The sequence below is a fragment of the Bombus vancouverensis genome, chromosome 4 (genome assembly GCF_051014615.1).
Source record: "Bombus vancouverensis nearcticus chromosome 4, iyBomVanc1_principal, whole genome shotgun sequence".
Classification (NCBI taxonomy): Eukaryota; Metazoa; Arthropoda; class Insecta; order Hymenoptera; family Apidae; genus Bombus; species Bombus vancouverensis.
The window spans coordinates 8062922-9178097 of record NC_134914.1 but is presented as its reverse complement, the minus strand read 5'-3'; the positions used below and the strand labels follow the sequence as shown (position 1 = coordinate 9178097).

The window sequence follows — 1115176 nt, the reverse complement described above, 5'->3', positions numbered from 1 at the left end:
ATTGAAATGGAAAACTGATGTATCGGGTATGTTCTTATCTTGTAGAAGATTTATGACGATGATTTTGATAATACTAGCGATATTCGTAATCTTACTGAAGAGAATTCTTCTTTTTGGCGATAATGGCGGATTTCTAAGGAAAAATCAAAAATTATGTATCGAAACTTGCAGTTAGCAGTCGAAATTCAGGACAGGTTATCGACATCTCAAACACCGTCATACCTCCAAAAAGCGGACTTCTGGTCAACGTCTCACCTCGAGGCAGCTCGCGAATCAGCTCGTTCCCTTTTCAGCCTCCTGGACGGAGATGGTCGCGGGTTCGTGCCGCGTGCAGGCTTCGAAGTGGCCGGTTATTTATGGCTGGATGTATTAGAGGTGGATATAAACGTCGGTTATTGCAAACACTTAACAGTCCGTATATCAATCAGATGCCAGCTTCGGCTACAGCCCCTCGAGAGTGAAGAGGGTTAGGTCGCGACTCTTCTCGTCTTTTCTTCTTCTCTTCTCCTGATAGTATAGGTACATACATACAACGTCACGTAGGAGTGACGACGCTTTTGCCACACTCTCGACAATGTAAACGTATGGACGGTTGCATTAACGGTGACGTGCCAGAGAGGGCTGCATCGATGCAAAAGTGATAAATAATCTAGACCCGCGGCGAATAAACCGCGTTGTCCGGACACCGATACGCACTCTCTCCCCGTTGATTTATGGATCGTGTTTCTACGGGAGGAATGAAGCGGAGGTGCCTTTTTCGGACGACGAACAGCGAGACCCGTGCTCGTCTTGATGGCCCATGAACCGCGAAACGAGCGTCTAAAGGAGATTGAATTTCAATAAAGTAGCCATTGTTTGGTAAATTGTTGGTTTCTAGTGTTGTAGCAGTGAAAACCTCTTCTTTCTGTCAATATCGATCCGAGACAAGCACTTATAGAATTTTATCAAGTACTAAATTCCTATTACGTGATGTGAAACGATTCTTATCAACCCTCTAAGCTATACGGCAATTTTAATATCCACGATATATCGTATATAAAAATTGAAGTCGATAGATTAATCAAAAGACTCAGGAAGATGATCAAGTTGTTCGAACCGATCTAGCTAGACCTGAGAAGAAGAAAAAAGAAAACGATGGTTTCCCGGCTGGACCAGACCCCCCGTGCCCTTCTCGTCGGTGATGCTCGTAAATAACACGGTCGACGGAACGAGCAACGGGGCGAAAGGGGAAAGGAATATGCCTGGAAGCACGGCGAGGGAGGGAGTAGGCCAGAGTCACATCACTACCGGCCGTTTGATAAGGCCGATAAGACACATAAAGAATGCTTGTCCCTCGTGTCCCTCTCTTCGAAAGGCCGCGCCTTTCCCCCATCACTGCTGCCAGCTAGTGTCGGTATCTTAATGTTCCTCTCTCTCTCCCCTTTCCCTCCCCCTCTCCGTTTTCTCGTCCATTCTCTTTCTCGTCTCTCTGTTTCTTCGTGTCTCATCGGCACACACAGAGGAACACCACGTTCTCTCTTCTCTCTCCCTCCGTGAAACACGTGCGTGTTCATACAGGTTATTTCAAAAAGTTGGACTCAAACTTGAGGGAGCATTTAGTGGCATCAACTGGTAGCATTTAGTTCGTACAAATCAGCAAAAGAGTTTTAATAAACGTGGGTACAAATATCACTAGATTCGGAGTTATAAGATTATAATTTTCACCTGTGAGCTACCTGTATCCTTATCGAGTAATTCGTTAGATCAAACATAGTAATGAGGAATTTAGGAAACATAAATTTAGAATCTGAGGAGGGGACAGGATATTTCCTATACCAACTAAGCAATTGCTTAATGCATAATTATTTTAATGAGATCTTTAAATGAAGAAATTACGATAATCGTTGAAAAAGTATACCAAAGGATTTGAAAATCATTTCAAGAAAAAATTACTACGAGATTTTGAAAACAACTACGTGCAATTAATGTTTTGTCGTATGGGACGATCTAATAATGCTTCACTTGTGGAAACGTCCTATAACTCCGAAGCTAATGATATTTGTATCCGTATTTGTTAAGACTCTTTTATTTATTTTGATCAGCGTTGTTCCTCCAAAGACCCCAACTTTTTAAAACACTCTGTATACGTCGTTTATATACGTGATCATGGCTGTGTGTTTTTCGTGTATACGCGCGTTTCTCTGTGGCATCACGGGCCAGCCGATGCTATAAATTATGCGACTGCATCGCGAGCACAGCTGCGACGACGGCTTGTCCTGATCATCTCTCCTTTCGGCGGCCCCTTGGAGATCTTCGCTAACAGTCGGCCAGCCGGTGATACCACGGAAATTCTTCGTTGTCGACCGACTCGATATGATCGATCGAGAGGGAAGCGGGAGTCACGTCTCTCCCTCTCAACGTGGTTTTGTACCATTGATACGGGGACGATTGGAACTCGATCTTGGAACGCTTCTGACCAGAGTGGTGGCCGTGATTCCTCGTGGTCGTTTTAGACCGTGTTGTTTCGCGCCGTTGCTTTTATTACATCGGGGAACGCGTCCCGTGTGACAAGTGCTCGTTGATTTGTAACAGGATAATTGAATGTTTTACACTTCTCATTTTCTTCTCTTTCTTGTTCCCTTTCTTTCAACAATGAATGAAGTTTCGCGATGTTAATCCTTTGTATATTGAGAATAGTTTAAAGTACTATATACTTCATAAAAATGTTGCCATGAAACAAATATGATTGGGACCTGATATTAATTATTATACAGTTGCTAGATTTTTATATACAAATGTTGCTCTAAAAAATGTTTACTCTTAGCGTACAAATTATTTGAGCAGTCTCGAAGTATCTAGAATAAAATTGTACCAATAAAAGATGTGAATGGTATAATGCAAATCATAAAGAATTAAATGATAAGCTATAACTCTGTTTTATTTTAACTTTCCTTTTATTTCTTTGTAAAAAGGATATAGCTTAAACATTGTTCACGTTCTTACTTTTTATTTGTCGATAAACAACTTTGTTTTCAGATTCCTTTCTTTTTTACTTAATTATTAAAGTTGCGAGATGGTGACAATCACAATGGTGACATCCATCATCAATGGCGCCTCATGCAAGCTTGCTCACTAATCGAGTCTCGATTGTAAAATTGAGTCATCCAGCTATCGGATTTAAATCGCCACTGACAATTTCATCCACGTGGACCTTGTGTACCGCATCCTCGTGGAACCATCGCGCGCGTACGGTGTTTAATGGTTTTCAGGGGAGTCAAAACAGCCAGAAGAAAGACGGTCGTTAAAAAGGATTTCCCTACGATATATCTTCATTTACGCGCAGTAAATAACTCACGCGTCGCGATGTCGTGTGCGTGGTGCCGGTGTGCCTCTGAACGATGAGAAAATTGTGTCAGTGTGATAGGCATTGGGTTACTTTTTTGCCTTTCGAAAAATCTCCGAACGAGGGAAGCCATGCTCCTCGTGTACGTACACCGCGTTTCTTCGCTCCGCGAAGTTTACGATCCAGTAAATTAAGCGTGGAGAAAGCACGATGGACCGGCGTGGATTCGGATCCTTGAAAAGTGGTAAAAAATCCGAGGTTATCGCGGCGACATCGTGTTCGTTTTCTCATTTTATTCTGGACACACTTATGACCAATTTTGTAAAGGAAATTTCTTTTTGGGAAATAGAGTCAATATTCTTATTCTGATCCTTAATCAACGTTATTCTCGTACAACGATTCCTGAACAACCATTTTCTCTCTTTATCGTTCCAGATACACTCCATTCTTGACAAATTTTATAAACGAAATTTCTTTAAAAATTAGTTTCCCTCTAATTCCTGTGATTCCGTGACGAATACAGACAACTGAAGTACCACTACACCAAGGCGACAAAGTAAATGGAAACTGCAAAGTGAGCTTTTGAAGATCAACAAAGACGATGCCTTGTCGCAATTTACCTCGAGATCTTAGAAAAACAGGTGGGAAACGGAGAATTTTTCCGTGAATCGGGACTGCATCGTCATCCACTTGGCACCTTTCTTTTTCACGGCAGAAATTAGTAGGCCGAATCGTGGTCGAGTCAGGCGCCGTCTAAATATTTTCTTAGGCCATGACGCCTTGTTCGACAAGCCCTACTCGAATCACGGTAATGGAGACAATGACCGAGTAAACATCAAATTATCCTTTGCCTTTCGACTTGCCAGCTTCTACAAGCCGCAAAATGTACCAATCTAACGATTCGTTCTTTCAGGTAAAAAACGGTTTTCCCTTTTCTCTTTGCAGCGTGAAAGGCTAGTCGATCGATGACATTTTCGTTGAAAACGTGTTATTACCACGGCAACTAGAATTTAATTAAATTTACTTCAAATTCTGCCACGATATCACGCATAAACTGACAATATATACGTATACGTGATATTTTACAATTAATATTCTACGATCTGTTACGGTTTTAATTCCATTTCACGTGCATAAGCACGAAATGAGTTCTCCCGTTGAAAAATGGCCGATCCGCAGCCGAGGTGCGTCCAGGGGCTGAGAAACAACTTCGTAATAACAAAAACAATATTTAATGAGATCGGTCGTTACGCTTTTTCATACGATGCAAATATCATTTTTCATTAGAATTTCTACGTTCGTCCGGACGTTTCAACGTAACGATTAATATTCAACAAATGTTAAGATTCGCGAAACAGAGCAGAAAGGAGAGATAATCGAACAAAATTCCATATATATTTTGAGATTCGTGATATTAGAAAGGAATTTGCAAGCGCAGTCATGTTCAATCGCGATAATTATTATTTAAACTCTTACATCGAAGAGCTATAATGGGTCAATAAAGCTAATGAAATTTTTAAATGTCTCCTATAACACGCGTAATATAGTCGTTAAAATGATGTATTGTACGTGGAATATAGAAGATTTTTGCAAATATTTAAATATTTCCGCGAGCCACTATATATTAAATCATGGAAATGGCCACTATATATTAAAGAATGAAATTATTACAATGTCGCTAAGACGCAACAATAATTCGAGCCCTTTCATTTGCAGAATTTACGATGGATCCATGAAGATAGCAATATTAACTCGGTATTCACGAGGGATTAGAAGCGAGCAGTGGTTATCTCGGAAGCGAATCACTGTTAAGGCTTATCTCCGTCGTCTCCCGGTTTACGGGCCATTGACTGAAAGACTCTCGAACATCTGGACCATACAGATAGTCGTGCTTTGACTGAATTCTGACTCTACTCCGTTTCCCGGAAGCATCTATCTTGCGACGTGGCGCTTAAAACCGGAGAGAAAGAGAGAAAATGGTAGCTAGAATGAATCGAGCGTCATCGTGTTACGAAATTCTACTATTTAAATCATGGTAGCCTCTATATACTATTGTTATATAATTTTACTATTTTTATTATTTTTCGATGCCTCGTATAGAAGATATAGTGGCACACAAAAATATTTGGATGAACTATAGAAAATTTGTAGAAATATCATACGGAATTTTTGTAAATAATTGTATTATATATGAATTATTATTAACATTGACAGTATTTCCAAATCAGTTACATTATTGATGACTGATACCAAATGCATTCAGCCGACGGAACTACTTCATCCAGCGCAATTGAAATTGCTCTTGATCAAATGTTACCGTCGCAATGCGGCTGAGCTGCAATTTACGAGAGGTCCAGGCGCCTGACTGCTCTTCAACGACCGATTAAAGTCGTTAACTTGGGAAAGAATGATAGGCGAGACGAGTGTCGGATATTTTAGCCGCTTCGACGCCGGAAATGATTCGGTGATTTTTGGCGAATATGGCGCAACAACTGACACGGTTACCATCTGTCGTCCTTCGACCCGTCAGCCCTCCTCTTCACAACAATTAACTCTTCCATGACAAATACCGAAGTCAAAACACTATGACGCACACGATTATCTCAAGAATGTATCATCAAATATTCATAAAGAAAGGGATATTAAAGAAGGGGTTCTACCATGTGAATTCTCACTCCTCAATAAAAATTTCTAAAAAGTTTTTCAAAATTCTAAAGATCACAACCTATACACTGTATTCACTCACTAACGGTACCTGAGCGTGATCGTTCGCTCGATTCTTGTCAGTCATTATCCATCCAAAACTCCCACTTTTACGATAAAAATCTAGAGAAAATTATCAAAAACTCCAAAGACTCGATATCTCTCAGTAAAAGCCAAAAACAAAAGAAACAAATCGTCTAACGACCATTCAAAATAACTACACGCGTATCTACCGTGAGAACGAAGCCTGTGTGAACGAGCGAGCGGACAGGTGTAAAAAAGGATTCGGCAAACAGTCCGGTTAAGAAGAGAGCGAAAATTCTCTGGAAAGTAAGTCCGATATCGCCTGGTCCGCGGGGTAGCTCGAGGGAACAGGTAAAACGGGGCATCAAACTCGCTTGGTTCTCTTCTCTGGCCCTCTACAGGGGGTCCAGTCACGCTGACATGTTTATCACGCTCGTTCCCGAGACTCGTGCCATGCGTTACACGCGAAGGACTCTCCGTGTTATGCTCGCGAGCATAAGCTTCGTAAGGTTTCACGTTACTGGCGACACAATGCCGCGCTACGTGTCCTCAAGCATTTTTCATTCCCCTTCAACCTGAAGGACTTGTGGATTCGTATCTTCCAAAAGGAACTGTATGCATTTCCTCGAAGTAAATGTAAGATCAATTGATCCACCTCGTAAAGATCGTTCACATACTTACGAATATTTTCTCGATTCTTTTCGAATAGCAATTCTTGTTAGGACAGTAAAAAATCGTTCTAGATGTAACGATGGGAGCTTTGTGATCATCGCCACGAATAAATCGCGTGGACCGAGAATTGTATAACGCTCGCTTGTGTCTGAGATGGGGAGGTTTTACGAGGAGTTGTTTCGCTTCTATAATGTGTGAAAGGTGTTTCTTTTTAGCAATGGGCGTGAGGAAGGTGTTCCGTGAGACAGTGGAATTTTAGTGACTAATTAGGTTTCGTGTATGTATTAATTTAATCGATAACGATGGGAGAAAGTCTTAACCCTGGAACATTGTAATTAAAGAGTCTAGGATATACATATCATTACACACGTTTTCCGCTTATTTTTCGCCTAACTTTAATTATTTTTCTACTTTATCAGCATTCATTATTTTTTATCCATCGAATATTGGGGATATCGAAATTATCAAGTAAGCAAAGTAGAACATAAATAGAGTATTTATACTTTGATATATAGAATACCATACTGAGATCTTGCAACTTCTCATACTTATATTTGTTTCAGCTTCTTTTAGAAATATTTAATATTCCCAAAGTATTTAACATGAACGGGGAACGGCCCAAAAAGAGTAGATTTTATAGAGGCGAAGTATCCACGAAACAGTTTCAACTTAACGTCAACAGGCTTTCAATGCGTATATTCCAAGCGTCGACATAAAGTTTCATTTCCGAATGCTACGAGCAGAGCAAAATCCAACGCGACGGATTTTGTCGCATAAATTACCCGCTGCTACGTTATACGTTCATTTGCGTCATTTTATGGGATCGTATATCTGATTCTGACTGTATCACGCGCGAACGAAGCCAGCGATCCCGACGAATAAACGTTGTTTCGTAGTTTCACCGAGGAACACCTTCTCTCCTCAGTTGTTTGTTGCACAACGTAGCGTAACGTTTCTCGATTACGATAATCTATGGTCGTAACGCGTCGCGCGGTTCGTTTCCCCCCTTTATCGTCGTCGTTCATCTACGATCCTCCGAGAATCTGTTGCCTTCCCGTTTTTCTTATTTCTATGAAAGCACACGCGACCCAGCTTTTTCACTCGTGTCGCAGCTCCGGCTAGTTCCACGGAACTATCGCGATGAGGAACGACTGTACGTCAGTCGAACCGTTATAAAATCCTCGAGTCGCCCTCTGCTTCTATCAACCTCAGGTTTTCTGTTTTCTATTTTCTATTAGAATAAGACGTATGCGACTGGGTGATTTGATAATAGCCAGTAAAGTGATTACACATATGGTAGCATCTCGATTATTGGAATATCGATTAACGAAACGATCAGTTATCGAAGCGTTGATTAATGAGAAATTTGAAGAAGATCCCTGATAAGATAGATTGCAATTGAGATAAGGATAGAAATTGAAAAAAATAACTTTCTCGACACAATTAGTAAAGTTTGTTTCGTTATACCTGAATTGTCCAAACGGAGATAGTATTCTTAGTATCGAATGTCGAGAAATAGTAAATCCGTGGCATGTGTCATTCCACCCGGTGCCACGTTGATCTCTCCATCAAAATTCCATCCTAAAATGTCTTTTTACGACACGATAGTTTTACGATCCGTAGCGACCGACACCGTTCGTTTGCCCCTAAATGGATCTCCCCTCTTAGATCGAGTCACAATGCGATGATTCCTTGTTGTCTGTCACCGCCAAGTACGCGTGGAAGTTTAAAACGATCAAACGGCAAAATTAACAGCCATAAGGAAGAAAAGGAAAGAAAAAGATACAAAACATGCAGATAAGTAAGAAGGATCGCGTTAGGTCACGTTACTATACACTGCCTTGCTCTTTATCACCACAAGTGCGTACATACGAAGAAGCTGACACGACGATTGACGATCAATGACACGGCGATCAAACGCCGACAGTAAGGACTCTTTGGTTGATGACGAAAGAAAAATAAAAAAACTCCTGAAGAAATAAAGAGAAGCCATGGTTACTTCAGCACTTTCTATTCGGATCGATATTCCGCGAACGTTCGTCGCGTAACAGTCGAAGACAGCACTCGAGAGAGGTTAAACAGCCAGGCTAATACACGATATATCTCGACCAATATCGACGTGGATACCTCGTTCCCTGTGTATCTAACTTCACCGCCGGCCGATAAGGCCCCTTATTAAGTATCCTATAAAGTGCAGCCGCACGTTTTCCCGTCGCCGGTGCGAAACTTTCGCCGTCCTTTAAGGACCGTCGGGAATCGGCTTGGCCGATGCTCGAGCGATCGGTGATCGACGGTGGAAGGCCTATAAACGCGCCACGGAATGTTGGTCATCATGCCGCGCAAGAGAATCGGAATCGGTGGCAGTTCAACAAATCAGCGATTTTATTCGGCATAACTGCCGCCAGCCGGGCCGACAGCTCTTCATATAGGTTATCTCTTTGCATTACGTGGCCGCTCCAAATGCAGTCTTCAAACGTTGCTGCGGTTTCCAGCCGGGAATGCGGTCCCAATCGTCCAGTGATACTCAAACCTGGCCCTTCCATTGCTTTCCGATCCTTTTAGATGGATAGGGAATATGTTCTTCAAATTGTCACAGTGATTATGATTACGATGGAAACGATAGTAGCGGATATAGCACTCAAATTTAGGCAACGAGTATGAGATTTTGGTAAGCGAATAAAACACGAGCTTTGGTTGTTCCTTGTTGAAAAGTCTTATCGAATTTGACGTTACGATTGGTTTCTGTTTCTAAGGGATGAAGATCGAAATTCGGATTGTTACCATCTTATAATTGTAGTTCTAATCTTGCAACAAGGATCGTATTGTATTCGATGTTTCTGTTAGTCGTTAGTGGAGTGTGAATATTTATGAATTTATGGGAAGTTAAAAGATACAAAAATATATAGAATAGACACATAATGTGCAAGAATATACAAAATATACAAAGTACAGTCTCTGTTACAATAATTAGAAGAAGAGACGAGTCTCCATTGAGATTTTATTTCTCTGAACGAATCTATGAAAAATATGAATTTCCATAAACGTCTACAGTGATCGAGTCGTCGATATCGAATTAGATACAAATATCATGGCAAAAACGAAAGTTTGAGAAGCGCTGCATGAGTGTGCCGTATTTCGTGGCGGCACACTGACGTGCTGCTAGCGCAGCGGGTACAGCGCGATGCCGCTTGTAACCGGCGAGCTCCAATCCTGGCTATGCGACATACCACCGGCAATATATAACGCGGCACGTATCGTGCGCACACGACTATTTTCAACAAATCGACCTGGATGCCGGCTACGAGAGCCCCGTCGTTCCGAGGACGATGTCCTTGTATGCCGCCACGCCATCGCCTCCTGTAACGAGGCCCTCTGATAAGGGTTGATGTTCCGGCATCATCGTTACAACGCGTTTTACTACGCGAACACCGGAATAATTTGTTTACTGCTACCGAAACGAACGTACTCGAACCCATTTATGATTCCAACTGACGACTGTTTTTAGGGCAAGCTTGAAAGCTCTGGTAAACTAAATTAGATGTAGAGAAGCTAAACTGTCGAATTCCAACGAGATTGATTATTCAGTTTCAAACCATTTGTCCTGACAATTGTTTATATATAAAATAAACGAACTATCAACTTAATTGTTTTATATTATAAAAATCCCCAGTAGAAAAAAACGGATTTAGCCGGATGGCCTTTTGACAATGAGTCACTCGAGTATAGCGGATGTCATCCGAGCATAGCATTGAGAAACGAATTCTATAACTGTCATTAGAGATTTAGTACGTTTAAAAGTGTCATAGAAATGTATTTTATAAAAGAGAATATGGTTTTCGGGTAGCCGGCATGAGAGGCATAAAGTAGTTTTGGCACCATTTACCACGATTCGTTAGAACGACAGGTCTTAAGTAACTCGTTTTGGATCTTTTTACGACGTTGTAAATCCGTACAAACAACTACGGACGCGCGTAACATCACAGCACGATATATCGATAAGTTTATTATGCATGCAGAAAAGCTTTGATAAGCAGGCCTATAAAAACGCTAACATTAATGGTACTTAACATCATCCGTTTTCAACATTCTATTACAAGTAGATATTATATCTAAAGGCTTGAGAGCGACCTACATACACAGACTATCTTAACACGACGAAAAATGAGGGCCATTGATATCGCAGTGAACGAGATAATTACGCTAGTCTGGAAATGGATCGATCAACGACGAAATTGTCCCTCGATCCGTGAAAAAGGACGGGGTCAAAGGAGTCGAGTTGAAATCAGATCCAGATTATTTAAGACTTTTCCCAGCCGCTTCCGGCTGGCTGGCATGCTCTTCCGGAAGATTTACGCGGCACATTGTTTCGTAATCGTGAGCAGCCCGGTTCTCGTCAGGTCAGTGAACACTCACACGAACGCTATCTCTTCGGATGCTCCGACGAGGAAAAGAGCCTGACGTCGGACAACGGAATCAGGGAGCCGGTACACCCTGGCTGGCTGGATAGCTAGCGGTTCGTTCAGATCTAGATCGCAGATTTAACTGCAAATATTAATTAGGCTAGGCTGCGCTCGTGAATCCTAACGGATTGCGTCACTCTTCCTCCGTTCTAATCCTACGGTGTGGTCTTCACGAAATTTTCAACTGAAATCTAAAGCCTCGTTCAGACTAACCAAGTTCTTTGAATTTAAGTCCGTAGATAACACAATATAACGTTATTTAGTTTTGCTACTTTTCTTATATTGGTCGGATGTAAATGATTTCATTGGTTACTACGAATATGTAGAAACTTAGTGCCAAGTGAAACGATTTCAAGTTTATCTTCGTACAAGTCAAGTTACTTGAACTGTAACCCAAATCCTTATTCTTCTTTCTCTGCTTAAAACATTACTCTACTCTATTTCACACCTACGAGATCTCCCATCGACGTTCCTATTACCGACTTTCATTCATGCGTTCTCCAATCGCTGAAGACCAGAATTTTCCCTTCCCACTCAATTGCATCGATGTTTCATTCACTTTATCCCCTCCACGCATCCCTCTGCTCCTATTGAAATCTTGATAAACCATGTTGCGATAAACACCCAGGTCATGTAAGTATGACAGCGCGCGCATAAAACTTGAATCTTCAAAGCTCTGATATTCAATCTTCACAGCTGAATTTTTCGAACGAAATTTACACCCGTTTTATAAAAGTTTATGTTAAAAATGACCAAATCTTCTTTACGTACATGAGTGTAAATAACGATTTAACCGATTAAATTAGAACTTGAAGAGTTCCAACGCTTTTACAACTTGAATCGGAATTTCAGCTTCGAGCTCTGTGCTCGAAATGCTATTTTAACAACTAATTATCCCGAACGATGAATTCTCGAGGAAGACGCGAATAGTAAACTCGATAAAACGGCGGTCGGATATCATGCGTTTAATTATCAATCAGAGATGCCAGGGATCGCGTGGTTGATTCCTTACAGGAGAGCTTCCCTTAGGCCGGAACTTGGTACGCGGTATTTATGCGTAATATAGCCGGTCGAATGCATCGTAACACGTATACCTATGTACGCGTTAAAGTATATTTGTTACAGTCGAGCTGAGATACGATGCCTCCTTGTTATTATGCATTGTGCACTAACGTGTGGCGTGATGTGAGCCCGTGTTTGTGTACACAGGTGCGCGCGCAAGCGTAATCAACATCAGATAACAGATCTCGATCCGTCGATGACAGGAACACGGTATCCCCAGTGGTAATCGCCGCGGACCTGCTTCCCGTTCTCCTTCGAGGAATGAAATTACCGTCTTCCACCTTTGTTCCTCCGTGTTGCCACGATCGAATCCCAGTTGCATGAATCGTGGACATATGTTGTTAACCTTTTAATACAGCTACGTTTGAATAAATCGTTCCCTTCAAATGCAAAAAGATGACAAGGTTAAATACAACGTTGTTATCGATACATTTCGATAGATCATTCATTTTGTTCTGTGTATAATATCTAGGAAACGTTATAGCAAATTTTTCCCCTTATCTTTCTTTCAAAATGATAATACATAGAGTATTATCCTATCTCGTGCGCGAGTTTTATCTAGCTACGTGTCAAGAACGTTGGAAGCCTTAATCATGCTATTAACACCTAACACGAGAGAGGAAAAATCGTGGAAAAATGGATGAATTAAACAGAGGAAGATCGCCAGCTCGACTTTCGCGTAAAACAACAAAAGACGGGAACGAGTGCGATGAAATAACACGATTTGCCTGCTTATGCAAGGTAATTGCTTTCTGGACTGAGTTATATCGTGTATCTGTTCATGCTAACTTACCCATGGCAGAGCGTGGTTAATTCGTCTTCTCCTTTTTTCTTCTTTTGCTGGAAACAAGCGATTAACTTTCGTTTTGCAAATGGTGCCACCATTGGAGATAAATGGCGGAACATGTCGGAAACGATTACGAGGATCGTGGAGACGTTGAACGACGACGATCAAGGGTCTCGTTGAACGAATCGAATCGAGACACATTGTCGTTCTCTTTTCTCTTCCTAAAATAATTTCCGGCGCTTTTACAGCTCCGCGAAAATGAAAATCACCGTTTCTAACGTTCGAGTTTTTCCAGCAAACGCGGCAAACCTATGTTCATCGATACGATCGAAAGCGTGGTTAATGCAACGTGGAATACGAGCGGAAAAATTCCATGGAACTGCATTTGCAAACCTTTGTCGGCAGGGCTTAGTTACTTGGATTCCGTCCGTCTTTCGCATTCGATGCGGTAATTTTCGGTATCGTTAAATTTCACGCGTGAGCTATGAACCGTTGCATCTAATTAAATGACGCAAGGAAAAGAAGTCATTGCGTGGAGTTATTCAGTGAATTGAAACTCGCCAAAGTTGTCGGTAAAACCAACGTCATTTAATGTTATCATACGGAAAACATTGATTTTGAGTCGTTATATTCAGTCTGACCATTTTAATGAACACATAAAGAGCTAAGTATTATCCGTCTAACTTAAATACAAATTAAAAATTATTTGTCCCAATGTTACACAAGTAAGAATATCGCAGATTATACATAGATATACTAACTAAAAACAAACAAGGTTAAAGACTGTAATGACTCAACTCATTTTGTATAATAATACAACTTTGTCCCTGATCGCCAACAGTTAATTGCCATTTACCAATCGATAGATTAAACTATCGTATCTCTTATCTTTTACAGACAAATTTTAATTCAATTCTACATGTCTGTAGAAACTTGGCAAACAAAAACGAAACACAAATTCGATAAATAATCTGCCCTAACCAACGTTCTACAGGGAATATTTGAATATTTCCTTAACTCCTTGAAAAACACATTTATTGGAATCTATTACAATGAAATTAAATGAAACTTCCACCTGTGTTCGATCTAGTTCCATTTTCTAATTAAAAGATAAAGGAAAGGAGGAAAAGAAATTAATCCTAGACGCATATACACAGGTTGGATATTTCCGACAGTGGCCTGACCGCGAAAGATACGATGTCGTTCGCAGTGTAACCCCCGTGACGGTGAACGGTGTTGAACAACACATTTCAGGAAGAACAAAGTCCTCGTTAGGGTTTCTGCGCGTCCAGGAACATGCAAGATAGCCATAAGGGACACAGTTTCGCGGCTGTGGTTTAATGAGAAAGCACGGACTAGTTCTTGTAACGGCGACTCAACTACCCGCGCGTATTTATTACTCATCGCGGACATGAGCGATGGCTCGCGCATAAAATTAGCGATACCTCCTAATTGTTATTGCTTATGTGCTGGACGTCGCTGCGATAACAGCTAATGTACGTTTATTTGTCGGCGAAACGAGCGAGTTTCATGCGCGCTTGCCTTCTCTTGTTTTCCCCTGTTCACAATTAGCCATCGCCAACGTCGTGCTCCCTTTTCTACGTTTTCGGCCTCTGGCTTACTGCTAGAGATATTTCTTGCTGCTGAAAATATTCCTCACTGTTGTCGTTTTTGGGCTCGATTTATCTATTCGAAGTAAAAGTCTATCCAATCTTAATATTTACACATTGAAAATCACCTTTTACTGCCACGTCTTTATATCTTATATCTTTATACTACGTCTCGCAATGACATCAAACTGCTTCAAAATATGTCCAACTAGTTCAACAAACTATAGACATCTTCATCTCTTCGATCTACACAGAAGAAGAAGAATTGCTTCTCGAAGTATAAGAATTCTTCCACTTAAAAAACTCCAAACAAACTGCAATTTACTTTACAAACTTAACGATCGCGTTAAACTGTAACAACGGCCAAACTTCTTCAAATTGCTTCAGGAAACAATCAATCAGTCCATCGATCCAAACAAATTACACCTATGCGAAGAAAGAGATACACCTTCAGAAATATATACGAATTTTTCTACGTAAAAAAACTCGATTTCCACAACAATACTTCCCCGAACAAAACATCCCACAGTCGATAAACGTACATAGTCGAACATGAAGGATCGCGAGTCCGCACGGGTGAAGAGGAGCAATCCACGATTCGACACATGCGTATAACGTTTTCCCACGCGCAACCATGTGCATATCGCTGTGAATTATTATACGCATACAGATCACCCGATACGTAGCGCGGGTAGGCAGAAAGCAGAACGTACACTCGAACACGTACGCTCGCTCCCAGAAACATGAACGAGACCGAGAGAGGGTACACACATATACAAACGCATATGATTTTCTATCGAGGGGGGAAACCATCGTCGGGAGGCGCGTCGGTGTATCACAGACCGCAGATACTACTATGCCCGCTTCCTTCCACATTAAATCCCTGAGCGAATCGCGAATCTCGCCGGTGAATTGCCCTGGGACACGCACCAGTCCTCCGGCTGACCGTGGTAAACGCAAGGACGCGCCTTCTTCACGGGGTGAGAACTCCGCGACTCGACGACTCCGCTTTTAACCCTTGCCTTTCGATGGCTTTGCCCTCTTGTGGGAATTCCCTCGCGTCGAGACGATTTTACTCCGGTTTCTACCAGTAGAATTGAATGGGGAGTCAGTTTTGTGATAGCAGTAATAAATGGAATAATTTGTCGATGATAATGACGATGAAGTTGTATTTTTATGTGCAATATAGGAATTCTGAAACGAAAAGAAGCATTAGAGCTAGTATTAATTTGATAATTTAACTTGACTTTCTAGTTCTTTATTTAAGACGAAGATTTTATTGGAAAGTTCTTCAAAATTTACTTCCACTAAAAAATCTTGAAACGTCTATAAGGTATAAAGCTTTACTATAGTTTATGGATTTTAAACTGCATATTCTAATGAAATTGTTATATCATATACCTATTAGTAGATACTTTCTATATAGTATAATAAATAATAATAAATAATAAGAAGACCTATATAACTGAAAGAAGTAGAATCATTTCTTTCAATCCATAATCGTTGTTCACAAATACGAAGCACCGTAAGAATCAACAAAAAACTCTGTGTCCCCATTTCTCCGTAAGAAAAAGGAAGGAAGAAACTCGTTGCGAGCGAGCAATGACAAAAATCACCTCTCGCCTTCTCTTTCTCTCTTTTCCTCCGTCTCCTCTCGGAACAAGTGATCGCGCGTGCACACGTGGGAATGCCAGGACATAACGTAAGAATTTTATTCGTGGCGATCAATATAAATACGCGAGATTATGAGCGGTGCGAGGAAGAATTCAAATCCTAGGACTGCGAATCGTGCGTTCTCGATGCATTTTGCTCCTAATTCCACCGATCTCCAGTCTCCGCTCCAATGATTCCATTAGCGGTTCCTGCGTTCTGCTCTCCAGTCGACGAGACCGACGATCCGCGATCCGTGCCGATAATAAACGGCTTCAGCGAGCTTGCGTGGAACTCGCCACGGCGAAACGGGTGCATAACGCGTTAACGATACGCGTTGCAAACATCGACGATCGGTCGGTGGCCATTTGGTTCCTGGCCTGTTGAAAGGGAAATTGGTAACGGGGATTCTTGAGTCGTTACGGTAGTTTGATAGCAAAATTAACCGTTTCTAGGGAAGCCTTGTTAGTCTATATTTAGAATGTTTATTAACTCTTTTGTTTGTCAGAAAATATGACTCTTTAATGATTATAAAAAGATTAATTAATGTAATAAGAATTGTCTCGATCGACATAATGCTTGCATAAGAAGAAATTTATAATCCACAGCTTGGAACTGTCGATTCACCAAATTTATTATTACGTGGTATTTTGTCGTACAAGACAACTGATCTGAGATTTTTGACAAGTTTTACACGTTGGTAGTAATCCTGATACAGTCTGTCATTCATTTTACGTATCTGCTTTATGCACATACGCAATATTCAATGAATGGACGCGATATAGATTCAAATATCATAGAGTTTCTTGAAGTATAAAAATAAATTATGCTACTGACTACAACTAATTAAGATAAGGAATGTAATATTACATACAGTATATGACGATGTATATGAATGTAAGACGAAGAAGAGATATTGTTCTCGGTTGCACGCACGATCATCTATCCGAGACGAACCTTTATCGCATGTTATACACCTGCAAAACAATTCCCTCCTGGTGTCAAATACAGTAAAATGACTCGAGCGTAAAGCTCGGGATTTTTTTCTCCCTGGGACCGATTCAAGCGTCGTTTTGTACATCTCCTTCGCCGTCACCTCCGCTTCCGATTCGCGCCTAGATAATACAACGCCGCGGACAGAAGTGCACGCCCGGTTGTTTTATGCAAGCGTAAGCACGTCTTGTTTCGTTCGAACGAGGAAAGCTCGAGAAAAGCGAAACGACTGAAATAGATAAGAAGGACAGAAAAGGGATCAAGATGTATGGGACGAAAAAAAAAAGAAGAAAATTATAATGTTACACTAGGAACGAGGTCGTGACGCGATAATCGCATTTCGACAAGAAAATCCATCTTCCGTATGTGGAAACGTTACGTCTGTTTAGTCCATGAAGCAACATCGCGCATTGTAGATAGTTTAATTACACGCTCCAGCAAAAGGTTGATGCACGTTTGGAAGTAATCTCTCGAAAACTATGCCCCAGCAACACGCTACCAACTTTAGGCACATAAATTTCACGGCGACGCGCGGCTTCCAACTATTTCAGCCCCGATATCCGTTTTGAGAGCCACCGATCCTCGTCAGCATTCGCAACGCTCTCGTTGATCCCATGCCGACTATCTTTCCTTTTATCTTATTTCTCTATTTCCTATTCCTTGCCATTTCTTCGACGTATCTTTCTGTATATGGTATGTGATACGATCCTACGCTCGCGAATGTGCAGGGCATCGGTTCGACCATTCAGGAACATTAGCTGCTATGATGTTTCATAACAAAGAATTACAAACATCGTTGTTTCCTGCGTGAAATCAATCGCAACGATAAATTCTGAACCAATGAAGAAAAAATAAGACAGCTTATGGAAATTGCTGAGTAATATAAAATAAAAAGTGTGATTTGGATTGTGACATAGGATGGGTTCATACATAAGTCGTGCATTTATATACTTTCCTGTTATTGACTGTTGACAAGGAAGTAAATTGACTACAATTACAAACGATGTGTTTACGCGTCACGGTCACGCGTTTTGAATTTCAATTGTTTTGTATCGCGTTGAGCTAAACGGACAACAGTATAAAGAAAAGGGGAGAAAACGAGAGGAGAAAAAGTCCAAGACTTGTTCATGATCATTATGTAGACTTGTTTTCCGCGCAATTACTATTCCTTTTCTGGCATTTAGACGGTACAGCGGCAAGGACATGGACTGGCCTAATCACATCTTAATTAATACATCGTATGCGCGCATCGTCTAAACCGGAGAACGAATCATTCCTTTGGCTGACCATTTTTTCCACTAGTAGACCTGGCCTCAGTGCAATTGATCTGATAAACGTACATGCGTAAACACGACTCTTACGCGTTACTTTCTCTACCGAGTTGAACATTTACAGAGGTCACAGCCGTGTGATCAATGCAAGATCCGAAAGATATGCCCCATTGTCGTATGCGTGAGCTCACCTCGTACAGTACGAGACCCAGACACCGTCACGACTGTCTTTTCGACGGAAAATAGCAGCTTCCATCATCGTCACTGAATTAATTCCTTTAATCGAGCTGATTCGGTATTACTTACAATATCCTTACCATGTTCTATTTTCAGGAAGACAAAGAAATACTCTAAAATCTTTAATATTTGTTGTTACCTTCGTTTTCATCCTATCCTATCCGTATTCATAAATTTAAATTCATTGTCTAACACGAGCCACTGATCAAACTGATCAACTCTACTTTTCATTAATTTCTTAATTTCATTACGTAAATAGACGATTAATGATCAATTCTGAAGAAACAAATTTTTACTTTCATAGGTTCATTCATCGTAAAAAAATGTGACAGCTGATGGTAAATTCTTAAGTAAATTTCAAGTAAAACCTATCGTATTCCAACATCGTCATTTTACTATGATTTTGAATTTATCGGATTGATCGATGCGTGTTCTGAATAGTTCATATAATCCTACACGAGTTAAGCAGTAGATCCAGCGTATCGTGTTCTCATCGTGAAATAGCGTTTCGTTTTCACAAAAGTAGGGGCCGAAATCAGATTCAAGAAGTGGCTGTCGATCGCCAAGGTGCGCAACGGTCTGCTCCTAAATCGATCGCCAATGATCACAGGGACATCGGCGGCCGGTTACGAAGTGTTCGCATCTGCTTCCCGATGTAGAATCCCGTGACTTTAGGAAATTGCATGGCTACGTAATACGCGTGTACGTAGCATGTACGAGGCAGGCGTGGCGCGTCACGGCGCGGCAGGTGCTTCGCGATGCGCTACGCTAAGCAACATCGTGCTCGGAGCTCGGTCAACGAGCCATCGACGAAGTCTCCTTAATAGGAGGCTCTGGCTTGATGGCCACTTTGTATGGGCAATTTCACTTTAATGGGTATGCTTCATTTGATCGAAGCGTCCCATGCGTCAAAAATATATGTAAAATACGGCAGCTTACGATATCCCGCACTCTTCGATTCCTGTTACTCCTTGTCTCTTCCTTTCGCTACTTTTTCTTCCACTTTTACCCTTTTTAATTTTTATCCGAGGAGGGAGAATTATGTTTTTAACGGATATCTGTGTCGTGTAATGTGTACCGAGCTTATCGATATACGCCTGAGGCGATACGCTCGCCTTTTCCTCCCTTGTTTATTAAACATAGATCGATGACAAGATCGCGTGACCCCAAGAGAAAAAGCGCTACTGTTAGTATGTTGTGCGAAATACACGTTCGACGAAACTTATCCTTCTCGAAGTATTCCAATGGCGAAAATGTATTACTCGGTTGTAAGGGAATATAAACTATGCCACATATTTAGGGAGGTTCATGGGAATCGAGCTGGGGGCGTGTGTTGTTTCAGAAAAAATGCATTATCATATTTTTTAATTATTTTAAGAATCTTCCATCTCGTTGCGGTACTTTCATGTTCACTTAGCTAATGATAATCAGTATGGCGAAAGGGACATCATATATAACAATACATTTGGTTTTTACCTTTTTCGCTGTTGTATTCGTTTGTATCTATTCACGATCTTACATGTGCAACATTATTATAACAAAACGTTGCCGCAAAAGCAGGACAAACGGACAAGCTGTAGAAGGTGACGCGGCGCCTGTTCTCTCCGAGAGGGATGGGCCGTATGTAAAGATCGCATGCTGCTTGAACATTTAGCATTAATTGCATATCGGTTTTGGCAGGTGGTTGCCAGTCATATAGGATAAACATCTCCGCTCAGTGACCGGAACCTGTGCCATAGATGAATAATTATGAACTTCAACGTACGAAAACCGTATCGAACGCTAAGTCTATCAAGCGTTTCGAAATCAAAATTCGACGCTCCGTAAATATCGGCTATCGACCAATGTGCTTTATATATACTTTCTACCCGTTCTTCGAAAGAAAGATCAAAATCAACGATAATTCAGTTAAGACATCATCAGGAAAAAAAGTATAGGAAAGAATATATTATGGTGTAAGAAGAAATATCAACTTTCATCCATATGTTTTACAAAAAATAAATCGAATTTCCAAAAATGCATTACCACGAGCTTATGAATTATCTATGAGAGATTACAAATTATTAATATTGAACATTTTCATAATTTTGATATTAATAATAAACACTACCATTTCAAAGTAGAAGAAAATTAATCGCCACGAGCAATCATCTCGAGTAACGACGTCGAACATAAAGTAGCCTCTTTACGAATTCCTCGGATAATGGCAGATTAATCGCCGCGGGAATAAATTGCCCAAGCTTCAAAGAACAAAAGAAATCACAATTACATTACGCCGAGTGTAGGAATTCGTCTAACGTTTTCTCGCTGGAAATAATGGTTCTCGTTTAATTCAAAAGCAGTTGAAACAGGAAACAGAAACGTTCGCTCGCGACAGCGAGATGAACGATTTTTTAATGCAACAGACTCGCGTAACGATATGCCCGTGTGCGCTTCAATTATTAGGATTCGAGGAAACGCAGGTTCGACATGGTTTACCGGATCGGTGCCACGGGAACTTAACGAGATCCCAGATTTTTTAATTAATACAGTTGGCACATCGGTAGCTGGGAACGAGGAACTCGGGACTCGCGGCGTTCCGTCCTGAGAACGACGAAATAATGCCGCGATTATGTATGCGCCGGTATCTTCGCGGTGAATCGATGATCATCATCAAGTTCAGACGATCGCCGGTTGATGAGCGTACGCGGCTTCTAAATCGCGAACCTTTTGCGCGTTATGGATTCATCAGGGTCAGATTAGCCAGCCCCCCAAGCGGGCACGATGGGATCCGCCGCGAACCAAGGCGATGATTTACGCGCGCGCCTTCGAGGAATTTTTCCTCTCATCGCCATTGTGAATCGTCGTTGTTGTTATTACGTTGCGGAATGAATGACATGCGCAGGGAAACGATTCAGATGGGGTAAATACGCTTTATCGGTTAATTACAAGGAAGTTATATATATTATCTTCTCCTCTTACTATAAACTTTGAAGGTATGATGAAAATTAGCTGCTTAGAACAATCGAATGTTTTTTTCATGTCTGTTTGATTGTTATACCAAGCTGGTGGTTCGGGGTAAAGAGGATCTATTGTATTCTTTAATATTATTTATGTAACTACATGTTCTACCAATGGTACAAATTTTAAAGTGACTTTGTTTAACTCTTAAAGATGTAAGATCTCCTCGTTTGTACCGCTTATCCTTTGAACCCTCATTTGTTAAACTAACCAGCTAATGTTACACTTGTCAAGTTGACACGTCTCCGTTCACACTATACTTAAGTCACTAAAATTATTCGATTGCCTGCAGGCGCTACGAAGGTGCTAAAACGTGGTAAAAACGTGTTAAAAGGTCGTGACGCGTTGCATTGTAAATGAAGTCATCATCGAAGAGAGAAAGATGCTTACCAAACGATAAGATCTAAGGAAATCCGCTAGTGACTTGAAAACACTTCGTATTCATATGAGACAAACTATCAACGAATGACCTCCATTCACTCGTTAACGCATAAATTCTTCAGTTTATTCGTCGAAAACGAATAAATTCCTTCATAATAAAACGTAGTTAAACACATAATGAGAATAGGTGTGATACATCTACTGCGAGATTATACGTATTAGCATAAAATATTGTAGTTTGCTATTTTAGCACGAAACATTGTAACTGAATCGTGCATAAAAGGGTTAAACTCACCCCGAATTATAATGAACTCTCTATTCGAAATTATTTCGCAAACAGTCTCGTTCCGAATCAAATTACAGGTGGTCGTCGACATTCTCAGAGTGCGAATACGATCCGCGAATTTATTACTTAATAATGTCAAACTGTCGGCTTAATTATTTCATGGCGAGCGGCCTATCTCTTGGCCGCTCTCTTGCTCCTTCCGTTTACATTTTAACGGTTCTCCACTTCCTCCCGGTCTCGATCGACCGGTCGTCCCCGCGCGCTCTTCTCCTGCGTGAAGATCGGCGTGGATCTAGCGCGCATGCGCAGTCGCCAGCGCGCCGGAATATACCACGGCGCAGATCGCGCAACCGCGCCGCTGCCTGCCGACCAACCAGCCGCGCTTCACGTGTGATCTCAAGCAGAAAAAAAATGGTCTACCGGTCCCGATAAGATCGTCTGGTTAAAGCCAAACAAACTATTCCATTAATTCGTAAAAGAAGAAATTTTTCGCCGGCCGGTTCGCCGGGAGAAGCGACTCCAGAAAAGGGGAAAAGAGGAGTGGAGAGGAGAGAGGAACGCAAGCCCATCGACCACTTTCGCACTAGCGTCGCACTGCTTTCGAACCGTATAAGAGCGTCCCTTTTCTTTAACGCTGTAACCGACGAATCTCTTTTATCTAGACAAGCTTAGTCAGCGGCTCTGATATAATTATATTCGGCAACGGGAGGAGCGATGGGGAAATAGTTTGTGCACCGGATACGTCGGAAAGAGCAGCGCTCGCCACGCCAGGAAAGCGTAAAGATGTATTATGCGGCTTGCTTCCGTCGTTGTATAAAGGAAGAGCTGTGTTGTGCAAAAAAGGGAAGAGTTTAAAAGAGAGAGAAGAGGAGAGGATGATTGTCAACAGTCGTGAAGCTTCTTGACATACCCTTTCTGGCCCTGTGAGACGTTTTCGGTAATGATATCGTGTTGTGATCGCTGCATATATTTACTAGGCGGCAACAACGTGATACTGCTTTAATGCTCGAACGATAATGACCGGCTTACGTGTAATATTTGGAACAACGGCGAGAAGTGGCCGTGCTAAGTACCGAAACTGGTAGACGCGTTCGCGATGCTTCAGTGATTCGATGTCTTACCCCTTCCTAAATCGACCTATTTATTCACTTACAATAACTGAATAAAGGACGAACGTTCGTAATCTTTAGGAATTTTGTCGCGCTAACGTTTCAGCATTACATTTATGCAAAAATATTAAAATTAAATTCCACATTAAATTAAACATAACTGAACACAGTTATTAAGCCTCCAAATTAAAATATCTTTCAACGACCACTTTATAAGGGATCTTGTCTCGCAATTCTTTGGATTCCTTGGAAAGGATCCTTCCTTGGATCTCTTCGAAAATCGAGCGTTTCCAAGCTGCTTAAAGGCGTCGGAAGCGGTCGCCTTTGACGATTATCGAGTTCCGTTGGAGCAATGGCGAGAAGTAGGAAACGGCACTCGTTCTGAATCCGGTAATCCGGTCATTTACAAGTTCAGCCGTGAAAATGTGTCCTTCTTAAATATTATTACCGCTAGCCGGCCGTGAGGACAGCCTTTTTCACTCAGCCACCATTGTACCACGGATAAGCTTCGGTGGAGAAGTGGTTAAAGAGTAGAAGCACGCGTTATCCTTTCTACGCCCTTTCGCGGAAAGTCTTGTCAAATAACAAAGCTACCAGGTGACGAGGATCGAACATGGATTGTTCAGCCTTTAGTTTGTACACGCTAGTATAAGGTTTATTGGGTTGTTAGAGAAACCTTGAGCCTCGTTCCATTGCCACAAGGAGAAACCTTTTGGACATGAGCTACGAGATTTTCCATCGATACTCGCCAATTAGGTAGTAACGTACAAATTGGAAGCAAATGTCCGAGTAAGTGAAAGAGGTTTGGGCATAGTGAAAGTTGGAGAAACGTAAAGAGATTTACAATACTGGAGAAATCAACTTAAATTTTAGGGATGTGAAATTATAGATCATCAAATTTAAACATTGAAGAATTAAAATTTGAATTTATAAGAATCCAAATTTCAAATAAGCGAACTTAAGGTTTCACAATAACTCGATCTTCGGATATTCAAATCTCAATTTTTAAACGTTCTAGTTATAAATATCGAAATTTAAATAGTAAAAAATTCTACTTCTCCAACAAACATTTTGCAGTTGAATTTCAAGTGTTGTCAAAAGGAAAAGAGAAGCGTCAAGTGAAAATGCGTTGCAGCGCTTGATAAACCAGAAAAGAAATCATGTTTCTCGAAGAACGAGTCTCGACGACTCGACAATCTATTTCGTAGGTCCAGTTTCTCCTAGCAAGGCGAGTCATGTTCCTGGCGTTTCGTCTACCTGACAAGAAGTACTTGCTCGGTATTATCCAGCTACGTTCCACAAAGACAGAGGCTTATTGGGGTGGACGGCTCATCAGATAGCATTTAAACCGTAGCACTCGTCGTAGTACGGGGATCTAGCGGCGGGCCTGACAATGTTAAAGCGAGGTCTGTGTGCGTGGCCATAGGTAAAATGCCACGCGACCACGGGGCCAAACAGTCCCTGTCGACCTAAAAGCCCATAGTTCGCACTGGCCCGTAGATGTCCGTCGGATAAGACGACAACGTGAATTATATTCAGCCGGTGCGGCCGGGTACCTATCCGGATGAGTTTCGGTCCCCGAGATAAAGTTAATAGCTTTATTAACTGTGGGAAAAGCCGGCAACGTTACGGGAGTCGTGCGTTTTTCTTTTTCCCCCTCTATAACAGATTCCTCGCGACATTGCGAGTTCACGCATAAATGTAATTTATATCAGTGCTACCTTGACGATGATACGTTTAAACGTATCCGTGGTTAATCAATTTCTACCATAATTTATCTATTAACCTTTATTTCATTTATAATGGTGCTATATAGACGACGGCGAAATATTTGGATGTCCTGGGAAGAAGATAGAGAACGTTTAATTCGAATGTATTATACAAGTCGTTCTGTTCAGTTTTTACTACAATTGCTCTATTAACCTGTAACTAATTACATAATTTGCACGGGTTAACGATGACATGGTGTTTGGATGTGTTGGGAAAGAAACACTTAGAAACGCTTGGGAAGGGAATACTTACATCGTATGTTTTATGCATATTCCGCTCAATTTTTGCTACTTTGTTTCACGATTTGTTTTACAATCAAAACATCTAATATTCAACTCCAAATCCGGAAATCCTTAATTATTCCTCCAACTCGCGTAGTTAATAATTTACCAGCTCAAGCCTCATTCAAACCGACTGAAGACATTCCCACAGAAAGGCCAACATCGAGTGGAGGTTTGGAGTGTCCTCGTGGTACTCGGCGCGACAATCACGATCGAGACTTTTCCACAAGATCTTCCGTTCCGATTGGCCTCGTCCCACCTCGAAAATTCTCCGTCCGCTAACGAACCGGCCAATCCTTTCACAAGCCCGATATTCTCACCCCGATTGAATGGAACGAAAGTGCATACCGTATATACCAGCGTATGCTCGCTTCCCGATGAATCGATACGGCATGAAATCGAAGGGTGATCGGGATGATAGGCACCGGATCGATCTTATCAGTTTCGCGCGTAATTACGCGTGTTGGGCATACAGAGGGCCCGCGAGTGCCATTGTACAACCCAACCGATGCACACGATGCTAAAGGGAGAGGAAGAGAGCGCGTAGTACAGCGTTGGCCTTAACGAAGATATCGGTGGCTCACGTGGATTGAATATGACGGGGCGGTGAGAATGGGCTTATACAGACTATCCCCAATAATCAAACAGCAGAAACAAATAAACATACAAGCGTCAATATTAAATTACTTTGACTTTATAAGAATCCACTACGCTAGAAACTAGGGAATACTCAGTTTATGCAAAAGGAGCCTATAATTCTTCTTTATTATCAAGACCTAGATTCAAACGACGAATATTCTGCTCTTATCGAATCTTTTTAGATTCGAGAAGCTCTTGCCTTACATTTTAACGCCCCCTGTCTGAAATTCAAAATTTCAAGATTTTTATTCCGCTAAATTAAACAGAACAGTTGCAAAATGAAAGAGGGCGACAAAATATGTAATACAGCGTTAGCTTTAAGGAAGATATCGGTTGATCACATGGTTTGAACGTGAAGGGGCGGTAAGAAGGGGGCGAGTGTACGGTGCTGCTTACAAGCTGGAAAATCAAGGCGAATATCACAAGCCGTCGGGCAAGTCTGATTGAATTTCCTGTGGCAATAATTCTCCGCTTTTACACGGGCACCGGGCATGCATCGCAACTCTCCTTGTCGGTGTGCCTGTAGGCTGTTGTTGTTCGTGGTAAAAAGGCGGATGCTGTTAGCAGCGCAATTAATATCGCGCGAAATCGTATATCAGCGGACGAGGTTTACGGTTAGGCTCGCGCAGGTAAAAGCTCTCCCTGTATAAAGCCCGGCAAACGTGTGTAAGCGAGCCGCAATCGTCCACCATTCAGTAGGGCTTATTTATAACTATTTAAACGGAGTGGAACGCGCAAAGGAAAATGTTCGTTTCGCGAAAGACAAATTGGGAATGGCCGTGCCGCTAATGCGGTAATTAGTATTCGAGCGGACTCGAAGATCAGAATCGGTTCCTTTCTTTTTTTTTTATTTTTTTTTTGATTTGTTTGTTTGTTTGAAGTCTCGTGGATTATTTTTTTTCCTTTTTTTCCTTTCACTAACCTGCTCCCTGTTTATAACGCCGCGGTTTGTTGCCATCGTACTTTCGAATGAGATCACATTTTACGTCTGAGAAATGAAATACGTACTGTCACAGTACGAAATATTTAAAATGTATGAATTCTAGTATTCTACCATTCTGCAAACTGTAAAGTGGAGCAAGATGACGAATGGGTCAACTGCATTAATGTTGCTTTGATTTCAAGAAATTCAACACTGTGTGTACGTATGTTGACACTACAACTTCGTAAATTAAAAAGTAGAGAAAACCGATGAGATGTCATAACTTGTAGTTTTTGAAATTTATATTAGAATTTATAAATATTTATATCATCTCCCTGCGATAAGCAAACTTGCAAAAATGAATCGTTTCTTCTCTGACAGATCAATTATTAACAAGGTACCTGAATCATGAAGTTAGAAAATTAATAAAAAATAGTTAATCAGTTGCGTGTCTAAGAGACTCATATTCGGAAAACAACGTTGCTTTATTTTCGAAACGTATTAAATATAATCGCCTATTATTATACAATTATTCAACAACTTAATCACTTACGATTGCAAACTGCTAGAAACTAATCAGTGCCGTTAACAGAAATCCAAGAAATCTCATAAAAACCTCGAACCGCAAATAAAGTACCGAAGTTACGACCATAGAAACAGCTCGTAAATTCTTTCTCACGTTCACGTCCAATTTCACCCAAAAATCCAAGCCATATAACCAGACTTTACAACGAATACTTTGGATGAACGTCCAAAGATCCGTCTCTATCGAAAGAAGTGAAACGAGCCTTCTTCGATTCGATCGGGTGGGGTGCAATAAACGAATAAAGCGGTAAAACTCTCGACATATTGTTCGAGCAGATGCAGCAATGATTTGGTTCTTTTCGGACCTGGTGACAATGCTCGCCTAACAAAGTGACTCAGACACGACCGCGTAAAACAAGGAAGCGGAATTTATAAGTTATTGCAGGCTTAACACATCCGTCGGTGCGACGCGGCTCACGAAACGGAACAACCAACGGTTGTTAGATGCTACCTAAATTAATTTACGAGCCCGGACCGACTTTTCTTCGGTCGTTATGGCATTCTTGTTGAAATAATGGCTCCTCGAAACCGACGATATCCTTGGTACGAGACGAGCGCGATGATACTCTAAAGAAAAGCGTATTAACGCGTTTGCGTAACTAATATCATTACGCACGCCGTTCTGGAACGTGACCGTCTTGCGGCTAGGTGTCGCGTAATTACACGTATGTACTTATATGTACGTAGGGGTTTTGATGTGATAACGAGTAAGAGGAATCTAATGTTGTGGTTAGGTTTCTCGTATAATGGGCATTTTCTTAAGGAGAAGTAGGATATGGCATATATGGATTGAAGAGTGAGTACTTATAGGGTAAGCGCTAAAATTTTCTACATCTGTACTTGATGACATTTAAATGTTCGTAAGGTTTAAAAACTCGAAAATTAAAGATTAGAGAAGAATTAAAATATTTGAAAATTCAGAAATTCGAGAATTTGGAAATTATATTCAATAGGAGTAAACGTATTACTGTTACCCTTACAATAATACCATTACGAACCAGAGAACGATCCATCCCTTAATTTTGTCAAACAGAACCTCCGAGAAATCGCGAATAAACAAATAAACGAACAAACCAGGACCAAGGGCTAACCCATATCAGCCCCGTAACCGATTAATTCGATTCCCCCTTTTCATCCCTACTTGTCCTTGCCGTTCACTTTCCTTGGTTTACCCAGCGACCAGTGGTGTGTACCGAAGATTACAAATTTCAATCTCACCGGTGCGTGACGTGGTGTTACATTCATGACCGCCCTCTCGAGGCAATCCTTCTACCACCCTTTGTCTCCATTTCTCTATATTTCTCCCTCTTTACCCTTCTCTCCACCCTAACATCGTTTATTTTAGGGACGAAGTTAGCGCTGTGCACACAAACGTTTTGCGGTCGTGTTTGCTCGTAGCCTCCGGTTGGAAACGTAAGCCAGTTTGATGCTCGGTTGCTTCGATCCCGCTGGATACCGGTATGCTAGGTACAGGGGTAACTGAATAATACGGCATGATTATACGGCCGACCCCGTGGACGAGGGAGGCCCAAATAATTCTCTCTGGCCGAGCGGGGTAGCGATAATCTTCACTAAAGGTGCTCGTTACGTTTGATTTTTGTGTACTCGGCCTTCTGCTTCCACGCAGGCGTTGAAACGCTTCTAGGGTGGATTAAACGCGTCTTTTTTTAGATACACTAGGGTTTGGATAACGTTAAATAGACGACGGAGTAACGATGATTTGTCGCTAATTTACCAGGACGACAGATTTTTCATATTACTGATAATGGAATAATAATTAAAATTACTCGAGGATCTAAGAACCGGAAAGGTTACGTTAGGAGAAGCTTTTTGAACTAAATAATAATAATAATATTAACTAATGATAATTATATTACTAATCGTTTTTCTCTAACGTTAGAAGTATTTCAAGTTTGAATAAAACATGCAAAGATTCTCGTTAGTATACATGATCTCTCGGTTCGATTTAACGTTGAACGTTTTCTTAAAACGTTTGTTGAGATTATTTGATGTAAAAACAGAGAAACTCGTGGATAAATTGTAAGGTAGAAAATATATTTTAATACAGAAGTGTAATTATAAGTATCCTCAACAACGTTAAAAGTATTAATTGTTTGTCAAAACGAAAGTAAGAAGATTCAGCGAAGATCACAATAGAGTTAATTGGAAACTCATAACGAAGTCCAAAGTCTTATACCTTGATGCTTTGAAAATATCCACGATTACGTCTCGAGACAGTTAGACTCGAAATGAACATAAAATTATATCGTTCGTTATATTAGTTCCACTATAATATATTATAATGTAATTCTCAAGTCTTCTGAAAATTTCTTCTGAATTTATTTGTTAAGTGAACAAAGACAGGTAAATTATTTTAGTACGAAAAATAAAATGTGTTAGTCGGGAATACGTTGTTGTGACGGCGCAAAGAGTCGTTGATGATTTAACAAGATTGATCCACGCTGGGCGGATACCGACGATGACGCGTCTTGTCGCAGAAATGTTCCGCCTTTCTGTGCCTTTAACACGACTTGTCACCGCTTATCAACCAGGTAAATCAGCAATAAAAATATCTCGGCAAGAAAGCAATAAAAAATATAATTAGCGCGTCTAACGTTATTCACGGTTACCGTGCGCCTAGATGCTTGATATTTTGTACTCATTTACGGCAAACTGAGTAAAATATCACGTGCAATGTAAATAAAACACGCTTTTTTATTAACTCGCTCACTTTTTACTCGATTAATGCTCTTTATAAAACCTCACTAATCTCAACTGGTCTAACAGGTCAAATCATCGACATAATAATATTTTCTTGCGTACTATCAGATCATATGGAAAATGAAGTAAACCTGCAGAATTATTAGGAAATTATTACCATCATTAAACCGTAATCACTACAAGATAATCTCTCAACTACCCTTGTAACTGAGGATTTTAACATTAAGTGAACAAACTTTTTTTCCTTCTGGCAAGTTATATTCTTGTACTATTGCCCTCGAGCTGCCAATGCACGCGATATACTACACTGTTTATCACGCCACTAATAACGCTTAAAACTTGTTCATAACAAAATTTGCCAAACAAAACAAATTATTTAGTTCGACTCAAATCCTTCTGGCTCAAATAATAATTCCATACATTCTATTGTTCCCATAATTCCCATCCTATAATTCTAAAACAACTAAAATAAATTACACAATTTTAATATAGAAAATATATGTTTATATTACATTGAATGAAACTGAATAACCAACGACAAAAAGAATAAGAAAAAGGAGGAAGGAAAGGTAAGATCAAAGAGGGTCGTAAGTCTGATACGATCGAAAGCAACGGGAATTGCGATACTTTCTCCTTCGTCGCTTGTAACACGTGTCCCTCGTCTCCGTTCCTCGGTCCGGCGAGTGAAACGAGCGCGCGACTTGACAAATCCGCCCGGCTTCCCGTATTTATAAACACTCTCACGCTACATGAATTTAAGCCACCGCGAAAGAACACAGGCTGACGAAGCGCGGTAGTCTCTCTGTTTCGCGTCGGGGCGCGAGAGAGCTCTTTTCTACCAGCCGCGACGCGACGCGTCGTCTCCCTTTCTCTCCCCCCATAAATCACCCAGATTTCTCTTCGGCTCGTCTTGGTTACGAGATCGTCCAACTTGGATCCTTCGCTGCCACGATCCAGGAAGTCTCAGACGCCGTGAAACTTTTTATCCGTGAGAACACCGTATATTCGCGGACTAATCCACGGTTAATTAATTCTTTCTCTATTCCCCACTATTTTCGCCTTTTCCTTTTTCATTCGTTCCTCCTTAATCATACGAATAAGTTGGGTGATTTTTAACTTGAAAATTGGAAGAAATAGTATACGCGATAAAAGCATCGAGAAACAGCACTTACGCGATAAAGAAATTATACACTGATAATGTATTAACGATTCTATTGAAACAAGAGTGTAATTTATAATTTATATGTCGCACCAAATACCAAAGTTCTAACAAAAATAGACGTCCTAAGACTTTTGAGCTGCTTTGAGTCTATATTTCCGATACAGCGATATAATATTCAATCACGAAAACCTACAAGATCCGTCATGAGATTAATCCTCGCGTCCTCTGTACCACACCTAGATATACCAAACCACGACGAAATACATCGATCCAAGGCTCATCGTTTCCAAACATCCCAACAGACTGAAAGCAAAACCCTCTCGATAAACCACCCGCAGAATAATCGCACGTTCTCCGAGAATCGACGAACGTGCAGAGCTCCGACCAGAGACAGAGAAGCGTCATCTCGGAATAGACGCGACGAAACGGCAGAGGAACGGAGTAACGAGTTCGAGCAAAGGAGAAACTTGCGCCATCCTCCCCTTTCTATCAGGAGGTGCGGGGCAGATGCGTTTGAGCTGCTCGATTCCGTACCTACGATCCTCTCTCTATCTCTCTCTTCTTCCTCTTCTCTTCGTCTAGCAATCTTTCCTCTTCGTCCCTCTGTCTCGCTACATCTCAGCCGTTTTTACGACGCTTTGAGTCGCGGGCGTCGCAGCGGAATGCGCTAATGAGGACTTGGCTACCGTCACACTTCCCCCTTTCGTTCGTCGGCGCACCCCAACCGCACCGCAGCGACGACGGTGGCAGAGACTGCAACGCCACAGACCTAACGTTTTCCTTTTTTCGAACACCGGCTCTCTCGATCACGCTCCCGCGGCGATTCCGCTCTCGCCGCCTATTGATATGTGGCTAGTTAAATTTGCCCGTGACACCGGCTATTCCTGGACCAAAGACCCGCGGGTACCGCGATTTAGCTTACGACGTGGTGCACGCTCGTGAAGGTAAGTTCGAGCTGGCTTTTGGTACGCTTGGTTTGATATTTCTGATGCTTTTTCAAATGATCAGTAAGAATTTTTTAGATTCAAGGAAATTGTTTGATGAGATGTAGGTGTAGATGATCTTGGGGACATAAACCGGGAGATAAAGCTCAGGTTTATTGATTTCATGGTTTATTCGATAATCTGTCTGGCACAGAAGTGTTTTGTGATTTGAATATTGTAATTTCGCTGCACCAAAGATCGTTTCTTCGTTTGTTCACTTGGAGAGGGTTACATCGATATCTGAAAACTGTAAATTCGTGATCGATGTTACGATTCATCTTGAAATCTGCTTTCTATAGATACGGGAACCTTTCGTTCAACTTAAGTATTATAACTGTGCTATCTCCAAGACTTCTCCTTCTTTGTCTTTTTTACAATAATTATCCTTTAAAAGCAAATATAGCTATCTAAATATCTCGTACTCGCGAGTCATGAGTAACGAGCATTTTTTCTTTTGCGTTATTTTCCTTTCTCGCGTAATAAATAATGCTGGCGAGGCGATAGGAGAGGTTTCATCGTTCCGTGAAAACATTTTCACCCTTTTCTTCGACGATGAGCGTAGCACCCCAACACTCGCGGTTAAGGAACTTCCTTTCGAACCGTGCACCGTCACGAGGAAGGGAGCTCGAAAGCGAGCCGCGGCTGCGACTGCGTCGAATGCAACACTTAACGCACCTTTCGTCGAGCAGCCGTGTCACGGCGTGAAATCATCTACACGGCCCTCCAGGATACGCTGAATAACGAGCGCAATCTTTACTCTTTTCCTTTTACTTTTCGACTATCCGCTCGAACGCTCGTGCACACGCGCTACATCGTCTGGCGGTGTCGTGAGGGAAGGATTCACGAGTCGAGAAAAGGAAAGAGACGAGCAGATGCAAGGGAGTCCTCCGTCAATGGTACTACATTTTAAAGTGCACCAAGGGGACGAGAGTAAGAAATGTCGCGCATCGTGCATCAACCTTCGTTCAAATGCTTCTTCGTGAATATTATCCATGGATGAAGAAGACCTGGAAGGGAAGTATATCAAATTTATTTTGTAATTTTAATATTTCGGATTAATTTTTCTAGGACAAACATTTCCATAGCCCCAAAATGTTCAATTCAGAAAAGGTTAATTTGAAATTTAAAAACTATTAACTATTACGAATAAACTATTTAGTATCGATAAAATGTTCCAGTGTAGGAAAAACTGATAAAACATGGTTTAAGAAACACGGACAAGAATTTTCACTCAGAAATTGCAACGAACATTCTACAACATCGAACCACAAAATATCAACACCTGTATCAGCAACAACAACATTATAAATAGTATTTCACAGAGAGACGAAGATCACGTCGCAATTTCATGGCAGTCGCAGAGACACGCCGACAGAAAAGTTATTGCCGCGAATAAATATTCATGAGCAATCGTGCGCCCGCGCGCGTGAATATTTTTTTTTACAACGCTTTCAATATCTCGCCGAGAAAATGCGATTTCTTAGACGCGTTCAGCCGCGGGAGTATATTCTAATTTATGTAAGAAGCGCGCAACGGGATTGGCCGTTACTATACGTGCAGACGCTTTCCATGCCCGTGTCGCGGAGATTACGGTCCAGCCGAGAAGTGCAAATGGCCCCGTGTAATATATAATGACACAAAAGCGGCATCTCCGTTGACCGGCGTCAACGTTTACAACGCCGGAAAAATTTATAATTACTATTTCACTCGGGGCCCCGTTTATATTTCAAAAGATTACAACTCGGTGTCGCGGTTATTTATCGCCGATAAAACCGGTAATCGTCGCTGAATTCAATAACATTGCAACACCGCTGGACAGGCGCGCGCGCGTGCAATCAACTTGGACAAAGTGCATATTGCGCTCTTTTCTAAGTAGATTCAGCCTGAGCGATGTAACAAAGGTATAAAGGAAAATAATAATCATCTTTCGACGAGTTTTGATGCTTCATGGATAATCGAAAAAAATGTTACCGCTCATAAGACGAAGGTAAACACTTTATGGAGATGAAAATTTTATGGAAGACATGTTTGTGTTACCAGTATTAAGATTGATACGCTTAATACTGAAAGTATTATACAGCGGCTATAAAGCGTACTTGTTCGGTAAACAAGTAAAAGAATAAAATCATATAAAAACAAATAAAAACAGAGATTTCTGAGTAACGAAATAAACAAAGTATCTAGATGATATCTCTTGAAAGCAAAAATCTAAAAGTCCAGAAGCGTTCCGTTTTATGGGCAGAACGTACATTGTCTTAAACAAAAAGTACCGTTTACATCGAAACTAGCTGGGATTCTCGTACAATTCTTCATAAACGTAGTGGCGAATAACTTCCGCCATGTTGATTTTCCCGTCAGCAGGATTGACTCCGACAAGAACCCTCGAGGGGCTAATTAAACCCGTCGAGTCCACTTACGGTAACAGACTTATTGTTAATTAATTCGTTCCAAATGTGGAGTTGTGGCGCCTATGGTGCTTCCTTCAAGCTACAAAGAAAACAATTAATTCCACTCTATCCGCGTGCTGCCTGTTGAACCACTGCAACCGCGGGTGCTCCCTCGGCGAAAAGCGGGCAAAACGCGATTCACACGAGCAGCTTTTCGCAGGAATACTATCGGAAGAGGAAAGGATCCCATACAAAAACGATCGTACGCCGCTTTCATTGTCGTGGCAAAAACTTCCGTAAGAACTTACGGTGTTCCAACCTACACTATGGGTCATACATGCCCGTACAAAAACCTTAGGATAGTTGGCCTGAAAACTGGAACAAATTTTTAATAGAATTATAAATGCATACATACAATTTCAAGAAGGCAGTATCTGCTTATAAACAACATCAGGTCTCTAAATTTATTTAGGCCTATATTCAAAAAATAAGCAGTCAGAATAAAAGATTAATGATAAAAATTAAAAAGAGAAGATGAATTAAAACATCTCCGCTCTAAAAATCTTAGGACAATTATTCCTAGATTGCAAATGTTTATGCACTTATAACACATTTATATGTGAAAAATGCACAAGGATGAGCACAAATGTAAACGTTTATACATTATAAAATGTAAAATATACATTTTGTGACGTTGTGCAAGTTCCACTTCATTCTTTAATTCTTGCAGTTTGATTTATCCGTATTCTTATTTAACTTTATGATCAAAATACATTTCTTAGAAAGGAACAAATTTCACAATATACTTTTGAACAGTAGTGTACGCCGTTCTTCCGCAAACAACCGCATAAAAAAAGCGCGCCCAAAGTGGAACCCCGTCGATTGGCGCCAATGAGCGCGGTGCACGGCAACGACGCAGGCGCAGTCGCGTGCGCAGTGGTGGGGCTCAGTGGTTTCTAACCGTACAAGGGAGATGCGCTTAGGCAAGGCGCGCTTTTTGTCGAGTCGTACACCGTGTACGCGCGGATGCTTATTGCGACGATCCAACAAAATGCCTTCCGCCCTGGTTGAATAGGGGCGTCGTAAACCATAATAACACCAGCATTGTTCACACCATCAAAACGTTGCCCCGACCTCATCGTGTCCTTATTAACGAGCTACATAATCGTTAATTCGATCGTGAGCCTGTCTCAGAAAATTCGCGAGATTATCGCGTAGTCACGGTGTATCGTAACGAAGGTTACAAGCTTCAAGATGCAGACAGACATGATTCCTCCATGTATAAGTAGTTTGTTCTGACATATCGTGAATGTAATACAAATTGCAACGAGTTAAAGATTGTGGACCAGCAAAGATTCATGACTCCCGTCCCTCGTGGCGAAACATGATTTGTCGTCACAGAAAATATGTGACCAGAAATTTGTAATGTTTCACGTCTTTTTATTTAACCCTTAGGCGATGAAAACTGGCGAAGCTGCATCCTGATTTATGAAAATATTTCACATTTATTTCAAGTTATACTTACGTATAATTATCTTCCCGAATTATATGAACGATTATATTTTTGAAATAAATTTAGTTATCAGAAAGATGAAAAACTTTTTCATCCGGCTCTTTCTTTTATCGTTGTAAAATATAATGTGCGACACTTCTGACAACAATAATTTAATCTTCGTTAGATGAGGATTAAAAGTTTTTGTTCGTCACCATGTAGAGAAGTCATCGTTGCAACGTGAATTATCAAGTTTGTAGTCGTAAACTCATCTATGTTATGTTACATTTACCAGTACAGTCCTGTACTTGACAATCCAATCGTAGTTAAATTCGACTGGCGATTACATTAAATTACTGTGTTTCACCGAGCGATGCTGTCTATAATCGTATGAATTATTTATGTAATATCAGACCAGCCCGTCTGAGGTGTTTACTTATCTGTGCACACTGACACCGTCTTAATTGCCGAAGCAGCTCGAATCGATCGAATTAATTATTCCGCCAAGTTCAGCCAGCACGAGACGCGCGGCGATATGCTTTCTTACAACGCGTGCTGCCACGCCATAGAACCCAGCCGGTCACGATGGTCAAGGATACCCAAGACCCTGAGTCGAGCTATATCCTCTCGTCGCGACTGGCCAGACGCGCCACTTTGTCATGGCGTATTACACCTAAGCTGCGGCGCCTATGGTGGTGCTTCCTCCCAAAGGCGCCTATTACTCGGCTTAATGCACCGAGTTCACTCATTTTTATGCGCGCGATACGTCCCCTTGTAGCCAGCGACCAAGCATTACACGGCTTACCGCATCCAACGACACGAGTGCATGCGAAATTTACGAGACAGCACGTCCGACTTTGCTCACCTTTGTACTGCGCGCCACGCCACGGTACCACTTTTCTTACGACTCTTCGTTTCTTCCAGTTCTGGGACCAGACTGTTACATGTACGAGATGCTCGTTTGCACCTGATGCATTTCGTTTGGAATATTTCATGTATTATGGAGTATTAGTCTAAGTTAAATAAAACTTTGATAAAGGAAAATACTAAGAACAAGTGCAAATTATCAGTACTAAGATGTATACCTTTTTACTTGATAGGTTTGATTAGAAATGTTTCATATGGAGAATCTGTATAGTGAGAGATAGACAAGAATAATTAGAATGTTCTTGGTAGATGGAAGATTCGACAAGGAACACAAGATATCACGCTAATCTCATCCCTTAAATACATCTCCATTTCATCCCCAACAATCCCTCGATCAATATCAAACTTTCTCTCTTTCGCGTTCATTTTAATTCCGACAATGAAATCTGCCCTGGGCAGAACTACTGGAAATATGCACACGAATGTATTCTACTCTTATTACCATGTCTACGTACAAGAATTATTTCCCAGAGACGCGTAGGCATGAATCTCTCCAGTTACTGATCGGATCTTGGCGTGGCTCGTCCAGGCATAATCGAACTCTTCTTCTGCCTATTCCTTCTGCTCCTTCTTCTTCTTCTTTTTCGTCGTTTCGGGGTCGCGACCGCAGCGGACACTAGTTGCATGTCGCTTAGCTGTAAACGTGCGGTTACCCGGCTTCGATTAACGTCGATCGTCTCGGTGGCTGGGCAAACTGCTGTTTATCTCGCGGGGGATCGATGTGGCGAAATGCGATGGGATTGCATGGCGAAAGGGGCGAACATCGCGGAAGGCGCTAGTTTCTATTTGGCCCTTCACGTTGTCCTGCTAACTTTATATTTCGATATTTCTGGTTACACGTACGGTTTAAAAGGAATAAGAATTAAGAGTGTTTTTGTAAGATTGTGTAATTTGTATACAAGGTGTCGAGATAATATTGAAGGTAATTGATCGTTAGTAGAAATCGATTAAAATAATTGAAGCATTTAACTGGATGTAAGTATGATGTAGAACATCGTATTTCAATTTCGATCGAAGAACACCGTTTTTGTAATAATTACTCGAAAGGATATGTAATTAATAAACTCTTTGAAACGAAATGGAACGGCACGGTTTAAATTAATTATTTCGATATTTCGAACAGAAATAAAGATCTTAATTGCTAGCTTCAGTGCCATCGGTCATTATTTACCGTTGAAAAATTTACCACTTCGCGCTTTATTCGTTTCAACGAATCGATTTATTCCGCCGACACATTTGCACAGTTCGATTAATTTTTCATAACGATTTTAATTTATGTAACAAGTAATGTATTTATCGTAGCGAGCATGAAAAATTATTCATCCGTATCAATTACCAAAACGTTTGAGATCCGGAAGCTCTTTCGACGTGAAATGAATTCGCGCGCCGATTTCGATTCAATTAACCATTGATAACGGTTAATGAATTTCCTTTTGTTCAGTTTAGCATCCTATTGATTATATTATAATACGTATTACGATACAATGCGTACCCATGGCGGCGTATCTGCAAATTAATTAATAGCATAACATAAGATAATTTATGCGTGACACGATGGATCGATCGACGGACGATGATAAAACGCCGTGCGCAAGGATCGTCGGAGGCAAGGTCAGGTAGTTCGTCATTAATTTACAGCTCGCAGAGGGTTGATAAAATCGTCCGTTGGTGAAAATGAGCATCCTTGACTTTAACTGTCCTTTCAAACTGACCGTTTAACACGTGTCTGTAACACACACCCCTCCCTGATTAATTATTCCTCGTCATCCCCGACCGATTATTTGTTAATTAATTCTACGTCGTTCCCGGATTTTGTGTAATATTTATTCGTTAAACCTCTCCGTTATATAACTGCTGAATCTCAGAACTCTTTAGCAAAATTCTTTCTTAACAGATTTACGAGATCTTTTTTCATGGTTGTTCCTGTTAATTGCCCTGCTAGTTTTTTTAATCTAATAATTTCCTTTTTTTAAGGAACCTACCCTTAAAATCTCTCTTTCTTAATTTTTAAGTTAACTTCTTCCTGGACAGAACAGACACAGAGGGATACTAACGCCTCCTCAATAAACTAATTCTCTGATCAAATTCGTACGTCGAGAACGTTAAAAGACAAAGAAATCTCTACGATTCTAACTCGAAATCCGACTATGTGCATAAAAGTCGTGGCCATAATTTCGGTCGGGCAAAGAGGAAACCGAAAAACCGGCTCGCTGATCGATCTAGATCTGTCCACCGGAAATGCATACGTTTCTATGATATATACACATCCGGCGCCACGCCTCCTCGCCTCACCTGCTGCATGATGCCTTGCGCGATGATAATAATAATAATAATAATGCTCATCCGCATCGTCGCGAACGAGCATTCATAACAGACATCTCTCGAGGCACGTGAGCGATAACGTGTGCTCACCCGTTGTATATAAGTAGTTATATGCTCCTGGCTATCGTGTATAACGAGTATGCACCTCCTCAAAGACGAAAGCGTCGCGATTGCGTTCAGTCTCGAGCGGATCAACGTTCCTTCAACGATTAACTTAGGGAATCTCCTTCCTTTTTATGCAAAATTCTTCGCAGTTACAGTGCGCTCTTGGGAACAAGATTTTTCTCTTTTCTTCTCTCTCTTCCTTCCTTTCTTCTCTACAGTAGTGTGAGAATTTTTGGTTACAACGAAAATCATGATATTATATTCAGTACAGAATGAAAGTTGAGATTTTAGAATTGGTATATTTTGGCGAATTTGCAATCCCCTTTTAACTCTGCGTAACCAAAATGTTACTTGATTTTCCGGCAATGAGTATTTTGTATAAATACTGAAGTAAGAATCCTTTAGAATAAGAATCTTCTGAAGTTTATTTTGGATCATATTGATGTTCATACTTCGTGAAAATGAAAGTACGACTCGCAAGGGGCACGGAAATATAACGAGACGCTATTTATACACGATGCCGCAGCATCTAATCGCACTGGCAAAATATCAATTTTGTCACACGTAATCGTCATACTCGATTTGCCGTGTAACCGATTGCCTACCTATGTGCGCGTCTAAAATGAAGAACTGCGGTCGTTCTGTTAATATTCCGCCACAAATATCGCCCACATCCTTTAGCATTCAACATTGTTCTGAACAAAATGGAATCCAATATCAAAATCGTTCTCTCAATAGCAAGATCATTAAGAAAGCCATTTTCAATTTAAGGATCAAATCTCTCTCTCTCTCATTTCACATACTAGATGATAATTGCCTCTTAAATGAGATTACTTCATTTCCACCAGACGAACTCAATGTTAGGTCGCCAATTAATAAGCCAATCCGATTTATTGGCCGTCAGTAAACTAATTAGCCACGTCAAAAGGACTAGCTTCTTTTTGAAAACTTAATATCCTCGCAAAATGCCAAGTTCGCCGATAAATTCAGCAGCCGGCATCTTGGACAACCGGAATACATGATTGCGTGATAGAAGAATGATCGATGAAACGAACAGGAATTGGCAAAAGTCGAAAATTTGTTTTATCGTGGAATTTGAGTGATCATCGTAGAATCAAATTGTATGTTATATTATATATTATATACCCGATATTATGACACCTACAAATATTTTGTATAAATCAAATGCTTCTCACTGCTTGTATTTTTTAGTTATTTTGTTATAAATCTGTTACTTCATCCGTGCCATATGTATTATAATGTAAAAAAAATGTAAATAAAGTATAATTTGTTAGAATTCTTTAATGATAACACAACTTTTGTCCTTAACAAGATCGCTTAAATCCAAGTAGGTATGTAACTCGATTAATCCGGACGAGGTTTAACAAGCAACAAACAAGGTACAGTAAAAACGAACGACCAAAGGAGCGCAAAAAAAAATGAGGAAACATCAACTAATTTGATCAAAGAGGAAGCATCGCGTAAGCGGAAATAACGATAGTCGCTCTGTCACCACCCCTTGGCGGATCCCGGAATCCCACGGCGTTTTCCGGCCGAACAGCAAAGCTAACAAACGTATCCTGACTCTCTTCGTATTATCGTCGTTATTTTCTGTATTTTATTTTTCTTTTCCTTTTTTTTCACATTTTTTCGTTCCCCTCTCGATTCGAACAGACCAGACTGCGAATTTGTGGGAATGTTCACGATACGCTCGCACATCCTCGTCGACGAATCGCGAGAGGGAAGCCTGGTTGGTCCCACGGGCGATTCTCTACGCGGTGGTTACACGCGAGAGTACGTCCTCGCGACGAGCATTAAGTAAGCATTATGATAAGTGGCGTGTTCGCGAGCCAATTCGCGACCTCCATTGTCTCACGCGCGCGAATTTCAATGGACCCGTCACGCGAACCCCTAGTTATGTATTCTACCACTGTCTGTCAGATTCTAGTGATTTTTCTAGGGGAATATCGTTCCGTCACTTTGCATCAGTTTGAAGAAGATTCGAATCAGCTTGAAAAAGATTCTATTTCACAACACATTGAAGTATGTGTACAATGTATTTTTTTAAATATGGAAAACATTTTTGGTAGATATTTTCCCATTAAAGAGATTATCGTGGTCGAATTGAAAATAATTCTGAAACTGAACGGACGAGCGGTATGAAATCGTCAATGCGATTTTTTACGATTATTGAATCTGAATGTTGACTGTCGAATGCATCGCTGGATATAATTTCGAGATTAACTGCTTTTATCTATTCATCCGATATTTAAATTTTTACTAAAGACCCTTCGGAACACATTTCATCGAATTTCGTTCACCAAAACGAACATGCTACATTTTTAATACAATTCGTTACATATCATGCGTGATATTTTAAATGTTGGCTAAACCCATTGTTTTCCATCATCTTTCCAATTGCGTGATCACGTTTTATTCAATTATTTGCGTTTTATCGTTTTCACTTCGATCGTAACAAATAAGCGATGAGAAAATTCGTTTGAGATTTTGTTCTTTTTTTTTTTCTTTTTTCATATGATGCAACGTTGCACAGAGTCGAAACATTGTAAGATAAATTCGACGAGCGAGTGAAAGACAAGCAGCGAATCGCAACGAATTTCCGAGACTGTGATTGTTCGTGTTTCAATCGGGCACACGGCCGATCTCCTGAACTACATTTCGCGCTTTGCAAACAATAAAACGCAACAACGGGGGCGCGCTCATAAAGCTAATCGAAAATAATTTCTCCCACACCGACAATGCCGATTCTGTGATTAATCGCAGAATCCGCTTCAAGTCGTCCGGTCTTTCGCACGTTAGTCGCGTTTCGAATTTCATGTCGTATAAAAATAGTCGATTTGTAATCTCCATTGAGCGCCACTCGATGTTAGAAACACTACTTTAACATTTACTTTTTAAATAATAATTGTAACCCCGTCCTCATAAAATATTTCATAAAAAATCCTTCTGAGACATAAACTAAATTTTTAACCAAAAAAACTATAAACTAATATTTTAAACAATCACAGTTATCTAAAGAAGGTATATTCTCTCAATGAAAATAAAAGATAGAATAGATCAAAACTCTTTCTGCTTAAAATTTCGTAGATTGCATAATATTTCCGCAAGAAGATCTTACAAAAAATAAACAAATTTCTTAACCAAAACTGCAGCCGGAATGTATCCTCTCAATAAGAAACGTAGAATAAAAGGTATCAAATTTTTGTTTCGCGCAGAAATTTGCAGACACGGTCCCGTTAACCACGAATGGATCGGTTCCGCGAAAGAATTCCTTTTTTCCACGGAGATGATGCTCGCACAACGATAATCGGGCGTAGCAATCGTGCGACATTCGCGATGAAGAAACTTAGTGAATGAAAGGAAACCGGTGGTGGTTCACACGCGTCCGGGCACGCACGTCGCTCTGCCTCCTCGACCATTTACCTTAAAGCGAGGCGATTTCCTTTTGCACGTTATGATCCCACACAATGCTGCACCTACGACGACTATCTAGTAGATTATCCTTCTGTACATACCATTACCTCGACACGCGAGCCCCATGAACAAGAAAGCAACGAGAGAACAGGCAACGATCAGGAAAAATTGCGGCTGATGACGCCGATATACATGAACGAAACAAACAGATTGCTCCTATTACTGAACAACGTAGCATTATCTTCCCATTTTCTTATTCTTTTTCTGCTTCTTTTCTTTTAATATGATTTGATAAAAGTGGACCATTGTTCCCCTTTTGTGTAACTTTAATCGCTCGATCTTTGATTCTAACGATTCTGATGGCTCCTCGACTTTCGAGGAAGTCGTTAGACACATCTGCGCCCAAATAACATCTCGTTAAGCAAACTTCGTTTTCGCTTGACTTACACTTCAGCATATGAAGATTCATGCTTCAAATATCGAAGTGCGTACATTCAGTAAGTTCATTTGGAATATACACCAGGCTATATCTATTCTTTTATAGATACTGATCATTAATAATGGAAATATATCTTCTGATATTTCCATGACGAAAACATAGCGCACTAAAGTTCAAGATGAATTTTATCAAGCGAAACAAATACATTAATCTTTTAGTTAGTTCATAACTTGTGTCAAGTGCAATGTGGCGTATAATAAATAAAGAATTAAAAAGAGAATGAATCAATCCTTCGCTCGATAGATGTCACAAGAGATAAACAATATCTTACTTTGACTTTCGGCTAGCTAAACCAGTAAATACGACCTTTATCGAGCGATTCAAACTGGGAACCAGTCCCGGTATAATCTTTGAAAGAAGAAGAGAAACACAGTGGTCAGCTCTTTCGCCGACACGGTGCCGTACTTCCTGTCCAATCACGACTTTATCTCTCCCTGACGAATGCGTACCAGGCGCTAGTCACCTGAGATCCCACAGATACTAGAAGAGTAGGCATCGAAAGAAAAAAAGGCCGTACCTGTTTCCACAGTCGTGTTAACAGCCGAAACTCATAAAGACGTTTAAAAGTGGCCTAAAGGAGAGAGACGGGACACGACCATCTCCTTTACCACCGAAACACACCTTCGTCGATTCTTCGACGTCGCCAGACGCCGACCATTCAAAAACTGGCGACGATGAATAGACCGTTCATAGAAATTCGTTTGATTACGTGTGCAGGGTGATTTCTTATAACTCGACCGGTTTTACGAAGTTTGATATTATATTTTCTTTGTTTTGTTCGGTTATACGCGACGAATAATTCTGTCGAAACTTCATCATATTGTATTATACAACATCGTGCTTTCATGAGTAAGTAAAAGGTTGCTGGCATAAATTCGTTCAACGTATCAATTAAAGCCAAACTTTCATCTAATCGAGTTGTTCAACGTATGATTAAAAAATGAAGTTTGTTTTGTTCAAATTTACAAGATTGTATCTAATCGATGATCGATTCCACGTTTCGTAAATTTTGTTAAAAACATACGAATGGAAAATTTTTTACAGAAAATCATCAATGTTAGCAAATAAATCGTGAGGTTAACGAAACGTTAATCTTTAAATGGTTAAAATAAAACACCCTGTACGTTATAATTTCCTAAAGGAAGAGACGTAAAGGTAAAAGCATTCCTCTCATTTGCAACAATATTTTCAAGCTTAAACGTTTCATTATACCATTAAACTCGTCCCTGTGCGAGACACAACTCGACAGATGACTATTAAAAGCGAACGAAGGACCGTTACCCGTCATAAGTATGCATTACCCACCAAATTTCATTCACGATATTAACAACACTTTCGCAACGTGGCTGATCGAACCGGAATCGCAATTAAAAATTGATTTACAACAGCCGCCGTGTCGGTTCGTCATTAACAACGCTCATGCGCACGCGCGTGAGAAGAAAAACGGCAGCCGGTGGCAGCGTGCAAATTTCGCGATAATTGGCGAACGTGTCGCTCGCACGCCGCTAATATCACGATGGAATCGCAACGAGCGAATCGATCAGGCCTCGATGGATCGCCCAGAGCGCAATTTGTCATAGACAAGAATCTCATCGAGGATGCGTGATCGAGACGCGCCTCTACGAAATCGGCTGTCATGTTTATGATCTAATTACCTATGATTTCGATCTTCGAATTCACGATCGATCCGCTTAATCGGTTACACATTATCTTTGGTTATTTCTTACAGGCTGAGATCGGTTAGGAACGTGTTCGTGCAAAATTGATATTGTGTAAGGAAAATCCATTAGGCTTGTTTGTCTTAAAGGAAATTTGTCAATGTCACGTGTCTGTTTCCTTTATTTGAATACACACTATCTTTGAGGTTTATTTGTAGAGTACAGTTGCTTATTCAGATTCATATTTTTAGAAAGATAAAGAAACGCAATCTAAATAGAGATCTGTTTCGCGTATTACATAATATAAAATACCAACTTATAATTCGTCATAGAAATTTTATAGATTTATATATAATGACACTTTTAGCGATCTGAATGATTTTTTGTAAAGCATACGAATGAAAATTTATTTTCTCTGAATTACATATTTTTCCATATGCTTTTCACATTAATTCCTTTACTTCTAATTCTATACTTCAGTCGTTGGCAAATTAAAAATGAATGGCGTGAAAAGCACTATAATTTTATAAAACGAAATTATGATATAATTGACAATGAATAGATATAATATATAGATGAAAGAATGGATATCTTAAAAAAGTCTAGTACAAAAGTTGTTAATTTTCATATGTCCAATTATCAATTTTACACTTTCCTTTGTCCACTATATAAAGTGCGTAGTCATTTCAGAAAACGAACAGAACTCATTCAGAAATTTAAACTTACGTAAACACGAAGTCTTATGGACTACAAATCAGATCATTGTATTGATCAAAATGAATCGTCACATAATATAATCTCAGACAAGGTTATAGATCCTAACCAAAATAATTATTACGATTTGTAATTAATGGAACACTGATACGTAATGGACGGTCAGCTTTCTCAGCAAAAATGACTTCATCTAACTAGGTGTTCGTCTTCACGAAAATTCTGTACTAACCAGGTTTTATCGGCACGATCAAAGGGATCCCGATACGACGTTGACACAAGGCTGAACTTGGTGTAGTTCCTCTCCTGTGACAGCTTCACTATCTTGTTCTTTTCGAAGAACGCTCAATCCCATTATCTTTCGCCCTGGTTGACCTGCTACCCGGGCGTAAAGTGGGTAATCCTGTCCAAGAAGCGATCTTCAATCTTCTACACTCTACGCGATGAATACCAGGTTCTTGGGAGGTTTCGAAGGTTCGATTCGTTATTTTGTCACAACGGTTGGTGTTACGTGATGACTTTCTCCTAGATATGAATTTTAGTTCTTCAGATAACTATAAAATGTCAAAAAATACAAACTTTATTTAATTCATCCTATGTACTCGCAAATGTGTTCAACGACATTAATCTACAATAACAAAAAACAAGAAATCCTAGCACCAGGTGGTTAATATAATTTCAATTTTGTATAACAACGATGTCAAAAATAATTTCGTAAATCGCTCCAGGGGTGAAACCTGACCGGATAAATACTTTGACTCGAATCTAATTGAACGTTACGGCACGCATTCATAAAAGGAAGAAAAGATAACAACGAAGCGGTAGTTGCGCCATCGAAAAAGCGGAGTTGTTACCGAATTATTTTGTGGAGAAATTGACAGTCGGTGCCAAAGCATGGTGGTTAGAGACCTTCGCTGACAATGTGGATCTGTAATTAGAACCGTGCCGTCTTCTGCCATTCCTCTCCGTTTCACGATTTTTTTCTTCTTCTTTCTTTAATCTGTTTTTGTTCACGTGAAATCTCACACAGCTATGTATTATCGTCTTAAACCAACAGACCCTGTGACGAGTAGCAGAACCTGGTTCAAAAGCAGCTACGTGGATCAAGGTAGGCAAAAGGGGGAAAGCAGGTCCCGAAAACGAAAGACGGCACGAGAGAAACTTAAATAGTAGGTCTGTCTTTAATAACCTTGGTCCCGAGACGCAAACTGAATGTCATTGCAGTAGATTCGATCACGTGAGTCGGCACTGACAGCTTAATTCTAGTGTTGTGTCAATGGCGCAGCTTGGCCTCTCAAATTCGTGAAAGAACCGGGGGAATCCTCCGATATCAAAACGGCACACGGCGCCACTATATGCAACTTTATAATTAATTCGAATCAGGATCAGTACTATGAAGAATTGCGGGTATACGTCAAAAAGGAAGTTTGTTCGAATTTGTATATTTTCCTTCGTTTCATTAATTGGAACATTTTGCGACTTGGAAAATTTTCGATATTGAAAAGCATATTCGTGTTTGAAAGCTAAAAATTCAAATTTTGCAAATATTTATATACAGTAGCTCGATAGGAAATTCTTATGAATATACTTAAAAATTTCATTAGTACCTCAAATGTAACTTAAATCTGAACATATTCTCAAATTGAACTCAGGATGCCATCTGAAGTATAGTGTGACAACTTGTAACTTAATAGTGGATTGTAGTTCTACACGTGATATGAAAATCTCTTTAATTTACAATACCTTATCATAATATAAGATTAAATATTACTAGTATATAAACAAAATCATGTTGACACGATTATGTGTACGTGTTAGTAAAAAACTGTTAAATACAAATACAGGATTTCACGTAAGTTAAACTCTTGTTTCTCGTTAGGTTATGTCACACTTATATATATATATATTAAAATATTTTAATGATGAAAATATGTATATATTCAGAAAACAACAGAATATCACTTTAGCGGTCTCGCATATAATATAACAAACGGTCCTTTGAAACGGGATTGTGTATTAAACGTTCATAAACTTTCGAGAATTCATAAGATTTATTTCGCTCGGTATGAAAGCACAGCTAATACAACAATAAAAGAAAATGCATCAAATACGCCACCAGGTGTGAAAAATCTCTAATTTTATATATGTTTTCGAAAATGTATAATAAATATTATGTAATAATAAAAAATATGGTCTACCATGTTTTTTAGATTCACCTGTGCCACAAACACAAATAACAGATCTAAATAATTCAGTACCAGAGAAAGATCTATTAAGTGAAATACCAGGTAATATATTTTTTACTTTTAAGTTAATTAGAAGTTGTATAATATTTTGTATTTTTTACAGATCCACCTCTTCCACAAATACCATTGCCTGCAGAAATCACAGAGGTTATTAAACTACATGCAAATGGGGAACCTACCTTTGAAAGCTTAGGATTAGGTGGATATGGCCCTGTGGGAATTATTCAAACATTTTATGAATTAGTTCATGTTAATTGTAATCTACCATGGTGGGCAACAATTGTACTAATTTCAGTATTTATCAAAGTTGCAACATTTCCACTTTCGATATCTGTACACAAAAATACTAGCAATATGAACAGAATTCTGCCACAAATGGTAAAATTACAGGAAAATATGACTGACGCAAGAAGATGTGGAAATTCACAAGATGGTGTGTACTAACATATTTATCCAGCATATTATAAAGTATGTACTAGTATATATTTATCTAAACAAATAAATTTTATTTTTGTCTTTTAGCTACTATATATGCTTTTGAATTACAACAGCTGATGAAGAGAAATAATGTTAAGATATTTCCTGTTTCGAATCTTTTGAAGGTATGCAATTGAATGGGTATATTATGTACTTAAGTACATCTGTGATAATTTAAATATTAAAATTTATTCCTATATACTAAATAGATTGGAACACATCTACCAATATTTTTTGCTCTACGAGAAATGACTAGTAAACCTGTAGAAAGTTTAAAGGAAGGTGGATTGTGGTGGTTTGCGGATTTAAATAGTACTGATCCATATTATCTGTTGCCACTGGGTACCAGTTTAACATTATATGCTGTTACTTCATATACATTGAGGAATTCAAAAAATTTGTCTCCAGTAATACGAAATATGTTCAAAGCAATACCAGTTATTTCATTTATATTTGCAGTGAAGTTTCCGGGAGTAAGATACATAGCTCTTATTTATCTTTACTTTGTATTGTAAATATTACAAAAAATTTGTTTCAGGCCATTTTGTGTCATTGGGCTGTTTCAAATATTCTAACCGTAATAGAAAATCAATTACTGTGTTTAGAGAAAGTAAAAGCATATTTTAATATCCCTCCTATGATAACCACAAATATAGAAATAAAGAAAGACAAAGGCTTCAAGGAATCATTCTCTGATGGTACTTTCAAATAAATATTCGCAGTATAATACAGTTTTAGATTTATTACATGAACAATTTTTTTTCAGCTTGGACTAACATGAAACTATCTAATAAGCTAGCAGCTTATGCACGTGCAGATGTAAAACAATTTAATAATGCAGCTAAAGGTCCACTCCCAATGACATATAAATACAACCCAGTAAAAAATTTATCAAAAGCAACATCAGCAACATCAATGACAACAATGAAAAAATGAGATTTTATGTATATGAAATTTCTTTATATATTTAATTAGTTATGAAGATCTAATTGTAATAATTTGAAATTTATGTCAATAAACTAGAAAATAATGATAAGATATCTCTAATAAATTATATACAATTATAAATGATATATGTTGAATTTCATACCTTTTAGATAATATTAACATTTTATACCAATACATTGATTAATCACTTCAAGTAGATGATTATTTTCAAGAGCTGCTGCTATTCTTTCTTTATCAGCTAATTGCTTATTTACTGCTGCCTCTGACATATGAGTACCTGGTGTAATTTCAACACTAACTTTAAATCTTGAAGGTAGAACTCGCAGTAATTGTACTCTAATTGATAAACCAATTAATGTTGCCATACTGCAATGTGGTATCGTTGGAGTAAATTTTACGTGAACTGTGCTTGCTTTATTATCAATCTGAAAGAAAACATATTACTTTCTTTGATAATATGGTTAATAACGTATACTATAATCTTTTTATATCATGTTTGTGTGTTACTTCGATGAGACTTTGTTCTACCACATTCAATTCTTCCAATGTCAAAGGATGTTCAGGATCATTGATGTTTCTAATCAAATCTGTAAATCATATGTTAGAAAAAATAATTGTATACGACATAAAAATTCAGAAAACATTATGATATTAATAAATACATACCGAAAATTTCACGTGCATCAAATTCATCTACAATATCTTCATCTTCATCTTCCGCAGTAATTTCTCTTTCATCTATTTTTTTGTATAATTTGGGATTAATATTTTCAAAGGAATCCTCCATTTTCTTCGTTAAAGAAATGAAAATTTTACACCGTTATGTAAACGTCGTAAAATTATTTTTCCGTTTTATTCAGAAGTATGTATGTGTATATATATATATATATATATATATATATATATATATATATATATATATATATATATATATATATATTAATCGAAGCTTTTTAATCCGAGCACAGAAAGTAACGTAAAATTTATATCGGAGATTAATACAATATTTAAGGATCCCTTTAATTCAAATGAATGATAAAATTCTAAGGATCGTATACAACCCAATGTTGTGATAGGTTTTTTTTACGCGTAGTACTACCGTTGGTGAAAAGAGAAAAAAAGCATAACACCGTACAATTCGTAGCGACCACGTTCTTCAAAGATCTGCCTGTGCATGCGCATTTTAGTTGATTAGGGGTTACGACTTACAATATTACATATACCAAATGCACATACTCACAAATGTATATCTTTATTTCGGTAATTTAATATATCATAAATACTGAAAATATTTTGTGATATTTGTAAAAAACCTTTGTACTATATTAAGGAAGATTTGACTCCATCTATTTCTAACGAATAAAAAAAAGGTGAGGTTATGTACAGCATAAGGTTATGTGCATGTTTTATATATCTATATCTTTTTTATGTTTTGAATTACAAATAATTTTAATTACAGTTTCAAGATGGCTACATCTCTTGCGAGACAATTAAAACAACTAAGAACCCCTCAAACAACAATACTGCGTCGAGATAAAAAACATACAAGCTTGTTATTTGATCCCAGAGAAGCTGCTAATTTAGACAGAGAGACAGTTTTAAGCATAGGTAACACACTTTATTTTATGTTTCTACCTCTACATATTTTTTATTGAAGCAATAATTGATGTTTATTTCTTCCCCAGGTCAAAATGGATTGCAAGAGTTGACTAAGCTATCAGACGTATTTTTAGAATTTGAACATACTCTTTTTGCACAAAGTTCACTGAATCTTGAACGTGCTGTGCAAGATGTTAAAGTTAACAGGAAGTTAGATAGACAGATTGAAAAGTTTCTTATCCTTCTATCTCCTTACTTCTTGCTCAATAATGCTCATAAAACTCTTGAATGGTTAATATGTAGGTTTCACATAGAAGAATTTAATAGAGATCAATTTTTGCTTTTAATATTACCTTATCACGAAACTCGGATGTTTGCAAGAGCATTACAACTATTAAATCTATCTGATGATGCTGATAACTGGCACTGGTTAGAACCCCTTCAAAAGCCAGGTGTTCCCTTAGCTACAATAACATTAGTCAATCGTCTTAGTTCTGATAATGCTTTGCTAAAACTAATTTGCAATCACGTAATTACCGCTACTAACACATATTCAGAGCGAGCGTCTTCTTTAAGTACTCTGTATGCATTTTACACAACTTCAATATTAGGAATTATCGATCAATCATCTGGAATTTCCGAAGTACAAATGGGTCATATGTTACCAGCTATTTTAAAAGGTTTAGAAAGTTCCATCTCCGATTTTGTAGCCAGTAGTTACATGATCTTAGCAAAACTGGCGTTCAAAGAGAAATTGAATGATATAACTATGGAAAAATTACTTCTGAAGATATTCAAGAAAACGCATCTAAAAGAGGAAGCATTGCACCTGTTATTCTTCTTGTACAATATACCAATTCATCAACTTACTATAGTTCCAAAAAGTCTTGCTACTCGACTATCAGAATTGTCCTGGTTCATCGAGCTCGCAATCAAGCTTCAATCCTCTAATGTGAATATATTAAAATTCATTGTATCATTACTACAAACAAGTTGTCGCATGATTTTGGACAGTCCATCAGAAACAGTTCGAATACAGAATATGGTGAATGAAATATTGTCACGAATAAAGCTCGATGATATTGGAGTGGACACCATTTTGTGGAATGTATTACAGAAGGAGTTTCTTTCAACTGACATGAAAAACGAAGCTAGAGAATTTCTAATAAGATTGTATCACACTCTTGAAAGAACGTATCCTGAAAGATTCGATGATTACTTGAAAGGATTGATGAAACGCAGCGAAACAGACAAAGATTCCAAACTGGCATTGGAATTCGTCACATCTTGGCATTTTGGAGCCAAGGACACGCAAGAAGCTGTTGGTATACTTGACAAATTGATTCATATCAATCCTGTACAGAGAATTGTAGCGTTGGAAATGTTGGCAGATTCTGATGTGAATATTCCTGAAAGTTTCCAGGAGATGATGACAACCACGATACAATCCAGATTTAGTGACACAGAAGTAGACGTAATCAAAGCTTTGCTCTCTATTTCTACGAAACGCCTAACAAGTCTTCTATCTGCAGATATATTGATTGATGAGTTGAAAATATTACTATCGACTTGTCACACCAGCCGTAGGAAAATACTAGCAAAACCAGCATTGAAAATCCTATTAGAACTCTGTAAAGTCGGAGATGATACTAGCGTATTCATTACATCATTACCTTATTTATTCCCAAATGACGACGCAGACGTGGATATCGCGATGGAAGTATTAGAATCAAACTTTGCTAGGAACAATATTTATATGCAACACGTGCAGAAGGATCTAGGAAAATTACCAAACGCAGAGGCTGTTTCATCGGCATCTTTTCATAATATATTAAACTGGGAATTGCTGCCGCCAACAGATAGCATATTAAGCGCAATGAAGCAACAGATCGCTCATGGTGATGCAGCTTCCATGTTTTTCAACCTAATTTTACTCGGATCCGTATGTAGAGTCCCTGTTGGATCTCTGGAACCGCAAATAGCTCGAGAGGTAATCGAAATGGCTACGGAGATGATTAAAAAATACCCGCAAGTAAAGTTATTACAAAATTGCAATAATATTACAGGAGATAATATACAAATGGCCATAGAATTAACTTCTCAAGGTGTTCTCCCATTGCAAGTTGGTACCTACGTTCTGGAAATGGTTCACAGACGTCTCGATTTGAAGTCAAATCCGGCGATTGATTTTGAGAACAATCAACATCGTAGTAATTTGATTTTGAGACTTCTTGAGATGTTCTTCGAGGGAATAGATAATGTATATTGGTGCAAGCATTATTCTCGTTGTCTACAAATATTTTTTCAAAGACATTTCTCCACGATTCAGGATCTTATCCGCTTTCTCTCTCAACTGTACATAAAGCCTGTGAAGGTGCAAACGTCCTTTCATTGCTTGAAGATAACTCAAGTCCTGCTGAATCAATGCAAATCTACTGAATGGGCGTTTGAGGATAAAGTCTTTGTTACAAATTTGTTACTTTCGTTAGCCAGAGAGAACAATGAATGTCGAATAGCGTCATTAAAAGTACTCGAGAAGCTCATAAGCAAGTGCTCAAGTGCTCAAGTGCTTAATCGTTGCACAATGGTGAATCCTTTTCCATCCTTACTGCAAGAACTTGTCATCAGAAGCCCAGAAATATCTTTAGATCCTGATCAATTATCTTTATCTCTTTACATTCTATTATCACCTGATCCAGATGTATGTAAACAATTGAAAACGGATCTTCGAAAGAGGCTACAACAAGCGCAACAAATGTTATTTGAGATAGTCATGGATCAGCAAACTCCTTTACATATTAAATCACAGCTGCTTGATATTCTAGTTTACGTGAATGGGCCCACAATACTTCAACGATTAGTTCCTCTTGGATTACACCTTTTAGAAATGCTTCAGGCTGATCCTAAAAATAAATCTGCAGGAAATTTGTTGAAAAACATACTTCAGAGATTCAACAGCGCAACAGTAAAGGCACTCACTGTTGAACAAGTTTGGAAGTTATTCGAAGCTAGCATAGAGGAGCACAAGATCAAAGTAATAACAGAATCCGGAAATCAACATCCACCAAGTGTGATTCTTCTAAAACAAATAGGAAGTACCTTCTTCCAAAAAGCTGAAGAAGCGTCCCATGTTCTTCAGAAGAAAATTCTAGCTAAATTAGTAGATGTAGCCACTGATTGTGAAATAGGAAACATTATTTCTTCAACCAATAGAGCAATGAGAAAAATTCGAGTGAATGCACAGCTCGTAGTTGACGAGCTACAGATCATGAAGGATCTCAAGAATGCTGAATTAAACGACAGTAAAATGAAAAATAGAAGACGGATCAGTCTCATTCGTGCTCCTGACCCAACCATAATCAACAGAAGAGAATGGAAACGTGGCGTGACTCTCTTAGAGTTCGTTCAACAAGCTGACAATATCGAACATGAGGAATTACTCTACCCGATCCTGTTTAATTTGCTGAAGACATGCCTCAGTTTCGAGGAACAAAGTCCTATAGAATATACGAACCAATTATTACTATCCACTATTCATCGATTGACAGTGAAGAAATTGCCTATTCGTGATGCTCATTTACAAATAGACTTAATCACGCAATGTATTAGAACTTCAAGGAATCCCCAAACTCATCATCATGCTCTATTAGTTCTAGTAGAGTTATTAAAAATCGTCGATGTGAGGTGTGCTCTATATACTATAATGCCTATTTTCACTTTCATGGGAAGTTCTGTGGTCCGTCAGGACGATGCTTATTCTATTCAAATAATATCCAAGACCATCGAGACCGTGGTTCCTATAATAAACGCGGCTGAGAATGAAACTCACGCTTGTGAGGTTCTAAGAACATTTATCGTTTCGTTACCCGATATTCCAGAACATAGACGAACTCCATTATTTGTAAAGTTATTACAATTATTGGATAATCATTTTCATTTGTATTACTTGTTGAGTTTCGAAAGCCACGTTATGTCGAGTACTATGCGTATTACGAATCAAAAGACACCTGGACAGAGATTAGAATTTGCTCTACAGGTATCTCAAGAATTTCCACCCACGAGACTTATTCAGGTTTGCGTGAAATTGACTCAGTTTCTGAAGGAATTGCCTGTAGACGTAGAAGACGAAGAAGGCAGGAGAGCTGCGATTTCGTTTAAATATAAACACATCTTTGATGTTAGTACTAGTAGTCCTAAACACTTAAGACATTATAAATATACTCTGGTCCAGTTTTTAAGTAATCTGTTATCGTCACCTGATCTTATTAATAAAGTCGCCGAGTTCGATTCTACCGAAGTGAATAATGTGAGACCATATTATGATCAACTGATTGTTGAATTAATCATACTAATCCAATGTACCTCGAAGAATGCTGATAAACATCAAGGAAAGCCAATTGCGAAATATTGGAAGGTTCTTTTGCATCATTTATATGACGTGTTAGATTTGGTGAATAATTTATTGCCAAATGGAATATTCTTGGTCAGTATCAAGCGTCTGATAGAACATAATTTACTGACAGTGAAGAGAAAAGCCTTGGAGCTTCTTAACACGCGTCTTCAACAAAGAAAGTTTAATGAAGAGGATCATGAAGATTTGTTACAGTTGATTGAAGCTTTATCGAAGACGGTATCAGTGGAAGTAAAGTCTGAAACGCAGGAACAGGAGATTGTACAGCAAACTGTCTTGATTACTATAAAATTGTTGGCGAAATTGTTGGCTAGCGATAATCCCATACTGTTCAAACCGGTAAGTCGATATATTATTTAACAGAAATAGAAAATTATTGGTTGACCAGTTGGTCATTAATAGATTGCGGATGTTTATGCAATTTCATATTTTTGTAAACATAACTGAAAAAATAAATCTTAAATGGAGAGTTGTTGTATTTGGCAACTACAATATTATAATTAAGACCGTATTTTGAATATCTTATATATTTTTGCGAAAAAAATCCATTACTGATAGACAATTAAATAAATTAATAGATACGAATTTTTATTATTATTATTACTATTTTTGTTATAGATTCTGGAGGCGACCACTGAGCTGTTAGGTTCAAGGGAAGGACCAGTACTAGCCAGCGCTGCTCTTTGTGTCGCGGAATTATGCAGTTCTATGCGTATTCACGCGATACATTCATTGAACAAATTTGTACCGGCCATCCTGCATTTGTTAGAAGATCACTGCCATCAAGGTGTGCCGGATGTAATAGTCGTCAGTATCGTAAGCGCGTTGCAAAAGATCGTCGAATCTGTAGGGAACTTCTTATCTTTGTATTTGGATCAGTTACTGTTTGAACTGGCGAGATTAAACTCTCTGTACACTGATACGGAACATCAAAAGGTATGATTTACTACTTTATTAAATACTTCTGTTGCCGCGAAAAATGTATTTTATAAACAATCGTATACTAACTGTTCACTATCTTTTAGCCACATTTCGTAGGTTTCTCAAAGTGTTTTCACCTTTTCTATTCATTCCCTATTGTTTACTATATTTTTGGAGATTTTTTACATATAGTTTTTAACTATCTGATATGATTTTATCAATATTTGAGACTACATTATACAATTAAACGATAATCAATATTTTTGAAGATTTTCCTTGTTTATCATTTTCATAGATTGGCATCGTAATATCACGATTAAATGCAACAACCCAGAAACTCTCCACGTGCATACCTTCGCGAGTGCTGTTACCAGCAGTCAACAGGACATATATGACGTTACTTGCAAAGAAATTGTACCAACGTATCCCAGCGCTGATGAATGTCCTAGTAGAATCATTCAATAGTGCTCAGCCTAACGATATAAACGCAGTTATACCGGATTTAGGCACATTCTTCTTGAAGGTTTTACAGTTTCGCGAAGATATTTCAAACTCGCCAGATGACATGGAAGTAGACGAATTGGAATTAACGTTGAAGGATGTGGTGGTCGTAGAGGAAAGCGCCAGTAAAGCATTGGTTGCTTTAGTACTGAAACTAAGCGAGACTACCTTTAGACCACTTTATTATAAACTTTACGACTGGGCTGCTAGAAATCCACAGTACAAGGAACGAAATATCACTTTCTACAGGTTGATTGAATTATTTTATCTGAGTTTTATTTTATTTTGTAATTTTTTGCATTTTTGTGTGTTAAAGTTTACTTATGGTTACCTAATCATGGATAAAAATATATAAATTTTTATCATCTGTTGCAGACTTTCAGCCAACATAGCAGAGTGTCTAAAATCACTTTTCGTTCTGTTTGCTGGTCACTTCATCAAGCATGCAGCAATATTATTAAGTAGTAATAATCCAGCGATCATAGAGGAACCGCAGGAGATGACTCTGCCTGAAGAGTCTAGCAAAATCGAGTTAGTAGAAGCCATTTTATTGACTCTATATCGAGTCTTCAGTTACGACGCTCATAATTTCGTGAGTCAAGAGAGATTCGAAATACTGGCTCAACCAATTGTGGATCAGTTGGAGAATACTTTGGGCTCCACAGAGGGCTATGAGAAAAGAGCGAGTGAATTAGTGGTGCCTTGTATTGCTGCCTTCGCTAGTGCCATTCCTGATGACTCTTTGCACAAGCAATTAGTGTACCAGACATTGCTGAAAACAAGACATACGAAACCATATGTTAGAACCGCTGCACTGAATGCGTTGGTGAGTGAAAGCTTATATTTTGTCAAGTTAAATGTATTAATTATTATTAGGTGATTAATATTAATTCATAATTGGTTATAAATAATATTGTAATGATATCGTTACTGAACGATTATACATCAGATTACGCATCAGAAGTACAATTCGATTAAGTTCATAAAATGCTAGTAATTTAATATTTTATTTCACATGAATATAGGTTGAAATTGTAAGGAAGCTTGGCGAAGATTTCATGCCACTCTTGCCAGAAACTATACCCTTCTTGGCAGAAATGTTGGAAGACGAAGACGAAACTACGGAGAAGTGTGCTCAAAATGCAGTACGCACCTTGGAGGAGATTTTAGGCGAGCCCTTACAAAAATATTTCTAATTTAATTCTAGTTTAATTTTTTAAATAAATTTCCAATTAGATTTCATAAAAATCATGTATATATAAATATTATCCTTCTGAAAATAGAATTTAATGAAGTATTCGGAAAGGCAAATGTATTATGAAAACATCTGTTTATTCTTAACTTAAGTCACAATTTGGACGAAATATAGAATATATTATTTCCTTACATTATAATACATTATCGTAAGTTTACGTGTACGTATGTGTGTCTGTATGCGTGAACATGTAGGTAGAAGACCATGGCAGCACTAATTAGGCGCCTGGATTCCTAAATATTGACAGCGGTTCTTATTACGAGTGGCGACGAGCGCATTATAGTCTTTTCTTCGAGAGCGTCTCTGAATTTCGCGCGTGTAAAAAAGACATTTTCCAGTCATGTGTCCCAACCAAAGAACATATAACTATCAAAATCGAATGAACACGAGTTTCGAGGATCCATCTGCAGACTCGACGATTATTCTTCTTTCTAAAAGTGGAGAAGAAAGAAAAAAAGATAATGTTCGATACTCCTCGACGATCCTCTTTTTAGAGATCCATTTTCGTTTGGAGATCATCCTCGTAGAAAAATGCAACGTAGGCCTTCTCGCTGACGCTTTTTGGGCTGGCACCGTAAATTTTATCGTTGATTCTAACACGAATCACACCTGTGGCACCTCGGCTGCATTACGTAGAGACATTTCCTCGCCCTGCTCTATTGATGAAACTTTCCTGCAAACGAAATTTAAGCTTCACTTTCTGCATTGCAAGAATATTTGTTGTGAACTGCAATCATTGGATATTGGACTGTTCAAGGACACCAAAGACGAATCAAAATAAGCCAGAATGTTCATACGTGAATTTTATTATATTTACTTAATTATTGATTTAAGAATATTTTTAAAAATTGGTCAGCAAAAAATAAAATGTTCAAAATAATCATGAATATACTACAATACACTAACCAGGATTTTGCCTTGTTAACTGACCATCGCTATCCCTACCAGTTCTTGGAACTGAATTCGTAGACTGAATTTCTAACGTCACATATTGAAAATATACTAATGTGTCAGATATATATATCTCAATGAAGAGATTTACTCAGGAGAGTGAAATTACTCGAGATTCCTTGAAAATTGACCAGAATGATAGCAAGCAACGATCATTTAACATGCCATTGCGATATTTTCAAATCATGAATTCGCCATGTATAATCAAACAGGTTGCGTTGTATGTAGAAACAATTAAAATCAAAGGGAAAGGAACTTTGGAGCGAACAAATAGCACGGCTGCACGACCTTTACTCACCTCTTTCTATACTGAAAGATAATGTAGACGATGATGGCGTTGCCAACGAATAGCAGAGCAATTAGAACAGTTGGCAAGACAATATCTGCAAAGGTTAAAAAAACATAGATTAGTAGGTACATCGTGCGGATTTTCGTCTTCCGCTTCTACAATTCGTCATTCCGCGACTCACTCTTCCCTCCCACTTGAGAAGCGTGTGGCACAGTGAACTTCGTACTTATGCGGATTGTCTAATCGGTCGAAGTTTGTTATTCGAGTGTCAACGTTTTTGCGTTCTGATTGTTATTTAATCGATCGAGTTATAATGGTAATTGACGAAAAAACTGCGTTTTTTGTAAGAGTCATCTTCATTTACATGTTGATGTAAATATGAAAATACAAATATGAAAATCTCTAGAAAATCAGTTTCTTTTTTATTGACAATTCTGAAGATAAATCTTTCTGAATAACTGTTTTTTTTTCATTTGTAACAACAGAAAAGGATGACTTTTAATTGTGACAAGCATGATGCTAGTTAACTTATTTCTTTTTAAAGGATCAATAACGAAAGTACTATATTCAGAATTTAATGTATTCCAAAAAGCCAATATATTCCAATGGAGATGCAAAAACAATGAAGAAATATGCGGATAATACAAATTACCTCTTACTTATGGATTGCTTATGATTAATAGAATATATAAAAAAGATATGAAAAGAATGTGTTGGAAAGTAAGATCGGAATAAATATACGTAATCACTTTGAATGACACTGAACATTTAATTCGGTTCTATTGATTTCGATTACCGATAGTATTTAAATGGACAATAATACAATAACATTGTTTTGTTCTCTATTTTGCAATCATAACATTGTAGGTCGGCACTTAATGTGAAATCGATAATCGTTAATCAACAAACGAAGTTTACTACGACTTACAAAACAGAGAGAGAGAGAGAGAGAGAGAGACAGACAGACAGACAGAAAGAGAGAAACCAGTTCTTTTTTATAATCTGCTGTGAAAGCCTGATAATCTTTAGAATTTATCATAGTCACAATTTCTTCAAGACTCTTGTATAATTAAATATAAACAATTTTCTACATTTTAATTTCAATTCAAATTTCATTTTTTAATCCAATTGTCAAATACAAAATTTACAAGTTCCAATCAAATACAATTCACCCTTTCAAAATCTTCATATATTTTCAATTTCGATAAGACGCACTGTGATCTGGAAACAGTTTGTTTCGTGGCCGATATCGGACGATTTTAACAGAATGAAATTTACCAGAGGAAACGAGAGACGCAAACGCGGCGAATGTGAACGGTGATAACGAACTGCGAAATTTTCACAATCGTACTAATAGGCTTGTCCGTTGTCACGATGCTCTGAACGTTAATTTCAACAAAGAGGAACAAGATCAATGGGCTGTAATATTCCCGTCAATTATTCCGTAATTCTGAGAATCGAGCAAACTACGTTGCTTGATGATGAACATCAAAAGAATCCAGGCGATTGCTCGGAAAAATAATTATAAGAGTTCTTTATACAAAATGGAGTTATACGTTATAATTGGTTCAAAGATATTTGTAAATATAAAACGATCGTGTCATCTACGATAAAAGAAGGAAAATAAAATACGAAGAGAATAACAACAGTTTTAAACATTTGCGTGTTTCATCGAGATTACGCATATCGTTATATACGCATATAAATAACAATTTTGGACACAGTTCACGGATTATATAGCAATTACGCTGTTAAGAATGATTTTCGAACGTTTCAATACCGGTGGTGAAGAATTGCCGGTTGCACGTGATATGTTATCGGAAAAACGACGGGATCACCGATCTCTGTTTCACTATTCTTCGTTTCTGTCTTTATTCTTACATCATATTCAATCACAGTGTCACAATTCGTTCGTAACGATAACAGTAAGAAAAATTATCGTTCGTTATAAAACACCGAATAAATACACGGTTGATATTTCCTCTTCAAACAGCTTACGCTGTTAATTGTTGCCCTGTAACGATCACTCTTCTCGGCAAAATTTCGAAACACGAAAGAAAATTTCAACGAATTCGAGTAACTTTACGAATCACCGAAACAATCTGACGAGATGATAGAATTTAATTAACGAGTATGTTTAACGTATTGAAAAGAAAATGTTAGAGCTTCTTTTACTGACCTACGACGTAGTCTGTTTGCTTCATCATGGCTGATTGCGCCGAATCCATAATGTTGCCGTTGATACCTGCGACTGCGTCCTCGCCCCGACCAATCCTAACTCCAGTGCCAAGGATATTATCCCCCGAAAGACTGGATAACCGATTATGGTCGTGCTCTGTCTTCAGGATCACCGCCGACGTGGCTGTAAAAACACGAAATAAAAGAAATGATTTCGTTGAACGAGAAATGGTCTAATCGATGGTCGACTACCTGAAGTGAACCTAAGTTTGATGACCTTACATGGTATGGCTTCTCGTAACTTTTTACTATTATTTTACATATTCACATGTGCAACGTACATAGACCATATGTGAGAATTTTGGAGATGGTTTATAAACAAATTGAAAATTGATGGGAAAGAACACGAAGAGTCGCGTTTTTCATTTTTTGGAAAAGAGAATTTATGGAGAAATCGTGAATATACATTAAAATATTTGTTATCGCTTTATCAAGTTAGAGATACCGGTATTAAGAAGTTGCTAAAATTCTACATATTTTCTTATCTATGTATTCAACGGGCTAAGATCTTTCTGAATGTAACATCATTTTTGTTTTCAATATGTTATCAAATAACCTTCGCAGTACGTAACATTTGACCAGCGAAAATAAATGTGCAAATATCTTATACAAACGGCGTAGATATAAATCTTTTAAGGGTACGCGACACACAGTTTAAGCAAACATAAAGATAAAAATGATACGGAATTATCGCAGAGATGTTGACACGGGCACAGAAAAGTGATTAATAAACAAGTGATTAATAATGAAACTTGAAACACGAGGATGTCACGAGGGTCTCAGAACTTCGTTGACAGTTTAGAGTTTCCTATTTGTCAAACTCCGTACAACAAAATATTTCAGAAACTTTCTCAATCATCGACTCTTCTATTCGAGGAAGGGAATCAAGTAAAAACTAAAAGATCAACTTTTTTGCTGTACACGATATACAACTCACTGAGAATTATTAGAACAAACTTTCTGATCGAAACCAATCAAACTTTTATATATTGGTAGCAGAGCAACAAATCACTTAATTACAGCTCTATCTATCGTTCGTCTTCGTTCTATTTCGTACTGCATACATTTGCAAATTTGCATACATTTTTTATTCCTTTCTAATCCTATTACGTTCCTTGAATCATTTTTTCTTCAATTGTTTTGTATTTTTCTATTTTTTAACGAACCATCACAGTTATAACGTACGTATGATATCTCGTTTCGATTTTATATATAAAGATTTTTCGTAAAAAAAAATGTATAAATCGTCGGTCTCTTTTCGTTGTTTTTGCAGAAAAAGGAAAAGAGAAACGCAACGTATATTCATTTCCAACAAAAAAGAATGCTCTGAAAAATTTCCAATGTTTCTACGTGTATATCGCAGTACAGTAATAACACGCTTCGTCCGAGATGGTGCAATTATGTACGAATAAATTCTTTTTCTCCTGAAGGGTGTACGTTTTATGATGGCGATTCGTTGGAAGGTTCGCCGCGAAAGACAAACGGCCAGCTTTCGAAAACGGCTTCTGTTTTTAGAGGCGGAGAGAACCGCGCCCTCGAGTACGCTCCCCCGATAATATCGAAGCCACGTTAGAATGGCCAAGCCTTGTAAAACACGTTTACGATCCAGTCGATCACCGTTTCTTTCCTCTAGAAACACACGCTCATGGATGCTTTCGACCACGAAGAATTAGCATCCGCGGCCTGGGATTTATATCTCGTTGGTGAAACGCAAATTGCACGTTTTACCATATGTTACAGGAAAGAAACACGATCAACGTGAACTAGAAATCTCTGCTACCAGGTTAAAGCTAATATCTTCGCAACCAACATTCTATAAAAACTTCACGTAATTCGATATTTTTCCACAAAACAGGAAGTTTCAAAGTAACAAACATAGTATGTGGTACATATTTCACCTTCGAATTAATCGAAAATAATCGATCACCTTGGAGTAGTAGAGAATCCTAATTTAGAATAGTTGATCGCCGAACTTCAAACACCTAATATAGCATAGTTGATCAGCAAACTCTGAATAGCAAGAAGTCCTTGAAATTGTTAAAGGTCACGCAAGAAACACTTTCAGTGTATGTACACAGTGAAACGCGAACAATCGAGAATTATCCGATGGTATTCTGGAGAAATAGCTGACCAGATTGGCAAAACAGCCACAGTTTCACGCAATACTTTCCCCGTCTTTCGCTCGCTTCGTTGTTCCAGAGAGTAAATTCAATGTTCACTATAAATAACGTTTATACGTTTGCACGAAACATTCGTCCTTATCGAACCGTAACGAAAACGCGAATTTACGAGCACGAGCAGAAGCACGATAAGCAATTATTATATTGTTTTATCCAAATGAAGTGAACAATATTTCGAGAGGTACTGATGCCGATTACAGACTGAACGACCAATGAATGATTCAGCCACGTTCAACGGTGACCTTACTCTTTTTCGAAAGTTCCGTATTCGCTATGAAACTGTCGATAATTTCGAACTTTACTGTTGAGATAATATCTGCAACAGATGGCATGGAAAAATACGAGAGGTATATGTACATAACATTAAAATTTGGTATTCCTCGTTTCAATTTCTTTAGATTTATCACTTATATTGTTTCGTACAATGATATGAACTGATCTTCTTCTCGATATTAGATTCAGGTATCGATTAAATCCAGAATTTATAGAATGAATATCATTTTTTAACGATATTCTCAACGCGAGAATTGATTGTAATTTCAACAAATAAATAAAAAAAAAATTTTTTTTAACGATAGCTTTAACGAAATCTGGAGTTACAATAGTAGTATAGTATAGTATAACCGCTGCTAAAATGGAATATTTTCCAAGCAAAGGAGCGAAGCGAGAAGAATTGCGAATAAAAATGTCTATTCACGTGATTTAACATCGGTTGATAGAATCGTGTGATTTAATTTTTACAAATTTAGTGTCATGAAATTGTAAGATACAGAATCTGTGCGAACACATGTGCGCAATGAGGAATAATGTTTGAATTATTGACGAAAGCATGTCGTAGATATGCAAATCAAATAGAAATTTGCAAGGATAGTCTGAGGTGACATTTGCAAAAATGTGTATCTAAAATACTTCTATATTTTACTTTCAAATGAATAACTCAATTAACAAAATTTCTGAACTATTAAGTAATCTTTAGAATGTTTTGTCTGCTTTTTCTCTTTAAATACACGAGGCTGCGCGAGTCGCATTTCTATTCTAAGTGACTATGGAAATAAATTTTCATATTTCACGTGATTCTCGGAAAGTAAAAACAATATATTGTTGTAGTTCAAAGGAATTCGGTTTATTGAACTGTTATGTGATCGCGAACTCGTTTGAGTTCCGCGACGTCTTATGATTTAATGATTCAACGAAATAAGAGAACGTAAAGCCGTGGATTGCAAAGTCCACTTGGAGGCATAGTCACGATCAACAAAAAGCGAGGAAGTAACAGCAGGAGAATGATTAAATCCGTACTATATCCGCATTTAAATAATTAGTTTCTATTAGAACTATGAACTCATACATGGAATAGAATATAAGAACCTTACACATCGAAATAAATGACTAAACAAATAATTATCTTTTTTTGTTGTGAGTAAAGTATTCTTACAACTCAGTATGTTGTCAACAATTTCAATGCCACGAACATTGCCTTTTTATTTAATCTTGGAATTAAACCTGTGTTTTTTCCTACTTGTCAAGATTTTGAAAATATTACTCGTCGTAATATTGAAATATTACAAACATCAAAGTATTAATAATTACATATTTGGCTTTCATAAAATTCCCTCAATTTATCAGCTACTTTTGAATCTAGTAGATTTTTTAGTTTTCAATTATGTCATATCAAAATCTTTCTTTTTATTCATACACTGTTGCGATCTAGAAAATATTTTCATTAAAGATATTTAATGTTCTTCTCGTTGAAATCGAAAGGGATATGGAAATTAGGTAATGGAGAGCTTCAACATGATATCACATTTAATTCGAACGGTATCGCAACAATTCTTAATTAAAAGATATGAATGCGTCCTTATCCGGGGTAATTTGTCGATGATCGAACTTCTCCGCTCGAACATCGATTGACCCAATTACATTGATTTTATGCTACCGCTATTATCGATCGTGTTATGGTCATCGTATTTATCCGCAGCTAATTAAGACATTATACGTACCAATATTAAAACAGTCGCGTGTTTAAAATTTATATCATTTAAAATAATCTGTATATATCATCAAATGAAATGATTTATTATTGTAAAGGTGAAACGAACTCGTTTCTATCTTACAGTCAACTATCGATTGTTGTCTTTCAAATGATATACTCTTTGATATTGTACTTAACTTTATCAATTTCGAAAATTTCTATATCACATTTTATCGAAAGCCGATCAGAATCATTTCTCAACAAGCAATTGGGTACATTCGTGTCAATACAAGATCATCGACGAGTTATTGACAAGATCGTGGCATCAGATCACCAAATTCTGTCATCTTGTTTTGCCTTGTCCCCTCTGTCGATTATTGATACTGCATGAAAAAAGAAATGGACGCGATTGCATGAGAATCGAACGATCCGTTTATCGCAGTTCAATACGCGAAGACTCTGATGAAACGATGATCTGACATGGGTTATCGGCGCTTCGTTTCACAGTAATCGTTTTATTTTTTCGATCCACGACGGAACCACGCGTCGTTCACGTTCCCGTTTCTCAAACGAGGAAGTGCGAGAGCAATCGCGGAAAATCGTTTGTTACGTCGCGTAACACTCTACCTAGCCCAGGCCACACACCGCGTGCAAGATGGCAACCAGATGTCTTCGGATACTCACTGCGTACCCTCAATAGTCTCAAGTATCTTCCATAAATCTCAGGAATTTCCTAGTAGAGGTCCTTCAAACCAAACAAACGTTTGTTTCCGAAGCATTTCTAAAGACTATTGTCTACTACAGCTTGACAAGGGAAAGTTAGTTTTTCTCACGTATGATGCAACTTTCCTCCCACTAACCACTTTCTCTCGAGGGCGGTTAAGACCCTTCGTTTAACCAATTAACAACGAAGCCTATTTCCCTCACTCTCTTAACTAAAATCGTCACCAACAAATCCGATGGTCCCGTGCGCTAGACACACCCATCCTTAGCTTTCCTCCGCCACAGCATCGTCTCCGAACAGCACTGATTTTACATCCTTCGAACGGTCAACATCCTTCGACCGGGTATACACACCCGCAGATCAGTCACTCTTTCATCTCGTACATACGCACCAGCGTAATTGCCTTCGTTATAAGTTGTTGGAATAAACGGTGAAATATAACTTACTATACTGTGTCATATTCATTCAACCACCTCTGTTATCTTAACCGAAACAGGGGAACGACTAATTCGTGGCGTCGATTAACCGAATCGTAGCGAGAATTTACGCCTCTCGCTGACGCGTTTTCCTCGCGATCGCGTCTTTTCGCGAACGGTCGTAACGAATGTTTGTCGCGAGACTTTCAGTGCATCATATTGTAAATTTATAAAATTATTAAGTAATAAGATGTATGCATTAGTTTGTTATATTATCTCCGCAAGTCGATTAAGTAACTTATTTATCAAATCTCAGTTCATTCTGATACTTTTATAAGAAAATGCCGATATCCAGGGTAACTGGAAGCGGAAAGGGGGTGATTCTACGCGAAAAAAGAAGTCGAAAATATAGGATAAAAATTTTTTTTTTAATTTTTCCATCGAGACAACAATCTACAGTGAGATCCGTTATAACGTACCGCACGCGTACCGAGCGAAAATTCAAAGTCGATTTTCTCGAAAACAAAGCCTCAAACGAAAAATTTTTTCCGTTACCAACCACCCAGTATACATACGTCTGTATTGTCATATCCTTTAAATCAGTAAATGATTAGTCACAAGAGGATTTTCAAATAGCGAAATAATTAATATTCCAATATTAATATTATTTACAGTAAATATTCCGATAATCTGAACTGTCGTAAATCCTTCAGCATTTATTTTTTTTTTTTTTCTCTTCCAATCGAATTCTATATTTATGTAATTACAAACAGATAATTGTAGTAATTATTAACAATATTATATAAGTATTTATATTGCTTTGATGTTTCGTGCGATATCAGATTTTATTTTTGAGCGGCTGAGATGAAAGGCAACCGTGAATAATATCCATGTTACGAAGATTGATAGCGTAATGGCGTATGAAAGGTATATAAAATAAGAACGGTGAAACGAAGTTTTGATTTCGTATTATTGAATGATGACAAGTAAGATTAGGTGCAAATATTTTTATAAAACAATATCCTGTTCTCACGTTAAAGTGAAATATATAACAGTACACAACAATTGCTTAGAAAATTTAACTGATTACTTTGAATTAAAAATGTAAGAAAAACTGAACGTCCTTCCTGATATTCTACGAAATTATTACCGCTTCTCCTTTTATTTCATTACATTAAATTTGGCTAAATTTTACTAGATAAATTAATAAATATGATCAAGGGAATGAATAGGAAGTGCAATTAATCCTTTGTGTTTGACATAAACGAGATAAACTAATTGAATCTCTCACAAGTGGACCATATGATGTACTACTGACTTTCTGTTTCAAAATACATAGTTCGTCAAATCGACTAATTTTCAATAATTCCTCAAACAGTGAACAACACTACTGGTAGGGAGGATATCAACCGAGTCGTTGGAATTCCTTTTTATAGCCGCAATATTTAAAAAAACAGAATTTAATAAATACAAATATAAAAAAAAAAAATTGCAAATGAAATGTTGCATTAACGTTAGTCTTTAACGAATGAATCAAAATTTCCATCCAATAAACAGGGTCCACAAAAATGGAATTCCTTACAGTACTTTGAATCAGAAGATAAATCAGTGTGCTTAATAAAATTTCACAATACGTCTTGCAAACTATACCTGTTCAATCAGCGGATACATTCCATGAAAAGGCAAATTGATTCTTGTCACTGACTACCGATTGAAACTTTCAATAGGACCGATTAAAGCGATTCGGAGATAGTTGGAAACACGAGTTTCAGTAAATTTTCATCCATTGACTAGGTTCTTCGAGGTACTGGAACGGACTGAAACGGGTGCGTTTCAAGTACTCCAATGAAGGGTCTCTTCAGTGGTCGTACAATGAGCCACAATTGTCGCTAACCCTCTAACTTAGTTAATCCTTGAGAGCGACCGACCGGACGAGATGCACTTATGGACCCGAATGTTTCCTCGAGTGAGACGCAAAATCGTTTCAGAGAACAGCACGATCGTGACCAGCTCCTCTTATGGACAAATCTTCAAGGATCAATTAACAGGAAGCCTACACGTCATACTGGATAAAGAAATAAACTTGAGAGATTATGTTATAATGGAAGTAATCACAAAAGACTCTGATATAAATATAGAATTAATTCAACAAAATTCACTATCTACTTATGTAATTATTATATTGTATTATTATATTATTATAGTTTGTATAGATTGTATTAAAAATTCGACTACTATTCACGGTAGAAATATGTAAGATTGAAATATGAAAATTCGAATGTCACAAGGGTTAATAGGGAAAAACGAGCCCACGAGAGTTATTGACAAAGTAAGTTATGGCAAGATACTTTCTTTCGAAAGTAAGAATCGAATCTTTTTGTTCTTGTGAAACATTCTTGCCAAACTTTGTAACGGGCAGAATGTGTTTATAACGTTGGAAAGGAAACGCTTGTGGTTTCGCGCTTATATATTTATCAACTTACAAAGGAAGTTTCTGAAACTTGGCTCCTCGTTTTATAGTTATCTCGTACGAAACTGTATCTTGCGTAACAAATCTTGCGTAAAAATTGAACAACATGAAAATGAAATGGAATATGAAATTAATATCGACGAGTGTTGAACAAAATGGAGAAGAACGATAACAATTGATATCAGAGCTTTCGTAGAGATTCCAGCAATAGTTAAAAAGTTTAGATGGCTTTAAAGTTTAATCGCTTGTACCTAAAGTTGGCAACCTAGAATCGCATACTTCCTAGTTGACGCGAAAAATTAATAGCTCTCGTGCTGGTCACACGAATGTTGTTCTTCGCCATTTTGACGTCTTACAGCTCAACTTTCGGCGATTCTAGCCGCACACGTGCGTGGATTGTTCAATTAAACGACTTCGCTTTCACGATGGAGAAAACAGTTTGATCAAATTGCTCGAATATATCATCCATAACAAATGGAAGATGCAATCAAGTGTTATGTTTGTAAAATATTCCGTGTTTACTATTATAAGGAATTCGTTACATTTTTCCAAATCACGAAAATTTATCACGCGGAATAAATGTATAACTCGATTAATTACAAAATGTGACCAAAGTGAAGTTTTCGCGACTGACGTGAAATACGAGACGAAATCCAAATTCTTAGTACCTTGATCTATATCACCGTGATTTTCAATCCGTTATTATTCGAGTTGCATCTCTTGGAAGAAAAAGCTTACGTCATCCTCAATTCTATCTATAATTCTCTAGAATTATATCCCGTACCTCTCCCGGGAATGAAGATTCAAATTGCAATCCATTGACGTACCTCAGCCTCTTGCCAGCTGAAAATTTTCTCCACTTTTTTTCTACAACCCTCAACGGTGAGAATCGAGCCGAATCGATCGTCACTCGTGACGTAAAACGAAGAAGAATCGTTCTGATCGCAATAAGGGGAGGGGGAGGGGGGACGTCAATTGAACTATACGAGAATAGACGAATTTATGATCGGAAGTTTGATACTGCGTCATATTATTCGCCTAATTTTAGACCTGAGTACAAAGGCCATGAAAAGCTGTCTGCAGAATATGTGTACAAATTCAGACGGTGCGGAAGAGCGGAGAATTTAGAACGAGTCTCGATACGTTGCATCAGTCACGTATACTACGTGCCGTAGGAGAAGGTTGGAGAATACTGAAAGAAAAAGGCAGCAATTGATCATGTGCGCGTAAGAGACTGATGGAAATCGTCGATAAAAGGCGTGCCGAGAAACAATGTCGGAGGAAAAGCTTCCTTTCTGGTCGATAAGACGAGCACAAGGTGAACTCGTGAACTTAGCTTCGTTCTTCTTTTTTCGCTCGTCAATAACTGAATGCAATTTGAGATAAAGTTGCGTAGACTCTATTGTAGAGAATAGAAGTCGAAATAGAGTGACGATCTTAACGAATAATTGGCCATTCGCTATACATCGTGAAATTATATAACATAAAGACGGACAATTTTTCTGTTGAGTCAAGTAAAATTATTGGAGACGGTCAAACGAAATTTCTATAGATTATGTGCAATGTCAGCTGAAAATTATTCAGGACAGAATGGTTAGATCTTCCTAACAGCGGCTGACGTAAAATCGAGCCTCGTTCAATTATCATACAGAAATATGTTTCACTTAAAATATTGTTTTTTTTTTCTCTTAAATATCTCTGTTAGCTTTCTTTTTTTATGTTTGAGTATACGTAGGATAATGACGTAATCAACATCATTTCAGATACGATCATGTTTTGTCCGAATACAAATACGTTCACGTAATTCTGTGTGATAATGTTCATCGCAGATCTTGTATACGGTATAAATAATTTGATTAATATGACCGCTACATGGACTTTGTTAACGTGCGAGCATGTCAACTTCGAAAGCGGCGTTCAGCGGCTTAATGAAGCGAAACAAACTGATGCAACATTTCTCATTTTCGTTACTTGCAAGCGATGATCGCTGAAAGAAATGACTGTTCTCCGTCAGATTATTTGATTTTACCAACTATTTCTCCGTCTATCTCGCTTGATTTTTTGATATCAATGTCAACAAGTTAAAACCAGTTATTCGATTCAAGGTGTTCCAATAATTTGTCTTTTCCGTGTTACTTAAAAAGAAGATTATTCTAGATGAGTGTAAGAATGATTTGTATATGTCTCTGATTATATCTACAATAATCTACTATCAATCAATGGAAAAACAAACCGTTATGTAACTAACAGATAAAGAATGAGATTCTCAGTTGATTTTTCGAACAATACGGTTGGTAGACCAATTTTTAAATTAAATTGTTAATGAATAACGTTGTGCACTGTACTGACAAATCACAAAATAAAATTAGATATTTCGTCATCGTTCGTTTGAAGATATAAATCTATATGATGATGATATAAATTGATATAATTGATGATATACATCTATTAACCGGGCCATTCTTTAATCAGAAAATCCTATAATTACGAAATTTAAGGTTAATAGAAACAAATCAGTATCAGATAGATCGATTTCTTCTAAATATATATACGACGTAATTTAGTTTATACAGAAATGTAATAATACGCTGAAAAGTTTCTATGAATAAAGGAATCATTATTATTATATTCAAAAAATTAAAAATCCTAGTAATCAGATAACTGGTTTTTCCCGGTTAACACATTAAAAGCTAGCAATGTTGTTACTTTCGACGAATGGTCGCAGTTATAAATGAGATTTAACGCACAGTATCTCCAGGACACTCACTTATTAAATTCCTGAAGGTGTCTGCGAATATTCGTATCATGGTGAAGCAATCGGCAAGAAGCTCGTTCGTCGATCCCCTCTTATACCCGAATTCGTGTATGGCCGCGCGCTGTCAGCTGCTAGACACCACCATAACGCGTTCCTGTACGACACTTTGGTTAAACGGATAGCTCCTGCTCACTCTTCGAACTGTACTACTATAGTATCAGTGAGCTCGTGTTTAAACCACTCTGGCTTGGAGTCTTTCCCCAAAGCCTCTCCTCTCTCTTGTCTCTGTCTTTTATTTCACGATCTCTCTCTTTCTCTATATTTTTCCCCTATTTTTCCTTCTTGTCGCTATATATTTATTTCTATTTTATATATATCACAGTTTCCTATCGCTCTTAAAAAATGATGGGCCGTGTCAAACGACTGTCTATTAAATTATTTTTATTTTTATCACACTCGGAACACGATCACAATCGGTAGTAAATTACCGTTTATTATTCAATTATTTTACTGTTCACTCTATGTAAAATCACGAATTTACGAATGTGTCAAGGAGTCTGAACGGAAGACTTCCGGTGTTCCCAATCGATCAAGTCATTTTAAGTCGACTGGGTAAACAGGAAATTCATAGGTAAGCAACGAACCTAGTCGATATCGAAGATCGATTCCTTCGGAACAGTTAGTCGCTCAGGAGGCCAAGTTTCATTCCGCCCGCGCCACGCACGGCGACACTCGAGACTTCTCAAATAAGATAAATAATTCGAGATGTAACTTCTCCGTTGAATGAATTACATACTTCGAGGAGGCGGTGTATTTACTTTAGTTTGTTCTTTTCCTTATATACGAATGAGTAACAACACCGGTTATAACACTTCTCTTTATAACACGACTTCTCGATTATTTTTAATGGAAGCTAATGAAAGTTAAGATACCAATATCGGAGATTAGCTGTTATTTGCGATTAGTTTTCCAGAAGTTGGAAAACAACGTGAGTCGTAGAGAAAAGACACAATCGTTTCTCGCCATAGTCCCGATAAGCGGCTTGTAGAAGACGCACGGAGCAGTAGGGACAAACTGAGCAAGATCGCCGCTATTCCATCGGTTTTATCATCAGCGAGAAACGCGTGGCGTGACGGGACGGTGCGGTGCGATGCCTTCATTCGTTCACAACTACGATGCTCTTTGACCCCGGGTCGAGCTGCGAGTAGAAAAAGAAGCGGATATATATTGGAAAAAAAATGAACGAAGAAAATTGTACTTGTTATGCCTTATCACTTGTCTTCGTGAACCAATGCATTTTTCTTTGTATTCAGTACCCCACCATCTGACGCTACACCTCCCACCATTTTGGAACCATTTTAGAGCGTACGAAATGCGCGACCTCCTACAAGGTCCAGGAATTCTGATGGCTTTTCAATCCTATGGTTTGATCGGGGAATTATATTTATATAATAATATTAATGATAGAACAAACAGTTTCTAACGTATTTAAACGTACTGTACATAAATAATTATGATTAAAGGTATATGATGAAAATAAAACAGATGTATATAATCACATTTCAGATTTAGTTAGAGTTTCAAACAAGTTAATATTAGTTACGCTAATGGAATCTATATGTTTTTAATAACTGCAAAAAAGAAAAAATAAAACTGATAATGTTAAAGGCATTTGATTATGTTTTCATAAAGCCTTAGGAATATCAATTAAGATCCAATCAAAAATATGTTTAAAGAAGCTCATCCAAGCACATTGTTTAAATTAATCAATTATAAAATAACATAACATAATTGACTGAAAAATTATAAATATGTAACTCGTACAGGGCATCAGGAACGATATACACGATCCTGAGTTAACGACGCCACATGGCCTATCCTTATCCCCTCTTTCCTGGAATACACATTCGTCAATCTTTGTATACACGAGAACTGTTTTTGGATACATCTACCGTATACATACTCTTTTCTCGTCAAGAAAACTCCAATTTTCTTTGGAATTCTTTTACACTCTGTTCCCTAAAAATCTAATAATTTCTATCAAAATCAATTTCTTAAAACAATTTTCCTTTTAAATTCTTCCTATAAAATTATCTATTACCTACAATGATGTCAAGAAACGTTTCTATTTTAATCATGAAATTAATTCGTAATATTAGTGCAATTACTTTTTTGTGTGACGATAAATTTTGTGCGATTTTTGCGGAACGTATGTTTGCCGTGTTTAAAAAGCGACCTTGTTCCGCGATAAATACGTTGTGTCAATTGGCTCGCCTGCTCGGGAAATTCGAAGGAAGAGAAAGATCGTGGTTACAGAGAAAAAGAGAGAGACAGTTATTAAAAGTCGAGTAAAAAGGAGAGATGAGCCGTGCACAACGGTGCAAGTTTTCCTTCGATTCCGTTGCACGAATCTCTCCTCTCTGTTATGTATAATACACGGTGTATTTACGTTGTCTTTTTACGTTTACTGTGCAGCGTGTTTCTTTTTCCTCGTAACCTTGTAACGTATATATAGCATACAATGTGCACGAGCAGAAGGCATTCTGTGTCGTCATAAGAAAATTTGCAATACCTGCTTTTAATGTGTGTACTTGTGTGTCGTTTTTATGGTAGATCGTCCGATTAAAGTTGTCCTATTTTATTGATCTTTCCCTTTAAATTTCTCTTGGTCACGGATTCTTCCGTAAAGTACAGATTTAGATCAAATCCTGTCTGTTGTTATTCTGGATCAGATTTCCGATGTTTAATTTGCACCGAACAAAGTAAATATATCCAATGTTTTTCCAGATACTGAAAGCATGGAACGTAATTATGGCGTCCTCAAAAGTAAACGCGTTCTTTAACAGGCGCACCTTTCTCCTATTTAAACTATTTTCGTACCACGCATCAAATTCAAGGACTGATTTTCGATTGAACTCTGTTCAGCCTTAATTTACTCTCGGTAGACTCTCTGGCTCTGCTTGACGATCATCTTCAAAAATACGCCCTCAAAAATACCTTCCCTCGAAATATATTACTAGATTCGAGCAAATTATTGTTCGTGGTTTCGATTGGAATCTGATTTATCTTTAGTTAGTTCTGTTTCTATAATTTAAGAATCCCTTGAAAACTCCTTTTAATCATTGAATTCCTCTTTATATTTATTTTTCTAGTAAATATAACTTGCATTTAGTTTCGATACAATATTTTTACGAATATTTTTTATCGATTCTTAAACGGGCTGATTGAAAGTACAGGCAATTTCCTGAAACGATACCAAGCTTGGTAGAACGTTTCAGTATCAATCAAAATATTACTTGACTTTCCCCACAACTGGTTTCTTTTCTTTTCTCTTTTCGGTAACGAAACGAGAGCGTCAAAAGAGCGATAGAGATCGAAGCGGATTAAATTCGTGCCATAAACGATATTCTTCTCGGTCGAGGCAGGCTGTCCAACTCCATCAGAGTAAAGCCAGCCTAAACTAGCTGAGTAGACCGTACAAGCCGCGATTCGGTTTCTCAAACGGTTCTTTTTCTTTCCTCCGCTTGACCTGGGCTTGAATACTCTTTCACCGATAAATTAGACAGCAAAGATCACGTCGCTCCTCTTTTCCTATATAGTGTATCAAGCCCTCCAAGTGAATTCTCTTTTCCTGGCGCGTTCGATCCGAGATGCAATATATTCGATATATCGAATAGAAGAAACCGAAGCCAGGCTTCGAACGAAGCTATATAACCAATCGGAGTGACACACACACCGTGGGCCTTTGAACCGGCTTGTTTTATTCCATCGACTTTCCTTCGAATTGCGAGAAACTCTCCGTCGTCCAGAAACGCGACGGGCAGGATTCCGTGCTGATCTCCCTTGGAATCGGACGTCCAGAGCGTCTGTTTCTTTTTTCCTCACGATATCGCGCGTGCGTCGTTGAGCGTAATCGCGAGGCGTGCGTACGTAAACGTGAAAGACGGTGACACGAGCTCTCCATTGATAAAAAGCAAGAGGCGATAAGACGGCAAGAGTCGCGTGGTTCTACTATCAGAAACTCCGACGACGACTGGACACGAACCTTCCCTACTTCAGAGAAACCTCATCGTGGTGAGGGTAGAGAGATAGAGATAGAAACACTAGTGAGCCTGGTGGGGGAATAAACAGGGGCAACCGTTATCCCCACCACGATATTCCTTTTCTACCACCACCCACGCGAATTCTGTTCAGGATGAAACAAGCTGTCCTCTTTCAATTCGATCACCTTTCCTATCACGACCATTGCATGACGTTCCTTCGATATTACTTCTTTTTTATGATTGAGCTGCATAACCTGGCGTTTCTTTTCTGTTCAATAATTCCTTTATTTGTACATATACATTTCTTAGTATTTCTATATTGGGGATTTCTATTGGATTTTCAGAAAATTTTGTTTTGGATTATTAAGTTATTTTTTTGTAAGTCTTTCCTAGAATTTATGTAAATATTGCTGTTAAATCATTTCTGACAAAATGCATATATCGGAAAATATAAATGAGATTCTATTTATAATTTATTGCGCGCTCGTTAAGTCAGCTGGTTAAACTTTGAAACGCGAACTGTAGAAAATAATTTGTATGTATTATACTAGCGTGGTATCAAGCGTTAGTTGACGCCTCATCCATATTAATTACGTTAATGTCTGTTCAAAATTCTAGATCGCCTGAAAGCATAATATCATATTTCCATTCGTTATTAATTTTGTAATGCTCTTTACTACTATTAATAGTTATAAATAAAAAATATTTATAATTACATATCGATTACAAAACAACTGAGATATTTTTCATTACATAATCTTTCTCTTTATTTTCTAAATCATCAAATGTATTTTATTTTGGATCCAAACAAACCATTGATTACAATTAAGGATCTAAAGTTGCATAAACTGAATTAATAGATCTTCCAATTCGCCTTTTCGAAGTTCAATTTAGTCTCAGCTGCTGAGTGAACATGTGCAACCCAATGTTTTATTTTGTCGATTCTAAAATTATCTCCGCGTGGAAGGAGACAGAAGTAGTGGGGAGGCGATAGGGGTGATCACTCCTTCCACTTTCATCGCTGTCTTCCCCTACTCTTCGTTCTTCCCCACCAGCACGACGAGTACGAACTGCCACCTTTTCACGTTTCACGTTCGTGTAACCACACTACTAACCAAAACTGCATATACCTTAAATTATGCATTCGTTTGGAATGTATGCAGATGTGATACACGTGAACGTGTGTCCGTATAGCTGTATCGCAGGAAATTTCGAAAGTTCTTTCTCTTGCCGGAACGATATAGGCAGCGAAAAATTGACACGCTGACTGTTTGCGCGGGAATATAGCGATAATTTGAATTGATTTTTAGAACCTAATTAAAATACTCGATTATTTCGTAAATGAAATACTAATATCAATATATCTTTCCGTTCTACCTCTGAGTTAGAATATATATTTCTGGAATTCACTGCCAAAATGGAAAGAGAACGTACTCATCAGCATATGACCTGGAGAAGCAAATCTATAGACAATACACTCATTGTCTTTCGACTAGAAGGTTTTTTCTTTCAAATTCTACCAAAAATAGTAGGCATTTTAATTTCTATCCCAGCAACTCGCCTCGAGCGAGTTTCAAATACAAACGTACGCGATACTAAACTACTTAGCTATTATCCTTCCATTTCTTTTCTCCGATCTATAGAATCATCATTAATGGCCTTCCATGAATGCTTTCACTGTTCTAACAAAAAAAAGGAGATCGATTCTACTGCTAACAATCTTCTCCTTGGAAATTCAATCACCGTTACGGTATACAAGCCACTTGGCCTCGTTCTATTGCTTTTAAATTCCAAGTTTCTCGTATAAGAAAGGTAATAATCTCGCGGGCATTTTCTTACGGTTGGTAAAAGCCTGCGCGCGAAAATTTTTCGATATTCTCACGAGAGGAAACTCCTTCCGGGCCCGACGAAGTTATTATCGACGTGAATGGAGGGCCGCACAAAAGAACATTGGACAGACACATTCTTCCCGATCTCCTTTGTTCGAGAGCCGTGAAAAGCTACCGAAAAGGTTCAGGCAATCTTTTTTTACACGCAGAACTTTTCTTTTAGCTCGCAGCTGTTCAACAGCGAACTTGTTCTCATTCAGCGGCGACCAGCCGAATTAACGGTAGTGTATCGTCACTGAGATCGGTCGATTTTCGGGAGGAAGCCGTGTCGGGTCGATAACGCGTGCGCCAATCACGCGATTACGAAAAGTTTCAGATAGAAGGTAAATATCAATGTTTATACAACCGTTAGTGTTGATGATAAAAGGCTAGATCAGATTGAAGTCCTTTTTCGTTTTATAAAAAGTTATGTCAGGAATAAAATATTTAAATCCGAGAAATCTAGGGATTTAGACAATTTGGATAATTAGTAAAAATGAAAATCTAGAATTTTAGATCTTAAATTCTGAGAATTTAGGAATTAGTATAAAATCAAATTTTATTTTTAACTAAGTTTAGATAAATTGATATAAATACATCACTGTGATTTTCAACTCGTTATTTTATCTATAAAACGAAGAATGGATGAACATACATAATTATTTAATAGAGAATTCCATATTTCTACAAGTATGTGTAATACGATTCTCAAATTTATGGCGACGTCAGCAGAAGTGTAAATTTGAAGAGGTTTACTCGAGAATAAGGAGGTGTCCCGTCAGCGAGAGAACATGAGGGTAATAATTAATAATCCGCTGAACGCATCACGTTTTAAAGACCCGGTTGGCAGCGTGAAGAAAGACCTGGGGTGCCGTTAATTAATTCACATTTCCGCTCGGCTACGAAAGTTCGAGCGGAAGATGGATCTGATCCCGCGTATACATATAGCATCTTTTATTCACTCGAACGCGAAATTTTGGTTTGCTGTCAATCGCGAGAAACGAACATAGGAAAATAAAAACGATAGCAAAGAAATACGGATAGGTCTTTGGACGTTGATTTATTGTGTCGGAGTGTGCTTTATCATTGGGTTTATGTTTTTCGTTCGTAACTCGCGGTTTCCGGGAAACGATAAATAATTTCCACAAAATACGCCATTAAACAAAGTTAAAAAAACACGATAAAAGGTATCTATTCTATAAAAGTTTACTAAAAAATTACCTGTTAGTGTTGAAATGACGTAAAAATGGTTGAATGCGTGTTACTCTCTTCTTCGTTGTCGTTTCGCAAATATCAGTGTTTCCAGATCGATATCACTGGTCAATCGAGCAACGATGAATTGAGTGAAAATATAATTCGACCGAAAAACACGATCGAGTTTGTTCGCACAGGAAATTGGTTTTCAAGCGATTTTTTCGAGGAGACACGTGGCGTCGAGACGACTGGCGTCGTTACGTGCGCGACGCTACCGATGTATGGTGCCTTCACGAATACTTCTCCGCCCTAAGATTCTTTCCCTCCGTCTTTTTCTTTCTTCCCGCCCCGTCTCCCGCGCACCGTCAACCCCTCTTCCTATGTCCCCGCCGTTCACCACGATATCCCCCACCACAAGCTTCACCTTTCGAAAGCAATGGGCAGCCATGGGTTCCCGGGAGGCCCGTGAGGGACGTAGCTAGCGATTCGAGCGCCATGACCGCCATAAATTGTTCATATTTTTTTTTACGAAGGCATTAACATCGGCTTACTGTTTGGTCAATAGTGAATATTGGTAAATGGAAGGTGATTCGATATTTTCTCAGAGTTATGTTGGAATTGGTTTACAGTTTACATAGCTTAAACTGTTATGAAAAGTACACACAAAATTGTTGTCGATCTTATCCTACATGTTTTTCTTTTAACTAATAATTTAGTGAAATTAGTTGTAACATATATATATAATTATGAGAAATTTGTAAATAATTCTCTAGTGGCTTTTTAGATCGACGTCCTGATTAAATTCTGATATTAATTAAGATGTGTTACTAGGGGATGATTCAACTTCCATGAACCACATATAATATTAAACTCTTAAATTATGCAATATATAGAAATTATTTGCATATAGTTAGCTAGATGTATCGCATTAATTTCCTAAGTTAACGGTATGCTACATGCAAGCAAAGATACGTTGATAAAAAGGGAATCGCGGTTACCTATGCAACTCGGCATGTTGATGACACTCTCATTCCACTTGCCGTTCTTGCACTCCAGTATCCTTGTTCTTTCTTTGCTGTCAGGGAATACGGTGCCGAATTTGCACAAAAAGGTTTTCGTAGTCAAAGTACCATTCAATACGTAACTTCCGTTGGGTGCTGAGACATCTGGACAGGCTAGCACTAAAACATTTATTATCACCAATCTATAGAGTTGCTGTCTCTAGTCATCGTGTCAAATGATAATTAATTGATATGTTAACATCTTGACGACTATGTTTTATGATTTTAATCATGTACTGTTATTGTATTTATATTATTTATGTAGCTGAAAGCAAACATGGAGATTATACTCTATACAAGATTGCTATAGTAATTGACAACGGATGAGCGTAAAATTATACGATGCAAGTAAATATTTACAGACAGTAAATAATACATTTTAATGAAGGACTCTGTATTTAGAATCTCGATAATATGTATGATAATATAAATCATATTAAAATATAGTACTTAATGAAGAACAAAGATTAGTCAAGCAAAACGCGAAGGTAGCCAGACGTGTGTTAACAAGTAGACTCGTCAACATTATTTCTGGATGAGAGATTCCTTGCGTAATTGTGAACGTTTATGCGTATCGCGTTCCATCCTTCTCAGAGAGGTTTGATTTCAAGCAAAAAGAAAATAGATAAAAGAAGCACATTACCGTTGTGCTCATAAGGTTAGACCGACCTTGATATTGCAAGAAGAATCCTCGTGCCGTGTATAGCTTCTTCGTGGCGACAAGGTCGAGGGTAACTACATTCGAATTTGAGATGACCTTGACGCCAGCCGCGGTACCGCAATTCTCGAACAACGTTTTTCCTTTTTCCCGCACCCTTAGAATGTCTACGCAACTTCCATCCGATTCAGGTTCTGAAACAGTTAGAACATTTTATTGCTCATATTTTTCACCATCCTTTATCCAAATACAAGCTTATATTTTTAATTATCTTCTTTCGTTATTCATATTATAAAAAATATTGCAATAACATTGTGCAGTACAATACATAATAATTTAACGGAAATAATTTTTTCACAGTTCTTCTTTCAGTTTCAATTCCTAATCTAAATTTGAAATTTAGCTTCTTCATACGAATCCCAAATAAAACAGAAAAGAAGATTAAAAGATTAAATTTCACAGATATAAAGCTTATATCTCAAGCACGTATTTTGATCTTCTTAAATGCCGATTAAATACTAATGCGTTCTCGAAGCTCGTTTATTTCCCTTGGCAAAATATATCGTCACAGCTCGTGATTTCGTAATCAATTCCATACAAGATCCATATGAGTTAATCGGAGGGTCAGAAGAGTAGCGAGGGAAGCTCATTGGGATCGATACTCACCCCGGATATTCAGGTCGTGAAGCGTCAGGACTATCCTGTGCCCAGGAGCCGACCTGAAGGTCCAGCCGCACGTATTTTCACCGAGGTAGTAGAGCGGATAACCCGGTGAATTTATGAAACCACCCTCGCCAGGGACCACCTTCAGCTCCTCGTTGCAATATTTCTTCACGGCAGCCTCTGAAACAACCGCCAAAAATCGTATAAATTCAAGCTGATATATCTAAAGAATAAAAGAAAAACTGAACAACATACTGTCGATGTATGTACAACCATATATATTCCTTTTTTACGATTTAGCTGTTTCACCGAGGGTGGAAAGAAAATTAAGTTTCTTCCCTAATATATGAACGAGGAAGGAAAGCTTTAACACGAGGAAACCCTACTTTCTCCCATTCGATTCGACTCAATTGAATTGCCAGCCACCAACCATCGAGCTTCTGGGAGCATTGTTAGTTATAGAGACACGAAATGACGACACTTTTACCGGCAGAAGGACGCGGATCAACATCTGCATTCGTTTCGGTCCATTTGTCGATTTTGAGTGTGACTCTGGCCACCATTGTGCGACGTTCGGTCTGACCGAGGGTGTCCTTGCCCCACTTTTCAACGGAGGGGCGAACCGACCGGAGAATATCTACACCTGGAGGGGGTTGATACCGGTTGTAGGGCGTCGAAGGGGTGGCCTGGCCCTTCCCACCTTTCCCACCGTGAAGAAGTTGTCTCGTTGTCTCGTAATTTCGTTCTTTTCGAGCTTTTATTCTTTCGAAAGGGTAAAATTGCTGTTTTATCGAACTAGAAGTTTCACGTCTTCGCGTTGAAGATGTGAATTACGTGACATGTATTTTTGACATGGGGTTTAGTTTTTATAATCAGCGTTTCTGTCGTGAATTGTGATTTTATAAGCAGTAATTTTTTTACTGTTGTACTGTAGTAGTGTTAGTGTAGTAATAGAGACGAAGCGCGTATATTATTCTTGGTGTGTTAGGAGTAATTTATGACGCAGAAACACGACCGTGTAACTTTATCTTTCGATCATGAAACCATAGATTCTTTTGTAACACAGTCAATGTGCAGCTTATTTATCTTCCAATTTTTTCTCTTGCAAGTGATCGTCCACATCTGCATCAGCTGCTATAATAGGTCATTAGAAATTCGTTGACGGTTGAAAATAGTTTATTTATAATAGTTTGTTTATAACTTCTTTATCATATTAAGAGTAATAGTGGAGAATTTGTCGCAGTGTAGGATAAAATGGTTCACAGTAATTTTGACGATATATGCAACAGTACATAAGTAATGCAAAGAATATTTAATTTACCCCATAACTAAAGGCTACGTTTCCAGGTGTATTTGATTCTGATATAAAAATTCTAGTTTTTCATTTTTAATAATTGTTGATGCTTTTACCGTATATAATACTATTGTAGCTAATCGTGGAAGGATCGTTATAAAGTTGAAGTAGAAAGCTGGTACGATTGAAAAGGTGCTCAACGACTGTAATTCGCGAGGGATACAAGGACCTTCGTTCTGTACTCAATGATCCTTTTTCGCGTATATTACGAACTCAGGGTACGCGCAGTTGCATAGAAACGTGGGATTAGCGTGTCCTTCAGGAATTTCTACCTTTTGTCGCGCGCCACATACCATTCATTATGAGACGTTGTCATGTTCCAAGCGGATTGTTGGCTATTATGAAACTTTTGGGCGAAAGTTTTAATCTTTTGAAATCGAAGGTTGGAATTGCATTGAATGCATCACGTGTTCTGTATAAGTCTCGGAATGTTTTAGAAAATTATAGGAAACGGTACGCGACGTTGAAAAGAAATAAAAGGGAAATTTATTTTAGCACAAATGCACGAATTTTATTTATTGACAAGTTTTATGTGACCTTGAAGAAAAGGAAAATTTGTTTACATACGTAATTTTTGGTGGGAAATTACATCATACAAAAATGAGAAAATTGAGAAACTTTTACTCGGATAAGCAGAATATTTTCTTATTATAAATGACTTAGAAATTAATTTTCACGAAGTTCGTGGATAACAAATGGTTTTGAAAGATACAAAAAAATGAACGTATCGTACGTGACATAGCATTCATTCTTTAGCTTCCATCTAAAGATGGTATATTTTTCTGGATTATCAAGATTGAAGATTATCGATTGAACGTGACTGACAATCGATTGTCTATGTTCTATGAGCAGGAAGGTAATATACACGTGAGAAACAGAAACCGGAATGCAGGTGCTTCCTGCTTCTCGTGCGATAAGTTCTATAGAGCTATTCAGAGCGTGGAGATATTACATATTACTTTGAAAGGATTATTGCTTTGTTCATGCCTATGTATGTGTTAATTTAATTTTTGGAAGTACTTACCAGGAATGCATGCGTACTTTAACTGCAAAGTGGCAGGATTCCAGTAAACAGCACCTGGTTGTTCGGTGGTGAGGTTGTAACGACAATGTTTTTGTCCGGAACATCTAAAGTATGAAAACAAAAATCTTTCGTTAAAAAATATATTTCGTCTAAACATACGTTCATGTCTAAACTCTTCGGATTACGAATTCAAGATCTGAAATTTCAAATTAAAATTTTTTTTCAAATTCTCAAATTTGTATTCCTTATTTCAACTTTAGAAATATTCAAATCCCAAATTCTATATTAAAATTTCTCTTTTCTTCTTGTAGTATTTTCTTGCTGTAATAATATCCGGAGAAATGCACCGAATTTATCAAATGTTGTCGCGGATCAACGGATCAGGAAGTTCAATTTCGCAATTTCAAACACGCATGCCAATAAATATCCGTACTGCAAACGGCGCAGCGCAGATTGTATCGATTTCTCGGTGCAGTGTCGTCTATTAAATAAGCGACGTCGGTCATTAGGGGGTGTGTACCGGGTGTCAAAAGCGCGAGCAGCCTGCGTTTGACCGGACAAAGGAGAAATCGCGATTGTTTTCAGATCGAGATGATTGTTGCGCAGGGGATCGAAAGCGGCCTGGCTGCATAAAACAATGGCCATATAGGGTCGATTCTCACCCCTTTTACCCTTGGAGGTGATTTACCCTCTCTTTTTGTCGATTTTATCGCTTCGCTCCCCTTTGCCGGAAATAAAAGGGAAATAACGTTTCATGCGCCACCCACGCGAGGAATCCCTTTGAATTTTTCAGCGTTGCTAACCTTTTCGGCTCGCGACTCTTTCATCGTCACGTTTTCGATATCAAAATGAGTTTGAAGCGCGTTCACTCGAAATGAGTGATATTTCATTCTAAAGTAAAACGTTTTATAGTGCGATGCTTGACAGATTTTTCATGAAAATAGCAGAGAAATTTGTGACTGTGTATTCAAGCGTTTTTTAAGTGTCCGATGAATGGTCCCATACTGGGAGTTTCTCTAATTGTAAAAGAACGTTCTTTAAATTATTTGAAATGTATACATATTCCTTCAAAATGGCACTTCTGCAATGAAATAAGCAGTGACAAAATCAGTTGGCGAACGAGAAGACGCCGGAAACTCGAACCTAAAGAGGAAGAGAGGGTAGTATGCTCCCTCTAGTTCGTGGCTGCAACCCCTTATTTACAAAGTTCATCGAGCTGTGCTCCTGACGCGCGATGTACTCTCCTGGAAACGATTTCTCCTTCGTCGGGCATCGAACGTCGCTCAAAAGGCAATTAAAACTTCACGTACGCTTTGCTGGCGCACATCAAACGGCAATTTTGCGTGCCGAGATTTCGTTCCACCCTTGAAAACACGCTTCCCTCGTGGCACATACGATTACAAAGAAGAAAATTTCAAGGAGAGAGAGAGAGAGAGAGGGGGGGGAGCAGAGGAAGAAAAAAAACTGTTTCTTGCAAAAGTAGAGTGGAGACCTGTCTAAGTCTGCTGTTACTTCTGGCGGGTCTTTGCATACGAAAATACCTACTTCTCTCAATCATATGAATTGAATTTATACTTCTACCTGGAGAAAAATTGTTTCTATAGCTACTCTGTATTTACGTGGCAGGAATGACTTGCTAGTTCTGTGGTTTATAGTCCAGTAACCTAACCCAAACCGAATATTCTTTGCTCCTTCCTTTCTTTGCGGATGCCTAGTGGGTGACTCGTATTACCGGAGACGGTTATATTGTATGGAAATGCGATGAAAAGCGAAAGCAGTGGCTTGTAGTGAACCCACAAAACTTCAGAATACACGATCTCGAGCTACATCGATCAATGCTGATACCGAGAAATCAGGAATTTATTTCTCCTCCATCTTCACTCGTTTACTTTATTTCCTCATAATTAAACTACGTTGTGTAAATAAATTAATATCCTTACGGATATAGCTAAAGAAATAGTCATAATTCAAAATGTTCAAAGATGCAATACGAATTCTTTCGGATCTTTTTGAATACTTTCGTCCATTAGAAAACCGTGTAAATACGTAAATAAGGGTATCACAAAAACATATACAGAGTAAAAGTTAATTTACACATAACAAACTACATGACATACCTCCTGTTCAATGACTGCCTAATATCTACCACCCTGAATTGTTCATCCTCAATATCATCGATATAATTTCCCTTCAGCTCTTTCTTCTTGAACGACATACTGCTACCTCGAGTCCTGTACACTTTCTTCTCCATCAACTTCTGCACATCGTATCCGCAAGCGTGCGTAAGATTCGACAGATACTCCGCTTCCAGGACGAAGATGAACGCCTTGAGAGACCTGCAGGTCAGTCGAACAGCACCATGCGAGCAATAATCTTCCTGGACCACTTCCATGTAACCACCCGCTAACCTGACGCCTGTCAGAGTCTTGGCGAATGGCGTGTGTGTGCTCGCGAGTAAACTTTTCGTCAACGAGCATCTCGTCACCGTCATCAACAGCAACAGAAGACTCGTCAGGGTCGTTGCTCCTGGCGCCATGGTCGTTGATCATCACAGAGGTCGAAGTAGTCCTCCTTCACTCTCGAGATGATCTTAAAATTAGCCTCCTCGAGACGGCGAAGGAATCAAGTGCGTCGATAACGTGGACCAATTTCCTTCTGTTTCTTGTTTCTGCCTCTGATATGACCAGCCAGCGGCTCTTTTGCTCCTCGAAACCGCGCTCGGACACTCGAGGACCACTTTATGGCTCGGGTCAACGACACTCTTTTCTGTTTTCTTTCCGTCGAGCCTGTGAGAAACATAGAACAAAGTGTGAAGGGTGTGGGAAGAAGCTTTAGGGCGGAATGTAGGCTGAATTCTGGTGAAACGAGGCTCTAGAGAATGTTACATAGAAGTGGTGCAGAGATAAATAGTAGCAAGTAGTTTTTTTACCCTGAGAAATTCTTATTCCGCTTTGCAAATTCTGTGAACCTCTTTTGACACTGTACAGGGTATCCCAGAATTAAATGACATCTTTTCTCGTAGTCGTTTGCGACAGAATGTAAATTAGTTACAAAATTACAAATAGAAAAACCTAGGACGATAGTTTATCAGTCGTAATTCACTCTCAAAAGCAAATTTTATCCGTCATAAACAAGTTAATGTCTATATATGTTTGAGTAATGGTATATATTCTGCTCATTGTTTCTCTTTTTTTCAACAAAATGAGAGATAATGATCTTTCTTTGACTTTAATAAATCCGTTCCCGGCTACGTTAAATTAATTAACCTACTCGCATCTACCATCTGTACAAACATGTCCAATTCTGTATCACATAAAAAAAAGTTCTTTCTAATCTTCTAAATCTTATCCACAAGCTATACATTAATCTCCATAAGCTACACACTCTCTATCTACAATCCTCACTACTCTTATCGTAAAAGTAAGATTGATTTACAAGTAGAACTTACTAGTAACGTCTAGAGCTGTTATTCTGTCTCCTGTTCATCGAAGCCGATAAATTTTCAAAGGATTCTCGTGGGAATGCGGCCAGTAAGTCGGATAAGTCTGGGAAGACTGAAGAGGTACGATTATTTCTCGATGAAGATCGTAGCTCTCTTTTATTTTCGGCCCCCGTGCTCGCCTCCTGGTATCTCCAGGTTTGTTGCTACAACGAAGACGCACACCCTGGTGCACGATTAATCGGCCATGGCCAAGTACTAGGTTTCTACACAACGCTGTATGCTCATCGTCCAAGGACACGGATTAGGATAGTATCGGGAAAACGCGTTCGATTTTCAGTCATAAATTCTTGTACGTTTTGTTTGATATCGATCGATCGCTAAATATTTAGTATACGTATATTTCGTCTATTTTTCTAGGATTATCTTTTCCTTCTTTTCTTTAAATTTTAGAATTCTCTTGGAGAATTTTCTTCTGATTAATGTAAAATAGAAAATTTCCCCCTTGCGGTAAGATAGAAAATTCTAGTTTAGAGCAAATGTTTTTTTTTAATTCTAACATGGAAATTAGTCATTTAGGGATAAAATAGAAAATTCTGCTCAATTAAGAGATTTTCGAGAAGTTTGACTATTCTTCAAATGGCACTCTGTGTATTTGAAAAGCTGTTTGTGTGATTCAGCGAAATATTTTGAATAGCGAAGATCTGGATAATTGAAGATTGTTATATTTATGCTGTTGGTCAGTTTCGAAGTGAATGACGTTGTTTCTGTTTTATTTCGGGAACGTGCTGATGATGTTAGAATGGTTCTGGAAGACCGAACCGAATGCTCGACTATTTTTGAATTAGTACTACTCGATATCACTCTAAGCTCTTAAATCTTCTTCGAAGTAGTTCGTAAACATTCAGGAGTTCCTGTGGTAAATTCTTAGATTTTATACTCCGATGTGCATTATCAGTCTGTCAGATATTGACGGCAACGAAAGAAATCTTACTTACGATATTTATTCAAATCCTTTGGGAGTTGCTTTACAAAAATACACCGACAGATATTTTATTCGTTAAATATTTTCTTTGTTCCGTATATTTCTTGTAAGAAAATATATTAGTAATTTGCTTTCATATATTCTATAAATTCCTCTCAAAAATACGATATCCAATTCTCCAATTTCTTTTTTCTTTCTTTCTTTTTTTTTTTTTTAGTTCTTTTTGAACGAATTATTTTTGCCAATTGATTTTTATAGAATCACAACCAACTTGTTAATTATTTAAAAAATTTCCTACATACAATTTTTCAATGAACAATCGTCCAAAGGCGCAGATCGATCAATCAAAGACTGGCATCGATCTCGTTTTTCTAATTTCGATTTATCAGCCGCTGTCGACCAACATTCGCTGTTCTTTTTTCGCTATCACCAGCAGTCTTTCCATCTTAAACAAATACATTCTGCATTCACCTATTGCCAACGATTTCCCTTTCAATATCAATGAACCACATGGCGAATTATAGTTCCTGATAATGTTAAATCATCCTTCCTTTTATCCTAATCATCTCGCCGATATTGGAGTTCCTTCGAGTGGCATAAATTTTCACTACGCAATACTATCTAGCTTTGCAACAGGCAGAAGAAGTTTCCAAAGCTCTGTCGGCACGTTTCGTCGCGATAAATCAGTGCGAAAAGCTGCTGGAGCCATTCATCAAAATCCCAGTACGCTCTTTCGCTATCTCTGCCTCGCAGTCCACATGATAGTCTGCCTTCGCGCCACACCAAAGAAATTCAAAAAATCACCTTACGTATCCTCGAAACTCGCGAGAGATAAAGCAACAGCATCTGATTCATGAACACTCTTCTCACAGTTCGTTTTTTCCACTCAAAGATCACAGATGATAAACGACTCGTCTTACCGAATGTAAAAACTGGGTCTGAAAAAGGGGTGAAAAGTTCGAACGAACGCTACGACACTTAGAACTCTTCAACTTCCGCTTATTTTGTATTTTCCACATTTTATATGTTTATTTTAAATATTTTATTTTATATATTACATTTTACACATGTATTTTCCATTACACATATTCTTTATTTTCATACTTTAGTTATCCTCTGCAATGAGAAAAATCCAGTAAAAGACCGAGTTTAATTTTACACATAAATCGCAGGGTCGGTTGAGGTGAAAAAAGGAAGAAATAAAAAGTTGAAATAAGTTGATGGTGTTTGTCGTAATGAACGAGATGTTTTCGTGTTTCTATGGATAATCGAAGTCCGCCGTACTTTCGATTTGTCGTCGATCGAGGGAAAAAACTTGGATGGCCGCGTGTAAACGAATAAAACGAACGCGGTGTTTGGCGTCTTGCCCGACACTGAAGAAACACACGCACCGAAGAGGCCCGCTCCTGCCGACCATTCGTCGTCGTGTGCTACGAAGCAGCGTGTACTGTCAGTCCGTTCTCTAACATTGACAGCCTAAACTGCGAATCCTATGAGCCATTGGCGTCCATGCTACCCCCGGAAGCCGGCGTCCCCCGCCAGCTTGCCACTCGAAGCTGTTAGTAAGTGCCGTCGGGTTGAAAATGATTAAAAGTTTAAAGATGAAGAACTTAACGAGAATTCAAAAAGTTTCAAGCGATGTAACGTTGGCGGACGGTTGAATTATTTTATACAAATTTATCATCAGGCTGTTTAAATAAATATATCTCATATATATTGTATTATATATATTATATTATATACTAAGAGCAAATGTTTGGAACTGTTACTCTACTTCTTGGATAAGACGTCTTGTCTAGTATTTTTCATTTTTAAGATATGCCCAAGTATTTGAAATCTTCCGTGTTTTCTTTAATCTTTTAAATACGATTCTAAGTTATCTTATAAAAGTAGTATCAAATAACGATTGCGTGTTTTAGACCGAAGAAAAACGAAGATGACTAAAAGATAGAAAGGAACTATTTTAAGCAAGATGGGCAGATTACGTGTTGCATGGAAGAGTTCATATGAGAATTTTGCAATCTTAGGAAAGTTTCCGATTGAAAATTTTATTGAGGTAAAGTATATTAGTTTGTGACAGTAAATATAATAATAACCACAACGTCTACAAATACTCAGCAAAGGAGTAAATTAAAGTATTCGAAATTAATAATGCAAGCTGCGAATCACACGAACAACCCGCCCTCTACTTCTACCCTTAGCAGTCTAACCTTCGATTGTACAGCGATCTCCAACTTTCAAAACTTAATGTAACCTATTGTAGCAAGGATTGTTGCTTAAATATACTCCTTATATAAATCATCCCCCAACGAAAGTAAATATGGAGGCGAACAGAAACTTTGTGCTTCCTCATCGATGAGTTTGCTTTTTCTTAATTGCCTGATTAGGGAAACGTGAATTAATTTGAAAGTTCTGCGAGTGGTTGGAAAGCACCGAGTGGTTGGAGATCCCTGATCTAGGGGGCCACCCTATAACAGCACGTGCACGTTTTTCGGCCGCGTGAAGGGCACGCCAGTGTACCGGGGTGGCTTTCCCTTCTTCAGATCCTCCCCTTTAATCTCTAGCTTGCTTTCCTCCATGGAATATCGGTTTGTGATTTCGACAGCTGCTCCTTTCGATTCGCGTCGCGACAATTCCTCTCGTTTCGATTCCTTGAAACGGATGGGGCAAACGTCCTCGGATGTCAAAGAATTTCTTTGTTTTCCTCTGTAAGGGCTTTCTTGGCATGTGTCGGATTGCTTCTTCTTTTCGCGGGCGAAATTGTTGGATTGGGATTACACTGGGGAATGTAAATTGAATTTTCAAAGAAGAATTTTACAGAACAGAGATTGTTGAGAATGTTTTACATGTTGAAGAACGTATGGTGTTAGATATAGAGAAATATATAGGAACGTAACTTAATTTCCGTTTCCTAATTTAATTAAAGATTTTTGTTATTTATCCTATGTTTCTTTCGAATTTTTCTGTCGTAGAAAAATATAAAATTTATTTAGAAAGATCTAGAAAATTTTCATAGTAGCCTTCATGTTTTCTTCAACTTCTTTGACAATGTATATCGTATGTAATCTGAAAATTACGCTGATCCGCAAATGTCCTGCTTGTTCTACTATACCACATGTTCAGACTAATCACTGGTCGTCACCCAATACTTGGAGCAGAATGCATTCAGTGTTAGAATAGCAACAATGCATCCAGCTTATCCCGAAATCACAATTTCCACATTTTCCTCGGCCCCATTCCCACATTTAATCCCTCGTTTCTATTCTTAAACAATTGCATAGATCGATCTGTGATCCAGCTGTTCCCATTGTCCTTCAACACCATTTTTCTATCCAATCCACAGGCGACATTTGTCGTAAACTGGTCCATATGTATCGACGACCGTATATAATTGATCGATGTTAATAAAGATTCACTTGCGATCTCGATTTTATCTTACTAATTCTTACCAGTCTTTCCCTAAATTTAAGTTAAAATTACCCTTGTTTCGATAAAAGTGCAATGTTCATTTTACCAAAGCGTTAGTATTGTTCTAGGAATTACAGAAACAAGAAATCTGAGTTTGGTAGTTCCAGAATTAACGAGTCAAGGAAAGTTCTTTTTATTTCAATGACACGAGAATATCGACAATTGATAGCTATATTAAGCGAAGAGCCGAATTCCCCGAAAGAATAAACAGAGAACGCTAGGGTGAAGAGTAAAAATATTTCCCAGTAAAACGAACTGCCCGATACGGCGTGAAGAAAGCGTAACAAGCTTGTGAAAAGCTTGTCAAATCTAAAAGTATGTATAGAAATTACAAAATATTTGGTGTAAGCGTATATATCGTATAATCATGACAGTCAAACTGTTTTAGACTCAAAATGTTTCATGTAACGCATACAATATAAGCGCCAAAGATTATTCATTCTATATGTTCAGATTACTTCCGTAGGACAAGAAATGTCTGCATGTGATTCTAGTTTAACGACAAAGCATGGTACACTCTATTTTATAATACAGTATTAAACTGAAACCTGAATAAATCCATGTCTCAAATTCTCGTACATTAAATTCAAATTATACAATCTTCACCCTTTCTCGCCTCTCTAATGTCCATATCGTCTGAGGAACATCCGTTATCTGAACATCGTCCAGACGTACCTCTGGACGACTGTCTTACCTCACAGGTAACATGTAGGGTGTCCTTGCTCTCATTGTCGAAGAAGCGAGCAAAAGTGTCGAGCATCTCTTCTGCATGCGATTGGTCTATTGTCCGTGGCACGTGCGTTCTCGTAACGTGCATCTGCGCCGTGCCAGGAAGCTTCTTTTCCACGGATGTACACCGGTTGTCATCGATCCCCCCTGTTGTTCGTAAATCAAGCTGGAGGAGGTTCTAGACGTCTATGAAAACCAGGAAGCGAGTATATCGAGCATCTGCCGCCACGTGAAGACGGCCAACGTTAGATTTGACAGGAATGTGTTAAACTGGAAGCGATAGCCTCGTAACGTGTGATTTATTTGTTGAAGGTTTTACTGATGGTGAATGCCAAAGTCTGCTTGTTTTATTAGGCTAAATGATTTCGTAGACGCTGACTATGTGGTTGGATGTTGAGTGGTAAATAGGGTTAAGGATTGAGATATGAAGGATTCAGTGGGTTGAAGATTTGGCGAGATTTCTTTCTTTTTTGTAGTATTTTAGATATTCTGGGTTGAGAATATTTATCTTTGCTGGTAATATTTAAATCTTGAATTGAATATTGAAATTTTCGATGGAAAATCCTTTAAACGACCATCTCGGAACGTGTGATTTACTTGTTAAAAGTCCAAGGTAAAGCAAAATATATTTGTTTACGTAGTTAATTTAAATGATTGTGTCAAGAGACATCATATGCTCGGGTACTGCTATCAGAATATGATTCTTTTTAACTTTTAATCATTTTATACCTTTATACCTTGTATATATCGTCTTATGTTATATATATCTTTTTATATTATTACTGTGTTCGCCTCGATTTCCACGTATGGTTCGCAGCAATCATCGCGTAACATTAACGTGGCGAATTAGACACACGGTCTCTTGGGCAATTTCCTAGTGAAACGAAAAAAATCGCATCCGGTCTGCCGTGCAGTCACGTGCAACCCTGCGGTCTTTTCCACCCCGATCCACCCCTTGAATGGGGCATAGAGCCCTTAGGGCACGCACTGTTAAAATATAGCGACATGTGCGACTAGTCACGGCTCGTTTGATACGCAAATTCTCGAGAAGTTCAGTAAAATTGGATCTTTAACTCACCTATTTTATTCCTTCGGTTTTTAACGCGATGCACTATATGGTATTGTTATAGTAATCGAAGCGAAACCTATATCGTTTCCGTAACGATAGGGGATCGAACCATAAAAAAAGAAACAGTTGCTAATTGCTTACAGGATTAATAGGTTTCAATAAAATGTTAAACGAGACTTTCAGGTAGCAAGTTGCTGAATTGGATTTTTCATAAATTTTTAAAAGTAACGTCTTCCTGTTCATAGTTTTCTTTATTTTTCAACGTATAGAGTAGATGAACGAAAATTTAAGATATTTAAATATATTTCTAACTTAAAATAGAACTACTACTAACATAAAATTAATATTCCATCTGAAAACACTAAATCCTTTCACCGATTGATAAAAGAAGATAAGAATTATCATAGATAATGAACCGCGCAGTGAACTTGTTGACGTAAACAGATACAAGAAAGATTTGCATGCCTGATCAAGTTATTCAAATTTCCTCTGATTTAATTTCATTCGTTGAAAATTCGCGTATTTCAAACCGATTTCATTTTTGCTACCTCATCAAGGACTCTTGCAACAGTATAATCCTACGACCTCACAATATGCTATGAACATTCATTACGAAACGCAGAACCATGAATATAGTAAAGTGTGTCACAATCTTCAGGCAATTTGTACTGTCGGGCAAAATGCACTAAAATACCCGCAGAAAGGATAGTACCAAGCAGAACGAAAGAAATTACGTTTTGTATGTCTTAAGGATGCCTCGAACCTGAAAGCGGCTTTCAACATTGATCCACCGCTTTGAGTGCAATATTCTTTGAGATAAAAATATTCTTTATGGTCTATAGTATAGGTGCTTGACCGATTTAATGGAATTTTACGAGGATTGGCAATCTCCTTTGAGAAAAAAATCGTTTACTTTGAGCCACGTTCGTGATAAACTCTTTTCCATTGGAATGTTGACTAACGAAACCACTACAAACCTTCCAGAAATATCAATACATATTTTATCTGAAAATAAAAGAAAGGAAGGGGACCTAGAAATCTGATTATTTCCACATCGTTACACAACGAGTGTATCGGATTCGATAAAATCGTCGCGTATTGTTTCCTTCCATCTTGTATACTTCTTACGTATCATTATACAGGGTGGTTGGTAACTGGTGGTACAAGCGGAAAGGGGGTGATTCTACGCGAAAAAAGAAGTCGAAAATATGGAATAAAAATTTTTCGTTCGAGGCTCTGTTTTCGAGAAAATCGACTTTGAATTTTCGCTCGGTACGCGTGCACTTTATCACGTCTCGTTATAGCGGATCTGACTGTAGATTTTTAAAAAAATTAAAAAAAATTTTTATTCCATATTTTCGACTTCTTTTTTCGCGTAGAATCACCCCCTTTCCGCTTGTAGTACCAGTTACCAACCACCCTGTATATATATGTTGCTGGTGGAACAATTTCATCCCTGCGATACGTACGAGTTCCAGTTATGTCAACTATTTGTTTCCTGATGACTTTAGATAAACGGTGTTCCTCTGTAACCATCAGTTTTAATAAATATACTTTCTTCGAGCAATATATCTCAGTGATAATGTAATATCCGCTCGAATAATTCCCTTACGTGTTATTTGCAATAAACAACGAGCAGCCATCCAATGGCATCGGTATCGACAACCGCCATCCTACGTCGTCATCGATCCTAACTTTATCCACTAACGTAACATACCAGTTCTAGGTAAACAACGTATTTTCACGGAATATCTTATGCCACAACGCGATCGAGTGATTTAGCAGAGCTTTACGACAAAGCTTAGACAGCAACCCCCTTGGAGATTCCTAACGAGATTATGCATTATGTCTACCCTAGGTACCGTGTTGCGTAAGCCAACCCCGCAATCGACCAGCTTGGTACATCCACTGATACGTATCACGACAATGTATGTCGAAAAAAAAAATCTCGGTGGGCGTCGTGATATTTTGACATTCCGCCAACTCTTGTTTATCTTATGCCTACCGTTTCGCAAAGACGAACTCTTATTCTTGGCTCGGCGCGGATAAGTTCTAAATTATAGCATTCTTTTTCAAAGAATCGAAGTGGGTTTACGTTATATTTGAAATATTCTTTTCATATAGATAGATTTGAATTAAATCGAGGGAACTTTGAAATATCGTTCAGTAAAATTTCATTGAAATTGAAATAGCTTTAGAATAATCTTTAATTTGACTTTGAATCGAAATCGAAACGACTTTGAAATATTTTATATTTATATCCGAATTGAGATAAAAATATATGCGACAGATCTTTCTATTTGAATTTCAATCGAAATCGAATCGAATTTTGAGGTAGCTTTGAGATCCAATTTAAGCAAAGATTGAAACAAAATGGAAAAATGTTTGCTTCCAACAGAATTTCTCTCATTCTTCTCCTTTTTCTTTCCTTTTTTATCGCTACATTTCTTTTTACCAAAAGAAAATGTCTGTGAAAAATGCATTTATATCGTGTTTTCTACTTGTTTCCTTCGTATTTTTTTAGTCGTGTGATATCTGAACTCGACATGTTCTCTGTTCCTTCTAGTTGTCGTTTGGCTCGAACATTATCGTGAGAATTCAATTATTTCTAAATCCAACGAGACGCTTCGTTTATTTGTAGCACGCCGCCGCTATTTCGTAGAATTAAGCAAGGCAATTGTTCAACTTGAAGCTCGTTTTAGATTGTATCGTTCTTCTTTATTTAGATAGCAGCGAAAGCTAAACAGACAGTTCATGTGCAACACAATTTGTCGCTCTATTCCGTTCCCTTGGGAATTTCATTTTATACCATTGCAAACAATAATAAACAAATTTATAAGAAATAAATAAATAAATATTACAAGCTAAAATTGTATTAACATTATCCTATTTGATGAACAATTGTGAGATTATAAAAGAGGAATTTAACCTATAACCCTTAACCCTTTGTCAACTCACTGATTTTATTAAATGGCAACTTATCGGGTCCTGGGGTAAATTTTGTGCAGATCTAGTTAAAATTCGAGTTACAGTTAACTCAAGTTAGCCATAGCAATGCTAGTCGGATTTGGCTTGGTGTTGTACTTATATAAAGTGATATTTTCTTTTTTTTTATATAAAGGAGATAAATTCATTTCACTTACTACAACAGAAGGCTTGCAACCAGCAGTTAACAACTATCAATAAGAACTCACGCGGCCTCGAAGTTACGTAATTATCATCGTTTAACTCGAAATTACATCACCGATTGTTTTATAAGCTGTGGTCATCCTAGTGGTCCTCCAAACAGGAGGCAATTAGCTGGTAATCAGTTTGAAATCGATAATTCGAGCTTAATTGGCGAGAATGATGTGTAATTACGTAATTACGAGCAAACGCAGCGAGCTTCGAAAACAGATTTCTGAATTAACTGCGGCCGTTAACTCTCCCGTTTCGTCTGTTTTACCGGTCACACTTTTACTGTGCCGTGATAAGCAAGGAATCTGTGGTAAATTTCGATCGCTGGCGCACATTAATACATCTGTTTAATTTTTAACTTAATTAATTTTTGTAATTCTCAAATATTAGATATTACGTTCTGTAATAAGTTGGTTTACGTGAGATCTATCTAACCAACGATATATACATATATCATTTTATTCTATTATCCTCTGCAAATGAAGAGCACAGGTGAAAACTATTCTTATTTAGCGTATAAAGCATTTATTACATTATTAGACTACAGTAGCATATGTAATCTGTTTATAATATTCGATTAAGATTTCAACGAATATGTTGTACGACTAATTCGTAATTTATTATTCAGCAATCTCTTTTAACAAACAATTATATCAAAATATTCAAGTATAAGAGGAAATGGGGAATTAAAAGAGTAAAATAAATAATAGTAGGAAGCGAAATGAAAGATTCGATAAATATTCATACCTCTCGTGGTGAACGTTTTATTCAATTACAATAATAATCGTCATCGTCGCGGTGATGATGTTAATAATAATAATAATAATAATAATAATAATAATAATAATAATATTCACGGTCGTAATCATAACGTAATGACTATAATAATAATAACGGCACGCAAAAAAGGACAAATCGACAGGCTGAATGGTGATCGTAATCACGTTACGCGACATCCAACGACGATAATAATGACAACGGTAACAATAATGAACAACAACAATTCGAACAAACAATTAAAGCGTCTGCGATTTTTAACAATAATCAAACAATATGGTCGCGCGCGTTACACTCGGAGAAACGATGAATTTCCTTTTGTCCCTTTACATTTATTCTACGCGTGTCCGTGAATGTATCGTGTAGTTGTGTATTCGTATACGCAGGGCGTAAAAGAATCGTTTGATGATGTTCCTTCAACGTACTATTTAAACCAAATAAAAAAGCGCAGATTTAAAGAATTTTGCTAATAGATCTAGAAATTCCAACTAACTGCAAAATTCGAGAATTTGCTGCGTGTTGTTCAGCGACACACAAAACTCCAGTATCGTCTCATTAAAGAACGAAACCATTCTTATCAATCTTTCGATCAATTTATTAACTTTTTATCGACTAATTGTATGTAATGCCATGCAACTAGTGTTTGTTCAAACGTAGCAATTTATTACTTGATACGAGCTTATAATAAATAAGAAATTCCATCGATTCCAAAGCGAAACGCATCTACTGTCAAAGTTACAAATTTTCCATACTATATTCTAAAAATAGGAAAAAGAAAACAGACCTAGAAATCTAATTATTTTCCACGATATGGTTGCACAACGAGCCGAATACGATAAGATCGTGGCACATATTTCTTTTACACCCTGTATACGCGCAACGTATCATTGTATACATGTTACTGGTGTAACAATTTCATACGTGCGATCTCTTCTATCTCCGTTCCACGACGATGAGCGTATTAATCGACGGGTCGTTAATTAACGCGACGAGCCTCGTCGTTTTCATCCTTTGGAACGATTCTTCGTGTTGTTGTTATGTGTTAGACAGTCGTGTAAATTTGTTTGGTCTCTGTAAGTGTAGAACGTACGTGTGTATGTGTCTCTAAAGGTGTACGAAATCGGCTGCAAAAAGGATGATCTATGAAATGCGGTATGAACGAGCGGTTTGCTTATGTACAGAGTGTTCCTTGAAACGTTACGAGTACAGTTACATCTGCTTTACAATTCGATTAGCCCTTTTATCCGCCGACGACTATAGTCGACTCGCTTTTGCATAATGTTTCGATTTTATTCTTCACTCGTCAAGCGAATCGTCCCCTGTGGACCCTCTTCTTTTTTCAATCTTCTCGCTCGTTTATCTTGACGTTCGATTACGACGATGTGTACGAAGCTTAAGCTAAAGATTTCACGCGAATTACGTTTGTCGATCGACTCTCGAGACTGAGGCGACGTGGTATCGTGGATGCTAGCTTTTTCTCTTAAAGTATTTCGTTGCAAGACAGACTTTTGTAACGTTTTGATAAAGTTTATGCCATTAAGAATTTCTTAACACCCAGAATCGATCGTATTTAAGATCGTTAATCGCGGATGCGAAATTTTTGTCTCGAAGAATTTTCCTGTAATATCCGACACAGAAAACATCCCAAATACTCGACAATTAAGAATTTTCTATACACTGCCTCGATCAAATTTTGAATACCAGAAATCGTTCGATAGTAAGAATCTTCGATAGTAAGAAAATTCTTATTTCTTCAACTTCGATTCAAACACGTTTTCTAACGGAATTAAAGCTGAATCCAATTCCTGAATTTTTATATCTAATCCAATTTCTCAATCGATTTTTCCTCCTTTCAATCACCATCGTTCGCAAGAAATGGAAGTAGTATTTCCTGGAGCGAAGTCACGTGCTTCCTCTTCGAAACGTTCGAAATCCCCGGTTCGCCTTTCATCGTACGTACGATCGATCTCGATCACCGACCAGAGGATCGATTTCAATGCTAGCTCGCACCCACGGTTCCACGGTCGATCGAGAAAAAGCAAGTTTGCGGATGGTGAACGTGCGAAAGCTGGACAGGTTTTAACGTGGTACGAGTCCGTGTTTGTCTCTCAGGTTTGATTCTCTTTTCTCTTTTGTCGTTGAAAAAATAAATCGCTCTCTGCTAGATTACGCTCTTTCTTTTCTGACTTCGCAGCATGCTTTTTGTGTCCTGTGAGAGCTAACGCTATTATTTAAGATAATCTCAGGTTTAGTGGACGCAACCTGTTCGTCCTCGTCTAATTATTCTTTTCTATCGCGACTGATTGCTCGATCGTTTTGTCGCTTCCCCTTCGAACTTTAACCCTTTGCACTTCGAATATTTTGTTAATTCGATCGACACACAACTTGGGCGCATTTTTACAGTGAAGTTTATCGAAATAAAAGGTAAATTTATTTGTACAGTAGCTTTCTGCTCATTTTCGTTTTGTGTCGATGAAAGGTATATAAGAAACGTGGCCATTGAAGTACAAAGGGTTAATTAATTGACATCGATCCTAGACTAATCGTCTCGTCGTGTGTTTGTCGATCGTAGGACATCGCTTGAATTTTTGGAATTCATTTTCTTTCGCCTGAGGCAATTTTAAATGTATACGTGGCTTTATAAATCTTAAGTAGAATATAATTGTTTTGCGAAATTAGAAGAAAAAAATGGAAAGAATTATTTCGTTAAGGCACCTAATTCTGGTTACTCGCTGAAGCAATTTCTTCAAACAAATAATTACCGTCTTTCCGATCGCTTAACTTCAATACAATAATCTTCAACCTTTTAAACTCTCTTCTATTCCTCAAATTCGAAGAAATCAATATCGTAATGCTGTTTCTAATTACCAATATTAACTAACGAGAATTAACAAATTATTGAATTTTTTTATCAAAGAAAGAAACGATGAAAGCGGCGAGAGAAACGTAAATAACGCGGAGACTTTAACGCCAGACTAAACGCGAACGCTCGAGCTCGTGGTAAAGAAAATCGGTTTCCGATTTTCTCAGAGAAAACAGTTTTCATTGGAGAAAGGTGGCCAATCGTCTCGCGATTAATCTGATTTTCATATAGAAATCGTGTTCATTAAAATTTATTTCAACGCACGAAACTTCCATCCCTCGAAATGAATTTTTAATCGAACCAAACGTATCATCGACAATCGATATATTATATCAGCGATTATCATTGATCGAAGGGGAATCACGATGGCTCATTGATACGACAGATTGCCTCTCTCTCTCTCTCTCTCTCTCTCTTTTTCTCTCTGTCTCTCTGTTTGCAGTAGCTGATATTTTTCGAGAAATTGAAAAGCGATCGACCGAGAGCGACAGTATTTTTCTTGAAACGTTCGAAACCTTCGTCTGCTGTGGAATAAAGGGAACTTGTGTGTGGAAAAATAGCTAGCGACGAATCTGTTTTCTCTTCTTGTCTCGATGGGATCGGAGGATCAGCGACCGTGAAGCATACATCGTGCAAGATAATGAAGCTGTTAATGTAATTACGTGGTTAATTGCAACAGTTTGGCAGTCTTTAAACGATAGATATTTCCTTTCATTCCTATTGTATCATAGTTTTGATATATTTTTGTTGCAATTGGATGATGGAGAAACTTACTGATAACTTTTTCAGTTGAATGTATTTAAATGAAACGAAAAGAGAAAAGACTCTTGTAAATTTTCTTACGTCTAGATTTACAGGTTCCTCTCCGAACATTTAATTAAGAAACCTGGATAATTCATTTCCAAATCGAATACCATTTATTTTATTCTCGCGTGAAGCAAAAAATACGTTTAAACTCTGACAAATCTTTTCCTTCATATATTCCAAATATCGAGTAAACGTTTCTTTCATTTTTTAAGATTACTTGCACGAGTTTAAAAAATAGGAATACCGATTCCAGCGTACATTTATAAACAACGCTCTCCGTTTCGAACCGAGCCCGATAGAACCAGTTTTTCCCACTTTTCTGCTTTACATAACTCTTCAACCAGAAAGATTATCAGCGTCGCTCCGCTCTGTGTCCGATCGTTAAGCAAAATCGAAAGATCGAAAAGCCAATGCTGTGTGTGCCAATTGCTTCGCACCGTACTGTATCCACTGACGCTGATCAATGGGAAGTTCCAACGAACATTTTCCTCGATCGTGATCGGTTCGCGTCGCTTTCACGAACCCATTCGTTTTTTTTCTTGTTTCTTTCATCAAAGCGGTAAGGCATTGTCGGATATGTCAGCTGAGATCTTCGAATCGCTCCGGTGATTGCGTTATACATCGAAGGCTTTTACAAAAATATCATCTCCTCCTTTCTTTCGTTTCTTTTCATTTCTTGTCCCACTTTCCATAGTGATTTTTCCTCCCATGCTTTGTTTTTTCATCGTTCGTTCCTCTTCCTCTTTTATTCCTTGTTCTTTATTCGGGACGTCGAATTTATTTTGGATGCTTCGTTAGAAAAATTCGCTTCGAAAACAGGAAGAAACACTAACACACGAGGTATTTTTTAGTTTTGTCTGTTTGCTTAGCCGAATAGCAACTAGCCGCGTTTTATCTATCGTTTCCATCTTTGTCCTTTCATTTCCCATCTTATTCTCTTTTTCGTTTCTATTTCTCGTGTTTCTTAATCCCGTGGCTTGTTCGCGACAAGCGGTGCAATTGCATCCTTGCGTTACAAAGCAACAACGAAGAAAACAACTCGAGTGCACACCAGCTACGAAAAACCATCCTCTTTGTTTTTTCTTTGCGGTTTCTTTTCTTCTCTCGATCGTCCACTCGTAATAGTTTCCGTCTTGTTTTGCATTTTGCACTTGTAATTGTATGCACAACTTTCCCGCTTTCCGCGCTCCTCCTTTTCTCTTCCTTTTCTTTCTTCCTCTCCGTATAGCTTTTTCTTCTCTTTGGCACATTTACCGGAATACGTCGTACACGCGTCCAGGTACATTACTGTTTTGAAACGTGCTTTCTTGGTTAGCGCACTGACGATCAAAAAATTCCATTCGTTCTCTCCCTTTTTAATGTTTAAAAATTAATGCAAATGCAAAAGTGTTTATACCGTAATAGTATAGCTTGATCGTTTCAGATAAAAGTAATATTATCTAAATACTTTATTGAGAATTTTTATCGAAAAGTAGCCTTCTAGATTGAGTAATGCAAAGAATTAAATTAGATAAAAGGGCTTACGTATTATTTGAATGAAATATTTCAAGAATTATCATTTAAACGATATATTACCTTATTTGACTAGATGTTATTATAAAACAGTAATTCTATGACATAAACTCCGACAATACGTTTATATTCGTGACACGACATTATCGAAAAGCTCCATTGGAATTTGATTAAACGCGAATCTTTGAACCGTCAGTGGCTTTCGTCGAATCGTTTCTCGCTTTCTCTCATTGGCCTGCGTCCCGATTCGGCTGTTTCGTTACATATACGCGATAATTTACTACTTAAGCTTGCGCGGTATTTTTTTCACGTTTTATTTTTTTTTTTTGCATCTTTTTATCTTTTTTTATCATTTTTGTTAAAGCGAGCAAGATCGCGGACGATCATCGGCATTCGACTTGTGGACTCGTCGACATTCAACGTATACACACTACTACTCGTAAAATTACGTTTAACTTGGTAACAGGTAGAGATATTAAACAAGACGTATCGATAACCATTTACTTTTACAACAACAGTCGCTACGTTTATACTCACGAATTGATAATTAGTAACTACTACTCGTTTAAATGTAATTATTGCGGTAACAATTACGTTATAAATAGTTAGCGAAAAACGGTTTGTCGACACTAACGAAGCAGTTCCACAAAGCAAATATTCTTTCAACTCACGAAAGAAAATCGAACTTTCTACTTAATTTGAAATTTAATTCCTTGTGCTTTGTAAAACGATCCGGAAGAACTGAAACACGTACGAATTCTACTTTCTCCTTACTTAATAAAATGAATTAAACAAAACTCTCTAAATTGTACGAACGAGTTATTTACCTAAAAAAGATTTTGCCCAAGAAAGATTCAAAGATCTTTCAACGAAATTAATAGGAACCGCTGTTCTAACTCGCGTACATACAACAAGTTGCTTCTCTCTTTTTCCAAATTACACAGCGACGAAAATCAACGTGATCGTGCACAACGATCGAAAAGTTCGAGACATCAATTACAATAAGGCGATACAAATGTATCATTTAGAAAATTCTTCTCGTCATCGTGTCTATGATTCATCGTAAAAAATGCCTAAACCACGTGATCCACGTGAACAAGGTGAGGTGAAAAAGCATGAAATCTCTGTATGAAAAATACAGCCTCGAGTTTTCCAAGCGTGGCGCGCGTACGAATTGAAGGAATCGTCGCTCACGCGAACGTGATTCTAAAATAATTTCCACGTGATCCACTATGCAAACAAACGTTTATGATCTCGTGATAGCGTGTTGTTCGTTTCACGCTTTCTCCAAATTTTCCAGAAAGTGCAGAATTTGTCTTCCTTTCTCCTCTTCTTCATTCGTCTTCGATCACGAAAATTTTCAGATTTTTTAAGAAATTTGTTTTTTTTTTTCTATGCACGATCGTCCGCGATCTCTCGAAAAATTCGAACGATCAGGCCCATTGCTAAGTACGCGGTATCTATATTTATTTAAACTTGTTGAAAATATTTCGCATATTCTTATAGAATCTTCTCAGTTTTCCCTTCTGCGCGCTCCTCGGTGCCGCCTCAGCGCGCACCAGCAACCGGAAGTCCGTGCGCGCTTGAGGTGTAATCGGGTAGGTACAAGTTTGCAATTCCACTACGATAGTCAATAATAATATTATCATATAATATATATGTATATATAACATATCTTGTTAAGCCTCAACAATTCCCATAATAAGTCTATGTTAATCTCAGGCTCCACTCGGTTAGGACTTTCGTCGATTTTGTTCCTCGTCACCTTTTCCTCGCCGCCTGTTGGGTTCTCTTAAGTACGAATTACTTGCTTATACGATTATCTAGATTTTATGCAAAAATAGAGTTTTGTGGATCCGTAGTCGAAGGTTTTTAACAGGCTGTGATTCGATAGATTTGGAAATATATGACAATCATTTTCATAATTATTCAAAATATGAAATAAAAAATTTGAACTTTGAAATTAGACATTTGAAACTTGAAACAATTGCGTGGTAGCTGGAAAAAGTATCTTTCTCAGACGTTTAAAAGACAGTTAAACGGATTGTCATCACGGTACCACTAAATAAGCCTTTGAGGAACTGCATCAACGAAAATCCTGATCGATGACATCGGCCAGGATCCTGGAAAACGCATTTTACTGAATCATCACATGTCTCGCATAATCTCACTGCCTCGTACTCTTGATACGTTCGATCCATGCACGTGAACAGCTTTCGTGATCGTGTCCGTTAAGCACAAGTTCGTCACTCAGGATCGCTCGATTTTGCTACTCACATATTCGTGAATCTCTTGTGTTGGCAGAGTCTCTGATTGAATCTCGTTACGATTAAGAGTATCATAATTAGTATACACGAAACAATCCCTAATAGTTTGGCACAGTCAACCTTCCTTCTCTCATTTAACATCATCCTCACACTCAAAGTGTCTCTCTTAAATAGTCTCTTCAAACCATAACTCTTTTGTACTCCTGTGTTTTGTCACCGGATCGTCCGTACGTTTACTCCTCGTCGCAAACTTTGACAATATTTGTTCTTATCAAACGGCTTCTTGAATCGAAAAAGTTGGAAAGCCGAAGGATTAGAAGCTTCCGATAGCCTGGCTCGTCAGCAACGAGGGCAGCCACGATAGTGTCGACGATCGTGTAATTATCATCCCATTGACTCGCTAATCGAGTTTCACTCTCCGACTAACCCCTCCTCTATCTGTGGCGCTTCTTTATCTTTCCTTCCTTTTACTCTTTGTATTTTCTTCTTGAAAAATTCCCACCACCAGGGCCAGGTTCAGTTAGCACCTGACTGAGAGCTCGACCGTCGAATCGAGAGCGTTCGATGAAAATGAAGAGGCAAGCTCGTCTTCTTTTCTCTCTTCGTCGATTTGTCTTCGTTACGTTTGTCGATCGACGAGCTTCATGATCGATTTCCTCGTTCCATCGGTCTCTTCAGCTTCAACAGACGGTTCAGCGTCTACGACGCTCCAAGTATGTCGCGGGCCGAGCTCTGGTCACGTTGGGCTACGGTGGTTCCGGCTCGGAGGTGGGAGATTCCTGCTACGCCTCCAGGAATATCAGAGCCGTCGGTTTCGGCTCCAGATTGCTCTTCTTTGCCTCGACTACCAGGAACTCGATCTCGTTGCGGTCTCGTCTCGCGAACGACTCTGCGATCAGCCTTGCTACCTCCTGATGATGGAGACCTGTTCAAACAAAACACAGACGAATGTTAGACTCCTGTCATTTCGTGCTTGTAGCTGGATTAACGAGAAAAGAAAGATTTGGAAGATGAAATTACCTTCGACCTTGTGACCGTCGACTTCTAGGATTAGCTGACCGACCTCGAGACCACCGGCCTCGTACGCTGCTCCATTATCCTGTGAAAGTGTAAACTAATTAGTGTTCCGAGTATCGGTAATTTTTTTACTTAACAACAGAACTACAAGTCTGTAATGTATATTTAAGTGTTCTATAGCTATATGTATAGACGATTGTAATTAAACTGATCATTTCAGGATGTGTTTTCGATATCTTTTCATCGATCAAACGTTATTCTTGAAATAAAATCAGTCATCGATATTTCATTAATCACAGAATACTAAATTTTACTTTCAAATTTTTTTAAGATGTACAAATATACGCAATACTTGAAAATTTCCTAAATTCTGATATTTTCTAGTATCTTCGTATTCCAATCAATTAAATATTATTTTCTAAATAATGTTAATACAATTATTGTGAATACAAATTTCCTTACATGTATATTGATGATTCTGGGCAGCGGATGTTTGGTATTGGCACCGCCCTCGATGGCAATACCTAAAATCGACTTGGTTTTCTTAACAGTGATCCTCAGGTTACCCTGATGATCAGGAACCACAAGTGCGCCATCTTCTTCTCTTCTCTCCGACATTTCGCTTCTAGTCAACCTTTGGGCACTGTGATGCCTTCGTGGTGGACCACCGGCACCTCCAGCCCCGGCAGTAGCTGCACCAGAACCACCCTCTTCGAGGAGCTGAGCTTCTTGCATGTCGAAGCTCCGTGAGAGCTTGTGCGCGAGTTCCTGAAACGGGCACAGCTACGTTTCATCGGTGGAAGTTGAGCCAGCCGGCTTCCGGTTGACCTTGTGACAGCCACCGTTTGTTCACTTAGTAGAAAAATTGATTTATATTCCTTTTTGGATGTATTTTCAAGATGTTGTCGCTTCTTTTTAGTTTCTTGGCTTCTTTCGATGCTATTTGAATATTTTGTTTCGAAAGTACCAGTTTTAATTTTTCATCGTTTGAAAATTCTGATTTGAACTTTCTACGTTGAAAGTTCTCATTATTTTACAATAGAACCAAAATTATATGCTTCTAGTTTTAGTTGTCTCGCTTTCTCTCGAAAGGAAGTTTGAAATATTCACCGATTGAAAACAGAGTAAACATTTCTCAAGTTGAAAATACAAGATTTAACGCGAAAAGAGTTTCGGTCACTGTCACGCAGTCCGTAAAAGCCACCTCGAAAACGCATGATGACAGCACACAAGAGCTAAGGAGGCTGATGCTGACAAGTTCGTGTGCACGCTGTAGTCGAAGGGAATCCTGGTAGTCTGTAAAGTTGGTTACGCGAAAAGGTACGTGAAAGGTACGATACGAAAGAATTTCTAACACTTCGCGTTTCATAACATTCTGTGAAACCTGTGCAAAGTGCTAAGACGAATATGAATAAAATTAATATAAATTATTGTCTGGAAAATAACTATTTCTTCATGGACAAGATTTTTTGCATCTCTGGTATCAGACGTTTAGCTTTTACGAAAAAATAAATATCAATAATTACGTTAATCATGATGACATTTAAAATATAAAATGCATAGTATATCACGTTTGACTGCTTGTACGAGTTTCTCTCAAGTTACACTGTGAAAAGATCAAGAAGTTTAAGATACAAGAGATATCTTGCATATCAATATTTATAATTTTTAATTTCGAGAAATTTCATTTCAAATAGTATCTTCGTCGTAGTGCTTTAAGGAGCGGCATTATTTTTTAAAAAATAACCAAACATCGTCGATCAATGGGTTTCACCAAGTTCGCCTTTGTAGTTACTCCACAGCCAACTTGCATTGTCTACCGGGCTTCGCTTCTCCACAACGATGCACATCTCTTCTTGTTACCTATATGCAATCACAGTCATCGTACGCAACATCGTGTAGAAAAAACGTGAATATGAATAAAAAAAATATACATATATAAATATATACAGCAATAAATATAAATATATCGTGTAATATATTTATATTTACGTACATATAAATAAATATATATATATATATATATACATATCGATATAGGTATCATAAGAGTATATTAAAAAATTAAGTTTCATGCTTGCTGATAGGCTGGTAGCAATTGGGTGTTGGTGGTGCTCGGACAGAGTGGTGGTGGTGGTAGTGGTGGTGTTTTGTCGTGCAATTATTTTACGATCGAATTATATTTCATTTCTTTTATTCTCATCGAAATTGCGATTGCACGATCAACTGTCTTAACGCACGGCATTTAACGAAATTGGCTCTTCAATTTCAATTTTTTAACGTGCAGAAAAAGACGAGAGATCATGAGACGATGATAGAAATGATCGTGGCACGTGAATCCTTGATCAAACCTTTTAAACGAGTATCTTTCCTAGACTAGTCACGTATCTTTCCTCGTCAAACTGGTCGAGTTTCACGAATTTCGAAATTCTCACGAAACTCCTTGCTCTTCGTTCAATTTCCAAAGCAAACTCGGTATTTTTTCTGTTACGTCGCTTGAGGAATTCCTAACTAGTGTTTAACTTCAGTTGTTGAGTCAACTCGCGAGTCCCCCGAGCGAATTCTGACGCGTTCGTTAACATTAGAACTACCAGAGACGACAAAATTACTGATTCGTAATTTTCCATGAGAATTTTATAGACTTACAGACTTATGGATTTTTGTCAGATTTTATAGATCTTTAACATTTGACCGGCCTTCGAAATTTTCTCTACTTTCTACACTTTCTAGAATCGTCAAATTTTTGTCATTTTTACAGATCCTATAAATTTATATAGATTTGAGTAATTTTTTGTAAAATATATGACTCAAGATTTTTATATTTTTATTGGAAAATATTTCTCTCCTCAAATTATATATTTCTACATGTCGCTGTCATTTTGATTCTTTTGATAAAAATTCTGTAGAATATTTTAGTTGTTGTTTAGTTCTAGTGTCAAACGTTTTGATTTATACAGAATTCTCGGTTTCGTTTTGCGAAAAATGAAATTCCACAACGTAGATTCCGGATCGTGTCGAAATTCGCTCGACTTCTATCGCGTGCGTCAAATTTCCACCGACACAGATGTAGCCGGATCCGTAGGTCACGGTCGACGGGCATGGAAATCGAGCGAATTCGCGAACCAAGTTTCGCGGCCGGCCTCCTCCTTGCATAGAGAAACGCGAATCGCGAGCGGTGAAAGTGTTTCGCAAGCGAACGCGGTTTGTGTGACGAGAACACGCGAACGCACGCGCGTTTATTCGCCCCGTGAATTTCTCTTCCTACGCGTACCTATGTGTCAACTCGTAATTGCGAAATAATTAAAAAAATAACGAAAATGGAAACGATTCTTCAATAATTCTTTATATTTTACGGCGAAGCAAGAATGGAAAAAATAACAGTTTAGGAGAAAAGCTTAGGTCTAAAGATTTTCTTTGAAATCAACTGAAAATTAAGCAGTCCAAAATTAGGTCACATAACTGAAATCCAACTCAAAATGTTGTCGTCGTTTATAAATCATCAATATATTGAAAAAAGGACAATCTTTTAAGTTTGCTAAAAATAAATGATAGATACGTGGAGCTTTATAATAACAATATTATAACAATTGAAATTTTGAAAATTGTAGCGAATGATTAAAATAAATTGGAAAATTTCTCTGTTACAAGACGATTAAAGCTTCATTATATTTCTCTTCTGTAGTTTTCAATTAAAATTCTCATTAAAAAACAATATACGAAATGAAAGATTTAAACCATTACATAAAATGTACGTAACTTGTAAATTACATGACGCTGTAGAGGTTGAAAATCAATCTGATACAACGACAATAATCCAAATGACGCGTGAACGATGGTCGTCGAACTGAAACTCGTCAGGGAGCCATTTCCTCGCGGATTTTCCGGTTCCCTTCGAGTCTCCTTGTTCGGTGAAAACTTTTGTCTACGCTTTCTCTACTGATTTATCGTCATCGATGGCGTCCCATTACTGATCGAGACTTTCTTCCTACAAAGATCCTATCTTACGAACTCTACAGCATCGTTCTATCGATTGTCTACGTACGTTCAGGATCCGATTGCACGTTTCTAATCTCTAACGGCGGTCTCTATAGTATAATAATTGAATAACATGAAACGAACTATACTAGCATCTACGTTTCGATTTTACACTCCGTTTACCGATTTTAAAGTCGCGAATATACAATGATGTGGAAAAGTTCCTAGTCAGAAAGGTTCTTCATTTTATGTTCCAAAAACGATATCTAAAGGAATTTTAACTAATTTAGTAAAGAATTTAAATAATTTAGACCGCTCATTTTTATGCATTTATGGAATATTTAAAGGCTCAAAAATGCATAAAATACAGGTAAGATGCAAGAATATAAAAATACCTAAAGTAGGGTAGATTGTTATAATAATTAGTAAGTGTATCAAATTTTTTCTTAGATTTGATTTCTTTATCTGTGTTTATATATATATATATAAAAATGTGTATTTGCATAAATATGTGCAGTCTACTAATACTATACGACAATGTAATAGTATGTATTCGTTTTATTGCTTTCTTTTGCTTGCTATTCTTTCATAGTCAGTATCAGTTAAAATTCTTTTAGACACCGCTTCTGGAATATAAAATGAAAAATTTATCCAACCAAAAACATTTGCATACGCTACTGTACCTGACTATACAACCTATACAGCTACACTGTATTTCGATGTGAGTAAAGTGATCGTGCATGCCAAGACATCTAAATATAATGTAAAAATACACTTTGACATATGTTCAGACGGTGTATATATAATTATATATTTATGCTCGTGTTCGAACGTTCTTATAATTATATATACATTGCATAGATATTATAGTAGTCGTGCGTTGAATATATAGTTAAGGATAAATCGAAAGTAGCATGTGCAAGACATCTAAGAAAAAACACGTACACACCTAACGCTATTTCGACTAAATTCGCTAACTCTAAGAGCAGAAAAAGAAAAATTGATCTTGGTAAAAAGAAACAGGGATAGAGAAAGAAGTAAGAGACAGACAGATAGAGAAATATATATGTAATGTAACATATAGTAAAAGAAAGACAGAGATCTAATTGGGAGAATTTCATGCCAAAAGGGATGATCGTTTCCGATGGCTTGATATTAGACAATTAAATTAAAATAACTTTTAATTTTGAATGATTATCGATCATGATTTTATTTTATTTAACCATCACGTAAACCGTTTAAAAATAAATATTTTCTTCTTCATTTTTTCCATTAAAAATTAAAGAATTCTATACTTTGAAATTATAAAAATTACCGATTTTGTAAAAACCAGAAATTTTCATTCTCTTTAATATATGCGTAACGGAATAACCGCACGTTTAAAGTTTGCATATTTTCTTCAGTTTATAACACAAGCTTCGTGTAAAATAGTGGAAAAGTTTTGTTTCACTATGGTGAACTTGTACTCAAGAAAGTAGGAAAGTTCTGAGACCATAATGCTATCGGACATTATCCTACTATCTGTTAAAAAATTAAATTTTTGTTAAACAGGTTTACCGACTAGTTCGTAATATATTGTCTAACTATTGTCGCTACGTTTTACAATCGTATCTATTAGTTACTTTACTAAATATCTCATGAATATTACGTTAGAATTTGTCACTAGTTTGTCTATTGATCTAATGTAGGATTCGATGAAACGATACTACTGATGAATACATTTTTTTGTTCATTTTCTGGAACAGTCCCGATCCCAAAATTTGGCTAAATTTTACACCCGATATAAAATTATTTTTCGGTCTATTTATAAGTAATCACAATTGTCTTCAGTTCAAGAGAAACAAAAGAACGATAGGAATTCCTTGATTAATTAGACCTTCTTGGATGAATCGATTAGTTAATAAGATAAAATAAAATTCAAAAAATAAATAGAAGAAAAGTATCCATCGCATTCTTCCTGCTTCTATATAGATATCAGAAAATTGTGATTGGCGATCGATTATTTACCTCTTCGATTTACAAGCAGTTCGAGGATACGAAGCCTCGAGTCGCAACCGATGCGAAGATCTCGAAAAGTACCTTGAAGAGTTCGTCCATCCCGACTCGCGTAAAAAATCGAAGAGCGTTAAAAGGCTGGAAATTTCAGCCTAGCGATGTACAAGACTCGCGGATGGAAATTTGCAAATTTGCATTACTCCAGACGATTTTAACACTAGGGAGCTTTTAAGATACTCGAGATCAGATTAAGACAGTCAGGCCGTTCAAGTTTCAAGAAAACTCGTCGAGAATTCCACGGTCGTACGTCGCGACTCGAAACGTTTGACGCGACTCGAAACGCTTCGCGAATGACATGGGAGAACAAAGAAAGAAAAAAAAAAATTGAAATTTTTAAGTACAGTAAAACAAGAGAGGCTTTAAAAGTGAAATAAAAAAGAAAGAAAGGAAAGAGGAAAATCAAGAGAAAAATCGATAGACAGAGAGAGGAACGAAAGAGAAAAAAAGAAGTATCTGTGCGTGGTAGACTTTTGTGTGTTGGTGGTTCGTTTAAATTTAAACTTACGAGGGGCCTGGCGCCCCAGTACCAGGATTTGACACGTTGCGTCAGCCCACCGAGCAAGTGGGACCTCCAACCACCGAAACCTCCACCACCTCCACCCTCTGAGCTCCTTTCCTCCCTTCCTTCGTCCTCATCCTCCTCCATATCGCGATCCCTTTCCGTTCCGCCTCCGCGTCTCCCATTACCGATCATCTCGGCGTCGCTACCATCGCAACCACCGTCGCTCTCCTGCGTCGCGACGCCGGGAGAAAAACATCGAAAGCCACGTGTTAGCCCCGTCAGCCGATACAACGTTACATTATAGTGTAACAGTTTCGTCAACGTAAGTTTATTTTTTCCATTGTCAAGCCTTCCTTCCTTTCGTTTCACTGTGTTTATTTTGTGTTTTGGAATTACAGAGAGTTTTTTGGGGGGGGGGGGGGGAGGGAGAAGGACGGTAGCTGTTGGTTGTTTTATTATAGAGTTATGTAGATAGGGATTAGCAGTATTATTGGTGTAATATATAGGGTGGATAATGTTAATGGTGAGTTTGAGTTAACGTTGTGGTTAAGATCTTCAGATACGAGCTGTAGGGATTTAGGGAATTATCCTTGTGACTACTACTTTATTTTAGTACATGGCTTAGCTACGTATTTTATTACATAGCTTACGAAATAACGATCTAGAATTACGTAGGTGGTACTATTATTTTACATGTAAGTTAGAATCATCCGCAGCGTAGAAGAATTTTCCCATAAATCTTCACGAGGCGGATCATTTTTCTAGTATCAAACTACGCTCTATTTAACGAGTCAGCAGAGGTAAATAAAGCTATCAGATGAAAATCTATAAAATGCTATAGTATAGCTGCAAGTGAGCAATATCCATTTTTAATTTCTCGTAAATTGAACACTTTCAAATATATACAAAAAATACACTAAAGATCTTCTATAAAACTCATCGATTTCGTACGAACACATTCTTTCAGTGATCCGTGCACAATCTACAGCCATTAGGACCATCAAGAGGGATTCCGTTCTCAATTTTCGCAAGCAGTCAGTGACTGTTCAATCGTCTCGTTAAGTTCCATCCCGGGCAATGGTAACGTGCACGCAACTATTCCGCGATTCCGTTATCCGCTATTAATCCACGGCACGAAGGCGATCGATTTATATCGTAATCGCTCGCGCTGGTGTACGATTTCACGGCGAGGCGAGAAAAATGGCCCCATGGTCCCTGGACGAGCGTGACGCGCGCGGTAATCATCATTATCGCGTCAGGATCGCGTAATCCGAACCGAGCCTTTCCCATCGTATACAACCGAGATAGAATGCGTACAACGAGAACGAAGGAAAATTCTCGTTCCGTGTAGGCCTCCGATAAACCTGAGATTACAGGGAAATCGGCGCGATCACAGTCATAAGTGATTTCAAGGTTTCTCAGTCGGGACCGTAGATAACTTTTGATTGCACGGATCGCGCTTCCTCTTTCTTCTTCTTCTTTTTTTTATCCCTCTTTTTTACTATCTTACATAGTAAAAATGGTTTGTATGATGTTTAGCGATGGATAGAAGCTATGAGGATCGTTTAAAGGAAACTTTCAATCTGAAGGTTTTTATTCGAAAATTCAGTAGAATGTTCCAGCTATAATCAGACAGGTACGATGATCATAGCTTCTCGAGGAATCGAAAAAGTTGCGATTTTATCTATGTTATTTTCTGACGTTCTTCAGTTCATTTCCGATTCGTGAGCTTTCCTCGTTTCTCGCTGAAAATAGTTCCTCTAGAATTTTCTGTATTATGGGATACTTGGCCTTTCATTAAGATCAATAACGATTGATTTCTTGGTTTACGATACTCAATTAATTATATTCTCTATGTTAAAAAATATATACATCTAATATATAATATAGGAATTTTTATCTATTTCGTTGTAATTTAATATCTAATTTTATATATCAGTTCCCTATGTATTTGTAACATATTCTCAGCCAGCTGTTCGTACAACGTTTCACTTGATCCAGTCCACCTCTAAAGAACTCTATCCGATACTAAATATAATTCCAAAGCATCATCTGTCTTTCATTCTCTAAGACCACAGATCCACAGAATCGTCATTTGATTCATATTATCTCATCACACGCAATCCATCAGGACACAATATGTATTATTCTATAATAGGATCGGCTGGCTGTGCCAATATATAACCACAAGCGTGCAAACAACGAAAGGAGCATCGCGTCGCGGTAGAATTCCGATTGTTACTGAAACACTTCTCCCAGAGTAGCGTTCGATTGTTTGCAGCAATTAGAACAGGTGTCCGCAATTAGCGGCATGGAGAAGTCTTTGGAGCGCGAAAGGGTCGCGAAACCGGCGTCGTATTTCGCGGAATATCTCCTTAGCGACCGTGGAAGCGTGCAATTACCAACCGCCAATTAATCGTAATTAAGGGACGAAGATCGCCCTGGTGACCGTTTCCACGTATCATTATGTGGAACGTCGCGACCGATCGACTATTTAACTGAATATAACGGGATACTCTAAGAGTAATTCGTCGTCGTGAGGTAATCGTGTTAAGTAATTCGTAGCATATTATCGTTGTGTAGATTGATGGAACAACCTTAATTACTATGGCTAACAGACGGAGTGACGGTAATAGAGAATGGAGAAACAAATAGATGTGTGGTGGAATGTTGGAAGATCACTTAGTAGTAGTTATTATATATAATATTATATGTATTATATAAATAATATTTAGCATTATTCTTCTGTATAATTAAATAATCGAAAATTGATTCTAGATATTCGTTATGGCCGTTAAGTTAAGAGAGTTTCGTTAAGTTGATATTAAGCGTGATTTTAGTACATTAATTGTATGTATAGGGGAGATGAAAAATAAGAGTTGATTGTGGGAATAGAAATTTCGTACGAATAAAATATTTATACCAACCGATTGATGATGAATTTCAAATTATATTAAAGATGCGAATTGTTTTATATTTTGGCAAATAATATAGTTATCTTACTATGGATTGTATATTGATTTATTTAACTATTTTTGATATATTTATTTACATTGTTATTTATGTATAGATATAATTTTTTATTCGCATTAACGAATAAAATCCCTAAATGAGAATAATGGATCAATTATTACGTTAAAAAATTATAGAATTTCATAGATATTATATCTACCTTCTTCCACTTCATAAACCATCACTTATCGATTACTATTAAAAATCAATGATACCTTCAACCAGTTTAATTAAATACAAAAGATCAAAAGAGAACATTCTATACTTCGTAATATCTACTATTCCAAGTCACATGATATTACAGAGTAAAATTCAAACGTTCGTTGGCGAGTGATCGAGCACCGAAATTCAACTAGATACATGTCGTTAATTGACCCAGATCGTTATGGGCGTCACCGATTGCAGAGGAGCCGCTTTTCGGCCCGCTTCGTCTTCCTGGTATATAACGGAACGACTCGCCGAAAACTTTCTCCGACGCTGACCTATTATCGGCCTGCCATTATCATCGTTGTTTCGCGCAGTCGGTTAAGGTTAGTGGGTAACCGCGGTTTGTTGAATTACGAGCCGAGTGTCACGTTGAACGAGACTCAGGTTTTTCAGACTGGAACGATATCTTCGTGGAAATCTTCTTATTGCGGATAATATCGCCTTGCTAAGACTGAGTTACACGCAGATCTCTTTTAATTTCTTGTGAGATTTTGAACCACTTAAACAGTGTTTATGTTGGTATCATTAAAAACGGTATAAATGTTGCGATGTTTGGTATAGATATGAGGAATTCTTTTTTTTTTCTATAAGTAATACTGCAGGTTATGCACCATGTATAATATCTGTGTAGCTACCATAATATCAGAACTTATGATTGGTGCATAATTTACGAGTATTTTATGAACCAACCGAATGATAATTTTTGACAGAAATTTTATTTGATTATTTAATTATTTACCATAGATAAGAAACAATGTGTGTGTTTGCGTGAGCGTGCGCGTGTGCATGTTGCAATGTTATTTGGTATGGATGTCGACCTCATCTAGAACGAGGTATCAATTCCACGATTTCACCAGATCACAGTGGATTTTGCACGTAGGTGTCATTTGAAAACTGCTCTCGAAAGTCTTTGCGTAATGCCTCGACTCGGTGAATTTAAAGTCGGAGATAATTCCGTAAGAATCCGATATCGAAAAGTGCAAATAAAATTCTTGTGAGGAGTTTCTTGATCGAGAAAGTCAAATAATTTTATCGTAAGAATATTTTCCTCAAGAAACGCGTGTCTCATTTCGTTGCAGAGACAATTATGTAAATGACGGTAGTTGCGCAACTATCACGCAATTCCGTGTACATGTCACGCAGATATCCAAAATATACAATTACTTACACGACTGTTATGCATTACAGAAGTTTAATTAATGTATTAAATTTTTACTGCTGGGGTTATTTATAGCTTACTTTGAAGTAAGTGAATTAACTTATACATGTTTAAGCGTCAAAGCGCTAAAAAATGCAGTAATATCATTAACAAAGTACAGAGTATGAGTTATTGTTTTATCAAGGTACGAGAAATATATTAGAATGGATAAATTGGAAGCTTAAAAAGGAGTTGTTGCATTGAAGATCATTTTATTAATTTAACCAATATGGTGGTGTTATATTTATTTCATTGATTCATTTCTGCAACTTTGTATTAGTTCTTTATGTTAACATTGGCATTCGATAGAAAAGTTCAATTCACCACAAGTAACTAATCGTTTAAACTCGTATTTCCACCGTTCCACCCCACCGAATCTATTAAACTTCTCCACTCGATTAAACTCGAAACGCACCGGGCAAAGTATAATTAATCCACAAAGAGTATGCCGGTTTCGCAATTAAATCGATTCGTCTTGCACCTTGCTTGACCAGAGATTAAAGTAGTCTCTCATCGGATGATGTGTAACACCTGCGGGGTTCGACTCAAAATCAATAAAATTGACAAAAATTTTACTACCGTGCATAATTACATTCTTCGTTTATATATATTGCAGAATATTTGTCGATAACTACAGTTTTTATAAAAATAGAATGCTACAAAATTTCATTCCAAGTTTAGCGTTATACGCATACGAAAAACGCATAGAGAAATTAAAAAGAAAACTTCGAGTAAACGGAAATGTAACCTATTTTTTGTGATAAAGAAACGGAATACAATCTGTAGAACATACGTAAATTCTGCTCGGCTAATAATGCGCATAAGTATCTCGAGTAAAATCCCTTGCTTCGAAGCTTCTATCGTTCGTTTTTCACGTGGCCGCTGACCCACGTGAGTAGTGGCTCGTTATTAATCGCGGTTCTGCATATACAGTGAGTCATCAGAGAGGCCAGAGCCGCGTACAAAAGTAACCACGATAAGAGGATGATCCGTGGATCGAACCGGTTCGGAGATAAGGAAGATAACCAAGAGGAGACTCGTCACACGAGAAATTGATCAAGAAACGAGCCCGTTCCAATTTTCATCGCGGCCACGGAAACGGGCTCGGACTCTGCCGTTGCTTTTTCTCGTCTCTTCTTTTGAGCCACGATCACTGACAATTGCCATCCGACCGAGGTAATAAATTCCTCGCCACTTAAGTCATAAATGCGACACCGAGGATCATCCTTTTCTCAAACCTCTGGAAAAACTCTATGGAGTTCGATTTATTTCTTCGATTCTATTACAATGACGATTCGTTTGGATCTGTTCGAAGGGAATTTAAGATGGATTATGTATGTTGTTGTACAAGCTACGTAGTATTAGGTTGTCCGAAAAGTGTCTTTCTTTTACAGACACGTCTTTTACAACGATGAACCTTTATACAAACATGAAATTTAATCTGTCGAACGTTGTGATCTTTACGTGATTACGTGATACGTGATTCGATAAAATAATATAAAACGAAAAATATTGTGTATCCATTATTTCCTTATAAAACGAAAGAAACTTTTTGGACGACCTAATGCATAACAATATACATAGATGCGTCTTTCCAAATTTATATTTTTATGAAAATTGAACAAACGATTAAAGAAATGAGAAGGAAATGGAATCTGAATAAACATTTATTTATTATTCAACAAACATTTAGCGATTTATTTATTATCGAATAAACATTTATGGAGCAACAAATCTTTTTCAAACTTTTCCTTCCTTTCTCCAACTAAATCTCAAGGTAAGTTTCCACCTGAATGAGCAGCTCTAAGTGAGAAGCTAGTGAGAGAGAAAGACAGCAAGAGTAGCAATTAACGGAATATCCGATTAAGATCCAGCCGTGAAGTTTCCCAGGAAGGTCGGTTCTTCTTTCGTCGAAAAGAAGTACCGTTCGGTTGGCCCGTCAATTCTGAGTAATCCTAATTGACCGGTCGGGATGATTTGCACAGAGGAAAGTCACTTGGAAGATTTGCTAGTTGGCAGAATAAGGTGTAAATAAAAAATGGTGGTTTCTCTAACAGAAGATGACCGATTCTATGTTCTACGTAATTCTCTTGTTTGACATATTCGACTGCTCATTAACATTCGAGACGACGACTCTTCCGTGAGAATGTAGACTTGCCTGAGTACAGTAAGTGACGTTTCATTGGAGAACTGTGTCGAATTGTCTCTATAGGTTCTAGGTACACGACAGAATTTATAAATAGAAAGTTCAGAGAAACAAAAGGCAGAGGAAGAAAGTGTCACGTCCGGTGACTCTTTACATAAACCAGAAACCATCCCTCGATCAAGACGACCATAAGCTGTACAAATGTAATTAGTCGGACTTCAATAATCCTAAGGAACCCAATCCTCAATTGTTATAAAAGATCTTCAAGTCGAGAAATTCTTTATGGTTATTGTTCAATCAGGTAAAAAAAAAATCAGGTGAAAAGGAAGGTCGGGTTTTTCTCATGTTCAACGGCCATTTCCACCCGCAAACGACCGGTGGTGGAGCGACCAATCCCAGCAATAATTTTCCCCTGTGACAGCATCGTCATCGAACTTCACTGGTTTATCAGCCTTAGATCAGTCAACATTTCTTGACTGGTTTTTCATCCGTTGACCGGTCAATGTCTTGACTGGTTGTTCGTTCATTGATCAGTCATCAGTTGTAACTTAGTATTTACACGTCTCTGAGAATACGTCTATACCCATAACGCGTAGCTATTTATATCTACAAAGTTGTTGGAATAAAGTATATATTATAACCTGCTACTTCGGTGTTATAATCAGTCAACCACCTCTATTATCCTAATCGAAATAGGGGATCGACCAATCCGTGGCATCGATTACCTAATCGTAACGAGAATTTACTCTCTCTCTCTCTCTCCGCGAATGGTCGAACAGAAAGAGCTTATATATTTTATGATAAAAATTCGGAGAAAGGAATATTGGAATGCCTGAGACTCGAAGTTTCATAGAATAATACGTGAAGTGGTTTTTCTAGGATAAGAACGCATGTAGTAGAACTCTGATATTGCAATATTGTAAAGAACTTTTCCTCCTGCAAAAAGCGGTATTATTATAATTATCTACGAACTCATTTTTGGGATTGTTGTCGTTTTGCTTGGCCGAATTCATAGAAAGGTTTATCGCGGAAGGATGGAGAAACGGCTTAGGATTTCTTTCCATAGTGTTTGTTTGCTAATTGAGGAGAGGATTCGCGGTAGAGACCGTTTCGCTTGGCCCTGTCCTAATTAGCGAATTTTTATTGCGAGAAGAGCCGCTCTAATGGCTCTCTACGGATTTTGAGTAGCAATTAAGGAGCCTTCTACAGAAGACTAATTTGGTGAATCGTTAGAATAGACAGGACAATTTGAAACTCGTGTTTATTCGCGGTATCCTGTACTCTAATTAACGATTCTAATTTTCGATCCTTCGAAACCGTTTTGCCAGAGATCCGAGCAAGTGTATTTCATGATATAACATGATTAGTTGTCTGATTCCTTACTATCGCGATCATCGAAACTCTTCTTCAGATAAAAGACTGACTCTATCTTTCTTTGGTATTTTTTACTGATTATCGCACTATAGATATTTATGAATTTATTGAAAATTAAAAGATATAGGAATGCACATAATATACAGATATAGAAAATCCGAAATGCACTAATTGTTATATGTAATACATATAATGCATTTAGTGGAAGAAGCAAATCTTCGATGGGCTTCCTTTCCTCTAGCATTGCTCGTAAAAATTTGGATTTGCATAAACATCAGTAGGTTACTAATTATTTATCATAGGAACATATAATAACATTTACGTCAATCATAACAATTGTATTGAACGATGTTTACAGATACAATGTATATAATACATGCTAATTAAGAAATCTCAGAATTCTCAGAAACATTCAGAAACTGTAAGGAACCGAAAACTAAACACGTAACATAAAACCGCGAAAATTATAATTTTCTTGCCACCACGCAGCCGTTTTGAAACGAAATGCACGATGAACGTGCGGTGTGGCAGTCATCCACCTCATCATCCCCTTTGTTTGCCGCCGCTCCTGTGTTATCATCATCCTCGTGCTTCCTCCGACGAGATCGACGCTTCCACACATCGTCGTACACGTAACCCGTATTCGAAGCCTGGCCAGACAACCTGGCAACGTTGTAAAACCCATTCTTCCACCTTCCCCTCTCTCACCTGTTACCTGTCCAACGTCCCCACCGTACGAACACCTATGATTGTCTCTGTTTCGCCTGCACGAAAAATCTGTTCCTCTTCGTTCGTCGTTGCCCGCGGACAATCAGGTAAACGTAAACCCAGGCCTGGTGTACCGTCACTTCACGCTCGGTTCTTGAATCAGTCGAGGCAACGCCGTCGAGACGCGTGCTGCTTCCACCTTTCTTCGATCGATCGATCGCCTATCGCGAGTAAGTACGACGTAGTTTCGATTCGTGACGATTTCGAGCGAGTTTGGAAGTTTAAAGACGACGGGATCTCTGGGATTTGGTTCGTGACATAGGAAGTACGGCTTTGCTGAGCTTGAGAAATCGGCTGAGAGATTCTGAGGTGAGTTTCTTCAGAGTTTTGGAAGTTTTGATTAGTAGAATGTAATAGATAATAGTCCCTCGGTTTAAGTTTCTAGTCAGTTCCTAATTAGTTGGTTATTCAAGTGATTGTTAGTTATCGACAGTTAGAACATTATGTCTGATACAAGATATTTACAAGATATTTATGTGTGATCACAGATCTTAAAGACGTCTAAAGGAAACTAAACTTGGGTCAGTCTAGGAGTCTAAGCTTGTTACAAAATATAGTCTGTTTCTGTCGAGTGGTAAAAATAATTTGTACCATGTGCGTGACATGGTCTTATAAAGCAAGAGGGACATTTTAATTTCTGCCCAACAATTGTTGTAATGGTTTGAATTGGTTTAAAAATCTTTAGGAATAAAAGTAAATCTGAATCTGTAGAAGTTGAAAAGTTGAATAGTTCCCTAATATACAAATATTTATTAACATTCGAACATTTTAACATAAGAATGTTCAACCTCTTATCTTCACACCTGTCATACAATTTTCTCAACCTCTCCTTCTTCGACGAAACTTTCCCGGAAATAAAAAATATCTTAATCGGAAATATCGCGTGAGAAATATATCTAACCAATAAAACGAAGCTTTACTCCAAACGCAAGTGATGTGTGTACAAAAGTGAAGAAAATCTGTTTAAGCCTCGTAATCGACGAGATAACGTGTAGGTACGATCATTATCATCGGTCCGGTTCTTGTGAATCGACGACCAATCGATTACATAACGCGTACACGCGTCGATGATCATCGAGAATTTCGAACGATGGTTAATTAGCGTGGCTAATACATCTTTCACAGCGATCATGGTAAATCGATTCTTTTCATACGAGGAACGCTATCCGGTTGTGTGTTCGCTTTTGCGCAGCAAGAATCGCTCGGCTACTTTCAACGCGATTTTTCCTCCTGCTCTGACGGTTTTAATTGGTGAACACCGGAGTGGAAAAAGATTTCTTCGATTTCTCGAACGAGGATGTGGAAACTGGGCAAACTGTCCGTTTCTAAACCAGAAAAATGATGGTCGATGAATGGATCTTTACGTACTTATGGGACATTCGAATATATAAAAGCGTATATAGTATACGATACATATGATAATATACGATATATATACTATATACTATAATTATACATATAATATATAACGTACATTGTACGTTAACGTATACAAATTATCCACAGAGAAGCACAATTATAATATCAAGATTACAGGATAAAAGTATAATAAGTACGCTTCCGGTAATTTTTTCATTTTGACTAAAAATAGGAAAACAAGAAATGCAACGTGCTGTTAGGTTCGAAGATATACATACTTTAATGCTGTTTTCATCTTATCTGCAAATCATTCTCTATCTAAACTATCGTTAAATAAATAATCAGATAAAAGCTGTCGAAGATCAAGTAGAATGATTATCCACTGCAAAAATGCATCGATTATCTTATCTGAAACTCTTTCTCTATCTAAACGGGCGCCAGCAACGTTCTCGTTGGTTTTTTCAAGCCTATCGATGACTTCTTTCTACTGCCAAAAAAAAAAAAACACGCGATCTGGGTTTGCGGCGCTTCGATTAAGAAACCACGGTCTGCCTGATGAAATCTCGACGCAGCCATGGAGAAATCATTAAGCCGCTCGCAATCGTTCCAGGTGCGTGCATTATGCGCGTGCAGGTGCACGTGCAACGACTAGTTTGTCTATTACTTTTATTTCCATTTCTCTTATTTAAACGTTAGTCTGTTATCGTAACTTCGAATGCAAATGTTTGATTATCAGTCGAAGCTGCTGACCAAATCAAAATGGGTTAAATTCAAATGGAGCGTTGTAGCTCTATCAATATATAATAATAATATATCTATACATATCGTTATGCGGTCATTTTGAACGAGGTATACCAATTACATTAATTAGTGATGAATTATTAGTTGGAAATAACACTTTATCATTTTATGGAATCGCCAAACTATAATACTAAATTACTTCGTGAAAATTAGACAATAATATATTGTACCACTATACACATACATTTATTATTTAAATATCATTTTAGAAGAACCTTCTTAATCCAGCTCGTAGTCCAATTTAAAAATCTGAGAAGAAAGAGTTTGTCGAGTAAGAAAATATTAGTTTGTCCAAAAAGTTAAGAAGCAACAGTTAAGAATTTGAAGAAAATCTATTTTCTTATGTACTTTTTATTTCTTTATTATTTCTCAAATAATGGCATCCACGTTACATTTCAATCTCTTTCATTTTATTAATATCCAAGCAAGGTTTTAAAACATTACACGTGTAAGAACATACATTACTATCATACTTGCGATAAATTTTATCGACGCTGCAACTAGTGGATTACACGATATATTGGAAAGCTGAGAGAAAAATCCGAAATAATCGTTGCAACAATGCAAGAATAGCGTGCATGGGTCAGATATCTGGATAGATGGTCTGAGATTTGTACGAAATGGATTGATAATTTCAATTTAATTGCGCTCACCATCGAAAAATACGGATCTGCCAGTATAACACCGATCCGGTCTCTCGATCTTTTTCTACGGTTTCGTTCGGTGTCGCTCAAGGTAACGCGAGCGCGAAAAAACGGCGGGAGAAACGCGGGACAACAAAAACCGGCGGCTCTCGAGTGCGGATCGTTGCGAAATCGACGAGGTCGCGATTGCACTTGCTCGCTAGAACAATAACGAAACACGCAGAAGTTGGAGAACGGGGACCGCGATAACGTACATCGTATCTGTCGCCGTCTTTAACGCGATTAAAACGAGTTTCCGGTCGCGCTCTGCAATTTCTACATATTTCTCCGTGGGTTGATGTTGGAAAATGGACGAGCAGAGAAGAAAAAGATATTCCAAGTAACGTTGGAATTCTCGGTATTCGTTACTTTCAACACGTTTTCACACTCTTCTTTAGTGTACACAACGATTTCTATTACTTTGTACAATTGCGCGTTTAAAAGGTTGTCGCAAGAATGGAGTTTCTAATACTTGACGTATCTTAATTAAGTGACGGGCTTTTAGGTTTATTGTTCTTGCAATTGCTACAGGTATGCTAATATTCTTTTGACGAGAGTAATGTTCATAAGTATATAAATATTATTGATAACTTTGATGCTTTAGATAATTTAAGTACTTTATTATTTGTTATTTTTAGTAAGACCTGGACATGTACCTATTTATTTTTATAAAGTTTCCAATATTTAACGTGTTTTAACTTGAAAATTACAAAGTCAGAAAGAGATTCATCAAAATGACAAGACGCAGATTTATTGCTTTTGCTAATACTAGTAAAAATATGTATATGTATTGTTTAGCAAGATTAATTGACTTCTATTAAGATAGCCTTTGCTAGAAGAACGAAAATAATTTAAATTGTTGGTAGATCCAGTATTAACTCGATTGCCTGTTTCTTTCTGCGGTTCTTCATTTCTAGGATTGATTCATTCGAGGCTGAATATGTAATTGGCTATGCTGTCTCGTCGTGCGTTAATGATTAAGAAATGACATCGAAGTTCGTTAGATCGTAGACCCACGAGTTCGAAAGCGACAAGAAAGTCCGCAAATGTGTTCGAGAAACTTTTACTTTCAGCGTCGATGTTTTATTATTGTGCAACCGTCGCAATGTGCATGATAGAGGATACAAAAAGTGGTGTGTATAGAAAGTGTTTGTAATGATTTATAACCGGTGATTGTACCAGTTAAAACAATCATTCCGCGTGTCAAATATCGATGATGGAACTCATTCTTGTCTTTCCTGATATTTCAAACAATTTTTTCTTCTCACCATAACCGTATATTGCACATTCTCGAATAAATTAAAAAACATATAAGTTCCCAACACAATTTTTTTATCTTAACAGTAAAAAATTTTTTAAGTAGGTTACCAATGAAATTTCGTTAAAAAATTCTGCAAAACTGGAATATTCTCAAATTGCGATATTCGATGATCGAAAAGTTGCAGGAGACCTCGGTAACGTCTCTGGCCGGTTCAGCAAGGTTGCCCCGTCGACAACATCTAACTGTTTATTCTATACGGTATCCGAGCAGTCAGTGTGGGAATTCATATTTTTAACCGGTTTGATCGTTTCCTATCGTCCCTCGAAATGTTCCTTTCACCGTTTAACGAAACTGCCACCGTGAAACTCGAGCCGAATCCAGGGTCGAATTGCTTGCACCGTAAGCACCATTCGACGTTTCGTCCCTTGGTTTTGAAGTCGAAGGAGAACAAATTAACCGTGAATATTTATTAACTCGTTGCATTGCCATTCAGTCGTACTTGAAGTACCGAATAAATCGATGGTATAATTAAGTTTAAGAAATGTAAAAACAAAATTAAAGAGAAAGACTTCTTCCAGTTTTATGGTCCATTTTGTTGCGTGCCAAATTCGGGGTCGTTGAATTGCGTGCACTGCTATGCATATAGTGTTCCGTTCTTTGGTTCCCAAGTCGTAGTAGTTTTATTACCATTAATTTACAGAGTAGTATGAACGAGAGTTGAGGCAAACGGCCAAAAGTAGTATCATAAATTGTACATCTTTAATGCTACTATATTATAATTATTAGAATTTATAGAGCAAAAGATGCAGGGAAAACGTAGTATTAACATCTAGTCCGGTAATTGCAAGAACTGTTGCCAATAAAAGAATAATTATTCTCTAAATTCTTCATCCTGAATTCTTCGCTACTTTATCACGCATAAACAGTTTTAAATATCGAATGAATCGAGCTCATTCAAAGATATAAAAACGAAATTAAAATTCTCCTCATTTCATCAGGTGTCTTGTAGAATTCGTTTTTCAGTTTTACGAGGCGGCACTTTAAACTTCTTTTACCGTTTACAAAACGTACAAATGATTTCGCAAGATTCACTGATATCTCACAAAATCACTAAGCTATATAAATACGGACGTTTAAAGCCGAATAATGCTGCAACGTTATATAGCGGTCTCGACGTTACGACATTTGTCGTTTCACCCCTCGAGGATCCACTTTTACGATCGTGCGCCGATTCCGCGGGAATATTACATTAAAATTGTCATTTCCGCGACAGGATCTAGAAATCCCGAGCTTCCCGTGGCCCAAAGCCACGATAATATCGACGTATAATTCGCGTTCCTTCGCTCCGACCGCTGATCCTTGAGAGATCCGGGATAAACAAGATCGTAAAACTCGCGTGGATCGGTTCGTTCCACGAACACGAATGCGACCCGCTCCTTCTTCCAAGCTTTGATCTCGGGGAATAGTTAATTGCGTGTGACCCTCTCTTTGAGGTTCGTCGCTTCACCAAATTAAATTTCATCCACGGAAGTGTACGAATATAGGAGAAATATAAAAGATCGAACTTTCTCGCGAAATTGTTTAATTTCTTGCGATGATTATATGATTGGTTGTTCACTAATTTGCTATTATTCTTTGTGAGGAGAAAATTGGATTAAGACGTATTCTGTGAAAATTCTGTGACTTCCTTTGATATTCCTTTCGATCTGTCTGTTCTTAACACGATACTTTCAAGAAAAATATATTTGACTGTGAAATTGAGATTCTTCGATAGATAGAAAAATTCTAATCAACATAATAAAAGTTAGAGACATAAGGTTGAAGAACGTATGTGGATCATTATGAAAAAATTGACGAAGTTAGTTAATAACGAATGAATGGCATAGGATGCTTCGTTTTCTGTGTCTGATTACGATTCAGATCATGCCGGTGGAGTGTCCAGCCGGCGTGGCCCAGTGACATTCTTCTTTTCTTTGTCACGTAGCTTGCATGACCCATTGCCCTCGACTGGCAATGACCACGATGTTCTCGTTTGCTTTTTATCGCGTTGGACTGTGATGCCACCGCGGCAGAAAATGTCACGAGTCATTTTCACGCGGTTCTCAGGAAATCACCGTACAAATTTGACGTCGAAACGAATCAGGTTATTTAGCAGCACGACATTTTCATTAGCATCACGAAGTCTTTGAAAATTCTGTTCGGTAAATATCAACACTTTAATGACTGGCAACATCAATTAGCTTGGTACTTTCACTAAAGAAATTCCATCATTAATGGATGATCTTTTTTGGAGCACGGTGTTAATACACTAGCGTACATTTCCCTCGTTTGAGATAAAAATCACATGACACAGATGTTAAATGTTCCAAGACTTTCTCCTCGCGAAAATCTGACTAAGTATCCAAATTAGACACGTGATGTTAATAAACTATTTATAGATTTCTCTAAATGCATTCACATCCTTTACATTCTAATCAAAATAAAAAAAAATAACCGAAAGGAGTAAATAAACTTTCACGATATACCAAATGCTATGACGATTAAGGAATTGAAATGGAAAATGATTAATTGTGATGAGCAAAGAATGAAAAGGGAGCACGTGTCTATTAATCGTACTTATCACTGTGGTTTTGATAATTCCCTAATGATTTTTGGATTTACTTAATCCATTAAGGACCAACGTTGCGTTAACGCAACGTTTAATTTGCAATCTTCTATCGATCAATTTACATTATCGAATTCTGCTTTTTAAATTCGTATCTAAGAAATGAAATTCGAAAAATTCGCTCGACATTCTTTTTGTCGTTATCCTAGATCCTTCAATTAAATTAATAAAAATTCAAATATTTGAAAGATTATAACAAATTTACCTATTACCTGATCCTTAATGGCTTAACTTTTCATAAGTGTCCTAATACTCGGATAACTAACGAACAAGGACCTAAATCGTTCACCACGCAAACTGTACAATTGCAACTTAATCAGCAAAAACTGTCTGCATTTGTTTCAGAGAATCTAAAAAAGTCACAGGGACTAAGAAAAAGAGATCATGGAATCCTGGTTGAGCGACGTGCAGCGCGTACGAATTCCACGGCCGAAATTCGGTAGCGGGAACTCGGTGAGACGGTCGAATTCCACGGTACAGCACGTGCGACCGGAAGTACTCTCGCGGCAGACCCAGGACGTGGCTAAGGCCACAGAAGAGTTACGACAGGCTCTCCAAGACAAGCTTTGACTGGCCGATCATCGATAAGGGACCAGCAAAAATTGATCGAGCAAAACACATTCGAGTTCGAGAGTCATCGTTGTATAAGATTCTGTACCAGGCCGTCGCTTTGTCGCCTGTCCACTTTCTTCCGCCATAACCAGAGGACGAATCGTTGTTTCGTGTTATTTCGTGACATGTTCCGTTCCAGACTCGCGACAAAGCCATTCTTGCGAAAAGGACAATAGAACTCGACGCTCGAGGATAAATGTTGTCGGACTTCCGGATTTCGCCGAGTGATGATGATGAACTGTGCTCGAGAAAAGTCGCGAATGGGGGAAACGGAGCGTTTGGTACGTCTGTGAAGGTGGATGCTGAATATTGTCGAAACGTGAATGTGGATGACAGTGTAATAGAACGGTGGTTGGTCGGATTTTTCAATGAGAATTTAATAGAAATATTCGTAAGCTTGGAAATAATTTTCAGAGCGAACGCTCATGCAAATTTGTGTTTTTACAAGCAGATAGAAGGACCGATATAAAGAATTCAAACTTGAATAGGAGCATTGAATGAAACTACTCATTTATATTGTTAGGAGACGGTAATGTTCGAATAACTAGCGTTCTATTGCGTGTGGTCTATCGTCTGAAACGTGTGTGAATACGAGTCAGTATTAGGAATCATATTTGTTCTCTGTGAAACTACATTCGGCGAGGCTATGTACAGTTTGCCAGTAGTCGCTTTCTGTTACGATTTCCATATCAAAACCATGCTTCCTTCGAACCTTTTGTAATTTATGCACGCGACGTTTGTTTCTTCTTTCAATGTTAAAAAGAGACTGAAAGATAAAAACCTGTTGAAACCGTAAAGTACGTGTCGATTATTTCATTCTCTTGCGCCATTTCCCCCTTAAAAAGACTAGAATTTAATTAAACTAAGGAATCGAATAAAAACTAAATTAAAAAGTACATTAATTAAACTATAATTGTCAATACATACTGCTGGTAAATAAACGATAAAGATGAAAAAAATATGAAAAAAGAAAATAGCTACATCGGCGATAAAGTATTAAAAGAAGTATTTAAATGACACATTTACGACTTTGTTGCGTCGTAAAGGTAAAAAAGAGATTCTTTTCTCGATCTCGGGCTCCTCTTCAAGGATATCAAGCAGCTCGTTTGCGCTCGGTCGACGATCTCTCGTCCCAAGGCCAGCAAAAGTCCATCAACGTTAACCGCCGCGAAATAGAGACATTTCGCGGCTGGTTCGGGCCATGCTATCTGTACACCATGATCGATCGGGCCTGGATAATTAATTCAGACTTGGAACACCTCCTTCGACTGGCTACGGGATCTCGTCGAGCGGATATACGGGCCATGGTGAACATCGATCGACCTGGCGTGATCAACGTCCATAAATCGAACTTGTTTCCAAATGGACTCGTGAGAAGATACCCTCGATCGCGTTGGATCACCTGTCCAGCATGGTAACCAGACTCCATGAACGTATGATTTTGTATTGACCACGCGAAAAATGAGATAAGATCGAGAGAGTAATAAGACGATGTTAATGGATTTCGGTTTACTTCAGATTTTTTCTTTTAAGCAAATTGCAGTTGGTAAACGGTTAGTATATATGTAATTAAGGTATTGTGAAGAGACGATTGTAAAAGTAAATTGGTCAGGCTATTCTACTGATTAGAGTAGTATAGTAAGCAATCACAGTTAGGGTATTAAAGTAGCGAGGAATTGTTCAGTATACGATACGTATACGATAAAAGGTATTTTTAAGGAAATAACTATAAAAAAGAAGTAAGTTAAGATATCGGTTATGGGTTAAGGTATTAAAGTAGTAAGCGCTCATGGTTAAAATATTAAAATACTAAGCCATTGGGTATACGAGTAAAACATAAAGTAATAAACTAGTTAGTACATATATAATCTCGATATCGTATTGAAAGGACTATAAAAGTAATATAATAAGCAATCGTGAGATCAAGCTGTTATAAGGTAATATAATATAATCATGGCATTGTGGTGAAATGATTAAAAGTAAGAAAAAGATAAGGAAAGGCTTAGAATATCGAGTCATGTTGGTAGGTTTAAGAAGATTAGCATCTTTATGCTTTCGTGTGAAAATAAAAATTGTGTCGTTAAGAGCATTCCAAGATGAATGGATAGATTGGTAGGCGTCGATCCTCTGCTTAGTCGAAAGCAAATAGTAAGTTCGATTTAATTTACCTAGTACCTGAGGCAGTTTACGAGCCTGCTAGACCGGTCGATACGTGAGACGACTCTTCCACTCCATGGATTTATCGTTTCGTCTCGCGAAATGTCAAATTGGCAGAGAGCAAAAAGCCAGAATAGCAAGATGACGTTGCCGAAAAACATCATATAACTTTCGAAAGGATCGTAATGTAAATTGTTATTATGTTACACGATGAGGCAAATCATCGAGTCATTGTGCATTTCATTTTTAATTTTCAACGTTCGTTTAACAATCTATGATTAATAGGTTGATTGTTTATGATAAATCGATGATACATTTTATGTTAAGGTTGGTGTAAATTATCTATTGCTGCTTATTTGTAAAGAAACAATTTTCTTTATTATAGACGCTTTTAAGCGATGTGAGCGGTGTAGACGGTATATAGGACGAGAGTGGAACTAAACGCTTCTAATCGAGGTACGCGGGTTGTGTTTCGATGCAGCCACGACCTGATGACTAATTAGGGTGGCTCGTTACACGTAGCAGTTCCTTAATTGGTCGATTCTTGCACGACGACAATCGAGTTAACGGTTTCTTGTTCATATAAATGCCATAGTTCATTGACTTCTGTTAATCGACGCCATACGATCGGTAATGAAATTTAGTTCGACGAAGGAATTCGCAGCGTCAATTGAAAATATTAAATTTCAGTTGTAGCTTCACGTCTAGACGCGATCGATACAATTATTGTAATGGCTGAGTTTATAATTTACGCGATTAATTTGATTAATTTGAAGATAGATATCCGAGTAACAAATTATTATTTTCATTTATTATTTCATGTAAAATATAAATATAAAGAGTTAAAAGATTAAAAAGTAAAGTTTCTTATTTTAAGAAATATCTACTATTTTATGTAGGGAAAACCGAGTGAAAAATTTAAAAAGTATGAAACATATCTAATCAGAACATTGCTCTGGAATTTCCTGAGATATATTTGTGTATGTATATTATCGAGTTACATCTGTTTCGGACTTCTCTATTGTTTTTATTAAAACCGTCGATCATTAGCTTTGAATACTCGCGCGAGAAATTTCACCGCTGTCTCAATTATCCATTTGTTCTGCTCTCATGCGCATCGCATGTGCATCCTGTACCCTCCTTTTCTTGACATTATCACAGGCAAAATACTGTCAGCCATTAGCGCAAGACAATTCCGCCATAATACCACAAGGCAATTCATAACCCTGCAAGTCTACTCTCGCTATTTGCACGAATTCTGTATGGTTACTGAATAGTACTAACATTGTTAATACGTCTGATATACACGTACATATTCTACCAACGAAATTACTAAACGTAGAAACATATTAATTCCGAGGGAAATATTTCTTATCTTAGAGAACAAAAGATCAGAATGAGCGCGATGAAATTTCATTCATACCCGACACTCATAATACATATTCAGACGTTTCTTGGTATTTTCTGATATAATAATTTCCAGAGGAAAACTCACGTTAATTGGAATGTTCCTCAATCAGTCTCTACAATTTATTAATGTATCTGTGTTAAACCATCAGTATCTGTTATGTTTCCCAAGTATCCGTTTTGTGCTCGTATATTATTTAATGTATTAATTATTACTTAATGTATCGTACCCGGAAGAGTTTCTACAATTCACTTTACACCATCATTTGATGTTTATTACATCCTCTATATTCCTTCCAATTATTAAAACTAATTAATTACTGTCTTCTACTCGCGTTGCATAACTGAACAACTTCCAAACGATCTTCGTATCGTGTACAGCTCGTCTACCATCATTTTGTACGTTAATCGGATAAACGAACATTAGATATCAAGATTTAGCCAGGGAAGCATCGTATCGTGTAAATACTTCTCGCTCACGAATGTTATGTACGAGTATATTAAAAGATTCTTTATACGCTATACCGTTTCCAGGTAATTGCTGTTCTCTCGCGAGAAAACAGCCTCGACAAAGTTTAATCCCAACAGGAAATGAGTACGAGCGTGAACGAGTAATTCGCGAAGAAACAAGGGTGTAACCGTCACAGAGATGGTCCCGCGGGATTAAGGTAAACTATCGACTCACCAAATTATCCGGATGAAGATGATGATGGCCGTAATCCCTAGGGTTGCCTCGTGATCCACCAGGCGAGCTGTGCCTTCGTCCACGTCCGTTCTCCAGCTCGTCCTCGTAGTCCTGCAAAAGAAACCGACAAACATCCCTTTTATCGCGTTCATCGACAGCGATCGGGAACATTCTCTGGAATGGACAAACGCTTCGTCTAAGAGGGCCGAGCACCGACGATATTGCTTTTTCTCGAACAATTTTCTGTACCTGGTTGTCGCACTCGTCGTCGTTGGAGAGGGCGAGATCGGAGGTCGTCACTTGGTGCTGCTGCGTCCTTCTACAGCCCACTCTGTAATGGCCAAAATTGCGATTTGAGACCACCCACCCTGTCGAGACTTCCACTGTCCCTCAATCAATTTTCCCTTTCTAGATCTACGGATCGTGCAATTGCATTCTGTTTCCTCCATTACTTGAAGCATCTACTTTATTTTATTTTATATAAATATTATCTTCCGTTTAACCTCGTTTCTTACATGAAATTCTCTTTTCTCATTTTCTGATTTTGATCTTTTTACTTTTTCTTGAAAGTTTCTCTTTTAGTCTATAGTGATCACCCATCGGCCACGTGCCAATTGAATATATGAAACGATTCGTCGGTTATTTTATCAAAGTAAATCGATTTATCGAATGTGAGAGTAAGTAGTAAAGACAAGTACAATCTGAATTTAAGTTTACACGATCTTGTACTTATTCTTCGGTTAAAATTCGTGATTATCGTTCTAGCAAGACAAAGTCTACGTTCGTGACGACTGATAATTCTGCGATTGATAATCGTACAGACGACTCGAAACTTCTGGATATCGTGCCACGAGACCGTTTCGATCGGAACGAAAATAGAACTTTCTATTCTCACCCGGTGAAGTTAGACAGAAGAATGGAGCACATATGAGCGACGACAGCAATGCGGTTTATTTATATGTGTGCTATCGATTATTTAATGAGTATCGCACAGTAGTCGACCACCAACGAACCCTCCCGTGGATATCGCATGCCAAATCTATTTCCGTTTGCTGGCTCGTCCTTCGTCGAACTTTCAACAGCTCCAGGTGCTACCGATCGATCGATATCACGCTAATGGTTAATCAGGATGGTATTAAACATCAAAGACCAATTTTTAGAATTTTTTGTGAATTATACAATCGTCTACAAATATTTAGATACCACTTAATCATCACGCGAATGCAATGACAGCGATAAAATAGCGAACAATTGAAGATGAATGAAAATTGTTTCTGCAGACATCGGAGCTAAGCTGGTTTCGAGTGTGCTCAATGATAGAATCTTAGAACTTTTTAAATGTTTGTTTCCAGCTACGTTCTAAATATTTATATAGATTGTATGAAGTCATTTAATTATTAAACGTAGAACTTGACTGATGCAGTCAAGTACATTTCTTGCTTCAGATTAAATTTAGCAGATCACTTGGCTCCAGCCATGGCAGGAAGTAAAGAGTTAATATAATAAAGGCGCAAATTTGATCGAATTACACCAAGCGTCTGTATACTTCTAAAGAATTAATTTTTCAAACTATTCTGGTAATATTTGAGATAGATAGATACGTATTCGATTAAAAAACTTCCATAAATATCATCTGTAGAAAATTGATTTAGAGTTCACTTTAAAATGTACCACTTGAAATTGATATTATTTATTTCATGACACTGGTCACGTAAAAAGATTTCTGATGCAAAATTCTTTCACTAAATCTTTCGCTGCTTATTTGTTTTTGACGTTGAGAAAGTGGAACGAAGAAAGACAGAACTCTGCCCCTGGCATGGACACAGACACTTTTTCCCCACGAACGTTTCGTTCGCGTAGCTATTACGGTACTGCTAACTCTCTCGAAGCTCATTTGTTTCATTCTGTTACCCGGGATACGACCTAGTGTTAGACCTTTGGCCGACCATAGAACGAAATTTTCAAGGGCCATATCAATACGTACATGTGTACGCTACTGCCGCATCAGCTCCATTATCGGACTGCGGTACAAGGATTTTGAGAATCGCTTCGGTAATGCGCCGCGGTATACCGTAATTTATGTTATTTTCTCTGTTAATCCTAAACCACCAACCGATTAATAATATCATCAATTTTACGACCGAAAAATTCTTTATTCCTAGCGGATAACGTGCTTGATTATGGATTGCTAACCAAATGATGTATTAATTTACTCAGATTACGCTTCATCAATTATCGATTATTAATTAAATAACATATTAATTAATTTAGAGAAATGATCGGTAATATTTAACGTTAGAAGGATGATTTTTCCTTGAACGACTTACACGTTTTTAAAATCTCTTGATGTATAAACGAAAGTTGGAAACAAAATGTAAACGAATCGAAAATAGGTCATCACAAATCCTTCTTTATAAATACCATTATATTTTTAATTGTCAAGATGATGAACAAATATCATAATGTCTTCCACGTACAAAGGGTTAATTAAAGTCATATCAAATAAATAAGGAATATTAAACTATCATATGCCAAATTAAATTCGACTAAAGTCAGCACGAGGATCGATACAAACGCGCTTCTTAAACAAAGATCAACATTTACCGAAACAGATTATGAACAAATTGGATATAAGATCGAAATAATTCACGCGTTTTCAATCACTGTCAATGTAAATACAGGTTCGTAATGAAATATAAACGAAATGAACGCTGTAAGGACAAAGGATCGACCAAACAGTAAGATTGAAATCTCGTTAAAACATTCTGGTAGAAGCGAGAACATTCATCGCCTGATGCCACGAGCAATAATCGGATACCACTGAAAACCAATATCACTCCGGTGAGATATGCAAATCCTATTTTTCTCTCTGTTTTCGATTCACACGGTCATGGAACGCTTTATATGTACATTTCCCTCGTGCCATACCGGCGAGAGATATCGATTCAACGGAATTTACTTACGCCCAATTCCGTAGAAAGACACGTATATGTACACACGGAACGTCCCTAGTCTATCCATCACTTTGTGCTACGATTCACGTACAGGGTGTGCACCGAATTAATCGACCTGACCATTCCCTCGAACACGTTAGAGAAACTGGCACGGGACCAGAGAAATTTTCCACAAGATGGAACCTTTATAGGTGGTATATTTCCTCCCTGAAGTATTTCTTTTTTAAACTTGTTACGGTCTTTAAATTTGTATACCTATCAATCTCTATACTTTATGTATCAATTTATATACTTTTATGTCAATTTATTTTTGCATAATCTGGCTCCATTTTTACATAACGTATTATGTTATATTATCTTCGTTCTGACAAATGACAAGACTTTTTTAACCCTGTTGCGATCTTTGATTTATTTCCAATTCAATTTTCTTCTTCAACTGTTAAAAAATTTTTAAATTTGTAAAGAGAATATGTAAAGGTTATTATTGATATGAATGCTCCCTCGTTTTAATTTTATGATAAAATCTTCTTGGGACTACTATGAGTCTATTTTTTGTTGAAACATTGGGATTGACTCATAAAATTAAGGAAATTGAATAGACGTAGCAGGATCCTTTTTCTACCTTCATGCTCGACAAATATAAATATTTAAAAGTTACCTTGAATTAATATTGCCAGGTAAATGAAAGAAAATTTTCATTTACATGCTATTTTCAGTCTCACTTTCTATTAAAATTCAACTTCAATCCCACCATTCCTCTATTAAAATATTTCAGTCTACCTTCAAAAAGTCGATCGATCACCTTCGCAAATGTTTTCATCGAAATCAAATCGAGCCAACATTCTATCTCCAAGAGCAGGACGTAAAAAGCTAGTATCTTTTTTTAGAAAAAGCAACACCCCGTCCCATCGATCTCCACTTACGACGTGCTCCCTTGACCGTACATAAAATCCCGTCGAGGGCTCAGGCGAATTAATCGAACGATTCACAGAGCTGACCACCGATACACCCTGTACATATCCACACGTGTTCAACCAGCGCCCACGCAAAGATACAGAAACAACACACACGTACAGTGGCTACAAAAAGTATTTGCACATACCCTTATTTACCAATCATTATTTACCAATTAAGCACTTTCTTTCATCTAGCATTTCATTTTTAAAGTATCAACTTTTTCAGTTCCATGAAAGTACTACTGTCCATAATTTAATATACTTATACGAAATTTAATATACTTGGATTAGCATGTAAATTAGTAATTAATTAATAGATCATTGGACGTTTGTGTAATTTCATATGAAGATTACACAGGTAAAGCTATAACCATTAAGCTGCCAATGTAAGTACGCCTATACTTTATTGTTTATCGCGCCATTAATAACAAGTTAAGCAGTTTGTTTCCAAATATAGATCGCTTAAAAATTGTTCAGAACGAAATGTGGTGAATTACAAGGCAAATTACTTAGCTTGATTCAATTATCCTCCTGACTTAAGTAATCCTACCTTAAGGTCTATCTGGCTAAAAACTTTTGCACACCACTGTATTGGCCGCTATTTACCCTCCCCCTTCTTCGATCCTCGTGTCTGCTTATCCTTGTACATACCTGCTACCAGTCAGGTGGCGTCGAAGGGGGTGGCTGAATGCGGGATACGTACTAAAGCCAGATCGAGCCTGGTAGGAAATGAAATATCGATGTATCTCGTACATCCGACATAGAAACGCCATTACAGCTATCCCTGTTTACTGGGAATCGCACCCTCCCTCTCATATCTTTTTCATTTCTTTTATTTTATCTTCTTTCTTCTTTTTTTTCTTGGTTTGGAAGTTGGATTTCAAACCGTGAGAGAACGATCGATTATCGATCGCAGGTTCTTCTTTTTGGGTAGAAGTTGAGCTTGAAATTGGGTTAGGGTGTTTGGTTAGCGATTAAGGCTGTGACTTATAGGGAAGACAAAGGGTTGGAGATCTGCTAATCCTAACGAAAGGGCTAATAGTGAGAGTAAAATGCGTTTGATTTCAGGGCTATGTCAGAGAACTCTTTGCGATAGAAATTTGCGGGAAATTATTTTTGAAATGTATCAGGTTTTCTATTATTCTTGGAACTACGTGGGGTTGATACTGTTTTTCTCTCGAAGAATTAATTATGTTCGAGGGCCAGTGTAATTTCAGACTTAGCGATACTTAGGTCACGAACAGTTTGAAAAATTGGTTTGTATTATTACTCGAACTGGATTATTACTACAGTCCCACATTCGAGAAATCGGTTCGCAATATGCACGCAACGAAACGATTCGAACCAATCACCGCGGTATTCGATACTGAGTTACTTCAAGTTTAACTGCAAACTTGCCGATTACTCTGGACGAGAAATCTAAACTTAAATTTTCTTCAACTTCGATCCACTATAGATTTTATGCAATTTATTTTCGATGCAACTTTTTCTCGTCGCTAATTTATTTTCATTTTAGGTAAGTAAATATTCTTCCGCATTATTATGAAGCAATTATCAATTTACAATGTTTTTAACAAATTTCCTTCGAATTTTCCAAGATAAAAAGAACAAATTGAGAAGAATAAGAGATATTTAGATCTAGAGTGGAGGATCTTCTAGAAAATCAAGAAAGATTCAAGGGTATCGTTGAAAAATGTCAAAAGATTCTCGTTTTATTGGAATCTTCTTGACCTGGTCCTGGGCATGTCGGCCCCGAGACCGCTGTCCTCGCTGGGCGATCTATATTCCTGGTTATCCCGCGGCAGAAGAGGTCCTGTTACTCCTAGAGGATCTCCCTCGACGTCCACCAGTCGTCCTGGACGGCAACAACCACTGGGTACACCCCTCTGCGAGAAATCATCAGATCCAGTCATGCCGTTCGCCAATCCATCGCCATTTTCAACCCGGTTTCGATGGCCAACGAGCACTTTTCACTTTCTTTTCCCCTCGATTCAATTCGTTTCGTCGATTTTCAACATTTTTTTCTTTCAAAAGTAACTTGTCCATCTCTTAATCGAATATTTTTTCGATAATTGATCTTACTCGATTACCTTTGCATTTGGAAATTCAACGAATTATGGAGAATTTTCTAATGAATTTTGATGGTTTCAGAACAATTTAATAGAAAATAAATGTAAATGTACCTACTGTGACTTACGGAGGCAATTGAACACTTGTCACACGAAACTTGTACGTACGTGTATGTGTTACATAAAATATTCTATTACACTAGTGAAATTCGAAATCAGTCTGAAAATGTATATAGAAGTTACAAGATATTTAATCCCGTATCCAGATACGGAAATTGAGAAACTTATAAATAACTAGTCAACTGGAGTTGACTAGTTTGACTTCAAGCAGACTCATATATTCGTAACAAGTTTCTGTAAGTGTTCGAATACTTCAGCGAGTTACCGTAAAGAATGAAGCGTAGTTGAACTCAGAGAAAGAAATAATAAATATCTGAGAGAGAAGCAAATGAAAAATATGAGGAAGCAGTAGCTTAGTCCATTGGGAAATCAATGAATTTCGTTTCCTACGTAAATCAACGAATCGATTGTTCTATTCGTGCCAATACCTTCTCTGAGAGTCACCAATTAATTAGTCACAAAAGCGTCGATCCATCTGCCAATTTAGCAACGATCTATTATCGATCTGTACCGCGTGTCGTGGCTGAAGTTTGTCGCTGTACAGTTGACACTTGATTTACGATGACTTCCGGTGGCTCTCTTCCGTTCAAAGATCACGAAATCTGCCCCGTGAACCGTGAAACTGCATGCCAGCCGTTCGTCATTAATCAAACATCATCCTGTTTTGTCGATTATCGATTTGTCGATTAGCCACGATGAAAACACTCTTTTCGAATCAATTAACCCGCAATGAATAACTTTTTGCCAATTAATGCAACTAGTTCCTGGGTATTAATACCTTGCTCTACGTTACAATATTCATAAAAATTTTATTAAGTACTAGATGATAATATATGAAATGTCTGTTTTCTTTTCTGCTAAAATAAGTATGTTTTTTCTTTTCATCAATGTTTATTTATTATTAATTCTTTCGCTATGGTACTCTAGAGACTGAATATACTCTTCGTACTGATGAACAATATTTCCCTTGACACATTCTAGGGAATTCTGAGGAATTTAAAATATTCAAACGGACATTTCATCTGTTACAACTAAATGGAAAAACTTCTCGACTGTAAATGCTGTTTTTGTTTCAATCTACTTCGAACTTCGCTTGAACATTCTCTTTGATTAATGAGGCATCAACGTGGAATTATCCCAGCCTCATTAGGCATTCCACTGTTTTCTGCCGATCGTCACTCGCGTCTAAAGGGCTTCCCATTAGAGCAATTAAAGCTTTCCCTAGCATCGTAACCGTTTCGAGATTCTCTGATAAAATTGACAAAAGTTTCATGTAAGCGGTTTTCACTAATACTCCATAGAACTTAGATAAGCGAAACACAAAGGTTTAGGGATCGATGTAAAAGAAAGAAAAAAAGAGCCGTGTGGAAAGCTAAAACGCTAAGGACACGAAAGTCAGAGAACAAAGCGAGAACGGAAGCTTAGAACGAAGAGGATGCTTTCGTCGAAACAGAAATCGTTTCGTTCACAAACGATTCGGCGGAGGAGATTAAACGTGTCGCTCGTTTTCAACTCGTTGGCTACGAAACCGGCCATCAGCGAGCTAGCCCGAGCTTTGAACAAAGCTGGCAGGATCTTTCTATTTTTTCTCTTTCTGTTTTCCTTTTATAATTGGGCGATCTCGTATGCAGGAATTGTTACGAAATGGAAAAGCACCGTAGCGACGAGAGCTCAGTAAAGCTTTCAGGAAACCTTCCAGCTCCTGAATTGTGACGCACGAGATGCGACTAGGCTGATCTCCAACGAACTACTCTTAGCATCTCGTGATCCAGTGCGTGATCAGTCGCGATTCATCTAACTCAAAAAGAACTTCGATGGTCCTTGAGAAAAATTTTACTTGGCAGGAAAGGAATAATTTCTTTTAAACCAAATATGCCTGAATTTTCTCAAAGTAATATCATTTTTCCTGTACTTGAAGTCCATATTGTATATATTACTTAAATTTGTATTTTTCATCAATTTGCTAATATTGTTAAAAGTAAGAGTATCTATGATGGAAAATACTAACTATTCGTATACGTCCATGAAATATAAAAACACTGGGGGAAATGGTTTTGAATGACCAAAATTTCGACGTCAATTCATATCTTTATGCTCAGTAATAAATACAACGTTTTGCCTCTCTTTTAATTATTACGTATTTCCTACCAATACCTGTCTGATCGAGCACTCGATCAAGCAAGATAGAACTGAACAGAAAATCCAGCAAAGCTCAGGCGAACTCGTTCGCATTTCTGTACTGTCTCCCCTGATGTGGTTAGCGTGAAAAGAAATAAAAAAAAAAAGAAAAAAAAAGAAAGAAAACAAAACGAAGTCAGGTGAAATAGATTCATTCGCATCCAGCAGCTGCATTCCACTCTGCAATACCTACTCTGCAAGCGTATCTAAGACCTATCGCATCTAGATTCGCATTCAGAACGAAGAATACTCGAAGCCACCGTTCCGATCGAACGAATCTTTTCCTCAGTCCAAGATTTTTCTCCTCGTTATTTCAAACGGTGAAACCGAATACTCTCTCGGCTCTCGTTGAGAAATCGTTTACACTGTCGAGACCTTAATTGCAACGACATTCAATCCACGGGCTTCGAATATTCACGCAATGGCACGGCTGAAGCACTACGCAAACAATCTCGACTGCACAGTCTCCTAAAGAGAACGCGGGACGTTGACGAGCGCAGACCGGAAACGAGGCGACACTGCCTGCCAGGAGAAGCGCACTAACACTAAGCGGAATTCATAAAAACACAGATAGACAGAAGAAAGTAGGAACAAGACAAAAGAGAATGATGCAGTATTCGAGTGGAAATAGAAGAAGAGCGGAAGAAGTATGAAAAAGATTGAAACGAAAGAGACGCTCCTCTACGAGAAACGGAAAAAGAAAGTGTACAAGATCGGCCAGCTAAATCGGATCACCTAAATATGTGCCTTGTTTAATTTTTTTATGAGAAAACTTCTCACGACAAAGTTACACCGTTAATCATACGTATTCAGGCAATTGTTTAATACAAATGGAACATTTTCTGCTACTTTCATATTTTAGTTATGTTTTTCATTTTATAAATCTCTTTCACTCATATTATGTGTTCTTTATAATAAAAATTTTGAAATAAGGAAAAATTTAAGTAGGTCGAAATATTTAAGCCGATATTTCAAGAGACCCTTTTTATACGCTCTACTGTACGCCATTTCAAGAGACGCGTGTAACGGCGGAGAGAATTTTTTCTTCGTGTCATTATGTTTCTTCATAATATGATAAATAAGGCAGATATTTAGCTGGACCATTCTGTATAGAGTTTTGTATAGATGAAGAAGAAGCAGAAGGGGTTGCAGGAAAATTTTCGAGTCATGCTTCACCGGTCACCGAGATAGCTGAGAGCAATTAAGCTAAAAACAGAAAGTTCATCTCTCCCATCGACGTTCCATCGAAGTGGTCGCGAGACGTGTCTGGTAACTCGATGATTCCCTTTGGACGTTCTCCAGTTGGTTCTTCGTCTGCCATTTTGTTCTCTAGTCTTCTTTTCTTCGAGACAGTTCCCCTCCGTTATCTTCTCGCACCTCTCCAATCGACAATGAGTTTTTCCTATCTCTTCTCTTTCATCTTTCTTCGTCCCTTTTTACTTTCTTATTTTCGTTTGTTTCCTTCGTTCGTTAATATTCTTTCACTTACTTTTGTCTGAATCGAGATCGACTCTTCTAACACGTTCACTGTGCTCGACATGGATTTATGCCGATACATAGTCTTTAAATTATGCGAGAGGTTCAACAATTAAATGGATACAATTTTTATTCTCTACAAATTTTTAAATTTTAATATTGAAATTTTATATAATTGGTGTTTAATTTCCTAAAAATTGAATGATTTGTTTTGATGGAGGAAAAAAGCTCGGTGTTTATGTGACTCAATGTATAGTAGTATATGTTTAAATAGAAAATTTGTATGCCGCAAATTCAATTTAATTTAATGCAATTATTGCTGAAAAAATAAATTTGGTAGCCTTCCAGATAAAAATTTGACAGTGAACGTGTTAAAATGTTTTCTCTCGTGTTTTTACGTGCTCTCTCGGGATATTTAGACTCTTTTACGATTATATTAAAATTCAACACATTCAACGAAGCGTTCGAGCATATACTTCCATCGCGAGAGAACCGGCTCGAGATCCTTTTCGAACAAACATATTTTATATTCGAAAAGGAGAATATCGTAGGGTTAGGTCGCTTGCGAGACTTGGCGACAGAGATAGGTAAAAAGAGAGACGAAAGGAGAGAACAGTCACCAGTTAAAATCTAACAGTTACAGTGGACAACGCAGAACAGAGAGTGAAAAAGACAGAGACAGATAGTTTCTATACATTTCCCGGAATAGAGATAGAAAAAAGACAAGTAGAAAGAGAAAGATAGAGAGAGAATAATCGTGTAAGGTAACAGTCGTTGTGTTTTGTGTGTTTGTCCCTTCATTCGTGTTATTGTATACGGTGAAACGAAAATTATTTTGTTCACTTACCGGAAGATCGTGTAGCGATGGCGTCACTATTAAATCCGAGTGGGCACGGTCACCTTTTCTCTGAAAATAATGAACAATGGTTTAATCGTAATTTCTCAATTTCATACGAGTTTCAAATAATTAACCATGGGAAGTGAACATGTCATTTTGATGGTGCGTGTGAACAATTTAAAAATGCTGGCGACTAATTAAACGATGATGTATTCGTCAATGTAGATGTGTTCACTTTTAATAAAACTGGTGCTGTTTTTAATGCATTATGTCTTTCTTACAACAAGCTAGAAAAAATATACTTTTATTATCGGTGATTGGTAAAATTTGTTTTAAACAGCTGAAAAAACAATTGTTCGATCATGAAAGAGTTCATTTCGATCTGACCAGATCGATACTATCGTAACTCAAAGCATACCCTTGCCATGGCTACCCGAGGCCTGTAAACCAAATCGTCGAAAGCAGCTCTGTCTTTACTGTCGACGAGTTCCCTCAGCTCGGTTAGAAGAGTTAGTTTCTCATGGGTGTTCAGCAGATCACCTAAACTGACAACCAGCTCCTCGATCGTCATTCGACGCGTCCTATAATCAGCCAGCAGCTGAGAAAGTGCAGCCCTCTCGCTTCTCGCAAGGACCACCCTCGCCTTTTCTTCCACCATCGCTGCTGTCGCGGCAGAAACCGTGTGCATACCGCCTCTGTGCCTCCAATCACTCGCAATGCTAAAGAAAATATTAACGATATCGTTCAATCTCCATTTTTCGCCCCAAAATAGCATTTACTACGAAGTTTCGATCGATTTACTTTCAAAGGACAATAGGCGGGGATATTTAAATTGTAAATTTCCATGTCAATTTAAATATTTATGGAGATAACTGTAAAATAAGGAAATGGATGCTATATTGGTGCTATATATATATAAACGAAGTTTACACTCTATAGTTTGCTTTAAGTAGAATAGGTATTTCTTACGTAGGACTCGGTGGTCGATGATTTCCTGGACTTTCTAAGAGCAGAGGGTCGTGTTCGGGATACCTAGAGGTTGGCATAACGATGGGTTGACTCGTGGTGCAAGAATGTGGCACTTTTCCGACATCGCGAATCAACAGAGTCATTCTTTTGTTCGTCTTCAGAATTTCCACTGCCTCGTCGTGTGTTGCTTCCTCGAAGTTTTGTCCATTTACTTCGATAATTTGGTCACCTACCTGGAAAGCAAGAAAATACAACGTTATATCCCATTCCTTATTCCTATTTTTATATCATTGCGGCATGTACTTCAGAAAATAGAAATATAATAAATTAATAAATTAACACACCTTTCATACTATTAAAGTAAGAGAAATTTAACAAATTACAAGCTGTTACTACTAAGAAATTCTCTTCCGTAACCGTAACAAATTTTTTAATCAAATCAGTAGAATTTTGTAAATACATTTTGGAGACTAAAATGGTTAATTTTATGGAATTTTGCAAAAGAGAAGCCTATAAGTTACAATTTGTGACTTGTCCTGAATTTTAATTATAACGTTCCATCATAGAATCGTAGTCCAGATCTATTATTTAATAATTAATTAACAGTTTTCTTATATTTTTTTCCTATATAGACACACGATGGATAATTGATTTTCCTGTCGAAATTCATCGAATCACGATAGCCCGCGAACGAAAATCGGAAACGCCCTTAAGTGCTTGCCTTTTCGAACGCCATCAAATCTTCGCGATCGTTAGCGTTCGCTCGATGAAGCATCATTTCGATCCACTTTCGTCATCGAAGTGCTTGCCGGTGTCGCGCCATTCTAACTCAACGAACTAATTAATTCTTCCTGACATTGAATTACGTAACGAACTAATTGATACCGCTCGTTATTCGTGCACGTCCTGTTACGTCTATCGTATTTAATCGTAACCGCTTTTCTACGGACTGATTGTCTCAATATCGATAGCAAACGAATTACGTATTCATCTATAGGAATTATCGATATAAAAAATTACCGTGTGCTTTCTTCTGCTAATTAATTAAACACAACTATTCTGAAGACTTGCGAGTTTCAAGTTATTTCATCGAACCTTCTCTTGATTTTTCACTTGTCGCGCCAATTATAATTATCGTAAGAATGTTAAAGGATCCTTGCTAAACCTATAATTCAGCAAATACTAAGTATTAAATTTTTAACTTATTTTATCCTGTTTCCATTGTATTAATTATTATAAAAATCTTTCTTTCTACTTTAGAAACGTATAACTTATAAGTAACTTTGCCCTGTCTCATTTCCAAACACCTTAACAATCTTTTAAACTACCTACTCTAAAAAATTCCAACTCTGTTACTTCATTCGCAGTATCAGCACGGGAGGGAATAGAAAAAGGAAAAATTTTTCAATTTTATCACCGAGAAAATGGTCCGCTGACACATCGAAAAACCAAGTCTAATAAAAATACATCGAATCCATGGCATCGAAGGAAGAAATAAAATCTGAGATACTCTTACCAAGAGTCCAGCTCGGTCAGCTACGCTGTCCTTGTCGACCCCGGTCACATAAATCCCAAGGCCGTACTCAAGGCCACCCCTGATCATCAAACCAAGGGACTGACCGGGTTCAATGCAGAGCTCGACCTTCCTCGTCCTTGGACCGTACCTCGAGTCTCGAGGTGGATAAAGTGGAGGTGGTGATGTTGGACGACCTTGACGGTCGATCCAGCTGCAGGACTGCTGGCGACCGGAAGAAGACCACACTGGATGCCCACCTCTACATCGGGGATCCAACGCTGGTCCCCGCACTGTCATACTCAAGGTCCTGCATGATTTCAGCATCTGCAATTAAAATTGCGAGTTTGTTAAATTTTGATAGAACACTATATAAATTTTCCGATTTTTCTGTTATTTTAATTGTATACTTTAATCATATTTCTATTATATTAATTTCATTTTAATTTCCGTATATTTGAGCAAATTTCATTGTAAATTTTAGTGCACAAAACATGTAGCTAAATGTAAAAATTATCGTGAACGAAGATGGCTGTTAGATTATCTGGGTGTGACAGGTTCCGCGGAAGAGTATTCACAAAGAGTGTGGGAACGTTTTGAAAATCGGTGGAAAATGGGTTAACGTGTGGTGCAGATGGGCTGAAAGTGGTGCTGGAAGAAATGGCGAGCTTGCAAATGACAAGAAGATCGAACTTGAGATTTTCGGAAATTAATATTTTCATGGAATTTGAAAGTTGAAGAAATCGAAACAGGAGAAAGCCCCAAAATTGAAAACGAAGAGACGAAAAATTATAAAATATGTATGTAGAGTATAAGGGACAAGAAACATAAAAGATAAAATATGCAGTCCTTGCAGTGTAAAAGAGGTACAGAAAGGTGAAAAGGAATAATCGTAACAGTAGAAAAAGTCGAAAATGCCCACGAAGGAAATTCTTCGGGGATAAAAAAAGAAGAAAAATTCCACAGATAAGAGATGTGAGCTTTTAAATAACTAAGAGCAGAAATATAAAAATCCCAAAACGGAAAAGAGAGCGGCGGATCTAACAAGGAATACAAAAATTAAATAAAGGCGTATCAGAAAAAGTAAGGTAAAAAAGTAAAGTTAAAATAAGTAAGTAAGTTCAATGAATTTATTTAACCACATCCATATATGAATTTGTTCCCTCTAACTGAGAAACCTTATTTAAACTGCTGTACGAAAGCGTCGTTTACGAGCCTGCTATACACTAGCTTCGAATTAAATGGAAAATTGAGGCAGGTTATTAATTCCTCCATAAAACGTAATGCCATCAAGGATAATTAACCTCTATTATTGGCCACTCTATTGAGTTCTTATTGACCCCCGGCTACCGAGCTGCATTTATCTTGCAGCTGACAAAGACTCTCTCGCGTTGTGTAAGTATAAACGTATACCTGAAGCAAGTGACATAGTAAAATCGGTCACTGATTCAAATTTGCAATTTTCCATGACCGTAACAACTAATTAGACACGTACTGAGGACCATAAGAATTTCGAAGCCTCGTTCAGGTATCAACTGAGAACTATTTTTTCCTTTGTAATATAGTAATATAGATATAGTAAGAGAATCAATTTTGAAATAGTTTTACAGACCACTGTATATCGTTCAAATGTATATATTAACATACGCGGCACGCTTAACATGCAAAATGAAGTTCCATACCTAACAGACGTATTGTTTAAACGAGGTTATTGCACTTGATCGAATAAATAGAAACATCGGAGAACTTAGACCATCCTTTGGTCATTATTCAAGCTTCGTGACGGCACTGTTATGCAAAAGAGCCTACGGACACGCACAAGCAGGAGAAGATTCCTCGCTGACGATCTTAGAATAGATCGCTTATACGTGTTGTGCCTCAACGAACTGAAAGAAATCATTGTTCGTCAAGGGTTTCTTCCGAGGCTACCTTGGCAAGTGAAACAGCCAACAATCGGCGTGTGTACCGCGTCAAAGAGGAACAAACGATTTCTATCCCGTTCTCCAGCGAGGATAAAAGCTACGACACTATCGTTGGCATACGATCCTTTGTAGAATTTCCGAAAGATCGCGTAGGCTACGCATACGTGTAACAAAGAGATCGAGTGTTCTCGATCGCGTTTTTGTCAGCCGTTTGAAGCTTCCAAAAAAGAACTGATTTTGCTATATTTAATCTTCCTGTGATCTTCAAATTTTTATATTTTCATCTCTCTGCGTTTTTCTTTTTCTTTTTCTTTTTTTTTTGCTTGTTTTCAATCAGAATTTATTTTCCTGTGAAAAATTTTGCAGAAAATTTTTTAGGTTTGAAAAAAGAGAAGGAAGGTATGTAAAATCTGTTATTAATATGCGCGATTGCTCGTTTTATTTTTATACTAAAAATTTTCTTCAACATTAACAACGAAATCGAAACAGACATTAAAACTAAGATCCCAGTAAGGTTAATATTCTTCTTATTTTAATGTTTGAAGACAATCTTTATGGACAACAATTCTTTCATATTTTTCTCAAACTACAATAATTGATTCAGAATAGAAAAATAACATTGGGTCGGAAATGATCTAAAGGATATATTCTGGTTAAAATCTCTCATACTATGGTGAATAGAAAGAAAAATAGTAAAAGGGAAAGTAACATTACTATGTTACGTAGCGAAGAGATAGAAAAGAGTAAAAAATTTTGAAAAGAGGAGAATTTGTAGAGAGAACGAATTTATGAGGGATCAAACAAGAGTTTCGAAACGGATGATAGAATTAAAGTCGAAGATGAACATGTAAAAGGAATAAGGTTGGAGCAAATTCAGATCTTCACCGGAGTCTACAACCTTGGCGCGAATTAAATCAAACTGAAGAGAGAGAATTCCTCACAGAAAGATATACGCTTCGCGTATTAACAAGATCCGGTCGATCTTCAACGAGAATTTTTGCCCAATACGAAATGGTGCTTGAGTTGTTTGATTAACAGTAAAAATAGAAACCTATAATTGTACCTAAATATACGATTCTAGTCGAAATGGTATGATGAAAAAGGATAAGTATATTATAATATTATGTTGAGAAAACATGTTGGTCAACGTGGTTTCTGTGCGGTTCATATAATCCACGTTAAATTTATTTTTGGATGGAGAGAATAGCTTTTGATTTCCATTTGAAGCTTGCCGATTATTCCTTAAAAAAGTAGAGTCACTTTAAATTAATTGTTAGTGGCATCTTTAAAAATATTTCTGTGAGTTTCGTAATGCACCACTCCGAATTATATGGAAAAATCTGTGCGATTCCACCATCGATTGGATAGTACTTCTTGTAAGTACGTATGGAGCCCAAAACATGCTTGCCTACAATTCAGTTTACGACCTCGCTATATGTTTCTTTGCTCTGGGTTTAGGCTATAGATTATAGGTCTATTCTCATGTCAGAAAAGGATAGAAGGAACAATTCGACAAGCATTTGTCGAGGGAAACACGCGTCCGAAGAAAATTGGCACGTGTAAGGTCATGAAGAAGTAGACGGTGCGTTCGACGGTGACGCCACTTGGTAGCTAGGATATCGATCTCCTGGCACTCCGTGACGTCACATCCTGCCTATCCTTGACCCAGCCCGAATCACGTCCTTAGGATTCCATGCTTCTGGCCCACGAAGATGCAATTTTGTCGTATCTATGCAAGGCATGTACTTGCGTCAATGTTCTTCCGCCTCCTTCATCACAGAGAACGCCATTCCTTCCGCCACCCATCGAGAACGCGTGGAACTTTTCCGATGAGGCCGCATAAATTACTCTGTCCAAGTTGTTGGAATTACAACGCGATTCATCACGCCACGAAAATTAAGCTAATGGCATGCTTTTCGCAAAGCAAAATATTTGGTTGAGAACGTGAAACGTTTGTCGTTGAAGAAGAGTAACAATATCGATGAACTTTAGACAAAAGCTTCCATTTAAGCTTCCTGGACTGTTCCGCAATAATTTACCTAACAAACAATAGTATTTGTGTAAAATATACATAGATTTCAATTTTATGAAAATTTACAAATAAAGAGAATTTTTGGAAGTCTTCAAGTTTTATAAATGCCTATAAGTGAAATCTGGCGACAGAATAGATCGAGCAATCCAACAATTCATCCGAAAACTGTAAATCGATGACTAGTTCGCTGTCACAATTGAAGTGAGAGATTTTCACTAGAAAGCTACAGATGAAATGTGGTTTGACTACAAAGAAGACAGAGGCTACAAAAGAGAGAAATTTTTTTAACTTCCAAAACAATGGTATTATTCTAGCTATTTCCTCGTAAAATCGTGCAACGGTCCATGACTCTGTTGCGATAAACGCAGAACGGAAATCGTGTTTCGCGTGTGCATGAACGATTAAAAAGCCTCACAGATTCTTATCCTTAATAAACCTGGTGGAACTTTCGTACGTGATATTGGCTGAAAGTACACAACTACTGTTTGCGTTTTTTACAAAACGCACGATAGACATATTTATAGAATTGTTATATGGGAAACGAGGAACTGCTGATTCATCCGTTGCAATAATCGATGCATAACAAAATGGATATTAAATAGACCATATCTGTAACTAATCGTATCTGGACTATAATCACAACATAACGATTATTGCATATCGTATTTATTATACAGTACTTATTGTAATATTCCATGGATGAAATAAATTTCTGTTGAAATTCCATTTGTTTAATTAATTTTATAGAAATGCGAATTTGCATAAATATTCGAAGTCTAACATAAATAATATAGCAATGTGTAATCAGAACGCCGAGCATGCAACGATTCAGTAGAATATACGCGTCCTGGTCAGCCCTCCTTCGTAAAAACATTACAGAATATACACATATTTTGCATAATGGTTTTTACTTAGCTTACTTTTTTCTCTGTCTGGGTGGATTTTTCTAAACGAAATTTCACTTACTTCCCGAACAGCTAAAAAGCTGAAATTTTAATTCTTGCATCAGCACCACTTTAGAAAAAAGTCGCTGTTTTAGATTTTCAACATGTCATATAATATAACATATAATAAAATATATATAAAATATAATATAACATATATTTTTGCATATGTAATAACAAAAAATGATTAGTGAACAATCCAAGCGACTTTTAGAATTTGTCATGTACATGTATGTGTGATACACAGAGGAAAATAACTTTTTTAATGAAGCATTATTAACTAATTGAACGTTATTATATTATTAGACCTCATATTAGTTTAGTTTCAAAGTTATCAGAATTTTAACATTTTCAAAGACTGATGTCTTTGATACATCGCAAAGTTAATGCAACGAGTCCACCAGGTTTTTATTTTTAATAATATGAATTCAACAATTGAGCGGTACCTTATTGTATGATTATCGCGTGTGTTCAACATATACAGGTTTTCCTATGCACTATTATTACACTGAATTTCTTAATGATACCTGATAAAGAATATTATTTTTCTTCTTTTTACATTTTTAAACAAACACCATCTTTTTCCATTTTTTTATTTAAAATTTCCTTCAGGCTACCAACGATCCACAGTCTTTAGCAGCGCAATAAATCAAACGTACAACTAGCCAGCTATGCAACACTAATTATTTCACTTTCATTGGCGTTAAACACGCCAAGATTCGTCGGAAAATGAGACCACATAGCTACGCGTAAATTACGAGGCCATTCAGAAGCTTCCGCGAAGGTTTACAGCCCGCGTATTGCCAAGCAAATTTCATGGTCGTCGTCCGTCTTCTGGGACGAGGGCCGATTAAATAAATAATTCATGAGGTCGAAGAGCAAGCGGGAAATCGTCCAACCAAGTCGGCTGAAACTCTTTATCGCGTCCTGGCCAGGGCTATTTCCTTTCGACGACGTCATATACGTCATATAATCCTTTTCGGCCAAGTATCACGTGCACATCCCTGTTCATAAATATTAGGAAACTTATGAAGACTTAAGTAAATCCGAAGGATCAGCAGGAAATTATTAAAGCTTCTAAATAAGTTATTTCATTCGAAGTATATTGAACATTATAATAACAATCACACCAGTTCGATATAACAAAATTAATTCTCTTCTTGTCCACGTATGTGTCTTTCCATCACCATTTCGATTATTTTTATATTCATATTATTACTTGTTATTTAACTCCATACGTGTTGTAGATAATTTTACGGTACAAATTTAGATTTTGAATAGACTTTGTAATGGCTGACTAGGACGTGTATATTCTACTGAATCGATACACGTTCGACTCTCTAATTATATTGCTATGTTATGATATATAGCTGTTTATCTAATTTACTTTCAAATCTTTCATTAATATTTAGATTAGAATTCTATAAAGAGCAAAACATAATTACTAGAATTTGATGTATTACTATGATTCTATCAAGTACGTTCAACAATCTTCGATCGTAATCTTGTGTAAATATAAAATTCTCATCGATCAATCGCTTTCTTGGTACTTTAGGTTAATTGCTTCGTATGAAACTGGTAGATGTATTAATAGTAATGAACGAAATTAATATTAAAATTTACGTATATTTCATCCTCGTGAGGACGCTACTCGAGTTCCGTCGACAAATCGGGAAGTTGTTCTGATAGTCGTGGGACCGACTATCGGTCTGGTCACTTTCGTGATTCCCGGCGATACTTCTCGATCAATTTCGCTCGAGATAAGCGACCTCGGTCGACGTAGGGGATGGACTACAGACGAGTAAACAAGTTTGGGCACGTCTATTGGGTGGACACCATCGACGATTGATTTCTGCTTCCCTTGTTTAGGCATTGGATAGATTTTCGGTATAACACCTACATTGCTGATTGTCTAATCAATCTAATCAATGAAAGTCTTTTCATTATACAGAGTGTTTTGTTTATCTTGGTCAACATCTCAATTACTCTTGTTACTGCAAGGAATTGTATTAGGACAAAGTTGATTCAATAGTAGAGAGGATCGATATCACCGCGTTATTCGAATACTTTTCGGCTAAACGTTCTTTCGTACATGAAGTTTAATAGCCACGCTGGAGTCGAATTTTTCACATTTCGACGATCTTCACCCGAACGCTCGTAAGTTAAGTCGTTACGAAGGAATTGAGTTACCGCGCCATTCGAGCCGGAAAGTGTTACTTTATCGCGGCTTCGAGGCACGTGGATCAAGGGAATTCTTCGAAAGTATTGCAGTACTATCACGTACATTCACGCGCGAACAGAAAACGCAACACACCATGTAACGAAGCTCTGTCCGTGAATTTTGAACCGTTATTCACACATTTTGTCAATATACGCTATAAAAATTTACACAGAACTCACGATGCTCGTATGGTAACTTTATTTTACTCGGAAGGATCGATAAGTATGTATTCTCGATATTGTGAAAGCTCATTCTTGTCGGCGTTGCTCCAAGCGCTCTCGCGATTTAACTTCCGCTTTCTGGGTTAAGAGTTCCTTAAACAGCTAGCTGTATTACTCTTCGCCGATGACAAGATATTTTTTACGACTTGCAATCAGCGTAAAAATATGGAAGAACGGCGATGTACGTGTGGAATAATGGGTTGGTGGAAGCTCGCGGCGGAAATGACGCCGATCCTCCGCAACAAAATCGGCTCGTAACGCACATTTCCATGACAATCGGCATTTAGCTAGGCACAGATAAAAGATTCGATCACTTTCGCGAATTCTCAAGCGATCTTTCTGGGTCAAGTATTTCCTGCAATAGGTATAAAGGAAGACGAATTTATGGTTGTGTATTCACAGTTTCTCCTGGCGATGAAAATTCATGTTTGCTCAACCTTTTTCCGACAATTTCAGATAAAAGTAGTTCTCGGTTATTTATGCTTGCCTTATAGATAATCTAAATGTCACGCATTAAAACTCAAACTACTTAGGCTGGTTTTTACTTCCATCGCTACTTTTACTGTCGTAGAAAACCCACGATTATCAAGTGCGATAGTGTTCACAGAAATGTAAGTTAGAGATAAGAGTACAGGAAAACGAAAAAAAGCAATAAGGATTGGGAAATAAAATTACGCTAAAGGAATTCTAGAAACTAACGTATATAATAATTCTAATATTTTTAGAATAGCCATTTATCTATCCTTTAATCTCAAAACTTCTCAGCATATCCTGTTATTTTGGAGTACTACGCAATTTTAAATTGTTATTTGTCACTTGTGATACACTTTGCAATATCTGTTGGACAAAGAACAAACATGTGATTTAATAAGTAAATTAGTATTAACACTTCTGCATGCTCTGTGTATTTACGTGTATGTTTCAGAAAAAAGATAATAATATGAAAGCGCTTAAATATTAAAAAATTCCCCAAAATAAATCCTTCTTCGCGTTAGAGGAAATATCAAGCACTGAGAAAGAGACATCAAGAAAAAATAAAAATAACAATATACTTATCAAACGGTGAAAAAAGTGGGCTATAAAAAAAATTCCGTTAAAGTATAAACCCAATCGTCTGGAGCAGGATCTGAAAATAATTATCGATCCGGCGTGGATACGGCGAAGTCAAAAAGGAGTCGGCTTTTTCCGGAAATAGAAAAGGACAGGTTTGATACACAGTGGCGATGATAACAAGAACCCGAAGAGATATGGAGCGGGGAGCAATTTCACATCGATCTATCGCTATTCGTGTGCGAGTATCCCCATAAACGTACACTCGATGAAACGAGTACGCCTTTTCTTACCAGAATTCCGGCAACGACGGGATTCTGAGGCAGCTTCCGCGGTAGCCTCGTGAATTATGTAGGGAGAAAATAAATGACGGGGATTCTTGCCGGAGGGCGCCAGGGCGCCTGGCGCCGAGACGACGACCGAGAAGTCGAGACAGAGACGTTAGGAAAAAAAAATCGGACGGCGCGCGGGCTGAGGGGTAATGGTGATTTCAGGCGTTCGTGAGTGGAAAGCGTGAATTCGTTGTCATTTTTTCTTTTCGACCATTTTTCTTCGGCTTTTGTGGCTCAATTCTCGAATGATTGAGACACTCATTGCGAAAAGCTAAAGAAGTTGTAAATCGTAATATGTCGATAAGATTGTTTCCGTGAACTGAACAACTCTATTCAGAAGATACAAACATCGTAAATTTACATTGGAATTTATGATTATTTGTGCTTATTGTAATAAATCAATTTATAGAAATAAATCACTCGTTTTTTGAAAAATTGAACACTACTGTACCGTTATTCTGTTAGCCCTAAAAATTACTGTATAGCCGTTAAGATTTAATATAATTGATATATCTGTGTAGGAAGCGTACTTCAAATTACTCTTATTAAAATAATCCTCAGCTTTCATTCATAGCAGATTTCACTAAGTGATGGCAAAATCAAATAGACTTTATCCCTTAAAAGCCTGGATTGCGTGGTGGCACAGCTACTGTCTGACCTTTGACAGACTTTTCTACTGGCGTCGTAGTCTTGTAAGCGAGAAAAGGCCGCGAGACAATAAAGCGAGATTAAGTGTGACATTTCAAGCTAATACTATCCAAATTGATAACATGTTTTTACTTTATATTGGCATATTTTTTTTTTATAACCAAATGTCAGAATCTTTGAACGCAGTATCAAATATTATAATTCTGATACTCTTCCGGTATTCTTACTCCCATTATATTTATTTTAAACTACTGGAAAGTATGCACACGTGCTTTTATAGAAATAAAAATATAATTACAATAGATACCCGTTTATTTCTATTCCATCATTTTGATTATAATTATTTATGCGTAATTTATTTGAGTATTGTAGTTATAGTCATCTATGTACAATTTATGTAGTGTTTATGTAAAAATGAAATGTTTAATATTTCCTCTGAGAAACTTCCCAATCAACATCAGCTATTTATAACCGCGCTATCACGTCACGAGCTCTGTCCGTCGACGAAATTTGAAGCAACCGTGTCTGAACAGCATTAGAGCGGCTTCGTTTAATGGCACGGTAATTCCCCAAAAAGTCTATTACATCCGTAGTACAGTTCAGAAGTTCCATCTCGCGGTTCGAAATTCCACGTCGCCCTAATGAACTCTGTGGAAAAACGCGCCATAAATCTGGCAAACTTTTCGCGCGCTGTCCACGCTTCTTGCTCTTGCCGCGCCTATCGACCATTACGAAATAACAAGCCACGGCCACCGTTACGGTTTACGACGAGCCACTGCAATTTAATCCGTAGCTCGTCCGAGCGTTTATATTCGATCGATGTCAGACAAGAAGCAGACCGGAGCCGGATGTCGGTCTCCGGGAGACAGCCTTTCGAAATAGCAAACAATTCCGGAACACCGTTCATATCACGACGAGTTTTATCGAGAAATCCTTTTCAGGAAGATCTCCTTAAAATACTAGTTTGATCGATTTATTTTACGACAACACTCATTAGGTCTTTTCTTCCTTTTCTTTTTTTTTTTGGAATTTTTTATGGATTTCTACCGAAGATGAAAAGAAGAATAAAAATAGATTCTAAATAGAGATTTTACTTACTAAATATTACAAGTGTTGCACTTTGGACATTTCGTATTTCCAACACCTAAATATCCTTTTCACTTTTTAAATATTGAGTAATCATTTGTTAACGTACGTATACAGGGTGGTTGGTAACTGGTGGTACAAAATATAGAATAAAATTTTCTTTCTTTAATTTTTTTTCTTTTTTTTTTTTAATTTTTCCATCGAGACAACGATCTACAGTGAGATCCGTTATAACGTACCGCACGCGTACCGAGCGAAAATTCAAAGTCGATTTTCTCGAAAACAAAGCCTCAAACGAAAAATTTTCATTCTATATTTTCGACTTCTTTTTTCGCGTTGAATCACCCCCCTTTCCGCTTGTACCATCAGTTACCAACCACCCTGTATAATGCACAATTATTTTGATATTCGCTTAAAGTGCTTGACATGTACCAGAATAAGATTGAGTTCCTTAATAAATATAAACATTCGTAGTAACAATCGCAAACGAACGTGAGGAAAAACCACAAACGTATTCCAATCCTAGATAGAACGTTTGTATGCAAGCCGACACTGGAATTTGAGCAATAGGACGGTACAAAGTCCGGGGCGGAAATTGGAGCTCGATAGGTGGACCTTGAATCAACGAAACTTCGTTTTGATTACGAGAACGAATATGCGACACTGTTATCCAGTACAAGCAGTGCGAACACACCGGAAACTTAATCCGTGGATTGTCGAACTGGGTCAACCATTTGACCTATCGTAATCATTTAGGAATCGCGGCTCTTCCAATTTCCTGAAGTCATCTGGGTCAAGGCTGCGCCATCTTTTCACTAATTAGACAGTAATTTGTAAAAATACGTAATGAATAACTTTCTTCAAATCTTATCAAATATGTAATATATAGAAGAAGATAGAATAAATAGACTGTCGAAAACTCTACGGATTTTTTGAACAACCCGAGAAAAATTGACCGAAGAAAGAGAGAGATTCTGCTTGTTTGTGATTTTGGAGATGTTAACTTGCAAAGAGCACCCTCAGGCAGTGCAGTTTACTTCTACGGATACTTTTCTGCAACTGGGATCTTGTTTATTCTACTAGATTTCTTTTTTTACGCGTTTCAATAGAACGAGGAGCGTAAGTTTCAAGGCCGCGAACTAGTAGAATCACCGATCCGTATCTCTCTCGAGATTGGTTTTCACAAACTTTTCAGAAATACAATAACTTCTTAACAGAGGGAGGAAAGAAGGACACCGATATCTTCTCTGGGAGCCAGAATGAATTTGCGCACAGGCGATGGAATAAGTATCTGTGAGAAGCAGGGAAGTAACAGGCGATAGTTCTCTTGTTTCGAGCCGCGTTCAATTGACGACTTAAACGGGTAGCTTTTCGGCAACTGAACATTTACGTCTTTGTCTTATTTTCTGTTGAGTTGTTATGTAACAAATAGTGTTTACTACGGTATTAACAATAACTCTTTGTACAAGTTGAACCAGTTTTTAACTGCTACGTAACAAACGTAGAAAAATTATTCGTACGCATGTACACGTTCGTATTATTCACATACATATCCACTACTCTTATCAAATATAATTTTATCTAAAAAATCTAAACTATCTTTTGCCCATCACCGTATGCTACGTAAATATATTTCCTTCCTAACAACATTCCACCCTACAACAGCAAAATAATTAACCATCCACTGCTCTGAACCATTAAATCACCACAATCTTCTTTAGACCAAACAATATTCTATACTCGTTACAGCTATATCAAAGAAATATCGACGAACCGAGGCTACCAAGTAATCCGAACACATAATTCTCCCCTTCTAGCTAAGTCACTCTCGAGGGTGAAGATACATGTAACCCTGAAACAGGGTCGAATATATTATTTTTACTGTTCCCAAACAGCGAGATAGCCCGTGTCTAAAGTAGCCACACAGCATCGATAGAGGATAGGAGAACTTGGGCCATGTATTCGAAATTCCGAGGCGGTTTTCACCGAGGTATGCGCATCTTCACCGAACCAGTCTGATACCCTGATGGGCCATTGTCGACGGGCTTTTGTCTAGAAACTCTGGAGCTACTACGAGAGTATGATGAGCTACCGGATCCAGAGATACCCATCAGAAGCGTTTACACCAGAGATTACTCGTGGCGTGGCTCCGAGCAACGCTTCTTTTCCATCCGGCCAGTCGATAGTACTCACCCTCCCTTTCGCCCTTTTCTCTCATTTTTTCATGCTCGACGCCGCGGAATTTCAGACCTCGACGATGGACAAAGAAAGAGAGAGAGAAAGAGAGACCTGGCGGTCCATCGAACAAAGTCATTGATCGAACCCGTCTCTCCTTTTGGATACATTTTTTTCAGAGGATCGTCAGGGAGCTTCGATTATCAAGCAAGCGCTCGAACCTTGCACAGGCGCTTCTATTGAGTCGTTCAATAAAATTGTCTCCTTTTACTCTCTGTTTTTTTTTCTCTCTGCTTTTTATATATCAATGAGTAATTTATTTTCAAGGTATTCAAGGTTTTAGACATTTCTCTTACACAGGATTTACATTGTTATCTTCAAGGTGTGGTGGCAGTGTCATTTCTTTTTATGTTTCTTATGATTTGGGTACATTCTGCATCGAGAAAGTTTTCGTTTCGTACAAAAGACCACGAATTTTGATTCTGCTTAGTCGAGATGGATATCATGTAGAAAAATTTAGGAGGAACCTATTCGCTCATGTTAATAAACAAAATGAAAAATGCAGCAGTAACGAATTTTCAGATAAATTGGTTAATAGAAGTTGCAGGCGAAGCATTCTACTTCTTTCATCTTAAAAGAAAACCTACAGAGTATTGCCAACCTCGATCTAATAATTTCATAGATGAAACAGCGATCGAGCTCCAAGAAATGTTTACCACCGTTTCGGACGCTCGCTGTGTCGGCGTTTCTTATAAGAAGAGTTCCTCGAAAATTACAATGTAAAATGTTTAAGCGATATTTCGAGCTAACGTTGGAGGCGGGCTAACCTCGTTTATAAAACACGGTAATATAGTTGAAAGTTTCACTATAATCCTTCGTGATCTCGGACGAGCTTCCAAGTTAAATTAAATAACGCGCTGGGTATCTTGCGCAATTTTTGCTCCTTCGATAAAGTCCGAACTGACAAGCGTTTATTTTGGGATTGGGTAGAATTGAACGTCGAAGTTGGAAGTTGGAAGTTGGAGTTCGATTTAAAGCAACGATTCGCAAAGTTGGAAGTACTGTACGTATTCTTGATACGAAATTTGAAATTATGCAAGTCAGGCTGGAAAGAGATGGTATAGAAGCGCGGAGCTTATAGATGATAAGTGACGAAGAACACTTGGAATAATTGAGAACAAAGATCAAAGATATCTGTCGTACTACACCGCCGGAAGCACTCTTTGGCATCAATCGAAACCGATTCAGACAAAACGAACTTTTGAAGAAGAAAGCGTTTCCTACTTTTGTCTGTTACTTTCTGGATATTTCTACTATCTCGTTATGCTTATGCATTTTAAAGCGTATAATCTTCAAATTTTGATCTATTTCAAGGCTGCAATATCTTTTTCTAGCCTTCCTTCTTTCATCAATTGTGATTGAAATTTATTGGAAGATGAAAATGAGACGAAGGATATTTATATTCTAGAAAAGCGCTCGAACCGTTCCGTTCGTCAGATAACACTTATCGAAGGAAATCGTCTGCCCCAGCCCACATAATTTAGCTGAGAGCCAGGCTGGTATTTGCGATCGATGGGATGGCTCTTAAGGTCACTCATAAATACAAAACACTCACAATCGATTGCGCACCAATGGTTAGAATGATTTAACACTGATTTTTGCTCGTGATCAGGCACGTAGCCAACGAATCGTGTTTAGGGAAATGTTCCAAAATTCGAAGACTTCGGTACGGTATCGGTTTGTATGTGGTAGTCACTCTACACAGAGTCCGTAACGATTGTCAAATCAACGCCTACAATCTAAAGAAATAGAATTTCCATCGCACACATATCGACATAAGCAAATTTTTATCAAAGCGTATCATCGATCATTGATCCAACCCTTGTCGCTTTTATAAAGATCGACGCCTAAATATAAAAATCGAAATCTCTGTGCGACAAAAATTTCCTTGTGTTTGTCATAGAATATAAAACATGAGATGACACAATGATAAAATACAACATCTACTGTGATACGATCGGCGCATGCAATAGAATGAGCTGGTAACACGCGCCAACGCGTGTATATGTGTGTGATTTATCGTTACGTAAACCAGGTGATATTATGTTTCTGGTTTGGAAAATGAAAGTAGAAACTCACTTTGAGGGCCTCCTCGTGGGTCACCGCCCGGAAGGGTGTGCCGTTTACCTCCAAGATGGTGTCTCCTGGCCTGAGTCCAGCACGTTCGGCCACCGAACCCTCCTCCACCCTCGAAATGTAGACACCCACCCCTGAGAACAATTCACAGACTTTCCATCAGACCGGAAGCTGTCTGGCGACTGGTCCACGACCAGTGCACGCTATAACCTTCCACCCAGGGCGCGTTCTTTCCAACTTTTTTCCGTACGATCGTACTGAAAATGCACTCGCGATTGAGAGAAATTTGATAGACACGTGGCGGTATTTAAAAACGGGAGCACTTAAATAAATTATTCTTCGATATCGCTCGAAAAGTGAATGGAAAGAAGAGTGGCGCGGAAATTATTGATCTATCCAATCTCTTTTTCCTCCTTTTTCCATTTTTATTCGTCTTTTTTTATATAGGATAGAAATGTTGGACATAATAGTTATTATGACAGATAGGATATTTTGAATGAATTGTACTTAGGTCCGACCTAACGTTTGTAATAATAGCGAACCATTTGCATGAGTTTAAATTGAACATTTAACACAATTACTAATTAATCGCGCTAATCCTTGCACATAATCAACCACATGGAACGAATCTCTAGGAAATTCGCAACAAAATAAATTATCTCCAACTAGGTCGCAATCTATTAAACAGTTTAACGTCGAACGTGGAAACTTTTCCCGTAATACGGTTGAGGAATTCAATTGAAAAGTGGTACAAGTGTTTTCTATTCTGATGTGCTTTAACGCGCAATGTTTAACTTTATCATGCTAAAGATTTCCTCGCTTGTACTTTCTTTCTCTTATGCTTCTCGATCGACTCTTTCAACCCAGTATAAACCAAGAAAAATTCGCCCGAACTGTCAATTACACTACAAATTTCATATCACTATTAAATGACAAAACAAAAGCCATCACATACATAATGCAATTATTAATACTTATTTCCTATCAAAAAAGAAATTGAAAATTCTTATTTTTCACATCCGATACCAGAAATACGAGAAACTCTAACGATAAAGAAACAATTATTTCTAAATCGTTAATTCCAAATGCTTCGCTATTTTATTACACTGTTAAAAGATTAGTGCATTATTTCTATAAAATCGTTTTAAAATCGTACGAGGAAGGTTTCGAATTCTTCAATCTTCAAATTGCGAATAAAGGCACAAAAATTCCCGTAAATAGCCAGCGAAACGCCGCAGAAACGACACGATGAAAATCGAAAGAAAAGAAAGATTTTTCATATCCGATACCAGAAATACGAGAAACTCTAACGATAAAGGAACAATTATTTCTAAATCGTTAATTCCAAATGCTTCGCTATTTTATTACACTGTTGGAAGGTTAATGCATTATTTCTATAAAATCGTTTTAAAATCGTACGAGGAAGGTTTCGAATTCTTCGATCTTCAAATTGCGAATAAAGGCACAAAAATTCCCGTAAATAGCAAGCGAAACGCCGCAGAAACGACACGATGAAAATCGAAAAAGAAGAAAAAAGGAAAAAAAGAAGGAAAGAAGTAACGATAGTATAGTGCCCGAAACATTTGAATCTCGAGCACAGAGACGTAGCCATAATCTCCTCGAGCCAAGACTGTATCATGAGCCGCTTTTGAGGCTCCATAAATCGCGGCCAGGGAAATTGATCCATTAGAATGCAAGAGGGTGGGCCGTTCGTGTAACATGACGAGGTAAAACTCCCATTTTTGATCGCAGCCACCGCCAACGTGTTACATCTCCTGCGAGTCTCCGATGAAAACGCGCCGTGGGCAGAAAATCGGGTTAGCTTCTTGTGTTGATAAGTGAAATAACATAAATAACGTAAAGGGAAGTTTGGTTGCTGTTCTCCTTAGTTAAAATGTTTTATCTAGCACTTTTATATTCTAAACTTCAGATATTTCAATACATTCTGAAAGATGAAAATTAGGTCTCGACTTATCTTCGCTAAATGTCTTTATTTGAACGAAAAAAGGCGAAGACAACATAAGAGAAGAATGATAAAACTTTGGTTTTCTTCAATTTCGAAATAACGGGTACCGTATTTTATCTAAGGAGGACAAAGTAAAATCGAAGATAGAAATAAGGAATGTCACAGAGAAACTTAACAATGGGAATGAAAGGAAAATAGGTGAGAAGAAAACGAGTGGGAGCACGAGAAGGAGCAGTAGAGTGCGGATGCAGAACAGTGAAACTGCTTGTAAAACAGAGATTACGATTTTGTGCCGGTGCGTGTTCTCTTGTGTCTCGCGAGCAACGTAATAGAAGGGCCATGCAAAACGATTTTTCTGCGGAAATACGTTGCGATAAGGATTGCCTCTGATCTAGAACTCTAACCACAAGGAAATAAGGAAATGAGAAAAGAGATTACGTATTCCTTCTTCTCGACTTTTCTCTCTTTTTCATTATTTACCTACTTGCTGGGAAATATTCCATTTCCTGGTTGTGTGCTTTTGTAGTGATGTATGGAAATCCCAGAATATTATGGTTAAATTGATCGTCTTTGTTATTTCCGCAGAAAGAAGGGAATATTACGACGCACTATATTTATGGTTGGGCTGGCGAATACATTGAATATATTTGTGGTATGATACTTTTCGAGCTCGTGCAACGAGAATTCAATGGCGTATTATTTAGATGTATGTTTTCATACGATAAAATGTCTTTTAAAAATAACTTTTTCCCTGATAGAGTATTGACAATTGTTGTATACTTTTCTTGCTGGCAAATTTATGGCGAACAAAATCTTTGAACGTGCAATTCGTTCGAACGGTTCCTTGCTCGCACAAATTGTTCGATGAGCCTTTTCTTCTTGCAGCGTTTTCAGTTCTTTTAAACGAAGCACGTACTAGTCACAATAAGGAAACGAAAACGTTTGTTTCTTCGAACTTCGTTTGATCGCTGTATTGAAGTGAATATATTTTTTAAAAAATATTGAAAGAGTATTAAATAAAGAACATGTTGATGATAAAATTGTAATGATCAGAAATGATAGGAATAATTAATTCAAAATAGAGTTTCCCTTTATTCCAAGGAAGAACACGTACATAGAAGAATAGTATAGATTCTCGTTCGTGCCTGAACTAATTAGGCAAAAGTTCCAAGTAACGGTACCGTGGTTGATGAGATTCTACGCCACGTATGTTTCGATGCATTATACATTACACAAATTAGCTGCAACTTAATAGCGATCAAACTGAGCCAGGCGTTTACGCTATCTTTTGTATCATTTTAATTGAATGCCGCGCAAGACCGTGTTAATTAGCTCATTAACCGGTATCTAAAATTACGAAGCGCGTCATAAATCTGACTCCACTCTCTGTTATATGAAGCAACGCGCACAAAACTTTCCTCGGTCATTTACTGAAATAAAAACAAATAAAAAGGGAAATTAAATAGATTTACACCTTAACGTACGTATCGCGCCAACATATGTTCTATGTTAAATAATTACTGAATTGCAAACGTTTATATATTATGTATCTATTCAACAATATATAAAATATTTAAAGTATACGACTCGTTGTAATTTCTATTAGATGAAACAACGTAAATGACGTATATTAGATATTAAATATATTAAGTTAATATTAAATATAAATATTAAATATATAACATACGTAGATATAACAATAACCAAAGCTTTTTTAATATATTCTTAAGCTTTCGTATCAATATCTTAAATAATTGTTTAAATCGCTCTTCACAAAAGGCCCATCGTTCAAACGTTAATCACGAAACTTTCGGAACACGAGTATAATCCTCAATTCCTGGAATTATAAAAACCAATGTAAATTCGATCTAGAATCTAGGTATCTAGCGCATCATATTGCCAAGAGAAAGAATAAAATATTAAAAATATAGCTCGGCAAAGGACACGGGATTATACTTGCAAAGCACGAAGCATCATGAATACTTAATTCCCCAGATATTTGTCCTGGACAGAGAATAAAACCCGGTCGCATTATTCAGCAAGACTAGATACAATCGATGGCCAGTTATTCGCGCAAACAAGGACGAAATTATTGTATTCTATACATACAAAAAAGAAATAAAGAAAAAGGAACGAAATCTGGCGTTCGGACCAGATGGACGTCGAATAAACTTGGTCTGTTTGAAGCCATGGGAATCTTGTTCCGCTGGTGATTAATCTCTTTCCATGCCAGTAAGCTGAGGAAGCAAAGATTAATCCGGTTGATAAAAGAGATAAGAAGGAACAATGAGCTCGTTACGCGAGGCTCGTGTTGTCCCTGCCGAACTTGTGTCGTCGTCGCCACGGCTTAATAAAACTTCGCCGCGTGTCTCAAGCCCATTTAAGAACTTGATTTTCGCCCTCTTTCTATTTTCCTTCAAAGACGTCGATGATGCTATATGGACGCGTAATATGCCGGTGCTCTGCCTGTATAAATACCGACATATTAATTTTCCTTCTTTTTGTACCTTTGTTTTAGCTTTGTAATTTTCTAGCTTTGTTTCAACAGTATCATTCCGATTTCATTCTTCCTCCGAGTCTCTTTCTTTTCTTTTCTTTTCTTTAATTTGTTTTCTTTTTTGTACGAGATGAGTAGAGACGTTCAGAATACTTCGAAATAATCAATATAAATTCGTAATTGCCAATTATGAACTATTATTTCGTTGTATCAAAAATTGTCACTTCTGACACTTGTAATTAGATGTATCATTCGTCATTTTAATTTCTCAATTTACCTTGAATCCGCGTATTTATCGGTTCGATATTTCTATAGTTTCTTTCTTCGCTTTTCAATTAGTTTGCTTCGTTTATAACTCAACACGTTACCTTAAATGGGCTTCGTATAATGCTAAAAAATTTCGTATTCGTGCCTGTCCGCAAGAATGTAATGGAAATTACTTGGATAAATATATAAGAGAGATGCGCGTGTGTGTAGGTATACATGTGCGTCTGTGTGTGCACGTTTTCTTCTATGAATTCATAAACTATGCGCATATGCATCATACACTGTCATGCAACGAAACGCCGGCGTGCTAAGCCTAGAGGTATTCTCGGTTATTATAATTGCGAAGTCCCAACGATAAATCGTCGGAAGAACGGAGCAGACCAGAGAAAGGATTCTGTCTTTATGAACATTCCACGCAAACTTTCGCGTATTTTATTATAAAGAAATGGTCCAGTTAAACGAACAATTTCATTTTTCCTTATTTTAAACGAACTTTTTGACCAAATGTACAATAAAAAATGTATATATAATTTGTTTTTAGAAAATAATAAGCAAGTAATTTATGAACTGCTACAACGAATATTTAGTATTTCATGTTTAATTCTTCTTCGTTATTTCTGTATTTTTCCTTGATGCTCTTTGAAGAGACTGTATCTAAAATCCCTTACGCGAAGAAAGAAGGAAACGACGAGAAAATTTCGCGGTAACGTACCGTAGTTCCAGTGACAAAAACGAGGTCATAAGAAGATAAACTCTGTTATAACATTCGACTTTTTGCACCGCCACCTTTTTCCCCTTGCTTCCGACTAAACAAAACGTACCACTCGCCCTAGTTGCATAACTCATCGCACGCAACTTAAGCTAATAAACATCGGCCGGAAACTTGCTATGTCCTCCACGTTACCGCTCGGCGTTTCTTAACTCCCACACTTGCCTCCGATTGTTCACTTTCTTGTAAATCCAAACGTTAACATGTTCGTTATCATAATTAAGAAACTTCATAGAAAATAATAAACAAGCTAAAATAGATAGAATTAAGAAATTTTCAAAAGATATACCATTTTGAGTGATATAATTACTCAAAAATTATATCTTGAGTAACTGCTATGTATACATATGTACTACATATTACAAAATAATGTTCACATATGTTACACACGTGATACCGATATACGCGTCATCGATAGCTGACGTGTTAACAGAAAAACAAATTCGATGTGTAAAAAACTAAACCATGTGACGAATGCCCGACTGTGCCAACAGTGAAAAGAAGAATAAAAGAAGTAAGTACATATATAGCGCATGTTTAAAGGCTGAAACTACTCGTCTTCCTTACTTCGATCTTTTATCATCTCTCGAGATCGAGTCTCCTCGACTTAGCTTAGTCGAAAGGAATTTAGACGACGTTTCCAGGCTAATCTGTCCTTATCACGCGTGCTCGCTCGGCAAAAGAACTCTCGATAATACCAAAACGAGCGAGCTCGTGCGCCAACCACGGAGAAATCGCCGATCGAAACGCGTCGAAAACGAGGACGACAATCGAACCTGCATTCTGATCTTCTCCGGTGGGAATTGGTCGCGAGGTCAACTCAGCCACCTGTTCCTACTTTTAACGACTCTTCGACTCGATCAAGCCAGTGACTCGATTTATTGTCACGAGCACTTTACATAAATATTCGATAATTTAATTCGGAGGTCCGAGGATCATAGCGGTGTAACTCAATGCACTGCTAGCTTTCACAAAATTACGTTCTACATTTATTACTATGAAATATCCAATATAGCGTTTCAAGTTATAAAAACATGTCGTAGCAGAGAAGATAGAGCTATAACTTGATGAATTACGAATTGATTCGAATTCTCGAAACCTTGACTTTCACGTTTATAATCTTCGATTCGCCATTTGATGCTCGCTCTCTATTTTATGTAAATTATTCGGAAACTCGAGAAATTAGGACTGGTTTTATATATTCCTAGGTTCCTCATTTTATTATCATCGTCCAAAAATTCAATTCCTCTAATTACATAGGAAAAACGACGAATATATCTATTTTAAGGGAACTGAATCAACCTCGTTAAACCAACTTCCTACAAATTTCTCAAACGGGGAAAAAATTGTTGGAAGCGAAATTACCTTCTCCAGCCTTTACCCGCATACCGTGCAACCACGTTCCTAATCACTGGAAAATTTCCGTCTCTATATACAAGCACCGTAATGTGGGTCGTTACTTTTGTACAATCTAAAATCGACAGTGAACGAGTCTCTATAGAAAGAGTATCTTTCGTCGAACAAAAATTCTCCTCTGTCTTTCTGTTTTATCATTAGCTTCCTTTCTCTTGTGCCACTGGTCGCCCTCTAGTCCCAAGCCCGGCCGATCTGCGCATTACACTTTCATGCGACATCGATCGTTATTCAATGTGTGTATGCATGTATCTATGTGTACATGGACGTGAATACGCGAGTATGAATACTCGAAAACCACGGGGAGATTGGAACGGCCACGAAATTCGCAACGATACAGGAAACTACGCTTGTAATGACCTTCGTAACCTGTCGAGTGTCTTTGAAACGACCTGTGCAGCACGATGATGGATCGATTCTATCGACTGAATCATTCAGACGTTTATGATCACTCGTTCATATATGTATATATGATTGCATAGAGCAAATTAAAAATTTAATCTACCGATTTGCCGTTTGAGTTGATAAGGAAATTAAATTTTTTTAATTTGAAACACTTCAACGTGACGATAGAGGCTCGAAATTTAGTTACGTAACGTTCGATAACGAATTATTCTAGCTGCTCAAAAAATTACGACCCCATTTTTACAACAAAGACTTATAAAAAATATGAAAGTTCTATAATGAAAAATACGACGCATTAAAATAAAATTGTAAATTAATTTGAAGAAATATTTCTGTTAATGACAGAAATTCGACATTTAATGACATAACGCTCGAAAACGAAATAATTTCATTCTGTGGAGCCGCGCGATTTCTATCGCGAATAACACGTTAAAAGACAACAAAGTACTATAATGAGAAAATTGTTTCTGGTTAGGACAGGAATTTGGAATTTATGTATGAAATGTTTTCCTTTCGCGAAAAATTCATGGCGCCTCTTTTACGACAAAGGATATGAAACTTCGATTAAATCGATAAACGCGGACAGCTGACATTATTAACCTCTTGTCACCTATCAGCCTCTTGCCTTTTCGAAACGAGGTAACAAGCACGATAAAGAAGCGAGGTGAAGAAAATGTCATGTATCCCTTGCACGAGAAACTTTTCTACCAAAGTTCAAAAAATACAGATTCTACGTAAACAAAGTCCATGAAAGAAACAGTATCATCCCGAATATTATAACGAAGGTGATAACGTTTTAAAAAAGAGAATTTTCAAAATGAAACAGGAACTTTTGTACGAATATCCTCGAACGTTCTATTTTCCAATGGTATTTCCACAACGTCTCTACCATTTTGAAATATACAGACCGCGGAGAAAGGTGCAAGGAATAGGATGATATACTTTATCACGAGATTACACGTCGTTTTATATCATGGTAGCCAGTAAATCGCATCTATTCTTTTATTTAAAAGAATGCCTACAAGCAACGCGTCATATTTCATGCACACAATACATGAGCGAAAAAGTAATAAGAAAACGATATTTCTATTCGCGTTTAACCTTTCGCTCTTGGCCAATCAAGCCATTAAAAACAATAATTCAAGACTTAAGTACCCGTTCGTTTGATTGATAAGGCAAAAGGTTGAAGACGCCTAAAAACGAAGATCAGAGGAAGCTTAACAAATCGTTCGATCCGGATAAACGATAAACCGTTGGAAGTACGAGGCTCGATTAAGCGAACCTGTCTCGAATAGCGACCGCAAATCGCAACGAATCACGGTCGTCCAATGGAGCTCTCGTGTGTTACTAATCGAGCGGGACTACCACAAGGATATAAATCATATCGATTAACGATCGTCGGCCGATGAGGATATAAATCGTTCGCGTGCAGTCTGTAAAAAATTACGGATCACTGGATAAAGGCACAAGTTCGTGCCTTTAATCACGCTTAACGTAATTTATATCGGTGTTTCAGAATTTTTTCCCACTGCCTACGTATCGTCTTTTTCTCGCGTTAACGACGTCCCTGGAAACGATAAAGCCTCTCTACAATATTCACCGGCACCGGCCATCTGCGTTATCTGCTGTACAAGTTTAATATAGCAAAAGTTACGTTTTTCCTGGTATTAAATTGAAGATTACAAGAGAATAATGTGATAAGTATATCTTTTTTAATTTTCTTACTTTAAGCATATATCATAGATCAATTTTTATAACATCAATTTTATCATTTCTCAAGTCCTGCTTCTGATTACTGAAACGCGTTATTGTACAGGTGGAAAAATTTGAAAAATTTGATAAGAATCAGTTTTGCTACTGGCCCTTTAATCAGCAATATACCGAACTCTTTCTCTGTAAAAAATGAAACTTATCTACCTTGCGATCGTCAATTAGAATCGTTACATCGTGCAAGAAATTTGGTCGATTTCGTTGAAATTATTTTATGAATTTATTAATATCGAATATCGCAATGGAAATTAAAGATTGGAAAATGAAGGTCATTGGCCGTTTGAAATTTCGAGCCATTCGTCTCAATCTCCCAGTGATCTTGTTGCTTTTTGCTTTGTATAATGCTAATGTTCCTCTTTCTCTCTCTCTTTCTCTCCTCCTTTCAATCTCTTTCACACAGTATCTCGTTCGTTTTGGTTCTTTTTTCCTTACATTCTCTCTGCCTTTTGGTTCGTATGGTTGATGAGTTACCTGACTGCGCTTCTGGTACAGCGAAACAGAAAACAAGAAAGACACACCGCCAGTTGGCTTATTTCGATTTCGACCGGAGCGAAACGACGCCAAGGTTTCGCAATTGTTTCTTCGAAAAATTACCACTAATCGATCATTCGACGCGTCCTACTTTTTTATCGCTCGTCCATGCTCTAGCGAGCCTACTCGCGGACAGCGCTGAAAAAACTTTCGATCTGTCTGCCTCTGGTATTTTAATTTAATGCATTCTTCGATTCCACTGAACAGGTAATAGTCCTATAAATAATTCCATGAATACTGATTCACGCTTCGGCGAGAAATTTCCAACTCGATATTATTACAAAAATATTTCAAATAAATCACGCGAAGAGAATTCTTATGGATAAACAAATCAAGCGAAATTCGACGATTTTAACTATAAATTTCCTAATCGGACATTTGAATTTAAATGTCTTTCGTATTCAGTAGTTTTCTGATTAATACAACTATAGATTTTATATCTAAAAATGTAAATCCACCGAAGTAAATCTACTTCCAAATTTATTAATTTCTTAATCAAAATAATTTTCGAAATTAATTTCCTTCGCATAGAATTCTACGCGTGAACAAACAAATTGTGAGAAATTTTAGAATTTCAGCCATAAATTTCGCGATTGAAATGTTGGATCACAATTAAATGGTCTTCTTTTGCGAGAACATTTCTCGACTTTCTAATTAACTGAACAAAATTTTCGAAGAAGCTGACGATACACCCAGATGTCGTTTCTAGCCCCCGTGGGATCCACGACGATTCACAGGCTCACACGACACGTTTTTGCGTTTCGAACCAAAAGAAGAAATGTAAAAAGAATAGAAAAAAAAAAGAAGAAAAGGTTTCACGCCCGAGATCTCGACGAGGACCAAGCATGAAGCGATCGTTTACGGTGCATGTGCGATACGCCGTGATCAAGCGTGAAGTTTACGAGACTCGAAACCGTGAAACCGGACCCCGACGACGTAAAGCGTAGAGCGCGATGTCGGGGATGCTCCTGGCATCCGCGGAACGTGGATCCCGGACGGGGACATTTCTATTTATCTTTGGCGTACGCGAGGAACTTCTCTGGAGAACCATACCAACCTCTTCCATTCTCCGTTATCTCTATCGAACTTCGAATTCCAGTTCGTTCGCTGATCCTGTTTTATCGTTTATTATCTTTCGTAATGACTGTTCTTTCTCTCTTTTCTGTTCTACGCCCAAGAGAATTTGATTTTCTTAGATTACAGGTAGAATATATTTAATCAAGATCAAAGGAATTGATTGACAGTATACTGAATTTTTAGGGGAAAGATTCTCTCATATTGAGATTTTAGAGAAATATCTCTTTTTCCTTTGAAAGAAACGATCGAGATCGGAAAGAGTTCAGATCCCATGTAAATCTCAATGATTGTGAATGGAAACATTAGAAATATCTATTTCTGAATTATCTTTTCTCAACAACATTGAAATCTTCTTGTTTTTTAAGTCCCGAGGAATAACGAGTATACGCAAAGAAATATTTTTTCCCTTGACAGAAATAACTCGGGTCGAAAAAGGTTCGTATTACCTATTCAGAAAGTCTCTGTTGCTTTTTCATTTGCTATAAAAACCAACATGTTACGCTTATTTTGTGCTCCCCTACTGACCCTCCGATATCGAGCCGACGAAATAAACCACCCTCTTCATCCGTGCAACAAATTCCTCGGGAAATTTACCAGACGGTTGTTTACCAGGCTCGATAAACAAGCGTCCGATATAAAAGACGATAAGTAAACCAGCCGAATTCCATCCCTGTTATCCCGTCTCCCACCCCCTTTGCTCTAAATTACTAAACATTCCGTGGTGTAATTAATATTTAACGAGTATCGGTAGCGTGTAGCTTACCTCCTCTCGACAACTATTTAAAACGCGCGTACGCTCGCATATTATTCAATGCGTCGGCTTAAATAAAATCGAGGAGGCCAAGGTGAGACTTGGATTTCCTCTCGTTCTTTTACAATCCTCGCGTGCTCCTCAACAGAAACGAACGATACGATTCCCTGAACTGATTACACCGCCGGATACACTACGTGCAATTATACATCCGGTTAATCCGTTTCACTGGCGAACGCGGAAGAAAAATACGCGATGACCGCCGGCAATTAGAGCCGCGTCATTAAACGCTCGCAGTATCGTTGGTCAATTAGCTGGTATCGCTAATTACCCCGTCGAACGGTCGTCCCGTTGTAAATACTTTGAAACGGGGAAGGCGCATTCGCGCCTTAAGATCCCCTAAGGTCGCCTGCTATCGTATACTAATTATGCTTTCTGCTAATCAGTGAAAGAATTCTCAGGTTATTTGATCGTCACCCTTGAAATACAATTTTTATTTAATTGGTTGTAATATCTTCTATATTTTATAGTTATTATACAGGTGGTAATCACTGTAGCGTTAGTATAAATATTGTAGTAATAATTGCTGGTATATTCATTTAATTCGAAAGAACAGCCATTGCTAATTTTATATATTTTAACAATGAAAATTAACGAAGTAATGAAGTTATATGTCGTGAAGAAAATTCTATTAATTCTTTGCCATATAATTAAACGTATTTCAAATCGAACTCGACTCTCAAATAGATATAATTAATAATTATCTGATTTTGCTTCCTAAATCAATATTTTTATGTTTTCCAGAGAACTCCAGCATAGGCCAATCAACGTCGACGAAAATAAGAGAACCATGTCGGTTTCAATTATTTTTTCTTTTCCTTTTCAACATCGTACTGTCCATCGGTCGACGAAAACGAATGGTGACTTTCTTTCCGCGCAATAAAAAAAAGAAAATAACGATAACACGAAGAGGGGAGAAAATCGAGGCGAAACGCGATCCGAATGTAATACATTCTTTCGTTTCCCCCAGAGACCGTAGCTGGAATGGAAATGACGCTTAATGATCGAAAACATGTTTTCTCTCCCTCGCCATTCCCTGTTTTCCGATTCTCGTTCCCGTGACGATCGTCTTTCAATTGAATTGAAATCGAACATTATCGCCAACAGCCACTTCATTTAATAATTCTCAAACGACAGTTTTGTCCACATTTACTTGTCTACATTTACATTTTAATACTTTCCATTGTGGAAGTTAACAGAATAGAAAATTAATTTTTAAATTCCTTTTCATCCTGGTAACACATTTCACGACTGTCACATAATACAAAAATATGCCTTTTTTATGCTATCGCTTGACCGTTGAACCACAATAAGTTAATATTGAATATTTTTTCAGTTATAGGAATTTTTGTGAAAAATTAATTTTGAATTAAAATACAGGAGATTTACATAATAAACATATGACCGTGCATATAATAAATAAATTTAAATAATAAAAATAATGAATATGTATTAAAAGTACGTAAATTATACTTAAAATATACGTATATAATACGCATATTTATTATATAAATACATACGTATTGTTGTTATATAAATTTAATAAATATATATCTGACCGGAAATGTGTCCATTACGTATATAAAAAAACTTTATTAATAAAAGTAATAGGACAAGTTACTGTTCCCGAAGAACATTCATTTTATACGTTTGTTCAGATAGGAATATAGTTTGAAGTCTGAACTTCAAATTGTGCAATGAAAACTGAGTTTAAGGACATCGTAAAAGAAGTGAGTTGCTTTATTACTTTCATCGCTGCTATGGACGAAATTGTTTCATTCGCTTAACGGAAGATTCGTCACGAGAACGACAACGGTGAAAATGAAAGACACGTGACAGCTGTGCTGAAGCACAGGAAGCACAGAGTGTCGATGATACGTCGATTACCAACGAAGCAGGGCTAAGTCTGCTTAGAAATACGATAGAGAAAATCGACAATGACCGTCGTGGTGCGAAGACATAAATTGCGATTTTGTATCGACCAATCGTTTCTAAATAATCTTATCGTGAAACTTTATACAGTTTATAGCAAACCTACTAATGTATTAACATACACACTTACTACATATACGTTACAATATATACATAGAACTTATGTATTGGCTATTTCTGTTGTCGCATAAAATGTCAATTCCAATGATATTCCTCTAACAATTGCCTAACATTTCTCAGTTATTTCTAAAACTTTTATCTAGAGATGTATCCATTTACATATTATGATCAAAATATAAGCAAAAAAAAAAAAAAATGTCAAAGAAACATATTAAACAGTACAAAGAAGCAAATCAAACAGTGCAGAGAAACAAAAAATATTTCGCTATTTCGTTATGAATTTAAATTTCATTATGAAATTCAATGTTACTTTTAACATTTTATAAATAAAATATTGCTAAGGAAGCATCAAAAGAAATATCTATCGCACAACTTTCTTGTGAATTTCATTTAAAACAAAATTCGATTTCGCTATGAATCGCAATTCAAAATCATCGAGCACCACGACGCGCGTATAGCAAGACACGAGCGGCAATGAAAGTCACAGTTGTCGGAAGATACCTCGATCTTGAGGCGCGAAGTACGGCGATGGAGGTAGCCTGAAGGTACTTCGGATCTCACCTGCGTCCTTGCCACCCTTCACGCAGATCCCAAAGCCATGGTGAGAGTCCGGTGGATCTCTCGTCATGGTGATTGTCCTTACGGTGAGCTCCTGTAAACTCAATGGCTGAGAGCTCGGTGATGTCGGAGGATTCGCGGGATTCGGCTGCGATTGTTGCGACTGCTGCGATTGCTGTTGCTGCTGGGACGTTGACGATGGCGTGCTTCGAACAGCGGCGACACTCGCCGGCGAAGACGCCGGCGTTCTCCTATCGCCCTGTCGACGCTCGGACACACCATTTCCAAAAAGTCTGCGATGAAATTTCAATATTACTTTTTTATAATTAATTGGGACCTTTAAAGGTTATCTTGAGTGAAATTTCATCTGAATTTTTTAAATTTAATTTAGTAATATATCGTTAATTCTGGTTTAATGACACCGTTCTGTGATAATACAATCGTAATTTTATTGGTAACCACTAACTTTAACAATATAATTTTCTATCTGGTGAGTGGACTAGATAAAAAGAAGACTCGATCTATAGCGTTCATTGCATCATTTTAAATTAAACGTGATCTAGGACTGAAGGTCTGCAGACTACCTGATTAATTCAGAAACTTTGTTGTCTTTCCTAATCGCATAATAGAATATTCTATCGATACCCTATCCTCTAATCTAGTGAATAAAAATAGCCACATTGCAACTTCCTAGTAATAATCCCATTTGTTCAAATCAACATAAATCATTGTAAGAGCTATTTATAACCCAATCTTTCCGTCGTTAAATAACCATTTTGTTGTTTAAAAACAATATAAAATACATTAATCCCAACTTTTTATGTTCTGAACCCTGGATAACAGAACGAAATTCCTATAATGCTTTACTACACTCACATTTGCAAAAACTGATAGCAACGTAATCGAGATGAATATATCTCTATCAAATTGTCATTCTGTTAGCTTAATTTCGAACTTTCTGCATAAGAGACTTGGTTAACAGGTTAATAGACAAATCAGTTATAAGAAGTCTAAAAATGAGCATTGGAGAACCTACCTAAGCACCTGTTCCGGCGAAATAGCACCAGAGCCTCCAGTGGCGTGTCCCCTGTGCCTATACGGTGTGGTGTGCGAGGAATGGTGATGAGGAGCACTCGGTGGTCTCTCGACGATCGTGTAACTCGTACCCGGGGGGCTATAATATCCCCTGTGTTGACCACCATGATGCCTGCTGGTGGACTCTAAATCCTCAGCTTCGTAGCAACCACCGGTGCCGCTTCTCAGGAAGTGAGTACCGCTGCGCAGGAAGTGCGACCCGCTACCACCACCCCACTGCAGCTCCTGTAATTCCGACCCGTAATCCTCCGTACTGCTGGCCATGCCTTTGCGATCCGTTTTGTCAGACCTGGACACAAAACAAGGCAAACGATGGTCGAGTTTGAAACATAAAGAGAAAAGTTTTCGAGTACTCGAGCTCTCTCACTTTTCAACCCGAAATGGACACATCGAAAAATAGAAATTGTTAAAACTGACAAATGTTACGATGATAGTAACTACAAAAGGCATTAGCATATACACTTATCCTCCAATGAAGATCTTCTCTCATCGGGTTTTGCATTTCATCTTCGTACTTGTTATAAATTATTACTAAATGATACGAAGTTTAATGTATTTGGATCTAATTAGTTAATGCTACGTAACGCTAACGTAAATGCTATTAGGTTGTCCGGAAAGTGTCTTTCTTTCACAGACACGTCTTTTACAACGATGAATCTTTATACAAACATAAAACCTAATCTATCAAACGTTGTGATCTTTATCTTGATAGAACAAAATGGATCATACGTAATTCGATAAAATAATATAAAACGGAAAATGTTGTGCATCCGTTATTTCCTTATAAAACGAAAGAAACTTTTCGGACGACCTAATATAATAAATACAATGACGTATCTGTATCTTTCGTAGCTATGTGGACAACTATGTATTTTCTGTTTTAAGATCTAACATACGAGCAGAATATATTGACCGATAGGTAGTGCTGATTTAAATTTTCTAACATGTACTCGTATTCTATTCGATTATACATTTTAACCTTTAGGTTGTGGCATTTGACTATAACTCGAAAGTCACTGTATACGAAACACATTCATTGCTAAATTTAACGTTAGTCCACGTATCGCTAAAATCTAGTTTCCTCCATTATGCGAATTGATAAGATAAAGATATGCTATAACATAAAGAAATAAAAGTTTTCTTTTAAATTTGGATTCTTTAAAGAATGAGTGGATCAATTAATTACAAAACGCAAAGATCGAGCAAAGACCCAAACGAACCACTCGATTCGTTAAAATCCCTTGGTGTCAAAGCAGTAACTTTTAAGATTATGAAAATACAATTAGCAAGTGTCTCGTTAGGGGAAGATTGCTAATAACCAAAGCGACTCGATGGAAGATAAAGAGGGCCGCGACCTGAATTTCCCAGATAGCACTGCATCGATCTAGAATGTCGTAAATTAATCGAGAATCGTGCCTCTCAGGAGATCGTGAAGAAGTTCTCGTTCTAATATTCACCCCGTGTGCCATTCAAATATCAAACTAAATCGATCTCGCCCTTTGATCTAAAACCTTCTGAGATAAAGTATCGTAGCGTATAACTAAATTGACAGCTTTTGGAACATTTGCAAAAAGGAGAATAAGTGAAAATAAATTCTGAGAATGATTATTTGTATGAAATTTATTAAAGTAATTTATCACGGTAAGGAATTGTATAGAATTTTGGAATTTCTATACAAAAGAAATATCATTCAGTATTCAATTTCCAAATTACCTTCTCTCCAAACCTTATACGTACTATAGTGGTCTCACAAATCCCAATTCACAATTTCAAAATTCCAATTTTACAAAGTGCTTCGTACCAAACATGACGCTCCAGAAAACCAAACGATCTATTCTTCTTTGGATCTCCTGCATTCAGAAAACGTCAACCCTTGCAGAAAGTCATTTTCCTCTTTACCCTCTTTATGTCGTTTCCATTCGTCAAACTTCTGTCGGAAAATTCGATAACGTCTATAATTCGAAAAATTCTAATTCTTCCCTTCGCCTGAGATTCGAGTTACCGAGGTTCGACCGTATAGGAGAAGAATCGTTTTTAGAAAATTAATTTGAGAAAATCATCGATGTCTGCTTCGACGTAGAACGAGTTACTATCGAGCGACCATGAGACGACCTTACACCGATTGCTATTAATGCGTGACTAATGAAACAACGGAATTCATGGCGGGAGAAATACCCTTATCGCTGTCGGTTAAACCGATAAAATCTGCACGTAATGCGAGGGCAACGGGGGGTCGAATTTTCCATAGCGTGGCGATGTCATAATCCCGACAGGAAACCAGCCATTATCGCAGGAAGAAATTTGAAAGTTCCCCCTTGTTCGTGGTGTTACGCCTCATGCAAAGCCGCCCACTCGTCGCTAGCGATTTGCACGCCCCTGTTGAAATTTCTCCCTCGTGACCGATCGTCCTTCTTGGCGGCGTTTCCACAATCGGAGAACAACTTCCGCGACACCGTTTCAACTTTCGTGAAATATTGCCGTTTTCTCTTATTGTTCGTATTGTTCGTATTTTGTATTTCGCAGCTAAATATGTTACAGCGGCGAAGAATGTTACTAACGTAAATCTACCCTAGTCAAAAATTGTTGAGTCTTTCTCGTAAATTTGTAAAGTTCTTTGTAAATTCGTAAAGGACACGGTTCTTCGTTCAATCTATTTGGGGCAATATTTTCCAGGAAAATCTGATTTCTCCCAATATTCTCTTTCTTTTGTTTCTTTCCATGAAAAAGAGAAACAAAAATGAGATCGTTACGTTCTTTTTATTGTGCATGGAATATCAAATGCCATTAACAAGCAACGTTGCATGAAATCCGTATTTTCATTTAATATAAAATCCAATATTTTGTAATTTTCTATTAAAAGATTTTGTTATTCAAGTGCCTCAGCATTGCAGCAGTATCATATATTTTAAAATCATATTAACCGATATCATGGAACATGTAAAACAATGCTTCGTACGTTCGTACAAAATACGTAGTTCATGATAGGGTAGAAAAGGAATATAATATAAAAATTTCCCCGCCGAGAGTCACGTTTTCGTTTTATCTAACATTTCATCTTTTACAACGTATTGCCTTATTTCTATTACGTTTCACGTTTTATGGCGGAATACGTAATGACGGATATCGAATTTCGAAACAACGTTTCGGGGCAAGTATCGAACCATATTGGTTGAATCGTAGTATCGATGCTTTCGAGTACAGCAGAACGGTGTCCCTAATATGGAATAATATTTTATAATGATCTATTAAACGTTCCTATTTGAATATTTTATGCGGAGTTATGTCGTTTTATGCTTTATAAGATATCGTCGTATTTCCATTAGGTTTCATATTTTATGACGGCATACATTACGGAGAATATCAAAACTCTTGACGTATGACGCTCGACCGAATATTGAATTAATGTTTTTCTGCATCGAATAACTCTTCGCGGTTATTTCGTGAAAACATAAAATTGATATTAAATAATTCCGAGAGGACAATCGAGATATTCGCAAACGATATAACGAAACCATGGTGAACACCTCGTTTAATTCTCGAATAATTTTATAATCCTTTAACGTTGTTTAATTATATACTCATCGCTGTTTAGGATATACGATAATACAAGATTAGAACATAAGAAAGTTAAGCTAAATATAACTTTCGGAATAGCCTGAAGTATTAGTAACTTTGTTGCATTTAGGTATATTAATTTTATTTTAAACAGCCAAGCTAACCCAAATCCATGTTATTCGAAATTGAACTATATACTCTATACTTAGAGCTCTTCTTTTATTCCTGGAACGCTAACAGGATAAATTTATGGTAAACGTCAGAAAAGGACGACTTAATGGCGCGAACTACTTTAAGTATGAGGTTACAGTGACTTTAATCTGTGCTGCAGTATCAATTTCTCCCTTTTCTACGCTTTCTTTCCTTCCACTCTTCCTTCGTTCTCATGTTTCTAAATCTTCCTCTTCTGCTTCTCTTCTTTCTCATCATTTTCTCCACACTCCTCTATTCTTCTCTTTCCTAGGTTTCATCCTTCCTTCATATATATGAATAAGTGTTTTTCTATATTGTAAAAAAATAATAAAAGATAACTTGACCTAAATAATGTCCTCTTTATCTCTATAGCGGAATTAAAAATAAAATCGTACGAAAGAGCGATTGTGTCCATGACCTGTCTATAATAACTGGTCTTTATTACGAAACGAACGAAATCTCCAACTTCACCTGGTGCTTGCCAATGAAGATAAGTGGAAAAAGAATACGAGGTAATTCCGCCTTCGGCTGCTTAAAGGGTCAAATCAAATAAGAAGTTCACAATGTTAAGAACTTGCATGCCTCGTGCAGCCATGTACATCTATATATAACTAACGAATCGCCAATATTTGCTATACATCGATGTCCACTGGATTGAAGTTGAAATATCAAAGAATTATTTACTCGATCGATTCCTAGCAAATCGATGTTCAAAGTAGGTTCTTCAAAATTGTAAGGAAACTCATAGACAAATTGAAACTTTGTAAATGAAAATCGAGAAAAAATTAAACACGATATTTAATAGCGAGATACTAATAGAATCGAAAGTGTAATTAAATTACACTTGTACTAAATCATAATCGAACGACGTTACAATTTTATCTCACGACTCGGACTCGAAATCATTTTTCCGCGACAAAACTGTTCCAATTTTTCATGTATTCCTTCGACGTAGTGCTCTTTACTGTTCACCTGCACGTATTTCTCGTTCTATTTTTCTCATGTACGAGTACCTTGTTCTTCACGTCGTCTTATAACACATCGCATTTTCTATCCACCATTTCAAACGTTTCTTAGAATCAAAGGAAGACTAATACGGCAAACTTTACGATATCTTCCCTAGTTTGTAATGGTTAGAAAATGATCAGTTAATTTTGAAGGATATACAATTTTTCGAAATATTTGCAAGACTATTGTTCTTTCACCATTTGTTTCCTTTGTTATGTACAAAAATGCTCGTAATACACAGATACACGCAGGATCAAGTCTCATGAACTATATCATCATGAATTGTAACATAATTCATAATAATTCGATTATATGCTTTAAACAATATATAATCTGAACGAAAGAATTCCTTTTCATTTTTATCTTTAATAATTATCCATATGCATATTGATATAGTATAAATGTTTAATTCCAATTATAAGAAAATATAATTTAGAAGAAATTATACTTAATATAAGAGTACAACCTTTTAATATCTAGATCAGTATGAAAGGCGAGAGTCGCAAAGGAAAGATAAAAGTATCGAGGAAACTTGCCAAGGTTTCTGGCATAAATGACAGATTAGATAGAGGGATCAACGAAATTGAACAGAAATTCGAAGCGTTCCACGTAGAATATTAATCTAGGGAGGAAAGAGGTGGTGGAGAGCTTCGACACCCCGTGACAAGTCGATTTTCTAGAACAACCGCGGCATTACCAGCGCGCGGCTAACGTTCTAATAGCGTTAGGAAGCCTCCTGTTACCGGCGGAAGAAATTTCGGAGTCATCCGGTTCGCGGTAAATGCATACCTATGCAAAGCCGGTGCTTCGTCGTGGATCGATCGTTGGCCAACGAGCGAGAGAATCGACTGGCCGCGGTGTTTAATTCATACCACCGACCGGCAACGATCGATTCGCATTAAGGTTGGTTTATATTAACCGCTCGGACACGGAACGATTCCGTTACCGTTCCATTAAGTCGAAGACATTTAGCGTTTATGCTATGAAGACTTCCTTACACAATTATTCAGCTAAAATTGTTAGTGAAATTTTTTGCAATTCACAAGTTACAGATTATTAGATGTGTAATTAGTAAAGAATTAGTAAATTCTGAAGTCTAACAGCTAATGACTAACTAGAGACATTATTGCTATATATAATAATCAATGGATATACAGGGTGGTTGGTAACTGGTGGTACAAGGGGAAAGATTCTACGCGAAAAAAGAAGTCGAAAATATAGAATGAAAATTTTTTTCTCTTTTTTTAAATTTTTTAAAAAAATCTACAGTGAGATTCGTTATAACGAGACGTGATAAAGTGCACGCGTACCGAGCGAAAATTCAAAGTCGGTTTTCTCGAAAACAAAGCCTCAAACGAAAAATTTTTATTCTATATCTTCGACTCCTTTTATCGCGTAGAATCACCCCCTTTCCGCTTGTGCCATCAGTTACCAACCACCCTGTATATTATTACGAATACATATATGAACACAATATGTGAATATATATTAGGTTGTCCAAAATGTTTCTTTCGTTTTATATGGAAACAATAGACGCACAATGTTTTTTGCTTTATATTAGTTTATTGAATTATGCGCGAACATAGTAATAGAAATAGAACGAGATGGATCATACCTAATTCAATAAAATGATATAAAACAGAAATTGTTGTTCATCTATTATCACCTTATGAAAGGAAAGAAACTTTTCGGACAACCTAATATTATCATGAATAATAATTCGTTTATCAAGAAAATAATATATTAGCAAAATACGGTAATATACTAACATTTACGAAAATAAAAAGTCCGAAATTTATCATTTTGTCGCGTTTAGTAGATACTTCCATCGTTAAATGTACGTTTTCTCGTTGTTACAGGAGGACCACGATGTTCTCCGGAAGAAATCATCCTCAAGAGACAACGATTCTCCGCTACCGCCCCTTTTACCACTCGCTCGCGCGAATTACACGAATTCTCACCAGCTCGAAAATGGGACGGTGGAAACTTGGCTGTTTAAATCTACTGTGTGGCGCTTGATAAATCGGAGCTATAGTTATTTGATTAGCTCTGTTATTAAAGTCGGTCTCGAGGGAGGATGAAAGAAATATTATGGAGCATATGTTTTTTCAGTTTGAAAAATCGTTCCTTTCGGAGAATTTGCTTTTGCTCGCCGGAAATAACTTCTCTGATGTAAATTTGTGAATAAAACTGGAAAGAAATAGCCTGTCATCTTGACACTTATAGTTACAATAGCATTTTATTGCCTCAATATTTCACATTCGATTTTAAACGGCTTCCAAATAGATTTTTCTTTCAAGAATGTACACGATAATATGATAGTATAGACTATAAACACGTTCAAGTTTGAAGCGAATGAACTGAATACGAGCGAAGCTCTACAAAAGATCATTCTACGTGCGACCATTTCTACATGCGAAAATAAATGAAACACGTAGAGTTACACTTTTTCGTTCAATGTTTCATTTTTAAAAGCAACGAATTTAAACGTGAATAACGAAGCATCTATTAAACTGAAGCAATAATTTTTCATAAAATATATAACTAATGATCGAACTGAAATCGAACACATCTGTAGCCAAAAGTTACATCGTTCCAATCCCAAACAATATTTGCCTATTTTCATATCTCATAAGAACTCACAACACTCGACTCGATTTTATGCGATCCATCATCGTAACTCGACGTTATCTCTCCTCTGCAAGAGGAACGGAAATATCGACGTTCTCCCCTTTCCCAGAGCAAATTTTAACCTCTGACCTGTACACCCGACTCCACGAATAATCCCGCAGGGTAGGTCGATTTCAATGAAAACCGGCAATTACCGAATACCGGCCAACCGACCGCAACATTGTTCAGCCGGCGGTGTTACAATTCCAACAGCTCACACAACCTACACCTGTGTCCTACCTAACAGGCCACAGCCACCCGATCGCTCCACCCCCTTCACATACCGGCCACCATAATACCCAGGAAACCGAGCAATTTCCCAAATAAGCTCGTCGACGCTCGGTTATTCATGCCGAGACAGCAATCAAACCAGTTTCTACCCTCGTCAGCGAGTCAAGCTTGACCCAACCTTGACACTGAGCTGAAGGGGTAGCTTGTTTGCCGGCGGGGGTTGGCCGCGGTGCAAGTTACCTCTGGTCGTTCCTAGGGGTTGTAAGCGGAGGGATAGAGAGGGCTGAGAGTACGGAAGGTATCTGTGAAACGGTGGAAGAAGGCTGAGGAGGGGAGAAACGAAGGAGGGAGCGACAAAACGATGAAACAGCCAGGTGGAGGAAATGGTAGCGCGGGAAGGGTTAGAGAAGAAGAGAGAAGACACTGTGAAAACGCGACAGAGAAGAAGACTACGTAGGATACAGTATGTTGAAAGGAGAAAGAGTAGACGATACAGGAAAAACGAAGAAGAGTAGATTAAGAGCGAAAGAGAGAAAGATAAAGTCATAGTGGGCGATGGAGTGGGTGACAGTAGCGGGGGCTGAGGAAAACGAAAGGAGGGATACCATGTACCCCGTGGTGCGAGGGTGGGGCGATCAATACTGCAGGAACACCCCCTGAAGCCGGCTTCATTCAGCAGCTCTCTTTCCACCGATTCTCGTGACTTCGAGCCGCTCTAACGTCGCTACTATAGCCGACTATACTGCTGCTCTAAGAGCGCAAGGGGCAAACGGCACGATTGTTTCGAGATAATCGCTCCTTTTCCATTTAATCGCGTTAAAAGGATGAAAGAAATTCGCGGGAAAACGACACGCTTTGATTTTTATCGATTTCCGTACCACTTGAGAATTTTTGCCATTCATCATTCTCCTGTTTAGACTTTTTAAGCTAAGCTTTGATGAAGATTAATAGCAAATATTGTGTACGAAGAATATTTTTAAGTTTTTTCTTCGTTCTTTCCTGGTTTGTTTTTCCTCCTTTTTTCTTTTTTTTTTTGTTAAGCTGATTATAGGTTACGCTACCAGTGAATGAATGGATCTTGTATCGATCGGTCGAAGCACTTGTTTTCGTATGATGTTTAGAGTGGCACTAGGCCTGGCTCATTTTTCAAAGCCGTCTTCAATCAATCACGTCAGGAACAAATTGAATCATCCAATGAAGGAAACGATTTGTCACTTGGATACACATAGAACGAGAACAGGAAAGGGAGACTGATTGCCAAGAATTAAACTCATATTTTATTTACGAATCGACAAACGAAGCAAGTGGCTCGTAACAAAAGCGACCGTTGTCGAATTTTTTGGCTTTTTAAGTAATGCATTGTAGTAGTAGTAATGTATTGTAGTAATCAGGACTCAGACATAGCACGATGAAATGGATACTACGAAATGTAATTTATATCTTGACTTATCATCGAACAAAAAATATTTTTGATTAAGTACAGTGGTTCGTAACAGTATATGAACGTTTATCATAAAAAGCTTCTATGCAACTGATAATAATCTTTGATATCGATCTCCATGTGAAGCAATTGAAAGCTAAAAGAATTACGATATATAGTAATGGTATAAAGGAAACTCAATTTCGTATGGAGTAATCCGTGCTCCTTTGAACGCTTAATAGAATGATTAAAATGAGAAAATGGAGCAGAAAACGATCGAATACCACGAGTGAAATTCTCTGATGAATATTTTTCTATCAGGCGCGCTAATGAGAGCGTGTCGTTTTCAACGATCCACGGAAGAAAGTGAAATCTTTTGAGGCGAGCACGATGCAAATTATCTTAGAGGATTACGCGGCACGCCACGAATCGCGTCTAGTATTATGAAACCCAGTCGGCGAGAAGGATCGGCTCGCGTCGACGACGATAGGGACGAAGCATCGTTGAATTTTCGCGCATCAATTAACGATTACCCTGCCGGCATGGTGATTCTATCGAACGTTTTAAATATAATTCTTCGTTCACAGCCGCGCGACACAACCAGGGCCTTTACGGTCATCCTTTCGCAACAAATACGTCATCATCGATCATGGGCCTCTTTATTAACGAGCCTCGTTGATGAATGAATTCCTTGCAATATTTCTTTCGTCGTTGCTCGATAAATAATTTTAACCATCTGTGTTTTATTGGCGCTATTAAAGCGATATTGTTAATGTACAAGTTACTTCTTCTACAGTTTCCGACGATAAAATATGGAAAACACAAGAAGCCTGGTGTATACGTAAACTTACAAATATTCGTAACTTTGTTTCTTTCGAAGAAATTTCCTGACTTGTTTGCATTGAAAGTTCTGAAATTGTCGGTCGAATGTATCGCGATGCCGTAAAATGTATATTATGTGGAGTTCTCGCGAAGGGTGGCTGACTAGGACGCGTGTATTCTACTGCATCGCTACGCGTTGGTCTTTTCTTCATTTCTGTTGACGTATTGCTGCAATTGCTACGTTATTATACTATTATTAGACACTTATACGTTTACAGAAAATTTAAAGCTGCAAAACCTCCTTTGGCAGAATCATACTGATATGTTACTTTCAATTCTTCTTATATATCTATCTTACACGTACAATCCCATTGTTTTCCATAAAAGTCAGAAATACTGAGAATACCGAACAGGTAAAATTCCTTTGCGATTTTTAAACGATATTGCAGCAACCATTCCTAGCTTCGTTTTTATAACCCTCCAGAAATAAGAACATCGTAAAAACTTTATATCAACCTATCTAGACCTGACTCGTCTACGATCATTTTGCAGCTGCGTCCATTAGACCCAGGACCACTCTGAACTCATTGCCAGAAGTAATCAGACGTAGCGTGATCCAGCAAATTCTCCAAAATCGATTTATAATTAAACACAGTCTTCCCTGTTCGAAACGGGCTGCGGCATGACGAAATAATAAAAAGCAGGACGCATCCAATTGGTTAAATTAGGATAACACTAGGTGCGATAAAAGTCAGGCCGTTTTAAGAAAAACGTATCCTTCTTTCCAGGGGAAACAAACAATCGTCGAGAACATGTAGCATTCCTTAAAAGGAAAAGGTAGAAAAAGTACAAGGTGTTTGATAAAGCTAGGCGTTTGATAAATATTTATAAGATGTTATTCTAGACATTAAAATAACGAAGGAAGTTTCTGTGACAACAAAATGTCGTTTGAGGCCTATTTTTCGTGTTACGAACCAGCTCACTTTCTTTGTAACTTGCTCATTCTTCATACATCTCATGCCGAGACAGATTACGGAGATTACAGATACGAGAACGAAATTACGGAAAAAACGCGATAAGTCACAGTTTCTTGTCTTTTACAAAGAAAGTCATTCGAAAATTTTCAAATTGTCTTCTCTTCTAATCAATTTTCACTTACTCTTTGCTCTCCTGATACTCGTTTTTCATTTAATCTAGAGATCAACATACGCTTCTGCTAACTATCTAATATTAAGTTTTTTTTTTAATTATTGATTATTCTGTTAGTTTTATGCCTGCTCGTTTTATTTTTCATTAAAAAATTTACCATCCATTTTAACTTTCATATATTCACATAAACTTCTTCATTGTTTTAACAACAAATCTAGCATCACGATTCACAAGCATCAGCAATTTTTCTAACGTCCTATACACAACAACGAAGCCACAAAGAAAGAAGCGTATGAGCGAGCGAGAAGAAAAAAGAAAAAGGGTCAGGCGAAAGGGCACGCAGTAAAGCGCGCAAAGAGGGTCGTAAAGCGTTGGTTAGCATCCGGTCGATGGTCAAGCATCCCTCTAGTGCGATGTACGCGAGTTTTCCTTGGCTACTGGCAATAGGACACGCGGCCCTTCGAGAACGAAGAACAACACAGTCGCTGCGGCGACTGCAGTGGTGATATTTCACCGGGCGAGTCCGCGGAAAGGGGCATGCCTGACCTCTTGGTGTACTCAGGTGCGCCAACGTATACGACATGCACGGTCTGTGCACCGTAGGTGGAAACGACACGGCTCAGGTGTCCCGTGAGCACCCGCGCGCCCACGCCGGAGACGAATAAAGCTGCCGTTTGTAAATATTGAACGAGACCTAACTACACCGAAGCCGATGTTGGGCTCTACCTGCTTCGCAGGATTAAAATGGATGCTGCGGCTGCTACGGAGATGCGCTTCTGCAAAGAAACACTTTGTATGCTGATTATGGGCAGAGTATGAACGTATAAGGGATGTGCTGGCGATGGTGACAGGAATGGAAGACAAATTAGGGATACATAGTGGGATTAATAAATCGCGGGTGTCTATGCAAATTCAGACTTTTGTGAAGGCAGTTGAGCAAGAAATACAATTGTAAGCGAGGATCCAGGTGTTGAATTTAGTTCAAAGTTTAGTTGTTAAGAAATTGCATGAAAGGAAAACAACGTTATATGTGCAGTGAGTGTTAAGAAGCGGTATAAGAAAATTGGTAGAAGTTTTATATTTGATGTCATGAATTAGCTATTGGGATATTCGCGGAATTTCTGTATAGGTGGCACTTAAAGAAAATTTATATAAATGTTCCGACACGTAAACGTTAGCTTGTAGAATTCAGGGCAATAAAGTCAAAGAAAGATTAAGAAATGTCACGGGTAATATCTCAAGAGAGAGGGTAAAAAATAAATCAATTCGCCATTACGAAAATTTGTACACCAAAGAAATTTCTCCTTCAAAGACCACCTAATTGCCAAGTGTTAATCACACAAGAGAGGATAAACAAGTGAATAAATCGTTTCTCTAAACTCTCCCCAAACTCAAAGCTGATTTCAAATGTCAAGCGCAGCGATTACCCGAAGCAAGGTTTCGTTTGATGGCGAACAACACACGGTGGATAATAAATTCGTCGATTGATCAAGCACGGTCCGTCGAATTCCCAAATTAAACACCTCCGTCGAGCTGAAAAGAATTGCTGGTGGCGTGTTTCCGGTGCATCTCGCGAGCACGTGCACCGAGGCCGCACCGAGGGCCCTCAGTTCCGTTTTATCGATGCAAGCTGCCCCCGCCACCACATCGAGACGCACTTCCCGTTTCACGTGCCGTTTCACTCGGAACCGATGCATCTAGGCCGACTTCGCCTCCGGCCAGTGCACGCTCGTCCTACCACGCTTCCGGTGCCACTGTCTGAAGACGCTGACTCGATCAGGCGCGCTCTTCTATCGCGGATTATGTTAAAACTTCCCCTTACAGCATTTTCCATGCACATAACGTTTGAGAACGACTGTTAGATCGAGAAAAGATCATGATTTTCATCATCATCCATGACCTAATTTTGTGTCTTTTTTAAACAGTTTAAATCCTTAAAGATCCTTGTATGAGAATAATGCTACGTGGTAAAATAAATATAGTAACTTTAAGCGATACTAGTCTGTACAGCGATCCATAACATTTGTACGATTAAACAGACACTTTCACATACCGTGCGACGTTTAAAAACGATGGGAAACGTTTTCGCAGATCGAAACGTGCACAGCTTTGTCCAACATAAATCCCACGTACCCAGCGGTGCACTTTCAACTCGAACGTGCTGTAACTTCGTACGCGTCCCGCGTTACAATGCGTCGTTTTCCTTCTCTCGATGGAATTTCAAATTTCATGGATAAGGGGAGCCACGTGACCAAGAAATTTCCAAGGGAAATATTTCCCTTAGAGCGGGATGTGGAATCTTTGGGGAAATCGGCGAAGAATCGTATAAAGGATTTAATTTTTAGAATACTAAGAGCCGAGTGATTGAGCAATATCGTTCTTCATTGAATTTCGAATATAATAATAATAAATTTTTATTATAATTTTGAAATTAATAATATTACCGCCAACCATCAATAAACACAAAGGAGACATACATCGACAGCTTATTAGAAGTTTATGTTAAAAGTTGAAAGAACAAGTTGAACATTTCTTGGGAAGTATGACGTGTTCGATTGATTTAGGTCTCTGTAACATCATGTTATCGCAATGTTCGATGCTAATTAACGTGACAAGCCAACGGAACTGAACGGGTGAAACCTCGGTATTGGTAATGTGATTGAAAGCTCCATTTTCACGGCTCACCTGCCGTGTCTCTGTCAAAGCATGCGATCGCACGCCCTCCTCCGCGCCGCGATTCCTACGGACAGTGTGCACATTGCTCGACTCGTGCAGCCATTCCACACGGCTCACTATAAATACACCGAGGGACGTTCTATCGAACCTGATCGCTGCCACGACTCCACGAACACGGAATGAACCTTCTTATTTTCCACGATATCTTATCGTTTACTCGAAATTCATTTCTTATAAGTGATAACTGATATGAATTCTTATAAATAACGAATAGTAAAAAGAATAACTATGATTTATCTTTGATAAGAAATCGACGAGAACGATGAAACGAAACTTATATTATTATCGTTTCTTGGTTATTAGCAACAATTGTAGAAATTGTATTAATTATTGCGACTGAAGAAGATGATAATATCTGCAGACTTAATTTAAATAGCTCGTTATGACGTTTTCGCTATATATTTTCCCTGTGAATCTACAAAGACATTTTTATGCATACTAAGCACCTTCATTTCAAACCACTTAATACGTACAACGTTTATCATTTCAATCTTTCAATCCTTCTCTCATGACAGTTTTACACGTTCCAGTAAAATAAGTAAAATATTATAAAAAGTAAATCTACATATGAGAAGCAATTAAAACAGCGCGTGACGTAACAGTGAACCGAGTACGAGAATAAAATTCAATGCAGATTCTTTTCAATTCTATTGTTTCTCATATGTTCCTTTCCCTAGAAGGTAACAAAGATATGAAAAAGATTGATCGGAGATTACGAGGGAAATTAATTCCGCGGGGGACAAGGAATCAGCGGCGCGTTCGAAATTCTCGAGACGATAATGACGGAAACGCGGATCACACTACCGCTAATGGTGAATTATTACGATTTAACGCAGCAATTAATTAATAAAAGTAGACGTTTCCCGTGAACGTTTTAAAAAGGAAACCGACTTGGCGATAACATCGAAGAAATATTGCGCAACGCGGCACCGCGATTACGTTACCAGCCTCGTTACACAAATCGCGCTGTCGTTAGAACCGACGAGCACAATTCGCCAATTTAACACTTAACCAAGATTAATCTTTCGCCACTGGCTAACTACCTCGGCGGAACGGCTAACAACCTTCAACCATCTTAATTACCACAAGGCTCTAAACCGTCGATTATAGCAAGCCACTAGAAAATGATAAATCAGCAGATACGTCCATGATATTTTGTGGCTGGTCCAATTTTTCAAATCGAAATCGTTAACCGGTATAACGAAGCGGAAAATCATAATGGACGTCGAAGTCGCATCGATTAGCTTATCGTGACGTTTCCAGACGAGCGCTCGTGGAGCGACAATTGAATCTATGAAAAAAATTAAGCGTGTTGGCGACGAAATGAGTAAGATGCGGGCTATGATAGAAAATGTTAGATCGTTCACATTTTTCACGGATTGAATCCTGTGAGTGTGTCAATATGCTCCTGAAACTTTATTTTATGTAGGATTATCTTTCCCTGTGTGTGATTGCTTGTTATAACAAGAGGAAAAGAGAGAATTTTTCTCGGCTGATTAATCTGTAAGCCGTTTAACTGCTAATTATAAATGTTCCCAGTTATTGACTGATTTTATTTCCAACGTAAAACGATCAGAATAAGAGACAAAATTACATAATCAGCTGATATATGGAAAAACGTTTCGACGTTCGTGAGTTTCCCGTGCGATGTTTCGCGTTAAGAGGCAGTTCCGCGTTACGGTGATGGTCGTTTGGAATTAATATCTCCGTGGTAATTCGCAAAAAATTCTAAAATAAACCGAGAGAAACTCCACGGAAGGGAAACGGAGAACGTTCAGGGTGGTTAAAGCGGGAGGATATTCGAGTTGAAAATTCAACGCGGTACTTTCCCTGGGCTTTTTCCTTATTTTTCTACTTTATTCTTTTCGTTCCATTTCCTTCGTTCTCCTCCCTTCTTTTTACTACCCTGCTATTTTTTTTCTATTTTCTTCTTTTCATATTTTGTGCAGCTTGTCTGGATTCGTGCGCAGTCACATTAAGAAGCCACGTTTACGTGACTACAACAGGGTTGCCACTGCATTGCGTGGCGATACTCGTGTCGCACTCGCGAATGTTGCATATGCGGAAAGCTGCACACGCCACGTGCGCCGAATGCGCAACGGGGAAAAATGAGCCCTCGAGCTCGCGAGAATAAACGCGTCGACGCGTGCAATGCGGAGAACGCGCCGCCGCGCCGGACTAGCCTCAGCAGTCTCGAGTACCGCCAGAAGTGTTTCCTCTAATCGTGGAATTTTAATGTACCAGAGTGGAAATTTATGGTAACAGACGTCGTTCACGATGGCCGAGTGGTTTTGAAGGAAACGATTATCCTGCTTCTCGAAATAGCTTTACTCGTCGTTCGTATTCGTTCTGTTTGTGTAGACAACGTGAGAGTGAATGAGAAATAGAGAGAGAGAGAGAGAGAGAGAGAGAGAATAATGACGAGTAAAGTATACACGAAATAGGTACATATACTCCTATTCATAAGCATCGGCCACTTATTGATTTTAAACGTAAACTTTAGTAAAATAGGTCTGTAGTAAAATTTTGTAAACTTACTATTAGTATAATCTAGTTTCCCTTGCTGCAATATTTATTTCTGGCTATTCTAAGTATATTAGATACCCCGTGACTTATCTAGTTAATTATAAAACTATAATATAATTGCCTCATATCGTTCGCTAATAAATTATAAATAAGTGTCCAAATCTTATAATATCGCATTGGTGAACTGTGTTATAAAGAAGCAAACCTGTTTTGACTTTTCATTGACCACGACTACGTAAAAATCGTACCATCGAGAACACGCATCGCGATAATAAAAAGATAATGTGTGACGATGCAAGTATTCAGTCGCATTGTCCGGGGTCAGCCGATCTTTTAACGAAATAGAAAGATCGAATCCATTTTCTCGTGATGGTTAGCGTGATGGCTTCGCGTGTGGTCAGGAGGTTAGCATGTGCGCGGATCAATGGGACAGTTCCGAACTGTCCTGGTAGCATTTACCCACTGGCATTTCATCGTGAAAACTGAACTTCTTTCTATCACCAGCTAAAGCATAAAGCGACTGAAAGCTAAAAGAAAAGAAAAGGGAGGAAAAGAAGAAACAAAGCGAATGATGGGACAAAAATGTTAGAGAGGAACTAGAACGCGTGATCTCTAGGGATCGAGAGAGCATACGATGGGCCAGTTGACGCAAGATTGAACAACGATAGTTATCTAAAAGGAAATTATCCGACATTATCTTAAATTACTGTAAACGACATTTCGAAAAGTGCCCTGACAACCCTTCACCTCTATTTTTCCCCTTTTTTTCTCTTGTTGCACGCAGGTTCACACACGAGTCCTTTTCCAAGTAAACAATTCGAGACCGTGGGGGCAGCCTGTTGCATGAACCTTGATGCCAGATAGGGTTAATTTTGCGCTCCAGCTTTGCCCTCTTTTCGATTATCTCTCCCTATTCTCGCTGTGTGATTTTCCTCTCTCTCTCTCTCTCTTTCTCTCTCTCCGCTTTTTTTTATCCTACTTTCTCTCGGCCAGTTTCGCTCCAAACTGTGCTTTTTAAGCATTCGCGTGTATTTTGTTTTTCATCCTGAGTGTGCTTTTTTTTATCCGACGCTCTAGATTTCACGGAGAAGTTTAGACGAATCTCCATGGATGCTTTAAAAAACGTGATGTCGGTATAGAAACATGCAAATGGCCAAGTTCGGTATCGAATCTGGGTTAGGGTTACAATAGGACGTTGCCGAGTTTCATCGAAATTAACGCGCGTCTGTTAACGCGCCGTTTCTCTTCATCCAATTCCCCTAATGCGTATTAGAATCATTCTGACACGACAATGAGATGTACCTATTGTTACCATAGGATTTCTATTTGAAATAATAAAACATTGCGGAGAGTTATTCGATCGTTGTTTTTAAAAATTCGTTGCATCTATTGATCAAGCTGGCGTCTTATCTCTGTATATTGCATGGTCTCGTGAATTTTTGATACATTGGTAATAATTTAACCATCAGCGATGTCATTGATCTGTAAACACCAAAGAAACGATTGGGCTAAATTATTTAATTTTAGAGCCTCTGTTTTAACGTGTAAATTATAGAACATATATAAAGATTAAAATTATCCATAAGCTAACAAATTCTTTCATATTATGCAAACAAATTGCGACACTGATATATAAAGTTGATGTTTTTTATCATTCTAGGCTTTCAAAAAACCTAGAAAGACTTCTAAACGCTTACCAGCGTCATCTGGATATATTATACAATTATTCGTTAAGCGAAACGTTTCAAATATTTTTTTTAATAAAAATGAAAATCCTTCTCAGGAAAGAAATTCATGGATAAAATTTCGCGTGCTAACGAAGGGTTAAATATCCTACAACAACGTTAATTTATGTTCAAGCTACATTCAGATATAATTCAACGATATCATTTGAAGGCTAATAGCGCTTTATTAGTGAGGATAATGTGATGTAAATCGAATGGATATATTATACAAATATTAAATTATTGTATTTTAGCAAGTATGACGCGATGTAATGAATATTGATGTTTCGAGATTACAAAACAAATATTGTATTTTCGATCTCTGATATGTAATATGTAATTCCTGCTTAATAAGGTTTATCTGAAAATGGAAGAAACAAAAAGGAAGACTTGAAAATTTTAATAAACAATTAAACAACCAAAATTTGCAGAAGGAAGTATTTAAGTTATAAAAGATCTGTAAATTAAAAGAATATAAAAAAAACTATTAAAAGGCAGAAAACAAAAAAAGAGGACTTAAAAATTCTAATAAATGATGAAGAATAAAAATCTGAGAGGTCTTCGGACTGCGCATAGGGAAATTAACAGAAGAGAAGAATAATGAAAATATCATTGAAACTTTTGTTCCATTCGTTTATAATTATTATATATTTGAAAAACTGGTGCATTATATTATTAAAAAATTTAAGTCGAGCTTGTTTATAGCTTCGTATACATCATTTAGTCGGCCAGTTTGGTTGTATAGTCGAACATTTATGAAATTAAAAACGCGATTAGACCGCGGTAGATGTTATCCTTCCACGCGACAGAAGAAAAAAAGACCAGAGGCAAGGAAAGGGAATCCCTGCATAAGCCGCAACACGACTTACCAAGGTAATTACCATTAGAACCTCGAGTGTATCGACTTTGTGACCGATTACGCGTAACTCACGAGCTCGAGAACACCATGCAGCGATAAACTCGTAACGTAACGAGCAGGGGTTGGCTTGGAGCGTAAAAAACCAACCTCCTTTAATCACAAGCTGGTTTTGCCTCTAATAAAAGTACGCGAGCCGAAAGGAGCAATGTAAAAATATGCATCGCACCTTACTACTTTGAACCTGGCTTTCCTTCAGTTGGCGATTTCTCAGGGTAGTCCGAGATTGACATATTTAGCTCAAATATCAATCTTTATCGATAATCAATAATTAATTGTATTATTATATCTTTTTTTGACGATTTTTAATTTGAAGAAATTGGGAAAAAGGAGAATTTGAGAAAATAATATTTCCTTTATCGTGTGATTTATTTTTTATATTAAACATTTTATGTGTTAATATTTATTCAATTCAGTATGGTGCTTAAAGATTACTGTCTTTGACTAATTACAAATCGGTAAAGTCATCTCTTTTCCGATTATACTACCATTTACATCTCGCTCTATACAAAATTTCTATACAGAAATGTTCAGAAATGTTCACAGAACATGTCCATAGATCAATAGCTAAAGACAGAGTTGAAATTAAACTTTGTTACGAATGAAATCTACTCTTATTGAATCATAACACATAATTCGTACGAGTATGGCAAGGTATTATAGTGTGGTAAACCGAGATTTATGTTAAGAGATCGCGAATAAATATTCAGATTGTTTCCCAGATCCACGATGGACACACCGGTTGCTCGCAAAAGTGTCTGGTACAGCGGACGAAAGCGAATCTGCTGGAAAAAGGCATTGAAACGAGGCTTGTACCTTTTCTATGCAAACACGTTTCATTATACGAGAACTGATCGGTCTATCGACACCGAATGCAAGGAAAAAATAATACTAATAGCTACAAGAGGGAACAAAAGAGACGCAGTTTGTAAAGAGGGTCACGTTCAGGGAAACAGAGGGAATGAACATAGCGTGAAAACTATACGAGAGGAACAATACTTTCGTCGTAGCTGGTCCGCTAACTCGATGTATCAGTTTGCTATTCACACGTGAAACGTGTGAGATAAAATTGTATCAATGGTTTTTCATGTTGCGACTGAAAGTGTAACGAACAGTAACGAATGACCGAGCGTGTGGGTCTTTGCGAGCGTGTCCAATATTTCGCGGGTGAACGCACCCTTATTGGATGACTCGAAAGAGGAAATTGTGGCTTGCGTTGGATGTTTATCATGCATGCGATATATATCACCTGAACGATTATGTACGTATTAATATGCGTGATTTAGGAACGGAAATTAAGTAAAAATTGGCAATGATATTTTCGACACGTTGTCCACTAGTGTCATGCGTATATAAACGTTATAGTAAATACTTTAAAACGAATTTAGATTTAATTTTCAGATACGAAATAAATTAATATTCCTAAGCTACGTGCTAGATTTACAAAAAATTGTATCGAATATATTGTACAAGAATAAAAGAAACAAAACATGAAATATATCAGACATTTTACCATTGCCCATTAAAGCAACGAATGCGTTGAAAAGGATAACTCTTATCTCGATATCTTGTCCGTTTAAGACGTAATCTCCATCGTGAAATAATTCTTTCCATTGCCGCTAAAAACAGATCGAGCTCAATCAAATACCGTGTTTTTCGCTTGAAAGCTAGCCCTCGGAATAAATCGCCCCTAATCATTTCACGAACACTATTATCTCATGCATCTTTGAATAATTTCACGGGCTAATCATTGCGTTAAATCCCTATGATCATTCCTTGGATCGAATCATCGTCAGAAGTTGATCTCGCAAATGGATTAATGTTGCAACCGACTGACTCACCTCGGTCCGTACAACGATTGAAGTGTATATCACTGGACAGTAAAATGCGGACGAGCATTGCTATTAGTTATTAACGTGTTCGCCCCCACTTCCCTTTTTTCCACGGAAGGCGTGCTCACGCACCACGTCACAGGCATCGATCCTCGGCCACGAGGTCGAGGGCTGGAAAGTGTTACGAGAGGAGAAAGGAGAGAGAGGCGGCCCAGTCTTCCGCCAGCCAGAGGAAACGAGCTGATTCAACGCCAGAGGCTCGGGCTACTCGCGTCGCTTATTAGCCACCAAAGGCTCCTGGTTCTTAGAAAAATTCTACCCTTCGTGCATGTCCAACGTGGGGATGGTGAAAGGTTACGAGGCCACGGAAATGGAGAACCGAACGTGGAAACTGTTCCCGCCTACTCTAGTAAATACAGCGATTTTTATTAATAGCGTTCGGACACTACTGTGTTCCACGGATTATTGCTTCATGCACTATGGTTTAGGACTATGAATTTAATTCATCGTACAATCGAGGCCAGGGAGATTCTATAGTTCAAAATAAGATGATAAAAATCTAAGAATAAGAAAATTACGTTGGACACTTTATATTCGAGGAAATCGAATTTACAAACTTTCCAAATATACAGAAATTTGTCTAATGGCAGTTTGACACGAGTATAATCAATAGATAAGTTGGAAACATAGAGTGAATATTCTTCGTTCAGGGCCTCGTTTTGGGGAAAATCGAATTTAGGAATTTTTCAAACGAATTCTTGATTAACCACGTTCAAATTCTATCCTCGAAATACGTACGGAAAATGATTTCGGCGCCAAAGTGTGGTTAGATTAATCGATATGACCGCTTGAAGCTTCGTTTAACAGCCTTGCTGTATCATTTCCAGCAACCATACTGGTGCAGGATGATTAGAAAGAGAAAAAAAGGAGAAAGACAAAAAGAGAGAGAATTCTACTAATGTCAGAGACGAAGGTGGGATCTCTGTATCGGGAACAATCGAGTGAACGTTGAGGAAGATTAGGAACTGGACGGGGAACGGAAACATTGGAACGTTGGAAAATGCAAGAGGATGTAGTCCCTATTGTCGAAGGAGAGTTTGAAAGGGGCTCGCGGAAGTGAAAATTAAAATGAATGTCACAGAGAACTAGGGTCTTGTTCTTGTTCGGTGGAGTGGGGAAAAAGTACCAGGTTTTAGAGGGCTGGTTCCTTTTGTGGCGATGAAATTTTTTTCAAGGATGAGTACTTGAGAAATAATATATTTTTTTTTTTACTCTATTATGAAAAATGTCAAAGGTGTAGAACATTCAGAGAGTAAGACATTCATAGAAAATGGAGCAAATGTTATATGTTACGAAAACGTCATAATGACAACATCTATAGTTATCATTAAATGATTATTGCGCTGATATAATATTGCTTTGCACATAAAATAAATAATTGTACTTTCCCTTTCTATTACTTTTTAAAGAACTACATTTCTTATTGTGTTAATGAAAATGATGGATTTCAGTTTCTTTTTACAATTAGCAAAAACATGTGGAAGTTTTTGACAAATTTAAACGAAGACACTTTTATTGAAATGGAAACAAGATTTTTATCATCCTCTAATTATAAATATTCATGTACACTGCATTTATATACACGCGAGGAGCTGGTTATTCTAGTATTAAATATACATAAATGGCAAGCAAAAGTTCATCTTCTTATAAGTTAGCAACTGAGAAGCCCGTAATAAATTTACACGAACGTTCTTTGAAGACTTTACAAGCGTCTGGCGAGAGATTTAACCGATTACGGGTTCTAATCAAACAGGCGACGTCGCCGGTTTCCAATTAAGAAAAGAAAACAGACTCGATTTGCCTCGATTGCAAATCTTTCGTTGGAAAGCGAAGAACCGAGTCTACGAAGCTAGCAATTAGTCCACTTCACAGCGAATCGAATCACGTTGAAAGTCTCGGTCATCGCCTGATGCCACCGTCTTTTAACTATTTCGAGTCGTCGAGGAAAAAACTAATGGCATCGAGTAAAGTAATCGGCCCGACAAATAATTATCCTTTTTTTCTCCCTAATTTTCCAAAGGACATCGTCCAAATTTTTCTCGATAATTTAAACCAGAAACTGTTTTCTTGAGATGTATCCTCCCTTGTTGAAATTTGGTCCTGGTACTGTTTCCTATAATTTTCAAACTGAAGAATAATCAGATGGCGACAGGGAGGGAGCACAGCAAGGAAGCAAAAGCCAAAAAAGGATAAACGTTAGATATAAGTAAAGGTATTATAAGAGATGTAATCCGAAGTCGTCTAAAGCCGAAAGGCACGGACTAAGAATAAATAAATAAAATAAATAATAATAATCAGATGATAGCCTGAATAATATTCGCTGTGGGAGAAAGGAGAAATAGAATTTATCTTAACTAGCGAACTAGAAACCCGTGTACCGTGACACCGATCGACCATCCTTCACACGCTGAACGCCACGTCATCCAAAAAATCAGTGACACCCAGTTTCGATACTTGGTGACCCAAAAATGACACCTTAAATTCGTGTGAAATTGAAATTGCTCGATCTTTATTTCAATAACAATCCGTGTACTCGATATCGTTTTGCGAAGAACGAATTGGAAACACGAGAAATGTGTGAATTGTCCAATTTTATATCGAAACTTACACGATATAAAACATCGTAACTAAGTACTACGAAGAAAAAAATGGTGTCGGTGATAAAATATTTAAAAGAAAACTGCAGTAAAGTGACTATATAAAGAATTTACATGAATCGGTGCGTAACTTTTAAATCGCGTAATTCTAAGTGGTTTGTGCAGAAATGTCGGCATGGATCGAACAAGAATTATTAGACCTTAACGGGGACCAGACGTAACACTTTGATTGTCACTTGTTTCAGCCCTTGCAATACTTTTTTAACAGACAAAAATTCAGTAAGCTAGAGGCTTACCGAAAACTTGTTACTTTCTGTTATTTCTAATTCCTATACAAGTTTTATACTTCAATCGTCGATGGCTCTGGTATTAATCCTTGAAACTCGAAACTATCCTTTGCGAGTATCGCAGTAATGTTATGAATTCATTTACGAAATAAAACAAAAACACAGAGTAATGTGGACAAATAATTCGTTGGAGGAATATCTTCGCTGGCATTGGATCATCCGACAAATTAATGGGGAACACGATCGAACACGTTGAGAAAACGTGTTCGAATTAGTATGGGGGCACAAGTTCGTTAACTACACGTGTGTAGGATTCGAGAAGAAAAGAACAGAGCACGCTGGAAGCACCCTCGTCCTCGGCGAAAGAAAAACAGAACGATTCAGCGTCGGTAGGCTGCTTGCCTACGGTGACACCAATTAAGCCCTGAAATATCGTGAACACGCGGTTACACGAGCATGCAAACACCTCTAACCTAATTTACTTCGGGAGAAAGATTTCGTAAGCGATAACGTTTCAAATCGAGGAGCCTCTTGATTTGAATATACACATCACCGGTCGCGTATAGTTGGCGTATATGTTCGTGTCAAATTTTTAACACCGACAACTTTATAAAATTCCACTTCATTATTCGATCTTTAATTGTACAATTAATTTATCCATCTATATCAATCTATAGTAATCAATATCTATCGATGGAAATTACGTTTTTCACGACTATCAATGAAAAATTCTGCAAGTTAATCTAATTGTGCGATACTGTTGAAGAAAGTTGCTCAACCTTCTTCGAAATTATCGATATAAAACGAGCCGTTAAAAGCTAACATCACGATTAATTAGTCCTGAAAAAAAACAAACCAACTTCCACGAATTAAGTGAACGCAAAGCTCAAAGGAGCTTCAAGAGTCTGAAAAGGTGCCCCGAAGAAGAACGAATCCTTGATCCAAGCAACTTGTTCGAATTAACTCGCGCCGTTTGAGAAAGGATGGAGAAAGAAAAAAAGATAGCAGCAACCTTGTACGAGTTAACATTGGAACTTTCTTCGAATAAGCGTAGAGAATCGGAAGATCCCTTTAACCCTGCGCAATCGAAGTTTTCTTTGTTTACGAGACTAAAAATTATAATTAATCGCAATTTCTCATTTTCAAGTTACATGACGTTGTGAAAAGATTAACGCAATTTTGAAGCGCAAAAAGTTCCAATCGCAGCTTCAAAATTAATACGCACTCTGGCCATTCGTTTCGCCCTTTTTTCTCAACGTGATCGATTGCACGAAACGGAGATAAATCGGCGAAACGTCGAACGCTAAGTGCTTTCGACAAGCACGTTCGATTAATCGATTCTTCTACGCGTACTTTTTAAAATGCAAAGCTTTCCCTCGCATTGTGCAACGTCGCTACAACGTTTCAGGGTTTTCGGCAAGAATTTTTATCAAATTGAATAGCCTTGATTCGCCGGGAAGAGAAAAGTTTCAAACGAAACGATCCTCGAACGTGATCGTAATGGAAGAATGAGAAAATCGACTTTGTTCGTCGAGGAGTTATGACAACGTATTACGATCGATTTGAAAAAGACTGAATTGGTAACGAAGAATGAACTCCAATATAACTCGATTCTACGAACAGGAAAAGCATGAAAATACTACTGCTTCGCGTCGAGAATATGTAGATTAGCTGTGTTGGCATATTTTCTATGTTTCACTAGATACGTTTGAACATGCTTTTTTTTTTAAGAGATTAATAATTTTTATTGCATAAAATGTATCACCATATTGATTTATTTTTTAATTTCATGTTTCCTTAATCTTAAGAAATCCCATAACAATAGAAAAATAGAATTACGTCGAAAATGATGCACAGAACACAGAAGAGTTGAATGAAACATGATACGCTGTACATAGTTTAACTTTCATTTATCGTACTAAAAAGTTAGTCAACCATAAATTCCTCAGCGTCAGCATCGTCGCAAGCCATTTTATCATTCCCACGGTATATCATTCGGACTTCTGTCATTCAGAAAGACCAAATGAAAATCTAGATATCGTCCATGAATCACTATCACAATCTATCACCATAATCTATCGTCAGTATTATATTAGGTTTTATAATAAATTCGTTCGTAATTTCTTTAAAAAAGCATCAAAAAACATTGCTTCTGCGTAAGATCTGTTTAATGAACGATGGATGTAACGTTTTACTGTTCTTTCCTAATGAATTAAACAATTCAAAATGTTTGTTCTTTCATCGAAAAATTCCAATGTACGAATATTCCGAGAATATATACGTATTTAATTCCAAAATCAAATAGAAAGACGATTTGGATATAGAACGGATCGACAACATAGTCGAGTCATAAAATCGTTCTGTAAAAGGCGAAAAATGTAACTTCTCATATTCTTCGCCTGCGGCCTTCGTACGACGGTATCATCAAAGAACCACAAAAGCGTAGTAGACTAATCTTCCACGTAAATAATTTTACCTTTCTCATTATCTTCGAAATTGTTATTAGTACATCGCCGGCGTGAAGAATTTATGAACACGACGTTGTATATATAGATATATCGAGCTTGAGAGGTTACGCGATGTCGTAAAACGTCTGCAAAGATAACTGGTGGTGCGGTGGCTGTCATGAATACGTAATCGCGACGCGATCAACGTCCAAAGTAATTTCGAGTAATTTTTATCGGTCGGCCGCGAAAGGATCAAGGCGAACGACGAAGAGGAAGGGGAAAGAGGAAGAAGAAAATCGCGGGACGAGCATCGACGGTATTGGGAATTCTCATCGAGGGTCCAAAACGAACTCCGAAAATCCTGTTTTCCGGCTGAGAGCCTGATTTGCAATGGAAATCAGCCGTGAATCGTCCTATTTACATGTACCCCCGTCCACGAATGAATAATTCGAAATTGATCCCCGTTTGATAAATGAAGAAACTGCTTGGGAACACCCGCTGTGTACTTAAACTACGAGTTTATTGCTTTAAACAGCGTTAGGATATTAAAGAATCATCGGAATTACGGGTATCAGTTAGATTCCTAAATCGCTGGTTTCTTAGAAGATTGACATATCTCGAATCTACAAAGAAATTGATTCTAGAAATGAACTATTTATTAACGTTAAAATTATTGGCTTTTAATATATGTATGTAATAATATAGCTAAATGCGTTATATATACGATTAAGATAAAATTAGTTTGCCGAAAAGTTGATGAAAAAGTCACTGACGATTGTTAATAGTACGATGATAAGATCGTTGTAGAGGTTGTTGTAACTTGATGGCTCAAGTTGGCAGAAAATTAATTCACCGTGACAGTCGATGTTTCGCCAGAGTTGCTGCTGCTCGACGAACTTATCAATCGAGTTTCCAGCAATTAGAAGTTGCTTCGTTATGTAAGCTTTCTTCGCGGCCCTGCTTTCTCGTGCTAAATTTCCTGTTTGCCATTGTCGTCCTCGCCGTTAATACAGTTTGTAAAAAATTCCGCTTTGTGTGAAAATACCGAATTACTTGTTGTCTCTTAGAATCAGATTCTAATTAAGAAAGAATAACTAGAAGATTCGAAACGAGTTAATAAATTATTTCTAATTCGATTCCAAATTGGTTGAACTTTCCTAGTCCTTTACATTCAGCTTTATCGTCGAATCTTATGCAGTGAATTACTAGTCAAAAATAGATGAGCAACACAGTGACAGATGTTGAAAATCATTTCTCATATAAAAAGCATCTCTCTCCGCTTGGATAAAGCAAAATATAAAAGATCGACCTTTGGACGAGATTCTAAGAAAGAACGAGTGAAAGATCAGAATACTTAAAAAAAAAAAATTCTCGTTACGTAAGGAACGTCTATTTCGAAGCTCGAAGAAAGGAAAGGGTAACTGTCTGGAATTTTCCATAAACCGCTACTTCTCTCGCCTAAGCTTTTTCGTTATTCTTTCAACATTCCATCCTACGATCCACTTCAACGGATTACCAGGAAGAAAAAGAAGAAACAGTTTTCCACTGAATCTATGTACAAAAACCTACCCCAACCCTATTGCTAGCCATCGAACAGAAAGTTCGATTAACTCGCCCATTTCCCATCAGACGCAGACGTTCGAGTAATATCTCGCAGCTGGAACTACCATCGAATCGACAGCATAGCCGATATGTCCCAGGGACAGGCGGATAATCGCGAGCAAATATACAACGGCCAAACGAAAAACCTTCATTGACAGATCTGTCAAACGAGGAGAAACTCGACAACTGGCCTTAATTAACACAGCGGCGTGTGTTCGAGGTCTTCTTCAAAATCCTCGCTTTGGAAAATTCAGTCTAGGTTCATTTTGCAATGAACGGTAGCCTGTTTGGTGATTCTGTATGAATTGTACTCTTGCAGATAGCGGTAGGAGCTGGTACATCGTAGAAAATGTTGTATGATACGTATCTTTCTGTATTAGTACTCCACAGCCGTGGAATTCCATTCGGAATCATCAAGTCACTTAGCGTTCGTAATTAGTGTAATAAGGCGGAATATTTTATGCGATATTCTATTTCTACCAATGTGTCCCAGAGATTCTAAGGTTTGAAAAAAAGTCAACTTTCTATTGCATTATCTACTCTTTACCTCATCTTCTCAAAATTTTGTTATCTTTCAGAAAACTTTTTCCATATGTATATATATATATTTAAATTTTGATTATAAAAAGTGTACTTAAATATAACAAATATATATATATGTAATGTCAGCTCTTGTAAAATATCCACATCTATGCAAGACTACAAAGAAATCCGTGTTATACTATTTTATAACTATGTCCTTCTCTCTAAGCAGTGTGCACCGCCATATGGAAAGAGAACATCGAAACGTGCGTTGCACCTGAAGGGTCAAAATTGAAATTCGACGAGTCGTCCTGCACAAGTGTAACGCGAGGTCGTTCGAACGCGATAGATCGATCGCGCTATACCACATCGAGAGGAATGCGATACGGGATGCGAGTCCGTGGGTAGGAGACCAGAGAAACGGGGGCGTGCAAAGCGGTTGCTAGTGGAGGTGGAGGCGTTGATGGCTAATAATAAAAGCAAAGGAATGTTTGCTGTACGCGTTGGAAACGCGTCAGCAGGACAGGGGAAGAGAAGAACGATAGGAGACAGTGATAAAACCGGGACAGTGATACGGATGGAAAATTGATGGAAACAAAGGCTGACGGAGACAGTTTCCAAGATATATTCTTGTTCATAAGTTACAGAATATAAGAGAACTTTAAGTGAAATAATAATGATAACCCTGTTGTTTTCTTCGGATCTATAGAAACGAGAATGGAAACCGATAGAAACACTTCTGACGATTTAAATGAAATTATTTTATGTTTATATATCTCATATATATATTAAAACGATATTTGTTTTATTACAGCCAAATACGAAACAGAACTTACTTACAGAAAGGTTATCGAAAACCTTTCCAGCAATCTAATAGAAATAAAGATTTCCAGATACAGGACATGTCGTTTTAAAATTTCTCTTGCATATTACAAATTACACGAAGCAAACCATATAACCGCCAGACATGCCATCAACCACGGTCAAAAGCGAAACATCCCCGAAGATAAAACCAAAAACGGGGCCAAAACCGGACCTGAAGCGTGTCCGTAGAAAAGAACAAAATATAAAGGACACAGAGGCGAGTGACGAGAAGAGAGATATAAAAGTGTAAGCGGGAAACAAGTGGAAGTTATGGAGATAGTACGTGACGAACACGTAAAATGTGGAAAATCCGGTGAAAACGAGAAATGGCTGAGAACGAGAGAATATCTGCCACTTGACTTTAGAGTTTCTCGTGGCCAGACGGAAGCAGCCTAAACGAAGATAAACTGCGGCCTCAAAGAAACACGCAGGATAAGGATAGCAAAATGCGAAGATTTCGCTGGAGATAGCAATGTTACGTGTCGCAAGAACCATCAGAGTGGTTTTTTAAGGGTTGAAACTGGTCTCGTGCCGATTTTACGGAATCAGGCGTGCAGCCAAGTGGAATCTGTGCTCGATGGAACGCACGTGATCGTTACAAGTGGAATCTTTCTTTTTTCCCTAGCAAAGGAATCGCGCCGATAAACGCGGCTTCCTTCCACCCCATTTTTTCCCTTCTAGAATTACACGGGTTGGTTGCAACCGTAATTTTTGCCGAACATTTGTAGATTTATATGTGAAACGTGAACAAAAACACCGTGACTGCATTATATATTAAATATTTTCAAAGGAGCAGTCAGCTTATCGATCTCACCCTGCAGCGTGATGCAAGTTTTTGCATAGCGTGTGCTTTCAGGCAAACGTTGCTTGCAAAATGGAATTTTTAAGCTTGCGGTTGAACTTCGACGATAATGATTAGGGCTCGTCGATTGATCAAGGTGCTTAAAACTAGTATTCTTAAAGAAGAAACGTCTTTATAAGGGATACAGGTGTACAAAAATACAGTTCGAACGTTCTAATGAATGAAAAGTTTGAAACTTGGTGCGAAGAATGGAACAGCTGATGGAAAAATTACTTGAAAATTTTCAAAGAGTAAAGAAACATTTCTACAGACTCGTACAAAACTATGTAATCTAGTAATTATGGAATCTAGCAAACTGAATATTCAATGCCGACTAACAGAAAAATCTTCAGAACCTACCAACTTACTCCGGAACGCGCATCCTTCAAGTCCAACATAATGGGAAATTACATGTACGTAATTATACAGGATCCTTCGAGAATCTCTAATTCAGGTAAACTCAACCCGTATCAAGAAAGAAATTTTCAAAACTTAACTTACTTCAAAATACTCATCCTCCGGATCAAAGATAACAGGATTATACGTATACTTATACGAGACCAATTTATGCATGTAACACTTAGAGGACTCAGACTCGAGAACCAGTATATTGTTACAGACCAAAGAACCTTAAACGGAACGTATCTCAGAGTGCTTGCAGTTTCGACAAGAATCTTTACGATCCACCGACGGAAATCGAACTTCAACCACTATCCTGACATAAACCTTCATAGAAGGGACGAAGACGTTCGAATGGGAATTTCGCGGGGACCTCTGCCATCTCGCGCCACGGCGGGGCGCGCTTCGCGAGAAGCAGCTTCCTGTCCTTGAATTTGTGGGTTCCAAGGGAACGTGCTCACGGGGTCGATTCTCGAGACTCACGTTTCTTCTCATCTCGCGTTGAATCCAGGGCCGTGCTCACGTGCGGCTGTCCGATGGTCGCACGGTCGTTGCACCGTCGGACCTCGTTGCGGCAGCAGCCTCGGGAACAACGACGTGAACCGTGACAACGACGACGAGCAGGATGGATACGAAGATGAGGTCGAGGGCGGCGACGATGACGATCGACCGCGACGATGTCGATACGGGACGAACGACGCGCGTAACGACACGGAATGGCGAGCACTCGGTGCAATCGCGAAGCACACGCGAGCGACGAGCATCGCCCCAGCTCGGCACCAAGCTCACGACTGCCTCTCGAGGGCTTAGCTGGGGGTTGCTTCGACTCCGGTTCACCGGTTCAATCGGTGGCTGGGGGTGGCCTCGGAGGGGCCAGGGGTACAATGTTAACCCGACACACCACTGCCGTCTAGAGGCTACCAAGGGAACGTAATGATTCGCCAGGGCGCAAGCTCCGCCGTTCGCCACCAGCGCAGCCGACAGGGTGTCACGAACATTTCAAGCGACATGGATGTGTAAAGTGGATTCGTACCGGGAGCATTTCACATATTACAAGAGCACTTTCTGTTGCAAAATTTTCTCCTTGGCTTCGTGTAAATACGTATATGTTGGATGTTATACGACGGTAGTTTGGTTCTCTTCAAGGGGACGTCTAGGGAGAGTACGGGTGCACGTGCACTTTAGGAATTTTATACACGTGATGTAATGGCTGTTGGAAAGTTTCTGGCTGTAGTATAGTCTTAGAATATTCCCGGAAGAAGACGTCTATTACGTTAACGTAATATGTATTCGTTAAAGTAAATAAAATTATGGTACATACTATGTTGTTAAACTTCTTATAAAGAGAATTTTGTTAATATATGAATTAAATCGAAATAGAAGTATGACCTTTGGCTAGGAACTTTTTAGAGCTACCATAGCATATATGTAGATATAATTGACTAACTATAATAATGTACATGTTTAATTTTAACATAGACTCGAAATAATAAAAACGAAAGGAGTCAATTAATTAGCCTTATTTAAACAGTGTCATACGGATATCACGATAGGACAGAAAGAATTCTTTTACATTTTTTCCACATAAATAGGAAACAAAATGTCTATTCGTGATTTAAAACGCCTGAAAGAAAAACAAAGGAGGAAACGAAGCAGAAATGCATCTTTGTATCTACCAGCAGAAATATATCTTTGTTCCTATGAACAGAAATATATCTTTGTTTAATGGATTCCCAACCGGAATGCCCATTTGTACGCAGTCACTGTTAATTCAGCGACGCAGTAGCAGCTGTCGATCACAGCTAGACACGCGATGCCAGCATTAACTCTCTAAATTAAAGCTATGACGCGATACGGAAAACAAGAAAGCACACAAGTAAACAATACTTTCGTGATCGAAATACCATTCTTGATACTCAACAAAAAATGCACTTTCTTGCATATCAAATGCATAAAGTCACGCGTGACTCGTAATAATACTGTAACTTCCATAAATTCAAAGTTATTGAAACAGAGTCGTAACTACAACTTTGAAAGACAAAATAATATTACGATATGGTACATTAATTCCAAAAAAATTTTTTTAATTATACCTATCGATGATTCGATTATTTCCAAAATATATAATTATTTATAAACTAGCGTTTCTATTATTTCCAACAATCGTCAGCTGAAGAAAAAGAATCTCCGATAAAGAGAGCTCTCAACGTCACAAAATCTCTAAGTACAAACCCTTCAACCATAAATTTCTGATTTACATAGGCTACATGCGAACCCCCATCCCTTTCCCCATGACGTTCCAAGTGGTTCGCTCATAATCGTATTAACCACAACACGGCATACGTGGCAAGAAACTGATACTAAGGATCAATTAAGAACTTTATCGGCATGCACGTTCGAATTCCTCTGGTTCGGCATTTCTGACGTAAACCGGTGACCTTGAACCAGTTCGGCAGACTCGAAGCGCGATATTAGGTACGCGTGTCTAACAGCTCGAGGAAGCTCACCCTTATCGCATCGATCGTACCGGGGAGGACAGAAACGAGGGATATAGATCGCCCTTCCTGTTTCGTTAAATGATCGTATGCCGTTTGTCGAAACCATTAGCATCGATTCCACCCCCTGCCGTTTGTTTCCTTTGTTAAATGCGACCGGGGAACACCTACCTGCACGTTTTACCGCAGTATCGGGGTACTTGCACCCTCGCGGTAGGTGATCAACAGGTTCGCGTGCCGGATGTGTTGGCATACCGGAAGTCATCAACGAGGCCACACGACGTGGTTTTCCACGGTCTCGTACGGTAACGATCTGACCATCCTCTCTACATGTTCGAAATAAACGGTCGTAAAAGTTAGTTCTCGACTGGATAAACGCAATCTGGATAAGCATCGATGACACGAGGAACAGATATGGATTTACTAGGAACTTCTATAGGATAATAAAAGAAGAAATTTGAATGAAATGGTTCGTTGAAGATAGGGATCAAAGATAAATAATATAAAATAGAATTAGGATAAAGAGTGTTATACCTAGGGTTAAAGGGATGAGTAAAACTGTAGATCCATCTATTCTCGTTTCTGTAGGATAATAAAATAAGAAATTAGAATGGTTAAAAATAAATAATAAGGAAGAGAATTGGATAAAGAATACTACACCTAGGATGAAAAAGCTTAGTAAAATTGTAGGTCCATCTATTCTCGCCTTTATCGACTCGTATTACATATAACTTCCGCGAATTTCAGTAAATAATTGACGCGTACACGAACAGATACAGCTAGTTAAAGACGTTTCTTGGAAAATTAAGGTCGATAAGAAGTAAGTACAAAATTGCCTAAGCTAAACGATACATCAAGGATCCAGACACGTCGGCGTAGTATTTCACGAATCCAACGTGCTTGGATCTTGCGATTGTTTTTTTTTTCTATGCTTCTCACTTGCCCTAATACGAAATGCATGCAGGTCTTTGTAAAAATATATCAACGTACGTTCACACACGTTCTAATGTGTTTTTTAGCTTCGATATCGGAACGAGTATTTGATATTCACTCGCATCAAACGTATGCATATACTCGATTTCGGTTTTTCTTTCTTTTCATTTCGCGATTAAATTCAAAGCCGAAATGAGAAATTCCAATATCACAGAATCGAATCTCTCTGTTCCTCGCATCGCTGTCATAGATGCGGGACAAGAAAAATGAATCACGGAATGGACGAATGGCTGTTTGAACAATTTTGGACCTCGTTCTTTTTTTCTACTTTTTTTTTCTCTCAATTGCAACGCGGAAAAAAGTAATTGACAATTGTTTCATTGGGTCCACTTGATTCTCGCGGCCGATCGACTACGCTCGAAGCCACACTACGACACTAAAGTTATGTACAAAATCACAATGTTTCTCTCGCGAATACTCATTATTTGCCCGTCACAATCTTCATCGCCGTAATCTCTTACAATCCGCAAGGATTTCTTGTATAAATTACACATGACTACACACAACTGCTACATTCGCGCACCTCGCAAGCTACCTACTACATCGTTTGTCTTTGTTCGTTTCGCGTGTGCGTCGATAAGAGACCTAAATGACTTACACTAAATATAATCTAAAACTACATTAGTCCGCGATCCGCACAAATGACGCTAATGTTATATTCGAGTACCGTGTAGGCGGGTAATGTCGTGTTAACACAATTATGCGATGAGCGAGTGACGATGAAAGAAACAAAAATTGATACTAAAGACACTGAACGTCGTATGATGTCCAAATGTAATATGTCACTGTCAACGCGTCGTTCACGATTATCACTATAAAAAAATTTCGCGACATATCAAACATTGGTACTGTCATGGGTAAAATGTGAAAGAAGAGATGATGTGAACGCACCATCGCAAACCTAATGAGATTCTTTCGGATTCTCAACTAGAACGTTCTTCAAAATGCTCCTTATGAAAGGGCGCACGAAGAATAAATAAATTTTTCCTAAATATTTCGGTTGACATGATTATCGCTCTCAATATTCCATCCGACGCAACATAGCAAAATATTAATTACGAAGTAGCCTATTCTCTCGACATTCAACACTACCGCTTGTGACTCGTCTTGCTCTTAGGACTTTCTGTGACGCTATCGTTAGGCTCTCTTCTAGGTCGTAGAATGAAGTTCAGATTGTGCGCGGTATTTACGGCGTAATAAACGTTCGCTGAGTTTGGCAGAACCATCTCACGATCAGGAAGAACCTGGGCTAGCGTATACTGGTCGGAGCTGCCCTCTATTCCTAACTTAAGCATCGCGTTTCGTATCACTTGCGGGGTCCTTTCGTTGTTCGAGAGCATGATAGACTTGTACAGCACCACGCCCTCAGTCTCAACGTTATCGGTCTCCATGGTGACTTTAATTATGTAAAAATCTGGTGAGCTCTTGTGCGAATGACTGGGACTGGACAGGCCAATGACATTGGTGCTGTTTCCATTGGCGGTGATGGGAGTCGGCGGTGCTAGTCGGTTGTGCTGATTCGTCGCTCCGCTTCCTCCGCCGGAGCTTAGGGACACGTCCAATGATGGCAAAGACGAGCTGGAGGAAGAACTAGACATCTGGGACGGCGAGGTGCGTCGATCGAGAGAGTTGTGCGGCGAGCTCGGCAGAGAATCTAGGTCGCAATAAAACTGGGAGCTACTCGAACTCGACGTAGAGGCTATCGAGTCGTTTTTGCGATGACCCTGATGACTCTGCAAGATAAGTCTGGGCTCAGGCTTCTCGCGAGGAACAGGTGATCGGGAACGGGTTCGTATTAACGAGATCAGGGAGAGCATGCTGACCTGCTTCTTCTTGCCACGATTATTCAGAGTGTTTCCAGGGGGCGGCGGCTCGATCTGACAGCTCAGTTTGTATGCTTCCCGATCATCAAGCACCACCACGGAATGAAACCAACGATCGAACAATGGATCCGTGCTGAAATTGTACGCGTTCGCTGCACCTTGGAGCAATCTTATCCTAGCGAGGACCTCGAACTCCTTCCGTCTTTTATCAAAGTTGATTAATCCTTCCGCTATCGTATCTGGTATCGCGGTGTCTATCATAGTGAGATCCGTTAGGAAAGTTCCTAGGTACGGTATCGTGCCATAGCTGATATTCTAAACAGAGAAAGTTCGTTAGTCGTTGTATCCAACATTGCAATCAATGAATCAAGGAATACATAAGTATTTGGTACACTTTCAAATTATTGTAAATATATAAAATAGTATAAATGAAGCTCCTTAATCTAATCGTGGCATCTGATTTTATCTCAGACGATCATATAAGTACAATCAGTGGATATAGATAAGAACAATACTCGATATTAATTAATAACAGTACAACAAAACAGTAAGAGACGCCTGAATTAAGTGACTTTACGCGTTGTTCAATGTTGGGATAATAGAGGAATTGAATCGAATTTTGATCAAACTGCACCAAGTGTCCAAAATACTTACGCACATGTGTAAATTAGAAATTATACTTACTCCCGCGTGAGTATTCTGCTTCTGAAATAACTTTTGCAAGTGCCTATCGCTCCTGCCGGCAGTGTCAGCAAACTTTGCGGTACCTTCCTTGATTAAAAGCTCTCGCTGCGTCCACGCGTTATTCTCTTCTGAGAAGATTCTCTCCAGTTCCCTGAACAGCTCGTGCTTCTCTCTGGGCATAGACTGCCAACATTTCTCCAACCTATACACAGGATTACTCTGTAAACCGGACACGATAGCCTTCAGGCTACTAAAATTCTTCAACACGCGTAGTTCTTGAGCAATGTCAATCCACGTCTCGAGGATTCTCGCTCGTTCCTGAGGCTTCGTCGTCGGGTCCATCAGTATCGTGGATATGACTCGAAGCGACACAGCGTTGAATTGATTCACGGTCGCCAACACCGTGGCCGCGTCGTGACTTCTCGAACGATCTCTTCTGGACCAGACAGCACCTAGGCACTGATGGGCTACGAGCTTTTTGAACACTTCGGCGTCCATTCGGGTTAACTGTTCGGCGAAATGCCGGTGTGGAACTTCGGGAAAACTGTAATTCGTCCAGTGATCCACGATCGGATCCGGGGAACCACGTGGTAGTCGACCATTATCGTACACCATACAAGAATCTAGAAGAAAATAATGATTTAGGACGATAATATTTTTCTGCGTAGATAGAAAATATGTATTCTTTGAATCGGTGAATCAAATGGATGAGTTGTACGTAGTAAGTTCCTGTATTTATCTAAAATAACACTAAATACGTCATATGCGGTGTGATAAACTTCCGGTTGACGTGTAGCGTTACAGAATCGACGAACAAAATGAGATGTGTGATAATATGTATCGATTGACGTGTGTTAGTATAATATGTAAAGACTGGAATTTCTTACTGTATTAAATTATCACGACTAAATTGTCATTCCAGACCGAAGAATTAAGCAATGAATATTTATAAAACAATAATTTACTTGCAATATAACTAACTCTAGAAATAAATATTTATATGTTTAATTTCCGGTGTTCTACAGAATCCACTACGTATAGTATACGATTAATCAATTAATCACGCAGGATATAGCGTTATAAAAGTTTCCTTACCCATCTGATCTTCACGCTGAAACCTGTGCAAGCGATGCCTTGCCTTGAGCTCGAGTTCCGAGCCAGGAAGTCGTCGATGCGTGAAGTCCAGGAGTCTACTGAGCAATGGATGATTCGGCGGCGACTTCCAGTCACCAGGATAGGCATCCAGCCAAACGTGAAGAGCCTGAACTAGGGTCTTTCGATGCTGTTCACCTGTCAGGGCACCGGATCCTTCGTCGAGGGCGTCGTACCTCGCCAACAATAGCTCCAGCACTTCTCGCGGCGTAGTGAATGCACGATATGTCGCCAAGAAGACATTGATGTATGTCGACTCGAGTTCCCCGTCGTCGTTCGCCAGACTCTCTACCAGCCGCTGCACCGTTCCGGCTTTCAGGAAACGCACTCTCACCGTCTCCCATTCTAAATGCGAAATCTCGTCGTCTGAATCCTGTGGAAAGGGTATTTCAAAATCGTTAAGTCGGAACGCCTAAAAATTGCAGAGGTTGAACATTTTTCAAATTTGCAGATCTGTCAGATTTTGAATATTTATATACTGGCAAGATTTTTAATGAAAAAATTTAAACGTACGGAAATTGAGAGTTTCGGAAAATTCAGAGACTGAGAAGGTAGTCAAAGGTATGGAAATTGTATAATTAAAGAATTTCATAATCAGAAATGCAGAGGTTTGGAAATTTGGAAACTAAGAAATTCAGGTATTCGAAGGTTTGGAAGAGATTCGATATAAATTACTCACCGATGCAGAGAGACTCCTGGTAGGCCTGTGATATCGAACCTTCTTCAGGTACACCGTGTATATGACGCCATCGCCCCTTTCCTCGCCCCATAAACGCCACGTGGGCTGCAAAGTAGAAGCAAATGGCGAAAGTTACGACAAGAAAAAGGCAGACATCCGTCGAGGGTATAGGTAGGCGGTGACGACGACGTATACAATGAGCTACACAGGCAAAAGCACGCCACCAGGGGATGATTTACGCCATTAATTTCACTAGCTACCCCCTGTCATGCACAACCATCTTTCTAACGGGGACAAGCTAATCAATGAACGTCGTGCACTCGGCAGATTTATTGAAATAATTGACTTCCAGCTTCGAATTGACCTCGTTCGTCCATTTTACAACTTGGATCGTGATTAACCGGATGAAACGCTTTATCCTCGCGATCTACCGTCTCTCCTCTCTCTTTCTTCCTCTCTTACAACCTCATTGTTTCAAGTCACAAGAATTCTAACTGTTTCTCATTTTTACAAGAATTTACGAAACCGATTTAGCTACGACGTGAATTACATTATGTCGACAATAGACTTGAGGACATCCTCAGATCGATTCCGTTCCAACAAAAGATTATCAACTTTTGTAAAGAAGCTAAAGTATCGAATAAAATCTAATAAGCCACCGAATATAAAAATAGTCGCTAATGGTTATAGTAATCGATGCGACTTGAAATAAAATAAATAATAGTAATAATAGTATAACTTGAACCACGATATTTAGTCGTCTGGAACAAAAGCATAGTTAAGCGAAATATCAGAGAAACGATACTCTTGTATCTCTAGAAATAAATATTGTGCTTAAGCACACATTTGTTTCATCGCACGATTTCTTTCTAATACCAAAAATATACTTAAGAGAAATAGCTGAGAAAAGAAACTCTGGTATTTCTACTATTAAATAACCAGCCCAGGCGCAAATTTATTTCATCACACGATCCTTCATCTATTTTCAGCCCGGTATTCCAAAACGCAAGCCGTGGATGGCAATTACAGAAGATTATAAACGAGCGGCTCCGCTGAGTCTGGTTTTTAACAATCGTGCAAGCTGGAAAACCAGGCGGAACCCTCGTTTCCTCTCCCCCGACGCGTGGAGACCCGACGAACAAAAGGAGACCAACAGAAACACGACTACAGGCAGCAGCCTCATGCAAACACGAATCGAGAAATAAACACGCCATGTTCAGTCTGCGCGAGTCACTTCCGGACACCATCGTAATTCGTAATATCATCGCGGTACGATAAACACGGAACGATAGGAAGCTAGGGTGAGATCTTTATCCAAGTGTTTTCTTTGTGATTCAGTACCGTAAACTGCAGGGGAATAACAGCCGATTTTAAATTCTTAATTGGTATTTAAGCTTTAATTATGGCGCGTGTCTGCCCGCGAGTTAAGTAATTTTCATAAGTCAAGACAATTTATTTACGACGAAGGAGAACTTTAATATTTCATGAACTTGTTACAGAGTTTGCTTTTTCGTACGAGTTGTTTGTGATTGCTCGTTGCTACTGAAGATCATATTTAGATCAGAAGTGTTTATACATTTCGAGAAATTTAAATACAGCAAAACGATGGAAGAATATAGAAAATTTGCAAAGTAACGCGAAGGAATTGCATGAACACTCACGATCCTGTAAGAGTACTCAAAATGTAACAATCATAGCAATATTTTCGTGCTGCGTCGTAAAATTTATATTTGTATGAAGCGATTTGGAATATCGTACTAGGAATACGATTGCTATTGACGCACTTCTGTCCCCATATTTTTATCTGTAATCGTGATTTTTGAAGAAGTCACACGAGTCTTCGAGAGTCAGAATTTCCAGAACTCTATACTCGATAGCACCACTTGATCATCGAGAACGCTAGGACTTCGAAGCATTCGAGCTTTACGACCCTCCATGCCCTAAGTTTTCCATCGCATTGCTCGAATTCAGAGATTTTACGAACTTGGAAATGTCCCAAGTCCTATGGGACCGCGAGAATTTCGAACGTTCGAAGAACTAACCACGAAAGACATGTCTAAGCTAGTATCTTCGTCGATGAATAATTAATTTATTACTGATAAACCGACGCATAATATTATACCAATTTTTTAATTCCCTTATCCTTCTTCTATATCTTAGGTTTGTTTTCATTTTAATCATAACGACTCGATAAACAAACGTATATTTTAGAAATATATCTTATGGAATTTATCGATATTATTCGTTTTATAAAAAAGACCAATAACTCACTTGCCAACATAACAAAATTTAAAACACGAGTACTTTCCAAACTCTGGTACCGAAGTACATTTTCCATATCAATTTACACGTCGTATCGATAAGAAAGGCAAGAAGTACTTATACAACGATCAGACGATGTTTCTTCAAATATTAAAATATTCTAATCTCGGGAAATGTAAAATTCTCCCAAAATAGACGTGGTATTTAACTGTATGCTATTTATCGATAACTGATATTATATATCTGATACTGATGACTATGCTAACCATGACATTTATTACAATATACGTAATTTTCTCTTCGAATCACGTAGACACCTAGACAGGGAGTACAACAGACTCGACAGACTCAACAACAGACTAATTTCTTAGCAAAGGAACTAAGATCTTGGAATTCACAGCCAATTACATCCTCGGAAACTGCTGCAAGGGAATAAGTTAAGGGGCCTTCAAAGGAACAGGGACCACTAAAAATAGGATTCTCGTTTGAACACGCTGCACACACGTTTGCTGTTTTATTTGCAACGCTAAAAACGTCACCAAAGTTATCCGGTCCCTCCGTCGGATAACTTACCTGCAAACCAACAAGAAAATCGTAATATCCCCTCGCGAGGAATATACGGAGAACCCGTATAAGATCTCGTTTCCCTTTCTCTCTATATCTTCTGCGTGTCTTCTATGTCTCTTTTCCCTCTTGAAATCGCGTATAGAATCGCCACAGAAAGAAACAAACCGTGTCATTGCCATTTATGCCTCTAATATGCAACATTTACTAACTGCACCGATAGGGACCGCCGACATATGCATACAATGTACAGCCATTGGATCGATGGAACTACAAAAGGAAAGCGTTTCTACGTGAAGAATGGAAGTAGTGCTGCACTACTCCTATCTATTGATTGCTAATCGTACGCGGAAGCTTTTATTGTTGACGATTCGATGGACGATCAAAAGAGCAGAGGATTTCAAGAAGAAGATTTAAGTATAGCCTAGTCAATAGTTCAGTAGTTCTTTTCTTTTTTATTTCTTACTTTTCTATTTCTATATTCTTCCATTTCAAAGAAAATAAATTAATTTTCTCTCAATTGAACGATCTAAACCACAGATTATAGCATTTAGATCTATGAATTAGAGAGTCGATTGTTCTGTTAGTGACGGTCAAAAAATTTCGATAAAAATGTTTTCCAAGGCACGAGAATCCAGTTAGATAATAAAAGGTAAACGACAAGGTATAGGTAAGGATGACGACAAAAAAGATGACCTGAAACTGGCTACGGTCCCGAAGAAAACTGGCTACGTTTCTCGATTATGACGAGTTCTGGAACAGCGGAGTCTAGATGCAAGTAAAACTCTGTTGAAAAAATGTGGCTTACGTTCCGGAACGAACCGGCAATTAGAGGCCTACAGGGAGAACCCGAGCGTGACTTAAGGTCCTTATACAGCCCCCCTCCCTCTCTTCGTCCTTGGAGACGCCTCCTTGGAACACGTCAACTGTCCATTGTTCGTCAGAAAATTCTGCCGAATAGAAATCTGTCTGCGTCTACTCCAAAGATTTCTACAATTTCGGTGTAACCGCAGCTAAACAACCGTAGGAGATTGCGCCTGATTTTTGCTTTCTTGTGGTTTGAAGTTATCGAACCTTGGCTTCCCTGATGAAAAGATGCGAACTTTTCTTTCTCGTGTATCATCTCGAAAACAGATATTGTACAGAGAACAGTGAGAGATATCGAAGAAAGAAAAAAGTTGCACGTCTTTTTATATCTACAACGTAGTTACTCGCACAAGCAACCTCTGTGAGATGAACGTGTCAATCGAACGAACCCTATTAAGCCTGGAACATCCTCCTCGTTAACGTTCCAAATAATTCGACCGCCTTCTTCGTTCGTTCAACTCCTCCCCTTTGATTTCGCAGAAGCTTCCATCACAAAAGACGTTGTTGGAGCCGTGTACGTGGCAAAGTGAACCATCAGTGCTAAGACGGTACCAAAAGCGACGTGTGTACAAACCACCACAACCTCCTCTATTATTCCAGCGTCGGCCTATAAAAAGCTTAACATCGGATTACCACGAGAAGAGGAATGGTTTGTGGTGCGATCGATACATGGAAATCCACCCCGACTATCGCGATGCTAACCTCCGCCTCCACCTTTCCAACCCGCGCAAACATCGATGTTAAAGTCACGATTCGAGAAACCCGTTGGAATATTCCAACCGTGAATCAGACAGGGTCGCCGTGCACAGCAGTGACGGTTTTGCCATCGATCTGTCAAATTAGATTCTGTGAAATGGCACGTCACTCTATTTGAAGCAAGGATTTCTCGTGCAAATTGCTTCATAGTTATTAACTGATTGCGAATGCTTGTGCAAATTTGAACATACGCGAAGATCTAGATGTCAGATATGAATTTGTTCAGACTTCTACGTACAATAAAATTTCGATTATTAGAATACCGATTAATGGAACGATCTTTAATTATGGATTTTTAGAACAAAATTTATGAAGACGTGAAAGGAAGGTCAAAAAGATTGGTGTATTTTCAATCTATATTATTTCTAGCCAGTACATTGTACAAATTTACGAAGATACAGGAAATAACGAAGAAATTATCTATTACAGACCTTTCTCTTTTTTTTTTATTTGGAAGTAGTTTACAATCAATTTTCATTGAGAATTATGAGTAAATTATTCTAGCGTGATACTACAACGTGAATAATAATAAATGATTATCGTATGTTTAATTCTAGCTGAATCTAATGCTTAAATCTAGAGAGTAATGTCTTTTTACCTGCGGATCTGATCCGTCGTGTCAAATAATTGAGCAACTAGTGGATTTTAATGGTTGTTAATTCTTATGTTATATCTATTACTGAATTTGGATATTTCTTCTTTAACTGTAGGTATCTTAAGATCGTGATGTATTGTTCCGTTGGTAACCTACTAAGGTGCATCTATTAAGGATCTTAGAGTTTTTGATTTATTACAGACCTGTATCGTATTACATGCCTTCATTATATTTTTATTCGATAAATCATAAACGTTTACGAAGATATGAAACAGAAACTAGAAACACTTTGTCTATCACAAACCTGTGTTATTCCTAGGCAATAATCATCAAAATGAGGATATAATTCTTATCTCGTTATCTTATAATCGCCATGAGTGAATGTAAAATTTAACGCTCGAAAAACCATAAGAAATAACGAAGAAAGGGAGAGCAGAGAATATCTGTACATAAAGGGGCAGGATTCGATTTAGTTTGGAGGCAGGCAGGCAATAAACGTAATCTGCGATCTGAAAGAATTACGAAGGAACGTTCTAACGCTATAAATAAGATCTATAATTATTGGGTACGAGTATTAGAAACCTGCGAGGCAATAAAAGGAACGGATCGAGAGAGAGAGAGAGAGAGAGAGAGAGAGAGAGAGAGAGAGACAGCCGTGGCCGCCAAGGAGCAGATAACAGTCATTCTGCTAAACGGTTTCGCAACGCTTCGAGCAACAATTTTCCAAAGCCTGTTAGATAAATTCACGCGATGATCTAATCCTCCGGAGTTTCTGCGTGCACGTTACACCCTGCACTATCGTCACGAATCATCCCGTGGGCTGAGCATTCCGTGCATTTTTACTTTCGCCCGCGGTTACTTTATTTTTGACTTCGTATACAGTACTCCGCAAAAGTCTTCCGACAAAAACATACGATAGTGATTCCATAATGATGAAAACAATCATACGTTTTAGGAAATATTTCCTTGTGGTATTGCGGTAGAACACAATTTAACGCTACTTAAAGTCCAGATCTGGTTCAGGAATATTTTTTAACACTCGGTATAAAAAACTGTTGTGTCTGTATCGCATGTGTGATAATAAATCATCTTGACAATTCGCTTGCTATAATTTTTTACTCGCTGTAATATTCAGAAGGTGGGACTAATCTCTACCTAGATTCCACTTCTCTAATTGCGCTTATAGCAGGAGTATAAATTTGCATAAAAACTCGCAGTGTAATTATTAATCAGTAATTTATTCCGCAAAAGATCTAAGATACTTTTATTTCGATAAATTCTAAGTCTGCAAGTCGCGAATAGTTTTATATTAATCCTAACACTTTTACGTCGTATCGTACTTGCACCACACGATTAAAATAACCTGACTGACCCAATTTTATTTTCGATCCGATGTAAACATTCGATTTCCTCCATTGGTTTCTCTACCAAGCGTAGCTACTGACTAATCAGAAATCCTCTATAATTCACGGATTTCCGTTTGGTAACAATAACCCAGCGAGGTGTCTTCCACGTTTTCAACAAGCTATTTTAAAATGAATGATTCACCGTCGAGGAGACTTTTGACTAAGAGACAATACGAGTGATCGAAGAGAAAGAAGAAGGGGTTGCGTCGAGTGAGAAAAATGTCGCGTGGATACCAAGACGTGCCGGAAGTTCAAAGAACGAGCGTTGATAAAGCGGAGCTTTGTTGATGCCCGCCACAAAAGCCACTCACGTACGCTCAGTGTGTGTACTCTGAAACACCTCAATAAAGAACACAATGCACTCAAACGTGTTAACAGTGCCGAAACTTCTCCAAAGGGAGATCAGGGTCGACGATTCCAGTCTCTCAGCCTATTCTTTCTTCATTAAATTCGAAGGACACATACACAGACATGTTAACTGTTGATAACTCGCTGGATTTCTTTGATCGAGAGTTAGGAGAGTTAGCTACTCGATGGTAAGGAATTATGATTGTATCTATATGAATTGTAATTTGTTAAGATTAAATGAGAGAATTGACTAGTCAAATCGACTACTTTTAAAGCCGATCGTATGCTCCCTTTTGTATTGGAAGTATTAGAACACTTACGACAAATTATACAAAGTTCGTACTATATAAAACTTTACTATAAAAAAAGAAAAATGTTCTTTGTACAAAGTGCAATAACAGCGTCGTTCGCAGAATTTTGTTATAGTTTCACGTGGCCCGCGATCAGAGAATTTACCAAAGACAGTTTAGATTCTTCAAGACGATAGACACAAAAATAGATAAACATTGCGAAATTGCAGATTATGGTTATTTCATTATAAAAGATCATTTTACGATAAGTTCTTGTGTCAGACACGACAAAGATCATGAATAAGCTACGTAATGAGCCACAACTGCGAACAGATCGAAAGTGTAACGCGTGTCTGGCGAACACATTGCTCAGAAGGTTTCATAAACAAAGAAAATTTTTTTGCTTCTCAAGGGAATTCGATTAAGTACAAACTGCTGCCGGTTTCCGGTCAGGCAACGCATAATTACACGGCTCCGTAGGTCGGTACGTAAGGTACGATCCCAGATAAGCAATTAAACGAGCAGCGAGGATGACTCATGTACCGGTAAATAAGGTGTCAAAGTACCTTTAATCACTTCGCGTTCCCGTTCTCTTTGTACATACATATACTTACTTACGTAACCCAATTTCTACGACAGACGAAGATCACTACGTTTAAAGAAAACAGACAGCAAAACTACAGTTAAAGTAGTACAACGAATGACTTTACGTTAGCATTTCTCGCTAAAGTTCCCTATTTAAATCCAGTGACTATGCAATAATTCCGATTACTCCTAAATATTCGATATGTGTACATTATATATTTGCTGTAACATTAGTTTACTCTAGCATATATATATATACATATACACACACATTGATATTAAAGTCTTGTATCGTCTGTTTGATCATGACATAATTCTATCGTCGACTACTCAAATCGTCGGCTCTATCTATGAGTCAACCGCAGATAAAAAAAATGTCAACCCAACGTATCGACATTTTCCTATTCCATAACCGTAAAAGCATACAGAAAACTAATCGAAGCTTATCCAGTGTAAGACGAAATGAAAACTTTTAAATCATGCAAACGAAACATTTGTTGTTCCTCGCATACATAATTCAACGCACGGCGCGTGCGAACTAAAAAATAACGAAGAATTGACGTAAAATAGGAAAGTACCGTTCATTAAACCGGTTAAAAGTCGATCGATTGACGTAAAAAAAAACTAGGTGATATTAGGAAGGGAAAATTTTACCATATCTACGAAACGTGCCGCATCACGTGCCAAATGAAATGGCCATTTTAATAATTTCTACAGCTGGTTGCACGAACGAAAACCAATTTCCCTGATGGACAACTCATTATTTGCTTTTAATTATCGTCCAATTATCCTCCCCTGAATGATATGTACGTGGATGAAAAGAGATCCTCGTCGGTTTATTCATCGTTGATTAGGTCAATGTAACCATACGTTATCGTCTTTATTTGCATGCCGTACATCCTGGTCATTAACGACAACGATACAGTTCCGATGACACTCTGACCCTGATTATCCGATTTAACCACTTCCACGTATGCACATTTATCAACAAGCATGCGAGTATTTAAATAAAACTCCCGCGAATAGAGAAACTAAATCATTAATACATGGGGAAACACCGCGTACTACGAAAAAAATGTCCCTCTGTATATATCTCAGGAAAAAAATTATGATTAATTACGACATTTTTCTGGTGTTAGTTGCACTTGTACGACCTCGTTTGTTTCTTCGACTCCCATACAGGGAAAATATTTTACTTGGAATCGTTTCAGTCTAGAATATATACAGTGCGTGGTAAATGTACTGAACGACGTAAAAACAATATTCGATTGATATGTGAGAGAAAAAAGTTTGATAACAAGAGCGTTATAAAGTAATGGAAAAGTTATTGTCATTGGATAAAGGCAAACAATGGAAAAATTATTCTTTTCCTTGAAGAATTTACAGCGAATGTAAACGAAGTAATTTAGTGTTTCATATACCTGGCTGAATACGCAGCACAATGGTTCTCGTCTTCAGGTTAATTCTAACATTGTAAGTTTGCCTTTTGTGAACCACACTTTCTCCGTCTTGCCCTTTTTTCTTGAATAACCTTTTTCTACACACAATAGCTGTAACTGTGTAAGTTTCTCGCTTTGAAAAGTGAATTCTTGCAACGTTACCTGTTCCTTTCAAATGTTTCCAAATAAAGAATTGATCGAACTGTAACATTTTTGTGAGTTTCAAAGCCTCACTAGGCTTTGGCATCATCATTTGTATTGTATATTAATGATATATTAGTACGAATAAAAAAAGTAGTCTCATTGGGCGATCCCATGATTAAGTCACATTAAAATATATCGATAAACTTATCCGAGGAAAATCGATATAAAAAGATGGGAATTTCCTTGTGTGGTATACCAATCTAGTTGAAACATTTATGATGCAACACCTGATTCATTAAATTCATTTGACGTATTCATTTGACGTATTCATTTGACAATTCATTATGGTGAAACAGCAACGATACACGATGCTTTTTTCTCGTTCTCATGCACGAGGAGGTCAGTACTATATATACAACAAACGTTTAGGCATGCACAATAAACGTAGGTGACACACTTACGAATCACAGAAATACCAAACAAATTCTACGTGCGAAAGCAATTTCTTCCGATAGCTTATCATTATATCGTAATCGTGTTGCAATGACATTTCAGATTATGCGGTATTTATACAAGACTGCTAAAAGCATCAAATATACTTCCAAAAATAGAATTCTTTATCGTGAATAGGTATTCTTTTTTTAAATTTACTATACTCGCGAATATTCTATATTACATATTATATTCTATATTATATTATATATTAAACACACGTATAATGCAGTACATTCTGGCTTAATAGCCATAACTGCGATAACACGAATAACTGAAATCGAATGATCAATCGGAATACTAAAATTTTCCGAATTTATCGAAGAAACGAAATCGGAACTCGAGGAATCCGTTCGAGCAAACTTTCGCATGATTTATCGGACACGAGCGAAAATTATCTAAGTCATTTAACAATGGAACGACGGAATCGCATTACTAAGGTAAACGAACAGGCTGTAAAGTTTCGACATTTTCGAACGAAATAGAATCAGATTTTCAGCCGTAAGTTCGACACGTAAACATTCGATATTTCTGGTGATTGAATGACGCGGAGTTTCATCGAATTATTCGAAGCGCATCAAACGTATAATTTTACCTAGAAACGATTTTAACGCTACTAAAATACGTCAGAACGACAGATTTCAGAATTTGTTGCTTTTGCAATTAATAATAAATGCACGTAAGTAATTTTAATAAAATCAACATCGATCTTCACCGAAATCGAAGCACGAATATAAATAATTAATTTTATCAATCTCTTGTCTCTTATTTTAACTTGTCACAACGACAAGCACCATTTTTTTTTTTTTTTTTTTTTTGTTATTTCTAAAAGTAAAAACGTGCAAATGCTTTCGAAAAAATGAATCTTGATTTCTATTCTAAAACTCATAATCTTAACATTGGCTCTCTAACTTCTTGCAAGCAACTCTTCTACAATAATCAAGCGCGAGCTGAAAACACGTTCGAGCACACCACGCGAAATTCCTCGCTGAAACTAGATCTCTACAATGCTCGTATAACACTTATAACCAGAGGATTTTCTTGTGTATACGCGGGAAGTCACGTAGCATGGTCGAACTACGGTTGAAAATTAACGCTACTCGATTACCTTTAAACATCTGAAATGTTTACACGTGAAATAGAATGAAACAAGAGAATCATCATAACCAGACAGCAACGCAAAGAAACATAACGAACAACAACGAACAACGAACAACTAAAGAGAAGAAAAACAAAACAAAAATACTACTATAGAAGGGAAAAATGATAATAAAAGAGAATATGAAGAAAGAAAAGAAGCTTGAACGAGGAAACAAACGAATGATGAATTTGTTGCCAGTCTGTGTTTACCTGCTGCACGTACCACTGCGTGGAATTCTGGTTCTTCCTGTGGCTGCTGGGCTTGCAGGGCGCGCAGAGCAGCAAGGGCGCCAGTTTGTTCACCCCCTTGACGCTGGCCGTCGCCGGGGGCGACGTTGGGCTTAGCCCGTCATCCCCCAACACGGGCCACAGCATCCACGTGTGAATGTCCGCGGAACTTCCCCTTCTTCCGTCACTTCGATTCTGCCTGTGCAATTCGTCTCGTGATTCATCTGACTACTCTCACGTCTACCGAGCTTCTCTCGATTCTTCGGATCGAATTATACGAGAACCTCGAAGATTTGTCTTTTTTCTTATCTGTCTCGCTCTCACGATTTGCGTTTTTAAAAAAATTGCCACGGATGAGACGCAAGTAGCACTTTTCTTTGTTGTTTCAAGCGTTTTTCGAATTCTGAATGTTCAAAAAATATTATATATTTTACATATTCCATATATTATACGTGACTGGAGCACATTCCTTGATTATTTAAGATCGTGTCATTTATTCCAATTCAACAGCAAATTTTCGAACTTGAAGAAATCGATCTTTAAAGTACAGCTTGTCTCGAATTTGCTCGCTTTTGTTTCTTCTGTTGTTTCTCTACTGAATCTTCTTTGAAACGACAAAATTTCATTCGAAGAACGATAAATTGAAGAAACAAGCACAAGGAGATATATATACCGTGTATCCTGAGAATTCGCGTTCGAACATAATTCACAACAAGTCTTTCCTGGTTCGTTGTCGTTTGAAAACTGATCGATAGTCAATCGCGATACGGGCTCGAACTACGGTCGCGAGTCACGACGCAACAACTGCCGATGAGCAACTGCTTCGATTCCCACCAACGACGTGAATGACGCCACAACAAGAACGTGCGTCGCTTGACGCTCTATTATCGAAATCGAATTGAAATGTTAAAAGTGCAACTTGCGATCATCGATAGAAGAATAAAGAAGGCCTCTTTTATCTACTTCCACAGTTCGTGAATTTTCCATGTGAAATTGCGTCTAGTTCGATCGAGCTGCTCCGTTCTCGAGATTCTCGTTATCGAGCAATAAAGCAATGTATCAAAAGTAATACAAGAAAATTCAAATAGTTCTTTGATTCTTAGTCGACGATGCAAAGGATGATTGGCTATTGTATAATAGAAATACATAAGATAATGAACAAAGATATTGACACAGACAAGATTTTTTCCTAAAATCCTGTGTAACTCTGTAAACATTTCCTTGTTCAATATTCTTGCGGAATAACTTTCCAGGCCAAAGTTTAAATATATCGTAATTCATTATCATTAAACAATTGTAAAGTTTCAACTGGGTATTGTATAATGCACGTAATAATCGACGTAGAACGTTTTGTAAATATTCTTTTTGGCAATAAATAATCTAGAAACGATATGAGAATCGCTATAAAAATATTTACTGCAACAGAAGACTTTGATTCCTTACAAAGATATTTATTTAAGATATTTTTAAAAATATTTCTTTAGAATGGGAGATTATAAATGTTTTGAGAAACCAAATCGATGTCATAATATTTCTCGACTTCTACTTCATACGTATCTTACCAACAAATTTTATGGGCAATCGTATTACCGAAACGCAAATCGAAATAGAAAATAATCTAACACAAAACTATAACCCAGACTCAAACCTCCAAATTACAAACTCGACGTTTTCATCTATTATTTATGAATACACTTCAACGATAAATCCAATGAGCTTCAATTTACGAATTTTCTAATCTTTAAACTTATATTTTAAACTTCTATTATTTTTTTATCTCATCGAGGAACTATTACTATTAGAAAATATAGAGAGATCTATCGAAAATTGTTGAAACATAAGAATGAAATTTAGGTAAAAAAGTTATTAACACTGACCTTACCAGCCCCGTTCAAATGGACGCTTTCAAAATTTAATTTAGAATTCTACATTCATTGTTATTTCATTCGTTCATCTAACTTTATGTAAATTTTTATATTAACAAAAATTGAAAAACCAATTAATCAGAGAATATAAAAATGATATATAATAAAGTTAGATGAACAAAAGAAATAACGAGGAATGTACAATCTTAAATTAAATTTTGAAACCGATCATTTGGCCTGGCCTGGTAACATTAATGTTAATACAAATATTACGTATATTTTGAAAAATTTGTTCGAAATGTAGTCTATTTTAAAACAGAAATTCCATTTTCGCTTATTTTAATCAGCCAAACGTATCCAGCATGCGGATCGTGTTTATTAAAAATCTTTCTTGAACTACGTCAACAATCATTTTGCCTACGCACATCGATTGGCTTTCGAAGGAAATGATCAAACAGAAGCTTTCATGAACATGATCGATCCTATGATAGTTGGCTACTGGATGTTTAAAGGTCGAAGGAGTAAACGATGGAAAACATTTTCGTTAAAGAGGATGTTGCTGCCGCGTGGGCGAAATTACGCTTCCTGTTGCTGAAAATCGCACGTATTTTCTAAACACTCGCCAACTTCGTGACTTTTTACATTTTAAATACCGTATTAACCGACGAACGAGGAAAAAAATTCGTTGCACATCCTCTGATTGTTTACACAACTGTTTTTATGCCGTTGCATTAATACGAATTGCTATTTGCAGCGTTATTATTACTCAACCTTCTATAGTATCTTGCAAAATTTTATTTTATCCACTTAACATTATATCTTATTAGTATTATGTCCTTCTGATATCATCCAATCTATTTATAACGATTATTTGCCCCCTTGAACTTGAATTAGTATTGATATTGGGGATGAAAAAGTTGCAATCAATATATTGCGATCGATTTTGTCAGAATTAGAAAGCATTTTGTTTACAGAAGATTAATGTAACATAAAAGTGAATATATGTAACACAGGAATAAATCAGGTATTGGAACACAGAGGAGATTTTAAAATATCTCGATAAAGTTGGTGTTCAGGGCCGACAGAAAACGTATTTTTCTCGTGCGTAAAAACAGCCTGAGAACGATATTTTTTCCCATTTTATCAAACTAATCTACGATGTATGACCGCCAAAGTCCATTCTATGTGTCTAGAACTTCCCACGTGCCGATTCGTTACGCAGCAGTAACACAATATCGTAACGCGAACGATAAAACAATACATACAAGCACAATAAAAATTGCGGACATTAACAAAGGAAAAGAAGTCTCCTAGAAATCATGCAAAAGACACGAGGGATTTTCTTTTTATGACTCACAGAAAGAAGGACGATTTTTAGCAAAAAAAGAAAAGAAAAAGCAGGGTCGGTAATAAAGAACGAGAAGATTCACTTGGAAAAAAGAATCGAAAGAAAAACGAGGACATCGTCGTTATCTACAATTGTCGAACATGAGAGAGACACATAGATCGGGGAACAATAAAAAGAATAGAACCTAGAAAGGTGATTCAATAGGACGTCTCTAAAACGTGGAAACGATTGAGCGAAATCCTCGTGGCTCGATAAAAGTGTCGATGCCCGTCAACCGTCGCGGCGACGCCTCGTTTCGATAAAACAAACGCCCCGTCGCCGCTTGCCACGAAAAACGTATGGTTGTCTGTCACAAACTTAAACCCCCTTGCTCCTCGTTATTTTTCGCGCACCGTGCTTGCACACTGAATTAACCACTTGTCCTCGACCAGCCGCGATTCGAAAAAAAAAGTACTCTGTGCGGATGGAAAAAGCTTCGTATCCGTCCGAACTTTGAACCAGGCTTCGAATCGAAACGTGACTAAAGAAACTTGTATAACGATATCTGTGTGATTCATAAGTTGAAAAACATGGACTCCGCGGAAACAGCAGTTTTACAAGCATTCTGCACTCAATTGGGAGGAATTAACAAAGAGCTACGAGGATTCTGCCTGATGAGTGTCGCGTGTCTGTTACATTAACTTGTCGTTTTTGTAAGTCGACGTGACTATGGAATTTTTTTTATTATAATTCAATAATTTAATATGTATCTATTTTTTCATAGAAAAAATATAATACTTTATATATGGTACTTATAAATGTTTCTAACATTTTCCTACTGTAATTCGATAATTTCATTAGATATGTGCTCATTAACTTTCACGTAAATAACATTTTTGTTTCTATGATAAAATACATATCCCTAGATCCGTAAGCTACAATTTTATTTCTGAAGGAGTGGAAAATATGAGAACACATCGTTATGTTTGGCTTTGCGATTATCGATTCTATATTAAGGCGAAGCTGAATCTTTGTTCTACGCAAATTCTTAATTAACTTCCATTGTTATAAGTACAGTAAATATTGACATTAATATTTACTATTTATACCTACACATTCGAACTTTTATAATTAGAAAAACATTTCAGATGCCTAAAAAATATATACTTCGGATTATTTGTAATGTCAACGTGATAAATTGATCGTCTATCCTCAAGATAGAAAGAAACTGATCGGAAAGATTTATCGATTCTTGACAGATTTATGGAAATTGAAAATTTGATATAAATTATTATCGCAGATCGTTCTGTCGATTAGAAATTGTACATATACGCCTGTACGCGTTATATACGTTATTTTATCTGGAATATCGAGCAATGGCTGCTCAAAGATCAGGCACTCAGATTGCATTATGCAATGTGGCTATAGTCCATAAAGGGAGCTGGTGGACCGCTCCGTAGCAGGAAGTGTGTTTTAAGTTGCAGTGCGTTTCGTGCGAGCATGAATCATTTGGCGGCTCAAATGACTCGGCTGTTACGTTATTTTCTTATTTAACGCGTAGGACAATGAATGCCTTACGAATCGTTCGAAAACTTTAAGCCGAATACTGTGTTCTTAAACGTACATACCATTTCATTGAAATAATTTATAAAATAACTTTATTCTGCTCTGATAATAAAAATATATTTGCAATACTTATTTTTAACTTCCTAAAAAATTATCAGATACTTTACATGCCACAATTTATTATTACAAATTAAAATAAACAACGAAAATGTAAATCCGTCTGTGAGTCAGAATATTCTAATTTTTAAAGCAAGTTCTTTTGTGATATTTCTTTTTACGTAAGGCCATTTACAAAAAAGATTCGCCTAATGAAACGATTCCTTTGATAGATAACTACGAAGAATCGATTGCGCGTCTAGAATCAGCAAATTAAATCCGCAGATTGCATTGGTTCTAACGGAGACTCCCTACGAAGACTCGTAGCCAATCTCGCTCGATAAATACGTAATATAAGGTCATGGATGTTAATACGTCATGTTACTCACCGCAAGATGTAAGCATTAACAGAACTGTTTGTACACAAGTTCGTCAGTCAGGCGTTTAACGAATGTAGAAGGTTAGAGAGTTCTCTATGCTCGTGAATAAAATAGAATTATTCCGGAAAATAATTTATTCCGCAATTAAGAATTTTGGAAGAAGGTTTATTGTTACAAATAACAAACCGCTTGAGAGAATTGTTATTCTTGAACATTAGAACACATTATTATAGATTACTGCACTATTATATCACAAGAACTTGGAAATAAAAAAAAATCTTCTAGATAAATACGAATTTTATATATTGTTTCATCTACTTGGTTCATTATTAAGAAAAATACGCTTGTAACATTTTTTATCGAAAATTAAACAACTGTAAATCATTATCTTTTAACACCATTCAAATATCCTGAGTTGTTCAACATTTTCTCATCCGCATAAATTTACTAGCAGCTCTAACCAGTAACCGACATTTTTTGGTAAAATATTTCAAGTTCGTAGGTTTCACGTAAAGGATCACACCAACACTAACACCAACGTCGTGTCACCGGACACTAAACACTTGGCCTGCAGCTAACAACACGTCCATGTCACTGGACGTGAAACTGTTAGAAAAAAAGACAGTATTTCCTAATTCCTCCGAATAATAACGATATATGTAAATATATTTGACATACTATTTTTAACTAATAATATCAACTTCCTAATATATTTGCTACAAATACGAAATAAATTCGTTAGGAGTATTCCATCTAAAATATGTTCTACCATAGATACTCTTTCAACCATAGTGCACTTTAGCCATAATCACATTCTGAATTTGGCCACGTAGCATGAGAGCAATTCCATCGGCTAATTTCGAACGACCACAACCCCCTACGAAACTGCCAGGTAAAATCGTGTTACGTCCAGTCATCTGGTAGGAGCTGAATTCCATCCCTCGGCCGGGATAGTCACTAGCGGTGCAAACATCATAGATCGGACAACAATAACCCTAAGGAATTTCTCGATTTGACTTCTATGTTGCAGCAATTGAGGGCCCTGAAGTTAAAGTAAAAAACGATATTTAGTTTATGACCGTGTGAATTAGGATTATTGCGATCGGACTTATGATGTTTGCATCGCTAGTGGCTGTTCCGACCGAGGGATGGAATTCAATTCTTATCAGATAACGGGACGTAACATCCTCCCCCCGTTGAGAGGGTACGGACCAAGATATTGTGAATATAGAGTTAATTAGATCTTCCATTAAACTCCCTCTCGATTGGTTCTACTGGAACGGGTTGGTTTGGGAACGAGATGTTTGACACCTCGATCCAAGATGCTGGTTGCTGTCTTAACCGTGGCCGTCCGGATGATGTCGTTGTCACGTAATTTTTAGGGTTGTTTGGTGAAAATAAAATATAGTTGAGTCGTAACACAACGATTAACTTTGTTTTAATCAACCTTTATTGTGAATTCACCAATCACAATATAACACGCACTGAATTAGCATAAATCACAATTCACTTCAACCACGTTATGTAAGACTTAGTTACAACAATACATTAAGTACGCGACTTATAAGGGTAGAGACCGATATAGATATGTTGACTATTCTAAGGATACAGAATAAGTGAAGTTTTACTGACGATACTGTGTCTGAGGAAAGCTAGGGGTGGGTGTGTCTAAGGACACGGGACTATCGGATTTGTTGATGACAATTTTGGTTAAGGAAGCGAGGGCAGTAGACACCGTCTCCGATTGGATAATAAGACGGTTGGTGGACCAGGAAGGGTTTTAGCCGCCCTCGCGAGAAAGTTGCCAACGGAACATACCAGATGTGGAGAAAACCAACTTTCTAAGCTAACACGTGGTAGACAATAAACGTAAAGGGAAATCTAAGACAGGAAATACTCGCTTGGTCCGAAGGACCTTAACTATGAAAATGCCAAGGCCCCTGGTGGGCACTTAAGACTATTGAGGGTGCGCGCCAAGGATATGCAGATATCTGGGTGCCATCCTGTTCGTGGTGTGTGGCCTGGTCTCTGATGTGAATTGACGTTACATTGTCGACGTCTAGATAAAGCTTGATGACTCGGCCTAAAGGCCACTGCATTGAGGGCACGTTATCCTCCCTGACGATGATAACTGTGCCTTAGGATTACTGCAGTCCGACCTATGATGTTTGCAAACCTAGTGGCCGTCCCGACCGAGGGACAGAATTCAGCCCGTATCAGATAACGGAACGTAACAAATCGTTTTCAGGGAACTGAAGAAACTCGAGCACCCGAGAACAATTTTCTAGCGTTCGTAATCTCGAGCAAGAGGGAAATTGAGCTTGCTCGAGCCACGAGTAGGAAACTATCAATTATCATTCTGCGAATCACGTCGAATATCGTAAAGTCAGACGTCTTTTCGACGAATGCCGCCGACAAAGAAGCGAACGTATATGGCAATGATATATAACCGCGAATTATTCTTATGGTCGATTGAGAGAAGGCCCTGAGTCATTTCAAGAATAAAGGCCATGGAAGTATACGAAAATAAATATTTACAGATTATATACAGGCAATTTAAAAATCCGACGAATGCCGGCAAATGATCCTATACTATACAAAGACCGCGTTTTTATTCAGTTTTAGAATTAAATATGTATTTTTGCTATCCTCTTAAATATTCTGGAAATGCAGATTGTCATAATTAGCATTAATGGTCGTCATTGAACTTTTCGAAACTTTATATATTTAATACCTATTTTTTAATCCTTAAAATACCTAGTATTTGAATATCAAGTGAAATAATAATCGGAAAACCGAGAAAAATTAAATCTTATAAGGAGGACAATTTCCTTTAGTATTTTACTCGCTATCTTAAGGAGCATCATTAAGATATAAAGGACCGCTGTTACTTCAACCATAAACGCACTTTACGTAAGAGAAGAATTTTAATCTTCAAAAAATTCGAAAGTTTCTCAATCCATTATCCACGAGACAGAAATAAATTAAAGACATCTGCCCTTCCACTGACTGTAGCATTCATAAATGAAGTAAACTTTGCTATAATTAAATATGACCGCGACGAGAGATAAGACTCGCCAGTGATAAAAAGGAAAGGAAGGGAAGAGGTCGAATCTGACGCGGATGTCACTGTTACATTAGCATACTCGATCCGGTTTCGAAAACGCGAGTCAACCTTGACTCTTCGCTGTTCCCTTCTCGCCAATCAAACAGATAAAAAAGAAAGCAAAATGAAGAGGATAAGAAAAAAAAGAGAGAGATTCGCTCAAGCAACTGTTCTTTCGTGATTATCCAAGGCGAAATTTCGAACGGAGCCCGTGTGATAACAGCCGTGTTTTTAATGCCGACTCGTAAACGTTCGTTTCGGAATTCGTACCAAACGTTCGACCAAATTACTTCGTTTCTACGTTACTTGACACGCTACAATGATGCACGTGCTATGAACCGCGTGTTCACAACGATACGCGCGATTCATTCAACCGTGTCCTCGAAACCCTAGTTGTTTGCCATCCATTTGCTGTATTCTGGTTGATATCTCGTGTGCACTTTAGAGCTAACGTAGAATTTTTGGCTATTCAATCGGAATAGACTTTGTTAAAATAAACCGGGAGGGACAGGGTGGATTTAACCCAATCTACAAAGCCAATAGAGCGAAAGTATTTTCATCGAGGTATTCTTTTTTCTTTTGTTTCTGGAATGAAGAGATACGGTAAATATTAATCTTTTGTAACTAAAACTGTCATCTTTTTTCCTTGATCTGAGATTTAGCAAATAGCAATTATAATAATGAAATTAATTTAGCGCGAAGAATAGGGCGTTGGTGTTTCAATGCAGAATTTAATCGCCGCAAGGGATATTTTGCATTCAGTAACGAACACGTTCTTTGATTACTGAATAATTATGAACTGAATTATTATGTACGAATAAAATATAAGAATTCACGATAAAACTAATCATTATTATGATCAATTTTTTGGACCTTTAACGTTGAAGGAAATACTGGCGGGAGATTAAAAAAATTTGAGACATTTTAAGAACGTAATCCGAAATCGGAAAAACAGCTGGCAAAAAATTCCAACCGAGTAATCGTCTATTTTTACACGTTGCGATATACTGTTCAATTTTTCACGAGGCGATCACGCCAATAATTACAATTAAGACAACGGAGAATAAGCGGATTATAGGAACGTGGCACATAACAGATAGCTTAGTCATACGCCGTTAATACATAGGTACGCGATCGTTTACGTCCAACACTAGGCGTGTACAACATGTGTAACTTGTGACAAGGCGTTCGATTTTCCGAAGTGTTGCTAGAACCCATAAACCTCCTCGCTATGTTGATATACTCTTAAAAGGCGAGTCTGCTTGCTCTGATAAGATTTGACCAAGCTGTGTGCGTAGAAGTGCGTATTTTGACGAAATATCGTAAATACGAGAAATGTGGACTAATTGATAGAAAGAACTAATAGAAAAATGCCAATCGACTGATATACTTTGCAACCCCTTTTGAAGGGGTTCCTTTATAACTTATAACGCGTTCATTGTGTAGCTATCTCTTATAGCTTTTGCTCAGAAATATTTTTATATCTTCATATTGTCACATAGTAATATTATTACATATTTCGTATAACAGTATTCATTTTAACATACCGTTCGTTATCTTGTTTCACTCCTTAAATCTTTTCATCGAAACGAAAAAATTTGAAAATGTAATAAAACATTATGAAATATTCGCTCATATAACGATGTTTCTTATTCGTTTATTTCATCGTCCGATTTGAAAGTTCGAACGATCAATTGAGAAAATTATTAAAGTTTTTAAGCTTGACGATTTTATCTGACATGCTTATTGTTGAGTTTGACAACATGACGATAATACCATACGCTCTGATAGGTACCAAATAGAGGCGATAAAGACACAATTACAAGGCGTCGTGTCAATAGGCGTGAGAACAAATTGAATCTTTTAAACGAACGAATTGGCATCGCTCTTTGCATTCGCAGCAAACATTTCCATGATGAAGCTTAGACGTACGTTCAATGAAATAATATAGTCGAATGAGTGATTATTCCTTTCGTTGAATCTTTTATTAAAAATATTCAAGTATCATGTAACAAGAAGTTTTCTATCTTGTCATACCTAGCGTGTACGTTTTATTATATGTTGTTCTATAGTTGGTTTGAAATACAGTACACGTACGAATCTATACGTACTGACATTAATGTACTTAGAGTCTAGAAAAATATCGATCAATCAGTGGAAACAATGTCCCGTTAGTACATCGTAGAATTTCTAATGAAACGAAAAACAGAGCGGCTCGATATCTTTACGAGATCTCATGGCCACAAACAGTACTCACGACCGCAACCTTGCAAACCTATTATTCTCATCGCTCGATCGTTGTTTACCCTTAAAAACAGGAATGTACGATAGCTTGTAAACGGAGCAGCTCGATCTCCACGAACGCAGTTTCAAACTTTCGATTTTCAGATATTACTTAATTACATATGCCGTTTTCTTCTCTTTTAATTGTAAATAAAATTCATATAATCTCTATACAATTTATTCCGTACTTTTGTTGCAATGAAGATGTAGCATTTAACGAATGTATACAATGTACTCATTTATACGACGTTTTAACAAAAGTATCGATCAGAATGAAAACGTTTATTATTTCTAATAAGTGTATTCATTTACTGGACAATGCTGTACGCTTGTTCTAGTAGACGCCGAATCTTGTTGCAAACGAATGAATATTTTACGTTTCAACCTTCTTTTTCTTTTAACCGAGGAAACGGCTTTTGATGTTTTAAGAGAGTCATTAGTATACAATTGACATGAGAAATTGCGTATTCTTTCATATTTTTCTCACGCTTAAGAATTTTTTTTAACGATAGAGAAGTATGATTTGATCGAATGAAATAATCGGAAGGACGTTGCAGGGTTAAATTGCGTTACTCGTGAATATATTGTCTTATGAAACGCATGTACATTGCCTAGTAAATGACACTACACATTTGCTGAATTAACACACATTTGCAAGACAAAATTTACATCAGGTCATAATATTTGACTTTCACTGTATGTATTAATTACATCTCAATATTTAAATTGTAAATTTCATTTTAAACTTTGGAAGAATAAAACGCCTAAAATAACTTTACGAACGTGTGTTAATTCTCTGTAGCACGCTAGTGCCTCTAAATCCACCTCAAAGTTCCAACGATACAACCATCACTCACCACAGTCTCTTCCACGAGAAGAAAATCGTGCGTTCGAACAAAGAAGCGAAGAACTGGACCCGAAATCCCCAAGAAACACGACTCAAACTCCGGTAAACTTCGTATACCTCAACACCTGCCCTCGTACCTTTCTCTCCCGTTGGCCTAACTTCTGTTTCAGGTATACGCACGCACACGCGCATGCAGAGGCAACGTAGACGCCTATCGTAGCCGAAAATTGTTGGACGCTGGAACGCCGTGAACGAAGCACAGGTGGTCGTTGATGGAACACGACCAAGGGAGAGAAAGGAGAAACAGTCACGCGACCGTTTCACACCGGCAACAGCAAAGTACGTGACCGAACCGCGCGGCTCGCCGTCCCGACAACGACTGACTCTGAACGACGCGAACACGTAATTCGGCCGAACCGGCTCAATGCAATCGGACTGACCACGCTCTTACGTCGGCCACTCGTCTCCATTATCACCGTGGGTCGTGCATTGACGTAAATCTTCGTCGCCCGTAGTTGGAAGACACTAGCGACGATGATGGTTAGGTTTCAAGCGCCAGGATATTTGCGAGACACGCAGGATGTACATTCATGCAAATAAATGGTATGGAATTCATTGTTCATTTGTTGTTTTGATATAGCAGGCAATAGAATAATAAAGCGATTAATATCGATTAACGAAGGGACGTGATTAAAGTTTTGGAATTGGAAGATTTGTAGAAATTTCTAAATTAAAAGTTTGTATATTTTGACAAGTGCAATTAATTTCAATAAGATCGTAAGACGCACGGGGTACAGGATGCAGCAAGGAAGTTTATGGAACTTATTTTGAAGTTAATTCGTGTTTTGGTGTGCGATTGACAATATTGTAATGCGATATGAGAAATGATCATTTCTGATGAATCTTTGAGTTTCAAAATCTTCAAAAGAGATTTGGAGAACGAAATGAAAATATAATTTCAAATCGATATCTAGATAACAAAAATAAAAATAGTTGTGTTACTTAAATAAAAAAGATTGAAATGACTTTTATTTGTCTTAGGATGTCGACTTGCAGCTCTTGTAAATTCCAGTTTTCGTTTAACTATATACGATCACTAATCGTCTATGATACAGTACTGCTATCTGTCACATGCTATGGATAAAGTCGATGCATGACATTACCATCGGAGGACTCGGCAACTCTCGATCGATAAATTCTTCGATTCGGTTCCGCTAGATTTTATCATCCATACGAACTCGTGACGAACCAGCATTCCCATATATCATTTTACAATACAGTTATCTGGAGAAATAATAGGAACACGAGCATTTGGAAAATACTATGAACGCATCGAGTAAAACGATTAATAAACAAGCTTACGTTACAGTTATGAAAAAAATATATTCGAACATGTCACAGCTGCAATATGATTGAATGACGTACTTTGATTCGTGCCACGTAACAAGATCGTGCGTCAATTTTATTAAATATTGTTTTTAAACTTTCAAACCGTATGTTATATTACGAAGGAAAAGAAAGATTACGAGTTGAGATTCGATAAAGAATAGGTATGAAATAACACGCCAAGAATATTACAGCATTTGAAGCATTAAATTTATCCCACAATGACCAACTAGCATAATTCCTTTCCCAGGCCTTGAGAATCGACACGAATTTCACGTCTGATGCGTCGCAAATTACATCGACAGAAACGGCGACTAAACTTCTATAGGAAAAGAAACATTGCTGTACCTCGCACGTTGAACATAGTACTTCTCCAACGAATGTACACGTATAAAGTGAAAATAGTAGCAGACATTAGGCCAATTATTTGGAGCGTAGAGTAATCAGACGCACGAGTATTGCTTTGATACATTTTTCCGTGATGCGCATCGCGTGCCAATAATACCATAATCAAACAGACTGTTACCGTGAGCATAGAGGAATTTATGCGTGTCTCCGCGTCTCCACGCGAGCACGTACGCGCGCTCCCCTTCGAATCGCTGAATTTTGTTTCGGTCACGCTTTCTACATGAATCCTGGAAACTCGACATTGTCTCCCACGATTACGCGTAATCACTGCGTTATCTAGGTATCGGCTAAACGCGTGTATGAAGTGAAAATTTCCTTTGGCAAATCGGAATTAGGAAGTGTCGTATGATAAGACGAGTCGATAAATTTTGCTCAGGCTTAATTTTATATATGTCGGAGACGAAAGGACGCCGGAGCCGTCCCTCTGGAACTTCGGGAAAATTCGTAAAATTGCAATTAAAGTTTACAGTCGTAATTAAACAATTTGCCGTCATCCTGCCCAATTGTACTTGTTTCCGACTTGTGATAATAAACTTGGGCTTAAGGCGACCACCAGTCGCCGAACGTAGCCGCGGTCAACGGGACGGGCGTTCCGTCCAACAAAGGCGCGGAGTTACAGTATGAACCTCATTAAAAGAAACACCCATAGAGGTACTTGACAGTAAAACATTCCAACGGTCCCTTCCGACAATGAATATCAGATGTGGAGGCACGTACACAGCACAAGCCCAGCCAGCCTGGAGACCCGCTATAAAACCTGGGTTTTCGACAATTAAGATTTTTGCAAACGGACAGGCAGCTTTTGTCCCAAATCGATCAATCGACAGCGACGCCGATCGGAGGAGCTGGCGTACCTAGATACACTACCAGAGGCTGTCTCGGTGGTGACGTTGGGACGAACATTCTTTCCTTCGGGAGATCTCATCGACGAAGGGACCAACACCGCTTGATCCGCGAGTAGTACACGTTCGAGTCAGTGTCAGTCTATCTCTCCTCCCGTTGACCGCGGATTCGTTACCGGACCTAAGGCCACCGTCGCTCACATCGCAAGTGCCCCGTCACCGCTATTGATTGTCGAGTCAGTAGTGTCCCTACTCGTAGCATCAGGCGTCTTCGTTATCACACAACGATAGCCAACTCCAAGGGAGGTCTATCAAACGCCCACAACCCTGTTCCTGACTCTTCTCCGACATATACATTATGGTATATTATTGAAAATTTGGAATAAGATCCCTTGAGAATAAAGTGTGTGTTTTCTAATCGAATTTCATGGAAAGATACATATATGTGTGGCGGCACGGGCCACGGAACTTTTCAACGGCTCCGGATACAAAGCGCGACGCCGCCAAAGCGCAACACCGACGTGCCCAATGTATCATCGATATCTTCACACTCTTTCCGCCGAATTCTCGGAAGAGCATACACGTGCCAGCACAGGCGGCACATCTAATGAATGCACGCTAGTGGGGATATCGATGGGCTACGAAGGGAAGAATCGGCGCGATCCAAAACAAAAGCAGAGTCAGTCTGTCTTGCGCCATTAAAAGTGTAACTCCTCGGTCCTATTTGATAGCAACGCGTCGAACGACATCTCGGTGTCTATCGTTATTTGTTAGTTGTTACCTGTTGTCTGTTAAGTGTAATTGTTGATTATTAATTGTTAGCTCTGATTGTTGATTAGTTCTAATAAACTGTTGTTCGTAAAACACCAAGAGTAGTTCCTTACGCACCTATCACTATACCACCTCATATGTATTTTCGACTGATCGTGGGGAGACGCGATCGCGAGGAAGCGCGTCAACGGGAGTCGTAAATTCCCGTTACGATTCTAAGAATCGACACCGCGAGTCAATCGATCCCCTGATTTCCGTTAAGATAATAGGGGTGGTTGTTGTGGTATAACGCTGCGATTAACAGTGTTATAAAATATATATTTCCAACAACTTTGTACAATAACACAAGGTAGTAATTCCGCCGCTTAAGATACAGGTGACGAAGAAATGGATTGCTCTGATATTAGAGAATCCGGGTAGATATGTAGTCTGACCGAGATTGAATACGGGTAGTTATGTAGTCTTCGAAGAAGTCTTGAGCGTTGAGCGTACTCGAGCTGAACTGAACTATGACTTAGTTGATCTCGTACTCTATTCTAACTCGTACTCGTCCTCGTACTGTTACTGTACTGGGCTGGAACTGAACTGTATTCGTACTGTTTTAGGATTCGAACTGCCCGCTCTTATATACTTACGGAGGAAAGCTCGGTATGTGAGTAAGTATTGAACGAAGGAAGCTGATTCGTTGTTCACACTTTTCGTTATGAATTCTTAGAGCGAACAATAAAAAACCTAAGGACCTTTTAAGTACCGGCTATAAACCGAAAATACTTGCAGGATGAATGGTTTCTGCAAGCTAATAAGATTCAGTTTATGGCGGGGCCTTAGGTTTGTCGAGGGTGTACATAACGATCCGCGGACCCTTAACGACCCAATACCGAAGGACGTCGCACGGTTCCAATTACGCGACGTAACAATATATATAATATAATCGAAGCTGCCTAATCTTCTATGATTCAAGTCATCCATTAAACTTCATCGAATTATCCTAAATTTCTTCCAATCCACCGAACGAATCTGTCGAAACGATTTAAAGCGCGTCACAACATACGATAAAATCATAACTTTTAAAATGTAAAATGAACTTGTAACTTTTGAAATATTGTTGAAATGGCAGCGGAGACGATTCCACTTTGCAAAAACTCCCTGAAGCAAAGCAGCTACTTCAGCATCAAGATGTTTGCCCGTCTCCTCTCTGCCACAATGGTGGTAGAGTGTAGAGAGACGAAGCGTAATTTCATTCCCCATATAAAGCGACCTGAGTCATCAAATTCACCCTACACCGTGCTCGAGGGTGACAGAGAGCTGCGCTAGGGTGGCTGAGTACAACATTCCGGGCTTTATGCTACGAGACCGTGAAACTATCTTCGGTTGTGCTGATTTTTTAACGGATTATATTATTACAAGAACGATCATGCAAGTAGATAGTGCCACTTTCGTTTACGACGCCACTTTTGTCCAATTGAAAGAATACCTTTCGCTTCAACCGTGTCGCCAGGAAACCATTTACTCACGATCTTTTTAAAAATGGATGGAAATACAGTGAAACGAATCAGATTGCTGATTATTTAAGTATATCACGTATTTTTTGTTCGCCTTCTTTTATATATTTTCTGTTATGTAATACTTAATCTACGAATAATTATTCTTAATAATACTTAAACTATGAATAATTATTCTTAATAATACTTAACTATGAATATTTCGAATTCAGATTATTATGAATATAACCAAAAGAGCAAAACCTAAGCAGAAGTACGTTTCTCCAATTAAATATCATAGCAAGTATTACACTTTGTTTTTCGCAATTTTAACTGATTACATAATTTTTGATGTACATTTTGTTGCAGCTTTACATTTGCCAAAAATAGTTACATAAACATTCGCAGAATTAGTAATATTTCTGTCGTGTTGATTTTTTCTTTTAAATATTTCTTTGCGAATATTGTTCTCGCTACTTAGCAAGCTACTTTTTCACGTTGCACACTAAAGTGCAAAATTCTTAAAGAATCGACCGCTTCTTTAAATTGAAAGAGATCTTTGCGAGGCACAAAGCCGTCTGAAAGCCACCCTAGACAATGTCGAGCTCTGCGGGGGTGGTGAGGTGGTACGATCTGGAACGGGCACGTGGATCGATAAACAATTGCAGTCACTGGTGACCAACTATATTTCACTCGTTATCATCTACGCGCTACTGGAATCGCCAACCTTCACGTGATAAATGTAACCGTGACGTAGCGAGTGTGACGTAACCCATCTACTACGTCATCGTGTTGCAAACTGATTATACGAGGCCGTAGGCCGTAATTCAAAATGATTTATGGCGCGGAAAAATGTGAACAATAGTCTAAATATAACAGCTGAAGTTTAACATCTAGTTTGAAAGGAAATTTGAAGGCATTTAATAAGAAAAAAAAGACGCGTGTAAGTCATTCACAGCATTTGGTCATTGAATTACAAACACTCGACGTTTTTAATATTCTTATTCTTTTAATAGAATTGTAAGATGTATCGGAATTTTATATAGAATTGAAGTTTATCAACAGCAGCGCACATACAAGTTAGTAATTCGAAAGAACTAAGTAGCAAATTATGCTCCGTGATATGATATCTTTAGTTTTAATTGTCGTAAAAAGTATAAGATAGTATAAACAACGCCGCGTACATATAATTATCTATATATTTGTTACTCATGAATTTGTTATTACACGTGGTCCTAATTCGCTGGAATTATTTTATCGTGTATGTAATATTATCGTTTATGAAATATTACAGCATATAGTTCGAATAATTTAGAGAATTAATAATGAAATATTCGTTGAAACGACTAAAAGATTATCAAATCGTTTAGAAAAAGAAATGTGCATCACGTCCTGTTTAGAATTAATTTAATTTAAATTTTCCTCTTTCCACGAAGTCATTCCCAACGGATGCCTGTCTATATTTCAACTTCTGGGAAGTTGACATCAAGACGTGAAATTTACGTTTTCGCGGATTTCGCGGTACGTTTATACCCGCAGCGTGCGAGATCATATACGTGACTTGGTGCATTTCGCTCGCTGGCACGTTTCGATTCGTTTTGTTTCACCTCATCTCGCTCTGTTCTTACCCTGCCTGTAATTCACCGAACAGTAAATCTTGTTAGCTTGAACGCGTACTCCAACGGACCACTCGTGTCAGTCTGCACAAGAGTATGGTTCAGGACGTAAAATCGATACCGAGTTTCTCTCACCCCTGGAATTGGCGGGAAACGAACCCCCTTGTGTTACGCTAGGGACCAATCTGGAGATATCCTCGTTCCATTTTCCTGTGTTTGGACACCGTTTGCCCTGATTGTTCGTTGATTAAACGAACAAAAAGCGGATCCAGTCATAGCGAAAAGTATGCACGACATGGCGCATGAGTAAATGTTACAGAGAATAATTTTCCAACGAAGGCAAAAAGCTCGTTGACCTGTCTCTGTATCTAAAAATATGCATGTCATCGAAAGAAATACAAATCTAACTAAATGTACCTAAATATTAGATCACAAGAAATGAATCTAATAACGCAGTATCCTAAATTTAATTTGATTATCACATTTTATTCCTAGCAATTCGCCAGACATCCTTTAAATAAATCATTACGTACGGACAAGTATAAATCGTCAGAAATACGCTTAAAAATTTACCGAGATCCAGCTCTTATCCTAAAAACTAAATCTTTCCAATAACGCGACGTTCCAAAGTAGACAAATTGATCGTCCAATCGCCATCACTTCCAACAAACCAGTGCACTAAAAAGTACAAATTCTTCGCAGAAAGTGCTTGCAAACGCTTCCTCTATTCCCGAAAAACCATGAAAATGTATAATGAAAAATTTAACGGTGAAGAGATTCGCGCCTATTGGAACCTCGTTATTCATAGCCTCTCGCTTTTGGACCGGCAGACTACCGGTAGTAATTACGATCCAGCCTGTGCTGTGTCAGTCTTAAGGTCGTTTACTTTCGTAGCGACTAGGCTGTCGAGCATCTGTTCGCGTGTACAAGCGAAATAACTCTTAGAAAGCCAAACAGAGTCGATAAAACGTTCGCCCTAGGCGAGACGATGTTCATTAACCCCGTTACTCTCTCGTGAAATCATCCGTGGACGCCGGTTTCTTCTTCGGTAGAACTCTGCCTGATGAATCTCCTGGACGTCCTGCGAGTTCGACGTGTGCCTTGATACGGAAGAAATCAACTAACGGAACACGTTTAAACATAAAACGATGTATCGATGCTGGTACAAGCCGATAAACCGAACGATGGGATCGCCGGCTACGATTATTTTGAAAAATAGCGACTAAGGTCGTAATCGTTAGATGCTTGATAGATGGAAGATGATAGGATTACTGGTTGAGGAAATATTGCTGATGGGAAGAGGAAATATCGCTGATGAGATTTACGATTGAACGAAACAGTTATAATCAGTATGGTACGGAATCACAGACGTTTGCTCGAGAGGAATATTAGGTGCCAACCCTAACGTATGAGCAGAATTTTGCAGATTTACGAAAAAAAAAGAGAAAAAGATAGGAGAAATAAGAAATTGCAAATGATAAAGAGTTATATAAGAGAATGAAATAAAATTTAAAAATCATACATATATGTGTGTGTATAATTCTTAAATAATAAAGCATTGTAAGAGACTAACAAACGAGAATTTCAGTGAGGAAATTGCGCCAGAATTCATAATTATGTGAAGTAATTACGCTAACTAAACCGTGAATGCCGATAAAACGGAATTTTCGATGCGAAAAAATCGAACGTACTAGTTACAAAATACGTAAACAAGAAGCACGTATGTAGTTACAGTGAATAAATTTCTAATCGTAGACGGAGTGAGCTTCGCTCAATAGGAAATTCGCGGAACACTCTCAGGCAAATGCAATTCATCAAAATAATTTATGCTAAATAATTTTTTAAACTTGATCGGAATAAATCAAAATTTCAAGGAAAATCAAGGTCTTTGAGTAAAATAGCCAGGAGCTAAGGACGATACGATCGTTATCGGACGTTCTTTGGTCGCGAAAGCTTTTCTCCACTTTCACACGAGAACGAACCATATAAAACACGTGTTTGCCAGCAGTGGTAGTCAACTGTCTGGGTTCCCAGCCATTAGAGCAAACAAAACCCGTTTCTTTGTGCACACAGCTATCGAGAATCCAATTAGCAGCAGTGCCCTAGTGATTTAATCATCATATGTGCAACAAAGTCGCTGTTACCACGCTATAAATTCATTTCCCTCTCGTTTAATTGATTTTTCACTTATTTTTTCTTTCCTTGTCGTGTCTCATAAGAAACGAATAATATTAGTTTAGTTGTTAGTGACTTAAGGGAGTGCCCTGAATTGGAATGCTCCAAAACAGCGTCTTTTTGTGATTTTTCTTAGAAGGGAAAGAAAGAAATGAAGTTATTGAATTTTGAGGTATGGTTTTATATATATTTAACGAATACAAAAAAATTTTTTTTAAAGTAAAGAAAGAATTATAACAGATTTCTAGACCTATTTCATGGGCTACAGTTTTCAATCGGCGTGAAAGATCCATCTCGTAATTTTTGACCGAAACAAAAAACCAAAAAAGGATTAAATTATTATATATTTTTCTTCTCGATGAACTAAAAAAAAGGCAGGAAATAGTGTGACATTAAAAATTTTGGCAGGTTTAAAGAAAAGATGTGTTTTATAAAAAGAAAAAATAAACTTCAAGGTGCTATAACAATTATTTAAATAAACTTTTTGACGAACTTTTTTAGTTCATCGAGAAGAAACATTTTTGGTTTTTTGTTGCGGTCAAGAATTACGAGGTGGATCTCTCACGCCGATTGAAAACTGCAGCCCATGAAATAGGTCTAGAAATCTGTTATAATTCTTTCTTTACTTTAAAAAAAATTTTTTTGTATTCGTTAAATATATATAAAACCATACCTCAAAATTCGATAACTTCATTTCTTTCTTTCCCTTCTAAAAAAAATCACAAAAAGACGCTGTTTTAGAACATTCTAATTCAGGGCATCCCCTTAAGTTAGTGGCATAGCTTGACTTAATCAATACTGGTCCACATATACAATAAATAATGTTATTAATATCTTGTAAATGTTCCAGAGGTTGACAAAACACGATATTTAATCCTAAAAGATCAAACGAAAAAATAGCGTTGAGGATCGATTGACGATATAATGAATTTTGAAATTACACCCTTTTTTAAAAGATAACTGATGTGACTTGTCACATTTTTCGCCTGTGATCGATTTGATTCGTCTGGCCAGTACCATTCAAATATACAATCTCCTTTTATTTTACAATTATCGTCTCTGTCGATCGTGGAACGCGCGAAATTGCTTGGCCGAATTGCACCACGCCGAAACCTTGAGCGATTTCAGACTCACGTATGTAGGTGTTGTGAGTCACGAAGGAGACGCGTGCGTGTCCCACGCGCGACCCACGAATCACGTTTTTACGTTTGCACGAAAACCAATCGCTTCGATGGTGGTCTCCTTAACCTGCCAGGTGTTCAAACGATATTTTTGATATCGATAAGCATCGATACAAAGTGATGTATTTTTGTTCCGATCGTGCGACAGAGTGTTACGACTTGTAGTCGTAATGATATCGATGTTCGCGGAAATGATATTCCGATCAAGGTCGAATCTGTCGAAAGAGTTGGACGGTTCAAGTCGGTCAAGTCCCTGACGGTAAACTTCGATCTTCACGCATTGTAGTAACTCACTGGAGACAAACGTGTCTGTTTTTAATTCAATAGTCGTTTACTTTACTATAAAAGAAAATTTAGAATAAAAAAGAAAGAAGAACGTTGAATATAAAAGTAATGAAAGTTCTTTTATACAAAGATTTTTCATGCAAATACGAGAGACAGAAGTCACGGACTATTTGATTATTTTAAAAGAAGAATACAATTCACAAAAAATATGGAACTATCGAATAGAAAGTATCTTTGAAGCTAAGACTGTTGGTTAAATATGTAACAAAAGATATTGATACCATAGGCAATATTGCAACTGGATAGAAAAAAGAAAGTCATTCATATCTCGAATCGTTACACAGCAATTTTCCCTTCAAATTGCAACAGCAAGTTATATACTTTATTAAGTAACAACCAATATTCGTCCACCGAGACGGTGTATAGAGTTCCGCAAAAGTAAAAGCGGATGTTTTAATTTCTCTAATCGTAATCCGGCCATTTGTACAAACGTTCGACTTTCGTAGCCGATAGCAGTTTCACAACGCCAATAAGAAACTGCTCGAACCACGATACACTTCCATGATTGACGTCCGCAGGTCTGGCCTCCTTGCGGTTTCAAACCTCTTAAATGTAAACCAAGACGTCGATATTTTTATATTTCTCTTTTTAACATCATGACGAATCACTTTTCCTTCAGTTTTATATTTCTTGCATTACGTATCATCTTAAAACAGCGATAAAAGTAGCAGAAAGGAATGCGATCGACATTCGTTCGTGACTTTGTAATTCCGTTCGATCTAATCGTCTAAATCTGCGAGAAGAAAACGCATAATGTAATTTTATCACCGAGAATCGTTGTATGATTCGAACGCCATTTGAACACTACAAAAAATCGACAAGTACATTTTTAGATAACATTTATAATATTTATGTATTCTGTTTTGTTTCTGTGATTTTCGTTTAGGATCACGCACATGCCTTGAATATTATAACCTTCGTCTCGTTAAGGGAGACGTTGTCCTTCATCGACACAGAAAATCACGTTAAAGGCTTTAAGTAGATCTAATATCTTAAACAAGGCACGAGTTAAATTCTCCGTGAGACACGCGATTACAAAACAATTGGCAAGGCTTGTATTCCTATACACACGATGCTTATTAATTTCCACGGTGAATCTTCCTCAGATACTGAAGTTTATTCCATTTTTGTCAAGCGACTCTCTAATTTTATAACAGAATAAATATCCTTCCAATTACATTTGAGGCCAATTCCAGTCTGACGTATCAGTCCTAATACCTCAATATCCAAATATTTCAATAATATTGTTCTATCGTTCGCGGAGAGACGCGATCTCGAGGAAGCGCGTCAACGGGAGTCGTAAATTTCCGTTACGATCAGATAATCGACGCCACGAAATGATCGATCCCCTATTTCGTTTAGAATAATAAAGACGGTTGAATTGATTATAACACTCAAGTAACAGGTTACAATATACATTTTATTCCAACAACTTTCTAGACATAGGCAGTTACGCTCGGTGTGTATAGATATAAGTTAAAAAGATGACTGATCTAAGGGTGGAAAACCATTCTAGAGATATTGACTGAGGCAAAGATGAAAAATCAGTCAAGAGATGTCGACTGATCTAAGGATGACAAACCAGAGGTTCGGTGACGATACTGTCGCAGAGGAAAATTATTGCAGGGGGTTGGTCGCCCCACCACCGGCCGCTTGAGGGTCGAAATGACTGTTGAACTGGGGAAACCTCGATTTTCCCACTTTTTACCTGATAGATCGATAACCATAAGGAACATCTCGACTTGAATATATTTTATAACAATTAAGGAACCTAACGGTAAAATATAAACGCTTAGTTTTGTAACAGTTCCTTAGAATTATTGCGGCCCGGCTAATTATGTTTGACCGCCTCGATCAAGAAATGGATTCTGGTTTACGATTCTAGATTACGGGACGTAACAAATATATACTATATGTTCTTACCTACTTAAAATTCTATTTATCCTTCTATAAGCTCATAAAAATAAAGAAAATCTTGCATGAATACCTGTTACCGAAAGTCTAGCAATAAATTATAACTTATAGATGATTAACATGTTAAAATTCGTCTCATTCGCGATCCAGTCGCCACAGGATTCACGCGTTCAAGGATCCGTATCGATTCAGTAGGTCGATTCCCTGTCCTTTTCTCACATGGGTGTTTTACTCGTGAGATGGACTCTCGCATAGTCCAGTCGTATCGATTTCAGGTTGGAGAAATGCGTGGCCGCGTGCAACGTATCCAGTGGTCCAGGTTACTTTCACGTTTCCGTTCGGTCGACGTCGACGAGGAACAGAGACCACCGCGGGAAACGTAGACAAAGAAGGAGGGGAGGAAAGCGACAGATGCGAAGAAAAAGAGAGAGAGAAAGAGAAAGAAAGAAAGGATTCCTCTCGTTTCGTACTGAATTCTGAATGAATATCCGCCTTTCTCACGATCGAACCACGCTCGTGAGAAGATTGATTCGTGCGAAGCGCGTACCGGAGAATTGGAGCATCTCGCGTCTTTTCCATCGTACTATAAGAAAAGCGTGCAAAAGTCTCAAGCCATATCTCGTAATTGCCACTAGAATCATTTTTTCAAGAAATATTTTTATATCGTATTGTATAAAAGCGAATTTGTACGTACAATGACTCACGAAAATATATGAATGAAAAATTACAACTAGCAAAGAGAAGCGTTGAACTCTGATTTTATCGAAATGTTTGTCCCTCGATAGTCCAAATAAATGAAATTTTACTGTGCTTTTAAAATATCAAAATAATTAAGGCTCCAACGTGTATATGCCCGGAAGGAAAATCGTAAAACAAGAGATTAATCTGTGTCTATACGGCGATACGATTCAGTGTAAGAAAAAATGTAGAAAAGATCGCAAGACATTGGAAGAACTCATCTGGTCGACTTTTTTCTACGAAGGTAGATTTTCTCTTCACCTTGAGTCGAATAACTAGAAGTAACAGTACCCGTGGTATTGGCACGTCCAGCATCTATCGAACGCGCCGGATCGACTAGTTTATCGTTCGAGTTTCTTGCACAAATTCCTTGTTTGTTCTATCGAGGAGCATCTGACCGAAGACGTATTTCCCGAAGGAGTGTCCCGGAGCCTATCTCTCAGGTCTTCGAACCAACAATGGAGCAACTTCAAACTACGAAATAGACCTCTTTGTGTAACTGCATCTTGAATCACGGGACGTGCGATACGTCAGGCAAATATTCGGATTTACATATCACCACTGAATCGTCACAGTTTGCTCGAGCCACGAACGTGCTCCCTTTCCTTTTCGATGAAAGCTTGACCCAACACGGAAATCAAAGTATACAGATACAGGGTGTTCCAAAAAGTGAATCGAAAGTATCTTCGTTTGGCGAGAACGCGGGCAAACTGTACTATGCTACATATTGCGTATAAAAAACGAGCGTAACTTTCTCTTCCATGTTTTTTTCTATGCTGAACGCTTGAAAGAAGAATCAAACGTTGTGATGGTTGAATAATATGTATATTATAATTGGCGTATCTATAGTTAAAACACGTCCATTGCCGATTGAATTTTTACCACGTTACTATATATATTAACCTTCTCATTTATGAATTATTTAACGAGCAGAAATATTTCTCCGTATAATCAATCTAGTTATCGTACGATGAATAAGGTTTTCACTAAGATTTTGTCGTTTAACCCTAAATCATGATCAATGTATTTTTATAGGTTGATAATTTATTAAAGAATAGCAGGAACTTAACTAAACGAGGAATCAGTTTTCATGCAATTAAATTTACAATACTTTTTGAAACATCCTGTATTGAAGAGTTCTAGCCGTTCTTTACGTACGCGTTCGCGATGCCCGCACTTCTTTCTCGCCTCCTGCATTCCGCGACGCGCCTCGTTAGACTTGACACGTATTACTTTGCATTCTCATAAGCGTTATGCCGCCCTGCCTTTCTCATAGCGCCAGGCAGAGCGTACGAGATGGCCAAGGAATCGGCAGCTACGAGTGCTCATAGACGGTCAACGCGATCGAGAAGGAAACTATCCGGACAACGTTTCCACTATCGACTAGTAGAAGGTACTAGAGTCTACAAAAACAAGGAAATTAAGGACTTCTGCACTTTGAAACTATAAAATTTTCAAAGAACATAAGAGCAATCAAATTTTGAATTATTCATTAATTTCGCTCGGTATAGCGGAATTTTTTATTAAGATACTTGAGAAAATACTCGAGTCTGAGAATAAGAAAAGCTAAATGAATTTATATCTTTTTCTACATATAACCTACAATATGGTACATAGAAATGTTAATAATTTCTTTTGCTCTTGCCAATGGGACCTAGTTATATAAACGTAAATTCTTATTGTTTGAACGTTGGTTATGCGGTGAATCGATAAACATCTATTACGTGAAATATTTGTCATCCAATATCGGTCAAATACAGTTCCAGTTGTAAACAACGGGAATAAGAATAATATTCCAACGTTCCAATTACAAGCCGTGAAGCAACGAGGGTATGTAACACACGAGAATGATATGGTCGACCGATTAATTTCTAACATAAACAGAACGGCATCCCTCGATAGTAAGCATACCTTCGCGTGCGCGAGGCGTGCGCAAGTTTCATTGACTCTCGAGTTATTGAACGTGTTCCATCGAACTACAAGCTGTCCGCTGCATTACGATTTTGTCCACGAGGCAAAAGAGGAAAGGTCAACGAAACATACTTGAACAAGGAACATCTTATATCGCGAATAAAATTAGAATAAAATTTGAATAAAATCATCATAAAGAAGACAAACAAGAACATGTGATCTTTGAGTAATCCTTAAGTGAATGTAGTAAACTTATTTGACTTTGCTGCGACCCTCGAAATTTTATGTTTCAATCTTCTTCGATATCTCTAACGTAAAAATTATCACATAGGAGCACAGGCCTCTTCAATCGTTATGAAATAAAATATTCAACGCTCATAACAACACTGATCCAACCTCTTGGATAATGGTTAAGAGCTTGAACTATTTTTGTAATTTTGGAAGAATACGATATGATCTAAAATGGCCGAAAGAACGCATTAAGGTTAAAACCACGTCTTAGTCGAAAATCGTATTCTACTCTCGTTCCATTTTGTCTTGTGGCTAACCGGTGGCGAACTTACGAAACGTAAAGCGAGTTTCACAACTCCGGCTATCGAGCAAGAAATATCACCAGCCGCAAGAAATTACTTTTACTCGGTACAGACTCATCTGTCCACTCGGATCACGTGGATGAAAAACACGTGACAACATCTGAGTTATTAGCAATTAACACTGTACACGATGGAACAGAGATACGATCTATGACCTTTCTTCTTTTCCAGATCTAAACATACTATTTCATTATGTACGAAAATTATCGGTAGTGATAGCACTCTGTATATAAAATCAGGCAAAATGACGACAAACGTTCGTAAAACTTGTTAAATTTTATTCTTCGTAACTACCGAATTTGAACGACATGAATACGTCAGTTCCCGGCTAGAATCCCATACGAGTTGATTAGTCAGCGTAGTTAGTAATTGTCAAAAGGTCGAAGCTCGTTACAAGGTAAATCGAAATTAACTCACGCTGACGACATTGACGACAATAACCCTGCAATTTTACGATTCTCCTGTTTAAATATTGTATCGTATACTTCCTGTTTCGTTGATTACGTAAAAAAATTACGATAAGGCAACGTTCCTTGTGTCAGTCGTTTCATAATATTTTTAACTCGCGACCGACTGTTTTATAATACACCATTCCCAATACGCTAAACTGAAATACATACATACATATGTTTCCTACGAATATTCCCGCCAGCAGGAATATTTCCTCGGTGACCGCGTTTACGTTAAACAGAGATGAAAGAAGGAAAGATAGAAAGAGACAGAAAGAGCTTTCAAATCCACGATTATTTCCGCACGGCGAAGCCGCGCGTTGCTCTCTGTCAACCTGTGTATTTCGCTGGCCACGATACACGGACACGGAACCAGACGCGACAGAGAGACGGAACAAGAGGGAGCAATAAAAAAGAGAAAGGTATGATAATTACCAAGGAGTCGTCCCCATTGTCAGCGCTCATAGCCCACCGCTAGCGCGAGGGAATTCGAGATCGTCGTCGTGGTCGTCGTCTTCGGTCCTCTTCTCCGCCCTTCCGGTAGAACAACCTTACGCTCGTCATTCTGCGGCGTATCCTAAATTCGCAGGACACTCGAAGGACTCGTTAATAAACACCAATGGTAGCGCCTCGCACCTGTCATCTGGCATTGCAACAACGAACGCGGCTTGTTGGTGCGATGGTTATAACGTATATAGAAAGGGACGAGATAGAAAAGGATCGGAGACGGGAAAGGGCAGACGTAAGAGAGGAAAACAGGGAGAGAAAGAGAGAGAGAGAGAGAGAGAGGACACTGACACATGAAACGTCAACGACACTAGCACGCCGTTGTATTCACCGTTCGAAACAAAAGCAAATTTTTTTTTAATTACGCCATCGACACGCGTCTCGCACCACACGCCACTTCCATTCGATTTAATCTGCGATTTTCGTGTTTCATTGACCGAGCAAGAAGGAAGAAAGCCCGAATATGAAATTTTACCGCACCAACTAAACTAACCTCCGTACAGGCTCACGGGCAGGCGCTAACTTCCAGCGACACTCAACTCAACAACTTGCTAATGCTTTCCCTTCCATCACGTCACCTCCCACCCCAAATCACATACGAACGGCAGGTAGAAACGATTGGTTTGAAATTGGAGTATATCGTCATACAGAGCAAGTCGTTTGTGTTATCTTTTTGAAGACTAGTCGGCCGTATCAGTCACTATTTCGGAAGTAATTTGTAATTTGAATAATATCGCGAATAAACGTCACCACTATATGTACAGGATTCCCGCTACGGACGCCATGTTGGTGGTGCGCGCGCAGCTACGCTCCAAGGCAGGAAATTTGAAGAGTAATTTAGCGGTATGTTTAAATTGTCATTGTAAAGAAGTGTTAATTTTAGCTTACGCGGACAAATCGCTAATACTAATTTACGATGTTTTGTAAGATTTCCTGCTTCGTTCATGTGAATGGTAATAAATGTATGTTAGTGCCCTGTAATTGCATGTTATCGCAACATTAAATAAGGACAAATAGGATATAATAAAGGTAGGAAAAGTATTTTTACACTGCGTTACTTGCACAGCCGGATATACCTATGCAACTAAAGTAATTAATAAGACAGGATCATGAACAATATATTGAAAAGAATCACATAAAAAATATGATTTTTCATGAACTGCTTTCAACATAATAACGATAAAATAAACAAAGGATCTTGGGGAATGGTATCGTGAATGTAGAAATAATAACAAAAAACGAAACGACGCACACATAATAAGACAACACATTACACGGTAGACAAGAGACTTTTTCACAACATTTAATAAAACGCTATCAACTAGGTATGCCTTTTTTTACTCAAATACTCTAAAAGTTACTTACATACGTATAGTTTATATGTATATTTATGTCATACGGAGGTGTCACATCCCTCGCAATGTTTCAACGCGTTAAATCTATGTTCCTTTCGTTTCTTCTATTTTCGATAGTGAGATTTCGTTATCACTGTACACTGACAACAAACGTAACGATTTTAGGCACCAATCAGCGACGATGAACACAGTGTAAAATACGGAAATAGAAGATCGTCAAAAGTGCTTGGGAGCTGACACATCCAATAAGTATGTATAAATTTAATACTATCGTCTTATCATTGTTTTCTTACGTTTCATATTTTAATCAATCGTGGGTATAGCGATCAACGTCCCGGGATGCTAAAGAGGTCTATGTCTGAAAATCTACAAGGTGAATAACAATGGGTGTGCAAAACAACATCCGAATGAGATAATATTTGCCATCAGACTTTGTTTACCGCAATAGTTTTTCAAAAAATGAGAAAACCTCGCGCGGGTATCTTTTCTTTACTTTGTTCGTGTTAACTCTTACCTTGAAATTGCGAATATAGACAGACAACAAAATTGAGCCGTTGATCATTTGGGTTCGAGAATCCTCAATAATCGATAACTTATGCATTTTCGTCAAAAAGTTTTCACATTTTGCTATTCCTCGCGCAATGTGCGTGATATTAAAAAAGGACCTGCAATTTCAAGGTGCCATATGAAAGAATGAAAAAAATATATGAGACCTTAAACGTTATATGTTCTGTAGACAGCGTGCGCTTGGTATGCCAACCAATCATGGTTCCTTTAACATTGGAAACATGTAAATAACCGCGATGCTTCTGAATTTATTACAATACGACGGAAAATCTATTCTCTATCGTCATTTATCATGGTCTGTTGATTGAAAAACCATTCAAACTCGATCCCTTACTAACTGGCATAAAAAAGTCCCATAATTTATTTTCTTAACCTACGATCCTGGCAAACTGCATTTTCATATGCACAAGTATCACAATCGTTCACATTTCGTGGTCACATATATATGTGTTTTGTGTGTACAATCATGTGCCTGTCTTCCTTTCTAATCAGCAACGCGAACATCTTTCGAATTCGCTATAAATACTAAGTTGTTCGCCATCGCAGCTGTCACACGGATCCGAAAAAACCTTCTTTTTTTTCTGTTCTTTTTTACAAAGACACAAGGCCCGCGATCGTAATATTAAAGTTAAGTATTATAAACTGCAATCTAAACTGATCCCATATGTTGTTTCTTGGTCACAACCTCGTTGAATATCTTCTGCAACTTCGTGTCAAGGAGACTGTTCATGGAGATTTTCGACGAAGACCTTCCCCGAAAATCCTTCACCGAACTGGCGGCCCCGGATTCTCTTCACGTTTATTGAGAACATCGTCTTATCCATTCGATCAATTATACAATCGACAATCTTATAATAAAGGAACAAGGACAATGTCTCAAGCTTCCATCCCGGGCGGACGCACACGTATAATTTTTCTAACGACATCCACGGGACTCATCATAGTTGAACGCGAGTGATTCTCGAAAAGAATCTTTGTTCTATTCGAAAACCACATAAACAATTTACTCGGATTTATCTAACGCATGGAAGTCTATCTTCTGGTCAAATTGCCAGCACCTTCTTATCGAGATATTTTTTCGTTATCCTTCTTTTCTTCTTTTCTTATTTTTTCATTCGCAAGGTTTCCAATGACGAAAGTTAAATTCTATTTTTCGTTATAAATCACTATGGGTCAAAAACGATTTGACGGATTCGCAGATAGACAATTCTTCGTATCTACAGTTTAACCTAGGCGGATACAGTCTCAACCATTGACTTTTTAATAATTTCCCCAAAGTTTTCGTCACACTCTTCCGTACTTTCCGATTGTTGTTCGTTACCTTGGTTCTTTTCTACCTCGACCTTGGTTCCATTCCCGTGGTAAGTACCATGCGCCGCGGGCTCCATTTCACCATAGTACGAATATCTACCAGACAAAAGTTCTGAAAATGGTTCTAGTTTACCTATTTGTTGAACCACTGTATTCATCGGCTGCACCGAATTTAAATTCGTGTATTGTGATCCGGTTGTTTCGTCCTGGGCAAAGCTAGTTTCGTAACTGGATGAGTGTTGTCCGGGATGGACCTGGCAGTTTCCCTGAATTGATCCGGCGTCTTGCCCATAAGGCGCATAGTGTGAGAACCCTGGATTTCCTGGCACCGTTTGAAATTGCGGCTGAAATTGCACCCTAGATGTAGAAGGAAGGTTAGCGTAAGGTTGATAGTCCTGATAAGTAGGCTGTTGAAAGTTTACTCCGGTACTTGTTTGGCCTGAGAACGTTTGAAAAGCTTGACTAAACTCAGGATGAAGTTTCCTTTGAGGTCCCTGCGTACCATCAACAGTGTCTTCGTTAGGATAGCAATCGTCTCTAATTGCGTAAAGATCCAGACTATCCTCTCTAGTACCAGGTACTTCTGGTTGACAATTCGTCCCGCCGTCCCTAGCGTCGTGATTTTCGTAATGAAGCGTCGTAAATCCACCACTGTTCAGACACGATTCTGTGGTCCTATTCTCCATCACGGATCCCAAATTGATTTCTCTTAACGGACTTCTGCCGTTTTGATTGTCGGAAGTGTCGTGATCCGTACTCTCTTCTTCTCGTTGCTTTTTTTCTAACTCCAGCCGCATGAGAGTGTGAATGAAATGCGTTCGCACTCGTACTGGATTGAACTCAATCCTGCCTGAACTATTCGCACAACCATCTCGGGTACATCCACAAGGAAAACCCGCTCTATCAACCTATTAACATATATCACAGTCGTATGATTTAGTTGTTTCTTAGAAAAATCTGTGACTCTATCGTATAGTATTTAGTATAGATCTACTAACCTGGCACTTTACATTAGCTCGACTACAAGGACAACTCTCTGGATCGCAATATCCTTTGCACCCGCAACCGCAATGTTCTCTGCTAGCTCTAATGTCACGGCACTCGTCCTTTTCGACAGCATCTATTCTACGTACTCCAGCCGCCCTAAGTAAAGCTCGTCTCTGCCACGTAGGTACTGGCTGCAGGAAATAATAACTATCGATATCCAGTTCTTCGTTATCACTTTGTTCCTCGTCCGTATCATCGCTGGGATCCTCGGAGCTGGAGGCTGCTTCCGATACGCAATTTGCAGCACGCTCGGAGCGCAATTGAGCTAGTCTAGCACGATGAATTCGCCTCTGTTCAGCAGCATGCTCCGATAACGAGAACCGTTCTGCATGAGTATGCGTCGCACTCATGCCAAGGGTGCTGCCACCCTAAGAAAAATAAATCGATTTACCACGTTATATTCATACATACTATATGTCATTAATACTACAACACTAATATATTCTTCGTAATATTTATGACGAAATAAAATCTGTATTGTATAAAATATGTACCTGAGAAGGTACACAAGTGAAACCCTGTGCCCTGGGAAAATAATACACGGTGACAGCGTCGAATTGAATATTGCGTTTCTTTTTCATGGTTTCTTCCGTATTGCTTCTCTTCGGACTAGGAGCCCCATCCATGCAGTCCATCAATCTTCGTTTTAAATTACTCTTTGGAGGATTCCGAAAATTCGTCAATGATGGTTGTGGTGTACCCGGTACACCCACATTCGGTACAAAACTGTCCAATTGATTCACAACTGAAAAAGAATATCGTACTTTGTATTTTCCTATCATATTCTCGCATATTCAGAAATACACTGACATATCGTTTATAACCCAATATCACAATTATTAAAATTAATTTGTCAAAAAAATTCTTTTACATAAGTATTTTCGGAGTCAGGTTGATATTTTGGGGCGTTCGATGAATCTTTACTTACTTTACCGTCGCGAATGTAGCTAATATTTATCAATACGAATGTGGACACTATAAGAGACTATGAACGAATCCACGGTCCACGGGAGGACAAGTATCAACGTACTACTCGATTCGGGTAACTTCTCGACGGTTCGTCCAACGACTAACTAACAAACTAACTCTCCCTTAATCCAAAAGAAGCTGCCCTTATATACTCCTGTCCCCACTTCTCGGGTCAATCTTTGTTTTTAAGGAGAGCCATATAATCATTTCATACCTCTGTCAGGTACATGTCCCTTCCGTGTCCGTGGCTATGTCTAGTGACCCGCTATGTCATTTCGAGCCCGAACCCATCGTCATAAAATCAAGTAGGAACATTAAGACTATTTCTTATTTTTATTACTTAAGGGCGGCTATAGTAAAAGTCTAGGCTATGGTATTGGGGGTTTTCCCAACATTAGGGACGGGAAATCCCGCTGTCCTTCCATCTCCGACATATTTATAGAATATATTTTATTCATTTTCAAATGGAAAAAAGAAGGAGCTACACCAAAGAACGATGCGTTTAATTACCTTTTTCTTTATCGGAGAGAATATCATCGGGTATCCTATCCAAGAAAGAAGTTTCGGAATCGCTTTCGGGAACCGGTGCAGGCCCAGGATCACCGGGTATCTCGCTTCCTAAACCAGAATCGCTTCCATCCGATCTAACTTCGTCCCGCGCACCAGTGGCAAGCGCTAGACTTTCCGCTGAATCTTCTGTAAAAGCTTCCGGCCTCTCAGGCTCCAACCTCGATATGATCTCCGGATTAATATCAACGCAGCACATGGACTCGTTCTCCTGACACGATATTTGATCAGAAGCGGTATCATCCTCACATCCACGTACATTGGTCGTGGTTGACATTTCGGAGCTATCGGACCCGGTTTCGGTTTCCGTCTCTGTGTCAATAGCTTCTGGGACATCCGTGGTAGGTTCCAACATCTCCGGTGAACTTGGTGTCGTTTCAGACGAATCCAAATTGTTCAACGGCTGTAAATCCTCCGTGGAGGGTAAAGGCAAGGAAAACACGACTTCTTCATCCTCTGCTAATTTCTCTATTACCGATGTGGCTGGCGTTTCATCTTGTTCCGGTTTCTCCTCCGTCGTCGCTTTTACCGTTTTCGGCAATGTTATCCTTTGCAAGATCACCTTGCATTCTTTCATAGAAATAATGGGAGTTGATTTTATCAATTTGGTCTGTAGCAGATCGAATACTGCAGGAGAATCGTCCTTCTTCTCCTTATGGTCCTGTGACTCAGTCTTTTGGACACTGACCTCGCAATTTCGCCTTTCAACGGAACATACATTCTTCGACGTATCTTTGGGATCAATCCTTACATCTACGTTGCTATCATCAGCCTTGCACGTGGTGTTCTTCTTCTGCTTCTTCTTCGAGGCGACGGTCATACATTTCGCATCTTTCTGTTCCGGTGAGAAGTACTGCGACACATTAATCTGATCTATCTTAACCACTAATTGGGGTAAAGAACTTTTCATCATTTCAATCAACTGCTTGTTGTTTATAACCGGTGCTGTGCAAGCACTATTCGCAGGCATAGTGTCGCTACACGAGCACTCCTCGATGGGCTCCTCGCACTGTTTCGGTTCCTGGCACTTGCTGAGATTTCTCTCGGGGCTGTCGCGCGACAGCGAACAACAAGAATCCTCATCAATAAACGAGTCCGAGTATTCGAGCTTTTTACAGGGCTCTACCAGCGCCTCCTCGACGCTGCCGTTGGTACATTCACCTTCCGGCGACGTCGTTACTCTGCAGACCCTATGCTCCGACTCGGTACAGCTTATCTCCTCGGAACCGTGATTCGTTTGAAAAGAACCGTCCACGCTTACATTCGTTGATAACCTACAACCACTCGTTAATAAATCATCGATAATCCTATTGTTCCTTGAGATGCATCGACTGTTGACATCGTCGTCGAACAGGCACGAGTTCGACGACAGGGATATCTCACCCAGGGTACGCTCTCGGAGGCTCACCAACACCGGTGAGATCCTCCTCACGTCGCTTCTTACTTGATTCGATTCATTCTCCGAAATTTCAACGCCGATCCGCTTGATCTCCGCATTGATCGGCAAAAAATCGCTGGGCGGTCTTTTTCTACACAACGGCGATGAGGTGGTGAATCCTGCACCGTAACTATCATCCACTTTAGAATCGTCTGTCTCTTTCTCGGTACACTGAACCGACAACGACATCGACGTTGGCGTCGGCGTCGGCGTCGGCGTCGGCGTCAGTGTCAGCGTCGGCGTCAGCGTCGGCGTTAGCGTCGGCGTTAGCGTCGGCGTCAACGTCAGCGTCGGCGTCGGCGTCGGCGTCGACATCGAACAATCTTGTTCATCCACGGATTCGTTCGATTTCACTTCTACATCGATATCCGCATCTTCAGGTTGCGTCTTATCTTTTCCAAGTTTCAGACCCATACCGGAGATGTCTAATTGACCTTCGCCGTGTGAAAAGTTGTTCGAGGTCTCGACCGGAGCCTCACATAATTCTAGATTGATGAACACTTGGTTGTCGACGGATCGACGAGTAGCATCGCGTATTTCTTCGGTAGCCATCGAAGAATCGGCATCATTGTCGCGCTTCGTTGATCCGTTCTCCGATGTAGTTGACGACGACACTGTCGTCGACGCACCAATCGTTTTCGCTGATTCTACAGTCAATGCACCACCACTAACCGTTTCCGCTAAATCAGCCGAGGTAGAACCTTCTTGAGCTTCTAAACGACGATCTGGAGCCGAAGGCAATTCCATTTGGAGCGTTTAACCTGCGGTAAACAAGAAACACAGAAATTCATTAAACTTATACCACGTGCGATCATTAATAGTAAACAATATTTTGCAAATGTTCGAAGAAAGACCACAAGTTAGGAAACGTATCTTATTCTCTGAACTTCATATTCGTTGCTGATGAATACGAGAAAGTAGATTCGACTGGATCGAAAAACGAAAAAGAAGTAGAGAAGATCCTCTAACGATGGACGTCACACCACCGGGATCAATTCATTGCTATATCATTCCGTGAAGCGAACTATTCTCGTTCCTAGTCATTTCAAGGTAATCATATTTTCCGCGTTGGCTCTTTTTCTCAAAATATCATAAGCAAAAGGACGAAGAGGAGGATGGAGGGATCAATAATCCGCGCGCCGATACCGCGCACCGGCAAACGGAGAAAGACACGACGTGACGCCAACGAAAAAGAGGAAATAAATCAATCATAAAGGTTCTCCGTGATTTTGTCGCATCGCGTATCCAGACACGTTTGCGAATGCTACGCGGTTATCCCCAAATCCGCGTGCTCTTTAATCTGTCGATATCTTTCTTATCACGGCACCAAATATAAAAGGGACTCTGCATATAATCCTGGCCGGAGATTATTGATTCAAAGCTGGCAGGAAAAGAGGGGTGGAATGGGGAAGGAGGGGGAGGTTTCTGTCTGCCTTCGGTTACCATGCGCACCTTGTACCCCTTATATACCAGAAAACTCCGCGACTAAACTAGGTGTAGAAGGGTTCTTTTCTTCCGTTATCTCTCCCTCTTTCGTCTTTTTTTTTTTTTTTTTTGTCTATTTGTATCTGTATTTTTTTCTTAATCCTGTTCGGTTTGATTTACTTTCGTTTCTTGTATTCTATTTTTACCTTCGAGCCGCACGATCTTCTGCCCCCTCCACGAACCTTCCGCACCACTCTGTCCTTTCGCGAAAACCGAACCTCCAAACACGAGGCTCGACCTCGACAATCCGTTATCACGGCAAAGCCTTTAAGTCGTTTCGCAACTCCAACTGTCTCCATTCTGTCCGCGAACTCGTCTGCCGTCCCTGAGATCCGAGCGATCGGCGCCCTCCATGGAGGACAACCGTATGGGCCTTGAGCAGGAGCAGAGCATTCAACAATGTCCGACTGCCCACGGGGCCTGCACGCAAATGGCCTTTTTCAGAGAAACGGCCAATCTTATCGGTGATTTTACAATAATTCTTGGAAAATTTTCAAATTCGAGAAACATTTACTGGAAGAACGTGCCACGGCAAATCACGCAGACGGATGCTGAAGATTCGATATCGTTACGTTGAATGGTGTTCGATAATTCGAGACAAAGATTTTTCCAGGAGCGATGGTTGCAAAAAATACGAGTAGGAGATCGTGGAACTGGATACGTGTTCTTCGAGTACGAGCACCAAAAGATATATGACGATGATCGAGGCTGGTACGAACGAGATTAAACATGGAACGTTTTAGCAGGAAGACATCGTAACTCGATGTAGTGCAACAGCACGGATCCGAAGAGCAAAAGCGGCTGTGCGAGACGAAAGAAGAGCTGAGCGGAGAAGCGGCTTTCTCGATGAGAGATTCAAAGCAAACGCGCGAGAGCAAAACAAACAGGAATAATATGTTCTCTGGTGTTGCGAAAACTAGGTGGACGTTCACGAACAGACTGACTGAATATTCCCAGGAACGAATTCGATAGAGAGAGAGAGAGAGAGCCGGCCTCCTCTCTCATTTGATGATGATGATAGTACTCGGTGGCGAGAAAGCGAGGGAAATATGCCTCTAAGTGCGGAGAGTATACTCGTAGAGAAGGAAGAAGCGAAGCGGAGGCGCGTGCGTCGCGTTCGACAGCTCGGAGCAGAGTGAGCGGAGCTGGCTCGACGCTGCGTCGATGACGATTCCGTTCGGCGCCGCTACTCGGTCACCTTCGGGACGCCTCGGTTCTCTCCTCCGCACTGGTGAAGGGTACACGCGTACTTTATACGTAGGAGTATGCGTGTTTGTGAATGTGTAATACAGTGTATGGTGCTACGAAACGCCGTGGTTCTCAACGGGCCGATCGAACGCAATTCAACTCTCCAAGCGATCAATCTTCGCCTCTATTTTCGGTCTTTTTCCAAAAATTCTCCCGCGGTGGTTGTAAATGTTCGAAACATGCACGCCAATATTTATCCCTAACGGTAGTTAAAGGAAAACCTACGTGTCGACGGAACAATGGATTCAAGTGGGGAGAGTGATAGAGTTTTTCGAACGAGACCGCTCATTGATTACATCGGTGAAATTCCGTGGCCTTTCTAGAGTAATTCTATTTTCTGCGCACTCTTACACGCCACTAGCCGAGACACACAGCCATAGGTTACGCCTACGCGTACACACGCGTGTAAAATTAACGATCGGTATTATTAACTTTTCTAGATTAAATACATACTGCCTTTAGCCTTCTTCTTTTTTCTTTTTTTAATTTAAACGGGTAAAGAAGCGGACATCAACCATAGTTCACGATAAAAAGTGGAATAGTTCAGCTACCGAGTAGGCTTTCGAATACGATCGAAGTAGTCGATCGAGTATTTCAACGAAGAACGAAGTATATATGTTACATTCATTATGAAACGCATGAGTAAAAATTAGAAAAATAATTCACGAGAACGTGCGTCGTAGACACGTTCCGATTCAACTGTTAGACGATGCAGTTATTTAAATTAACCTCGTTACACTTGCTGGCGGACAGTCGTCGATTATCGAGTATCATCGGTGAAAAGCTTGGCTACAGTTCCCTTGCATGTGTAACATTGTATGCGGCGACATTTCCGAGCCTAGCTACAGAGAACTCTAGCCCACTGTATATCTCTTCTAAACCTTCGATACAAAAGTCCTTGCTTATAAACAGGAAATAGGAAGATCTGGCCGCGTGTAACTGCGAAGAATCGCCGCGTATTATCGATCCGAACGATTGACCAGCCTCCGTGAAACATCCAAGGTAATGCCCGTGTTTGTCCGAAGGACTACAATATAGCTCGTAATATAATGTCTCGACACGTTTAGAACCACAACAACTGATCGTTTTTAAATCGTGAAATAGTCGAGATCGATTTACAAAAACGACAATCATGAAAACCACTGATATAGAAGATATATTCACGGTATACCAAACAGGTTTCCATCGTTACATAAGTGAGTGTACACCAAGTGACTATATCATTCTTATCATTACCCTTGCATACTACTTTTTCCATCAGATTCGCCAAAGTGCACTCGACGATCCAGAAAACAAAGTCATGCACGAGGTTAAGTGCTTACTTATCATCGACCTGGCGTCGATTCTAATAGCGCAACGAACCGGTTCGTGTACTAAAAATCTACTATTCAAACCAAATTTTACAAAGGTTAAACAGGACCCCAGTTTATCGTCACCTAAATATTCGCGCAACCATCCGGATGTTTGAAAATTCATACGCGTAACACGATCCTCCGGTTCTTGCTCCAACGTAATGCATTTTAAAAGTGGAAAGTCCTGCATAGGTGGCGCTGGTCGCAGAATTGGCGCGGTATTGTCTACGAGTACTCCAGCTCTCTCTTTCGCGATGTCTTTCTCCTTTTTCCTCTCTTCGTGCTCTCTCCCTCGCCCTCACTCCTTCTTTCTCCGCTTCACTTGCCTTTCTTCGTTTCTCACATTTATATTTTTCTTTCTCTTTGTCACACGCACACAGAGAGACGAGTTTCTCTCACGGATGAGGTTCAACGAACGAGAGAGCGTGGCGCTTGCGCGGGGCTGCACGACTGCCGTAATTGTCGCTACGCTGCGAAAGTAGAAGGCGTACAGCGACAACCCTGTGCTCGTCTCCTTTCAGTCTTTCTCTCTGTTTTTTCCTCCCCCGATCTCTCCTTTTTTTCTTATTCCTTCTTCTTCATTTTTCCTTTTTTCAGCAAGAAAGTAATGGTACATTCATGCCGCGACAAAATATCAAAAAACGACCGAAAGAGATCTCCCGACCCTACGCGGCCTAACACTCGCGTTATATGTTCTTCCTCTCGATGGCTTCCACACGAATTTTTCACCTCTGCATTAACCTACAGAAAAGGAACCCGGAGAGTCGACCGGTTACCACAGTACTTCAATACTCGTCACTTTCCAGATGCCGTAATAAATGTTACGTCAAAACATTTTCTTAATGCTTTTACTATAACTAGATTGCGAATGTTTATGCATTTATGAAAAATTTCAGTGCGCAAATATACAAAATATCCAAAACAAGGTACTCGTTGTAATATTTAAGATGAAACACGTTTATATTTATCTCCTCCCTAAATTATAAAACGCACAGACTGCGACGTTGTTGATATTGAATGAGATAAAATGGAAATGAATCAAGCGTTGAAGAGTAAGCTAACTATATGAGGACAGCCCTGATTTACTGAAAAGGTCACTCGGATAATCCTTTAATTACACGCGATCGCGAACAGCGCTATTCCAAAAAGACGAAACACGATCCGGTATGCTTTCAATTAAACTTCATTGAAATTTTACGTCACGTTGCGCGACGCTAAACGTTTTAACGTATCGCGACAAACGACCGAACGATTTGTTACGTAAGCACATAATTGAGCAGCGCTGAAGTTAGCCCGTGTTCGATTTCTTTTCCACCCGTGTGCTCTGTTGTCGTTTGGATTGAATATCAAGGTCGCGTTCTTGAGCCACATCGCGAAATTCTGCACGTCTCCTGAACGATGTTTACCCATCCTCATGCACACTAGAGTGTGCATACGTCGCGACTCGTAAGCGTACGCGCGACGAACAGGTGCGTGGCAAACCATAAACGTACATATACGAGTTATAAAGATTGACGCTGCAATCATAGCGCTTTCCTGATCGAACATCTAATCTTCGTTATTTTTATTCCCGTTTCATCGTTGAAGTTTCCTCTAATGACTAAATAATTCGCTTGATACCACGGAGGTGCGTAAGCTGAATTGTTAATGAGATCTGGGAAGACAGTTTTGTTGAATGACCAACCAGTTTATCAAACTACGCTTTACCTATCCAACTCCATGTATACGCTAAGTCCATTTGTTTCCGTAAGGTTTTCTGACGCTTTCTATAAGCAACATCTGACTAAAGTGCAGAGGGCAGAGTTCGTCCAAGTTGATTATCAATACCCGTTCCGTTTCCTACGGTATCATATATACATATATCTACCAGAATTTACACTGGAGATCGGACTAGATTTTGAATTTCTGGAGACAGTCCGCTGATTCACAATTTGAGTTTCTCCCGTACAACTTGCTAAGCTATTTTCTATTTAGTTGTACTTCGTGTAAACTAGCATCGAGGAATAAATACACTATATCCGATCTCGTATTCTCTTATCTGGTACACAGCACAGAATGTAGTTTCAGAAGTGGGACGCCCAATGTGCGAAATCTCAGTTTTACGCTGAGCATAGGTACGTAAGTGCAATGTGACAAAGAAGGAACGTTCTCCAATCTGCCGTTTAGTCACCAAGTAGAAAAACTATGAACTACCATACGAGATACGCAACGCTTCTTCCTTATATTTGAATTGTTTTTCTTAAGTACTTAGAATCGCGACTCTTTAGCTGTTTTAAACAAAACATCAGTTTCTTTGAAGCCGTCTGTCAGGAGTTCGATTAACTCTCTTCGCTGGAAGCCAACATGTAGAAAATTGCCTAACGTCAGTGGCCCTTGTCCCCGCGTCGGAGACGATGCAGATTTTCAGCAAGTGAAGACATTCAAAAGAGACAGTTTGATCGGGCCTTGTTACGAATTTTCATGAAAAAGAACCGAAAACGCGGCTTGGCCCCGGGTACCGCCGGCTTTTCTAAACTCTACAGCGGCAAAGAACCAAGGTGGGGGCAGAACGAGGGACCGAGACGAGGCATATTAAAACGGCGTGGGGGCGAGCGAAACGCGAGACCAAAGCAGTTTTACAACACCGGCAGACGCTGCGATATTGCTCCGTCGTGCTTTCTGCTTTCTGGGAAAGGTCCGAAGCTCTCTCTCTCTCTCTCTCTCTCTCCCCACTCTCTCATTTTCTCTTTCCCCTACCCTCCATTCTCTCCCCGCTACACCCCGTCTCTCTTTCACCTACACGTCTGCACAACTTTGAACACGACCTACACGAACACTACCTCTTTCTACCAGTACTTCGTACACACTCTCATATCCATACCTCTATCTCTCTTTCCTTTCTTCCTCTCTTCCTCACTACCCCATTCTCATCAGTAGTATTTCTCCCTCTTTCTTCCCCCCTATTCCCCTGATCTATCAACACCACCTATCCTTCTCTCTCGCAAGATACTCACACAAATTCCACGCTTTTATATCCGTGTCTCGCTCGATCTTTCAGTTACCCCCATCTAACCCTCACTCGCTTACACCCACGCCAGTCTTTACCATCTGTCTCTTTCTATAGCGAAGGCTGGTAGTATCTATCTCTATCCACATTTCGTTCTCTCTCTTCAATCGCATCTCCTGCTCTATCTCCATTTCTACCCAGCTTCGCCGGTACCGTTTTCTCATATTCTCTCTGCGCGCGCCACTATGGCGCATCACTATAGGAAGATATAGTGCGGGCCCGACTACACTGCACGCAACTATACAACGTATAGTAGTACGGCGCAACGCGGCAACGAAAGACAAGGCCGTACCACTCGCGGCGAACGGAGGATACGAAAACAGTTTCACACGACCGACGCCAATGGTCTACGTACCACCATTATGATAGCTCGACAGAGTAAATAATATCGTGGGTATTCATTAATCAAGTAAGTGAACCTTGATGCGGAACGTAACACACATCGAGCGAATTTTTCAAGGGTCGAAAATGTATTTCTTTTTCTCGTCTCCCTTCGCCGATCTATGTGTCGTGTTGCACTACTGACGCGCAACACTCGCGGGGAACGTAGCAACCAAACCACCCGCTCGAGTATACCAGTTGCTAATTCGTTTTGCTCATGGCCCCTTTTTGCAAAAGAGAATCACAAATCGAGGCGTATATACATATTCGTTCGCATATTTCAGAAACATAGCGAAGTAACGTATACCGCTGCTTTCTACGTGTATCAGCATAAACGGGTGTTCACGGAAATATATACCCATTGTACCATCGCGAAATCGATGTGTGCGTGAAGAGGGTTAGCATCCTACACGATTGAAGAACACGTCGTGCAACGGAGACACACGCTATGTGTCGATGTGTGCGTGCCTCTTACACAACGTAAACGCGCGGTAGTGTAGGTTGCTTTGGCATAATAAGAGCGAGGGAGCGGAATATAATGCAACCTCCTGCGCTCAGTGGCCTCCCTGGAAGCTGTGGAATGTACCACCCACCCTGCCCTCCCATTCTATACAACGGAGAGAAGAGTCGTGCGGCGTTGGTCGTTGTAAACACTTCGTCGGACTATTAATACTAAAAATCTCGAATCAGTACGAGACGTTACTCTGTGATACTAACTAACTGGAGTTTTATAGGTCGTTACACGGGGGTTGAAATTATTTTTAATAGGCTATTTTCGTCCCCTGATTCACTCTCTCTAATCTTCTAATTATAGGAATTTTCTTCTTTTCTATTCTTAGTCAGATGCACATTTGAATATTAAAGGTGTTACGGCCAATATCAATGGACAAAAATTAATTTTACCAATCGTGACACGCTAATCAATCATGATTACATATCGACACTTCGTCCAGACTCAATTCCGTCAATTACTCGAGCGAGCTATTCGGCAACGGCATCGAGAACTTCACAATAACTGTGAGTTGCACGCTCGGTCATTCATTTCGCATCTTGTTGATAAGTGGAACTCTGCTTCGTCGCACACGACAACATGCGCCATTCGTGCGGGCGCGTGCCCGTATAAACTGTAACGTATCGGCCATTGTTGCGTGCTCCGGATACATTGTCTCGCGGATTGCTTCGCATCTTCGTCGATAGTCTTTTCAGCATCTAAACTTTAGTGCCATAATTTTTATCGGTAGAACGTGTCGACCGGTTTTATCTGAGGAGCAGTAACACGACCGCACTAAAGAATATATTCAGTGAACAACGAATGACGAACCACGATGCTCGTTAAGATCATCGTTTTTCGTCTAATATTTTTAATTAAAAATCAGAAAAATATACTCTTAAAAGCATGCACGATTAATAACGTCGAATAATCGTTACATCGCAAACAAACGTTCATGCGTACCTATAGCTGTTACCATCAGCAAATGTGTGTATATGTATTTCTTCCTTCGTTTTCCGAGAAAAAAGAAGAAACAAGGCAGAGAAAGAGAAGGAAGAAGGGGAGGAAAAAATCTGACAAGAAGCAACACGACCACGACGATGTTAAAGGACAAGAGTGGAAAAAGAGAGGGCGGGTGGTGGTAGCGAATAGACGAACGAACCTATGGATATTTTGCGAGGGTGCGAAAGAGATGGAGGGTGAGCTGCGGGGGTGTATATTGGGACTTGTAAATGGGGGTGGGAGGTTCCACCTCCAGCCGAATCGATCCCACCGCAGTGTAGCACTATAGCAGTCCACGTGCATACATACCATGGATTTCTCTCTCTCACTCTCTCTCTCTCTCTCTCTCTCTCGCTATTTAGTTCTCCTTCTTCCCTCGTTCTCTACCCCGTTCGTTCCTTCACCCTCGTATTTTCTCTCGTATACTCTCCACACTCGTTGCACTACACCGTAACAAACCGACGCAGCTGCGCCAGTGCGCGTTCGACCGAGTGCAACCGGAACAGGAATTCTGGATGCTGAATGAAACTTTTTTTTAATGATCGTGATTAATACGTTGACACTGTTTCAACGGGCACGATGCGGGGGTGGTCGTGAACTTTTACCGATTCCGTGTGGGTGACGTTCCGCGATGTGAGACGTACAACGTCAGGTTCTGGACCAAGCACCGCTCAAGCGAATGAAACATAGCCCTGTGGACGTTGATGGATTCGCGAACCAGCATCAAAGGATACTAAATCTCTATTATCTGCTCCCGGCAAAGATGATTCCGTTCCGGGACCATCGTGAATTCCGCCTGATCGCTTCCGTTTTCCAAAATTTTGTATACACCACCATATCTCACATTATTGGCAACTCATTGAAACGTTCCAAATTTATGTCAGCATCGTAACTTACACTACCGATCATAAGCATTAACACATTCCGTACAATCGAAATAATATTATCCATTAATAATAAATCCACGATAGTTGTTATTATAAATGTGTTATTTCCTTTGCATCGTACGTGTCTTGTAATATAAAAGACTAAATAAAATTTGTTAGTGATACAACTATAGTATTCTATACTATTCAAAAGTAAACAGTAGAACAATATTCAGAACGCTCCTGTTAAATTTATGTGTCAATTTTTATGTTTCGAGCAGGTTGAACTACACGATAAGTGGGACTATCGGTTAACGCGAAAACCAAGAAATACAGGCAGGTTATTATAAATCGATAAACGCAACGCTATGGTATATCCTCGTGCGCTGATTGGACATCCTGTACGAGGATTACTGACACGTTCATTCAATTCGTAGTACGTACTACTCGCGCTCAGCCGATGACTGCAGTCACAGAATGCGCGTATATGGGTGCTGCAAATCGAACGCGTAGGTGGAGGAGGGATGAGGATGGAGGAAAGGGAGGAGAGGAGGTGTGGGAAGATAACGGGCATGGAGTATTATTACGTGTGTCGTGGTACACAATCGACATACACATTCTGCTATGTAGAGCGCAGGTTGCACGGGTTGTACCCAACAATTTGTCGGGGGTACGGAATCGTGAAAATTTGAAAGGAACCAAGAGAGAAAGTAGCCGGATTTCGACGGTCAACAACAACCACGTTTCTTTCCCACAGAACGATTCCACAACATGAAAAAAAAACACACAGAGACTGTCCTTGTTTCTCGTTTACGAAAAAAAGCAAGGAGAGCCACGTTTCAACGCGAGAAGATGAAGTTTTTAAAAGGAGGAATGTGTTACGTTGACGACCCGTTTCTGATAATGAGACGACAAAGAAGTAAATCAAGGTTTATGAACGCTTAGAACACTTCATGCGATAAGGTCCCGGTGTCTTGTATAAATAAGGAGTTAATGGCCAGTTATGATTCAAGTTCACGCACAAGTGTTCCCTAATTACATTCTCACGTCCATATTTTCCTGTAAAGCCATGCTCTCGGTACGGATTATACGGAACGTTAACACGAGCTAAACACGAAGCTGGCACTATGTTAGCCGGTATAGCGGCCATACCCGTCGCTCATTGTACTCGGTTCAATAGACGAGACTATAGGTTTCTCGTACCACCGATGTATGCGTTACACATGCGTGTGTATATACATATCGGCGTGCGTGTTCACGTATCAGAGTATTAGGGCTTATATGGGACCCTTCAGTCACATTTAACTGCGATGCAATTTGCAATTTACTATATTTTAATGGAAACCTAACAGATATCGTTGTTTAAGATAACATTTTGAAACGTTTTTACTATCAATTCACTCAAAATTTCTTGCAAAGTTTTGCAGACGGAAATACACACAAAGAATTTTATTATTATATGAGAAATCAAATATCAATTTAACCAATATACATTTTGACATCGATTGAACGGGTTTGTGAAAAAATGATACAATTAAAACTTTTCTCGTGACAAGTCCCTTTCAGCCGCTTAACAACTCTAAACTTCGATGCCAAAAACAATAACTCACAGAAAGACCTATCGTGGCCAATTCACAAAAAAAAAGGGGAGGAAAAAAAGGCTAAAGCAGAAACCACTGAACCATGTATCACAGGCAGATATTGCAAGGTGATCGAATCATCCATCGACCGATGCACTCTGGATGCATCACCATATGCGCGTGTATGTGAGCGTGGATCGTGGGCGGCGGACACATGCATCGTCGATTGACGTAGGCATGCAAATGCTCGACAGACTGAGACAGACCCAAGAGAGACGGCCACAGTGACCGGAAGACATGGACAGGAAAAAACTTACTTTATTCGTTAACCTGTTCACGGAGGAAAGATTCATTCAACCCGTTACGACCGATTGTTTTGCCGCACTTGTCGGTAGACGACCGTTTTGAAGTGACTGTTGCAACGGCTTCCTCTAATTATTGCGTAATTAGTACTCATTTGTTGCACACAAAGTAGAATTTTTATCGTTTCTAACGGAAATCACACAGTGTAAAGTATCTTCATATTGTTTCCAAAGAGTTAAGTGTTAGCGTTTATCTCGCAAGATGTGGCACGGTTTGAGTGAAATTTCGTGTCACCACTGTCACCAGAAGCTCGAGCCAGCTGTGCAAAGCAAGCAGAGGGGCTAACTGAAGTTATTTGAAAAAGCCGCGACTTTTTGTAGGAAGTATAGACCTAAAGTCTATTCTAAGGATATAAAAAACTTTCAGGAATGGCTTGTAGTTGTTTTAAGATCGTATTCACGCAACATATTTCTGTATTCAAGTGCAGAAGATCAGCCACCTAAAAGAGAATCACGATACGGAAATAAATTTTGAAAACGTCATTATCTGAAGTGTCGAAAAATTTCACGGTAATTTTTGTTTCGAGCTCTTCGACAGTAGCATGAAACAAAATCCTAACTTAACGATGAGCGTTTAGTTCGAGAAAGTGGTTCATTGTAATTGGTTAACTTTAATAGCTCCGCGAGAAATGTATCGTCCAAGAAAAACGAGTAAGGGAAATACGTATTTGCAGCATTGAACGTTAAAAATAACATCGACCATCGATCGCGATGATCTGAATATCGCTTGTTATGAAACCAACCAGGATGTTTAAGGAATAATAAAATTCGTTCGTATAATCTTTTTATTCCTTTATCATCAGGCTCAGGGTGAAAGAAGAAGAAGAAGAAGAAAAAGAAGAAGCAACATCCCTCGACGAAAGAGTCAGTCCATGAAATGAACTCCTGGTTAACGGGATCATACTGGCGAGGCCAGCTCTGTGTCTTTACCTCCTCGATCGCAGACGTCCCTCGTTTTCCTCCTTCCCTTCTTAAATAGACTCTGTTCTTTCTACTTATCTGTCGCAATTTGCCGTTGTCTCTGTGCCTTTTCAGACTTCCAATGATTACAAGTATCTTGGTATCGATCGTTTGGCAAATTGAGTTCCAGATGCTCGAACTAGAAAATTTAAGTTAGAAATAATTTACTTCTTAGAATCATTTTAAACAAGAGCTACACTATATAATTATTATTTAAAGTTCTATCTCTCTAGTTAGTTTTGTTAATTAGAAATGTCTCTTTCTAACAAATCTCTATTTCTTTTCTGTGGGAAAACACGCGCAGTATAGTCGTATTTCTCGTACACAGGAATAACTATTTTCCATATCCACTTGCTCGTCACTGCTTTACCCGTGTCGATCGCCCCTCGAGGGTCTTCTTCGGGGTTGAAGCCGCTTGCAAGATTTCCGATATCCGTCAGGCTTACATAAAATCGAACAAAACAGCCGGGGAAAGACGTCAAGCTTCTGTTATTCGATAAAAACTTCACCTTCGTCTGAAGTATGCGACCGCCTTCTTGCTTAATTAGATTGCCATTCGAACTGGACCATCGCCACTAGCTTGTCTCTATTTTATTTATATTAAGTACAATACACTCGCTAGACAATAATATTAGTGAATAGATCAACGACTGTACTAGTGTTGATCTCCTTCATTTATTTATCTTAGGTTTGCCTATTGGAACTTAATCTTGCATCAAATACGAGATTATTAACAACACTGTGAGAAAATGTACTACGATAGCTCACGAAGATATTGCAATGAAACTAATAACGTCCAACACAAAGATGAACAACACAAAATTATTGGACCTAATACTCGGTTTCTTCTGAGTAATATTGTCATTTATGGATGTTTACCGTATACAGAAAAAAAGAATTCATTCTTCCGTTGCTTGAAACAATTATTTCAATTTTTCTTTTAATATTCAATGTTTTCATTCGCGGGTAAACAACGATACGATGATAGAAAATATGCGAGGAGCTTTCTGCGGAATAAGATAAATGTTCTAGAATATTCTCCTCGTGCCATGTCTCGTACCATTTTGTCGAAGAATTTTCCAAGGAACTGCAATTTTCATCTTCAATAGGAGGCTGCGTTTGAAGTATGGAACGTAAATACATTGGTCGATATCAGAGAGAAGTTCGTTAAGTCCACCCCTGATTTATATCAGTACTTAAGAGAACACTCTCAACCCGTAGGCCAACCCCTAATGAAAGTTGTTCCCCTGTTGTATATACACATTTACACGAGGAAAATTTTCGACTGTCGTGATTCGCCGGATCGATAAGCGTCAAGTGCAGCGGATCGATCGCTAAGTAAATTACCTACTTGCAAATTTAGCAACACTGCCCCGTTCTAATCCCGTGATTCGATTGCTACGAGTATTCAATATAGTTTGCTCGATTCTGTTAGCCAAAAATGATCTTCCCTTTGGAAAAATGTAAAATTTGCATTTTTCTTGATACAAGAAAGTTGTTCGGGAAAGTTTCTATTTCGAGAAAGTCGTTCAGGAGCTTGAGAAAGTTTAACAAGAGAACTGCGATTAAAAGGAGGATTAAATTATTCAGAGACTCGATCCATTAACTTCATTTTCTGAATGTTTCTTAATTTTATGTGTGATTAATTTCTAATTTTGAAGCAGGTGCAAAAGAGATAAATATATAATAATCGCCTTTCAGTCTCGATAAAAATAGTGTTAAAAGTAGTTACACGCTTTTAATAATTGCAGAAACAAAAGATCTAAGTCTCGTCATATCGATAGATGTAATAGTTGAAGCGTTAAATTGGCCCGTAGAAAGAATAGAGACCACAGAGAATCAACGATCACAAAATACAACGTGTTGCGAACATCTAACTCGAGGTAACATTTATACCGTCTTATTTTAAACTTTCTTCTCTGCCCAATTCGCACTGCCAATTTGCCACAATCGACCCCACGATATAGCAAAAACACAAGCATCTTACTTACAGTAAAGATATCGTTAGACATCTAGGACTGCTTTCCCCGTATCTCACTTCGGAATTGCGGCATCCTATACAGATCGTCCCAGATTCTGGAATCGTCCGGTATACTTCAAAACTCTGCTATTTTCCAAGCGAAAACGCTGCCTCTGAAACGCATCCACGATCGATCGACCTACGTTTCATCGAGCGATCGCAAGATGGGCGTAGGACCATCTCTTCATGGACCAGAATAGCGTCGGGTCTGACGTCATGTAGAATGTAGACGTAGTAGGACCAACGACACACGGCCTGGATGACGAAGAATGAAAATATCGTGGCTGCTCGTCAAGCTCGCGTTACACACGCCACATGCACATGCATATGTCGACGCGCGCGCATTCACAATTCGTGCAACGCACGCGCATACATGTGCATGTATAGGGTGGTTAGCAGGATACTGATTAATAATAATACATAATAATCCTAAGATAAGAACAGATTGCTTCATTTTGATACCTATACAAAAAGCATGATTCATTGTGTCCAACATTCTTAAAGCTCGTTCGCATCAATTCAGATAATATGAAACTCCTTCATCAAAGGACATGCTGTGGTCTCTTGATTGGAAAGATTCTTTCAAGTTTCTATTCCAACTCTCGTTTAATCCTGTTACTTCGAGAAGAAAAGTTCTTAATTGTACTGAATATTACAACATGGTTTGATTCGTCGCTTCTACGTGATTTTAGATTGAAATTTATAACGATTAAAATCAGGTAATATCTTGCCGAGCACCCAGTAGGTACGTGTCGTTGCAACTCGTTAGCGTCGCGACGTGCGAGCGTGAGGTATTCGTAATGTTTCACGAGAATGACGTCATTCTCGCGGGGCACGCGCACTGGATGCACATTCTCCGAGCAAAAACCCCGCGGATTCGCCGCCAAAACAAACCAGATGAACCTTCGCGGTTTGCCAGCTCCCCCCCATTGTTTGCCGCGTTGCTTAATATACTCCTTTTTTATGCAGAACAAGGATCACGCATTAACTGAGATACAGGTTTCAAAGATTGCGTTCTGAACGTTAGGTCAACTTAATATACATTAGGTGACAACCGGTCGCATTTATATCAACTGTTATATACCAACAATTATGGTTCGCTTTTTATATCAACTGTGTACATAAATCACTATGAGCGTCGTACAGATCGAAAATAAGCCAGGACAATGTAGGGCATACTTTGTTCGGTACAGTCATTGGAAAGTGTATTTCTCTTAGAAAACTTTCGTAGAATATCCGCACCGGCCCCGAATTTACTGCAGATAGAGTTGGGAAAGTAATTTCTACGCAATAAAACGCTACAAGTGGATCCGGCCGTAACTTTTCCGCCGCTATGGAAGACCACCACCTGGGTGGGTTCCGATCGTTGGATAATTCGCGATAAAAGGGGAAATCTAATTAAACTTCGTCCCCGATACCGATAATACCGGTCATCTCCGATGTCGTTGTCAATCGGCGAAAATGCAATTTGATCTAGATGAGCGAGAAAAAAATGCACTAAAAAAAAAGTGATCGAACCACTTTGGTGATCAAAGGAGAAAACAGGCCTGACCCAGTTTTCGCGATTGCGGTTACCTCCGTATGAAGGAACTTGCAATAACTCGTCCTTCTGCCGTCTCCTGCAATCTTAAATCCACTGACTTTCCCATGTCCCTTCTTTTCTTCCCCCTTCGCGATCACCTTCTTACGCGTGCCACGTGCACCAACGATAAAAACGTGCAACCAAGTGTATGGAATCGTGTGCTTGATCAAAAATAGACGCGGCATGAGGAGAATTAATGACAATACAATTAGCGACGGTGCTGGAATCTTAGGATGGAAAGGCAGTTTTTTTCATTTAGAAGACATTAGTCTTTAGCCGTTGATAAATTGAAGATTTTTTGTGAGTAGAATTCTATGGAACTTTGAAATTACTCTATCATAAGATAAAAGAAAATGCGAACGTCCTGATGATCTTCACACGGAGATATTTCTTGAAAATACGATTAGTTGTCATTCTGAGATCAATAAATAAATGATCTATAACGTGCAGATAGCACTGTAAATGTGATATTTCAACAGCGGAAACTCGATATTTTAATGGTTAAATTCCAACGTTAATTCGAGGATTTAATTACGTCGATTTTTCTAGCTGGAAATTGAATTATTAATAGCTAATTAAACGATGAACGATAGGTTTTTGCCGGACGTGAAAGTATCCTAGACGACCGGTAAGGTAGAATGCAAGTAGAACGAACGCACGAGCGCGGCCTGTTGCAAAATCATCCTGAGATTGCTAGGTCCGACTGGCTGGCCGAGCATTGCAAGAGTTTCACAACGGCCATTGTTAGATAGAACGATGTCGAAACCGCATCAATTTTAGAGGAAACGGGGACGAAATGGAAGACAGCAGTTCCGAGGTAATCTCACCTGCGTCTCGCTGTACCGACCTTCGAAACGGCCTTGATAAAATTTGGAAATATCGTCAGAGTTAACAGAACGGTGGCTCGATATTTGTTGCCATTTTTTAACATTTTGCGATTGTTCGTTGTCATGTTCGTAAAAGACTAGATCCTAAGTCTTATAGTGCCGTCTGTAAATATCATAGTACGAGTACTCTAATGTAGATATTTTATATATTCTTATATATTACGTACATAATATACGTTTTAACATATTTAAGTTTCTAATGAATACATAAACATCCATAGTCTATTAATAATTGGAAGTAACATTTACTAAAACAGAACAATAATTTACCATTTATTAATTTGAAGTGATATCAGAAAAAGCCCAAAGTCACTAAGCTACAAGTAGTATGGTCCAGCGTATACTCAGACAAAACTAGAAAGTATAATTTAGTCACTTGTAAATTGAAACGAGTATCAAAACAGACGATATCGTGGCAGGATAACATAAAACAGAAGACAAGTCCACCCTCTGTGGCAAGTGTCCTCCAGCGTTAAATTCATTGCCTCTCATAACATTCGAATTCATGAAGTGAAACACGATAACGGATTTCCATATAGACTGGCGACGCGTACGAGCATTGTGTCGCACGAAGGACAAAGCGGAGGGTGGAAACTAAAAACGGATCTATACGTTCCATTGGAATGGGACGCCAATAGAAACTTCGCCTAAGAACTTACGAAAACTTTGCTGCCGTTCTTCGTGTCCGTGCACTTACCAGTGTAAGCTGGATCAAAAGAACCGGTGGACGACTTTATGCAATCTTTTCGATAGCATTCGTTCCGGATATTTTGATTGTACGTTAAGTCTTTGACCCTACAACTTCAATCCACTTGGGACTTTGTAAATTGTTTCGTAGATACGAGCGTTTCCTTTATAGAATTTATACGGATTAAAAATTGCTGGAGTCAGTTACTACAGTTACGATATAAATTCGAAGGTTTTATTACGTTACAATTTCTTGTTATTTAGATTATATTTTGCATTTCTACAACAAGTCGGTCTTTACGATAAATATAGCCATGCATGCTATTATGTAAACTCCTTCTCCACCTACTCTCGATCAAGTCAAATCGGCTCCACCTTACCAATCATGTTCTTCCTACTGCATTTTACCATTTCAGAATCGAGGAACGTGTCATACGTTAAGATACGCAATTTTTAATAACGAGTACAATTTAAGTCAATTGGTTGTCATAATATTATGTTATTGGTTTGTTGCGTAATATCATAAATTTTTCAATCATCTCTAATAGGCTTGTATCTTAAGATTTAACAAGTTTCTCAACCATATAAGTATATTAAGATACTCTCTTCTAGCCGTCAAGTAGCCATCGAAATTAAAAAATCAACAAAAGTGATTTTTATCGTGCTTCACCGTATGGTTGTTGATTACAAATCAAAAATACACGATGTTCTTGGAAATTAAAACTTCTGAATTGGCCACTCTCACAGTATTATCCCTTTCTCTCAATGTTTACCTCGAGGTGCACGGAAACCTATAATTCGTGTTGGATGGAAGAGCGCCAGAAACGACGGGATGGAGTAGAAACTGAGGATTCGCGAGGCGTCCGGACGCCGCGCATCAATAGCACATCCATTGGTGTTCGTGATAACGCGTTGAACGACGAATCAACGTAATAGGTGGCCTCTCGATTTCCCCTGGAACTGACCATTCCTAATTCCACAGTTTTACCGTGGATCGCGGTTAATCTCCGCTAGACTTCACTTTCCCCATTTTCGGTTTCCACGGAGCGCAAAAAGGGACGAAAGCCACCGTTCGATCCGATCGATTTGAAGAATAAACGATTAAACTGCATTTGTGGAATTCGCTAATGACCATCGCTTGTTCTGCTTGTTTGCTCAAGCGCTAGAGGAGCGTTGGTTAATTCGACAAGTTCAACGTTTTGAGTCTTCGCTAACGTCCTATTAGCTCAACTAATTAAAGTAATATCGTACTATAAAAATAAAAGTTATATATTAATATAGATGCTGAATTTATTGAAAATTTATAAAACTCATCTAAATGTCAATAAAAATTCATAAAAAATGAGTGTTAACCAACTGATTCCATCTGCTAAAACGAAGCGTTTCTGATTGTACGTTGTACTTACAATTAGTCAATACGCTTTGAGCATACACAACGACATTATATTAAATAAGTAATATTTCATTTTGATTCTTCGACCATTTCGTTTGATTATATTATTAGAATTTGTTCAATGAAAATTCATTCTAACTACTAACAAATCCATATAATATTTGAGGTACATTCGGCATTTTTGAAACAGCAACAAAGGGTTAAATCGGTGGGAAACGTATCACAAGAAGAGATGAGAGGAACATTCAGGAACAAAAGTACCGTTTTATGAGGTAACAAGTGCATGGATTGAAGGCTATCGCGCGATAAACGCGACGGTTCACAAATCCATGGCTCAACCTCAGTCAATCCATCTGTTTCGTCGGGTGAATCCTTGCGTAGCCCGGAACCTATCCCTCGGTCGAGGCGGCCACTCGCCACGTCAACACAATTAGTTGGATCACAATAATCCTAAGGAACTGTCATAAAACTTTTTCATTTACCGGTAAGACCGTTAAGTGCCATAACATATGCTCGGGTCATGAGGTTCCTTATGGTTATTGCTCCATTAGGTAAAAATTGGGGAAACTTGGGTTTTCTCATGTTTCCCGGGATTCCAACCAAGTGACGTGTGGTGGGGCGTTCACCACTGAACAAGTGATTTTCTTTACAACAGTATCGTCACCGGACTTCACGGGATCTACGACTACAGATCTCTCTATCGATATCTCTAGACTAATTCACCGACTTTAGAACAGTCAACATCTCTTTACCGGATTTACACCCTTCAATCATTCACCTACTCACTTATATCTACGCACCAGCGTAACTATCTTCTCTACAAAGTTGTTGAAAATATATGTCGGGTTTACATTAGAATTAGGGTTAGGGGCGTGAAACGAATCTTCGTTTGGGTTACACGTTGTCGTTATGCAATGGAGAAGACATTGACTAGTGCAAATACGATTATTATAGAACCGGACAAGTAACCGCGGTAGTTAGGGGCTCGAGAAACTAATGACAATGATCCTAGGTTCAATAACGAATCCGCGATCGACGGGATGATAGATGAACGTACTCACAAAATCTAAGTCGGACGCGTAATATTCACTGGTCGTAAAGAGTTACTCGTTTCATCAATGAGATCGCGAGAAAGAATGCCTTTCCCGTCCCGATCATGCCACAGAGGAAAACTATAATGGGGTGTGTCTAAGGATACGAAATCATCGGATTCGTCGAGAAAAGCCTTCGTTCAGAAAGTAAGGGAAATTGGCGTTGCTGCTAATTGGTCAATCTCCATATCGGTGGTTAGAAAAGGATGTTAGCCGCCCTCGAGGGAAAGTTGCTAGTGGGAGACGCCACTAGTTGAAAAATATGTCTCCCCTATCTTCCCGTAGTTGGGACAAAGACTGTTTGTCTGTTTGAAGGACTTTAGTTAACTAAACCTTAAGATTTATAACGGGCTCTCGGGCTAGCCGAACATGTCCTGCGGAGACGCATCGACATCTGGCAATCATCTTACTCGAAGAATAATCGGGTCTGCACGTGGCGAGCCACGGGACAGAAACCGTTGGAATGTTTATTGTCTCGTGTCGCCCCGAATATTTCTTTTAAGGAGAGCTATAGAATTACTCCATACCTTGTTAGGCAAAACGTTCATCCCGTGACCGCGGCTACGTTCGGCGACTGACTGTCGCCTCGAGCCCAAGCTCACTATCACGACTCTCGAACAATTACAATCGGGTTGAATAACTACAATTGTTCAATTACAGCTATAGTAGGCTCTAGGTTACAATGTTGCGGGATTATCCAAAATTCCAAAGGCTCCGGTGTTCTTTCATCTCCGACATATATAATATTATAATCTGTTAAACTCAGTGTTATACTCATTGATCCATCCCTATTATCCTAATCGAAATAGGAGGTCGACCTGTTCGTGGCGTCGATTATTCTAATTGTAACGGGAATTTACGATTTCCGTTGACGCGCTTCCTCGCGATCGCGTCTCTCCGCGACTGGTCGAATAAACATCTTGGAATCGAAAAAGTCGGATCAAGGGGAGTCATGTTATCAAGAGCCCTTCACGTCTGATGGCTGACCAATGGTTCATAACCCTAACCTATCCTAATCTGTCTTTACCGCGGGGAGGTTAACCCGTGACCACGAGGTCAGCACTGGCCAGCGTCCGTTTACACCCCGAAGGGACCGAACGGACAAATGACGGTAAACAAACTCGTGGTCCTCTTCCGGACGCCAGTTGGTGTTAACAAGAAAACCAGGAAAACTCCACTGGAAGAATGGAGTAGCGGTCAAGTAAAATGAATAGCTTTCAACTAGAATGGGGGAAGATATTTCACCGAAGAATCTGCAACGTGGAAGAAACACTCGTGGAATGTCTGAATCGTCCGAATAAGTTGCCACACTAGACACGTCTAAACGATTTTAGAGATGTTTGATGTAACGTTCGCCATTTTAGGATGATCGATAACCTTATTCGCATTAAAATTATTTTACTTTTTGGTCCTTAATAGGTTAAGGAAGAGGGAAAGACCTCGATATATAACATCATGCATAAGTCACAGGACATTTAGTATATTAGAGTAGGAAATGGATGCCATGATTAAAAAATGAAACTAATACTTCTTAGCTATGTGTATCATAAGAAAATGTAATAATAAGGAGATTTTATCTACAATTAGATAAAACCTATGGACAGGATTTATAGTGATAATTTTTGGCACCTCCGCAAACAGGTAAATAAAAAAGAAAGTAAGAAAAAGAAGGAGAGGTTTCATGGCCACTACTTTAAGTATAATATTTATGTCGTAGCTACAGCAATGGAAATAATATCGGTTGCTTGACAACGCTCTATTTAAGAGATCGAGATTTTCTACTTTACCATATCTGTATCGCCTACCATTTCTTCGATCTCACTACATATTCTGTAACTATCACGTATTAAATAGCTCTCTGGCAAACCACACACGCTTTTTCCCTCTTTCTTCGAGCCCACCCCTTCATTTCAACCCCTAAAACCACTCTTAGTCTTTTTCGTAGCTTCAAACAAGATGACGAATGATCGACGCTGGATTCAAAGATAACAAGAATCAAAAAACAGAGAGAAGAGATTCGTTGAATAGGGATGAAGTGAGAGGGGGGAGGGGGTCAAGAAAGAAAGGAGAAGCGAAAGCAGTGTAGCAAGCCAGAACCGAGTAAGAAAAGAGATTTTTCTCTTCTGTGTTTCTCAAATCTATGTATGCATCTGTATCTCTGTGTTCGACACTGAAAAGAGAGAAATGGTAAAGAGATAGAGATAGGTGGGGGAGGGGGGGTAGAGAGAGAGAGAGAGCAATAATGTGTGGTGGAGGAGAGACGAAAAGGACGGTAGAACAAGAGGGGAGGGATCAATGCCGGTTGCCAGGGCAACCACGGCACCTGATCTTCATCCATCCTGGACCATACTTCTCAGTCCTGCCCCGTTCACGAGAACGAACTGGGACGAAGTGTCCTCTAGGATACCTGGACTGATTTCCAAAGGTTATATCGTGTCCAGATTGAAACCTAAACGGGGGAACGCAGGACGTCAACCTTATCCAATTGAACTTTCCAATTTAGACCTTATGTACATTCTGTTTTGAATGTTGACGATAGAAACCAAGTTACAGGAGTAACACAGTATCTTACAAACTTACAAAAATTTATTTTAAAAAGTTATATAAATGTTGTATATATGTCTTGAATCTATTTATATTTTTATGTAGATTCAATAATGTCTGGATCTTATACGATATTCATATTTTTCGTTTGATATGACTCCAACATGCATCTTCCAGTGATAATTATTCGAATGTTTCATCCTACAACTGAGAAGTTCAGCATATGAATAGTCAGCAATAAAGGAGAACGTAAGATAGCAAAGAAGCTAGCACGTTTCCTGTAGAATCGCTTAAGACTGCGTATTAGATTCTGCAGACCAAGCAGTACAGTTAATATGTTATTCCGAAAACAGCAGTACTGCAATAACTTTCTCCTATTCCTACCAACAACTATTGCAACATAACGTCTAAAGCCGGACTAATATATCCGTCCTTATTAAAACGTATATCTACCATAGATTCCTATCTTTCTCTAATTAACAAAATTAACTAATCTCTGCCATAAAAAAGAACTTAATTAAAAGAAAAAAAAGGTAAAAAACGATCAGTTTGAAAGGAATTCAGCTGCAAAGAAGCTACTACGTTAGTCAAGAGTCGGTCGTTTCCATGAGCCCCACTGCGCATGCTTTTGCGCATCGGGTGAATAGACGTTTGCTTCTTTTTTTCAACTGCGTTCGTCCGGCGTAGTATTCCGTTCGTTCGCAAAGATGATTTATCTCGATTTATCTGTCCTATCGGAAAATCGTTCTAGCTGACAAAATAATCGTGCTACGAGATATATAAAGGATTAGTTGCAATGCTGTTCGGTCAGAGCAGACGCGACGCGCGCGTTTCTGCGCATCAGCGCGAGTTTTGGCGGGTCGATGCGCCATTGTTGCCCTGGCGGCTGTGTCCGCTTTGTTTTCATCTCTCTCTCGTTCCGGTTTCTTTCCCCCTGCTACCACGATCCTCTCTCTCTTGTCTGCTCTCTCATTTCATCATTTTTCACTCGACGCTCTCACCCACCCACCCCTGGTCCTCTGGTTGTTCGTTAATGAAAAATAATAAATCCAAAACTATTGGGAGAAAAAGAAGAAAAGAGAACGACACGGAGCGACGTTGCTAAAGCAATGAATTCCAGTTCACCTTACGTTTACATTCTCACATAAATCTTTTTTTTTTTAGTGAAATGTATACGATTGGTTCTTTCGATAAATGTTGTTTGGTTGTAAATATAAAGGAGAAATTTAATTGGGAAGTTCAATTTTTTTTTTAGAAGCTTTCGTAATCACCAGCACGCATGCAGCGCGTCCTTGAATTTACTACTTCAAGTTACAAATCTGATAGATAAAACTATTAGTTGATTGATTTTTTAAATAAGAATTAAGTGAAAAAATCATACTTGAACGAATAATGAAAGTCGACCAAAGTGTAATATTGGATGAGACGATTGTGAGAGCACGTAAATTTGCAAAGCTATGGGAATAAATACAGAATTTACGTGAATTCCGATACGGAACACGCTATGGGATAAGAAAACAGAAAAGGGGTGTCTGATACGCAGCAATGGATGGTAGATATATCGTTATCACGCGAGATATCGTAACACACATTCTTTCATGGTTAGACAGCTAACATGACTACACATTCGCAAAGAACTTTCTAGCATAGTTTACTGATATTTTCAATTCTATCCTCTCACGTGCACTCGACCGACTAGTGTACTGCTTGTGTAATTAAGAAAAAGGATTAAAAGCTCAAAATTTAAAAATCATTTCATTTTGATTTAGCGATATTTACATTTGATGGAAATGAGTACTTTATTTAATTAAATTGAAAATATCGCATGATATAAAAAAGAATGCGTTAGCTTCTTGCAACTGTAACTCTTTGTGCATTTCCAATAAAAAATATAAATGTTAATAATTATTAAAAATATAATGTATAAATGGTACATACTACAAAAGCTAATAGATTCTTATAAAATAAACTTTAGTAATAAAATGATATGCATTGATTGGATAAGAATTTTAATAACACCAAAGGTCAAACATTAATCAACCAAGTACAACAAACTCTACGAATAAGAATATCACGATGAAATTGTAACATTGCAACTAATTAGAATATATTATGTTTTCTTCAATTTAATTTATCTGTGAATACAGTTCAATTTTTTTCATATCATGTGTCAGGTTATTTTTAAAATTGTTAATAATACATTTAATGAATAACTTTTTGATATCTTTTATAGATTTCTGTTGACGTCAAATATGGGATATTTCTGAGTAAATCATAAAAACGAAGGTTGACAAGTCTTATGTATAAACAGAGAGAACTGTTGCTGCGATACCGATAACGGAACGGTTCGTCAGACATCACTTTCGGTTTCGTGTTGATAAACAACAATATTACGACTAGAATTTATTACAATATCATTAAAATAAGCAAAATATCAGAAAACTTTCTATCATTGGTTGGAATCGCAGCTTTGCATTCGTACGCTTCAATTATTATTATCCCTCGTATAAAAACAAAAGTGAGCTAAGATAATTCAATCAGACGCTAATCCTTGACCCAACGACAATTTTGGTTCATCAAGTATTCGTCATGAAACAGACGCTATACTCCAGTCAGTTACGTACTTGTATGCTGTGGCTTGATGACTGTGTGATATTTTTAAAAACCGCAGAAAACATGATATAATTTATTATTTTTCTACAAAGTGCAGAATCTAGGATTTCTTTACATTTCGAATTTATATTGAGTATATTATAGGCAGGTTTGTAATGTTTGACACAATAATCGATATTCTATTCTTTGTTCGTTTCCTATCAAACAAATTGAGGATAATCACTTATTGATACATTGATAACAATAATTAGAAAACTACCCACGTGAATAATATTATCGTTCAGCGAAGGACTCGATATTGATATCATATAAATACTTGGAATAGTACTTCGAATAATCAAAATTGAGACAAGAAAATGAATTCTAAGTAATTTGTTATCTGACTCAGATATAAATATAAAAACATAATATCATGTACGTTAATGAATATTAGGTTAGTGCATATGAAACTTCTATAAAGTTTCATAATGTTCATAAAATATTTCAAAAACCAATGTTGGCGCATCATGATAAAGTACAGAGATACATGATTACATAAAGATATTACATATGTTTACAGTATTCTTTGAAAAAATGAAATTTCATATAAACCAACCTAACATTACTTTCATCGTACTTTACTGTATCGAACGAACTTGATTATATGAAACGATTTCCTGATCACGCAGTATGTTTGCGTAATGTCGCCATGATGCGCGTACACCTCGACAATCGGAGATATGCGCACTCGTAAAAATTAATGTATGCCACAAACTTGTTGCTCGTATTATAAAACGCATTCGCGATGCTTATCCGAAAATTCACGTTGCTGTAACGTCGTTGGTAAGATTGGCTTTTATCGTTAATACCACACGTCACGCGTACCAATTGTTAACGTACTTTTTATACATCTGAGATAAGTTTCGCCGGAAGTGCGTCACGAGTAACTTCTTTTGTTTAGTTCGACAGATACGGATGGAAATTTCTTTCCGTGTTCGGCGATCGAACCTGGATTCTTTTCTATCAAACAAGTTTTACCAATTTTTCGCCATATGTTACATACCATCGTTATCATATTAAAAAGGAAATCTAGGAATACACCTTTTTGAATTTAGAATAGATCTTTTTTGAACCTACGAACTATGTATATTTTTGTCATTATCGCAAACGTCACTTCTCATATTATTTATTATCTTATCATTGTGTTACAAAAAGTAGTCTAATATAACTCCTTTATTTATTAATATACATCTGTTTTTTAGGATTTATAGAATTGGGAATACTCAATTGCTAGAACCTCTAAAAATTTCGTTTAAATTATAGAAATAGATAAAGGTCATAGAATAAAAATGTTCTCTCTCTCAAACTTCGCTCTAAAAAAATTAACAAAATTGTTACAAATTACTATCATAGAGAAAGATTAGTACCATTTTTTGTTATAAAATTATTAATAATTTCTCTGTACCCCATTAATTAAAGTCGTGTAAATAAGTGTACATACTGTACGAGAATATGATTCATTGAAAGAAAGTATAGTTATTCTGTTATAAATTTGGAAAATAAGGCATAAACGTAGTAGGCCGGAAGTAGGCACAGGAGCCAGTGTGTCACGATGTCAAGCTCGAGGATGCTGAACAATTTAAATATTTTGCTGTTATTTACCTTACATTAGCAAGAACCAGAATACTGATATCCTATGGTATGTATTAGTCCAGTCCTATACGATCATTCGTGAACGCGTTAATCCTTCGTCGAAGAGCATCATGAGGCAATGAATCAACTGTTTCAAGGTATTTCAACCTTAATTGACGTCAACGGCAAATAAGCACAGGCTGGCCAATGGTCTGTTCACAAGTAACTGCGAAATGTGGTATTAGTTGTTCATGAAAACAGATATTTCTGTGTTTCCCTGTTGAGACCTCAACCAGATATCATTTAATAAACAGAGTACAATGTAGTTAAATCCTACGATTACAACGTTAAGTATGTCTAAATTTGTTTCAAAGTGATGAATTAAATTGGTATACATTTTGTAACATTAATGATTTGGTAACTATGTTTTCGTACTTCTTTCACAAAAAAAAAAAAAAATACTAAACAATAACGAACCGCATTTTTTAAGAATTAAATAAAAAAGGAGATGGTAAACCTTGGCAAAAGTCTCCAAGTTTAACCTCACTAAGAAAATAAGTTTTACGTGTCAGATATGTAAAAAAGACTACCAATAGCGACTCTGTCCTGCGTCTTTCGCCCAATCGAAAGGTAAGGTTAGTTCTTCCACTCGCGATGGAAAATATTGCTCTACGTATGTATAAATGTACAACGGAATATCGTGAGTTACACTGTATCAATCTTTTTGATATATCACTACGATTGTTAGTTTCTTTTGAAGCAATGTTGACCGTAGATTGTTTCCGTTTTAATTCACCAAGAAACACAAGAAAGACAAGGTTAATGAACGTAAAAATACGTGATAACAACCGAGCAACGAGGACAAAGAGATTGCACGAACTAGTCGCGATTAAGACATCATAACCTATCAACCGTCTCATCTTAAAAACAATTGTGTCTTGAAATCATCGTTTTATCGTACTACTCTACTCCATACTCTTTCGGAATACAGAGGAAAGAAAGTTTGTTACCGTCTGGTATATCTGTTTATTTAGTCCATCCCTTTAAACTCCTTCCTGTTTGTTCTTTTAACCGCTTCAGTTTTTTCCATAGAAATGACTATGTTATTAAGTTTGTAGTAAGAATAAAACCAACGATTTAGTTATTACAAAGTAGAAAAGAATATCGTATTCGTTCTGACTTACCGATTTACAGACGATCGTCACATTTTTATGTTGCCCCAAGTTACCAGCCGGTCGAGTCACGTCGTGGTTCTGACACTAACGAACTTATTCACGAATCATTTACGGAAACAGAAACACCGTAAATCAAATGATCACACCATGGCGCGCAGCAGTAGGCTGCAGGCCATCTTGAAGCCACCGATGAGACACGCACACAATAAGCCCAGTAGAATCAGGCACATACGGTGTAAGGTCCTCCCAGAAGGACGGAAGACGATCAAGTGAATGCTCCATAAAGTGGCGGCCATGATGGCGCCACTTGTCGAACCTTTTAAGCTTCAACGAAATTCATCCTACAATTTGAAAGTTAATTCGTTTTGTTGAATATGATACACGCCGTAATACGTGACTTGCTTTTTTTTACAGTTGAAGGAAGTAGAAATTATGTTTCATGGCGATCCTGCATTTGGTTTCGAAAAAATGTTCGAATTGAATCAAATTAGCAGTTCGTCATGCAGTCACCGTGATGGCGCCACTAACTGAGCGCGTGTGCGATGACTGATAGAAATTATCTATTTCTACTAGTATGTAGTTGTCTCTAAAGATTAAGAATAAGTAAGTAATTGTTTTATAATTGAAACTATGATTCACCATTTCGAAGTAGATATTCAGTATTTTGTCTTGATCTATCAATAGCTCTTATCCTTCATTTCGTTAATTATAGCAGTAGTGCGAAGATACGGTATATTTTCAACATTCCAAGGGTTGATCGATTTTCATTAAACGACTCACATATTTCTAATATCTTTGCAAAGAATTAGATCGAGTAACACTGATTCACTGAGAAACACGAGTCTCGTTCAAAAATAGGCTCCAAATGCATATTTGAAAAATAATTGGTTACACCCTGTGGTGTACATAACCACTTTTATGTTAAAAGAGCGTTATCAATGTATTAATTTGTTTCAATGTATTTTGCAATCAATATTGTATAGTACAGTTGCCCTGAAAGAATGTCAATCGTTATCCATTTGAATTTCTTATATCATGCATGATAACAATCTACCAAGATAATATTTATAATCTTTTTTTCTATTGATGTCTGACGAATTTCTTTTAGAGCATCTGTCCGATCCATAACTTTCTTAAATAGATTTTATTCGAGCACTAAACAGTTATATCTACACTCTACAACAAACATCTTTGTCTGTTTTCGTCGTTAGCGTTGCGTTTGCACACTTTTATTGTTAATTTAACGACCAATGTCATCAGGAATTCCATATATCATATCAGGAATAATATAATAATAGTCGTTATTGCTTGCCATTTAACGGCATTATTAAATTTTTTTACAACATTCTATCTGAACCTATCGAAGGACGGAAGCTTCCAGAGATAAGGTTCAATAATTTGAGGGATCATTGCTATTAATTAGGAATACTTCCGTTCTTCGTATAGAACCCCGCGTTCGATTATTCCCGCAAAAAGATGGATATATTCTTGGCACATCGTAGTAAACTCTTAATAAACGCATTATGTATATAAATAAGTTATACAATCGATGGCTCAATTCGAATTATTAAATATATATATATATATCTATATATATAATATGTATATGAATATTTAAGATCTGTACGCGTGTATGACTAGAATATAATATATATATTTATAATATCTCGACATGTATCACATGCTATATTGACTATCGCGTTACCGGACGGGATTTGGAAATTGTATTCCTCATCCTTACATCATTTCTCTCTCTGGCAGTTAATATCTGATATTTCAAAAATGAAAAAGAAAGTATGTAAGAAAAAATCATCTAAGATTGTTATTTCTTTTTCTCGTTATAAATCGATTTCCGCTTCACCAGAGACAGAAATATGCTGTCATTTATTGCTCATGTTAGTATAATCGTAGCCCGTAAAGTAATTACTTTTAATTATTAATTGCTAGTACTTTCATAAACTTTCATCTTAGGAGCATCAACCGTAAGTACTAGTATTGACTTCAGTGTTTATCGAACTCGTAACAGTGTACGTCGCCCCCTTAATACTTCTCCTTCTAATACTTTCATTGTATATCAACAAGTAGTCTCGCGTTCGAAACTTACAGACTAGAAATGTACTATAGACTTAATGTTAAAATCGAATCTATCAGATTCTGTCCTCTGGAAGATTAATCGTGTTGCGTGTCATTAAATATTCCCGCAATATATTCATAAAAATCGGTATCCACACTAAAGGTAATACCGTCTACCTATTCTTCCTTTATTTTGTAAATCGTATAGTAAGAAATCCTTTAATACTTCTGATGCTTCTCCCAACGCTCGTCACATCTTTTAACGTTTGATTCGATTCTACATCTAGTCGAAGAAACAAAGGCTGGAAATCTTTAATTCGATTCTCCACTAGCTACAGTACCATCTGTTGGAGGTCCACCTGCTGTGACGCTTTGGGGGTCTGTCGTAGGAAGTCCTTGCATATCCTGCACACCTTGGAACAATTTGCCTGGGAACCCATGCAACAAATCGTAGGAAACAGGTGTGGGTGGTAAAGCAGTGGTGTGAGCGTGTGGCGACTGTAAAACCGCTATTACTCTTCTCAGTTCCTCCAAAGCGTTCCCTGCATGATTTGGTAAGGAATAATTTTATAAACACGATTCAAATTAATACATTCATCGATAACATGCTGAGATCATGTTTTATTTCTTGTATTTTTGTATAAAGTACCTTGCATGAGAATATAATTTTTCGCCAAGAGGAGGGTTGCAATCTTGGACAATTTTCTTACGGACGGACTATGGGCGTAAGGAATCACGGATCGAAGTTCGTCAAGTGCATCGTTCAAATCGTGCATTCTTCTGCGTTCTCTGGCGTTAATGTTCAATCGCATGCTTTTCCCCTGACGAGTAGTTTTTGATTTTGGCGGGCAGTTCAATCTCGATGCCCCGGGTCTATAAACGTTAGGATTAATAAATATATTGTTTAAATGGGTTACATTGATTTTTATTATAGGCTTTCTGATACCTTTCTTGATCTGGTCTATTTTCATCGGAAAGAGCACTCGATGAAGCATGCGGTTGGGGCTGCTGCTGAAAATAGAAACCACCGAGGCCGACGGCACCCAAGGGAGTCCTTCTACCAGGTGCACTCTGAGGGTGCTCCGACGAGTAACTAGCTGGAGGAGCGGAAACACTAGCGTGAGATGCTCCCGGTACTGAATACATAGACTCGAGCGATGCTGTTGATTGTGGTGGTAATGGATGCTGTAATAGCAGACAATAGTGAATAGTATACACTAATCGAAGTTAAAGTACCTTTTAAAGTAAGTTGAAGGACCGTCTTTTGTTTCACTTTGACCTTTATACTCGTTACTTGTATGTACATCTATTTTTTTTTTGTACATTTTACAATTATTACAGTGTTATATGTGTAGGAGATCGAATAATGAGACTGCCAGTCTTGTTTTGTTTTGCGATTACATGTAGCGGCGGCATTGTTTTGCTCGGAGTTCATTACTCCTTACGATACCTGTGACCTAACGGTCTTGATACTCTGAAGCAAAATAACATGATTTGAATCGAATTCTAACTCTTGTGCCGCTACATATGAAAACCATAGAAATAACATGAGAAACAATTTTTAAATTCAACAGGCTCTCAATATATCAAAGATCATTTGTCATAGTATTTGTTTTGAGCAATGTAATTTAATTTCTTTGCTAATGTAGGAATTCTTAAGGACAAACATCCTTCCAATTTCTGAATGGTAACTATCCAGATATTTTAATCGCTTAATAAGGACCAAATTTGGAAAGATGTATAACCATAATGATTGATACACACAGCGGCACGATGTTCCCAAGCCCATGTAGGATGCGAGGCCGAACGTTGCCAGGAACCTTGCTGCAGATGCGCCTCAGGAAGGCCCTCTCTTCTATCGTCGTCCTCAGTGGAACTGCTCTCGCCGTCGTACGATCTCATTTCTCAAACGACTATGGTATTCGTTTCAAACGTATTTCTTCTCTCACTTCCGTCCAGTGCTTCCGCGAATCACCAGAGGCGGCTTCTTCGCGAACATGAAAACGTCGGTTGATCGGTTATCATTGTTCACGCGTGAGTGACGCGAAGTATCGAGCGAATGGTATCATCGACAAGCATAATATAATCAATAGTAACCGCAACACTTACCGACAAATTTCTTTCCGCTGATGGTCATGCACAGCGCAGGATCCTCCGAATGCAGCGAGGATCAGCAAAATTTTTTGCGCACGACCGCGTAGCCGGCCATCTCTCCGATATAAATCCTTCTTTGATCGTGGTACAATCCGAAACCGCGATCCACACGATTTAATTGCAATATATTGTTTGTCCTTTCTTTCTGCCGTTTATAATAAATTTAATATGATAAAAATATGTCACTGTTTACGATTCAAGGCGACGCTGATCTCAGCCATGTTACGCGAAACTTTTGCTGCGCAAGCTGTTTGCCTACCTCTCAAGAGGTAACGTTCTATCATTCACTCCTCTGTCTTTATTATTTAATTGTCATTAAAACACACGTGTTTTCCTATCGCCTATCGGCGTTTCTTTTTTTCCATCACTCGAGTCGATACATTTGTACTTAATAAAATTATCGCCCACAGACGAGAACTCGTTCACACACACGGACCACGCACGCGTCTATTATTTGCAGACGCCCTGCGCAGAGGGTGAACTGCCTGTAACCCTAAAGGTAGTTCGAGCCTCCTCCGACAGGACGAGTGACCGTCGACTGGTGGATGCTGACCTGGACCAACGCCTGGCGAACCCTGGTGAATATCCGAACAAGTTTCACGAGATGATGCACCCGCTTCTTACCATCTGGATAGGTCGATGCCCAGATGGAAAGGCCCATCGTTCGGGGGGGTGCAACATCGTTTTTTGCTCTTTCGTGACTTGGATGCTTTCCCTACTTCAAGGGGTGACTTACTTTCAGTATCAACCACAGCAAAACAATCTTTGTTTCTTATTTAGAATTTCCATAACTACAAAGGATAGGATAATAAAGAGTATATATAAAAAGAAAGTGGTCGTAACTTTGAAACTCAAGTTCTTCTGATAATTTTTATAGATAATTTCATTTTTATATTAATAGACAATATTATTTTAATCCTTCCTTTTCAGTCTACCCTTTTGTCTCGTCTTGTTTTTTATTCTTATATTTTGGAAAGGGTAATCATGGAGTAATACAGGGCGTATTACAGAAACGATCGTAACTTTGAAACCTAATTTCTCCTGAATGGATAAATTTACTCTCCAACTTTCTGCTATTCTAATCCTTCCTCTTTAATATACTCTTCTCATCTCGCCTTCTCGCGGTATATTTCCTCTCACGAATGACAACAAGAATCAACGTTGGAACGGATAAACTTCTCGAAATATGAAATCCACCGTGCATTTTTCTAATCGCACATACCGTTAAAATTCATTTGATCTGTTATTCATTCCCGAACAAAGAGAAATTCAGGAACATGGAAATCAATGAAAAAATGAAAACGAAGGAGGGCGGGAGAAAAAAGGGCGCTGAAAATTTCATAAATGGTAGGGGTGAGCAGCGGAAATGCAACGTAGAGTGTATCACGATTCGTACGGTCTTGCATGTAACGTTGCAGATCAATTTTGCGAACAACGAATAGGGTCTCTCTCTCTCTCTCTCTCTTTCTCTCTGTGGAGTACGAAATAACGACGGATCGACGGCTGACACGTTCTCTACCGTGCGTTATACCTGACCGTGGGCATAATAACGCCGAAATCAAAACCGACTACTCGCACACACGTCGAGCCATATTGTTCGCTGCATCTGTCGTGTGCACGACACAGGGGGTTGTCATTCGCAACGAACACGTTCGACGAAAACTCTGTATCGCCGGCGTTCGACTCGCCTTTGCCCAGGTACAATGGGAATTTTTCACCGTGGCGTAAATGTTTTTGTCTCCTCTCCGTTTTTTCTTCTTTGTCGGTCCTTTCCCCCTCTCTCTCTCTCTCTCTTTTTTTCATTTGTTTCCCGTTTTAATTAATACTCCGGGAAACAAGGCAAGCCGCACAAAAATGGGCGCAGAAAGGATTTTCGTCAGTTTTTATGTATAACTTGCGATGAACATTCACGTTTGAAATTATACTGAAAATCGACAGAGTTGTTTTCTATTGTCTTTTTGAAGCATCCTTCTTTTTATCCTTTTTGTAATCGTGGAAACTATTGAAAAATAGAGTTTCAATTTTGCAGTGTTCTATTTTTCGTTATAATCTTCATAGCGAATTGCGAACGTTGGAGTAAAGGAAGAAAGGGAAACTGACAAATTGCGTTTTTCATTGAAAAAGATGTCTTCCGGTGAAGCTGTCGTCTTGGGGAAAGATTAAAATAGATTTATGCACGGTAGAATATTGCGAAGACGTACCTAATAAAAATACCATCTAGCTCCACGTTTGTCCGTGCCAGGAGAAAAGGAAATTTGTTTTACGCGAATGCAACCAGAATTTCAAAGTGTCGAGAGAATCCAACTACGTCATACTTGGCTCGGGACCACATGTAAAATAGATCCATGAAACCCGGAAACATTTTGCGTGGATGAGATTTATACAATTTCCAAGACGTTTTCGAACCGTACATTCATCATGTTTGAAGCTTCCAACTTGTCACAAATATCTTGAGCCGTGCAACTTTAACTATCTTACTTTATGAATTTATTATAAATGCTATTACCTCAAACTTTCTCTATTAACTCTTTCACAGCAGAAGATTCCTCATTTATGTAGGAAACTATTTTTCTGCCAATTTTTATTGATAATTAAACTGTAGATATTTATAAACATAACTAGAAAAATAAGTAAAATTGTTAATATACTTTCTTTATAACAAAGTATCAAGATAAATGAACGATTACAACATAATTTATCCATCATTTTCTCCAATTATAGGCAAAGTATTTATCTAGAAATTATCCAGAAACTTTTGAACAGAAGTACATGCCCTATAGCTTCGGAACAGAAAGCTTGATTTACACCAACTTTCTTGGAAGCGTCTTCCACTCCTAGAATTTCGAACATCGATAATACCCTCGAGTCTGAATCACACGATATATTCATCCCTCCTGACCGAAATAGTGGTTGGGTGTATGGGTTAGTTTCACTTCTATTCGAAATGTTTACTATACGCAATTCGGCATAATGTTGCAGTCTCTCAACCCCTGCTGAGTTCTCGAGGTGGTCAAATCTTTGGCACAGAAATGAGGGCTGCAATACATATCTATAGCAGGCTGGAATTGTTTAAGGAGCTAGCGAGTGTCGCTCCCTCATCGAACTTCTCTGTTCAAGAGGGTTGTATTGTACTTCAAATTCACCAAATTATACCATCATACTTCGCATCTCAATATGAATTGATACATATAGGAAAACGAAGATTCTTTTCTTTTTTCTATTTTGTGCGTTTGTGTGAAACAGATTAAATTGTTAAATTACGTAGAACGAAATCGAATTTACTTCTAGGCGATTGCATCCGATAAATTGAACGCGGTAAATTTCCTATTTGTGGGAAAATAAATACAGAATCTTTCTAGGTCGAGCACCCTCCGTCGTAAACGGCTTGTTCGATGGAGGAGCCTCTCGAATTTCGAGCCAGTTGGAATGTGGCTGACGACATTTATCTTACCGTGAGATTTTAAACAACTTAATACTCTCTTCGATATCAATAAAATAGAAATTCATTATTCCGCATCATAAACTGTTTCAATCGCACTATAATATCGATACTACGTGATACATGTAAACCTACGATAAACAAGCGACAGGAATATGCTAATATTGTCATTACCGAGTTCGCTCATTCCTCGTTCTCGCGGAAACAACAACAGTAAGAAACAACATGAATAAGCCTGCAGCGAACGAAGCGACCAGAAATGGCTAGTATCGGCAAATAGACGAGATTATTTCCGCGATGGCAAAAGAAAAGATACGTGTCGAAGACCCCGGAAGGAGCGATTCTACGTGCGCGCGACTGGAAAAAGGATCTTTCGCGTACGCCCATGTAGAACGGTACAAACCTCCATCCACATCTAGCGGGATCCAGCGTATACGAGGACACGACGAGAAAGCGGGCGTTCGTTTAACACCTATAGATCGACTTGGTGAGGACAGAGAGAGGGCGAGGGAAGAGACAGAGAAGTTGGAAAGCAGAGGGACGATGGAGCTGAGAGAGCAAGAGAGAGGCGCAGCAACGGTTCTCTGTTCGGGGGTGGTTTTCGGTGTACGAGGGGCTGGTCCGACCGATGGAAAGTCCTGAGGGATGAGGGAGGAGGTTGCCAAGGCAACGCTCTGCCAGCCTCGGCTTACTTTAGCTCTGCTCGTGCACTCGGATCAATACAGCATCACCGTGAGTTCCCGGACCAAACACACCCCCTCGACACCCGCCCCTCCCACTATCTACTCCCCCTTCTTCCATCTCCGTCTCATACCACTCTGCTCCCTCGATTTTCTCTCTTTTACCAACAATTTTTCTCCTTCTCTCTCGCTTCGTTTCTCGATTACCCTCTGGCTCTTTTCATCTCTGTTTCACCGTCTGCTCGTTCCTCGTTCAACTTATCCCCAGCTCCGCTCCTTTTCCTCTTTCCTTCTCTTTTATTTGCTGAATGTACGCGCCTCTCCCTTCCGGGGCTCGTGACTCGCTCTCCTCTCGTTCTCTCCTTGTTTCATTCTATCCGTATCTATTTAGTCGTCTCTCTCGTCCACCAGCCAAGCTGCCTGTGTCCGGCCGTGGGCTCTCGGTGCAGTGATCGCAAAAATTATCGCGCCGTTTTCGGTAGGTCATCCACGAAAACAATCGAGAGCCATGCGAACGACGAGACGCGGTTAATTAGAGATTTACTGACAGAAGGAACAAGTTGCGGTCTTGGATAAACTTTTTCTATCGTCGCATTATTTTTCTATGGGATCTTCCTACGGGAACGATATAGATTTTTGTTTCTTTTTTATCATTTTTCTCGATACTCCAGTGGCGAGGGTTATAAATACCTGACCTTAGCTAGCTTCATTCACTGCCCCCGTCACATTGATCTTTCCTTGAGCGAATGTTAATACTCCAATTCATTTCATGCATATTTTTATATTAGAACAAGATGATGCTCATATCACGTTCGAACAGTTTCTTCGTTTAGTTTCCCTCGTGAATCTAGTTAGCGTTTCTTTCAACAGTTATAGAATATCCGAAGAGATCCCTCTACAACGAGCACGTAGATTATTCTTTTCCCGCAGTTGGCACGGTCAATGTAGTTTCATCTGAAAACCCAGCCCGAATTTCAACGAATATCATCGACATCTAACAACTTCCCAATCCTAGCCATTTCAGAGGATGTCTTTTCTCGTAGCATCGATGTACAAGTGGATGCACCTAAATCGCTCACCTAGTAATCGAAACGAAATTCCTGACCACGATTTTCGAATGCCAGCGTTCGAGATGGAAGCAACTCCGGACACACACACCCAAATTTAAACGATCGATGTAAAGCGTCATCTGCAATTCGACGATCAATGCACTCCCCAGTCATCGTCGAGTCGGCGTTGCTCGTCGAGTTTCATTATTATCCGAAAAACGCTCGTTCAGAGACGAGGAATAATTACAACTAGCCCGGAAAGCACTCGTCGACTACTCAAATTTGTTTCAACAACCCACGGAATCGCACTCTCTCTCTCTCTCCCTCTCTCTCTCTCTTTCTCTCTCTCTCTTCACACGCTGCTAGGTGCATTCTCGTAAACGTCGAATCATATAAATTGCAGCGCACCGATTCGGATGGATCGTTTCGTTCTTCGTAATGCGCTTCTTGGCTGATGGCGTGACGTTCGAGGGTCGAGGACACGGATGGATCAACAAATTCAATCGGACTCTGATCGTTTCGGTTTTATACCGAAGCAAAACTCGTAGGGGATGTAAATCACTCGTAGCAGCCGTTCACCGCTCCATTTTCTCGCGTTTTATCTCTCTGAGTCATCGGTGAACTGCTCTACCTTGTCACGGAGAATTAAAGAAATAGAGGGAAATGGTAAAAGAGAACGTAGGTAGTTTTGACGACGGGCGCGCTCATCGATTCGCCAACTTCTTCTGACGTTCTTTTTCCGTCGAGCGGAATTGGAATCGCGGAATTTTGAACTAAATTAAATTGTCGACACGCTGAAAAAATATAAGAGGAGAGTGTTGGAACGAGATGGGCTCCGAGCGACGGCTGCAAGAAGATATAGTTTCACTTTCTTTTTTATATGATTTCTCCACTACTGTATAGCTTTACGTTTGTTCGTTTTATTTCGAAAGTAATTATATCTTGAATTACTAAAAGGAAAATAACTTATTCGTAATAAAGATACAAATATAATACGTGACATCAATTTATGCAACGACAAAGATGGAAAAGTTCGCCATCAGATGGAAAAATCATGGTGGGTGTGGAGCAGCTTAATTGACGATTTCTCGTCGAAACTACAGCAATGTTGTACACGATGTACAGCCCTGCTTTCCCACGCGAACTTAGCCAAGATCATAAACGCGTGAAATCGAAGCCTGCATCTCGTAGTAGAGCACACGAGAGAACTTAAATTAATTCGCGTTTTTACCAATATATAGTCAATGAACATCGTATCTCGTCTCGTATACGCGATAACTCGAAGAGGTAATTTAGACGATAACTACGTGATCGAGACGAGCAAGCTTCGTAGATAGTTCGTTCAGAGAGATAAGAAGACGATCTACGATAACGATATACGAAATTCAGTGGTCGATTAAAAAAGGAATGCCCGTGGAAACTGGTGGTTGATTATGATCAACGACCTCGAGCCCAGCGGCACACGGGGCAAAGGGTGGAAAAATGATAAACTTGGAGAAAGCCGGTAATCGGGCAGAAGTTCTCCGCGAGTTTGCCATGGAAAACACAAGGAGACACCCTCTCCATCATTTTGCTCGTAAATTCAACGGGATAAGAGGGGTGAAAGAGGACTCCGTGTCTGGATGCCAAAAAAGAACTTCTCTCGCTCGGCTCGAAGATTAACGAAGAGGAGGAAGATTAACTGACGCTTCCTCCAGAGCGTACTTTTCGTCCTTTACTTACGTGCACAGAGGCACGACTGTCTCTCGCCCCGAGCAACGTGTCATCGGGAAAAATAATGGCCACCGTCGCGGGATCAAAGGCTAATCGGAATCCCTTGTATCGTCCCGTGACTCGTCGGTGAAAAGGTGTTTCAAACGAGCAAAGTAGAAATGTAGAGAGGAAGAGAAGGCGGAGGGATGAAACGTACGCCATGGAGCGACGGCGAACGATTGGAGAACGAAAACCAGACGAATCGCCGTCGACTTTAATCCCCGGGACCCGGTATCGCGACTTCGTTTGATATTATAACGATTCTCGATGAAATCTGGCGAACTACGCGAAACCATCGACTTTTCCCCTATCTATTCTGCTGCCCAGAGTTGCTCTAAAAAATTGTCGGAGCCCTTCACGGGTGAAAACCAATTTCTCGTCCTTTCAACGGCCAACGATGTGTCACTTCTTCCGGGTCTTTTTACAAGGGAGGACGAAATCCGTCGTTTTCTTCGTTGGTCGCGTAAAAGCGGGCGAGAAGTGTCGAAAATAAAAAGAAAAGCTAGGTAAAAGGGTGGAAGGGTAAAGGGGAAGGAGAGGTGGACGTTCGGGTAGAACAAGGACAAAAGCAATGATCGGAGAAGGACAGGCGGTTGAGTGCAAGAGAAGCAAAGGAACAGGAAGAAAGGCACAAATGAAATTTAATAAAATTTCAAGCGCGCTGGTCGGACCGTACACAGAGAGCTGCCGGGTCCGTTGGCGGTCACCATGGAGACGCAGCTTCCCGCACCCCGCGACGTCACTGCTCCATCGATCTGCAACCCCTCTATGGATATCGCCACCACTATAGTCGCTTTACCCACCACCACCACCACCACCACCTCCGATACCATCACCAACACCGACGACATCGGCCGATCTTCTCTGTACGTTTGTATCCGTGTGCGCCTCTTTACACTCTCCTCGTCGTACGTCCACAATCCCCTGGACCGCGTAATGGTACGTGGATGAGGGTGCACATACAGAGATGTTGGCCATGTGTACGTTTGTGCACGTAGACGTAGGAGCAGCCCGTGCAGCAGCCGGATACTCACGCAGCCGTGGCACGGTAGTACGCATAGGGAAAGTGAGTAACCTTGCCGGTTGCCTGGCTGGCTGGTGTACACCTTTCGAATCTACCTTCGTTCCGAGCTAGCAGGTGAGGGTGGAGTCGCAAAGATGAACGCGAGTACAGAGAGCAGCGACGAGCGAGACGGAGAGAGGAAGAACCGACAGAGAGAATGAGAAAGAGAAGGCAGCCCTTATTTCTGCGATTCGTCCGGTGCACCCTTCGCCGGATCGCATTATCGATCGATGGATGGGTGCGAACGGGGCAACGGCGAACGACGTCCCCCTCTGTGGACCCCTCCTGTTCTCTTACACTTTTCCTTTACTTTAATACATCATCGATGACTCTTCTTCTTTCCGTTCTTTTTTCCACAACTTCTATATACTTTCTTTTTTGCCTTGTGTATTCTTATGTAAGGTATCCCGTTATTTCCTCCTTTCCATGATCCTAGTAGTATAATTAAATTCGAGTCACGGTGAAAAAAGGCTGCCACTGATCCGTATTAGTGCGCTCGAGCTTTTACACGTTGATGACGATACGAGCTTCGCGTGAAAAAAGGATGCACGAAACACACGGAGGATGTTCCCGAACGACGAATTAAATTATCCCGATGCTAAACACGATGAAAAATGAAAATTGATGGCAACGATATTGGCAATAAGACAGTTAAATGAATTTCTCTTCTTTTCTCGATCTTCCTCTCTTTGATCTATCTTCTCGTTAATTGTTCTGCTTTCTCATTAAGAGGAGGATCTACTCTAGACCTGAGAATCTAATAAATTAACCGGGACCTCTGCCTCTCTGCATGCGGTTGATTCTTCTAATTGTAAACCGACGCGCGGCGCGTTCCTCTTCCTCTTTAATTTCATTAAAACTCGCGTTGCATCTTTCTCCGTCATTTCAGCACCGCTTATAGCCCGTTAATCGAATCCACGGTTAAGAGCGCAATTTATATGGAGCACGGACCGCCTCCTTTCTCTCGCTTCTATTTTTTCGCCGTCTCTTATGCCTCGATCCCGCGGGATTCAACGACGAAACACGCAATAAATAGCTCCGCCTTCTCCTTTCTTTGCCGTGTTACTTTTTTGCCTTGCAAGAAAATACTATTTACATCATTCTTTTATCGTTCATCTCCACATTGTTCTTGGTAGGTCAGATAAAGGATCTGAAACTCGCTGCGGTATCTTCAGAAATAGCTTTGATCGCGATTATCGCGGTACCGTAAAACATTTATCTAACGTTGCAAATATTGTAATGCAATATTGTATCCCGGACAAAGCTTTATATCCAATGTAAATTAAGATTTTCCAGCAATTTTGAAATTTTAATCGTAATAGGTAAAATTTTATTACGAACATCATACTGAAATTTTTCGTCAACTTAAAGATAAGAATTAAAATGGAAATAGTTTAATGAACGACAGAGAATCAGTTTAGAGTTTTATTACAAATATTATACTTCCAAAATAATTTATTTATTATTTATTCAAATTCCTCGCCAATCTTAATACTTTAATTATCACAAATATAATCTGTTCCTGGAAAAACAAAAAAAAGTCGGAACGGGAGCAGTTTACCGAACAGGAGGCAAGCCAATCGAGAGTACCTGACGGACATCGGGTTGCGCCGTTTACGCGCGGCTAGGGAGGAAAGGAAACACCGCGAAACGTCATTTCCTCGAGTGTTTTTCTTTGCCACACAGACCGCAACGATACGCAGGCCATTTCTGCCTTTCCCGGCTATGGGGGTTGCTGGCCTCCGGCAAGCTACAGCTGATCCCAAATTTTATCTCCCCCCGTGACCAATCAGGAGGTCGGTGTCCCGCACACGATCGAGCTAGACGGTGTGACGCCAGTAGTCCCGACGGATTTTCACCCTCGGAACGAACCCGACTGCGCGGAACCCTCTTCTCTCCGCTGCGTTCCTCTTCTCTCTTCGCTCGCTCTGCTCTCTTCGCTGCGGGATCGCTGTTAACGACGACGCACGGTGACCGAGAACCTCACCACGTCCGAGGAAACGATCAGTCGGAAACACGCTATCTCGATATTTCCATTTGCTCTCCTAATTTTTTCCTCCTGTTTCCTTTCTTACATCGTTAACAATTATGTCAAGCAATTAGTAATTTGTCAACATAGGATCTTTGATGTTTTCTCAAATATAGTTTCATAGAGGTATATGAGTCTGTATGTGCAAAAGTATTTGTGGCGGCACTCGACACATACGCCTCACATTATCCAAGGTTCTCATTGTAAATTAGACCGAACAAGTTTCCATTTGAAAGGAAAGGAAGATTTTCGTAGGCAGAGTTTTATCGATTCCCGAAAAACGACCGATACGAAATGCAGCCTTGACAGTCGGTATCGGCTGTCCGTGTAACATGAGAGAGGGGTAGGGATAGGTGCATGGGAACCACCAAAATTGGAAAGGCAATAAGGGTGTACCGAGGGTGCACCTCGGCTCATGGGGGTTGCCTAGCGACCCCAGCATCCAGCTCTCTTTCTTCCGTTTGGTAGCCCGTGTGCCTCTCTTTCCCTACCTATCCTCCTATTTACTGGCTCGTGCTGCCTCTCTCCCCTGTCCCCTCCACTCTTTCATCCCCTTGCCGTCTCTCTCAACTTGGGTCGCCCCAACCGTAGAATACCAGCTCTCTCCGAACCTTCGTCCGTCTTTCTCCGCCCTCTAGTTTCTTCCCGTTCGCTTCTGTCCGTCTCTGGAAATACCAATACGCTCTTCCTCTTTCTTCCACTCTCCGTTACGCTGTTTTCCACCACCACCAACGCCGTTACCGCGTACACCCCCTTTTTTTCCTCCGTTGTTTCTTTTTCTCCCTGATCTCTTTTCCATTCGACGCTCCGTAGTACTCTTCCGTAGGCTCATTCCCACCCTTCTGCTCATCCCCGTCTCTCTGTTACTCTCTTCGTTTCTCTGTGTTTCCCTTTCCCCTCCCTGGACGATCGTCCACCTCTTTCCTGTTCTCACTCCACGGTCCTGGGACCATTTTTCCATCTTCTCCTTTTTTCTCACTCGTTCTCCTTCCTTCCGACGAGTGCCAGCTTCCTCGTTGGTTTTCCGTGTCTTTTCATTCTACGCCAGAACCCGGAGTAGATACTCTTTCCTCTTTCATCCACTTGCCCTACAGTTTCGTCCTACTTCAACCCCTTTTCTTTCGTCCTTGTCGCTCGTTCCTCGTTTCTCCACGTAGATTCCCTTCCTTCTCCTCTACTCGAGGGATTCCCCTTGCTCCCGCACGAGGAACTAGCCCTGCTGCTCTCGCAAGGAGGCCGTGGCCCGAATTCTATCGACCCACGGTGTGTACCTACTATCAACAGCCTTCAGCTTCATTCACCCGCCCAAAAGATCCGGTTAAGAGATTGCGTACGCACACAGAAGACCGGCACGTGTTTTTGTTTTTGCGACGCTGGCCGGCTTCCGCCGGGGTTGCACCCGAGGAACACCCGGCTGTCGTCGATTTTTTTTACGATCCGACGCGGCGCGGCGAACTGCGAGCGACGAATTGTCGGAATCGAGTCGATTGGAAACGATGGCAATGCAGGGTGGTTCAATGAGATGAGTCCTGTTGGTTAAAATTCTTTTATTCATTTGTACGCAAACTTTTTTAGGAAAAATGGAGAGATGCGGTAGATGCAAAAAGTATTCAAATATTTATAGCCTCGTTTTTCAATCAAATTTTTTTTTGTCAGATTCTACATTTCATTTTTGTAGTATCAAGTCTTTTTTTTTTGTAGCCGTATCGTTCACTACATTATAATTTTAATACACTTGAATTCGTTAGCATGTAAATTATATAATTAATACATTGGCGTGGAATTATATTTTGTAACCATTGTATAATGAGGATTTCTTAAATTACGCTACAGGTTACTGCTGATTCACTAGGCAGTGTACTAGGCGATTGACTACCATGAACAAGCCAGTGTTTTCCAATTCCGTGAAAATTACAGAAACCAGGGACCCGGATAAAGCGGATTCAATTCATATTTCATTGGGACGCGAATGAAATTTTATTCGTTCACGCATGCATGAAATACGCTATCCCTTTTAATAATAAATCGCGGCACTCGATGTTAGTCCGTAATGGCTGTTTTGTCAAACGGTAATTTTAACGTTGTACCATACCCGGAGAGTATTCGATATTGTACCGGGCGGTAATTGAAATGGTAAGTCTGAAAAGGAAGTATAAAAAATAGAATGTGAACAAGGAAAGCAATAGGAAATAACGGAACAAACAAAAAAAAAAAAATAAAGAATATCGCAGAGTAGAAACAAAACACGACGGTAAAAGCCATCGAAGTTCGAAATTGGTCGAAACGTCAGCCAATTCCCTTTTTAGAATTGCAATCATCACCTCTAGCAACGTCGATAACGCTCGTTGCCTCGGGCAATTTAATTCAAACATAAAAAATAATCCCTTTGATGATAGGTGGAGGTCGGCTGGAACGGAGCCAGCGGTCACGGAGAGGCTAGCTCTATGGCCAATCTCCATTCTCCGCGAGATCTTCGACAAAAATTTGTTTTCTCTTCCCACATCTCGTTTTGGCATTTCCCTATGTTCATCGTGGAAAACACGCGTATCAAAAGAGAACGATCGTCGATCTTCAACATCGTAGTTTGTAATATAGAATGGTGGACCATGGTCTGCAAAATTGAATGTAAATTTGCAAATGTTTCTTATAAAAGACCGTACGACACGATACGAGCGAAGGTAGGTATAAAACATTAATATAATATTATTTGGTATTATATCCAATCTTCTCTAAGAAGATTCGTCATTAAACTCCGATCACAATTGAAATTTCAATATATTCGCGTTTAGATTAGCTATGAGTTCCATCGACGACAACATAGCGAATCTTAAGAATACTTTCCTGTAAAAATAAGAAATGTGACTTATCATATTCTTCTCCCGTAGTCTTCAATTTTAAACGTTCTTTTGTCCAGTATTGTGTACACATACAATGGCTAGAAAAGGTATTGGCACATCCCCTTATTTTCCACCGTAGCAACCTTTCATTCGTATTTCATTTTCATAGTATCAAATATTTGCACTAAATACTTAATATCACATACATAATTAATAATAAAAGTAAATAAACAAAGTTATATAAAAATATGGAATGATACGAAATCTAATATACTCGGAACCAATTAATTAGTATATAAATGCTATAATAAATACAGTGGGATGCCAATGCTTTCTGTAGCTTTTGCAAACATTTTTCACACAAAAAATTAATTTTCCCACAGATACAATATTCACTACCTTGTATTGCAAATTACACTCCGTCTCCTGACTTTTATTAGTTCCCATTCGATTAGTTTGATATTCTACTGGTGACAATCGATCTTTTCAGAGACGCAGGCTACATTGACGTTTACATGTTTGTTGACAGGGACGCGTCCCTTACTCTTGCAGCACACAAATCTCGTTGGCTCTCCGCAGGAGTCACAAGGATTCCGCTCTTCTAACAGCAGGTGGCTATTAGACGGACACGGTCACCGGTGGCCTCCAGTTTTACGGTCTCCGTAGTCCTTCCACCCGCGATTCGATTTTCTCCAATCGACACCGACAACCATGCAAGATCGAGATAATCCCGGTGATCGTGATTCACTCCGCCCCGAGAAAGGTAAAGTGAGTTGTTTATTGCACCGCGCCACTGGTAACACTTTTACGTTCGCTCCATGTCCCGCCGACCGTGTCGTTTATACACTTCCAGTAGCCAGTATATTTTTTCGAATTGATAGTCGTTCGTTTATTAGAGAGCTATTTTACTACGTCAAACGCACCTTTTTTTTTTTGTTCCCCCATTTTTAATAGGGTGCGTAGTGCTATCATGTTTTTGACGTTTATATATGCGAAATCGTATATCTTGATTGATAAAACAAATGACTACGTGTTTTTAGAGAATTCAGAAATTTCCCTGATTTACGTGCTCGGAGATTATTCATCTCTTAATCCTACCAGAGTCCTTACATTTACACTTACTATCAATTTTTAATTGATATTTGTTACGTTAACATTAATCTCGTAATACACATAAAAGGCATTAAAAAGTGGAATATTAAACGAAACTCCACTGCACTCCAAATATTTGTACATGTGAATTACGTATCTTGATTCATAATAAATAGCTATATATTTCTAGATTAGGTAAATTCAACAATATTCTTAATTTATGTCTTTCATATATTTTTTCACTCTCAAGCTACATTTTTCTTGCATCTACATTTATTTCATTGTTAATTGATAGCTGTTTTATTAATATGAATCTATTAGTGAACATGGAAGATACTTAAAAATGTTTGAACACTAGAAATAGTTCTGATGGCAAAAGCCAAACCAGTGTCTGACCAACAAGTGTCTAATACTACTTACGTTCTCAAACAGGGCGCACGGTCTTTAATCAAAACCCTCTCAGCCAATGCACGTAGACGAAGGAAAAAAAAAGGGATATTATGCGCAGCATTTTATGCAACGTTGTAGGATTAATGATACTCATTATACTTTTAACAAGAACGAGTACAAAAGAAATTAATGCTCACTTTCGATATCAGCGCAACGATTCGGTTCAATTGGTACGCCGGTTAAATCGTGCTATTAAAAATAATTAATCGCCATCAAGCTCGCGCAATATTCTCGCAAAACTGATTTCTCAGATAAGTATAATTATCAATTATAAAATGCAGAAGCAAATCGACGAAACGTTACAACAACTTCCCGACGTGCTCGTAAAAGGATGTGAGTATGAAGGCATGAAATGTTCGTTTTTCTTTAATCGAGACAAACGTGCTTTTGATTTTTATCCGAATTAGTTTATTAACCCTTTCGAGGCGAATTTTTCTTTTAATTCTGTTACGTTCTTCCATAGTAAAAGTTAACTCGGAATACATTGTCTTATTACCTTTAAAAGGATTAACGCAAGTATTATTGCTAACGAAATACGACGTTCGTGATGCTAATTTCAAGAAAATACTGTTCAGAATTTTATAGGATCTTAACAAGTTTACTCTATTTTTCATCTTGAAAACTGACATGGCTGCAAAGAAGTTTAAAAAACCTGACCAACGTAATATCGTTCTTTACATATAACCAAATGCTTTTAACCTGAAATATATTCCGCCTGAAAATTAAACCAGTGGCTAACCCCTTTACACGCGTATCGATACAGATACGCGTCTTTGGTTTACACACCGACCATGTTAATTACGTGTTAGTCGTACGCTGTAGTGCTGGACTAATATGCCCGCAAATTCGTGACGCGGCTCGTCAATACAGGTAACAGTACAGTGTATTTCCATCCATGTGCCGCCATGCAGTGTAATTTTCCGCGTACTACTGATTAATACCGCCTCGATATAGTAAAACGGACAAAGATACTATATATATTCCAGCTATAATAATGTTCTAATAAATTTTTCGGTAAACATCCTCCTCGAACGTCGAAGCTTTCGATGATAGATAACGTAAATATTTGATATCGTTAAAAAAGCCTTCCACCTCTGATAACCCTTGAACCAGCTTTCTCGAAAATACCACCCGTATCCCATAACATCGAGCACAACGTTAATTTCATTAAAACGTTCGATTGGAATTACCGAGTTGTCAGTCGTTTCGTCTCCGCTAATTGCCGATCAATTTTCCAATTTCCGCGGCGTTGTTGCGGCTTGCAGAAGGAAAAAAGAAGCTCGTCGAACGAATCCAACCGTACCAAACGTATTTACGGGGAGGAATAGCCACGTAGGATGTTTCGAGGCCATGTTATTTCCTCCTCGTATCCAAGCGACAAGAACGATCCGGTGAAAAAAAGAAAAAGAAAAAAAGAGGAAGAAAACAAGGACCACTTTTTTTCCTTCTCGACAACATCATCTCGAACAGGAAAAGAACTTTCGAACTAGAAAGATGGCGGAACTACGGCGTGGAGGGATTGAAGGTGATTATTAGAAGAACGAAGGACTGGGTAATCGACGATACCATCCGCGCGAGAAAACGAACCGCCTAGACGGGGATGAAACTTGGATTTTCTTCGCCGATCAACCTTCCTCTCGTTTTATTCTGGTAGAGAAACGCGGCTCGCCGGTGTGCGAGCTTTAATTGATATTAGGAAGTTGAGAAAAGAAGGAAGTAGGGCGGAACAAGTCGTTAAAAATGTAGTGGACGGTAAACTTCGAGGCGGTTCTCTCGCGTTTGCTCTCGATGAAAATCGGCCCGCTTTTTTAATTGCTTCCCTACCCTCGAGCAAGCTCACGGAAGATTCTTCTTCAAAGAATAACCGAGTCTTCCCCTAGCGAACGTTGCGATCGTTGCGCGACCGTGTGTTTTCTTGCAATGGAAACTAAGGAAACGGATTCTAATTTTCCTTCGTTTCCTGCTTTCTTCGCGCGGCCCGGTTGAATTTTAGAAGGAAAAAGACTCGGCGCGAGCGTATTATTAGCGAGCCAGCCGAGAGCACCGTCGCTGAGAGCAAGAAACGGAAATGGCGCGACGTAAACGAGTCGTTCCGCTCTTCCGCGGATAAAGTAACAGTGGAGGTGAGATCAAAGTCAAGTCCTTTCTCTTTTCCTCTTTTCTTTTTTGTTTCACCTGCAACGAGAAATAATCTGGTAAAAGGGCTTTTTTCCTCGATACTTTGATACGAAACGCGAGACTGGTCGCATAAAACAAAAACTCGAACATAGCACGCAGCCTCCTATCATGCGAGAAACAGGCTTTCTTTTGTGTATTCCCGGACTACGACTGGTAGATTAACGTACGTTTCTTTGTTACGACTGCGAGACCAAACGCAAGACGAAATAATGACGTTTAAAGTACAAAACGGCCAGATTCTGCTAACGTTTATACCGCGATAAGCTCTGTAACGAGTAAAACGCAAACACGTACGAAACGTAATTAGATTTTTACGTCCATCGCCAGGCACGTTCGGTATACCTCATTTCAATGAAAAAAACATTCTCGTTTGTCTCGTCCGTTTCTCGAACGTTGGTGCACAGGTCCTCTCCCAAGAGACGAGTCCTGGATGATACGATGCGGGAACGTGAGCAAAGAACCGTCGTGAGACCTTGCACCCGAAATTCCCACCCCCTTTACGCGGCCAGAATCCAAAGTCCGTGGGGGACCTAACGAAAACACCGAAGCGAGGCGAATCTCCCTCGTTTCTGGGTGACTCGTGGATGAAAGAGGGATAACGGGTGAGATCGCGAGGCAAAACGAGAGCGACGCGCGCGGGAACAGAGGAATTGAAACACATTACAGGTCCATAGTAGGTGGAGGTAGGGGCGTGCTAGGTTGCCAGTCAAAGAGGGAAAAAGAATTAGGAAGCAAGGAAGGAAGGAAGTAACGAACGAACGAGACCACGCGAGAAAGATATAGTCTCTCTGTGATCCGACTCTCCCCTGAAGGTTGCTCGTAGAAGAGGAGGTTGTACGCCCTTGAACGAAGACGGGCAACAGGAGCGTACGACGTGCATCCCTTTGGACAGAGACGAATGCCTCGGGAACGAGGAGAATGCTAGAGTCCCGTGCGCTGGGACCCGGAGAAACGAGAAACGCAAAAACGTGAAGGAAAGAGACAGAGGGAAGAGAGAAGAAGAGTATGTAGTAGAGAAGAGAAGAGAAGAAAGGCGCGCGCGGTGTATGAAGCTCGATTTTCTGGGTGACGCGTGCGCGACTCGCGTTAAAGCGCGCTCGCGCCATCAGCCAACCACCACCAGCAACGACAACGAACCACCTCTCCCTGAGCGACGTGGTTCTGGGCAGAGCGACGGCAGGCGGGTAAACGCGAGCACCCGGCAGAGAAGCGGCACCACCATCAGTGCGATCACGAGCATCGCGAAGCCTGGTTTGGTCGCGGAAAATGCGCGGCAGGGGTGGAAAAGGGCCGACGTGAACATACCACACAGCCTGTGCCTGGCTGGCTGCCCGCCGGTTTTCGGCAAGAGACGACACAGCAGCAGCAGCAGCAGCATCAGCAGCCTGTTCGTGACGAGCCCCAGAATGCTCCTGGAGGGGGCTGACTCGGAAGGGGAGGGGGGGAGGCTCCAGAGTCGGCATCCTCGGTTCTAGGGTGGAAACCACTGCCACCGACAACGAGGGTTGGTGGGGGATTCAGAGAGGGCTAAAACGAGAGGTGGCTTGGTGGGAGGGAGAACAGTCGATCCCTGGGGCACTACCAGGGGGATTGGGGGTTGATATCGAGGGGCAGGGCTAGGTGGGCGAAGACGGAGAGGGCGTAGTGATCCCGCGACCATCAAACCAACAACACCGTCCCGACACAAAACGGCGCATCCTGCTGCGCCCCCTTCTTCTTCTGTCGCTTCTGCCGCTTCTGCTTCTTCTTCTTCGTCGACACGTCCTGTTCCATCGTAGTCGGCCACGGCGGCGTCGACCGAAGTCGGCTCACGCATCCTGGCTTTCTTGCCGCTTTCATCCACGCAAGATGTCGAACACGATCCTCCACGATGGATTCCATGGAGGTATCCGAGAGATTCATCTCCTGGACCTGCTGTCGATGGACGATGGAGTATGGTTCTCCAATACGGTGACCGTGGCTGGAAGAGGATCCAGGAGACATTCGATCAGCTACCATTGGATCCACGGAACACGGAATTCATTGACAGGTAAAGTATACCAGGATTTCTCCCGTGACGATCTCAAGGTCAATCTTTGGTCCGATAGGTTTCGTTCCGATTTTCCCTGATCGTGTCTTGCCGGTTAAGGTGCCTTTGATCGTAAAGCTTTTGACCTTCTTTTGGCGGCTCTTTCGCGACATTTTGATGATCCGTGATGATCTTTATCAATACGTAATTTCCTTTTTTATGTCCCGGACTGAGGTAGTTCAAGGTTACGTATAAATCAGGAAGTGACGTTTACAAGGCTTCAGGGTCATCGATGATACGGTCCGTTTTTTTCGTAATTGTTGTTTTGACGTAATTTATATTCCATAAAATTATTAATTAACGACACATAATTGTTTTATGACGATTATTATTGCGTCCATTTTTCAATTCGTTAATATAAAACGTAGAATTTTCCCCATCGTATTAATATCATGTATTGATCGAATAAAACTCTTGATTAGAAAATGTACAGACTTGAAAAATTATAGTTCGTGAGGACTGTACCGCGATGACCTTTGGTTACGTCAAGTTACATCATTCGACACAGTCGGTCTAATGACATATGGTCAGCTACGAATGTCGATAGGAGAAAAGCATCCGTGTTACGGAGAATCACCATATGTTACGATGCCGGTAACGTTTTCTTTGGCCTCGACGTATCATTTTTAAAAAAGGCATCCGTCCAAGATAGACATCTCAAATGATGATACAAATTCATCGTATAATACGATACACTCGTTACAATTCTACAGTATATCTACGATATTATTATTCAAATACTTCAAACATTACAACCGAGTTACTTAATCGCTATTATCGATGTTATCTCTCTTCTTCCAACAAGATTACACAAATGTTTCCGTACACGCAGATGATAACTGATGAGACGTTCCTCTTAAATCCCACGAACGTTCTTCGATGTCGTAAGGACAACGTAACATCCTGACTTCTATAACACCCGGTAGACGAGGTGTTCCCCTATTCCGCGTAAGTACATTATGGTGTGTACTGTTGTTTTATCAGTAGTGCAGGATCGCCATGGCTACGAAGTATGAATAAGCCGTTGCCGGCACGTCGCCGCTAGCTGTCTAATTACCATTTTCGTAATTTGCTGTCACGAAACTGACTTTCAGTCGCCATCCTTAAAAACAGCCCACGATCGGCCCGGAAGTCCCCGAAAATGTGACGAGAAAAATCTCTCGCCACCTATCGACCACCACGATTCCGACTACTTCCGCAATTCGATAATCCTCTGGGAGGGATCTATCGATCGTTCTGATACCAACACTTATCTATACTACACTTTCAAAATTTATTATCTATTTATTAAAAAATGTATCGTCTATCCCATGATCTTAAATATCAAGTAAGTAAAATTCGGAACAAAACATACACAATATTCTTTAAATACACATATTTTCAAATTCATTACCTGTTCTGCTAAATATTAAATAAAATTTAGAGTAAAAATTATGCAATTTCCTTTGACTAGAGTTGTTATTACTATAAAAAACTATTAGATTATTACAGATGTATCTAAAGTTTTATATCATTTATGATCCTTAATTATCGTTAATGGTCCTCGAACGACCGTTCTAATTGCATGAGAGACAGTCTCGAGGATTGGACGATCCCGGCGAGACAACTTATCGAACTGTCAATATGTGATCAGCTGACGAACTCGGCTGAGGGTTTCAGGACGGATTCCTATTTATAACCAACCGATCGGTCGTCCGCCGTTCGACGTTCGACGCCTCGATTACGCTAGAAAGATTCGATTACCAACGCTTCAGGGTATTTAAACTTTCAACGATCTTCCCATCCGATTGCACAAAATCAATCCTCCACGATTCTACCAATCTTTTAAAACCATTATCCACTACGTGATTCTCTTTACGTGGCAAATTTTCAAATATCCAATGTAGACGACAAAATTCTATCTTACCAATAACGTGCACTTATCAATTCTTTAATTCTGCATGTAAGTCAATGACAGTCGGTATTTTTAATTCTATAGATAAAGCATTATGAGAAAGAATTTAGAAGACACAATGAAAAGCTGTTGCTGACCTACGACCACTCAACTGCCTCGCAAGGCCGAGACACGTCTCCTCACCCTCTTGTCACAAATGCTGCCTCATCTTCCAACTCTCCCGCTATCGTTACCTCTCTGTTTCGCTCATGAAAACTGTTCGTTTGTTCTAGATACCAGGTAGAACCATGCGGTTCGTCGGCCCGGTACCAGGGTTCTCATGAATGGAGGAGGGTTCGCCAGGATCGATGAAGAGGGCGTGCCTTCAGGGGAGGATTGGTATCCGTGACGTTTTCAACCCCACCTGAGAAGGCCGCAAACGGAGTGCACGTGCTCGATTACGTCATAAGGATAGCCTGGACTGGAGCGAGAGTAAAGTCATTCAGTGATCCTGTATCGCTGCTCGTTCCACGGTTATAAGACTCCACTTCCGGTTCTCACCGTAACTGTAAATTAATGTCAACTTTACGGTAAGACCCATTAGTTTCGTTTCTTCCTCATCCCGAAAGATATGCATTTCTAGATCTTCTTGTTGAATTTTTAGTAGTTCGATTTTTAATAATAATACTTTCTGTTAATTTATTCACCATCTTTTTCGTAGTATATTTGCTTTGAGACTTTTTTAGTTCGTTTTTATATATTTCTCAGCTTTGTAAGATGCAAGAACGTATAAGATTCTCATAGTTAAAGTCCTATAGTCCCGTTTAAACTATTTCTTTTGCATTGTATAATTGCACCATAAAAGAACATCGCCTTGCAACTCAAAATATTCGTAACGTGCACAAATCCAAGTATCCAAGTAGCGGATCAAAATTCCCAAGTTTTGACATTCTCGAGACGAGCGTCAAAGTCTCCATAGACGGGAATTCGAGTCCTTGGGATTTTATCGCTCGTATAATTACTGTCGTATTCGCCACGCCCGATTACCCACCCCTGTTCTACACTCTCGAAAACAGCTCTTCTCTCGTGGTATAGTTACCAAAACCAGGTAACGATCGTTTACTTTCTTGCGTCCCGCGTTTCTATCTCCGTAAAGTAGCATTAGATCTTCGCGGGATCTAATCCAGATCGATCGTCCCAAATTCGCTTCCCCTACTCTTCTTTATCATTCAGCCCCTTTCACGAGGCACGACGCTTTTTCCCGAGAAATTAATGACACTTTCGACATCCCATTGCAAATGTCAACGTTGGCTAGCATTTAAATAACTTCGTATTAAATTCCTCGTCTCCAAGGGTGTCTCCTGCGAGGGTTAATAGGCTGAGATCGGGAGAGAGGGTGGGGGTTGTCGAGGTTAGGCGAGAGGGGTGGGTGTAGCGCGAGGAGGGTTTAAATCGATGGATGAAACCCCCCTCCTGGTAACCCTGACCCACAGTTCTGGCAGACGAGGTCCCAGCCCTTCGAGGGAATGCCCCATTGTGCCACGGAAACCCCCGTTTCTTCCTCGCTTGACGGATGTGAATTGGCCTTTAGGGCGATTGTAGCTTTCAAGCACGCGCTGGACCCCGTCGCGCGCTCACACAAACACACATACACACACATACGAACACTGTTACGGCCCCCCATATCGAGTCACGCGCCCTTTAAAACGAGCAACACCCTTCTCACCAAGGTTTTTGGACGAGTTTCGGTCTACGGACCCCTTCGCCCTTTACTAGGACACTCGGCCAAAGAGATACGCTCGGCCAATCACCTCTTCCATCACGAAAATTATGGGTTTTCGGCTCGAACAGCACGATCCGCTATTGTGTCTCAAAAGGGGTATACCCGTCTTTCGAAAAAATTCGCTCGACCTAGTGTATAGTCGTATCTCGTTGTTTTATGGGATAGACGAGTTCGTTAGAGATACTTTGTTAAACGAGGAACTTTTTTTTTATTGGAAAAGTTTCGGTAAAAGGTGTAAAAGTTTGCTCATTCTCTCGTTTGGAGGTTGTAGGTGATCGTACTTGTTTGTCGAAGTTGTGTTAGTGTCTCAATGGAATATTTTATGAATGAGAACAAGTATTCTTTAAAAAACCATAAATCTCTGATTCTTCACGTTCCTCGATAAATATGTTAAAAATTAAATAACGCAGTATTCGTTTTCGAAATGGTAAAATCAAACAATCGTATACAAAATTTCCACCTTGTTCTTTCTGTGACTACTAATCTTACCACGTCAAAATTTATCGTACAACGTAAATACCTCACAAAGGAAAAGCGATCTATAAACCGTGAAATTTTCTGTTTCCCACAGAGAATTCGTAAAACCACGTCGAAACGGGGCGTAACGTAAGTCGTAAGACACGGTCATGTTCTCTTACGTAGGCAACTCCGTGGCGAACATCCATCAAGATCCGCGTCAATATTAGTCAGAGCATCCCATATGTCCCTCTCCACGCGAGGAAAAAGTATGGAATGGGGTGGCTTTCTTGATTATGCGAATATCTACAGACAATGGAACCCCAACGTCAGCTGCTCCCCGGCCCTGGATATCACGGGGTCGTACACCCTCAGCGAAATAAGCAATAAGTTATGGTGGGACTGACGAACCCCCCGTAGACCCCCCTACTCCGCGTACCAACACCCTCTAACCACCCCTGATCGTGGGTCCATAGGACGAGTGGTATCGTTCCATAGTATAGTTTCGACGCTCATCAAGCTCAGTTCGCATTGCGACGTGCATCGCGCCGTGTGCTCGCCTACGCTTTTTTTCTAACCCCCGCGCGTGCTCTCGATATTATCGAACGTATACATACGTGCATCGAATAACGAAACGCATCCGTTGAACGCGATACGTTTGAACATTGTTCGAGTTGCAACGGTGATTGAGAATTTGTTGATCGACCATAGTGTTACGACGTTACATCGTTTTATTCCTTTGTTTTTATCCCTTTTATCTTCTTTTTCATATTTCTTATATCACGTTTAGTTTTATCATTTTACATCGGGATGTTGACTTCACTGTGGCAGTAACTCGTCGTTGATGGGTTGACGGAGTAAAGACGGATAGAGGAGGAAGATACTGAAGAGGCTAGTGAATATTTCACACTGTTGGTGGATTTTACGCGGAGGAAGATGGAAAGAAGAAGTGAGATGGTGGAAAATACGAAGATGCGTGAGTCTGTGCTCCTTGCGTTCACTGCGGGCTTCCATGTGCCAACTTTTCAAAATTCATAAGGCACGCGGTGAATGCCAAGAGCGGACCAAATTCAACGTTCTCTATCGCGATACACGTCGATCGTAGTTGGCAGTTCACGGATTTCGACGATTTAACTGTGCTCGTTACTTTTGCTACGACAGGTCAGTAATGAGTTGAAATTTCCATGTCTGCGACTTTGATTTTCATTACGTTCGACGATTAATTTATTTTTAATTTTCCCTCTTTTTCTATTTTTTTTTTTTTTTTTTTTTTTTTTTAGTTTTATATCTTAATAATAGTAGACCGTAAAAGTGAATCGTAGTAATAGTTTTGAATGATTTCAAGTAGACGAGACTTCAGTAGTTCAAGAAAATCCTTTTGTTTTTCATTTTTTTTATTCCTCCTGCTAGAATTTGTAGAATTGTAGAATTTCAGTTTGATAACAGAGTGAAACTTTAAGTTTGTTGTAAAGTGAGATCATGTACAGTAACAGCTCCTCTTCGACTGTGTACATATGCATTCTTTTTAACAATAAAAAGAAATATCGTTTACCCCCGTCTATTATACCTGCGTCTCTCAATCATTTCTCCATCACGATTCTCTCTACTTCTTTCTTTTTCTTTTTCTACTCCCATCGAGTGCCTAACCATATCAGGTAAGGAACCTTGAACTTTCTCTCTCTCTCTCTCTCTCTCTCTCTCTGCCTCGGTCTCGGTAATTTCACCCTGTAAAGAACCTTACTCAACACGTCAATTAATTTTTCACAATCTATTACAAACCGACGAAGATCCTCTAATCCTCATTACGTGACCACGTACGATCACAGTAGTATAAATTACAATGCTTCATCAACTTTTCCCATTCTACCATATTCTACACACCCATATACTCAATTCATTCCCAATTTATCACGACTTATTTTCCCACCACGTTTACATTTCCTTGGACGTATTTTCAACCCTGAAAAGATACCAAAAACGATCCACGCAATTCTACAAAACAACGAAGGGAGCCCTTCCTACGGTTTGTTCCCAATCCCTCGACTTTCTCAAGGACAAACTCGTGATCGAACCCAGCGATGATCGTAGAGCGGCATCAACGAGCAGCAGAGACATAGAGAGCAGGGTTAGCAATCGTTTTAAGTGTCCCAGCGTGGCACGAGCGGCGATAAGGGTGGGAGAGAGGGCTTAAAGTCAGCACCCCCGTAATGGAAATTGGGGAATTCCCGAACGTACGACGAAAACGGCCGCTTGTATCGACCGAGTCCTCATCCGCGGAACGGGCAAATACGAGCTGCCGGTGGCAAGAGGGGGTGACTGCTAGCATAGGGGGGTGGCAAGGGGTGAACGGAGGTTTAAGGGTGGACGTACGTTGCCTGGCAACCCATCCCTTCTCGCCAGCATCCCCCTGGACCGCCGCGGCTCCAGCAACGATGCCACGTTACCAATACCAACCGCCGATGCTCTGTGCTTCCACCTTCTACCAACGCGGCTACCGAGAGCTCGATTTTCCTCTACCCCGGTTATACGTATACCCTGTTAAAGGAAACGCGTCCTCACTCTACAGACCCGTCCAACACTCCAGCAGTTTCCTCCATTATTCAGGCCCGATGCTCAACCACTGTCCCTTTTCGTCGGTTTCATCCCTCCACCTGCCAGACGTAGCATCCTCTCTCTTTTTCTTTATTTCCAGCTTTCCACGGGGCACCGCAGAGAATCTCCGCCGCGGATAATGGACGTCTGTGCACGCGAATTAGAAACGACGATCGCGAAATCAAGCGTACGTAGGCTTTCGTTATCGGAAAAGCGGTTCGATTGCAACGGGGGTTGGGGAGGATACGCCGTTATACTCGGGATTTGAGACGAGTTGGTAATAACGTAGATTATTCGATCGGTGGAGAGAATATTTTCTATACTCGATTATTATAGAGAAGCTTTTTTAAAAAGAAAAATAGCAATTTAGATTATTCGATTGTTATTATAGATTATCGGAATTAGTTTGTTCTTAAATTTGTAAATATAGTGTAGAAATAGTGTAGAGATGATCGAGTTTTAGGTCTGAGAGATCTAGATTATTTGATTATTGTTATTATAATCATAGAAAATTCTTTCTTCGCGAATGGGGATGATAAAGACACGAACGTAGAGAAACGTGCCATAATTTCGAACCCTAAAATACTTTGAATTCGGAGAACATATTTTACTCGATCGTTATAACGAACTGTTTTCTTGCAAATGTGTGTAACGAGAATAGCAATATAGGAGGACGTAACAGAGCTTTAAAGGATCATGAATTTCGGTTGTCGTATAAAGCTTGATCGTAATAAAGTATTTTTTCCTGTAAGTATATAGATTAACAGCAGAATTTTAAACCTAAATTTAGATATCGCGAGGTTTCGCGTTTTCAAGAATATAATTTTATAAATACCGTGCGATATTCAAGAGTAACCTCCATCGTCCGATATCGACGAATCTATCTTTGCTCCTCGCCGAGAGTAGCGATTATTAATGACGCGAACCTCGGCATCGTTGCAAGAACCAATAACATCTTAGATACGTAGATTTACGTAGATTACGTAGATATTAGAACGACCAAACTACTTTACCTTATATTTTATTAGAACGAATGTTTTCGATTGATCAAGAACTGTAATTAAGGTTTGAGAGTGTATATATAACGTATTTGTGAAAGCAAGGTGTGTGACCGATTTACTAATAACACATTCGTATGAAGAAACATGTTTAATTGCATGATGTAATGTGGTTGGAATAAACGAGCATACGTAACCAATGCATCGCACATTCTTTCCAGCGATCCACAAAACGCATCAAAATGATAAACCCGCTCCTATAATTACCAAGTTGTCTAACCTGTCGCTTCTGATTATCTACAATCGTCGTGACTTTCACCAGCATAGAGTTTTACAATCGTTCCCTTCCGCGTTCCTCTCCTCGTCGAGCAGACAACCGATCGAACTGAATGGTCGCTGGAACCATCACGCAATAAAGTGTAACCCGAGCGAACGCTTGTTAACCCTCGTTCCTCCCCTCCCTTTTACTTTTTTCCCATTATCTCCATCCTGCGTGTTACGGAGATAAAAAAAAGAAACTAAGAAACCTCATCAGCATAAAGGACACAGATTTCTCGATATTTCTATTGAGATAAAGAACGGTCGTAAAATTCGATCAATCATTCATATCTCGCATAATGTGATATAAAGACTCATAAAACATCACACCATTCATAAGTTTCGTAAGAGATGATAAATACCGTCAGAGAGAAGATTCCTATCAGAAGCTTGTCGAAAGTCCTTGACGAGTTTCCCTCATCGGTGTCCTGATCATCAATCAAATCTTCTTCTCAAGGTAAAAGCACGGTCGTTATCTCGTAAGAAGCCACGAGCTCCGTAGGTGGGTAGTGAAGCGCGAAAGCAACCTCCTGGTAAACCATGCATCAACGAAAAGCGTTCTCATGGCACGGTGAAGGCCGGTCGAAGGTAAAAGTAAAAGGTATGCCATTTTCGCCACGCCACCCCTGACCAGCTCCCGAAATTCTCTCGCTCCATCTCCTCCGGCGTAGGCGCGACAAAGAGATTCAGATGAAGGTCACTTTGCCAATAAAAAGGAGCTCGAAACGGGGGATGAAAGGGGGTGGACGTGAAACGAAACAAGACGCGGCCACTACAGAAACGGCGATACCCTCACCCTTTGCAATTCGATCAACGAATAAATTTCATTCAGGTGATATGTTCCTCGATGAGAGAAGGCCAAGCTCTGATACGCGTTGATTGCAAATTAGTTGATTTTATGCGACCATGGAGCACGATTAACGGCCATCCCTTTCGAGTGGACTCGCTGCTGAATCAATTTACACGGGATGCTACTTTTTTCGAGTACTTTGAAGTAGAAAACTGGAGTTAGATTGGTAAAGAGAGAAGGAGGAGTTGATTATTCTACGAAGAGGAGGTAAATGGTTCCACGGGTATATAGACCGAGGGGCGAGGGTGATGGGAGAAAATAATTCGCCCACAAAGATAGTTAGACACCGAGAAAAGTTACACCGGGTGTAAAAATGTTCGATCGAGGCAACGTAGCGGAAGAGATACGGACGCCTCTTCCACTATCCTTTTTAAGTAATCTTATACGAACAATTTCAAGAGAGAGAAACGTACAAAGGAAGTATTACTATATTTCGAAACTCCGGCTTCGAGTTAACGTCGGTTCTTTTATGAAACGCGCTTTAAATATTTCAATGTAGGTTCATCAGCATCGGTTGAGAAAGACGTCGATATCAAGGGACGGTATCGAAGCATCGCGATAGCTGTGCAAGCTTTAATTACATCCTTTCCACGCCTTCGTTCGACGTTGCATCCAGATAAATGAATATTTATCAATCTCTTCCCTCACCTTCGTTGGAAACATTCGAAATCTAATCCCTCGTCTAAAATGTGGGGAATGGTTAACGCAACTATGTAGGAGTGTTTACCAACTCCTCGAGGGTCCTTCAACTTTCTTCGACCGAGTCCTTTCACGTTGCCGCAAATTACGCAAATTATCGGCGGTATCCGCGTTTCCCCGGTGCTCGTTCTGCCTCCATGGCCGACTATTTCGACGTCGTTTCCGGCTGACGCGAGGGACGCGTGCACCGTAAAATCAGCACGCGAAATCATAAGCCGAATATGCTCGTCTATAATTCACCGGATTACTCCAGCGTGAAGTTGATTCTACCAGTCAGCGCTTTACCGCTAGGAGAAAAAAGAAGAATGAATAAATGAAACAAGCGTTTCGTTCAGTGAAAAAAGTGGGGGGAGCTAGTTGGAATTTTTTAACGGAGATATAAACCAGGCCTCGGGAAAAAGTTTCCAAATACTTCCCCTATAGTTTCGCGATTCACCGGCTGTAACACGGTCCATTCCGTGGATTTTCATCGAATAATCATTCGATCCTAATGTCGTCACCTCGACCGTCGACCAATGCTACCGACATCGTTTCTCTTTCTCTCTCTCTCTCTCTCTCTCTCGCACTCTCCCTCTCTCTCTCTCTCCGTGGTCCAGGGAGAAGCTGAGAGCACTCGAAACACGCAAACAGAAGGAACCTATATAACGAAGGCGAAACGAAGAAGAAACCGGTGGAGAAAAAGAAAGAAGGAAAGAAAGGAGAAAAAGGAGAAAAAAGTTGAGCCCGAGCAGGAAGGAAAAGGAGACCGGAGGGATACAGAGAGGACAAAAAAGGAGCCGAGGGAAGGAGAGAGGAAAAGAAACGAAGACAGGAACGCGATGAAGGGATCCGCGCGAAGAGAGGGTTAGGCAAACGGCGAGGGGAAGTATAGGAGAGAGAAGCGAAAGGGGGAGGAGAGAATCACGTGGGAAAGGGGAAAAGCCGAGATACGGGGAGAGATCAATACGAGGTCGCTAGGCAACGAGCCTCCGGCGATCTCAGTCCGGGTAGACAGGGTGCCGCCACCAACCCCTGAAGCCACCCACTAGCCACCCCCCGAACCGACCTGCCTCCCGTTGCTCTCTGAATATACCCCGTGTGCTCGCCTCTCTCTTCCCACCCTTCTGGTTACTCCTCATCCTACTGTTTTTCATCCTCTCTCTTTCCCTTTCTCTCTATCTGTCTCTTTATGTTTCTCTCTATATGTTTCTCCGCCCTGTAGCCGGCTCTACTGCTTTTCCTCGCCGTCACCAACCCTGCTATCTCCTGCGGACGTACGCTGCCTTCGAAATCTCTCCTGCACCTGGCTCTGCGAGGCTCTTGATACCGCTTGCAATATTTACGATAGCCGTTTGCATAGGAATCTCGATTTTGCGGCGGATACGTTCTCGCCGGTTTGTCGAACTGTATATCGAAAATCAGCCTTGTTATATCTCTACCTTGTTTCACCTGTGTCCAGACCGATTTCCTTCTTCGCTTGATTTTTTCTCTTCCCTTTTTTGCACTCCTTTCCTGTGCTCTTTTTACGTCACGTTACCGTAGGTCCCCTCGTCTGGTCTGCGTCAAGCGATTGACTTTTTAAAACTCGTTTGAAGATTTTTACAAAGATGTTGAACGGTCGATTGATCGGCAGGCAAGAGGCGAAGTGGAGAGCCTGTGACCCGGATGTATCGCCACCTGTTGTAGTGCCTCGCTTACGTGCGGAATGTTCCCAAAACGACACTCCACTGGGAAAAACAGCTCGGATTTTGATTGCGGATTTTAAGAACGTCCGCTAGTTTCCGCCATGAACAACGTGCCAGACGACGAAATATCGAAAGGTGGACCGATTGTTTCTGACGGTGATCGATAAAGCGATAAAATGAACAGCGTTGAATAAAGTTTCTGCCTTCGATCCGACTATTTTTATCGCGATAAGGAGGACGATAAGCGAGAAAACGGCTCGATCGACGGGCTCTCTTCGAGAATCGAATTAACGTACGATGCCTCTGATCGCTTCGTCGGAATTGAACACCAAATTCAATTATATCATCGATAAGGACAAGTATGCCGATAGGCGACGAGATATACGGCTGCGTGATACATAAACGGAAGATAGTATAATCGTTATTCCAATGGGACGATAGGTTTAATCGGACAATTGGCAGATCATGGCTACGCCACGCAGAATCCAATGCTCCGGTGGATGGTCCGTCGGGAGCCATATGGCGATTACGAAGTTCGTCGAGTGGCCGGTTGTCGACAGAACACCTTTTCTCTCCGTGGTTTTGTACACCGGACAGGTATATGTGTATCTTTCCTCCACGTCCTCCTTTTTCATTGGTATCAGCCAAATCTGTCGGAACGAACGCGACAGATTGTAGGACGAATTCGATTGTACGCTTGCTTGGCGAAGAAAATACAGGAAACAAGAGAATGAGATTTTGAAGAAAAACAAACAGATAGAAAAATCTGAAAGTAAAAGAATCGTTTCTTTTATTTGCTTTCGCAGACTTTTTCAATGTAGGAGATAGGATAGTAACTAGCATATCGATAAGATATCAAAGAAAAAGCAAAATTGTTTTCTTTTTGGTTTGATTTTATTTGATTTGAATAAGTCAAAAGTAAGAAAACGTACTTACGTAGGGAACGACGTCGTACAAAATTTTCGGCAGTGATTCGTCAAGTTTCATCGTGCTCGTGTTGAAACGAGCTCCATCGAGGAATAGACCGTAAATGTAAACACCATCGGTTGGTGGTTCAGGGAAAACAGTATCCTTCAAAGGGACAAAGTCGTAGACGAGCAAATCTATCGGTATTGAATATTTCCTCGCGTAGTTCTGTTGTGCGCCGGTGAGAAACGCCTGTGTGAAGTAGAAACCAGAGATCCAGAAGGATGTCGGTGGTCCTTCATCGTACCACAACTGCAGCGAAAAACAAATAACATAGAAAGTATTATTTCCATCGAATCACTATTGATATCCTAAAACGAACACTTCTTCTTGCTAAAATATCTTCAATCTAGAGTTTCATAAAGAAGTATAGAAATATTTGAGCACTTACTATAAAAAGAACTTTTGAGATTGGATATATATTAATATATGACTATATTTTCGGATTTGTTTCAAACTTTAACAACATAATGGTGAAAGTGATGTCTCATTGCATCGCTAATAAAGTTACATGAAGTTTAATACAACACATGTAATATATTGAAAGAAATTTAGTATAGCGAGTGACCAAATATCTTCTCAAGTCATTTTATAGTACTTTGCTAGAATCTCAGATTATCTATCAAATGGAACAATTTATAAAGCAAAATAGCACAGACAAATAGCGCCTTGGAAAGAATATTCAAAGATTTATAAAATTTCGAACATCGCGTGAAAATGTTTCCTAAAAATATGTACCTAATTACATTTCCCATTATGAGATCGCTATGATAGATAACCGAAGATCTTTCGCGCGGTATATACGTGCAGATACCTGAAGAAAAGCGAGCCTCTTCAAGAAATCCTGTATATAACTGCCTAGCGGCTTCAACGACGGATAAGAGTTCCTCATCCAGATCTTCGATATCTTTCCAGTAATTATCGATACGTAGACCTCCTCGAGGTCCGGGTTCATGATCACCAGACCTTAGATTAAGTTCACGAAGCCGTGAAAAATCGATAGACACCGGCTGGCCGTCACAAGCTTAGCCGTTTACCTTTGATCGCCTTCTGAACATTTATGAGGCTATTCCTGATCGTTTGCAGAAGCTTGTTGAATCTTCCCATTTCCTGGACTAGCACCGTGTTCATGCTTTGATTATATAACGTCGGATATTTCTCGAGTGCATCCACCAGATCGAAGTCGTCGGGCAACTTTGACAGAATATCAGACGCTACACCGTAGACGATCTCGTCGGGTGATTTTCCTACGTCTGTTTCCGTTTCTCCCGTGTCCTAATTGGAGGACGGAGCAACACAGGGTCTCGTTAGTCGTCCGCACGATTCGTCACGCAGAATACATTTAAGGAACCCTATTATATTTTGTGAAACACGAGGCGAGCCGAGGCGACCGCGTACACGCCTTAATTGTCTCGAAATTAATGAACGAAGATAATGATAACGACCGACCCGTGATACCAACAACCGAGATTTTCCGCAACGAAAGTGGCGAATATTTTTGATACAGATCGTGTCCACCATGAACTAGACTACGAATCTCCAGACTTACGATAAATACTAGAAAATGATGCTTTAATAATCAATACATTTAATAAGATTTAATAACGTTTCGCTTTGAAAATTCATAGAATAATCGAAGTGCGCATAACAAAGTGGTATTACCTTTCTCCTCGATTTTTTCAGCTAAGCAAGCATGAGATATATGAATAATAGAATGATAGTGTATATTTATTATTTACATGATTGAATGAATTTGGTTTCAATATCACTTACTTTAATATCCTGAATAGACTGCAGGATGAAACACGATATAATATTAAGACATCAAATTTCCATATGAAAATCAAGTTTCATAATATTAACCTCACCTGCGTTGCCAATAAGGAAGACAACATCGATGTAGTCTCCTGCTGATCCTTAATGATATCCGCATTGTCGTTCATCCCAAAGACACTAGGAGCAGTGGCCATTGGAAAGGATCTAATATATTCAAGAAATTCGTTATAATCACTGACTTCAGGTACATAGTATATACCACTAGGATCGAATAGGTATTCCTTCTGTGCAATGACTTCCATACAATAAAACTTCACAAGAATCGTATTTAAAGTTCTCCTATCCCATTCGTCTGTCACGCGACCGCCATAATTACATTCGCCTACGAGACAAATTAATTTTGAGTGAGAATTGAATTTTCTAAAACAGTACACGATATTCAAGAATACAATTCGTTGATGAACATTGATTAGGAAATATTTCAAATAGTATTTTACGTTAGTACAATGTTGGCCCTAGATGGGTTCTTTTAAAAAGAAAAAAAGAAAAAGAGTTTAACCACTCAACTAACAAGTTTAACAGAGTCTAACGATTAATGCGATACCTGTTAAGTATTTCAAGGCCGTAAACTGAACGTCATCGTACTGATCCAAGAAGATTCTCAATTGCAGCGCACTGATCCGTAGGTCGGTCTCGTTGAACTCGTATTGATTATTCCAACCGATCGGCCCAAATTTCCTGCGTTCTTGAACAATCGCGTGGAAAAAGCACAAGGAAAAAAGCAGCTTCTTGAAAGCCTCGTTTTGCTTGCAAGTCTCGAAAAATTCCTCATCGCATATTGGGTCCTTACGAACGAAAGAATTATCAAGTATTGAAATATGATTTTAAAAATGCTGTACGCTTCCGAAGATTTTATAAAATTCGGAACAATTATTTTTACATTACCTGTAAGAAAGATCTGATTATATTTGCTCTTAGTCCTTTCGGTGGCTCGTTGGTCATTTTCACACCATTCTGAAGGACGCTAACTGGAAAATGCTCCACTGGATAACTTGTCAGCCATAATCGGAAATCTGGATGCACAGTTCCTGGTGTGAAGCTTTCACAAATCTAGAAAAAGATTTTCCTCTCTCGCCTCTCAAATTTTTTGCTCCATCATACCATTCTGCCGCTTGATGGTCTGTCGACAATTCGGTAATACCTTTTCCAAATGTGGCATAAAACTCTTGGCAAGGTGACAGTTCTGCAGAACCACCCAGGTACCATTTTTCACTCCCTCGTCGATTAGCTGGGCGGCGATAACTCCTTGTCCTTGACCCAAAGAGAGGGAGAACAATCGGTTTGTACCGAAACCTTGATCGTCGGCGAATTTCAGTAGAACCGCCATAGGATCGGCGCCAGGCGTTAACACGAATATGAGGGGACTGCAGGAATATGAATCCGCGAACGACGATACCAGGTCGAAGGGCGGCGGCTCGATGTACTGTTGTCCCAGTTGTTCTACCACGAATTAATCGAAAATCGTTCGCCTTAATACGAAGCTTCGATATTGCGTAATACCAAACCATTTCTTTATTTCTGTCTTCATCTTTATTTTAATATATCTACATTTATATTACTATTTTTCAATATATAGCGAGTCACGAAAATATTTGAATTATTTATTATATATTTAGGGATATGTTGTACGCTATATAAAACTTTTTGAATTTTGGTTCGCGCCGTAATGAAATACGATTGTTGTGAATATTCGTGAATTATATTTTTCGAAATATTCAAAATATCGCGTGCATGAATTCTTCTTGACAAATATGTAAGCAACCATGCGACGTATTTTTACATGAAGATTTTTCACCTTCTACAAATTGCTGGACGGCTGGCACAACTTTGTCAGGACGCATACATCGCAGCACGATCATTCTCTCGAAAGGGTTGAGCTTGTCGTAAGGCGCGGGAAACGTTAAAGTGTGAGGCTCCATATGATCAAAAATGGCTTTCCAATCATTCAACGTTGTCTCGAATGCGTTTTGAAATCCCTAAACGAAAGAGACTCGAATTAGTTACGAAAATGTATAACTATACTCAATGGTAATGGTATAACGAACACTCTTTGAATTCGAACTACGAAGTAGGAATCGATCATGATAAAATGTTCGATATAACTCGGACAATAAGAATTTATTTTTTAGAACTGTGACCAATCGGGAATACTAAGATCTGGAACATAGGTGCCTTACCGTACCACGTTTCATCGTACCATAAACCCTGGAATATTATTCAAACGACACAACTCGTCCCAGGATTTCGAGGGTAGCCATTTCGTGGGATTTGCGAAAGGATTCTCAAGGCCAACGCCGCCGGTCAACAGAAACATCCATTGGGGCATCGAGAGTCGTCCCTGCTTATTCAGCAGGTTCACCGAAAGCAGCAGCGAGAATAAAAGCTTGTCCTTCTCGAACAACGACCGACATATGTTCACGTAAAGTGAGTAGGTGAAGTGCTTCGTGAGGTCCTTCAGTCGTTGCTGAATGTCTTCGACCCGTTCCGTGTTGTCGATTGTGCTATTGAACAGATTCACGAACCAGGCCAGAGAGTATTGATACATCGGATCAATATTCGCCAGGACAGCTAGAGAAAATTTTATTCAATTAAGATTAATTCAATTTTCTTTTGAATCTGCGAAGACACTCCAGTGGACTTAAATTCGTCATACAAACGAAGTCGGGGAGATTCTACGAGTCAAAATATTACATCGGTATATGTAAAATACTTTGTCAAATAAAACTTTAAGTAGACCTAGTTTCTTCAAAATATCATACGAGTCGATTCGCTTTAATACGATTGATAGTGAAGAAGGTGATAAAATTTGTACTTTAAAAGTGTTCAAACTCGAGTTTTTCAAAAATGGAGCTTCCAACGCAATTTTATTCTTCTCGATTTCCGTCTTATTTTGAACCATAGAATCTGCCTTATTGCACTTATACAGTAAAACGCTTAGTGTGTGTCACCAATCGTGAAGAAAAGAACGGTGCTGTAAGCAGCTATGGGCGTGTACTCCAATCTTGCAGCGTCGATAGACTTTTCCGTAATCTCAGCTGCCGTTTGTTTCGTGACTATCTCATCAGAAAGAGTCTTGGACGAACTAAGTACACTAATCGCTGTTTCATCCTCGAGAATATTTCCTTCTGCTGTCGACAGAACTTCCAGAATTTCGTCTTCGATCTCCTTCAGTTTCCTACGAAACAAAGTCGTTGGCGAAGATTGAAGAAATGTAATAAAACGTTAATGTACTTCTTGTTGGCGGCTCCTTGGACGATTAGCTGATTCTTCTCAGACTCCAAGTCTGGCCTTTCTTTGGCTACCACAATACCGAGGAGCTGATCTTCAAGGCCTATCGGTGTGATCATGAAATTCAGTAGTGTTACCTTAACTGCTACCTCCGGTAAATAGTGAGGATTGCGTAATTTGGTTGTAATGTAAAATCTGTAAAAAAAAAAAGATAAGTAAAATTTATTCCACCCAACAGTATAGGAATTAATATATCAGACAGTGTCGCAATTGTTTTTGAATAAATAAATGTTATTTATTTCGAATGAAATGTACCGGAAATTGGCAGAGTACTCGATGACAGAATCCCCAACCTTGATACATTCCGCGCCACCAGACTTAAATGTTTGTTTCATCAAGAGCGGTTCCAATGCAGCATCAAGTTCTTCGCCCACATTCTCTAACAAAACTGGCTGTCCAAACTGTATAGCATTTTCTAACACTCTCATATAATCACTCTGCGACAATCTAATAACATGAATATTATTTTCCTTCTCCATATTCTTCACCCATTTGTTAGCCTGGCCCTGAGGATCGATCATCAGGGGCCATCGTCGAGAATTCGTAACAATTATCGCGTTATCTACCGAGAACAAATCACTGGGCAAACCAAAAATATTCCAGGACCGTATCAACACAGGATCACCTAGAATCTGAGTAAGCTGATAGTCCTTCGTACAAATTACTTCCAAATCGGTGCAAATCTGCACCCAGTTGTCGATTTGTTGCTGTCTATACTGAGTGGTGAACACTCCTAAATAGGCCACGATCCCGGAGCCGATGAGAATGTCTCCCGTCAGCTTGTAATAACGCTCGCCCAGTTCCTTCGCAGTATCGGACCATCTGGTGTACTCTCCCCCTAAGCCGCCAATCAACTCCCTGGCTCTCCTTAATCTTGCCTCGCACTCGTTCACTTCGTCCGTCATCGCCTGATACTCCGCTCTTCGTTCAGCCAACAGCTCCTCCAGCTTCGCCAATCTGTCACGCACTTCTTGGAGCTGACTTCTCTTCAAGTTCAATTGCCTCATGGCCTCATTGTAGTCGGCCTCCGCCAAGGCCAGCGCTTGCTTCTTCGGCGCCACGATCTTCGCCACCTTGTCGTACTCTGACAGAGCGAAGACCCATCTACAGAGACCTTCACAGGCGGTAGAAACTTGTCTGATCCGTTCTGGATCGAAGTTTGGATTTGTTAAGATAGTGGTGCGGATCTTCGTCATGATCCTTTCTGGAATGTTGTCCTTATCGAACGTTAATAAGGATTCGAGGAATTTCATGTCGCTCAATATGCGAAGAGATGGCCTCCAATAATCATCTACAACTCCATCTGGAGTCTTAACCTTCTCCGGTTTCACGTCCTAATAGGATAGAATTTGTATGGATCATGTTTTTATTCTTTTGATAAGCAGGCTTTGAATAAGTACATCTTTGTGGAGATTGAGTTTAGTTTGAAGTTGAAGATCGAACCTTTAAAATGCAAACTGCTTCCATCACCAATCGAACACCGGCTGGCGGTCGTTTCATGGATCGCACGATTTGAATATCCTGAGGAGTCAGAGTGTTCAAGGCATCGTTCGCCGCGTTTAATATCGGCATCACTTCTTGCAGATCGGCGTCGCATTCTGCGCGAATGGCGCTCGCTTCGTTCGCGACGACCTAGAAATTCGAATATTCTACTTTTAAAAAATGCTACAAAGGAATTTACGTACACGTACCGAGTTCCATGCATCCGACATACCAGACGAAAGTCATTTTTGTTACGAGCTCTACGATTTTCGTATTTCAAAATCTCATTAATATTAACAGAGCGCAAGCATACGTTGTGGAAGCAATTTCAGCAAGAGTTATTAGAAACCGTAGAAAGCATGAAATCCTTTTTACAGAGCGAAAACTACTTAAATAACATCGCTGGAATTAACATTTGTGTCCTAATATTTCAAATTTAAAAGATATGTAGATTTCTCGAACTATATGCGAATAAATGACAAACGTACTTCAAACTACTCGCAATTATCAGTAAGGACGCACATTTACTTTATTCTCTAGTATTTTCATACCCCAAGGTCTCACTAATATCAGCATAACGCAAAGATGCATAACGGAAGGAATTCGAGAGGGAGTAATTAGAAACCGTGAACAAAGGTGGAGTGGCCTTTACAGGGCGGAAGTTTCCTAAATAAAATCGAGTGACTGTGATCTTTAAGCCGGCAACACCTTACCATGGCAGCCTCTTCGTCCCTCTTGACGACTTGCTCCATGGCAGCTACCTCCTCGCTTTCCCTTTGAACGTCGAGAAACGTGGCCTCCACGTCCTTAGCGGCGACAAGGAGCTTCGGTTGCAACGCGACTAAAATCTCTTGCATCTTCTCCACTTGCCTGTGAGTACTGTCCAACTTTTCCAAGCCAGCTTCGTACCTTTTTTTCCCATCGAGCGCTTCCTTCCTCTTTTTTGCGAGCAGGTCCTTGAAAGTGTTGATGAGCTCCAGGTACGAGGTAGGCGTAACGTAATTGTACCTCTTTGACTTCCTCAGGAACTCCTTTGTCAACTCCTGCGTGGACATATGAAAGAATTGGCACATCTCGATGCAGGCGTCACGTTCCTTCTCCGTTAGATCGATTTCGCCCAAGAATTTAGTCGCCACAGCGAGCAATGCGTCCTCGGGCCAAGGTTGCAGCCAATCTATCGTGCAACAATTCACCAATGCCGGAAATTTTCGAATTCTGATACGAAAATTGTCACCAATAGGCGACATGGTGACCACGATATGCAAATGTTCGCGAACAGTTTGTACGAAGAAATTGAACAAAGCCACGGGGCTGCCGTCTGTCTGCAAGGATCTGTCTCTCTGACGATCGATAACTCGCATCTTCTCGCAAATATCGGATATTTCATCAGGTGCAAATATATTAGGAACCTCTCCGGAATTTAAAAGATTGCTAATGTCTTCCAGAAAAGTCTCTTCTTTAATTTGTGTATCCAAAAACAGGAAAGCTGTGTGAAGATCGCTGGCTGCGCTCTTTTTTAGAATGTCTTTTACGTCTTCGTGCCATTCGTATAGACCATACTGTTGAGACATTTCCACTTGAAACAATTCGTAATCTGAGATGTGAGCTGCTAATTTCGTTAACGATTGGCGCCCCGAACCGCCCACTCCGATTAATAACGCGTGACTTCGAGGCTGCATCATTATGCGACAGATCTTTGATAGATGTTCTACGGCGAATCTAGAGGGTACAATAAAATAGAAAAATTGCGGAGATATCTGGAAAAAGGATCTATAAGAGAAAATGGTGAACTAAGGGAATTATGACTTAACGTTATTTAGTTTTAAAAAATATAACAGTGAACGAGATAGGTGATAATCTATTTCTATGATAAATATTACTAGACCTATAAACCATTTTTTCAGAAAACTCCTCAATTTTCATCGTTTTTTACTTAAAATATACGCAACCGAGTAAAACCTGAAAAGAACGAGATTCATCGGTGTCCTCGAAATGGAATTATATTCAGCAAGATATTCTTCAGCTACGATTGCCAAGTGGTCTAAATCCTCCACTTCGGAATATAGCTTTTTATCCGCCAATATATCGTAGAAGTCACAATAAATCAGATTTCGAAGCTCTACTTCTGTCACCTAATTACGATTAAAGAAGATTATGGAGACGGTGATATATAAAAACCTTGCGTATTAGAAGAAAACGTACTGTGCCAGATCTAGCAGTAAGTAAATCTTGAAACAGGTGGTCCAGATTGTCATCCATATATTCTAACATGGTCCTTCGTATCTGCTCGACGAGCCACTTAATATCATGGTCGTCTACCAACCGATCACCATAAACGCGCAACACTTCGTGTACCCAGAGACGCTTTAAACTCGCCTTAAAACATTATGTCGGTCAGGAAATATTATGTAGTTCTCATACATATTTATGAATAGTAACCGTCAAAATTGGATATATCTATTTAGAGCATTATGTTATCATTACGTTAATAACAAAACACAAAGAAATTTATCTCTAATTCCATTTAAGATTGTAAGCTGTTGAAAAAGTTGAGTTTGTTTTACGTTATAAAAACATGGACCTTTAGGGTCATCTTAACGCTAATGCAAACGTGTAACCATGCTAATATCATTAGAATATCGAGCTTCCAAGGTCAGTAGAAGACACGCAAGACTATGAATAGTCATACAGATTATGTCATTAGAATTTAAAAGCTTAAGATTGTTCTTCGTAACCCTACAACGTATCATAGAATAAAACAGAAATTTATCTGCAAATAAATACTTACAGGTTTAGTGACACTTTCAGGCGTACACAGTAGCACTCCTTGAATCACTCTGGAAAAATCTCGTAAGTTGAACAAGTAATGGCATTTGGCCGGTGTCGGTAGAAGAAACACTCTAGTTTCTTTATAAACATCTAAGGTTCCGCTCACGATGTAGTCGACACTAGGAAAGTAATAGTCCGGAAATTCCTTGTTCGTAAAGTGCCATGTCACGATGGTGGAGAAGATGGTATTGAGAACGTCATCAGAGAATTCGGAAATTCCTAGGGTAAAGAAGTGTCTCTTGAACCGTAGCGTGACGTCCAATCCGCTGGATGGAGGACCCATCGCGCAAACCAGCTGAACGTCCACCAGTTGTATAGGCGTCACTTCCTTCAAATCGTACCACGTCCAATGGTCCAGCCATTGCCTCAACAACTCTATAGGTGGCTGTGCTCCGTACTCTTCCTTCTGTGGCATGGAGATATCGTCCACGAATACAACCCAATACTTTCCTGGCGGAGCTCCATATAGTCCCTTCTTTCGTCTGTCCAATTTGTTCATGATGATCTCTTGGGTTTGATTGGCAGTAGTCTGCGCGGAGAATATTACGAAAAGAGGTTTGAAAATTTCTGGGTCGTTCTTCTTCAACAAAAACTCCATGATGTACACTGACTTCCCGGTACCCGTCGGGCCGACCAAAAGGATAGGTTTTTGATGACAAATTAACAGTTTAAACAGATGAAAGTAACGAACGGTTTCGATCGTGGGGACGATTATCTGATTCATTGGTATGTCTTTTGGTATTACTGGAACGTCTTTTAGATCATCCATCCAAGGTCTCCATTTGCCTCTACCTTCTTTGATGTATTTATAATCGAACACCAAACCTGTCATTGGTAAATTTACTACGTATGGTTTGGATGGATCGGTGGTTTCTTCGGAAACATTGAAACGTTCTCTGACATCGGCGGGGAATTCCCTCTCTGTTAATGCTCTAAAGAGATCGCTGAAGCATTCACGGGAGTCTACCATCAACGTGCCGCCCAACGCCCAGATACAAGAAAAGAAGAAGCAACCCTGAAACACCCTTAACACTCGTCAGTTTCTCTTTCTTCGATAGAAAATGCTTGACAATGTAAGTATTTATGTACCTCCACTTGTGCCCTTAAATCTAGATCTGTTAGAGTTTGGAGGTACTTCTCGTCGTGGTACTCGTCGAGGAAACAATCGAATAAGTATGTCACAGACCTAACCATATTAGCGTCTTGCATTGTTATTAATTCCTGAAGGTAAAATTAAAAACACGTGAAAATAAGAATAATACCAGGGCCTCCTTACACGATAATTTGTTAATTGATAATATCAGCAAATTGGCAAGTTTACTTTAATTGATTTATAAGTGACATCTTTCGAACCTTGACTCCCCAACGAAGCAGATGCAGGAGTGGAGGACAAAACCTCATGTACATCTCGTGCAAATGGTTTTTAAGATGCTCCGTGAAAGACAATGGTAAAGTGTTCAACCACGAGAGCAAAATTGGTTTCCAACCTAAACTAACTGGTTCCATGTAAATCATACCGCATCTTGACACTGTGGCAGGTGACGCGACCTATATCGATCGTAATAATTAGACTATGAGTTTTCGTTCCAATCTAAATTTTTATGAACGAAGCAGGAAAAGTAGAGTCTAAATAGAAATTTGTTTCGCTCTATAAATATCATACACTGCCGCTCATAAATATCGTGGCTTACAAAAGAAATAGATAAAACACTTTATGTAAAGAGGACAGGATAAATTTCAGTAGGCTACCTCCAAGTCCATAGGCTCAAAAATTAAGTTCGTGGTGGGCGCTAGCTGGATAATTTCCCCGGAGGTCAGGCAGAGCTTTTTATTGTCATCCAGGACAGTATTCATGTTCTCGATCCACAGGGCGTCGACCGGCCCATCGAAGACCAACCATTTCCTATTCAGGTTGGTGGAAGTCGCGAAAGCTCTGTAACTGACAGCGAGCACGCCGTCGCTCCATTCGTGCGAGGCCGGGTCGAACTGACCGTATAATTGACCCATGGTGATCGCCTTTGGATTGATAACGGTTATCTCCACCCGGTGTTCGTCCATCAGCTTCCGTTCCTCTAACAAACCAAGACAATCGGCCAATATTCTATAAGCCGAGGTTTTCCCTCCAAATGGTAGACCAACGATCATGAAACCGTGTCTGACGATCATCATCTCATAGATCTGCTGTATCTTCTCCAAAAAGAAATCAGTACACTGAATATTAGCAGCGGTACACGCATCCATCGTACACGCGTTTAGGTGAGTATAATCTGGCGGTGGAAGAACGACTCCGGGAAACAAATCTGAAGCGATGCCCTCGAAAAGAGGCAGATCGTGAACCAAAAATTTTGGCAGGTTAACATCCAATATGCTTCTTAGCATGAGGATGTCTTCAGACTCGTCAGGATACCTGATCAAGAGTCATAATAATTATAATCCGAATTAGAAAAGTTATAGTGTAAGAATTAGTATCTCATCTTAAATGATTTTGGGGCACGAATAACCATTATAAATGATCGAAATTTTCTTTGATTACGGGAAATCAATTATGACGGAATTTTTCTTAATGAAATTTCTCGCAAAAGTTTTAAAAGTAATCGTCACATTCGATTCTCGTACCTGAGCTTTAAGTTGCCAGCTGCAACGAGGACAGATTTCACTGCCCTCATACCATAATCGTAATGATGCTGACTACTCAACTGCTCGGAGCAAAGTCTGTAAGCTGTGACGATTTTTACAGCTAGAGGTCTACCGTTATAAAATCCATAGGAGTATAGCGTGTTCTCGGCGATCAGCGCGTAATCCGGCACCATCATGGCCACAGGACGGAACAATGCCTTTAGATTGTCCGGCAACTCTGATCTCCCCGCGTAACCCGGATTCATCGTGATAAAAATGGCGCACGTTGGATCTAAAAAGATCTCCGTGCCTTCGAATACGATCTTCTCAGCGCCGCTGTTTATCGCTCGTTGAATCGTTAAAATTTGTTGCGCTACTACTGATAACACTTCGAGATCGATTCGATTGAATTCGTCAAAACAAGACCAGGCGCCACAAGAAGCCAGTCCTTTGAAGAATTTTCCTAATGCGAGATAATCGAGGCCTTCGGAACAATTAAAGACGACGCACTGTTTTGCTACTGCTTTAGCAAGATCTTTCGTCGTCTCTGTTTTACCAGTTCCGGCGGGTCCCTCTGGTGCACCGCCTAGATGAAGGCTCAAAGCGCCGAATAGAGTTCGATAACATCTATCCGTTAAGGGAGTGATTACTAATCTTGAAGAATTGCCAAGGTACTCATAACCATAACGTTGCTGTGAGTTTATCATGTAAGCCCACATGTTTTCTTCCTGAAATAAATATTTTTAGTAATAATCTTACTATTAAAAGATCTTTCTTTATTTTGTAGGAAGTTAGCCTGACCAGCCAATAGTAACGCAAGTGACACAACCATTTGAAATCGGTGTTCTTGATCACTTCCTCCTGGTGAAGTGACGCAAGCACGTCTTTCCCATGGACATCCAGCGTAACTAAAGCTTCTACAATTGTAAATCTATGTATTATATTTTGTACTAAGAAAATTATACTGGGAAGTATAACTTATGAATAATCACCAAGAGTGATGCGATTCTGTTTCGAAAGTTTGCCTCTGATTAACGATATAATGTCGTTCAGTTCTGCCTGACATTGATCCAAGTATCTCTTCATCCCTTGAACACCGTACGGCATCGATTCCTCTATACGTAGAGTCCAGTATGTTTTACCAACGCAAAGAATCGTTTGCCCTGGCCATTCCAGCACCCAGACCTTCCTCGATTTTGTAGGATACGCCTGGATCGCTAGCAGCACCTCATTTCGTATACTTTTTCGCATAACCGTTTCCAATTCGATCAACCATTTCTCTACTTGTCCTCTGGCAGCAGCTGTGGATATCGTCTCTATCAGTCGAACCTCTTCGTCCTCTGTCGATACCATAGCGACCACTTCGAGGTCCTCGTTAAAATGTAATCTATGTATTCCCTCGAAACATTTCTTTAGATGTGGCTGAACCCTGAAACAAATCGTTATAAATATTTCAAAATATTTTATTTCAACAATGACACGATCGTGTATAGTTGATTAATTTTTCGGAATCGAGTTAATAGCAATTTTTATTACCGAGTCGGATCCTTAGTTTCAGAGAGAATTTCCAGCAACTCGTCGTTAGACAGGAAAAAGAATCTCGGGAAGAAGAGTCGTTTTCTTTCGAGGTAATCATTCAGACCCTTTTGGATGTCTTCTAGTAATCCGTAGCTCTTCTTTAGCCGCTCCAACATTTTATCGATTTCGACGACAACGAAAACGCGAGGATCCGCGTGGACGGTCTTCATAATGTCACGCCAAGTTTTATCCACCGCGGAAAATTTTCTTCCTTCCTCTGGCATCTGTTGCTGTATATCCGGCGATGTGAAGATCGGCTCCAGGTACATCCAGATCGCCTGCACGCGTAGCCATTGGTCCAGAATATCTTGCAGCAAATGAAGTTTGTACTCCCATCTCCTGTTTTGTAGCGTTAGGTCGTTAAATTCCGATCATACTCGCAATATCTAGTATCGCTTGGAAAAGTAATAGCTCGTAAAAATATTTTACACTCCAATTATCCGTAACAAGATGTTAAAAACTGTTGACGATCTATGTTTCATAGGCTGTAAGAGCCAAAAACTTTTTACAACAGGTATTAGTCAGTTGAGAAATAGGTAGACACACAAAAAGTGAATGAAAATGTTAAAAACACTTGTTACATTTTTGTTCTTTTTGTAAAACCAACAGAACCCCCTTGGATCTATCTAATATTTTGTATATCATGAATACTAATATACTATAATAGTTCTAGCATCGATTTTCATTAATTTTCTTACAGTATCCTTGCTTCAAAGGGTTTTATGTTCGGCGAATTCTTGATAGTAACTGTCCTAATGATGTGATCGTCTAAAAGAAGTTGTATATCGTCGACACCAGCGATGACGTAGGTACCAGTATCCTTGAAAGGGTTCACCGTAAAGTATAAATCGGCCCAATCCTTCTCCATCTTATCCATGGCTCTTTCCAAGGTTGCTTCCTTCGACGCGTTGTCCGAGATGCTCTCGAACTGGCTGACGTATATGCCTAAATTCATGTCCAGAATCTTCGCCAATGTTAAATCGGGATCGACTTTTATCGGAATGTTTATGATCTCCGAAATTTGCTCCCAATGACGATCCTTTAATCCTGGATTACCAAGCGTAAAAACGATCGGCATGTATTCCCTGAAGTCTTCGATTTTTTCCCGGACACTGGCTGCTAGCTGCCTCAAAGCTGGCTCTTGAAAACTTCTCTCCAGCTTATAGATCGTTCTGTTCGTGCAAACAGTTTTCATTAACCACTACACGTCGGAAGAATATACATTTTATCTTTATTGCTAAATAATTCTTAAGGAATATAGAAGAATAACTTGAATTCTAATTATAATAAGTTATTCGAACTTTCACAAACATGAATATAGAAACAGAGGCTAAGGAAAGTCAATCTGTTTCGATCACTAAATATTCTAACAAGTAGATAATATTATAACGATTGCATAACAAATATATCGACCTGAACGCGTATCCTACGTCGTTATCGATGTCCTCCGGATTATAAGAACCGATCATTGAGTTTAACCACTTATCCTGCTTCGTCAAAAAGTCACAAATCGCGTCAAAGAGTAGTTTGAAGGGCTTCAGTTGATCAGCGATCTGTTTACGACGTGGATATTGCGTTATGTCCCAGCCAAACGATGCTTCTTCTTCGTTAAACTTATCGATCTTCTCCATGGCGGCGATCAGTCGGTTCTCTAAAGTCTGTGCCCTTCTCTGATATTTGTACACTTCTCCTATATCACCCCAATGTTGAATCTCGTCCACCTGTTTCGCGTAAGACTCCAATTCCTCCTCGAACCTAAGATACCTAACTGTTGAAACAAGAAACAATTTCAATAATTGTCAATTTCCTCGAACACGTTTTTTCTCTTCTTATTAGTCAAGTTACTTGACCAATTTGAAGAAGATATTAGCACCTTTTAATGCGTGCTGAAACTCCAGCGTCTTAATCGCAACGATGCTTTCGTTCTCTTCCAAAATTTGTGGTACCTTGTGGTACCATTGAAAAGCTTCGTTATTTGTGATTATCTCGATGTCAGTTAGAAGACGATAATCGGCCAACAACGAAATATGTTCGATTATTTGGTAGAGGTTCTGCTCCAAAGTCTTAAAAGTAACTTCTCTGTTTACCTTAATGAAGTTTTTAAGCTCTACAAGTTCGATTGTGTTGGCGGGCGTGCTCAGGGCACGTTCAGATATACTTTGATATCGTTCTGTAACACTAAACCGGGTTTGCCATTGTTTTATCGTGGAAGTGCGAATAGATTCATCGTTGTTGGTTAAAGTAATTTGAGACTCACTTCCTGGCCATATCTTGATACCTCTCGACGAGCGTATCGATGAGAAGACATTTTATTCGACAAGTGTTGTCGACGATTGTCTCGATGAATATTTTTCGAGATACCTTGAACAATCCAGTGAAAGCTGTCCTTTCAATTTCGACAGGAAAGTTCATCATGAGATTATGGTAATGTTTTATTGGTTCGTTGTAATCCTCTAATTTTTTGCTCTCGTCTCTTGTAAATCGTTCCACTTTATAATACTCGTCATCATTGTATAAATATTCATATCTGTAATAAGGATACGAATATATAATAATAAATATTATTAACAGTAATACAAATGAACGGACAGTGACCATTGTGTACACAAGTATAGAAAACAGAAATAAATGGTACAGGCAGTAAAGCAAATAACACATGATTAATTGAAGCGATTGGTCAGGATAATCAGATATTATATAAACAGAAATTAATATACAGTTATATGTATATTAATATAACAGAAGTTAATATATAATAAAGATGAAAATTAGAATTTGCAATGAGTATCAATGATTTATAATTACATTTTTAATTCCATTAATAGCTGTTCTGGAATAAGCTTTTCTCGATCGACTAAGTCAATGATTTCCTGCTTCAGTTTTTGCACTCTGGATTCCTCTATATGTGGCTAGAAAGCATTTTTAAATTTATATGTACGTATTCACGTACATTAGATATATCATAAAAATATTATAAAGGGAAATTTATACTTTTAAAAAACCTTGTTCGCCAGACCAATCTAAATAAAGCTGAGTTTCTAATTTTTCGAAATTTTTAACTGCTTCACATAGCTCATCCAGGATACTGCAAAGGATTTCTTTAAATTTTTCGAAGGATGGATCGAAAGCCAGCTGCTTAGAGGCGATAATTATGTCCACATTAAACATGCAATTAATCGGCTGCAAATAACGAATAATTATTACGTGATTCGTTTTATTGCAAGTAGAGCGAGGATGCAGTATTCAATTTTGTATTTTAATTCCATTTCTTTAGCTATGTTTATAAGATATAAATTTGCATAAACATCCATAATCTAACGATAAGAATTAAATAATCCACCTTGCCATGAATGATTAAGTCCATAAAATCTTTCAAACTGTATTTACACATTGACAAAAGCTGCGATTCCATTATCTTGGCAGCGCATTCGTAGAATCTTTTGAATCGTGTTCGTTGCAGCATACTCGGAACTAATGATTTTCTATTATTCTATGGATAAACGAATGAACGCCAATTTTGTTAAAATAGAATAGAATAGAATTTACAGTAAGAATTCGTGAAATTTTACCTCAAGGAAGATATTCTGTATTCCATCGTACCAAAAATTCTTCAACATATTTCTCGCTTTAATCATTTGTTTATTAATCATCTTGTTAAATCGCATCAAGTCCCAACTTTCTTTAGATTGTGCAATTTGCTTTACATCAATCAATCGAAAGTCTCTGGAAAATAATCAATTAGTGTTTCAAAATGAAAGTGTAATAAATGGCCGATTTTTTACCGAAATTCGCCAACCCAATGGTCTAAGGACATCCTCATGCATGGATTTATTAGGAATAAATTGTTCTGTAAATTGTCGCGGTATTCTCGAATCTTAACTGTCGATCCAGGTACGATATATCTCATGTAAAGCGACTTTTTATCATTATCTTTCTGCTAAAGAAATGCATATTTTTAAAAAATGGAAAATTACAATGCATATATAAAATATAGTATAACAAACAGAATTGAAATTTCAATTGAACCTTCAACAAATACTTTTGTACAGGAACTTGAAGCGCGTACTGCAGTATTGCTTTTTTAATATTTCTTGTATAAGTATCTTTGATCTCGATTAGCAAGCTTTCTGTGTAATAAGCAAATCGATCTCTCAAATGGTACGGGACTAAAAGTAATATCTTCTCTATAACGACATCCTGAATTTGTACTGTGTGAACAGTATCAACCCCATTGCAAATGTAATTGTAATATCGGTTTACGTCTTCGTCATTATTTAAATCTATATCTACATTCGGTAATTCAGGTTTGGTGATTAAACTAACCATGTATCTATAAGTAAACGTTATTTTAAGCTCTAGTTCGATTTCCTTACTATAAAATTTTCTTTTACAATTCTAAAAAATTTAGTAAAAGTTCAAATGTTTTGCTGACCTGCGGAAATTTTCTACTTTTAATCGTTTCCCTGTATACGTGACACCGAATTTACGTTGCTTTCGCTTCTCTTCTCTTCTTGTACATTTGATACATTTCATTAATTCTGGTGGCAACGAAAATAATGGCTCAATTTTCGTTTCAACTACTTTTAATATCTTTGGAACATCTTTGGCGCGTATTTTTTGAACCGTCGGACGCGTAATACCCTCACATGATGTCATTTCCTCACAGTCACATTCCATGTTGAAATTACTTGTTATTAGAGATCGAAATATCAAAGATATCCTATACTTAAAATACAACTCCAGATATATCTGTATAGTGAATATATATCTTGAAATTTTAATAAAACGAAATTAGAAATTACATAATGAAATATAATTCAGAAAATTGATGTCTATTGCTACCTTGCGATTGAATTTTGCATCGGCACAGACGGCGCCACTTTCGGACTCAGTTTTAGTAGCTAGACTATATTTTTATCTTTAAGCTGTGTCCACGGTAAGTATATTGCAACATAATATTTTCTCGAAATTAGAAATTCAAAGAATAATATCACTGTATAATACTTTACGGTATAATGCGTTAAAAATCTCTTTCTGTATATTTAATGTCATTAAGTTACGAATAGAACAACTCTTATGGCTGCAATTGACTGTAGTTTCTAGGCAACGAAATTGATCGACTTGTATAGAATTTATAAAAAATTTCGAATGAAAATATTATTTTAAGGTCATTTGATTACAATTGTCATTATATTAAAGTAGAATATGATTCAAAATACAGTTGAAATATTTTTAGGTTAAGTCTCATTAATGTAATATTTTTTCAATCTTTTTTTATGTGAAATAACATAAGTGACATGTTTCAGATGATTCTACGTCAATTTTTTCGTTCAATACATACAAATTATGTACCTTGCTACACATCAAAGAAGACATTGTTAAGCAAATTACGCAAGAAAACTGGATATACATTTGTAAACTGTAAAAAAGCCTTAGAGCTAAGCGACAATGACATAGTAAAAGTAAGTCAAGCATTAAGCTATGTAAGAACATCATTACTTTTTAAAATATTGTAGGCTGAACAATGGTTAAGAGAACAGGCTCAGGCTCAAGGCTGGTCTCAAGCAATAAAATTAAAATCCAGGGAAACTCCTCAAGGATTAATAGCAATGATCATTAATAATAATCATGGAGCTCTTGTAGAAATTAATTGTGAAACAGATTTTGTTGCAAGAAATAAGAAGTTTTATGACCTAACAGAGATCGTACTTGCTGCTGTATTAAAACATGGAATGACAATTGAACAGGATTCATTAATTAAGAAAACTGTGTTATGTGCAGAAGCAATAAATAAATTATATGCAGATGATGGTAAAAGTTTAAGTGATCATTCTGCTTTAACTATTGGACGTGTAGGAGAAAACATTAATATAAGGCGTGCATTATGTATGAGTGTACAACCAAGTGTATATCTATATGGTTGCATACATCCTACTCCTGTAAATCCAGTATCTTCATTATTTGGACGATATGGAGCATTCGTGGTTTTACAATCTGATAAAGAGAAAGAAATTTTGGGAACACAACTTTGTCAGCATATTATTGGTACTTATATTTATCTTTTAGTTAATCTACTATATTATTTCTTTATATATAAGTATAGGTTTGTAGTAATATTTGTTTCAATATTAGGCATGAACCCAACTAAAATTGGCGATGCAAAGGTAGATCAGCCCCTTGATAATGTAGATGACGAACCTGCTATGCTGTATCAAGAATTTTTATTTAATCCTGCTGTATCTATACAGCAGTTATTGCAAAGTGAGCAGACTGAAATCTTAGACTTTGTACGCTTTGAAATGGGTGAGACACTCAAAGACAAACAAGAATTGGATTCTGTAGAAACTTGCGGTTAAAACGATTGGAATTCGTTTAATAGATCTATGTATTTGCATACATTCTGTACATATTTCGAAAAAACCATGATTACGTTTTTAAAAGATAGCATAAACTTATCTATTATTATGATATGAGTAAAATACTTAAATTGTTATATTTTTTTTATTACATATAAATTGCTATAATAGAATCAAAAAGTGACATAAATTATATAGTATGAAAACTAAAGTATTTTATTTACAAAGTTATTCTTCAATGATACATACACTTATCAAAAAGTATAATTGATTTAAATAGCGGCATCAACGATAAAACAGCATTATAAATGCAAAGCGCTTTACATCTAAAATTATAGATGATATTCAGATTATTGCTCTTCTTCGTTTTCTTTATTTACTGAACATATGTTAGATGATTTTAATTTGTTTCTTCTTCGCATGAGCTTTACAGATTTCCAAAGCCACATTCGCGAGTCTTTTTTCCAGTAACGAGCAATATCTTCTGGTGAATGCATGACACCCTAAAATACACAATTTTATAAATGATATATTTTTTGGTGTTATATATCAAAATTTATAAATCATACTTGAAAATTCAAAATATCAGAATGTTGAACAGATTTCTTATAGGGCAACATATCTTTAGCATTTAAACCAAACAATTCTTGGTCAATATCATCGGGTGGTTCAGTTTGCACATCGCTTGTTCGACGAAGCGGTATCGTATCATTTCTGGATTCAATTTCCGCCTCCAGTTCCAAACGTTCAAGTGCCGATGTAAAGCTTCTTGACTCTTTACAATTGCCAAAATTCGCCTATTGGAAAATTTTGAATTTCCATAAAAAAGTAATAACTTATACTACGTCGAAAATAAAGAAATTTTTCAACATTGAACAAATTGTGTAAACCTGTACTCCTTGAGAACAGACATTACATCCTAATGCCACTGACAAACATATATCGCTCATAGTCTTGGACAAAAGATTTCTCTCGTCCCATGCAAAATTTTCAACTACTCACAAAAGAAAAGACGCGATTTAATATTGATGAAACCGAAAGGTTCACAACCTGCGACAAAACAGTCACAAACCGCTTGAATGGTCAGATTCGTCATTTCTCCAATCCATCGGCTTCTTACCGCGTCATATAAAATTGCTATATTATAATTATCATATAAAAAGACTTCAAAAATTTCTCGTATCCGTTAAAATCGACTGACAGGTGCCGATTCCATCTCTGGACGCGCATGGAAAAACAACACCCTTCAGTAACATAATAAATGAGCAGCTTTCAAATTCACACGACTTCAACATGTATATTACGTATTACAATTATATTATATTACAATAGTATTGAATACACTTAGTGTATCCAAGTAATTTTTAGGAAGACCATTGAGTTGCAATAATTTTTCTGAAACACGATCGCATTATAAGTGGAACTGTACGTATATTACATTTTTTAAATATATAATTAATCTATGCTTTTTCAAATTTGTGTGTATTATAGTCTGTACTATTATATTATTTCATTCATTGTTAAAAGAAATATTCGTCTTTTTTTTTTTTAATTTAATTCTCTGTAATAAATAAAAGAGTGTAACAATTACCCTCTTCATCTTCCATGAAACGATACAAGATAATCACGATCGTTACGTTGTCTCCGTTATTCGAACGAAGATAACCAAGAGGAAAAAGAAGAGCACGATAGAGGACCTTCAACATGTCAGAATGACGTTAGAAAGGTACAGAACAGGTGCGCTGAAGCGAGATGTGTATGGCGTAGAGGCGATGCCCGCATCGTTGAAACGTATATCCAACAAGTACCCGTTGGTCACGGCTGGCCGGTCGGGGTTCCGGGCTGACTTCCGGACGAGTCTGCACCGCTACGGTTTCTTTTTAGCCAGGAACGCATGGTATCAGTTGTGTTCACGTACAGTTAGACGGTGTTACCTCGCAGCAAACGCCTCTTCTTCTGCTCCTTCGTGCATATCGCCGCGAATTCGTTCGTATACATTCCTTTAAATGACGTGACGGAAAAACGGAGAAGAAAGAACGATGGATTTCTCTAGACGGGTGAGTCTGCAGAGGAGCGTAACTATGTGAAACCAAAGACGCAAAACTAACCGGGATAAGGAAAAGAACAAAGTTAAACATTCATAAATAAATACATAATTTTATCGTGTTTTATTATATTTTTTAGTCTTGCGTTTTTTCAATTCTTTCATGTGAAATAATGTTTTATAATTCCATAAATTAGCAGCAAAATATTATTACATACCGTATTATTGCTAAAGAAAAAAAGAAAGGGAACGAAGGAAAGAACTTTTTCTGCGCGATAAATTTGGCAAAACAGCGCCAATTTGAACAGCAACAAATTGTGTTGTATCTTATTATCTGTTTTTTGATTTTGTATTTCTGCCAATTCTTTTACACAAAGTAATATTTTATAATTTTAGAAAGTAGCAGCAGAAATATCATTACATACCGTATTACTGCTAAAGGAAAAGAGTTTTTCCCGCACTATAAATCTGGTAAAACAGCGTCAACTTGTACAACAACAATTTTTACTTCCTCGCGAAACGATCGTTCGCGAGAGATTCGGCTATGTACAGGTTGGTGGGCGTGCGGCAAGTGCAGTCACCACTTCCTGCCGCAAATGATCGTCGCGGACGACGCTCGAATAACACGTGTACAGTGTACACACGTACCGTTCGTAACGTACGTGTGTGCGGGCGTGGACATGAATGAACGTGGAGATGCATCTGCATTATCTGCAAAGACAATAGCGTGGCTGTATACGTGCGAACGTTGCACTTTGTATCACCTACACCTATGTACAAGTTAGAGCATTAACGGCAATCGGCGCACACCCGGAGGTAGCAGCGTGTTACCTCATCGCTATTGAAATACATATATTGTAGCAAAACCAGGACAACGCACGATAGATATCTGTGGAAAGCATAGAAATGATTAACAAATCAGTCATAAAAAGTTATTCGTGTCGAAACGAATGTCTATGGATTTAGCTTAGTCCAGTGACAATAACTTCGCAATTTAAGGGATTATCGAAATAACGCGATCCTTTTTTCAGGAAGGTCCAAAATTATCTATTCTTCGTTACCAATTAAGTATCAAATATGAATATTCCCCGCATTCAAACTGTGCCACCGCGTCTAATTGGAAGTTATTTCTGTGGATACAGAAACAATATACATCCGCTTCTCTGTAACACTTATTCTTGCTTACATTCTGCTCCAGTAGAAACACCATCCGCCGTGAAAAGTACACGGCAATTAATTTTTGATAAAAATAATGATTATTTCGCCAGCTATATTTCTTTAGGCCGTTCAATTATGACCGCAAACATAAACATAGAGAGAAACAGACTTACATATAATAGTTGCGTGCACAAACATACATACGCTCGATTACGGATCACCTGCGATTAAGTCCTTCCGAGGACTTCACTACCGTGAGTTCTCATACCCCAGTTTTCTGCCAGCAACCGTTCAGTGCGAGCACTGATCGCGTTTCTCCGTTGCGAAATACAGGCGCGCACACTCGTGTCGTGATTCCGAGTTCGAGATCCGAAACGATCAAACAGGTGCTCGATCAATTTCAAATAGACAAGTAATTCATAAAGGATCGGACGGTCAGTGATCGATAAGAGCGCGAAAAATAAAATCGTGTTTGAAAACGAAGAAACAGTGGCAAATGTCAGAACTATTGGGAAAGATCGAAGAGCCGGTGTGTAATTAAAGATACAGTAAAAATAACGATCTCGATTGAGTGAAGGAAAGCGTGAGGAGAATATACGGGCCGGTATTATTATTACACTAACCTGGACTATGAAAAGTATAAAAGAAAACAGAATATAATGTCTCACGAAAGTGAAACATTCATGAGAATTTTTAATGAATATATTATATGTATTATAAATATCTTGCAACTTCTATATACATCTTCAGATTCGTTTCAAATTTTATCAATATAATCACGATAGTTGTGTCTCGTTGCAGTGCTAATAAAATCCCATAATGTTTCGTATAACGCACATAATATATCCAAAAAGAATTCCCACAAGTGAGAATTCGTGAGCTATTGTATGTTTCAGACTACCAGGAGAAACGAAGGTCAATATAATTTTACCGCGAAAATGACTAAAATTGTAATTTCGCGGATTCATTTTCCATATCGCTTGTTTCTTATTTTTGCTCGATAACGCGTATATGACCAATGACCACATCAATTCGATATCATTACCCATTATAAAATCCTTGAAATTAAAGTTCGCGATAACGTTATTACCGGACTATTTTGCACGTATAAAACAAGATTCATTTGCAAAATTTTTTCAAATAACAAAAGATTGCTTTGTCATATGATAAAAGTTATTTATACAAAATTTACCTACTTAAAAAAGAGTACAGTTTCCTAAAAGTCAAATATCAATTATGTGTCTCAGGACGACAGAACCTGCCGTTCCGATGATTCTAACGGTGAAATCTTTAAGAATGTTCCGAGGAACAGCAGTACATTTCGCATTTGGAAAATCGAGGTACCGTAACAAAATAAAAATGCAACATAATTTATACTCCCCGTTATATTACGATATATGCACGTAGTTTAGATGTATCGCATAGTTTTAGTTAGCTACGCTGCTTTTCGAGAGTTTAAGAAATACAAAGAGTGAAAGTGTGAAGCACTAAATTTTCCTTTAATGTTCGTGCAACAGGGTTTACGAGTTACAGCCGTTACAGGAAGTAATATGGGACATTTCCTCTCGGAGTTGGCATACATTATCTACGCGGTGTCACCGAAAGACGGTCCACTACCTTACCCTGGAATGCCGGTAATTCTTTCTCCTTTAAAGAATAAAGTTGTAACTTAATTAACTATGGAATTAAAGAAATATTATGTACTTTTGAATGTTAAAATAAGTCTTCACTTACACCACTATGATTTTTGATCAACCATATGTAGACTTCGAATGCATTTATGGAAAATTAAAAGATATCCTTTTTTAGTTATGTTTATAAAAATTTGAATTTATATAAACACCCACAGTTTAATTATATGCGTAAACTATATTCTTTATATCGTTTAAACAGGTTAAGGAGATAAAGTCGACTGCGATAGTTCGTGTAATTCATTTCTGGATTGGATCTGCTTGCGATTCAACAATCTCTGGGGCAGCAGCCCTTCGAGCGGCCGAATTAGATTCACAAATATCTGCCACGATTCTATCAAGGGAGGCCCAAGGACGAGAAAGTCCTAGATTTTTAGCCTATTTCCGCCAGCATCTTGTTATTGAAAATTTCCACTTTGAAACACCGTCATGCAAATTGCACAGAGTAACTGGCGTAGCGATCCCTGTCTTGACGGAACTTGAAAAAGTTCATTGGGATCATTTCAGTTCACGGGACGTTATTCTTGTGGACGTTCTATCGCAGTGCGTAGGAAATTGAATTGAATAATCGTTAATCATTCTGTTATAATATATTAATAATAATATAATGGTACATAGGGCTATCGTATTCCTTTGGTTGGGATCGTCAGCAGATCCATTGCACAAACGACACGCTGCCAGTATCTTGGAAGTGAGAAAAGAAAATAACAATGGTCGTATCATCATCATCGATGATGGTTACGAACAGACACTACCGGAGGGAGATAGACAACTGTTCGCCAGTATTTTAAATCCTTCCACAAGAGTGGTCAAGCCGGATCGCCTTTACCGAGTCAATATGCCAAGCCCAGTCAAACTGTATAGATGTAACGAACAATCCGGTAAATATAAGGTCGCTGAACTGAAATCTGGACCGATTCTCCGAGCTGATCTCACATCCGAAGCCGTTTACCTAATCGATCGTGGTGAGGCTGGTGTTTGGGCTTGGGTCGGGCGTAATGTGAACGCCCGAGAAAAATTGGAAGCGATTCGTAACGCACGAGGATTTGTAAAAAAGAAAAATTATAGTAATGGTGTATTAGTGGAAAGAGCGCTGGAATCTTGTGAACCAACGGAGATGAAGGCTCTTATTAGAGGGTGGGAACCGGCGAAGACAAGACCGCTTACTCTACCACCGAATTTTGATCCTGACTATATGAATGAAAGACCTAAAATGGCTACTGGGTGCCAACTAGTTGACGATGGATCCGGTCAAAGAACTCTTTGGAGAGTAACCCATAAAGAAGGAATGATTCAAGTGGATGACAAAGGAATATACTACGCAGAAGCTTGTTACGTAATGTGCTACAAATATGGACAAGGACGTAGGAGTAGAACAATCGTACGTTGAAAATGTAATTTCGATTGTTAAATTAACAATAACTATTACTAATTATTATTAAATTTGAAATAACGTGACATCACAGATTTATTGTTGGGAAGGAGTCCATTCTATAAACGCGGATCGAGAAGCCGCTTTAGAAGCAGCTTGTCATTTGTCAGAAGATACCTCTGGCCAGTTAGTAAAAGCATGTCAAGGCAGAGAACCACCTCATTTGTTGCAGATTTACGACGGAAAATTGAAAATACTAGCTGGAAGGCATCGCGATTCTCGTAAGCAGTAAGATAAATTATTTATTATGTTTATTTAATTAAATTCTTAATGAGATGTTTGTTTCGTAGCTCCGGAAAAGTATCTCGTTAGAGTTTTCGGATCTACTCCATACACGTCGAAAGCAGTTGAACGGCCTTTGAGATCATCCAGCAGCCTCGATTCTAGTGGAGTTTTTATTCTATTTTCTAATTCACCTGTAGTATGGTGTGGTGGAAGAAGTACTGGTGACGCTAGACAAGCATCTAGACGACTTGCGCCCAGAAATGCACCTCTGATAACTGAAAATAACGAAGATGACGATTTTTGGAGAGAACTCGGAGGTTGACGAAAGATAATAAGAATTATAATATGAACTTAACATTAGATTATAACAGTGAACTTTAAATTTAATCTTTAAGGTAAAGGTACTTACGGCACAGAAGTTATTGACGACGGAGAAGAACTTGAAAAACATCTATACCAATGCTTGACGGACAATGAAATGTTTGTTGGCGAAGAAGTTCTTGGATTTGGTCAAAACAGTCTCCTTCCAGAAGCTATTTGGTTATTAGATGCAGGAAATGTGATATGGATCTGGATTGGAAAGTCTTCTATTCCTAAATCGTTGAAGGAGTGTGTACATGATGCAATGATATTTTTATTCACTCACCCAGCTGGCCGAGATCGAAACACAACGATTTCTATAATTAAACAGGGTATTGTAAATTATTTATTTACGAAAAACAAAAATACCAAAAGACCTTGAAGTAAAATAATTTTATCATCTTTTTAGGTATGGAACCTTCAACGTTCATTGGATTATTCGATAATTGGAATTACAATTTACTGAGAGAATACAAATCGTTTGAAACATTTTGCACACTTCTGCAAGATAAAGAATTTCTACCGAAAATACAAACGTTATCGAGATCATTGAGTGACTTCGATAATTATGTAAAGTATCCTCTTTCTGTCTTAAAAGGTGATCCGGAAAATTTACCATCCGGTGTTGACGTTGTCCGTAAAGAAATGCATCTTACTTTCGATAATTTCATTGCGATTTTTAAAATGGAACCAGACGAATTTGTAAAACTTCCTGCTTGGAAAAGACAAAGACTAAAACAATCGGCGGGACTTTTTTAAAACATTGTGCTTTAATAATACTATTTTGTACCATAGTGATTACAGTACTAAAATAAAATAAAATCATGTTATATATTTATATTTTAATGTTTGGAATTAAATTTATTAATTGGAAAGAATATTGAATTTTATAAATTTAAGCGTTATGAAAGAGAGATTAAGGCTTTGTTTATTACAAATTCACATATATATCCAAATGTAAAGTAAAACTGTTTGATACATTTTATGATGAAGTATCCATTGGCTCTGTATTAAGCCTATGCACAGTTTCCCCTTCAATGATTATAGGATGAACCGTTTTGTTAAGCACAGCGGTAGTACCACGTTTATATCGGTACGATATATTGCGCTGTCCTTTAACATTAGCAACATCATAAGGGCGTAAATAATCAACAGAACCTTTACGTATGACACATAAATCTACGTTAGAACCAGAAGCTAGATCATTAAATATACCAGCGCGAATGGCATCTGCAACCAATTCTTTAGCCTGCTCTTCCTACAAAAATTTAAAAATGAAATATGTGATTGTACAAAATATAATAAAATAAGTAAAAATATTTAAATTCTTACCGTCATATCAGGTTTCCATCTACTTTCAAATACAGCCATTGCAGCTAATGATCCTGTACCCATACTAGTATAAATGTGACGATCTGAAGATCCATGAGGATGAATACAATATAAGTGTGGTCCATCCAAATCAACGCCTCCTAATATTAAAGCTGCTCCAATATTTCCTTGATAACGGAATAATAATTGTTTAATCATAGCATTTGCAGTACAAACTGGCACTATGCGGTTAGTATTTAAACGATGTAACTCCAACTGACTGGATATCATTTGAGTTGTCATTTCAGTATCAGCAGCAGTTCCAGCACCACAACAACTTAAAAATAATTATTAAATTATTCTATTAATTATTCTTAAATTAGAATATTAGTTAATATTATATTGCTTTGAATAATTACTAATGAAATTAATTTTTTTTTAAATACTCACTATATATTTTCAGTAAGATAATGAATCTTACTACAATTTTTATCAGCAACTATGGTATTTTCTGTTGATCTTGTATCACCACCAAGAACCACTCCATCTTTATAAACAACACCAGCAATTGTTGTTCCTGTTTTAACAGCTTTAGGTGCTTGGAATCCTTTCTTTACCAAAAAATTGTTTCTGAAAAAAATATACACTGAAATAAATTCTACAGTTCTTTATGTATTTTATAAATTCATAAGAAAAGTTTATTAGGAAAAATCAATAATATTACGAAATGACACAGCAATATTAACTTGTAATAGGTTATGCAGCATGATACATTACTTTTCACTTTTATGATTGTTTGTACTGATATACATATAAAGATGTTTTTAATTTTAAAATAATTACCATTACCTTTGACAAAGATCAAAAGAAAATCCAGGAGCAGGAATTTCAGGCACAAGTACCGAAGACATGATTCAAAAGTTGTAACTTATAACTCTGTGAAAAGAGACGCAGTAATGAACGAAAAGCATTTCACAAATGTCACCATTTACCAGTAGATGGCAGCTTTGTGTGGAATAACCACAAAAATAGTTAACTTTTAACTTATTTTTACCTTAAATAATGTATGAACCAACTTAACTTACCTTTTTCTTATATGCAAATGGGCCAAAATAATAATAAATACAATTAAAAATATGTTATATTTATTAAAAGTCAAATATAACAAAATGCTCAAGAAATAAAATTTGAAACAAAAATATGTATTGCTTGGTTTCAAAAATTTAAAAATACCGCTACGGTACACACTAAAAATCACATAAATTTCTCTTTTCACATCAACTTGTATACAATATATGAAACATTAAATGCGTTCATTGTGATATAAAAAAATAATATAAAACATGAAATAATTTATACAGCTTATTCTAAAGTGGTTCTCTCAAATTATTAAAAAGATGCTATATACTTTTTAATATTTACAAAATGATATGAAATTTAATAAATTATGAAAATTTCTTTAAATAACATCTATAAACAAGTTATATCGTTAATGATTTCTGCCATCATATTCCTGTCTTGCAAAGCTGCATCTAACTCTTCTTGATCCCATTCCAAATTTATTTTTGTCAAACGAGCTGCTTTTTTTCTTGTTAACTTTAAAATACCTCTAGTTTCTATCAATGAACATAGACTATAAAATTCAGAAGCATCGACAGCATGGATATTTCGTTTCTTGCAAACCTTTTTGTACACTTCATGTAACTAAAACAGAACTATATTTATATACATTGAAATTTTTTATTAAACAGTTGTTTTTTTATTGTACACTTACTTTCCCAACTGTCACATCTTTGTTTCGTCCTTTGTTTAGGATAAGTAACAAAGAACACAATAGTAATTTTTGTTGTAATGGAAATGTACTTTCCTCCTTTTCAATATTTTGAGATCCACCATAAATACCATTTAATACAGTGATGACTTCTTTTAGATCCACTGGCTGGTCCACTGCAGATTGTTGCTTTTTAGGTATATTTATTTCTGTAAAAAAGAATGAATTTATTTTATTTAGAAAATAGCAATGTTTTTTCTTACTTTTATTTTGCTCTATAACACATACCATTATTATTGGAAGGTTGTAAAACTTGTGCTAATTTATGAGATTCAGCAAGTTCTATTACTCTTCTACTGATATCCAATGCTCTTCTAATATCACCAGAAATGGCAGCAACTTTTCCAGATAACATTTGTATTGCAGTTTTAGTAAACAAGTCAGACACATTTGCTTCACTTAATCTTTCAGATATTATATTACATATTTCTTGTTTTGTATATGGCGAAAAATGCATCAACTTTGGTTTCAATTCACATCTAGCTTGTAATCTAGGCAATATCCTATCTGTTAAATCTAAAGCATTAGCAATTCCAACTAAAATCAGTTTCGAATTGTGTATTGATGGCCATTCAAAGACAGAATATAAAACAGATTGCTTTTTACTTTCTAATTGATCTATTTCATCTAAAATTAATAGCAACATTTTATGATTAGAGCCTAAATATTTTTCAATAACTCCTTTACTGTATTTTCCAGATTTTCGTTCAGTTAAAATGGGTGGTAATCCTAACTTCTGTATAATTTTTTCATAAATTGTAGCAGCAGATTTCATAGTTGTGCAATTAACATAGATTACTTTAAATTTTGATTTGAACTCAGTCTTTAATATAAGCTTTGAAAGACATGCAGTTTTTCCAGTTCCAGGTGGTCCTGATACATATAAGGATCCTGATGTTTCATTTTTTAAATGCTCTTCCATGAATTCTTGTAGCTCTTGTAATTCATTTTCTCTACCAGGTAAGGTATCAGGTACTGAGCTGTGCAAAGCTTTACGAGCATTGCGATATCTTTCTGTTCCAAATAATCTTTTAGGAGCCAGTTTTTCCTCCTTAGTTGGAGAAGGTTCCAAATTTAATTTATCAAAAAGAGTAGAAGGTGTGGTTGGAGATGTTAATGGAAATGATTTATCTATCCTTCTCTGTTTTGGAGGTGTAGAACCATGATCTTCTAAAAAAGATATATAAAACCATTTGTATCATTCTATACAAAAATATATATTCATTAAAAATGTATAAATTCATTTATTACACATACCATCAGATTCAGTTGAATTCTGCATACGTTGAGGAGTTTTTACACTTATAGCATTATCACTGACTTTGGTATTTTCTACATCTGAGTCTGAGTCTGATTCACTACTACTTAAAGTAATAATCTTCTTCACAGATGGTGTATATTTATGAGAAGAATCTCTCGCAGTTGCATTACTAAAATCTTCTTTCATTACATTATTTTTAGTTCCATAAAATGAACATTTCTTTGTTATTTTGAATGGAATTGTCATTTGAACACCTGTCATTTTTTTATTAATTAAATTACACAATTAATAAATTAACATACACAATTTTCGAACACAAAAATTTGATTCTTTCTGTAGAAATAATGTGTCTAATATAAACTGTTTGATATCTGTTTCCTATTGCTTTTTAACCTACAATTTTTTGGAAAAGCCAAAAAGTCACTGAACAATTTTCCCAAAGTTCGAATAAAATTACACATTCATTAATGTTATTTCAATTTACAAATTAAATGTTCTAATTAATTACATATACTTCCTTAATAACACGTTCCAATTACCTATGTGCCGCGCTATAAGTGCCGTACTCCGAGACTTCCCGCGGGAAAAAGCTTTAAACGCGGGAAACCGAAGGCATGTAAAAAGGAAATGGAAGAATATCAATTCCCGCGTAAAAACAAACATCCGAAAAATATAAGATATTATTTTAAGATAGTACACAATAGAAAATATACAGATACAAATCAACACTAATAAATATGATATTACTTATATTATACAAATTGATTTAAACAAGTCGTTTTAATATAATGTGTATAAAATACGGGTACATAAAATTAATTAGCCCTCTAGGGGTAAACATAAGAACTAGAGAGACTAAAATTTCCAGGATCAGAATATCAGAAGAAGCGAGCTATTCTCTTCCATACTGGCATTAAAACGTGCACGAGGTTGAGGGTCCGACTAACACAATCGAGATATTCTAGACTAATCTAGAAATCTCATATTCAGAAAATGAGAGCGAAGGTAATAGGATATTAATATTTCTTATTAATTTCAATATTTTTGATGATAAGTTTGCTATTACATATTTTTTGAATCCTAAAATATATATTTCTTCAATTGTTGCTGCACTGCATGGTTATTTGACATATTTCCTAACATTCGAATCACAAAAGCAATAGGTTAAGTTATCAAAAAACATAAAAATACAAGAAAAGTAAATAGGAAATTTTTCATTTTTAGTGGCGAAAAAAGAGGATGCGTAGGCTAAAACGTAAAAGGAGGAAAATGCGTGCGAGGTCTAAATAAATTTTATATCTATAACCTCTGTAAGTATATAGCGTATTATAATATATATTTAACATTCTTTTTTGTTACAAAAAGATATTAAAACAGTAATATATATTGATAAATATGGTATATAAAAGATTTATTTGAAAAGAAATTTAAGAAGCAATTTTCCAAACATTTGGTCATGTTTGTAATATATAAGTTCTACTTATAAAAATAATTTTATATGTACAAATCTTAACACAAGTCTTAAAAAAAAAGGCACTTATTAGCTTTATAAAATTTTTGTTTCAGCTGTAAGAGTAACATTATCAACCAGGTCAACTTTAAAAAATTGTATCGATTTCAACTTTCACAATTAACTTCTCCTATGCAGAGAGTTCATTTTATTACCATGCACGTGACTTATACAATTTAATAAATTGATCGTTTAAATTACTTGGAACCTTGTTTTCTTAACCTTAACCTCCATAATATAAAATTAAAAAATATATTATACAATTATAATATGAGTTGATATAAAAGTAGAAAATATGTTATACAATTATAATGATTTAATAGTGATAGCGATCAAATGGAATAACTGGCGTTTACGTTATTCAAATAAACTTAACCTCGCTGTATATGTGCAGAACAACATGCAAACTGTACTAACAAGTCTATTACGAACAAAAATACAATTTTATAAATATTTAAAACCTCGTACAAATGTAGTAACATATTCTCAATTAAGACAAATTACGATGTTTCCAAATAACAATCAAAAACAATTTAATGACGATGAAAATATTGAAAACGAGTCACATAACCTAGTCGGTTCGCTTAGTACAACTCATAAAGTTTTTGAAGATGAAAATGCAGAAATTATTTTTGATGTCAGTGAAAAACAAGAAATGATTAATTTAGAAGATTTAAGAATTGAGGAAGAACCTCACGATCCTTATGAAGGAATAAATTTAAAACGTGAGTAGTAATGAAACTTATTTATATACTATTATACAAACTTTTTGCTATTTGCTAAGGACAATTATTAATAATGTTCTTTAATACAAGATATCAATACAATCATTTTTCAGGTGGCGTAAACGGTGTGTTTGAAATAGAAGATCTTATATCATTATTACAAAAAAGTAATGCCAAAAATATCTTTGTTACTTCTGTACCCTCTGAATTACAATATGTTGATTACGTAGTTATAGTAACAGGTAGATCAAAGAAGCATATGCAGTCACTTGCTAATTTTATCCGGAAAGTGTATAAATTAAAAAAGAACAAAACAGATTTCTTGCCAAAAATTGAAGGAGAAGATTCAAAAGATTGGCTTGCTTTAGATTTAGGTAATTTTCTTATTGTGTTGGGATTTACTATATCTTTACTATATCTTTATAATAATCGAATTACTATATATTCTTCTTGTTCTTAGGAAATATTGTATTGCATATTTTTTCAAGTTTTGCTAGATCATTATATGATTTAGAAACATTGTGGTCAGTTGGGCCTGATTATGACGATAAAAGTAGAGGTTCTACTGACGAAGACATTATGGAACAATATAATACGTTTTTATCTGATTTAGAACCAATTGAGAATAATGATGATGATAAAAAGAGTGAAATGTATAGACAATAAATATAAAAGTTATCTAAATGATATATGTTATTTTTTATGCACTAAGATATGATCCTTATTAAATAAATCCCATACAAAAAGTAAAATAAAATTCTAAAACATAATTCTCATGCAATAGTTTTTGAAAAGCATGTGTATAAGCTACCAATCATCCTCCCTTCCCTTCCCCTCTTTCATTCCGCTCTTCGTGCTCTATTTATGCTTTCTGAAGCAATTCTCCATTTGCAATAAGCGTCCATATCTGAAGGCGCTTTATCGCAGATCAACAAAATGAAATCTTATCGAATTATCAGCTCTATTTCATACGCTGACTAATAATTACAATATAGACGCATTTGCGCGAATAAATTTTGTGTTGGTACATGTAATATTAAACCGCGTGTATCAACAGAACGCGATTAGAATAATAGTCTGTCCCACCTAACGGGTATCATCGGCATTTTTATACCATTTATAACATATAACATAAAAAATAATTTTTATAATAATAGAAAACATTACATCTGGTTCTTTAGTAAAAAATTTATGTAACTAAATCCATGGAAGAGAATATTCTTTCTCCCATATGAAAGTGCAATTAATTTTCAACAGTACTTATATAGGTAATGTATATACATTTTCAATTATTGTAAATCGTTTAATTAAAAAAATGTATCATTATTTGCACATTGTTAATTATCATGAATTTCAACTCATATATTATATATATTCTTATGTGATAAATTAAAAATAGTTTAAGGTATCTTTAATTTTATGGCTTATTTTATCATACAATTCTTTATTTCAGATAATCATATGATTATTTTAAAGGAAGAAAAATATGAAAAAATAGAAAAATTTATCTAATCACAAAAAATGACAAACAATTTAGATTCAGTTTGTGAAAAAAAGTCCACCCGTTTCTTGCAAATTCCTTTAAAGTCAACTGAACAGATTTATTTAATTTTCTTGATTCCAACATTAATCAGCTGTTTTGTATATATAATTCATTTTTCTGCTGATTTAGTAGTTGCTATACAGCATTTCAAAGAAAATAACTTAGTATGGGGTTGTTGTACTATTTGTTTTATGTATGCACCAGCAATTGCATACTTTATGTTAACTGTTTCAAGACCAGATTGGTGGATGTCAAATGATGATAAATTAACAAAGGGAATGTTTTGTTGGTTCTGTCTCCAACTTTGTCAACTGATAGGTTTTGTTTTTTTTTCTCTTTATAGGTATTAATATTTTCTACTCAAAATAACTAATAGTCCCATTCATTTATATTAATATAATATCTAATTATTTTTTAGGTATGCAGGTCTTATAGTACTATCTATTGAAGCTATTATTTTAAGTGGAAAAGAAAGAACTGAGACTTTAAACATAGCAGCTGCTCCTGCAGCTATAGAATTATATTTCTTTTTACAAGCATGGTTTCAAGCAGTTCCTCAAGCTCTCTTTCAAACACATTTACTCTTTCGTGAATCATCATTTCATCAGACTCATCAATCTGGTATTTTATTCTACGATTTGCAGTATAATTTAAATAAAATTATAAATACCAAATTAAGATTATTTTTATAGCAGTTGTAAAGGTGCTTTCTATTACTATATCCATTGTAATACTTGCCATTCAGACTACCTCATTTCAAAGATTTGAAAGTCAACGTATTAATGGTAGGAAACTACCATGGGCAATGTGGTTAAAGAAATATTGCATTCAGGTATCTTAATATTAAAAATTACATGGTTACCTACAACATGGGAAAATAATTTCTCCTTTTAAAGTATTTATTTAATTTATATAATTATAGGAACTTTGTGATTTTGAAGAAGGCACACCTTTAAAATTATCTGATAAAAAAGAAAATAACCCTATAGATAATTCCTTAGAACAACCAGAATCTGTAAAAGTTCAACACGAAGATAAGGAGCAATGTGATTCTCACATTTCTTTAGATCGTCAAGTATCTGTGACACCTCCTTTACCACCTAAAAATGTATATATTACACCACCTCCAACTCCTTTACGTGGAATTACTACAGTTACACCTTTACCTATACCAGATGTACCAGCTCCACCAAGACCAGATTCAATATGTATAGTTCCAAAAAATGCAGAATCTGAGCAATTATTTACTAAGGTGGTATCTATTGCAGAAAGAAAGAACAATACCATACAAGATTTAAAAGTTCCACAACGAAGATATTCAGCAAAAGGTTTAGAAGAAGATGATCCTGTAGGAAAATTTTTGAGTTTTTTATGGTGGTTCTTTTTCATTCTAGCACGTATACTTACCATTGCCATATTCTACGAATTTTACCCACTTTACTTATCCATTGTGCTTGGTATACATTATGGTATTATGTTAATATATCTTTTTTATTATACGCAATATTATGACATTATTACTTTTTTTCTTAATTTATGGCTAGGATTAGTGTACATAGTTAGTTTAATTGAATATAGAATTAAATTTAAGTATGCAGATAAGTGGGTATTGCCATATTATATTTTTGTATTAATGCAAAATACGTTTTTAACATTATCTTGGTATTTTTATGCAGATTGGGATGGGTTTTGGTATTCTTATATATTTTTGGTCATTCTTGGAAGTATGACACTATGCGTTTTATCAACTATAATTTATTGTGCTTTGCTTAAACCAAAGAAACGTAGGATATATACCAGCTGACAAATGGATAAAATTGTCTCATGGTAAAATATTCATTGAAACGTGATTTCGCAAATGCTTTAATTTTTATATATTACTTGAACATGAGGTTGTTTTATATTTATACAAATCATTTACAAAATAGATATACTAGAAAACTATTATTAACGAATAGGACAATGGAGTAGCTGATGCAATTAAAATTTATAGTTACAATGTTTAAATCTAAACTGAGAAACTGAGGACTGATATTGATAGTTACATAATGTGAAAAATGTATTTATCATACATGATTATAAATTAGGTAGCTATGTTTATGAAACATTCATAAGAAAATCCGTCTAAAAACATTTACATATAGTTACTAGATACAGCAGCATTTCTCCTTATCTACGAATTTTATATCTGTATAGTAATATTTACATTGCACATTTATATATAGAGATACTTATGTGAATACTTATAAGTGTTAAAATATGTATATCTCTTACTCTGTGTTTCTCTCATCTTTAAAGATGTATATTAAATTTAAATACTTATCATTTCATTACTATCTCCTTATTATCGCGATTTTAACTAAAAAATATTTGTGTAAAATATTTTTTACACATTGTTTCATATTGACTGCCAAATCTTAGCAGAAAACCACTTTGAGATTATTAATATTAAAGTGGTACGTATTAAGATAACATTAATAAAGAAATACTAATAAGTTTAATTTGATAAAAAATATATGCTCCCTTATACATCCATTCATTTATAACTATATTATCTACTTGCACACATTCCTTAGTCTATAACATGTTTTTCCTATACATGTATATTAGAGTCTTTATGAAGATTTCCTAATTGTGCTTCAAATAAAATATCATTTAATAATTTTTCAGCTATAATTCTTTGGTCTAATTTCATACTTCTAAGTTTTGCTGCAATATTTCGTCCAATTGCATCAAACTCATCTCCCATTACAAATGAATTATTATGTGATATTTTTAAAAGATCAGAACATTCAGCTTCATCTATCTTACGTCTACGAATTACTGGACTTTCAGACCATTCATTAGACTGATCATAAGCTTCCTCACTTTCTGGTTGCCATACATCCTAAATAAATATAACTTTTTAAATTTCTGCAAAATTTTAATTTTAATTTTTTGTCATATAAGATTAAGCTCGTGAACAATGTGCTTACTGTTTTGTAACATTTCCTATATCCTCCTCTTGTTCTTATTATTTCTTGACATTTAGCTGCTGATAAATCAATATATATCATTGCAGGTTTTCTTTGATTAGCTTTAGATTTAATTTTATCAACCATAAAAGGATGTAATCTCTGTAGAACACTTAGATTAATGAATACAAAACAATTATATTAAAGTGCAAGAATTCTGAAAATAAATAAATCTTACTTTAATATGACTTAAAAAATTTCCAGTAGATCTCAAATTTCCATTTAAATGTCTTTGACATTGTACACATTGAACTGTTATATTACTGTCTTCTACTCTAATTACTGTAAAATATTCTCCATCGAGTATAGCTGGTATTCTAATTGGAGTAAGAGTCATGCTTTGTTGAATATTGGATTGTATATGTGAAATTTGATTAGGTTGATCTTGTTGATGTTGCACTTCTGAATCATGTTGTTGCTGATGTAAATTTGAATTTTCATGATTTTCTTGATTCTCTATCTCAATTGTTTGAGAAGATGTCTGATCACTGACTGTTTCAGATATTTCTTGCTGTTGATTTGCAGGATCGATCATACATGTATCAAAACTTTCAATCTTTGTTTCATACCTTTGCGTAGGAAATGTATCCATGATCTTACAATGCATGCAAAATTTATTCTAATAGAAGAGTACGTTAAATAAAAAGCTCAACAATTTATATAAATTGTACATGAATAACTCTTTAAATATCTGAAAAAAAAATAGAGGAACATGATTTTTACTAACAGTGAAGCAAAATACTATTATTTATCTTGCTTTCTTATTGAATTTCAGATAAGCTGTTAGATAAGAATGTTACATACATAACACATCTAGATCAGATAATAGATGAGAGAATGTAATACATACAATCTCTAATGAAATTTCAATGTCTACCTACCACCAACCTTAAAAAATGTAGCTATATTGATATAATATGTAAATTCCTTTTTATGTACTACAAAATATCGTCGTAACAACGAAATATTCGTCGCATTTCTTGAAGTATTATTAATATATAGCTGTTTGAGTTAAATAAAGTGTGCTATCTTTGAAGCTATAGCAAGGCATGCATATGTGAAAGCAAGTGCATACTTGGCAGCACTGTGGTAAATAAAGTTATCAATAAAATTTCATTAAAATTTATATAAATTTATATACGTGGATAATAAATACATGTTCTTTACTTGACTACTATTCTTTTACATAATATAATTCAAAACAAAAGAAGGAACATTACATATTTATAAGGTGCATACATTTATAAAAAAACAAAATCAAATATGTAAGATATAAATAATACAGATTGTTTAATATTATTTAATTGAAAAAGGTGCTTTGTATAATTCAATGCTTAATTTAAAATAAAGAAATCTTTCAAATTATTACTTAAGAGTAAAAATATAATTTCTGTTTTGAAAGAAATGAGGCTTATCTGTTTATATGTTCATATTATTCTATGTATGTCTATTTGTTAATAAATTCTGTATTTTAAATTACTAAATATACATTGTTACTTCAGTTACTATGTTGCGTATTTGTTTGGGGAATTTAGGCTTGGACCGTGGAGCTCTAAAGCCATAGGGATATAAAGATAGAATGCGTGAGCGAACTGAAAAATGGCTAAAAAAGCTATTTAGAAATAGAAAGAAAACACTGCATAAAGGCCTTTATAACTTGTAGGGTATTTTTGTGAAATACGAATAACGTTGTCAGCATTGATAACTCCGATCCTGATTTTACTGAAAATAGATGCAGAGTAGACGTAAAAGAATTGTTAGCACTGTAAGTGCTATGCGTATATAGTTTTTTTTACAAATGGTTTGTTTTTACTTAAACATATTTGATACTAATGATTTATTTACATGTGTACATAATATAATATTTATTAAGAAACGGAAATATCTATTGAGAAAACAGTAGAATAAGATTTAATAATTGGACGAGATCTCATTTACTTGGATATGTCCGCACCTGAAGTAATGAATAAAGCCAAAGAAAAGCAAGATGAGATATTATCAGAAAAAGACAATGAAAAAACAATACCTACAATAAAATCACAGACGTTCTCTAGGGAAAGAAAAAGAAAGATTGAAGTAAATGATAAAAGTCATACACAAATTAAATACTCTCAAACTAAGGAACATTGTTCAGATGCAAATTCACCTAAGCGAATAGGATATGATGCCGAACAAAATGTATATATAATTATTATATTACACATTTTTGAAACATTTTATTTATTTGTTAAATCAGTTTCTTTTATCTGTATATCATAGGTTAATAATACTTCAGCAGATTTAACTACTAGTAACAGTGAGAAAACAAAAGAATCATCAAGCAAGGAAGAACACATTGAAAATTCATTATTAGTAGTACAACATTATAATTCGGTACTAAATAAAGATAGAAATAAAAGCAGAATTTTGTATATGAGAAATTTTAACAATTGGATTAAAAGCATGCTTATATGTAAGATACTAATTTATATATGAAATAATACTTTTGTGTGCAACAATTTTGATTAAAAATCATTTACAGTGGAATTTATTAATAAAACTCCAACTAATGCCCGTTTAAAAGTGCTGGATATGTGCTGTGGTAAAGGAGGAGATCTATTTAAATGGGAAAAAATGAATGCAGCACATTTGATCTGTACCGATTTGGCTGATGTAACCATGCAACAATGTCAGGATCGATATAAACAGATGTCAAAAAGATATTCTCAAGAAAGAAGATATTTTCCTATATTCTCAGCAGAATTCATAACAGCTGATTGTACAAAGGTATTTGTTTTTACTTTTCCATGAGTTTGTAGAAGAATATTGAACAAATAATTGACAAAATGTAATTGGTCTGAAATTTGTATCATTACTATTTATGTTAGCAATGGAAAAATCAGTGATAAAAAATGATTTCAGGTTCAATTGAGAACAAAATTTAAAGATCCTAGTATATCACTTGACTTGGTTAGTTGTCAATTTGCATTCCATTATTGTTTTGAGTCACTACAACAAGCAGAATGTATGTTTAGAAATGCAAGTGAATGTTTAAAACCAGGAGGTTATTTTATTGGAACTATCCCAAATGCATATGATTTAGTGTAAGTTCATCTTTTAATATGTGGAAAACTTTTAGCTAAAGTTATACAAAAATTAAATGCTTGTTTTAATCAGTTCTAGATGGCAGAAGTGCGATGGTGATAGCTTTGGAAATGACATTTATAGTGTAGAATTTTTTTGTGACAAAACAAAACCACCTCTTTTTGGTGCTAAATATCATTTTCAATTAGAAGGTGTTGTTAATTGTCCAGAATTTCTTGTCTATTTACCTGTATTTCGTAAACTAGCTTCAAAGTTTGATTTAAATTTAGTACTATTTGAAAGGTAAAAAGAATTTAATAACTATACTTACTGTATATCTATCATATTTATAAATAATGAAAATTTTGCTTAATTATAGATTTGACAACTTTTATGAACGCATGAAAGATGGAGATAAAGGTAGAATGTTACTTAGTAAAATACAAAGTTTAGAAACTTATCCACCTCGACGCGAAGTACGGCTTACTGGTAACCCTGACAAAGATTATCAACATGCTAAAGAATATTGCTCGCAAAAGACTTCGACTCGCTGTGAGATTGGGACTTTATCTCAAACAGAATGGGAAGTTACTTGTTAGTAGAAAATCAGTATAATTTGATAATTAATTACGTTTGTTAATTTTATTGTAATAACATTAATTTTGTTTTAGCATTATATGCAGTATTTTCTTTTGAAAAAATGAAACCTGGCTGGAAGCAACATTAGAATATGTAAAATTATAAAAATTAGGAGCCATAAGATGTTAAATTTTTAATTTAAAATTAAGCACTGACAGTATATTGTACGAACTAGTCTGTTGCTATAGAAATACACACGTATGTCAATACAGTATATATACATGTAGTTAATTGATATTCTAAATAACTTGATCCAATGTGTTCAACAATATATCACTCCAAGATAAATGTATACAGTATACTTTTATGTACTTGATTATGAATTATGGATTTGATTGTTTTTTATATAAACAAAATTAATAAATTTAATATGAATAATATGATTTAAGAAGATGGTGTGAACTTTTTTACCAATTTTGCTACATTTTATAAAAATAAACTCGTTAAATTTGGACATAAAATAAGCCTTGTTAACCTCTATATAATATTATGCCATTAATTACAAGTACATGTAAGTTTCCTTACATAAGCCATAGACATAAAATGCGAATTAACAGAACTATAAAAGGTTAATATTATAAAAATCATATCACACAATAGCCTAGATCTTTGTATATTCCTTTGAATTACTGATGAAATTTTAAGAAATTAACAATAAATAATTTTTTAATGTGATATATTTCCTATGTTATGAATTTCGATATATATTCGATTATATGTCACGAACATCTCCACTTAAAATTGAAGTTTGTAGCAACGGTTGGATAAAAATTAGATATTTCTTTTCAAAATTAAAGCGATTTTCATCGATAGGAAAACGCAATTGATACATTAACAACTATTCTCATGTGATTTATTTATAAAATTGTTAGCGTTATGTTCATAACCAAGCATTATTGTAAGAGAACGACTGAATAGGCAGGTACGAACTGCGGTGGAAGGGATTGTATTGGGGATCGAAGAGGCGGAGCAAAGAAGCGCATGCGCAGTTAGATATTTTTGATACTTTGACTGGGTCTCCTCTCTAAGCGTAGGCTCGGCTGCAGTCTCACGCGAAGTGTATAGTCGGATAGTGGTGTGTGTGCCCCCAGTCTTCTTCTCTCGCTTCTGTTAGCCCTTGCGTCGCTAAAGTCTATCAGTGCGTTTGTACGAGAAATGGAGCTCGAGCAACCGACAACGCAGTCGAATTCCGACTCAGTAAGTGACTATTTAATATCTGTTTGCTTCACTGCGTTTACCTACGTGTACAGTTTTTTAGTATTTTGTCTTATATTACGGCTTTTCTCTTGTACGTACGGCATAGTCGTGGATGCAAAATTTTTCTAAGTCCCAAAATGGCGTCTGCGACTAAGTCCTACCTGGCTCGCTTCACACTGCCAGACGTTAAGTCCAACGGAGGAGTAGATAGTTATATACCGTGCTACGATCTTATTAAGATGATATTTATATGTGAATTTTATTGTTTCAGGAAAAAAAGATCAAGGAAAATAGCAATGTGACTGGAAATCATAATGGTAAGTGGTTTATTCGTACAGTTTTAACGTATGTAATCTGACATAGCTGAAATCAGAACTTTATAGCAGCAAATGTTAAGTTCAACGCAACGACCAAAGAGTTAAGGCTGCCAACGACCCGACCGGTCTGACACGTGTTTCGACTCTGACGAAGCGTCCGAACTACTTATGACTTCCTGCAATTCAAACTTAGTTTTATTATTTTAGTTGGCACTTGTTCACGCTCTGTATTACGAGAATTTAGAATTTCAATTTTTTAAAGTAAAAATTATGGAATGTTTCTTAATTTGCTTCTTTTAACTAAATGAATACAATACATTCTAAATTATTTCTGCATTTCACATTTAGTTAAATATTTCGAAATATAGCCGTAATAAATTTAATCGAGGAATACAAATAATTTTTTTTTATATTTTAGTAATTATGCAATTTTATTTAAATAATTACATGCAAAATGATTTATTTTTTCAATAAAAAGATCTTGAAATACAATTGATATTATATATATTTATGTGTGTGTATATATATATATATTATATGTATATTTCTAGATGCTCATATAAATGGCATGTCAAATGGATTTGACAAAAAAAGAGAACACAAATCCGAACATAGGGATAAGGATAAAGAACGATCTCATAAATCAGATCATAAAGACAAAGAGAGAAGTAAAGAGAAGGATAGAAATCATAAAAGTGATCACAGGGAAAAGGAAAAAGATAGACATAAACATAGTTCTAGTTCTATTAAAGAAAAAGATAAACATGATAGTAGCAGTAGTAACAAAGATAAAGATAAGGATAGAAAGAGTAACTCATCATCTAGCAAGGATAAAGAACACAAAAGTAGTAGTTCTTCAAGCAAAGAAAGAGAAAAGGATAAAAGCAAAGATAAAGAACATTATCACAGATCTAGCTCTAGTTCAAGTTCCAAGGATAAAGACAGGTATATTTAATATAATTTTGTACTTAATCACACATAGTTTTATGTTCATATACAACAGATTATGTTGCAGACATCACAGTAGTTCCAAGGATAAAGAAAGCAAAGAGAAAGACAGAGAAAAAAGTAAGGATAAGGACAAATACAAACACAGTATAAGTTCAAGTTCTCGTGACAAAGATAAGGATAAAAATGTCTCTAAGGATAAAGAAAAGGAGAGAAAACATTCATTAGAAAAGGACAAGGAAAGACATTCCACATCTCATGCAAATGACAAAGAAAAGCATCGCTCTTCTGAAAAAGATAAAGATAAACATAATTTATCCAGTAAAGATAAACATCGCCATGATAAAGAAAAAGATCGACATCGTCATGAGAAAGAAAAATGTAAGTTATAACATAAGGTATACAACAAAGTTATGAACGAAGAATGAACTTGTTAATTTTTATTTTATCTAATTTATAGCAAAACATAGAGAAGATAAAGATAAGAAAGAGAAGGAGAAGGAAGAAATTAAAGTAAAAGAAGAAGTAATGGATGTAAAACCTAATCACATAGGAAATGAAGTATTTCAGTTTGATGTTGGCCAAACCTTGAAGCATGAAGTGAAAGAAGTACATATATACTTTTTCTAATATATTTATTCTTATACTTGAAACAAATGAATTCGAATAATTAAATAAATTTAAAATAATAAATTACAGGAACCTATATCACAAATTGAACCTGAAGATGATGATGACAGCGGTGGAGAACAACCGTTATATATTAAAGAAGATGAGGATGACGAAGAAGCTATGAATGAAGAAGAAGGTAGTATGGATTCAACTGATGGAAACGACACAAGACTTTCAGATCTTCATAATACAACAATTAAAACTGAGGAAGAATCGGATGAAGACATGCCATTGGTAAGTCAAATTTATATTAAATTTTTATTATTTAAAAATTAGATATGTATATTATAATATAAAAATTATACAGAGTGCAAGGTCCATGGCTCCTACAAGTGTTAAAAGAAGTTTAGATTCAGAGGAAGAAGATGATGTCCCACTTTCAGCGCGTAAAAAGTCGAAGAAGAATGATACAAAAGCAAAGAAGAAAAAGCGAAAACATGAAGATGATGAAGATGAAGACGAAATTGAACAAGTACTGTGATTCTTTACATATATTCTTTATATTTATTAATGATGTTATAATCTTACTTAACAATTTCGCTACGGCGGTTCGGTCCGCTGTAGCGCCGCCACTGAACTGGACTCACGCCGAAAGTGTACATATTGTGGATGGACAGTTTATTTTGGAAGAAAAGGGACTTCTCTTTAAAACAATATACTCATAATTTTTACATAAAAGATATAAACTTATTTAATAGGTATAAAGAATCTGATTAGCAGTTGAAAATAATGAAAGAATAATATACAGTAATTAATAATTTAATTCAATATATGTTTTGAAACATGGAAACACACACAACCCAACATCATATTTTTGGTATTGATAACGAGATTCTTGTCTCTTAGAGTTTTTCGCACACACAACACATCTTTGTGATCTATGTTTTCCTGTAGCTTCATAAAGTGAAGTAAAATGTCTTCCATTGAGTCTTGATGGGTGATTTTTTCCGGGTGTAATAGGATGACAGGTTCTTTTCTGATATTTTTTTAAAATTTGATTTATTAATTGCAGTTGAAATTTTGTAATTGATATTGTTTTGTTGGTTTTCAATTTGTATAGACAATATAAATTCCTTAAGCATGTATCAATCATATGGAGTATATATTTTTTGTACCATTTTGTTGTACACGTCGCTGTGGGTCACATCATGCATATCTGATATATCTCACATTCGATTAACTATAAAATAAAATTTATAGAAACCAAAGAAGAAAGGTGCAAGAGCATCAAAGGGAGAAAATTCTAGCCCAAGGAAAAAGAAGCAAGAAGAAGAACAAGAAGTTTGGAAATGGTAAGGTTTCTTATGATTTGAGGAATTACAGCGTATAGATAAATGAGGTTATATCGTCCTAACCTTATTTTGTGTGTATGTGTGAATTTTCAGATGAAGCATAATATAGTAAAACATATACATATTTTTTAAAGCAAAATATGTTTAAAGTTATTACAAATATCAGAATAACGTCTTTGATAAATTTACATTGTTTTTATAGATGTAAATGTTTTACAAAATTGAAAATGCATAAGTATTTATTTATTTTAAGGTTAAATTTTTGAAGCACAATGAAATAAAACTAAATGAAAAAATTGTTATAGGTGGGAAGAAGAGAAGAAAAATGATGGGACAAAATGGACATTCTTGGAACATAAAGGACCAGTATTTGCACCTCCATATGAGCCACTTCCCCCTGATGTAAAATTTTATTACTGTGGAAAAGAAATGAAATTAAGTCAAGATGCAGAAGAAGTTGCAACTTTCTATGCACGCATGTTAGATCACGATTATACTACGAAGTCTGCATTTAATAATAACTTCTTCCATGATTGGAGAGAAGTGATGACTGAATCAGAGAGGGCTAAAATAAATGACTTGAGTAAGTGCAATTTTAAAGAAATGCATTCGTATTTTGTTCAAAAAAGCGAAGAGCGGAAAGCAATGACAAAAGAAGAAAAGCAGAAAATAAAAGAAACAAATGAACAAATACAAAAAGAATATGGTTTTTGCATTATTGATGGACATAAAGAAAAAATAGGTAATTTCAAGATTGAACCGCCTGGTTTATTCAGAGGTCGTGGTGAACACCCTAAAATGGGCAAATTGAAAAGAAGAGTTATGCCAGAAGATATTCTTATTAATTGTTCCAAAGATTCTAATATACCAAAGCCACCACCAGGCCATAAATGGAAGGAAGTTCGGCACGATCCTAACGTTACCTGGCTTGCATCTTGGACAGAGAATATTCAAGGACAAGTGAAATACGTTATGCTCAATCCATCAAGCAAACTTAAAGGAGAAAAAGATTGGCAGAAATATGAGACTGCTAGAAAATTAGCACAATTAATAGATAAAATTCGTGCTGAATATAGGGAAGATTGGAAAAGTAAGGAGATGCGTATAAGACAAAGAGCTGTTGCATTATATTTTATAGACAAATTAGCTCTCAGAGCTGGTAACGAGAAAGATGAAGATCAAGCAGATACTGTAGGTTGTTGTTCTTTACGAGTAGAACACATTACATTACATGAGCAAAAGGATGGAAAGGAGTATGTAGTTGTATTTGACTTCTTAGGTATGCTGAATTTTTTGCTCATAAATTAGATAAAGATGGCATTTTTTAGTATAATATTTGTATATATGTTTTTATTGTATTTATAGGTAAAGATTCTATAAGGTATTACAATGAAGTGCCAGTAGAAAAAAGGGTATTTAAAAATTTACAGCTTTTTATGGAAAATAAATCACCAAGTGATGATTTATTTGATCGTCTTAATACAACCGTTATGAATAAACATTTAAATGAATTGATGGAAGGTCTCACTGCTAAGGTCTTTAGGACATATAATGCTTCATGGACATTGCAGCAGCAATTAGATAAATTGACAAATCCTGATGATACAGAAGCAGAAAAGATTTTATCATATAATAGAGCAAATCGAGCTGTTGCAATATTGTGTAATCATCAACGTTCAGTGCCTAAAACCCATGCAAAATCTATGGAAAACCTTAAGGCAAAAATAGAAGCTAAGAAGCAAGCTATAAGTGAAGCAGAACATGCTGTAAAGGAAGCCAAACGTGATGCAAAGCATGGATCTGTTAAGGAAAAAGTGTACGTATTGGTTAATTATTAAAAATTAAGTAGTATTAAGTTTAAATAGTATTAAGTAATTTATTGTGTATTTATTATTATAGCGTATATGAAAAGAAGAAGAAGGCTCTTGATAGATTAAAAGAGCAACTGACAAAATTGGAGGTTCAAGCAACAGACAAAGAGGAAAATAAAGAAATTGCTCTAGGCACCTCCAAGTTGAATTATTTGGATCCTAGAATTACAGTTGCATGGTAACTTTGATTCTTTTTTTATTTTATATTAAATATTATAATCATAAGCACAATATTACTTTTTATTTTTATATTATTTAGGTGTAAGAAACATAATGTCCCTATTGAGAAGATTTATAATAAGACTCAGAGGGATAAGTTCAGATGGGCAATAGACATGGCAGGACCAGATTATGTATTTTAACCCCATAGAAGATTGATTATTACGAAAAATAACTCCCACTGATTGTATTTAGTGAAATTTTCGTTAAAATTATTGAAGGAAAAAGTAATGGTATAATTTTCTATATTTACAAAAAATAAATGTGAAAATGCGAAGACATATTTTGTATAGAACACTACGTTAAATTTCGGTAAAGACTTTATATTCAGTATGTAATAAACACATACTTGTAATCTAGAATTGATCGCTTAGCAATCATCGCGTAAAAATTTTAGCGGTCGCATTTGCATATAGACGTTTAATTGATCTTATAAATATTAGAAACTAAAATTGAATAGTTTGACGAAAATTTAAATTCGTGTTAGGTAGAAATTTGTAATATTTGTGAATTAAAAAAGCAAAATTTGTGCAAGTGATCTAAATTTAGAGAATATAGCTCAAAGTTACTTCAGTAAAACAAGAATTTTACAGTCTCTAAATTTAGAAGTGCACAATAAACATTGGTTGCTGCATTGTACATAGGACTATGAAAACTTTGCCAGCCAAGTAAGAAAGAGGTATGTGTATTAGATCTAAAAAAAATGTGACTGCCGAATGAGCAGCTAATTTTTATATTCCTTTAATTTGTCTTTTCTCATAAGTGTATAATGTCATTAATGGAATGTTAATTAAAGTTAGAGTCGCGCGCTCTACATAAATTTTTTAGTATAAAATTTATCAAATCGAAATTGTGGTTAGCCAATTTGATTGAAATATAGCGTCTCGAAAGATAATTATAACATATTAATGTATTTAAAAAATAGATTATTGCTTTTAGCGATTTATGCTTTATAAAAGAAATGTTTAGTCTATAATAAATGTGAACACAGTGTATCTTTAACATTTTTTTAATATTCGTACACATAAAAACCTTGTGATCACCATGATATAGAATATTGTAAAAAAAAAATACTTCAATATGTTACAAATTAGTTATCATATTTATAGCCATAGTTGAATTTTGTTTACTGTTTAATAGCAAGATACTCAAATTTATTGCAATATTTTTCAAAATCCTTTCCTAATATATACCTGTAAATCATTTGTACAAGATATTCTAAATTTGAAGAATGTCTTTGTTTATGTGACTCATGGGACTCAAATTATATATTAATATTTGAGAGTATGTGTGTGTGAAACACCTTATTTTAATCTGTTATAAGTAAATCATGTTTAGAATAGATTATTCACTTATTTATCTTGGAATATGAATCAGAGACGAGTAATTTTTTCAGTAGCTTAGGATATATTCACATTAGTTAGATTGTAGACTTTATAATAAATATGTTATTTCCATCATAAAAATATTCATTCATCTTGCTAAATTGAATATTAATTACTCGTCACTGACATAATATTCCCATATCATTGTGTTGTATGCATATGAACACATACAATTTTTTACACTCATATATAAATATATATATTTAAGGAAGCTGCAATTATAAAATTATACAAATATGTAATTAGGATGGTGGTTCTTTATAACTTTTGTATTAAAACATTACGTTAATAACAATCACAAGTTAGTTCATTTTATTTAAAACTATAGAATGTATACTAATGTGTTTTAAGAAATGTTGTAAAGTTATTAAAGGCCACTATTCTCATAAAACTGCCAATTATTGTATGAAGAGTCGCATAATTTAATCGTCTGTTATGCTACAAACTAGTTTTTGATATATAAGTAAGTTTGGTCATGTTCTAATCTCATTAATAATTTAAAATGAATGTTTCATTCATTTCAAACATTTTACTGTCTAAAGTAGTAAACTCTTATAATATTTATCTTTTTATATTATTGTCTTTTTCCAAATATTCATGATTATAAACATTTCTGAAGATAAAACTAGTACAGTATATCAGACTACATTAACTTATACGATGATCAAGTAGACTGAATTTAAGATATATATGTGCGTATATGTCACATTACTCTTAATTTACTTTATTAAAGTCATTTACGATATAGAAATTAGTAACTAATTAACATGACATAATGAAATACAATCAGTACATAGGCCTCTAATATCAAATGTTTTATGCACATAACATCAGATATAACATTTTTAACTTTTACAAGTGAGAAGTAAAAATACAATCGATATCTAGTACAATGAAGTGTACACAAATTAAGGTGTATGTATATTTCGGACATTATCATTTCTATACGATACTGGAATAATAAAACTTATAGTGCAAAAAGATAAATTGATTTATTTACATAATAACTAAATGTTCACATACTTACTATTAATAGAATCCAATGATTCAAAATACATCGCATCCAGTTATAGGTGTGCTTTGTTTTAAAGTAAAAAAAAAGTATAACCCGACGATACTTTACTTTTATTGGTTTATTATTAAAGAGCAAGGTACAATAATATACTATTATATTACTGCAGTTAGTGTTTATAGTAATAAATTATTAATAATTTAAATCAAATAATTGTGTAAATTTGTAATAAATATTAAAAGATGTAAAAACATACAAACATAACGTTTCGTGTGCGTGCAACATAATTTAGTCCCAGATCAAATAAATATTAAATATTCTCCTAATATTTCAAGCCAGAAAATAAAATACAGAAATTACATATTTTACATGTTCAAATAATTCATATGTCAAAAGATACGTAATGCGTAATTTCAAAAATAATCAAAGAAACTTAACAATATATTTGTAATTTATATTCTGGCTAATGAAACATTTACAATACATAATATAATCTTTAACTGAAAGGAGAGAAGTAATACCATAACAAAAAAAAAAATAACTTATTGAAATACAATTTTATATCTAATAAAAAATAAACTTGAATTAATTATAATACAAAATTTGTTATGCAGCATTGAATATTAATCCTTATTATTAATTATACGGAAATCGATATAGAAGCAAAAAACTTGTTTTTATCTCTCCATATAATTGATAATATATATTACACAGTATCATGGTTTTAGTATATAAAATATAAAATCTTGATTTAAGATTAAATGAAATCATTTTTTTTTCTTTTTTTTTGGCTATTATGTCACAGCAGAGTAATTACCAAAATAGTAGTTCCTACTTTAAAAAGGTAGACTAGACTATGTTAAATCACTATTTTGTTACAGTTGTTATATGTAACAAAATATATATTATGCATCAAAAATTGAAGCATTTTTTGAATGCTTACATAAATTGCATTCTACAATGTTAAATTTAATTTTATTTACAGTTCCAATCAACAATCATTTGTTAGTAATATTATTCTCTTTTTTTCAATTAACAATTTTCCTTCGTTAATTTAAATTCAAAACTATTAATGGAAATGCTATTTTTTAACTTGACAATATTCAATAATTATGAATTGCATAAGTTATGTTTTATGAGTACCGTAATTTGATCTATATGTCATACTAAAAATATAAAAATCGTTTATTGTCTTTCATAAGTGTTTATATGAAGTATTCCAATACTAATAGTAGTAGTGGTAGTAGTGATAGTAATAATAATAGGAGCAATAGCAGCAGTAGTAGTAATGATAATAAAGATATTGAAATTTCTTTGATCTACTACGAAATATAAAACAGTACATGGATTGTAAAATAAACTAAAAATATTGTTGCAAGACACGTTCGATTAATTAGAAATAGACAACATTTTTTTTAAATGAATTCCACAAATTTGCTGCATATAAATGTAATATCAGAAAGCATAAATGCTTATTAAAATATTACAATATTAAATTATTTTGAAAACAATTTAGATTTAAACACGCATAACATTTTTAAATATTAGCGGATATCTCGATATTCATACTAGTCATTTTGTATTGCTACAATTAAGTTCGGCAATACATATTATGTTACTCATATAATACCTATTCCTTCATGTCAGAACATTATACCAGTTTACTTTTAAAAATTTATCACAATACATCGAGATAAACATCGATGTAAATTAATACATACAATTTCATGGTGATTATACAATTTTGCAATCCCTTTCATTCTGGATCAGTTTCTCCTTCTCCGATCGTCAATACTGTAACAAGACCAGCAGCTGCCACCTTAGCTTTATATGTCTCCGGTTCGAACCAGCGAATCGGTTCCTGTTAAATAAAAATAAAGTTTAGTTGCATAATTGCTAATAACAAACTATATTGTAAGTAACTATTGTAGTTTCTACATTACCTGAATATGATGTTATAAGCAGCATGCTTTGAAATTGTAAAGCAAGTGTTAAGTGGTTTATGTAGATGCATGCCATTTTAGAGTAGTTACACAAACGTTTTTTAATATAATTTTGAAGTTGAACAAGAATTTATCACACATTTGTTATAATGTACGTATTACATGATTTTAAAAAATACAAAGTAAAAATTTATTATCTTAAAAATTCCATAAGTGTTATACAATAACATTCAGTATATAAGTCTTTTTATATAATGTAAAATTTAATAATTTTTTCACATAATATCATTAAAATAATAAAAATTGCAATAACGTTTTCTTAAATTCATTTAATATTAATCACTTAAATTTAATATGCATAGCATATTATGCAACTGTTAAACAAATCATAATATTTAAATAATGACGTATATGGGAAACTTGAGAGAATATAAAATTTACATACAATGTTTAACAAACATATAACACGACATATTTTCGTTTTTGATTTATATTAGTAATCAAAACCCTAATTCATTAAAAAAATAAATATTTTAGTAATAAAATAGAAGAATATGATTAAAAAAAGAACTTTATGTAATTATTTAACGATAGCATATATTATGAGTTTAATTTATTTAATGAAATAAACATATACCACTGCAATAATATTCAGTAATAAACATCAATATATTATTATAACTCAAGGGCAAATTATATTGCTTTCAATATAAAAAAAACCATTATAAGTAACATATAACAAGTTTTACATATAATCACATCTACATAATACTGTCAAAACAATTTTTTTGGTTGAAGCTATTAAATATCACAAAAATCATGTTTGTTCCAAACTTTTGGTTTAAATATATATATTGTATATGAATTAAAATATCAGCCTTGTAATTTAATATTTCCAATGGAAAAGAATATAAGCTAAGAAAAAAAAGAGCTTAGGAATCAATTCTAACTGATCAAAGTTAGAAATTTTTAGGAATTATGATACTTTCGTGAAAACTGCCTTCCACTAATGGAAAATATCTGTTCTTCTATGCTATTACTGATTCTAATAATGTAGTGAGATTTAATATCTAAGGACGAATATTCCAAAAGTGAAATAAGTAAAAATATAACAGTTATTTTAGCATCAGCACATTTCAATACGGGGAATAAACGTAACTCCAAAATAGTCAAATTAATTTCAAGGCGTTAATCTTGTATCATCTTGCAAGAAAAATTAGTAAATAACACTGTCGTACATCAGGTGATTAGCATTGGTATCACATTGATGTACCTTGCGAACAATGTTGGGACATTCCTTTTGAATACGAGCCCAATCTGCAGGCGGTCGTTTAGCATAAGGGCCTGTTGAACACAGCAACAAAAACTCGTATGTGAGTTCTCTAATTTCTGGAACTAAACAAAGTATTACCAAAGTATTATCTTTTGTAGTTGAAAGCTTTCAATAATCACTCAAAATAATTACCTCCCTGAGTTGATGAACTTGGTTCAGGTATAATAAAGGGTTTATAAGTTTCTTCACTTTCTGACGTCGCAGTACTATCCATATTTAATTCTCGGGCTACTTCGTTTGTATTATTTGGAGTTAACAATGTTTTTTGTGTACTGGAAGACGAAATCGAAAATGGAGACTCTTCTTCAAAATTGAAATATTCTATACCACTTGTGAAATTTTCAGAATCTCCCAAGAAATATTCATCTAAAACTAGTTTTGCAGTCTAACATACAAAGTAATTGTGTTAGAAACACATCAAATAAGATACTTAATTTATACCTTCAAAAAAGAAAGATTATTACCCTAACAAGATCGAGATTGCATCCTGTGATCTTTAAGGACTGGTTACCAACTGTAACTGTATATTTATATTCGCCAATACTGGCGTCGTTGGTGGAGAAGCTGTGGAGGAGCGAACTTCGTAAACGAGAGTTTTGTTGCTGATGTTGCAATCGATTACTTTCGTCCGACGCACTACTATTTAGTGAGGAGCTAGAACCACCCATGGCTCCTTTTTCTCCTCCACCTTGCTCCAATCTCACCGGCGATGCATTTCGTTGAATCGTATCTTTTATCAAATCCTTCGCGTAACTGACATAATAATGGATAAAAAGTAACTTAGATATTCCAAGTTTAACATAGAATAGTAAATAATTAAAATTAAAATTGAGCTCACTGTATCTTGTCCTCGGAAGTACCCGTGATTTGGACAAGTCGTTCTTTGGCTCCAGGGTTTACTACAAAAAAAGCAGTATGTCAAACATATTTTGTAATATCAATAAAATGTCAAATGTTTGTTATCAATTAAAATTTATTATGTAAGTCTCATTTGCATTGTGGTTAATGTGCAATTTGTCAATGCAAAATTATATATCAATAGATATCTATTAAATATAAATAATGTTCAAACACTCCAAAACAAATTATTTATGCATTAAAACATTAAAAAGTTTAACATTAATTATGTAAACATTTCCTGTAAAAAGAGATAAGATAAATTTTTAGATATGTTTAGAACTGTAAGCATTTATAAGCAGTAAACAAAATAGTATGAAATGCATAAAACACTGAATAACATTGTAGTAATAACATCAAATGTTATTCAACATTTTATACTTACTTATATGTGATTTAATAAGCTGCAAACAATATGCATACTAATGATAATAAAATGTGATAACAATCAAGACAGTCATACAGTAAAAAAAGATTTTGAGTAATCACACAATCGAATTTTCACAATATCATTAAATGATTAACATAATAACATATAAAGAAAAAATATTTCATGCAAATAAAGGTAAATGTAAGTTACAACATAAATTATATTCGTGAATGTACAAACATCACTTGCTGTCATAAATTTATTTTACAATGTTGTAAGAACAAAACCGATTTATTTATACATTTTATTACGAAAAGTTTTTCAATATATTTTACTAATTTTTTATATATGAATATATAGTAAATATTTAACAAAATATTTAATCATAAGAACAGAAAACTCCAATTTCTATTACTTTATAAAGTGGATTGATGTAATGGAAATATTAGGTATGTAAAGATATTAAAAAATATATAATTAGTTATTTTTGTAATGCGTGAACATGATGCTATTAAGCCATCTGCAAATTATTTGTTTACCTCGCTGGAAGGAGATGATTGTCTGGCTGAGCTCTTCGATCATGTGAACCCGCCGCCCTTTTATTCCCATCACTGTATTTTTGTGCAAATGATTTAGAAGTAGAAACATAATACTTACTACTTACAATAGATGTGAAAAACAGTATACAAAATATAAGATATATCAATAAACAGATCCAAAAATATAGTGCAACGGTAACTTAAAATTAAAATAAACCATTCAGAAATTAAAACAAGTAAGCCGTATTCTACATTATATTATGATGTTTTACATGTATGTATATTTCATCTACAATATACATATGATTAATATAATTTTAAAAAATTTTAAACTTCTCTTACCTTTACCAGAATCACTGTTACGTATAACAACTTCATCTTTACAGTAGTTTTTTCCAGGGATACGCGTAGGTTTAACAAATTTGCCACTATTTTTTATAACTTCACCAGGTCCTAAAATAGGTGCCACAGTAGGGGAAGTCATTGTTGCCATAGGAGATGACAATACATTTGTAGGTGTGTCAGGAATTGCTTCTGCCTATTAATGTCATTTAGACTTCTTTACAAATCATTCCATTTATAATAAGACATAATATAATAAAATATAAGGATGACATACATTATCTAAATGCGATAATTTCTGTGTATAATATACATCCATAGAATCTGTGTGACGCCATTGCTTGGCTCTTAATTCTATAAGTTCCAGCAGGTGAACCCTAGTCGTCAAATCTAACTTTTCGTCTTGACTTCCATTTCTGATCGCCACAAAAGCTCTGTCCAGCTGATCTATAAATTAAAAGAAAAAAAATTTAAATTATTAGTATCTTGACTTCACTCTATTTTTTATATTAAAAATATTATTTTAAGCTATACCTTTATAAATAGCTTCTAACTGAGGAGCACAAAGTTTTAAATGATTACACATTGTAATCACACTTATTTGCAGCGTTCGATCATGGAAGCCATTAGTTAGTTGCATAGCAACATTGTCGATTAAGGACACTATGTCCTCCACTGTAAAATATAATATTTTAATTTGATAAATTATAATAACCAAAATCAATAATTAAAACATTATAAAGGAAGTGAATAAGAGAATAAAACTTAATACGCATGTCTTAGGTATGTAATACAATAAGTGATAAATTATATAAGTATATTAATTAGCAATATATTACCAGTCGTAATCCGCCCATCGACGGTCGCGTGGCGTTGAGCAAGTTTAAGCGGCCGAGGTTTTTCGATTTTCTTGATGGTTCGAGCTCGATTTAGTTGTGTTGCGGCCATTCTCTATAATCTTAAACAAACAAACACAAAGAATAAAAAAGGACATTAAACAGAGCTACTAAGTAGATAAGGATTAAACACAATTTAATGAAATTAACCAATATAGCCTTTATTTCTTTCACATAATTAGAAAGCATAATTTTCAAACACTACCTTTAAGAAAGTAAAAATAAGTATAGAATTTTCTAGCCGATTTCTTTTCACACACTGTTGAAAGTCTTCCTAACGTGACGCTACTTCATAATGTAATAAAAGCAATTATTTGTATGATCAATATTTATACAGATGTTGCATTGTTTTGGCAACTTAATATCATTTTGAAATTAAAGAAGAGAAGGATATTTTATTATTTTAAGTTTAATCGTTTTGTAGAGCGTATTCTTCAAAATTTTCGATATGTAGTTCTGCGCCGCGGGTGATTTAAAAATAACTACGGAACAGAGTGTGGTTTATGTAGAAAATACTAAGCAATAGCAAAGAAAAAAAAATTGAATATTTAATGTACTAACGTGAATTTTAACAATATTTGCTACAGTTGTTGGAGTTGGTGCGAAAGTAGAGTAACTTTACAATAGTAAATTATTTTACCGTAGCCTACGTAGCGATAAAAATAATTTATGCGGTCTCCATGCGAGCGCCTTTAGTACTTTCGACATCTTGTAAGGCACGTTAGAAGAAGAGGGAAAATGTGCAAAGAACAAAGAGAGATAGTAAGCAAAAGAAAGGAGAAAACAAGAGTGGGGGAGGAAAAGTGGAAGGGAAGAGCAAGAAATAAAGGGGGGGGGAGGAGAAAAAATATAATGAATTATTTAAATTTTGCAAAGTACAAGACAAATAACATAAAGAAAATTCTTTATGTATACATCGAAATACTGAATTCTATTAAGGTAGGACATTAACATGAACTACCATTGCAAAATCCAAAATTATGAAAGCTAAGGCACATCACGTCGAAAAAAACACTTAACATTTAACATTAACCAAATTGTTATATTTAAAGAGCAGTATCTACAATTTAATTTTTGTAATTAAAAAGTCACTTACCACCACGTCGACCGTGCCACAGATCAACGACAGGCAGATCGTCTAAAAGAAATCGGTAAGATATGTCGACTGTCGTTGACATACGTTACGAAGGTATACTCAAGTGTCTTAAATTTACAACAGTGATACTAACATGTTATTTAAAATTCACTAGCAGAAGGAACTTAGTCGATGAAAGCACGGTTACATAAACAAGTCTCGACACTCTCTAGAGAAAAGCGCTCAAAATTTGAATCGTGAAAAATCAATATGGAAGACAACAAAGTTCTTGTTATTACAAGACAAACAAAGATGCATAGAATGCCTCTGTTTCTGTTTGAGGCATGCATAGCATGTCATACACGCACAGGACGAAAACCATTTTGCCTTCCATATTGATTTTTCTTGACTTAATCTTCGAACTATTTCTGCCATGCTTTCGCTTACTTTCAGTATGAGTATCGAGACCTGTTTATATGATCCCAGATGGAGGTTTTTGTGTTTTTAAAACTTTTACGTACAACTTCATACAATAGAAGAAGATAGCCAGGATACAAGGGACAGAAAGTGTCCTTGAACCGATTTTTATCATGCATCATTGTGATGCACCATTCGATAACTCACCAAAAGAAAACATCGTAAATCAATTTTCAGCGCTCTATCTTGACCAGAAGGATAGTTACAGAGTGAATTCGAATTATCTCTTTTTATCCTATTTTCCCAATTTAATGGCATGCAAAAATTCTGGATTATTATAGACACATTAGTGTCGAAGTGCAAGAAAATACTGAAAAATGTAGATTTCGCATAGCAGTTCAGAGCGATCACTGTTTTATTATTATGGTAACGACATGTTAGCACGACTATTATTCTCAACCTTAAAACTCAACCCAAGCCGACGATCTTTCGTGAACCATACATACTTAGTAGGTAATCACTGATCTTTTACCTGAAGAGACACATTACATCGGAGCAGGACAATAAAGTAATAAAGTAATAAAGTCTTAAGTTGAACTAAATAATGTGATTTAACTTGTGTTGTAATTTAAAGATAATGAAATGCAGGGGACACTGGTAAAATATTGTTTTTTTATTGAAAAGGCTATCAATACGCTTACTTATACCATTGAATATTAAAATATTGAAGTAAACAAAGAACGATACGAAAATTTTGAATTACAGAAAAATTACATATACTGTTATGTGAAATTAAAATTATTTGATGAACATGTTATACTTACCTAAGTGGAAAGATACGCTTCAATCACGAAACAACACTTTGAGTAGGTATAAGAATGGACCACGTAGGAGTTAGCATTGATGCTTAAAATATCATTGACAATTAAGAATTTTTCAGATAATGACAGGAATTTTCCAAGGGAAAGAATGGAATAAAAATTAAGCTAAAAGGTTTACATTCAGCAAATCCCTTAATTTTCCCAAATATTTTCACATGACAATTATAATTGAACATAAGATCGAAAACACTAGATGGAGGGTTGCTACATATAACAATAAGCCATTTTTACGGATGAATCCCTGATTCTTTAATAAAGCAATTACTTTTCAATTTGAAAAAGAATGATAGTTTTTCCCAATGTATTGTCTTCAGAATCCCTACATAAAAGAGGAGATCATAAATATGAAAATAATAATTTTCAAAAAAAAATGAATACCGTCCCTATCCATTTACTCAAAAACAGAAGATCTAATACTGATTTTATACATTTACATAATATATAAAATGTTAAAGAATATCCGTAACAGTAAAACAATACGTGGTCGAAGGATCGACGGAGTAAAATGTGTTCAAAAATTATTTGCATGGACATTTTATGATAAAATATTCCTAAAATACTTTTAGAACACTTTTTAATGAACTCCGTTTATTGTCGTGTAGCAAATAATAGAAAGAAAATCGATGTAATAACAGAAAAGTGGATCGCTATGACGCGCACGAATTCACAGCGGTACCACAAAGGAATATATAAGATACCTTAATCGCTCCGCTATCCTCAACGTTGAATGAGAAACTGATACTCGTATGGTACAAGATAAGGGACATATACATTTTCAATTGATTAAATCAATTTAATTTCTTTTATTTGTATATTACTTTTTCGAACGCACAAATATTAAAAATCATACAATATACTCACTGCGTAAAAAGAATGCAAAATTTGAAAATATTAATCACATTTCTACCTGAAAATCTTCAAGGAAATTGGTTTTTGATTTTTTTAACTACGACACACCTTTCCAAAAAATCTAGGAAGGGTTAAGAATAATAGTCATACTGGCATGTCGCTATTATAAAGATAAGAAAGTGATCGTTCTAAAACTTCTATACGAAATCTACATTTTTCAGCATTTTTAATTTTTTTCACTTAAGGTTCGCATCGAAAAAATCTAAAAGTTTTCAACATACATGATCGCGTTTATAATGATGTAGAATTTTTGTATGTTGTTAAATAGGGAAAATAAGATGAAAACGGATAATTCAAATTCATTCTGTAACTATTACCATTTTGGTCGAAGTAAAGGGTTGAAAATCGCCTTACGATGTTTTCTTTTGGTAAGCTTACCTTTTGTAAATAAATTATTGACATTGAAAACATTTTATTCAGTCAGTAAGAAGCATTCTACATGATGATGATGATGATGATGATGATGATGATAATATAATAATAATCAGAATAATCATAATAATTATAATAATATTAATTTATAATAATAATTCATTCATAATAACCATTTGTAATATACAGGTAAATCTCTCTCTCTCTTTCGCACGCGTTCACTTTCGCTCTCTCACATACACTGAATTGTCTTATTACATAAATTATAGAAAATTCATCAATAAATGAAACATTACATTCTTCAGACTATGAATTAGTCAATAAATCATTTTATACTCGTTTTTGCTGCAAAGATATTTTGTTTCTCCTTTTTTTAGTTTGTTATTCGGCAGCGTTGTTGGATTTGAAGGACTACTTTAAACTCCCTGCCCGCAGTAACGTTTACATATTTTGTGCTTCCTTTGTACATTGCTAAAAAATTCATACCTGCTATGCAGGTCAAAGATAACAAACTCTAAATACTTCTCTTCATAAGGCATAATATGTTCCATTATATTTCACAACAAAATTACTGTATCAGTAAATGTGTAAATGAACAATAACACAACAATGTAAACGCAACTGACGCAGTTCTATTATTGTAAATCCATATTTCTATTGATTTGAGGTAGTGTATTCAATGTAACCCTATTACTTTGCTGCTATATGTTGTGTGTGGATATGTGTCTCATATGAATATTTTTCACACCCATACACTTTTACTATAAGTCCAAAATATGTAAAACATATTAGGAAAATTTATCTTTAACAAACAGATGTAATCATAAATCTTTCAACTGAAATTTCTTCTCTACTTATTGCAAACAGTATGATATTTTTCAATGAGCATTTATAAACAGTTCAGAATGTAGAAATGAAGAATATACACTATGTATATATGTATATATATAAATATACACACACACACGCACACACACGAGTATAGTATTTAGTATTTTGGACTTACAGTTATTTCAGTTGTAAGTGTGCTTCAAAAATTATCATCTATGTATAAAGTATGAGAAAACTAAATGTCGGGCAAATTTTGAAACCGATTGTAATTTTTCATTAATTATTTTGTGCATGCCATACATTAAACAGGCATGAGATTTTGTAAGTATACCTTGACATCATTAATCAAAATCTTCCCGCTATTCAGTATTCCAACTTCATTACCAAATACGACAAGGCTGCTGACATTAGGCTTGCTAGCACTTGTAAATAATGCCCAGCAATTGTGCTATTCTGTTAGTTTCTTTAACTATTATTTGATGAATAATTTATCACATTTTAATCGTCTTCACAGATTGAAAAAGAGAGGGCATATGTAACATCATGCATTACCAAGTTGGCTCAATCTATGAACACTTTTGTAAAAAATATAACATCTATGGATGGTTGAGCCCTTGGTTAGCATATAGCGAATTAGTACTTTTGAAGGTAATGCGGATCACTTCTGCAGGAACGACTACTGGATACAAATACCCATGTTATGATCTGCATTAAATGTATTTACCATCATTCTCCCTTTATCTTAAAAGGAAACATTTGGGTTTAAAAAGATACCCAAAGTTATATCTAATATTTAAAAAATGGAACCTATTTAAGCACAAGATATGGATGCTCTTTACAATTTGATTGTACAAACTCTTTATTCTATTGCAGAAGTGATTTTCGCTCTAGTCTTCGTATATTAGTTTTTCTTTCAATATCACACATACCCCCTCTCTAAGAAACTAAATACAGTAAACTTAAGTAGAAATCGAGAAATTGACAATATTAATTTTGAATTTTGACACATTCGTGTTATCCTTATATTACTTTTAATATAAGTTTAACAACTTAACCAAATCAATCTAAAGTTAAAACAATAAATACAATGCATAAACACATTGTAAAAAATTAAACTTAACATAAAATATGACTCACATCAAGATATAATAGCCTCAACAGTTTACCAGGGGAAAACACAAACGAAACATACATATAATAGTAAAACTATTTACTACACTACTCTAAAATAGCGAGAAAATCCTAAGACACGCGATATCGCACGATGAACAATATTTAGAAGTTGCAGAATATTTGCAATTTCTAAAGTCATTTCCCTTATTAAACTTGAATTTTCTAATTTTTGCATTGAATGTCTTGTGATTTTTACGCTTCTGTAACAATTAATTCAATATCATCCCTCCTGCTATGTTACTGGTTTCCTCATCTATAGCTGGAGAATATCTCAAAATAAAGCAGAAAATTTTTCTGCTTTCAACTTGTACGTTTAACTTGCAATTTTAGATCTTGGAGCCGAAATCCATTATTTGATTAATTGTGTCACGATTACACGTAATTTTCTTTTATAAGTTAAGCTCGTATGTACCTTGACATTATTCTTCATGTACTTAATATCGTCAGAATATCGTTTCTTGTGACTTATGGAACATTTCAACTCCACAGATAAAAATTGATTTTAGACAACAATTAAAGATTAAAATCATTATTAACTATAATTATCAATTACACGACCATTAGTATGTCTTATGTAGTAATAAATTACCATCGTGCTATTTTATTTCACCGTTGACGATTGTTGTTTTTATTACTAGTTGTTTATGAGTTATTTAGCTTAACTTATTAACGAGTATTAATGGCATCTGCGTTTGTCATGAAGAATTGAAGTAAATTTGCATTTTACCTTAATTATTAATGCTGTACGAAATTCAGCTTTTTCAAATTTTTATAAACTCGATTTAATGATGCCGTTTTTTCTTGAAACCTATAAGAAAATACAAATTGTATTGTAAATAAAATACTTCAATACGACATAAGCATATTTACTAAATTTAAATTTTTATTTTAATTTTAAATTTAAATAACTAAATTTAAATATTTACTCTTTTTAGCTTTGCTCTTTTTCTGAGCTTTTCTCTTTTTAGCAGATACAGAAGATGATTCCCCGAAAGTTGTAATTTCTTCTCCAAGTGTACCAAGAGTTGTTATTTGGCGACGTCTGTGTTTTTCTTGTTTAGTAACAGGTAAGCGTGTCATATAATTTTCTTCATATTCTACCTTCCGTTTATTTTCTCGACCTAGACTAGCTTGTTTTTCCCCTAAACCGTGTTTATCTTCAATAGGCGCATCTAAATATTCTTCTTTTAACTCTCTTAAAACAGCACCTGATACTGCACGCCTACGAGCTCTTTCTCCTGATTTGCGAATTTTTTCAGCAACTGTCTCATCTCCATCTGCAAATGAAAAATACGAAATATTTAATGTATTATAATTTTCTACCTTAAAATATTATATTACAGCTGTTACACTGTGCAAATATACATTTATAAATACTGACCATAATGTACCGCAGCAAGTTTTGGTGGCACATAAATATTAGATTTTCTTGCCTGTGTTGGTTTAAAACCATCTACTTTACCATCTTGATCATTATCAGATTCTTCATCATTACTATCAAATGCATCTGGATTTGCTTTAAAATTAGTTGGATCATCACTGTTAATAGTACCAGTTACTGCAGTCTTAACAAGTTTATCTATTTGATATTTTAGTTTGTGATCTATTGGTCGGATTTTTTCTAGGACAGTTCTTATTTCAATTAAGCGATCGATTGATGGATCTCCTTCTATACGTTCTCCTGAACATTTTCTCAAAACTACGTAAGTCAAATTAATCAGATAAGAAAGTAACATATGATATTTCATTTCTAGGAAACTAAGACCCTTGTCCGTAGAAATTTCCCCATTTTTGACACGGACTAACATATTGTCTACAAGTTGATTAACTTGTAGAACATTAGCATTCATCTCCCCAAGCAAGCGAAAAGCCTGTGGGAGATCTCTTTGTTCCATTTCATCAATTGCCTGCAAACAAAATATTTCATTATTAAAATAACATATACAATTTAGATATACACATTATCACATTATATAGATATACACATTATCACATTATATAGATATACACATATACACATTAAAAAAAATTATGTACCCTCATTATTGTCATATTTTGTTTAAAAAAGAAAAAATGTTTATAAATAAACAATTCACAATGGGATATTCATTCATAAAATGTTAAATTTTTATTTCACATGAATTCAAATATCCTTTAAGGACATCACTTAAAATTTCTATATAGTCTTTCACCGTATTTGACACAAGTTCAATATACAAAAATCGTTATGTATTCTATTTATTTCAATATTAATCACATTTTATTTAAGAAATGAAATACGCGCTAAATTCTGTTCGTAAAACTGAAGTGTATCCAATGTTTTTATATAAGTTTCACCCGAAATTTGTAGAAAGGCTTAATTTTAAGAAAAATGTCGGACCCGTGAATGCACGGGAAAAAAGCGCAATAATCTGCTGCCATCTTTCCTATTTACTAATGGATGACAACGGAAAAAAAAACAATCAAAAATTTCCAATAGACCTGATAGAAAAATGCATTGATTTAGACAAACTGCATGGAAATTTATCAATGTAATATACTTAAAAGTTTCTACTCACCTGTACCATTGTTCTGAAATAAAAATTAACCGAACAGATGCATATCTAAATAACGTAACTTGTAATTAAACGAGTCCCCACGTGGGACGATATTTTCCTTTTCGGGGGTATATTTTTTCGCTCGGAAAAGCTTGATCAAAACACCTTCTATTATGTAGTAAAAATGTTTCCATTTTATATCAAAATTAAACTTTTATCAACTTATAAATAATCATTTTTATATATTAAGAATTTATGATATAGAAACGAAATAGATTAAATTGTTTATTAAGTAATATTTTACATTTATAAAAGATTCACTTCCTTTTCATTTGCAAGGATAAAAAATTGCGGGAATTTTAAGAATAAACACACTAATTAACACTCTCTATATAATAATTAACATGCTAGATATCGTACTGAACATTAGGTATATTATTTCTCACAACTAAATTAGTCATAAATTAGAATAGCATAAGATAAAATGATTTAAATAAAAGAATATTTAAAATAAATATTATCGTTTTCAATACGAGCAGTAAGAGCTAGATAGAGGAAAATAAAATTGTCGCACAGGAAAATCATTTTGTTTTTATTCATCTATTGTATTTTTTCTAAATTTTATCAAATATAAGTAGCCGCTTATGAAAATTATGAAGTTCCTCTCGGTTTAACAATTCTATTGGTAAATGTTACTGTTACTATTTACTATGTATTGATAAATGTCGTAGTATAAAAAATAACATATGTATATGACCGTGCGTGTACGTGTAACTGGAAATAAACCTGCTAGGGAATTTTATAAAGAATCATTCTTGTATTACTTTACCAACAAATGTTTCGAAACAAACTTCATGTTGAAGTAAATTTCATTTTTGACGTGAACGCAGTAGAAACTCTACGAGTAGCGATTAAGAATAACGTAAGAGGTACGGCGTGGCGCGCCTTTAACGAAAACAATATTAAAGAATGGTAAGTATTTTTCGTTTATTATTTTCGTGTGTTTAAATGTTATTAAGATTGAATACCACAAAATAAAAGTATTTATTGAATTGATGTGGCGGTTCTTTTTCAGTATAGTATTTTCTGTCTTCATAGTATTCGTAAAGTACAATGCCATTAGTCCTGTCAGAAACTTAATTACGCTTTATCACAATTAGTCAAAAAATGTTTTAAGGATTAGTGTCATTAAGTTTCATAATTGGTTGAAATTGGTAAGACGTATCTCTGGTAGAAAATAATGTGAGCATATCCACATTTGTATTTATAAATAAATCATGTTTCAGTTTATCCTATTGGACATATAGTCGTTTTTAAAAATATCAATTATTTAATTAAGATATAGTAAAACATGTACCACATATATTATGTTTCTGTTAACAGGGAAGATTAAAACAAGGGAGTGCAATATTTGTAATAATATCATTATTAATTGAAACAAATGGCTTCTATGTGCCTGGTGTTGCCCCTGTGGAATTTAAAAAGGGGCAAAAAATTGATGTTAAAGCAGTGAAAATGACCAGTACTCATACACAATTACCATATGAATATTATTCTGTTCCATTTTGTATACCAAAAAATGGAACTTTTATTTACAAATCAGAGAATTTAGGAGAAGTATTACGTGGTGACAGGTAAGATTTCCTATTTATCACTATATTCTGAAAAAGTAATTTGATTCATTCTTATATAGAATTGTAAATACACCATATGAGGTATCAATGGCAGACGATGTAAGCTGTAAATTATTATGTCATGGACCATCTAATCTTATGACATGGAATGAAGAAGAGTCGCAACGTGTTATAGAACGCATTCAACATGATTATACTGTGCATTTGTAAGCATATATTTGCATTATAATTTATATCAATATATAGTTACAGTCATTTTTATCTGTTCTTAGGTTAATTGATAATTTACCAGCAGCAACAAAAAAGGTTCATAAAGATACAAATAACGTAATTGTATATCATGGATATCGTTTGGGTGGTATCATGAATGACCAATATTACATTAATAATTATCTTAAACTAAAATTAAGTAATCATAGATATGGAGAGTTAGTATAAAAAGCATCACTTGATATGTAAATGATGTTTCAAACTATAATTATTTTTTTACTTTTCATAGAAATGAATTTAGAGTAGTTGGATTTGAAGTAGAAGCTCGTTCAGTTGATGTAAGCCAACTAAAGTTTGATAGAAATACTTGTATAGTGCCCACAAATCCTCAGGCAAATCCTCAATTTGTTAATCCCAAAGGAACCAAGCTTCTGTTCTTATATTCTGTGGAGTGGAGACAATCTGATGTGAGTTGGGCAAGTAGATGGGATATATATTTGGGAATGAGCGATGTTGAAATTCATTGGTTTTCAATCATCAATTCACTGATTGTAGTCATTTTCCTTTCTGGTAAATATACATCATACCCTATACTTTTAAGTCCTTTGATCGCTTTGAAGTTTATATACAAAGTTTTGAATAAAATTATATAGGGATCTTAACTATGATCATGGTTCGAACACTAAGGAGAGATATCGCACGTTATAATGCTGGTGAAAGTGACAGTTTAGCAGGTTTAGATGAAGCAATTGAAGAAACTGGATGGAAACTTGTTCATGGAGATGTATTTCGACCACCACCAAATCCTCGATTATTTGCCGCTGTGATAGGCAGTGGAATTCAAATATTTTTTATGGCTTTAATCACAATATGTAAGGTTCTATATTGTTGTATGAAAGAATACCATACATTACTAAATATTTTTATACTACTTCTCTTATATACCTTTAGTTTTTGCTATGTTGGGAATGCTCTCTCCTGCCAGTAGAGGTGCACTTGGAACCTGTGCAATATTTCTTTATGTGTCTTCTGGTGTAATTGCTGGATATTTTTCTGCGCGCCTTTATAAAACAATGCGTGGTCGAAAATGGAGAAGGACAGCATTACTAGTAAGGACAAAATGGGTTAATATAAGATATAAAGATAATATAAAATTTACTATATTACTATATAATTTATTATAGACGGCAACACTGTATCCTGGAATAGTGTTTACTACTTGTTTCTTTTTAAATTTCTTTATATGGGGAAAGCATAGTTCTGGCGCAGTACCATTTACAACAATGTTAGCATTATTATGTTTATGGTTCTGTATATCACTTCCTCTTGTATACCTTGGATATTTCTTTGGATATCGAAAACAACCTTTCACACATCCTGTTAGAACAAATCAAATTCCCAGACAAGTTCCTGATCAGTTATGGTACATGAACCCAATACTGTGGTAAGTTTAAAGAATTATCTATTAATATGTTAAGAAATATGTATATACATATATATGTATATCAATTTCATTATAATGATAATATTATATTAATTTCATAATAAACAAAATGTTTATTATAATTATTACAGTACGCTAATGGCTGGAATTCTTCCGTTTGGCGCTGTTTTTATAGAATTATTTTTCATCCTAACAGCGTTATGGGAAAATCAATTTTATTATCTTTTCGGATTCCTCTTCCTCGTTTTCTGTATACTTGTCATTTCTTGTTCTCAAATATCCATAGTTATGGTCTATTTCCAGTTATGCGGAGAAGTGAGTAATAAACAATTATTTTCAATTGTGTTTATAGCATATATACTTATGTTATTTTATTCGTTATTAGGATTACCGATGGTGGTGGAGAAGCTTTATTGTTAGTGGAGGATCAGCTGTATATGTCCTAGCCTACTCAATTTTTTATTTTATGACAAAATTAGAAATAACAGAACTAATTCCAACACTTTTATATTTTGGTTACACTGCATTAATGGTATTAACGTTTTGGTTATTAACAGGTACAATAGGTTTCTTTGCTGCTTATGCATTTATTCGTAAAATATATGCTGCTGTAAAAATAGACTAGTCAAATTAATCATTGATGAAATCAATGATTAAAGAAGGTAACACATTTCCAATGTTACAAAAAATATTTAATTACTTTAAATTAAATGTATGAAACCAAAATAGTACAATAGTTTCATTTTCGTTAGATTAATCTAATTTGATTAAAAAGATGAGTAGTACATTTACCAAATAATATTCTTAAATATTATAAAATTATTTTGTTTATAACGAAAAATATGTAAAACTTACAAATGAACAGAAAAAGGTTCTGATTAAAGGACGTGATGTATAACTTAGTTCATTGCATTATTAATACATGATTTTCTCTTTTTATTGTTTATTACATATCTTAAATAAATATTTTGTTATTATTAGAGTACTTATAATTTATAAAACAGAGTACTGCTCACATTCAGCGAAGAATACACATATTCATATAAAGAAAATGCATAGACTATATTAATATTACTTCCTTTTAACATAAAATTAAAAAATATATAAAAATATTAATAAATGTAATATTAATTATAGTCAATGCTAAATACAAAAATAATATTAGTTCACAATTATTATATTTTTTATTGCAATAAAATAACAAGTTTACAAGTTATATCTGTAGACATTTGTTACTAGACATGTATGCATCGAATGCATATAATGTAACATTAAGGATGTAAAATTATGTCACTTACATTTGGATAACCTGGGGTGTATATTTCTCCGTAATGTCATGTCATATAAAATGTTTATTAATTATGCGTAACAATTCACTTTTGGACTAATTATAAAGATCTATATTTTTAATTATTCAAGTATTAAGTATGTTTAGTAAATCAGTAATATATGAGATCTTTGATATTGGCTGATTAAATATATAAGACAGATATAAGTTTTGTACATGTTGCAATGATTATATTTGTGATTTTTAATATTCTTATAGTGTGTTATATGTATTTATACACATTTTCCTTTCCAATAGAGTAGTTTGATAAAATAATGAAAAGAAGTATTGGAGTATGTAAAGCGAAATAGTATTCAATAATTTAATGCAGTTGAGATGTGCTATTGATCTGATTAATATAATAATGAGAATAAATAATATAAATATTTTATACTTTGAATAGTGTAAATAATATGTAACTAATATTTTTATTTTATATATATGAAGATACGCATAAAAATATGAATAATTTGAGCCTTATATTTTCATGTTTTAGTTTGTTTATAATTATTATTTATAATCTACTTACTGCACTTTTTTAAATTAATACTAATAAATAGAAACATGTCTTTAATGAAACTTTAAAAGATAATATCGATTTTGTTTCAATCTACATTTTATGATAAAATATATAAATATACACACTACACTGATAACATAAATTTTGATCTCTGTAGATTCCACAGGCATGTAACATTTTGATACAGAATAATTATTGGGGGTAAATACACCCTGAAATATGAATAGTACTATAAGTATGTATATGGTAATAAAATTATGAAGTTATATTAAATAGTTTTTTCAAATGTGTAGAACTTACTAGTAAAAGTGAAGGATTATCCTTATTACGCCAACTGAAAGATGGTATTGTAAATTCTAATATATCTTTTCTATGTATTCTTCTACAACCATGATGAGTATGACCGTTAATGATCAGTCTTGGATTCAATATATCTAAAAGCTGTAAGTTGATTTTCTATAATCTATCTATAAATTCTACAAATTCTATAAAATTAAAAATCTATAAATTCAATTTTATTGTAATAATCCTTGCAAAATATTTCATGTACTTGCTCAGATGCTTCCTTTGATAAACATTCCCATCGTTCCCTAAATTTTATATCTTTTATTTCATCTGGTGCTTGATCAGGTTCATTGCAAATTTCATCAGACTCACGATACATTGGATAATGCTATAATTATAATTTAAATATTACATTATCGTTTTTATTTTAAGAAACATTTACTGACCTGTAAAATAATTGGTCTGCTGTATCTCGAAATTGCATTATCTTTGTTACAACTATTTCCCATATCTTTAGCACATTTTAAATGTGCTGAAAAATATTTTTATTTATACATAAGTTTTAATTCTCATAATTATTCACTTCTCTAACAAAAAGTAATCTTACTGGAAATTTTATTTAATGCAATTTCTGTAGGACGACACAAAAAGCACCCATCTCCTTCCAATGCCATACTATTAATTAGGACAAAGTGATTCCCTCTAATACTAACTCTTTTCACACTTGGTGACTTCAAACCATTTACGAATCGTTGATTTAAGTATGGTGTAATAGCTAAAGAAATATTTTTTTGCCAAAAATATCATATTCATTTTATAGTTATAAAAACTATTCATAGTTATAAAAAAAATATTTTACAATACCATAATGAAATCCAATATCATGATTTCCAGCAACAACATAAAGATGAGTGTGTTTAGGTACTGAAAACAATGAATGAAATCTTTGTATATATTGGTCAAATTCTGCTGAACTACTCCACTGTCCTTCATCAAATAAATCACCTGTCGTAATTATAATATATTTATTATTTCAATTTATCTTCAATATATTATATCATTAATATAATTTTATTGCATACCTAATATAAAAATTATGTCTGGTTTATGAAGAGTAACCATAGTTTGGAATGCTCTATACATTTGCCATTCTCTACATAAAGAAAATATTGATTTCAATAGGGAGAAATTACTTTCAAAAATGTATAAAGAATTTACTACTTGTTTATTATCATATAATAAAGTCAAACCTTTTTAATTTATCAAACCAATGTCCATTTTTTGAGCCCAATAAATGAGTATCTGCTATAAACATTGCATGTACCGGAGTTTCTTCTGATGTGGATTCAGTAATTGTTGTATCAGTTTTATGTGGTTCCAAAACTGGCCATGCACACTGTTGTGTTAAATACAACATATGAAATTTTTAATCTTTACAATCATTTTGTTATTTATATAACTCACCTGAATAAGCACAAGGTAATATAGTAAATATTCACAAAAAATAAACACACATGCTAAAGCTATGACAGCTTCAGTTAAATATTTCTTATATGAAAATGTTCTGGTATCTAGCATTTTGCAGAATTGGAAATACTTTAAAGATATGATTTACAAATCGCTGTAAATGCAGTTGTGAATAGATAAATATTATACATCAAATAGTTTTTTCATTTCAAGTGAACATTGAACATTCTTTTCACTGTTTACATCATATATTTAGCATAACAAATATATTCTGTTTCAAATGTTGAAATGTTCTTAAGAAGTAATGTCTTTTTATGCCACACAATATGCGAATTCACAAATCCCCTTACCATTTTTACGTGACTTACAAAATTATCAATTTAATAGATAGATAAAATTACAATACTAATCATGTTTGGAATTAAAACTACGTGTGACTATCATAGCAATACTTTATTTTCTACAGGTAATCAACTAATTCAAATCAAATCAACTAAAGTGGAAAAACATGTGTATATCGCAGTTCATAATTGTGATAGTACTTATTTGTAATAATACTTCGAGGATGTAATTGTCTGCGGCGCTACAAACAAGATCTTGATTGTAGTGGTGCAATAAAATAGCCAACTGTTGAACAGCATGATATGATAAAACTATGTACTTGCTAATTAATAAATATTGAAATACAGGCAAGTATAGGAATTAAGTTCATAGGAACAATATTCACTGATATTAAATGATACAAATAATAAATGTATACATATATAGATACATTGTTTTAATAATCAATTTTCTTATTAGTATCAAGTAACATGTACAAGTTTTAATGATATATAAAATATTTACACAAGAACATTCAAAATTCAAATTTTAATATTTAATGTTAAATATTAATAGCAAATGTTATTTTTCTGTAATAAGTACATTACGAAAGCATACACTTATGATACTATATTATGTGGTACATATGACACATAAAAGAATAGACATCATACATTTTGTATTCTGAAAATGTCAATTGTAATATTAAATTATATTTTTCATGTTTAAAAACAATTTTAGTCATTTTTTTGTCTTATTAATTATTTTTATATATATCAGGATACAGTAAGTTGAGGTCAAAGTCCTTGAAGAGTATAGTAAATACAGTAGGTTAGATTAATATCCACATTTACACGCATGCGTAGTTACCGGCGTTTCTACTTTCGCACAGTGATTCCATGTGCAGACTTAAAACTATCTTTTGGGGCGTGTGCATGTAATTTTGTAAAAACATGTCACAATATAGATTATTAGGTGCTATTGCGAGTTTTTCGCATATTAACAAAAATGTTGTAGTACGAACAGGTAATTATAAATAAGAAAACAAGAGTTATATTTTTATATAATCGTATTTATGAACCTTTGCTCCCAAGTAAACTTATCGTAATCTACATGTCACATAAGGTGACATACAAAATACATGAAATATTCAAATTCATAATAAATACAAAGGAAACATTTATTTATGATTAAGTTAAAGCTTGAAAAATAGATAAAACTTCAAAATGAATATTTATAAAATGGCAAATATTGACTTAGAAGTGACTGATAGAAATAGAAGCTTTAGAATTTATATTTGATCATAAATTTTATTTTTAGCGTTATACAAATCAATAAGAGCAATGAGTACCCAAGTAAATACAAAACATTTGAGATACAAAGTTGTAGATAATGTAGCAGTTCTTACTTTAGATTCTCCAGGAGTTAAGGTATATAATAAATACATACATCTAACATATAATTATATTATTTGTCATTAATATATTGATATATTGTCTGATTAATAGTTTGAAAATAGTAGTAGGGAAGATCAATAAAAATAATAAGCATTTCATATAATATAGGTGAACACCTTAAATCGAGAAATAATGGACGAAATTGTGGATGTTTTAAAAACTGTACAACATAATTCTGCTGTAAATTCAGTAGTTCTTATAAGTGGAAAACCAGGATGTTTTATTGCTGGTGCTGATATTACTATGATACAACGTTTTAAGACTTCAGAAGATGGCTATAAAATATCTTCTGATGGTCAGAAAGTTTTAGAGACAATAGAGAAAAGCCAAAAGCCAGTTGTAGCTGCAATCCAAGGCAGTTGTTTAGGAGGAGGTCTTGAGGTATATGATTTAATATGTTTATATACTATTATATTACAGTATCTATAGTTTTAATCATAGACACTTTTATTTAATTTACATAGGTAGCCATGGCATGTCATTATCGACTTGCTGTAAATGATCAAAAAACTAGTTTAGGTTTACCAGAAGTAATGTTAGGTCTTTTGCCTGGTGCAGGTGGTACACAAAGATTACCTCAATTAACTTCACTTCCTAATGCTTTAGATATGACTCTTACTGGCAAAAATCTTAAAGCAATTAAAGCTAAGCAAGTTGGACTTGTAGATATTTTAGTAAACCGTCTTGGTCCTGGTATTGGAACACCAGAAGAAAAGTAAGAGTTGTTAATTTCATATGCATTTGTATGAAATAAATAAAATTTGTATCTCCATTATATAAAGAAAAATTGTATCTCATTGATATATTTGCAGTACTATGAGATATTTAGAAGAGACTGCTATTAGAGCTGCAAAAGATCTTGCAAATGGAACATTAAAAATTGATCGAAGCCCTAAAACATTGATGGATAAAGTTATGAATTTTGCTTTATCCTATGAGTTTGTAAAAAATCAAGTATTTACCAGAGCAAAAAATGAAGTAATGAAAAAGACTGGGGGATTGTATCCTGCACCTCTTAAAATCTTAGATGTAATACGTACTGGTATGGATAAGGGACCAAAAGCTGGTTATGAAGCAGAGGCTAAAGCCTTTGGTGAACTAGCAGTTACATCTCAATGCAGGGGTCTTACAAGTTTATTCTTTGGACAAACAGCATGTAAAAAAAATCGTTTTGGGGCACCCAAAAATGCTGTTAAGTATGGATATTTTGATATGCATTACATTGATATTTATATAAAAATAACTAATTCTTTTATAGAACACTAATCTCATATATGTATTTCAGAAAAATTGCTGTTGTTGGTGCTGGTCTTATGGGAGCAGGTATTGTTCAAGTAAGCATAGATAAAGGTTTTGATGTAATTATGAAAGATACAAGTGAGGCGGGTTTATACCGTGGTTTTAATCAAGTACAAAAGGGATTGGATACTGCAGTGAAACGAAAGAAGTATTCCAAGTTAGTTTTTAGCTTTTCATTAAAAATGTAACATACTCGTACGCGTTTAAAGAGCCGCTGATTTCCGAATTCTGTTCTAATTTTAAAAATTAATTTTTAGCGTTCAAAAAGATAAATATCTTTCTCAACTTGATTCCACATTAGCCTATAATTCATTTAAAAATGCAGATATTGTAATTGAAGCTGTATTTGAAGATATTGCGATTAAACATAAAGTTATAAAAGAAATTGAGGCAAATACTCCAGATTATTGTGTACTCGCAACAAATACATCAGCAATTCCTATTACTGAAATAGCTGCTGGTAGTAGCCGTCCAGATAAGGTATGTATTATATATTATTTCTCTAATCTGATGTAACAGAGAAATGTATTTATAGGTGATTGGAATGCATTACTTTTCTCCAGTAGATAAAATGCAATTGTTAGAAATAATAACACATAAAGGTACGTCCGCTGAAACTATTAAAACTGCAGTTGATGTAGGTTTAAAACAAGGAAAAACAGTTATTACTGTTGGGGATGGTCCTGGATTTTATACAACAAGAATTCTGTCTGCTATGTTATCTGAAGCTATTAGATTAATGCAGGTAATACTTTTATTTTTTTCATACTTTATACTGTATAGTATAAGAAAACTGAAAAATGTAATGCTCAATATAAAAACAGGAAGGTGTGGATCCTATAGATCTAGATAGTATGTGTAAAAAGTTCGGCTTTCCTGTTGGAGCAGCTACTTTATCAGATGAAGTCGGCATCGATGTTGGCGCTCATATAAGTGCGCACCTTGTAAAGGCACTAGGTGAACGTTTTAGAGGTGGAGATGTAAATATACTCAGTGACATGGTTCAAGCTGGTTTTCTAGGTATTCAGTTTTTTATTTGTTTTATATACTTTATTCTTTTTATAGATGTATTTAGGGAAATATATGTCATTTTTAGGGAGGAAGTCCGGCAAGGGAATATATATATATGAATCTAATGTTAAGAACAGAAATATAAACCTTGCGGCATTAGACATTTTGAAGAAATACAAACTTGAACCAAAAGGAAGTACATCTGTCGAAGATCGTCAGTTAAGAATGGTGTCTCGATTTGTTAACGAAGCAGTACTTTGTTTAGAAGAAAATATTTTGGCTAATCCGGTAATACAAAATTTCGAACGCATTAGTAAACCATTAAATTATATTGTGTTTATTAAACATAAATATTTTTACAGTTGGAGGGTGATATAGGTGCTGTTTTTGGATTAGGGTTCCCTCCATTTACTGGTGGGCCTTTCCGTTGGATAGATTTTTACAGTGCTGATAAATTAGTACATAAAATGGAAGAATTTCAAAGCCACTATGGTGACGCATTTAAGCCATGTCAAATGCTACGTGATATGGCATCTGATCGAAGCAAAAAGTTTTATAAATGAGAAATTTAATAGATTTGTGAGAAAAGTGTTTATATAATGCTAAAGCTTTAAAACTATACTTGAAATTTAAAAAATTTTATATTTGCCTAAAAACTACTATAGTATTTAGGAGTACTATATTTTTTGATAAATATATATGTTGAGATGGTTCTAGTGATTAATTTTGAACTTCCTTAAACCATCAATCCAAACTAGTTATGTATCTAGTATACAATTTTTATACTTTATAACAGGAGTATTTTCATAATATGTAACAATAATGTTTATTTTTCCAGTATGTAATACGAACAAAATGTACATATGCGCTCTATTTTGAAACAAAATATACTCTTTTTACTGTTTATAAAATTGTGCAATATAATTTATTAAAAGAAATTTTAATAACAAGTTTTGAATATAAAAATTTTCTACTCATTTTCCTTTACGAAGGTAGCGCCAGTAAAGGTTGTGAGTGTGCATTATATGTTAAACAGTTTAATAATGAATGACTGATAAATGTGAACATACGAATAAATTTATCGCCTAATTACCATTTTTTATTTCCTTCCAATTATAAAAGGTGTAGAAGCGGAATTCTTGTTCTTGATGCAATGTTTGAAAGATATTGCACTTTCAGATACATTCTTATTTATGAGTAAAAAAAATTGAATCTCCATTCATGATATAAACGTTTAAGATAAATTTAACCTCAGCAAACTAAACAAATTTTTAATATACTAGAAATAAAATAAAAATCTATATATAAATATTTTATATGATTATAATTTCACGAAAGCACAACAAATATAGTAATGCATTTAGATTTGAGACCCTATACCAAAAAAATAAATTTAATGAAAGTAATTATCTTTTGCTATTTACATATATCATACATATTCCTGATTGATAAAAGGAACTTCAAGAATACAAGAATACAATTTATTATGTAACAACATTGTCCCTTTTGTAATAAAATTACTAAAATAATAAGTCTATAAATTTTGATATACAAATAATTCTTTATTATTATTAGATTACTATGAGGTATGAGGTATACCTGCTTCAATATGTTCAAAAGTTCAGTAAGTTGCATGTGTATCATCTGCAGCTCCAAATTATTAGATTACTATTTCAGTAAAGTTAACAAAAGAAGAAATACAAAAATAGGAACACGTGTTACGCTTTTAATAACAAAAAGAAATTTTAATAAAAACGAGCAAGGGTAATCAAGAGGACATTTTACGTCATCTACCGGTCCCACACCTGTTTGTGACATTTACAATATTAAAAGAACTCAAGTCCTTGGCTGATGCAAGAAACCACAACGTTTCGTGAGAAGCCATTAATGAGGATCATGTCTTTAAATTGACCTGTATAACTTAGTTCGCGCTAGTTTGTCAAGAATATAAACAAAAGCTTAAAAAATTTGTTACGATTTTTTTCTTGAATGTTTCTTTAGTCCCTTACATTGTTAAGGATTATTTTAATGACAACATTTTAATGATAAAAGAAAGCGCTAATAAAATATAAATATATACCATTACTAACAATATGCAAAGAAAGAAAATTAATCCACACATACATATGTATTTGCATAAATTTTTGGTCAAGTAATACTGAACTGAAGCTATTACATATATTGCAGTAATTTCGTTCAAAGCCTATTCAATAGTATTGGAAAAATGTAGTTTTATAATACAGAAATCATTAAGCGCAGAAATATTCGAAAGTGTATTCATATTTGCTAGAAAACACGTATTTTGGGCAATACAGTTTTTCCACAAATACACACAATTGATAAAAAATCTTATCTCAATCGATGACCTTGCGAATTATGTTTGACGCTAACGTGATATTTTACGCGTATAATGAATGTGATAATGCTTACAATGGAACTTTTCTACTTTCTCTGCGTGGATTATATTTTTTATTAATAATATACATAAAAAATAATATGAGTATAATAAAAATAGTATGTATAATACACATAATAAAGTGTGTATATACTCATACAGTAAACTCATATACAAGGCACATTCGTATATTATATTATTGAAAAACAGAAATATTTGTGAGTTTTATTTGTATATTAAAAACTGTATAAAATTTATGTACTGTTAGAAAATCAATTTTTTCATGTGATCTTGGTATTTGAAAAAGTATCGGCTAATTTAAATTTGAATGCAACCTTAGTGAATTTTAACCAACGAGGATAATATCCTATACACACGCATCCGAACACAACCTAGCTTTCTGTATGATGCGTGATGGAAACTTTTCACTTTGATATGATTTGCTGAATGCGTTGCTTTATGTATATTCTAATATTCTAACATTCTATTTAATTTATATTTCATACTTAAGAGGTATTCTTAATCAAAATATAATTGAAATGTATTTATATTTTTTAGATTAAAAGTTGAATGGACGAATTCACATAATACCTATAAATAATGGTCGAATATTTAAACAATTAATGATATCACATTCTATTACTTCATTTATTTAAAATTCAATGTGAACAGTTGCTAACGATTAAGTTTTATATGTTCGAAATTTAAAAATAACTAAGGGCTCGAAATAGTGTACAATAATTAATGATTATTAGTCATGTCCTTTACGGCATGTAGTGCAAACACAACAGATACTGTACTAACAATTTTTTTCCTTTCATTAGTCATCTTGATCTATGATCTTTTATTCATGTATATTGGTCTTACTTTTTTTATGAAGTTGAGAAGTTAAAGATTTACTATCAAGTTTTCGCTTATTAATGTTGTATTTTCATTATGTTAATCTATAAAAAATATAATAAGGATCATTTTTGTCAAAATTAGCAATTATATTTAATTAAGTAATTTATAAAACACTTTACTTACTAGTTGATCAAGCGAGAATCTCTAATTATAAGAATTACATAAAATTGATTAAGACACTTTTGTAAATCGATAACGTATACAGTTAGATGTCTAAGAATACAGGAAGGATAGTGTAAGGTGTACTAAGTTTCATGTATATTAACGACACTTTTATATGAAAGTATATAAGTTGTTTAATTAATTTCTGCTTCTGTAGAAAAAATTTTAAAACTTATTTTTATACATAATATTAAAGTCTTACTTCGTCCAGTATATCACTTAACTGGACGAGTTATATGTATATACATATATACACATAGATAGATATGACCTTAATTAATATACATATATGTATAACTAGTTGAAGATAATGAAAATAGCATAATCCTTAACACTTTTGCATAGCCGTTATGTATATAATTGATAAAAACTGTCTTTGCATTTTTAAATAAATATTTTTTCTCGGTCAACGCGCTTATGCATCACAGATCACAGTCACACTTAGGTACTTTGTTCACGGACGGCAAAGAAAGCCTCATTTTATGACTTATCACCACTCCTCGTGCCTTCAAGTCCTTTCCTTTTAAGTACGCTTTTATTAATTCAATTTACACGATTACACTGTGGCACACATCGGAAAAGACATATAGGAGCGTATTCGTATTCTTGCAATGTTCACATTTCAAAGTCGATATGTTCCCCGACAATTTTATTGTTTGATTGTGGATTTAGGAAAATCTTCCTGGGATAAATTTTTTCGCAGAGAATATCTATTGTTATCGTAAAATATTGCCTTTGATTATCCATCAAAAGACAATCTTAATATTCTCATGATGCTGGAATGGTCCTTAGTTCTGCGATAATTAAAGCTCGATTCACTGCTTTAAATACAAGTTTAAATATTAAGTGATACCAGGTCACTGTTCTCGTACTTTTCAAGCTGTTAATTGCGGTGCAATTATTTGTTGAGTCGATTGTGTTATACGTGGTGCTATAACCGGAAGTAGGCTTACTCTTAAAGGTGTGGATGTCATTTGCGTGACAGAAGGTTGAGCGCCGGAAACACTCGCGGATGAAGACCTATCTCTGGTATGCCGTTTAACATGTTTCGCCAGATGGTCGCTTCTCATAAATCTTCTCTGACAAACAGTACAGACAAATTTCTTTTCTCCAGTATGCGTTCGCTTATGCCGTGAAAGTTCGTCGCTTCTTGAAAATCGTCTGCTACAGTCTTCGTAGGGACATGAGAATGGTCGTTCTCCTGTATGGGTTCGTGTATGGGCTTTCAAATGAGATGACTTAAAATAATTCTTGCCACAACCTGGATGTTCACATTCGTAAACACGACGTCGTGCAGTTGACTCTGGTGCAGTTACACTTGATGCTGTTGTAGTTGGAGGTGCAGTTACTAATAAAAGAGGAGCTCGTGGAAGAACCAAAGGCGATCCTAAAAGTCCGGTTACCATAATCGGCGCAGGTTTTGGTGCTAGAGGATGTAATTTTGGTTGTACAGTCTCGCGGTCCGTATTTTTATTATTTACAATAATCTCTTCTTTCCGCAAACTCATTTTGAATTTGAGACTCTTCAGTATGTTCTCCGGCTCCGTTGTACTTTGCCGCGTAGTCGATTCGGACTGTGAACTGGAGATATGCTGTGGATCATGTGGAACTGATTGTGAGCATATCGTGGTAATCTTTGGTATCAAGTTGGCAGGACTGTAGGTACCATCTCGATTGGCACGCATTATCACCGAAACACGGGCTGGTTCTGGACTTGGTGGTGGCGTACCGTCTAAGAGTAACTATTTAAAAAGTACATATTTGTAACAATTCATTCTTTTCTTTAGATAATTAGATTAACAAAAATTTGTTAGATAGATCGACAAAATATTGTATTTATATTTTCTACGTTATTATGTAGAAAAAATTAAAAAGAAGTGAAAATATAATAAGCTCAGGCTTTTTATCATTCGTTTAAGAGACATCTATATATTTCGGAAAATACGGATTCAAATGTTACTTTGCAACGACTACCATCAGAAGGTATAAACCATTTGCTCGAAGGATAAGCATCAAAAATGGTGTACGAGTGAACGCACGCAATATGCACGCAATAAATGGGGTCATCTTGCAAAACAACTCTATAAAGCATGCGCGCATGCGTCTATGTACATTGGAGTGGTCTGTCGATCGGGCAGAAAAAATCAAAAAAAGGTAGTTTTGCAATGAAGATGCATACTGAGAAGGCTACTAGTATCGATAACATAATACTCACTTTTGCCAATTCACATTGTTCCACGCATCGCCTTTTTCGCAAAGGTTCATCTTCTTCCGAATCAGAAGGTTGTGGAGTTGGAGGTAAACCAGGCCGTGCATTTCCGTCATCGTTTTTCTTCACGTTTATATCAGCAGCCTTCGTTTTCTGCAGAAGTTTATCTCCCAAAAGTGCTGCAACGCTGAACGAAGACTGAATCGTTGGTTCAATCTGGAAAGAAAAGATAATTCTTTAATTAAGCATTAAATAATGAATTCAATTATAAGAACTACATCAGAGAAATATAAACTAAAAGAACTATAAACAGAAAATCTACAAAATCTTTAAAAAATGTACGAAGCAGAGAAAAATACGAGAGAAAAAAAAAATTAATAGAAATGATATGAAATAAGAATAGAAATGAAGACACATTGTGATGTAAAATGAATTACGTGAAACAGGTCTAGGTTGCCGTTTCCAGCTGCGTTCATATTTCGCGGGCAGCTAGTCTGTCTACAGTGGCGGTACTTTTAATTCAACGTTCACTTACGTGTTTGAATTGGGGTGAGGCCGGTGGTGAAAGAGGTGTTTGATTAGCATCCATTTTTTAGAGAAAATGTGGCGTGAGTATGTTCTACGTTAAAGAGGCTCGCCCGTTGATGAGAAAACGCGGTCTCACGTATACCGTATTTCGAGCGAAAAAAGGTTAAGGGACGTAACCGTTGAACGTCTGGTAATGCAATGAAGCTTTCTCAGGTCGGTTGGCTCGACACGCCGTGCTAGTTGTGTGTGTGATCATGCGGCGCGCTTCACTCGGACCAATGGCGTGGAGGGGCTCGCCGTAGTTGACCAATCAGCGGAGTACTATCAGCCGACGACCGCGTGATCACCAGCGTGCTGTTCACGTGCTCGCGGTCTGACTGAGGCCGTGATCATGACGTCAGTCTGCGTGGCGCGCTCGGTCGATACGTCATGGTATCGCTGCGCTCACCAAGCGTCATGCAACTTCAACCCTCCTACACCTCCTTTCGAAGTTATCTAACTCGCTCTTTCTATCTCTTCGCCTTTTCTCTTCCTGCGATTCTTCGTCGATGTAGTCTGGCCGCGACCGAACGTTCGCAAGCCACGGCGAGCCTCCGAATTGCCTTTTCGCCACACTTACTTCCCCCCCCCCCCCCTTTGCCCCGTTGTAACGTGAGAGTTTCTAAGCTCGCTGCATAAATATTTCCTTCTTATAAACAACCGCGTATGACGCTTCGATGATTTCATTTTTAATAGCTTTTCCGTATCCGGTTACCATTTTTGACCTTCTCGAAGATGTTTTGTTGTTAACAGATAAACGAGGAAAAATATATTACGATTCTAGGAATGTCGTTTTCACCGTTCAGCATCCTTGTCATGTCACTCTCCCTCAACGTATTTAAAGTCTGCAGCAATGCATCTGCAGCCGCTCTGACATTTATTGGTTTATTGCATCTGCATTTCTCTCAACTTATTCTTCGAGTATTTTTCGTGTTTTAAAGGAACAATATACCTATGTATATACACGCGTAGTATATGGAGAGGGTTGAACAGAGCGGGTAACTGAAAAATCTAGGAAAGCGAAGTCGTCGGGAGGTCGGATTTTAACGAGGAAGCATTCTGATGCAGTCTGCCGGTAAATATATCGGTCGCCTACTTTGCGACTGGTTAATTCGAATTCAGCTCGGGCGGGTGCTGGTCTTTGACTCTTCTTTCCCTTCTCCTCTTCCATCATTCTCTTTATCCCGTTGTATTTTTCTGCAGCGTCTTCTCTGCCGAACAAATTGGTCGGCTGGTTGATTGATTGAATGTCTGCATCGGCAGAAATTCGCAGCCGTATTTATTTAAAGCCGGATCGTTTAAAGACAGCTCATATAGGGAAAATGGAATAATTTTATCGTTCGCTGAATGTTATATTTAGCGAATATTCTTTTGTTCTTCTTTTTCATGATGTTTCGAATGCAAACGTGGTAGAATTCGCCTTGAAGACCGTATATAGCACTGTGCTGTATAATCGATGCCATTCATAGATACAAGAAATTGCATTTTTAGTTTTTTACATAGAATGGTTGTATCGAAAAAAACTTCTGTCCTTTGATAAATCTGTTACTATGAACGCGTAGTGATTTTCCACGACGTCTCTCTTGGAAATGCGGAAATCTCCGTAAACTGAGACGATGTTCATATTGTGGCCCACATATCGCGGTTGCGCACTAAAACAAAATGGGGTCGTAAGAAGATAACAAATAGTTAGCTTACAAACAACAACTTGACAACTGATGTTTATTGCGCGTCATTAATCTATTATATTGTATTTGGCTCCTTTCTACTTTTGAAATCCACTTGTTACGAAAGTCATTATATTCTGTCTTTAAATATATATCTTCTTCTTGCTCTTTTAGATTTTTTATGATTTTCAAATTTCGTCTCATAGAAAATCGTAATATAGGCTAAACAGATTATGAACATACAAAATATCTATCTATTATCATCTTTAATATAATTCATATAACATGACCTACTGAGACGCTAAGGAGGTTTAAACGTAGATTATTCATTTATTTCAATTATAATGTGACCATATTTCACTTTGGCAAAGTAATGGTGTCGAATCCTGATCATCTATCATGCTTACGAAATGAAATTGACGAAATGAAATAAAAAGAATTCGAAAGATTTCGAAATTACGAATTTCCTTTTAAGACTTAACGCGCGAGTATCTTTTCCTTCTTTTAACAAATGAACAAGCTTGGGTTACGAGTCCCTTAACGTAATTCTTTAAGAGGCTTTACGAATTAACGTCGTCTTAGTGGAATTCGTGACATTCAAATTATTCTATGTTCGAAGTCGAAGCCGTTGAAAGAAACAATCTATGTACGTCATAATCGGCTTTGAAAATAGAGTTCTCATAGCAGCTTATCATTTAATCGTATTGGGTGTAGGGCACACATAATTGCGTATTTTTGTTAATGCATATTCAATGCATAATGCAATGATTCATAAAGAAGAGAATGACCTGCTGCGTCGACTAGACGTCGGAACGAGCAATATCGTTGGACGAATTCTTAGATTTTTGTCGGCTGGAAACAGGTGAAGGCGTAGAATCGTGAATCAGTTCCACGTTCTATGTGACTTTCTACGTATATCCATTGGTTCCTTATCGCTATTTTTTGAACAAGCTTCTTATCACGCAGCGAGCAATCGCATGGAATATTACTATGTAAATTCTTTTCCCTTAGTGTTCTTGTGTCTTTAGTAAATTTGATTTTATCGTTTGATATCTTCACTGTTCTCTGTGCATTATCGTTCTCGACTGCGCTCTATATTGGTAAAACGATTAGAACACTCGATAGTCCCGCTCCATGCTTATTTACGTCGCCGTGAATAATCGACAACGGTTCCCATGAACGATCGGAAAATACGCGCTAAGATTAGAAGAATAACGGAGTGTAAATCACTTTAATTGTTTCTTTCATAACGAAAGCCCTTATCAAAAAATTTAGTTAGTATTTCATCATTCTCTTATCGAGTGTTCGTATAGTGAACTGAACTATAAGTGTTATTCGTCGCTCTTAATAATTTTACAGTCTTTAATTAACTTATATCGATTCTCGTGAGCAGCCACGCGTCTCGTCGATTTGACGAATGGCTACCAATGTTTACGATAGACAACAACGGAATCATTCGACGAACTCGTGATCGATGATCGTGTGTGCGTTTTCTGTTCATGCTTTATCGCTGGCTTCGTGTTAACTCTGCAAAAGTATCGCTGACATTGTTTTTAAAATAAATATCTAAGTCAGTAAGAGAACGTGACAGAGAAGCATCCGGTATGATTAACCGAAAGTTCGTAAAAATCGGGTCCTCAAGCGTAAAGTGTATCTTGTATCGAACGAATTTCGTTCAAAACATTCGACTTGTATCTCCTCTATCTTACTTTCTCCGTAGAGGGCCTCAAGGCCGACCGCACGACCTTCCCCGATCTTCGTATTATATAGCGTGTCGTATTGTTTCGCAATTTTAATTAATAACATGACTAAAGTGATTGAACGTTGCACGTTACGTGCATTTTAAACGTGCACCAAACAAAGGAGGAAAGCACGTACAAAAATAACCACAGTGTTTAGTATGTGTCAAGAAAGACGCCAAAAAGAAATAATGCAAAGCTTAAGTAGGAAACTGGTTAAAGATACAAGGTTCGTCTTTTAAATATTAAATTTCAACAATTTTTTTTATTCGAAATCTTAATCTTCAATATCAAATAGGAATTAAATTTTTATATCGCTACTGTAGTATCACAGATTATTGTGACACGGATTATATCAAGGATTATAGTAGCGGCACAATAACACTGGTATACAATTTATTTGATATGTATGAAATCTATCTATGAGTATACAAAATGAAAATTTTTATCAAACAAGAAAATTGCACTATCAGACTTAATTGTTTTGTGACTGTTTTGTAACACGTAGTAAGGAAAAGTTGGTAAACTCGAGAATGTTTTCATAGAATCTCGATGTTTATCTATATACGAGTTATCAAGGTTCGAGATTCTCTGCTCGAAAATATAGAGGTAACGCTTTTCTTCGGTTTGCGTCAACACGAAGGCTCGCCTGCGGACACGCGCATCCGTCGATTGAGTTCACTTAAGGGCGTGCTATTTCATCAGTGTTTTTGTTACAGCAGCACTGTATGCTAAATTATTGAATAATTATTACTCGATACGATTGCAAAACTATATTATGCTCATATAATTAGAATTACGCATTGATTAGAAATATGCATTTACTTTTGCGACTGTCTTGCTGCGATGGTTCCTTCCTGTAACTATTTTTGTTTTTTAAATTTCCTGCGTTCGCCATTAGCCTTGCGGCGTCTTTTCCTTTGTCCGACCTTCAGACAGCACTTCGACAGAATTACAATTACATATCTCATCGTTTATACGTTACATTTGTAGTTTGTTGTTGTACAAATGCAATTGTTGACAATTTCGTCGTTCTATTTTTGGCGATGCCTCTGACTTAACCTTCTAATTCTTTCTTCTCCGTTCTTCGAAATCTTCCGTATTCGTTACAGTTGAAGTATAGAACTGCGTATTATGTTTAGATTGCGAATACTAATGCAATTTCATACTTTTATAAATATAAGTAAGGAAATATTATAGGTAAGTTTGACCAATAAATGTTTACACCTCTAAATTTTCCATAAATACATCAAAATCCGCGATTTATGTATGTTCGTATAGTGTACGTGTCTATTACTGCGTTCGGTTTGCTTTTTGCTTTATGTTATCCACGGGTTTGAAAGCATGGGGCGTGTCTGTTAAACAGGTCATAGCCCTTCATGGAAAGTAACGCGTACTCACAGCGACTCGTGGCCAAAAGTATGTTCGATAGAGGACAGTGTTCGTATTGTTGGCGGAGATGTGTTTGATATATCGCGAAGTTCTATTGCGAATACATTTCGTACATCGTCTGAGTTCAGTCTCGTTGTACGACCGAAAATAGCACGTATCTTTCTTTCTCAGTAATAGAAGTGGGAATAATTGGTCTTTGACTTGTTTACATTCGAAGAAACCGTGCCACGTAAAAATTGGATCGGATTGAGGATACATACTTCTCATCCACGGCCGAAGAAGCAAATAAATATGGAGGATAAAAATGCCTCGAGTGGAAGTTTCAACCTTGGGAAATAAGCATCGACGATGATATCTTACCTGTAAAATAAAACTGTAAATATTTTATCTGTGAAATAAAAATTGAATTAATATATTTATATAGGGTTAGGATAGGATTATATAGTAAAGCATGACAAATTAAAGAAATTAATTAAAACAAAATAATTTTCAACAACATGTATTTGTAGCTTGATATGAAAAAATTATATTACAATTTTAAATCATAATTATGAAATTCAAATTTTATTTATGCATATCTATATTTAATTCTAACTAACATTAAGATTCATGTAAACGTATAAGCAGATAGTGCAAAATATATTCTTGTCGGTACACATGATGCCTCTGATATCTACCGTTGCCAACTTAAAAAATTTCAGTTTGATTACCAGATGAGAATAGCTACATTATGTGTTAAAACTATACTACTCGGCCGTAGATGTCGCTAGAGAACTTCTACCAAGTTACCAACCAATAGTTATAACTATTTTTCATCAAAAATTATTTGCTATTCATAAAGCAGGCTTTTTAAAATAAAACCCACGATAGTTATCACCAATATGAATGACAATAATCGATCATCACGCTTGAGATTGTATTTTGTTTATATTTATATAATATTTTACATCAATCATTAAATTCCTTCTATAATTGAAAAAATGATATAGCTTATCTTAATTTTTATCTTCTTTTATCAGTATTTTTCGGAGATCTTTCGGATTCCTTTAATTTGAATTTCAGATAATCGATATCATGTATATCGACGCACTACCGCCATCTGATACACTCGACAAACATTCTCTGCCGGTAAACACATCTTTAAAATTTCCCGCTTTCAAAAGCTGAACTCGAGTAATGGGCGGAGCTTCCCCCCTCACCGATTCCCCTACTTAGTAGCACGTAGTCACGCTGCATTTGCAGGAGTGGGGGTTGTTTGGTATCGCGTTTGTTTAGTTGCTCGCTGACAGCGGCCGCGGTACGAGTACGTCGTGGTGCGTGTATACGTTTTTCATCGGCGTTTGTGCGTGAAAAACGCGAGAACCGACTGCGAACGCGGGGTAAGAAGGAACCACAAGAGCGGGTTAAAAGAACAATCCGGAATCGATGAGGAAGTATCATTTATCAGAGACGTATATTGTCCGGTGATCGGAAAAATCGTATTTTTGTGCCTGTCGAAGTGTTCGTTGTTCGTTGCTTTTTTATCTCTTTGTCTCCCTGGCTTTGTCGTCTTATAAACCAACCTGTTTCGTCTACCCTTAAATTTTCGTTTCGTGTGCTGTGTCACTTGTTATATGTCAACAACGTTACGACGATCTGGGACGACCGACCTTCGTCTTCTCGCGCGTACCTGCAACGATGTCAAGCATGTCGACGCTGATTTGGTGATGGCAGAACGCAGAGGATGTCACGCCGCAAGCAGAGCAATCCAAAACCACTGAAACGTGAGTCGTAACCGATATGCGATTCCTTCATTTCTCCCGTGACTCTGCCGCTTTCTTTCGTCTACGTTCCGCGTGTTCGTATTTCTCACGTAACGCATGTTAAATCGTGTCTGCAACCCGGAAAAACGGGTTTCTCGACGGCGTGCTTTTAAGCCGGCCACCACGTTGCTTGACAGGTGATTGGGCGTCTTTGCTTGTCAGACCACGTTTCCACTCGGCGCTTACGTGCCATGCAAACTGTCTCGGCTGATTCGCGTCGGTTAGAATTCTTTCTCGGAGACAACAGTTCTTTCCGCCATTTTTTATCGGTTATATCTTTTCGAACGAGCTCGATACTGCATAACGTGTCTAGCCAATCAGCGTTTGTATCGTGATATCTTACTGGCGGGAACATACGTAGATAGCTTCGAAGTTATTCGATCGAGATTTAACGTTACAGGGGTATTGAATTATCTTTCTTTTGCAGAGAATCAATCATGCGCACGATCTTTTCTGTATATTTTTTGTATCTGTTTCGTTCGATCGATTGGAATGTTAGGTTAGCTGGTATTGGGAGAGAACAGTTGTCATTCGACAGGTCGGTTGTTGTCAGCTGACCTTTCGAGCTCTCGCAGATCACGTGGTTGACCACACATGCAGCGCTCGAACCGCGTGCGTACGCCAATGTCATAGAAATCGTTGCATTTCACATTTGTACGTTAATCAGGGAAAATGATATAATACCGTTACAGATCATTGGAATTAATATTTTGTTATATAACACTGTGATACGTTGAAGTGTCAACGTGTCTCGGAATGTATTAAAGTTAGGAAATATGTTTCGATAAATTTGTTATATCTACATATATACGTAGTAGATACGTATCTGTCACAAGCCATTATATATTAATTTTGACGCCATTTTGTTATAAGTAGATATTCAAATATTATCTTTGATGTATACTATTATATATGAGTTCATCGTTGGTAAATTTGTTTTCGGTCGTATTAACCTATTCTACTTATTGCGTCTTTACTTAGAATGGTTTTGTATTGCTTTTCTGGAATTCTGCGGCACATAGAAACCTAGACATTACTATCGTCTATTGCGAACCAAACCGTACATTCTTCATAAGAAGCAAACTTCTTATAAACTATAATTCTTAACTTTGGAAGACGACATTTTTCTTCATATATTCAACACTAACAGTTCTTTTATCACAGACGCGTGCATACCAATAGAAGAAAAAGCACACTTCGTGTAGTTTACACAGCAAAAGTACGATATAATTGTTTGATGTTAACATTGATCGCTGACGTGTGTAGCGAAATTCACTGTATGTATATGCAGACACATTTCCATGCAAGTGAAATGGTAAAAACAAGTGCGTTTATGAGATGGTATTTTCATTTCAGTAACAGACAGCATTAACTTTCTTACACGTACATCTATATTCAAACTATTCACTAATATTTGTTTATCACGTTGCAGTTTTAAAAATCTTCCACTAGATCATAGTAATAAAACAAAAATTCTATAATTACGGATTAAATACACACGCAACGATTCAATTAATATCCCAAACAATACACGAAAAATTTTCTCAATGATGATCATACCAAATCGCTTTTCCGTGAAAAAGAAAAAGAATTCTCATCCGAAGTATTCGATACTTCGAAAAAATTAACAGTCTCTTCCATCACGCTCTAATTTTCTATTTCTTCACTCGCCATCCCCAATGTGCTTCCCAATATCTCTTTTTGGCGAACTCTTGCGCAATCAGGCGGATTCGCGACACTCGTGTACCTACCTACAGCCACCAATTAAAGCTTCCACGACTCCGCAGGACCTTTGTCGATGGTATCGAGTTGGCAAAACGGGGATCGGTTCGGCTGCACGAATTCGTATCTCGGCGTATACGTATATGTTTCTGGATCTCGGCGTAAAACCGATCGAGGCCAGACGAGATCGCGGGTGCCGATTCCGACGGGATCCTTCGTCCCTCGCCGCCCTTGTGTCGCGGCTGGATCACGTGGCCCCCGCGATCACGAAAGTCGCCGGCCACTTTCACGTGGCCGCGACTCGTCGAACCGGGTGTTTCTCCTCTCCGCTCCTCTTTCCATCCTGTTCATCGCCACGCCGCACACAGTGTGTTAAAACGGCTGTCTCGCCGGGAACACTCATAATTCTTATTACTTTCTATCGTTTAATACTTTTGCTCTTTCTAAGTTTCTAAATACTTAAGGATCGCCTGTAAAAGCATCATTTAGCGATCCATGCTTTTTCCTTTGTAAGAGGCAATATTTTATGTAAATTGGCGTGCTTAAACGGTTGTCACAGCGGGGAAATTCATAATTCTTGTCATTTCCTGTTATCTTATTCTTTCGCCTTTTTCAAAGTTTCTAAGTTCTCCAGGACTTTTAATCGAATATTACACGGGAAAACTATTCTCTTCTACGGGAAGGGAACAGAATGTGATTCAATCGCAGGTTTATCGTTGCTAGTAATAATAGACAGGAATAATCCTGGATATGGATAAGAGTCACTGTAACTCATGCAGTTAATTACCAAAGGGTTCTTAGTCTGCGGAGTATTCTCGATGATCGTTTCGTAGTTAGACAACCGTTTTAACACGCTTTACGCGATATTTCCGCGATTTCACGACGGGACCACGTTTGTTATCCTTAACACGTTGACTGCCGCGCAATGTTTTCAGTGAAATCTCCTTCAGGCCACGAGTGTGGTACAGATTATTCCGACCAAATGTTTTCTTATGCCACTACAATTGGAAAAGGAATCAAATGGCACCGAAAACTTGGCATTCGACTCCTTCTGGGAATTTTTGTTGTAAACGCTTTGACGGTTTAAAAATTGCAACAAGGAAGGATGTAAATATTAGAAAATTTAGAGAATTATTAGCTGGAAAATTATCAGGGTTGTCTGAAAATACAAAAAATCCTTGTCTTCGACGGAGTCAGCATAATATCGTCGTTCGGAAAAATGCAGTAGACGCGCATGCAAACTATGTTATACAGATAAAAGAACGGACTGATCAAAGACGCGAGAGAATTTAAAGAAAACGACAACTTATTGTCCAAATTATCCCCACTAACCTCAGCTTTGTACACAATGCTTTAGAGTTTTACATTCTAAATAATTTGATTAATAAACCATTTTCGTATTACTTTTATAACAATTCAATAATTGTACTACTCCCTGTGGGAAATCTTTTCAAATACCTACGACGATCCTTCGCAAATAGTCAAATAAGCGTCACCTGAATACGGATGACGCGGCCCTATGAGAAACTTTACTGTCATCCGAATATGGATGAGGCAGCAGTCAACGCGTTAAAACGTCGTCTCTCGTCTCCGATCGTTCGCATCCTTCTCTTTCTCCTTCTCTTCCCCTTTTGTAATTTTCGTGCAAGTTTCTAAAAGATGTTCGACCGCTTTTTTGTCACCTGCACGTTAATGTCCCTGTAATTATTGTGTGGCACGTTGAGCCACGCGCGTGACTGCTAATTGGGAACAACGGTAATTGAGTTAATAACGAGCGATCGTGAAACGAGCAGGCCTTTCTTGGTTCACTCGCTGCCTCTGCGCCGGTTCTTAAGGGTAACTTCAGCTTCGAACGGTACAGTGGTTTGGTTAAACAGTTAGGATAAAAAATTGCTAAAAATCGGACGAAAAAGGTGACCACCTATTGTTCAGATTGTATCGATGAGCCACATTTGTGTTTAAAGTGTTCTAACACAGTGCACTGTTAGATGCAAGATTTCTTCTCATTTTTTTTTATCGAAGTTCTAATAAAAATGTCTAATTGTTCAATGGGGCACTTTTTATTTCAAAGTATCTTCTATTTGTCGGTTATATTCAAAATGCCCCAACTGTCAATTTTCATTCAATTTTTACAATCGTAAGAAGCTGAAGCGCTCCGGTTACCAATGACCACCATGGCGTCACAGGAGAAACCATGGCCGGTGATATGTGACCAACGTGGTAGTCAAAGTGTTAATAATGGATACGCGAATTCGAAGAATACGAGTGGGACAATAGATGTTAGAAATTTTTCTATGACAGTTTGTATTTTTAATTTAATCTGAGACTGTTTCGATCGATGTTTCGTACTTCTAAAGCAACTTCATACTTTTATAACGTTTATAAGGGTATTTAGAAAATTTCACGAGCTTCGGATTAGCATCTTATTACTGTCTTAATTACCGGCACGAGATCCAACGCAGACAATCTAGATGAATAGTCAGTCCGCCGCTATTTCTACGAAGAAGAGCGAACGTTGTTTCCAATAAATAATTTTGTATACCAGCGTTTGAATAGTTTCGTATTTACAGAACGATTCTTCGCGAAATTGTTCAAATTTCCTGGCTTTTCGTCGGCCGCGTTCGTACGTGCCTGAAATTCGCGACGGTGCAACGCGATCGCTTTAAAGATTAACCTATCTGCCGCTTATCGTCGCGGAGGACTTTAAAATACGCGCGTCGGCCGGTTGCGCAACTAAAGTTCGCCGATTTCGGAAAGGACGCGCGCGATTAAACGCTTATACGGCGAGATACGTCCTTCGCGGAAGAGGCACGGTCCTCGTGCTCGATAACCAACGCGATAGATTAAAAATAATTGACGTCACCAGACGATTTTTCTTATCTCTTCGTATCCAGCAAGCGCGTACGAACGTTTTTCTTTTTGGTTTCTTCGTTCGCATAATTCCCTCTTTACCTTGAATACACGTGAAAAATTTGTCGTTGTAAGAGTCAGTTTTATCGTCGGGGTATCTCGCAAGCAGCATAGAGAAAATTGTTTTACCTTTTTGGATATCGGTGCGTCATCGCCGACTCGTTATTACTGGTTCCTGGTTGCAGCAACTCTTTCCGTCTGCGAACTAAGAATTCGCCTCGATCGCCGAGGGATCGGCGAATCGTTGGTTTCTTGCTTTTCTTGCATTTGCTGTATGGAATATACGATTAAACTAAGATTTAACGGAATTTTAATGGAGAGCAAGGGTTATTGAATTTTCTATTGGTAACGCGAAACGATTAGATGGTAAATTGTAGTACGAATTAGGAATTCGTCGATGGAAAGTTAATTGGAGAAATGTTTGTCGCCAGCTATCCTGCGTACTAGCAGCTACTCGATAATGTACATTGGTAAACTTCAAATAAAACGAGTAGATGCAACGTACGATAATGTAGTATCGTGGACGAAAGGCCTAAGAGATATCGGACGAGTCATAAACAAGTGGTTGCAGGTCATGTGTATGGTGGGGATAAGACAAAAGACAAGGGGTTGTTAAGGGACAAAAACGAATTAACACGTCGGTCGCCACGTTACCCATATCTATGTGACGGGTGTGCTTTCTTGGGGGTTCCGTAACCCAAATATGGGTGACGCTCTTCTTGTTCGAGTTAATTAAATATAGGATATTATATATAGCATATACAACATAAAAATATTAAAAACACATTATACCATACTTTTTATTCATTTATATTCTGGATAAAATATTACATTATGCTATGTCGCATGGTATTCGTTAAAACATTCCAAACACGTTTGAGGTGATTTTGGACTCTTCGAACAATATATTTTATATTTTTATAGTTTTTCTCGCTTCTTGGCGTGCGACAATTTGCCTCTTCTTCTCGTAACATAGGGTGCACATCCTTCTTATGGACTTGCCCTGCTGATTCTTACGAATCTCCAAATGGTGGGACACCTTCTTCGTTTTTTCCGATGGTTGTCGGGCACAGTATTTTCTGAGGACACATCGGACCATTCGGAAACGAGAATTTCCCGAAATTTTCTTATCCGTATTTTTTTGTTTGTAGCTGTTTGGTACACAATATGAGCATTTACTGTAACTGTTCCTAAGAGTAAATGCTAATTTCCGATACCGCCTGATGCTTTTGCATATCGTAGTGGCATATGAGACCATCTGGTCACTTCTGCCGATACCAGTTTTTCCATTATTCTATATTACTCTCCTCACTTTCAAATATATTTTCATGCTGTCTACTGGACATTTTGACGATGAAAAAATCACTGATGTGCATCTCACAAGAAGTATGCTTCTCGACTAAATGAAAGATCTGGGATATCTGCCACGAGATCTCTCGGAATACTCTAACCGAAAAGCGTACCGACAGTCGGATTTGGGCCCGGCGGGAAACTTAGCCGAATTACGCTGGGCGACCAACGTGTTAACAGTCATTGTGAGTTGAGAAGTTGGAGAGTGGGAATTGCGTTGTCGAGAGAGTGTTGCTAGTGTCACACGCTCAAGAAGGCCACCCGCTCAGAAACAGTAATAGGATAGGCTAGACATTCTGCATACCACAGGCATCGAAACAATAACCAAATAGTAACGGGACAGGCGTCTTTGAGATACACCAGACGACAACCCCTCCAGAGGGACTAAAATCTCAGTATAAAAGCCCTCCAAAATAAGCGCTCGCCCCAGTCTCTTGTAACACTTTGAATCATTCTGTTGTAACACCTGGAATCGTCACTCTGTTGGATTTGCACAATAAATCCTATTATCATATAGAAAGTTCAATTTCTTCACCTTATTCGTGGAACGTTCAAACTGCAACGCGAGGAGATCACCGGCGATCTATCGGTTTCGTGATTTCTTGTGTCTCCTACGTGACACTAACGTTGTCGAGAGAGCGTTGGATCCGTGGTGACGAGATTGCAAATTAGCTATCTAGTTGTCTTAATTATAATACGTTATTGTGATTAGTTCACGTTAAAAAGCCACGGTTTTCTGTTTAACCAACATCAGTTTAATCCATTTATTGTAAATATACCAATTGTATTATAAGATCCTGCAATAACACATCTTTTATATTTCCACTTATCCGTAAGTTTCTGAACATATTGTCCACCTGACTAAACCAATCACCATACCAATTACGGGATGAGCACATTTTTCAAATACGCGATTCTATACCTTTTCTACGAGAAACGAAACAGACGTTGATAGTACAAGGGACAGTCGTACGAGAAATATATCGAATTCTGAGTTGAATCGCGCAAAGGTAATAAATGTTAGCGTGAAAATTATTTCTCACTCTCAGCTTTCGCTTCCGTTGAATCTGCTTTACAGCGCGAGGCGTGAACAGGTCGAAACGCTATCACCTGCCTTCCTTAATATCTCGATTATTTTTCGTTGAAAAAGCAACGTCGCGAGATACCGAATCCTCTTCGTGGCAAGGTACAGGAGAAGGCTGGATCTCCGCTTGTATCGCGGCGGTAATCGACGATGCCAGGGATAAAAGGCACCCCGTGGAGAGGCAGCAATCACCCCCCGCCGAGCGTAGCCGTCAAATTAATAACCAATGATTTTATACGATGTTTTATTGAATCGTGTTGCCCGTAAGTAATATCTGCGCGCAGCATCGGCTAGTTTCGCCTGGACACGGGGGTTAAAACCATTCTGGGGGAGGATCGTTTCGTACGGTTCGATTGCCGCGTTCTTCAAGTTCCTGCTGTAATCGTCGTCGAAGCGTTAAATATCGAATCCTTCGCTTATTAATCCTTTTCAGCAGGTCGTGCTGTTGTCTCTTCTCGATGGTGATATTCATCTTTTAACGTTTTCCTCGCCCCGTTTCCTTTTCTGACTACACGGCGTTTCCGTCTGTGTACCTTCGTGCGATCGGGATTTGTTGAATCCGCTTATCAGTTTGCCTTGCTACTGTATTTCGTATTTTTGCAGGTTTCGTCTCAGCTTTGTCGAAGATTGTTATTCATGTAAAATGATGTTACATGTAAAATAGTAGTTTCTATACAAAATTCAACTGTATCTATTTTGTACAATTTTCACTGGCAAATAAAAAACTGTTAAAACAAACAGAATTATGCGCAGTGATAATGAAAAAAGGGAGGCTACGTACGAGAAGCGTTAAGAACGAAATTATAAGAAAGTTTGTAAGATCTGAGCCGATTCAAGACCCTAAAGCATCGCTTAAGTGTTAAATGGTGGGAGTATTTGAAAATGTCTGAAGAGAAGATAGAAATAAGCAGAAGATACGAGCGTAACGATCGGATACCACCTGCCACCGTGTTCCGTACGATTTATATAAAGACAGCTTGTGTGGAGGAGAAAGAAAAAAGGAGAGAGAGAGCGGTCGAACGCGGAACGGTTAATTACGTTTCTCGGAATCGGTTATAGCCAGGGCAGGAAAGGAATTCAATTGGCCGGGTGAAGATTCCCGAAATCTCGTGCTCGAATCTATCGGTTACAAAGGGGCACGCTTCCCTCCCTGACCGGATCCTGAAGGAAGGCACAAAAGCGAAGTCGCAAATTCCGTCGTGGCCGGTTACCCGCGAACAGTCGTTGCGGCTATCAGTGTCGATCGGCCGCTGGTGTGTGCAATGAGCGGGTGACGTGAAAGGGAAGAGGAAGAAGAACTAGAGGAAGCAAACGGCGAAGACGAAAAGACGGAGAAGCAAGAAGAACGCTGTACGTGTTACACGTACGTATACGTTTGTCTGTACGTACGTGTGGATGGCAGGAAAGCAAGGGAAAGAAGAAGAAGAAGACGAGAAAAGGCGAACGAAGAAGCAAGAAGGAAGAAGAAAGAGACAAGAAGAAGCAAAGAGAAGAGGAAGGTCCATCAGCGTCCCTTATCTTCCTCGCCTGGGTCCCTTATTCCGCGCAAACGCATGAATCCACGACCGCCGCAAATGTCTCTCCCCTTGTGTTCTCTATCCCTCTTGTTTTCCCTGTTCGCCAACTTGTTCCACCTCGTCGAGTCTCTCCTCGCCATCGGTCCACCTTCTTTTTCCTTCTCCCTCCCCTCGTGTCCTCTTTGCGAAGAAACGCACGAGAGACAACTATCGCGGCGTTGATCTCGTCTAGTTAGCCCTTCTCTTCTCTCGATCCTCCTCCGTTCAACCCGCCTTCTCTGTTCATCACCCTTTTCCTTTTCTCTATCTCGTTCTCCCTCCCCCTCGTTCTATCTTCCTTTTACTATAGTTACGTCTGTTCTTCTTTCACTCGCGTTTCTTCTTCCTTTTCTTCTCCCCTTCTTCCTCCTCGTCTTCTTGCTTCGTTGGTATATACATTCGTCGTCGATCGGCGCGCGGCGCGGGTTCGGTTGCTCGCAAGGAGAGAAGAAGAAGAGGAAGAAGGCCGTGTGTGTACTCGTTTCGTGCGCCCTGCATCGTCCTTCCTGCCTTAACCGCGGCGCGAGAGGAACCGATACAGGCGTTCTCTCGACTCAGCTCATAAATACAGCGGAGGAAGAGGCGGCTGCTGGAGGCTGTGCGGCACCAGAGAGACACCAGGGGAGGAAGGACGAAGGGCGAGCCTACAAATTGCTACACCGCATTGTGGTGTCACTCCAGCCTGTTACGACACGGCCCTGGCATCGTTGGAATGGTGTCTGCGAGTTCTCCTCTTCTCTCCCTTATCCCGTCCGCGTGTGTTAGGCCTCCTTCCCGAGCCTTCCTTCCGCTGGCCCTCTCCGCTACGGTGTCAACCAGCCTTCGTACCAGCTTTACACGCGTGTAAACGCGGCTTTACGCCGATAACCGCGATGTACCTTCCGATGCTGGACACACACAACTGGCCTCTTTTTCCTTTTGCCTTGATTTCTCCTTTATCTCTTCCTCTCTTTCGTTTTCCCTGTTCTGCCTTTCTCTTCCTTTCGCTCTTTCCTCTTCTCTCTCCCTCTCACCCACCCTCTTCTTTTCATCGTTGTATTCAAGCCTCGTGACCGGGCGCGTTTGTTCCGAGAATTTTTTGATAGTCTACCCTCGATAAGGTTTAATAGATTCGTGGTGGGAACATGCTTGATGCGGCCGACATGTGTTTCGTGTTAAGTGAAGAGCTCGCGTCGAGCCTCTCTCTGTCTTTCTTCTCTCCTCTACTGTTTTCGGGGGTTAGCCGTTAAATTAGGAATGTAACGCGGAACGTGCAGCCGTTTAACAATCCCCGAGGGAATTTACGATTCTTAATTTCTTCTTCTTTATACGCTCGTATCTCACGAATTCAGGTTGCAACACTACGGCCAATATAATTGAATTTGGCTGGCGTAACTCGCACTCAACGCGGGATACCGAAACAGCGGGCAGAATCACGAGCAGGAACATCTGTTTGAAAAGCGTTTAAACTACTCGGAGCAGGAGGTCGTGTATCGTGTTCGAAACGAAATCGAGTCGATAAGCCGTGACGTGATCGCAAATGCGGATATGATTTCGCGAAAGTGCTCGGTATTGGGAATGGGTGAAACACAACCAGCTCCAAAAATGGCACAACGTGTGTTCGTATGCAACGGTTACACGTACACAGGGAGAAAGAGAGAGAGAGAGAGCTAGAGAAAGAGAGAGAGAGAGAGAGCCGCAAAAAGGCCTTTGCGAATCGCGAGAGGCACGATCGAGATATCGTATCGGTCTGGCATTCCGAGTGAATATTAGCGTAATGAGCTGATAGCCAGTGATAGGAGATTTCAACCTGGCGATCGTCACGTTCGTACGATCCGCCGATCAAAAGCATCGCGACGACTAATCGACAGTGTGCCGTCGACGTACGCGCGTGGATATGAATAATCTCGGTCGCGGCTTCAAACAATACAACGAAAGCCCCACCGCGTGGTATCTCTGTCGTTTTGCGTTCGCGAGCGAACCATATCGCCCGAGTTCTTTTGTCGCGATCGCGGTAGCCTCGTTGAAAAATCTGATCATCTACCACGGTCCCGTTCTAATTACGCGAATCGTTGCCCTGCGATCTACGGGATCTTTCGGGACCGGCATTGTTCGGTACTGGAATCGCGTACTGGTTCACTGGTTCGAGAGTTCGTGTACGTTCTTTTTATCGCGAAGATAGGGCGATCGTTTAAGTATCGATGATTTCGCTAATAGCGATTTTTTATTTGTAATTTACTTGGCTGGATGATCGCAGGTCTTATCGAGTTTGCAGGTTGCTCGATGTGTTCTTTATTCTCTAAGATGCTACTCGTAACGAACGATGGCTCGTTATCAGATTTTATTGCAAGATTCGTCATCTCCATACTATGGCGTTCTTTCGATGTTCGCGTGTAATGTAACGCGTGAGAGTGGAGGCTAGAAAAGATGTAGAAGTTACGCGGATCAAGAATATCTCGAATCGAGTAACAGTAAATTCGAAACGAGACTTTCGAAGATTAAATCACCCACTTATAAAACATATGAATGATGTAATTCCAGTAATTCGTATCATTTCCAGAAAGACACAATTCTATTTCAGATATATCGCGTGTCTATTATACGCGTATATCGTACGATATAATTCTATCGATCTATGTCGTTATCGGAAAGCCGCAAATCTATTTCTCAATATCCTCGCGTTTCTCTCACAAATTCTTCGTTTCTTATTGTCAGCGGACAAGGGAGAGCGAGAGATAGATGGAGCTCCGTTTTATTCCACGTCGCGTGTATATAGCAAAGTTTGCGTAGCATTCCAGTAGACGCGGTTCCCTGTCCTATTACCGTTGTCTCTGGCCTCCTGGCGGCGGTTTTAGGGCCCCGATACCAGGCAGATTAGCCTCGCTACGAAGCGTCTGCGTTTTCTCAAGTCTTGAGATAAAGCGGACAGTCAGGAGCAAGGGTAGCTGGTGCCCGGCTCGTCTCTCGCCTCTGATCACGATACACGCTCGTCCACTCGCTTCTGTGTCTGTGTCCACATTGACGTACGAGACCTAATACGGGTAACACTTGTCTCGTTGAAACTTGTATTTGCGTAGTAATTGTCCGCTGCAAAAACTGTCTCCTCGTCGCCGCCATTTCAGAGCCAAGTATAAACGCGGAGGATCGTCTTTAACCAAAGACTCTAACCATCTGCCACAGTCAGTTTGTCAATTTTTTCTCTCTCGAATGACAAATTAGTCGAAAGACGGGCGATGGTCCATTTTCTTGTCTCAAGGTGAAAGCTTAAAGATGGTAATTAGTCTTCCAAAGATAATAACTCGTTCGACAATTAACGATTTTTAGGTCATCGGTACTCTTGACCATCCTCTGCATCGAACGTACGTACGTACGTCGAGTGGTATTCTTAATTAAAATTATTGTTCGCTATTTAAACGAACAAAAGAGGCTCCGAGTAGAAGCATTAAAGTATACTGTTTTTGGTGGCATGCGAGAGAGGCATGTATGAAACGTTCGCTCTGGCCAGTTTTGCCAGTCTTCCAAATATATCGCTCATTAGCGTTAACTGATCGGAACAACGAGAGTTTCTTCTTCTCCCAGTCTCTCTCTTTCTCTCTCTCTCTCTCTCACTCTTACGTTTAACAGACGGAAGGAGATAGATAGTAAGAGCGAGATATAGAAGCGGGGGAGGAGAGACCGCGGAGAAGATCGCATCTGATCTCGGTCAGAACGATTTGGCCGTTGTTGTTTCGTTGTTCGCTACGGCCGAATCAGATAATTGTCTCGGTTTCGCAACTGGAGTATTCCGCGAACGATTTCCACGCGATAGCTTCTCTTCGACAACGTCCGTCTTTTTTCCTTTCTTCTCATCTTTTTTTTTAATTCCACTTAAACCGATCCACGTAGACGAACGAGATGTACGTATCTAGAGGAATATCGCGGTTGCTATAACTAGGTGAATCGTGTCAAAGGGTTTCTCGTTTCGAGTCGAGCTTCAAAGTGAAATCGGTCGGAATCAAATGCACAGTATGCACGAAAACTCGTATGCATCGATGGCTGATTACCTGCAGATGAGAATCTAGCGATTAGAGAGGCGTATCCGATTCGTTAACGCGTCGTACGCGTTAATGAGAGAGGGTTGAACGTGGGTGCGTTGTATTGCGCGTGTATCGGTGCGTGTGTGTGTCATTTCTCAACAATTTTGGCCCCCTCTCTTTGGTTCCCGACGCCGTAGGTATCTCGAGTGCTCCTTTTCTCCTCAATCATCGGGCTTATCCGTGCCTCTTCAGATAAGAGTGGCGCCTCGGTCATTTCGTGGCAGTACCGGCCTCGAAATTCTCTCGATCGAGATAACGTAAAATTAAGGACGACCTTTCGATGGTAATTAAACCACGAACGAACGACGTCCGACCGAATAAACGCGTCCGTACCATCTTTTTCTTTCCGTTCTTTCGATACAATGCACGCGAACAATTTACTTTTCTCCCTTTTTCACGCTGGTTTCGTTCGTGAAAATGACAAAGACTTCAAGATTCGTCCAGCTATCGTTGAAACTTTGACGGAACACCGATAAATCGCAACGCTGATTCTTCCTAGGTATAATCGAGTAACGTGTTCTCGTTTTATACTGAAAGTCTTTGCAAAGTCTTTTCGAACGATTTATTAGGAATGGTTGTCATTAACAAGGCTGTATCACGAATAACATTGTAATGTCAATGTGCAACTCTGACTGTAAGTCAAGTATCAGGTTTTTACGGTGGCGGAACGAGCAGTTAAAATGGAAGAGAAAATAATGGAACTTGTAGCAAGAAGATGACGTCGTGTTTTATTCTAATCCTATCTATATATATTTAAAACGCTAATTTATCGAGTTATGCTATGAGTCTTAAGCAGAACGAAAAACGTAGAACGAAAAACTAAGTTACCAAATAATTACAGCTATCAGATCGCACGTTTCACACAGGTCTGCTTGTACATACAGAAATAGTCCATGATGAAATCACGTCGTTCCACTGACACGACAAGTTCTATGTAAAGTTTAAGAGACTCGTGAGCATCGTAACACGGTCAGGCCTCTTATTTGTTTCCAGAAGCGATACCAGAAAGTTGGCGGGAACAAGATCCGAGCTCGTGTCTCGTCTCGAGTGCACGCCGCCCGTAATAATATCTTGTTTAGCCGGACAAACAACGGCACGCGCGCCGCCGTGTCTGAAGAGACCTAATTGCCCGCCTCGTATTTGCTCGGCAAACACCTTAAGCGCAGTACAAACGCAGTCCTTTCCCTGTCCCCTCCTCGTTTTGCCACGTTCCAACCTAGGTCCTCGACATAAGTTGAGTCTCTGGTTCGTTGTCAGTCAGCGTTGTACCACAGAGATTGTCGCTCCTCCGTCTTACAGCTAAGCTAGCCTCGCGATAATTGTCGTCACGCGATTCTGTTCTTCGTTTGTCCTCATAATTCAACCCCCTTCTGATCTCGCGTCGAATCTCTCCGTCTTCCTGTGTTCCTGGCGTGTCGTGTGGTCGAGATTCGCTTGTTAAGGTCGATGTGTTGTTCCGATAGAGTCGTTGGCGAAATTGTTCCGTAGATTGTTCTTGGTGAAACGGGAATCTGCAGACTTGGATGTACGAGGAGATTTTATCTTCGCTTTTGATGGAACGGGAGTTCAATTATTTGATCGTGGAGAATGTTTTCTGGTATAAAATCTAAAACCAGCTCTTTTTCCATGATTTCTCCACGTGCGTGTTTCTTCTTTTTCTTCTTTTCTTTTTATTGTAAGCAACAATTTTATTTTCACTTTTGATAGAATGAAAGTTCGATTATTCGATTGCAGAGGGTATTTTCTATTACGAAATGTAAATCCAGCTTTGGAACCTTAAGAATAACGTTTGAACTAAGGACGATTGAAGGAATTAACAGGTGTCAAACGCTTCTGGATAACACTATACGTCTTATTTAAATAAAAATGCATCTTTTATAAAGCATATAAAGACTTCCGTGGGTGACTGTACATGCGTACGCACACGAATTCTCTCTTTGAGATGCATAGATAAGAAGGTGGAATGAGGCGATGCCGCTCCTCAATCTTTCTTAAATGTCCTCCTTCTTCGTTCGTCTTTCTCGCGCCAGGCTCCTCCTTCTCGTCCTCTTTCTCGTTTCTCTTACCTCCTTCCCTGGTTCCCTTCCTCGTTACTCTGGCCGCCGTAGCCACCCACGTGTTCGCACTTTAAACAGCGCTGTTCGACGAGCTTCGAATGACGTGTCGCGTCGAGAAACGAGGAACAGACCGATCGCGTGGGTTCAACGTAATCAGTCTTTGCTGAGAAATTGATATTAGGTTCCCTCGAAGGAGGAAAAGACAAATTGCCGCGCCTGTCGAGCGAGCTCGCTACCAGCGAGTCAGGAGAATAGGATGATTCCTGGTTCTGACGACTCTGAATGACTTTCGCGCGTATTTAACGCGTATTTGACGTGAAAGGATTTGAGGATTTATCAGCTTGCTGTTTAGATAGATGAGTTGAGATTTGATAGACGAGTTGTCAGGACTATTCTCCTGTTCGATTCGACGAAGGAAGAAAGCAATTTGTTCGGTCTCTGGACATTTTAATTTCACGCGATATCTTCGCAATTTGTTGAACAAAACGTAGTAAATACAAACGAGGAACACGATATTATAAATCGTTATCGTTTAAAATGTCAATATCTCCAGCTGTAAGTGATCCATGTCAATTTTCCAGAAATTGGTTCCTTAACTGATAGTGATTTTCTACATAGTTGAGAAGTCGCCCGTATCGATGAAAGAATTAATAAGTAGATCATATAATTACAGTACAAGCAACAGAGTTTGGACTGTGCGGTTTTTGTTGCATCGAAAGTATGCCTAGTAAGACGCGTTTTTCTGCTCGTGTAAGAGATGACTACTCTTCCCGCCACTTTTCGCAAGATTTACCAAGCTCAGATCACATAATCGAACCTTCAGCTTCGACTTAATATTAATAGCGTCTAAGCTCAGAAGTTTGACTCTTACGTCCTCTTAAAAGAAGGAGCAAAAGTTTGGGCGTACAATGCGAGAAATGCGTTGACCCAAATAAATAAAGCGTCGTCAGCAAACTCGCAGCTGAAGGTGTCAGCCAACACCTCGTTGATCCTAGCAGGAAAAAGAAACGGCTTATTTACATAGAGAGGCGTTCGATGCACTCCTTCTTCGTTCCATCGATCGGTTTCGCAAGTGGCGCGTTTTTCTTTTCGTTCGCCTCCCTGAAGAGAAGGAAAGCATGGAACGCTCCCAGCCCTCTAATTGATCTAACCCGATAACAGCGTTAATGGTACGAGTCAGTGTCGATCGGCAAGACCGATCGCCGTGTTATTTTGACAACGGCGTTGCACGCGGTCGCGGCGTTAATTAGGTGGAACGTTGGCGCTTGTATAGAGGTGTCAGCTGCGCGTCCCACGTCGCGTTCGTCGATCGCGCGACCGTGTTACCTGGACTTCTTTCTTAGTTGGCCGCCTCACCTCTCTCGCAGACCCCGTGCTCCGCGATCCGTTGCTGCGAGCATATCCGCGCCTCTCGTCGCTTCTCCAGCCGGCATCGACATGCAGGCTCGATCTTATCGGCTGATATCGGCAAGCGTGTCGAGAGCGTAGCCTAACGCTAACAGAAAGAGCGCGAGAATCAACGGCAAGCAGCCGCTGCGATGTTGCGGCTGCGCTCTCTCTTGGTATTCTCGTATCGCTGCTTCGATGCAACGAAACACCGTGTATTTGGAAGTTTTTAGTTCTTAACTAAAGCGTAAATAAAATGTGAGATAGAGTATATGTATACGTATGATATACGTATATATATTATCTGTATATAATACTGTGCATAAATATTGAATTATTACTGGATTATAGGGACGATCAATCAGAATTTTGTATTTTCATAGCAATTATAGAAACGTATTAAATTAACGATAATGCGCTAAATCTTAGTGGAAAATTAAAGACGATTTGAATTCTCCTCGTAATTGCTTATGGTGTAACGTTTTACACGAGATAGTAATTTTTAAGGGTTTCGATAATCTTGCTGCGATTTTTTAACTTTAATACGACTTATACTTTTCACCTCTACGTACTATTTCATTGTTTTGACAAATGAAACATTTAACGAACTACGATATACTAGGTTGTCCGAAAAGTTTCCTTCGTTTTATGAGGAAATAATAGACGCACAACGTTTTTTGTTTTATATTATTTTATCGAATTACGTACGATGCATTTTGTTCTGTTGAGATAAACACCGCGACATTTCACAGACTTGGTTTGTATGAAGATGCGCTGTTGTAAAAAACACGTTTGCGAAAGAAGGATACTTTTCGAAAAATCTAATACATATATACGTATATACAAATATACTCTCAATGTACCTATTCTCATAAGATTCCATATAATCTAATTGTTCCGATAAAAGACGCGTTACACTGTGTCTCACGTCTTCGAGTAGTTGATTCGAACGAACACGCGAACGCGTTTGAAAAGTTTTCTGCCTCTGTAGGGCAGCGAGTATGTTGGGTTTGCGCTAACGCGAATACCAGGTAGTCGAAGGGTTTTGAAGCGAGAGAGCTCTAGCGATATACGAAGCGAACGGGACGCTCGTTATCGGCCGCGAATCTCTCACGAGAAAGGACTACTGTCTTCTCGTCGGCCATAAGAAGATGCACGTCCCCCGAGCTGCGAGCATCGCGCACCTTTACACGTTGCTCTCTTCGTTCGTGGCGTACGGTATGCTTGTAACCCGCTGCTAACCGCTTTGATTCGGGGCTGCGATCTTGGTCACAGGAATCGATAACGATCTACCCTGTGCCCCGTGGTCTAGGGGAAAATCTTTTGCTGTGGCAATCGGTCGCGTATCGATGGACTGGCTGTTGCCCCTCTCTCGTTGACGTTTCGCTACGTTTATTGGTGTTGACGCGTAAACGCGTATCGAAACTGAATATCGTGGGACTGGTGATGATACTTTAGCTTATCGGTCGTGCTGGGTTCCCCGGTTCAAGGATCAACGCGATCGAGTGGTTAGGGACTCGAGGAAGTTTAGGCCTCGATATATGTGATCGTTAGATAATAGTGTAATCATAGTTAGAATTCCCTAAGAGCGAACGAGCAGATTAAACGATCACTGAGATCTTTGTATAATCTTGGTTATTTGTAAGTGAGGAAGATAGGCATTGTAATTTTTATAAGTTACCGGTGCTATTAATTTTCTTGTATGATAGTAGCGAGTTTGGTAATAAATAAATTATTATCTTCCCAGCTTTATAGCACCGTTATTGGAACCTTTAAAAATTTCTTTAGTAATCGAATCTATTTTACACATTCGTTTTGAAAAGTCATATAAAAGCTCCGTCTTCCGTTTGTAACAATATTTTCGGAAACATTTTTTCGTAGATAACGTTTTCTCGTAATTTTGCATAATATATAGAAACAAGGACGAATATTCGGAATTACAGGCAGCTTATCGTAGCAAGTTGGTTCGATTGAAAGTCAGAAGTGTTTTCCGCGCGAAAGGATCAGCTTTACGGTCGAAACTGTTTCGCCGCATGCGGAAGCACCAGATTATCGCGGATAGTCAGAAACAGACGGACTGTGGGCGCGGGCAGAGGGTAACCGAGTCGGGGACAGCGTTATCATTCGTAGTTTTATCAGTCTCCGCATCGTCTGGGGTTGCTCTCTCTTTCTTTCTTTCTCTTCGACGGGGCAACCCCCTCAGTGGCGCTGCCTCAACCCCCTCGGGGCAGACACAGTCCACATGTTCAACGGACGGATATCCGTAGGTCTGTCGTCGTTTGTCGACCAGGAGTGGATTAATCGAATCTGGCTCGGCTATAGCGTCCAACAATTGATCGTATCGCGAATATTTTTTAAACTCGTTAGCATATAATATTTTGTCCAATTTTATGATATTCTTCCACGCGTATATAGTGAAGCTTGCGAGTGTTCTACAAACTAAAAAAGTGAAAGTAAAAGTACAACTAATTTTATAAATTTGCTATGTAACTCTCAATTCGTACAGCACCTATCAATTAACGATACTTGAAATCCAACAAAATGTGCAAAAATCCTCTATTTATCTATCGTCTTAAATTCGATTTCTCTTTTCCAAAAATCTCGAACCGTGCAAATTCAAACGAACGAATCAGGCTCAAAGGAGGAAAGATATCTCAGAATATAGACTACCTTCTTTCCCTTCCGATCCGACCCTGTCGGGCCGCGTTTATTCTTTCTCTTGGTACAGCCGTGTATGCATTCACTTTATGCGCCTCCTCGTATGTGCGGGAGTTCTTCGACGGTTGCAGGAAAGAGACGGGACAGCAGGTCGAATGGGTGGGGAAGATGAGGAGGAGGTGGAGGCAGAATCCTATCTGGTTAAAAATCGTCTGCGTGCCGCTCACTTGGTTCCATTCGCGAGGACGACGTCCGGCTTAATGCATTCCGCGAGATGGAAACGCGCCTCCGTGTGCCTTCGCCGTCGTCGTCTTGGTCGTCGTCGGGTACGACGAGAAGCGATCGATCTCTCGAATGGTTGTAGCTGGCTCTTGGTCGTCGTCGTCGATTCTCACAGTTCGGCCCGATTCTTATCGGACGGCGTCGCTACACGGAAAAGGGACCAGGAGGAGAAGCACAGCGGTACAGGTGTGGTCGTTAAATCCGTTAAATCGCCATAAGTGACCGGAGCCTGAAAAGAAACGGTCGCTCGCGTCAGGATCCAGCGGCGTCACGGATAAGGGAAGGAATGCCTCGAGATATCCGGCCTGCCCCGAGTTTTATTCTCTCTCTATGTTTGGAAATTAACCGGCTTTGTTCGTTTGCTGCCTTCTGGCTTCCAACGAATTACGTTTCATCTGCTTCACATTGCTTGCGTCTTCGATGTTTCAAAAACGTAAAACAGTCTGTCTATTTGCTTTCCTCTGGTTTGGAATGGATTATATTTCATTCGACACGATGTCGGAAGACTTGATTTCGATAACGTAAATCGATCGAAAAAATATCGAAATTTAACGCAACGTTGCATTCTGATTTAAATCGGAATGGATTAAATTCGATTCACTCTCTGAATTGTTCTCGTTTTCTCGTCCTTCCTTTGTAGCTACTTAAGATAGATACGTTGATCTCGCTTTGCTTATGTAGCCGATGATACACGTTTCTCGTCCTTTTGTACGCTCTTAGCTTCAAAGACAAATGCAGTACATATTTATTTTAAATCCCATCCACGTTCGAGAAATCGGTACTTTGTCCCTTCTGGTTGCACCTGTTACCCATATCTGATTCGAAGAAGAAAATCTGCGCTCGTATAGCTATGATATATTTATTCCTATGTTGCTGGGTTGGATAGGTGGAGACGGTAATTTCCATGGCGTCACGGTCGCCTCATCGAGCTATCGTTGCCAAATGTGTTCTATAGCTGGTGATCTCGCGGTGATCGTCCAGGACAAGGCAGGTCCTTTAGAAGGAGGACTCGCCCCATGAAAAGAGGAGGAACAAGAAGGAGGAGGAGTAAACGAGCGTTGCTACAGCTACGACTTCGATGTACACGGATAGATGCAACAGAGAGAGCGGCCGGTCGGTTTGGTCGAGAGCAGCGCGGTCTTCTCTCGGTGCACCGATGCAATATGCACGCGATCCGGGTTTTGATAATAAAGGGAGCCTTATGCAGGCACGGCAAGTGTGTGTTTATGCGAACAAGGGCGAGGGGCGATAGGCAAAGAACGAAGAGGAGCGAGAAGAAAGTAAAACGTTGTTCGCCGTGTGTGTGACTGAGACAGAAAGATAGAAAGAAAGAGGAGGAAGACCGTTATCGGTAAGCACAAACTCGAAGTAGTAGAAGGAGAAGAAGAAGAAGCAGAGGAGGAGTAGAAGAAAAAGAAGAAGAAGAAGGAGGAGAAGAAGGAGAAGAAGAAGAAGAGTGGCCGCAAGAAGAATGCTCACAATGCTGTAATTTCAGTGTTTGATCTTCCCATCTCTCTATGGGGGTATTATATGGGTTCTCGGTGTGCACACAGCTTACACGTACGCTGTCCAACGTTGATGCGTGTGTTCAGACTCGGTGCGTAAGCCTGTCTGAGTGTTCGAGGGGGAGGCCGGTTTTATTTTACCCGCATTATTATTCCGTTGGAGATCGCGCGCTGATCCGTGGCCGTTCCACGGCTCGCCAAGGCAAACCCCGTAGAGAGCCGCGCTTATTTATGGATGGATTCCCTTTTAACTTTCGGCAGGATCGTTCTGTCTCCCTTTATCGTTCTGCCTCCCTGCGCCCGGATCCTTTGTTGTATCCTTCGTTTGTCCACGCGCCTATCCCAACCCTTCCGCGCGCCCACTTCAATGCCGCACCGCCGCCGACTCGTTTGATACGGTTTGAGGCTTCTTTGTCGGACGAGGGCGCGATCGGAGCATCGCGTCACATCATCTCGCAATAATGCACGAGCTTTTCGTGCTTTCATTCCGGGTTGTTCGCCTTTCTTCGCTGTCTAAATCTTGTGTTCGTGTCGGATGATCGATATTGATTATTAATTTAGATGTGCTTATTTTTCCTCAAATTCGAAGCATCTCGAGTTTTTCTCCTTGCCACCGCCGCACGAACCTTTGTTTCCAATGCTCCTTTCACTTATCCTTTGAATATTTTCTTGTCAGTGATTCTGTTAAGATTTTAGCGCCCGATTCTGTTCAAAATTTTAGCGCCCGATTCTGTTCAAAATTTTAGCGTCCGATTCTGTTTTAATTTTCGAATTTAACCTATCGATCGTTAATGATTTTATTTTTTTCAGTTATCAGAATCGTGTGGTCGTTGACTTTTTCATTTCTAGTCAAGAATTTGGAAAGAGGCCTTAATGCCACTCTTTACCGTGTTAGATTTAATTCGTAATGGATCGGTGTAATGTAGCGCAATCAGAGAAGCTTATACATATTTTTCGTAAATTATTCCATCAAGTCCAATTTTTCGCTCCGAATTCCTTAGCGTGGTATCAAGCCTCGAAACAGCATTGGCGAGCGCCGGAAATGAACGCTTCGGGAAGTGAATTTGGAATTCGTAGAAGTTCTCTTCTATCGAGCTGCTATCTCGGCCGTGGAGCGTAATCAGTCCATCATCCGGTCTCCCTTGCTTTCCTTCTTTCTCTCTCTCTCCCCCCCCTCTTTCCCGCGACTCCTTTTACTGGTTATTCGCCCGATGGGAACTTTCCTCTCGTCGCTCATTACCGCTATCTCCGTCCGGCTGACCATCAACTGATATCCTATCGACGGCCAACAGCTCGTAGGCCATTTTGAACAAAATCGCCGCGGTGTTCGTCCATGCACTTAAAAATGTTCTCTCCTTCTCCGACTTTCTTCTATTTTCATCGAAGGTGAACGGAAAATAACAGGCTACCAGCCGATTGGAAAAAGAGTTTTTCGTACAGTAGCAAACCGCACAACTCCGTTGCTCTGTGAACGAAGTGGTATACGTGTTTCTTAACCTTGAAGCCTTTCTTAAGATCGGTTTCCTGGTTTAAAGGCTGTAAAACGCCATTCGATCAGGTCCATCGGGGTTCCTCATGGTCGATTCGAGAGATCTCGCGAGACGGAGAAATTTTTCGTGGATTAACGGTGGTTTTCGTTCGGCCTCGTAGCAACGCAATTTGATAAGGAGTGTGTTTTCCAACGATCGAACGCCCGGACAGTGCAGATTGCATTGTTGTCTTGTCCCAGAGATCACCGCGAGGGTATCGGTCTACTCCCTGATATCGTTGCAGAAAGCGAGGAAGACGAAGGAGCGCATCAGTGAAAGCTTTCCAGCGTATAAGAGAGAAAGCAGAGCAGCCAAGCGACTATCGACAAGAGCAAGAGAAAGATAGGGGGTGAGCCGAGTTGCGGGGCACGGGTATAGTCGCGGATGATGCGAATTAAAAGTGGAGAGATGCGATGTCTGTCAATATTCCGCGATGTGCAACTTATCTACAACGCGATGCAGCTTCGCGCGCGAGCTCGCGTGAAAACATCCATTAACGCTGATTCGCTCTGAAAAACACCTTATCGTTATCCCTGTCGATGGCGTCGGTAGACCAGTCTCTGCACCGTCTCTGCCATCGTGTTCCGATAAGACCTTCGTGCCTTGCTGCCGCGATCCGATCACGCGATAATGCCTCGATCTTCGATCGATATCGCTTCTTAAGTGTGTTTATTGGATTACCATTGGCGAATGTCGAGGGCGGCACCGCCGTGGAATCTAATCTGGCTGAAAGAAGCGTTGAAAAGTTTATTGACATGGACTTATTGTGGCCGATGCGAGAGAACTACAGGCGTGTATAGACGGCGAAAGATTATCGGCATGCTTCGTACCTCAGAGTTCCACGGACCGATGAACTTTGTGGCTCAAAATCTATTCTTAGTGCGAGAAATCGCGGAACACTTCGCAATCTGACTTGATATTCCAAGCCAATCGGTGGTAAATTCAACTTGTTGCTTTTGTTCAAGATACTTCAATAAATACGACGAACGATTAGATCGCAACCTTCCATAAATCAGAGTTCCAACGATCAGTCTAATATCGTCGGCAACTAGATATAGCAGTGATTCGTTAATTGGTTAGTTAACGAGAAACGTATATGCATTTGTTTACTATCCGTACGCAATATCAGAGGCTGATTTCGTCGAATCGGTTCTATGAGTTAATAAGAGTAATAATAGCCAGGTACTAGTGGAAAATCTCCGGGAAGAGAAAACTTGTATTAAGCAAATGTCGCCATTGCAGAACCATCGTATGCATGGAAATCACGGGACTGTGGAAAATTCGGTAGGGAAAACTACTATCAGAGACGCAAGCTTAGCCTACCTGGATGGTCGTTCGAGGCTGTTGTGTGCCAGTCAGTGCGTGAAGTTTCTCTTTCAGACGTGGTATCATTGTCCGCCATCGTCTTTTGTGTGTCACGCGAGTGCCATTTCCTGCCGCATACTTTTTCCCTATCGGTTGCGTGGAACGCAGCGACGACACGACTCGTCGTCGTCGACGACGGATGTCAACAGCCCCGATGGAGAGGAGGCCGTGGTCGATCGAATCGACAGGAGGCCAACACAGGCCCGTTGGTTAGGTCGCATCCGCGTTGCCCACCTGTTGACATCGTTGGCCGAGAAGGTGAATCGAGCGAGGGTGGCCGTAGGGAACCAGGGAGGCAAAGAGGGATAGTTACGGTTGTAGTAGCGGAGAGTCGACTCGCGAGAGAGGGATAGAAAGACAGAGTTTGCAGCGGTGGTGTGCGAGGGTGCTCGTTCATTATCTGCCACGCTGGAAGGCTCTGAAAGCCACCGGCTGAAAGGCCAAAAAGAGCCACATCCCGCCATTACAAAAAGCAGATTCCTGCTCCCGCGCTGATATTGGCGCTGATGCTCGTTTCTTTCCTCATCTTTCGCCATCTTCGTCGTTTATTTTCGCCACTAGCTGATGACGGTTTTTCGTTCTGTGAATTTTCGTTCTAATTTAAAGGCGGGAAATTAATAGTGGAGGATTAAAATAAAATATATTCGGTGAAACGATGGTTGTTACGTTTGTTGATAACACGAAATAAAGAAATACTTAGAGGAAGATAGGATTGAAGATCGGCAAGAAATTGAGTAAATAACTTTTATCGCACGTGCTCGCCTTTTTTTCGTATATCTTTCGTATGCATTTACCCGATGCACTTGGTGTAATTGTTCTCGGTAGAAAAATAAAAGCAAACGAGAGAAAAACTTCGCTTTTAAGCGGAATAATGGCGGCAATTATGCGTCCGAAGGCCACCTTCCGGGATAAAAGACGGCGTAAGTGCGAGCTACCGAAAAAGATATCGGCTTATCTATACAGATTGCTTGTCGAGAAACGTGTGCATGCCGATAAGTCGTGATCTCTGCGCGTCAGGCTGCTTGCAAATGCTCGCACATCACCGCGAAAGTGATAATGGCCGATAGGAACGATATTCTTTCGAGTATCGTGCAATTTCCGTGACGCAACGTTTACCGTAATAACTACAAAAAAGAAGGAAAGAGGAAAGAGGAACGAAAAACAACAAGCAAATAAAGAATCCCAGAAAAATAAATATATTATTTTCTTTCTTGATACATGCCCAAACCGTGGTTTATCTTCGATGCGACGTGTCTCCATGCGATAAGAGAGCGAACGCCCATCGGGAACACGAAAAAGCGAACGATTAAAAGTTTGTTTCCCCTCTTGGACGAGTAAATTTGTTGACGATCTCTCTTGTTATCGCCATTTTGTCGAGATCCATCGCGCGTTCGAGAGAGTGGTTGAACGTAGAAGGACGTGAAATAAACGGTCACGAGACATCAGGCACGGGGAAGCGGAGGAAACGAGATGACGAAACGTCGTTCCAAACTGCCGATCTCTCGACTACAGCCTCCCGACGTCTGTTCAAAGGATGAAACGTTATCGAGCTGTCTGATAACACGTCGCTCATCGAAGCTTCCGAGGGAATCTTTCGTTTTCTCTCCCCCCCCTCTCTCTCTGTCCTTTTCTTCGTCTCTCTCTCTCTCTCTTTCTCTCTCTGTATTCTCCTACGATTTTTCTTTTCTTACACCCTTGTAGATCTCTCCTGCTACATTTTTTCTCTTCTTTTACGTATGGCGGCTAGGACGTGATGTAGTAATGTAATGTAGAATGATCACGTCAACGTCGCGGAAATAGATTTCCCGAAGGTTGAGGCGTTACGTCATACAGCGTTTCTTTCTTATGTAAATTGCTCGGTTGATGGCGACCGTCCCTCGGTTCTGTGATTTCGGTTATGGAACTACCTGTCTTTCGTCGCGCTACGAGCAATCACCATGCGCCGTTGGATCGCTCGCTGGGAATTTACTAAAGTTGGAGGCGGCTAGGTGGTATATTCTTTGACGGTTCTCCCTTCTTTGAATTTTATATAACCTCCGTTAACCCTGCGAGTCAAATCGATACAAAAAATATATCCGCCTACGTAAAAATCACAAACGAATAACTCTTCCTCTGAAAACGTCAATAATTACTAAATTACACGCCTCTCAAAGAACGTAACTTACTGTGCAACCAAATTAAATCGCAATGCCCTGAGGGGTTAAACAGCCCTTGAAAGGGCATAATAAAATCACCTGTGAACCAACGCATCGTCCATGAATGAACTCCGGAAACCCGTGGCAGGCGCAATTACGATGGCCGATCGGTATCTTCATAAATACCCACGAGCCGACGAAAATAACAGTATATTTTGCGGGGCGTGCGCGCGGCGTACTCGCGCAAGCCGCGGCGAGATTAATCGTCACTCCGGGCAGCGCGCGTCGGTAGTAAATCGTCGATTGATTCAATTACGCGCCGCCGCGTGGCTACTCCGCGTGCACACGATACATATCCCGGAGGGTTCGCACTCGTTCTCTCTCTCTCTTTCTCTCTCTCTCTCTCTCTCTTTGTCTGTCTCTGTCTCTCCTTCTTTCTCTCTTCCTCGGTCTGCATCTCTTAAGGCCGATCGACGGCGCCGGCATTCGACGCGTTTTATTATTTCGCCGCGGCTGACTAGATGTAATGGACACCTAGCCATTATAGGCGAGAGAACGCCTCGATTGGCTGGCAGATACCTGTACGCGTCGTTACCAACGCGGACCACTACGTACAGGGACGTCACGATCGCGTGGGTGTTGGTGGCTGGCGTTCGCACGTGTTTCTGGGTGGCTAACTGCACATCTACCCGACGACGACACGTTGTCACGTGTGGTAGAAGTGGCGCGCATACCAGAGGAGCAGAAGAACGCGCTGCCTCTCGCGTCCGTATCATGGGAACGGAGGCGTATATGGTTTATGGCGGGCATAAAACGCACCTCCTTCGGGTGATCAACGGATATACCGGTCCTGGCCTTCCTACGGTCTCGCTTGCTTGCGTTATCGGGAAATCGGCTGCGAGGGAATACGTGGATTACGATCGCAGAGGCGTAAGGCTGGATGATTTTGGTCGTGACTCAGATAAAAGATTTTTAGTCGTGGAACGAGCAGGAAGGTTTGATTAAAGTCGAATTAGTCGAGTTTCCGGAATTCAGTTCGATCGGATTTAAGATGCTCGGAAACACTTTGGGCATGAACTCGTTATTTGAGAAACTCGAGGTGCTTTTTCCGGTTTCTAGCCAAGTTGAGATTCTTTTGACGAATGTTAGTAGATAACTCGTGACTTCGTTTGAGAAAATTGAGAGATCGAAAGTTTTCTATTTGTAGAATTAAGGAGATGGATTTAGGTTTTAGTTTGAGTCGATGGTGTTACTTGGATTCGGTTGGATTGAAGATACTTCACTTGACTGACATAAACGAGACTATTAGAACAGATTAAACTCATAGAATATATTAGAAAGTTAGGAGAATATGTGACAGCTTCACATTTCTAACGACAAACTTTTATCTAATTGAATTGCATAGTTTATTCGCTTATTATCATATTCACTGATACATTCATTTTTCTCCACCTCCTTATCGTATCCTTAGTCCTCCTACGTTGAGTCGATTGTTCCAACAGTCTCGCCTGTATAGCCTTAATTGTCTTCTTTCCACTAGATTAGAGAAATTATCGGACCGTGTTCTAGCCTGCGAAAGACGGACGTCAACCACCCTGGGTGAGAACTCGCAGTTAACATAGGGGTGCGATAGGAGAAACGTTACCGTTGTGGTCAGCGATACGATAGCGTCTACGGTTAACGATATATATTCTCGGTGCTCTCGCACCTGCTTACCAGGAACCGATTACAGGGCCACACTTTTTCTTCTTGACGTAACGAAAGGGGTTGTGTCGCCGTGCGGGCGTTTATTGAATTTGAATTACGAATGTCGCCCTCGACAACGTATCTCTCTGATGACGCGTTTAGATTTCAATTTCGTTCGTTTAACTCGCGTGTCTTTCCTCTCTTTATTCCCTATCGTATACACCATGCAAATTTCGAAGATAGACGATAATTCACAGGTGAACTTGCTGCGTCATGTGTAAGAGAACCTAAAGCTTTCCAAGCATTTAGGAACGACCTTTCGGTTCCCCAATGTCGAAAAAGAAACTATCAGGCAAATGTTAAACGTGGCAAAGTTTAATCGTCTAAATACTTAGTTAGAAACAGGATAACGCTTCGTTCGAATATCGTACGGAAAATCTGACAACGATTAGTTCGTTTTAATTTAATTGACTGTATGCCTCTTCTTTTTTAGTATTATATTATTAATATTTATTATTCCAGATTTTTGATAATTTTAGCGAACACTCAGACAGGTAGCTTGGGGTATTCTCGGTTCTTTATCGTAAGCTAGGAGGATCGAATGTTTTGCGATCACGACGTACAGAGTAGATATTCTAGATTTTGTAAAGTCATCGACGAACGTCCAAAGTAGAAACACATTGACAAGATTGAAAAGAACTTCTATTCTAAATTTGCTTTGTGTCATTACATCTTCGTAATACAATCTCGCCGCAAGCTTGGAAGCTCCTTCCGATGTCGAGAAGTGACTCTGGCGCCACGTCAGAATAGGGAGAGAGAGTCCAGAGACTTTCCTGATGCTGTCGTCAAAAACGAGCGAACGCACGAACAAGAGACGGAACTGCGTCTAGTCGTGTGTCGCTTATCAGACACCGTGGTATCACATACGGGTCGCTAATGTCTCCTTATCAAAGGTACCTACCTATTCCCTGGGCCCTCCCCCTGCCCCCTGTCCCACACGTACGCCGGCACCATTGGATTTCCAGCTACCAGCACCACTTACCTATACCCACCTCTAACGTCACTGCTGCTTGCTATCACCGTCGTGGGACAAAGACTTTCTAGTTTCTCGTTTCTGTTTCCGCGCTTCCTGATACCGCCGCCCGATAACGTAGTTGCGTTAAAACCGGGCTGCACCTGCAAACGGGCCCGCCTTCCTTTTTCCTCTCCTCTCTCGGCGAATGTGTGCCTGTAATTACCATCGTCGTGTCTTCGTCCCCTTTTACCCTTCTTTTCTTCCTTTCGAATTTACTTCTCCGTTTTCTTCCTTTTTCTGCAGTGCGACCAACCCAGCTATTTGAGCCTGCGTGTATCGAAGATTAAGTTCATCGCGAAGATACTTGCACGTTGTACCGGACTCTCGCCTTATCGAGAGTTGTTACCGATTTATCAGTCGCTTATCTTGTATTCGGCAAATCGGAATTGGAAGTTTCTTGAACATCGTTTGATAAGGAATTCGATCGAGGTGTTGCGCTTCTCGATGTCGCTATTGGGCAAATTTCGCATCGACGCGATACGAATTCGGAGTCCGCATTCGTCTTGCGCCCCTAATTGGTCCTGATCTTGTTGACCACAAAATCAGGTTGCAGAAAGATGCTTCCGAGTCGGTCGCCGCTTCGATTAGAATTCTTCGGCTTGTTTTTAGATCGTGGGGAAGTCGATGCTCCCCAAACGGAGATTCTGCCAGTGCTTATCGACAATCACCGTTAATAACACCGCTATTCAGACTGTAGAGGAAGATAACTCATCTCTAAGCACGTACCTTGCAGCGTACCTAACGTCATTACCACCTCGATTCGTTTGATCCAGCCAATGATCTCTGCCGCTCGAAATTCCTACAGAATAGCGAACATCCCAAATGTGGTGCGTGTTCGTTCAAACGAAAAGGAGAGAGAAAATCAAAGAACGCAAAGTTGCTTGGTGCTCATTCACGTTCGTCGTACTCCACGCTAGTGGTAATGGTAACGACCACTTAACGACTTAACAAGCGAGGACGAGCATGCGCGCGAAAGGGGGCGCTAACCTAAAAAGGCAAAAAATGAAAATAGCGCGAAAAGGGATACTGCAGGGAGAATCCTTTAGGTATGCGCGCGTACGACTCCGAGGCGCGCGTGTAAGGAGAATCCTGGGATAACAAATCTCTTCGTCGCCTCTCCCCTGGTTGCCTCGTCTTTTTGCCATCGTCTCTCCTCTCTGCTTTAGTTCTTCTCTTCGAACAGGGCCTCCGGCTTGCATACGCACGCCGCCAATTATAAACTCCCTTTCCCCGCGTTCTGCAATCCGCCCCCACCTTCCACCCTCGACACGTTTCCTCTGTGCGAGAGCGGAGAAGCGGAGAAAGAGGGCTGCCGCCGCCGCCACCGCTGACGCTTCTCCGAGGGTGAGGGGAGTCACCCGACGCTATCTGATGCCGCGGTAGAGGTGTTAATTCACGCTGCCTCTCCCTTCCCGCCGACACCCCCTCCCCACCGCCTTCTCATCGTTCACCTCCACCCCCTCCATTCTGCAATACTCGTCTCCCTCTCCCCACCCATCCTTATTCGTCACGTCTCTCTCCATTCCCTTCTGCGCGCCCCTACCTTACTTATCCGACTCGTGCACCCCCTCCATTCTCTCGCGCGCCTCCCCCACCGCCGCGTCCCGTACAAGCATCCCACTTCTTGGCTCGCGTGTACACGCACACGCACGTGAGCTGCCACGATGGCAAGCTTCGCCTTTCGCGAGTGTGCCAAGGTGTGCGTATACGTGCACTGTGCACGCGCACGGAGAGAGCAGCACTTAAGATGGGCGTGAAAGGGAGTAATTGAGTTCTCGGTCTCACGTTTCGGCTATCGAGCAGGGTTGCCAGAGTTGTGGGGATCTCTTGATTTTTTCTTCTTCCTCTCTTTTGTTTTTTTTTTGTTTTTTTTTTTTGTGAATGACTACCGGGTGCTTGCTTTTTTGGACACTGGAATACCGCGAAGCTGACATAGTTATATCGATCTTTGAGGTTATCTATTCATTGTTCAGCTGACTTTTTCTTTATGGCTGTTACTGGCGTTATCACTGGTGGTTGATTCTTTGGGTAGTGGAACGTAAAAGCCTATCATTCTTTTGAGTTATTTGCTCTTTGAGGTTATTATTGGTTCCACCGCTGGTGGTTGTTTTCTTCGGGCGCTGGAACGTTAAAATTGGAATTCATATCTTAATCTTTGAAGTTATCTGTTCTTTGTTCCGTCGAATTCTTTACTTTCCGAAATTATCTTTAAATTCTCTCGATTAATGGAAACTAGGCTGATGTCCGTGCGAGTGTGAAACATTTCGCGTGACGGCATTTTTATGTTGAATTTTAGATACAGTTGAATTTACGATTTATAAATGAAATAGGGTACATTGTACGTTTATCGTGCGATCGGTTCACGGAGTTTTATGATACAAATTGGTCAGTAGGATGTAGACGTTGCAAGGGAAAGAAGGAAAAAATATCGAACGATAGTGAGAGATAATTAGCCGTGATTGCGATTACAAGCATGGTCTTATGTAAATTGTTGAAATAATTAATCGCGTAGTCAAGTAAAAGAGTAAGGCTCGTTTGGTAACGAAGGTTGCACGAATTTATTCAATTACAAACACAACTCCGTGGAATTCCGTGGATGTGTTCTTATAAGGCGTGATAATTAAACGCGTATGAAATACTCCCGACGCGTATATCTGGCGCAATAAATTATTTTGGCTCGTCGTATTTGGCGTAGGAGCGCGCCGTAGAAATTTATTACACGAAGCTGGGTTTCCAGGCATTCACTCGTGATTCCTACAATTATCGCGAGAACATGCGTTAGTCGTACATGGAGAGAAATCGAGCGCAATTGCACCGTGGACGTTAAGAACCCGTCTCTAATTGTTAGAAGAATTTCATCATTACATAATATGTATATCATGATTCTGCATAAAATACAATTCTACACCAGATTATATTTTATTATATGTTATATATATACCTCTGATGTATTTCATAAATCGCCTGTACCACGTTGTTTTGCTTGTACATTAGGTGACTTATCCGTATCCTCTGTATAATCATAGGTAATTATAAAAATGATGATTATTTATGATCTCGATGAATGAAAATTTATTCTATCATATTTCTTTTGAAAAGGAAAAGATCTATTCTCAAAGAAGGTTTTTAAAAAAAATCGAGAAGCAAAACAGTGTAAGTGAATTAAAAGAGAGGTTTCAGCAGAATACTGTATAGAAAAAAATGTTTCAATGAAAAATGAAATTTGGTCGTCCACGCTAGGATTAAATTACAAACACACCGATTAAGAAATGTACAAGCCACCAAAAGTATTTGTAACCAATGAGCGCCGTGACAAAGAAGAAGAAGGTGGATGTGTACGTGTGTTGCTATATAGCTATGAGAAATTATCTGATATGGTCGTTAAGTTGGTACACTGGACAGACATACGAGATCGTTGCTGATTGCCCACCCCCGTTCCACGTGCAGGTATACCGGGTGACTTCGTTAGGAGAAGGCTGATCATATCAATGCATCCGGAGTGAAGCGCCAGGTCTAATCTTCGAAAGAGCAGGAAGGGTCTCTTTCCGTTCCGAGGACGGAATGATTTCATCCCTGGCGATCTAATATTTGTCACGGAGCATAGTCTGACGACTTGATTACTCACCGTAAGCCATTCGACCCAGTCGATTTTCATTTAATCCTCATCTTTAGGAACCTGATCATCGTTGTCACAAGTGTCGAAATGTCATTTTATTCGATAGAAATAAAGCAAACAGTCGAACGAATAGAATCTTTACAATCGATAAAAATCAATGAGATAATAAAACATAAATCTAACGTAGAAAGCAACAAACGTAACATATCTATGCGAAAAGTAATATATGTATAATACTTACATAAGATATCTGTGAAGATCAGAATTGACTCAGAATCCACCAATTATTGGTTAAGGAAACGTTCGTCCTTCGCGATTATAAAAATTCTTTAGATCCAGTTTTCTTATACATTCCCTTTCGAGGAAAATTTTATAACGCTCGGCGAAAGTAATCGAAGTACGATGTTAATTGACAGGAAACGGTTAATTATAAGAAGAGGCGGGGCACCATCCGCGCAGGTGGCGGAAAACGTAACCTGTTGATCGGACAGATTACCAAGACCGATTCCTGTGCCACGATTCGAGCTTTACGTTGGTGGTACTCAACAGGTTAATCGCAGGCAAATGTTATGCCGTCTAGAAAATTGTTCTGGGACATTTTTACGGGGAAACTTTCGCCCACGATGGGGATTGGAACGCTATTGCTCTTACATTTTCATCTTATCTCTACTTCGATCCTATTCTTTCCGATCTCTACTTGAAAGTTAAAGAACAACGTACACTAACGTTCAAGAGTGTTCTGACGCTTGTTCGAATACAATGGGATGTAATTTAATCACAGGTTTACGGAAAAGAAGATTTGGAGAAAAGAAGAATCTTATTAATCTATCACTAATTCGATAAAATTCGATAAAATCTGTACTACGCTTACTGCGAATCGGTGCAAACCAAAGTGTTGCTACTTATGGGAGGTAATGTACTTATACATACGTTCTCCAATCTATTTGTCTGTCTTTGACAAACGATGAAGAACGTTGAATACGCGAATGAGAACGTGAACTCAGGTGAAACACGACCGTAACGCAAGAATCGACATAGCCTGACAGAAAACGCGAGGCACGAGGACATCAGAGTGCCACACCCGCGCCCGTCGACCTCAATATTATAATATTATCACCTCGAAGCGAGCTATAATAAGTCGTTTGCATCGTTGTCACGTGCCGAGGGATCTCACTGTCTGCTATATACCCGTAGCTGATCGACAGTTAGGATAAGACGAAACGTGTCAGTTGGAAAAGCCGAAGGGCCAATGACCAGTTTCACAGGTTATCTCATTGTTACACGTAGCCAGTTCGAGGTTTCTTTCTTCACTTCGAATCGCTATTTACGCTCTTTGGTCGTTGATTCCCCTAGATATATTACCTAGATATTCATTATTCGTTTACTTTCCAAAAAGAACTATGCACGACAGCACAGTTTGTCAATTATTGAAGCGTTACATGCTTATATTTTCATAAATCTCCCAATTCTCTCCCTATGAGAGAAAGAGTGAACGAGTGAAAGAGAGAGAGAGAAAGAGAGAGAGAGAGAGAAGTCTCTATAAAAGCGGTTTCAATTCCGAGATATTCGTTTCAATGTTCGTGTTTACCAGAAGAAAACAAAGATCGGCCGGAAAACTGCAAATGGAATTAGAGTCCGTAATTCCTCAAGGCTCGCGAATAGCCGCGAGAGCTGTTAGCGTCGAGGTGGCCGGATTAAGGAAGTAGTTACGCGAGCTTGAGAATTCTAAAAAGACAAACCGCTGGGCTATTTCCCCTCTCGGTTATCGTATTCTTTCTACCGCTATCGAGAAGCCGGAGGAAAATTTACCTTACTTCGCCTTCCACATCTTTTCGTTTAAAAACAAGAAAAAAAATCAAGAGAGACCAAGATATGGTGCAGAAGCTGGAAACCATTTATTCCAGTGGAACGGGACACGTGTGCATACTTATATCCACATTATAAACACCTGGATAGATACTTGGAGGCGCGTGCGAACGAGCATACAGGCGAAAACGTTTCACATACATTGACACCACAAACGAAACGTGAAAAGAGAGAAAGGGAGACGATGCGGAAAGCAGTGGTGAGGAGGGAAGAGAGATGAAGGGGCAGGATACCAGGTTCGTTGTCATGCAGGATGCAAAAGGGGGATGAACGGTGTCCGCCCCCTCAGTCAACCATCCCCTTCCCTTGCCTGTGTTCCCTTCCAGATGGCAAGCCGGCGCACTTCATTTCCGCGTCTTACAGCTAGCCGGTATGCCGAAGGAAATGAAAACAATGAGATACAGCGGTCATCCGTTACCTATGCTCGTCGAGCACCGTCTCTTAACTCGCATTTATATTACTTAAGCGGCTCTAAAAGCATCCAGCCGTCTCACCCTCCTGTTACCACCGGTTCTGCCCCGGCGTGGATGGTGTGTCGGTGGCGTTCTATGGCGCCAGACCTCTGCCGACGTGTTTCCACCTCGAACGAGAACCTTCGTACCTAGGAGGGGGGAACTTATATCCGCAATGGAATTGCGCTGCTTATGAATGTTCTTATTAATTTCGTTTAACTTGGTTTTTCAGCTAGATGTGGTTGAAATCCAGTTTATACGTGAATCTTTTAACGCCATGTTGCTTGAGCATCTTTCGAATCGTCACCCTTTTTCTTTTTCAGTAATAGCTAAATAATTTATGATCTTCTTATCCTTTGTATATTCATTCATTTGTCAAATATCAATTGCATCGTCATCGATAGAACGCGAAAGCCGAACATCTATATATTTAGCTGGAAACTTTTGAATCCCATTGTAGTTGTATTAAAATAGGTGCTAAACATTTTTAATTAGAAATAACTGCAGCCATCTCCAGGAAAAGAGGTTCGTCCTTTCTTTCTTTCTTAAATAATTTCTCTGTTTATATTTTCTCTTCCTTTCTTAATACCTTGATGATAGTTAAGAGAAGCGTCGACTGTTTGGGGTGATTGATGGCGCGACTGTGTTTCAACGGCAGTCGTTAAATGATCATCGCGGCGTATCCAGTTGTCCCATAAACGTCATTATGTTTCTTGATTAATTCGCTGATAGTTTGTTCTTGTTGCTGACGTCGCACCGTGAACAGGGAGATAGGGGACTGATCGTATCCGGCCGCAAGTACGAAAGCCTGGTCGAAAGTGGGTCGCGAGGGACTCGCGAAATTAATTTCTCGAGATTAAAAGCGCGATCGGTACGATTTTACGAAACGGAGTCGAAGAAGAAAGTTACCAACACCTTTCACCACCTATGTTCTGAAATTTAATTTCCGCTATGTCCCTACTTATCAGCTCTCTTATGTATTTTACATATCGTATATCAAATTCTATCAATTAATTACAGTTATCTTGTAATTTTATAAACCCTTATTTATTACCTCCTTTATATGTTTTATATTTCTTATATCCAATGTTACCAGTCGTTTACGTTTATCTCGTAATTCTATAAACATTCTTTCAGACATTCCCTGCTGAAAAATATGGCCAGATGTACCTGACTTCTGTTTCAATATTCCGTTCAATTCCTTCGTCTTTCGAAGTAAAACCAAAGGTGCAACAGTTGCGCCAACAGCATTATCTACATAATTGAAGCGAACCAATGTCTGTTGCAAAACTCTTCCATTCTGTTACATTTATCTTGCGCTCCAAAATACCTTTCAATCCCCTTTATTCCTCGTCAATTCCTCGACTCATTCCCCATTATTTTCATTATTCTCAGAAATCTGACGATTCAAAATTCATTCGATTCACCAGTGACAAACGTCGTTCTCCGAGATATTCTTCGATCTCATTCAAAGTTCATCCATCTCCTGGAACGTTCATTCCCGTTTATACAAGTCCGGTCGTCTTCCAAGCTCGTCGATGCTCCGCATTAAATTCAGCTCCTCTCTCTCGGTCTCCGTGTGCTCTTCGACTGGCGCACGTCCCGCCTACGGAAATTATGAAATCAGAGACACAGGGCACGTACTCGGAGCCGCTTTCATGCAGGATGACTTCTCGCTTCGCCCTGTGCTCTCGGTGTCCTCGAGGAAGGAGATTGGTAAAAGTCGCCTCGCGGATGATGTATCGTGTCGATGATAATACCGCCCTCGCTTCTCCTCCGCCATTCTCATGCTAGATAAATGATCAACGAAAGCTCCTCAACGTTCGTGAATTTCGTGCGTGGCGAATCGACGTAATGGCACGATTGATGAGTATTCGTTGACCGGCGAAGGACAACTCGGCTCGGTAATGGAAACGCGTCACACTTTGGGCATCTGTTTCACATGTTCCGATGTTTAACTTTGGAATTAGTTAGTATCTGAGAGCTGACTGACTTGGTGGCTTTGTAGTGATAATGCACACGTCATCGGTGTGTTCCGATGACTCATCGTTAACCATGATGTACTGTCACGCGTTTAGATTATTTCAAGTTTTTAAGCGATTTTTTATGTTGCAAATGGGATGGGTAGATCGTTATCGCGGCGTGATTTGGATAAATCAAAGGTGATAGATCCATAAATTACAGCTGAGAGACGAAATCAGGTGATACGAGTTTTTAAAGCACCAAGGTCTGTACTTTGATCTACATGTGTTTCTATACACGTGTTTTCTCGAGCACTTCGTACGAAGAAGTGCTATTCGAGACTTTTTGCTTGTTTTTGCGTATGAAATAAGTTGCTGTTGATCGAATGTCGATGTAACTTTCGTATTTCCAACAACGTATTTTGTAACAACGCATTTTGAATTCATGGAATCTCTCTGATCACACTTTGTAATTTTGTCTTGAGTGATTGGCATTTAAAAAAAAAGGAGCATGTTTTATGTATTGAAACTGGAGAAAACGAATAAAATAAAATATCGAGCTAGTTTGGCACACGATAATAACAATTACATGTACGTGACGTTACTCGTGACCGTATTTCAGTCATCGTCGTGATTCCACTGGCAATCGGCACGATAATTTTACTCCGTAATTACAGCATCTAATTGCGAACGTTAACTGGTTCGATGCCAAAAGCGGATCGTGGTAGAGTAAGGTGAAAGGGAGACAGGCCCGAAAAGGGGGCAGAGGAACGTTATCACGAGAGGGTGCTTTCCTATATTCGCTGCGATACGACGGAGAGTTGGGTGATCAGATAAAAGCCTCAAAAGTAGTACCGTCCCAGTTTGAAAAAACTTGCGCTATCCGCGCGTGATTATACGGTAACGAAGTCAGGGACGCAGCTTACATTCTCTCCAGCCTCTATCGAATTTCTCTTTGTCCATTATCGACTTTCCACTCGGCTCTGATCGTTAATCCTTAAAAGAATCTTTATGGTGGATAGTATCAAGTTAAATTGCGTTTAATCGCTTGAGAAATTTTCTTATTTCAAAACGAAGCGACAAGATTTTTGTTTGGATATCAACCAAAGTATACTGTGTTTTCTAATTGATTTTGTTATTAATTCGAAATTGATATATAATTGGATATATAAAATCAGTTGTTCCATTTTGGTAAATCTTCGACGATCGAGGTTTCTACGGCAAGAAAATTCTAAGCCGATTTTCTCTTAAATTGTTTTGTGAAATTTTAGAGCAAAAGTTGCCTAAGATAACGCAGTTTTAAACTGGCATTTTTTAAATTCATAAATTCTATTAAACACGAAATAATTTCAAACTTTTGGCAACTAGCGTGCATATACAACCAGCATGGTTCGGTGTTCAGTGTACTTTGGATTTTTTAAAAATTGCAATCACCTATGGTAACACGTAATCGTATGGTAATAAGATATAAAATGAATTTCAAAAGAGAAGGTTCACGGTACATCGGCGAAAATTTCCGGCTTGAATTCGCAATGACCGACCCTGGACGCGGTTACACGGCCTAGGGGGTAGGTATGTGGGATAGAGTTTGATAGGGGTGGATCCGGAGGTGCACGGCGCGCACCTTATCACGCCACTCTGCTGCTGTAGTTTTTGTCCAGCCCCTGCATATTCCAACTTTCTTCCTCCCCCGCATCGTTTGGACGCGCTGTTTACGTGTACGCGTGCACATGCACGACATCGCATACGAAAGTGCAACCCTTCTATCGCAGCAAACACCACGTACCTACGTAAACGAGATAAAATTTGTTCTCGCGACAGTTTTATCCAATTACATATCGGAAAGATCGCTTGATTTAACGATACCCGATAAAATATTTTGCATATCTTTTTGTGCCTTTCCTTTTTTATTTACGATCCTTTTAATGCATCGTCGTATATGCAGAATTTTCTAGATTTAATAGCGGTGCCTCGATTCTCGCAATTAACATAATCGCCAATTACATAAAAATATATACGCGCGTTTTGTATAAAATTATTGCTGAAAAAAAAATGATTTCGATTAAAAATGTATGCAACACCGATGGAAAAAGGTACTTTTATTTAACCAGCGTTTAAGAACGATAACGAAAAGACGCGTTTCTACATGGGCATCGTGAAATATATTAACAATATGTAAATTAAGATCGAATTCGTGAGTGAACGAATACATATAGCAGTTGTAATCGACTACGCTCGAATCTAATTAATTCATCTCACATAATTTATTCGTTCCATTCTCCTCTGAATATACAAAGAGCTCTGTCGACAGCTGAAAACGATCGCCTCCAAACGATTCCCACTAAAACCCGCGAAGTAATTCTTCATGGTGAACCTCACGATACGCGTCCCCGCGCGAGAAGCTTGAAATTTTAATTCACCTGGGACTCGATTAACATAATTTCCCCGTTAATGTCTGGCTGGCTTTTCCTTGTCGCGGCTTGCCTCAATGTAGCCGCATCGTTGCGTCCTGCGATAAGAGAGCCTCGCTCGCGCTCTACCGTAACATTTAACAAAACGGCAAAAAATGACCGGTAGAACAACGGCGAGCCAGGAAGCTAACCAGGCGAGAGCCAGGAGGAACAAGGGGGGAGAGAATGAAAGAGGGTGGAGAAGGGGGAGGGGCAGCCGTTTGATTCGTAAATGAATATCAAGGTAGTCCGCAAAGGCGCGAGAAAAAGAGAAAGCAACGGAGGGTGAGAGACGACGCGTTTGGATCCAGCCAGATAGAGAGTTGGAAGAGAGAAAAGGAGACGCGGCTTCCGATGCTGTTGCGTTTTTCAATTGGCTTCACGGAAGCTTCGTCGCTTTTATCCGCGCTGTAGGCGCAAAACTAGAAAGCTTCGTTTCCCTGTTCGCTCTATTGTTCCATGGAAACAGTCGCTACTTCCTCGACGTGTTCCCGTCATCCACGTCTTCCCTTATAGAGACGCTTGAGGTGATTGAGAGTGAATAAGCCACATAGGTAATCAACAACGTGACCGTTTGCTACAATGAATTACTGATAGCAACAAGCAGCTTTGATTATGCCGTCGGTATCACGGAGTTCGTGATCATTTTACTTACACGGCTGCTCATAAGCAATAGGAAACTCGCTGGTTTCAAAGTGTGAATTAATCTAATTGTAAGGTATCAATTGTAAGGTAACTGTTAATCGATCAGAATTCCGTGAAATTCTTATTTTTCGCCAATCGATCAGAATTCGCTGGAAATCTCAGCCGGCAATACAAAATACATGTATCATATCTTTAAAATTCTGTTACAGAAAGTGGTCCTATTATACGACAAACGAATTAGATCTGTATCCCTTCCGTTAGTATGGGGGATTAGCGTAGTCAGCGTGGACGTAGACGTAGAGAAGCAAGACGGTAGCTTCAGGTGGTGAGCGTTGTGCAATTCGATGAGATGCTTAATAGAGCAAGCAAAACGCAACCGAGCTGAAAGGGACGACCAAGTATGACGCGAATTGCTTGATCGATTGGCGGATCCATTAGAGACTGGCGTTCGGCTCGCTCAGGTGCCCGCAATGTGGCATCGAAATGGAAATGGACACGGATCGGTGAACACGTACAGGGAGGAAAAGGTGAAAGGGTAATCGAGGAGAGTCAGTCGTGGACTGACCTTGCTAGTTTGCTAGGGAAATTGTCGGAGACGGAATATAGCCGGTAGATACGCGACTGTTTGTTGATCTACTCGTGTTATTTATTCGTTTATAGGAAAGTGTTTCGATGGTTGAGTTACGGAAAAGTTAGAATTTCTAGCACTGGATGTTCAATCACTAGCAATAAACGATCAGCTAAAATTTCTTTTTCTACAAATTGTCCGATATGGAGAAGATTATTGTAGACATTTCAGACGAAGCAAAAGATTTCTTAAGCAAACGTACAATTTCGCTATCGGCTCAGAGCTTGATAAATCGTGAAACTTATCGTACGTTCATTTACACCCGTAAGCATCGTTTGTTTCGAGCCAGAAATCATTCGGTCGATACGAAATCGTTGGGCGATATCAGGAAAGCAGGGCCACGGGAAAAAAGCGCACTTTCCTCTACTATCTGGAGAACTATTTCTCCGGTGTCTGGAAAAGCATTGCCGCTACGATAACGAGTGCGAGGGCGGTTCGGAGAAAGGGCGAATTTATCGGATTGACGATGGCCGAGGCGGGCCGCGTGCACACAGACATTTGTATGCAACCGTGTACGTACACGGGCCCGCGTCTGGTCACACGTTCCGATATGAAGAAGAATTGTTCGGGAGGTAGACATTGAAGGCTTTTTTCCGGCCGGACTGATAACGCGATAACGTTGGATAGGGGAGCGTCGCCTTTCTCCAATTAAACGAGCAACGTTAACGTTCCCGCGACGCTTTTTCTCGCTTCCCCTATTAACCGTGTGCGCTCGCGAATATACGCCCCCGATAAAATTCCTTCTTCCCCTCTTGCTTTCCTTCGGGATGGTAACGCATCGCCTTCTCGATCGAGGATTTTTATTTTGAATTCGTTGCAGTACTCGTTATCTGTTCTAGTGATCGTCTTATTATTCAGATATCAATTGAAGAAGATAGCGATATTCGTTTCGCGAAAATAACAATGCATTTTTGGACCATTTAAAACTGATTTTCATACGTTCGTGTAGCGTTAAGGTTTGTCAGGTTACTTAGGATGAGACGCGGTTGATTTTAGTTTACGAAGTTTCAATTTACGAAGGGAAAGCTACACGACGTACGAGATAGAAGCCGTAGTTTTTTTTTAAATTTTAATTACCGCTAAGCATCGTATAGATATAAATTGATACGTCTTATGCATCCTGATTCTTCGTGATTCTCGTTTCTAAAATCCAGAACTTCCAGATAATCGATCGATATTAATGCACACCAACCAATCTCTTTGAGTTTTACTACGTAGGCTGTTGAAATGATTGAAACAATCGATTAAACTAAGTACGATTTATATCCGTACATAACACGCACAAGTGCGTTAAATGATTAAGTAAGAAATTTATATCGTAATAGGACTTTCGATAGCCGTGTAAAAATAACAGGCGACAGATCGGAGAAACAGGCTGAGGTTGTGGGTGTCGTTGAAGGGGATTCCCGGAGGAAAGGGTGGCGGCGAGTCGGACGGCCGTTTCGCAGGGTTGCAGGGGTTGTGTACGATGCACCTAGCTGCAGCTATTCTAGCGGAGAGCGATAAGGCCAGCGAAAACGGGTGGCTGTAGCCCGTAAATATCGAGACGGGGCAAGCAACCCCTGCTACCCTCTACCCTCTCTTCGCCACCATGTAGTTTATCGCCGGTATCGGAAGTCGCGGAATCAGAGTCGCGCCAATTGTTTTACGGTGCGCCGCCGTGTCCTTCGTTTAGCCCGTAGCACGAGCTTGGATGCTGTTTAGACCACGAGTCAAGATGCTGGTACATATCACAAATCTTCTCTAGTTTCTGTTTTCCGTGGCCAATACGTGGCCCCAACGTGTTACACCGCGAATTCTCTTATATTTATTCCTTTATATGACCAGAGAACAAGATAAGGCAAAGTAGTAGTAGGGTTGTTTCAGTCAAGCCAAGTAATTTGTCTTGCATTTAAGTTTCATCGAATTAGATAGCAAATAATTCGTTAACTATCTGCATTTGAAAACAGACTATTCGATTCGTTATTAATGACACACGATAAACAGTGAAATATAATATATCTTGTATTTATAATACTTATATCGACAGCTTGATGGCTATGGTTTTCTACGAGCATATAAATATAAAAGCATTATTATGGTTTCTGACATTGTTTGGTACAGAACGTTGATCACATTGATACGCTAAGTGTTAAATAAGCATGTCCGTAAACACGAAGAAATCTCATGGAATTAAAGTAGCTTAAACTTCAATAAGCAGGAAGATGGAGTGTAAATACAAAGTCGTGTTTACGAGGCCCCATTTCACACGCTGTAGCGCTAGTCCAAACATTTGTACCGTCATTTGTAGTTAATGGTTGTTACTTTAGTCAGTCGAATGACGTCATTAATCATTATGATCGTCGGCGTCATCGAGCAGAGGGCGGACAGTTCTTATAAGGTGTTTCAGGCTAAGGAGTGGCGTCTCGTACATCTGGTTGGCGTGTATGCGCGACCGACAAGATACAGATCACGATAATTGAATCGACCGATCGGGGTACCCCGCAGCGCGAGATACGTCCCTGCTAAAGGTATACGGCTCCTTTCGTCTTCGTTTTTATCCTGGTGAGCTGTGAGAACGCACAATGCACATCGTTCGCTAGGCGAAACCGCGAACGCCAATAAACTGCAATCGCGATAAAATGATATTGCAAGAACGAGACATTGTTACGTATCCTTTTAATCAGCTTTATTCGGCAGTGAAAGCAAGTTGGATTCAATTTTCTCGTATTATCAAGCGTGGATATTTAATATGAGTTTTTATAGAAATTATTATTAGGCTGGTGCGTATGAAGCGTCGTTTATTCGAAGATTAAATTTGATGGATCAATACCACGTTAAAGATGAAGAAACTTGCTATATACGTCACGTATATGGAATATTGACAAGATTTATAAAAAAAAGTATCCAAATCTCTTCATCGACCATTTCTGCTGTATTTTATTAAACGATCTACGATTTTCAACGAAAAATGTGGAAAAAAGTTCGTTCGATCTGTCATTTATTTAAGCTATAAATTCCAAAATTCCAAAATTAATCAAATTACAAAATTAGAAAAAAAAAACGTTTAAGTTTACATTTATAAATTACGAGTTAAGATGTTAGTTTGGCTTAGGAAAGAAAGTCCTTCTGAGTCATCGTAATTATGACGCTCCGCGTTAACATGCAATTAGGTAAAACGAGTGGAGGCTAGGCAACGGAACGTCGTTATAGTTGTCACGAAGATTCGCGCGAAGACTACAGGGAACAAGAATCGCGCACGGTGGAAATGTTTATCTTGTCACAAATCGATTGAGCGGTTCTCGGCGCGGCTTAATTAAATTTACCTGTTATCTCCGATCGAGACTATACCTGGTGCTGTTGCGCGGAACGTTTGCGAGTAGTGCGTATACGCTCCACGAATGGGGTGGCGAACACCCGCGACGTTCCTGACTCCGACCCGTCAGGACTCATTAATTGAGAAATTAATCCTCGGTAATTGTGCTTTTTGCGCCCCGTTTGCCAACCCGTTTCAAGATAACGCCTGCTGTGCGAATTGTTTATCGATGACGTATTTTCACAGCCCACTCAGAGATATGAAACAAACAGCATTCGTGCATTCAACGATTAATGGCTCTATTTTCAATATTTTTTTCACTGTCTTCTATTCGGAAAAATTATTCTATACTAGTTCTTTTATTTCAGTTATTGTCGTATTGTTCGAATGAAATACATTTATACAACGTTTACTTGTCTTGACCGTATTCGTCATAGATATTAATGAGCACTAATCAACAGCTAGTTAACAAAGACATCTGAAACATTGTCTATCTTCTGCACAAAGGGTATTAGCCATAAAGATACTTTGAGTGATACAAAAATTCAATTGTTTTCCATGAAAACGTCAGAAGAGAAAAGGAAAGGCCTATAAGGGATAATCGATGCGACTCTTTCGATATACACGTACTTATATCGTTCGAGTCGCGTGAGTAAGGCCAGCGCAATGCGGTTGGACAGGAAAAAGGATTCCGCCGGTTCGCTTGATACTTGCTCGTTTTTCGAGCTTATCTTTCGTCCTGCAGGATTATTGAAAGGTTTCTGTTGCGCGTTACTCCCTCGTTCGTGAGAACGCAATTTATTTTGAACAAGCTGCCACGTCCAATTTATTCGTTGTCTCGTCATTATCGACGTAAAAGTTCCGTTTACAAAAGCGGTCTTTAGCTCTCGTCTTTGAATAAAAAAAAAAAAAAAAAGGAGAGAAAAAAGAGAGAAACGAAACAGCGACCAGACGATTATTTATCGATATTATTAGTGACAGAATGCGTGGACTCTGTCCACGGACAGATAGACGTAGAAGGAATCATGTATCGATATCGAAGCACGATAACCAACGCGACGAACGAGGGAGTACAGACATGGCTCGTCCATTACCACTTGTCTTGGATCGATGGGAGAGAGCGAAGGTGGGTTCACGAACCAACACTGAACACGTATGCTTCGCCAGTTGACTCATCGTCGCGAAGCTGTCGGATGTTTCATGAAAAACCGGTATCTATCGTAGATTAAGATTCTTATACAATTTCCTTTGCTCAAACCTTTCGTTTCCTGGAAATTGAGAAGTAGTCGGTGCATTAACCAAGGATTAAGTTAACTTGATCTTTTGGCGGTATTTATTAGATTTTATCATAGGATCTAAAGTCAGTAGGATTGAAAGTACATAAATTAATGGGTTTTGAATTTTTGAATTTTGCATCTTTTATAGACAAACACGATGTAGGTAAATCTCATTTCCGCTTCTAATCTAATCTGAAAATATCCAAGGATGTTTATCAACCACTATATTATATTATACAATCATTCAATAGAAAAATAACTTAGAAATATTATGGATAAAAATAAAAATTCTTTTGCTTCTTGCTTTATCCATGTAGGATTGCTTTGCCTATGGAGAGCTCCGTTAAAACTCTCAAATATGTAGATTATTTTGTCAGTAAATTCTCGAATAGGTTGTTTTGCGGCAAATTCTGCGGCATTTCATAGGTTGGATGATCGGTTGGAATACGTAAGATCGGTTTTCCGATTTGCAGTATCTAAATTAGAAGCGACAATTAGAATCGAATTGGCCTCATCGAGATTCATGGCGTCGTTCTGTGAGGCAGTAGCGGCAGTTAGAAACGGTGAGCAATTTAATGCAATTCGCGTGCGCGAGAAAGGACAAGGAACTGAAAGCTCTCGATCTTAAGAAGTGTCTTCACGTGGCGGGCAAGTCCGTCAGAGGGGACGACGATCGTTTGATGAGAACCGCCTTGAGAAAAGTCCGCTGGACGGAGGATCAAGTGCCAATCAAGGGAGGCGCCTAAGCGTCAGGAATTTCGCGATCGTGAATGTTCTACCTTGCGGCTGGCATAACAAGCGTGTGCTAATTGCCTTCACCTTCTTCCCTCTCGCCTTCCTTTCGTTTCTTTTGGATTCTTCGCCGGCTCCTACCATTACTCGATGTCCGTGCTGTGATTCCTCGCTCTACCAACTTAACGGTTTATCGTCGGGAATAGAAAGATGCGTTTGATATTCTTGCGATAATTCAGATACTGGTAAAAGGAAATTTAGTACTTTTTCGAAGTTTTATGTTTTTCTGGTCTTTACGTAGCGTAGCGTGAAAATAATCTCTTTTTTGATGCGTTTTAATTCATATAATTGGACGTAAGATCTACCATTTGGAAACTTTACAATCTTTTCAAGTTTTAGATCTTACAGTTGTATTACATTTCTATCTGTAGTATTTTGCTTATATTTTTATGTAATTTTCAATGATCTTCGATTTGTACTTACGCAACGAATATTTTCTTCCATCATCGGTTCAATTTTAATTTCTATTATAATTTCTCGATAACATATTGTAGCTTTCCAAAGAAGTTGCAGCAATTGGTATATTGCATCGTCGACCCGCTTCTTTTTTTTATATCGAGGTTAAATTGTTTCTCATAGAACAATTACGTAACATGTGAGTTTATCCTACCAGTCTAGGGTTAATGATATTCCCAATAAGTAAATTCTCCACGGATTTCATTGGTCCTTGCTTGCAAGGATAATTGTTGCGCGAATTGCTTAGTGGATACGTTGAAGGAATCTGCGATTAGAATTGCGACGGTAGGTACGCGTTTCTGATCGCGTTTGCGGCGAAACCTCTACGTGTAGTGCATTTAGAGCATCGTAGTTGTCTTAAGTATGCTGTCGCGGTACAAATAAGGCATTCGAAAAAGTCTAGCCAGGTAAAAGAATTGTTTGATGCGCCTGATTGTTTCCAGCGGTTCAATAACACTCAAACGACACGGCAGACGAGCGTTCGATAATTTAATTGTTTATCGGTAAAAGAACGAAGGCGAAAGATCATAATCTTAAGATACAGCCGATTACTCTTAGTAGAAATGCAGAAGTAAGAAATGTAACAAGAAGAATAAATAAGGATGTGAGTCACATAGGCGTTGGTTTCGAGCTTAAAAATAAATCATACCTCTTTGAATATCATTTTAATTCATTATCGACCAAGCGATGCAAATAACGCATAAAATATTGAAAACGCAAGTAAAGTATTAAATAGTTCATTAACGTAACGTCAACTTTCGCTCGATTAACATAGAATTTATTTTCAATCTCGTTCACTTCCAAACACTTTTCTCCGCCCTTTTAAACGCATACTCAAAATCGCGACTCATTTCACAAATATCGAGCAACTCGTGGCAAATTCCTCGTGGTTGCATCAGTCGGAGCAACGTCAAGGGGGTTGTTGAAAAAAAGACTACCGCTTATTTTCCACCCGTGAGGGAGAACTGATCGGTTTTGCAGCGCGAAGGCGGGGGTGGTCGAACAAGTCGACGTAGGAATACAGGGGTTGGTGGCGTCGAGGGGGTAGGGATTGCGCAAAGGGAGCAAAAAGGGGTGGCTGGTCTTGTCGAACCGGGGGATCTCAGTCGGTATCCCCGTGCATCTGGGAGACGGCTATGCATTTATGCATGTTTTGCGGGTATCGCATGCTTCTTGCCAATAACGCGCCATTCTACGTGGCACACGACTCGCGCACACCGTGCCTCCATTTTCTGGCCTCTCCGTGCTAATGTCGTTACGAGAGTATCATGATCGTTTCCTCGACGATGAATCTGAACGATCTAAGAGATCGTAAGGAATTTCAAGCTAAAGATCGTCGATCTACGGACAACGACGAAGGTGTGGTTAGATTTTTCTTATGCGAGCTTGTCATTTTTCGTTGCGCGTGTGTACAGTCATTCGTGCGAAACTCGTTTCGTCATTGATGATGGACAAACGATGTTCCGCGTAATTTGCCATTTAAGCGTCAATAGAAGAAAGCGCTGGATACTGTTTTATAACGAAATTTTACTTTAGTCATTTCCTATGAAGTAACAGATAAATGTAGAGATGATCCTAGTTTCTCGAGTAAAGCAAAGATGATTTCTATTTTATATTATTACAATTATCTCCGTTTCGGATTCAATTTTATTACGGTTAACATTGGCATTCCTGCTAATTAAAGTTGATCTTCTGTACGAGTATCTTTTTCCTGTGATGTAACAAGTCAGTTTAAAGGAAATTGTTAGTTGATCTTCTCTGGGAAAAAACCGAAGATTGTTCGAAGAGAAAGTTCATGTTATTTTATTAAGCTTATTTTATCGAGCCAAAAAGGGTAGCCAATTATTTTAGCTTCGGCTGGTTAAGATTAATCGTCGTGTACGAATATCTTATCTTCGGCAATTCCGTTTAATGGCCAGAGTTGACTCTCTCGAGAGATTTTTTGTATCGCGGGCAATTGTCATTTCGTGTATTTTCAGATCTAAATATACATACACGTGTTCGTACGTAGGGAAACACTTATTATACCCAGAGTCAGTAATACGTTGCGGCCAGTAAAGTCGTAAGTGGTCCCCGTTAATGGCCGGCGCTGTACAAGATAAGAAATTATTGATCGTAAATAATTTTGTAATGTACGCGACGATAATGTTGCAATCGCTGCCTTTATCGACTCGGCATTCCATAGATGCGCGATCGGACGTAAAACTTTTTCGCGGAATTTTTTTCACGTTTCGGCTTTTGTCCGATCCTGACGTACCTTTTATCTCGTTCGCTTAATCTTCCATTTAATCGCAACGCGTATTTCATAAATAAATGCCTACTCTTTCTCAAAGCTTATATCTGTTATTCTCCATTATTGTCTCGTATAACTAGACTGAGCATGTTTCCCATAATATTCAAGAATATTCTCGTTATAACATTTGAAATAAATCTCTATTTAGATCCCACTCTTCTATCTCTTTACGATTACTCTTACAAACATTAATTTATTTGCGACATACGAAAACGCGATGAAATTCTTAGCATTTACCTCGATAGTTTACCACCAATCCTTCTTAATACAACGTAAAAGTAGAAGAATAGTTTTTTATCCTAATAAATATTTAATCAGCCGCGATAAAGGAAACGATGTTTCCTTAACGTTATAGCCGAAGTTATCTGAACTTTAACAAAGGACACACACATAAATACATTTATGTATATTGTACGAGGCGAAGAAAAGATGAATGTCAGAACGAGAATTGGTAGTTCGTTTACGCCTTCGAATTATCTTCAAATTGCACGATAGTTCCCCAGAAGGATCGTAGTGCTCTTTCGAAAGAGGTCGCGAGTTTTAAATTGGAGTGAATTAAGATATACGCGAGGCTACATATATATACAATATATATGTATATCTTCTCCTTCGGTCGCTTCTCATAGGTATTAATCGCTATCAGATTTATCGAGGAACCCATAATTCAGCCCGTCCACGTTGACACGTGAACGTAAGCTGGCCGCAACACGCCGCGTAACACACATACCAACGTTCGCGAATACACAAACGAAACGCATACAGAATATGTTCATACAAGCCACCGGCTGTCTATATCGTAATTTTATGCACTTCGGGCCGATGAATATGGATTCGCAAGCAGCGCGCCACTGGGTCGTCGATTTATGCGGCCACTCGCTAAAGTACTATTTACCGAATAGGCGTGGAATCGAAGAAAAATGTACACGAGAGCCCGCGTATCGGTAGTCACGCGACTCAAGCTTAGAAATACGCAACGTTCCTTCATCGACGATGACGGTATTGTTCGTTGAAGCGTCGAATCTTCGATCTATACGACTGGGATATCGTAAGGTACGCGTAGCGATGAATGTTTGATTTTTATTTCGAAACGATTCGAAGATGTTTAATGTTTTAAAATTTCGCTTGTCCAGACTTTGAGGACTTAAGATCCGTCAAGATTCGAAATTTCTAAAAATTTTAACCATCGAACCACATATCCACCACATATTCGAGAGAATCCAAAGTATTTTAGATCACATTAGCGATCACGCTTCTCCTTCATCCATATATGCCGCTTCAATTTCGGAATATCTTACAATCCTCTATCAGAGCTTTATCAATTTTATGGAACGTATTACAGCACGTTTTACAGCAATAAAGTCTTGTTCGCCGCAATTACCCGGCATCTCTGTCGTTTCGAACGATAACCGGACGTTCAGTCGTTTCAGTTAAAATTCATTTGGATGCTAATTAATACAATACGTCGATATCGGTACACGTGTTAGTTTCATTATGAGTACCGGCTCAAAACTCGATCGTTGAAAATTTAATTAGATTCCTCGACAAGGCGGAGGAGAAATATTATTAGATCGGTCGGGGCAGATTAGAGACGAGCCAGGGAACACGTAGTATTTCACGGAAGAAAAGAAAAGAGCGGCGACGCGGTGAAAAGGGGGTGGAAGAGCGAGGGGGTGGTCGAGAATCGGAAAAAAGCGAATAATCGCGACGAAGGTTTTCGTGCGAGCCTACCCACATTCCTACCATCGGCTACGAATGTTGCGGTCTCGTACGAAAAAAAGGGTAGCAGATACGGACGGGACAATCTGATTAGCGCAATCTAATTAACGCTGCTTTTAATGGCGTTCATTAGCACATGCGTCCCCTTCCCCCCATGTCGTCCACCTACGGTCCTTCCTAAGCCTCGACCCCATCTATACCCCTCGAATACCACTACCACCATCACCAACGCCACCCCTTTAGTCCGCCACGTTGACACTGTGGCCTTTTCTATACTTACGCTCGCGATTTTCGCGTTTGTTCTTTCACGCGTGTTATGTTTGTACTCGTGTCTGTTGTTTCCTATCTTTTTTTATCGTATTACGAATTAAAGAAAATTATTATTATCGATATCTGTAGCTTCGTAGGAATCGACGTATCCGTGATTGTATTTTTTCGTTTAAATCGAGGAAATAGAATTTAAAACGAAATCATATGGCTTCGAATATGGTTCGCTTAGAAACGCCAAGTAAAGAAACTTATTATTGATATTTGTAGAAAATTTTGATGAAACTCTTCGGTAATAAAGTGACAAATTGAGTAAATGAGAAACACTGGAGCGTATACCGGAGCGTAGGGATTTGAAAAATGCCATTGTCGTTACGCGCTTTGCATTTAATCGGAGTTCTCAGATCTGTATCTTGTAGATACAACTCTCTTGGGTGGCATTTCATGCCGCAACGATTAATACGTTTGTCAAAATGAAGCTTAATAAACTTGACAGCGTCTAGGGTACGCCCGTGCTGCGTTTGTACAGTGAAAAGCGGAGATAATTGCCTTTGAAATTAAACGCGAGTTTGTGTTGTTAACATGAGCGTTACAGGAGTTTAAAGCAAGCAATTAGTTGCTTAGTTCCACCGTGCTGGAGCTGGTAAACGATTATTAAATGTAAATGATCAAACGCAAATAAACACAGTAACAGAATTAACGTATGTATCGTACTTTATTCGGTTTCCGTGATAACGCAATATGTGTTGGCATTAAAAATTGTTTCCGTAATCAGCCTAATATGCTTTTTTAGCCCTTTGAAACGCAGATAGTCCCGATATTTTGCAACTATTAAATACAATGCGCGTTACTGTTGGTCGATCTTGAAATTAAAACAATAAAAAGGTGCGTAGAAGGAAAAGAGAGAATAAAAGTAGGTGAAGGTGACAATTCTACGGATTAGAATTGTAGCTTTTTATCGTATCGACGATATATTTCGGAGTGAAACGATGTTAATACCAAGCCGTGTATGGAAGTGCGTGACACTGTATGGATATTAAGCCGATTTTGTCGACGATAATCTAACGGTGGCTGTACGCCGGCCATAACAATGCGGGCTTTTTACGCAAAAATCTTAATTCGATACGTCGTACCGGTCCTAAGCAATTATGACCTATGTTAGAACCTTAATTAATATTCTTACACCTAACCGTCTCTTTGAAACGGCTTCCTCCCTTTTTACTTTAATGGAGTTTGAGTAAAGTAAAGAAGTACAGCGAGAAAATTTGTAACGAGGAAACTTATTTGCTTTCACGATATATTTCCCATGGCGATATAAATTCAAAATATTCGAAAATAATCGTTTTTCGATAATGAGTATACGTAGTCTCCGCCTACTAATTAAACGCATTCCAATGTACCTGTAAACACAGCTACGATGGGAATATCTGACGGAGAAACCGATGAAGGAAAGCTTCCATTTGATTTTTCCCATACTTAGTACCTCCATAATACGTACTTCCTATCCACATAAAACACGCATTAAACAATCAAATAATGTAATACGCACGGTAGCAGAGAAATGCCAGAATGGAGAACGTCCATTGGAAATAAAAAATACATTTCCCTTAATTTATCTGCTTCCTTAAATTTTCTACGTATATATTTCAACGTTATGAATATACAGTACATCAGCAATATTTCTGCATAAATTTTCTACGTACGTATGCACTTCAACGTAATAAACATTCAGCATATCTAACAAAGATAATTGTACATTTCGTCAATACAATTGTATATTTCTCAATAACTTTCTCGTTAGTATTCGCGATAACTCTGACTTGTAATGTCAAAGACATTCGTCCCCTCTCTCTCTCTCTGTCTCTCTCTGTCTCTCTGTAAAAACCGAGAAAAGAAAAAACATGAAAGCAATAATTATCCCTAACTTACATTTAGCACAATTTACAATACGATTACACGTAGGCAAGAATAGACAAGTCGCGCGATAAAGCCACGATTCTCAAAACGATGGCCTGAGCGGTAGCCGTTGGAAGGAAAAAGGGCGCGAGGCAACGAATTGTGAAACGACGGTAAGTCACTTAGCCAGGCAAATCTCTTGTATACGCCGGCAAACGTCGTACGCTCGCACGGGCTATGCACAATCGTTTGATATCCATACAATGCGAAGCCCGCCAAATACAAACTCGAATGGCGAAGTCAGCCGGCCTCGTCGTCGATCCTCGCTTCTACGACTAACCAGAACTTCGTTCCTCGTCGCGTGTACACACACGTACGATTCGTATCGTAAATACACGGCGGCGTGCATACATGCACACACGCACGTGCGCGAATACGGCCACGAACGGCAGCGGAGATAAGGCATGGCACACGTTGCTAGATATGTAACAGATACGAAGCGACGGCGTTTGCCGGGCTACGGGTATACCGACTGTACGACCTACAACTAAAGTAGGTACTACCTACTAGGCCTACTACAACGTACCTACAGGGAGTGGTACAAGTACCAGACGCGATCGAGACATCCATGGGAGCAGCCGGTAGAGGTATAATCGTCCCGCGCGACAGAGAATCAACCGCTACCGTCCTGCCGCTTCTCGTTGCGTTACAGGAAACCTAGCTATGCCTGGTGAACACGGTGTCGTTCCGACCTGACAGCACGGAGGAAGGTTTCCTGGTTTTGGTCGCTGTTATTTGCGAATGGGACGAGTGTTGTATAACGCTAGTTGGAAGAATCTCAAACTCGTTTGGAATTTTAAGAAGTTTTAACAGTTCGACTAAGCAGGATGACCGTGGAAATAGGGAAGGGTATTTTAAATCATAAGTAACGAAATTCCGATGACGACATTGCCATTGTTAAATCGTTTGAGTGCAGATAATTCGATCAGTCTAGTAAGAAACTTTCATATACTTCAAACTCCAACTTGCCACTTGAAATCTCTTTACAGCGTTGCTCCGTTCGCTACTATTTCTCCCTCGAATACTCGTTCTATTATTTATATGGCGTACTGTGATTCCTCTACATTTGATCGATCCAACTAAATTCCAGGTCCTTTCAGTAAAAATTTTAAAATCTCAGTTCCATCAGTCGGTCTATGTATCATTTTTCTCCATATTCTGTGATTCCCGATTTTCAATAACCCGAGATCGGTAGAGATACGCCACGTCATTGATCTAATACGCGTCGCGTCTTCCCTCCATCGGTTAGGCGATAGATTTTCGCGACGAGCCGGAATTAAACGGGCTATGATCCATAGATCACGGGAGATCGAGCGGCTACGAAGGTACCTCTCTCTCTCTCTCTCTCTCTCTCTCTCTCTCTCTCTCTCTCTCTCTCTTCGTGAACGATCCTACGTTGGATCCTGCTGCTGCTGCAGTCTGGGGTAATGACGTGCGAACAGATATCCGATCCCTTGCTCTCGCTATCGTGTCCTCGGCCCTCCACCAACCTCCGTCTACACCTCCGCCTCCGCCTCCGCCTCCTTCCGATTCCTGCTTTAACAGGCTTTGCACGCATGATTTCACGCGCACGCACGCACACGCTAGCGATCCACGCGGTCGACACACGCTGCAAAAACCTGGGGATGCCTAGCTGTCACGCGTTCACTGGATAGTGACGATGTTAATAATAACCTATGGCGCGTTCCTCTACGAGGAAAACGGAACGAGTCGAACCATATACGAAGCGTATTCGTGGACGACGAAGAAAGTGAAATGGGCACGTACGATGGCTGTGAAAAGTATGTGCAGATACCCTTATTTTCCAATGAAGTGCGTTTTTTTTTTTTGTCACATTCTGTACATTTCATTTTGGCAGTAGCAAATTTTTATATTGTCTCTTCGAATTATTACAAGAATATGGAAAATTCTAGAATATAAATTCAAATTTGTGAATTTTTAGCGAAAGAAGCGGAAGATTTGCCTAAATTGAAACATCGAATACAAGGGAATTGGATTTTATTTGGTTATTAAAACTGATTCGCTGTGATTTGGTGATAGATAAAGAGATCGTAATCTTCTCGCGAATTATTTGTTATTTGAAGTGAGGTGTCTAAGAACGTAAACACAGATATTACAATTTTTGGTAAAAGGAGTTCAAATTTGTAGAAATCGAATCACCGAACGTGGAAGCATTATTCTTTGTCATGAATAGATAAGCCGCGAGTCAGTAATAGATAGAGAAAGAATGATAGTTTTGTGGTACCGATTCATTCGAATTCAAAGCTTTATCACTCACATGATGCATATCGTTAAGCAGTCGCCGTTATTAAAGTAACTTATTCATACCGTTATAGTCATAGCTTCCACTACTTATCACTTTCAGGACCGTACGCTCTGACATGCATATAGCCTGAATTCTCGCGTATTTTTGGAGCGATTGAGAAGATTCAAAAGATCGTTCTGAATGTTCGTTCCGATTTACCTTTCGATTCGATACACATTTATTGAATCATATAGATGGCATTTTGTTCCACAACCTGAAACTGAATAACACTGGAATTTTATCATTTTCTCACGGCATCTTTATTTTTCTTCCTTCGATTTCAAATAGTTTCTTCTCGAACACAGCCACAGCCTCCATAAGTACACTTTTCAAAAGACAATCTGCTTTATCTTATTTATCTAACGTAACATAACTGGAATTTACCTAACGTAACATCAGGATGACACTCGTGGGCGATTCTAGGTAGAAATATCTCGATATTTCGCAAGGATGAGGGAGCAGATCGGAGAAAAAAGGCAGATAGAGACGGAGAGAAGAGAGAGAGAGAGAGAGAGAGAGAATTGGCGATGATCGTGGCGATGTCTGCTCCGGCAGCGAGACTCCGGGCCGGCAACAATAATCGTCCCTCGTATCGGCCGTGCACGCCCGTTATCGCGGTTATCACCGCGTCCGGTCTCTATCGGCTATCTATGCAAATCGCAGCTAATTATATTTAATTAGATTCGACCACGGCGCTCCCACCGATTGCAGCGTCCCACTCCTCGTGCATGGGCTTCGATCGTGCTTGTGTGCGTTTTGCACAGAGATCCTCCTGTGTGTTCTTCAACTCGCGCGACCGCAAACACGCGTTCAGCTATGTATGCGACACGGGATGATGATCGGAGTGCTGCGCAAATAAACTTGATGCTCGGGCGTGGACTCTTCGTCTCGTGATTCTGTCTGTGACGAGTTCGCGGGAGGATTGAATCTGGGAAAATTTCGTGACGTATTCCAGCAGAGTCGACTCGGAATTAGTAATAACGTATACCGATGACTGAGTTCTCTTTGGTGATAAGGAAAATTGTATACGATCGTTATTCTTAATATTAATATTTTGTAATATATCTTAGCTTTTCCTTTTTTCTTTTTTTGATTTTTCTTTAGAATTTACTATTTCTTTTCAAAGGATTCTTTTGTCAAGTATATTTGTAAAATCGCGCCATTTGTCTTTTTGAGAAATTGGATGCCGATCGTGCGTTTGAACATTGAGACTAAGAAATTTATAAAGAAAAAGGGTTATTTGATTTCAATATCTGAAATATCAATGATTATCGTAAAAAGAGCAGCGAATGACTGTGTAGTCGTTTTTGCGCATCTCATGTTTGTCACGTTGTCGACATGTCATGAATTTATACGTTTAAAAATTAGCTTAATTTTGTTTAACATGGTTCGGGCTTCTAACTTAGGAAAAGAAAAGAATATTAAACGATTAATAACCAATAGTACGTGTGTTACGAGACATCGAGATACCCTTCTCTATAAAATGATTAATTTCCACCTGGATGACGGGGCTGAACGAGTCTTTGCCGATCTAACCGCTTCTGATCGACTTGATTTATCATTTGCACCGAATAAAATAATCCCGATCGAGATCTATACCACGATAAATTAAAATGACGAAGTAGAATCTTTCTTTTATCGACGTACAATAATCGTTTATTTTTCTGTTTCACCGAGGTCAATGTAACGAAACGAGAAGATAAAATTACCGCGTAAACCACAATGTTGCTCGGCAAGATAAAACTTTAAGGAGAGGGATGGGCACCTAAAAGATATCGCTTCTCATTATTGAATCTCTTTTGCTACCCTTTTGGGTTAGTATCCCCTCTAACTGAATCGCTATCGCGATATTACATCGCACACAGAATTCCAACTTGCAAGTTGGATCGTCGAGGCCGGTTACACTTGACTGTGTTGAGGCGCGTCCGCGTTTTGAGCCTCGTATTTATTAATGTTAAATGCAGCCAGTCGTATTCCTATGTACGTCTTGATTAACAGCAATGACTGTCTGATTTTTCGATAACGTAGGACTTTTTAAAACGCAAGAAACGTTGTGAAAATGTGAGTTCTCTCGTAGAAAACGAATCGAAGACACGCATGCGATAGCATTAGAGTTCTGCAACTCTTCGCGATATTTTTATTATTTCTGTTTTGCCATTGATGGCATGAATACTCGATATCGGGAATCATTCTGTGGAAACATCGAAGGCATACTTTTAATAACAAAAATGAAAAATTTTATAACGACAGAGTAAATGAAACACGTCGATAAGTAACGACAAATATTATACAAACAACTGATCGACAGAAACTTCGTTTACGATAATCGACCTTCCTCCCAAAAGCTTAAAACTACGAAACTTTCAACCTGATAAAATATGGATTTTAACGATAGATAGAAACGGTTGACCTAAAGATTATTTAACCACTTACCATAAAGTCCAACAAACCGCGTACCAAACGCGGCCAGAATTGCCTCCCTCGTCGTTATCATACCATTGCCGTGATACCAGTGAAGTACTCGCGTGTACCACAAGTTAGATTACATCGGTGATCATCTCGTCTCGAATTCTGTCCACTCTTTCCTCTTTCTCTTTATTTTTCTTCCACCCTGGATCCCTCACGGTTGCTCGGAATTAACGAGTGTTCCTTGTGATTCCATGGTATGTGTGTGTATATATATGTATATATATATCTACCTGTTAGGTAGCTGGCCTTACCTCGGTCAGCTTGGAATCGACCTGCCCCCTCGGTGGTGACCTTCGAGAAAGTTTGATCGAACCCTGACCCTTCCACTCTTTCTCTTTGTCTCTCGATCCCCCAACGTATCTATCGCTGACCGATCTGACGAATCTGTAACGCTCTCGTTCACGATCTCTCGTGACCAACTATTAGGTGCCACTGCCTCTATCTGTGGCCACGTGTGTAATTAACAGACGCGATTTTAATTAGGGATTTTTTATGTGTACGATTATGTAAATCGACTGGCTGTCGTTAATTGACGGTGCCACGGGTATCGATCGAAACCCTGGGCAGAATTCCACCCGCGAAAAAAAGTTAGGTAGCCAGTCGTTTGGAATTTGTTAATTCCTTGATGCGGCGCGACGGTTTATCGGTCGTTAGTGAATAAATTTTACGTCCATCTGATAACGTTGACCGTTCCCTTCCTCCCTTCCACCCACCCTTTGCAAACCAACAGATAGAACGAGCGTGATTATAAATTTAATAGTGCATTCGCCGGGCTCGTCTGTAAATTTTTCCCCGATTATTTCCGGCCGGGTCGGTGAAATATGAAAAGGGTGCTTTTTTTTCGAAATTAACGTCGACGGCGGGTCATTTTTTATCGAGCCCAGTTAGAGGTTCGAGGGAAACGCGTAGCGTCATCGTTCGTTTGTCGCTTGTGTTGTATTTGTTGCATTTCGATCTATCGGATGTCGTAGGTCGAAGGTTTCCGAGTAATCTGATTTTTATGCGTTTATCAATTTATGCAATGTCATAGGAAACGATCATCGATGAACTTGAAAATGAATTGAAAGATAGATAACGACGATGTTAGAAACATGTTGGATGTAGTTGCGGATAGTTGTTAGTCATCGATTAATCGTCAGAAAAATGAGATAGAAAACCAACAAAAGTCTGCTGCGTTTTACGAATTCCAACTTTGTTTTTAGCTCTTCAAACTAACCGTCTCCAATTACAGATTATACGCTGTGTTTCAGCATCTTACATCAGACACCGTGTTAACGATCAGCTGGGTATCTGCTAGAAAAATCACGAGACAGGAATCTAAACGTTGAGAATAGTCTGTCTCGCAGACTCCAACAAAATTATCGTCCGGTTATCTATCGCGGAAATGTTGGATAATTAATTCCACCTCGCGTACCGGCCGGCACTGGAAAAACATCGAGTACGCACCAATGTACGTCGCATTTTATAGCGTTTCTTTTCCATGTGAAATGCGGGCTCGTGAAAACGTCGATACACACCGTTCGCGTGAGAATGCGTGCACACCATCGAGGCATCCGCGTGTCCGTCGTGTAAGAGTTGCATTAGTTATCTCGGTTCTGGTGGAGGTGGTTCGAGGACGATAGGGGAGGAATGCAACCGTTGGTTTATCGACGAAGCGTGGGTTTCGGAGTGCCGTCTTCTTGGCCAAGAATGCAGGTGCTTTATCTCCGCGGCCACGTAGGGCAAAAAGGACGATCCGAAAGGATTACTCCAAATAAACTTCTGTCGAGATGCGTTTCAACCGTATTTAACGGTGATACCGAGCCTAAACCGGACGGATTTTATATTTCACGGGCCACTCCGCGCTTAAAACAATTATCTGCCCTGTAAATCTTAGATTTCTTAATCTCGCGTCGTCCCGGAGATTCGTCGAAAAGGGATCTGGAAAGTGGATCTCTCGAATAAGTTGGAAATATTTCGCGTGTTGAAAATAACGTGTTGCAGGTACCTCTTTGGTCGACTGACTCTGAGAAATCTTGAAACCGAGGCGCATTGTTCTGCGGTATAATCCTCGATCATCTAGTTTCTAGAATTCTTGAAATTGCCCTTTTTTTTAAATACCTTCTTATCTATCGCATATATTAGTTTGATTCGTCTATTTTCCTGAAACACGCGAATCCTTGCAATTTTTAAATAAAAGTACAGCACGTGGCTGGAATCGCGAAACATGTTATCGCTCTAGCGGAATAAAATATCATTTATCCTTTCTAAATCACAGTCCATCAGCATGTCGTGCGGCCACGAGAAACGGAGAAAGTAAGAACGATCGAATCGAAGATTCTTCGAATGACATCTGTTCGAAATGACGAATACGTTCGAGACTTGGTTGCATTGTCATTTTCACTTTTAACTGGAGGAGGAGTAAAGGGGGTTTGTGGAACGTATTGCAAAACCGGTGTGCAAAAACGGTCGTTCACCCGGGGGAACGGGGAAGAAAAAAAGGAGAAAAGAGGGAAGCAGGTGAAGAGGCGAGAGAGGGTTTAACGAGGCAGGCGCTCAGCCAATGGCACTAATGACGCTAATTAATTGCACCAAAGACGGCGACCAACCATTATGTACTTCTCACGGAAACACGCGAAACTTCGAGGAAGTTTTGTTAAGTTGCTCTCTCTCTCTCTCTCTCTTTCGCTGTATGGTCGTTACGCTAACTCACAAAGATCGTCCGTCTCGAATGCGGTTATTAGTGTCGTTGCATTTATTCGTCTTGTATCGTCAGCTGTCACTGTGTCTACTTTATTCGCCGTGAAAGTACCTAACATAAAGGTAGCCCATTAAAGGTGAGTTCCTGGTAATTTTACTCGACGTCTGAGAGTTTAATTGCTATGAAAATTTATTACTGTGTATAATACTTAATAATTCGATGTTCAAGCATTACGAATCAATGACGATATCGAAGAAGATGGACGTAAACACGCGTTTGATGCCTGTTGACTAATAGAGACGACGTTCGTACCGAGGAGATGGAAGAGATCCATTTTCACGTGAAACGAATATATTTTTAATCTGCTCTATCAGTCACAGAAACGAAGTCCGAAGAATCTTTAAAAGACACCAGTTCGAATCGCGATAGAAATGACTATCGAAAAACAGGCGATAAGAGGTCGGAGGTCGAGATTCGATAAGGTTGCCCGCATTGTTCCCTGCCCTCCCCTCGTTCCTCCTGTCTTCCATAAAGAGCAATCAATCTGATGACTTAACTCTCATTTATCGCTGACCGGAGTAAAAATAACGCAGATGATCGGAGAACATGTCTCCGGTTGATTTTATTATCCGGACCTGGATATCTCGCGTGTTAGAATTAATCGTGTGCTCCGTTACGAGTACAATCGTTCTAGACTGAATCAGAGAATTCTGGAATACGATAAAATCTTCGAAATAATATTACAAAGTTCAGCCTCTTGAGTTTCTTTCTTGCTAAATTTATTAGATCACATATGTAGTATACTTTATGCTTCAAACATCTGATATTAAAACGAACTTGTTTTTATATTACTTGTAACACTATAATGAAGTTGTAATGTTTAGTCATTTCATGTTTAATCATGATGGCTCACAATTAATAAGCCATTTTCAAAAGTTGTTTAAAACTTGAGTGTATATGTATTTATATGTATTATTATGAGTGTGTATTATTATTATTATGTGTGTATTATTTATATCTATGCATTTATATATAACGCGATGAAACAAATCGTTCGTTAAAAATTGTACGATAATCTTAAGGGTTAAACAACGAAGGACGTTCTATCTCTTTGCTTTCAACGATAAAACGAAAGAATCAACGATATCTTTTCGATAGGACTCGGAACATTACTTCTCCACGTGTACGCGCGCAGGATATAAAAGCGTGGCAGTTCTGTTCTCGCGTAAATTTCTCTCTCGTCCTTTTTTTTTTTCGCTCGATGTTATCTGGCTGGTGAATATGTACGCTGGCCATCCTGGCTCCCTTATAGAAAATCACCGGTCCATCTCTCGTAACCGGGTTTGTCGCTGGACAAAAGCCGTGGCAAGAATGGGCCACCTATGCTCGCCCATTCTTGTTATCATCTCACGGAGGTATTGCTCTGATATCGAATGAATGGCCAGCTTTATGGCTCGATCTCGCATCCGATACATCGACCACGTATAACGTGTCTCGCACATAGGTATACTGATTATGCGACCAGATTGCCAACATTTCCTTTTTTTTTTCTAAATAAGGAAAGTTAGGAATATTTGAGCGAAGCCAAGTAATTTACCTTCTATTATTTATTATTTGCTATTTATTATAAAACAACCTTTAAACGATCTATATTCGAAAATAGATTGACTCGTTACGAGTGGCATGGTGAATAATGAAATATATATATCGCCTATTGACAACTTAACAGCCATTGTTTTTTACGAGAATATAAATTCTATTCATCAAAAGGGAAGAAGTTTGTTCGATGTTAATATTCTTTGTTGCAATTATCACAGTTCGATGGCGTGTGCATATTGTTTTATTTATTATTTTGTCGTTTATTTTATTAGTTTTTGCATAATAGCCGTTGTATTAAATTTTAAATAATTCCACCATAGGATTATCCGAATAATTATTTGCCTTTCGATATTTTCTCTCGCTCGACTTAAAGCACACCGTATTTTCTCATTCTTTCGTTATTAGGTATACTAGAAGCTAATACTATCTGATAATATACAGCAGACTTGATTATCCTGTGCAAAATCCAAGACTGAATTTTAAGACGTTGGTGTCCCGGTGCTACCTTACTACGCCACTTTCTACGTACATTCAATCCTTCCACGCCTTTCCACATTTATACATTCGATACGACCATAGATATCCCGAGACGGAGAAAATTTAATTTCGCCCTCGGTAAAAATTTGTCTATCACGATGGGTAAAATGGAATTGATACGATACGTTTTCTCGCCCGCGAGTATCGTAGTATCGTTCGATGTATACGATAAAAGACTAACAAAAAAAAAAAAAAAAAGAAAAAATCCAAAGCGGAGATAACGCTTTCCTCCGTTTCTTTCTGATATTTGCATTTATTTACCAGATGGAACGTTCCTCTCGATACAACGGTGCTCTTGATGCGAGATATTTCGATAAGAGGGAAACGCGCGAGGGTGGAGGTGGAACGAGGAGAAACGTAGACTCGTAACTTGCAATCAACTCGTATTATTAACGTTCCGGTTGTGATACACTTTTGCTGCGGTTTATCAAGGGTGTGAAAAATCGAAACGAAGTAAGTTGCCCCATTAAAATTCGCCTGGCGTGTCCCTGAATATCTTCGTCGATATGGTGTATTCGATGCTTGAGGTCGACTTCCTTTCAACGTCCCCACTTCTACCGTAATCTCTTCTACCATGGCCACCAAGTGAAACGAGATTGTCGCGTAAAGCTGAAGTTTATCGTAGAACTACCTGCCATTTCTCTCACTGAAAGATCTTCGTGCCATTATTCGCTCGTAAATTAACAACTTTTTTCAAAGCTTCGCGCTAATTTACTCCAAAACGATGGAACTTCGCGAGTTCCTTCGATCTCTTGCGTTTAATATCTATCGTTTGGCGTATTCTTCCTTAAGATGGAAACACTTCCATCCCCTTTGAACGCCGGATTACCATGATCGATGAGATCGAAGCTTCTCCAAATCTAAACCCACCTATCTTAAATAAACCCAGAATAGTTCACACTGGGAAGAACGAATACAGAGAACAATAGGGTGCAACCGGATTCGATGACAATCCCCAGTCGCGGAGAAAAAGCCGTAGATAGGAGGCGCGAGGCCGTTATCGTGGCGTATGCAGCGGTCGAGCGACGCGAGATGAATATTCAGCCGGTGGCGTTGGATCAGCATCCTTCGTTTCAGAGAAGCTATCCCTCTCCTCTTCGTCTTCGGTCTCTCGCCTCTATTTCCACGATGTACAATGTAAAATACACCTAGTGGACGGTGGCGGTGGCGTTCTTTCCCCTTGGCGAAGGTCTGTCGGAGAGGGTGGTATAGGAGGATAGAGCGAAGGAGAGAGAAAGAGATGGGGTGGTTGGCTATCGGAAACCCTCGGCCCGACCAATGCCACGCCGCCTTTATCGTTTTACAACAGAAAGGCGCACATCAGTCAACCGGTATCTCCTCACGGTTGATTTCCCGTGGCCGCGGCGGAACCAACCTACCTCTCTTCGTCTCTCATCCCCTCCTTCTCTCTCATTTACTCTTCGGTTACTCTCTTCTTCTTCATCCTTTGGTATCCTACTATGTCTAGGTCTCTGTCTCTTTTCCTCTGCAACACCCTTTCTCCTTTTTCACCCTTCGTCCTCTCTTCTTTTGCCTCACGGCGTTACTCTTTCGCGTTCTCTCTTTCTCTCTCTCTCTCTCTCTGCCGTTCTTCCGCTTTCACCCCCTCCTGGCGCCACCCCTCTGTAGCCAGGCGTCGTAGAGGCGACTCCAGGCAAGAGGTGTAGCTGGAGGTGGAGCTGATAGCGGGACGTAGCGGCCCGGCTGCGGTAGTTATGAAAACATATGAAATATATTCAATCTGGGCCGACGCGATAACACCGCCGCCGACCACGGACCAACCGACCGCCCTCCTCTTTCCACCCCTCGTTGGACCCTTGCACAGCCACCTATGTACCAACAGAACAGGTGTTGGTGCTTGGTATGTACAAGAGTATGTGCCTGTATCAGAGAAACGCATATAGGTCGGGGTTGCGATGGTGCGACCGGTCTCCGGAGACTACACGCTCTCCTCGCCCTTTTCCAGAATCCGCTGGAAATTTCAATAGGTACAACACGGAGATTGCCACGACGCCGGTGGAACGGCGTCGAGGATGGCTGCTTTCTCCGACGTCCGATGGATTAGAATGGCCCTGGATGCCGATCTACGCTACGCTGAACGTCGATTTCTATGGATGATCATCGGAGGAGAAGAAAGTTTATGTCGTAATGGGCACTGAATATCGTTTCTTTCGTTTTATCGGATAACCGGCGATCGATCGGTGATTTCTATGATTAAGGTTGACGATCCGAAAGGTTACGAAATTTCATATCGTAACGAGAGTCGAACGTCTTCTTCGTTTTATCAAAGAAGAGCTATTAGAAACGCCGTGGACATGGATCCGTTCTAACGAACCATTTCTATGATTAATGTTGGCGATTAAGGAGATACAGCGCCTTGTATTACGGCGCGTATCGAACGTTATTTTACTATATTCGAATTCTGCTGATTTATCCAGATATTAATGTACCTATCTAGATTCTGTTAATTTAGTCAAAATCTACGAACATGTTACTACGACGATGTTTCAACGCTTACGACTAGGATGGATGCTTTCTCTCCTGAGCCTCGTAGATTACAAGAAACGACGATTCCTGCGAGCATGATTAACGATCGGCGAGAAACGATGTTCAATGCTTTGATCAGAGTCGAATGTTTTTCCTTCTTTCTATCGACGGATGACTCAAATTTTCCAAAAATTTAGGCAATTGCGCAGAAATTTCGTTCGTCGGGTGACAATTATGGAAGATAGACTCGTACGTTGGGACCGACGATTGTCGTTTTACGACTTGACCGGTGTTTTATCGGCTTGGTCGCGATTACTGAAAATAGAACGTTCCCTCACTCAGATACCGGCGTTGCGCACGCCGCGCCGGTCATTATAATTATCTCACAAATTTCTAATCGCTCGCGATTATTTATCTCGATAGGTTTTACAAGCGCTCGGCCCCGCCGGCTGCCCTCGAACTCCCCCGTTAACGTGCTCCGTTTCCAGTAGGGACGACCGATAAAGAAACCGTCGTCTTAATCGTTATGCAAAACAGGGAGGCTCGTACGTGAAAATATGCTCGCATAATTTACTTCATCGAACTTACTATCGAGAAGCGTGATCCACGCGGACCCACACTATACACGGTACGACTATAATGTTCTCGAACTGATATTAGGATTCCGCGTTCTAATGGTATTCAAGTAAATTTGTTCATATTGAGTGGGGAAGTTGTACAGACGGTCGCAAGATATACGGCGGGTGTTTGTAAAAGCGATTCTGTCAAAAGCAAAGTTTCATTTGAAACTTATTTTTTATGTTACAAATAATCTTATTTTATAGATATATACTATCACTGAATCAGTTGACAAACTTTTTTCTATCACTCGCATTTCATGTTTCTCAGTCTTAAGCCGAAATTCTACATATTCGATGCCATACGTTTTGCTTCATATCGTTAAGATGTAAAACGTGAAGTATGAGTGCGATTAACAACGTTAGTACGCAATGTTGGTCTTTGGTAGATATCGATGTGACGAAAAGTTATTTCCAACGATAGAATAAAATAATTTATTATTCGATGTGTTTATGTTTCCGTCTCACCGTAGTCTGAAAGCTTTATCGTCACACCGTCTACATCTCTACATTTCACCTTCTCTCTCTTCGGTTACGTTTGTCGTGCAGTCGTTTGATCGGTCGTGAAGTGGCGCGAAAATACGAGTCGGTCAGGCGAAGTGGAGCGAGCTGGGAATGGACGCGACGATAAGGAAAGTCAGCCAGGTTGTTATCGCTTATCCTTATTTCCAGCGCGAGAACTATCTGTAATACGCGCGATACGTATCTCAGACGTTATCCAGTTCGATGAAACGTTACGCTGTTCCAGGACTTCGTAATTAGAATAGAGTTGCGACAGGAAGGAACGTTGAAGGGGGAGGAGTTGCAGAGGCTTTACGCGGAACGAGATCCTGGTCGATGAAACGACTTTAAGAAGAAAAAATTTCTCTCAATGTTCTAAACGAGGGAAGAATTTTTGCATAAATATTCGTTGGTCGAGGATCGTTGTTTTTAGTTACTACGCAGATCTTCGGTAATAACATATTTATCGATGCGATTATTCGACTTTATTTTTATGTATTTTCATGAAAGGTTAGAAAGATAAACGAAACGATAAATATATCGAGATTAAAATAAAAACTAACGATATACGGCTCGTAGGGAAGAATAGTAAACACATTTTAGTAACAGCGAATGTGTTAACTGAGAAAGATGATATAACTTGTCACTGAGATTGCTAATCTTTTGGATATAATAATTTCGTCCACCATATTTATATTTTATAAGGACAAAGATTAACTTATCTGAAATTCACGTAACTTCATTAACTTTGAAATACATGATTAGATGTAGGAGTCTCTCATTAAAGGATAACCTGGTTAACAAGATAAGATGTTAAACGATTCTGTTATTCCATAATATCTTTTATGGGCTATTTACACACACATTACAATTAAATTATAAATTTAAAGTAGGTACATATGTATATGTACCGCTTATCTTCTTTTGTGAAATAAATGTATCATCTCTTGATATCTAAGAAGCAACTGACGGTGTGGATAATTAAACATAAATGTTCAGATTGAACCGTTAAGCATGATACATTTGATTCGCTAGTAATACGTAATTTTTGTTGGAATTTGATACAATTGATCTTCGTATGTATCTATTTTCGCTACTGGAAAGGTTAATAATACGGTAAAATATACTGTAAGGAATAGTTTCTATCGATAAAATAGATGCCACAACAATTGTAGCTTATTCCTTTCCAGTGTATTAAATTGTTTACGCTGCGTTTAACATGTACAGTGTACAGTATATTAGATGATAATTTTGATAATTCTTTCGACGTGAAAGAAATTATTTATTCCTAAACACATATCTCTGTGTATATTATGTAATGTACGCTAGAACGAACACGTATTATAACAAATAAGACTTTAGAATCAATTAAATTCGTTGCATCGTGCGACACAGTACCTAAGCTAAATTTAAAAGTGGAACTGTCGAAATTAGATATGTGTTAAGAGATACGGATATGTAAGATACGTTGTTAAATGGAAGCGGAAATTCCGTGGGCGCCATTTCGCGATTAAATTCAATGAATCACTGATTTCTCACAACCATACGCAAATTTCCTCCAAATGGCGCTATAAACTCATTATCAATCAAACTCCAAACATTCGTGTCACATTTTCCTGCAATAGAATTTACAATTAAGAACACGAAATTATCGATACGATGCGATTAAAACGAGGCGAAACGATTTTCAAATTTCCATAAGACCACGCTGTAAATTCTTTGTTACTAAAACTACAAATCGCCAAAAAATTTTCACACTTTTCTAGAGTTTCCAATTAAAGGCACGATCTATCGATGTGGTACGAAGCACTACGGGTTCAGCAAGTTCCTTTAAAATCATTTCATGGTTTTCGTTATTCAAATTCATGGTATCGAGAAAATTTTCATACGATTTAGAATTAAAGGCGCGAGTTATCGATATGATTGGGCCGAAGGGAGGCCAAAGGTCTATGACGCGATGGAAATGCGGTCTTTGGCGGGAAGTTCGTGAAGTGGCGCGAAAATACGAGTCGGCCGGGCGAAGTGGAACGAGCGGGAATGGATGCGACGGAATATACGTACGGGGCGAAGCAAACCGACGCGGCGATAAGAGCGGTGGCGAGCCGTTATCACGATCGCCGCGCGGCCACGTCGCGCGATAACGATAACAAACTCTCGCCGTCTCTTTCCCTCTCCTATTCTCGTGCTCCCTCTCGACGCCCGCTCACACGAATAAGCGTGCACGTACCGTACGTGTATATTATGTGACCGTCGCGAGGGCGAGAGGTGACTCGTCGTTACCGCGTGGCAGCCTTCGCCAACCAGCGACTCCACGTATGCGAAATTCTCCGCTAGGATGAACGAGAATCCATGCGAAATTTTATCGACGACTGGTTGTGCTTGCTGGTTTGTTGGTTTGATAGAAAAACCACGAGAAAATCTATAGCTTCACTTTTGTTTCCTTAATGAATTAACGAAAGAAATTGATGACAATTCCTCGATTTTATTCAACCCTTTTGAAATTCTATTTAAATCACTCACGTTATGATTCTGAAGATTTCACATGGCTTCGTATCTTATTAAGTTCGAATCATTTGAAGCTTCCTGATTACAGATATATATTTTTTTAACGAATTTTTAACCTTCTTATTGTCTAAATATGATTTTTTACATTCACGTTTATTTGCCATCTGTTAATCTATAAGTAATGAACAAGCAAGTCTTTTTAATTAAATGGATATGCACAGCGATGGTCGTAAACCTTGTACTCATCGGCTTATTTCGTTTCTTTATTCCTCGTTTCTTTATGGAACAGCTGGTGGAATTAGAATCTGTTACGATCGTTCAAGAGTTTCAAACATTCGAGTTGTACATGATCGTGCATAGATCCTTCAAGCGATCGTTTTGCTAGATTATTTGGATGGTGTACCAGTCGGTAGGAGTGTTTGTTTCCCTGGTCGACAAGGAAACCGCGCAAGAAAAATAATTTATGTCGAAATGTTTTAAGAAATAGGACATCCTCGATAAACATCTGCTAACACCACCAGTCAACTAAAATATACCTCCGAAGTCTCACCTCGGCGCTACAAATTATCATAAAAAAAGAGCAGCGCAAAAATCGTAAAAAAGAAGCTGAAAAAAATCTTTAAAGGTTGAAACCTGGCTAATCTTCGACAAATAAAAGAAGAGGCAAAATGGGAAAATTATAGGGTCTAGGGTTGACACAGGGAACCACGTTATATGTGTGCTTGTTGGTTTCGTGGCGGCATTCGCGGTGGTGATTTGGCGGGATCGCAGATCGCGATAGCTCGGCTAAGTAAGATCGAGGTGTCGGCGAAGGAGGGTGGACTGCCACGAGCATAAACTTGGCTCTCACCCCTCGCCGCCCTGTTCCACGTCGAACGACGGTTTAGGGGATGCGAGGCACGCGACTGCCGCCTCATTGCACCGCGTTAGCTTTTCACCCTCCGCCGCCTAGTTTTTCGGCCCGGAACCAACCACCCCTTCGTCGTTCGTTCGTTGGCTGCTCGCCACTGAACAGACGCCGAATCCCTTTTATGCTTTCCTGCTTACCTTTTGGCGCGTAATCCGCCGCCTGTAAATCCTCCTTATGGTTCGTGTTGTACCTTGCGAGCGAGATTCGTCGCAGTTTATGTTCCGTGTTCGGTTTATCTTTTTCTTTTCTTCTTTTTTCATTTTTTGGGGAAACATCGATATTGTACATAAAATGCACATTTTTACGCGTTTATGGAAAATTTAAGGATGTATAAACGTACAGGACGCTCACACGGTTCAAGTGTATATAAAATATCCGAGCTATGTGATATTTATTGTGACATTTTTAAAGCTGAAACAAATCTTCTAAAAGTTCCATTTTCTTTAATTTCCTTCGTAAGAATATGAAATTGTATAAATAATACCTGCAGCTTGTTTAAGTAGCTTAGTATACGTTCTTTGGTATGGCAGATTGTTAAAAGAGTGATTGGATTGGGTTAGTGGTTTTTTCTTTTCACGACAAAGATGGAAGGGATGAAGGGACCAAGATCGAAGTGATCGAAGGGATGTTTTGTTGTAAAAGGTGGAAGCTTAAATTTTTATGGATTATTGTTATGCTGATATTAACCGATTCGAAGTCGCGTTGGACATCGAGGAAGTGAAATGTGTAATACCGACGCGTTTTGCGAATGATCGTTATTTATGGCTTTTCTCGATCTAGTACTAGTGTTTGATTTTTTTAATTTAAACTGATCGATCTGCGAGTAATTCGAAGTAATTTCTAGTGATTTATACGATCATTTTGCATGTTATTTAGTTCTGGAATATCGCGGTAAGATAAATCGCCTGTGCCATTGATTACGATCGTTGCATGCGCGAGAAATTTTCCACGGGGCGCGATTGTTCTTCCCCTTAGGACTTGCGCGCTATTCTTATTCCGATAATTGTTTATTCATTCGATTAAACCTGTTACATTTTATTTGGTAGTCGCTATTTTTAGACGTTCCCAAACGTTTTGTACGGGATTCATAGCGATTTTTCCCGGGGTCCTCGACTCAATGAGATGGTGCATGTACTATTGTTACGAGGAAATTGTAACGTAATTAAATATTCTCTCTACGATCAAGATTAGACCGCCGAAGAATAGATGGATCCTAAAGGAAATGCTAAGATATACCGATGCCTATGATAAATTGTTGATGGATTCTATAGTATATCTCACCTCGTGTATCAAACGTGTTAAACCTCTGCTAAGATAAATAAATAAATATAAAACATCTGGGAATAAGCTGGCTTCTTCTGCTCGTGAACAATGAAAACGACATTAAAATACCTCTTTTATAATACGGGGTAATCGTATTATTATGCGCATTTTCATGAAGTACTAATTCTATTCTATTGCACGTCTTAAAAATAACGATTGAAACGAACGAACACAAAATTACCGGTGATCGTACGCAGATTAACGTTTCCAGCGCAAATTTTGTCGTCGGACGATGAGATATCAATGCAGATGCACAAATGAACAGCGATGGTTGGCAGAGATCGAAGCGAGATAAATGATACCGATCTTTGATCGATTAACACCTGGGCGAGATAACGAGAAAACACGGTCGATTATCTGAGGGAACAAGTGGACGATAAGCGCTGCCGTCTCCCCCTTTGCATGCCCGTGAATTACATTATGATAATCACGGCCCCATTAACATATTAATATAATTCACGCTATAGCGGCGCGTGTAAAAGTGCGATGCGATAATATTCATTTCATTCGACCCATTTCTGCGCTGCACGCATTAATCACGCATGATGAGGTAACGAAATTGCCTTTTCCTACATCGGCGACAGTCGACGAGAATTTTCCTCCGGGGAAACGCGTGTCTTCGTTCTCAGAATTGTTTGCAGATATCCACTTGCGTTGAGGTCTATGATCAAGTCGTTTCACGGCTTCATTTTAATCGAATCGGTCAAGGTTGTAACGTTGACAGCGATCGACAGGTGCGTTGTAGATATTTTAAGTCACCTTCGTATTAATAATATAATGAGAAATTCACGAACCGTGGATAAATTTGGAAATATTTAAATTTAACCCGAAGAATATTTAAATTTTCCGGTTATAAATAAGAAATATTTAAATTTAACCGGTTTTTAATCATGAGTCATATTTCATCGTATCATAAAACAGACAGGTATATGTAAAAGTTCAAAAATCGAAACGATATACGAAAAGGTCAATATTTTCAAAAAATTAGAACAAGAAACAACTTCTATCTAATTTAAAGCATCTTATTATCACTATCTTGTCTCTGTCTCTTGGTTCGATGAGAATGAAACAAAAACAGTTCTTCCTCGATTCAGGGGGAAATTTCACGTGAAAATCGTGGCTTTATCCCTCCATTCCTCTTTCTCGCTCCATCCTCGATCAGGTCGTGCCGCTTCTGCGTGCAGTGTAGGCAGTTGGTAGTATACGTAGTAGGTTGTGTATGGAGATAGGATCTCGACAGCGCTGGCCGTCGAAGCAAATCGATTAATTGGGAACTGGCTCGCCCGATCGCCACGCTCTGACGTCTAAAAACCAGCTCGACCGTGTTTACCGCAATACCGTGGAATATATGCCGCGACGAAAACGAGAAAAAGAAAAAGGCCAAGAGGAAGAGAGTGGACGTTACAGCGTCTGGCTCGCGTGCAAATACATTCGAGAGCCTAATCGTAGTCCATGGTTTTGCACACGTGCGAATTAATCGTCGATCCTCGACGACGCACCACGGCCGATTCATTTCGATTTCAAGACACGCCGCGTGAATCGAAGAAGAATGCCGATAAGGGGTTGATGTTGCTCGAGAATTCTTCCGTCGTCCGCGATGACGGCCGAGTTTCCGATGTAACGATTTCAGCTTGACAATTTCTAGTTTGACACCGTTCAGACGTATTAACATCATATTATTTTACGTATATTTATATATGAAAATAGGTGTAGTTTCACTGTATGTTAACGATCTGCGTAAATTTCTAGTATATTTTGTCAGGGATCCTAGAATATCTGTAGAAATTTTAAATTTTGTATTATATCTCGATAATTTGCAGGTTTTTGTTCTTTTTATGGAATATTGTTTTATTTCTTATTATGCTTCATTTTTCACTGTTCTTTTATCGTTATTCCTCATTATTTTTAATTGTTGCTGGATCTCTATGTATATCACGTTCTTAAACCATCTTTTGCATTGCTGGAATTCTTGTTTCATTATCATTTTTCTTGCTGAAATTTCTTTCTTATTGGCACAATTAAATGGTATTCTTCCGCTACTTCTTTTTAATCCTACAACTTTTCTTTTCATTGTCTTTTGTTTCACTTTTAACGATTTTACGTTAGTTTCTCTGTCTCTACTGCGTCATCTTTTTTAGCCTGTTCGTGTCGCATTTTGTCAGTAGAATTTCTCTGATGAATTCAAGAAATTATTGAATTTAATTATTGTTAGGGAAGTGATACATTTACACTGTACATGAGAGTGTGTGTGTAAGGGTTAGAGAGCGTCAAGGTCTTAGTGGAGACAAAAGACTGTTGCCAGATGTTAGAAGAATCTAGGATAGTCGGTTGGCGACAAGCGTGCGTGCAAGACGTTCTTCAGAGAGTAATATAGATGTATAACTGTAGTGTGGGAAATATAGTCAATTATTTGTATTCCCAAATCCTCGAATTTCCTTAACAATTATTAATAACCGTAGAAAAATCGAATCGAATTCAAAGCTTGTACATTTGTGTAGTTTTACGCGAGAATTAGTAAAAATTTGAAGAGAGTCCATAATTTTAGTTAAGAATACTGTGAATGTCCATGCGTGTTGGTATACTTTAACCAACTCCTCGTCCTTTACCTTCATGGGGTGTCTCAATTTGAACATTTTAACCTCCCCATACTCTACGCAACAGCTGTTGCACATGGCAAATTATTATTACAAACAACAAGCTACCTTAATACAATCCTTCTGAACGTTTTACAAAACTGTGCAGGATCTGGTTCGCGACGCGATTAAGCAGCAATAGCTGCGAACGAATGGAATAATTTGTCGGTCACGAATTCGTCGGATCTTATCTGGCATCTGCGTGCCGCGTATTTTCTTATTGGCCGATACCTGCTTATCTCCGAACGAAAATAAGTATTCGATCCTCTGGGCGTGTTCACACTTACGAAATTGCATTCCGACACGACACATTGTCAAACTCTCGTCCCACGTTGAAAATAGCTGCAGAGGAAAGGAAAGGGTGAAAGTGAGAGAGATAGCGGTGTCGAAGCGAAACGAAAAGTTACTTGGACGTGTGCAACGAGCACGCATGAATGCACGCTAAAGCGCTGCTATGCCGGCAGGGATCGCTTGGACCTCGGCACCGATCGAAAAGAAAAAAAAAAAAAAAGAAAAGAAAAAAGAAAAAAGGGAAGAAAAAGAAAAAAGGAAAATATAAAAGGAAAAAGAAAGGGAGAAGTTCATGGTGATCCTTAGGGAAAGAGAGAAGAAGAGAGCTCATTGAAACGGAGCACGGCCAGATTCCGGGCAACGGGCCCCAATAAAAAAGAATCTTTTGGCCCGATGAGAAATTCGATTCTGATCGCGGGGCCTTTTTGCAATTCCTATCGAGTTTCGCGGCGCGGTCCCGCTTAAATCTCGATTTAATCTCCCCCCTGCAGGATTTTTGTTGCCCCTCGAAATCCTTATATAACACGCGTGTATCGATCCTTGTAAATATATCAAACCGTGCTTCGGCCGCAACAAGAGTATCCGTGTTCGGAACCGTAGAAATTTCTCTGCACGATTTTGCCTCTCCAAAGAAATCTTCATTTTACCGTTTCAGCGCTTTCGTGCGAATTTTTGCTACCGCTTCGATGAATTTTAAGAGATTCTATTAGTAATGCAAATGGCGAAAAGTAGTTTTACTTCGAATAGCAAAGGTCAAGATTGCTCCGCGAGGATCCATGGGCAAGAATCACCTACACACAGGACGAATCACGTAACTATGGCTGTATCAGCACGTATCTCCTATTTGGTTGAAGATGTACACGTTACGACATGGTTTATCTTCCTCTAACTTCTCTTTCCTTGGAGCCCGCTCGATGTGCTTACGAAGTGAAGCGAACTCGTATCGATCGAATGAAATTGCACGTTTCTATCTGAAACAGATCGATGCCACTCCGAGTGCTCGAGGAAGAGAGAGAGAGAGAGAGAGAGAGAGAGAGAAAAGATGCAAATAAAAAAAGCAAGATGGCGAGGAGATAGAGCTTGTCGCACCACCACAGTCTTTTCTCTTCAACTCTATTGCGTAATTCACTCTGTAACGATGATGCATCAGCGGAACGCAATTGAATTTTTTTTTAAACCTACTTATCCGAGAAATTGTGTAATCGGAGATCATATGATTAATATGTATCTTTCCACTTCAATTTATCACAGCAAGAAGAAAGTAAGAGGAAACACTGCGAACAGATATTTTACTAACAGAAATGAAACACTTGACAAGAATAAAATAAATGAATCGTCAGACTAAATAAGGGACAATCGTAAGTAACATTGAACGCTATATTGAAGATATTAACACGTTGGTCGCCACGTCACCCATATCTATGTGACGGGTATACTTCCGTGGGGGCCCCGTCTTCAAAGTATGGGTGACGCTCTTCTTGTTCGAGTTAATTAAATATAGGATAATATATATATAGAATATATAACATAAAAATATTAAAAACACATTATACCATACTTTTTATTCATTTATATTCTGGATAAAATATTACATTATGCTATGTCGCATGATATTCGTTAAAACATTCCAAACACATTTGGGGCGATGTTGGCCACTTCGAACAATAGTTGTAAACTTCGTCATCACTACTCTCCTCACTTTCAAATATATTTTCACGCTGTTTACTGAACATTTTCAGGATGAAAAAATCACTGATATACGTCTCAAAAATATGCTTCTCGACTAAATGAAAGATCTGAGACATCTGCCATGAGATCCCTCGGAATACTCTAGCTGGGAAGCTTATCGCTTTCTCCATTTCAGAACTAAATAATCATTTCTTTACAATGAATCTAAGGCGGTAAACGATGAATTTCCGTTTGTCGCTCTATTTACGTTCTGCGTCCAGGCTGTCGGATCTGGGCCCCGCAGGAAACTTAGCCGAATCACGTTGGGCCACCAACGTGTTAATTAACAGACGCTTTAATTGAAACACTTGATTTTTTCCTTTCAAGGTGCAAGATCTATACATCTTTCGAGTTCGATATCTAATAACATAAATTTTTTATTGAATCGGAGATACGTATTGGAAGATACAACGAGCTGAGTAGTAAAATACGGGAATGTAGCGATGCGACGAAATATTTATGGGGTTTGCTGCGGTGGTGTATCGGTGAAACATCGTAGATCGCGGAAACGTCGTTAGTGTATCGCGGGCAAACGATTCCTTCCTGGGTGACACGATGTAGGAAGGCGTCGTGGAAAAAATCGCTCGTGACGAAACAGCTCGTTTCCATGCGTCGTTCGCGACGACGCTGCCGATAAGCTTTACGAGACGGCGCCTCCTTCTCTCTTCTAGCCGCCTCCGTTTCAGCTACGTTCGCCTCTATCGCTTTTCCCCTGGCACGATCGCCTCGAACAACGAGCCTCGGCCAGACTTGCCGATTACTCGATGCTTAACTTTCTAGAAACGATAAATCGCAATGAGAACTTTGCATAACTTCGCGTTCCGTAAATTCTTTGCTCTTTGTCACTTCGTTTCTCTGATATTTATCTTTTTTATTCTTAAACGGAAAAATGATTCACGATTAACGTTACAAGAACGTTACACGGACTATAAATATAAAGTAAAAGATAAAAAGAAATGTTTTCGTTGAAAATAAAAGGTATCAGGTGCCAAAGCATTGGATAATAGAAAACCGTAACATATAATAATTTCTTTCGAACATCTTCCTTTATTAACTTCTACGGTACCAGCTGTCTAAGCTTTCCCAGCGAACACCTGTTTCCTTCCTACCGTCATAATGATCGCATGATTCCTTACGCTACCTCCCACATTGCAGTCCAATCAATTACCCGCGAACCGAACAGCTACAACAGTTCTCTCCCATCCTTTACAGTTCCCTCTACTTTTAATTGCATTCTACACCTGGTCTGCTATTATTCCTTACAAGTCGTGCGCTACTGTAATCGGAATTGTCAGTGCTGATACACGAGCCGTGAGAATTTCATCTCGATCGCTTGTCTATGTCGACGTGTCTATTTCCTCGTATTTTACTTTATTCGCAAAATTCGATTGGATTTTTCTACATTTATAGAAATATTGAAGATACCAGAATGCGTAAGACATCTATAGATGATATACAAAAATATATTTAGCGATCGAAACAAATTCCACTTAGGCTCCGTCTTTTTGATCATGTTTATACAAACATAAATTTACATGAAACATCTTACGATTTTCTTGTAATAGCGAAGAAGACGATTGGAAGAATCGTTGCTTGAATAGTACGCTATTATTTAATCGCGTACAGCGATATTTATCGATGCTGTATCTCATTCGCGACTCTTCCAGCCAATAACACAAATTCATACGTCCTACCGTTACAACCTTGCGACTGCGTTTTTCTCCAAAAAGAAACCACGAACCGATCTCCATCGCTATATAAACATCGCTAACTAAATAGGTGGTAAATTGCTTATATCGACTCTGGTCGTTTCGACTTCAGCTAAACGACATGCACGAAGACACGTTTCTGTTGGTGGTTAGGAGAGCTTGGATACAGATAAACAAGCGAGACGTGGAAGAGTGCCCGGGTCAGATGAGATTGTGCCGCGTGTGTATCGTTTCAGTCGAAGCTTATCGTGCTTCCCTGATAACACTTGAACGCCCCCAGATCACTCGATAACCATGTTATCGACATCGGCCTCGTCCATCGGTCATCACTGTTTGTCAGTCTGATGGAAAAAGACCAGGTCCTGTGTCCCGTGCTCGAACAAAATCACGGTATCGTGGCCGGTTTCGTCATGTTTTCTCTGTGTTTTGCTCTCTGCCTCATTTGCATCATTCTCGATTCTATCTGTTGGTCGAAATCGTTTACACGAGAACCACACGATCGCGATACCAGCGAGGTCTCTTATCGGTAGCTTCAGTGTCATTGTGGTATAAATAGTTCCATTCCGATATTTCCGATAATAAATCGAGAAAGTTGCAGCATGGATGTTTACGAGGCTGCTACACGTGGACAATACGCGCGCGTGCATTCGCGCGTGCACTCCACGGGATTTATCTTTCTAAAGTAGCCGCTCTCTGCAACTGCTGACGATTACCAGAGCTTTCTGTTCTGCGAGATAAACGCCCGTTGCAATTAACAGCCGCCGTAAATTACCGAAACTGTTTCGCGAGAGGATCGGGGAAAGATCGTTGCTGAATGGAGGGTTGGCCTGACGACCATCACATTATTTTTCTTCGTTCTACGTTCGTATTTTCTGCCATTCAGAGAATTTCGTTTTCAATGGCAACTGTTTGGAGAAAATGGAAATTCGGCTATCAACGAGTGCAAGGTTGTTGTAAACGATCCTGCAGAGAGTATTGGGTTGATTATAGAATAGTTGGAAGAACATTGAAAGAATCGTGGATAATCGGCGATATTAGGATTAATCGATACTGATTCTCTCTGCCGCTTGAAAGCACTAGAATTGTTTCTGTTACATTCGAGTGATCTCACGCGAATAAGACCTTTTTTATTGCACCGTAATTGCAGGCAATGGTATCGGACGTAATGGTACGATGAGTGAGATTCCACTTTTAATAGATGTCGTAAAGCGTAACCATGTAAGTGAATATAATGAATGTAAGCAGAAAACGAAAATAGATTAAAGGAATAATTATTTATCGAATCGTTTTGTTCTCCGTGTCTGTAACGTTGCACAGGATGTTTCTGTCTAACTCTTTCCTCATTGCCCTTTCTTCTTTCGGTTAAGTGAACGCTGGTATATTAAAAAAAAAAAAAAAATAAATAAACGTTGGTGTATTTCGTAAAATCGTTATTAAATTCGTATATACTCGGAAAGTTCTTACTACGTGAAATCGCACGCTAGGTTTGTCTGACAATGGCGATCCGTTTCCACTTGCGTAGATACGTATTCCCCTGATTTGTCTTCTTCCAAGCACAAGACTCTTCTATCTCGAAGCTTTTTTTTCATTCTTCAAGCTATTAATTTTGCGCGAAAATTTTGATTCTGTCTGTTTGTATATATTATAACTTAACTATTTAAAGGGATTCTATCGAAACGATATAATTTTACCTACAAGGAGTTTTAATATTTTCACGTTCCACCTTTGTCAACGAAAGAAGTATAATATTTCACCAATAATTTTTTCTATAAGATAACACGAGGCGTATTAAACTTATTCACATACAACACCTATGTAATATGCGCCTCTTCGTCAAGATCTTTTTTTACAATTCAGGGAGGTATGTTCAGGCTTGCGAACGTTTCCGCTAAACAATATAATTTTACCTGCAAGAAGGAGTTTCAATATTTTCACGTTCCACCTTTGTCAACGAAAGAAGTATAATATTTCACCAATAATTTTTTCTATACGATAACACGAGGCGTATTAAACTTATTCACATACAACACCTATATAATATACGCTTCTTCGTCAAAACTTTTTTTTACAATTCAGGGAAACGTGTCCAGGCTTGCGATCGTTTCCGCTAGATAGTGGTAATAAAAGAAAAATTCACACTCTTCTTATAAATATTACAGATTTGTAGTTAAACTCAATGCATCTCGGCATAAAATTCGAGTCCAACCGCGTAATCGCTTCAAAACGTGCGCGCACATTCCTTCCACTGGATGCTCGATCTCACCGAGCGAACAAAACTTACCAAGCAGGATTCAACCGCATCTGAAAGAAACAACAATGTCATGCAGTGTCCTTCCGTTTTTCCGCGAGAGGAAGCGGCGCGGGCAAGACACTAAGAAGAAAAAGACTGGGCTACGGCCCTGACATTCCCCGCGGCTGCGGAGAGGGCCTCCTATCGGAAAGCCATGGGAAAGAAAGAATCCGCAGGAAAGTCATCCGACGCGATGGGACCGTCTGATATCGCGGGCCTCGCATAAAACTCGGCTATCTTCGCAATCTGATGCCGCACGAACCAGTTTTCGGTACGGGGCGAAGGATCCGCGAGGATCTTCCAACCCGTAGGAACCATCCTCCTCGCCCGCTCCCTCGTTCTCGCTGTGTCCGCCTTTTATCCGCTTCGAATCCTCGCCGCGTCTCGCCCGTCCCCCTCCCCAACCCCTTCAGACAAGAGAAATACTGCCGTGGATCGATACCGGCGATCGATCGAGAGTGGAGAAAGCGAATCGTGCACGTTCCCCTCGGCTCGAAAGTCGAACGTGCTTAATTGAAAGAAAAAAAAAAAAAAAAAAAAAAAGAAACGGAAAGGAAGAAAAGAAAGATACAGAGGTGAAAGAATAAAAAATAAAGAAACGTGGTTAAGGATCGTGGTGAACGATACGGCTAATCGCGGCGGAGGTGTCGATTAGCTTTCGATCTTCCGGCTGGGCGCTTCAGCGAGAACTCACAGATATCGATCGTGACCGCTCTCGCGATCGCGCCGAGTTTTCTTCCCGCCGTTTCAAGCCAGCTCGACCCGTTTTTCTTGCTTTTTAACGATCCCGATAGCAGACCAAGCCGCGGGAAAAGTTGCTCGATTGCTGGTTCTGTGTAGATCCGCGTTGATCGGAAAGTTTCTCGCGGCTCGCTCAGGTTTTCATGGTGTAGAGTTATCTCGAAGATATTTGAACGGCGAGTTGAATAAATCAGTTTCGAAATATTAGGCCGATTCGCTATCGATTTTATGAAAAGTTAGGGACAGAAAAATCGAGTTCTAAATGGGAAAAGAAATTATAAAATTGTAGGGAAAAAAGGAGAGACACGTTTATGACGGAACTTATAATCGAAGCGACTGTATAATAGCGTTTCCGTCTTTTTCTTGCCGGTTATTGCAAATAAGCAAACGTTAGTTGCTATCGATTAGATCATCGTGATCGTTAAGTTTGTGTCGTTAAGCAATGGAATGGTGCGTTGGAAAATAGAGCGGCAGACGCACATTCCACGATCAAAGGTAACACGAAACTGTTGGCGCGTACGTCGACCCGTTCGTTTTCATCGGCCGTGTAATCGATCAATCGGTTGTCGGCCGATAATCTAAATCGAAGTGTCGACCTTCATTAACGTTTCGTACGCTCGTATCTTCTGGCACCGCGGCTCGTTATTCAATTAAATTACGACTACGATTATATATTGTGAACATCGATAGAACGGTATCTTCCAACAGCATCGTTTCGACCCAGTCAGAACCAACAGAAAATCAAAATCAAACACCGAAATGAATAAATAAACAACGAAAATTGAAATAAAAAATAAAGGAACAGAAAGATGGGCGAAGCGCGTGGAAGAGAGAAATTGCATATTATTTTACAGATACCGTGTGACGTTTAGATTTATGAAATTTTATGAAACTAAATGTTATGGCCACTATTCTATCTCGGATAATGTCTATACGCATTTTCGAGTGATACTTCATCACAGACTCGTAAACGAGAAACGATTGGATATTTGCTACGGATGCAAATATTTGGCACGCTAAGGTCGTTTGATCGATCCGGCATCGATTAATCGGCTTAATCGATCAATCAGCCGACCGGACGCGGCTAATCTACGAGCAAAAGGACGCGACCAGCTACCTGTGAACCTACGTCGTCGTTTGATCGCCTCTGTTGCTTGGCTGTCTGCTTGTATAGCGCGTTGGACAAGGATAGGCTGTGGAGGAAAGGTAACAGGAAGGATGGACAAAGAGAGAGAGAGCGATGGGCGGAAAGGTTCGAGAGGGTTGGAGTAGGGTAATCAAATTGCGGACGAGCGTAAACAAGCGGGCGAAATTAACCTTCCAATTTCTGCGGCTTGTTGCTAAATAATCGATTGCCGCGTACCAAACTCCGTGCCGCTTTGCTGCGGCGTTGGCGTGCGGCAACAGGTGTTGAACAGCCGCTGTTACACGACGCGGCCACCATTGGTCCTTTCGCGTCGGGACGCCTACGAAATTTCAACCCCCAACAAGGTATATTCGTGGTATAGTTGTTGCATTTGTAGTTTGGTGTTGGGAAATTTTAGAGAAGATGGTAAAATTTTAAAAATGATGGAAGAGGTGAAAAATTGGTAGAGAATAGAGAGAAGTTTAAAGCGAATATGATAGGAAAATTTGGAGGACAATACGAATATTCCAGGCACGAGTAAGCGCTTTCTTTCGAGAAGGACGGAGTAGACAAATTTTAAGGAAGACAGTTAATTTTTTAAAAAGAATATTTTGGAAAGAATTAATATTCAGAACAATGCACATGAGGATTTAGGATATATGAATATAGCAAAAAGGATAGGATAGGGAAATGTTAAAAAAGAGAAAATAGAACGTAATGAGTGTAATAATAACTTTTGAAGTTGATTTAATTGGTAGAAGTTTATGTAATGGAGTAGTAACGTAACTTCCGTTTCCACAAAAAAGAAGAGATGAATAATCTGTAAATATTTCAAATCATAAAACTCTGCTACACTCATTTATTTTTTTCATGTCGTTTTAATTCTACTTATGTATGTATAACATATCTAGATACATACTACAGGTTAGCCGTTCTAGTGTTAACAGGCAGCATGAAGTATAAATGCCTTAGTAACTTTATTGGGTTAAGTAATAAGTTCGTTTACCTTTCACCAGCGAATACATTTCGAAGAATCGTGTAAAAATTATTTAACGAAAGTAAAGATACAGGTGTTTGAATTTTTCAATGAGAAATACATATTCATAAAGCAGTGGGATAAGCAAGTAACTTTCCTAATCAGATTTTATATAAAAATAAGAATACTTGATGTACTTTCTTAAGAAAACTCGAACGAAGCTATTACTTATACGAGCGCAATGATTTCTAATTTTTCCATTTCACTCTCAAATATCGCAATAGACACGTAGGTCTTGTCTTAACAGCGTCGTTCGTTCATCACAACTCACAGCAGGCCGCCAATAAATTGGACAGACTTCCCAAAACGAGAAACACTTTCGGATCCATCAGCGACGCGCGTCGATTCAATTCGTGCGGCTTTATCTCGCGAGCGGAGCGGATGCAAATACGGGAAGGGGATGAGAAGAAAAAAAAGAACACCAGTCTATCCGACGAACGGTGTAATCGGTGACGCTGTTCGTGGGCCGGCGTCACGACGCATCGTGTGACGGCGGCCGATCGACGCCGGATAAGCCGCAGCAACTATTTCGAGTTATAGCTCGGCGAGAGAGTTACGGGCCGCTCGCGGGATTTATTAATCGCGGCAACGACTGACTCTAACCCAACCTCTGTCTCTTTCCCAATCTTTCTCTGTCATTTTTTTTCTTTCCGCTTTTTTCTTTTTTTATAGTTCCGGTTACTTCCAATCATTTTGCTTAAAATCGAATTTAACGACTGGGCAAAAATTCAGCTTCGGTTCTGACGATTGACGGGGAAAAAATATTGTTGGCCATTGGGTTGGCAAATTTATTAGCGTGCGTGGATCTGATATTCTTCAGAATATCGTGTAGAGAATTTATAGTACGGGACTACCTTGATGCTCGCGCGTGAAACGCGCGATGAATCTTTTGCTTGGATCTTGGATGCGTTCGTCGACTGAGACGAATCAAATTTGAGCCTCTTCCGTTCTTTGTTTCCGCTTATGTTAATTCTGCTATGTCATGTGTTTCTAAGAAATTTCTTAATGAAAGAAAGAAGCACGATTCAATTTGTCGAAAATATGGAACAATCGATACCATCGATCACCAGCAGATAGAAAATTTTCATGCACGAAATTAACGAATTCGATCGGGAAACCGAAACGAAGCTACTTCGCGCCTGCATTTAAGGCGAGTAAATCAAGAAGCAACGATGCAGATTAATAATTTCGAGATTCGTATCGTTCCGCGACTTCCTCTCTATGTGTGCGGCTGTGTATCAATCGCCATGAAAGTGTCTGCCTCGGCAGGTTTATCTAATCCGGTTAATAAAGACGGATTAAAAGAACCGCAACTTTCCCTCGACCGCGGCCAGATAATTCAACGTCGCGTTTCGTCGATCGTGAAATATTCGCGGCCGATAAAACGCAAGACGAGTCGGTTGCAGTTCTTATCGATTATCTTCCGGCCGGGTAATTAGTGTCTCATTAATTTGAGAAATCGGCGAACCTGTTATCGATGTACGTATGCTATACTTATGTAGCGTTGGTTTCGTGGAAATATTTCGTCATATTTATCCGTTGTTTTATCATTGAACTTTATCGAGCTCTCAGCGATTTTTCAACCGATTCTTCGACCGCATTTTCGACGTGCTATCTAACGTAGCGTTACATCGAGGCGTGCACGCTTCGTATATACGTGTATAATGTATATGCACATTGCGTACATTACTTATCGTCTCGACCTACGTGCGTTTACGTGCATCGGGTGTTCGCTCACAAGGTACTTGCTGCTCGAAGAAAGAGAAAGAGAGATTTTCTTCGACGAGATGTTTTCTCTTTTGTCGCGAGCCAAGTCAGCATGCAGATTACGATTTGTCGTTAGCCTCGTGATAAACTTTATGTGGCCGCTGATATCGGTCGATTCGGTACGCATAAACCATCCGTGCCACAACGTCGATCACTGATACATATCGTGGTCAATCGCAACAACGTTTCTACCAGATTTTTCAGGTGTCCGAGAATTGTTTTTTTCTGGCTTTTGAGAATTCTTACATAATGTGACAAAGATTTTTAGAAAGAAAAATATAACACTTTATTAAAGAGAATGATTGCTTCTCAACAAGATCCTGCAAATATTATTATCCATATCGTAAAAGAAAAGATATTTGTTAGTAATTGTAGAACTGAAATCGTTGTCCTGGAAAGTTCTGCGCTCGATTTCATTTCATTCGATGATATATAAAACCACGATATATTAATAATGAAATGTCATAGAATCTAATACGATAATATCGTATCGCAAACGGTCGCAACGTAGCTTTAATTAACAAAAGCAACGTTCGAGGTTTAGACCATAACCAGGGGAAACATCATGGCCCGTTGGAAGATATATATTTGTTTTCTCACAAAACCGTACGGAAAACTCTCTAGCAGCTATCTTATCGCTGCACTACGCGAAAGATACCGCCGCATTTTGCATTGTTATTCAGCATTACGTAATAATAACATACTTAGAGATATCGGTGGTTTCCGCGTATCTCCGTCGGTTGTGCGCTTCACAATATGTCCGATCTTATAGATAGGAGCAGCGGTGGCCGGGTTGAAATGCAAGCGCAGTTCGCTCGTCTCTAAGTGGCGGGTCCGTTGTCGCTCCCATTGTACGCCGGCTCGATTGTTTCTATTCACGTTCCCGTTAACAGTGCGTATCCTGACTCGCTGTACGACGCGCGGCGTTTTCCTAATTGCACCGCGGTCGCATGCTGTAATCGACGCGATTTTCCATTCGACGACCTTCGGCAGACCGATCGCCAGTGCGATACTTTTTCAGAGAAAGTGCGATCGCTTATTCGCTGGACTAACTTTGTCTAACAACGATTCGCTAATTTCATTTTGGAGTATCAAGGATATTTCATCGATTCCTATGTACATCACATAATGTTCGACGAGTAGGATTCATCAAAAGCGTCGCTTGTACATTTGGAAAATTTGCCAGATCTAACTGAAATTCGAATTATAAACAACAAGATCTAAATGAAGTTTGTTTCTCGAAGCAATTCATGAAACCACGATTCGACCAGCCAACCAAGAACTGATTTAGCTAAAACGTAACTCAAGTTGAAACTCAACTTCAGTTGTGTATATGTGTGTGTGTATACATAAGCATTAAATGGTGTTACATATTTACGAACCTCGCCATATTCCGGCTCCTACTCCAACATTCCTGGGATCCTTTCCCAACTCTGCGTCAACGTCCGACGAGCCGAGCAACGAGTGATTATACAACAAGAAGCGGAGCTGCGATTAAACGAGATCACACCGAGGGGACCGATCTCGAGAGCGGTCACGATCGTCTGCGGAAAATTAAATAAAACTCCGTAGGAGCTGGCGAGAAACCGAACGTCCTCGTGACCAATAGATCTGATTAACGTGTCGGGGCCAGAGAAATGGATATGAAATCATATTCCATTGCTGTCTCCCGCGCCCGATGAGATAGTCAGGGGCTCGGAGCCCGCGAGTTAAAGAGAGACAGACTATACAGAGAGAAAGAGATAACAGGAGAGCCGTATTACCATCGATAGAGGATATATCGAGGACGGCGTGGCCACGTCAATCGATAGCGACCGTTCGATATCTCGAACCGGGCGAGCACCCGAGGGCGAGACCCCACCTCCTCCGCCGCGTACTTCCATCCGCGCATAATCATCGGCAATAAATCTCGGGTTGCATAAGTGTAACAAGAGATACGGGATCGCAACGCACACAGCCTGAAGCGTTACTGTTCCAGGGCCCTCTCTGCGCGTTGTGTTGGCTGGCCTGGGCTACCCGATCGTAGGCCCCGTCCCAAGCCTTCGATCCACGACGATGATGCGGGAAACGTACGAGAGAGAGAGAGACAGAGACAGAGAGAGACAGAGAGAGAATGAGAGAGAGAGAGAGAGAGAGAGGATGGCTGAGAGACCGGTGAGATCGAGACGCGTCCGTTCCCGATAACCGATCCGATTGTTTGCTGGCCGGATTTTTGGAATATGATTGTTATTATTATCTGTTGGCGCACGCTCCGTCTCTTCCTTCGATAGCGGATCGAATCGATCCACCAACGATTTTTGTTGTTCCCAGGGCAAGTTGCCTTTGCTCCGTCTTTTCCTTCATCGGCTTTCTCTCTTTGTTGGGATCTTCCTTTTCTCGCTGGAATAAGCTTCTTTCCCTCTGCCAATGTTCTGTCTGAGATGTTGAAAGATTGAATTGGAGGGAATTTAGGTGGTAGATTGGGTTCCTTACATATTGATGGAGTGGTAGAATACTGGAGCGTACAGTAGGCTTTGGTGTGATGCGGAGAATGAAAATTGTCGTGTCTTATTGATAAAATGATCGAGAGATTCGCAGGAAATTTTGGCTCTTGACTTACGTAAAATTGGTCTTTTATTGATTGATTTACTTCATAATTCATCTGTTCGTTTATAGTTATCATTTATATTCAATAATCGTGTTCCATAGTGTTGTGAGATGTTTCTTCTTTGGCACAATAATAGGAATATTTATGGGAAATTAAAGACATCGATATGTAAAAGACGTTTATTCCGTAAAGCTAGAAACTTTTCCCATTTTCGATTGTTTATCGCAACGCTTCCTTCTACTATATGCAACTGCCAGAGTAATTTCTAATTTTTAAAAAGACCTCAAATATCCTTCTCTCTATCATGATTTTTGTAACTTGTCGTTTTCTAATCATTTTGTATGCACGAATACGCGTGGCGTTCCGGCTGCGTTGTGTTTTTAATTGTACCGGTTAATTTTATGCCGGTTAATACCGGCCGTTTGGCGAGATATCGAACAACCGCTATCTTTCGCATCTCGATTGACGTGGCAGCCGCGTCCCCGATATATCTTCTATCGATGGTATCGCGCAGCTCCGGCCGCCGCGCTCTATCGTTCGACGACCGGAAACAAAATACGACCGTAAATACTTTTCGTGGCGCGATCAAAGCAATCGTTCCTCCGGATAATTAATCGATCGTGTCAGTCGTTTCAATATCCCATTCAATCGGCCTGGTAATTACGTTGTAGCTTCGATAATGGTCGCTCATCTTTCGCTACGTACAACTTCTTCTTCTGTAATTGCTATTCCATTAAATCGTAACTTAATCGGAAAAAGAAGAAGATAAACAAGTATGAAAGGAAACGTGTAATGTTTCTTACACGCGTGGACGAATGCCCGGTTTTGAAAATAAATGAAATCTCGTGCCAGTGATGTATGAACGCAAACTGACGCGCCATTTCTGTATCTTCCGCGATATCGAGCCGTATCGAGGATATCGTAATAACTAGATGGCGTCACGTTGTTCTTATATCGATATCAATTCAATCCAACTGCATAAACAACAAGGAAAATAGAGAAGAAAAACGATGGAATAATCGCTAGTACGTCGATTGTTTCTATCTTAGCTTGTTTTTAACTTCTTATAGGACATTTCTATTAACGAAGATGTTTATCCAGTCGAAGATCAAATTCGCGGAAAAATCTAGAGGAAAACATTGCGACACGTGGACGCGTTGTGCAACACAATCGTTCGATTTTCTTCCGATCGGAGTTGAAAATCTCGCAGTAACGCGCGATCTCGAATCAAACGATCGTTATCGTACCGTGACTAATAATTATCGAATTCTATACTAGTGTTTTCTATCGATTCCTGACAAACTCTTCGACAGGTTGTTTTTCCATAAATAAGAACCGAGAACGTTTAATCGATTCCTCTCTCGTTTTATGCGTTTTCTTCCCAATGCTTTTCATTTGTCATTAATTACTCTTTGGTGTCAGCTGGCGCGTGACATCGAACTTGTTCGATTTTTTTCATTTATACGACGCAGACACCGCTGATTATTCCGCTGGGCGATCTTCGACGATGATGCCAGATTGGAATATTTTGTCGAGTACCTACAACAGTCTCCCTTTTATACCTTCTGTTCGTTAAAAGGTACAATTTTAGAATAATACGAAAGGAAAATGTTAAAAATTGAAATAGAATCTAATTCGGAAATGTTGAGTTCTATAATGAAATATCGTAATCTTATGTTTTTGTCAGTTTCTAAAATAAAGAAATAAGAATTACTTCGAAAGAAGATTTCTTATCTAAGTAAATTTTCAATAAAGTTATTTGTTTTTATGGATTATCACATTATTCGATATACTGCACTGTATTTATATCTTACATATAAAAAAACAATAATAAACAAATTATACGCATGTTATTTTATTTTCAATCCGTAATTGAAATTTTGCACGTACGATTTTCATATTAACCGGTCATTCGTTTATCCAGTTGGCGATCTGATTCCCACAGGTATCGGTTAATCCTTTCAGGATCGAATGCTTTTTTTAAACCATGAAAAAAAAAAAAATGTCGGTTCTATCAATTATTAATGATCAAAATACACGTTCTCCGATATTTCCATAAGAAAGATGTAATTAAATAAAGTTGTAAATATACAAGCAAGATAGGGAAGCAAATAGAATCTTTTAATCAAGCTATAGGTTAAATAGAATCATTCAACCTAATTAATAACATTTATACACAAGATCAATCGATAAAAAGGTTAACGGGGTGTTTTCTATTTCCATCTTTATTTTTCCAAATCTTTCTATATTCAGGACAAGATTGCAGTATTACATAACGCCTGTTTTTCTATGTAATGCAGAATTCAACACTGATATTCCAACATTCGCTGACTAGTCAATTACGTCTGATAAAATTACATGCGCGCGTACAGTCAACATCATTTCGACATGTTAGAATTCCCCAGTCTGACGAATATGTTCTGACATGGCTACGTCTTAGATCGCGGGATCGCTCGTAACGATTGCACGATTTTTCATGCGATATCGCGGCTATCGTTAACGAGTATCTCTCTTAATGCCTCCGTCCCTCCATCCTCGCAGTGTTTCATTACCCTCCAACAACCACCGCGTCCTACCTCCTCTTACCATTTTTTATTCTTCTCTTTCCATTCGTATCTGTCTCTCCTTAACGTTTACCACCTCTGTTCTCAAACCGATTCCATCTCTCTTTTCACCATCCCTCTTTAGCCCACCTTTTGTCATCCCTCTTCGTCGCTCGAATTCTCGATCCCTCGACGCCCGGCAGCGTTTCGAGTCGGGACGCTTTTATCAGCTCGGCCGATCGCGAAACGGCACCTCGCGATAATTGTGAAATATTAATAATGACGAGGAAACGGGGCCCTGGCTATGGCGCAACGCGGCCATTTACGCGGCCAAATCGCATCTAGACATCGGTGCGCACCGTCGTTTCTTCGATCGAGAGCGAACGTGTAGAAGATCGGGGAAAGACGTCGATCGTCGTCGTATAATAAACGGCGACGATATAACGAGGTTGTAAAACGAAGCGTTAACTCGTTAATCGGGTAAGACGAGTTAACTCGTCGCTCGTGTTGCCAATCTCTTAGACATAATAATTTTTTATTTATTTTAATATTTCATGTTATAGACGTTTCTGCTTACGGGATGATTCGGTTAAAAGATTAAGCCGGGTCAGTCATTGATCCAGCGCCGACTGCTTTCGAAATTTTATCGCATCCTGAGCTCATTTTTTATGTAATAAAATATTCCATGCATAATTATGCCCGCTCAATATCTCGAACGATAATATCTGTGAAACAAGAATAAATTAGTTTTTTATCGTTTTCTTTTTTTTTTTCACTGAGTATAATCGATCCTTCTATTTCAATAAGATTGCAAAGATAGTACACTTCGTCTCTTCTTACTAATCACAGCGTACAAGGATTGACATTTTTTACGTGATATTATAGTCATGAAACATAGTGTACGTGTATCTATAGATATATGTAGAGTGTATATATATATGCATGTCTATACAGTATATGAGACGCCGTATCGTGTTCGTTTATGCCGCAAAGACCCACTGTCACCAATAATATTGTTATGTAAATTTACAAACGCTTATGCACGCGAATCGCGCGTAACATGGCAGCGTGACGTCGCGTCGCGATCGATTTTTGGCAGCGGATCGATTTAATCGAAATGAATCGTAAATTAATCCGGAACGACCTGGCGTTGAGATAAATGTCGGAAAATTAGAGGGTTCGTCACTCGGTACCGCGGCTCTGTTGCGTGCCATAATTGAATACACGGGCAAGAAAAAAAAAAAAAAAAGAAAAAGAAACTGCGCGTGTTGAATACGATGATCGACGGCGCACGCGTGTTGCGACTCTTCCAGGAGCAGCGGCCCCTGGTTTCGAGAGATCGACTATAAAGATGACGCTTCTTCTGCGTGCCTACAAGCATGCTTTATGTGGTTATTTAAATACAATGTAGAGAAGCCTGGATTAATTGGACGTGGTGGAACATTATAAGTAATTGATTAACAACTCGGTTCCTTTTTTTACCCTACGTATATATTCAATGAATATTTTGAATATTCAAAGCTTGAAAGACTTAAGAGGATGTTAGAGAGAACTGGTTTTAAATTGATGGGTCTATAGTTTAAGGTAAAATTATTTAAGTTACTACGATGTTCGAATTAAATTAAGAAATTCGCCTTGTAATTCGTCAAATTCGATTATGGACAATTAGATTATGAATTTCCGCAACTTATTTCATTCTATCAGATCTTATACAATACCTCCTCGTCGACTCGAATAACCCTAGCATAAGATTAATGACAGCACTTTCTCGTTTCTGATATTTCCTCTCGCTGTACACTCAAGTGCACGAAGTGCATTTTCTCATTCTCTCGCTGTTATATTAAATATTAATGGTGTCTCGAATAAGCCTACTTTACTTTAATTGTTTAGATTCATGATGAAAAACATGGTGTTGATAATTATACACGGAGAAGCAATCCAGGTTGCACGGTCGTTGATTTGAGCAACGTTGATTGGTAAAGAAATAGCAGGTTAATAAATTGATATCGAGGGGAAGGCGATTTAGCTGGTAATTGGCTGCGAGTGGTTGGCTCGATGACTCGGTTATCGATGGAACCTCGTTTTTTCCCCCGAGGGCCGGTTGTCGAGTTACTATTCAATTAATGTATCGTTTCGTCTCGGATGATCGTGCAACGTGCACAAGCCGCGAGTTAGGTTCGCGACACGGAATTTCCTGTACGACTTTTTTTTTAATCCAGAATAAACAGACTTTCTCGAGTAGTTTCTCCACGTTTAGAAATTTTTGACCGGACACGAGATGCGTGAGCTCGTAATTCCACATCGACTATCGGCGTCGCATAGGTGTGACGCTTTAACGTTAATTTAACTGTAGTTCAGACTCGATTTGACCAGTCATTGTCCACGGTAAAGGTATTAATATTACACAAAATTCATCTCCAATTCTTCTGATCTCGCTAAAACGTCCACTCAAGATGCACCGTGAAGAGACGAAGGGCAAAGAGATGAGAAATAAAAGCACCGGGAAATCGGATTCACGCGGTGACTTTCGCGTGACTTGCCAGCTGCTGGAGAAGCTTCGTTGCGTACACGCGCGCCTTCTCTCCTTCTTTCTCTTGTCTCTGCTGAATAATGTAGCCGAGCTTTATCAGCATAACCTCGAACGAGAGGCAGTCGGAGCGCACTCGCGCTCTCGCAGATACTTGGCTGATTCGCGAAAGATCGCCGAAAGATTAGCCATATCCTCGTCCCCGTTCGACTTATCGGATCGCCGTTCGGTTCGCCGCAGATTCTCTCTTTCCCTCGTCTGTGTTCGATTCGTTCATCGGGCTAAAGATAGTCGGCTATTTATCTAGCGGACGCTAGAATCTTCTATCGATACACTACGATTTAGGAAGTAGATCGGGGGTAGTTTTTCTTATAAGGATACAAGTCTGTTTCGTATCTTTATTATTTTTCGTCGTTTTGTCAGCGTAATTGTGCGTCCAGGTGTCTGGATAATTTTGTAAATTTAACGCGGATTTTAGTTCATCTTGCTTTAGTTGCTCGACTTGAGAACTGGATCTCTCTCGGCGGTAGTTTCTCCAATAAACATCCATTCCTTGATATCTTTAATAACTTTTGTTATCTGGTTAGTACATTTTGTCGCAATCATCCGCTGAAACGTCTTAATAATTTATTTCGTTTGTTTATGAACATTAAAGTCTTCCATTCATATCGTAACTTAGGAAGTGAATTAAGGCAGCTTCCTTTCAATGTAAAGTTTCTTTTAAGAAGATAGATTTCTTCGGTATCTTTAATAATATTTTCTATTCGATTAGTGTATTTTGTTGCGATTGTCTGCTGAAATGTTTGCGTACACGAAATGTATGCTAACAATGTTTTTCATAGGAACACTCTGTCTTATGGAATGGATGAATAAAAATTTCTAACTTTTCTAACAGAGATTCAATTCCTTGATGTATTTATAATACATGTAATTTTTATCGTTTGGTTAGTGTAATTTGTAATAACTGCACGTCAGGATGTTGGATAATTTATTTTGTGAATTTTATGTATATGTCAATAATGTAATTAGTACTCCATGTTAGGTTGTGAATCGATAAAGACAGAATTCTTTGGTACTTTTCTTGCATTTTATTGTTTGTTTAACGCAAATTCCTGTAATTATACGTGAAGATGTTTGGATAATATTTTTTGCAAGCCTGACACGATTTAGGGGTAGAAGGGTTGTTTGAGCGACGATATAAGGCAGCGAGAGGGTTGCGAGGGAATCGTTCGTATGGATTAAGCGCGTAATCTGTTTATATTTCATGATTGTATATGGAACATAGTTGCGTGTTGCTTTGAAGCCACCGATGTTGCATATCGTTTGCAAAGTAATGAACGAGTCGTTGTTTTCTCCGGGCCGAGGGGATCGCGGCTCGACTGTCCGCGCTGTTTGAAGAATGGCGGTAATCTTTTCCATAACAACTGCTTAGGATTTAACGATCTTGCGTGTCAGCGCAATGCAAGGAAAACTAAATAAATACAAATAAATCAGAAGAAAGAAGAAAATAAAAGAATATCGATAATAACCATCTTTAATCTGTGCTGCGTAAACATGTGTTTTTCGCGTTTGAGTTAATCTGAAAGTAACACTATCTACTACATTTCATACGTTTTGCTTCGTACTATGTACTGCACAATATATGTAAACAAACTATTTGCCAAAAATATCACATCTCACCATCGTGAAGGTTTAAGATCTAAAAAATTTCACCATAATCTTAATTTAGATTATTTGTTATACGCTCGATATGGAAGTCTAATACGGCGTAGGACGCTAGAAATAAGAATACAACAATCTTTTTATAACAAACTATGAACCTAAAGTACCTTAAGTATAAAATTATAATACTATTCGTTACACGAGTTTTTGCCGATTTTTTTAAAGACTGCTATTATTTTAAAAACGCATTAGCCGTGAAAGATCGAATATCGTAAATGCGTGAACACGACAGAGCTGAATATTCTGTGAAATTTAAAAGACACAATCTACTTCCGTATAAAGAAACGCAAACAATTTTCCATTAAACAAGGAAATCTTCTGCAAATGATAAAAAAGAGAATGTCTGTAGATCGGACGATTTCAGAATCGTGCCGAAAGCGTCGAGGGGCATGCCTGTAAATTTTTCAACGCGTCGCAAAATGCGGCAGAATTAGCATTGCCATAATAAGCGATATCGCAGGATCGACCAGTGCGCTATCATAAATTCCTCCAACGGTCGCAGATAGCTCAGTCCGATAAAAAAAGGCGCGCACACTGACGGCCGTGCGTCTTTCCCTCTCTCCCTTTTCTCCTCTTCTCTCCTTTCCTCTGTCTCTCGATTCGAATAATTTCCTCGGGGTGGGAAGGGTGTGTGCTCGATTCTTCCGCTTTTTTTTTCTCCCGACGAGCCGCTAAGCCGACAGGAAACGAACCGGCAGATAGTCCACGAACGACGACGCCATTGCACTCGCAGATAAAACAGTGATAGGGAGATCGATGAAGGCGATAGTTGAAGTTATTACCGGATAGAGGAAGCGGCCAGGACAAAGATGGAAACAGACGAAAAAGAGAAACAGAAACGTTAGTCTCAGACCCTTACGATTGAAGGAAAGAGGAGAGAGAGAGAGAGAGAGAGACTAAAAGAATGGAAAGAGACGTGAAGACGCGAAACTCGAAAGAGAGATTACAATAGAGGCGTTGCGTGGAAGAATAAAAAGAGAAAAACGTATTAAAGAACAAAGGAAGAAGAGAGAGGAGGAGTGAGTTCGAGAAAAAGAGACCGATACAGACGACGAACGCGGATGTGGAAATAGCAGAAGGTAGAGGGGAAGAGAAGTATTCGGTACTCGCACGAAGCTCGGATAAGCAGTAACAGTTATCAAGAAATGGAAATGGCTGATAAAGGCCGGTGGCGAGCCGGCGGTGAAACGTTTTTAATATTACATTAAGGCAGGATTACTACGGCCGCGACAGAATTTGCCTCGTGTGACGCATCGTGTCCAGGCACGCGAAATTTCACGGTCTCGCTTCAGCCCGATCCGGAACGATTTAATTAACGATCGACTCTGGCAATAGTACGGAGAAGGGCCAGAGAGAACGCGAGAGAATGATTCACCGTGCGATTATCGATCTACAGAAAAGGAAACTATTGATACGTTGTTAATCGATGCGAAACGATTGACGAGGAATGATCGAGGATCATCCGTGATCGTGGCATTTAAATAATTTCGCCATTTCGCTTAGGGTATTTCTTAATAAATCAACGATTTAATTTCTTAATTTATATTCCGTGTTTCTTTTTTAAATAAGAAAATGATTTTAAATCGTGATAAATTGATTAGATCGAAAGTAACCTAGAGAGCGCAACCTTAATATCTGCAGCGAATTCTAAAACGTATATCGCCTTAATTTACGTCCGAAATTATTGCACAACTTCTGCCGATGCATCGTTACATCGGTGCGTCCGAAACTTGCGCAACGTCAGTAGGCGATTTTCCGCTCGCTACGCGCGTAGGTATCGATTACACGCGCGAAACGCTGAGCCCGCTGGCGAAGGAAGGCTCGATCATCGAGCAGAACTCGGGTTTATCATCGAACTTTTCGATATTTGCCGCGTTTCTCTGCAAGAAAGCTTCACGCCGCTATTTGCATAATGATGTCCGCGCGAGATCATTTCTATACCGCCATATGCAAATTCAGACGCCATTCAACGGCTAAACTACCGTCGATTAAGTGGCGGATCGATTCAGATCGCCTCGAAAAAAGTTCGATGTTCCCTCGTCGACGATTCGATGGATATTGCGAAACTTGTATCGTCGAATCCTGTTGGAGTAGCCTCGGAATCGATTCGGTTAGAGCATTTTGGATCTTCCACGGAGTTCATCGAATCGAGAAATAGGCGATTCTCGGAACGAGTGGGAGATCGAACCCGCTATGACTTCATAAAGGTAGCTGGAAATGGATTTTATGAAGTTCTTGAGATTCTTGCAGATTTTATTGCGATTCTCGATAATGGAAAGTTCATCGAATTAGACATTCTACATGATTTTTAGATTATAAACTATAAAATGATAGGAATTTAGAGAGTCGTACAGCGAATTCTGGTCATCGAATTACGATCGGTCGTAATCTCGAGTATTTTTTACTTTTTTAGTAAAATTGAACGATGCGAGAAAATTCTAATAGGAAAGTTTATCGATTACAAACGCCAATTCCAAACACCTTCGTTCGTGAGTATTAAGACAACGATTTTTGGACGGAACGTTTCGAGTTTCGGTTTGGTATTTTATTGGAAAAATTGACGGAACTTTTACAAGATTTATATTTGCGTGGTTGGTTTTACGAATGTACAAACTCTTTATCGTGGACGCGATAAAGCGCATCATATGCGTATCGCGGTGTTTTTTTTTTTTTTTTTCGATTGCTCAGCAATAATTCGCGAGCATCATATTATTCCACCGTTTGCAGTTCGACTTTTGATATCGGATCTGCCGGCGGTGTCATCGGTTTCGACTCGAATTTATTTCTACGAAATTCAGTAACGGATAGAATGGACCGAAGTTAAATTTTTTACTTCCGACAAGATATGTAGCATCCACCTGGCGTTGAATTTCGTTCGAACAAATGGATCAAATAGTCTACTCCTGGACGATCGTGATAAAAAATTATCACCAAACAGCATTCTATCGTGCTTCCACTAAAAGACTTTAATAGTAGAAGAAAGGAACGCGATCAACGTTTTAGGTAGCACGAAGAATCTTTATTCAATCACGACGTAGACAAAGAAACTTGTTTACGATGGAGCTGGTCTGTCGACAGATCGACTGAGTCATTGCGGCTCACTGAGGGACCGAACACGAGCTTCGAGTCCAACTGTTTTGACACTCGTTCGTCTCGGAGCTTGGCTGCTCTTCGTCGGTCTTTCTTCTTCTCCGACCTCCGAATTCCATGCTGGGTTATATCAGAATATCTATGGACTCGTCCGGACCACTTTTCGCTTAATCGTCTTCTACTCTTTCTCTGGTATATATCCACCGAACATCTGTCCGTGGCTCGACGTTGCCTTTTCACCTGGACATTGTTACACTGTTTGTTGCGATTACGAGACTTGCTGAAAACATAAATTGACATTACGGAGAAATATTACAAACGTTCTTTTATCTCATCTAGATTCTAGATAAGTTTTCGTTTGCATAGATTACCTTCAAAGAAACTGCGAACGAAGGATCTAATAACGCCGTACCAAGGATTTGTAGAGGATGGTTGTTTTATTGGAATAACGAGATAACTCGTTGTCGTAAACCGTCAAGTATATTTTAAAATGATTAAATAAATATGATAAGTACAGACAGTAAGCGCTCGTACTAACAGATTCGCTAAAGACAGTGTGAATCGCTGAATAGATCGCTGATAACTCATTGATAACTGATAGATACTGTCCTTTACATTGGTGACCCCGACGTGATTGAACACGACTAACGAACCTCTACAGATTTTTCAATTCCAGGATTGACAGTCTTATAAACTTGGAATAACGAAGCTTTGGAATTGGTCGTTAGAGAAACGCGATGGATCGTGTAAAAATTAATTTGATTAAGTACACGTCGATCTTTTATTCCACGTTTTTGCCTTGATGTACTTCACGATAGAATAGAAGGATCGATGGTTATCACAGATTGACATGACGACGTTAGAGCGATATGAACAGTCAAAGGGATCGTTCTAGAGTTTAAAAGGATAATCTGGAAGAGAATCTTCCTACACCAAAAGCGATACGACTGCCGGAGGATGTTCTGCGATTGCGGTGACGCACGCGAACGTACAAAGGTCGTCTCGTAAATAGTTTAATCTCCGGACGATCAAGCAGGCGGCTGATTAAAACTGTCTCGCCTCTGTTTAATCATTATCTCCCGTTCGAAAGTACAAAGATGCGTTTTGTCTTCGGCTTGAATTTTTGTGCCCCTTTAAAAATCTCTATACCGTACTCTAACGAGGCTGGAACAGTTCATCCAGTGTTCCATTTCGTATCGATATTCAATCGCGACCGCAGTTTCCATTGAAAAATGTACTTCGTAATAAAGACGCTTAAGAAAGAAAAATTTACAATTTTCAAGCTTTTGAATTGTACTACGCTCCGCTTGTTGCTATCTATATAGAAACGAATCTATATCTATCCAATTAATAATAGAATAAATATAAGAAATAATAATAATAACAAATATATAAAAAGAAACGCCCGTAAAAAGAACTTGTATAAAAATGAGTCTATATCGATTCAATTAAACAAACAATCAAAGCAAAAATAAAGCAACCGCGAAACAGTAGCAAGCGGAGGAAGCATGAAGGTGTCGTCAATGAGGCGGGATCGAGGTTACCAAGATGACCCAACAAATGTCCATACGAGCAGCAGGCACGGCGGAGATGCAACGACGTTGTACACACTGTAAGGTAGGCGCACGGTAGTCATTCCTGTGGCACGTCGTGACGGGTCTCGCGGAGTCTCAGACTGCTATCTTCTGACATTGAGGCGCCGGTATCTGTGCCACCAAGTCTCAGCGTATAACCTGCTGCGACCGAGATATGCCTCTCTCGACCGGCACAACTTTGCCCCGTTTTGACGTGCGCCAGATAACTAACGTCCTCGTCCTCCCTCTCTCTCTCTTTCTCTTTCTCTCTTAACCGTTCCTCTTCTTCCTTCTGTTCTTCTTCGCCCTCTGACATGGTCGAAAGCGCAGCGGCCTCCGTGTATCTCGGAAACGGAATCGCTGTTTCAAACTCCGGTCACAGGGATATTCGAGATATGACGAGTATGACTTTCTTCCTTTCTTCTTCTGCAGCGACGTGTGTCCAGCTTGTTTCGTTCGGACATTGCTTCGACCATTTGGAAATACGATTCTATAAATTTCGTAGTTGGGCATAGGGCAAGATAAATTTTGTTGTTCCTTAGATTCGATCATTTTAAGAGCTGCGACATAATTGTGTTGCTATTTGTATCTTGGGCGAACGTTGCGACGACCGCAGTTTGACGTGCTAACGTTATGATGGCCAAATTAAACGACAGCTCCAAAACAGACATCGTTCAGACATCCGCTCCAATTCTTCGTTATTGTTGATCGTGTTCGATGGTTGCGAAGATTCCAACCTCTCACTTTTCCTGTGGGTGATGCAAAAGTTGAATGTTTAATTAGATCTCTACATTAATTCAGGGAGAAAATCCAGTCCCATGTTTGACATCGCGGTTGGCAAGAACGAAGAAAGATTATCAAAGATCTATTTCCCCATAAGCAATAGATGATCCTCCTATTCGCCATTGAGAACAAACGTTTCAACGAACCTACATGCCTGCTATTTGCTACCTTACTGATTACAATCCAGATGAAGTCAATCATCTCTCGATGTACAATCCTCGGGATACAATTTGCCACAGAACTGGACGTCCATCGTCGCCCAACGACTCCCTCTCTTTTCCGATCTACCAGTAGCCTTTCCATCGACGTTGTTCAGGATTTTTTGAAGTTCGCGTGGGGCAGTCTCGGCGGGCAAAGAAGCCACAGTGAGCAGGTATAAAGCGATGCGCTAGCAGTCGTTTGACGACGGCTATGAATAATTCATGGACGGCGTTTCCTCATACAGCTCGAATGCTCTTCTGAGAACGTGGCAGGACACAGGAAAGCGTCGATAACGATCTCTCCCTCACTCTCTCCCCCTCCTCCCACTCTTTCTCACTCTCTCCCTCCCTCTCTCTCTCTTTCTATCTCTCTCCCCTTTCTACAGTCTCTCTTATAACGATCTCCATCTTCGTCGGTCACGATACGTTCATCTCGCTCTAATCTACGTGACTCACTATCGAGCACGGCGGATGGCTCGTCACGATGCGTCAGTGCGTCAGATAAAGTCACCGTATCCTCGTCATTCTCATTGTGTCAGAGCTCGCGCGGTGACACGTTCGGTGTATGTCCTACATCGGTGCTCAATTCTTTCCCTCCCGTCTCCGTGCAACCTTCCTGCGCGCTGGCCAGATCCCGAAAATCGACCGCTCGATTTGCTTGCTCGCACGTTACACCTCCCGTCCACGTCTATCGTTCGCCGATCTACGCGCGCCCAGCTTTTCGCTCGATGCTCTGTTTTCTCTTTGGTTTCTGCTCGTTGAAAGGATTATAGAGCTTCATTCCCGCTGGGATATATATGGGTCCTCGATCGAGTATCCCGTTTGAGGATAATGTTCACTTTTTTTTTTTTTTTTTATTATTAACACCGGAACTACCGATAGTTAACACGAAGCTATTTGTACAAAACCAGTCAAAATGACTGGTCTATAGAAAATACGTAATAATAGAATATTTGTATATTTATCGATTTATTAATTTCTTACGGAAGGAATTCCGTGTTACGTAGTACATTTTTGGTATTATTAATCCATCTGAAACTATGATCTTTAAACGAGGCTTAACAAACTTATAAAATTGTAGAACCAGTCACTTTCACTGGTGTGATATTTATAGTGTTAACATCTAGCGATCTAGCGATCGATCCGGAATTTTCCTGATAACTGATATCGTTATATTGAATGATACGCAGTAAAAATTTTAAAAACGCGTGGGAAGTTGTACGAAACGAGGAAGCTGGTTAATCGGGGTTCGATAAACAGATTGCAGGACCCTTTTACACTTTGACAAGTATCAGTTATTTTGACTGGTATTGGTATAAGTAGCCTTGATATAAAATTATTGTCAGTTTGAACACATAAAAAACAAAATAAAATTCGTCATATTATTCTTTTAGTTATCGTTGCGAAAGTCATTACATCGTTGTGGAAAAAAGATATAACATGAAGTAGGAATTTTAAAATTGTAAAACGTGTGGTAGTTCTAGTGTCAAGGATTTTGTTTTACGTCGTCTGTTGAGGTTTTGAGCTGCAGTATGATTTGAGAGGTTGAAGTTAGAGGCTGTGTCAGAGATTGGTTAAGCCTTCGGGTTGTCCTTGAATTTTATTCCTATTGATCGGTTATATTACGTATTATACGAGCATGAATTATATCGCAGTGCATATGCCTTTTGTTTAGGTTTGGGTTGGGTTTGCATTAATTTACATTCTCAGATTGGAGCACATTGTAAAACTTATCTTCTGGTGGAACGTATAGTGGACACCAATTAATTATTACGTTCAAAGAAAATAACTGATACTTCTACTGTTTTACCTACCTCATTAAGATTTTAAATTTGGCTTATGCTTGAGTTATTTTTGAGTCGCCTTTAAGATAGGTTTAAGTTAGATTTTGATTTGAAGTACGTTTTTCAAGTTTTTTAATATCACCGATTAGATTGTAGATACAGACTACATTATTTTATATGTCAAATATCAGATACCTATTATTAGGCATACACACGATCCTAACATCCAATGAGAAATCTAAACTGCAAAGTAGCAAAGATTCCTGCATCGTTTCAAATTTCGTTGCGAGTATCCACACTGTAGAATGACGATGGGATGATGTTACACTGCGTTATGCTCGTGTACTTCGGTAAGGTATACTTTGATCGAGGTTTATTGATAATGAGCATAATTCCTCGAGTGGGAATCGATGTTTTAAGCGATAAATAGAAGATTTTTCAAATCACCATATTCTTGAATTCTTATTGTCAAATTCGTATTGTAAGTTCGGCGAAATTCATTTCACCTTTCATTTTTCTGATATTCTCCATTTCTATGGATTTACTAAAAGGTTCTTTGTTAGGTATCGGCATCTTTCGGCTGGCGATCGGCAGAACGCGAGCGCGTTATCCGTAAAATCGTATATACATACGCGATAGGCAAAGTACGTGCCGCGATTATCTCGCCGTTTCGATCATGTACACGGTGTCTCGTGTGCGTGTGCGTCGGTTCACGAGGGACGCGCGTGTGTTCACCCGCCCGCTCCTCTTTTTTCCTCTTCCTGCTCTCGCGTGTATTACGCTCGCGCGTTTCTACGCAAACCGTACGTGCATACTCTGTGACTCGTAAAAAACTATTCCTCGCCGGTCCTGACCCAACGAAATCAATCGAAATCTTTCAAAAGTTTCATATGTGTCGAAATACATAACTCGTAGAAAGAGAAAGAAAGAGATTACATATGTATTTGAGAGATTGCATATTTCCTTTTAATTATACTGATCAAGCATCAATTACCAACAAATAGTTATTTACGTTCGCTTAATATACGCGAAAAACCGTATTCTTTGCAACGTATCTTAATAATTTATTTAATTACTAACTCAGTAATCGCAATAATTTCCCATCTCCGGTTCAACTGCCTGAAAAAAATGACAGACTAACAGAATTAATTTCTACGACTCGCCGTATAGAAGAACGTCGATGAACGCTTTTGTCATCGTGGTTACGGCGTGCACGAACGTGGAACACGCCGTGCATTCGTTCCTTTTTCGTTCGTTCTTCGGCGTTCTCGTGGCCAACCGCGTTTTTTCACGAACGTTATCCACCATCACGATCGTCGCTAGACCTTAATCTATTTCATTTCGTCTCGTTAACAACACGCTCTCACCGCGGCCTGCCTGTTCCGTTCTTTTCTCTCGTTTTTGCCAGTTGTAACGCTGTGTTAGGACCAGGCGGGGGGTAAGTCCGTGATATCGAGGCTAGATAACGGGACTCGTTCTCGTACATCTTTTTCAATTGCTACATTCATTGATACAGTTCGATGACGAAGTACTTTAAGTACTATCCGCTAGAACTTCTTGTAATATTCTTCTTCCCGATACCATCTGTTTTTTCGAATTGTTTCTATCCTTATCTCTCGAGGAATTCCATTCGGTTGCTCGGGAAGTTCGTAGAGGAGTTCGATGATAATAATTTGGCGATCTTTCGTTTCAGATTTTCGTTACAAATTTTAATAATGCAACCATGACATCTCGCAACAATTTCAAGAGGTTTCGAGTAATACACACAACACGTTAATAAAAGGTCTCTTTAAATGTTTAAATACTTTCTTCGATCACTGTGCGATATTAGGTTGTCCGGAAAGTGTCTTTTTACAGATACGTCTTTTACGACAACGCGTCTTTATACAAACATGAAACCTAATCTGTCGAACGTTGTGATTTTTAGTTTGATAGAACAAAATGGACCATACGTAATTCGATAAAATAATATAAAACGGCAAATGTTGTGCATCCATTATTTCCTTATAAAACGAAAGAAATTTTTCAGACGACCTAATAGAATATTAATATCGATCCTCGGTAACGCTATGAAGTTTACGAACAACTTAATAATCGATGCGAAATTTTTGCCAAAAAATATGTTCAGGGATTCGCGTACCAGGCACCGACTTTTATCTTGCGGTCCGGTGACTCACCGTTTATCTTTACGTTCGCCTAGACGGTATTGTCCGCCGTTATCTTTCACTATTTACCAAAGAAGAAGCAGTCGATCAACAGATAGCGTCGAGTCATTGTCTAAACTCGTTCCGTTCCGATCTCGAGATCTCTTCCTCGTCTCCTCCCAGTCTCTGTCGCAACACGAGTCATTTTCTCCTCTCTTCTAGAAACGAAAATGAACGAGGAAAAACCACGAGGGGAACGAACGATACACGTTCGTCCATTGTGTTCGTCTCGATATCCGTCGATACTTCATCCGAACCAACATATATAGACGAGAAAATACCGGGACAGGGGATGGTTCGGTAGAAAGTTCTCAATAAGCGCCTAAACGCGTTAAACGAATAGAACGCGAATGCTTCTCGTATCTCTGGCTTGTTTCCCTGCTTCTCTCATTTACGTCACTGCGCTGCCAGCCAGAGAAGCTAAGCCCGAGCGCACAATAATTCTATCTATCTATTTATCTTCTTCAGCCTTCAAAAGAAGAGGGAACAATGACGCAGCTCGCGAGACGTTCGGCAATTTGTTGCGGAGAGCGAGAGAAAGAGAGAGAGTGAGAGAGTGAGAGCAGGACAGAGGGGTAAACAGAGAAAGGAGTGAATGATAAAAGGGACAGAAAGAGGGAGAGAAAACTGAAAGAGAAGTAGCTAGCGAGTTAGCGCGAGTGAACTAACCTTATAGAGAGAGGCAAAGAGAGGGAGAGAGAGAGAGAGAGAGATGGGTGAGTTGTACGCAGTCGAGGTAGCCTCTATCCACGGCTGAGATCTAATCTCCCTCGGGAATCTGGCATCCTATACCGGTATCGTTCAGGGAATCTCTCCTCCACCTCCAACCTCCCACTTCTTCCTCCCTTTACCTCGCTCACCCTTCCTATCTGAGCGCTGACTATGTCCTAGTTTATACACACTTCGATATCCTTGTGATAACGCTTCCAACCACCCCCTCCGCCATCCTCTCCCCCCTTCTCTGACAGTCCAGCGTCGCGCACGTTGCCGGTGCTAACGTTGCCTTCACAGAGACGCTCGCAATTTCTCGAATGGCCCTCTCTCTCTCTCTCTTTCTCTCTTTTTTCCTCCTCCCTTCCTCTGTTCTTCTCTTCCACCCCCTTTTTCTACCGCTATCTATCGAGCTCTGGCCTCCCCCGATACCGTTGACAGATAAAAATGTTTGGAACGTGGTTATCGATCGTCTCGACTGGAGATCCTAGGATACCGATACCCGGGATATAATCGAAGATGTCCCGATACACGGCGAATTCTCTGTTCGATCGGAGATTGGACCCTGCGCCATCGCTGGCGTATCGCGACGAACCGTTCCGCTGGCAAAAAACCGAGGAGATGAGAGAAAATCAGGGTGCAGCGATCGATGGTTCCGGTTGGTGCAGTTTGATGCTGATCTTTTTAATCGAAGAATTTTTTAGGGTTTTAAGGTTACGGTGGTTGACTCGTTGGGTGGTATACGGTTGAGTCGCGTCAATTGGGTAGCCATTGGACAACGTACCAAATGGTAGTTTTATTTCCTGGGCTCTACAGCAACGTACATCTCTCGATAACTGGCGCAAATAAAACTGTTCCGTGGTCAGTTAACAAATCACTTTTGCCGTAGTGTGTTCTTTTTTTGGGGTTTAATCTTTTTAGGTTCGAGCTTGTTAATTGAAACGTGTCGATTTATTACGCGAGAAAAGGTGAGGATTTGAAGGGATATTATGTCTTTTATTATGTCTCCACGTGAAACGGACGAAGTCGGTGAACCGTTGCCGTGTCTTTTCTTGTTCAAGCTGATTTACTTATCGACTCTATCTTTAACTGGTCTGTCCAGTCGGCCGCAATTAATCGCTGCGTTTCTCTATTACGCTCCATCCGAGACACGCAGTTTCCATTCGAACTTCCATACACGAAAGCACGCTCTCTAACGTGATAAAGCTAGTCAGGAATCTGTGCGCAAGCGAAGATTCCTCGACACGAGCTTGTCTTCTCACATCTTCTCTCCTTTGACCTCCTTCGTCCTTTTTATTTTTCGAAATTCTTCCACGGAGGAGATTTTACGTAACCGATCGTTTCCCGTGGCGATCGATCGCTGTTAAGGCTCGGCTTTTTTTCACGCCCGGTAACAATTTACAACGCGCGAATGAAGTGTAATTTAGAGAGTGGCCGGCGGCCAGAAGGAAAATGGAGGGCAAATAAAGGCGGCGGTACCACGTTGAACAAACAAGCCTGCTTGAAATAACCGCGTTCGCCGCATCGGCTTGAATATTCACACACAGCGCCGCTGCGCGCGTGCAGATAAGAAAATGTTCGTGATCTTTCGACACAGATAACGGGCATAGGAACTATCGATGATCTTCGCTCGATACGTCGATCCAAACATATTTTCCAGCGGGACGCGCGCACTTGCTAGCGCGTTCCACGCTGCTGATTAAAGCGTGTTTATCTTTATTGTAATCGGGCCAGGTCATAAAGCGTTCAGCTAACTGGATACTCCGGATACATTTCCTCGTCGAGCCGTTCGATTCGATCAATCAAGAAAATATTAGACCATTAAACTCTTTCATCCGTGTCGCACCGAAATCTATACGATCGAAACTGTATCGTTCGCGTTTCAATTAGAGGCGTTCACCGGGAAAGTGGACAGTGGTAAAATCTATAATTTGGACAAGGTTGTGAATAATATTGAATTCTGACGAAGAAATGTGTATGTTTCTATGTACATATATTCGAATATATTATTACGATTATACGAGTATTCGTAGAACATTGGAGAATCATAACTCGTACGTATAGATAAACGAGTCAACTCTATCGACAATAAGAACAATCAATCATCTTCTGGAAAATTGAATACCAGTCGTACACGTATTCCGGTACTAAGATTTTAATCGACTTCAATTTTTGATATTAATCTTTTCTTAATTTAACGTTCCGCTACTAGAATTTTGCATAAGTTGAAGTTACCGAATGACTCATATCGCTGCCTGTAATAGAAATTCTCCGTGAATTATTCCTGCAGCAAAAGTGTATCGCACAGGATATTACAAACTAACGGCTAAATATTTTTCATTGAACGAGTAAAGAGGAAAGTGTGAGAAAGAAAATACGAAGCTTGGCAATGGTGGATAGGAAATTTCAAGTAAACGGAGTCCTATATACCTCTTTGTCATCGATCATCCTACTTTTTTTTTTTTTTTGTCAAAAAACTTCGAACCCCTGTAATCGCGTATAATCGCAAAAATTAATCATTACCACCTCGATACGATTGAAAGCATCGAGAGGGGCAGAGTGAAACAAAGTTGGTTCCGAAAACAGGAGGCCTCGAAACGGAAATAGAATGGTGCAAAGGGGTAAAAGGGCGAAAGGGTGAATTGATGGGAAGGGGTAAAAAGATCGTGGAACATTTGGCGAAAACGAGACTGGAAAGAGAAAGAAAGAGAGGCAGGAGAGAGGAATATATACGAGTGGTGTCGAGGCTGGAAAGCCTTGAGAGTTGCGGCGCCACTGGATGGAGATAAGGGAGCGTTATCGGCTGCGCGGTGGCTCTTATCAGCGATCGCGCTCTCCGTTCGCCTCCCCCTCTCCCCGGCCTCTCTCTGTCTCTCTATCTATCTCGCTCACATCCCCGCTACCCTCGCGTAGCCTCGGTTCGCGGCTCGGCGATGTTATCATCTAACTAGCTCCAGCTACTGATTCTATCTCACGTACCCACCCAGCAGGGCCGCCAACCAAGACCAGGAACGTCGCATGAAAATCTCGCGCCCGATCCTACGTCTCTATCGGAGTTTCGTTTCGTTCGAACAATCGTTTCTTCAGGGAAAATCGATTTATCTCGATTTTGATTATCTGGAATTAAATCTCGGTTTATCCGAGGCTAGTTTTGCGCGATGATTTTACGGAGCAGCGAAATTCTCTGATTTCTATATATTTATAGTAGAATCTATGAAATTCTACAGTAGAAGTGAATTTTACAGTAGTAGTAGATTCAGTGGAAATCGTACATATCAGAAAGAACGAGAAACCAAACTGATTAAAATCTGGAAATAAAAGGTTTGTTTTCTGCGAAGTTTAACATTAATAATCTGTTCCGACTGTAAAGATTGAGAATTTTCTAAATAGTAGAATCCGATCAATTTGTCTTCTGAACGACGGAAATTGGTTACAATTAGGGCGTCGTATAAATCAATCCGCGTACTCGATTATACCTTTAACCAAATTAACAATTCAGATTTTTCTCTTCCTTCGTAGGCAACGTTTATTAAATTGTTCGCAAGGATTTGCATTGAAAATCGTAACGAGTTCTCACAGCGGGAGGACGCGTCAGGTTAACGATCACCGGAACGCCACGCTGCGTTGGCTCGATTATAAAATCGAGCTGCGTCGGTGCGCCTGTCTTTTCCAGATACGAATCTCGATCGTCAAATGAACAGAACGCTACAAAACGCAACTCGTGCACGTTCTATCGGTCCATAAATTGGTAAACGATTAAAACTCCGTCACTTGGTGAATTCTAGCCCCTCCTTCTCTCGTTGTCTTCGAGTCCGATCTTTTCTTCCGTTGGTCTGGCCGACTCGGTTGATAGAGGAACACCGATTCGACCGCGAATTCCCATAACTCGTTCCCGAACCAGATCGATATCAGCCCGGAACAAAAAGGAAACGAGTCGATCGGGTCGAGATACAGGAGAAACACAACCGCGGCGCAAGATTTTACGGTGCATCTAGTTAAGAGTCAGGTACGACTATAAAGCTGGCGGAGGAACACCTGGTGCACGCGGCGACGTCTTCATCCTCTAATAGTCGTCGTGGATGCAAACTGTAAGAGAGAGAGAGAGAGACGGAGAGGGAGTGAGAAAGTGAGGAGAGAGAGAGAGAGAGAGGGAGAGAGAGAGTAAGAGAAAAAAGGAAGGTGTAGCGTAGAAGATCGAGAGAGTCGGTATGAATGTTACGAGGGTCTCTGATAGCGCTACGAAGCTTTTACAGCTGCGTGGCATGCGGCGTGGTTGATGTTATAATGTCATTTCTTTTATTAGCACACCGCGCGATAACGAACGGATACCGCGAAACGCGTTTCTGCAATTCAGTTCCTTCCAACAGGATGTGTAACACGTCTAATATCAATCTCCTGTGTTCCTCGCGTATGTAGGTAGAAGAATGCAAGACAAGTATAATTAGCTTCTAGACGAAGAAGTGGAACTTCATTTGTAAGAGAGAGGCTCAAGTATGAATTTTGATGGATTGTCTACGTCGCTATATTCTATGTGTTACTCGAAAGTATCAATTTCAAAAGATAATTACTCGTTAAATCGTTCCTGCTGAAATTTCATTTATTACACGTAACGCCGTTATTGAAAATTTTTGGCTATGAAAACTAGTGCGCCAAGAATCTGTAAGACTACTATAATCTACTCCGAAACGATGGTTGTCTTCTACGTCATTCCTTTCGAATTCTTCGTCATTTTTATTACACCGCGAAGGAATTAATATCCTTCGATATCTATATTAATATTCTTCGACAGTTTGAAATTTCTTAAATTCTATATTTCATTGAACTTACAACTGAAAATACATACATAGTTACTGGCATATACACGAAATGTGCGAACAAGTTCAATGGAAACCGTCAGTATCATCTTCGTTTTGTGTTCTTCGACCGGAAGCTGTTGGATGGCAGCTTTTTCACAGTTTCCTCGTGTTCGATGGCGAGCATTAATCCCCAGGGCCCCGTATCACGTCGTAGATCTCTCTACCGAGAATTCTGGGAATGTTCTGATAGTAAAATGAAGCCTTTATGGTTAACACGGAGAGCTAATCTCTCGGCGAGAGTTACACGCGGTCGCTTCTTGGAACCGAAGGAAGTTGTAACGATTTCAAGCGAATGTTAAGTTGCCCCCGCCGTTGAGTTCAAACGATAATTTTTGTTTCGTCGTTTTCGTTTGTTCGTCGTTTCTCCTCTTCTTCCCTCCGTTTTATTCCTTCACTGTTTAATTAAAGATCACGATGTGCCTTAACTCGAGTTCCACGACGCGCTTTATTCGCGTTTATTTTCATAAATGGTGGATTTCGTGCGGGAACGGACAAAATCGATACAGATAATTGATGGTTAGCGTCAATAATTATTATTCTGTTTGCTTTTTCTTCCACGATCACCTGTCGTTCGCGTTTTTACGTTTGAATTACTTGACATATCCGTCGATGATCTTCTTTAAAACGTTTTATAAGATAAACGCCATCGTTCGTTGGTTATGTTATAAGTAATTTCATTGAAAATTGATGTTTCAAGGATAATTTTACTGCAGACCTATCTTTACTTCGTTTTAACGCTTCCTCGTGATCTTTCATCGTCTTTTTACCATGCATCCTTTCACGAGAAAGGGGAACCTGAATCGCTCTTCCGTAGATCGTTATCGTTTCCTGAAACATTTTTTTCGAGATATCTCGTGGTTTCGTTTTTGTTGTATTTTGCTTATCTTTCTTACATTTTGTTTTTTTTTGTTTTTTGGTTTTTATTCGTACAGAATAAAAGTGTTTAAAAGAGGGTCAAATGGTTGACAAAAATATTATCGGAATGATAAACACGCCATTGGTGGTAAATGTAATCCGTGACACACGTATGTACGTAACGGTGAAAAAGAGGAAAGAAAAACATTGGCCTGGGCGCCATGCAAATTAACATATCTGACCGATAATCCTTGACGGTTCAGTGGCTGCCACCGACATGCATCTTCTACGAAGCCGTTCGAAGAACCTACATCTACTCCTGTCTTTCCCAATTATAACTGATTCCGCACATCTAAATATAATTTCTCATTTATTAACATAAAACTATTATCTTCGATTCTAATCCTACGCTAATGAATAGAAGAACGTTCGAAAGTCTTTCCTACGATAAATCATTTATTTTCTTCTTTTCTTCGCTTATCAATTTAATATCGAGATATCGAAACATTTCAGATATTGTTCCATTCATAATAAAAAAGAAAGTGTGTTCTAATAGAAACATTGTCTGCTTATCTTACAAGCTGTAACGTTAATATTTGTCTCCACATCGATGTAAAGTTCTTGTCTAATAAAATCATGAAAAGTTCTTTCCATTATTGCGAGTAAAACACAAAATCAACAGGAATTTCGTTTTTTAAATCGAACGTGAAAATGAACTCCATGGGAAGAGAATGAAAAACGGACAGGTTTTGTTCACGCAAACGCGTAACAGAGAAACTACATGGTGGATAGAGCCGGATGAAGGAAGGTATTGCAGGATCTAGATATCCCCTGTTGCCGTATAGTGGCAATCGATATCCAGACATCTATATCGAGCTTGCATCGATTCGTCAGAAGAAGAGACAGCCTGTTACGTTTGTTTCCATCGCTCGTTGCATACGGCTGTCAATACGTATCCTGGGCCGTGGCGCTGGAAAGCCACCGGCCGTTCTCTAAGAACGTTCGATCCACCAACATTTCCATACGCTTTTACGTCGGCCGGTGTTACAATTCCTCGCCTCGTGTTCGCACTGCTCGACCATTGGCTTCACGCCGCGTTGAATTGCAGATAATTTCGTATTTGAAATGTTAACTCGCGGCGATCATCCATGCAAATCGCACCTGATGTTTACGATCGACGTTCGATAGTCCACGTGGAAAGTCCAGGTTCGTTGGAAACTTCGAAACCCATCCAAGACGATTGTTTTCGTTCGTCGATACAGCATTTTTATGTGATTTTAAGAGTACGACCTTTCCTTTCCTCTTTCTTGCTTGCGTTTTTCTTATCTCGATCTTCTTCTGTTTATTTTCTTCATTTTATCAACTACCTTGTTATCGAAATATTTTCATACGATGTTAATTAATATGTTACTTCTCGAAAGCTAGTACATGCGGTACTGTCTATTAATCGAGGCGTCAAGAAACATCGAAAAGTACAGAAATATGGCGAAGCTATAGAAGAAAAGAATATCTCGTTTCTTATTAGAATTTATCATTGCTTATGTCACCTTCTTGCGATTAACCAACTCATAAAAAGAAGATTTTTCTTTCTCGAGTGTTGAATATTAATCGTGTATTTGTGCAATGAAACGAAGAAGTTAAAAATTAGAGTTGATCAGAGTTTCGCTTACATCTTATCGATGATAATGATAATTTCTTCTTCCATTTGCGCGATCTATTTTTTCCTTTTCTGCGACTTTTCCGTGTTCCCTCCGCGGTTCTCTTTTTTTCTATTGCCATCGTCAACCGCCGTGTACGACTACACGCAGTCCCCAGTGTCCATTGTCGGCGTAGAAGCTGCAGAGCGGCCGGCACCACGTATTATTATTGCGATAGCAGGAACAATGCAAGTGCTGAGAGGGCGAAAGGGTTGAAGGGTGGCTGCATCGGTATCTCTTGCCGACGATATCATCTGCCATTGCCTCCTTGGAAGAGGACGATTTTATTTTCTCCGATTTTGACGGTTCCGCGTGATTTGGAGAAGACTTAGCTGATTTCACGAGCAACGATACCTTGGAATGAAATTGACATTGCTACTTCTGAAAATATCTTTCACCGATTCGATTCAGTGAAGACCGTGTAATTTTTGTCACGAGCTTTTGTCGAATGTTTATTTCATAGCGATAAAGTTGAACGAAACAGCTTTTTGTCCATACGTGATAAAAAAGTTCACTTAATTTTTTATATCGCGACAGTATTTTGTAGTAGCGGCCACATTAAAATATCGTCGCGAATTAAACATTTTGAATTTTGCAGCCCGTCTACGACGAGTATCATCCGAGGATTAATTTCACAGTGAAAGATAAATGATTTACAAAGGGACCCTCGCAAAGAATATCTACATTAGATCAACGAAAAGGTTCATCTCCACAGCGACCATTCGTGTATCTCAACGTTCCTTTTCCTTTTCACTTTCGAAAATTTATCCTGACCTCGGACGAGTTTTTATTGTAACCTCGCAAGACGGCGAGCAAAAATAAGAAGAAGAGAAGAGACCACGTTCCTTGGACCAAATCCAAAAAGCGAATTCCCCGATATCTGGCAGTCTCTTTGACCGATTCAACTGGCTACACACCATCGTTCTGACAAGCCGCCACACAGAGTGTAGGATAGACAAAAATCCGTGGGCTCCCTCTCTCTCTCTCTCTCTTTCTTTCTCATCCTCTCGTCCCTTTTCTCTCTTTCGCTCTCCAGAGGTGCGCTATCTCCATGGAGATAGGCGAGGGAAAAACACTCATTTTTATACCGTCAAAATGTGTTATCTTGCCCGTGCGGCTCGTCTCCGCGTCCCTCCCACTCCTCCCCTCTCTTTGCCTTTTTACCTCTTTTTTTTACCCTCCTCCTTTCGGGCTCTGTGTCTCTCCGACACATACACACGTACACCCTGGGGGCGGAATTAACTCGCTAGCAGATATCCACCCTCGAAGCCACTCGCCTCGCCACCATCCCACTGCTCCGCCGCTTCCACCCTCTCGACATTTATATTGTCTGCCGGTCGTCTAGGGGTTGAAAAAAAGTGGCCCGTCCTCTCTTGTCGCCTGGCTGGTAACCGGCTAAGCAAAGGATTCCTTTTTCCAGTTCGACACCTTCGATTAATCTCCGTAGAATGCTAGTTTCGGACAGAAGGGTGAGGGTCGTTCTGTTCTCTTGTTCCCAACTGCTAAACGCCGGCACCAATTCGGCATGTTTGGCTTCGTTACGCTGCAAACTTTTCTATGGCTGTTGAATGAGTCCGACTGTTTGGAATTTGGGTTATTGAAACACGCAGGGTATGGGCGACTCTTTTAGGAATAGTAAAGAAGGAAGAAAGAAAGATTTGTTTAGAAAGAAGAATTTCTGTTATTGTGTTCGTGTATTCCTTTAGGTTATTTGTGTGTTATTTTATTATCAAAGCGTTTTCTGAAGTATAATAAATATTTATTTATTGCTGAAATTAGGCGACGAACAAGTGGTTTTTTATTGTTGAAGAATCGTCGGTTATTATACAGAGTGTAACTAAGGACAGCGGAGTGTCAAATTCGAATTACCTGAAAACAATTTTTACTTCCTTCGTTAACATAATTAGCGGATAATTGGAATGTAATCTATTTTTCGATAATTCTTCGCCAGTATTCAATTACCGAATTAGCCACGCTAACGTATGTCGTATAATTTACGTAACGTGTTTAACTTATTCACTTAGAATTTACTACTTTTACAGATGTACTTCAAATCACACTGAGACACGCATATGTTACGTTCATTGGATTATCTGTTTAACGCTGATGTTGTACAAATATTTTTACTTAAACTAAGAACTTTTCTTATGGCTTTTCTTATGGAAAGCTGGAAACACTGTTGTAGATCCTGGTGGATCGTGGTATTTTAGTTTACAGCAACATGTCATTCCTTTCATTCTTGAGTCGTTAGACGCATCGAAAGCTAAAGTCTGTTAATATTTTTATAATCAAAATTTTTTTCCAATTATTCAATTCGATCAATTATTAATAACAAATTCAAAATAACAAACTATATGTTACTTTATCGTAATTTTCACCAACGTTTAAAGCATTGATCATCTCCAAATACATCCTATGCTTTTGTCGGAAAAATTCCGCTTTTTGTCATAAAATAAAAAGGACGAGTTTTCTGGAATTCGACTATCTCGCTCGCGCTCTCCTCAGGCTTTGACGCACGCGACGCTCGCAGCTTTATTTTGTGCTTCAATTTCCGTTCGACGTGCGTCACGGTCGACCGGCCACGAAAGCTCTTACACGTACTGTGTGGCAGGAAGAAGAGGGAAAAGAAAATTCGGTGCGGCCAGCGAAAAGCTTGGTCGATTCTCGACGAGCTGCAACCGAAGCCAGCCAGACGTTCATTTAATTATTATCACCCCTAATGAATCTCATTCTCCCTCACCATCTCCCTTTTCGTAATGGATTTCTGCGCCAAGTTCGAATCTCGTCCCTCCTAGTCATGCAGGTTCCTCGTCTTCTGGAAACGTTATTCCGCGATACGCAGCTTGCCTCGTCTTTGTATACTTTCGAATCTGTGTGATCCGCGAAATGAAGCGACAGGGAAGTTGGTTCCACGCCTCGGATATCTTCGATCTACGGTTCGTTGACGAAGTTCCAGCGGTCTTTGTGTTTCTGGTTTTTCGTTTGATAACAGCGTTGGATAAGCGAGAGTTAAATGGCTGTTTCGACGGAAATGTTATGGGAAAATTGATGATTGCGATGATTGGGAGGGAGGTTAGCTTGAATAGTGAGGTCGAACAGACTCGTGAGATTATGTGTGTTACGCTGCTACAGGGTCGCGATGAAGGTTCTCCTGAACTTTGTTCGCCGTGATCAGCAGCAACGTTTCTGTCTTTCAAACTTCCCTTTTACAAACCTAATCGTGTTTTATATTGTATTACGATCTTCAAATGCTCGCTGAAACCACATTCGTATGATTTTTGAAGTTTTCCAATTATTAAAATCATCCCGGTGCTTTCGATGAAATTGAATTTTGAAAAATTCTTCGTCTCAATTCCAGAATATATAATTACCAATTAATATTTTAGAAATCAAATCGTAGCTGAAAAAATTCTATAAGGAGAAGAGATAAATCTTACCTGTACTGTATCGTAGGATCAAAAAGATATCACTCGCTTCCCCCAATTACCAGCAGAATCTCGAGTCTCCTCCATCATCCCCCAAACTACGACTTCTTTGGAAATAATGGTTCCGCGACTTTTTGCATGGAAGCTACGACACGGGCAAAAATGAGGGAACCCCAAGGAGTTAAGGGAACGTTAAGAAGCGTGACGCGATGGGTGACGGCTGAAGCGGTGGATAAAAGGAGGGGCGAGGTCGAAAAGGACGAAGAAAGACTCGATTAAACGGCAGGACATGGCCCAAGGCGGTGCTGAACTTTTTAAATACTTTCGAACTTCCTAAGGATGACAAATTGGACGAACCTCAGCGGAGGCTATGGAGGTATCGCGAGTCTTCTTTCTCCGGCGACCGATTAATTTCGTGTCTTCTCTCTTGACTGCTTTAACCACCCTTCCTATGCTCACTGGTCTCCTTCATTTTGTCATGGGACGAACAAGGCAATTTGGGCCGCGGGAAACGATAAGACGTTTAATTTCTTCTTCTGTCAAATTTTTGAGCTGTGGTTAAGTGGTAATACGAAAAGACTTATACTTATTTAAAGTTGAAGATACTAACAACTACTGAAGACTTGTTCTTTTAGTCTCATGTTGTTCATACATTCACTGTTGTTGCTTTATTGGACATTTGGAATTGGACAGTTTCTTTCGACGAAGATATATCTAAGAAGAAATTACTCAATTAATCGAGAATTAGTCGACGCTAAAACTACCCTTGTGATTAAAGTGACCGATTCGTATCCGATCCAATTTATCGTAGAAATTTGATGAATTTTTAACGGAATATTTTTTTGTAAAATATATATTTTTCCACGATTTATATCTTTTCCTTGAATGATTCAAGAACAATTTATCATAAGCTGATAAAATGAACTATTTTTTCTTTTTTTTGTCTCTTCTAATAGAATAGCATGTCGTATGCCAGCTTTGCCACGTTTCGATAGCCGTTTACAGTTGATCGCGATAGCATCAACGCACGCATTATAAATCACGCTGTAGGCACTGTTACCGAGCTACTGAGTTTAGCGCTGAAACACGCTCTCAGTTGTATATTACAGATTCTGAATGTTATTAAATATTCAAAGTATAATAGAAAACGGTTATACGTTAAATTCAGCCGGAAATAAATCGCAAGAAATATTACGCATAGAAATGGTATTTTTCATCCCCTCGTCGAACTGGCGCAACAAATTACCAAGTCCATAAAGTCGGAGGAACCAATAACAGGCAGAGAGTGTCGCGACCCGTCGTTGCTCCAACACGCTATGCAAAACGGGAGATCCATTATTCGCGACTAATCGCTCATGAATCAATAGGCAGCGATCGAGCTCGGTGAAACGAAACAATCACGCAGGTTCGTCGGTGGCAGCCGGGTTCTGTGTTCGAGGGATTAACTCTCACAGATCTGACCTTTCGTTTGCTGCAAACAAGCGTATCTTCCACGAAAACAAAAACCAGCCTCCCACACTCTATACTATGCTATGGCACTCTATACATATACCGTATACATATATATATATATATAGAAACATCGATACCTCGCAGAAAACAACGACGATTTCCATTTAGCAATCGAGCGTGGCCGTCTCGTTTTTAGAGGGTGGAATTTAGTCGTTCACGGGCCACCGCCGCGCGAAATCGTTGCCCCGTCGACCATTCGAGAAATCGTGATCCGCGAAATCGACCGATCCATCTGGCGATCGCCAGTTTCCTCGTTTAGCTTTCTCCATTCACCGCCTGATCGTCTCTCTTTGTCGTCGTCTTCGTATTCGAAGCCACGAAGGGAACCTGGATGAATACGAACCGTTCCGTGTTATCGACTGGTTCCCGGTTAACTGTAAATTATAATTTAAACCAAGTTATTACAGGCGAAAAACTTTCGCTGTTGGAGCGGGCTTCTTTCCGCTCGACTCCTACGCGAGATTTATCTCGCGATCTCGCGCTAATCTCGCTGAGTTGCTCGATACTATACGGGGTGTCATGCTTAGAATATCATTAATATCTTAACAGAGTAAAGAGAAAGGCTCGGGCAAGCCATTAAACATAGTACATATTATAAATTTCACGTCTTAAGTGTCGATGTACGAAGACCACGGATGAAAAGCATAAGTCATATTTCTTGTCTCCGACATTTGATTACACCGTCGAAGGATTAATTCGGTTCTTCAAGTCGAAATATATGAATTCCGATATGCACCATCATCGAAGAGGAGTAAATTGGAGAAGTGTAAAATGAGAATAAACCGTGAGTACGATTATGTGATCGCGTGTCGTTTGGGGGGTAAGTTTAGGTTTCCAGGGTGGACGGTGTGCGTACAGTGAGAAAAACGGTGTGGTTGGGAAATTCAAAGAGGAATAGCTATGTCGTTCGTTGAAGAGAAATACCGTTTTACGTCCACATTGGTCATTTTGACTGTCTAAACTTTCAAGTAAAGAAAATAACGCATAAGCAAAATAAATGATAAATTTTATCTTCATCAAGACCCTATAAAATATCTACGTACTTATAAAACTTTTAATCGAGCAGAATAACCGATCGAAAGATATAAATCCTCCACCGAAACAATTCACGATCTCGAACAGTTCCTTCGATATTCCCATAGATCGATTAAAATGGAACACCCAGTACCAGATCGTTGGTCTTTCTTTCAATCCCGACACTTCCCCGTTTCCGTCTTTCACGACTGCCAGATGAGATCTCTGTTTCTCGCGCTCTTGTCTCTCGCCCCTCTATCGCTTTAGCTGCATATCGAGATGAATCGATGGCTCGACGAAGCGAACGATCGCTGAGAGGAGAGCTGCGATCGACGAGCATTTCGTTCACCGAGCCTCGGAGAAATCCATGGCCGATAGAAGGCTGGCACCGCCTAGATCCGCGATCTAGGATGTTTCCAGGCGTGTGCCCGTTCCTGCTGCGCGCTTTTCTGCAGATTCGTATCGAAACAGCGACGATATTAATGCGAGGCAATGATTTACCGGGATGATGCCCCGGGGCAAAATTTAATAATCGAAAGTCGAGGATATAGCAGCCGTTCGTTCTATGGAAGATCGCGGCTGTAATTGTTTTGGGAATACATTATCGATCTCTCGTAGTTACAACGGCGCGTGTCTTGCAAAAAGGCGAGTTTCTAATCGACCATCGTTCCTTCGTCTGGCACTATTGGAATTGGTGGAAGAATAGATTGTTATGTCGCGTTTTATTATGCGGAGATGCCGCTTGGATTAAACCGAATCGCGATTAGAAACTTTGCTTCTATCGCGTCGCATCTAAATTCTGGCTAACTGTACAGTCGCTAATGGAAAATTTTAATTAATCTCGGTACAGTTTCCATGCGTAGTTACATGTACGTTTAAGAAATCGTTTAAAATATCTAGCGAATATAATGGATATAAAACTTTCTAATAGATTTTCATTCTCTTCTGTAATGCTGAAATATCTGTATCTATCATTAGTTACATTATACTGTATTAGATCTGTTTGGCGCACTTTTAGATCCCTATCTTCGTTAACCACTGCATATTCCATCTATAAGTACAAGACGCACATGTGTAATAAATAAAATAACCTTTTGATGACATAAATGTTTTCTTTAGTCTTGCGTCTTAAGCTATCGATAGGCACACGACACAATCTTTGTAATTTTTGTAATTTTTCTAGCAGCAAATTGGAGATCTGAGACAAAGTGACTCAAAGTTTCCCATCTATCCTGATCCAGCTAACCATACCATCGTGTAACCTGTACAACGTACAACGAATCCCAACGAGACTCGATCTCGTGCACAGCAAAGAAACTCGAAGCTCACGATCGGTTGTTCCCTCGGAGTGTCCCGTTCGAGCCGTCATTTCCATTGCCGGCAAAAAACGGGACAAGGAAACGCACGGCGGTGTTCTCCAGCGGGCACAACGCGCTGCAACAGAGCGGACGCGTGGAAAAAACTGCGGGATCTGAATACAATCGTGGGACATTAAGGCCGGGCCGAGTGCAACATCCGCGAGCGCGCGATCCCGTACAGGCTGTTGGCCGCGTGCGTGGGTGTGCGTCTCGCGTATCACGATACAGATAGGCACACAGGGTGAGACCATTTAAGGGCATCGAGCGTGCCACCAAAAACGGATAGGTGGCGTGTGCACCATAGGGAAAGCCTTCCCGGTGAAATCGTAAATCTGCTTCTCGTGGTGGCTACCGTAATGGATACTCTTCCTAGTCCTCTCAGGCAAGCTGTTTCTCCTTTCGTTGTTCTCTGGCCTTTCTATTTTCATCGATCATCTTAATCTTTTAAGGAGATATTACGTTTTATTTATAATTTATATACCACTACCAGATTAAAAATCAAAATGCGTTTATACGCGGGTCGTTCAGAAACCACGCTGGCTGACTGCATAAATTAAAATGCACAGGATACTGACGATTACGAACGTTACATTTTGAAATTTGCGATTATTATAACGAGTCCTTGGCTTCTTAAAATATTCAACGTAAATTACGCACATATCTGAATCATGGAATGGAGAAATATATGATATTGGCATCACAGAAGGCTACATGTACTAATTTATGTTTTAACTTTCACCAGCGATAAGAAAGCTATTGTAGAGATTTCGAAAATACCGAGAATTTCGATATAATCGATCAATTCACCTGGCAAACTTTCCATATTCTCCTAAACGTAGCATTTAATTGTAAAAATTAGTTTGCAAGAACTCAGACAAATCTATATTTCCCATTATTCCGCATTGAATCCATCATTCCTCTTAACCTTCCGTTCCTCGTCATCCCTCCGCAGGATTTCTGATCCTCCGAATATCCACGCTGAGTGGCGTGGATTCATCTTCCCGGTCTGAAAACAATTCTCGTCTGTTCGAGTCGATCGATCATTTGCGGTGTTTTTCACCTCCGCGGTTCTCTTCTTCAGCCGCCATCGAAACGGCTCCGGCTAAGGGAAACAGAGAGACGACCTACGGATCGCGCGAGGAAAAGGATCATTGGTGGAAGCGGCAGCACACGACTGGCGAGAAAAGTTAATCTCTCTGGTCAGAGGTAGCGGAGCTTGAATCCGAACGTTGAGGGATGAAAAGCTCGGCGAGAAAGAGAGAACGACGAAGAGGAACATGCCGGAGAGTGGATGTATCGGCAATAATCGTGGTCAGGCCTGTGACTCGAGTGGCACGCCAGAGGGAAACGTGCAAGGGAGTTTCTGAATAGGCAGTGCCAGGGGATGTAGATACGCCATGCCCGACGACGCCCGAGCGTGCGATTCGACGAACGGGATGCTCCTTTGTCTTTCGTTCTGCTCGAAACCAATCCTCTCTTCTCACTTGTCTCTTTTTAGCCCGGCTTCGTAACGCGCGCAGCGGTGTGCGGCGCGAGCGCGAACACGCGACGAAAGGGGCGGCTCGACGACCGTGCCTGATTCAGACAATTATTGTCGATTCGCGGCTGGAAATCCATCCAGCCGACGCCAGCAGCTTTTTCTGTCGCGAGACGACGACTCGGATCTCACCGACTATGTACAAGCCCACCCCCTTGGCCACCATTCTTTTCTTTCGTCCGCTAACACACGCCTGTCTCTTCATCCCCTCGACCGTGCTCGTTGCCGTTTTTAGAATTATCGGCCTGGCTACTTTGTGTCGAGCATCCCTCTCGAACCTGCCGTAACTACGACTCTTGCTTTCGGTGGGGAATAAAAGGATGGAGGGGTATAATTGGAATTGGATCCGAGGAGATGGATACTCGACAGATTTATCTGCCCGTGTATGGAAGACTAAGCGAAAATTAGTCGCTTCAGAAAAAGCTAGCTACGATTGAGGGGCTTGAGAAGAGGGTGGAACGGAGACGCTCGATTGTGCTGTTTCTTTTGCTGATAGGGGTTTTTCATTGTTTCGAGTTGGCGAGATGTTAGTTAAAGAATCGTGTGTAGAAGTGTCGTTGATATGGAAGAAGCTGCGAGTTGCTTCTCGAGCCAAGAGTTTCTCAGGTAGATATTAAAGGTGCGTAAGAAACGTAGACGAATCTTCCGGCAATATTTATAAATCTACTGCAACAATAATTTTCTTACTATCGTTCATTTTCTTTTCACTATTTAATCACTCGATCTATTCGAAAGTCACAAAAATAGTATGCGCTTTCGTATAGTTTACGAAGAATGCTTTTACGAACATTACATGCTATCAAGGAAGCAACCTTTTCGTAAGTTAACACTGGAGTAATTCTGTAAAAAGTATGCAGACCGCGGGAGAAAAGCGATCTGGATCGTATAACCGTTCGCTGGAAAGGAAGTTCGCCCTTTTCGACGTCAATGAAGGCGGTCGTTCTACAACAGCCCGTAACTTTAGAGTCCGGTCGGGGATTGCGAACGGGGTGGCGGGTGGTCGGCTCGCTCGACTTGACGCGGCTCTAATTTCCGATAGGACGCGTGACTCGAATCCACGATGCGGGACACGTGCGCGCTACGAACTTTGAGTACACCTCCTCTTTCTTCTTATTCGAACCCCCTTATCCAGCCCCGGACACGGGTGACGCCATGATTTATCAAAGATACCCCATACATCCGTTGGGTGGTCCACGGGAATCGGATAATTAGAGCCCTTTACAGCAATTTCGTTGCTGAGATTATAGTACCATTATTGTGAGCTGCTTCAAGGCGATCGCTGTTGAAGATTCTTTTTTGATAAATGGACAATTTAGATGTCATGGTTTAATGTACAGGTGAAGGTACAATGTTGTCGATGGTAATTAAAAAATTATGTTTATTTCATTGTAAATATAATGTTGCGCATAGAGTAAAATAACGCTATACTATGGAGAATAGCAAGTAATTCCAACATAGAAATTCTTCAACGATTCCAATTGAAAATTCTAAGATCCTTATTAGATGCACCTTGGTATGTTACCAACGAAACAATACACCGCGACCTCAAGATACCCACAGTCAAAGAAGAAATATCCAAATTCAGTCAAAGAAAAAATATCCAAAAAACCAAAAGCCATTAGTTACTCAATTACTTGACACGTCGGATCAGATCCACAGGCTAAAAAGACGTTACCCTTTAGATTTAAGCATTAGATTCAACTAGAATCATACACACGATGAACACTCATTAAACACGACATAGTACCACGCCAGAAAAATTGATTTATAATTCTCAATGAGAATTGATTGTAAAATACATCCAAATAAAAAAAAAGTATAATGGTTAGGGTACATGATTAAGGGCAGTTGAAACGCAATATGAAGATAAATTAACATATTTTCATCCATTACACTTAATTGGTTTTATCATTTTTCATGCAGAACAAATCCTATTATATTGTTATCGAAAATGTCCACAATCTTTCTCATCGTTTACTCCAACAGTACTAACAGAATCTTTTTCTTTTCTGTTTTAGGTAAGTCAATATCACGTCGCGTTTAGCCTCATAGTGGGTAGCTTTTGCTCGCGAGGAAATAAGTGAGTACCCTATTTCCATAACGTAATAATTAGTCAATCGAAATGGAAGACTATATAAGCGTTATAGCAACAACGAATATATTGCATAAAGGCATTGCTAATAATAATTTTATAAAACGAGATTACAATAGATCCCAAGACAAATGATTGTTATCAAAATGATAAAGAATATACAGGGTGGTTGGTAACTGGTGGTACAAGCGGAAAGGAGGTGATTCTACGCGAAAAAAGAAGTCGAAAATATAGAATAAAATTTTTTTTTTTAATTTTTCCATCGAGACAACGATCTACAGTGAGATCCGTTATAACGAGACGCGATAAAGTGCACGCGTACCGAGCGAAAATTCAAAGTCGATTTTCTCGAAAACAAAGCCTCAAACGAAAAATTTTTATTCTATATTTTCGACTTCTTTTTTCGCGTAGAATCACCCCCTTTCCGCTTGTACCACCAGTTACCAACCACCCTGTATATGTGATCGGGGTTAGGTTTAGGGTACAAAAGTAATTCCTACCTTGCGCAGGTACATGCTAGTTCCAGATCTTTTTTGTTCATCGTTGTATATTATTCTAGTACCTATAACAAATAACCTTCTGCTCCATATTTCATAAAAAAAAGAAATGTATGCTATTTTTATGAAAGGAATCATTTTTCAAATTTTTGACACATACAACCTGTACCATTCGAACTCGTCAATTAACAAAAATTGGATTTCACGTTCAATGGTTCAACGATCGCGACCGATAAGTCACGATTCAGGTCGCCGTTGAAAAAAAACAATGGGGGTGGCAGCCACGGTGGAAATGAGAAGTGGCCCGAGGCTGGAAAAAGCCCCGGACAGGACAGCGGCTCGTTCTTCACCGGGTTTCAAGGGAATCCGCCTTAAGAAATCGCTCGGTCTCTTATCACCATAGAGCAGGAATCCTTCTGGTGCAGGCGCGCTCGATCATCGGCAAAGAGAACACCGACCAGACAGTCGGAGCGATTTGTAACGCCATAGAGGAGCGTGTGCGACGGCCGATGGGAAGGGTAACTTTGCCGGCGACGATGTTCGATTTATCAGCGGCTTTCTCGCGATGAAAATAATAGCGAAATATAACTGGCGGAAAATAGAAAAATGAACGCGCGCGGAATTGATTCGCCGGCACGATCTATGGCTTTCTTTCGCTATGCGAACCTGCCTCTCCTGTTTGTACCGCGAGATCGTAGTTGGTTTGGTGTTAAGAGTTTCTAACATCGAACCAATTTGAAAGTTCGCGCGGCTTCGAGGATTCACTCGATTTTGGAAGAATATAATTTCGCTAGAAGTGAACATTTCTATTTAAAGTAATCGACTGAATTTATAATATTCGATATACTTCTGACGACTCATTATGGCTATTTAAGGTGATTTCGATGATGTCGATATGGAAGAGAAAAAAAATAAGTAAATTCGAACTGATTTTAATATCGTTTATAAAATACGAAGCTGTTGCTTGGGATGGATTTCGTAAAAGAAGAAGGTTTATCGAACTTTTACATACCAATTCCAAACAAAACTACTTTCAACGCGTTGAAAAAGATTACAGCATGAAATCGAAATGAGAGATCATGCGTATCAAGAACAATCGATTCATGTTCCTCTCAGATTATTAGAAAAACACGATTGTATCTAAAATGACGCAAGAGAAATAGAAATATTAACTACATAAAACGTCATAAACAAAGAAGAGATACGAATCAAAAGGGTATATCAGCATCAGCAGACAAGCTCCAAATTTTCAAGGGATTAGCGCACCAACGTACGATCGGCATCGTCTATTCGCATGATTTAGCAATACTCGGTTTCTCAAGCTGCTATCTCCAAGACTCCATCGTTCGTACGCACCCAATAAACTCCTCTACTTCGCACGGTGAATTCTCCAAGTAACCCCTTGGTCCTTCTTCCGGCTTTAACCGTACGAAACCATGGAGAGACAGAGTGTCACGTCCGAAGCGCGAGAGGAAGGTGGTGCAGTGAGAAACGTCCAGGTTGAAGAGAAGCAAGACGAAAGAAAGGGAGACAGAGGGAAACTCGAGAGTGGAAGCAGAGCGAAAGAGGAGTGAGAGCACGACGGGAGTAGAAGCGTAGTACCACCCAGGAACCACCGACGCCGCCGCCCACTCGTGTGGAAAAATGATAGCAGCGTACTGACTGAGTGCCCGTGCTTCTGCCTCCCCCTCCAGTCCCCTTTGAAACCCCTACGGGGGTGGCTGAGGGTGGACTGCGGGGGTTGGCTCCCGCCACGTGGGTGGAGAAACGCGGGGGTTGGTGGCGTGAGAGAGGGAGACGAGATGCCTGCTCCCGATTCCCTTATCGCCGCGGCACAGTTGTGTGTGCCTTTATGAAGATCTGTCAAACTCTCTCTCTCCGTCGCTCAACCGCGCCACCACCCCCTTGCTTCTCGCCTCTTCTCCTTCTATCTCTCTCCTTTCCCTTGCCAGGCTTCGCTCCTCGTTCCCTCAGCTGCTCTCTCCCGCGGGTGTTGCGGACCTAGGTGTAATGACGTATCGCGTATCTAGCGCACGTCGAAGCCAAACGCCGTTTCTCTGGCCTCCCCTCTGCCTGCCGCGCTCCTTTCACTTATCTTCCGTGAACTTTTTCCCTGGTTTATTTGGCTGGCCGGGCCGAGCCGCGGTCTCTCGCTGTCTCGGCTAACGGGTCTCGGACAGGTTACTGAGATTTTTTTGCTGTTTTGTAAGGTTTCTTTGGACCAGGGCGGATCTGCTGGATTGAACGAGGGTGGAAGATCGGCAGACAGAGCGAGTAGTTTCCAATTACACGTACGTTTATGCACGCTATTTCCATACTTGGTATATTTTGTTTTTAAGCAAAGGAGTTATCTTGAAACAGTTTCTTTGTATTTTGGTAGAGTGAATTAGTTGACGCGTGTATCTGGTGTCTAGAATAGGAGATCGAGATAAGGACCGAGTAATTGGGAACGTTGGATTTCCACTTTTGCGAGAGGAGAAGCTGAGTTATCACAGAGAAGCTTCTTTGCATTTTGGTGTACCGAGTTGGACCATGCAGATACATACGCGGATCGAGACCAAACTCTCGTTTGGCTGTCTCGACTACAGTTGTTAGGTTCAGACGATCTTCTTCGAAAATCACACGATCTTTACTCAGAATCTTCGGTAAACACTAAAACCCCGAGGGTTTCGGTCATTCAATCCCTAACGTCCTAAGTATTCAGTGATATCCTGAAAGGATCAAATGGTGTTGTTATACCCATCGAACAAAGGACTCTTTTCGTCAGTAGTTCCACTTCTGTGAAGCTTTTCGTTATTCGGTCGAGAAATTCTCTGTTTAACCCTTTCACGATGGTAACCTATCATCAGTAACGTACTCTTACTTTTTCCTGACTTTTGAAGTGATTTTGTCGATACACGCAAAAACAACCATGAAATACTTGTGTCAACAGGATTAATTCAATATAATTTATGTAACCGCAACGTATGTATCAGTAGTAGTGAAAATGTGAATCGTCAATTGGTGCAGTGCGGTTTAGTTGATTGATAAATAAGCGATAAATAAATTAATCAGAAAAGTGTTATGAATTAATCTGCCGAGTGTTGCAGTATAAGGTTATCGACTGTGAAGTGCAACACGTTGATAAGAAAAATGGAAAACGCGTGAAGGAAAATATAATTATCTGTAATTTGACTTTCACCATGCGAACTCTCGTGTAATAAATCGTTACGTCGAAACAGCATTGCGTAAGCATCGTGTCACACGAGAATTACCTGTACTATATTTCGATTGTGGATTCTTCGGCAACCTTTCATAAAAATTTCACTTTACGAACATAAGTAAAAATAAATAATACTAATGATATTGAATACCAGTAATCAGATTATTTATTAAAATTTCTCCCTCTAAATCTTAGGTATAATTTATTACTTTTAATATTTCATATAATCTTTTATACTATTGTATATACATTTTGTACATGTGGGCATCTTTAAATTTCTCATAAATTCATAAACATCCACAGTTCAACTATTTTCACAGTTTACCTTTCTCGAGTCGCACTACTAAAAGGATAAGAGTGTCACGATATGGCACAGAGAAATTAGCAAAAATAAGCTCTTGACGTATCACTATATCATTACAAATAGATCAAATTTTGCAAGCAGGAGACATATTTTCTCGTATAGATCGAAAATTTGTACAGGGCTGTGTTCTTCAGCGGGATAGTCCAAACGAGGAGGAATTCAAGACGTTGCACCACGTTCGAAGTATCGTTTGGATATATCAGCCGGCAGATTAGGCGACGACTTGAGCAGAAGCTGTTGGGAGAAGTTGGCATTATCGCGTTCGGATTCATTGATTCCAGAAGGAACGTCGGGAAGGAGGACCGAGACAGTGAACTTGCTGCCATTACAGCGGCTGTTATCTGAGCATTTGAATGAAATTGCGATGTCCTACGACGTGTGATATCGGCACTCTACTTTCAGCTAGTTACCGTTACCTTCTTCGCCGGTAATTCGCGGCTTCAGATACCGAAGATTCGAGCATGATAACGTTTCTTGCTTTCGGATCGAAGCATAGCTAAAGCAGGATCTTGAATTTAATGCTAAGACGAATTTGAGAAAGCTTGTCACGTTGCGATAGAATTATCATCGTGTGAATTTTAAACTACAACGATGACTTAGGAAGATTTATTTAAATCTCTAATCAATTTCCACCACAAATAGAGTGAGACCAGATTTCGAAAAAAGAAAATTTAACGCGTAGGCTACTGTAACGAATAACCAGAACTCGACGTAACAGAGTCACGAAGAATTAACAACTAGCAACTTGGACAGTCTAATTCATTCCGTACATTTCGCCGATATCCCAGAGCTCTAGCAGCTAGAGGAACGATACAACTAAAAAAGCTTCCAAAGAAATCGGTTTAAAGTGGAAAGTTTGAAATAGAAATTATTAATTACTCAACTATACACATAGCGTTTATTCAGATAACAGCTTATTAATGTATACAATATACGCGACACTGAGCAGGAAATAGTTAACTAAGCTACGCGATTATTATCCGAAAGCTCAGATTCCACCAAACTGAACGAAGCAATCCACGCTCCCCAAGGAAGCAAATTGGTCTCCCAAGAAGGAGTGCATAAAAGCTGCGGAACAATTCATTAAACCCGACCAAGCAGCCAAGGAACAAGCAGTTAGCCCGCCCCATTCCAGTCAGTTGTATAATATAATTAACCGCGACGAGGCACAGGAGCGAGCCGCGGCAAAATCCTTTGGAATTCGTTGGACGACACGCCGAAAGAGAAAGAGAGAGAGATCCCTTCTGACGCTTTCCTAAACCCTCCGCCATTCCCCTCGAACGTTCGTACCCAAACCCCGGATCGAGAAGTCCCCTCTCCGTAATCCCCTTCAGGGTCGGGGATTTCACGATCGCTAATGAGATTCCGAGTGTCAAAACTCCGGGCCTGGGCCGTGTCTGGAACACACAGGCCCCCGAGACTCGCACACGTATACGACGTGGCCACCAAATAACGGATCGTAGCGATTAGATGGTACCGATAAAGGTGTCCTGAGGTGGGCTCCAAGGGAACAGGTATACGACGAGTCGCGTTCTTCTCTGCCCTCTTTCTCCTTGTCACTCTTCGTCTTCGTCTTCGTCTTCCTCTTCTAACTGACTTATACGTTCCCCGAGAGAACGTAAAAGACAGAAGACAGAAAGAGAGAGCGCGAGGCGGGGGCGGGTTGGGGCTAGAGGTACGACGGCGGTGACGGTGGAAGGGAGGAAGTGGCGGAGGACGAGAGCAGAAAAGATAAAGAGAGGACTAAAGAGCGGAGATTAGCGCTAATGCACCATCGAGGGAATGGGATGGTATGGGGGCGAGGTCCATCGTATCTCTCATATTTCAGACCCCCGTGACGTCGTCCGAGATACCGAATCATTCCCACCTAGAGTCGACCGTGTATTTTTAGACGGTCTCTTTTTCTTTTCGCTCCGCTCCCGTCTTCCGACTCCGCGAACCATCCACAGCGAGCCTTCCTGTTCTCCGCGTGAACCGAATGCTCCAAGGAATCAGTGGACGGTAACGTGTATTGTAGCTTTTTTTTACATGCGGATATTGAAATGTATCGTGCAATTGGCAGGGATGTGGCGTTTGTTGAAGGTCGTTACTGCGAGATGACAAAGGTGGGCGATGTTCTCAGCGTGATCCCTGAATTCGATGGAATCGTTAGTGGGCGGTGAATATGTAGTTTCTTTCGGTGGATGGGTTTTCAGTAATGAATATCGAAGTTTATATCGTACGTTTGGTGGATGTCGAAGCTTTCTCGAAGTTGTGTAAAGTTGGATGAAGTTTGAGGAAGTTTGTACTTACGTAAGATGACGTGGGTTGAGATTGTCTATAAATTCTGTAGGATATAAAAATAAAAATTCTTATTTAAATATAATAAAATTGTAATGATTACCGATACAATTAACCGTGTGCTTAAATTATCGTCGATTGCTCTAGATGTACGAAAGAAAACCGTAAGTTCGGAGTTTTGATCGAAAATGGAATTTCGTTTCGCAAGGAAGCGTGCACTTTTCGCCTAATTGCAAGCGCGGTTAGGCGTTCGATCGCAAACGGCTTCGCTATTCCGATAAATAGCAGCGCGCGCGGCTATTGAAAAGAGCAGGAACGTAAATCGGAGGTTAACGTTTGTCTCGACGTTAACCTTTTCCACGTGAGGCGTCGACACCTGAGATAAGGAACGTCTGTTAAGGGTACATGGATCTGAGTCTAATAAGCTTCTCTCGGTTTCTGCGAGATAAATATCGGTGAGCGCGAGCACACGGTATTCCGTGCAACTGGCGCGAAGTGATTTACAAGGATCCTGGCCCACACATCGCCGGATCGTTGGGAAAATTATCCTGAGCAAAAATTGCCAGACGAACGCTCCTTGTCGAGAAACTTTCGATAGGTTAACTCGCTGATATTCAGAATAATTTCGTAAAAAGGATAAACGACCTTATAAATCGGACAATTTTATTATATAAGTCTAATCCTTCTACGTCCTTTCAATCATTTTCCAACGAATCGTAGTTTTCTATCGTTAAAAAATTTCATAAATACGAAGAAAGTACAAGGGAATCGTTAAGTGTTAGAATAGTTGAATTTTATCATCTTGAAGCTTTTCTCAAATATATCAAAAATATCAAAAACCGTTTTATTTGTTAAGATAAGATCCAGATCGAGACATGAAAGTTTCAAGATTTCGGAGTTAAAAACTTTTTAAGAGAGTTGAGATTTCAGGACGAAATTTTTCTCCAGTAAGTTAATTAAAATATTTATTTTTCCATGGTCGAAATAAGATTGGAATTTCATTCACAGAAACCGTGGTGTCTCGGTAAAATGCTTTATGAGAAAGGAATCTAAAAAGCGGTTTGAAAGATAAACTTTTAATTGATCTCTTTAAAACCGCCGCTTTAATTCTGTATCGAAACGCGGAGGACGCGCTATTTACGATTCTGTTGGAAACGTTGGAAATATCATCGCCAGCAAGATGTCGCGTTCACCATAGAGCTTGTAAATCGTCTCTTGTAACGCGTTCGCAAATTAACGACGCTTTCAGCGAATCGTTATCCGCTCCGACTGTCCGCACTATGTTTTATAGCATTATAAACTTCGGCCGTGCATTATCGCGAAACGTTCGATATCTTTGTACTTTGTATTTCTCAATCAGTTTGCGCCACGACTAAATCAACGAATTTTGGTAAACAATTCTTTTCGTTGTTATTTAATCTGCCTTTTGTTTCTTTCACTATCAAATTCACTGTCTCGATCGTTTTCAATCGAACTATATTCATAAATTTAATCTTGTTTGTTCGTTTAAAAATTTAGATATCGTTATACGATATCGTGGTACGCAATGGTGAGAAAGATAGTTTGAAAGATAATTTTTCAAAATGCAATTGTATTTCACAAGAGTAACGAGTTGCTTGGTATCTATTTTAATATAAATATGTATTTCTTAAACTCTTTACATTCATCGACGCAAAATTCTCTCACCAACGAAGTTTAACTTGCCGTTATCGATTCGTCATAACAATAAACCACCCCATAACTACCCTTACTTTTTATTTCAACGAAAATAATCATTTCAAATCTCCTTCTACCTATCGAAATAAAATTGTATTGTTAGCTAAAATCTCATTTCCCATTAACCGCTCGCTACAGCGGCTACCGTCCCATAACCATCCCTAATCATCAAACGCGAATTACCCCACCATCTAACCACACGACCAACGATCAAGACATACAAATCAATCGACAGAGTCACCCTCGTCGTTACATCCACACTCCATACTGTAATGTGAGCCGATGCAAAAAGAAATCATGTCGTCGATTCGGGCGCACGAGCTTACACTTTGCATCCATTTGACCAACAAGTAGAATGAAGCCCGAAGTACAACAAGAAGAGAAAAATGGTGTAGCATTGAAAGGGGTGCAAGGGGGAGGGGAAAACGAAGCAGAGTCTCGGTACGAGCGTCAGCAGCCAATTCACGGTGCCAGATAACATCGAATATTTTTCGAGTGAATGTTAGCAAACGTCCAAAAAAAAAAAAAAAGAAGAAAACGGGATGGAACGAGTGAATTTCGTAGAGAGAAAGAGAGGCAGGCAGACAGAGAGGGAGAGAGAGAGAGAGAGAAGTAAAAATAGTGCAAAGGGAGAAATAGGGGCGGATAAAAAGAGATGGCGAGAGAACGATCAGCGTGGGTGGAGGACGCTAAAAGGCTTGGACCGAACTTTTCGACAATAACCGGCGGCGGGCAGGCCGTTATTGAATTTTTATTGGCGACGACGAGTCAATTTGCGATTAAACCCACCCTTGTTATTCTTCCTCGCGCCACCGGCTCGACACGAGTTCGACAGTTCGTTTAAAGGAGAAGCACCTCGTTTCCCTTCCTTTCTTTCTTTCTACCCCTTTTTTTTCATCCATAGTCGAGGAGAGACAGATCGACTAAAACATGAAACTTCTTAAGGGATGATAGACAGGGGTAAGTGGATGGATGAACGGGTTTCTCTTCGGAATGACATTTGAAATTATTATGTCTGTCAGGTTGTGGATTCTAAGATGATTTCTTAAGGTTCTTTAGTGGCAAGTTTTAATCGTTATTGGATTTCGTGCCTCAAATCGCTGAACCTTGGATATCAAGGGAAATTCAGTCTGGTAATATATTTTTGTTTGCTTGGAAATTGAGGACTGTCTTTAACGTAATAAAAACAAATTCTTACTCTATACTTTTCGAAAAGTTATTAGCCGTCATTCTCTCGATTTGTCTTGAGAATGATCTTATACACGAGATATCTTATGTTATAACAGAAGTGTGAGGAAGCTTTCGAGTTGATAGTGAAGATGTCCTGCCACGTGTTCCAGAAGACGTCGTATATCCTTTCGACACTGTTCAAGGAAATAGAAACGGCTTGGCACTTGATCGAGAACCGGAAGCAGCACGTGTGGACTTAATGGATTCTTCGCGTATGCCACTTAACCGGTTGTAAGAGAAACGATCCTCACCTGTCGTTACGTAGGGTGGTTACGTGTCTTAGGGATGGGAACGAAATTCTAGTCCTAGTACTTTCGTCGCGAAACTGTTGAAGCAAGTATTCCTTCACAGAAATCTTCTTTTCTTATTAAAATTTCGTTTGCGGATTAAGATCCTTACGAGAGAAAAAGGTTTTTTTAAATGTAAATTTCTTACAATCCTTTTGCCTCGTCTAAAATTTTGGGAACAATAATTATTACAAGTAACTTTTAAATGATTTTGTGGTAGTAGAGTGACACGTTAATTTAGGCACATCCGAATTTTTGTGTATTTTTTTTTAAATTCTATGAAATTTCCTTTACTTGTGTACTAAATCAAGCGCAGATCTTGATTAAATTTTTTATCGCTGTTAGCTGATTTTTCAAAAGATAGCCAAGCTTCCAAAAGGACTTTGGACAATATGAACAGTGATGAAAAATCGCAAAATAAAATTTTAACAAAATGCACGAATACAACGATTGATAAAATAGAATAACATTTATTCGATAGGCAAATAGAATAAAATTAAAAACAGAATAAATACAGATATAACATACACGTTAAATGACGTTGTAGAGATAATTAACGAACTAAAGGGATTAACAAAATGATAATTAAAAAGAAATGAAAATAGCCGTGCTAATGAAGCATGTACGATAAAGTTGGAACGATCCGTTCGCATGACCATTCAAAATCATCCATCCATCGAATTCGAGAGGCTTTGGAAAGGGTCGCTTCTCACCTGTCGTCACAAAGGGTGAACACGTGTTCATCGGGTGAAAAACCACGTACAAACACACGTGAAGGATGAACTGTGCCTCGTCGGCCTCCTGACACGATCGACCATCGATGCTAGATCACTCTTGACGGGATTTCCCGTTGTTTTACCAACGTTGTGAATTGTCTGGCGCAGGAAAGTGACAATTACGAAACAAGTGGAAAGAATGAAAGACCGATATTCTTTCAAATTCTTAAAATTGCAAAACAGTGTCAAATCGTTCACTCCTTCGTTTTCGCATTAACGAATTAATTTCTTATTTCGTATTTACCTTTCACAGGCAAAGTGGATGGACAATGACCGATGGACTATATCAGAATTACAAAATTCACAAAACTTTAAAATACAATAAATAATAGGAAATAATAGAATTTCAAATACGAAGGTAACGAATCGAAGAATGTTCTAAATATTCCAAACATGTTCCTTCCGTTTCACACCGAGTCGCCGCGTTTTGCAACTTCCGTTTCGGTCGCAAATCGACTTCTCGAGCCGTCTGTCCGTAAAAGGCATCGGTGCTTTTCGAGGGGTTTCGCTCCATGTTAATGGCTTAATGGCGAGTCGATGTCCGATGAAAAAGGCCAACATTTCATGCTGCGTGACCAATACCCGTAGGACAATTACACGCCTCTTTTCAAGCTCCTTCTGTACCCCTTTTCATGCTAAAGCCACCGATATCGCGAAGCGCCGCTGATAACAGCGCCGGTTTTATCTTATCACGTGGAAACCCTCGTTTCACCGTCGCGTCGACTGGTCTCTTCTTCTTCTTTTCCTTCTGATGTTGCGTCGACTTCTTCGTCTTCTTTCTAGAGGCCATATTACTGCCGTTCGTCGGGGTCCTTCCACCTCTGACAGACAGTGGGTCCATTTATTCGCAAATGCCAAGGCCGAGGGAAAGATCGACGATCGGAGGTCTGGCCGGAGGTCGCGGAGGTCCGAAGAATATCTGGATCACCAGACGAGCGTCGACACGGAAAAATGATTCAGAGAAATTGTTTTCGTTTGACGATTCTTACTTAGCCGACGTAAGTCGTCGAAAGTTTTCGAGTTTGTAGATTTTTCCACGTTATTATTCATCCTCTGTTGCTAAGTTAGGGTCATTGACTATTAGACTACGAATTTTTATGCATTTATTCAAAAGTGCATACAAAATATCTATATTATGCTACTAACCGGAATATTAGGCGATAGAACAAACTTTTGTTTCTTCCAAGTATATGCACTTAGGTTACAATCTTGCTTTGTTAAAATTTTACTCCTCAGAAACAAATCGACGTAACACAAAAAATTATTCGCGAAAAAGCATTTATACGTCGGGAATTATCAGATGGTCCTATCGTGGTCGAAATTAATGGTAGAAACAGGCGACCACGAGCGGAAGCAGAAGTCCTGAAAGGATGGATTGCTAGATCCTGATCGCTGACCAGTTGAGCGGGACTCCAAAGAGTCCTGGAGATAGCGGCGTGATTGCCGGGGGTTGATCGACGATTTGTCAAAGTCTCTCCACGAAACGGTAGAAAGACGACGACCGTGACAATACCGTCTGGTTCTATATTTAATGTTGCATCGCAAAAAAGCATCGATAGACCTTAGACTCAGACGTGGTCCCGAGTAACAAAAAGTCCGACTGTTTGTTTCTTCTTTACTTTTAAATAACGTCTCTTATATGCGTTGATATATAAGGAAAAATGAATTCTATTTTTTGAAAATGAGTTTTATCCATTTAGTCTACTCCCCAAAAATGAATTCTTTTTATTGTTCTTCTTATAAACTTAGACTTTGTGAATATACATACTCCGAGCGTATAACGAAGTGAAAAATGTCAGGCAATTTTCATATCCCATATTTTATTATTTCATCAAGTTCTTCATTATTTCATATTTTCGTTCTAACCTTTAAACGTGGCTTTAAATGACCTATATCTGTGTAACGTGTTGTGCTTGAACAACACTTACCTACGAGGTCTAACTGTTAAACATTCAGACACCTTGTATATATAAGAAACATTTCTCGCTTGAGAAAAGCAGTTGAAAACGAAAAAAGTTAGCACCATCTTCGGTCTTCTCTAGTATCTTCACAGTCTGCATTAAGCGTTAGCGAAAAGTCCCTAGAAACTGCGTGCATTCAGGTGTACCGGGAGCGTGGTTTCCGCATTAAAAACGCGGCAGCCTCCGCGATAGTGGTTCTGACGTGTATATCCTCGGCCGCAGATGTCGCAAAACGCCCGGAGAGCAGCCGACACCGAAGTTCTCCGATAGCCTGATGGTCATTTCTCATTTGCGTAATCTCACGCTGCCCTCCTCCGTTTCTCCCATCCTCGTTCCCTCTCCTCGTCCAGCTCGTCCCCGTTTCGCATGGAAAGAGAGAAGGAGGAAGGGTGGTGGCTCTTCCGCGAGAGCTCTCTCGAGGGGGTGGCTCGTGCGAACCATTTGTTCCGCGGGGCGGTTTTGACGAGGCGAACTCCCTGCCCTAATCGCTGCGGCCGTAAACGCGACGCCTCCACCGGGAGCTAATCATAATTGCGCGCCACGATAAAAAGTGTCCGGCTCTTTTTCACCGTCCGAGGCGCGCACCGCAGGGCACGGCCGGACGATGACGAAGCGGCTCGTTGCAACCCGCCCCGGATATATCTCGCCCCAGTGCAAGTGGACTGATGCGTCCGCGTAATTGACCCCGAAACGCTGTTACCACGCGATGTTGCGATACCGATGGAGAAGCATCCTTCTATCGTTCGCTCGACAATTGGCAATCTTGTTACGAATTAGTTTTGGATTAAGAGATATCTCTTGGCTGAGGTATGAAAGGATGAAAGTTAGAGAGGCAGGTTTTCTGTCAATTTTCTAGGGATCTCGAGATTTGGTGAATCACGACGTTTGAGTCATGCTTTTGTGTTTGAATATAAGTTGTACCAAATGTGATATGTAATAAATGTAACGAATCGCATCGATCGGTGCTTCGAAAATGTAGAAGGAATGGTATCGTAGTGCCGTAAAGAACGAACATAAGATTAAGCGATTAGGCAGTTTCATGCAAATTTGTAATCACAGACGTTGCAGTTACACGGTACCGAGTTCACATTCCAGCACTTTTGTACGATACCTTTTTAACCGTCGTGTTTTACATCTAATCGGATATCAGCTTCTGCCGATCAAAAGAAAAAATCGAAGGGAAGAAATCCAACAGCCAAATTCCGTATGCGCCCTTAATGACCCAGTTTCTCTACGGAGAGTCAACCCAGCTCCCCCAATATCTCACCCCGCCCCAAATTATTCACGCTTACCCGAATCGATGGCCGTGACTGTGACACGAGCGACGGTCATCTCCGCTATCCCTGTCCATCTCTTCGGACAAACGAGAGTAGAAGCTGGAGATAAAAGGATACGAGAAATCAAGGAGAGAGAGAGAGCGAGATAAACTGTCTGGATCCGAGGAAGACACCAACAAGAAGCAACGAGAGATGAAACGAGAAAGTCGAAGAGAGAGGAAGCTATCTCTCGCGTCGTCTAGACTCGAGAAGCCGTTCCTGGATTTTCTCCCCCGGGACCCTTGGTATATTCCATCCTAGGGGAGAGGGGACGAACAAGAGAGAATCTTTCGAGACAGTGAGACCACTGTTGAATCTGTTTCTCCCCTCCTCGTCGCCCTCGAGGATCTTAACGAATAAGATAACACGGCGCCAGGGAGTTCTCCTCTCCTCTCTCTCTCTTTCTCTCTCTCTCTCTCTCTGTGCGCATCTCTCCACTTGGACAGGCCAACGGTCACCGACACCACGTCGATGATCCATCCTTGCCTGTTCAGACATCTCACAGCCCCGATTACGCGGAATCTCTTGTCCCCTCTTTGCTTTTTCACGCTTTCGCGCTCAACGATCCTGTTTAGTCCTGGTAATTCGACGTAGCCTCTTCGGTGGCTTCACTGAATCGAGAACATTATCGGCGCCGGGCCGATCTTTAAGACGTGTTAAGTGCCATTGATGAACTGGTACGGCCTGGTCAGATTTATAAAGGGTGCATATTACAATACCCATTTGTTTGCAATATGTGTCAGGCTGAGTGTGTGAGAGAGTATTATATGATGATTCGTTGGTTTGGTCCAAGGGATGTGCACGTATACAAAAATGTATAAAAAAAAATATCGAGAGTAAAGTACATGTTACTATGTAGAGGATGGTTGGCCGTGTGGTTTAAATGACGAGATTACTCGATAATGAAACCGTCAAATGTATTTAAAAATAATTGATAAATACAGAGAATGGTCGCTAAGACGCTCGCTACTAACTGATTCGCTAAAGACTGTGTATTGAACGCTAATAGAATCGCTCGAGTCTGAGACTGAAAAACTGGTCCTCTTACGATCGCGTTCGTTTATTTATACTGGTCGGGGGAGTACCGGAAAATTTAGATTCGTCTGTGTTTGACGGTTGCACGTAGCGGCGACATTGTTTTGCCCGAAGTTTATTTATTATTACATTATGTATGTCCTAAAGATGTTGATACCCCGAGGCAAAACAACAACATGATTCAAAACAACAATTATATATGTAGAAAACGACACATTATTTTATTGAAGCGTCGCTTTTATATGAGTACCAGGAAAGATATGAATCTATGTACCTTAAATATCCGCAGTTTACTGATAAGTATATTCCAGAATTCTTGCAGACTTTCCGAGAAAATTAGAAGAATCTAGATTAGAAGAAATGAAATAGTAGAAGAGTCAGTTTTGGATATAAACTGCCCACCTGTTTATGTTTTGTGGAAACATACGTTTGTCTATGGAAGACTACTTTTACATAGCAATTTAAGGAAGTCGTTAATTTACAAATTATCCAATTATTATATTGTTAATGTTACACTTTGTTACATCGAGTCATTCGTTTAAAATTTCAGTCCGTTTCTAAATGTTCTTATAGCTTAGTCGAGTAGACTCGCACGTATATTATTAGCAAAACATTAAAAAAAGCCAATTAACTGGTAGTCAAAAGTGACCAGAATAGTCGGCGTTGCCATAAATCATTCACAGCGGGACTAATTAAAAAGAAAGCCGCGAGAAAGACTCGAGTAGAAGTTCGACTGGTTCCCGCCACCAACGCGGAGTCGAACTCAAGCAAGGCCTGGGCCGACGATAATTTATTGGCAGGTAATTAGCGATCGTGCGAACGATAATTGTCCGCAATTTCGCAATCCCCGTGAACTGGTGCCTGCAATAATATCGTGGTAGCCCCTGTGGTTGCGTAACTCGTCGATCCAGCGAAAATCCAAACTGATAAATGCCCGCCGCGATGCGGAAAAGGCTGATAGAGAAGGAAAAAGAGAACGGGAAAGACACGATCGTTAGCGCCGCTGAAAAGGAAAAATCGTTGCATAATTAAACGCACCTGCCAATCGAAACGTTTGTCGAATTTATTTTCGATCAGTTTCGAATAACGCTATATATCGGATAATAGTCTTTATCAATAAAATCGAGATGTTACGATTTATTCCGACACACGTAATAACTCTCCTTTCGTATTCAGATAGCAAATGAGAATCCTACCAATTTAAAATTCACTAACACGAGCAAGAATAATCCATCGTTCGTTATATTTGATTTATTATTCCAATGATTCGATTCCAAATCAACTCACTGTCTTTCGTGTCTTCTATTCTCTATATTAAACAAATTCCAATCTCAACGAGAAAGTAAATACATTTCAAAAGTAAGTAAATAAAAGACAGAAAATAAGTTTCTATTTTTTGAGACGTATAATATTCGATAAGAAAATCACAATCTATTCTTATGGTATCTATTTTTAAGTTATTATTAATTAAGTAATTATTATTATTATTAAGTTTTTATTTTTTGAATCGTATAATATTCGATAAGAAAATCACAATCTATTCTTATGGTATCTATTTTTAAGTTATTATTATTAATTAAGTAATTATTATTATTATTATTATTAAGTTTCTATTTTTCGAAACGTATAATATTCGATAAGAAAATCACAATCTATTCTTATGGTATCTTGCCGCTTGCTCGACGTCACCAATAATCTATCTATTTATTAAAAACCTATTATAAATCGATTAAAAAATATCCCAATGTAATTATTCACGTAGAAAATTTGAACACAATCATTTCCCTACACCAGAAATGAAAATACAAGTTCTATGGATTAACCGTTACGAAAGGAAATACACCACTATCCGTCACATCCGATGATCAATCTAAAAACACGAGTCACCCTCCAGAATCAAACCACCGAACGATCCAACTAGCCCCACCCTCGTTTTCCGACAATCGAAACCAATCTACATCAGGATAGAAAAAAAAAATGACAGAGAAACACGTTTTACGACGTCGAGGAAGGTTCGTAAAACAACGCTCGAAACGGCGCGTATCCCGACGTAATAAAATCTAATCGCGAGTGCCGAAACGAGCCGTCGGCAACGTTCAGGAGAACGGTGTGCACGATCCACGGAGACAAAGAGTACGGTTATTAGATACAACCGTACCCTACGTGTCTTACGATCCTCCTTATCGTTATCGCCATTAGTCACGGAGCCCATTGCGCACCGTGTTACCAGTATCGGCCTGGTGTTATCGTTATCCGTTATCAGGCCGCGCTATCGGCGAAGTTCAAGCCTCGTGACGCCAATGACAAGAGGTAACTCTGGTGCCCTGAAGTCTGCCAATGACGCGATATATAAAACTCGTACGCTTATTTCTTTGCTTATTTACTCGCCAGATCCAGTCTAAAGTATTTACCGGTGTATTGATACGAACGATCATCACAATGGAATCGTTGTTCGTCGACGTAAAGTGTGATTTCGATAATGGGGGATGATCGTATGGTCTTTGGAATGTTGAAAAGGATATCGATAAGAAATATCGATGGGATATTGGCTGTTATTTTTTACGACTATTCAGGGTTTTTGATAGTTTTATTTCGTGATCGTGTACAAGCAGATAATTTATACTAATTTTATAAATGATTCACTTTTATCTATCGTCGTTGTTTATTCGCATTTTGTATGCTGAAAATTTATAATGAACGTAACGATGCATATGAGAAGATTGTTTTCGTGCATATTCAAAGTAGGTATTAATCGCATAATCTTCGCGATATTGAAACATGTTTTTTCCGGTTTAGAGATTTTGCCCTCGTTTAGAGTAGAATAGAGATAATTCGATTGTGGGATGATCGTCTGGTTTCTGGAATGTTGAAAAGGATATCGGGGAAATATCGATGGGATATTGGCTGTTATTTTTACGACTATTCAGGATTTTTGATAGTTCTATTTCGTGATTGTGTACAAGCAGATAATTTCAACTAATTTTATAAATGATTCACTTTTATCTATCGTTGTTGTTTATTCGCATTTTGTATGCTGAAAATTTATAATGAACGTAACGATGAGTATGAGAACGTTGTTTTCGTGCATATTCAAAATAGAAATTAATCGCATAATCTTCGCGATATTGAAGCATGTTTTTTCCGGTTTAGAGATTTTGCCCTCGTTTAGGGTAGAATAGAGATAATAATGGTTTTCGACGGAAAGGAAGGGTTAGGATATAAAAGCGAAGAGATGCAGCTCGAAGGAGTTTTCGAAGGAATTACTACCTGTGATTAGATACAGCAACGTATACTGCATTAATTTGGTAAATAGGTACTTACTAGTCAATGTATGCGCATACTAATTCGATAGGTAAATGAATGTATCCACAAGCAGTGAAATTTAAATGTTGACTAAATAGCACGAGTTTAGTCTTCATTTAATAAAGATATGCACAAACATTCAAATTAACAATTTTGCTAGCGGATGTGCACACCAGCCACATAATTCACCAGGTGTAAACAAAGATGCATCATTTAAGTGAATACAGACTACTACGTATCTAACTAAAGTATTGTAGAAAAAATATCCCTTTTTTTCAACTGAATTTATTCCATAAACTCGTGCGTTACAAAGAGGTAACATAAATAATAGTCAGTTGCAAAGTTAATTAGAAAAATAATGCTCGTTGTACCATCATTTCCCTCTATCGCTTTATTAAAATCAAACCTTGAGATCGCCTAATGTTCTCACAGGACTCCCAGTAACCGCCTCTTAACAATCGAGGAAAACCCCAGCGCACACAGCCCCGTAACCGTATCAAAAGAAAAAGAAAAAGAAAATAAAAAACATCGCACAAAACGAGCCATAAAATTCGCAAACTGCCGAGCGTTTCGTAGAAGCTGGCCGATAGAGGCAGACAGGGACGTAATCCGGCAGAGTCCTGGAAACAATCGTCGATTCACACCCCTTCCCAGAAGGAGGCGGTGTGTTCCGGTCGAAATCAGCCTTTTGCCGTAGACGCGAGAGGGAAAAGCGGTATGTTTGCCCGGCATTATCGTGAGGCGGCAGAACACGAGAGAGCCGGGGAAAGAGAGTGAAAGAGAGAAAGAGGAAGGCAACCGGTGCTGGGGACAGAAGCAGCCAAGAGGGAGCGAGAGAAAGAGAGAGAAGAGAGTGATAACAGGTAGCCATTGCCATGGGTCTCGGTGCCGCTTGGAAACCAGTGATAGCGCTTCCCCGCAACGGCGAGCATCTCGCTCCTCTGCGGTTTCGTCTTACCCTCAGCTTTTAAACAGTCTGTCGGAAGTAGCTTTCCGCGTCGCCGACGAGAGTCTGCCGTGCGCGTTAAACCGCGAGCGGCCTTGTCCGCGAAATCAACGTTCAATAGCCTCGACTAAGTCCACGCTAGAAGCTGCGGATTTAGGAGAACTGTCGACTGCCCCGTTCGTTGAAACGTTCAGCTTTCGCAGGAATAATTTCGTAATACGCTGAAGAGAGTTCGGGGAAGGACGTAATGGTTAAGGAGTAACGGCGCAGCTTTTCTTGGGGTAGTTCTGGTATTCTTGGAGGGAATTGTGAAGTGGTTCGGTGACGTCGTTTAGGGACCGAAGAATTTTGGAATTTGGGAGCTGCTGTGCTGAGGGATTGCTTGTTGGGTTGATGTACCCTTTGAGAGAAGCGTGAGAGGTACAGGTATAGGAAGACCATTGCATCCTGAACGATATACTTTCCCGACGTGATAAAGATAAGTTGAAGATGGAATTTGCAGCTCCCATTTATGAAACGTGAGTTATCAAAGAAAATAGCAGACGGATTTGCGATATTGAACTTGTAAGAAAATACGAAAAGTATATGAAAGTGAATGATCAAGACGTGCAGATATTTAGTGACAGCTGATGTAAAAGGAATCATACAACAGGACTGTAATCTTAGGACGCTAAACTTATTGCTCCAAAAATGTAACCCATCAGGAAACAAAGATATTTTACAGGAAATACAGGAAAAAGACCGATCATATGCAACATACGATACTCCGATTACCAAATATCCACGTACTTAAATTAACCATCCCTCACCAATTCTATAACACCACAACCTACTTAGTCTCGTCACACTTAACGCTACAACTGCATCGAAGAGAGCTGCGCGTCTTTCAATCGCTCGATAATCTTACAGTGCGAAATTTTCATCCATCAAAGCACACATAGATGCATACACAAGACAATTACATTTAACATATACAAGCTATCATAAATAATACTTCGATTGCCAAAATATCTACATTTTAAATCAACCATTTCCCTCGAATACCGCAATACCACAACCTACTTATCACCAATGCCCATCAGTCTCGATCTTACGACCGCGTCAAAAAGCGTTGCGCATCTTGCAACCTTCGAAACTCTCGCACGAAACGGATTGCGTGAAACGAGCCACGTTCGAGCGTCAAAGCGACGAACCTGCTGGCCGGTTGTCCGCATTCAATTACCCTTATCGTGGTCCAAGTGTCAGACGTTATCAGCCGCGGGGCTAGTGGCCAGCCGTGACGAAAATTTCACCGGTCGATCGTGCCTCCTAATTGTCGTGGGTCGCGCGCGCAATTAGCCGCCGGTTTTCCGAGCGAATCGGCGTCGGCGTCGACGGCGGTGTCGACGGCAGTGGCCACGCGTTCTGCGTGTGCGCGATCGATAAGATGCCGATCGTGCCGGCTTATCGGGCAACGGGCGGCCGATAAGAGTCGGTCCCCGTAGCTGTCGGAGCGAGCGCGGCCAGGCCGCGATACGCGGATTATCCGCGTGGCTCGTTTATTCCCGTGCTCGCTGCTACAACGACGACAATCGGCCTACCGACCTTCTCTTGTCCTCTCTCTCTCTCTCTCTCTCTCTTTATCCCTCACGTTCTATCTGTCTGGAAATACAGTCGTTGTTGCTCGGATTGTCGTTACATCGAAGTTCAACACCAGGATGTATAGGGAGCAGGATTAATTGTTTGTGAAGGGATTGATTCGGTCTTTGGGTAATCGGTCGAGGAGTTTGGTGAATAACGTTGGATATCGTCAAGTCCTGTGTAAAGTGTATTTTTATTTTGAAAAGAGATTTGAAGTGTTTGATGCACATGTTGCATAGTAAGCTGGATGGATAAGTAATCTCAATTACCATCTTTGATCGATAATGATATATCGGAGACGTGGATTAAGTACATTTGCTGTATTAAAAAATTGCGATAAAAACAAGCAAAGATTATTTTATAACATCTTGTTTGTTTACTTTGTCTTCTCGACTTATTATTCGCATGTTTCTAAACGATGATTTTTATAAAATCAAGGTAAGACGATCGATCTTACTTCTAAATATAACTCGAACTTCAGTCGAGAAGAACGATAAAACACCGCGTGTTAAGAACGTCGAGTGCAGATAATAAAGTAGATCGAACAGCTGTATATGGATGATTAAAATCCACAGATCGATGCAATGATCGATTACGATACCGGTAACGCTCGATGGAAGACGCTCGACTCGATTTACGTGAAAAGTTTCACGATTTACCGACAAAACTGTTATCTACGCTAGGACTCGGTCGATCCCTAATCAAACATCGGACACTGGAAAATCGCGTGTGTATGAATAAACATTCGAAGCACACATAGAAAGAGGTAACGATCGTACACGATCGATGTTTGCGATGTAGTCGATGGATAGCGATAGAACGAGTCGCAATCGGACATGGCGATCGCGATCGCGATAATCGTCTGACGAGCATCGTGCCAATAACGTGACGCGATATCTCACGGGATCTACCGATCGGATCTGATCGACGTTCGATCGGGACTGTCTTGAAAAACCGCAGAGTGCTTGTCGACAATTGCGTCAAGTTGAGTCAACAGAAATCATCGTACTCGAACAAGCTGGAAAAATTGAATGGGATGCGCTGCGTGACCGACAGTCGACAAACACAGAATGTTTCGCGTGGTGGACAGTGAATTCGTGCAACAACGTGCTATTGGACTGTGTTGTTCCGACGCGCTACGTTGATGAGAATAAAAGGTGGATCTGAGAATGAATAGTGAGCTTGTGGTCGAGTAAAATTTCGATCGAAATGAGTATACTGTTGTGGAGGCAACGCAGAGGCAGTCAGCTCAGGGCGGAAACCACGCTTTCACTGACAAGTAAGTAGTTTAAAAAAATACATAAAAGATCGAAAGTTTTGAGGCGATGGTTGGTAATACTCGACGAAGTATGGAACGTAAACCAAGTTAATATTAAGGTACTTTGAGTATGAAAGTTATTTTTAATTTTCATGCGATCCTCGAATTTTCATATCGCAATTTTACTCTCGTAATCGAAACGAGAATTCATGTATGTTAGTAGCATAAATTTAAGAAATTGTTTACGATTTCGTTAAAGGAATATAGTTGGATATTTCTAGGACACTCTATATGCGAAATGCACATCCATAAAACGCAGAGTTCCGACTCGTATGTTGTTCTATCTGACTATCACTCTATCTTCCTAACAACGTTATCTCGTGTACACTTCGAAATTTCCCACTCAATTATGTTCGTATTCATCGTTGTCAAACTTCCAATATCATAAAGTATATAATGGAATAACCCGAAGTAAAAACGAAGGTATAAAACGATATTTAAATTCAGAAAGCTACAGCCAAAGATGTTACTGTACAGCCAAAACACTCGTCTACTTCCAAGAATATTATAACGAGAAGATAAAACAACCTCGAAAGGTTGAAAAACCAAAAAGAATGGAAAGCAAAACAGAAAAATGTGGATCCAGTTCCTAGTACCGTTTCGACGATCGATCGTCTTGCGATTTCCCATTCGATTCGACGGGGGTGATCGAAAGCACAGGCAGAACGGGAGAGAAAAAGAAGGAGTTTCGTCGAACGTTGCCGGTCGCGGCCTCGGAGCGTTAATGGGAGGAGTTCATTAAGATCGCGCGATTAGTGGCTTATCGCGGCTAAGCGAGGCTCGTTACTTTACCGTGACGTCACTTCCTCCCTGTGTCGCCGGCATCGTTGTCCGTTGCCTCTCTTTCCGTCCGTGCTTCCAGCTTTCTGCCCGCCTCTTTTGTTCCCCGAATTCGAGCTTACACACCGTTTCCTTCTGGTTACTCCACGACTAGAGCATCGTTTTCCCTTCGCTGCTTTTCTTTGCTTGTTTTTCGCAAGAAATCCAAAGTACGTAGCGTTCAACACGCGAATAAACAATAAAATTTGATACTTTTTCGATTATATTTCTGGATATCAATAGGATTATATAATATTGTAATATAATAATATAAATATAATAATGTAATATGGAAAATATAATATAATATTGTAGGCGTAATTATATAATTAAAGTGGCACAATTAGCGATGCGATTAGCGATGAACCTCTTGGAAACGAAGCGATTTATATTGATGGAGTCGATCGGTTTAATTTTTATATGGTCCATTTATTGCTTGAAACTTTAATACGATTAAAAGAGTGATTCTGGGGATTTTAGGTAATCGTTCGTTGTTACAAAACCTTCAAATTATGCGAAGATGAATTGGCAACGATTACGGTTTCGGTGATTAAATTGGAAACTGGTTCTCGAAGGTTTCTCGTTTAGCCTCGAAGAAAAAACACTTTTCAATTTCAAGATAATATAACATTTATTAAAGATCGCTGCTTATAATATTATGTTAATTAATTAGCAGGGCAAGGCAGAAAGTTTGTCCCCGGTGGATTTGAATATTCAAAAGCTTAGTCTTAGGTTAAGTTTCTGTAAAAGTTTCAAAAGTCTCTTTCGCAAATCTACTTACACAAAAATATTAATTCCAGATAATACTATCTTGTTATACGTAGAATTCTTCGTCCGTAAACTTCTATTAGAACATTATGTTTTTTCGTACAGCACTCCAAATCAAACAAATTCCAATTGATTCTCAAGAAGAAATATTGGGAAGGATTGTTTTCGAGTGTCGAAAGTAGATACAGATTGCGTGATCCAGATGGTAATCTCTCGTCATTTGTACGATCATTGGCTTTGTTAATCGTCGTACGATCATGAAATAACGATCTTATAACGGAGCTACGATAAGCCTGATAAATTGTCTAGACAATGGTTAGCGGTAAGTGCGGGATGGATCCGATCGATCTGGTCATTGATCGATATCGCGACCACACATTCGGTTATCTCCGCTTGGACTTTGTCCCATCTTCTGTTTGTTGATTTCCCTTTATCTTATAAACTTCAGCTCCGATAGTCACGAATATTCTTATGATACAATTACTGTGATCGATATCGCGGATGATTACCGATGACGTTTAATCTTCGGTTTCTTGAACGATAAACTGATATTGGTTCTTCGACAATAAATGAGGTAGGTCAATCTAGTTGATCGTGCCTAAGTTTTTACACGCGTAATCGGTGCCTTTTTGAAATATCTACGTAGAATTTCTGACAGAGAGTAACTGTAGTTTTTATTAAAATTTTGTTTACTAATGTAATTTTTAAATTGGTGGGATTTTAAAGGATCGTAAAACGATCTACGTACAGTAATTCTTAACTCTGTGTGATTTTAGAAAATAGTAGAGTAATTTGTAAGTTGGAAGAATTGAGAAAGAATTGACTTTATAAATTATAGACTTTTAAGACAGAAGTAAGGGAAACAGAATTTACCGAGCGATAGCACAATTTTTACAACTCCTTCGACGTAATATTGCAGCGAACTTATAATTCGTACGAAACTATTATTTTAAAGATACGTGTAGTTCGAACGATTACTAGTTTTCTATCGCTCGATCAAAACGAATCAAATGCTACTCAAACTTAATCGAATTACTAATCCTCTTGATGGATTAATTATCGCATGGGAAAGATAAAACATACATAATATTTCAATATCTTTACGATTAACGGATATTAATCATTTCTTCATTACGATTTACAAACATTATACGTTTAATCTTCGAAGTTAGATTTAGCTTATTATTTTAGTTTATGGGATTAATCGAAAGATTCTCATCCTATCACTCCAGCCTAAATTCCCATTAAACTCCAATCTTGAAAATATTAATCAATTTTAATCGAAAACTCGCTCTCACCTCATCGAATCACCAAGTTTAAATTCACCAAACATTGTTGGACCCAGCGAAGCCACTTTTTAGCCTGTTCACCGGGCAAATTTCCGCTCGGTCGAAGGTGGGTTTCGTGGCGGATCGTCTGGTGCGCGAAACGGAGCGGTGGTCGATTTTCAGCAAGAGCAGACGCGAGTCGAGGCGATCGGTGCCGCGATTTCGAGGACAAGGGAAGGCCGAGGAGGAAAAAAGAAGGCCGATGGACCGTGTTGAACGGAGATGAACGAGGCGAAGGAGGTGGCGCGGAGGGTTCCACGAAAGGCAAGAACGAAATAAACGATAAGAGGGACGCCGGGTTAACCAACAAGCAAATTAACACGTGGGAGGGTCCGATCGGCAAATGAGATAATTGTGCAACGAGGGGCCCCTCGGGGCTCTTTCTGTCTCTCTCTCCCTTTCTTTCTCCCTCTCTCTCTCTCTCTTTCCTCTGCTTCTTCTTCGCTCTGTCTGTCCCAGTTGAGTCCGGCTGTATCGTTTCAACGTCGATTCATCCAACTGTCTCTCTCTCTCTCTCTCTCTCTCTATCTATCTATCTATCTCTCTCTCTCTTCGTTCATCTGTTTCGCATGAGCTTCACGAGCCACGAGGCGATCGGGAGAGGCGTGTTACCGATGGATGGGACCCATCGATGGATCGATCTATCGATCCCCACGGTATGCTTCGGCGTACCCCTCGCCCCAACCCTCTCTTCGGCTCTTTACCCGCTTCTCTCGTCCTTCGTACCTCGTCGCCATCGAGATTATAGGTGAGCACCGACAGCCACGGGCTTCTTCCAATACTTTGTAAGTTTATTTGCGATCCGGCTGTTTGTATCTTTATTTATGAAATCCTGGCGGAGGGGTCAGCCTTCCTTCTTCAGTCGATCGCGCGCGTTCTTCCCTCTTCAACTGTGCCACGAAATTAATTATGCCGACGGAAAGAAGAAGAAGGATAGAGGATAGGGTGCAACGAAGCTCGTACCGGAAGGATAATGAGCGATCAATCGCGACCGGTCGATAGCTGTGTGCGTAAACTCTGCAGCTTGAACAGCGGTGATCGAGTTGATCTCGTTGTTGCTTGGTCCTCCCTTTCGTGCGTTATCGAACACGCCTGCGGTTTCGCGTTTCCAGTGCCGTTTTTCTTCTTATTTGTTATTTCCGATTTCTTTTTAACACCTTGCAATACCTTTTATTCCATTGGTCGATGAATTTATTTCGAATTTCTAGTACGTATATTGACACCCCATCCCTAAAAGTCTCTCCATACCTGCAGCTATTCAGTCCCAGCGAAAGAGATTCCTTTGAGCGAAATCGCACTCGGCAACCTTCTTGATGACAGCCTTTCCGGTGTAACGGCAATTAAAACTAGGACCAAGAAACGAGCCCACGGCGAAAAGGGTAGCGGTGGTCGGAAGAAGAGGTGGAAAGACGTAGAGGAGCGGTGTCCTGATAAACCGGGCTGATAGCGCGCCTCCAAACATTTGCCCGCGATAAGATCCCGTATCTCCTGAGAAAGCCCGGTTTTTATGCTCGTGCACGTTCTCCGTGTCCGTTCCTCCGCAAAAGCAGCCACCACCGCATTGAAACGATAGCGGACGCGAGTGCGAGAGAGACACTGGCACGGTGAATCGCCAGGGTGCGACGAGGACAGACAGAGCGTCTGGCATGGGCCCATGGTGTTGTTGTAGTACCGGCTTCAGATAGAGATAGCTATTTTTAATGGAAGTTCCTTCGAGTGCTCGAGCGTCGATAGCCGACCGCCTATCTACCGGCTGATATTTTTAATATCGGAAACGGCCAGATGGGGTGGCGGTGGAGGAGAGGCTAGCTAGATAAGTCTCTCTCTCTCTTTCTCTCTTCTACTCTCGGCCGGCAAAGTCGCCGATAGCGTGGATCCATTGCCCGTGTGTGACTGTCTATCTCTTTTCTATCTATTTTTCCCTTCTTTCGCTATCTTCCTCTCGACGACCGCATTCCAAAGCTTTTCTCCTCCTACTTTCGTCCTGGTGGGTATACATAGAATAACACCCGTTTTTTCTCTCGCGATCGCGATCTAGCGCGAGGAAATCTGAATCGTAGCTCGATCAGAGTGACGTGGATCATTGGGTAGACGCTTCGCGGGGATTTTGGCAACACAAGATTTGAAAAAATGGAACGAGGAAATGGATGGGATGTTTCGAGCTTTGAAGATATTTATTGATAGAAAAATCGCTTTACTTTGCGAAGATACTTACAGATCTAAAATGTGACATTAGCGATTATATAGTTAGAAGACTGACGATTCTCTAATTTTGTCACTGACGATAGGTAGCGTAATTACGTAAGAGAAAATATACAGAACGAATTTGATTGCTACGAATGTAGTTTATGCATACGAGTAATGGTTTACTTTACAGTTGTACAACGAAGAAATACAGCTTAAGTTTGATCCTTAGGATCGTATAGTTAAAGAACTAAATAGAACCTACAACAGTTTGTAACCGACTAATATATAATTATGGTATATAAAAATGATATATCTAAATGATATATGATTATATATCATTTGAATAGCATTATGTATAATATATAATTATCGTACCGGAAATAAGAAGAATAGTATAATGGTTGTTGAACTAGATCTGAGTGAAAGCATTCCGATCGTAGCTGTTGAAAAATGGTATTGAATCGTTGTCGTTGGTGGTACCAGAATCTCGTGAACGACTATCGAGGATCTAGAGCCAACAACAATTAGCCGGGGGTCAGAGTTCGGAGCTTGGTGCTGGCCTGCCACGATGGGCGGGTTTGCATCGCATCGAGGGCGATCCGAGTAAACAAATCATAAAGCCCGACGTGGAAGGCCTCCTTGCGAACGATCTTCTCTCGGTGAACCTGTCTGTTAATCTGATCTCGGACATTCTGCGTGCGTGATCCAGCTTTCACAAGAAACGTTGTACGAGAACTCTTCGACGAAAAAGTATGGAGCAATCTCAAAAGTAACGCGCAGTCTAGACTCGCTACCACTACATACACGAGTTTCTCTCTTTTTCTTAATGTAACCAGGGACTTAACCAGGGACTTCCTTAAGTTTTGCCTTGGTAGTTTTATTCTAGAAACAATGTCTTTCAATTTTCTATTTGTTTTTATTTCAATAGAATAAACCCTTATTTCTACTCGAATCTCATTGCAAATATTTCTATTTTCGTGTAGCCTACGTTCATTCCTTTTGGATCGCAAAAAATACCACCGAAAGTTTAGCGAATTTTTTAATGAAAGAAGAAAACGAATACACTCAAGTCGAAATAATAAGTCCTAAATAATTTAGCAGAATTAAATATTCGTTAAGATTAAAATACAAATCAAGATTTAAAAAAAGAACACTCTCCGCTCTTTCTTCTGATCTTGACATCTCCCAACAAAATTTGCCATCGATCCTTTTCCTCAGTGTCCACCATACACGTTCCCTCGAAACTTCTTCGAACGCGTGTACCGTCTATCCTCGCCAAACAGTTCCGTCTCGTACCGATCTTCCTTCTCCTTCTTCCTCCACGTTTCTCGGTCCAGCTCTTATCCTTCCGCGGGATGAGAACCCGAGATGCCCTCCTACAGATACAAATGGGTACCTATGCCAACGGCGCAACCTGTTATTATACATTCCCCTATACAAACAACGTGTTAATCGGGCCCGCGCCCTGGCTCTGCGCCGCGTACGAGCTGGATCCCCCCATGCATCGCGAGCACAGGCTATCGGGCTACGCGCCGTGGAAACCGATTTATCGATCGTTCCGCGTGCATTTCTTCTTCTTTTTCTTCTTCTTCTCTTTCTTCTTCTTCTTCCTCCTTGCAAGAGGCTCGGTGTATGTAGCGACGGTAAATTGGAATACACACCGGACCCGGTTCCCTTCACCCACAGATTTTGACCGTTCGAACAACGATTCCAACTGTTCTTTGCGTTCTTCCTGGTGATTTCTTTTTCCAGCCTCTCGAAGCAGGAACGAAGCAACATCGAGACGATGGGCCGCTGGAATGTGAGCAGAGTTTTGGAGAATTTGTTACGTTGGTGTATTAAAGAGTGTTACGAATCGATTCGTCTTGTCGGTCTTTGAACCTTCTTACTTTTTGTGGCGAGTTTCCCTTTAATAGCGCAGTAATATTGTTTCGCTGATTCCAAACTTGTTTAAGAAACATGAAACATCGTATCTTGCAATGTTCTCATTGAAATATTCTCCATTTAGAAATTTTTATTTCTCGGGTGCTGTCGCTTTCTTTAATCTTAGCGTAAAAGATTGAAGGGAGTAGACGAATAAAAATTCTCAGCATTGAAAAGCTAACTAAAAGTAGGTGATTTGATGTCTGTTCTATCCAGGCGTGTAATTGTATCTTACAAGCCAAGAAATCAAAACTGACAATTCGATTACTTAACCCCAAAACGATCCCAGCAGTCAAACTTAAATCAATTCACTCGTTTCAAAAACGGAAAGAAGAGGGAAAGGGAAACCAATCGTTAAAGATCGACGGATCCATCAGTAAGGAAACCGTAGAAGAATGTGGCGGGTCTTCCTGTCGAAGAGAAAGAACGAGAGAGGAAGGATCGCAGCCAGGGATGCAGCGGCCGGTATCTACGTTGTATTGTGCACGGGGCTTCGTGGTCAGGTCTCGATGCACCTGGTGCTCATCGTCTCGATCTCGATGCTGCCCGGGGCTTTCTCGCTCCTCCCCTGTCTTCTCTGCTTTCTCTCGGTGATCTTCGGCATCGACGCTGTGCATACCGCCACCCTCGTGAAACAACCACGAAACGCCCTGAAAATCCACTGTGAACCATTCGAGGATCGATCCGCGGTCGATTCACGACCGATAAGCGGACTGCATGCCGCACCGCCACGGAGTCCTGGTGCATTATGAAAACCCTTCGTAAGCTTGTACACCCGCTGGCGCGAGCCTTTCGATGTTACGACACGTCGTTAGCTGAAACATCCTCCCTTCTATGTGGACGTACCTGTCATCGTGAACTTCCCTGTTTCATAGTCTGTATGCTGTGTCCGGAGAAATTGAATTACTCATCGCAAAGTCGGTCGTGTTATCTGGTTTATTTCGATCGATGTGGTAATTTTGTAAGGATTGTTCCTTTATTACTGAAAGGAAGTAGGTTATCTTCGAAGAAGTGGGATTCCTATGGAATTGAATAATGGATTGTGAATCGAATTATAAGAAAAGAGCTATAACAGAAAATGGTATTATATTAAATTATTAGCCAAGATATAATCTTAATTGGAAAGTTTTCTAATTATAGAATTATAACATGAAGACGTTTTATAAGATTTATAATATTAGTTTTATTATATTTTGATACTAATCGTATTAACTATGTAATCAAAAATCATGACATAAACGAACCACCACGATCGATCATCGCCCCAAACCTCTCTAACCATCCATCTCAGCCATCCTAGGAAAAATTCACCTAAATAAAACCGACCACTAGTTATCAACCCTTCGATGCGTTCACTCCCCGCCCTCGCCCCTTCCATTCAGGAAACAACAACGATGCTCGAGTTCCCACAGACGAAAGAAATTCATGGCAATCAGAAAAGCCTCGTCTGCCAAACGACGATATAACACACTGTCGGCGGTTTTCCGTGGCCTTGCCTTGTCTGCAGGGTTCCTCCAACCCCTCGAATTCCTCGGAATTCCGCGGCTGTGGTGACTGGCGGTGGCGACCGCGTGCGCTTCGCGATAAGCTTCTCCTCCGACCGGCACCAAACCACCCCTCCTCAACGAGCACGAACCTAGAACCATGGCTGGTGTTAGCCCGTCATCCTGGAGAGGAGAAAGTTTCGGGGGTGCAGCTCGAACGACCGGAGTCGATCGATCTCCTCCGCTCATCGCGGATTCGTTATCTTTATCCGAGGCGCGCTAGGCCTCGCGATATATCTGATTGGACGAGAGTTCTCCTTTCTGTCTATGGTGTCTACACAGATAGAATGGTTGGGGGTAACTGCCGTAATTTTAAAACGATCCCCGAACCGCAGGATTTCGTTTGCTGGCCGTTTATTTATGGTCGCGGCAACGAGGGTGCCTAGAGATGGCTGTCTTATCGGCGGTGCCCGATAATTGCTCGGTTTTTGCGGGCGAACACGCGGGCAAACGTTGGAGCAGGTCGATGGCATTTCGTGCTTCGTGGTACAAAGAGAGAGAAAGGACTAGGTAGTATGTTTTACGGGTGTTTCGCGAGCACGTGGAACAGGGCACGAGTTTTATCCTCGTCCGATGATTGCCCGGTTTTTGCCGGATTGGCCAGCGTCAGGCGATGATTTTCCAACCTGTTCGAAATGAGTTTTGGGAACGAGTTCCCGGGGCAAATTGAGGATTCCAATGTATTTTAGTCTCATCAAGATTTGTCTTCTGTTGTGTAGAATTAACAGAGATTGAGCGTTTTTCGTATTAGTTTCTAGATTTGATTTTGGTTTTGCGATCGATTGGAGACGAGTGTTAACTGAGTGAAGTGGATCTTTCAAAAGACGGAGTTGTTCGATTTGATCCCTCAGTGGCTCGTATTCAAAGGATAAGCGGAACTAATCGCGAAAATTAGTTACATCGATGTCCAGCTTGCATTTTTACCATTTTCACACCCTCTTCCATGTTTACATATTTATAATTTACATGTGGTACAAATGCATAGACATCTGCTATTTTTTAATTATATAGTTGCAATTTGTATCCACCGATCTCGATGCAATCCATCGTGAACGTTGTTCCAATAATTTCGTGTATCGATTCCCCATTACACGAGAATGGGAATCGTTGCTGTATCAATTTGAAAAAACAAAATCGAAGAGAATGGAAGCGATGCAACGGGGACTCCGTCGAGTTTATCTCGGAACTCGGCTCATCGGCTCCTCTGCTTCATGCATCGATGTCCTTTATCGGCTGTTCGGCATGTCCCGGGAACATTACCGCCCCGGTTGATTGATATACAAAGTTGACAAAGTGCGCGATGTCGGTTGTCTACGTGTCGTGTTCGTCGTCGTCGTCCTCGAGGTAATGGCGCGGCAACCCTATCTCGCTATTGTACACTCCCTGTTACGTATACCTCTGTGTTCCGTATCGTTCTTCGAAAAGGAATCCGATTTCTCTGATTATTGACCGGATTTGTTTCTTCAAACGTATAGATAAAAGCCAAATTCCCGCTTGACGATTGGACATGTTATTCTTCCTTTTATTGGGCTTGATAGTCAACGAGGAAGATGATACGTAAATTGAGACACTGTGTATTATAAAATTATTAGAGAAGAGTAGTTATAACGATTGCTTTTATCTTTTCTATTTAAATAATTGATTGATTGATAAATTGAAAATATGTCGAAATTTTTGACAAAATTAGAACTGACACTTATCAACATAGAAGCACCATCATATATTTACGATCTTCTATTTGCAATATATTCAAACACAGATTGAAAATGTACGTATTTCTACTATCGACGTGTGTTTTAGTAAAACGGTGGATTTTTCAATTTTTATTAAGTAAATTGCACAACTACAAGTCAGTCGTGCAGATCCCTTCATTTCGTAAAATTCTCTCTTATTCTTACAAAAATACGATTACATTTAAAATGGGCCAAAGTGTACGACAGATTTAAAACGGGCGTTTTAAAGACGTCGTGCGTTGTCTGGGACATATATCCGTAACAAGCGTGTATCGTAGAAGCAAAATTGCATCTACCTAAAGGAAAAGCCTCGATGGCTGCGAAAGCCTCGATGCTTTCCTACTGAACGATCCTTAAAATTTACGCCGCTTTATCGTCGATCGCACGTCGCTGTACATCTCCAGCTGCACACACTTTCGTAGCAGCGTTTAACTATACAGAATCGGTACACCTACATGTGTCTTGCCGCGACCCGGTTCTTTCTCGGCCCCGTGCTAAACGAGAGAAATAAGAGAGGGAGAGACGCAGCACTTCCTTATCTCCCGTAACGACTGCTCGTTATTAATCGGCGCGCGCTGTTCGAGATACCGAACCCAACCTCCACCCCCGTGCACCCTTAGTGTCTCGAACCGTGGCCCCTTCGGATCGCGCACCTTCGTCAGCCTGCTGAGTATGCGTTCGTGCTTATGTGTGTTACCGATACGTGCTGTTGCAACGCATATAATAACACAAGGAAACGTAGAGTACGTATTATGGAATATTTCTCTGGGGGGTTGATCCGAGACAAAATCGGTTAGATAATGCATGATTGATGTTTTATTGGAACTATTTAGTAGTAAAGAATTAAACAATTTTTTTACGTTGAGGATACCAATGCAAGACCATAGAAAGGTAAACGAGTTATTAATAGAGTAAATAATTATCTAGCAGTAATTTTACAAACAAATAGATTCTCCTGAGTAATAGGTTGATTCATAAGTTCCCGCGGTTTTCATCTTATATTGTATTTTTTCTCAAAACGATTGCCTATCGTCCTGCACATCTTATAGGTTAGGAAGAAGTCGTAAATAATGGCGAAGAATACTTCATAGATGAATTTTTACTAAATATCTGAAAAATGAAACAAAACCTTTCGCATTCGATAAAATTGTACAAACTTATGGACCGATTCCGACAATAAGAATAAAAGAGAGGAATTTTGTTAGGTGGAGCAATTAGTTATCGACTTCTAGGTTAAGATACATTGTACTAAGTTTGTAGGTTATGTATTAGGTTTGTAGGTTAGGTATTGTATTGTATTAGGTGTCTTTCTTTTACAGACCCGTGTTTTACAACGATGCATCTTTATACAAACATGAAACCTAATCTGTCGAACGTTGTGATCTTTATTTTGGATCATACGTAATTCGATAAAATAATATAAAACGTAAAATGTTGTACATCCATTATTTCCTTATAAAACGACAGAAACTTTTCGGACGACCTAATACATATATTCACATTTTCAATTTCCTCCTGTATGCACGGAACACTTATGTGTACCATTTCGTGAAATATTCGGAAATTTTTCGGAAACAATCAGAAATAATAAAGGCATCGTGAAACGCGTTAACAAAAGTAAGAAATTTCTACCCTCTATCCAGGGTTGCATACCCCTCTTCTCGTACAGCCATTTCCGTATCGACTCGCGATACCGGAGAATTCGGCAATGCATGTGCGTCTCGCCTCTCGTACACAGGATGATTTATTATTTTTATCTCACCGCGGTTCCTCGCCTGGGTAACCAGCAAGCAGACGACGAAGAAAGATGTCCTCATCGAGGGAGAATCATTTCGCCCGATGAAATTCGAAGCTGCCCATAAGATCTATCATCATTTTGCCAGATACAAATTTCATTCGTAATTTTATATACGTATTCTTCAAACGTTTACCAAGTTAGGAATACACGAAGAATATCTGTTGAACATTTGTTGCACTTAACAACGATATGGATGCAGATATCTTGTCGCGGTATTAGTCATTTTCGCGATATTAGAGAATTACGGTTTACATTCACACGAATATGCGATCACTGCTTTTCTTACTCATTTCTGTCTCAGCTACTTCTAAAGCACATATTTATTATCCATTTATTATATGTATCTCTAAAACACTCTAGCTTCTTGTTGATAATTCCTGATAGTATTTTAACTTGTACGATCCATAGTAACATTTTAAAATATATGTTAAAATAAATTATATGATTAATAAAAATTAACTATGCCCAATATGCATTTCGCTGGCATGGCAAATTACCGATTGTACAAATCTTGCATAGGAAACGACCGTTTGCTCGATCTGCACGTTTCATCGCCAAATTCCCGAAAACGGAAAAGCCAAGAAACGGAGGAAAAAAAGAAGAAGTTGGGCAGGAAATACGGCGCGATTCGCGGAAGCTGTAATCGCGTGGAATCGTTTGGTAGCGAGCGTTTAAACGCGATCGCCTCGCATTAGCGTCGGGTGACGGGGCTAGGGAAAAGTACGGTGGCGTGCAAAAGTGGCCGATAAGTCGTCTACGGTCGTCGATTCGGCAGGGGGTGGCTCGTACGGTTATCTTTCAGACGTGCCTTGCAATCGGCCGCTCTAACTAACTGCTCGATGAAAAGCTCGTCGCGAATCCGGGACGTATTTCTCTATCGTCCGTGAAAGGAAACGAGGGGGAAAAGAAACGCCTCGATAACGCGCGAAATATAACCCTTTATGGTAGGTACGCTCATTAAAATCGTGGCGAAGGACGTGAATTACAAAAGGGGGGTAACGATTTTCGTTCGTGAGGAAATGGAAGTCAGGCTGGTGGTAAGATCCGTGAAATTATGGGACACCGACTGGTATCAATAATCGATTAATATCGCCGGTTAAATACGATCCCCGCGGCATTACTGGCCGATAAGTCGTCGATAACTACGGCAGAAGCAGTCGTGGAACCGTTAACTAACGACTCGATGAAAAGCTCGTTCCACCGAACTTGGATCTTCTCGCGCGGGATAGGCCTTTGGATAGATATTGGCAATCATGGTTAAATTTGTCCCTTGATCGCTAAGAAATTACCAAGAAACGTACGAACTCTGACTGATTCCTTCCTCTGTTCTTATATATTATTCTTCGTGCTTGCTGGCGCAACTTTCAGTTTCGAGACTGGATTTATTTAACGTCATTGCGTCTAGACAGCGTTCAAGAAGAATTTATTCAACTCTCTCACGGTATACCACCTTTTTCAACTATTAAACGTCGCGTTAGAATTTTGCAGATTTAACGTTATTTTATAGGAAATGGGTAGTTCGTAAAAGAAGAATTCTGCGTGAATTTATCAAGATGTAATGTCTGATACGAAGCTGTACAATTGGAACGATTAAAAAAAAAGTTAGAAGAGTTTCATAATTGGAATTGTTTTGTAATGCGGTAATGACAATCGGTATATGACAAGTAAACGGCGGAGATCCTGTGATTTAATGTTTTCGACGATAACAATTTTAGAAATGAATCCGAGCTTGCACATTTATCGTATGAAAACAGCGCTTGAACCGCTAAAATATTAGACGAGACATCAAGATGCAGTAATCCAATTAAACGAAGATAAAAACACCAAGTAATCTTGAAGATTTTATAATCGAACGCTTCCAATGGAAAAACAAAAATCTTAAAAAAGCATCTCAACTTAGAATCCTGTATTCGTAACTCGAGGACGAAGCTCAAGCGCTAAACTACTAAATGAAACCATCAAGAACCGTCGCGCCACCGGAGTGTAACTAAAAAAAATCAAAGCGGCCGGCTCATTATGGGTAATCAATAATCGATACATTATCGGCGCATTCTCGTAGGAGGTGGTAGAGGGAAGGTAGCAGCCATGAGGGGGGCTAGCAACTCATCTCCGTCCCAACCATCCAGGCAGTCAGAGAACCTGCTGTTCGACGGGGATGTTCGAGGGTTCCGATTTACACAAGTATATTGAATTTATTGAGATGAGCCTAGGGATAGCGGCCAGGAGGATATTAGCTGCCTACCAACCGCCCCGACGTTTCATACGATCCGTCCTTCCCATCCCCTCTCTCGTTCGTGTCGCGTTTCAACCTCCGCGACACACCTTCCACCCTCTTCCCAATGCTCAGACCAGAGAGCCCACCTCCGTTCGCCTCTCGTGCATTTATTAAGATCGCCAGCCTGATTTATGCCTGGCCGATAGGAGGCGACTGACGACGAAGGGGTGGGTTTTCAACCGATTCAAAGCAAATCTAATATCGACTCGGGGGTGTCGATTATCGGCCGAGGCGAGGTCGCGGTCCAACCGTCTTGGCGATTCAATTTAGCTACGTTTACCCCTGTTTGCTCCGGTTCCCCAATGGGTTTCAATGTGTTTAGAATTGCAAAGGGGTTAGAACGAAGGGAAGAGGTTGTTTACGAGCCAGATTTTGATGGCTTCTTGATCCTCCTCGAGATTTACGATGGTGGGATATTTAGTGGACGTTTATACTCAAATCTGTGGAATTTAGTAATTTTGTTTCATTCGTCCATGTAAAAGGATTTTCAACGTTTCAAGCTTTCTATCATTCTTGAAGAATATAATCTTTAAATATTATAAATCGTATTTCTAATGTGCGTTTCTTTTTCTGTTATAGGTAAGTCTAATTCACCGTTTCGTAATGGTAACTGTACAACTTTGCTTCTCCACGAAATTTCACTCGCTCTAACTGTAAGTCAGAGATTAATATCCTGATTAATATTCAGATTTTTATCCAAATCAACACGTCATAAACGAGGTAGAGAGAACAAATGTTAAAAAATAAACTTTGTGAAAAGAGATTGCGATAAATCAAATAACGCAAACGATCGCGTTGCATCGGTGTGCGATTCAATCGGATTTTATCTCGTCGATTTTTCGACGACTGACCGACGCGAGACGTCAACGTCGCAACGATCCTCGAGGGTAATCGGTGGCGGCAGCCCGAGGAGTACTGCGGATTCTGCGGCTCTGCGAGCGCGATTCCAGCTGTCCTTATCTTCGGCGACCAGCCGTGGTTCTACAACTTAACCCTTCCAAGGCAACACGGCGCGGAGATTACCTTTGCGAGCTCGTCCCGCTTTCTCGCTTCCTTTCCTGTCTGCCCTCGCTATCCCGAGTCCTGTCTCATTCCGAATCTTTTGACGCGGATGTCGTTCCACCCTTCGTCACTCGCGAATCAGGCAATTCATAAATTTAAGGAATTTTATCGCACGTTTTACTCGCCAGATACTCGTCTCGTTCTGATTACTGTAACGATGATTGAGATATCGGGATTACCAGGTTAAGATTATTTTACAGTGTCACAATAGGTGACCAAGTTAAATGAATAATGAATTGATCTAAATGATTTATAGAACCGATAGATACCGTGATTTATCTATTGCAGTATTGCTATGGTACATATCTATGACAGTAATGGAAACATCTATTAAAATAATCCTATCTCTTAGGCTGTGTGATTTAGAGTTTTTCTCATTGTTTATTAATTTGATTTCTCGGTATTAAACAACGGTATAAGCAGCATCGAAACAAATCGTACCATCGATTCAAAGCTGATCGAAGAAATGTATTTCTCGTGCATTCTGTCGCGGATAGATAGAGGGACGTATGATTGAAAAGAAGTTTCGATGACAAGAAGCTGCCAACGGCTGATAAGCTGGCGGATAAGAGGGCAGTGACGAGTATAAATATGAAAATGGGGTGGAGAGATCCCTCCATAAGCTTCCTCTATTCTACCTTAGCCGAAAGAAATACATTTCCGAACAGACATAGTTCGAAAGTAGAACACGGTGAATTATCGAAAACCCTCTCGATACCAACTAAAATCCGAGAAGCTCCCCATTCGCGATAGCGGCAGAAACAAGGAGAGCTGAAAGATTCGGACGCGTTGGGGGTGGTATTTAGATATTCTAATGGCCGCCTGATATCAAGACGCCACGGCGCGCGAGATAAAGACGACGCTCCCGTCGAGGACGCGGCGCTGCGCGTCGCTGATAACGCGGAGCTTCGCTCGTTGTTTACGTATACGACGTTACATGCACGTTAAGGTATATCTACGGGCGAGACGGTGTGCGTGCACACGTGCATATAACCGCGGCCGCGATTATTGGTGCAGCGAATATTAATGAAATGATTATGGCGAACGACGCCTGGGACGAGCACCGAAAAACTCGTCGCGTCGTTTCCTCGAGAAATTTACCGTGCGCGCAGCAAGGTTTAATAGGGAATTGAAGACTATGTCTTGACAGGTTGATGGTTATTATGTATGAGGTACTTCAATGTGTGATACCGGTTGTAGAGCAGCTTTTAATTTCACATAATTGTTAGTCCATTATTTTCTTCTAAAATTCTTGAAGTTTCTATAATTTTTTATTGTGTATTTTAGATCGTTGTATTATACAAATGCGAGATTCTAATTGGTCGGTTATTTCCCTAAAAGACTGGTTCGATTATTCGAACCAACGGATAGCCTAATCTTATACATATTTCAAATATTAAAGATATAGGAAAAGAAAATTACCATTATTAAAAGTATCTGTACAATAGGTAAAGTTTACCAAAAATTACAAAGCACTCGACTAAATTCTCAAACGCTAAAAATCGTTCAAATAGCATGTTCGAAGCCGGATGAATAGCAGAAAAATACCACCAGACTCACCAATTCCACCAACAATTTTCCAACCTTTAGCTTACGGTTTGAAACATCCGCCATTACGATGCTCTAAAATTCAATAACTCGGTCGGTCGTGTCCGCGGCAATCTGAGATAGGAATCTGGCAAGTGATGCTCGACTGCAGAGGGCGATAAGCAAGCTATCCCGCGATGATAGCGATCGTAAAGTGACGCTGGGTTTTATCCGGCGTGTAACGTTCGACTTTTCCAGCGGTTTTATTGCTTATCTTTTTCGATTCGCCGCGAAGAAATCCACGGTATCGAACCGTGGCTAGGGAAAAGAACTCGCGAAACAGAGCTTCTCCGATTACCAATGGACGATCGTCCACCCGCGATCCAGTTACCGCAGTTGTCTGTACTTATATATACATAGCAGCGAGAGAGTTGGCCGAGTCACGAGAGGAGAAACTGGCAAACCGGACGCGCAGGATCTGTTTGGTCGACAAAGGAGCCTGTGGATTAAGCCTCCGTGCACACCCACGTGCGGCATGGAACGAGCAGCGTGCACACACGGTCTCAAAGCACACGGAATAAAGTCGTGGCTGGAACGTGTTGAACGTTATCCCTGGCTCGGTGTCCGGCCGTAGATATGTTAATCAGCCACGCTGGTGCAAAGCGATCCTCGAAGGCTTGGACGATAGTTGCGTGCCCGGCATCCCGAACTTCGTCGACTATAATTATAAATCAGCCACCCTTATGCTAATGTCTCTGTCCTCCCAGACTCTGCTTTCGGCTGGCTTGGCTGGTGAAGTGAGCGCCCGCGAGTCGAGCCGCGAATCCAAGAGGGAGATTGTGCATGTCTGCGTATAAACCGATCTCCAATTAGGCCGCGATACGCAACTTCGGGAGTTACGAGTCGCGGGCGTGAGATATCGTCAGCAAACACCGCGGAAAGTTTTCAAGTGTATTTTATATTCCACATAAAATATTCGTATTCGTGTAACATCTTCTCTTGCCTACGTTTTAAACTAACTTACCAAACTTACAAGATTTTTCAACGATATCCAAGTATAATAGGGAAATTTTTAATCAATGGATTAATACTCTCTTTCGTTCCATTACTGTCAGCTTGTGTTATATTTCGTTGTCATAAGGAAACACTCTTTGCCTGTATCTTAATCAACTTATCTAACGTACAAGAGGAAGATCTCTCAAATATTAATTCTCTCGATCGCAGAGAAAGATTACTCAGTGACCAGCATCGGATAACCTGCTAAAAATGAAATATTAACCCGTAGCCTGACTCTATCCGTCTTACAATCGTCATCTTTCCGACGATGATTCTCAGAGAGAGTAAAATTGGTCACAGCAAAGTCTCCAGGACGGAGGAGTAAGAGTAGGGAGGTTGGCTAAGGGGCGCGTGCGAGAGGGTGGCAGGGTGGTAAGCGTAGGGGTGGCGCGACAGCCGAAGCTATGCGGATCTGGCTTATCTCGAACTCGCAGACGCGTCGCAATCGATATATCTCGCGGAGGCTCCTCTCGATAGGTGACTACCCCGGCGACATCCGCGCGTAGAACGCCAACGCGGGGCTTTCTCGCTCTTTGCTCGCGCTAGTGCGAGCGAGAACATCTTTTACTCGACGATGTGTACGTCTATGCATCGATATATGTACGTACGAATGTATATGTGTGCGTGGAGAAGCAGACACAGAGCCCTCTGGCTCGTCCCCTGGCCTCGAACCGCTGCAGAAAAGATCAATTTTAGATTCGCAGCGATTTATAACTTCCTCTAATATGGCACCGATACCATCTCTCTTCCTAGCCTCCCTCTGTCTGTCTCTCTTCGTTCCAACCCCCCTTTCCCCCGTCGACTATCCCCTTCTGTCTTTGTTGCTCTATCTCATTGTCGCCTAGCAGCTCGTGGATCTTCGAGGACCGCTTTCCGCGCCAACGAGCCGGCATTCGAATCCTCCTGGTGGATTATTTGTTTCCATATTCGGAAGAGAAGTGAGGGAGGGAAGGCCGCGTTAGGCCGAGCATAGGATTCACTAGCTGAAAATGGCTTTCATTCGCCGGATTTGCCCTCGTTCGGGGATTCCTTCGGCTGGAATCCTTGGACCAGCTGACTGCGGAAATAGATCCCGGAATCGAATATAGGGTGGCGGAGGGAGGAGGGAAGCGGATTGGAGCGTCACTCGAAGGATTTCCGTCTTACCCCTTTGGGTCCATTTGCAGATACCCTTCGCGATCATCGCGTTGCTATTGGATGTTCTTCGTGGAATTTTTATCAATGGAGTGGCTCGATGTAAGTGGATTACACGTGACAGGGATGAAGGGGTTGGAGTGCGGATAGAAAAGTTTGAAATTGATTTAGTTTACGAAGAAAATAGTCCGAGTTATTAAATTTCTTTTCGTGATATGTTCCTAGTAGCAAAATTTGTAAGGACGTTTTTAATAAGAATGAAAATTCTGTAACTAGAAATTAGAAACTACAGTAAGTTGCTAAGTAACTACAGTACTATCGTTTTATTAATACGGTGACTGGATGTATTGGATTACAACGACGAAAGGAGTTAAACTGTTGAAAAGAAAGTTGACAACCTATTTCTAAAATTCTACAAAATGGTCCACAGTTATATATCGATCCAAGGTTATATATCGGTCTAACCCAGAAACAAAAACGCGCAAAGAAAATGGACGAATAACGGAACGAACGATGAAAGTGGAAGAAGAAAGAGGAACAATCGTTACCGGTATCGGTTCATCATCGTAATCTCGTAACAAAGGGTCTCATTCGATGAGAAGGCAGGAGAGAGAATCAGGCTATGTTCGGTTTAAATTAATTTGGGACTGGAAACGGAGAGGACCTGTCCGGTTGCGCGGTGGACCCGAGCTACAACTTAATTGGACGCAGAAACTGGTCCCTTCGAGGGGGCGAAACAGCTCCGGCAAGGCAGGAAGGAAGGATCCGGGCATGCGCCTCGGAAGAAGAGAATTTTAATTGGCGGCAATTTGTCGAGTCCTCGAGAGGGTGGATTCCCCCGGGATCGAGTCGGCTACTTAGCTTCAGCCGAATGACCACTTTGTACGCCGTCAGGCCAGTCGTTTTGAGGGGTTCCAGCGACGGTTCCTCGCTTCCATCCATGTCCCACGTTTTCTTGCCAATCTTTCTTCTTTCTTTGTTTCTGCCCTTTTCTATTTGCGCTCCTGTGAGACGCATAGCAAATCTTTTTGCCTTCTTTCGCTTGACGTTATGAGATTTTTTTTAGAATATTTTATGAGATTTTATTTTAGAATATACGAAAGATTTGATAAATAGAAGTGTTCAAATAAGTGTTCAATGTTTTAATTGTGCAATATCTCGACATTTTGCATCCGACAGGATGAATTTCAGAAGAGAATACATTAAACTCGCTCAAGTAGGTCCTACCAGATCGTAAGATCAAGGGACTAAGGATCCAGCAAAACGCTCCGCGATTTTGGGATGTCCATCGACAAAGGAAGGAGGCAGGATCAAGCCGATAGGGATCAGCGACGCCGCGCCGGCCGGCTCATTATATTCCACGGATGACTCCGTGGCTCGGTCACGACGTCGCGACGACTTCCACCAGGACGACGATCCATCACGTTTTCACGCGAATTCCGTGCACGACCGCGCCGCAGCGTGCAATTAATGCCCGGCTACCACCAGTCGAACGTGTCGATGACAACCTACTGCACTATCTCTTTTCTTCTCTCGTTCACTCCTCAAAATATACCGAATTTAACATTATCCACATGCATGCAATTACCGTAAGAGAGTTCCGTGTTTGTAACCATTTCCATGGTTTCTTTCGATCTTCCAAGAAATACGCGGTTCCCGTCTTAATTATTAATTTATTCGCCGAGCCAAGGGATAATTTATTCGGACGCGACTCGATCCCGGTTTAATCGTTTTCGTGCGAGCTTGCCCCGTGTTCCTCTTTTAAATATTTTGTCCCCGTACGCGACGAACCACACGGTAGTTTATTGACCGAGCAAATTTACAGAGGCAAATTTCGATGTTGGGCGGCGACGGAGGCGCGTTTTACCGCGGCCATGGGCCCCGTTTAATGGAGATGCATGCGCGTATGCAAATCTGTAATTGAATATCGAAGAACGGGGCGGGTCGCGTAAGTTAAACGCCACTTTTCGCTAACCGCGCCGGATGCAACCGCTTTAAATTTCGCGTCATTTTGCCGAACGTGTCCATTACATGGACCCTCAATTGCTCCTTTTGCTTCTATAATACTTCTTCTTCTTCTTCTTCTTCTTGTCCTGCTCTTGGTCATTTAATCTTTTCGTTCTTTTAGTTTCTGAAGTGCTTAGTTTCAATCTCTTAACTGATCAAAATTGAGGAGAGTGGTTCAAAAAATATACCTTTTTCCCCGTGGATTGTAAAGAAAGGTTGCGTAAATTGTATCTATCAAGTGGACGATACGTATTTACGATGTAACACAAATAGAAATTGATTCATTAGCGATATGTATTAGTAATGCGAGGCTAGAATTGAACATTTTTTTTAGAGTTTCTATAAGAACGGATTAAATGGCGGAAATGGTTGGGTTATATTGTTAACTGGTAGGAACAGTATGAGAAAGGGATATCAAAGGAATCGCGGGAGTATGGAAGGATACAAATGTGGCTTTCTTAGTTGCCTCGGCACGGAATTGGCTCGTTTAAGTTCGCTTTTGAAATACGCACCGGAGCCTGATTGCGGCTGCAATCAGCTGCGCTAGAAACTCACCGGTTCACCGCTGCCCCTCTTAACCTCTCTTTAGAATCACGATCTGCCGCTGTCGGTATACAAAATTACGACGCTGCACGCCTATGAGTCGTTAAAATTATTTCACATTCAATCTTATCAATTAAAAGGGGAAACAATACAAACTCCAGCTTACCATTCTCTTGAACAGTATATTCGAATTTTACAGAAGTGTCGCGTTGAATACTAAAGTTAGCTGGCCACTAATATAGCCAGCAATTCTCAAATAAATTTCACGAAGTGAATCTCTAATGTTGCTCGAAATTAACATCAAAGAATGAGCGTTTATATAGATATAACGTTACATATGTACGTGGCTCACGAAAGCATACCGTGTTATCGTATTAGAAAAAAGATATATAGAAAGATATAAAATGTAATACAACACAAGACTTAATTTTACCGTGCTGTGATCCGCGGATTCCTAGAGCCAAGTGTCAATTCCACGAAACCTGTGAATTTCGCGGAAGACCAGTACCTCGGGCTAACTCATAAATAATCGTTTACCGCGAATCAGTCGAAGACTTTCCCAAACACGACAACTATAATTAACGCGAAAATATTCCGGAGACATAGCGGAGTGTCTCTTACACCGTCCAATTATTATCCATTATTCGCGCCTCTGAGGCAAGATCTCTTGGTTCGGTACCCTCTGCTTTCGCGTCGTTACGATTAAGGGAACGATTGCGTGATCGTCGTTCCGCCGTGACAATCCGCCGTTAATAAATTCGTGGGGCCCTTTTAACGGTGAGTTAAAAGAAAGAGAGAGAGAGAGAGAGAGGGAGGACAGACGCGGCGAAAAAGAGGCGACGCGTTCCTCGCGTGCACGCTCGCGGCTCCACATGCGACCAGCTACCACCGATCGGTATTCATTACGTTAATATCACGTCATCTATGGCATATCCTGTAATCAAGCGGCTCGCGCCGGCCCTTGGTCTCTTGGCTGTGGCCACCCCCTGGAGCGAAGAGCTGGAGAGCTCGCGGCCCCGGTGTGTTATTAGAAGAGCATCCGGGCGACGGCCAGCCAAGGCAGACCGAGTAATACGGGTAGTAAGGCTCATTGAGATTTATGGTGGACCGTCTTCTAACCGCACCTGCTCGTTAAGCCTCGCGTTGCTAAACGTCCATGCCTCGTCGTTACACCTTCCTCTTCGGTTGGCTGGCTGCTTGGTTGCTTGCCCGTCTCACTGTTACTACATCGTATTCCTCTTCGATCATAGCGACAGTGAAAGTAGATTTTCTTATTAAGCTTCGTAGGTGGCTTGGCAAGCAGCTAGCCGAGCGTGGAACTCGCGATAACGTGAGAAATTTAGTAGATCGATGGTTGGAAGTGGCAAGACAGTGTTCCATTTGATTTAAATTGTTTCGAGCTGTTGGGGTAAAGTATTCTTTGTACAAGAATTATTTAATAGACGTTGTTCGAGTGGTTTTAACTTACCGATGGACGTTATCTCAGAAAATGTCGATGAATTTCATTGCGATGATTCGATTTACAGATGCGATAATTTTGACCCAAAATTCGAGTATCTTTGCATTTACATCGGAGAAAGTGCATGTTATATTGCGGTATTGTAATTGTAAGTGAAGCTGTGTAAGAGAAAGTACAACTCGACAAGGAAAAGAAACCAGGACCATCAGGAAAACCCAGTTAACAGTATTCGAGTTCAAAAGAGAATCATCGTTTAGAAAATCGGATGACCAAAATGATAAAGGTAGAAGATAGCCTTTTTATGCATATAAAGGAAGAAAAGGGACAAAAGTATCGTAGAGCTCCTAACGCTTCGAGTGTGTATTTTATCTGAAATAAAAGATAAAACAAAAGAACATTAATCTATGTTTTATACAAATAACATTGCAGGCAAATGACGTATTTAGTATTAGAACTTAGGTAAAAATTTTGCAAAATTCAAACGGACGTTTCTTGTGTAAGCGTTTCTTATGTACAAAAAATTAAGTAACAGTCCACACGGTATACTGCAAAATTCCATGCTTACTTCGAGCATTTCTCACGACGTCTTCGATCGATAAACCATCTATAAACTATAATGCGATAGAAAAAGCAACAGAACTTACGCTTATCGTGTACGATAGAGAATCTCAGGATTCTCCACTAGCTAGTTTCTCTATTTCGATACCGGTCAGGGAGACCTCCGGGAGGATGCAAGGCGCGTGCTCGCGTCGAGTAATAACTCGTCGATAACTAATGGGCCGGGAATGCGAAAAAATACACGCGCACAAGGAGCACGGCGATGGTAGAAGGGAAAACGCAAACTTCTCCTCAGCCAAACATGGTAAGTTGTTCCATCCTGATCTCCGTCGCCGAGGCGAAACTGTCCTGAACTCTTGTCCGGTCTTCCTTTCTCCGCGGGAAGCGCGACAGATGCGGGAACTCTGATATACGCGCGCGTACATCCAGAGGGGTGCACATTTCAGGTGTATCTCTCTGTAACGTGGATGCAGCATATATCAGCTGGGCCAAGATGCTCATAAATAGTTGATTTTGCACCTCCCTCGATCACGTTGATCGCGGTCGACCACTTTTTAGCGCCTGGAATTATTTATAGAGACGGGGAAAATGGACCTGGATAAATTCTTTCTATGAATCGTCGTTCAAGTTACGTTTGTTCGTGAATCCTAGAACTGAGCGAGTATTATATCCTTTAATATCGTGCGATTAATTAATGACTCTCCGTCATTGCCACGCTTGCCAAACAACTTTTCATTCACAAAAAAAACATGTTTTTGATAACTTCCATCCTTCGTAGAATATACCGCTGTTTTCATTTAAACGAAACACCCTGCGTATAATTTTGGTAAAATTAATATCGACTCTTATTGAGATTTATACAGAATATATACCGTGAGGATCGATAGATGGAGCTTTAAAAAATCTTACCTTCGATTTACGAACATCGAGTGACAAACCAAGTCTCGTTTAGTACTACAGACTCTCTTCACTTCTGAGGAAACATCGAAGTCATCGGAAACAAAAGTGACGAAGGGGTTTCACGGGCCGTGCGGAACATGAGTTAGGTTCGTCCAGGTGGTGCATGGATAATTGGCAAGAGGTTGGTTGTCCGCCATGCAGGCTGTTGCGCCAAGGAAGAGGAAGGAGAAGAAGAAGGCGAGAAGCGCGGCTCGAAGAGGAAGAAGAAGAGAGAACGGGATCGACAAGGATCTTGCGATCCTGGCGACGGTTCGAAGGCCTCCTCTTGGCCAGGCCTGATCTATGAATGGGACCAGGCACCGGAGGAGGTCGTCGGTGCCGATTGGTCGAGGCTGGTACCACTCTGGTACCACATCGACCAATCGTTCGTTGGTCTCTCTCCTCTCTCTGGGTCGCCTTCGTATCAAGATACAGCCGGGCCACCTCCTCTTCCGTCTCCTTTTTCTTCTTTTGCCCCTTTCCCCCCTTTTCTTTCCTCGCCTGTTCTTCCTCCGTTTTTATCTTTCAACTCGATGTTCCTCGTTGCTTCGTTGCTTCGTACTCTTCCCCTCGTGTACCCTGTTCCGCGCTCTGATGATCGCCGATGAAACGATTAGGGGTGGAAGCGTGGCGAGAGTATGTTTCGCCGTGAATTGAATTGGTGAACTCCGTTTCGAGTGCGAGAATGTTGATCCGCTACATTTGAAATTGGCTCGCAAGATCTTCGTAGAGCGGTCGATTTTACGTAGAAATTTGTCAAAGTGAATGTTGATTTTTTGTTGAATTTATTTCATTTATTTGATCAAGCTTGGTACTTTCAATGGAGAAACATTGGGTGTTTTAATTAGACAATTTTTTAATTTGTAACTCTGGACGATGTAGAATATGTTTCGTATCATGTTCACGTTTGTTAAAGATCCATTCACTTTGTGAATTTTTCTGTAGATATATATTCGCTATCGTAGTGCATGGACTGAAACGTTTATTCCAAATTACACTTCGTTTTTTTTACTTTCAATCGATGTATTGAATAATCCATTGCATTTTTCATATAAGCAATAACCTTGCACGTCGATGATATATTCCTATGTTTCGCAGCCTGAAATTAAATCTAAATTCATCTTATACATGTATATCTGACACTGGTAACAAACTTGTTAAACAATCTACACTTCGATGTAATGTTTCGCTAGATCAGTTAATCGGTGAATGAAAAATTTCCGCAATCAAAAAGTTTGATCACCAGCAAATACGCGTACCAGACACAATCATAACGCATAATTGGATATCGTAGACCCATCCACCACTCTCACCGTTAAATTTCGCGCTTGTTTCGTGGCTCTTCCTGCTGTAATGAATTTATCGTACTCTTTCTCACCCTCCACCTCTGAATTTTCTTTCTCCCTCTCGACTTCTCTCTTTGTACGCTGTGCTTGTCTTCACGAAGTGGATGATGCGAATCGTTCGACTTGGCGTGAGCATTGTTTGGAAATACGCGGCTGATCAGCGCCGATATACGGAGCCGTCTCACCCTCTCCCTCCCGGCGAGGCTGCTTGATTTTTGCTCGTTCGTCCTCCCTTTTTCGTTTGCGTGCCTCGATCTCCGGCCGGATCGTATCCGTAACGCGTGCACACGCCTCATCTTGTACGCAATTTGTTCTCTTCGACGGTGGAACGCGGCGTTCCACCGCGCTGTGGATTTCTCTTCTCTCTCCGCGTTTTTCCCCCCTCGAAAACATTCTTTTTTCACCCCCTCCTCTCCTCTTTTTGTCGTCTCTTCTCTTTGGTCGCGGAGAGAATCGCGATGCCATCGCTTGGCGTAACACAAATACTCCACGTTGAGCAATTTCTTCCTCCGGTGCTTTATCCATGCGTTTCTGAGGTGCAGAGCTGAAGTACACGGATTTTGTGGATCTCGAATTCCTAAGTTTAGTTGATAAACTACGTGGATATTTTGTATCCATTACGTAGATATTGCGCCAATCTTTCTTACAGGGAAGCATAAAGCTTTTAGGTTTCCTTATTACGAAAGAATATTCCGAATACTTTATAGTCTCTAAATGCCTTGTGCAACATAATGTCCGCTTGAAAGTTTCGAGACGGTAGTTTTATTGGCGAGCAAACGCTATGTTTTAAGAGATATTAAGAAGCCCTGTTTGTTTTTTGATACATAGATGAGCATCTTTAATCACAGGAAAGATCATTCTCACATATTGCTTGCTTTAAGTGTGCGTGTGCCAATGTTTTATGGACCTTTCTCGTGACCCAAAATTATCTGATGCACATGCTGCAGAAAAATCTTGAAAGTACCATTTAACACGAAACTTTATACGTTAACGAAACACCAAAATATCAAAAGTTTATCACCCGAATCCTGGGAAGAGTGGCAGATGCTTCGAGTTCCGCGGTGTCGCGGATTCTCCTCTCCCACGTCACATTAAACAAAGACGAATATCTCTTCTACGTATCTCCTAAATGTAGCCTGGTCTTGAAAGAACAGAGAGGCCCTTTTCTTCATTCTTCGTTCGTTTGTGTTGGTGAAGACGAGCCACGACGATAACGAGGCTGCGAGAGTAAATTTGCTGCCATTAGCCGCGCGAAAATAAAGGACGAGGGAGATATTAAATTAGCGGCTCGTCGGTTCGCGTGTCTTCTCGGGGCAGTGCCTCTCGAAAATGAGTCCCAAGTGTCTGTTTACTCCTCGTTCGAGACCGTGCAATTTGCTCGCATGGCTATCGTTTGACCGCGTCGTTAGATCAGACATTTGTCGCTTCGATTCGTCCTTCGGAACCGATGGAAGCCTGGTGGGAATAGTCGAACCTTTGCTGGATTTCGTAGAACTGTTTAATAATTTCTACAGAATTCTTTTTTTTCTCTCTATTTCTTTTAAGACGCACATGTGTGACCCTCTCAGAAGTCAAACTGATCAATTCTGTTTTTTATTAATTTGATAAATTAATTGCGTAAGTGTACGGTTAATATTTAGTTGTTAAAATACAAGTGACTTACCTTCATAAGTTCATTAATATTCAAATTAAAATGAAATAATTCGTCCATCCTCGGTTGAAAATCGCTTTCAAGTATTCACGGAATTGCATGGTTACAGGATTAAAAATAATATTTTATACGTTGCAAAAGATTCTTAAGAAATTATTAACGATTGGTACATCGTACTCGGTCTTTCCACAAAAACATACCCAAGGTCCCTTAACCCTAGCATTCGCTAAACTTAAAAAATGTCAATTACGAGTTCGAACTACCCTGAGGGCAATACCATAGAAATAACCCAGCAGAGAAACTCGTAGATCAATCGCGTCCATGCGTCACTTTGGGCCGATCGTTCGTCGTAGAAACTAAACGTAGTAACGTTTAACGATCCCTCTCTTAGTTTCGCTCTCTCGGTAGAAAGAGCAACAAAGAAGTCCTAGGCCAAAGCCGGGCAAGACCAATCGGGACACGATTGAAGAAAAAGAAAAAGAGAAGAAGAAAAGAAAAAAACGAAATAAAAGAAAGGAAGAAAGGTAAAGGAACAAGGCGCTTGACTGGCTACGAGGTCCTAGATGACCTCGAGCAGAGGATCGAGCTCGATCTCCGAAAGATCTCTTTCTTTCTCTCTCTGTTTCTCTCCTCCCCGTGGTTCAGCGACTAACGAGACGTTTTCCCTGCGCTGGATTTATCGTCGAGTTGGCCGAGACATCGGTCGAAGAGCACGGCGGAACCAGCGATTCGCACGTCGCGGACCCGTTTCTCGCGCTAATCGTTGCCTGGTCGACACCGATCCCGCGATCGGCATCCACGCATTCCCTTCAAAGGGTATCCCCTTTGACGTGGCCACGTCACTGGCCGCGAAGACGAGAACGAGACGGAAAGTCTCTTGACATTTTGTTTCTAACCGACTGCGGTTATCTGCATTTTTTATCCGCTCGCGATTGGGTTAGGCTTCGGGCTACGGTTTCACGTGTACACCGGGACTTATCGGTTTCTTGGCTCTCTGCGTGTCGCATGGTACATATACACTGCCCAACGATGACATTGTGTGGAAATTTGCTACGTTGAAGTATTTAGTTAGGATTGGAATAAGGATAATGGAACTTTCTGAAGGGATTTGAATGAAATTTATGGATACACCGAGGGTGGCTTTAGCGTTTAAAGCTAAAGACGATGAAAATAGAGTTAATGCCGCGTAGATATGGTTTGGCTAAGTAATTTAGGTTACGGTATTAGGAATAATTAGCAATTTGGATAGTTCGCGAAAAGAAATAAAAGTGTGATAATAAAAAGAATAGAAAGAGAAAAATGAAGGTAAATAAACGAATAAACGAATATACGTGGAAGAAAAATAGAGAAAGAATTGAACAGCGAAAAACATAAACTTTGTGCTACATGTTAAAAGTAATAAAAATATCCCTTTATATGTGTGTATGTGCGTTTGTGCGCGTTGATAAAACTCAAGTAAAAAGAGAGATCCGAAAATGTGAAAAAAAAACAGAGAAAAAATAAATAAAAAAGAATTAGAAAAATGGGATAAAAACAAGTATTTTGCGCGGAAAGCAGCAGTTGGGGGTGGAAATAGAGGTCTGAGGTGGTCGTCGAAGGTAGCGGGCGAGCAGTAAAGTGGCCGAGTCAAAGGGATCGTAATCGGGCGGCGCGAAAAAGCGGCTGCAAGTAAAAAGAATAATAATCTCCCGGTGGAAAGGCGGCCGGCTGGGTTTCCTAGAGGCGAGGAATGGCAGTTGGGGAGCGTGGCGTGATAACCCTTTCGTTATCAGGGGTTGAATAGGGGGTGGTGGGAGCTTAGCAGCGGACCAGGCGATCCCAGACCCTGATAACGGGCCGATGTCTGATAACTCACACTCTACATTATAATACACAGCACGGGCTGCCAGGTCTCTGTTGTTGTTGCTGTTGTTGCTGCTGCTGTGCTGCTGCTGTTGGTGCTCTGCTACTGCTCCTGCTGATGGCTTTCTCAGTGGGGATAAATGAAGAGGCTTGTACTGGGTGATTAAAAAGTATCAGAAAATGATTCCGACTCTCTTGCGAAATATTTCATTATTTTTGATTTTGAAACTCACGTCCCTAAATCTCGATCTTCGATGCAAAATTTATCGATTGAGATACGCAGATCGTTTTTCTTATCTCCATCATATTTCATAATCTCATAATATAAAATAGAGAACAATCAGTATACGAAACATTCCCTTGAATCGCAATCTTCAATACAAAAGAGCATGCTACTTGCTGTAATATTTAGTGGATGAAATTTAACGAATCTAAGCTTCCGTTCACTTCTTTAATTATAGTAACGAAAATATAAATTTGCGCAAAAATTCGTGTTTTAATTATAATAATATGTACAAGAGTCTTTGGAAAATTTACTTCAGGACGTATCGTAGCATTAGTCTCGATAAATATTCTGATCTCCTTAAAACATAAAAGAAGGTAGGAACGAAGAATTTTGAGATACGGACGTTCGATTCTATGAAGGGGGAAATCCCGCGAAACGGAGATGGGTGGATTCTCGTTGCACACGGATTCGTGACTCGTTTCAACGGACACGGGAACACTAACCAGGTTACCGCGAGTTTCCAGCGGGAGGGTTTTGCGGAGAGAGACTCGAACGCTGGACGCGTTTGATAACGGCTGCCAGCCACCACGTATCTTGGACCCTGCAGGCTTTATTATAAACCTCCTCCTTCACCAGCTTCGCCACCCCCTTCTTCCTTCTTCTTCGGCCAAAGCTCCCTTGACTTCATCTCTCTTTCTCTCTCTCTCTCTCTCTCTTGCTTGAACCGCTTCCTCCTCGAATTACGAGTATAATCCTGTAAATATAGAAAACAAGATAAGGTAGGCAAATGCTTTCAACGAGCGCTTAAATCAGCCACGCCGACGGAAACGATGATGATGTCAGTGAATTTTAGCCCTCTTCCACGACACCCAGCGAATTCTCATCGCGCTGGATAAATTCTGCAGGAAAATTTAATTTTTCGTCTTTGTTGTAGTCAATATTATTAAGCGAGCGATGTTTCTTGGATTTCTGAGATCGCAAATTTTCCTTCGTAAAGAAACTTATCTATGATAATGCTGCGTCAACTCACTAAGATTTTATTTTTTGTTAAATGTCTCTCGCTGTTCATCATCCAATCGTTAAAACTGACTTCTTCGAGTGAATTTAATATTAGATAGGAAGACTAAAATCACGTTTGAAGGATCCACCGTGTTTTTGATAATTATTCGAATCTGATTTCATAGTATTGCTGCTGTATCGCTTGTAAAAACAAACATCCGAGGTACGAGAAATAAAACGCAATCTAAGACATATACTTTGTTCGAACCCTCTGTGGTAGCGAACATGTTATGTTAATCTGTACAGCTATCACCGAAACTAGAATTGACCACTTAACTCTGCACTACCGTGCAAAGAGACCAAAAAAGGTAGGAACAGCCTAGATTCGCGAAAAGACTTAACAAGATACAGTACCGGTGGAAAAAAGGAAGTAAGAGAAAACAGAAGAAGACTGAAAACCCTCCCAATCGCGGAAGACAAGAAGAAGGACAAGGCTCGATAGAAGAGGAGGGTAATACGAAGAAGAAGAAGAGGAAGAGGAGAAAGAAGGAGGTGTTGCAACTCCGTATGCCTCTCGCGAGAAGGGCTACACGGTGGTGGGACCTCTTTATCGTGATCCCCGTCCTGCAGCTCAGCTCCTCATTAGCTCGGCCGCTCATCAATCACTCGTCCACGACCACCGTCTCGTAAAGTCTCGGCCCCCATATCGGCGCAACCTGGGTACCCTGGTTCGAGAGCTATCTCTCACCGCGACCAAACGAGCAGAGAGAGGGGATGTCTGTTTCGTACGTACATACTACATACGTACATAAGTACTTTCGTACGTCGGCTAACCGTACACCAAAGTGTATCGTTGAAACTTCATCCATCTCCTGTTTCGTTCCTCTTTCTCTCTGTATTCCTTCGATCTTGTCCTATTTCTTAATCTTTCGCTTTTTCCTTTATGACGAATTTTCGATCATGTCCTTTTTCATTATGTCATTCGTCGTTTTCTTTCTTTTTTATTTTCTTGCTTCTCTGTGTTTCTTTAATTATTTTCACCAATCTTTCGTTCTCTCCTTCGATTTGCGACGACTCTTTGGCGCACACTTATGGCGTGTCTTTTCTTTATACGTTTCATTGTCTTCTTTTTCCGTTGCACGTTCAATCCTTCGATTTCATCCTTCTCGTCTACGTGGAGGCTGGCCGGATTGGCTCGGCTTCGAAAAGAGATACGGTGTCCCAATATTTGGACCATGGATCGCGGGACCTGTCCCTTCTCCAGGCAGAAGATTCGATCGACGGACCACTCCAGCGTCTTGCATCCTTTCCCCAACGTCAGATCGATCGAGATATCGCGGCGAGTGGAGGACCGGCCGCCGCTCTCTCACTCGGTAGCTCACGGTTTCGCCTCCGCGGGGCTACGAAATTCGTCTTCGTTCTCGTTCGATCGGCTCTCCGATACGATTACGGCCAATTGCGATTTGTTTCTCGTGTTTCGCGCAGGGACCTGAGTTTCTCTTGTAACCGCTACTCTCGGTCGTTGCTTTCTTTCGTGGCTGTTTGTCTTGTAGAAATATAAATTCTTCTTAACCCCTTCGTACATGTAAATAAGACGCCTTGTAGATTTGTATGATTTTTATCTGAAACTATGTGCGCGATATTCCGCATCTTCGGAATGCAATTATCACTGAAATATATAAAACCTACGAGATAATGTATAGCCCTTGTGCCCTGTTATTAAAATATTCAGCCGGGAAGAAGCGAGATACGTAATACGAAATTCAAAATCGCAAGGATACGTGACAAGCGTAACGCTATTTCGCTACAAAAGAGACTAAAGACGAAAGAAAAGAAAAGAATGGGGGTCGGGAAGGCAAAACGGAGGCCAAGTTTCAGCAAGTTTCTCCCCAAGTGCCGATACTCCTTAATCACGCTCTCGCGTTTCCTCTCTCCGCGTTGGGTTCAACGACGGCCAACCAACCAGCATCTTCCCCGAAATACGTCCAAGACCTGGGGGAGAGCCGATTCTTCGTAGATACCAAAGTATCTACTTGCCAGAGACGCGGTTAATCTTCGGTCTGGAGTCCTGGCCCTCATATAGCTCGATATTGTTTAACTTGCCTCGTTATCGCTAGATGCACTCTATAGCCATCTCTCCAGGGGTGGAAGATAGCGTGCACCTTCGAACATCGTCCCTCTCCCTCCCCCACAACCCTGTGGCGTTTTCCCCTCGCCTCTCGTCGCCACTTCGTCTCTCCTTCTCTCGCCGAGTTGCCAAAGGGGTTGGGACGCCTGGAAGGGAGCTGCATCCAGCTGATAACACCTCCTGAACTGATAACGAGCCGGCCAGGCTCTCGTCCTACGTACACTCCGAGCCCCTCAAGGCTCCCTCCTTGACTCCGTGTGTTTCTACGACGTCGCGAATTCCCTGCGAGCCTCTCACGGCTTCTTCTTCGTCCGACACCACGACCAGCCGTTGCAACTTGCTGCCCTGAAAATTCCTCCTCTGTGCCCTTCCGTCGCCAGCCAACGTTCAATGACACAAGATTTTCAGACGGCGTTCGAAGAGAAAGAGAGTGGTGGTGGCAAAGTGAATTAGCACGATGAGAATCACTAGAAGTATTCTCTTAAGGTTATTCGAATTTGAATAATCTTTTTATTTTTTAATTTCAGTACAGTATGCAGAGGAATGGAATTAAGAAATGTGATGATAATCATGCTGCGTTCTTCGGGTTACTAGCGACGAGTCGTATTCTTTCGTTACTAAGAAGTTCCTCGAGTTTCAGGAAAACAGAAGAATTGTTATTCATATGCGTAATTTTTTCAATTTCAGTTTTATGCCGACGATTTACATTGAACATTAAATGTCTTTGCGTTTATTGCTAGACAAAAAAGTTCGAGTACTGCTACTCCAATGAGATATCGTTTAATTCTAAAGATTCACTAAAGTACGAGACTCCTCAGGTTGAAATAATCCGCGAGAAAGTCAGCGAGTCACGCGGAATTCTTATCTGTCGATTAGGAAACTTTTTCAGCCGCGCGGTTGCGTCCGATCGTCGACTTTATCTTCCGCGAGGAATGGACCGGGAGTTGCTTCTTCGGTCAAACATGCAACCGTGAGAAGGAAAAGGGCAATGGAAAAGCGCAGAGGGGAAAAGAGAGAATCGCAGAGACGCGGGCAATCGCGTCTGCGAGCTGCTCTCCGACGTCGACAACGATAAGGTGACGCGACGCGCCGATATCTGAGCCTTGGCACAATACGTCCCTGCGCGTCTCCACGTGCATCCACTTCGCGTCTGAGATTTCGAGCAAACGGAACACGAGATGCTTCTCCTCCTCTCTGCCTCCTCTTGAAGAAAATTATTTTCGTAGCTCGTTTCGAAAACATGGTTTAGTTTCAAAGTGATTAGACTGCCGCAGAAAGACACGAAACGTAAATTATTCTACACGCGAATAATAATAATAATAATAATAATAATAATAGCCGAGACAGATTGCAAAAATTCGAAATTTTCCGTAGTGTACCACGACGAACCTCACAGCTACAAAAATTCTACTTATCCTTGTCACTGATTCATCTTCGTCAGGTCGCATATAACTCTAACTTATCGCCATCGTTCTTCCTCGGCGATGGAAAGAAGAAAAAAGAAACGGAAGACAAGAAATCAGTGAAAAAGAGCGTGATAGAAGTCAGAATCTGCTCGCGGTTCATGACACGTCCGCGATAAAACTTATCGATTCGATAGGAAACGAGGAGACGGCGATACGAAGCTTCGTGACCGTCCTGGCCCAACAAAGAAAATCGCTCGGCTTCGTGGAATTTTCACGGTGCATCTCGAAATATCCGCGACTCGACGAGAGAAGGTAGCAATTGCCGGCGATTACGATATCTGTGGGAAAAGGGCAAATAAAAACTTTATTCCTCGATGGAATACATTATCGTAGGTAACTGATGGAGGAACTCCTCGACGATGATTCATCGACGACCGACGACTGTTTCTCGCTTTCATGCCAGATATATACGCGATATACGTCCTCTGAGAGATCTCGGCGCGAAAACGATTAGAGTCCTTTCTCGGTATTCCCTGGCACGGACGCAACCGCCAGATATCGCGCGATTTATCGCTCCATTTTTGCGCCGTGACCTTGAATCATTTGTACGGTTCCGTGTTGCACTCACGGATACGATTTATCTCGGATCGAGTCGTTTCGCGAACATCGATAGCCGCGGACTACTACATCGTCGCCTGGAGATCGCGTAGACGCTCGTTAAGAAGCACAGTCTCGAAGAATACGATTGATTTTTCGATTTGGTATTTTTGGGTCAACTTCGAGGAAGTTTGCTGGATGTTGGAGAGTTTTATCGATGGTAGAATGACAAGTAGAATTTTGTGATCCACTTGGGAATGTTAGTGCGGTTATCGGGATGAATGGGTCTGAAACTTTTTCAATCTGTGGTTTGTTTTCTTTTCGAGAAGATGGAAGACATCGTATCACTTGCTCGCAAACTTGTAACATAAAATACAGATCCACTTTTCAAAAAGGAGAAATTTCATTTCCATTGTATATTGAATTGTCGGATCGCTCCTTCGTACAATGTCTACGTTAAAAGAGAAGACGTTTCAGAAGAACGAAATTGTTACTATGTTACACATACAACATATATCATAATCGATGCGACATTTTCGAGAGACGTAACAACACGAATATCGCGTATTTGCTCTGTAATTACCGTAAAATCATAATTACGCGAATTTTCGTCCACGACCCACACGCACGCTACGGACGTGTGTCATGTTTCTGGATGCCATAAACCAGGAACAAGAAGGAACAATTAACGATGCGGAGGAGTGAAGAGAGGACTTGGTTCGGTTCGATTCTCCATTAGACTGACGGATGGGCCTCGATTAGGCTTCCCTGGATAACGAACGGGGCAGTGTCTCGTGGCGAAGAAAAGGCGTCGTGCCGAAAAAGGAAAAGCAAGGAAGCGCGGCGAAAACGAGACAACGAGATGGCAACCAAAAGGAACGAATAAAGAGTAGAAAAGAAAGAGATTAAGATGCAAGAAGAGAGAAGAAACGAAGGAGACAGAGGACGAGGAAGGAGACAAGCGGAGTCGAAGAAGATTACTCTTTCTCCTGGAAGAGGGAAAAAGAGGGGAGGAGGGGAGGGGGGCGGGGGTTAAGACATAAAGCATAAGCAATAACGAGGCGCAGACTATCATCGACCTATCGGAAATAATTATTCTCTTTCTATCGAGGCGACTCAGAGAGAAGAGAGAGAGAAAGAGATGGAAGAAGAGAGAGAAGGGGGTGGATACGAGCGAAAGGGAGCAGAAAGAGGGGAGTATAAGTAAGTATAAGTGACTTTGCCACACGGTCCTAAGATAATGCCAAGGGCCACCTTCCAGGAATTAGTATTTATTGTGACGCGATACAGATAGCGGTCACGGTACGCCCCTGGCGTACCTGGAGCCCCCAGTCCCACGAATTATGGTTTTCAATATGATGACGGTTTCGTATCTGCCGACCGACCTCGCTCTCATCTCTCTTTCTCTTTCTCTCTTCGTCTTCGTCTTCGTGTTCTCCTCCTTCTGCTCTTTTCGGAACGTCCGCCTTTCTCTTCGGCAGCCTTCGAGATATACTTCGTCCGCGGGCTCGTAAACCGTCTAAAAGGCTTCGACGATTTTTGCCTCGCCGCTGCTCGCACGCACGAAAGATCGCTGGTCGCGCAGAACCTTCTCTTCTATCGCTTCCAACCCCTTGTCTTTTTCTACTTTCTTCGATTTCTTTCAGGTTTCTTCTTCTTTTAATTTAAAGCGTTCTTAATAGAGTTATCGCGGTATCTTTCGACGCGAAATGATAATTGTCGGTCGGGGAGGGTGGAAGTTGGCTAGAAATGAACATAACGCTTACTTATAAATAATAATTAGAATATCATTGTAATAATTAATAATTGCACCGTCGTTCATAGCTACGATCCTAATCATTCGCCCCTACAAATTATTCTACAATTTTGAAAAGTATTCGTTTCTACGTCTTTGCAAATAAAATTGTCTCCGGCGAATCTCTAATTTTCCAAAGGAAAGACACTAATTTTTACGTGGCCGTGGTGCGAGATAAATAATTCTAAAAATCGCCGGTATCTCTCCCGAGAGGTGAACGAGAATGGCAGAGGGAAAAAGACGGATTGGAACGGGTGAAGGGCTGGCCGGGGGTGGAGAGGTGCTATCATCGGTACGTAAGCACGAAATATCGCGACATCGTAGTGGCTGTACGCTGTAAAAATATTTTAAGCGGCTCCCGAAGGCACGGTGCAGCCACGGGTCGGGGGTGGTTTAGTGGCGGCGCCTGAAAAAGCACGATTACGTTTACGACTTCCCTCTCCGTCTGTCGACTCGCTCACCCTCCGTCTGCCTTTTCCCACGAACCACCACCGTGAAAGGGGGATGAATCCGTCGCGTGCTCGGCAAATTTTCAATCGGATCTCCACCGTCTCCTCGCCCCATTTTTCTCGCCCCTTCTTTTTCAAAAAATATCTTAATTATCGGTTTGAGTAGAAATTATGGACTAAATGGTATTATGTTTGCTGCGCTTAAGAAGAATCGTGAATCAAACGAGCTGTTTCGATTTATGGATGGTTTTAATGAAGATGATTGCTACGTGAAACCTAGCCACCTGCTCAAATCGTATATTCATAACTAAATTGTCAGATAATCTATAAAACTACGTGTATATCTATTGCAATGGAGTCCGACGAATATTTTCCAAACCTTATCTTAGATATTTCTATTTTCTGGTTAATTCCATATTTCCGTTTCTACCTTCTTGCTTCTTTGAACTCAAACGGAAATCAAATACGATAAATCCATTTTGTGAAACTGTCTTACCTTTAACACGACAATATAGGATTGTTATTTAATTTTTCTAGAATATTCAAAGAACTAATCGCGATAGAGTTGATCAGTTTGGCTTCGATATAACTTACGTCACATTTCGCAGCTTCACGCCCTTCCAATTCAGTTATTTCAATATCTCCGTGTCCGCCCTCGCCCTATTTTTCATTTATCTAACGCTCTTCATCCCTCTAGCATTAATAAAACATCGACTACGTTTCTCGATTCCTATCGGAAAAAGGAATAAATATCTCAATACGCACACTGTGATTCGTCTTCCGCTTCACTCGGAAGACAGCAAACCACGTCCGCCGTAATCTCGTAGGCGTATGGAGCTTATCGTCGTCGTGACGCGAAAAATCGGGTCAAGCGTTGGGTTTCACCGCGTGAAAGGGTGGAAGCAGCGCCTTATTAAGAAAGATGGCGCGGCATCAGAGAAAAAGCAACACGGCTAACCGTGAGGGGGTGGGATAGAAAGAGAGGGTTGAAGGGGTGGACGCGGTATTATCTTCGCGCAACCCATTCCTGCGACCTTATCTACCGTAAAAACTTCGGCTTTAACCACCGGGGATCATAATCGAGCTTATCTCTCTGCCACCCTATCCCACACGCTCACCCTGCGTTCCGTCTCGTTCTAACTCACCATCGTTGCACCGAAGGCTATCTGCCGCTTTTACTCTCGTCTATCGCCCCCTGACGCGCTATCGTGGATTTTATCGCGAAACTTTGGATCGACTCGCAGAGACGGAGATCGTGAGGAAGAAGAGAGCCGCGGAAAGAGAAGCGGAGGCTCTTATTGTGCGCCACGAACACCTCGAGGGTTGGATGATTGACGAAAGGAAGAAGATCGTGGATGCTTCAGATATTATAGAATTAGACCGGTTTGGAGATTGATACACGAGGTCCTCCATTCGCCATGCGATTAAAGTCAACGAGACTGTACGATACAAAATAAGACGAACGCTAGAAATAATAAAATTACATTGCATTTACGTTGGAATAATAAAATTACATCTGCCTAGTCTCTAACTCGAGAGGGGTAAACAATCGATAATTTGTTAAAATCGCCATTGATCGCTTGATAATTTTATTTGTTAAATTGCCGCATTGCAAGGATCCATCTAATATAACTATGCTTTTCATATACACGCATCTGTTTGTTTATAAGTATTTTACGACTGAAAGTACTTAAATATCGGAGCTCTTAAAATTTTGCGCTAAGTCGTGGTGATGAAATAGCTGCTTACTAATCAAATTCAGCTTCGTTGTTAAAGATGAAACAATCCAACGGTACCCCGGATTTTATTTCATACGAGTATCAATCGTGGCAGCGAAATTCGAGGCACGAGGCGCGATGTACGCCGGTAACTCACGGGAATACCGATAAACGACACAAAATTAACTTCCACTCTCGCCGTTCCCTCGCGCCGACTTCCTCAGACACTCGATAAAAATCCATTTCCACGTATCTCCGTCTCCCTCCTGTCGATTTACGACTCTTTCACCCCCGTTCCTCTTTTCTCGAACGCAGGCAACATCGCCGAACGACGGCCCAATATCATCGAAATTGAGCGATTCCAGGCGTTCCTCCCGTACGAAGCAAACTGGCAACTTCGGTTGGAAGTCGAGGGGTTCCTCTGCGTTTCTCGTTCGTGCGCTACTTTACTACCCCGATGGCAAACGAACGTACGTGCTGTTTCGCCAACGAGTGTATCCGTGTGCATAATGCTACTTGCCACGCGGGTGTAATTTTTATGAACGCTCGTTTGCATGCAACATGTCATTCCTCGTAAAATATAGTAAATCGACGCTTGAACGAGTGAATTTATGTGTTTTGTTTTGACACCAGGAGACACGATAGAGGAACGTGAGAAAGACGATATCGAGAAAAACGAGAGCGACTGTTTCAGGAGAATCCTTTCTTATCGTATATTTACCCTCGTCTAAGACCATTCGATGGAAATCGCGAGAGAAAATAGATTAATCTGCGAATTTCGTAATATCAAATTATTTTAACAACCGTCTCGATCTATGTTTCTATATGATTATATTTTTACGTCCATCTAAGATTCTGCTCCTCGCTGTTCCTTTTCCATTTCTTTAAAACTACATTTATGGTCTGTATACAACGTTCTTAGAACATTTTAGCGGCTACTAAATGCGCAGTCTGGTTATACTGAGATATAACGGCACGCTTAACTCTGGGCACGTATAGGTACGTGAGAGTTCGCTACGCGGGGGATTGTTCGTGGACACGATCGTAAATATAACCCCCTTCGAGTTTTCGATACCTCAACGGCGACTTTACGACGATCTGGTCTGCGAAAATTGCTCATCGATTCCACCAACTCCAGCTTAACACGCATCGTTCACGCTTGCTGTCTTCAACGCTCTCTGTGGATTATTCACATACTTATGACAATGGACGATTGACAAATTTATTTAATAATCTACATTTGAGAAAACAGTTTCAAGAATTTTATCGTTTCCATAAAGCGTAAAGTACGAACTCGTTAAATCTTGAAAATGAAATAACATATTTTGATAATCACGTGGACTGTATGTTTTGAAGATCAAAAGTTAAGAAATGACAATAATAATAATAATCATCTTCTCTGATAGAATATTCCAAGAAATCCCACTTTTATTCAACTTCGTCTTCCAGAACGCTTTCCACAGGACACTATCAAAATTTACAACGCTTTGTTAATAAATATCGCTAGAAGGGAGGATGAAGTGGAAGGTCAGAAGAATATCAGCAAGATTCAGATGTGGAAACGAGACCAAAGCAAGGGAATACTGGAAAGAAGAGGGAGAAACAAGCTGCAGACTATGTAAAAGGAAAGAAGAAAGCCTGAGACATGTAATAGAAGAATGTGAAATAACGGGAGGGCCAAAGGACATAGAAAAAACACTAAATGAGACTGGAGAAGGACTAACAGAACTAAAAGCAATAACAGAGAAGAGAAGGGCAATACAAGATGGGGAGGAACGACAAGAAGGAAGCACAGCAAGGAGGCAAAAGGCCAAAGTTGCGATAGTTCTTTAGTCATTAGTTTTTAGTTTTTATAGTTTTTAGCTTTTAGAGATAGAATAATTAAGGGAGTGCAACATAATAGACTGGATAAGAGGGGAGGTAGATATATAAGAAGCGAAATAGGTATAAAATAGGTATAAATAGGTATATAGGTATAAAGCCGAAAGGCACGGACTAAGCAATAATAAATAAATAAAATAATAAATATCGCAGCCGCTTTAGAAAACAACTAAACCAGTCTCCGTATCGGTTATTTCGAAAGCATCCAGCAAAAGTACACCGCCAGGTTGCTGGTTTCTACTTCAGCTAGATGAACGCGTCATGAGTCAAAACTTTCGTGGTCCGACGAGGAAAATCAAAGAAATAGAACTAGACAGGAGGAGGATCGAGGGGGGCAAGGTGGCGAGATATACCGAGCCCGCCCTTTGATAATTATTCATTCGGTCGACTTCCAGAGCGGTTCGATATCGATCTTAAAACGTCGTCCAGAAGGTAGGCGAGAAGTGTCCTGGTCAGATACGAAATCTCGTTGTGTCGGTTCACCGTCGTCGTCGTCGTCGTCGTCGTCGTCGTCGTCGTCGTCGTTGTCGTCTTCGTCTTCGTGGTCATTCGCAGGCAACCTCTGTCGCGAGCAGAGAACAGAGAGCAAGTTGCAAGGTGAAGAGAAAGAGAGGAAGCTCGTCGGCCTTAATGTATGCACGTCGAGGTCCTGCCGAGCGATAATTGCCCGATGTGGCATTGCCTTCGTGGCAACGAGCATTGGTCACGTCTCAATGTTTTAAGCCGCGTTCACAGTGTCCTCCGATTGATTCACCGCTTCACGATCGAAACGATCGCTCCGCGAAATTTCTTCATCAACGAGGATTGAGTTGGAATTATTCTCGTGCTTTCGACAGACAGAATTCTGTTTTGGATAATATCATTCTTCTTTTTTTTTTTTATTATGAAAATGCAATTTGATAGATTCTGGAATTCACGCTGAATTAATGTCATCTCCAAGTTTCCATTCTAAAGAAAGTGAGGCGCTTTGCTTCGTCGAAGGACTTGAAATTTTATCGTATTAGCCATTTATCGTAGTTACTCTAAAGATTTTGAATAATTCCTGCTTCTCTAATTATCTACGTTCAACGTAAGAGAATCCCGCTAGCCAAAGATATAACATGAATTTCATTCGCAAACTTTGAAATATCTATTCTCTGCGTCTTCGATTATCCGCATTCGACGTGAAGGAATCTTCTACTATGAAAGATATAAATTACGTGCCAAATTTCTATTCCAAAGCTTACATTCTGCTCTACTTTCACCACCAAACGACAAGACGACACAACAACCCGCGCAGAATCATCTCTCTGACAGCTACAACATGTCCATGGATTTGTGTTGATCCAGGAAGTCTCGATTCTGAAAGAGAGTCTACTCTCCATACTGTCGGCCGTTTCTCATGGTTGATCCGGGCTCTGGTCCTCTTTGGAAATTTGTAAAGAGTCGAATCGACTCGATCGTGGCCGAACAGAGGGCCGAAAGGTAACGAGACTAAAGATTGACCGGATCAGATACGAGCGGGTAGGACCGGCCAGTCCAGATTCTCGCGATAGGAGAATTTAATAACCTGCTACGTGGCGGAGGGGGAGGATGGCAGGCCGATAGGGTGGCTGGAAGGTGGTACAAGGAGGGGGTGCAATAATATCGAGAGATATCGATCTTTAATTAGGCACGCAGCGCGGGAACGAGAGATTAGATCTGTAGCTAGACGAGAAGCGAGTTCTGGCCATCTTCCCTCCTCTCCTCTTGTTTCTCTCTCTTGCTCGCGCTATTCCTCTGCTTTCCTATCCCTCTTATACGACCATTCTTTCTTCCCCGTCTCCTTTCCATCATCTTTTTTTCTTCTCTCGTCTCTCTAACTTGCTCGAGTTCTGCTATATACTGGTCCTTCGGAGATCTTTCGGCTGCTTCGTAGTATCGTCTGCCACAATGAGACTCGATCCAGATCCATTTTCGTTGATTGTATCGAAAGAACGAAGAAAGGCAGTTCGATGGTATCGCTACCGGGCTCGCCGGAATATTTTGTGAATATAATTGCCGTGGATTTGTTTTATTTGGAAGCAATCTGTGGAGGCCTCCGGTTGGCGGCCATTGTCGTTGGTGCGCATTCAATGGTACTTTTATCTTCTTTGTCGATGAGAACGAAGAGAGGAAATTGGTCACCGGTTGTCACGCCATCGCTCTTCTTCTTAAAATATTTATACCATGTGATTTGTAGCTTGTCGATTTACTAATCGACGATATCGATAAATTCACGAGTGACAAGCGTAGATTGCGAACAACCGTCTTCTATTTTCTAAAACGGTGCAAAAGTTTATCGAGCTTGTAGCGATGTTCGAAAAGTGATTTGATTTTGCTCGATCTTGAGTTGCTTGTTGTCGATCTATTAAAATTATCGAAAAATCCCTTCCTATTCTAACAGCCTCGTTGGTTTAGAAACGTCGTTACAGGAGCTCGAGAGGAAGAGAAAAAGAGGAGAAAGAAAGAAAAGGGAGATGGCGTGATTCGTGAATAAGTTGGTATCGTGGGCAGGACGTTTTGTTGCCTCCAGAAAACGGGAATCCGGAATTTTAATCGAAGGAGGAGGCGGCAGATAATTTTCAACGCGTGTACGCAGCACGAGCCCGTTGCGACCATGCGCATTGAATATGCAGAGAGCCAGGGATATGCTTTATACGTGTCGACGATTAAGCCTTGAAAGATGGGGCAGTCATTAAGAGATACCAGCCGTTGACACCAGCGGAGACACTCGAACAGATAAACCTTTTCCTTTTTTCCCTCGGTACTCGCACCTCAACAGCGTGCTCCCTGCAGTTCGATGCATTCTTTTTGCTCGTCTATGTTGCATCTGGTTTCCTTTAAATGCGTTTTCTGGATTGTACGGTGGTTTATGGTAATTCGTAAACTTCAATGTTCTCCCTCTCAATCCATTCATTGTAAGAATAAATGCGTTTAACCCACGACTGGTATCGTTACAGTGCAGTGCTTATTTTTCAAATATGTTATTTTATCAAACGTTGTATATATATCTGAGGCGCTGAAAATAATGACATACAAAATAATACTTGATATTAAGTAACGTAAATTATCCTGGTCACCTATATGACTCAAGGATAACCGTTAAGGACTAGGCGTTTGGACTTGTTCAACAAACTTTCTGCCAAATTTGTTCTAATTCGCTTTTAATTAAATCGAATATATCACTTTTTGGGTTTCTACAGGAAAATCTTGAACGATACCCGTGTTATTCAGGATATTCGTAGTTTGATTTAAAGGACAAAGAGAGTGAGACGCGGTACGTTGCTCCTCGCAGCACGGCTGGGCGGGCTCGATTTCTGGTTTTCACCGGCACCAGAAAAAATCACCAGCAAAAGCAGTGAAAACCAAGCTCGGTGACAGATGGCGAGTACTGATAACGTCCCTCGAAGGTCCTGCTAGCAAGCGAAACGACCTGCACGGATCCTGTTCCTGTCGCGAGATAAAAGAAGAAACAGCTGCGTCCCGGCGTTGATCGGAGATCGTTCTCCCGTACGAGAATGCTTTCGACGTAGGACAATCGTATGGAAATTTATGGCGATCATTTGTTTATCTATTTATTCTACGGGAGAAATAGACCATGAGCGGGACACGGGTCCGCGTTGTAACCGAGACGAAGAACGCGTTAATCGGTCGATGGAAAACACAAACTGATGATGAGCAGTTAAGGAATTAGAAATTTATTCCTTCCTTTCGCATCTCTCTCTTTACTTTCTAAAAAATTGTTTCCTTCCTTTTTTATTTAAAAGTACAAAACTACATATAACGCAGACAATATACAATAATATATAAGATATAAGAAAGGTAAATTTTCTTAAATTTTTTAGTTTAACACCAGAACTACCAGTCAAATTGATTGGTTTTACAATTTTATTTTAAAATTCCTACTTCGTGTTATATCTTTTTTCCACGACAATGTAATGACTTTCGCAACGATAACTAAAAGAATAATATAATGAATTTTATTTTGTTCTTTATGTATTCAAACTGAAAATAATTTTGTACCAAGGCTACTTATACCAATACCAGTCAAAACAACTGATACTTGTCAAAGTGTAAAAGGGTCCTGCAATCTGTTTATCGAACCCCAATTATCCAGTTTCCTCGTTTCGTACAACTTCCCACGCGTTTTTAAAATTTTTACTGCGTATCATTCAATATGACGATATCAGTTATCAGGAAAATTCCGGATCGATCGCTAGATCGCTAGATGCTAACACTAGAAATACCACACCAGTTAAAACGACTGGTTCTACAATTTTATAAATTTGTCAAGTCTCGTTTAAAGATCATAGTCTCAGATGGATTAATAATACCAAAAATGTACTACATAACATGGAATTTCTTCTGTAAGAAAGTAATAAATCAATAAATATAAAAATATTCTATCATTACGTATTTTTTAAAGACCAACCATTTCGACTGGTTTTGGTAGAAATAGCATGTGTTAATTATCGCTAGTTCTAGTGTTAAGAATACCTAGATCTTCAAAAATATCGTACGTGAATTTGTGTCTGATAATAACAATTTTGGAGCTCGGGAAGCTCAACGCAGGCGAGCTAAGATAACCTGAGATCGATAAAATCAACGTGCATAAAATCAAAATGTATCATAGCTACGAACAACAAACGTGCCAGCACGTAATAAACTTTCAACAGGTATAACTAGCAACGAGAGAGCAACCATTACGAGTCTCATACATACGCTATATCCATCGTTAAATATCGCCATTAGGACATAATATAGCGGCATAATTGCACTAATAACGAACACCATTAGCTTTATTCACTCGGCTCAATGAACTAATAATATTCCCAGCTAGTAATCGGCGCGTATTTTCGTCCCGATCGACCGTCCGGCTCTGATCGAGTAATTAAGTGGTAAATGGCTGAAAGTCGAAATGTTACGCTATCTCGTCACGATATCGACGCCCGGGATTTATCGTTGCCCTTTAGCATAATTACTATCATTATTGTCCTACGTATGTGCACACGCGAGAGCTCGTCACGTGAAATACTCTCGCATGGACAGGTGAGCACGCGAGGTGTTACGTTTCTCCGATCCCTCGTGTTACGTTCAAAAACATCGATACGCGATCTTCATGGACGATCCCCGATCGATCTACGGTGTAATTAAATTTTCGGATCGATCCGCGAGATACGCCTGGTCGCTCGAGCAATCCTTGTTTAACGTCGTTCAACCAAAGATTTATTATATCCTCCAGCCATTCGAAGAAGTTGTAGTTTTCGCTTTAGTTTTCTTTCGCAGAAGTAGAAAATGACGTTCGATAGGTAGATTAGATTGTTCGATTTTTGTAGTAGCGTTTAACAACATGCATCGACTCGATTAGATGTCGATTAAACGGATAAATAGTTTTTTTTGAAAGGAATGATGCAATTTGTGTGACACGTTCGCAATCTGACCTAGGTCATTACATGATGCGTCACAGTGTTATTTATGATTTCTAATTGACCGACAACACGTGATACGAGATGAACGAGTATAATTGCCTGGAGATATTGGAAGAGGAAATCAGTGATACCAAGGCAAGGAGTAATTAACACAGCTTGTTATTAGAACTTCGTTAACTTATAATATAGAGCTCTGTAAGCTAGCAGAAGGTGCGAAAGTAATTTTTTTAATAACGAAACTAAACGTTAAATTTGAAAACTTGCGTGTCTGTATCGTATGTAAAGATCTTATATCGTCTTTTACGATCTGATCGAAGATGCAAATACGCAAAACGGGGATCTTCGATTTGCCTAAAATTTCCGTTTCCTCTTTTCGTATAGTTGATTAATTATCCGTCGAAATTCTCAAGACACGGTGATCGCAGGCAATTCGAATCGCCTGGTCGCCGTGTCACTACACGTATGACGGCCACGTATAGCCATGCGTGTTGATACGCAGATAGAAGACGAGGTGGACGTAGTAAGAGCTTTGCATGAATAATGTCCTCCGCGACGTGATCTGAACTTCTTGGAAGGGATGGACTGAACGGTGGACGGTCTCGTATAAGATCCTCTCTCTCGTTCCCCTCCGGCCGGCACCCCCTCGTCGAGACGACGAAGAAAACGACGGAGGCGAGGAGCAAGCCGGAATAAAGGCAGATCGAAGATATCGGATCGATCGGGTAGATTTGCGTTTTAATGAGGTGTGCTTGCACCGATGCTTGGTGAATCTTGAAGAGCTAAGTGTAACGGGACGAATTGAATTGATCGATTGCATCGGTGTTTAATTGAATCGGAACATGGACAGTTTCGTTTCTAGAGACGTCGTCCGGTAAATTGTGCATAATGTTGTAGTACAAGGGACGGCGCGATCCTTGTCCACTAGCCACGATTGCTCGAGTACCATCCAATCGAATGTTTCTCAGCGACCTTCGTTTCTAAAGGAATCGATGTTTTAACCAGCGAAATGGTTGCTTCTTCATTACATGGCACTCGAAAGAAATCAAGATCAAATCGTCCTTTAACCCAGGGATGAAAGCCAGAATCCCTTAGCGTCTTCTGTACAACTTTATAAAGTCACTCGTCTAGCAACTTTTTCATCTTTAAGTTAAGTTGAAATATTTTTACCGTTTAAAACGTTTGTCATCGTTTCGTACCATTTTAAGGTGAAATTATATCGTACGTACAAACATCGACGACGCAAGAAAATATTAAAAGTCTCGCAGGTATGTTTCGAGATGGCAGATAGAACGTTTTAAGGAGAACGATAATATTATTGGTACATCGATAAATTATTGTACAAGAAGAATTCCGCTTGTCTCTCATCCTTGTGCCTACGCACGACTATAAAACGATCCAATCGATATCCAACTCTCTCCATCAAACTCCATCAACGTCGACTCTAATTCTCTTACGCTACGTCTGAACTGTCCTCGAGGTGTCCTATGAAGTTTACCACAGGAACGTCGTCCGAAACGGAGCCCGACTGTCAACCATAGCATTCGGGCGACAACCGAAGCGTTCAGCTAGAGGAACAGGAACAGGATCAAGCGAACACAGAAGCGAGATCGAGTAGCCACAAGGAAGAGGCTCGACGCGCGGCGTAGGAGCCGATGAGAAGGTTGCGACTTGAGCTCTCACTTAGCAGCCGCAGTGTCACGATCGGGACGGCTACATTAGCATATCTCCACGATGCAGCGTGGTAGAGTAGAGAGAGGAAAAGACGGTGACTACCGATGGAAAGAGGAAGAAAGAATAACAGTGAAGAGGGGATGGTGGAGGGAGGGGAAAAGGCAGAAAGAGAAAAGCAAAGTGTTCATGGATGCATCGGTACGAGTGGCATGCACCTCTGGCATGGGTCGTGGCCCCGTGAAAAGAGGGCGCACACTACCATAATACAGCTTGGAAAGAAGGAACAAGAAGAAGAAACAAGACGAAGAAGAAGAAGAAGAAGCAAAGAGGACTCACTCAGGCCTCACTAGCCCTGCCTGTTACCTGTACGTCGCGTGTTTGCCTACCCGCGTCACGATCAGGATCCTATTTGCATAGCGCCGATGAAGCTGCTACCGTTGCGCTCGTTTTCCTGCCACCGCACCGGTGTACTGCCATCGTATCCTCCTTCCTTCGGGTGCCAGCTACGCGTCCAGCCAACAGCAGATGACGAGTACCCAATTGGAAGGAAGTAGACTCAACGTGTTCGCTGCTGGCTCGCGGTAATCAGGAAGAGGTCGTAGTCGATGGAAACTGAGGGCTGATTGTACGAATTGTGAGACAGAATGGAATTCTAGGTTTTTTGTACATTGTTTTAGTGAGATTTTAATGGTAGAAATTCGCTGTAACGCATATAGCGAAGTTGGAAAGATGTTGCGAATCGTAGGAGAATAGAAGGGGAAAAAGGATTTATGGGCTGAAAGTATAGTAGAACTTAATTTATTTGATGATAACGAGGAATAAACAGTTTACGCAATAGGTGTTTTCCAACTCTGCCCATTATCCACAGTCTTCTTTTTTTTTTCTTTTTTACTTTAATAATGGTTTCAGTCGACAGCAGTTCAGTTAATTAGGCATTAACTAAAATTTTATGCTAATAAATGGAGTTGTACCGTATAGCGTTCCAACATGCATACGATGCGATAAATTATAATGTAAGACCTGGCTGAAAATGGGCCACGTGCCGCGACTACGACACGCTATACGATATGTAATTTTTACACGACGACCACGTGTCTCTGCTCTTTATTCGCAATATATTTTTTAACGACCAACGAGCTTAAACAGAATCTTTGAAAACCATCAAAAATATTTGCCATATATCAAAGAGATTTGATCGATAATTTGACTTCTAAAAAATGAATCTCTGCTATTACTTCTCCGCCATTGGCTTTAAGATCTATAACAAATCATCAAATTACAATCTTATTCAAAAAAAGAACAATTTCCAAACGAATCCTTCTGAAACAAACGAAAGAAATCAAGCTCGAAGAAAAGACTCGCGAAGAAAGACCATCTAAACATTGACTAACAGGTAACAGGTGCGGTTGTTTCTAAATTCAATTAAAACCACTCAACAAAGAGAACAATGGCGTAAGTGGCAAAGAGCAGGAGAGCTTCCGAACTCCGTTTCTCACGCGGTTGTTCGTTTCTCGCATAAAGCGGGGCCGAAGGTGTACACGGGCGCGGTATCGGTTCTGAGAATGGCTTATCAGCCCGCGGATATGTTAATGGCGGCCGTGTTTGCCCCCCTTGTGCCCCCATCTGCCCTCCACCGTCGGCCACCACCACCACCACCACCACCGTCTTCTTTTCGAGATATATTACACCCTCAACGAACCCGGAGGTGGTTGGTGGCGATTGTAGTAGGTGGTTGTAGGCGAGCAAGGTGCAGCCCTCTCGATCGGCCGTTGAACGTTTGCATGCACGTGCAATTAAGAATGGTCGAAGCCGGTAACGAGAATGAAAGGCAGATAGAGGCGACTGGACGACCGTTTGCGGGTTTAATAGTTCACTTCGTGGGACATCGTTCGTGCTTGATAGAGTCATTTCGAGAGAGAATGTCCTCGACGAAGATTCAATCGCGTGTTCTGTAACCGATCGGTGATTTCAATTGTCCCGATATTAAAATGATTCAGTTTATTGAACACGAATTTATTTGCTTTTTAAAAAGTTAATAGAATTGTTAATGGTGGCTGTTTGTACGTTGATATAAGACAAAATTCACGGGAAAAATTCAAGAAAAATTACCATCTATACATACGATACCAGGAATACGTGCAGGAATAATAATATGTATTACGTAAATTGGAATCATTTGGAATAATAAACTACTTCTTTCGTTGTATCGATTATATCGTAAAAATGTCATATCTTCGGTAACAAAGATACTATTGTAGAAGCAAAGTACTGCGTTCTCTGACAATTTCGAAAGAGTCGTAAGAAAAGCTTCTTTCCCCCTGATCTTCAAAACTGAAACTGAAAAATCGGCCTCGCCGAAAGTAATTCTATAACACGAAAATTCCAGCAACTAATACAATACTTCCACAATTTCCATCAATTTCACCGCAACGAAGCTCGCGCGTAAACGCGAGACGAGCGTGTTCCGCGGACCCAGGTAGCTTGTACGCGCGTGCAATTAAGAATGCTCTCTCCCTCGCATCCTCGTGCAACGAGCAACGACGACAAGCTGAACTGGAAGAAATAGGGCCTCGAAGGCAGAAGATAGCATTAGGAAAAGGAGAGGATGCCACGAGAAGGAAGAAGGATGAAGGAGGAACGCGATGGTGCTGGCGAGAGTCGGTCCGATCCATCGATGACCGCTTATTTACAGAGAGGCAGAAGGAACACGACCGAGCTGTAGATGCGAGCCGTGGATAGGCTAGAAGTGCGCTGCAACCCTTTGCCCAATCTACCTCGGCATCTCGCCTCCTCTTACCTCGTTTCTTCTCGTCTCGCTTCTCTCGCTCGTGTACAACGAGAAAGTCCCGACGAGCCTCGCCCAAGCAGGCAATTAAAGCATCCGGGTAATTCGACGGACGATACGCGTGTCGTCTCGATTTCGAGGACAACCCACCTGGATGGTGTAGTCCGTTTTGTCCCGCCTTCCTGGCATATATCCGCGCGAAGGATCACCGGGGAAGAGAGAAACCACGGACAGAGATACGGTGATCGGAGGTGTCGATGCTTTGTCCAGACTCGTTTTACTGCTTGGCAACAGGATTTTACCGAAGTACAGGCATTTCTGCGGATTCGATGTGTATAGGGTTGAATTTTGGGATGTCGAGGATCGTGGCTTTTGCAGCTTAATGTCCGCCAAACGTTCGTTCATATTTGAAGAGCACGGGCGAAAAACGCGATAAGTGGAATCTATCGGATTATTCCTTTCTTCGATTGTTTCGTGTTAAGATACTTGATCCTGAGGATCGAAGCTGAAGCTCCTCTTGTCAGAAATGGCTGAAAAAAATGAATGGAAAATTCAGGTTTTTCAGGTAGAAGAACTTTTACGTCTGTTAATTTCGCCTCGAGATATTCTGTCGTTGAAAAAGGATGCAAGAAGGCGGAGCGAGAGAGCTTGAAAGATAAAGTAGTTAAACGACGAGGAACTTACGTAACCGTTCCATTTCCCACAACATTAACACATTAATAAAACAAACTATGAATTCCTCGGTCTCACAAGCCGTCCAGTGGAAATCTTCTCACGGTACAACTTCCTCGATCCGCAAGTCAAATCCAAGATATACATCGAAATCGACATTTTTTATTTAGTCGGATTTCAGCGTCGCAAGTCTGACAAACCTGAAACTTTCCAAATTATATCGTACAAAAAGCGTTTTCAGATCCTGCGAAAGCTTGCGCGTCGTTTCACAGGATGCCGTGGATAAGCAATAAGCCGAACAACCCCACGGTGTCGAACTTATCCCAGATTTCGATGCGAGAGTAGCCCCTTTCGCCGAGGACGCGCCTCGTCGAATGGTGGGGACCTGCAGAGGCGTGCGAAGGGTGCAGCGAGTGGGGTAGCTGGCAGAAGGATAGATAGACGAATAAAGAAAGATAGGTGAAAGGAATAGCAGGGAGAAGGGAACAGAGGGTACGCAAAGGCTGGCGTGGCGAACGACCATTAGGGAGTCGAACGGCCATAGAGACGCGTCGTTTAACGTGCGTGCCGTGCATTTTTTTTTCTTCTCGCTTTTTTCCATCGCCCACCACTTCCGACTCCGCCGAGACGACGTTCCTTCCACGTGGATCCGTCTTCACGGGCCATGGTCGTTTCTGAGGAATTTATGAACTGTCGTTGGAATTGCCTGAAAAAACGTAGGAATCTAATATTGAAATACGCGAGGATATTTATGGACGATACGTTATACTTGTTTCTATCGTTCTGTTATTTTATTTTATTTTTCCTTTTTATTAAGATCGACAAGATTGTTAGTGAGTTTTGGTTTGGCTGAAGTAGAGGAAGATTATTGTGCGGAGATATTGAATTGTTAGTTGGAATGGTATTTCTGTTTGAGAAGATTGATAGAAATTAAAGTAATGTTTCTTTATGGTTGCAGGGGAGGATGAGGAATGGAGCGACTCGGAGAAGACACCATCGGTGAGCAGCGGAGTGGAAGGCGGTGGATCGGCGGTTTCCAGCCCGATCGCGCCGGTCGTCGAGGAGGAATCGAGTTTACCGCCACCACCGAGACTGAATCCCCCTTCTTCGTCCGTTGCGATCGCGAATTCGGCCGTTGAGGATATCAGATTGAGGCTCAGCGTGCTCCCCGAAGACGCTCGGAAACGACTGGCTAGTCTTACCGAAGATATCGAGGTAAATATTAGGTTGTCCGAAAAGTATCTTTCTTTTACAGACCTGTCTTTTACAACGATGCATCTTTATACAAACATGAAACCTAATCTGTCGAACGTTGTGATCTTTATTTTGATAGAACAAAATGGATCATACGTAATTTGATAAAATAATATAAAACGGAAAATGTTGTGCATCCATTGTTTCCTTATAAAACGAAAGAAACTTTTCGGACGACCTAATATTTAACATTTGATCAATCTCGCGTAAAAATTAACAAACGATCTTACTCTCGATCGGTTCACAAATAAGATGGTAAAGTTTGTGAGTTATTTTGGGATAAATAGCGTCTCACCTCGTAAAGCTTAGATCTCGTACGTTTCCCGAGAAATATCTAAAACGAATAGAAGGCTACAATTTTGCTTGCTTAATAAAAATTACCCCGTTCGTCTTGTAAAATTACTCACTCGGTAACTTCGTTTACAAAATATGTAAATATTTGTCGCACAGGTTGCAAGAAGCTTAAGAGATCGACATGTCACCCCGAGATCCAATCGGACGCGAGAATCGAGTCCGAAAGACACGGACGAAGAGTCCAATCTGGTCATGGTCAAAGAAGAGGATTGTCAGCCGAGATCGTCGTCCTCTTCGTCGTCCTCGACAAGAAGACGGGAATCCATGTGCAGGCGAGACTCGGAGGACTCGTCGAGACGATCGAATACGGACGATCCACCGACCGAGAAAAAGTTGAAACTCGACGATGAAGCTGCACCAAGACTGAGACTCAATCCTAGTCTGGCGACGGATCCTGCTCTTCGGCCCGCCGCCGTAGTCGCGCTCACCGTCAAACCGGAAAATACCTCGCCACCGAATCCTGTGCCACCCCTTCCGGCTGGACTTCAAAATGGTAATATTAATTAATAAAACAATCTGCTGTAACACTGGTCTGTGTATTATTTCTATTATATCAAACCTGCTCATATTTCTCAACTGAACTGTTCAAAATAATGGAAGAATCGCTTCAGAATTAATTCCATGATACCACGAGTGTCTTTCTATTTGGTCTTGAGATTAAACGTGTGTTTTTCTGCTCTCTTCGTAAGTTTTAAACTATTGCCTGTCGTAATGTTAAAATACCAAAGGTATTAAAATGAGAAAGATACTAAGATTTCTTCTCGATAGCTATACCTCTAGTTCTTTACAAAACACCGTTAATGTATCAGCTATTTTTGAAATACACAGAACTACAGACAGAATATGCAACTCACTCGAAGAAACTAACATTGCAGCAATCGCCTCAGGTCGTTTGTTCGTACTTCCAACCGATGGCAAGGAGACGATCACTGTGGAGCCAGCCAGGCCAGCACCTCTCTTCTGTCCTCCATGCGGCATCCGTTTTAGCTCAGCGAGCACCCTCGAAGCGCATCGCACTTTCTACTGCGCTCATCGTCCCCGGCTCGAGGAAGACACCGCCAACGAAGAGGACGAGGAAAAGTCCAACAAATTCGAAGTGAGAAAAGCGTATGCCTGCCCTCACTGCTCGTACAGCGCGGACAAGAAGGTCTCGTTAAACAGACACATGAGAATGCATGCTGCATCTCCTGCACCACCCACGATACCAACCGCTCCGACCACAGCTACTACTCCAGGAAGTGGCGCGGCAAATGCCTCGAATGGCTCCTTGAACGAAGAGGCGGAGAGATATTGCAGAAACTGCGATATTCGATTCAGCTCCCTGAAGACTTATAGAGCGCACAAGACGCATTATTGTAGTACCAGGCACGTGGTCAAAGATACGCCACCAGCAGCTACGGTAGCTTCCTCGTCGGTGAAAGCTTCGCCACCGACGAGCGCGAGTCCCGGTGAATCGCCGCCTCCGCAACCTTGTCTGGCGCTACCTACAAATCCTATTTTGATTGTACCGTACTCTTTGTTCCGAGGTGCTAGTGTCCTGGCAGCACCCACTTTGCCCGCGCCTGATACTGCGTGCTTTCTTCTTCCGAATGGTACGTGTTTTAATAACAGTTTATTTAGATCTTCCAAATTACTTGTATGCTTGCGATTAAAATTTAAGAAACTGTTGTATTCGTTAAAATAAGCAGAGAAGTTTGAATTGTATCATGGTAGAAGAACTCCATTTATTGGAAATCTTAATGAAATTAAATTCGCGCCTTATGAATACATATACGAGTTAAAATTACGAATCTCATACCCACGAAAATGCAAAAAGGAATTCCAAGAATTAAACTGACAAGTCTCACTCTTCTGTAGGTCATCTTCAACCGATGACAAGAGGTCTGGCTACCACAGCGCAGAACACCGTGGTCGAACCTTCACCGGTTCTCCGAGCAGCGAACAAACCAACGACACCAGCGTCCGTCGTGGCATCGTCGACGTCGCCATCAGGTTCAGCGCCACTCGATTTGAGCGTTAGAAAGTCACCAGCTCATCAAGATGAAAAAGAGAACAGGGTATCGCCGGCACCCTCTTCTCTACCTCCACCACCTGGTAGTCCTAGGTCAAGAGGAAGCGGAAGTCCTAGAGCAAGGTCCATTGGTTCTGCTCCTACGGCTACTGGAACCGTTGCACCTCCTCCGCCGACGGAACTCGCTCTCAGACTGGCTGAACTTCCACCACCCCCTGTTCCTGGGGTTCTTGTGAAGCAAGGTGTCTCGAGGTAAGATACTCTGACGTTTTCGTAACACAATGTGACAATTTGTTTCATGTAGTTAATGAAAATAAAATAGACGAAACTAAAATAGATTAAGATTAAAATACTAAAACAACGAAAGAACGATAAATTCTTTTTCTCTCGATTGTATAATAAATAATAATTGAAATGTTTCAGTATTTTAATCTTAAATTGATCAGTCAAAAAACTGATAAGTAATTCGGCTTATTGTATATAACCGATACGTAAAAGGATCCAGGTGATCCGGAAATTATAGAAAACTGTTCGATTTTCAGATGCAAAGAATGTAATATCGTGTTCTGTCGGCATGAGAACTTCGTCGCACATAAAAAGCATTATTGTCAGGCAAGAGAGACAACGGTCAGCAATAGTCCTCCACCACCTGGAACACCCTCGCCTCCTTTGGTGCAATTAATCTGTGCCGCGTGTGGTATCAAGTTCGCATCTATGGATAATCTGGTAGCTCATCAAGCGTTTTACTGTCCCAAAAGGCCAGAACCTCAGGAACATCATTCGCGATGCTCCAAGTGCAAAGTTAGTATCGTTACTAATAAAAAATTAGTAGTTTAAAGAATATAATTTAAAGAATATCCATTAATACTATATTTTTAATAATATTATATACTTCTCTAAAGACTGAAAATTTAATATCCTTTTTTCAGACTATAATTGAACCTGGAGGCACCCATACCTGTAGCAGCGGACCGACTGGAGGTTGGAGATGTCCCGTTTGTGGTGCGGTTAGTCCAACAGCCGGAGCAGCTCAGCGTCACATGGATGCTCATCAGGGTGTCAAGGCTTTCAGGTGTACGATCTGTCGTTACAAAGGAAATACGTTACGGGGAATGAGAACGCACATCAAAATGCATTTTGAGAAACGTGGAACCGATCTACAGGTACAAAATTTTACAACTGTGCAGCTCATAATAAAAGCTTCTTACTGTTGTCGAATTTGTTCACTTTTCAGATAATCAACGTTATGAAAATATAATCCATACCCTGATTTATCGATGTCCTTATGACTCGAACGATCTCTCCATATTGTACAAAAACAATCTTCATCTGGTAAATCCTTTGATGAGCTTATATTTGTTCATTTGTCATTTATAGGAAGAAAATTACATAACGTGCGTACTCGACGACGAAACGGTTCTGCCGACTCCAGAACCGGCTCCAGCTACGACTCCTGAAGAAATCCCTGGCGATGTGCAAGTAAATGGGAAAACCGAAGTTCGGAAGAGTCCTCAGCCACCTCCACCGCCACCACCGCCACCACCGACGGTAACCAACAAGGTGAAGCAAGAACGCGAGGACACTCCACCTCCCGAAGAAAGTTTGGATCCCAACAAAAGCGGTCCGCGTTACTGCAGGTCGTGCGACATCAGCTTCAATTACTTGAGCACGTTCATTGCTCACAAGAAGTTCTACTGCTCGAGTCATGCCGGCGAGGCGAGCAACAACAACAATAATAATAATAATAATAATTCGAGCAGTCATGCGACGACGCCTCCCAGCAACAGGACCGAGGCGTCGGTACTTTAAAAAGACTCTCGACAACCGATGGGACTGTTAATTGTTGCCAGTTTATATATATAATATAATTGCCGACTATCCGATTTAGTTGTGTGATTTCTGTTAATCCAGGGAATTGTTTGTACTTATAAATTCAGTTATCTGACGTGTACATATACGCGGTGCGTGAACGATCGTGAAGGAGAAGCTACGTTAAACGTAAGCTAGGATGTTAGTAGAAGTAAGAGGAAAGTTAGGCGATCGTGACGGTGTTTGCTGGTTCGCTTTGGATCAATTAGGCAAAGATAAGATTGGATATTAGTGGGGAAAGTAAAATAGGATATACCAAAGTGAAACTGTGAAATGGATGTGTGTCCACGTATAAAAGGGATCGTGGTTGCAATTAGGTTCACAGTGCAGCTGATTTCGTACGTCACGATCGACCGATACGAAAGGTGTGCAATCTCATGACTCTTCAATAATCTCGTAGTTGTAACTGATAATCGAAACATACCTAAGGAATTACGGAAAAGTAAACGATGAGTGTAAAATGTTGTACAGTAGCCAAGTAGAGTATTACGGTACGATATAGTAATAATCCTAAATGATACCAATTTCCAGCTTGTGAAAACGCTAAGTTGCAATATGACATTTAATATATTATATATAAATATATATATATATATAAAAGATGATTTCATTGTCCATAAATCGCGCTCATATTCTCGGTGAGTAAATACGTTGATAACTGTATCCAGACTGCCATAAGAAAGAAAGATCGGTGTCGTTTCCTATCATTTTGCCAACAGTCCCGAACGTATAACAAGCGAGAGAGTAAAAATAAATTAATGGCCCCTAGTATTTCTCTTCGAATTTCGGATACGGTATAATTGGATCCTTACCAACGCATTTGCTTCATTACATTGCAATCAAAAAAAGAAATAAAGCATTGCCTGTACTTGTATACAAGTAATGGATTCGTTGCGAGCGCGTAAATGTAAAAATTAGAATTAAGGCCAGTGTTACACGTATACGCAGCGTACTATTCATATCACATAACGAGTTCGTTAAAGGCATGAGTTTCTTCGCGTGTGAACGTTCGATGATGAGAGAAAGAATGAGAGAAAGAGAGAGCGAAAAGAAAAAATAAATATGCGAATGTTGTAATCCGAACGTTGTCCAACATTGAACGTTGGAGCAACGTATCCGAAAAATCTCAGTTATACAAAAATTGTTTTCATATTTCGGCGAATAGTATAGTCAGATAAAACGCGAATGTTCGCAAATACTTTTATAAAAGTAATTGTTATGTTATTTACAGGCCTCCTGCTAATTACTGTCTAAAGAAAAGCAAGATTCACAATATTCCATTATGAAATAAATACGAAAGATTTAATAACACATAACGGAGAACCTACTTTATTGCTGAACATTTGTAAATCACTATCTGGTACTTCCACACAACAATTTGTTATACATTATAAATTTGGTATATTATTATATGCCATATCGTCGAAAACGGTTCTTTTTCTAAACACCTATACACACACCTTCCTTTGTCACTTCGACGTCTAGGTTTACTTTTTATTGTTTTTATTTTGATAGATAAATTTTACACATAAAATATATCTATATAAATATGTAATAAATATATAGACATAAATAAAATACTAAGATCCTTATAACCCTTACTTGTATGTAGTGGGAAAAACACATAAGACTTATATTTGAAAAATAATTTTAGTTAAGAAACAAAAAGACATTTCGATTTCATTAACTGAATTTATTTTATATATTGGGAAATGTATTATGTTAACATCACTGATCACCAATTATTATTTCCTTTCAGTATAAAAAGATCTATATGTAATTAAATAACTATTCGGAATCTACTTCATTATTATTATGCTCATCTGAATCTTCAGACACACATATACTAAAATCATCATGATCATCATCAGTGTTGTCGTCATCATCGGTGTTGCCTTCCTCTAACTCTTTCAACATCCTTGCTTTATATCTTGCATACTTGTAACCAAAATTTTCTACAATAGTTTCATCAATAGCATAAACAAAATCATCTTCTTCAGATAAATCAGATTCCTCCTCTATTCTTATGTTCATAACAGCCTCTCTGATGTCATCTTCATCAATTGATCCTTCAGAATAACTAGAGTCAGGATAATCATTTCTCCAATTTGACTCTGAATTAGAATCCTCTGAGTCGCATTCAGATTCAGGATAACCATAATCTCTATAACTATCATAAACAAGTTCTTGTTCGAATGCATGTACAGATACTTCATCATCTAGGAACATATCGTTCTCAGATTGAACATAATATAAATCATATACATAATTATCATCCTGTAAAACATTATTTATATTATGTAAGTAATTATGGATTGAAATAACAAAAAAATATTTAAAAAATATTGTTTACTTTTCCTATAGAATCCCTTCTTGCTATGGATTTTGAATCCTCCACATCTATTACTACTGTAGGAACCTTTTTTTCGGAGTTTTCACCACTAGAATTATCCAATGATCGGAAATAATTAACTACTTTGTAACGATTTTCTGCTGAAGCCTGTTTTGTTGCTTCTCTTATTTTACTTAGAATCTGTTTCGTATCTATAGGATGTTGTTTGAAATTAGCTCGTAATTCATCTTTCCCATAACCTTGAATTAAATGTTCCACATTCTCATCCTGTCATAATAAAATAAATATTGACTTAATCTTAGTATAACGTTCAGTTAACTAAAAATATTTCACTTTTTAACACAAACCTGCTCTTTTACAGTTCCGGCAAATTTAGCAAGTGTGGTTATAGAGTCTGATAGTACATCTTCGGTATCTTCGTCTTCCGCAATTTTTTGTCGTTTACATGAAATTACCAAAGCATTTAATGGTTCATCATAATAACTACGTTTCACGCGTAATATTGCTGCCATTCTTATATATGTCCTTTTTACAAAAAGCTACTCTAAGAAAATATTCACACACGCACTTTCAGTATGCGTCCTATTCTAATCCATTTGACCGATCTTTAGATTCATGCTACAAGCGCGCTACAAGCAAGCTACAAGCAACTTGTCCTATTTTGAGGTTAGAATCGTTTTCAGTAGTCGACATATCGATTATCATTCGCTGGCCTGGTCAGCAACAACGCTGGCAGGGCGTAGAAATTCTCGGTATGTTTTCAACTTGGAAATTGTTCATTTTCTTCATATTAAACGATTCATGAAAGTCTGATCGTTGATTTCGCTTAAAATGAAGCGTTAATATTATTGCAAAACATGGCGCAATCTATTTTCGACGCTTTAACAGGTAAAATTTCTCTATCATAGAAATAGGTGGGGTTAACCAACAAGTATCTTATTTATCTTTCTCTTTAAAAGAAAATTTAAATAGTGTTTTAAAAATTTATGATAATTATTTTTTCTGCTTTATAGGTGTATCATTGGACAGTCCTTCTGTGCAATCGTTATTGGAGTCTCAGACTCTAATAACTGAAGTTGAAGAATCAGGTGGGTTTTTGATGAAGTAACTCTGATAACCTATTAATTGAAATTGTTATATCATAGAAGCTTCTATGAGATAAATTTATAATGGATATTTTTATGCTTTGTATTTAGCAATCGATCAAGATGAGGAAGATATATTTCAATGTGGAAAATGCAAAAGTCAATTTACATCATTACACATGTTTGTGCTGCACAAAAGGACACATCAAAAAACACAAGAGCAAACAGTAGATTTGAGTCAGTTTTTGGTGAATGATGAAACTCAGACTGTTCACACAGAAGACAATAGCGAAGATGTATCACAATTTCATCCACAAGAAACATTTGTTCAAACTGATCAACTTAGTGAACCAATTATACTTGAAGAATCTGATATGCTATTTAGGTAAATATATACATATATACATACATATGATTGAATGTGTTTAATGTATGTGAAAAGGTATTTTTTTCTCAATGAATGATGTATCGTTTATTTACTATAGTATGGATCAAGAAGGTGCTAATTACTTTACAACAGATTCCACATTTAGTGTTCCAATTATATTAAGTTCAGAAGGTTTGGATACTTTTGCAAACTCTACTATTCCAGGGGATAACGATCCCATAAAAGATGATTCAAACGAAGTACCTCAAGTTCTCCAAAGTGATATTTCTCAAGAACAAAACATTAACAATACACATAAAGTCGACGTACCAATGACTGAAAATTCAATAACAGAATCTGAAACTACCACTACTCAAACACAAAACTTAAAAGTATGTACTTTAATGAGATGATAAATTGTGATTATCAATAATGTCTTTATTTAAAGTTGCATATTTATCAATAAAAATTTTCTATTGCAGTATAAGTGTGGTTATTGCAGCAAACAATTTTCAAAAAAATTTTATTGGCAACAACATGAACGTTCTCATACAGGGGAAAAACCATATCAGTGTGTTGTATGTGGGCGTGCATTCGCACAGAAATCAAACGTTAAAAAACATATGTCGTCACATAAAGTATGGCCAGGAACCGCTATACACTCCTTACCCCCAGAGGTATTTTAAACATTTTTGCACAAGCTTATAATTTTTTTTCGTTTTTTAATAGTTCATGATCATTGCTAGGCACCACCAGATGGAAGCATAGATCGCACCTATCATTGTCAGTTTTGCAAAGAAATATTTGATTCGTACAAAGCTCTAAAGGGCCATCTTATAGTCTCTCACTTAGCACTGAAAGTGTACAAATGTGTGCAAAGTAGTTGTAGTATGATGTTTGCTGAACTCGAAGATTTCTTAGAACATACTCGCAGTCATAAGAGATCGGAATATCGTTGTCATGTATGCGGTGAAGTGTTTAATACTCTGTCTGATCTTGGGCTTCATCAATACGCTCACTCCGTCCAAAAACAAAAAACAACAGAGAAATATTACTGTTGCTCTGTTTGTAAATCCTCCTTCTCTAATTTGGAGGCTTTGCAACATCATACAGAAACCACAACGCATGACTATGCTTGTCTACATTGTGGAAAGAGTTTCTTGATCGAACGATTTTTGCGGCGTCATTTAAAAACACACGCCTCATCTGCGCGATTTGCATGCGAGGATTGCGGAAAGGCCTTTAAAACTGAGCAATACTTAGCCAATCATAAGTTAATACATAGCGAGGAAACACCGTTTCTATGTCCAGTGAGTGATTCTATAGCCGATTAAAAAATTTGTAAATTGTTTTAAATTTCATATATACATATTCGTTTATTATAGCATTGCCCAGCTAGATTTAAGAGAAAAGATCGTTTGGGTCGTCATATGCTGATTCATGATCTAACAAAGAGATTAAAGTGTCCCTTCAGAACTTACTTAGGTTGTATGAGTGAATTTTCACGACCTGATAAATTAAAGCGTCACTTACTGACGCACAGCAATATCAAAAGATTTAGTTGTAGTCATTGTAATCGTAATTTCCATCGGGCACAAGCTCTTAAACATCACGAAATGAATAAACATAGTTTAAAATGTGAAATTTGTTCACACGTAAGTGTTATATTCGATTAGATAAGTCGGAAATTCATAACACATGTAGAATACTTATGTTTAAAAATTCTTTTATAGGCATTCAAAACTAAAGAACAATTGCTAACTCATAACTGCGATCAGTCGAACGAGACTAAGAAGCACATGAGTTCACAGTTACCTAAGAAAGCTTCTGGTTCATTTAAACCAAGGAAACCTACTCCAAAGAGACAAACATCATCAAAGACTGCAATTGGGCTTGCTGATAAGGAAAAAGTAGAGAAATTTAAGGCTGATGAAATACAAAGAAAAGTAATTACATAACTATACAATTTGAAAAACTAACACTTATTGTTATTTATTACTTATTATTATACAGTAACTTATACTATTATATATTTATTCCTATTTCAGATCACCTCTGAAATGTTAAAGTCTAATGATTATAAAGACGATGTCTGTACCAAAAAGATAGAGAACATTTCTGTATCAAAAGAGATCGGTTCAACAATCGAAGCTCTTATTAAATCTGATGCAACGGACAATGAAATCAAACGCAACACTGATACATATTTGGTACAACAGACAGGCGAATAGAGTTTTTAAATATATTTTTTAATTGTATTTAAATATTATAATATAGTCTAGACTGTAGATAAGTTGTCATACTACGTGCAATGGGATCATTGGCAAACTGCAAATTGCATTTTATAATAGTATATATAATATTTTGTAGTTTACATATCTGTGATAATTGTATTATAAAATATATTAATATAAATAACTTATATCTATCTATCTCAAATATTTTTAATGTCGCCTTCCTTAGGCCATTTGGAATTTATGGATGTATTAAAGAAAAAAATGTTTGTGTCAGTGAGTGTATTTCATTCTACTCAATTCCCCTTTAGCGTACTAATAGAATTCCATTCTTCGTTCTTACAAATTAGCAAAAGGATATTATAATATCGTGTGTTACGGATGCTGGGGTGCACTTTAAGATAATGTTTAAAAGGAAGTGGTTGATAAAATTATAATTACCACTTCCTTTCTTTTCTTAACGTTTCGAGTTTGGTTCAGTAGAAAAAATACTGCGCTTTTAGGCACTACTAAAAGTATTATATCTTAAAACTAATGTCTTTGTGAATAAGTAGTAGATTATATTTTAACAGATGATTTCTCGAGGTTCTTACCAAATTGCTAATATGGAAGCAGCCAAAGCAGCGAGACGGGACCAGTCTTATAGAAGCTGTGTTTTATCACTGATAATATTCTTTTTTCTCTGTATGATTCTTATCCTAGTCAGTTTACCATGGAAATTATACCGCTCCTACAATTCTGAAGAAAAAGGTGAATATGCAGGAACAACGCAGGTAAGCTTATTTTTGATATTATGAAAATTGTGGCAGAAAACAATTTGATAAAGATAATTATATCGACACAGCATCATTATCGCGAACATCATACAGAACATGAAACTGAAAGAACAACCAGCACTACGGATTCAATTAAATTGTTAATTACTACAACTTCTATGCATGAAACGAATTCAATAGAAGTAGAAACAGAAACAACATTAAACTTTGAAGTATTCACCGAAAACTCTCGTGTAATAAATGATACAAATTCAGATATTGTTGATTCATCTAAATCTAATATCGAGACTACTGCTGAAGATATATCACAGACGGAAATTTACAAGGAAACTGCAACTGAAGAATTCGATAATTCAATAAAAGTAGGAACAGAAACAACATTAAACTTTGAAGTATTCACCGAAAACTCTCGTGTAATAAATGATACAAATTTAGATATTGTTGATTCATCTAAATCTAATATCGAGACTACTGCGGAAGATTTCTCACAGACGAAAACTTACAAGGAAACTGCAGCTAAAGAATTCGATAATTCTTCGACGACCAATATTAATATTACAGAAAATAGTACATCAATTTCGACGAAAGAAAATCAAGAAACAGATACTACAGACCAATATACTACAGAAACTTTTACTACTATTGACTCAGATTATATTAATCAAGAAACTCCCCTTGAGGTCGAAGAGTCGACAGAAGATGTTATTAAATTGACAATGAAAGAAGAAAATGTCACGATTAAATCTACCACTAAGGATCAACAAAACGAACGATATTCTTCAATATTAAACAATGAGACTACAAGTACGACTTTTAGTTCTCCAATTGATAAGCCAGTGTGTCACGAGGGTGAATGCAAAAATTTGGCCAGCAAGATATTATTTTACATGAATCATACGGTTGACCCATGTGAAGATTTTTATGAATACGCTTGCGGTAATTTCGAGAACAATCCTCAAATCGTAGAATGGAATTTGGAAGATGTAGCTTATCAACGTATTTTAGGTGAGTATAGTTCGGCTTTTTACTATATAAAAAAAAATTACTTTGTCAATAAACTATTCTTTAAATATTTTTCAATTCTTAATTGATAAATATTATGTAATATCAAGTACTAAATATTTAACTTTGTTTCTAAATTATATTTCTTTTTTTCTAATCCTTTTTCTAAATAATTCTGTATAAAGTATTCTATGAAGCATTATTTAGAAAAGTATACAAAAGAAGTAAAAATCTAAAAAGTGGCGATTCTCACATGCAACACATTGTTTTAATTTGAATCAGGACAAATGCAGGAAGAAAATGAGAAAAATATATCGTCTATTTTCACCGCCTATTACAACAGTTGCATACAATACGAGAGTATCAATCAGACAGAAAGAATCAAGCTGGGTACGGAAAAATTACACATCTAATTATATAGTTTCTAACTTTGAATACAAGTTTAATGTATAAGAAATAATATAACGTTTTTCTTATAGCGAGAGAGGCGTTAGGCAAGGTAGGCAAGTTTTATACTAAAAAAACATGGCCTAAAAAGCATATAAACTTTACCGAACTACTCGCTACACTATTATTAAAAAACAGGTAAGAAATTGAAGACAATGGCTGTACAAAATTATAGCATATCACGTTCACTTAACATATTTATCGTTTGCTTTTCTAATTCTTTAGCACTTTACTGTTCGACATAGTTCCGGATCTTGACGAATATTCTCCGACATTCACTCTTAAAATAAGCCCAACGACATACGATGATCTTTTTGAGATAGACGAAAATAACGAACCCTGTTACGCAAATAAATTTGAAAGAGAGAACGAAACGGTGAATCTAGAAGAATTATATATGGAATATAAAACGTGCAAAGTACATATATAGACATGTATATCAATCGAGACAAGAAAAAGCATGCTCTGTTAATGAAAACTTATAACAAATGTGTCTTTCTTATTTTATTTTATTAGGTTGATACGAAAAAGCTAATAAAATCCATTACCGAAGCCTTGACGATGCTTGGGGTATTCAACGAGCCGAATATTGCTCAGAACATTAATCTTACAATCATTAACATCGATCTGTGTATATTGCAATCATTTATCGCAGTAAGTTTATCGAGTTCTTCTCACAATCGAACGCGTTCCCTCGATTCTTTTTTATGTTTCAGAATTTTCCGTCTAAGAACAAGATCCGCGAGGCGGAACTTATGAAAAATTACACTCTCGTCACTGTCAAACAATTGGATAGCGAGTTTAAAATCGTAAGGGAGAGTTTATACCCGTTTAAGTTAAGCTAATTCGTTCGATCAAATGGATATATTATGTAACATACTTGTAGATAAATTGGACGCATCTAATTTACTTGTTAACGAACGAAAAGGTTCAGCCGGAAGTAAAAGTGCAGGTTTATTTTTACGATGCCCTATCTAAAGGATTGAAAAATCTGGAAAAGTTCGAAGATGACCCGATGACATTGCATAATGCATTATTAGGATTGTATGTACACAATCTGTATCACAAGGTATAGTTATATTCCCTGATTAACGTCCTCTTTTATGTCTGTTTTTTTTGTATTGTATTTTTCTTCATTTCATTTTTGTCTTTGTTTGTTTCTAGTTAATTATATCAAAACATCCAGATGTTAAAAAACACTGCCTTCGCGTAGCTGCCAACGTTTTAATCCCAGAAGCTTCGAATTTATACATCTCTTCGTTTACAAATGATCAACTTACGTATATGAATAGAACTGTAAGTTCATATACTCTGATTACTCGAAAAGATTGTTTACTAGGTGACTAATCAGTATCATATAATTTAATAGATATATAGTTTATTTGAGACACTTAAGGAGACCCTAAAATTAAAACTCACGAATGTAACATGGATTACAGAAGCGGAACGTAACGCATTGATTGCAAAAATAAATAATCTTAATGTTGCCGTACCTGATATTTCATACTATACTGATAGCGAATCAACTTATAGAAAAATTCTAGCAAATCAGGTACGAAAAACTATTTCGGTTTCTAATGAGATAATGAGCACATGTGCATAATTGTTTATATAATATCAAAAAAAGATTAAAGAATACTATAATAACTAAAAGTTATTGAATGAAATGTTAACGATAGTCTAATTTTAGATAAATCTGACAAATAACTATTTCGAAAATTCAGTGATTTTGATGCAAAGGTACCGAAAATTAATATATGCAGAATTATCTACAAAGCCGGGGTATTCTGCACAAATGTAAGTTTTTAATTGAAATTATATATATGAAATAGTTTAAAGTTGTTGAACTATATACATTAATATATAGATGGACACATTACGCAACACCGTACCAATCTAAAGGGCTCGCGATTTACGGATTAAACCTCGTTGTAATACCTTATGGTGTAATTGATTGGTCCATGAAATACAATGAATCTTCATTTAATTACATAAAACTGGCGACACTTGGTAACATAATAGCACACCAAATTGCACATCATTTTGACGCAACTGGTATATTAGCAATATACAATTTTATAATATACTAGTGACCAATGTTATAGATCTGTAACTTATTAGTATACTTTCGAGAAAATTCAGAAAAATCTTATCGTCTATATATACTTTTTTAATATATATCGCTAGGTATTTATTATTGGAATGGAAATCGCAATGCCAGTTCTCTATTAAACGATAATGATTCTACAAACATGAATTTCAAAGATTACATTGACTATCAGCGAAATGTTCTCTATAAAAATTCTATGGCTATGACATTATCATTTACAGGACAGAACATACTTTATAAGGTGAATTCATATATTTTTCTTTCTATAAAATCGTTACGATGTAAAAATATTATTTTAAAGTAATACGTTTAATTAGGTACGTCTTTTTAAACGCAATAACTCTCTTTTTGTTTAAACACGTTTTAGATTTCCCAATTAACTCTAAATGAACGTCTGTCCGAGGCGATGGGACTCAGATTAGCCTACGATACTTTGGCTCAATTGATGTCTAGAGAATCGTGGCTTTATCTTCCATGGCTTGAACTGGATTTCAATAAGTTATTTTACCTCATCTATGCTCAGGTACTCTTGTTATAGTAAGATTTATGGCATTGACATTTTGAATAAAATAACAATCGTTATGACTATTACCATTACCTTTTTATCATTGTTTTTATAGATGTACTGTACAAAGTCTCCACTTACGTCATCGTATATATCATTGTATGAGAACGAACAGTTACCAAATCGAATTCATATTTTTGTTTCTGCATCCAACAATAGGCTTCTCGGTGAAACCTGGAACTGTCCAGAAGGTTCACGGATAATGCCAAGTTATGTATGCAGTGCATTTCCGTATATTCAGTGTAACGAAGAAGCTACGATAACGTAACGTGACGCAGTAATTGTATAAACTACGATTCGTAAATGATACGACGATCAATTTTTTTATAAGGAAGCGTTTTTAATTGGTAACGACGCTCTTCATTTATTCTCAGGAACATATTTTTCATAACATTCACACGCAAACAGGCGCAGTATGCAAAAATCAGACGAACTCAGGTATTCAACAGCCTATTACATTCGAAACTGCGGCTTTGTATGATCTTATAATGCGACTAGAAAATTTGACAGTGTAAATAATTCACCCTTAAGTCGAACGTTCCTTGTTGTGGATTTGTTTACAACTGCTTCTTTTCCAGCAAACCCATAGATTTTGTAGAATGAACCATGTCCCCTAGAACACACATAAATTGTTACAAACATTCATTAGTCCAATATTCTATCTACCAATGATGGACTGAGCTGTGACAAAAAATGTATATTTATATAATAAAATGTATATTAATTTAAAAATATTTTCATGCATTCATATGTATAATTATTCTTAAATCATTTTTACACTTATTATTATGGTATATATCTATATATTCTTATGTAAACACGTATAAAAATTCATATTTTTCAATATCAAGAACAAAAAACAAAAGCATCCATAACAAAATTTATTTGAGTTTTATAACATTCAGTCAAATAACAGATTGCAAATGATTTATATGACACTCTTGCTTTATATTTAACAGCCAGTTAATTATATGTCAATAGCCCAGTACACTATCGGCTTAAACATTATTTAGAGGAATGTAGTAGACATCACACATACCACTGCTAGGGGTTACATCCAGATGACTGTTGTCTAATTGAGTGATACACTGTTTTGAAGTAGTTTTCTTTTCTGTCTGAAAAGACAAGAATCATGCAAAGGACATAGAAAAAAAGACACAAATAACCATACAGTTAGTTACAAAATTTCAAATTTAATTTTTAAACTAAATACCTCAAAGTACCGGTGCCACAGAACACAGCCATAGACACAAAGAACTGAGATTAGGGACTGGCAAAGTAGCCACAAAAGAATGTTTAGTGCTTGAGTACGTTCAAATAATGCAGCACCATGCCTTATGCATAACAAAGCTTCTGTAACCATAATTGCACCATAGACCCAACACTGAGTCCCTACTCTACTACATGTTGGATCTGTTACATACATGTAGTATTGCCTATAATTATGTTAAAATATTATGGTTCTTATGTAATAAATTGTTATAGCTGTTGTAATAAAAATTTATGTTTAATATATATCTAGCTTATTCTATTATAATTCTTCCCTACCTAACAGAAGGTGCAACTATAACTCCAACTAATACCAATCTTGCCACAACAAATGGATGAGAGGGTGGAAATTCGTATACATGTTTCAAGAAAAATGTATTTAGTTCTGAAACCTGCCAGAATATTACCAACTGACATAGAGCAACAAATCTCATATATGTACAAGTTGGATCCAACCATCTAATAGCAGTCCAACTACCAGGTGTAAATTGTAGCATTGCCCTTTTCAATTTTCCAGTAGTGCTCTCAATGTCAAGGATGCTTACCCATTTATATTCTCTCATTTCTAATAGAGAGCAAATTTTTAATCCAACCCAAATACCCAAACCATTACAGACAACAACATCAAGTATAAAAGCATCCCACCAGCATTCCACGAAATTTGGTAGTAAATGAGCAAATGCTATTTCTGTTACTTCCCACATAACACTAATGGCCCAAAGAATACCAAGATGACGAATAAGGATTGCTTTAAAGGCCCATCCTAAAAAATGAGCTACTGCAAAAATATCTAAATGGTTCCATATCTTTTCAACTGTGATTTCCGAACAATTAACACCGTATTCTTTGTCCATATCAATGTGAAATGACGCCAAGCGAGGATCTATCCAAACAAAGATTTTTCTGACTGTTTCATAATCTTGAAACAGCATAAATAATAGGCCCATTAGATATAGTACACTACAGCCAAATACGAGTCTCCACACGACAGGATGAGGTCTCGTAAATGGTCCATTTGGAAATGTAAGTATTGATATAATCAGAAAAAAAAATATAATACAAAGTATTCCAGCCCAAATGTTATCCTCGACACTGGTAGTATTCCTGTATTAAATTAATACCGATATTTACAAGAATTAACATATGTATAATAAGATAATTTGAATATTTAATTACCTAGTGAATGCGGAATATATTACAGCACCGATTGAGATGAGAAGCAATGTAATGCTGTGCGGTTTATAAAAAAATTCGATCGAAATATCATCAACCGGTCTTTCATTGATATTGGGGAAACTGTCCGTACCGTGTCGTAATTTGTGTCCTTCTATGTTATCTGCACTACTTCGGCAATTTACAACCTTATTTTCATCATTTTTTACGAGTCTCTCTAAGAGACCGTCATTTATGGACTCTTCATTAGTTGTCATCCCGATTAAATAATTATTTGTTTTAAAATCGTATCCTGATCATTTCATACGTTGTTTCGCCATGTTCTCGTCTTTTTTGGTTTCAATGTGCACTACCACGCTATTGAGGAATTTACAAATCACAGCAGGCACGAATAATGAATCAAGAAAGTATTACAGTGATCAGTTTACTTCCATTTATGTGAATACAGTTAAAGAAAAAGAAAGAGATTTGACGAATTATCTTGCTTGCAAGTCAGCTGATTGGACATCGGACACGAATGTATTTCTTTGCGAACACGCGATTATATAGATAACATTATACGGGTTCAAGAACTCTCATGATGGGGTAGACCTCTTTTATGAAGTTCTTGTATCTTCCGCCAAAATTAAGTCGCTGCAGTCGAGTTGTGAGTGGATTCATATGAACTTGTAATTTTCTTCTTTCAAAGCAAAACTTTTTTTTCAATAAGTTTCACTATAAAAATATGCCAGAGTTTCTGGTGAGTACACCAAAAAATGTCCGAAATACAAAGGTTAACTATAAAATTGTTTTTATAATTGTTTATATAAAACTACTTATAACTCGATCGCAGAGCCGCTATTTATAGTACTGCAGCGGCGGATTAAGGAACTTGTAATTTTCTTCTTTCAAAGCAAAACTTTTTTTTCAGTAAGTTTCACTATAAAAATATGCCAGAGTTTCTGGTGAGTACACCAAAAAATGTCCGAAATACAAAGGTTAACTATAAAATTGTTTTTATAATTGTTTATATAAAACTACTTATAACTCGATCGCAGAGCCGCTATTTATAGTACTGCAGCGGCGGATTAAGGAACTTGTAATTTTCTTCTTTCAAAGCAAAACTTTTTTTTCAATAAGTTTCACTATAAAAATACGCCAGAGTTTCTGGTGAGTACACCAAAAAATGTCCGAAATACAAAGGTTAACTATAAAATTGTTTTTATAATTGTTTATATAAAACTACTTATAACTCGATCGCAGAACCGCTATTTATAGTACTGCAGCGGCGGATTAAGGAACTATGCTACAAAGAAGCGTCTACCCCCACCACGGCAGTTTCAGGAAGTTTACGATCACAGTATCCGTAGATGTGCAGTATTAAACAGCTGTACTGATGTCATCACTACTTCCTACACCATAATAGGATTCTTCCGTCTGTTATTGCTCTTTGTTATTAATATTGTTATATATTTTTTCGAAAAATTCTTATATTTCTAATAGAAGATGGCAGATTATTTGGACATTGAAGCACAAGAAAGTGAGGTAAGTAATAAAATGATACAATACGGCCATTTGTAAACATAGAATCTAATGTTTCATGATTTCGTAGGAGGAGGACCAACTTGATGTTAAAGAAAAGAAAAAACTTAAAAAATTAAAAGAGATGGAGGACAGTGAGGATGAAGATGATGATGAAGGTATATGAAAATGTTTGATACAAACAAGTATTTAGTTACTGCTTCTTTCAAAGCTTTTGAAGGTTCTAGAAAATACATTATTACTTTAGAATACATTAAATATTAGGATCAAGATTTATACATCATTAATAATATGTAAATTAATATTTACTAATACTTAAAAACATCTTCCTTTAAATTATATGTACGTTTAATATTTAGAAGATGAAGGAGAAGTTCCAGGACTTATTGATGATAATTCTATCGATGATGATAATGATGGCGAGGATAGTGATAATTCTAGAAAACGTAAAAAAAGTGATGATGAAGATTTTGATGATCGTTTAGAAGATGAAGATTATGACCTACTTGAAGAAAATTTAGGAGTTAAAGTTGAAAGGGTATATATAGTTGAAAAAAAACTATATAAAATATTTCAAATTTATATTTGATACAATTTTTTAAATATTATATCATTTTTTAGAAACGTCGTTTTAAGCGTTTACGTAGAATACAAGATGAAGAGTCAGAAGTGGAAGAAGAAAGAGAAATAAATGATGAAAGAGATGCTATTGCCAACGAATTGTTTCAAGGTTCTGGAGACGTAAGTTTTTAAGTAGAATGTATATTTGAATTGTTTAGTAATTTACTAATTTAAAAAAATTAACTACTCTCATTTTGCTATATAGGAAGATGAAGAAAGAAGTGAAGTTAGCCATAGAGGTGAAGCGGAAGGGTATAGTGAGGAAGAAAGTGATGATGAAGACGATTTTATTGTGGATGGTGATGGAATACCCATAACTGAAAAGAGGAAAAAGAAAAGACCTGTATTTTCAGATGCGTAAGTACTGTTTCTATTCTTAAAATAAACTATAAAATTTCATTATGATATAGTTATTTATTTTTTTATTATATTTTTATTATAGTGCATTGCAAGAAGCCCAAGATACTTTTGGCATTGATTTTGATTATGACGAATTTGGAAAATATGGAGAGGATGCGTTTGAAGAGGAAGACGAAGATGAATATATTCATGACGAGATAGAAAACCGCCCAAGGCCATCAAAAAAACATCTTAAGAGAAAGAGTACAAGGAAAAGTATTTTTGAAGTATATGAACCCAGTGAACTTATACGCGGACATTTCACCGATGTAGACAATGAGGTAATAATTCGAATTAATTTTAATTTATCATCAGTGATTATAATTAAATTTAATATTATATTTATATAACATTATATATATATATACTATTATAACTTTTGTCTATTTTAGATTCGTACTACAGACATTCCTGAACGCATGCAACTTCGCGCTGTTCCCATTATACCTACAGTGGAAGGTTCGGATGAATTAGATCTTGAAGCCAAATGGATATATAAACAGGCATTTTGTCAACCAACAATTTCAATACAAGATTCTCATCTAAATGAAGAAGCCAAAGAAAGAGCTAAAAAGGGTCCGCAAACAATCGGCAAAATTAAGAAAGCCTTAGATTTTATGCGTAATCAGAACTTCGAAGTTCCGTTTATTGCATTTTATAGAAAAGAATATGTGTTGCCAGAGTTAAACATCAACGATTTGTGGAAAATTTATAAGTTTGACGTAAAATGGTGCTATCTGAAACAAAAAAAAGAAAATTTATTGAAACTCTTTGAGAAGATGAGGAATTTTCAATTAGATGAGATTATGAAAAATCCTGATGCTCCATTACCCGACAACATACGAGTTATTAAGGACAATGATATTGAACGACTTAAAAATGCTCATACTTTTGAAGAATTAAATGATATTTATCGACATTTTATGTTGTATTATAATCAGGATGTGTCATCCATGCAAGAAATTGCACATAAGAAGGAAAAACAAGCACAAAGGAAAGCTAAATTGGAAAAAAGAAAGCAACGACTTGCAGAAGCTGAAGAAAATGGAGATCTATCTGAAATTCCTGATGCAGAGGATGAAGAAGAAGAAATAAACGAATCATTAAAGCAGCCAGTTAGAAAAGGTCCTTACTATATTTGCAGAAAAGCTGGATTAGACGGATTTACTAAAAGATTTGGTCTCTCACCCGAGCATTTTGCTGAAAATCTTCGAGACAATTATCAACGTCATGAAGTAGATCAAGATCCAATAGAACCTGCAATAGCAGCAAATGAATTTTGTTCTGCAATATTTACGACAAGTGACGAAGTAGTTAAAGCTGCACAATTAATGGTTGCGATTCAGTTGGCGCACGAACCATTAGTTCGTAAATGTGTTAGAGAAATGTATATGGAAAGAGCAAAAGTATCCGTAAAACCAACTAAAAAAGGAATAAAGGAGATAGATGAAGGGCATGCCATTTATGGATTAAAATATCTTAAAAATAAGCCTGTACGGGATCTTGTTGGTGATCAATTCTTAAAACTAATTGTAGCAGAAGAAGATAAATTAATTACACTTTACTTTAGTGACATGATAGAAGGAAATACTAGCAATAATTATATCGATGAAATAAAGCAACTATATTATAGGGACGAATTTAGTAAAAGTGTCCAAGATTGGAATGCATTAAGAACTGGTAGTGTTGAAATAGCTTTAAATCGGATTATTATACCTCAATTGAAAAAAGAATTGAGATCCAATCTTTTGTTAGAAGCAAAAGAATGCGTTATGAAAGCGTGTTGCCGCAAAATGTACAATTGGATAAAAATTGCTCCATATACTTGTGAATTTCCTGATGAAGATGACGAAGATTGGAATACTAGCAAAGGAATTCGTGTGATGGGTTTGGCATATGTGCCTGATCCGTCTCAAGCAGCCTTTACTTGCATAATTTCTCCAGAAGGAGAATGTACTGATTACCTAAAATTACCGCATTTATTGAAACGTAAAAATAGTTTTAGGGAAAATGAAAAGATATTGAAAGAGGTAGACTTACTAGGAATCAAAAATTTTATTGCCACAAAGAAACCACATGTTGTGGTAGTAAGTGGTGAATCTAGAGAAGCATTAATGATAGTATCTGATATAAAAGGATGCATAGCTAATCTTGCAGAAGAAGCACAATTTCCTACAATCCCAGTGGAAATATGTGACAATGAACTTACTAAAGTTTATGCAAATAGTAACAGAGGTATATCTGAGTTCAGAGATTATCCAGAAGTATTAAGACAAGCTATATCTTTAGCGAGAAAAATACAAGATCCTCTATTAGAATTCTCTCAGTTGTGTACCATAGATGAAGAAATTCTGTGCCTTAAATATCATCCTTTGCAAGATCAACTTCCTAAAGATGATCTTATAGAAAATTTATATTTGGAATTTATAAATCGTATAAATGAAGTAGGAGTAGATTTAAATAAAGCAGTTCAGCAGCCTTATACAGCGAACCTAGTACAATTTGTGTGTGGCTTAGGACCTAGAAAAGGACAGGCTCTCATTAAGATTTTGAAACAAACTAATCAGAGACTAGAAAATAGAACACAGCTTATAACAGCATGTCATATGGGACCTAAAGTATTTGTTAATTGTGCTGGTTTTATTAAAATTGATACAAATAGTTTAGGAGATAGCACAGAGGCATATGTAGAAGTACTGGATGGCTCACGTGTACATCCAGAGACATATGAATGGGCAAGAAAAATGGCAGTAGATGCTTTAGAGTATGATGATGAAGATGCAAATCCTGCTGGTGCCCTAGAAGAAATTCTTGAATCACCAGAAAGATTAAAAGATTTAGATTTGGATGCATTTGCAGAGGAGCTTGAAAGACAGGGTTTTGGAAACAAGTGCATTACTCTTTACGATATAAGAGCTGAACTGAACTGTAGATACAAAGACCTCCGTGTACCTTACCAATCTCTAAATACTGAAAAATTATTTGATATTTTGACTAAAGAAACTCCGGAAACTTTCTATGTCGGTAAATTAGTTTTGGCAACAGTTGTTGGTATAAGTCATAGAAGACCTCAAGGAGATCAATTAGATCAAGCGAATCCTGTTCGAAATGATGAAACCGGATTATGGCAATGCCCATTTTGCTTGAAAAACGATTTTCCAGAATTGTCCGAGGTATGGAATCATTTTGATGCCGGTGCATGTCCGGGAAAAGCAACTGGAATTCGTTTAAGGTTGGATAATGGAATATCTGGATATATTCACGTAAAAAATCTGTCTGATAAACATGTCGCTAATCCAGAGGAAAGAGTACGTGTCGGACAAGTAATTCATTGTCGCATAATTAAGATTGAAGTAGAACGATTTAGTGTCGAATGTACTAGCAAGACGAGTGATCTTATTGATAAAAATCACGAATGGAGGTAAAGTATCAACAAATAATTATAATAACTTTATTTATAATCATTTCAACAAGTTCCTCAATTAATATTTTACGTGTATTCTTTTTAGACCTCAGCGAGACGTTTATTATGAAGCAGAGGCAGAAGAAAAAGATACGAAAACAGAGGAGGATGCTAAGAAATTGCAGCAACGACAAACTTATGTAAAACGTGTTATAATTCATCCTAGTTTCCATAATATAAGTTTTGCAGAAGCTGAAAAGTTAATGTTAACTGTGAAGCAAGGGGAAGCAATAATACGACCTAGCAGTAAGGGATTCGATCATTTGACCGTAACATGGAAAGTCACAGAAAATATTTATCAACATATTGATATAAGGGAAGAAGGCAAAGAAAATACATTTTCTTTGGGTCGCAGTTTATGGATTGGCAATGAAGAATTCGAAGATTTGGATGAAATTATCGCTAGACATATTAATCCGATGGCTGCTTATACTTCGGAACTTTTAGATTTTAAATATTACAAAACAAGTGTAGAAGGCATTAAAGATAAAGCAGAAGAAATTTTGAAGGAACAGAAGAAGCAAAATCCTGGAGGGATACCATATATTGTGTCTGCAGCTAAAGTATGTTCGAAAATATTTAATATTTGCTTATATTCCTACTTCAAAATTTTTATTTTTCAATTAAATTAATATTTTTTGTTATACATTTTAGAATTATCCTGGAAAATTTTTACTTTCGTATTTACCACGAATTCGTTGCCGTCATGAATATGTTACTGTAATACCTGATGGATTTCGATTTAGAGGTCAAATGTTTAATAGAATAAATGACTTGTTCCGCTGGTTCAAAGAACACTTTAGAGATCCTATACCAGGACAAGCTACACCTGGTACTCCACATGGAACTATGACTTCCAGAACACCATACAATGGTACTCCAGGACTGAATGGTGAGTCTCATATTACTAAGAATTTGGATCCTATGATAACTTTTATTCTACTGAAATTAACTTCCTTTTTGTCTGTTTCTTTTTTTTTCAGGAGTGAATCCAGATACAATACAGAGGGTAGCACAGAATATGCCACACCACTTGTTACATTCACTCTCAAAAGTAGCAAATCAAACTCCACATCATTATCCACCATACACTCCAGGAGCTGCTAGTGTTAATAACTATGGAATGTATGGAAGTACGCCTTATACACCTTCCGGCCAAACTCCGTTTATGACCCCCTACCATACACCACACCACACGCCCCATCATCCACAAACACCTAATCACTCTCAAGGACCATTCTTACAACCAATTCCTCCAGCAATGAATTCAAATTCACATAGAACTGCAAGATCACATAGATCTGTCTCTAGTACTTCTGATGCAACGAATTGGACAAAAGCGGCGGAAGCATGGGCTCGATCAAAGCAATCTTCAAAAGAATTGTAAGTTGTCTATATCAAAATATATCAAAAATCAATGAAATCATAATATATCAAAATATATCAAAATCATAATGAAATATTCATTTTCTAATTTTAGTAATACTACTCCAAGATACAATGAATCTAGAAAAACAGCACGAAATCAAGAAGCTCAAAATGGGAGAGCAACTCCACGCAATAGAACCCCATCTGCTCGTACTCCGTCTTATAAATCTCCTAAAGAAACTCCATTTACAAATTCTAGTCCCCGGAGTATGTCTTTAAGTGGAGATGGTACTCCCCTATATGATGAAAGTTGGTAATCATATGTTTTACATGTATATGTAGCTAGAACAATTGGTTATTTGAAACAATACTCTACTGAATAGAGTATACTTTATTACCAAAAGAAAAAGAGTAAGGTAAACCATAAATGTGTATGGTTCTATTTTCTGCCAATTGGCACAAAGCGTTTTCTATATCAAATATTTATTACTAGTACAAATTATACACTTTTTATAGAATCTTTACCGAGATTTTTGTTACGAATGTTTGATCGAGAAGTGTCTAATGTATATAAATAAAAGGAGGAAATTAACAGAATTGACTTAATGCCAATTTTATATTTCAGTTTAGCAAAACATATCAAGCAAATGTTGTTTTCCCTCTTTATATGTACATAATGTTTGAAATATTCTACCTCAATGATATTACATCTCCAAACTATCAATTCTATACAATATATCTGTCTATATTTGCTCAAATATATCATATTACCATTTAGTTCCATAAATTATTCAAACACAGATACTGCCTTAATTCAAAAATATATGTATAAATTTTATTTGTATAATAATTGACTTACTACTGATATATTAATCTAGGCACATGCAATTTTGATATATATTTTATTATAAAAGATTAGAAACATTAAACATGTGTTAAGTAAAATGTTCTTTCTTTCCAACCCTTCATAAACTAATGATCATAGTTACAAACGTCATCATTTTGATTTTGATTGATTTTTAATAATTGTTTAATGTATATAACAATAATATATATTTAAAAAATACTTTCAATATATATTAAAAAATTTGATAATGTATAAATAATCATACTTAGTACACAAAAAAAGCATGTTCCTTTGTTTTAAAGATTATTTTATAGTTATAAAACAGAATATATATGAAACATATACATGCATTTTATTAAATATTTTGCATAATGATTTGCATAATTGACTGACATGATTTTAATAATGTAAACTGGCTACTTACTATAAAGAAAAATAAAACAAAATTTTCACATTTTTCAGTAATAAATAGAAATAAAAGTAATAATGATTAGTTAAAATCTTAACGAATATATGGCGTTTTCTCGTAAAATCATCGAAACCAGTTATAACGACTCGACCATATTTGGAACGGATTTTTACGTTCTGATGGTCGCACAACGGTCGTCGGTCATAACTTCCCACACATTGGTACGCACGTTGCTGGAGATGCAGACATATGATTCATCCAAAATGAATCTTTTTTGAACTGTGTGACTGTGTTTCAGTCAAAAATATAAATGCATGTATTTTCACAATGCTTCCACTGTACTATTATAGATTATTTATTATAAATTATATTTTAATCATAGAAATTGCATAAAATGACTCGCGATAATTATAAGCAATTCAATAAAATCATTAGGTCTTTTAAATTCATAAGTATATAATTAAATATTATCGAATTATGTATTTATGATAAATAATGACAAACATATCTTAATAAGACATAATGTGATATAACGTAAATATGAATAGAATACATTAAGGAAACTGTGATTACCTTGCTTAAGTACATTGTATTTACAATGGTTATCTTTTAAACAATGAAAACGGTACTGCGAATGCGTAGTAAAAGACCCGCGTGACACGTCCTGGTACAATTCAGCCAACGCTTCAAATTCAAACGAACCAATCTCGATGAACCGATCACTTAGCTTAACCAATGAGAACTCACGAATGTTCGAGCACTTTGACAAAACGTACGTATATGTCGTATGTGTAGCCGAACGTTCACCAGTGTGAATCGCTGAAATACACAGAGATACTTGCATGTCGCAATAAAAGCAGCCAGCAAGCCAGCAAGTCCACCGACCGTCCAGATCTCTTAGCAGTCCTAGCATTGTCAAGTGCGTGCGTGATTGTTCCTGTCGCAGGATCTACTTTTACTCTTCAATAATTACTTATTTATTCTTTTAAAGGGAAAACAGGTAAGTTAATTTGTTTATTTCCAATTTATGACGGTAAGTTCACGAGGTGATAAAGGGACGCCACCGAGTACGAACAAAGAGACACCGCTTATTCTAGTGTATGCTTAATCAATATTCAATACCAAACAAAGAGAGTGCTGTTGTTTTTGTACAATAACCCTAATCGACATCTTCCGCATTCGATTTACAGCGTGACTGCAGTACGTTTTTTCGAACGCGATCATGCGTAGAAGTAATCGTAACTTCGACTTTCCGTGATTGTATTTAAATTTATTAAAATACAAAATAAATTTATTATAATATTTTTCGTAAAATATAGAAGAGAATACTGAAAACGATTTTTCGTGAAGTCACTGAACGTCAAGCCAAAGTAAATTTGACATATATTCGTGAGGCTGGTTCATTGCACTCTATATACTGTACATCGTACAGACAGCTTCGAATAATTTCAAATACCGTTTACTTCGTTTATGTAAGAATAACACGCAATAATGCCTTGTCTTTTCCTAGAAAGTTATTACCCTTTCATGGTATACAGGTGTATTATAAGACACTTCTTCCAGGAATAAAATCTTTTCGATCCTTCAGGAATTTGGCCACAATATAAATAGCATATAGTTTCCTTATATACCTCCTTTGTTTGAAATGAACTTTCTAGATGGGATTATTACATTAAAAATTGCAAAACATGTCCGAAAGTTAATGTAGTTTACATGAAACAAGAAATAAATATTCGCAAAAAATACTATCTAGCTTTTTTCACACTCAGTTTATAAAATGAAAGATATTCTTTTACAGTGATATACAGCTACGGCAGCAATGGCTACGGCTACTGAGTCGCCTGTTAACAACGAATGTAAGTGATGAAATCTTTGAACAAAGATATTAATCGATTATTTCCTATAACAATTTCTCCAGTTAACTCCAGATATTTGTGATCTATATCATACTATCTTGAGTATTAACAAAGAATTGCGATAAGGTATACAATATATACGTGACATGTACATTATACATCTTATATATAATACATAATATGTTTACGTTTCTTATTGTTATTTATCCAAATTGATAGCTTATTTTAAGAAAGTAATGAATATATTTTATCAAATATACATTCCATGCACGTTAAGTATATACATGTATACATTGTTCGATCTTCTACAATCAGTATGTACTACACGTCAACGATGTTATTTACGATACGATAGTTCGATACACCTATATACATATTTATATATTTGTAACGACAACTTTCTTCCAGTTATTGTTCTGTCGAGTTTCGTAAATTGCCACGAGCAATGAGCCAAAATTCCGTGTCGAATAAAAAGGTAGTCGTGAATTGTATGTAATACGATTTTTACACTTTTGGATGACAAAGTCAGTACGACAAAGGATCGTTAATTAGGAAGGCAATTTAGATGGCAGTAGGAACACACCCTAAGGCAGCGAAAAGTAGATAGTTGCTGAGAAGAGGTCAGAGCCCTCCATTGGCGTCCTCGGAGAAGTGCAGCCTGCACTTCACCGTGGCAACTGCAGCTTGTCTCAACTGCAGTGCTTGAACGCCTTTCAGTGGTTCTCAACTACCAGCAATTTTAATATATAAAAATGTGTTTCTTCAGTAAATCGCTGTTGCGATATTTTTATATTTGTGCAAATAGAGTATTTATTCTATCTAAACATGATAAATTGTTCTATTTTCACACTTTTTTCTTTTTATAGTTATATTATATACTTCAGCTCTTAAGATTGCTTGATATATTAGTTCAGACGTAATTTAAAGTTTCCTTGTAACTGTAGAGTCAATATTTATGAGCGTGACTTTTTATGATTGTCATATTGGAGCTGAACATTTTTTTCCTCCGGAAGGCTTTGATAGTCAATACCGATTAAATAAAATATAGAAAAATGATACAATGATGAGTTAAACACAATTTAAAAAATTATCAAAAGATTATATGAAATTTAAAAAATGATCAAACGATGGATTATATGAAATTTAAAAAATAATCATTGCATTACAACCTATCTCCAGGTTTGTTCTAAATTTTTTACAGAATGGAATATAATGTAAGATACATATAACGAAACATACGTGCTCCATGGGTTAAGTATAGATTTTTTTATGTATTAATTGAATGCGACAATTCTATAGCTATCTGTAATTTCGCAATGCGAATAATTATATGGAAAGTGATTGTATTGATCTTTCATTATCGGACTGTACATGGTGTAACGGGACCCGCATAAGTGTTGTGTATCGATAAATAATGCTGTTTCACAATTGAACGCTGTGTCAGCTGCTAGCGTGCGATTTGAAGCCTCGTTCCTCGCTCTTTTCAGATCGGCTTCTCTCGTCGTACCGAAGGATGAGATTCAAGTTTCTCTTACACGCGTGAAAGAGAGCAGTTCGGTTAACTCTCGGTAGTATTTAAACAGCGTACACATGGTAACATCGAAGTGCGTAGGTTAATCTGATTGTCTGGTGCAAGATATATCGGATGAAATGTCCATAAGTGATTTCCCTCGGTGAAACTCACCGTTGAATTTCTTCCTACCATAAAGGGTATGCGACGATAAACCATATTTTAAAACGATGCACCTTTCTTGACTGGTCAACTACAACTTTTACTTCTATTTCTTGTCTTTCTTTTCATTAACGCTTCTTTAAATCATCCAATTAAACGTAACGAGCGAGTGAAACTCATTAAACATCGTATAAGATCGAGACATTCCATGGATCTCCTTTTCCTCTTCGGGTAAATAGATTTTTTAACGAATTGCTATCGGGCAGTTGTTACTTATTATTTATTTGCTTGAGAATAAAATGATTTTCTTTGCTGTACAAGGGAAATGTAATAGTATTAGTATCATCTGCTGTCAGCTGTACAGTGAGATTTAAATGAAGATATCAGAAAGGTTGAAATTTAAAAAGAATCCTTGGCAAACGGCGAGATTCGGTTTCGAGGTACTTCCATTAGAATACGTCACTCCGATTTCTGCGCAATTTACCACGGTTCGTGACCAGTAGAAAAAGGGGCGACTGCATTATTAACATCGCCTGTTCCCTCGTTCCGAGTTCTGAAAATATTCCACGATATCGATCCACGTGTAGGAGATTCATTCATTTTACGGCATATCCTTCGATTGTAATGCGTCACGGAGTTCCGACATTGCAATTGTTCGATCGTTTCTGTCAAATGGAAAAGTTTACGGAACAACGAATATCGTTTGCGTCCTACATTTTCTGGCTTCGATTTGTTTTAGTATTGTTTTCTACATTTGTTTCGACCGATTTTACCAATTCGTGGGATTATTAAAATACTGCGAAAAATAACCACAGAGGATAAAAAAAAGATGAATACGATGTACGGTCAGTCGGATCCGAAGATACGAAGGGTGTGTCCATAGACAAAACAGAAGATACAGTTTCGTAAAAAGAGCAATCTATTTCGAGTGTCAATGTAGAGCTATCGAGAAGGGCAAAAAATATTGATGGATCGTTTAGATATGAGGGTGGGTGAACGACTGAATTATTCCTCGCGAAACGAAATCACGTTCTACGTCGATCGAAGAAATATAACAATAAAGTCGAAGTTGAAGTTTTATCAAATGTCAGGAAATTAAGAGGCTTTTGTGTGTTCCGAGGGTTCAAGTAAATTCAAGTAGAAGTGCTTAACACAGATACCGGAACAATCGAAACAAGGTTTCTCAGCACTCTACAAATGCTCTTCAAGGCGCATACTGCAAAGTCGTCAGTTCGAAGATCGCATCCTCGGTGTCGCAACCAAGCAAGGGCAGGATCTAGCGAGCGGTAGGGCTTGATTTATAGTTGCGAAATAGGGCGCCGGTTATATAAAATATTCGCAAACTTTCAAATCGATATGCTGCGGGAAAATGATTAACACAAAGATCTTTAGATACTGTAATCTCATCTCTGTACAATATTACGATATTATTTCACTACATTTTCTTACAATTCTATCAGTTATACAAAAGAAAATGTTCGAAAGAAATCTATCGATTATATGTGTAAGAACTACCATATCTTCGATGATAGATATTCCAGCTACAGTTAAACGAAATTCAATTTCAATATTTTCGATAATGATCTAATTCTAACTTTAATTCCTACTAATTCTAACATAGCAAAAATTAAACGCGGGACTATGCTTCGACAAACTGCGGAATGTGGCGAAGATCGTGATAAGAAGATATCGTCCATTGATCAGCAGGCTGGTGGTACGAGGTTGAGTCAAAGTATAAGAAGCTTGACGGTGGTTGGAGTTAGACAGATGGTATTTTACGCCTCCACGTAGCTTCCACACGTGCCTAGCGACCGGCAGCCGGGTCCACGATATAGGCATGTTAAGGTTGCTCGAGGTGGAGGTTGGAGGTTGGAGGTTAGTAGAGGTGGAAGGGTGGCTTGTCGTCGGGTAGGCTACTCGCTGCAGTGGGGAGTGGTCTGCCACGACTAGGGGCGCAAGAGGCGCCAGTCGGTGGATATTGAGCGACGCCCGGCGTCGTGGCGCACTGTGCGGATCAGTCGCCCTCCAGCCACCGCCCCAGATACGAGTTCAGCCACTTCCGGCCTTTCTTCTTGCTCGTTGGACGTGTCCTCTCGCCGACTCTTCTGCGCTCCCTTTTTTCATTCTCGTAGCCGTTTTCGCCAAGCTCTTTAATTTCGCTAAATACGGACCACGATTCGCGGGCAGCAGCGAGTAAACAAACGCTAGAAATATGCTGATCGGTCTTGTGCGCGATTCAGTGCTGCAGTGCTTCTGTCACAGCTGCAAAGCACCTTTGGGCATCGTAGGTGAGTTCTGTATTTGATAAAAATTGTCGTCTTTGCTAGGAAGGAAGATGTGCAACCGATCTTCGTATTTTCTTCTTTTATTTTTTATCTTTTTGTTTCTATGGTAATTCATTTGCGGGCTATGCAGAGAACTAGTAGGGGAGGAGGAGTCGATATCGCGGTGAATGACTCCTACGATCGAAGTGATCCGCTAAATTCGTGACCAGACATTTCTTTTAATCTAATTTTATATGGTATCGTTGCATGCAGTTTTACGTGGAATTTTTTCACCTCTATTCATTCTCGCTACTTACTACCTTTGATATCGCGATCGTTAAATCAATTCTGTAACAACTCCTTGTTTATCTTATTCGTCTTACCTGCCTTGATTTTTTCAATTAAAAAAATGTAAATTATCAATAACTCCTTTTGCTTTTGACAAGGTTCGAATATGTTATGTTTAAATAACTTTGAGGCACAGAGAAACGTGACGATTTCCTCCTCGAACATCCCTCAAACGTTCTCCTTTTAAATACATGTTTTTTGAACTTGATGGTCGGTGTATTTTTACCGCAGTCTACGGTGGTCGATATCACGTTGGTATCGTATTATCTTAGGTACCTGCAGTTCGATCAATTTCTCTACCCTCTACCAATTGGTACTCGTAGTGTACTCGTGTATCATCGATATTACTATCCACATCAAAAGTTTATTACACCGGTAGCATCATTATTCTCCATTATATTTTTTATATAACTCAATATTACATAATTTGGTGTGTTAATATTATTTTTGTTTTATTATTTTCAAAGCTTGGCGTATACTTTAACACAATAAGCACGGTAATTTGATCGAATCGATATTTCCCATTTTAAATCTTGACTTATGTTGAGCTTGTGCAGATACCTATACAGATTTAAGAAATAGTCGGTACGAATGTGCTCCATGAGGAAAGCTTCCACAAAATTCGCTACGATCGGGGTGCGGCCCAAGATGGCCACCCTTGGCTTTGTTGACCTTTGTTAACCGATAGGAGACGGTTGCATCGATTTCCCGTTAATTAAAACACGATTCCTATTTCCCTGGTCCCTACGGTAATACGACACTCATTGATTCTCAATTTTCGAAGCGGGAGGCAGAAGGGGCAATGCGCCCTTCAAGAAGCCCAGCGGCAAAGGAAAACCGCGAACCAAGCAACCGAAGAAAGTAAAGTTCATCAGTGAGTATACGTCGTTTTTTAATTAACGAGTCTTGCCGTCGATCCATTAACTTTCGAATTGCACCAGTACCTACGTAATCGGACGCTTAATCGCGTTTGAATTAAGTTTAATTAACAGCGCTTGACTTTTACTCAAGAACCGTATAAAGTCGATGATGTGGAAAGAAAGTAGAAAGCTTTATCGTTTAACGATATATCCTTGTTATTTTATATGTTATTGCTTGCTAGACGGTATTTTATCGATTGAAAATTGCACAACCTTTTGATCGATTTTCCGTGCAAATTGCGCTCGCTGCAAAGTGCAACGAACTCGACTCGAATAGTCGCCAATATGTCGCCGGTGAATTATAAATCGAAGGCGGCGAATGTCGGAGAACGCTCCGTTGCGGTGTACGGTAGGGTGGCCGCTGAAAGGTGCGTGTGCCGACGCTAGACGTCGCGGCGCCTAGAGACAATCGTCTCGTGGGCTGATCGATCCTTCCTTCTTGTGGTCTGAGTCATACTTCCGTAACTCGTGCACTTCGAAGCGAACCCGAGATGAATGGGATCGAGAAATCTTCCGCCAAAGTGGATTGTGTCTCGCCGGCCTGGGGGACTGGATGTTTTTAATTGCACCTTGCGCTCGATGGGGGACGCGTAAAATAATTAATGAATCATGAAGGTTTACCATCCCGTCGTTATGCGTATGTAGATTTTTGCTACGTTACGAGTAGCGATAATTAATTTGTTTTGCACTTACGCAATTGGTTGATTTAATGAAAATTAATTCTTCAATTATGTTAACATTTGAATAATTGTTTTTAATTTGTAAAATTGTACTCAAGTTAGTATGTTTAATATATTGAAGCAAATATTATTAATAATTCTGAATAATTCCAAGGATTTGAAATTAACAATATATTTACCGATACATTTTGCTTATTAACGCGTTTATAGCAACTGAGATTCGATGCCAAGAGAAGTCCAAAGGTGGATTGTGCTATGAGGTAATCTTAGCAGAGCCAACAGTACAGAAGAGAGCACCGTCACCCCCACAGACAAGTCCGACTCAACAAGTCGCTATTGAAGACAAGCTTCGAGCAGCGGAGGAAAGAAGACTTTCTTTGGAAGCTCATAAACTTGCTGCTCTTGCTGCTAAGCTTAGCAAAATTGAAGAGGCAGCTCGCAAAAAAGATGAACTTAGCGCTGCTTTCATTGCTGCGACGCGTGAATCTTTAGATGCTAAGATGAATAATACAGAAGAGAAGCGAGAGGCGCACATTGCGGAACTGAAAAACAAGTTGAAAGAGCACGTTAGTTGAGATCTTCCTTTATTTGCATATATTCATCGAATAAATGTTATCATGTTTTTTCTATTTTTGATTATAGTTAGAAAGTGTAGAGAAAACTCGCTTGAGTCTTGAACAGCAGACTCAGGAGGTTCGTTGTGCCGTTGAAGAAAAGCTGAAAACTGCCGCCGCTCAACGGGACGAGAATATTAAGAGGATGCTGGATCGTCTAAAAGAACATGTCAGTCTTCGATATTATTGATTAGTAAAATAAAATATCCCTTTTATATATTATTTAATCTCATTTTTTTATTATTAGGAGGAGCAAGTTGCCCGCGTACGCCAAGGACTAACCGAGCGTGTGCAACAACTTGAATCTCAGATTCAAGGCAAGTTAGATCAAGCTCACGAACGCCGTCAGAATATTGAACGCGAACAGAAAGAGAAGCTGCGCATTCATGTAAGTCGTATGCATTATTCATTAACTTAGACTTTGGTATTAGTTTTATGGGTTTTCTATTAGATTGTTTTGGCAACTACCAGGAAGGATTTCTCGCTTCTGTAGAAGTAACACCTGTTTTGGTCAAGTTTTGAAAACACGAGTACACGGGAATGTAGTTTTCCAAACTTGGTTGTTTTCTTAGTGGAAATCCTTTCTTACACACTGTCGACAATGTTACCCAATAAGGGAATTTGAAATGGTCGTTTAGAACACTGTGAAGATAGCAAAAGTGCGTCAGATGGCGGATGAGTGCGCCACGAGAGAACTTCTGGTGAAAAAGTTCGAATTTGACAAGAGGGTTTCTACTGCGGAGCAGAACCGACAGCGAGAGATTCAACGTCGTGTGCAGGCTATTCGCCAGCATGTAATTTCGCCCTCTTTTTGTTGATTCAATATTCTTATTGTCTCTCACCTCCTACCACCATGAGATATTGGCTTATATTATACCCGTTTCGTTGATTGAGTTTCAGTAGAAATTTTATGAACTTCAGTAGCATACGGTTATCATTAGAACGTTTAATGAATTTTAATCGTGCTTTGTCATATTATGTTGCAGAAAATATTCCTCATAGGAATTCAGTTATATTATGTATAATTATATATCTAATTTTTTATCATTTTCTTTTCAGCATGATCCTGCATTTATGAGCTACTATACCTGATGGATGTTAGCTTAATATCACCTCTAGCATGATACATTTAAACATTATTATTTTAGAATAGTTGAATCTCGTAAACTTACGCTTAAAATATCATTCCTATTTTTCTTGTTCTAAAGGAGAGGCGCGCCGAGATGGTAAGACAGAATAAGGCAGCTCTGTCCGAGCAATCTGTCCTGCCCGCTGAAAAGGAAACTGCCAGTTCTGGGTAAACATAACGTCATTCTTGATCGCTATCCTCGTTAAAATACCTTTTCATCGTTATAAAATTGGGGAAAGAGGAGAGCGGGATTTGACTACCGCTTGCAGAGTCACTCGCTGAATAGATCGTCGGAGTTACGTGTTTGAATTTTGAAATAAACTAAAACTAAGGAGTTGCACTCGCTGTGCTTTACGAGACTCCATTACGCTTGGTGCCATTTTCGTTCGCTGGAAGAAAATTAAGGAACTTAATGCAAGCGATTTAATCGTAGTTGGAGAGATTTGCAATTTTAACGGCTTTATTTTATTACAGTTAGATAAAACATTCAAAATGATTCAAAGAAACGTTTATATTATGGAGAATTAACTGGTTATTTTTCTCCCACTTACTACTCGTGCAAAGAATATCACTGTCTTTATCTAACTACACTCATTTCTTTTTTTTAAATGTACACGAATACATAGACGTAAGCCCTAACCTTAACCTAATCCTAACCTCGGTTGAAAGATAGGACATGTAAAATATTTTCAGTTATAATGTGCCTACCACTTACACGATTGTGGATCTTCTAGAAGGTGGCATTAAAAATATCTTATATGTTTGTGATCAATTGTGTATGTTAGAGTCTAATATTTTACAACTTTTATAATGCTTGTTTCAGTACATTTCCTTCTTTTGATACCTACAATGTTGTTATTTCATTAATTACCCCGTTAAAAAATTATTCTGTTTATATTTGAAATTAAAAAAGGTCATAGTGATTATCGGAGTTAAACGTTAAAAAATTTTTTCTCCTGATAAAGACTCTTTTTATCCTTCATTTTTTTCTTACATAGTTTTTGATTTCTGCTTTTGTTCGTTAAAAAGTTTGCTTTTATTCGTAGATTAATCATAGAGTACTACCGCTACAATTAGATCGTAAGTGGTAATTGCGACCATATGTGTGTACAGTACAGTACATATATGATAAGTATATGTGTATGGTTCGTGCCGACATGTAAGCACACTTATAATATATATAATAGTGCTTTATACTAGGCTTGAAAACTTTAAAACCATTTTGTACTCGATCATTGTAATATTACTGCGCTAACAGAACAACAACATTTACGAAATATGTAGTCTAATTGAATATGATAATATGATGCTTCTGTGATGACTTAATTATTTGTCAAAATGTGTAGTCTTTAAGTGAGAGTGTGAGAGAGAGAAAGGAGGAGCGAAAGACATTTGATTCCTCTATGCTTGTATGGATACCGTGGCTTAGGGGCCTTAATTTCGTTCGCATTATATATCATCGCTGGAAGTATTTAAAAATATAACAAAATCCGTATCAGGGCAAAGTTTTCACAGAAATTTTCCTTCGCGTAATGAAATAGTCAGCTGATGGTTCCTCGGTCTTCTAAGATACTCGTATATATATAATGGGGATACCACAAATGGAAGGAAACTTTTAGCTTTGGTCACGGTATCGTCACAAAATAAAAGGAGTAAAAAGAAAATATGTCGCAGTGATATTGCAACCGATATCCTACGGTCTTAGATATTGATACTACACAAAAAATTTTTACAAAGGGCTATTGCAGAAATGTTAACGCGAGAAAAAATAAATTAATTAAAAAACAGAGATTGAAAGGAAAAAAAGAAGCATTAGAACTTTTACGTCGACGAATATATAACTGTAACCTACATTGCTGAGTGTTGCGGTTAATTCGGCACGTGTTGCAATGTCAAGAAAAGGACGAAAAGTTTTGATTTTTCTTGTAGTTATGACACGTGTCGAATAACGTCTATTTTTGCATAATTGTTGTGATCTTTTGCAAAATGTATTTCGTATAATTATTATATAGATGCCCGACGTATGTATGTTATGATTGTCTTTTTCGATCTACGTTATGATATATAAATATTATAGATTTCTACGCGATGGTATATATATATATATGGTATATATATATATTATACGGTTATGATATGTACGTATGGTTTCTTGTGAGCTTTGGTAATTGTCTTATAGTGGTGCGAAGAAGCAAATCAATTCTTGCAAAACCATTATTGCAAAATAAATTTTTATTGGATCAGAAATATATCGCGAGAAACCAATTTCTTAACGATATATTGATTGCCTTTGATATTCTTTGTTCAATTTTTAGTTCGGATAAATGTGTTCGTGAAAGAGAACCTGATTGTGTGAAGTAAACGGACATACCTACACGCACTTACGTTTGTTTGTTTTTATTACAAATTCCCTTTGAGTGCTCCTCTTTGATATATAGCATAAATTAGAATATCTTCATTTTACAAAATGTTAGTTATTTTAACTTAAATTTTAAAATTTTTTTATAACGCATAGATCTTGGCGCCGCGATTTTATAACTCATGATTTAGATATAACCGACTATCGATAAAACAGATTATTTCAAAATCTTGCCAGTGCCGCTTAATTTGTAATGAATCACAAGGCCCCGCTTATTGTGAAAAAAATATATGACATTCTTATAATAATAATGTTGCTTCTTATATTAATATTAAGTGTTAGCAAGTTTCGTATAAGATATTGCACGTAACAAATTGCTTACAATTTTCTCATAGCTTTATAATTTTAGAATTAAATGTTTCAAATATAAGGAAAGCATAGATACGTCACCAAGATCTACGTGACGTCATAGGCTGTTGAATGGCCGAAAGCCAAAGGCTAAACGAAACGTCGAGGCAGGCTTTATAGCTGAGTAGGTAGAGGGCAAATGGCTGCCGTGTGGGTGAATAATAATGCGTAGCCAGTGTAAGACAAGTGATAAAAATCGTGATAAAGTGCGTGTACGATGTTACTGAAGGGCCGATTATCGGAGAAGAAGAACCGGAGGCATCATGGGAAAAACACCAAAGCCACAGCCGGTAAGTGGATAGATTGGTATACCAGGAAATTTGCGAAATGGTTCGCCTGCCAGTCGACGAGATAGCCCTGCTGCGTTCTCGGTCCCTCTAATCGTTTTCCATGGTATCAACACAACATGGCCGAACATGTGAAGATTAATTACGTGATATTAACTTACATGTAGTGAATAAATATAAGAGAAATTTCCAACAAAAGTGTATTCAATGTAAACGATACTTCTATATGCGTGTCAAAAATTCATAGAAGCATAAATGTTTGAACCATAAAATGTCAAGATAAATATATATTTAAAAAATATGTATTTCTTGGAGTAAAAAAATATCTTTCGTATTATGTTTATGAAATTTAATCATAGAATACGTGATTGGAATGTGTCAGTTTCAAGGTTATGTACAAAAGCGTGCACACTTTAAGAATCGTGTATTTGTAGTTTACTCCACTAAGATGGCGGCTAATTTGTTGAAGTAATAATCATTAAGTTAAATAGTAATCGTGATTAAGATAGAATGTTGTGGTTTTATACATTATTTCCAAGGATAATACATGCTACAAAGCAGCTAGTGAGGTTATGCTGTTTTCAATATGGATGCCTCACACGCTTGCATGTATAAATGCATTTCGTTTTGGTGTGTGTTAGTAAACATGATTCACTGTTGCTTCTGTTACTTCAGTTATTTCCCTAATACTCGGCCTTGGTATGAATTAAATAATGGGATAGGATAGTAACATCGTTTGGTTTCAAATTCAAGTGAATTTAAGAATGAGGAGCGAATGTTGACTATACATCGAATGTGTATACGATTATTATCAATGGATCTGAACTTCGTCTCTTGGATTGACATGCATTGTTATTAACGATGAAATATCGTCGTTATCGTTTAACAATAGTTGTTTTCTTCACTCGAATGAAACACCATATCTTCGTAGAATATTATCACGTTAGAGTTTGCCAGACATTGGCCTTTTTACATATTAACTGCGTAGCTATTAATTTTACAAGTAATTACATTTTTCCTGTAGAAAACGAATTGTATATGTTACGTTCATATTTCTAGGTAAACAAGCTTCCAAGAATGTTAGTCACTTACACAACAGTATTCGTTAATTAATATTTAATTGCGTGGATTTACTAGAAAGAGTGCACCATATAACTATTATTATATATGATATGTATATATATGTAGATCCACAACATTAATCGTTAGGTGTTATCCACGCCAGTACATATATATATGTATGTATGTATGTATAACCTGTTTTGCACAATATGCATTACTAATATGTACGCATTAATGACATAGTCTCGTTTTGCTTTAATCTCATACAATATTATTATGCGTTCGACCAAAAGTTGCTTTCACTTTCCTTGAAAATATATCATATTTTCGTGTTCGCCACTTCATATACCGGTAATAGTATTCTAAAAATAGTATGTATGTAGCTTGTGTACTACGACTAAACACTTTTAACTACATGGATAATTTTACGAGATATTTATAGATTTAATTGAGCGGAATCCTCGATCATAAAATTATTTCAATACTATTCCGAACGAGATCCCAGTTCGTTTCGCGCATGTCACACGGAAAGTGCGTGTTAGTGAAACCGTGAAAATGCATTCTTAGCATGCTGTGATAAGAATAGAGCAAGGAAGATAGAGTAAGATAACAAATAGAGGAGAGGTACGTACACGTTCGTACGTAATCGGCGCACTTATGTGAACAAGTGTGTGCATGCATACCGTCACTATGCCATATGGAAACATACATCCAATAGCCTCACACAAGGATAATTGTATAAGTGCATGTGTTACCATGACGATAAAGACGCGGATCGATGTTTTTAACCCGGCGGAACGCATCAAGTTGATTTCGCGTCCGATACCTTGCGATATTTCTGTCTTCGTATTGCGCTTTTCCGTTCCATACCGTATCGTATACCTACAACTTGATCGATCGAGTTTAAGGCATGCGGTTTTTACAACGTGTGAATTGGAAAGTTTGCGAGATCCTTTCAAGTTTGTGGATACCACGAACATCAAATTGTCGTTCATTTTGGAACGATCACTTAATTTCTATTTTATATCGAAATTGATTTTTCTTATTAATTACGTTAACCCTTTATGTGCTGAAAATTTTATGATTCAAATCCCATATAAATTTATTCCTATCCTCGATATAAATAACCAGCATAATACCAGAAGAAATAACGAATTTGTTATTCCTCTTTTTTATGAATTACACAATTTCTTCTTTTTAACAGTTATTGTACAACACCAAGGAAATCGAAGAAACGAAAGAACGTCTTTAAATTTAGCGAGAATAAAAGACCGTTCATATAGAGCTCGGCCCGTGATAAGACTTCTAATTGTTATTCGCATTCGTTAACGACGCTCGATGGGCCACATGACCTGACGCTTTTTAAAATACATATGTCTTTCTTTTCGGTAATTACAATCGTCTGTTTATTCTTCTGAATGTAGGTTATTATCTAATTCGGTTTACTCCGAAAGTTTCAGATCTTTGCGAACAAGATAACAATTTCAATGATTGTCTGCAATATCTAGAAGTATATTTAACCAGATATCGTGTCCTTGAAAGTCTCTTAATTTCTTGATAATACCAGTTAATGATGATGGTTTATTCGTTGAAATCTCTTGGTCATTGACCAACTTCATGGTCTAGTTGTAGCATTTATTCCTCTTCTTTTTCTTTTTATTCCGATATGATAGTGATACGGCGATATCAGCTTTATGTAGTTATATAAACTTCGTCCATCGTAAAATCTGTACCTCGCAATAGTCAAATATACGCCACTGTAGTTGTCCACGTATCGTCGACAGGTATTTTTCGAATCGGGTAACGGTATCCATGTGGCCAAATGAAGTGAAACTAGTTTTCTCTGTCTATGAGTTTTACGGTGTATTTACCGATAAAAAACTCATTTTCACGGACTTGATTTCAAGAGATACTCGATACTGTTCTAGTGTATCTATTTTAACCTTCGAATCGTATTTCCCTATCGGTAGAAAATTTTCAAATTTACTTGGATTTCCAATTTCTTGCATCTAGTCATTTTTTTTTTGCTTATAGATTCTCTAATTTTTAGTGTATTACTTCATTTCCGTCTTTTATTTTGTTAAAACGAAAGCAAGATTGGAAGATAAACAGTATCCGAGTATAGCAAGATTAAGCATTATTTCTTAATATCGTGAACATCATAATATTACAAGATAAAGAATAGAATAATTACTCGCGAACTCAGTAAACACGTATCCTTGTCGATTTAATTTCGAAGATACGGAGTACCAATTACGGTATTACGTTGCAGTAATACTATTAATATGTGAGTTTATAGCACGATAAACAGTGTAAAATATGCGGTAATAATGAATGAATGTCGATTACAACAAATACTATACTACGCTGGTCGAAACGGACGAAAAAAAGTTGATTCTGCTTATATCGTTGAATATAAGCAATGCTAAACATTGATTGCTTCATCGTCGAGTGTTTACCTCGATTGACACTACATATGCGCTCCTATACTATATTGTTATTAATACACCGTGCAACAAGATTAATCAGAGAACATTGGACGTAAGGAAAATAAATCAATTGGGTCCTTATCAAAATTGTCCAAAGTTCTACGAACGTATTGGCTTCAGTGTACTCGTTTAATTGATGGCAACGAACGAGCCGCGGCTAGCACAGTGAATCTAAACGAGCCTTTTAATATCGAAGCAGACCCATTTGAATAATAATAATAATCATTTCATCGACGTGTACTGATGCAACGGTTTACTTGTGCTGCATACTTTTCTTGCTGTAACGATCGTCCTGTTACTTTCTATTCTATGAAAGATTTCTATTAGAACATTCCAAAAGTCTTTGTGTCTTCTTTTGGAAATAAAACTCACACAGAAATACAAAGCAAAGACTTTCGAAAAGACTTTGAAGCGCTCTAATACAGTTGAAGATCAGCAAATTATCATCCTTTTTTCCCTTATTTTCTTCTTTCCCTTTTTATCCATCTTTTTATTTCTACTTATGTCCTTTTTTGTCGAATTACTTTATTAGTCTGGTATCTCAATATTTTTGTTCGACGAGTTGGAGAGGCTTAATTCGGATATTTGGATGCGAATGCACACGCCGGCAAATTATCATACGCCTAAAAGTTGTCAAGGACCTGGCCAGGATCGTTTTGCGTTTTTAGCCGAGCCTCGGCAAAATTTCTCGGAGGAATAACGGTCAATGAATCCAGCATCGGGTGTTAAGCGACTCAAGGTCTTTGTAATCTAGTCTCAATCACCGTCAATCTACACTGATCTTAACAATTTATGGCGGTGCCACCTTCTCGCCCGATGCAGCCTTTCCCATTCTCAATTCTCGGCCAAACCGCTTCCTTCGTACTTTCTTACTAGATATACTACTTTAGATATACCAACTTTTTATGTCCTCTATACATATTGATAGATTTACAGTATTATCAATTTTCTTTGGTAGAAACATTCTATCTTGGATTGCGATGTCGGTATGCTCTTGAAACATTCGTATCTAATAATAACGATAATGAAATATTTATATAGGTGACATCATACAGTCGAAAAAATATTCACTATTGTAACCCTCTGTAAAATAAGAGAGATTTATTTATTTACTGAATATTATAGAGAGTACTATACTTTGGACATTTTATATATTTTTACATATCAAGCGTATTCTTTGCATTTTTGTATCTTCAAATTTCCCATAGGCAAATAAAAATTCATTAGGTAACAATAAAAGAGTTAGGTTCCAATTGGAGTTTCCAATTGGAAATTCACTCGAGAGACCAGTACGATCGGACTCCTCTATTTTTTTTCTCTTGGTTGTCCACTGCATTTCATTTGGCCTACAATTTCTGCCTGACCACAGAGGGACGACTGGCGCCGCGGCGCCCGACGCCACCTCTTTAGATACTATCGCCCTCGTCATGGTTTATCCCAGGGGTTACATTTAGCAGGAAAATCGTGCTATCGAATTAATTGACGCATAGACTGCGGCATATCTGTATCACACATTCGTCATGAGAAACGCGTTCGAATTTCGATAAAATCCTTTTTTCTTATTCGCTGGTAAATGTAACAAATACTATCATTTGTTTTATAATATTCAAACATATCGAATCCATTTAAAATGCGATTTTCCCCTCGTTAAATCGCAAGTATCGCGAAATGTTACGTAACCAGTGTTGATATCATCGTTGTATTATCAACGTTTGAATTATACTGATGCATCGCGCGACTTTCAATCCGAACTTTTCGCCTCTTCTCATTTCTCATCTATTTTTGCAACTTAATCTAAATAATCTGTTGCTTTTCAATACGCTATCTATTTGCCAGTCAATTTTCGAACATCATCGGATTCTGGTATACGCATTTATCAAGAGAATGTTATATAACGCTAACTATCGATTCGTGTCCTTTCGAGAATAATTGGCATTCTAGCTTCAAACAGAAGAAACTTACCTTTTCCTCGAATAATCGCAAGGCGATTCTCACGCGGTTTTATAGTATTCGCATCAGTTAGTTACTTTATCATGCTTTGTGCATGGTGTGATAACACGTGAACGTTATCTACGTTAGTTCGCAAGATATGCTAAACATGCAAACGTTCATTTTTCAAAATTCAAGATCAACGCGTTAAAAAATGGAGAGAGGAATGATATAGCGAGTGATATAATTATATCGATATTTGTTATTATTTGCGATAAGGATCTACGACGGATATATTATGCGTGTTAAATAAAGCATTTTCAAACTTCATTATCGTTGTAACGATAGATTGTCACGATTATATCGGTAAAGTCTGAAATAAATAGAACAATGTAGATAGCAGTTACATGATATTAGTACAAATATATACCAATTTGACAGAGGTTATTCAAATATTTCTATATTATTTTCTAATGAAATTACCTTCGACACTAATTAAAAGTTTAAAATGAACATTTATAAAATATATCTGCGATTTCTATAATATTATTTTGATTTCCTCTGGTTAACGTTTCATAACTTCTACGTATTCTACTAGATCTCTTTCAAATTGGACTAACATATTCGTGATATTATTATAGTGCTAACGTAGTTTCAAAGTTTCACATAACTCGCAACACATTCATAATGCGCGCAATATATTCATAAAAGGATACTACAAGTACTCGAGTATTTTCGTGATTTACTGTACATCCAGAAGCGTGTAAAATATAAAAATTCGATGATTTCCTCGAGACAGTCCGTAATTTTGCGACTCATTGACGAAAATGTTTCGATTCCAGCGTACGATCGCTAGAACCGATAAAGTTATCGTTGAACGCGACCTAAAAAACAGACATTCCATATGTCGCAGTCCAATAAGATCGATCGACTTGCGAGGGCATGTTTGCGAACGGAGCGTGATCGCTTATGTAACGTTTCGAATTTTTCTCGGTTTTCAGCGCATTGAACCGATTATCAGGAAACCGGTGCGATTCTTTCTCTCGTCTTTTCGCACGAGCCTGGCTACCGTTGTCGCGACGGAAAGCACGTTCGTTCATAAAATGTTGCAAGAATGAAGAATGCGTCAGTAATCGCGGTCGAACGAGGAGAACGGTTCTCGCGATACGCCGTTCCGCTGCCACGCCACGCTCATAGAATATATCGAATAAATCGCGAATGTGCATGAAATCATCGCGAGAATGCCACCAGGGGGGTAGATTTGCGTCACAAGCGAGCTCCGTTGGATCGTGAGATGATTTGGTTTTTGTGTTTATTTACATATACCCAAGACCAATCCATTTCCTTCTTCTTCCTGTTTTTGCAATTATACATGCGTAATGCTGCTCGAGATGCATATATTTTTCCCGCTCAATCGGCCGTCGATCGATGTTATCGTGAGTTTTTATAAGAAGTCGATGTTACGCCGACGTTATTTATGCGATATTTACGAATAATAACGAATCGACGCGACGATTAAATTATACTCGTTCCCATCAAATGAGAGGTTCCTGGCGAAGTACGCGATGCAAGGGGAATTTCAAGGTGGAATTTCTTGTATGCATTGGATGCTTTTAGCTAGACATATAGTATAGTTGTATGATAACTATATGTATAATATATGTATATATATACATATGTGTGCAAAATATGTATATTACATATATACTGATTACATAAACATACGGATGAATAGTTGATATAATAGGACTTCTTTACCTCTCTATGTGATATTTCCCGCTAATCACGAATCTTTATTTAGATTATTCTATCATTCATTTGTATTCTACGGTTATGCTCTATTACTCTCTGTATCTATGTGCGCTCGTAAAAATATGAATTTACATAAACATTTACATAAACAGTCTACTCATATCACGAGCTATCCTCTGTCAGTAAATTTTAAAACGTGTTTGTCTAAAAATACAAGTGAGCATAAAAAGATTTTACATGTATCTACCTATGTATCTGTCGGATCAACTACGATTTCCACAGGGTTAAATCCCATTGATAACGCATCGATCCGCGGGCTAAAGGGGATCCGCAATCTATTTGAACTTTTATTGTGAGATTAATAACGCGATTCGCGATAAACTGAACACATAGCACGTATATAGGAACCCTCGAATTCGAGCGGATCTTGCTCAGCTTTTTCACATCTGGCCGGATCTCAAAATCTGCCGCGGAACATTAAGCGCGTTTCACGGGCTCGCCAAAATTTCGGACGTCGTGAAGTAGGAATGCATTTGCTGTTTGATTCGTAAATATGTCATATGCATATTCAGCTTCATATTTATGTAGCTAAATCAGTTTCTACGATATACATCGAGTACAAAGCGGAAGTTTAGCTCATTTGCGGTTTCCAGCTTGTTTTTTCTACTTCAACCAGGAAAGTCTGATAATAATAGACTTCTTTCGTGCAATACAAGACGTTAGTGGCCCCTTTAATCCGAGAGGAATCGGTAGTTACTGGGGAAAACCAGTTTCGCGTTGTTCATGAACGATCAACTCACCCTTCGTGTTCCTCTTTCGTATTCGTACAGCGCGTTTCAATCGACCTTGTCGTTACCTTCTTGGAATTCATGCTTCGAGCAAAGAGAAAATATGAAATATCATAATGTCCTCGGGCACCGGTGTTGTTCGAACGGCGACTTCGCCCGGACTACCTCGAAAGATCGCTTTCCGCTTTCGTTCCATTCGAGTGTTAGCCAGAATTATTTTAATTAAATTGTCGTTTAGTTTAATTAAATTTAAAGAATTAAATTCTACATAATTTTCATTGTTCTTAATTTCCATTGAAAATATTAGATATTATACCGACTTGGTTAGAGAGACTGGAGTTTCTAATTTATGGAAAGTGATTGAATGTAATTAACACGCACTAGAATTTAGAGAATTTCATTCTGTGCGTCATAATGCTAAATGTAGTTGTCAGTTTTTAAGTATCGAGGACCTAATAACGAGTATATCAAAATAATGCAAAGGCGAAAATAATCAAAATGATCGGATTCGGTGTTGCATAGTTGAGTCTTTCAAATATATATTTTATTTGTATTGTTATGTTATATTATATATGCACATACACAAACGTATGTAACACTTTGCAACACCATATTTGAAGCAATTAGGGGTTACGCTTCTGAACGAAGCAGAATGAACAGCGAGGATGAAATACGACGTTGCTTAATGGCTACGTTCTTATTATATCAAACTGAATAATACTGTTAAATGTTGCTCCAAAACTTAGACTTCATTGCACTGACCTTTCTATCAAGACTTAACCAGTATACACTCTTTTCTCGCGTCATCAAGAAAATTTAACGTAAAAGCTTGCATCGCGATTATGCAATCAGACATTTGAAAGATACTAATACGCCAGATAATTTGCGTATTCCTTCTTTTTCTTTCTTTGCCATTCATTTAATTTCTGCGTAACGGGATTCAGCGATGGAATGCTATTTTATTAAAAAAATACCAGTGTACCAACCTACACTGTTATGGTTGTCAGCTCTTCACATAACCATCGTTTGGCTGACTGATAAAAAATTTACGCCGTGTCATGTAACTCGTTACACAAGATTAGCCAGAAGCAAAACGTTTCGCCGCGACGCATTTTCGTCGTAAGGCAACAGCGGATCGTCAAGACAGAGATGAAGATGGGTCGTGGTCAAAGTATGTGCTTGACTCGGATTAATAAGGCCAATTGCAGTCGTTAAAAAGACTCGAGTTTTTCTGGCGCTTCGACAGCAGGCAACGATTAGAGCGTATCTTTCTCGATTCTCCTTAGACATTAATTAATAGAGCGACGATTTCGCTTGATAAATGCGAAGTGAATTATTCGCAGTGCTCGTTCGACTTAATCTGCGATAAACGAAGCCGATTCGTGCTTCTATCGAGCGACTATATCGTGTTTTAATATCGATGCTTGTATCGTTATTGTCGTCGCGTTTCGAATTCTTTCTCTTGTAATAAGTCGATATCTGTCTTTCTCGTACGTTGAACAATTTTTTATATTTCTTTGTACACGATCCTTTTGGTGTAAAAAATTTTATGACCGACACGGAGAAACTTAGAAAGTAACCAAAAACGAGGAGATCCGAGAAGCAATAAAAGTATCACAAATGGAATGCAAAAATCATATAAAATCAATGCCAACATGCACAAAAGCATTTATTCGTACATATAGAAATGTCACAGGATATTTAATAATACAGGTAAATGAAAATTACAATTATTTAATATATATCATTTAGTATTTATCGAAAATCCTAATAAAGTTAACTTTTAATGTGAGACGATGATTTAAGTATGCTATAAAGCACTCACACTGGGACATTTGTTCCCTGAAATTAATGGGCTGGCTGAATTCCTGTAAAGTTAAGTGGCCCAGTAGATTTTCAGGATTTTTGACTGCCTTGGTATTCGATGTTAACATGTTTGGTTTGGATAGCTCGTCGTTTGGAATCGTCGAAAGTCGATTTTTGTTGTTTCTTATAGTTCCGTAATTTAATGTCCACGTCAGTTTCAACACGTGTCTTTCGTTTTGATCTTAGAGATATTTTGCGCTGTCATCGTAGTAACAGTTATACATATGTATGAAGATAATCGGATATGAGAGCAGTGAGAGAAAAGGATAAAAGACAGGACAAGGAGAGTGATTCACAGGTATTCCTATTTAACAACATTAATAAATGTTAACTCGTCCAAGGATCTTTTTCTTGATTGTAAATTAGGAGAATATGAAGGAGCAACTGATACAATGTCTGCATCACTGTGTCTGCCACGCATTTGTATTTTCACGTTTGATCTTTTGAAGTCTACAGAACAGAAGAAAATCCATTAGCTGCTATTTTTAACAAAAGACGCGTGATTTACACGAACATCATGGTATGTAATATATATGTCCAAGTATATTTGTATAATATCTGAAATATACAGGGTGAATCACGCCACTGGGTCGGGTTGTAGCTCGGATTTCATTGAAAATAAAAAGAATTTGTAGAGAGAAAAATTGAATGACGTGCTAAGATTTATGTTCGTAGCTACTCTTTTTTTTCTTTTTTATGCAACGATTTAGTATGCACGGGGAAAGTGCAATTGCGCTGTTCTTTTTAAATGGAACTCTATAGTTTGTTATTAACCATTCGATGCATCTTTCAGTTCTTTAGGAAAAAGTATTAAGGTACTTGGATCGAAAAATGCCTAGTTTAAAAGGCATTTGATTTTAGTTCCAGTAAATTTATTATATAAAAGACAAGAAAAACATAAACACAAGCATTCCGCTTTACGTTTGTCCTTGTTTGTCATACGCTAAGTTCTACAAAACTGCAATTAAAATATCTTTTAAGGTAAATATTTTTCGACGCAAGTACCTTAACACTTCTTTGTAGAATATTAAAAAATGCATCGAATGGTTAATACAAAATTATAGAGTTGCATTTAGAAAAAGGAATGGAATTATACTTTTCCGGTATATCGAAGCATACTAAAAAAAAGCGAGTAAAATCCGCGAACATGCATCTTATCGTGCCATTCGATTTTTCTCTGTACGTTTTTCCTCTGTCATCGACGAAATCGGAGCTACAGCCGGGTCCAGTTACGTGGTTCGCTCTATATAGCTATATACATGGCCTTCAAATCAGATAGAGTAAAGACTGCAGAAATTAGCAGGATAGCCTACTAGTAATAAGAGGAGTTAGATTCGTCAAAAAACGGACATCAACTCGATAGCCGCGTGACTAGATCCATTAAGAGTACGTGAAACATAACAACATTCGTGCCGATAATTCGACAGACGTCGTAACATCGTAACGATTTTGAATAGGAAAACGACGATAACGGCAATAAACTGCGTGGTAGTTAATAGAAATTCGTTCCTAATCGATCGTCAAGGTCGTTAACATATCTCACTCTTAAGAATAATTGTCTACCAACTGCGATAAGACGTCTGACTAGACGGTGCTTACTGTGATAGACCTGGGTCACCGACTCTCCTATGTACGACGTCGAAAGAAGCATTAAACGACAAGAGTAAAGCGGTCTCAAGGTCGTTTTCAATATCGTCTCGAAATGCTACCTGTGCCAGGTAAAAAAATTTATTTCGAGTCGAGCTTCGATGCAAAAGAAATTCTTTTCGAAAATTGAAGGTACATCGCGTTATCAGCTCTATCGTTAATTATAATAGAGTCCGCCTGATGTAAACTAGATAATACTATTGGGACAATGAAATTTTCGAATAATAGAGCTATCATTTTTCTGATACGAAATTTCATTTATTCAAATACGGACTAAGATTAATCGACAGATTCCTTAAATATTTACGTATCCAATATCTTTTTGATCGCTAAGTTACATAATTTTGTCAACATAGGTAAGTGCATAGACTTACATTCTTGTCATACTTCGAACCATCCAAGTTGTTTTTCGAATGCCACGAATGCCTCGACGTAACAAGGCGCTTCTCCATCAGCATTTTCGTTTGCTGTTTGCATTTGTATAAAATCGTCATTATTATCGTCTTTATCGCAATGAAACCATTTCGTTACATCGGTATATTTAAGGTTTTCCTACCGTTGCCAGCATCTGCAGAGAATCTACGTGCTTTAGATAATTTTTGACATCGTGTTCTTGTTTTCTAATATTTGCGATTATGGCTTTTCCAATATCGTGTGTTTTTACTAATTCTGTCGCACTTACGTCATTTTTGGGTTTTTTTAATTACGTCATATTTTGTCCCGATAATTAGAAAGAAATTATTGGAATCAGAATTTACTTAATCGAACGAAGGAAAAAGAATATATTTGGTATATATTACATTCGCGTAATAATAGACGTTTATAACGGGTGTTCGGATAAGGGAGGCTCTACTACATTGCCAATTCTGAAACGAAAGATTTTTGGAGGCAAACATGGATCTACTTCTGATCCATATCGAAAATTTGGATTCCGAAATTGTTGAAGAAACTTTGTAGACTTTCGATAATCGAATAAAAAATTCTCAAATTTGCTTGGCAAATATTTGCACCAAGAGGGTAGAGGTGCCTTCCCTTTTAATCAAAAAGGTCTAATTTCTTCGGTCAAGTATTCAAATACTACGAGATGTTATTCAAACGTTTAAACATAGATTCTGAATATAGGGAAGCTTTGTTCTCGAACATTGATCCATCGAGAAACACGTGGCTTTTTTTAGTCTTGGTCTGTTAAAAGAAGCAACGAGTGTATCGTGCACCGGTCTTGTATTAATTAACATTTTACATAACATAAAGTCCGTTAACGTGTCGTAACAAATCGACGCGATGAGCTTCTGGTCTGGGAATGATTACGAAACACGTTTAAATGTATTGCTGGCTGTTAATTTACGGTCAGGGGATGTTTCGACATTGATCAGTTTTCGATGGTGTTTTCATTATCGATGTGACAAAACCTCGGCTTCGAGATTCTTTCTACACATTTTTATCAAAAATTGACAGATATATTATTATTGTTATTAAATAGGTAATATTATTATACTAATTATTAAATAGGTACGTACGATTCATACATATGAATCGCTTCATCGAGGATCATACACTAATAAATTACAATTACAAAATTAATTAATCACATTTTAATAAATAAATACATCGCATTCACGCTGTCGGTGTGCTACCAACATCTTTTGTACAAAATCTAATTAACTATCGTGCTTTCGATTCCCACGACTGTCTCCATTCTCGAAGTTGCCGTACTATCAAACAACCCCTTGGCTGATTACTTGCCATGGATGGTGGCCAAAATATCTTTTGGCAGACTGTCATAAATCGTTCCTAGCGAACTATGAACGCTTATTGGTAGTTCCATTTCGGTTCCATCTACTTTACGTAGATTCCTGAACGTATTTACGAATTCAGACGACAGGTTGTCGGGAATTAATGGATGTTATCGCATTGCTTAATTAATTTTGCTTCGATGAGTTTGAACGTACGAAAAAGTAATCTCATTTCGCTTCACTTGTTCCGAACACTAGGGCTAATCTGCTCTGCATCGTGCTTATCCAAAATTCGCTTCTTTTTTGTTATCTTTACACGGTACTTGAATCACGTGTCGTGTGTTTCGTTTGATTGGCAGGTGGGCACTCCGTCTTATAACTTCATATAGCGAATCGTTGTCGTGTGATAGTTCAGGTACGTATAGACTGGCGAGATGTTACCTTTAGATGACGATAGATCAGGTATGTACCCGTATATCGTGCGTATAGAATAATAGAAGAATCGATGTTTTCCAAGTTAAATGGAACTAAAGCGAATTACGGTTCGAAAATGGCTTGATGAATCGGTGATTTTATATACGTAACGAAAATCAAATTAACTTGTTAATTGGACCGTTTTATAATCACCGTGTTAAAAATCAATAAAGATCAGATGAGTTGATAAAAAAAGTTAGGAGAGACAAATCAGAAGGTTACGAGATCTTGGAATTAAAACAAGGACAAGTATATACATTATACATATTGTAACAAGTTTATTTTACATACTGCACTTTATTTTAAGCTTATTCTACTTTGCATATTTTCTATATCCTCGCATGTTGCGTACAATTTTGCACCTTTATGTTTTCCATAAACATTTACAGTCTGCCTATTATTGTACAGTTATTAAATTAGTATCCATGATAATTAGTCTGTCTGGCTTTATTTTAGCCATGGAATATCGTATTATGTTACAGAGCTAATATACTAAACTGGAAAAATGAGAAATGGATGTGGTTTAAACATAGAAAAATTGTTGCTTTCTTTAAATATGAAATAAAATCATGCAGCTACTTACATGCACATATATTTCGATCTATTCTTTTTCCACTTGTCTCAGCTCGAATATTATTGCTTCGTCGCTTCGTCAAATCATCGAAGAATCGTCAAAATGTACTTTGAATCTGCAATTAATTAAACGAGTTCTCGTTTCTCATCGAATGTATTTCCTGCATAGATATCAGCCTGGTAAAATGAAGAAGAATCATCGAAATGCTCTTTGAGTTTGCAGTTAGTGGGATCGGAAGTGTGGTTGGATGACAGCGTTCTCTGCTAAAGAAGGTCGGCAGATAATAACTAATACTAACGACGCCGACACTGCTGCTTTTCTAGTCTCACACGTGACTTCTGTTCGCGACCGTTAATCTCTATTTGCACCGTCTCGTTTCGCCGATAACTTATGCAAACGTAAAGATGTTGGGCACACGGAACACGCAACGATGAATCGAATATTTCGAAATGAAAACAGTGAAAAACGATCGATAAGTCGTTTTCCGGTTGAATCGCGTCGGCGCGCGTCGAAAATCTCGCAACAGAATGATGTTTCTTGGAACGATTGCAACAACGATCGTCGAATCCATTATCGCGGGCAATTAAGTTGCGTTCAAGGCGGAAATAACTTAACGTGGCATGATTACACGTTTAATTGCGAATTTTTCTCCGGCGCTACCAGAAAACAATCCGATGCTTACGAAATAATACGCGCCAGAAACGAACGAAGAGAGTTATCTACGTGTCTTGTTCTTTTTTATTTTTCTGCTTTTAATTTAATTAGATGCTTGTAATTTACTTGGATATTGTAACTCGAATCGTAGGATAAATTTCGCTTTCTTATTTAAAGAAAATAATCAATAGCTTGTAATTTATTCCATATCATTAGGTTGTCCGAAAAGTTTCTTCCGTTTTATGAGGAAGTAATAGACGCACGACGTTTTTTGTTTTATATTGTTTTGTCGAATTACGTACGATCTATTTTGTTCTGCTGGGATAAACACCGCGACATTTCAAACACTTGGCTTCACGTTTGTATGAAGGTGCACTGTTGTAAAAAACACGTTTGCGAAAGAAAGACACTTTCCGGACAACCTGATACTTATCGTCCCTTGGAAAAGAACCTAATTTTATTTTATGATTTCTGTGGTGCCATCCATCGTCCAACATACGTTTACTAGCTAATATTAGTATATTCCATTTATTGCATAATAAATCCCAAGTAAAGGAAAAAGAATATATTTGTGGAAAATGTAACAAAAAATTCTTCTTGTATGTTGGGATTAGTTAGATGTTCGCGATATAAGTTCCCAGCGTTTTTCTCAAACGATAAGCATAAGAAATATATGAAGGTGCAAATATACAAATGGTTCAAAGTGAACTGCATATTCACTATAATATCTTTTTTGCAAGTACAAAAATGCATGTGCGTTTTACAGCTACGCTATTTTTCTTTCAATGACTTTTGTTATTCTACGAAAAGAAAAGTGTTAGGGTAACTTGGTGGAAAACTGGTTAGTTTAAAAGATATTGTAACTTAAATTTTATAGAATTTATCATATGTAGGACAAAGGAAATATAAATACAAGAGTACTGCGTTACGTCTTTTCTCATTTTCCATATGGTACTCTTACAAAATTGTAGTTAAAAGTCTTTTAAACTATTCGTTCTTCGACCATGTTACCATAATACTTTTTTTCGTAGAATAGCGAAAGGATTCGATGTATGAAAAAAGGGGGCTTCTATTAAAAAAAAAAAGTAACGCAGCTGCAAAACGCACAAGCATTTTTGCACTTGCGAAAAGGATATTATAGTGAATATATAATTCATTTTCAATCATTCATGTTTTTTCTTTTTCTTTTTTTCTCGTATCTATAATTTACGAGAAAAAAGCTATCAACTAATGGCGTGTAAATCACGTACATAGCTCGTATCGTTCGTATAGCTTACACGATATTGTAGAAATAAGTAAAATGTGATTCTGGTAATTAGTCAGAGTACTTTGACTTGCTAAAAGGCAACACACATTCTTCGACTAAATGACAGGAAAAAAGTCGATAGGATTCTCTGTTAGCGCAGCGTTCGAGTATCGCAGGTGAAAGGTGAGATCCCTGCAGAGTTTCGAGGAAACATGAAGATTAATTGATTGCAGAACGTTTTGCTTTGTCACTTTATTAATTATTTTCTAGAAAAACGATAGATCATGATGAACTTGTGAATTTATCAACGTCACAATGTAATAAATGCACGTGTCTTGATTTGTTCAATCATTGATCAGTTCACGAAGAAAATATACTTCGGAAATCTAAGATTCAAAGTATCTGTAAACAATTGCTGATCCATCAAACTTTCATAATTAATCAGTTGCAGACCTGTAATGTTTATTTCTAAAAGTTCACTATTTTCATTATTTTGTAACTTAAATTTCTGAATTTTTGTTACTTTTCAATCTTAATATCGATCTGTGTGCAGGAGGTTTCACATAAAAATTAATTTAAGAAGATAGCACGGAAAAGTCAGAGAGAAAGGGCTTCGCCAAGTAGAACATCGCGGAAAAGGGGAAAAGTAAAGTCCGCGTCGCGCGAGCGAAGTCGAGCGATTGATCGACCTTTTGGGTCATTTCGATTCAACACGAAGTAATTTTAGCACTTGCCAAGAATCCAATATACAGTCTGAAAGACAGAGAAAGAGAATATCACTATCTGTTCCGCGGACTATTGTTTTCGTTATCAGTGAACCTCGCGAGCTTCGATGAACGCTCGACAGTGTGAGAATCGCGGAGCGATAGCAGGCCGTTCCACCTAACGATAAATCCTCTGCAGTCCAGTTCGAGAAAAGCGCGACTATTTAATGATCGTACGGATCAAGAAGCCTGAGCGAATGACCCGTAATAATTTTGCCTCGATTATTTATTGTTTCCGCGGCTACCGCGTCGACGAAACAGAGAGGCCGACGTACGCTCGCCTTCCAACAATATGGAAGTCATTGCCTCTCTATTATTTATTTATTTATTTATTATTACGTAGTCCGTGCCTTTCGGCTTTGGACGAGCTTTCGGTTTTACATCTCGTTTACCTATTACGATTTTTACATCCTATCAGTCTTATGGCGTTATCACCTTATTGCCTTCTCCCTTATATGTATCTAAACTCTTTTCTTTGTCTATCTCTCTTTTTTTTATATATCTACTCCCCCCCCTCTTATCCACTTTATTATATTGCACTCCATTATATAATCTGTCTCTAAAACTATGGCAACTTTTGGGGTTTTGCCTGGTTGCTGTGCTTCCTTATTGTCGTTCCTCCCCGTCTTGTATTGCCCATTTTTTCTCCATTATTGTTATCAATTCTATTCATTGCTTCTCTATTTTATTTAATTCGTATTAAACAAATTCTTTAGTCATAAAAATTTACCAGGCTTACGGATATCGAAAAGTTATTTTGAAAGGATTTTATAATTAAATGCTCGTTACTGCGTAACACGGAACACTTGCGATCTTTGCACACTGTATTTGTTGTTTCTTTATCCGTTTAATTTATTTTAAACGATATTATATTATAATGTACGAAAGTTTTTCAGGAATCGTCGAGGAACACAGTGTTTTTACCAAATAGGAAAGGTGACAAGGCAATTTTAATTTACTTGCTAAGGTTGATCGATTAAGAGACCTTTGTCAAGTAAATAAATGACATATTGATTGTTCATGTTATTTACTGACAACTTGATCAATAATGTATTTCCTAAGAGATAATTGGTATAGTTAAATATTCATTAAAATGCAAATTAGAACGAAGTAATTCAAATAATTGAAGTTATTGCGTATTTTATCATGAAGTTGTTTGAAATTGGAGTACTTTCCTGAAGTTGTTTGAAGCTGTACTACTTTCTTCAATATATTTTATAGCTATTATACAAGAGCCCAATAAAAGTCATCGCCGCGACACACGTACTGTAATTCAGGTAATCGCTATTGCTATTTGCGAAAAGATAGCAGTGGCGAGATTATCTACCGTGGCGTTATACAACCGCGGCGAGAACTCTTTTCAGACTGATATTCGGTGAACAATGAGTGGCATATCAGTTTTCTCTGCCTGGGGGCTTGCGACAGATTTTCGACAGTGATTCGTCGAGAATCCGAGCCGCTTTTGATAACTGTCACATCCAACTGTGCTAAATTTAAAGAAATGAACGAAAAATCTGCTAGCTCCTTTTTAATATAACAAAAGTTCTCAACCACATAACGTAGGTACTGAAATTAATTAACCAATAAAATTCGCGTTACATCAGCTTAATCACTGCCATATACAATTACGCTAAATTTATAAAAAAAAGGAAGGAGACTATACTAGCCTTCTGCGATCTAACAAAATAAATTCAATTACGTAACGTACTCAAATTAATTAATCGATTAATTTTCATCGTATCATACAGAGTCAGAGAACAGAAAGGAAAGAAAGGAATTTGTTATAACGAGAAATCTCTTTCATTCCGTGTTTAATTCAGTTGCAAACCAAGATATCAATAGCAAAATAATTCGCTTTCAAATCAACTGCTTTCGGTCGAAGCGTTCACGATCTGCCCTGATCGCTCGTTTTCGAATAGCTCGATTGAATCGACGAGCAAAATTTCGAAAGAATACGTACGGTTTATCGGTTGAAAACAATTTATTGGCAGCACTGTGTCGATAACGATTATTGACAGGCTAAGCAGGCTCGCTTGGCCGATTTATGGGCTATTCTATCACCTCGTACAGTTCACAAGGCATATAGATACACTACGAACGTTTATAATGACGCAGATGCGTCGATGACAAATTCTAGGCATAATCTTAATGCGAAAGTCAATAGTCAATGATCTCGCCGTTGATAACGTTCATGGTATACTGTGTCGGTAAAAGGCTCAGGGTACTATTGTTTTGTTGTTAATCTCGTGTAACGACGATGATGGTGTCATACGTGCACAGTCATCGAGTCCCGTTTATGGTGAACGCGTTGAAGCATAGTTAATACTATGACGACTGATGATGTCATACTGGCGTTCAAAAATTCGAATCCTCTCTGATCCGAAGTTTTTTTTAGCTTGTAATATCGCTTATTACATATTTCTATCCACTTACTTTTTATATATCCAAGATCATCGAGTTTCTTTAGGAATATAGGAAAAATGATATTTTGTTAATTGTCGATGGAAACAGCCGGCCATTAGTGAAAGTTGCGTTGGAAACTATATCGGGTTGTCATTAATGTTAAGCCGTAACAGAGAGAAAAGCGATGATAAATAAGCGCGACGGGTCATCGTCCACTGGGAGACGAGATTTATGTTCAACGAGCCGAACGAGACTGCCGATCGTTCCTCTTCGAGCACACTCACGCGCGAAATCTCGCGCGTCCCTGTGATCGTGCTGGCGTCATCGCAACCCCTTTTGGATCTATGGCTTCGTTACGGATCGGGAACGTGCTTTTCCTACCCCGCGTGCATCCACCACCCCTTCCGTTTTAGATTCGACGCTTCCGCGATGGTTTCTTTCGGGTTTCGTTTCTGCGTTTGACCATTCCTCTGAGGATTCTTGATTAATAGGATGGTGTTGGTTAATTTGGGCTCCCTGGTTTCGTAGAATGGAAGTTGTGGAGAATCGAGCTTATAATTGGTTTCTTTTTTTTTTAGATTGAATATAGGATTGGCGAATTGGATTGGAAAATTAATAGTTGTCGAGTATATGTTGATTTTTAAGAAAATACAATTTACAAAATTTAAAAGCTTTTATTCAATTGAATTTTTGGATCGACGATTATTATTACGATTGTTATCGCACATGTATTCAGCTCTACTTTAATAAAGTGGAGCTCATATTATAACGTTGTAATCGGCTCCTCTCCTTTATCGGATTGAATCTTCAACTATCATTGTTGTAGGTTGAAGTTGATACTCGATATCGAGGTTATATCGATCAGTTTTCCGTTTCCTTCGTACGATTGGAGGGTCCTGAAGGTTCCTTCCTTTTCTCCAATATTTGCCCGACCTTCGAACAGTAGGGCGGGGTCGATTTTATCCTGGCCAAAAAGCTTACACTCTAAGTGTACACTCTCTATCTGTCCAGAAACGTTTTATCGTATTTGCTTCGAAAACTATAAAGTTCGTTGTAAAACATTGCTAACTAACTATTACGTTCTATTTTTAATTACCATCAATTTAGATAAAACAGTTTAAAATAGAAACGTGAATCATCTTATTTTCTTAAACGAATTGAATTACCAGGAGTTTATTGAACAAATACCATAAGCAACTAATATATTTACAAGACTATTACTTTGTAAATATCGTCAATTAAAATCTTTTTCTTATACAAATAATCCTAAGCTATTTACCGGCTCTTGTTAATGATTTACGGCTAATCTCTATTCCAAAAGGAGAACGCGTAATCCGCATGTGTCGCAAGAAATCATTAGAAGCACGAAGTCTTTTATATTCAAATCTGTTGCTTTCGTTACAAGACAGTATGTGTATATGCCAATTTCATTCGACATCATTACGTTCACGTGTGCTTTACGCTTGCGTCACGCTTTTACACGAGTGCACGCGACTTTTACACAGCATTTGCATGCGAAGTCGTGGGCGCGTGTGCACACGTTTCATTGTCACGAAATCGAGTTGGTTTCGGATGGAAATACGGAAATCTTATGTACGTCTGACATCTCTTATTTTTCATACAACTTTGCCATTTCGTATTCTGATTATCAATTTTACATTGCTCTTGAATTTCTTTCCTTTTCGAATTTGTACTTTTATCGTAATTGTATATTGTAGTAGATGTATTAATGAACAGCCCAGATTGTTTTTGTAATTTCTTAAATCTAACACAGCAGATAAATAAAATAAAAGTTGCACATGAAGGATTTAGTTTACTTGCAGAGTATAAGAGAGTGTAAAGGTGAAAGAAAAAATGCAAAAATTCTGTTTTTATCTCTCTAAATGATTGTTATAATAGATCTTGCCTTTCTAGAGAACTTAAAAAGATTCTTGTAAATTCTTTTTACAACCTACGGAAACGACAAATGGCTTGTTTTTTATGTAGCTCTTCTGTACACGTTTTTCGCTTCAAAGAAATGGTAGCAGTAATAGGAAGAACTGTGGTTTCACCAAGTCAAAGTTACGCCGCAAATAACGTCCTATCTGAAAACAATTATTTACGATTATCGACAAAGTCTCAAACATGTCGACAGAAACAGACAAACACGCTTCGGCGTCCGATGTACGTTGGACTTCGTTGTATCTACAAAGTCAGTATCTGTTTCAATAGCTGCACTGTTGCGCATTGTGTTAATATTTTTTCATTTGCATACGAGGATATCCGATCGTGATTTTTCTTTGCGTCTTGTTATACGATCGCAATTACAGCGAATAACAGAAAATAGAGATTCTCTTTAGAAGATTCAAATGCCGATACATATTAGGTTATTAGAAAAGTGTCTTTCTTTTACAGACACTTCTTTTACAACAATGCATCTTTATACAAATATGAAACCTGATCTGTCGAACGTTGTAATCTTTATCTTATTTATATATATATATATATAGGATGGTTGGTAACTGGTGGTACAAGCGGAAAGGGGGTGATTCTACGCGAAAAACAACAAAAATAACAATTTTTCGTTTGAGGCTTTGTTTTCGAGAAAATCGACTTTGAATTTTCGTTCGGTACGCGTGCACTTTATCACGTCTCGTTATAACGGATCTCACTGTAGATCGTTGTGTCGATGGAAAAATTAAAAAAAAAAAAATTAAAAAAAATTTCTATTCTATATTTTCGACTTCTTTTTTCGCGTAGAATCACCCCCTTTCCGCTTGTACCACCAGTTACCAACCACCCTGTATATTTATATTGATCTTTGACTTTTCGAACGACTTAATATTTTATTTTCAAATTTACAAGGAAACAACGGTGTTAAATTTGATCACCACAGATGAAAAAACTAATAAATTGCATTTCACGCCCTTTAGAAAAACAACTTTAAAATTTAATAAATAGCGAAACAATCGCACATCGAACCTACCTTTTTCTTCGATTTTGGAATTAAATATGTGTGATTTACTCAAATACCTTGCTATCAACAAAATCAACAAATTCAATAAAAATGGACTTATCGTATCATTCCCATGGTGGTCTTTGTTTATGGCATATCGTAACAAAAGAATACCAAAATTAATGTAAAAAATGAATTCATAATATCGTGGCAAGTGGCCAGCTCGTTTCACGATTGTGTCACTATTGTCTTTGCAACAATTTTATTGTATAGTATCGTTCAGGTCAGTTATTATGCAATCGTTTGACCGTTTGACGCGGTTTTTTTTCACCAATTTGTCACAACAACTTATTAGTAATCACCGATTAAGCATTTTGTACGAAGCATCACTCGAATAATATTACTCGGAAATATTTTATCTTGTGGCTCGTTATTAATAGAGTTTGTCTATTCCAAGTATCCATGCACCACTCACGCTATAAATACGATATTTATATCGCGAATCGCGGGTGCGAAACGCTGAACAGACAAACAGAAGAGACTTCAATTAATATAAACGTTTGATATTCGAGTAACAACAACATGGGCGTTATGCAATTTGGGTGGGTAAAAATATGGGGCTACTCTGAAAATCGTATCGTTGCGAGTAAACACAGCATACGCGTCTCGTCTCATGCATATTACGCACCGGTATAATCGCTTTAATCGCTCGTAACGATCGGATTATGAGATTAATCGTCGCATACAGGATAATGGCTGCGGGAACTGCCACGTAATACTCGTCGTGTTTCGTTCGAAGAACAACGCTCTAAAGATTTTTCAAGTAACAACCTAACCAAGGAATGACAATGCAGTAGTATAGTAGAGTTACATTTATCTGAGTTTCATTCATAGTAGCGAGCACGCAAATATACTAAATTTCATTTAATTTAGTTTGCAATTATTACTCAAAAACGAATCTGAAAGCTGTTATGCTATAACGTTTTAAAATACAAGGATATTTTTAGATCCTATATTATAAAAAGAAAATGCAAATTTTCATAATAAACGTAATTGAATTTACGAGTATTTCCCTGTTCACAGTTTCATCACTATGCATGATATTTGTTAGTGATTTGTATTCAACTATAATGTACGATTATGGAGAAAAATGGTATGTACTTGAACGATCAGTTTAGTGCAAATTGACATAAACCTTTGCAGACTTCGTATGTTTACTACGTTTTGTGTTGTGATATGTAATACTAGTTTTTCCTAGCAGACTACTGTAATTTATTGCTGTTTTGCTCTGTGTGAAGTCGTAGAACGTTCATAAATATTTAATGACACGAAGAACATTGTTTTACACTTTTTTGCAGCTACTGTCTGTTTTATTACCTTTTTCTATTGTTAGACAACGTAGTTGAATGCCATTGTAAACTTGTTCACTGCAGACTTTGACCTTAATCTATACCATTTAAAATTCTCCTTCGTTATAAAGCTTGACAAATGAAGATAAAAAATTGATATACAAGGCTCTCATTTTTTAAATATGATATGTATAACATTGTCGCTTTTTCCTCTCTTTCAATTTACACAGTTGATTAGTATACCTTTTGAGAGAGGACAAGTAAAGAGTGAAGAATTTTTTTATTGATCGATATTTTTCAACAGCAGTTGAAAAAATTGATTACATAGCGTGAAGGTTAAGTGACTGATTAAATTCACTTATTTACACGTGACAACCTATTACTTGATTGAGAAATTATAAAAAATAAGGATAATCAATGAATCTGTTGTTCCCAATAAATTTATATGAGTTGCGGGATATTTCAATATAATTAGAAAATTACTCATTTAATCGTTTAATCAGAAATATTAACTTTATTATCGTCCTTCGTATCGTTTACACCTGTACAGGTAACCAGCTGTTAGTTCTTACGTGTTTTTGTCTTTGTCGTGGGTATTACAGCGGGTGTCGAGTTCCTTGACGTCACGATCGATGCCAGAAATTGTGCCACGTTTATGTCTGCACACTAATTGATCGCGTCAGCCTGCCGATTATCTAATCATGTTCAGCTGTGCTTCCTCGAGCAAGACGGCGATCTTCGCGCTGTCATTTGCCGAGCCTCTGAACAATCGCACATACACACTACTCCTCGATGACTCGTTCGAGTGAACGCGAATCCATTCCGCTCTAAACAACACCTGTTGAAGGCTACCGATTCTCCACAATTCTTTTTTTATTGAAGCAACTAGAATCACCACTAGAGAATATTTTGTAATGCATCGTATATCATACATTGTTAAACAAATTACAACTGCAGATTAATTGACATTATTTCCTTATTCTATATTATAGTTTTTTTTTTTTATTTCAAACGCATAACGTTATAGTAGATTTACAAAGCTAAACGCTGATGCAAAAGAGAAGTTCAGTTCCCGTGATGATTTAATTAATTTGGATCTTTATTCTGGGTTATCTTCTTTATGAAGGATTATTTGTTCCGAATTTTACGGGACTCTGGAATCTTCGCAATTGCCGATTAATTTCATTTCTAAGAATAATAATGACGCTACGAATAATAATAATAACAATAATAATAACGAAGTAGAAAGACATTGAAAAATGACTGGGATTCGATTTATTCGAACAAGGACACCGCTAGTCGCTATTGTACAACAAGCGACGTTATTCGTTAAGTGTTATCAATTCGCGATGCAATTTAAACGGCAACCAGTATTTCTTGTTTCAATCTCGTTTCCTTGCTCGTTGAAGCAGCCATGTTTATAGCCAGATCCGTCGCGACGGATTTTGCAACGGATCGCGGTCTGTAAATGAGGATTGTTGTTGCGAAATGGAAAAAAGATATTGGTACGATGTCGTTACGTAAAATTAGAATGTCCTCTCGAGCCGGTCTCGTTGTAGATTATGCCGATGACGATCTGGAAATGGAGCATGCCGCCACGTGTTCCTTCACATCTTAATTTGCATGTGTCCTGTCGTTGGTTTTCATTCATATTGCTTCTCGTGTCTGTATATGTTATACCAGACGTATAACGCTTCGCGTATATTGTGTCGTATTCTCATATCGCTTTATCGTCCGATTTTCCTTTTAATTCGATACTCTTGACAACAACGATCGAGCCTCTATCGAGCAAAGGTCAAGAAACATACGGAACAAACGTAAATATAACGAGGCAAAAATCGTGAAAGTAACCAAACATCGTCGAGTAAAAATTTGCGAATATAGTACACGTAATTCTAACTTTCATCGTATGATTCGCTCACGCTGTTTCGTGTTTTACGGTTTAGAATCACTGTATAGAGCTAGCTGATGGTATATTGGCTTACTTGGTAGAAAGGGTGTATCTTCCAACATTTGAGCCAGAAGATCCAATTAACGAACACGCGGTTGGTGATCTCTGACAATGAAAATCCTATTAATCGGCCGTTGGTCGCTGGCGTATTATTGCTAATACCCGTTGTTGGAAGAATTATATTTCCATTCTATCAAAGAATTATTTTTCCGGATTATATAGAGCAATAAACGGAACATTAATGATTAGGAAAAGTAGCCTATATCGAAACAAGTAATATGTAATGTACGACATTATTAAATATTATCGTGAATCGTATAATAATTACAATGTTAGATATACAAATTAAATCAGTGACTTATTAAATAAAATTATGAAGTTTATTTATGACTCGCGTAAATTAATTTTTTTTTTATTCAACAAATTCAAGCAAAGTTACACGAATACAGATAATGTTCTTTTCAAAATTATCATAAGACAAGAAAATATTTGAATTTTTAATAAACTGAAACTGTTTCCGATAATAAATTGACTAATAATAATGAACCAAGTTTACATAAATACATAATTGAATTTGTAATATACATGTAGCACACACTTATATGCAAATAAAAATCAGTTTTTTGTTCATATTATGTAATATAGAAATGTCTGAAGAAGAGGCAAGAAACGATGATGTTTTGAATATAAAAATATATCGAGTAATATTATTAGAGCGTACTTGAAACTAATACGCTTTCGTTCGATACAATTTCTCATTTTTATCCTTATCGATAAATATAACGATATATGCGGCGTCGATATCATTTTTTCATTCGCGGAACGATGATCTTGTTGAACGATGTTAATAATTTGAGTCTTTAACCTTCGCATGGACACTCGAGCTTCGCATCGAACCTATTTATCGCACGTGTCCAGCTTTTTATCTTTTCCGAATTAATTTTCTCTCGTTGTTGTTCAAACAGAAGACAGATCTATCGGAGGATCTATAACAATCGAGTGACCATGACGCGACACCGATAGATGATACGATACAAGCTAAAGCCTTCCCATTGTTGTGCAATTTTTTCGCGATCGAACAGAAGATTCATTCTGGAATATCATCGACGCGAATTTTCATAAATGAATGCAAATTCATTTTGTCATCGTGGCTATCGTGTATCAGCAATCGTGTATCGACAATTGTATATCACTATTGCGATATTAATAATCGCGTTTCTTTCGAAGAAGAAAATACAAGCACAAGGATGCTCTCTCAATAGCATAATCAAACGGATGAAAAAAAGACGATAAAATTTTATCGCAACTGTCAACGTAATAATCTTGTAATCGGCGTACCGTTTTAGAAACAAATAATTTCAAATTCCAAAATTAGAGCGATTATAACCGTATAATTAGAGCATATTTCAAAATTAGACGAATCCAAAATTACACATTTTCTTCCCCGAATCGTATGCAATATTAGAAATTATGTAAATCGGTCAGCTGCTCCGACGATCTTTGAAAGTTTTATATGATCGTTTCGGAGAAAGTTTACATATCATTTTCTCGTGATTCGTAACTCGTGACAACGAAACGACCATCACAGGCTCGCGACACATTTTTCTGTGCGCACATGAGGTGACTCAGACGGTTCAACTATTTCGACAATATACACGCTGTTGCTCATTACACACTGCAACGAGTCTTTAATCGACGAGACGCGTTCGCGATCCACCGATTGTCCGTATTACAACGCGTTCGACGTATATGCGTCGACTGTGTGTATCCGCCTTTAGATTAGCCTGGATACGTTGATAAGAAACCGGCTACGGCGGGTTCGGAAGCGCTCGTGACGATTGGTGGGTGTTGAAAGAAAAAAATTGTACATAAGTACAGACGGGGAGATACGCGGCTGGTTAACGCGAACGGAGTGTGCTGACTCGATTAAAGCGAGACCTTTAATGTCGAGGGTCACGAGTCACGAGTCCTGATCATTGCTTTCACATATACATCGTTTCAGATTTGTTTACTACACCGTTCTGTTAACAATCGCGTTGCTACGAAAGATCGAGTTCTGTTTCTGGTCCTATCGTTTCTTCGATTCAAATCGTGATACTTTCATTTTTTTTAAATTGTTTCTTTATGTATCTTCATACTTATTGATGATTTATTTAATTTACAGATTATACATTGTCTTTTCTACAATCTTACATTTAACAGATAGGATAATCAATTGACTTGTTATTTGCAAAATATTCATATACGGTTTCATTTGTTTTCCTATCAAGCTTGTCGTTATTATGCAAAGGAATTTATTAGTGTCGATAACTTGAAATTTTTGACTTGCAAAGTTTCACTAAAATATCGCTTCGGTTGCGTTGATCAATTGTCTTGTTTCGAATGGAAATGTGACATTGGATAAGGAAGAATCTACTATATATCTATATATTTCGAAATTAATATATATATATCTAAAAATTCGAGTAGAAATTAGTATGATTTCTGACGAAATATCGACGAAATATTACAGATTTTGTATAATATGTATAGGACACAAATTAACTTCCCATGGATCAGATTTTTTCAGATTCTTTAATTCCATATGAGTTTTCTGCGAGGCCGTTTGTTTGGAAACGTTCGATCGTTAACAGTGATAACTAAATTGGTTCACGTAACTCGTTGCAATTTAAAATCTCTATTTCAATCGACGTAAACGTCGAATGCTTTTTATAGATTCAGCTCATTAAAACGTTAAATTCATTCGTGTATGGAGATCGAGTGTCAACGTAAAAAGGTACTTTATTGGTCGATGTATCGTCGTTTAATCGTTCGTGTTCAGTTTGCTGTAAATTGCTTTGCCGTTATGCCACCCAATTATTAAACGTTCATTTCTAATCGTTATTACTTCATTAGCCTCGATCTTTTCTGATACGTCTCTCTTTTATTCTTATAAAAATTTACCTATTTATTATTGTTTATTAATAGGAATAATAATAGAATTTAATAATACATTCTACTAATGATAATAATGATCAAATATAGTAAATTGCATATGAAATGACTGATCTCTTAACGAACACTTCAACGTTTATAGTTTTCTTGGGAATACTGTTAATCAAATTACGATCCGCAGGATTCGATACATTTTGACCATTGTAAAACAAACGTGTCTGAGACACAAACACCATGTATGTATAATAATTATCGATGGTTAATTTAGGTAAGAGCGTTAAGTACACCGCAAACAGCTCCGACAAGTGGAGACCGATGATGCCTTAACCTTCGATGCTAATTAATCGAATTGGTAGACACATAGTCTTTAAATAATCGGATTATCGGTATTGCGATCGGTAGACAAATCTTCACTATTGTCTAAATCGACAAACAAATCTGTTAAGTCTCAAGCTAATTGCGTTTCGACATATTCGGATTGGTACGTACACTGGCAACCATAAGTATTATCTACTGAAATGTCCGCTATTTTATTTATTATATACTAAATAATTTTCGCAGGCTTCATTTTCTGGTTACTTTATTCGAAATCAATTATTCCATTCGCAACTCACGTGCCTCATAAAATAAGATACTAAATGATATAAGATCAAGCTTGTAATAAAACCTTCAAAGCAAATCTTCAAACGTACAATTTAATTTTTCTTATAAATTTTGTAATATACGCGGTTAATAAATTTCAACTGAATTTTCTGATTCTGACTCATATTTATGCCTAACTTAACTTCATTAACTTGCTTTATGAATAATAATATATTCATGTTCCTGCTTTCGTCGTTAAGTATCATTGAATATCTTCGATCAAAGTTAACACTGATTATTCCTCGTACTGTCCAGATTTTTTTTTCCTGGCCAGATTACGTAACGCAGTTCCACCGTTTTTTCCCGCTTTTTCTTTTTTTCCTGTTATATATTTTTTTCTTAACCGTTGTCACGGAATCGTGTTTGCACTAAACTAAATATATAACGGAGCCCATTCATCCAGTTCATCATCCTGATTTTACGTACGTTCAGGAGGCTCCACGAGTGTCTCAGATGTCACAGGTATCGTTAGGTGTACCAAATCGAAGATTATTAGTAACTGGATCGTTAAACGGTTAATATTACTGAAAATAAATATAACGATTTTTTCTTCGTTCTCGCTAACGTCAACCTGGTAATGAGAGCTACAGTATCTTTGATTAAGGTCCGCCTTCCGTCACTTCCATAAGATGCAAAACGAAATTCTCCTGTTATTCGCGCGTCTCGGGAAACTGTTTTTCTTTCATTGCTCTTGCCGTTAATAGACGTTTATCAAATACATATATTTGCTTATCCATAAGAAAATTTTGAGTAATTATTTACCAAGTGAACGATCTCAACAATTTCAATGACCTTAAGAGATGTTATCAAGGTTAACATTCTGAACAATTTTTCCTTGTACATATATACGCCGCTCGGTTTCAATTTCCTAAATATCAGCAAAAATATATCCTACCCTATATCATATTCTGCTTCTGACAGGAAGTGTTCACATTACGCACACAGTCCTGGTATTGTTTACGCGTTATCGTATCTATATTACAACAAATTATTAAATTTGTTGAATTGTTTGTAACGTAGACGGTTGTATTTTTATCTAGCCCAACCAAAATTAATTCACGGAAAGGCGAAATAGAGGGTTTCATCTTAGATCCTAGATCGTTTTCTACTGAACTGATATTGGTTATTAGTTTGGTACTTGTACTGGTATTATACTATATGAGGTGGTATGGTGATAGGTGCGTAAGGAACTACTCTTGGTCTTTTTAACGAACAATAGTTTATTTAGAACTAATCAACAATCAGAGTTAACAATTAACAATTACACTTAACAGACAACTGGTAACAACTAACAAATAACGATAGACATCGAGAGATCATTCGACGCGTTGCTATGCAAATAGTACCGAGGAGTTACACATTTAATGGCGTAAGACAGACTGACTCTGCTTTTGTTTCGGATCGCGCAGATTCTTCCCTTCGTAGCCCATCGATATCCCCCACTAGCGTGCATTCATTAGATGTGCCGCCAGTGCTGGCACGTATATGCTCTTCCGAGAATTCGGCGGAAAGAGTGTGAAGATATCGATGGTACATTGGGCACGTCCGGAGCCGTTTGCATCCGGAGCCGTTGAAAAGTTCCGTGACCCGTGCCGCCACATATACACTAATAATAATAATAATTGCGCCTATGCCAGAAACAAACAAATAGATGCGGCAAGTGATCATAATTATCGAGTGTCTTGGTAACGGTAGCATGAAATAAATTTAGCTATTAAATAATTTAGAATTTATATAAAACTTTATATTATATTATCGTTTATTCGAAATTGAAAAAATATTTCAGCCATTATTTTAAGAAACGTAACTATTCGACTATCCAAATCATACCGCTGTCGAAATAGAAACTTGGCTAAATAGCCAATATAACGTCCTTTGCGATTTCCATACCGTGTAGTGTTTGCTCTGGTTTCCCGCCAGACACGTTCTACAGTTTGTGTATGTGCATTACTGTCTGCATTACTGTCTACAGCTGTATGGTTTGTACCGTAGGATACCTCAGATCAATAACACACATGTTGTAAATAGTAAACTACCATATATAGTATCGAATATGTTTTTGCAAATATGACTAAAACCGAGTGACGATTATATTTATAGAAGAAAGTTAGTCAGAATGTTGAGATCGACCGCTTTGTAAATAATTACCAAATTTTATCTCAGCGATAAGAATACGGCGATGAAAAAAGAAAAGGAACATCTTTTCTTTGCATTAGATTCTATCACTTATCCCTGTTCGTATTTCATCGATCGATCACGGATTCGAACATCGCTGAGGATTGTTTCATTTAATTCGGAATAAAAGTTGCCAAGGGGGAAGAATCCATAGAGAAGTTGGAAAAGTAAAAGGAGAAGGGGACAATAGAGTTAGGTTGCAATCAAATGAGCTGATTTTATGGGAACGGCGTCGCATTTTATAGCCTCGTCAACAGTTTAAACATCCAGTAGATCTAGTTCTTTCAGATATTCGATCTTTCACGTATCCTTCAAAAGTCGTGACTTTAAATTCGAGAAAATAATAGTAAAAAAAAGAAAACGACTATCAGATGATAGAAAATTTCATCCTAGGAAATAACGACGAATAACAACCAATCGAACAACTGTTTGATCGTGTAGAAATTTAATTGGAAAACTTTCGTTCAGAAAGCTTCATTCTGTAACAGATCCATCCATCAAAATCGAAGTATAAAAGTAACAAAAATTCATGAAAAATTAATCCATCGGGTACACGCGAGGTCGTCAGCACGTGTCCTTGACTTCTCCATAATGTTCATCGCCATATTAACTCGTTATACAACGGTAAACTGCAAAATTGCTGTAAAAAGTTCAAGCACTATAACCAATTAGAACCGCGAGGGAACAAAGTGGTTCGTTACTCAGCGATTTTTTCGTACGAAGGGTTAATACGGTACCGTTCGTAATTATTCGAACGATAATGAGTTCTAACTTAACTCCAGCCGTACAGTTACTCGTTATGCAAACAATATCCCCGAAAGATAAGTCGCCGTCTATATTTCGTCGTTTCGGGGCGAAACCAATTCGAAACTGACTCGAAGCTTGCCAATTAGAGCGCGGGCATGTTGGAGACTACCTGTTGCTTTGTTCCGACGTGGAACACGTTAAAATATTCAGATTTAATTTTCTCTTGCCCACCGACCCATTCATTACCGCTTCTGCTTCATCGTAAAACTAGAAACAAATTTTTTCTCTTCCCATATAGAAATTTTTAAACCTTGAATACGTAGATACGTAGATGCGTGTTGTCCGCATTTATAGAAAATTTCTGGATGTAAAGATGCACGGTATGCGACCGAAATTGAATATTTAGTGGTTACAATAAATCGTTTCGTACATTTTTCCTTTTGCATATTTTCTTTTAATAGATACAAGTTTTTCAGCTGTATTCAACAAGTTATGAATCTACAAAATACTCACAGTCCTCGGTCTATTTATTCTTCAGTAGCAGATAAAAAATAGAAAGTTGATTGTGTTATTATTGGACGATAATATTAAAATAAAATTCGCAAGAGCTGAAATTTCACCCTTGAGAGCCCTATGGTTTAATTTAGACACGTAAATCGAACGTCCCCGCAATAAGCGTGCAATTTTTACATTTTCCAACGGTCGATCAGGCGGAGCAATTATAGGTCCACCTTAACGTGTGTTGGATCATCGTCAACATCGTTTTCCCCCGAAAATAAACGAACTGGGGATGAAATTATAGGGATAAAAACTGCTCGCCGGGAAGAACTGTGTGCGATGTGTCGGGCTTCAGCCAGTAGCTTCGAGATGCGATAGATAGACAGTGGGGTAATTAGCGGCTGCTGATTGGTTACCTTCCTTCTCGATATATCCGAAGCTGGTCGGGGATGCAGGAACGTATAAACGTGTTGCGTGAGCGTTCATGGTGGGGGCTTATTTACTCGCTATTCAAACCATGCCGGGTTGGCCGATCGACGACGAGACAAGAAACGCCAGTGTGCGTCTGACAGTCGTTGCGATCAGGCGATGTACCTTGAACGGTATATCGATTCGTTTGTGTTTGCTTGATCGTTCATATTACCGTGTGAACAACATCGAACTGGTGCTGTGTTGGTTAAAAAAGTGCTGCTATTTCAGAGAAAGATAGACATTTTCTTCGGAATCCATTTCATTTTTCTCGATTCTTCATTGTAAACAGAAAGGAAGAAAGAGGAAGAGAGAAACCTCTTTTCACGAATTTCCATTCGATTCGATCATCGTACCAGAGACTACATACACACGTTGAGACTGGCAATTTTTTTGGAAACGATCCAAGATCAAGTTTTTACCAAACGATTGCCTAAATCGATCGATCGATCGATTCGCGAACGGAGGTAACTTAGAACACGTGCACCTCGAGAGTGATATGGAACAAGTTGCTCGTACGACGAGGCTCAATCGTGTGGAGAGACAGTGCGAAGTGAAAGCGCGAAGATCGATCGTTTCAATCTTCGGAGATCGTCGATCGACGCGTGAAATATACGCTTGAGAACTACAGAGAAGATCACTTCTCGGGCCTTCTGGTCCTCGGAGACCTCATGGCACCCGATCTTGAGAAAAGGCGGCAAGAACTTAGGAGGACCAACAGTTGTACCTTGGAACAGGGGCACGAGCACCTTCAAATGCTTCTGCAACTTCGATGCACCGGAAATGCATTGATCGAGCCTTATCGACACGGTAAACTTGATCCATCTCCATATGTGTATGCTTCATTATTACTGTTTAATATTCAACGATTGGATCATGCCTACATAGGCCTGGTAATTGATATCTCCAGTCGAAACCAGTTGTTTCTGTGTGTGGTATTTTCAATTCTTTCTTTCCTTTTCTTTTTTTATTGTCTTTCATCTCTCACTTGCGACTTACGTCGAGACTTTGAGTGATTTATACCGCACGCTTAATGCGATATTTATATAAATTTTATTTGGACGTAGAGAATTTCCCGTTTCTTTTATTAGTCGTAATCGTTACTATATTCTAGGACTATAAAAGCAGTAAAACATAATCGACTCGTAACTTTGCATAGATATTTTATAAATTTAGGTACTTATATTTTTTAAGATGTTAATCATTGTTTTGTAAAATATACGAATAAAGATGTGTTCTTTTTATTTTCATTTCTTTCATCCAAGTTTTATACGTCATTGGTGCTTTTAATTTCAGCAACAAAGCACTCCAACGAATTAATAACGTGTGCGCTCATTGCCACAGCAATTCCGTTTTATTTCCTTTTTTTTTTGTTGTTGTTGTTGCTATCATAGAGTTCAAGAAACTCAAACGAGCTCACTTTTCTTGCTATTGAATGACGCAGTTTTCTTTGGGTTTAAGAGACAACGTTTCGTATGTTGCATCATCCACGTAAGAGGAGATAAATTTCACGTGGCTTTCTTTATCAAAATTTTTTTACAAGTCTGGATTACTAATGTTTTAGCCACGTTTCTTCTTCCCAACCTGGTTTATGGATATACCGGAATGATTAATTGGAGGAATTAGAGAAATTGCGAAGATTTCTGCAACTTAATCGAGCTAACGCCACCGTTAGCGCTACAAGACGATAAAGAGTTTCGCATGTTCATCCTACCGGTTTCTCTCTTTATTAAATAGGTACCCTTAGGCGAATCTTCTACTTGTTTATGCCGTCGTCGATGAGAACGCCACGATACCTCCTTTCCTTTCTTCTTTTCCTCTCCTCTTCTTACCTCTTTTTCAAACGTACGATTATTCTGCTCCAAATTCCACAAATTTATTTGTCTCTATTTTAAACGAGTTTCGCGCTTTATTTCAGTTAACGTGTAACTTAAATACGTCTGCATCGTACGAACAACAAGCCGTTTTTTCGTGTTTTACGAGTCGGCCTCTACTCCGAAACGGTACGTTATTTTCATTCAGTGGAATATATAGTTTTCGTTTGACCTTTGATAAAGAGAAATACAATTTGTTAAAAATTAGTCGCGCTGCAGGTCTTCATACATTTGACAAAAAACGTAGTTTTCGCTTAAGTAAAAAACCATGTACACACAACGTCGTATATTAGCACGTTTATTCTTTAACATATCAGGTATTGATAAAACAGTTCTTGATCGTTTTGTCGTAGTAAGTACGCAATAGCTTTGCTTACTTCGTTTTTTTAAGATCTACGAAGTTTTTTGTAAGTAGCATGGTATCCCTTTCATCCCTTAAAATCTTATGCATAAGTATCTCATACATAAAGGGACACGCCTTCTTCATTCGATGCGTTTCCACCTCGAATTCATACAGATACTATGTAAATCTATCCATCTCTTAAATTCTCATAAATAACAATTATTCCATACGACACATACTTCGTCACTCCTCTTCTTTCTAAATCCTCCAGTCTCCCTCTACGTTCTGTATTTCCATTCGGAACTCGGGATGGGGTCGATTGCATTTCCACGCTATTTTTCTCTGCTTATCTGCCGTCTCGATATTATTGTTAGAAGCATTTCTGCGCGTTGTTTCGTCTGTCTAACACCCGGGAAATCGACGCCGTCTCTATTGTATCGGTTCTGAGATAACCTCTGCGAGGAATCCTTCGAACCGTACCACTCCGTTCCTCCGCCATCTCCTTTCCTTTCCTCTTTTCCTGCGTCTCGAACGCTCACGATAAATCACTGCCCTCGCGCGCTCCTTCCTCTCCTTCGCCCTTGATACGCGCTTCTCTCGCCTCTTACCCCTATCGTCATCGTTGGCGAACGTTCTCTATCTGTGTTATGCTTTCTTATGATTCACTCGTTTGGTCCCAGAACGCAGGAGGAGAAGGAAGACTACGGCCGCTGAGAGACGGTCGCGAATCGCGATACTCCGGTTATCGCGGCCCGTCTGAAAAGCGCTTTTGCGCGGTCGTTGCCAGGCGAAACGGAAGAAGGGAGAGCCAATCCGCTTCGGGTCCGCGGCAATCCGCCTCGAAACCACCGCCGACCAATCGCGCTTTGCGTCTCCCGCGCTTTTCTTCGTCGTTCGTTCCTCTCCGATTTTCTGTCGTTGGAGCGTTCGCGGCCGATCGTGGCGAACGATCAGCTCCTCAGTCGTCCTCCTCCTCTTCTTCTTACCGATCTTCTGGCTTGTGGTAAGAATTTTCAGAACCGTTCCACATAGTGTCACGAGTTGTTGCGATCTCTATTGTTCCATGTTACGTCTCGTCGATCCGTTCGAGAACGGGGTGTTTCCTGCGTTCGGCGATACGCTCTTCGGTGAGTCGTGAGAATCGTTTTCGTCGTTCGATTGACAAAATTTGGCCGTACGACAACACGCGACAAGATCCTATCGATCGCAGAATTAACAGAATTCTATTGATCGGGCAATCGAAAAGATCGTGCCATTTGAAATTCTTATAATACACCTTTGAAAATATTATGTCGATTACGGTGTGGGTCGTAGGATTGAAAAAGATCGTAGTAAATTGGAAAGATCGTTTCTATCGGAGCATCGATACATCGAAGAATTGAGAAACATTGTAAGTTGGCGTCGATCATAGGATTGAACAAATTAATAAGTTGAAAAAGTCGTAGAATTGAAATGATTGTATGGATCATACTATATGAAAAAATCGTGTGCATCGAAGAATTAAAGAAGTCGTGTAGATTTGAAAAGGATCGAAAGAAACGCGCCACTTGGCGGGACAGTTTCTCTGATGAGCGATGAAGTTGCGGGAAGTAAAATTTAGCATAGGAATGAGTAATGTGCGTGGTTGTAAAGTAATCCTTCTGGATTGCGTAAGATGAGGCTTGCGCGGATTATTTATTTCTCTGAGGATCTCGTGTCTGTAGATACAAGTATCGGGAGTAAAACTGTCCGCATGTTCACGCTGCTATTACGATAATAAAGGTTACACGATTGCGCAATTCTATCTAATCGTTGATTATTATTTAATACCAGTAGGAGAAAAAGAATCTAAATAGTCGGAGAAAGTTTCTGCAGTTTTCTTCGACGTATCTGCGTTCGCTCAATGATTCGAATCTCGAATTCCATTAAACGAACGTATTATTGTTATATACCTATCGTTACTTTTCTTTGCCAGCGATGTCGAAGAAAAAATAGTTGGACGCCATTGAACAACGCCAAACAGTTTCGCCTTTGTTTCTCGTTGTTCGATCTTGGTAAAACGTATCACAGATTCTTTTGTCATTGTCGGCCATGAAATTACTTGTGGTCGAGCTACACATATAGGAAAGAAAAAAAAATAGAGGTAAATTGTTCCGCGATCTTCAGACAAGTGTGAAACGTATGGATGTGAAATACTCGTGAGCGCGCTTGCTATCTGTCGTTCTTGAATTTGCGACAAATTAAAACGCGAAATATTTTACCAGCGACTTGAACGATTTTTTTTCTCTCGTTAACGATCGTTTAACGTACACTGGGAACAGATGATCCAGCTAGCCAAATAGGCGTAATTTTTCGGTACATCTATATCTCTCAGATACTTTGTAAATATCTGTGTCCTCGCATGAGATTATCCAATTTCGAGTTACCTGAACGCAGCCGATGAAGCTGACTCGACGTTAAAATTATCACAAATTAGCGTAGAACGCAGAGTCGAATGTCGAAACTTGTTATATCCGATCGTGGCCGAGCCTTGATGAGACATTTCATGGATCGTTAGGTAGGTCGGACATTGCAGCGTCGACAAATATTTTGTCAGCTCGGTATCTTGTGATTAGAAAAATTCCATCGTAAATGGAAAATGATAAACATCGCCATACGTATTCGATTCGATTTTAATATTTAATCGGCTACGAATTAAAAGTTTCTTCGTATTTCCAGCATTTTTCTCTTTTTTTCTTTTTTTTTTTTTTGTTACAATCATGAACGAGCTTAAACGGGCAAATACTTAATAGATTGAACGATATTAAACAAGCATGCAATTATACAATCGTGAAATGCTTCCAAGAAACGCTGGAAAACAGCCTCATTTTCCAGAATCTTTTGTTACGATGAAGCTCTGATTGTAATTCGTCTTTAATTTTCAGAGATTCAAAGGTATTGAATAATTATTACTTCTTTTAAGTGATTATTCGTATTGCCATATGAAAAAAGCAATTAAATAGCATTGTGCCTTCTGATAAATAACACTGATTCTTCGTTATATTATTACGCTGAAAAAAGTTAATTCCTAGGAATTGAAGATGATTTATTATTCACGTTATAACGCTAGTTATCTTAATTCGTAGTTATAGTAGCGAAACTTTTGCACATAATTTTGATTATACGATCAAAGTCTACCTTGCTCCGAACTAAAGTCAAGTACTATTATAATTTATGTTATATCTAGAGGTATGCGAGAACCCGAATACTTTGGGTCGGGACCTAATTGTTGGTTGTGAATTTTTCTCGGGATCGGATCGGCTTCCTGAAAGTATCTCGTAATTCGAGATAGCATCCCGGAGACTTTAACACTACTCCAGAATTTTAAATATACGTAATAAATATATAACAAAATACGAGATAGATATAATATAATTTTATAATTCTCAAGAATTCCGACAATCTCGAATTACGAGATACTTTCAGGACTCGACCCGTCCCGAGTATCGGATTGCCAACACGTTCGGCTTCTCGTTCTATATTTCTAGTTCTGATGTAAAAAATGCAGGAGATCTTGATGACACTGAAACAATTATTTTCTAAATTACTTGTTCAAATTCTTTGCCATTTTATTACACTCTCGAGGGATTAATCCGTTTCTCGGCCTCTTGAGTGCTTCCGGGAACGTAGGACAACACGATGAATCGTAGTAGATGGGCCTCGCTCGCATAGATTGCATTCTTTGCGAAATTATCCAACATCCATAGAATTCAACTATGCGTTTTTCATTCCTAGAAGAATCTCGTTGACGATTACGAACGTGTACAAATTCTTCAACGTATTCAATTGGCCACGCTCGACTCGCAACAGTGAGAAATTAGTTTGATAACCTTCTTGTTAAACCGCAATTCGTGAGGTTATTTCGGGTCACGTTTCGTATCGTTGGATACTCAGTAATAGACAGATTTTCCCTAGGGAAACGTGACGCAATTTTTTCCATCTTTAAATATGCTTCTTTATAGATTTTTTCTTTTAATCGTTCAAAATACAATATCCATTTGCCGCATGATCTCCAGATAGATCTTTTTCTGCAATCGTCGGTGAGATGCTCGAAACTCAATATCCGCTCTTTACATGGCTTTTCTTCCTGAACTTTTTTCTTCTAATTATCGATGAAGTATTAAAAACCCAATATTATTAATTTAGAGATTCGCTCGTCAATCAAATATTCAGATCGCGATATTTATTCATTTCGTTACATCGAATCGGTGATAGTACTCTACTTTATATTCTGGCCATTTCTCACGTAAAAACTCGTCAAGGTTATACGGATTCCCTAATCTTTTTTCAACGCGATCACGCCTGGATCTCGACTAGATTCTCGAACGAACGAAACCCGTAAGAATACCTTCCGAGACCCGATTGGCCTGAAATCGTCCCACGTGTTGGGTATTCGGGCTCTTTCATAACGTGGCACATCCATCTAGATGAGATCTCGCGCCACAGGCGTCCCCGCCGACATAATCCACGTGTTTCGAACATGTGCTCGGCCGCGCGAGTGCGAAGTCTACGCGCAAAGCGACGCTCATTAATAATGCGCATGTACACATTCTTGGGCAATATATACGAACCGCTCGTACGCTCGTCTAACAGTACACTTGATACAACTGGCGACGCGACCAGAATCCGATTAAACCATACAGAGAGAGAGAGAGAGAGAGAGAGAAAGAGAACTGGCCTGGCGAGCGACGATTGCTCGTAATTTGGAAGGATGAAACTAAATTTTATCGACGAATGTACTACATTTGTTAGATTACGATTATAACGAATTACCATAGTCGGATTATAATTTTAATCAAACTTCGTGCTCGTTCGAAAAACGTAGAAGATTTGACGAAATCTTTCGTTTCTGAATCTTCGGGCAATCGACGATTTTATCAAAATAATTGCGCACTTATCTCAATCCTGTTACTATCTATATACATAGCTTACTTTTATGATGTCCAAAAATACTAGAAAACTATGCTTATTTTACTATCAACGCGATTATCAAAGTGTCGTATCGCAGTCGGAAGAACAACAAAAACGTACAGGTCGAGATATAATCTGAAGAAGTAATCGGAATACGAAAGAGCACGATCTTCTCACAAAAGTATATACTTATCAGGCCTGTTTTTCGCTTGTCGCCGAGATGGAGAACGTGTGGCCCGTCAACCGACTAATCATCTCGCGGAATTATCGATAAGCGAGAGAGGCCGGCTTGATTATTTCTTTTCATTGTTACGTAAATAACATCGACTCGTCGTACATACTCGAGGTACAATCACTCATGAAATTATTCGAACGCTTATCACAGAAAGTTTGTATGAATATATTATGTGTGTATTACACAAAGTATTTGAAATTTCGCTAACGCTATAATTACACGTTTGTCATGATTATGATGACAGACTTTGAAACTAGTCTGGAAATATATTAGAACGCAGCAAAAGATTATATTACATGTGCGATATGAACGATAGCTACCTAGAACATGTAATTATTTACTAGCGTTAAGCACGATCTTATTAAATGTTTAAGCTTATTATTACAACGAATAATCGACTGTCTAAATAACTTTGCAGTCCTTATGAAGTGTCTGTTTGCAATAAATATCTTGCAACTTCTGTATACATTTTCGAATTTATCTCAAACTTTATCAACGTGACCAAAATCGCGTCATATCGCGTGCCATACAAAATATTTTGTATAACACACACAGTATCCAAAAAAAGCTTCTGCAGGTGATCATGTACTTTCGCGAACTACTGTACGTGACCTGTCGACTCTAAAACTGTATGTGTAGTGATGTACGTGCAGAGTGAGTGGTCGAGAGATGAAGAGAGAGAGAGAGAGGGAGAGAGAAAGAAAAAGAGATCTGATTAAAAGGTACGTTGACTCACTCGATTGTACACGGAGGATACCTACTGATAAAATGCGCGAAACTCGTATCTCTTTCTTCCCTTTTTAAACGCGGTCTGTATGCAGTCGCAGACAACAAACTTTGATAACAAACGAGCCACGATAAAGAGTTAAATATTTATTTACTAAAATGTTAATTCTTCTGTTGTGATTGTTCTTGCCTATAGATTGAACTCGAGGTTACAGGGATCAAGCGTTTTTTTCTTTTTCAGTGTCAATGAAACAGAACGACGACGCATCCGATTAAAGGAATCGCGACGATGAAGAACGACGACGAGGACGATGAAGAGTTTGGTTTTCAATATATGTATGTTGCTCGAACTGTACAAAAGTCAGAGGTTATTATTTTCGAAAACTCTTGTCGTCCCTCGTTATCGTCTGTGCGCCGTCAATTTTTTACGGACGTCGCGTAATCGACGCCAGATATAATAAAATTGAAAATAGAATAGAATTCATTCCCGTCTAAAATTACCCGATGGTAATTGTACAAATTAACTACACAGCCTGAGGGTTAAATAATAAATTTATCGAAACGGGTTTCCGCGAATTGTAAAACTCGAGTGAGAAACTTTGCTCCGCTCTTCGCGATCCTCGTAGCTATTTTTTATTGACACAGCTGCATCCGTCGATGACGTTTCCCGATCTGTCGAATTTCAGCAATTTTCGATACCGATCGTTCTCAGGGACAAGAGAAACCACGATATTAAAAACTCATTGGTTCGACGAGAATACGAAAATTCGTTATCGATCTTGAAGCGGCGTCCGTCCACAGCCTTTATCTCTTCTCCATTTCTACTCTTTTCCTTCTTTCCTCTTCAGCTATATCCGTGCGATGTGGCGTTTATTTAGCACGCTGTGTCGTGACCTCGCGGATTTTACGGAGCTTATCGCCGCTTCTTAAGTAGGCTATCGGTATCGTCGTTAACCGTGTAGTGGATTGTCAACGTGTCACGCGAATTCTGTCGCAAGAATCCGTGGAACGCGGTTCCCCTGGACGGTACAGGAAAACGTTGGAAAGTTTCCCGCCAGTTCTCTAACTGTACATTCGATTTTCGGACAGATAACAAAATGCTCGAGGCATTTGGTTAATCGTTTACACGCAGGTTTCCGAAATTCCAGCGAAAGTGCTGGAATCTATGAGATAAAATATAGAAATCGTGAAAACCGTTAAGGTAATGTCGAGTGTCGTCATCTAGAAAAGGAAATAACACGATCGAAAGTATACAGTGACGGGTTGTATAACATAAAGATAGGCAAAAGCCTTATTAAATAAAAAAAAATTATAAAATAAAAGCTGGAAGCATGGATGTTTATATATTTTTTTTATTAATACTATTTTGAAACTTCCATGAAATGAAATCGAGAGTACCCGACAGATTGAATGGAGAAATATTTTTCTAAAATGGAGATAAAAGGGAGAATATGCACAGAAGCAAATTTACAAAATTAAGAGAGACGTTTTTTCCGATGCAATTTAATTTACGAATAAACATTTCCTCAGTTTTGGTACGTATTATTGGTATGTTAGTGTCATCGGCATGTTAGTCGATATACTAGCAACGAAGAATATGCTTTATCTAGTCAATGTTTGAGAAAAATCGACGGATAGCACACCACCTTATCTCTCTATCTTCACTTACACCTAGAGCAATGATCTAGCAGTAACTTTGTTTAAGTTGCGATTAAACTAGCAAAGCGTAATTAAACCAACAGTACTACGAACTTGTACAATTCGTATGATTTTGCTAGTTGCCGCGCGAATCTTCAATCTTTACAACGTTCTTACTAATCTTAGCTCTGTCAAGTTCTTTATACGATTTTCTTAGGTAAAAAATATTTCACGAGTTCGAGGAAAAGACGAACGAACAGTGTTGTCGACGCGAATAAAATATTTCATTCCAATTCCATATTGAAGTTTTCCTTAAGATATCGAGTGACATTTTGCATGACGAATCAGCCAATTTATCGAGAGATATCAACATTTTCTAAACTAAATTTCTTAAAAGCATGACCGTACAGAAGTTGGTTATAACATTATCATCAAAGATAAAGCACAGCCTAATCTGACCTCAAAACCGCTGATTATCAAAACCACTAATTATTTCTTTGACATAAAACGATTATAATTATATATTGTTCTTGGTGGTATCCACTTAAAATACAATTAGCGTAGTCTCGCTACAGATGTCTTGGCAGAGAACGATCGAAGGAGAAAAGTAAGAGAAACCGGTAGAAGAAGAGCGGTATTTCTGCGTCAACTGTGTCACAACTGTTTCACATCTATTTAGAATTATCATAGTCTGCCTATAGAAATTTTAACAAATACACATATCGATTAAAAAGAGAAAAGAGGGAAAAGAGGAAAAGGAGGAAACCGATAGAAGAATCGTTATACCAGTAGACGAATTTTTTTGCCGCCAATTATTTGATACCGACTATTTGATATTCGCTTCAAATTATCGTAGTCTTGCTATAGAAACTTTGACAAACAGTGGTCGAAAGAAAAAAAAGGGAAACCAGTAGAAGAAGGCGGTGCTTTTGCATACGAGTTACTTCCGCGCGCACGATGGTGAACGCCACGGATCGTACACGATAAGGATCACGAGAGTGAGAAAGAGAGAGAATCGATCGGCGCAGGTAACAATATCCTTGAGACTCGAGAGGCGTCATAGTTAGCGCGCGGTCCGACGCGCTGTTTGCCGTGTAATAGTAACGATGTTTATCGATCCTGTTATCGGGAGTACACTCGCAAATGCACGGATGTTCCACGAGTTCGAGGACAATCGGCGGAGACGTAAGTACACGGCGTAGGAGAGACAGAGGGAGGCCTAATAAGGAAAAGAAACAGTCGAAAGGCGGCGGGAAAGCGAGACAGAAGAGAAAGAAGAAAAAATATCGTAAGAACAGGAAAAATTGGTAGTCTACTTTGGAGAATAGTCCGAACACTAGGATAACGATGCTCGTTCGCTAGCTAAACGAGTTTGCACACCTTCTACTACGAATTCTACGAAATTTATTTGACACAGGTTGTATAATTGTTGTTCGTCGTCGCGGTCGTTTCTTTTTCCTTTGTTCTTCTTCCAACGCGATCCTTATTTTCTTCGTTAGCTTCGTAATCGGTGACGATCATTGGATTATTGGATTTTCTTTCGTGGTTTTGGTACGTCGCCCATGTTGATCTCTTCGGGGTTGTCTTTCACAACCGTAACAAGCCCCTATCGTGAACAAAAAAAAAAGACGATCAACAACTTTACTGATATCAGACTGGTATCGTTGAAGGGTTGCGATAAGATATTTCGCGATCGTTAAGCGGTTTTAAGCTTCCTCTTGAGATCTAAAGTCCTTGTTTATTGACTCGAATTACGTAGGATTTTCAAACAGGGTTAGAGTTCGTGTTTTTCGGCGCGCAGGAACGCGTTGCGCGATAAACGGGAAATATATCCACCTGTATGTATGATTTACGCAACTCTGGCAAGCTTTTAATGTATTGCAAGGCCGGCGGAATGGCTGCTCTTTCAATTATCCTAAGTGGCACGTTCAGTTTTCGAAACGGAAGCGAGGAACGTAACAAACGAAGTGGAGTCACCGCGTCAACCTTATGCAGAATTCGACAAATTTAGAACCACCGTTTGTAGTACCTCGTTACCGGATGATACATATCTGATAGCTTTAATTCTTTGATTGCATCACTCTTAAGTAACCATTAAATATAACCAGACTACGTGTAAACAAATTTACGTATTTCGTATATCAGCTAATCGAATTTCACTCGAAATAAGTAGAAAATTGGTTGGAAAATAAACGTCGCCGATAGGAACAAACGCGTACCCTTATCCCGTCAGACGTTCGCGTCTACGTCGCGGGCGTAATTACTCGCAGCCGTAATTAAATTCCGCGCACAGGTCGCGATTTATCCGGCGAGGTAAAAGCGAAATAACGAGGTGTGTAGCGAGTGTCGCCACGAAGCGACGATGCACGACGCCGAGCATCGAGGTTGAAAACGACGAAGATCGTCGCGAACGTAGGTCGTTGACATCGTCCCGTGATTTTCCTCGACGATCACATAGATGCACCTTACACGTGTGTGCACGTGCCCATTACGTCGGCCTGTCTACCCCCTGTTGGCGGCAAGGCAGAGAGGGGTGATCCCCTCACCACCAGTTGCATGTGCGATTGCAACTTCACCCCCACGCAATTATCCCATCCAGTAGTCGAGCTTCTATAGATAGACCGATATTACTCTCTCTCTCTCTTTCTCCCTTTCTCTCTCCCCATTTCTCCTTTTCTCTTTCTCTCTCTCTCTCTCTCTCTCTTTTCACATCGTGTTTTTCGCTCTCTTTCTGCCAGTTTCTTGATATTCCTCGTTTCTTTTCTCATTTCTTCGCTCGACGCTTCTCTCTTCAATCCGTTCGGACGCATTTTTCCCTGTTTATCTGCGAGCTCGAGGTTGACTCTTTTGCACACGTATCGCGGCTGTACTTACGTTTTATTTGCGAGGATAATTGTTGCGCTCGCGCGTTTACTTGGAATTGCTCCTTGGAATTTGCTTATCGTGAAGGTTCTGTGTTGTTGTATTTGTTAATACGTGTAAAAATGTTATATTTGTGTGGTTCGTAGATTGCGTTTGTGGGGAATTTAAAGGGTGCAAAGATGCGCAGAATGAACATAATGCGGAAAAATATTCGAGACATGGTACTAAGTTTTAGCGGTTGAAACAAATCCCTCGAGCATCCCTCGTCCTTTAGTTCTCTTCGTAAAAGTATGAACATTCGCAGTTTGATGATGTGGCAGCCAGGTCGCGATGAATTATATTCCATAATGATCGAAAAATTGCAAAAATTGTTATTGCAAAGGCAAGGGTCGAATTACACATCGTAATTCAAAGTTTCGCAGCAATGACGAGGTCCAATATTTAAGATACAATCGAGAATGACTGGAAGGAATTTCGAGATGGCGGTTTACAGGGGCGAAAACGTCGAATGGCGGATTTATAGTCGAATTATTACGAGATCTGAAACTCGCAAAAACCAGAGAAACGCGCAGAATTTTATCGTGGGATGTTATCAGCGAAAATAGATTCAGTGGGGCCTGTGACGAAATACAGAATATGTAGTTATATTATGATAAGTGAACTACGCCACATTATTGTATGTGGAGCAGTTTTATCATTCTCTAATAATAGTAAGAGTAGAATCTTTAATAAGAATTACAGTTTAAACGATCTGTCCTAAAATAATTTTTAAGTCTCGAACTTAATCTCTAAATGTAACCAATTTGCCGTACATTCTTCCTAGCAAATTTTCCTATATTTCCTCCTATAGATTTTTAAATAAAAGTCTAAAATAACATAATCTTCGATTCTTAATTCCTTAACTTCTGTGCCAAACCTGCCAACTGTACTCTTTGTCTCTTATATAAAAACTATATATATTGCGTTTCTTCCTCTACGATCCCAAATAAAGCGTTGAATAGTCCCAACAAGTGGCTCCCTACGACATATTCACGTCATTCAGAATCTCTATGAATACACAGAAATGAAAAGAAGAAATTAAAGAAGGATAAGAGAAAAAGGAAATACAAAAGCACCAGGGAAATAAATAAAGAAGTGAAGGAACAGAGAGACGTAGAAAAAATATCAAAATCAATCCGCGATACGCGGCGTATTGTTCGTTCCATTTGTCGATCGCCGGCTGGTTAATCGTCGTGAGATAAACCCATCTTTTTACTCTGACTGCGAAGAGACGAGTGCGCTAACACACAATCATCGATCTCTGTCGGACTTTGTACGGCTCGATGTCTGTACCGCTTGTATCGGCCATAGTGGAAAAATGAAAATCACGACCAGTCGCTGCTGCATCGAGGCTAAAAGCTGCTCGTCGAACCGTCGCTTCTCGCCTGTTCGTCAGACAGAACGCGGTTATTTAAATATAACCACGGATTTTCTTTTCCCGCCGTCGAACAGAGTCGCGTTCGCGTTAAAAATCGCGCGATAATGCCTCTCAGAGGAACGACGCGACTTCGTTGCGATTTTTCAGTGATGACTAATAGAAGCGTCAGGAGCCTCTGTACATCGTATCGTCAGAAATACAAATCTCATAAGCGAGAATCTCATAAATATAAATCTTATCTCTCGATAAAAGTCAAATCGCACTGTGTCTCCATTGCAACGATTGCGACACTACGTTGCTCGTCTTCGACAAGAACTAATACTCGACTCGAGAATCTTTCTATGCTCTCGACATATCTCATTGTCGATTCTCGTAGTTACTCGTTCGTCCTTTTTCAAAAATATACTTTGGATCAAAAATTACGTAACACGCTTCGTCGCCGACAAGGAAGATCGACATGGTCGAAGAATCGTAATGTCGCGGCTGGTCGGTGACGCATGTATCGTTGCACTCCTGTCTGACAGTCTTGAACTCCGACTTGGAACGTGTCATTGTCCGAATTGAATTATTTGCTTCCCTCCGATTCGCTGTCGCGCGGCGAGGTGTCGGTTTATTGTTGACCGACTCGATTTCATTTCTGTCGCGGACGAGTTCATCGAGTTTAACTGATGGAAAGGCGAGTTTTTGATCGTCGATTGGCCCGAGCTGTTTTATTAAGCTCCTTCTCGTCATTTGTACGTTACGTAGGGTGAGGTAACGGGAAATTACTCGATGTTCCAAGGTTTCGGCTTGTTAAAAATTGTCGAGTCACGATCATTTTATAGTAAAGTTCTTTAGAGGTAGGTACCTGTGTTTCGTTCATTTAAGTCTCATACGATTATAATTGACACGTTTCAAAGAACAAAGTTAAACTTTACTATGTGCTTTATGCTTCTATCGCAAACTTTCATCCCCAACTTTCACACGTACTGTCGTACTTTACGTACTTCACCACTGTCGGTATCTTTCTCGGTGTTTCTATAATGCAAGGAACCTTGAAAAATATTATTCATTCTGAGTTCTTCGTAGGGGATTAAACCGCATTCAATTATGAGATCGTTGTATCCAAATTTTGACTATTTATTCATTAAATTCTATGGTTTCAGGTAACAATGCAGCTGGTCGATCATCAGCGGTGACAGGATCGGTTCATAGAAGCACCGTCACGTCGAGTAGCCGCGCGCATTCCGCCTCAAGAAGGATCAGCCACCAGCAACGCCAACAACAACAATCACAATCGCAGCAACAGCAACAGCCTAAGATATCCTTAGGATCTTTACGAAACTCGGATGAGCACGGATCGAGAGGCGGCTCGGCACAGGACAGTTGCGATAGCTCCAACGATTCCGGCCTCGGCTTCGAGGACCGTCAACAACACCTTACGAACGCAAACGTTAGTCAACTACACTATCGTTCGATCAATTTGAGACCAACCACTTCGCTGTACAGTAAACTCTCGTTTATACGAAAATCATTGTTAAAGTAGTTCGGATAGTTCGAAAAGTTTCTATGATAAAAGTTCAACTGGCTATCCTCTTCAGCTCTTCTTAACTCGTAGATAGATTCATAGGAATCGTGTAATGAATGTCTCGCTTATAAAATTTGAAATGTATCGAACAGATATTAAAGATGCTTTTTGTTATGAATCCCTCGAACGATTGCATTATGTTCACTATGAGTGTACATGTTCGTATAATTAAAATTACTTTCGATATTTCGGAAAGTAGTGGCCTAACTATGAATTCACATATCTGAGTATTAGTATTCACTTGTTCGTATAAACGAAGTTCTATTGCGTTATGCAATTTATTAAAAAGTATTAATCGTCGATGTTGTAAGAAGATACTCTGATAAACGTTTAATGTCGATATCGAATTCTGTTTGATCTTATATAAATTAGTGAAATTTTTATCGATAAAAGAACAGAAATAAGATCGGTAGTATTGTCGGTTCGAATAAGATTTAATCATTGATCGATACAGCAGGGGGTTTAAGACGAATTAACATTCTTTCACTTGTCATTTTGTATATAAGATTTCTCATATGTTGTTCAGCTTCGAAGTGCAAAGCGAGAGTGGAATTATCGTAAATAGCGTAGCGGTTGTATCATTCACGGTTTTCTGTTAAATTCATCTCGAAATCAATATTGTAAACGTGTATTTTCAAAGTCAAAGAATACGTGGACAATATCGAAAAATGGAAGATTCGTGTTACGATTATTTCTTTGATTTTTCAATCTGGTCAAAAATCGTAACAAAATTTTACAAAGGGATGGTCTCAAGCTTACGATCGATAGCACAGAGTTTATACAATAGTTACTTGATATTAGAAAGTTGATGAATCGAAATAATTCGCAACCATCGATAGAGGATCATCGTTCGAGTGCCGGGAATTATTTCAAATCGTTCAAACTCATCGATACTGTACGAATCGGATAATTACGTATATATCTACGTCAAAGCAGATCTCCTTAGTCATTTAAAACAGTTTAAACGTTAGAAACATGTTCACTTATCGCATGCTAACTTCGATGTTACTAGCATTTTGTTTATACGTATATCGCGGCGGGTTATCGTGAACGTGACAAAAGCGACTGGCAGAAGCAACAAGCACGGAATTATCGACTATTATCGTCATGAAAATAGCGTTACATTTGCGCTGTTATCAAATAATATATTGTTGTATTATCCGATGAATTTTTCTAATTGTTACGGGCTTCGTAAGAAAATTGAGAAAGGAAGAAAAAAATATATCTTCGTGTTTCATCCGGTGTCGTAACACGCAAAGGAAGTGGAGGAAGTGAAAGATCTCGAACCGGCGAGTCTGTTGTCTCGAAATTATTTTTATCCCGTACGTATGCAACACACAGCGATCCAGTCAACGTCCTGTTAAAAGAAATATTGTGAAACTATCAGAAACGTGCAGCGGTATCTGTGAAGATACTCGAAAGAAATCGCGCGATTCTTTTTTTTTCTTTCTTTATTCTTCGCTTTTTCTTTTCACTCCTCCTGACTTTTATCGTGTTGCACAAACATGCGTGTCCCGCAGCCACCACCGAGCTTTGATTGATATCGATACATGCAGTGATAAACTTATTCTCGGTCTGCGTGTTGCGTAACAACGCGATATATGGATAATGCCGCGAAGCTCGGCCACGTTCGTGTACATACGTATGTACGTTATACGCGGACGAGGCTCACGCAGATCATACGTTTTAATAATGCGTTGCTTACAACGCGACCGCGATATAGTCCGTGATAATTGAGTAAATATTACAGGCTGGTTAAGCGCTTGATATTGCCCAAAGTATCGCGGCTGATTTCAGATACTATAGTGGAACGCTTACGGTAGCCACTTTCGATCGTTAAAGACTTGCGAAGCAAAATCTCGTCAGATAAAACAAACAGAGTAAGATACTTTCACCATTAACGCGTCGTTCTATAACAAAAGGCCTTATATTATCTTCTTATCTACCTATTTCATTATCTGTCATCTAGGCGTTATCTACTATAGCGTACATTAGACTGTCTTTCTCACACAGTTCCAAAATCATAGTTTCCAAATCAACGAGATATCTTTCTCGTTTCAAAGCTAGCAATAGAAAAGATCTAACACTGAGAGAGCTTGGTAAACTACGTTTGACCCTCGTTCTTTGTAACATCCTATTCCTACCAACCCCGAGAACGTTCCCCAAGAGAGCATCTCCGCTTGATATGTTTAGTCAAAGCCCGTGAAGCTTCTCCTTCGAAAGTTACGCCACTCTCTACCGTGTACGTAAGCGAAATCTAATGCGATCACTCGTAGCCGCCATGGGATCGTCGTTGATTCGACGGCGACACTGACCGGTCTCTAACGGTAGTTGAACCCGGTCGATCAGCGGTTTGATTCGTTAAATTGACCAAGGCAGCTACATTGCACGCACGCATACTCACGCCTCTCTATATCAATCCATTCTGTTGGTCTTAACAGGCTTGGAACGGCGCCGGCGAGGAGGATTCAAAGAGGAGAAAGATGGACATTAAGCTGGAGTCCGAGGACGCGAACTTCTCCTTCCCGGAGGTTACACACACGACCAATTCTGACAGCAAGACGGCCAATAGAGGCTCGTCCAATGGAATAGGTGGATTAGCTACGATCTCAGGAAACAGGACAGGAAACGGAGCCACGGGGAGAGTGGTGGAAGTCTCGAGATCTCGTCCAGGCTTGGGTGTCCTTGCTAAGAGGACTCAGCAGGGCCCTGTCACCCTCACCTCTCAACTGTGTACGTGCAGGACACACGTTTGTTCTCATGTGTCTTCTTTCTTTCTTTTTTTTTTTTTTTTTTTTTTTTAATACGGGATGACCATAAGAAAAGAACATGATAAGAAATCTGAAAATCTGATGATCGATATTATATCAAATTATGAAAATTGTAATTTCATAATTAGTTTGCGAACGTTTACGCAAATATATGGAATATGAAAAAAATCGATACAGTTGGACTTGTCATGTTTTTCTCGCATGTTCTTCGCATATTTCAGCGGTTACTCGCGCTCATTCGTTTTCTTTTTCATCTTTATCCTTTCTCTTCTGTCATTGGAGGTTCGACGAGTGTCGCGTTCGGATCTGTCGCTAACCCTTTTCATTTTATCGAACATCCGAAACGATGCCGTTGAGTTTATCGATCTTGTTAAGAGAGCAAACTGTTCTCTCGACAGACGGCTTTGAAAATTTATTGCCGTTGATATTGCGGTTTTTTGGTGGAGATACCAGTCGCGAGGTCTGCGCGAGGTCACGAGGCAGAGATAACGATACTCCTCCTGTCGCCGCGTCGTCTTATAGAGATGTTCTTGAATTTCTCGAGAGGATAATTTACAATGGGAATTTTGAGAGGACAGCACCGTTATCAAAGCGATCAGTACGCGCCGCGTACTGTTTATATTGTCGGGCGCGTGTTAATTGTTCATTTTTAGTGGAGGCACGAGTTCGTTAGATAAATATGTTAAATAAACTTTACGCGTGAAGACTCTTGTTTGTATCTGGATGATGATGAACAGAAAGGAGGACGGAAGAAAGAAGGAAAGGGAAAGCGAAAAAGATCACAGACGACAAATTTTTGTAACTTGTCTTAGAGAATAATACAAACCGATAACCTTCGGCTAGCATGATTTTTTTTTCGACCATATTGTCGCTGGTATTCGGCTAGTCATTAGTTCGATACGTCCACTTCTGGCGAAATATTTCACCTCCCGTCAGACTTTTTACCGTAACGATAAGTTATCTTCGTTGTTTAGGAACCGTTCAATATCCAGTTAAAATAAATCGTCGATATTGTTTCACCGATATGAAAACGCATTATCGAATATAGGTCAAACAAAATTATATAACTTTCACACGTTGTTTCCTCTCTTCGTATTAAAATGAGAATTTAAAACACTTTTCCCTAGTCGACTCCTCGTCTCTTCGTTCGGAAAGAATGGAATTATAAGAACGATATCTGCGAATGATGCCTGTTACACAATTCTATTTCTCAAGTTAGAACCAGAGAAATCAGCATATTTTTACGACTGTCAATCGTATTTATCGATACATATTTTTCTCGGTATCATTTCTATATCCTGATAATTAAATCAGAGAAGGATAACGAAGTTTTTTAACGTACGAAGCTTAAGCTTCGAAGACAACAATTTTCGAATCTTCGGTTCGATTGAACATATTGTAATATGGTATTTTTGTACAACTTACAGGTACTGCTTCTACAGATGGAAAGGTGCAATTGCAAATTATCTGTCAACCCGAGCAGCAGCACAGAGCTCGTTATCAGACGGAAGGTTCGAGAGGAGCAGTGAAGGATCGAACCGGAAATGGATTTCCAATTGTTCGTCTCGTTGGTTACGATAAACCAACTACCCTTCAAGTTTTCATCGGCACGGATCTTGGTCGTGTCGCTCCCCATATGTTTTACCAAGCTTGCCGTGTAAGCGGTAAAAATTCAACGCCATGCATCGAACGGAAAATCGACGGTACCATCGTGATCGAGGTGGACATGGATCCAGCGAAAGACATGATGGTCACGTGCGACTGCGTCGGTATTTTGAAAGAACGGAACGTCGACGTGGAGCACAGATTCCCTCAGGAAGCCGGAGTGCTTCAAGGACGTAGCAAGAAAAAATCAACTCGTTGTCGCATGGTTTTTCGTACTAGAATCACTCATCCCGATGGTAGTTCGGAAACTTTGCAAGTTTGTTCTCAACCGATAGTTTGCAGTACGTATCGCAATAAGATTTTTCAGATTATATTCAATTAAATTTAATTTGGCCGCGGTTCTTTTAATTCGATCGACTTCTTTATCCTTAGCGAATGTTTTAAGATTAAAAAAGGTGGGAAAAGTCATTTTTGATAAATATAAAGTGTTCCTTAAAACATAAGAAATCTTTTTGCTAAAATAAAAGCGTGATAATTATATTCCATTGATATAATTGATCGTTTTAGCTCAACCACCGGGAATACCGGAGATCTGTAAGAAATCACTCACATCGTGTCCATGTACCGGAGGATTAGAATTATTTATACTTGGAAAGAATTTTCTGAAAGATACTCGCGTAGTATTTCAACTAGACAACGATGATCTATCGAGTAGTTTGGAGCCGCATTGGGAGTGCGCGGTTCTACCTGACAAGGAGTTTCTGCAACAAACGCACCTGGTTTGTGTGGTACCTGCATACAGGCGGCAAGATCTGGCACCCTCGGAAACGGTTAGCGTAAAATTGTACGCGGTATCGTCTGGAAAAACGAGCGAGCCTCATACTTTCCTTTATACCGCTGCATCTACGCCACCCGAGCCATCTGTGGGCAAAATCGAGTCTATAACTTCGCCTCTATCCACTACTAACGGTGATACTACTCTAGCAACATCTCCTGCAGCAGTGTCTCTAACTACAGGTGTAACATCAAACAGTAAGTGAATCTTTCATCTTTGTATGTAATAAAATTCTCTTGTCCTCTCTTAAAAGAATTATATGATTATGACAATTAAACATACAAAAAGGGAAGTAATCAAATGAAGTATCATTTATAAATGATTTGTAGATATTAGACGTATATATACAAAGTAATGATGTTTCAGCTCTGATTACACAAGCAGCCGCAGGAACAGCAAATTTCTTAACGACTATACAGCCACAACAGCCAACATCTCAAACACCGGAAGCTCTTAAGAGCGATCCAAGTCCGCCACCGGTGACGGCATCCTCTCAGGTAACACCCGTTATGATGTGGGCTGCACAAAGTTCAAATTGTCAAAATTCACCGCCTGACGTGATGATGCCGCCACCAGCTTTGGTAGCGAATCCGCTTTTAAATCGCAGATCATCTTCGAATCTTCAATTAATTCTGCCAGATAATTTGAAGACCGAGGTACTAGACGAGAATAGCGAAAACAGTATGATTAGCGAAAACAGCATGCAGAGTATACCGACGCCGACTGCGAACAGTTCGAATGGTACCAGCCCGTTGCAACAGCTCGTCAGCGAGAATTCGAGGGAAGCACCTCAGGCTAATATGATTAGGTCAGTTCCTGTGACGGCGAACGGTTCACCTGTGCAAGAGGCGGTCAATCTCCTCGGCGTGGTAGATCTAATGCGAAATCCACATCCATTGTCGTTGGTGTCGACACACCAGAACACCTTCGGAGGTATGCACGAAACATCTCAAGTCAAAGTTCTAAGTCCTCATCATATCAACAAAGAAACTAATCCGATGTTGCCGGCAGAAGGCAGTCCTAATGGAAGTCTTCAGGGCGGCGGTGTTGTTGATCTTCGCATGAAGCATCATCAGTCGGAGTTCGCTACACTACCAAATTTTACTGCTACATCAAACGGACAGCTACCTGCACAGAGTGCCCATAGCGTAGAAAAATATCTCAACCATATCGAATCGAACGTCAAAGAGGCTGAGGGTCAAGAGAATGGATTCGTAGGTACCATACAACAACGAGCTTCCATTATTACTACAGGACGCCAGCCTCAGCAAGGACAAGCTTCCAATATTTTAGCTTCTTCCCCTCAAGGCGTCAAGTTAGATACTCTCGTTAACTCTGGCGCTGAATCTCATCAATTGGTGTCCCCTCTGCGTACCGTAAATCCCAATAGTAATACCATAATGAGTCATGTTTCCGCAGTTACTGATCACGAAACGATCTCGAGCCCCCAACAAAATAGAAGTAGTCCACCAAATAACGTCAAGACGATTCTCGAAGCTTTCCTGCCGGGTCAAACCGTGACACCTTTGCCGGGGAATGCTGCAACGTCCGTTCCATCGCCCGCATCAGTGGTCTCGGAGCAGACTAACGGCGATAGTTTGCTCACTACTATCAACGCTGCTCTTTTACCGTCGATGCAGGAGCCGTCCGTGGCTGCGACCGGTACGTCGAATTCTAACGTTAGTGTACCATCTCATAATCCGTTACAAGTTACGAACGAGAGTATGTCGACAGCGGCGGAGCACATTCCGCAGATTCCGGGTCTTATACAACAAGATGTTGTAGCGATTCAACAAGCGCATCAAGTGGAACAGGTTGTCGCACAAGCGCAACAGCAAGTCGAACAGGTTGTCGCCCAGGCACAGCAGCAAGCGGTCCAAGCTGTGCAACAGGCGCAGCAGCAAGTTGTTCAACATGTGGTGCAGCATGCGCAAGTTGTCCAGCAGGCTGTACAACAGGTGCAAGCGGTACAACAAGTTCAAGTACCGGCCGTTCAGCAGGCTGTCCAGCAAGCAACGCAGGAAGTAGTTCAACAAGCGGTGCAGCAAGCTACGCAGGAAGTTGTACAACAAGTTCAAGCTGTTCAGCAAGCGGTTCAGCAAGCGCAAGCGGCTCAAGCGATGCAACAGGCGGTGCAACAAGATATCGGTTCCATGTTAAATCAGCCGGCAGGTTTCGTTGCTGAAGCTAGTTCTGCTCTAGCGAGTGGAGCAGCCCAGGAACCATCTCAACAAAGGCTAACTAATTATGCCGAGCAAGCGATTAATAATGTAATTACTAACGCTACTCAAGATATTATTAACAATCGACCCATTACTACGACAACCGCGCACGCCATTATCGCAACGAAGAACATATTAAATAGTGTGGCCACTCAAAGCGCGCAATTAATGAACAGTGCTATGGAGGGTATTTTGCCTAAATCACCTTCAGGCCAGAATAATATCGTTGAACAAGTGGCGAATAAAACACCCAACAGTCAAAATGTAAACCCACCTATAGCAAATGCAGCTAATAGTGCAAACGGTACAACTGTTAGAAAGCAGGAAGATGGTATGTTGCCTCAAGAGCTTACCTCGATGTCAGAGCATGATCTGTTAAGCTACATAAATCCGAGCTGCTTCGATCCTCAAAACGGTTTTCTTATGTAGTACTGCCGTATTCTTGTCATTAAAATATAATTGTGTATTCGATGTATCTTAGGATACAGAGAGAAGGCGTGAGGGAAAGGAAATGTGTGAGCGAGCCAGCGAGAGAGAGAGAGAGAGAGAAAGTGAGAGAGAAAGTGAGAGAAAGAGAGAGAGAGAGAGAGAACGACTGAACGAATGAGAGTAATTAATTCCAACCAGTTGAGTATGAGAGATATAGTCTTGGCTCGGTACGAGTTATATATTTGTGCCACATTGTCGTTTCAGACTTTGTATGTGATAGATATGAAATCCGTTTTTATATGATGAAAATGGACGAAGTTAGCACCACCTTTGTAACAATTGAAAACTTTTAATGTTTTAAGTAAGACGGGCGCACAAGAGCGCGACAATTAGAGTTTCCTTTATCTTCCTTTTTCTACGAGTTGTCGAATGTGATAATTCATTTTATTTATCTCCATCAAATGTCTCTTGCGCATCCAGGTGCCTTTTCTCTATTGTAAAGTATCTGCGATTGGTCTTTCTCATTGCGGAAAAGGAACATTATAAGTACGATACGTGTGTATATGTGTTGTAATAATCAACAATGTACTGACCCCACTCAACTTTAAGTGGAGCCATCGGAATTGAGTGTAACAAAAGTTATGTTTTTTCACAGTACCTTGAATTAGAATCCTACAGGAGTTCATTAATACATTAAAGCATCTTTCTTTCTTTGACTTGATTTCATTCTAACAAATGAATCATCTTGTTGTTTGATGTCGTTTCTATTATATGTTTTTAAGTATAATATATTTCGTATGTTGTTTAATAAATACAATTTTTTGTTAACGATTAATATCAATTAATAGGATATTATGTGATTGCGTTGATGATGTTATCGATAATTACTAGACAAATACAAAACAACAGAGAGATTATATTATATGTCCATATGAAGAATAATTAATACCATAGAAATATATATCATTGAGATTTATATATATATATATAGAGTGCATATAAATATATATATATATATATTTTTTACGTTTACCCAAAGAGAGAAACAGATGATTAGATGAAGTGAGCTTATTAAAGATATAAACGAAATCTATATATATGTATATATAGATTTATATTGTAACATCATGTTACGTCGGGGTTTTCCCCTTTGTTCAAAATAAGGGGTGCTATATACCGCGTGTATGAATACTCGCCAATATTATCTAATAGAAAACAGATTTTATAATGAAGATATTGAAACGTTTATTGTCGTGATATGTCTTTGTAGCAAAGTATATATTTTATATCGAGCATCTATTCACGTGTCACGTGTTTTAATGAACCCGTAAAATAAATAAGAAGACTATGAATGCATTAATCAACTAAGCAGATTATTATATTATGTGGCATATACTTCGTGAAAATCTTTGTAACAATTATTGTACACTGTACGCACATTTTTAGCATTGTCAGCCTAAATATTGAAAAACAAAATTCGTAAATAATGTATTATTATTTTGTTCCTGTAAGTCGAATAAATGTTTCACAGCATCGCTTTCTCGATGATTTTCTCAACTGACATGGGTATAGACATAGTATTAGATTATAAATAAATCATGAAACAATAGAACATTGTATTTTCTCCTTTTGTATAATATTTACAAACATTTTATAAACACTATAGATAATTTAACAATTTACATTTTAAATTAAATAATTTGCTAAAATCATTTTAGTTACATACTTTGCCACTTTCCTTTCTCGCCTTTCACTTTACCTTCTTTTACTAATTTATCAAGATGACGCTCTATGCTGTAGATTACTGCTTCCCACAAATGTTTTGAAACGTTCTAGAAATATTAACTTTTATATTATGCATCACATGTTTAGATATGTATCAAAAATGAAATAATGATTATTACCATGTTTAAAAATTTTGCAATATCTGCTTCAGATAATGTATTATCTTTTGCATTTTGCTGCAGGATGCCTAAAATGTCATTTTCTCGTTTTAACCTGTGTTTAATATAATAATTAATTACAGTTTCTGGATCTTCTATTACAGGCCCATGACCTGGATATATCGTTTTTGCCTGCATTCCCAACATTTTTCTCAGAGAAGCCAGGTAGGTTTCTAAATCCTCAAAAATGACAGTACCTTCACCAAGAACACAATCTCCACTAAACAGTATTTTTTCGTCTTCGAGCATAAAGCAAGCATGATCGGATGCATGTCCTGGAGTATACTCAACACGAAGTTTAGCTCCTTCTACTTCCACTACCTGCTTATCTTTTAAATTTTCCCATTGAACTTGCGTTTCAAGTTTACTGGAGTTTTTGTCATTAGAAGCTCTTGGTAATTTCCACACTATACTGGTGCATCCTGTGGTATCAGTTTCTTTTAACATATCTAAAACATAATTTACTCCCCCTAAATGGTCAACGTGATGATGTGTAATTAATAAATGTTGAATAGTTGCTTTCTCTTTTTCTAAGACTTCACGCAATACTTTTGTATACTCATTGGAAGATTTTTCTTCACCTGCATCTATTAATATGCGTCTGTAAAAGATAAATATTAATTTGCATTAGATATCATATACCACCAACCTCTTTAACCAATGAATTTGACATTTATTACCTAGTACCTGTACCAACAAGATATGTGTTTGTGCCTTGTAATGTCAGAACTCCTTTGTTACATCCTAAAATTCGTATGACTCTCGAAGATAATCTTGATACTAACGGTAAATCAGTTAAAACTTTCATAGTTTGCCAGTAAACCCAAAGAGAAAATGAGATTAACTCGAATATTGTCGAAAATAAATTAAATTGTGTTTAAGCTATACGTACATTGGTTCGTTTTCTGCACCTTCTAAACGGTGACTATTGCCAGATATAGATAAATTTATATATTATTATCAGCCAAGTCATGACTGGCTAAAGTACTTACATGTCTAATTTGAAAATACGTTGCTATGTCATTCTTATTGCTTTGTACAACTAGAGAGGGAAAATTTTTTCTTTAGTACAGTAGATAGCGCAAAGCATATAAAATTATTGGGCATGAATTTTATCGCTTATTTTATTTTATTGCTTTATAAGTGTCATAGATTCTGTAGTACTTAGAGTACATAGTTACATACAATATTTTGCAAAAAATATCAGATGAAGAGCATTGATTAAAACGCAGTACAAATTTTAAATTTCACTCGGAAAACATAACTTTTAATTAGTTCACCACAATGCACAGTATATTATTTTTTTCTTACTACATCATATAAAAAGTAGAGGAAAATATTTTATTTTAAATCAATATAAGTATGTTCAATTGAAAATTTAGTTAAAAAATAAAATAATACTTCATATCTACTTCTTAGAAATATTTCAATACCTTTACCTTGGATTAAATTCTATATCCAGTCAAATATTTATATATTCGTATTGCAGTTCAACTATTTTCTGATAACTGTTGCCTTCAGAAATATTGCGTCAGAATGAGAATTGGCATCATTAGCATTTGACGATTATGAGTAATATGCCAGAAATTTCTGTGAAATATATATATTTAATAGGAGTCGAGATAAGCTGTTATTCATCGTTTCTAAAAAATATTCCATTTAGGAAAATATCTGTTACTATGGAATTTTTATGAAAAGAAATGTTACTCTTAGGAACTTCTCTAAAAGGTGTTCTCATGGAGCAGATATTTTAAAACGTGGATTAAAAGAGATTCCATAAAATAAATAAAAGTACCAGACCATTAGATACTAGCTTTATTTAACAATATAATATCATATTATTCATATATTTATTGAATAAAAGGTATAAAAATCATAACATAAATGATTAATAGTTTCATAACATGTATTGAGCAGAATAAAAACTTGTCTAGGATAATACCTAAATAACATTTTAATAAACATCAAATATCTATTCAGTAACATCCTCATTTCAACAAACTCAACCAAGCATTAAACTGTGAATTACCTATGTAAATACTAAAAATAAAACTAAATAATATATTCATAACATCAATTTATGTATATTAATTATTTAATATTGTTGTAGTACTATTCATTGAATTATATTCAGTATTTGTTATACTTTATAGACACGATCGCTATCCAATATTAATTCTGTTTTCTTATATTCTAACTAAAACTTGTTTTCTTTCATTTAATCAGAAAGAAACACTATATTCACTGTATTTAATTATTGATTGAATATGATTAATATTATCGGAGCAAAAATGGAAAAATAATGACTTTACGAGAAGATTTTATGTTATATAATATCTTAATTTTGTGCGCGGCTTTGATTGGATAACGAAATGCTACGCTTCAACCAATCAGGAATTTGCGAGGGAATCTGCTGCGTATAACGTCATTCTAGTGTCGAAAGTCGTCAGGCGTCGTAGCGTAAGGACGTACCACCCTGACGTGTGTAATTTCAACTGCGTCGTATTTCTACTTTATTTACAGGTTACTATTAGCTTCATTTAACTAATGTATAGTTATGTAATAGTGTCTTATTGTATCGATAGTAAGTAGTTTTGAACTAGCTTTGGTAGTTTTTCTTTTTTTTGTTGGTCACGTATGTAACTGTTAAAGATTCTGGTAATTTATATCGCGATCATATAAATAGGTCTCGATATTCGTTAGGGAAATCGTCCGAAAATTGAGTCATGAAAAGTCAATATGAAAAACAACAAAGTTTTCGTTCTTACGAGATAGAAGGGAACGAGTAGAATGTCTCTGCCTTTGTTTGAAATATTCATAGCATGTCACATGCGTAGAATATGAAGCTTTGTGTCTTCTATGTTGATTTTTCGTGACTCAAAATTCCAGACGATCTTTTCTATGCTTTCAGTATGAGTGTCGAAACCTGTCGATATGATCATGGTTTATATTACAAACTTTCGAGATAGATTTCGAATTTGATTACTGCTTTCTTTAATGCAATTGCTTTTAGTTTTATACAATTATTTTAAATCTTTGGTTTTCTTTTTATGCAGATCATTTGTTGATTATACAAATCACTTCCAAGGAATAGGAATTTATGGACGCTATGGTAATCAGTGGTCAATTCGACGAGTTTGCATGCAGATTTGGTATGTATTTGACTTTTAGATAATAGTAATTGTAAGATAAAACTAAAAAAGTTAAAGAAACCATTTCTTAATTTGGTCATGTTAAACTATTTTCTTTTTATTTTACTCCATATTAAAGAATAAATCCTTGATTAATTTATCTTTAATAAATTCCTAGTTAACTGTTGAATTTAATGTAGACTCACCAAACTTTATTATATCTAAACATAAAACTGGAACAAACCTTTACATTTCATTACATTTTAATCGCGAATTTTTTGTAGTAAATCGTCATTGAATTTTAGTCAACAAATTGTTTTATCTCTTCGCGCTGAAGTCACAATAGCAGATACGTTCAGATGTCTCTCAGTTCAAGACTAGATGACACTAGACGCGGCTTTTACGAAGTGCCATGTTAAAATACCGCCCTCGGACATATTTACTTACGGATTTTTTACTTTTTACAAGCATTTTTGAATATTTATGAAGCCTTATGTGTATTTGAATCTCTATTCTTCGGTAAAAATAATCTTTCCTCTCGTATTTTGTGCAAAATAAAGAGAAAGTTTTAATATCAGTTTCACAATTCACATATGAATATTATAATATCTTTGTAGAAGATATATCAAAAATCGACAGGAGGGGAGAGGGGGTGAATTGAAAGGCAAAGTTGATTTTCATTCTCCGTATATATTATTAAATGTGAACAAACGTGAACAACATTTACAACGTATAATCGGTCGAGTAATAATAGGATCGGTTAGAGCGTTAAGTACACGATAAGTTCAACTCGATTTGATTATCATATCTCTCGTCGCCCACTTTTCTTCCAAGACGTTAAATACGGTTTTTCTGTTAATAATAAAAGGATCGTTAAACATTCTCGGGAATCGTTATTGCGCTAAATACGACACGTTTTATCATTACATCTGCGATATACTATACGTCCAAGTCAGGTTAATGCTATTTGCTTTTGATTTTTTTGTTCCTTAGAGATACAATTCCACCATCGAGGCGAATTATTATCGCAAAACACCTATTATTTCGTTGTTTTTTATTTCTTCTTTTACAAAAAATGTCATTCGCCACGATGGAAAAATCACGTTGCACGAGTTACAATTACGATTTGCGATCTCGTTTGAAGAAACAATTCAAAAAATTGCGAGAATCGCGAGGAAACGGCTCGATAACGGATATGGCAGGATAAGCTAGGATTATTTGAATCAGCGAAAAGGTATTATACAAGAACTAATAAAACGAATAATAAAATAATTTACAAAAATATATATGCGCTACTGAATTACTATGACGGTTATAATTAAGTAATATTAACGTTAATTAAACAAACTTCTTAGCTTTTGATGAGTAGAACTTATTCCTTCTCGAAAACTATGATCGAGCGTCAATGTATATCATATAATTTCGTTGTTCATCAGGCTACTAACAACGAATCAAGCAGTCTATCTTAAAATGTCGATCGCGAAAAAATTGTTCATAACTGAATTTAATAAGTTATAAGATGAACTGTTTAATTTCATCGAAATATTCTACCGATTCAAATAATCCTACCTTGCCATACATTTCAAAAAGTTCTAACGCATAGTCAACTAACAGTACATTCGACCACACAATCGTGAATCTTTTTAAATAAAATACTAAACCCTACGAAAGTACAATTAACTACAATCACTTAATTACATAATTACAGAATCATAATTTACACCTAGAACGCAAGTCGAACGCAAATATGTTCGGGTCCCTTGTTTCTTATGCTTGTCTCGTTCTCGCGAGAAAAATGTTCATTTAAAAACGTCGAGTAACGTCAAGATAAATCGAACTTCTATTTATAATATTCTCCTTTGATCGCGTTTAGGCCGCCACTTCCGTCGATGAACACTTGTCGAACATCGCGTCTAACACTTGCGTGAATTTTAAATGCCTCTCTTCCGGTGCTACGGTGGCCCCTCGGCTTCCCCACAGGAATTTTATATGAAATTCCGTTCGAAACGCGTCAGATAGTAACTCGTCGCTTCTCGAGCCCTCGAGAACGATCTCCGCGTTTCTACGGAATAATGGGAGATTCTCTGCCATTTTTCGAGCTGATTCCAAGTGAGACCAAACGATGGATAGGCCACAGTCTGGGGCTGAATTCTCCCAAGGCGATAGAATTGCCGCTGCTAGACCTGATGGGGCTACGGTCCCTAAAAAACGATACGATTCAAATTTTATTACGCATCCGATGTTAAATTTTAGTTTAGGTGGCCAATACTAGCAAAAATATATTCTTCCTATAATAAAATTCAAATTAATAAAAATTAATTTTTATAAACGATTTTTTTTAGGATTCAGTGTCAAGTTAAATTCGAATCGAAGATCTACCATTAAAGCAAGAGAAACTTTATTCAACGCACCAAGAATATCTTCAGGACCTCGTTCACCGAGCAAAGCGATGGGCAACAGATGTGGGAGCGTAGTATTCGGTGCCTGTGGGTTCGTGCACTCGTTCATAGCACGAAGCGTAGGCCTGAGCTTCGCTTCAAAATTAAAAGCTTCGTCGGTATGTTTCTGTCTCAACAAATGCCACGTGTTCGCCAACCTCTGTATCTGAGGCAGACACAGACCAAGCATCACGCCACAGAATCCATACAAATTCCCCAGAGCTGTCTTCGTATCTATGGCGACTTTGATCCACTTGCTGATCGTAGCTGCTCTTTCGATGGCAGTGGCTCCAGCCAGCACAGTCACTGCCACCACAAGTTTCAGACACTCGGATCTTTCGATCAAATCCATCCTGGCTTGTCGACCATGCGGCAGAGTGGCTAATTCGATACCACTCAGCCCATTTCTATTCCCAGATCCAGGTTGAAGAGCCAATTCCAGGTCGATCTTCGTTAGATGAGACGCCAAGACTCTTGGTGCCGAGTCGTGCAACATTCCAGACACTCCTCTTAAAGCTGTAGGATCTAGAGGTCTATGCTCGCCAGCTGGCAATAACAGGGTCGTAAATCCTTCGATATCCAAAGCTGTCGTGATTTCTAAAGACGGTGCAGCCACAACTAGCTGCTCTTCTGCGGATAATTCATACTCGTTGCCATTGTTCCCATTGGTACCATCATTACTGGTGTTATAATGACTTCTAATCACGACTCCTTTGATAGGAGCAGAGGAAGACGGATTACTGGCGCCGCCTGAATTGTTCGTTTCGAACTCACTGTCTCCAGATCCGTTTCCGCTGTCGCTTCCTGACGCTTGGTAACCTTGATGATGGTGATGGTGATGATGATGATGGTGATGAGCGTGATGCTGGTGATTAGGGGCGTATGGCAGCCTCGGTGGCTTTGGCGGGGCGGTACCATGTGAATTTTGATGATTCAAACTTGATGGTTGAAGAGTTGGCTGTTGCTGTTGTTGGAGGGCCGGGTCGGAAGTCACCCTGGTGATCTTCTGACGACCCAGAGATAAGGAACACGATGGTGGTTGGTTCTGAATAGGTGGAACTCGTGGTAGAGTGCTCGATTGGACCGGTCCATGGGGTGCTGCTTGTTGATTCGATGTTTGACGACTATCGTGTTGATCAGATGGATGATGTTGAGCGGTTAGAGAGTGACTTCGTTGTTGTTTTCGAGGTAGGCGAGGCGGAGATCCGGTCGATAGGGACGAGGAGGAAGGGCTAGAACAGTGTTGGCTGTTTGTTGGTCCTGCTACGCAGGTTAGAGGAACGCATCTTGGTTTTGGAGTGATTATGCGAGCGCCACTCGCTTGACTTATCGGACGGCCGCTGCCCACGTAGAAAGTTATCAGATCGGCTACCGTGTCAAACGCTTCGTCCTCGAACTGGTATTGGGCCCTTTCGTAGACTGTCTCTGGCTGAATTACTACCTGTTAGTATAGAGGCCTTTAGTTTATCGATAGTGATTATTTAGCTTCTCGATAATGGTGAGAAAAGTATAGTAAAAACTCAATTATCAAAACGTGAAGTTCTCTTATTATATTCACAGATACAGGATGGAAAAGCGAATAAAGCTAATGTGTAAATATACAAAACTGTAAGTCTATAAACATTTATGGGATTTCCTTTTCAAAGTAAAATTTAGAAATCTTTGGTTTTAAATACAGTAGAAACTTGATTATCAGAATACTGATTAAAGAAACGGTTGATTATATCGGAACACTAATTAATAGGAAATTACAGAACGCTTGCTGGAAGAAGTTTGGAAAACAAAAACTAAAATTAAAAACTACTGCTTAAAAGCAAAGATTACATAAAGAATGCGATAGTCTTCAGAAAAACTCACCCTGTTGATGACGAAATGAAGGGGTTGGCCTTTCCATCGGACCGTAAGGACGTAGTTTCCGGGCTGGGAGGCACAATCCCGGACCAGGAAGTCACCGTCGTTCGGTACTTCCGCTTCAGCGCCCTTTCGACCACCTCGAAGAGTACTACCATGATACCAAGCGTGCGATCTTAAATCTCTGGGATCCAGAAGTCGAAGTTCTCGCTCCAGAAGTTTTCGAGTCGACTCCTCGGGTGGATCCTAAATCAGATAAGCGAGAATGTGAATTTTAAATGAGAGGTTCCCGAACATAGTTTAGGACTATAGAGTTTCAGGCATTAGAAATTCAAGAAGACCCGTGGAATTAGCATTTTTTCAATATTAATGACCTGAAGATTTTATTTTTTTTATATAGTTTGACGTTTCTACATATAATCTTAAGCATTTGCTTCTTACTCTTTTTATAATTCTTAAATTTCTTTACCTTATACTAGTATTTTAATTTGATACAGCGTGGGCATATGAGTATTTTTACTATTTCTATCAAACGACTTTTCGCATAAGATAAGCTACATATAGCCACAATCAACGAAGAAATGTCTGGACGGTACGAGACCGCAAGATTGGCTTAACAAGAATAGCCTTGAGTACTCGCTCCATAAAGGGATCAACGAAGTTAGCGTTCATGCGTACAACTTATCAACGGTTTGGAGTAGAGTGTCACGCGTGAAAGTTGAATCATCGAGTCAGTAGCGTCAACGAATCAATCATCAAATTTCTTCGACGAGTCTGTCACTTTTCATTGTCATACTTCGATCAAGATCGAGCTTCGTTAGTTTGATCATTTCTAAAAATATTCTAAACGAACCTCTGTTCAACATAAAATATCCACTATGTGATTATTTTGTTCAATACTACAAACTTACTACTTTTATGTAAACACGACTCGCGTATAAAAATATAAATTAGGTATAAAACTCATCATCAGTATCAGAGAATTATTAAAAATGATTTATTCAAACTTTAAAATTTTCACAAATCTATATCTCACTGGGGAGTGGTGTCACTGAACGAACCGTCTTGCGTATCAACAACTTTTCCGTCTATTAACGCCTATTATCACAGATTCCACGCTTTTCCGCCGAATTCTTCGAATCTGAAACGTTTCCTATAATAAATGACACACTTACCATTGGTAGATTGGAATAGTCGTTACTGTTGTCAACCCTTTTCGCAGCGGATTCGCACGCGTCGCAGTCCTCCCTTCCGTTCGCCACCTCCTCCTCCGCCTCCTCGACCTTTACCTCCGACGACCTGCGTCGAAAAAGCAACTTTACACCGTGGATCGTTCACATTTCGCCTCGGTGCATCTCTCCAACCCTTTTTCCTTTCAACTTGTTTCTTTTAACCTTCCCTCTCGTCGAAGGTGAAAGAACACACGGTGCGTTCCACGAACGTGATCGCGCGCAAAGAATTTTCTTTTGATGCCGCGAGAAATCGTAAAGACAGGGTTTGGCCACACGGCTCTCGGGCCGAGCGCGCGCACCCCACTGAACTATGTGCGTGGAAAGCCACGACGGGAGCAGGGCCGTATTTTTGGAGGATCAGAGGGGCGCCCCGTGAGATATTAATAGAACGACGTGGAGACGAATTCGACTCGGCCGTCGTTCTAGCCAAGGAAAATATTTTTCTTCCTTCCCTATAGATGCTGCGATCTCGTTTGGCTGGAAACCTATTAAAATTCATCCTTTTCTTGTTTTCTTCTGCGATCATTGAAACATCGTGGATTAACGTACTATTATTGTGCTTTTATTATTCGTTAATTTTCGTTAATTAAATTCGTTGTAAAACTTGTTTTATTCAAATTAAAATTCATTATTTTCTTGTATACATAGAATTTCGTTAATTTCATGTTACATACGTTATATTTCAGCTACGAAAATGAGCAAAGATAGCATTTATATGCCCGACCGATAAAATTTTATAATTAACTTAACAAACACTTCAAAGAAACTAAGATCTACTTAGATACATCTATTTAGATTTACTGTAAATTAATCTTGACCTCTTCAGATTAGAAAACTGTCAAGAGTTCAAAATAATAGACAGCTATCTCTTAGAAACAGCTAAAGTAAAAATAGTACTCGATTATAGTATACGACGATCGAAGGATTTATTAGGATGATCGATTGATGAAGATGATTCAAAGAAGCCAAGTTTAGTTTTAAACGATTCAACGGTGCGTTTTATTGCATTTTTAATATGCTAAGTACGTTACTGCGTACCCATGGTGTCTCATCGCGTTCTCACCCACGCCTGCGTTTTCTCCGTTCTCGAGTGCCTTTCAACATTCGAGTTGACACCGGTCGTTCGATCGATGAACTCGAGCGCGAGATATTCTCTCGATTTTCGAGGCTTTCGTTGATGTCAATGGAGAAATTCAACGTTATCGCGATACCACGTTAGGCCTAGTTGATACACGCGAAAGTTATTGATCTGTTCAGGAACAGGGTGTTGCATATGGGGGCCTGGCGCGCCTGCGTGAAATAGGGGCGCTCGATAAGTGTAATAAAACGCATCTGTGCATTTGTTTCGTTCGTACTGAGCTTGGAAAGGCAGTGCATCGTTCGGTGATCGATGTAAGGGCGCGAGAGTACTGTCTCAGGTCTACGACAGTATCAGGTCCGTTTGATAATAGTCCACGTGACTGTTAATTAATGAAATTAAGAATAAGAGTTGTTAGTAAATTAAAATGATTACGCCAATAATATAAATCAGTTTATGGGGTTATAGATCTGTCTGATTTAAGAGTAGGGGAATGTTTCTTGGTAAACAGTAACAAACGATGATTCCACTTGTAACGACAGATGCATATTTTTCTACGTCACCCTACTTACGAATAAAAAAACAAATTTAACCGAGCGCCCCAATATGTTCTAAATATACGAGATTATTTGGTTACACGTGGTGCAACATGTGGACGCCGCCTTTTGAATGGATACAAATATTATATCTGTTAGATCTATTTCTATGGACTATCCTACATAGGTATCAAGCTATGATTTAACATCTTTTTTTCGAATTAAATTATCACAATTTATTTTATACGCGTCTGATATCATTTGACGCGTGATTCTATTGTGCGATTGAAAAAATTGCGTATAGCGTACTGTTTGATAGTATCCTTTTTTCTTCTTATTCTTTTCGCGATAAGGACTGAAGCATTTGTATAAACTTATAAACATAGCATGCGCGAAACATAGCACACATGCGTTTATTTAAAAATCTTGTCATTTTTATCATAAATACATGCCATCAAGGTCAATCGATCACACTAGGATGATTTTCGTCAGTTTTTTTTTCTTATCTTTCTAAATTCCTTACAGAATTTTACTGTTATCAGGTATTAAATTTTAAAATAACAGCTTATTCAGATGAATCGGGATGTTATATCTAATTTTTTATGAAAAATTATAGTCAAAATACGAAGATTAAGAATTATATATAAAAATTTGTCTCGGATAACTTATAGAATGTTATTTCTTTTCTACTGTTTCGTACGCGCCAGTTGTTACATTTTGAGTCTAACAGTCTACCGTTTCGAACTGCAACTGATTGCGTGACGAAAACAATTTTCAACTGGAATTACACGTAGACGAGAGGGATACGTTTCGCAGAAGTATGCAGCGTTTCTTATCGTCCCTAGCTATAATGTCAACGCGACAGAACTTTACTCGCGTTATCAGCGATTCGCGCGAAAGTGCACGCATGCGCATCGTTCTGTGTAACACTGCTCCTGGTTTTACCCATAATCCTCCCCATCATGTTCATAGAAACTCGCAGAAGATCTATGAAAGTACTCATTCATTGAAACCACCAGTAATTTTCGTAAGTTAATCGACTAGATGAACTTCTTAGTTTGAGCGAATTATTTTCTGTGAATCTGTAGGAATCATTCGGATAAAAATCTTTTCTCTGACATCTGAACGTTCTATCTTGGTAATAGACAAAGCAGTATAAAGAATCTAAAAAAGAAAGAAATAAGAAAAGAAATAAAATGATATATCGTAGAAAAAGAAGTAGCAGCAAAGTTACCGCAGAAGAGGTTTTCAGCAATGAAAAAAAGTCAGTGTAAAGAGCACAAGATGATACCTATGAACTTAAGTACACGATTGAACTAAATTTAACGTGATGACATAATGATTTATGATGAAATTTTGCAATTTACTCAAGTTTCGGTCAATTCGTTCATCGGCATGCTCTATCATAACTTCGTCGCTTCACCGATTTTACGACTTCCCTGCAACATGGAGGCCGATTGAACTAAATTTAACGTGATGACATAATGATTTATGATGAAATTTTGCAATTTACTCAAGTTTCGGTCAATTCGTTCATCGGCATGCTCTATTATAACTTCGTCGCTTGACCGATTTTACGATTTCCCTGCAACATGGAGGCGCTACCGTACCTTAATTATACCGATCATTAGCATCATCATACTCAATCCCTGCTCAACATAGCGTAAAATGAATCAATTTCCAACGTCACTTTACACTCCGTTAACCACGCTCGATTTAACGCTGCGTTTAACTTATTGAAATTCATATCGGTCAAGCTATGAAGTCATTAACGATCGAAATGCCAGTTCTTATAGTTTTCAACGATGCAATGTTCAGATAAATCTCGACATGAACGGGACAAGGATCGGTCGATGTGCTGTCGCACAGATTTCCGAAGGGATTACGAAACAGCTACAAGTATCGCTGGAACGTTTATAGTTTCCCCCATTGTGCTGTCTTTCCGCTATGGGATTCCCGACCGGCCGAGGGAGGACATCACTTTGAAAGGCAAAGATCGAGGAAAACCGGTTCAGGACCTGCCGGCTCTATTATGCTCCCGTACCGGTATCCTCGGTGTACCTCCAACAGACTAATTCATAACTTATAACGCGAGAATTTCGACTCGAATCCTTTTGAAAAGTCCTTCGGGTCTTTTTAGGGTTCTTCGAACCCATGTTATTTTAACATATGTATATATGTGAAACTTGAAACTTGGGAGATTAGTTGCGTTGAAAGTATACATTTTCAATGTTGGTTATCGTCAACACGTTGAATGCCATGGGGGTCACCGGTGACCGGCGCACCGAGATTGTTAGAAATACATAATTTGAACAAATGTCAATAGTTATACATTTTTTTATTATTACCATCGTTACTACAATGTGTGACGAAATTAATGCAATATAAAACATATAAAAATAGTTTTATTTGTACATGAAATATAGATCTATTATGTGCGTCCCCACCAGTGGCCGTTGAACATGGGAAAAATCCGCTTTTTCCATGTTTTATCTTAATGAACAATAACCCTAAGGAACGTTTCGACTTGAAAGATGTTTAATGGCATTTAAGGTCCTTGACCTTAGGTAGGTTTATGGTACAACCCGCGACGTAACAACACAGAACAATTATTTAACAATTCGAAGAAACAATATGAGATAATTGATAATCGTTGAGGATAAGTATATCGAGCGAAATTGCACTAGAGCGCCATGGGGGTCATCGATGACCTCAGTGAGATAAATTCATTAATGATGATTATACACCGTATCATATCTCCTGTATGTAATATTTCAACATTATATGTATTGCATAATAAAAAAATCATCGTGGCGCCACGGCCAAACATTGTGAAACTGGTGTGACACTTAACGTGTTAAGCATACAAATCAGTATAAGGTTATGAATTAGAAGGAATCTAAAGATCTATGGGACGTAGATTGATAAACTTGAAGATATTACTCTTCGAAATTATGGATTATTAAAAATTCAGAATTGGGTAAGTAATATAAATATATGCATAAAATTCAACTAAATTGAACAATTTACGAAATAACCGGGAATTTTAATTTAAATTAAGCCATATATGAGCGTATATGTACATAACATTGATTTCAAGTAGTCGTTTTATCGAATAGAGTGTTTAGTTTATGGTTAGTTAACACACCACTCGAGTTACCTTCTGTTCTCCTCGGTCGGATCTTCCGGCGACGGTGGTGTCACAATGAATGATGGCTCCTTATGAATAATTGCTTCCGGCTGTAGGTGGATCGTGTGTCGCTTCTGATGGAGTTCCTTACAAGAGGTTGAAGATGATATGCCGTTTCTCTTTCGACGACGGCCACTGGCGCCTAGGTTTTGTAGGGTGCCCATAGATGGAAACCGGAAGCTCCATGCTATGCCTGAAGATTATCGAAAAGTGTGTTATTACATGCAGTTGTGTTTTCAGAAATAAACAAACTCTTAACTTTCGTCGAGAATCATCCGAAAAAATTGGAATCTTCTTTAAAATTTTTTCAAAGTGATTTTAGATGAAATGTTATTAATATATACACATTTTAATTAAATTATTATATATCACATATCAATATCAAGAAGAAAGAAGATTATAGAACTGTACATCTTTATAGAAGAACACTATAGCTTCGATATGAAGAACAAGCTATTTCGCCGAATCTTCTCTTGCATCTCAGTAATCCTATTACTATCAGAAAACCAATTCTGTCAAATTATCGAGCAAGGTCATTTGCTATACTTTCCCTTACAAAGCTTAGTAACTCGAAAAAAGAACAATCAACCTCGACGAAAGAAACATCACTTCCAACTTGCGCTCACATCTATTACACATTTCTTAGTGATTCATATTCCATAACGTTCTCATTTGCTTGCTGTACCTAGTCTCATTATAATCTATCATTCCATCAAGAATACAAATTAGCTCGTTCCTTATAGAGAGCAAATCGAATCGCTTTGTTTTTCATCGAGAACCCGTAAAGATCTCTATGCAAAGAAATTTCTAACTCATCGATCATACGAACGACAAATTGCCCATACATTTGCCGATACATAGGTAATTTAAGAAAAACTTGTTAATCTGAAGTTCGAATCCTTCGTCTCTAATACTCACGCATGCCGGTACTTTTCCGCGCGCGATCCTTGTCGCTTACGATCATCGCTATCCGTGCCACTTACTCGTGGACGAATCTTATCAGCTCACGTTTATGTCACTCACTTTTGTTTGTTATTTATTTGTAATCAATAACTTTGGCCGTGTGGTCAGTGTGCAAATCACTTGGACGAATGATAGCGTTTAAAACCACTCGCTCGCGATTTGCTATCGCCAACAGAGATGCCAACGCCCCTCCATCGCGATTACGTCAAATGGTTTCATCGGGTTTCGTGTACAAACGATCGGTGCAGTTAATGTCTTTATCGGGGTTTCCCTTTCGCCTCTCAACAAGGCAGGCTATGATCGTAGTCGTCCTATCAAGGAATTTTATCTAGGAATTTCTTTATTAGGTAACTACTATTTTCTTAAATCTTCGTGGAATTGAAGTTTTTATTGTAATTGATACAGAACAAAAAGATATAGGAAATTATGTATGAATATGAGCACTTTAACGAGTCCTGTTGCGAAAGATGCTTTTGGGATGTTTTAATGAGTTTCCCGACTCTGATCTCAGTTTTATTTGTCGAGATAGGAGCTTCTTGCACCTGCTCTCATAATTGGTATTACCATTCCTTCTATCTTTATATGATTGAAATCAAAGTCTCATCTCTCCCTTGCATAGATTACATCCTCCACTGCATATGCACTTTTCACTATACAACCCCTCCTCTGGTCTCAGTCCCACCTCAAACGATCAAACCATTCACTTTACATTTTACACTATGATCAATCCACCTGTCGTTCATTAACCCCAAAAATCAAAAAATGTGTCGTTCCGTTTCAATCATAAATGAAACGTATGCTAGGATCAGTATCACTTTCGGAAAATGTTGCTCAGTACAACTGGGCTCGTCCTTCTCTGGAATTCTGACCGGATCAATGCATCGTGTTCACGGAGAACGCGATCGCAGGTGCAGCCACGAAACAACCGCGCTCGTTATCGAAGTCGTGGAATCTTCCTCGATTGTTCATCATCGATTTAATGATTCCGATTTGAAAATCGTTTTATACGCGGTACACGCCAGGTATTACGTTTTTATTCACTCGTACCCACATCTGACAAGCGGATCATACGTGGATCCTTAGAACAGTTGGTCAGAAACTGAAGTGTTCGGCTCACTTTCGCTTCGATTCGTTTATCTTCGCTCGCCTTCACACGCGCGGATATAAACCTGTTCTCGAGCCTTTCCAGTCGCGGATACGAGACCATGTTCCCCCGTTAAACTTCGCGATTTTTCGCCGGGTATTTCTAGACAAGCAAAGATGCTTCTCCTCGTCTTCGTTTTCTCGTTTTCCGCTACATTGGACGATTTAAAAGAAAAAGAGAAAGAGTGCTGAGTAGCGAATTGTACGGCAGTTGCGTGACTCGGAATGCATTCTTCGCCACGAAAGTGTACCTGTTTCAGAGCATTTCCAAACAACCGTTCCGCTCTATTTTCAGGAACACGGTTCGAGCACCAGCTGCACGTAACAAAGTTTCCTTCGCTCGTGGGAAGGACCAGTAGATTGAGATACATATAGAAGATTTTGCGAGTAGTTTCTTCTTTCGTTATTAAACTGGTGCATATTTGTTGAAGTAGAATAAAATTTTGATGAGTAATATTGGTTCACCAAATTCAAAGGTCACACAAACAATATTTTCATACGCATCAACTTGGTATATTTGAAAAATATTTTTACTGCCTACCATCGACTACGGATGTTATCTTTAATTTTGATGAGATGGAAGTTTTGTGTTAAAACTTTTAACCGTGTATACATTTGAAATTATTGCCAAGAGTTTTGAAATGAGGATGAAGAAATACATTTATTAAGCATTTTTAAGTATTTTTATCTCTTCATCATTTTTTGCTGATTTGCAACACAGATGTTTTCATCGCAAATGTTCATTCATTTACGTATGCATGAGCTGTTGAAATGACTATCCGACGTTTAATATAAAAATTCCAATGTTTGCATACGAAATAGTAGAATTTCGCATAATAAAATAAATTGACGAATCGTTAAATTTCATAGTAACAGACATGCATCATTCGATCGTGATAAGAGGAGACGTGACTAAAAATTCTTCGGGCTCGAAATGTCAGCGATAGATCAACGCCGACGGGGACAATGGTCCATTCATTGCAAGAATATGCACGTTTATCGTTTCCTTTCAATCGGTAGATCTGCATAATCGACCTTAATGTACTCTTATCCATAATTCGTCAAAAAACCAATCACAAAAGAAGAGGAGAATCTTTCAACGCGCCATTTTTTTTACTCTTATTGACAAACTATTCGTGTCTTTTTCAGCTATAAAAAAAATCAAACTTCATCTTTTTTCTCTTTAATCCTTTTCTTTTAACTATATTTTCTAACTTAAGTATCTTTATTAAATAAAATTGCACATCTTTCGCAGCAAAGTTAGCGTGTTTTATGCCAATTAACAGCTTCGCTTTAAAAATATAAATTCTCATAAAATATTGGCATGATCTATATATCTCTCTGAGAAATAACAGGACTGCACAAACACAATCTTTTTCTTCTTTCGAATATTCTCATAAAGTACTGCGTTTGTAATATAAAATAATTATTGTTTCATGCGTTAATAAATGAACACGAAGATACGACACGTAATATTACACGAGGATACGACTTTGCATGAAAATAGCCTTTTCATAGGATTTTACAGAACGAAGACATTCGTGGAAGACCATAAAAGCTATTCTAAACACTACATTTACGCTTTCACTCTTCTCTCGACTGGCACGAACTCTACTCTATTCTACACATTTTCTCTGGCCACCCGTGAAGTTTTAAGTCTTCCTGAAAATTTCACGGTGTGCTTGAGAAAGAAAATTGGAGGGTAGCCGTGGTGGGAGTTCTCGAGCCGCCAGGAGAACCTAGGACATACGAGGAAAAAGGAGAGCCTGGACAGTCGAGAAAAAAGGAGAAGAGCGAGGCTGGTCGTGTTCGAAAAACACTGCCGCTGGAATGCAGGTGTGTTTTGCGCCGCCCGCTTATTCGCTCGCTCGCTTGCTCACCGACATCATACCTGGCGACACTGATAAGCCAACCGCTTATCGAGATAACTATGCAACGTTTGGAGAACCATTATCGACCGAAAAAGTCGCGATTAGGTAGCTTTACCGAGCACGAACGAAACGAACAAACGACGGGAATATTTTTGCCGATTTTATGCTTGATGCTTGATTTAAATAGATCTGTTATGTTTTGCTTGGATTTTTGACGATGTGTCGAACATTGGATGAAAGATAATCTTTTTCTGGACATTTCAGATTTGATTTAATTTAAATAAATTCATTACTTTTTGTTCGGCGTTTGAGCGATATTTATCGGATAATTATATTCAATTGATTGAATAAATTTTGATAAACTTGTCACTTTTTATTCTTATTGGATTCACATCTGTGAAAATATCGAGAGAGAATATTATAGAAATTAAGTGTTTCACGGAAGTTTAATACACATATATCATATTTAACTTGATCAACAAATTGACTGAATGACACTGATTCACCTGTTGCTGCAGCTTCATAAATGTTTCATTGGCGACGAGAGTTCGAAATTTGCAAAATCTGCATACCGTCAAATGTACCGTATACAATATGAACAAGAATATTTCTCTTTTCATTTGTGGTACATTTTTACAGCCAGTTACTCGCGAAATCGTTGAAAGCTTCTCGTTCTATAACTTTCATGAATATTTCGATTTTTCGTCTGCGCATTTATACGGAAGTCTTTGAATTCAAATGCAGACGAATTTTGGAGAACTTTGTTAAAAGAAATTCCGTTATACGCTAGCTATATCAGCTCGGTTGAAAGAACACGCGCGCTTTTCTTTGTCATCGAAAACTGAGCGTTCGACACGGCTGATTCTTTGCGCGTACTGTTAAAAAACAAGTTTTATTCACGTGCGTAAAACGTGCGTGGAGATTCCCCCGTTTCCTTCGTGGCTGCGTAATTATATGCGCGTTTACCTCGCGACGGGAATTACAATCGGACTCAGTTTGTACACAGCTGACAGGGACGAATGAGTCGCCGAGAGTTTCGATCGACGCGTAGAGAAATCGCGAGATTTCAAAATTTCAAATTACATTCCAATCCACAACCTCGATGCAACATAATCCAAAAAATGTAGGAGAAAATTTACGAAAGTATATAATTTTAAATTTAGTGCGTTGGTCGACTCGATCTGATTGGCCGAGTTCTCGAAAAATGTCGAGCAAGTCCACTATTTAACGTCTGATTGCCCCCGTGTGCTCCGTTTACACGTTTCGCGCGCTTAAATGTCCTTAAAGACACGCGTTTATCTCGACGTTTGGTCGGTGCAAGCTGCGTTTATCAGCCGCAGCCCGCGCAAGAAGGAACTACCGTGCGACCTACATCCCACGTTTAGCATACTTCGTACCAGTTTCGATTTTCAAATAAAACTCCAACGTGATTCTCTACACGTGTATTTACTTACAACGCGACAGCCCGCGAAGCGATCGTTGCGTAGGCGGAGCTCCACGATAAACCGCTGATATGCCAGGTGACTTATCGCGATGTTTCGTTTCGTTTGTTTGGCCAACGATTTTTCGTCCCAGCTGTTGCATAACTGAATTAATATTCGAAGTAAAAGCGACCTGGATTCTCTTGCATGATAATTTGTTAATCACAATTATATTAACGAATTGACAATTGCAAGAAAATTGATCAACGCCGTTAACTTACGACTTGCAAAATTTCACTAATAATGTTGCTTTAATCACGCAACACGGTGCTCATTTCTTCTAGCCAGGATTAGAGGATATTTTTTTAGTACATATAGTCTTTCATGTAAGTTTCTGTATACGCAAAAAGGGCACTTTTATGTAGATAAAGTGACATCAAAATTTGCCGCCAAAGTTAGCGTGTTTATGTTAAAAAGATCAAGACTCGTTTTAAGGACAAAAACAGTTCTGACAAAGTATTAGCATAACCTGTAGTTCAAAATACTAAGATGTACAAATATTTTTGTCTCCCTATTCTGTCTACATATTCGTATAAGAATTATACCTACTTTCTATAATGTAGAAATATATATATATTATTTTTACACATTTTTGCATTGAAAATAGCATTTTTCCAGTGTGTACGAAGACCCTTGTGAGAAATTATAAGGAATTTGTATACATATTCTGAGGATAATATTCTGCGGAGAAAGTTAGCTAATTGATTATTGTATTCTATAGATTAGAGGATCTTTTAATCATTACCTTAATTAGACTATTGTCGAAACGATAGACTCTTGATTTTTTTAGTAAAATTAATAAGTTCGACTAAATTATAAGTTAAAAGAAGAATTAAAAACTCAGTGGTACAAACGTTGTTAAACATGTACAAACGTAACTTCACGTGGCCGTTTTACGCTTGACCACGAGATCTCTCACCGATATCAGTCTCGACCGTCCATCATTGAGCACGTGCTCCCTGAATCACGGCGACTCATCACTCTCCTTTCACCGATCGAACAAACCACTCCCGCATACGCATAAAACACTATCATCAATCTCCTTCAAATCCTTCAAACAAAAAAAAAAAAAAAAAAGAAAAGAGAGAAAAAGCACACACTTCAATAACAACTAATACAGTTTCTTAATAACTCAAAAATTTGTTCATCCACGTTCAAAACACGTTGAAAATCCTCCACTATAACTTGCAAATGGTACCTTTACCTGCATGAGCTTTGTATTGTACAAACAAAGTCCACATTTCGATTTGAAAAACTCTTCGACGCAAAGAAACGAGGAAATAAAACAAACAGGACAGTAAATTGACTAAACACGAATGACTTTACACATCGTATAGCGCAACTAACGTGCACGTGATTCGAAGGAAGAAATTTCAATGCCGAAGAACAAAGCACTGCTTCGAATAGAAAAATTGCTGCAAAAATCAAATCAAAGGAACAGAAGGAAAACAAATTACAAAATGTAGAATGTGACACTAACTCTGGCTTCTGCGGGACTTTAGTTTGCTGGCGGTTTTCCCCATTTTCCGGGTGGATGCATGCCATCGGATCTCACGTTGCACCGATTCCTGGTATCGTCGCGTAGAGGAGGCTTCGGCCACGGTTAGGATGCGACCGTCGTTGCGACCGTAGCATAATGCGATACCGAGCTGACTGACTGACCGGCCACGAAACGGAACACGAGGGGACGAAACCTCGATGGTCACAGAAGTTGGCTCCGATCGTCGTCGGTCGACACACAGCCAACGAGCGCCGCCGCTAGGAGAATGTCAGCTCGTGGAGAGAGGGAGCGCAGGCCTGGTCTGGAAGAAGATGGAGTTCCTCGTTCGTTTGAACGAGCAAACGTTTGACAAAACGAGACAGAGTAACAAGAGAACGTAGAGGAAGAGAGGGGAGCAGAGTCGTTTAATGAGATAGGATGAGCACACGAGTCGGTTTTATTCTGACTGATTAATAAACGCGACTAGACTATCGTAGACAGATTGGGTAATCGATGGAAGGGCTCGGATGGAAGGCGAAGCAGTTTATCTTGTCAGGGAGTTCTGTACATTTAGTTGGTGTGATTAGTTCTTTTAAGAGAATTTTTACCGAATTTGACTATAGGCATAGGTAACATAACTTTAAGTATTACGTTGGCGTTATACCATGGCGCGTTGCATATATTTTGTCAAGCTTTCGAATCTTGAAATCTTTGTAATATTTTTATGTTAGAATAGATCCAGTTAGTTGTGATTATATGTCATATGTCTATATGGGTTTTAGGATGATTTTGTACATGAACAATTTATTTTTCGTGTTCAGTTCGAATTATCTTTCTAGTAGCCAGTATAGCTATTTTACTTTGGTTTGTTTGATGGAGACTTGAAAAGCAAAGATGAGGATTTTTGATGAGCGGAAATGGGAACAGGCGTTTCGAGAGACTTTGGAGGGGTTCAGCTATGCGGGTTGAATGGTAATTCGATTGGAAACGGTGTGGAGAAGGAAATTAGAGTAGAAATGATCAAGGAAGCGTTAGATGATCGGCAAGTGTAGGAGTTTCCTTTTCTGTTGGCCTATTTTCTGAACAATGTAGTTCACTATAATTAGACAAGGCTTCTATTAACCTGTTAACTGGATAGTTTCTTTAAATAGAAAATTCTATAATTACGAAATTAAATATCAATAATAGGGACAAATGAATTTTAGTTAGATCACTTTCGAGTCCTTGCAGGTATATGTATATATGTATAAATATATGATATGATCTGTTTTGCAATAAAAATGAAATCATACATAAAAATAGAAAATAAGACCTTAAACTACATATTTTTTTTCCGTGGAGTAAGAAGTTGTAGATATAGAGAACTTAATAAACTGAATACTACGAATCGTCTTAACGCGAAATAATTAACTATGACTGGAGAGACAAACGAGATTGAATTGAGTGATCAACGATGATAGCAAAAAGCTGTACAACGATTCTGTTGAAATATGGACAACTGCTTTATACAGAAACTAGACCTTTGTAAATAAAACTGTAGTTAGAAAATCCGAGATATCCAAGTGCATATACCCATTTACGTGATCAAAAAAATATATGGCAGTTTGTCACACGTGAAAGAATACTCTGCGTGGAAAACAGAGAGGAATGCAATGTTGGAAGAGAGAGAGGGACGGAGAGAGTGAGAGAAAGAGAGAGAGAGAGAGTGGGAGAGAAACAAGCATGCAATTGTATACATATGGCACGCCAATGGCACGGTTGGCGATAGAGACGGAGACAAAATTGTGAAGGAAGCAGAACAAAGAGGAATACACAGATTATGCAGCGACACTGCCGGCTGTTTAATAAGCGATATCGATAAAAGTGTAAACAGAGAAAGGAATTCGTTACCGCGAGCGATATACTCTTCTGTACATTTAAAAAATATGTACCACGATGAAATGTACGTTTGTTTTTTATCGGATTTACACGAGGAAAATTCACTCTCGTTTCGTAGACGCGAAGAACAAACGACTATAAACTGAAAACGTAATTGACATGATTTTCTCATTTTACGGAATAATTTCGTTTTGAATAGAACGTTTTATTTAAGGAATAAATTGCAATTAAATTTAAAATCACAGGAAATTGTTTTGAAAAGTACAACGTAACTCGATATAAAGAATTATTATTTCCGTTTATAGTTGATGTTAGATTGATTCGTAAAAAAAAGTAAAAAGAAATGGTCGTATGGTAGAAGAGAACAAGGTTTTGAAAGAGTAGTTTATGGAAAAAATAGTAGGAAAAACACGCGCAACCGACAAGTGTTCCGCACACGCGGTTAAACAACCGTGTCGTCATCGAGATCCCGGACTCGTTCCAGCCGACGGACGTTACTTGGTTATTTACGATCGGGAAAAAACCGGAATGCATCGTGTCCAGCGCATGTTACAGTAAGGACACGCGCGAAAATTATGAATTAGCTGCGTGAAATCGTTACGACTACACTGTTAGACTGTGGATTCCCTTCAGGACTTTGGTTCCATCGTTGTCGTCAGCGACGTGGTACATATTTTTCTGCCACAACATATTACATCATTAATTTCTACAACAAATCTAACAGAAGGAACTTTTTATTATTTGTGACGAATTTCTAGGAAAGGGACTTCTTTAACGATTTTTATGAGATTTGTTTATACGTTTGAACAATACGAAAAATAAGAGAAACGAGGGATTGAATCCGGATGACCTTTAAAAAAATAAGAAAGCTGATATTCGTGTTTTACCATGTGTTGTCGAGTAAAGCGAATTCATCAGAAATAGACTAAACCGTGAAAATGTAAAGTATAGAAAATAAATGCAGTTTTCTACAATTTATTTTATTTGCACGAGTTTTAATGCTGGTTGATATTAATATTACTCCAACGAAAAAACATTTATACACAAGAAGCTGTTAGCTCGTAAAAAATACTATACATCACGCAAGTATAGAGTATGAGATGCAGACGTGGGGTTTTATACAGTTCACTCTTTTCATAGATTTTCTGACGAGGTCGAGGTTTCTATCAGAGAATCGATTCGAGCGTGTAGCATAAAGAGCTCTGCGAGAATTATTGCTGGGAGCTTACGTCAGACACAACGGTACAAATTGCTGGAAAGAAGCAAGGTTGCTGCTATAATTGCGCGATCATTCAGCGTTCCCACTGACCGAGCGTTTTCATGCGTGTCTACGAGTTGTAAAACAAGGATATACTTAATAAACCTATTTTTGGTCGTCGGAAATTTGATACAGCTGCTCGAAACGTATGAACTTCGAGACCTTTCAAACTGTATTTCAATTAACAAGTAAGCGACTGCGATCGACGATTGTAATTTATCCTTGAAACTTAATGATCAATGACTGTATTTCTTGAACAGTAAGTAATTTTTCGACTGTTTTTTAATGAACAAATTGCACCGCGTTGTGTGTTTAAATCATTGTCTTTACGTAAGATACTGTGACATTAATCACTACATATCTTAAATGATATTTAATTGGTAATTATATTTGAATTATGAGAGCAGATCTATTTAAAAGATATTCTTTTAAATCAAGCTCAGTATATATATATGTCGGGTTATCATTGGGGTTAGGGGCGTATAATGAATCTTCACGTGAATTGGCCATCGTTGTTATGTACTATAGATGATATTGTACTGATGCAAATGTGATTATTACAGAGTTTAACAAGTAGCGGCGATTGGATAATCGAGATGTCGATGACAATGAATTTAGGTTTGATAACGAATCCACGGTCAACAGGATGACAAATACGATTTGATCCACGATTCTGATGTGACTCAACGCACTTGTCCACTGTACAAGTAGAACTTATCAGACTGAATCTCAGTCCAAGTGGAACCGCCCTTATACACTCCTCTCCGTACTCCCTTCGGGTCAATCTTTGTTTTTAAGGAGAGCTTTATAATTACTCCATACCTCTGTTAGATACACGTTCCTCCCGTGACCGTTCAGCGACCTGTTATATCACTTTGAGCCCAAGTCATAAATCTTGGGCACTCATACTCGGATTAGATCATAAACAACTATTTCTCAGTTTTATTATTTAAGTGCAGCTATAATAAAAAGTCTGGACTAAAGTATTGGAGACCTTCCCAAACATTCCAAAAGAAAGGCGCCGATGTCCTTTCATCTCCGACATATATATTTAAATTGATATGAATAAAAAGTCGCTTCTACAGCGCCTGTGTATAGGCAACCAATGCCAAACATGTTCTCCATTGCGACAACTTGTAACTCTACATGTTCGAATAAAAGATCTTTGAGGAAACGTGATTACGTGAAACGTGTGAACCACTTTTTTTTTATAATTAATGCCAAAGATACCCTAATAAATAATGATAGATGAAAGCCTAGTTAGTTTAGTGGTTATGGAGCTCTCTGAAAAAATAGGTCATCAGACATAATGATGAGATGAAATGGTGAGACAGAATGGAAAACTTTACTACTTTAGGCCACTTTTTTATTGGTGCGAACTTACCAGAATACATCGAGTTTTACAGTCAATATTCTCTATGGAACGACGATTCACCAGGTAATCGTTCACTTTACTCTCTATGTAACGTACATACACAGAATAAACGACATGTATACACGCGCGAGCACACACATATACGGATTAGCGTGTGTGCTTGTTAGGCTACGAGATGGTACAGTTTCATGCTTGTTTAAATTCACCCCTCACAAAGGAACAAAATTATAGTTTCCTCCTCATCAACAAATCCTCTTTTGAAACAAAACTCGACACTTGACAAATGCATAGATTATTTTGAGATATAAAAATTCTGTCCTTCGAACCTGCGACTTATACACTAATTGTAGAATATCTATTTGGATTATACGATAGTAGATTTTGATGCGAGGGAATTGACATTTTACAACAGCTTTGTGTTTAAAAAAACTCTTTATCTGTCTCATCATAATTAGACTGCGGATTTTCATGTAGATTCAGATTTTTATGTACGTAACTAAAGAAATATCTAGATACTAGATAGAGACAGAGATTAGTTTCATTCTCTAGATTTTAGATATTAGGATGAGTACTTTACTTTGAATATCTTTTATACTTTTAAGTAGTATCTTTACATTTTGTATGTTATATCGTTTCATATATTTTACACATTTAAATTCTCCACAAATACATACAAATCTACAGTCTAATTATAATATTTTAAATGTTACAGCTTACTAGTTCCTTTTTTTTTTTGAGAAGTCTCAAAATACGGCTGGATTCCTGTAGAATTTCATCGTCAGATAGTTTCACTTGTTTCGATTAATATCTTTAAAATTTCCAACAGTAATATACATTCTATTTTTGTCTTAAATATACGATAATCATGTCTCGCGGCCGTTTTACAATAGTACTTTGTTAAATGTTGTAATCGTTATCATAATTATACTGTCTCATATCATGAATATATTATATAGTAGAGATTATAATAATCGTTACAAGTTTTGTCATTCAAGGCAATGACATTTTAATGAAAAATTCGCGGCCCAGAAAAATACTATACATACGTATCTCACTTTTCTCTCTTTTTCTTTTTTTTCTTATATGTTTTTCGATTTCTACCTCGTCCCTTTCCACGCACACACATACACAAGCTCCGCAAGGAATCGATTAATTGTAAATGAAATGTGTGCAGAGTATGTCAGGTGTTCAGGTGAAAATGATCCACTGACTATAGTGAAATTATGTAATTTGTGCGACTGGTCGTTCACGTCGAGATACCCTGCTCCTTTTTGTTACGCAACTTTAATATTAAAGGTTAAATTGAAAATTATCGATTCGGTTGTTTGTCAGAAAACGATTAATTTGGTTCAACGTATATAAAAATATTTCTATCGTTTTTTGAACCCTTTAACACGATATAAACTTTTAATCTTCTTCAAGCAAGAATTAGATATCTTTCCTTTTTCTTATACCTTTTGAGAAAAAAAGTTATATCTTTTAATCTTTGTTATAAAAGGCAGCAATAATTTTACTATACTTGTCAAATAAAATTTAAATTTTCTCCAAATGGAGCAAAGTTTTTTTCGATACGTAAATTACCATTTTAGCGCACGTAGGTAAACGGATCGCGCGTTATTCGTACAAAAGGATGCTTCTCACCGATAGAAAAGCAGGTTTAACAATGGCGGGAAGGATCGACTGTTCACGCACGTGAAATATTGTTCGTGTTTTCTTCGGCGCGAAGTACAAAAGAACTCTCGTATCTTGAACAACAGTATTTTGAAAAGATAAGTGTATAGGCAGGTACTGTATTATGTTTCAGATTGACCCGATCGACGTTCACCATTGGACGATCGTGTCGTTTGAGATTTTTACCTCAGTTTTATTTATCTTCTCGCTGCTGAATCGCTCGATGAGTTGCAACGAGTACAACATTTACAATAGAGTCCTCGAAAAAACGATATATAGCTGCGATGCTCGCGTTCATCTCGAAGACCCGAGGCTTGCCTTTACAGCAGTAAAATCGAATTTTCGCATTGCAGCAAAGAATCGATATCGTTGTATCCCTAGGTAAACTACGTTAGCGCGATAGGTCAGAATTAATTGAATTAAAACAATGGAAAGAAAAAAATGAAAAGTCGAACCGGGTTTAAGTAAACGAACCAAATCTACCGAGTCGTAAGAATGTCTTCATACTATATTTTTGCGATACTTTGTCTATCGTTTACCCAAGAAAATCGTAAGCGATAGAGAGGTTTAACGCGTTGAGTGCCGCGATCATTTCAAAAATTTCCATTTATCGTAAATCTATAGACTCTTTTTTCAAAAAGATCTTCAATACAATTACTAGATTGTATAAAGAAGTGTATACTAATTAAGTTCTAATAAAATACAAATTAAACATATGAATTAATATGCTATGCATATTATTTTTAGGCAATATTATTTTTCAAATAATATCTTACATATTGTAATTATTTGAAGAGAATTTCAAGCCTGCACGAAAAGTTTCCTATCGATCATCGATGACCAACGTGGCACTTAACGTGTTAAAAATATAAAAGAATCAGAATCGTTGGTAGGGCGAACAAAGATGCAAACGAGACACCATTGAATACACGTATTCGACGCTCGATCTATAATACTTTCATGTGTTTCGAGTTTCGATTTCCTCGGACGCGTATTGCGGGAAATCAGTGTAAATTACAATCGTTAATTACACATCTAGCTACGCGCGTTTTGCCGCAAGGAAGAATCGACAGGGGCCATTGAATCGACAGCTTTCGATTTCTTTCTCGAGGAATGAGATCGCGGCCGTTGCTCCTTTGGGAATGCTTTCTAATTTTCTAGCGTAATAGCCAGCTTAACGCCGTTCGTTCCGCGGAGACTGAGAAAGAACGCGGTACCGGAAGTGGCCGGTACTATTTGACTCAATATTTGCTTTCAGCAGAGTAAGTGGTTTTTCGTGTTGTGTGAAAAATCAATGTTAATCCAATAAACATTTTTCTAGTTGTTCGAAGATTTGCTTAAAAGTTATTGGTCGATGGTAGTTGTAATAATCATAGTAAATTATATAGATATTGCTTTCCTAAATTAGTTTTATATGTTTTATTATTTATATTGGAGTAGACTCGTCGAGTCGAGAAGACGATAGAAAAACTTTGAATAGTGTTTGTTCGTTAAAAATGCTATTTTGTGTATATAGATGGCAACACATGAAATGGTTAAATAATAGGCCCATTTATCGTTGTCGAAAAATGTAAATTGTGTGTATAATAATAAAAGTAGTTGGTAAAAAGACGTGTTTAGCCTATGAAAGACAGAGAAACTTTCGTTTTATCTGAATTTTATAATTCTTTATTAACAGATTGCGGACATTTATGAAACTCATATTTTTATGAGTATTTTAGATGTTTTACATATTTTACATATTTTTGCATACAATTTGCATTTTATGCATTTTTGCATCTTTAGATCTTTTCATAAATGCATAAAAATCCGCAATCTATGTACTTATTAACGATGTACGTAACTGTTTTCGAACTGTAATTGATTCGTCTCATTCCTCGAGCTAGAGAAAATACGCAGCAAGTCGATGTAACAAAGCATAAAAGTGATCATTTACAATAGTATTGAGTTTTCGAGACAACACGCCGATTATTTATATATCGCGTTTATAACATGGCTAACATTTACGCTAATGTATATTTTTCCTGTAATTTCCCCAGATGAAATCCTTCTATCGATAAAATTTCACACTCTCTTGTAATAGAAGAATTCGAATTGAAATTCACAATCGCAAATTGGTCCAGTTTTATCAAGCTAATCAAGTTCAATCCATAGGACCCGGGGAGATTAAATGTACATCATCTATGAGCAACACGGTTCAGATATCGATATTAACATTCTTGAGAATCGAGTAGGTATCATTTCGGTCGGACGTGGACAATGAATTTTTAAACAATCTCAACAGCGAGGTCGTTTAAACGTTAACTCTACGCCTATTGTACAAATTGGTCGAGCGTTTACCAATCGTCTACCACCGAGTGAAAATGCAACGAGTAATATGTATACAATTGACAAGTTGAAATCTTTCTTTTTGACTTCGATACTTCCTCTAGTAACTTCTTTGTTAAAGCACACTGCAGTTTGCTTGACATTATCGAAAATACTTCTCAATGAAAAGGGTAATTCTCGTGAGATACCACCTCGAAAAATTTCATCAACATCTGTGATGCTCAAAAACGAAAATTCGCTTTTCTCTATAGAATGAACTTCTTCGTGAATTAAATTTGGGACACAAATACGCGACTTGCAAATTTTTTATCTGAACAGCTTTCCTTCAAATTCGAATTTTTTATTTTCAACAATATCATTCGATGACCATTGTTTCTTAAAAACCTTCGAAATCGTGGGCCATGTATAGTGTTCGATATTTCCCACGCAGAGATCATTTTAATTGTAATGCCGATCAATTTTCCTGAACCAAGAGCTTCTAAATGAAAATTCACGAAGATCCACTTACATATATTTTTTCGATTATAAAGTTTTAAATATTGGCTGGCTGTTTATGTTATTAGCAATTTCATCCCAAATAGCCATAGGACGACGGTCAATAACTAACTGATTCGTGGCTCGTCGGTCCATTAGGAAACAGTCAACCTGATTTGTGCGCAATCACGTGAACTTTTGCTCCTTATGGAAGCACACGGTGAAGACCGTGTCGTCGCCATGGAGGTTCGTTTCCGCTGTCTTAGAACAGTACGCAACCGGAACCTTGCATCACTTCGGAAATGAACATCGGCGTGCCGGCGCCTAGTCCACCGTCAGTCTTCTGGTTCTCATTCTTGTCGTACTCGCAGTCGAAATAACAGCTCTACGAAGGCAATTTATGAGTTTTCATGTTACTGAACTATATATATATATATATATATATATATATATATTGCTGCTCATAAGTATATGAACACTTTATTCAATTCGTATGAACAACTTGAAATGAACTTAATTTGAGAGAATGTTTTTGAAGGCAAATGAAAATATTTTAATAATTCTACTGTGCATGTACTCTCGATTTTACTACGCACATATTGTCTTGAAGAAGTAACAAAGTATTCGTAGAATATTTGAAAATGTGGGTTATTCGATATTCGTGCTGTACAAGGGCAAGTTACCTGACAGTCCAAGCATCTGCAGTGGTCGCTCATCTTGCAAGTGATGCCCCACTGTTTCGCCACTGCTCTGTATAACTCTTTACTCGACTTGTGAAGGATCTTGGGTGCTTTTGTTCTATTATCTTCGCCAGACGCGTCGTTCCCGAGGTTCTTTCCACCCTCGTACTTCTGAACCTCGGCTGCGTGCTCCAACCGCGTCTAAAATTACATCAGAGTATAATAGAAAATTTCAATAAAAACCTGTATCATACCACGAAGCTTAAGCTCTCGCCTAACACTTAAAACAATAAATGAGAAATCTCTCATCTTTCGAAAATTACTTAAAAAAAAAGTTAAATTAAAAAACTTCCAGCATTCAACGGCGAAATATTCAGTGGAATATTCTCAAAAGAAACTTTGATCTTACTGTACGCGTAGAAAAATTTGGAATCAAGTATTTCCATCTTAAAGATTTTGGTGATCGAATGAAACGGAGCGAGTTAGCTCTTTTATTCGGTTAGGTCAACTCAGATCTTCACCTGTTCGATAACGTGCTCGTAAGAAGGAGGAGGGGAGCTCGGTATGGCTTGTTCGTTCCTCACCATCAGGCTGTTGGAATCGAATATCGCCGAGTTTAAATTGGATTCAGTTTCGGTGGTCAATTGCAGTTGACTCATTGGAAGTTGAACGTTTCGTCCATTCGCGTTTTCCTCCTCGTCCTCTTGCGCATTTTCTTCGTCCTCGTGTTCCGTGTCACTGCCTTTGTCCGCTTCTTTCTCGTAATGTTTGTCTTTCTCCATTTTGTATTCCAATTCTTTGTCCTTGTCCTTCTCACGGTCCTTTTCGTCGCTGCTGCGCGACTTGGACATTTTTGAAAAGGGAAACTTGAACGGTGCCAGTTTGACTATTTCTTTTTCCTTCTTTAGTCGCCTGCAATAAAAAATCTGCTCGTTAACGGCGAACAGTCGGCTACTGGGAGAAAAGGGCGATAGGAATTAATCGAAATATCCGAGGAACTATACTAATTCATTAAGAAATGAACAGCGGAATATTGTGGAATTATGTAGACGCCTGTAGAACTGTAGATGTTGTTGAGAAAAATCTATTGCAATAGATATTTTTTAAAAGTACGCTGCTTTTTAATTTGCAGGAAAATAATTTATTATTGTGCTATAAATCTTTAATTTCTTCAAACTTCTTAAAATCGTAGAATGAATGCGGTAGGAGAAACAAACGAAAATGTTGTATTCGTAATTTCAAGGAATTCGATAACGTAGATTGATTGAAACAAAATTGCAAACGAAATATTGCGTTGCCGGCCTTAATGGATTCAAGCTTTTACGCGTAAGATAGAAAAGTTGTCGGTGAATTTTTCCCCTCTCAATAGCAACGCAGCTTTCAATGCCGAAACGCGTGCGAACTTCTAATCGATATTCCTACATTTACAATCGTGTCGTACGCAATGCAAGAACTATTGACTTTAATATAGCATAGGTGCGGTGTAATTTTTCTCTTCTGCTTTCAAACCGCACTTAAAAAAGCTTCTTGGCAACTATAGCTCCTCACTCTGTTTCCATCATCGCCACTTACCCACACTTCCTTATCTCCACAGCTCGCAGAATCCTCGAGTGATTCTCGTTCATGCTACGCGACACGGATTCATCGAGCGCGAGCCAGTAGGCACAGTGGCAGAGAGAAAACCAACTTGAAAAATAGCGGTAGAGAATGACGAAAAAAAGGAGAGCAACGAAAAAAGCAAAACCGAGAAAGAGAGAGAGAGAGACAGATAGATAGACAGACAGAGAACCCAGAAGAAAGTAAGAAAAACATAGAAAAAACAAGCGTGCTGGAGAGAGCGGGGGATGAAGGGGCGACGGGTTGGGGTGTGTCTCGGTGCGAGTGCACCAGCTGCATCTGTCGTTGACCCAGTGGCCGAGTTTCCCGTTTATCGGTCGACCTGGCGCAGTTGCGACTGACTTTAAAGCCGTCGACTCCTTCGGATATTTAAGGCCGTCGCCCACCTAACTGTACAGCGTATAAACATCATCAGACCTGTTCACGATATTATATGGAGTTTAATATATAAACAAATCCACTTATTCATAACAATACAGCATCGAAACATCTTTATGTCATGTCGGTAGCATCACGAACGAATGTTTTGTCGATCAGACAACGATCATATGTATATTGATCGTAAGCCGCTTGCAATGGTGCAACAAAGTAGTTACTACATTTACTGATAAAATATCCTCTAGCTATTTTCTATGTGATGTATGATGAAAGATTAGGAGAACTGGTTCGTTGATATTCGTTATTATATTGTTTTATTTATTTCACTTATATTCCATATAGAATGGCGAGTATTATAAATAGGGAAAGTACGTATGTCATATGCAATTGAATTTAATTTCTATCATCTCGAAATGAAATTTTATGGAACGCCAGTAAAATGCCAAACATTTGTCTAATAATGTAGTTCACATCTATTTCGAAATTTACGATACACGTATGCTAATACCATGTCAATGTTACTGTGATATCGTATCGCAACTTAATATTGCTGGCCCGACAACATGCTATTAAAAAGCGACGAGCGCAGTTAAGCTTCCGCGGACGAAGCAACGATCTGTGCTACGCGCGGTTCTTGCCGAATTCGACGATTTCCAACGGGAATTAACGTAACGGGGATAATTCTCTGACTGGTGATCGATATCGGAACGATCCAGCCGCTACGTGACCTATCTCGCGATTCGTCCGGCGTCTTGATTGTTTCCGGTACGAACAAACTCTGGCTTTATTGGTTTGATACCTTCTGGACATATGGAATGTAAAATCAAGGTTGTGTAGATTGCGGAATATCAGGCTTGGCCGAGTGTGTGGGTTTTGGAAACATTGGGATGATCAATTAGTCAGGTCTCCCTTACAAAATTGTACGGAACTTCGAGTAGGTAGCAGAGTATTACGTCGCTTAAATATATAATCGATGATATTAAAGTTCGTGAGAGAGACATAGTAGAGTTTGAACGTTTTGAATCCTTAATGTTTAAGAATTCAGATGGTAGAGTTTTCCATTTTTATAATTTAAATAATATTCTTCGTGTCCCAAATACTTCAACGAAGTTGCGATATTCTTCTTGTTAAATACTAGTATAATTTTATCGGACAATTTAAATTACAATCATAAGAATATGAATTCTGTAATAACTACGTAATAATATTATATAGAACGTAATTAAGAACGTACTTAGCTCTTAAAGCTTCTGAGTCGGGAGATCAATATTATATGCGAAAGGTGCGCGGAAAGATCCAATTTCCTACTTTCCTTTAAACGCACGAAGGATCATTCCGCATAAAGCGCGAACCCTGTTCCTTAACGTACACTATCGCCTTGCCAAATGAGAAATTCTTTCGGTCTATCCTATCGTAGGTGTTCAGTTAGGTGACAGTAGAAACGTTTATACCGGAAGCCGTCAGTCAAACGGCTGCTGCGAGCGTGGCAGCTTTAATTCGACGTGTCGCTCGAAATGCTCGGCTGGAACGTTAAAAATGTATCACCTTGGAAGCGAGTCCGTGACAATGCGGTGCCTGTCATGCTTTTAACTCGAATCGTCGAAAAAGAGAGCTGAAACGTGGGACGCGCTTAGTTCGCGCGATCGACGGACATGTGCAATTAGATAGAATTACTTGGCGTAGGTGGAACGTTTTGGCTCGGTGCACGAATTGCGTGGGAAGACGAGATTGTTCGTGTACTGATCTACAGACCAGCCTTTGCTAGAAGCAACGGGTATCTATTTCTCCTTCTCGTAAGAATTTCTTTCCTCGCGGTTACGGTCTTATGTAGATACCATTAATCAGACATTCATCTGCTTTTACTTGAAATGTTTATTCGGCGATATTCTGGGATATTCAGATTCGTTAGCGTAGTGTTTATCAAATTCGGTAATTATTCGATGTGACAAGTAGATGTGAAAACAGTAGAACGATACTGTGTGTAGCGAAATTTGGATCGTAAAATTAGGTTGATTTGTGGATAAATTAAGTAGTGGTATTTCCTATTGGTTATAATCGGAGAAATAGAATGACACTGATTCACAGTCGGGTAAATACTGTGGAACAACAAGTAGATTCGACTACTCGTGTTCAGACGAGCGGAAGGTTGTCGACTGTGGGCAAATGGGTAAGAAGGAAGTCACGCGTCGTCGAGTAAATAGAACGTGATCGTTCGTGTGCAGACATGCAGAGTTGTACATTCTACTAAGAGTGATATTGGTATGTTAATGTTTGTAGCTTCAAGTAGAATAGTGCCTGACTAATCTCACAACATAGCAAGAAGATCATCTACGTAAACCGAGTAGAATAGCACAGCCTGAGAGTCAGACGTTTGGATAGTGCTAACAATTTGTATTCCGAGATATCAATAATCCCAAAACGTCGAAGAATTTTCGAAAATAGTATCGCCTAAGCGTTGTTAGTATTTCTATTGAAGAATTTACGAGTTTTAATCCTTATTAGAATTTCTTGCAACTGTAAGCTCGTTCAGAAATTCAAGAAACAAACAATCGTAACAGCAGCGAGCAATCGTACACGTTAATCCCGCGACAGAATAGTCGGAAAGTTTACAATCTGAGGAAGTTTCATCGCTCTTGAATTAGAGCAAGGACGGCCGCACGAACATCTGAATGTCTTCAGAGAAGCAGGCAGAAGCGAAAAAAGAGAAACAGAAAGAAAAAGAGGGAGAAAGAGAGAAAGATAAAAGAGAGGAACTGGCGGCAATTGCACCACGGATATTGTATCACTCACACTTCGTGTACGATACGACCACCGCGACTGTATTTTGCTTCCTATTCCTGAACCAAAATTTCACCTTCCTTGTACTACTGATATCGTTGCCTTTGGCATGGGAGGAGCGAAGGATCTACTGAGCGAACGTAGAAGAGGCAGAAAAAAGTTACAATTACGTATTACGGAGCTGGATTACTAGAAATCCTTGTGTTTCTATATTTTCATTCAAAACATGCATAATGTATATACAGACTCACATTCCTAAATATCGATCTTCTCCTTCCTCTGAGATCATTCTAGACTAAATTCCCCCGTACAAAACCATCAATTAAAAAAATTATCTTCATAGATTCGTTAACATACGTCGATCTAATTAATTCTATCGTTTCGATGAAACTCCTGCAGCGTCGAACGAACTTTGATAATAAGACACTCGAGGCAATTTGCCTAATACGGGCAATGTTCGCGGTCTGGTGCAAATCCGGACCGCTCGTTTGCTCGTTTCCTCGCGTTGGGAGCTCGCTCTGGAGAAAAGTGCCGAGGGAGCAGCGAGAATTCGCTACGATTTGGAATCACTGCTCGCTTGCCGGAATGCCGGCACTCGCATCGGATACAGGTCGTCGAAATAAGACGACCACTCGACGGGTTCGCGCGAGGCAAACGAACGAAGTAGCTGGTAAAGTAGGTTGCACCGGGGAGGGGTGAAAATCCAGTGGATTCAATGGCCGTACACCCCTCGATAGAAGTGGACGGTCTCATGTCAGTGGCCCCAGCTAGTGCACCGTCATCCTGGGCTCGCACCTTTCGTCCTAGTTTCTCCGTTCTTACCCCCGTTTCTGCCATCCTTTCGTTCCGCTTCATCCCTTCCCCTACGCTCCCTGTCTAACTCTTCCTTCGTCTTTCTCTTTCTCCGCGACTACCCTGATAGATCTTCGCGTCTCACTCTCGTACTCCTTTTCTTCCATCGTCTATGCATCCAAATATCCTCGTTTCACTTCGTCTCCCTTCGATCTGGCCTGTGTCCGACCACGCACGACCGTCTCTACTTGCAGCTGTCTGAAGTTTAGAGTTGCAGAACGGCGAACGAAGCTGAAGCGAGCGATTTTTCGTTTTAGCGTTGAACATATCTTTTCACGGGGATAGGTAGATGGAAGCTCGTTGATAGGTGCAAAATGAAAAATGGAAATTTGGATGTGGTCTCGTCTTGAGAGAGGTTGTGGACGCTTTAATGTTCTTCGACGTGGAAATAAATCGCGTTTAACGCTTTCTCTGAAAGTTTTATGATATAGATTTTTTACGAGTTTCCTCGGAAACGTTCGGGCGAAGAATGGCGTCTTCACAGGCTGTTTCATTTTCCAGCTAATTAGCTCGAGAAACCTTAATTAGTGGACTAAACGCCAATAGTTTTTATAGTTCTCGAGCGAACATCTTCAGCCTCGTTAACGTTCCCACGTATCTCTCCCCTAAATAATACGCGAGTCATTCTTTTTAAGGAAACAATTCACTTTGTATCAAGAGAATACCACGAGCTATGTCTTTTCTTTCTCGTTTTATCTTCTTCTTTTTCTCATTCATCTTTGACACTTGTCGTTTTTCTTTCGTTTCTGAGTATTCTCCCCTTCGAGAAGTTTCATAGTCAGACCAAGAAGGCGCATTGTCTCGGAGACAACAAACACCCTTGGCTTCGTGTCCTTTCGTGCAAGAACTTCGACCGCTATTGTGGTGCCTTTTCGTGGAAGTTTGGAGAACAAGGTGGTCGCGTCTGCGATGATGCTAAACCCCCAGGGTGACGTGGTAATCTCGGTGTCTTCGCGGCAAAAGTTTACCTTGCCCAAACATCAACCAGAGATCTCCGTCGAGCACGATGGAGGGAGACAATTTCACAGACGATTCCGTTGGAGGTTCCAACGATCCATTGCCCTTTATTATTTCATTTCATTCGCGAACTGTTGCCCCTGTGATTACTGTTAAATCTCCCTGTTTTCTTTCACTCTTAACGTCTTACGGCGACAAAACCCGTGAAATACCTGAAGTCCATTTTCTATTTCCATATCTAAGAAGACCAATTGTTTATTCCTCTCACGCAGAATTTTATAAATGCGAAGTTTCGAATAGAAGTACGAAATAAAGCCTAATTCCAACGGGTCGTTGCGAAATGCAAAATAATTCAAGCAAACGAAAATCAACGAATTATCCGGGAAAAAGCGATTAACAAGCACGTTAAAATCATATCAAAACCGCAGGTGGGTTGGCGGTTTTCATTTTCCGTTCAATTATTCATATCTACCATTATTTGTTTGGAAGAATGATATCGTACCGTTGTTATTAACTCGTCATAATGTACGTGCAGAGCATATACAATTCGTGTTACGTCGGTTTCGAATTTCGATTTCTTTTAATATACTATTTTAATATATAATTCTACCGATATAATAATTTATTTTTCTTTTCAACATACATATATGATCAACAGATTGATCGTAACAAAATTAACGATCAATTCTTATTGTTTCAGTTCGTGTGACGTGTTTGCGAAATTACACGTTGCTTGAGGTGTACGATGATATTTTTCCCCGTTTACAGAATATTTTACTCAGCTGTATTAAATATTATAACAGAGATAGCTGAAATTTTTAAGCAATCCATTTCAAGCTTTTTTTCTTTTTTTCGCGAAATAGGGCCGCGTTGCATCCGATGCGCCAACTCGCATTCAGACGGTGAACAATGAGACTCGTCGAGTTTACATCGTATTCGTTCGAGGGAGTAGAATTTTTAAAGCGATTTTCATCCCGTTTCGTCCCACCCCGGAACATTTTCTGGAGCATTGTTTTTCCCCGTTTTAAATATACACACCGATCGTTTGTTTCGTATCAATATTGGTTGCATGCGTTTTTCTACTTTTTATTTGGTTTTCAAATTTCGTACGCGATTTAGAAATCCTTTGTTCGATGAAGTTTGTTAAATAGTATGACCGGTTTCGTACGAAGATATGTGTATCGTGATATGCATATGATAGGTACTGAATATACATGTACACCAATGGAAGCCTTAACATCACGATTCTCGTGAGATGGGATGTGATACTCATTTCGTCCATCTTGGCAACGATATTTTTCGTACTAAGGCAGCGGACGAAACATTAAAACGAATGGCGACATTCATACGGTACGCAGCTCGTGATACACGTATGTATCGCGATACGTGTATCTCCGTGTGAAACCGATCTGTGAGAGTGAGTAAATGATATCCCTGGCAGAGGATGTACACAGGCACAAGAGAGTATTCGAGCACTTACTATTTTTATTTATTTTTCAATTACTGTTCCTTTCTTATTTAACATCTTCTTTTAACGTATCATTACGAGCTCGGAAGAATGTAATCGTTCCAAGTAAAGGTTTTCTACCCTCTACCGAGGGTGGCCAATGCGCAAACGCTGCAGGCTGGGCACAAAAACGACCCGTAATAGATGAGAAATTGCTGAGAAATGGCCACGATTTTCGCGCGAGAAACACGAAGCCGAAGATATAGGAAGTCGCAATAAATACGAGCGACGGTGAACGAGCGATAAAGGCGATCGAGTGTTTCGAAGAAACCGTAAAGCAGACTTTTATGTACGGCAATAGGTATCAAATCTTCACCTAGGGAATATCTGTCTGTCTGAAGAAAACGAGCGCTGTCATTTTTATCGGTTTTTAGGATATTATCAACTAATGACAAAGAGTGTGAAAGAAATTCTCTTCTCGCTAGAAATAATTTTCTTTCATTAAATTTGTGCCTGTTACATTCAACGTTTCTAATGTTCTTTTTTTATCGTCCACGATACGTTAATTGAACGCCCCTTTGACTCGTTTTATGGTATTCTTTTATCCTAAAATAAATTGCGCTATCATTGGAAAAGCAATCTCTAAGCAGCGGAACAGACTGTTCCGGGAACAAATTACTCGAGAAGCGATTTAGGTCATGCGGTCTTGTTTCACGTGTGAGGCGTAGCCTAACGTTGCCAGGGAAAATTTGTGCTTGCTTGCTATCGGTATTACGTCCCAACCAAGATACGTTTATCGTTGATATTCGATATTTCGATGAGGGTGAAAATGGGATGGAGAAGCCCAGACAGCCGAATTTCACAGCCAGTGAAGACTCTGGGACGTAAGGTCGGTCCTTTTCGAAGGAACAGCTTTCGAAAGCCTTCGACATCAATCTCGCTCTCTCCTTTTATTCGGCTCGAATTCGCGCCGATGAGTAATCCTAAACCACCAAACAAACTTCTGACTGGCATCGAATGTTAGCCACTCCCTTTTTGCTGGCGTGTTCAGCTTACTCAGTTATATCACTAATACTGGTATTTTTCCTAAAGGCGGTCTAGCAATCTTAATAATAAATCTATGAGATCTTGATCTCTAATCGATACTTCTGAAGTTTTTGAAGATTACTAAAATCCTTCTCCTTTTCTTGTCTTTTCATTTCTTGATTAAATAAAAGAGTTTAATAATACGTAAATTTATCATTAAATTTTGTTAGTTATTTAGCTAGCCAATTTTCCAAGAGCGTTATAAAATCAGTTAAATAATCAGTTGAATCATCGAAATGATACGCGTCCAGGTGTCAAAAGATTATAGTCGTAACTTCAAGTAGGCGTTTATTGAGCCGTGTGCAATTTTATGCACCTGTTGATATATGCAAGAGGCGGTGAATTAAAGCGATCCGTTCCTTGTCAAAGAGCGTTTCGCTTTTCGAACGAGCATCGAACGATCTCATGAAATGTCAAACACGAGCACGTGAAACGAATATCTTGGAGTCAGCCGCCGTGTCTGGTGAAACGTTGACTCGACTACTTGCACGAATCGACAGCGTTTTTCGTCGTTGAATTTTCATTCGAATTCTCATTTCGAAACGACCGGTACGCGTTTTACGCTCATATCGTAAATAAATTGCTTGACGAGTGTTCGTGATGTACGTTCGCGATGTACGTTCGTGATGTACGTTCGTGATGTACGTTCGTGATGTACGTTCGTGATGTACGTCGATGTACGTAGTAAGTAAGGATCATCGACAGAGGTAAGGTTGTTGTCGATCGATGGCATCGACAATGCCGCGTCGCGTCGGTGAAAATTTCTGGCTGATAAAATTCAACGCGGCACCAGCAGGTACAATTACTATTTAATTCGCGAAAATAACCTTTGTCCCATGGCGGAGCAACGAAACGGATCATTAGGAGGAATTTGGTTAACGCTGCTAATTGAACGAACAGTACCATCTAATTAACAACAAGATTAATACTATGTCAATGCATCATCGATACAGGTTCGATTTTATATAATGGGGTTAAAAATATTTGCAATACAAATCGCGTGTGTAATTGCGCGGGAACTGGTTGGTCTGTTGAATGACGTTTGTTAAATGTAATAAAGAATCGTCTGTGTTGACAATAGCAGGGAACAATCCTTGCTTAGCTTTTATATAAAATGCGAAATAAGGTATAAAAAAAGGTATCGTTCGAATAATTACAGCATCTGTGTGTTATTTTACGGAGACAGTGAAAAATATATCGTTGGAAAGAAAGACAGGGATTTAGAACGAAAGGTTCTTACAAGTTTCGATGGAGGATCGCGACGTTAACAAAACGTGATAAAAAAATACGAAGACGCAGAAACGTTGTGAAGGACGCAGAAATTATCACCGAACCATTCTTCTGTCTTCTTGAGTCAGCGAGAAAAGAAAAGTGAACAGCGTAGAAATGGCATTTACTGAAATCCGGAGGGGGTGGACGGCCGAACAGGGCGTTGTTCGACTGAAACGAGGGTCCCGGTGACAGACAGAAACACTCACACGTGTCGTGCAAACAGAAGGTCTGGTATTAACGGTGATGGATCGTTAAATTGTTATCGAACGCACATTTTCCTTTGTTCATCGACCGTGGATGAAAAAACGAGGGAAATTGTTAATTGCCAATAAACTTGATCTCTCTGCTGGTTTGGCGGCATAGGTTACGGAAGAGTTGGTTTAAAGAGTGCGGTTAAAAGATCAACGTTCGCAGTGATACGAGAGAAAATTTATAGGGGCGGCTTTTGGTTTCAATACGCGGGGAAAAGTTAGTTTAAGTTATAAATATGGAGTGGATTAAAAGTCCGGATAAAACGATATGAACGCGTATAAATAGTATGCGAACATGTGGTGTTTGCTTTGCTTCTCTTTCCTTCTTGCTATTCATTCATGAAACGCAGTCGTGCAACTCGAAGTATGCATTCGAAAACAAATAAAAAAAGAAAAGAAGAAGGGAGAAAAGGAAAAAAAAGGAAGGATGAACTATCTTTCATTCAAATTATTTTTCAATAATTTCGATTTTACCATACTTTATCGTTTTAAATATAAATCACAACTTCCTGGAGAGATTTCATCCAACACAAACATCACCAAAGTGCGATAATAAACGGATTCGATGAAATCAATTTCTTCTTTTATAGAATTTCCTACTATATTAAATATCAAGAAATGTCAAAAGACGAGCGCTCGATCGATCGACAATTCTAGACGATCGAGTCTATCGTTAACCATTGGCTCTATTGATCGCCAATGTCAACGCACACCATTGCACGGGGTGGTGAGATACACGCGAGAGGGGTGCGTTTCCTTTGCCGGACAAAGCACGCAGTTCGAGTCGAGACCATTTGCGTTGTTTTGGAAAAATTAACCGAAAGACCGATAAAAAAATAATTACGAACAATGCGTCGTTACTCACAAGTTTGGACTGTCCTCAGGCGCAACGATGAAATTCACTGGTTTCTTGAAACTGGTCAACTTCGTGGAGACTTGCACGGGGTGTCGGTGTTAGACGGCCATGTTGTTGGAAATTCACCGCCCTCTAGCCGACGCTCGACGAAGTCACGATCCCTTCCCTCGTGGAGGAAACTCACCCCCTCAATTCCACCCTTTTTTGTGCCTTTTGCGTTCCGTTCTCGCGCGCTTAAGACTACGACCAAGTTCACTAGCAGGTTACCTTTTTGTTTAGGATAAAAAGTGCTAAGATGGCACGTGGATCTTCTGTCTTGCTAATTTAAATGATTTGTGCTGGTAATTTAAAGTAGACAGGAAATATATTAGAGGACTGTGTTCAAGGTTCCATTTTCACGCGCAGCTAGCATATTAAATTTAATTATACTGTGCTCTATAATTCTATAGCCAGGTTGTCTCTCTATTTTCTTTTTAATTCTTTTGTAAAGAATTATATTTGTAACATTCTTGATTCAATTTACTGCCGATCGTTGATGATCGTTCTTATCGGTTGGAGATTGAGATTTTCTGTTGTTTCTTTCCTTTACTACGATCTCAAATTTCATATATTATACAACTATCGTTGCAGGGCTGACAATATATTGATTTACGTTACTTGCAAACGATTGAAGTTATTTTTATAAGATTGGTTTCTATTGGAAATATTATTTTCTTCAATGTGTCTTTAGGCGATACTGTTATATCGTGTCTCGGTGTTAAAGAAGCATAGATAATATTTCGTAACGTGCATTATACAAGGGAATTAGATCACTAAAAACTTTTCCGAGTTGGCTGACTTAAGCTAAAACTTAAACGTGAATTTGCATCGCGTGTTTGACTCGCGACCGCGGCTCGCGCTGAAATTTTTGGAATATTCAGAAACGTTTGAATTATGCATTTTGAAAGGGAGCGCGTCTACTTTCTTGTGTCTTTTCTGTTCTTCTACCTTCATTTTTTTCCCATTCAGAATATTCCTTTGGCTGCGAGAGAAAATCTTAAGACGAGGCGCCGCGAATCGATGAATGCTCGCTTTTTAATTAGAAAGACCGCACGTTTTAATTAAAAAAATCTCCCCGTTGCTTATTCAGAGAGTGAATTAATAGCCGGACACGAGCCTGTTCCGTGGCACGACGTCTTTCAGTATTCATGAATGACCTCGAGCGCGATACAACTTTCGCCAACCTTTTACTTCGATGCGAGCAATCTTAAATTCGATCGATGGTAACTTTATTGGAAAATTTCACTGCCCTCCACGAGATTGTATAAAATAATTTTATGAAAAGTCGAAGTACCGAATGCTCTTCTAATTTCGTTGTTACGTAGTTTATTCGAATCAATTTGAAATTTTATTATAAACCACGTAACGAAATAAACAAACCTGCAAGAATGAAATAAAATTCGTTTAGTCACTTTCTTCTGCGTATCTTTTGAATGGTAAATTAACACAGCATTCTTAGAATAAAATACGTACACCCCTGCTCATAAATATTAGAACAGCTGGCGACCTTATACGAAATTGTGAAAATTCTGAAAGGCCTATTCAATTCTACCTGAAAGGAGAAATGAACGAACCGATTTTCCGGCTCACGTGTCTAACAAACAATCAGTCAACGTCACATAATAAAGACAAACTCCACAGTCCCTAAGCTCGGAATTGCAACACACCAGAAGTTCCCACGCGAAAATAAAGATCGTGACTCGATTTCGCTTATAATTGCGTCGTCGGTCGGATCGAGTCGTCTACGACCACAGACAGCGAAAGCTTGTCAACTCTTTTTCAACCTATACACGCGCACGCATGAACACGCGAAATACTGTGTGCCTGGTGGAAGACACTTGGACGTGTGTGCTCGAACGACGAGTACTTCCTCCCTTTGCAAGATTTTTTCTGCCGTCGTGGCGAATTTCGTTTCGCGGCGTACACACGGAAAGAGAAAAGGATAGAGAGAAGGAAAGAGATGATATACGGCGAAGTGGTCGGAAGGTCCTGAGTGCTCTTCAGGCCTGTTATAATTAATACGATCTCATCGATCTCGGACTCGCAAGCTTTATCGTGTCGCGCTGCAGCCACTTTCTTTCGTCGTTTCGCGAGGTCCGCGAATTTACCCCGATGCAACCCCCTCTTCGTTGCCTAGCCTGCCGCGAAAAGGTCAATGGGCCGATGTTCGAGAGGCTGGGAATATAGGGCAACGCGGAAAGGGGTGAGGCGCGGACATGGAACAATCCCGTGTGTACCCAATTCATACATTAATTCCGAGGGTAATCGAGCAGGTGGCTCGCGAAACGCGGCGAGTGGAGCTTCGAGAGCGATCGAAACTGTGTTCGGTTCTTCCTTTTGTTTTTTGTTTCTTCTCTCTGTCTACTTGTTTCGTGTTAATGCGAGTTCGTTGGAGTTGGAAGATGTTGATAGATGGAGATAATGATAGATCGATGTTCGAGGATATTGGTTAATGGATCAGATAATGGTTAATGGATTGCGGATTTTTATGGACTTATGGGAAATTTGACGACGTAAAAGTAAAAGAATGCACGCACCATGCGAAATGTACAGAGTCGAGTTTCGACAGCTACGTTCGGTTCTTCCCCGCTACTTTTTGTTTCCTTTTTCCGACTGCTTGTCTCGTGTTAACGCGTGAGCTTGTTGAAGCTTGAGTGAGTTGATAAATGGAGATACAGTAAAACTTCATTTATCCGTACTTAGAGGAACGAAATTCTCGTTAGTGCACGATTAAATGAGCCTTTAGCTATTGATTTCACTTGTCTGAACGTAAACTCCCATTATATGGACGGAAAGTTTCCAGAGTCATATATTCCAGGAAGTCATCGATTATCGGGTTTTGATAAATGTTGCATGGTGAACTATACTTGGTTGATACAAACAAACTCATTACATATTTATCGAAAAATACAATTGAAATCACGCATCGCACGTTATACCTTACACGACAAAAACAAAGTATATTTCAGCAAGTACTAAAAAGTTGTAAAGAATGCGTAAACTGTGTTTTGTTTGTTCGACAAACGGAAGGGTGATCGGTGCGAGGCAATTTTGAAAAATTCTAGGATGTTTCGTGATTAACGGTTGCTTGTTTTCGACAGGTTGGGAATTTTTCTGAATTTATCGGGGGCGTGAAGAAGTTTGGATCGGACTTTTGACAGGGCATCGTATATTAGCGGTGGATTTTTAACGGAGGCCGGTAATATCGGCAGAAAACGGAAATTTATAACGTGACGAGAGCTGGATTGTCGGCGGAGAATTGCATTTCGCTGAATTATCACGATTGTGCTAAATTATCGACGTTAGTTCGCGCGTCTCTCTCTCTCTCTCTCTCTCTCTCTCTCAGTAACAGCTTATTCATTTCTAAACATGTTGTCTACCGCGTGCATGAGTTCTAGGGCCGATGAATCATTCGAATAATCGTTGCCTACGTGAAAATATTTTTTCCGCCACGCAATGCTGTCATAATGGACAGACGCTGCATCGGTCACGCGATTGTTTAATCTTCGCGTTTGTCGATTGCCTTTTGTATTCGTCGACGACATGATTGGCAATAACATTAGCTCCCGCCAAAAGATCGAAACTGTAACGCTCTATAACGTACGCTCTCTTTCGCGACAGACTACAATTTTTTCTCTCTCCCTAAAGAAAGTAAAAAATGGATACTCGATACTCGTTACAATTTGTCAGTCATACAACTTTGAAAATCACCACTCGCTCATCGATTTCGTCAGAGATTTATGGTTTCTATATAAATTCCTCTCAGCCATGAATTTTCGTGCTCGTAAATTCCCCCTATCAAGTCTAATAAAATCACCGTCTTGCGTCTACCCTTCAATGAACTATGCGACGTTAAACGCAGCGAACAACGACTGTACCCTTTCCTTTAATAACGAGCTACGGCCATTTGTCAGAGCTCTTAACCGTGTCAGCCATTGCTAGCTTCAAAAATTCCCATTCGCGGGTCAAGAACGCACGCGACGAGAACGAGTTTTGGAGGAATAGGTTCGTATGGCGAAGCTGCCTAATCGAAGGAAGATTCACGGGGTCGCGAGCTACCTGTTCGAGGGGCGAGCATTCATCGCGAACAAAGGCACTTGAGCACCCTTCGCGTTCTTCTCTCGCTTCTTCCGGGCCTCTAGCCCCGTGTAGAGGGTTGAAAGTATCATCTTGAAAGCCGATCGCGCTACTCGGAAGTCGACCAGAGCTCGTTCAGACTTCGCTTCTCTCATTAAAAATTCACACGGGCGGAGTGTTCGCGGGGCTTTAATCAATCGGCCGCTTAAGCGTTGCGATCCCTTTCTTCTTAGTCTCAGAGAAGCCGGAGTTTGTCATTCTTAAGCTTCTCTGCAGCTTTTATCTCGGTGGAATCGGTTTTTGGGATTTTCGACTGGGATGAAACTGCGACGATACTTCCATCGGATACTACGCTTATTTGGATCCGATGGTGATTTTAGCACACTTCTCTTACGGTATTCTAACTGTTGCGCCGTGTCTGAAGTTTGACGTTAAGGATTCTAATTTAAAGTTTGTATTAGGTTATAACAGTTTAAAAGTTAGTTCAGTCATATCGTTAATTAATCTTACGACATCAGAATAATCGTTTCATTTGACTTTGGAACTAGACTTACATTTTTACACACTTTTTGTATCATGCGATTGGTATCACGAGCTCAGTACGAGTCGATTCTAACATTTTAATACAACCAAGTGAACGAAAAATATATGTAGAGAGTAATATAACGAATTAAAGGCGCAAGCTGCGTGCTTTTTGATTAGACGAAAAATATCATGCCTCGTGATTGATATCACCATGTTTGGCAGTTAAAATCTGGCTTCTTTATTACAGGTTAGCGAAATTTTTACGAGTATCTGATTTTCTACCAATCAGGATATTTCTCTTTAATTTACCTAATGAAATTGGGCAATTGAAGGGCCTCGTTCAACCTCAAGTATTTATTACATTTTCGTACAGTCTCTTTCGTATGTTATTTTAGTAGCTCGGAGTGACGAACGTGTAACGTGTACATAAAGTACTCGTCAAACGTTACGCATGGCAACTTTTATCCAGGTTCTATCTTTGAAATTTGACGTTAGTGGAACGACGGGGCTTATCTATGTTTAACTCAATTAGTATCAAAATATTGGCTGGTTTATTAAAGTTCAGAATGAATTAGATGGTCCGAGATTCGTTGTTGTGTCAGTTTATTCGCGTGAATTGCGAAAAACGCAATTCTCAGCTAATTTTTCCTATAAATGTAAAGAATAGGTGCTTCCTGTCTTATTACACGTGGTATCTATCTATAGAACGTATGTATAGAAAAAATCATCACTCAATTGGAATACAAATGTCTTCTGCCAGGACTGAAAGGTGTTTCTAATTCCGCGACTCGAATGCAACTGAGTTCTAACGCTGGAAGCTCCGTATAAATGTCATACCGCAGTTGCATAAAATTACTTTTAGCTTATCTTATGAAACGGAAATAACGAAATTCTTTTTCGTAGTTTTTATCGTTAATTTGAAATGACAAATATAAGCTGGAAAAATTAGAAGTCGCGCGTTATTTATAAAAGCTGCGTTAAAAAGCTAGGCTGCGACGTAGTAGCATATGGATTCATAACTGGCACAGGTGTTTCCGTAATTACGATCGTGTTCACAGAATACATCGTGACATGTCGGCGAACTTCATAAGCCGACATTGCAAGCTTCGTTGCGATAGAATCGCAGTGTGTGCCATAGTTGGTAAATCGATGTACACACGCAGCTCGCGTCTCTGTTTATTCTTCGCTCATCCATCTCTTTTCTCTTCTCTAATCCACCGATCGTGCCGTTTTTTCACCATTTTCTTTTTGTTTCCCTTGCATTTTGCTATGCACTGTGCTACCTTCCTTTCTACGTTCCCTGTACTCTGTCATTTTGCGTCCCTTGCAACCACTTGAAAAAACATCCCCCTTCAGTGTCCATTCTTTTACATTATTTTCCTCCTTATCAAATTTTATCGCAACATTTTCCCTTATTTCTCTGAAATTTATCCTTTCTAGTCCTCCGACCTGTCTTCGAAGTTCTATCTATCTTCCTCTACCGAATCGTATCCGCAAAACAATATCTCGTCCTTCCAGTTGCTCGTTTCACTTTCTTCCTCTTCTTCCTCAAATTCTCTTCCACATTCTTCCATTTCATTCATTTCTTCGCCTACACGCATACACACGTACATCAATCGTGCGCAACACCTTGTACCACCTTATACCATCTTTCTCCAGCGGGACTTCTTTGCTTTATCGCACAATCCACTATTCCTAACCCCTCTACCCGTCGATCGCGGTTTCATTCTCGCCCTTCCACCCTTTCCCGTCTATCCAACGTTTCCCACATTCCCTTCTCCCTTCTTCTAACCCTTCCTCGCTGTACATCCTCAACCCCTGTACGCCGCCACCCCCACCAAATGAACGAGAGCGCCGGCCCGAAAGCCTCGGTTGAGTCAAGCTCCGGCACGGTTCAGGCGAGTTCAGTCGCGCCATTCGGCCGTGGTGTTCACGTGCCATCGCAAGCTTGCAATACGTCTGTCGTTTCGTCGTCCATAAGAGCGGAAAAACATACCTAAAGAGGGAAGGGAAACGGAGAACGAGAAAGAGAGGGAGTGAGGCAAGTGGATCGCACGCGTTCGATGTTCCCGCTCGGAGAGGCCTGCCACGATCGCAAGGTAGATCCTTAGATCGTAAGCTCGTTAGATGGTTTGTTTTGACGGCCGGTCCCGCGTGCTCGTGCCAGTGCGATGTGTTTGATCCGTTTTTTTTATAAAGACTTCTTTTTATTTTATGATCACGTTCGGTTCTTGTTTGACATGCGACCTGTTCTTGGTGCTTTTGTAATAGAAATTCGATTATCGAGCAGTTGGATTAATTTTAATTAGTCTGCTTTTTTAATTTGTGTTACCAGTGAGTCGACGAGGGACCCGTTTACTAGGGACCAATTTAATTAGATTCATACGGGCTCGATGAAAGAGCGTAGATTGCGATCTGTCGTAGTTTTGGAGGGAAATTGATTTCCGACCCGCGCGAATGAATCGCGTTTCGAATCACCGACGACCGTTCTTTCCTCTCTCTCTACCTCCTTTCGTGGAATCAATTAAAAATCATTTATACGAGGCGGCCGGCACGGTTGCTAATTGACCCGTGAATTTTGTTGATTCCACGTCGATTTGGATCGACGTTTTGCCAGCTGATGTCGCGATCCATGACGAATTTTTCTATTGGGAACAAATCGATCGAAAAGCCGTTTGCCGATATCTGGAACGATATTAGATTTGCAAAATTCCCATTGAAGGTTGTCAGTTCGATAATTCGCCGGAAATGAGAGGAGAGCTTCTACTTGATTTTCCGTATTTTCAAATATTTCATTTATTTTATTTGAAACGTTTGAGGTATTTTAATTAACTTTTAGAGTATAATTAGCATAGATCGCTCGAATCTTGTTAATATTTCATCCGCGCTTCAGGCAATTTTTCTTTCAAATCCCCCCACGTCCGACGACCGTTCTTTTTTGTATCTTTTATAAGCGCAAATTGTGCTTTTCCACACGAGTGCTTTGTATCTCGCGGAAATAGATTTAAATATTCATAATTTAGAATGTTGAATTTCCTCTTGGCCTCGTTTCGCAAGCCGAGTGCCAGAAGGTACGTGTTACCACGATTCCCGCCATTTTGTATAAGTCTAATTAATCCTTGAGAGGATACGGGGAAACTTGAATTAATATCGTGCGACTCGATGCACGACCACAAGACGAAAGGGAGGGAGGGAGAGAGGGAGAGAGAGAGAGAGACAGACAGAGACAGAGAGAGGGAGGGAGGGAGGGAGGGGGAGAGGGAGAGAGAGAGAGAGAGAGCAAATTTCGCGAACGAGAAGCTGCCGTCCAAGTGGAAGAAACTTTCCCCGCCAGACCAGACGACATAACTTCCCGCTTTTGAGGCTTCCTTAATTTGCGCTCCGCGTCATTTGAAACCAGTCAGCCGTCGTTTCTACTGAAAACCATAACTGTTCGAAAATGTTTTCAAGTGCTTCGATTCATTCTTCGACCACGCTTTGTCTTTAGATTATTTAATTATTGGTTTTCTACGAACCAGATGACAAGGAGATCGAGGAATTCGTATACGAATAGTTTTAGGCAGATCGGGAAACTTTACGATATTACGAGATGCAAAAATTCTTGGGAAAGTTCAGGAGCCTTGGACTTTTAGCCTTTGAGAGTTCCGAATTTCTTTCGGCAAGCCTTCGTGTATTTTATCTTCTACTGATTGGCCGAATGAAGGGAAAATAGAGAAAAGGGGCTAAAAATAGCGATAGAAGATTGGATTGTGTGTGAAATTTCTAGAAGAAACAAGCAAAGTGCGCGGAGAAATATACGGCTGTGAAAATAAACTAATAATAATTAGTTTACTAAACTTTTAGAAATTTTAAATATATGGTTTATGACAGATTGTTTCACAGCTTACATACTGGAATTACATTCGTAAAAAAGATTCCAAAGAATGATCAAAATTCGCCAAAGGTTGTTGATTGATTTATTGAACTAACTCATTAATTTCTAACTACTTCGCGATTAATAAATCTAAATATTATCTTATGATTTATACTTCTAACTAGTTCGCTATATTTTTACTTTCAAATTTATACCGTTTTATATTTTTATGACAAGCGTTTCATATCCTTTTCACATCAAAACTGAAACATTTAAGATTCCACGCTTACACGAAAATTCTAAACTAACTTGCCCTGCTAAAACTCAAAATTATCCGCGTCTACGCACTGATAAAGAGTCACCGCAGCGAATTCAATTCGCGTCTAACACAACACGAGACATTCGAAGCACTCCGTCGAGGGTCGCAAACGCGGGGCGTGGTTCAGCCACGCGGATACGTGCCGGATTAATTCGTCGGGACTGATTAATGAAAAAAAGAAGAAATAAAAAAAAATCGTAGCCGGGAACGTGTGTCGAACGCGGGCCGCGGATTTTGAAACGGATAGAAAAAAGCGAAGTGGCAATCGAACGGACGGGGCCAGAGAACTGCGGCTAAAAAGCGATATCGTAATTAATCACGTCGCTTGGAGCCGGCTCGAGACATGCTGGATAGGTTGGAAAAACAGGGTGGAACAGGATGCGCGTGTTGCCTCTGGGGGATGATCAGTGGAAGAGAGCAATTTCTAGCGTGCACTCACCCTCTCAGCTGTTTCATTTCGTTTCTTCGTGCACTCGCGCGTCGTCTGTTCCGCGTTTTCGTTGCACAAGTTAGTTAGGCTCGATTCTAGTCCGCCCCGATCCCGCTCCCCCCGTGCTTCATCGGGAACAATTTCAATTTCGTCCGGAAGCCCGCGACGATCACCAACTGCATCGCGCAGTGTTCGAAAGCGGCTGTCTGTTCGGGGGAAAACTGTAATTTTGGTCGTGTTCTATTATCGAATTCTCTTTTTTAAATCTCGAAATTTCCAAAGATCCCCAATTAGGATATTGTTATATGCCTTACAGATTTTGTAGAGGAAGATGCATACTTGAATTTTGCAATGAGAGGATTAGAAAAATTTGATGACAGTTTCGAGTACGTGCACTCAGGAATGATAAATTTTTAACGCGTTTAATTTGCCGTTTTAAGTAAAACTGTATGGATCGACGCGGATAATTTTGAGATTTATGCTTTCGGTTTCTATAAAAAGTCAAGTGCTACATTTCGTAACCTTCTTTGTAGTTTAATCTCGAAGTGGGTATTGTCGATACATTTGTTATTTAATTGTTCCAGTGACTTTATTATACCATATCTGCGGGCTATCTATGAACTATACGCAATGTCTCGTAAGAAAGGGATTCTACGTGAAAAAATAAATATAATAACTGAAATAGTTAATACTTGAACAGTATCCCATAACTTTTTCATGGTCTGACAGCTGTTTCAGTCGACGAGAACGCTGAACCGCACTCGGCACTTTTTTTAAGCGATAGAAAGCCTTGTTCTACGTCGCGCTGCTGATGGATTTATTTCCCTTCGTTCTGTTTTGGAAACCGATTTCTGGTTATTAGTTTCTACCTTTGTTGCGCGGTTTACGTAGACGGATTGACGAGCGAACATCGACGGGTCCCCGGGGCGGGTGAAGTTTACAGAAACGCGTTTGTTTCTTCTTTTGTTCCGTCGGTTAAAAAATAGCGACATGTATTGTCGGGGATATGTTGCGAATTGCAGAAATTGTTTGCCAGTGAAATTTTTTACACTTTTAATTGCTATTTTGCGAACGGTGTCGAGATTCGTCTCGAAAGGGATTTACATTTGATTGAAATCGGACGCATTATGCGTTCGTAATACGCCGAAAAAATGCAGATTTCAACGAATGGTCGAAAGGGAAAAGAAATGAAATCGAACGGGGTTAATCGCTGTACAGCGATAAAATCAAGAGTTCCAAGAGACGAGCGAAAAGAAGAAAAAATTGTTATTTCTTTTATATCATATGCGCGCATATATTATTTACATTACTACGTAGTTTTAATGGCTTTTATCATAAAGTGCTTCACGGATGACAGCCAGTTATAATCTGAAAGGGATGTACGTGTATTAATACGTTCCATCGAAGTTGCCTTATTGTGTGTGTTTCGTCAGAAAATTATTTACTTTCGATACATCGAGACAAAAATATAAAATTGTTATTTCATCTACATATTGACATTTATATTACCATTTATAAGTATACGAATGCTTTGATTGATTTCTAACAACACTATGTGAATTTTACATAGGCGCCTACATTAATGGCGAATTAATGACTAGAATCACCAGACTATTAATCTAAATTACCTACTACTCTAAAGACATGGCAATAATGTACTTTGCCATAGGAAGTAACCTTTTGATATCTTCGATGTTTTAACGTTACGATAAATGATAATTTTAAAATTGTGGAAAGGCCGTAGAAATCCAATGGTAAGAAAATTTGGTACAGAAATAAAAAAATCAACAGAAGGTGGTGTCGATCGGTTTAGCTTCCAAAAGACTAAATTCATTTTTACACCTAATAAATTCCAGATGGAATAAAGTACACCGATGCATTCGAGTTCTTTGAATTGTACGGCACTGTCCCGGGAATACGTAAATTGGTCAATATCGATTGACGATCTCCGGATTGCCCTGGATCTTCGATTTTCCGCAACCAGTGACCTGGAAATTCGCGCATCGGAATTTCCATAGATCGTGAAATATATGAAATATTTTCACGGCATAGTGTGTTTTCCTCGGCTTAATTCTACTCTCTTGGGGATTTTACCGTGCCGGTTATATTTTTCCGTGAGGTAAACTTTCGAATGCATTAAGCGTGGCTTGTCCAATGAAATACGATGGGAACTGGATAGGCTGATGCTGGAGGGACGCGTAATGAAAAGGAATATCTGCTTTCGTGCGCGCGATTTACTCTGTTTTGGGTCTAACGTAGTCTAACTCGGATTTCACCTACTTTAAATTGAAAATAAAAAGAATGAAACGAGATTTAATATAACGATATTTACCGGGATAATTTAAAGTAGATACTAAGCTTTGTAGCACGTACATAGCTAAACTAGATATGATCTAGATAGAGTGGCTTTGTGAAAGTATAAAAATTTTCATGTTTAATTTCGATTAAGTAGTGTTTGTATAAATATGAACTTAGTTATCTTAGACGTGGTAGTTAAATTGGACTTGGTTTAAAATAATTTTATGAAAATATAACAATTAAGATGTTTAATTAAGATGTTTAATTAAGTGACATTCGCGTAGATATGAATTTAATCAGTCTGGAGCTCTGGTTTATAATCTGTGGAATTGTGACCTCTATGGGGATCGTTAAGTATTTTTTTAAGGGTTGCTGCCTTTGTCTTTTTTTATTCTGTAATACATATTTTTCAAGTATTTTCTTTACCTTATCAAAAAATTTTTTTTTATATGGAGCAAAAGGAGATCGCAAAGTTATTTGACTATTATAAAACGGAGTCGCTGTTCAAGAGAAATTTCTTAAATTTCAAGCAATCGTAGTTTGAAAAGTGGAAAATTAATATTTGCAGGAAATAGAATCGATTTGGAAAATTGCAAATATTCCCAATTCATTTTATTTTCAACATAAAAAAATCAATTTCGTTCCGTTTGAAATATCTTTAAAGCGAAAACAAACGAGCGACGAAGAAGGAAGTAGCTTAAACGACGATATTCGTGGAATGCAACGGGAAAATTTTAAGTATACCGTGAAGAATCTTGAACGAAATTCACTTATCGTTCTATGCTTCACGTTCGTGCGCATCAAATGTAAGATGTTTCGTTTCTTCTGGAAAATTGACATTGGCATGGAATTCTGAATCGCGATTGAATAGCGTTGGTCGAGTTATCACGAGCAGATTGATCAGATTCGATTGAAATCTCGCTCTCCGTTTCTTTTTTATTCTTGAATTGAGAGTTCTGAAATCAAATGAATAATTGAAAATTCTTCCTGTATTCGTTTTAAGTTTTTTAATCTCGACGTATATAAACAGATATTTTTTTAAGATTCACCGAGGTATAAATTGTTACGTATGGTATTTCATACGTATGTTACGATTTAACAGAGTAGGATATGAATATTTGTAATAATTTAGTCCAACGTAGAAGCAATTCGCGACGAAGGAAACTGCCAAGAAGAAGGACAACAATTTCCAGACATCTTTAACAACACTCGAGACGAACCTAAGATGTCTTTCACAACACTGAAGTTTATCCAAAGAAAAGCTCTTACTTTTTCTTCTTCTTCTTTGATTCCTATCGGACAGACGCCTTACGAAGTTCTTTGTAGATATAGTCATCTTACAAATATAATTGAACTCTGTTAATCTTTACATTTTTGCAAGCATTTTACATTTTTTCTTAAGGGTAAATGCAGAAAATAAAATGCACATATTGTTGCGATTGTTATGTCGATTTGTCTTTGTCGGTGTTTCTTTGGAAAATCAAGTATAGTTTCGATTTGCTTATTCAATTCGCCTTTGATATCGGATTTGCTTTGATCTCAATTTTCACATGATTCAAGCTAAAGGAAGGCTTGAGACTGTGAAACTGTTAGCGATATCGGGGATATTAAAATTGACGTGTAAACGATGTCTAAATAGAAATTAATACACTCTTGTTCTGTGACAACGTATGATGCACAGGCTCGACACGATTCTGTCAGTGGAAATGAAGCTTAATAGTCACGTTGCATTCACATCTCCGTGTTTACGTCACGTCGATGCCACGTGTTTGCCGTTGTGTAAAGCAAAGGGACAGCTTACAAGGAACGTTTGGACAACGATCGATCCGTCGAATTTTGGTTTGATTTCTCTGGATTTACGCTTTCTTGGTCCTTAGCAACATTTGTTCAAAAACTTCAATTTATTTGAAAAGACCGATATTTTGCTTCTAAGTTCTGAAGAATAAAGTCATTGCAATTTGATTTAACCGTAATTTTCTGATTAAAGATATGCATAGATAAATATATTTGCTAAAAATAAACAATTGTTCGGATAGTAACAATTGAACGGTAATGTATGTGCACGTTGTGTTAGTATTATGTTATCACATATAAATAAAGCAGGAAAACGCATTCAATTCGCTATTCAATGATTCCTCGCATCAACGCGACGTTTTCAGAAGTTCAATCATTATCGTATTCATATCGCAGCAACGCTCGCAAACTATACACATAAAAGCTTTGTTATTTTCCCTTGCATTATGTATTTTTTCCTATACATTTTACTTTCGTTTCTTCAGCTACAAGTTTCATATTTCGATGATCGTTGATACTGATATTAAACCGAAATATCGGAAGGCTAAGAAAAATTCCAAGACATTTCACTCGTAAAATAATGGTGCACATAAATAGGGCGTAATAAATCGAAATGTTAGAACAAAACGATGATTGGGAGGAGACGAAATCATTGGAAATTGAGGAAAACCGGATTGGTCGAACTGCGGGAGACTGTTCGATTCTTGAAAATTTCATCGCACGTCGTAGTCACGTAAGTCGTTCGGAATTTAATTATCAGAGAGCCGAGCGGGCAGTAAAGTTACATTCGAAAGTTTTCACCGACGTCGTCTACCTTCTGGCTGGCCTAGTTCGATACACGTGTCAAAGTAAATGCGGCCCTTTCGACTGCCTGTCTAATTAGGCGGCCTTTTTAGCCAGGCGTTTGATTAAGTAGCAAATTGCCGGGCGTGCGTGAAAGGAAATTAGGAACAGCGCGCAGAACAAAAGAGGAGGGAGGGGAACAGTGGAATTAGATAAAAAGCAACGCGGGATGGAATAAACTGTGCTTTTGGAAATTTTGGGACGCTTTTGTACCACGAATGTGGAATGATCTTTGGCTACTTTGTGATTAAATAACTCTATATCCAGAGAATATCACAATAGAGAATATCTTTGATATCACGGAAAATCCTATGGAATCTAGTTTGCGTTTCATATGGATCAAAGCTCGTTGGATAATTAATTTTTATAAAACAGGATTATTTACCTTGAAATTTCCACGATCTTTGCCTTTTGCCTGATAATTTTAAATGTCACCGTACGTAATGGAATTTTCTATAAAAACTTGAAAGCATATATTCCTTGTATCCGATAAAAAAAAACTTGCCGACAAAGAAATAATCATTTTCTCAATCGCTTATTTTCAATACCTTCAATATGGTTATACGTTGTTCCAAGATGGAAATTTATCATTGTCAGAACTTTCAGGATGATCTGATACAATAAAATATCTATTGTAAAAGTTATTCTCGAACGTAATCCCATTGGGAAATTGTCAAAAGACCGATAAATTACCTAAACAACACGTATCGGATTAAAGTGGAACAAGAAAACACGTTCGACTTGGAACGAATAATATGCATAAATATTTTCGAAGCAAACAGAGAGACACGTACGTAAGATAAAAGGGCAAGGACGGACGCATAAAAAAGACAGAATGAAGGCTCATAAAGCAGCGGGTGGTCCTTTTAAGTGAATTGGATTCGATCTGCCGGAGCGGCTCGAACACTGTATCGTTCGCCTGACGTATGGGGGTGGCTCGTAGGTGTCGGGATGGAATTTTAATTAATGCATCTACGCGAACGATATCTTAGGGACGCCTTCGCCCTTGCTTCCGCGTCTCTACCATTCTATTCGGGGTATTAAGGGAACTCTGGCTCGCTTAATTATTTATTCAAGCCTTTGCCGTTTCTGTCTCTCTTTTTTGTAACGTTCCTTTACTTTTTTTTTACTGTATCTTTCGTCACGCTTGAATAAAGCCGATACTTCTGTTTGTGCCGTTCGTTTTGTTCGCTTGCTGTTAAATTTTCCCCTTTTGTCAAGTTGAAAATTAAGATTTGAATAACGTTCGCTTTTGTCCATTTTGAGGAGCGTTGTATATGGTAATGTTCAAGAATGTTTGGACGCGTCGATGAATGGTGGAAATGGATGGAGAAGTGTCGATTGTAATTGATAGATTGAAACGAATGAAAGGTATCGTATACTGTATGTCGGGCATAGCACGACATTAATAAAGGACAATGAATTTTCGTATTGATCGAGAGTGAAAAATTCTTATACGTAACGATTGTACGTATCTTTCGCTCGCAATTTATTATATTGCATCTCTGTTTCGATGACAATCTATCGGTGAAATAATCATTCGAAAGTTTATATTTTACAACTATTCCCAACATATTCAAATATAGATTTATTTGACACTGATCGTTTTCTCACACTTTGGAGATGATACAATAAAAATCCCTACATAAATGATAATTCTTTGTACTGAAAGTTTTCGAATGAGACAAAGGAAGCTTTCATCCTTGAAACGAATGTTCCATCGTTTAATCGACACGCACGTTCACAACCGAATATTTTACAATCAGTTTATCTTCCACATCTCCTGTATTCGAGATGCAAAACTCATTGCACCTTGAATTGATACCGCTCAATTCAGCATTCTGTCCCGTCGATACGTTAATTACTGCGGCTGCCCCAGTTATTAAAAGAGAAAGAAGCATGAAAATAAAGAAGACAGGAAGCTCTTATTTATTTATCTTTTCGGGAAACACAAAGTAGGTCGTGGAAGTGGCTCGGTGGTAGCTACTAATTACCCCACGCTTCGTGCATTCATGGAGACCGAGAGAGGAAGGTGGAATGCGAGGGAAATAAGGGATAGAGAACGTCGTGCTTCTGAATAAATCCCAGGAATATAGCGCGAAAGACGCAGCATGAAAATCCGCAGGACAGGTGGCTGATTAAACCAAACGAACCGTTCGATCGTTTCTGTCTACCAGAAACCGTCTCTCTATGTTTATCTGTTTTAAAGCCGGATTCCACGTTCCATTTAACTTTTCAGGTTTCGTATTTTCTGAACGATGGGACACGGTGAATTTCTTGCTTGATCGGCAATTATTCTTGATAAGTAATGGCTAGAACGAATCGACGATCGTTTTCGGTTGGTTGTGTTAGATTCTGGATCGCCAATGATGAAAATGTTTGGAGATTTAGAAAATTTCTTACTCCATGAAAATTTGTCCTTCGTGAATCGTTTTATACTACGTATTATAGAATTGAATTATACCTAGCGCATAGTTTACGTATAGTGGTAGTAAACCTGCCTCGTTTAAGCGTAGTTATGTCTCAGCTTAGAATGAATTAAGACGACGAAACGCGAGAGAAAGGCCGAGAAATACGGAGAGAGGTAACACAAGGTGATTAATAAAGTGAAACGATACGCTATCCTCGTTCATAAAGTTTTAATAGCCGCAATTTATAAACCGTCTACTCGCACCAACAACTCTGATAATAATTTCATACAGTTGGGACTATCTTATAATTAAAAACTTGGTGGGAACGTTCGGAGATATCGGTTCTCTTTACGCGGCCATCTACCTAACCATTCTTCGACTATAAAAGAAACGCTCGCAACTCGTAGCTCTCTCTCTCTTTCTCTAGGTCCTTTTGTCCAAAACTGTGCACCGGTTCGCTACCAAGGCCGTGGCTATCTCTCGTCGTCGAGTTATTTGCGCGAGGTTGAATTCACTTGGTGCCGCGAAATGCACTTTGAAATATCGGCCAAAAATGTGAAGGGAAAAGAGAACGACCGTGAGAAACGGAAGCGTGTGCTCAAAATTCGAGGATTGAGTTCGCTGCTACGAAAGCGCGAGTAGCATTTGTATTGCTTCGCCGATTTTCAGCTGTACACGATTGAAATTTCTTTTCGTACGATCGATATTGAGGCTCAAACGATAATTCACGGGATACTCGGCTTAAGCACTTAACTCCGCTTTGAAGAAATTAATTCCGCTGCACTCTTTGAGTCTATTTTCTATCTTCTGTTTATCTGTAAATTTCTCTGACCCTCGAATTTTTATATCTCAATTATATCAAGAATACGTAATTGAGAGTGAATATACTAAGTTTTTACGAAAATAAGCGGTTAGTCTCGGGTTTGGTTCCTTGCAAGATTAAAATTTGTAAGTTCTTGCAAATTCACGAATAATTTAACAGCTTGGATGTAAATGTAACTTTGAAAGCTCAAAATTGAACTGAAAGCTTTGTTTTCGTAGACAGACTAAAAAAGGATTTGATTCTGAAAGCTTAAATTCAAACCGAAAGGTCGGTGTTCGTAAGAAGCTTAGATAAATATGTAACCTTGAGAGATCAAATTGAAAGCACTGTTTTCGCGACAAGTTTAAAATATTTAACAGTGGAGATTCAAGATCGAATCAAAGGTCTTTTCTCCGGACAGGTTAACAAGATTTGTTTCTGGGCAAGCCGAAGATTAAACCGAAGGTACCCTTTTCCGTTCGAGTAAAACTACATGACAAGTTAAAAGCTCAATCTAAATCCGAAACTTCCTTTTCTACGAAAAAATAAATTCCATGTTTCGAAAATTGAAGACTCTAAAATCAAATCGGAAGATCTGCTTTTTTAGATTAAGAAATGACTAACGTTGAAAGCCGGAGGAAATATAAAACATTTCGTCGAAATAGTTGCGAGAAGTTGAAAGAAATGTTTCTTAAAAGCTTTATGGTCTGAGGTGGCTGACTAAAGGCTAAAACGTTGCAACGTCTAGCATCCCAAGCTATGAAGATCTCGTTTTACGAAAGTTGTATATCGAGGAAATATTGGTAACCTGAGACTCGCATTTACTAGCATAAGGTATCGTCGCTTAACGGACGTTCCATCAAATTCACCAAACAAAGAGACGGTGCTCGGATGAAATGTTGCAGAAAGCGTTGCAGTTCCTATCGCTCTTCGTCCCCTCCATCCATTCGCAAATTTCTTTTTCCCCGAGAACAGAGAACAACCAGAAAATAGAGAAACCGTGCGCGTATCCAGTTCGGTTACGAAGATAACGGCACATGGGAAATCACGACTATTGTCCGCGCACAATAAAGACAATACGCGGACGCGACGTCTGGGTGGGTTGCTAACATCCAGGGGACTCGAAGTGTGTCAGATATCCGTTGAAGAACGCGGTTACGTGTGCATAAAACGGGTGCGCGTTTGCCACGGTTAAGGTTGTAAAACGCTGTGATTTTACGACCCATTAAATATGGAAACGGCGCAGAAAAACTTCCGAAAGGAAACTGTTTCTTCTGCCAATTTTCTGTCGGAGATCGTTAGGAGGTAAAAATCTTGATGTTACCACTCATCGTTATATTTCTGCAAGTTTCTATAAAATAGAGATGTTTTCTCTTTACTTGGAGATTGACGTCGCGCTAGTAGCAAGGTTATTAGTATACTGTGGATGTTTGGGTAAATTAATTTTTTTTTTTGCTAAAGTAATTATAGAAATCGGAGCCAATCAGAGATTTAGAAAATTTCATTTATTTCAAGACCAAGTAATATAAATTCATTCGAACTAATTGAAGTTGAGAATTGGACCAAATAGCACAAAAGATTCGGCTTGTATGAACGTAATCTTGAATTCAAATTACTCGACTAATTTCAGCCTTGGTACGTGTGATAATTTTCTGCCTTTTATCCCAGAACCGCGCTTTCTAAACGTGTATCTGCAAGCAGGAACGTGCATTAGCGACGATATGCTTGCAAGACACGTTCAAAAGGAGTAACATCAGGAACGTGTTAGCAGCAAACACAACACATTCATTTTGCACGTATCAGGCTCGGCGAAACTACGTTACACCGTGGTGTTTCAAGGCATTTCCAGAATCGTTGTTTTTTGTTTTCTAACTTCATTGAAAATTAACAGATTGTTGGAGTTTATGCAATAACTAACGCCTATGCCTGGCATTTTTTAATTTTTATGAAATATCGTTTTCGATCCATTCTTCCATGGAGTCAACGGAACATCCTTTGGCACCGTCAATATTATTTTCACTTTTCATATCAAATATTCATTTTATTCGTCTAATATTCACGTTATCCGAACTAGAATTATATTCTACAAAAACTATCATCTTTTGGATGATTGGTATCATCGCGTGGGCTATCGGACAAGACAATTTTGCGTAAAATTTACCGAGAACTGGTTCTTACACGAGTGACAAAATGGAGATGAAGACGCGGGAGGAAGAAGGAACGATGACAAAAGAGGAGAAGCAGCTGATTATCGTGACGACTGGCAGGAAGGGGATTAATGCGAGGAACGAGCTGGAGAAGTCTCTTCAAGTGGGTTCGAACGAGTTGCCCTGGCTAATCACGTCCTTGCGGATTTTGTTCTTTCGCTTGGCCAAAAACTCGCTGGGCCAAAGTTCTCGAGCTCGTTAGAGGTACAGCTCCTCGAGAAAACTCTGAACAGTCACAAGCTTGGAAATAAGTTATCGCGAGAGAAGTAGAGAAAACGTTCTCGAGCCAAGAAATCAGGAGAACGAAATGATAATAGGGTCCTCTCGAGAACCTGCAGCCCTCATAATCGCCATTAATACTGCTCCTAATCGGCAATCCTTGGTCGATTTGCAATTCTCGAAGCACGCTTGTTATCTCGTCTCGATTAAATCACAAACGGCCAACATTCCCCTTTTCCTTGGCTCGCTTGTTTTTCTGTTTCTACGGCACTTTTAATTGCTACGAGACCGCGAAAATGCTGAGAATGGTACTTCTGATGAGAAAAATAACGAGGTTCCGTTGATTGCTTTTTTTCGCAGGCGGTGAACTCGGGTCTTAGATGTCGGGATTAATGTTTGGTGTGCAGTGATTGAATCGGGAGTTCCTTTATTGCAAACTTCGTCATTCCTTTGTTACACGACAGTTTGTAAGTCTGTTTGGTGTAAAACTCGCGCGTGGTTATCGTACAAATGTTTGCGCTGTGTTGTAGCGCGTAAAAGTCTTGTGCTATCGGTAATAGAGAAGCTCGTTAATCATAAATAACGATATTTCGTTAATGGTATTTCGTTCGTAATTTTTCCTACTTCATAAATGTTTTAAAGTTAAATGCTATACAAACCACATACAAACCTGTAGAACGATTTAAATTGAAAAGAAAGAGAATCGTAAAAAGGTAAATGAATTCTTCGCAAATTATACTTTTAATCATCATTTTGTCATTAGTTCATATTATGTATTGTTAATATGTATGTATTGAACAAAGCGTCGATTCGTGAACTGCAGTGTTTTGTACGTGGTAGTGTAGGGTAACAGTTTCACGAGACAAATTCCACACAGATGATAACCGATATTCCAATACTGAACTTTTCAAGCATCGACAAATAAAAGAGCGACGATAAAATTTCAAAGCTTCGCGACAGATGTCTATAAAACGACAATAAAGATCAACGATAATCATCGACACCGGACAACTTTTACAATTTCTCTTTATCGCAAACAGTCAATGCGTTTACGGAACGTTCGAAAAAAGGCCAAACAAACACGGAACATATGCTTCCGTGCTGGTGTTTAAACGAAATTAGAGAGGATCGTGGAAAAGAAGAACGATAATGGATTTAACTACGACCAGGAAACAGCTCTTAGCTGCAACTAAACAAATTTTCCTTGCTTGTGAACAAATTTTCGATACCCGCGCACGGCGTCTACTAGCAATTATAATCGCTTTCTTTTTTTAATGAAATCTTTTTTAACAAAATTTATTAAGTGAATGTCATTTCGGTGCGGCAGTTTCGTTGAAAGCGTTTCAATTATGATTTGAGGCCGTGTTTCGCTTCAACGAAGTTATTTACTCTCGCGTTCTGCACTTTACTTGTAATTGCTCCTATATCTTGTCACACTTTTTTAATTATTTTACATCCCACTGGACATGACAAAAAGAAAGATATAATTAATTATTCGGCTTTTATTCGGTAATTCGTTGTCGTCGATATTTGCGTTTCGACAGATTCGAACCTTCTGGTCGATCCATAAACTCGCGGTAGAAATACGCGAACTGCTGCTTGATAAGTTTCTGAAAGCCTTTTTAATTATCCTCCTCCCCGGCCAGTGTTATATTTTAATAAAATCGCGCTGCTTTTTCCTACATTTTATTCGCAGCTCTCGGCCACTTTCCATTGCCGCTTTATTCAGAGAAAGAAACGTAAAACTGTTATTGACGTTATAACATCCGGCTGTTCGTTTCGATACATCCGCTCATTTGTATTATCATCATTTGCCGTCGTTTCTTTCACGAACCCATTGTCGTGATTCTCGTTATTAGGAGAAACGTTCGAGCAAATGAATAAAAACGTAACAACCATCGATATTAATCATTTGATGTCTTTCGTTAAGCGATATATGTTACTCGTAATTAATTAAAATTAGTACAATATAGCGAAAACGAAAAACAATATCGTTATTATTACAATTAATAATTTTATCATTACCAGAGACATTTGCGCGTTTTTGATAAGAAACAATTTGATACCAGTGATTTTCATTGATTTGGTAATTCCAGAGTTGAATGGGAAGAAAATTAATCTACAAAATTATCTCAATGAATTCTCTTTTCTTTGAAACATGTCGTTAAGTACCAATACCAGAAGTCGATCTGGCAAGCAAAATTAATTTCGAACCTCGAAGATGTACTTGCGCCAGGAAAATCGTTTATCCCCGAGTATATCCGGCGAGTACAGTCGTGTGCGATTTATAATTAATTCGTGGCGTAGACGAGCGTATGAGGCCACTTTTCGTCGCCTGTGCGTGACAGAATGTGACTACTTGCGACGAAGACTCGGCGAATTCGGCGGAACTAGTTTTTGACGGGTGCAATCGCACCCACGCTGGCCGGGTCACGCGAATTATTCAAAAACGGGCCAGCGGGGAAGCCAGGTCAGCGGCCAGCTCGCTTCCTAATTCGTCGACCGTCGCACCGGAGCCTGCATCCGGCGAACTTGTAGCGAAATCGTTTTAACAAGGTCATGTGGATGCTTCATGGATAGAATAGCTATGGAATTGTCGCACGACGTAAAATTACTTGTTCAGTAGTGTTGGACTAGGCTAAGGAAAATCGATAGTAAAATTTAACCCCTAAATATATGATATATTCAAATATATTCAAAGATTTTGAAATTGGTCAGGAGGATAATAGAAAAGTGATTCTAAAATTTTGTTATTTGGAAGGAGAAACTCTGATGTATAACGTAAAAGAATACGTTTTATACCTTAATCTCCTCAGAAACGAATTTATGAGAGTTGGAAAAGGATTATTACCTTAAATTTTTCTGAAAGACGTAATTACGCATACATATGTAGCCATTGTCTATTAATTATTCTTTGAAGGAACATTTATTCATAATAATGTTCATTGTATCTTTTTGTGGAATTATGCTTAAATTAAAAAAGAATTAAAGATGCTTGTACGTATAGAGTATACAGTATTCCTTTGGTACTAACAAAAACGGGATAAAATAGAATATCGAAACCTACTCGACATGAAAGAACAGTAAAGGATTGAGATCGTAATGTATAATAGGTACTTGAGAGAAATAGCATGGACATCTAAGAAATTAAATCTAGCAACTTCTTTTTTATCCTCGGTGAATTATTTATCTGAAAATATTTGTTTTCAGTTTATAATATTTTTGATATAAGTACAAAGTTCTCAGTTATCCAAGTCAATATTTTTTGTTCTACAGAACGCACTTCTTTTTTCCAAGTTAAGCAAAGTTTACTTTTGCTCTTTCCACTTTTATCGTTTTATTATAACCAACGTCCTACGGGTTAGCCAACTTGATCCACACGGTTACATACAGTTTATAAAGTCCTCTGAGTAAACGCGATAAGAAAAATGATGTATGTTGGCGAGAAGTGGTGAAAATTTTATGGGAAACGGGCTGGCGTGAACGACTCGGCGTTGACAAACGCTGACCGGAGCAGGGGTTCAGCTGTTGTTCTACATGATTAAAATCGTCTACATCGGTTGCTGGGAAATTTCATCTCAACGTGCACTTGATTGTGTTTAAATGGCTAATTAATCGCAGTTAAACGTCGTTCAAGGTGAGAAAATCCTTCTGAAGAACCCTCGTGCAAATACTGACGGTGTTATTTTTTATATGACGGCCTTATATATAGACGGTGTTATAGCTTACAATGAAAACGAGGCGTCATATAAGAAAAGGATCGAATACGTAGTATAAAAAGTCGCGATAAGATGTCAACACGCGCGATGTGACAGGTAATAGCGACGAACAAAGGATTTATGATCATGCCATTTTATTTTATACATATTTCCTTTTTTTTTTTTTTTAATCATTCTTAACATTTAACAAATAATTACTTTCGTTATGTCCATGAGAATGAAGTTCTAGTTAATCATAATTCAGTCTCGATATTTTCGTTTCAACCTTTTTTTTCATCGTTTCAATCCACGTAGTAACGCGGCTTTTATTATCCTGAACAAACACAACGAGATGACAAAGGTTAGAATGCGAAATGAGCGTAGCCTATGTTCCGAAATTTTATTCAAATAGGCTCTTTCCGAACGTCCCATGCTGAGATTTAATATTTTATCAAACTCGGTGGCGTAGCGGAAATCCCCATGAATGCAGTTAAAAGATTGGCTTGTCCGCACCAACGAAACACGCAACCGGCAATCAGAGAAATCAATTTATAGAAAACATGCACTGTGTACGTGTACAGTTTGCAAAATTTCAATCTTCCCCTTTCGTCCAACATCGCAATATGTCGTACCTCTTATCAGCTCTTTTAAGCTCGCTATTTTCCCATTTTCCTCTCTTGTTCTCAAAAAACCAGCCAACTACGCGCGTTATCGACATCTCAAACCAAATAACACCCGAAATACTCTTTTGATAAATTTCTCTTGCAGCAGCTCATAAAAATATTCCCTAGCACTTTTACACACTTTTCACGAATATATTATTGCGTTATACGGAAAAATGCTGTTGATCTTGAAATTGAGGAATTATTCCTCTCGCTATTACTTATGCTCCACAAAATAACGTAACTGTTACATATTTAAGTATTCTGTTTCTCGTGATTTAATCTGTACACAATTTCAAATTAGTTTCAGATTTTATCGATCGCGTTCATGACATGAAATTTCAAAATGTTTAGTATAAAACACACATATACATAACATTTTTAACGACAAGTTGTGAAATACTTCCGTGCGTTACTATACCTTTTTCTCCAAAATTTCTCTCTTCTTCGACCCGAATCATAGCCAGAATGTTGGTTGCGCTTTCTATCAGCGGACTGGCGATATTTCTAATTAATTTGTGAGCGATCGGACCGAGGACTGTTCGTTTTATTTGTCGTCGAGGCGGCACACTGGAAGGGTGGCTCAGTGACCTGGCTGTGACCTGGTTTTCGAACCCCCGGATCGACCTTCCGCCACCCACCTGCACCCAGTTCGCTGCCAGCGAACCGAATTTCTGGTTTCCGCCTCTCGTCATTTCCTTCGCTAAGTATATCGCTTCGTCGGCCTCTTTGCTAGCTACTGATGCGACATCGCCTGTTATTGTTGCTTCAGACGTTCGATTCCTTCTGTACTTTTTCTGTTCGTTCCTTCTATTGCGAAACTCTGAAGCGATTCGTATCCATTTATATATCGTATATCTACGGATTTACGTAGATTTAGTACTGACATAAGGGTTACATAGCGAAGATCCTTCTTTCTTTTTTTTCCAGATTAAAGTGGAGAAGATGGAGTGGAGTAGATGAGATCATTAGGAGTTTGTAGGTGTAAGCAGAGACGACTCGTAAAAGGTTTCCTTGCTTTTCGATAGAAGGTGGAGAGGCAGGATTGCGAGACGATAAGTTGTCGTTAACGAGTGTTCGAGGGTATAAGTAGTGCTTTTCTGATGAAGGTCGTTAGAGGGAAGTAGGTGTGGTTTTTAATTGGAGATGCTTCGGCAAAGATTCCTCGATATTCGGCTCGTAATTAAGACGAATGTATAAGAGTCTTACATGTTTGTCCTCGGTAACATATCTTGACTCTTGCAACGATCAAATTGCGGATACCAGACGTCTGTAATATCAAGTCATTCCATAAGTTGCTCTGCATTTTCGATTTTTAATATCAGATGATAATTGCTGTAACTTATAGTTAACAATTGGAAGAATTATAGATTAATGGAGACTCGATAAATATTCATGAATCGACATATGTACATACGTATGTTAATACTACATTATTACATTACATAAGATACGACTTAGTACATTTAGATATTTTACCGAGGACTAGGAAGAAAAATATTTTGCCTAAGTCGGTGTCGGTATAATTTGCGCATCTTCAAAGAACTTTCTATGAAATCCCGGTGGAATTGAGAGCTGAAAGGACCGAGGAGAACGCTGTACGTGATTTGCGTATTATGTATAAGTATTATGCGCAAAGTAGAGGCGTGTTATACTCTAAAAGAGGAAAAAAAGATGTCTGTGAAAGGACCGGAGAATATCACCGAACTTTTCTCATTCTCCTTCCAGCATAAAAAGTATTTAACGAGTCCGAGGATGGCGGCTTGTGAAAGGATCGGCATGGAAGTATAAGTCCTGCCAGTAAAATAATTTATTAATAACTACACATGAAATATTTTACACGAGGTTTTCCTTTCCTTTGTTAGCCTGTAAAACACATTAAAATCTAATTGGGATGATTTTTTCGGCTATTAACTCCAGGAAATCTACGGTATTACTTGCGAAAGCACAAAGAACAAAAATCAAAAAGAGAAAGTTCCTTTAGTCTTCAGAAGGCTTAATTAGCGAAGAAATCGATCCGCAAAGCGGAAGATCCGGATACGAATTCCAATTCCACGATAATCCAATCGGTCAATTCTTTCTCTCTTCTCTTCTGCAAAGAAGCGAACGACATTGAACACCGCTCGTATCCTCGCGTTTACACGACAAAATTTACTCTCCAAGAAGCAGACGTCCGATAATCGTTCTAGCAAAGAAGGAATTCCTTATTTACTGTTCGTCCCTTTTTTCATTTTTCCTTCATGAAGGTACGTGCTATTTGACTGAGAGAAGCATGGAAAATAAAAGCCACAGTTTAATGGGCCAACGATAATTTGTAGCAAAAAGCTAGGCAGAATGGTGCGATTAAGCGACGAAAATGGTATTTGCGCGACGTTTTGTGCTATCATGTGGACGTGCATTGGACGAAAACGAAATTCGACACAGTCCTCCGAAACAAAAGCGAGCGGAACATTCGATTCGATGGTGAATGAAGCCAGCCACGGCTATGTCACATTGTAAACGACTGAAAAGCGGGATGGAGGGCTCGTTTCGACGGAAAGTTGCTGCTCGACGAGGAAGTTGGATAACGTAGTACGCTGAAAAGCATTCGAAAAACGCAGCGAACCGTTCGGCTCCTTGGCCAAGGAGCTCGTTCAAATTTTACGTTGTATCGACGTCGAGAGATTGAGCGGGATGTAGGTCATTCGGAAAGAACGAGGGTTATTGGCTTTACGCTATTATTATGTATTGTTATTGGCGTCGATATCGGTACCGCTCTGCGTTCTCCTTCCTAACCGTGCACGCTATTTCCACGGTAGTTGCGGTTTTCTTGTTATAGTTCTCTATGGTTTTTGAATTCCTCGATTTTTTTTTTAGATATCATCGATGAACGAATTCTCTGAGAATCGTTAACGCTACGTTATCTATCGGAGACGAAAATTTTGAAGGCATATCAAGCAATGGAGGAATTTATGGAAACGAAATGCTTCGGATATACCAGCTCATGCGTGTTAGAGAAAGAAATAAGAAGATAAAGAATGTAGAAAATTCCATAAATAAGTATAAATAAATTCTTCCAGTATTTAAAGTTCTTAGGATATTATGGTATTGGACATTAAGATCGTGTTTCGAACAATATTTAGAATTATAGGTGATAATGGCTACGCAAGTAGAATATATCCGCGTGTCATCAGTCAGTCGGAGTAATGCCGTAGAGAATAAGTCGAGCAAAGTAACTGCGTGTCCATTAGATAGCGTAGGAATCCCCAGTGTACGCCAGTGGATACGCCAGAAATTCATATTTGTAAACGAGTAAAACGGGATCGTACGTGACCAAGCAGATAGAATAGAATTATACGTCAGTTGACTGAATCGGATAGGATGATATATTTCTGAAGTAGTAGAACGGTAGCATAATATATGAAACGCTAAATAGAGTGTATCTGTACGAGTTGAATATCGGGATAAATCTGTGACAATCCGACAAACAGAATCTGCTCGTATATAATCAGAGTGCGATAAGACTATTCACGAGTGAACCGTACACTTCAATCTCGCAATTTCTTAGACAGAGAAACGGAGTCAAGGGTATTTTTACGAGTGTTTTCCGTTATCGAGATTACCCGTTCGACTCTGAAGCTATCGACTTAATATAATAGCTAGTTTCTTTGGTGATTTGAAAGCTCGAACGCGAAAGTTGGTTAGGTCTGCAGCCAAAGATATTATTGTGTGATTTGCGAGCTGGCGTCTGCCAGATCCGAGAGTTGCTTCGCGATGATTTAATTAAAATAGTTTCAGACGATCGATCGTACCTCGAAACAGACACTGATATTTTTGTTCGTATTGTTGCACAATGGCCACTCGAAGTGGAATTCGCCAACGTTTCTGTAACGATGAACGTCGTTTAAATAGCAAATTCGCGTACGAAACTATGGAGTTGATCGGTCGAGTGTCGTCCACGAGTTGAAATTCTCCAGACTATCGGCGAATTACGTCGGTAGAACTGGAATTAAGCGTCGCCATTACCAATAATAATATCGTGCTTTCTTTCTCGAAAACGCAAGCTTGAAATAAATTACGTAACGACGACAAACATTTCATAGCCACGTGTAGTCCTGCTTTTTTTTTTTTTTGGTCATTCGTTAACGTTTTTTCGCCGACCTGTAACAGCTCGCGATAAAACCTCCAACCCGGCGACTTCTTTCTCACGGTGACCGACAAAAGATAGAGAAGATAAAACCTCGAGCGTTATCTCGAGCCTGGCCATTTGTCGATGGAACGAGCAAAAAGCATTCGACTTTCCGACCCCCTTCCCACATTTTTCTAATCTTCGATCGCGCGAAAGCTTCATCTACAACCAGCTTGATAGAAACCCCAACAATTTTCCACATCGTGACTATTACTACGAACATCTCGGGAGTTTATGCTAGACGAAGCGAACGTTTCGTATTAATCTTACCGAATATTGCAGTCCGATGGTACACACTGATACGTATTGCTGTATAATTGTACACGGTCACACCTGATATCCCCGATATAAACTCTCTATTCCATGGATCGAAGCGAAATAACGACAGCCGGCGTAGTGACCAGGAGGCAAAGCCGTTCGTCGATATTTTCCGGTTTATTCGAAGCTAAAAGGAAAACAATCTCGAAATCGAGACACGTCAAATCGCGAGCGTGCTTCCGACTTTGCGCCTCCATTTTTCTCCTTTCGTTACGCTTTCGTTAAGGTCACGGCGAATTTAGGCCAGCCATTCCCTCTTTCCCCCTGTGATTTTACTTCCCGTGGTTTATCCGCACCGACCGAAAAGTATGTTTCGTTGTCGGCTCGACTAGCCGACGCGACATATCGACAGCCTGCTATCGAATCCTGCGATTGAAACGTGGAAAGTGCGGCCGCCAGATTTTTTTTACGCCGAGAGAAAATGGCTGTGAAACAATGGCGACAGGATCGGCCGCTTTATCGGGGACAGCTGTTGGGCACAGCGCTCGAAAATGATAAGAAGTTTTTGGTTTAACTTGGTGCGGTTGAAAATTAATGAATTTCATTTTCATTCTACCACTTTAATTATCATTATTTGTATAATATACATACAATGTTTAAATATACATTAGAGATTGGTTTGACTTAGTTTTCAATAATAATGATATGATGTATCGTTATGCGTTAATAACAATTTTCTCAAAATAAAAACGACGCAGAAGCTAATACGCCGAACTCGAAAATATCCATCGTCGAGCCGATTTCGCGCACGATTTCGCGGAAGATCCTCTTCCGGCAGATATAATTTTCTGATTGATAATCCGCATCACAGCGGAAAAGTAATCTCTGGCTCAAGATTAAATTTTCCGTGACGTCTTGCACGCGGTTCTGAGATGGCCACGAGCGTGGGTGTAATCTTCGGGAGAAACGATAAATGGCTGGCAGTTTTCTTCTGACAACGGCAGAGAAAATACAAGAATCTGATTCTCTTGGAGCTTCATCCGGTAGAAGGGAAGAGATATACGTGCCATTCCAGGTCGATTCGCGCGTCTCTGTGTCCCTCCTCTCTGTATTAAGAAGTTAATAAGAAGGATGTCATTGTCACTGAAGTTTCTTCTGACTTTTTCGACTTTATTGCGTTACGTATACAACCGTTCATAAATACAAAGACACTTACCAAGAGTGATTGCAACGTTATCAAGATCTTTAAGAATTATTATATTAATTCTGGCTAATTGTTACTTTAGATTTATTATTGAAGTGGATCCCATTTCAAGGAAAACTCCACATCTTTTCTGATGTTTAGTTTTCTTAGTCCTCGAAACCATTGAATATTGTTTAGCACTAAATCAATTTGAAGGACCTCTCAGCCTCATAGTTTTCTAGGAACATGCCTTGTACAGATGACGCAGCGGGGTACAGACAGGCCAGTTTTTCGTAATTGTGTAAATACCCATAGATCCATGGTTTCGAAGCTCTTTCGTAAAGTAACGCTGCGTAGCGTGTGGATCTGGACTAGCATACACATTGTACTTATACTTAAACTTGCTTAAATATATTTTCTATTATACATTCATCCACCTTAAATAGGTGGAGATAAAACCTTAACATTTATTAATCTGGATTAATTATTACGCTTCGTACATTCACACCATCTAATATTTACGAAAGAAAATGTACATCTCTTCATGTGTCGGGTAAAAAGCAGAGAGATAAGGAAAGAGCATTGGAGACGATGTTTTACTGCCTTTGTTGTTGAAAGAATAGATGAACGTTGGTTAATTCTGTAATACATTTTGTTAACCTTCAGGGAAATTCAACTTTATTTCTTATTCTTTTGTGTCGCCTCGACTCGTATAACCAATCGATAGATTCTTTCGCGTTCTTTCGACGTAATTGATCCATGTCCTGTTTCGACGACGTTTTCAAACGATTCCTCCTTGAAAGCTTGAGAATGAATATTAAATATCCTTTAGGTATTGATCTTGTAATCGAATAGGCTAAAGAAAGCTGGAATCCACAAATCTTGTATACTTTGAGCTTCCACGCTCGATGTAATTGACTGGTGCTTGCATAACCAATTGTCCTTGAAGATCTTCCTCCACGATGGAATCCGCCGATTCTTTGATTTTACAATTAAAAGGCATATTTTCATCGATAAGGCTTGATCGACGCAACTGCTATTGAACCGGTCCCTTTGTGTTGTCCGAGACAATCGTTTTCAAAGGCTTGTCGATACTCAATGCGTTTAAAAATGTGATATTCTGATCATAGAAACCAGTTAATATCTACCTAAAGACACAATAATTCTCAACTACACTGTGAAAGCAGGAGAAATACATATAAAATTGTATTCTTAAGGTTTTAGATAAAAAGACATAATTTTTCTATTTATGAAACATATTACGTAAAAATGAAATTTACTGAATATTTTCATAACGAAAATAAAATAGAATGGAATTTGATAAATAAAAGTAATTAAAAAATTGCCGCCGGACTTTTTTTTTATTGCTTACCAAAATAAATATGGCATGATTTTGTACAGATTTCTCCTAATATAAATAAAAATGTTTCGCATGGAAATTTTTTAGGGGCTGTTCCAAGGCTCCGAGTTTTAAGTGATCTTCGCCAGAAAGGAATTTCATGACGACAAAATAAGAAAGACACTCCATTTCTCCCCAAATCAACTTGATTCCCAAACTCAATCAAAACACTCCACTTCATCTTTCCCCAGTTCCCCTGCTGTACGTACTCTCTGAAAAAAGAGTTTTCGGGTACAGAAATTTGCCAACTCATGCAAATTCATGGAACGTTTGCCAATATACACGTTTCACTACACTTTTACTTCATTTATTTCCACCGACAACTTGTTCCTTCGTACGATCCCATGCTAATTCATTTATCCTTTCCACGAATATCTACATGATCGTTCTTCCTGTTCAATAAATTATCAAAGCCTTTTTGCACTAGATAAGCGAAATTCTACTTTTAATATTCTTTTTTTTTTTGTAAGATATCTACTAAGCCAACATAACTGTGTAATTTTCCAGACAATAGAAACTATGCACTTTTTATATTTCCTTAATATTGAAGAACTCTGTTACGTTTCTTCCACACAATATATTTATACATTTAATATTCTTTTTTTTGTAATATATCTACTAAGCCAACATAACTGTGTAATTTTCCAAATAATAGAAACGATGCATTTTTTATATTTCCTTAATATTCAAAAACTCTGATACGTTTCTTTCACACAATATATTTAAACATTTGCGTTCAAACCCTTCAGATATTCTTCCTTGTTAGACTAAGAATTTTTATAAAATTTTTACTTATTACAAATTTATATTTTTGCGAACACGACTAAAGAAATATAACTTAAACGAAGATTCGTTTTACTTATCAAAGATTATAATGATACCTTACTTAGGATACGTTATATATTTTTATACATTGTACGCGTTTTATCCATTCTTACATCTGTCTTACAAATTTGACACAAATCCGCAATCTATTCATTAACTTTATTCACATTATCTTTATTCTAAACCTTGACACGCTCGATCTCTTCTTTTACCCTAACTTAACGCATCCTTAGTCCATCCACGTACCTGTAATATTCAAACCCCGATCATATACAACAAATAATCGCCAAAAATTCCCCTTTCCTACGCTATGTAAAGTCCGTTTCCATATTTGTCGATACATTGGACACCCACGGGGCTCAATTCACGATACTGTTTCGCGTTTCCCGCGCGTCGAAAAATTCTAAATCGATTTCCCAGTGAGATGAGGGCGCGAGCTTCATTTCCTTGACTTCTCCTCCGAGGAAGTTCGACTAGGCGGATATCGGTGTCCGGTATTAAAGCGTAGGCGATCGTAATCCTTAATGATCGCGTGATATCGAAGCTACTAATTCAGCGAGAGTTAATTCTGTCGTTCTTCGTGAAACGAAACCGGCGCGTAGGTGTCTGCTAACGTTCTGTTGATTTTGTTGCTGCTGTACGTGCCCATAAGTGTGTGCACATACTTTCGTCGATATATCCTTTCGTTCTTTCCGCCTTTTTTTCCCCCAGGCTTATTCCCTTGTGCCAGCGAACGCCCCGAGCGGCTCCAAACGAAAGGTAAAGAAGCGAGTTTCCGTTTGCTCGTTACGAAATGCCCGAAATTAAGGAATGAAGAGAGCGGTTGTATTTTTAACGCGAGTGAATAGGATGCATTTCCAGCGAAGAGCATAACTGAATCTGAAATTCCAGATTTTGTGTAAATCATATTTTGTTGCCATTAATATTCAAGCATACGAAAATACACGTAATCTCAAAAGTTCAGTTATGGTTTTCGCTGTGAACGTCACAAACTTGCGTGGAGTGGCTCAGTTGCAGCTTCGAGTCTCGAAATCTCTCTGAAATTGAATCTCGTCGCTTTCAAACGTTTTCCAAGATTCATGGCAAGGGTTTTTAACGAATTGATAATGCTTGTATTTTTACGAGTGGATGGGTAGGACACGTTTAAGTGTCGCGAGCTTATGCGGCACAATATGAACGATGATATGACAAGTGGAAGCCTCGAGCCCCGAAACGTTTGTGAAATTGGATCTTGTCGCTTTGGAAGAATGTTTCTGAAGATTCGTGGCAATAGCGTTTAACGAATTAATTATTTTTATCCACAAGGTAGGGTGTGACGGTTTTCAGTGAATTTTTTCCCGTGCTTTTTACATTAAGCTATTACTCGTTGACATGTTCGAGCGGTTGCTAATTACATCGTGCCTCTCGCGCATTTCACGCCCGTCTGGATCGCGTTGAAAGCGTTTACGAGGAAAATTTTTACAAGGCGGGGCGGCCGTTTAAAACTAATGACCCTAGAGGTGTGAAACGTTTTTCGTCGCGGGAAAGGCTGAGATCCCGCGGAAGTGGGAGAACACGATAATTGCAGGTGTGTTTCAAATTTCGCGACGCGTGTTTCGTGAAAACACGGTATGTATCCAGAGATTTCATCATCGGGTCCAGTGAAAATTATGACTTACGTGTGAAACATTCAATACGACTAATGGATAACCTCTGGAGAAGCTTTCGAACGTTTCTAGTAGTTTTGGAATGGAATTTACAGAGAAATTTGACAAATCTCCAGACGAAGGAACGAAAGATTATTGAGAGACAATATCCTTCGTTTTCCGGAAATCGTCAGAGGAATATATCAAAGCGATAAATTTCTACTTACAACCATAATTTTTATATCTTTCGACATACAAGGAAACGCGAAAATAATCGAACACTTGTACAATCTTCTTATGAATAGATTATTATGTATTGTTTATGTTACGAAAGAAATATTTGAAATTTTATTTGCACTGTCATGATATTCGACTCTCGGCATTATTTTGACAAACTTTACAACAAATATGAAAACAGTTCTATATTTTGACAGTTAAACTAATATTAATGGTCGGTAAATTATACAAAGGATCCCTGGTAGTACAATGAATGGTGTATGTTATATGACTGTTACATTGGAAAAGATAGACGTGATATCAAAGAGCAACACTACATATTTAAAAGTTAAAATACGATATGATCGATCTTTCATCCTTCTTCTAACACGATTGTAAATGACAAATACATATGTATTTGTCATTTATTTATACATGTAAATGTATATCGTTAGAATGTATCGGAAAAACATCGGCGTCGCAACGTGGATGATTTTCCTACCGTGAAGAAAACTTCCGGTAGGCACGAATATTCCGGGAGCGCGATAAATCACTCGTCCGACCATTATCGCTGTTTTCCACTGAAAGTTCGCCCTATGGAGCGATGCACGCCACGGAACGCGAGCGTATCGAGCGTATTCCCCGGAACAACGGCGAACCGCAATTTCGTTTCGCCGCAATTCCACTGTAACGAGGCAACGCGTGCCAGTTAAATAATTCTCGATCGACGTGGTGACTCGACAAGTTAACCGATTTGTCAATTGGTCGCTAAACCAGCTATTTCGGCTATTTTCGTCCCAAGTTCTCCCTTTTCTCTTTTCTTTTTCCATCTTCTTTTTCCGTTTCCTCTCGTCTGCTCGTTTCTTGCCTCGTTTCTCCATTTTTTTTTCTCTGTCTAGAGCTTGGAGCGTTCGTTACGCTGCAGACGGAGTGCATGAAACCTGGACGCATTGTACAATAGTACAATAAGTCTGGTATTGAATTCGACGACATAGCAATGGCGTAACCGTGAATGAAATCCAAGACTGTTTGCTTTATTCAGCCGGGCCGGCCGAGCGGAAAATGCGTTGAGCGCAGTACGTCCGGTATCTGTCGATACGTTTGGTAATTTCTATCGCGGCGATGATCCCCGCTTAATTTTCTTTGCCGTAATCTAGATCTCGTTCATGACTTAAGATACCAATTTATGGTCTTGAATTGTTCGTTAAAGAAATGAAAATGTCCATTAAACATATCGCTAAATTTCTTCCTCTCAATTTTGTCGGACTTTTGTGACACGTAGAAAGGTAAATTCTCAGAGTGACGAGTTTTCCGAGAACGAGTTTACAAGGTTTTTTTATAGCTAATACCAGAGTCTCGAATGACCAAATGAAAAGGGACGTCGTTCATTTCTGATATTTTCGCAAAGCTTCTCTTGCAGGATCGCTCATTTGCATTAATCATGAATACTTTTTTATCCGACGATGGGTTGTGATTTGTCATTTAGTCTCAGTTATCGTTTGAAATTCCCTGCGATTGTCACTGAATAACGAGCACATTCTCCTGTTCTCTGTTCTCTTCTTCTTCCTATGCCTCCCTTACAGCCCCCTAGTAAAATTTCATTTTTCGCATCGAGTTTCATTGTACACTACTCTCTTGTAATTCGTTCTTTCAGGTGAAAGAACGTGACCCCGATCCTTCGTTGCGGAGCGTCTGCATCTTTTCGCGGGTGCTCTTCTCCCCTTTTCCCCCTCTTCGTCGTCGGGATATTCTTAATCCAAGCCAATCCCCTTCGATTAGCCGTTTTCCCTCTCCGAATTCCGCTCTACGGTCGACTGTTTCGTGGCCTCGAAATGTCGGAGGCTACGGTTACAATGAATACGCGTTCCGACGAATTATCATGCCGACAAAATTAATTAGTATTGAAATGTCACGAGTAATTAGCCACGTCTCGAACAATATCAGGTAGCTTAAGTATTCAATTTCAAAGCTGAAAACGGATTTGCAACGAAATTATAAATTCTTTATCTAAGAGGATTCATGAGCGAATTTTTCTCTGAAAACGACGTTGGCACGATTTTTGCTTGGTTGAAAGCAATTGGTTCTTGATAATTGAAGGACACACGAGTCTTCTCATTAATGGCTCGATAAATTGGCAATATATTTCGCGTCAAGATCCCTTCTTTATCCTGTACGAAAACGACATTATCGGACGTTTGAGCAACGAACTGAATTGATGGCAGCTCGACCTAAGTAGAATAGGGCCATGTGTAGCCAGACATCGCTGTAACCGACTAAGTAAAATAAAACCGCACGTGGTCAGATTAAGAGACTAACAATAAGAGGAACGTACAGACAAACGTAAGGGGAATCTGTTTCTCACAATCGAGGAAGGAGCAACAGTAGAATAGGTCGCTAGGAAGGCAAACAAGCAGTGCCAAATGATAGGTGATTAGGCCGACCGAATGGGACAATAGCTTATCTAACAAGTGAAACGTGACCATGTGGAATCAGACAAGAAGCTTCTAGTAGTATCTGGGCATCTCTCAATCTGTACGCCTTAGTTAATATCTTCCATAAAATGTCGTCTACGTTAGAAATTATAGAAGAGGAGAAAAAGCTTTCTTGATAAGAAATAACCAGATCACTCAGACACGTCAACATACATCGAATTTCGAGGTTTTGAAATAAACGACTAATTGAATTGAATTCGAGCGACACCGACAACAATATTCATACTTTTGGATTATTTTCATCGGTAGGGACACGTAGAGATTTCCTAACATCAGTCATCCGATTTTTAACAAACAAGCCTGATTGATCGTTTCCTCTGGAAGATAATCTCGTTGACCAATGCTGGAAATGTGCCAACATCGACGATAAATAAAAGTAGCTGGAGAGCAAAATTTCTCCTTTTGCGGTCAGGAGGGTGAAGTCTGTTTTCCTACTCGATTGAACCAATAGACTTCTACAACTGGAATATATTGCAATATATTGCAATACATTCTTCGTTACAAGACAGAGTACGAATCGCAGACATATTGTTTGGATTTATAGCCTTACATTCTTTTATACGATCATAAAAACAGAACGTACGAAGTTTCGTCAAAATTGTCACATACATTCATTTATATGTATAAGATACGTACGAACGTATAAAGATCGGATTTTATGTAGCGTCGCATGACGATGGAAATGAACAGGATCAAGGAATGGAAACTAAATTTCCACCACTCGAGTATAAATTCTGACCCTCGCAGCTATAATCATTGCTGAGCCGGTGAATCGTCGTACATGGTAAAGCGAAATGGCGTCGACCTGATTGCTTTCGACGACCCTCATAAACATGTCGCCACTGGCATGCGGATATATTATAACAGTGAATCGCAGGAAAACAATTTCCGGGTTCTTAAATATTCTAGCGCGAACAATTCGTTCCCCGTGTAGAGTTGCCAGCTTTGAATTCATCACGCTGTGTTTTCTCTTGAAAACGTGCATGTCCTCGCGTCACGTCTCGCCGCGGAGCATAAAGAATTCACGGGTCGCGAAAAACGACGCGCTGAACGGAACAAGAACAAAAGTGCGAGCCCGACGGCCGGCGAAAGAGAGAGAGAAAGAGAGAGAGAGAAAGAGAGAAGATAAAGCGAGCGTGAGACTGAAGACGCGAAAAGAGGAGCTCGCCAGCTAGCGCCGGATTAACTTTTCTCAACCATGAGGTAACTTTGACGTGTATTTAACTTTGATAGGATTCGCCGACGCTTCTGTTCTGCATTAAGTAAGCGCAGAAATTACAAATTCCTCCGGGTGCGTTATTAAACCCTATCCGTCGCGTGGTGCGATGTAAATTACAAAAAACCATTGTTCCAACCGCTGACAGGTTTGCTTCCCTGTCCTTAATCTCTCTACTGTTTTGCACAGTACTTGGGTTTCACACTAAAATCTGAATTTGCTTAGACATTCAGAATTTAATCGTAATCAGTTTGCAGCTCTGTTTGTTACTTGAATTCCATTTTAATTTAACGTAAACTTACCGATCTTTTAATTCCCCTTAAACTTCGTATTCTGTCCCCAATCAATATTCGAGTATCTGAAACTCTTTACGCGTGGCGCGTCGCTTCCACAGGTAAATCCTGTCAATATATTAAAGTGGTGGTCACCATCAGTTTGTTATATCATTGGCTGCTTTTTCCTCGGATACAGGTTTCATCCGGTGCACTCTCCTTTCCTTTGTCGATCGCACTCCAGTTCCCACGAACTCTCATGCGAGGCCTCCTCCCGATCTTTATCCTTTTCGCGTCGTAGATGGCCGATGAAAGCTTGTGCGGTTGAAATCCCCTCTGTATCCTGAGATTTCTCAGAGCGATTGCGCGAGATCAAGCGAGACAGTCTAGCCATCAAACTTTAATACTACGATTGATCTGATAGATCGGGTGTTAACTGCACTTACTACTTGATAAAATCGGCCCACCAAAGTATTTCAACACTTGTACCAACTTATTTTAAATATACTATATGTGTTACGTACACGTTTTACGTGACATATGACGTGATACAATTATCATGATCGTATTGGTAAATTTGAAAGAAAATTTTTAGCCGAAAATGTACAGAAAGGTTATAAGATGTTTATTGCAAACATACGTTCTATTCGTAAATCGTGATTAGCTTGAAAGATGTTTCGTAGATGGGCGAACTGTGTCTTCGTCGTTGCTTGCATTGCTTGCAAATACGATGTTATTTATATGCTGTTCGCTTGGACACGAAAGAGTGGAACTTGAAAAGTTGGAACGTTTCAGGAAGAAAAGGTTGTCCGTAAGTATCGCGCATGTAAGAGGGCTCTCGCGATAAGGGTGGCTGCGAGGTTTGCGAAGTTAGAGACTGAGAAGCATACGACTGAGTTGAACAGTAACGTCGGACGAATAAATTCTCGAGTATGAACGAGTAAGGGGAGATTCGCGAGTGATGGATGTAAAGACGTGTATAGCACAGAAAAGCCCCGATCTCACTCTCTTAACTTCCATATATATTTATATTTTCGCCAAAGTTTTCTCATTTTTTCCAATTTTTTCAACGTAGTTAAAGAGTTCATACATAGACGGACTGATGAAAGTATTGGAACGCTAGTAGAAAGTTTCTACGAATGTACATATTATACGTGTTATACGAAACAATTTGAAATTTTACTAGCATCGTAATGAAAACAGATTAACATGATTATATTGGTAAAATTTGAAACAAATCTGAAAATGTATGTACGTAGAAGCAATAAAATATTAAATTTAAGTATATATTTCGTAGAAAATATTTAGACGTATGGAAAAATGATAGTAATGCTAGAACGTATGACACGTTACATTTTTAAAGACATATACTTTTTATCTTTCTTTTCATAACATCGCGTGAATGACGTTGTAAAGGGGTTAACGATGCTGAAAATAGACCATGTTACATTTTCCATAACAAATTACTCTTTCCTCTTTTTCCTCTCTTTTCTATATCTCCGCTTCGCTAGATATCTCGTCCATAGATGCGAAAGAGTAAAGAGCAAATGTTACAGCAACAACCTGAGGGACGTCGAAGAAAAAAGTATCGAAGAAGAGATATCCTTGCCTGCCGTACGAAATTAGTTCATCTCAAACATTTCATGCGCTTGAAATTCCGGTTGCGAGATAAGCTAGCCCCAGTAGTAGTAAAAAGTTTCGCGGGAAACGACCGTGGATTGGCATTTTCGAGTAACATCCAGTCAGCTAGCTGGCCGAGACGCGACCAGCTGGAATTCCGCGCGTACTCGGTGAACGACTCGCCGGTAAGTTTTAATGACGTCCCAACCTCGGTCTCCCATACCCTCTGGGGAGCTTTTTCAGTCGTATGTTGGCGCTTTGCGGCCTGTTTCGGTCAACTCCATTGGGATAATGCACAAAGAAATTGGGATTCGCGGCTGGCTCCAGCAATTAACGTACTCACGCCCATTTATATGGCGTTTTTGTACTGTTACGTAAGAGCGTAAGAATTTGTGCGAATTAACGAGTGGTCGATAATCGAGCTAACGTTTATTCACGAATTGGATGCATGGTTTCACGTGGAATTTTAACGCACGTGGCAGGAATATGCGTCGTGTGAAATCTTTGACTCTTCCAGCGGTAAATAGTTTCCGGAAATGTGTAGTAATTCTTATTAATAATGAAAATATAATCTTCCAGTGTTTTAGGGATTATTAGTCTGTATTTTTTTATATATATATAGTATATACGTTTATAATAACGTTAGTGCATGGATTGTTCTTTTATATACTATTATAACATTTATTTTAGCTAATAGAAACACAGATTAAACTTACACAGAAGACTGTGATGTTTCTAAGTTCTTCTATCGAGATTCGCAAAAACTAAGATGTTCCAGTTACGAAGCTGCGTATTATTTACTGCGATCTTTTGAATGTAACAATTTATTATTATATTATTATATTATATTATATATTATACTCACTTCTATTAAAGGTAGATCATATTGTGTATGTTTTGTAAAACTCCAGCAAGATGAAATTAATTTTCATTTGTCATTTTTTAATCTTATAATTGTGGAAGTTTCTGAGCAAGAAATGCTAAGAGATTAAATAATTATCGTAACGCATGTATAAATAGCAGTGAATATACCAACGAGCATAAACATGTCTGTAATCCAATATTCCTACATCATGGTCATGTTCGCCGCACGTCTGACGTTTGTGTAGGAATGTGTATAGTGTTTGTCAATTGACTCGTAAGCTGGCTTGTCTGATGCTCATACTCGTGAATGAACTCGAGAGATCTAGTGGTTGTTAGGTATGCAGAGGCTTGTTGATACTCTATTGTGTCTGGATTCCAAAGTGTTGTTTCATCGCATAAACTATTCGAAGAGTTACGTTAACATGTTACGTTCCCATTTGATTTTTAAATAACGTCGGAAAGATTTAAGTGAAGATGGACAAACGTTTCAGCGAAAAGGACAAAGCTATTCGCACGAAGTCGCGTAATTACGCGTAAGGATGGTCTGTTACATTTTTATGTTTATTACTGATGCATCACACAATGAAATTTTTGCCATCTAGTAGCTTCTGTTGAACGTGAACTACGAGTAGGCCAGTCTAGATTTCAAATTTTCGATTAGTTTGAGTATTGAAGGTTCGTTGAAGAGGTCGAATTGCTTACCTAGTGGTTCTTATTAGATTCAAAGTGGTCCCATTTCGTGATATTGCAAAGCAAACTCCAGTTCGATCAATCGCTTCGGTATTGTTACCAACCGGGTCGTGTTGGTTTCCGCGGTTACCTACAGGGTGTCTCGTTAAACTTTTTCAATAGTTTATTTGCGGCGAATTGTTTTGATTAAATGTTGTATTTGTAGATCAATTTTTTTTCCTCCGTAGTAACAAAATCAATGTTTACTTTGAATTCTTCCTGTTATTTTCATAGAGGATTATATTAATCGTTCAATAATTATGATTATGTAACTTATCGGCAAAATTTAGAGAAAAAAAGTAGAACTTCGCTCATCCATTGCTTTTTTTTTCTTCCACGAGTTCTATCTACTTTTAAAGTTCCGAACCCTTCTTTTACCACCCTGTAGGCCCAGAGATAAGATGTTTGATGAAATTACAGTGGCGGACAGAGGAAAGTTTAAAAGGTCAGCGGTACTAAAAAGCCAGCTAATTTTATAAAACGAAATTATAATTTGCGAAAGCAAGGAATAGACATAATATACATATACTTTGGAATATATGATTAGCAACGTAGCAAAAATGTTTACTACAAAAGTTATTATCGTTGATACATAGGAATATCAATTTCAGGCTTTCATTTATCTGCAACGAATGTTTAATTTATTATTAACTTCCAATAGCGATATCTGTGATTTCGGTCCATGATAAAAAATACACGTGGTAATAAAATCACTCGTGGTAAAAAATAAATAAAAAGCCCATTACGAGTATCTCCTTGAATTTCAAGGAAGAGAAAAAACAAACAAACGTTCGAATAACGATTGCAACATGGAAGAACGTTTAATTACAGTAATACTTGGTTCCTGCCATAAATTTCATTTGCATGGAAAATACAGCCGCGGTAGATTTCCATTCAAACTGATGGAAACCGACACTTGCGTAATTTCACCATGAAATAATAAAATACTTACCGTGGTGGAAAACGCACGTGCGTGTTTCGATGCATTTATTCGATCTGCCGATACTTACAAAACTACCTCTTTCTCCACCCCCCCCCTCCTCTATAATAATAATACGTTCATACAATAAATAATTCCTTCGCACGAATTGCGTTCACGATCGAATTTCTCAACCAGAAACAAATAAAGCCGAAATGAAACGAAAAAATTATAACGTAAAAACAATAGTCCTCCCAAAAATTACGATCACCACCGATTGTGAGCACAGAGAAAACATTCGCTCTCTTGATATATTTCTATCACATCAATAAATTTCCCAATCAATAATAAATACAGAGTGGATTAAAAAATGTATAGGTATGGGCGAGGCTGAATACTACCACGTGAATAAATACGAGGTTCGGGTCAATTGTAATTAAACAGAAGATCTTGTTCGGAACAGGATCCACCCTTTTAATAGAATTTTCATCGCACTACCGTATCTCGGGTATCTTGACGACTTGATCGTTTTCTCAGCGAATCGCAATGATCTTTTCCGGATAGAAGGAGCAACGCGAGAAACCCTGTGCTCCTCTGCGTGGAGACGATCGGAAACGGGGAAATCGCGGCCAAAGGAAGAGAATAAGGGTGAAAGGTGACCCAGTTCGAGAAGGGTGGCCGGGTTGAGTTTGGTGTCACTGCTTCCTGGCCCGGCATGACCCGGATTCACCTGCTCTGCACCCTCTCCTACCTTGCGTTTCTCTCCCTTTTCTCGTCCTTTAACAACCCCTTTCTCCCCTCGTCCTTCCTCTTTCTCCTTCTATTGCTTTCCCCTTGCTTCCTTCCTTCCTTGATCATCGAGTTATGTATCCACGTACGAGATGGATCTGATAACCTAATAACCACGGTAATACAACGTATTGCGGCGAAGGGATATCGTTGCTGCGTGTTTCGTGTTTTAGAGATTTTCACGACGTTACTTGAGGTTAAAGGAAAGAAAATAGACGAATGTAGGGTTTGTCGGAGAAGGGTCTGACAAGCATTAAGTTTCATGCGATTTATGGGTTACTTCAAAGGTCTGTTCGATTTCTTGGGATTCTAGGCTTTCTAGAATTTTTATTTTATCATTCGTTCTGCCGTAGATTTTCTGTATTTCTAAAAATTGGATTGCTTCCGAGATATATTAAAGGGTCAACCTACTTTCGCTCTAACATGCCTGTATCCTTCTCGCTCAAATAATTTTGTAAAAACCAAAACAAGATGGTAATCTAAATTTATCATAAATAGTAACGTGCGGGTCATGTGACTCACTATGCACCATGGCACGGTCAATATTTGATATTACTTTCCCATCAAACCGACAAAACGTTCCAACGCGATCTCGAGGATAGAGGAAAATTTCAACATGAATCTCCAAAATTCCAAAGATTTCACGCTAGTTTCGTCAAGAGTTGAAGGTAAAGTGATCGGGGATCGAAATTGCCCGCAGAGTATCGCAACTGGGGGAATTCTCCGGTCGACGATCTGGAGTTCTCGTGGTAATTGCTCGGTCAACACCGCTACGTTTCCTGGGCAAACAGTCGACAAATATACAGCCGTAGGCGACACGGGGGTACCTCGTGCTTTTCCAATTGAATTTCTTACGGCTGTTTGTTGTTATTACGATCGGTGGGGACAAGCTCGCGGCCACGCAGTTTCCTATTAACTGAAAGAACAAATGTTGGGTCGGTACACGCTGTTCTACCTTGACCTGAGCTTGACCGGCGAAAGAATACGTACATCGGGTCCCGTTTCGCCAGGCGTCACGTTCACGAATGGTTGGTAATTGCGAGCGAGCTTTTTCATCGAAAATTATTGCAGCACGAGGATAATCGAGTTACCGCAATTTTTTCTTTAGTCCATTTATTTTGTTTTTGCAGAATTTTCTTTAAAGGTATTGCGAGCTACGTGGTCTGTTTCAGAAGTAATGAGATTCTGTCCATAAAAGCTTTCCTAGATTACATTTTTAAGAATCAAAGTGATTGTCTTCAAGTTCCCAATGGCGTGAGATTGATGATTGATGATTTTTAATTTTATGGACTAAAAGCAAGTCGTTAGGTAAATCCTTTTTCGCATTGTGTAGCTGTTACTTTCAAATATGAGAAATCTTTTTCAGAGGTGGATTCTACCACAGCATGGAAGTTTAAGAATTACTATTCAATGATAACAGTCGTTTAAGATTCAAAGGTGAATCGGTGAACAATAAATTACTGGTACTTCAAGTTACTCGTTATATCACCGCGCAATAATTCTAGAACAGCCTCTGGAATTTTCCTGAAGGATTAATTATACTGAGACACAATGTCGATTCTCATAGATAAATCTCCGTTATGAATACAGTAATAAAACAACGCGAGATCTCATCGATTTGTGTGAAACAATGGAAGCTCTTTAAAGTGGTTCGTGATTTTACTACGTTGAAGAACCAATCGTGATTTATTCGCAATCGATAATCGGTATTAACGACTGATATTATGGTTGAGTTATCGCAATCGTTAGGCGATAGTTAAGGAAAGAGACCAAAGTTTTCTTGCCTCGTGCGATTTAATCGCATTAACCACGTATAGGGGGTAAACGGAGTTTGGAACTGCTATGAATAAATGACCAAAGTCGGGCTGGAAAATATGAGAACATAAGAGGAAGCTCAATCGATGTAGGACGCAATGTAATGTTGCGGGCTTTCAGCGGTCAGCTTCTGCGGGAAATTTGTAAGCACAAATGAATCGATGTCGTGCGAAGTGAAACTAGTCGCGATTAATCCCTTGTCTAAGAAAAATTGAAACAAGTTACCATTTCGACATGAAATTGTGTCTTTGTCTTTTACAGGGGAATAATTTTAAAGTTTAATATGCTGTCAAAAAAAAAAGAAAAATAATGTGTTTCTTGTTATTCTTATTACACAGTACAAAAAATGAAAAAAATAAATAACAATCGGTAAAGTGACATACATAGGATTACAATAGCTTCGTCGAGCCTCCAAGTAAATCAGAAAGCCAACAAGAAAGAACTTTTCTAATTATTCTAAAGGACTAGAGAATTAGTAGGAAAAAGTGGAGAAATCATCTATGAATTGTTTTGTTCTGATAGTTTAATGTAGCGGCATCATGTGGATATGCACGTATCAGTAAAAAAACTGACTGAAAAGTGAAACATCAAACGATGAAGCTTAATTGCTAGATACCGGAGAAGAGATTAATTAATTGATGGAATCTATAATCGAGCGAAGTTTCCGTAAAGTCTGGCGTTGTGATTTCAACGAACAGCTGTTCGTTAGGAAATGTGAATTAAAGTGACTGGAATCTTTACGAAGATGAAATCTAATACGCGCGTTTTTCGCGAAATTCGTGTAATTCATTTTGAAGTTTTTCTCTTTCTCGCGTTAAAATAATTCGATTCGAACAATATCGAGTGGTTTACAAAAGCGGGAATTCGATAAATATTACAGAAATAACGAGAGAATTCATAGGAATCCGTTTTGGTTTCGTAGAAATCAAAGATTATCGTTCGAGATAATTACTTCTTTTCGTTACAACGAATACGATATGTTAAAAAGCAAATGGATAAACGAACACAAACGAACCATGCTGTTCGTCGATCAATCTACCTATTCTTTGCTTCTTTCGCGTCTCTAATATCTTTCGCTTAACGAAGTATCGCATGATCAGGATTGCAGAAGAGGAACAAATGGTCTTTTACTAATCTTATTTCTCTCGATTAATTCGAATTGTCAGCGTGTCAGCAACATTATCGACGACTTAATCAATAGTCGGCATCTACAGCTCCAACATTACGGCGCATCTCAGCTCGCTATAATTAATCCAGTCATGCGCCGCTGGATTTGCCAAAGAAAATCCTCGGAGCACGTCTTGGATTTTCGAGAAATAAATCTTGATCTTCCGGTAAAGTCGTAGGTATTCTTCCTCTTCCCCGATTCCAATTGGTTGGTCCGTGTAACATGATTCGCTTCTTTAATCCTTCGCTGCGCATTGCTCGCGAGCACAGTAGATGTTCTGCGTTGTTGACGTCGCGAACTAAATTTATTTCAAGAGATATGCTTTTATTAATTTTATCTAAGATCAGCCGTGTCTGGAAATGTAAACGGATTTCGAATGGGAAATATTTCTGAAATTGAAATTGAAAGGAGCTGCGAATTAAAGCGATGAAAAAAGAAATTGTCGCTGATTATAGAAGGGAGAGGTCTCGGCTTTCCTTTAGAATCTACTTAATTCGAGTTTTATCGCAAGGACGGCAACGTAATCGAGATGCATATCGCTCTGCTCGTAAAGTGTAATACCACGGCGAGCTGTAATAACTTTTTATTCTGCCGGCACGAACACCGATATTGCTTCCTATCCGTGAAACACAAGATTGAAGGCACCTCGATTACGTTTAACCGCTTCTTCCACGATTTTATTTGAATATCGTTACATATTTATTAATCATCGGCTATAAATGACGTTTATGCAATATAAAATTAAAATAACTTTAGCCATATTTATGTCGAAATGTGTCAGACTATAAATTTACATGCTACATCCCACGCTACGTATATTCTATTTTTCGTAATAAAATGCATACAGCGGAGTAAGGTGGGTTGGCTGCGTTCAGGCAGTTTCAGCGCGCAATTAAATTATTTATAACTTGAAAAATAAGACCAAACCAACATGTGTGTACATGAACAGTTTCGTTATCCTCATATCTAACATTTAGGATGTTATATAGGTACATACATATATTTGAAAATGTAAACATTAAAAAATTTGAATATTTGAATGCTTGAAAATCTGAATACTCGAGCATTAAAATATTTGAAAATTTAAATAGAGGTATCCCCTGTTTGTCTATGCTGAACTAGTTGACCCAATTTTTCGAACGCCGATCGCGGTTTACCAATTACACGTGATCCAGCCAGTGGCGACGGCGGCGTATCGCGATGCAGAAAGGCCGCGCATTATTCCTCAGGTCGGAAGCCAGATCCATAATGAAAAGCAGGTAACAAAGCGTGGGAAACGCGAATACATCGACACGACCGATGCCCCACTTTTATACGCAGATTTCCATATACTAATAACAAGACTGCCGAAGCATGCATAACGTAGCCACGTTCGTGGTTGGATGATTTTTCGAAGGAGAGGTTTAGGGAAACGAGGAACATCAGCTGCACGCTCTAAGACCCCTTCTGCTTACCGAAGGGAACTATATTGCGGAACGGTAGTTGAATTTAAGTTAGCAATAAAAAATATTTTCTCTACCCATCCATATCGTTCTTCTTTTTCTTTTTTGAGAGAAATTAAAATTTAGATCTTTATTCACCATATTACCTTCCATAGGTATTTGAATATTTAAAAATTATTGCACATTGTATAAAACATATTTCTCAACTGAAACTTCTTAATCTAAATTTAATCTCCGATCTTATTTACTTATATACCGCACGTATTATAGGAAATTAATTGTTCTTATATAAACATAAAGCGTCCCCAATTTGGTTAATACATAGCGTTTGATTAATAGGAGGAATTTGTCTTGATCGATGGGAAAAATGAAGGGGCTTAATTTCGAGGTATAAAAAGGGAAGAGTAGGTGACCCAGAAGGGAAAGAAAGACTGACCTAGAAAATTTAAGTGATTTAAGATTTTTCCTATATATATATATGTATAAGCGTACAGCTGAATACATGTTTCCTGAAAATTCCAGTAGTACTAGTTAGCTTTCTGAATTCTACGTTGACCCGTAACTATTTGTCTGACCATGCACGGTTACTTCCTAGCAGCACGATTGTATCCTGGTCTATTTGACTTGCCTAATCATCCTTTACTGAATTCTACCGAGTCCCGTACTGAACAATTCTACTGTAGTGATTTCGCGGTGGCTATCTAACTTTCCTAACTAATTTATCTATCTGCTGCTACAAATGGGAACGCCCTTAGAGAGAAAGGAACTTGAGGAAGAAGTTTTATTTAATTTCAGAGGAAGACACACCGAGAAATGGACTACTGTTATTATTACGAATTTTTCCTCAAAATATCGTACGAAAGAACAGCGACACAATAGTGAAACGGTTATTTTTCAAGAGACAGAGAAAAGCAATTTCATTTAGTCGCATTTGTAATTAAGTAATGAGAAAAGTGTTTGATTATGTTAAGAACGAAGCGATTATTACATTTGAATTAGCTTTACATTATATCAGTCACAAAGGGATATTACTAAATTTTATTAATATAATAAATTATTTCTGCAACATTGAAACTAAAATATTATGAAATTTCGAAAAAGATAAACTACGTTTCTATAAATTACACAATTTACGTTTTTCTAATCGTACCACGTATTGCGCATATTTCAAACCTGAAATATTTCAATGTAAACCCTGTCCGCTTTTACGATGATTGCAATTTATTTCCAAAATCACGTAATTTCCAAATCTAAATCGTATCTCTCGTAGACAATTCTTCGTTTAAATTTACATTTACTTTCACGTTTAAAAAGCCCTATCGTCATAGTTAATACTCTAGTGAACTTCTCCACTTTCCTTTCGTATATTCGATATCGCGGTAGGTATAATCCCGTTGGCAATTAACTTATGCAAAATCTCAGCCGGCCGAATAACGACTCTGTCGATTTTCGGATCGAGCAATCATGGTATTTCGCGTTTAATAAAGCTCCGCTGTGCTTCATGAATTACACAGCGAGCGAGCGAGATGAGGAGGGGCGGGGATGAAAAAAGAACAGCTTCAAGCTTAGAACCAGCGCGTTGATTCATCGCGATGATAACGAACGCGCCTCGAGCGCTTCCTAATTAAATTCGACTGTTAATTAGCCGCGTAATTACCCGGAGTTTCGATGCTTGGAGCGCGTCGATCCACCGGAAGCGTTTTCATGTTTCTTCGATGTCGAAAGGACCGACGGAAATACAATTTATCCCATTAATAAATTGCTCCTCGTGATCTTGTCAGCGGCGTTGTTTACCACTCCTTCGAACGATTATTTCGTGGAGAACATCGACAACAGAATTCTATCATTAACCTCGATATGACTAGTTAATCCTTCGCACGTAACAATTTCTCGAGCTACTCGAATCGCGGCGCGATAATCTGTTGTTCATAACTTTTGCTCCTCTTTGGTTTAATGGGAAACGTTCCTTAGTAAAGTTACAACCACACATGGTAATTAAATGACTGTTGAAAACTTTAGTTAAAGCGTATACTGTAATCAACAGGAAATATTGCTGTTTGTTCTAGAATAGTAAGCTCTCGAGTCAGTTTTAACGAACGACTATTAATCGCAGCAAGAGATTGGAATTTAGTATTCATTTTCTGTATGATATTAAATAAGTTGCTACGAAACATACTAAAATCTATTAAATGCATCGAAATTAATTACGCGATCCTAATTAGCTTCTTCGCGGATAATAACATGATACAATTAGAAGCTACTTGAGCAGAAGAAACTTAAGTTACATAGCTGGATTTTACAAGCTACGTTTTATGAAACAAAACGCTACAAAGGTGATACATGCTTTAGATTAACCGTAGAAAATTGTAGATCGTTAATGTCAGTCGAAAAATTTGGATATATAGCAGCTCATTTTCAGCAACATGATGGAGGCGGATTTAGCTTCGAGCACGAACGAGCATCCACGTCTCGTGCCGTCTGGATCCTTAATCTGCGCAAAAACAAAGGATCCGGCTAAAGAAGAAACCTGCAACTATTAAACGCTAAAACCTACTCTAAGAAATTTCTTCTTTAAAGAATTTCTTCAGTCTGAAAATTCCTGACGGGTTAAAGCGACTCCCGAACAAAGTAGCGCAGCAATTTAACTTAATCTCTCCAGCACTTACAACGATGTCTTCTATATGCATATACATATATTTTTGCTCGAAAACCAGAAATATATACATAGACTCGAGAGAACTCGCTGTAGGATTGCGAGACGACGGAAGGAATCCATGCGATCGGAAGCTGGTTAAGATTTAAATTTAATTTTCGCGCAACGATTTCTTCTCGCCCTCCGGATACATCTCGTGACAGTACGCGTGTTCATGAAACGTAGTAGGCAACTTCAATTGCCGATATTATATCGTCGTTCCTTTATACGAAATAAGAAATTAATTTCGTCGATTCACTGTGAAAGCTGCCTCCGTTTGAAGGTATGAACGTTTTAGAATTCTTCTGGATTGTACGTTCGCAATCTGTAGTCGATATATTTGGATCCACGTACGCACGAAGATCACAGTTCCTATCTTTTATAGAGAAGCAGTTTTAAAATTCGATGTGTTTTTAAGCAGTTCCATATCAAAGCTGTCTCTTTCTAGCTTTTAATTTGATGATCGACTCGTGTTTTAAGTTTGAATGTTGCACACTCGAGTTTGTTTCAGTTGTTCGTGCTTTATAGCCAGGAACGTTTGGCCTAAATACAGTTAGCTAATGGCTATTGTTTCGGATAATTCTTGTAACATAGCGTGTAATGTCGATTATAATTCTAATTTCTCAGTATTTAGGAGCCACGAAACATAAAGCGATTGATTGACAACACAAAGTAATTACAGTTCATTTCCGAACTCGCGTGCATAGTGCTGAATTTTGACACGCTTGTGATATAACTTTGTTAAAATTATCAACTAGTTTAACAAAATACAAAAATAATTCATCTAATGAAATAAATGAAATATAAGCTATTAATTAAAAAGAACAGTAATTAAATATAGGGAAAGTTTTAAAATTATCGTAAATAGAACCGAATTGGAAGTTCAATTTATTATTGCGTTTGTGTCTCAGTAGAAATTACGAATCTTTTCCAAGAGACAAAAAGAAGGGGATACGTAGGCAAGAACAAAACATGTCGAATATTTCAAAAGATGTATAACACGCTCAAAGCCGAAAGTGCTCGTTGGATGAGTTTGAAATCCAGTTTTGTGCGGAAATGGGCTAAGAAACGAGGGTTGGAGACGCCAAGGGGCGAGTAGCCTGTGTAACTCTCTTCTAATCTCCCGGGACAAGGCTGAAAAAAGGTATGTGATACAAGGGGCAGGAGAAAGGTGTATACTTTCGAATCGACGGCGATACGAAAATTGGATTGTGTCACTAGCGAAGGACGTGCTCGTTTCTCTCACCGACAAGAAAGCCTGCTAGAAACTCGTGTAAACCAGAGACGAGAGAGAAATGAAATTTACGCGAGAAAAAGAGAAAGGAGCGAATATTTCGTAACTTTTAGAGGATATCTAACGATGTTTCCGACGATTACGATTATACGTGCTGTAGGTATTAAATGATACGTGGTTTCCCACCTTAACTTTCATATTACGTTAAAGCATTTATTTAATATATCGCAGAAGTAAGTTAGGGTCTTCGATTAAGACACTGTTAAATATAACTCTTTAAGTGTATTGAGACATGTGTAATTTCGTGTGCTCCACTGGGTTAGCTGCATAGTAGTGACACACACATATGAGTATGAATGTGTGGGAGTATGTGCGTGCACAGCGTCTCGTAAAACAGAAGAATGCAACTGTTCCGTTGGTAGTGTGGTAAAGAAGATGGCGAGACAAAGAGAGTGCTGAGACGCGTGCAAATGTGTATCGACGAATATCTTGTAAATCACATATCAAATAAATCTGAAACTATTTTAATATCAATTCTAATTGTAATCTAAGTATTCCTATACATTTATTTCGGCGACTAAGATCCACAATTCTCAACAAAGTGCTGAATCGTATGGTCGTAACTTTCTGTTGCAATTTTCACAAGCGTCGGTGAAAGTAGAATTTTGTTTCGTTTCGTGGAAAGAAGGAATAAATATAATGCAAAAAGTATCACGCGTGTTACGTATGGCACACAGGAAAATGAACTCGTTAAAACTGTAAAAATGGCAGAAGGTAGTCGACGCGAAATTTCTGGCTGGCTCGTCCCGCCGTCGCTGTTGAACGCGAGAATATTTTCGATGAGAATCGTTGCACAGAGGCCTGGAAAACGCGCGATAACGCTTCGACGCGGCGACGAATCCTCCGTTCAAAGACAAATTAACGAAAAAGGGAGGAGGCCCGGAGCATTGTAAAAGGATCGAATCCATTGTTCCGGCGAGGGAGCACGGACAAAGGCGAGAAGAAAGAAAGAAAGCGACTCCTTTCCGGATTCCAGTAAATCACGCCTTTAAATCTCTCTGGATCAAAGCAGCGACTCTTTGGCGAACATCGATGTTTCCCCGTCTCGGCCGAGAAAGGGAGAAGCAGAGTTTTCACGGGAGTCGAATAATTAACCGAACAGGACAGACGTTCGCAAACTTCTCCGCAGGGACGATTATCGATTCATTATATCGTCTGCGACGCTGCCTCGTCGAGAACTTGGACGGCTTCGAAGACGATTACCGTCGAGAACGCCGAATAACATCGAATTTATGGCAAGAGGCTGCTTTCCTCGAGTAAACGATAGTCTGACGTTATGCAATTCGACGAAGTTTTAACCGAGCTTAAGATTCTATTTTGTGGTTGTATATGAATATCCCAATTGTCGCAAAACTTGAAATTTCGTTATATGATTTTATATTCGGTTTTCCGTCCCTTGGTAATGTAGGATAAATTAAAACTGAAGATATACTTCGTTCGAAATCTGCTCGCGAACTATACAAGATTTCTTAGCAATGTCAGCTAGGCGAGAGAAAGTGTTTGTACAAATGGAATAGTTAGAAAATACTTTTCTTTAGATAATTTCATCGAGTATCTGCAGTGGGCCCCACAACACCATTAACAACATTATTGATTGCCATTTGAAAAATATTCTAAAGAAGTCATTCCAAAATCATTTACCATAAATTCCACCCCCGTTTCTCTTTATACAGGTTCCTTTCTTCTCCTTATTATACTACACAATTCAAAATAGACGAGTATTGGCCGGCTCAGGGAATAACCGCAGTTTTCCACAAAGGAATCGTCCTTCCACCTACGAGTTCGCCTAATCGAGTTCACGGACGATCGAACGTTGTATACCCAGTGTGAAGGGCCAAACGTTGCGCAATGACTTCTATCAGGGACCATTATGTGCTTGTTATTAATGGCAATGCGCCCGTGTGCTGGATAACGCGATCTCGCGAAACACGTAGTGTTGTTCCGGCTGATTATTATCGAACGGCATTAACCAACCTGGATTATCAATGTCAGAGTATTCGTTGAATGATATCGTTTCCAGAGAAATGGCGTTTAGTTCGGCCAATTCGAGATCCGACTCACTGCCACTCGTGGTTTCGATTAATTCCGGTGGTAATCTCTTTAAAAGGGGATTTTGGACGCTTAGGCGGGTTGGTCGTGCTATTTTCCATGATTAACACTGGCAAATTTTTCCGATAAATGGATCGAAGCTCTGTGAGTGAGCGTACGCAGGTATCTGTTAAGCTTTTAAGGGAATTGTAGGGCGTTCGTAGCTGGACCTATGTTCAGAGATTTATGACGTTACTGGTCAACCGATTTAAGCTTCTACAGTTTCTAGACTAATTCGATAATTTTCGACTTTTTAGTCAAATTGAGAGACGCGATAGAATTTTGATAGCGAAGTTCATTAATTACTAATATGTTATACACAGTGACGTTAATTACTTTGCCTTCGTTACAGCTTATGTTCTATTCAGTATACTCTAATTTTAGTGTTCTCCTTTGATAAATATTTCCAATTTTTGTCCTCAAACCAGGTGATATAGCAATCAGAAATAAAGAACAGTCGTGAGACATTTTACGCTCGTAAAGCTATGAATTTCCATTAACACTTGTAGTTTAGTTCTAATTCTAGAGAATAATAATCGAGAATATTCATGACTTGTATTCTAAGAAGATTCTGTTCTTGCAGAATGCCTAATGAAAACGCGCCAGTGTGCGGGTGCGGAGTTGTGGTCGATCTGCCAAAATCACGAAGTGGCGCCCTGTCCTCGAGGAAGCTTACGATCAGAATATCGAAGTCGAAGGGTAGCAAGTCGGACGGGCGGGCTGCCAAGAAACAACAAGACGACGCTCGTGGGAAGAGCAGAAGTTCTGAAACAGGAAGCTGCAGCTCGGTGACAGAACAAGCTAGACCAGTTACGAAAAGTAGCAAACACGAGAAGCGGTTGAATCACTCAAGGAGAACCCGAAGCGCAGACAGAGCGGAGTCGCACTATACTTATATAGGTCGGTGACATACAGAATTTTAATTGTTCAATTTATGGAAACCAATATCGACCTCAGATTTTACGTTTGAATAATTCATTGTATTAGGTTGTTCGAAAAGTGTCTTTCTTTTACAGACACGTCTTTTACAACAACGCATCTTTATACAAACATGAAACCTAATCTGTCGAACTGTTGTAATCTTTATCTTGATAGAACAAAATGGATCATACGTAATTCGATAAAATAATATAAAACGGAAAGATATTGTGCATCCATTATTTCCTTATAAAACGAAAGAAACTTTTCGGGCGACCTAATATTAATTGCCAAGTCTTAGAACTACTTACATGAGTATAAATCGTAGAATATTTAGCGTTTACCGTAATATCAATATCGACAACTGTTATATCTTGATAATTTATTCAACTTTTAGAGCATTGTACGTAAATTTTGATAGATTTAAGATTCGATATATGCATTTTCAAAAAAACAGATTCTATACTCAATCGATTTTATTCGTTTCTAATTGCGAATTTATCAGATAAATTCATTAAGATTTATTTCTTAAAAAAAAAATGTTTTCCACGTCACAAAAGCCAGCAATTCAGGAGCAATACGATACTTTTTAAACTTGAAATTTCTTTCCAAGCTCATGTCGAACATTTTTCAGATTATTTGACGTTTCTTTGTAGATTCTGGTTCGAGCATACTCGGCGGCGGGATTCGGGAGAACGCTATAGCGGAGGCGCTGTATGCCACCATTCCAGACACGCCGAACGCGAGCGCCAACGAAACCGGAAATAGTCAATTAAATGCGCAAAGTAGATCGCAACCCGTTTACGCCATTCCTTCTATGGTATCGCCGCCGCCCACCTATGACGTGGCGATCTCGAAAACGTGGCAGGTAAGTGATTATCATTAACCCCCAGTTAGAAATAGATTTTCAAACGGAGAACACGGTCGACGTAATTAGCCTTTCTAACGAAGTTCCTTATAATTAACACTTGCTTCTCTTTTATATAAACGCGTTAATTAAACGAAACTCCCCCTTTTTCTGTTATTCCCAGTTATTCGTATATATCGTCATTGAAATTCGTATAATTAATTTGTGTCATAAAATAGTAGAAATTATGGAATTTCCATACTCCACCCGGATAGGCTCTCAGTCAATACGACTCAATTTTCCCAAACTTTCTCGCATGGCTTGCAACTCTTCAACGCTTTCCAAACGACTCTTTTAATTTTCTTGTATATCTTATATAATGGGCGAATAAGTAAAAGACTTCGTTGATAATCAAACGACAAACATAAAAATAATATTTGATTTATTTATTCGCATACTCATTGTGGCAAAATTGGGATTTGCGAAATATCCAACGCTTTACGAAAAGCACATCTAGGTATTTTCCTCGTACAGAAATCTCTTTGATCAAAAGTTAGACATTCGTTAACATTCCAGCGACAAGTATTTCTATCTCCACAAACACGCGTTGTTCGGAGATGCCGTAAAAGAACAGAACGGACACGGTTTGTTGCTAGTTACGTGTGTCACGAAATTGCCAAGCGAATGGATGTATCGACGGCACACGACGGAATTAGAAGCCATTCACCGTTCTCAAACGTGACGATGAAGATTTAACTATTGAGTAGTAATGACCTGTCCTAGTCAGACGCTAGATAGAATCGCACTCTCTCTTGGACGACCGCAGTAACAGAGCACGCTCGTGGTCAGACTTGTTAGATAGCGGATCGTAATCGACCAGTGAATTCGTAGACCTTCTGTAAACGAATTGACGTTTCACTAATTACATGTTCAAGCTACTAATTAAGCACAAGGAAACTAGATAAAGGAAATTTCATTTGGCATGGAACAAAACGAATTCTTTCCCGTTTAATCGACGATTAACCAAATTCAAGGAAACCAGGACATCGTTTTTGATGGACTGAGTTCGGTGTACGAAATTAAAACGACCGCAGAACCGGTGCAATCCATAAAATCGATGCTCTAGCTATCTCGAAGCCGCCCTAATTCCTCGATGATTGTAGTAGAATATATATATAGATATATAGATATATTTTTCCAAATAATCTCGCGATTCGTTTGCCCTTCGTGACCATTCATCTACGTATAGGAAAAAAAATTCGAAGGTGGAGCGATATTGCGAGGGTGAATTTACCATTTGAACGTTTTAGATTCGCGATAGAACGAGACTGTTGAGAATGAGCTTGACGAATGAATTTAAAAAGCCCGAATTTTAATCTCGTGATAAGGTATACGTCGGTGTGCGTGTAATCCGGTGACAGTAAAATTAATGCTTGAATATTCAAAACGCTCGATCCACTCTGCTAACTCGAGTCTTGTTTGCTGAATATTCGATTATTCGAATAATCAACTCTCTGCAGCCCCCTTCTATCCAGATCCGAACAAGGCCAGACCTAACGTAGTTTCATGGACGAGGTAGTCGGTCGAAAAAGAGCAAAGAAATTCTTGTAACGATCGTGGATCGCTCACGGTTACGTTTTGTACAGTATCGGAAAGAGAGAGAAAAAAAAAGAAGAAAATGGATGGGCAGGGGTTGAAACAGGAGAACAAGAGGCAAATTCTTCGAGTTGCTCCTTAACTGAAGAACCATTCAGGTTGTGGCCAGCCATTTCGACCGCGTAGTTTCTTGGCGCCGGGCGACACATAAATTTTCGTGCCACGTCGCGGTTACCCTTTGCGAAAAACACTGCCACCCCCGATGGCGACCCACTTGAAACACCCAGTAACGATGCCAGAACACCTCGAGTTCTGCCGAGTTTGTACTGCTCCATTCTTGCTACCGTTTTATCGACCGTCACCGCTCGTGTTCGATTTGATTGCTTCGATTACAGTTCATTGCCCTTTTTCTGTTTCATAACTTGCGAACTAATCCGACATGGAAATTGGAACGAAAATTCTTACGAGCAGTTTACAATAAAGAGTTTACATCGAAGTATTCCGAGTACAGAAAAATTATTATAATAATCGTATGTGTGGCACGTGGAACTGGTCGACATCGTTTTCTAAAGATTTCATAATTTTAGCGCTACAAACTGTAATTAACTTATAATTTGTCTTTCTTTAACTTTAATTGTGACTTTTGTCATTTGTCTACGGAATTGAAGAAGTAAAAAAGAAAGTATCGTGTCATAGGAAAGTGTTTCGTGGAAATAACTTAAAGAGTTTATTCGAAGAAAGAAGTTGACGGTAGATTGGTTGAATAGATGCGAGCAGCATTTCTGCTTTTCAAGTAACTGCACTTTGTTCGATTCCCGATCATCGCAGGAAATCTTTCTTTCATATTCTTTCTTCAAATAAATTCCAAGAGTTAATGTATTCTTCAAAACGACAAATTGATGTAGGAATTAACATTTATAAATAAGTTGTGAATTAATTCTCTACTTTTGGGTGTAGAAATCCAGACAAAACTCGCTACGAGTTTCCTGGTAGCTCTTTGAAATTCTTCTCGAAAGTTAACGAAGTAGAAACCAGAAGAGCATTTCTGTAAAGCAAGGAGTGAAACAAAATAATAATTCTCCGTCGAACTTACTGCAACAGTCCTTTCATAGAAACGCATCGCCCGCTTATTCTTCAAATTACAAAATTTATGTGTTACCATTGTTGGTGGTTGTATTACATTTCAACTGTATTTTAATGCAATTCCATCATCTCGGCTTTAACTCTTTACGATAGAGATTTAGTCGATTACACACGAACAATACAAGTAATTAAATGCCAAACTCTCTGGACTGCGTCATTAACGAATATAATTCTTCTTCGACAATCAGCCCAAAATTACAACAAAACAGACTCTGAAATCGAAATCACGATAAATTTGCAGTGTGTTGAAACTGCCATGGAACTGTTCATGAAGCCAGTTATTTATAAGTTAAAAATTTAATTCCAATTACTGGATATATATTTAACAACAATAGCAATGGTAGTTTGTTATAAAATTCGAAATTCTCGAATTAAATATTCCACGTACAAAGTGCTCGAAACTCTATGAAATTCTAATAATTGAAAAACTTCTAAAGTCCGAGGGTAATGCTTGAAACCTAGAGAAACTCCATAAAGCTTGATAATTCTGATATTTTTATAATTCGTTCAACGTGAAGGTAAATTTAGAATTTTTAAATTAACAAGCTTGGCCAGTATTCAAGTAAAATATTTGAAAAATAATAATTTAAACGATATATCATTACCTTATCTGGCTGGATATCATTTTTTTACAACAACACAAACCCTAAATGATAGAAAATATTTTTATTTGCGTCATAATGTGCAGAATGTCCTGTTCGAAAAGACGAAAAACACGAAGGATGTCGGTAAAAGGAACATGTAAAAAAATCTTGGATTTTTCAGACCGGATTGCCACCCACCTACGAGGAATACCTGTGTCATAAATACGCCATGATATCGCGATCCCATACACCACCTCCCCCATGGTCAGATTCTACGACAGCGACGACGACACCTACGGCACCAAACGTTCAGACGCGTCGTGAATTGTTGGCCAGTCAGCCCGAACTCAGAGAATATTTGGCGCAGTTGTCGCTTTCTCAGAACAACGAGAGATCCATTGGCCATCACCACCACCATCAGGGAACCGTTCTGCGAGATAGCAGCTACCTCTCGAACCAGCAAGTCTCGAGGGAGCAAGTGAGGACGCAACAACGTCCACGAGCTATGCCTCCCAGGTGAGTTTTCAAAGACGCGCGAGAAGGGCATACGTTTCACTGGTGAGGGAGGAAGTCACGAAATAATTCAGACGCTCGTACTGAACGGCAACGTGCCTTACAACTCCCTGGGCTATCGTAATGGGTGGATGCGTTACGAGTACAAATCGCTAGACGCAGTGCTTTTCTGATTTAACACGAATCGAATCGTTCACGCGAGGAGATTTACGTTTATCACGCGATTTTCTAAGTTTCGTTGATACTTTCGTGTCTAAGGAGCAAAATATGCCCATCTATAGTATTTTTTACATTTTATTACGATTTTGACAGAAAATAGAAGATCTTTGTACTCGAAATCAATTTGAAATTCTATTCTATTCTTCTTCTGAACTATTCATTTCCTTTTTCCTCCAAGAATCGACATTTGCTTTTAATTCGATACGATATTCCATATCATTTTATTCCATCAACTATTTCTCACGTTGCTATTGGACGGGTTAAGAAATCTGAATATTCCTCCCCTCGAAGACGATTACACGATTATGCAATTTTTCGAGCGACACGCGATTCCCAAGAAGATTAATCTCACGCACGATTTCAGATCCCAAAGCGAGAGCCGTGTGCAGCAGCAAAGAATCGCGACGATGTACGAGGATGGCGCGTTCTGCATGGAAACGACCGCGTTGCAATCAGCATTCGAGAACGGGATAGCCCTGTGCAGCTTGATGTAAGCCACAGTGAAGATCCGCGTAGCGATCCGGAACGGAACATAACTAGAGAATTGCCCGATTCGAAAAATCGAGGCGTCTCTATTCGCGACCGTTAGAAGAGAAGAATTTCATCGTGGATGCAACGAAGCCCGTCAAGGTTCCGGCGACAAATCCCTCGATCGACTTTGGTATAATCGATCACGCCCCTCGATTCCTTTTTCTTTTTTCCTCCTTTTAACTTGCTATTCCTTTCATCGTGTCCGGGTAGAATTAGAAACGTGAAAAGTTTCGAACTAGCACGACTATCGTGAAATGACCGATAATTAAGTGTAACTTTTTCGCTCGACTTTATCCAGAGGAGAAACAAAATCGATGGACGTCCACGAGCACGAAAGGGATTTCGAAAGTTGGGCGAGCGTTCGGAATTTTTTAAGGCTAGTTGGAAACTTCCCAGACGGCCGGAAGTCGCCGGAGATCCTCCAAGTTTTTCCAACCATGCTGGACTTAATCTGTTGGAGGAACGTGGGGAAACTTCCGAGAAACCGCGAGGATCTCGAGGAAACTGTCAACGTTATCCACGCAAAAAATCCCGAGAACGCTCGAAACTTTCGAGCTTGCTCTCCACGACATCGTCTAGCGCTTCTCCGTCGAAATTCTGGACGTTCATAGAACCCCCGTTGGTGTCTTTAACGGGGAAGACTATTCGCTAAGGATGGCTTCAGACGGCTCGACTAAGTGGTCGATCAGTGAGAAATTTTAGTAAGTCGCTTTGTGTAAATGCAAATTTAATCGACTGGCTTAATCGATTGCAACGAGCGTCCGGTAAAAAACCGTAGTTGAGATCTAAAAAAGTAGGTTTCACTCACCTGCGTATCTAAATTTTTGTGTTTGTATACGAAAACTTTACCCATCACTCGATCCTTAGTCGACTTTCGACTGAACTAGCCTAAATTTTCACTTACACAAAGCGACTTCTTACTTGCCATTTCACATACTCAGTTGACTCGACTGTAGTCACCCTAAGTGATGAGATTCTGTGTTCTTCGCACAAATCTTTCTTCGAGCAAATAACCTAGTGTATGTAATACGTTGGTTCATAAGTTGTGCTGTTCTATTTATTAGAAATTTGATATGAAGTACCGCCGCTGTCTTTCATCGTATTTTGTGATCCGAAAACTTTTAATTTTTCTGTACCTAAGCTACCACATCTATTTGATAAAAATAGTATGTAGAAACTTTTGATAAATATTTCCCCTCTGGAACTTAAAAAACCATCTGTTATATTCTTTTGTCTCGTAGATTATATTCTCAGTTGCTATTTTTCTTTTTTTAATTCGACTACTTGATGTGGTCTTTCTGTTACTATTGCTAAATATTTGAATCGATGCAATATATACGGCAGTAGCAACGCGCGTGTTAAACTAATTAGAAAAATCGAAAATAATTATCTAACAAAATATATAATTTGATAAGTAGAAAAGAATACTGCATTGACAATTGATAATAAACGGGGAGCAGAACTTATGAAACGACCAAATCGATATATACATCGTGTTACTTGATTCTATTCCAAAGGATGGTACGAATCGAAAATTCCAGAGCTCACAGTACGTACGAATGACAATTGCATTCGCTATTCACGGATCACAAGTGCGACGGAACGTTTGTAGATAATTCAGCTACGAGCAAGCAATCGACGAATAATTTAGAATGAAGCTCTTACTCGCAGTACTTGACGTCTCATCTTCGGTAATCGATCGATCGTTCTGTGAACCGAAAACGAAATATTTCGCCATTGCCTTTGTCCTTTCTGGCTAGTCCAGGCCTTATGCGCGCCTAACGAAACGGGAGAAAAGGAAGAATACCTTTCGTTCCGTGTCTTCTTATAGCAATTAAAACCTGGGTACTCTTACACAATCGAACTAGTATTATTAGTGAAATTTTACATGTCACAAATTGCAAATTCCAAGTACTAAATTAATATCTAATTTGAACAATATAATTAATAATGCCATATTATTAACGCTGGAGCTACGAAAGTAATGAGAATGATCAGTTTATAATTTTTCAAATTTTAAGGATTTATCCCATTTGGGATATTAATGTCTTTTTGTAAAATATAAAAGCTCGTTTTCCTCTTTGCATTATAAATATGTATTCTTCCAAGTAGCTTTCATTTTTATTTCTTTGATACAAGCTCCATACGTTTAGCGTGAATATATCGTATAAATTCTCTCTTATAAAGATAAAAACTTTAATTGAATTAAACGAGCGAAGTTCCGCGAATAAATTTTACAATTTAGAACTCGTTCGAGACGTAAAACTTTAAATTGTAAAGGAAAACCTACCTACAATTTGTAACTTATTAATTGATTAATAATATTAATTGTTAGATTATCATGTAAGAGAACCTTGGTCATACTGACTTCCATTTTTCTATAATTTTCATAAATACGTAGAACTCGTTACTAGAAACGAAAGCGTAGATTTTTAATTAGAAATTAAACGAAGGGAGATGCAACGACTTCGGAATGAATCGAGGAAGCACAATGTTCGCGTAGACCTAATTTTACAGGCGTTATAGATCGTTTGTTCTTTGTTTTAATACGGTGATCTCGCTAGAGAGTTCTATTTTTTCTATGGCTTTTACGCGTGCATGTTCTGATTCCTATCGCGATTACGAGTACGTACACCTAGATTTATACAAACGTTGCACGTAATTTGAACGGTACTAGTCATTCTGCTGTTGGATTATCTAATGTTTGTATTACGAGTGTAACGTGACACCACATCATCGATGAGCTAATAGGGTAATGCACGGTTGCATCCAATCGTTTATGTAAATGAGCTTATAATTTTGCATTAGGCATTTAGACGTCGCTGTATATGGATGCTATGGATTTTTTGATGAACGAAAAGATTAATGCTGGATTCAGTGTAGGAATTATATTATTTATAGTCTCGATAATTTTACCCATTTTACATTGAAGACCAACGAAAGCAGCATATTTTACAAAGTTTGCATTCAATGGATTCGAGCCTCGATTGCGAGGAAGTTGATTCAATCGTCGGTTGATTCAATGAATGAAACCTCGAAAAAGAATTTAACAGGCCCTCGATGGTCGTTTCGAAATGAAATTCAAATTCGTGTTCACTGTCGATCCTGTTTTATCGATAAACAAATTATCCAAGCAAACACTGTGTTCACTACAAATACATTGACTGTCGCCACATTAAGTTCATTTTTCATGTTTCTTGGTAAATGTCCTTCTTTCCATTCGTCAAAATTATCGTGAAAACAACCACGTGGTTTGTTTCCAACGATCGAAAATGCGACGAGTATTATATTAGGTTGTGTAATAAGTTTGAACTGTCGTATATCTTTAAAAAATTGTCGAAGATATTTTATTTTTTAATTTTAACCATTACCCGTTTAACAAAATCTCCGTATATTGAAACTTAACACATATTTCATGTATTGCGAGAATTAACGAAGCTGTGGTGATTTCAGTTATAAATAGTTTGTTTACTAAAGACAGCCCTGATTTTCGTTCTGACTTTATATCATTAAATTATACAAACTAAGCAATATATCCCTGTTGCTTCTCGGCTTTATGGTATGTCCATTCATTATCGCTCACATATGCAATATAGTTAGAAATATTTCTAAAAACTATTAATGTCTATAAAAATATCAAGAAATTTCATTACAAGTTTCTTTAACTCTCTGAATATTATAACAAATACTTGACCGTAGATATTTCATATATTTTTATATATACAAACTATATCAAATTATATTCTGCATATTTTTATATATTTCAATTTTCAGCAAATGTATAAACATCCACAGTCCACTTATTACACAATCTGGTAGATTTTCATTCAAAGTTTTCGTTCTTTTCCTGAATGAAACGTTCAATATCTGCGAATTATCCTAGTTCGTTACAGTTATAGTATCGATTTAAAGGCACTATAGGTGTGCGAAAGAAACCAAAGGACATTAAAAATTTCTATAGGAAATAGAAAAACCTGTCGATCTTTACTGTCATGTTGTATATATTCGCATATCTAATCGTAAAACATAAAGAGTTAATATATTATTATCAAACATAGTGTCCTTGAATTTCGTTCGGGTACGCAATCCCAAGCAATGTAAGCTAAGTACGTGAACGATACGAATTTATCGGAAACATTTCGTTTCACATGATTCTGTAACAATACTCAAGTGTTTTGTCACAGCAAATACACTGTAAGGTTCAGAAGTATGCGTTGACGAAATTTTAACGAATGTTCACGGAACGACGCCGCAGAACATCAATTATCCAGACATTGTATTACCAAATGAAAATTTATTCGTAATTAATACATATGTTACGCGCACTAATAACTCTGTCATTGCACGTTCATTGCTTGTTATTCGAAAAAGGGGCTCTATATACAATCATATCTTGACACGTACTTCGACGTATTCGATGCTTCTTGAATTTCCTGTTGAACTATCTTGACCTATCACAAATCTAGACTGTTCCCATACACACGCTTATACATAATCTCACATATTCTAACTTTTCCGGATAGCTATCAACAATATCCAGATAAATGGCGTTCCTCTGCGCTCGTAAGATCCATCGATCAAATGTATTGAAAATACATAATATCACAGTATCGATTAAACGATTCAGTTAAATACTCGAGACATGGATTTTTTCTATGCGAATCGCTTCCAGCCCCCCCCTTACCTTCGATCTCTATATCAGCAAAGAAAAGAGGTAACTTAATTCGACGAGAAATGAAAAATCGTCGTACTGCTCTGGGCGCGACTAATTGTCTTCGTTAGCGGTAATCGCAATTCCCGTGGATAATTACAATAATTAATCGTGTAAAGTTATCGAGCCACTCGACGTACCACATTAGACCATAGGAAGACTCAGTAATTAAGTAAACTACGGCGCTCTAGGCGTTCGAACCTACGAACCTAGGCTGTCCTAACGACATACAAAGCAGAAAGTAGCGTATAAATTAAAGTCGGTGTGTTGTAAAAGGAAAAAAGAAAAAAAACGATAGAAGAGACGTGCCTATGTTGCAACGTATTATATTAACGTTGTTTCACATCGGCACGTTTATCGTATTTAGAACAACGTTCCGACATATTCGATGTAATTTAGAAGAGCGAATGGTCTTGTCTGTTGATTTATAGAGTTTAGGAGTTCCCATTGCCGCAGAATGCGTGCATTCTGTTATCCTTAACGAAGCGTTCCGCCTTGGTAATCTAAAAATAATTGTAAATATTTGACGAAGGTCGTGCATCCATTGGGACGCTCTTTTTAGATTTAGAAAAGTTGTTTTTTTACGTCGTCTCTTTGGAATAATGACTCGCCATATTTTCATTTGGAAGTTTACTGTGTATATAGGAACTATCAGTATCTTCTTGCACAATTGGACTAATGTTATTATAATCGACTGTGGATTTTTATGCATTCGTGGGAAAAGAAGATGCAAAAATGTTACGGGAGGATTATAAAGCAGATGTTATTAAGAATTTAACGATAGCATTCCGCGGATCGTAAGTAGGTCTAGTGGGACGAGGTGGATGTACGATAGTCGCTAAGAACACGTAAAACGTGACTCGTTAGTGTATTATTGCCATACTCTCGTGAGCATCTAACGTACACTCGAGTAACGAAGCGATTCGACGATTCGGAATCCGTATTTTACGTTGAAAAATGCGAATGATTAAAAGGTGCTTGAAATTTAGCGTCTTAAACGATGATTCGAGTTCGGGAATGTCTCCGATCACGTTTCTTTTTGTGACAGATCATTTCTGTCTTGTTGTAATGAAATACATCACTTAATGTATCATTTTCAATAGTTGTTTTTATTACTAAACAATTTTATCGTTGATAAACAAAACGAAAAGAAAGAATTATGCGATAAGGAATTAAAGTAATATCTGTCAATCACCATTTGCTACGAATACCTGTCAATCCTTTTTCTACTCGAACGACGAATTGCTTCCAAACAATATTCAACAGCTTCTTCGTCAATCGTTATATCATCTCGTTAAAAAATCAATATTTCAGTTGATAAATAATTCACGATACGTATAGTCGGTGTTACAACACGTTACGGGCGCACGGTGAACTCTGACTTTTCGCACGGATCGATGTGGATACCGCTACGAATAATCCACGAATCTCTCAGTGATCCACAGTGTTTACCCGATCGATCGCTGTAATCTCGAGCAACGCAGCATACGCAAATGAAACGTCATCGGCACTCGAGGGATTAATAACTCATTTCCTTAATATGAAATCCCGAAAATCGCAAATAATTTCGCTGTAAAATTAATACGGCGAAAGGATAACGAAATCAGCGTGTCGTCAATTCTCCGCCGTATTGACGGACATAGAAATAAACGTTCAACGCATAGAGTTCAATGCATAGAGTCGACGAATGATGTTCGGTTTATTAGAAAAACGAACGAATTCGTGTTCGAACGAACTCGAGACGGTATTTAGCGTTACAAAGAATGAAAAAGCGGAGAAAAAAAAATAATGCAGTCGCGTAGATTTAGTACTTCGTGGTGCTTCTCCTGTTCAAACGATCTAACGTTAGCTAACATTAACCTCGTCGAGTTTCAAGCGTGTGATTCTCCTATGCGCTGTCGAGCATTCTTCGACCATGAAAACAGTTTAATCTCCTTTCGAGTTGCTTCCACGAGGCTTGAGAGCACAAACTGTGCAAGAGTCTTGACTTCCAAGACTAAACAGAAACGCGGAACTGACGAAGCACTCGTTACGAGGTGAACGAGAAGAATTGCATTCAGTGGTATATAATTAATATATAATTAATCCTGCTACGTTCTTTCCATCACTCTCGAGTGAATCGTGTTTCTTCATCTTTAAAAGCCTCCTTTATTCTTCCCATAAATAGTTATATAATAATATTATATATAATATATACATAATAATTATAATATTATTACGTTCTTAGCTATTATTATTTATATATATTATTATTATTTATTATTATTATATATATTATATATAATAATCCTTCGGATTAATTGATTGAATCACTTGCATTATTTCTATTATAAAAATTATAACCGAATTTTATAAAAATTAATCTGGTACAACTACTTTGTTTGATGATATATATATATATATATATACATTTGTCCCTTAAGATCTTTACAATTGAAACGTGAGATTATAAAGTAAAAATTGAAAGATCGTAGCAGGACTAAAATTATTCTTCGCGTTTATAATAACGACAGCGACAGGAAAATCGTCTCTTCAGATGATACATGTACGTCTAAGCGCACACAGTTTATCGTTCACGCGATAAAGAGATAATAAATGTAAAAGAAGGTGTAACAATGATGCGTCGAAGGGGATTTATTTCTCGGAGCATCTTGACTTCCAGCGTAATTAACCGCAGGGGAAATGGAACCCAGGACTGCCAAAGAGCGCGAAACTTCTAAAATGCATAGGTTCTCCCGCACGAGATTAATTCGTGTCAATTTGCGTGTTTCAACCGTCGTTTAAACGAGAAAGCTCGCACTGCATCGTATGTATGGAATCGTTTCGTCGAGCGTACGAAATTGAATATTTTTCGGTGTTTGAATTGTGAAACTCTTCGCTTGTCGGCGTTTATAAACACCTTACGCTTATTAAGTAATCGTTTATCTTTAATTATCTTGTTTATTAGTCTTGAACGTGAATCTTGCGTGAAACGAGTTGCGAAATGAAAAGTTTCCTTTTTCCTCGGTTGCATTGTTTACGATTCTCCTAAAATAGCGCGGAAATCTTATCGTCCGAACATTGTCCTGTGAGTAAAGCATGCACAATGCAAGCAACCAGGCGATTGGTGAGCGTAACGTATCGTTTCTCTGAATTTGAATTTGACTGAACGAAATTTTCTGATTTAATCCGAAACCGTAAGCGAAGACGAAACGAGAGAAATCGTTCAACGAGAATATGAGCGAAAGTGAAAAATGGTCAAGTGTTTCCATACAAAGTACGAGATAAGAGACGTAGCGTTGTAAACTAAATAAGAAAAAGACGAAAAGAAAAAAAAAAGAGAACAGAATCTACGATGGTATTTAGTAGACGCATTACTCCGATATAGAAATATTTTTCTCATCATTGTGTATATCTCCTACTAATTTCCGTGAATGTTGATCTATCTCCTGCCCTTGTGCACAATGGCACACGATAGATACTTGGAGGAGGAAATAGTGGCGGAGGGAAAAGCAACGTTCGCAAGTAACGAGAAACTTAATTACAACGTTCTATCGGTACCGCGTTCGAACGAGAAACTAAACAAAGCTGAACCGCTATGTCATATTGTATGTTGTGTATATTATGAATGTTTAGAGGACCAAGAAATATAATGTACCGATGTAAAGCGTACCATTTATTCCCCTTTTATTCCTCTTTATATCCCAAAGAATTCAAACGAAATATAATAGTTCTCGAGTTTTTAAGAAAATCCCAATGATTTTTGAAATTTCTCGTTGTTCGCACAAGTGTAAATTCCTAATACTGAGATGTACGTTTGCAGCACGACGTTGAACGATATCGTCGTGGTAAGCGTAACGCGCTTTTCACTTGTACATATAGGAGAAACCAAAAGGTACAGTCGCGAAATGGGCACGAAAAAACGAGTGCTAGATGGAACGATGTAAGATGATCAGGAAGGCGTGACTTAAATACCTTAACCCGCAACCGCAGACACACCGAACGTATCTAATTTTACGGTGTCTAATTAAAGAATGAAACACCTCTTGCAATAACCCAGACGGTTCCCGTGAGTATACGCTGACTCAATTGGGACGATGCTCCGAAAAGCTGATTTATCGACCTTGCACGCGCTTCCTTTGCTTTTAACTCGACAAATACATCGTGCCCGATGAAAGCTAAGCTTTACAGTCTATGTAGTCTATACGTATATTAATAGAAGCATATATAATTTTTGAAAAAATAAAAATATTGCATGAGATACATATACACAGGCTCACGAAATTATTCGACAGTAGATTCCAAGATACCTATTATGAATATACGAAATGTGTCGAAATTTCATTAGTATGTTATCTGTATATTTTGTATGTATCTGTATACGTCGACATATTTCCAATTGATAAATATCCACCGTCTACTAATTATGCGTGTAGAATTTTCTGTTTCAGTTCGGACGAGCTGTAGACACGCGTTTTTTCTCTGTTAACCGCTCCGAGACCGATGTTACGCGAGCTTTATTAATACATTTAATGTTGCTTTCCGACACGACATCGGATTATTCTACGTCGTTAATATGCCGGTTACCGATCAAACGAACGAGAGATCGCGTGTCAAATGATGCGAACCGATGCAACAGCTCGATGAGAAGAAACAATTAAAGCCTCGTTATCGTCTTTGCATATCGACATTACAAATAAAGATCGTCACCGGGGATAATTAAGCATGAATTGCGCGTTTTCACGTGACTCGCTGCTTATTGCATCGATTAATTGTACTTGGCACGATAGTCCTGTATTAGCAACGCGGTGAACCGGTGCGCGATGCCGCGGTGAAATTATAATACACGCTGATAGTTAATTCGTCATCGTTATTTGAATTCCGCTTCAAACGAGAACAAACGTGTGAAACAGTGCATGAATTAGAATCTCGTGTGCATGGTTTTCGGGTATTAATGAGTGATTCGTAATATTGCTTTCAACATAGAATAGTAATGAGATTGTTGATTTATTGCTAGGCAAAGAATATTTATATTTTCATACGTTATATCATATAGCTTATTCAATATTTTATAATTTATATTCTATTTATAAGTTATATTTTACAGTTTATATTTGAATTTCCTTTCGATCGAACGTAGGTAATATTTTTATCTTATACTAAATTCGACTGAATCCAGTTCAATGCCTGAAATAACAAGTTGAAAGTCATTCTACATTTAGAGTGTTTTGAACTATAATAAATGTATTTTTAAATCCTACGTTATAAACAGAAAGAACATTTAAACATTTCATCATCCACTACAATTATGCGACGCGATATTGATTTCGTAATAAATCTATTTCACAAATATAGCGATGTGCTTGTGCTTGTGCTTATATTCGCAGTTTAAGTATCAAAAGATGATAAAACATTAACATTAAAGATACGTTTCTTTCGTCGATTTAAGGAACGACTTCATAAAATTTCTTTATTCTATTACTGTAAAAAGAGAACGTAGGAACTTGATACACTTAATACAGATATTTAATGGCGTAATGCATAAAAGGACGGCAGCGCACGGAAAAATTCGTCGTAAGACTAAGAGTATCGGGAAAACTGAAATTAGCCTTGGTCTTTGATCTTTACGTCTAATCGCGTAATTATCGCGGTTTGCAATTCCAAAACCTTCATACTGTATAAGATTAATGTTGGGTCAAATTTCACAATTTCGAGATCTTCACACACACACACACACACACACACACACACACACACACACACAAAACACTATATATACTTATAACGTGTCTTTGAACAAAAATCATCTAACAAATAGCATATCAAACGTAATTATACATTAAAGTCCAGCGACTTTGACACCGTTGGATACACGAAAGATTCTTTCTTCGAGCGGAAGTTCACCAATGAGGTATCTCTCTAAGCTCTGCCTCGCCATAGAAGAGTGTCCAGTGCCAATGAACGGCAAAGTCGCGTCTCTGCCAGCGTATTCAAGAATCACGTCTGATCCACCAGGATGGTTCTTCAACAATTCTGTGCAGTCGTAAACAAAATCGTGTATCACGATCCAACAATTGTTAGCAGTGTCATGCCACGCAACTTCGTCCAAGCTAATCATCCTCAGTTGTTGGTTTGGATGTTGGTTTTCGGTCTTGATACACAACGCCAAGTCTTCCTTAGATTTTTTCCATGGTTTCTTGTTGGATTGTTCGGAAGACTCCTCGCATTCTTGGTTTTCCAAGTCAAGGAAATCGCCTTCTTGAGATTTATTGTCCCTGAAATCCAGAGACTGGAAGGTTAGACCGAGGAGATCCATGCTTTTGGTCGCTGCGTTGCTACGTCTAAAAAGAAACACGATCGATGGCTCGCACCACTTCTTTATGTTCGAGAGAACTTAATGATAACTCACGATCATTGGCTGACGCAACATCGCAATAGAAATGAGCGTTAGATAGCTGAAGAGATTTCACGTATTTCAGATGCGAAGTTTTGTGAAATAACAATAACAAGAAAGTTTATGCGGTGGCAAATAAGACGCGATTAGGCCTCTCGTAAGGATGCAGATTAATTACGCTCGAATTGAAATTGAAATAGCGATGACGACAAAGAATTTAAAGAATAAATTCCGGTTTGCTCAATTAATTTGCTTCTAATCACCATCTATTTCTTATTCGAATAAATTAGAGTTTGAATAAGAAGAAATACAGATTTTTGTTGAAACGCGGCTCGGTTCTGAAGAAAATGCACCGCGTTTAATCTTACACGCGATTAATCGTACGTGTTCCTTTGGCAGAATCCAGAGGTAGACTAGATACTAATTGTATATGACTCATGAACATTAATAAATTTCGGCAGGGTTAGAGGTTATCGAGTTTGTTTCGTCATGAATTCAACGAAATCTCGCAAGTGATCCACAAATATTTTTCCGCTATTGAAGTATTTAATTTGAAATAATTAATAACTTGAAATTATACGAATTCGATGCAATTTGAAAAAATTCAATCCCCTAAAGAAGAAGAGATTCTCTACGATCAATAAAATAAAGTTATGATGAAGAAAATGAAAGAAGTAAATGGAAGACTCAATGTGTCTGATAGAACATTTCTCGATAATCTCGTGAATTTGCTTAATTGTTTTAAAACGAAGATAAATCTTGTCACTTAAAAAATAATAAATTCAACGTTCGATACTTTCTCACTTGATGTAATTTCCATTTGATATTTCATATCGCACATGCAGTGAAGAATATCATTTTTTAAATTTAGTCGTAAAACTAGCGAGGCTTTTTTTATGGCTATGACTACAAAATAAACGATACACTTAGATTTACTATCTAACTGTTATCAGATTTATCGTCGAAAATCGATTTTTATTAAATTTACGATTGATCGAAAAATCAACAATAGTGATTACTTTCGTTCATGCTCCCGATTTTTCTCCATTCCCTTTAACTATTTACACGAGTTCTCACCTATGAGACACTGCACGCAGTACTGGGCACTGCCTAGAAATCAATCGGGGGCAAGGGAAAATAATTCTATTACCGGTTGAAATCCGATGCATACAAGTTAGTTGTTCCCTGACTAGACTTTGCCTTGGCTATCCAATGGCGTAGCGATTCAATGTTCGTGATAAATTATGAATTTAATTATTTAATCAAACCATCTGATCTAATTAAGTTAATTTCTGATCCATTTTCGTATTTTTACGAATATTTTAAAACATGGATTATTGGTCAAAAGTTCCGTAGAAATTAAGAATTTTAAAAAAAGTCACCTTAAAATTCAGTAATATTAGGAAATTCCTTCAGGAAAGATTTACGAAAAGAAAAGAGATGACTATTGATGAATGTAGCGTTTCAAAGAAATATCTGCCTCGAGCTCTGCTACTTTAGAAAATTATTTCGTTAGAAATTTATCGAAAGAAGATAAAGTGCTCGATAGCGCTTACTTTGTTATTTTAAAAAAATAATCGGTTTAAGTTTTTCTTTTCTTCTTATGAAATTATTTCGTTTGAAATTAATCGAAATACAGGAAACTACTATCGATAATTGTAATATTATTCGATAGGAATTTTAATTAGTAATAAAATTAAAACAAATCTCGATATGGATACAATTGGGAAAATAATTTCAAATTTTTCACCTGTATTGGTAATCAATTTTTGAGTATACAAACGTGAATTTATTCTTGAGTTCTTACTTCCTGTTAGTGTCAACCGTTGCATTCAACTTTGCAGGAGAAAGTACATCAAAGTATCTTTATCAGCGAGATTTCTCACATTTCTTAGAGAAACACGTGAAATTATGTAATCCTCAAGAAATGTATTATATTTTTTTATACGTTTTTATCGAATACAAAGATTTGTCACTAAAATGTACATATGTTGCTACTGACTTCTTGCTCGTGAGATAAATCTGGTTCACATTTAGCTACGTCAATGATAGCGTGTAATCTGACAAGTTAGCGGTTATGCGATGGTAGAAATAGAAACACCATAAATTACGATACAGCTTTTTGAAGCGTAGATATGTCGATGAATGATAGCTGATTTAGGAATGTAACGTTTTATTCTTATGCTTATTAACAACTAATTAACTATATTATAAATACATATGTAATTAGCTTCTCAGCTCCGTTAATTATCTATAATCTGATTTTTATTCGCTCATAAGAGGATAAGATTTTAATTCTCATGTTTCATTAGGATGATTATTATAAGAACATAGCACTGTGATAAATAAAAAATAATAGCGATAAATATGTAAAAGGTTATACCTTTTATAAGAAGAATTCACGATTCACTTCGTAATGAAACAAATCGATAGCGATATTTTACGATTTATGATAATGTCAAACATAATCAATGTCGTAGATTTTAGTTATCTCGAACGATATTTTCTGTTGTAAATTAGCATACGTAACAACGACGAGATAAACTCCAAATTTTTAACTGTTTCCGTAAGATATAACATTCGAAATAAAAATTTACACCGATTCTACTACTAAATATGTATATTAATTGGACAACGATCGAATTACTTAACTATCGCAACAAACGCAATACTGAAAGCGTTTTTCGACAATAAGGATCAACCAATGTTTAAAATATTAAATATATTTCTATAGTGTATTAATATAGTTTACAATGTCATCTATGCATCTTAGAAAAACAAGCAGTGAGAGGGCGTAAAAAGGATGAGAAATGAGAAGAAACATGATAATAAGTAAGGACAGAGTAAGAGAGGAATACAGTCGGTATTTCAGTTCGTGTAGCAAAATTTATAGTATGATAATATTTATTATGTATCTCATGTGCACATTTAACTAAGGGTAACTTTCGATGGTAAAATTCGATATTCCAAAGAACATGATTGCCAATCACAGATGAGATGCAGTGCATACGAACACAACAACGGTGGATATCTATTCGAGCTTGGATTTAATGTCGATATTTAACTGTCCGTCGATACAGACGATGTTACCAGTCGCCCTGTGCTGACATCTTGCCAGCAGACGGCAAAATTTGTTTAACAACGATTAATAAACGATATTGTTTCTGAAGAATCCTGTACACTATAAATAAGAAAACAGAATCGTAGTATTCATAGATATTTACTTAAGGATAAAAAATCCTATGTCATTGATAAATTCAAACTTATAATTTAAGAAATAAAAGTACTTTTCATAGCGAATGTAATTTTATCGTAAAATGAAACAATAAGCTACGGTCAACGAGCTCACGTGATCAAGATTCCAAGAATTTGTCTAATATTTAAATTGCTCGATCACGAAAAAGATGTATTCGTCAATTTATCTGATGTATTGTTATACGGAAGATACGACAATGTGACGGATGAACCATTTCTCTTCTCGATAGTCGAATCTATTGAATTTTACGAAGCGTATTACAGAAGTAATTGCCTTCGATTTTCCAGTAAACGCTGCCACACCTCGATTTTCCATCCAGTGGTCACATATTGTATCCTACATTCGAAATATGTACTACATAGCTCGACATGCACGTAAATGTGTTCTGCCATCCCTCCTTATCCCATCTTCTTGTTTATATGTACTTTCGAGTACGGGACCTGATAGAAGTGAATTCGCTCGAGCCTGAAATTTAGTTCGATCACGTTCGAATTATCGTAACATCCCTCTCCGTAGCTTGTGGAAACCTGCAATGTTCGAAGGTTCTGTTCGCGTTTCTTTCTAATTTAAAACGTTTCGAAATAATTTGCTCTCCGTAACTCCGAAGCTCTGTCGCATGAAACTTCGTTGAAAGTTCGATTGCAAAAGTTTGCCACGACCATTCGGGCAACAATATTTTCTCGATTTCGGGAATGATATTTGAGCTTAAATAGAACGACGCTCTCCACATTGTGCTATTTCAAAAGATAAGCCGAAACAAATGGCAGGAGTTTAGATTAGAAATTTAGATTGGAAGACTGTCAGATTGCCTGAAACTCATATTTAACTATATATAAACTTGTGGAACTATTTTAATTTAAAATTTAAGCGCAACGAGACGAAACCTCGTTCTATCCAAATAACCGAACGAAATCTTTCACATCTTTTAAAAACAATTCATTCGTTGATATCACAGGCCAATTAATCAAACCACAGAAACGCTAAGTGGCAGCTTTATCTAGTAAAAATAATCAAAAACCAGATTCGATTGATATAATGAAAATTCATCGGACAAACTCGCTCACCGTAGGATATCCCGCTCAAGACAGACGGCGCGAACGACGAATCGCGGCCATCGGTATCGAGCAGCGCATGTGTGCTACTCGAGCGGCCGACTCGAGGCGCCACGACGCCGGCGTCGCACGGCGTCGAGGGCAGCGCCGACGGCGATGTACGTTGAGGTGGATAGTCGCAATCATGCCACCACCCTGACGCACGTTCCCGTATCCACGGTGCGTGTACGTCGACGACGCAGAGGTGGAAAACCGAGCCGGAGCCTCCGCAATAAAACGAATCTCGCGGGGCATAGTATACCTGTTTTATTGCGGAACGACACGCGAGAACCGGAAGTGACAGGAAGTGTAGAAGAGTTGAGAACAAGAGAAGACAACTTTACAGCGACGACCAGCGTGACACGATCATCGTACAACGACCACGACGAGGATAGGCAGTGAACGATCGAAAAGGAAGAAGGACCAGGGTCGAGTAGAGCCAGAGACCGGTGCGCAACGGTGGAGAGTAACAGAGGAAGCAACGATCGACGCGTCCACGGTGGCCCATCGATGCCGGAGCGTCGAGACGCCACATCACGGCACGGTATATCGTCGTTTCCGATCTTCTCTATTTCGATCGCATCGTATTAACGGTTAAACTATGAGTATCGTGCACAAGTATACCGCGATATAGTATCGATGAAACGTGCGTCTGGTTGAATGCGTGTGCCTGTGCTGCTGCAGAGGGTTGCATGCGTGAATGCGGTGTGGCGCAGCTGCGAAAGTGCGCTTGACAAGTGCCGTGTGCGGGCCGGGGCGCACGTGTGCGGAAAAACGCACAACGTGTTTTTCCACGGAGCAGTGCGTAGTGCGCGATAGACGACTCGGCCGGAATCGTCCGCGGAAAACTGCACGTGCCGCTCGCGCGGATCGATCGATCGGAAGTGCGAACCCGAGAGAGCTTTAAAATTGGTGGTGTGTTCTGGGTGGAGCGTGTGCAACGTGAATTATGGCGAGAAAATATGAGGATAGTTGGTGAGAAGAATACGTTGAAAGGACTCTAGTTTAGCTTCTTTCTTCTCCCGATGGGTCACGGTGACACGAGCGCCTCACTCTGGCGCGCGCGAGCCGTGTGCTCTAGCCGTGTCCGCTCTATTTCCGTGTGTTTTCTTTAGTGATGCTTGCAGCTGCGCTTCGAATATGATTTTTCCCAAGTATTTTTGGGTCGCGAGTGCGTCGGTTTTCTTCTTTCACGGATCGATCCCGACTCGTCCATTCGCAGGATACCACTAGATGTAAGGATCTTCCTCGACTTGGTCACCGGTGACGCGATATTTCGAGGACTACCAATTCTGCTGCGTGATAATCTCAACTCCGAAATATTTATATCTGTTCTTACCTCGATATAGATCGAGTTTATCGATTTCTCGTTATCCATCGTCCATTAAGCGTATTATAGAATGTTCGGTGATTAATTTTAGCGTGCTTCTCTTTTCCATGATTTCTTGTTTTTACTGGAAAACATTCTGGATGCGCGCGATTACCTGCAGATTATTCCTTTCCACGGACATTTATTACTCGTCTATTATTTATTACTGCAACAAAACTTACAATATCAGAGCGCGTAACGTAAGTTCGCAAGATTCTAAGGAATCCTCAAGCCTCGTGGACGTTACCGACGATTCCTCAGGTGCTTCTGTTCCCGCGTAACGACCGCGTGATAGCCATGACACTATATACATACATAGAACATCGGTATAATCATCAGTGGGTGACACGAGACAAAGATCACGGATACGCACGACGACGATGATGCGATTCGCAGCCACGGTGCGGTCGGACGCGTCCGCAGGTGCAAGAGGCATGCGTGGAACGAGGGCGTCGCACGTTCGCTTAGATTTGGCCTGTAATATTTTTCGCCGACTAAACGCCGATCGAGGCGTTCGCATCGAACCGAAATGGAAGAATTAACTGGGTGGAAGTCGATGGATTTTTGGGCGAAGAAGGCGGTCGATCGTCTCGAAGTTGGCACTCGAACGAGCATTTCGAGGGAAAAACGATCCTCTAGGAGGAGTTATTTTAATAATGAGGGTATACCGGCGCTTTGTGGCCTCTCTTTTCTTTTTCTCGTGACCGCGCCGGCGAGCGTGAGAGCATCATCGGGGAACGCGTAATTATTTCTCGTTGTTGCGTGCAACAATAGGCACACCGAAGGGGGATCGATTAATTGATTTCTGTTATATAAAAAAGCGGGAGGACACGAGCGAGGATTGGACGGTCCGCGTTCTACATAGACTCCGTAGCTTTCGATCAGCTCTCTTCGTTCATTCTTCGACGCACAAAGAAGAAGATAAAAAAAATAGACAACGTTACAGTCGGAGTCTCGTAGGATCGTTGACACGGGGGAATGTATTCTAATAAATTCAAGGAAGCCTAGTTTCTGTAAGGGGGAGGAAAGCGACTGACCGACATTGATGAGTGCAGCATCAAAAATGCAGTCCTATGCACCGGCTATAGACGCGTCCATGCTGTTTCATCGATCGATCGAAATCTTTGTTCACCCAGTCGTTTAGATCTCATTGCATGTTCCCGTAGCAAGCAAAGCACCCCCATTTCGTAACTTTTACTACGACTTCAACTCAACGACGTGCAAGTTATTACGTTTACTTGTTGTCAAGATTCTTCTGTTATCAAATCGAAAGGCAAATTGTTGAGTGTTTTCGTAGTTGCTTGTAAATTTCTTTGAATTCATTCTGAAGAAGAATATTCCATTTAAGAGGGAACATGATTGCGCGCCGAATGTGATCGTTAATGTTTCTACTTTTGGTAGAATGAAAGAATCTATCACTGAGTTTTCTAAGTTTTTCGTTAAGTTATATTCTCCGGATTTCATTGAGAAGGCGAGTGAACGAAACATTCCAAGTTTCTCGTAAATTTCCTCGAATTTCATTCTATGCAAGGATGTTCTACGAATAGGAAACACGTGTGCTAGATATAATTGTTGATATTTCTCGTTACGCGTTCATTCAAAGTTGGATCATCTAAATATATCAAACACGTAAATTCTCCCATGAATTAGTAATCATACAAATCTGAATGAACACTCATGCCATGATACTTTACCGCCGTTTACAGCCTCTATTTACCGGCTCTCAGAAATTTTCTTTCGAATCACTCGTGCAAGCTCCTACGTATACAAGTATACACGATACATCAACAAACGTTAATTAGCAATATAGCGTATTCGTTTCGTACACGTGAATCTCGCTGGGATTCAGAGCCCATACCGTATCAATCGCGTTCGCCGATGCTATTTCTAAATATCATTAATTTTTATCTACACGCTCCGGTACACGTGTTCGACAAGGCGGCTGGTTAATCGGAAATACGAACAGCTCGACTGCCTCGCACTCATCGACGAATTAAACCACCCAGACATCAAAGATATAAATTCTTCTTGAACCAAACCTATCGTAAATTCCTCTTGCGAATTCAATTAACATATTCTATAGCTATTCTTTGGTATTCACGAACCAGGGTTAACCCTTTCACTCTCGATATATATTACGTGTACGTAACGTTATCTGTACTTTAGTACGTTCTCGATCAATAGAATGTCCTTATTTGACATCTCTTAGATCATTCGACAAAATTTGTTTTTATTATCAATAATCGCTAAAACATAATTTTCCTCGGAGGCTAAATAAGTATTGGGCCGTGAAAGGGTTAAGGGATGACCCGGTTAACAGGTTAATCCAGGAATCAGTACTGTACGTCCTCGAAAGCATCGAGTCAGACCCGAATCTGTATTTCGGCAAATCGTCGCCGATTTTCCGCGAGCGGCGCGAGAAACTCCTACTATTTATAAATGGTTTGAACCCGGTCGCATTGGCGAACCTCTGGTCCGCTCGAGCTGCCGCCTCGTGGGCCGCCGCCGGTGTGGGGAACAATTCGCCACCCCATGGTAAAAATAGAAGCTCCTAGCCAGCTAGCCGAGAAGCTCGAGGCTAGAGCTCGAGCACGAGCACCGCTCTAGCGTGTTGCTAGAGCGGACGGACGTTGGGCGGGTGCGGTGAATCGTGTCTAGCCAGCGGTCGCGAACGGTTAAACGTCGACGTCGCGACGACACCGGGTTTCCGGGCCCCCGTTGATCATGCTGACGCGTACCATCGCGATTACCATCACACCAACGACTATCGCTCCTACCAAGACTTAACAACACGAAGTAAATCGCGATCGGACACGAAGGCAACGGTGACGTTACCGATGATCATCTCGATCCCTAGAAGCTTGTCCTGTACGTCGTAAAAAAAGAGAAAGAGAAATAGAGAAGAGATAGAGAGAGAAGAAGGTGCGAGTGTGTGCTTCAACCGGCTAATCGCTCGTTCTTCTGCGTTCTATCGTTTTCTGCTATAGTGTACCGCGTGCGTAGTTTCGTTCGGTGGATCCACGAAACGAAAGGATAGAGGTGAATCGGCCGTCGAGCCCAACGAGGAATCGCTCTATATTCCCTGGCCGAACGGCACTGCTCCTCGCGAAACTCTGCTCGTCGTGAAGTCTAGTGAATATTTTAAGACCGACAAGAGGCCGCATGTAGGAAGAGGCGGCGCGGGCTGATTCACTGGCCATCGTGTTCGCACGTAGGAGGACCAGGGAGACCAGGCGGTACAGAATGCCGCTGTTCTTCTTCTTCTTCTTCTCTTCATCTACTACTTGCACGTAGACTAACGCGACCAGCAACTAATCTAGAGAGGAACCAAGCTCCAACTGTTCCTCTAATCGGACGAGCTTTCGCGCCTTCGTTTTAACAACTGACCGAGCGACATACGAACACAGAACATAGGATAGGAGCGAGCTAAAGCTGAGGTGGAACAAGAGAGATAGAGGCAGAGGGGAGGAGAGCAACGAGAGAAAGAGTGGAACAGAGATAGACTGTGTAGCAGAGGGAGAGCGAGTGAGAGAGGGTCACATTCCGAGCGGATCACGGATGCTTATAGAAGCGTTGCGTAACGGCGTCAGACGGACGGCGAAACCGCGGCTGCTGTTCAGCCGTCGAGTTTCGACAAGTTCGACGAAAAACCTGCTGCATCCTCTCCTGGTATTAAGACTGCCCATCGAATGCCTGGAGACGGATACTACTACGTTGATATTCGGGAAAACTCGAAAGTGTATCGTCGATTGTGCCGTTCGCGCAGTGCCGACTGACCACAGGTGATCGGATCTAGATGGAACGTTGATCGGAATCGTCGATTTTGGGGCGAATTAGCAGAAGAGAAAACGCTCTCTCTCTCCCTTTCCTTTTATCGATTGTCGCGGATTCGTGGCGCGTGGCGCGAAATCAGCTGCTGACTCGATAGGGAATCTGAGCCGCGTTTAAACTGGCTGCTTACGGTGACGAGTGCGTGCGAATGGCTGCGTGTGCGTGCGAGTCGAGCGCGTGTTAGGCTCGAAGGATAATCGGCGATCGATTAGCGGAATCGCCAGAACCCTGTCGATCGATAGTGGTGAGAAACGTAGGGATGAGGAGAAGAAGGAAGTGCAAGGAATAAGAAATCGACGAAAGTATCGAACGTGTAAAACGACGCACGGTGCTACGAAGGAAATCGTACGGGTGTATCGATTCTCCTTGTGTCCTCAAGTGTTTCAAGGCCACGGGAAGCCGGTCGAAGCCGTTTCGCAGGGGAGTCACGAGATCGTCTTTGTGAACTGTGATCGTAGTTCGTATTGCCGAGACTCGAGGTTTTGCGGCGATGATGTTCCTTTCAGGTCCGTTGCTGTCCGACCAACGGCAACTAAAATTAACCCGTGTCGAATCCTAGAGCGTTCTCGTCTAGCCTCGCTTCGGGCTGAATTTCGTATTTATAGATCGTACACAAAGAAGAGAAAAACCGTATCCTTGACATCCAAATAACCAACCGGTCGATCATTGATCGATAACGCGTGACCATGCTGGTTCAGAGAAATTTACCCTAATCTCGTCGTTAGAGCATAGTAGCGCTCGAGTCTCGTCGATTCTTCGAATCGTTCTTTAAGACGACCCCGCGCTCCCGTGCGAACACATCGGACATAATCGCGTACGCGAGTTTTCACGTGGCTAAGTAAAATAGTTGACGCGATCAGTGTTTCTCGTCGACGACTTGGAGTGATCAACAAAGGGTTGTTCGTGTGATCTTGCAGAGGTCCGTTGGTGGTACGCGTAAAACGAGAAGAACCGTGGAGGTGGAAGGAAGGAAGGATGACGGAGCAACGTTCAGCAGGGAGACGAGGCGCGTGCGATTTTTGGTAACGGGTCAGCGCGACGACACTAACGAAGACGACGAAGACGAAGACGACGATAAGGAGCACGACAACCACAACGATTACGACTACGACCACAATCACGACGAGGAAGAAAAAGAAAAAGGCAAAGATTACGACGTGGGTGGTGGGGAAACAAATTGGTGGTGGAGGAGGAGGAGGTGGTGGAAGACTAGAAAGTGGTGTTAAGAGATGCAGCAACAGCCAGCGCCGAACGGGGTGGCAGGTGGTGCTGAATTGCCTCAAACAGGTGGCATAAGCACTGCCCAACCTGGAGCGACAGGTACCGCCACGGCGGCGTCTAATCGTGCCCAGGTTAACGGTGGCAGATTCGATTTCGACGATGGCGGCACCTACTGCGGCGGTTGGGAAGATGGAAAAGCTCATGGACACGGCGTATGTACGGGACCCAAGGGCCAAGGTGCATACTCTGGTAGCTGGCATTTTGGTTTCGAGGTCTCCGGTGTCTACACCTGGCCTAGGTGAGACCAGACCTTCGGATTCTTATTAATTTTTGGCATGCTTTCAATTTGCTCTATTCGCCCCTTGCCTCGCTTACTAGCGCCGCTTTTCTCGACTCTCTCCGGCGAATTTTGATCGGGTTTCTTATTTTTTTTTCGAGAATCCTGAGTTATTCCGTTAGGATGTTGATATACGGGCTCTTTCTGTTCTTTTTCTTTTTTTTATCAAAATGCGTCGATATAAAATAAACGTAAGGACGATCATTAAATGCAACTTATATATGAAAATCGTTTCTTAGTGGTTTATAGTTAAACATTAATAATGTGGATTACATTAAAATTCCGATAAAACGGATCTTTTGGAAACTTCGTTTAAGATACTACAAAGACATCGCAACTCTTGAAATTCTGGCCTTCAACGATTTAAAACCACAAATGCCCTCTCTGTTCGTTACGGATTAAAATTGATCTTCTCGGTTAAGCCAATCTCCGTGTACATTGTTACTATCCAGATCGTAAACCGTCTTCAATTAGCGGAACGATGTCAAATCAAAGGCATCATGAATTTAATTAATAAAAACGTTATTCATCTTCAATTTATCTAGAACAATCTTTACCTCATGTTCTAATTGCCTTTCCATTAACTACAAAAACAGACATTAGATTTGCTTGCTGTCACTCGTCTTTCTATTTTGAAGATTCTCGGTGAATAATAAACACTTGAAACAGGCATCCGTGTAAATGAAACTGGTTCAGGCTCGTTAGTTCTTGCTGGAGCGTGCATGCCCGAGTATTTCGGGGATACACCGGCACAGCATCGATATCTCGATCGCGGTCGAATGCTTTCAAACTCGGTTCTCTTGTCTCGAAAGCTAAATCTCCTCGACTCGCAAGAGGACTAAAATAATTACTCTCGATAGAACAAACACGGTCCAAACTTGAAACGATCGATTATATTCGATCAAATTTCATCCAACTCATCTACCATTTCGTCGTACGTGAATGATATAACTATCGTTTTCTTAAATATAGACAGCCCGTAATATAGGATTAGGTAGTGGAAGCTTCTCTATCAAAAGCAAAAGCAGAGCTTTCACGGGTTACATACATCGCTAGAAGCAGAAAGAACCCGTAAACCTCATCTTCTGAATCCTAAAGACGACACAGATCCAGATAAACGACCACGAAACGGATGAAGGTTTTCGCTCAAAGAGGAAACGTAGAGCTCTTTAACGAGCACATTGAAACGTTATAGTTGAGATGACCAGAGTTGATATTTGAGTGATGAGGATTTGGTCTCGTTGTTATGTGGAAAAGCAACTCTGAACGTTATGACGTATTCACAATACAGTAATCACATAATAGTAACCATAAATGTCACAATAACGATGTTTCCATTTATCAGTCGCACTATCAATGCATTTTTGTGGAAAGAAAGCGTGAACCGATTTCGACTAGCAGACGTCATCGAATAGAGAGATGATAAATTCGTACATTTAGCTTGGCCGTACGGCATTTAGCTGATTTTACTCTATCTTTGGGAACCGTCTCTAACGGCGTGAATTCGAGATAAACGAGAGACCTTGACACGTATCTCGGTATATACCTGGGGCAGGGCGGGAATCTCCCGATCCTGAAAGTAGGTCATCGAGTGCAAGGACAACGAGTCCGGGTCAGTGGGATCCGAGCGGTTAGGACCTAGTTCACGGACGCGGCAAACAATCGTTTCGCCAAATTTCCAGGACTTTCAGCCAACGGCTCTGACAGGGGGAAATAATCCTCGGTTCATCATAGAAGCTTATTTTCTTTCGTTTTTCAATGGTATTCCTGTTCAATCGCCTCTTGAGAGATTTTTCGATTGTGTTCAATGGTACAAGTGCATTTCTTCTTCAAATGAGATCAATGTATATAGAATATAATAATATATAACGTTTGTATTTATCGAAAGGATTTTTGCAACGACGTATAGCAATATGAAGATTACATTTATGGTAATAAAAATGCCAAAATATATAAGCCGCGTATGATATGCAAAACTATAATATATTCGTTCTGGTATTTCGAAGATAAAATAAATCTCTGTCTAGTTTCGCCTAGAGAAGAAAAATAAAAAATAATTATCTTTGCGGTCAGTAAAGCGGTTAACTTTACCTATAGTTTGCTCAAATAACAAACAATGCTACCATATGTATCACTTTCACAGTCTAATATTCTTCTAGAGAAGATCTGACTTTTGACAAGGCAAAAATTTGATGAAATGAAATATAATCACTAGATACATTTCGCTCGTTCTTATATCAAAGGCATTTTTCTTTTTTGTCTCATTCGTAAATAAATAAAAAAAAGACGGTGTAATAAGCTTCTGTAATAAAAATTGTGGAAACATTTCTCTCGGTGATTCTTTTCCACGGGACCGCGTAACGTTGTAAGTTGCGCGACTATATTTGAGCCGTCGATCGTTCCGGAAGAAATTTTGTCACGCAGCTTTAAATAGTCCAGTGCAACGAGAGCTCGTAAATATAAGTGTTATTAACATCGGCTGACACACGCACGTTTCAACGTATAGGGGAATTGACCCACATTTTTATGTATTTTTAGTACGACGGTGTTCATCAATGGGAACGCTCGGGATTAGGCCGAAACGAAAAGAATCACCGCGAATTCGAAATTACTATATTTAGAGTGTTTCGCGGGACTTGGAACAATTCTGAATTCGTCACCCTGTCAAAAACCATAAATAATTCGTAGATTCTTGAAGCATTCGGTAGCCACGGTTCGACTATTCGGATAATAGGTCACGTTGATGCATCGAAACTTCGGATTGTCCAAGAATATACCAATATTATCGAATGTCAGTTACTGGGACATCTGAACCATCCTAAACATCCAGATACCAAAACTGTCTGTTCGTCTCTGTGTATTCAAATTCCATGTTACAGATCCTATTGCAAATTTTCTTTTGCCTCGAGAGAAACGAAGGTTTCCTGCTAGCGGTTTTAAATTAGGTCGGTTCCATTTACTTTAGTTACATATTCGCAGTTTACTAATAATGAAAAATTTCTACCTACACTTTTGACAGCGATAACTCATACCATAATTCTTCGAATTTTGGCTTCGATATTAGCGAAGTTGGAGTACCCATCGAAGAATTAGTGACCTCCTTAAACGGTGGTAGATAAGCACGACGTTTTCGTGCGTTTTATGCGTATCGATTAACCAACCACGTTAACCAGTCATGTTACAATTACGAGAACACGTTGTGGATTCCGTGACCTCACGTAACAGAAAAATGTCATTCGAAAGGTCTGGGTTTGATCGTATCGCGAATCAAAGTCACGCACGTCGAACAAGTTTCTAATTGAGATATAACAACACGTTTTCGTCCCTTGATCGATTTTGTCTTCGTCTTTTCGTTTATTTTAAACTACCAAATTATCTTGCATGATCATTGAAATAATATAAAACAGAAAAAGAGAAAAACGAAAGAAGGGTCGCTTCAAAATTTCGAATTACATAAATTAATATCGTGACAGATGTATACATAGAGTATCAATTCCAAGATCCAATTCGCAATAATGAGGGTCATAGAATAATTAAAATAGAAAATGATCGTTCCACTTTAATCGTTAATTACACTGACTAAACCTTATCGGATGGCTATCGTGCATGTGTTTAACAGTTCAAACAAGGTCATTCTATAATTGTAATGAGCAATTAGAGGGTATTAAAGATCTTCCAGCGTGACTGTGGTCGTTTCTTCTTTTAATACTCTCGCCACGTTTCGGTGTTGGTTCCTCTCGATCAGAGTGCGTCGCTGGCGACGTTGAAAGGGTGGAAATACCGTGGAAAGAAAATAGAAAGAGGAAAAAAGGAGAAGGGACAAAGATGGGGAACTTATGTTTCTCGCGACCACGTATCTGGGCCGAGAGATTCCGTCGTTTCGTTTCCGTCTAAATTGGAGCAAGGTCTTCGTCAAGTCACGTTTTCCTAGGGATGCCCGATAAATTACGATGCTGCCTTTCGTTGATGACGAACTCGAGACCACAAATGACGTGGAACCATTTTTCGGCAATTATCTCTGTCATTGGTCATAATAAAGTGGAAAACTTTATTCGTTTATATTTTTGGTGGAAATAGATAGCATGCTTGTGAGTCATCGGATAACTCTTGAAATTAAGAAGAAATATTGTTTCGTTGATAAGGTGGATGACTGTACTAAGTTTATGTTGCGATATTTCTATATTCAACAAGATTTCTGAAAAAGGATCCAATAAGATAAAATGATGGGTCAAGTAAATGACGTCAGAGGTTTTAGTTCCAGTTGTTTGAAAATAAAAAATTCAAATTATTCGCAGGAAAATGTTGCAACTTCATTCATATGGCGAATATCAACGACTTGTCCATTTTTCGTTTCTCCTAAGCGGCCGTCTTCGATATTCGATATCAACACGATTTTCAATCTTCGTCCGCTGTTAATTAAAATGAGCTCTGGAGCTGTGTGCAAGCGACACTGGTGCGTGAATATTGTCGCGGATGTCGAACCGTAATTTCCGAATAATCTCTAGCAAGCAATATCGCCAAAATCCACATTATAGAAAAAAGAAAAGAACGGTTAATAAACCTAAACGTGAAGATATATAAGTTACAAACATATACAAGTTACCTAACAAATATACTAGAATAATAAAATAATAAAATAAAATAAATTTTAGTTTAGGTTTTCTTCGACTAATTTTATTTATAAAAATAAGAATTTACATAAACAACCGTAGTATCAAGGATAAAGAACCAAAGATAACAGAAACTGATTTTTAACAATGAGTAATCGTGATTCTTTTTATATGAAAAGCTATCTGTGTCAAATAAATATTTATGAAAAACGTATATCTTTTCCGTGAAAAGAACAAAGTACATTTGTTGCAACGTATTTTTTATATATACAGAACTGTATATGTGTTAGCGACAAAACCAACAAAGAATTTGGTCTTTCTTCGCATGGCGCAATATCGAGGAAGAGAAAGATTCTTCATTGCAACTTCGAATGAAACACAAAAAGGAAAATCGCTCCTTCAGATCGAAGCATCTGTTTCTTTTTCCCTTCAGAAGTCGAGGAGGATCCACTCGTGCGAAACATATTCGTCTTTGAGCACCGAGTATTTGTTGTGTGGAAAAGCGTACGAGTATTCGAATTTGAACGCGATAAAAGCTGCTGAAAAGACCAAAGAGCATTTCGATAACGAGTTCCTTTCGTATCGATTGTATGCTGGAAGCTGACTAGCAAAATCTGATTTGTTCCATATAATTCCTGTTATTTTTATTGATCAGATTTATAAAAGATACGCAAACCAACAGTCTATAATCTATAAAAAACACAACAGTTCATACATTCATATATTTCAAATAGGTGACTTCGGATCAATCATTTAACACGAAGGATAGAACATGCGTCAAGATAATCCAGATGAAAACTATCGGAAAAATATACGATGTAAACAAAAAAAGTTTTATCCATATATTCAAATCGTTAAAAAAGCATATATATTAGTAAATGTGTATAATTAAAAAAAAGAGTTAGTAATTTTTAAATTTTCAGAAATCATTTGTTCTGAATCTATAAAATATCCATAAAATATTAGGAATCTTTTAGTAATTCTCATAATTTTAGTGTCAATAAAATTAACAATTTTTATATATTCCAAATTCTTTAAATAGCAATCTCCATGACACAAAATTGTATTAAAGAGATCTTGTTCACCCTTCGACGAGCCTTATCTCTCCGAAAGAAACTTCCCTTTCAATACAAAGCAGTAAGAAACACGAGACAAATCCAATTAGCAAAACAGTTTGAATCACGAAGAGCAACAAGTCCGGAAAGTGTCTTTGATTACTGTGGTGCATCGAGGCTAAGGGGCGAAACGCAAGCGACTGATTTTCTGAGAACATCTTATATCGTATTATCACTCGTCAACAATATTGAATTTCAGTGGATCGGTTTACGAAGGCCAGTGGCAGAATGGGAAACGCCACGGTCTGGGCATGGAAACCCGTGGACGGTGGATTTATCGCGGCGAATGGTCTCAAGGATTTAAGGGTCGATACGGTGTCAGACAATCGACCACGTCCACGGCGAGGTACGAGGGCACGTGGGCGAGTGGACTTCAGGATGGATACGGTTCAGAGACCTACGCGGACAGCGGTGAGTTCTACTTTAATCGTGCTTTTATATTGAAAGAACGCTGGTTTCTCGCTCCTTTTACGTGCATTTTGTGCATCGTACGTGGGCGGAGATATCGAGCGTGGTATATTAAAAAAGGCTGAATGGGATGCGTTGTTTATATAGATCATTTCTTATTGTAATTTTTCTGTGGTACTTTATGCCGCGAAGCATGCTATTTTAAAAACAATTTAACGAAGGCTTGATAAATATTTGAGAGATAAATAATTAATGTAAGGGGGACTCATTATTTTAATGGGATTATTAATAATGGAATGAAGAACGAATAGAGTAGCATTACATCGCAAGTGCAAAGTTTGAAAATTATAATTTGAAAAAAATAAAAGTCTAGAAAATTAATTACAATTTCTGTACAAAGTTGTACATTTTTCGAGCATGGAGGAGGCAGCGAATTATTCGTTGTCTGACTCGATACGAACAGAATCTCCTGCCGCTTGAAAGAAGTTCAGGCGAAATGCAAAATAATACGAACCATTGGAGAACGCGGTAGGGAAGGTTGACGCGTAATAGGAACGAAATAAAGCTGTCAGAAACAGATCAAAGGATACGGCGTATCCTGGGTGTCGAAGCAACTCGTGGAAATCTGTGTCAACTCCAAGTGACAAGCCACGTGTCCGGGATTGATCTCGACGCGGATTAATCGACTCGAAGCTGTCGATTCCTCGACGAACTTTGATCCCACTTAACCGATGAGAACCGCCATTCGAATTTTTTGCGTTTAATCCTGTAGTTATTAATAAGTACTTTAATTACTAATCTGTCTGCTAGAGACGTAGTCTCTTTTTCGCACGAAATTTGGAACACTGCCAATTTGGCAGTATAGCCAACACGACCATCTTTATGACTAGCTTTTCCATTGCTTTAATAATCAATAAACATAGATATTCGTTCGATTTCGTATCAAATAATTTGATATTTCATTTATTAATCTAAATTCGCGAAGAAAATCTTTGAGATTGAAGACAAATTTCCTATAGATATTTTATACCGTCCTTTTGCTAGATGAGCGATTTATCTAAAAAATTGTCAGTTTTGAAATATTTACAGAAGTTGTTTCTATATATCAAAAAATCGAACTGTGTATTAGGATAGCAATGTTATAATTATATAATAAAATATTATAGCATTTATTATATATATGTAACTCACACTACACAAGAATCTTACGTGTTTCTTAATTAATAAGGAATTTTCCTTAATTACGTCACTCTTTTATCAAAAGATGATAATGCGAAATAAATCACAACGATATTAAGATTATTATAACGATTTAAGTTCTTAATGAAGTTGTGCATGCTTGATGAAAGACAGTAATTTCATGGGATAGAAATAAATAAGTAAACGTTCGCATTAATTAACGTCGCGTGTCGACGAGTTGCGTGCGATGACAGTGCGTGTCGCGTTACCAGCTATATATCTGGAATCCTATAATTCTAACCTTTGAAGGTATTTCCTTTCGTGGGCGTCGTGCGGTTAGTCGATGTTTTAAAGTCACGTGCTAACGAAATCGGACATAAACCTCCACTAATTCAACAAACACCAGACCTACAATTAATCCAAACTATTCATTCGAAGTCGAATTTGTTCCGTTTATGTAGGGAAATGAAATAAGTAACAAGGTTTTGGAGATGAAAAGTACATGTTTTAGATTTTAGATGATTTCTGTCCTGCCCGAGGAATGAAAGAATACATGTGTCATTGATTCCTAAATTAATCTGTGATGGCACACTATATGCATCATATGCATAAAACTTTGCTTTAATCTTTACGTAATATCGTCTATTACTTCGTTTCAGTAACGTATTTCCCCAGATAGCTTTTTTAAAATATGTCTTTAATACTAGCTGATAATAAAAATTTCTTTTAGAAACCTGTGTTATTGGCTGTTTTTATCAGTAATGCGTCACCGACTTCAAACAGATTAAGCCTTATATTCCATCTCTATGCTTTCTTTCATACGTCATTGCGTCGATTAATCTCGTGATACGAGTATCTTTTCACAAAAGAATCGTAATTTCAATGCGACTCTGATCCCTCGAGGGGAAATCGGGATTTCCATTCGCTCGACTTGTCAATCGAAATTTCTCCGGTGTCCCCGAGGCAATTTTAACCTTATTCCTAAACCAGGGTGAGAAAACAGCAAACAGCATGGCATGATGTCTGAGAAAAGACACGAAAGCAACGTGAAAACGGTGCGAAGTCACAGTTGAAATAAAAATCAGAGTTCCTTTCCGCGTTTCCGACGGGTTTATTTAATATCCATCGTGTAGCATTTCTGCGATCCATGGAAATGCAAAGTGACGGTCGGTGGTCCACAACGGCTCGTAAAGCAACTTTTAGATTGGCCGCGATAAAATCGTGTGACTCACACTCCAACTATTTTCCCTGGCCGTTGTAGCATTTCGAGCGAGTCCACGGATCGACCCCGATTCGCGTACGCACACGTACGGGAAACACTGCCGTGACTCTAGAAAAGAAAAAGAAATAAATCCAGGCGATCTATGGCTGTAGGAAAGACGAGCGTCGTCGACGATGTGGATATGAGCTAGCGAATGGGAAGGAAAAAGTGTCAGAGGGATAGCGTGTCATCGATTTTATGTAACCTATGTTAGTGAAACGTGAAATTTGGACGTTCACCTCTCGAGTATAATATGTGGCTCGCTAGGAGAACCGATAGTGCGTTTTTTACCTTGTATCGATAAAATGTCAAGTCGTCGTTTGGTCGTATAACGTATCGTATAAGGAAGTGTTGTTACAAAGTTTCGGGTTAGGTTCGCTGTGTTAATAGAAAATAGAGGTTCAAAGGAAATGATTAAGTAACTAAACAAAGTACAAAATTTAAAAAATGAAATGACAAATAGACTCTAGATGTTTATACAAGTTTATAGCTTTATGAGTAACTTCGATAAAAAAAAAAAGTTTCACCCTGTAAATCGATATTTTGTGTATTTTTGTGTATCATGTACTTTCTGTACATTCTTGCGGCCAAAAATTTCCGATAAATACATAAACATCCGTAGTCTAATTATAAGTCACGGTGAATCATATTCACCCAACATCGATGAAAATTTATCCTTGAAAAACGTTGAATTCGACACTCTAATTTATTTTTATACACTTTGAAGACATTAAATAGACACGTATGAAATATTTTTGTCAATTTGGTATTCTATAAGGTAATATCGGCAATATTATACTTTTTATATAAACCTGTTTTTAATATTAAATTTTTACTCGATAAAATAACACTTCGTAGAAAAGTATTTAATACTTGTTCTAAATAATCGATAGGAACCACGCATAATATATCCACACTTCAATCGAAATAGAATAGAACCATGTTAAGTATTATTTTGGTCGACCTCGTGTTCGGAACGAATAAAAGCTGCTATAGAAAGGATTTGGACAAATCGATACCACCAAGCAACTCCCCGTGCCAATGATTTCATCGTTTTAGAATCTCCAGACTTGGAAACGACGAAAACAATCTTCCCTTCGGTGATCATTTTCTTCCTTTTAATCGCTCCACGGAGATAGCTTCGTTATTTTTATTTTATTCGATCAACAAAATCCATCACCCTCTTGTACCACTGTCTGACCTTCGGCCCTCGTCGCAAGAGAAGGATCGCTAGCGGGAAATAAACGAGTAAATTGCGATTGATCGAATCTTCTGTTCCAATATATCGTCGATCGGCACATCTGTTTTTTCGTCCCGTCCTTCGATCAATCCCTATCCATCTATAGAAACTATTTGCACGGTGGTGGAGAACAAAATATTCGTCTATATCAAGAAAAAGAAAAGAGACATAGAAAATATTATATAAGGCGTGGTACGAAATATTCGAAAATATTTTATGGAATTTTTTCATTGAAGGCACCGAGATATCGAGAAAACTTAGTTTCAAAAAAAGAAAGGTTTTACTAATAATATTAATTCAATTGAGAACTTTGGTAAACGCATAGTTTTTACGTATTGTTTGAAAACCAAGACCAAGTTAATTACGAATGAACATTTAACAGACCATATCATGTTTTTCCTTTTATTTGTGAATATTGCTCGCTCAGTGACAAAATATTAATTTCAGTTCTAACGAGAATTTCATAATAATATTGTTCGATAGGATTTGATGAAACGTTGCTAAAACGGATAACCGAATGTTGGAAGGAAATTGTTGTGCTACTTAGAGAGTATTACATTGTTGGCTTAATATTCCGGAATCGATCGATAGTGATACAAAGCATCGACATACTGTTCAGGATTACTCCTGAAAATAATGATACCCGTAAATAACAAACTACGAAATTACATGGGGAAACGATCGCGAAATCTTGGATCAACTTTTACCAGATATAATTGCAATCTCGAAGCAAGAACCGTATTCGTTAACAAACACATAACGAAATATATGACATACAATTTACAGAAGTCTTTAGATAACAAAAACCTTCAACCATAAAACATATCTTTTGCTTACTGTTGTACCTTATTACACAATTGAGCTAAATTAGTTGCCCTTTTTAGTTGAAATGCTCTGTTTAACATTTTTCAATTTTCAAAATATCTTGAAATATTAAGAATTCCCCAGATCTGTCATCTTTCTGATCGTTTAAAGTCAGCGACAAGAATAATCGGCGATACTTGCGCGACTTTTCTGTAACTATCAGTAAAGAAAATCGTAAAAAAGAATAGTCGGTTGCTCCACTTTTTAATCACCCTGTATATTAATTTCACTTCGAACGTGAGCGGAAGAACGGAAGAATGGAAACAATCGCGGCAAGGGAAGAACAATAAGACCGAGTTCGAAAGAAAAACAAAAACTAGAAGGAAGGAACGATGGAAAGAAGCAACTTGGAAGGAAGAGATGAAATATCGGAGCGTGAGGGAAAAGTAGAGAAGAAGGCACGGCGAGAGTCGTGAAAGGGTGAAAATGAGAAAAGAAGGGAAACGAGAAAATATGAGGATTTAGAAAAGAGGCGAGGGAGCTGAGACAGAAGTTGGAGAGAGAGAAAGGAACGCGCCAGTGGTGCGGATAAGTTTTATTGCGTTTCATTTCGCTTGCCGCACTTGAGCGCTTTATTTAGAGCCAAACGAGCCAGCTGCCCGCGTTTTCTGATCTCACGGCGCCCTCCTGTCAAGGAAGAAACGCCGACGATGATGTATGCTCGCCCTGTAAAATCATTACTTAACCCATTAGCCGCCGAACAGTGAAATAACGCGTGTAAGTTGTGTAAATGCAATCTCAGTAAGGAATACCTATACATATTTAAGCCTTTAACTTACTCATAATGTATCTTTACTTTTTGCTAAGTGTACGTTTGCAATAAACGGCTTGTAACTATTATTACTTTATGTTATTATTATTATTTCAAATTGGTTTCAAATTCTATCGCTGTATTCATGATAGTCGTGTATCATTATAGTATGAATGAAAATTTAAAAGGTTTCGTATAAACATATAAACACACACATAATACATTCATACAAATTTTCTATGAATAATATTTATAAATAATACACACACTAGAATGTTCCATAAATGTTGTAAATTGTCACTGTATTCCTGTCAAAATTAGGCAAAAAAGGAGGCTGTTTCGTCTATTTAATGAACTAAGAATTATCCGAGCAACCAATGTCCTAATTTTTATGAAATTCACGCGAGAAACGTTGTGATTGCGTTTCAACGTCTGGACGATCCTCTCCTCGTAGATCACCTTCTGCTTTTCATACATTCAAGAAAGAAAGATTCTTAGCCATGCACGACAAGAGGCGTGCAAAAGGTGACACGTTTTTGAAAATTATATTACGCAAGCAGCCTGATCTAAAAAAAAACGTTTTTGCGTTTTCCGGGCTCGTCAAAGAAACGCTAAACGATGTTGTACGCGCCGTTCGAACCTTTTGGATTTTCTTTTTTCTTGTCCTGTTTATTTTCATTACAGTTACACGCCACGCGGTATTTCGAGTGATTAAAGGGACTTTCGTGGAACAGCTTCTGGAGCAAAGTTACTAGCAACAAGTTTAAGACCATCAGTTTTGATGACTTATCTTTCCAGCATGACTGGCGAACATGTCTAAATGTTGGGAAAAATGCTTTTGTAACCGTAAGATTTTAAAGCAAGAAGCTAATGTTCCTAACATTGTAAAGATCAGTAGAAACTGTTTTAATCTTTCTTCTTTTATACCTTATGGCACCGAATATTTTTTAGTCTGTGGAAAAATTACTTTTCATTAATTAACAATAATGAAATCAATACATATTTTTTTATGGTTTTACAAAGAGGATACACCGTGCTAAAAGAAGACCAGTTTCACAATCCACAAAAATTTTTTTAAAACATTGCAAGTCTTTTCGTTTGTTGAAATAAGAGCAAGAGGGAGACAGAAAAATTCATAGTAACAGAGAATGAGCCAAGGATAATACAGGTAGAACCAATAATCTAGAGATCATTACCGATTGTCGTTACGATAAGAACATACGAGACGAACGTAAACGTAGCTGGAAGATTTAAAAGGACGTGTTCACTTTGTGCCTGTTGTCTCGTTTACGACGCCATTGAAGCTAACGTAGCTCGTAAACCAAGGAAACTGAACTGCTGGATCGTTGCACGGAATACGAAATGCCCGGTGAACATTTTAAATTCCATCGAAACACGTTTAATTAGCACGTGCACCAATGTCTCGTGACGTCTCACGGAATCAACGAGCCGAGAAAACTCATCGTGCGACCAATTCCGGCCGAATGATCGTGCTATTTTCGCGTGTACTGCACGCACGTCCGAGATGACGTGACTGTGCCAGGCCGCTTCTTATTCGAGTCGCGTCGCGAATACGATGGTTTGTAGGCGAAATTCTCGAAATTGACGATCGGCGTGCCGCTTTTGGCAATTAGGAATCATGGATGCGTAGGTGGAGCTTTGTGACGACTTCCCTTCGTTACAGTGGTACACAATTTCCCTTTTAAATAGAGGAATCTGGTGTGAATAATTCTTTAATTTTAGAATTTTTAGGTAATTCCAGTATGGTTGGCCCATAGTTTTTGACAATCAACTGAGTCAACGATTATTCTTGCGTATAGGAAAATTCATTACAGTTTCGATGCATTGAAATGTGATTTTCAAATCGAGAACAGCGGAACAATTTTTAGCGGATCTTCGAGATTTATATCTAATTTGAATATGAATAATTCTATCTAGAATTTTTTAGACGATTCAGCTGATTGACATATCTACAGTTTCTGACGATTGAACCGCTTGAAAAATATAGAAAATTGAAGAAAGACAGGTTAAAATTGGACAAGGAAAATTTAGAATAAATTTTACTCGACCGAACCGAAGACAATTAACCGGCCAACCATTCCATAGGTCCATACCTGTTACAAGCTCGCTATTTTCCTGCGCTTTGGTCCTCGTTCGTGCGCAAAACCAAATTAACGGTTGAATAACTGTGTCTCTTTCTCTATCCATCTCTTTTCGTAACCATTCGAACGTTTAGATCCGCGAACCGTTCGAATGATTGATTACACGCCCGAGGATTGCTGACTTAAAAGATCATTAAAAGATCGATGGAAATCTGCGATGCAGCTGTGCAATGTAACACAAAAACACGCGCAAACACCGAGAAAATACGTCACGGTATATTTCAAATACACGTGCGCGTGTAACACGAAAATCTCAGCCAAGTTTGGCCTCGGGAAAGGTGCTGAATTACCAGAGGAAGATACGCAGAAAGTTTCTATTCTGCGTGCTGATACGGCCGATAACAATAGAAGCAGTTGTTTCTACTTTTGGATCTTTCTTCCACAATGCACCGGATCAAACCTTTTCACAGTTTATACGTAGCTTCATCCGATTAAACGAGATATAGCAAATTTACAGACGATCGCAAATATTCCGACGAAGTAGGAGATAATTTTATTATAAATGAATAAAGAATTATTAAAATAATGATTAATACGAATTACTGTGGATGTTTGTCGTTGATAGAAATTCATAATTATATGAAAACAAGTAAAAAAGGAGGAATATGAATAGAGTTTTGTTTCATCTATGTATTTAATATTATAACGAAAATACTATACTCTGAATGTTTCATATACTTTTTAATATTCTGCGCATACCTTCAAATTTGTCGGAAATGCGTAAAAATCCTCAGTCTAAATATTAGTATTTCTTGAAATGCACGCTTTCAAGGTCATTGATTACAAAGCCACGAAGCAAAATAAGTAGAATGAAGAAAATAATTCCACGTCGAAGTGTATCCAGGCACCAGCTGTGTAAAGGCGCGTGCATAGAGTGTGAAATGTGGAAGCGCATGTGTGTGCAAACCGCGTGGAGAAGGACAAGATCGTGCAAATATCATAATTATACTTACCATAGCGCTCCACCTTTAAAGCAATCCATGCAGACCGCGTTGATTCACCCTCCTGTTTGAACCTTTTGATTGTTGATCAATGCTATCGATCATTTTCTCGAGTATTGAATAATTGCACGATATTACGATGTTAAAAGAGAACGTGATGAGAAAAAAGATCAAGCAAATGAACGAGGTCTTTCACGTTTCTCGACCGGATCCCAACAATATTTCTTTCTTCTTCTCTAATGGAAGAAAAGGAAAACGAAACTAAAGAAAGATCACTGAATAAAAATTCAATAGACGGAGAAGTCTAAAGGGTGTCTAATTTACATAACAATTTGCACAGGGAATTAATTCGAGGAGGTTCTGTTGTCCCTTTACACGTGGGACCAGCAGTCGTGGAAACCGTATGAACGGAAGAAGCGCGGTTCGCGTTAAAAGGCGATTTCTCGCCGAGATAAAACGCCAGTGATTTGTTTTGTCTCTCTCTCTCTCTCTCTCTCTCCCACCTCCATGATAACGGTGGAAATTAATGAAAGAGCAACGTTTATAAGCGATTACGATATAGCCAGTAGGATTTCATAAGCAAAAAGGAGAAAAAAGCATATGTAATGGAAACGAAAAAAAGAAAAAGCAGAAAAATCAGACATATACAGAGTGTTAAAAAAGATAAGCGATATTCATGTGGTGTGAATTTGAATATCAAAGCAATGGAGAAAATTTATGAAGAAATAAATGACATTTAATATCCACCAATCTAATAATTTTACGCTAGAAATACATCGATAGCCGTATAGAATGATAATGGATATCTAGAATTGTCTTGAAATCACACCACATAAATGTTACCTGCTTTTCTTAGCGCACTGTAGAAGAGCATTTTTTAACGCACTGATTACCGAGATACCTTTCCTGCTTTTTTTGTATACGATTCTTATCGCCTCTCGTTGAAACCATGAGAGCTCTCACAGAGATTATCCCGCAATCAGCGAAGTTAGGAGTGGAGAATGGCGAGAGGAACGATCCTACAAGTCTTTCAGTAAAGAAAACACGGTGATGCGAGCACGGCGTGATTTTACGCTGCTGGAAAAGCGATTTTGAATGAACTACCCCGGCCATTCGTGTGCGCTTGTTGTTTCTTATTTTCAGAAACAGACGATTCACCGCGAACAAGAGACGTCTTGTCTTTTCAAGATTAAAGGAAACGAAATAGAGTTTTTTCGCTCGTGATTCTTTCTTTGGTCGAACGAGATCCATCGGAGTTTCCTCGGTAAAGTAACAAGTTGAGCAGAAACGAAGGAAGTAGAATAGGATCTTAGTCGGGCATAGAGAAACACAAGACGTTTCCGCGGCCAGAACCGGGAATGCGAAACGATACATATCGATGATTCGATAAACATCCGAGTTTCTATCTTTGAGCGGCAATATAACTTGGTTAACCGGCATGCACCGATGTTAAAATATCGAGCTTGTATCCCTGAAACGAGCCCAGAACAAAGGAATTTTACGATGGCGCTTAAAACTTTCCTCCCTTTCATTACGCTCATAATACCTAACGGGCAAGGATTAGGATAAGGAAAACACAATCTTTGTGCGGGACGGAATTCTAACTTCTCCAGATTGATAATAATCTATTTGGAAATTTATCTGAGAGCAGAGTTACGATGTTAAATATTAAAAAGGAAATAAGTCCAGTATACAGGATATTTCGGTAATCGTGAAATTCTGTCTTACCAGGAACTCGTTTCACAAATTGAAATGTAAGCAAAATCAGTAAATAAACGGAAATTTTATCTAAAGAGGCATAAAATTAATATCTACCGCTGATGTGTACTTAGATAGCACAGAAACTGATAAGAAATCAATATTAGGTATGATATTAACGTTACTTGTAAACAGGGTGTGGCCTGTATCAAAATCTGTATTCGTCTACGACGTAGTTAAGTACAGGTATATTCAAAGAATATTCTTAACATTCGACCTTTTCGAAAATAAAGCCTCATGTAAGAATATTTTATTCTTTATTTTCCATATATTTTTTAAATTTCATTTTCTAGAACCATCCTCGTCTTGATTGTACCTTGATTATTTGCACACCCTGTATAGTAAGATTTCCAACACACGAAACAACGCGAAACACAATCTTTTAGTTAAGAATAAGGGGGGGGGAAAAGGTTCGATTAATTAAAGTTCGTGTACTTCAGGGACACGATTCATTACGCGAGGATCATGATCACAGCCTGGCCGAATATCTCGTAAGCATTCCCTCGTTTCCCGTAGTTCATAAATATTGAACGACTGCTGCTGCACACCCTCGAACAAGAACGTCGTTCGTTTAAATAATGGATGCTTGCCCGACGTTACGAAAGAGGGAAAGTCAAAGATACGAAGAAACGAGTGTCTCTCCTGTAAGAGAGTTCGGTTTCCGTGATGTTCGCGTGATGAATGCGAATTTCTGCGTCTAACGAGTTAAGCCCGGCGTCTGGTTCTAATCGATCTACCTATCGAGAAATTATTTCGGGTCGTTCGACCTGGGATTCTTTTTCCGCTTACTTATCGCCCCTCGATCGAAAGTATCTTTTGGTATTTTCAGAGCTGTTATACGATCAAAATAATATTGTTAGTAACATTTTTCAGGCGGAATTTTTTCAGCTTATTTGACGGAAAATTGTAAGATTATATTATATAGATTAAAGAAATCTATAACTTGTTAATTCATTAAAAATTAAATTCATTAAATTATTCATAATTCATTAAATTATATATAATAATTACAGTAACAATTACGATAATTTATTAATTATTTGGTAAAATAAAGATTGATCTGGATGCTTCTTTCGGACAATTAACTTCCAGGCTTTCGATACCTTTAAGCTACGCGTTCAATCGTGTCTGATCATTGACGTCTTGTTCCACTGGCGCTGAGCGAAATCTTTACGAATAAATATGATCTGAAGGATCGTTCTGAAACCGGTTTCGTGTTGTTGGATATAAACAGAACAGGAAAGAGGAAAGTACGAGGAGCAACAACTAGATATATATCGAACGAGAGTAAGATACTTTTAGGTTTAATTTATTCGATGTCTGGACGAGTAACAGCGCCCGCCGTGGAATATTTATCGAGTGTTTTCTATTTTCATATCGAACCTCGAGCGATATAGACTGACTCACAAAAAGTATTTAAATACTTTCATAGGTGTATTATGTGTATTATAGAAAACATTTTGAGGGAAATTTCATTAGTACCGTAACGAAACATAATTATCATGATTATGTTGGCAAAAACATATATAGCAAACATAAAATCATTTACGATAGTGTTCGCACATCGTATTTGCGTTCCCTTTGCGACCGACTTCGTTCGTGGCGTATTTAGTCTCAAATTAGCATAGCTATATCAATTGGGCGGATCCAAAAGTCGACGTGAAAAATGCTTGTCGTGCGGAATAAACGTACCCACTGTGGGGCCGATAAGCGTCATCAGGACGCCTTGAAACACGAGGAACTGCGTCGTGGAGATTTATCGTCGCCAGAATGTATCAGTGGCCTGCTGGTGTTTAATTACCATCCTTAATTAACGGTCGACGCGAGGAATTCACGGAAGATGAAACGACACTATGGGACACCCGGTCGCCCGAGTGAAATTTATTTCATCATTTCTCGTCGTTTTGAAAACATTTCTAATTACCATTCCTTTTTGTAGATTCTTTCCTTTCCTTCTTATTATTAATGTCATTGGGCTTAAAACAATTCGATAGTGTTCATTCCGAATTGTATAGCAAATACAATTATATTAAAAAAAATATACGTTTCACATGTTGCGACATTTCAGCGCATGATTCGCGGCTCGTAAAAGATTCATTAACAGCACTGCAACAGTATTTATATTCGCATTCGCAATAATTTGTAAAGTAGCACGGTGATTAAGGCTAGAAAAAGTAGAATGGATAATAAATAGCTCTGAGAAGATCAGGACACCGTGTCGTAAATTAATATATCGTTTATTTTTTGTGAGCGTTAATAATACACTTTTTTATTCGTGTAGCAAGGCAGATTTTAAACGAGAAAGAAAAATCCACTACGGCTCTGTCGGATTCCTCGTTGAGCATTAGTTACCAGCTACGTTATTCTGATCGCAACGCGCACGTCATTTGGCAACACGAGTGATACCGCGGTACTCGTACAACAATGTTATAAATTTACGTCACGAGGATTACATAAATATTTACGCGTTCCTTAGATTATCGGGACGTGTATAACGGTCTAATAATAATATCGATATGTTCTAATAACGGTTTACCTCGATTCCCCCATTAAAGAATCCCGTACCGGTTGCAAATCGTGATTAGAAACGGCGAGAAACCATCGGAAGCTGCCAGCCAGCGTTCATTTTTATTTTCAACACAAACTTTCGTCAATGAACGCGCGCCGGAGCCATCGCTAAAATTAGAAACAATGTATTTCATGGCTGTCGATCGGCCGTCGGGCGCAAAGTATTTAAAAATCTTATCGTTTCGAAGAAGCCTTAATGGTAGCCAACCAGAGATATTTTCGTTCGTTTTATTTTCTAACGTTTATAGAACGTTTACAGTGACAGAAGACATGGCCATGTACGCGTGGCTGATTTTATAGACTCTCCTCTACGCATATGACGTACGGTATAGTTTAACGTTATATACAAGTCTCTCTCATGTTTGCCAGCGAACCGAGCTTCCGTGGTAACCTCTTATTACAAAATTCCCTATCTCACGAAGAAACGAGAGCTCGAAATAACAATTCTCTCAAGCAATAACCAGCAAACGTCGTTCAACGCTTGCCAACAGAATTCTAAACAGAAGCTTCCCTTGTCTTTTATATCTTCCTTTACACCATTCTCGTTTCCGATCGTCCGCTCTTCGCGGTCAAAGAAACGCTGACGAAGTTTAAGACTTCGAACTCTGGGAGATCCATCAAAATTCCGGCTGTTTCAAAGAAAATCAAACAAAATACGATTAGCCGACTCGGTGCGAAGCAGCTAGATCGTGCGTTTGGCATATTCCTTCCACCTTGATCTCCCCACCAGCGGTCATTTCTACCCCCAGACCTGACCGTTTTAAGCTTCTTGATCGAGTTAAGGCACTCTCCAAACGCCATTCCATTTCTCTCGTGGCACGTGGCCGACGCATTTATTTATAAATACCAATGCTACCGCACACAGCTGTCCATGATTGTACGCGTTTGTATAACTGGACTAGAACAACGTGTGTGTGCATGTGTGAAGATTATGCGTAAACTCAGGATGCTCGATCTCTGTCGTATAAGAAGAAGAGGACCGGGTTGACTCGCTATCAATTCACGAACGCTCACGTTGCTAATAGAGTTCTTGAACCTACCACGCCCCGTCAATATATCGCGCGCGACTTCCACCAAGCTTTGACCTTCTGTCGCGACTTCAAACGTACTCCCAAGAAAACTTTAAGGCAGGTCGAATATTCGTAGAATGTCATGAACGTCCCGTGTTCGAGCGCTGTCGAGGAACAGCGCGAAGAAATGACGAGGAGTCCCTGCACGGTGTTCAGGAAGTATATATGAAAATGGTTCTATATTTGACAAGAGAAATCTCTAGCATTTTAAATAGGAACGGCTCGTTTGTTGGTCAGAGTCGATTATACTCGCGGAAGCGTTAATGTTGCAGCGACAAATGGCGAACGACCGATCGGTGTAAACACTTGTTGCGAATCGATTGCTCCGTGCCGCGCTCGTTAATCGCGTTCGCATAACGAATTTGACCCTTGAAATTCGAGTTTCGTTCCGCGATATTCGAGTTTTCAGCAGGATTTTGTAACATTCGATGCGACAGTGATCGTTCAATTTGTCTAGATAAATCCTAGTTTTTACAAATCATTCTATTTTCCATTGTAACGTACCGATGGAATGAACACAGTATACATTTAAATTATCCATTAAGTAAATTGCCATCAATATGGAGTAGATTTACCGTAATACATTAGGGATTGATAGTTTTAGCAATCAAAAGTGGACTCGTGTAATATTGTAATTAAACTATATCCTGTAAAAAATGAGTATACCGATACTTTCTAACAACGATGTATACCTAGAAATAGTCCCTCGTTAGGCAAAGCTCAATGCTCGCCAAACGACCCTCGAGATCCATCGAAGAGGAAACGATGACAGAAGAACAACGGATCCGCCCGTCAGTTACAACCCCCGGAGGACTTAGCCGACTCACGATGCAATTAGCCATCGTCGCAGGAGGAGCTCGTTTGCGCGACGAAGTCGAGCCATTCATCGAGGACAGTTCGGCTGCCTCGTCCCGGTTCACAAAGAAGGGAACGATTCACGCGTGGATAACGAAAGCTCGTATCCGCTTTTTCTTCCTTTGTTCTGTGTAGTTTTTCTCTAGTGAGCGTGACACAACCCTCCGATGCTCGCACGGCGTGCAAAGCCTCTCCCGTTTAACATCATAACGGCGGATTGCCTGTCGTTGATAAAACAGGCGTCACCTACTTTGTAAACTGCCGTCATTTCCGTTTTTCGAACGCCTTGCGTCACGGTTTGTTGCGTGCCCGTGCGAAAGTAATCGTCCACCCAAGGAGAGTATGTCCGTTACAGTTTTAGACGCGGCTCCTTTTTATGCGGACAATCTTCTATTTTTTTTTTTCCTCCGCCGCTTTACGCCTCCGCCTCCCTCGCATAATAGCTCACACGACTACACACGCGCTCTGTCGTCGTACTTAATTAATAGGTTTCAAATAGACTGACCTTCCTTCCGATACACGATTCACCGCGATAACGTCGGTAGATGGAAATAACCGAGATTCGATGGTCTAATTTTGCTTTTATTTGGCCGCTTCTCGATCGTCTAACGGCCACGAACCGCCAACGGTGAATAGTTTCGAATAAATACGGCCGTACGCGAGTCGAATGATTTAGCGCCGATCGAGCAAGCAGAACATATGGGACTATTTCCACTAATCCATCGTGCGAAATGTAGCGTAGAATTTTTGAAAAATTTTAACGATTATATAGAAATGGCAGCGATTTGAGGAAAAATGAATCAACCATAAACGTTACGAAAATATCAAATAATTGAGATATAAGAAACAATTAATAACGAGCTATTTCCACCTTATTTATAGAAAATATCATTCAATTACATCACGTCAAAGTAATTGTACAATTTGATATTTCTGAGAGCAAGTAAAACTAAAAGAGTAATCGAAGATACGAAAGTCAAGACTCGTTAGAATTCCATGAAAGCTTGAAACACGACCGCGAGAACGTATGAAGAAGCGAGGTCAGGTACAAAATCCGACCTGACAATCGGGGCTAGATGCGCTATAGCGTTGTGCGTTCAGGTATCATTCGAAAGAAACAAACAGATGAGAACGACAGGCTTGTGGGGTGGTTAGTGACGATCTGGTGGAGGCTGCGGACCGAAATACACTCGCATGGCCAATTCTTACTAGCACAAACGCGATTTTCATTGCACGTGCAACCAACCACCATCTTAGATGGTGGCCGCGCTATTTCAGGCGGGCCAGGCAGTGCCATGTAGCGAAACAGGATCGTACACCGACTTTTGTTTACCCGTAGACAAAGAAATCTCTTCGAAGAATCTCGTTTTTATCATAATATCCATCACGATCGTGTAAATCGCTATCAATACATGATCGAATATAATGTTCGTCTGTTGGGCGAACTGTCATCAATTTTTAATAATTTTAAAGTTGAAAATAAAGAGAGCGAGGTTCGAGAATGGAAAAATGGCAGACCACTGGCGATCAATTTTTCAGCGGCGAAATTCACCGATGATTATTTTAGCGCGAGATACCCGGCCGTTCCCTATCATGCCTGTGTCGAATGAAAGTTTGCGTGGCTCGATGGCCGCGATACTTCATGCACGACGGATATAAGCCAGAAAGGGTCTTCACCCTCGTAATCTATACGGAACAGGTTGGAACTCTCCTGCTCGCATGAGGAAACCGAGTAAATAGAGAACACGCTCGTAGTTGGAACTGTTGGAAGTCGTTTGATAAATAGAAGAACGACCCCGTAGTAAACGTTTTTAGGGACAATCAACCGGCGAACACGGACGTGTGTTTTAACCTTACAGCGCCTACGCGGTCACGTGCTTTTCAGCGCCAATTAGATCGCAGGCAGTTTGCCTTCCATAGATATCGCGAAATATGGGGTAATGTTTGCGTAACAGAAATAACATTCCACCGCCAAAAGGATAAAATCAGAAGTTCTGTAATCGCGTGTATGAAGTTGTATTTATCGCGAACAAATTTTGTAAAACATAAACGTCGAAGCTTCTTCGCATTAGGACTACCGGGATAATCCAAATGACCAATTGACCATCTTCTTGGGCAACGGACACATAAGATAGAATGGTAAATTGAATAAATTGCGTGGAAAGCTTTAGTTCTAGTTTTGTAATATTAGCTACGTTTGAATTGATAATTATAATGGTTCTTAAGGAATTTCGATCTTCTTATATTAATAAAATAAAGAAAAATTTCATAATAATTCAAGTATTTATTTACTTGTACATCCTAGAGACCCTTTTTTTCATAAAGCTTCTGAATTCGTGATTTTTGATAGAAATTTTATAGATTTACAATGCCATACTTTTGAGAATTTGAATGACTCTTTTATGAAGAATATATATAAAGCTTGTTTTTTACATTATAATTTTTACATTATATTTATTCGTAAACCTTGTACTAAGGTCGAACTACGGACGAAGAGACGACCTTATCCTTGAAGACCACGCGAGAACGAAACAAACTTAGCCTAATCGAAGAAAACGACACGGATAATGCCTTAAACGAGAGAAGCTCGAGTCGAAACGACAAAGTGGAATAACAGAAAAGCACGAAATTCGACGCTGCTCGAGTTCCACGAAGTGGAGCAAGCGTGTTACGAAGAGAGGCAAGGGAAAAGCAGACTCGACGGAAATTCAATAACCAGTAAAAGTTTCCGTAACGGAGAGAACGAACGAACAATCTTTCTTTCTCTTTCTGTCTCACCTGCGAAAGATACAGACGGCTAGTAGATGAAACATTGTGAAATTAGAACCTCGACAATAATTAATATAGGTCGTCGTTTAGAAATGACCAACCAATTAAATAGAATCTTCAACAATTAGTACTTTGTCCTTTTCTTTACAATTTCGTATTTTTACTACTTACTTGTATATTTGTATAATATTTCAGTTTAACGGTCAAAGCTTCTCACCATGTAAGTCATGAAAGTCGTGTCTCCTAACAGCGTCAGTGAAATAAATGTTTTATACAGCGCACGAAGTATGTACATAAAAGTTTTGTATGTTCAAACATTTTCGCGAATCGTAGGTGATCCACTAACTCAATCAAATTCAATTAAAAGAAATTTGTGATCTCTACCGTACTACTACGATAAATAATAGTTTTTCCACTCGTTCAACCGTAAAAATATCACTTTTCCACGACGAATTCTTCTGCATTGTGAATATTGCAATATTCGCGTAAAAATCGTCGACAGAAGAGCGTTGACGGGACTTTTTGTCCCGAGGCGTTTCCAACAGACGAACAAGAGTTGACCCGAATAGCTGAAACGGTCCACGAAACGTCCCTCGTTGCTACGAGCGATTTTAATCTCGGTCCCGTTGGGATTTCGCAGGACCTGTGCTTAGGATAGGAATATAACGGAAGAAGGCAAGCTAATTTCCATAATTGTGTTAGAATTCGAAATGACGAATGGTCACGATGTTCCTCGGGATAGAGTAAACCTTCTTTGGATTTCCAACTGGGACAAAGGGTAACTAGCTGGAGACGAAGTACGTTTACCAGAGAAGTATAAATGAAATTTGATTAGGGTTGCTTAACGGTCTCTGAAAGTCTGTGAAGTTACAATTCGAATAGCGTAGTTGCGACGGTATTCCGATAAGATTACATGAATTGTTCCATGCAGTTTCGAGATTGATTTACGACAAATTGTCGTAGATATGCTCCTACTAGTGTTAAAATTCTTATATACAAATATTAGAACGCTTCTTTGATTTTATATAAGATAAGAAATTGGTTCAAGGGAATGATCAATAATTAGTCAGAATCTTGCGTTTATATAAGATAATGATTTAGAACTTTTCGAAAATCCATTGTAACTGATAATGCTACAGAGATTGATACTATAAAAGGCACAATAATGGACTAACAGTCATATGTTCGCTTTCACAATTCCTTGGCCTTATTGAAAAAAAGTTAAACGAATTAGATATGAAAGTTAAAGAAACGCTTGAAACTCATTATATGTACATGTGGAACTTCAAATATTTTTACCGTATAGAAAATAATTACGAACGTGTAAACGAAGTAATCAGTTATAGATAACCTTATCTATACATTTGTATTGTACAGGATATATTTTTGCTATTCTTCGTTACGATAGGAAAGCACTCTAAATTTCTAGAACTCTAAGTCATCTTACGTATCAACAAAACGATTTACGAAAAGACTGGTACACACCAAGAAAATCGGCAATTTTGAGGTATCCGCAAAAATTACTTCTAAAAATAAACTACTTTCTAAAATGGGAATATTATTATTCCTAGTAATATTTAACAAAAAGAATCGCATAAGCCAAAATTGTTCCAACCTTCTTTTAATAGTAAGAAATATATATGTACATAAACAATAATTTATTAGAAACTCTAAGAATTATTGCCCAAATTTTAAAACGTCAAAAATTTCCCCATCGCTAAATAATCAAATTGTTAATAAGCAGATTGAGCATCTTTGTGCATTTCAAGGATATTAATAGAAATATAAATTTGTATAAACGTTCACAACATCTATTAATAGGTTCCTATTTCGGACTGTCTATCCTCACAAATAGAAATACAAATACGAATGTTTAAATACATGCAAACCTTTATACAGATAACATTTCCTTAATCGTATAATTCATAGAAATCATAATCTCCATATCCATAAACTTCATCGAACTGTCCATTTTAAATCGATTTCTCAAAAATGTACTTTACCTAGCCGTGTCACATTTTCATCAAACCTATAGCCAAATATTCACGCGTCTTTGATTATTTGAAGGAATTCTTCCGCTCCTAATTATTTTTCAAGATGTTTACTGAAAAATTCGCTGTTTCATGGAACGAAGAAAGAAACAAAAAAAAAAAAACAAGGCCCGAAGAGGCACGAGAAGAATTTGAACCGTGGAAGGGTGGGATTTTTCGTTCGTTCACTGACGGAACAGAACGAAACGGCAAGTGGTCGAATCGTGGGCGAAATTAATTAAAGTAGAAAAGAAGGAGGCACGGTTAGCCGCGATTTACGGTGGTGCAATTTCGTGGACCGGGCTCGCATCGGCAGCCGAACCGTGTCGAGAAGCACGGCATGACCCACTTGCTTAAACGCTGGCGAAATAATATTCCGCTTGGGAAGGGAGAGTCGTTTCCATATGTACAGTCGGCTGCAATAATGCCGTCCGCAGACTCCATTTTCCGAGTCCTCTCTCCTGACCCTGGTACTTTTCTGAAACGAGGCTGGCTGCCGCTCTGCAATCGATCAGCGGACGACCAGCTCCTCTCCTCGTAATGACCTTAGTAAATAGATAGATCGCGCGATAAATTGCGTCGTTAATTTTTTAATAGTCTTCAGCCTCCTGGCGATCGTGAGGATCGTCACGGACGATGATTACACCGCACGATCAACGAATTTGCGGTCTTACTACTGAAACTGAGCCGAGGTGTTTAATTATTAACGTTGATTATTATTTTCTTGTATTTAGGACTATTCTGGTTGATTGCTGCAATTAGAGCGTTGCCCTATATTAGAACAAAATGTTTCCTCTAGGTAAATTAATTTACAAAGAATTTATAAGAAATTAAATTTTTTCGTGTTGGAATTAACCCAAGATCTCCATGTAAGCAAATGCGGATTTTTTTTTTCCTAAAACGAGATAAGTACAGGAGAAACTTTCCTATGAGAGTAGTGACATCTAGTGTCTTAATGATCAGATTCTACGGTAGAACCTCTCAGTAGATTCATACATACAAGCCAGTTTTTTTGCGTCAATTTCGCTTTTGTCCTAATCTAAAATCTCTTACTTTTAGTGTTTTAAGAAGATTATTAGAATACCATTGAAACAAAAATCCAGGCTACATTTCTTAAACTTGAAAAATTCTTAAACGTCCAAAAAGAAATACGATTTGATGAAAAAATAAAGTGAAAGAGAGAGAAATAAGTCAAAGAACGCCAAGGAATTATTGAGATAAAATTACGATAAAAAATGACGCATATAAATAATCTTTCATACTCTCCGTAAGCTTGAGAACTAACGGTAAGAAATACGATTGAATGATAATCATTAAGCTAGTTCTAACGAGGCTCGACAAAGTTCCTGTCTATCCCTGGTTTATTCTCCATTAACCCCTTCGTCCATGAATTTCTATGTTTCAATCTCAATCCTTAATTTGATCATTGAAAAAACCTTCTAATGTTTTCGACTATTGTTCTTTGTAAAGACACCCGAAAAATATTTCCGCTATTAATAATCGATAAAAAAGAATTTTTCTCGCAGACCAAAAATATTGAATCCTGTAACCATACGATCTACAAAGACAATTCGATCGAAACAAACTCAAAAGACAGGAAATTTAATTGAGGATGTCTGTGCTTGAAAAAATAGTTTCCAAAAGTTGATGTCCAATAACTGAGAATCTAAAAACACGTACGTACTATCGGAGAAACGCATTGTTGTTGACTGTACGAATCGAATCCGCGGGAGGTTGCTTTGTAATCACGACTGGAATAAAGGGAGAGAAGCATCACTAACGTGCATCGTGGAACGACAAACGACATGCATCGTTCCCGTTGCAATCGTGGTACTTTGTTAATGCCCGACGAATACGGACGGAAGACTTTGATGATTATTGTTGGTCGAATAATGCAGGACTGTGCGAGGAACGGTGCAGAATGGAAACGCTTTCGAGTAGCTCGCTGCTACTTTGTTGATCATTGCGGCCTACTGAAAAGTGTTCATTGTCGTCGTTCTTTGTTTCTTTTCCTAGCGAAATACTTTTCCAGTGAATCGCGCGGAATTCGCGTGCTAACACAGTGGTCACGAAAGATAAAATAGACCGTAATGTAAATTCGTGAAAAAGTTTCTCAAACGTTATTACACCGAAAGGTTTCGCGCCATAGATGCATTGAATTATTTTCAAACATTTCCAATATCATAGATCCGCGATATCATTACCTGACTCTCTCTAGTTTAACCTATATACCTGTTCATTAAACTTCACGATCATACTTTCCCGACTCTATGCATAGTCAACTTGAAACTTTCTGAAACACGGAATGCTTAAAAATTTCCTTATATATGTATGTATACATGTTACACAGATATATGCTGAGAACAATTTTTTCAAATCTTGAGTTATAACGGGTCTGTGGCTTTTATGAAAATTTATTTCCTCATCAATGAATTGAAATTTCTTATGGCCACATAAATATCCGCGTAACGCTTATAATACTACAATATACAAATTCTTTCGTCAAGAAGAGAAAGAAAGCGTATAAGAGGCGTCGAATAGGGAAACTCGACAAAGATTGAAAATTCTTCCACGAAAGATCGCGTGGCCGTTAATGATAGCCTTCGTGCGATGATCATTCAGCCGGTGCTAGATCAGCGGTCTGCAGGCGGTCTGCGGTATCTCATCGGCGTGGAATTTAGATTTTCTTCGAATGAGGAATGCACCCACACGTTATCCGGAATAATTCCATCCCTGAGTCGCACACGTAACACGTTTGTTCTCGCCAGTCGCGCGCCACTACGTGACTCATGCGAGACATTTTGAAACGCGGTCACGTTTTGGCAAAAACAATGCACCTTATTACCAAGTGCAAGCGTTCCCGGGAATTCGTCACATCCGCCCGTATGTAGCATCGTTCCTGGAACGTGATTTCCAGGACCCTGTTTCTAACATGAACCGGTGAACCACAAAGTTTCGTCTTTACGGTGGGAATATGTAAATTCCGCGGCAAAAGCGGCTGTCGGTAGTTGATTGGACTTGGTATATTCCAGGAAAAGGAAATGGGATACGCTTTAAACGAATTTGCAAATGTAAGCATATGTATATTTATCAAAGGATGGTAAACAGAAAAATTTGCTTGCGAGAAAAGATTTGAGTTCTTCCTATGGTTTTACGCTCGCGTTAATATTTAAAATGTAAGTGAAACCCTTATGATAGTCTACTGAGACCTTTTATCAACTAAACGTAAGATACAGAAGCTTACGAATGCGAGTAATTCGTTTATAAGTCAAATCAAATAGTAGTTAATCTAGTGTAAGCAATTTTATTATTTACTCCGCCATGTGTGGTTACAAATTAAATAAAAAACGAAAGGTAAAAAAAAGAAAAAATCTAAACATTGATAATATCGCAAACTTAATCGAATGATTTATTGTATAATGTAATCGATAAGAGAACGCGATATAAATGGAATTTTCAATAGACAGCGATTAAGAAAACCAAGTGATTAACGATAGGCTAACTTTTCATAGGCACGTATCAAGGTCAGTGGTACCACGGCATGCGGCACGGCTATGGCGTGAGAGCGAGTGCTCCGTTTGGTTTGGCGAGTCATTACAAACCGTCAAAGCACGTCAGGGCTTCCTTAACGTCTCTGAGGAGCGCGGACGATGGCGGAGCAGTGGCACCAACACCAGAACCGACCGACAGAAGGGATCGTCGTGTTGGTGACAGTAGGGGTGGTTTCGTGTTAAAAGCTAGAAGCGACAATCCACCAGCAAGGAGAAAGAGTCTCACGGAGAAATCCTTGAAGAAGGGCATTCTTTCGGTAAGGCGTAATTTTAATCCTATCAAAATTCGAGAAAGATAGTGAGATTTGAGACAGGTTGATTTAAAAGATAATTGCAATTTCAGGGACTGAAGATTCGAAAGCAAAGAAGTACAGGTGATCTAGAGAAACATGGTACTGGAGGCAGTATTAGGAGTAATGCTAGCTCAGCATCGTGGATGTCGACAGAAAGCTCGCAGAGTCAGGCTTCGGCATCTGTTCATACGGACAGCAATGCGTCCTTCGTCATCGAGGTGAGATTCGTTGTGATATTTTGGCGAATAGTAGTACGAAAGAGGTTGAAACGGCTGAATAGTTTTCTAATATAATTTTCCTTGTATAAGAACAATATTTCATTTTCAGGACGAACAAATGGACGCCTCGGTAACCGAGACGTACCTCGGCGAGTGGAAGAACGACAAGAGGACAGGCTTCGGTATATCGGAGCGTAGCGATGGCTTGCGATACGAGGGTGAATGGTTCAATAATCGAAAGTACGGATACGGTGTGACAACGTTCCGCGATGGCACCAAGGAAGAGGGCAAGTACAAGAACAACGTGTTGATCACCAGCCAGAAGAAGAAGCATCTGTTCCTTATCAGATCGGCCAAGTTCCGTGAGAGGATAGAGGCTGCGGTGAATGCGGCTCAAAGGGCGAGCAAGATCGCTCTTCAGAAGGCGGATATAGCGATCTCGAGAACAGCCACTGCGCGAGGAAGAGCCGAGTTGGCGGATGCAGCTGCCGAGCAAGCGAGAGAAGATTCGGAACTGGCTCAGCAGACGGCGAAGCAATTTGCGCCGGACTTCCGACAACCTGGACTCGAGAGATTACGTAACAGGGAGATACCGAAGTACGTGCCACCACCTCAGGACAGTATTCCAGCGAAGAGTATTCTTCACAAGGGGGGCAGCGTGGATCAACCTAGCTCTACGCCTATGAAGAATCAGACCTCGGAAACAACGTCGGGAACAACTACGTCAGCGACAACCACGGCAAGTAACGTGATGCAGTCGATCAGAAGAGCCAGCATGAAGCCGCAGAGCCAATTGTCGCAAAATCAACTGTTGAGCAATCAATTGCCACAAAATCAGCTACCGCAAAATCAGTTACCGCAGAATCAGCTATCACAGAGCGAGCTAGCGAATCAGGTGACCCCAGCTCAACTGGTGAACCAGCTACCTCTGAATCAATTGAACCAGACTACCTTGAGCGGTCAAAATCTTTATCAAACGCAATACCCTCAGTCGATGGCTCAGAATCCTATTCAACAGTATCCTAACAGTATACCGAATCAGTATCAGCCAATGAGTCAGTTCCAGGGAGGGCAATACGCTCCGCAGAATCAGTACCCTGTTCAAGGTAGTCCCTATAATCAGCCTCAATATCAACCTATGAATCCACCTCAGGGCGATCAGTATTTGTACCAACAACAGCAGCAAGTTGGACCACACGGGTATCAGAATATGCAAGGTTATCCTAGTCAGCAGGTAATAACACATTAAGTAGATTACTAGATCTTCTTTTCGATTAAACTGTGTAGGTTATATAATTTTGTGCATATATATCAATCCTGTTCAATTTCTTTTTAGACGTTACCGAATCAATATGGGCTAAGTCAAATGAATCAATACAACTCCCAGCAAATATATGGGGAATCGCAACAGCAGCAATTACCACCTCAATCACAAACCCAAATTCCACAACAATACGAACCTGATGGCGACGCAAAACGACCACCGAGTTCTACGAGTATACGAAGAAACAGCAGGGTTTTATCTCCCCAGGATCGACCCAATACCATTGGGCAAACGCTGAACGACAGGTCTCTGAGCTCATTGTTTACGCGAGTAAATTAATACAACAAATTCGATTAACGCTAGAAGTATCAAACTCGTCACATTCACGGAGTTAACATTTTTTTTAATACACGGATAGTACGATTGTTGGAACACCCTGTATATAACTATTTACTGTAATCATGCCATTTCAATAATAATTAGATAGTACACATTATTGATAATTCTAGCGTTAAGGATCTGTTTTATATTCTTCTTATTTCAAAGGATATTTTCTTAATTATATCGGTTCTGATCTATCATTTTACAGGCTAGATCATTATAAGAGGCCGCCCAGTCGTGATAGTTCCGTAGATCGATACGCTAGAGCGCATTCCCGATTGACTGGATCGAGACAGCCGTCCGTCGATAAATCCGTCACGAATCCATCCCTAGATATGCTCGACAGGTGCCTTGCAATTTGTCTGTTTTTTAGTTTTTTATTCCCAAAACTTATTCTCCTCATTTATTTATATATATATTTATTATCTTCATTTTACGCCAAATGAAGTAAAATGAAGTAAACAATTTAACAATTTGTTATCCATTACGTTTACAATTAAACACTGATCAATAATAATGGAAACTAACATTCCCAAAATATTAAATCCCATTTTCATTCGTCAATCTTTCATGTCGCTTATCTACTTATTCGATATTTCAATTTTTACGATATTAATTAAAAAATGTAACAAATTTTAATCTACCATTGTAATTATGGATTAAATTGTAAATTACTCATTTACAATCAAAAGTGGATTAGTAATAACAAAAGTATTAATGAATAAATTTTAACGCTTCGATCTGCAAATTTAGATCTATGAGAGCACCGAGCGCGATTCGGTCGGGCACACCATTAAACGGATCCGTAGTGGGAAGCGGTGCCGCCACGCCGACGTACGCTGCCTCGACTTCCGGTCAATTCGAGGGCGCCCTCCTGAAGAATCGTAACCTTGGACAAGATATTCTGCCGAGTCCAGGACAGCCTAAACGTACAGAAAGCCTCTACGTCGCTCCCGGACGCGGTTCGACCGCATCCGGTGGCGGAGGCGGTGGCGGAGGTGGCATGTCGAAGGTGAGTCTTCTTTCTTTCGTACTTACCATCCACCACATAGATATTACATTCGCATATTCTTATGTCTCTTTACTTGTCACGCGACATCGATGTCCTTGCACTTGCGTCACGAGACCTCGAAAAGGAGCTGCGAGCTTTTTGGATCTGAACTTCACACGCTAATTTATACCTTTGTTTCTTTATTTCTGTGTAACATATCCTGTTTAATCCGTTATTCGAATTGAAATTTGGAATACGTGATAAAAAAAAAATTTTTGTATTTCTTCGAAGTAAATTTACATTAAATTCTAACGTTTTATTGTATAATTTTTAATCTAAATATATGAATTACGTTATCTTCTTCGTTTGTGGTTGTTCAAATTAAGATATATGAAGTATTCCTTTTACATATCTTCTCGGATGTAGTGTCTCGTTATATATAATTCAATGATCCGGAATACGTTTCACGTGTTGTCCGCATCCTTCCAAGTATCATGAATGTTAAATCAAGGAAGATCCATATAGATTCGCTACTCCTTTTTTCATAGGCTTTCCCTTTAGTGCATTATTTAGGCCTTTGTCACGAGTCTATCCACCGAGATTCTCCGGGGATTATATTTCTTCGACAAACGTTCGAGGAAGTTCCTTTCGGGAAAGCCGCGACGCGGAAAAAAAGGAAAATTTGTAAAAAGTTCGGGAAATAGTTTCAACGTATTAAAATCGGTTTCGTTTTAAAAGTACGCTCGACCGCAACGATTTTTCGACGAAATGCAACGAGACGCTTTTCCAAGAGTGTCGTTCAAAAATACCACCGGATGTTAAACAAGATAACAATCGTTCGCTGTTACTCGTTCATTCACGCTTCCCGCGAGAACATTAAGAATTTATAGCTAACTATCTCGCAACGAGAGAGAAAGAGAGAGAGAGTTTTCTCATGAAAGGAAATACCTTCGGGACGACGTAATCGTTTAGATGAGCCTCTAGAACGAGAACAAGTAAAAGGAACCAGAGTAGAATTTCGCTAGCCTCGTAGCACGATTTCATATCGAGTTCTCCGATTTATTAAAGTTTATTACTTCTCTTCTATAACGCCATTGCACTTTCGATTCTTACTTTTCAATTTTATATATACCATTATAATATATTCACTCTGCCTGCTCATTAGACGCATCGTACGATCTTTCTCTGCTCAATCTCTAGCGACCGTAATGATCGTATCCTTCTTTCTTTTCTCGCATCTTAATTCCCGCTCTATAGTTTACATATAGCCATTAGTTAGCGAACGTAATTGAAGTAAGCACTCCGAATTTTTTTACTTCTCTCCACGATCAAACTACTCGTTCGTCTCGTTAATCAACTTTCTCTACCACGAACCGAACAACGATTTCTATACATATAGTTGGAGAAAATGGTTCGAAGCAACGGTCGCCATTTTTATACGAACGTCAAGCATTAACGTTCATCGATAGCTTTTACTCTTCGACCTTAACGCTTTTTAATTCGCCTTTGTATAATTCACCTTTGTATAATTCACCTAAAGATTATCTCCTCCCTCGAGTCAGAGTACATTAATTCACGATTATTAATCACGACCTTAACCCCGAATAACACACCCATGGATTTGTCCATCCTCGCCCAGGTGACGGGTCTCTTTATCTGTACCTTTTCTTCTCTGTCGATTTGTTTGTCTGTGTAACTGTGTGGCATTTTGTGCTGTGTTCTGTGCATGCCATCCCAGGACGCAGGCCGGACGGTCCCCGCCTTCGCCGCAACGTCGAAGGGCCGCGCAACCCTATGAGTATAAGTATTATAAATAAAATATGTACACACACACACACTGCGATAGAACCAAACGCGAGTCGCGTCGCGTTTTATAACGAATGAGTCGAGACCAGTTTAAAGAGGGGCGGCGTTCGTGACTAGATCCTGGATTCCTGACGAGAACAAGCGAGAAGGGGCTGCTCGAGGGTAGGAAAGGGGGGTGGGTCTGCCTCCTCCCATTCTATCGGAGAGAAAGTGTGGCCTGCGACAAATGATTATGTAACGAAGAATTAATTTAAGGGTTAAGATCAAGATATACCGATGGATCGTTTTTACGATTACCCTTACACGGTCCACGAATTAATTCGTAGCCTGTATGTTGTTCAGTGTGATACTGTGTTTAGTGTTCGTTATAGAATGTAATGTTACCCGTAGGGCGTATAACACGTTGTGTTCTAACTTATGGCCACATAACAACAGCTAGTGTGACTAAAATACATGCTTCTTCGCGGAAAAACGAAGCTAATATCAAGGGTAAAGAACTTTGCAGAATCTTTGCTTAAGAATCTAGGATCTATTCACGACAAGAACCGCGCGCAACCAACAATTTCTCGAGCTTCAACAGTGCAACAACGTTTAAATACATTCCAACCTCCATCGACCAATAATTATTAATACCCAAGTACATTCCAAAGTATCATACGTTCCAAAATGCGTGTTTCACGCGATTGCTCGTTGTTGGACGAATAATCGTTGAATTTTGTTAACGTGGTCTAGAGGAGAATGGCCTAGCCGCTTCTCTAAACTCTAAGGCTTTCGCTCAGTCGTATCGTCAACGTTTTGATCGATCAAACACATTCGTTGGATGTTTGAACGGACTCGACTCGTTTGGTGCACGTGGTATTGTACATGGTTTAGCGAACGGGTATCTTACAGTTTACACGGGCATCCTGAGCGACGTGTTAACGGGAACAGAGACCGGAACCGTTGTTTGGTATGCGTCGAAAAAGAAAATATTTTCAGACCGACCATTTAGTCTCAACGATCGCGTGTGTGCCAGACAGGGGCATTAGGGTAAGGTTATAGCAAGAACGATTCTGGATGTTCTCCTTTGAACGATAAAATACTGTTAGGGGATAACATATAATCGGGAAGTATCCTTATGCAACGAGGATCGTTATGAAACATAAAAAAGGTCGACACAGAAAAACGTTGATGTAAGAAATTACAAAACATAAAAATAACCCACCGTCGGTTTGTTCTACCGAATAACTCGAAGTAAACAATCTATCATGAAAACAAAGTTGTCGTGAGTCACTGATGACTACGCCATGGGTTGAACGTATTTCTTTGTCATAAAAGGCCTTGGTGCAAATTGAAAGGTGTTTGCTGTACAAAAATTCTATTTGTATGACTTCTTTCGCGCATAAGTCATCACCGTGCTATATGGTCGCTCTTCATAGCCTTACCCTAACACTGGCAAATCTTGAAATTCTCAAGGTGTGAATTAGCAAAGAACTCGTACCTGGTCGTAGATTGTTACTAGCTATTATGTAGGTAATTCGCATTCGTGATTGACAGCCACTTAACCCTTTCAACCTCTGGTACATAACAATTTCTTTTCTTTCGTTTTTTTATGGTTTCGGTTAAAGGATGTAAGATTTCTGAGAGATGAAAAGAAGCTCAAAAGCTGAACGCACAGATAAAAAGGTTTCTTCATGGATTCGGTGTAAAATAGTATTATCGAGGCTGAAAGGGTTAAATCGAATTTGGGCATTGAACGAAGCGGACAACGTTCTTTCCGCCTTCTTGTCAGAGACAGAAGTTATTTTTCTATGAGAAGCACAATAGATGTAGTAGAATGGATGAACGAATATTTGCGAGAGTTCTGTCAGGCGATGCAGACGACCTGTGCTCGATTTGTCGATATTGCGATTCGTTCGACTACATAGCTTGTAGGGGAGAGCAACAAGATGATGAAAATTTGTCGAAAATCGAGGTGCTTAGTAGACTGTTCGTTCCGACGTGAAAATTCTAGCGGAAAAAAAAAGAGAAAAGAAAAACGCAATATCGAACAATGGTACAGAAGTACAGACCCGGATGCAAAGATATTTACGTCGTTAACGTTTCCAAAAAGGAAAACAGAAAAAAGACTCGTTTTAATTCCACGCACTTTCGTTCGAGTGATCGAACGAAAGCCAAACTACTCGACCGATAATTCAAAACACAACCGTTTAATTAATTCTCTTCCTTTTTTTTCTTTCAATCTATTTCAATCGTCTTTCCTTTTTTTTCTCATTAAATCCAAACATCGAATACTTTTCCACTGAATGATCGATTGATCGCGATTGAATGTCGAACGATCGAAAACCGAGCATGCACTTACACACGCACGCAAATGATTTCAACTCATTCAACATGGTGTTACGTCCATTAAATAAGCAAAGTAACGTGTATGATGTTACGTCCATTAATTAAGCAATTCAAGGAATTCGAAAGGTAAGGCTCGCGCGGTGTGGAGGCGGGGACCGGTTTTTTTACAATTCTTTCATTCTACTTGACCGTGCGTTTCTTTTCCTTTTAACAAGCTTCGTACCGCTTTCTCGATTCCTCTCTGTCTCAACAAGACCCTATGTACTTTCTACCTCGAATTCTACGATCTGTCTCTCATCCGTCATTGTCGGATGTTAATTGTACTGTCTCGAATGCATTCCCCGACCCTTACCGACGGAAGTTACAGTCCCCCTTGTTCCACGTTTCACGTTTACTTGGCGACGATTACCAGAAAAAAATCTTTTTTTACCCTCCACCTCCACGCCGCTTGTTTTCTCCTATTTTTTGATCAGAAACATTATTTTTCTAACGCATGCTTCTATGACGTAGCGTCACTCTGTAAAGTTTATGATATATTGTACTAGTTCTACAAGATGGGATATATATACACACATATATATATATACATACACATATACACACATGTTATATATACATATATATTTCGTAGATATAAGTAAGAGAAAATATGTAGTGTGAGATAATTATTTAGGTAATAAATACTGTACGAATGGAAGACGATGATAACCCTTTCGAGATCGTAGGATTACCGACGGACGAAAGGAGAGATATTTTAGTGGAAATTGTGTAATAACTGTTCTTAAATTTCCTCTTTAAGATGTAAAATGGAACTTGTGTCTAAAAAAAATCAAGTTTGGTGATATAATGGGAGATTCTGAGAAAGATAGATATTTTGAAGATTTAACTCTTTGACAGTATAATATTATAAAATAACAAAGAATTCAGAATGAACGGTTTAGAAAAGAATTATTTCTTTATCGTGAAGATTTCTTGCAGTTTTGGTATTAAACAAAAACGTAACTTCAACTTTTCCTGGGAAATAGATATTGATAATTAACTAAATATAAACAACTATTAACCAATATCGATAATTACTTAATGAATGAAATTTATATCACTTACTATATTTGATACCAAAGTCTTTCTCCTGTTAAATTTTAAAAGGATTAATATTTACATTGACGATGTATTTGTTCCTTTTAAGTTACTTTTTAAGTTACTATTCTAAAATATCTCGAACGGGTTGATCTTTGTTATTCAACAGGCACAAATGTCGGTACCAAATGTGCATTATGAATACGTAAATTTAATTCTCGACGTACCTCTGAATACACATACTATTCCTCTCGTCGAATTAGAACGACGCAAGGAAGTATAATTTTGTGCATTAGGTACGACCCTAAAAACATTAACGCGTATATGTATACACGCACACGAACACAAACACACGCGTAATAAATATATCAGGATTCTCTATTTTATTCACGGTTTTTCACAGTACAATTACGAAACGCTTTTTGTGCGCCACGTTGAATTCCTTAAAAGTACGACGCTAGCCTACGACGAACGAAAGAATAAAACAATACTTTTTGATGACGTTTAAAGCTTACTTATTTCGATAAAATATAACCACCGATAACAAACATTGAATTTTAAATGCGTCACGTTGCTCAAGGTTGTACACACTCGAAGTAATTAAGAATTTCTACGAAAATTTCTAACCCTTTCTATACGCGAACGAGATCAATGGCAAGTTTTTTACATGGAAAAAGATGGAAACTCGTTAAAGGCTTATTTCGAACGAAACTTTTTTACGAGAATTTCTCCATTCAACGTGGTTGCAATTGTACCTCAACAATGGTCGTGCCTAAAGAAACGAAAACTAAATAAACCAACGTAAAAGAGAAAAGGGGGAAGGAGGAAAAGATTATGACCTGAGATACAATCGAATGAAACCTGGAACCTTAGCGCAAAACGAGAATAATCTAGACGACGAAGCTCGGTTGGAATTGAACCTCCCCAAGTTCCTTGACCTTTCAAACACTATTTTTTATGCGAAATATCGAGCACCATCGTGGGTGTATCGTGAAGCTAACGTCGGGGTTGTTCAAGTGCCAAGTTATTCGAAAGTGTCTTTTCACGAGAATCTGAGATGCAACATAATCCTATTGGGTACAGCACAAACGTTGAAATTTGATCATTATCTCGTACATAGTAAGCTCTCGTACGCGTAACAAAGTGTTATGACGTGTTACACGTCGAACTATTTAAGAGTTATCTATTTCTTTAATAAATAATAATATTCTTCTTTAAAAAATAATTGATTTGTGTAAATATTTCTTAACAAAAAGAAACAATATGAAGTATTTAAAAAATATTTTTTGATATATTTGCACGAAGAATTCTAAGATGTTCAAATTGCGTTTGTGATTTACTCTGTAAAACGGTAGATACGATTTCTAAAGACACTGACCGTGGCATATAACCGGGATTTCACGTATTTTAATATAAAGACAATTCATAGTGTTGTATTAGAGGAGAACAACGTAGTAGGAGAGTCCTTAGAGGAAAGCAGATCGATAAGCGAGAATAGCCAATGCACACACGCAACGATGTACTTCCAGGTTACATTTCGAGGAACGAGTTTACCGATATAGAGATATATTGGGATGAAACCTTGCTAATTACACAACGATATTACAAATGTTGGTTCGATGTATTGAATGTATTTATGTATATGATGTAAAAGCTGTTATTGGCCGACAGATTAAAACATGTCGATTAGGAGGATATCTAGTATTTAAAATTTTGAAAAACCTCGAACGTTCCTTGACCTCTTGCTTGCGTGAATTACAGATATCCCGATGAACTCGGATGCACATCGTCGTTTCTTATTATTTTGCAGAAAACACTGATTTCTTTATACCAATTTCGTTATATTTACGAGTAGAATGAGCGGAAAAATTCGATATCGTTTCGTCATCGTGGTAAACAGTAACCTTGAAATTAAATCGAAATGACAAAGCCTTGAAATATCTTGCTTCACGATGCCGCTAATACAAATTGTTCAAGAATTCGGCAAAAGAAAAATCTCGTGTATTTTGTATAACGAAATATGCTGGTTTAATTGGACTTTAGAGTCGTGCCAAGAAACGCGTACATCGAATACATGCAACAAGATGTCCGCACTCGTCGAGACAATATATATTGGCGTGAAAACAACGGATGATATTTTCGTAACTATGTTCGGAGGAGCAGTAGGCACTTTTGAAAGTTATCTTCAGAGCCTCGTTATATCTGCCGTGTAGGTTGTATTCTGTTCTATATGAGTCACCATTCTATAAGACGAAACTGGTTTGCAAAACTGGAAATAAAGATTTTCTTAATTAACTCGAAAGATCGATTAAATTTGCCATCGAACGCGATTAATGTAGGATTAAATCGTAAACTGTATAACTGTAAAACGAGCTTCCTGAAATATTTATAAGGTCAACATGTGTTTCGACCTGAATTACACGACGCGAACGAGAAATTTGCAATGCAGAAACTCGTGGCCGCAAAGCCTCTAGAAAACTAGGTGTTTGCACTTTTACGATCAGTTTCCTCTCAATTGAATTGCGTCTATGTTATCGAATCGTTGAGTCAATGATCCCGATAGATTAATTGTTTGTTAATTACATAGAATATCTACGTACTGTTTATCAGAACATGAATACGAGCCACCGGATATTCATTGCTCGTAAAACGTTGCATTTTCGCACGCTAGAAAAAAGCGGAGAAGAAAAAAATTCTGCATACTATGCTTGTCATAAGAAGAAACTATTTTAAAATAAGAAAAATATAGAGTTGCTACAATGATTACCTTGTACGCTGATACGTCATTGGTCAGGAGACCACGGCAATGAAATGCATTTGCAATGCGCGTTATCGCCTCAATTAACAAAGCTAATTATTGTTGCACCATGGCCACCAGGATTAAAATTCCATAATAAATTGACTGAAAAACAAGTGGTCTAACGCGATAACTTGGTCAATATGAATGTGTAATGATGTTATTGAATTCAGAAAATATCATATATTTTTCTGAACGAAATAAAAAAATAACATCCTGTTTGGAAGGAAAAACATGATGACTATTCCAAGAAAAAAAGAGTAATATATTAATTTATGTAAACTGTTGTTGACAAATAATGTGTACTAAACAGCATTGCTGTTATTCTGTTTGCTTGACAAATAGTCAATATAGATCTTTGGATGTTTCATAAAATGATATAAACGACTACAACGAGACGCAATAAGGAAACAAGAAAGCAAATAAAGTGGGCCGAGCCCCATCTTGGCGTGAGAAGACGGGGCGTAGAATTCTCGAAAATTTCGCCTTCGACGAATTTATTCGCATGCCAGCTACATGAATCAGACAGCGAATTGCGAGTTCGACTTTATTTGCGTAACAATATTTCCGGTCGTGTTTCGCCCGTGAACAACCCTACGCAATTTTCTTCGTCCCTGCGTTATACCTCTTCTTTTTTCTCATTTTTCCTGTTTCATGATAAGCGTTTATTCCTGACCTGACCAATGATATATTTTTTAAACGCCGTATTTATTGCTCAAAGCTACATTTCCTCCAAAATTTCAAAAAATTTAGTGGTTAGTTGACTTGCGAAAGCGCCACAAATGACGTCTTCCAAATTAATATCAGTTTCTCTCTATTTAAAATCTAAATTGAAAAACTTTCCTATTACCGTTTCCTCGTTTTCTACAAAAATGAATACGCAATCGTTCAGGGTCTGAAAAGAAAGAAATTAAACGTGGATGTACTATCAGAAATAACGAAACGAAACTACGATTATTTTTCTGCGAGAGTAATCAGTATATCTAGGTGAACATAACCTCCGCAATTCCACCCACAAGTTTTTTCAGAGCAAATAAAAATCGATTCGACGAAAATAAATGATAGATTCCGTAAATTGTAAGAATCCAAGTTCAATGTTGAAACAAAAGCAAACAGTTCCTTGCGTGGTCAGGAGCGAAGAAGCGGCCCTCTGGCTTCATCGTTGGATAGATCAACATCCGGCCCAGAACGGAGCTCGACTAAAAATACCGATCAATAACTATCGCTCGATACGATGCACGATGCGAAAAAGCGACAATTCCGAGTGTGACTCCAAAATAAAGTTAACGGGGAGGACTGTTCGACGACAGGGTGTCATAAATCAACGAGCAGCGGATCGACAAGGCTCTGGCATCCGTTGTCGATTCACAGCCGTGAGCGTCGCGACGTGCTGTTCGTCGATGCTATTTCGACGTGAAAATAGTGGGGCGTCTCTCTATTTCGGTCGAACAAGCCAGGGCCGTTCAGTCTGCGGCCTGGCTTCCTCACCAGGAGGCTGCAGGTCCGAATTTTCCATTTTCATCGTTGTGAACTAAAAGAAGCGCTTATCAAGAACATCTGGAAAGAGAAAAGCGCTACGGGGTCCGGGCAGATCGCTGTAAAAGAAGCTTGTTCGAGATCCCTTGTTGTGAGAAACTGAATCGAAATGTTCAGATAGAGCCGGTAGAAGGTAAAACAACGGTATTGACCGGTGCTTCGGACGAGTTCGAGCTGTCGGCTCTCGACCGTGAACTTTAGAGACTTTGGAAAGAAAGGAAGTTCGAGGCAAAGATGTTGTGGTCGGAACCCGACGAGGAGGAAGAGGCGCTATTATGCAGCCCCGCTCTGATGGCCAGGAGGGCCTCCGAGTCATGGATCGTCGCGCCTCCAGTGGAGGTATGAACAGAGGCAAAAAAAAACGTCCCAAATTCTGTCAATCTGTCTTCAGTGACGATGAACCCCTCTCATAAGCTAGTGTTATCTTAGGAGGACGAAATCGAAGTTGAACTTGACCTCTTTCAATTGAATTCATCGACGGCTAGCTTCAATTCAAATCGTTGTAATTACGATTGAAAACCAAAAGCGGAAAACCTAATAAACGATTTAAAAACTAATTCTATAGATCGTCATAATATTACATATATCTTTGGTTATTTACAAAATTTCGCTCAATTATCTATTCTTAGAAAGCTTACATCCTTGGTTCTTCAGATATTTACTAATTGCAGCTAAGTGACATTAAAATTAAAACATTAACAAAAATCATCATAACAACGATCAAAAAATGTCATCTTTTTCAATGAAAATGTGTGCTGTTCAATCGTTAATGCGTAAAACTATCGATATATAAAAAGGAATAATACTCTTTCAAGGTAGTACGATATTAGAAAAAATACTTATGAATAAATAGCTTTACACATTGATAATCTTAATTACAATGATTTGCATTTAAATTTGAATTCGATGCAGAATTTACGATTAATACGCTTTTTCATGTTTGAAAGATATCAAACATTTTAAATTCAGCAAGAATTGTGTTAATAGATAAGAAATGATTGTCCATAGAGATTGTTACGGTGCAAATCGTTCGATAAGCCGGGCTTGATATCGCGAATAGTGAGACCGGGGGATGAAAGATAGCAAAGACGAGTCGCGACCGAGAGTGCATCGAGAATGAAAGCCGGGCTTTTCTTCTCAGATATCACGCGACACTATCGTTGCAATTTATAGTACGCTCGAGAGACAGTTTTAAACCTTCGGAACAGGATCTCGATGAACCGTAGCGACAGATACGACAACGAAATAAGACGAATTATTCTGATTGAGGCTAATTAATGATATCGAAGAAAATTATCGCCGAAGGAAGCAGGGGCGCCGGTCTAATTTTACGCTTGCTAAAACGCGGAAAACTTGGACTCACGTAACATTATGACCGTTATAAAACAACGTTTGGGTATTAATTTAAATTCCAAATTCAACTTGAGAAAAAAATAGATTTGAATTTCTAATTTAGATAGTAACTGAGTTTTTTCACTTCTTTATGGTGGGTTACGTTAAATTGATATGAATATCAAAGCAGTAATTACTTGAAGGCAAATGTTTATGTAACATATTGATAAAAAAGTAAGGCTATGAAGCATAGTTAAATAGATAATTTTCACTAAATACACTATTTTGTTATCAGCCTTCCTTTTCTTTTTCTTTTTCTTATGTAAATGAGATAAAATTCGGTGCCGAAGGTCAACGCATCACGTTCACTGGGATTAGAATTCCTGGCCTTTACACCGTTATTACGTACGATTACGAGCGACATTGCACGTTTTGGAACTGGTCCAAGAATTCTTTGTCTTTCTCCCTTTGCCGTCCTGTATCCTCTGCTTCTTCAAAATGTGTAACTAATGAACACGTAAACGTCCCCGATGCTCGACGACGCGCCAAACAAATTGAAGCCATTCCTGAAACGGGTCGCTACGACCTTACAACCGTTATAACCAACGAACCTTAACCTTAACCATTATTATCAGTTCAGACGCGAGAATAAATTATTCCTTCGTCGTTTTTCAACATTAGATAAGAACTTCGAGTATCATTAATTGCGATTATTTGCGATTGTCGATCACAGATTTATGATATCTCTAACAACAAAAATATAATTTCCCATGTAATTCTCGCGAAGTATCGACAAACCTGATCGTGAACACTAGTTGAATTTTCACAGAGATTTTAATTGCCGAATTCCTGATCAGACAAATCTTTAAGGCAGTTTATTTAAAAGCCCTTTTATCAGTATGATGCGCGTTTACGCTATACGTACATCCATAGAAATGAAAGTTTACATCTTTACATGATCGATCGTGTTCAAGAGCCACCTCTCTCTCTTTGTTTCTCGTTTCCTTTTTTCGTGCAGGCGATGCCCGCGGCGGCGGCGGCAGTATCCCTTCAACGAAAGAAATCACTGCCGGATGTGGCTCAACCTATTCAGTTGACAGCAACGGCACCGCTATCCAGGGAGGAAGTCAGTGTCCTGAGCAGCATGAGGAGAGAGGAGATCCGCAGGCAGATCGACGAGAGTGAAAGACTCAGGGCCAATCCCTTGCTATACTTGGTCAGTCCTCAGGTTAAAGTGAGTATCCCTATTGTTCTTTCCGACAATTCAATTGTTACCAAATTCAAATGCAAATTTGAATTTTTAATTCTTATTTGTAATTTTCAATTTTGTTAATTTTAAAACTTAATTTTAATTTTTAATTTTTAATTTTTAATTTTCAATTTTAAATTCAAATCAAGGCTATAAATTTTAAATTAAAAATTCAAGTTTCTAGTAAACATATAAAACGCCAACACTTTTTTCTCCATGCGAGGCATAAAAATACAATTCAATACTAATCTTACGCGTAGTTTGCATTGTAATATATAATTACATGGGAAACCAATTACATATGTAAACGCATTACGTCGGAGCATCGTTTGATAATATCGTCTTAAGTGGTTAGCATTATAATAAGTTTAATATGAACGTCAAAGCTTTAATGAAACCATTGTCGTGCTGCCTTCTCCATGTGCGCCAAATTTATCTACACCTTCGCGGCTTTTTAAAATTTCATGAATGAATCGATAGGATCAGCAACCAAACTTTTGTTATAGATAAAAGTGAAGATCGCAAGTGGGGAACGTGATAAGTAACATTTCTCGTTTTCTTCAACGAAAGCGAACTTATTAAAATATTTAAATACGACGAAATAAATGACACTCCCGATAACTCGCGATTACAAGATTGCGTAGACGATGCATAGAACCGCGTAGAATGTAGAATTATGTACTCATAATACAATCGGGTGACACGACCTTGGAAAAAATTAAAGAGGGGAGACAACCTCACGCTCGAATTGACGACGCAAAAACGTTCGCTTCTTATCGGGTATTTCCAAGAGTAGGTCGCACGAGTATTGATGCGCAAATATGAATGTTTAATCAAATCATTTTGAATATCCGCTCTCTCTAGAACATCCTTTGAATTGTAATTGTCTCATGAAGTTTCATACGTGCGATGAACGATCAATCAATCACCTTTTAATCTTATATATTAATCTTTTTATAATAAATTCATTTCTCGACAAGATCTATTTTATACCAAATAAATTGAAATGAATATACTTTGATCGGTTATAATGAAAGCAATCTGCTTTGATAAATTAGTCTCTTTTCGTTCATAAAATGTTTATTTGTATCTGTTAATCACGAGCGTCACGCAGCTTATAATATATTCTAACAGCATACGAAACGAAACTACTCTTCCTTACATACATTTGCATGTTTCAGTCGTAAATTTCGGATTCACTTTTTGCATCATTTACATTCGAACACAACGTTACTGAGTATTACGAATTTTCTGTCAGTTCTTTTCTGAAGGTTTTCTTGCGAAAGACTAGAATTGTGCTACATGTCCTGTAACTTATTTGACATCAATTTTTACTTACTAGTGGTTCCTATTATCTCTGTCGAATGAACATATGAAGCTTCATTAATTCTATTCCCTAATTTATATTAGGAATCCTATTAGCGGTAGTTCCGTAAAAGGACAAATCACTAATAAATAATTCAGAGATCCGTAAACGAAACTGGTTTTTTATTCGAACGAAAATTTGCAGGACTGGTTCTCCCGGCAACAGCTGGTGATGCTGGTGCTGTTCATCAACATATCCTTAGCCCTGATGTTCTTCAAGCTGCTGACGTAGCAGCCAGCCGATGATTGGGTTCACGGGCTCGTGGTGGACGTGACCTGAGACCCGGGCGTGTCACGACGCCCCGAGTCGTCACCGATTACCAGGATTAAAACGATAAAGAAGAGGGCGCGACCCAGTGCTCTCGAGACAAAATCACGAAAAAAACCGCTGAAAACGGCTTTCGAGCGATCCAACTCGGTCCCACGGTGGTAAGATCGGACAAAGGGAACGTTGGACCTCGAGGATTCGCGTGGAACAGTAACAAGAAGAAGGAACTTGCAAGATGAGAATTTTTTCAAGTATCTCAACGCGTTCTTGCGAGGAGACTGAAGAGAGAAATTGACGAATCGCTGTCGAAAATATAGCATTTGGGGTAGTGTCAGAATCACTCTCGACTCGATTCAATTTTGCGGAAGGATTTCCGGCGAGGATTCATGGGAAACTAGGATTATCGACGGATGATGAAAGAGAGAAGAGCCGCTCGTTGTTTCTTAGACAGGGTACCAAAGTCGCCGAGGTACCCTGGCGCCTGTATCATACATATTTTTACACCGAATATTTTAATAATAATAATATTAATATTTGTACGAGCTGGTCGTGTCCCGATGGTGCGAGCGACCACGCTCTAAACACGATGCGCACACACGAATCTCTCTACACTTTTCCTGTTCTTTCTCGACGATCGACTCGAGCGCGGACACCGGAACGACTTTTATACAAAGAAGCTATAGAGCAGCTAGAGTAGCGTGAAACAATTTTGTCCTGTAGAGATTCTCGAAAAAGAGAAACCCGCAGACGATCGAACATATTTTTCCAAACGTTATGCCAATCGATCGTGGGGACACTTTGGAAGTTTCACAATGTAGATTTGCGGTAGTAGGGAAAAGAGCGCGAGAGGACTAAAAAGCAATGAAGGAGTTAGAATTTCTATACAATTGTTACAATTTCTACGAATTTGATAGACGAACGGAGTTGTACGTTGTTGTACGGTTAACGTTACGATGTATTCATGTGTTATCGATGTGTCCATGTAATTATATGGGTGTTATGTGGATATCGATATAATTGTAATCGTGCAAAATCCTACGGGAGATCACTTCGTTTGCGGAGTCTTTACGTGTAGTCTTGCCTTTCACGTGGAAATTGTATATAAAACACTTTTGTCCGATTTTTATATACGCGTTAGAATCGAGTCACGTGTCGTCTATACATGATCGTTGATATGCGGTCGGAATCTCTTGTCTCGATCGAAAATTGTACAAGGAAAGGAATAAAAATATGAACTTCGAATCATGGCAATAGAAGTCACGATGATATGTTGGTTATCCTTGGATGCGGTATAACTGTATTTACATGACAAAAAAAAAAAAAAAGGAAAAAGAAGTAATTCGGTAATGTGATGTGTTAGATGGATAAAAAGATCTATTTAGAAAAATAAATAAACGTTACTCTTGTTATCACCAGTCGGTTGAGAATCAGATAGAAGTTATTTATGATCGAGAAACGTTTCGATAATCAATTTTTTTCTAGGTGCGTACGGTTCAAAAGTTAACCTGGGCATCATTTGTATTTCTCCGATGAATATTTAAGAGCGTGCACAACTTTGCAATGAATATAATGCAATTGATATATGCATAAATTCATCGATAAAACGAATGTGACGTCGTTTTGGTGATTCGCAACGTTCGATAGATTAACGGAGTTTTTACAAGGAAAATTACTTGTATACATTTTTGAGCCGTTTCCCTCTGGAATCCTCTTTAATAGAGCAAAATAAATGAATAAATGATACGATGAAAAAATTGTCTTTGTGCGATGTAAACGTACGTCGACTTTTTTCACGCGGTGGCACGGAGATCGAGTTAAAAATCTCGAGTTCATGTCGCGATCGAGAATCAATCTCCCTGCGCTCGAGTGATCGCATTTTTTCTAGCCTCAGGCATAGCTTGTATATCTAGATGAATTTGTAAATAAAAGAGAAGAGCATTATAGATTGCGATCGTCACAGTTAATCGTCTAAAATCCTCTTGGCTCGCGCCCCTTCGACGCGTTGTACGTTCGAAGCTAGACGGGCGACTAACAAACCGTTTCGAAGCTATTTTTCCAAAAAAGAAAAGACTCGCTATTTTCATCCTACGCTAATTAATATACATATATATTTTCCTCTTTGTACCTACACGCTAGCACTTTTACGTACCATCTCGAATACTTAAATCGACGGCAAATGTTAGGATGAAAATAGAAAAAACGCTCATGCGCGTGATGAATTTTATGCGAATCGAAAGGTACACGATGCCCGTGCCATCTTGTTTCTCCTCTCGACCAAATCGATGGAGAAAATCTTTTTGAAAATTATGTTAGTTTAAAGAATGAATCATGGGTCAAAAATCTGAGACATCGATTCGAAATGAGGTGATAAGTCGAAACGATGAAAGGAAACTAGATCGACGGGCATCTTAGAAACGAAATAATACAATTTTTATGAATTATGAACAGATCGAAGATGTTTTTTGTTACGAAGATCGTTCGTATAAGTAATTTAAACTATTGTGCTGCGACGGCCTGTTCGCTGTCACGAAACATGTATTGTATATATATATATATATTGCGACTATATACATATATATGACTCGATTAATTAGTACCGCAGAGAGCAGCTCTAAAATTTGATAAACGAATCTGAGAGTGAGAGAGTGAGAGAGTGAGAGAGAAAGAGAGAGTGTATGTACGAGTATGAAAGAGAATATGTAAAAGAAAAAGAGAGCGCAAGCGGAAAATGATCGAGAAAATTTGTCAGAGAAAGAGATGGATATTTGTAGGAGCCGAACCTAACCTATGCGCGTTAATCATTAATCATTTGCATCACAGCAACCATATCGCAAATCAAAGGCAAAATTTCGTAAGAATTAGATGTATATCGTTCGAGACGAAACGCGGGAAAATATGAAAATTGTTTTCGTCATTTGATTGCTATATCGAGAAGAAATCTACGAAGAAACGACCATATGTATATTTTACTTGTTATCTCTTGATATATCGACAGTTAGCATATCTCGTTATTATTGTATATTATTATTATTACTATCATTATTATTATTGTCGCTATTATTAATTATTGTCATGAATTATTATTACTATTATTGTCATCATGATTACCATTCTGTCAATGGCTACATTGAAAATGTGAAAACGAGCCACGGGCGTGAAAGGAATTTTGGTACCTTACCACATACGCGATTCAAAAGGAGAAAAAAAAATGAAAAAAGCAACTCAAGGGCCCACTGTCATTGTCCATTTGCGAGAAAGCAGTGATTCAATAAACTTGTATCATAACGTACCAACAGACTAATATTTTCGTATACTATACGTTCAATGACAAAACTCGATAGAGCATTAATTACAACGCGGCATCGAAACCGCGAATAAGAAACATGTTTCACGGTTCCCTGCCTCGCTTGTAATCACATAACCCCCCTCTTCCTAGCCTTGCATTTGTGGTCGCTTTCCGGCTACAAAGTAACGCGAGACTCGTGAATAATTAAGTCGCAATTAAAACGCGGCACACATTGAAAAAACCTTTGAATACTTCGAACACGTCGCACGTTAGATAGGTACTCGAATGTGTGTCGGGACTACAGAAACACGTTTCGGTAAAGTTCAAACAGCCTAACGTTCCCCGAGTCGATTTATGGTTCTCTCGAGATATACGTGGTTATTGTTCTTTTTCTTTTCTCCATACTCTGTCAGAATGCATTCTCTGCTCGATTTACTTCAAAAACTCAAAGATTACGATCGCGAGATACTGAGAGAACGCAAACGAGCCGCTTCCGTATGAAGTTTTTGCCTCGTTTATCGTATCTAGCATCTCGCCGAGATAAAAAGATAACAGTAATGAGCGATCTCTCGTGCAACCTTTTGCGTGCATCACGTCAGTCTAGTCACGTGTTTCGCCTGACCTCACACCATGATGTATCGTCCGCTATCGATGTCATTCTAGCTTACGGGCATGCAAGTGTTAGGATAAAACGTGACCGAATATGATACTGGCGGAACCTCATTGTTTCATAGCGACGATCACACAGGTTTCGACAATTCAGGCGCTTTCTAGATAATGAACAAATGATTAACCTTCGAAAATGCATTCGAAATATTTTTGTGTTTCGTCTCGAAGGTCTCTTGGTCTCGTACACAGAAATAACAAATATTATTCCACTTGAAAACGTGACAGATCAGCGATGTATGGATTGCATCGATTTGTCTGTGCACTCACATAGGAGCACGTGTGTAATGAGGCTGATCATCCTTACCTTATCTCGATGACCGATTCACGTTGAATTACACGCTCGATAAGACAATCACGGCCGATCGAGGAAAAAAGTACTAATTTTAAACGATGAATAATCCCGCGTTCAACGGACAAGTGGTTAATTCGTCATTGACGTGCTGTGACGTATCGACCGATTGTCCACCATCGATAAGCTTTCCTTCGTAATGTTCTTTCTTGTTACGAAGGTTCCTCGGTTCCGTGTTCCTCGAAGTATCAAGCACGCGGTGTCGCATGCACATGCGCGCGAGTTGCCTAAAATATTTTGAATGCCCAAATATAGAATGCTATATGTATATCGTTGTTCTCTGTAGCTCATGACGGGATTAGATAAAGTCTATTGCGCATTATTATACGAGAGTACGAATGCGGCACGTTCGTTATCAGCGTCTTAATCGTCGCTTTATTTTATCGGTTACAGTGGCGGGATATTCGAGAAAGTAAATATTTTCATTCTTATCAGAATCACGATCTACCTTATGCTTCGTTTTCTTAACGAATATATTTTTTTTACCTTCTTGTACTGGTATAAGTATACCTTTCTTTTTATTATATATATATATATATATATATATATATATATATATTTAATTTTATTTATATATATATTTAATTTTATATATGTATTTAATTTTTTTCGTTTACTATTGGATCCTTTTCTGCTGTTCGCTACATCGATCGATAGGAAAGAAGTTACTCGTTGCAAATGCACGAGCATACGTATAACAAGTTACCAGCCGGTTTCTTCTTTTTTCGTGACAGTATCGGTTTTGACACGCTTCTTATCTCTTATCTTCGCTTTCCTCGTTATGTTTGCTACCGTGGAAATGTCCGCGTGTCGTCGACACTGAAGCGAAAAACGATAAAAGAAACGGCCGATAACCCAGAGCAGAGGAATAGAACGTCGATTCTTACCGTCACTCAGCGGCGTAGAAATCAGCAAGAATATCCGGGAAACGTTCCTCAGATCCTTGAAACGCTAATTCGTATCATTTACTTTAACAAATTCTACTTTCTCGAGAATATCAACGAAGTTGGTAAAAATTTATATTTAAATTTCGAAATGATACATTCGTCACGTTGCATCAGGGATCTAAAGACAAACGTTGAATTAAATATTTTTGTTTCGTCTACCGTATCCTTCGATCGTAGCTTCTCTTTAGCAAAGTATACGTCTTATAACTGCGAATATTAATTTCTCGTTCGCGTAATCTGAACTTATATAATCATCTACGAGCGATAACGTGAACCTACCGCATGCTGGTCTTTGATTACAGACATTTGTCAAACCTGACAAACTAACATATTCACACAATTCTTCTCTATTGATAATGTGCAAATTAATTGGTCTAACCAGAGCAAAAATTCGCGTACGATTCTATTCAATTTGTTATAACTATCAGAAATATTGGGTAACTTTAATAACGTTCACGTGATCTCAATTTTTCCATGATTCTAGGTTACGAATGCTAATGAACGTAATAAAAAATAACGCGTAGAACGTAAAGATCGTAAAAACAGAAATCATATTCGAATTTTAGGTCAAGAGAGAAAATTTCGATTAGGGCGACTCGATTGACGAGACCAATCTCGTAACGAACTAATGATTCGAACGAGGATCCTGATTCAGCAATTCAATTGATTCGCTGACTTCATTTTATGTCGTTCTATAGACTTCCTGGTCGTATCTTTTCTACAATGTTTTCGTCCTCGACACGTTGCCTCGAACATCATACATATAAAATATTACACCTACGAATCTCTCGAAAGACGAATTGATCAACTTTCTATTTTCTCAACTCTATTACTCAAGTGGTTGTATATTGAACTTTTGAAGAAAACAAATATTACTTTCATACGTTCATCTATCGCATAATGTGAACAATCATAAATACCATGGTAAATTAAAAAAAAACATAATTTAAAACCGATATTTTTAAAAACCGTACCGCTTGTACTACATCTTATCATTTCCATTGATTAGTATGGCTTTTGTTTAAAAAATATTCTGAGATAATCTAGAAAGTGCAACGTTTCCTAGTCCGTTGACTGCTGCCAAGGGTTGAACAAAGATGTGAACGATAAAAAATATTCGATATTCATTATGCAACAGCCTAATAACGAGGTTGGGGCTGCGCCCTCTTCGCCGGTTACGCCTTTGCTAGTGGAACGGGACGTCCGTAGCATGTAACATATAATACGAAGTACGCACGACGTGCACGTGCGTGAGCTGACCTCGCTCTGGCCACGCACCTCCCGCATGGCTCTCCAGCGATTCGCGTGCTACGGAGTCTAACAAGAGACCTTCGTACGAGAGAGACGTGAAAACCGCGCGTGTGTCGCGCACACGTATAAAGATCTGCGAGTTCGTCGCGCGCCTCGTTCCTCTTCTCTTTAGCTGATGTAGAAAATCATCTTTCCCCTTCTACTTCTACTTCTACTTCTACTTCTCCATCGTTCCATCGGTCATCGCAAGTAATACTCTCGATCCTTTCTCCCGTCGATCCGCTCGTCCGTTCGACGCCTTCGAATGATTCACGTGTTACGGCTTCTTTTTCGTGTTTATAAAATAGTTTCTTTCCCACCTTTCATCCCCTCTCCCCGGCCCACCCTCCTCCTATCCCTCGTCTTTCAGTAATTGCATTATTATTCGTTATGACGGGAAACTGTTGCACGATCATGTACATGAAATACTACATCTCTCTTCTAGGTTTCTAGGGAATGGAATATAGGTTGATCAGATTACTGGACCGGATGTTTATTCGTCCATGCGAGGTTCCGTTCGTTTGTTTACTTTTTGCGATGGAATAGAGATTTTTTGAATGTTATTTGATATTTTTCGAAGCGAGGAGAATAATATTATGGGATTTTTATTAAATTTAAAAAATGCTGCATGAGTCGTAATTAAAATTATAAACATCAACTTTTACACTTGTAACTTTTAAAACTTTGAATATTTAGAGAGGAACTTTAGCATAGGATTGAAGCGAGGAATCTTGTATATCAACAACGATTGTTTCGTATTTACCTTAAATTTGAGAAACTTTTAAGAAATAGTAAAACATAATTGTGTAGAAAATAGCCCAAAAAACGTAGCAAGATCGAACTACAAAAGTGTTGAGAAGGTAGCCAAAGCTCCCATAATTTTTTAAAAACTGAGATTACATGCCTAACTTTGCTTCCTCGTATCATATATAATTTGAAGCATGGTAGAACCTTGCATTTGCAATGCCAGTAATTGATAACTAAGAACGTAATCACTGAAAAGCCGGAGCGTGTATTGGGGAAAGTAGATCTGTAAACCTGTACAATTGAGAAATTTATTCTTGCCGGTGTTCTTTTTCCGTTTTTGAACGGAAGAAATTATAGCTTGTTATCATTGAAGTAACGTTTACGTTTCACCTTCTCTCTAACGTGTTATCAACGCACCTACCAAATTACAACCATTGCTATGAAGCATTTGTATGATTATTGACGGTTTGTTACATTTCAGCTGATATACATATGGAAACGAGTGAAACAAAAACTTGATTTACGCAAGTAGCTGTATATTAATGCGACGTTGGAAAGATAATTGATCGACGCCGTCCAAGTTAAGCGAAATATGACAAAAAAAGAAAAGAAAAGAAAAGGAGTTGGAGAAGGGAGTCGTGCGCGTTCTATTGCGTTTCGCCTTCGACTTTCCAACGAACAGCGATTACATTATACTCGCGCAACATTTCGCAATGGCAAAATCGAGAAATCAGGCATCGACTGGCTACTTACCACGAGACAACGTCAAGGTTCGCGTTTTCACGAGGGGAAAATGATCGTTAATGATCCCTAACCGTGTAGAACTACCGGTTATGAATTGGTTAAAACGGTACGTCCCTGGGGAGTAGCAATTTCTTCATCTAATCTCTCTAGATATCGATAGTTCCTTTATCAATATTTAGACAAGTGAAAGTACTTATCATATTTCTGTTGCTTTCAAGTAAACTTCGATCTACGTAAAGCAATTGGTTTCTTTCAAAAGGGGAGATGATATCATCCCGCATGTGCACATGAAAGGGTATTAATTATGTGTATATTAATCATTTACACATATCTCCTAATCTACGAGTTTGTTTATCAATGTATCTTTCGTAAATATGATGACATTTATTGAAATAACAACATACGTAGATTAGCCGAATAAATAAAAGAGACCGACGTATTTCTAGTAAATGCAATAGATCTTTTATTGCATCAGGGCATGCGTTGCGCGAAATGCGCGGCATATGACTAATCGAGGAAATCATTATCACCGGTTGCCATAGAATAACGATTGTATTCAATAATAATACACGCGCGTGAAAATGAAATTTCCTCCCTTGCGTAAAACACATGGAAAACGCGTAAGACAATACTACGGCACGTGTTCATGGGCGATAGTAGTGTGAAAATGCTAAGCTAAAACTCATTTATCACAACGATACAACGACATCGTGTGCACAACGATATTTCGTCCCCCTCGAAGCTACATTTTTATCATCGTATCTGTTTCCTTCTCTCCTTCATAAGTCCTTTAATTCGCGATACTGAACGCTCAGCGTGTGTCTATGACTTTATCGTATGCCACGTGTCGACGCACCTATATAGCCGCATACATACCAAGATTCTTTCTACTACATCGGTCTCGAGTGAGGTAATGCAGAAGTCACGACGTAGTTAAGTTCCTGGCCATTCGTTGACACCGTGCCGTTGTCGGATGAACCGCGACTGAATTAAAATTCACCGAGAAGCCGCGTAGCATGTTGCTATCCTAACTGTGTTGCGATTTCGTCGTGTATCGATTTGGAATTACGCGTGAGACAATGCTTACAATATAGGCGGGAACGATTCGCATTTATGGCTCTCATGGCCTCGAGCGAAAGGTGAATGATTCTCCGTCGATGTAAATATTATTACTTTTTCGCGGAGAATCGACCCGAGTTTGAGTTTCCACTCGGTGATGCAATTACGTGATTATTTATTATATTATTCTGCGACATTGTGAATCATGCATATATAATAACACTAATGCCTAGAGCATATTTAATATTCATTTCATAAACTAACAACGCATTAAGCGGAAATGCGCAGCTATCTGTAAACTGCGCAATAATTTTTATAGCTTTACAAATGGCAATAGTTATATTTGGTCAACTACATTATTTCTGTGAGAGTTCATTACTTTTTTCGAAAATTAAGGCACATATTCATGAAGCGTTTACAAAGCAATGAAACTTTAGCCTGAATTTCTAACAGTTCCTTGGCTGCGATAATGTTATGGCATATAAACAAATACGGCACGTGCAGTTGCAACCCCACGCTCTGTCAGTACGAAATTTGCATCGTTTTCCCCTTTCACAGTCGATTTAGCATAAAGAGTCTCCACACGGAAGCGATAATGGCGGTGGGCCATTTATAGCTCTGCGCATGCGCGTTCATGCTCTCGGTCGATGACAGCGCTATTACTTTTGCAACTTCTTTTAAAACCACTATATACACAAATATACTTTTATGACTTACGTTTCCACGGAATTAATACCATACAAGTATATTCGGTCATTTAAAAAATTGTTGATGTTCAGAGAAACAAATTTCTATCACTTTAATATTTATATTAGCTGATGTTTATGATACATATGTCTGTAGCTTTTTGTGGTATGAAGTCCAAGTTTGTTTTCTCATTTCCTAAATTATATTGAAAGAAAGTTGTTCGTCACTCACGTGCCTGCCTCCTGAAAAACTAGCTTGCTTAAAGTGCTGTATACATCAACCAAGAAAGAATAACAGCGGTTTCCATCTCGTCGATGATGAATCGCTGCGCATGACGCGATTCAAACGATATGGTCACTCAAGAACAAGGTATCAACATTCACGCACGATACACACAAACACACGCAGAGTACTTTATTGAATTTATCAGGAAGTACTCGCACGCGCCTCAATAATATTATTGAAGATACAGAACGATTAGAAGGAAACGTTCAATTTGTAATTTTTAAAGTTTCAATATCAGATCGTTCAAACTACCGCACGCGTCAATCACGCCATCTTGGCAAAGCGAAGATGGCGCGTTAATCGCGGACAAACAGCTGAGTGGCGAGTGGAATATCTGCGTAAGCTGAGCACACAGCAATCAGACGTTCTGTCCTCCGTGCTCGACCAGACCTGGACTCGGCAGTAAACAGCTGGCGACGCGATGCGTCAGAGCAAAATGTCGAACGGGACTGCGCCAAGCTAGTTGCCCCCCTACCATCTCTCTCTCTGGCACGGTGCAAGAGCTTCATAAAACTGGTCGTTCTCGGGCAAGCGTTCGGCGCATTCGCGGTGAAAATTCGACAGCGACGTGAAGTACACAAGTGTCAGTAATCAGTACCTGAACAGAGAATACGGGGAATAAAAGCATAAACGAGAAAATCCGTGGCGAAAGTGGAGTTTCTTTGTTTCGTGCTCTGATCTCTGCGCATACGTTCCCGTGCGAGTGGCGCAGCATTGTTTGTGTGGTCGGTACGTCACTCTCGGCGTGTACACGGGCCTATCACGATATAAGACGAGGTCCTAGCGTCCTGCTTGATCTCGCTTCGAGTCTTTTCATCCACGTACAACCATAGAATACGCGTTTGCTCGTATTGTGCCGAGTCTTGAGCTTGGACAGCATTACAGCAAATCAAAGTAAGAATCGCTGGCCCTTCGTGTACGCGCGAGTGCTTTGTTTTGACGAGCAGCTGATCCGGGGCTACTCGTTAATCGCGTCGATTAGTCCTCCATCGCTGCAACGGTGATTCTTTTTCACCGATTTTTAACTTGTTTTTCGTCTACGTACACGAAATTATCGTACGGGTCGTGAACTTGTGTTTAAAGGGATCGTCGGCTCGTACTAACAGTGCTTCGTTACATCACAAAAACCGGAGGACGCGATCGACCGATACTTCGAGGAGCAACAGTACCTACACAACCTATACGAGACATAGTTTTCATCGATGACAGGCGGACGAACGATAAGATCAAGAATTGTTATTATGTGATTATCCTACGGTTGAAAAGTGGTCAAATATTTAAGACTTTTTTACGTGTGTTGGTTAAGCTCCCGGTTTCCAAGGAACTCTACGTTTTCGTTTGTTCTCGTCACCGAACCCCGGTCGGAACGAAATTCATTCAGAACCGTTCTGTAAATAACGATCGTGGGTTGCAAACTGAATAGTACCTAATTCGGTCCGCCTGTCGTTTACTTGCTGCAGCTGGACCATTTTACAGACTGTAACAATAGCTTCCCTTCTGAAGGCTGTGCGGGACTTTTTTCTTAGTTACCGATGATCTCGTAATATATTTCTCTTTACTCTTGCTTTTGTTATATTCCAAGTATTTCAACGAATCTCGCGAAGGAGTGTACTCGAAAGCAGTCGGACCTAGGTATACAGCATCGCTGCTTTCCTTCGAACCAATCTACGTATATACACACACGTTATATTTATACATACATACGCGTCATACACCTATAGCAAGGTATATATCGTCGAGTTTCTCGAGCTTTTTCGGTGTTGCTCGTATTTTCGTCGGTTTGCGCGCCATTCAACGCAACTTAACTTCGATACCGATACCTACCGATCACGACGGAGAATAATAACAAAGAAACAATATACGCGCGAAATAATCGAGAAGGAAATACGGTGAGCTGGTCGAACCCTACTCCGAGTTTGCGTGAATCGACGATGACGAACGGATTGGTGATCGATGCGGCATAAACCCGAGGGGGCCGTACTCGCGAGCGCTGTGAAACGAGGGGTACGGCCCCGATCAAGCTGACTGCAGGAGTCAGCCTGAGGTGACATATCTTCTGTCGGTCGGGCGTCGCGATTATCGGACGCCAAGCACCACCGAATGCCAGTGGAGTTTTTCAGGCGGGCTAGTGGCCGTTTCCCTCTTATCGTCCGACTGGAAGAAGCTTGACCGGCCCGAAAATGCTCTACATATTCCATGTGGACACCGGCACTACTATCACCTTCGACATCAAGTTGGCGTTGCAGACGTAAGTATTCATTTGTCCCTTAATGTTTCCGTTTGTTTAGTCCCTGTTGCTATTTACTTTTGCAATAGGTTAGAATCTTGCGTCATGCGCCTTTCGTGGATCCGATAGATTCCTACCTTATTTGTTTACTAGTCACGTCACGCGTACTTAGAGTACTTGGTTACGTACATGGTTATATGTGCTAGTTCGTCGATGAATTTGTAAAAGAAATTTAATTTGGAGGAGTTTTAATCGATTTGGGTATGCGATTTACTATGCTCTGTAGTACTTAGATAAACGTGCTAATTTATCGATCAATTTATATGTATGTGTTATTCATGCTTGTGGCGCGTGACACTGGAACGCGGTAGAGTATAAGAGGTTCTATTTGAGGAATACGGTCATTGATCTCTAGAAATTCAATTTTAAAGATTTTTAGCCCGTAATGTATCAAGAATCACGATGTATATTTTCTTTGCTACATGTAAATAACTATTAGAAATATATCATCAGCCATTTATCTATGGGATTAACTAGTAATTTTGTTAAATAGGAATTGGAAATAAGATTGTTAATTGTAATTTCTTCAATGTCAACGTTATTATGAAGAAATAACACATTACAAATTAATTCAACAATAAGAGGTCCATTAAAAAGACACGTCCTTTGTGCTTATGCTTGATTTTGCTATTACAGTTTTGTGTGTAACTATCTCTTTGATTCTTAAATTTTAGTCATCTATTATCTTTTAATATCACATTTATTTCGTAAGATAGATTGAGATAAACATTCCACCGTTCCATCATTTATTTCTCTATTGTACTTCATAGTGCTTCATCCACTCGTATTTTCTTCACTTAATCGAACGCAAACCGAATAATTACTCGGTAGATTCGTTTTTCATATAAAAGAATAGCAGCAGTTCTTGCCAGCCGGTTGTTCTTGCCGAACAAAAATGATGAACCATTAAAACTTGCTCCGATAAATCATCAACGAGTTTATTTTTCAAGTTTCGTCGAATATAGGCCAAGCAACGCGGCTACACTGTGCGTTACGCTTATTTAAATTAAAGACTCGGTCAAGATATCGTCGTTATTTTTCACGAAAGGAAATCACCATGATCTGAAACACGTTTTCATGTTTATACAATCGAATCTCAAGGGGAAGATAAAAATCTGTGAGTTTCGAAGGTTTTATCTGATTGAATTTTTCGAATAAAAAAGGTTCTAGCCTTCCCTGTTCTTTTTTCTTTGTATCCATAAATAATCAAATTCACGTTTCTCAATTTCCCTTTCACTTCTCGAATGGTGTCTATTCATATCACTTATGGTATCATAAAGGAACGTTCGATATTATTCTCAGTTTAAACTCTCTCGTTAAACTCTCGGCGATGGTTATCGGATTGAGCCTAGTCCGGCTTGACTTGAATGCTGCGGAAACTCATTTCTTCGCGCGCAAAAGTCTTCTGTATATCCACATCCTTTCGTGGCCGGTTCACATGAGTCGGTTTTTGCAATAAACGGCTGCCTTCTAAACGGATCTGCTTCCTTGACTACCTCCTATATCAAATAAATACACATTGACGCGTTGAAGCGTTCCGTTTTCGCCTCTTCGTCTTCTTCACTTGAAGCCTCTTTCCTTTTATATATTTCCTTCCATCACAAACGTCGTATCGTATTTTTAACAAAGTTTAATTTCCATTTCAACTTTAGTTGCCTATCGAAAGTCGCTACACGCAAATTATATAATGTTCAAGGACATTTCCAGTTAAACTTTGTCAGAATATTTTATTACATTACTGCAGATCTTATTTTAAGATTTTATGACAAAAATGCGAGATATTAACGCAATAATAATGGATTTAAAGTGGTTGTTACGTCATAAAACAAGAATAGCTGAATAATCAATATGTTAATACTATATTTCAAGATGTTTAGCATTTCCGATAATAGATCTATGCACTCAGGAGATAGACTCACATCTTTTTATAGATTAAATTCATTATTCTAGAAGGTTTATTATGATTTTATTTTATCTGAATGAATCAATCAGACTTTCGTATCAATTTATAATAAATATTATTATTTATTTGACGTATCTATTCTTCTTTTCGAAATCAGTTCTAGATCGATATCTTTGCTTCATTAATATATTGCGACATTTATCTAAATAATGTCTACGCGTGAAAAAAAGAATCGAATAAAAAGAAAAAAGCAAATAACGTGAAGAGTCAGCAACAAAAGGTTTCAACACAAGCCTTTTGTTTATCGATGGTCGTCCACGCGATTGTTCGTCGTTTGTCGTTTAGCAACTCGTAGCAAGCGCGAGTATCGCGAACACACCACGCCACGCTATGGAGAAGTGTCAAGGATCCCTCGAAGGTGAACAAATTGCAAAACCGTTTGTCTATCGCGGACAAACGTGGGCACATAGAGGCCGTGCTCGAAAGGCTTTTCTTTGACTTGAGCGAGCAGGAACGTGAGATCTGCGATGCGCGGACAAGTGCAGGTGGCTACGAAAATAGTAATGAAATCGGCGTGTCGAGCGTGGGCGACCATTGGCTCGTGTCACACACGAGTCTGACCCACGGGTAAACTCGGCCAAGTCTTTAATGCGAACGCTTGGTGCATCCCTTGGAACGAATCAGCTTCAAACGCTTCTCGAGGCTCGGTCTACTTTTGCGGTCCACGCTACGACTGTGACTCTTGCGAAACTTCGTTTGGAACATTTGCCAGTCGTTGTTTGCGCTTCGTGTCGTCTACCAGCTTTTCTGAATCTCTAGTGAGCAGTTACGAGAGCTTCTTTTATGAATTTTCGACAGTTATAAATCACTGTGTCGAGAATAAAGTTTGCTTTTCACTGCTATTTAATATTTTGTTTGAGAAGCAAATTGGTCTTTTATTTTGACACGAGAAAGAATTGAAATATACAAATTCGAAGGCTGTAACAAGATCGAGAGCAAATTACAAACCTATTATCTCCTTTCTTTTTTTTTTTTTTTTTGTTATATCGAAATTATTTGTTTTTTTATTGATTTAATATGGAGAATAAGGGTTACAGGAAGTTAGAGCTAGTTGAAATATGGCAGTCACAAAGTGCAAAGGGGGTTAATCCCATTGATTCGATTGGCCGTTCGATCGGGAGAACGGTGAATGTAATGCGTGTTTCAACGTGAATTGCAATGTTCGGTAGTAATGTCGTATCTGTATTTTATTACGAGTTTCCCCGAGAACGTCTCGTAAACATTTGCCAAACGATGCAAAGGATTATCGACGAACGTTATACAGTTGGGTTAGGCCGTAAAGCGTTTCGAGTCGAACCTCACCTTTTTCGATAAAAAAGTAGGATACTATCATAGGCCGTTCTGACCTGTTCGAGTAACGTTACTCGTAATTTTATCAACAGCGATACCGATTCAAGTACATTGTTACGAACGGAATGCGTATGAAATGTAATCTAATATATTATCTAAGTATTTAATTGTTCCTTGTTCGCTTAATTAGTCGCTGTATTTGCTTTTGTAGAAATCTGCTAGATCTGAGTATCAGTTAACGCTCTATACTATCATGTGATTCGGAAGTTATATAACCTACATGTTTGTGGTGTATATGTTACAAGAACTATTTTATAAATTCTCTAAATTTTGAAATTACATTTCAGTTACTACTCCTTACTCTTTTTATCCAAATGAAAAACAGCAACCAATAACATCTGCTTCTTTGTATATATGAAGAAAAATCCAGTTTCAAAGAGTTAAAAATACGAACCAGAGAACAATATAAACAGAGAGGTAGCTCGAAATGTGAGAGTGGAAAGAGATGAAGCGTAAATAGGGAGGTTACAATCGTTGATCGCTTGCTTTTCCTTTACACAAATCCGTCTCGCTGAACATTAACAGGCAAATGAGCAGAACTTTCGTTTCGACTTGATTTAACGCGAGGTTTGTTCCCTAGAACGGAAACAGTGTTAACAGCACGAACATCGAGGAAAAGTTGGTAGCGGAACGAGGTTAACGTGAATTAGGAAAATAAAACTGGTAAGCGTGCGCTCAGGCCTATCACCGATGAGGAACATGCAGTTTTCCAATGCTACACACGGCCTATACAACATCCATTATTCCGATTAAACCGCGTTACGCTTCACGTACCCTCGGATGAGTAAGCTAAGCACATTTTATCTAACCATGGTGAAAAGAAAGTCCGACGAATTCAGGTCTTAAGATGACTATTCAATCCGATCTCTTCCAAGTTTGCACGCGATCCTTTATTTACCTATTGCTTAACGCTAGCGATCGACTTTAGAAATCGAGCAAATCGTTGAATTCATTTAGACGTCTGTATGTTTTGCTTGTAATTATTTGGTTTTCAAACGGAGTAAATAGTAAATACATATCGTGGAATTTAGTACATCGTGAGTCAGGCAGAATCGTGACCCTCTGTCAGCGCTTATACGCGGTCCCATCAACCCTTTCTCGCCCACTTCCGCAACTTGTGCGTTCCCCGAAGCTCTCGAACCACTTTTTCAGATCTCCCTTCGCAATTAGTGCACGCACATATCGACACACACAAATATACGTCTAGATACATATATGTGCCGCACGTGTAGTGATGCGTTATGAAACATTTTAATCGTTTCTGAATATACAGTTACTTCTGAAAGTAGATAGTAACATAGCGATACATCTGACAGCTAAATACGCAAGAATCGAATGAATTCCTTTTTTTTTTAAATATTATTTATTGTACCTAGTACGCTAGTAAGGATAGTAAATAGAATGTAAATACGAAAATCGTCGAATCACGTTCGAAACAATTGGAATTAAAATACCTTCGAATCGCTTTACAATAGAAGTTGAAACATCTATAGCATTCTATGTATGTATATGTAACATACTTTCGTACGACCAACTCATTGTCAGCCTAGCGCTCTTCTAGCGTTACAAAGAAAGGAATAGCTTTAACGAGTCAACGCGCGAAAAGGTGCCCGCCTCGCAAATAAGTACCTCTAATATTTGTGTATAAGATAACGTGGTTGCGGCGGTCAACGACCCCATTTGTCGAGGCAATTAACGTTGTGTGTCGATTCAGCGTGGCGCCTTTGCTCCGTAACTTTTATTCTCGCCCGCGCGTAATTACAAAGTGTACCGCTAAAGCCCCAAAGAGTAAATACGGTGCGACGTAATTGCGATTTATTCCCGGTTTAGACGATGGATCGTTAAACGGTTCGGCAAAAATCCGTCCACCGGAACCATGATAAATATCGCGCGTCTAGGGCCACCGCGATTGCCAGCAATGTGCAAACAAATTTATCAGCCGTGTCTCGTCGACGGATAATCGAGTCTTTTTAATTAGTTTCATTCGCGGTCGCCCAGACGTTTATCGTTCAATTTTCGTGTCGCGATCAACTTTATTTATAGTTAATTTCATCCCCGGTGGGTGAACTGAGGCGTTATGGACAAGGCTGAATTTTTATAAATTTTCTACAAAACATTATAAGTACATTATTTTTTACAAGCATTTTTACATCTTTGCTGCATTTATTCAATCCAGAATCTTCGGATCGTGACAGGTTGTGGAATACGTAGCATTCGATAATTCGACGATTACGAAATTCGACGTAACCTTTGTAATGCCCGCGTGTTTGTGTTATTTGCACGGTTCAAGGTCCGTTTTATCTGGTTTGAAATTGCATCGTTGTCGCGACAGAGGCACGTTGTCGTGGTAGACGGCGCGTATTTTATCAGACTATTCTTGAAAGATTCTCAAGCGACTGACTCGTCTTGAACAACACGCGGTGGCCATAAATTGCGCGTAAAAGGAATTGGAACGGTGGTCGTGAGCACAGGCGAGTCGTCATTAACACCCTTGGCAAGGTTAAATAACGGATAAGGAGAACTCTTTGTCCAAGGCGGGGACGACGTGAGGCGCATCGCGTCATATTAATTATAAAAGCTGGTCTCATGTAATATTTAAATGATACAGAATTTAAATCGAGGGACTCGTGAAATTTTTATCTTCGAACTCATCCTCCGCTATTTACAATTAATGACCACGCGCGAATAATGATAGAGTGGCTTTAATTTCGTTCTTGGTTCCTTTTTTTCTATGTTTGAAAATCTACTGGATATTTTATCGGTTGTCTCGATGAATATTGCCTTGACATAATTGCCACGGTCGTAGCTTGCACTTTTATCCTCTTTAGGCCAATCGGATTACGCACGAGCCTTTCGTCTTGAGCATCGCAAATTAATCGTTTATTCGTCGTTGTTTGCGTTCGAATAAAAACTGATAGCAAAGAGAGTGGTTATCTTTGAGATCGAAAGTAGGGGCTCGATTAACTGTCCATAAGAGCTGGTTTCTTTTTCTTCTTCAATCAAGCTCCTTACTCTAGTCGCTTTCCACGTGAATTACAGAAACGCATCATCCGGCAATTACTACCACGCTGTGTGAACGCCTTGCGAGAACCAGGTCGTGCAAGAGCCGACAGGAGGCTAATAGTGTCTTCCAACGTTTCCTAGACCGAAGGCGTGATCTCGTGCTAGATATCAGTTCGGCTACGCAGAAGTCTTCCAAGTTTCCCCAATTACACTGACTTTTGTTAGCTCTCCTAAGAGTAGCTCGCCTCCCTGATACGGGTACAAGATAATCTTGACCTTAATCACGGCATCGACGACACTGAAGCTATACAACTGCTCCGGTTTATCATAAAACTTATCGTGTACCGAGATCACCTTTTAGATGTTAAATGTTTAAGCATTCTCAGAATTATGCTTGATCATATCGGTATAAACGCATCGTTTAAATATTAAAACGTTTGGATTTCTGTGCTATCGAACTTCTGAGCTTTCGATATTTCCGGAGTTCGATGATTTTTATTAAGAATTTTTAGGTTCTTCCGAATATTGACTTTTTAAAATTTGAACTGTCAGGAAAATTAAATGTTTTAAAACTTTAAAAATTTCCAGAGGGTTGAGACTTCAATTTTCCAAAGATTGAAATTTCACAAGCTTTTAAGATTTCAAAAATTGTATATTTCAAACTTGGAAAAATGAAAATATTCAAAACTTAGATATTTCAAAATTTTTTAATTGAGATCGTCAAATTATTTAATTTTAGCATTTTTAAAATAAGAAATTTCTGCCATTTAAAATTTTAAAATTTGCTCTGCTAGAATTGCTGAATCTCATTTTGCTATGAATTCAGCAATTCTATTTGTTCTTATTTTGCACTTTCCCGAAAGAGGCTATAATTCCTAGGCCTACAATCACCATAATTATTTGACTTTTCTGCTTTTTTTGCGCAGTGTCTCCCAGCTGAAGGAAGCGATCGAGAGAGAATGCGGCGTGGTCTCTGCGCACCAGGTGCTCCTGATGAGTGGAGGCGAAAGCCTGGAACCAAACGCGCGTGTGTGTTCCTACTCGGCCGGAACCGACACGAATCCGATCTATTTGTTCAGCAAGGCCGCTATTGAGAGCCACCATCCACCCACGCCAAGCATAGACTACGGTTCCGGTGAGTGACGAGCTTCTTCACCTGTGAATTTTCTTAACTCACCGCTATCCGCTCAGCTTTTTTCATTTCCTGTCTAACATTGTCCGTCCGTTTGATAAAAACTTACTTTACAAACCAGTTGTAAGATAAAGATTTTTCTTGCCTTTACCTTCATAATTTTATTACCATCACAAAATGATCAGAGACTTTTCAACAAACTATTGTCGCGTTTAATTCGAGAAAAATTCAACTTCTAAGAGTATTTGATACGTAGCTGAAAGTTAATGTTACTCGCGTGACCGAAAAGAAATGTCTCACGAAGAAAACGTGGCAAAAAAGAGAGTGGGCTGGCTTCGTTAAACGAGAATCGTGCCGGAAGGACGCGGCTAATAAATGATCCTTATCGGCGAGCGTTCGCAAGTACAGAGAGAAAAAATGAGTCAGATGATATCAGCGTGAAGATAGCGATACTCGCGCGACACCCAGGCAACCTCGATTCTTTGTACGAGCCAGCCTTGCAGTACCGTATAGAAACACAATGGAGAACGTCAGTAACTCGTTTGACTATTTTTCATCACCTTCGTTGCGCGTTCAAATATCTTCGTGCGATCTAAGATCCAGGTCGCATATGATCTTTCAATTAGATGTCGCTAGATCACTCGGTATCACTTAAGTGCTTCGATTCTTGGTCTCACTATATCTTCTCTATCAACTGTACTTACATGTAAGTACAGTTGTACCTTATGGACGTATTTTGATATATCGCAGCAATGCATTCGACTTGTAGTCGCGTTCTAATCACGACCACGATATGACTACGGTCCGTTGATGGTGAGCGTTTACCGAATGCAGCGGAGCGTGATTGAAACGTGGATGTTGATCAGGGCTACCTCATCTGATGAACGGTAATGTTTAACCGGGATCCGATGGTGTGAAACTTTATCATATCGTTATAATAACGAATAACGATTGAAATAAGTGAAACGAGGACTCAAAAATTTGAAAATAAAATGTTGCGGTCGATACGATGTTGATTCTTAATGGGTTAAAAAAACACAATGAGATTAGTTGAAAGAGAAAATAACTTTCTTAGCAAACTTTCGACGATCTTAAGATATCTTTGGAACAACACTGTTCCGATAGGATACACTTTATAGTCGATACTCAAATCGCTGAAAGGTTGACCACTAAAAGTCTTTCCATGAAAAGTTAGCGGAGAAAGACTCTATCAGAGAGTGGTACAATTCCAAGAGTTGTAGTAAAAGCAGATAGAGGATTACGTGACGTTCGAACGTCGGTTTTGAGAAAATGTATTTTGTGCTATATCCGTTTAATGGGAACTCAGATATAATAGAATCATAGTCTGACCTCGTGATTGACGAAACATACGATCCAGAGGCGTAATAATGAAGCGAATGCACGATACGAGTTTAACGACGTAACGGTACGGAGATTGCACGGTTAGCGCTTACACATCGCTTAGCTGGTGAACGAACGGACGTTGAAACGCGCGTCAACGCGATGCGACGCGTTGAAAACGCGGAACAGAGGCGTCCAGACGCGAGATCCAGCTGGAGAAAAACAACGGTGGTCCGATTCCAAGAACGTCGCGCGTCTAGACGGCCGACTAGTGAGAATATCGACGCGCTCGATTCAGGGGAATAACAACGATGTGCATCGAAGAATCGACGAACTACGTCTTTAAAAAAAACAAGAAATCTTTAAGTTTCCACAAACGTAATAAACCACATTATACAAGTCCAATATACACAATAAATCACGCAAAATTTATGACACGAAATATATTAAACAAAAATGTAGGGATGATAGTCACTGTATGCGAAACTCGAATTGTGTTAATCACAAATTTTTGATCCTCAAATATTCGTAAGTCTTCATAATCGTGATTACAAAGTAAGAATTTTTCTGCTTAATGAAACAATGACCGTAGTTCATTGAAAGAGGAGATAATTTGATATGAGCAAACTTTTGGACATTTTAAGATTAGCCAATAATTGAAGATAAAGAATATTGAATGAAGAAAATGATATTGTGTAGGCGTAAGTTAAAGAATAGCTGGTTAGGAAGGTTATATTTCGTCCATTAACATCTCCGCCTCTTTCAGGCGCTGTGAAATCGATTCTTTCCCAGCGGAGCTTCTTTCCTATTTGTCCGTCTTATACAGCTAGCCTCGGGTTTCATGCGGTAATTCACGTTCCTCGAGGCGCGTACCGGTAATGCGACCGCAAACCACTCGTACCCGTTTCCGATGCACCTCGCATTGACCGTTTCCACTAGTCGCTGATGAAGTAACGATCAAGTTCACTCTTATCGGTCGCACTTTCGATTTTCGCAACGAAACGCATCGGTTATGCGCCTCTCAGCGTCATTCAACTCGTCGATTTTTTCCTTTCCTCCAACGAATGCTTTGACATTCATTCAGTAGTTCTTGAATGCTTCAGGTCGTTATTTAATGAGAATATAATTAATTGATAAGTTGATATGTAAAATAACGTATATAAATAAAACACATTCACTAGAGGCGAAAAATGTGTTTGACTTAATGGATTTTTAACGTTTAGCATCTGTGCACACTTAAAAGGAGAATAAATAGTACATACTTGATTAAATTTAATTATTTTGGAATTATTTCAATTCGTTTATTCGTGTATATTATATCTTTAGTATAGCTGTAATATATTTTATTATAATATAGCGCCACGAGCTAGAATAGATTAAATTATATCGGAGCTACAACTATAACTTTACTCGTCGTACGGGATTTACGTTATTTTCTACAAAAAACTCGACGAGTATTTCATAACAAACTTCTAAAATCTCAATACAGTGCAAAAAACATTCCTGCGATTATAAACCTCCAGCAACTTCAGTCAGAACTGCCTTAAGATTTATTCTTCCATTAATCTCTAAATAGCCAATTTCCAAGTAACTTCTTGAAGCATCTCAAAGAAAACTGGGAGAATCGCTTATCGACGCGATGAAATTAATCTACGTCTGTACGAATATTTATACCAACGATGGACGATTAAACAGCAGCCATGAACAAGCTTATAGCCTTTCTTGCCTAGTCTTGGAGATCGTTTTATCGTATCCGTGGCTGCGTTAACAGGGCCGTAAAGCGTCATGAACCGCGAGGAGACAGACCCCTTTTTCCAGCGGCAATTTAGCGGATCGCCAGAAAGAGGCTACAGCTAATCCCGTAATGTCCCGTTTTTCTCATCGAGTCTTCCCTTTTGCTTCCTGTTCCTGAAGAAGGGAGCCTTGGCTAGCTTACAACGAATATATATGGCTCGTTTGTAGACGCAACAAGACTTTGACCCGTGTCAATGAGCCTCGTGAGCAACTTTGACCTGATTCTTTTATACAACGGATAACGATCTGCCGTTGGCTCTCATTGCAAACGTGCACCGAGCACGGAATTGGTGTCTTCGTGTTGACGAATCGAAACCGAAACTGGGTCGGTGTTCGAGCATCATTTTCTGAGGAAAATTAGTTAATCGTCGTGAAGCTGGAGGCTACTGACAGAAACACGGCCGAAAGAGCAACAGTTAGAGTAGAGAAAGCGAGCAAATGGCAAACTGAGATTCTGCTTTCGTGCTCGGTAGACCCTCGTTTTACATATTGTATATAACGCGCGGTTTTGTGTTATATAAATCCGTGTTATACCGGTTGTAAATTAAGAACGTTTCCCGGTAATTAGGTTTTTTGGTATTTACTCACTTTTTGTTGCAACGTAAATGTTTAAATGATTTCTTGTAATCGTATTTCGTCTCTCTACTCTGTAACCGCAAATGTCAATACATATCACTGACGCATAAGCGGCGGATTGAAAATCATAACGGTGTAAGTTAAGATTTGATGAATTTCTTCCTTATTTAATATTTTACTGCATTGCATCTTATCATTGTCGAGTTGAAGTGAAAGTAAGCGGATAGAGGACCAGTTTTTAACATCCCATTGAACAAACGCGATCGAGTATTACGTCGTTACGTAATATGTATTTTGTCGGTTGCGATAGGAAATTTTGCAATAGCTAATGATTAGGATGCTTACAAGTTGATAGTAAAGTGTCGATTTTTAGTCGAAAGAAGTGGGTCGGCTCGGTATAGTATCTTTTGTGTAGAGCTGGTTACATATATGTACAGTATGTGAATAATGATTACGTTGATTAATATGACATGAAGCAAATATCGAAATGTGTCGGTAGTTTTTTCAATTGCACGTACCAATGCTATTAGTTTGAAGTCTAAACTCCGATGGTTACAAAATTGCAGTACCAGTTGGCCAATTAATTAAATTTCAACGTTGCTAGCTCAAAGATGAAGTTAAATTAATTTGAAAGGATTATTTAGTTTAGAATTTTAAAAGAATCGATTTCTTTTTGTATAATCTATATTCTCAATCTACAATCACTCGCAAGATTTGAGATAAAGATAAGATAAAATTGGGACGGTTTAATGCATAGAACTGTTCGTTAGTTGCGGTGGTGGCTATCCGTTAACAGCTGCACGAATTTTTCAAAAAGGGTGGGAATTAAAGGTATCAACGAAGAGCAGAGTTAGCTCGCTAGTGGTTTTTAAATGTCTTCCTCGAAACGGTGATAGTCGATTCCTAGACAAAATCGATCCATTGAATCACAATAAGAATCCATTCTTAATGTGTCATACTCGAGAATAGATAAAAGTTGGTATGCATTTGTTCTAGAAGTTTTAACAACGGCATTAAAAGTAAGTATAGGAGAAAAAGAGTCAGCATTGCATTACTTTTTCAAACTGTCAAAAACATCCTCGCTTTCATATCTTAGAAGCAGATAGTACGAGATAAAAATTTAATTTTCTCTCTTTGTTACCTTGTTTTTATTCGCGGTTGTGTTCATTAACGCGGAACAAATTTACCTTTCATTCGGCTCAGGGAAAAAACTTTAATACGCATTCGCCGTTTCGATGGCCTAGGAACGGTGCCATTAAGAGGTCAATCGCAATATGGTCGATGAGTCAGCAGGGGAAAAAGTCGACTCGCCTGTGATATCCCCGAACTCGTGGGTTTTTCGTTGTTCGCTATAACCAGACATGACCGCGTGCCATATTTCTTTTCTTCGTTCCAACGTCACTGTTCCGAACCTAAAGCCGATATTTCGAAAGCTAGCCGTAGTTGTCCTCGAACACAATCTTTCATTCGATATTTTTCATATTTTAAATAATTCAACATATGTATTATAATACATTTAACGTATCTTATAAACTTGAGCGAGTTTTTCACGTGAAGTTCGCGAGAAAGTATGGCAATTGCAGAATGTTGGAGAACGATAAGCATACAGAGGATAAACACGAGAGTCAAATGAAATGCACTAGAGTCACGCGAACGATTTCGGTGGTGCTGTGCAACGTTGGTATCCGCTTCGTTGCATGATGAATTCGAAGGAGCGATTATTTATAAAATAATACTATGTCGGATGAACGTGATAAATCGCGGAAAGATACACGTGCTTTTTCCTTGAATTTTTAATTGTTCTCAGCTTATTATAAACAGAATGATAACAATATCAGCGGCAATGACATAACAGTTACGAGAGAGTAACAGAGCTGATAACGAATAGTCGGGGCCGAATTTCTCATTTTGTTACTCGCGATTTTTACCTGCGTGTCTTTATTCACTATTGTTAACAAGTATTTGGACATTTTCACATTATTACAAATATATAAAAGGTACTTGTAGAATTCTCAAATAATGCTCTCTATTAACTTTAACGATCTTGTCTTTTAAGCAACCATACCAAAACTAACTGAAATATAATAAAAATATATATCCTCAGATCAGATTGCTCTGGAAATTGAAATATTTATAGACGACAGTGTGACAGTGTAATAATATAATAGTGTATTAATGTTTTTCGCGATCATTATTATGTAGCAATTGAGTCTTATTAGCCGGAAAAGCTTCCTAGAATTGTTGAAACAAGTGCATTTTAATGTTTCACGTTTGACTCTCAATGGAGAGGCCGCGGCACGTGCATTACATAACCCATGAAGATCAATCTATACTCGGAACAAACGAACAGGTGGAATACTTGGTTCAGCTATGTATGACGCGAGTTTAGCAATCATTCTGCCAATTAAAACTTAATAGTATGAAGAATGACGAACGAATAAAAAGTTAATTACATCGAATATATATATATATATATATATATATATATATATATACATGTATAATGAATTTGTTCCACTCGATTACTCAGAATTATTTTCAGTGATTATTTCTCTTGTAATCAGAAAATAACGTAACATGTCACGCAACTAGTGTGCTTAAATGCGTCGCACACGCAAGTGAAGGGGGAGGACACGATAAGTCGCATTTTCTATCGGGAAGCAAATTTACGATTTATAAAGATACACGTTGTCAGTCGACAATCGACATCGTGCGTTAGATCACGCAGGAAACTCGTCTTGAACGAAGTCTAAGAGAAGAAACAGCTACGTTATGTGTCTGTATAACACACAACGCGTATGTATAATCTACATGTGTTTAAATAGACGAACGACTTGTCTCACGCTGTATCAATACTAGAAGGCATTCGAATCTTTGCTACTGGACTGGCAAAAATTACGATTGCGTTCGCGGAAACACGGTTCCGTAGACCGTAGGCGGCACATGGAACAGCTGCGATGATTGAATCGAGTCGCGAGGATGTGCGAATTGAGACAGAATATGGAATTTAACAGTAGAAATCTTATTTCTGCGAACGTTGTATAACATATGGTATATGGTAATATAAATCGAAGACTGTTTTTCGACTGAATTTTTAATAATCGAAAAACGAGGAATTAGCATATTTAGGGGATCCTTTATTCGTATCTATATTTGACAGTCGGTCTTTTAATAAACCTAACCAAATCTCAATGCAAATACGAAATATCATATTCGAGATTAAAGTCACCAGTTTACATATTTTAATCCTGCATTATCGTCCCTGTTACTATTTTAACAGATGCTCAAATTCGATATCTAAGTTTCCAACAGTCGCTCCGCGCCCCAGAGATTCCTATGTAAATACAAATTTTAATGGTAGTAACTGTTTGAGGATCGTGGAAAGAGTCATAGACCTTCTCTCAACGTCGACTATACAAATAGGAACAAATCCTCTTTATTTAAAGATTCGACGATGATTCAACAAGTATACATCTTATAAAATATACATGGGTGTTAGGTTGTATAGGAAATGTTCTTTCAAGTAGAAATCCAACCATATATAATTTCTTCAGAATACGATTTAATGCACATTCCTAACGACTATCATTATTCGATATTTATAAAAATTATCCAACTATCAAACACCGATTCTTTTGCAAAAAGCGACGGAAATTTCTACAATGCCATAATTTATACCATGAATTTTCAACCTGAAGATCCATCATGGAATATACAAATAAACGTCGATGCCGAAGGCTCTATTCGATTCGTCCGCTGGCTATTTTTCATGAAGCGGACGAATCAAAGGAAAAAGGTTCGTTTTCCTGTAGAGCAGAAAGCATTACAAGGATTTTCCTCTGGCAACCAGTCGACAGATTTTGTGTCCACCATCGCCGATATCTTTTCCCAACCATTGAATTCAATTGGCTCGACCGGTGTCCGTCAGCTGATTCTCGTTCGCCTCGAGGTGCGTGCGAAATTGGATTTCGTCTCGGCTGAAATGACGACCGGCCACCTTTGACCTCTGTTTTTAGCTCGATCTCGATAACGCTCGGGAGAATATAACCAGCCAGCCAGCCAGTCAGGCCGTTTTCGCTCCTTATTTACGGCCCCCTGGTCTTTTTCTTCTGGCTGGCCTTGAATTAATTTATACCAACAATACTTGTTCGGACAGGTCCGTGACTGAGTCATTGACCTGAACATTCTGAGTAAATACTATGTGGGACTTAACATTTTCGGAGTCCTTCGGCCAGGTAGAGATGATTAAGAAGAAAAAATTTTGGAGAAGTCAGATAGGTTTCAGACGAACAATATTTGATGTGAAGGGTTTTTGGAGTGGAATAAAACGAAAGTGTAGATATCGTTGGAAGTAAGATTTTTGCGTCATTTCAGTATTTCTATTTTTATGATGTGGTATATAAGCAAAGATATGATAGTTTCGTAAATTAGAAATCTCGGAGTGAGGAGGGGGGATCATTGATTGTGTTTTAGCCTTGTAGACTTATTTAAAGTCGTATATTACATTCTTTCTTCTTGTGTAGTCTTCAAATGTGAAATTGGTCAATTTGGCTTTTGAATGAATCATATAGCGTATGTTTCGCGAATACGTGCACGGACAGTATACAAACAGATAACAAACACGCTATTAACTATTCTCAAACATTAGCGAAGATGTACTTTTACAATCTCTCCAAATAACTTATACCGTCCGCAACACACAAAGAATTACTATTATTCAGTATACATAGCGTTGAAGTCGAAGAAATAATCGATAAACACGATCGTACACTTCTTCACTCGACGAAAAAAGATGTCAAGTTATTTGATTTACTTCGAAGGATTACTTCTAATGGCACTTTAATTCCTAAACTTCACCTTTGAAGTTACCTTTGTGTCCGCAATTCGTTTGAAACAAAGAGTAGGTAACATTGTAAGGTAAGGCCATAGAAATTGCGGTATTCCAGTTAGTCCGGTCAAGTACACGCGATATTTCCTCGATACCGTTCGCTTTTCTAAACGAACTCGTGCATTCTTCCTCCCCAGTTTGGTCCACGCGGATCGCATTATTCAAACTGATGCGAATCCATTATCCCATGATTCCTTTCCCGTCTCTTCGATCGCGTGGCAATCGCGAAATTCCTCGAGAGCACCGACAACGACGCCTTAATCCGATTTGATTTGCATATCGGTGCTACTATTCAGCTATTTTCCCCTTGACCGTGAACGATTGTGCGAACCGAATGAAAATGTCGATACAATTTTATTTTAATTTCATTCTATTTTCACCAACAACAATGCGTCGTTGTGCGGCAATGTTCCACGTTGTCGAGTATAATCTACGAACAAATTAAGCACGGACGCAATACAATTTAATATGGTTGGTTAACGATGCGATAAAATTGAGTGGGTAATATTGAGCCACCAAATTAAAACCTTGAAGACATGATATTTCGCATGTATCAACCTAATAGAAAAGTGAAATTTTTGTAAGTAGGTGATCTTAATTGACAAAGATTGGATTTATGGTCGGCAGTGTATATCGTCCGTTGGTCGTCTGATCGATTCGGTCGTTTTCCTTAAATGCATCTCGAAGTTTCGATGGATCTGATGTTCGTGTATACGCACAGCTATCTACGGGTACGGATGGGTCTTGCCTTCGTGTAAATATGGTAATCTGTCGATACATGTTCGTAAACAGTGGTACGTGGACATTTGCACGAAACAGATATTATTCGAAGTATTATTTCTTTCGTATCTGCGTGTTTCGCGGAACGAGCTTCACGATAGGAAGCTGATATCTGCTCGTAAAAGCTTGGATAAAAAAAGATTGTTCGTGTGGTGTTTTAATAAATCTCTTCGTTCAACGACTCCGGTGTTTTATCGTCGGAATTTATGTTCTTTTCGTTGAAGCTTGCGTAAGTACGATGAGAAGGGAGAAAGAGAGAATGTATTACGATTCGAAGTAGGTCCTTACTTACATACGAATGTGTTCGTAGAAATGTTTTCCTGTGTTAAATGAAATCATGTATTACTCGGAATTGGTCCCAGTGGCAAATGAACCGAGATACATATATCTACATATATGACAGCGATAAGTGTGTACTTAAATATTCTTTTGATTTTATATGAAAGTTGTAATACGAAGGAAGCATATAGATAAAGTATTATTTAAAGGTATAGAAGTTCTGTAGATTTACGTAATAAAAATACGATAGTAGTTTCTATTATCTTTATTTATCTCCCATATATCTATACATCGTTAATTTAATTCTGTGATTCAACTAATTAATGCCTTTTACAAAATATTGTTGATAAATATTTTTGTAGTACAATCTTCCTTATATTTATTTAACATGTAACGGTGTATGTATAGGAATTGGACAAAATTATGAAAACAGTTTTTATATATCATATATGTATATGGTAACTAATCGTTCTTCCAAGGAAACTACGACTACATGTCCTAATAAATGGTGGCTTTCTGTTTACTTTATTTTAACAATCGAAGCGAGAAGATGTCTGTTGTTCATACACAGATGTTTGGAAACATCTTTTATACATCATATGTGAAGAAGGTTCAACCCCTGTATATGAATAACGAACGTCTTCTCTCTTCGATTGTTGGAATAAAATAAACATAAAATCATCACTCAGTCATGTAGTTAGAGCTTCCTTGGAGAAACGATTGGTTATCGATGCACGTACAAAGGGTATGTCGTTTTGAAGTCGAAAAATTTGTCCATTAGAAAGCGAAAAAATCTCATTTGCAAATTTAGCACAAGGAGAATTCGTTTGAAAAAGAACATCGATTCATTAGATTCTTTTGTTCGTTGTTTTTTTTCTGTTGCAACTGTTGTGTTACATTCACGTAACAAAAAATCGTTTCCGTGTTCAGGCTTGTGTGTTAGTTTTTGTTTTACAGTCCTTGGGCTGAAGCAAAGTCAATTGCAATTACATATTACGTCCACGCTGCCGTGACTATTTGCACAGTCTACTTATCGTGCTTCATAGATTCTTCGTACGCAAACCAGCTGTAAGCAAACCATGTTTCCTTTTAGCACGCGGTTCGCTACGTACGCTATTTTCGGCTATGAAGTATCCCATGCAATACGGAATATCGTTTTAGGATCGTTTCACGTGATTTTCTATCACGTCAAATCCGATTAACGATCGAGGTGAATTTATACTCGCTACCATAAATATAGGTGGCTATAACGGTGATTATGAAAGTGGTCTAAATGATTATGTTCTCTGTTTGAAGATATTTAAAGTTTTACTTTTTATTGGCTAGTATGTATTTGCTCGTTATGTAACTCAATATTTCACAGAATGTTACATACATCCTTTTTCGTAATTAAAAGTTGACAAATTTTTTGAATAAAAGTTTGCGTATCGTTTATAAGTACATAAACTGCTGATTGTTAGCTTGGAATTGTGTTTGTTTTGAACTCTATAATGAAAACCTGCAGCATTTTCGGAATTAGTGATATATCCTAGATAAAAATAGCAACAGAGCATTTATAATAAAATTTTTTTACGAAAAGCAAGTTGAAAACAAACATAACAGTCAACATTGTTTGGTCGTAATTTCTGTTAGTAGACGGTAATTTCCTCCTTTTTTTGTCGACAAAAGTTTCAAGTTTTACTATTTCCAGCAATTTTAAATATTCGTGATAAATTAACTGATAAATTCAATTTTTTACGCAAATCATTATCATAATTATCAAAATAATTATGTAAATTGTGTATTTTGACGATACGTCAAGAATGACGAAAGTCGAGCGAATAATTAGAACGATTACTTGAAATAATGGCTTGTTGCAATAAAATGTAATAGTTACCAGGAATATTACTTCGCAAAATATTCGGTGCAATTTACAATTCGCAGGCATACGTTCGAGCATTATTTTCACCGTGTTAGCACGATTCTTCGTAGACCTTTGAGACTTTCAACCCTTGAACTCGTCGAGGTCGTTCCATTCTGTAAATCTGTTCACGTTATTGTAGCAACGCGAAGCGCGGCAATTTTCTGATATGGCTCTGTTCACAATTGACCCACGCTGTTTCTACCTGATATTCTATTCGTATAGTATGCAGAATTCCTTAATTGACTACACGAAGTTTTATTTAAAAATTAATCTTTATTCTTGTCATTTAGAAGCCAAATTAGGAAATTTTTATGATATCCGGGATGAGATGAAGAATTTATTCAAAAAATGGCAAAAATATATAGATGTATTAAAATTTTGTTTGGAAATGAATTTTTTTCACGATTCAAAGTCAAAGTAAAAAGATACGACGAAGCTTTATCCGAAAAAACGTCAGAGATGCTATAAATTTTACTCGAAAACTATCAGAAACACATATTAAAAATAGCAGAGATGCTGAAAATATGAGAAATATCAAAATATTTGAGAAACATTTTCAGATACTTAACTTTCACCCCAAAATCACTTTCCCAGGCGATTAGCAGCCGATCGATAATCACGTACGCGTAGATTTCGTCGCGGCCATTTTCCATCAGCTATCCTCTTTCTCCCATCGATGTTTACCACGTTTGCACGCGCGGCCGGAATACGTATACGTGTGGTTCGACGTGTGACGACGAATGACGCGACTTTAATTTAAAGCAGACAAGCTGGCACCGCGCGTGAGTCGGCCGCGTAACCGTTCACTATCCGGTAGTGCACGTGTCGCACGGACACTTTTGCAGGTTACACGTGCACGTACGCTATTACTCCGTTTGGCCTGGAAAAATCAAAAGACAGTAGGAAAGTCCGCGATTTCACCTTATCTCTCGTGCCCTTTCACCGGATTATAAGTTTCCTAGATGGTATAACGTGCGTTCTGCGTGACGCGAACTTCGTTGAGCAGAAATGACGTAAATGGTGCGATGGGTATATCTGGTCAATCAATGAACGGATATGTTCCCGGAGGTGTATATTGAATTAGCAATAGTGGAGGTACGCGAGGGAAAAATATCGATGGAGGAAACGCTAAAAATATTCCTTTTTTTCATTATAGAACTTTGTCATCGGTGGACCGCGGATATTTATGCAGACTCTGATTTTTATAAATAAGGCTAAAGGAATTTGACTTGGAGATTTACTTCATCTGCTCCATTTTATTTATGCAGTATACCACCGTGTATTCTTCAACTTTGTATCAGACAGTAATTTATTTTTCTGAATTCGCGTTATTTCTATCTAATCAGATGTATATCTTAGCTGAAACGAAACGAGAATAAACTATTTTTTATCGTTTTTCTTTCTTCCAGTGAATATTATCTGAATACTATTTGTTTGGTTAACGTCTTATCGTCGTAGAACCAGCTAAAAAACGTCAATTTTTATATGTCGTAATTAATATGATAAGGAACGAAGTGCGTTGTGTCTAAAATTATACCGACAAACATTGTTTTTTTTAGAAAAATAAACTAGACATATAAAAATCTCTTAGCTGGTTCTATAATGATAAGACGTTAACTAAACTAAGTAGTATTTAGAGAGAGAGAGAGAGAGAGAGAGAGAGAGAGAGAAAGAGAGAGAAAGACAGAGGAAGAAAGAGAATGAGGGAGAAAGCAAGAGAGAGAAATACAATAACCTCAAAGTGACCTTGACATCTATCGATCGCTCTACGTTGAGTCTCATAAATCCACGTCTAATTCGTTATTCGTTCTATTCCTGGTAGTGAGTCATGACGTTTTCATTGCTCAATCTAAACAGGCCACCCGGTACATTTCGATCTGTCTCGCGCTCCTCTTTCGACGTTGTAGCTCGCGATTAATAATTTAAGACATAGCCAGACTGTGTCAAGGAGTACCGCGCTGCTGAATCTTCTAACGAATTCCAGAGATATTAATGGTTTTTAATATCTAACGACATCATTAGAATGAGAGACGTTCGCGTCGTTAAATACGAATTGTCGTGCTGAGATTTCCTTGCTCCGTATAATTCGCGGAAATAATAACTACATCAATTACGTTATAGTCCGGTACAACCAGATCAGCTGATATAATAGAAATTGAGACGCATTTATAATCGAACAACTTAATGGAAAATGGTATTAAGTGATGAACTTTTCCGCCTAAGAAAACTTGAGGTAAATGACATTCTAAAACTTAAGAAAGCGTTCCAATATGATAAATTTTGTTGTTGTTTTTTAATATAAAAAGGACTATATAATTTTTTGTCTCGTTGTTTCGTAAATATATTTATATATATTTCAACTTCACAAATTTTTTTAAGATAAATGACAAAAATTAACGATATACATTGTTGCGTGTATTTACAACGGTCTGAAAGTTCATGACGAAGATTTTTCGATAAATATAGATTTTACGTATCATTTACGTAATTTCGTATCATGCTATAAGTATTTATTTCGTATTTAGGAAATCCACTGAGACCACTTTCTCGGTGAGCTCATTCGATTTATTGCTTTATGATCTTCGTGATTTTTTACTCGATTTTCTTGTTCATCTACAGATACGTTGGATATCCTTGGACCTGAATGACTTCTACTATTTTTCTCCGATTCGCACGCTACTAATACTTAACCGCATCATCCGAGACTGTTAGATAATGGATAAACAATGCTGTATACAACGTTACAGCATTTTTATTCAACAGTTAACACGTTTTCAAACACGATTTTTCCTCGACGACTTTCTATCGACAATTCCAAAAGTAGGTAGTTTCAATCCAAGTTCGAAACTCGTTTGCAGCTTTCAATCTCGAAAAAAGCCCTGCTACTCGCGAAGCAATTTTCTTCGAATTTCCACTTTCGAAGAGCGATTTTATCGTGGAAGTAGCTGTTTCCGCATCCATCCATGTTAAAATCATGTCGCTTGGCAAAAGACGTCGTTAAATGTTGCGACGAGACGTCAAACGGATATATACGAAAGAGGAAGAAAAATATTTCACATTCGAAATACGTAGAACGCACAGTGGAGTAACTTGGTTAAAGAAGCCAGTTAAAATTAGAGTACTTTTTATTTTTAAATGAACTTCTATTTCATTTTTGGCCAGCTTTTTAGGTTAAATACTACAGTGCACCGTTTTGATGATGAAAAGAAATTGCTAGCGCGGTGAAAATTCCGCATTACCGCAATGAATAAGCAATATGCTTCGTTATTCATCGTGTTATTTGCGCGGTTTCGATGTGTGGGAACGGCACGTACACGTGTCCATATTCTTCCGTTCCCCCGGCGGCTTTTATTTTCTGACTGTTGCAACAGAACATGGCAACGCGGTCATGCGATTTTCTTAGCATCGTTGAGGCTCGTTTCATGATCTTTCCTCCGTATATATATACACATGCATACACATGTACAAAAGTGGTCGATGTGCAACGCTTTAATAAACGTAGGTACTTGCCTTCTAGCTAAATCATATTCATTTTCTTTTTTGCACGCGTTTTTTTTCTCCACCACCATCTTGAATATACGCGTCAATAAAGAAAATTGGTCCGAACTCGCAAACACAGTGGTTCACATATTATTTCTCCTGTCTTTGAACGATCAAGAACTCGTAGAAAGGATGAAACGAATTACATGTGCCGATTAGAAAGTTGACGTGGTAATGGCTCGTAATTGATGCGAATTACATTAATCGAAATCAAAGGCGAACCACGCTCATTAAACGATTTTACACGATGGAAATTGCTACGATTACATCGTATGTATTTAGTTGCGACATACGAAACGTTTGTTTCGTTTGATCGACGGGCGAAAGAAATGTTTTTTTCTTCAAAAGAACCATTTCGTTGGTCGCTCGAAACGAGACGAATCGACCTACGTATTTCGTTGGTTGCAACGTCGAAGAGATATTTTCTATGGAAAAAGCAATTTTTCTCGGGAGGAAAAAATCGCTCTGGTAATATGGAAAATGGTATAGAGGACAAACGTCAAGAGTGTAATCAATACAATAATTTAGTAACAGCCGAGTATTGTGACGAAGTGACAGGATGCTCTAGTTTCAGCGTCAGCAGGAAGTTACAAGCTGCGAGCTACGAGCTAACAGTATTTTCATTCATAAGCAAAGAAAGCAGTGTCGCCCATAAATTTTCCTCAGTAAATACATATTTATGAAACTACCTTTTTGTAGATAAATTAACAACAATGTTAATTCAAGTTGAAATTATTACTATATATATGCACATTTTATTCGAATTCCGTTACAATGTCTACTGTAATAATGGTAATAAGCAATATTTCGCGGAAGCAACGTTCCAGATCATGAATGACACGTTACAACAAACGCAGTAACGATACCGTATTTAGCCATGAACGCATACATGTACAGCAGCACGTACAGGATGGTAATTGCCTTGGCGAAGGTGATGTAAGTGCGAGCACACGCCGGCGATATTGTTCTCCACGGAGCTGGCTTTTTTACTCAGCTCGAAACGCGACGCGAGGCGGCGATTTTCCGTGTATCACTCCCACCGCGCAATTATTTCGTGCATTATGCTTGTCGTGTGAACGAGGTCGAATCATGTCTGCAGTTTTGTTTCAGCGTTTGTGAACGCCAAAGAGTTCCGTGTCACCTGCAGACATAGATGCTTCTTTATTTCGTTGACTAGACAGGCACGAAATTAGTGTAGTGTAGTTTGGTGTTAGCGTAATTGACGGTTTATTATACCCATACTAATAGGACTTTTGGTTTGGATAAATCCCCTTATCAGCTCATCATAATTTATTAATTGCAGACAAAGATTATTAGTTTTTATTTTTCTGAAAAAAGTACAACATTTTTTGCGTAACAAACAATACATTCATAAAGGATTTATATACGTGTCCAAGTTTATTTAAAATAATATATGCTATACGTTTATATTATTATCTCTTAAGAGATTAAATATAAACACGTTTTGACAGCAGGATATTCGTCACGGATTGTATGATTGCATTTTAAGAAACAATGTTACGCAGCATCTGGATGTACCAGAATGAACTTGAACAGCACATAAATAAACTCTGACACATGAGTTGCTATATAACATTGTTAGTTGTATTATGCAATGCAAAAATATATACGCGAATAAAATAAGCGAACGGGTCTAATCAACGAATACATAATATTAGAGCTACGTACGAGCAGTAACGCGCTTAAATAGCGTTTCTAAAGCATCTTCGAACAATTCTGAATAATTATTTGCGTTCCAGGCAGCGTTAAGTGTCGATAATGTGCGAGGAAACGTTCTGTATTCCCAAGTTGCGACCAATTTCTAGAATCCATCCTACAGGTATTCTAGAAAACTATATCATTACAGTTAACGTCTAAGTCTTGAAACTTTCATTCTAAAAAATTTCTTAAATTTTGTCGATTTGAACGTTACACTTAACGTTCTATACTTTTCTCCTATAATAATCCTATAACAAACGGTCTGTCGATTGTTATGCATTTATGGAAAACTTGAAGATACAGATAATACGCAGAATGTGCATAATATGGAAAAGTATACGGCAAGAAAAGCTTGGAGCACATAAAATATGCAAAGTGTAGTACTGGCTGCTATTATAATGTTTAGTAGATAAAACCATCTAAAATCTAGATTCCATTTTTTACCATATTTATAAACATATGAATTTGCATAAATATCTGCAATCTAGTAGTAAATAGGTTTCATAGGAATATTATTTCCAAACTTTGCTCAACTTTCGACACTTTTCCAAAATTTAAGAAGAAAATTTAAGAATCTCTGAAATCATTGAATCGCAATTGCAATATGAAATGTCAGCGATTCGACTAATCTTCGGTATTTTTTTCTGGATCTTCGTCGGGAGCTGCAACGCGTGAAAATTGAAATGGAAAACATTGAGTATTTCGTTGAAAACGTACTTCTTTCACAACATCTCGACCAGATCCAAATGGATATCGATAGACGGCTGTATTCAATCCATCAGCCTGTTAAGTCCTTTTATGTAACAACTAGTAGGACGTTGCTTGGGAAAACAGAAAGGAAAGTGCAGTGTGTATGTACGTGGGAATGTGCGGCGCTGTTACCGTTTATTGCTTAACCTCATCGCGCGATTGAATGAGAATCGAGATTAGAGAAGACGAGGAAAAGCGCGACTGTCGTTTATCTGCAGAATATGAAGAACATAACATGTTGTTCGCAATGTCGCACGTAACAGATTTCTTTACATTACAAGAACATGACTGGGCCAAAGATGATTTTCAAAGAACGTAGCAAGATTACTTATCTTTAGTTTCCCTGTTTGTATATTCAAATGTCGCTACTGAATAGCAAGCATAACGTAAAAACTCGGACATTAACCTAAATCTTCCTATTCGTTGGTCAAAAAACTTGGTCGAAAATGCTTGATGAAAAAGCAACCTGGCGCTTCGACAGAATTTTGAGTTGCAGGAGCCAGCAAAGGACGTTCAAAGGCTGGCAAAAGATTCGAAGTGATAATGAGTGGTTCACTATATAATCCAATACATATAAAACTTTTCTGTCGATGTGGTTTCTGCCAATGGACATATCGTTTTGTTCTCGTTTTACTATTTCTTGATGGCACGATTCCTTTTCCCATTGGCAAACGAGGTCGAAAACGAATCGCCGATGACGTTCACACCCGCGGGAGATGTTCAGCGTTCAGAACGGCCGCCGGCCATTTTCCACGACCTCTGAATCTCAAGTCCGCGATCCACTTTAAACGCGAACTTTCACGGCACTGATATGCTCGGCAAAAAAGCATGCTCCGCGAGAAAAAGAGAAAGAGAAAAGGTGTGTCCGCGCTGCTGCGAAGAAAGAATATTAATTTCGAGCTAGGGAGCGTTTCACTGGATCTGGGAGATCGAGAGTGACTCGGGTCATTTAGAAAATGGAAAACATCTGCTACCCGACTTTTAGGTCGCTTCTCTTTTGTGTCTGTCGTTTTCCGATTGGATGGCGGAAATCTTGGTAAAGTTTTAAATCAACTAAAACTTTTTTTTTTATTATTATTTAATTTGTACCTTACAATTTGTCCAGTTGGATATTTGGTAGATAACTAAAACTTGAAATCAGTTTTTTACTACTTTTATTATTTGTTTTGTTGAATCTTTTGATTAACGCCAGTTTATTCAAGAATGCCAATAAAAAATAACTGCTAATCTAATTTTCAAACCCTGTAGTTTTCATTTCAATCGTTCTTTCTCTATTGCGTGATTGAAATCCTTGAAAAATGTAAATGAATCCCAAAGTCTTCAAGTCAACAATAAAGGTCGCTTTTTAATTGCTTTTTTGTTAGCTTTTTTATGGATGACTTTGGACTTATTATTTTATGGATGACTGAGGGACTTTGTCTCGTACTATTGACCTGCATCTTCATATTTCTTAGTTAATTTCTGGACATTTTCCAGGTTTCCTAAGATCCATAACTTTCACTTTCTAGTCTTCTTTTCTATACCTGCCTTCTTTGACTCGTTTCACGAAAGGGACAAGTTTTTGGTGGGTCAAGAATACCTGAACATCCCTTTTTCTCCAACGTCGGGTAACGAACATGTTCCGGATTAGTTTTCCCAGAAAGAAACCTTACCTACCATTCGTTTTCTCCAAGGAAAAGAGGGATTTCTACCGATGTGACCGTTCGTTTCATCAAACGTACCGAAATTACGCTCCTTACTCACATTAACAGTATTTTTTCTCTTCGTCCAATGAAGGATAAATATAGGCCTCTTAGACCCTCAGTCTTCGATCGGTAGTTTCCTTTAACTTCAAACAGCGCTGGTTTTCGTTTCTCATATTTTTCAACCAGTATTTTAGTCAATTTTCATATTTCGCGAGAATTGATTGTAATTTTAATAAATAAATAAAAAAAAAAATGTCATTTATGGATCAAAATTTAAAAAATTCTACTGGCTCATTGGCAGACGTTTCAACATAAGCGTGCAGAGTAAAATAATGCTATATAAAGCCATATTAAAACCTGTTTGGACCTATGGGATCCAATTATAGGGAACAGCGAGTAATTCCAACATAAAAGTTCTTCAACGATTCCAATCAAAAACTTTGAGATCCTTAATAGATGCACCTTGGTATATTATCAACGAAACAATACATTGCGACCTTAAGATACCTACAGTTAAAGAAGAAATATTTAAGTTCAGAAACAGATATAAGACCACTAAACCCCATTAGTTACCCAATTAGTTGACACGACGGATCACATCCGCAGACTAAAAAGACATTACTCTCTAGATTTAAACATTAAATTCAGCTAGAACCAAACATACGATAATCACCTATTATACATGATATAGTACCACGCCAGAATAATTTACTTATAATTCTCAATGAGAATTCATTCTGAAATTCTTCCAAATAAACAAAAATTTATGGTTTTTCATATTTATATTGGATACCCATTTTGTCGTTTTTTATATATCATTATTTAGTAGCGTAGAGAATTTTCTACGCTCCAATATATAATTATTATTTTCCTCTAAAATTCTTGCTCATAGTTTTTATAATTTCTCACCATGTATTTAGGATCGTTATACAAATGCACAATTCTATTATTTATATATATGTCGGAGATGAAAGAACACCGGAGCCTTTGGAATTTTGGATAATCCCGCAACATTGTAACCTAGAGTCTACTATAGCTGTAATTGAACAATTGTAGTTATTCAATCCAATTGTAATTGTTCGAGAGTTGTGATAGTGAGCTTGGGCTCGAGGCGACAGTCAGTCGCTGAACGTAGCCGCGGTCACGGGATGAACGCTTTGTCTAACAAAGGCATGGAATAATTTTATAGCTCTCCTTAAAAAGGAAATAGTTGTAACACTCGACAGTAAACATTCCAACGGTCTCTGTCCCGTACCTCGCCACACGCAGACCCTATTCTTCGAGTAAGATGATTGCCAGATGTCGATGCGTCTCCGCAGTACATGTTCAGCTAGCTCGTGGACCCGTTATAAATCTTAAGATTTAGTCAACTAAAGTCCTTCAAACAGATAAACAGTGTTTGTCTCAACTACGGGAAAATAGGGGAGACCTATTTTTCAACGAGCAGCGTCTCCCACTAGCAACTTTTCCTCGAGGGCGGCTAGCATCTTTTTCTAACCATCGATATGGAGATTGACCAATTAGCAGCAACGCCAATTTCCCTTACTTTCTGAAGGAAGGCTTTTCTCGACGAATCCGATGATCTCGTGTCCTTAGACACACCCCAATATAGTTTTCCTCTGTGGCATCATCGGCACGGGAAAGTCATTCTCGCTCGCGATCTCATCGATGAAAAGAGTAACCCTTTACGACCAGTGAATATTACGCGTCCGACTTAGATTTTGTGAGTACGTTCATCTATCATCCCGTCGATCACGGATTCGTTATTGAACCTAGGATCATTGTCATTAGTTTCTCGAGTACCTAACTACCACGGTTACTTGTCCGGTTCTATAATAATCGTATTTGCACTAGTCAATGTCTTCTCTATTGCATAACGACAACGTGTAACCCAAACGAAGATTCGTTTCACGTCCCTAACCCTAATTCTCATGTAAACCCGACATATATATCTATTATAATATAGCATATTATATGATTAATTATCTCTTTAATAATCTAAGGTAATTACCGTATTCTGTACGAGAACAGTAGATGCGCTAATACTTATAAATGATCGCGTATATGAAGAATTCGCTACAACGCTATTTAATTTTGCAAAGAAAAAAATAAAAGAACGCGCGTAAATTTGAATGTTATAGAAAAATGGCTACAAGATAAATAAAAGCAAACCCCTGTAAATGCAACCATATTACATTTACAATAAGAACACAGAAACTAGCAAATATCCAATTGAATGTCACGCACATAACACAAACAAAGCAAGTTAAATATCTAGAACTCCTCCACTTAGACACACAATTTACATGGAAACAACATACTAAATAAATTATAGTCAAAGTACGGATAAAAAGAAGACAGATATACTGGCCAATAACTAACTCCAAACTCAGCATAGAAAATAAACTAAAAATCTACAAAAGAATCAGAAAACCAAGTTGGGCGTACGCAATACCACTATGGGGGACAGCAGCAATGAGCCCCATAAATAACCTAGAGTTGCTACAATTGAAGACACTGAGGACAATAGTCAACGCCCCATGGTATGTAAGAAACGAGGATATACGCAGAGACTTAAAAATACCAATGGTCAAAAAAGAAATCGGCAGGTATGCAAAAAATACAAGAAAGAATGGCAACACATTCAAACCAGCTGGCTGCTAAAGCGAGCAAAACTCTTATAGAAAAAAGACTAAAAAGAAAACCCCACTGACCTGACTTCACTAAAGAAATAAAATAGTGAAACTCAAAGATGGTATCCCGCTGAGGATAGCCATCCACGTGTTATTTAACAATTAAGCTAGAAAAATTTACCGAATGCCCAACTGGATACATTGTAAAGTACAAATTAGATAATAAGAAAAAAAAATTTGAATGCACCTAATTCAATAGCAAGAGACTGGTTACTTTGCTCTATACCTTTCAGGAAATTGAAATCTCGTGTCTTCGTCTTCGTTTTCGTCTTTGACGAACGAGTATCAATGAACACCGAAGAGACAAATCGGCGGCGGAGTAAACGCATCGACGAAAGCGAATTCGTTGAATGAACAAGTCGAGTCGAAAACGAAAGGAAATCAGAGGGTGTCGATCGGGTAGGTGTGAAAGAGCGAGGGAAGCCAATGAGGAACACGTAACAAAAGCCTCCACGTTGGCACTCGGCATCGAGCCGGGCCGATATTCTTTATTTAGCTGTCGATAACCAATCGGCTGGGTTTTATTTAGACCCCGATACCATTTCTCCTCGCTTTTCCTCACACAACGATGCTCATTGTTACGAAGGAGTAATCTGTCCTGTGACGATTATCGCGCTGTCGTTCTCTTTTCGTTTTCCACCGTAAAGCTGACAGCACATGGCGCTTTCGCGAAACGGTGTGATCGCAAACTTAAAAACTCAAACGTCTATAGAATGTCCAGTGTGTTTGTTTCTACAATTTCGTATTTTTACTCCCGAACATCTTGCATGCTCATACTTACATTGATCAGACACGTATCTGATCTTGAATGATACGACTGGATCAAGCTCATGGATATTGAATACCCACGCATTAGTTACTACTACAGGTTCAAATAAATGAAAATAAATTAAACACGTCACCTTTTCGCTACGCAGGAACACATGCTTTTTAACTCAAAATAAAAACGAAGATTTTCCAGTTAGAAATCATACCGAGTTAATATCCGAAAATATATGAAATATTCCAAGTACAGTACTCGTTACGATACTTAGCTAATAGGCAAAATAATTTTCTACCTAGGTTCAATTTTTTAAAAATATATTTACAAAAATATGAACTTACGTAAATGTTGGCAGTCTATTTATAATTCCCTGCAACATTGCAATAAAAGAAATATATCGCGAAGGAAGATATGCTTTTTCATTTCTTCGAGATTTATCTATCAAGTAAATTAACGAGAGCAAACAAAGAAGAAAAATAGAAAAGAAAAACAACGATCAGAGAAATAGAACATTGAGCGGAAGTTGGAGAAGAACAAGGGGCGCTTAGGGTTATCTTCGATCGGGTTAAGATTTGACCAGGGGCAAGCTTTTATCGGACCAATTAACTGCACGCGAATTTATCGCTGTCGATACGCTTTTCTTTGCACTTATTTTGTAACGCTCGAGATAATGTGCCATATGTGCACATAGCTACATAATATACGTATACGCTACGTGTAGCATAATACGATACAGATTTATTGTAACGTTTACAAATTTCTTGCAGATAATAAGTTACGGCGAAGATTAATGTACAATATTTCTCGGTTTTTCAATTCGTAACCACGCGAATTATGCCACGAACACAAATCTTTGTTCGTTTGACACCTACCTAATTTGAAATTTGTGAAAAAATAGACGGTGGAGAGCGCTGGAGGGATTTTCGTGCGCGTGAACCAGGAGCTGCATCGTAAATTATGATGATCATTTATTGACAGCGGTCCGTGGATACATTGTATACACAGTGCGTGATGTATAGGCGCGATATATCAGATACTTGGACCAGATCCCAGCCTTGAGGGTTTATTCTAGTAACGCGAGGCTTTCCTTTTCAGATCTTGCGCGCTGCAATCACTGCATTTGTCTTGCATAATGCCAGAACGATGTGGAGGAGAATGGAGACTCCCAAAGGGCGGAGATAGATTTATGAAGCTTGTCACTCGCGTATACACACATCTACGTTCTCCTTATCCGATCCCTTCATTCCGCGTGGCTGATCTTTTCACGTCGTCTTCGTTCCGACCCTTATCTTTCGTCAGGAATTTCACCTCCACTTTCGTTCATAGACGTTAGGATATTTTTAAAGAGACAAGATAAATTGGATAAAGAATAGAACAGCACAATTGTATTGGGTTGTCCCAAAGGTTTCTTTCGTTTTATAAGGGAATAATGGATACACGACCTTTTTTTTTGTTTTATATTATTTTATTGAATTATGTATGATCCATTTTGTTCCAATAGAACATCATCATTGTCGTCATCATATAAGGAAATAATAGGTGCACAAAATTTTTTGTTTTATATTATTTTATTGAGTTCGGATGATGATTGCTCAAGATGCGTCAAGGAACTCTAGCCAACTGACCTTCCGTCACGATGATGCTGCGCCTAGAATCAAACATACGATAAACACATATTATTCAAGTTAAAGTACCACGCCAGAATAATTTACTTATAATTCTCAATGACAATAGATGGTAAAATTCTTTCAAATAAAAAAAAAATGATGCTGCGGAGGAAAGCTATGATGGGGTACGTCTAAGGATACGAGATCATCGAATTCGTCGAGGAAAACTTTCGTTAGGAAAGTAAGGGAAATGGGCGTTGCTGTTAGTTGATTAATCTCTAGTTTGGTGGTTGAGGAAAGGTGCTAGCCGCCCTCGAGAAAAAATTGCTAGCGGGAAGCATTGTACATGAGAAAAACTAGATATCCCGTATCTTTCGTAGTAGATAATACATTTGGGGAATACTAAGACAAAAACTATTTGTTCGTTCGAAGGACCTTAGCTAGAGAAATCCTAAGACTTACTGCGGGGATGATTATAAAACCAATCTGAACGTACGGAATACCACTATGGGGAACAGCAGCAATGAACCATATAACCAAAATAGAGGCAATGCAAGCTAAAATTCTTTTTTTTTTATTTATTTATTCAAATTTTACAATTTGTCCAGTAGGACATTTGGTAAAATATTATAGCGGTATACTAATATAGCATGTGGGTGGCTACCCCCAGCGGGGTATCATCATCGTGTTTGTTAGGTTATGTCCTTTGTGAGATCTGTTGGGTGTTTCCTTTTTAATCTTCTTTTTATGCTTGATGTGTGGACCGTTTCCGCTGCCAGCCAGTTTGGGTGCATTGGGGGGTAATATGGGGGTAGCCACCCACATATTATACTATTATACCACTAAGCTATAATATTTTACCAAATGTCCTACTGGACAAATTGTAAAATTTAATTAAATAAAAAAAAAACTTACTGGGGGTCCTTAGGATAATTGATAGTATACTATGAAAATGTTTCGACATCTGGAAATCATCTTGTCCGAAGGATAGGGTCTTATAGGGTGTAGCAAGCCATGAGACAGAAACCGTTGGAAGATTTGCTGTTACTCTAAGATCTTTAACAGATGCACTTTGGTATGTTACCAACGAAACAATACATTGCGACCTTAAGATACCTACAGTTAAAGAAGAAATATCCAATTTCAGTAATAAATATAACATAAGTGTCACGTCTGGCGACACTCTACCTAGACCAGGCCACACACTGCGGGCAGGCTGGCAACCAGATGTCCGCACATCCTTATTGCGTCAATACTCTAGCATCTATCATAAATCTCAGGAATTTTATAGCTAAGGTCCTTCAGACCGAACAAACATCTCTTTACCCAATCGTTTTTTTTTATTTATTAAAATTTACAATCAATTCTCGCATTGGGAATAATCGTTTTCTAAAGGTTTATTGATGAAACGCCATTCGATTTGCTTATCGGATAGGAATGCGTTTACTTTTTTCTTGTGGTCGTCCGATTGTAATAGATCACGAAGTTCTTGTAGCGCGTGTTGTTGTCGACGGGGACGTTGGTAGAACGTCCCCTTGTCTGCTTTGATGTGGAATTGATTTGATCGCCGTTCGCCCGTGTTGTAAGAAAGTCTATCAGATGTGTATAAGAGGGCATTTTTTTGTTGGGTAAGGTGCATTGCCAGTCGCGAATGGTGGACGACATTTGATGTGACAGGTTCGCCTAATTTTTCTGGCGCCCGGAGATTCATCTTGACCGTTTCGAGAAAGTCTTCTACGGTTTCGGGTGTTTCCGTCGTTATCTGACGATAGTTGTAGATCAATGCCCAGTGGCGCATACAGATCTTACGGTGGCAATCGAATTTCTCCTTCAGAATGTCAATAGCGATAGAATAATTGGCCTCTGCACCGTCTAACGACTGGATACTTCTCGCGGCCTTCCCAGTCACGGCTGATCGGAGATAATTAAATTTTTACATGGGTGTAAGTCGTTCGTTACGACTTACTATAGTGGACGAGAAGGCGTCGTAAAATGAATGCCAATTCTCGATGAAATTCTACCAAATGTCCAAATCGGACAAATTGTGAATGTAAAATACTAAATAAAAAAAAAAAAAAATTCTGGATGGTGCCGTCGAAAGTAGGCAAATGAATTTCAGGAAGTTTAATCGGTGTCGGCTCGCAACCAATACCTGCTTCGCAATTTGCCGATCTCGAGATCGAGGTTTGTCGCAAGAGATGATCGCATATTCGCTAACTTATCATATTGCTCGGATATTTCGATGCCGAGCGTATGTTCTTCTTCGTCTAACTGTTCCAATAAGAATCAACAATCGCCAGTTACTCAATTACTTGACACGACGGATCAGATCCGCAGACTAAAAAGACATTACTCTCTAGATTTAAACATTAGATTCAGCTAGAACCAAACATACGATAATCATTTATTATTCACGTTATAGTACCACGCCAGAGTAATTTACTTATAGTTCTCAATGAGAATCGATTGTAAACTACTTCCAAATAAAAAAAACAGATTTGCTATCGAGTGCCGCTACATTTCCAATAGAACATCATTGTCATCATCATACAAGGAAATAATAAGTGCACAACATTTTTTGTTTTATATGATTTTATTGAATTATGTATGATCCATTTTGTTCCAATAGAACATTATCGTTGTCATCATTATATAAGGAAATAATAGGTGCACAACATTTTTTGTTTTATTTTATTGAATTATGTATGATCCATTTTGTTCCAATAGAACATCATTATACGTAATTTAATAAAATAATAGAAAAATTAATAATAGTACAACTGTATAATTATATGGAAAAATATAATTGACTCTTTTCTTTGAAATATTTTGAATCTTGATCTTGTAAGAATACAAAACTCTAACCAATTTTCTATTCCTTTACAAATCTAGATTAATTAGATTTAAACATTAGATTCAACTAGACTCAAACATACGATAAACACTTATTATTCAAATTATAGTACCACGTCAGAATAATTTTCTTATAATTCTCAATGAGGATTGATTGTAAAACTCTTCCAAATAACAAAAAAAAATCTAGATTAATTATCAGATTTTGCACGAGACCAGCATGTGACTTAATATTTATGAACGAACGTGCAAATATATCCGAGCGCACGCAGGTTACTTCATATCGAAATCTTGTATTTTATTGGTTTTGCGCTTCGTCGCCGATAGCAGAGGCTTGATACATAGCGAGAGAAAGCTATAGGATACGTCGAAGGAGTGCGTGTCAGGTGGCGAGAACCGCAGTGGGTTGTGCACTTTTGAGGATTGCGTGGAAACTTGATTCGTTGCCTGTTCGAAATTGCTATTTCCAACTGTTTCTCCATCAAAACGTTTCTCCCACTTTGATATAATTACTAGAGCAGTAGATAGAAAATCATACTCCGTAATTAATGAAAGAAACTAATTACAGTATACAAGTTTGCTAATACCAAACTGTTTTATCCTTTCTTTTCTACTACTGTTAGAAAAATGGTAATGTAACATCGTCTTACATAGCAAAAAATCAGATTTGTGCTGGCGTGGGAATGTTTTGCAGTTTGTTTGAAGCAAAACGGCGGGATTTCAACGATTATGAGCCATGTCTGCAAGAAATTCGTTCTAATTGAGAAAACACATGTTTCGCATTTGTGGTAAAAGTACGGAGTTTCACTGGTAACCAGAGAAAATGGTTAATTTGTACCGCTTTAACGATCTGCGTATCCGAGTCTGGCCGTTATATTAAAAGAAAAACGAGAGGAACGAAACAAACCTACGTTGCCTATTCGTTAATTCCCGGCTTACAATCTCAAATCGACTCTTTTCACTCCTGAATGCGCCGATGCATAAGTACGTTCGTTGTTACTTCATATTTCCACCGAAAGTCGCGTGACTTTCATGGCAATGAAAGTAAATCGATGCGATTCGCTGCAGCGTTAAACGACGTAAAAACACAGACCTTAAACCTGGCTCTCCTTTCTCTTTTAAAAATCAGTAATCAGACTTTTCCGTGAATTCTTAATTCGCGACGCGAAGATGTTATCTGGTGTTCGTACAAAGTGAATCGTGTCCAGATAAAAAGAGAAAAAGAGGAGTCTTGATAGTCACGTCCCACGTTTATGCAGCCATCGATAGACTAACGCGAACAATGTAAAGGGGAAAATGGAAAGAAAAGAAAGAAAGAAAAAAAAAAGGGGAGAAAAGAATCAAATTCGAACAAAGAAGAGAGAAATCGAGTGATATTTACCAACGAGGAACGCGTTTTCGTTCAGCAATCGGTTTCTGGCGATCGACCAATAGATCGACCGCTAAACCAGCGATTTCTTTCCCCCTTTTTCCCCAGATAGCCTACGGCTGACCGAGTTTTCACCGCAGATAAGATCGCGGCCCATCGAGCCGCTATGGTTCTTCATTCATGCGTCCACGCAGTCCCATCGGGATGCTTGGCAGCGGCTTTAATGCAGGTCGCTGGACTATCAACCGTACGAGTACTGATCCGAATGAAACAGCGTTCGCAAATGTCTGGCACGGCGCTCCGCGAAGCGTGGCCCGCGACCTATTAACCCTTTAATAAGTTACGATAGATTGCACGACATTCATCGTGGCGGCTTGCTTAACCGCTTCCGACGAATAACCCAATATCCAATTATCCGGATAGTTGGTTGATAGCGTGATTGGTAGAAATACAGAAGACGGGGATTAACTGTCTAGTCTGATCGATGCCGATTTAAGTAATTTTTTATAATTTTGGTTGAATACGGAAATTGAAGAAAATGCGTTTTTTTCCCCTTTTAGATTAATGTACGTACGTACTGCGATTGTTCTGGCAACGAGGGGTACATTCTCGAACGCGTAGGCGTGTGTTTGCGGTGCGTAGTATGTATAATTAGAAAAGGAGAGCATTAGTCCAAGTTAAGATATTCTGGGAATTCAGTGTCGTGCCGTGAAATTCTTGGCCCCTGTTTGCCAGGTTCAACCTGCGCCGGAAGCTTACGCAATTACACGATTAAAATGAGGTTACCGTCGTTATATGCGGTAGACGAAACGCGAGCGAATCTTCAACATTTTTGCCCGCTTTGCCTCTACCTCGTCGTTGTGTAACCTGAGTGGTTCGATAGACGATGGAGCTTTTATTGTATATAGGTGCATAACTATGTTCTTCCTAGAATTTCACTATACAAGAAGTAGAACCTCTAAGTAGAAATTACTTTCACCTATTTAGTGGCGAATTAATCTATTAAATAGGTAAAAACTTATCTATTCAATAATTCCTTTTTGGATATTTTTTTTTATCTTTGCGCATTATGCGCGTTCTGTGCATTTTTCCATTTTTACAATTCTCATAAATACCTAGAAATTCGCAGGCTAGTTATCAGAAAAGCTCTAGCAACTAATTATACGTTTCAGGTTAATTAAAGCGACGTAACGTGCGCGTCAGTAACAACGTATGCGTTAAACTTTCTTCTATCCACACTTTAAACTCTAAACAATGATCGAGCTATTCGAAACACGAATCAAAACGCAAGTTGACCATAAGCATTCGTGATGGAAGTTTTATTGCAGATGCTAATTACCGATTGTCCATGTTCTGCGTCGCAGTTCCAGGTGAGATCACGCATCGCAAATCATCGCAGTTATTTTCCCCTTAAACGGCATTCTGCGTTCAATTCGCGGATGACGACGATCAAATCGATTTTGGATTTGCAAATCGTCGGGGTCACTCGGTCTCGATCTCTGATTTATTTCGTATTCTTCTTCGTCTACAACGCAGTCTATTGTTGCGAATGGAAATCGGTCATAACTGAATTAATGATTGAAATTAAGAGTGAGAAAGAGAAAAGTCACGTTCTACGGTTCTTTTGTCCTCGCTCTTCGATTTTTATGACCTCATGAATTCATCGTTCGATTTCCACCTTCTGACATTTTTACCCTTTAACGAATTTTCCCTCTGATCGTCCTTTCTTTTTTCTAAAATGAAACACCGGAACAAGGGGCAGCGAGAGAAAGGACAGCGTCCCATGCAGCAGCGCGCTATAATATCGATCCGATATCCAACAGTTGTGCAACATATACATGTTTAGCTTCGATTTACTCTTCTGGTTCATCTTTACTGGACTTTCCTTTCTTTTTCAATGCGGCAGCTCTTTTTGCCGCGTGAATTTCGGTCAATCGGCTAACAATTATTTGAAATTCTAAGAACCACAGATTCACCTAATCGTATCGGGTCTTATTTTTCTATTCATCGGAAAAGCTAACAGAAGACAAAGGTATACTCGAACTTATGGAAATTATTTTGTATCGACTTGTATCGACTCGTGTATCGACTTTTAATTTTCAAATTTTCGTAATTTGTTCAACTGACGAAACTTTCATTTACGAGAAGTATTATTTGTTGTACGGAAGAACGAATCGATTTATACAGATAAAACTTACGGAAGAATGAAGTTTGTAGGATGGTTATTTCATCGATTGAAAGGTCTTGATAGATTTCTTCCTCGATGACTACCATCTACGTTACGGTCAATATTTGCCGAGGAAAAATAGCACGTTGAATGATATTAGGCAACGTTCATCAATCAGTTTCTACTCTCTCGCTCAAACCTATGAACACACATTGCTAGTAATAAAGTGTACGATCATCGTGACAAAATTCCTCGAGTTTCAAAGTGTGCTTGACGTAATCTTACCAAGCATTCATGAGAGAGCCTAACGTGCTGTTTATACGCGAGGTAATCGGTGGAAGCAGCCTCTAAACTTTAAATAAAATTAACTTCGGCCAGCAGCGATTTTCCTTGCTGTCAGAACGTATCGCAGTATGTAAGCAGTTCCCTTCCATCAACTTCCAACTGCCACATTGGACACTCGTCTCGAAACTGACCACGTAACGTTGAACAAGACTCGTAAGAAGACACTCATCGTCTCGTATCATCGCTAGGGAACGTAGTTTGCTAGAACATGATATTTTTTTGTGATGTAAAAATAGATAAGTCGCGATTTTGTTACACGTCTAGAAGAATTTTTAAGTTAGAAAACGGTTGGGTAGGTTTAGAAGAGAATTTCATTCCTTTAATATCGGTTGGACCTCGATTGGATGTCGTAATGTAAGCAAAATACAAAGGGATATAATCTGTTATTTATATAAACGCGTCCCGATTTATTCGAAACCCCACGTTTGCTCGGGATCGCAGAATACGCGTGTGGATAGTTCGTTTCATTCGTCCGTGATGATGATCCTACGAAGATTATTCGACACGCAGTCGCGACACCGTTGAGGACCGCTAGCCCCGTGACACAGCAAGGGAGAGGGCATAATTTACAACTTACTGCACTCTCGAGTGACTTTGTTATCTCTTCCTCGAATCGGGAATGACGAAACCCAGGCAGCCGCTCCGAGTGTTCGAAGCTTCGCGTTTCTTTACGATAATTTTCATGAAAAACAAATCGGTGTAAAAAGAATTGTACTTTTCGTAAAAATATCTTGCACCTGAATTTTAAACGATTTTCAAATCAGATAAGGCTGAAACCAATGATTATGCATTGATAACACGATAACATGGAAGAGATAATTTGTTCGTTAATTAGTTAAGCATTGAATCGATATCATAATCTCTATCGTATCTATCATCAAATCAAAGTAGAAGTAGAAAAATGTAAATCCTTAGCAGAATTGTTTCGAACCATCGGTTTGAACGAAACCTGGACGATTAGGTGCAAATTATCACTACAAATCCAGGGTATGACGCAAGGTATTGAGATGATCCGAGCCGTTACGCGACCTTGAGCTTTCGTCGCGTGCCAAAGTGCCAACATTACATCGGTGAAGCTCGATCAATTATACAAGCGACTTGCGGACACTGTGTCGGTTGGTCGCTCGTTCAATCCCTTGCCATTGGAGGTATAATAGCCTTCACGATATATATAACTAAGTTCTAAACAAAAGCATCAAGTAGCAGCATAGATTGGTGCAGTGATATTCAGAATTCTGGCTTCATCCATAAATATAGAAGCACGACTAGAATATGCTTCATGCAAAATATATATGTGTGTTTTTATTAATTATTACAATTCGTTTCTTAATTTACCGATTGTTTCTGTAATAGTTACTTCTCCCATTGATAAAAGAAAAAAGTCTTCTCGAAAGGATTAACTCGCCTTTCCCGTTTAACTGGTTAGAGTTCCACGATTGGTATTTCGATCAATAAAAGCGGGACAGTTCATTTGGACAAATATTCCGCGATTAAGAGCTTGATACGATCGATCGCCCTTTGCATTGCAGATGTCGATCTTCAGAACCAAATCGATGCGTCGTTGACGATGCCGGCCACTTATCAGACCCTCATTGCCCGTGCCCAATTGGCTCAGCAATGCTGTGGATTGGCGCGGGAGCAAACCAGGATCTGCGAGAGGCTGGTCCACGATCAACACCTTCAGCAACAGGGCTGGGCTGCCGTGGTCGCGAATCTCGAGGACATCACGCAAATGTTCGAGTCACGGGCCGATGTTTTACAACAGAGTTTCTCCGTCTATCTGTCGGAGAGGCAACAACACATGGAACTACTTCAAAAGTGAGTAATACAGAAAACAAACATTCCTATCCATATATGCATATATATATATATTTTTTTTTATTTAATTTGCATTTCACAGTTTGTCCAGCTGGACACTCGGAAATTTTTCTAACTTTATTACTAATTAACATGTGGATGGCTACCCCCAGCGGGATGCCATCTTCGAGTTTGTCTATTTTATTTCTTCAGTGTGGTCAGTGTTTTCTTTTTGTTCTTCTTTTTATGAGAGTTTAGGTTATATGAATATTACCGGCCATAAATGCCTTTTTTTACTTCGTAGACTTCTATATATATAATTACGGATAAAAGGAACTGCAATAATTTTATTCTCATATTGTATAGAAATATACAGGGTGGTTGGTAACTGGTGGTACAAGCGAAAAGGGGGTGATTCTACGCGAAAAAAGAAGTCGAAAATGTAGAATAAAAATTTTTTTAAAATTTTTTTAAAAATCTACAGTGAGATCCGTTATAACGAGATGTGATAAAGTGCACGCGTACCGAGCGAAAATTCAAAGTCGATTTTCTCGAAAACAAAACCTCAAACGAAAAATTGTTATTCTATATTTTCGACTTCTTTTTCGCGTAGAATCACCCCCTTTCCGCTTGCACCACCAGTTACCAACCACCCTGTATATGTATATAAATTATATATATATATATATTTCTATATAATATGAGAATAAAATTATTGCAGTTTCTTTTATCTGTAATTGTGTAATTAAATTACATCTTGTAAGAAGTAAGCAGATGTCTGGTTATACGGTGGTGTAAGCAAGTTTAGAATTTAATTTACAACAAGATTTGGAAGTGATACATATTTAAGTATTTTTCTATTAAAAGATGGATAAGTTGAAGTTTCATGTGTATAGCATTTAAATTTTGGGGACAATAAATAATTAAGATCAAGCGCAACGTTCAATTAGAGTTAACGATATCATCCAATTTGCATAATCACGTCGTGACTGTAATCACGTCGTGACATAAGTTGTCGAGGTCCCGGGTTCGCTTCGCTTCCCGTAAAATATGTATATATATATATATATATATATACACACATACGTGTATATTTATGGTTCACATTCAAATCGCAAATGTGATAGTTGGTTAGTTTTTTTTTTTTTATAATGACGTTAATCACACGCTCGATACATTGTTACGTTCCAAGGAATCGTGTGTGGAGAGCGTGTAGTGTCGCGTGACATTAAGGAAGACGTGAGTTTCAAGGAAACGAACATAATTGGGATACTGGTAGTAAAATAACAGTCAACGTGATCAACGAAACGTAACAGTCCTAGCAATACTATAAACACTAGCAATTAAGTAATTGTTAAATCGGTCATTCGTATTTGCCGTCTGCATACTATGTATTAAATGGGTACATATCAAACTTCGAATTTAATAGGTCATTACTAGCCATTAAAGTTGTTCCATCGTTAACTATCAAATCATATTAAAGATGGAGAGACTTGTTGCAAATCACGTATATACCATGTTGTACCGAGTTATAAGACAAATATAACAATCTGATTATTGGACTCGTACGAAATCAGAACGTTAGTATCGTATATTTTGATCATGAGTTTGGAGAAATTGCCACAAAAGTGGCTAAAAACATAAATTTTTGACAAGTTTAAAGACCTCTTTTATTTCGTTACACGTTGTAACTGTCTTTAAACGACCAGGGGGCCATTATTATATTTATTACATATTCAAAAGTCGTTCAGTCTTTAAAGAGACCTAACTTGCGTGTAAAAGAAGGCGAATAGGGCTAAAAAAAGCAGTGACTGATACATGATTTTAGGCTCATAACATCGCGTTGTTACAGATAGGAAGGAAAGTGAATTTCGCGGCATAACATTTTTTAATACCTTATATCGATAATTCTAGTTATCATTTGCTGTCATTGAACGTGTCCATTCTCTAAACTTCATAAATTTATCTTCGCAAACTTAAATCTTTTTCTTGCAGCTTCAACGCTGACCTGGGCACACTGGCGCAGATTCCGATCCTACCAGCGTTAAGAGCTCAGGCCGAAGGTCTGTTGAGTCCGGACGATCAGCCAAATCAATCGGAGAAGGACTCAGATGGCAGAGAGGAGGTTCTCAGCTTGCTTAGATGGATCTCGGCGAAAGACAATCAAAGTAGTCTGGAGCAGGTGGCGGAACAGTGTTCGAGGGGTTTGGAACAGTTCGACGAGAGAGTGATGGAGGCGTTGAAGACTGAAGTGAACGCGGCCATTGACAACGCGAACAAGCAGGATATGAAGGAGATCAAGGGTCTTGGCGAAAGACTGTTTGCGTTGGAACAACTGATGGCGCAAACCAAGAAACTGGTCCACGAGCAGGGAGAACTTGCTCAAGGTTTTCTTCAAAATCAGAGCCGAGCGAACAACTTGGGGGATGCCAGTGTACTTCCTGATCTCTGCACTTCGCACAGGCGCCAACTGCTTGTGATGCTGCAAAATCACAACAAATTGCGCGACATTAGGCGTAGGTGCACTAAAGCGAAGGAAGAACTGTCGGTGAACATCTATCATCGGCTCAAGTGGATCATGTACGTGGAGAATAAGATGATGGAGGTGGATGGCAAGCTGGTAATGTACCACGAAAGCCTGAAACGTTTGAGAAGGCATCTCGAGGTGCTTCAGCAAATCCATCTAGCGCCACATATGTACATGAACGCTGTGGCCGAAGTAGTTCGAAGACGAACCTTCTCGCAAGCTTTCCTTGTTTGGGCTAGTAACCTGGCGTGCCAGTTGTTGACTGTTCATAGCGAGGAACTGGCTCGTAGAAGAGAATTCCAAAGCAAATTCGATGGTCACTTCTTGAATACCCTATTCCCTGGCCTTGAGGATACGCCGCCACCTTTCGCCACGCAAGCTCCGTCTGTTTTTGATAACGGACTGCCCAAGGTATTTATTTAGGATATCTATTGCTCGTGTTTAATATTGAGCAAAGGCAAACAGTTCTAACACGATTGTACGCGTTGCAGTTGACAGCAGAGGATATGGAATCTCTTAGATCGCAGCTACCCGAACTGGCGCTCACTATCTCGTCGCCAGATCTGAACAGTATCACGCAGTTCTTCCTGTCGAAGAGTCTCACCGAGGCAAGCACCGATGGCAACAAAGAAAAAGATAGCACCTCCATGCGCGTCGATGTAGCTACCAAGGAACAGGAACGAACGAGAGCTCCGATGTTGTTCGACAGGTAACCATCATTCCTATCAAAAGTAGAGAATTTTTAAAACATCATAGAGTAACTGTGTATTTATACGATTTTAGGGGTGGTTTCGAATCGGAGACGGACACGGAGGAGTTCGAGAAGATCGGCCAGGGTGCCACGGACTCTAAGCCGGAGTCGTACGATGGCGCGAAACAAATGCGTCAGAAGCAATTGGAGGTTGGTGCCTCGCGAAGCGTGTCCCCCGCTTCCTCGACCTCAACTAACGTATCCCCGCTTAATTCGAAAGTCGCGGACCTGACGAACCGGTCATCTTCCTCGAGCGAGCCTGGATCCTTCCATTTTCCCAGTCTGTCCGTCAGCGAGCGTCCAGCTCAGCTGAGTCCGTTAACCGAGTGTGCCGAGAACGGCGAATCGAGCAGCTGTCTGCTTCATTGCGCTACTGCGAACGGTCTTCCTAAATATCACGAAACGCCATCGACGACGATGGCCGAGGAGCCGAACTCCCTCAGTCCAAATCCTCCTTCTTCCTTGTCACGGTCCGTGATGTGCGACGGTCAGCAGCAGCAATGCCAGCAGCTATCCGGTAGTGGTGGTAGCAGCCCCTCCATTGGAGTATGCGCTACTGACTTCATGGGTACTGAATTTTACATGGACGAATCTCTGCCGAGCAGTCTCAGCGAGCATCCCATCGACGGCCAGCATCAGGCTATCGTTTCCCTTCTCCAGGTACTGGACGACTTACAGCTCGCTAACGGACCTTGTAGTCGTAGCCGTAAACGTTCCATTACCGCTAATACGTATCTTTTCCGTTCCAAGTCCTTTTCCTTTTCCACAGTTTATGAATATATGGTATACTTGTTTGCTTATATACATACACGACATTTAGTATCTCTATTCTGGTTCGTGTGTTTCTTGTTTTATTGGTTCTCTGTGTCTATGTGTATCATTTTCTACGCCATCTCCTCGTATCTGTAACACCTCTTTTCGTACATTTGAGAACCCTCTATTCGACGTTGGTCGCTTATCTAAATTTTTATATCCACTTACTTTTCCCTTTCTGTGATTTCTAGGTACTTTCGTTGTCATTGTCTTTATATTCGCTGTCCAGTAAGCTATTAGCGCTGACTATAATGCAAAGTAATTTTCAAAATCGTGTAGGTATGTGTTTTTTGCTTGTCGTCATTTTCTGACAAGTCGTACTATCTGCTCTTTTCTAAGTGCTTGCGTGTTCGTGTTACTTTTTCCGTACTTATTAGCCAGCCGCGTGTCGTTATCGTGTGAGTGCGTGTGTTTTAATTTTTTTACAGGATTAGCTGCCGTCGCACTCGATTCTCCCGATCCTATGACCCTCGAAGTACGTTCCTTGAGATGTTACTCAAGTCATGAGTTCGCTTTTCAGAATACACCCCGACGACTTCGTTCGAGATCGTTTCGACCGGACCGACTATACCCATGCTACTGTCGCTCTCATCATCGTTACATACTCGACACCTTTGGGATTTCTTATTTATCAAACTACTTTTTTCCTTCTGTTTTTTCCTCTGCTAACAACATTAATTCTATTATCACGCCTGCGATTTTACGATTTGGTCATGAATAGTTGTTTTCGACGTCTTTAGTCGAGTTTAGCACGGAAGGAAACGATCCTTCACCGATACTTATCGATATGTGTCTGACGGTCGACATTTCAGGAGAATCTTGGCAACACGCGCGAGGAAGTGGAAAGGCTTAGTTCGATCTTGAAGACGATGAAGGCGGTGGTGTACGAGGCATTGAGGACTGTCCGCCAGGAGCTGGCTGTTCTGAGGGATCGAACTAACGAGGAGCAAGCTGGTTTCTCGAAGATGACCGAACAGGTTCGCGAGACTTTATCGTTGTATTCGCGCGAGTGTGATCGTCGTCTTCGAGAACGCGAGCAAGAGCTCACCGTAGATCACGAGCTCGAGATGGCAGACGTGAAGAAGCTAATGCAGAATCGGGAGGAAGAGATATGCACGTTAAAACGAAATCTCGTGGAAAAAGAAACCGAGTTGGCTGAACACGAGCATCTAATATCCACCATGCGTCAGAAACTGGAGAATGAACAAACGGAAATGAGAAATCTGCAAACGCATCTGCATCAACAGCTCGAAGAAACCTTGGAGCAGGCTCGCGCCGACAAAGAGGCGGCCGTTAAGAAGGCGAACGATGAAAGGTTTATAGAAATAGCGTCCTTGACGAATTCAGTAGCGCAAAGTCAGAAACGAATTCAAGAGCTGGAGGAAAGTTTGAAACACGCGCGCAACGAACAGCAAAGGATGGTGAAAGAAACAACCGAAAAGCTGCAAATGGAATATAAGAACGAACTACAATCCATCAGAAGCCGTTTCAAGCTAATGACTGCATCAACCATGGAAAGCAGTCCGAGTGATAGCAGCCTCGAGAAGATCGAGGTATGTGTAGTCGATTCTAAATAAATTGTGAACGTTTATGCAAATACATATTTTTATGGAAAAATATTTCTATAATATTTTTGCTTATACGCATTGTGTGCATTTTCGCACTTTTAAATTCAATTTCAAATTTTTCCATAAATTCCCAAAAATCTACAATATTTTGTTACTTTCTTTTCAGAGACCAGATTTCATCGAGCTCACTAGTCACGCGTTAGCTCAATCGACGAAAGACATGAAGCCAGAGAATTCTGCGACGATACGAAGTATTGAGGATGAGAGGATGGTGAAGCTGGTTCACGATCTACGATTGGCCACGCAAGCGATAGAGGAGAAAGATAGAACAATGGAGATGTATAGGAGACGAGAAATTGCATTAACGGAGGAGTGCAAACGTTACAAGAGCACGATTAGGCGTTTGAAAGATTCGGAGAGCTTCAAGAACGTTCTCATCGAGGCTGGCTTACATAAAGAACATAGCGAAGAACAACTGGAAATGAGCCAGAGTAGTCTAGAGGAGGAAACGAAGAGCTTGGAAACGGAGAAAGACGAGGTGGAAGTATCTGAATCGAAAAAGGTACGGTTGGAAGCGAGCGACGATCTAGGTTGTCTATCCAGAAGGCTCGAGATCCTCGAAAACGAGAACAAGAGAATGAACGCAGAGCTGCAGACACTTCGTGAGAGCAAAGAGACGGCCGAGACGAAAGTCGAGACCTTGGAAGCAGATAAGGTTCGGCTGGAGATCGAATTGGTGAAGGAACGATCTAGAAGCTTCACTGCCCCAGATACGTTGCCTTCGTCAGGAAGTCGCGAGAAAGACATGAACGATTCTGTGGCGGTCGTTTCCGATTCAAGCTCGTCTCAGGACGCAACGACCAGTCCGAAACCACAACGTTCGTGTGGCTGCATCACGTGCTTCACGCACATTAAAAAGAAAATAGACACAACCGCCGCGAAGCTGGCAGAACTGGGCCATATCACCGTGACCAGCTGCGATCCAGGGGATAACGTATTGGTGTTCTGGGATGAGACGCACAGAACGTATACGTTTTACCAGGAATCGACGACGCTTCATTTCCTCGACCCAAAATCCACCGCTGCCTTGGATTTGGTCTGGAATCCTGACGAGTCATTGAAAAATACTCAGAGCATCGTCGAAGTTGCCTCCAAGGAGTACTGTCATGCTATAAAGGTGAGATTATTTTTCTCGTTTGTTGTTTAAATATAAGATATCTTATAATTGATGATGTGTACCCAGGATTAATGTTGTCAATGTTTCAGATCGATAACCGGTATCGCGTTCCACGTGGCACCAAGTTCTATCGAGTAAGAGCTGTGAAGCCTGTGGGTGATAGTGCAGCTATGTTAGCGAGCGTTCAAGAAGAGTAATCGAGCGACGAGTTGAGAGGAATCCATCGATTCTTCACCAATTTGATAAGCCCTGTGACCGCGGATCCGTGTCGCGGGGATGAACACTTGTGGCCTTGCACGTGCAGTTCATCCGACACGCGGATCCTTAGTATACACGTTCGCAACCATCCGGAAATCCTCGGATCAAGGCCAAAACCTGCCAGAACTTTACGACACTCATCCTTGAAAGTTCACTAGCTGGGAGAAAGGTTTGGATGATCGAAAGAGGGGTATGGATACTTAGAATTGGGTATCACTTACAAATAGGGATCAGAGACAAAAGGATGCGCTGGCGTTTCATTGTGATACAAATAATTTTTAAACGAGTGAAACAAATTGCCGAATGCTGTGGTTAGCTGTGAAACGTAATGATTGTATTCCTCTCTCGTTTCTTTTTTTCACATGAGACCTGGCGTGAGAATGAAGTGAGAGGGAGTGTATGTATGTGTGAGAGAGAGAACGTAAGAGAAAATCACGAGTAAACGCAGATATATAATTATTATTACGAATAACTAAACGCTATGAAACGATCTTTTACTTGTAATTCGATAAGTGTAACTGTTAAAAGTTACATGTGCGCAAGTGCAAAAGAGAGAATTTCTTGTATTGTTTTCTTCTTAATTTTGGATGTAGAAGCGAAATTTCTTCGTTCTGCGATTCAAACAATTTAAACTATTATTACTATCACTACTACTATTACTATTACTGCTACTTACTACTATTACTATTACTACTACTATTACTACTACTACTACTACTGCTACTACTACTATTCTTATCTTTGCACTGAGTGACAGCAAAATGACGAGGCGGTGAACAAAAAAAGTCGTAGTAGAATAAGTTTTGCAAAGAAACAAGCGAAAACAAAGAAAAAAAAATATAATTAAGATAGAGGCAAGAGAAGGGGGTATAACGAAAAATTACGAATGCTTTGTATATGCAAACTACTATATATTATATATATGATATATAATATATAATATACATAAACGCGTGTACACAGTTTATCGTGTATCGAAGCGTGCAATATTCGTGTATGAGAAGTATAACGCACTCACATAAAATACACACATACACATACACACACACGCGCGCGCGTAGGTCCTAAGCTGAAGTCTAAGATTTTGTAAAGTGAAATAACCGTGTGTCGTTCAATTATCGAGACACGTCTTTAACATATTAGAAAGTCTGTTTAATTTAGAACAAAGTATATTATAGAGAGAGGCGGAGCAGACGCTGTAGGCGAGGCTCTCTCCTCTCGTCGACCACAGCGTTTCTTTCTGAAATGAATTTCGTTTTAGGTGCCTCGTGGTCGATTTATCTTTCTTCGAATCACCAGTTGAAATGTTCCCACCAGCGGCAGAAAATTCGCTGTGTGAAGCATAGGAGTGGAAACCACATGATACTCACAGATATATATGTATCTTTACTTTGAAGGTAACGACGGAAGTTTACCGATGAAAGAAGATTAGATTTTTTCTAGCTCCGTGGATAAAACCGGTGCGAGGCAAAACTCTTCGTAGGATGAATTTTATAGATTATATAAATATATATATCTAAACGCACATATATATACATATATATATATATGTATATATGTGTGCATATATATGCATACGTGAATCGCATAAACACGTACATACACGTTACATATATACATACACGAAACATATATAGTATATATATATTTTTTTCTATTGTTCAATGTGCAAAAGTTCGAGGTTCAATCGAATTACGATCGAGAGAAAAAGGGCGTACTACGAGAGAAACCGACATTTAGCTTCCTTATGATAAATTGCTCGTAGGATCCTTTAATTATCTATTGTGTATCGTTTATCTAACTTCTACTATTATTATCATTATTGATTATTATTATTAATATTAATACTATCGTTTTTTCCTCCGCGACAATTTCTAGACACTCATAGTATCGTACAATAGCTGTGATCGTTAAGCTCGACGTTTACACTTCTACCTATAGTTGATAATGATATCTTAAAATCCCTCGGGGCGGACGGTAACTATAAGTTCGAACGACGTCGTCCACTTCCAAAAAACAAAAAGAGACGGTCCATGTAAGTACACTTTTTTACGCCTCTCTTTTGTTTCTCCGTATCTATTTTTATTTTCATTTCTCTCTTCCTCTCTTTTTCTGTATATTTTTCCTCTGCCGAAATCACGAACTGAGAAACCGTATACGTAGGCACACATGCACACAGCGTACCTGATTCGTCAGGCGGAATTCAGCGACGTGCTTGTTCGCTCGTCGGCCTTAATTTTTTCGTGTTCGAGCGAAGCCACCGGCGTACGAGGTGGCCCGCCGACACACACGATGCTGATAAGTAAGATAAACGAAGACGAGGTAGAACAAAAATTCGTTCGTTAAGTTGTGTAGCTCGAGCTTGTCGAGAGAACCACGCACCCCGCTTCTGACGTGTAGCTGATGTAGCTCGTTTCGAACGATTCCTCTTTCTTCTCGTCGATCAAAAATCAAGGAAAACGCAAAACAAAAAAGAAAAGAGAAGAATAAAAGAAATACGGAAAGAGGAATTCGCATACACATGCGCGCGCGCACGCATGCACAGATTTAGCACGAATTCAACACGGAACCTGGCCTCGCCGGTTCTTTCCATTCCCTTTGTTATTCGTAGGTACACTTTCTCTGCGGAAACCGCGCGATCGTCCTGCTTCCATGGCGATCGACATTCCATTGTCGTATCAATTCGCGAGCAGACACATCGTGCACGAGAAAATTTGAATTTCTGACGCGATCTCGGGTTTCTAGTTCTCATAACTAGCACTCTGTGCCTAGAAACGATATTAAGTCTCCATGTCGTTCTTATATTCTGGGACATGTGTTCCTAATTTGTTACCAAGATTTCTTCGAATCTTCGAATCAAAATGTAGATCACTAGATGTATAGATTAAACGGACGTTCTGTGTAAATGCTTAGGTCGTAGTAGAGAAACGCTTCGATAGAATAATTCAATAATTTTATCTAATTAGATCCAATAATTTTAGCGAACGGTAGATTATTGGAGTTGATACGTTGTGAAGTGAACGATATTCGAGACTTGTAAAAATATTCGTAAAAACCATGAAATTCTTTTTCCTCGTGCAGCACGAAAGTTTACATGTCCACGGTTTCTATTCGTCCAGTTCTCTTCTCGATCGAAGAGCCTCGAAGAGAAGTCAAAGAGCACACGTAGAGCACGCTCTCCGCACAGTCCCTGTTTCCGTTACACCTCCGCGAAGGTAAACTCACGGTAAGACGACGAGAAAGCACTGTCTCGTAAAGAGCACACATAATCGATCGACTTTAAACGTAACGTTTGCTTGCACGTTGCACTTTGAAAGCTCGAGCAGTGTTAGACGAGCATTTAGCTGTAACGTTGTGGGACGGTCACGCGACGCGCCAGCTTATGCTCCACGACATGATGCTTTGAGTTAGTTTTTATCGTAGAATAACGCGACGATTGTATTCACGATTTGCTTCTACATTTTGGATTATTAAGCGACTCGACTTACAGTGGAAGAGGATTAAGAATTTAGAGATTGACTCGTATTTATGAAGCGCTTATACAGATCTCGAAGATTAATTTTAAGATGTCGATGTTTGGTTTATTGACCAAAAAAGATGTGAAACGAAGAATGCTCCGATTTATATACTTAAGGAAGTAACAAAGAATTGCATTTTTTATAAAATTCTTAATTAATTAAGGCGTCTCTGACGATTATAGAAAACTTTGCAATCGTTCAGCTTCTATTTTTAATTTTCTTATCGATTCGACGATCGCGAAGTTTTCTTCTATATCACTGAGAGACAAAAGAATAGAATTTTGTCTCGAGTCGTTTAGTACATACATCTTAAAGCACGCTAAAAGATTATGAAGCAATCGTGATAGGAGACTCTTTGCGGGATTACATTATCAAACAACGTAAATCCCTTTCTGCTCGGATGAACCTTTACCCTGATTTACTTTGGAATTGCGGCAAGCGGTGTTTCTTTTCCTTCCTTGCTTTGGAAACGCTCGAATCTACGTGGTGATCGGGCAACTTGTGCGTTGAGAGTTGGTCTGCGCGATTAGATGCGAATAAAAATCAAAACCGAACATTCTAAATACGAATGACACGGTTAGTTTTCGTTTTCGTTTTCATTGAACGACAAGGAACAATTTCAGATGCTTCTCAACGATTCGAAAACGTAATTACCTCGTAAACGACAGCTTTTAGTAGTTAAAGAGATCACTAACTGTTGTTTCGACGCGTGGTTTTCAAAGATCTCGTCAACTCAAGAAAACTAATCACGATCGAAACTTCGTGTATAAATCGGGTTTTCCAATATGCTCGTTCAACCAGGGTGACGTACACTTACACGAATACCAAATCGACGTGCCTGCAACGTTCTACTTGTGTTGTTCGTCAAATGGTTTTTCTACGATAGCGGAAAAATCGAAAAATTACGAATGTATATTATACGAACGAACACAGTAGAGAACAGAGCAAAAATTTTCACGTTTTTCGTGTTTGAGAGAGCCTTTGCTTTCTTTTTTTATTGTCCATTTTGACGAGATCGGTGGAGAAAACCTGAGGAACTGGATCTGGTCTCTCGCGAGCGGACGCACGAGGATCCAGACGCGAGAAGAGATGAAACGAACGCGTGAAAGTATTTTCTAAAGAACCCCGTGCGTGCAAAACCGCGTTCCACGATGGGTGCGAAGAACTTGTTGGAGCCACATCTCAGAAGAATTTTGTAATGATGCGAGATTTAAAATTAAATCGATGAGAAAGAGGTCGAACTGGGATGGAGAGAGGGTAGATTGAAAGCAGAAAAAAATGTCGACAGATATTTGGAGAGGAGAGAGAAAGGATTACTCATGAAGGATAGAGTCGCGTTTTTATTTTTCTAGCGATTCTCTGACGTGCGAAACGAACGTTGTTTGACGACAACCTCCCCCCCCCTCTCCCTTTTTTTACCTAGACGCCTAAAAAAGAAGAATGAGTGAGCGTGTCTGTGTGAGCGAGAGAAAAAAGTAAAAAAAGAACGACAAAAAAAGAATTAATAAGAAAAATTATGTAAACGTAGTATCGATAGAGTTTGTTTTACGTGTGATGTGTATAGGAAAAAATGTAATTCGATATTATAGAATATTCTTTTTTTTACTGACCAAAATTTATACGCTTAGAAACGTTTTTACACTCTGTGTGAGAGATAATCGTAATTCACGTACAAAAAGGAATGATTACGAGAAAAAAAGATGAAAAAAATACGAAAAAAGAGAAAGGACAAAAAAATAAAAACTAAAATTATGAAACACGTAGAGACGACGGAGAAAGACGAGCTTTAGACTATGTCGTGTGACGTGATTTGTTGTAGGTTTTGCTTCTTCCGACGGCATCGTCCTTTCTTCTGTCTTTTTTTCTTTTCTTTTTTTTTAGAATATACAAAGAAATGTTTCATTTGCGCGAGAACGATACGTAAACCATTATTCGACGCTCTTTGTAAAAGTAAATTACATCTTGACAATTCAATATACTTTCTTGCGAGATTTAGCGATTTTTCCGGGAGATAATAGCACATCATCCGTAGCGTTTAATCACTTAGATCTGAGTTGTGGCATAATTCGCGCGATCACCGAACCACTATATCAGATGAACCAATCAACGAGATCCGCGAGCGTGAATTTCGCGATCGAACGATCAAACGAGCCTTCTTGTTTGTTATCTGCGTTTTCTTCTCAAATCTTCGTCAATGCTGAGCCACGGTAGTACGCTTTACAAACATGAACGTAAGCGTTCCGTTTAGATTAATCGCTGCAACACTCTTTTCTTCGATAGTTAAGTTCGGCGAGAGTGAAACGAACAAGAAATGGGAGATAGACGAAAGATAGAATAGGCGATCGATTTCGTTGATCGTTCGACGATGCACGTGACCGGATTCGCACCCGTTTCGTTTCTCGTCTCCCTTGTGCTCGCCGCTTGTGGAAAAGCAACGCGAAATAGGAAATAAACAGATTAGAAGATTCGAACATCGAGCAGATGGTATCAGCATTTGTTTCAAAAGGGATGAAAAAAAAAGTGGATAGCAAAAAGAAAAACGAATATCGCGCATGTAATCGAGAAAGTGTAACGCAAAATAGGTATATGATAATATTACATAATATACATACAATTGTGATCGTGAGAGTAACTGTTACGAATAAAATAAATTACGAATAAATCACGTGATTTTTTTCCAAGCTACTTCGACTCGAGTGCTTTGAACCCTACAACCTTTCAAAATCATTTAAAACGACAGTAGAGTTAGTAATTATACATGGTGTCCCAACAAACACGGAAGAATCGGGAATGGGACAACTTTACGTGGAAAGATGAATCGAAAAGGGGACGGCAAGGTGTGTCGTTTTCTAAACCAAGAGTCTCCTGTTAACAAAAATTTCTTTATTTCCTTCAGTTAAATAACAATTCGAAATTCTAGTTCAACGTAAGAAGATCTTTGTCTCGTTAGAGTTACAATGTTTGTGTCGAGTCTGATCTCTCAGAATCGCAAAATCAACTTTATAATACGACAGGATGAAGAACTCGACGAGGGATGGAAAACAAAACTGCACGACACTCGCGTGTTCAAGCTGTAACTATCATATACTTCGTATTTATAATACAAATGAAGATGGTGGTCGGGAGGATCTAATGATGGGGAACGTAGCTCTGTGAGTTCTGGGGGCAGCCAGGTAGTAAGTTCGACGTGTCTTCTTCCGTGGAGCACAGCATTCCTACGAGCGTGTAATCGACGAATGGAGGTAAATCCAATTCACTAACATCACCATAGTTATTTATACTCGATTGTGTAACTGTGGGATTCATGGTCATTTGAGGTAGCCGCGTGTCAAGTACCTCGCAAGTGTAATGGCAACGATCATTACTGGGATAAAAGAAAGGTTCTGGACTGTTTTGCGTTGGCATAGCTGCCTCCATACCATTTGAATCCGGAAATAATCTTTCAGTCGAATCTGGATTCGTCTCACGACCGTAATTGTTCTGCAGTCTTTCATCGAGGACCATTCGATTCGCGTTTTGATTTGGTCGACTGGTTAATTGATTCTTCGCATCTGATTGCTCGAACATATGATTATAACCATCGTAAGAGTAATGTTTATTCTCCATGGGGCTGCGACTAGGACGAACAGGATCAACCATTCCATTTTCCTTTTTTGGGTAAATGTTATAATTCCCCCTGTCCATTAGTCCTGGTTGACAATTTTCTTTGGGAAAACAGTTCAGGTTTCTTCTAGAGGGTAACAAATCCTCTTCTTTCTGAGGATCGAATCCAGGAAAGGTGAGACGGTCATCCTGGTGGTTTTGAGTCCAATAATTGCTCTCTTGATCGTTCTTCACCGTTCCATCCACGAAATTCTTGTGATTATGCTGTCGTTGGTAATCTTGAAAGTTTAATGGATTGCTCAGGTGATGATTCTGACTCATTTCCTTATTGGAGATGAAATGGTTTACGGGTCTCTTGACGCAGAAACCATTGGAGTCTTTATCTGTCTCAAAACCAGGAAATTGAAGTCTGTCGTCTTGAGGCATGCTCAAATGACTACTACTGGAATCTTCGCTGAGAAACTGATTCCAATAAGCTTGATCCTGATGCTGTTTCACCTCGTATTTAATGGTACCACTTCCAAGATCTAGTAAAGTGGGTGGTGATCTGGCTACTTCTTGAGAATTCATGTTGAATTCTGGTCTTAGGGGCTGATCCAGCTGGAAGATCTCTTCTGGTTGGAGCAGTTCTCCGGTAAACGGAGGAAAGTCGGGGTAGGTGGCTTCTTGGGGTATCTGATTGGAAAGATTGTACCCGAGAGCGTTCTCTTGGGCTGGCACGGTGTCTTGGAGCCAGTAGGGGGTGTCGTTCGAGGCTGTTTGTTGAGGATACATAGTTGTCTGATGATGATGAGAATGTTGATAAGCCGATGCGTTGGTCTGTAGACCACACATACATTCAAATGGAGGACAGGAACAGGAATATCCTGAAAGAGAAGAGAATATTATCGTTTCGCAGGAATAAAAATGTAGATATTAAAAATAAAAAAAGGGTTTATAGGTCTATGGTAAATGTACGCTGCGACTTATAACTATAAAATTATCCAAAACTTTTTAATTCTTATTTGTTAAGTAGTGATATTTGAAATCGTATCGAGAAACAATGTTTTTCTAGAAAGAGATACATTGTATTCACTGAGAAAAAGCAGAATAGTGGAAAAATAATTAATTCTGATTTCATAAATATATAATTAGCATATTTAGAGAATGCTCGTGTTATGGATCTTTCTCTCCTCGAACAATAATATTGATATTATAATTGTATCTGCTTATAAATGAAAAGTATCCGAAATGTTTCTCTTGTTATAAAAATAACAAACGTATCCTGATGTTTAAAGAATAGTCTCCGAGTTTGCAATTTAAATTTACGAGCGCAATATTATGGGACGTGGCGTCGCCTAGCGGGAAAAGAAGCTACTATTGGCGCGAAAGCGATTGCGGCAAACGTTCCACGCTGCTTCACGAAATTGGTTTCGAAGGTGAATTTTTTGATCGGATCTCCTCGAAACAGTTACGCAAATCCATTAACGAAGTGTCTAACGTAACGCGGAACGAGTGTAATAACAGTATTTTGAAATAATACGGTTGTTAACCTTTATCCGGTATCAGTGGTGGTGGTTGTGTTGTTCTTGGCGGCTCGATCGCTTCCGAGTTTGGTCTTTTCGTACCCCGCAGTGACATTAACTGAAAAAACACAAGAATTTATACGTTACTCGCATCAAAGAAGTCGAAAGAAGGAGAGGATCAGCCTATCTTTACATTATTCTAATCTGTTATTTGTCCCAGCTACCTGTCTCGGTAAGTCTGTTATATATAACTAACCATTCATTCGTTTGAGCGTTCGAATATTCCGAACGTATTTTTATCGATATATATTGGTATCTATATTCCGGTATTGGTATCTATGTTCCGAGTAGAGTTTATTATGGTCACGATATTTGAGAGAAGTACTTCTTATTTATGTGAAAATATGAAATTCAGTGACGAATCGCAGAAAACATCGATTTTAATGTATTGCATTAGTGCAATGATATATATATGTATGTATATGTGTATACTAACGTACAGATTGTCGTTCGTTGATAAAAATGGCGTCGATTTGAATACGATAGAGATCGGAATAGTGTGAAATATTAACTCTTTCCGGTCAAAGCCTGGGTATTACCCGGTATTGTAATTGAAAGACCAACGGTCCCGGAAATTAGAGAAATTACGATTGGGAAAAGTTAAGACGTGAATTAGAGATACTCTTAAGAAACATTATACCGCTTTTATATATTTCCTACATATCCGTTAGAAACATCAAGAAGTCTTCTAAGTTTCGATTACTAGAAATTCTCACAGAATATTTTCTATTATTATGTCGTACATTGCACAACGTGAATTGTTCCGATAAAATTTGCGCAATGGTCGATGTGCATTCGAAAGAAAGGTTTTCTCTGACCCGAATCAAATTTACAATTCAAGTTTTTTGGAATGACAAGTATCGTTTCCATGAATTGGAGCATTATACTTCTTCAAGCATATAATGATTCTACTATTTATTTATACCACTTAATATTTCATTTAAGTGTCACGATTAGGCTCGGTATTTGAAATATCGAGGAATTTTGATACATAAAATATATTCATAATAAAATGGTATTTGCGAATTGGTAAATAAATTATTCGTAAATATACTTTAGACCCTAAAGCAGCCTCGTTCGCCAGAAGAACCGCCAAACCGCGCACCCTTCTGCCAGCACCCACGCTTCGCCTCGCTTCGGACGTAGATTTCGCTTCCGGTCGCGGATGATCGTGTTGTCCTTTGGCTTGAAAAAATATCGCGTGCTCGGTATGCCGCCAGAAATGCGTCACTGGATAACCGCAATGGCCACGGCACGAAAGTATCTCCAACCGACCCGTGCATTGTCTGTTCGGGCATGGCTTTCCTTGTTGCTTTTTTCTCGCCTAAAAATTTATTTTTATTTTCGCGTATTGTAAAGCATTCACCCTTTAATATCAAATGAATCTAAAATAGTTTAAAATTGGTCGATGATATTAAATATCTTGGTTACTTAAGGATTTTGTAATATGTAAATCTTCTCACTGATCTTCGCTATTTTAGTCATTTATTCTCAAATATTGTATGTGTCGGAGGCAAGTTGGCATTTTGGGGCGTTCGATGAGTCTTTACTTACTTTACCGTCGCGAATGTAGCCAATATTTATCAGTACGAATGTGGACACTGCAAGAGGCTATGAGTAATGGTAATAGGATGGTCGAGATGATGGTGACAACGAATTCAGGTTCGATAACGAATCCACGATCCACGGGAGGACAAGTATCAACGTACTACTCGATTCGGATCATTCGATCGGCAATTCATCCAACGACTCTAACACTCTAACTCTGACTCTCCTCATACAAAAGAGGCTGCCCTTATATACTCCTGTCCCCGCTTCTCGGGTTAATCTTTGTTTTTAAGGAGAGCCATATAATCATTTCATACCTCTGTCAGGTACATGTCCCTCCCGTGACCGTGGCTACGTCCGGTGACCTACTATGTCACTTCGAGCTCAAACTCATCGTCATAAAGTCAGATTGGAACATTAAGACTATTTCTTATTTTTATTACTTAAGGGCGGCTATGGTAAAAGTCTGGATTAGTGTATTAGGGGGTTTCCCAACATTCCGGACGGGAAACTCGCTGTCTTTCAATCTCCGACATATGAGTATAAACTAACCTAAGCTTGATGATATTAAGTACTTTGTTTCTTTAATGTAAATTATATTAAATCTGTTGACCGGGTGTTTTGGTCTTTTAAGGGTTTCGTAATACATCTTCTCAATGATTTTCACGATGTAATCGTTTATCCTAGAGTATCGAACGAGTATAAATTATTTTGAATTTGATACTGAATATTAAATATTTCTAAGTTATTCCTTAACGGTTTAGTAATTAGGCAGGTTAAGCGATTAATGAAAGAGGAAGAAATATATATCGTGAATCATTAGGAGAAGGATATTTCTCTTCCAAAGATTGCTTTCCAATAATTTCGGTTTCCTTACCTTGTCACAAATCGCCGGTCGAAGGTGAACCCTTCCGCCGCCAGGTAGTATGCATTCTTGCGAACAGATCAAAACACCAAGGCAGGATTTTTTCAAGATGCTCACGTTGTGATTGTTCGTATTTCTCATCGCCCATCCAGACGCGTGTCTTCTCGCTTCTTCACATTCAGGTCCATAGACCCTTCTTACGTGACCATCAGCCCATTCGCACCAGGGATCGTATTCTACTACCTGCAATTAATTCGAAACATATCGAAATATTATTTCAACAGGCTAAAGATATTAGGTTGTCCAAAAAATTTCTTTCGTTTCATAAGGTGATAATAGAACAACAATTTCTGTTTTATATTATTTTGTTGAATTAGGTATGATCCATTTCGTTATATTTCTATTATTACGTTCGTGCATAATTCAATGAACTAATATAAAACAAAAAACATTTATAATTTATATTTATAGTTTTAATTATTCATTTGTTTTGCATCGATTCTCTGGAAGACTGAATCCTACTGTATGCCATATCGTATTGTATACCAGATATATCATCTAACGTTTAGTTTTTACGAAATTGGGGAAATTGAGAGATATGATCATCGAAATTCCCAAGCCTTTGGACATTCCCGAGACACTGCACGGGAATTACCCGAATGAATAATGTATTGCGCGCGGTAAAACTTTTAAATATCCTTAACAGAATAATGAGTTTTGATGATTAAAGATACAAAATAGTTACCTTTGGTACATTCGAGTCGTTGATGTCCCACTCCTGATGAGGATGTTGCTGTTGCTGGTTGCCGGCAACAGTCGCTGACATCGTCGGCGACCCAACGCGACTCCTACACAACAAATGCAATTCCATATTGCATAGATTAGTATAGATTATCGTAGTTATGATACTGGCATAGTACTATTGAAAGAATCGATGTCTCGAGCACGAGAAAATGATCTCCCTTCGTAGAAACGAGGTCGACCTTGAGGTCCTTTGGAACCCGAATTTCGTTGCATCGAACTCGAGTTCCAATTTAGGATTACGCAATCGCCGGCGTAGCAAGAGACCGGCAGCTTCGAGATAAAATCCCGATTTATGGCACGTAGCTGGCCGTAGCTCGCGCCATACTTATGGGAGCCCGTGGGTGGCCTGACAAGGAGCACGTTCACTGGCTTTCCGGAATCCTTATATTCGTCGCGAGCGATTCTCGATCGCGAAGAAAAAGATCGATCCTCGTCGCATTGCGCATACGTACGAATTCTTCGTTCCTTTAACTAGCCATTTTCTTCAACCCTCTCATCTTTATGATCAGTGAATCTCGGTTAAACAGACGTTCACGATCGTGTCCACCTTTTTTACATACTTTGTTCATATTTTTGAAAATTGTATAAATTGTGATAAATCGCTGAGGGCTAAGATGTTCAGCCATTAGTTGCGTCGAATAATCACGATTGATCGTGAATGGAATTGAGAAGTGAATTACGTCGAATAGGAGACAGGTTGAGGATCTTTTGTAAATCGATAGTGTTTCACATTTTTTATACTTTTCCCAGTGAATAATGATTGTTTCTCTAGATTCGCGATATGACGTACTGTTACGAAATTAAAGAGCTATCGGAACGTTCTCCGTAATCGTTAGCGTAGAAACCTAACTAGCGAAGAAAGCGATCAACGTTTCTGCATAAATTCTCGCATAAGTATTAGCTGGTGTCACGTCACGCAACAACAGCTTCTGCCTTTCTCTCGTTGACATTAAAGTGCACGGTTATGATCTGCGTCGACATTAAGCTGCACGAAAACGATCTGCAAGCCGTCACTTGTCACGATAGGTCACGCGATAAGCTTATGTTCCTCGTGTTCTCTTTTCTGGCTTCAAGTTAGTTATATAAAGTATCAATTCTTTACGAAGGATACTTCAAGCGTTTCTCTACGCTCGAGCGATTTCTAACATTCCCAGAGTGTCTCGAAACTTGTATTACATGTAATATTCAAAATATTTATAAAATCAGAAATCACGTAATTTGAGCAGATTTGCTTTTCTACGATTGAACGATGCCAACTAAACACTTTACACGTGTTTTGGATGATTTTTATTCAATTTACAAGGGAATTCAGGAATTTCTTTTCAGCATTCGTTCGTGTCCCTTCGTCTTCGTACTTGTGCCTTTTCAAAGACGAAGAATGTCGCAGGTAACGCTTATTGGACCCGATCGGTTTATCGCGCGGTATATCCGCACAGGTTGGTTCGGGGATGCACGAGCGTAAATTATCGTGCGTTTCAAGGGAAAGCAGAAGGTTTCGGTTTGACGCGAAATAGGCGTTGCTCGTACAACAATGTTATAAATATCGGCGGTCAGGTGTCATTGACCATGAAGACAACCATAGAAGACGCTTTGCTCGCCTACGTTCTACCAGGATAACCTGCTATCTAAAGTTACAAACGGAACTGTGAACAAGCCGGTGCGCCTCGCTTTATTGAGATGTGACTTCAACGTGTCTCTCACATTGATTAAGCGCCAGTTCAGCAAAAGTTAAGAAAATTCATTAAATTTACAAGCTTGTGAAAGCTTATAAGTCGATGGAGGCAATACGTATACGAAATTTTCACGCTCGATTTCAGCTCTTTGGTTGAAGAATACTGGAAAATATCCAACGAACAATCTTTATCCTTTCATAGAAATTATATGTTGCAACCAAATGATGTACTTCCTGCTACAATAAATGTGGAAAATCTAAATCGTTCACATGGACATTATATGCATACTACATATATGTCGCGGTTTGTAGTTGTAAATCTTATAGTTATCAATTGGAATCTGGAAAGCTCGTTGAATTATAGAGTTCTCGAAGATATATGGAGTAATGAAAATCTATATTCCTCGACTCTCGATCTCGTATGATCGAGTTCAAGGGGCCACTTGAGAAGGTCCTCGCACGCCTCCTACGATATTTGTACAGCGTACAGGTTACGCGTTAGCTGCGTGCACTCAGTTTCCGTGGGTTTTATCGAGTCGAGTTCGTACGCGGACGTTTACGATCTCCGAACACCTACTCTCGACGAAGTTTGCTCGCGCCTCACGTGGGTCCACGCTTCAAAGCATCGTGAAAGCTCTACGATGGATCTCGATCAAATTTCAATTTTAGACTGCAGCAAACTCGCCGTTAGGATGCACATTTTCTCTGATCGATTTTAGTAATCATTCTGCTGTAAAATCATCTTGTCGGCAATTTCTTAGTATTTTCAATCCTTGACCTTACCATTAGAAAGCTGTAGAAAAATAAAAACTGAGATTTAAAAAGGCAGCACGAAAGCGATTCTCTAATTGTTCGGGCATTATGTTACCTATAACGTAATTTGTATGTGTTTTGCATATTATATACATTCTGGATATTTTTACACGTTTAAATTCCTCAATAATTCATAAAGATCCGCTGTATAGTGGCTGTACTAGAATCTTGACACGATACTTCTACAATCATGTACTTGCTTTACGTTCAATTTCTGCAATGTACCGACTCGCACGTCCGCACTATTGGCGTAAAAGAACCAATATCGTCTTCCATCTCTCGAATCGAAGATCCACCACAGATATAATAATTCCACTCCATCGCTAGCAACAAAGTCTCTCTATCCTCGATATGTTCGCCAAATAATGCTGCTTTGTCCCGACAAAAACCACCCCGCAGTGGTCACGGAGGCACCAGGACAGACCACAACATCGAAGCGTAAAACCGCGACCGATCGCGAGATTCTCCTCGCCAAAACAAGAAAGATCGAAGGCAACAACGGAAAATCTGTACGGCAGTGGAGAGTTTAATTCGCGGAGCAAACGGCTACCTCGTTGCACCGTCGGATTCGAACGGGCGCGAATTCGAGGCGATAATTTCACGCGAGCATTTCGCCTGACCGGCCGATCCGTTATCCAAGCTTGGGCAAAGAGAAGTCGAGGAAGGCAGGCCCGGCACGCAAAGCGTTCGCCAGTACGTTACGTGGACGCGCCTCGTGTCCTGTGAGAAAAGCGAGAAGGGACACGAGACAAGAGGCAGAGGAGAAGGAGAACGCTCGAGGGAGAAACGAAGAGTGAGCCGGCCTAGGTGAATGATTGCCCGGATCGGTGATAAAGTCATCGCCTTTAGCACCGGCGTAAGATGATACATCGGCGGACGATGCTGCGAGGAGATTGTCCCGCGGTTCGAAGAGGCCTCGAGCTGGTGTCAGCGACACATACACTCGCGGCCGCCGCGGGTCCTTCTCTCCTCACCCTTTCTTTCTTTCTTCCACAGAAGACGAGAAAATAAAAGAAAAAAAAAGAAAGAAGAGAAAGAGAAGAGACTATATCCTCGTTCCGGTCGGTATGGGCGCCTTCAGAATTTCAGATATTAAGACTGATACCGCGAGTCCACTAAAATATCACGCGAGTCTCACCGCGACGAAAGCCGAGATTTCTCTTCCCCTCGATGGACCGCGAGACTAGTCTCGCGCCTCGCTGGGGATCGTCCCCCGAGATTACGTCTAAACGAGTTAATTCTCTCGCGGCTTCTTCGCCGACTTCGATTCCGGCCTTGCCGCAAACCCGTGTAGCGAACTGTGAAGTTTCTTTCTTCATTGTGGTTTTAGGTTTACGAGACGCGTAGGGTAGTTTACGAGAAAAGTGGATAGATTATAGAGTGCGAATTTCTTTAAAAAGTTTACTGACGTTAGGTATGCACTTATTTGAAGATATCAAATGTGTATTAGATATGTTATAGATATATTCATTTAAATGAATCGTTGCGCTATGTGTATAGCTTATGAGGACTTTGAACTCTGATTGCTTGTAAGTTCGAAAATAGACGACACGATAGGCAACGACCTAAGAAGCTTCGATCTTTCCTTCAGTTCGCGCAGTTACATTTGCGAAGACATCGCGTAGGTAGAGCGTAGAATATTTACTCAGATTATTACATAGTAGAGAAGTACATACTACGCGCGTATTCCGTTACTAACGGGAAAAGTTTAACTCCTGCACCGCACGCTTGAAATTCGTATGCTCATAAATTTCCTTTCTTTACATCTTCTATGTCAGAATTTGCCTACGTTTCAGTTCGAGTAAATAGAGAATCAGCGAATGAAGTTAAAATGTAGATGAAATTGAGGATCTCAATAGAGAAGTGGCACAAGTGTATTTTTGCCAATAACGAGATAAATAATGGTACACCTCCAGTGTTCTCTTTGAAAAACACATTTGTAATTCCAATCTTTTAAGGATGATACCTATATATTGGAACTTTAATTTGTTTCGATAGAAACAATCTCTCAAGATGTTCTACTAACTGTATCTATCTGAAAAAATGTTTTCTTACGAAGCTCAAGCGGAGTATAAATTTTTCAAAATATGTAGCATCTCGTTTCTGATTACGCTATTACTTTTCTTCTGGACTTTTCATTTATCCTAATTGACTCATCGTAGCGCGGTTAAAGCGTGATACGAAGGCTTTATAAGGTTCTCAAAAGAATACCGAATTTGAAGCGGCGGCAAACTGATTGATAAATAAAGGGAGATTAATCACGCGTCGGATAATTGGCATGGAATAGTTTTTCAGGAGCACAATGCCAGTCCCCCACGCGTTCCTCTTTTGGAGTATCTAAACGCTCGAATTCCCTCGCGTCGTTTCGTCTCTACCTTTTCCTCCTTTTATTTCGTATCTTCTTCCTCTCGATTTACTCTGGAAGAGAGCACGGGGGAATCGGCAAAAAACCTGACTTACAAAAATCCAGCTGGACCGGTTTTGTTTGGTTCTATCGCGTTTCATTGAGGTTCATCGAGTTTTATCGAGCCACCTTCCTTTTCTTCGTCCCCCCCCCCCCTGGCCGCTATTTCATTCTTCCCGATTTCTCGCGCCCCGTCGTCGTGACAGACGCTTCGCGGTTGTCCGTGAAAGAAATAAAAGTGAAAAAAGAAAAAGAAAAATGGAGCAAAAAATAAATCACGATGATGCAGTTGTCACGAATCACTGAGCAATTTGTATCCGTCATTATGACAGCGTAGTTTGCCTTTCTATAATACTTCCGATATAATAAAATCGAAAGGTTCGACCTACGTGCGTGTAATTCTTGTTGAGTTAGTGACTCACGTTTCTCGCTCATACTGCGTTATGTTTACGCTCTTTGTTTTGAAAATGTTTGTTTTAAAAAGATCTTAAAGTTGAATTTTTAAAGCTACTTTCTAAGTTTTATCATCGAAATTAAGTCTCTTATCGAGGCTACCGAGAGGAAAATAGTCAAAAAGTGATTTAGATTTAAAATTCGAGTTAAGTGAAAAGGGGTCCCGAGAGAGAGTGTTATCCTCGACAGACGAGCATAATTAATACCTGGTAAACTGTCAGCTTCCATTCGGTTGCCACCGTATAAAAGGATGCTGGCTGAGCGTGGATGAGAGAAGAGAGTGGAGACAGGGAGTGGGTTCAAAGAGTTCTTCACCGCGGCGGACAGGGAGAGGACGTTCTTCAGATTCGAGATAAAGGCAGATCGTTTTACTCGCGGACATTCGTTTAATCTGTCTTCGAGGTGTTGGGCCGTGATCAATAGCGAGCCACAGCTGCATCTGTAATCGGGCTTTCACAAATAGAAGATACACGTTCGAAGATTCGATCATCCCTTTCAAAGATCGAATAATTTTATATTTGATCGCGTAATCGTCTTACTTAAATAATTTTGGATGAAGAATGTGCTTAGGTTAACGTATCTGTTGGATATTAAATGTAGTACAAAATATTGGAGCGTATCTTGCGTATTTTAAGCGATAGAAACATCGGAAAGATAAGTTTGTAAAATGGTGGAAAATTGAAAGTTGCAAATTTAAACTGTTATATTTATGAAACTGCAAAATAGCGCTCATTGTAATATTGGCAAATGGCAACCGTTATTAGGTTTGCACGATTTCAGGACTCGGTTTACGGCGTTACGAAGTGCGCATGTATGTGCGCCAGAGAACTCTAGAATACCCATCGGCCAATCGGAACTCGTGATAACGCCCACACACCAATGAGAAACCCGCAGAACGCCCACTGATTAGATACTAGGGAAATCTCGCTGCTCGTCCAGGAAGAGAAATCGATGCTGAAATGGTCGCCACCTGCTCAGAGCTTTTGAATTATCACTACAAGTTTAGCCTGACTTTCGTTAGTCCTTCCTAAATTTCAGCTAGGCGCTAGATTCTTTCAATTTGCAACAGGAAAAAATTTTAGAGACCTCCTATGCTTCAGGAACATCGAATATCAGACTGTTGTTGAGCGATGAAAATGATAGATCCTTCGCAATACAATATTGATAACACGGATCCTCTATCATCCCTATTTTTCTCTATCATTACTATCGAAAGCCTGGCGTCAAAAGCCAATAACTTGTCCCTTTATTTACCTAGTACTATCTACCCTTTACAGTAAAAGAATAAGAAAGCACTTGAAATACTTACAGTACCACCATAGTCGTAGCTGCTTCCTAGATGACGTCGCACCGGTGGCAGAACTTCTATATTCACAACAGTCCCCGATCTTCGTCTGTCTAGGACACTTCACTTTTCCTAACCAAGGTTTCTCATCAACCTATCACCCGAAACTAACTTCGTCCCTTCGTCATCGTCTAAATTCAGATAAATGCACAGAGAGCATCGGAACAGATTCACTGATACTCCAACAATTGCAATCTTAGCCGCAAATTTTTCCAACGGGAGAGATCATATATAAATAATAGTCGAATGATTATACACGAGTTTGGAGAAGGTGTAGGCGATTTTTTATTGGTACGCGTGAGATTGTACGTGTCGATGCGTGCGACACGGTGTCGCTACGTGAACTGAGGCGCCTCTACTCGGGTGCGTACTAGCTGGAGTCAGCACGTTGCCGCTGGTGGATGGTGTGCACGTCGTGGTTAGTCCTGGTCGGCATCAGGAAACGCCTAGAGGAGTGGCCATTCTCGACCAATCGGCTCTGTTGGCTTAACCGTGTGCCACAGGGTGCCTAATTGTAGACAGCAACCCCTCTCGACCTGCCGAAGGATCGATCACCGTGCAACCACCACTCTCTCGCCCGTAACACAGGCTTTATTGCTCGTGCTCCGGAATTGGGGCCCCCTCGATTTCGGGCTATTGATGTTTTACTCGATGGTTTCGACGCGACGCGGACTGTGAAGCTTTTCCGGTATCCGACTCCGATGGAACAAGCGGCCACAGATCGTTCGATACCGTTTTATTTGAGGTTGCCAGCGCGTTTGTCGTCAACCGCTTCATCGGGATTTTATCAGAACGAATTGCAGAGCGCAGCTTGAGACGAGGTCCCTTGCGATTTTCTGCTCCATTTAAGGGATTTTTCTCAGCTTTCGTCGCCTGACACGCGAATCGTAGAGGAAGCAAACTGATCAAATTTATTGGGGATAATTCTTTGATATTTTTTAGTATTAATATTAAGGAATTTTCAAAGAATGGAATTGATCGGTTCAACTTCCGTGTGGCTAGCGAAAGAGTGGAGAAGAAAAGTATTTGATAATGATATAATGATAGTGAAATAAATTTGAAAATACTTGATATTTTAATCTTCGATAGGGACAGTCTACAGATAGCCCATTTTTACATACTGTTATATACTGTTTTACATACTGTTCTGTCCTGTATTCTGTAGTCTATTCTGTCATTTATCCAAATATTATTGTTACAGTGTCATTTCGTTTATCCAGATATTTACTGCAACGAAATTTTAGTTGCTATTTCATTAAACAAATTCCCGTTGATTGAATCCACTTGTTTGAACGTAGAGTTCTGTTATGTCAACGAGAAATAATAGATAACGAGAAGCATTGGTGAACTTATCTATTACGTAAGTGTAACATATATATATTATATAAGTATGAATCCCTGAATATGTTCAGGTAAACGGAGTCCAATTGCAAACGAATGTAGACAATGTGTCTGTGAGTAAAATACGACAACTAGAATTATCAAGCTAGAGAAGATGAGACACTGGGCTTAGAATGTGATTGCACGGGATCATAGGTCGCAACGAGCTCGCAATCAGCTGGTTCCGCGACGCTTTAAGGGGGTGTCCCTCGTAGAATCCTCCTACTTCCTACCTTCTCCATCCCTTTGCCTCCAACCCCAGGTACCCGCATCCAAGACAACGGCCCGTTACGCTTCGATCGAACCTGAACCCACGACGCAAACATATCTGCCGAGGTGAGCGTGTCCTCGGAATTGAAGAGTTGCCGCGATTCCCCCTTAAGTACAGAAGGACGCTGTTGGATCGCTTAATAATCCCTTGCAATTAAGTATGCAACTCATTTGAAAAGAAAATTGTGGCTTTTTTATATTATTGGTTCTATATTTGTAACTTTTGGTAAACTGATGAAATTGTCAGTGGATCGTTAAAGGAATGAAGTAATTTCAATGTACGGACTTGTTGATATTTATGGCTCGGTATTAGAGTTTCTTTGTAAAATATAAAGAAGTATATGGCTCGTAATTCTTTTTGTATTATATTTTTAACTTGACATAGGATTCTTTTCGTAGAGGAAAATAATATGAACATATGATTCATAATCTTCGCAATTGCAGACATTATTGTAACTGGTTTCAGTACCGACTATTAGTCCGTTAATTCTGATAGTATCTACAAAAGTGTCCGTTCTTTAATTCAAAGAACATTCTTGTCACCTCTGCGTAACGACGCGTATCCGCAGCGTAACTGCACGTGCGATTCGGAGTCGTCGGCACGTGTGTACGCGATAACACCACTTCCTACCACGTGTTCACAGGTGTACCTAACACGGTCTTTAATTAGACATGGAGACGCTTCCATCTACGGTAACTTCCTCGGTCGAATCAATACGCTTCTGAGAAATAAAGTTCCAAAAGAAGGCAAAGAAACAGTCGGTCAAAGGGTAGAGACTTCGTTGTACCGGCTGATGGCTCTCTCACCCCTTCCCTTCTTCAGAAGAACTTTAAATACCGCCATAGAGAGGGGTCGATGGTGTCAAAGGGTCGAACAGAACAGATCGAACATAAAAACATACAACTGTAGATAGACTGCTGTGAAAGGAAAAACATGAAAAGTAACATCTCATAACCGATTACGTTTAACGCATTAGCTGACCTATACATTGTGTTGATTCTGTTACCTTACTTCTGATTCTAATTCCAAGTATGTAATGCTACTAACGCAGATATTATATTCCTGAACGTGTCTCGAAGAAATTCGATAAAACGTAGTATATATCGCGATTCACAAAACAACGATTTCCTCAGGATTATCGTAGTTGAGAAATGCCAGTTGCTTATGAACCAGCGGAAAAGAATTCGTATCAAGGAAGATAAAAGGAGGAATCGCAAAAAGGGAGAAACTGAAAGAGAAACAGTCAGCTGAAGAAAGACAGAGTGCAGCAGAAAAGGATGAATAGTTGGGGTGGGGTAGTGAAGACAGAGTTCGGGTCTGTTTAAACACAGAGGGTGTGCAATCAGGAGTGTTTGCTGGGACACGAGCGAGCGAGTAAGCGAGCAAGCGAGCGGATCAAAGGATAAACGCGAATGGGGTGGGTGGTCGGCTGATAGCGCTCTGATTTGATTGTTGGCCACGGCTATTGTCCTCGACACTGGCCTATTGTACTTGTCCCGTGTCGGTACAGGCTCGGTACTTGCACACAGGTAGCAGGGCACTGTTGGAAGTACGTTTCTGTCTGTGACACTATCTCTTTGCTGGTCGCCATTCCGTTTCCAAACTGGCGAACTTCGATACCGCGCTTTAAGCGACAATTATTGTGGAAATATTGCGAAAAAATTACGCCTACCCCCATTCTCGCCCCGATTTTTTCCCATTTTTTCTGAATCTTTCTCCCTTCATCGTTCCCTATTGTCTCGGCCGAGGTGTTCCGTATTTTTATGACTTCCCGATGAGCGAGTTTTGTCGCGATTTTTATGACCAGATTCCCCGTTTGCCTCGCGATTATATTTTTTGCACCCTGTTCCTGATATCCGTACTTGATAAAACACCGCGTACGGGATTAATCTGCGAGAACGATCGTTTTGAGGCTACGTTTCAACGTATACGTATGAAGTAATTCATTTGTTTCGCTAGCCACGTTCACAAGACGCGGAATTGTACCATTCGAGTAGAAATTTTCTGTATTATCTGTGCATCTGCCAGGGACATTTGCATAGAATGCACGTCGCGTGGCTTTAACAGTAGCATGCTTGTGGTGGCTCATCATGCTTAAATATTCCATCACCTGTCACCCACGTGCATAGCCTCGAATACGATGGAACTGCTCTTAGCTGTTCATTCATGCCGCAGTTAACTTTCTGTGTTCGTGAATATGGCAAGACGCTTTTAAAGCGTTTATTAGAAATTTTAGTTAGCGTCTGATTAAGCGAATCGTCCAATGACCAAATTCAATTATCCGAACGTGAATTACTATTACGCTACTAAAGAATTATACTTTCTTGAATTGTATTTCAGTGAATTCTTATTATACGAATTCAATTTATGCGGACATGTCAATAGACGAACATAACGAATAAATAAATAAAACGAATGAAAGCTGTACGAAGACTTTCGCAATTGACTGTATGAGCTATTTGTCTTTGAGAAAGACTGAGTTTAGATAAATGAAGTTTTACCATAATATGCATTCATTTCAACGAATTTGCAGCGAATTCCAACAAACGAATAAGCTGATCTTTAATTTCGCGGGATGAAAACGGCAAATACGATATCTATCTACAGTAACACAGCTTTCGTATCGGGAAAACCCTTACCTGGATAGAAGGCAGATGAGGCAAGAGCGTGTTGGAACATTGGTAACCCACTCGCATCTCTAGGCTCGTGCCGGCTGCTTCCGGTTTTTCAAAGCGGTTCTGCCTTCTGGAACGGAGATTCGATCTGATGTGAACTTTGTAATTCACTCAGCGCGAGTCGCGTCATCCTTACAGATTATCGAGGGACGAAAACACGTACAAAAGATTCGCTTTGTTTCCGTATCGTAACATCTCGAATGATCCACCGATGTTTCCCGAAATACGATCATTAACCGCAACCTTCAAAAAAAAACTGCATCGCATTTGAGTATTGTATTCTGCTGGAATCTTTGTCGAATGCTTTGTATGCTAATTCTTAAAAATTCTTTTATCAATCTTTATATATTTTAAAAGTAACATCGCATCTTTGAAATTAGATATTTTTATTTAATATTAATTTGTTAATTATTTGTCAATCCTTTGACGATCATATCGATCAGGTTGTTTTCTTGCGAGCGGAAGCCATTGTGCTTCGCGTTTAACCGAATTTACCCCAGAAAACACGCCCTCTAAATGAAGGGTTCGCTCGCAGAAAAAAACCACCCTTCGAGATATATCCCTAGGGTGTTGTGACATATGCTTCTAGGCAGCTTATGACGATGGGATTTTCTGCGTGGAGTGCAACAGCCTATCGTTTCGAGGTTGGAGGTGAAAAAAGAATCAAGTAGGAAGTTAGACAAAAATGATATCATTTATTTATACCGTATAATCAATCAATCCAGGATTATCGGTTAACCAAGAATTTCTAAACTAAACAGAGTTAAATATAGACATAAATAGAGAAACTATTATATCCAAGTAAGGTGATAACGCTTAACTTGTCAAATTTCACTAATAATAAGTTACTTCGATCGTGTAAGACGCCTCAGAACGTAATATAAAAAGAATACATCGGCGATTCTCACATAAATCGTTGAATGAGGATCTTCATTTATGTTATTAAAGATATTTTCAGTATCGATAGTTTGGTTTAATCGCGTAATTACGATCGCCACGTAATAAAATTGGATAATTTTCTTCGGTTCACACGGTTTGTACCTGCGTTGCTCTTTCCGATTCTCTCACATTCATTAAACTGCCAGTCGGCATCTTATCTGTTATCGACAGCAACACGACTCTCTCATCCCATCAAGAGCGTCCAGGCAACTTTGTAACGAGGTAGGAAAACGGGGGAACAATCGATGGTAGTCGATTAATATCGTCTGCCTGATCACGTGTCGAATCATTTTCGTGGGGTTTCCACCCATCTACTACGTCTGTCGAATTAAATGCTTCAATTTTTCCTTCTCATCCCCATCACACCCCTAACTCGAGAATATTTGTATTCTTTATGTTTCACCTATCATAAATCTTAACACGTTCATTACGTATGACATGTATTTTTAGAATATGCGTGTGACACTGATTTGAATCTGAGATGCAAAGAAAAGCGAAATCGCGAAAGAAATTTTATAATAACTTACATAAAGCATATATAACAAGCAGAATCTGAACGAAAATACGTTTCGTTCACTTACTATGTTTTCAATATTTTATATATTTTTGCACATTACGTATAATCTTTAAATTCCCTATAAATCCATGAACTTCTGAAATCCATTCATCTCGTACAGTATCTTTCAAGATTTTGAAATACATGTATGCGAACATATTCGCCAGTGAATACTTGCCTCTAGAAATAGATAAAGCAATGTGATTAGATCACGCAGTATTTCACCAGAATATTATAATATAAGATTAATCATACATGCGATAAATTGATAAAACATTATAGGGACAATTCAGAGTGCATTAAACTCCTGATTATATCCTAGCTTTCGATTCGAGCGTCCCTTAAGACCAAACATCCTTGCTCCATCCACGAAGATTTAAGTGGTTCACGTCTTTCTTTGGGTGCCTCCCTCCTCGAAGGACCCCCGAAACTTTCATTGTGCGCCAATTGAAGCTCGTTTAAGCGGGGGGTGGCAGCTAAATTGATTTAAATTGGCTTGGCCGCAGTAGATGGACAAAAAGAGAGAGGGGAAAAATATGTTCTTTCTATCGCCGTGTGGAATCTTTCCACGATACGGGAGCATTTATACTCTCCTTACCTGACTTCGCTTCTCTCCTCCGTGTGTCACTATTATAAATTTTTTCGATGAATTTCGTGGCGTCCCATTAGGGCACCCGTATGCTCTCAGCTGCGAATTCACCAGATAGGCGTGTACAAGTTGTTGCACCTATACGTCCATTTATGACTTATCACGGTCCGAGATCGACATTTCCAGTTGAATCCTTTTTTTTTCTCTTTTTCATCTATCCACCATACTTTTTATATGTTGCGCCTTTTATCCCCGTTTTCGGCTCGTTTGTCCTGCCTGTAGATCGGGACGTTTCTGGATGTCACCTTAGGGACAACGTGATCGAACGATTTCTTGTTGGCTTATTAGTTTCTATGGAGGAAGTGTCTGATCGTCGGGGATTCGACCATGTAGAAAGAATTTGTATTCTCCTGTTGAATTCTTGGAAATAACAGTTTTTGAGGTTTCCATTTAATCGTTTTCTATACACGGTATAGTTTGGGTTAGCATGAATTTGTCTCAATTTAACGGTTTACGTAGGGCGTTGTATTCTTGTTAAGACTGTTTCAAGAGACTTTAGAGATTCCTTAACTCTTTGGGCTCGAGAAAGAGTTTGATAGCTTTTCTATCAACTCGGCAATTAAAAATTGAATTTATCGGAAGAAATTTACGGCGGAAGTACAATTTTGGTAATAACATATCCATAGAATTTACCGAAGGATCATGTAATTAATTAACCCTTTATCTATATACGTCACTCATATTTTTTTTGAAACTTTATCATCGAGGGCCATCGGCCAGAAATATCGTCATCGCAGGACAAAAGAACATTCGTTCATTTATTCTCTCTCATTAAAGTTTCGTTGCTTCCGTTGTTTTGTTCGAACACACGCGACCATTTTTTTGACCGGCAGCGAGTAGGGGCGAGTAGCCGTTTAGGATATGATCCGCTGGCGTCTGCATAAATTAAATTTGCTGGCCATTTAGACCGCTCGACATCCCGTCGTGAAGATCCTCTGACTTCGATGGTTGGCACGCGTGCACGATATAAATTTTGCAATTTTTAAAAACTGACCCTAGTCCCTCTGCTCTAATGGATTCGTTTATCTTCAACGTACGTTGACCCTCGGACGCTGGAGATTGGATCAATCTAAACACATGCAAATACGAATTTTAATTAGTCATCGACCATCGTTTAGAAATGCTAGCGTTTAGAGATAGCGCTTTATCTTAATGTGAAATGATGATTTCCCGAAATTTTCCTCGAATTAAAGCGAATAAAGGTTTTCAATGAGATCTTGTGGTATGGGAATCAATGTCGCGCCCTAAATGTTTCGTCGCATCTTTTATTTGTACTCCATAAATCCCTGTAACTCAATACGCCAGGTATCGTGAAGGGGTTATCAACAAATGTGTTCAAACATATAGGGTGTCACCAGACGTGGAAAGGGGCCCAGCCTAAGACCAGACTTACCCCTTGTGTCAATAATCAACCCTGTAATCCTTTCGGCACGAGGGATCCTCCTGATGCGCTTATGACCGTTGAGAATGGCTGCGGAAATGACTTCTTAATTCACATTATAAGATTCCACTCCTGAAAAATAGAAAAAGTTTGTTAAGCTCACTTATGAATCATGAGAGAAATTGAAGTCTCTTTAACGACAATTTGACGAAAAATTCATAACAATAGCTCCTGATCGTCGAATTAGGACCATATGCAGAAATTTTACTTGTCTAACTACGACATTGTCGTAAATAGCAAATTCTCTTTAGATGGCCAAATTATTTTTTACTAATCACTAGGTGCATGATTTTTTCAAGTATAATAAACTTTAAAATCGCTTTACGCGTTACGTTTTAAAATTGCCAATTTACTGACAATCAATCAGGAAATTCGTACAAATTCTTAACATCTTTGAAAATTTCTGAAATCGTTGAGTTCGCACACACTTTTTACCGTGATTAAAAAATGTAAAATATCGCAGAATTTAATTAGTATCAAATAGTTGTTGAAGTGGTCACCAATTCTAAGAAAACTCTACATCTGTTCTTTTTAGTTTTCTCAAGCACTGAAGCCATCGACAGCGTATAGACAAAAGACTGAGACGAACGCAGACTATAAACAGTAGACGTTGGCTTCAGGGGTTTCAGTTATAGGGTAACACTGCTAGCGTGCGGAACTGTACCAGCTCAAATTATATTCCTACTTGTACTTAAACTTCTGTATTAAATTATATTTTCTACCTTACAATTTATTCACGCGTTTTTCTGTTTATACATCTAATAAGCTCAACAAATACAAAGGAACAGTTTGGTTATTCTGATTTAATAACAATTTCTAATTTAATAAGATTTTCCATGGAATTTAAATATTCTCCGCAAAAAAAGAGGAAGATACAGGAACGTCGGAAAAAATGGAGCACAGCTTCCGGATTGACGACAATAGCCCCTAACAAGCTTTCCTATGATGGATCAGCGATTCTTCTTTCTGCTATCCGCACGCGTGTCTATATTCCACAAAAGGCATCACAAAGATTCTGCGAAACGCTTGAAATCCTCTTGACATCGGTCAAGATCGATCCGGAAGCGACGCGTTTCACCCACGCGTCAGCCATCTCGAATTCTCTATCGCGCGAAAGCGGTCACTTTGTATGAAACCATAGTCACCGAGGATCGAATGTTTAGAGAGGCGACTCGTACATCATCGAGGATGAAAAACGCGGCGAATGGTCCGAGGATTTTCGCGAAGTCACGGGAAACTACTGTCGAGGGAGCTTCCTTTCGATTGTTGCTTGGCACGCGCCCCTACAAGCAAACAGAGCGCCTCTGCTGTTCAATGACCGATCAGAGTCTATTAAAGTAAAATGATTATCCGACGCACTGACAGACTGAGAATTCGACAGTGAAGAGGGAGACGATGCTCTCTGGTAATTCTATATGGGAGCCTGTACGGGTTCTGGAACAACATATGGGGTGGTTACCTAGACATCCTAATAAGTTCATAATGGGACTCAGACATTGGGATTTGATCCTGATTCTCTATTGCTCGTCCGAGTGATCCTGAATGATTTAAAAGGAACCTGGATAAATTCTTCTTGATGCATTCTTCTGATCAATTGTCGGGAGTATAGACTGTATGTAAAATATCAGAAAAGTTCGTTAAGAGATTCGTTATTAAGTTCTTGAGATACCAAAAATCATATTTTTCATTTTGGATTTTGTAAAAAGATAATAAATAATTTTTTTTAATACAAGATAGGACTAATGAAAATATGTTAGAGTAAGAAGACAACATCTGTATTAGAGCGTACTTTATGAATAATTTATTCAAAAGGAAATTCCTTTATAATGCAAAGCTCAATGTTGATCGTTAATACGAAGAAATGAGGAAACGAGCAAACCCTATCGTTTGTGGAAGAGAATTAAGGAGAAAATGAATGCTTGTCAAACGGCAATCATCCTCCATTATGTAACGTCATCCCCCTTCTTGTTACGTAGCCATGACTCGTGTGAACTCGTCGGAAAAGATAGGAAGATAGCGAAAATCTCGACACCGGGAAATAATGCTCTTGAAGAGAGGAAGAGAAGTAAACTGATCGGTCATGTCACGGCTTACTGGCAAGTCAGATCGCCCACATCGAGTATACAATTAAGGTATTCATTTCCGTGTGCGATTGACTCTTTCGTGCCTCCCACGATTCCGCTTGAATGTCCGGCTTCACGCTGAATTATGCAATTCTTTTCAATACATTTCTCAATAAAAATCTCGTGGAGTTGTATACGTAAGAATATACTTAACCGAAGGGTCTACTTATCCTTGGATCGTTTGATAAATTTGTGTCGATCTTAGGGTTGTTTATAAAGCTGTGTTTGGGAAAATAGATATATTTTCAATACAACATGTATACTCTTGCTGCAGTATGGCTATATACAGTATGTAGCCACTTGCAATATTCTAAGAGCTATTTACAAAAATTATCAACTTATTGAACCTGTCAATAATAAATTTAAAAGTTTATCGAATTTTCTAAAAATCAGTTGCATCATGCGGTTTCACTTCAGTCAGAAGAGAAATGGACCGGCTTCCATATTTTCCATGGCACACTTTCCATTTGTCAAAAAAGTTCAAGCAGGTCAGAAGGGTCTATAGATGAGCGTGATAAGACGGTTGCGGAAAAACGACTCTTCGCGGGGTGCATTAAGCCCCACGTGTCCTCTTATCACGGTATCGCCGTTTAACGACGCGATGCGTGACGCTAGGAGGACCACCTGGCGTTTGAAACCACGTGTCGAACGTGGTGGTCACGTGTCCACCATGGCACATTCCCTCGGAAAACGGTACTCGTGACTTTCGCATATTTACGTCCAAGTATCACTCATAGTATCACTCATCCCTGTTTTTCCGTAACTATTATCATTACCCGTAGGATGTTATCACAAAATAATTGATAATAATTTCCACTGTGATCCTCGAATTCTTTGCTTTTCTATTTCGATTTCGTTTCAACTGCCAAAGGGATTTTCACTATATTAAGCAAATCATTAGCTCAAAATTTAAATGGGTAAATAACAATTCTTTCTGATTTCCCTCGAAATTAAACAATTTTCTGACAAGTACAAAGAATATAATTCGGTGCGAAATAACCGTAATTGGCGTTTCTTCTGAAATTTTCTACGTAATTAGGATCGTAGAGTTGACTTACCGCAAAACGTCTAATATTCTAGCCGAATGCGTCTTGTAGCGTCCAAATAAACCAATATTTTTCCCATGGATATACATAAGCGATTCGTTGGACGAGGGGGCACTTCACTGACAGCATGGGGGTACGGGTGCTCCTCGTACATGCCCCATGCTGAGCGCAGCAATACGCTACCAGTCCGAATACGGCCCCATAAACATCCCGTGTTCGCGTTACTCGGACTTTGAGTGCGCTCGTGTGAATACGATTCTCGAGTATCTCGCGAATCGAATCGTTACTGCTTTAACAGACTGTTAACAGTCAGCGCGTTCCTGCGTTGAAAGCCTGCCTTATTGAAATTTTAATCTTTCGGACGTTGAACCAGCCTCCAGCTATACAGAAGTTTCTTTTTTCTGATGTCGATTGAGAAACGACAATGCCATTCGCCAACTTCCAATATTTCGAGAAGTTGAAACCTTGCAGCATCAAACCAGTTGAAACCAGCAGCTTCAAAAGGAAATATCTTTTCCTCTTTTTCTGCACTTCCAAACAAAATTTTTCAACGTTTGGCTTATCATCAACGAAAAGTTGAAATTTTGTAGCACTGTTCTTTTGAAAGCTCCGAAAGTAAACATTTCAATTGCACTCTGACGAAAAAGACTTCCATTTTCAAAAAATAAGATATCCTAAGCAATAGCTTACGAATAACGAACGTTGAAACTTCGTATCATTGTTTCCTTAGAAGCCTTGAAAGGAGACCTTAGTTTAAAAATGAAGTATGATACGGAAGAATGAGATGTCTCGAATGAAACGTTGTCAACAACATTCAAATGGAAGTATAAGAATGTGGAAGGAGTATAGTGATCGATTGGTTTGTACGTACACGAGGAAACACATCGACTGGTACAACGACGACAGTTCAAACCCTCTGCTCTTCGATACGGATGCCAGTGGTACAAATGAACGGAATTAAGGGGCTTTTAGAAGCGTATATACACAGGCAGAGGCGACCGGCACACATCAGGGGTAGATAACTCCCGAGAGAATTACGAGGGGGTGAGAGGAGAAACGGCGAAAGAGGAAGCGTTCGAGGGGTGCTCTTTGATTGGTGTGGGAAGATTCACCAGCAGTTAAGCTCTGTTTGTGACTGCTTCTGCTAGGGAATTTCTTGACCTAACACCTACTTATCGATTCTAGGAAAAAGATACCTTACTAATATACACGAATTTCACCGAGTATCTTCATCTATACACTTCGTCAATAAGCCCTAATATTTAAAATTTAATTCTGAACAAGCTTACTATTTTGTAAAACGACCCTAATTTCAGCGAAATTTAAGTTCTCATCTGTAAATGAGAAGCTGATATGGTAAACAAATGAATATGAATAATGTAGAGGAAGTTTTCACAAATAAACACTCTCATCATTGGCCTTAGCAATCGTATTTAAAACTGGTTAATATTTTGCTGAATCGTGTATTTAATTTTAACATTGACGATAGTTAATGAGCAGGTATTATACTTAATTGTAATATGTACCATTTGTCATTTTAATTTCTCAAATATCTTTTTAAAATGAATTCATCCAGAATTTCAAGCAACTTTCTCTCTCGAACATATCATCAAGGATTCATTCAGGACAAAATAATCGAGGGGTTGTCCGCTTATCTGGCGAGTGTCATCAACACGCCTTCGTCGACTAGGTAGAATCGTTGTTCCTTCCATTGTCTTCGGTGGTCCGACGTAAAGCCACAAAGCGTGTCCAGGCTTGATGTTGGTGTACGAGCTTGCATGCATTTGGATCACCGACATGATTGCAGCCAGAAATTGCACGAAGTCGCTAGTTGCTCGAGGGAGAGAGCAACGCAGGAAGCCTCAAGATGTTTATCTTGCGGCTTGCAGGACAAAGCGAGCATTTCTCTACACACTCGTGAACATTCCCGTGGCATTTGATACGCGCCCATGAATCCACCTAAGATCCCCACCTAGCGATGGACGGCGTTTAATTGAACCAGTTAAAAAGGACTACCGTATAGCAGGAGCAAGGCCCGTAAAGTGGCGTGGCGGACACCCTCCTTTAATTCGTTTATTACTCTTGTTAGAAGCGCCGACGCGCGGGAATCGGAATTCTTCCTGGCTCACTCGATGTTATGTCGATTGTGTCGTTGGTTTTATGCTTTATGAACGTTTGATTTCACTTGGTCTTCCCTCTATACGTGAATTCGTTACTACTTATTCACTGTGATATCACTGAGAAGTTTTCTGGACAAAGAACTCATAAGACAGAATAGCAAATCCAGTAAATCGTGTTGGAAGTTCTAGTCCTAGTTTTTTGAATATCAATTACGTTACTCTACCTTTGGAATCTCACTTTTTTGTTCGTTAGATGTGTTTGTATGTTACATCATTGTTTACGAGCGTTGTAAATCTCTAATTAGGTTCCATCTCTTTAATTCTATATTAATAAAAGAAAGAGTTTTTATAAAAATTCGCAGTGTTTTTATCTTTTGAAAACTAGTAATGAACTGACTCACGCTATTACGGTTCTTAGCCCCTCATATTTTATTCGTTACTACACACACACGTTTGATAAATATTTACGCAAATACGGTTTGCACCAGCGCAAAAAAAAGGAGAACAACAGCTTTGGAATTTCGGCCGCCATATGTCGATGAATCTACCCCCTGTGAAGCGGCACGGTCCTCGACCACCGTGAAGAATTTATGTTCTCTGCTTGCTAATTTGCCTAACCACTATGACCGGGCGCTCTTTCGTGTACCATTTTAAGGTACCGTCTATCGAAATCTTCTCCTTCGTCTTAGCCATTATTTCACGCCACGCGAAGACCACTTCCTGCCCAGTCTTCAGGATTGCACGAGTACCGCAAACAATGTTGGTGAATGCTTGGCACCAAGCCTTTGTCTTGCCCTTTTCTAACCGTGTCGTCTCGAGTGCACTCAAAAATTTCGAAGAACGCTCGCTTCTCTTTCTCTCGGCGACGATGCAGCCGGTCTTAATTAAGCTATTCTAGCGAAGCATTCTCTTTTTGATGAACGCAATTTGTAACTTCCGAACGTATACCTCTTCAGGATTACAATGTTCTACTATTATGGATTTTTCAAAGTTTCTTCTTCCTCTGTATTTATACTACGTAAAAAAAGAAGGAAAAAAATTTGGGATCATCGCCCGTTGAATAAAAATCGTAATTTTCGAAATGGGATATATGGCCAATCCCGGCAAAATATTTTATGCTATGAAAACTAAAAATGTTTTATTCTTGCTTCGCATATGTTTCACTGAAACAAAAATCGTCTTTCTATAAGATGTACGGAGATTTTTGTCGGTAATTTCATCTTCAATGGAATCAAGTCTTAATTGATCTCAATGGTGACAGAAACAATTACAGTAACCCAACGTCTTTTCTTAAATTACCTTGGATCGTTTCCTTCTATCAATTTCAATAGGATTAAAAGGTTAAATCATTTTGTAAAAAAAAAGGTTCTCGTGAATCATCGATAGGATACGTTCGTGTCTGCGTCGAGTTACCTATTTACTTATAAACGTTACACGTCTGTAGATCGTCTGCGAGTCGTCGGTAGACAAAAATACTCGAAACAGCGTCGTAAACGAGTATAAATCGAGTTAGCCGGAGTTTCGTGTACATATTCATTTAATTCGTGGCCGTAATAATCGAGCAAGACGAGCCGCATTAAGAGGTGAATCATAGGTTAACAGGAACGGGGACCACGTTCTCTCAGTCCTCTCCCTCGCTCACCTCCCTCTCCTAAGTCCTGAAATAATTGCACTGACGATCAATGGGCGCCGAGGGTGGCGGGGAGTACCAGGAAGGGTAGATTCCGTGCGATAGGTTCGCCTCGCGACGTAATTTGTGGAAGTAATGACTGTATAATTGCAGCCTTTTTTTACCTCGCGTGAAACGTTTTCACGCCACCGCCACGGGAATCGCTTCCCGCGCCTCGTTTTCGGGAATTCAATTATGCTGCCGTCGCTAATGCGTCTCGCGGATGACGCTCGACCAAGTGGTCGGGATTGCTACGAAGAAGAAGCCACGGGTTATCTCGAGGTTTGGTTTCATGATGCAATTGTTATTAAAGACGTAATTTAGCACACAATCAAATTAAATGTTAATATTGTGATCTATTTAAAAAATATTGACAATAATCAGTAAATGATATGAATAAATAGAATTATTTGCAACGTTTGGACTTCAAAGAAATATAAGCATGCTTTTTAAAATTATAATAAATTATCTTCAATGTAAAGAATTCTACCAGTGATGTTTTTTTTTGTTCAAGTACAAAAGAGATACATCTGCTTAATGTTATAACCAAGTGAAACACTGGTATCTTTAGTGCTTCGGAGACTAAAGACATTTATTACATATCGTATATACCTATTGCATTTTGTACTATTTTCTTTTATCCAGTGCGTTTTTACTACTTCAGTATCGTGTTACTAATAAATAAACAATAAACTCATATTTACTATCGAACACTCAAGTGAAAAATATGTTTAAAAAATGTTAGAATTATGTTGACAGAGTTGCATTGCACCGATAAAGACATAGTTCGACAGAGTTTCGCGATCAGATCTGACACGAGGGCGAAATTTGACGACCATATTGCCCTGACACGTGCCACCCCCGCATCTGTCGCAAAATACCTCTCTAATTTATGCTGTTTTAAACGCTCGACACCCTGATCGCTTGATCGGTGTAGGAAAAAAGTTTTAGCATGTGTAGCCGGTAGTTTTCTGATCGCGCCGCGTTAAGGGTAGAACCACCATCGGCCCAGGCTGCGACGACACCAGTTGCGCAACGCTATAATCGCTGCAATTACGTATGGAAATTCCTGATTCATCCAACCATTTTCGACAATATCCCTGTTTTTCACGTCGTTGGTCACGGTTCGATGTGCGCTAACCGGTCTTCACTAGCATCCATCTCCCTGAAGATTTGTAAACACATTCGTACGTCACCTTAGTTTTAGAACTTGCTGCAAACGTCTGGGGAGGCATTTACTCTAAATTTTCATGTTACAATGTCCTAATCCATTAGTATTCTGTACAAGATGCGCCAAATAATTTTGTGTAATATGAAGATGCTGCTTCGTGTAAGCAAATTTCATGCGCTTAAAACTATATTAATAGATACAAGGTACAAGAATAAAATGGAAACTATAGGGTATCAGAATATTAATAATATAAGGCGAAAAAGAATTGCGACTGCTATGCAAGCCTAATGAGCCAATACATATGATTTAATGATCATTATAATGACTATTTATCAATGCATCGCCGATGTTAAGGGTTATCTCTATTCGAGGTAACATGGCCCGCGCTTAGAAATAATGCGCGATCGGAATTACGGCAGAGATTTTCGCGAGACGCACTTCATTATCGTCGCAATTTTACACGCGGCACGGAACAGTGCATCAATAGAAAGATGATCTCAGGCCGCGGCCTGAAAAGGGCCTCCTCTCTTCGAGAGATCCTTTGTGCCAAGACATGTCTGTCGCGATGCTGCGAGTCCGGGGTTGGGGGTTTTGGGTTACCGTCGCTGTGTGTGGCACCTCAGTGTCTTCGATCCTTTTCATAGGCAAATACGCGATTCATAGCTTTCACGGCGTACCTTACTTCTCTTCCGTTCTCGAAAAATCACCACGGAAAGCGGCTATGAATTCCACTCGATGAATCATTTTGTTCGGTCTTGCGACCGGTCTCGACTCTTCCTCCGTTTAGACGCTTTTGAAACAGTTTATCAAATTTATTTTTATTAACAATAAAGATCCATCTACCTTTAGTTACATCTCAATTTTGCTACGAATTTTCCACATAACGCAATATTTTCCAAGTCGTTCGTTCTACATTCTTCATCATTATTGTTACATAGGCAAAGTGTCAATCCACCCAAAAGTACGGTTTTTAGAATGTTTTGTCTTTGAAATGACAAAAACCTTCATTCGCGTGTCCTCGAGTAGAGACACAGCGGTTTAATGGGTTAAACGTCAGGCTAAAATTGCAATCACGTATCACGCCGCTCCGCCATTATTGTTCAATGGCAGAATTCGACGGTGGAGTGGCGTCGATAGGTCGTGCAAGTCACAGGAAACGCGAGCGGTAAAAGCCGATGTGGAAAGTCCGAAGAAGAGATAATCAGCCCGTATGTTATAATCATCCTGTATTTGTTTCACCCATTATCTATCTGCTGCTTCACCTGCTCGTCCAAAGTAGAAACGCGTGAGCGCGTTCGACAATCGTCATTCCTGGTAATGAGCAACATCACCGCTTTTATTGGTCGGATAAGCGTGCTCATGGTCCCGGAAAATATTTATCCATAAATTATCGTTATCGAGGAAACACGTGTGCGTACGATTTTTGCGGAGAATCTGATGTAATTTGCGACAGAATACAACTTTCGAACAGTTCCTAACTGTATACAATTGTAAAACAGTTTCTCTATTATCACGAAAGCTTGGTTTCTCTTTGATAATATTTAACTACTGATCATAGCATAAAATTTATTAGTCCTACTGTAAAAAATTCAAAATATAGGTTCGTCAAATTGGCATTAGAATTATACCAAACTTCTCAAAATAAAAGATTTCGAATTTATTGCTCTTTTAATTTGTAAGAATTACTCGGCGTAAGCTTACTTTCAAGTTAAAATTATCGTAATTAGACGATGAAATGACGTAGATTTTGGTTCCTTATGTTCCATTAAGCTATAAAAAAGAATACCATGTAATATTTAAAAAACATAATTCCAGGTAATTGTAACAGTAACACTCCGCTATTGCAAAATTTTCTGGTTATGAATTAACAAATACAAATAGAAAATTTTTATTTTATCGAATGGTAATAATATTGCATTACTTTCGCGTTAATTTTTAGTTTTTCTAAACGATCAACCATACAGCGATATTTGAAAATGTTTTCAATGAACTGAACAATTGCAGCACGCGACTACTTCGTTGACTAATGACTTCATACGATGATTACCTCTGTCCGAAGCATTTACCACGTCATTGAAGCATCATTTACATTCGTAAATGTAACAAGCGCTTCTGTTTCGATATATTCACCCCCTGCTTCATTAGAGGGTGGCACTTGGCTCGTGCTATACCTGCATGCCGTCGCAATATGTTTCGAAATGCGATTCGTTCTGCTTCTGCAGAATCATTCTTGGTCCAGACTCAGCCATCTGTGATGGAATTAACCTGATGTTATTGAAATGATTCGATATACCTCCGTGCTGTTCGCATCCGAGGTGGTGGATCGATTAATTGAATTTTATTTAGGGAATAGTAGAAATTAACTGTGAAAGTCACGAGGTCCGTGTCATTCGTGTTACGTTCGTTTCATGGTGTACAAATTGGGGGATGATGAACGTGACTCGAAAGTTCAATTTCTGAATGTGGGCAATTGACTTGTTTAATTGTTTCAACAATATTACTCGTAAATTACTTATGAATTTAGGATGAGATTCAAGTATTTTGAGATGTTTTATAGACTAATGTTTTACAGAGAAACCTTATTAAGCGTCTTGATGCGAAATTTCTAATCTTTTATTCGTCATTTCTTACCTTCCATAGAATTAAGAAGTATTCTATTCAATACGATTTTTACTTGTCGTTTAACAAAATTTGTAAATGTAACGGAGACGTGGATAAATGCACATGTAAAATACTGAGGTAAAAAAGATGATAACAAAGTTCTAAAAAGACACGTTTGACACGAGAATACCCCCTTAAATAACTTTTCCCGAGTAGGACAGCTGCCCGCTGCTATGGAGTTGAAATATTCATTTAAATGCCCCTCTGACAAGGCATTTTCTCGAAACACCAGACCAGTTCAGGGTATTAAAAAAGCAACTTGTCTATTGTACATGCATCTATTATCTACTCACTTCAATAATTTTGTTCACTTTATATGTCTTAGGACTCTTCACCCTTTTATTTCCACAAATACAGATTCGATTCACATAATAACACTAATGAAATGTTAAAAGTACAAAAATAAGAGAGCAAGGAGAATATACTTCTATTTTCATATGTTATATTGGAAATAATTTCTTCTCTTAAAAAAGATATAATTATTACTCTATCGATTTTGGTTATCGAAGGAATTCATTCACAAATTATTACAAAATTCAACGAGTACAAAAATTCAATGAACGAAGAGTATGAATGGCGACTCCGTGTTTCTCTGAACGTGTCGCACCGTTGGCCCGGATTGATTTATGAAATGGCTACTGCGACAAAGAGGATGAAAGGAGAGTGGATGTGGAGAAAATACCTCGCGAAGCGTTTTCCTTATTGTGTCCTCGTGAGCAATCTCGTTGGAATATAAATTCGCGATGATAAGAGAGAGGTGCGTACGTAGAACAGAGGCGGAACGATAAAACGCGAACGCGTCGGGACGGTGGCCAAGGCCGTACAAAAGGTATGCCGGGGCGCCGTTTTGCGGTTTTTTCATTTTGGCACGCGCACGACGTGCCCCCGGGTAAGCGGATACCCCACAAAGCGCTTTATTGTGCGAAACTGAATACCAGCGCTAAATACGCGCTAAAAGGGACGAGCCTGCATGCTTCGTTTCGCCTGCACGCGATTCTACGAACGACTAGTCCCAAACCCTCCTGTTTCCAGGTCGTCCTCCGTGATCCTTTAACGCATCCCCTGCCGTGTGGACCACCGATGGTACACGATGAACTTCTTGTTTTAGCTCTTCGATATTATGAGAATAAACAAACACATATGGGGAAAAAAGTTCTATACCAATGACTCTTTAATTAATGAAATAAATTTATGAAATGCCTTCGAACGAGCATAAAAATAAAATTCAAAAGCTAAAGCGTTATATGATCAATTAATATGTAAATGCTAGAGTAAGCAGTGATGTGCAAATATATTTTTTTAACCACTGTAAATGACACAAGCAGTTTCTGTAGCATTAATAGCGCGTTTGTAAGATCCTTAAATACAAGTTTAACCAGAACCAACATGCAAATACCATGGTCCCTTGCGCAGCAGGATGCAAGGCATATCATCAAACTTTATTGACCACCGTTACGAGTTAATTTCCAGCTTGAAATTAGACATCGCGGCGCGTCGCATCATGTATGCCTGATTGAGGTACAAGAAGAATAAGGTCGCGTTGATGGCGCAACGTAAAATCGATTATTTAAATCGTTCGATTTACTACACACCTGGCGTGATAGAAACACTAATAGCAATCGACGAATTCGCTATCAATGTAGATATCCTTGAAGGAAATTTAACAGTCAAAGAATCAGTATAATATCGTGCACATTCGAGCGTCGAACGTTCTTTCGATGCGCAATATTTAAGCGTGTGTATATGCAGTTACGGCGTAAGGCAGGTGCGAGTACACAGACAAGTACACGACGTGCATCTGCCGTATCTATGCAAAAATGGAAAATTTTCTTCTATCCTTTTCGACAAGTTCACTGTGTCTGTATACGCTTTTGTCGTGCATGTTGGTTACATTAGCTTATATCGAGCTGCAGACAAATGGTAATATTTTAAAAATGGCCCTGATAACTTGTTCGAGAAGTAATTTTTATACCACGATCTATCCGGTTTCCGGCGATTTTAACATCCAACTTTTAGCTGTGGAAGCTTTTCTGACGGCAGGGTCGTACTTACTTGGGAACAAATTTGCAAAGATCGCAACAATTAAATCGTCACGAGGACCTAGAGTCTCGTTCAGGACCGTACGATGTCAACTCAGGATCGATTTTTCCTTTGCATTTCTTTGCGAAGAGGAATGGTCATAACTCGTGTCTAACTTATACTGTGCAATCGTAGCGTCAACTACTAGTCAAGAAATGATTCCTTTCTTGGTTGTACAACGATTGCAGAGGCACACTACATTCTGGAAGTTCCAGTTTTATGACTCATTGTTGATCAATCAATAGTGATAGAAATTGATTTCAATAAACTGACGCATGTTGCCACTTGCGTACGAAATGCGTACAAAATGTAGACTATCGGTAAACCTACTTAGCGCATTATTTTACGGTCTTGTCGTATCATTTCCACCTACTATACATAGCTGATCGAACGGCATACGAAACGATTCCGTGAACGGTCACGGTGGCGATAGGTTGGCGAACGGTCGCGCGCTTTGGCTCGTGCCAGTAATGAGCCCGCATCGCTACCCTACCGACGTGTTTCAAATACACAAACGGCCACACGAGTGCTTTATATAGGCGCGCAGAGACGGTCACGTAAGCGTGGACTTACAAACGGTCTCGGCAGACAACGCAAATAGACTACCACACGGGGCCTGCCACCTGCCCACCTTGTCATTGGCAGCCTCGCGAACCGATAAAAATATCGGGATCGTAAAATTGAAACGAACGAACAGAAAGGCCAGGGATATCGTGTAGAATCTGTCCTCTCGCCGGCTCACCACGATTCTGACAGCTGAAACGCGATTCTAGTTCGCGGTGAACCGCGCTGTAAAGACCCCGCCATTGCCATGCTCCGATAGGAGGCGAAGGATAGCTTCGTGCAAGATCACAATCCAGTATATTGAAGAAATATATGTAGTAATTTAAAAATTACACGTTGATTTCCATAGTTTGGTAACTTAGATTCTATCGAAAATTTGCATCTTTCAGACCTATAGCGTCTTAGGTGCATTTTACGACTTCTCTACGATTTCCTCGTAAAAATGGCTCCTAATAGATCCATGAACAATTTTCGAAACCTATAAACATATTTTGTATAAGTACTTATTATACTTATTATATACCTACAACATTGTGTTCGCAAGAACTTTTGTGTAAATGTTTCTAAGAATTATTTTTTATAAAAATGTTCATAAATTGAATGGAAATAGATAAAAAAAAAAAATAAGACAAGTAACTTTCCGCGAATACTAGCGAGAACATCCCACGAAGGAATTAACTGTAAAATTAATTGCTAGCTACTGCTGTCAGAACGTAAATGTTTACGCCTGGAAGCGTTTAAGATTATAACTACTCTACAAACTGAGATCATGAAAGCCTAAGGTTTTCGACAATAACGTCTGAAAGAAAGTAACAACAGCAACTACACTGATGTTATTTAACAATTTTCACGAGAAATAATGAACGTGTAAACCGAAGAATACGACAGATTGTTCCTTTAAAAACATTGGTATTGGTATTCCATCCATTTCATCGGGTCGACAAGCCACTGAAACGGCTGGAAACTTGGTAATCGAGCGTCACGCATCTGTAATGAGACTTGTCCGTGAGAATCACGAAGAGTATGCGATCACGTATGTAAGTACGTCGATCCTCCGGCAGAAACCAATTACGCTGTCCACAGAATACTCGATCTATATTCTACATTACGATGAAACTTGTCTTGCCGCAAGTTCAGTGTGATTTACTGTAATTTGATGTGAGGCAAGCGAATGCTGTTGTTGCTTGCAGTCATTGGACTTATCCACGATATTCAGTAAGACCATCTTTAACTCCTATACATATGTGCATATATGTAACATCACAATTTATGCTGTATACTAATTTTTTACCAAAGTAAATATATATCTTGTAATTTCTATATATAGGTAACTTTCAAATTCGCTTCAAATTTCACCTATATTATCGTGACAATCGTGTCTAATTACGGTACTAATGAAATTTCGAAATGTTTTACGTAACACGCACAATATATACAATGTACATAAAAAATACACGCACAGTGTACATAAAACTTCTCTATGATAATTGTTCTAATAATTTTGTGAGCTACAGTATATCCCAATTAATAGCGCTATTCCAGAGGCCATCGCTACGAAGGCTAGGGAAAAGTGACGATACTCGCGAGCCGCACACGTGCTCACAGGAAACAGCCTCTCGCGAATTAGATGTGGGTTAGGGATCCCAAGGTCGCGGAGACTCGTTCCTCTCGATCCGGCGTTCTTGCTGCTCCTTTTCCTCTCTTTGGCTGTTCCGTCTCGACCAGCACGTTTCGCCCCATTCCCTACCCGCGTCGCGGCTCCTTTCGCACATTTATCGGGAGGCCCTGTGCGTGCGTCCCGACGCATGCGTTCGTGGCGGTCGCGTGCCGCAACCCCCTCTTATTCTCTCTCTCGATGGCGACCGTTCCTCGCGAGCTGCTTTACCTCGCTATGAAAACGGCGTCCATGTCTTCCCCGTAAAGAACACTTTTCTGAATTTTCATTTTCTAAAATGTAATTTTAGCGAATGTTGTGCTTCGGTTTTGAAACCTTGGCATGTAAACGTGACATAAAAAAGAATTTTTTTGCATTTTTAGATAATAATTGGTAATAATTGCGAGACAAAAGTTATTACAATGAAATGTCCAAAGCAAACATTGACAAATGATTCAACCGCTTAAAAGTGAGAAAAAGGGTTTAATGGTCGTAAAAGGGCGAAAGGACGAAAATCGATGGCTGTCTGACAATATAGATGAAACGAGCATTGTAATGTATATTCGTCATGGTGTTCCACACGGTTGAAGGCAAAAGGTGGTCTGTTCCTCTATCTGATCAGGTATATCTGCAGGGGGTGGACACCACGGCTTCTTTGGCAGCGTCCAATCGCAACCCCTTAAAATATAAATAATACGTAATCATCGGTTCGATCTGTAGACGTATTACCAGTTCTTCAACATCTGCCTCTCTACGAAAGTAGTATTCTTCGTGCCTGCTTCTTTCATACGTTTCTACCAGTCGACCGGTTAGTACTTCACTTACATCATGAAGTTTCGATATATGATTTATATAGCGGAAAACGCTCGAACGAACTATTTAATTCTACATCCCTATTTGTCAGGGAAAGAGTTAATTGATTTAAGCTCAAGTATGATTCTCATTGTAGCATTCTGATCTTATTCATAAGAAATATTCGTTATGTTACTCGTTTAACATTTTATTTGTATTACTTGTATCTACTTATATTCTTTACCTGTTGGACATGTTCGATCAATCACAAGCGCATGTCGTCCGTAAATGTTTACCACATAGCCATCATTAAAATTGCTAAGGTTCAATCGCTATACGGCAGAGGTGCAAAGTCTCATAAAAAGTCATCTAAAATACCTATCATTTCTCAATTCATCAAATTCTCCAGGTCGTTGATCATACGTACCTTCGTCTCGATCATTTCTATAAGGATTCAATAACGACTCTTTTGGAAGCTGCTAATAGAGCTGCCTCGGACACGAAGCTCGCTTAGAAATGGCTATATTTAAGGGGATTTTCTCGTCATAAGCAATCTAGTGAAAAAGATCTAACCGTCTCCTCGAGAGTCTAGAGTCTTCTGAATAATCGATCTCAGATAGATCTGTTTTGTACGCACGACCACCAAGAAATTCGACTGAGGTCAGACAGGATATTCGAAGGGGAAAGGTAGACGACGAAGAGCTGTATGGACCTCGAATATGTCTATTGGTGCGACAAAGAGGAGAAAGAGGATAGTGCGACCCACGTGGGAGTCCCGTGGAGACATCGGGAGAGACTAACACGTTGAGATTGCGATAAATCAAACATGCAAGGTGGAAATTCTCATGGTGCGACAAAGAAAAGGAAGGTGGAGCTGCGAGAAGAAAAGGGCACGCTCTGTTGTGACTCTGGATAATAATTTGTCCGCCTATTCGGACAGTTTGCGAGTCTCGGGAAATATTTTTCTCTCACACACGAATACACGTATACACGTAATCCGTTTTTGGATCCTACGTTCTCTCGCAGTAGCTGATTCAATAAAATTACAATCGTCGTATCTGTTTTACTTACATTTTTCTTCCAACTTTTCTTTTTTTGGGGGCGGGGAGAAGCGAACACAGATGCATCGCGACCATTTAATCATACTCTTGTTCATAAATTATGGGACAGTTGCAAATTTCTCAAATATCATGTTCGAGAATGATTCGCAAAAATCCATTAATCATTAAAGTGTCCTGTCTCGTATAATTTTCTGGATCGCGTGAGATAGAACTGCTTGTTCCACCTGTTTCTTCTCGATCATATTTTCCGGATTTTTCTATAAAATTTGATTATAACGTAGCTAGAACGATTAATAAACAGCAAGGAGAAACGCACCTTGACGCGAGCCACTTGATTATTTTGCGGTTTTCAAACGCAATTATTAGCGCCAGGTGAATTCTGCGACAGTGAAAAAATCCACGCAGTCTGCTCGAGCGTACGCGTGCGCGCTGTACCTGAAACCGCGCAAACACTCAGACAGGGGACACTAACGTGACTAGAAAAATATCGCAGCTGCAAAAGCTTATGCGATCAGAGAAAGACAGAAAACTTATGCGCAACTCTGGCCGAGCCTGGTAAGGCAGTACTACCGATGTCCGTGTTGATTATGCAAAGCAATTAACACTGAACGATCAATCATAAATAACCTGTAACAGACGAGTTATCTGGATACTTTGGACCCTATTCGTGTCCGCGAGATACGATGCACTTGTCTTATCTGATCCAGCGTGATCCGAGGCAGATTAATGTGAGATCGGACCCGACGAACTTGTTAGAGTCCTCCTATTTTACGGAGTCATATGATGGATCGCTAATATGGGTGCTGGCACGCACGCGGAGGTGGTAGACCTTTTTATTGTGCGCCCTCGTCGTTCATCGGTCGCGGCTCCGTCCACCCTATCCGACATAAAGAGTCACAGAAGAATGATTCAATGATCGCTAGCTCGCGGATTCCCAGGCGATTACATCTGTACGAAGAGTTGAACCTCTGCCACGAACGTCATCTTCATTGTCCGGTCGTACCCTATATCGACACAAGTCTCTGGCTTCTTTATCGAGAGAGCTACCCCTCCTGTCTCTTCTTTGCGTGGATAAAAGTCAATGGTCTCCGATGTGAGGAACGAGTCCCAGGAAGGAATCCAGCTTGAATGAAGATCTCAAAGTTTCGTGGTGGGGTCTGGTGTGGGGAGCTGAAGGAAGGCAGGTAGCCCTTTTTCTTCGGTAGGTGGGCCAGCACGACCGCACTCACGAAACCGGCTACAAAACGTTTTATTTACGTGGTTCGGATGGCCCACCGTTCGGGCCAGGTCTTTTCCTTCTTCCCCGTCTTCTTTTCATCCGTTCTAATTCTGTTTTCTCACACCTTGATCTTTTTTCTCCATTTCTTTTCTTTCTTTGAACCTAGATCAGTCCCTGCTGGTGGCTGCTGTTCGAGGAGGCTCGTTGCAAGGTGCGTTTTCGGGACGACTTTCGCGACAAGTGCTACTGTTCGTTTGGCCCAGTTTCCTCGTAGAACGAGATAGAGTGACGCAGATTGGAAATTTGTAGCTTTGGAATGAGTTTCAGTTCGAATTTGCACGAATTTGAATATTTCGATGCTAAAATGTTCGAATAGAAGCGACATTAACTATGAATATAATTAAGTATTCTTCAAATTGTCATTCTTATTACGAATAGCCTGCACTAATAAACGAATTTGGTAATAAGATCTTAAACTTCATTGACGTACGAATAAACAATGAAGCAAGTCGCATAAACTAACTCGTTGCGCTCTTGAACGCGTTTATTATTACAGTTGTTTGTGCAATAATGACGTATACGGTGCCACGTCCTGTCACGATCCTGTCGATCATATTCCTCATTAATGTGCCTCCGACTAACGTAATTATTACTCTGCGCTCTTTTCTCTTCGAACTCCCTCGTAAATTCTCGAGGACGGCAACTTCTCGCCGTGACATATCTATTTATCTTTTACGCGTTCTTTGCACTTTACAGTCTTCAAACGAGAAGCAATAAGACATTACTTACATTCGATCATTAGCGTTACAGTGCTAATGAAATTTTAAAGTATTCTGTACAACATACATAACATAATTATAAAGGATGGCTACAAATGTGCGAATACCTTTATGAGTAACTGCATATCATTTACTATTTTGATTTTTCAATCGCAATGAACGAATTCAACATTCGAGATCTACCACAATAGAATTTCCTTGACTGAGAATGCGTAAAGTTCAAGCACAACCGTTAATGAGGTTACTCTGAGATCTTCCACTCGACGTAATTTCTACGCCTTCGCGATTGATGATAATTGGCTGGATGTCAGTTTTACAGGCGAATATATATTATGAGGTGATCGAATGCCATCCGCAACCGCTCGGATTGGCAACACCTTGGATTAAAATTTTATTGAGGGTTAATTAACCTCATGTACGATCTCGTACGCATACTGAGCTATGTTTCGTATGATAAAAATAGTCAAGGATGTCATAAAAACCCTGTGCACTTTCCGAAGGCTAACCGGCGCATATTTAATGCTATCCTTTTGCTTCTCTTTCGTCGTTCGTGTTTCTTTGCACATCTTACGCGAGATTCCATTACAATCCGCCTCCTCTTTTCTGTATTCTGTTATAATACATGAAAATGCAACATTCTAAAGAAATGTTGTCAAATGTAAATGAATGTTAAAGATAATAACTACCGGATCAAATATATACCTAACTATAACGGATCAGAATGATTCAATACCTGGGACATAACTTTCATAATTAAGAACCGTACGAAACGAGGAAAAATAGAAGAGGAAAATGAAGTACTTGTTTTTTAAAAACCAAGCATAAGTCTAATTGTTCCCTGCAAAATTAAATGTCAGTTTAATATCTGTGCGCTGTTTCACCTGGACTTTTTATGGGGTCACGAGTATCCACAATTGAATATCTCAGCGAGACATGAGCCGCGTGCTCGTCAAACACTTGTCGAAAACGATAGAGTAGGAGAAACTTGTGTTATGAGTGGAAAAAAGAAACTCGTGATTATTTTCTGTCGTAATTTGTTGATGGTTCTAACTGCGGAATAACGCGTCAACGTGCAGGTTTCCGATTTCCAGAAAATCCCCGCCTTCCTATTTTTCGACGACAAAGGTAAAACACCATGTGCTGCAACATAATCTATACTATTATTATAATGTACAGAGGTATATGTGTGTATCCGAGGTAATCTCAGAAACTATTCAACCGATTTGAATATCTTTTTTGCCGCTGGAAAGGACATTTCTCCCAGATAGACGCGAGTTATATTTCATTACGTTTACTCCTTGAGGAACCGGATAATGAGCATAAATGTGGCTCAAATCGGATTAACGTAGTTTGGTTTCCACTACACGGAAACTGCACTGTCGCGTCTCGCTCGATCGACAGTCGACAGTTACTTCCTACAAGTATTTTTCGAATACTATTTACTGTATTCATTTCTATTACAAATGGCAGTGAATTTAGAATCGTCAAGTTAAATTCATATCAACAACTAGTGTTTTATAATGACCGCATCTTTGTTTTTGATATTATTAACCTTTGGTTTGTGATTCCTTTAGCGACCATCCAAGTTAACGTCAGTTATTCATTGCTTTGTACAGCATGTCAAATGTCTTAATATTGAAATATTGTGCATAATTTGCATTTAATAATATCCCATCCGGTGAATTGAAGTTGTAATTGAAGTTTAAATTAAACCTTGTTACGAGAAGTTTTATTGCTTCTGGTCGTTAATTTCATTTTGTACATTTCTCAAGCTTATTGCATTTTCTGTGAATTTAATATAATAAACATCCTACATGTTGTGAACAGGGATATACGTAAATCTACCAAACACATATTCCAAAATTCATCAAAATACCAACGACCAAACCCAAACCTAAGCCCCAGTCACCGGGTCGGATCCCTCAAACCGCAGATCGTTCCCTTGATTCTTAATTGCGATCGGAAATGCCGCAACTCTCGAAAAATAGCTTTTGTCCGCAAATCTAGCCCCTGACTTCGGTATTCAAACGGATTCCCCTAAAAGGATTTTCATTGCTTGCGAAAGGATTTCTCGTATGGCAAGTAGCGAAACCATAGGGCATAGGGTATAGACCATTGTACCATGGTTACGTGGCGACGTTACACGATCGCATTATTGCAACGATCACCAATCGACGGTGTATTATACAATGCAGTCGTTGCGCATCGATATTCACGCGTGTCCTTCTCTGCATGAGTTGCAGGCGCGCGAAAGGCGCGTGCTCCTCGTCCAGGTGATGCCAGACTGTCTGCTGTTCGTCCATCCATTTTCCTTCGTCGTTGTCGACTTTCTCTCTCTCTGTCTTCCGCGAGGAAACCACTCTTCCTGCACGCCCACAGGAACATATGTTTACGAACAATAAGTCCCGTAGAATGCTCTTGAAAAACCAACAAACAGAAAGGATCACGCCTCCACGATTTGACAGACACTCGTTGAACTGATTTATATTGAGTTGCTGTCCTACGGATGCGATTCGATTTCTTTTCAGCGTAGGTTCTGGTTGTAGAACAGTCGAGGGATGCTTGGTGACCGTTTATATTGTTTGCCCGAGATTGAATGATTTTATTTCATTATATAAATGAGGCACTAAAAGTAACGATATTTAATATTCGTAATTAATGTGTATAGTTAAATTTATTGTTGAAGCAGAAGATATAATATATAGAATGTAATACTACAAAAAGATATAGTAGAGAATTGTTGGGAACATTCTGCGTTTCTGTAGACAAAATGTAGCAAACAAGGTAAGCTGCAAACGTTCATGTCCATCTGCTACAAATTGACTTGTTTCATAGTGGAACCGTATAAGTATACTTGCATCGAGGCTGTGAATTGAGCAATCATATTGTAGAATCTGATGATTAAGTGACCATGTGTACGTCCTTGGATGGTTTCTTTCTTATTTAATGCATTTGTAACACGCGAAGATTCTGAGGTTTCATTATAGTAATGTCGCGAAGGGCAACCGAAAGTCTTGCAAGTTTATCAGCGACCGTTCACCTCTTATCGAACAACCGATGATCCTCAGGGTCAGCCAATAGCTTTTCATTCTTCACGGTTAATCCCCTCTTAAGTCACGATAAAGACCGTCCTTAACGATCAAGGGTTCTCTTCGACACTTAATTATTGCAACCCCAAACTATCTGTCGCTAAGTAGAGCCTAATCTCTGTTTCTCCCTTTACGTGCCTCTAAACGAGCAAACATTTTACTAGGACTTTGATCCTCTGAAATCTTCCATTTTTTTATATCATTTATTAAGAGGGTCTAGAAATATCGATGAGTAAAGTATTACATCTGTACCAAAGAAATCAAAATAAGAGATATACAATGTAAGGGAAAGGACAAGCTTGTAAAAAAAATAATCAAATCCCCCAAAGTACATTATGACTGTATAAAATTTCTGTGGAAGCTATTATCCATATACTTTACAGAAAATCATTCAAACACTTAAAAATACACTTTTGAAAATCTATAAAATTCGTATGAAAAATTACGGATTGATTATTTTAATTATTTTTATAATTTTGAAGTTAATCCTTCCAAGATACAAATAATTCCAGCGTTCGCCAAACTTTGTGTAAAATTACCTGGAGCAGCGAAAGCGTGTAATTTCTATCCTTCGTTATCTCCAAATGTGGAATAAAAATCGCTATAAAAATTCCCAAATAAATGTCTCGTAATGTTAATAATTATTGGCAACCAAGACCTCGAACGATTATTTGCCGCGTATATATTACTGCGAGTCGACGAATTTGCCAGAACCGAGGAGGACGAAACGAGTGCGAAGGTGTAAAAATTATGGTGCCAGGATAATCGCGCGCAAACTGGCCCACGGGGTGAAAGGTCGCCCCGATGAAATATCGTGGCTGAGGGGTCGCAATCTGTCGATCGGAAGGCAGCGATTTAATTCGACTGAGCAGAATACGGAGTACAGAGGGAATACGAAGAAAGAGTACGCGAGAGGAATGGTGCATCTCGCGTCGAGGACGCATCTGCTCGCCTCGGGCCTCGGAATCGCGAAAAATTCGCGGAAAAAATCTAGCAGCTGCAAACCGCTGTCACGCGACACACGTCGAACAAATTTTTCGAGTCCGGCTCTCCCGTTACCAACTGGACAATACACCTAGCCCAAGGACAGCGAACGACCTCGAATTTTCTCCATTTGTCTTCATTTGATTTTTTCTTCTCATCCGCGATTTAATTTGTTGAAAATCTTATGCAATACCTTGAAAAATTTACATTTCCGTGACTTACGAAGACTAGTAATTCATCGAAATCGTGTTTTATGAGAATCGCATAATTTTCGGGTTGTACGAGGAATTCAAATTTTACTAGCTTCTATCGACGATTCCCTCGTTGCAATTAAATCCTTGATAAAATAGAAATAAGGAACTATCATGCAAATACCACGACGTAAAATCTGGAGAAAATTAGTCAACAAAAGTTTATTTAAGAACTATGAAATATAAAACGTTCGAATGTCGGCGAAGAAGTTATAAAAAGGTTAGAAATTTTTTTTTGCCAGCTTGAACATCCGGACTAAGATCAGATTCGCACAATTCAGTGTCACGTGGCAATGTCGTTGTAAATAATTCACGAAGATATTTTATAAGCGCGCCACTTTATCTCGGTGATCGTCGCCGACGAATCGAGCAATTTAAAAAAGCATTGCAACATAAACGGACGACCGCATCCAAGGACTTCGATTCTACTGTTTTTGTTACTGATCATAAAATTTTCAAGTGAATTCCTTTTTTGCGTATACCTTTAATTTGTCGACCGTCTTCAGTCAGAACCGATTCGCAGATTTATGGTACTTGTCACCATGAACAAAGATCCGCAAGAAATTGATCATGCTATTAAACTGTCGGTCGATTCGTTCGAAGACTTATCCGTATGTATTTCATCAATTCGATAGATTCTTATTCGAACAAGAAACCAGAAAATTAATTATGATAGCTTATAAAAACAGTTGTTTTGTAGTAGTTATCTATTTCTCAATAATTCAATACTTGAATATTTCATCGCGAGCAACTCTCAATAGTTATATAACAACATATAAAAATTTTATCAAAATACGTGTCTATTTTTAATACAAATTGAAGTTGCTCGGAGACATTTAAACGTAAGTGTAAGTAAATATAAAAATACGAACAAAATAATATAGTAATAAATTCTTTGCTTTACTGCGCGATGAAAGCGTTGAAAACGTGTGAACACTAGGTGGTCAGATGGCGAAAAGTCGAGGTGATTCGTGGGTAATGTTGGATCAGCAAGCGTCTGCGCGTGGCAAAGACGCGGAATCCGACGCGCCATGTCAAAGATACCGCGTGCTCGTTGAGATCTCTATCGAAGTTTAAGCTCGATGCGATGGTCGGGTATAAAAAGCGGTGTACGAAGCGAGCAGGCGAAAACGACGTCGACCTTCTCTTCGTACAGATCAGAAGCGTGTCGGGAAATAACAGGTTGCCAGTTTCCATTTAATTGGCAGCCGATCGGACCAGTCGGTCTGGTATAACTGACCTACACTTAAGAAACCGGGCACGCCCGCGGCCAGCGTTCCTTCCCTCCATGACTTTAATCAGACGATCGATCCTCTTTGGATCAGGATGCGTTCGAAGGTGGCGACCGCGTTACTATCGAGGCGACAGTTTCTACGGACTTTATTATAATAGCTACCGAATCTGCCTGAAGCACTCGTGTCGACGAACTCAGCCTGCTTGTCCGCTTTTTCTCCTTTTTTCCCTCCTCATCCTGCCCCGCTCATTTTCCCTTTCTCTGTTTCGTGTCATCCGATCTTTCGATATTTTCTTTCATCCTGTTCGCCGCGTTTCCTTTCTCTCGTTTTTCCGCTTTGCACGGAGATCCTTGAGAAAATATTTGACGTGCAACGAGAGCTGCTCGTTTTCTGCTAGCTGGAGGTCTTAATCCCGGACCGTGTTAAGAGAGAAGGAGAGAGGCGCGCTGGTCTGTTATTAAGGATTCTTGGACTTAAAGGGAGCCGCAAACTGGTCGTTAAGTGATTATGCTCGAAAGATGAATCAAATTGCCGTGAATTATTCGTATAACGCATCCAGGTTTATCGGGTGCAAATGCCCAAACCGGGCTTCCTTTATTGCGCTTTCATTGAACGATGCATGAACCTTCGGCAAAGAACCGTGTATATGTGCTTACGCGTTACCTGTCTATTTGCGGAATTTTTTTTGTTGGAACAACGAATCATACGCTGCACGTTGCCTTGGCTGATTTTTATCGAGCAACACATTATTCGATATTTTAAAGAGTGGAAGTTTATGGTGAGAATTTCACCGTTTAGAACGATCGACTTTCCCAAGCTTACGAATGATGTCAAGTGCTCTTTAACACACTTTCCTCCCAGTATGCGAATATACAGACCGCTACAATAACTTTGCTCGACTCCCCAAAACTGCGCTCGAGTATCCGCTGCAAGTACACTTGGAATTTTTGTTCAACAACCCATCTGGGGTGTGTGTCGAAAAAATTAGGGTATTCGTAGATAGAAAGAGTCGAAAAGTCTAGTTTCGTTCAATAGGAGCCTTTCTCTTACAATTTCCTCTTGCGATTTCATTAATTTATCCTCAATTCTATAATTTGTTGAAATTCGCCTGTTGTATTATTATGTCTACAATTTTCTTATTTAAACGGTTATATCTGTCAGTTAATTCATATAGCGAAGGTTCTATTGTATTTATAGCCTGTAATGTACGTAAATTTTTTCCCATCGGTCATACAAGTTGAAGATCATAAATTATTATTAGCTCAGATGGCTTCCATCAATGAAATTCGTTCTGTTACAAACTCATGATCAATTTCCTCGCGTCAACGAACAACATTCTCGACAATAAAACCCTATGGAACGTACCTTTTCTTCCTAGGAACTGCTTATCCGCGTTCTTTTACTTCTTGTTCGTACGTTAAGCAACCCCTGCGTCTTTGACTGCAACCCCCACTGTTTGGACAAATTCGATGCTATCTGTTCCACTTTAACAGCACGAGGAGCTGCTCCTAAGCGAGGTGACGTAGATTCGATCTGAACAGAACTCTCTCCGTGTCGCCGACTGTTACAGCTTCTTACAAAAGATGGATTGCCGATTTATCGATATTCCGTGTTGTTTGACCGAGTTTTTCAACACCCGGAATCGTTGAAATATTCCTCTGGCTTTATTGTTCTCTGCGGTTTCCACCCCTCTACCGAAAACCGGGGAAAACTCTCAGGGAATCACCGATGGATTGGTTTTGAAACTACGATAAATTTCGCTCGAGATCTTCGATAAAAGTTTCCTTCATGATATCTTGTAAGAAACTATAGTTTTATTTTTACAAACGCATTCGGACAATTCGTTTGATGTACCGACGATACGCTATCTTGACTAATCTTGTGTACACAATGATCCTTAATCAAGTTGTCCGATATAAAAGATTATAATATAATTGATTTGTTCGGTCGATGATAAATTAATCTTATAATAATTCTTATTCGAGTCCACCGCTAAAATATTATTTTTCATCATACCTTGTAACTAACTAGCTGTACTCATATATTTTTTTATTTCATCTTACATACATCGTAATAATTCATTTATCCCATTTAATATAAAGTATCCGTTCAGTCAGCGTGAAATTTATGACAGGCAATATATCTCGAGCTGTTCCTTGAAATGTGTTTGTCCACAACTCGTCGCATTCTTTCCATCTTCTTTTTGTCGAAATCTAAAAAAAAAATTTTGTTCTCTCTGTCACGTTATACGTCGTCTGTGTACACTTGCATGCGAATATATAATATAATGGATTTGACAAATCACTGTTGTCGAACAAATCGAACAGGTACCGTGCCATTCTTGTCACTCGATCATGCGAGCATTTGACGTTTCAATACGGGAACAAGTTTTCGATTCTGGTCAGTGAAATCGGCCTAAACACGAAGGGATTACCTCGGTCTCAGGGCTTACACGCGATTATTCAGTCGAAAGATATTCGGTTTAGGAAAAATAACCTCCGGTTCGTGTTACAGATTCGCACCTTCTCTATCGGAAATAGTCTAAATTCGGATCGAGTTCTACGAATTCACCGACTGAAAATTCCAAATGCCTACATATGACATGTAAAAGATTCACGGATTCGTATTTTCCCATGTAAGAGCAAATCCTAGGAAGAAAGCATGATTCTCGCTGGGGGATTATTTTCGATTTTTCGAAGGTTTCACGAGATTGACACACGTGAGCGCAAAAGATTAGGCATATTTTCATGATGTTCAGTGGCTCCAACCGATATTTTGAGGAGGACGCGGCCATATACGGGCCATTTGAGGGCTGGAGAGCGCATTCTCAGGGGTGTTTCTCGAACACACTCGTTGCACAATGTAACACTATCCCCCTTTGGTATAGAAGAACAGCCTTGAAGTGTCTTTAATGCGAAACCGAGCGGCGTTCATGTATTATTTTGTCGTGAATAATCCCTTTATGCACGGTAAAGAGGCTTGGCGCGGGTCTTCAAGACGAAGTATCTACTACTTCTACCCGTTTGCGCGAATGAGCACGCTACATCGGTGAAGAATGGAAAGCGATTCGACAGCCTCGAGCGACCGCAATGTATGCAATCATCGAGATGAACGCTCGCAGGAGACACGGCTTTGTCCATTTGACACAACGAAATTCGTTCGAACAAGATTTACTCGATAAATTGTAGCTTATCGGAGGCTCGAGGCTTGTAATGATCAAGAATTGAAAAATATTTCTCCTTCAGTCGTTCAATTTCGATAAGTAAGTGCTGCGGGGAATCTGGATACTGTCAATTGTAAGTAAAAGTAATAATAGGGAACAGCAATGTACAGCATATAATTAAGTATGCAGCATTATACAGCATATAATATAATTAATATAGCAATATACAGCTACTTGTTAGGGTAATGTATGGTATTTTTTTGCGATATTATGCGAATGTCGGATAAATTTGATATTCGTAGGGAAGAGAACGGGAGAGATCATTGAGATGGGGCAGTTTCAGTGACCCTAAGCTGTTTTGGCACGCGTCGCAAATGCCTGTGGCCGCTCGTTAGTATTCATTGTCCCTTCGGGTGTCTTTGCTTTGGCTAACCTCTATTGAAGGAAATTTACGGTCCATCTGCGGATACTTATACAGGAAGTGTGATCTAACGTGTTTCGTACTTAGCTAACTTTCTTTTGAAGAATCTCTTACGCATGTAAATATACGAAGCAATGCCCAAAATTCGATATAATTAGCCCTCTATAAGTGAACATATTTTTCTATTACGTCATAGTAAAATTTTGTTGTTTGATCACGAAGTAGTATTGAAATAAAAAAATCAATAAAAATGTACTTATCTTGTCTCTTTCCTGTAATCTTCGTATATGATATCCTGAAGGAATTGCATGTGATTAACAAATCTCTATCCAAAATCATCTCCTTGTTTATTTATATTTAGAAACATATGAAAACGCATGGAAATTTCCAAATCTGATCCTGAAAGATCCACACTTTGCCTACGATTGATTGCTTCGGAAACCACAGATTTTAACTATTCATCCTACTTTTAAAAATCAATAGTATAACTTGTGTTTTCATCTTTTCGGTTCAAATATTTCTTTATCAAAATCGATCAAACGCGACTCAGTGCTGAGACTGGTCGCCGAATTTCGTTACAATTGAGCGTTTTTCAGGCACGGTCACTGTTTTCTACTGTCGAATGAGGTCCTGAAGTGTCTTTAGTGCACTCGGTAGCGCGACGTTCAATGGTCGCCGCTCACAAATGCACAGCGGGGTGTCCGGCTCTCTTGAGATTCGCTACTCGATACGACCGTCGTTCCCAACCAGGAAAATCGTTGTCGATCGTTGGACAATCTCGACTACGTACCTCGGATCAATACTTTTTCCGTCCTGCAACAATTTAATATGTTTATTGCTGTGAGAATGTTACGTTCGGATAGGTGGTAGATTTTTATCTGACCCCGTTGCCTTCTAAGCTCGCGTCGAAACTCGTCTCAGTTGTTGGAAAAGTCGACTCCGAATTGGCGCCGCCTCTTGACTTTTCTCTCGTTCCCTTCCGCTTCCTTTTTTGCGCATGTTTCCGGAAAAAAGCTGGCAATTTTTTTAGCACGCGTCCAAAATGCAACGTTTAAGATTTACTTTATAATATCGAGTTGTCCGTAGCGAACAGGAAAAAATCAAGGATATTCTAATATTGACAAGCTAGAACTAGAATTAAGACTCCAAAGCGATCGATTCAATTCGTCAGTTTGTATTATGAGTGGTTTATCAGAAAGCTAATCAATTTTTGAAGTAACAAGATTGCGTTAATGAATGAATTGTATAATAAATTTGATGGAATATTAATTTTGTACTTTTAGCGAATACATCGAATTAATGTGGTATTTGTACTTTGAAAATATATATTTTCATATATTTTTATAAAACGTATATTTACTTATGCGTATGTATATAGCGCGAAGAAAGATCGTACGGGTTTCGAAAGTTTGGAAAATTGCTTAGAATTTTCGATCAGGGTAAGTTGTATTTTAATAACGTTGATAAAGAAGCGTAGGGGGATAGAACCACCGAGTGGAATGCAATCCTTCCTCGTGCCATCTATGGACGAGGAAATTGATTAAACGGAACGCTTTAATATTGCTCAGAAGCGTAAACGATAAATTTATAAAATATTCTGTAAAATAATATTAAGTATCATCTGTGAAAGGTATATAAGATGTGTCTATTTTGTCGAGATATTTAAATATTTCTTTATACGTGCCTATCTTGAACAACTCGATCGATTAAAAATAATCAATGAAATTCTTCGTAAGGATAAAATTATGTGTAACTGAAATATAACATTTTCTATATATTAAATTATTTATTGTAGGGAAAATGTCAAAAATAAATAGAAACGTGAAAATGGGATTCAGAATTACCGACAGTCAACCACAAGACGCGGAGGAAAAGAAAATCGATATACCCGTGGTAGATAATGCAGAATCGAGGTGAATGTCGAATGTGGTTGGATCGATATTTTCAATATTTTTTATTAATCAATTTGAAATTTAGAAAAGCCTAAAACGAGAAAATACAAAGTCATTTTTACGATATTTAGGAAGCAATTAGTAGCCCGTATCGAGAACATTACTTCATCTATAATCCAACAGATATGTTCGGGTCGATTACCACAAATTTCATACTCATCAGCACGGAATTATGCTACGGTAGACACGCATACTGCCGAAGACAATGATCTCGAGTCGGAATTTCACGAAGAACCTGATCAGAATTCCGAAGAAATCGAAAGAAATGAAATAAGAACGGTGATCAACTTTGCTACTAAAAGAGGCAAAGACAAGTTTGCTTTAACGATGACCGTGATGGCTGCTGCGCATCGTTTGCTAATTATAAACTCGACCATTACAAGACGATCTCTTTATTACGACCTGAAAAACGATAAAACGTTGAATTTAGTTCCAGAACAGGGGTATCTGGATCAGGCTGTGAATCATGTGGCTAATTTACTAAACTGCTCGCCATGGGAGCTCAGTAAGTGTTTAATGAATTTAATCCAATTTCAAGGGATTTAATAATTATTATATTTCTTATTCTATTTAATTACGTCAATCTTTGAACAATAAGAATAGAAAAATTATTAAAAATCTGTGAAAGTTTAAAAATAATTTGTTTGCGAGTAGCAATCGATAATAAAGCAGAAATTACTAGAAATCTATCAGAAATTAATTTTTGCGTGATTATTGTATATTACATTATTATTATATTATTGTATTTTGTACGAAATATTAATTATCTAGATTTGTTGCCAACATCAAAGGGATTAGTAGCTGGTGAATTGACGTTCACTCTAACTGACAATCGTATTATCGATTGCACGGTGCCCGGAGGTGTCCTTATTCCGCATAATATATCAGAGGTAATTTCCGTTCGCACCAGGGCCAAAATGGTGTTGATTGTCGAGAAAGATGCTGTCTTTCAAAAATTGTTAAAGGATGATTGTATCTCTTCGTTGAGCTGCATTCTAGTCACGGGAAAAGGGTATCCGGACGTGACTACAAGAATGCTGGTTAAACTGCTGTCCGAGAAATTGGAACTTCCGGTTTATATAATCGTGGATGCAGACCCTTTCGGTGTGGACATCATGTGTGTTTATCGGTAAATCAATGATCAGATGATATGATGAAAATTGTAAAGTTTCAAAATTGTAAAGTTTTAAAACTGTAAAGTTCAAAGAAACTTCTAAATAAAAGGAGGGAAATAAAATTGAGAAAGACGATCAAATTGAGAAATTTTTATTTTAAAATAAACTGATATTTTTTTTTACTAACAAATACTCAAGAAAGAAAATAATGAAAAATGTATATAAGGTCATTTACTAAACGTTTATCAAATTTCTTACACAACCGCGGAAAAAGAGAAAATATTTCCAATAGAAGTTGAAGAAGATTGAAAATGCACAGAGATCGCACGATAAAATTTCTTTCACGTTTTTCTGAATTAGTTTTGGCTCGGCTGCGTTATCCAGAGAGAGGAAATGCTTGGCCTGTTCGAAGGTACGCTGGCTAGGAATACATCCATCGGAATTGCTCGCTCTGGGAGTGAATACCGTTCCCCTCACGGAATTCGATTTCTCGAGACTGATGGCTCTCGAAGGCAGGCCTTATATGACCGACGCGTTTAGGAAAGAACTTGAAATTATGCGAACTGGTAAAGCGGAGATAGAGAATGTGTATTCCTCCTCGGGAAGATTTCTAGCAGCCACCTATTTACCTTGCAAGATCAAAGGCAACGATTATATTTAACATTGCTGAATGATACAGGATGACTCATAATTAAAAATGTACGTGCAGATTGTAGATCGATTAGGTTGATCGAGAAGTTTTGTAATTTTTGTTCTTTGAAAAGAAAAAATTAATTGCTTTTACTGAAATTTCTGTTAACCTACTCAGGATGAAAATGATAATGCAACGCTTCAATCGTCGTTTCTATTTAGTCAATTTACATTATTGAGTTTCATCGAATTCACATTGTAATTACGAAAAGAAATTTCTGCGGTATTTTTCTCTTTGCCATTTGTCCTCCCGTGTAAATCGTACAATCGAAATTTTAAAACATTGAACTTTTCGATCAGCCGAATATTTTATATCTTAATTTTATGGAAGAGAAATCGTACCATTAATAATATTTGAAAACAAAAATACCTCTTAAATGGACGATTAGTCTGTTGGATTTTCAATTTTGTTGCACTGTGTCTGTAACAAGATTTGTTTTTCTATTCATCAATTTATACTTAACATATCGTCTGCTATATAAAGCCATGAGAAATATAATGTTACCACGAAGCTTGGAGATTGGATTTCGTCCGGTTTTGCTACTTGCTCCCGATAATCGTCATTGCTGTCTTCTAAATTTATTAATTCGGGAACGTTTCGAAACGTTCCCAAATAAATAATACTGCTATCCGATGATTGTTTCGAAATAACCAATGATTCATTCGAGTCTGGTACTGTGATTGTATTTCGTTGACTCTTCGATCTCGTCGCATAAAAATGATCGCATAACCTTAATATAACAAAATTATGAAATATTCGTCTCGAAAGTCTTTCATTTTAATAATCGATAACCATCGGTAACATTTAGTAAGATATTCTTTTTTCTGATAATTCAATCAAATAATTTACCTATGATTACCAAACGATGGATGAAGCTCCCGTTTTTTATTTCCTTGAACACTCAGCCATTTACGTGTAGTCTTCTTGCGGGGTCGTCGTAGAGACATAATTTTTATTCTCGAAAAGCTTCGTCTGTATAAAATACCCTGAAAATATTATCCTAAAATCTTTTCGGTATTATTTTGGTATACATTCCTTCCAGAACTATGATGTTAATTAAAAAACAAAAGCGAATAGTCGTTATTTATGATATACGATAACCGGAAGTTGTGTATGTTTCAGATTCGATGGAACGAAAGAAAACAACAAGATTTCAGGTAATGTAACAGTTTATTGAAAACACTTTTGATCGCCCGTGGTCAGGGCCGAGTCTCGCTGATATTAAAAAACGCAGAGTCTTAGTAACATGATTATCTCGTGGGTGTTACGTGGAATTATAACGATATCCGCGAAATCGGCGTCTTTAAACGATTACAGGATTACACTTGAAAATTGATTTTACAACAGTGGTTACAAACGAAACTTTATTCTTTAAGGTAGGAAATATTCTTTGCAGATATTGAAAATTAATCTTTAACACGTTGAATCACATTATGAAACATATTTGATTACTAGAAAAATAAAACGTATGAATATACAACTTTGTTTGTAATATGTGGTCATATTAAAAATCTGGAAAATAAACGTATGTAGTAAGGGAAAATATTCATTTATTTTGACCATTACGAAATGCTATGAAACTAAAAACTTTGATCTATTCGAAATTCCCAAAGCAATAATCAAATATTTTGTGTGAATATTTTAACAACTCATCGAGCGAGGAATTTGGAAATTGCCAGAAAAAATAGCTTCGAAAAATAACAGATAACACATGGAATATCCTAATATAGATGTATAATTGAATATTAGAAAATGAAATCAAGGACACGACATTTTCGATCATCCAACGTGCTATCACAATAGTTTGCGTTTCACTTATGGGATACTTCGTTGAAACCGATTGAAAACGATCGATTGTTTGGCGTGGCCGATTTCGTGGATGTTCGGTCTCCAGGTCCGTGCGAATATCGTAAAAAACCGAGTGGAAACAATCCGCGTGCCCTCGTTTCCCACGAGAAACTATCGAGAACGCCTCCCTGTCTCTCGATAACGATAATTCACGGCACTCTCGCATAGTCGCTCGCTTGATGATCCGAGCGAATTATTATTATTATAAAAAACAATTGTCCGAGCGCGTTGGCCACACTCGCGAAGCACGATTGAATTCAACGAGTCGCTGGCCAATATTCGACTCAACGCTTCCGAGTATGTTGATCGATTAAACCGAATCTTTGATCATTCAGACGTCGTTTCGAGTTGGCTCGCCTGATGCGATTCACATCGAGGAGTCTGATATACATAAAACGTCGTGACGAGTAGGCCACTTCCGGAAATCAAGTCCAAGCTCTCGACGATATGAACATCGATACGATTGATTATTTCCTTTGATGTGAGATCGAATTATTAGAAAAAGTGTGAATAAATTTTGAATCAAATTCGATCGTCGAATATAGTAGTGAAAATTGTATTTTAACCCTGACATCGAATATTTAAATATCGACGTGTTAGAGTAGTTTAACGAACAGTCTCACAATGAAACATTAAAGAGTATAAGTAAGAAATCGTACTTTCAACAGCTAGAAATTCTAATATATTTAGATAGATAACAATTCGATAACAATACCTTGTCGTTCAAGAACCCTGAAGGCTTTGAATATCGTTTACTACTTATTAAGTGTACATCGATTCTCGTGGAGAAGCTTGGACTTAGTTCGGAGCATGCGTTACTCGAACAATTTCGTTTATCGATACCTTATCTATTAATACCTCGATGTTCGAGTGTTATCCGATGACGTTAAAAACGCGTGAAATACCGTCTAATCCGAATAATAATCATCAATCTGAGTATCACAGATTATCCAAATTAATTTCAAATAGTCTCCTTATTATTATTATCAGTAAATTTTTGTTCTCCCATTACGGATGATACAAACGCTCGCGATTTCTTTTTCATTTTTTTTATTTCTTTCTCTTCTTCTTTCTTCTTCTTCTTTTTCTTCTTCTTCTTCTCTTTATTCTTGTATAATTTTCTATCGTCATCTCGAAATAGTTGCACGTCGACGAGCGATTTCGCGTGGTCGGACAGGCGAATACATTCGTCGACATTTTTCGCATAAATTCGTCCGAGTGTTCGCACGGGCCCGATATATTAAACTCGAGTTTCCGCGTCAATTGCAATCTGCATGTCCTGCGTATGTGTCTTCTCTTTCTTTGTGTGTCGCATTTTACTTTTTTTTTCTCTTTATTGTATAATATATATATATTTTCTTTTTTTTTATTTTTAATTAATTCTCTTTAGCCTAGCGGCGATAATACGTTACCAAAAGCTTATAGATACCCTTATGCGCTGCTACCAAGGTTTCATTTATTTATTTATTTAATTTTCTTGCGATTTAATTTCACGTAATTCGCATGCTTGCAATTCCCTCTTGTTCTCCTTTCTTCTTATCGCTGTTTATAATTGTTATTTGCCATTGTTTCTTTCTTTTCTTTTTTTTTACTGCTTGCGTGCCTGCCGAGTTCGTGAGACCGATTATCTATATGCCTACAGTTAAAGTTCGCCGCACTTTTTTTTGCCATTTAATTATAAGTTAATAATTGATTGCGATTGCACGCTCACACTCTCATTCATTCTCACTACCTCACATTCTATCTCTCTTTTATATTCGCGTTCACGCTTCTCCCTTCGTGTTTCTCGAGTTTTACTAACCCTTTCTCTCGAATTCATACGCGAGAAAAGTTGCTCACGAAAACGAACAAAAAACAGAAAAAGAAAAATGAATCTTTTACAACATGATCTAACAATAATGCGTCTGTCCTTGTCGCGCAATCCGGTTAGAAAGGATCCAGCGAAACATTTTCTAAGGAATTGCGACGTTTCTTCTCGTTCTCACGAATGCAGGATGATCTCCGCGTCAAATGGCGCCGTTATGTTTTATTTAGTATCCTTCCTGGAAAAAATATTGAGGCTACGTTGATTCGAATATATTTTTTCGGGCCGTGGAAGAAACGTTCGTGGATTCGAGGGTAGACGTTCAGGTGAATAATTGGTGAGGCAATTCCTTAGCCAGGCGCTGTTACACCTTTTGTACTCTCTACGATCGACATCAAGCACGTAATTTCAATCTAATCGATTTGCCACGTCTACTTATCCGTCCACGCGCAAATGTGGATCTCCTCGACGAGAATTCTTTTCATACGTTGGACATATTTCTAACAAGTCTTTCTCTTCCTGTGGTTTCCTAATTTCTTTCTTTGTATCTCGTCGAGGCCCTCAGCCACGCAGCCTGACGCGGACGAACCACATCGATCACTCATCTAAGAATTCATTAATTATTATTAGGTAATTTCTTCATCCTCTCCGTTTCTATTTATTATCGTTTGATTAGTTGCACTAGCCTTGATTGTCGGCATTTAAGGGCTGCTGGGCAGGCAGCGTTTTATGGCGACGTGCGACTCTCTTCGTTCGAGCGCGACATATTTTGTGTTCACTTAGTTTTCTCTTATCCTCTTAATCAACTGTGAAAGGAGTCTCGTCTCGATCGGACTCGCGAGCGAAAAATATCCAAGTCTCTCAACCCTTTCGCTACGTTTATCATCCGGATGAGGAATAATTCGGAAGAAGCTTGAATCGATGGCACGGTACAAATTTCAAAAGACACATAGAGGTACTAATTATATTCGTTAAGTAACGGATCTTCGAACAAACGAATCACCGGAGCGGGTTTTTTTGGTAGCGAAAGGACTAACGAAAGTGTTCTGAAAACAGATCTCGGGAGTTCGATCGATCTCGAACGATTATCCTCCAACATCAACCGCGTCTGAACGAACATCGATCATTAACACGTCGATCGAGAGTGTCCTTAAGCCACGAAGATCCGAAGGCGCATTCAATTTTGACTTTGTCAGGACACTGCACATGATCGACGTTGATCGAGAAAAGGAATACGATAAAGGTTCGTTACCCTTGACGAGGTTCGTCCTCTCGAACGAGCTAAAGTATATGGTGAACCTGTAACGTTATCCTAAAGCCTCGCGTCGCTTAACTTACTTAACGATAGTTAGTTAATCTGGAAACTGTGTGTTTATAGTACAACTTAGCGATATAGTACAACAAACGATCAACGATAAACGGGAACACTCGCGAACCTCGTCGAGGGGAACGTGTCCTGCATCAAGGGATTCATCGAGAGACGTGCATACGGATATATACAAATATTCAAGGATCGAATGTGAAGTTTGGCAAAAAGGGATCAGGTCGATAAAGGGCTAGGGAAATACATTCTTTCTCTTCCCTTTCTGTTGTCTTCTTTTCCTTGCTTTTACGCGCAAGTAACATTATGGTACATAGACTAGGCGCAAAGCTGTACAACACAAAACTTAGCACTAGGCGTTCGTTTTCAAAACGATGAAATGAGTCGGTACCCCTAGACAAGCGTCATCGCACAGGCGTAACCAGCTTTCCAAAAAATCAGGATGGCACCGATATATTTGGGACGTAGACTAAGAAAAAAACGGTCGTGAAACGCGAGCCTGCAAGCTCTACGTAATACGTCGTGATTTATTGAACCTAGAGATATGACTCGTTCGTATAGGGAGAAGTCTACATCTTCGAGAATAACTGTTCCTCGATGAAAAAGGCGAGGGGGGGGGGGAGCTTGCAAGCTTCTTTGATAAGCTCGAAAGCGGAACGATATATATAAACGGCATGAATGTCTCGAGCGGTGACGAGTGTGTATGGTGGAAGATCGATATAAAAAACATGAAACGCGAGCTTGCAAGCTCGCGCTAAGCTCGATACGCTCGATCGTCGTTCGCTGAGTATCCTCCGTGTGTCATCGATCGTCATTCGATCTCGAAAGTTTCGCTGTATAAAAAATGTAAAGAGCTTGCAAGCCTGCGAGAAGCACGACACCATTTGCCGATTCTCTTGAATTTTTGTGTAATTTCTTTCGTGGATCGTAAGAGATAGATCTTAAGATGAGAAAACGCGTGAATCTCGAGCTTGCAGAATCTGAAAGTGCCCAAGCGCCAGTGAACTGTGTCATAGTTCTCTGGATGGCTGGGGTAGATTCTAAACTAGAAATTTATTCGGGGTGCGCGTCCAAAGAGCAAAGTGAAAGTTGTTCGTAGCAAAGAGGAATCCGCAGGCTGATGCAGGCGACTGATACATAACGTTATTTAATGGTATTACTTATACAAACACTAAGTTTACCTCATCCCTCTCATCATCGCTTGTCTTCTACGCGTAATCATTCTCTGCGTCACAAGCATCCTTGACTTCGATACAGACTAGCATTAATTTTAGTCGTTTCGTTATTTTTTCTTCTATACGATTCTTTGCTATTTTTGTTTCGTTCGCGTTTTCGTTGGTCTGATACCTAACGATCAGGACCAGTGTATTCCGTGACGTCCGATATATCTATTTACTCGAAGCTAGTCTAGTCCTGAACGACGGCAGCCTTCTTGACGAGCATCCAGATCAATCTGGGATGTATCAGAAGTAGGCGAGCTAGAGACAACGAGGGAGCGTTCGGCTTGAGGCACTAGGACGCGTCCAGGGCGAGGCACTCTGCGAGGAAGTCCTCCATGGAACGATAAGCGTGTTCCAACACACCTGATAAGGCGTGGTCTTCGTCCGCGTAACTCTGTTAAATTTAAAAAAGCGTTGTTTAAGATATAATTCAAATACATCGTATGAGATTCGAATGTTTTAAATAAGTAAGATATCTGTGAAGATTTTGTTAATTCAGTCAATTGTAATCAAAGAAAAGCTTTGAATAAATCACATACCTGGTACCTGAAGATGATACCCGCTTCGGACAGAGCCTTAGCGAAGGCGACACCGTGCGTATAAGGCGCTGTGAGGTCGGCTAGACCGTGAAGAAGGTAGAGGCTATGACTGGGCACCAACCTTGCACGCTGGGTCAGGTCAGCCTCTACGTAACCTTTATAGTTCTCTGCTGGGGCACCAAGGATTCGCTCCGTAAACGCGGAATCTATTCGAAAAGAACAGAGCTCTAATCTAGTAAACTTTATACAATAAAAAATGGTAGAGAAAACTCGTATTCCCTTCAATTTGTTCTAGGGAATACAGAGCTCTAATCTAGTAAACTTTATACAATAAAAAATGGTAGAGAAAACTCGTATTCCCTTCAATTTGTTCTAGGGAATACAGAGCTCTAATCTAGTAAACTTTATACAATAAAAAATGGTAGAGAAAACTCGTATTCCCTTCAGTTTGTTCTAGGGAATATTCTAGATTTATACAAAATGCAGTAACTCACTGTAATAGAGCCAATCCGCAATAGGATTCACAGCAACGCCACACTTGAACACGTTCTCCTGGCTACCCAACACCATGGCAGTCACGTAGCCACCGTATCCCCAACCCCACACTCCCACCCTCGTGACGTCTAGGTACTTCAGAGTCTTTAGCAAGTGCCTCAGTACGGTCAACTGATCTTGAACCTCGACGCCACCGATTCGCCTGAACAGATCTCGTTTTCCTTGACCTCTAGCGCCACGAACATCCAACCTGACATAAACTACATCATTGTGGCTAGACATGTAGGTCCCCCAGTCGATCTTGAATCGATCAGTCACTGCTTCGCTTCCTGGACGACCGTTCACTTCAACCAAGACAGGAAATGCCGCGTCTCTGAGCTCCTCTCGCCACGAAGGCGGTAATAATAGCTGCACTTGTGCCTTCCAGCCTTGAGGTAGGGGTACCTGAAGAGTCAGTTTAGTTATTAGTAGAAATGTGTGAAATAGATCTTTCAGTAGATCAATTTCAGTAGATCTTTTCATTTGTGCGAAGCATTTACCTCGAAGCTTCTTCGAGTTGGTAACGCCAGCTGAGAAAGTTTATCTCCCCGTTGGATTCGCGTGTCATATAACACGCGAATCATTTTGTGAGAGGTCATCAAGTGGACACCGGCTAGTGGAAGGCCTGGACCTTCGCAGTAGAGAACGTAGTAACCCTGAGTTTCGTCTCCGTTTGGTGGACTTACGGACGCACCAAAATGCGTGCAGTTGGTGTAGTAGAACCTATAAAGCCCATTTATTGAATATCTTATTAGAGAATTGACGCGATCGAAATTTTAATAGCTAATAAATTCGTAGGAGTTAACGTAGTTGTGCGTAATTTTAAAGCTCGTTTCCACCGATATAGTTCTACGTTCTTTTAAAGTAGGTTGTATTTGCATAGCGAGATACCGTTGGCCTAGTTCTACATCATTTTGTATTTAAAGCAAATTAGGTGCACCCTACAGTTAGGCTTTGACATTTGATTCTTCCAGTCTGGATTTAACTTAGAACACGAAAAATGTAGTAGATAGATACGTGACATTTTTCCTTTAATTTTTTTGCTAGAAATTCTATTAAAATATGAAATATCCTTTTGTTCATTAAAACGTGATCGTGATTTAGACATAAAATTTCGAGGACTCCAGTAAAGTAAAGTCAACTATAACACAAACTATTTACGTTCTAAATACGTAAGAACCCACCTACTGCTCCATAGAACTTCGCCGAGATCACACGTGACGCAGAGCGGTTCCAGACGTCGAGGATCATCAGCAGTAGGATCACGAACGACATAAAGATGTCTCTGACCTGGCCTTCTTTCCCTAGTGCCCAAATAGTACACCAAATGGGCTTTCGTGTCCCACGCTAAGATTTCACTTACCTTAAATATCCAGAAAAATATGTACAACGCTGATTCTCAATACGATATATTATAATTAATTTATTAATTTACCTCACCTCGTAACGACCGTGAGATAGGACCGCTATCCTTTGTTGTGTTAAGGTTACGTGCTTGATGTGGGTGAAGTGCTCTTTATCGCCTTCCTGAACAGCAGCTAGGAGCAAGAAGCTGTCACCATCAGGGGCGAATAGGGGATGAGGTTGTGCGTCTAACCATTGTCCTTCTGGCGCTCTCTCGGAGTGAGTCTCCTCACATTCCCACATTGGTGCTCGACAAGCGGATACCAACGAGAGATTCTGCGATCTGCTCATCCAGACGACCGCTACTTGGCTGGAGTCGTCGCCCACCCAACCCGCAGATATCAGATAATATTCTCTGTAAAAAAAAATAAACTCTTTCTTCACCGATTCATTTCCACATTTTATTTAGTTCGAAATAGGATAAGGAAGACTTATGAATAGGACGAGACAAATTTTAAGCAAGTACCAATTTTTCAATTATATGAAGGTAGTTCTATCTTGTTTAAAAATAACGCTCCTTCCATTGACTTATGTAAAATTTGATGCATTTGTTATCCAATCAGATCTGTCAATCTAGTATCATAGTATTTTGTAAAACTAGATAAAACATAATTCTCCTCAAACATAATCCTCGCCAAACATATAATATACAGAATGTAATAGAATAAATCGAGTGTCAAGAACGCCACGAATTTCCTGAATGACCCAATATTATTAGTTAAATTAAAAATATCTTTAACGATTTCTGGTGTCTTTTCCAATGAATTTTTAGAAATGTTAGTAGCAGAGAGTGTGTTAATTATTTCAGACTTGTTTACATATACGAAATTATCCTTGAAAGCTTTCCTTCAACTACTTACTGCCCGTCCAAAGCAGGTGGCGGCTTCAGCCTTATCCTGAAGAGGGTCGTCGAGTTCGCTGTTCCATTTCCATTGTAGGAGTTGGTCAGGTTGCTCAATTCCATGAGCCACAGATCGACCTCTGGATTGAACGAGCCGGGAGTAGGATATCTAATTGACCTCGATGGTGGGAATGAGCCTCTCCTAGGCGTGGACAAGGGACTGGAACTGGGCCCATCCTGACCCGGTTGGCTACTGAACCAAGGGAATTCCAGGGCAGTGACCTTGGTGTCATTGAAGCTAGCAAAGAGAAGGTGCGTGCCATCGGGACTAGGCCAGGTTGCTTCTGGCCGCGGCATCACTTCCTCCTGATACAACCAGTCTGGCACGCCATTATAAATTACTCCAGGGACACCTGTATCGGTTATCCGCACGTCTTCCGCCGCGGAGGGTGCTATCCTCACGTAAATATCATTCTCAGAGATCATCAGGAGGCCAGACGTGTTACCCAACCAAGTTGCGTGTTGTAATCGCGTTTGCTGCATTCTCCCCGACATGTGTAGACGAAGAGGCGTGTGATGGCTGAAAACAGCAAACAGTGCGTGAGGATGTACGAGTAAATATAGCTTTGATGGAATAGAAAGGTTTTATTGATGGACAGTTTACTTACTCGTTCGTGACGTCGTAGACTGTATAGTATGCGGTGAAGGTATTTCTGTACACCTGCAATAGTGGAATCGTTTGGTTATTTAGTACTTTCGGGGAATTTAAAGATTTCCGAGGTTTTTACGTTATCGCGATTTTATAAATTATGAATTATAATTCATTTATATATCGATATAAATTTACGAATTGGATTATGAACATAATTTTTCAATTCTTTTTTACATTTGAAAACACTATTCTAGGGTAGTTAAACAGTAATTAGTAGTAAGTTATATTTCAAATAATTTGGTTTAATGCAACAACAGTGGGCTCTCTAAATGCCTGCGAAGTTGTTCCTCGTATTTTACATTACTCACCGGCTTGACATTGTGTTTGAACAACACAAAACGCAGATCGCCGCTGCACTGGTAGCCTTGAACGTTCAGCTGTCTCTGGAAATAAAGCCGGCCAAGATTTACGGGCTTATGCATTTTCCATTTTCTGTGTTAGCGCGAATTTTACGACCATTAACTGTCCTCGTAAAACCAAACGATTCTCGAACTTTCAAGAACAATCCCTCGAAACATAGATCCACGTGCAATGGCCGTTTTAAATCAAAAACAGTACGACGCTGTATTTACGCGATGTTTCCCGCATAAAATTATTCCTCACATCCTCATCCCGCTTTTTAATTATAATAGTCCGCTATCAGTAACGTTATGAATCTTATTGCATCGTTTAATAGATAACGGCTTCCATTGTGCGCTCGTGAATTGCTGTGCAATTGGATTATGCACCAGACCAGAGTTCGATATCTATTTCTGACCAGAAGATGAAAGGCACGAGTTATGTGGCGATTGAAGTGTGTTTTTCTGGCCACCAAATAAATGTAATGTATTCGTTCACTGACTGGCTATAAAAATAAAGGAACAAGAACGTTGGACTTGTTTCTCCTCAGCCAAGCAAAATCATTTCGAAGTATTACCATCTTCTATAGCTGCACATTCGCTGGTTTAAGAAGCATTTATTCCGGAGAGATTACACGAGTACCTTTACGTGAGCAAAACTACCTAATGCAATCAAACGATCATACATTTATCAAGTACAATCTTCTATCCAATTTCATTAACATGAACAGCAAGAGTTCTCTATCAGCAAGCAAGAAGAGCCTCGTCTATAGTCGAGCATTTAATCCCCTGACGTTTGGGTTCTTTGGAATCAGCAAAAGCAATGATAGCGATCGTCACCGCTCGCGTTCATTAACGGCGATCTTACAACTCAACCACTAGAAAACATTATTACCCTCAATCGTATTTCATATTCCTCGTCGTCAGATGAGAAGGTTCCTTCGTTAACGGCTAGTAAATTGACATTCTCGCTTCTCAAATCTCCTTCTCCGCTCTTATACGAAATTTCCGAGGTATAATAACCAAACTTTGTCAGTATATTGTGTGAATAAAATTGTATTAAAAAATTCTAATGAAAATATGAAATGCAAAAAGACCAATACTCACTGACTCAAGTGACCTACATCTGTCGGACATTTTTTAATGAATCATTTGAGATTAATTAAAGTTTAGCTGTTAAATCCTGTCTGTGTCTGTCAAGTCCCATCTATTAGATCATAACCATCAAGAACATGATTGTTCTTGCAACGAATATTCCACAATTTCTTCACTTCCTTCCTCTTTTTACTTAGCTCATTATTATTCTTCTTCTTCTGCCTTCGTTTTAGTTCTCGATCATCTCTCGCTCACCCCACGGGCATGCAGGATCGTTTCGTCGAGTGAAAATGCAATACCACTGAAATGAGCGAGGAAGAGAGCGACTCCCTTTTCCCCCGAATAAACCGGCGAATGCCTCAAATTTCGCCGTATATACGGGCTACTCTCTGTGTTTTATGACGCGCCGCGGGCTAAACTCTGTCCGATAGATAAGACGATGGACGTTTGATATTCGACAGTTAAGACCGCTTATTGCCACCCCTTTTCTCGTTCTATGTACATCATACAGACAAATTTTAATAATTACATATATGGAATATAGCACATCCAACAGATTTCCATTATTTTGAAATACGTATATATATATTACATACAAATACAAATTAAAAAATATATATATATATTTCAAAAATGTCACAAATGAAAATAATTTAGTCATATGTTTAAATGTTAAAACCGTTGAAGAGGCATTTCCAAGAACTGAGAATACGAAATTATAAAATTAATATTGTGTGGTCATCGCAGTGTGTTCCGAAGATCAACGTTCAGACGATAAGAACAAAGTTAATTGAAAGAATTACTTAACTCGACAACATACCTTAGCGTCATTAAATTCTGTTCTACGTTTGAGCAGAAATTTTTCGTTTCACATCACCTAAGTTGTTAATTTGCATTGTTCATTCAGCGTTTAGACGAGAACTCAGATGAGATCGTTCCGCGGTCGAAGTTTTTCCTCTCGGAGGAGGTCTTTACATTTAATTGCTATTAACCTCAGGCTGCATTCCGCCAGGTTGGTTTCCACGTGTTTAATTAATTTCGTTCATGCGCTGAAATTTATAATCCTCTTTGGGAGATTGTTCAAGAAGTAAGAACGCTGATACCTCCTCGCAGCGCGGATTTCAAACTCGAAGGACTTGAAAAATATTCTGCAATTTTGAACCGCGAGATTGCATTAGACTTAATTGAAGTTAACCAAGGAGCGTCCCCTGTTGAAATTCTTGCCCGACGTTCGCTGAACGAGGTCATTGCACTTGGACGTTCGGTCTACATAGATTAATTGAGCTAGAGCAAATTTTAATTGTCGCGGCTGCTTCTGCACCGATTTTACTCGAATCGAGGACCAACCGTTGAAGGACGGTTTCCACTTGTGTGTTTCACGGCCCCGTGTTCGTTCTGCTCAAATTTCTATCAACGTTCTCCGATTGTACAACAAGCACAGCCAGGCTTCATAAAGATGCATAGAAATATTAAAATACGATGCGACTCTTGCGTTAAACTATGCAGATTCACACCGAACAATCCTCTGCTGTTCTCCTACTTCGTGAAACGAATATTGAAGAGCTTATAACAAAAATGATTCCTGCCAAATGATATAAATGAAGTCGAAGAGATTGTATGGTTTAAAGTAGAGCGGAAATTAAGAACGATAAAATTGCGTTCGAGGTCTTCTTCTTTTGAGAAAGAAACTTTCGTTAACACGCTTTGCGTGATACGTACGAGCGTGTGATTAGAGACCAGAAGGGACACGGAATTGTTGCTGGTGTCCAGGAGAGTGAGGGAACCGTCGTCAGCCTGATAGACAAACTTGTCGTGGGCAACCCAAGTCGGTGTTAACCTATGCGGCGTTAGATCATCACGAAGGCACTCGTCTAACGTGAGCCGTCTGCCGCTCCAGTACAACAGCTCGTCGACGTACCTGAAAGTTCATGTCTAATTTGATAATAGCTCTTCCGGAATATCAGTTCGTTAAACACCTAATTCAGTTTACCAATTACCTTGCAATTAGTATCGTGTTAGATTGCAAATATTTTCGATTAATTTTAGAATTATTAATCTTTTCATAAAGTTAGTTAATATTTAAATTGCAACGAGCTTAAGTTCATATATAATTTGATAATAGTTCGCCTAGAACATAGTTGAATATTCGATGCTTGTCAATAATTCCCTTAATATCGGAAAAGATGTTTAATATTTTAAAAGATGCATGTTTCCATCTATTCTCCGGCTTTAGAGTTATCGATTTTTTCATCACGTTCGTTAATGATTTAAATCACAAAGCTTTTAAGGCTAAACTTCTGTGTTTACGACGTTTAAGGGTTGCGAAAAAGTATAGAGAGGGTAATATTATAGAAAGCGAAGGGATGCTCTCATTCCGAGTTGGCTTTAAGAGCGATAAAATGGAGATTTTCTGGCGGGACGAGGCTGGTTATCCGAGAGAATTTCTCGCAAAAAGTGAACTCGAAGGTAAAGAGTGAAAGTCAACTCGCGAGCTTTTTGAGCGAACTCTGTATCTGATCCTGTTTCGGGATGTAACTCGATCTTGATTAGTTCCTTCTTACAGAAGAGAACACAAAACCTTGTTACGAAATAAATCATAAGATTCAGCTGAAATTTCTCCGTATTAACAACAAAATAATAGCTTCTTCTATACACATGGAAAATTATTTATCAACATTATAAAATAGTGATTCTAAATACTTTAAATTGATGAGATCTTTATTACGATATTGAACATACGAGTTCTTCACAGTCAAAAATCCTAAACGAATTAATGAAAATTTTAGTAATTTCCTAATGATGTGTCGAGTTTATTCTGTTTCTCTGTAAGTATTCCGATACTTATAAATCATTCAAGTGCAACGTTGTAAACCTATAAAAGTTCGATATAAACCTACAAGTAGTTAATTTTAACTCATATTGAGCCTGGTAGTCCCAACGGTAAAAAACGTGGAAAAATAATATCGTTTACAAAAAGCTGCATAAAATTCCTCCGTAGAATTTCCACGTGGATAAATCGGGTTTCCGGGACGACTACGGGTCGTGGCTCGTTAATATAAAGGGATCAAGAGATTTCGCCCGATACGAGGGAGCAGCTCCGCTTAATTTTGCGAATCTACACCGGGTAAGGCATTTCCGACTGTGTAATTGCATCCTCGGCTAGCGGAAACTATCGAGAGGACCGTGGACCAATAACGAGTAGAAAAGAGAAACGAAAGAAATCATTGGAATACTTACCCGAGAAGGTAAATGGCCGTGACGATCCCGGCGATAACGAAGCCGATGACCAACAGCGAGAAGATTATGCTCCGCCAATTGTGGCCGCCCTCCGCGTACGTTAGATCCTGTGAACAGACCAAAGATCTTTGTCGTCAGCGATCGATCGATCCACCAAATGAGGAATCTACCAAATGCACAAGCTTGCATGCAACCCGCGAAACCTTCGGGGAAGAACAAACGTTCACGATCGACAGTCAACACGGCTCATGCTGGTAATTGGTTTGTTAGTTGATTGGATCTGGTTTCAGTTGGGCATTCTCAGGTTTGTTCGAAGCCAGAGATTCCTGCGGTGACTTTTCTTCGGTGGTTACAAGACAGTGGCCCTGTTGGGTTCGTGTGATTGAGATCTAGTGCGAGTGAGTCTGGGCTCGTGCATAGAATTCTCGACAATTAGGGGAACAGTCTTTGGTGACAATTTTAATATTGGTGTTTCGCGTTTCGTTCAGTTTAGTTGAGTTACTTGAACTGAAGTTCGTGTTTGTTGAGGTTATTCGATGTGTAAACAGAGAAAACTCGTGGATAAATTGTAAGGCAGAAAGTATATTTAAATAGAAGTGTAAGTAAGAATACAATTTGAGCTGGTCCAGATCCGCACGCTAGCTGTGTTACCCAATAACTGAAAACCCGGAAGCCAACGTCGCCTGTCTACTGTTTATGGTCTGACTTCGTCGCAGTCTTTTGTCTACACGCTGTCGATGGCTTCAGTGCTTGAGAAAACTAAACAGACCAGATGTAGAGTTTTCTTAGAAGTGGCGACCACTTCAACAGTGTTTAATTGAAGCGAGTTCGTTTAAATTCGAGTCAAGTCAAATCTAATGGAAGACAGTGTATACCTAAAATGGCGTTGAGGAAGAACAGATCCTGAGATTGGAAATAACAGATTACGTTACCTAATGACTGTTGCTCTTCTCAAGACAATATTTGTTTCGAGAGTATTTCAATTGAAAAAATCTTTAGAGTCTCAAAGAAGAAATCCCAATGTTCTCAAGAATTACTAAATATATTATTATTAGAGTCGTTGGTAAGATTTCGAACTTGTTGTCCGGGACCGGTTTATGAAGTTCAAGATATACATCTTTTCATAAAACGTGAACAATACAGCTGTCCATAAATGTTTAAATATCCTTCCTTCTATTACTTAGAAAGTAAAACGATACCATAAGGATCAAGGACGATCGAGCTTACTTTCTTTGGTACAATCGCGACGGTGGTACTCGTATAAAGAATATCGAAGGATTTCGTGCAGGGTACGCGTTATGGTTCGTGACATGCATATTGTATTTGGGTTATGCTCGCAATGTAGGTGGCTGCCTCTGTTCGCAGGGCTAAGCCAGATAACACGTTCCTACCGTGTAATACATAGCGGCGCGACTGGATTTTCGGGACCTGTTTGAATGACCACGCGACCTGCGCTACGCACACGCGTGTTTGCAAAATCCGGCCTCCGCCGGGGGTTATCGATTCGCCACGTAAACGTCCCTAATCCGACCGCTGTTTATCCAACAGCTTCTATCGTGAACGATCACCGTGTTATTTGTCTCCCTTTACTTGATTGCGAGAAGCACATCGACTTGTATAGTAATGACGTATTAACCTGTTAATAGGGCGAGATGATCTACCTCTCTTAGATATGCAGTGGCGTATAAATAGTAAATTATCTCATCATAAATTCATCGATTCGGCTTATATCATTCATTGAAACCTTTAATTTCGGAAAGAAATAAAATTGCAATTCTTTTAGACAGATACAATGTCACATCTGAATCTGATAAATTCCCTCAGAACGATCAAATTAAAGGAGCTGAACCAGTCGCAGCTCGAAGCTCTCTCTGGTTCGGAGCCCGATCATTAAATTTGTAACAGCTTTTAAACGGTCCTTCGTGCCTGTTTGTACAACGTACGTTTTAGTTATACGATTATAGGAAGAACAACGGTTGGAAAAGAGATTTTTTCTCCTTTTTCTCTCGTTAAACTCGCAGCTGAAAATTTATAGCATGTTTAAAATATAATAAAAATGTAGTCCTCCTCTATCTCTTTTATCGCTTGATAAATTAAGATAGTTCCATTCTCATTGACGAAACATCGATATTAGCATTGGAACACGATAATCGGTTTCGAACGACTTGTTTATCACAGTGGTTGATCATCGATCTCCGTCATCTTCTTTTTAATTCCTACCACAGTTTCTTCTCTATTTACTTCACGTTGTTTTGTCCACTGTTCCTTCTGTTTCTCATTTCAACTCCTCGTACGTTTCTCCAGTTTATCTTCTTTTAAGTCTCAACTCAAATTTTTCTCCATTTAGTTTTTATTCCTTTTTCTTCAAGAAATCGTTAACACTAGATTTTCATGAAAACCATCAGAAATGTACATCGATAAATCGCGTATTGAATTATAATACATTATCGTTCAGTTTTTAATTGAATAACAAAAATGTATTATTTGTTGATTCTACAAGAAGACTAAGTATTATTTTTAGTCATTAGTTTCTCATTAATTTATACTTTTACTAATATTCATTTACAGTTGCTAGAAACCAGCTAAAGTGTCCAGATATTTATGTGCGGTAGCATACGTGTTTTCCACTGTAGCAATTGATCCTCGAGTTCTGTCCTTTGCATCCTTTTTTACCTTCTATAGTTTCTTCTCTATTTGCTACCTATCTTTTCTACTACTGATCCTCCTGTTTCTCATTTCGATTCCTCCTCCACTCCCTCTACCCTACAGCTTACGGTTCTTTAATGTCGCTTTAGCATCCGCGGGGAAGCTGATCGATTCGTCGCCTTTGAATTCCAAGCATGTAGCCGTGCATGTGCGTTGGAGCAGGATATAATGTTTTCGATACTGCACATTTCGTATCGAGGGCGCATCATGATGAAACGTGACCGACCCGAACGTTTGTTTGTCGATGTGCTCGTCTCGATGTTTTCCTCCGGATTCTCCATTGTTCCTCGAATTATTCTCTCCCTATCTCTTCCACGCTATCGATCATCTATGCGAAAGTATCGCGACGAAATCGTCGACATTGATATTCAGTGTGTTTCGGGCAACACATGGCGAACATTTGGCGTGCAAGTGTCATCTTCTAGGTCATTCTCTAGGTGATTTTCTACGTTGCTCTCATATATTCGGAATTTATTAGAGTATCCGTGTTTACGATTTGAAATTTGTTCGATTATTCAACAAGAGTGCGAAAAGGGGATGTTCGAGGATATAATAGCACCTCTAGATGGTTACGAGAATTCAGGTTTCGATACTATCGAACCAAGAACGAATTTTATTCGCGATTTCGGTATATGTAATTCGAGAACCAGCTCTGTTCGCAGTTATGACGAGGAAGATTGAATATGAGCATCGGTTCCTCGCCAATGCTCCACTTTTTAGTGAAAGAGCAATGCCACGAGTGTCCATTTGCTACTGCGTTTCAAGCATTATGGATACTCGTAAATTTTGCAACATGAAAAGTATTCAAATACATACTCATACATGTGTGCATACATAAAAAATATTCAATATACACACATATGCGCATTAGGGTAGAGTAAGAAAAATGGTAATAAGAACACATCTTGCTTCTACTTTTGCAGATTAAACATGCGAAAGTTATGTAGTTTCTATCGAAGAATTGAAGTGCCATCATTTTATGGAAATTCACTTCAAGAAAATTCACCTTTCCTTGTATCGTGGTATTATCGTATGTTTGTTACACACGTAGTATCATTTGTCCTAGTATCGATATTTCCTTTAACTTCCTTATATTGTTCTTTTTTGTTGGAATTTCCCCTATTCTTGTTTTGTTGGAACTTCCTATTCCTGTGCGCTCCTATAATATCATTATTATTGTTGGCATTCCATTTTTAGATGCCCTTGTGCACTGCTTTCCTTTTATTGCTCAAATATTTGCTTAGTGCCCTCGTGCTTCTTTTATTACTGCAACTCCTTGTTTTGATTCCTTATACTGCTTGTTTCTTTAGTGCTGAAATTTCGTTGCTCTAAAATGTCTTTTTTTGTGTTTCTGATTTGCGTCTATTATTGTCGGAACACTTTCTTCGTATTTGTATTTATAGATAGGTAGTGTTCCTTTACCGTTATCTCTTTTTATTGCTAAAATTCTATTATTTTTATACCCTCGCGTAATTTTTTATTGCTAAACTTAATCTTCTTTTTAGTGTCCTTATGTTATTTTTGCTTTCTTTTCGCCGTAGAATTTTTCTCAGAATTTCGCTCAGAATTCTCAGAATTTCTACCAGTGTTAAAAAGCGGATTTCCGGAGATTTTTCAAGCTCCAAGTTTCATTGCGATAAAGCGTGCCAGATTAAAAATATGATTGACGTAATGTTAAGAAATAAACTACATTCATTAATAATTTGGTACGACACTGGCGTTTATACCATTGCAGCATCTTGACAAATAAATTGATGTCAATCTAATTTTAGTTCGAATCTTATGAAGTATGCTTTAGCTCAAGCTCAGCTAGCGTTCAAAAAGATAAAATATTGCATGCACAGTCATATGTCATTGCATCAATCAATGCCGTTATCCGATGCTTGAATTTATGATCTCGTTATATCAGGGTAACTGCGGTACTTGCACGTTATTAGTTTCTAACAAAATTTCCATTCATGCTGGAAAAATCCACTGCTATCCTCGTACAGAGTAAACTTAGCGACAATCGATGTATCTTTCTTTGTCACTTCGTGTGTTATTTAATGTACAAATTATGTATTAAAATAAAATTATTATACACTATCAACTGTTTATCGAAATGAATAACCGAGCGATATAATGTCAAATCTCAAGGATCCAGTAAAGAAAATATTAGAATGCTTCGTCGTGGATGCATTTTAGGGAAGAATATTCGCGCGAGCAAGCGACACCATGCGCGGAAACGTGTTCAGAACTTGCCGGTAAACACGTCCCGCACGACGACGCTTTTCAGAATAGTAAAATAGCAGTGTTACAACACTGCCACGATGGTATTAGCATGATACGGGGCGCGGCGAATACGAAAGACGCGCGTAGGGCGCGCGCGAGCAAAATATAATATTCCCTGTACCACGGTAGTACGTTCGCGGTAAGAAAATATCCGCCAGAGTTGCTATGCCACTCTTCTCACAGAGTTTCTTCTCGCATCTTCTACAGATCCTTATGCTTCGAGAGATAATAAATGTATTTTCAGCGACATAGCTATGTCGAACGATCCGCTTGTGAAGTGCCACCGATAATGTGATAATTCCATGTTTGATCGCGATTTTTCCAATGGATATCGATGGCAATATTGATGCACAATTTTTAGAAATATATATATATATAAGTGGCATTTAGATTTTAGAAACAACAAGATTGCTGATGTATTTTTTCTTTTTTACAAATGCGATTATCGTTGCCAAGTTCATTTGATTACTTTTCACTTGATCGCGGTTTGCTATCAATACAAAAAATTATTGAGTTTGTTAATTTAATCATTTGCATTCGAAGCTTGCTGTGTCTTATATTTGGAATCTAGTTTTAGGTTGTGCCTTCACTGAAATTTAATTCAGTCGCCTGTCGCAGCTATTCTGTGTATTTTATTTCCTATTTTACGGAAAACGGTACAAAATCTACTGCATTCGGGATAAAGTGGCAACATAGGGTTCGGAGAATTCCTCTCAATAGATTGAACTACAGGGTATTCTATTTTATCTTCAATATAGAAATATAAATTTTGAGAGGTCTTCTACATTTATAATGCCTCGAAGTCCAAGAATTGTACTTTTAAATCCTACGATATAAAAAAATGATAAAAATAAAAGTTTTTTCAAAAATATGTAAAACATACAAAATAAAGAATCTATAGTAGTGCTGAGTTATTAAGTACTGCGAATTATAATTCAGAAAGAATCGTTGATTTCGTGCTTTTATAATAAAAGATGTTGAAAATGATACTTGAAAGATAAGAAAAAAGCATTCATGGAACGAGTGGGTATAAACAGACTGGAATGAGAAACCATAAACCTTCCTTCGCGAATAAATTTGAATCCGAATAGGGCATTATCCTTCTTCAAGAATAAGGATAAGCACGTTATCCCGTCTTCATAGATAAAAGATAGAACTGATTTAAGAATAATTCATACTTTATCAGTTCTGTTATTCAGATAGCATTCTCGTTTGAACGCTGTCCACTCTTGAAGATTCGGGGACGCTGAAACGTGCTGGCTTCGTCTAGTCTATACATGGTCCTCGAGGAATTCAAGTGAATCTCCTTTCCTTGAAAATCAATCTTACACAATCGAGTCAAATTTTTTTCATCCTCGATCGTGATACCTCTTCAAATTCTCAATCACTTGGTTCAAAAATATTTCTCGTAGGAGATGAACGACAACACACGATCTTTGACTGTTTGGAATTACGTTAGTCAATAAAACAAATTCATACGCAATTACGTATAATTTACTTAATTTTGATTATCATTATTCAAAAATAATGGTAAATATTTATAGATAAACACGTATAAAAAGGCTAATGCTGAAATGTCTAACAGTTTCTCAGCAAAAAGACCAGACGTGAGTGTAAAAAATAATAATTAAACCCGAGCATACCCCCTTAAACTGTTAATTCCTGGCTACGTGCACGTATTCACGTATCACGTTTTTCTTCTCGTCGTGCATCGATTCTCGATACACGTCGAGAAATGGCGCACGGTCTTCCAAGGGATTTAACGTTTTCTATATGAAATGCCGACTCCCTGGAGCGACTTCTGCTTTTATATTCCAGCAGCAATGCGACCCTTTACTATGCGGGGACGGCTGGAAATTGGAACCTTCGCGAAGAAATGTCTGCCACAGAGGGTTGCGTCTGGATTATGCTATTGCGTTGTTTTGCGAATGCAACGACGGAAAGTGAACACAACTCTCGCGTCGATTGACGTATCGCCGGATTGGAATTAATCGACCATAGAGATAATAGTCGCGGTCGAACGTTTCGAAGCATAGCCTCGAGCCTCGTTGGTGAAGAATTGTTCTGTTCTGTTGCCGAATAATTGCTCTGCAATTACAGTCCTCGTCATGGTTTCTTCGATAATGAATGCCTGGTCTCCCGTTCGATTTGTTATCTTTAGCAAACGAGGAAACAACGAAACGCATCACTGTGATTTTCACCGTTTCTAGCTGTTTTATGAGCCGTGGATTATTGATTCATTCTTCGAATGCTTCAAAAAATGGTTTCGTGAATGCGAAACTTTTCGTAAATATTGTATACATAATGAAAGCTAAATCGAATTTCGTGGATAAAATTGTAAATTTGTAAAATTGTTACGTTTCTCTACTTGTCAATCTATGGATTAATTTATGATCAATATTGCTTCTGAATGAGTCAAAAAACTAAAGCCAAATAAAACTTAAGCTATCGCCGTTACTATTAACCGAAAGATACTAATTTTGATCTACTATAGATTTTCGTCAATTTATTCGCATCTTTTTTTTTTTGAGTCTCGAGAACTGTTCAACGTCGACCTTCGGGATTCTGGGAAACCGCGAAATGTGTGTACGATTTCGTAACGAATATCATTCTTCGACTCGCCTTTACGTCATCACGTGGTACATCACTATGCTTCCATCAGATCTATCCTAGGAAATTTTGCCCTAGAAAACTAAAAACAAACACTATTCAACTCAGTGTGTAATCTAAATCTTTCTAACTTATTCCAAATTTTTTATTTTCTATCTGGTTTCCTCAAAATGTGGCCACCCAAAATTCAATTTCTATTCATCGAAAATACCCACTGAGTTGAACGCTCTGTCGTCCATCAGCAAAGCTGGGAATTTTGTAAAATTCACCGTTGGAAAACTCGCGTTCACCTGCGCCAGCTTTCGTCTCTCCGGTGAATAATGTCAGACGCTAATGTCGCGCGGCGAGAAACGAGTAGAAGCGAACACTTGTAGTGAGTCGTCGTTACTCACGAGCTTTGCAACCGCGATATTTACATGTTTACAACGGTACCGCGTTCCCAATGGAAATAATGCGCGCATTTTCAATCTCCTTCAGGCGACGAAACTTTTCCGAGTCGAACCAACTTCGAGCTCTTTCGATATTCTCTGAGAAAGATTGGTCAAACGAAGAATTAATCATTTCCGATCCTATTGAGCTGATATATTTGTGTTATGTTTATTGTAATTCATCTTCATTGCACGATTGTTGGTAATATAATCTTGCATATATAACAAACAAAATTTTTATGATTAGTAGATATTAATCATTTTTTTATTAAGATTTATGAGATTTAAATATATGTCGGAGAAGAGTCAGGAACAGGGTTGTGGGCGTTTGATAGACCTCCCTTGGAGTTGGCCATCGTTGTGTGATAAGGAAGATACGGCCTGATGCTACGAGTATGGACACTACCGATTCGACAATCAACAGCGGTGGTTGGGCACTTGCGATGTTAGTGACGTTGGTCTTAGGTTCGATGACGAATCCACGGTCAACGGGATGAAAGATATACTTGCTCTAACTCAAACTCACTGATCGTCAGGCGCTGCTCCCTTCGTCGGTGGGATCTCAAGAAAGAAAGAATTTTCGTCCCAATGATGCCACAGAGGAAAACTATGATGGGGTGTGTCTAAGGACACGAGATCATCGGATTCGTCGAGTATAGCCCTCGTTCCGAAAGTAAGGGAAATTGACGCCGCTGTCAATTGGTCAGTTTGGGACAAAGACTGTCTGTCCGTTTGGAAAATCTTAATTGGCGGAAAAACCCAGATTTTATAGCGGGTCCTCGGGCTAACTGGACTTGTGCTGTGTACGTGCCTCAACATCAGGTATTCATTGTCCGAAGGAACCGTTGGAATGTTTTACTGTCGAGTACCTCTATTGGTATTTCTTTTAATGAGGGTCATCCTATAACTCCACACCTTTGTTAGGCGAAGCGCCCGCCCCGTTGACCGCGGCTACGTTCGGCGACTGATGGTCGCCTTGAGTCCAAGTTTATTATCACAAATCGCAAACAACTACAATTGGGCAGAATGACGGCAAATTGTTTAATTACGACTGTAAACTTCAATTACAATTTTACGGATTTTCCCGAAGTTCCAGAGGGAAGGCTCCGGTGTCCTTTCATCTCCGACATATATAATTAATTTTGAAGATTAATAGTTTTAATTAACTTAAAATCTTAAAGTATTATGTCTGAGAAAAACATAAATTGTAAATTTATTTATGGAGATTAAAAATTCTTTTAATATTATTATTTTTAATATTAAATTTAATATAGTTTAAGTGAAAATTTTAAATTGTAAATTTAAGGATTAAATTAAAATTTATATTAAATTAAATGATATGAATATAAATGAATATAGAAAAATAATAATTAGTATATATAATTTTATTGATAAAATTTCTATTTTAATATTTCTTCATTGTATGATTGCTGGTAATATAATCTTGCATATGTAACAAACAAAATATAATTATGAAATTTGTCATTGCTACTTTCGATTTAGCGATATATAAATCTTAATTCGTTATTTTAACTTCTTAATATTTGTGCTATGTATTTTAAGTCGTTATCAGGAGCACATAATTCTGGTCGATTAATTTCTTTTGACAATTTAAATCCATCATTGCATTTCATATCGATTTATACGATCAAAACGATAGAAGTGTTTTGATGGATGAGGCCAGACATATGAAGACAAAGGTATCAAGGATTCTGTGACGCTTGATTGAATTCAGGACTAAAGTACCTAATCGAACTAATTATTGCGCCAATCAAACCGGCTCTTTTTGGTGAATAGTAGCACTATCGATTCCCTTGTTGGTGGTTTACTATTTTTCTTTCTCTATTTTTAGCGAAGAGAATACTTGGATACCCTTTCCCTCGATAAAGATAAATGGGAGATCCTGGCTCCACCGAAGTATATGTAGCGAAGGAAATGCAATGGATTTTGTCTCCGTCGTAGGGTTATAATGTTCGTCTCTGTGTCAAGAGGTCGTGGTGATCGGTTGTTTGCACCAGGGATAGAGAAAGGTTCGTTGGGTATGGGGGTAAAGGTACGTTGTATGGTGGTTTGAGGTTCTGTTGTGCAATCTTCTTTGAAGCTTATATTGTATATTTTAGCGTAAGCAAATCTTGTACCGTTGCATTATTTTTGAAATATTCACTCGACTGAAATATTTGTTTTATGTAGGATATTCATTAAATTTCTAATTTTTCTTTACTTGACATAGTTAGCACATACGTTCCATTTTATAATTAGCAGAGCACTCGTTCAAGGATCTAATATACAACAATTGTAAAAACAATTGTAACGATTGTAAAAATGTAATTGAACGTTCATTGTCAGTTCGTTGCAAACGAAACGTCTCTACTAGAAACTAAGTTGTGCAAGAACGACAAAATAGGAGGAAGGTGGCGAGGAGATAAGTCAGGCCAATCTTTCTTTCTGTTGGATTTCATTGACGGCTAAATGAAAGGATGGGCGGAAAATTTCGCGAAGATAAACCTTACGTTTTATTGGCTAGACCGATATGATCGCGAGAATATCAGGTCACGGAGTATCCAACCACAGCTTTGTCGGATTCCAAAAGATTTCAAAAGATTCCAAAAGATTATGGGCGTACATAATCTCCTATAAAATGTTACGAAATTCTTTATCGATTCGAACATTCGTAACCACTTAAAAGTATATAGACACTTGTTTATTTTTAGCAATGCGTTATTTAATTACAACACTATAAGTAGAAAGATTGATATTTTATCAGACTCGTCACAGAATATTATTTCACGATATAGTTTATTTTTTTAAATAAATACGCTGTGAAGAAAACTGGCATTTTAAGATTTATCATTTAATATAATCATGATAGCCGTGTCTCATTTCATGATATTTCAAAATGCTTTATACAACGTATCCAATATATTCAGAAAAAGCTTCAAGTACTTTCACGAGCCACGTCTCGCTTCGAATTCACGGGAAATATGTTTCGTGTTCTAAGCATTCCTTGACTGGTAATCAATCGAAGACAGCTTGATATTAAGAAGAAATCGTCGGGAGTTTCTTCTGTCTGGCCGATTCGGTTTCGCGAAGGGCTGGCCATTGTAGTGGAAAAGTTGTTGCTACTAATTGAACAACGCTCGTTATCCTCGGACAAGAACTTCGAAGATTCAGAATGCTGTTATAGTACATTCAAGAATGCTCGTGGAACACTTGAGAAAATACTGACCCATACTGATTCGGTAATAAAGTAAGCTTCACGGGCCAACATTTATAGATTTCTGTAGTTAAATTTGTACGTAGCGTTGACGAGCAGGCTGCTCGCTTAGCGACGACTTTATTTGAATGCTCCTATATTTTTACGACCGTTAAACCCAAGCATTTCAATTAAAAAGTTATTAGCCAGACTGTAAAGATGTTGCTTACGAAACTAATCGAAAGTATTGCTCAACTATCTGAGGCTACCCGGTTTTTCACATCTTTTACTGTAGAGCTTATTGAATTTTAAAATCGCTCTTCTATGAAAAATGAGAAATCTAACTTAGATTTTGTTCACCTACGACCTTCACATGAAATTCATTAGTGAGTTAATCATTTAATAAGATACTAGCTGAAATTTTGTTCCAGAAAATGGAATTCTCTAAATCACCACCAAACTTGTACCAGACATTGATGATCCATCACGAGACAAAGTAAGCAAATTATCTTCGATAACGAATAATTCGTAGCTGAAAGTCGAGCCGTCGGGACGCATTAGTGTGACGAACATTGTACAGTAATATCGTACGAGCGTGGGCGGTGTTAACGAGATAAGGGTGCAGTTACTGCCAAAACACTCGTAAATCCGACAATTGAGCAATAGCAGAGAATCTTGGACGGTCTATGTATTGTCAGCATTCCCAATTCTCGTACAACGAAATCAAATTCAGAATAGACACTTCCATTCAAAATCTTATGAAATTTTGAGTTCACGTTAAAAGTCCTTTAGTGAAACTATTTTTCGAGTAAAACGTGAAAATTGTGATAGGTAAGTGGATACGGTGGTTCACGAACGTATTTAAATATTCAGCGTAGAAATTTTTTTCTGATATAGCAAATATCAGTCTGGTAAACAGACGTTTCATTACAGCGCAAATGAAATTTTTTAATGTTTCTTATAACACGTACAATATAGCGACGAAAAGTTTCTATAAGTATTGGTATACTTTCGTGGATTACTGCAATGTTAGAAGGCTGAATAAAAACATGGCGAATGTCGTAGGATAAAATAAAGTGTGATGAAACGAGAATAAGGTACTGCGCATTGTGAGATAATTATAACTACTAAAAATAAACATATATAACGAAAATCGTGAAAATTCAAACATGAAAAGCGTAAAAGTGATTTAAGACGAAGTTGCTTGCTTATCTTCCGACAGATTGAGCGGCGTATTGGCCATCGTTGTTCCTCTAGTTCAGCACTAGCTTCCAGAAATAGCACGGATCAACGCAACGTTTCACCGATACTGACGATTTCGTGCACGTAATGCTTCATTCTTACACGACTAGGATATCGTCGCTGATTAGTATTATATTCGCGAGTATCGAACGAGTATAATCCTTCGTCACCGAGCAACCAGCATCGACTGAGAAGAATCTTTCTGCCAGACTTTCTGGCTCATTGCCCTCCACACCTCAGTGTTCTCTTTGTCCCTCGCCGTACCTCTCTTAACGTGTTATAAATTATATACACACGCGGTAGCTCGTGTAGTGGAAATCGTTGACAGTAACGCGCCTCTTTGAGCTTGCTGATGAATCGCAGGGATCGTTGGCAGATCCGATCGATACACGAGTGGATACCCGGTCGATGAAACCGCCAGCAATATTGATGTCCCAGATGGTTACGTCACGGTTTCGCTTAATCAGCGGGATTTTGGACGAACGAGCAGTAAAATATAGGCTGATTCGATATTGGTATTATAGCTTTAAAATTGGAGTTCACCGGGTATACCAAAACCCAATCACCTTAATTATACTTTGATATTATAATATCGCAAATTTATGTATTATATTCAGAATAAATTATCTTTGTACGAAGACCACAAAAAGGAATAATAAGTCTTTGAATCTTTTTTCGTTTTTCATATAAGAACAATTTTGAAATCCAATACCTATAACCAGTTACGTTTTACCAAGGCTGTCTTTTTGTTAAATTTTCCAACATCAACCATACGCCGTTAGTTTCTCGCAATACTTCATGAATTTGTAATTTATTACTGGAAGGCCTAAATTCTTTGGATTGGATTAGGTTTCGTGTCTCTCTTAGTATATAAATTTCTATGAATATGCAAATACTTTCGTTACAAATGTTGTATATGTCTAGTGTATATAAAAGGAAAATGAATTTATGGACCGGATACAGCTAAGAGCCCACTGATTTCTACAATTTAGTTGAGAAAATCTCTAACTCTGGAAATTTAAGCTACGTGCTCGGAGGATCGAGAAGGTTCAAGCGAAACGAATCCGTGAAAAATACGTGAGATTAGCTCACCAGCGTTCCATGTAGCCGTGCGCAAGCTTTCATCGTGGGACTCTCGCGACTTAGATCAGCACCGTTCAGGCCGAAAGACAATGTCTAACTGGCGTGCCTTTTCGCCGCTTGAAGAGAGACCCTTCTCCGGTCGCCCGTCTCTTTTCGCCCGAGCCAGAAAGCTCAAAGGGGTAACATATGCCGATTCTCCTCTCGCGCGGCTGACCCTTCAGGGGTCAGGAGAGCACTCGCCGAAAGGGGTCGATAATCGAACGGACGTGTCGTTTCATCTGTCGTCTCTGTTTCACTTAAAATCCAGGTGGAGAAGATTTGCCTCCTTCTTTTAATTTTATCGTTTCATTACTGTGTTCTTGTATCAGAGTATCGATCAGACACGAGAAAATAAAATGGTTCGTCGAATATTTATCTGGCTTCAAGCACGTTCCGTATCACGTGGATCACAGCTGATCCGTGCTGGATTTTCTATTTCAGAAAGATGAAATAAAAGGAAATTATAAAATCTATTGATTTGCATCAATATTCGAACACCACGGTTTTCGAGAAATTATCACTCTAGATATTTGTTCATAATAGCGCTATCGAATTAATTGTTTTTTAATGTAGCGCGACAATTGTAGTTAATAGAAATATAAATTTGATTTATTTAATGGATATGGTTTTTTGTATAACAAGTGATATGACTAAATAATATTAATATTAATGCGAGCCACTGTACATATTATATGTAGTTACAAAGTACATCGAATTATTTTATACATCAGGTATTTTTCCATAGAATAGTAATTTTTGAGATATTATAGCCATTATGAAGCATAATTTATCTAATTCGTATAGCAAACATAACCTATGATTCATATACCCTGGACGACAAATCACACAAAATTGGCGCGACACGGAACGTACTATCAGTCCATTTCGTCGCCGTCCGATATAACTATCGAATAATTTAAACTTAGAAGGATTTCTAAATGGATCCATCTTCAGCCACCGTTTCGTGGCCCGATTTTCACCAGCTGATTAATACGTCCAGATTATCGCGAGGATGATGTCGCGAAGAAACGCGAAGAGGCGATATCGACCAAACAGAGGGCAGCACTGTTGCTCCCGTCTGTACCAAATGAACAGTCGTCATGAAAAAAAGTGTTTTCTTTTTCATTTTCCGTTGTCGACAATTCTCTAACAAAGATCTGAAGCTTATTCGAAGGATATGGATAAAAACTGAAATATTCCAAGTATTTGTGAAAGTTATTTGAAAGAATTCGTTATTAAAAAGATACATGACAAAAGATTTAATTCCAATTTGATTCGCTAATAAACTTTCGCTATGAATTTACTGAACAATTTTATAATTTATTCATCTGAAATGTCATCATTCGTCAAAATCACATGGATGTTTCTTACAACAAGCTGGCATTTGTCAGGCACAGGTTAATTATTCTACGAGGCTTTTCAAAGTAGTTCCCACGGAGACTTCTTATCAGAGAGTTCTTTAGATAACACGCAACACGGACGATTAAAGGGTCAAGCGGAGCAATTGTTGCTTTCAGTATGCTCAGTTCCCCGAGGCTGTGTAATGGGCATAGTGAGCCGCACGCATACTGTTTCAAAGAGGCCTCGACCTCACCCGCATACTGAATGGCGATTTCAAGTTGATTCCGCGTTTCTCTATGCATGCTCGCTTTCTCGCCCTCCACAGCCACCATCGTGTTATTCGCTAGTTCCGCGGTGCCCCATCCTCTCAAACTACGAGTTCCCAGTTTCGTGGATAGCTCTTACAACCGTGAAACAGGTAGTTGGCCCGTGTCATTTTGTAGCCTAGCGGTGACCTGTGTGAAGGCGAGCATATTTCGAAGCTTGTCGCGTGAAAAGGTTTTTCGCCTGGATGCGAAATTCTTTTAAGAAGGGGATTAAAGTGGTGGCCCGTATTTAGGAAAATTTGTAAAAAAATTATCAAGTAAATCGATATTTTTTAGTTGGAAGTATATACATTGATTTTTGTTTGGTAGTGTTAAAGGTATTTGGATGTTTTTATTATTAGAAAAATAATGAATCAACAATTATGCTAAATAATTATATGTATAGTAATTATGTATAATAGTAATATGTAATTTGAGATACTTGGGCTTAATTAATTAGTAGGCACAATCACGTGAAAATACTTTTTGTAGCCAGCATATACATAATTGATGAGATTATAATTGCAATGTTGAACATATGATCTCTTTATGCCCTACGATCTTAAATAACATAGTAATCAAACGATTTTAAGAATTTTTTACTTATTATAAAAAATCACCTGATATTTTTACGTCAATGTGTACAAGTTTCAACGTGTTGTTCCTTCGCCTATCATATTTTCTTTAAAAGAATAAGATATTGTCAGAAAAGTACTTTTGTTCAACAAAAAATTCGCGAGGAAAACGAATCGACTAGAATCAGACGTCGCCACCCCTTCCACGTGTTTAAAAGCAAAGACAGCTTCAGGTGGAAGAAATATCGAGGTATATCGATATAATGCCTGGAAGGAGTCCACCGGGGGTGCAATTTAGCCATGCACCGAACTGCACAGAAGAGTCGACAGGAAAATCCTTTTGAGAGAGGAGCTGAACCGTCGAGAAACACGCTCGCCCTCATAATTGGTCGTAGTTGACAGCTGGAAGCTTTTCGAGTCCTTTTCGGTGCGATGCTGGCGATTCGCGCCCAACAACGACGCGTTTAACGATCGGCAGCGACGTTATCGCGACGATTCATTAACGAGCACGATGCAATCTCGCGAAACGGCGACCTTTGCCATCGGGTCTCACTTTTCCCTGCCGATCATCGCACCAAACTTCCTCCGAGGAGCCGCGTCATTTCATTTCACGACCACGTCTGTTTCCAGATAATGAGAATTTCTGAACTCGAAAGTGCAACCTCGACGATTGTGGTCTATTGGACCGGAATATGATGGAATATTTGATGGTAGAATGGAAATGATATCGAGAAATGTTCACTAGCGTGCACTAATAAACATTCATTTAATATTCAGAATTTATTAAAAAGGTTAGATGGACAAGACAATTGGTGACTTTGAAAAGAGTCGACTGCTCTTCTTATTGAAATGTGACCTAAATCAAAAATCAATTGGAATCAAATAGAGAAACTTGGAAAATAATCGGTAATCTGAATAATTACTTGTATGAATAATTACCTAGTTTATTACGCCCCAAAAATATCTCGTATTACACGCTTCATCTCTCAAAACGCATAAGCTTTAGTACCTAACGGATTTTACACCCACATTATATCGTTTCTGCCTAATGTACTTGTTCGTAATATACACAAGAAACGAGAACCATGAAATTGCTATTTCACAGCGTCGAACGTTAACTCGCTTAACAAGCAACGGCGATAATAGGATGGCTGCGATAATCTCATATATTTCCCACGCAAATTTCTCCAACTCAAGTAGATGTATATATATATATAACGTGTTATATAAAACAATTCCGGATACCGGAAGGCGATGAAAATTATTTGACCGCTGAGTTCCTGCCAGTTATAGGGATAGTTGACGACACAGTCCTGCAACGTGGTCTTTCATGAATAAATCTGCATGCGTCTGAAAATTCGCTCGAGCCCGTTGCTCCCGTCGCGCGACAACGTCGCGCGGTATGTAAATGTTATCCAAACACGCAGTTGTATTCCAACAGTCGGTATAAATTTAGATTTTCCCGCTGAAGGCTTCAGTTCTATCGATCCGGAATTCCAGTGCCGCTTTCTCCGCGCCTCGCCGTTCCTAGGGAATTATAACTGTACGTACATACGCGCACACGTAATATTTACCAGAGTTCGATTTATAAATAGTGGTATCGGAGAAAGAGAGAGAGAGAGAGAGAGAGGGAGAAAGAGAGAGAGAGTTATATACAGGTCCATAGGATCTGTGGGATTTTCTACGACATCGCGTAAACTATTTCCAAACTTCTCCTTTTAAGGTTACGCCAAGAATGCCTCTTTGAAGCACGCACGATGACATTCTCTCGGTCCATAGACGTTACTCGCTATGGATAAAGCACAGTGAAGCTATAAACTACGTTAATTTATAGATACTTTTATTGTTATTGTACTGTCGAATCTCTGCCCTCATATTTTAAGCAAATTTAGCATTGACTCCATTACTTGTCATTCACCGTGAAATGCAAGCAATAAAAACGATAAAACTGTATGTAATAAAGCTACGTAAATTTACAAATACTGTTATCGTATTTTCGAGTCTTTGACCTAGCTGTTCTGCTAGTGACCGAATTAATAGTTCGTTTATCGACGGTTCGTAAGTGGTACGCCAGGAATGTCTCTTTGAAGCTAGCTCAATAACATTCTCTCTTTACCTAGCCACCACTCGCCGTAAAAAGACAACAATAAAACTTAGAAAGATAAAAAAAGGCTTGAAAGATAAACAATTTGTCGATACACCTGGTAATATCGTGTTTTCGAATCTCCGGCTATTCTCTGGGCAATTTCGCAGATGACTGAATTAATTGTTCGTTAATCGACGATCCGCAAGTTGGTGAAAGCCCTCGACTTCGTGTATTACGCGTGTATCTAGTAACCGGCAATCAGCGTTTTTCAATCGATCGACTGTACCCGTGTAACCAACCCGCTGATCGGTTAATAAACGTCGATTGCCACTTAGCCGCGGCACGAGTGTATAGCACACAAGCCAGCCATCGTTCGAGTAGTATAGGCTCGCGCGAGTCAGACTCGAGAAGTGAAAGACCGCTGTGGAATGGCGCATATGTATTACCATCCATAAGTCACTGTATGCTTATTTGAATGTAATTTTTGCTAAAATAAATTTAGCATTCGTCATATAACATATAGCATATTTAAAACGATACGAAATCAAAATATTTTACAAATTACGCTATCATATATTACGTTATCGTATCGTCAAGCTTGATTAATCAACAGAGAAGTATATTATAATTATTATAATAATTAATTTACGACTTTAATATATGTGTCTATATATCTTCCACGTATCTTTTCGCTATTTGGCACAAAAATTTTTACCAAATAAAGATACAAAATACTTGAATGCATTTTTAAATTGGCAATACTAAAATCTCTTGTTATATTTGGAGAAATCACGCATTCGAGGGTTAAAGAAAGTGTGAACGAATTTTCTACAACGTAACAATTCCAACGTTTGTTCTTTCCTATTCTAAATATATCAAGCATCCCGGAACTTTTGCTCAATACTGTACACGCATACCATAGCGCCGCGCTCCTACCTCGCCAGGAAACTCTCGAAACTTCGATATCTTTGGTCTTTCGCTGGTCGATAATTATTTCTCAATTTCCTCCAGTTATATTTACCTTCGTTTTCCCCGAGAACAGCCCTCATCATCCAGCGAAATTTCAATCGGACCGAAGAAGCAATCAGCCGACGAAAACTCGAGAGTTTCTGAAGAATGCGAATGATAAACGCAGAGAGAGCCCCGAGGATACTCGGTTACCGGTGAATTATGCGAGGGGAAATCGGTCGCCAGTTATCTGCAGCTCGCAGTCGGCTAGATTTCCTTCAAACGCGCTAGTTTTCCATCTCGAGATGGCGCGGCTGGGGTCGTTTCTCGGCGAACGCTCCACGCTGTTCTCTCGCATTCTTTGCATAATTAACTTTCTCAAGGGCTCCTCAAAGGTGTCCTCGGTTGGCAACATGGCGTTTAGTTGACACGATAGGACGGTTAGTCGCGAGTCCTCCCAACAGTCAATTCCCGCGTGGCCGTTGACGAGAGCTGAGGAAACAAAGGGAGCGAAGCTAGTAGCCAGCTTTGCATAATGAATACCCGTTTCTCGACTATCCTCTTCTTCTCTCCGATTCGTCTCGTGCTACGTAATTAGTCACGTGCCTCTCTCTCTCTCTTTCGTCGACCTCCAACGTCGCCTTCTAAATCTGCCGGAACTTTTTATCGAATCCACGCCAATCGAAGATGTTCGACGCTTTTCGTATTTGCGAGTTTGATTAATCGATGATAAATGGCTCGAGTCGAATGCTGTTCAATCTGATTAGCATTTCGTTGGAATATGATCAGAAAGATATAAAAATACAAAACTACTGCTGTTTCTATATGAAAAATGATGTTTTTGAAAGTCTTTTTTATGTCAGTGAAATTCTGTTTAAAACATTTCCTTGTTAATCATCAGGATCATCTCAAGTAGTCAGATTTATAGAGATGTACAAGTCACGCATCAATTACTACTAGAATTTTTGTCAAGCAGAAATCATTCGTTGTTGATATTGGAGAAGATAGCAATCTTCCGTTTATTGTTGAAAGCATATGATCGTTTATAGAGGTGTAAGAGAGACGTAAACTGAAGTGAACATAAGAAATACGATCAGTGTTCTTGTGGACGAAAAGTTTATAACTCTTTTGCTTAAATTCTTAATTCCTAGTGGCACTTGGAGCTCGTCTTTGTGGAAAATTCACTAGTTGCTACTGTGAAAAACGACGACTTTACGAACTCGTTCATTCACGCTCCTTTCCATTAATTGTTTCGTTAATTCAAAGATCGCTGCTTAAGAAGACCACTCCGCCAGTGTGGAAACGGTATACCAGTCCTTATTTCGGATGGGGAAGCATTCGTAAACCGGAGGCAGGTACTCGAAACAAAGCGCAGTTAATGAAACGTAAAAAAGGATGCGTGTAATTTCTGCTTTGAACACGACAATATCTCGAGTAAATGGTTTTCGCCGAGAGAATGGATTTTAATAGTCAGCAACAATTTTTTATGATCTTTAACTGTTTGAACTTTTAAGCTTTTCAACATCCAAGTTTTAAGTTGAAGTTTCCAAACGTTCAAATTCACGCCTGCTTGCAGCATTTCCAATTTTCAAATTCTTAGATGTTGAAATCGTTTAATTGACTAAATTCTCAGCAATCGGTCATTTTTAATTTGCACTAGCTACTCATTTTTAATTTAAGAATGGTGTCCAATTCGAACGAGGGGACAACGCATTTCGCCGGCTATTCCCGTTTCGTTAATGATCAACAAGTTAATTTAACAGTCATGTTAACGACTACCAGATGCGATGTTGCGCCAATGAATTTTCTGTGCGGAAACTGTCTGAACTGTGTCATGTTATCTTGAAATTATGTTAACGTGTACCTTTATATGTATATAACAGGCGTACTCTGTATAATGTTCGTAACAGTATGGCACACGCTACACAGCTAAAATTCTATCTTACTCAGTATTCTAACTCACAACCATCGATCTCATTCCACCTCAAATGCAAAATCCTCGTACTAGCATGCGTTTCAATTAAGTTAGTCGTGACTGCTACTATAAAATATTTTCGGCTAGGTACCATTGCTACCAGTCAACCATTATAACTGCGATATCGCTAACGGTATTACGAGGAAGAAAGACAAAACATTCGAGATATATGTAAAATTCCATTGTACACACGTTTAAGGGACTTGTTCTAACAAAAATGAGACGATTGACAATACATGATACTTTCAAGCCTTGCGTGTTGCGATTTAACAAGCTTTCTAAAAATAAAATTGTATGATTAAAGATAGAATCTAAGATTAAGGATTAAAAATCTTTTTCTCGCTTGAAAACTAGGATATAAAAAATTCGAAGATCTCAGGAAGATTAATGTATCGAAACTATTGACACAATAATAAATACAATAACAACAACAACAATAAATCGTAAACGTTTTGTTTGTCTGTACTTGACAAAGATTTATTTACAAATTCCCACAAAATCTACAAAGATCGTCTCATTTTTATTTCACCCAAAATATCCCTTAAACTATACACCAACGTATTTTACATCCTGTGCACTAGTCTATGGTGCCAGATCCCATATAGAAGTTCCCACAACTACGATCAGTGATTGTCAGAGAAGTGAAGAGATACTAGACAGAATCATGCGTTGAAAACCTGACGAATTTTCGCTGCGTTACGACGAATCTCGAACGATCTCGAATCGACAACGTATATCTGAGGGGGGGAAACGCACGATGGACTGCTGGAGCGATTTACCTCTTTTACCTGGGCTGACTTTGAACGGGGATCGGCGACCTGGACGGTCTCGTCGGGAGGCAGCCGCCAGGAGTTCCTCTCGATGTTGACGCTGGCGTTCATAGCGGCCTCCTCCTCCGCCTCCCGTGTCCTTCGTCGTTCTTAACAGCTTCGTCCTTGCACAAACACTTGCCCAAGGTCCCCAGGGTAACCCCCGGGCCACTCCTGGGGCCGAGGTCTTACACCAGCAATCCACAGTTCCTCACCTGGAACAAGGTGAACGAAATTGGTTCAATTTGAGCACCGAAGCATTATAAATTGTTTGTCGAGTCACGTTAAAATTATATTAAGTTATAGTTAATAAATTACAGTGGAACTCAATTTATCTGAACTCTATTTATTGAAACGAAACTTTATTTAACGATTTAACTGAAAGCAAGCCTCTATTAGGTGAATAAAATATAATGGATAACGCGAAGGATTTCTCAGCTCGTATTATATGAATTCCAATTATATAAACTGTTTTGTTCCCCGACAAGTTCGAGTAAATGAAGCTTTACCGTAGAAGTATTACGATGGATAGTATCACTTAAAATGGGGAATTTTTCTTCGTTAACTAGTCATGGAATAAGGAAAAGTTCTTTCATCAAAGATACATAATCTCCTTTTTCTTCATTCTTAGTCTCATTTTGTAAGATTACTCTTGTAAACTCTATCAGTATTCGCTATTTGATTTCAAAGCCAAGATGAGGCCAACTTTATTCTCTCCCATTTCATCATTTATTTCCGCTTTCTTCTTCTTTTCCTTTCCTCTCAACTACGGGGTATCAAACAAGACTATATAAGTACCAGAAACGATAACAAGGCTACTGTTCTGCGTTTTGCCGCTCCTTAAACAAGACACACGGCCCGATAAAGTTTCATCCAGTTAGAGGGTAATCGAAGAAAGATTGAAGAACAGTTTCTGAAAGAATTCACGAAGGGCAAGGCAGAAGTGGATAGAAGAATAACAAGAAACTAGAACTGAAAATCGAATTGAGCCACGGCAATCGGTTAAGTTAAACACGAAGATAAATAACGAATTGAAACTTTATCGAAACACGGCCTCGTCCTTTCGATTCCATGATCGAGTGAATAGTGTGAATCGTTTTCAGGTCGATTAATATCGATTTTTCTATTAGAGCTTCGGTCAGCGAGGATAAAGGTTAAGGACGATTCTCATGAAATGTCATGGTAATTTGCATGAGACGCTTCATCGACATTCTTGTCTGCCACTTCGTTAGTCTTATCTGATTTTTATTCCCGCCGATGATCACGTAAATTATTTATAGCGTCGTTTCATAATTTTAATTTGGCGATAATTTTCGCTAATTATCAAGTTCCATTACGTCATCGAATTTAATCAATTTGAAAATGATAATGAATCCTTGATTTTTAGAATTGAGAACGTATTTAGGTTAATAAATGATATACACGTCCATTCATAAGTATTAGGTCACTACCCTTAAAAGTTAAACTAAATGATTTTACCACTTACAGCGTTTAAATTTGCATTTAATATAAAGTTTCGATTCTTTTTCCTTAAAATGTTAAATATTTAAAATCTTAAATTGTCAATTATAGCACATTTCATAACTCTTCTAGCTCCATGATGTCAAGCAACGTCAATATATGTCCTACAAGTTCGTGGAAAGCATGAATGGACACTTTGAATCATTGACGAGGGATAGGGACAAAGGATAATTACGAATTCTCCAGGGAATTAAACCTGAATAAAGGATTACACCGCTCGGCCTGTCCGCCATCCCCTATGAATAATTTAATTAAAGTCAAAATTTCCGGACGAGAACGCACACAGCCAGCCATTAGTTTATTTTCAATTTAAATTTCAAATCGCGATTAAGCCTGCGCCGGTATGTACAATAAATTCTAAATGCATGCGAGCTGCTGCATCGTACGCTAAACTTAAGAAACGAATTACGAAACGATTAACACTTCTGTATCTCCACGTATACGAGTATTGTGAACTGTTTTATCAATATCAATATTAAACAGGAACAGAAGCTTTAGTAAAACTGAATTAATTTCTTTCAGTTTCTATTCTTATTTTCTAATCTTCTTTATACACCTAAAGGAAAATACTCTTAAATTCTTTGTTAAACAATAATTTCAATAATTAATGTTCTTGATAATCCATGCTCTGATAATCACGATTTTATTGCGCTATAACTCCATTTAAGTATCCAGATATTCATGAACGAGATAGTACACATCTCTTTTACATCTTTATCATATCTCCGTCATCATAATGCACTCACGAGAGTTTAATGTTCCATCATTTCCAAATCTTCCACGTTTAGACGTCCTTATCTACTCGTCGACCCTTCAGGAAGCTCCGGTGAATTTTCGAGATCCTTTACAGTTCAGACGAAGCACATCTCGCAACTAACCTAACACAACATCGTGATCGGAACATCGCGCGAGTCCTTGAAAACTTAAATGCATCCTTCGCGGACGAACATTCGCCGAGTACCTTAGTAGGTAGAGATTTTGAGGAAACTCTTCACGTTCTGGAAAATCGTCTGGATATACGGCTAGCTACAGATGAGCCTGAACTTATGGGACTCAGGAGACGTGGAACTAGGCCCGATACCTTGACACCAAAGAAGTATGTTTCAAGGGACTCGATAGTTGTTACTCGTATCGACATCGAGTAGGATTAGATGCTCCCCGAGGCGTTGAACTTTGGTCTCGAAGATGTTTCACTCGTGAGAGCTCTGAATTGATGTAATAACAGTTTTACTCTATCAGTCTTTAGTGATTTTAAAGTTTTAAAGATAAATGTTGGTATCTGCTGCGCTGTAGTATTTATTTTCAGTCGAAAAATGTACTTCTTTTGGAGGTTGCAGGATATTCTTTATCCTTAAATGATAGAATTCGGTATTTTTATTTCGGTAGAAATCGAACGTTTTCTAAGTTCTAAACTTCGACGTGCTTGACATTTGAATTTCGACTCCTAAATTGCACAATTCGACATAGATAACCTTCGAACTGTAGAACTTGATATCCTTTGACATCCAAATTACAGCATTCCACCTAAACGACCATTAATTTAGAGAACTCGATACGAACTCGAGAAATGACCTCCAAATTGGAGAACTCTATACCCTCGATCACCAAATTAGAGAATTCGATCTGAATGACATTTGACTAAGAAAAACCTGCGCTTTCCAAAGTATCGTAGAGATCGCATGTTTTGAATCAAAATAAAACCAGACCATTATAAAGGGAAAGTTTCAATCTTCAAATTCATGGTAATCCAAGTCCTATAAAATATTCATTTAGCTCCACAGATACGAGCATGTATCAATTCGGTAACAAGCAAAGACAAAGGACGGATGAGGGATAATGATTTCCCAATAATTTGCCTTGTTTCCCTTGTTTTTCTATGCTAATATTTTTAAAAGAAGGTTCTTCTAATAGTAAAACATTCATATAATTATATTTATATATTGAAATAATTATAATAGAATGGCTGTATTTATATTGATCCTCCGCGAGTAGGTTTCTTACAGTCAGCATGTTATGTACAAAATTTACGAAATTCGAAACCGGATGATCGCTAGATCAACCGCGGAGATTAACATTCTCCGTAATATCAGGCGTTCATTCGGTAGACCGCCTGAACGCGTTCCGGAAGCGACTGTGAAACATAGATCGTGATAACGAACTAGCGATTCAGCTGGCGGGAATTTATGGGACGTAAAAGGAATGCAAAGAGCAGGAAATACGAACGGCACGAGAAACGCACGATACTTCCTTTCCGCCTCGGATTCATCGTCCTTCCACTCTTACGCTTCACTCGCAGCACGCCTCCACCATTTAAATTCTCGTGATTGCATTTATAAAACTGCGTCGCGGAACAGCGATTTAACTGTCGTTGCCTGCCGGCCATTAACCTGAAACTTTTATTCACGCTGCTATAGACCAAGCGTCATTTTTGTCACCATAGAGAATGGCGCATTTTACGTTTTTGTATCACGCCATTTTCATCGTTTATCATGTGCTCGTGTCTTTCCTTGATATAAGCGGATGTCTTCGCACTGTATTAATTACGATGCGTGTAACGATAGTGAAATATCCGAATCTCTTCTAAGTAAGAATAGTTACTTCGATTAAACTAACTAAAGAAATAAAAGATGAGAAGACATCGATATGCAAGTTTAAATGGTTATTAACCACAATATAAGAGTAATATATGTCGAGTTCTCATTATGATTAGGGTCAGGGGCATGAAACGAATCCTCATTTGGACTACACATTGTTGATATGCCATGGAGAAGACATTGACTAGTGCAAATACGACTACTACAGAATTTGACAAGTAACCGCGGTAGTCAGACACTTGAGAAGCTAATGACAATGATCCTAGGTCCAACAACGAAACCGCGGTCAACGGCGTAGCAGAATGCGCTTTCTTCCAAAGCCCAAATCGTAATCGACTTGCTTGGCTACAGTGAAAGTATTACTAAACTAACTCTTTGTTAAAACGTGGAATATCCACCGAGCGTAAAGACAACAAATCACTCGCTAATACGACCTCATGAGAGAGAATGACTCTGTCGCGATGATGCTCCAGAGGAAAACTATGATGGAGTGTGTCTAAGGACACGAGATCATCGGATTCGTCGGGGATAGCCTTCGTTCAGAAAGTGAGGGAAATCGATGCTGCTGTTAATTGGTCAATTTCCATGTTGGTGTTTAGAGAAGGATGTTAGCCGCCCTTGAGGGAAAGTTGCTAGCGGAAGCGTTGTTCGTGAGAAAAACAAATTTCTCCGATCTTCCCATAGTTGGGACAAGGAATGCTTGTCCGTTTGAAGAACCTTAATTAACAAAATCCTAAGGTTTATAGCGGGTCCTCAGGCTAGCTGAACTTGTGCTGTGTAGGTGCATCGATATCTGGTAATCATTTTGCCCGAAGGAACCGTTGGAATGTTCACTGTCGAGTACCTCTACAGATATTTCTTTTAATGAGGACTATATTATTACTCCATACCTTTGTTAGACGGAACGTTCGTCCCGTTGACCGCGGCTGATTGTCGCCTTGAGCTCAAGCTCATTGTCACAAATCTCAAACAAATACAATTGGGTAGAATGACGGCAAATTGTTTAATTACAACTATAGACTTTAATTACAATTTCCCGAAAGTTCCAAAGGGGAGGTTCCGGTGTCCTTTCATCTCCGACATATATAATATAATAATATAAGAGTAATAGATTAAGAAAGGAAAGGGCAGCGAGAGTTCATAGTTTGGAAAATTAAGGCTGAGTTATAGTTCGCCTGTATATTTCATCGAATACAGCAAGAGTTATGGTATAATCAACTTGTTATTATCATTCTAATATTATTAACCACAGTTATGTTTGATAACTTCTCTATTCAAGCTCTGCCTTATCAAATATGTATTTCCTTTCGTTGTTATAACGAGAGTGAATGAACCAACTCATATAAAAAATGGTCCACGTGATCAACATTTGAAATTGTCTGAACTATGCAACTTAAGAGGACACCGTTTCATAACGTTGTCACGTTTATTGTTTATCGTGGCCACGATAAACGAAGGGCATTCATTATGCAAGCGTTGGTTACCGGAAACCTTATTATAATCTGGTTGGCGCTTTTCTATCGTTCCGCGCATTGCTGTCTCATAACGAGAAATTGGATGAAAGTACATGTGCGACCGCATGCATCATTTCTGCTTCCCGGTCGGTTCGATGTAACACAATGTCATAAAAGTACTATGTATCTGAATCCGTGGATTTCAATACACCAATGTTTTATTACGGAATGGCAAAATTACTGTTTCGACATGATACCATTCTGCATTCTACTTTCTATTGAACACGTTTCTATGGATTCAATATCCCATTACCTTCATTGACAATTTTCTTTAAATCGTCTTGCCTCTTATTATCTTAGCGTTGAAACTTACTTATGAATTTCTGTTTATATTTAAAGACTCCGAGAGTAAAGTGTAACAAATATAAGTAGAAGATATTTTAACAACAGATGACAAATTTATAACATCTTGTGAAAAAAACGGTGTATCTAATATCAGAAGTACACTTTTGAAATCAATATTTTTAATATAATTATTTTTTATTATTCCATCGTTATATGGAAGTATTCCACTGCTCCACAATTTATATTTCCATTTTAAAATGGATCACTACTATAAAATCTTATATTTTTCTCATCTTCGCGCTTCGAGAAATTATTCGATGATTGCAAAATGAATTACCCAAGAACTCGGACAAGATTCGTCGAATACATCAAGTCGACCGACAAAGTCGAGGATCAAGCCAGAGGGCAGCCTCGTCCAACTTTTAACGATATTATCGTCTATCCAGCTGACGCCGTGTCGAGGGTACGTCTATTAAATCGTTTTCAAGATCTTCTCGCTTTCTTCGCCTGGGATTGAATTGCATCCATCGCGCTCAGTCCAAGCTGACAAAAGGGGATGGGGAAAGGAGCGTTTGCGGGCAAGTTAGATAATGAGGGAGCCGTCGGCTGGCCAAAAGCTATTGCCCGAAGGAATCATTTAATTACATCACCGGCTTCTTTTCATTCGTCAGGAAGCCGATAGGAGGCGGTCGAGATTGGCACCGAGGCACTTTGAACTTTTCAACGTCCGTGGCGAACGAGTCACGCCCCCTCCAAGACGGATTAACCTTAATTAAAGTTCTGCGCTCTATTGTCGCAACTCTGCTTTAAACATTGCTTCCCGAGTTGCATCGAATTTTCACTCGAAACGACTTTTCATCCAAAACGAATCGTCCGAATTTCAGAATTGATATTCTGGACACGTCGCTTGTAGTTGCTGCAAACGAGCAAGTGGCGTGACAAGCAGAATTGTTTCTTTTTTAGGAGGAAGCAGAGCCGGTTCTTTTTTCAGTTCTATTTTTTTGTTGCTAGACACGTTTGATTGATTCGGTGAGTTTTAATTGGCAATTGTCGAAATTGTAGAATAGAAACGAAACGATGGACGTCGGTATTTTTGACGAGCACATGCGAGGTTTGTAGATTCGTAAGGATACGGCGAAATTTTTCTAGTTCACCAGCTTTTAAACGTCGAAAACGTAGAAATTTTAAAATTTCGCGGAGTTAAGTTCGTTAGACGAAATTGAATTCTACATCAAAATTTTACACGAATCTACGTTAGATTCAAATCCAAATTGATTTTGTAATTAATTACCAACATTCGTGTACCGTCATGTATAGCTAAATTATCCGAATACTTATTAGCGACAGTGTATGTTACAATCTAATATATTACACAAGTTATCCACGTGTCACCCAACCACTTTAATATATCACCAATGGTACACGCAGTATTGTTTCAGAACCACTGGTTCAGTCGGTTAATAACTTAGGAGAATACAGTGTTGCGTACATTGCAGCGTGAAAGGGTTAATTCCCGTACGAACATATTCGCGGGTAAGAACAATACGCTACAATGCTGTCAGAAACTAATGTGGTAATTAGGGCAGATTCCATAAACAGTTCCAAGATTAACCGCATACAACGATTGATAACAACGGATGAGGAAAGGCAGAATCACAAGAGCAGCGTACAAGCAACGAGAGGAAAAACGGAAAGAGGACGTTGTCCTGGTGAAAGGGTTACCACGTTGCTCCCAGGTCGTGACGTCAGAAGGGGATGTGTTACGTCAGTAGTGCGGCAGACTGTGTGGGCTCGAAGCTTCGCTCGAATGGTGGTAGGAGGGTTGCTGGAAACCAGAGGGAGAGAAAGAGAGGGTGGGCAAAGCAGCGAAGGGGATGCAGGCGCCGTGGAGGGACTGGGGCAATGGTTGACGCAAAATAAGGTCGGCCACCCCGGATTTCATTCATCAGTCACAGTCCACGGTGGCCAGGCTAACTGGATTAATCCTCCACAGTTGTTAGCCCTGTCTAAACGACAAAACCGAAATCGCAATGGAGATTGATGGCAGATGCGTTTCACGCACGTGCGTGTTTCAAGTTGTTCGAAAGTTGCCGACGAATTTGCTCGATGGATTTATCTTCAGAGATTTTGTTTCTCCATGAAACATTCATGATGCTGTTTCAGTCAAAAGGATTCAATCAAAAGGAAACAAAAGGAGTATTAATATTACGCTATGGATTAGTTTCAGATTAAAAATAGGATTTTTGACATAACTGTATCTTTTTATTGTTGGAAAATTTCTTAAGTTTAGGGGAAATATAACAGAATCGTTATTGAGATGATATTTAAGTATAATTAAAGAATCTACTCATAGAAATTTTTTTAGTAAATGTCCAAATACATTAGTAAGTCGCTACATAAATGAAAATAAAAATCATTCTGTATTATAGAAGACATGTACGTATTCTTTTAGCAAATAATTATGTATTCGATATTTGAGGATGTATATGTAAGTACGTCTTTCGTAGCGAATGAGATAAAACGTTCCAAATCTTCTTGTTTCTTTAAATAAGAACAAAAATCGAGGCATAAAAACTCGAGAACCTGCAAGATTAAAATAACGAGACTAGTGTCTCCAAGCTGAATAACGATTCACGCATTTGTCTCGCGATAACGAAATTTAAGAGGGATTTGTATTGTGCGCAATAAAAAGCTCCTTTTTAATTATTTGATGTTTGAATATGTTTTCTACCATTGTACTCGCGCTTTTTCTTTGACATCCAAGATGGAAATCGCTAAACCGAGAACTTCGTTGCGGCGGTGCGATGTTTTTACGATCTGGCATTCGTTAAGCGTCTCTGGCAAAAACATTTACACGGGACATGGTAAAAAAGGCAAAGTTCTTACGCTAATCGAATTTTTACACAGCTCCGTTGAATAGATCCCGCGAAATGTCGTCAACGGCTGCTTCTTTCGCACGGAGTCCTGTCCATTTCCTTTCGCTCGCCAACCACTTGGCGCCAAATTGGTTCGTTAAAGTTTTCTTGCGACGCGTCTTTGAGGGGCCTTTCTTTCTTCGTCTTTAACTGCCAATTTCAGGCGAAGATCAACCGTTTCCTATCTTGTCGTTTCACGAGACATCGGGACCGGATAAAAGCTACCGGTCTCCTACCAGAAATTGAAGATAACAAAGGTGGAAAGCGATGTGAAATTCGAAGCGGATTCGGCGGGCGAAGTGGAATGAGCCTGGTTTTGGCCAGACAATCTTCGAGTCTAGTCTCTGAACACAGTTATTTCATTTTTAAACTGAAACATTGTATAGACCTATAACATTAACTCGTAACACAGTTCTATATGGGTTTCCTTTACTAACTTTCAGTAATCTACATTTATTTTATTAATACTCTAAATATTTTTTATTATTATTCTGTCAGTAACGTTTGGACACTTATTCAGTTTCATAGTAGTCCATGTACAGTACACCTTTCAACGAATTTTTCACCTTTAAAACGAACTACACTATAATAACGCAATCAATATCAGCCAGCAAAAAGAGAAACGAATGAACCTTTGTTTTCGCATAATCCCATTTACGTGAAAAACGACGTACCGCGAAAACGTCAACAGCGAGGGACTCGCGTTCACGAGGTCCTTCAATATCACAGCGGCACGTGCACATGTAAAACGCGTCAACGTAGTAAACACGTTTATAATCATTAATATCGGTCCATTTTCCCGTTCTCCACCGTCCAATTTTCGGTCATCGTCGCGTCGCGATAAACAGACACGAATTTCCATCGAATTCGATCGTTTATCTGCCGAAACGTATCGTTAATTTTCCCTGAAACTAACGAACTTAACCGAAGTTTCGTCGTGCACTGCAGCCATTATACGATTCCGTAATTGCATTACCAGAAATCCTCCCAATCCTCCTCGGAAACGATTCGCGTTTTCGACGAGTATGATTTATGGTCGGCGCGAAGAATATCGCATGCACGTTCGCTGGAGTTCGCTCTGTATATTTCACGATAATTCCGCCTCTGGCACGTTTCGGCAGATATATTCGACCCAACCGACTCATGGGTCAGGAATACGCGTTACTGCTATTTCGTGACTTCCAGTCTCCATTGCTGGCCTGGGCCCTGCCTTTATCCAGTCGTGCGCGCACATTCAATGCGTTTACGATGAGTGATTTACTGCGAATCATAATACGATAGCTACAGAGTTTTTTTTTTTTGATAACTTTTATCACAAATCTTTTATTAGTGGACTACTAATTGGACTACAAAAGGTTAAACATTCTTCTTTATTTTATCAAAGTATTTCTTGATCAGAACATCAATGTTAGAAAGAATTTAACTCCAAAATTGCCAAAAAATTATACTGGGCATTTGTACAGATTCCGAATGCAATTGGGATCTTCTAATCGATATTTAACATTGATTGTGACGTATATTTCTCAATATTTCTTGCGACGCGCGTGTGTTAGTTTCGTGATATCGGGAAGTTCTATCGAAAGCAGGAAGCGAGGTTAGTGCTGCGGATATTAAGGCACTTGCATCTGCGACTCGTTCCACTATTTATAGAAGCATGTCTGTAGAACGGATGACAATATTTCTCGTGAAACTCGATAATTGTAAATATTTTTTTATATGACTATTCTACACGATTACGGGTTTACCATCTATTATGTCATTTTTAATAAAGAGGGTTCTATTCGTCGTTTCTGCATCGCTATAAGTTTGTGCATCTGACAAAATTAATGTTGACTTTCATTAAAGCATAATTCTGTATATGCATTCGGTTTTGTAATGTTACTTCAAGTCTAATAGTCGTTGTACAATATATTTGGATACACAGTACAGGGCGGTAGTCCTAGTTCTAATTTACAAGATACGATTAATTACATAAAATGTCTTAGACCTGTCGTTCAATTAAGATTAAAAGCACCTCAGACTTTAATTAATTACAATGGAATTTAATCATAATTCTGCTGGTATAGTATACATCATTACACATTCAACGAACATTCAAGGGATCCTTGTAATTTCGAGGTGATTCATCGCGTCGTTTCCCGGAGGTTAGAACTACTTTATCAGCACACAAAAGCCGATTATAGTTTCCAGTAACTCAGCCTCTAGAAACGTGTACTACCCTGTATAGATCTAAAATGATGTCGTTTCAGTTGGCACGAAAGTTTTCACGACCGTCATTCCGTTGCTTACACGCTGTTTATTCGTTCTCGAAGAAACAACGTTCAAATGACAAGAACATTCAAACAGTTACTTTCAACGAAACGACTATTTTAACTCGTTATCCCACTTCAAACAACTCAATGTATATTGACTTACTAAAATCAGATGAATTAATATCCCTTTCTTAAGGATATTAATAATATCAACGACAAACGAAAATAAACGACATTGATGTGTCATGTATAATGTTACGTAGTATTACGAAATCCATGTCCTGTCGACGGATTCAACAAGTGTTACGTATAAAAATTTTTGGCTTAGATCGTCTACTTGATTTATCGAATGATGCCGATCAATTTTATAAATCGAGACAAGAAAAAGAATGATCACGTACATTATTTTTTATTCAGTTAATAATATATTTTACTGTTTACTATATATACCACTATACATTCAAACGTATTTTTCTAAAATATCGAAAATTTTACACAAAAGTTTATCGATAACTCGACAAATCTACTCGCGTTGCTCTGCTTTTAACACGACCCATTACCGGACTCGAGGATTGCAACTACCAATTCCCACCCTCGTTTCCCCGTCGAAGCATCTTTTTAATTAAAACGAACAACGAAACCAGCCATCTCTGCAGACCGTCGCAGCACTTTTAACGACCATCCAGAAACGTAGGAAGTTTCGCCGTGAAGTGAAATTGCGAAAACTTCGCTCATCCACGAGCGCACGGGCCGTATTCACCAAATCGGAATTCCATTGGCCCGATGGCCGAGCGAGCTTCGACCATAAATACCTGTCCACGCTGGGAACAAAGTTAGCCTGTCTTCCGAGTCCCGCTAATCAATGTTCCATCAGAGTTGTTCCACGGCGCAAACAAAGTCATTTGTCCTGGCGGATAGAAGACACCGTTGTGAGAAACGACGATGATAGATGCACGTGTACGTGGACTGCAGCCAGCTACTGTAGAATTCGTAATTTGCCACGTCTGTGAAATAGATAATGCGATCTGTAACTACAGGACTGATCTGAGCGTTGAATCGTCCTACTTTTGTGTAAGAGCTATGTTGAGGCAGTTAGAGCTCATTCGCGCGAAGATAAGTACTGTTGGTTGTTTAGAAGGCGGCATATGGAACGAATGCGGATCCGATTGGTTATTTTCAATAGATTTAATACAGTCATAAAAAGAAGCGTGTATGGTGATCGAAAGTTACACATCACAGAATTTTTCGAGCTGTTTCATTGCAGACAAAGGAAATAACACAAGCGGGTGTACTGGTTGCGGATAAAAATTGCCATGTGTGCGGTTGGGTACATTTGTATACATTATATATACATGAACGATTGTCACACATTTCACGATGAGCGTTATTTTACATGTTCTCTGTTTCAGTCCACTGCGTGGCAACGTCGAAAGTAGTCGAGAAAAATACCGCTTGTCTGCACCGAGTTTCAGTCAGGAATAGATCATGTTATTGTTAGTGAATATGGTACTATAATGTAGAAAAAGAAGAAAAAAAGCATAGAGGAAAGGGGAAGAGAAAAATGTTTCAACCGAGACTTCAAATGCTTGTCATAATGTATAACGCTTGCTATGATATTAAAATGTTGTTTATCTTTCTAATTGTATGTTTTTTACAAAACTTTGTCAGCTTATAAACTATTTTTAAGACCGGGAAAGCAGAAAACGTTCTTTATAATAAACCTACATATTCTCATAGACCAAGTACAGAACCTAGTCTAATCCATTAACATCATAGAAGCGAATTCACGAGAACCTCATCAGCTTAAACATCTAACGATTCATCAGGAATCAGCTCGAAGCCGGTTGATTTTTCTAGCCTCTGGTACCTGACCAATCTAATGGGATTGACGATCCGAGCCGCGTCAGCAATCGTACTTTTACGAATCAGATCGATCTGGTCGTTGGTACTACGCCATTGTTTGCGGCGCAACGGTTTTCCAGGGGCATTAACTGCTCGGTTTCCGGAAACGAGCGCGTTTCAACGATCACGCGCGATCGTCCGTTTTAATCACATGGTCGGCGATGCCTAGAAATATTCGTTGCAGCCATTGCTACCGCTGGTTGTATCGACGTGCCGAAGAGAATAATTGGAAAAGTTTCTGTCACGCGGTCGATAGCTCGTAGAGAGTAAGACAGAGAGAGAGAGAGAGAGAGAGAGAGAGAGAGAGAAATAGAAAATCGAGCGGAGAGTTTTCTCGTCCCGGTATAAAGTATGAGTTTGTAATTCTCGAAGCGCGTCGAGCGAAAAAGCAAGTTGAACGAATTTGTGTTTGTGATGGAATCCATGTTTTATACGCTCGACAGTGGTCGATTTCGAACAGTGATGGAGAATCCAGTGTGCCCTCTGAATGCGTTCAGAGCTCTCGATGATGCTTCTTAATGGTTCGAACTTAGTAATTTTTCACCGTAATAACCATGAAATAACTAATTATTGTGCTTCAGACACTGCGGTCCTTAAACTAAGAATTCGAATAAAACGATAATATATCATTTTGGATAATTCCGAGTCGTCAAGAGAGTCCATCAAGTGGTGAGTCATAAACCAACAGCAACTCACACCATCGGAAAGTTTCAGGATCCGCAGGAAAACTTTTCAACACGTAAAGTGTCGTTAATATCGAACATTTGGGGAAAACTTGGATGAAAGTTTCTCTTTTTTTGCCAAGTATCTTTTTCCTCGTGGACGATTGATGGAAAATATATTACGATCGTTGGCGAAAGTAAATCCAGGTCGGCGTGTACGAAGACAAAGGGCTTCGATTTCCCGAATTACGCGTGAAATCTTCCGAATTCGTCTTTCGTGAGAAATGTGACAGGCTGCAGCACAGCTGGAAAAGACACGAGACGGAATCAAATTGTGTCTACGAAGGGAAACGCAAATGCTGGGATCTGGTGTCGTGGCGCTTAATTAATCCATAAAGCTCCTATTTTCATTAGCTTCGTAAGTCTGCTTCAACGATGTCGTTCGCCACGCCGGTTTTAATTATGAATTACGCGGTCGCTCTCAGCTTCCCTTCCTCTAGTTTGCCGTTGCCGATTAACGAACAACAAACAAACTGAAAGCGAGCGATTCCTCATAGAACACTAGATAAGTCGAAAAATTCTGACGCCAGATTTTGATTTATTTGCATATTTCCATATTTCCAACTTTATTTGTGAATTTACACAAATTAGGGGTTCTTCCTTTCTAAATTTCACTCTTAATATTTACAAAGCTTTATTCGACATGAAATTAAATTCAGAATACCCACATGCTAGTACTATCTCGAGTTTCTATTTACTTTCGCTCCGTTCCTTCGTTTCCCCATAAATATTTCCCGAAAATCCGAGATATATCTAGAGCAACATGTTCCATTCGCGTTTTCAAGTCTGCAACGAATTAATTTCTTGCGAGTCCAGGTCGACCGTGTGCTCGCACGATCTAATCGGTTTATTAATTCGCAGAGCTACCTGTTGTTCGTACACTGGCTGTCTGCCGCCTTATTAATCGGATTAGTTCCACAGAATACCTTAAATCAGTTTCTCATATGTAAAATACCTTCTCTCTCTCTTCACAGGACGATGTTCGTAACCAGACGACACGATTAGGTCACTCGAATAATCTTGTATTACTAAATTTTCCAATTATCTGTTTTGTTAGGCATATCTGAATTAATATGTGAATTTACCATATTTATACTTGGCGGTGCCTATGGATGGAAATCGGTTCGCAATTATTTCCAAACAAAAATGCACTGATAAAAGTAACGACGATACATAAAGATAAAGTAGGCAAAATTTCATTATCAGCTATTTGCAAATTTGATCACGCAGCGTTTCGTGATAAAAGACAAGCGCGACGTATCTATTAAGATAAACTGCACACTATTTGCATATCAACTCTGGTGTTCGAGGCTATAATCGATCTGTCTTAATTACAATTTCAAAATTAATCTCGACTAATGTATATAAAAATTTACACGTTTTAAAGTACCGTACCATTATCTAGCGAAACGATGCAACAACAAAAAGATCAGGAAGCTCTAAACAACTCTGTTACGTCGTTTCCTCAATGTCCCTTTTTTTCGTACAATGGCAGAGTACAGAAAGCAGAGAGATGTTTTTCAGGCATGAAATAAATGCGTCCTAGACCTGCAAGGGTCGACGAGGAAATATTCCCTTCGGGACAGGCGTTGTCGGCCGACGTTCCTTTAATTTATGAGCATCGTGAGCAGCAACGAAATTATTATCCACGCCACGGGCCTCGACTGCGCCTATAGAACGCTGAAAAAGAAAGCAGCCGCGTTTGTACCAGTCGTAGAAATAAGCAGCCGGCATGTAGCCAACGTGATTAATCTCTGGCGAGACCGATCCATTCGAAAGAGGATAGAAATCTGCAACGTGTACCGTTTCACACGACGTGGTACAAATTAATGAGATTGAGGGGAACCAGAATTATTATTACGTGAAATATTTCTTTTTTCAGCTTGCTCCTTTCTTATTCGTCTGCTCCACTCGTTAATAATTTCTCTAATTACGTACATTTCGTGGATTTGATAAAAAGTTGACACATAATAAACAATTAATTTTGACATGCATCCATAAAGATTATACTTTAAAAGCGAGCTATTTACTAGAATTCCAGTGAATAATTATCCTATACAATTTATATATTTATGTATAATACGTTTATTTATGTTTAATATGAATAAACATCAATGAATGATTAAAAATATCAATGAAAAACATACCACAAACACACTAAATACGTAACAAAATTCTAAATTAACAATTCAAATAATTGCAGAGTAGAAGCATGAAAGGTTTCTAGTTCATATGCTAACTCGTTTCTTCCTTTTCAAGATCCTTCCAGTTCCAAGATAAATCGTCGACGAAGAATAACGCATATCAGCTCGTTTCCTCGTGTTTCCTTAATTATATCTGCTTAACTGGGCGAAATTTAATTCGGGAATGTGGAACACCGATCTAGATCTAAAAAAGGCAAACGAAAATGCAACGATTCGAAAGAGAGCTTGTTTCGAGCGACGAAGCACAACCGAATTCCGCGGATTCCCAAGCGATGTACGTTCTCTCGTAAAAATTCAATGACTGATTCCAGCTTGGGAGTAAAGAATTTTTCGAAAATATTTCTATAGTTCGAAGTAAGAAATTGTTGGAACAGAAAGGATAAAGTGAGGTATTCAAATACTGGTCGTGCTAAACGCGGAAGACAAGGAATTTCAGGACGCAACAAAGCCAGTTACAACACGTAAAAAGGATCCCCAGGCTTTTGAGAAACAAAGATAAATTTATTCTGTAAGCGTCGCTAACATTAGATTATATTTATTGTGATCTCAGTTACTGACAGTAGAAACACTCCCGATTGTATTTCTGTTCGTTTAGAACAGGAAGGTGTATTCTCATTGTCTTTACAGTTTCTACGGCGAACACTTGAGAAAATTGAAGCTTTCATTGGTGTTCCTGGGTGTTTCGTCTCCCCTGTTGCGATTCGTTTCAATTCACTTCGAATTTCCCGGAAATTTCATCCTTCTCTCGTCTCGATTTCAGCACCGTGACGTAGTTGAATGGGTTGAAACGATTACTTATTCGATAAATTCTGGTTACAAAAATTGAGGAGGACCTCGATATTTTTAGAGCGTGATATAAAGACGTTATATAAGGAATATATCTATATTCCAGAAACTTGGTAAAATTCCATTTTTCTAGTCATATCCTTTTTCGTTTGTCAGATATAAAAATCACTATTCAAGAAGATTTCAACATATTAATAAACCATAATATACAAGTGTCCTAAATAATTTATTTATATTTTGGAAATCCAATGAAACTTCGTCTTTCTAATTTTGTTCTTCTTCGTTTATCACTAACGTATTCAAGCACAATGCAAGTTAATTTCACTCTATTGCATATAATGTTTACCTCTTTTAATTGTTCTTTAACACTTTCACGATGTATGTATAGTATTGCGTTATATGCAAAGTCACACCAGGCTCGGATGATCATCCGCATCTGGGATACTTGGATTTAAATTCGAGGATATTTCAAGGAAATATCCTTGATGCTTGCAACTTCCGCAGAACGTGAAACGCGTACCGAGCGAACACGAACGACTTTCTATTTCCGTCGAAGACGATTGATGTCTACCTTTGATGCACAATTTGTCCGAATGCTCTCGTGAGATTAATTTATAATCGGAAACGAGAAGTTCTAACGTGCCATGGAGACGTCAATTCGACGAATTCGGAACAGTTTTCGGATAGTTCGTTGGCCTTCCATTGTACGTCGCCTCGTTCGAGTTTGTTTCATGAATATGGCCCGAGAGAGAAGGGTGGAATTTTATTCGTGCTGCGGTGGAACCATTGATTGGGAAAGTGACGGTTAAGGGATGAAACAGCAGCGCTCTTTGACGCAAGAATTTTACTATTAGAAGTTATCTATTATAAAGGGTTTGATGGGGGACACTGGTTTTCAATCATGTCTATGAAATAATATTATTACCACATGCTTATTATATTCAAATTATCCTATATAAGATGTCATATATAAGCATTGGAAATTTCAGTGGTTCACAAAAGTATTCGAACATTTGTTAATACGATATTTTGGAAGTTTCTGAGTACTATCATGATCGCGTTAGACGAGTTTTGAAGTCAATCTCGAAAAAAGAGTACGCATGATTCGGCTGAACGCCATTAACGAACCACAGTCCAGCGTTCCGGAAGAACAGTCGACGACGAACCGTGAAATATTTTTCGGAACTATACAATTTTTGCTCGTTCTCCGTATCATTCGGTTTCCACTGGACTAAATTAATTACCGCCACGACGACAATTACCATCGCCACCGGCTACGGGAAGCGTGAGCGCATCCGATATAATACACGACGAGATTATCGATGCTTCCTCCATTCGCGAATCAACCCCCACTTTATCACACGCTCGTTTAACAGTGAAGTTTTCGACTAGATGTCTATACTCTGTGCTGTAATATCTTTTTTTTACAACTTTTCATGGAGTTTTATCGCAAAAATTGTTGAAGCAGTAATTTCGAATCAGCTGTTCGTTCAATCTTCCGCCATTTCTTATCAAAATACCTATCTTTACGTCCAAATGACATAAAAGCCAGAAAATTGACAAAAATGAACGTATCATATTTTTCTCGTGAGATTCTCATATGATAAATTCAGCATAGTATGACTAGTGAATTATTACCGATATCATTGTTCGAAACGAGTGTTTCACGAGATGTATGATTTCCACAAATAACCCCTGGCAGTAATTTCCGGAAAAAATACGATGAAAAGATGGTTACGGTAAACAGAGCATCTGCAATGGAATCGATCAATAAAATAAACCTGTTTTTACAGAAATCGTTGAGCCATCGCGAAATTGTATTTTATCGACGAGAGAGTGATACTGGGAAAAACGATACACGTGCGAGAGCGGCAGTAATTCTACCCAAAAAGTGCTGTCTACAAATTTCTTTTTCCTCTTTCTTCCCCTGTTTTTTCTTTCCTGTTTTAATTCTATTTGGGACAAAAATGTATGGAACGATAGTTGTTCCATATAGACCATTTTTTTTATGGTTTCGATATATTTGGCGACTGCACTTCGGCTTTTGTAATTTTTTTACTCCCTCCTTTTGTTCTCGCCTTTGTCTCTTTTTCTTTTTTTAATTTTTTTCACCATCTCACCGTATGCAATAGCACGTTCTAACGTTTAATAAAACAAATACAGGGGAATTCAATTATCGAGCAGGACAGAGCAAAATGTAGCTACGTAAGGCTAGAGTAAAATTGCGATCGTGCTTCAGGTGGCTATTTTAACGGAGCTCGCCAACAACCAACGCCGCCAGCTAAACAATCTTATCGCTATCTGTTTTGCGTTCGCTGGTAGCATTACCCTTATTTTTCCATCGATGTATATATCTCTATTAGACGAGCGGTTTCTTCATATTTTAGGGGCCATTGTGTTTTATCGGGACATAAAACTTCATTTCCGCCGGCCATCTTGCTGCCAGCCAATTCACCTGAATTTGCAACGCCAGCAACACCATTTAGGAAATAAAAACGCGAGGAAGGTTTTCTTTCGGTATTCAAAAATACTTCGTTTCCTCGAATATTTTCCATTTAAAATAAAAATTTGAATCATCTTACAGTTATTTCGAAACTTTTCAAATTCATAAAAAATCGTTTCAGCCAAAAAGAAGCCACCCACGATATTACATGTGCATAAACATCAAAAATCGAAAGCCACAGATACGCTTTATGAACAGCAACAAGCTCTTTGATCTCCGATGTATCCGCTTTCAAAGTTAAATGCTTTGCTTTCCATGCCGAAAACTAGTCCAGCCTTGGGAATATTCGTTCGCTTGAAAACTTCGACCCCTTTCTCTTTGTCGAAGAGGGTTCGCGCGAAGAGCCACCGATGCACGCAATATTTCGTCAATTTCTTCCCACGGCTGACCTATCTTCCATCGAGAACGCGAATTCCTCCGGAGACTCGGTCCCAGTGTGTTCGCGATGTTTGCTTTCGCTCACGCGCGAAAACAGCACGAATGCACCGTGCCACGGTATCGTTTCGATTTCCGCGGCTGAAATGGCTCACTGCCAAGCAGTTCTTTCTTCGTCTATCTCTACGAATGTTCGATACACCGGCTAGATGGCGGAAGGAACAACGTTCCCAACAAACGAGCAAAGTTTCTTACAACGTCGTTAATTTTTCTCCTCGTTGCCCTTCTGCCTTATTAGCCGCGTTATCGTCGTTCTTTTGGAACTGTCGGTGTCAGGTTGTTAGATTTCGTTCTCTGTTGCGAAGCTGGTTGGATTTTCGTGACACGTACGTCTCCGTTTATAAGTATTAAGTATAAGTAAACTTCACGAAGTTCTTAGAAAAATCTCTACACTATCCAGCACTTTAGTTCCGAGTTCGTCGTGTCAATAACACAACGTCTTCACCGCCCTGCACCACCCTGCACATCCAAACTACCATCGCAGATGTTCAAACTCTCTATCCGGCAGTATCGTATCTTCGAAATTATTCTCAAACAGCCACCGCAAGGCCAAAGAAGCTTTCCCATTTCAGAGAATATTATCTACCACAGAAGATCAAGAATCCATAATTTCCTCTAAACAGCATTTATCGTTCTTCAAAACGCAAATTTCTTCAAGGATTCTACACCTCATAAATCTCACAATTTAAACAGCCCTCAAATTGCTCTTAATCAACGTACGTCGTTCTTTAACTAATTAACTGCGGAATTTAATCGTAGAAATTTCTCATGGGGTTAGGTCGTGGAGTACGAAAATAAATGCAGACGAGTATACACGTCAAACGCAGTTAAAACAAAGGATCTCGTGCCTTACAAATATCACAATTCCATCCTTCCTTCGTCCTCTATTTTATACTGTTCCTCTTTTCCCCTTTGGTTTACTTTTTTCTTTCTTTTTTTATTTCTGCGGCTTGTGAAATGCAAAAGAGTGGGACCAACGGGAGGACCACTTCGTGTCGTCGCGCACTCCAGCATTCAGCGAGCGGAACTTCTGCTGTGCACACGTGCTCCACTTTTGCGTTCACACTCATTCCCACTCCCACACTTTTTTGCATATCTTGTTTTTTCCGAGCGTGGCGCGGGACAATTGACTTCCGTCGAAGGATTTTTTCATGAGACGCCACTTACAACCTCGACCCTACTTTTTCTTTCTTCTTTCTCGTTTAATTTTCTACCTTTTTTGTGCGCGAGTAGTTACGTGTGTGCGCTAGCGCGAACAAAACGACGATAATTATTGCGCCGCCTGGAAACGTTTAGCTTCAGTCGGCTTGTTTTTCAACCTGCTCCCTCTTCCTTCGATTCTCCTGCGTTTATGGTATCTGAGATGGAAAAGAGAATTTCTAGGTTGTAAAAGACGATGAAACATGAGACGGATAAGGGACGCTAAACTGAATGCGGTTCTGGAAAGTTTGAGACAATAGTTTGGCCATTCGTACCGATTCGTAAAATTAGACATTCAGGACTCGGAAACTGCAGGCTTTGATATTGGAAATTCCTGAACAGGAAAACTCGATTTTGACGACGCCTCGATTAGCAGACTTCCATAACGAGAATTTCCAAACTATAAAATACCTACGACATTGCTGTTACCAAATAATAATAAGATTCTCAAAATTGCAAAGTCCGCACGACTGTATTCCAAAAATCGTTTCCAATAGCATTTACTATTTCGTAACGATGTATTCTTAAGTTGGCCTATTCAGCTTTAAAACAATTTAATGGTACAACTTCTGAGTTTTATTTTTATGAAATAAAAAAAAAAAAAAAAAGAAAAGCTCTGAGTCCCTCGACGTTAAGCAGTGTAACATAACAGTGAAAGAAAGAGACAGAGAGAGAAAGTGGAGTAGGAAGAGAAGAAAATCGAAAGAAGATGAAGGATGAACGACGGAAGCAGCGTGTCGCGGCGGAAGCATGTAATCCTCCATCCAGAATTTCGTTTCGTTCGCTCGCAGTATGTCGCTTATATCGTAGCCCTGTTCCATGAGACTTTCCCGTATCGTCGAATATCGTCTCGACGTTACGATATTCCAACTTGTCCCGTTGAATGGGGAAAAAGAAGAGGCAGCCACTCGATATATCGAGTTACTTACGCTGTACGAGGATCGATGTCTCGGATAGGAGGACGTGTCTGGAACCGATGCTCGAACACGATTCTTCAGGACCGATGTATTACCAACTTTAAATGACGCATAAGGAAAAAATGTATTATCAGAGATAAGAGATATTTTCTTGGAGAAAAGAAACGAAGAATTTTATCATTTGGAAGAAATACTTTCCTTCGACATTGCCTTAGTATGCACATTGTGCACTATTAAGCTTTATAGGTTGACTCTGAAGAAATCGCGATCCTATAAATGTAATCGTATTACTTATCTGTGTTCCATGTTATTAAGTTTTATAGACTAACCCTGACGAGGTTGCAGCTCTAAAGTTTCATCAGGAATAGGGATGTATGTGAGAAATACAGTGATAAAAGTTTCACATAAAAACTGTAGGAAGGTTTAATTTTGTTTTAATTAATTTTGTTAAAGTTGACATAATTTGTAATTATTAAACAAAATATACGTAACTTCTCTTTTAGTAAATTTTAATTTTTAAGAGAACAATAAAGTTTAAGGATAAGCCAAATAGGAAAATGAACTAGTACAATAATCCGAAGATAAGCCAGGTAAAATCTTACGAATTAAGCTTTAGAAACTCGTTAGGCTCCTGTGGGGATGAAACAGGAAAACAAGTTTGCACTTGGTCACACGCTCGTAGGACTTGGAAGCAGGACACGCAATAAAGCAAAGCTGTGGCCTGGGTCTTCAGCGGGAGGAAAAACAGATTTTCCAGGTCAGTGGTTTGCAGGAAGCTTTAATAATCGAGGTTTCCAAGAACAGCGGGGAAAACGATCCATGACTTTCTGCCAAACGTATTGCCTTCTCACATAAATTTCGTTGAACAGTTGAGTGAAAGACATTTTTCCTATTGCAGAATCATGAGATATTGTACACGTTATAAATATTGTCATAATTTTACTATAAAATAATACATAACGTTAAGACCTTCGGTAATATTTAATTAGGTGCAACTTTATATATAATAATCGTAAGTTCAGATTTAACTTTCTACAACTAGAATCTTGCTTGCTTATAAGAAGAAAGAGAAAATTATAGTCAATTGTCTTAGTTAATTAGTTAATTTAAAACTATTAATTATTATTCGAACTTAAAATCAATGTTACAGCAGAAAGTGAAATTATATAAAATGAAGTGAATGATAATACCACATATGATATTTTCCATGGTTTTATGATTAGCCTCGTGTAATTACGCACGTGAAGTCTAGAAGTGAACGAGCACAGATCGTTAATTGCGAAAAGTAGGACAATTAGGAAGGAACACGAGTCAAGCTTCCTTTATCTCGCATATTTCCGGATTTAATTAGCTGCTGCGCGTAACTACGAGTTCGTGCATCGAATTTTAACCGAAGATCAAAACGTAAGGTGCGCCAAGCGGAAATTATGGCAGGTACAAATTAAATGCATCAGCATTCAATCGTACATTTTCCTGCGTTCCATTATTTAACACATAATATCTTTTGACTTTGCTTTCCCTTATCTTTTCCCTAATTTATCTCTGTGTGTCGAATTTGAGACGAAAACTCTTCAATGGACACCTGTCGTGATTTAATACGAAACTAAATTATGTGTTCATTAATTCAATGTGAAAATATGAACGAACAAACAAACAGGTAAACAAATTAAGAACGTAAATATACAAAACAATAAATTGGATGAATATGATAATTAAACAAATATTCTAAACATAATTATGAAATGAATAAAACATATGTCACTATAATATATAGGTATCGTATGTAATATATTACATATAATAAATTGTCAGCTGTTAGATCAATTTCTTAAAAATTCATAACAAAATCTTTTAGGTAATTACTCGTTGACATTATCTCGCATTTAGAAATAGACTTTCTTAAAATATTTACTCTGTTCCAACTACATTTTTCAATTATTGTCAAATGTAGGAACCTAACGTCAATGAAAAGATATGTGGAACCATCCTGAACGAATCGTTTAAAACGAAAATACGATCGAATTTAAAATCTGAATATTTTTCTTCTTTGCGATCTTTTACGCATTTAATAACTCGGAGAATGACTCTGAAACGATCTTCGTGCACGACCAGAAGAATTGCAATAGAGCGACGGAATATCTAAACCGGCGGTGTAATGCATAAATTTGCGTGAGAGAATTCTGAACGCGATACCTCACGAAAATTTTAATCGGGAATTTTAAGAGCCAACAGACTCGGTCTGCAATCCCGGTTTATTTCAAGTTACTCTGTAGATTTTAATTTAGTCGTGCACAGAAGAGCGGCAAAAAGGGAAAATTAACCGTGAGGAAAGAGGTTCGAATGATTTTTTTCCTTTTTTTGCAACTTCATTTAGTATATTACCTGTCTTTAATGTTTTACAAAGTAACCGTACGAAAAAGTACAAGTTTCAAGGAACAGTTTTAACTTATATTTTCCACAGAAGTTGTTATATCTCGGGAAATTCAGAATCAGGTAATCCGTTGTTGCTAATAATCATTAGAAATCAATTTATTAAACCCGATTTCAAGAAATACGCTGCTTTCTGTTCGTTTCCTGGCGCGTCCATCGCGTAAAATCGACGTAGGTATTGTCCAGTAGTCGCATGCACGCTCATCAAAAGCGCTAAAAAGAGAAATTGTTGTCGAGAGGAGTATGGCGCTCGAGCAGGCGCTTATGCCACCACGAATCGAGTATGTCCCGTGAATAGGTGGTGGATAGAGAAAGACAGAGAACAAAGGGGACTGTGTCGGGGCAAGGGGATGGTAGTCGAGTGGAACACATGCTTTCACGTGGAATCACGTCGCTCTGTTTTTACCGGCTACACGAAGAGAACTGAAAAAGAACGGCGATACACGCGGAGTTGCATCGTCGAAAAAACCGTGCTAGATACGCGATTCCAGCGGTTTTCCATTATTCAGTGTCCGCCCAGTGGAATTTGCCAGAGAACGTCCTCGATGATTCGCGGAAACGCGTTCCTTCCTGAATTTTCGATCCTCTCGCTAGAAGAATTCGATGGTTGCCCTCGCGTAAATTTCAGTCAACTGCGGAAACTTTAATTAAGCTCACCCCTCTTCTTTCTCTTTTTCTTTTCCCCCTTTTCTTCCTGACTTAGGGGTTCTAGGAAAGTTCTTTTGCTCGCGAGATGAAAAGAACCGTGGAATAACCGCGTGGCGCATGTAACAGCAGCGATGAATCGAGTATAGTTGTCGCTTGATGCGGAGATCGAGGAATTTTTCACCAGAGTTTCTGATATATGCAAGCTCGTTAGGTACGCGAAAAGAATCACATAGTTGCGATTTAAATACGCGTTGTAATTTATATGAGAAACTAATAGTAAATCTATTTGGGAAATTATATTATAGGAGGGAATTTTCTTCTATGAAAATTATAATCTGGAATAATCTATAATAGTGTGTTAACCGACGATATTAATGAATTGACAAATGACAATTTATCTCTGTTGCACGAAACTTAAACAGACCAAGAATGAAGTAGTAGAAAACGACTAAAATTAAGGTACAATTAAGAATTAGCGACGAATAATCCTTCGTACCAGTAATTCACCATCAAAAATTAAACGAGTTCTCCCGCAAAGATGGATCATCTTGAACTAGGATACCTACAAATCCCTAATTCTAAAGTATTCACGCGTGAAATTCTCATGAAAATTTCTGTTCATCCTACTCGAATGAACGAGTCGTTGAAAGGAACGCAAGGGTAGATCTCTTTCATAGTCACGTCGGTCTACTCGTGATAATAGAGATTTTCAGTTGCTTTCATTCCGTCAGCTTTTTATCTAGGAAAGTATTTGTTTCTTTCCCCCGCGCCATGCTGGCGACCACGGTATTCGTTGCCAACTGGAAAATCCTTTTTTATTTCACCGACATCGCTGCGGGCCGTTCGTTCTGCAACCAGCGACTTGGCACCGGTTACCGCCGTTGAAATTCGGCGAGCAGAGGAGGAATAAGGACAGAGAGAAAAAAATTAACGGAACGTTACTCTCTCGCCGGCACTGAAAGTTTCTCTATTATGGTCGAAGTCGAGCGCGAGCAACCGCCCCTTTCTCCGCTTCCGCTTGTCAGCGGCTTCCGCGTCGTCGTTCAGAAATCCGAAATAGGTCGCGAAATAAGTTAACACGATAACCGAGTACCTGTTTCGCGGATTTCGCACGACCAGCTAAATTGAACGTTGCATAATTTATCTATTGACGTCTGCAGTAATAAATACTTTATTCCAAATTAGAGTTCTTTGAATCTGTAACAGTTCGTTTTACAATATTCCCTTTGCTTATGGTTATGCGACGTAGGGAAAATTTCTCGGTAGATCCGAGAACACCGTGATAGAAACTCTTGATATATAAGAGTGTAAGGATCGGAGAATTGGAAATTAGATCATTTGAAGCTTTAAAACTTTTTGTTCGAATTCGGAGCTTCGCGTTTTAGGAATTAAAGACTTGTAAATTTATAAATAAGAAAATTTGAAAGTTTAAAAATGTCAATATTATAATGTGTCATAATAATCTAATATCGAAGATTTAAATGTTTGAAAATTCGAAGATTTGCGTGTTTGAAAAATGGAATATTTAAAAATTTGAAAGTTTAGAAAATTAGATTGCTCGCTATTATTAACCAATCCAAAGGAAAGGAACAATCATTTGGATAAAACGGTAGCTACTGTAGAAATATTCGAGAGCAGCGACTGTGTTAGGCGGAAGTAGAATCTGTCTGTACTGACCAGACCTCGTTATACGCCCGGCCATTTACTCAACCGCATCTATCTGAAATTCCCGTAGGATTTTAAGCGAGGTGGACCATCAACGAATTACATCGACGAGGGTAGCCCTTACTACCCGCTTCCCTTCATCGCCACGCTATTATCTCGTGCGGAATAAGCCTGGCGTTAGGATCGATTAGAACAGCCTATCCAACTCGATTTATTCGATAGGATTTTCATGAATCCACTTTTATACTTTGCACATTTACCATTTAATAATTCAACGGCAACTACAGAAACTACATGGTAGAAGATTACTATAAACTTTTAATTAATTGCTACTTGTTTTACACAAATGACAAATTAATTTCAAACCAAAGGTATTGAATTATTGGAATGCTCGTGTTTGAAATTAATTAACGATAGTCGACCAATAACTCAGCATTTCAGTATATGTAATCGAGGATTTTGAAACAATCAACATTTGAAACATCGAATGGATTCATCTATCCCAGTATTAAACTACTTAGCACTCGAAATATTACCAATCACGAACATCCACGTCAAATCTTCCACATTAAATGACCGATAGTACAATTGCAGCTCCTATTATCGTTGTTCGATCACAATTAACGTACAGAGTGTAAATGGCCGAATTTCAATTAAATTCCACTTTCAACTATTCATCTACGGAACAAATCCTTGTACATGTAGAGAGAAAATTTTCATTTGGAGGCATCACTTTAGATGACTTTTAACATAAAAGGTTATTAGGTAAATTCGTTATTTTCGCCATCCCTCTTCCCAAATGAAAGTACGTCCTTAATTCTCGATGCTGGTTGCCGATTGAACAGTTATTTCTCACGAAGCTTAATGGGAATCGGTGCCAACTTCCTATTCACATCGATCATGGAAAATATCGCTGACACGGTTCCGTTTGACAGATCACAGGCTGCTGGAAAGCCGGAAGACAGCCTCCTCGGAGGCATCTTTTCACGCGTCCTGTTATTAATACCGTAGGCCAGATGCGATTGGCTGACGTGTCTACTATTGGCGCGCAGCCCTTTAGTCAGCGTTTCGAGAGAATCGAGCAATTAATCACGTGCTCGACCGTGCTCGACTCGCGCGCCAGATACGATCTGTGGATTCATCTTGCGCACAGGCCCCTTTGTCATCCGCATGATGCATACCTGTCTCGAGATTTTCCAAGGATCGATCGCCCGTCAACTGGCCTATTGTTGTGCATATAACAACATTATAATTCATAATATGTATAAAAATATAATAATGTTATATATTTTTATACATATTATACGTATTTACACATGAATACATGACAAATTTACGTTTCAATTCAAAAACATATAACCAAAAGAAAAATGAATGGAGAATGCAGCACCACAATAGCAGTGCATTCCCAGAATTCTAAGAATAAGAACAAGTAATATTAGTCCAAGCTCAAACGCAAACAACAATCTACCAATCCCTTTGTACTCCGAAAGAGATGAATGATTTTTCATTCCATATCTAACATAGTTCGGAGTAATCCACCTGAAAGACGGAGTAATTTCAACGCGAAAGGAAATCACGTCGTTCCAGACTATCCCATATTAATTTCTCAAGGATGTTCTGGTGGGACTGAAAAATAAATCGTACGTGGCACCCACGGATGCCGATGGACGCGTAGGACGCGATGCATCGATCTGTTTGCGCCCATTCGTTTCCTGCCAGTGATATGGCACTTCATTATACCAGACGGCATGCACCGTCGAGTTTTCCAATCACGACGGGCGCTAGCGCAACAAGGAAGTCACGGAGATTTACATACATGTTTCGTTATCGAGACGGTACCGAGAAGCTTTTGAATCGACAAAGCTCGCAACGTTTGATCCGGTTTAATAACACAACGTGGAACTTCGTCGTTGGCCACAGGAGAAAAAAGGAAAAAGGAATTATCCTCGCGTGGCATTGTAGTTCCTTTCTCGCTTCACGAGGTAAGAATGCTCGTTGTGGACGAGTGGAGATGAAAATCGCGCTGTTGAAATGGCGAAATTAAATCTTAAAGCTTTGTGACTAGGAAAACGCGCAAATTTTTAGAAAATTCTTCCAGTTGTGTAGAAAGTGGATAAAGCTTTTTACATTCGCTTGGTTTGGAATGTAGAGAGTAAGTAGATTAATATTTACTGTACGAAATTCGAACAAATTTAACAAATTTAAAAGAAATTTCAAACTCTCTATTGTCAATATATACCATTTAAAAACTCAGATGGTCTCTGCTTCGTTATAAAAGCAAACTATTTTCTAAATATTTATCGTCGTTATTTATCGTACACTTAATACAAATAAATTTCGATAGTATATTGTTGTATGAAACAAGAGCATAATTTTTTTGTTTCATTTATTTGAAAAATTTGATTAGCCAGTTATCCTGTAACTAACTAGTTTGGACAATCGATAGTGGTTGTATATTCGACATTAATACTCAACAAAATCTATCTATATCACCAGTCTACGAATACTTTCTGCCGGATTACTTCGATTTCGAATCAGACCCGTTTACCATCGACCCATCGACTCTGCACCGTGTAGACAGTCCGTATTTGAACAGTATCAAAATTTCCCAGGGAAGAATCAACTTCCGTGATCAAAATCAAATTATCTCGCATACAATAACGCGATGTAGATTCATTCGCGATATTGTATACCGTAATAAACTGTGTTACCATTTTCCATCTGATGCGCTTTTTACCATGAAGCGAGCATCTTCCTTCGTTTCGAATAATAAACCAGCAACGACGCAGGAGTCGTTTTAACGAATTCACCAGTTCTCTTCGATATACAAGGGAAAAAACAAAGAGAACGCTTGCTTCTTTCGAACACCGTTGCATAATGGCTCAAAAGGTAAAGTAGCTCATGCATAATTCTATCCTATCCAATCGATGGTACTTGCATTAATTATGCATGCGGATGCGTTTCGAGCGTTGTTTACCTTCGTCGGTAGCGATTAAACGGATTCTACGATCCGATATTAATAACCGAGATCACATTCGCCATCACGTGCCATCTAATAATATCATACACGGTCGGACATCTATTCCGAGATTTCAGAAAGACAGTCCACGAACTGCGGTTGATTCCAGATCTCGCGAAACTTGCAGAAGCTACTTCAAGAAATTCGCCTCTGAGAGAAACAAGTTTTTCAGAAAAACGAACAATGGCACGTTAATCCTACAATAATACAGTACCATCAAATTTCCTTTAAATTTCATTACAAAGTTTCCAAACAATCCAATATTTCCTAGTTTTTGGTTTCTTACTGTCCCTAGTGAGTTTAAACTCAGGCGAATAGAAATATCGCCTCGGGGCTAGGAATCTGCTTTCAAAGAAACAAAATTTCAATCTTTTCTGCAATCTCCAACTTGTAGAAAGAGGTTTGCAACATTGTCACGATCCCTGCTGACGGAAAGTTTGCCAGGAAAAATTCGTGACCAGCCAACCTGGATTCCTTTCTTTTTCAATTTTTCCTTGCTTTTCAGTTTCTGTTACCAATTTAATCCCCATAATCGTAAATACCTTTGTTCATCTAATTTTCCCAAAAGACACCAGCAAAATACAGATATTCCTCTAGCATTCTGAATTTACATTTTGAGTTTGCTGTATTCGACGGCTCTTTGTACAAGAGCTGATACTCTTTGGCAATTACCATTTGGCCAAACAGAAACAACAGTGACCGAATTCCGTTGCGTCAAACTTCGTTTTTCACTTCATCGCGCGTTTTCACGTCGCCTCCAGCTTTCCAAATTCTCCGAAAGAAAAGTTTCATCATACCAGAAAGCTATGCTCTCTGTCCACTCCAACTTCTCCAAAAATCCAACTTCGCCTCGGTCAACCGGTCAGATTCACTAAGTTCTATTCGCCTAAACAACCCGACTAGTTTTCAGCAACCGAGCTAGCGAACTGCGGAACGAGATTTCATTACGTTCAGACAGGAGTCTTTGTACTTCTTTTTTCCAGAAACCGCAGACGAAGAGTCGAGACCAACGGTTTTTTTCTATCCATTCACTTCCCGTTTTATTCGCCCACCACGCACAATTAACGAATTTCAAGTTACAAATGCAAGGAAAAAATGTTGTCCCTTTTGTTCGCTTGCTTTAACTGCAAGGACAACCTCCTCGGAGCACGTTCTCCGAATCCTCGATTCAACGTTCTCTTTATTTTCCCGGCGCCTTTGTCTCCGCTTCCTGTTATCGAGAAAACGCGGGATTCTTTTCTAAGGTAGTCGATGGTCGGCCGGGATTCACTCGTTAAAAAAGGAACTCGTCACTTTTTACGATTATTCCACGGCTTGTTGTTACTTACTGTTGTATACTCAGGAATTTTCTTAGAACTGCTCGTTAAAACTGTAATGTAGATCGTTAAACGTGTGCAATTACTTCGCTGCTGAATTTGAGATGAACAGAGCAAGGATATTTATATAAATTTGTATTGTTAGATATTTCGGTTCGATAAACTTGATCAATTTTGATTTGGATTTCACGGTAGATTAAAATTATAGTTATCAATTGCCCATTATTACACTCTGGTATAACGAGAATGTCGAGCACCATGATAGTTAGTTTGTGGTAAATGTTTGTATATTTATGATCTAATCGACTGACGCATCGATAAACTATTAATTTATCATGAATGATAAACTTCCAGGTATATATTTCACCATATTACGCACGTTCTGTATCTTTTCCATCTTTAATTATCCTATCGTGTTCCATTATATTTTTACGCTGGCAGCGTTATCCACGAAGACAAGAGCGAAAAATATCGCATCCGGGATCTTACTTTACTCCGAAGTACGACGATATCTCCTGGAGGAACCATTAATCTAGCCACTCGAAAGTTCCTCGTAATCATCTCCTTCATTCACTGAGGAGCATTGAACAGAATCGCGAGAATCATGACGCTTTTGGAAGCTAGCCTCGAAGAAGAATGATCCCTGGGTCAAAAGGTTTCAGGAAAAATCCTTCAACCCTATTTCCATGAAAAGTGGGACTCGGTTTTAAGCAGCAAACATTTGGAAGTCTGATTCGAGTGGCTGCAAGATTTCTATTCGTCATTAAGTCAAGGGATTCTCGAGCGAGTTTCTAACCGTGGCGAAATGAACCCCTACAACTGAATAGTTACACGATTCGACCATTTCTCGACTTTGCAAAATTCTCCACGGGTCCTGTGTATTCGTTAAAATCGAGGAATACAGGAAGTTGGCTGGCGTTCGCTGATTTTCCTCGCAAAGCTCGATTAATGGTCACGGTGCACGGAATCGACAGTGGCCAGCTGGGGCCATAGCGAAACGCTCGAGTAATTGGTGAGTTTTAACCGAGAAGAAAGAGCGCTCCATAGGTATTTATGCAAATCGTCGTGTCGCGTTCTATCTTTGGCCAGCAGGTGGTGGCATGATAAAGGCTATTATAGCCGCTACTCTTCGAGAGACGACGTTTTATATGGTGTATTAGGTGATTCAATGGATTCGATTTACGACCCAGTTGGACCAATTATTTCCTGAAAAATGTTCCGCTTATTCTGCATTCCGAGAAATCGTAACTGTGAATTCATTGCAACACTTGGACACTTTAGTAAATTATGAAGTTTGCTTATTGTGTTATATTATATTATATTATAAAGTTTAATAGAATCGAATATTTAAATACAGCAACATTTTATGTGAATCGCTATGGTATCCTGAAGAAGGTTAATTGCTCGTGGACGATGCCGATGTTCATTCAGCTATCAAGAATTCGAATTTCGTGCTTTTTCCATCCTCGTAGAAAGAAAATGAAGACCAAAAAGGGGTTCCAAGCGAACCGAAAAATAAAACATCGACTATATGTCGAAGATAAAAGAAACACAAGAGGTGGTTTCTATCTGGTATTCATCAGCGAACCCACGGGAGACCCATCCGCTTTCCTCGTCGAGAAATCGAGCGTTCCGCTAAATATACGCGGCCGATTTATCTCTGTCAAAGTCGAATGGCGTGCGAATCGCGCTATACATAGAGGCACGTGTGTCGCGCTCTCGCGATGTGAATCCCTTCCAGCTCCATTGAGAAAAGAATCGGTGAAAAATTTGCTCGGCTCAACGACACGCTCGAACATCTCGTCGCTTAGCCGTGACATTCTTGGCAGCGAGTAACTATCAATATTTTTGTCCCATGTTCTATTCTAAAAATCCTCAGAACGTTTTGAAAGTGCTGTCGTCTAACCTCAGCTGGAAAGACAAAGTGGAAAATAAGGGACAACCGATTACGACATAGAAAAGATTTAAATTATATAGAAGAGAAGATAGATGGAGAAAATGATAATAAACGAAAGGAAGTAAAGATTCTTATCGCTTGAATGTGTCTGTGAAATTCTTACAATTACAGTACTTTCACGTCACAGCGGTTAAATATACGAATACAATAAGAAAAAATCAAAGGCCAAGCCCAGAAGAATTCTGATTGCCAGTGAAGAATTTCAACAATGATTTTTTTTTTATTATATTGGCAGTGTTCCATAAAATGATCACTTTTATAACGAAATACAAAAGTATAATTAAGTATATTAATGCAATAAATATTGTTATACCTCACGGGTTTGTTTCCGCATTTTTCATTCAAATTATGTGAATTTAGATTAGAGGATTTAATCGATAAAAGTTTAGTTAACTGTGTAAAATTTCATTCCAGCAGCTACAGTTGAAATAAATGGCGCTCTACCGTAATCGTAAAACAAATCTCGTTCGAAACAAATCTCCACGCATATATTCTTATTTTGTTTCTCTTATTCAGTCCTCGGTTCCAGGGTAAATAACCCGTTACAACGGTGAATCGAGGTGCATTGAAATTCGTCGCATTTAGTCGAGCTCGAGACTCAATCACGAACCTGCATCCCAGAACTTCCAACGAAACTTGTCGAACGTGTCGCCGCGTGATCGACTTCCTCGAATTCCGCCGGTTCTAGGTGCTTTCTCGCGCTCGAACCGGTAGATCGGATGGTTGCATCGAGTTCAACTTCTTTGCAAAAGATCTACAAGAATGAACTCCTCCATCTTGCAACTTCTGCTTTTACACGATCGAATGCTGAATGTGAATAATCGCAGGAAGAATAATTTACAATTGTAAAAAGAGATACTGGAAAAAAATTTCGATGATGAATGCAAATTTAACAATTTATAATGTCGATCGGAAAGCATCGAATGCTTTTTTAAATACAGCGTCATTTATTATTAAATATTCAAGTAATTCGGTCGATTTATAGCAACAGTTGCTGAATTTGAACGAAATATACATATTTATGATGAATTAATAAATAATCAGAAGCATCATTCACTACCTCTGGAATGAGATCAGAAAATTATATGTTTAAATTACTTATTAAAAGATGTATCAATAAAATCAGTTATTCGTATTAATATTCGGACACTGTACTATCTTTATAATTATTGGTGTGTGTAAGAGGGAATGATTTAGATATTATATCGTTTATTTTACAAACAGATACACCATTTATTGTAAATTGAAAATATATAAATAATTCCATTTTAGTAATAACATTTAATTGTATAATACATTTTAAATAAAAAGTTGTCACATTTTCACGCCACGTTAATGTTCCGACAATTTATGAAATGTAAATATTCTATATATAAAATTCACGGAAAATTGCGATATTAATATTTTGCCGCATGTCCGTTTTGTTTAATGACCTCGTGTAACATTTTCAGCATAATAAAAATAATTTTTTTTTTTAATAGTCTGAAGAAATAATTGCCCATTCTTTTTTTATCCTCGTTTACAATTCAATTTTTGAATTTATTAGTGTTTTTCTGATTCTTGGTCTAATTGATCTCATAGATTCTCTATGAGATTCAAGTCCAAAGATTGCGGAGGTGAGTGTAAAACATTAGGACAATTGTATAACAAATATATATGTATTATTCTCGTTTTGTATTTTGGATCGTTGTCCTAATAAAATTTGGAAGTACTTTGTATTCCTATATTGTTTGCACTTTTTAGCAGATTGTTTTTTACAAAGTATAAGTATCTATTCTTATCTAATATATCTTCGATAAACACCAGTTCATCCACTCTAACGCTCGAAATACATCCCTATACAATCACAGAACCTCCTCCGTGTTTTAAAGTAGGTTCTAAATTTTTGGGTTTTAAAGCTTTATTTACTCTACGCCATGCTATACTTTTTCTATCCGAACCAAAAATGCAATATTTATTCTCGGCGAATGTAACATCATTCCGCCAATTTTCAGGCTTTTTAAAGAACTCTTTAACGAAAGCCAATCTGTTTTTCCTGTTTATTTTGTTTATGTGCAGTTTTCTTCTTGTTAGTCGGCCATTAAACGCATTGCGTCTCATTATTCTGCGTACTGCTTCAGCACTGACTTTTTTCCTAGTTTCATGACAAATATCTGAGGTCAATTGCTATAATGCGGATTTTCTTTAACTCTCCGTATTCTTCTTTTCTCCTTTTCATTTCCTTTTTTGTTTCTTAAATTCGATACGATCTTCTTCTCTATATCTTTTAATAATATCTGCAACTGTGCTCTTCCTCGTCATTAATAATCTTGCAATTGTCCCGACAATTTTTACCTCTTTTTCTATGATAAATAACAAGTTGTTTTTTACCAAAACTGGTATTCTGTCCTCCTCGTGACATGTTAGATTTCAGACATTAGTATTTCGAAATATAACTTTGTACTAAGATAGAACTACATTCTAGCAGTTTGTATATAAAACAAATCAATTTTACAGTTCGAATAGTTTCTAAGAACTGCTACATTACAGAACATACCATAGTGTCCGAACATTAACAATTAAATGTTATTGTTAGAATGGAATTATTCATATACTTTCAATTTACAATAATTGCTTTGTCTGCGAAATAAACGATATAATATCTAAATCGTTCCCTCTTATACATAGCAATAGTTACAAAGATAGTATAGCGTCCGAATATTAATGTAACTGTATTTTTATTATAAGCCACAATTAAAAAATCTAGGGCGGAGAATTCTAAAATCGTGCACGGCTGAATCAGAAAAATATTGTGTAGTTAACGAATTAATAAAATTATCATTAGAATATAATAAAATTATTACAAGTTTATTAAAGTATAACAAGTGTAAATTAATATACACGACAAGTATTTTTCATATGCTCCTTTCTTTCTCGCGCTATACATACAATATACATACATATAATAATATAAAATTGATCATCATTTTTTAAGAAACCACATTTTATTCACATTTTATCCATATTTTTATGATTTGTTTGTCCTTCAAGGGGCATAGAGTAAAACAGTATGTTCACCGGTCGATCCATCAGTCGTATTAATACCGCTTTTTCCTTCGCTACGAATTCGAATTCGACAATCATACCCGAGCGTTATAAACGCTCGAACGGATATCCATGCAGATTTTTGCGTCATTCCATTAGAGCGTGTTCGCGATACCGAATCGATTATTGAACGGCGAGCCAAAAAGGGGAGGCTGGATTCAATTTCGACGAGAAATATCGTATGCCTCGGACGATCTTCGATAATGAATGAACCGACTGGAAAGTTCAGGAATTAAAATACAATGCCCCCAGATGGACCCGGTAAATGAAGCATTCAAAAATCGATCACGCTTTCTTTCAAATTGATAAAAGTCCTCGTTCGCCTTCGAACCGGAACCAGAAGCTGATTCGGTAAAATTCAAGCTTTAATGGCGGAAGCAATAAATCTCACCGAGGTCTCGCCAATCAGCAGCAACTTTGATCATCCAGCAACGAGTAACGATCGATAATTCGGTTCTCCGTTTCGGTTCGAACGTTTCTATTTTCAAATGGATTCGTTCACTTCTTGGCTACATTTTTCACCGTCGCGATTTTCACTCGCGAGAATTAAGTATCACTTGCGAACGGAGAAAACAGGGATAGAAAGATTGAATGTACTACTTTGTCGAAGAAACGATTTCGAAGGGTCGAAGTTGACGAATGTGAAGAGAGGAGAATAGCGAGCAAGGATGAGAGTAAAGGTCAAAGAACGCAACAAACAAGAAAGTTAATTTCGCGTGTCTGGTCAGCGCACGCGGAGATTAAAGCTCGGGTTTTTCGAGGAGAACGATTTTCGAATCCGGAAATATCCGTTCGAGTTTGTTTCCACACCGGTCCACGAAGCGAAGCGAACGCTTCCATGCTCGTGACTGAATAAACACTCGTCCACTGTCTCATTCTATGTCTCTTCCCCTCTGTTCGTCACTTTTATCTCTCTCCTACCCTCTATCCGTCTCTGTTTCGTCGAACAAACCGCGACCGGTTCGCTTTTGATTTCCCTTTTTAGTGGGAAGTCTGAAAGAGACTGGCAGGAATTAGTGGCTCAAGAGAGTGAGAGAAAGAAAGAGTGAAGGAAGAAGAGAGGGGAAGAATAGGAGAAATTGCGATGATGCTTCTTGTCGTCTATTAATCGCAGCTCTTAATTCGTTCGTCCCTTTGTAGCGGGTTATTTCGAGGCTGGAGCAAGAGTGAAATAGTAAATATATAGTTGAAAGTATATTGAAGATTTGTCGCTGTACTTAAGCCCTGATGGCTGCGTATTATAGAGACTATTATACAGGTACGATAAAGTGACGTACTATCTCACGGAAAATTCTTAATTTCGCAATCGTTTACGTTTTAAATCTGAAATACATATTAATTGTATAAAGAGTTTTGGTAATCATGGTAAATCGACAAAGCGGGCATGGAAAATATAGGATAACATCTTTTCATACGATGCTTGATTTATAAGAACTAATGTTACATTTGTATTCCATTTTGCATACCTGAAAATAAACTTCGTCGAGCTACGTATTTAACTATTAATATTTTTCGATCTGGGTTGACTCAAAAGTTTAACCAAGTATTTTATAAACATAGAACTATGGCAAAATTATTGCATCGTAAATAGTAACGTGTGCGTCATTTGAAATTATTTATTTTAGCAAAAATTTGCGTTAAACTAATACTTCCTTGTTCCAAAACAACTCCTTTAAACGTTAATAAAATATCTATAATAAATTAAAAATATAGAATTTCTGTGTGAGTGAAATCCATCTTGTGAAACGATTCCTTGACAAGTTTATCCATGGTAAATGAAAAATATTAAATTATTCTTTGAATTTTGAACAGAATCCATCCCTATCGCTTAATTATCTCTAAGCCGGCAGCCAATTGTTTTCAATTGGCTCGTTGACTGCACGGCGAAACTTCGTGGACGTGGTTCGAGAAACCGCAAAAAATTGCAGGTTAGCGAAGCACGGTAGAAGTTTGTAAAATGCGGGTCGACAAATAGCCGGTGCCGTAGGTAATACAAGTCTGAGAAAGTTACTTTATAGTACGATCGTTCGCTAACCGCAAGTAATACTTCCTTTTTCCCGCCACTAAATAACGAACGGAAAGGAGAGAAGAGGTTGGTTCAACGAACTACGATGCTCCGGTTATGGTCGTCGCAGAATTTTCGCGGTCCAAGCCGCGACATTTGGCAAGAGACTTCAGACGCAACGATAAAACGACGAAACCGTCTGGTTCATTCGCTAACTCTCATATTTCTTCCTGCCTGATGAAAATTCTAACGAGATTACTCGAAGTTGAAGATGCAGCTAATGAAGGATGGATCTCGACGAGAATCGTAAACCTATTTTCTCAAAACACAGTTTATTAAACAGTTTATTATAGTATCGTTGGGTTACAGATGCTCACCTAAACTCTGGATATTCCTGCAATTTTGTATTTTTATCAACACTATTAAGCAAATGGAATCTAAATAAAAATCTGTTTCCTCTACTAAATATCGTAATAAATATTTTGTTTTAAGTAGATACTTATATTTGTGTATATTTTATACATTCTGTAAATTTTTGGAATCTTAGATTTCCCAAACATGCATAAACATCCGCGATCTAGTGATCACCAAACTACGGGTTTTTATGAAAAGTAATTTGGGAAATTTGAGAAATTTCGTTTACTTGAATTTATTAGTAGGTAGATACCTAATAAATTTCACGATCGAGAAAGGAAATTACTATTCGAGAATTAGACGCTTCTCGTGTCCTATTCAAAACACACTGAAAGTTCCCACGACATTTCCTCGTTCTCGATTGCGAAATTCCAACGCGAATACCGAACACTCGAATGATCCCAGGTTCGCGCTCTGGTCTGTGGCACTCGTGGCACGTGACACTTCCGAAATAGATGCTCTCCGTTGTCGCGATGGTCGCATATTCGCTTATTCCCATCTTTCTTCCAACCACCCTTCTTTATGGCAAACGTGTAACGAAACTAAACAAGCCATCGTAAATTTATGGAAACAGATTTAGAGATTTCTCAAATCCATACTCGTAACTCGACTCATCTATTTTATATTATATTATAGTTATTATACAATTATATGTCTATGGTAGAAGTGAATGGATAAATTTCTGATCATAATTTCTTTCAAATTGTTTCAGAAAGTACACTTTAAACCATTGTGAAATTATAGAATGTAAATTTACATTAGTAAATTAATGTACAAATCATAAAAATTAATGCTTCACAATCATAGCAAACAGATAATTACAAAATTTTGTTTAATATCTTCGGTTTTTAAATATCAAGTTGATTTAAAAGAAGACTGAAATGCTTTCTTATGCAGACGGTTAATTAAACATACAGTAGATAGCAGTTGTACGTAATTTGTATCTTGATATTTCAGCTAAAATTTGATCTACGTTGCTTTCGCGATAACGTCACAGAAGAGTGGAAAAACACTTTTGTGAAGAACGTTCTCGATAACTTTGTATGGATTCGCCTGATGTAAAATTTGTTGAGATCTTGAAATTTCTTTGGATAGAAAGAAGAATCGAAACGTTGGATTGGAAAGGAAGGTAAACACACACCTGTTATGCGATATCCACGAGACAGGAAGCCAATGAAGGGAGCGGGAGTTGACGTAGGAACCAGATGGCCCTGACCTAGGGGAGAACCGGGACAAGTCCGGTTTCCATGGGAACCGAAACCCTCACCTGGAAGACGATCTCGCGGTGTGTCGCATAGTCAGGGCAGAAGCGCATCGATCTTTCAACCACCTGGTTGTTGTGATTGAATGGTGCGTGCTCACCATTCAGGACTTTTTCATTGAACGAAAGTGAACTGCGGTGGTTGACCAGTTAACATCAATGACTCTTTAAATAGAAACGAAGAAGAATAGGGAAATATAAATTTAACTCTGCCACGTCATTTGTGTTGTTTTCAAAGCCACGGTATTTCTCTACCATTAAAAAATGTCTACATTTGAGAAATATACGGAAGAATTGTTGTTAAATCTTTCTCGCTTAATATTGAGTGTACTTTGACATGTCATTAATTAATTAAACCAATTAATTAGAATCCTTGAGAAACCACCCTGTTTTGTAAATGTTATTTGAAGGATTACAATGGAATTCCAAATAATAGGTTTCGCTGATTTAGCTTGTTTCTATTGACGCGACACGTCAATCAGGATCTACGTCGAGAGACAAGGGTTTCGAGTTTCACCGTGTACCTAAAGGCTTTCAATAGCTTCTCATCCGAGGACGAAATAGATAAGAAAGCTCGTTTATCCGGTAACTATCAATTAAGTTTGGTTCGTGTTGCGTTTTCGGTTGACAAACGATGCAGTGAAGCCTAATCGACTCGGAATTGTGTAATACAATTTAGATACTAATTGTCTGTTACAATTTGTGTAGAGTCGATACAGTGTATCGTAATCTATATATATATATATATATGCGCTCTGTATTTGGATTTCATACGGAAAATATATTTAAACTTCTTTTTTATCATCACGATTAGCAAAGATTAGTATTGCGATTTAAGACATAGATTTTGAGTACATAAAATTCATAGAAAGAAAGAAGTTGCACTTCGACTTTTAAGCAGTCGTAATAAATTCGAGTACACTTATTAAAAATTCTTAACCAGCAATTTTTCAGCCTGCGTTACAACATTCAAAGTTGTACACATTCTTTAAGTTCGTTTAGTGGTCTTAACAAGGGTAGTGATTTTAACGAGTAAAGAACACCAGAGAATAATTAACACTCGCGCAACTTTCGAACCTCTCTAAACAAAAATCAAGTACTAAAATTCTACTTTGAGTTCGTTCTCTGACCTGAACCATTAAAATACGTTTGCTTTACGGCCAAAGGTCAGCTTCATCTTAGAAAGAAGCCCTTAACATCGCGTTATAAATTATTTAAACGAGCGGCTAGAAAGGTGGAACGATAATTAACTTTTGCATTAGCATCCAACATCGATTCACCAGTTCCTCTACTGAATTCGTGGATATTAATTAGATAACACTGGTCCATGGCCACGACTTTCCCACCCTTAACAAGATAATAATTAGCATATTAATGGTCCACGCCAGGACTTCCGCTACCAGCCAGTTACACGGATATTGGACCAAAGTTCTGGTTGTCTGTGTCACCTCTACCTGCTAATGAAAAATCGAACCAGCGTCCACAGAATTAATCGCACGATCAAATTTGGCGCTGCGAGTGTTTTAAAGTCGTTACAATTGCAAACGTGGAAATAAAATGACGATTTAACACTAGAGCAACCAAACCCTAACGTGTACCGAAATATTCTGCGAATAATTACAATGAAACTCGTATGGCGAATATTATATTTGTTAATGCCTTTGTTAGTCTTGTCTAATAAATTGTATCAAGATAAAGTTAGTTGAACCACATGTGTAGAAATTAAAATGCTAATCATTGGTTGATTTTCTTCTCTCAACGTCTTTTCTACATAAAATTTGATCGTATAACATCAGATATTTTGAGTGTTTACGCATAATTTCCTGTGTTCATAAAACACTTTATAAAAAATATATAAGCGTCATAACAAGTTATTGGATAATCAAATTTTTAATCAATTATACAAATTTACATATATTCCTGTAAAAACGATTAAACGTACAAACACAGTAATCCCCCACCGCCATCATTTCAAATATTTAATCGGACTCGATGACTAAATCGGCCATTCGAATTCGAAGATAAATAGAACGTTCAAACCTGAAAATAAATGGGCCAGCCGGGGTCGTTCGAGTAAATAGGAGCGTTCCAAGGGACCAGCCAATCGCGTTGACTCTCCTGACACAACACCATCCCCAAATCTGCGACTTTGCAAGTCAGATTCGTCTCCCTTCAGGGCCGCCCCTGTGATTCCAGCGTCTCTGCACGGTCCTCCGGAGAATTGACGGAAGGACCGTCGATTTGCGTTGATTATGCCTCACTTCCTTACATTACTGTTCGCAAAACAGCAGCTTTTAAGGTGAAATTAATTTCCTTCCTCGTTTCAAGAAATATTCAATATTTTGCGAACGAGATATTTTGAAAAACTTAATGATATACGCGATATTATAATAGATAACTCGGTCGTAAACGCTTATGAAACTATAAAGGATTTAAATGCGCAAAAATATATAGATTGTTCACTACAGATTATTCTAAATAATCAGAGGCTTTCCACATCACTTTGATCGTTATACTCATTATTTCGTGTCTTACGCAACGATGCTTTTTAAAATGATTATTTGAAAATAAATCTTCATCGCGGAATACTAAAACTTCAAAACAATTTTAAATTGCGTATAAAAGGGCAGTTCACGCAATAGCATGGAACTTCGGATTTAGTCGTGCACAGATAAAGGAACGGTAATTTCGGTGTAGTTATGAGATTCATATCTGGCATATAAACGTCCCGTAGCATGGTTTTCGGCCCCCTTTATCTCTAGAACCCTCACGCGTATCACAGATCTCTTCAAATACCGAGTGGACCTTTCCGTGGGCGTAATACTGATCTCGACCGGTCGTCGAGCTTCGATCTTTCGGACGGGACCTCGTAAAATTGTCCCTCGTTTCTCCTCTGAACGCCTATCGACGGCGAAACTTCTGCCCAGAGGTTCATTCAGTCTGCAATTACTCGATGGCCACTCGACGAAAACCGATTGTTGCCGAGTACTCGCGTGGCGGATATCAGGATGGTCCTTCTGTATACCTCGATTTCCTTTTTTTATAACCGTCGATGATGGTAGATTGAACGTACGGATGAGTATAGATAAATTCTGAGAATATGAGTACGCTCTGAGATATGAGTAGGGTTATAATAAGTAATGCCACTCACACATCTTGGCGAAAGATTTGTCATTGTGTTGAAATTTATTGAACGATATTCGGAAGATATTTCAATAATTAACAGGAATTTTAGTAAATTTAAAGAAAAAGGAGTATAGGTAATGAAAAAATAAAATTCAAGATATGAAATAATATTTATAATATTAGGTCATCCTGAATGTTCATTGGAATTAAAAATTTCTAGTTAAAATGTTAGTCCATAATGTTCGATGCATTTTATAAGACATGTTATAAAAAATTTAACGCTACTCATTTCTCAAAAAAAAAAAATTACTGAGAAACATTTTTCGTCTATTGATAAAGGTTTCTAAATTCTTTTCTTCGTTGTATGAAAATTATCAAATGTATGATGGAAAATTAAAATCCATCAGAGATAAACCTAACACAGTAAAACATAAATTAGTTTCTTTAACGGTCGACTGGATGACAGTGAACTGACCGACGTTGGTTGCCATTCGCATTTTATATCACTCCGTTTTATCGTTACTTGAGCCGAGGGATTGTTTAACTCTACTCGTTACAGAGGCGGCCAGAGATGCGAATACTGTGCATATTTTTGCTTTGTAGCCTTGCGTTATACGACAGACATTAAACGACTTACCAGACAAGTACCAACAGAGTAGCCAAAGAGAACGCCGCTAGAAAGCGTAATAAAATACGATTTTACATATTTCTCGCGTTGGAACCATCAACACCCACTCTGTGACGCCAGCCAATTGATCCTCGATGGCTCGACTCTTGAATCTTTTATTGGCTTTTTATGACTGCGTTACAATTTGTCAGCTCTATTAATTGTGTATAAACCTCTATGTCACCTCACAAATATTTTAATAAATTTTTTTTCGTATCTAATTAATACTTTTTCATATCGAATTATTCGGAAAGAATATTTCATTCTTTGTTAATTACAAATTAATTAAGAATTAGTAAACATATGTATCTTTTCGCAGATTAATTCACGCTTTTTCAAATTGAATTATTTGAACAGGATATTTTATCTTCTTTTAGTAATACTCTTTGGAGAGGTATAATTTAAACTAAAATTGTACCGGAGCATCAGTAATTTACTGATGAACGAACAGGAGCAGGAACATTTCTAACATCCGACAGTAACACGATCTCAAAAAAAATTATGGATTATTTTATTCTATGATAGAATAGATGGAGATGAGATACGAATACCAGGCACGATGCCAGAATTTATAGTTTGAGCAAATGTTTCATATGTTTCGCTATGTTGGACTAGTAAAAAATTTAGGGGTATCTTCAAACAAAACAAACTGTTTCAACCGCATTGCATCTGTACACGCATACATAGAAACATTCGTATGAAATTTTTGGCAATGGTAGATTTCTAAGCGAACTGCTCTTCTTTCTCGGAAGTTAGAGAAGCAACTATTATTTTATTGTAGAAAAGTAGTGAATGAAATACATCCGTTGTCTTTTACTTTTGAAATCTTTGGATTAAGAGCCTCTGTTGAAAGTTTCTTCGAAAAGAAATTCGATAAACCATCATAAAGTGAACGCCAAGCTGAATTAGCAGTAGAATAGCTCATCCACGAGCCAGCTTTAAGACTTTAAGACACAATTACGAAACATTTTCAGTTGAGCTTCTTCGTTTATGATAGCTAATTCATTACGGCTTTATTCGTATCGAGATAATTGCTTACGAAACCTCAATAGTCTTATTTAAATAGGATAATAAAAGTCTAGTTCCAAACTTCAAATGACTATAGTAACCAACCAAAAATCTATAATTCTGGTTTCAACGGTATTATTAGTAGATCGTGAATGTTTGTACAAATTAATGTTTTAAAAACTTTAATAAAACAAAGTTTGATGAAGATTGATGTCTTTCTACTTTCTGAAGATTCTAACATGTTTCTCTCAGGATATTTCGTACGTTATCGCATTTATATTCGTTCTTGTTTATTTTTCCCATAAATGCATCAACATTCATAGCCTAATGTACGGTTATACGCGTGTAAAGTTACTCAAAACGTTGCTCTTGACAATATATATATCGAGGATAACAAAAACAGCGAGATCAGTCCTTTATTTTATAATTATCAAATAAAGCACCTGCAGGCGAAGCTTATTTTAACGATAAACCTAAGCGCGACCATAAATTCATCGTCCAATATTCTCCACCAAGCACGAAACAACCGAGTCACGGTTTTACGAGCTGTGCATCAGCCAGCATCCGTTGAACAGGACGCGTCTCCAGTTCCGCTATAATTCATCGTTTGCATCTTATACCAGCAGTACGCTAATTCCAGAAGCCCAGCTAGCGTTTCACGACAGTAACAACGGTTCGTTCGGTAGTGTAATCCACGAGGAGTGTGGCAGGTCACAGGGTTTGGAATACGTTGAACGATAGAAGGCGAGAAGTCGTTTTGCAATATGGCTAGTAATCCGCGTGGTCATTAAGCGAGTAATATCGTAGCACGAGCGAAATCCTTTATCGTTTCGGCCACCATTCGAACAAACTATGTTAAACGTCTCTTTCTTGCATTTTTCCTTCCTCTCTTTTTCTCTTTATCCCATTTTTGTCCTCTTCTGTACTCTTTTTCTTTCATCTTCTTTCTTTCTTTATTAGACGAGATCTGCTGAAATCTGCTGAATTTGCTGTTCGTCGAGATAGGAAAAAGGAAATCTACAATTCTCCATTCGGTTTACGTCGATTGTTTCGCAAAACGTTCGAACGAGGAGATAAGTCGCGAACGAGTTTCGCTTAAGCCGTGTATACGCTTCCAGGAACGTTGTTGTGTAGTTTCGAGAGCGTAACAAGTTGCGAAAAAATTGGAAAAAGCGGTGACTCGGTAACGAACGAAATTTTCGTTTAAATATTCATCGCGTTGCGGGCATTCCCTGCTTTGAAAATATAATCGGGAAACATAGAGGGTCATGAATATTGATATTAAAATGTAAATAGCTACGGAAATATGTATTCACCCGGTCTACTGTATCAGTCGTGTTTTTGATTAAGAGAAAGGGTGTTTCTTGTTTAACAGATTTGTTCGAATGTATCGTTAAAATCAAATCTATTAAAGAAATAGACATTGTTTTACCTGCCAATTCAATGACAATAGCGTGGCAGAAGTTGTAAGAATGATTTCAAACAATTATCTTCTTAAACCTAGTTAATTGAATTAATCGATAATTTGTCAATGTACAGTGTTACGTACACGTAACATCAAGCGTGAAACAATAGGAATTTTAGTCAGATTAAAGTAGCGTAAGTATAGCGTAAGTAGCGTAGTATAGTAAATTATTTTTTGTATATTCCGTGAAATTGAATTAACTTTAGGTATTCTGTAACCTGTATTTTGATATTCCATGTTGCACATTTTCGATGCACGGACTGGCTTTTGCCATTGCAGAACAGAATTGTTCGCCAATAAACTGATCACTCGTTTTTAGAGACTTCATTGGTTTTCGTGACGCGTGAATCAGGCTTTTTGTATTTTGCGGAATCACGTAACGTCGTAAAACTATCGCGTCCACTCTGGGAAAACCTTTTCGGGAGAGATAGGCCCGATTCGACGTGATACATCGAACGTTCGGACGTTTCTTCTATATCTTCACAGGATAGAAATATTTCACGTTAAGAGAACCGCGCGTAAATCACATTAAATCGTTCCGTGAGAAGAGAAATTACTAGTAGAAGGGAAAATAAGTGGTGTAGCAAGGTATAAGAGGGGAAGATATTCGAAAATTAGCGTGAACCGTTGCGAACGAGGCTGCGTGCTGGTAACAAGAAGAATTGTGGTCACGAACACCGTAATGGCGGAAAATGAATTGTTCGAAGTTGCGAATGAAGGGCAGAAAGGAATGCGGGATGAGAAAGCTCGCACCTGAATGCGGAATATATGTAAAGCGGGTAGCATGCCATAATAAAAATTCGTCTCTGAAAACGCCAACTTTCTGTAAATCAACATTATGAATCTACACGAAGAAAAGTCGAAAAAATGGACTTCGAAGGAGGCCGCTTCTAATTCTACCGAGAACCCTTTCGAACTTCCAAACTTTCGCCGTTTGCATTTTTTTTAGCAGGTCTCTAAACGATGCGGATTCTACGCAAAAGAACTGCTCCGTGAACTGCATCCACGAATTTTAGGTTGTTAGAAATGAAAATACTATCATAAACATTCGCGCGTGTAACTCTTTTCTTTTTCTTTTCACGTACGAATATTTCCGATGAAACAGGGTACCCAGAATTTTTTAAATAGCCAAATCTTAGTGTTACGCCTTACGAATTTCTTTTTTATTAAAACAGGGTGACCCAAATAAAAGTGAAGGGTGTAAAATTTAAATAACTTCTAAAACTTTTTCATTTCTTTCCTTTTCTTTCTCTTTTTTTCAAGAAAATATAGTTCATGGAAATTTTTTTGTTTACCTATAAAATATAACAGCCGGCAAATATCCCACCTTCCAATTTTACGTTGACAAAGACGGGCCCTTTCAAGAATATTTTCCGTTACTACACACAAGGTTTCGGACTGTAAATTTCCAATTTCGACGCGAATATTGTCTTTGAGCCTCTGAATGGTTTGTGGTTTATTCATATACACCCGCTCCTTCAAATATCCCCAGAGGAAGAAATCGAGAGCCGTCAAATCGGGGAATCAGGCTGGCACAAACGAATTGCGAATTTTTTGAGATACAAAATGCTGACGGTATCTCCAATGAGTCAGAATAATAGACCGCCCAGTGGAATAAGAAAATCAGTGATCTTTACTCCTTACTGAACATGAAAAGTAGTCGTCGCAAATCTCCAAAAAATTCTCTACAACGTACGAAAAAAGAATCTATTAGGTTGTCTGAAAAGTTTCTTTCGTTTCATATGATGATAATAGATCGTGCAAAATTCAATAAACTAATATAAAACAAAAAACATTGTGCGTCTATTATTTCCTTATAAAACGAAAGAAACTTTTTGGACAACCTAATAAAAAGAATTAATAAAAAGAAGTTGTTTAAGTCCATATTTCAGTCGCGTTTCGGCCGTCCCCTACTTCCCAAAGATATTTCTCTGCTTTCTTACATCAAGGAACAATGCGTATCAAAAACAGTATGTGTCTTTATCAAATCAAAACTATAATTCACAAACGTGGCTCGATATTACGAGACAAAGGATTAATAAGCTGTGTAACGTATTAATCTGTAAATTAGCAGAGACAATAGTTCACCGGGGATTTAAACGATGACGAAGCTGATTTTAAATTTCGTCCGAACTCGAGAAGCCGGGACAGGTGAGGGCTGGCAGGCCACTCGGCATTCGAGATGAAGTACACATTTCATGGGAAGAAAAAGTGGCTTTTAACCCAGGGAAGAGGGCGAGTGCAGAGAAGGTTGAAAAGGGAACATGGTCGGTTCTACCAAGAGGGGACGAGCAATTGAATATTCCACGCTGGTTGGTTGAAGGACGCAGAAACCGAAGTCTGCACTCCGATTGGAGCGGGTTTTCGTTCCCCGCGTTCGACTAATCTACATATCGAGATTTCCGTCTGGCTTTTCTGAAGTCGAATACATCTCGCCTAACTTTCAATAGGAAAGATTCTGAATAAAAATGTATAAGGTGAAGCTTATTACTGTTAATTGCCTAAGAGTATGTATTATCCCATTCGAAATTATTCGTACCATGTACGAAATTTGCGAGAATTCGTTTAATTGTTACATGCCAATGAGTATTGGAGAAGTAATCGGACAAATAAAATCGCGTAGAAAGGATATTGAGTGAAGAAGAGAAAGTAACATTGATTTCAGGATACAGAAAAGATGGTTAACAATCGGAATTTCAAGATTTCTGTTTTACTCGAGTAACTTCATCTGCTTAAATCTCAGACAATTTTTGTCCGTTCCGATTCCGATTCTAACCAAGAGAAAGTATGAAACTCCGCTTAACGTTACTTTCCGACCGAACGACTATCGACAACTCGGCGAATCGCGCTTCACCGTATACGTCAGAGCCGCAATTTACAGTTCACGAAACCCAAGTAGCGTCGCTGATAATGTTAATAATATCGGCTCGTAAACACTTCCCCAAAGCCTAGTTCGTTTTATGGGAGTACACGATATTGGCAATATCGTTCTTTTAAATAGTCGTTTGAGAATTACTGCCCCAACGACACCGTTAAATCCGCGGACGTTCGTGATAAGCGTGGGAAGCCGGCGAAAAATCTGAAGCGGACTACGCGAGCGTGGAGAAACCTTTTACGACTGCTCGCGCGGAGGGTCAAATGATTTCTCTCATAGCTACTAGTTCCACTATCCTCGTAAAACTGAAAGCAAAGCCCGTAGCGAAAGAAATGGATTTCAGATGATTCAGGAGATGATTTTCTTTGCTTTTCATTAGTGATGCCCTAAATTAGTGATGTTGCGAGCGTATGATCGTGCTTATAAATATCCGGATACTTGCTTATTTTTTAAGAAAATACGTTTTAGTTTTACAATTATCGATAAATCAAAGCCAGCTGCGTAAGTAGTATTATGAAGTAGTTTTGTCATTTAAGAAGTTTGTTAACCTCCTTCCCATTAGCTGACAAGCTGTAACTAAGATAAAGAAGTAAAAATACACGATAAACTTGATCCCATCATTAATTCTTTTCTCTTTCGACGAAATTCGACGCGTCAACCATTGTCAGAAATAGACGCGTAATTGTATAAGTATACGGTTCATATAATCCTTTTCCTATGCGATGTTATACGAAGAAAAAATACCAGATGAAATTACAGACCCATATCACGTCGAAGAAAATGTTCTTTTCGGGTTTTCTTTTCTTCTGCTTTTACTCCTATTTTCTCCTTCTTTGCTCATTGGAAAGTCATCGTGAGTTGCTCATGAATTTTCAGCGATCGTTTTCCTTTTAACGTATGTACACACGTACAAACATTGCTTGGCTATATTTCTCGATTCCGCGGGATTTTAAAAATATATATAGACAAATGCCCCTTCTCTCCTCTTTTCCGCGAGCTTCCGTAACTTTCTCCCTGGCAATCCGATGCCAGAGCATGGATTTCGGGGATTTGTACCGTCACTCGAAATGAATTTCACCTTATTTCGATACTTTTGTTGCTTCTCTTTTCGTGATATCCTTTTACACGTTCTACGAGAGGAATCTTTTATTATACCTTTTAACGTTGATGTAGGCCGAAAGAACCTTTTGAAACAAAAATTAAATACGTTATTTTTTCAATTTTTTCAATTTTTTCAATTCTTTAAACGTTATTAAATTAATTCTATGTTCGACATTTTTCTAGTAATCTCAATTTTATGTGCATCAAACGAAATCGTAAGATCATGAAAGGATTTTTTGAATGAAAACACGTGACAAACGCGTATCTTCTTCCTCGAACGCTTTCCCATTTCTTACTTTCTTTTTAAATCACAACTCTTCACTCCTTTACAACACACGATCCCACTGTGAACATTTGCTATACTATTTCAAAGGCTGGCACCTTTGTCTCGAGCGTTATTTATTCGATACTATCTTCGTCTTCTCGCGTCAAACGACACGGACATTTTTCCCGAGCTTTCCTCGAATTCATTTCCAGGGCATCAAAATTTCAAGGGATTTACCGGAGAAACACACTGTACCGGAAACTGTGTACGTCCCCGGAGGGATTTCTGTCCTTCGCCATGTACGTGCCAAGACGTCAGCCTCTCATCAATTTGTCCCTGACTTTCCTGCAAGGACGTCCTTGAGAGGTTTCCTGGAGGTCGAGCTGCGAAGTCAAGATAGGGAGGCTGGCTTCACGTGTTACGAGCTTCTTAACCGTTTACAAGTAGGGTGCGCGCCACTCTCACCCCTCTACGTCATTCATTGCCAGACGCACGATAATCCTTCAATTAAAATTGCGTTGTAAAATGTTACTTTGTATGCATTGTTTCTTCTCCTTTTCTAGAATAAACGCAAGATCAAATAGATGGCTTAAAGTATTCTGTAATGTAGATTCACAGGTGTGTCATTTCATAAAATATATTTCGTTTTAGACATGTGTTCTTTTACAGACTTGAAGTCAGATTGCTTGATTTTAGCGCTCCATTGATTAACACTAGAACTAGTTAACACGAAGGTATTTCTACCAAAACCAGTCAAAATAACTGGTCTTTAAAAAATACGTAATAATAGAATATTTTTATATTTATTGATTTATTACTTTCTTACGGAAGGAATTCCATGTTATGTGGTACATATTTGGTATTATTAATCCATCTGGGACCATGATCCCTAAATGAGGATCAACACATTTATAAAATTGTAGAACCAGTCGTTTTGACTGGTGTGGTATTTCTAGTGTTAGCATCTAACGATCTAGCGATCGATCCGGAATTTTCCTGATAACTGATATCGTCAAATTGAATGATACGCAGTAAAAATTTTAAAAACGTGTGGCAAGTTGTACGAAATGAGGAAGCTGGTTAATTGGGGTTCGATAAACAGATTGCGGAACCCTTTTACACTTCGACAAGTACCAATCATTTTGAATGATATTGATATAAATAGCCTCGATACAAAATTATTTTCAGTTTGAATACATAAAAAACAAAATAAAATTCATTATATTATTCTTTTTGCTATCGTTGCAGATGTCATTACATCATTGTGGGAAAAATATTTAGCATGAAATAGGAATTTTAAAATAAAATTGTGAAATCAGTCAATTTGATTGGTGTTCTTCTTTATCTTCTTTATTGTTTTACAAATTCTAAAACATTTAGTAAAGCTACCACAACATTATACAATTCGGAGGAGATTTGCCTGCGGAGAATTAAATCGCTCAAATTTCCCTAACTTCTACAATCTGAACAAGACTTTATTTCATAAATCCTCGATTTTCAATTGATTATTCGAAACGACTCCGATCGATTGCCCGGAATATACAATTTTCTAAAATTACAGGGTGATTTAAAAAAAATTAACAATTCCTACGATTCATTCGAGTCCATGCAGTAAAACGTCGTCCGATGGGAAACGACGTTACCGTTTCGGATCGAGTGGATCGCCGTTTCGATCGAGCTGTGCAAAGCATTTCCGCCGGAGGACACGAGAATGGAATCGCAGTGAAAAAAGGCATTATCGTCAGCAGGGTACGGACCGATCGAAGCAATCTGAAATTGGTCCCGTGTTCCCTTCCGGTTTCAAGCATTACTCGTAATTACGAGCGACGTGTTCCCTTTGACGGCGCCAGTTTCCTGACCATTCATCCTGTATGCTTTTCAATTCTCGTCACGAGCCCACTCATTTTCCTCCGGCCCCCGTTCGCTTCGCCTCGACTCCGCTCTCTTTTCGCCGGTTATCTCGAATTGCCTCCGAGTTACCAAGCGACGATTCGCTTGATGAATAACCCGATGCACCGATTCCGCCCAAAGGGACGAGTATTTTATATTTATCTCTCGTTTTTCGTACAAGTGGCGCTTGTGTAAGTCGATAGATCAGCAAGTACCACAGAAGCGAGATAAAATCATCGGTCGATCTTCATCGATCTTGACTCCAAAGAAGATGCTATTATGTTATCGAAACGAAGATAGACCAGGGAACATGATGGATAGATATTCGATTAGGGAATTTCATCGTACACTTATCCTTCAAGACTGGTAGATATAAAGCGGTGTAACGAAGACCTTTTCTAACATACGATTTTTTCATTTCTTTCGCCCATAGTAATAATTCTCAATCCCCAATCTACTTCGTATTAGCATTTTAAAGAACGAGTTCTAAGCGGAGCATATATGAGTAAAATGTCACGCGAAAATATGAGTAAAATAGAGACGCGAAGCAGAAAAGTGGAAGGCGGAAGAACACTGAAGCAAGATTGGTATACTAAATTCCTGTAGGTTGACACGTCTCGTCTTGGCTAGTGTCCGTTGCCGCATTAGCCCTGGGGGTGGAGCAAAAGCATCTCTGGAAATGCGGCAACGTTCCTGCATTAACGCACACGAACGCGAGCTAACGCCCGCAGATGCCCAGCCACCCCCCGTCTTTTATGCGCGCCACTTTAACTGCACGCGAGCTCCCACTGTCCACCACGTCCTGCCTTTGCGTCATTAATAGCGGAGAATAAGCGGTGGGGATAACTCGATTCGTTTCGCTGTTGCATCTTCAACGCGACATGACTCAACGATGTTTGGTTTTGTTCGCGTGTTAATGAATTGACGTTGCTTTTTAAGGCTGAAAGAGGTGAGTATCAACAAGTTTTAACTTTATAGAATATAGAATTAAATGGTCAGGGGATCATAATATTTATAAGATTTGTCTTAAACAATGTCACTATTGAAAGTATTGATCAATATTTCAAATTAAAGTATTAATTAATACTGTCAATAACATTGTTTTAAAGTATTAATTAACGCTCAACTGGAGTTCAATTAAATTCGATAGCTTTTATTTCATATATTAAAGGATTACGTAAAAGATGATCTCAATGGATCTGTGTGACAATTAATGACGATTTTCTGACAATACAAGTTAATTCGTGCGCTCAAGAATTTCAATCCGCGCTAGGATTTAATGTCGACGCGAGACCGGAGATGAGGCCTGTCGGCCAGTCGAGAATTGTTTGCTAAAGGTTTGCGCAAGCTTCATGGGCTGCCACATCCGCTCTCTAAATATGTTGGGTAATATTGAATGTTATGTGCTCGTGATTCAGCGGCCCTCGCGCGAGACCACTTGCACCTCGTTAATAAACGATCGATTGTAGCGCCAAAGATACTTGGCGCTTATCGGATTCTATAATGCGTCGGGCACTTTCCGTTGCGGTTAACCTAACGCTATTATCGAATTCTGCGAATTCATTGAATTATCAATTTTAATAACATAACAGATGGATCAACGAAAATTTTCAAAAAAGTCTCATTTTCAATTCTCAGCAGTAAATTTGTTTATTTTTTAATTTTGGTCTTTACAATACCCGTATAATGTATTTTACGTTTTGATGTTTATACAACCATCGAACCACTATTCTACTTGCTTAATTACGAGAACAATCATACACTCCGCATCGAATATTGTATACTACGTGTATACTTCAACAGTCACCAACATTATCACGTTCATCAAACATTTTCAACTTGTATCAACTCACACAAGCATATAAACTTTATCTAATGTACAATATTTGTGTTTCATCATAGACTGTCTCGCTCTACTAGACCAGACAAAGTACATATTTCGTATCACTTGTTCGATGAGATATTATCCTCTTCTACTGGTCTCGTGGACAATTGTCTCGCTCTCCTTGATAATCGCTCTGTGTCATCTTTTACTCGTCTGACCATGAATGGTCCTATTCTACTTGTCTAATCGCGTATTCTAGCTGATTAACCATACGTTGTACCATTGTCTCGCAGCAAGTATTATTATACTTTTATAATAATAAACGTAATGAATATTACGGTCTGCAGACCTGTAACACTGTCCCTAGTCTGTCACCCATGTGGGTAATACAGTCACTATGCTATGCAAGATAGCGTCATATCCTAAATACATGAAGAACCGCTTCCACTTGCTCTGCGGGATTAAGTTTAACTGGATAAACGTAGTTCAGACGTCTGGGTGCACATCACACGGCTTTCCATTTATTCGCACCAAGGTATTTGTTCCCTGTTCCCCCCGGAACAAGGAACTTTGACAGCTTATTACCGGGAAACGAAAATGCTCAAGCGTAAGCCAGTGTACAGTAATTGCGTCCCTCTGTTTCGAGGCTTAACAAGTATCCACGATCAGTTATTCGAGATCAAAGTCTGGATATCTGGTTTCTAAAAATAACAGATTCGTCATGGATTTGTACTTGATACTTTCCTTTTTCATTTTTCTATTTTTGTGTAAAGTGGTAATGTATGTTGGAATATTAGATAATAAAGGTTTCATTAATTTTCAACTCTACCACTTACGCTAATATTCACTTTATCATAATAGGTACTCTGATATACTCTTTTTTCTTTTCTTGCTATTACTTCAATGTTAGCAGTTTAATCCTAGTATTATAGTAGGTTAATATAGATTGAAGAAATTTTGAATTCCACAAGAGATTATTCTCACGAAGTGGCAGTTGGTCCAAATGACCAAAATTCTTCTTCTAAAGTGAATAAAATAATATCTCAGAGTGTTAAATCTTCGATAGATCCTTCAAATTGTGCATTTGTGTCTTCTACGTCACGAGATTCTACATTTCTCATCTTCAAATATCAACTATATATCAACGTTTCCTCCTATCCAAGTCCTTTCGATCGAAGAATAAAATTGGGGAATTCTGATCCATGAATATGGTAGCTTCAATTGGGAGATAGTTTCAAATGAAATGTTTAAATGTTTGTCACATAAAAACCACGCGGCACGATTTATGAATTCGCTGGCCGAGGTAAATGTTCCGCGTGGCAAACGTTCTGCCGGAAGCACGTTACGACGGAACTCGGTTCACGGGAATTATCCCGCGTTCCGGAATGCTACAATTCCTGGGCGTTGCGAGTCTTCAAAGGTAAATCTCGCGGAATGAAACGATAGAACCACGCCAATGATCCGAGTAATTCGAATTGTTATTGAGAAAAAAAATGTCCATCAACTAGTAATCGTTTTATACGTTCGCATTTAGTTTATTAATCCTTATGTTGGCAGATAAAGTGTTCATACGCATTTGATAACCGTCTGACTGTCCTACTATTTCTACAGAATGATCTTACAAATCGCCACACAACTACATCTGAAGAGCTTCCTCTAAGAAAACAATTACTATGTGACGACCGAACAAATATTTCGTATTTTCACTTCCGTGTTCAAAATTCGCCCTTCAAGTTCTCTTACATCTCATAAACACGGTGAGCTCGAAATGGCAAGTAGTAAAGCCTGAAATTTCTCGGACAGAGAGGAAAATTTCGACAGAAGGGACAGTTATAATGGCGAGGTTCGAGCGTGACTGCAAATTCCGCGAGGTTCTTAGTCAGATGCAGCGACCTAGTCGTTCATCACGGGATGAGGGAAGTTAATGGCCAACCGTTGCCGTAATCGTCCCTTCCTGTTAGTACGGGGGTGGTCAACGCTTGAGGCGTGTTTCCGCTCGCGAAGTTTCCACATCGACCGACCTGGACACAGTTTATATCACCTTGTGGTGTCGAGTGTTGACTCGCGAGAGAGGAACGAAATTGTCGGACCTAAACTCAGACTCGTCCGGCTGTCTTTAATAGAGCAATCCGTTAAAATAAGTTTTCTTCCTCTGTAATTATGGCTTCGGCCGACCATTCCACGCATTCGCTTCAACTCACGAATATCTTCGAATAATTATAGTTATTGTTGTATTTCCCGAGAACGAAACTTTGAATCCGTCGTTTCGGAAAATGTTCACATGGAAATGATACTCGTTTACGTTTTTAGCAGTATAATTCGTAATTTTTAATTTTTATATACATAACATCCTAATGAATCCATATTGTTAGACAAGTAATTAATTGATTAGAATTTAGAACAAATATATTCAAATATAATATATTGATATATAGATATATTCATTACAAATCTCTGATTCATTGAAAAAATTGATGTTGAATTGAACAGTTTAAAGTCTGACTTATGAAATCATATACATCATGCGATTAAATACCGACATATAATAGCATTAATTATTCCCAATAAAAACTTTTTGGTGGTGAAAGTTACGGTTAATATCGAAGAAAGTTTTTCTCAATGATAGAATAACTACAAGTATTATAGAATTCGAAAGGGAATCGTAGGATGTCTTAAAATTTATGAAGGTGAATATGTGTTCAGAGTCAGCGAGGTCTAAAATCAACGTGTACCTCGGTGGAATGCGTAGACTGTAATTTCTTCCTCTCAAATGTTTCCACGGGATGAGAGGGTGGGAACACCGAGACTAGAATCTCTTGGATAATTCCCGGAATTTTACACGCGTCGTACAAAAGTGTTATACGCCTGTTTAATTTTGGGAAAATCTCGTCCTTTAACTCGCTACTTGACTCGTGTTAAGCCTTGTAAAAACTTCAGTCTTCAAAAGAATTTGTTGTACTCTGCAGACAAAAAATGAATGTAAATAAATGCTAGGTACATAGTATGTATATAGAGAGGAAGAATTAAAAACTGCAGTGTATGATTAGATAAGAAAAGAAAATTTAATGTGGGAGAAAGAAAGGTTTGTGAAAGCGGTATGCAAAATTGGAAAAATGCAAGAAAAGCCCAAGAAGGAAGGAAACTGTTGTGAAAGATTGCGAATGACTGATGTTTATATCGTGTTAATTACTTTGGAGGAGTTTTATAAATTTTTACTTCTGCTTGTTTTACGGGTTCATGAAGGTCTATTATTGTGTATAATTGTATAATTAACCAATCGGCGTTAGTTTCGTTCGCACGAGAGATTAAATTCTCATGTTTCTTTTTAACCTTCCTAATTAACTAATTAACTAATTTTCATTGGTCGCGATTAGTTTCTTGAAACTCCTCGAATTACGAACAGGAATTCCACCGAAGAGAAAGCACGTGAATTCTTGGCGGTGAAAAATCCACCGGTTGAACTCTCATTTAAATGAGAAGGGCCGAAGTTAACTTGTCCTCTGTAATTAACACTTCCAGCTAACGTCGAACAGAAAGGCTCATCCCATCGAAATCTCAGAGCCGTTTCGATGCATATGAATCGACTTCCTGTACATCGGGCGTCTTCTGATGAAAGAAAAGTTGCGTCTTTGTAACGAGAAGGAGGACGAGACCTTTTAAAAAATTTCTTCACACAGAGAAAGACTACGCGAGCTTCTCGCGCACGTTGCATTTGAAAATAGTGCTGCAAACTCACGGAATTAACGCCTCTGTGAAAGAACTGTAACTTTTTCAGCCGGTCTACGCTCGCGACGACTGCCAGTGTCCCTTCTTTATTTCCTTATTTCCACAGGGCCGTGATTGTACGGACTTAACGCGCACCAGTGTAAAAAACAGCCGACACACGTATGAATTTTATTTTGCCGCAGCTGCAACCAACCGAAATTATCTCTCATTTTTCGGTGTAATTCACAATTTCATTACATGGCACTTTTACATTTCACACGAGATACCTGTACAGTTTATCGAGAATGGTTTCATGCTTGGGAAAATTATTATTTACAGAAATGATCGCGGCGCATTTTCGCATTTCTATAATTTTCGATACAGAAATGCAGATGATGATGAGATGTAAATGGAATTTTTGATCCTTTCCAATTTTTATAGTATATATACTGAATTTTTATTATATAACATTCAAACTCAATATACAAATCAAGGTGATACAGATATTCATATGCAACATTCGTATTTACTGTTAATAGAACCCGATAAAAATGTCCACATATGTATATACGGCTACAAAAATATATAAAAATTTATCAATTTTTTTCTAAGAATGTTCTCTACGAATGAAAGAAAAATTTTGAGCTTTACTATTATTATTACTCTTTATCGTTATTTTATATACAGACAATAGCTCAATTACACATACATAAAAAAGGAAAATAGGATTATATAAACACAGAAACAAGAGAAAAGTACAGAAAGAAAAATGTCAAGCCGCCTTCCATTCAGCCAAGTTTTAGTGACGATGTATTTCCGGGGGAAAAAGTCAAAGCAGTTACCAAGACCATTAACACAATTGAGAATACGATGTAACGAATCAAAATATCCATACTTTGAGCGTACAGTATTAACATGAAAAATATTATTACACCTTGTATCCCTACGAGATAAATGGATACTAATGATACTAAATAAAGCAGAACAATCTATATGACCGCTTAAGATTTTTTTGAGAAAAATCATGTCGCATATCCTCCTGCGATTATCAAGCGAAAGAATATTAAAAATGCCACAAAACAAGCTCATATAATCATAAAAAGATACTAATATATATAATATTAATAATTATAAATAAAAATACAAAGAATCATAAACAAAAGTATCACGCCAAGTTTGAACGTAGTAAATCGCAGGAATTTATGTTGCGCTCTTTCTATAACAGTGTCGTATTTCTTAAGCGTAGCGTACTCCAGGTGAGATCTGACAAGTGTAACACATAACACAGCTTAATGGTAGAAATATATTAAAAATTAAGGTTCTTATTGCACAGCCCAAAATATAGAAGTAACGTTTATGAAATTTTACTGAAAATTATACATCCTTTAGACAGCGAAAGAAATTCCTGAAAAGACCAATCTTTCCGGTTAACCTCAATAGATTCTTCGAAATCAAAATCTTTGGAATGTGAAATCAATCTCCCACCAATTTCTTCGTTGCCGCAAACGGTACTTTCCACGAACCTATTTCGTCTAATCCGAAAAGCTGTATCAAAGGGACCCAATAATCGAGGGTTTGCTTCCTAATCAGCCAACCAACTCTTCAAGGGACAACATCGCTACCACGTAAATCGAGAACTCTCAGGCAAGCAGCCGTGTCTTTTTCTCTCGACGAAAAAAATCGCGGGAGTTCTTCGAGTACACTCAAAGCAATCTCGTAAGAGCGCACACGTGCGCTAATCCAAGTCGAAGACGTCATTCGGTTTACCTTCGAGCTCTGCCTCCGACTCGCGTATTTGCATTGCACCATGCAGACAGCTAGAATACATCGACGCGATGCAAATAATTGAATTTGACGAGGAACTTGCATTCTGGATATTTAGATTGAACCCCTTCCGACGAGAAACCAACGAGTTTTAAGTTGTGAATTTCGTGTACGTTCGATCTGGAGTTTCGATTATAGCGAACGTGTATGTGCTTTATTCACGATTGTTCTATATTTCCTCAGTGTAACTTCTTAATTTTTCATTTTCTTCTTTAGATATTTTAGTTTCTTCAAAAACGCGCAATTTTTTATTTCATACATTGTATTTTTAGTAATACATGAAATAGTTTTATCAAAATAGATACAGGAAAGCAGAAGATGAAATATTATATGATAATTGAAGTTAATTGAGATACAATGGACCCCTATTTGATGTATTACTTTGTAACGTGAATTCGTACAATGTAAAATGATTGGGAAAACGCTCAAAGGACGATAAATACCCGTATATGTCACGAGTGTGAAAGATAAAGGGTAAATTTGTCCTTTGACGTCAAGTTTATATTGCAATAAAAAAATCAGTAGAATGGTAAAGTAAATAGTTAAATTTACAAATCCTTCTATTTCAAACAAGAAATTTCTGCACATTTAGACGAAAATACGCTGACGATAAAATAAACCGATGCAGAACATTTCTTAGAGTTATCGCAACGTGATAGGTTGACGAATGAACGAATTGACGTACAATAGAAAGACGAATACGAGGAAGAAAAATTATGAGAAGATCGGACTGATAATGTTTGCGTAGTATATTTATATTTCATTTTCCAACTGAAAAATGTATGTGGAAAGTTTCCAATAGTGAAAGTACGATGGATCACTTAGAAAAGTTAAACGAAAGATATAGAACGAAGTATGTAGTATAACCGTCTATATAACCAGACAGTGGAACAATTTTTCGTTATTCGAGCGACAAAAGTACGATCTGATATATAGAACAAGATCGTATCTGGTCAGACAAGGAAAGAACGTACGCTAGCACAAGTCGTATAACTGGGATTGCCCCGCAACGAGCAAGTAAAATAACACTATAGCTAAACAGACACGACCTCCTGAGAGACTTTTGACACAATTTTCTTCTTCTCATCCAATATTTAAATAGTTAAATTAGAAATATAGAATGCAGTAGTACGGGAGTCTACATAATCAGACGGTAAAAGAATTTTTCGTTTATTCAAATGATCAAAGATTGGACACGATACATAATAAGTATAACAAGTACGATAAGTAATGATAAGTAGAACGAGATCGCATATTGATATACAGGAAAACAATATATGCTGAAAGAAATCGTAGAAGAAGTTAGAATTGTCCCTGGACGAACAAGTAGAATAAGACTGTTGTTAAACAGACATGGCCCTGCGGAGGAAACGTAGGAAACTTTCGACTCAGTTTCATTCTTCTCATTCAATATTTACAAATCCGCTCTCACGATTCCAAGTACAAGTCCACACAGATCATTCACAACTACACGATACCAAACATAGAATAATCAAATACGTGACCATATGTACAAAATGCAACAAACGTTTTCCCCGAGTTATACCAGTGCTCGAGTTTGCTATTCTAGTATCCTGGACTATTCCAGCAGAGATCGATTCGGACAGGCAATCACTTTCTTCCTCCTGTTTACTTCGTGCACGTCAACTTACTCGACACGCGAAAGTGGTTCCTGGACGACAAAGACCGCTTGCAAGTTTCGCGAGAAACGTCGAATACGAGAACGTTTCCGTATCGCGTTGCTTCTCTAGGTACTCACGTATCAATTGGACACGTGAAAAGTTATCGAAAGCGATCGTGACGCTTTTGCGGAAGGCCATCGAAACGACAGAACACTTATAGGGCGTTGAACGCGAAACGCCAATACGGCGGAAACTTCGTAATCGAAGTTTCTGTAAAACTCAACTCTAAATCTGACTATGAGCCCTATTTGATATTACAAAAATGTCGTATCCCAACAAAACTATCATTTAATTTCATTTAACAAGTATCATCTAATAAGGACAATGTAAAGATAAAAATAACGTTAAATTATTGCATTTACAAATTTAAACATAAACTACCTTTTAAATAAAAAAAAATATGTGACCCCGACTATGAGTTTGTCTGATCCAAAGATAAACCAGCGAACATTTAACAATGAGTTGGAACTACACTGACCTATATACGAGTCATAACTCTAAACCTACTACTTGTCACGTCGTTAGCGAACGATCAGAATCTTTGCATCTTTTTCTCGACAAATTCAAAAGAAATAAGCGAACAGGATGGGAAGTAATTCCATGAAAGTCGGACGATGGAAATGGGTTAAAGTTAGAGAATAGATGAAGCAAAGCGGGATCGACGAGAACGATAAATCACAAGCGGGGGTGTAATTCGACGAGTTAGACAGTGGAAGAAGAAGATAAGTCGTGGACGAAACGATGATTGATCGGAGGAATCAATCGAATGGAATATCAGACCGTCTTCGTCGGCTGTCTTCCTTCAACCCAGTGCTATCTAATCGGTGCAAACTCAATTATATCGAGGCATACGATAGACGTTCGCGACTAAGAATCGCTGTGCATTCGTGTTCCTTGACCGAGCCGTGTATATTTGTCATCGCTAATTGACTACTCGCGTGTAGCTACAGTATATACGAGTAGAGCTTTCGAACGATCGTTTGTTTGATGATAGGGGGCCATCTAAGTGACGGAAATAGGATCGAATAACGTGGAGTATAATAGATAGAGTAGGTCATTTATTTCCGAGGGAAATTCAAACAGCAATCGCGACCTGTGAATCCGTTCAAGTGTGCTGCAGCTTCTCAAACGGATACGAGTATGAGAATGTAAAGGGATGAGTGTAGTAGCATTACTCTGGTGAAAATGAAAGCCACATTTAATACATAATTAAATGAAGGTTTTATTAAAGAGTTCCAAACACCCGATGTTTTACATGCATACAACCATTCTGGAATTCAAAAATCTAATTGTTGTCTACTCCGTCATTCGAATTTCTATGATCATCATGGATTTTTCAAAATCACAAATAAAATCTTCTTTCTCGATGTAAATATTTAAAATCCTAAGAATATCAAAAAGTACTGTTATGTTAATTTTCACGTTTGAGATCAGTGGATTCCAAATTCTTATTCACAACATTCTATTTTTGAATGTATATAGTCATCTCTATTTTGAAATTCCGGAGTTCCACAGTCGAGTTATTATCAATCCTATATTGAAATTTGCTCCTTCTCAATGCAAATTCCTAATACTTGGAATTCTAAAATTATAATATCGATTCTCATTTCGGGTTACAAATGTCCAACTTCTGGATCCGCACGGTCCATTACGTGTTACGACTACAAAACGCCATCAAGGAAATTAGACCGGTTCCAACGATGAGATTAAACGTTGCCGCCAATAAGAATGAATAGAGTGGTGGCTGAAGGATGTCACGGGAAGGCGGAAGACGGTAATTCTCAATTGAATTCGGAGCGTTACCACGGCAACGACGTAAGCTTTAGCTAGAGTGTAAGTAAATTACAGGCTTACAATTAGTGTTCGGTGGAATTCGAGTTGGTATAAGGGTAGGGAGTACGGTGACGACGAAGGCTGGCCATCTTTCCGATGTGTCGACACCCCGAGGCACGTGTTGCCTCGAAACTAATGACTACGTGCCTTATCTTTAGTTGGGCGCCAAATGGAAGTTAAGGAACGAAAATGGGCAGGCTGAGTAGCCTTGTGTAAAAGAAACGAGCTGTGAAACCAGTCTTTTACCGCCTCTATTATGTTTCAACCAACGCTTGTATTATAACTTTATCGTACGACTTAAATTGAATAATAGAAAATGGGAGATCTGAATCGTTAGGAGGATGTCTATTTGGAAGTATTATTTTATTTTATATTATTTTAGTATTATTAAATATTTATATTATTTTCAAGCGTTTTTTCAGGATAAAAGATTACTATATAAATATAGACGATGGAATTAAAGATTTTTTACAAATGATTGATCGTCTTTCGAGAGAATACAGTATAATTATAGGATTCCTGATCCAAACGTTGTTAACGAAACGTTAATTACAGGGCGACTAGATTATTAGAAATAGATTAAATATATAATGTCTTTGACAAGTAAAAGATGTAATAATAAAAAAATTGATAAGAACGGAGGTAACGGGAAGATGCTGTGAAGAGGTTAGTCCAAATGAATCGCAAATAACGAAACAAAGACGAAAATACCGGTCCAGCCAAGGAGAACATAGACGCGTAATGGGATTTGTGGTTCACTTGGCCAACTTGTGGCCACACACCAGCCGACACAGAGACGAAGTCGAGCCTGTCTTAACCGCAACAACGTTCGTTGCCTCGCATCTGCCAGTTATAGATGCATGCAATTACTTTACCGATAATAATTCTCTCCTTAAATGTTATCATGTATCTTCTCAACAAACGTGATCTTTTATTTAAGCTATTATTATACTTGCCCTTTTGATAATAAAATGATGAGAACTGTCTAATTTCTGTCATCACATCGAACGCTGATATTGCACAGCAGTATAGCATGTTCTTGGTCAGAAAAAATTCAATGAAATAATAAAATATCTTTTCGCTTCAATACAAACCACAATGTTTGTCCATATCGTGCGTCTTCTGACAGAAATAGAAGAATCTTTTCCAAGTTTCTATGTAATTGGTACGTGTCAAAGGAAGGCCAGAAAACACAAGAGCAGAATAAAAATATCTCTCTCGTAGATGGCAGCCACTTTCGGTTTAACAAGCTCTGTTTATGCTGGCGTTGAGCAGTGTCCGACCGCGCGCCGACCTATTCCACTCGAGGGTGAACCTCGTAACACTTCAGAGACGTTCGGGAAAACTAGCCAAGTGGTTCGCCCTGCCGACTGTTGACTAAGCTTCGAACAACATCTTGACAGCGGCTGAAGTGAGCCACGCTTCTCTACAATCAACCTCGGAATCGATATAGCCAGACGATTGCCTCGCAAATTGCCCGCGTTTCTCCGGGGAAATTGTTTCCAACGCCCCGTTGCATTGAAAATACGATGCAAAATGATTTTCATCGATCACCAGGGCCTCAACGATTTATTTGTCCTTTTAAATCATCCCTTTTTTTTGTTTCCTACATCTACGTTTGATACACATCGTGTGATAATTAGAGTACGAAGATTTGGATAGCAATTTATTTAATCCGTAGATCTTTATCGCTCGATTTACCTGCTCAATTCACACGATTCACTTTGTCCATGCACACGTTTCGAGACAACTTCGGTTGTTAATAATGGGCCATTAAAATCTGTAGCCGAACCGTGAATTCGTTTGTTATCACGACTGCTTGACGCCATTATGCTAGCCGTGTGATCTCGTTTCATCAAAGAGGATTTCAATAGAAAATAACTCAAAGAACCTTCAATGGAGATAACATGTGTAACCGAGTTCCATCATCGTCACATACGCAACAGACCCATTATTTTGCATGGTAAATCTGTTTGAACAAAAACAATTTCTCATCCATTACTACGTATCAATACAAATGCAGTCATGTTTTGCTCAAAAAGAAGATATCTATTGAAGTATCTATATAAGATCGAAAAAAGAGAAATAGAAGAGGAAAATGGAAAATTCGGAACAATTTGTATTGATACCTACCATTTACTTTTTTATCGTGGCAGATCGACTGAATGTTGATTTAAAATGAATTTTAGATAGAGTTAAAACGAATTGGCCAAAGAATCATTTCTCCCACTTCAATTTCTTCCACATCTAAAGTAATTAGGAGATTTTAGTTGAACTCATTATCTTGATTGCGTCGAGAATTCGATTTCAGTTTGATATTAGCATTCGATCGAACTTCTCGCTCGAAACTTATAGGATATCTGTGTTTCGATTGATCGGTACGAAAGAGAATTTTTAGACAATCGAAATTAGTTTCAAGTAACCGGCTTCGTTAATAATTCTTTTATGAGAAGAGTAGAATATAAGAGGGTTTATCGTTACTTTCTGTTGAAATCTTTTCGTCAAAATCTTTCTCTTCCTCTCTTTCTCTCTCTCTCTCTCTTTCTCTCTCTCTTTATCAAAATTTACATTCAGCGAATGAAAATACTCAATAAAATTCTTGAAACGTTTGAAACTAGTGAAGCATAAAAATTCATAAAAATCCAACGATAAAAGGGTCCATTGTTGCTTTTCACTAAAATTTTCACAAAAATGTATATTCACAATAAAAAAGGAATCGATGGAAAAGGATAGCAATTTGCAAAGTTTAAACTAATTTTACGCGAAAAAGACAGTGAAACACAATTGCTGGCGAAGTAAAACGTAATGCGTTGGCAATAGAGATAAACGCACGGAATTCTTTGAGCTGTTGTGCATGGAATTTGGCGAAAGTAATGGCGACGTAATCGAGCGTAAGAGCGTTTCGCCAGTATCGACCTCGAATTGGCAAAACATGTCCATTATTGGACGCTGTATGACGAGTGAGTTTTTCTCCCTCCCTCTTTGTACGTACTGCGAACGCGATGTTTGTAGGAGAAAAATTGCGATATTCCCAACGGGAATCATGGATTTAAACATCCATTCGATGTATTTTCGCATCGCAATTCGTGACTTTTTTATTGGACATATTTATCTACGGCAAATATCGATATTAAAAAATCGAAGTTCGTGAAATTTGATATCAAATTAATATATTACATCTTAATTACGTTTCTACACATTTCTGCGTGAAACAAACTGCGTGAAAATACGTAGGTAAATATTCGTATTTTCTCGCCTACATTTAGGAAACGTTTTTTCATTACAAAAAAGGAAAGAAATTAATCTATATATCTATCGAGTTTTATTACGTATTTTAAAATAATTTTCAGAAAAAATTCTCGTCTGAAAAATGGTATTAAAACTAGATGCAATTGAAATAAAAATAAATTTGATACAACCGAAACTACAAGTTTTAAATTAATAAAAAACTAAAAGGAGAATATGTTGTGAAACAAGTAGAAAATTAAAATTACATGTCAGACTGTTAAAAACTAGAAATAAAAGAGGGAAACAGAATATTGCACGAATGATGCAATTAAAAAAATGGTTCTATTAAATTCTTGTATCAAAAAAAGAGTCATTAAAGAAATCCTTGATAACTCTCAATTCAAAGATGTTAACCAGAAAAGAAACAATTTAATTTGTCAAACGATTAACACAGAACTGCACAACAGAAATTATAGTAACAGCTATTTTCCTATATTATTATTCCTTACATTATATTCAGTTCTCTGATACTCGTACATCATTAAATAATCAAGTGTCTAATAATCTCAGTAAAAACTGTGAATAATATATCAGTGAAAGTTCAAAGCCCTATATATCAAAGGTAATTAGAAAAAGCATATATTATACTGATACGCGATATAGTACAACTAAAATTTCTATTGAAAAACGGACATGAATACCAGCGATCATTTGTAAACTAGAACGTAATGTATACCTTTGAGATACGAGTGGAAGTATCACGATATTTCTTTGTGCTGGGCACAACGAGCTACAAATTGGACCAAAAGATAATACTTTTACGTGCGAATTTTTCTGATTTTCCATTTCAAGCACGTATCAGGTCGTATGGTGACGTGAATCAGAAAGACTGCGAGTGAAACGGGGCAAATTCAATCCCATTTGTGACAATTTCCATACGGTGTTCCTAATTTTATCACTAATTAAAATCGAGTATTAAGATCTCTATTATTACATTATTAGATTCATATTCGTTTCTCTGAAATTGACAAGTCAGAGTTAAGAAATACAAAAGATCGATGAATTAGAGTTTTTATAAAGAGACTATAGGAGCTTAGAACTCTAATCTGAAGTTGACTTGAAATTGTGGAAAGGAACAATTACCTGATTGGATTGCTCGATCGAGATTAGACACAGACCTTAGCCAATTAACTTAATCAGGTATTCCACGAACTCTGCCTCTTCAAACCTGATGTTCACAACATCCAACTTCGATCTCTCATACTATTTTGCTTCACACATTTCACCATTAATTCGCGAACACCTATATAACATGGGAAACAAACCCAAACACAGAATAAAAAGAGGGAAAAAGGACAAAGTCCCTTTGAAAGCCGAAGTTGGCGTCGCGAAGCGTCGCATCGCCAGCCGATCGCGAGCAATGAAATCGATGAGTGACGACCGATAACCGGGGACCGGAACTGAATCGAGGCGGAAGCCAAACGACGCCAGTTTGATAATCGAATTCCAATTTAATCTTTCGACCGGCGAACGAGTCGCCACGCGTCGTCCAATAAACTCGGTCTCGAGCGACGCTCGCTGTCCTTCACCCTCTCCACTTATTCCTCTTTCCAACACTCTGGTTTTCGAGCTAGCTGGTCGCTGTGGACGATTTTTATCGGTGCCCCAGGATATATTCCATGGAACACCTCAAACGGCAAGCGCTGGTTATTAAAATTGGTCGGTCATGCGTGTCCTGCTCTTCCAACCAGTTCGGTGTCTTTTAATCGGCATGGAATTAATACCACCTCGCTTCTTTATCGAGCACCGGAACAGTTTTATTTACCGTGAGAACGAACAAGTTTGGGCATCGTTTCTTCTGGAAATTACGAAAAATATGGTTGGGACAGTTTTGTCGTATTGGATTTATTTGGTAAGGAAGTAAATAGGAAGGATGGTACCGATGTAATTTCGGTTTCTAATCGGAGAATTAATGGGGGTGGTTGTTTGTTGTAGAAGAAGATTTCTATTTATTTTGTGGTTAATTTTTGAAAGCAGAAAGCGATAATATTTCAACAAATGTTTTCTTAGAGATCAGCGAAAGAGTTATTTTTAATCTTCCTAGGAAATCTCATAAAATAACGTGTCTTTTCAAAATTAAACAGAAGAAGAAGCATTGACAGAGCACAATAGTAGAATGAATAACACAAACAAACTATCTAAAAAGTCAACAGGATGCTGAAAGCTGAAACGAAGCAATCAACTTGTAAAGCACTAAAACATTTTATTCCAACCACAGCTTTGTTTTCAATACGTAAGCTCTTCTGCCGTTTAAATGCCCATTGCAATTCTACCGTTTAAATACCCATTGCAATTCTCTCGTCTAACTCCTCTCGTCACGAAAGAAGATTTCTCTAGTGTTTTTTTATTTTTGTTTCCACGGCACAATAGCAAACGCGAACGGACGACTGGCATTTAGAATCGGTATGGTAAACATGTCGCGCGATTCGTCAAAATTCTATCTGTGGTTGAATATCCGCACATCATACACGGTGGCATCGGCAAACGAATCCTGCTAATGTCAGGACCTTTTCAGCCGCATTTCAACCGCGTCGTCGCGTAATGAATTAATGGCATTCTCGGCGTTGAAATGACTGAAGCGTGAACATTCCATTGAGACGTTTTTCGACGACAGAAGCACACTCTAGGCAGAATTTTCACCAGAATTGTTTTCCAATTCTGAATACTAATAGAATAACAATTGACTATAAATAGGACTCTAGGAATATTAATGAATAATAGGCAGAAAGAAACTTGGAGAAAAATATTCTCCTTACGGACAGCAACGTTTAGAAAATTAAGATACAATGAAATTCTATTATTTCGTATGTTACAATTTGACATTAATTGTTATGCTAGATATATATACATACATATACATATACAGGGTGGTTGGTAACTGGTGGTACAAGCGGAAAGGGGGGTGATTCTAAGCGAAAAAAGAAGTCGAAAATATAGAATAAAAATTTTTTTTTTAATTTTTCCATCGAGACAACGATCTACAGTGAGATCCGTTATAACGTACCGCACGCGTACCGAGCGAAAATTCAAAGTCGATTTTCTTGAAAACAAAGCCTCGAACGAAAAATTTTTATTCCATATTTTCGACTTCTTTTTTCGCGTAGAATCACCCCCTTTCCGCTTGTACCACCAGTTACCAACAACCCTGTATAACTATTGAAACTGTGTTTAATCTTTATACTGATTTCTCAATCGAAACGTGTGCTATGTATCTTATCAACACAGAACATCTCACTAGTAAAATGATTTTATTGTAAACAGTGATGTGTGAGCCATTTGAAACAGTCTATCTTAGAACTTTCAAAAACGGAAATTATTTTTTCTTTTAACTAATACTTGACGCCATACAAAAAGAATCTCACTCTTGTTAACCAATCAAGAGCAGTTACAGGGTAAGAACTATTCAAACAAGGAAACATTGCTAATACGTTCCTCGAGAGAAGATACAGAAACCCGATTCTCAAAGAAACTCAATTCCGTTCTCATTAATTCGTTCTAATTAATTCACTTTACCCAGGAGCAATTTTCCATTGCATATCTGCAAACGTCGAATCTACTTCATGGAAAAGTCTTCGCGAACGTCCAAGTTATTAAAGATGAAAAGAAAAATCCACGTGCAAGAAAGCCAAGTGGAAGAAATGACAGAGCTGGAAAGGGGAAAACGTCGATAAAATCGCGGGAGCGAAGCCGGGAATATTTTCTACGATGATTACGAATTATGAGCATTGCTCCTTTCGTTTCTTATTTAGTAAGAAGAAGATCAAATAATCGACGTTCCTCCTTTTCCTGTTACACGTATAATAAAGCTTCAGCAGTAGACAATGTCCTCTGCGGCAATCATTTTCACGGCAGAAATATTCTTACGAGGCTAAGACTTGACGCGTTATATATTTTAGCTAAGATCGAGCTTTGTTTAATTTTCCCCGGAGTTGAAGTATTTCGCGTTCCTCTTTCCACGAATATTTCTCGTCTACCTCGCCTTTGTGGGTACTACTTCTTGGAATTCTCTTTTAGTTCCTTCGCGACAAATGAATGAAACAAACCACCGAGTATATTCGGACTTTTCTAAGGTACGGGAGAATATTGAAACCACGACGGTGATCAAAGTAACCAATCTGTGACTTTTTATAGAAATTTTATTTTAAGAAATTTAATGATTTTTTGTAAAATATATGAACGAAACTTTGCTTTTCTCTTTATATTCAAATGACCCAATTTTTAAAGATTATGATATGGATAAGAATATTATTATTTCGTGTGTTATTTTACAGACGCTCGCTGCGAATGTAACGATTGTTAATTCGCATCGTAAAGGCTACTATGCTCGAAGCTAATCGGTTATCGTAGTGTTAAGTAACAAATGAAACTGAATCATTCGAGAAAATAACAAGTGAAATCTCGAACATAGTTCGCGCGATTGTCGCGTGGTCCGGGCCACACCCAGTGAAATTGGATCGTCAGAAGTTATCAAATTTTTCGGAACGATCCTGAAGCAGTCGTGAAAGTAACCGGATGGAAGGTAGATGTGGGAGGGATCCCGCGAATAATAGGACGGATAAGATTTCCCTGTCTAGGAAAAATTGAATCGTTATCATGAACCGCAACCGGCTAAGGCTGACGCGTGCGGTTTTGTTGCTCGTGCCGGCTTATGACAGAACTATCGATCCTACTACTGGTCCAACTCGAACTTTTCCTCCGCTTCCCCACTCTGTTCGTAGCCTCTCTCGTCCATCCGAAATTCCAATGCTCTTTCCCTTGTTTCGGCCTGATCCCGTGCGTGAAATACATCCTAAGAGCATGGAAAGCGGTTATGTTACGCGAGTGCTTTACGTGCCTGTTGTATTGTGTTAGTTCGGCAATCGATCCTCTTCTACCCGCCATTGGCCATTACTCTCAACTTTGATCAAAATTTCTACGTACTTCAAATTAATTGACACATGAGTGGTATTACGGATTTAATTAATTCTGATTTGATTTTATTAGGTGTTGATGGCGAGACAAATTTGTATTCGTGGTTGTGATGTTTAAAGCAATTGTGATGGAATCAGTGCTATGATGCAAAATACGGATAAGACGAATTGGGAATTTTCGAATTCCAAGCAAGGTTTCGAAGAAATTAACCCACCCTCTTTGTATTTTATATATTATTAACACTAGAACTACCACATCAGTCGAATTGACTGGTTTAACAAATTTTTTCAAATTCCTACTTCGTGTTATATTTTTTTCTGCAATGATGTAACGAGTTTCGCAAAGATCACTAAAAGAATAATATAATGAATTTTATTTTGTTTTTTATGTATTCAAACTCAAAATAATTTTGTATCAGGGCTACTTTATACCAGTCAAAATGACTGGTACTTGTCAAACTGTAAAAGGGCCCTGCAATCTGTTTATCGAACCCCAATTAACCAGTTTCCTCGTTTTGTACAACTTCGCACATGTTTTTATGATATTATGATATTAATTATGAGGAAAATTCCGGATTGATCGCTAGATGGCTAGATACTAACACTAGAAATACCACACCAGTCAAAACGACTGATTCTACAATTTTATAAATGTGTCGACCTTCGTTTAGGGACCATAGTCCTAGGTGGATTAATAATACCAAAAATGTACTACATAACATGGAATTCATTCAATAACATGGAATAATATTTTTTAAAGACCAATCATTTTGACTGGTTTTGGTAGAAATAGTTTCGTGTTAACTATCGGTAGTTCTAGTGTTAACGTAATATAATATTAATATAATAAAGATGTAACAAAAGTATTATATGAAACGCCATATTTTGAATATTTTATATTTTTTCGTATTATACGTATTCTATTCGTTTTGCACATTTCAATTCTCTATAAATCCATGATCTAGTTACAATAGAGACCACGTTTAACCGAGCACGAAACAGGAGCGGACGTAAAGAAAATTGGTCTCCGGTTATCATTTCTTAGACATATTGCTCTACAAGATATATTTGAAGAACGGACGTGAGATACATAAGCCATCTTCTCCTTTTATTAGAAATACGTTTAAAATAAAACAATATAATCGTAGCGCGATACAGGCTTAATTTTAATGATTATCATGTCCGAAATCAACGCGGAATAAATTATCGAGATGCATATATCGTCACGTCAATTTCACTGATGAAAATTCCACGTGACTAATATTGACGTTAACGGCGACAATAACAAATAGTGCGTTCGATAAAATGTAAATCGATCAGGTGTTTTCGCTATAAATTATAAAATTAGATCGGACTGTTCCATGTTTCCTTGATAATTTGATATTTGTCAACTCCTCTCATGGATTATTAAACAAAAATATAACGCATAAACATATCCGTATAATCATATTAAAAATCAACACAATCCGAACGTTAGTTCGTAGCGTTAAAGCTAGATACAGGAAAAATCCTGAAAACTTTCACGATGACCTATCATATAATAAAAACAAACCAGAAGCTATGAAAGCTCAAAGTTCTAAACATTTGATTCATAAAAAATTAGAAAAAGAGATCCGTCAAGTCTCGGATTTCAACAATATTGTATAAAATTATTAACCTAAAGTTTAGAATCACTACATGTTCCATCGAAGATCTAACAATTTTAAAAAACATATGAATTTAAAATTATCTAAAATTTTGAAAAATTCAAAGTTGAAAAAGAGAAACAGAGCACCCCATCTTCTACTGACACAAAACCCGTATAGAAATATACAATATACCAATTCGTTTTATTCTCGTCTTTATACAAACAGCATACAACCTCTTCGAAAGAATTATACAGAAAGATATTATTTAAAAAGACACGAAGAATTTTTCTAACAATTATATTCATTCTCTCCAAAGCAACAAAGTGCAGTCTGCTCCACTTTCTATAATCACTCTCCAAACGATAAAACGTCCAGTCGCCTTGCTGTCCGTGAAATTAACGAAATCAACACACGCGCTCGCGTTCGGTAATGCCGCATTATCGACATCCAATTCTCTGTAATCCCAAAACCGACAAATTGAAAAGGAGAAGAATACCACTCCATGTTTCTCTATCTGGTATTTCCGCTCCCTGCTTTCAGTTATACGCTTATCAAGGAAATGACGATCCACAGAAAATAGCATGAAAATAAGAGAAAAGAGTGAATTTACATAGACATTCGTAGTCTGATCATTAACATTGTCTCTGCACTAGATTTCTCTCTCTCTCTCTCTCTCTTTCTATCTATCTATCTATCCATCTATCTATCTTTCTCTCTGTCTCTCTCTCTCTCTCTCTCCTCTTTCTATTTTATACATATAACCAGAGAAATTGAATCTAATTTTTTAGAGATAACATTTTGGAAGAAATCAGACATGAAATATGAAGATCAGGTCAAGACCTCAGACAAACTAGCAGCTTTCTCGATTTACCTAAGAAATTCATTTCATTTTAGGAAAAAATGTATTAATTTTAATGAGCCTACAATTGGATTCGAAGAAATCTGGGTTGATTTTTTGTCTATAACGACTCTTCCAAATATTCATCCAGATAGTTGTTTGAAAATCTATCTCGCGTAAAAACGTTATGCAATTATAAAATATAGATATTTGTTAAATAAATACATGTATATATAATAAAAATAAAGCAAATAACCATAATTTTTTCGTTTACTCAGCGAATGCAAGGAAGCGTTGAAGCACTTCCAAGCTTAAAGCGACGCAGTTGACAAAGCCACGTGACTGGAAGAATCATATGCAAAAAATGTGCAAAACAACCAGTAACACCTGTTTTCCTCGTTTATCAAAACGGTCCCTCGTTTTTTCGCTCTTTATTTTGTGTTTTTCCGTTGATACATCGCGTTCAAAATGTGTTCAAATTGTGACAAAGGGACCACGTCGATTCCAGCGGCGGAACGACGCGTTTCCGTTCAACTTCTGGAACAATGCCGCTGATAATAAGATAACAGTCGTGCCGGCAAGATTCGTCGACGAGGTTCTGCAAACGAAAGAAGGTTACCGGGGAACGAGCAAAGGGCCTCCTGTCCTCGCACCATTTCGCTCCCTTTCAACCCCACCCCCTTCGTGAAATTCCTGTCCCGTCGCGATAACAAACTTCGCCCACTTGCTTTTCTCCCTGCGATGAGATCTTACCGGTGCCATTGTAACTGGCTCGTCTCGCCCCCGCTGAATCGCATTATTTCAAACCGCGGCGGTCAACTTCCAACACGTAGCACATGCACGACGTACATCGGACGAGGCTGAAATAATTAGCCATGCGATTCGCGGTTTCGCGCGTGTCGTTGGTCGGACGCGTTACGCGGTTTGGCTTTTCAAACGACGTCATTGGGGTGTCAGGATTTGCTAAATTAATCGGTGAACACGGTGATGAGTTCGGACTAGACGCATCTCGTGGGAATTCTTTTCGTTCGGCTCTGATTAACAAGTTAATTCGGGGATATAGGCGTAAGCAATTTTTAACGATTGAAGTTTAAAGTTCGTATTTCACGGTAATGATATGTTTGATTATCGATTATTAATTAAACAGCGCATTACGTATTACTTATTAAAAAGTATTACACTACTAATCGTGTATGTAATATTCCATTATTATTCAAAAACATGAAATTTGAAAATTCCATTAATATAATTTACAACCAGACTTTCCCTTCGCAACGTTTCAAAAGCAACTAATCATTGATCGTTGAAGTGCGTCTCTTTACGCAATTATGACAAATTTAAAGTAGCAGACATGCAAAGAATGCATATAATATATAAGAATACATAAAATATCCAACCTGGAGTATTCGTCATAATTCTTAGTAGACGAAACAAATTACTATGTAGGTTCCATTCTTTTAAGTCTCTTTAAACAAAAATATGGAATTACGTAAAAATCCGCAGTCTATCGATCACAAATAAAATATAAATTTGACGTATCCAGAAATCTGGTAACACTGTGCTTCGCTGAGTAACAACAACGATGAGTACAGGGGGAAAAAATCGCTGAGAATCGTAGAACATCAAGCTCGTTTTCACGTTGATACAAAAGCTATTTCAATGAACATCGGCAATTTTCCGCCATAGCGTGGGCTGTTTAGCCATATAACGGCTGCAAAAGCGACCGTCCCGGTCTCTGGCCTCTATTATTCGACTGGCATTAACCATTTGCGGCAGTGAAAATGCAAAATCGAAAATTCGTGCCTGGACGATTAACGACGGGCCCGTGCGTTCGTCGCGTGATTCACGGACATTTCCGGCTTCTCGTTGATCTCTTAATTCACCGGCCGGAACGAAGTTCTCCCATTTCTGCCCCCTCGGGGCGACCAGAAGGGGGAGAGAGGCGTGTCGAATTGAAACGAAATTACTCGCGAGTGCGCGAATCGTTCGAGAGCTAGTTGGGTAAGCACCTCGTGCTGTTAATGAAATTTTTGTTCTGTGATTTCGTTGGAATTTTTTTCTCGTAACAGAAAATCGAAAAAGAAAGAAGGGAATAAACGGGGGAACAGAGAGGTAAAAAAAATTTTTTTCCCAACGAACGAACATCCGCGCTATACGTAGCTTAATTGTGGGGCACTTTTGTTAATCGGCCAAAGCTCTTGATATTTTTCAGAGGTCCATGTACGAATTTCGATGAGGAGATGCTTTTTCGAGAAATTATTTCGTTGGATGATGATTAAAAATTCGACGTGTTAAGACTCTGTACTGCTATGAAAATTTTTAATTTCTCTATCATCGGTACAATTATTCATAAATCTTCCATATTCGTTCAGTTTCGTGTAATGAGAATCCCACTCTTACGAGGAATACGGAATGTTGTACGTGGTAGGCGAATTTTTCGTGAAGAGAATGATAGGAAACAAGGATAACGATTCTTTAAACATGATATCTTATGCAAAGTACGAAATTGTGTGAGTGAAGTTGCTACGCCGCTAAATGATTTTTCGCTACTTCCTCATTTTTTAATATTTCTTTACGAAACTTCACCTATGAAACTTTTTACAGAATTTTCCCTCGTGAGCCGTTTGATCCTCTTCCGTATTACTTCGAAGAGCATTATCTTACGACACTTTTAGGGCGTTACATATAACTCGTTTACAGAAGATCTCATAATCGTAGGATTATGAAGTTGCAGTTCCGTTATGACGCGCTAAAAATCATCGAAGCTACCGGATAACAAAGTTGTCTTCTAATTCCACTAATCGCCTCTTTAAACTAAACGAGCTGATGATTCGATTAACCGTGCAGGTATATTGATTACGTATACGCTGTAACGATTTTCCATCCGCCTATGTGCGTCACAATTAGGATTGCGTTAGAATTAGGATGAATAGATGATAAGATGTTTGAGAGATTCTGTAGAAACGCTTCAAAAGGAACGGTCCGCCGATAATTGAAATTTCAAATAAAAAGCGTGATTGTACTGAAACAGGAATTTTTTCGCCATTTCATTTCATTGTTTTACCTCACTTTCAGAAAGTCCCAGGTACCTTATGACATTTCATATTTATTTATCTTAAAAAAGTACGATAAAATTGTCATCCAACGAGATCGAAAATTTGGGCAGAATTTACTTATAATTCATTTCATTTACGGATTTATATCCCAGAATTATCATCGAGTCAAAGGGAACATAAATCCTTTGAATGGTTCGTTAATATAACGGTGCAGCGAAAAGTTAAGTTGAAATAATCCATGGCTCGATTTATCGTTGGTTGATCCCCGTGTCCTAATTCGCGAGAGTTCGCTCAGCTTGGTGAACGAAGTTATACACATCGATAATTCTGGGTGACGCATCGTTTTCGACAACGTGTGACAAACGTTATTCCTTGCGAAACGTTAATCGCGCGATCCCGTGAGACACATGTGAAATTTGCGTCCCATCAAATTCGATGTTTCGTCGCGTCTTTTGACTTCGTCTCGCGATACAAGCAGAGTTGATTTCAAAAATTTTCCAACGATTCCTAGGACGAAAATTTAATTAGACTTCCACTTCGTTCCACTGTCTTTAAATTCCATTCGAATTCCATTAACAATCTGAAAACAACTGGACACGCTATCGCCCCGTGCCGATAAACTACTCTATAGCGTTAATCGTGTTAATCACGTTCTCGTGATCGCTCGAGATTCAGTTTCAATTACTTTCTTTAGCAACGATGAAACGAGCTAAGCGGTTAATTATATTTTATTAGGAGAACATGGTAAATGCTGTAATTAAGGACCACGTGAAAAAAATGTCAGAATTTCTCTTTTGTTCATTTCCTAGCTACTTCATCACATAGTGGCTAAAAAAGTATATCTTAAGAAAAAAATGTTGAAAAAGGAAATAACCTGAAAGACTCGAAGATATAAAACCATTTGAAAATAGTTGCTGCAGAATATTTTACCAAAGTAAATTTATAAGAAACAGTATTTCTAAGAGGAAACTTTAAAACGGCGAAATTCTCTGTTGACGATTTTTTGATAATTCATACCCGCTCTAAATTCTACGACAGAAGAGCACAGGATCGTAAAATGATCGCACGTCAGATTGAACCAACGTGAAGACGTCCGATAATCGTGTTATCGCTGCAGGCTCGAGACTAATTTGATTAGCCTCTTGTGAAGGATACGGCAGAATTCTCCAACGGAACTGATCTGTCTTCCAGTCGATAGAGGACAATTTGGTGCTTGTAGAGCGAAAAAAGTTAATGTGATTATCTCGGCATTTACCGAGGACTTTGGGTCATTGTAGTTCAAAGTCTTAAGAATTTTCTTAACTTTAATGGATTTTTGGAAAGATACTACGGAAAGCCAGAATTTATTGTTTCCAAAACTCAAGATAGAAGATACGTTAAAGTGTTAGTTTCTAGATGAATATAATCTAGCAAGCCGAACATACTATGAAGTTTTTCAATTGCTATTTATCGAAACAAAAAGAAGTGAACAACTATCAGCACCCTCTTCGTCGTTCGATCAAAGATGTATAGTGGCTTCATCTTCTTTTGTGCTTTAAAGTTGTACGTTAATTTGTAATTTGTACGAACGTTGCATGAACGAGCGTGCAAACTGGCGAACTACGTGTTACGACCGGTGTAAATGACTGATAACGCAGCTAATAACGATCGAATAACGCGGATACTGAAATTTCCAGTCAGTCACGAAGCTTCGAGCAACGCAAATTGAGACGCTGCAACGATATTAACCGTGTTACTAGCTGTTTTGACGCTGGATTCTCTCGAATCGAATTGGGCACGGCTCGAAGCACACTTTCGAAATGTTTGCAGATTAGTTGGGAATTAATTTTGCGTTGGCCAATGAATTGAAATGATTTACGCTGATCAAGAACAAAATTGCAGTGTATTATGTTTAGAGACTAATGATAGCTTCACTTTGTTTTCATTGACTATTTTTATAGAAATTCTTTGAATCAGTTTTTGAAGACCTGGGAACTTTTTCAACTTGTTAAAGAGCGATACATTCTGCAAGTGAAAACTGGGATCATTTTTATTATGAATGTTTCGTTTCAGGAGCTCTTTTTCTTTCAACTGTGCTTAATTAAAGTCAATTAAACAAGTCCTCCGCCTCAAGAATATTTAATATTGTATAAATATAAAATATAATTAAAATCAAACTCTCTATCAATTTAGTATGGAACATTATCATCACCAAAATTCTTAAAATTAATCTAAGAAGATCATCTTCAAATATGGAGCAGAAGTGCAAAGAAAAATCGATAAGGTCCTTAAATGAAGAAAATTGTGGGTAAAGTTAAACTCTATTTCTCGCTTCCAGATATTAAAATATAATATTACACATAGCCATGAAGGCTTGGAAATCCATTTAGAAAGTCTTCTAGATAAATACAAATTTTCTATATTTTTCGTAGCGAAGAATCCATTTATACCACTTTTCCACTCAACTCATTTTCCACTCGAAATTATCTCATTGCGTTTCAATATTGCAGCAGCAAAGCTCGAGCGTTGCGCACGTACAAATCGCTTCCGAACAATTTTTTAACCCAAACCACAATTCTGTGTCAATGGTGGATAAATCGAACTCAGAACAATCGCGACGCCAAAACCTGCTCGACTTTCCGGAACACGAACTTTTCCCTTGGATCGATCGTCGCCAGGTAAATGGCCGCGAACTGTATAATCTGAAAGCTTGGAACTCACAATCGAAACAGAAAGAGGAGGGAAGGTTGGACCTTCTCTGTAGCGGAACGGAAACGCCGCAACTTTTCTGTTTCGAAAAAATGGAGAACACACAGAACGCAGCGTGTATAAAGTGAGCCGTTTTTATTCGTTTTTGCGTTCGCACTGTACTGTTGTTAAGCGAATGCAAGTTGCAACGTTGTCCCGAGGGACGTCGTCTCTTCGTCGGAATGGCAACGTTATCTGCGGCACTGGGTTCCCTTTAAATGCGTTTTTGCGCTGACAAAAGCGAAACCGGAAGCAGCGTCATCGCGTCTCTTTGGGCCACGATTCAGCGTCGCGGAACCTGGCTGAAATCTGTTGCTTTGTCGAGTCGAAAGGAAAAGGTTCCGCTCTGTAACGACCGTAGTTGAAGAATAAAATGTCGAAGGCGCGGAAGTAGCTGGTTTCGCGTGTTTAAAGTGCGATGGATTCGTGGTCACGCTGGAGATACAATGTGGGACGTCGATGACATTTATGAATTTATTTTATATTTACACCATCGACGATCTGATTTTCATGATGCAGTCTAGCGTTTCAAGCTATCCATTTAGAATTCGAAATAGGAGATTATAGATCATGTGGACCTGTATGGATAATATTAGCAGATTCGCGGTCGATAACTTTATTCATATCGTAAAGTATCAAACCGCAGATTTCTACAATTATGAGAAAGATTTATAGAGCTCGTTGTAAAATATTATGTTCTGTATTGTTTATTATTGATAATTCAAATAGTAACAGTACCGGATAATTGGTCTCTCTGAGCCCTCTTGCACGATTGAATACTAATTCAATTACTAACGAAATTTTACTAATTGTCAGTACCGACAATTGGAATAAATTTCGCAATAATAAAATAAATGAAATTGACCGTGAGCAAATTTTATAAATCACAAATCATCCGATACTGACAAGTCACAAGCTATATATCATAAACCTCATTTTTAAATTTTACAATTTTGTGAGAATAATTATACTGCGATCTACAATTTTTATCTCTAGAAAATCATTCATTTTGTTACCAATCTTTCTGCTATTATACAAGAGAATTTTGAATTTATTCTGCATTACAACAGTTACTTATAACATTCCGCAAATAATATTACTTAACTCGTTCACTGCTGGTTCACTTACGGTCTGAGTAGTGAAAGGGTTAAATTTCCTTCTCTTTCCTTCTCCTTGAAATTGCATCTTTGTAGAATATTTTAAATACCAAAGTCTCAGCGAAACTCTACGAAAGAGCAAAGAAGATCTATCGAAGAGAACAGTTTTTGAGAAACACGATAAAGACAGGAATAAGAACAGTTGACCCAAAATTTCGTCGGATACATTAAAAAGCTACGGTCTAATAAATTCTGAAACATGCCGAAAGCCTGTTCGATGTAGAGAACCGCAAGCCAGCAGAATTCTTCCGTGGATGTCGTCGTATAGGGATGTTCGACATTCTTGGCGAGCGAGTCTGCGAACGCGTACGACAATAAGTCACGCTTGAATTTCCAATAGCGATGCTGCGCTACTCTTGCATCTTGTAGTAGACCATCGTTCCACCCTGGTATACGCAAATTTTGGCAACCTCGAGTGCTCGTAAATGCAACGTGCGGATTCGTCTTGTGCTTCCGTCGCAAGATAACGACCGAGGCAACCGTAAAATTTCAGAGAACCGTGCGATTTAGATCGTGGATTCGTTGACACGTGAGAATTCTTTCTGGCGCGAAAAAATGAATTTTAAATGACCCATGGCTGGCTGAACCGTCAGGAACGATATTACGAGTTCGACGCGCTACGTCCAGGGAAATTAATATGGCAAAATCGATAAAATTCTGGATGAAAACTTCACAGTTTCATACATTCGTCTTGTATCGAGTTTTATAGTTACGAGTTTTGAAAATAACATTTTACGTTTATACTTGGGTTTGATGTTAACTTTAAAAATTTTACGAATTTTGAATTTGACACTAGAAGTATTTTTTATATATAGGTATATACCTATATTATCGATGAAAAACTTCGAATCACCTTCCAGGTTATATGTATAGCGAACTTTCTACCAATTTTGCTATTTGACAATCAATACTATAAATATCAATATTGATTTCCCCTCTTTTTACGGACCTTTATCTAAAAAGTTTTCCAAGGGGACTTTTTATGGGTGAGCAGATTCGAAATGTAACGACAGAAACACAACACAGAGACAGACGATGTTTGTTCGTGTGACGCATTCAGCGCGACTTCATTGAAGCTCACCGTTCGTTTCTTTCTCCTTGCTGGAACATGTGCCCTGCCGTTCGCTATTGTGAATCGACCAGGCTGGCCAACGTTCGCCGGAAGCCTCATCGCGCGTCGCGAATGTCAACAGTGGCGCAAGCTTTGACCACTCTCGCGGAATGGATGACGATCTCACGACATAACGTACGTTCAATTGAAAACAGCTCTTCGATTTCTATCGCTTTTCCAACGAATGTTGATATGTGACATTATTGAAGTTTAACATAGTCGTAGAGCAAGAGATGGTTTTAACAGATTCTCGTAAACATTTAGTGTTGCGATAAACAAAGCTGAAAACATCTTCGTACGAAAGAAGATGTTTCGCATTTTTGAGACAAACATTTCTATGTTTATCCTCGATCGAAGATAAAGAACTAAATCTCAAATATACACTTATGGAGTCCCAAAATTTTGCACACTTCATCACGAAACACAGAAAGGTGTTCTACCTAGGATCCTATTCATAGACGAAGACTCTCAGGTATCTATTCCCATGCACCGTTCAGCATCTTCAGAAGCGAACGTCCCTGCGTCAAGCCGCGCGTCGCGTAACACCATCGCGAGAGACCCAAAAATCCATCGACGGAACGCGAGCAATGAAAAGGATCCCTTACCTCAAAAGAGGCGATCAGAACGCAGTACTGTGGAAGGACAGGGATGCCGGACGATCCTGGCTACCTCGAGGGAAGCTCGCCCGGGCGGCATGGCTCCCACCTCTTCGCCCTGTGATCCTCCCGACTGCTGCCCGGCAGGGTGTCCTTCTTCCTCTGTTTGTGCTGATTCGTTTGGCAACCGCGGACGTTGTTCGCACAGAGTGGAAGTCGAAATACGTCGAACACAAGAAAATACCAAAGTATGCTTCCGTATACACCGTAGTAGAACAAAGATCCTTCAACGGCAGGACCTTAGAACTCGAGAGTGTCAAGAATACGCGTCACGACAACGACGACGACACGATTCTCATTCCGGTTACGTCTTCTCGGTGTACGCGTCACACTTGGACTGGTACGATACGCGTCGATAAGAGAGGAGGCGAGAAACGCAACAGAGCCGAAGGATCATCCAACGAGCAAGAAAGAAAAAAAGTCGTTGATCGAGATGACGTTGGCTACTGTGAAGACAGGGAGCGTGACACACACCAGGTCCAGGGTTGGTAAAAAGGACGATCTCTCTAGGGAATCGTGGTCGGCTGTCGAACAGGATCAGAGAAAAGAGAGCACAGAAAACTAGGCACAGGACACGATGGCCCGGCCACTGCGCCGGCACTGAGGCTACGCCGCAGCCTCGCTCTCCTGCTACTCCCTCCCCTCTCGTTGCTCGACTAACTCTCTCTCTCTCTCTTTCCTCGACTCTCGTTCCCCGCCTCTACTTCTCTCTCTCTCTTTCTCTCTCTTTGCCTCTCCTTCTCCCTCTCCAAGTTCAATTTCTCTCTCTAACCGCCCCCTACGCGTCTACCTCTCTTCTGTTGCACACACCTCTCCGCCACCTCCCGCTCTCTCTTTTCGGATCTCCGCCACCCCTGACACGCGCTCCTCACCCTCACCCCTCTTCCGCTATCCTCCTTCCTCCCTAGACGCAGTTTCTATCTCTGTTTTACTAGCCGTTGCATCCCTCTCGCTTTCTCGATGCTTCTTTCTTGATCGGGATAGGTGTCCGTGTTTTCGAACGCGCGCCCCTCCCGTAACCTTTTCTTGAATCCTCTGCTTCTTTCTTCAATGCCCGGTCCTCTTCTTTTCTAACATACATCAACCGGGCTTCGAGAGGTTTGTTTGCATTTTCTTGGTTTTTTCCGCTAACCTTTTTATCCTGTTCCTCGCCGCATCTTCGTTTCGAACGCTACCCATTCCCTATTCCTTTCGGAGAGTTTCTGGTTTTGTATCCTAATCTCTACTTTCTCGTTTTCTGTGGATTCATTCGAAGCATCCTCTTGGTGATTTTTCTTACCACAATGTTTTACATGTTTCTTTATCTTCAGCTTTGCGCTATTTTTATCTGGGAATACATACCTATATTATATATATTATTTCATATACATAAACGTGGGCTATTCGTTTTAGGGACGCTTCGAATTGTGACGTGTAGCATTTATTACACGTCGTTTTTATTTCCTCCATTCAGTACCCTTTACCTGTTCTTCCTATTTTCTACCACCAATCTTTCATTTCGTTCACTTTCCTTCTTGTTTCCCGTTTTACCACGAACGTATTAGTCGCTGTGAAGTATTTGCTACTAAACTATAGTATTGTCCAGTTCCTTTCGTCGATTCCACTTATTTCACTCGTTGAATGCGTTCATCTTTCGTGACTTTACGTTTTACCTCCATCCTTTATTTACTTGTCACCTTTATTCTATCCCGATTTTAATCATTTTACGTTTTTTTTAGATTCCTGTTTTCGTTCCCATGCGTGTAGAATTTTCCATTCGTTTTCCTACCTCCATTAATCCTCTTACCAAACTCGTCCATTTCGTCCTCGTCATCCTTTATCGCAATTTTCTCAGCTTCTCCCTTCTCAGCTGCATCTTCGCCCGGTTTTCACCGAGATTTTCTTTTCCCATGTCTTGCATTCACAACCCTGTAGCACCCTTTTTACTTGTTTTCCTCTCTATCCTTTCCATCCTTCTCTGTTTCCCTCCTCTTTCAGCTATAGCGTTGGCACCGAGTTCCACGTCATCGAAAATTCTTGCTGTTCTACAGCGTTTCACCACAAAATTCAAGCTCGTGACGATCCTGGCACTCTTTCATCCCCCTCTAACCCTGCCGCAAACCCGTGTAGCCCATCCTGCTGGCAGCCTCAACGATGAAATAAACACAATCCACGGGATCTCTCAATGTGTCTCGTGAAACCACGAAATATTTAAGTCCATCACGTTCCTGTTTGCTGTTTCAAACTGAATGACGTCGAACAGTCTGCTCTTTTTTTTCTGCTAGTCAGCTTCTTCCAACCCTTAAATATTTGTAATATTTAATATCTAAGCTATTGCTAAATAAAAACGAGTAAGGGTTTAATAGAAGAGCAGTATCCTAGACATAATACAATCTCTTATTATTTTCTCTAAGTATTTCACGATATGCATAAAACGTCTGAGAATTCTAGTGAAATGTTTGCTCACATGACAGATGCAATTTTTCTTTTAAAACGAGATCGATTTTCTTATCCCTTGGATCGATTGGTAAGTGAAAATATGGAAGGAAGAAAAAGTGGAGCCTCTAGGAGCCACGACCTTCGACGTAGCGATATGATCGAGGATAAGGTTCTGATTTGCGGCATGGTCGCATTGTTATGCTAATAATATTCCGCCACTGGGCTGCAAGCCGTCGATGCGATAAAGATTTCACCACGATCCGCGAAATTCCTGACAATCGCATTACAGATGATAATAAAGATAGTCGATGGACAAAAATACGAATTCTACGGTAACGTGATGTTCGATTCGATGCGCCATGGTCACGTAAATCGAA

At 38.7% G+C, this 1115176-nt stretch overlaps 44 protein-coding genes and 4 long non-coding RNA genes across 106 annotated transcripts; 24 read left to right on the top strand and 24 right to left on the bottom strand.

Moving 5' to 3' along the window:
• Positions 1-47840: 47840 nt before the first annotated feature.
• On the top strand, positions 47841-49960 carry OXA1L (OXA1L mitochondrial inner membrane protein). Its single transcript, XM_033334208.2, has 8 exons — positions 47841-48018; positions 48111-48285; positions 48377-48454; positions 48516-48845; positions 48935-49014; positions 49099-49362; positions 49428-49587; positions 49656-49960. The coding sequence occupies exons 1-8, from the start codon at positions 47956-47958 to the stop codon at positions 49823-49825; spliced, it is 1320 nt and encodes a 439-aa protein (XP_033190099.2). The 5' UTR covers positions 47841-47955; the 3' UTR covers positions 49826-49960.
• On the bottom strand, positions 49614-51001 carry galla-2 (MIP18 family protein galla-2). The gene is made up of 4 exons (XM_033334209.2): positions 50778-51001; positions 50504-50733; positions 50345-50424; positions 49614-50262 (listed from the first exon to the last, which is right to left on the bottom strand). The coding sequence occupies exons 2-4, from the start codon at positions 50622-50624 to the stop codon at positions 49993-49995; spliced, it is 471 nt and encodes a 156-aa protein (XP_033190100.1). The 5' UTR covers positions 50625-50733; positions 50778-51001; the 3' UTR covers positions 49614-49992.
• Positions 51002-51066: 65 nt separating this feature from the next.
• Positions 51067-58655, top strand: l(2)k09022 (HEAT repeat containing 1 homolog l(2)k09022). The gene is made up of 7 exons (XM_033334195.2): positions 51067-51207; positions 51297-51445; positions 51523-56186; positions 56466-56783; positions 57064-57518; positions 57645-58095; positions 58295-58655. The coding sequence occupies exons 2-7, from the start codon at positions 51304-51306 to the stop codon at positions 58463-58465; spliced, it is 6201 nt and encodes a 2066-aa protein (XP_033190086.1). The 5' UTR covers positions 51067-51207; positions 51297-51303; the 3' UTR covers positions 58466-58655.
• On the bottom strand, positions 58583-90207 carry LOC117156824 (uncharacterized). 2 transcript variants are annotated; one of them, XM_033334207.2, is made up of 9 exons: positions 87830-90207; positions 86499-87167; positions 84382-84485; positions 82007-82183; positions 81352-81534; positions 80620-80802; positions 61944-62126; positions 59774-59858; positions 58583-59197 (listed from the first exon to the last, which is right to left on the bottom strand). In XM_033334207.2, exons 2-9 carry the CDS (start codon positions 86915-86917, stop codon positions 59128-59130), a joined length of 1404 nt encoding a protein of 467 aa, XP_033190098.1. In that variant the 5' UTR covers positions 86918-87167; positions 87830-90207; the 3' UTR covers positions 58583-59127. The 2 variants fall into 2 exon arrangements, with proteins under 2 accessions (XP_033190098.1, XP_076474104.1); XM_076617989.1 differs by having other exon boundaries at positions 86605-87167; positions 87830-90205.
• A 7777-nt stretch (positions 90208-97984) lies between these two features.
• On the bottom strand, positions 97985-207879 carry dysc (whirlin protein dyschronic). Of its 5 annotated transcripts, none has more exons than XM_033334199.2 (15): positions 207293-207879; positions 176351-176698; positions 175258-175607; positions 161202-161332; positions 146435-146758; positions 144919-145151; positions 144368-144668; positions 143959-144018; positions 139000-139154; positions 133608-133689; positions 133359-133469; positions 113027-113251; positions 106954-107259; positions 106495-106573; positions 97985-106399 (listed from the first exon to the last, which is right to left on the bottom strand). In XM_033334199.2, the coding sequence occupies exons 2-15, from the start codon at positions 176671-176673 to the stop codon at positions 106257-106259; spliced, it is 2823 nt and encodes a 940-aa protein (XP_033190090.1). In that variant the 5' UTR covers positions 176674-176698; positions 207293-207879; the 3' UTR covers positions 97985-106256. The 5 variants fall into 5 exon arrangements, with proteins under 5 accessions (XP_033190090.1, XP_033190093.1, XP_076473794.1 ...); XM_033334202.2 differs by having other exon boundaries at positions 175318-175607; XM_076617679.1 differs by lacking the exon at positions 113027-113251 and having other exon boundaries at positions 207293-207878.
• Positions 207880-209983: 2104 nt separating this feature from the next.
• On the bottom strand, positions 209984-254068 carry Rgl (Ral guanine nucleotide dissociation stimulator-like). Of its 6 annotated transcripts, none has more exons than XM_033334407.2 (7): positions 253467-254068; positions 225734-225950; positions 214636-214740; positions 213900-214329; positions 212805-213427; positions 212121-212435; positions 209984-212030 (listed from the first exon to the last, which is right to left on the bottom strand). In XM_033334407.2, exons 1-7 carry the CDS (start codon positions 253481-253483, stop codon positions 211386-211388), a joined length of 2352 nt encoding a protein of 783 aa, XP_033190298.1. In that variant the 5' UTR covers positions 253484-254068; the 3' UTR covers positions 209984-211385. The 6 variants fall into 6 exon arrangements, with proteins under 6 accessions (XP_033190298.1, XP_033190296.1, XP_033190299.1 ...); XM_033334405.2 differs by lacking the exon at positions 253467-254068 and adding an exon at positions 237232-237616; XM_033334408.2 differs by lacking the exon at positions 253467-254068 and adding an exon at positions 237232-237371 and having other exon boundaries at positions 225734-225946.
• Positions 254069-254825: 757 nt separating this feature from the next.
• Axud1 (AXIN1 up-regulated 1) lies at positions 254826-289446 on the bottom strand. 5 transcript variants are annotated; one of them, XM_033334398.2, is made up of 6 exons: positions 289177-289446; positions 288023-288218; positions 259298-261553; positions 258313-258563; positions 257770-258186; positions 254826-257679 (listed from the first exon to the last, which is right to left on the bottom strand). In XM_033334398.2, exons 3-6 carry the CDS (start codon positions 261537-261539, stop codon positions 256690-256692), a joined length of 3900 nt encoding a protein of 1299 aa, XP_033190289.2. In that variant the 5' UTR covers positions 261540-261553; positions 288023-288218; positions 289177-289446; the 3' UTR covers positions 254826-256689. The 5 variants fall into 5 exon arrangements, with proteins under 5 accessions (XP_033190289.2, XP_076473809.1, XP_033190290.2 ...); XM_076617694.1 differs by lacking the exon at positions 289177-289446 and adding an exon at positions 288583-289132; XM_033334399.2 differs by lacking the exon at positions 288023-288218.
• An 846-nt stretch (positions 289447-290292) lies between these two features.
• On the bottom strand, positions 290293-293834 carry Oli (basic helix-loop-helix family member olig). Its single transcript, XM_033334410.2, has 5 exons — positions 293350-293834; positions 293005-293227; positions 292187-292425; positions 291890-292113; positions 290293-291782 (listed from the first exon to the last, which is right to left on the bottom strand). Exons 2-5 carry the CDS (start codon positions 293140-293142, stop codon positions 291553-291555), a joined length of 831 nt encoding a protein of 276 aa, XP_033190301.1. The 5' UTR covers positions 293143-293227; positions 293350-293834; the 3' UTR covers positions 290293-291552.
• On the top strand, positions 291653-294226 carry LOC143302548 (uncharacterized). The gene is made up of 2 exons (XR_013058139.1): positions 291653-291794; positions 291887-294226. It is a non-coding gene; the product is annotated as an uncharacterized LOC143302548 (long non-coding RNA).
• Positions 294227-323707: 29481 nt separating this feature from the next.
• On the bottom strand, positions 323708-342536 carry Dhc36C (Dynein heavy chain at 36C). Its single transcript, XM_076617809.1, is given in 36 exon segments — positions 323708-323914; positions 324201-324482; positions 325045-325196; positions 325268-325505; positions 326099-326388; positions 326611-326851; positions 326952-327116; positions 327208-327506; positions 327862-328042; positions 328264-328634; positions 329015-329241; positions 329298-329489; positions 329610-330688; positions 330798-330986; positions 331550-332555; positions 332730-332968; positions 333039-333212; positions 333625-334680; positions 334755-334886; positions 335019-335213; positions 335415-336072; positions 336282-337009; positions 337083-337198; positions 337274-337710; positions 337818-338198; positions 338558-339062; positions 339268-339627; positions 339733-340037; positions 340117-340386; positions 340665-340768; positions 340851-341039; positions 341200-341349; positions 341429-341582; positions 341642-341761; positions 341893-342189; positions 342292-342536. Coding segments are annotated over 36 exon segments (11934 nt in total).
• Positions 342537-342638: 102 nt separating this feature from the next.
• mEFTs (elongation factor Ts, mitochondrial) lies at positions 342639-345095 on the top strand. Of its 2 annotated transcripts, none has more exons than XM_033334061.2 (4): positions 342639-342795; positions 343166-343321; positions 343376-343904; positions 343992-345095. In XM_033334061.2, the coding sequence occupies exons 2-4, from the start codon at positions 343166-343168 to the stop codon at positions 344213-344215; spliced, it is 909 nt and encodes a 302-aa protein (XP_033189952.1). In that variant the 5' UTR covers positions 342639-342795; the 3' UTR covers positions 344216-345095. The 2 variants fall into 2 exon arrangements, with proteins under 2 accessions (XP_033189952.1, XP_033189953.1); XM_033334062.2 differs by lacking the exon at positions 342639-342795 and adding an exon at positions 342906-343026.
• Positions 345096-345924: 829 nt separating this feature from the next.
• qua (villin like protein quail) lies at positions 345925-351963 on the top strand. 3 transcript variants are annotated; one of them, XM_033334043.2, is made up of 9 exons: positions 345925-346272; positions 348665-348757; positions 348935-349051; positions 349311-349651; positions 349727-350489; positions 350575-350761; positions 350831-351082; positions 351161-351457; positions 351535-351963. In XM_033334043.2, the coding sequence occupies exons 1-9, from the start codon at positions 346255-346257 to the stop codon at positions 351882-351884; spliced, it is 2418 nt and encodes an 805-aa protein (XP_033189934.1). In that variant the 5' UTR covers positions 345925-346254; the 3' UTR covers positions 351885-351963. The 3 variants fall into 3 exon arrangements, with proteins under 3 accessions (XP_033189934.1, XP_076473787.1, XP_033189933.1); XM_076617672.1 differs by lacking the exon at positions 345925-346272 and adding an exon at positions 347588-347671; XM_033334042.2 differs by lacking the exon at positions 345925-346272 and adding an exon at positions 347862-347946.
• Positions 351964-352027: 64 nt separating this feature from the next.
• On the bottom strand, positions 352028-353429 carry Prosbeta2 (Proteasome beta2 subunit). The gene is made up of 4 exons (XM_033334066.2): positions 353286-353429; positions 352887-353066; positions 352458-352773; positions 352028-352383 (listed from the first exon to the last, which is right to left on the bottom strand). Exons 1-4 carry the CDS (start codon positions 353345-353347, stop codon positions 352108-352110), a joined length of 834 nt encoding a protein of 277 aa, XP_033189957.1. The 5' UTR covers positions 353348-353429; the 3' UTR covers positions 352028-352107.
• On the bottom strand, positions 353286-356340 carry Cdc6 (Cell division cycle 6). Of its 5 annotated transcripts, none has more exons than XM_076617673.1 (5): positions 356068-356340; positions 355525-355782; positions 354496-355437; positions 354211-354416; positions 353286-354140 (listed from the first exon to the last, which is right to left on the bottom strand). In XM_076617673.1, the coding sequence occupies exons 1-5, from the start codon at positions 356189-356191 to the stop codon at positions 353907-353909; spliced, it is 1764 nt and encodes a 587-aa protein (XP_076473788.1). In that variant the 5' UTR covers positions 356192-356340; the 3' UTR covers positions 353286-353906. The 5 variants fall into 5 exon arrangements, with proteins under 5 accessions (XP_076473788.1, XP_076473789.1, XP_033189939.1 ...); XM_076617674.1 differs by having other exon boundaries at positions 354496-355434; XM_076617675.1 differs by having other exon boundaries at positions 353930-354151.
• A 52-nt stretch (positions 356341-356392) lies between these two features.
• Positions 356393-358450, top strand: RsfS312 (ribosomal silencing factor RsfS-like protein, 312). The gene is made up of 5 exons (XM_033334067.2): positions 356393-356533; positions 356753-356838; positions 357095-357763; positions 357877-358137; positions 358224-358450. The coding sequence occupies exons 3-5, from the start codon at positions 357334-357336 to the stop codon at positions 358427-358429; spliced, it is 897 nt and encodes a 298-aa protein (XP_033189958.2). The 5' UTR covers positions 356393-356533; positions 356753-356838; positions 357095-357333; the 3' UTR covers positions 358430-358450.
• A 178-nt stretch (positions 358451-358628) lies between these two features.
• On the top strand, positions 358629-361636 carry LOC117156747 (uncharacterized). 2 transcript variants are annotated; one of them, XM_076618092.1, is made up of 5 exons: positions 358629-359031; positions 359217-359649; positions 359725-359927; positions 360002-360138; positions 360229-361636. In XM_076618092.1, the coding sequence occupies exons 2-5, from the start codon at positions 359285-359287 to the stop codon at positions 361108-361110; spliced, it is 1587 nt and encodes a 528-aa protein (XP_076474207.1). In that variant the 5' UTR covers positions 358629-359031; positions 359217-359284; the 3' UTR covers positions 361111-361636. The 2 variants fall into 2 exon arrangements, with proteins under 2 accessions (XP_076474207.1, XP_033189942.1); XM_033334051.1 differs by having other exon boundaries at positions 358631-359031; positions 359999-360138.
• Positions 361637-361899: 263 nt separating this feature from the next.
• Positions 361900-362927, bottom strand: LOC117156751 (uncharacterized). Its single transcript, XM_033334065.2, has 3 exons — positions 362499-362927; positions 362282-362422; positions 361900-362193 (listed from the first exon to the last, which is right to left on the bottom strand). Exons 1-3 carry the CDS (start codon positions 362925-362927, stop codon positions 361900-361902), a joined length of 864 nt encoding a protein of 287 aa, XP_033189956.1.
• A 1176-nt stretch (positions 362928-364103) lies between these two features.
• Rnmt (RNA guanine-7 methyltransferase) lies at positions 364104-366413 on the top strand. Its single transcript, XM_076618095.1, has 8 exons — positions 364104-364121; positions 364194-364498; positions 364580-364772; positions 364842-365086; positions 365222-365403; positions 365477-365686; positions 365763-365977; positions 366055-366413. The coding sequence occupies exons 2-8, from the start codon at positions 364265-364267 to the stop codon at positions 366108-366110; spliced, it is 1335 nt and encodes a 444-aa protein (XP_076474210.1). The 5' UTR covers positions 364104-364121; positions 364194-364264; the 3' UTR covers positions 366111-366413.
• A 667-nt stretch (positions 366414-367080) lies between these two features.
• Positions 367081-375476, top strand: Top1 (DNA topoisomerase 1). 3 transcript variants are annotated; one of them, XM_033334041.2, is made up of 12 exons: positions 367081-367219; positions 367491-367536; positions 368088-368481; positions 368552-368865; positions 368945-369093; positions 369184-369390; positions 369464-369628; positions 370357-370448; positions 370754-371727; positions 371814-372264; positions 372348-372497; positions 372579-375476. In XM_033334041.2, exons 1-12 carry the CDS (start codon positions 367178-367180, stop codon positions 372679-372681), a joined length of 3087 nt encoding a protein of 1028 aa, XP_033189932.1. In that variant the 5' UTR covers positions 367081-367177; the 3' UTR covers positions 372682-375476. The 3 variants fall into 3 exon arrangements, with proteins under 3 accessions (XP_033189932.1, XP_076474205.1, XP_076474206.1); XM_076618090.1 differs by having other exon boundaries at positions 368540-368865; XM_076618091.1 differs by lacking the exons at positions 367081-367219; positions 367491-367536; positions 368088-368481; ... (3 more) ...; positions 369464-369628; positions 370357-370448 and adding an exon at positions 370536-370683.
• mxt (Eukaryotic translation initiation factor mextil) lies at positions 375042-382486 on the bottom strand. 5 transcript variants are annotated; one of them, XM_033334053.2, is made up of 11 exons: positions 382352-382486; positions 381199-381317; positions 380894-381034; positions 380637-380806; positions 380360-380555; positions 380018-380089; positions 379050-379110; positions 378676-378964; positions 378344-378596; positions 378152-378273; positions 375042-376796 (listed from the first exon to the last, which is right to left on the bottom strand). In XM_033334053.2, exons 2-11 carry the CDS (start codon positions 381305-381307, stop codon positions 376692-376694), a joined length of 1518 nt encoding a protein of 505 aa, XP_033189944.1. In that variant the 5' UTR covers positions 381308-381317; positions 382352-382486; the 3' UTR covers positions 375042-376691. The 5 variants fall into 5 exon arrangements, with proteins under 5 accessions (XP_033189944.1, XP_033189946.1, XP_033189945.1 ...); XM_033334055.2 differs by lacking the exon at positions 382352-382486 and adding an exon at positions 381896-382032; XM_033334054.2 differs by lacking the exon at positions 382352-382486 and adding an exon at positions 381817-381957.
• Positions 382487-384929: 2443 nt separating this feature from the next.
• LOC117156755 (metallophosphoesterase 1 homolog) lies at positions 384930-396982 on the bottom strand. The gene is given in 12 exon segments (XM_033334068.2): positions 384930-387666; positions 387668-387713; positions 387840-388190; positions 388295-388820; positions 394886-395026; positions 395136-395258; positions 395317-395402; positions 395478-395645; positions 395735-395875; positions 395953-396023; positions 396121-396266; positions 396335-396982. Coding segments are annotated over 12 exon segments (1938 nt in total). The 5' UTR covers positions 396449-396982; the 3' UTR covers positions 384930-387641.
• On the top strand, positions 390271-395877 carry TM9SF4 (transmembrane 9 superfamily protein member 4). Its single transcript, XM_033334047.2, has 10 exons — positions 390271-390422; positions 390834-391084; positions 391144-391290; positions 391357-391512; positions 391584-391864; positions 391948-392166; positions 392246-392403; positions 392479-392738; positions 392870-393053; positions 393124-395877. The coding sequence occupies exons 1-10, from the start codon at positions 390420-390422 to the stop codon at positions 393361-393363; spliced, it is 1899 nt and encodes a 632-aa protein (XP_033189938.1). The 5' UTR covers positions 390271-390419; the 3' UTR covers positions 393364-395877.
• Positions 396983-397517: 535 nt separating the features above from the next.
• Mtpalpha (monolysocardiolipin acyltransferase Mtpalpha) lies at positions 397518-401137 on the top strand. Its single transcript, XM_033334045.2, has 11 exons — positions 397518-397684; positions 397979-398088; positions 398224-398496; positions 398580-398830; positions 398928-399311; positions 399401-399571; positions 399672-399894; positions 399950-400159; positions 400239-400434; positions 400511-400713; positions 400788-401137. Exons 1-11 carry the CDS (start codon positions 397612-397614, stop codon positions 400986-400988), a joined length of 2295 nt encoding a protein of 764 aa, XP_033189936.1. The 5' UTR covers positions 397518-397611; the 3' UTR covers positions 400989-401137.
• A 2857-nt stretch (positions 401138-403994) lies between these two features.
• On the bottom strand, positions 403995-406825 carry LOC117156794 (uncharacterized). The gene is made up of 3 exons (XM_033334149.2): positions 406630-406825; positions 406101-406310; positions 403995-405627 (listed from the first exon to the last, which is right to left on the bottom strand). Exons 1-3 carry the CDS (start codon positions 406681-406683, stop codon positions 404761-404763), a joined length of 1131 nt encoding a protein of 376 aa, XP_033190040.1. The 5' UTR covers positions 406684-406825; the 3' UTR covers positions 403995-404760.
• Positions 406826-406964: 139 nt separating this feature from the next.
• On the top strand, positions 406965-412007 carry LOC143302594 (uncharacterized). The gene is made up of 2 exons (XR_013058215.1): positions 406965-410296; positions 410366-412007. It is a non-coding gene; the product is annotated as an uncharacterized LOC143302594 (long non-coding RNA).
• A 720-nt stretch (positions 412008-412727) lies between these two features.
• Positions 412728-614742, top strand: ush (Zinc finger protein ush). 4 transcript variants are annotated; one of them, XM_076617984.1, is made up of 8 exons: positions 412728-413222; positions 608676-608932; positions 609422-609818; positions 610186-610917; positions 611183-611588; positions 611879-612137; positions 612266-612499; positions 612714-614742. In XM_076617984.1, the coding sequence occupies exons 1-8, from the start codon at positions 413183-413185 to the stop codon at positions 613143-613145; spliced, it is 2757 nt and encodes a 918-aa protein (XP_076474099.1). In that variant the 5' UTR covers positions 412728-413182; the 3' UTR covers positions 613146-614742. The 4 variants fall into 4 exon arrangements, with proteins under 4 accessions (XP_076474099.1, XP_033190221.2, XP_076474098.1 ...); XM_033334330.2 differs by lacking the exon at positions 412728-413222 and adding an exon at positions 555341-556423 and having other exon boundaries at positions 610213-610917; XM_076617983.1 differs by lacking the exon at positions 412728-413222 and adding an exon at positions 555341-556423.
• A 135-nt stretch (positions 614743-614877) lies between these two features.
• fs(2)ltoPP43 (female sterile (2) ltoPP43) lies at positions 614878-616220 on the bottom strand. The gene is made up of 3 exons (XM_033334336.2): positions 615906-616220; positions 615559-615825; positions 614878-615482 (listed from the first exon to the last, which is right to left on the bottom strand). Exons 1-3 carry the CDS (start codon positions 616068-616070, stop codon positions 614994-614996), a joined length of 921 nt encoding a protein of 306 aa, XP_033190227.1. The 5' UTR covers positions 616071-616220; the 3' UTR covers positions 614878-614993.
• A 39-nt stretch (positions 616221-616259) lies between these two features.
• On the top strand, positions 616260-619520 carry LOC117156881 (uncharacterized). Its single transcript, XM_033334332.2, has 9 exons — positions 616260-616446; positions 616572-616646; positions 616755-617028; positions 617129-617402; positions 617493-617687; positions 617757-618320; positions 618396-618665; positions 618744-618956; positions 619059-619520. The coding sequence occupies exons 1-9, from the start codon at positions 616416-616418 to the stop codon at positions 619239-619241; spliced, it is 2079 nt and encodes a 692-aa protein (XP_033190223.1). The 5' UTR covers positions 616260-616415; the 3' UTR covers positions 619242-619520.
• Positions 619521-619737: 217 nt separating this feature from the next.
• LOC117156885 (neprilysin-1) lies at positions 619738-625659 on the top strand. The gene is made up of 15 exons (XM_076617982.1): positions 619738-620017; positions 620089-621025; positions 621305-621412; positions 621502-621607; positions 621695-621887; positions 621986-622123; positions 622186-622278; positions 622356-622538; positions 622634-622765; positions 622839-623021; positions 623160-623266; positions 623337-623524; positions 623657-623820; positions 623947-624102; positions 624200-625659. Exons 1-15 carry the CDS (start codon positions 619817-619819, stop codon positions 624410-624412), a joined length of 3102 nt encoding a protein of 1033 aa, XP_076474097.1. The 5' UTR covers positions 619738-619816; the 3' UTR covers positions 624413-625659.
• l(3)77CDf (phosphatidylserine synthase 1 homolog l(3)77CDf) lies at positions 623508-627092 on the bottom strand. Of its 3 annotated transcripts, XM_076617985.1 has the most exons (6): positions 626590-627092; positions 625693-626517; positions 625358-625580; positions 625184-625259; positions 624669-624757; positions 623508-624324 (listed from the first exon to the last, which is right to left on the bottom strand). In XM_076617985.1, exons 1-5 carry the CDS (start codon positions 626841-626843, stop codon positions 624702-624704), a joined length of 1434 nt encoding a protein of 477 aa, XP_076474100.1. In that variant the 5' UTR covers positions 626844-627092; the 3' UTR covers positions 623508-624324; positions 624669-624701. The 3 variants fall into 3 exon arrangements, with proteins under 3 accessions (XP_076474100.1, XP_076474101.1, XP_033190225.1); XM_076617986.1 differs by lacking the exon at positions 625184-625259; XM_033334334.2 differs by lacking the exon at positions 623508-624324 and having other exon boundaries at positions 624464-624757.
• A 130-nt stretch (positions 627093-627222) lies between these two features.
• LOC117156879 (transcription elongation factor SPT6) lies at positions 627223-634559 on the top strand. Of its 4 annotated transcripts, none has more exons than XM_076617981.1 (12): positions 627223-627325; positions 627829-628110; positions 628178-628265; positions 628467-628645; positions 628729-628848; positions 628934-629085; positions 629171-629408; positions 629520-632548; positions 632637-633153; positions 633245-633482; positions 633574-633973; positions 634071-634559. In XM_076617981.1, exons 2-12 carry the CDS (start codon positions 628072-628074, stop codon positions 634273-634275), a joined length of 5205 nt encoding a protein of 1734 aa, XP_076474096.1. In that variant the 5' UTR covers positions 627223-627325; positions 627829-628071; the 3' UTR covers positions 634276-634559. The 4 variants fall into 4 exon arrangements, with proteins under 4 accessions (XP_076474096.1, XP_076474095.1, XP_076474093.1 ...); XM_076617980.1 differs by lacking the exon at positions 627223-627325 and adding an exon at positions 627486-627530; XM_076617978.1 differs by lacking the exon at positions 627223-627325 and adding an exon at positions 627625-627735.
• Positions 634560-636035: 1476 nt separating this feature from the next.
• stai (stathmin) lies at positions 636036-647077 on the top strand. 3 transcript variants are annotated; one of them, XM_033334422.2, is made up of 7 exons: positions 636036-636214; positions 637013-637070; positions 643165-643520; positions 643597-643737; positions 643816-643956; positions 644207-644362; positions 644777-647077. In XM_033334422.2, the coding sequence occupies exons 2-7, from the start codon at positions 637034-637036 to the stop codon at positions 644867-644869; spliced, it is 924 nt and encodes a 307-aa protein (XP_033190313.1). In that variant the 5' UTR covers positions 636036-636214; positions 637013-637033; the 3' UTR covers positions 644870-647077. The 3 variants fall into 3 exon arrangements, with proteins under 3 accessions (XP_033190313.1, XP_033190312.1, XP_033190314.1); XM_033334421.2 differs by lacking the exons at positions 636036-636214; positions 637013-637070 and adding exons at positions 640725-641030; positions 642139-642228; XM_033334423.2 differs by lacking the exons at positions 636036-636214; positions 637013-637070; positions 644207-644362 and adding exons at positions 640733-641030; positions 642139-642228.
• Positions 647078-647544: 467 nt separating this feature from the next.
• NFAT (nuclear factor of activated T cells 3) lies at positions 647545-705821 on the top strand. 8 transcript variants are annotated; one of them, XM_033334416.2, is made up of 7 exons: positions 680894-681641; positions 696001-696287; positions 698864-699155; positions 700621-701139; positions 701366-701830; positions 702000-702566; positions 702648-705821. In XM_033334416.2, exons 1-7 carry the CDS (start codon positions 681503-681505, stop codon positions 704282-704284), a joined length of 3906 nt encoding a protein of 1301 aa, XP_033190307.1. In that variant the 5' UTR covers positions 680894-681502; the 3' UTR covers positions 704285-705821. The 8 variants fall into 8 exon arrangements, with proteins under 8 accessions (XP_033190303.1, XP_033190307.1, XP_033190306.1 ...); XM_033334415.2 differs by having other exon boundaries at positions 702645-705821; XM_033334419.2 differs by having other exon boundaries at positions 702000-702851; positions 703053-705821.
• On the bottom strand, positions 661746-662598 carry LOC143302546 (uncharacterized). Its single transcript, XR_013058137.1, has 2 exons — positions 662075-662598; positions 661746-661988 (listed from the first exon to the last, which is right to left on the bottom strand). It is a non-coding gene; the product is annotated as an uncharacterized LOC143302546 (long non-coding RNA).
• Positions 705822-705876: 55 nt separating the features above from the next.
• Positions 705877-707808, bottom strand: LOC117156910 (endoribonuclease LACTB2). 2 transcript variants are annotated; one of them, XM_076617690.1, is made up of 4 exons: positions 707667-707808; positions 706908-707269; positions 706189-706828; positions 705877-706116 (listed from the first exon to the last, which is right to left on the bottom strand). In XM_076617690.1, exons 2-4 carry the CDS (start codon positions 707033-707035, stop codon positions 706003-706005), a joined length of 882 nt encoding a protein of 293 aa, XP_076473805.1. In that variant the 5' UTR covers positions 707036-707269; positions 707667-707808; the 3' UTR covers positions 705877-706002. The 2 variants fall into 2 exon arrangements, with proteins under 2 accessions (XP_076473805.1, XP_033190315.1); XM_033334424.2 differs by lacking the exon at positions 707667-707808 and having other exon boundaries at positions 706908-707415.
• Positions 707809-708633: 825 nt separating this feature from the next.
• Positions 708634-718895, top strand: LOC117156758 (uncharacterized). The gene is made up of 3 exons (XM_076617693.1): positions 708634-708750; positions 709284-709379; positions 718312-718895. Exons 2-3 carry the CDS (start codon positions 709328-709330, stop codon positions 718566-718568), a joined length of 309 nt encoding a protein of 102 aa, XP_076473808.1. The 5' UTR covers positions 708634-708750; positions 709284-709327; the 3' UTR covers positions 718569-718895.
• On the bottom strand, positions 710029-726886 carry LOC117156757 (breast cancer anti-estrogen resistance protein 3 homolog). Of its 3 annotated transcripts, none has more exons than XM_033334070.2 (6): positions 726622-726886; positions 719654-719876; positions 714823-714946; positions 713654-713893; positions 711770-713237; positions 710029-711559 (listed from the first exon to the last, which is right to left on the bottom strand). In XM_033334070.2, the coding sequence occupies exons 1-6, from the start codon at positions 726662-726664 to the stop codon at positions 711228-711230; spliced, it is 2430 nt and encodes an 809-aa protein (XP_033189961.1). In that variant the 5' UTR covers positions 726665-726886; the 3' UTR covers positions 710029-711227. The 3 variants fall into 3 exon arrangements, with proteins under 3 accessions (XP_033189961.1, XP_076473804.1, XP_033189960.1); XM_076617689.1 differs by lacking the exon at positions 726622-726886 and adding an exon at positions 724167-724428; XM_033334069.2 differs by lacking the exon at positions 726622-726886 and adding an exon at positions 720602-721730.
• A 4221-nt stretch (positions 726887-731107) lies between these two features.
• Positions 731108-885950, bottom strand: LOC117156797 (uncharacterized). 3 transcript variants are annotated; one of them, XM_076617691.1, is made up of 5 exons: positions 885617-885950; positions 747789-748117; positions 736807-737197; positions 736289-736486; positions 731108-735990 (listed from the first exon to the last, which is right to left on the bottom strand). In XM_076617691.1, the coding sequence occupies exons 3-5, from the start codon at positions 737134-737136 to the stop codon at positions 735868-735870; spliced, it is 651 nt and encodes a 216-aa protein (XP_076473806.1). In that variant the 5' UTR covers positions 737137-737197; positions 747789-748117; positions 885617-885950; the 3' UTR covers positions 731108-735867. The 3 variants fall into 3 exon arrangements, with proteins under 3 accessions (XP_076473806.1, XP_076473807.1, XP_033190049.1); XM_076617692.1 differs by lacking the exon at positions 747789-748117; XM_033334158.2 differs by lacking the exon at positions 885617-885950 and having other exon boundaries at positions 747789-749137.
• LOC117156773 (uncharacterized) lies at positions 754322-815738 on the top strand. Its single transcript, XM_033334113.2, has 5 exons — positions 754322-754519; positions 801614-801930; positions 802605-802816; positions 806300-806634; positions 807215-815738. Exons 2-5 carry the CDS (start codon positions 801615-801617, stop codon positions 807342-807344), a joined length of 993 nt encoding a protein of 330 aa, XP_033190004.1. The 5' UTR covers positions 754322-754519; position 801614; the 3' UTR covers positions 807345-815738.
• Positions 817063-819773, bottom strand: LOC117156738 (cytochrome b5). 5 transcript variants are annotated; one of them, XM_076618227.1, is made up of 2 exons: positions 819543-819773; positions 817063-818412 (listed from the first exon to the last, which is right to left on the bottom strand). In XM_076618227.1, the coding sequence occupies exons 1-2, from the start codon at positions 819632-819634 to the stop codon at positions 817911-817913; spliced, it is 594 nt and encodes a 197-aa protein (XP_076474342.1). In that variant the 5' UTR covers positions 819635-819773; the 3' UTR covers positions 817063-817910. The 5 variants fall into 5 exon arrangements, with proteins under 5 accessions (XP_076474342.1, XP_076474346.1, XP_076474343.1 ...); XM_076618231.1 differs by having other exon boundaries at positions 817063-818346; positions 819485-819573; XM_076618228.1 differs by having other exon boundaries at positions 819485-819557.
• LOC117156737 (uncharacterized) lies at positions 821789-870026 on the top strand. The gene is made up of 10 exons (XM_076618232.1): positions 821789-823356; positions 828930-829531; positions 835495-835706; positions 858664-858959; positions 859046-859213; positions 859323-860447; positions 860550-860782; positions 861067-861204; positions 861612-861870; positions 863588-870026. The coding sequence occupies exons 2-10, from the start codon at positions 829242-829244 to the stop codon at positions 863645-863647; spliced, it is 2781 nt and encodes a 926-aa protein (XP_076474347.1). The 5' UTR covers positions 821789-823356; positions 828930-829241; the 3' UTR covers positions 863648-870026.
• LOC117156739 (uncharacterized) lies at positions 871334-878896 on the top strand. Its single transcript, XM_033334040.2, has 3 exons — positions 871334-871732; positions 873744-873959; positions 875485-878896. The coding sequence occupies exons 1-3, from the start codon at positions 871628-871630 to the stop codon at positions 875569-875571; spliced, it is 408 nt and encodes a 135-aa protein (XP_033189931.1). The 5' UTR covers positions 871334-871627; the 3' UTR covers positions 875572-878896.
• A 145-nt stretch (positions 885951-886095) lies between the features above and the next one.
• Positions 886096-941551, top strand: Atg17 (autophagy-related 17). 2 transcript variants are annotated; one of them, XM_033334034.2, is made up of 9 exons: positions 886096-887918; positions 895200-895408; positions 927987-928275; positions 930250-931192; positions 931273-931490; positions 931565-932192; positions 933158-933898; positions 934080-935090; positions 935180-941551. In XM_033334034.2, the coding sequence occupies exons 1-9, from the start codon at positions 887851-887853 to the stop codon at positions 935285-935287; spliced, it is 4215 nt and encodes a 1404-aa protein (XP_033189925.2). In that variant the 5' UTR covers positions 886096-887850; the 3' UTR covers positions 935288-941551. The 2 variants fall into 2 exon arrangements, with proteins under 2 accessions (XP_033189925.2, XP_033189926.2); XM_033334035.2 differs by having other exon boundaries at positions 886101-887918; positions 931565-931682.
• Positions 919618-926705, bottom strand: LOC143302547 (uncharacterized). The gene is made up of 3 exons (XR_013058138.1): positions 926398-926705; positions 926144-926311; positions 919618-919764 (listed from the first exon to the last, which is right to left on the bottom strand). It is a non-coding gene; the product is annotated as an uncharacterized LOC143302547 (long non-coding RNA).
• A 210-nt stretch (positions 941552-941761) lies between the features above and the next one.
• LOC117156915 (uncharacterized) lies at positions 941762-954250 on the bottom strand. The gene is made up of 6 exons (XM_033334428.2): positions 953903-954250; positions 947193-947295; positions 946460-946690; positions 945089-945358; positions 944002-944092; positions 941762-943335 (listed from the first exon to the last, which is right to left on the bottom strand). Exons 1-6 carry the CDS (start codon positions 953911-953913, stop codon positions 941996-941998), a joined length of 2046 nt encoding a protein of 681 aa, XP_033190319.2. The 5' UTR covers positions 953914-954250; the 3' UTR covers positions 941762-941995.
• Positions 954251-991730: 37480 nt separating this feature from the next.
• On the top strand, positions 991731-993658 carry mei-W68 (meiotic W68). The gene is made up of 4 exons (XM_033334427.2): positions 991731-991843; positions 991954-992387; positions 992654-993011; positions 993358-993658. The coding sequence occupies exons 1-4, from the start codon at positions 991731-991733 to the stop codon at positions 993656-993658; spliced, it is 1206 nt and encodes a 401-aa protein (XP_033190318.1).
• Positions 993257-994650, bottom strand: LOC143302615 (uncharacterized). Its single transcript, XM_076618089.1, has 4 exons — positions 994538-994650; positions 994193-994418; positions 994058-994108; positions 993257-993626 (listed from the first exon to the last, which is right to left on the bottom strand). Exons 1-3 carry the CDS (start codon positions 994633-994635, stop codon positions 994073-994075), a joined length of 360 nt encoding a protein of 119 aa, XP_076474204.1. The 5' UTR covers positions 994636-994650; the 3' UTR covers positions 993257-993626; positions 994058-994072.
• Positions 994651-994839: 189 nt separating this feature from the next.
• LOC117156703 (A-type potassium channel modulatory protein DPP6) lies at positions 994840-1112988 on the bottom strand. Of its 4 annotated transcripts, none has more exons than XM_076617685.1 (13): positions 1112331-1112988; positions 1030163-1030407; positions 1008582-1008688; positions 1007064-1007262; positions 1004220-1004294; positions 1003868-1003920; positions 1003219-1003779; positions 1002395-1002713; positions 1002139-1002317; positions 1001455-1001677; positions 1000915-1001359; positions 1000421-1000626; positions 994840-1000275 (listed from the first exon to the last, which is right to left on the bottom strand). In XM_076617685.1, the coding sequence occupies exons 2-13, from the start codon at positions 1030262-1030264 to the stop codon at positions 1000174-1000176; spliced, it is 2571 nt and encodes an 856-aa protein (XP_076473800.1). In that variant the 5' UTR covers positions 1030265-1030407; positions 1112331-1112988; the 3' UTR covers positions 994840-1000173. The 4 variants fall into 4 exon arrangements, with proteins under 4 accessions (XP_076473800.1, XP_076473801.1, XP_076473803.1 ...); XM_076617686.1 differs by having other exon boundaries at positions 1030172-1030407; XM_076617688.1 differs by lacking the exons at positions 1030163-1030407; positions 1112331-1112988 and adding an exon at positions 1022124-1022190.
• Between the last annotated feature and the right edge of the window lie 2188 nt (positions 1112989-1115176).

Excerpts from the sequence above, each read along its gene's own strand:
- Rnmt (XM_076618095.1), top strand. The coding sequence starts at position 364,265 with ATGTCCGCACCTGAAGTAATGAATAAAGCCAAAGAAAAGCAAGATGAG. Across the intron at positions 365,087-365,221 it reads TAACAGCTGATTGTACAAAG|GTTCAATTGAGAACAAAATT; the intron begins GTATTTGTTTTT and ends AAATGATTTCAG. Across the intron at positions 365,404-365,476 it reads CCAAATGCATATGATTTAGT|TTCTAGATGGCAGAAGTGCG; the intron begins GTAAGTTCATCT and ends TGTTTTAATCAG.
- LOC117156797 (XM_076617691.1), bottom strand. The coding sequence starts at position 737,136 with ATGTCCAAGTCGCGCAGCAGCGACGAAAAGGACCGTGAGAAGGACAAG. Across the intron at positions 736,487-736,806 it reads ACGAGCACGTTATCGAACAG|ACGCGGTTGGAGCACGCAGC; the intron begins GTGAAGATCTGA and ends ATGTAATTTTAG. Across the intron at positions 735,991-736,288 it reads GCAGATGCTTGGACTGTCAG|AGCTGTTATTTCGACTGCGA; the intron begins GTAACTTGCCCT and ends TTGCCTTCGTAG.
- galla-2 (XM_033334209.2), bottom strand. The coding sequence starts at position 50,624 with ATGGAGGATTCCTTTGAAAATATTAATCCCAAATTATACAAAAAAATA. Across the intron at positions 50,425-50,503 it reads TGATGCACGTGAAATTTTCG|ATTTGATTAGAAACATCAAT; the intron begins GTATGTATTTAT and ends TATGATTTACAG. Across the intron at positions 50,263-50,344 it reads TAGAACAAAGTCTCATCGAA|ATTGATAATAAAGCAAGCAC; the intron begins GTAACACACAAA and ends GTTTTCTTTCAG.
- LOC117156757 (XM_033334069.2), bottom strand. The coding sequence starts at position 720,647 with ATGATCGTAAGCGACAAGGATCGCGCGCGGAAAAGTACCGGCATGC. Across the intron at positions 713,238-713,653 it reads TTCATTTCGTCATCAACAGG|GTAGTAATTCAGCCAGAGAC; the intron begins GTGAGTTTTTCT and ends CTATACTAACAG. Across the intron at positions 711,560-711,769 it reads AGGTCCTGAAGATATTCTTG|GGACCGTAGCCCCATCAGGT; the intron begins GTGCGTTGAATA and ends ATCGTTTTTTAG.
- RsfS312 (XM_033334067.2), top strand. The coding sequence starts at position 357,334 with ATGTTATACAATTATAATGATTTAATAGTGATAGCGATCAAATGGAAT. Across the intron at positions 357,764-357,876 it reads TGAAGGAATAAATTTAAAAC|GTGGCGTAAACGGTGTGTTT; the intron begins GTGAGTAGTAAT and ends ATCATTTTTCAG. Across the intron at positions 358,138-358,223 it reads TTGGCTTGCTTTAGATTTAG|GAAATATTGTATTGCATATT; the intron begins GTAATTTTCTTA and ends TCTTGTTCTTAG.
- mxt (XM_033334053.2), bottom strand. The coding sequence starts at position 381,307 with ATGGCCGCAACACAACTAAATCGAGCTCGAACCATCAAGAAAATCGAA. Across the intron at positions 381,035-381,198 it reads CGATGGGCGGATTACGACTG|TGGAGGACATAGTGTCCTTA; the intron begins GTAATATATTGC and ends TATATTTTACAG. Across the intron at positions 380,090-380,359 it reads TAACAGTGATTCTGGTAAAG|TGATGGGAATAAAAGGGCGG; the intron begins GTAAGAGAAGTT and ends ACAAAAATACAG.
- mei-W68 (XM_033334427.2), top strand. The coding sequence starts at position 991,731 with ATGTCAAAAATAAATAGAAACGTGAAAATGGGATTCAGAATTACCGAC. Across the intron at positions 991,844-991,953 it reads GTAGATAATGCAGAATCGAG|GAAGCAATTAGTAGCCCGTA; the intron begins GTGAATGTCGAA and ends TACGATATTTAG. Across the intron at positions 993,012-993,357 it reads GACATCATGTGTGTTTATCG|TTTTGGCTCGGCTGCGTTAT; the intron begins GTAAATCAATGA and ends TTTCTGAATTAG.
- Oli (XM_033334410.2), bottom strand. The coding sequence starts at position 293,142 with ATGAGATCGTACGACGGCGAGAGCAGTTCCACTGAGGACGACGATAGA. Across the intron at positions 292,426-293,004 it reads CTTGGGAACATCGTGCCGCT|CATCCATTACCACCACAATC; the intron begins GTGTGTATCAAT and ends CTGCTATTACAG. Across the intron at positions 292,114-292,186 it reads AATAGACCAGATCAAGAAAG|ACCCGGGGCATCGAGATTGA; the intron begins GTATCAGAAAGC and ends TAACGTTTATAG.
- LOC117156739 (XM_033334040.2), top strand. The coding sequence starts at position 871,628 with ATGTTGTGGTCGGAACCCGACGAGGAGGAAGAGGCGCTATTATGCAGC. Across the intron at positions 871,733-873,743 it reads TCGTCGCGCCTCCAGTGGAG|GCGATGCCCGCGGCGGCGGC; the intron begins GTATGAACAGAG and ends TTTTTCGTGCAG. Across the intron at positions 873,960-875,484 it reads TGGTCAGTCCTCAGGTTAAA|GACTGGTTCTCCCGGCAACA; the intron begins GTGAGTATCCCT and ends GAAAATTTGCAG.
- Top1 (XM_076618090.1), top strand. The coding sequence starts at position 367,178 with ATGGAGCTCGAGCAACCGACAACGCAGTCGAATTCCGACTCA. Across the intron at positions 367,220-367,490 it reads CGCAGTCGAATTCCGACTCA|GAAAAAAAGATCAAGGAAAA; the intron begins GTAAGTGACTAT and ends TTATTGTTTCAG. Across the intron at positions 370,449-370,753 it reads GAACAAGAAGTTTGGAAATG|GTGGGAAGAAGAGAAGAAAA; the intron begins GTAAGGTTTCTT and ends AAATTGTTATAG.
- LOC117156703 (XM_076617685.1), bottom strand. The coding sequence starts at position 1,030,264 with ATGAACGCCAGCGTCAACATCGAGAGGAACTCCTGGCGGCTGCCTCCC. Across the intron at positions 1,007,263-1,008,581 it reads ACGGCCATTTACCTTCTCGG|GTACGTCGACGAGCTGTTGT; the intron begins GTAAGTATTCCA and ends ATGAACTTTCAG. Across the intron at positions 1,000,276-1,000,420 it reads GTATCATCTTCAGGTACCAG|AGTTACGCGGACGAAGACCA; the intron begins GTATGTGATTTA and ends TAAATTTAACAG.
- LOC117156737 (XM_076618232.1), top strand. The coding sequence starts at position 829,242 with ATGCAGCAACAGCCAGCGCCGAACGGGGTGGCAGGTGGTGCTGAATTG. Across the intron at positions 858,960-859,045 it reads TGAAGAAGGGCATTCTTTCG|GGACTGAAGATTCGAAAGCA; the intron begins GTAAGGCGTAAT and ends TTGCAATTTCAG. Across the intron at positions 861,205-861,611 it reads TCCCTAGATATGCTCGACAG|ATCTATGAGAGCACCGAGCG; the intron begins GTGCCTTGCAAT and ends CTGCAAATTTAG.
- TM9SF4 (XM_033334047.2), top strand. Across the intron at positions 391,085-391,143 it reads GAAGTATTACGTGGTGACAG|AATTGTAAATACACCATATG; the intron begins GTAAGATTTCCT and ends ATTCTTATATAG. Across the intron at positions 391,865-391,947 it reads TGTAGTCATTTTCCTTTCTG|GGATCTTAACTATGATCATG; the intron begins GTAAATATACAT and ends AAAATTATATAG.
- Cdc6 (XM_076617673.1), bottom strand. The coding sequence starts at position 356,191 with ATGTTTGTTTTTACGCGGGAATTGATATTCTTCCATTTCCTTTTTACA. Across the intron at positions 355,438-355,524 it reads GAATTCAACTGAATCTGATG|AAGATCATGGTTCTACACCT; the intron begins GTATGTGTAATA and ends TATCTTTTTTAG. Across the intron at positions 354,417-354,495 it reads ACAACCTTCCAATAATAATG|AAATAAATATACCTAAAAAG; the intron begins GTATGTGTTATA and ends TCTTTTTTACAG.
- Axud1 (XM_033334398.2), bottom strand. The coding sequence starts at position 261,539 with ATGGAATTGCCTTCGGCTCCAGATCGTCGTTTAGAAGCTCAAGAAGGT. Across the intron at positions 258,564-259,297 it reads TCTCTCCGATAAAGAAAAAG|TTGTGAATCAATTGGACAGT; the intron begins GTAATTAAACGC and ends ATTCTTTTTCAG. Across the intron at positions 258,187-258,312 it reads TCACTTGTGTACCTTCTCAG|GGTGGCAGCACCCTTGGCAT; the intron begins GTACATATTTTA and ends TATTTTTCTTAG.
- LOC117156751 (XM_033334065.2), bottom strand. The coding sequence starts at position 362,927 with ATGCATTGTAAGATCATGGATACATTTCCTACGCAAAGGTATGAAACA. Across the intron at positions 362,423-362,498 it reads ATTTTTTAAGTCATATTAAA|AGATTACATCCTTTTATGGT; the intron begins GTAAGATTTATT and ends AGTGTTCTACAG. Across the intron at positions 362,194-362,281 it reads ATAGGAAATGTTACAAAACA|GATGTATGGCAACCAGAAAG; the intron begins GTAAGCACATTG and ends ATATTTATTTAG.
- Prosbeta2 (XM_033334066.2), bottom strand. The coding sequence starts at position 353,347 with ATGTCTTCGGTACTTGTGCCTGAAATTCCTGCTCCTGGATTTTCTTTT. Across the intron at positions 353,067-353,285 it reads TCTTTTGATCTTTGTCAAAG|AAACAATTTTTTGGTAAAGA; the intron begins GTAATGGTAATT and ends TATTTTTTTCAG. Across the intron at positions 352,774-352,886 it reads TATCTTACTGAAAATATATA|TTGTTGTGGTGCTGGAACTG; the intron begins GTGAGTATTTAA and ends ATTATTTTTAAG.
- dysc (XM_033334199.2), bottom strand. The coding sequence starts at position 176,673 with ATGGCCAGCAGTACGGAGGATTACGGGTCGGAATTACAGGAGCTGCAG. Across the intron at positions 145,152-146,434 it reads CTGACCGAGCTGGACTCTTG|GTAGGTGACCAAATTATCGA; the intron begins GTAAGAGTATCT and ends CTTGCTTTCCAG. Across the intron at positions 139,155-143,958 it reads CATCGCTACACGATCTTCCG|AGGGGTGTACCCAGTGGTTG; the intron begins GTAAGTGAACAA and ends GATTTCTCGCAG.
- LOC117156910 (XM_076617690.1), bottom strand. The coding sequence starts at position 707,035 with ATGAAAGTTTTAACTGATTTACCGTTAGTATCAAGATTATCTTCGAGA. Across the intron at positions 706,829-706,907 it reads CTTGTTGGTACAGGTACTAG|ACGCATATTAATAGATGCAG; the intron begins GTAATAAATGTC and ends TATCTTTTACAG. Across the intron at positions 706,117-706,188 it reads TTGCAAAATTTTTAAACATG|AACGTTTCAAAACATTTGTG; the intron begins GTAATAATCATT and ends TAATATTTCTAG.
- ush (XM_076617983.1), top strand. The coding sequence starts at position 556,354 with ATGAGTATACTGTTGTGGAGGCAACGCAGAGGCAGTCAGCTCAGGGCG. Across the intron at positions 556,424-608,675 it reads AACCACGCTTTCACTGACAA|GGGAGGATGAGGAATGGAGC; the intron begins GTAAGTAGTTTA and ends TTATGGTTGCAG. Across the intron at positions 611,589-611,878 it reads GTGAAGCAAGGTGTCTCGAG|ATGCAAAGAATGTAATATCG; the intron begins GTAAGATACTCT and ends TTCGATTTTCAG.
- LOC117156747 (XM_033334051.1), top strand. The coding sequence starts at position 359,285 with ATGACAAACAATTTAGATTCAGTTTGTGAAAAAAAGTCCACCCGTTTC. Across the intron at positions 359,650-359,724 it reads GTTTTTTTTTCTCTTTATAG|GTATGCAGGTCTTATAGTAC; the intron begins GTATTAATATTT and ends ATTATTTTTTAG. Across the intron at positions 359,928-359,998 it reads TCATCAGACTCATCAATCTG|CAGTTGTAAAGGTGCTTTCT; the intron begins GTATTTTATTCT and ends TTATTTTTATAG.
- NFAT (XM_033334411.2), top strand. The coding sequence starts at position 681,503 with ATGGCACCCGATCTTGAGAAAAGGCGGCAAGAACTTAGGAGGACCAAC. Across the intron at positions 681,642-696,000 it reads GATCGAGCCTTATCGACACG|GTAACAATGCAGCTGGTCGA; the intron begins GTAAACTTGATC and ends CTATGGTTTCAG. Across the intron at positions 696,288-698,863 it reads AACACCTTACGAACGCAAAC|GCTTGGAACGGCGCCGGCGA; the intron begins GTTAGTCAACTA and ends TGGTCTTAACAG.
- Atg17 (XM_033334034.2), top strand. The coding sequence starts at position 887,851 with ATGCTCTACATATTCCATGTGGACACCGGCACTACTATCACCTTCGAC. Across the intron at positions 932,193-933,157 it reads CTATCGTTTCCCTTCTCCAG|GAGAATCTTGGCAACACGCG; the intron begins GTACTGGACGAC and ends TCGACATTTCAG. Across the intron at positions 935,091-935,179 it reads AGTACTGTCATGCTATAAAG|ATCGATAACCGGTATCGCGT; the intron begins GTGAGATTATTT and ends TCAATGTTTCAG.
- LOC117156758 (XM_076617693.1), top strand. The coding sequence starts at position 709,328 with ATGGACGCTATGGTAATCAGTGGTCAATTCGACGAGTTTGCATGCAGA. Across the intron at positions 709,380-718,311 it reads CGAGTTTGCATGCAGATTTG|ATAAATCTCGACATGAACGG; the intron begins GTATGTATTTGA and ends TGCAATGTTCAG.
- LOC117156915 (XM_033334428.2), bottom strand. Across the intron at positions 945,359-946,459 it reads GACCGGCGATTTGTGACAAG|GCGAGAAAAAAGCAACAAGG; the intron begins GTAAGGAAACCG and ends ATAAATTTTTAG. Across the intron at positions 943,336-944,001 it reads ACCACTGATACCGGATAAAG|GATATTCCTGTTCCTGTCCT; the intron begins GTTAACAACCGT and ends CTTCTCTTTCAG.
- Rgl (XM_033334405.2), bottom strand. The coding sequence starts at position 237,413 with ATGCGCGTGTGCGTGCGTATACCTGAAACAGAAGTTAGGCCAACGGGA. Across the intron at positions 225,951-237,231 it reads TTCTCGTGGAAGAGACTGTG|GCAGAATCGAAGTGACGGAA; the intron begins GTGAGTGATGGT and ends CGAATTGCACAG. Across the intron at positions 212,436-212,804 it reads AGCAGAATACTCACGCGGGA|AATATCAGCTATGGCACGAT; the intron begins GTAAGTATAATT and ends TTCTCTGTTTAG.
- LOC117156794 (XM_033334149.2), bottom strand. The coding sequence starts at position 406,683 with ATGGATGCTAATCAAACACCTCTTTCACCACCGGCCTCACCCCAATTC. Across the intron at positions 406,311-406,629 it reads CCTCACCCCAATTCAAACAC|ATTGAACCAACGATTCAGTC; the intron begins GTAAGTGAACGT and ends TTTTCTTTCCAG. Across the intron at positions 405,628-406,100 it reads AACAATGTGAATTGGCAAAA|TTACTCTTAGACGGTACGCC; the intron begins GTGAGTATTATG and ends CTTTTTAAATAG.
- OXA1L (XM_033334208.2), top strand. The coding sequence starts at position 47,956 with ATGTTGACACGATTATGTGTACGTGTTAGTAAAAAACTGTTAAATACA. Across the intron at positions 48,019-48,110 it reads ATACAAATACAGGATTTCAC|AAAACAACAGAATATCACTT; the intron begins GTAAGTTAAACT and ends GTATATATTCAG. Across the intron at positions 49,015-49,098 it reads CTGTTTCGAATCTTTTGAAG|ATTGGAACACATCTACCAAT; the intron begins GTATGCAATTGA and ends TATACTAAATAG.
- LOC143302615 (XM_076618089.1), bottom strand. The coding sequence starts at position 994,635 with ATGTCTCTACGACGACCCCGCAAGAAGACTACACGTAAATGGCTGAGT. Across the intron at positions 994,419-994,537 it reads CCATCGTTTGGTAATCATAG|GTTATGCGATCATTTTTATG; the intron begins GTAAATTATTTG and ends TGTTATATTAAG. Across the intron at positions 994,109-994,192 it reads TCCAATCTCCAAGCTTCGTG|ACACAGTGCAACAAAATTGA; the intron begins GTAACATTATAT and ends ATCTTGTTACAG.
- LOC117156885 (XM_076617982.1), top strand. The coding sequence starts at position 619,817 with ATGATTTCTCGAGGTTCTTACCAAATTGCTAATATGGAAGCAGCCAAA. Across the intron at positions 622,539-622,633 it reads TACACAATCTGTATCACAAG|TTAATTATATCAAAACATCC; the intron begins GTATAGTTATAT and ends GTTTGTTTCTAG. Across the intron at positions 623,267-623,336 it reads CCGGGGTATTCTGCACAAAT|ATGGACACATTACGCAACAC; the intron begins GTAAGTTTTTAA and ends ATTAATATATAG.
- Mtpalpha (XM_033334045.2), top strand. The coding sequence starts at position 397,612 with ATGTCACAATATAGATTATTAGGTGCTATTGCGAGTTTTTCGCATATT. Across the intron at positions 397,685-397,978 it reads AAATGTTGTAGTACGAACAG|CGTTATACAAATCAATAAGA; the intron begins GTAATTATAAAT and ends TTTTATTTTTAG. Across the intron at positions 398,497-398,579 it reads GTTTAGGAGGAGGTCTTGAG|GTAGCCATGGCATGTCATTA; the intron begins GTATATGATTTA and ends TAATTTACATAG.
- LOC117156738 (XM_076618227.1), bottom strand. The coding sequence starts at position 819,634 with ATGCATCGGATTTCAACCGGTAATAGAATTATTTTCCCTTGCCCCCGA. Across the intron at positions 818,413-819,542 it reads CTGCGTGCAGTGTCTCATAG|ACGTAGCAACGCAGCGACCA; the intron begins GTGAGAACTCGT and ends GTTTCTTTTTAG.
- stai (XM_033334421.2), top strand. The coding sequence starts at position 640,955 with ATGCTGATCGGTCTTGTGCGCGATTCAGTGCTGCAGTGCTTCTGTCAC. Across the intron at positions 643,521-643,596 it reads AAAACAAGTTGAAAGAGCAC|TTAGAAAGTGTAGAGAAAAC; the intron begins GTTAGTTGAGAT and ends TTTTGATTATAG. Across the intron at positions 643,738-643,815 it reads TGGATCGTCTAAAAGAACAT|GAGGAGCAAGTTGCCCGCGT; the intron begins GTCAGTCTTCGA and ends TTTTATTATTAG.
- LOC117156773 (XM_033334113.2), top strand. The coding sequence starts at position 801,615 with ATGCCTAATGAAAACGCGCCAGTGTGCGGGTGCGGAGTTGTGGTCGAT. Across the intron at positions 801,931-802,604 it reads GTCGCACTATACTTATATAG|ATTCTGGTTCGAGCATACTC; the intron begins GTCGGTGACATA and ends GTTTCTTTGTAG. Across the intron at positions 806,635-807,214 it reads CCACGAGCTATGCCTCCCAG|ATCCCAAAGCGAGAGCCGTG; the intron begins GTGAGTTTTCAA and ends GCACGATTTCAG.
- LOC117156879 (XM_076617981.1), top strand. The coding sequence starts at position 628,072 with ATGGCAGATTATTTGGACATTGAAGCACAAGAAAGTGAG. Across the intron at positions 629,086-629,170 it reads AGACCTGTATTTTCAGATGC|TGCATTGCAAGAAGCCCAAG; the intron begins GTAAGTACTGTT and ends TTTTTATTATAG. Across the intron at positions 633,483-633,573 it reads TGGTACTCCAGGACTGAATG|GAGTGAATCCAGATACAATA; the intron begins GTGAGTCTCATA and ends TTTTTTTTTCAG.
- LOC117156881 (XM_033334332.2), top strand. The coding sequence starts at position 616,416 with ATGGCGCAATCTATTTTCGACGCTTTAACAG. Across the intron at positions 616,447-616,571 it reads TATTTTCGACGCTTTAACAG|GTGTATCATTGGACAGTCCT; the intron begins GTAAAATTTCTC and ends TCTGCTTTATAG. Across the intron at positions 618,666-618,743 it reads AATGTGAAATTTGTTCACAC|GCATTCAAAACTAAAGAACA; the intron begins GTAAGTGTTATA and ends ATTCTTTTATAG.
- qua (XM_033334042.2), top strand. The coding sequence starts at position 347,914 with ATGTCAGAACTATTGGGAAAGATCGAAGAGCCG. Across the intron at positions 347,947-348,664 it reads TGGGAAAGATCGAAGAGCCG|GACGACAGAACCTGCCGTTC; the intron begins GTGTGTAATTAA and ends TATGTGTCTCAG. Across the intron at positions 348,758-348,934 it reads TTCGCATTTGGAAAATCGAG|GGTTTACGAGTTACAGCCGT; the intron begins GTACCGTAACAA and ends TTCGTGCAACAG.
- LOC117156824 (XM_033334207.2), bottom strand. The coding sequence starts at position 86,917 with ATGGCGCCAGGAGCAACGACCCTGACGAGTCTTCTGTTGCTGTTGATG. Across the intron at positions 84,486-86,498 it reads AGGCAGTCATTGAACAGGAG|ATGTTCCGGACAAAAACATT; the intron begins GTATGTCATGTA and ends TTCATACTTTAG. Across the intron at positions 81,535-82,006 it reads TCACGACCTGAATATCCGGG|AACCTGAATCGGATGGAAGT; the intron begins GTGAGTATCGAT and ends TAACTGTTTCAG.
- mEFTs (XM_033334061.2), top strand. The coding sequence starts at position 343,166 with ATGATTCTACGTCAATTTTTTCGTTCAATACATACAAATTATGTACCT. Across the intron at positions 343,322-343,375 it reads GCGACAATGACATAGTAAAA|GCTGAACAATGGTTAAGAGA; the intron begins GTAAGTCAAGCA and ends AAAATATTGTAG. Across the intron at positions 343,905-343,991 it reads ACTTTGTCAGCATATTATTG|GCATGAACCCAACTAAAATT; the intron begins GTACTTATATTT and ends TTTCAATATTAG.